Raw genomic sequence first — 1,153,433 nt, forward strand, 5'->3', positions numbered from 1 at the left:
GTTGTGCGCGCATAGTAAAAAGTGCTCCTGGCAGCTAGAGAGTGCCGCGTTGACCACTGCACATGAAGAAATAAGCACCTGCAACGTTTGGTTTAGGTTTTAGGTGCATTTTTAATTTTATTGCTTAAATCGCATTTTCTCGACGAGCTGAGTACGTTTTCTGAAATGTGCTCCTTCCGTCACTCTGGTTGGGTGCGCACAGTAAAAAGTGCTCCTGGCAGCTAGGGAGTGCCGCGTTGACCACTGCGCACGAAGAAATAAGCACCTGCAACGTTTGGTTTAGGTTTTAGGTGCATTTTTAATTTGATTGTTTAAATCGCATTTTCTCGACGAGCTGAGCACGTTTTCTGAAATGTGCTCCTCCCGTCGCTCTGGTTGGGTGCGCACAGTAAAAAGAGCTCCTGGCAGCTAGGGAGTGCCGCGTTGACCACTGCGCACGAAAAAATAAGCACCTGCAACGTTTGGTTTAGGTTTTAGGTGCATTTTTAATTTTATTGCTTAAATCGCATTTTCTCGACAAGCTGAGCACGTTTTCTGAAATGTGCTCATCCCGTCACTCTGGTTGGGTGCGCATAGTAAAAAGTGCTCTTGGCAGCTAGAGAGTGCCGCGTTGACCACAGCGCACAAAGAAATAAGCACCTGCAACGTTTTGTTTAGGTTTTAGGTGCATTTTTTATATTATTGCTTAAATCGCATTCTCTCGACGAGCTGAGCACGTTTTCTGAAATGTGCTCCTCCCGTCGCTCTGGTTGGGTGCGCGTAGTAAAAAGTGCTCCTGGCAGCTAGAGAGTGCCGCGTTGACCACTGTGCATGAAGAAATAAGCACCTGCAACGTTTGGTTTAGGTTTTAGGTGCATTTTTAATTGTATTGCTTAAATCGCATTTTCTCGACGAGCTGCGCACGTTTTCTGAAATGTGCTCCTCCCGTCGCTCTGGTTGGGTGCGCACAGTAAAAAGAGCTCCTGGCAGCTAGGGAGTTCCGCGTTGACCACTGCGCACGAAGAAATAAGCACCTGCAACGTTTGGATTAGGTTTTAGGTGCATTTTTAATTTTATTGCTTAAATCGCATTCTCTCGACGAGCTGAGCACGTTTTCTGAAATGTGCTCCTCCCGTCGTTCTGTTTGGGTGCGCACAGTAAAAAGAGCTCCTGGCAGCTAGGGAGTGCCGCGTTGACCACTGCGCACGAAGAAATAAGCACCTGCAACGTTTGGTTTAGGTTTTAGGTGCATTTTTTATTTTATTGCTTAAATCGCATTCTCTCGACGAGCTGAGCACGTTTTCTGAAATGTGCTCCTCCCGTCACTCTGGTTGGGTGCGCATAGTAAAAAGTGCTCTTGGCAGCTAAAGAGTGCCGCGTTGACCACTGCGCACAAAGAAATAAGCACCTGCAACGTTTGGTTTAGGTTTTAGGTGCATTTTAAATTTTATTGCTTAAATCGCATTTTCTCGACGAGCTGAGCACGTTTTCTGAAATGTGCTCCTCCCGTCGCTCTGGTTGGGTGCACACAGTAAAAAGAGCTCCTGGCAGCTAGGGAGTGCCGCGTTGACCACTGCGCACGAAGAAATAAGCACCTGCAACGTTTGGTTTAGGTTTTAGGTGCATTTTTTATTTTATTGCTTAAATCGCATTCTCTCGACGAGCTGAGCACGTTTTCTGAAATGTGCTCCTCCTGTCGCTCTGGTTGGGTGCGCGTAGTAAAAAGTGCTCCTGGCAGCTAGAGAGCGCCGCGTTGACCACTGCGCATGACGAAATAAGCACCTGCAACGTTTGGTTTAGGTTTTAGGTGCATTTTTAATTTTATTGCTTAAATCGCATTTTCTCGACGAGCTGAGCACGTTTTCTGAAATGTGCTCCTCCCGTCGTTCTGGTTGGGTGCGCACAGTAAAAAGAGCTCCTGGCAGCTAGGGAGTGCCGCGTTGACCACTGCGCACGAAGAAATAAGCACCTGCAACGTTTGGTTTAGGTTTTAGGTGCATTTTTTATTTTATTGCTTAAATCGCATTCTCTCGACGAGCTGAGCACGTTTTCTGAAATGTGCTCCTCCCGTCGCTCTGGTTGGGTGCGCGTAGTAAAAAGTGCTCCTGGCAGCTAGAGAGTGCCGCGTTGACCACTGCGCATGAAGAAATAAGCACCTGCAACGTTTGGTTTAGGTTTTAGGTGCAATTTTAATCTTATTGCTTAAATCGCATTTTCTCGACGAGCTGAGCACGTTTTCTGAAATGTGCTCCTCCCGTCACTCTGGTTGGGTGTGCACAGTAAAAAGTGCTCTTGGCAGCTAGAGAGTGCCGCGTTGACCACTGCGCATGAAGAAATAAGCACCTGCAACGTTTGGTTTAGGTTTTAGGTGCATTTTTAATTTTATTGCTTAAATCGCATTTTCTCGACGAGCTGAGCACGTTTTCTGAAATGTGCTCCTCCCGTCACTCTGGTTGGGTGCGCACAGTAAAAAGTGCTCCTGGCAACTAGGGAGTGCCGCGTTGAGCACTGCGCACGAATAAATAAGCACCTGCAACGTTTGGTTTAGGTTTTAGGCTCATTTTTAATTTTATTGTTTAAATCGCATTTTCTCGACGAGCAGAGCACGTTTTCTGAAATGTGCTCCTCCCGTCGCTCTGGTTGGGTGCGCACAGTAAAAAGAGCTCCTGGCAGCTAGGGAGTGCCGCGTTGACCACTGCGCACGAAGAAATAAGCACCTGCAACGTTTGGTTTAGGTTTTAGGTGCATTTTTTATTTTATTGCTTGAATCGCATTCTCTCGACGAGCTGAGCACGTTTTCTGAAATGTGCTCCTCCCGTCGCTCTGGTTGGGTGCACACAGTAAAAAGAGCTCCTGGCAGCTAGGGAATGCCGCGTTGACCACTGCACACGAAGAAATAAGCACCTGCAACGTTTGGTTTAGGTTTTAGGTGCATTTTTTATTTTATTGCTTAAATCGCATTCTCTCGACGAGCTGAGCACGTTTTCTGAAATGTGCTCCTCCCGTCGCTCTGGTTGGGTGCGCGTAGTAAAAAGTGCTCCTGGCAGCTAGAGAGTGCCGCGTTGACCACTGCGCATGAAGAAATAAGCACCTGCAACGTTTGGTTTAGGTTTTAGGTGCATTTTTAATTTTATTGCTTAAATCGCATTTTCTCGACGAGCTGAGCACGTTTTCTGAAATGTGCTCCTCCCGTCGCTCTGGTTGGGTGCGCACAGTAAAAAGAGCTCCTGGCAGCTAGGGAGTGCCGCGTTGAGCACTGCGCACGAAGAAATAAGAACCTGCAACGTTTGGTTTAGGTTTTAGGTGCATTTTTAATTTTATAGCTTAAATCGCATTTTCTCGACGAGCTGAGCACGTTTTCTGAAATGTGCTCCTCCCGTCGCTCTGGTTGGGTGCGCACAGTAAAAAGAGCTCCTGGCAGCTAGGGAGTTCCGCGTTGACCACTGCGCACGAAGAAATAAGCACCTGCAACGTTTGGTTTAGGTTTTAGGTGCATTTTTTATTTTATTGCTTAAATCGCATTCTCTCGACGAGCTGAGCACGTTTTCTGAAATGTGCTCCTCCCGTCGCTCTGGTTGGGTGCGCACAGTAAAAAGTGCTCTTGTCAGCTCGGGAGTGCCGCGTTGACCACTGCACATGAAGAAATAAGCACCTGCAACGTTTGGTTTAGGTTTTAGGTGCATTTTTTATTTTATTGCTTGAATCGCATTCTCTCGACGAGCTGAGCACGTTTTCTGAAATGTGCTCCTCCCGTCGCTCTGGTTGGGTGCACACAGTAAAAAGAGCTCCTGGCAGCTAGGGAGTGCCGCGTTGACCACTGCGCACGAAGAAATAAGCACCTGCAACGTTTGGTTTAGGTTTTAGGTGCATTTTTTATTTTATTGCTTAAATCGCATTCTCTCGACGAGCTGAGCACGTTTTCTGAAATGTGCTCCTCCCGTCGCTCTGGTTGGGTGCGCGTAGTAAAAAGTGCTCCTGGCAGCTAGAGAGTGCCGCGTTGACCACTGCGCATGAAGAAATTAGCACCTGCAACGTTTGGTTTAGCTTTGAGGTGCATTTTTAATTTTATTGCTTAATTTGCATTTTCTCGACGAGCTGAGCACGTTTTCTGAAATGTGCTCCTCCCGTCACTCTGGTTGGGTGCGCACAGTAAAAAGTGCTCTTGGCAGCTAGAGAGTGCCACGTTGACCACTGCGCATGAAGAAATAAGCACCTGCAACGTTTGGTTTAGGTTTTAGGTGCATTTTTAATTTTATTGCTTTAATCGCATTTTCTCGACGAGCTGAGCACGTTTTCTGAAATGTGCTCCTCCCGTCGCTCTGGTTGGGTGCGCACAGTAAAAAGAGCTCCTGGCAGCTAGGGAGTGCCGCGTTGAGCACTGCGCACGAAGAAATAAGCACCTGCAACGTTTGGTTTAGGTTTTAGGTGCATTTTTAATTTTATTGCTTGAATCGCATTTTCTCGACGAGCTGAGCACGTTTTCTGAAATGTGCTCCTCCCGTCGCTCTGGTTGGGTGCGCACAGTAAAAAGAGCTCCTGGCAGCTAGGGAGTTCCGCGTTGACCACTGCGCACGAAGAAATAAGCACCTGCAACGTTTGGTTTAGGTTTTAGGTGCATTTTTTATTTTATTGCTTAAATCGCATTCTCTCGACGAGCTGAGCACGTTTTCTGAAATGTGCTCCTCCCGTCGCTCTGGTTGGGTGCGCACAGTAAAAAGTGCTCTTGTCAGCTCGGGAGTGCCGCGTTGACCACTGCACATGAAGAAATAAGCACCTGCAACGTTTGGTTTAGGTTTTAGGTGCATTTTTTATTTTATTGCTTGAATCGCATTCTCTCGACGAGCTGAGCACGTTTTCTGAAATGTGCTCCTCCCGTCGCTCTGGTTGGGTGCACACAGTAAAAAGAGCTCCTGGCAGCTAGGGAGTGCCGCGTTGACCACTGCGCACGAAGAAATAAGCACCTGCAACGTTTGGTTTAGGTTTTAGGTGCATTTTTTATTTTATTGCTTAAATCGCATTCTCTCGACGAGCTGAGCACGTTTTCTGAAATGTGCTCCTCCCGTCGCTCTGGTTGGGTGCGCGTAGTAAGAAGTGCTCCTGGCAGCTAGAGAGTGCCGCGTTGAGCACTGCGCACGAATAAATAAGCACCTGCAACGTTTGGTTTAGGTTTTAGGTGCATTTTTAATTTTATTGTTTAAATCGAATTTTCTCGACGAGCTGAGCACGTTTTCTGAAATGTGCTCCTCCCGTCGCTCTGGTTGGGTGCGCACAGTAAAAAGAGCTCCTGGCAGCTAGGGAGTGCCGCGTTGACCACTGCGCACGAAGAAATAAGCACCTGCAACGTTTGGTTTAGGTTTTAGGTGCATTTTTTATTTTATTGCTTGAATCGCATTCTCTCGACGAGCTGAGCACGTTTTCTGAAATGTGCTCCTCCCGTCGCTCTGGTTGGGTGCACACAGTAAAAAGAGCTCCTGGCAGCTAGGGAATGCCGCGTTGACCACTGCGCACGAAGAAATAAGCACCTGCAACGTTTGGTTTAGGTTTTAGGTGCATTTTTTATTTTATTGCTTAAATCGCATTCTCTCGACGAGCTGAGCACGTTTTCTGAAATGTGCTCCTCCCGTCGCTCTGGTTGGGTGCGCACAGTAAAAAGAGCTCCTGGCAGCTAGGGAGTGCCGCGTTGACCACTGCGCACGTAGAAATAAGCACCTGCAACGTTTGGTTTAGGTTTTAGGTGCATTTTTAATTTTATTGCTTAAATCGCATTCTCTCGACGAGCTGAGCGCGTTTTCTGAAATGTGCTCCTCCCGTCGCTCTGGTTGGGTGCACACAGTAAAAAGAGCTCCTGGCAGCTAGGGAGTGCCGCGTTGACCACTGCGCACGAAGAAATAAGCACCTGCAACGTTTGGTTTAGGTTTTAGGTGCATTTTTTATTTTATTGCTTAAATCGCATTCTCTCGACGAGCTGAGCACGTTTTCTGAAATGTGCTCCTCCCGTCGCTCTGGTTGGGTGCGCGTAGTAAGAAGTGCTCCTGGCAGCTAGAGAGTGCCGCGTTGAGCACTGCGCACGAATAAATAAGCACCTGCAACGTTTGGTTTAGGTTTTAGGTGCATTTTTAATTTTATTGTTTAAATCGAATTTTCTCGACGAGCTGAGCACGTTTTCTGAAATGTGCTCCTCCCGTCGCTCTGGTTGGGTGCGCACAGTAAAAAGAGCTCCTGGCAGCTAGGGAGTGCCGCGTTGACCACTGCGCACGAAGAAATAAGCACCTGCAACGTTTGGTTTAGGTTTTAGGTGCATTTTTTATTTTATTGCTTGAATCGCATTCTCTCGACGAGCTGAGCACGTTTTCTGAAATGTGCTCCTCCCGTCGCTCTGGTTGGGTGCACACAGTAAAAAGAGCTCCTGGCAGCTAGGGAATGCCGCGTTGACCACTGCGCACGAAGAAATAAGCACCTGCAACGTTTGGTTTAGGTTTTAGGTGCATTTTTTATTTTATTGCTTAAATCGCATTCTCTCGACGAGCTGAGCACGTTTTCTGAAATGTGCTCCTCCCGTCGCTCTGGTTGGGTGCGCACAGTAAAAAGAGCTCCTGGCAGCTAGGGAGTGCCGCGTTGACCACTGCGCACGTAGAAATAAGCACCTGCAACGTTTGGTTTAGGTTTTAGGTGCATTTTTAATTTTATTGCTTAAATCGCATTCTCTCGACGAGCTGAGCGCGTTTTCTGAAATGTGCTCCTCCCGTCGCTCTAGTTGGGTGCGCGTAGTAAAAAGTCCTCCTGGCAGCTAGAAAGTGCCGCGTTGACCACTGCGCATGAAGAAATAAGCACCTGCAACGTTTGGTTTAGGTTTTAGGTGCATTTTTAATTTTATTGCTTGAATCGCATTTTCTCGACGTGCTCAGCACGTTTTCTGAAATGTGCTCCTCCCGTCTCTCTGGTTGGGTGCGCACAGTAAAAAGTGCTCTTGGCAGTAAAGGAAAATGTGTTTTTGGGAGTTTGCAAACATATTTTTTAAGGTTGTGTTAAACTTATAATCATATTAATATCTAGTATTGAAGTGCTCGTGTGGATTGGTGGGGGCCGAGGAATGTGCAGGCAAACTGCATGAACTTGTTTTCTTGGAAGTGTTGTTTATAAGCCCAGGCAGGGAGTACCGGACGAGATAATCTCAAGGTCGGTGAGGATCGAGAACAACAGCACATCTATGGGACTGGGCATCGAGGGGAAAACCCAACCGCCTGACCTCAGCGACACCTGGACGGGGAGGAGATGGCCATCCACCAATCATCTCACAATATTTTGCATGCTTTAATATTCATATTGTGTTTCTTTAAAACTGGGCAACCCGGAAGAATGTGTCGTCTTTTGGTGGTCACAAAAACGCACGAGCTTTAGTGTGAGGGACCCGGGACCCAGGCCTGTATTAGTGCGCTTTGTCAGGAATAAATAATTGGTAAATTTGGTCTAATTGATCTACTGGTCTTCTCTTTGACAGAACGAACTCGCAAAATTGTTAGGTGCGCCAGTGTGTGGATTAGGACATAGCAATTTATGAGTTAAGTGTTGATCGCAATTTGGAGTCAGATCAATAACTAGAATCCGTAACCTAACAATTTCTTGGTGACCGCGGACGTGATGTCAAGAGAAGGGTAATTGACAACTCGTGGTCTTTAGCCAAGACACCGGACAGTGTCAGGGACACTGTCTCCCGGTCGGCGAACCGTTTGGAATAAGCGCACAACGTTGAGCTGGTACGACGTCTCCTAAACCCTGAGCTCATCACCGATAAGGTAAGCAGAATACCTGTTACTATAAGTCGAAATGCTGCAAATTGAAAGAGGAAATTTAAGAGGAGACTGTCGTTCAGATCAAATAAGGAGTGCATGAAGTTAAGATACATACGGTGAATAAGTTTGGAACTTACGTGTGTAACGTGTACGGTAAAGTCAGGGACTTACGCGTACTACGGATAGGTCAGGGACCTAGTGCTTCGTCGTGGCGGACAAGGGTGCGGTGACGATCGTATTCAAATAGCTGGGGTTAATAAAGAGATCCCCGAGGGGAAGTGAGGCCTCCTCAAAAAATATCCGGTGGTAACAGTTCCTCCTGTGAGAGATCAGACCGCTAAAATATCCAAAATGAACCAAATTGGGGGGAGAGTGTGTGTGCGCGCAGAGGATCCTCATGAGTGGGTGTGTATATCAGTGTGTGTGAGTGAGATGTGTGTTCTATGGAAGAAATCAGTAATGGAGAATGTTTAGGAGGCTTTTGAGCGATAATAGGGAAATTGAGAAGTGTACAATGGTGTGTTGAAGTTGGTTAGAGAAACTAAGATGAGCAAGGTGTGGCAGTAGAGAAAATAGGGCGTGTGTGCAATAGAGAAAATAAGACGTGTGTGGCAGAAAGTTACTAGAACGGTGGCTTGATAGGATGAGAATAAGAGACAACAAATGTTGTGTAGAAGACATTGAAAGATGTCGAATGTGAACATGATGAAGGGCGCAACAGCAAAGTTGGCCTGCCCTTTGAGAAGTTGAGACTGATGAGCGTGCCTGCACTCGCGCATAGTCGCGGGTCTGGGCTGTGCGCGTGGGCCTGTGCTATGCTCGTGCGGGCGGTGGGCCGGCATCATGATTGTTGCAGGAAATGGCCAGCCTGTAACCGGTCAACATTGATGCCGCGACCCCCCCCCTCGCACGGGGGGGTGCTATGGCCCGGGCGGGGCAGGGACAGTGTGAGTTTCTCAGTGAATGTTTGAAGCAGTGAGATTGAAGGAATGTATATGCTGATGTGGAAGCGCAAATTGTGAATGGTATTGACCGATAGAAAGTGGCAAAGAAGCTACATGAGAGATGGATTGTGCGTGCGTGCGTGCGTGCGTGTGGATGCGTGTGTGTGTGTGTACGTGCGATTGTGTGCGCGCTCGGTGTGTGCGTTTATGTGCACACCCTGTGTGGGTGCAGGCGTGTGAGGAGGAAGACTGCATGGATCAGAGAATGTTCAAGAAAGGGGGGGGCTAACTCGTAAATAATGAGGAGCTATTGGGAGTAACCTGTTTGTCCTTTCTTTTAGGTTAGGTTAAGTTAGCAACATGAGCGATTTAGAGGTTCAAAAGAAAGACAATTAAAAGAAAATAACATTTTTGATTTGGACAATTGCAGGCTAACAGGAGCATAGATTGTTTTTGTTTGTTTTTAAAGATATATTTAACAGTTTATCTCGGTGCAGTAAGGATATAGCAATTTTGAAAGACTTAAAATTAAAAGCAAAATTACATTTTAATTCTGACACATGCCAGCTAACATGAGGATGGCAAATAAATGAATAAATACTCGCTCAAATGCGGCATGTGTTTTAAATTGGGCGATAAGACATTCACTTTCAAGCACTATCATTTAGCGCTGCTGACAACAATAATTTATGAGATGGTAAACCAAGGAGGAGTGTCATAGTTGGAACACAGGCGCTGTATGACCTATAGATTGAACAATAACATTCACCGCATATACAACCATGTTGGTAGATTGTTAAATTACATTACAGTTTATTATAAAGGATTTCGGAACTTTATTTGATGATAAACACTGGAACGAGGATTTTAGCCGTGTTAATGGGTAGGGTGGATGGATTACTCAAAAAAAAAAAAAACATTTGATAAGGGCGGCTTGATAGTAAGATGATGAGTGTGCGCAACTGATAGGATACAAAATGTTAATAGGAAGATTTGGGGTGTAAGGAACAAATACTACACATGAAGACTGATAACACGAAGATAGTTTTGTGAAATTTGTGTCCCAGTGTGTTCTGCCCTAGCGCATGGCACAAGTCCTGAACTGAGTCCTTGTACTCTACTGGCTGCCTCAAAATCAACAGAGGACTGTCCCTGGTCATGAGACACCTTTGACCTTTGGGAGAACAACAGGAACTATTATCATGCTTAAAGGGGGCAAGCACGGCTCTTCACAGGACAAGAACCATACAGTTGGTGGAATACACACAGTCGCAGATAAAAAAAAATAGACTGAAAGAACAAAGACAAGATGGATGCATTTGAGAATGGCGGACGGTCCAGCCCTGAATCATCATCATGAGAATCTAAGAGGAGAGGCTGTTAAAGACTTGCACGAGTCACATGAAGTCAAACTGGACACATTGCTAAAGACTGCTGAAGCATTACAAAGTTGGTGGAGTATGGGACAAAAGGGATGGAAGTGTGTTTGGGTGCTGGGGCAGACATAACTGAGGAGTTTTGATAAAAGAGGGAATAATAAGGATGCTTATTGACACTGAAACGGGGATAAAAAAAACAAAATACATAGATATGGTCAGTGAAGATGCACTGACAAATTATACGACAGCGTGATCAGAAACTTTGCAAAGTGGACATTGATCAATAGAAATTAAATAATTTGAATCATACATTTCTATATGTAACTTAGCATTTCGAATACATAATTAATCTAACTGAAATGATGAAATTTTATAATTGGACCAGTGAAAATTTGGATTCGGGCAACAGAAGGCTGAATTGCTAAACTTAATTGACCTTTATCAAAGCAACAGAATTTAATTACACATCAACTGCGACTGATTTATAGGATGCATATTTCAGCTTGAAGGGGTGAGGGGCCATAAGAAAGTTGGAATTCTGGATAGTCAGCAAAATAGTAATAAAGGGCACTACTTAAGTAAAAAAAAGAATACAGTAGGGCTTTAAATAACAAATACATTGACATGACCCTTGCGACAATTGATGTAAATGGCAATTTATGATAGGCATTTGGGGTTAGGATTAACAATCCATCCATCCATCCATTACTGGTGCGGCTTGTCCTTACGAGGGCCACGGATGATTAACAATAATACCTAGAATTATTAATTTCCGTAGAAATTGCGTGTGAAGGCGAAGAGGCTGAATAAAAATTCGGGGAAAGCCACAAGATTATGTTTAAATTTGGAACGTGTTGAATTGGTCAGAAAATTGATAAAAATATAGAAAGAATTTTGTAAAATTGGGCGTGAATTTTAAAGTGGAAAATTTGAGAGGGGGGAGTGAGACTCGCCAAGAGGGGCAATAAAGTGAAGCAGACTGAGAAACATATTTGAGCTAGACAACAGGAAAAAGGGGGAGAGCCAAATGATGACGTAAAAATCCAGAGGGAATAGTCGGACCCATCTTTATTGAATTTAATTAGGATAAGTAATAGAGACCGAGTTTGTAGGAGCAATCTGAGGTTATGGAGGCTCCCCTGACACGCGGGTCCCACAGTCGGCCCCCCCCAGATAGACATATATGACAATTTGCGATGAATCTGATGGGCGAGTTTATGGAAAATTGAATTGGAGATTTTACAATAGGTCATGTTGACAACTATGTCCAAATGTGAAGAGTTACTATTAGGAGTCAATGTTTGCCTGCACACTAACATACTAACTTTGAGTGTGTGTGCGCAGTATGATTGGCCAGAGAGGTCTGAAGTTGGGGTGATGTGTTTGCAATTGAGGATAAAATTCCTCTCACCTGAAGGGGTGGTACAGACTGGAGGGTCTGGAACTGGTAAGTGATGAGTTCTGACCGGAACCATGGCTCAATGATCAATCAGGGGCACCATCGACAACAAAACGGTGTGATGGAGAAGGCCCATTTCAGTGATATGGTCAGACAAGACAGAACTAGTATCGAACAGCAAGACTTTGGACGATTTGACGTGTGACGACTTTGAGCTCACCCGACGGGGTGACGGACTAGGTGGACAGTGACCAATTGTTTGACGCTTGAACGTGTTTGCGACAATAGCACGCTCTGCTTTGTTTTTCTGTGTGACTTGATTATTTTTTTTTTTTTGCAGCACCAGCCACTAGCCAAGGAGCGGATTGCGCGTTGCTTGCATAACTTGTTTTCATTCTTGCAGGTTGTCGATTGCGTTCGTGGAAAGTTTGTGTTGGATTTACAAGAATATGTTAACCCTTGCCCTTTTGGTTTTTATGATGAACTTGTTGATGACGTGGTTTTCAGGACATGATCCGCGGGCGCCAGGATTCATTTTATGACTGTTTTTGTTTTGATACTTGATGTCTGTTTTTGTTTTTGTGTGTACAAATGTCCGCTGTCAGCAGGGCTATAAGCTCACTGACAGGAGTGCGATGATTTTTGTTTGTGTTGCCGAGTGTGTGGTGGACAGTCAAGTTTCAAGGACTTGGGGTGATGGTCCCGGGGCCCAGATGGGAGCTAGAGGTTCCGCGGGCCTGGCTACAATGAGAGTGGTGATGAGAGGGGACGCTTTGCAGGTTCCTTTTGATACGTAATGACACATTGGGTGAATGTGTCAAAGGGGGAGTGGTAAAATAGAAATGGGTGAGTAGGTTTCAATTTGTAATTGTGATATACAAAGTTTTTTCCAAATTCACTTGTTTTCAAGCTTTAACAGGACATGCCAGAATTCACCCAGCAGTGATGGAAGGAGCAGAGGAAGACCAGTGACATCTGGTTGTGGTGTGGTGATGACAAATTATAGGATCTCTTGCCGAAGAATGCATCAGGTATCTGTGCCCTCGTGTCTTTGATAATGCCTGTGGTGGTTGTCCCCATTGAAATACAGAATCTCAATTGGGACCTGGAGTCCCCACTGGCGGGGCTCCTGAAGCGAGCCAAAAGAGACGTTTTGCCCCCGTGATTGAGCGACGACGATCCCACATATATTGACACTATAGGAGTGCCCCGGGGTGTGTCAGATAAGTATAAACTCGTTAATCAAGTGTTCTCGGGATTCGAAAGTATCTTCCTATGGATCACCCCCAATAAAAATGTAGACAGTATTAATTACGTTCATTACAATGTCCAACGACTGGGTAATTATACAGCTGAATCATTCGCCGCAGTTCATGAACAATTGGCTGCAACGTCGTTAATGGCGTTCCAAAATAGAATTGCGTTGGACATGCTATTGGCTAAGGAACATGGTGTATGTGGAATGTTTGGTGATGCATGTTGTACTTTCATCCCAAACAACACGGCACGAGGAGGCCGACTGATCCAGGCGTTGGAAGGACTAAGGACACTGAACAAAAAGATGAAAGATCATTCAGGCCTACACACCGATATTTGGTCTGATTGGATGAAAACGTTCGGAAGCTGGAAAGGCCTCATCATGTCTGTGCTTGTTGCTGTGGCTATTTTTACTACAGTTATGATTTTATGCGATTGTTGTTGTATTCCATGTATTAGGTCACTCACTGTCCGGTTGATCGAGAAAACCGTTGGCCCGTTGCCACCGATGGGCCAATATGCCCTGGTGACTCAACATGAGCAGCGGGGGGAAGGAAGGATCGACAGCGCGCTGGTAGCTGTTTGCTAGGGTAACGGGTGATGACCTCATAAATGAGGTCATGAGAGGGAATAAAGGAAAATGTGTTTTTGGGAGTTTGCAAACATATTTTTTAAGGTTGTGTTAAACTTATAATCATATTAATATCTAATATTGAAGTGCTCGTGTGGATTGGTGGGGGCCGAGGAATGTGCAGGCAAACTGCATGAACTTGTTTTCTTGGAAGTGTTGTGTATAGGCCCAGGCAGGGAGTACCGGACGAGATAATCTCAAGGTCGGTGAGGATCGAGAACAACAGCACATCTATGGGACTGGGCATCGAGGGGAAAACCCAACCGCCTGACCTCAGCGACACCTGGACGGGGAGGAGATGGCCATCCACCAATCATCTCACAATATTTTGCATGCTTTAATATTCATATTGTGTTTCTTTAAAACTGGGCAACCCGGAAGAATGTGTCGTCTTTTGGTGGTCACAAAAACGCAGGAGCTTTAGTGTGAGGGACCCGGGACCCAGGCCTGTATTAGTGCGCTTTGTCAGGAATAAATAATTGGTAAATTTGGTCTAATTGATCTACTGGTCTTCTCTTTGACAGAACGAACTCGCAAAATTGTTAGGTGCGCCACTGTGTGGATTAGGACATAGCAATTTATGAGTTAAGTGTTGATCGCAATTTGGAGTCAGATTAATAACTAGAATCCGTAACCTAACAGCAGCTAGGGAGTGCCGCGTTGACCACTGCGCATGAAGAAATAACCACCTGCAACGTTTGGTTTAGGTTTTAGGTGCATTTTTAATTTTATTGCTTAAATCGCATTTTCTCGACGAGCTGAGCACGTTTTCTGAAATGTGCTCATCCCGTCACTCTGGTTGGGTGCGCATAGTAAAAAGTGCTCTTGGCAGCTAGAGAGTGTCGCGTTGACCACTGCGCACAAAGAAATAAGCACCTGCAACGTTTTGTTTAGGTTTTAGGTGCATTTTTTATATTATTGCTTAAATCGCATTCTCTCGACGAGCTGAGCACGTTTTCTGGAATGTGCTCCTCCCGTCGCTCTGGTTGGGTGCGCGTAGTAAAAAGTGCTCCTGGCAGCTAGGGAGTGCCGCGTTGACCACTGCGCATGAAGAAATAAGCACCTGCAACGTTTGGTTTAGGTTTTAGGTGCATTTTTAATTTTATTGCTTAAATCGCATTTTCTCGACGAGCTGAGCACGTTTTCTGAAATGTTCTCCTCCCGTCACTCTGGTCGGGTGCGCACAGTAAAAAGTGCTCCTGGCAGCTAGGGAGTGCCGCGTTGACCACTGCGCACGAAGAAATAAGCATCTGCAACGTTTGGTTTAGGTTTTAGGTGCATTTTTAATTTTATTTTTTAGATCGCATTTTCTCGACGAGCTGAGCACGTTTTCTGAAATGTGCTCCTCCTGTCGCTCTGGTCGGGTGCGCACAGTAAAAAGAGCTCCTGGCAGCTAGGGAGTGCCGCGTTGACCACTGCGCACGAAGAAATAAGCACCTGCAACGTTTGGTTTAGGTTTTAGGTGCATTTTTTATTTTATTGCTTAAATCGCATTCTCTCGACGAGCTGAGCACGTTTTCTGAAATGTGCTCCTCCCGTCGCTCTGGTTGGGTGCACACAGTAAAAAGAGCTCCTGGCAGCTAGGGAGTGCCGCGTTGACCACTGCGCACGAAGAAATAAGCACCTGCAACGTTTGGTTTAGGTTTTAGGTGCATTTTTTATTTTATTGCTTAAATCGCATTCTCTCGACGAGCTGAGCACGTTTTCTGAAATGTGCTCCTTCCGTCACTCTGGTTGGGTGCGCACAGTAAAAAGTGCTCCTGGCAGCTAGGGAGTGCCGCGTTGACCACTGCGCATGAAGAAATAAGCACCTGCAACGTTTGGTTTAGGTTTTAGGTGCATTTTTAATTTTATTGCTTGAATCGCATTTTCTCGACGAGCTGAGCACGTTTTCTGAAATGTGCTCCTCCCGTCTCTCTGGTTGGGTGCGCACAGTAAAAAGTGCTCTTTGCAGCTAGGGAGTGCCGCGTTGACCACTGCGCATGAAGAAATAACCACCTGCAACGTTTGGTTTAGGTTTTAGGTGCATTTTTAATTTTATTGCTTAAATCGCATTTTCTCGACGAGCTGAGCACGTTTTCTGAAATGTGCTCATCCCGTCACTCTGGTTGGGTGCGCATAGTAAAAAGTGCTCTTGGCAGCTAGAGAGTGCCGCGTTGACCACTGCGCACAAAGAAATAAGCACCTGCAACGTTTTGTTTAGGTTTTAGGTGCATTTTTTATATTATTGCTTAAATCGCATTCTCTCGACGAGCTGAGCACGTTTTCTGAAATGTGCTCCTCCCGTCGCTCTGGTTGGGTGCGCGTAGTAAAAAGTGCTCCTGGCAGCTAGAGAGTGCCGCGTTGACCACTGCGCATGAAGAAATAAGCACCTGCAACGTTTGGTTTAGGTTTTAGGTGCATTTTAAATTTTATTGCTTAAATCGCATTTTCTCGACGAGCTGAGCACGTTTTCTGAAATGTGCTCCTCCCGTCACTCTGGTTGGGTGCGCACAGTAAAAAGTGCTCCTGGCAGCTAGGGAGTGCCGCGTTGACCACTGCGCACGAAGAAATAAGCACCTGCAACGTTTGGTTTAGGTTTGAGGTGCATTTTTAATTTTATTTTTTAAATCGCATTTTCTCGACGAGCTGAGCACGTTTTCTGAAATGTGCTCCTCCCGTCGCTCTGGTTGGGTGCGCACAGTAAAAAGAGCTCCTGGCAGCTAGGGAGTGCCGCGTTGACCACTGCGCACGAAGAAATAAGCACCTGCAACGTTTGGTTTAGGTTTTAGGTGCATTTTTTATTTTATTGCTTAAATCGCATTTTCTCGACGAGCTGAGCACGTTTTCTGAAATGTGCTCCTCCCGTCGCTCTGGTTGGGTGACACAGTAAAAATTGCTCTTGGCAGCTAGAGAGTGCCGCGTTGACCACTGCGCATGAAGAAATAACCACCTGCAACGTTTGGTTTAGGTTTTAGGTGCATTTTTAATTTTATTGCTTAAATCGCATTTTCTCGACGAGCTGAGCACGTTTTCTGAAATGTGCTCCTCCCGTCACTCTGGTTGGGTGCGCATAGTAAAAAGTGCTCTTGGCAGCTGAAGAGTGCCGCGTTGACCACTGCGCACAAAGAAATAAGCACCTGCAACGTTTGGTTTAGGTTTTAGGTGCATTTTAAAATTTATTGCTTAAATCGCATTTTCTCGACGAGCTGAGCACGTTTTCTGAAATGTGCTCCTCCCGTCGCTCTGGTTGTGCGCGCATAGTAAAAAGTGCTCCTGGCAGCTAGAGAGTGCCGCGTTGACCATTGCACATGAAGAAATAGGCACCTGCAACGTTTGGTTTAGGTTTTAGGTGCATTTTTAATTTTATTGCTTAAATCGCATTTTCTCGACGAGCTGAGTACGTTTTCTGAAATGTGCTCCTTCCGTCACTCTGGTTGGGTGCGCACAGTAAAAAGTGCTCCTGGCAGCTAGGGAGTGCCGCGTTGACCACTGCGCACGAAGAAATAAGCACCTGCAACGTTTGGTTTAGGTTTTAGGTGCATTTTTAATTGTATTGCTTAAATCGCATTTTCTCGACGAGCTGAGCACGTTTTCTGAAATGTGCTCATACCGTCACTCTGGTTGGGTGCGCATAGTAAAAAGTGCTCTTGGCAGCTAGAGAGTGCCGCGTTGACCACTGCGCACAAAGAAATAAACACCTGCAACGTTTTGTTTAGGTTTTAGGTGCATTTTTAATGTTATTGCTTAAATCGCATTTTCTCGACGAGCTGAGCACGTTTTCTGAAATGTGCTCCTCCCGTCACTCTGGTTGGGTGCGCACCGTAAAAAGTGCTCTTGGCAGCTAGAGAGTGCCGCGTTGACCACTGCGCATGAAGAAATAAGCACCTGCAACGTTTGGTTGAGGTTTTAGGTGCATTTTTAATTTTATTGCTTTAATCGCATTTTCTCGACGAGCTGAGCACGTTTTCTGAAATGTGCTCCTCCCGTCACTCTGGTTGGGTGCGCACAGTAAAAAGTGCTCCTGGCAGCTAGGGAGTGCCGCGTTGAGCACTGCGCACGAAGAAATAAGCACCTGCAACGTTTGGTTTAGGTTTTAGGTGCATTTTTAATTTTATTGCTTAAATCGCATTTTCTCGACGAGCTGAGCACGTTTTCTGAAATGTGCTCCTCCCGTCGCTCTGGTTGGGTGCGCACAGTAAAAAGAGCTCCTGGCAGCTAGGGAGTTCCGCGTTGACCACTGCGCACGAAGAAATAAGCACCTGCAATGTTTGGTTTAGGTTTTAGGTGCATTTTTAATTTTATTGCTTAAATCGCATTCTCTCGACGAGCTGAGCAAGTTTTCTGAAATGTGCTCCTCCCGTCGCTCTGGTTGGGTGCGCACAGTAAAAAGTGCTCTTGGCAGCTCGGGAGTGCCGCGTTGACCACTGCACATGAAGAAATAAGCACCTGCAACGTTTGGTTTAGGTTTTAGGTGCGTTTTTAATTTTATTGCTTAAATCGCATTTTCTCGACGAGCTGAGCACGTTTTTTGAAATGTGCTCCTCCCGTCACTCTGGTTGGGTGCGCATAGTAAAAAGTGCTCTTGGCAGCTAGAGAGTGCCGCGTTGACCACTGCGCATGAAGAAATAAGCACCTGGAACGTTTGGTTTAGGTTTTAGGTCCATTTTTAATTTTATTGCTTAAATCGATTTTCTCGACGAGCTGAGCACGTTTTCTTAAATGTGCTCCTCCCGTCGCTCTGGTTTTGCGCGTATATTAAAAAGTGCTCCTGGCAGCTAGAGAGTGCCGCGTTGACCACTGCGCATGAAGAAATAAGTACATTCAACGTTTGGTTTAGGTTTTAGGTGCATTTTTAATTTTATTGCTTAAATCGCATTTTCTCGACGAGATGAGTACGTTTTCTGAAATGTGCTCCTTCCGTCACTCTGGTTGGGTGCGCACAGTAAAAAGTGCTCCTGGCAGCTAGGGAGTGCCGCGTTGACCACTGCGCATGAAGAAATAAGCACCTGCAACGTTTGGTTTAAGTTTTAGTTGCATTTTTAATTTTATTGCTTAAATCGCATTTTCTCGACGAGCTGAGCACGTTTTCTGAAATGTGCTCCTCCCGTCGCTCTGGTTGGGTGCGCACAGTAAAAACAGCTCCTGGCAGCTAGGGAGTGCCGCGTTGACCACTGCGGACGAAGAAATAAGCACCTGCAACGTTTGGTTTAGGTTTTAGGTGCATTTTTAATTTTATTGCTTAAATCGCATTTTCTCGACGAGCTGAGCACGTTTTCTGAAATGTGCTCCTCCCGTCGCTCTGGTTGGGTGCGCGTAGTAAAAAGTCCTCCTGGCAGCTAGAGAGTGCCGCGTTGACCACTGCGCATGAAGAAATAAGCACCTGCAACGTTTGGTTTAGGTTTTAGGTGCATTTTTAATTTTATTGCTTAAATCGCATTTTCTCGACGAGCTGAGCACGTTTTCTGAAATGTGCTCCTCCCGTCACTCTGGTTGGGTGCGCACAGTAAAAAGTGCTCTTGGCAGCTAGAGAGTTCCGCGTTGACCACTGCGCATAAAGATATAACCACCTGCAACGTTTGGTTTAGGTTTTAGGTGCATTTTTAGTTTTATTGCTTAAATCGCATTTTCTCGACGAGCTGAGCACGTTTTCTGAAATGTGCTCCTCCCGTCGCTCTGGTTGGGTGCGCGTAGTAAAAAGTCCTCCTGGCAGCTAGAGAGTGCCGCGTTGACCACTGCGCATGAAAAAATAAGCACCTGCAACGTTTGGTTTAGGTTTAGGTGCATTTTTAATTTTATTGCTTTAATCGCATTTTCTCGACGAGCTGAGCACGTTTTCTGAAATGTGCTCCTCCCGTCGCTCTGGTTGTGCGGGCATAGTAAAAAGTGCTCCTTGCAGCTAGAGAGTGCCGCGTTGACCACTGAGCATGAAGAAATAAGCACCTGCAACGTTTGGTTTAGGTTTTAGGTGCATTTTTAGTTTTATTGCTTAAATCGCATTTTCTCGACGAGCTGAGCACGTTTTCACAAATGTGCTCCTCCCGTCGCTCTGGTTGAGTGCGCACAGTAAAAAGAGCTCCTGGCAGCTAGGGAGTGCCGCGTTGACCAATGCGCATGAAGAAATAAGCACCTGCAACGTTTGGTCTAGGTTTTAGGTGCATTTTTAATTTTATTGCTTAAATCGCATTTTCTCGACGAGCTGAGCACGTTTTCTGAAATGTGCTCCTCCCGTCACTCTGGTTGGGTGCGCATAGTAAAAAGTGCTCTTGGCAGCTAGAGAGTGCCGCGTTGACCACTGCGCATGAAGAAATAAGCACCTGCAACGTTTGGTTTAGGTTTTAGGTGCATTTTTAATTTTATTGCTTAAATGGCATTTTCTCGACGAGCTGAGCACGTTTTCTAAAATGTGCTCCTCCCGTCGCTCTGGTTGGGTGCGCACAGTAAAAAGAGCTCCTGGCAGCTAGGGAGTGCCGCGTTGACCACTGCGCACGAAGAAATAAGCACCTGCAACGTTTGGTTTAGGTTTTAGGTGCATTTTTAATTTTATTGCTTAAATCGCATTCTCTCGACGAGCTGAGCACGTTTTCTGAAATGTGCTCCTCCCGTCGCTCTGGTTGGGTGCGCGTAGTAAAAAGTCCTCCTGGCAGCTAGAGAGTGCCGCGTTGACCACTGCGCATGAAGAAATAAGCACCTGCAACGTTTGGTTTAGGTTTTAGGTGCATTTTTAATTTTATTGGTTGAATCGCATTTTCTCGACGAGCTGAGCACGTTTTCTGAAATGTGCTCCTCCCGTCACTCTGGTTGGGTGCGCACAGTAAAAGGTGCTCTTGGCAGCTAGAGAGTGCCGAGTTGACCACTGCACATAAAGAAATAACCACCTGCAACGTTTGGTTCAGGTTTTAGGTGCATTTTTTAATTTTATTGCTTAAATCGCATTTTCTCGACGAGCTGAGCACGTTTTCTGAAATGTGCTCCTCAAGTCAATTTGGTTGGGTGCGCACAGTGGAAAGTGCTCCTGGCAGCTAGGGGGTGCCGCGTTGACCACTGCGCATGAAGAAATAAGCACCTGCAACGTTTGATTTAGGTTTTAGGTGCATTTTTAATTTTATTGCTTAAATCGCATTTTCTCGACGAGCTGAGCATGTTTTCTGAAATGTGCTCCTCCCGTCACTCTGGTTGGGTGCGCACAGTAAAAAGTGCTCTTGGCAGCTAGGGAGTGCCGCGTTGACCACTGCGCATGAAGAAATAAGCACCTGCAACGTTTGGTTTAGGTTTTAGGTGCATTTTTAATTTTATTGCTTAAATCGCATTTTCTCGATGAGCTGAGCACGTTTTCTGAAATGTGCTCCTCCCGTCGCTCTGGTTGGGCGCGCATAGTAAAAAGTGCTCTTGGCAGCTAGAGAGTGCCGCGTTGACCACTGCGCATGAAGAAATAACCACCTGCAACGTTTGGTTTAGGTTTTAGGTGCATTTTTAATTTTATTGCTTAAATCGCATTTTCTCGACGAGCTGAGCACGTTTTCTGAAATGTGCTCCTCCCGTCACTCTGGTTGGGTGCGCGTAGTAAAAAGTGCTCTTGGCAGCTAGAGAGTGCCGCGTTGACCACTGCGCATGAAGAAATAAACACCTGCAACGTTTTGTTTAGGTTTTAGGTGCATTTTTAATTGTATTGCTTAAATCGCATTTTCTCGACGAGCTGAGCACGTTTTCCGAAATGTGCTCCTCCCGTCACTCTGGTTGGGTGCGCGTAGTAAAAAGTGCTCTTGGCAGCTAGAGAGTGCCGCGTTGACCACTGCGCATGAAGAAATAACCACCTGCAACGTTTGGTTTACGTTTTGGGTGCATTTTTAATTTTATTGCTTAAATCGCATTTTCTCGACAAGCTGAGCACGTTTTCTGAAATGTGCTCCTCCCGTCGCTCTGGTTTGGTGCGCACAGTAAAAAGAGCTCCTGGCAACTAGGGAGTGCCGCGTTGACCATTGCGCACGAAGAAATAAGCACCTGTAACGTTTGGTTTAGGTTTTAGGTGCATTTTTAACTTTATTGCTTAAATCGCATTTTCTCGACGAGCTGAGTACGTTTTCTGAAATGTGCTCCTTCCGTCACTCTGGTTGGGTGTGCACAGTAAAAAGTGCTCCTGGCAGCTAGGGAGTGCCGCGTTGACCACTGCGCACGAAGAAATAAGCACCTGCAACGTTTGGTTTAGGTTTAAGTTGATTTTTTAATTTTATTGCTTAAATCGCATTCTCTCGACGAGCTGAGCACGTTTTCTGAAATGTGCTCCTCCCGTCACTCTGGTTGGGTGCACATAGTAAAAAGTGCTCTTGGCAGCTAGAGAGTGCCGAGTTGACCACTGCGCATGAAGAAATAACCACCTGCAACGTTTGGTTTAGGTTTTGGGTGCATTTTTAATTTTATTGCTTAAATCGCATTTTCTCGACGAGCTGAGCACGTTTTCTGAAATGTGCTCCTCCCGTCACTCTGGTTGGGTGTGCATCGTAAAAAGTGCTCATGACAGCTAGAGAGTGCCGCGTTGACCACTGCGCATGAAGAAATAAGCACCTGCAACGTTTGGTTTAGGTTTTAGGTGCATTTTTTATTTTATTGCTTAAATCGCATTTTCTCGACGAGCTGAGCACGTTTTCTGAAATGTGCTCCTCCCGTCGCTCTGGTTGGGTGCGCACAGTAAAAAGAGCTCCTGGCAGCTAGGGAGTGCCGCGTTGACCACTGCGCACGAAGAAATAAGCACCTGCAACGTTTGGTTTAGGTTTTAGGTGCATTTTTAATTTTATTGCTTAAATCGCATTCTCTCGACGAGCTGAGCACGCTTTCTGAAATGTGCTCCTCCCGTCACTCTGGTTGGGTGCGCGTAGTAAAAAGTCCTCCTGGCAGCTAGAGAGTGCCGCGTTGACCACTGCGCATGAAGAAATAAGCACCTGAAACGTTTGGTTTAGGTTTTAGGTGCATTTTTAATTTTATTGCTTGAATTGCATTTTCTCGACGAGCTGAGCACGTTTTCTGAAATGTGCTCCTCCCGTCACTCTGGTTGGGTGCGCACAGTAAAAAGTGCCCTTGGCAGCTAGGGAGTGCCGCGTTGACCACTGCGCATGAAGAAATAAGCACCTGCAACGTTTGGTTTAGGTTTTAGGTGCATTTTTAATTTTATTGCTTAAATCGCATTTTCTTGACGAGCTGAGCACGTTTTCTGAAATGTGCTCCTCCCGTCGCTCTGGTTGGGTGCGCACAGTAAAAAGACCTCCTGGCAGCTAGGGAGGGCCGCGTTGACCACTGCTCACGAAGAAATAAGCACCTGCAACGTTTGGTTTAGGTTTTAGGTGCATTTTTAATTTTATTGCTTAAATTGCATTCTCTCGACGAGCTGAGCACGTTTTCTGAAATGTGCTCCTCCCGTCACTCTGGTTGGGTGCGCATGGTAAAAAGTGCTCCTGGCAGCTAGAGAGTGCCGCGTTGACCACTCCGCATGAAGAAATAAGCACCTGCAACGTTTGGTTTAGGTTTTGGGTGCATTTTTTATTTTATTGCTTAAATCGCATTCTCTCGACGAGCTGAGCACGTTTTCTGAAATGTGCTCCTCCCGTCACTCTGGTTGGGTGCGCACAGTAAAAAGTGCTCCTGGCAGCTAGGGAGTGCCGCGTTGACCACTGCGCTTGAAGAAATACGCACCTGCAACGTTTGGTTTAGGTTTTAGGTGCATTTTTAATTTTATTGCTTAAATCGCATTCTCTCGACGAGCTGAGCACGTTTTCTGAAATGTGCTCCTCCCGTCGCTCTATTTGGGTGCGCGTAGTAAAAAGTCCTCCTGGCAGCTAGAGAGTGCCGCGATGACCACTGCGCATGAAGAAATAAGCACCTGCAACGTTTGGTTTAGGTTTTAGGTGCATTTTTAATTTTATTGCTTAAATCGCATTTTTCTCGACGAGCTGAGCACGTTTTCTGAAATGTGCTCTTCCCGTCTCTCTGGTTGGGTGCGAACAGTAAAAAGAGCTCCTGGCAGCTAGGGAGTGCCGCGTTGACCACTGCGCACGAAGAAATAAGCACCTGCAACGTTTGGTTTAGGTTTTAGGTGCATTTTTAATTTTATTGCTTAAATCGCATTCTCTCGACGAGCTGAGCACGTTTTCTGAAATGTGCTCCTCCCGTCGCTCTGGTTGGGTGCGCGTAGTAAAAAGTCCTCCTGGCAGCTAGAGAGTGCCGCGTTGACCACTACACATGAAGAAATAAGCACCTGCAAAATTTGGTTTAGGTTTTAGGTGCATTTTTAATTTTATTGCTTAAATCGCATTTTCTCGACGAGCTGAGCACGTTTTCTGAAATGTGCTCGTCCCGTCGCTCTGGTTGGGTGCGCACAGTAAAAAGTGCTCTTGGCAGCCAGAGAGTGCCGAGTTGACCACTGCGAATAAAGAAATAACCTTCTGCAACGTTTGGTTCAGGTTTTAGGTGCATTTTTAATTTTATTGCTTGAATCGCATTTTCTCGACGAGCTGTGCATGTTTTCTGAAATGTGCTCCTCCGTCACTCTGGTTGGGTGCGCATAGTAAAAAGTGCTCTGTGCAGCTAGAGAGTGCCGCGTTGACCACTGCGCATGAAGAAATAACCACCTGCAACGTTTGGTTTAGGTTTTAGGTGCATTTTTAATTTTATTGCTTAAATCGCATTTTCTCGACGAGCTGAGCACGTTTTCTGAAATGTGCTCCTCCCGTCACTCTGGTTGGGTGCGCATAGTAAAAAGTCCTCCTGGCAGCTAGAGAGTGCCGCGATGACCACTGCGCATGAAGAAATAAGCACCTGCAACGTTTGGTTTAGGTTTTAGGGGCATTTTTAATTTTATTGCTTAAATCGCATTTTCTCGACGAGCAGAGAACGTTTTCTGAAATGTGCTCCTCCCGTCACTCTGGTTGGGTGCGCACAGTAAAAAGTGCTCCTGGCAGCTAGGAAGTGCCGCGTTGACCACTGCGCATGAAGAAATAAGCACCTGCAACGTTTGGTTTAGTTTTTAGGTGCATTTTTAATTTTATTGCTTAAATGGCATTTTCTCGACGAGCTGAGCACGTTTTCTAAAATGTGCTCCTCCCGTCGCTCTGGTTGGGTGCGCACAGTAAAAAGAGCTCCTGGCAGCTAGGGAGTGCCTTGTTGACCACTGCGCACGAAGAAAAAAGCACCTGCAACGTTTGGTTTAGGTTTTAGGTGCATTTTTAATTTTATTGCTTAAATCATATTCTCTAGACGAGCTGAGCACATTTTCTGAAATGCGCTCCTCCCGTCGCTCTGGTTGGGTGCGCGTAGTAAAAAGTAATCCTGGCAGCTAGAGAGTGCCGAGTTGACCACTGCGCATAAAGAAATAACCACCTGCGACGTTTGGTTTAGGTTTTAGGTGCATTTTTAATTTTATTGCTTAAATTGCCTTTTCTCGACGAGCTGAGCACGTTTTCTGAAATGTGCTCCTCCCGTCGCTCTGGTTGGGTGCGCACAGTAAAAAGATCTCCTGGCAGCTAGGGAGTACCGCGTTGACCACTGCGCATGAAGAAATAAGCACCTGCGACGTTTGGTTTAGGTTTTAGGTGCATTTTTAATTTTATTGCTTAAATCGCATTCTCTCGACGAGCTGAGCACGTTTTCTGAAATGTGCTCCTCCCGTCTCTCTGGTTGGATGCGCGTAGTAAAAAGTCCTCCTGGCAGCTAGAGAGTGCCGCGTTGACCACTGCGCATGAAGAAATAAGCACCTGCAACGTTTGGTTTAGGTTTTAGGTGCATTTTTAATTTTATTGCTTGAATCGCATTTTCTCGACGAGCTGAGCACGTTTTCTGAACTGTGCTCCTCCCGTCACTCTGGTTGGGTGCGCACAGTAAAAGGTGCTCTTGGCAGCTAGGGAGTGACGCGTTGACCACTGCGCATGAAGAAATAAGCACCTGCAACGTTTGGTTTAGGTTTTAGGTGCATTTTTAATTCTATTGCTTAAAATCGCATTTTCTCGACGAGCTTAGCACGTTTTCTGAAATGTGCTCCTCCTGTCACTCTGGTTTGGTGCGCATAGTAAAAAGTGCTCTTGGCAGCTAGAGAGTGCCGCGTTGACCACTGCGCATGAAGAAATAAGCACCTGCAACGTTTGGTTTAGGTTTTAGGTGCATTTTTAATTTTATTGCTTTAATCGGATTTTCTCGACGAGCTGAGCACGTTTTCTGAAATGTGCTCCTCCCGTCGCTCTGGTTGGGCGCGCATAGTAAAAAGTGCTCTTGGCAGCTAGAGAGTGCCGCGTTGACCACTGCGCATGAAGAAATAAGCACCTGCAACGTTTGGTTTAGGTTTTAGGTGCATTTTTAATTTTATTGCTTAAATCGCATTTTCTCGACGAGCTGAGCACGTTTTCTGAAATGTGCTCCTCCCGTCGCTCTGGTTGTGCGCGCATAGTAAAAAGTGCTCCTGGCAGCTAAAGAGTGCCGCGTTGACCACTGCACATGAAGAAATAAGCACCTGCAACGTTTGGTTTAGGTTTTAGGTGCATTTTTAATTTTATTGCTTAAATCGCATTTTCTCGACGAACTGAGTACGTTTTCTGAAGTGCTCCTTCCGTCACTCTGGTTGGGTCCGCACAGTAAAAAGTGCTCCTGGCAGCTAGGGAGTGCTGCGTTGACCACTGCGCATGAAGAAATAAGCACCTGCAACGTTTGGTTTAGGTTTTAGGTGCATTTTTAATTTTATTGCTTAAATCGCATTTTCTCGACGAGCTGAGCACGTTTTCTGAAATGTGCTCCTCAAGTCACTCTGGTTGGGTGCGCACAGTAAAAAGTGCTCCTGGCAGCTAGGGAGTGCCGCGTTGACCACTGCGCATGAAGAAATAAGCACCTGCAACGTTTGGTTTAGGTTTTAGGTGCATTTTTAATTTTATTGCTTAAATCGCATTTTCTCGACGAGCTGAGCACGTTTTCTGAAATGTGCTCCTCCCGTCGCTCTGGTTGGGTGTGCGTAGTAAAAAGTGGTCCTGGCAGCTAGAGAGTGCCGTGTTGACCACTGCGCATGAAGAAATAAGCACCTGCAACGTTTGGTTTAGGTTTTAGGTGCATTTTTTATTTTATTGCTTAAATCGCATTCTCTCGACGAGCTGAGCACGTTTTCTGAAATGTGCTCCTCCCGTCGCTCTGGTTGGGTGCACACAGTAAAAAGAGCTCCTGGCAGCTAGGGAGTGCCGCGTTGACCACTGCGCACGAAGAAATAAGCACCTGCAACGTTTGGTTTAGGTTTTAGGTGCATTTTTTATTTTATTGCTTAAATCGCATTCTCTCGACGAGCTGAGCACGTTTTCTGAAATGTGCTCCTCCTGTCGCTCTGGTTGGGTGCGCACAGTAAAAAGAGCTCCTGGCAGCTAGAGAGTGCCGCGTTGACCACTGCGCATGAAGAAATAAGCACCTGCAACGTTTGGTTTAGGTTTTAGGTGCATTTTTAATTTTATTGCTTAAATCGCATTTTCTCGACGAGCTGAGCACGTTTTCTGAAATGTGCTCCTCCCGTCACTCTGGTTGGGTGCACAAAGTAAAAAATGCTCCTGGCAGCTAGAGAGTGCCGCGTTGACCACTGCGCATGAAGAAATAAGCACCTGCAACGTTTGGTTTAGGTTTTAGGTGCATTTTTAATCTTATTGCTTAAATCGCATTTTCTCGACGAGCTGAGCACGTTTTCTGAAATGTGCTCCTCCCGTCACTCTGGTTGGGTGCGCACAGTAAAAAGTGCTCTTGGCAGCTAGAGAGTGCTGCGTTGACCACTGCGCATGAAGAAATAAGCACCTGCAACGTTTGGTTTAGGTTTTAGGTGCATTTTTAATTTTATTGCTTAAATCGCATTTTCTCGACGAGCTGAGAGTGTTTTCTGAAATGTGCTCCTGAAGTGTAATTTGGAATTCCCTCTCTATTCCTGTAGGTGGCCTTAGAATGTCCACCTGGCGTCAGTGACACGATTCTATTCTATATTTGCTGGTCAGGGAGAATTCAGTTTCAGCAATGTGTGCAATCCTATAATAAGGTAAAGTGGCTTTTGTCGTCCATCACCAACAGCGCTGGTTAAGTTTTCCTTTTTAGGACTGAAGTAAACTAGTAGATTGAAAACCACAGCTGGTGCACAAAGCCATGACATCAGCTCCTTGCCAGGTATAAAAGATACGGGCCTGACAGGGGTTGGGGGGCTTTTTTACATCCATGCCTTGGGCCACTCAACTTTTTGGAAATACTTCACTCTGACATCGGTTGAATAAAATCTTTTCCCAATCAGCCGTGGTCCCTGAAGTGCTTATTTTTCTGAAAACAGTCACCGACCACCGAGTGTTTTTTGGAGACCAGCGAAGCAATTAAAACCATATACCACATTTTTGGCGTCACGAACAGGATTCGTGTTCTCCAAGGGACCGTCCCGTCCGCTCTCTCCGCGACCATCCAGCGGCCGGCCGACGACCTGTATTGAGGTGAGTTGCTTGCACTCAAAGTCGCCGCAGCATGCTCGCTCTTGGAAAGGGGGGGAGGGAGCGTTGTCCCCCGCACGGAGGGCAGTTAAACGGATCTGATGGGGCCACGGCGGGCTCCAGGGAAAATTGTCTCTCCTAGTCAAAAGCCGTCATAATGCGACTTTTGAAGGGGGGGTGGCCCCAAATAGAGACAGCGAAAGAAAAGTAAAATAAAAACATGAAAAAATAAATAAAAAACAATAAATAAAAAGGGAACAGTAACAAAACGTTTTGGGAATTGTATGAAAAACATGTCTGGTGAGAATGATAAACAAGAAGAAATAAACGCTCCAGGGAGGGCGAATGTGAAACAGGACAGGTTGTCGAGAACAACGCTGGTCGGCTGTCACGAGAAGAAAATAGTAGGAAGTCCCATAAAACGTGGACGTGGAAATTAGTCGTTTCAATGGTCCGGCGGAGGATCGAAATTTTAGCTGTGTGATTGTGGCGGAAACACAGGTACGATTGAACTATGTTGTGACAAGAGATAAATCACACCATCTAGCTCCCAGACGGCAAATTCCTGGGGCAAGCGGGGACACTGCAAGCGCCAAGTGCGATTGTCGAGATGTTCTGTGGCTGTGCTAGTCTCTGCCAAAGTCCAACGAAAAAGGGAGGTTGCGTTGACCGCGTTTGGCTAATAGGAACGAGCGCAACCTTGGCATCCGTACCGTGAAGAGTGAGAGTGGATGAAGGAAATATCCGGCCAGGTCACGGACCTGTGGGCCGAAGAGAATGATGCGCGCGAAGCCACGTCGTTTGGGCACTGATCGAATTAGAGGTGTATGTGAGTTATAAGGCTTGTCAATTTAAATGCTGGTGTAAGAGGCCCCCAGGTAAAACGAAGGACTGGCGGTTTTTGAATATTGATTAAGCTGATACGATCTGCTTGCGGTTCGATTCCTCTATGGGGACGTATTATAATAGCATGCACGTCTGTCAAAGTTTTATAAATTTGAGCCTGTACAGACCGCGTTTGGGAAATAGGTGCTGGACGGCATTGTGTGTGTAGAGAAAATCCCTCTGTGTGAAAAAGGGAAAACGTGGCAATGAGGCCTCGGAGTGCAAGGATTGGTATACCTTGGGAAAAAGTAATTTGTGTGCACACTTAAGTTAAATTCTGCAGAAAATAAAGGGGAAAATATAAAGCGCTATTAGAAATGAAACGAAACGAAAGTTAAGTAAGACGTGCGTATTTGTCAGTGCATATCTGCACTGTTAAACACCAAACTGCATAGCAGCAGTTGGCAAGCAGCAAAACGTGGAATGGATTCGAATCCTGCTCTGTCTTCTATGTTTGTGCGTGAGCGTTTATCGCTCAATGGCGTCTGTTTGTGATTGTCTGCGCGTGCAGAGACGTGTGGGATCCCTGTGTGTGTGTGTGTGTGTGTGTGAGTGTACCCATGGGTGTGTGTAGGTGAGCGTGCGTGTGTGCGCGTGTGCGCGATCGTGAGTAAGTGTGTGTGTGCTCTTGAGTGCGTGTGAGTGCTTGTAGAAGAAACAAATGTAATGGATAGGATAGTGTGCTTCTCGGTGCTCTGGGGCGCATGCCCGCCTGCGGTGCCCGCTCGGGGAGGGGAATCTGGCTTCGGGGGCGGGACAGGGAGTGGCCAACCTGTGCCTGCCCACCGTGTTTCAAGGCTAGGCACTCCCCGTGTGGGTGACGTGGGGGCGGGGCGTGGGGCCGGAGTTATGCCCATTTTGGGGCCTACCCTGCTGGTAGCGAGAAAATGTGACAGGTTGATGGAGGACAGCATGCTGAAGGAGCAAAAGAATGCATGACCAACAGTGGAGGTCCTGAGGTAACTGCAACCCAGGAGAATTAATGTGCCACAGCTGTCTAACAAGAAACAAGAAGCACGGGAATGCTACCTAATACGACACTAATATAGACGTGCATGTATGCATCTCAAGAAAGAGTGTGGCCCCTCATAGACCCCCTAGACCCTCTGGGAGCAATGAGAAATTGGAGTTGCAGAAAAGCCCAACTTGTTAATTTAAATTAAAGACAGAATGATAAATTAAAAACCAATTATTGATATTGCTCTCTGGGGCTCTCCTCAATACTTCTGATTTTCTGTTTACATAAAAAACCTGAGACGGCGGATACATCCGTTTCTCCAGGGGGACAAAGAGACACAGACTGAACTTCCAAGTCGTCTGGAGAAGAGCTTCGTGGAGCGTCGCATTCAAATTCTTAAGGCCAGTGTGATTTTGTCCACAAACTCTTGCATTTCACTCTAACCTGAGAACAGCGATTGCATAGCAGACTGACTACAGACTGATCATCATAAACTTGTGAACAATTGTTTTTCAAACAAGGTGTCATCTCCAACATAAGTTGAGTGCGGGTACAGAAATAGCGCGGACGGAATACACCGGATCGAATATCAATTGAGACAGCCGGTCTTAAGGGGTCCATCTGAGGTTGGCAAAATCGTATGTGCATTGTTTAATTGATATTGTTATCTGCAATCAAAAAAAAAAAAAAAAATGGCGGAAAGGAACTATGCTAGTCCAATGGTGACCACCCCCATCGAGGTAGTGCGGAGAAACTACCCGCTCATTAAGGGGGTTAAAGAAATATCCAAAAAATGGAATAAAAGATGGCCTGACATCGAGAGGCCTTGGCCGGTGGAAGGGACTTTTAACAGGGAAGTAGTTGAGACTATACGTGTACTAGTATCGGCATACAAGGCAGGACATAAAAAAGGAAAAAGAGGAGAAAAGAGGAAGGAAAAAAGAGAATGGGAATTGGGATTGTTAAAAATATTTGACGAAGAGGGACTCAAATTGAACCGAAAGTTCCAACAGAGAAAAGAGAAAAATAAAGCTGAAGTGCAGAAAAATATGGAAGAAGCTAAGAATCTAATGGAAAAAGCAAACATGCCTTTTTCACATGTGTCCCCTGTCAAGAATCCCCCACCGTATGATGTGAGTGAAGACCGTGGAAATGTATATCCACAACTTCCGATAATCAACCAGGAAGGAAGTTATCAGCTGGAGACGGAGGATAAGGACATTGTCGAAACAGGAAGAGCAAAGACCACCATCATCATGCACCCGAGCCCTGCCCGCAAAAGAAATAAAACACGATTTGCAAAGCATGGCACTTTTGACTACACCAGAAAGGAGCTGCAGTATGACAGCCAGAGTGATGCTGAAGGAGCAGCGGGGGGCTATGACCCCACAATCAAAAGCATTTTGAAAAAAGCGGAGGAAAAAGGACGCACTCCGGGAAAAAAGATTAGAACAAGAACATATTTTAGTAGTACCGACAGTGGAAGCGACAGTAGTGATGATGACGGGGGAGACAAGGATCCTACGCCTACCTCATGCTCCACCCCCACGTCCATGGAGGATTGGAGAAGAACCGCCTTAATGAGCATTAAGAACAGGAAAAAGCAATGCCTGGAGGAATTGGACTGGAGTGTGGAACCAAAGGAGCAAGAGGAGCTGGAGGAACAATTGCAAAGGTTGGAGGTCGCTGAACGCAAGCTGAAGAAAGAAGCGTCCAAAATACCAGCGTCCCTTTTGAGCCAGGAGCAAAGATCAAGGCGGGCAAATACAATCCTACCAGTTTTGGTGAGAGGACAACAGCTGGAATACAAACCATGGCAAAATTCTGACATGTCAGCCATCCTTGAGAAGGTCCCCACCATTCAAGACGGAGCACACCCTTGGATATCCAAATTGGAGGAGTGCATGGTGGGAACCCAGTTCGCGGTAGGAAACATTAAGAGGCTTCTGGCTAACGTGGTAGGAGTCCATACCATGAAAGACATTTTGGGAAAAGCAGGGTTACATCGCTTTGCTACAACATCAGCAAATGACTCTGACCTGTTTGCAGCAGTCCGAGGCCAGATGTGGGGAGCACTGAAGGCAGCGTACCCGACCAATGTAAACCCTGATAATATTGTGCTCGAACCCCTGGGACTGACAGAGAACGCACGCTCATACGTAGCAAGAGCATATCAGACTTGGAGACACATCACAGGAAATGATCCAGATACAACCCAAATGGAAAAATCTATCTTGCGGGATAAGATCCAAAAGGGCCTGCCCGTGCAAGTGAGGAGCAAACTGGCTGAAGTGGTGGGACTGGGAAGCATGACGACTAATGTCTACACTGATCACATCGCTCATCAAGTTGATTGGTTCCGCAAGAAGGAGATGGCTCAAAAGGAGCAGGACCAAGAAGTGGTGAGGAGGCTGAACCAAGTGCAGCTCGTGGAAAATAAAAAGGAAAAGAAGCAGACAGTCGTGGTGCAAGCTCCACCGCAACAAATCATTCTACAGCCCACGTCCCCGCATGGCCTAACTCCGCAGGCAGCCATGGCGGTGCCCTTCAGCCCAGCCCCTCAATGGGGAAACAGACCGGCCCATCTCTGGGGAGCCACGGCCCGTGGAGACAAAGGACGGGCAGGAAGGCCTAATCTCCCGGGGGGCCTACAACAGAGACCTAATGCGTGCTATAATTGCGGACGACCAGGCCACATATCTCGCCAGTGTGATAGGCCCTATAACAACTCCTCTGGAGGTGGCTTCAGAGGGGGAATCAAACCACGAGGCCAAAGGCCTCAGGGCCCGGTAAACCCCTTTGGGGGACCGGAGCCTGGATTTTAGGGGTGCCCAGAGTGCCCTCAGGGGGGATGTCAGCTGGTAGTGTCAGGTCCGGAACAGGAGCCAACAATAACAGTGAAAGTAAATGATCAGCCTTTGACAGTGTCAAACGCACCTCTTGCATTGAGGTGCCCCCGGCTTCCCGGTAACGGGTTTGTTTTAGCCGGGTTCGGAGATTCGTCCGTAATCTAACCACCCGAGTTAAATTAATTCCACCGGAATCAATCTAATTTCTGTACGACGCCAATCCCTCTCAAGTCACCCGAAGCTCGAGCCGAGTAACTCAATTCGAGGCAAGACTTCGAAGTGACCGCATCGTATTGATGGCTCCCCGCTAGTGTTTGAAGTTCTTATTTTGTTACGGATATTTTTTAGATGTCTTTGTTAAGACCTCAGGGATTCGTTTGTATAGCGCACCCAAGCACTAGTTTTGCCGAAGTAAATGTTGATATGGGTCCGTTCCACTTGGTCGCTCATGCAGCGAGCCGACCAACTTTTTCATTCGAAAGAGAATCGAATTAATAAAAGTGTGACAATAATAGCATTTAAGAAGAAAATTAATGCACTTTATATGATTAATTCCAACTTCTCATACGTAGATCTAGCACTTCCCCATTGGAGTTCTTCACCCCACTTAATTGCTTTAAAAAGAATAGCGACTTTCTTAAACCGAATAAAAATGTCGTGCTCTATTTAGATTTGCCCAATAATTAATTTGGAAGGCAAGTCTATTTTTTGATCGTGTCCCATTTAACTTTTGACGCGGCCCGACAAATTTAGGAACTGGGCCGCGCCCGATGGACAATCGAAACACTTTTATCCTCCACCAACTTCCCTGATTTATTTCAATCGTCGTCGTTATGTTATTTAGAGGAAGTAATTTCTCAACCGAATTCACTTTTAACGAAATCAACTCTTCCGTTAAATATTTACAAAAGTTTTTTTAATTCTCTAACTTGCTCAGAATTACTTTTTACGCGGCCCGTCAAAAAGGGGAAGCGGGCCTGAGCCTTTCAAATAGTTAAATAACTTTCCGTTCTACACAACCCAATAATCTGATTTAAACACTTCCTTTAATTTATTCAGACGAAATAACTTTCGAACGGATCAAAATTCACTCGTGGCTCAAATAACTACGGAAGTTATTTAAGTCTCTAACTTGTTCAAAGTTCCTTTTTACGCGGCCCGTCAAAAAGGGGAAGCGGGCCTGAGCCTTCGGTTGCATATTCAGTACAAATCCGCGCACAACGAAGTAAGTAATATACAAAACACATTTATTGAAAAAACATGGAATAGAATTACAAATCTCAATTACTCCAGAAACTGAACAATTTCACTCACTGATACCCGTGTTAATAAAATCATTCAATCCCAGAACAATTCGATTGCAAAACACAGTTCATAAAAAAGGGAAGAGGTTAATACCAGCTGCGTGCTATTTTTGGTGGAAGCAAAGTCGAGTGATCAGTTCAATCTTGCTTCTAAAATTCAAATTAAAGAAACAGGCTGGCCACGAGGAAGCCGTCGGCCCGATGACTATTTCCCCTTCTCGCTAAATACATAAAAAACAAAAAGGTCATCCTCACCTATCTCTCCTATATAGTTGTCCAGTCCAATCTTTGGGAGTAAATCCAAGTTAATTTCAGTCCAGCGATCCTGCGTCTCACACAAAGATCTTAGGGACTTTGGAAAAAATCTTGAAACTCCTCCGGGTCTCTTCACGTATGAGCGCTCTTTTTGGGGGAAAAAGCCCTGAAGCTGCTTCTGCAGGACCTTTTATAGACCTCTCGGTCCCCCCCCTCCCCTTTCTTTTCTCCTGTACTTTCCCTATAGGGTAAGACTGCCCAGTTTTCCCACGCCTATAGAAGGGACTGGCCAGCTTTCTCACGCCTATAGAGGGACTGGCCAGCTTTCTCACGCCTATAGAGGGAACTGGCCAGTTTCCCCACGCTTGGTTATCTGTGGCCTTCAGCAGCTGTTTCCACCCTGACCACGCAGTACTTTCCACCAAATGCACAGCTAGTGGCAAAACCTTTCACTTCCCCTTTTCTTCTCTTTCTCCTACATGAAAATAACTTTTTAAAGTTACGCTTCAATTCACTCTGAAATAAAAATCCAAACCCTTGACCTACTTTTCTAAACAATTTATGTCATGCCACTATTCTCATAGTGACGGGTCTCTTGATCGAATTGACAAATAATATTGCTTAAAGCGGTTACAGTATACATTTTTAGCCAAGCAAAGAAATCAAAAATAAAAATCACATTTGTGCTTCTATGCGAGACTCACACTCTGACACCGTGCTACTCTTTTATTTCTATTTTCCCATGTTTAGCTTATTGGCTCCTCTTTTGGTCTCACGTTTTGGTCTGGCGCCATCTTTTGGACAAATTTGGAATTTCAGCTCTGCCAATTTATTCCTGTGAACAATCCATATTCTACCATTTGCACCATCTCTACCCCCATGTTACATGACAACAGCTATGGTTGACAGCGGAGCGGCTTTCACTTGTATCCGGCCCGAAGACGCTACACATCTCCCCATGTTCGGTCAATTTGTGCGGACAATAGGGTTCGAGGGTATTAAACAGCTGATCCCTTCCACAAGACCAGTAAAGCTCTGCTGGCAAGACCACACAATAAAAATTCCAGTCCTGCTGTCAAACCGTACACCTATTGCCCTCCTCGGCAGAGATGCCCTGTGTGGATTGAACTGCACCATAAAGTGTTCTCCCGATGGATGTGAGGTTGAAATACCAAACAAAACGTGCCACAAGGTGATGATGCAGTCAGGGTCCGGGGAGTCAACGCCCACTGTATTTTGGGTGGGAGATGTCAGCGACAACCTGTTGGAACCATACAAGAAGTGGGAAAAGTTTATCCGCTCCAATAGACCAGGAGCAAGGACCCCAGAGTACCCAGTCCACTGCACGCTACAATATCACAAAGTCCTAACGCAGGCACAGGCAGAAGAGTGGTTGCGTCAACAACCTCAAGAAGTGCAATTGAACAGCACTTGCATTATCCTGGGACCACAGGGAGTAGCCATGAAAATCCAGAGAAACGGATTCATTGACAAGGAATTTAAAGTCAAGAATAGCATCCCACATGTGACTTTGTTGATAGCAGAAGACTGGGAGCAGCAACATGTAGGAGAAATGATGGCGGAGGCGGAAACACTCAAGTTTTCCCCGCTGGCAGGAAACAATGCTCTGTGGGTGAGTGTTGATAAACGGTTCATGAAAATCATGGTTTCAGCGCATGGACATGGACAGCCCCAAACGGTACAGCTGTCACACGACTCCATCCTCAGTATGACGACAGATCAACTTAAAGAAGACATGCTACGACAGGTACCTGACTACCTGTGGTCTCGCCATAGTACGGATATTGGACTTGTAAAATCAGCACAACCGGTAACAGTGGATCTTCGGCCAGGCTGCAGACCCCCATGGAAAACACAGTACCCCCTGAAGGAGGAAGCAGTGCGGGGGATTGAAACACAGATCGAAGGATTGCTCGTGGCAAATGTGTTGAGGGTAACGCAGACCCCTCTTAGTAATACGCCAATACTGCCCTTGAAAAAGCCTGACAACACCCACCGGCTAGTACATGACCTTCGAGCCGTGAACGAAGTGGTGATTGACAATGTAGCCGATGTGCCAGATCCGCACACCCTGCTGGCACAGATTCCGCCGGACGCGGAATGCTTCTCAGTGGTGGACCTTTGTGGCGCCTTTTTCAGTGTCCCACTCAGTAGCGAATCATAAGGACTGTTCGGGTTCACGTTCAAAGGACAGTTTTATCAATATCAGAGAATTCCTATGGGTTACAAACATAGCCCTCATGTGTTTAACAAAGTGTTAAAGGATGATCTCGAAGGGCTTGAAAGACAGGTGCAGAGCACTGTTATTCAATATGTGGACGACATTATTGTCTGTGCATCGGATGTCGAGACATGCCACAAAGACTCGATCAAACTGTTGCAAATTTTGGCAGAAAATGGTCATAAAGTGTCTCAGAAGAAATTACAATACTGTCAAAAACAGGTTGACTATTTGGGCCAGAAAATATCATATGGACAGAAACGTATCTCAGATGGCCATTTGGAGGTGATACGAACGGCTCCAAAACCCAGAACTGTTCGGCAAATGTTAACCTTTCTGGGAATTGCGGGATATTCGGCCTCTTGGGTCGAAGAATACGCCAAATTGGTAGGGCCGCTAAGAGCTATGATCAAAGACACAGGCAATAATGATCTCCACGCCACTCTGGATTGGACACAGGATGGCCATGTGGCGTTTGAAACAATCAAAGCAAGGTTGCAAGAGGCTCCAGCATTGGCTTTACCAGATTACTCCATAAAGTTTGTGTTATTCGCGTCAACCTCGGTGGGGGGTAGGTTTGCATGTGCAATTCTTTGTCAGCCTACAGGTACGGGGTCTGGACCCCAACCTGTGGCCTATTATTCGACATCCTACTCCGAGGTGGAGATGGGCCTGCCGCCATGCTATAGAGCAATGGTTGGAGTCTATTTGATGTATGACAAAGCCTCTGCTATCACCATGGGCTATCCTGTGACAATTCTTACTCACCATAGTCTTCGGACTCTGTTGAACCGTGGCAAGTACACCTTGACAGAGCCCCGGCTCCGGGACTATTACAGGCTCTTGGAGCAAGAGGATGTCACTCTAGCAAGGTGTACTACTATAAACCCAGCTGAGTTTTTGCCAACTTCAGAGGATGGGGACCCCCACGATTGTTTGCATGAGTCAGAAAAATACTCTAGACTGCGGTCCGATTTGCAAGCTATCCCCCTGAGGGAAGCGGATCTCGAACTTTGGACAGACGGCTCTTGTTATCGAGTCGGAGAAAATTTATGCGCAGGCTATGCGGTCGTGCAAGCGCAGGGACCTGAGTTTGTAACGATCAAAGCCGAAGTGGTGCCACAACCGGCCTCGGCCCAACTTGCTGAACTGGTGGGGTTAACAGAAGCATGCCTGCTCGCAGAAGGGAAAAGAGTGACAATCTATACAGATTCGGCATATGCGCATAGCGTGTGCCACCTGTTCGGTGCTGTGTGGAGGAATCGGGGGTTCAAGAAGACTGACGGTTCCCCCATCCAGCATCATGCGCAGATAATGAAGCTGCTGGTGGCCATGATGAAACCTAGAGAAATAGCCATTGCAAAATGTGCTGCCCACAAGTCCGATGCGTCCAGAGTCACGCAGGGAAATAGAGTGGCGGACGAAGCAGCCAGGGCTGTCATGAAAGGCAGCCAGAAAGGGAAAGTTTTGTTGGTTACGCATGAGGTCGACCTCGAAGACAGGGTCACACTCAGAGATGTAATCTTAATGCAGGCAGCCGTTAACCCGATGGATAAACACCTTTGGGAGCAAAGGGGGGCGAGTCAAGACCCTACTGGACTGTGGAGAAATCACGAAGGTCTGGTAGTGGCGCCGCCAGATTTGCTGGGACTATTAATCCAGGAGGCACATGGGTTGGCCCATGTGTCAAGGGGGGAGGTAAAGAGAAAAATAACCGCAGAATACGGGTTTTGGGCGCCATATTTACTCGAACAAATCAACCAGGTAATTGGAAAATGTGCAATCTGTTTGAAAAACAATGTGAGAAGAGGGGTAGCCACCCCCACGGGTTACATCCCGACTCCTAATGGCCCCATGAGAGAACTAGTGGTGGACTTTGTCGACATGATACAACCTGTCGAAGGGAAAAGATACATGTTGGTGGTCGTAGACCGGTTTTCAAGATGGCCGGAGGCCTGTCCAACTAAACGGAAAGATGCTCAGTCTGTGGCCAAGTTTCTGTGCCGCGAAGTTATCAGCAGATGGGGTCTGCCGGATAGGATTTCTTCCGATAACGGGAGAGAGTTTGTGGATAAAACGGTCAAAATCATAATGCAAAAATTGGGAATTAAACAGCGGCTCGGAGCAGTGTATCATCCACAAAGCCAAGGCATTTGTGAAAAAATGAACGGCGTCATAAAAAATCGAATTTCCAAAATTTGTCAACATACAGGCTTGAATTGGATAGCTGCCTTACCACTGGCACTGATGGTTTGCCGGTCGAGTGAACTACGCGATTTGCATTTGACCCCACATGAATTGGTAACCGGTAGACGCATGCCTTCGCCGTGTTTGCGTACCAGTGGGAAAGGCCCAAGCCTGTCAATTTTGGAGGACGAAATGAAAGCCTATGTCAAACATTTAACCACGATACATAGGAATATTTCCACCTATGTTGTTGACAGGCAGAAACAAGAAGAAGCACAAGAGAGACTCGAAGCAAATACTAAAGACACGGTTCAGCCAGGAGACAAGGTGTATGTGAAAGTGTTCCGCCGCAAGTGGTACAACGAAAGACGGCAGGGGCCATTTGAAGTTGTCCGCTGTACCGGAACAGCGGTGCAAGTAAAAGGGTCGCCAACTTGGTACCATCTGACACACTGCGTCAAGGTGCCCAAAGATGAAGAACCCCAAAGAGGGAGTCGTGGCTGCGAGAACTCCGAACAACCGCCAGAACAAGAGTCGCCCAGGGGTCCAGATCGGGATGAAGACGGGCAAGGTCGAGCTGTGGTGGATAACGTGTCTGCTGTATCTGTTCCTGAGGACATTGGGGGCGACACAGCCGACGATCGAGGAAGCCAACAGTTCGACAATGTCAATCTTGACGACGCGCCCTCCCCAGATGCAGGTGACTCTCCCCAACACAGCGACACCGAGCCAACTACCACCGGAGATGGTGTCCCCAATGGACACGGTCACCCAACAGGACCCAGTGACAGACGCCCAGTCCGCCACAGAGTCCGGCCGGAGCGTTACATTGAGCAATGTTGAGGGAGTGTTGGGAAGAGCTGTCATACTGCCATGTAATTGCGCAAGGGCAGGAAGGTCCCTGTGCAGACACACCGCCAAATGGGAAGACGACACCGGTAACATCCTTGCCCTGGCCCAGCGAACACATGTGGACAATGTACTGTTACTAAATACATGTAGGCGATTTGAGGTGTTAGGAGATTGCGCTCTATTTCTGACAAAAATTGGCATGACTGATTTCGGAAACTATACGTGTACCTGTTTCAAAATGGGAGTGGGAAAGGCAGAACGCATGGGCGACCAAACGACGGTAGACAGTGTTACTTTCGTGACATTGACGGAGAAAGAAGAAATTGTTGACGAACAACTAGACAGCCCAGTCACGGAGTATGTTAAGACGGAGAAGGCAGTCACAGTCAAAATTGACATTGTATCCATGACAACGATTGGCGACAACATTGAAACGCAGTCGGCCGCGTCGGGGACGCTCATGACAACGGCGGAGGCGGTAAAGCCGACGCCTGACGTTCCAGGACCTGTCCACGAAGCGTTTGCGGACTCGGACTGGTCCCCGGCGGAGGTGCGAACCAATTTGCATGCTATGGCAAGACGGGAAGCTGCTTGGAAGGCTTATGGGTTCGATGCTTTGGCATTACCGGGGGTTGACGAATGGGCAGGAAGAAACATGTGGTATCAACTGATGGTGCATTCGATCAAGTCGTCCAAGGCAGTGAGTGGGCCGTGCTTGGTAAGGGTAAAATCACCAAGTACGCTGAAAGCTGTTTTTCAGACTGTTCCAGTGCCGGTATCTGACGATTGCCAACTTAGGCTACTGCTTTGGTTGGTGTACGAGCAGTCGTGGAAAGCACCTGAAACTGACGCTCAGGTCAGGAAGATTTTTAAGCCCACAGGGGTGTGCGCGTGGATAAGTGAACTTCCCTATTTGGATATGCTCGCCGTGCATGAGGGCATTCAAGTTGCGGTGCCAGAATCCATAGATGTGCCATCTATAAAGGTGCCCGCCTGTTTTTGCTCTAATGTGACTCACGCTGGTCCGGGGGTGCCTATGGGGGTGGCAGATTGCGACTATTGCTCTATGCAATTCCCAGGTGAAGCATGGGGGGAAAGGGGAGCCATCCATCCGGTGACTTTTCCTCTACCTGACTCCTATAATGCGATTACGGTGATGGTGGAGAATCGCACGGTGCCTGGAAACACAACCATAGGTAACCTTAGAGACATCTGGTGGGTATGTGGGACTAAAGCTTATTTGTTTTTGCCTTATGGATGGCTGGGTTGCTGCTATTCTGCTACCCTGAAGCTCCCGTTTGAGGTGATGACAATAAAGAGGGGCCACAAGCCAGAGGGGGAGACTTATCAGGCGGTCCCAAGCAGGGCCAAGAGGGAGATGGCGGCGTTTCACACTACGGATGCATACCATTGGAGAATTAGCTTGGGAGAAAAATGGGGCCTTGGGATCTTTCCCTGGTATGGGGTGACATTTTTGGCAGATCACATTGATAATATTACGTATACCCTCCAGGGATTTGCGAATGACACGATCAAGGGCTTCCGACAGTTGTCACTTACCCAAAAGAGCCATCGGTTGACCCTGCTTAAACATGACATGGCTTTGGATTATATCTTGGCGAGGCAAGGGGGGTTGTGCATAGCCCTAAACTTGACAGATGACGCTTGCTACACTTTGATCCCTGATAACACCGACAACATTACCAGTATCATCGACGCGCTTAAAGTTATCCGAGATTCTTTTGGACCGTCCGAGGGCGCTGGTTGGTCAGCAACCAGCTGGATACAGGATAGACTGGGACCTATAGGGACGATAGCGGCGCAGGTGTTGGGGGCGCTCGGGATATCACTATGTGTGATGCTTTGTTTTTGCACTGTGATAATGACTTGCGCAAAGGCCATGATATTAGGGTGGATAGGCGTGGTAATGCCAAGGGACCAGACCCAGATGCCGCTGCTCCCGATCGACTGTAAGACTGATCTGACTTACTCTGGTGAAATGATAGTGACTGACAGGTACTCGGATTAAACATAACAAAATGATAAGGGGAGTGCATGGGAGAGGAGAATTAATATCAGAAAAATACAAAAAAATAGAGCTATACACAAAAATGAAAACCCAAAGTTAGGGGATGAAGGAGTGGGAACATCGGCGTAGCACCACTTCCTTGGGTTTTCATTTTCCTTTTTGTGTGATGTGTTGCATGATTCCACTGGAATGTGGTCCACCGTATGTTGTTGTCCAGCCCGCGACCAGTTTACCATCGTTATTGTGTCAAAGTTGCATGTGTTTTGCGTTGAGTGCCATTGTCATCACACGATACTGGCAGGAGTTCTTATTCGTTCCAGAACCTCTGAATGCTGACCGGGGCCGTGCAAGGGACTCTATGGACAGTGACCTGGACATAAGGACTTTGTATGGACAGCAGGCCCTGGGCAGTGATACCCAACACGTTCTGTCGCTGAAGATTCGGGGAATGGACTCTGCCTCGGCACGCACTTACACATGAAGAAGGGGGGTGACATTTCGGGGGCTTGTTTTGATAGCATGATTTGATACCTCAATACTATATACCTCATTGTTTATTCCAATATTTTTACCTCATTTTGTTACCTGCTGGCCTGCTGATCATGTGACGGTACAATTTCACTGTTTGGTGATAGGTGGACATGTCATTCCATTTCCATACTGTTTGGTGAGCTCATACTGTTTTGTGGATTGTAATGTGCCAGGGCTCCTTACACCTGGGTGACACCAGGTGAGGGGAACCGCTGGGGTTAGTAGAAGGGGCCTTCCTCTTTTTCCTTGTCATTAGACTGGCGAGGTTTTTTCTTGAGGAAGGGCCGGCAGCTTTTTGGGGCTTCTAATGGGCCACACCAAAGTTATTACTTCGCAATTTGTCACCGTTGTAAGGGTATTACCTAAGGGGGGTGGTATCGTCGTGTGAATAATGTGGACTTCAATTTTCTTTGCTTGTGGTTCCTGAGAGGCCTCAGATTGTTGTCAGGGAGCAATTGGCTAACTAAATAGTTTGAGCTTTCCTAGTTAAAATAACCTTACGTAGCATGCCTTGAGCGTGATTTAGGCTGAGGATTTTTGGGCCAAATTGTAGACGTGAGTATATATAAAATTTGGTTGGGGGAAGATGTTTGGACCTTTACCGATGTCATCTTTTGTTAGACCATTTCCGGGACTATTACTTTGTCCCGGAAAGGGGGAATGAAGTGTAATTTGGAATTCCCTCTCTATTCCTGTAGGTGGCCTTAGAATGTCCACCTGGCGTCAGTGACACGATTCTATTCTATATTTGCTGGTCAGGGAGAATTCAGTTTCAGCAATGTGTGCAATCCTATAATAAGGTAAAGTGGCTGTTGTCGTCCATCACCAACAGCGCTGGTCAAGATTTCCTTTTTAGGACTGAAGTAAACTAGTAGATTGAAAACCACAGCTGGTGCACAAAGCCATGACATCAGCTCCTTGCCAGGTATAAAAGATACGGGCCTGACAGGGGTTGGGGGGCTTTTTTAAATCCATGCCTTGCGCCACTCAACTTTTTGGAAAGACTTCACTCTGACATCGGTTGAATAAAATCTTTTCCCAATCAGCCGTGGTCCCTGAAGTGCTTATTTTTCTGAAAACAGTCACCGACCACCGAGTGTTTTTTGGAGACCAGCGAAGCAACTAAAACCATATACCACACTCCTCCCGTCGCTCTTGTTGGGCGCGCATAGTAAAAAGTGCTCTTGGCAGCTAGAGAGTGCCGCGTTGACCACTGCGCATGAAGAAATAACCACCTGCAACGTTTGGTTTAGGTTTTAGGTGCATTTTTAATTTTATTGCTTAAATCGCATTTTCTCGACGAGCTGAGCACGTTTTCTGAAATGTGCTCCTCCCGTCACTCTGGTTGGGTGTGCATAGTAAAAAGTGCTCTTGGCAGCTAGAGAGTGCCGCGTTGACCACTGCGCATGAAGAAATAACCATCTGCAACGTTTGGTTTAGGTTTTAGGTGCATTTTTAATATTATTGCTTAAATCGCATTTTCTCGACGAGCTGAGCACGTTTTCTGAATTGTGCTCCTCCCGTCACTCTGGTTGGGTTGGCATAGTAAAAAGTGCTCTTGGCGGCTAGAGAGTGCCGAGTTGTTCACTGCACATGAATAAATGACCATCTGCAGCGTTTGGTTTAGGTTTTAGGTGCATTTTTAATTTTATTGCTTAAATCGCATTTTCTCGACGAGCTGTGCACGTTTTCTGAATTGTGCCCCTCCCGTCACTCTGGTTGGGTTGGCATAGTAAAAAGTGCTCTTGGCGGCTATAGAGTGCCGAGTTGACAACTGCGCATGAAGAAATAACCACCTGCAACGTTTGGTTTTGGTTTTATAAGTATTTATAATTTTATTGCTTAAATCAAATTTTCTCGACGAGCTGAGCACGTTTTCTGAATTGTGCCCCTCCCGTCACTCTGGTTCGGTTGGCATAGTAAAAAGTGCTCTTGGGGGCTTTAGAGTGCCAAGGTGACAACTGCGTATGAAGAAATGACCATATGCAGCGTTTGGTTTAGGGTTTAGGTGCATTTTTAATTTTATTGCTTAAATAGCATTTTCTCGACGAGCTGAGCACGTTTTCTGAATTGTGCCTCTCCCGTCACTCTGGTTGGGTTGGCATAGTAAAAAGTGCTCTTGGCAGCTAGAGAGTGCCGAGTTGACCACTGCGCATGAAGAAATGACCATCTGCAGCGTTTGGTTTAAGTTTTAGGTGCATTTTTAATATTATTGCTTAAATCGCATTTTGTCGACGAGCTGAGCACGTTTTCTGAATTGTGCCCCTCCCGTCACTCTGGTTGGGTTGGCATAGTAAAAAGTGCTCTTGGCGGCTAGAGAGTGCCGAGTTGACCACTGCACATGAAGAAATGACCATCTGCAGCGTTTGGATTAGGTTTTAGGTGCATTTTTAATTTTAATGCTTAAATCGCGTTTTCTCGACGAGCTGAGCATGTTTTCTGAATTGTGCTCCTCCCGTCACTCTGGTTAGGTTGGCAAAGTAAAAAGTACTCTTGGGGGCTTTAGAGTGCCGACTTGACCACTGCGCATGAAGAATTTACCATCTGCAGCGTTTGGTTTAGGTTTAGGTGCATTTTTATTTTTATTGCTTAAATCGTATTTTCTCGACTAGCTGAGAACGTTTTCTGAATTGTGCCCCTCCCGTCACTCTGGTTGGGTTGGCATAGTAAAAAGTGTTCTTGAAGGCTAAAGAGTGCCAAGTTGACCTTTGCGCATGAAGATATGACCATCTGCAGCGTTTGGTTAAGTTTTAGGTGCATTTTTAATTTTATTGCTTAAATCGCATTTTCTCGATGAGCTGAGCACGTTTTCTGAATTGTGCCCCTCCCGTCACTCTGGTTGGGTTGGCATAGTAAAAAGTGCTCTTGGCGGCTAGAGAGTGCCGAGTTGACCACTGCACATGAAGAAATAACCACCTGCAACGTTTGGTTTGGGTTTTATAAGTATTTATAAATTTAGTGCTTAAATAAAATTTTCTCGACGAGCTGAGCATGTTTTCTGAATTGTGCTCTGTTAGAGATTTGCTCACTCAAACAATATTTTGCAAGAACCACACGGGAGACAAGCAAGTCCTTTTAGACACCTGCAGGTGGAGCGTTCACTCGTTCAAGGAATGAAGTCTGGCCTCCTTCCTGCAAGTGGATATTTATTAAGAGAAACAGAGTGGGGGTATGGGTAGGCTGGCTAAAGCCCTTGTCCTCTAGTCTAAACATGTCAGGGGATGTTTTACGACCTTGTGATAAGGAGGACAAGGTAAGGTATTTATTACCTGTTGCATTCCAACATAATCCTATGATAAAGATAACCTGGAAAACCCTAACATCTCCCTCCTGATTTATCATATGATTATGCCACCCCAAACAACAAAGACAAGCAAGAAAAAAAAACATATATATGTATAATGAAGAAAGTAGAACGGTAAAAATAAAAACAACAAACAATGATAGCAACACTTTCCAGTGAAGATGAGGCATTACCTCAATACCCCAGATCAAACTTATTGTGTAAGCAAAAAACCTGCTGGCCAGATGTTATTAGCAGGAAAATTCTTACCCGTCCCTTTGCCTAAGGCGACCAAAATGCTATCAATAAAAAAAAATAAAAAGAAAAACACAGAAACAGTACATCATTGTATCCATCACTTGCGAAGCATTTTCGATATTCAAATCATCAATTTTCTGTAAAACATGCTCAATCAGAACAGCATCTACGCAATCCACGTTTCATTATCGTCATCACATCCGTCATCTCTAAGAAGTTGTATATGAACCTGGGCTACAGTAGAGGACACAAACTTCGACACAGCAGACTTCAAACATGGGATAACGCAGGTCGTAAACAAGCACAACACCACCAGCACAACAAGCACAGGAGACAGCAATTTCAACAGCAGTTGCCACCAGTTGCCAGAGAATAGCCATGAAAAGAAATCAAACTGATGTGGGACCTTGTCCTTAGACATGGCCTTCTGTAAGTTCTTCAGCGAATTCATGGCGTCGTTTATGTGGGTGTCATTTTCTCCTGGTATGTATGTGCAACAGGAAGTCCCAATGATGTGGCACACACCACCTTGTGCTGCCGTCAACAAGTCCAGAACCATCCTGTTTTGCAAGACCATCAGTCTAATAGCCTGAATCTCTCTATTTTGTCCATCGTTGACTTGCAGTGAGAGATTCACAAAGGATTGAAAACGATAGTTCAGTGTCTCGATGAAGAGTGATAGTTTCCCAACCCCAATCTGAGGAAAGAGCGCAAGGACAACTTTGTTTCCGACGGACCATACTTTATGGTCATCTGGAACGTTCGCACCCCAGACAGGGTCATGAGGGTCAAAGGTTGCAACTGCCCTGCGTCGACATCCAGTAGAGTTATGTGCTCCTGTCAACAAATGGTGTCGTATCCTGTAGGTGTGGTCTGTCACCCACACTGGTGCACACACTCCTGTCCAGTTGGCGGGCAGCATCGGATAAACCTTGTGACCACAAAGCCACCAGCCATTCTGAATGAAGTATGTTCCATTTGATGGTGTAGCCATGTTGGTTGGAGAGCCCTCACCACCTGAAATGGCTCTCTTATCTTGACACTCATCGGTGATGTCCAAAGCTCCCATCCAGTTTCCTCCTGGAGAGCAGTCGGTCTTGTTACCTTGGATGTAACATGTGTAATTCACTCCAGCTGGTCTCTCTGTGTAGGCCACTTGTGGTATTGTCCGTCCTTTAACAGTCACATTGAGATTTGTCCAGAATAGCTGATCACAGGCACCGTCAGCAAGTCCAGGGCGGTAAGGGTCGGCATCATTGACTGCGACGGCACGGTGCTGATATCCAACTCCTCCCATGGATGCCATACATTTTGCTTCAGTGACATTCATTGCTCTGGCCTCCAAGCGAACTTGCGTGGAGGAAGGGGGGAGTTTCGAACACACATAGCATCCCTCCTGTGTGTGAGCTCTCACAGTGAACCTGACATACCGGCACCAAGTGTTGGTTTCGTATGGGTTTCTGGGGTCCCATGACCAGTCCTCAAAGTTCTCATCATGTGACCATCGTTTACCACGGGCAACATTGTCATTTGGTCTGTTCAGATGAGTCAATAGACCATAGCACGCTCCAACCACAACGCAGCAGAGGATCCATCTGGCATATGGAGCCCCGTTGCTACTAGGATGGCAGAGACACCGGGACATCCCCACCACTCCGAATTAGGGGTCCAGCACTCTCTGCAACTTGCAGTGGCTGAGGTGAATCCAACTGGGCCGTTGAGAAATTTTAATCGCCGTGGGAGTAGCAAGCAAAACTTGAAACGGTCCCTCCCACCGTGGGCTGGCCCAGTTCTTTCTTTTGATGACCTTGATGTAGACCCAGTCTCCTGGATTGATGGGGTTGTCCACCTGTGAGGGAGAGAGATCAGGCGGCAGTAAATTTGCATTTGACACATCTTTCAGTTTGAGCATCCTGATTAGATAATCTGCCAAGGTCTGTTCCTCATCTGCTTTTTGCAAATCTGCAGGGAACACTGGTAGTCTATATGGTCTCGCATGTATGATTTCAAAAGGTGTTAGTCCTTCTGAAGTGGGAGTAATTCTCATATAGAGCTTCACTAAGTCGAGGCACTCTGGCCAAGGTCTGCCTGTTGTTTCCGTGCATTTTTTCAACCTGCTTTTGATGGTAAAGTTTGCCCGTTCAACCAGGCCTGCGCTCGAAGGATGCCAAGCACAGTGGTTTTTTAACGTTATTCCAAGGTGTACAGCCATGTTCTGCACAACTTGGTTCACAAAATGTAGACCATTGTCACTGTAAATGGTTTGGGGGATGCCATGAGTTGGTATGATGGTTTTGCAGACGGCTTTTGCCACTGTTAAGGCATCTGCGCGTTTAGATGGAACTATTTCCACCCATTTGGAAAATGCATCAATCATCACTAGGCAGTATTTATGAGGTCCACTTTGTGTGAGTTCAATAAAATCCATATGCATGATTTGAAATGGATAAGAGGGTTTTGGAAATGAGCCTCTCTTAGGTCTCATGTTTCCTTGTGGATTATGTTTCACACAAACAGGACATGCTTTACAAAAATATTTTAAGTAAGCATCCAAACCAAAGGTAGTGAATTGTTGATCTATGATGGTCTTCATCCCTCCTGTCGACACATGGCAAGGCCCATGTGTCGCAAGCGCTGCTGCCTTAAAAAGTGATTTTGGTAAAACAGGTTTGTCAATGATGCGGTGGATATTATCTGTATCCACTATTGCACCTTTTGTCGTCCACATTCGTTTCTCCACCATTGGAGCATTGCCCTGCATATCTGTCAGCACAGTCTTATCTATGAGTTGTGTGACCTCTGAACCCATTAAAAAAATTCATGGCCATGTCTCCCTGCAGCTGCTTCTTTTGCAATTTTGTCTGCTAATCTGTTTCCATTTGAGACTTCATCTCTGCCTGTGGTGTGAGCAGCACATTTACACACAGCTAGTTTAGCAGGTAAAAGAATGGCCTGCAACAAGTCTTTTAACAAGGAGGCATGGGTAACCGGCTTACCGGTTGATGTTGTCATCCCTCTGCGCTCCCATTGTTTCGCAAAATAGAACAGAGTACAAAATGCATACTGACTGTCTGTGTATACAGTGACTTCCTTATCTTCCGCTAATTGACAAGCTCTTGTTAGTGCAATTAGCTCAGCAGCCTGTGCTGACCTGTTGTATGGAAGCTTCTCTGCTTCAACAATCTGGTTTGGCAATTTCACAATTGCATAACCACTTTGATTGTTTCCTTTAGGATCCTTTGAACATGATCCATCCACAAACCACTTCTCCCCTTTGTCAAGTGGCGTGTCACTTAAATCTACTCTGGGCAGCTGTAGATGTTCTGTAGCATCCAAACATTTATGTGGTGTTCCATCCCCTGGCAACGGGATCAACGTTGCTGGGTTAAGGATTGTGCACCTCTTTATCACAATGTGTGGTTGTGACAGAAGTATAGCAGTGTAGGACAGATGTCTGGCTGGTGACAAAAAGTTCATTTTGCTTTGCAGCAGCAACACATCTACAGCATGTGGAACTAGCAGCTCCATTTTGTGAAAGAGCACCACATCTGCAGATTGTCTCACTGCAAGCGCTGCCGCTCATACTGCTTGAACACAGTCTGGCAAAGACAGAGCCACTGGATCCAGTTTTTTTGAATAGAATGCAATTGGTCTTAGTTTGTTGCCATGACCCTGCAGCAACACTGAGGTCATAAAACTATTCCTGCAGTCTGCTGTTTGCACAAAGGTTTTATTGTAGTCTGGCAAGATAAGAGTTGTGGTTTCTACCAGAGCCTGTTTCAGCACTACAAAAGCATCATCCGCTGCTGGTGTCCACATGATTTTTTCTGTCATTGTCATGGGAACTCCATGCACAATATCCAGCAGCGGTTGTGTTTTCTCCGCATAATGTGGGATCCATGCTCTGCCGTAATTGCAGAGCCCCAAAAATGACATCATTTGTTTTTTTGTTTCAGGTTTCGGTGCATCTGAAATAATCTGCTTTCTGGTTCTTTGTATCTGTCTTCCAGAAGCCGACAAAGTGTGACCTAAATAGTTCACTTCCTGTCTGACCCATTGTAACTTATTTTTGTTCACTTTATTCCCTGTTTTGCAGAGATAGTGTAACAATCCTAAGGAGTCTGCCTTGCAAGCAGCTTCAGTTTCAGAGGCTACCAGGAGATCATCTACATAAACTAGAAGTTGGCTTTTGTTTGACATCTGAAAATCAGCCAAACAGGCCATGATAGCTTGAGTGAAAATAGTCGGACTATCAGCAAATCCTTGTGGCAATCTGGTGTATGTATAGCTTTGTCCTTTAAAGGTAAAAGCGAACCAAAACTGTGAGTCTGGGTGAATCGGCACTGAGAAAAATGCATTGCTGAGATCACTTACTGTGAAAAACTTCTGATTAGGTTTCAAAGTGTTCAGAAGTGTGTGTGGGTCAGGCACATTGGGTGCTCTTGTTTGCACTGCATCATTCACTGCTCGTAAATCTTGTATCATTCGCCAATTAATTTTGTCGGCCTTTTGGACTGGAAAAATGGGAGTGTTGCAAGGAGAATCCGAGCATTCCCTAATGATTCCTCCTGCCAAAAGATCATTTATAATAGGGGCAATCCCATTTATTCCCTCCTGTTTTAAAGGATATTGCTTAACTCTCGAACGCCACTCTGATCTTGGTTTGATCTGTATTGGGGAAATGGATCGTAAAAGTCCTACATCAGATGGGCCCTTGGTCCACAGTTTTTCAGGAAGCCCAGCCAATTCCCCCTCCTCCTTTTCATTCAAACAAATGTCAACTAGTCAGGGAAGCGCACAAGCGCCTGCTCTGCCTACAGCTACTTCACACACTGTTTGCTTCCACACGTCACAACTGGTACTGTAGCTCCACCCATCACTTTGTCCTCATAATCAGTCACAGATCCAGCAAGTTTAATTCGGGAACCCACATCTGCCCACGTTATACTGTAAGGTTTAAACAATGAGATGTGGGGTACAGCCGACAATTTGTATCTGTCTTTCTGAGGAGCGGGCAAGAGCACAGCAGCAGCCGCAAATGACCTGGGATCAGTGTACAGAGCAGTGATTGTTAAAGTTACTTCTGTGTCGCTGAGAAAACTTCCAATATAGTCATCTTGTGGATCAGTGAGAATATTCATGGTGACATGTAATTCAGTACAAGTCATTTCTGATTCAGGTTGGGACAATTGTTTTCGAGCTTCACTCAGCAATCTGCTTGGGAGTTTAGGATTTCGTTCAGGAGGGATGGCATAGGAGCAGCAAATCTGTTCAGCTGCTTGTGCAGCATATGAGTCCACATCTCTCACTCTACATGCTCGCATGCCATCCTTTACTGGAATTATTGCAATTCCCAACCGAGTCATCAGATCTCGTCCCAGCAGGTTTATGGGACATTTTGGAGATAGGACAATCGAAACTGAAGCCATGCTTCCAGTTTCCTTATCTCTCACTTGAACTGGATTTGAGATACTCTCCTTGTGTACCTGCCCATCAGCAGATTTCACCCAAATAGTATTTTGGGAGGCCTTTAGATTTGGGACTTTAGTTTTTATCACGGTTTTACAAGCCCCGTTATCACACAAAAACTCGACATCACTTCCTCCAATGTTTAGAGTAACATATGGTTTTTCTTTTAATGCACTCAGAATGTCCCATGCTGTATGGACATCTACTATTTCTTCCTCTATAGGAGCACCGGAGGTCAAAGGGGGGGGATCTAGTCATGCTGAATTTTTGGCCTTTCCTCTGCCTCTTCCTCCACCCTTTGATTGGTTATGTTTTTTTCTAAAACAGTCTTTTGACCAGTGGCCATGTTTCCCACAGTTCCAACAGTTGTCAGAATCTCGTGGGGGTTTTGAATTATATGGCGGCCTGCGACCTTGTTGGCCTCTACCTCCTCCTCTGCCTTGCTGGGACCCTTGGAAGAAGACTGTTGTATCTTCATCAAGTTCATCATCATTATCTAGATGAAATACATCAGAACTTTTGCCTTTTTTGATCACTTTTTCAGCATGTCTGGCCATATTGCATGGTTGTTGTCACACTTGCAACGTCCACTTCCACCAAATGTTTCCTCACCCAGTTGCCTATTTGAGGGCGGAAATTAGTGAGGAGCGCATTTTTAAGCTGTTGTTGATAAGCACTCTCAGCTGTATCATTGAATGGGATGCCACTATGCACCCTGAATTCTTTTTCAAATCTCAAACGAAAATCATCAGTATCTTCGCCAGGCTTCTGTTTTATTCCTGCCAAATGACCATAATTCGCTCGTCTTTGAAATATAGTCCGCACTCTTTGCACAAGACCATTCCATTGTGCTGCATACTCCCCTCCCAATTGATTTCCCTCAATGGGATAGGGAAAAGGCCCTTGATTATTTCTACCTGTATATAATTTCCTCTAACCTTTGCCCAGTCTTTTCCCAAGGAGGGCATTGCAGCTTCTCCTGCCTCATGTCCATTCAGTCAATAGGAATGTATAATTCCAGCCATGTCCTCTGCCCATATATCTGGGTCTTCAGCAACAGGGGTAACCCCTTCTACTGCTTTTCTTGCCTCTTCCAAAGTCCATGGCCGGAAAACATATGTATGTGGGAGTTGGCCTTCCCCTACATTAGGGTTTGGCACCTGTATCATTGGGCATACATCAACCTTGTCTAAATTTTGAGAAAATCTAGCAGCAGTGGTCAAACTTTTTGTTTGTACAGGACTCCTACTAATGTGACTCTGACTTCTTTTGCTGTTATATAGGGGGGGCTGCAGGTTTGTTAAGCTTGGATACAAGTTTTGTACGAGCGGAAGGCCCCTCTTGCTCCTCTGCTTAAGCTTCGGCTGGAGCCGTGGCCGCGGCAGTGCGCCTGCGCACTGTGGCCTCATTGTCTTCCGGCCTGACAAACATAGTCTCAGCCTCATCACCTTTCATCTTTCTATCTTTTGTCTTTTGGATTTGTTCTCTTCTCTCTTGTGAAGCTTTTAACCACATTTTAGCACAATCCAATTCTCTCTCTTTTCTTTTCTTTTTCAGTCCATTTTTCTTTTTATCCACACTCTCTTCCAAAACATCAACTACTATCTTCCACACTTCAACTCTCAACTTCCCTTCTACTCCATACTTTTTCTTCCACTTTGGCATATATTGCATACAATTAAGAAATCTACTCGCCATGTACTTCTCATCTCCGTCAAGAGGTAGAGATTTACCGTTTTTGTTTCCCATATTAGTTCTAGTAGTTTTAGGTTATGCAATTTCTTTTTCTCAAAAATATTATTATTATTATTATTATTATTTATTTATTTATTTATTTGAGGATCCTCAATGCAGGTTTAAATTGACCTTTCAACAAATTACTAGCCTGTATTATTGCCGTGGACCAATGCTAGAACTGCTATTTAGTCAATTTATCCAACCAGTCACACACTCAATCACACAAGTTATCCCTGCCTACGCGAAGTCCTCCCTTTCTGCATAAAAAGGGAGCTGCTTCATCCAGTGAGGGGACTCTACAACACCCCCCACCTTCCCTGGGAACTAAAGACAACAGTCCTTGTCCCCAGCCCTGCCAACGCAAAGTCCTCCTTTTAAAAAAAAGGAGCTGCTTCATCCAGTGAGGGGACTCTACAACACCCCCCACCTTCCCTGGGAACTAAAGACAAAAGTCCTTGTCCCCAGCCCTGCCAACGCGAGGTTGTACTCTTTAGAATAGTGGTCGTCAAATAATGATCCACGGAGGTACTGAGATTTTATAACAGTTTGAGAACCACTGCTCCAAAAGAGACACCTCATCCAGAGGGGGACTCTACAACACCCCCTCCTTCCACAAAACTTACTTATTCCTGTGCACTTCTACCTTTTTACGCGTTTCACAAAAAACAACACAATCACACAACTTCAGGCCTTTAACTTACTTGTCCCCTGGTTCGTTGCACTGCCGGGTCCCGTCAATCCACCTCTGTCAGACGAAGGTAGACCTAAGATGCTGGCCCAGCGAAGAATTTCCTTCCCAGGTCTTTCTTTACCAGGTCCGGCTAATGGACGCTGGCCCGTCGACGGTGTACAGCGCGTCCTCCTCCGTCAGCCAGATGGCGGGTATGAGAGATCCCGGGTTTCGGCACCAAAATGTTAGAGATTTGCTCACTCAAACAATATTTTGCAAGAACCACACGGGAGACAAGCAAGTCCTTTTAGACACCTGCGGGTGGAGAGTTCACTCGTTCAAGGAATGAAGTCTGGCCTCCTTCCTGCAAGTGGATATTTATTAAGAGAAACAGAGTGGGGGTATGGGTAGGCTGGCTAAAGCTCTTGTCCTCTAGTCTAAACGTGTCAGGGGATGTTTTACGACCTTGTGATAAGGAGGACAAGGTAAGGTATTTATTACCTGTTGCATTCCAACATAATCCTATGATAAAGATAACCTGGAAAACCCTAACATGCTCCTCCCGTCACTCTGGTTGGGTTGGCATAGTAAAAAGTTGTCTTGGCGGCTAGAGAGTGCCGAGTTGACCACTGCGCATGAAGAAATGACCATCTGCAGCGTTTGGTTTAGGTTTTAGGTGCATTTTTAATTTTATTGTTAAATCGCATTTTCTCGACAAGTTGAGAACGTTTTCTGAATTGTGCTCCTCCCCTCACTCTGGTTGGGTTGACATAGTAAAAAGTGCTCTTGGCGTCTAGAGAATGCCGAGTTGACCACTGCGCATGAAGAAATGACCATCTGCAGCGTTCGGTTTAGGTTTTAGGTGCATTTTTAATTTTATTGCTTAAATCGCACTTTTTCGACGAGCTGAGTACGTTTTCTGAATTGTGCTCCTCCCATCACTCTGGTTCGGTTGGCATAGTAAAAAGTGCTCTTGGGGGCTTTAGAGTGCCGAGGTGACCACTGCGCATGAAGAAATGACCATATGCAGCGTTTAGTTTAGGTTTTAGGTGCATTTCTAATTTTATTGCTTAAATAGCATTTTCTCGACGAGCTGAGCATGTTTTCTAAATTGTGCTCCTCCCGTCACTCTGGTTAGGTTGGCATAGTAAAAAGTACACTTGGGGGCTCTAGAGTGCCGAGTTGACCACTGCGCATGAATAAATGACCATCTGCAGCGTTTGGTTTAGGTTTTAGTTGCATTTTTAATTTTATTGCTTAAATCGCATTTTCTCGACGAGCTGAGCACGTTTTCTGAATTGTGCCCCTCCCGTCACTCTGGTTGGTTTGGCATAGTAAAAAGTGCTTTTGGCGGCTAGAGAGTGCTGAGTTGACCACTGCATATGAAGAAATGACCGTCTGCAGCGTTTGGTTTAGGTTTTAGGTGCATTTTTAATTTTATTGCTTAAATCGCATTTTCTCGACGAGCTGAGCATGTTTTCTGAATTGTGCTCCTCCCGTCACTCTGGTTAGGTTGGCATAGTAAAAAGTACTCTTGGGGGCTTTAAAGTGCCAAGTTAACCACTGCGCATGAAGATATGACCATCTGCAGTGTTTGGTTTAGGTTTTAGGTGCATTTTTAATTTTATTGCTTCAATCGCATTTTCTCGACGAGCGGAGCACGTTTTCTGAATTGTGTTCCTCCCGTCACTCTGGTTAGGTTGGCATAGTAAAAAGTGCTTTTGGCGGCTAGAGAGTGCTGAGTTGACCACTGCATATGAAGAAATGACCGTCTGCAGCGTTTGGTTTAGGTTTTAGGTGCATTTTTAATTTTATTGCTTAAATCGCATTTTCTCGACGAGCTGAGCATGTTTTCTGAATTGTGCTCCTCCCGTCACTCTGGTTAGGTTGGCATAGTAAAAAGTACTCTTGGGGGCTTTAAAGTGCCAAGTTAACCACTGCGCATGAAGATATGACCATCTGCAGTGTTTGGTTTAGGTTTTAGGTGCATTTTTAATTTTATTGCTTCAATCGCATTTTCTCGACGAGCGGAGCACGTTTTCTGAATTGTGTTCCTCCCGTCACTCTGGTTAGGTTGGCATAGTAAAAAGTACTCTTTGGGGCTTTAGAGTGCCGAGTTGACCACTGCGAATGAAGAAATGACCATCTGCAGCGTTTGGTTTAGGTTTTAGGTGCATTTTTAGTTTTATTGCTTAAATCGCATTCTCTCGACGAGCTGAGCACGTTTTCTGAATTGTGCCACTCCCGTCACTCTGGTTGGGTTGGCATAGTAAAAAGTGCTCTTGGCGGCTAGAGAGTGCCGAGTTGACCACTGTGTTTATTTTTGTGTCAGACTACAGTAACAAATGCACCGAGGACGTCAGCACCACTAAGAATATCATCACCCCGGGCAACCAACAACCCTGGATGACTGAGGAGGTATGTCAAACGCTACGAGCGCGGAACTCTGCCTTCAAGTCTGGCGACAAGGAGACACTGAGGACAGCGAGAGCCAACTTGAACCGTGCCATCAGGGTAGCGAAGCGAGACCACAGTCAAAAAATCCAGAATCGTTTCCACGACGCCAACAACACCAGGAGTATGTGGCAAGGCATACGGGCGATTCCAGACTACAACTCCCCCTCCCCCTCGGTGGGTTAAGTTGATGCTGGCTTCCTCTGCCTTGACTCCGCTGATGTGTTGAAGACCCTGGGGAGCGTCAACCCCCGTAAGGCCCCTGGCCCCGACAACATTCCTGGGCGTTTGTTCAGGGAATGTGCAAGTCAGCTGGCTGGGGTCATCACAGACATTTTTAACACCTTTCTGGACCAAGCCACAGTGCCAGCGTGCTTTAAGACTGCCTCCATTATTCCCGTGCCGAAGAAACCTCAAATCACCTCATTTAATGGTTACCGGCCTGTTGCACTTACTCCGATCATGATGAAGTGCACCGCGCTGCACCGCGCTGCACCGCGCTGCACCGCGCTGCACCGGGCTGCGATGACAGGGCGCTGCACCGAGAGGGCAACGTGTCGAGAGGGCACGCGCGTGCGCTGTGCGGAAGGGCACTGTTCCGAGATGGTGCCCACTTGGCGCTGCTGCCTATTGCTGCGGCACCCTCTCGGTGCAACCCCTCGACACTGCGCGCGCGCCCTCTCGGCGCAAGGCCCTCTCGGCGCAAGGCCCTCTCGGCGCAGGGCCCTCTCGGCACTACGCCGAAAGGGCGCGCGCCGAGTGGTCGCTGCGTTGCATCAAGAGGGAGCTGTGCCGCGGCAAAACGGGCCACACGGCGAGAACGCACCACACCTACAGGTTGCGCATCATAAGGGCGCAGCGCCGAGAGGGTGCCGCACCAAGAGGGCCCTGCGCCGCGAGGGTGCTGGACTGACAGGGTGCGCACGCTGTGAGCGCTGCGCCTAGAGGGCGGGCCGAGGTTGCGCCGAGATGGCGAACGCCTGCTACACCAAGAGGGCACTGCGCCGACAACCCAGGCACGCTGCGCCGAGAGGGCGCTGCACTGACAGGTCAAGCGCGCTGCGCAGAGTGTGTGCTGCGCCCAGAGAACGTGCGCGTGCTGCGCTGGGAGGGCCTATAGGGCGCCGTGCTGCATCAAGAAGGCGCGACGCTGCGACGACAGGGCGCCGCGTCTCGCCGTGTCGAGAAGGCGCCGTGTTGCGTCAAGAGAGCGCAGCTCTGAGTGGACGCCACGCTGAGAGGACGCCACACCGAGAAGGCGCTGCACCGACAGTGTGCGAACTGCGCAGAGAAGAAACGAGCCCTGCGCGAACTTCGCGTGCTGCGCCGGCAGAGTGGGCCGAGGGTGTAACACGCCGAGAGGGGGCCACGCTTAGAAGGCACCGTGCCGAGAGAGTGCTGCGTCGCGTCGAGAGAAAGCTGTGTCGCGCCAAGAGAGTGACGCGAGGATGACGAAAGGTTGCCACGCCGAGAGGGTGCCGTGCTGCGCCAAACCGACAGAGAGCCGTGTCGATAGGGTGCCGCACCATGGCAAAAGCGTGCGGCACGGCGCCACGAGGACGCCGCGGATAGAGGGAGCCGCTGCGAGAAGGCGCCGCACCGAGAGAGGTCACGGCGAGAGGGCGCCGCACCAAGAAGGCGCCGCCCTGCGTCGAGGGGGTGCGCGCTCTGCATGTGCTGCACAAGATACGCGCACTGCGCGCGCTGCACACGCTGCGCACGCTGCGCTGTGATGGCGGGCCGAGGGTGCGATGCGGCAAGATGGAGCTGTGCGGCAAGGGCGCTGCGCAGAGAGGGTGTTGCGCCAAGAGAACGCTGCGTCGAGAGAGCGCTACGTCGAGAAGGATCCCGCACTGCGAGCGCTGCTGCGAGAGGGTGCGCCGAGGGTCCGCCGAGAGGACACGCGCGCACTGCGTTGAGAGGGCGCGTGCGCTGCACCAAGAGGGTGCTACGGCGAGTGGGCGCCGTGCCCAGTCAAGAGGTTCCCGGGCCTACAGGGCGTCGCCCCATGCCGAAAGGGTGCTGCACCGCAGTGGTTGGGCGCTGCGAGGGCGCCGCGAGAGGGCAGCGGACTCGGCGCATTATCCTCTCGGTGCAGCCCATGTGCCCTCTCGGCTCATTGCCCACTCGGCGTAGCGCTCTTGGCACAGCGCCAAGAGGGAGCTTCGCCAAGTGGGCACTGCGCCGAGAGAGCTCGCGTGCTCCGCCGAGAGGATGATGCGCCAAAAGGGCCCACACGCTCCGCCGACAGGGCTCCGCCGACAGGGCGCCGCGCCGAGTTGGCGTTGCGGCGAGAGGACTACGCACCATGTGGGTGCTGCGCCCTGAGGGCGCTGCCCCTTTGGGGCGCCCTCGCGGTGCCCTCACGGCACCCTTTGCAGCACCCTCGTGGCACTATCTCCGTCTCTGCGCAGCGCCAACTCGGCGCAGCGCCGTCTCGTCGCAGCACGCGCGCGCGCCCTCTCGGCGACGAGAGGACCGAGTGCTAGGAGGGCCCCGCGCCGAGAGGGCGCGCGCGCTGCGCCAAAAGGGCCTGCGCACGCCACCGAGAAGGCGCCGCGCCGAGATGGCGCTCCGCCGAGAGGACTACGCGCAATGAGGGTGCTGCACCATGAGGGTGTCGCCCATTTGGGGCGCCTTCCAGGCTTTGCAGCACCCTCTCCGCCGAGGAGCAGCACGCGCGCGCACCCTCCCGGCACCGAGAAGACGCAGTGCCAAGAGGGCCCTGTGCCGAGAGGCTGCGCGCGCTGCGCCAAAACGTCCCGCGCGCTCCGCCGACTCTGATGAGATGAGATGAGATCGCCAACTCGGCGCAGCGCTGTCTCAGCGCAGCACAATTCGTTCCAGAAGGCGGTTCGAGAAGTGAATTGGTCAAATTTTGAATCCATTTTTCCCATTACAAATAATGGAAGAAGATTTAATCTGTTCCAAGACTAAAACAAAACACCTTTTTTAGCATTTTTTAAGTTGCGCTATTTTGTCCGATCACGCAACTGCAGCGCACCACCAAACGCGCAACCTTAGGACTCCGCCCATGGCAACACTGCATTATTGTGACAGAGCCGTCGCTGAAATTTAGAAAATATTCTTAAAGTCCTGATGTACAAACCAAAATTTAAGTGGACCTCAGGGTGCAGGGAGCTTAATTTGGTCCGATCGGGCAACCGCAGTGCGCCGGGCACTATCTGTCGCATTGCTTTAAGAGCATTTTTGTGTTTCAGTATGGGTTTACTGCTCCCACTTGCTTTCTTTTGAGGCATGATTGGGGTTTAATACAATCCTCAAAGTAACGAAAATACAATAACGATCTGAGTCAGTCTGCATCCGGGCCGTGCAGTCCGATTTTCTGGGGTCCTTTCGGCTCATCTCGCGAGGTTCGACCGCCGAATTTTGTTTGACAACCGAAGCAAAGAAATCTCGAATTTTTCGTTTGAATTCCGATTTGTTCGAGAACCGCGACATTCCAAAACCGAGGTTTGACTGTAACAGAAAATAAATTGGAGGGAAGCGGATGTGAGCGAACGCTGGTGCGTCTTGCTGCCGCTGTTCTCCGGTCATTTTCTTTAAAGATTTGCTCTGATATTGTGCAGATTCTGCATTAAACCACAAAACCTTGATGGATGTGGTACTGTTTGGCTTCATTCGGGTTAACTTCCTGGCTGACCTGTCTGTCTGGAGCGTGTCTTTGACCGCCTTGATCAGGGGTCGGCAACCCAAAATGTTCAAAGAGCCATATTGACCCCCACCTCCCCAAAAAAAGAAATAACTGTCTGGAGCATCAATAATCTAAATGCTTTTTATAAGCATATAATACATGAACTATTTTTGGCCCAGCCATCGCGGTAAGAGCCGGTGCAGACAGATAAATACGGAGGACAAATATAAGGCACAGACATAGATTTGGTTTGGCCTGCATGTGATCACCTTTGTGAATGAGCTGCTGCCATTTATGGATTGCACACAGGTGTGTAACCACACCCACACTGCCTGGGTCACAGGGTCAATTAGGGACATGACATATCCATAGTCCATAGTTCAGTTACCAAATAGAAAACATAAAAATTTCTCCATTCTGACTTTATCAACAGACTTAGTAAAAACATCGGCCACTATATCACCCGTAGGGCAATAGAGAAGAAGAATTTTGCCTTCTCAAATAACAGAGCGAACAAAATGGTATCTGATGTCAATATGTTTGCATCGCTGTCGACACACAGGGTTTTTGGAGAGAGCAATAGCACCCTGATTGTTCTCAAAAAAGTCACAGGTATAAAGTTCAAAGTACTGTCCATTCCTTTCAATATGTTAACCAGATAAGAGCTTTCTTGAGTTGTTGCAGACAGAGCCATGTATTCGGCCTCACAGGTCGATAAGGCGACTGTGGGCTGTTTCTGAGATTTCAAGGAAACAATAGCCCCAGCCTCGGACAAACTAAAGCAGTAACCAGTAACACTAGGCCGGTCATTCTGGTCAGCTGCCCAGTCTGCATCACTATAGGCAACAAGCTTCAAGTTTACATTTTGCATTTTATAGCACAACTCCTGGTCCAGAGTGCATTTCAAACATCTCAGAACATGTTTAGCTGCCACCCAGTGCTGTTCTTTAAGTTCAGACAAGTATTGGGATAATTTACCAACAACAAAACTTCACACCATTACTCACTGCAAGAAAATCGTCAACCCAAATAATCAACAGGATTCTGTCATTTCCAACATTTTTACAGTAAAAACAATAGTCAGCAATATTTTGAACAAAAGCATTTTCAATAAGGAAATCCTGTAACATCCTATTCCAGTTTCGTCTTGACTGTTTCAAACCATACAGTGACTTATTGAGCTTACACACTAGTTTCTCTCCTGTTTTAGATTTAACCTCAAACACTTCAGGCTGCTCCATGTAAATCGCAGTCTGTAGAGCATGGAAAACTTCTGTTTTAACATTCAAAGTCAAAGTCAAAGTCAAAGTCAGCTTTATTGTCAATTTCTCCACATGCCAAAGACACACAAAGAAACCGAAATTTCATTCCCCCCTATCTCACGGTGACAAGACACGGCCCACAATAGACAATCAAGTAAACAAGTCATCAACAGCGTGCTGAATAAATAATGAATAAATAACACAACAAACAAATAAATAAGAGGAGCAAAAAGGAGCAAGTGAGCGTACAGCAGACAGTCCAGAAAATAGTGCAACAGTGCCCCACGCTACGCAGAAGGGGGTAGCGAGTTCAGGGTCCTAACAGCCTGGAGAAAGAAGCTGTTGGCGAGTCTGGTGGTGCGGGAGCGCAGGCTCCTGTACCTCTTCCCAGAGGGCAGAAGGTCAAACAAAGAGTGAGCCGGGTGACTCACATCACTCGCAATCGAGGTTGCCTTGCGGGCGAGATGGGAGGTCTAAATGTCTTTCAGGGAGGGGAGCGAAGCACCAATAATCTTACCAGCCGTATTCAATATGCGCTGCAGGGCCTTCAAGTTCTGTTCAGTGCAGTTTCCACCCCAGACAGCGATGGAACTTGTGAGGACGCTCTCAATGGTGCCATGGTAGAATGTAGACAGGACTGCCTGAGGAGCACATGCACGCCTGAGCTTCCGCAGGAAGTACAGGCGGCGCTGAGCTTTCTTTGCCAGTGACGCGGTGTTTTCGGACCAGGAGACGTCCTCACTGATGTGCACCCCCAGGAACTTTGTGCAGCTCACCCTCTCCACCACAGCACCGTCGATGATCAGCGGCAGGTGTTTTGTGTGACCATTCCGGAATTCAACAACGATTTCCTTGGTCTTGTTTACGTTCAGCAGGAGGTTGTTGTCCCTGCACCACGTGGTCAGAAGGTCAACTTCCGAAATGTACCGAGTCTCGTCGTCCTTCGTGATGAGACCCACCAGAGTCGTGTCGTCAGCAAACTTCACTATGCGGTTGTTGCTGTAGGTTGCAGTGCAGTCATGCGTCAGCAGGGTGAAGAGCAATGGACTGAGCACGCAGCCCTGGGGGGCCCCCGTGCTCAGCGTGATGCTGGCGGAGAATTCAATTCATTCGATATAGCACTAAATTGTACTGTACTGCGAGCTGCATCAAAATAGGAACAGAAGTCGTATCAGCAGTTGGTGAGAAGGTTTCATTATAGTCTAATCCTGCCACTTGGCTACAACCTTTTGCTACATATCTGGTAAAGTCGTCAAAGTAAAAGTATCGTTCTCTATTAGAGACTCCATTTCCTCTTTCATAACTTTGGCCCACTGCTTATAGTCTAATCCTGCAATTTGACTGTAACCTGCTTGTCAAAGTAAAAGTATCGTTCTCTATTATAGACTCCATTTTCTCTTTCATAGCTGTGGCCCACTGCTTTGATTTAGAAGAGCTCAAAGCTTCTTTTGGGGTTCGTGGGACATCACAAGTCACACGATAACAATAATCAATACTTGTGAATGCTTCATCACATTTGACATCATAATCACAATCTGAATAATATTGAGGGGCTCTCCTCTCGCTTTGGATAACGACCACTCTGGCTGCTCTCACCATCACATTTTAAGTTTGAATCACAAAACTCTATTTTTACATCAGGTGGGATTGGTTGTGTCTCATCCGGTTTTGGTTGTGGGGTCTCCAGCCTCTTTCTAGACTCAAAATGTTCATACAGGTCATCTTTCTGAGTGTCACATTCAATAAAACTTTTTGTAACAAACTTCACCAGTCTATTTTTGGTTACTTTCTCTGTCTCTGGATAGAAAATAAGATATGCTGAACTGTTTTGGTCATAGCAAACAAATTCATATGAATATCAAAACCCGTGCCATTTTTATAGATGAGCTGACTCTGTCCCTCCTTGAAGATGACTGTCGGTCATTGCGCTGTAGCCGATTTAACAGAAAAGATGTCCTGGGAAAATTATGGCACATAGAGGGCCTCCATCAGGAACATATCCACAACGCAGCCTTTACCGTCTCTCAAGCGCAACTTGGCGTGCGTGAGTGCACCGGCCGCCGGAAGTCGAATGAGGCTCCGCGATCTCATCCGCGGTGCTTATAAAGTGCCGATCCGCCCGGCTGGAGCTATTTTCGGCCGCCCGGCGCGAGCACACGGCCTCCCGGTGGTCCCGGGCGGCGTGCGTGAGTGCACCGGCCGCCAGAAGTCGAATAAGGCTCCGCGATCTCATCCGCGGTGCTTATAAAGTGCCGATCCGCTCGGCTGGAGCTATTTTCGGCCACCTAGCGCGTGTGCACGGCTTCCCGGTGGTCCGGGGCGGTGCGCATGAGCACGCCGGCTGCTCCAAGTCCCGCGGAGGACCATCAGAGCTCCACGACGTCGGCAGGGGAGCCTAATAGTAATCACCCGGGCCTGCTGGAGCATTATTCGGCCACATCACTCGTGCGCACGGCCTCCCGGTAGTCCCGGTCGCCTCCACGAACCGTTAAAAAAATGTCAAATGAGCCTACCTTAAGAGAGTTATAGTTACTCCCGCCATTTGGCCGCTAAAGTGTTATCGGACGCGGAGCACTGCGAGTGTACGCTAAGTGCGAGAGGTGGTGTAATTTTTCGCCGTGTCCGCCAGAGGGAAGTAATTCCCCACCAAAGCTTCACCGGCAGCTTCCGAATGTCTCCCCGAAGGCTTGGAAGTCCGCGCGGGGGGAGAAGTGGGCCGTGCTAGGTACCAGATGGAGCTGGACGGTCACCGGCGCCGCTCGTCGTGCGCGCACGGCCCGCTGGAAGTCAAATAAGGCACCGCGATCTCATCTATGGTGCTTATAAAGTGCGGACCCGCTCGGCTGGAGCTATTTTTGGCCACCTGGCGCGTGCCAGCACCCCGTCGAGATCGCGGAGCCTTATTTGACTTCCAGCGGGCCGCACGCGCACGACGAGCGGCGCCGGTGATCGTCCAGCTCCGTCCGGTACCTTGCACGGCCCGCTTCTCCCCCCGCACGGACTTCCGAGCGCTCGGGGAGACGTTCGGAACCTGCCGGTGCCGCTGTGGCGGGGAATTGCTTCCCTCTGGTGGTCATGGTGAGAAATTACACGGCCTCTCGCACTTAGCGCACTCGCATTGCTCCGCGTTCGATGACACTTTAAGCAGGTAAACGGCGGGAGTAACTATGACTCTCTGAAGGTAGGCTCACTTGACATTTTTTTAACGGTTCGTGGAAGCGACCGGGAGCACCGGGAGCCCGTGCGCACGCGCCGGGTGGCCGGAAACAGCTCCAAGCCGAGCGGATCGGCACTTTATAAGCACCACGGAGGAGATCGCGGAGCCTCATTCGACTTCCAGCGGCCAGCGTACTCGCGCACGCCGCCCGGCACATCCGGGAGGCCGTGCGCAAGCGCCGGCTGGCCGAAAATAGCACCAACCGAGCAGATCGGCTGTTTATAAGCACCGCGGATGAGATCGCGGAGCCTTATTCGAATTCCGGCGGCCAGCGCACTCGCGCACGCCGCCCGGCACCACCGGGAGGCCGTGCGCATGCGCCAAGTGACCAAAAATAGCTCCGGCCGAGCGGATGGGCTGTTTATAAGCACCGCGGAGGGGATCGCGGAGCCTTTATCGACTTCCGGCGGCCGGAGCACTCGTGCACGCCGCCCGGGACAACCGGGAAGCCGTGCGCACGTGCCGGGTGGCCGAAAATAGCTCCGGCCGAGCGGATGGGCACTTTAGAAGCACCGCGGATGAGATCGCGGAGCCTCATTCGACTTCCAGCGGCCGGTGCGCTCACACACGCCAGCCGGAACCACTGGGAGGCCGTGCGCATGCGCCGAGTGTCCGGAAATAACTCCAAGCCGAGCGGATCGGCACTTCACAAGCACCGCGGAAGAGATGGCGGAGCCTCATTAGACTTCCAGCAGCCGGCGAGCTCACGCATGCCGCCCGGGACCACCGGGAGGCCGTGCACACGCGCCAAATGGCCGAAAATAGCTCCAAGCCGAGCGGATCGGCTGTTTGTAAGCACCGCGGATGAGATCGTGGAGCCTCGTTAGACTTCCAGCAGCCGGCGAGCTCGCGCACGCCGCCCGGCACAGACGGGAGGCAGTTCGCATGCGCAGTGGCCGAAAATAACTCCAGCCGAGCGAATCGGCACTTTATAAGCACCGCGGAGGGGATCGCGGAGCCTCATTCGACTTCCAGCAGCCGGCAAGCTCGCGCACGCCGCCCGGCACATCCGGGAGGACGTGCGCACGCGCCAATTGGCCGGAAATAGCTCCGGCCGAGCGGGTCGGCTGTTTATAAGCACCGCGGAGGAGATCGCGGAGCCTCATTCGACTTCCGGCGGCCGGAGCACTCGCGCACGCCGCCCGGGACCACCGGGAAGCCGTGCGCACGCGCCAAGTGGCCGAAAATAGCTCCCGCCGAGCGGATCGGCTCTTTATAAGCACCGCTGAGGAGATCGCGAAGCCTTATTTTATTTCCAGCGGCCGGTGCACTCACGCACGCCGCCCGGCACCACCGGGAGGCCGTGCGCATGCGCCAAGTGGCCGAAAATAGCTCCGGCCGAGCGGATCGGCTGTTTATAAGTACCGCGGAGGGGATCGCGGAGCTTCATTCGACTTCCAGCAGCCGGCGAGCTCGCGCACGCCGCCCAGCACATCCGGGAGGCCGTGGGCACGCGCCGGCTGGCCGAAAACAGCACCAGCCGAGCGGATCAGCTGTTTATAAGCACCGCGGATGAGATCGCGGAGCCTTATTCGAATTCCGGCGGCCAGCGCACTCGCGCACGCCGCCCGGCACCACCGGGAGGCCGTGTCCATGCGCCAAGTGGCCGAGAATAGCGCACGCCGAGCGGATCGGCACTTTAGAAGCACCGCGGAGGAGATTGCGGAGCCTTATTTGACTTCCAGCGGACGGTGCACTCACGCACGCCGCCCAAAACCACCGGGAGGCCATGCGCACGCGCCAAGTGGCCGAAAATAGCTCCGGCCGAGCGGATCGGCTGTTTATAAGCACTGCGGAGGAGATCGCGGAGCCTCATTCGACTTCCAGCAGCCGGCGAGCTCGCGCACGCCGCCCGGCACATTCGGGAGGCCGTGTGCACGCGCCAAGTGGCCGGAAATAGCTCCGGCCGAGCGGATCGGCTGTTCAGAGCACCGCGGAGGAGATCGCGGAGCCTCATTCGACTTCCAGCAGCCAGCGAGCTCGCACACGCCACCCGGCACATCCGAGAGGCCGTGCGCATGCGCCAAGTGGCCCGACATAGCTCCGGCCGAGCGGATCGGCTGTTTATAAGCACCGCGGAGGAGATCGCGGAGCCTCTTTCGACTTCCAGCAGCCGGCGAGCTCGCGCACGCCGCCCGGCACAGACAGGAGGTCGTGCGCATGCGCCAGGAGGCCGAAAATAGCTCTGGCCAAGCGGATCGGCACTTTATAACCACCGCGGAGGAGATCGCGGAGCCTCATTCGACTTCCAGCAGCCAGCGAGCTCACGCACGCCGCCCGGCACCACCGGGAGGTCGTGCACATGCGCCGTGATCGAAAACAGCTCCGGCCGAGCGGATCGGCTGTTTATAAGCACCGCGGAGGAGATCGCGGGGCCTTTATCGACTTCCGGCGACCGGAGCACTCGTGCACGCCGCCCGGGACCACCGGGAAGCCGTGCGAACGCGCCGGGTGGCCGAAAATAGCTCCGGCGGAGCGGATGGGCACTTTAGAAGCACCGCGGATGAGATCGCGGAGCCTCATTCGACTTCCAGCGGCCGGTGCGCTCACACACGCCAGCCGGAACCACCGGGAGGCCGTGTGCACGCGCCGAGTGGCCGGAAATAGCTCCAAGCCGAGCGGATCGGCACTTCACAAGCACCGCAGATGAGATCGCGGAGCCTCATTCGACTTCAAGCGGCCGGTGCGCTCACGCACGCCGCCCGGAACCACCGGGAGGCCGTGCGCACGCGCCGAGTGGACGGAAATAGCTCCAAGCCGAGCGGATCGGCACTTTATAAGCACCCGGTCGAGATCACGGAGCCTTATTTGACTTCCAGCGAGCCGCGCGCGCACGACGAGCGGCGCCGGTTACCGTCCAGCTCCGTCCGGTACCTTGCACGGCCTGCTTCTCCCCCCGCGTGGACTTCTGTGGTGGGGAATTGCTTCCCTCTGGCGGACACGGTGAGAAATTTCACCGCCTCTCGCACTTAGCGCATCCTCGCATTGCTCCGCGTTCGATGATACGTTAAGCGGGTAAACACCGGGAGTAACTATGACTCTCTGAAGGTAGGCTCAGGATTAGGGTTAGGGTTAGGGTTATTTCACCACATGCGCTTTTGACGAAAATACCAAATTGAACTCAAGTGAAGCCAACACGCACAACCCCCCCCCCCCCCTCCACACACACACACACACACAAATGTTGATATGAACATAAAAGAGCCGCATGAATCCAAGCAAAGAGCCGCATGCGGTTCGGGAGTTGCGGCTTGGCCAAACCTGTACTATACAACTTTATTTGTATAAAATTTTCACAACAGCTGTCACACAAACAAAGCGGGAAAAACCGAAGACGTGCGTGTTCCGCCCACGCTGGATTTATTTGCACCTTTGAAAAGACACCGTATTTCCGCAGATGTGGCAAAGAGTACTTTTGGGCATCTGAGACGGAAGGATGTCCAAAGCATCACGTCACCTGCTCTGGTAGGCATGGTGGTGGGACGTTGAGGTCAACCGCTTTGGGGTTGGCTGAATCTTTGGTCGCAGGATGCCACACACTTGAAGACAGAAGCAGAAAAGCAGAACTAAATGCAAAATGTACTCACCGGTGACTTCAATTTTTTCCCCCCTGAAGAAATGGATGGACGGGTGGCCCCGGCTGGCGGTTGGGACTCTTGTTATTCTGACCCTTTTTAGTGCGCGTTTGGGGCAACGACCGTTTTTTGTGGCGCTCTCTTCTGGTTCAAGAGTGCCCTGCATGTGAATTTGCCTTTCCTGCCTTCTGATTGGATGAGCGCCGGTGTGACGCAGTGCCTCTGTCACCGTGGCGGGGGGTATACGTCGGCATCGGAGCGTCTGCCAACGTCTGAGACCGGCTGGCAGTGTATCGGAGGTGTCGAGTGCATAGACAATGTTAGCGAACTAGCTATTCAGACTACCTAAGGTGTTTTTAATTCTATATTGTATGAGCTCTTTTTCGAACTTTTTTTTTTTTAACACATTTTACTTACATTGGTCGATGGTTGGTGACTTCCCACGTCCGGCTCAGTGGCCTGCTCTGCTGCCATGCTGCTGCAGTCCAAGCCGAGGTGGACCGCTCCCGCAACAGCACGCAGAGGTAGTCTGAAACCTGGTTGTGTTTTCCAGAAAGGTGTGCGATGTCCATTGTGAATTCCGAGATGTAAGTCAGCTGCCGCTGTTGCCTGCCAGAGCATGGTTGAACAACTTCGGACATTGCGAAAGTCAAAGGCTTGTACTCCACAAAAACGGTGAACCAGCGTCCCTCCAGCAGTGAATGAAAGTGTTGGATGGCGAGGTACACACCAAGTAGCTCCCGGTCGAAGGTGCTATACTTCCGTTCACTGGGACACAACTGCCTTCTGAAACAGGCGAGCATTACCCACTCATAGTTTGTAAACCGCACCAACTGCGTAGTCTGAGGTGTCTGTGGTAAGTGCGATTGGACAGAGGAGGCGGGATGGGCCAACATGGCAGCCTTAGCCAGGGCAGTCTTAGCGTCTGCAAAAGCCTTGTCCTTTTCTGGGTTCCAGTCCACAGGGTGTTTTGGCACCACCTTTCAGAGCTTCATACAAGGGTCACATGGTTTGGGCAGCCCTGGGGAGAAAACGGTGGTAAAAGTTAACCATGCCAAGGAACTCCTGTAAGGCTTTGACAGTGACTGGGCGCGAGAAAATAGTGTTGACCTCTACTTTTGACGGGAGAGGACCGATCCCGTGCTTGGTGACTCTGTGCCCCAGAAAGTCCATGGTGGAAAGGTCAAACTCGCATTTGACAGGATTGATGATGAGCCCGTGCTCTGTAAGGTGCTCAAACAGAGTACGGAGGTGCAAAAGGTGCTCTGAAGGTGATGAACTGGCCACCCGGATGTTGTCAAGGTACACAAACACAAAAGGCAGATCCCGTAACACGTAGTCCATGAGCCGCTGAAAGGTTTGAGCAGCATTTTTGAGCCAAACTGGTGTGCGCAGGAACTCAAACAAACCAAATGATGTGATCACAGCTGTGTTTGGGATGTCAAGAGGGTGAGCGGGCACCTGAAGGAAACCGTCTTCGAAAAAATGACCTTACCAGCTAGGTGTGCTGAAAAATCCTGGATGTGGGGCACCGCGTAGCGGTCAGTTGTTGTCACGTCAGCCCCCTCCTGGTTTGTGGACGAGGTGCAGGGGGGAGGCCCAAGGACTGTTGGAGCGTCGAACAATCCCCAGGCATTCCATGGACTCGAACTCCGTCTTGGCTACAGCAAGCTTGTTTGGCTCGAGGCAACGAGCGCGGGCGTATAGGGGCGGGCCAGTGGTGTCAATGTGGTGCTCGACACCGTGCTTTGCTGTGGAAGAGGTGGGCAGCGACCTTGGCCATCACAAAGTCCCAGCCAAAGCGATGCCCCCAAATACACAGTTCGACACACCTTGTGCCGTACGTACGGATAGGGCTTCCATTGGCAGCTTCCATGGGGGGGCCGTGGGTGTCCGCCACCACGTCCTCCTGTGAGGCAGGCAGTAGACTCTGCTGCACCCCTGTGTCACAGAGGAAACGTTGGCCGGAGACGGAGTCTTTGATGAAGAGCAGCCTGCCGGCATGGCCGACGCTCACGGCCACTATTGAGCGCCTACCTTGATGTTTCCCACACCACCGAAGCTGCAGAGAGAGCGGCATTGTTTTCCCTTGGAACCAAACTTGGCATGGTAAAAGCACACACCCGAAGACTTTTAATGAGGCGGAGCTGCTGCTGGGACGAGCGTGTGACCATCCAGTACATCAGATCCAAGACCAGTAAGGAGGAGGGCAGCTGCGCAGGGCTGCTGACTAGCCTGGACACACTTGACAGCCTCAGCTGAAACATCTCTGCAATCTGTGCTGGCAGTGTTGGCCAAAGCAGCTCTCACATGAGCAGGCAGTTGGCGCAGGAAAGGGTAGACGTAAAGGAAATCCGGCTTGTGGTCACCCAGCAGATCGAGCATCCAGTCCATTCTGAGGACTTGCTGTCACCGAGACCCTGAAAAGAGAAAAGCTTACAGGCCCTTTCAGTGCCAGACAGTTCAAACGTCTTTAGTAAGTATTCCTTCAGAGCATCCTTTCTTGTCAGAGGAGGACGTTTAACAAGGCTCACCACCCTCAAAGCTGTAGAACTTCCGAGGTCAGATACCATGTAGTACTTTAAAGGCGTAGAAAACGAGCCGGACACTTCTCACATTCAGACTCTGTGAGCCATGTTTATTAACTGACCAAAGAACATCCCATGCGCATGACAGAAAAAGCCGTCACCGGAACTCTTAAAGGAACCACAACTCTAAATTTAATCAGAACTTCTTAACATATAACAGAACACACATATGGTAAAGTGAATTATGCCGGCCTTGGAGAAGGAACCACACAATCTTAAAAACACGGCACGTCCGGAATCCAAACCCACATATGAGTAGGGAATTCAGTTGGAATCTGTTAGAATGTCTCTTATGCTGGTGAAAATACAAATATTTTGCTGTGGAAATATTGAAAATGTGTCCCTAGTTAAATTGAAAGATCATCACATGTAGAAGTTTGGAATGTAAACCAGCTTCTTTAGTTCAGAATGTCAAAAATGTTAATGTTTTCTTTTCCCAAGCATTTATATAGTCAGTGTCATTCATGGTTTTTGACTATAGCTCTTCTTAGTAAATGTTCTTAATGGGTGATGATCATCATATAGAGCAGGGGTGCTCACACATTTTCAGCTAGTCAACCTTCTCCAGGTAGGTATTCACGGAATAACCATCTTTGAAGCGATCTGGCTCGAACAGAACAGGCAATCTTTGTTGTCACATCCATGATCTCTTTCAATTTGAGCATTTTAGCGCTAAAACGTTTGTTGGTGCATTATGCAATGGTAGTTCAAGAAAACTGCAAAAGCATCGTCCTGCCTGCAGTTGGCAATACACGGCCAACCATTGCGGGTGCTCAATCAATCGTAATAGACGCCAATTTGTATACTGGGAGTTTAAATTAAATGACTGAAATTTGTCTTCTCGCTTTTTTTCTTTCATGGGAAGTATTGTCCACTCCTCTTGCAGTGAGGTCACTAAACACTATATGAATGAAAATGCACATCTGTGCTGTGTCACGCTCGTCAGTAGATTCGTCCAACTGCAGTGAAAAACACAATCACTGTTATCCTTCTAAATTTGCTGAATGACATACTCAGCCATGGCTTCACAGCGCTGTGTAAACTGTATGTCTTGGCAGCTGCAGAGAAGAAGGGGTTAGGGCCTAACCCCTTCTCCCACCCAGCCATTTTGTTCAAACTATGTACAATTGACTGATTTTGTCAATGATGATTAAGGTCAGTTAGTCACTGTGATCAATTTTAGGAGAGACTCTACGTCAAGAATGGATATGTTTCTGCTTGGTAGGCTTAAATGTTTCAGTGAGATGAGTAAACAATGAAAATAATAATGGTGGCCACTCGAAACATTAATATTTGGGTCCGATTTTGACAATTTCAGTTGGGGTGTACTCACTTTAGTTGCTAGCATTAAACACATTCATTGTTGTATATAGAGTTACTTAGTTACTTTTGAACAAATCGGGATTTGAACAAAAAATTCGAGATTTTTTTGCTTCGGTTGTCAAACAAAAATTCGTAGGTCGAACCTCGCAAGATGAGCCGAGAGGACCTGAGAAAACCCGACCGCGCGGCCCGGATGCCGTCTGACTTTCTATGGCTTCCAGGGACGTGTGGTCAGTGGAGGCAAGGGAGGCCATGCCTCCCCTGTCATCATTAATAGGGGAAAAAAAACAAATTCAATTATTTGTATTATAAAGTCATTTTCTTTCATTTGCAGACAGTGTTGACAAACAATGTATGGGAACTGTTTCTTTTGTGTTTTTGCACCTATGGTTCCCACACAAGGTTGCAACATTGGTTGTCAACACTGTCCGCTCTCATTTTCTCGCACATTAGACCCACTGATGTTTTGCGTACCTACACTTTGTCCTCCTCCTCTCTAGGCCTGCTGTGTGTGTGTGTACGTGTGTGGGGACGTGTGCAATTGTGTGTGTGCGTGTGGTATACAGAACATCAATTTCTAAACTTCTATTAGCCCAGGGTCCAGTGGACATCTTATATGTAATAGAAATGTGTAGGGGGGCTGTATGTTATGTGGTCATTAAATATGTATTCTGATATATGTTCTTCACAGAAAATGAGCCAAAGCCAGTGAGTCTCAGTTGAAAAATTAATTCATGGTATCATTTTTCTTTTAATAAAAACTGAAAACGGGTCCCACGGACCCGAACACCACACAAGGGTTAAAATAGCTCAAATTAAATAATGAATAAGGTACTCTAGAGCAGCGTTCCCCAATGTTTTTTGTAACACGGTTAGGTCACACGGACAAATTCAACCGGGGAGGGGGGTCGGGGGACATCCATCTTCTTCTAAACGGCGTTCTTCACCCCGGGCATTAAAACTACCTAAATAAATTGTCAGTGATAAAAGAACCAATCAACTAATTTATAAGCGAAGACAAAACGAACTTAGTGCAACTATTAATTGATAGTTACGGCGAGAAATGCGTCAAGTTTCACCTCCTGGAAAAGCTGACGAGGAAACGCGGCGGAGATCACGAAGCATTATTAGACTCCAGTGGGCCACTAGCCCACCAAAAGCGGCTTTGCTGACCGTGGAGCACGATCTGGTACCTCGCATGGGACACATCTACCCCCCGCGAAGAGTTCCAGGGGCTCGGGGACACTTTTCAGCCCTGCCGCTGCAGCTGTAGAGGGGAATTACCTCCCTCTGGCAGACACGCCAAGTCAATACACCGCCACTCGCACTTAGCGCATATCCGCCTCTTCTCCGTTCCGACGGCACTTTGTGCCTTTTCCATGCGCTCCTGGGACTACCGGGAGGCCGCGCACACGCGCAAGGTGGCCGAAAAAAGCACCAGGAGAGCGGATGTACACTTTTTAGTGGTCCAATGGCACTTGAAATCCTAACCATAGCTTTAAACTCCTGTTTAGAACCCTAACCCTACCTTTGAACCCTACTTTGAAACCCTAACTCTAGTATGAAACCCTACTTTGAAACCCTAACCCTCGATTTAAACCAGCGGTGTCAAACTCTTTTATTTCGCAGGCCGCATTGTGGTCATAGCTTCTTTCGGAGGGTTATTATGACCGTCAACCCAATTAAATGTATGAGCACCTCAAAGTACATATATACAGTAAAATCTCAAAACAAATTAACCAATAACTCGTTTTCAAATCAGACAAGTAAAAACTGGTCAAATATTAAAAACATAACAAAGATATTATTAAAAGTTAAGACAATTTGCGATTCTAGAAATGACACATGGATTTGATGCACAATTTGTCTTTGCCAGATTTGGCCCGCCACATCATTTTATGTGGCGGGCCAAATCTGGCCCCCGGAACTTGAGTTTGACACTGGTGACTTAAACCATCACTCGATGAAAATAAAATACAAAACCAATCCTACAATCACTTATTACCCACATCAAACATCATTCCCAGGATCTACGGTATACCTAAAATCCATAAACGCGGTACACCTCTATGCCCCATTGTAGACAGCATACAACCTTTTAAAATCACTCACAGAAATAATAAAACCATTTCTGGGACTCAGATGATCATTGCAAAAAGTCAAAACATCCCACCACAGAACTCAACCACATAAAAGTACAGCATCAAACGAGGTTATTTCACTCGTCACAAAAACACCCACACAGGCCACCATACACATGACAGATTATTAGCAGACAAGACACTCAAAAAGTGCACAAATATAACAGTACTGGACATCATTCAAACAGTACAGGACATCCTTCAGCTACTCCATCTCATTGCCACTTCCATATACTTCCAATTCAGAAACACAATTTACAGAAAGAAAGAAGGATTCCCTATGGGAGACCCACATGTGCCACCATGTGCAGTTTTTTCATGGAGGACTTGCAACAGAAAGAACTCAACAGCCCGGAAAGAATACAGACCCATATTATAGGAACGCTACGTGGACGGCAATCTGGAAAAAGTGGAAACAGAACATACACAACACCTCACATACCATCTCAACAACATAGACACAACTGGCAGCATAAAATTCACTCACGAAGAGGAAACGGATCAATCCATAGCCTTTCCGGACATAAACATACACCACACAGACAACAGAGATATAAAAAATAAAAGTACACAGAAAACCCACACACACCGACCAATACCTGGCTTGGACATCTTAACACCCCACTATCCACAAACTGTCAGTATTCAGAGCATTACACGAACGTACATCAATAATCGCGGACCAGGAGTGGCAATAACTAAAAGTGAAGGACAGTTTAAAAACAGCACAACACAGGGGGAAAGAAAAAACAAACAAGTACCATAGAACACAAAGGAATGGTGACGTTTCCGTACGTGAGGGGTTACAGAACGCATCCAAAGAGCCTTGAGAAAACATACATAAACACCCCGGTCAAACCACACACAACACTCCTTCAGATACTGGTTCATCCAAAGGACAAAATACACACGCAAAATAAATGCAACTCCATATACGCGATCATATGCAAATTATGCAATAAATCGTACATCGGGGAGAACGGGAGGAACTTTACTACGAGAAAAAATGAACACAAGAAGGAGTGTGAGAAGGAGACTGCAACTAGACAACTGAGGGAAAAAAAATAGCAAGCATAACAGGAACACTACAAGTCAGCCATCATCGACCATTGCAAAAAAGAAAATCACATAATGGCCTGGGAGAAAGCCAGAGTCTTCCGTACCGAAGAAAACAAACATCTGAGTTGAATCAGAGAGGCCATTGATATCAGCAAGCGGGGCCTGAGGACCATCAACACGGACAAGGGAGCTTCCATGCTCTCGAACACCTGGAGCAGCATTCTGGAGGGGTGAATGGACAGGAGAGGGTGTGACTCACCTGTCAAATCTGACAGGTGAGCCACACCTTCATTCATCAGCTGATAAAGACACCTACACCAGTGACACTCTGATGAAGGCGAAAATACACGCCGAAACATGTAAGGTAAGTAAAACTACCTAAACGATTTTTCTGTGATAAAAGAACCGGTCAACTAATTTATAAGTGAAGACAAAATGAATTTAGTACAACTGTGGTAAGGTACTTCAGTTTTTATATTTTGTCATATGTTTTGATTTACCGTATTTGCCGGTGTATTGGTCGACCTTTTTCGATCCAAAATCGACCGAAAAAAATCGACCTCGACTTATACACCGAGTCATAAAATTTAACTTCGTATTCATCGCTTCAAATGTGATGGTAACCAAGGCCGTTTCTCATGCATCTCATTGTGCGTTGCACTTAGAAAATTTGAACCGGGCGGCGTGCGCGAGTGCGCGGCCCGCTGGAAGTCGAATGAGGCTCCGCGATCTCCTCCGCGGTGCTTATAAACAGCCGATCCGCTCGGCGGGGGCTATTTTCGGCCACTTGGCGCGTGCGCACGGCCTCCCGGATGTGCCGGGCGGGTGCGCGAGCTCGCCGGCCGCTGGAAGTCGAATAAGGCTCCGCGATCTCCTCCGCGGTGCTTATAAACAGCCGATCCGCTCGGCGGGGGCTATTTTCGGCCACTTGGCGCGTGCGCACGGCCTCCCGGATGTGCCGGGCGGGTGCGCGAGCTCGCCGGCCGCTGGAAGTCGAATGAGGTTCCGCGATCTCCTCCGCGGTGCTTATAAACAGCCGATCCGCTCGGCGGGGGCTATTTTCGGCCACTTGGCGCGTGCGCACGGCCTCCCGGATGTGCCGGGCGGGTGCGCGAGCTCGCCGGCTGCTGGAAGTCGAATGAGGTTCCGCGATCTCCTCCGCGGTGCTTATAAACAGCCGATCCGCTCGGCGGGGGCTATTTTCGGCCACTTGGCGCGTGCGCACGGCCTCCCGGGTGTGCCGGGCGGCGTGCGCGAGCTCGCCGGCCGCTGGAAGTCGAATGAGGCTCCGCGATCTCCTCCGCGGTGCTTATAAAGAGCCGATCCGCTCGGCGGGAGCTATTTTCGGCCACTTGGCGCGTGCGCACGGCCTCCCGGATGTGCCGGGCGGGTGCGCGAGCTCGCCGGCCGCTGGAAGTCGAATGAGGTTCCGCGATCTCCTCCGCGGTGCTTATAAAGTGCCGATCCGCTCGGCTTGGAGCTATTTCCGGCCTCCCGTTGGTGCCGGGCGGCGTGCGCGAGCTCGCCGGCCGCTGGAAGTCGAATGAGGCTCCGCGATCTCCTCCGCGGTGCTTATAAACAACCGATCCGCTCGGCTGGAGTTATTTCCGGCCACTGCGCATGCGCACGGCCTCCCGGAATTTGAACACATTTCGTCAATAAATTTTGCATATTTCTGATTGAATTTTGAAGTTTAATATAATGCAACAATTGAGCTCGACTCATACAAAGGATATATTATAAAATCGTAAATTTCCGTCGAATTTTAGGGGGTCGACTTATACACCGAGTCGACCTATACACCGGCAAATACGGTATATGCACTATAACTTTATAATTTGTCTTTCACAATTCTTTTCCAAAAGGTAGATAATATGAGTGTTCTTTGATAACAAGATATGTGTTTGTATATATGTTGCAAAATATTAAGTTTCCATCCATCCATCCATCCATCCATCCATCCATCCATCCATCCATCCATCCATCCTCTTCCACTTATCTGGGGTCGGGTCACGGGAGCAGCAGCTTTAGGAAGGACTCCGAGACTTCCCTCTCCCCAGCCACTTCGTCCAGCTCATCCCTGGGGATCCCAAGGCGCCAGGCCAGCTGAGACATAGTTTCTCCAGCGCGCCCTGGGAAGTCCACGGGGTCCCCTGCCAGTGGGACATGCCCGTAACATCTCCCCAACAAGGCATCCAGGAGGCATCGTCTAGCTCCTCTCAACGTGGAGGAGCAGCGACTCTACTCAGAGTCTGTCCAGGATGACCGAGCTTTTCACCCTATCTCTAAGGGAAAGCCCAGACACCCTGCGGAGGAAACTCATCTCTGCCGCTTGCGTTCGGGATCTTATTCTTTCGGTCACGACCCATAGCTTGTGACCATTTATGAGGGCGGGAGCACAGATTGACCGGTAAATTGAGTGCTTTGCCTTTTGGTTCAGCTCTCTCTTCACCACGACGGACCGGTACATTACAGCTGACAGCCGACTGCACCGATCCGCCTGTCGATCTCACGCTCCATGTATGCGGCTCCCCAATGGGGTCATGCGGACCCCGAACCCCGCCTACTTTTCAGTGGTTTTTCACACTTGCCGTTCTCATCCCTGGAGTCAGCCACGCCAAGAGGGTGCTGTGCCACGAGGGTAGCGCGAGGGCATCGAGAAAAAGCCGCGCCCGGAGAACTCTGCGCCAAGAAGTTGTTGCAACGATAGGGGGCCAGAAGGGCGCCGCGCCATGAGGGCATCGTGTCGAGAGGGCCTGCGGGCTGTGCTGAGAGGGCACTGCACCGAGAGACCACTGCGCCAAGAGGTAACCACCCCGAAAGGTCGCCTTTCCGAAAGGGTGCCATGCCAAGATGGCGCATCCCAGAAAGGGCGCCGCGCTAAGAGGGTGCCATAACGAGAGCGAGCCACACTGTCTTAAAAGGGCCTCACCGTAAGAGGGCATCGCACTGCCAGGGAGCCGCTCCTTCTCGGCAAAAGCCCTCTCTGCGCAGTGCGCAACCCTCGGCGTTGTGGCGAATGTGCGCAGCGCTGAAAGGACAACGCAGTGAAAGGGCGCCGCGGTGAGAGTGCCCTGCGTGGCGGCAAGAGGATCACCGCGACAGGGCGCCGCGTAGAGAGGGTGCCACGCCGAGACGGCGCCGCGCTGCACCGCGCTACATCGCACTGCACCGCGCTGCACAACGCTGTACCGTGCTGCACCGTGCTGCGGCGCTGTGGCGCAGCACCGCGCTGCAGCAAACTGCACCGCGCTGCACCGTGCTGCGGCGCTGCGGCGCTGCACCGCGCTGCAGCACACTGCACCGCGCTGCACTACGCTGCAACACGCTGCACCGCGCTGCACCACGCTGCACCACGCGGCAGCACGCTGCAGCGCCCTGCACCGCGCTGCACCACTGCGCTGCACCACTGTTAGGGTTTTCCAGGTTATCTTTATCATAGGATTATGTTGGAATGCAACAGGTAATAAATACCTTACCTTGTCCTCCTTATCACAAGGTCGTAAAACATCCCCTGACATGTTTAGACTAGAGGACAAGGGCTTTAGCCAGTTTACCCAAACCCCCACTCTATTTCTCTTAATAAATATCCCCTTGCAGGAACGAGGGTTCAGACTTCACTCCTTCAACGTGTGAACTCTCCACCTGCAGGTGTCTAAAAGAACTGGCTTGTCTCCCGTGTGGTTCTTGCAAAATAAGTTGGAGTGAGCAAATCTCTAACATTTTGGTGCCGAAACCCGGGATCCCTCATACCCGCTATCTGGCTGACGAAGGAGGACGTGCTGCATTGTCGACAAGCCAGTGTCCATTAGGAGGACCTGGAGAAGAAAGTCCTGGGACGAGAATTCTTCGCTGGGCCAGCATCTTAGGTCTGCCTTCGTCTGACAGAGGTGGATTGACGGGACCCGGCAGTGCAACGAACCAAGGGAACAAGTAAGTTAAAGGCCTGAAGTTGTGTGCACGAGAGATACGGCTTTGGTTTGTCCGAGCTATGAGATACGGCTTTGGTTTGTCCGAGCCATGAGATACGGCTTTGGTTTGTCCGAGCTATGAGATACGGCTTTGGTTTGTCCGAGCCATGAGATATGGCTTTGGTTTGTCCGAGCTATGAGATACGGCTTTGGTTTGTCCGAGCTATGAGATACGGCTTTGGTTTGTCCGAGCCATGAGGCCTAAAAAAGCGCTGGAGTTTGTGTGATTGAGTGTGTGACTGGTAGGATGAATTGACTAAAAAGCAGTTCTAGCGTTGATACAGGCTAGTAATCTGTTGAAAGGTCAATTTAAACCTGCATTGAGGATCCTCAAAGAAAAAAAATTAAAAAAAAAAAAAAATTGTATAACCTAAAACTACTAGAATTAAGATGGGAAATAAAAACGGTAAATCTCTACCTCTTGACGGGGATGAGAAGTACATGGCGAGTAGATTTCTTAATTGTATGCAATATGTGCCGAAGTGGAAGAAAAAGTATGGAGTAGAGGGGAAGTTGAGAGTTGAAGTGTGGAAGATAGTAGTTGATGTTTTAGAAGAGAGTGTGGATAGAAAGAAAAATGGACTGAAAAAGAAAAGAAAAGAGAGAGAATTGGATTGTGCTAAAATGTGGTTAAAAGCTTCACAAGAAAGAAGAGAACAAATCCAAAAGACAAAAGATAGAAAGTTAAAAAGTGATGAAGCCGCCATTCAATTGAGATTTGAAAAAGAATTCTGGGTACATATTGGCATCCCATTCAATGATGCAGATGAGAGTGCTTATCAGCAACATCTTAAAATTCCGCTCCTCAGTGGTTTCCCCCCTGACTTGGGCAGTTGGGTGAGGAAACACTTGGTGGAAGCGGACACTGCTTGGTTTACAAAATACATGCAGTGGCCCAGAGACGCTGACAAAGTGATTGAGAAAGGCAAAAGTTCTGATGTATTTCATCTAGATGATGATAATGATCTAAATGAAGATAGAACGATCTTCTTCCAAAGTTCCCAAAGGGGCAGAGGGAGAGTTAGATACCAACAAGGTCGCAAGCCACCATTCAAATCAAAACCCCCATCAGATTCAGACAACTGTTGGAACTGTGGAAGACGAGGACACTTTGCACGAGTGTGTCGTTTTGCAAAACAATACCAATCAAAGGGTGGAGGAAGGAGCAGAGGAAAAGCCAAATTTTTAGCATGACAAGCTTCCTCCTCTTTGACCGTTCATACTCATACAAAGAAAGAATTAACAGATGTCCATATGACAACAAAACATGTGATTCACAGGTTATTAAAATTCCTTCTTATTAGAGCTCCTGTCCATACAAGAAGTATGACAATGCTGTTTGTATGCCCAATGACAAATGACCAGAGATCAAATTGTGTTACACTAAAGTTAAGATATGCAAATCAAGTGGTAAAGAGGTGCAACTTGCTTCTAGAAGATAAATAGATAAAATTAGAATGTGCTGTCCTCGTGTGCATGGGAGGGACCAGCTCATGATCGACCACAGGAAATGGCCAGCCTGTGACGAATCATTGTTGCTGACACCTACCTTCCGCACGCGAGAGCTGTGCATGTGTGTGCGTATGTGTTAAATTGATGAAGATTGGCTAAACTTTTAGTATAAAGAAATTTGCTAGACTGTTGTCTATTCAATTTACACCGCAGAACAGAAACAATTTTGACAGATAAAAATGAGAGGAAAAGAGAGAAATCTGTTTGCGAGCAGAAACTAATCCACCCTAGTGCATGTTAAGTGTCAAGCCCACATGAGAAATTCGAAGAAGAAAAAAAAACGAGAGAACATGCTTTCAGGAATTGGAAGAAGCTAAATTGTGAATTTAAGATTTTGCAATGCTACATTTAATAGGAATAATTGATTGGTTGTGTTATAAGATTATACAAAATTCTAAATGCAAGCTAAATCTGAGAGATTGAGTTCTTCAAATTTAAAAACAAAGAAAAAAAAATTCAGATTAATTTACCAGTTGTTTGTTTTAGTTAAGTTTTTTTTGGACTGGTGGATTGTTCTACCAGGAAACCTGAGTTGAAAATGATGTATGAAGGTTGTGTGGTGAGCTTGGATGAATTGGGACCAATGTGATAGTATGACTCCTTTTTGGAGACTGTGTGAGATGCATATGATGAGCATTGATGAATGATTGCCTGAATGAAAGGTTGAATGGTTGAAGTCGTTGGCGACTACTATGGAAAATTAGTAGAGCGACTTTGATGAAAGAGTGATTTTGAGCAGGTTGAATGTTAGAAAGAAACACGTAGCTTTTGGATTGATAATTAATTAGAAAAAAAAACTAGAAAACCAGTAACACATGTAGAAGATGTGTGAACTGAGAAATTGAGAAGCGTTTTGGAAAGAATTAAATGATGATGGAATCGTATGTAGTAAAGAACGCATTCTCCCAAAATGTTTGTCAAGGTGTGAGGCATGGGCGTTGCTAAGCCTCAAAAGGAGGGAGTGAGTAGGACAGATAGTGGAAGATAGTAATAATACAACACTTTATGACAATGAATTTTCGAATACATTTGGTGTTATACTGTGGTAAATTTTTTGTTCTGGTGTAGATAGGTTAGCAACACGAGAGATTTAGAGGTTCAAAAGAAAGACAGTTAAAAGAAAACATTTTTGATTTGGACAATTGCAGGCTAACAGGAACATGAGAACGATAAGAACTACGAGGTGGGATCCAATTTCATTGGGGAGATTGAGAATTCACAGCACCATACTCTAAGTCACATTTTTGAGCAAGCATGACAATAACATGTGAGAGGTCAAGACATACAGATCAGGGCTTGATGTGGAACGCAGACCTCAATGAGTTGATTTTCAATAATGATACTGAGGACAACATACTGTCCGATTAAATTGGCACTATAGATAAAATGTAGCTCAAAAATAGGATGAGTTGCAGGATTTACGATATAAAAACGAGACCGCTGTTATTAGAAGAATTTGAAGTTTGGTAAACAAACGTTACCAGCAAATTGATGGAAGCAGCTACATTTGGAGATAGTCTTACAAGTTTGATGTCCCAGCCTGTCATTCTCAGTGTTAGGGTCCCTGAAACCCAATCCGAGACTTCGCCTGCAGCCGTGAACAACTACAAAATGGTGTCTGGCTCTGAAGCACCTTTGACCTTTGGCAAAGGACAAGAAAAGACTCCTGTGCTTGGAGGGGGACAAGTACACTCCGGAGGACAGACAACATCCTCGGGGACGAGAAAAGACAGTGAAAAGCGGAGGAACTCACAATGATGAAAATTGACTCATTTGAACAATGGACTCATTCAAGAGAGATGGATGGGGTCGCTCAGAAGCAACAACAAAAGAACACCAACTTGAGAGGGTGACGTGCGGCAAAAAGATATGGACTTGGAGTGTCCGACAACCAAATCGCACTCCTTGCTACGGCGTTACCAAATTTGGTGAAGCTTGGTTCAAAGTGGAAGGGAGGTTCATTGTGCACTGAGTTTGACAGAACTGAGGAGATTTGATAAATAAATAAATAAAAATTTGAAAAATACTAGATGTTAGGGTTTTCCAGGTTATCTTTATCGTAGGATTATGTTGGAATGTAGACTATAATGATTAAATCAATCTTGTCTTGCCCTCACAATGTAATGATTAAATCAATCTTGTCTTGCCCTCACAATGCAGAGTAAGATGAAGTGGTTGCTTCCTCTGCTTGATTGACCAGCTGCAGGGGAAGCAATCAAAGTTGTTCTGTTTCCCACAACAGTGTAAAACACCCCCTGCTCTGATCTTATCAGAGGCCGGGGGTTCACCAAACCTGTCCACTCCCACCCCCACTCTGTTCCTCCTAATAAATATGCCCTTGCAGGGAGGAGACTTTTAGATTTCATTCCTGTAGCGAGTGATCTCTCCACCTGCAGGTGTCCAAAAGAACTTGCCTTGTCTCCGTGTGGTTCTTGCAAAATAAGTTGGAGTGAGCAAATCTCTAACATTTTGGTGCCGAAACCCGGGACCCTCATACCCATCATCTGGCTGACGGAGGACGACGCGCTGCACACCGTCGACGGGCCAGCGTCCACTAGCCGGACCTGGTAAAGAAAGACCTGGGAAGGAAATTCTTCACTGGGCCAGCATCTTAGGTCTGCCTTCGTCTGACAGAGGTGGATTGACGGGACCCGGCAGTGCAACGAACCAGGAGACAAGTAAGTTAAAAGCCTGAAGTTGTGTTGTGTTGTTAAACGTAACACGTAGAGGTGCACAAGAGATACGGCTTTGGTTTGTCCGAGCTATGAGATACGGCTTTGGTTTGTCCGAGCTATGAGATACGGCTTTGGTTTGTCCGAGCTATGAGATACGGCTTTGGTTTGTCCGAGCTATGAGATACGGCTTTGGTTTGTCCGAGCTATGAGATACGGCTTTGGTTTGTCCGAGCTATGAGATACGGCTTTGGTTTGTCCGAGCTATGAGATACGGCTTTGGTTTGTCCGAGCTATGAGATACGGCTTTGGTTTGTCCGAGCTATGAGGCCTAAAAAAGCGCTGGAACTTGTGTGATTGTGTGTGTGACTGGTAGGATAAATTGACTAAGAAGCAGTTCTAGCATTGATCCACGGCAATAATACAGGCTAGTAATTCGTTGAAAGGTCAATTTAAACCTGCATTGAGGATCCTCAAAGACATAATTAAATAAATAAGTAATAAATAAGTAATAATAATAATAATATTTTTGAGAAAATAAATTGTATAACCTAGAACTACTAGGATTAAGATGGGAAACAAAAACGGTAATTCTCTACCTCTTGACGGAGATGAGAAGTACATGGCGAGTAGATTTCTTAATTGTATGCAATATATGCCAAAGTGGAAGAAAAAGTATGGAGTAGAAGGGAAGTTGAGAGTTGAAGTGTGGAAGATAGTAGTTGATGTTTTAGAAGAGAGTGTGGAAAGAAAGAAAAATGGGCTGAAAAAGAAAAGAAAAGAAAGAGAATTGGATTGTGCTAAAGTGTGGTTGAAAGCTTCACAAGAGAGAAGAGAACAAATCCAAAAGACAAAAGATAGAAAGATGAAAGGTGGTGAGGCTGAGACTATGTTTGTCAGGCCGGAAGACAATGAGGTCACAGTGCGCAGGCGCACTGCTGCGGCCGCGGCTCCAGCCGACGCTGAAGGGGCAGCTCGAGCAGAGGAGCAAGAGGGGCCTTCCGCTCGTACGCAAAACTTGTATCCAAGCTTAACAAACCTGCAGCCCCCCCCATATAACAGCAAAAGAAGTCAGGGTCACATTAGTAGAAGTCCTGTACAAACAAGGAGTTTGACCACTGCTGCTAGATTTTCTCAAAATTTAGACAAGGTTGATGTATGCCCAATGATACAGGTGCCAAACCCTAATGTAGGGGAAGGCCAACTCCCACATACATATGTTTTCCGACCATGGACATTGGAAGAGGCAAGAAAAGCTGTTGAAGGGGTTACCCCTGTTGCTGAAGACCCAGCTATATGGGCAGAGGACATGGCTGGTATTATACATTCCTATAGACTGAATGGACATGAGGCAGGAGTAGCTGCAATGTCCTCCTTGGGAAAAGACTGGGCGAAGGTTAGAGGAAATTATACAGGTAGAAATAATCAAGGGCCTTTTCCCTATCCCATTGAGGAAAATCAATTGGGAGGGGAGTATGCAGCACAATGGAATGGTCTTGTGCAAAGAGTGCGAACTATATTTCAAAGACGAGCGAATTATGGTCATTTAGCAGGAATAAAACAGAAGCCTGGCGAAGATACTGATGATTTTTGTTTGAGATTTGAAAAAGAATTCAGGGTGCATAGTGGCATCCCATTCAATGATACAGCTGAGAGTGCTTATCAACAACAGCTTAAAAATGCGCTCCTCACTAATTTCCGCCCTGAAATAGGCAACTGGGTGAGGAAACATCTGGTGGAAGTGGACGTTGCAAGTGTGACAACAACTATGCAATGGGCCAGACATGCTGAAAAAGTGATCAAAAAAGGCAAAAGTTCTGATGTATTTCATCTAGATAATGATGATGATGAACTAGATGAAGATACAACAATCTTCTACCAAAGTTCCCGAAGGGGCAGAGGAAGAGTTAGATACAAACAACGTCGCAAGCCACCATTCAAATCAGAACCCCCATCAGATTCAGACAACTGTTGGAACTGTGGGAGACGAGGACACTTTGCACGAGAGTGTCGTTCTGCAAAGCAATATCAATCAAAGAGTGCAGGAAGGGGCAGAGGAAAAGCCAACTTTTTAGCATGACAAGTTTCCTCCTCTTTGACCGCTTATGCTCATACAGAGAAAGAAAGAAACACGTAGCTTTTGGATTGATAATTAACTAGAGAAAAAAAAAACTGGAGAACCAGTAACACATGTAGAAGATGTGTGAACTGAGAAATTGAGAAGCGTTTTGGAAAGAAAGTCAAATTAAATGATGATGGAATCGTATGCATTCCCCCAAAAAGTTTGTCAAGGTGTGAGGCATGGGCGTTGCCAAGCCTCAAAAGGAGGGAGTGAGTAGGGCAGATAGTGGAAGATAGTAAGAATACAACACTTTATGACAATGAATTTTCGAATAAATTTGGTGTTATACTGTGGTAACATTTTTTTTGTTCTGGTGTAGATAGGTTAGCAACACGAGAGATTTAGGGGTTCAAAAGAAAGACAGTTAAAAGAAAACATTTTTGATTTGGACAATTGCAGGCTAACAGGCAAACTGAAAGATGTGTCCAATGCAAATTTACTGCCGCCTGATCTCTCCCCCTCACAGGTGGACAACCCCATCAATCCAGGAGACTGGGTCTACATCAAGATCATCAAAAGAAAGAACTGGGCCAGCCCGCGGTGGGAGGGACCGTTCCAAGTTTTGCTTGCTACTCCCACGGCGGTAAAAATCTCTCAACGGCCCAGCTGGATTCACCTCAGCCACTGCAAGTTGCAGAGAGTGCTGGACCCCTAATTCGGAGTGGTGGGGAAGGCTGACTACAAAGGGGCCCCGTCGTTTAGGGCGAGGCGTCTCAATGTTGGTGAAGAATTCATCGATCCCCACTCCGCTAGGCGAGGGGATGTCCCAGTGTCTCTGCCATCCTAGTAGCAACAGGGCTCCATATGCCAGATGGATCCTCTGCTGCGTTGTGGTTGGAGCGTGCTATGGTCTATTGACTCATCTGAACAGACCAAATGACAATGTTGCCCGTGGTAAACGATGGTCACATGATGAGAACTATGAAGACTGGTCATGGGACCCCAGAAACCCATACGAAACCAACACTTGGTACCGGTATGTCAGGTTCACTGTGAGAGCTCACACACAGGAGGGATGCTATGTGTGTTCGAAACTCCCCCCTTCCTCCACGCAAGTTCGCTTGGAGGCCAGAGCAATGAATGTCACTGAAGCAAAATGTATGGCATCCATGGGAGGAGTTGGATATCAGCATCGTGCCGTCGCAGTCAAAGATGCCGACCCTTACCGCCCTGGACTTGCTGACGGTGCCTGTGATCAGCTATTCTGGACAAATCTCAATGTGACTGTTAGAGGACGAACAATATCACAAGTGGCCTACACAGAAAGACCAGCTGGAGTGAATTACACATGTTACATCCAAGGTAACAAGACCCACGTCTGCATTAACGACGACTGCTCTCCAGGAGGAAACTGGATGGGAGCTCTGGACATCACCGATGAGTGTCAAGATAAGAGAGCCATTTCAGGTGGGGAAGGCTCTCCAACCAACATGGCTACACCATCGAACGGAACATACTTCATACAGAATGGCTGGTGGCTTTGTGGTCACAAGGTTTATCCGATGCTGCCCGCCAACTGGACAGGAGTGTGTGCACCAGTGTGGGTGACAGACCGCACCTACAGGATACGACATCATCTGCTGACAGGAGCACACAACTCTTCTGGACGTCGACGCAGAGCAGTTGCAACCTTTGACCCTCATGACCCTGTCTGGGGTGCGAACGTTCCAGAGGACCATAAAGTATGGTCTGCCGGAGACAAAGTTGTCCTTGCGCTCTTCCCTCATATTGGGGTTGGGAAACTATCGCTCTTCATCGAGACACTGAACTATCGTTTTCAATCCTTTGTGAATCTCTCACTGCAAGTCAACGATGGACAAAATAGAGAGATTCAGGCTATTAGACTGATGGTCTTGCAAAACAGGATGGTTCTGGACTTGTTGACGGCAGCACAAGGTGGTGTGTGCCACATCATTGGGACTTCCTGTTGCACATACATACCAGGAGAAAATGACACCCACATAAACGACGCCATGAATTCGCTGAAGAACTTACAGCAGGCCATGTCTAAGGACAAGGTCCCACATCAGTTTGATTTCTTTTCATGGCTATTCTCTGGCAACTGGTGGCAACTGCTGTTGAAATTGCTGTCTCCTGTACTTGTTGTGCTGGTGGTGTTGTGCTTGTTTACGACCTGCGTTATCCCATGTTTGAAGTCTGCTGTGTCGAAGTTTTGTGTCCTCTACTGTAGCCCAAGTTCATATACAACTTCTTAGAGATGACGGGTGTGATGACGATAATGAAACATGGATTGCGTAGATGCTGTTCTGTTGAGCATGTTTTACAGAAACTTGATGATTTGACCATCGAAAATGCTTCGCAAGTGATGGATACAATGATGTACTGTTTCTGTGTTTTTCTTTTTATTTTTTTATTATTGATAGCATTCTGGTCGCCTAGGCCAAAGGGACCGTGTAAGAATTTTCCTGCTAATGACATCTGGCCAGCAGGTTTTTCGCTTACACAATAAGTTTGATCTGGGGTATTGAGGTAATGCCTCATCTTCACTGGAAAGTGTTGCTATCATTGTTTGTTGTTTTTATTTTTACCATTCTACTTTCTTCATTATACGTATATATATATATATGTGTTTTTTTTTTTTTTCTTCTTGCTTGTCTTTGTTGTTTGGGGTGACATAATCATATGATAAAACAGGAGGGAGATGTTAGGGTTTTCCAGGTTATCTTTATCGTAGGATTATGTTGGAATGTAGACTATAATGATTAAATCAATCTTGTCTTGCCCTCACAATGTAATGATTAAATCAATCTTGTCTTGCCCTCACAATGCAGAGTAAGATGAAGTGGTTGCTTCCTCTGCTTGATTGACCAGCTGCAGGGGAAGCAATCAAAGTTGTTCTGTTTCCCACAACAGTGTAAAACACCCCCTGCTCTGATCTTATCAGAGGCCGGGGGTTCACCAAACCTGTCCACTCCCACCCCCACTCTGTTCCTCCTAATAAATATGCCCTTGCAGGGAGGAGACTTTTAGATTTCATTCCTGTAGCGAGTGATCTCTCCACCTGCAGGTGTCCAAAAGAACTTGCCTTGTCTCCGTGTGGTTCTTGCAAAATAAGTTGGAGTGAGCAAATCTCTAACACTAGGGCTACAGAGAAAAGCATTATAATCAGAGATTGAACGGATTTGGATAAAACAAATAGGCTAAAACGGTAGGAAACAAGATCAATATCTGATATTTTGGCTCATCAAGCTTAAAACGTAGAGGTCGAGTTATATACATTTTAGAACAGGACATTTGGCAGTCAGGAGGAAGCTAGGTTGCTCAATGTACCTACTCAATACAATAGTAAGGTTTTTTGTACCACAGTGGAGGTTGGATGGTCAGAAAGTTAGGTACGTTCAATTTTTGACATTCACACAATCATGCATAGGAGTCACAAGGCGACAGTTAACAAGTCGATGACTGCAATAGGGGCCACCTACGACTGCACCGACATGAAAAAGTAGAAGTGAGAGAGCAGAGTATGGGATTATATGCTAAAACGTCTGCTATACAGTTACCAATAGGAGATTCTATCAAAAGAAGCTACATGAGAGATGGATTAGAATCCCTATGTCTGTGTGTGTGTGTGTGCGTGTGCGTGTGCGTGTGCGTGTGCGTGTGCGTGTGCGTGTGTGTGTGTGTGTGTGTGTGTGTGTGTGTGTGTGTGTGTGTGCACGCCCTGTGTGGGTGCGAGCGTGTGAGGAGAAAGAAGGCATGGTTAAGACAATCTCTTTTAAACCAGGAGGCAATAAATGGGAACGCCCCTGTCATAAATAGTTTTTGGTTAAAGGGAATCATTAGGAAGTGTTCAAACTCTTCCCGCAAACACTCCTATTTGCCAGTTAAATGGGTACGACAATTGACTACGAGAGTTGCAAACAACAGATGAAGAGCAGTCCTTGGCAGATTATATGATCAGGACGCTCAAACTGTGTTAAAGACAAATTTACTGCCGCTTGATCTTTCCTCCTCACAGGTCGACAACCCCATCAATCCAGGAGACTGGGTCTACATCGAGGTCATCAAAAGAAGGAACTGGGCCAGCCACGACGGGAGGGACCATTCCAAGTCTTGCTGACTACACATGTTGCATCCAAGGTTGCAGAACCCACAAATGCATTAACGACGACTGCTCTCCAGGAGGAAATTGGATGGGAGCTTTGGACATCACCGCTGTGTGCCAGGATGAGAGAGCCGTTTTCAAGGTGTAAGGGCTCTCCAACCAACATGGCTACACCATCGAACGGAACATACTTCATACAGAATGGCTGGTGCCTCTGTGGTCACAAGGTTTATCCGATGCTGCCCGCCAACTGGACACGAGTGTGTGCGCCAGACCTCACCTACAGACTAGAACATCATCAGCTGACGAAAACGCGAGCACATATACAACTTCTTAGATGTGACAGATGTGATAATGATAATGAGACGTGGATTGCGTAGATGCTGTTCTGTTGAGCATGTATGACGGAAACTTGTTGATTTGACCATCAAAAATGCTTCGCAAGTGATGGATACAATGATGTATTGTTTCTGTGTTTTTCTTTTTATTTTTTATAGATAGCATTCTGGTCGCCTAGGCCAAAGGGACCGTGTAAGAATTTTCCTGCCAATAACATCTGGCCAGCAGGTTTTTCGCTTACACAATAAGTTTGATCTGGGGTATTAAGGTAATGCCTCATCTTCACTGGAAAGTGTTGCTATCATTGTTTGTTGTTTTTATTTTTACCATTCTACTTTCTTCATTATACGTATGTTTTTTTTTTTTTTTTTTTTGCTTGTCTTTGTTATTTGGGGTGGCAAAATCATATGATAAAACAGGTGGGAGATGTTAGGGTTTTCCAGGTTATCTTTATCATAGGATTATGTTGGAATGCAACAGGTAATAAATACCTTACATTGTCCTCCTTATCACAAGGTCGTAAAACATCCCCTGACATGTTTAGACTAGAGGACAAGGGCTTTAGCCAGTTTACCCAAACCCCCACTCTGTTTCTCTTAATAAATATCCCCTCGCAGGAACGAGGGTTCAGACTTCACTCCTTCAACGTGTGAACTCTCCACCTGCAGGTGTCTAAAAGAACTTGCTTGTCTCCCGTGTGGTACTTGCAAAATAAGTTGGAGTGAGCAAATCTCTAACAACCACTGCACCGCTACACCGCGCTGCAGGGACGATCGCGAGTCCGGCACAGCTGGCTTGAATTCTGGCGACGCCCGCGGGTCCTGCGACGCTGGGGTGGAGCCCGATGGCGGCCGCGGAGCTGCTGGCGCCAGAAGCATTCCGATGGCGGTCGAGGGTTCGGCGTTGCGGGAGCGAAGTCCGATGGCGGCCGCGTAGCCCTTGGCGCTGGAACAAGCTCGGACGACGGATGTGGATCGGGCGTCGCGGACGGAAGCTGGAGGTGGAGGGGGGTCCAAGCGCTGGTCGCTGTAGTGGTCGGATCATTCTGTCACGGAGCAGATGGAGCAGGGCGACCAAGTGCAGCTTGGACCAGGGTTTATTGAAGGGAACTCAAAGATAACTGGCATGACTTAATAAAATAACAAAAGGACTAACTGACAGGGACGTGAAACAAAGGACGTGACGATATTACGACAACAGGAACCAAAAAGACATCAAGACAACAACAATTATCCGACGGGGCGTGAGGGGCAGACAGAACTTATATACACTGGCTGGGGACGAGACGTGACACTTAGGTTTTTCATCTGCATCTCTGTTTCTGCTCTGAGCGAATTTACCTTTAATACACACTTCACATGTGATATTGGGCTTTTTAGTTTTAATTTTCATTCCTTCTGTCACGTTTACCAGCTTTAACACGTCATCATAATTAAAATGTCCGAAAATTTCACGCCATGTTTGAAAGTCATAACACACATTACATTTATCAGTCTCATTTTCAACAGAACTCAAATAAAAGAGTCTATCATTCATATGAATATCAAAACTCGATGACTGTCACTCCTTGCGCGGTAGCTGCTTTAACAGAAAAGATGTCCTGGGAAAATGATGGTACATAGAGCGCCTCCATCAGGAACATATCCACAACACGGCCTTTATCATCTCTCAAGCACAACTTGGCAGTGCCTTTCCTCTGCGCAATCCCGGTGGCACGCTCTCCATCAGCCAACTCCAGAATATGGCTCGGAGCCTTGAAAGTTGGGTCAAACTGCACAAATCTCCCGATGTCTGTGATGATGTGCTTTGTCGCTCCTGAGTCAACCAGAAGACCCTTCGTCTTAACTCCTACCGGGGCGTCCTCAAGTTGGACCTGGAATGCAAATGTATGGTCCTCCTCATCCACCGCTTGCTTCACCTTGTCCCGCTTTCTGCGCCGACAGTGCGCGTCTTTGTGCATGGCGCTTTTGCAGAAGCTGCACCACTCTCTCGGGTCTCTGCGCTCTCCAGCAGCTGACTCACAGTCCGCGACTTTGTGGCCCTTCTGACCACAGGTGTAACAGGTAAGCTTTACGCTTCAATTGTCTCTTCCTCTGACTTTCATCACACTGTCCTTTCCAGATCCAGAAGCGCCAAACTTCTCTCTGCTCTCATAGCTCCTCAGTTTGGTCTTAAACTCAGCTAATGTCATCTTCTCATCACTCTGCGTAACGTGTACAGAGAATGGTTTATAAGTATCAGGCAGGCCTTTTAAGATCATTGTCGTTAACAAGCCGTCACTTAAAGTCTCTCCTGCAGTATGCAGCGCTGTAATAGCAGTCTCTGCACGGATAATGTAGTCCGTGACACTTTCATTCACACCTTTTTGGAGAGATGTGAGCTCCTTGTCAGAACTTATTACGCGCGGCTTTTCTTTCCCTGCGTAATGGTCATGGAGGATCTGCAGCGCCTTCCTGCCGTCATCTCATTACAAGGGACAAACTTTTATCATCCAACACCTGAATCAGAACTGCACACGCCTCTTCATTCTCACCGGTGTCTTCATCAACCGCATCGGGGGGTTCACTCAGTATGGTGCTTTTGAGGTCAAGCAGACGCAAGCGTGCCAAAAACTTGGTTTCCCACAGCTCATAATCCGTTTCATCTCTGTCAAAACATAAACGGTTCCATCAGTTCCCAAACTCTGTACTGGGCCCATAACCTGTTGGTGCAGCCATCGCGGTAAGAGCTGGTTCAGCCGGATATAGACAGAGGACAAATATAACGCAGAGACATGAATTTGGTTTGGCCTGCATGTGATCACCTTTGTGAATGAGCTGCTGCCATTTATTGATTGCACACAGGTGTGTAGCCACGCCCACACTCACTGGGTCACAGTGACCTTCCTGTAAACATTCTCCTCCATTCTTGCACATCACACATCACCCACGGTTGCCCCTTGTCCCTTCATCATCCTTCTAATTTTTTTACGGACTTATGTGAAGTTTTGGGTGTGACATCATCAATTCGTTAATGTTTCTTGACTATGCAAAGTTCTTACTCACCAATTACCATGCATTTGTTTGTTTGTTCTTTTGACACCCCATATACTTGTTTGCATTGTCACATTCTCAGTTTAATTATGCTTCCGACCGTATTTGTCATTATTAGCCAAAATATTTTCTTTCTGTCCAGAAACTTCACTAATCACCCAAGGCTGGCGTCTATCATTAGGCAAAATACGACATCACATCAAGCATTAATCAAAACAAAAGATTTAATCAAGTACAAAACATTCTTGTCCATGAATTAGAATAACCTCAGGCATGCATTAAACAGTTCCCTGAGAGTCATTATGCTAGTCAGGCAAAATATCAAAAATATTTGTTATTTCAAAGTACACAGAAAAACATCAGATCATGAAGTTATAAAAACCTTTGTCCTTACCATAAAATGTCTAGTTATGTCTTTATTGATTTTGTATGCATATACAATCATCATATGCTTAAAACGTTTCTTTCATTGATGCAACATGTGAATATACTTGTCTGCTTATGTACTTTATTCAATGAGGTTTGAGCATATTTGTTTTTTGCTAGGCAGGACATGTTGTATTTTGACCCCATTCCTTCAACAAACAACATCAAGGCCTGGCCTACATTCACCTCCATTGAAACATTTGTCAGTGTTTTGGCTTAATTTCAGAGCAGTTTTCTTGGCTGCATACATTCATGTTAAGCTTTGGTGCAATCAGATCGTTGCTCTGAGATTGCACAGGAGCAGCAATGCTCATGTTAAGGGCAAAAACTCGAATGCTCGTTTTGTGAGCAGGAACAGCACGTGAGGAGCTGAAAAGACGATATTTTGTCACAAACATTCAAATATGAAATAACATTGCTCGGTTTTCTATTTTTCACTGTGCGGGCAGGCTTCAGTCGACAGATAAAGAGTACAGTTGAGAGTGACGTCTACGCAGGTGGCTTGGACATGAAGTGGATGCAAAGAGCAAAGAGCCTCCAATAACGGCAGCAAAGAGAGAGAGGAGCCAAAGTCTCTCATTTCACTTTGCAATTTGGAGGAAAATCTATTTGAGTGGAACAAAAACACGGCGATTGGTCTGATGATTGGAGCTCCTCATCTATGCTGACACGCACCTGACGAGAAACAGGGGAGCGATTATTGGTGATGGGAAGAGACACAGGGACCACATGTTGCTCTCTAGCCAGACACGGCAAAATGGAGTTCCGTCCAAATGTCATCTTAGTGAGTCAAACGAGTACATTCCATCCTTTATATTCGACAGACAAAAAGACATGTGAGCACACGTAAGACGTGGGTTATGTGGCCGTTCGAAGAAACAGCGTTGTCCTAGTTTTTCCAGAACAAAACACTCAAGGCATTTCAGAATAGCCATAAAATGTCGGTCACCAACAAGTGGTGCCACACACCATAACGCATGCAGTCACTATTCACAGTTTAGCAAATAATTATGAGTTGCAGCAAGGTTTGCTTCTTTTGCGCAAGGATTTGAGAAGCAAGCATCATGTATGTATGTCGGACGCTTGCTGGTGAAGGCCACAACTCAAATCAGCCCGCATCATATCAAACACTCGTCAGTGTTGCGGTTTTTGTCCGTTGGACGGATGCGTCTCATCCCTCCGGGCGGGTAGGAACGCAGCTGGCGACTGTTGGACGGATTACTGAAGGGGCTGAAGGTGTCTGCGGGAGCCATTTGCAATTTCGACACGTTTGCCACACGAGATATAAACTCCATCCGCCAGTGGGATGGATGAGCAGAGACCAAAGTCACTTCTTGATCTAGCGGGCAGGAGCTGTGAATACAAGCCCCACCCCATAAAGGGAGCCCGAGAAACGAACGGCAAACCTCAGAGCTGCTTGGTGGATTTGCTAGTTCACTGAACAGTTATATGTGTACGAAATATGTAACAAACTGACTTGGTGGGACACAAAGCATTTGTCTTGTCCCAACAAAGGCTTGAAGAAACGTTTGATTACATTCGCCTGGGTAATGGCTGACGGGAAATAATCCAGGGCCATTATCAGTTCACAGAGAACTATCCACAAATGGCAGGAATTTCGTCTTCTTCATAATGGAAACGACGATAACGAGCTTCACAGCCATAGCACTGAACATGGACAGTTAACAGTCTAGCGTGAATACATCTTGGAACTTCTGGAGCAAGCACCAGACAAAAAAAATAAGCGTATTTTCCGGACTATAAATTGCAGAATTTTTTTTTTATAGTATGGCTGGGGGTGCGACTTATACTCAGGAGCGACTTATATGTGAAATTATTAATGCATTATCATATCCCTTCTCACGTTATGTTCACACTAAACCACATGAGGGTGCTCTAGGCCTGTGGAATAATTGGAACTGCAACTGATGATGAGTCTAAAGCAGGGGTGTCCAAGTCCAGTCCTCGAGGGCCGCATTCCTCCATGTTTTCCAAGTTTCCCTCGTTAAACACACCTGATTCAATGAGGCTCCTGCACAGGTGTGTTTAACAAGGGAAACTTGGAAAACATGTAGGAATGTGGCCCTCGAGGACTGGACTTGGACACCCCTGGTCTAAAGTAAGCCACGTAAAAAAGGAAGCATCTTGTACTTCCGGGGTTAGCGGAGTTTTTTATAAGTGAAGATGAAGATTTAGTAGGAGTTAATGATTTGGAGTGACGTGGATGGTTCGCTAAATTCTTTAGCATGTTATTTATGCTTTAGTTTTATGAATAACCCTTAATATGTTATGTCAGGCACGTTCTCAGTCTCCCGTTTATATGTTTATGTAACGTTAGCATAACGTACCGTTCAGCCTGTTGTTGCCTATTCATGTCTGTTCTTGGTGTTGGATTTTGGCAAATAAATTTCCACCAAAAATGCTACTTATACTGCGGTGCGTCTTATTTATGTTTTTTCTCTTTTATTATGCATTTTATGGTTGGTGCGACCTATACTCCAGAGCGACTTATACTCCGGAAAATACGGTCGTTGTTTTAGGATAACGTCTAGACGGAGTTCTGATCAGGGGATGTCAAGAATAATTGTCTACTGTGGCCATGTTTGTGATTAAGAGCTATAAAATAAAATTGACTTGAATTGGGAGCTGTGCTGGAATCCCCGATCGGGCCAACTGCACTGAGGCTTCAGGGGGCTTCATGCCCCTGGTAGGGTCACCCATGGCAAACGGGTCCTAGGTGAGGGGTCAGACAAAGCACGGCTCACCCAAGCCCCTTATGATGAAAAACATAAATGGAGTTTGTTTTCCCTCGCCCGGACGCGGGTCACCGGGGCCTCCCTCTGGAGCCAGGCATGGAGGCGGGGCTCGAAGGCGAGCGTCTGGTGGCCGGGCCTTCACCAATGGAGCCCGGCCGGGCACAGCCCGTAAAGGAAACGTGTGCCCCCCTTTCCATGGGCTCACCACCTGTGGGAGGGGCCAAATGGGTCGGGTGCATTGTGAGCTGGGCGGCGGTCAAAGGCAGGGACCTTGGCGGTCCGATCCCCGGCTGCAGAAGCTCGCTCTTGGGACATGAAATGTCACCTCTCTGGCTGGAAAGGACCCGGAACTGGTGTGCGAGGCAGAAAGGTTTCGACTAGATATAGTTGGACTAGCCTCCACCCAGAGTTTGGCTTCCGGTTCTAGCCCTCGAGAGGGGCTGGACTCTCTTCCACTCTGGAGTTGCCCACGTTGAGAGGCGTCAAGCAGGTGTGGGTATACTCATTGCCCCCCAGCTGGGCACCTGCACATTGGGGTTCACCCCGGTGAACGAGAGGGTAGCCTCCCTCCGCCTTCAGGTGGGGGGATGGGTCTTGACTGTTGTTTGTGTCTATTTACCAAACGGCAGCTCAGAGTACCCACCCTTCTTGCGGTCCCTGGAGGAATTTCTGGAGAGTGCACCTTCTGGGGACTCCATTGTTCTACTGGGTGACTTCAATGCTCACGTGGGCAATGACAGTGAGACCTGGAAGGGCGTGATTGGGAGGAACGCCCCCCCCGATCTGAACTCGAGCGGTGTTCTATTATTGCACTTCTGTGCTCAACACGGATTTTCTATAATGAACACCATGTTCAAACATAAGGGTGTCCATGTGTGCACTTGGCACTAGGACACCTTAGGCCGCAGTTCGATGATCAACTTTGTAGTCGTGTCATCGGCTTTGCGGCCGCATGTTTTGGACACTCGGGCGAAGAGAGGGGCGGAGCTGTCAACTGATCACCACCTGGTGGTGGGTTGGCTCTGATGGTGGGGGAAGATGCCGGTCCGACCTGGCAGACCCAAACGCTCTCTGAGGGTCTCCTGGGAACATCTGGCAGAATCCCCTGTCAAAAAGACCTTCAACTCCCACCTCCGGCAGAGCTTTTCACACGTCCCAGGGGAGGCGGGGGACATTGAGTCAGAGTGGACCACGTTCTGCGCCTCCATTGTTGAGGCGGCCGACCAGAGCTGTGGCCGTAAGGTTGTTGGTGCCTGTCGTGGCAGCAATCCCCGAACCTGCTGGTGGACACCGGCGGTAAGGGATGCCGTCAAGCAGAAGAAGGAGTCCTATCGGGCCGTTTTGGCCTGCGGGACTACGGAGGCAGCTGACAGGTACCGGATGGCCAAGCGGAACGCGGCTTCGGCGGTTGCTGATGCAAAAACCTGGGCGTGGGAGGAGTTTGGAGGGGGAAGCAGTGCAACCTCAACACTGTTTACAGTGGGGATGGCTTGCTGCTGACCTCGACTTGGGACGTCGTGAGTTAGTGGGGAGAATATTTCGAAGACCTCCTCAATCCCACCTACACGCCTTCCATTGTGGAAGCAGGGCCTGAAGACTCTGAGGTGAACTCTCCAATCTCTGGGGCCCAAGTCACTGAGGTAGTTAAAAAAGTCCTCAGTGGCAAGGCCCCCGGGGTGGATGAGATCCGCCCGGATTTCTTAAAGGCTCTGGATGTTGCGGGGCTGTCATGGCTGACACGCCTCTACAACATTGCGTGGACATCTGGGACAGTGCCTCTGGATTGGCAAACTGGGGAGGTGGTCCCCCTCTTTAAGAAGGGGGACCGGAGGGTGTGTTTCAATTACAGGAGAATCACACTCCTCAGCCTCCCTGGTAAGGTCTATTCAGGGGTGCTGGAGAGGAGGGTGCGTCGGGAGGTCGAACCTCGGATTCAGGAGGAGCAGTGTGGCTTTCGTCCTGGCCGTTGAACAGTAGACCAGCTCTACACCCTTGGCGGGATCCTCGAGGGTGCATGGGAGTTCGCCCAACCAGTCCACATGTGTTTCGTGGACTTGGAGAAGGCATTGGACCGTGTCCCTCAGGAGGTTCTTTGGAGGGTGCTTCGGGAGTACGGGGTGCCGAGCCAACTGATGAGGGCGGTATCACCGATGCCAGAGTTTGGTCCGCATTTCCGGCAGTAAGTGGGATTCGTTCCCTGTGAGGGTTGGACTCCGCCAAGGCTGCCCTTTGTCACAAATTCTGTTCATAATTTTTACGGACAGAATTTCGAGACGCAGCTGTCAAACGCACCTCTTCCAATAAGGTGCCCCCGGCTTCCCGGTAACGGGTTTGTCTTAGCCGGGTTTGGAGATTCGTCCGTAATCTAACCACCCGAGTTAAATTAACTCCACCGGGATCAATCTAATTTCTGTACGACGCCAATCCCTCTCAAGTCACCCGAAGCTCGAGCCGAGTAACTCAATTCGAGGCAAGACTTCGAAGTGACCGCATCGTATTGATGGCTCCCCGCTACTGTTTGAAGTTCTTATTATGTTACGGATATTTTTAGATGTCTTTGTTAAGACCTCAGGGATTCGTTTGTATAGCGCACCCAAGCACTAGTTTTGCCGAAGTAAATGTTGATATGGGTCCGTTCTACTTGGTCGCTCAAGCAGCGAGCCGACAATAATAGCATTTAAGAAGAAAATTAATGCACTTTACATTATCAATTCTAACTTCTTATATATAGATCTAGCACTTAACTGTCGGAGTGCTTCACTCCACTTGATTGCTTTAAAAAGAATAATAACTTTCTTAAAACGAATAAAAATGTCTTACTCTATTTAGATTTGCCCAGTAATTAATTTGGAAGGCAAGTCTATTTTTCGATCGTGTCCTGTTTAACTTTTGACGCGGCCCGACAAAAGGGGAAACGGGCCTGCGCCTTTCAAATAATTAAATTACTTTCAGTTCTACACCAAACCAATAATCCGATTTAAACACTTCAGTTAATTTATTCAGACGAAGCAAACTTTCAAACGGATTGAAATTCACTCGTGTCTCAAATAACTACGAAAGTTATTTAATTCTCTAACATGTTCGGAGTTACTTTTTACGTGGCCCGTCAAAAGGGGAAACGGGCCTGCGCCCTTCAAATAATTAAATTACTTTCAGTCCTACACCAAACCAATAATCCGATTTAAACACTTCCGTTAATTTATTCAGTCGAAGCAAATTTTCAAACTGATTGAAATTCACTCGTGTCTCAAATAACTACGAATGTTATTTAATTCTCTAAAATTGTCTGATGTTACTTTTATTTATTACGGTCTTATGTTACACCATAATAACCCCCCGCACATTAATCAAATTGTCAAATCAACCCCAAACCATCGATTGCACATTCAGTACAAATCAGCGCACAACGAAGTAGATGAATACACAAAACACATTTATTGAAGAAACATGAAATAGAATTACAAATCTCAATTACTCCAGAAACCGAACAATTTCACTCACTGATACCCGTGTTAATAAAATCATTCAATCCCAGAACAATTCGATTGCAAAACACAGTTCATGAAAGAGGAAAAAAGTAGATACCAGCTGCGTGCTATTTTTGGTGGAAGCATAGTCGAGTGATCAATTCGATCTTACTTCTAAAATCCAAATTAGAGAAACAGGCTGGCCTCGAGGGGACCGGCGATCCGATGAATGTTTCCCCCTTTCGCTAAAATACAGAAAAGTCGTTCCCCTCACCTAGTTCCTCCTGCAAAGCTGTCCAGTCCAATTTTTTGGAGTAAATCCAAGTTAATTTCAGACCATCGATCCTGCGTCTCACACAAAGACTTTGGAAAAAATCTTGAAAGTCCCTCGGGCTTCTTCACGTATGAGCACTCTTTGGGGGAAAAAGCCCCGTAGCTGCCCCTGCAGGACTTTTTATAGACTTGTCTGGTACCTATATCCTCTCTATAGGGTAAGACCGCCTAGTTTCCCACGCCCTTATAGGATTTGGTCAGGTTTTTTTTTCCCACGTCCCTATAGGGGTAAGACCTGGTCAGTTCTCCCACGCTCGTACACCTGCTGCCTTTCAGCAGCTGTTTCCGCCCTGACCACACTTTACTTTCCACCAAATGTACAGCTGGTAAAACCTTTCACTTCCTCTTTTCTTCACTTCCTGTTTCATGAGAATAACTTTTTAAAGTTACGCTTCAATTAACTCTGAAATAAAAATCCAAACCTTTGATCTATTTCTTTAAAAAATTTATGTCACGCCACTATTCTCATAGTGACGGGTCCCGTGATCGAATTGACTAACAATACTGCTTTAAGCTGTTACAGAATACATTTTTAGCCAAGCAAAGAAATCAAAAAGTAAAAATAACATTTGTGCTTCTCCAAACAATTTATGTCACGCCACTATTCTCATAGTGACGGGATCCTTGATCGAATTGACTAACAATATTGCTTTAAGCTGTTGACAATAAAGCTGACTTTGACTTTACAGAATACATTTTTAGCCAAGCAAAGAAATCAAAAAGTAAAAATCACATTTGTGCTTCTCCAAACAATTTATGTCACGCCACTATTCTCATAGTGACGGGTTCCTTGATCGAATTGACTAACAATATTGTTTTAAGCAGTTACAGAATACATTTTTAGCCAAGCAAAGAAATAAAAAAGTAAAAATCACATTTGTGCGTCCATGCGTGACTCACAGTCCGACACCGTGTTCCTGTTTTATTTCTATTTTAACTTGCTTAGCTCATTTTGGCCCCTTTTTTGGTCTCATGTTTCGGTCTGGCGCCATCTTTTGGACAAATTTGGAATTTCAGCTCTGCCAATTTATTCCTGTGAACAATCCATATTTTACCATTTGCACCATCTCTTCCCTCCATGTTACATGACACAGCCAAGGCGTTGAGGGGGTCCGGTTTGGGGACCTCAGCATCGCGTGTCTGCTTTTTGCAGACGACGTGGTGCTGTTGGCTTCTTCAGGCCGTGATCTCCAGCTCTCACTGGAGCGGTTCACAGCCGAGTGTGAAGAGGTCGGGATGAGGGACAGCATCTCCAAATGCGAGTCCATGGTCCTCGGTCGGAAAAGGGTGGAATGCCCTCTCCGGATCGGGGATGAGATCCTGCCCCAAGTGGAGGAGTTCAAGTATCTTGGGGTCTTGTTCACGAGTGAGGGGAGGATGGAGCGCGAGATCGACAGGCGGATCGGTGCAGCACCGGCAGTAATGCGGAATCTGTACCGGTCCGTCGTGGTAAAGAGAGAGCTGAGCCAAAAGGTAAAGCTCTCAATGTACAGGTCGATTTATGCTCCTACCCTCACCTACGGTCACAAGCTATCCCGGGTACAAGTGGCCGAAATGAGTTTTCTCCGCAGGATGTCCGGGCTCTCCCTTGGAGATAGGATGAGAAGCTCGGTCATCCGGGAGAGACTCGGAGTAGAGTCGCTACTCCTCCACATTGAGAGGAGCCAGATGAGGTGGCTCGGCATCTCATCAGGATGCCTCCTCGTCGCATCCCTGGGGAGGTGTTCAGGGCATATCCCACCGGTAGGAGACCCCGGGGCCAACCTAGGACACGCTGCAGAGACTATGTAAGCTGGCCTGGGAACGCCTTGGGATCCCCCGGGATGAGCTGGATAAAGTGGCTGAGGAGAGGGAAGTCTGGGAGTCCCTCCTAAAGCTGCTGCCCCGCCGACCCGACCCCGGATAAGCGGAAGAAGATGGATGGATGGATTTTAAAATGAGGCTTTAACGTCGTGAGCAATCAAGCTGTTCTTGCGCTCAAGTCTGCAGTGCTACACTCGTTCACCCTTTCCAGCACTTAGCTTGAGACATGTTGAATACATATATCAATTCTCTTTTCATTACATTTTTACAGATCCAAACCAACAGTGCATATACAACGCATATGCTAACATGTTATGATTATCACATGTCTTCATAAAATGAATAAATGGGGATCTTACTCCATCCATCCATCCATCCATCCATCCATCCATCCATCCATCCATCCATCCATCCATCCATCCATCCATCCATCCATCCATCCATCTTCGGCTTATCCGGGGTCGGGTCGCGGGGGCAGCAGCTTTAGGAGGGACTCCCAGACTTCCCTCTCCCCAGCCACTTCATCTAGCTCATCCCGGGGATCCCAAGGCGTTCCCTGGCCAGCCGAGAGACAGAGTCTCTCCAGTGCGTCCTGGGTCATCCACGGGGTCTACTACCGGTGGGACGTGCCCGGAACACCTCCACAGGGAGGCGTCCAGGAGGCATCCTGATGAGATGCCGGAGCCACTTCATCTGGCTCCTCTCAACGTGGAGGAACAGCGGCTCTACTTCGAGTCTCTCCCGGATGACCGAGCTTCTCACCTTATCTCTAACGGACAGCCCGGACACCATGCGGAGGAAACTCATTTCGGCCGCTTGTAGCTGGGATCTCGTTCTTTCGGTCACGACACATAGCTCATGTCCATAGGTGAGGGTAGGAGCGTAGATCGACCGGTAAATTGAGAGCTTTGCCTTTTGGCTCAGCTCTCTCTTTACCACGAAGGACCCGTACAGATTCCGCACTACTGCCGGTGCTGCACCGATCCACCTGACGATCTCGCGAGGTCAGCAGCACGCCATCTCCACTGTAAACAGTGTTGATGGTGCACTGCTTCCCCCTCCTGAAACGCTGGACGGTGGACCAGAATTGTCTCAAAGCCATCCGGAAGTCATTCTCCATGGCCTCGCCAATCTCATCCCACTCCCGGGTTTTTGCCTGAGTGACCGCCGAAGCCGCGTTCCGCTTGGCCATCCGGTACCTGTCAGCTGCCTCCTGAGTCCCGCAGGCCAAAACGGCCCGATAGGACTCTTTCTTCAGCTTGACGGCATCCCTTACCGCCGGTGTCCACCAGCGGGTTCGGGGATTGCCACCACCACAGGTACCAACGACCTTACGACCACAGCTCCGGTCGGCTGCCACAACAATGGAGGCGCGGAACATGGTCCACTCGGACTCAATGTTCCCCGCCTCCTCCGGGACGTGGGAAAAACTCTGCTGGATGTGGGAGTTGAAGGTCTTTTTGACAGGGGATTCTGCCAGACGTTCCCAGCAGACCCTCAGAGAGCGTTTGGGTCTGCCAGGTCAGACCGGCATCTTCCCCCACGATCAGAGCCAACCCACCACCAGGTGGTGATCAGTTGACAGCTCCACCCCTCTCTTCGCCCAAGTGTCCAAAACATGCGGCCGCAAAGCCGATGACACGACTACAAAGTTGATCATCGAACTGCGGCCTAGGGTGTCCTGGTGCCAAGTGCACACATGGACACCCTTATGTTTGAATATGGTGTTCATTATAGAAAATCCGTGTCGAGCACAGAAGTCCAATAATAGAACACCGCTCGAGTTCAGATCGGGGGGGCGTTCCTCCCAATCACGCCCTTCCAGGTCTCACTGTCATTGCCCACGTGAACATTGAAGTCACCCAATAGAACAATGGAGTCCCCAGAAGGTGCACTCTCCAGCACTTCCTCCAGGGACCCCAAGAAGGGTGGGTACTCTGAGCTGCTGTTTCGTGCATAGACACAAACAACAGTCAAGACCCGTCCCCCCACCCGAAGGCGGAGGGAGGCTACCTTCTCGTTCACCGGGGTGAACCCCAATGCCCAGCTGTGGGGCAATAAGTATACCAACACCTGCTTGACGCCTCTCACCATGGGCAACTCCAGAGTGGAAGAGAGTCCAGCCCCTCTCGAGAGGGCTTGTACCGGAACCCAAACTGTGTGTGGAGGCAAGTCCAACTATGTAGTCGGAACTTTTCTGCCTCGCACACCAGCTCGAGCTCCTTTCCAGCCAGAGAGGTGACATTCCATGTCCCAAGAGCCAGCTTCTAAAGTCAGGGATCGGACCACCAAGGTACCTGCCTTTGGCCGCCGCCCAGCTCACAATGCACCCGACCCCATTGGCCCCTCCCACAGGTGGTGAGCCCATGGAAAGGGGGACCCACATTTCCTTTTCGGGCTGTGACCGGCCGGGCCCCAGACGCTCGCCTTCGAGCCCCACCTCTAGGCCTGGCCACAGAGGGGAGCCCCGGTGACCCGCGTCAGGGCGAGGGAAATCTGAATCCATATATCTTTTTCATCATAAGGGGCTTTTTGAGCCGTGCTTTGTCTGGGCGCTCACCTAGGACCCTTTTGCCATGGGTGACCCTACCAGGGGCCTGAAGCCTAAGACAACATGACTCCTAGGATAATTGGGACACGCAAACCCCTCCACCACGGTAAGGTGACGACTCACAGAGGGGTAATGTTCAAACTGATAAACTTAGTTGTTTTTTGCCAAATAATATTTAACTTAGAATTTCATGGTCCAGTAGAAGTTGGGAAAGGTGGCAAAAAATACTGAGAAAGCTGAGAAAAGCTCATCAAACACCTATTTGTAACATCCCATATGTGATCAGGCTAATTGGGAACAGGTGGTGTCAGGTTCAAAATCAGCAAAAGGATCAGCAGACAAAACCAGTGAGGCAGAATATTCAGTCTTTTCTCGCGAGGAGTGCATCCAGACTTACAGCAATCCGAATACACTAAAAGTCTGTTTACACTCCTCACTCTTTTTATTTAGGAATGCCCTACCCACAATGTGAGACTAGCCCCTGAGGTGGGGGGAAGCGTGGGCTTTGTCTCATGAGAGAAGAAATGAGATTCTATGTGAAAAAAAAGTTGCAGACAGGATGCCATGAGAAACAAAAAGAGTGCAAGGACAAAATGCTATGTGAAATAAGAAGTCACAGACAAGACACCATGAGAAAAGAGTGCAAGGACAAAATGCTATGTGAAATAAGAAGTCACAGACAAAAACAAAATAGTTTGAGCTATCAAGAGCTTTCTTGGATTCCCAGAGGTGTAGAAGGTCAGGAAGCTCCAGACAGCATCGTATGACTTGTTGTGGACTGGTGGACGTCTGCAAGGTGAAACAGCAAGCATTCTGTGCAATAATTTTATTAATAAGTACTCATTAGGGAACGCATGATAACATATATATACAATTTATCTAACAGGTGGGTACCATGATTGGGTATAAAAGGAGCCGCCCCAAACATGCTCAGTCATTCACAAGCAAGGATGGGGCGAGGTTCAACACTTTGTCCACTACTGCGTGAGAAAATATTTGAACAGTTTAAGAAAAAAAATTCTCAAAGCAAAATTGCAAGGAATTTAGGGATTTCAACATCTACAGTCCAAAATATCAATTAAAGGTTCAGAGAATCTGGTGAAATCACTGCACGTAAGCGCCACGGCCGGAAAACCAAGACTGAATGACCGTGACCTTCGATAACTCAGACGCCACTGCCTTAAAAACCGACATGAGTGTGTAAAGGATATCACCAACTGGGCTCAGGAAAACTTCAGAAAACCACTGTCAGTAAATACAGTTCGTCACTACATCAGTAAGTGCGGGTTAAAACTCTACCATGCAAAGCAAAATCCGTTTATGAACAACATTCAGAAACGTCGCCGGGTTGTCTGGGCTCGAGCTCATGTAAAATGGACTGATGCACAATGGAAAAGTATTTTGCTCTCTGATGAGTGCATTTTTCAAATTGCTTTTGGAAACACTGGACGTCGCGTCCTCCGGACCAAAGAGGAAGTGAACCATCCGGACTGTTATCAACACAAAGTCCAGACCTGTCTCCCATTGAAAATGTGCGGCGCATAATGAAGCGTAAAATACGACAGGTAAGACCCCGGACTGTTGAACAACTGAAGTAGTTCATCAAGCGAGAATGGGAAATAATTCCACATGAGAAGCTAAGTGAATCTTCTAAATCATTTATTAAGTGTTATTAAAAGGAAAGGCTATGTAACGGAGTGGTAAACATGCCCTTTCCCAACTTCTACTGCATGTGTTGCAGCCATGAAATTCAAAGTTAATTATTATTTGAAAAATTTAATAAAGTGTATGAGTTTGAGCATTAAATATGTTCTCTTTGTAGTGTATTCAATTGAATATATAGGTTGAAAAGGATTTTCAAATCATTTGTATTTTATTTTTATTTACATTTTACACAATTTCCCAACTTCAACCGAACCCGGTTTGTACTTTGAAATGTTTTTTAGTATTTTAAACACTTTTTTAAAGTCAAACTGATTTTAATAAACTTTATTTATTTAAATAAAAAAAAATAAGAGTAATTATATTGTTTCAAGGGCGGCTCGGTGTCGCACTGGTTAGCAAGTCCACCTTACAGTCAGGAGGGTGCCGGTTCGATTCAACCTCTGACCCTCCCTGTGTGGAGTTTGCATGCTCTCCCCGTGCCCGCATGGGTTTTCTCTGGACACTCTGGTTTCCTCCCACATCCCAAAAACATGCTTGGTAGGCCAATTGAGCACTCCAAATTGCCCCTCGGTGTGAGTGAGTGCGGATGGTTGTGTGTCTCTGTGTGCCCTGCGATCGGCTGGCAACCGGTTCAGGGTGTACCCCGCCTACTGCCCGATGACTGCTGGGATCGGCTCCAGCACGCCTGTGACCTCAGTGGGGACAAGCGGTATAGGGATGGATGGATGGATGGATGGATGGATGGATGGATGGATGGATGGATGGATGGATGGATGGATGGATGGATGGATGGATGGATGGATGGATGGATGGATGGATGGACGGATGGATGGATATTGTTACAATATCCGCACAAGACTTTAACATTCATTTATTGTAGTTTTTTACACTTGATTGTTTTACACTTTTTTGTATTTTTAAACACTTTTGTAAAAAAATTAAAGTTAAATTGACTTTCAGAAACATTCTTATTTATTTAAATGAATAAGAAAATAAATAAGAGTATATATATTGATACAATATCCACACAAGACTTTTATGAACGTTTTTTGAAGTGTAAACGTGTCTGGCTCCTCTCTGCTCTTGTGTGCTGCGACACCTTTTTTATTGTCTGTATTATGTGTACTGTGTCCACTCTGCATCCATTGCAGCCTGGTCATCCTAGAAGAGGGATCCTCCCATCTGTGGTCTCTTCTCAAGGTTTCTCATTTCCCCTAGTAGGAGTTTTGAGTTTTTCCTTGCCCTCCTGGGAGTTTAAGATCAGGGGATGTTTGAGAATATTTGTCAATTTTCGCACATGTCCTGAGTGTTGTTGGTCACTTAAATGTTGAACAGAGATGTACCGAAGTCAAATTCCTTGTTTGGCACGCTCAAACATGGCCAATAAAAATTCTTGAATCTTAACTGGCGCGCCCCCGCGGCCCAGCGCGTGCGCATCCGCACAAGACTTTTATAATTTTATTTTTATACACTCTATTGTACTTTTAAATACATCATTGTATTTTAAACACTTTTAAAGTGTAAAGGTGTCACAGCTCCGCTCTGCTCTTGCCACGGTGACCGGCTGACGTGCCCCTGCTGCCCAGTGCGAGGGCATCCGCACATGACATTCATAATTTTATTTTTAAACACTTTCTTGTATTTTTAAACATTTAAACATTTTAAAGTGTAAACGTGTCACGGCTCCGCTCTTGCCGTGCTGACCGACTGACGCGCCCAGTATGAGGGCATCCCACACATTTCTCAGAGTCACGCGCTATTAGTGTTGTTTGCCAGCCGCTGTCCCAAATCTTCGACGACAGTGCTTTTTTCCTAGACAAGCGCTGGGTGTGCGGTTGCCACTCACCCAGCGCTTGTCCTCTGTGCATGCCCCGCGTTATCAGCTATCACTGTTTCTGCACGGCGGTGCATTTTTCCTTCGTGCGTGGCTGTGTCACGTCTCCGCTCTCGCATTGCTGCGCTAAACCTCTGAGGCACGCATCGCCAATACGAAACTGCTCATTGTCAGTCTTCACAGTTTTGTCTGTTTTGTTATGCATGCCTACCACTTGATTCTCGTTTGCCTGACCCTCTGCGTTATGAGATGGCCGCACCACACAAGCTCGTTGACCAGTTCATCATTTTAAAGTGGAAACGTGTAACGGCTCTGCTCTGCTCTTGTCGTGCTGACCGGCTGACGCTCCCCCGCAGCCCAGCACGAGGGCATCCGCAAAAGACTTAATATAATTTAACATGATTTTATTTTTAAACATTTTATAATACTTTTAAACTCTTTATTGTATCTTTAAATACTTTTTAAATAGCTTTAAAAAGTTTGTTATGCCCTTCTGCTTTGATAACGCACGACTCGAGCTTGCTGACCGACTCGTCAACTTGCCGGCATTGCAAACCTCCTTGTTTCCCTTAACCTTCCCCAAATAAAGAGCCTATTCTGTCCTCACGCTGGCGTAACGTCTGCCAAGGCTAGACAGATAGCGAACAACTGAAGAAAAAGGACGCTGCGGCCGCGTAGTTTGTAGCTGCTTTACTTGGCACACAGGCAGTTATTTCTTGTACAGGTATTTGTAAAACTGTAATTCAGACAACAACCGTGCATCAGTAGAATGTACATCAAAATCACAGAAGATGTAGAAATGAAAACATATAAACTTAAATGGAGACGATTAGCCTACCTAACCGTCACATGCGTAAACCTAGCATAGCATTGTAGCCAAAAGTAGCGCTAAACAATCACATTTGCAATACTAGCGTGAGAGTCACAGGCAAATAGAGCTTAGGATGTTAGCGTACATTTTATAAACACACATATACAGAAAGTCAACTAGAATGTATAACTTACAGACTAAGATACCCCAAGGCTGAGCCACGAACCCGCTGCGACGATGTGCACTGTCTGGTAGCTGCGTACGAACTGCGTAGTGGCTGAGTGGGGGTCGAGTAACCGGAAATGAATGAACGAATGAAACCTAACCTAAATTCGGTCACTAGGGGGCAGTGTTAGAGCGTTTAACGAAAGAATAAACGGGATAACAGTACAGAGCCCGTGTTGCATTTGGTTGCCCTGCCTCGTTTGTGACAACAAAACGAAGCGAAAATCAGAGATGTTGCTGATTCTGCTGACACAAACGAAGTGGAGGAGAGATTGAGATAAAGCCTGGTTAAAGCTGCTCTTACAGCTCTAAGCCAATCATCGGCAAGGATACAGATCAACATGTTCCCATTGGTCTCCTCCCGGCCAATATTGTGCTGTAAAATCATATGGGCAGACAAAGCCCCGCGCGCCAAATGACGCCGCGATGCACCAAATATATCAGCAACATTTGTTTTCATAAAAATCCGCGATGCACCGAGGCTGCAATAGGTGAACCCCGAAGTAGCGAGAGATTACTGTACAAAATTTGCCCTGAAGTCTCATGTGCTTTAAGAATGAGCAAGACATACACAGGACAAGTTCTGCATATTTGATGTCAGCAGGTCCACCGGATAAAGACAAAGGCTGCGCTTTGGTTGGTGCGCCGGCAAATACTTATTTGATCATCATCATCAAGAAGAATTATTTGTAGTGCAAAGCAAATGTCTCTGACACAAAATCAATTGCGTCTCCTTCATTCAGATGACAATTGCAGCTCTGATCTCTCGTCCGTGCAAGCAAATGTGTCCATTGAAGAAGAAGAAAGAAATTTGCAACAAAGTCACAAAGACTGAACATATACATGAGGGCGCAAGAGCAAGTCATGTAAACATGAGTGCCTGAGTGTTAGCCAGCCAGCAGGCTAAAACAGAGAAAATTAAACGTCCTGCAGGTAGGTCCAATATTGATGCGGCTGCAGAAGGCTCACAGCTTTACTGCTCCAACGACAGAATGACTAAATCCACCTTTGACTGGCACCGGCGCCGCCATCTCATGGCAATTGGAGAAAGTGTCACTACGGTACAAAAAGACAAGACAACAGCCGAAAGTGTGACGCCAGTGTCGCCACTGCACTTTTGCGGCTACAGCAAGAGTGCTTCTGCCTTCTGTGGCGCTGTTTACCCTGCACTGCCTCTTGTGCAGTGGGAAGCAAGCTCGGGGAAGGAGAAGAAGAAGAGAGGCAGCACCATTAATTAAAGGTGGCAATTTGTCTCAGCTCAGCCATCGCTTGCAGCCCCCCCCCTTACAGCGTTGAATTGGAACTTGACTGCTTCGCCGCTTATTAATGTGGCTTCTCTGCTCTGATCGCAAACTGCCTGGCTGTCCTTGATCCCCTTTTGTCTGTGTGTGTGTGTGTGTGTGTTTGTGTGTCTGTGTGTGTGTGTATGTCTGTGTGTGTGTGTGTCTGTGTGCGTGTGTGTGTGTGTGTGTGTGTGTGTGTGCGTGTGTGTGTGTGTCTGTGGGTGAGTGTATGTGTGTGTGTGCATGCGTGCGTGTGTGTGTAACATATGTAGATGTGACGTTCTGTTGATAACCTTGGTTAAGCAGGGACCTCTAGTGGTAAGAAGTTACCATAGCAGCGCTATGCGCATTTTGTACCTCAATAGTAGCTCAGAACGTATGGAGAAACTACCGTCGCGATTTTCTTGTTCTTTATCTGACTACTACTCTCGTGCTCTCCTAACACACAATATTAGAATGCACTAGGCCTTCATGTCTATTCATATGTAAATGAGGTAGGGGTCATAAAATTTTATGACCTTTTTATGACTTGTTGTGGTATCATAAATCACCCCCTTTTGGATTGGGGAGGGGTTGGGGGCGTCAAGATGGCGCCAGTCGTGACTGTCGCTATCTTTGACTGTCGCAATTTTTGGTTTGCTGGCGCCATTTTCAGATGTGGACATGTATGGGCATGTATTTTTATGAATCAAAACAGATGCAGCATCTGAGCTAGCTTTGCTATCAGCCAGGGCGTGTGGGTTGAAGAGGGCCGTTTTGTTGAGAAAAAGAAGGGGAGGGTTGTTTGTGTCAGTATGGGGGGTCGTGAGAGTCGGCATTATTGGTGCCAAAGTTATCTGAAAGAGAGTCGCATCTAATCTGACATACAATAGTTTAGGGGATCAAGGGGTGTGTTTTGTTGAGAAAAAGACATCTCAAGGAGAAAAAAAATCAAGGTGTTTGACAAACAATAGTTTAGAGGATCAAGGGGAGTTTTGTTGAGAAAATCATTGAAGTGTCGTCAGCATGATGCCAAAGTTATCTGAAAGAGAAAAAAATCAAGGTGTTTGACAAACAATAGTAGAGTCAACGTTATTGGTGCCAAAGTTATCTGAAAGAGAGACTGTTGGAAACGTTTAATTTTGGAGGGAGACAGATGATGGCCTCTGTTTTTATGAAGGTTGTCTAAGTTTAAAACATATCCTGATTAAAAACACGTGATACACAGAGGTGTGGTTTGAGAGAGGGGCTGGACTTGTTGTTGGTATATTACGCCAGAGTATTGGGCTGCTAGTTCACAGAAAAGAGCTAAGCTAAAGCTGTGGTGTTAAATTAAAGTCGCTATCCTGAAAATGGCATAGATTTGCCCTGCTTGTCTGCCGATGACCTAAGACTCATGCTCAATGCAGAGACAGAGGTGCCCGGTGATTTTGAGGGGTACATGGAGCTGGTTGCGGGGACGGACGACACGATCGTTACCAATTACCCCTCGCCCACAGCTGGAGACATCCCACTTATGGACCTTGAGTTTAGCATCGTTCCTACGGTGACGTCGACGCCTGTGAGAGTCAACGCACAGCAGGAAGAACACAATATGACGGTAGAGCCTCTTAAATGGCTGGTGGTTGAAGATTATATACGCATGAAATTGATGGTCGCTCATCTTTTGTATGATGCCTTAATTAAACATGCTAAAATGACATGTGACGGATGTGCTCTTGACGACCTTAGCCAGATGCACCATACGTGTTTGTTTATTGAGGATCGAAGCTTTAATTTCTACGCGAATTATGAAGCAGTGTTGAAGCGGCTGAGTTGTGCAATGCTGACTTCCTCCATACGTTGTCGACAATGCTTTTCTATTTTAAAACCTCAGCATCTCTTATAAACATTCGCAATACTGTTTCTGCCATTCTACACGACCTAGCTCATGAGTGCAAGATCTTTGCGTGGCTCCGTATGATGAAACAAGAAGCTCGTGACATTGTGTTGTTAAGTAACAGCGAAGTCGCGCTATTGTTTAGAACGTTTGGAAAGACACAATGGGAAATATTGTGAAAAAAATGTGGGCCCAATTGCTGACTATCCTAACAGTGTTTCTAGATATAACCGGAGAGCAGGTAAAGAAGTTTAAAACTCTAATAGGGTCCAAAGTAACACCATCTGTGTTATCTTCATTCATGCGTTATGTTAAACCTTAGGGGTTGTTGAACATTTTTTTTTACCATGTTGAATTTCTTTTTTTACCATGTTTTTTATTTTTACTGCTATGTACTTTTTTCTACTCATCAGTAATGTTTTTAAGAACTAGTTGATTTTTCATTTTTCTGTAATAAACTATTGTGACCAGAAAAGTGATTGCCTCTCTGTGTTTATTCAATTTAAAATCACAAACTATCATACCTGTTTGTGTTATTAACCGCGTCACACTCTGATATCCAGCAAAACGCACCTAACAATGGGTGGCGAGAGATGTCTTGACAAGCTCTATTATAATGCTAAAAATCCAGCTAGTTTCGGGATTGAGGCACGCCTACACAGAACAGCGGCTGTTAGCTGTAAAAACACTAAAATTTAAAAAGTGAAAGCTTTTTTATCCGATCAAGATGCTTACACTTTACACCAGCCAGAATAACTTTTTCTAGAAATAAAGTTTTTGTTCGAGGTCCTGTGAGACAATTTCAAGCAGATTTATGCGATATGCAATCGTTAGCACGCTACAATGATGGATATAAGTATTTACTAACCGTGATTGATATTTTCTCGAAACGTGCATATGTACGAGTTTTGAAAGCTAAAACAGGTACGCAGGTCACCAAAGCATTTGCAGACATCTTAATAACTAGTGGGTCCCCATTACGCCTCCAAACAGATAAAGGGACGGAATTTTTTAACAAATATTTCCAGAAATTAATGAGACAGCACATTTTGCAACGTCTTCCGATACAAAAGAGCAAACCGTTGAAAAATTCAACGAAACGTTGAAAACGCGCATGTGGAGGTATTTCACAGCTAAGAACACACAACGCTACATCGATGTAATTCAGGATTTTATTGTCAGCTATAATGACAGTTTTCATGGTAGTATAAAAATGACACCAAATGCCGTAAACGAGGATAATAAAGATATTGTTTTTACCAACCTGTATACAAACAATCCTTTCCACCGTGGGGCCAAGTTCCGGTTCGCTCCAGGTGAAACTGTGCGGCTTTCCAAACTAAGAGGGGTTTTTGAGAAGGGTTATTTGCAGAGTTACACAGACGAAATATTCAGAATAACACAACGTCTCCATCGCGTTCCTCCCGTCTATAAAATATTGGACTTGGACGGTATGCCTATAGAAGGCAGCTTTTATGAAGCGGAATAACAAAAAGTAAAAATTAAAAAAAATAAAAATGTTCGCATACGGAAAATTCTTAAATCACGCACCGTGTCAGGCAGACGCGAGTTCCTCGTCCATTGGGTAGGGTGGCCGGCCAAATTCGACAGTCGGGTACCCGCAAAGAGTATTAAAGACATTTGACGTTCGATAAAACGGCCATTCTGTGAAAATTACAAGATGGGTGAAGGCCAGAGAGAATTCTATGTAACATTAGCGTCAAATGCTAGTAAGCATCTTTTCAGCAAGAATAGTCTCTCAGAATTCAAAGTTGAACTAGCTCTACATATCGACTTAAAAGGTTCATGGTAGGTCGGTTATGTGAGATTTCATACATCAACTCAATCCCTGACGTTCCTGAGAAAAAAAGGAATTTCTATCTCAAACAGCCGAAGCTTCCTGCTCACAGAGGGGACGTGTTCCAAGATGATTCAGAAGTGCGTCACATGCTTAAAATTCGGGGTGGAGTCTACGGCAATCATGAATCGTTAGCTTTGGACATTCAAACTCTATTAACTAAAGCGAGTAAGAAAAAGATTGATGTCCAATTTGATCAACATAAACAGAGGTTCTTGTTTTCAGGCGAAGAAGGTTTGAGAATTATGTTCAAGAGCCCTCTAGCATACATTGTTGGAATGAACCCTGAACATTGGCTCTCGCTCAAACCGGAAGGCGTAAACGCACAACATCCTGCCGACAGACGAGCGGGATCATATTTCATGTTCGTCTACAATGACGTCATACATCATCAGACAATTGGTGACGCCTACGCTACAATGCTCAGGACTCTTCCTATTGAGGGTAATTACGGCGATGTTATAAACAAAACTTTTAATCCTGTTTACTATTTAGATGTGTGCAGAAGCCATATTGAAACCATTTCGGTTTACCTGCGAACAGACCTGAACAATCCGGTAGATTTTGAATACGGGAAAGTCATTCTCATTCTGCATTTTAGATCGAAATAGTAAAAAATAATGATGACGTAAACAACGCATCCCGACCTGTATCGTTTTGTCGATTATTATGAAACACAAGTAGGGGGTTCATTTCAGGGGTTCCAAGGAAGCCCTATTCAATATGTGCGAGGTCTGGGGTCTATTTTTGCAAAACTATTCCGCGTCGTGGTGCCAATGTTCAAAAACGGGTTTAAATTGGTGAAGCCACACCTTCAAGCCGCTGCTAAAAACATAGCAACGGCTGTAGCAGGGCATGTACAGAGGATCCACCGGAAACAAGACACAGATCAACAAGGTTCCGGGCTCGCGGTATTGTCACGTGCGGGACTCCATCCTGGTGGGCAGAGAAAAAGGAGCCTTAAAAGAAAAAGGCGCTCGACTGATCTCAGACCAGTTGTCAAGAAAAGGCGGAGGAGACGCAAGACAGATATTTTCTCTTAAAAAATGGCCCTTCTACATTTTAAAAGTCAAGAGTGCGTTCTCTCAAGTTTGGATTTGTTTGGTCCTTCCATGATGCAACTCTCCATAGAAGATAGTGCCTATGTTGAATTTCAACCTTTGTCCGCAATTGTAGACCAGGGCCCCCTAGAATTTTTTTATACCCGGGGACGGCTCAAAATATTGAGATTTATCCGACACTTTACTACATCTCCGTTTAAAGCTGACGCGTAGGGATGGGACAAACATTCCACCGCAAGAGCAAGTTGGCATCGTGAATTTCCCTATAAACACAAATTTTAGTCAATTAGATGTTTCGCTGGGCGGGCGGCTAATCTCACAATCTAGCGCCACACACGCCTATCGGTCCATCATCGAGTTACTGTTAGACTTTTCAAGCGATTCTTTGGAGTCGCAATTCACAGCAGGAATGTTCGCAAAAGACACTAGGCGCATGGACTCCATTGCGGTCGAGGGAGCTGAAATTAACCTCGGGTTTTTGCGTCGCGCGCAGCAGATTGCAGGTTCACGTGAATTTCACCTAACGGGACTGCTTCATGGAGATATTTTCTTTTCTGAACATCATCTATTGAATAATGTGGATCTGCGCCTGATGTTAAATAGAGCTTCTGATGATTTCTGTCTCATGAGCGCTCCAGACAGCGACTCGTGTCTCACAATACTAGGAGCATCCCTGTTTGTGAAAAAAGTAGCAGTCCAACCGGCCGTAGCAATAGGCCACGCCGCCGCTTTACAGAAAGGTAATGCGTTGTAGCCATTAACCAGAATCAATATGAAAACTTTCTCCATTCCTCAAAACTCAAGAATCTGCCATCGGGATAACCTCTTCCTCGGACATATCCCTAAACAAATTGTAATAGCCATAGTAAATCACAACAGTTTCATGGGACGGAGAGATTTAAACCCGTTTATTTTTTTGCATTATAACATAGTACAGCAGGCAGGTTCTGCTCGACATCGGCAGAACCATTAAAGGCGCTCGGACTGCTACGTCCTGAAACGTCGCCGACCTCACCCGCTATTCCGGTTGGGAGCCGTCGGAAACGGTGTGCGAGGAGGCAGAAGAGGGGCAAGCGCGGAGGCGTCCGGGCCAGGCTGGCGGCCAACCCAGCGCGCCCGGCGGTGCCCTCCATTCTTCTGGCGAATGTTCGATCGCTGGACAACAAAATGGATTACGTTCGCCTGCTGAGGTCTACGAACCGGACGGTGCGGAACTGCTGTGTGCTCGTGTTCACCGAGACCTGGTTGAGTGACAACATTCCGGACTCTGCCGTGCATCTGGAGCGGCTAGCGTGCTATCGGGCGGACCGTGCCATTGTACGAGGGGGAAAGTCGCGAGGAGGGGGAATATGCGTCTACATCCGAGAAGAATGGTGCCGGGACTCTGTGGTGGTATGTAAGCACTGCTCGCCGCTTGTGGAGTTTGTGATCATTAAGTGCCGTCGTTTTTATCTGCCGAGGGAATTTACCGCGATTCTGCTAGTCACGGTATACATCCCGCCTTCCAACATCGAAGGCGACAGGATCGCGGCGCTTGGTGAACTGTACCAGGCTGTCAGTGAACACCAAACAGCGCACCCTGACGGTTTCACCATCTTCGCTGGAGACTTCAATCATGCCAACCTGAAGTCTGTTTTCCCGAGGCTTCACCAGCATGTTACTTTTCCGACACGTGGAGACAGCTTCTTGGACCTAGTCTACTCGGCGCAAAAGGGAGCTTTCAAAGCCACCCCCCTCCCCCATCTGGGGCTTTCTGACCATCTCACCGTTTTGCTTTTGCCCGCATACAGACAATTGGTAAAGGCATCCAGGCCGGTTCGGAGGCGGGTTCGGGTGTGGCCTGAGGGTGCCTCCGATGCACTTCGTGACTGCTTCGACACCACTGACTGGGACTTGTTTAAGCAGGCAGCCACCTACAACAATTGGACGGACATAGAGGAGTATACTGACTCTGTTACCTCTTACATCACGAAGTGCATCGATGATGTGACTTGCTCGAAATCCATCGTCACTCGCGCGAACTGGAAGCCGTGGCTGACAGGGGCTGTCCTCAGACTGTTGAGGGCCAGGGACAAGGCTTTCAGAGCGGGGGATGAGGCTGGCTTGAGGACAGCGAGGGCCGACCTGTCCCAAGGCATCAAAGAAGCGAAGAAGGCGTTCTCGTGCAAGGTCTCCACCCACTTCAAGGACAGCAAGGACGCACGTAGCCTTTGGCGGGGCATTCAGACCATCACAGACTACAAGCCCGTGCCGAGGAGCTGTGAGGGCGACGTCCATCTGCTGAACGATCTGAACCGCTTCTTTGCTCGCTTCGACGCCCAGAACAGCACTTGCCCGCTGAAGACCACTCCCCCCCCACACGAGCAGCCCCTGCGCCTCTCTGCCGACGGTGTGAGGAGGGCGCTTGCCGCTATTGACACCCGTAAGGCGGCGGGCCCTGACAACATCCCGGGTCGAGCGCTGAAGGACTGCGCTGGGGAGCTGTCGGGTGTCTTCACGGACAACTTTAATGTTTCCCTGCAGCAGGCCATCGTCCCCTCGTGTTTCAAGGCTGCCACCATCGTTCCTGTGCCGAAGAAACCTGCACCGTCCTGCTTCAATGACTCCCGCCCCGTGGCACTGACGCCCATCATCATGAAGTGCTTTGAGCGGCTTGTCATGGAGCACATCAAGTCCGTTCTCCCCCCCACCATTGACCCTTTCCAGTTTGCGTACCGTGCCAAGCGGTCCTCTGAGGATGCCATCTGCTCTGCCCTCCACTCGGCCCTCACCCACCTGGAGAGAAAGGACTCATATGTGAGGTTGCTGTTTGTGGACTTCAGCTCTGCCTTCAACACCATTGTGCCGCAGCGACTCATCTGCAAACTCGACGAGCTGGGCCTCAGTACCTCCCTCTGCAACTGGCTACTGGACTTCCTCTGTCAGAGGCCTCAGGTGGTGCGTGTTGGCGACAAAATCTCCGCCAGCATCACGCTGAGCACGGGGGCCCCCCAGGGCTGCGTGCTCAGTCCATTGCTCTTCACCCTGCTGACGCATGACTGCACTGCGACCTACAGCGACAACCGCATAGTGAAGTTTGCTGACGACACGGCTCTGGTGGGTCTCATCACGAAGGGCGACGAGACTCGGTACAGGTCGGAAGTTGACCTTCTGACCACGTGGTGCAGGGACAACAACCTCCTGCTGAACGTCAATAAGACCAAGGAAATCATTGTTGACTTCCGGAAGGGTCACACAACACACCTGCCGCTGATCATCGACGGTGCTGTGGTGGTGAGGGTGAGCTGCACCAAGTTCCTGGGGGTGCACATCAGTGAGGACCTCTCCTGGTCCGCAAACACCTCGTCACTGGCAAAGAAAGCTCAGCATGTGCTCCTCAGGCAGTCCTGTCTACATTCTACTGTGGCACCATTGAGAGCGTCCTCACCAGTTGCATCGCTGTCTGGGGTGGTAACTGCACTGAACAGAACTTGAAGGCCCTGCAGCGCATAGTGAATACGGCTGGTAAGATTATTGGTGCTTCGCTCCCCTCCCTGAAGGACATTTACACCTCCCATTTCGCCCGCAAGGCAACCTCGATTGCCAGAGATGTGAGTCACCCGGCTCACTCTTTGTTTGACCTTCTGCCCTCTGGGAAGAGGTACAGGAGCCTGCGCTCCCGCACCACCAGACTCGCCAACAGCTTCTTTCTCCAGGCTTTTAGGGCCCTGAACTCGCTACCCCCTTCTGCGTAGCGTGCGGCACTGTTGCGCTATTTTCTGGAATGTCTGCTGTACGCGCACTTGCTCCTTTTTTTTTTGCTCCTCTTATTTATTTATTTATTGTTGTGTTATTTATTCATTATTTATTCAGCACGCTTTTGTTATACTTGTTTACTTGTTTGTCTGTTGTGAGCCATGTCTTGTCACCGTGGGATAGGGGGGAACGAAATTTCGGTTTCTTTGTGTGTCTTTGGCATGTGGAGAAATTGACAATAAAGCTGACTTTGACTTTGACTTTAGAGTACTTGGCTCTTAGTCACGAAGGTCGACAAATACCTGCCAAAGCTTTTCAGCCCAATTTCGAAGCTGGGATATGTACACGTGAATTTCATAATTTATACACAGCAACAGGGCGTTTTTTGAAAGATCTACCTCTTTGTATCGATCAACAGGATTTTAGTCAAGGCTACTCACTTTTTGTTTTCAACTTAAGTCAGGCAGATGATTCTGGGGCTTTGTCACTTGTGAATAACGGTGTTTTAAGACTAGATTTGCGTTTCCGTACGCTGCTACCACACACAGCAACTCTTATTGTATACGCGGCATACGATTACCTTATTGAGATTAACGCCAAGAGGGAAGTATTGATGGACTATTATTAACGCTATACACGGTCGTGAATTGGACTTGATTATGACTCGGATGCAAAGAGCGTTATTTGGAGGTGTTTTCGCATCGGACGAGTTAGCTGACGTCAGAGACACAGCACTAAAATATTTCATCGTAAACACGCATCCGAGTCATCTCCCCGGGGAGCATTGGCTCGCTTTGACTTTAGAATCGGACGGTTCGGCCACATTCTTTGACCCTTTTGGTCTGCCACCGGACAGTCCAAATTACCCGTCAAGTATATACAGATTTTTGAAGAAGCATTCTTGTTAGAAAAATTGTATATATATGTTACCATGCATTCTCTAATGAGTACTTATTCATAATGTTACTGCTTGGTATGCTTGCCGCTTTGCCTTGCTTATTCTTATCTTGTGCAACAGAACAGAAGGATTACGGCTGGGTCAGGGGCAAGATGACGGTTGTATCAAACAAGATACTGCTGACATCTCAGCAGAAAAATGACGTCCACCAGAACAGATCGTAAAAACAACACGTCAAACGATGCGTCATGAACCTTCTGATCTTCCTTAAAGAACGTCACTTTCTCTTTTTATCTCTCGGAATCCCAGAAAGTTATTGATTGTTTAAACTGTCTTGCTGATATAGCCATATCTGCACGCAACACTTTGTGCATTACTTTTTTTTCTTTTCTTACGAGACAAAGCCCACAATCTTCTTTCGCTCACCCTTAGGGGCTAATCGTCTCACACTGTGGGTAGGGCGTTCCAAATAAAAAGAGTGAGAGTGTAAACAGATATTTAGTGTAGTTGTCATGCTGTCATGTGTCGTCCGGATCACTTCCTGTTTTATTGTGTAATTTTCCTCTCGTTCCAGTCGGTGTGTCCTTCCCTTGTGCGTCCGGTCACGTGAACCCCTGATTCCAAGTGTGTGCACCTGCGTCAATGACCAACTGTCTTCACCTGTGTTCCCCTCCTGTGTCCATATAACCCGCGTCTTTCCCCGTGTCCAGTGCCAGTGCGTCTTGCCTTGTGAAAGAACACTAGCGATCACGAAATCCTCGAGTACCGCCTAGAAGCCTTGTTTGATCACCCATCGCTATCTTGTTATAGTATTTTCCTCGGTTCGAGGCGCTTTGATTTCCCCTTTTTTCTCCCTCGGTTCGAGGTGCCTTAGTTTCCCCTTTTTTCCCTCATATTGAGGCGCTTTTTGATACTACTACCAGTGGACAAAATAAACACATCTTTGGACATTGTACACTCTGCATTCGAGTCCTCTCCCTGCTCCGCGCCTGACAGTAGTGAGATTGTAGAAAGCAATCTGAATGCACTCCTCATGAGAAAAACTCAATATTCTGCCTCACTTGTGTTTGTCTGCTGATCCTTTTCTTTTATACAGATATTCAGTTAGTACTTTGAACCTGACAATTCTAATTGGGTAGAATACCAGAACGGCCAGCTGCAACACGAACTGACAGACACCTGCGGTCAACACTGCGTGTATTATTTAAGCCAGCGTGGGTGGGGGCTCACCTAACATGAAGTGATGACTCATTACAATCTCGATCCTCTCCATAACGACGCCATGGTTAGTGAGATTTTCAAAAAATGTCGAAGGCCAGACCGAATGTGCGGCGGACAAACATCATGTTCATTGCATAAATTTAAAAAATAACATTGTCTGAAACCGTGTTAATGTTTTATAAAAATCTGTTTTATTCAACAAACATTGTTAAAGAGAGTTACAGAGTCATGCGTTTTTTTTTTTCACTAACAACAGTAGAGTATCTATCGTCTAATAACTAACCCATTTTACTACCGGCGATGTCTTCTTTCATTTTCTTTTATTTATCACGCTTACATCTTTTACATAAGAAACATCCTCATCTTCACCCGTAGCGTATTTTAAGCGTTTAAAATCTGTACGAACCAAGGGATTGGAGATACTTGTTTCCGGTAGGTTTAATCGGGCTAGCATTCGGAGAAATTCACTCAATCCTACTGGTTGGTTGGTTAGTTTTTTCCCACTCACACATAGATGTCTCAACAAATCGCTCATATGGGAGCCTTTGACAGTTTTTCCTCTAAAAATAAATTCACTTAACGGCGTCCAGCTTACATCTTCTGCCGATAATCTTTTCAGCACATAGCTGGCGTTGCGACGGAAACGAGGACTGAGGGCGTCCAAAATATCCCCAGCGTCCAAAATATCCCCACAATGTTCAATCTTGTCCGGTGGGTTCTTTTCACCCCCCTCATTGGCTTCGTTGCGAATCGCAATAGGAATTCGCTCGGAATCTTTTTGTTTGACAAACCCCATGTAACGCTGCATTAAAGCTTGATAAATTTTGATCTTTTCATATTGATTTAAATTTTTATTATCCAAAACCTGTTTCATCTCTTCATCCAAAGAATACTCGGCTATATCACGGATGGTCGGAGCAGGTCGATTCAGCCTCTCGAGCTGATAAGGGGAAATCAGGAAAATTTTCTGTTTTCAAACTCATTTTATGATTTCAAGATTCAAGATTCAAGATTCAAGAGTTTTTTATTCGCCATGTTTGAGCGTGCCAAACAAGGAATTTGACTTCGGTAAATCACAGCCTCTGTTCAACATTTAGGTGACTAACAACAACACTCAGGACATGTGAAGAATGAAAGATATTCTCAAACATCCCCTGATCTTAAACTCCCAAGAGGGCAAGGAAAAACTCAAAACTCCAGCTAGGGGAAATGAGAAACCTTGAGAAAAGACCACAGATGGGAGGGTCCCTCTTCTAGGATGACCAGGCTGCAATGGATGCAGAGAGGACACATAGTACAAACAGTGTAGACAAAAAAGGTGTGGAAAGCAGGATGTTATTGCACAGTAATGACTCTGAGACTCTAAGAGTGGTGTGAGTTCATCAGAGCGACAGCCTGGGGGAAGAAGCTGTCTCTGTGTCTGCTGGTTTTAGTGTACAGAGCTCTATAACGGCGTCCGGAGGGGAGTAGTTCAAACAGGCTGCAACCTGGGTGCGAAGGGTCTGTTGAGATGTTACTTGCACGTTTCCTGGTCCTGGACAGGTACAAGTCTTGGATAGATGGGAGGTTGATTCCCATTATCTTTTCTGCAGTCCTTATTGTCCGTTGCAGTCTGTGCTTGTCTTGTTTGGAGGCCGATCCAAACCAGACAGTGATGGAGGTGCAGAGGACAGACTGGATGATGGCAGTGTAGAAGGTCTTCAGCAGCTCCCGCGGCAGGTTGAACTTCTTGAGCTGTCTCAGGAAGTACAGCCTCTGCTGGGCCTTCTTCCGGACAGAGTCTATGTGGCCGGTCCATTTCAGGTCCCGAGAGATTGTGGTTCCCAGGAACTTGAAGGTGTCTGATGAGAGAATAGTATTACTGCGGATAGTGAGGGGTGAAAGTGGTGAAGGGCCTCGCCTGAAGTCTCCACGGTCTTGAGCGGGTTCAGGTCCAGGTGGTTTTGGCTGCACCAGTGGACCAGCCGCTCCACCTCCTGTCTGTACGCAGTCTCATCACCGTTCTGGATCAGTCCGATGAGAGTGGTGTCATCTGCATACTTCAGGAGCTTCACAGAAGAGTCACTTGTGGAGAAATCGTTGGTGTAGAGGGAGAAGAGCAGTGGGGAGAGGACGCACCCCTGAGGGGCTCCAGTGTTGGTGGTCAGGGTGTCAGATGTGATGCTCCCCAGCCTCACACGCTGTCTCCTGTTGGTCAGGAAGCTGGTGATCCACTGACAGGTGGAGGCAGGCACCGCAAGCTGGATGAGCTTCTGTTGGAGGATGTCAAGAGCGATGGTGTTGAACGCCGAGCTGAAGTCCACAAACAGGATCCTGGCGTACTTTCCTGGGGTGTCCAGGTGTTGCAGGATGTAGTGCAGTCCCATGTTGACCGCATCATCCACCGACCTCTTTGCCCGGTAGGCAAACTGGAGGGGGTCCAGCAGGGGGCCCGTGAGATCCTTCAGGTGGTTCAGCACTAACCTCTCGAAAGATTTCATGACCACAGATGTCGTTGCAACAGGTCTATAGTCATTCCGACCCATGATGGCGGGCTTCTTGGCCACTGGAACGATGGTGGAGCTCTTGAAGCACGCCGGCACCTCACACAGCTCCAGGGAACGATTGAAGATCCGTGCAAAGGTGGGTGCCAGCTGCTCAGCGCAGACTTTCAAGCAGGAAGGTGACACGCCGTCTGGGCCCGGTGCCTTCCTGATCTTTTGTCTCCGGAACATCTGGCGCACTTTCTCCTCGCGAATCTGGAGTGCGGGCGCGGCCTCTGCAAGAGAGAGAGTCGGTGACCACGGTGATGGAGGTGTGGACAGAGCAGTTGTGGGGGGAGGTGAGTATGTGGATTGTGCTGCAGGAAGTCCCGTTGTGTGGGAGGACCGATCAAACCTGCAGTAGAACCTGTTTAGCTGGTTAGCGAGCCTTGGGCTCTCCACAGGACGGGGGGTTCGTTTCTTGAAGCCCGTGATGCTCTGCAGGCCTTTCCACACTGTTGAGGGATCAGGATTGGCAGAGAGGTGTCTCTCCAGGCTCTCCCCGTAACACCTCCTGGCTTTCCTGACCTCTCGGTTCAGTGTGTTTCTGGTCTGCTTGAACAGGTCCCGGTCGCCGCTCCTGTAGGCCTCCTCCTTGACTTTGCGCAGCCTCCTAAGGTTCGGTGTAAACCAAGGTTTGTCGTTGTTGTACGTGCAGAAGGTCTTAGTCTGCACACACAGATCCTCACAAAAACCGATGTATGATGTGACAGTGTCAGTGAGTTCATGCAAGTCTGAATCTGCAGCTTCGAAAACTCTCCAATCGGTGCAGTCAAAGCAGGCTTGGAGGTTCTGCCTTGACTCCACTGTCCACTTCCTGACAGTCCTCACCACAGGCTTAGAAGTTTTTAGTTTCTGTCTGTAGGCAGGGATCAGATGAACTAGACAGTGGTCCGAGAGTCCTAAAGCTGCACGAGCCACAGAGTGGTATGCATCCTTAATTACGGTGTAGCAGTGGTCCAGTGTCTGTGCCCCTCTGGTGGGACACGTTATGTGCTGTCTGTATCTGGGGAGTTCGTGTGCGAGGTTCGCCCTGTTAAGATCACCCAGAACAATGATTAGTGAATTTGGTAGAAGTTTCTCCATGTCTGTCACCTGGTCAGCCAGCATCTGCGTGGCTTCACTCGCACGTGCGTGTGGTGGGATGTAAACAGCCGCCATGACGATCGAGGAGAACTCCCGTGGTGAATAGAACGGCCGGCAGTTTATGAAAAGTGTTTCTAGGAGAGGGCTGCAAAACACCATGACATCGGTACACCAACGTTCATTAATGTAGAAACAGAGACCACCTCCCTTTGATTTTCCGGAGAGCTCCGCGCTGCGATCTGCACGCGTTAGCCGAAACCCAGCTAACTCCATGGCGTGGTGGGGGGTTCGTTCGCTAAGCCACGTTTCAACAAAACACAGCGCGGCGGATCTGCTGAAGTCCGTGTTCCTTGAAGTGAGGAGCAGCAGTTCGTCCATCTTGTTCGCCAGGGAGCGGACATTCGCCAGATGAATTGACGGTAGGGCAGAACGGAACCCTCTCTGCCTCAGCTTTACGAGGGCTCCGGCTCGTTTTCCGCGTCGCCGCCGTCGCGCTAGCTTGTATAGCACCGCCGCTCCGGCTAAAATCTCCGACAAACAGTCTGAATCAGAGAGAACAGGAGAGAAAATACCAGAAGAAGACTGACCGATGTTTAACAGTGCTTCTCTAGTAAAAGTGATCTGGGATGGACAGCAGAAGACACAGAAAACACACAAAATAAGACAAAGAAACAGAGAGCGACTCACCGTGGCAGCCATCCGCGGCGCCATCAGATGACGTCCACCCTTCAGATGACAATGTTAAATACTATTGTAACGTTTGTTCATAAAACCGCTGATGACACTTCCGAGAACAGGTGCGAAAGCGGCCAGTAACGGCAATATAAAACCACCTTTCTGAACTACCACAGCTCTTTTCTTCTTCAAAGTATTTTTCTTATCAGCCAAAAAGCGGATATTTTTCTTTTGGTTTTAAGTCTCTTGTAAAGTTTTGATTTTAAGGGTACATGCCCTTTAAGAAGATTTAGAGCAATCTCACATAATGCTTTCACTAAACTCGTCGGCCCTCTGAGGAGCAAATGCTTACGTTTGGCCGGTTTGGATGTAAACAAAGATTTGAGTAACGGAGCATTTGTTTTTAAAAGCTTCATCATCGTTTCATTGTTTGGGGATATAAACGACAGGCCACTGGTTATGTAGTACACCTGTACATAGTCTATATTGTTCTGGGCATGAAGGTGTCAAATCTATCAGTAAATACCCATGCGGCTCCCTTGTAGCATTCTCAAAGCATTCCAGGAAAAACTTCCGGTTGTTGGGAGAAATTTGATTCGCCAGGACAGTCACCTGCAATTTATCGCGGGGGTTTTTGAACAAAATCAAAATATTACTGTTTAAACTAATAGTACGGCTGAATTTGCCCTGATGGAATACATTCTGCGTTTGCATTATAACGCTTAATTGTTTATGATGTATGTGTTGGGTGAATATTCGGACCACTTCCGGATTATCCGAAGCTTGGAAGATGATGTCATCCAAAATCAGTAGATGCTGCTGGTGTGGCGGGAACATCTTCTCGTCATCAAAAGATTCAGGCAGCCCCTTGATTAAAAAGAATGTCTTTATTCAGGTTTTTGAGCTCATCGTACATTGGTTGATATGAAGTATAAACCCAGACAATATTATCAGTTTTTTTTCTCATAACATGTTCAGGATTTTCCAATACATTTTTTACAACGAAAGTCTTGCCACAACCTGAAGGCCCTGCTACTAGAGATGAAAAAGGAAGTTCTAATCTATGGTCAAATTCAATCTGGTTAAAAGCAATTTCCACACACCCAAACACACGTATGGATAGAAAGAATATCAGTAGCCAAACATTTCAGCGGTGCCTCGCTCTAGCAGCCTTCTTTTATCGTACACCACACGAAGCCGCTTGGAAAATGACATGTTTCTGAAATGAAACCCTCTCTTATCGCGAACGATATTATGTTGGAGTGTATAGCACATCTGAAGTTGCACCAGCTGTGTCGATGCACCCTTGAACCAAATTGAGCATGCTATCGAGATTGATGCTCTGACCGCTTTCGTGAGTCTGCGTGATCCCCTTCACTTTCATGACCGTCTGAGATGATCCTCGTGTTTTGTAAGCGTATGTTTTTGGCCCAGCTGAGACAAATTCTAAAATGCTGTCATTCGAAAGCTCATCTGTCAAATCACCCAGATAATCCCCTAGAGGGAGAACACTTTCACCCGGTTTCACCGTGTACACGAGGCTGTCTGTATCGGTGTAAAGAACACGCCTCTGTAAAATTTCTAAATAGCTGTACATTTTTAGGCGTGCATAGGCTGTTGTGAAACACGCTGCAGCCACGTTTGATGTTTTTGAGGCGGGTATCTCATTGTTTATGTTGAAACAATACTGCACAATTGAAAGCTTTTCACTGATAAAATGGAAGAATTTCACATCGTACAGACCTGAAAACAGAAGTTCAATAAAATCCTCAGATTTTGTCACAATTTTTGTGTTTGTCATTTTCTCACGCTGTGCGAGTTTTCCCCATAGATTAAGACAGAGTTTTCACACTTGCCTTTTGCCCGGGTTTACAGCAATTTTGGAAGGGTCTAGTTGGATACCCTGATGAATGGCGTACCCTTCTATGTATCTTTCGCTATCAGCCTGGTTGACCACGTGAGCCGGATAACCTGAAGATTCCTGTATAGCTTTTAGAAATGTTCGCATGTAATCACAGAAAATTGTGTCGCTCGTGCTTGTGTGATGCCATACTTCAGTAATATCTGCAACCGTGTAGCCGAGATCGAGTGCCTTAACAAATTCAGGGGTTGTCCAAACACCTCTTAACGATCTTTGCTCATCATTATGTGTACACGCCATATGCTGGTTGTTACACTCAGCGCATGTACGACACAGTGTGAAGACGTGTTTAGCTTTAGCAGTTTTGAAGGGTAAAACAGGAAAATACAAACCACGGGGTGGGTTGATTGTGGCGCTGATGAAACCGAAATACGACCTGGGGTCTTCAAAATCACCGTGGATAATCGTTGGATGACCGATAGGGTAGGTGCCTGTACATTGGAGGCAGTTAGGCTCTGCTGTGTATCTTAAAACGAATGCGTTTGTTCGGCCCCCAAAAAGAGCTTGCCTCGGCTTGAGCGGTGTAGGGAATTTGGTTTTTCTCAGGAATTCCTTCACCTCTATGTTCGACTTTTTCATTTGCAACCAATCATGCTCCCACATAATTACAAGGTGCACATCATGTCTAAGCTGTAGGTCCTGAATTTTCTTTTGTGTGTTATCAAACCTCTCATGAAAAGGATGTTTTGTTGTCGGGCATATTTTAGAGAGGTCGAAGCATTCTGCGCAGCCGTGGTGATAACAACCGAAATACTCAAACACTATTTTTACGTCCCCAATTTCAGAATAGCCGTCTACCGTGTAGTTACCTATCCTAACTTCACCCCCGTTCAATGCATGTCTAATTTAGATATTTTGACTGTGCATGATCCATTGCATGTACTGAATAGAGTCATGCAAAAAAGCTTTTTGCTGACGCATATAGTTGTCTGAAGGTGTAATGGCTAGTGTTTGAGGGCTTAGAAAATTAGTCTGAAGAACTTTCATGCACGCAGAGGCTATTGTCACAGCGTTGAACGGGTCTATTCCGGTGGCCTCAAAAAACTCGCTCCTGAATTTCTCACACCCCAGCATCAACAGGTCAACATCATTTTCACAGTAGGCTATCGCCTGTTTAGCGAAATCAAACACATTGTTAGCTTCTTTGGCATACCATTCGTCAAACTTGGCTCGTTGAGGGGGTGACATTCGCTCGATATCGTAGGATGTGGGGTCAGGGTGACACCCTACGTAGTTTATATGCTCTAAAGAGCTGAATTTGTGTGGGAAATAACCCTTTGATTTGTCTTCAAACCCCAGGGCCTTAGGCATCGCACTTAGAGGCATCGTCAAGAATGAGAGCGAGTCTATGAATCAAGATTTTGTGTCTAAATCAACAAATGATAGAACTTTACTCCCTTGCATCAGAATGCCAAGTTTGAGACCTAATTCAAGCATTCTCCTTATCAGTATGTATGAATCAAAACCTCTCGCATTATGTGCAACAAACGTAGTTTGTTTAAACTGTGGCATTCGAAAAAATCTGAGAAATTCGTCAACACAATCCGTGCCAAACCACTGTTTCGTCAGTGTATTTGATTTGCAACAGACGAGAAAAGGTTTGTGTAAACCATCTACGTCCACATAGGTTTCGAAATCATAGTATACTACATTTTTGCACAGTGGTTGAGGCTTGATGGGCTGAATGTAGCACATTTGGGGGTCCGGCAAGGCATCATCTTGATTTAAGATCTCATCACACACTGTGCATTTTTTAACGGGGCAACGATGTTTAGCACCGGTACCATCAGCTTTCACATAATACTGGAGACCACACTGCAAGCATTTTTTGTATGAAGTGCAGTTGCTCACATGATTTGTCGCTCGAAACTCTTTATGTTTGGCAAAGCATTCCTCATTACGACAAGTTTTGTTACAATCGGGGCAGATAACACGTTTAATCCGCCGTTGTTTACAACACGGATCGAGACAAATGTTACAGAGTCCTTCACACTGGTGCTGCTGCCAATTCTCGTGCCCTTTGTAGCAAAGTCTGCAAAAGAATGCATGACCAACGAATGCCTCTATCGCTTTCACGCCGTAGTAATGACCCTCAAGGTGTAAGACAAATAAAGTGTCGTTGTCTGTTTTGGGATAATGTGTGTCGAAAAAAGTCATGGGGCGGCAGTCCTCATTTCGATACATTACAGTTATTTTCCGTTTGAGGACTTTCTCAAATTTATGGACATCACCCAGACTCACAGGTGTTTGACAATCCAATCCCACACTCTCGTGTAAGAGCCGTGCCTGTTTTGTGGCCTGTTTTGTTGTGAGTGTGTCATTTAGCAGATAGGTTAGTGAGAGAGCAAAACACAGATTGTTGTCTTTATTACGAGGTATGTGTAAGTGTCGTTTTTTCAACCTCAAAATTTTTCTGTTGGTACTGTTCAGCAACCTACGACGCATTCCACCGCTCAATGGAGTGACTATTTGTACAATAAGCTCTAAGCTCTCATCAGTCAGAAGTTCTGTATTTGATTGGGCTAAACGCTCAAGCATTTCTGATACACTATGTCTGATAGAGTTTATGTCACTAGTTTGCTGGTAGATGTGAGCTCTATCGTTACTACCCACTAACTCGGCCTGAATTACATGACCTGGTTGTGCTCGGCTAACCACTTGCATAACATCATCTATTTTATCTTCAATCTGGAAGTAGAAGGTTGCAAAATCATTGATGTTCAGTTGCGATGGTATATTTAACTGTCGCCTTACCTCTACATTATTAAAATGAGGTCTATTGACTACAACAGAACCGCCGCGCTTATCAGCTAATACAGAACCGCTGTTAGATTGCTGGGGCATGTGTTCAAATGCTGGTGTGTTGTCATCAATAACATCTATTTCGTGATCAATTATAACAGAGCAGTTGTTAGGCTGAAATGTCGGTGGAACGTCGTCAATAGCAGCAATAGATGAATCGACAGGGTTAGGGGTCAACGGGTCAACCAGAGGCTGCGTATTTAGATTTTGGATAATGTTTAGCAACTGGACAGGAATATCAGGACTGATATGCCCGTTGCTGTCATTAGCTTGGTTGTTTAATTCTGCTATCCTGTTTAGCAATTGTGACGGGATTTGTGTAGGACTCTGTCTACCTTCATTCAGACTTTGATTGTTCAGTTCATCTATGGCAGCTTGTAAATGGGTAAGAATAGCAGGACTGACTGGTCTTTCCCCTTCTAACAAAGCCGTGCTCACATTGTTGAGCAAATCTGTTATTTGACTCGTAGACGTATTGTTTGATAGCAAATCATTGTTAGCGCTTGACAAATCTAGCTCTGGTGTGTCACTTCTTTGGCTTGTTTCGCTAAATGGTAGCAAATCTATTTCATCAATGTTCGCTAAGAAATCTGACTCTGCTGATGTAAGGTATGAATGATCCATTATATTTCCTTTTACAGAACACAACAGAAACAACACAGACCTATTTTGATTCAGCCAAATCTGCCGAATACCTATTATCTTAATACATTCTTGTAACCGTCTTTTGTAGATACAGTTACCACGGCACTTTACAGGCCCCCTGCTGGCTGAGTGGCGCTTGTTGTAGAAGAGCGGCCCCCTCCTCCTCCTCCTCCTTCCTCTCTGTACCTCCGTGTCACGACGCTCACCTGGAAGTAGATATAAAAAGTTAATCCGTTATAATACCGAAAATAGCATACAAAGAGAAAAAAAATAGAAGGAACACCTCCAACTTTGTTTGTCGACTCTTGATGATGGTTCAAGCCCTCGTATGTAGATAGAACTTCAGCTAACTCTGTGTCCATCGATGTTTCCTGTCGGTCGGCGTGGGATGCAATTGGATTGGTTCCAACGGTAGCACGTGACTCTGATGCGCATGGTCTCGCTGGCTCTGCCGCTTCCTCTGCTTCAAAATGGCGTTCGAAGGCAGCTTGTGTCGGCTGATTGTTTTTCCTAGTAGCCGCGGCCATGAGATCTGTTACATACATAAAATCATCAACTACTAACATTTATATGAACTACCTTAGATGAACGATTGACTCACCGTAGTCTGATTGTGTTAGGTAAACGTCGCTAAAGTCGTCGTCAAAAGATGGGTGGACATCGGCATGAACGATGATGTCTACAAACATTACATAAACATTACATCTTGTTTTATAAATAACCACAATGCATTATTATTGTTTTTATTATTATTTATTATTATTATTATCATTAATATTATTACGGCGACAAAGTAGTAACATGACTTACCTTTAACCATCTCGAAACAGCTTTTGACGCGCTTCTACTCCGTTGCTCAGAGCGATGGCTTGTCTTCTCAGAATGAGCGTTGGTCATTCACACTGAACCAACTTCAAATTCGGCGGGGATACGACCACGCCTATGGGATCACGTGTCGCGAGAAATCAGATAACTTTGGCCGCATGCTGATGACGCATCAATGGCTCTACCTCATCAGGTAACTCTGGCACCAATAACGTTGACTGTACTATTGTTTGTCAAACACCTTGATTTTTTCTCTTTCAGATAACTTTGGCATCATGCTGACGACACTTCAATGATTTTCTCAACAAAACTCCCTTTGATCCTCTAAACTATTATTTGTCAAACACCTTGATTTTTTTCTCCTTTAGATGTCTTTTTCTCAACAAAACACACCCCTTGATCCCCTAAACTATTGTGTGTCAGATTAGATGCGACTCTCTTTCAGATAACTTCGGCACCAATAATGCAGACTCTCACGACCCCCCATACTGACACATACACCCCTCCCCTTCTTTTTCTCAACAAAACGGCCCCCTTCAACCCACACGTACTGGCTGATAGCAAAGCTAGCTCAGGTGCTGCACCTGTTTTGATTCATAAAAATACATGCCCATACATATCCACATCTAAAAATGGCGCCAGCAAACCAAAAATGGCGACAGTCAAAGATGGCGCCGTCACGACTGGCGCCATCTTGACGCCCCTAACCCCTCCCCAATCCAAAAGGGGGTGATTTATGATACCACAACAAGTCATAAAAAGGTCATAACATTTTATGACCCCTACCTCATTTACATATGAATAGACATCAAGGCCTAGTGCATTCTAATATTGTGTGTCTCCTAGGGAGGAAATCGGACAATTTTTGGCAAAAAAGGGACAAGTGATGCCAAAACTTTCCGATTCCTGTTTGGCTGTCTGATTTTTGATTTTTTAGTTGACATAACCCGACATCTGAATGCACTGAACACAAAAATTCAGGGGCAAAATGCCAGCCGTATTCACACCGAGCCTTTCGGCCGAACCATGAAGTAGTGAGGAATCACTGTATTTGCGTATCTTAATTGATGATTCTGTCTTCTAAAGCCCACTTTGATGTCCTTGTCAAAAATGTACGAGTTGAGTTTGTGTTTCAGAAATAATTTATTTTTCCTTACATGCAAGAACGAGACTTGCTGCTGCTGCAACATTTCTCTCCCAGTTTCTTTATTAGGTTTCCAACAGGAACAAAACAATCATATTTGACAAATTGTGCAATTTCTGAGACCTTTAAAAACAAGTTATATAGAAGCAGAATGTATTCGTTTACATTAACAAGATATACATGAAGTTAAAAAGAAACATGAGAAAAAAGAAAAAAACACAAAACACACGCACACACAAACTAAAATAAATGTATATAAATTTAAGTCATGCTGAGGAGAGGGAGGTTTGTTTCTATGGCGGAAATGCAGGTAAAGTCATTCGTGATTATCTGGGTAGACCAGCTTCCCAGCATATTGAAAGAATTGGTTCCCAGGTCTTTGAAACTTTTGAAACTTCAATGGATACAAAATGTTTTCTTATCTGGCAAAGTAAATTTCGTCTTTGACCCAATGAAAATGTGATGGAGGGGTGGCCGACTTCCAAATTAACAACATCTTGCAAGCAAATGTGAATGCCACAAAGTACTTTTCTGCTGTGGAGAAAGAGGTGCCTCTCAATATTAGACAATTGCTGTGATTGCATGAGAATCGAGTGATTTTCCTGCCGCCTGAGATAGAGGTATCAAAAACATTTTCCCAAAAAGACAAACATGCTGAACAGGACCAAAGAATATGAATATGAAAGGCTGGTGTTAGACAACATCATTCGCAGAGTGGACCAATATTGGGATATATTTTGGCGAGTTAAACTTTTGTATGATATGTTGGGTACAATATTTTACATTGAATTACACCTCGTTTAGCACAAATTAAGGAGTGATGCACTGTGTCTAAGACAGGAGTTGGCAATTTCGGTCCTCGAAGTCTCCTGCCCGTAGGTCTCCCTGCTGCAACACACCTGATTCAAATGATCAAGATTATTAACCAGTTTCTGCAGACCTTGCTGATTATCTGACCATTTGAATCGGGTGTGTTGCAAAAGGGTGACATAGAAAACATGCAGGACCTCGGGGACCGGAATTGCCCACCCTTGGTCTAAGATATTCCTCGACACGTTATCATTAAGGACCACTCTCAAGTAAGCTGACGTGATAGAGGGTAATGAAGTCCTTCTTGAAGAGTGGATTTCAGAATATATAACTGGCATTCCTTTAAATGTGCATAGTCCTTGATACAAGAGGTGATTCAAATGCTGAATCAGGGGGTTGAGATGGGAACTGAGGAAATTAACCTGCAACAAAGCTGCTGATCTGTAGGTATCTGAAAAAGTGCTGCTTGAGGGGAGAACATTTTTGAATTGTTGAAATGGAGCAAATGACTTGTCAATGTATAAATCCTTAAATGTTTTAATGCCCAGATTAGACCAGATGATGAAAGACTGATCAATTACTGTGAGAGGAAAAGCATGATTGCATTTAATTGGTGCTGAGATTAAATATGTTTGACATGCAAATCAGCGCCTAAATTGCTTCCAGATTTTTAGTGTGGATTTTACGATCATGTTTTTTTTTGCCAGTGGGTAGAGTTAATGAATATGTGCTGCAAGAAAAACTCCTCCAGATGAATATTGCTCGATCTCCAACCAAATAGGGGTAGTATAATACGAATCAGAATGTAGCCCAAATTGTATTATTTTTGGGCAAGATGACCAATAATAAAATTTGAAGTTGGGTAATGCCATACCTCCCAGTGTTTTAGGTTTTTTGCAGGAATTGTCTTCAGATTCTCTGGCTTTTATTACTCCAAATAAAAGTGGATTGTATCCAGTTTAGTAAAAAATGAATGCGTGAAAACGATTGGGAGGCAATGAAGAAACTTGGAGAGGACATTAATTTTAATGCTATTAATACGAGCAGGCAGTGACCAGCATTTCAAGTATTTTTGAACCTAGGATAAAAGAGGATTGTAATATGCTTTAAATAAATTCCACAGACTTGTTACCTGAACCCCGAGATATTTGAAGTGGTCCGTGGTGATTTTAAACGGAAGAGTAAATAGTGGGTATTCAGAGGCAGCCTTTTTAAGTGAATGAAACTCACTTTTCCCCACATATAACTTATAACTTGAAATAGATCCAAACAAAATTAACAGAGAGAATAATTGGAGAGTGAAACATCTGTGATTTAAAGGAGAAAATCATAAGCGTACAAGCACACTTTTTGTTCCTGCTCACAATGCCCGAAAAGCAACAGAGTTGTTCAATACCAAGCGCAAATAAAAGTGGACTGAGATGACAGCCGTTGAGTGAAATATGCGTAAATACGAAAATTAGATATTATTTGTTCAAACAAAGGGAGATGAATACAGAAGCCAAAACCAAGAGAGAATTTTTTTTGTAGAGTGTAAAATAAATATGTCCACTCGACACGAACAAAGGCCTTCCCAGCGTCCACAGAGCTTGTGGGATATTAGATGAGGGAAGATTATGAAATGTGTTAAAAAGACGTCTCAAATTGAAGAAAGAATGGAGAAACTATATGTTGTAAAAATAGTAAAATAGTCTCCGAAGTGCCAATGACTTGGATAATACAGTCAAACCTCGGTTTTCGACCACAATCCGTTCCAGAAGGCGGTTCAAGAAGTGAATCGGTCGAATTCCGAATCTACTTTTCCCATTACAAATAATGGAAACCTTTTAATCTGTTCCAAGACAAAAAAAAAAAAACGCCTTTTTTAAGCATTTTTTTATTTGCACATTTTTGTCCTATCGCACAACTGCAGCGCTCCGCCGACCGCGCAACTGCACCGCGCTGGTCGCATTATTGTGACAAAGCCGTCGCTGAAATTTAGAAAATATTTTTAAAGTCCTGATGAACTTTCCAAAATTTAAGTGGACCTCAGTGCACAGGGAGCTTAATTTGGTCTTATCGCGCAACCGCAGCGCGCCGAGCGCTCACTGTCGCATTGCTTTAAGAGCGTCTTTGTATTTTAGGATGGCTTTACTGCTCCCACTTGCTGGCTTTGGAGGCATGATTAGGGGTTAATACAATCCTCAAAGTGATGAAAATACAATAATGTAGGCGTAATCTGAGACAATGACACCCGAAGTGGTTATGGTTTGTCTTTTAATGCAGGATTCTTGGTCTCCATGTGCCGAAGCAGTTTTGAAAGCTTCATTGCCTCGTTAGCTAACCTGTCGCCACATATTAAGCAGAGTGGGCTTAGCATGTCAGAGTCACCTGTGGCGATAAATCCATATTTTAAGTAGGACTCCAGAAATATACTTTTAAATGCAGCTTTCCTTTTCTTAAAAGTCATAGCCTCTTCTTCCGTCTCCTCATTGGGCTTTTTTCCGTTTACAAAGAAGCTTTCAAAACATCTGTTTCTTGCTCATTTTTGCTTGCATCGCGGGCTCGACTGAGGTGACATATCACGTGACCGAGACGAACATCTTGACCTGAACCGACGGATGTTTTTGGGAGAGCATCGCCATTTTTTTTTAATTTTTCAAAATAAATTATTACTCATTTTTGCTAGCTTTGCGGGCTCGACTGGGGAAACTCGTCACATGACCGGGACGAGCGTCTTGACCTGAATTAATTGATCGTCGATATAAAAACTTTTTTTTTTTTCCTGTGCGGTACCAGTGGTTGGGGACCTCTGCTCTAGAGAACACAATAAAACTGTCAAATTGTGTTACTATCTCAGTTTGACTCCATTCTGAAGGACCTGGAATTGGATTCATCCATCTGGTGCCCTAAATGTAAATCTATGGCTCAAAGGCCTTTTAAAATATTGTCTACTGTTCTTATTGTTTCTGTTTTATTGTGAATTTTTATAAATTTTTTTGCGATGTGAAGTGATTTACCTGGGTAAATAAAGGTTAAATAAAGTATGTAAAAGCATCCCTCAGTCATCATCTATTTTGGTTCAGTAGTAAAACCTACAAAATCTCTTTGGTTTCAAGGTCATCTGAATTTGACTCAGAAGTTGCCCTAAATGGTCACATGATCGCAAACATGGGATCAATGCAGGTTTATGTGAGCTTGCCTCTACATGTAAAATGCAGAGTACACCAAATAGTGGCTGGCTTCAGCATTGACAGACGTAATATAGTTGTTGTTTTGTGCCTTATGGAGATTGTATCTGTGGAGAGCAGGACTGCCTGGATTGCATTGTCTTAAATGGAAAAATAACTCATTAGGGCAACTTGCTGTATAACCACAATCTTCACACACAAAGATCTTTGAACGTCTCTGCCGGTAAGCATACTGGTGGTTAATGCCATGAATCTTCCTCATATGAGACTCCAGAGAGCAACGTTGGGTGAATGCCTTGTCACAAAACTCACACTTGAAGGGGCGTATGCCTGTAAGAAAGGTAAAGTCATGGTTTTATTTCCATGGGCATGCTTATAAAGAATATATTTTGTAAGAATGTGTTTTGTGTTGCTCAAACAAATGAATGGCTATATTTATGAGTTTTCAAACTAGGCTAAAAAATTATGTTATATTTGGCAGCAGAAAACAAACCATTTTTAAATTAGAAGAGTATATGAAATGATTGGGGAACAAAAGCAAAATGGTTGAAACATGTTTTTTTTTTAAGAAACACACAGACCAGAGATTTTGAGACACTGCATTTTAAAATATTTTAGTATATTTATTTTACATTTTTGGTTCTTAATACATGAAAAGAAGTATTACTTCTGTGACTATTTATGTATATACATAGATGATTAACCAAAATAATATGCACACAGTATGTAAATAAAATGTATTCAAATATCACACGCATAATACGCGTTACCATTGGGCCCAAATTGCGCAAATAGATGGCAAATAGATGAACATAGTCAGTTTCCTGCAATACACTGGCAGGGAGGGCCAGCAACTTGGGTAGTTTGAACATTGAAGTGAGAGGTTGCCTCTCATTGTCTGAATGCTTTCACAGTTCAAAGTCAAAGTCAAAGTCAAAGTCAGCTTTATTGTCAATTTCTCCACATGCCAGAGACACACAAAGAAACCGAAATTTCGTTCCCCCCTATCCCACAGTGACAAGACATGGCTCACAACAGACAAACAAGTAAACAAGTACAACAAAAGCGTGCTGAATAAATAATGAATAAATAACGCAACAATAAATAAATAAATAAGAGGAGCAGAAAAAAAAGGAGCAAGTGCGCGTACAGCAGACATTCCCGAAAATAGCGCAACAGTGCCGCACGCTACGCAGAAGGGGGTAGCGAGTTCAGGGCCCTAACAGCCTGGAGAAAGAAGCTGTTGGCGAGTCTGGTGGTGCGGGAGCGCAGGCTTAATCAGTTAATCAGATTCTTGCGTGAATGTTGAAAGCATTCACACGTTATTAGGATCCTTTATTGTGTGAAGCCTAATGGTCTTCGCACAAATGTTATTCTACACCATTCACTTTATTGTGTGAAGGCTAATGACCTTCGCACATGTTATTCTACACCAAGGGTGGCGAACCCGCGGCTCGCGAGCCGTATGCGGCTCTTTGTCTAGTTTCATGCGGCTTACGTTCATATCAACATTTGTGTTTATGGTTATTTTTCTGCGTGTTGCTTCACTTGAGTTCAATATGGTATTTCCCTCAAACGCGTATGCGCATGAGGGGAAATCCCGCAAAGGAGGAGGGGCAAACCCATTCGAGGAAACAAATAGTGTCAATTTCGCTCTCAAAATGGCAGGGAGAAGATACACAGCTAAACGAAAATATGAAGATGAACACAGGACGTTTTTAACAGAGTGGGAAAGTTTATATTTTTTTTGTTGAATGCAATGGCAAGCCGTTCTGCCTGATATGTCAGACGTCATTAGCCCATTTCAAAGCTTCAAATCTTCAGGGCCACTTCAGCTCACTTCATGCTAATACCAATAAGGACTTGTACCTGTCCAGGACCAGGAAACGTGCAAGTAACATCTCTACAGACCCTTCTCACCCAGGTTGCGGTCTGTTTGAACTACTCCCCTCCGGACGGCGTTATAGAGCTCTGTACGCCAAAACCAGCAGACACAGAGAGCTTCTTCCCCCAGGCTGTTGCTCTGATGAACTCACACCACTCTTAGAGTCTCAGAGTCATTACTGTGCAATAACATACTGCTCTCCACACCTTTTTTGTATTGTCTACACTGTTTGTACTATGTGTCCTCTCTGCATTCATTGCAGCCTGGTCATCCTAGAAGAGGGACCCTCCCATCTGTGGTCTCTTGTCAAGGTTTCTCAATACCCCTAGCTGAAGTTTTGAGTTTTTCCTTGCCCTCTTGGGAGTTTAATATCAGGGGATGTTTGAGAATATTTGCCATTTTTCACATGTCCTGAGTGTGTTTAGTCACCTAAATGTTGAACAAAGGCTGTGATTTACCGAAATCAGATTCCTTGTTTGGCACGCTCAAACATGGCAAATAAAAACTCTTGAATCTTGAATCTTGAAAAGGGACTGAATTTCGCAAGCGCAAGTTCGACAATTTGTCAGGCAGAAAAACAGGTACAGCTTTTCCCAAAAATTACGAAGCACTCAGACTGTCATGCTTGCATCGCATCAATTGGCTTGGAACATTGCTCGGGCTGAAAATCCATACAATGAAGGGGAGTTCGTTAAAAAATACCTCCGTGACGGTGTTGGTATCTTGTCTCCTGAAAACAACAAACTAAAACGAATGGTATCAGACATCCAACAAAAATAATTGCTTCAGTAGCAACAACAGAATACAAGCCAGATTTGAAGACGATTGTTCAAGGCAAGGAATGCACTAAGCAACATGCTTAGTAAGTGAAAAAATGCTATTGTAAATTATTATGTTTTTGTTAGTGGACTTTGTTGAACTTAGAGTTTGTGTGTGTGAGACAGTGCACACCAGTGACGTGCGGTGAGGTTCATGACTGGGGAGGGACTAACGTGTGATTTTGGTTCAAAATGATACAAAACTACTGAAATTAAAAGGAAAATGACTTTATAATAAAAACTATTGAATTTGTTTTTCCCCTTTTCATGATGGCAGTGGAGGCGTGGCCTCCCTTGCCTCCTCTGACCGCACGTCCCTGATATATATATACGCGTGTGTGTGCGTGCGCGCGTGCGTGTGTGTGTATGTATGTATGTACCTCATATGCATATGTTATGTTTAGATAACGGGGTGAGAGCTACACAGCTATGCTTCTTCTCATTCCTTTCTGAATATCTATTTTACTGTCTTTTTTTCTGTGTTTATTTTGCTTCCTCAATTCCATTTAGTTTGGTGAAGGGATTTCAGCTGATAGCAAACGGGAAGCTCGGCAGTCTTTGTGTATTTGAATGTTCGGAATAAAAGTTATCAATCAATCAATCAATCAATCAATCAATCAATCAATCAATCAATTAATTTGTTACTGCTGTATTCAAATAATGAGAAACTGGTCATATCTATGTTTTTCTTTTGTTACTTTTCTCTTCATGGTCTCTTCAGTAATCCCTCGTTACATCGCGGTTCGTTTATCGCGGTTTCACTACATAGCGGTATTTTTTTACAAATCAAAAAAAAAATTTAAAAGTCAAGTAAAACTTCTAAACTGAGGAATTATGGCACAAAACGTGCCCACACACCAGCAGAAGGCAAGGAGTGCCCACACAATTGTAGTGCATACACTTGTACCTTTTTATAAAAAAAAATATATAATATCCATCTATCCATCGATCTTCTTACAGTTATCCGGGGTCGGGTCACGGACGCAGCAGCTTTAGGAGGGACCCCCAGACTTCCCTCTACCCAGTGATATCATCCAGCTCATTCCGGGGGACCCCAAGACGTTCCCAGGCCACCTGAGAGACATAGTCTCTCCAGCGCGTCCTGGGTCGTCCACAGGGTCTCCTACCGGTGGGATGTGCCCAGAACACCTCCCCAGGGAGGCGTCCAGGAGACATCCTGATGAGATGCCCGAGCCACCTCACCTGGCTCCTCTCAACGTGGAGGAGCAGCGACTCTACTCCGAGTCTCTCCCAGATGACCGAGCTTCTCACCTTATCTCTAAGGGAGAGCCTGCACATCATGCGGAGGAAACTCATTTTGGCCGCTTTTATCTGGGATCTCGTTCTTTCGGTCACGACCCATAGCTCGTGACCATAGGTGAGGGCAGGAGCGTAAATCGACCGGTAAATTAAGAGCTTTGCCTTTTGGCTCAGCTCTCTCTTTACCACGACGGATCGGTACAGAGTCCGCATTACTGCTGACGCTGCACCGATACGCCTGTCGATCTCGCGCGCCATCCTCCCCTCACTCGTGAACAAGACCCCAAGATACTTGAACTCCTCCACTTGGGGCAGGATCTCATCCCCGATCCGGAGAGGGCATTCCACCCTTTTCCGATCGAGGACCATGGACTCGGATTTGGAGGTGCTGACCTCATCCCGACCGCTTCACACTCGGCTGCGAACCTTTCCAGTGAGAGCTGGAGATCACGGCCTGAAGAAGCCAACAGCACCACGTCATCTGCAAAAAGCAGAGACGCGATGCTGAGGTCCCCAAACCGGACCCCCTCAACGCCTCGGCTGCGCCTAGAAATTCTGTCCATAAAAGTTATGAACAGAATCGGTGACAAAGGGCAGCCTTGGCGGAGTCCAACCCTCACTGGGAACGAATCCGACTTACTGCCGGAAATGCGGACCAGACTCTGGCATCAGTGATACAGGGACCGAACCGCCCTTATCAGTTGGCTCGGCACCCCGTACTCCCGAAGCACCCTCCACAGAACCTCCCGAGGGAGACGGACGAACGGCTTCTCCAAGTCCACAAAACACATGTGGACTGGTTGGGCGACCTCCCATGCACCCTCGAGGATCCTGCCGAGGGTGTAGAGCTGGTCCACTGTTCCACGGCCAGGACGAAAGCCACACTACTCCTCCTGAATCCGACGTTCGACCTCCCGACGGACCCTCCTCTCCAGCACCCCTGAATAGACCTTACCAGGGAGGCTGAGGAGTGTGATTCCCCTGTAATTGGAACACACCCTCCGGTCCCCCTTCTTAAAGAGGGGAACCACCACCCCAGTCTGCCAATCCAGAGGCACTGTCCCCGATGTCCACGCAACGTTGTAGAGGCGTGTCAGCCATGACAGCCCCACAACATCCATAGCCTTTAAGAACTCCGGGCGGATCTCATCCACCCCCGGGGCCTTGCCACCGAGGAGTTTTTAACTACCTCAGTGACTTCGACCCCAGAGATTGGAGAATCCGCCTCAGAGTCTCCAGGCCCTGCTTCCTCAATGGAAGGCGTGTAGGTGGAATTGAGGAGGTCTTCGAAGTATTCTCCCCACCGACTTACGACGTCCCGAGTCAAGGTCAGCAGCACGCCATCCCCACTGTAAACAGTGTTGACGTTGCACTGCTTCCCCCTCCTGAGACGCCGGATGGTGGACCAGAATTTCCTCGAAGCCGTCCAAAAGTCATTCTCCATGGCCTCACCAAAGTCCTCCCACGCCCGGGTTTTTGCCTCAGCAACCGCCGAAGCCGCGTTCCGCTTGGCCATCCGGTACCTGTCAGCTGCCTCCGGAGTCCCACAGGCCAAAACGGCCCGATAGGACTCCTTCTTCAGCTTGACGGCATCCCTTACCGCCGGTGTCCACCAGCGGGTTCGGGGATTGCCACCACCACAGGTACCAACGACCTTACGACCACAGCTCCGGTCGGCTGCCACAACAATGGAGGCGCGGAACATGGTCCACTCGGACTCAATGTCCCCCGCCTCCCCCGGGACGTGGGAAAAGCTCTGCCGGAGGTGGGAGTTGAAGCTCTTCCTGACAGGAGATTCTGCCAGACGTTCCCAGCAGACCCTCACAGAGCGTTTGGGTCTGCCAGGTCGGACCGTCATCTTCCCCCACCATCAGCGCCAACCCACCACCAGGTGGTGATCAGTTGACAGCTCCGCCCCTCTCTTCACCCGAATGTCCATAACATGCGGCCGCAAATCCGATGACACGACTACAAAGTCGATCATCGAACTGCGGCCGAGGGTGTCCTGGTGCCATGGACACCCTTATGCTTAAACATGGTGCTCATTATTGACAATCCGTGTCGAGCACAGAATTCCAATAATAAAACACCGCTTGGGTTCAGATCGGGGGGGCCGTTCCTCCCAATCACGCCCTTCCAGGTCTCACTGTTATTGCCCGCGTGAGCATTGAAGTCACCCAGTAGAATGATAATGTTATAACAAGAGTTCTAAAAACATATTTACAGTGTTGTACCTTGTTATAGAAAAAAAATTATAAAAATAAAAGAGTTCTTAAAACATATTTACAGTATATACACTTGTACCTTGTTATAAAATAATATAATAATACAAGTTGTTCTAAAAACATATTTACAGTATGTGTTAAGAATTCTCCATGTTATTTATGATATTCAGCCGTGCTTTGATTTGTATTTTAAAGGCCGTTTTCAGGCGATACCACTTCCTGTTTTACGTTTGTGTACATATGTCGGTTACAGTGGTTCAGGAGTATTTACGATGTAAGTGGGTGTACGATATAAGTGGCTCTTAACAAGAGAAATGAACGATCACGTGTCTAACTTTTAGGACAATGTAGTATTGCTCCAAATGTTTGTTTACATTCCTTTAGAGGTCCGTTTTCGCGTGTTAGCACAATCATGAATTAGCATCTTTCCGCTAACTCGTTAGCCTGCCCAGTACTTTTTGTTAACATGTTACACGCACACACGTATAATATTTATATTTTCAATATTTATATAAAAGATTTCTATATGTTATTTATACTACTAATGTATTATTTACATGTTTGAAACAATTATTTAATGTTCAAATAATAAAATATGCACTTAAATGGTTTCATATACATTTATTGACACACAAAAAATGTACAGATGAGAGGGTGACCGAACTTCACGGATTTCACTTATCGCAGGTGGTTTTTGGAACCAATTATCCACGATAAACGAGGGATTACTGTATATGGGTTGCACTGTTGTAATTTAGATTGTGTGTCTGGTAGTGAAACCTTGGTTGGAATTGGGATGGGACTAGATAAGCAGAATTGCATCCTCCCCCTTCCCAAGTCATGTCAATCAAATGTGAATTGTATCTGTAATACCATATTGGCCTGAATATAAGACGGTGTTTTTTGCATTGAAATAAGACTGAAAAAGTGGGGGTTGTCTTACATTGGGGGTCTCGACATTATACGCATTCACAACGCTAGATGGCGCCAGATATCTTTAAAGCGAATGAACTTAACTCCCCAAGTCAAAGCGAACCACTGTCATGAAGAAGAAAAATAAAATAGCAGTATTTTATTGCAATGTTTTTCCTCATTCAGATTTGTTTCAAGACTACGGTAACAGTTCGACTTCACTTTGATGGTTAATGCAGTTATTGCAATAATGCAGTTATTGCAAGTTTTATCACAGTAGATTGGTTTATTTACATTTCAAAAACCAGGAGCTATTCATTTACAAATGTGATTGCACTTTAGTTTACATATTTAAATGTTCAGATATTAAGATGTGATAGACAGTTTTTGCATGATTTGAATAACATGCTTTTTCTCTCAAATATATTGTTATAATCATTTGTTTCAGATGAACTGTAATTATTTTCTGTTTAAAAATTAAATTTGGTGTTCAAAAATTATTTTTTCAAACTTGAGTCTTGAAAAAGAGGAGGTCGTCTTATAATCAGGGTCGTCTCATATTCGGGCCAATACGGTAATTGTGTTCTTTATGTATTTGCTGAAATAAACAAATCAAATCAAGTATAGTCTCAAGCAATGCAATTATATCCAGTAAATCTTTGTACGTACGGATCCGATATCTAAATTATTGAATTAAATTCATTCAATGGATTACTCTTATCCACAAGTATTTGCCTGGCTGTCATGATTGTCGTTGTTCATTTGGATACTATTCCAAATACTCTATGCTCCCAAACTATCATCGCCCCCTTTCAAAAACAGGAATATGGCTTAAGTTATACGTGCCTTTTTGAAGATTAATATGAACTTCAATTTAGTCCTAGAGTAACTCGAATCCACACTCCTGCAATTGCCTTTTCTTAAACCAGAACAGGCTAAATATGAATATATTAAGGTACAGCTAAAATTTGGCCAGCTCAAACAGCATGTTAGTCTAGGACGAGGCTTAACCATTTTCCCCGAAACTGGGCCATTATGTGTCAAATGTCATCCACGGCACCCAGCCTTGTTGACGCCGTCCTCCATCCGTGTATTTTTCCCTAAAAGAATTTTTAGGATCTTTTCCCTTCCCACCTGGGGCTTGATATCAGGGAATGTTACGGATCTTTCTCAGCTGTGGGCATGTGAAGCCCTTTGAGAGGTTTTTGTGATTAAGTTCTAAATACATAAAATTGACTTGACTATTTATTCTATTTTCTCCCCAACTTCCCCTCTTTCTAGCAACCCACATTAACTGTCAATTCATGGTGTTGTGGTCCATTAAAAGTGGTACAGTGCAATATAATGTGTACAGAGCCTCTAAATATCTATGTAAGTTTTTTTTTAATTGCAGTGCTACGGAAGATCAAATTGCTCATTGTGTGGGTGTGGGTCGCCAACTGTTTTTTTTTCTGCAATGGTTCATTCCAAATCGAGGTGTGCCCTCAGAATAAAAAGACCTGGATCAATGAGAATATTCACAAGCATACAATGAAACAACTATGTGCTGTGATGGAAGGTGTTTTGGCTATACAGATGCTCATTCCTCACCTGTGTGTGTTCGCATATGCCTCTTTCGGTCAAAAGTATCATTAAATCCTTTGCCACAAAACTGACAAGGATATCGCTTTATCAAGCTATGACACTTCATGTGGCGAATAAGTATGCGCTGCAGGGGGAACATCTTGTTGCATACTGAGCACACAAACCTGCCAGCACCAGGAAAATTGTGGGTTTGAGGCTGCAAGAATGAAATAAAGTCCTTCATTAATATGATTCGGTAATTTCTTTTATTTTTGCTCCTCTTACAGCAATGTTGAAATTGATTATATTACTTGAGAAAATCATGACCATACCTTTGTTTTACCTACTAGTTTTGGTTTGGTGGGATTGTAGAAGCAGCCCTGAAACATTTGTGTGGATTGGTCATGCATGTGGTCAGCAAGTATTCCTCTAGATTCAGACCAAGTCCCACATTCTAATGTAGATTGTGGCTGGGGCACTGTGGCTTTCTCTTGAGAATCAAAATGCCACACTCTTATCTCCTTACACACTGCAGGAGATACAATAAATAATACTGTGATTACACAATAAAAACATAGTAAAGTATATTTTACATCTGAGATAATAAATCTGTGATTACACAAAACATAGTAAAGTATATTTTACATCTGAGAGGGCAGAACTAGACAATTTTATCAACATGCGACCTTGTATTGTGATTGACTAACCCATACATTTGATTTCTGAAACAAAGATTTAAGACACATGAAAGTCTTACCATCTGCATTATTTTCTCTCCACTTAGTCTGCTCTGAATTTTTCCAAAGGTAGGCTCGAAAAACTCCACATTTCTTTTTCACAAGGAAAGACCTAGGCATGTTGCAAGCTTTTTAGATCCTCAGTCTCCAATGCTCGCACTCAAATGATAAGTTTCTGCGATAGAGCTGTTATAGATAATATTTCATCTTGCCTTCACACCAAATCTCACCAAACCTAAAACAACCTGTACACTAGCTAATGAAAATCACAGTAGTCTTTTTAACAATAATGGTGAAAACTCGGGAGAGGGGTGACAGATCCTGGTTGTTTTAGCTGGAGTGCACCTGTGTTCACTCTCTGCGTATGACTGGTCCTCGACATGATTTGCATGGAAGGTACTGAGAATCCAGCTTTGCATTCAATTGGCCCTTGGGATGCAAATGTTGGTCCCTGAACAAACCCTAGTTGCAGAAAAAGCACACTTCAGAACTTCAGAAGGAAGTACAAAGAAGTCACAACCTTTAACAGTTAATTAAATCAATGTATTCCTTTCTGTGAGTTTCTCTTTCAAACATGATGTTACCAATTTAGGATGTGTACCACAACCAATTACCAAAAGCTACTTTTGAAATTTGCTGAATTTATTTCAATGTATTCCTTTCTGGGATTTTCTCTTGCAAACATTATGTTACCAATTTAGGATGTGTACCACAATCAATTAGCAAAAGCTACTTTTGAAATTTGCTGAATTTTGGAAGTAATTGTTTATGCATTTAATTACGTGCTATGAAAGACAGCAGGGCGGACCTGGCAGGTCAGATGAAAATCCTGTTCGCACCTCATCGGTCAGGACACCAGATTAATTGAATCTTTCTGTAATAATAATAATAATAATAGTCCATCAATTTTCTATACCGCTTGTCCCCACCGGAGTCGTGGGTGTGCGAGAGCCTATCCCAGCAGTCATCGGGCAGTAGGCGCGGGACACTCTGAACCGGTTGCCAGCCAATCGCAGGGCACACAGAGACAAACAACTATCTGCACTCGCGCTCACACCAAGGGGCAATTTGGAGTGCTCAATCGGCCTACCAGGCTTGTTTTTGGGATGTGGGAGGAAAACGGAGTACCCGGAGAAACCCCACGCAGGCACGGGGAGAACATGCAAACTCCACACAGGGAGGGTCGGAGGTGGAATCGAACCCACACCCTCATAACTGTGAGGCAGTGCACCACCGAGCCGCCTAATAATAATAATAATAATAATAATAATAATAATAATAATAATAATGGGCGGCTCGGTGGCGCACTGGGTAGCACGTCCGCCTCACAGTTAGGAGGGTGCGGGTTCGATTCCACCTCCGGCCCTCCCTGTGTGGAGTTTGCATGTTCTCCCCGGGCCCGCGTGGGTTTTCTCCGGGCACTCCGGTTTCCTCCCACATCCCAAAAACATGCTTGGTAGGCCGATTGAGCACTCCAAATTGTCCCTAGGTGTGAGTGCGAGTGCGGATGGTTGTTTGTCTCTGTGTGCCCTGCGATTGGCTGGCAACCGGTTCAGGGTGTCCCCCGCCTACTGCCCGTCGATGGCTGGGATAGGCTCCAGCACGCCCGCGACCCCCGTGGGGACTAAGCGGTTCAGAAAATGGATGGATGGATGGATAATAATAATAATAATAATGATAATAATAATAATATAATTTAAAAAGATACTACTATGACAGTAATCCCTCGCTACTTTGCGCCTCACCTATCGCGGCCTCGCTCTCTCGCGGCCTCGCTCTCTCGCGGCCTCGCTCTATCGCAGATTTTTTTTTAAACAAATATTGCGGATGGATTTGGTGCATCGTGGATTTTTTTTTAATGTCTCACTCACACACACATTCACATCGTCATATGCAGGAGTGAAGCACACGAGACAGGCAACGAGACAGGCAAGTGCACCCCTCCACCATCAGCGACATTGGGCGTCACTTGGAGCGCACGGCTTTGTCTGACCATATGACACTAATGGCCAATGGGAACATGTTGAGCTGTGTCTTTGCTACTGATTGGCTTAGCAGTTCTAACGACAATTTATCTCAGCACTGTCTGCGTCAAAATATCAGACTTGCGCTTCATCATGGAAGTTTTTTTTACTTTGAGACTTTAGTGAAGACCTACTACAATGCCACAAAAACGCCTTGCACCTTCTATGCCTTCTGGGGACAGCAAGCGTAAGAGGAAGATGCTTACAATAACAGAGAAGGTGAAACTGCTCGACATGCTGATGGAAGGGAGAAGTTACGCGGAGGTGGGTTGCCATTATGGCATTAATGAGTCGATTGTGCGTTATATTAAGAAGGACGAAAAAAATATACGTTCGACTGCAAATGTTACTTTTAATAAGGAGGCAGAAAGGGTAGTAAGTCCACGCAATAAGGGCATAGTACGGGTGGAGACGGAACTAGCCCTTTGGGTAAAGTCCTGCAGGAAGGAGAACATTCCTTTGGATACAAACATCATCCGTGAAAAGGCCAGGCAATTGTACAGCCAACTTGCAGATGATGATACGAACCCCGATGACCCTCAACCTTCAACTTCACAGGCATCTCCAACTAGTCAATATATTCCTTTCACTGCTAGCAAGGGATGGTTTGAGAAGTTCATGAAGAGTTACAACCTCAAGAGTGTTCGGTTCCATGGAGAAGCACCCTCTGCAGACAAAGATGGCGCAGAGTTGTATAAAAATGAGACTTTTAAGTCCATCATTGAGGAAGGGTGCTATTTGCGTGAGCAGGTGTTCAACGTGGATGAGACTGGCCTTTTTTGGAAGAAGATGCGATCAAGAACTTTCATCATGAAGGAAGAGGTCAAAGCACCTGGGTTTAAGGCCTCCAAGGATCGCTTCACACTCCTAATATGTGGCAATGCAACAAAAACATGAATGTTCTCTCAGTGTATTGGATGCAACATCCAAAAGCTTGGATTACCAAGTCATTGTCTAAAGATTGGTTCCAGTGGTGCTTCATCCCCCAAGTCAGACTTTACCTTGCTGAAAAGGGGCTAAATTTCAATGTGCTGCTACTGATGGACAACACTTGAGGCCACGCACAAGACCTGAGTGCCGAAGGTGTGCGTATTGAATTTTTGCCCCCAAGAACCACATCCCTCATCCAACCAATGGACCAGGGCGTTATTTGTGCTTTTAAGGCACTGTACCCCAAGCACACCGTGCAAGAACTGGTTGACTCCATAGACGCAGAAATTAACTTTTCAGTGTCTCAATATTGAAAGGCGTTTAATACAGGAACATGTCTCCAGCACATCGAGAAGGTGCTGAGGGAGATGAAGACAGAGACTTTCAAAGCCGCCTGGAAGAAATTGTGGCCAGAAGGGGTCCACGACTTCAAAGGAGCTACCTTGGAGGAAATTCATCATTCCACCATCAGTAGCATAGTAAAGCTGGGAAGGCATTTCACCGGAGAAAGCTTTTCTGATATCAGTGAAAATGATGTTTGCAGGCTCTTCGATTGTCACGGAGAACCGCTAACAGATAAAGAACTGGCTGAGCTGACAAGAAGATGATACAGAAGACGTCAGTCTAACACTTGAACGCCCGGCAACGATAATGCGAGCAGCAAAAGGTGTTCAGAATATGGTGCAGGAATGGGACCCAGAGATGATTTGTGCATTGAAATTCAGAAATGCAGTCGATGGGGCCCAGCAGGTTTATAAAAGTATCTTAACTCAGGAAAAATAAGCAACGCCAGCGGCTGCCTATCACTATGTTTTTGACATGACCACCAAGAAAAGAACCAAGGGAAGAGTCTGTTGCAATTGAGATTAGGACAAAGTTATGGAACCACCTGATGAATAAGGCATTTGACCTTATGTTAGCAAATAAGAATGTTTCAGAAAGTCAGTTTGACTATAAAATGTTTCCAAAAATATTTAAGTAGTTAGTTAGTAAATAAAAATGTCTCTGAAAGTGTGATTGTCTTTAAAATCTTCACAAAAGTGTTTACTAAATAGTTAGTAAAGGAGAATGTTTCTTGACTTTAAAATGTTTGCAAGAGAGAGAATAATAGAATGCACTAAGCCTTGATGTATATTCATATGTAAATGAGGTAGGGGGTCATAAAATTTTATGGCCTTTTATGGTTTGTATGGTAATAAAATAAATCAAACTCAAACTCTTTTGGATTGGGAAGGGGTATATGCTCCAGTCTGGCGGGCGTCAAGATGGCGCCAGTCGTGACGGCGCCATTCTTTGGCTGTCGCCATTTTGGTTTGCTGGCGCCATGTTTGGATGTGTACATGTATGGGCATGTATTTTTGTGAATCAAACCAGATGCAGCATCTGAGCTAGATTTGCTATCAGCCAGTATGTTTAGGGTGAAGGGGAGAGTTTTGTTGAAAAAAGGGGGTCAAGGGGGGGGGGTGTTTTGTTGAGAAAAACGCATCTGAATGAGATAGTCAAGGTGTTATCGCATGTAATTTGACATACAATAGTTTAGGGAGCCAGCAGAGTCAACATTATTGGTGCCAAAGTTATCTGAAAGTGACTGAATGAGATAGTCAAATGAGGTCGAGTCATTGAAGCGTCATCAGTATGCAGCCAAAGTTATCTGAATTCTCGCGGCACGTAACCCCATAGGCGTGGTCTTATCTCCGATGAATTTGAAGTTAGTTTGGTGAGGTTGACCACCCCTCATTTTGAGAAGACAAGCCACCGCATGAGCAACAGAGTCGGAGTGCGTCGAAAATTGTTTCAAGATGGTTAAAGGTAAGTCATGTTACTATTTTGTCGGTATAATAATAAATAATAAGCATAATAATAAATAATAATAATAATACAATGGCGTTTTTTGTAAAACACGATGTAATGTTTATGTAATGTTTGTAGACATCACCGTTTTTGCCGATGTCCACGCATCTTTTGACGACGACTTTAGCGACGTTTACCCAACACAATCAGAATACGGTGAGTCAATCGTTCATCTAAGGTAGTTAATATAAATGCTATTAGTTGGTGATTTTATTTTATGGATGTAACAGATCTCGTGGCCGCTGCCACTAGGAAAAACAAGCAGCCGACACAAGCTGAATTTGAAACACAGACTCTAGTGGGTGTCTCCGGACGCCGTTTCGAAGCAGCGGAAGCGGCAGAGCCAGTCGGATCAGACCCAGCATCAGAGTCACGTGCTACCGTTGAAACCAATCCACTTACATCCCACACCGACCGACAGGAAGCATCCACGGACACAGACTTAGCGGAAGTTCTATCTGCATACGAGGGCTTGAACCATCCCCAAGAGTCGACAAACAAAGTTAGAGGTATTACTTCTATTTTTTTCTCTTTCTATGTTATCATTCGACTTGCTAATTTTGGTATTATAACGGCTTAACCGTTTTTTATATCTACTTCGAGGTGAGCGTCGTGACACAGGGAGGAGGAGGAGGAGGAGGAGGAGGAGGAGGAGGAGCGGGCCATTTTTCTACAGAACGAGCCGCTCATCCAGCAGGGGGCCTAATAGGAGACAGCCTGTAAAGTGCCGTGGTAATTGTATATACAAAAGGCGGCTACAGGAATGTTTTAAACTAATACGTATTCTGATAGATTTGGCTGAATCAAGATAGGTCTGTGTTGGTTCTGTTGTGTTTTGTAAAAAAAAAAGGAAATATAATGGATCAATTAAAACCTCACGTCGGCAGAGTCAGATTTCTTAACAAACATTGATGAAATAGATTTGCAACCATTTAGCGAAACAAGCCATAGAAGTGACACACCAGAGCTAGATTTGTCAAACGTTAACAATGATTTGCTATCAAACAATACGTCTACGAGTTAAATAGAAGATTTGCTCAACAATGTGAGCACTGCTTTGTTAGAGGGAGAAAGCCCCGTCAGTCCTGCTATTTTTACCCATTTACAAGCTGTCATAGATGAACTGAACAATCAAAGTCTGAATGAAGGGAGACAGAGTCCGACACAGATCCCGTCACAAACATTATCCAAAATCTAAATACACAGCCTCTGGTTGACCCGCTGACCGCTAACCCTGTCGATTCATCGCCAGCTGTTATTGACGACGTTCCACCGGCATTTCAGCCTAACAACTGCTCTGTTATAATTGATCACGAAATAGATGTTATTGATGACAGCACACCAGCATTTCAACACATGCCCCAGCAATCTAACAGTGGTTCTGTATTAACTGATCAGCGCGGCGGTTCTGTTGTAGTCAATAGACCGCATTTCAATAATGTAAAGGTAATGCGACAGTTAAATATACCATCGCAAATGAACATCAATGATTTGCAACCTTCTACCTGCTTGAAGATAAAATAGATGATGTTTTGCAAGAGGTGGTTAGTCGAGCACAACCAGGTGATGTGATTCAGGCTGAGTTAGTGAGTGGTAACGATAGGGCTCACATCTACCAGCAAACGAGTGACATAAACTCTATCAGAGATAGTGTATCAGACATGCTTGAGCGTTTAGCCCAATCAAATACAGAGCTTCTGGCTGATGAGAGCTTAGAGCTTATTGTACAAATAGTCACCCCCTGCACGGTGGAATACGTCGCAGGTTGCTGAACAGTACCAACAAAGAAATTTTGAGGTTGAAAAAACGACACTTACACATACCTCGTAATAAAGACAACAATCTATGCTTTGCTCTCTCACTAACCTATCTGCTAAATGACACACTCACAACAAAACAGGCCACAAGACAAGCATGGCTCTTACACGAGAATGTAGGGTTAAATTGTCAAACACCTGTGAGTTTGGGCGATGTCCATAAATTTGAGAAAGTCCTCAAACGGAAAATAACTGTAATGTACCAAAAAGAGGACTGCCGCCCCATGACTTTTTTTGACGCACATTATCCCAAAACAGACAACGACACTTTATTTGTTTTACACCTTGAGGGTCATTACTACGCCGTGAAAGCAATAGAGGCATTCGTTGGTCATGCATTCTTTTGCAGACTTTGCTACAAAGGGCACGAGAATTGGCAACAGCACCAGTGTGAAGGACACTGTGGCATTTGTCTCAATCCGTGTTGTAAACAACGGCGGATTAAACGTGTTATCTGCCCCGATTGTAACAAAACTTGTCGTAATGAGGAATGCTTTGCCAAACATAAAGAGTTTCGAGCGACGAATCGTGTGAGCAACTGCACTTCATACAAAAAATGCTTGCAGCGCGGTCGCCAGTATTATGTGAAAGCTGGTGGTACATCGTCGCTCTGTTAAAAAATGCAGTGTTTGATGAGATCTTAAATCAAGATGATGCCTTGCTGAACCCCCACATGTGCTACATTCAGCCCATCAAGCCTCAACCACCTTGCAAAAATGTAGTCTACTACGATTTCGAAACCTATGTAGATACACAAACCTTTTCTCATCTGTTGCAAATCAAATAGACTGACGAAACAGTGGTTTGGCACTGATTGTGTTGACGAATTTCTCAGATTTTTTTGAAGACCACGGTTTAAACAAACTACGTTTGTTGCACATAATGCGAGAGGTTTTGATTCATACATCTTGATAAGAAGAATGCTTGAATTAGGTCTCAAACTTGACATTCTGATGCAGGGGAGTAAAGTTCTGTCTTTTGTCGATTTAGACACAAAATCTCGATTCATAGACTCGCTCTCATTCCTGACGATGCCTCTAAGTGCGATGCCTAAGGCCATGGGGTTTGAAGACAAATCAAAGGGTTATTTCCCACACAAATTCAGCTCTTTAGAGCATCTAAACTACGTAGGGTGTCACCCTGACCCTACGTACTACGGTATCGAGCGAATGTCACCCCCTCGACGAGCCAAGTTTGACGAATGGTATGCGAAAGAAGCTAGCAATGTGTTTGATTTTGCTAAACAGGTGATAGCCTACTGCGAGAATGACGTTGACCTGTTAATGCAGGGGTGTGAGAAATTCAGGAGTGAGTTTTTGAGGCCACCGGAACAGACCCGTTCAACGTTGTGACAATAGCCTCTGTGTGCATGAAAGTTTTTCACACTAATTTTCTAACCCCTCAAACACTAGCCACTACACCTTCAGACAACTATATGCGTCAGTACAAAGCCTAATCGCATGACTCTATTCAGTACATGCAATGGATCATGCACAGCCAAAATATCCAAATTAGACATGCATTGAACGGGGGCGAGGTTAGGATAGGTAACTACACGGTAGACGGCTTTTCTGAAATTGGGGGCGTAAAAATAGTGTTTGAGTATTTTGGTTGTTATCATCACGGCTGCGCAGAATGCTACAACCTCTCTAAAATATGCCCAACAACAAAACGCCCTTTTCAGGAGAGGTTTGATAACACCCAAAAGAAAATTCAGGACCTACAGCTTAAACATGATGTGCACCTTGTAATTATGTGGGAGCATGAATGGTTGCAAATGAAAAAGTTGAACATAGAGGTGAAGGAATTCCCTTTCATCAACAGTACAGGCACCTACCCTATCCGTCATCCAACGATTATCCACGGTGATTTTAAAGACCCCAAGTTGTATTTCGGTTGCATCAGCGCCACAGTCAACCCACCCCGTGGTTTGTATTTTCCTGTTTTACCCTTCAAAACACCTAAAGGTAAACTCGTCTTCACACTGTGTTGTACATGCGCTGAGTGTAACAACCCGCAGACGGCGTGTACACATAATGATGAGCAAAGATCGTTAACAGGTGTTTGGACAACCCCTGAATTTGTTAAGGCACTCGATCTCGGCTACACAGTTGCAGATATTACCGAAGTATGGCATTACACAAGAACGAGCGACACAATTTTCCGTGATTACATGCGAACATTTCTAAAAGGTATACAGGAATCTTCAGGTTATCCGGCTCACGTGGTTAACCAGGCTGATAGCGAAAGATACATAGAAGGGTACGCCATTCATCAGGGTATCCAACTAGACCCTTCCAAAATTGCTGTAAACCCGGGCAAAAGGCAAGTGTGAAAACTCTGTCTTAACAATCTATGGGGAAAACCCGCGCAGCGTGAGAACATGACAAACACAAAAATTGTGACAAAATCTGAGGATTTTTTTGAACTTCTGTTTTCAGGTCTGTACGATGTGAAATTCTTCCATTTTATCAGTGAAAAGCTTTCAATTGTGCAGTATTGTTTCAACATAAACAATGACATACCCGCCTCAAAAACATCAAACGTGGCTGCAGCGTGTTTCACAACAGCCTATGCACGTCTAAAAATGTACAGCTATTTAGAAATTTTGCAGAGGCGGGTCCTTTACACCGATACAGACAGCCTCGTGTACACGGTGAAACCGGGCGAAAGTGTTCTCCTTCTAGGGGATTATCTGGGTGATTTGACAGATGAGCTTTCGAATGACAGCATTTTAGAATTTGTCTCAGCTGGGGCGAAAACATACGCTTACAAAACACGAGGATCAGCTCAGACGGTCATGAAAGTTAAGGGGATCACGCAGACTCACGAAAGCGGTCAGAGCATCAATCTCGATAGCATGCTCAATTATGTTCAAGGGTACATCGACACAACAGGTGCAACCTCAGATGTGCTATACGCTCCTCAACATAATATTGTTCGTTATAAGACAGGGTTTCATCTCAGAAACATGTCATTTTCCAAGCGGCTTCGTGTGGTGTACGATCAGAAGAGGCTGCTCGAGCGAGGCACCACTGAACCGTTTGGCTATTGATATTTCTTTGTATCCATACGTACCAGCGTGTGTGGAAATGGCTTTTAACCAAATTGAATTTGACCCTAGATTAGAACTTCCTTTTTCATCTCTAGTAGCAGGGCCTTCAGGTTGTGGCAAGACTTTCTTTGTAAAAAAAATATTGGAAAATCTTGAACATGTTATGAGAAAAAAACTTGATAATATTGTCTGGGTTTATACTTCATATCAACCAATGTACGATGAGCTCAAAAACCTGAATAAAGACATGTTTTTATCAAGGGGCTGCCTGAATCTTTTGATGATGAGAAGCTGTTCCCGCCACAGCAGCAGCATCTATTGATTTTGGATGACATCATCTTCCAAGCTTCGGATAATCCGGAAGTTGTTCGAATATTCACCCAATATAGACATCATAAAAAATTAAGCGTTATAATGCTAACACAGAATGTATTCCATCAGGGCAAATTCAGCCGTACTATTAGTTTAAACAGCAATTATTTGATTTTGTTCAAAAACCCCCACGACAAATTGCAAGTAAATGTTTTGGCGAATCATATTTCTCCCAACAACCGGAAGTTTTTCCTGGAATGTTTTGAGGACACTACAAGGGAGCCGCATGGGTATTTACTGATAGATTTGACACCTTCATGCTCAGAACAATATAGACTACATACAAGTGTACTACATAACCAGTGCCCTGTCGTTTATATCCCCGAACAATAAAACGATGACGAAGCTTTTAAAAACAAATGCTCCGTTACTCAAATCTTTGTTTACATCCAAACCGGCCAAACGTAAGCATTTACTCCTCAGAGGTCCGAGTAGTTTAGTGAAAGCGTGAGATTGCTCTAAATCTTCTTAAAGGACATGTCCCTCTAAAATCAAAACTTTACCACTGACTTAAAAAGCAAAAGAAAAATATCCACTTTTTGGCTGATAAGAAAAATATTTTAAAGAAGAAATGAGCTGTGTTAGTTCAGAAAGGTGGTTTTATAATGCCGTTACTGGCCGCTTTCGCACCTGTTCTCGCAAGTGTCATCAGTGGTTTTATGAACAAATCATAAAATGAGTTTTAAAACGGCTCAGAAAATGTTCCTGATTTCCCCTTATCAGCTCGAGAGGCTGAACCGGCCTGCCCCGACCATTCGCGAAGAGATGAAACAGGTTTTGGATAATAAAAATTTAAATCAATATGAAAAGATCAAAATTTATCAAGCCCTGATGCAACGTTACATAGGGTTGGTCAAACAAAAAGACTCCGAGCAAATTCCTATTACGATTCGCAACGAAGCCAATGAGGGGGGCGAAAGGAACCCGCGGGACAAGATTGAACATTGTGGGGTTATTTTGGACTCTTCTACAAATGCAATCTCTCATCTCCATATTAGTTGCCAGATGGCCTAGCGGGGTGCTGACCGCTCCCCACAGGGTCCCTCATTAATTCCGAGTGACCCCCCTTTCTTCACTTCCTTCCTCTATCTCATGACACAAAGGTCTCTGTCCCAGGCCGCCTTTGTGGCTTCCTGCCATAAATTATCGGTGTCGTGGCTTAACTTTCTACTTAAGACACACACAAATACACATATATCAGTATTGTAACGGTTAGTGCAAGCATGCCCCTCTCCCACTTATTGGCAAACTGTTACCCTTTAGTACTTTTGCAGTTTCAAAAATACCTATTCACTGTGGTTCATGCATTATTTGCCCAGCGGCATTTGGTCATCCACCATTTGTGTTAGTTTCACACGATTTTGACCCATTCCGGAGGACCCGGCCCCGCCTCTCTCCATTCCTCAGTGCGCATCCCTGGGGCGGGCAGCCTGAACGAACGCATGGGGGGGCCCGGCTCATCAAGGTTTACTACGCGGGCTGGCCAGACCCACGCTATCCTTCCGCCGGCCCCTCCCCGCGCGAACCCAGCACCCTGGAGCGAGCGCGGGCTCCCGACTCGGTCCCCTCCCCTCTCAAAAATTCTCCACTTCCACCTTAGGTTACACACCCACACACGCACACGCACACACAGACGCAAATGCACACGCAGACACAAATGCACACGCACACACACGCACACACACACACACACACACACACACACACACACACACACACACACACACATGGGGATCCCCTGTGCACACACAAAAGAACGACAACAGACTGACATACGTACATATCCCACAGAGATTAGCACAAACACATAGGAAACAGCACAAAAAGGGATCCAAATCTGATCCCCGTTTCAATTCTTTCTAACCGCTTCTATGCGATCTGGTCATTACAGCGGCTGTTTCCTGTGCGCATGCACACTTACAAACATGCCCTGTGCACTTCTTGTCTGTTTCTCTAAATGCGCTTTGCTTTTCCCCCTTATACTGCAGATTTCTAACTTTAGTGTGCACACAAATTACTTTTCTTACATGGTATACCAATATTAAACCCCCTGAGGCCTCTTTTCCCATGTTTTCCAATTTCTACCGGCTGTGCACTTCTCCACTCTACCAATTGTGGTCTGCTGCAAGCTGTAAATTTCATCAGACTTTGACAGGTGTGTATGCTATCACAGTGCGCCTCGACAATTGGGATCGAACCGTGTCGACTTGGGTACGACCGCAGCGCACCATTTCACCCTGGTAAGTTGCCCAAAGAGTATCTCTACGAGGCCAACGCGCCAGCGGTCCGCTGGGGGAACTACGCAACACACACACACACCTAATCTGATCAGTGCCCAAATAACGTGGTCTGCGCGCTTCATTCTCTTCGGCACTCTTGGTCCCAGACCTGTCCGGTATTTCTCCCACATTCATTCACACAGCTACGGATGCCAAGCCTGCGCACTTCTCCGCTCTGCCAATTGCTGTCTGCAGCAAGCCTCCCTTTTTTGTGCGACCTTGACAGAGACAAATGCCACCACCAAACATCTCAACAAATGCACTCGGCCTGTACGGCCATTGGGTGCGATCTCAACATCCCAGCATGTCCCGGGAATTTTGCCTCCGGTGGCTTGGTGGCGCACGTCTCCTGTCGCAAGCAGTGTTAAATTGTATCTGTGCTTTCGCCCCATTCACACAGCTAAAACTTACATCATCATCCGGATCTGTCGCCAAAATAAAGTCCACGTTTTATGGGACTTTTCTATTATTCTTCTCTCGTGACAGTCGATCAGAGATGTCCCAGACATCCTATCCTGTTTCACGTGCCCCCTCTCAAGATTCAAGAGTTTTTTATTCGCCATGTTTGAGCGTGCCAAACAAGGAATTTGACTTCGGTAAATCACAGTTGAACATTTAGGCGACTAACAACAACACTCAGGACATGTGAAGAACGAAAGATATTCTCAAACACCCCCTGATCTTAAACTGATCTTAAACTCCCAAGAGGGCAAGGAAAAACTCAAAACTCCAGCTAGGGGAAATGAGAAACCTTGAGAAGAGACCACAGATGGGAGGGTCCCTCTTCTAGGATGACCAGGCTGCAATGGATGCAGAGAGGACACATAGTACAAACAGTGTAGACAAAAAAAGGTGTGGAAAGCGGGATGTTATTGCACAGTAATGACTCTGAGACTCTAAGAGTGGTGTGAGTTCATCAGAGCGACAGCCTGGGGGAAGAAGCTGTCTCTTTGTCTGCTGGTTTTAGTGTACATAGCTCTATAACGCCGTCCGGAGGGGAGTAGTTCAAACAGGCTGCAACCTGGGTGCGAAGGGTCTGTTGAGATGTTACTTGCACGTTTCCTGGTCCTGGACAGGTACAAGTCTTGGATAGGTGGGAGGTTGATTCCAATTATCATTTCTGCAGTCCTGATTGTCCGTTGCAGTCTGTGCTTGTCTTGTTTGGAGGCCGGTCCAAATCAGACAGTGATGGAGGTGCAGAGGACAGACTGGATGATGGCAGTGTAGAAGGTCTTCAGCAGCTCCCGCGGCATGTTGAACTTCTTGAGCTGTCTCAGGAAGTACAGCCTCTGCTGGGCCTTCTTCCGGACAGAGTCTATGTGGCCGGTCCATTTCAGGTCCCGAGAGATTGTGGTTCCCAGGAATTTGAAGGTGTCTGATGAGAGAATAGTATTACTGCGGATAGTGAGGGGTGAAAGTGGTGAAGGGCCTCGCCTGAAGTCCACTGTCATCTCCACGGTCTTGAGCGGGTTCAGGTCCAGGTGGTTTTGGCTGCACAAGTGGACCAGCCGCTCCACCTCCTGTCTGTACGCAGTCTCATCACCGTTCTGGATCAGTCCGATGAGAGTGTTGTCGTCTGCATACTTCAGGAGCTTCACGGAAGAGTCACGTGCGGAGAAATCGTTGGTGTAGAGGGAGAAGAGCAGTGGGGAGAGGATGCACCCCTGAGGGGCTCCAGTGTTGGTGGTCAGGGTGTCAGATGTGATGCTCCCCAGCCTCACACGCTGTCTCCTGTTGGTCAGGAAGCTGGTGATCCACTGACAGGTGGAGGCAGGCACCGCGAGCTGGATGAGCTTCTGTTGGAGGATGTCAGGAGCGATGGTGTTGAATGCCGAGCTGAAGTCCACAAACAGGATCCTGGCGTACTTTCCTGAGGTGTCCAGGTGTTGCAGGATGTAGTGAAGTCCCATGTTGACCGCATCATCCACCGACCTGTTTGCCCGGTAGGCAAACTGGAGGGGGTCCAGCAGGGGGCCCGTGACAGCCTTCAGGTGGTTCAGCACTAACCTCTCGAAACAGCAACAAGGTCTATAGTCATTCAGACCTGAGATGGCGGGCTTCTTGGCCACTGGAACGATGGTGGAGCTCTTGAAGCACGAGGGCACCTCACACAGCTCCAGGGAATGGTTGAAGATCCGTGCAAAGGTGGGCGCCAGCTGCTCAGCGCAGACTTTCAAGCAGGACGGTGACACGCCGTCTGGGCCCGGTGCCTTCCTGATCTTTTGTCTCCGGAACATCTGGCGCACTTCCTCCTCGCGAATCTGGAGTGCGGGCGCGGCCTCTGCAAGAGAGAAAGTCGGTGACCACGGTGATGGAGGTGTGGACAGAGCAGTTGTGGGGGGAGGTGAGTATGTGGATTGTGCTGCAGGAGGTCCCGTTGTGTGGGAGGACCGATCAAACGTGCAGTAGAACCTGTTTAGCTGGTTAGCGAGCCTCGGGGTATTTCTTCTTTCTCATTCATCATTCACACCAGACATGTCACTCACACTGTTCACGTTTTCCCATTAAGTTTCATGTTATTTCTCCATTTTTATTTGCCTTTTTCTTTTTTCTATTTTTATTGAACATTTTCATTTTCCTATTGGGGCCACTCCCCGCTTTCAAAATTCACATTTTGACGACTTTTGACTAGGGGAGACAACCCCCCGCCCTGAGCCAGCCATGTGCACATCAGATCCATTAACTATCCCCCTGAGGAGCCCCTCTCTCTCCCCCACACACCAGGCACGAGCATACCGCAAAAACCTAGAGTGAAAGCTCCTCACCTCAAACTCAGCCAGCCGACTGGATGCTCGATGCTCACACCCAGGTGGACGAGGGCTCCCCGGGGAACAAGAGAACTGTTCGTGACGTCAAAAATGTGGTGAATTCTCTTCTATGTTCTGCTGGTCTCCAAGATCAAACGGTTGATAGGTGGCTGGCTCAGGGAAGGAAAATTTCAGTGACACATGGCTGATTGGGGAAAGATTTTATTCAACCGATGTCAGAATTGAAGTGTCTCTTTCTAGCCAAAAAAAGAAGTCCCCCTGTCTTCTCGCGCCTTGGGTCTTATACCCCACGCCCCCCCTGACCCGGGTCCACGCACACGAGGGCAGCTGGTTGACTTCTCCCCCGCCAGCCTTCTTTGTTGATTCTAACCAAATGGCCGATTCCTGTATCTTGGTGCCAGGAAGTCTGCCTTCCTGGCCCCGGACCCATAAAATCTCATGCGCACGTGATCTGGTCAACTCTAAACTTAGAAGTCAAATATACATTGCATGAGACCTTAATAAAAATACACCACACCACCAACAAAAATGTGTTGAGTGTTACACCAGCTTCTACATTAAAATCAGTTATATTACAACGAAAGACGTAAAGTCCTATTCCTATATATATATGGAGAGTCGAATAATTGAATACAAATAAACACTAAATATTCTTTAAATTGTATTTCTTTTTTGAATAAAAGTGAAGGTTTCAGACAGTGTAAGGAATAAACTATTGAAAGTGATTGTGATTAAAATCCAAAAGAATCAACATGACTTTGTTTACTGTTTTAGATAAGCTCCATAAATATTGCAAAAATATGAACAAAGTCACTTTTAAAGATGCTCTGCTGTTCTGACAGCAGCTGAGTGGCTATCACAGTTGAGGTGTCCCGACTTGACTGTGTATTTTATGTTGGTGAAAAATGAACAATCCAGGTTCTCCGGTTGAACTGCATGCTCTGATTTTCATCAGACCACAAATGCACCACAGCCGTCATAGTGTCACTGTTAGCAAAAGCACACAGCAGCACACACATAAACTGAATATGTGCCGATGCAATACAATCAGACCGACACAACATGAAATCTCAAGATTCTCCGATTTGCCACGCATCCATGATTAGCAAGTGGCTGACCAGGCCTTGCGCTAACTGACCAGTGGTTTGGTGATCGTGTTTACAATGCGCTCCGTACTTAATATTGGACGATTTTGCACGGCACAGCTGAACATCTCTCACGGCACACCAGTGTGCTGCGGCACAGTGGTGGGGAAACACTTGTGTAGGCTACAGCGTCACATTTTAAATGACTTCAATAGGTATAAAACATAAATGCGTTTGTGTCAAGTGTTAATCCACAAAGTATAGAATTAACTAAAAGGACGTTGGAAAATATTTTGTTTGGGGGTTTTATTCTTTGAAGTATTCACTGAATTATTATTTTAGTTTAAATTAATATTGACTTTGTTTAATAGTCCAGTTAAGACAATTAAATTAAAATGAGAGTGAGGTGCAATCACAGCCTGCTTCAAAGTCTTTTTTTCCCCTGTTGGATTGCACCTAAATGAAAATCAGATTTCATTCCTATTTAAAGTCATAACTATAGGCTACACTACGATCTTAAGGTTAAATGTTCAACCATAGGAATAGTACTTTCAAACTGACGCATTGACTGAGGCATTCCTCCCATGACGTCTCTTTCTCCTTTGCTGTTGCAACTGTATTAGATTTGCGGCAAAAAATATGTTTGTACTCGCTGTAGGCTTGCATAAGGACCTCCAACTCCATTGTGGTAAAATAAGGTGATTTGTTTTTCCTAAGTTGTTATGGTAACTCGTGGTGTCAGGGCTCGATTGATAATGGCTTTTTATAAGAGTTGTGCACGCGCGTAACTCCAGGTTAACACACTCGGAGTTGATTGAACTAACTCTGATCAGATTTTCTGGAACCGAATATTCAGAGTCTCCCATCTCAGAGTAAGTCAACTCAGAGTTCAGGGATAGACTCAGAGTATGTTGAACCTGCTTCCCGGAATCTCCCCAGGGGGATAAAACAGAGACTGCAAAGGTTCAACAAAAACGAAACAAAAGGTTCTTGACAAGTACAAATAAACGATTATCGTGAAAAAGTAACATCAAAAAGGTTCTCACTGTGAGCAGTGGCACAAGGTAGGGCTGTGGAAGGCAAACCAAAGCAAGACAAAACAAGGCAAGGCAAGGCAAGGCGAGGTGAGGTGTGGTAAGGCATGGCAAGGCACACAGCACATATGACAACATAGGACAAATGACAATGATGCAACAAAAACTGAACAGAAAGGAGGGAACTAAATACGAACATATAGAGATAACGAGAACACCAGGGGGCTATTCCAGAAAGCGGGTTATGTGAAAACTCTAAGTTACCTCAGAAACGAGGGAAACTCTGAGTTATCCATTCCAGAAAGAGAGGCAAGTTAAACTCTGGGTCAGTTACTGTGGTAACTTACTCTGTGAACATAACCTGCTTGCTGGCACGTTTACTATAAAGACCCAGAGTTTCTACCAGTCTCCTCCCACACAAAGAAAGCAGTTAAGCATGGATTGTCTATTCTATTCAAATCCGATCGACATCGAAGCTATCATAATTTGCAACGCGTTACGTCGCGAAAGGATCTTCCGACTCCGATTAGACATTTTATCATTTCCGGAAGAATATCTTATCAGACGCTACCGCTTTTCTTTAAATAGCGTAATTCACCACAATAACCTTCTCCGGCCATATATCTCGAACCTCACACACTGCGGACGAGCACTCACCTCAGAACAAATTTTATGCATAGCACTACGGATTTTTTGCAAACGGCAGTGTCCTTTACAATATTGAGGATATTGATCATCACAAGAAGGCAACAGTGTGTTGAGCAGTGAGGAAGGTAACCCTCGCACTGAAACGCCTGTTGCTAATAATGGTGGTGTTCCCTGGGCACAAACCTGTTCAGAAGATCAAAGATGAGTTCTATAAGATTGCAGGTGATTGATTATATATCCAGTCATTTTTAATTCTGATATTGGCCTGCATTCGGCTGCGGCCTCAGAGTGGGATCAGTACAATAATTATGTGTCATTTTTCGGGGCCTCCCTAATGTGATCGGCTGCATAGATGGGACACAAATTCCTATCACTGCGCCTTCACAAAATGAAGAAGACTATGTGAATAGGAAATCCTTTCACAGCATCAATGTCCAGGTAACTGGCCAGTAACATAATATTAAGACCCACTTCTAGTAGGCCAGTCCAGCAGATCTCTCCCTATGTCAGCAGACAGCATTTCTTCATCATCCTTCTCCTCCTCTTCCTCCTTCTGTAATGCAAGAATATATACTGTTTTAGAATACTTTGAACTAAAATCTGAAGCATCTGAGTATGGAATACTTACAGCTATAGAGTGTGTGTCTGGAGGCTGAACCAGGCAGATGACACCATCCACAACTGTTGGGTGGGTGGATATGTATTTGTTAAAAAGTAGGCTATATATACGTATTGGTATACGTATGTGGGGGTGGTAGCCCTCCACCCGTTTTTCTGGCCTCTGTCTTCTTTCTGCTGACTGAGCAGAACTCAATGTTTGTCTTAAAATAATATTTTAATGACTGTCGGTGTAGGTTACAGGGTCACATTTAAAAAGACTTCAATAGGTATAAAAAAAAGTGTAGAATTCACTGAGGACATTGGAAAACAATATTTTCTTTGTGATTTAAATTATTTGAAGTAGCCACTGAATTAATATTTTAGTTTAAATTGATATTCACTGTGCTTAACAGCCGAAGTCCATTCAATATAATTAAATTAAAATCAAAGTGAGGTGCAATCACAGCCTAGCAAAACATGCCTTCCTGTTTGAATGATGTTATATTTCATTTTGAGTTGCTTCCTATTCTTTTTTTCTCCTGTTGGATTGTAACTAAATGAAAATCTGATTTAATTCCTACTTATGTATATATTCATAACTACGTATAGGCTACACGACGATCCTTATGGTTAAATGTTACAATAGTACAGTGTTGCGTGTTCTGAGATGATGTCTGTTGTCGAGCAAGAAAAACAAAGATGTCACTAACAGTTGGTTCTTTATTGGCAAGATCTTGGGTTGTTTAATGGCGGCCAGTACACAAGGCATGGCAGCAGATGAAACAACAGCCCCCATTCCCAGGTCAGAAGGTTTTATACTGTCCAGAAAAAGGCGGGAAAGTGTCACCTGACCATTTGGTACCTATATGTGGGCAGTTACCACCCCTATGTTTGTATGTGTATGTTTCCGCCGTCTGTGCCCATGTGTATCTGAAAGCAACACAGCATCCGTGCTCCCAACCAAGCAGTGTGAACATGAAAAGTATATGAGTTTGTCTAACTTTACAAAATATGTACATACATGTTGCTGTTTCTCCCACGTCAATCCCACTTTTGACCTCGAAAGGGGTCATCCAAAAAGCAAAATTGAAACCACATCAGGGAGAAACGATAAAGGGAGTAGGAGCACAATTACCTAACACTAAGAGAATAAATGATACAGGATGGGGCGAGGGTTGTGAAAGGTGACACATGATAAAAACTTCATACGTCAGCAATAAACCGCCGTGAGGAGGAGGTCTTTTCTCAGTTCTCCTATTCAACTTGAGTGTGAGTGAAAAACCTGCGGCACGATGTTATAATGCAGGAAAAGGCTCACACGGTCCCTCTGCCTTGGGCAACCAAAACGTCATCAATATTGTCAGTCTGAGATAACAGTTGCTTGTAGTAGTTCAGCCATTGGGGTCATGGCACGCCCACCAGGGGAGGGTGAGCACAATTCTCAGCCCCTTTGCAGCTCTGCTCCATCTGAAAGGAACCTTAAAACGTCTGCAGTGCAGTCCTTGTCTACAGTGGCTCAGGGTAGACTACCTGGCTACCAAGATTGAGAGGATTATTCTGCCTCATTTTCAACAGGGGGTTGGGACGCTGCCGATGGCTGATCTGGATCACCGCAGGAATTGTTCACATGGGCACAGACTTCAAAGGGTCCAATACACATGGGCTCCGTCAACTTCCTCTTCAGGACTTGTAGCCAGACAGTTGCGTTGATCCGGATCTCGGTTTTTGATTCCGGATCCGCAGTAGATTGCTCAGCAAATCTGAAACCATAAAACTGGAAAATTGTTTTGAGATGTGTGTGTGTGTGTGTGCGTGTGTGTGTGTGTGTGTGTGTGTGTGTGTGTGTGTGTGTGTGTGTGTGTACTTGGCGTAATAGATTTGCGGTGAAAACTATGTCCGTACTCGCTGTACCAGTGACGTGCGGTGAGGTTCATGACTGGGGAGGTACTGACGTCACACCGCAACGCCCCCCCAGGTAAGATTTGTCCAACACCTAACCGTGTCACAAAAAAGGTTGGGGAATGCTGCTCTCGAGTAGCTTATTCATTATTTAATTTGAACTATTTTGATTAAAATCCCATATCAGTAGTCTTCACGCATAAAAACACTCAATAAAGCACATGGAATCAAAAACTTGTTTTCGATCGTGCGTACCACTCCGTTTGAAAAGACATGCTCCGAAGTCCCGTTGTCCGAATCAAACCTTTTAACTCCGGAGTTGGTCTTCCTTGACTGATGACCTCCTGCTTCAACCGAAAATCCATAGTTGAAAATCGTTTGAGTCTGGATATGTAATCCTCCATTGTAAAACGAAATGTAAAAACAAAACAAAAAAAAAATGTAAAATGAAATAAATGGATGACTGCTGCTCAGTTGTTCACTGTAAATTTGAACTCGAGATAACTTATTCTACAGGTGGGCGCATGAAGCATCCCGGGATCACTACCGCTCCCTGCCATAAGGCTGGAGAACTTTTTTCTTTTTTTCCGTAGGGTCTCTTTTCAAAGTCATTTTATTTATCTAAAGAAACACGACGTTACAGACAGATGACAAAAACCATTAAATATTATATAAATCAGTTTAACTACGGAAATTACTTAATATAGCCACAGTGTTTGAACACTTAAACAGCGACATAGAGACAGACAGCAGTTCAGGCTAACTGCATAGGCAGCCGTGTGATTACGCAATCCTCAGAGGAGGCAAGGCAGGAAGTTGCTTCTCTCTCCTCTTCGGTTTTAACATGACTACAAAAATCCAGCGATTTTGGTTTAAAAATTATACAAAACTACTGAAATTAAAAGGAAAATGACTTTATAATAAAAACAATTGAATTTGTTTTTTCCCCTTTTCACGGCCTGCCTTGCCTCCTCTGACGGAACGTCCCTGCGTTGTACACTTGCATTACGCACCTCCAACTCTTTCGTGGTAAAATAAGTTGATCTTTATTTCCCAGTCGTCATAGTGACTCGTGGTATAGGGGCTCCCACCAAAAGTACAGCCACACCCTGGTAAGCCCCCCCCCTTCCTCTTTTCTTCACTTCCCTTTTTATGAAAGTAACACTTCAAAGTTACATTTCAATCAAAGATAAAATCAAAAATCCAAACCTTTAACTCAATATTTTAAACATTTTTTTTTAACACCACCATTTTCATAGTAGTGGGCACCTTGGTCCAATTGAGTGATAATATTGCTTTAAGCTGTTACAGAATATATTCTTAGCCAAGCAAAGAAAATAAGATCAAAAATAAAAACAACATTTGTATCAATCTTTTAAACATTTTTTAACACACCACCATTTCCATAGTAGTGGGCACCTTGGTCCAATTGAGTGATAATATTGCTTTAAGCTGTTACACAATATATTCTTAGCCAAGCAAAGAAAATAAGATCAAAACTAAAAACTACATTTGTGCTTCCGTGCGTGACCCAAAACTGACCCCGTGTTTTTCTGTTTATCTCTATTTTTACTAGTTCAGCTTGTCTTGCCCAACTTTGGTCTCATGTAACAGTTTGGCACCATCTCTTGGAAAATTTTGGAATTTCACTTCATTCAATAATTCTCAATTCAAATTTTGCACCATCTGCTACTAAAATTTGGAATTTCAGCAATGCCAATTTATTTCTGGGAACAATCCATACTCACTTTTCGCACCATCTGTTCTCCCCATCCACCATGTCACTCGACACGCCCCCCATGGATTGAGAAGCAGGCAATACAGCTCCCTGTTGGGTTGACAACATTTAACAGAAATCAATCTCAGAGACGGTAGGTCTTTTTGGCTTGGCGTTTTCTTCTGCGCAGAAGGACGCACCACAGACACACAGCAAGTGTGGCAGTGATTCGCAGTCTGCTCTGAGTTTCGGCCGTGCCATTTATTGAGAGAGAAACAAAGGGGCAAGTGTACATGGTCGAGTAGGTTTCCAGACAGGAAAAACATTCCATAGTTATATCCCATTCCCACAGAACAAAGGGGATACTCTTATGGACGGGGCAGTATGGACGTCTCATGACCATTAGCTTAACAAAGACGTAGGGAATACATCGCTAGGGAATACATCGCTGTGTCGTACTCATGACTTCATCTTAAATAAGACCTTTGTCTGCTTCAGCCATCCCATGACAATCTCATGATCTGTACATGTCTAGCTAACTGTGGGGCTTATTGTATAGCGCGGCTAATGACTGCCATATGCCCCCAAGTCATTTTCACGAGGCCAGATACTGCGGAGAATCTTGCACACAAAAGTTTTTACATAGAATCCAATGATAAAAAGTATATAATTTCCAACATTTCCCCCCTGTTTATCATTGGAATTCATGGGAAAACAAAACATCAACTAATAAGTACATATGTGTATACATGAGCATATGCTTACACAATATAGTATAGCACCATCGAAAAACATGAAAGTTTACATTCCAGAGTTTATCAGAACTACAGCCCTTCATCTGGCTTTGGCTATGTTCGTTATAATGGAATGTATTTTGTTCTGGATCGTCAAGAAAAATAGACAGGTAGGCGATTTACGCAAGGCGATCCCACTCATCTTGTTCACGCTGGGCCAACCTGATATTCTGGACAGCAGACGCTGATGTGAACCTTTTAGTCATGTGACAAATTAAATTAATGCCACATGTGGTCATTTGATAAAGTAATGAAGGACATAATATTGACACAATATCACAGCATACTGCAAAGTTGAAATGCTCTTAGTTTTGCCCCCCTTGCAAATGTATGTGACTGTCGATGCAAAGTCCAGTCCACTGTATGTTCAGTCGTGAATTGCTCTGGGATCACTGCCCAGGGCCTGCTGTCCATCCAAGATCTTTATGTCCACTTCACCGTCCTCAGAGTCTCTTCCCAGGCCCCGGTCAGCGTTCAGGAGTTCCCTAGTAAACGACATCTCCGTAACCAGTCGTCAGCAAACAATTCTTCTCCTTTGGGGTTGTTCGGGGCACGGGGATGATTGGTGGTGGTCGTCTCATCGGAGTGCTCAATAGAACCTCCAAGCGTCCCTGCATCTACTCCTATGATCCCGAAGCCCGCGTGAACCTAAAACAAACAAACAAACAAACAACACTCCCCCCAGGAGTTATGAATTATCTCCCTTATCTCTCATCATGCTGTCAGTCTCGCACGATTTCTCTTGTAGCAGAGTAACTGCTAGCCGTTCAAGTTAGCCTTTCCTGCTCCAGCTGTCACTGTCTGAAGTCCTGTCAATCACGTCTCAACAATCACTCTTTCCCAGTCCAAATACTAATTTTCTCTCCAAATTTCTTCTTTGATTTAGGTTTTTTTTTCTCAATATCGTCAAATTGGTACCAGTCTCGTCAGTTTTGTCCAACCAATTTGTGTATGTACCTTATCTTCGTCGAAATGTGTTCTTAAATACTTTCCCTTTAATAGCAGCTTCAATGCATTCATGTGTTAAGAAATTTTCCCTATTCCTTGTTTCTGATCCAATTTCCTATTTTATTTAATTACCTTTCAAACATTTTTTGTCTATTGTGCTGCAGTCTAATTCCTATTAGCTTTATGATTTGTCATCATTCATGCTTTTAGACCTTAACCCTTACTGTCGCTAAATTGTTACCACGCTTTGCTTCCATTCCAGATTGTTATCTCCCATTAACTTTGCTTTCGAGATGCTTCTTCTGCTCCTTCCATCACTGCCTGTTGAATTCTGGCACGTCCTGTTAAAGCCTCAAAACAAGTGAATCCGAAAAACATTGAATGTCACAATTAAATTTTATATCTACTTACTCATTCAAACGTAACCCCACCCCCCTTTGACACATTCACCCAATGTGTCATTAGGCATCCAAAAAGGAACCGGCAAATGTCCTACCACATCATCATATGTCTTGCAGCCAGTCCTGTCGAACCTTGCACTCATCCAGGACCGTCATCCCCAAGTTCCTGAAAATTGACTGTGCGCCTCACACTCGGCAATACCAACAACGGACACTTGTACTCACAAAACCACACAGGCAACGAGTATCTACTAAATGAAAATAGACACACAATGAATCATGGCGCACGAGGATTCCGTCCTGAAACTTCTCAATCATCATAAAAATCAATAGGGTTAGGGTTAACATTTTCACGTGAATTCAACATAACCTTTCCAAGACTGCAATCGACAACCTGCAAAAGTAATGCAAGTTAAAAAAAACAACCAGCAATCTGCTCCTCGGCTGGCGGTTGATGCTGCAATAAGTCAAGTGGCACACAGAAACAAAGCAAAGCTCGCACTTGCCACAAGCAAGCTTAATGGTTAATATGTATGGTTGTCATCTACATAGTCTGTCACCTTGTCGGGTGAGTCCAGGTTCGTCATGTCATATGTCCATCGTCCTAGTGTTCGATATCCGTCCTGTCTTGTCCATCCGTGTTGCTGAATTCGGCCTTCTCCATGAACTATTTTTGTTGTTCATGGTGCCTTTGATTAACCATCGGCTGTTAGTCATCACGCTTGGGTGTTTCCGTCTCAGGTGAGAGGAATCTTACCCTCAACTGTGACCCTTTCATACCAACTCCAAAATATTTTGGCCTTTCATACTGCCCTCAACACACACACACATGTTCCTAACCACACAAGCACCAATCCATTTGCATCTATCACTCATACAACAACAAACAAATTTAGTATGTGTAAGTGAACAGGCAATCAGCGAATATTGACGGTAAATCCTTCATTTCTGGATGTTCTTCCCAAGTGAATATTTCGTACATTCGTACCGGACCTTTACCGTAAAATTGCCAATTAAATGCCTAAAAATTCAGTCATTTGTTCTGCTGAGCATGTTCATGGATGAGCATGGGGAAAGAAGCAGCCTCAGCAGGTCCTTAAATAATCTTGTCCTACTCCATCGTTCTGATCGAGCACCTGGGTAGAGATACTCAAAAGTCTTCCTCCAACAGTCTACTCTACTACATTATTTTCACTTTGCCATGTTAAGGCATTTGTTTTCCGAGTCCTATCACATTTGTCATCGCGTTCACTGTCACTTGGTGTGAGTCTCATGTAGTGTTATTCTTAACTGTCAAAAGTTTTCATGGCTGTTATTCCTTGATCTTATCAGACTTTTCGTTTTGACACCAGAATTTTCCTGTGAGGTGTGATTAACTTCTACTTTATTAATTACCTCCATTGAACAATCTAATCACCTTTTGACTGCATCCTAGTAGATCCTAATGCCCTATTTCCCTTCTCCAAACTGTCAATGACTGAATGTCTAATTGTTAAGCTGGATGGGCTAAATGTGATTCTACTCTTATTTCTTGCAATTTTAGCCTATCTGTTTTATCCAAATTTATCCTCTGATTATGATACTTTTTCTTTCTTCGTAACACTACACACTTTGTTCCTTATTTATTTATTTATCTTTTAGCAAGACTCCTCAGTTGTGTCAAACTCAGTGCCCAAGCAAGCTTCCATCCACTCTGACCCAAGCTCCACCAAGTTTGATAACGTCTCAGCAGCTTGATGCATCTTTCAGGTCTTGTGTGTCTTTCGCCGCACCTCATTGTCAGGTTGTTGTTATCTTTGGTTGTAGTCTCAGAGTCAACTCATCCCTCACTCTTGGATGAGTCCATTTTCAACTGAGTCCATTCTCATCTTGTGAGTTCCTTCGTTCTTTGTACTCCGCCTCCAAGGATGCCGTTCTCCTCCAGGGCGTTGTGCTTCCCCCCCAAGCACAAATATAGTCCTTCTTTGCTCTTGCAAAGGTCAAAGGTGCCTTAGAGCCATGCACCATTTTTCTTGATGTTCTCAGCTGTCGGTGGAGTCTCGGGATCGAGTTTCAGAGTCACTGATGGATACTGAAAAAGACAGACTGGGATACCAAACTTAAATATCATCTTCCAATTTGACATAAATTTCATAGTGCCTTCTGTTAATCAAACTTCAAATTCTACTATTATCAATAATCTAATCTACTTGAGAAGGACAGCGCTTTTCCTTCATGAGCGCTCGGATGTATTGCGATGGACCTCATTTGAACCATTTTAAATTGACAGATTACCCTAAACTTAAATTGCAAGCCTTAACTGTGATTTCTCTCAATTATACTGTAATTTCTAGAAGCTCCTCCTATTTTCAGGCTACTATCTATCTTTGTTTTCCTAACTTTGATTTCTTGCAATTCTCTCTATTACCTTTCCACCTTTCCTGATTTGAGCCTTCAATTTCTGATAAAGTTTCCAAATTTTGCCTAGTATCATCTCTATTTTGACCTCAGTATTAATGGTGTTATGCTCACTTTACAGATATTACTGAACTGTCCTGAATTTATAATTCACTGCCACTACATCGAAGGCCATTTCTCAGCTGTTCACTTTTTCCATGTTCCTGTTAGGCTCCACTATTCGAATCTAGGATGTGATTTTCATATAGAGTCTCTTTTAGGTTCCTATGTGGATCATGTTTCACACAAACAGGACATGCTTGAATTAAATTCTTTTTTTCAAGAATCTAAACCAAAGGTAACTAATAGGTAACTAATAACTCATCTCCCCCCTGTTGTCACATAAGTGACACAACAGGCGTTGCCTTAAAAGTCATTTTGGCAAAACAGTTTTGTTATTGACATTGTCAATAACACCTTATCCATTATCACACCCTTTGTTGTTTGAACTAATATCATTTTCAATCTTGTCAATCCTTCTACTTTTGGTGTCCACGCGAATGTATCTTTGACTGCTAACGGCTGTCCATGAGCCACTCCTGTTAGTGGCTTAGCAATTTCAGCATAGCGTGGAGCCCAAGCTCTGCAGTAATGACAGAAAAAAACATCAGTTGTTCTTTGTGACAGGTCGTGGTGTGTCTAATATAACCTGTTCCCTGCTCTCCCTTTCGCTGAGAGTAAACCAAGATAGTTTACTTCTGGTTTTTACGCATCCTAACTTCTGTTACTTGACTTCACTTCCTCTCTGGCCTAGATGCTGCATGAGGAGAAAGGAATCTCATCCTTACACTTCCTTTGTTTAAAAAGCAATTATCATCATTGTAGACAAAAACTTGAATTTTTGTCTATTCGAAACCCTTTGAGACTGTTTGTGATTTAGGGCTATACAAATAAACTTGACTTGACTTTTAGATGAAAGCGTAAAACGAGCCATTCAATTCATGATAATCAGTCAACCACTGTGAAATAAGCCTATTTTCTTTTCTTAGCATTAAATATGCTCAAAATCACTCTTTCTTCAAAATTGTTCTACTACTTTTCACATAGTAGTCTCCAACAACGTCAACCATTCAACCTGTATCTTGTCATTCATTCCTGCTCATTTGCATCTCACACACGCGCACACACACAGGCACGCAGGCACTGGCCTCACTCTCCTCAAGCTCTCTTCAAGCTGTCCACACAGTCATACTACATCATTTTTAATTCACAGTCCTCATTTGAATCTGTCCTATCTCAAGGTTCTTGATAAAACAACCCTCTCATTCCGATTTTGACATATTCCAAAAATTCACTCAAGAGATGCTTGCATTCAATTAATTCCATAAGCTTTTCATTTCCACAAAATTTGCAAATTTAGGGCAATTTTCCTTCCACTCATTCTTAAAGGCAAATTCTACATTACACCTTTACATTGTCCCAGTTTGAAATTCACATCATTCAGCCCATTCAAATCACACTGGGAAAGTTTTTCAACATTCCCGAAATTGCAAAATTAAAAAATCATGTTTTTACGTTAAATTATTACTTCTTTGTATGGCATGCTCAAACTTGGCCAATAAAAGATTGATTAAAATTTCTGCAAAATTTTATAAAATTCATATTTCACCTCCAAGTTCTACATGTTTCAACTGATTCAATTCTGCTCGAACATCATCCTGTTGCATCTCCTAAGTATTTATTCATCTTTTTCGCCTGTCTTTACACCAATTTCTCCAAAAAATGCATTTTCCAGTTTCAATGTCTCCTTCTTTTTCTTGCGGTGCAAATCAAATAGACCCCAGTCTAGTAACTTTCCTTGCACATTATTTTAGCCAATTTCAAAATTTTAACACATAGACACTCATAAACACGCAGAGAACACAGGGACAAAACAAAGGCCCACAACAAAAACACAGTGCACAAACAACATCAACAAACAATGCTGCGCAAACGTCTTCCTCTATTTGATGTTTTGGTTTTACTATTTTTATTTATTTTTTTCTCACATTAGTGGCCTTCCAATAAGGTTTGACAACTGTATCATTCACATAAGTCAGCGTCATTTATACTTTGGGGAAATTTAACAGCCTTGGTCATGCTTCTTGTTTGTACAGGAGTTCTTATTGACTGACCATGACATATTTCGCTATTATATGGGGGGGGTTTCAGGTCTTTTAAATTAGATGCATGTTCTGCATAGGAGCAGAAGGAGCTTCTGCCTCAGGCTCCTCTTCTTGAGCCACGCCTAACAGTGCCTACGCACTATGGCTTCATTGTCTGACAATCATACTTGCAGCCTCAAGTTTGGTAACTTATTTAACGTATACTTCTCATCCCGTGATACATTGTCAGTAACACTTTGACGGCCCCCCATTTTAATCAATTTAGTTTTAAATCATAGGGATTTCTAAAGATGGAATGTTTCTTTAGTGCGATAACAACTTTCTGTGGTAATTCCTGCTTCGACCAGTTTTCTGGTGAGGAATTCCACAGAACTTTGCCATTTCTTCCCACCATGTTACATGCAGCACAATAGCGAGTGATACGTGCTACCATTCACACACACATTCACACCGCGGAATTTTCTTAACACAACGAGGTGTATTTCCGTCTACAAGTTCCATCTGTAGACCGAATTCCTATCACTTGGAATTCACAACAAGGACTCCGCCGTCCTTACCCGGGTACCCTTTTCCAGGGGACTAAAATACCCCAACCACGCGGCCAACAAAGAGGTCTCACCGAGTCTCTGAGAGATTTCTTTTGAAGATTCCGTCAATCATCGCTGCCGAGAAATGCTGAACTGGACGCCGGCCTGGTGGATGAACATTGCTCCCCAGGGCTTTCCTTCAGGCGTCCTGTGACCTCTGCCGTGCACGGATTCGGCGTCTTCAACACTCTTCGGATCAGCGAGCAGATTTTCAGGAAATCCCGGACGAGCCCCCAAAAATGTTGGGTTGACAACATTTAACAGAAATCAATCTCAGAGACGGTAGGTCTTTTTGGCTTGGCGTTTTCTTCTGCGCAGAAGGACGCACCACAGACACACAGCAAGTGTGGCAGTGATTCGCAGTCTGCTCTGAGTTTCGGCCGTGCCATTTATTGAGAGAGAAACAAAGGGGCAAGTGTACATGGTCGAGTAGGTTTCCAGACAGGAAAAACATTCCATAGTTATATCCCATTCCCACAGAACAAAGGGGATACTCTTATGGACGGGGCAGTATGGACGTCTCATGACCATTAGCTTAACAAAGACGTAGGGAATACATCGCTAGGGAATACATCGCTGTGTCGTACTCATGACTTCATCTTAAATAAGACCTTTGTCTGCTTCAGCCATCCCATGACAATCTCATGATCTGTACATGTCTAGCTAACTGTGGGGCTTATTGTATAGCGCGGCTAATGACTGCCATATGCCCCCAAGTCATTTTCACGAGGCCAGATACTGCGGAGAATCTTGCACACAAAAGTTTTTACATAGAATCCAATGATAAAAAGTATATAATTTCCAACACTCCCTGTCCTCAACCCACATCGGGCGCTACCCAGTCATTTCGTCGTCATCGGAGATATTCACAATCTCAGCTGTGGTAGACGTAGGGCAGGCCGCTGCCATTTCTCCCTGTCTGGCAATGTCCGCAAGTGCGCTGATCAGGCGGGACAAGCGGTCAGAAGCATTGTTGTCATCAGATTGGGCCTCCGACGCGAGGGCTCTCAGCACCGGAGGTGTTGAACCCCTCGTGGCAGCACTCTTGGCGTCTGCTTCCTCATTCTCATCGTCAGCCTCTCTCCCACGCCTTTCGTCGTGAGCCCCGACGTCGTCCTCAGACCCAGACAGAGCTGCATCCACGTCCAGCGGGCTTGCTGGCCGTGGGGGGGCTAGTGGGTGAATTTGGGGGAGGGTCGTCGTCTTAGCAAGGACCATCACACTCACGGATGCCGTCTGGAATTTGATGCCCCATGCAGACTCCGCATAGTCCTCTGCACCGAACATAAGTCCAATGTCCAAAACATCGTCCTCCATTACGACGCGCAGGCCGGACAAGCCCCACCGGAGCTTCGTTGGGTTGCTCCATATCTTGAAGTAATCCGTACCCTGTATGTGGGTGCGTGTAGAAGTCAGCAGGTAGCAGCCGGTGAGCCGGACTTACGGTCAAGCAGCGGCCACACTGCCAATGTGATGTGACACATCGAGCGCCGTTCTGTTGACGCCACGTCATGTGTGTCAAGTGCCAGATGGTGCCGTGGGTATTTCTTGCTTCATACATGAGGACCGTACATGATGATAGGGGCCCTCTCGTTGTATCGAGCAGAGTTGCGGTGGACATTAAATCCGCACATCCTTCCCATCCGAGATGGTCCAAGCTGGACTGCTCCCCCTCTTTCACATAGAGACCGTCAGGGACTAGCCAAGCCAAACTAAAGCTGGCCGGATAACAACAACTCCCCACATAAGCTTTTCCTAGGCCAATTTCATATGGCCCAATCCGCATAGGATACATTTTTGGTGCATCCGCAACGCGGTGTACAGTCTGTAACACATGGAAGCACAAATTTAACACATTTCATAACACATAATATCAAATCATAACCCCTCTACCAGCCCCTCGGTATATAATAGAGCTGCTCTCTGGCTGTAGCCCCCCCATTCCTCTCGCCTTTCGGGGCGGGAGGTGGAAAAAAGCAGAGTATGTGAAAAACCATGTCATAATTACAAACTGGTCCACTACTTCGATCCAGATTAACACAGACAACGACCCCAATATTATGCACCAGAGCACGAGTTTGGCTGTACGCCATTTCCAAGTGACAGCGGAGCGAACATTTCGGTCAAGTTGTGACACTGTCCCTATCACATACACGGCTATCCCTAATACTAACATTGCTTCTAAAATGACAACCCCAACAACAACATAATAAATAAAAATTGACACTACCTCTAAAACAGTCCACAAAAAAAAGCAATACAATTTCAGCCATACCTCTGGGTGTCCCCGGGTCGACATACATTCGGCTATGCATGTACTATACCACAAAGAGACACAAACCCATCGTGTATCTTTTGTACAAAAATCTCAAAATCAAAACTTTGAAAATTGACAATACCAAAATCACCGGGCGAGTGAGTTGTCGCAAATTCCAAGACCCAGAACAGCAATAGGCTGTACAGATGCTGAATAAAACCCAATATTGCATCTCATTACTCACTCACATCGCCACTGGTCTTCCCCGGGGATTATTGAAAGCGCTTGAGCTGTTGTTTGCCATGATCTTTTTTATTTCCTTCTTCTTTTTTGAAGTTTTAGTCTCGTAGTTGTCAGGCTTGAATGACCGATGGCTGCCTGACTTCTCCTTTTAACAAGACATCTTGATCCCCCCCTCCTGAGCGGGGCGACATTTGCATTGGTAGTGACGCCCCGAAAAATCGCGGAGGTTGGACCAATTTTTCAATACCTCCTTTTATGGCAACACATACAGTCATTGCAACACTAATCAAAGCAAACACTAACAGCACCCAGGCCCAAACCGGTCCTAAAACCACTCTTAGAGCTCTGGTAGTAATTACATCACCAAAAACTACAACAGCTGCATTTGTTGCTGTCTGAAGTGCCGAATTTATCTTTTCATACCAAGTACAATCATGAATGTTTTTCTCATGGCCACACTTTATCCAATGTTCCCCGGGGAAAAACATGTTCCATTATTGAAAATTCAGTTCGACCCCACCCAATCAAATCCCATAAATTGTCGGCCCCCACATAGACTCTTTCGAAATGCACGCCCTTCGGCGATCTGTATCAGAGCAGGTAGTCGATAGGGAATAGACACTGGTTTACTCAGATTAAGCAGTCCTTCATTTTGCACCCAAGTTTTACACGGCAAACGGTGGGTTGACGTCTCCACCTTTTCTGTGGTGAGACGTACTCCCACAATGCTCCTTCTACACTTCTGTATTCTTCGTCTTGATATTTATCTGCACAATAATCTTTCCAATTAGGCAGTGTAACACACTGTTCACGAGCTAAGGCCACCAGGCACCTTGTTTTATCTGGGTTACAAGTCATCGCCCAGGGCCGAGGATTTACATAAATGTACATACTGTGGGCCAAATATCAGTCTCTTTTGAATATACTGTTGATATACATTGATATTGAACCCAATAATTTGTAGTTACATTTAAACAGGGTACTGCTTCATTCCATACCCGTTAAATCCCCACCATGTCTTGGAGGGGTCTCGAGTATGTACTTCAGACCATGCTTGTAAAACACCTTTCACTGTTTTGTTTACCAAGAGACTGGCACAGTTGTGAATCCACCTGGTGCCCATGAAGGATCGCTTGATCTCCTCCAGGTCACATCTTGGCGACCTTCCAACTGTCCAGTCCCTACATGCAATCCAGCATAAATCTTTCCCACTACGCATTGGTCAATTTTGTCAAATTCTCCCGGCGGTACCGTGAGTAGATCGGCAGGAGTGGGTGACCGCTGAACCCATAAGTGTCTTGCTGACGGGTACAATCAGTGTCTCCCCTGGTAACTGCTAGGCACAGCAATTCTTCTTTCAACCTGCCATAGCCATGGTAACGAATCATTTAACCAAAACTCAAAATCTACCGGTTCTTTATTTGGGTTGAATATCCTCCCCCCCCTTGTCAGAGCTGAGACAGGGGCCGTCATCTTTTGGAATTTATAAGCCCACATTATAACATGGTAGTTATTTTCGCAAAATTGTCCCATGTTAAAGTAACACGAACTCAGTCTACTAAAAACCCTCTGGCAATCCCAAAATACTGCCTTCTTGTAGTCGGGCAGGTTTCTTGGTACACGGTTAAGGCGACGCTTACTCATTGAATAATTTTGTGCTGTTTCACAAACTAGTAAATCCAAACAACTCCAGCACGGCTCCCATCCGGGATAAGTCCTGTGACATGTGGAGTTTTTCATCGGAGCCGGGAATTAAAAGTCCTCCGGCTTTCCACTATCCTTCTCCCAATAACCCCCTTTAGATTCAGGTAATGGAGACACGAAGCATTGCTGTACCACTCTGCGTGCTCCGCACTCTCTTTATAAATCCAATTTCTTTTAACAATTTTTTCCTCACGTTTGTATTTGCAAATCAAGCCTATTGTCAGATTAGCAAAGTTTCCGGGCGCCCTGAAATTTCTAATATCACAAGCACTAATGTTGCTCTTCATTTACCTTGTCCAATTTAAGTGATCTAAATGGTCAGGAAAGTGAGTTACTTCACTCACCATTTCCCTTTTCATCTTGTACCTTTTTTCCTCCCGATTCCCTGGGAGCGGGATGGCCCCTGTTTCCAATGGCAAAGCGGTCATCTTCTCTCGTCGTCATAGCACCGATGTCCAATATTATCTAGTAGAAGTGTCAGGCGCTATGGACTCGTTCCACTCCACGGTGATGCTTCCAAAGTCCACTGCCCAACAGGTCTGGTTGAAAAGCTTCGTTCCATCATATTCGATGTTGATTATTTCCATCGGGTCGTAGAGACTCGCACTCTTCCAAAGTGCGCACCTGATTAGGATGCATGCCAAGATGAATGAAATTATTATGGCCGCCAGCCAGTCTGTCATCAGGCTCTGCTTCCATGGTATCGCGGGCAGAGGAAAAATCAGTGGCCTCCAATCAATTGTGCTCCAATCCATTTGAGGGTTGTCGTTCAGGCTTGGTGGTTCGTCGTAAAAGGGTGAGATACGGGGAACCTCATACCCACCGTCCGCAAATGAAGTTGCTCCTTGATTTCGATGGGTGACAGCATATATATCCACAGGTCTTGGGCGTGCTCTGCGGTCAAGGGGAGTGATCACATCTGGGCAGGCTCCATCAAGGTTTGGCTCTGGATTGTTCCTCCTGGGAACCGCGTTCTCATAGATTGGCTCCAGAGGTATCCATTCCTGATTTGTATAAGTTTCTTGCTCTTCTTCTTTTGTGGGGCCATTTCTCCAAAAGCTGGATTGCTCCAGCCCTCCGTTGCGTTGCATGTGGCGGCCCCGGTCCCGGAGCACAGCCCAACTTCTGGTTCTGCTGGGTTGCAGCCAGCAGGGTCATCCAAGTAGCCTGGGAGGGTAAGTGGTGACCCACAACTCTCCAGGCTCATCGTTGTCCTTCTCTTGGCTCCACGTGGGAGGTTCATGGCTGGTCACTCCTCGGGGTCGAATGAAGACCTGGTACTTTTCTCCCTCGTTATATAGGATTTCTTTCAGCCCCTCCTCTGTCACAGGCTCCTCCCCGTGACATCATTCTTTTTTTTTTCTTCGGACGTGTCACCCCTCCTGTACATTGTCTATGCACTTCTTGCTGTCAACATCTGGTTTTCTTTCTGTTATTGGTTATTTACAGTCTATTTACAAAACATTGTTATTATATGTTTTTTTTCTCCACAAGTTGTCTCCGTCCGGGTAGTCTGGCCGACTCCACAGCCTAGTCAACTCATCTACAGCGGCTCGTCTTTTTTCATCCGGCCGCTGCGGTGGTGGTTTTTTAAACCACAACGTATAATAGGAAGCCGCTCGAGCCAACATTTCTAATGGTCTATCTGATGTAGATGGCCCTGGTTCTTCAGGACTGGCGCTACACACAATTGAATAATGCACCTCGCCTTGATGTCTATCATATGTAAATGAGGTAGGGGTCATAAAATTTTATGACCTTTTTATGACTTGTTATGGTATCGTAAATCACCCCCTTTTGGATTGGGGAGGGGTTGGGGGCGTCAAGGTGGCGCCAGTCGTGACGGCGCCATCTTTGACTGTCGCCATTTTGGTTTGCTGGCGCCATTTTGGTTTGCTGGCACCATTTTTAGATGTGGATATGTATGGGCATGTATTTTTGTGAATCAAAACAGGTGCAGCATCTGAGCTAGCTTTGCTATCAGCCAGTACGTGTGGGTTGAAGGTAGCCGATTTTTGAGAAAAAGAAGGGGAGGGGTGTTTGTGTCAGTATGGGGGGTCGTGAGAGTCGGCATTATAGGTGCCAAAAATATCGGAAAGAGAGTTGCATCTAATTTGACAAACAATAGTTTAGAGGATCAAGGGGGGTTTTGTTGAGAAAATCATTGAAGTGTCATCAGCATGGTCCCAAAGTTATCTGAATGAGATAGTCAGGGTGTTGTCGCATGTAATTTGACAAACAATAGTAGAGTCAACGTTATTGGTGCCAAAGTTACCTGAAAGAGAGACTGTTGGAATCGTTTAATTTTGGAGGGAGATACATGATACCTCTGTTTTTATGAAGGTTGTCTAAGTTTAAAACATATCCTGATTAAAAACATGTGATACACAGAGGTGTGGTTTGAGAGAGGGGCTGGACCTGTTGTTGGTATATTACGACAGAGTATTGTGCTGCTAGTTCACAGAAAAGAGCTAAGCTAAAGCTGTGGTGTTAAATTGCAAACCTGAAGCTCAAATCATGATAGCAGAGACGCCGGTCAGTATCCATCTTTGCCGTAAAGGCCCTGATGGCTTGTTAGACGCACCTAGGAAGAAACAAATGTATCTAAAGCGTATACAACAGAGGCCTACAGAAAAACTTGAGCGGAGCTGGCATCTAACACCGGAGATTCTATGGGGATTTTATTTTTTTTTACAAGATTGGTGAGTTGTCTTTCTTTATGAGAAATCAAGAGGACTCCGGATCAAACAACAACAACAACTATAAGCAGACCGGCGCGTATAGTTCGTTGAACTCAAATGACTGGGGTGTTTTAAATCAACTCCTGCCCGAGGTTTTGACTGAATTTCTCAATGAATACGGATTAGAAGGTGAGCTGAATGTAACATGTGTTTCAAGAATTACAGCCAGCGGAAGATGTTTTTTCCCGCTTAAAGTTTCTCCTCAAACTGTGGATGGACCAGAAGATGGAGAGCTAATCGACATAATGTATCTAACGCTAGAGGTGTTTAATAGCGAATGTGGAGTTTTCCTCACAATACTGAATATACCACTGACAGAGTCAGACTTCCGTCCACGTCGCCGTTGGCTCTCGATCATCGCTCTTTGGACACAAAGTATGTTAGAGATTTGCTCACTCCAACTTATTTTGCAAGAACCACACGGGAGACAAGTAAGTCCTTTTAGACACCCGCAGGTGGAGAGCTCACACGTTGAAGGAGTGAAGTCTGAAACTCTCCCAACTGCAAGGACATATTTATTAAGAGAAAAAGTGGGGGCAAGAGTAGACTGAATAGGAAGCCCTTGTGCTCTAGTCAAAACATATCAGTGGGTGTTTTACGACCTTGTGTAGAATGGGATTCATTACTGGTTGCATTCCAACATAATCATACGATAAGGATACTCTGTAAAACCCTAACAAAGTATGGCAGCGGACCAAGAGGTTTGTACAGCTTCGTGCACCAACTGCACCCTTCTCTTAGAGAGGTTGTCTCTGCTAGAGAGACGTGTCTGCCAGTTAGAGCAGAATAGTGCGATAACAGTAGTTGTGGCGGACACAGACGCAGGCTGTAGTCAGCCCGCTAGCCCGGTTAGCATTAACCCCAAGTGGCTTGCTAATCGCGATGAGCCAGGTAAGACGCATAGCCGTCCAAAGTCATCTCGGTCTACTGGCCCTCGCACTTTGGTCATAGGTGACTCCATTACCCAAAACATTACGCTTAAAAATCCAGCCACGGTAATGTGTATTCCTGGGGGCAGAGCACCCGACATAGAAGCTTATCTTAGGGAGCTGACTCGCAATAGGACTAGTCAACAGTGTAGTTCCACCAACACTAGCTACATAGTGATACACGTCGGCTCCAATGATGTTAGGATGAGACAATCAGAGATCACAAAGAAAAACATAGCGAGGACTTGTGATCTTGCCAGAAAGATGAGTCGGCATCGAGTATTTGTCTCTGCCCCCCTGCCTGGGAGAGGCACTGATGAGAGGTTTAGTAGATTAGTCTCCCTTAATCGATGGATTGCTGGGTTCTGTAAAAAGCAGGGACTGTATTTTATAGATAACTGGTCCTCCTTCTGGGGCCGCCCCGACCTGCTGAGGAAGGACGGCCTTCACCCTAACCGTGAAGGCGCCTTCACTCTTTCTAGGAATATAGATTACTGTTTGAGCCACTCATGACAGGTCACTTTAGAGCAGGGCACAGGTGATTAGACCACCTGTGAGGATGGGTTTGGAGTCTGTTAAGTTAAAGTTAACTAGCGCTAGGCTAGACTTTTGGCATACACATAGCTCCTCGTGTAGACTAGAGCGCGACAGTTTAAATAGTGCTACAGTACACATAAACACACTTTCTACTGGGGTAGTAGACAAATCCAATCACTCCGTCCCGACCGGTCTTGCTGATGAAACGGTGCCTGTTTTAGATAACTTCACATGTGTAACAAATATTCATCATCAAATTCCCACGGTCGTTTCATCCCACCGCGCTAATAAACTTTTGAGAGGTGATGTTAGGCCTAGAGAACAAATTTTACTCGCATCCCATTTAATCTGATCGACCGCTTACACTTAAACTCGGTTTTATGAATATTAGATCGTGTTAGATAAATTGTATATATATGTTATCATGCGTTCCCTAATGAGTACTTATTAATAAAATTATTGCACAGAATGCTTGCTGTTTCGCCTTGCAGACATCCACCAGTCCACAACAAGTCAAACGATGCTGTCTGGAGCTTCCTGACCTTCTACACCTCTGGGAATCCAAGAAAGTTGTTGATAGCTCAATCTATTTTGTTGATGTCTGCACATGGCATTTTGTCTTTGCACTCTTTTCTCATGGTGTCTTGTCTGTGACTTCTTGTTTCACATAGTATTTTGTCCTTGCACTCTTTTTGTTTCTCATGGCATCCTGTCTGCGACTTCTTGTTTCACATAGAATCTCGTTTCTTCTCTCATGAGACAAAGCCCACGCTTCCCCCCACCTATCAGGGCTAGTCTCACATTGTGGGTAGGGCATTCCAAATAAAAAGAGTGAGGAGTGTAAACAGATTTTTAGTGTAGTCGGATTGCTGTAAGTCTGAATGCACTCCTCGCGAGAAAAGACTCAATATTCTGCCTCACTGGTTTTGTCTGCTGATCCTTTTACTGATTTTGAAGCTGACAGATCGCTTCATACGAAAGCAGTTCTCGTTAATGACCTTATTACGGAACATAATCTAAACGTTTTTGGTCTTTGCAAGACCTGGTTAAAACCTAATGAACTGCTGCCACTTAACGAGGCCTCGCCTCCAAATTTTGTGAGCTCGGATGTGGCGCGTCCTCGAAAAAAGGGTGGCGGTGTCGCCCTCATCTCAACTTCTGAGCTTAGATTTAGGCCTCGCTCAATTCACGTATTTAAAACATTTGAAGTTCTCATTGTGCGATCCACTGCTTTACCGCCATTCTATCTTGCTGTTATTTACCGTCCACCCGGGGCTTACTCTGGCTTCCTGGATGAATTTTCAGAATTTGTGGCTGATCTAGTGACAAATGCAGATAATATACTTATCATGGGTGATTTCAACATCCACATGAATTCACCGTCAGAACCACTGACTTCGGCATTTCAGACTTTAACCGATACGTTTGGTTTTACGCAAGCCGTACAGGCAGCAACGCATAAGAATGGAAATACCTTAGATCTGGTATTATTCTGGGGACTAGCAACCTCAAATATAGCAGTACTGCCATACACTACTGTTTTGTCTGATCATTTCTTAATAAAATTTGAAATTTTAGTTCCTTGTCAAAGACAAGAGAGCAATCAGAATTATAGCAGCCGTAATTTTAACTCCATGACTGCAACTGCGCTATCTGAGTTACTGTCGCCGGCAACCGCCATGTTTCCCGCATACAGCGGCTCTATTGATAATCTTACAAATGAATTCAATGCGACATTATTAAAAGCCATCGACTCTGTGGCGCCGCTACGTCTGAAAACTCGCCGTAGATGGCCAACTCCGTGGTTCACAGATGAAACACGTACGCTTAAACAATTATGTAGAAAGCATGAGCGCAGATGGCGTTTAACCAAACTTGAGGTTTTCCATCAGGCATGGAAATAGAAATAGAAAGATGCGCTTATCTTAGCAAAAACTCGTTATTTTTCGCAAGTCATTAATCTCAATAAAAACAATCCTAAATACCTATTTGATACAGTGGCAAAGCTAACTCTGCGCCAGCCAACCCTCGATAGCTCCTTCCACTCAGCTGACGAGTTTATGAATTTTTTTGCTCAAAAGATTGAGTCCATTAGGGACGAGATCAAGAATACCATTCCAATCGCTCCGCCGGTTACTAGCGCTGGGGATCATGCAATAACCCTCTCAAATTTTAAAAGCGTGTCCCTTGAAATGCTTACAAAATTGGTTAGTGCGGCTAAACAAACAACATGTTTACTCGACCCGCTTCCAGCCAAACTACTTAAAGAATTATTTCCAATTTTAGGACCGTCCGTCTTAAATATAATCAATCTGTCTGTTTCCTCTGGGATAGTGCCAACAGCCTTTAAAACCGCTATTATTAAACCGCTACTTAAGCGAGCAAATCTTGACCCGGACTGTCTCTATTATAGGCCAGTTTCAAACCTCCCATCCATAGCAAAACTTCTTGAAAATGTAGTAGCGCAGCAGCTTATTGATTACATGGTCGCTAATAATCGATATGACTCTTTTCAGTCTGGTTTTAGAGGTAATCATTCCACAGAGACAGCACTTGCTTAAGTGACTAATGATCTCCTCATAGCTATGGATTCAAATACGCCGTCTGTATTGTTACTACTCGAGCTTAGTGCTGCCTTTGACACTGTAGACTTCATTTTTATTAGGCCGTCTTAAAAGTTGTGTTGGTATCTCAGGGTCAGCACGAAGCTGGTTCAATTCCTATCTATCAGACAGGACGCACCGAGTGGTCCATGGCAATACGTCCTCTGAGCTCTATAAAGTTACGTGTGGTGTCCCACAGGGATCGGTACTCGGACCGATTTTATTTAATATTTATATGATTCCGCTTGGGGACATAATACGTAAATATAATATTAGTTTTCAATGCTACGCGGATGACACCCAATTATATATACCGTTATCGATGACAGATCCGCGGGACTGTTGTAATCTCGAGGCGTGCCTTGCGGAGATCAAGCAATGGATGCCTCTCAACGTCCTTCGTCTTAACCCAGATAAAACTGAGTTGTTGATAATTGGTCCTACTCATTATCAACACTTATTTAAGGAAACCACTATAACTATAGATAACCGTACTATCACTCAGAGTGATACTGTAACTAATCTCGGGGTAATATTTGACCAAACACTCTCCTTTCAAAAACACATTAAGAATATAACCAGATTGCCTTTTTTCACCTTCGTAATATTGCTAAGCTTCGTCCGATCCTCTCGACCGGGGATGCGGAAACTATTATACATGCGCCTGGACTACTGTAATGTATTATTCTCTGGTCTTCCTAAGTCCAGTATCAAAAGTCTACAGTTAGTGCAAAATGCTGCTGCGAGGCTGCTCTCACGGTCAAGAAAATTTGATCACAATACCCCAATATTAGCCAACTTACATTGGCTCCCGGTCCATTTAAGATGTGACTTCAAGGTTCTTCTACTAACCTATAAATCACTGCATGGCTTAGCGCCTTCATATCTCGTCGACCTAGTCGTTCCTTATGTTCCGTCTCGTAACCTTCGTTCGCAAAACGCTAGTCTTTTAGTTACACCGAGGGCCAAGAAAATGTCTGCAGGTTCTAGAGCATTCTCTATTCGGGCTCCAGAGCTTTGGATTGCCCTACCAATGGATATTAGAACTACTACCTCAGTAGAAACATTTAAGACACGTTTAAAGACACATTTCTATGAGATGGCCTTTAACTTACTTGTAGTGGCCGATTTGGCCGGAGTTTGTTTTGTTCTCTCTGCCCACCCCCTCCCTGCCTGGGGAGGGGGTTAGGTGGCGTAAAAGCTGATAGCGGCTAGCTGGATTCTCGGGGACCAATTCAAGATGAAGAAACTGCAGCTCAACCTCCTTGAAGACACTGCCAGGACAATCGAGGTCACCTCCGACATCCATTTTTTCATTGATTTTCATATTATGTATTACTTGTGCCCTCTCTGCATCCATTATAACCTGGTGATCCTGAAAGGGGGATCCTTCCATCTGTGGTCCCTTCTCAAGGTTTCTCATTTTCCCCTAGGAGGTTTTTTTGGAGTTTTTCCTTGCCCTTTTGGGAGCTTAAGATCAGGGGATGCTTTGAGAATAATTGTCAATTTTTGGCTATTGTTTGGCGAGACTGTTTGTGATTTAGGGCTATACAAATGAACTTGACTTGACTTGACTTGACTTGAATAGCGAATGGGGAGTTTTCCAGACAATACTGAATATACCACTGACAGAGTGGTATGAACGGATGCAAGCATTTGGTGAGAGTATTACGGGACTCTTCCTATCGAGCCGTGTCTGGACAAACGTCGTCGGAGTGAAACGTAAACTGACTTTAGATTAACCCTTACTAAAAAATAACTTTAAACTCCCCACCCTTGGCCCTCCTCAGCACAGTAGCCTGTGCTCCTCTTTGCCCCCCTCTTTTTTTCACCTACAGTCACAGAAAGGTGGGGTTGTAGTCATTAGCATAACTATCTAAAATGTATAAGAGCTGACTTGCAGACTCCTCTTTCACACACACACACAAGAGCTCGGTCTACACATCAGAGAAAGAAGATGGCTCAAAAAATCCTCGCCAGACGACTTTTACCAAGTTTTGTACCTATGGAACATGGGCCTGGCATCACATTCTGGTCCAGCCCTGACAACTCTGGTGCAGATGATGCTGACACGGCCTTCATAGCAGCACCACAGCCAAGCACGGCGGCTGAACGACCGGGAGCAGCGCCCGCGACAGGGCTGGAAAGGTTTGCGATTCTTCCATTGCCTACTCCCGACCCGAGCGATCGCATGTCACCGATCTGCCTCGACGATCTGCAACCCGATTCTCTCTATGGAGCTTTGTCATCAACCTTTGACGGGTTTGAGACCCATGAAACCTCGAGGTACAACCTAGCAAGCACGATGGAGCAGCAACAGCAGCAACAGCAGCAGCAACAGCAGCAGCAACAGCGTGAACCGTGGTCCTCGAGCCATCGAGCTGTTTGACGACGCATGCCCACGCTATCCTGAAAATGGCATGGATCTGCCCTGCTTGTCTGCCGATGACATAAGACTCATGCTCAATACAGAGACAGAGGTGCCCGGTGATTTTGAGGGGTACATGGAGCTGGCTGCGGGTGCGGACGACACAATCATTACCAAATACCCCTCGCCCCCAGCTGGAGACATCCCACTGATGGACCTTGAGTTTGGTATCGTTCCTACGGTGATGTCGACGCCTGCGAGAGTCAACGCACAGCAGGAGGAACACAATATGACGGTAGAGCCTCTTAAATGGCTGGTGATTGAAGATTACATACGCGTGAAATTGATGGTCGCTCATCTTTTGTATGATGCCTTCATGAAACATGCTAAAATGACATGTGACGGATGTGCTCTTGATGACCTTAGCCAGATGCACCATACATGTTTGTTTATTGAGGATCGAAGCTTTAATTTCTACGCGAATTATGAAGCAGTGACGGCTGAGTTGTGCAATGCTGACTTCTTCCATACATTGTCGCCAATGCTTTTCTATTGTAAAACCTCAGCATCTCTTATAAACATTCGCAATACTGTTTCTGCCATTCTACACGACCTAGCTCATGAGCGCAAGATCTTTGCGCGGCTCCGTATGATAAAACAAGAAGCTCGTGACATTGTGTTGTTGAGTGACAGTGAAGTCGCGATATTATTTAGAACGTTTGGAAAGAAACAATGGAAAATATTGTGAAAAAAATGTGGGCCCAATTGGTGACTGTCAGGGTTTTTCAGATTATCCTTATCGTATGATTATGTTGGAATGCAACCGGTAATGAATCCCATTCTATACAAGGTCGTAAAACACCCCCTGATAGGTTTTGATTAGAGCACAAGGGCTTTCTATTCAGTCTACTCTTGCCCCCACTCTTTCTCTTAATAAATATGCCCTTGCAGGAGGGAGAGTTTAGACTTCATTCCTTCAACGGGTGAACTCTCCACCTGCAGGTGTCTAAAAGGACTTACTTGTCTCCCGTGTGGTTCTTGCAAAATAAGATGGAGTGAGCGAATCTCTAACAGTGACTATCCTAACAGTGTTTCTAGATATAACCGGAGAGCAGCTAAAGAAGATTAAAACTCTAATAGGGTCCAAAGCAACACCATCTGTGTTATCTTCATTCATGCGTTATGTCAAACCCTAGGAGTATTAGAAAAACTTTTTTTTTTACCATGTTGAATTTCTTTTTTTACCATGCTTTTATTTTTACTGCTGTGTGTTTTATACCTGTTTCTACTTATTAGTAAGGTTTTTAAGAACTAGTTGATATTTTCTTTTTTTCTGTAATAAACTATTGTGACCAGAAAAGCGATTGTTTCTCTGTGTTTATTCAATTAAAAATCACAAGATGTCATACCTGTTTGTTTTATTAACAGCGTCACACTCTGATATCCAGCAGAACGCACCTAACAATGGGTGGCGAGAGATGTCTTGAAAAGCTCTATTATAATGCTAAAAATCCAGCTAGTTTTGGGGGTGAGGAACGCCTACACAGAACAGCGGCTGTTAGCTGTAAAAACACTAACCTTAAAAAAGTGAAAGCTTTTTTATCCGATCAAGATGCTTACACTTTACATAAACAAGCCAGAATAACTTTTCCTAGAAATAAAGTTTTTGTTCGAGGTCCTATGAGACGATTTCAAGCAGATGTATGCGATATGTAATCACTAGCACGCTACAATGATGGATATAAATATTGTGATCGATATTTTCTCGAAACGTGCATATGTACGCGTTTTGAAAGCTAAAGCAGGTACGCAGGTCAGCAAAGCATTTGCTGACATCTTAATAACTACTGGCTCCCCATTACGCGTCCAAACAGATAAAGGGAAGGAATTTTTTAACAAACATTTCCAGAAATTAATGAGACAGCAAAATATTACACATTTTGCAACGTTTTCCGATATAAAAGCGCAAACCATTGAACGATTCAACAAAACGTTGAAGACGCGCATGTGGAGGTATTTCACAGTTAAGAACACACAACGCTACGTCGATGTAATTCAGGATTTTATTGTCAGCTATAATGATAGTTTTCATAGTAGTATAAAAATGACACCAAATGCCATAAATGAGGATAATAAAGATATTGATTTTACCAACCTGTATACACACAACCCTTTCCACCGTGGGGACAAGTTCCGGTTCGCTCCAGGTGAAACTGTGTGGCTTTCCAAACTAAGAGGGTTTTTTGAGAAGGGTTATTTGCAGAGTTACACGGACGAAATATTCAGAATAACACAACGTCTCCATCACATTCCTCCCGTCTATAAAATATCGGACTTGGGCGGACGGTATGCCTATAGAAGGCAGCTTTTACGAAGCCGAATTACAAAAATTAAAAATTAAAAAAAAGTTTTCGCATACAGAAAATTCTTAAATCACGCACCGTGTCAGGCAGATGCGAGTTCCTCGTCCATTGGGTCGGGTGGCCGGCCAAATTCGACAGTTGGGTACCCGCAAAAAGCGTTAAAGACATTTGACGTTCGATAAAACGGTCATTCTGTGAAAATTACAAGATGGGTGAAGGCCAGATAGAATTATAAGTAACATTAGCATCAAATGCTAGTATGCATCTTTTCAGCGAGAATAGTCTCTCAGAATTCAAAGTTGAACTGGCGCAACATATCATAACACATCATGGGAGGTCGGGTTATGTGAGATTTCATACATCAACTCAATCCCTGACGTTCCTGAGAAAAAACGGAATTTCTATCTCAAACAGCCGAAGCTTCCTGCTCACAGAGGGGACGTGTTCCAAGATGATTCAGAAGTGCGTCACATGCTTAAAATTCGGGGCGGAGTCTACGACAATCATGAATCGTTACCTTTGGACATTCAAACTCTATTAACTAAAGCAAGTAAGAAAAAGATTGATGTCCAATTTGATCAACATAAACAGAGGTTCTTGTTTTCGGGCGAAGAAGGTTTGAGAATTATGTTCAAGAGCCCTCTAGCGTACATTGTTGGAATGAACCCTGAACATTGGCTCTCGCTCAAACCGGAAGGCGTAAACGCACAACATCCTGCCAACAGACGAGCCGGATCATATTTCAAGTTTGTCTACACTGACGTCATACATCATCAGACAATTGGTGACGCCTACGCTCCAATGCTCAGGAATCTTCCTATTGAGGGTAATTACGGCGACATTATAAACAAAACTTTTAATCCTGTTTACTATTTAGATGTGTGCAGAAGCCATATTGAAACCATTTCGGTTTACCTGCAAAAAGACCTGAACAATCCGATAGATTTTGAATACGGGAAAGTCATTCTCATTCTGCATTTTAGATCGAAATAATAAAAAAATAATGATGATGTCAACAACGCATCCCGACCTGAATTGTTTTGTCGATTATTATGAAACACAAGTAGGCGGTTCATTTCAGGGGTTCCAAGGAAGCCCCCGTTCAATAAGGTCTGGGGTCTATTTTTGCAAAACTATTCCGCTTCGTGGTGCGGATGTTCAAAAACGGGCTTAACTTGGAGAAGCCACACCTTCAAGGCGCTGCTAAAAACATAGCAACGGATGTAGCAGGGCGCGTCTTACAGAGGATCCACCGGAAACAAGACGATCAAGAAGGTTCCGGGCTCACGTTATTGTCATGTGCGGGACTCCATCCTGGTGGGCGGAGAAAAAGGAGCGTTAAAAGAAAAAGGCGTTCGACCGATCTCAGACCAGTTGTCAAGAAAAGGTGGAGGAGACGCAAGACAGATATTTTCTCTTAAAAAATGGCTCTTCTACATTTTAAATCGCAAGAGTGCGTTCTCTCAAGTTTAGATTTGTTTGGTCCTCCCATGACGCAACTCAACGCAAGATAGTTCCTATGTTGAATTTCAACCTTTTTCCACAATTGTGGACCAGGGCCCCATTGAATTTTTTTATACCCGGGGACGGCTCAAAATATTTAGATTCATCTGTCACTTTACTACATCTCCGTTTATAGGTGACGCGTAGGGATAGGACAAACATTCCGCTGCAAGAGCAAGTTGGCATCGTGAATTTCCCTACAAACACAATTTTTAGTCAATTAGATGTTTCGCTGGGTGGGTGGCTAATCTCACAATCTAGCGCCACACACGCCTATCGGTCCATCATCGAGTTACTGTTAAACTTTTCAAACGATTCTTTGGAGTCGCAATTCACAGCAGGAATGTTCGCATAAGACATTAGGGGACGTATGGACTCCATCGCGGTCGAGGGAGCTGAAATTAACCTCGGGTTTTTGCGTCGCGCGCAGCAGATTGCAGGTTCACGTGAATTTCACCTAACGGGACCGCTTCATGGAGATATTTTCTTTTCTGAACGTCATCTATTGAATAATGTGGATCTGCGCCTGAAGTTAACTAGAGCTTCTGATGATTTCTGTCTCATGAGCGCTCCAGACAGCAACTCGTGTCTCAAAATACTAGGAGCATCCCTGTTTGTGAAAAATGTAGCAGTCTCACCGGCCGTAGCAATAGGCCACGCCGCCGCTTTAAAGAAAGGTAATGCGTTGTATCCATTAATCAGAATCAATATGAAGACTTTCTCCATTCCTCAAAACTCAAGAATCTGCCATCAGGATAACCTCTTCCTTGGACATATCCTTAAACAAATTGTAATAGCCCTAGTAAATCACAACAGTTTCATGGAACGAAGAGATTTAAACCCGTTTAATTTTTGCATTATAACATAGAGTACTTAGCTCTTAGTCACGAAGGTCGACCGACATTCTCGTGCCCTTTGTAGCAATGTCTGCAAAACAATGCATGACCAACGAATGCCTCTATCGCTTTCACGCGGTAGTAAAGACCCTCGAGGTGTAAGACAAATAAAGTGTCGTTGTCTGTTTTGGGATAATGTGTGTCGAAAAAAGTCATGGGGCGGCATACATACATTACAGTTATTTTCCGTTTGAGGACTTTCTCAAATGTATGGACATCGCCCAGACAATCCAATCCTACACTCTCGTGTAAGAGCCGTGCCTGTCTTGTGGCCTGTTTTGTTGTGAGTGTGTCATTTAGCAGATATGTTAGTGAAAGAGCAAAGCATAGATTGTTGTCTTTATTACGAGGTATGTGTAAATGTCGTTTTTTCAACCTCAAAATCTCTCTGTTGGTAGTGTTCAACAACCTGCGACGCATTCCTTTGCGCAATGGAGTGACTATTTGTACAATGAGCTCTAAACCCTCATCAGCCAGAAGCTCGGTATTTGATCGGGCTAAACGCTCAAGCATGTCTGATACACTATCTCTAATAGAGTTTATGTCACTCGTTTGCTGGTAGATGTGAGCTCTATCGTTACCACCCACTAACTCAGCCTGAATTACATCACCTGGTTGTGCTCGGCTAACCACCTCTTGCATAACATCTATTGTATCTTCAATCTGGAGGTAGAAGGTTGCAAAATTATTAATGTTCAGTTGCGATGGTATATTTAACTGTCACCTTAACTCTACATTATTGAAATGCGGTCTATTGACTACAACAGAACCACCGTGCTGATCAGCCAATACAGAACTGCTGTTAGATTGCTGGGGCATGTGTTGAAATGCTGGTGTGTTGTCATCAATAACATCTATTTCGTGATCAATTATAACAGAGCAGTTGTCAGGCTGAAATGTTGGTGGAACGTCGTCAATAGCAGCCGGCGATGAATCGACAGGGTTAGCAGTCAACGGATCAACCAGAGGATGCGTATTTAGATTTTGGATAATGATTAGCAACTGGACAGGAATATCAGGACTGATACGCCCGTTGCTGTCATTAGCTTGGTTGTTTAATTCTGCTATCATGTTTAGCAGTTGTGACGGGATTTGTGTAGGACTCTGTCTACCTTCATTCAGACCTTCATTGTTCAGTTAATCTATGACAGCTTGTGAGAATAGGAGGACTGCCAGGGCTTTCTCCCTCTGACAAAGCCGTGCTCACATTGTTGAGCAAATCTGTTATTTGACTCGTAGACGTATTGTTTGATAGCAAATCATTGTTAGCGCTTGACAAATCTAGCTCTGGTATGTCACTTCTTTGGCTTGTTTCGCTAAATGGTAACAAATCTATTTCATCAATGTTTGCTAAGAAATGTGACTCTGCTGACGTAAGGTTTGAATGATCCATTATATTTCCTTTTACAAAACACAACAGAAACAACACAGACCTATTTTGATTCGGCCGAATCTGTCAGAATACGTATTATCTTAAAACATTCTTGTAACCGTCTTTTGTAGATACAGTTACCACGGCACTTTACAGGCCCCCTGCTGGCTGAGTGGCGCGTGTTGTAGAGGGGCTGCCTCTCCTCCTCCTCCTTCCTATCTGTACCTCCGTGTCACGACACTCACCTGGAAGTAGATATAAAAAGTTAATCCGTTATAATACCGAAAATAGCATACAAAGAGAGAAAAAATAGAAGGAACACCTCCAACTCTGTTTGTCGACTCTTGATGATGGTTCAAGCCCTCGTATGTAGATAGAGCTTCAGCTTACTCTGTGTCCGTCGATGTTTCCTGTCGGTCGGCATGGGATGCAATTGGATTGGTTCCAACGGTAGCACGTGACTCTGAAGGGCTTGGTCTCGCTGGCTCTGCCACTTCCTCTGCTTCAAAATGGCGTTCGAAGGCAGCTTGTGTCGGCTGATTGTTTTTCCTAGTAGCCGCGGCCACAAGATCTGTTACATACATAAAATAAAATCATCAACTACTAGCATTTATATGAACTACCATAGATGAACGATTGACTCACCGTAGTCTGATTCTGTTAGGTAAACTTCGCTAAAGTCGCCGTCAAAAGATGCATGGACATCGGCATGAATGATGATGTCTACAAACATTACATAAACATTACATCTTGTTTTATAAATAACCTGTTGGGTCTAAATACGATTAGACATTAAATCACTCACTGGAATGAAGAGGAGAAGACAACCAGAACAGGTTTACTCGCGAGGAGAACGATAGAGAAAGCAATCTCAGTTACAACCTCCATCAGTTCTGAGTCCTTACTCCACGTGCCCCTCTTTTTAATGTTATGGTTGCCCTGGTTACAGAGGCGTTGCTACACTAAGGGAGGGGAGATTGTGTCTGTAGCAACGCTGATTTGCTAAAGAATGTAGTGTGGTGTGAATTAGCACTTCATTGTTGGCTCGTGACCCCCCGCAGAGGCCGTTCTCTTTCCTCAACCAGCCATCTTCCCTCACAGTTGGCTGACTCGTCCTCGACTGTGATCAAATACCCTGAAGCACGTTGATTGCCGCTTTGCTGTGGAACAAATGCAACTAAACCTTTGCTAACTTTATCTACTTGGTAAATTAACACACAATAATAATAAGTAACTTGTCCTAAACACTTCAACACACATTAAGCAAACGTGAGGTAACTGGTATGCAGTTCCTTAAACAAACATTGAGTAAATATGGGATAACTTTTATGCAATTACTTCTAACTGTATATAACCCTTAACAAAGAAAAACTGTTCTGATCAACTATAATCTATGAACCAAACCTACAGCTAACTTAAAGGAATGAAGTTCCTGTGAATCAAACAAAGAAAATTTCACCTATGCAAATAAGCCCTGCTCATTGTTAGTGAAGGCCTCTTACGGGAACAAAAACACACAGTCAACATAAGGACAGGAAGGATACAAATGGCTGACAGGGATCAAAAGACATCCCTGTCACTAAAAAGGAAGAACCTAGATCAAAGGAAAGATAAACTCGTAAAGGCGAGGCCTCCAGGTCTGGCAGGCCAAGGCTTCACTTAAAATTATTCCAACATAACCGCAGTGTATTATTATTATTATTATTATTTATTATTATTATTATCATTATTATTACGGCGACAAAGTAGTAACATGACTTACCTTTAACCATTCTCGAAACAGCTTTTGACGCGCTTCGACTCCATTGCTCAGAGCGATGGCTTGTCTTCTCAAAATGAGCGTTGGTCATTCACACTAAACCAACTTCAAATTCGGCAGGGATAAGACCACGCCTATGGGATCACGTGTCGCGAGAAATCAGATAACTTTGGCCGCATGCTGATGACGCGTCAAAGGCTCTACCTCATCAGTTAACTTTGGCACCAATAACGTTGACTCTACTGGCTCCCCAAATTAGATGCGACAACACCTTGATTTTTTCTCTTTCTCTTTCAGATAACTTTGGTACCAATAACGTTGACTCTACTATTGTTTGTCAAATTACATGCGACAACACCTTGACTATCTAATTCAGATAACTTTGGCACCATGCTGACGACACTTCAGTGATTTTCTCAACAAAACTCCCCTCGATCCTCTAAACTATTGTTTGTCAAATTAGATGCGACTCTCTTTCAGATATCTTTGGCACCAATAATGCCGACTCTTATGACCCCCCCATACTGACACAAACACCCCTCTCCTTCTTTTTCTCAACAAAACGGCTCCCTTCAACCCACACGTACTGGCTGATAGCAAAGCTAGCTCAGATGCTGCACCTGTTTTGATTCACAAAAATACATGCCCATACATATCCACATCTAAAAATGGCGCAAGCAAACCAAAATGGCGCCAGCAAACCAAAATTGCGACAGTCAAAGATGGCACCGTCCCGACTGGCGCCATCTTGACGCCCCCAACCCCTCCCCAATCCAAAAGGGGGTGATTTATGATACCATAACAAGTCATAAAAAGGTCATAACATTTTATGACCCCTACCTCATTTACATATGAATAGACATCAAGGCGAGGTGCATTATTCAATTGTGTGTAGCGCCAGTCCTGAAGAACCAGGGCCGTCTACATCAGATAGACCATTAGAAATGTTGGCTCGAGCGGCTTCCTATTATATGTTGTGGTTTAAAAAACCACCACCGCAGCGGCCGGATGAAAAAAGACGGGCCAGGTTGATCTCTGTAGGGGCTGCCGCCAATGTGACCAATGGTGCGTCCTTGTACGCCACTAACTGGGCTATTGCTCGGGCCCAAGTCATTGGCCTCCAAGGTCCCTCAAGGAGGTCTCCTAATGCTGCTCTCCTCCCTACTTGAAAAACCGACGCACGAGCAAATAAGGCCATTGCATTGGCCTTTTCTGTATAACTATCAAGGGCAGGCCGGCCACCTGTGTTAGGGTTTTCCAGGTTATCTTTATCATAGGATTATGTTGGAATGCAACAGGTAATAAATACCTTACCTTGTCCTCCTTATCACAAGGTCATAAAACATCCCCTGACATGTTTAGACTAGAGGACAAGGGCTTTGCCAGTTTACCCAAACCCCCACTCTGTTTCTCTTAATAAATATCCCCTCGCAGGAACGAGGGTTCAGACTTCATTCTGGAACGAGTGAACTCTCCACCTGCAGGTGTCAAAAAGGACTTGCTTGTCTCCCGTGTGGTTCTTGCAAAATAAGTTGGAGTGAGCAAATCTCTAACATTTTGGTGCCGAAACCCGGGATCCCTCATACCCGCTATCTGGCTGACGAAGGAGGACGTGCTGCATTGTCGACAAGCCAGCGTCCATTAGGAGGACCTGGAGAAGAAAGTCCTGGGAAGAGAATTCTTCGCTGGGCCAGCATCTTAGGTCTGCCCTCGTCTGACAGAGGTGGATTGACGGGACCCGGCAGTGCAACGAACCAAGGGGACAAGTAAGTTAAAGGCCTGAAGTTGTGTGATTGTGTTGTTGTTTGTGAAACGCGTAAAAAGGTAGAAGTGCACAGGAAAAAGTAAATTTTGTGGAAGGAGGGGGTGTTGTAGAGTCCCCCTCTGGATGAGGTGTCTCTTTTAGAGCAGTGGTTCTCAAACTGTTTTAAAATCTCAGTACCTCCATGGATCATTATTTGACGACCACTGTTCTAAAGAGTACAACCTCGCGTTGGCAGGGCTGGGGACAAGGACTTTTGTCTTTAGTTCCCAGGGAAGGTGGGGGGTGTTGTAGAGTCCCCTCACTGGATGAAGCAGCTCCTTTTTTTTAAAAAAAAAAAAAAAAAAAAAAAAAAAGGAGGACTTCGCGTTGGCAGGGCTGGGGACAAGGACTGTTGTCTTTAGTTCCCAGGGAAGGTGGGGGGTGTTGTAGAGTCCCCTCACTGGATGAAGCAGCTCCTTTTTTTTAAAAGGAGGACTTCGCGTAGGCAGGGATAACTTGTGTGATTGAGTGTGTGACTGGTAGGATAAATTGACTAAATAGCAGTTCTAGCATTGATCCACGGCATTAATACAGGCTAGTAATTTGTTGAAAGGTCAATTTAAACCTGCATTGAGGATCCTCAAAGAAAAAAAAAAATTGAAAAAAAAATAAAATTTTAAAACCTTAAACTACTAAAATTAAGATGGGAAATAAGAACAGTAAATCTCTTGCTCTGCTCTTCTTTGAGATGAGAAGTTCATGGCAAGTAGATTTCTTAATTGTATGCAATACATGCGGAAGTGGAAGAAAATGTATGGAGTACAAGAAAATTTGAAATGTGGAAGAAGTAGTAGAAGTGCTAGAGTGTGGTTGAAATCTTCACAAAGAGATGAGAACAAATTCAAGAGACAAAAGCTAGAAGGATAAAAACTGATGAGGTCATAAGTGTTCGTCAGACCAGGACACAATAAGGCCCCTGTGAGCGGGTGCAAGGCCGCAGCTCAAACCGCGGCTCAAGCGAGGGGCAAGAGGAGTTTAATAATAATAACAATAATAGTAAGGTGGCAAATTACAAATGACTAGAGATCAATTTGTGTTACACTAAAGTTAAAATATGCAAATCAAGTGGTAAAGAAATGCAACTTGCTTCTAGAAGATAAATAAATAAAATTAGAATGTGCTGTCCTCGTGTGCATGGGAGGGACCAGCTCATGATCGACCACAGGAAATGGCCAGCCTGTGACGAATCATTGTTGCTGAGACCTACCTTTCGCACGCGAGAGCTGTGCATGTGTGTGCGTATGTGTTAAAGTTAAAGTCCCAAATTGATGAAGATTGGCTAAACTTTTAGTATAAAGAAATTTGCTAGACTGTTGTCTATTCAATTTACACCGCAGAACAGAAACAATTTTGACAGATAAAAATGAGAGGAAAAGAGAGAAATCTGTTTGCGAGCAGAAACTAATCCACACTAGTGCATGTTAAGTGTCGAGCTCACATGAGAAATTCGATGAAGAAAGAAAAAAAAAAAAAAAAAAAAACGACAGAACATGCTTTCAGGAATTGGAAGAAGCTAAATTGTGAATTTAAGATTTTGCAATGCTACATTTAATAGGAATAATTGATTGGTTGATTATACAAAATTCTAAATGCAAGCTAAATCTGAGAGATTGAGTTCTTCAAATTTAAAAACAAAGAAAAAATTCAGATTAATTTGCCAGTTGTTTGTTTTAGTTAAGTTTTTTTTGGACTGGTGGATTGTTCTACCAGGAAACCTGAGTTGAAAATGATATATGAATGTTGTGTGGTGAGCTTGGATGAATTGGGACCAATGTGATAGTATGACTCCTTTTTAGAGACTGTGTGAGATGCATATGATGAGCATTGATGAATGATTGCCTGAATGAAAGGTTGAATGGTTGAAGTCGTTGGTGACTACTATAGAAAATTAGTAGAGCGACTTTGATGAAAGAGTGATTTTGAGCAGGTTGAATGTTAGAAAGAAACACGTAGCTTTTGGATTGATAATTAACTAGAAAAAAAACTGGAGAACCAGTAACACATGTAGAAGATGTGTGAACTGAGAAATTGAGAAGCGTTTTGGAAAGAAAGTCAAATTAAATGATGATGGAATCGTATGTCATAAAGAACGCATTCTCCCAAAAAGTTTGTCAAGGTGTGAGGCATGGGCGTTGCCAAGCCTCAAAAGGAGGGAGTGAGTAGGACAGATAGTGGAAGATAGTAAGAATACAACACTTTATGACAATGAATTTTCGAATACATTTGGTGTTATACTGTGGTAATTTTTTTTGTTCTGGTGTAGATAGGTTAGCAACACGAGAGATTTAGAGGTTCAAAAGAAAGACAGTTAAAAGAAAACATTTTTGATTTGGACAATTGCAGGCTAACAGGAACATGAGAACGATAAGAACTACGAGGTGGGATCCAATTTCATTGGGGAGATTGAGAATTCATAGCACCATACTCTAAGTCACATTTTTGAGCAAGCATGACAATAACATGTGAGAGGTCAAGACATACAGATCAGGGCTTGATGTGGAAAGCAGACCTCGATGAGTTGATTTTCAATAATGATACTGAAGACAACATACTGTCCGATTAAATTGGAACAATAGATAAAATGTAGCTCAAAAATAGGATGAGTTGCAGGATTTACGATATAAAAACGAGACCGCTGTTATTAGAATAATTTGAAGTTTGGTAAATAAATGTTACCAGCAAATTGATGGCAGCAGCTACATTTGGAGATATTCTTACAAGTTTGATGTACCAGCCTGTCATTCTCAGTGTCAGGGTCCCTGAAACCCAATCCGAGACTTCGCCTGCAGCTGTGAACAACTACAAAATGGTGCCTGGCTCTGAAGCACCTTTGACCTTTGGCAAAGGACAAGAAAAGACTCCTGTGCTTGGAGGGGGACAAGTACACTCCGGAGGACAGACAACATCCTCGGGGACGAGAAAAGACAGTGAAAAGCGGAGGAACTCACAATGATGAAAATTGACTCATTTGAACAATGGACTCATTCAAGAGTGATGGATGGGGTCGCTCTGAAGCAACAACAAAAGAACACCAACTTGAGAGGGTGAAGTGCAGCAAAAAGATATGGACTTGGAGCGTCCGACAACCAAATCGCACTCCTTGCTACGGCGTTACCAAATTTGGTGAAGCTTGGTTCAAAGTGGAAGGGAGGTTCATTGTGCACTGAGTTTGACAGAACTGAGGAGATTTGATAAATAAATAAATAAAAAATTTGAAAAATACGTAGGGCTACAGAGAAAAGCATTATAATCAGAGATTGAACGGATTTGGATAAAACAAATAGGCTAAAACGGTAGGAAACAAGAGCAAGATCTGATATCTTGGCTCATCAAGCTTAAGACGTAGAGGTCGAGTTATATAAATTTTAGAACAGGACATTTGGCAGTCAGGAGGGCGCTAGGTTGCTCAATGTACCTACTCAATACAATAGTAAGGTTTTTTGTACCACAGTGGAGGTTGGATGGTCAGAAAGTTAGGTACGTTCAATTTTTGACATTCACACAATCATGCATAGGAGTCACACGGCGACAGTTAACAAGTCGATGACTGCAATAGGGGCCACCTACGACTGCACCGACAGGAAAAAGTAGAAGCGAGAGAGCAGAGTATGGGATTATATGCTAAAACGTCTGCTATACAATAGGAGATTCTATCAAAAGAAGCTACATGAGAGATGGATTAGAATCCCTTTGTGTGTGTGTGTGTGTGTGTGTGTGTGTGTGTGTGTGTGTGTGTGTGTGTGTGTGTGTGTGTGTGTGTGTGTGTGTGTGTGTGTGTGTGTGTGTGTGTGTGTGTGTGTGTGTGTGTGTGTGTGTGTGTTCACACCCTGTGTGGGTGTGAGCGTGTGAGGAGAAAGAAGGCATGGGTAAGACAATCGCTTTTAAACTAGGAGGCAATAAATGGGAACGCCCCTGTCATAAATAGTTTTTGGTTAAAGGGAATCATTAGGAAGTGTTCAAACTCTTACCGCAAACATTCCTATTTGCCAGTTAAATGGGCACTACAATTGACTACGAGAGTTGCAAGCAACAGATAAAGAGCAGTCCTTGGCAGATTATATGATCAGGACGCTCAAACTGTGTCAAAGACAAATTTACTGCCGCTTGATCTTTCCTCCTCACAGGTCGACAACCCCATCAATCCAGGAGACTGGGTCTACATCGAGGTCATCAGAAGAAGGAACTGGGCCAGCCACGACGGGAGGGACCATTCCAAGTCTTGCTGACTACACATGTTGCATCCAAGGTTGCAGCACCCACAAATGCATTAACGACGACTGCTCTCCAGGAGGAAACTGGATGGGAGCTTTGGACATCACCGCTGTGTGCCAGGATGAGAGAGCCGTTTTCAAGGTGTAAGGGCTCTACTACCAACATGGCTGCACCATCGGACGGGACCTACTTCATCCAGAAGTTCAGAGGCACTGCCTCACCTGCATCCTATGAGTGCACGTGCCTGTTCAGTACGGATCATGGTTTTGTGGTCACAAGGTTTATCCGATGCTGCCCGCCAACTGGACACGAGTGTGTGCGCCAGACCTCACCTACAGACTAGAACATCATCAGCTGACGAAAACATGAGCACATATACAACTTCTTAGACGTGACAGATGTGATGATGATAATGAGACGTGGATTGCGTAGATGCTGTTCTGTTGAGCATGTGTTACGGAAACTTGTTGATTTGACCATCAAATATGCTTCGCAAGTAATGGATACGCTGATGTGCTGTTTCTGTGTTTTTCTTTTTCTTTTTTATTGATAGCATTCTGGTCGCCTAGGCCAAAGGGACCGTGTAAGAATTTTCCTGCTAATAACATCTGGCCAGCAGGTTTTTCGCTTACACAATAAGTTTGATCTGGGGTATTAAGGTAATGCCTCATCTTCACTGGAAAGTGTTGCTATCATTGTTGTTTTTTTATTTTTCCTATTCTTCTTTCTTCATTATACATATATATGTGTTTTTTTCTTACTTGTCTTTGTTATTTGGGGTAGCATAATCATATGATAAAACAGGAGGGAGATGTTAGGGTTTTCCAGGTTATCTTTATCATAGGATTATGTTGGAATGCAACAGGTAATAAATACCTTACCTTGTCCTCCTTATCACAAGGTCATAAAACATCCCCTGACATGTTTAGACTAGAGGACAAGGGCTTTAGCCAGTTTACCCAAACCCCCACTCTGTTTCTCTTAATAAATATCCCCTCGCAGGAACGAGGGTTCAGACTTCATTCTGGAACGAGTGAACTCTCCACCTGCAGGTGTCAAAAAGGACTTGCTTGTCTCCCGTGTGGTTCTTGCAAAATAAGTTGGAGTGAGCAAATCTCTAACAACCTGGCCTCGGCCAGGGCCAACAATGGCCCAAGGCCACATAGAAGTTCTTCATGGCCTGAGCATGATCATATGCAGGTCAAGCTGTTCCTCCCAAAACTGGATAGAGGGTCGCCAGGGGGGTCATGGCCTTGGTGATCTGCCATCCTTCTGCTTCTCCGACCTTCAATAATTTTCCTTTTGCCATGCGATCTAAACACATGGGGCAATATTTCAGCACACCGCCGTCCCAAACGCACTTGCTCAAGACAATTTGTCAAGCCCGTGCATCCGTGGTTGGTCCAGTCTCCCACTGTGAAAAGAACACCATTTTGGTCAAAATGGTGATTCGATAATGGTGGCACACCATGGCATCCAGCACTTTGACCGGGAGCTTGTCCTCGTTCCTCTGGGCAAACTCCAAGTCCCTTACGTCGGTTGTCAGAATTGGTGGCATCATGAAAGCTACTCATGACCACATAGTAGGCAACAGGTTGGGTGTTAAACAAATGACACAAGCTTCGTCGACCCATGTCCAGCGAAAATGTTCTGGTCCCCCGGGTGTGCAACCCCGCTTGGCCAATTTCATTAGATTTAGGGCCCTTCCAATCCCGTTAGGTGTCCATCTTACGATGACCGCACCTTTGAGTGCGGCCAAGCGCACGGAGGCCGGGATTGTTTTGTAGTCAGTTGCCATATATCTTCCGAGTTACTTTTTGGCTTGAATTGGGTCAGCCGGTAATGGCTTCAGCCGTTCAACCCCCTGGATACCTTTCTTCTTCAGTCGTTCTGTGTTTTTATCCAAAACTTCACTGACGATGTCCAAACAGTCGTACTTGGCCTTCACTGCAGTGTCGCTGTTCAGGTCTCTCGACTTGATCCACACCTTCTGTCCAACGCTGAACTGACACTTCCCTTTATTCTGGGACGAGCCGTCTTGGGTCCTGCCCACTTCCTGTGACACAAAGTGTCGTTGGTTGAGCTCTTCGGACGGGGAGGGCCACTTAATCCTACTCCTCCCGTTCAGGTCTGCAAACAAATTAAGCAGTTTAGTGCTCCATTCTTTCCCGTTTGCATTTTTTCCCAACCAGGTTTTAACCAGACCAATGGTTCTTTCCGCCACCCAATTTGCTTGTGGCGTGTAAGGAGGCGAATAGACTCTGACTATTCCCCACCCACTACACCATTTGTCCACCTGGGCGTTTTTTAAATGAGTTCCATTGTCTGTTCTCAGCTCTTTGGGAATCCCTAGCCACATGCACCCGTCTTCTAGTGTCTTGATCACGCTGTTTGTGTTGGCCTTTTTTACTGCTTTTAGCCCGACATGTCCTGACATCGAATCAACAAGCACAACAAGGTACACCCTTTGCGCCACTTACTCCCATGGGGCCAGCTACGTCCATACAAACCAAGCCCCACGGCACAGTACTCCTGATCGTCAATCCGTCCGTGCGTCGACCTCTTCGTCCTGCGTTATATTTGTTGCACGGATTACAGTCACGCAGAACCGCACGAATCGTATCTGTCAGGGACCCAGAGTTGCAGCTTCTCTAACTTTTTTCACGTAGGCAATGGACCAACGTGGCCTAGTGCTTCATGCACTGCCGACACGACCTGCCTCACACACTCATCTGGGACCACTTTTCCGCGAGGGGTCTTGTCCCATTTTTCTGCTCCTACAACTATTCTTCTTCTTTCCTGGACGTATCGATTGACTTCATTATTCCCTCTCCAATGAGCTCCTTCTTTCACATGAGATCTTTGGTGGACCACATCAAGACACAAATTTAGCCGCAACTCGGCTATTTTCTTCCATACTTCATAGTGGGCCACTAATTTTCCTTTCGCACCCTCAAAGCCATTTTTTTCCCAAATGGCTAGGTCGAATTTGAGAGCTTGCACGCAATAATGACTGTCAGTTCTGAGTCTTACGCATCTAGCGTGATTTTTTCCCGCTTCCAACAGTCCTTCCAGCACTGCCGTGGCTTCTCCTGCCTGCGCGCTGCCGGGTGTCTTACCTTTGCGCCGGCAACGCTCCACTCCATTCTGCTTCAGAATGAAACCCCAATGGGCATTCTGTTCTCTTTCTTTCTTTACCCGTTGGTGTAAAGAGTCCATTCATAGGGCTTTTCTTTGTCTGTTTCCTTTTTTAATATTGGTTTCTTGGTGGAGGTTGTCGTCGGTCCAATTTCCAAGTCGGGATCCAGTAGGATGTCTTCCCATCTGCCCCACCTGATGTTGGTCGCTTTAGTGCTCTTGATAGTAGACTTCCTGAGAAAACGATGCACGTTACTTCCGGTTTGGACTTTGATACCTTGCCCCTGGGCCAGATCTTTAAAATTTACTCCAGTATTTTGCTAATACTGCAAGTTCCTTCTCCTCCTGGGGAATTTTTTTCTCGACGCTCGAGAGGGTGTAGGTCCACAAAGCCACCAAGCCAGCACCTTCGTTGCTGACTGACACCATTGCATCATTTTCCTCGCAATGCACCTTCGCGACATGTCCTACTGTCAAACTTCTCGGACGGCTTGTTTTAAGTCATTCAGATTCTGATAGTCACTGGCTGACCACTGCCACTTCGCTGTTTTTTGGCTTTCTGGATTTTTCCTCAAGCTCGCGTACAGTGGCCTTGCATGTTTCTGATAGTGAGGAACATGATCCCACACATAGTTGCACAGTCCCAGTATTCGCGGCAGTTCTGTCTCTGATTTCGGAGGCGAGATCTTTTCGATTGTCTGTCGAAATCCCTCTGAGATGCCCAGGTCCTCGGTCACTTGGAACCCCAAGTAATCAACTTGGAATCAGGCTAGTTGGCATTTCTTGCGATTCAGCTTGAGACCAGCAGCGGAGACTCGTTCCACAACTTTCTGCAGCAAGTCCAAATGTTCCTCCTCAGTGTCATTTGAAATGAACACATCATCAATGTAGACCGTGACATCCAAGATGTCCAGAACTTGTAAGACGGCTGATTGAAACACTATCGGGGAATTCTTGTATCCTTGCGGTAATCTTTGCCACACGTACGCCTTCCCCTTGTGTGTAAATGCTGTTTTTACTTGTGATGTTTTGGCTCGTCGTAATGAAAAAAATCCATTCAATGCATGACTTGTACTTGTTCACTCTCAACATCTTGAGGGATGCCTGGGGATTTATGAGGCTCGCTCGATTAGCCACCGTCCGGGGGTTAAGAGCTTTAAAGTTGATAACCGGCCTCCAGCCTCCCCCCGTCGCCTCTGGTTTCTTCACTGCCTGGATTGGGCTGTTGGTCACTGGATTAGGCTCTTCTCGAACGATGCCCAGCTGTAAAAGTTTTTTCACAATTGTTTCAAAAGGAAGAAGAAGAAGAGAGTAACAAAAAAAACTTTTACTTTTCAAAATAAAAAGTAAACTCTTCGTTTGGTCTCCAAGTTGTCCGCCTCCTCTTTGGCTTTGGTTTTGGCATGAAATCTAAAACATTTATTGGTTCTTCGTCGACAGGTTCGTCTTCTCTATCTATACCCAGAATTCGTGCCCATGAACCAGCCCATCTAGCTTTCACAAGTTCTGCCGAATACTCTGCGTACAACATAAACGTTACTTTTAGTACTCCATAAAAGTACAAGTTGAAAAGGAAATCATCCTTATTTAGACTTAAAGCAACGTGCTGAGGGGTAACGGTCACCGTTTACTATGACACAAAACAGTTCTAATCCTCCCATGCTACTACAGGTTCTTTTTTAGGAAACTCTATTCCTTAAAGTGACTGTTCTTATGTCACTCAAGGCCGTTCTGACATTTGTTTGTATCATTGAGCGGAATTATGACAGTTCCTGGGATGAAAAAATTCCACACAGGTTCGTTTTGGAGCTGTGAGTAAACATTTATTAATAAATCTTAAATCCCCCCCCCCCCCCCCCACCCTCAACTCATTGGGCGCCAAAATGTCAAACCTGCACTTTTTATTAAAGTGACCTGCTTCCCATTAAAGGGTTCGATAAGCCGGGGTGAAGGGACTCGTCCGTATCTAACCACCCGAGTTAAATTAATTCTAACAGAATCAATCTAATTTCTTTATGACGCCAATCCCTTTCAAGTCAACCGCGTGCCGAGTAATTAAATTTGAGGCAGGTCGTCAAAATGAGCGCGCCATAATGATGCCTCCATTCGGGGGTCTGAAGCTTTTGTTATGTTACGGATATTTTTAGATGTCTTTGCTAAGACCTCAGGGATTCGTTGGTCTAGCGCACCCTTGCACTAGTTTTGTCGAAGTAACTATTTATATGGGTCTGCTCTACGTTGTTGCTGAAGTAGCGAGCCTACTTGTCTTTATTAGATGAAGGATCGAATTAATGGAAGTATGACAATAATAGTATTTGAGAAGAAATTTAATGCATTAATTCCTAGTTCTAAAACTATATGTAAACTCTTAACCGTTGAAATGCTTCAACCAACTTAATTGTTTAACGAATAATATTCCTCTTAAAACGAATTCAAATTGTTTTAAATGAATTATAATTACCCTGCAAATCATTTTGAAAGCAAATTAACTTGGCAATTGTCCGGGTGAAACTTAAACGCGGCCTGACAAATACGGGACGGGCCCGTGCCCACCAGATAATTAAAGAAATTCAAACCTAACGATAATCCTACTAGTCTAATTCAAACACATTCGTTATCTTACTCCAGTGAAGTAAATATTTAAACGAATTAAATATTTAACGAAATGAACTGATCCTTCAAATAATTTTGAAGGCAATTTAATTTGGCAATTGTCCGAGGGAAACTTAAACGCGGCCCGACAAATACGGGACGGGCCTGTGACCAACGGACAATTAACCCAATTTGACTTCTAACAATAATCCAACTAATCTAATTTAAACACATTCGTTTATTTTATTTATTACGGTACGATTTTATACCATAACAACTACCCGTCAATGAATCAAATTGTCACACCAACAACAAACAATCGATTGCATATATCATACAAATAAGCGCACAACGGATTTAAATGAGTATGTCAGACACATTTATTGAAGAAGCATGAAATAGAATTACAAATCTTAATTCCTCCAAAAATTGAACAACTTCACACACTGATACCCATGCAAATAAAATCATTCAATCCTCCAAAAACGGAACAATCCTACTCACTGATACCCATGCAAATAAAATCATTCAATCCCGGAGTACTTTGATTATAAAACATAGATCAGAAAAGAAGGAGCTCGCATTGTGTGGGCATCTCGTTAAAAGTAGGTCAGGCAAACGAGAATCAGGTGGCAGGAGTGCATGTCAAAGCAGACAAAACGGTGAGGACTGACAGTTAACAGTTACATATTGGAGACGCGCGCTTCAGAGGTCTAGCACAGAGGGCGCGTGAGCCAGCCAGCAGGGCGAGAGCAGAAAAATGCACCGCTGTGGGTTAGGGTTTATAGATTAGTTTGATCCTATGATTATGTTGGAATGTAACCTGTAATAATTAACCATACTTGTCCTGTCTTAACAAAGTAGTCGAACAAAGTGCTAAGAAACGTTGAACTGATTGACCAGCTGCAGGGGAAGCAATCTAAGTTGTTCTGTTTACACAACATCGTAAAACACCCCCTGCTATGATTTTAACAGAGGCCAGGGGTTCACCCATATCCTGTCCACTCTCACCCCTACTGTGTTTCTCTCAATAAATATGCTCTTGCAAGAGGCCTAAGTCAGACTTCGTTCGAACATCGCTGTATGCAAAGTGACGAACAAATTCTCCGCTTGCAAGTGCTCAAAGGGCATACCGTTTCCCGTGTGGTTCTTGCAAATAAGTTAGAGTGAGCACCACTCAAACATTTTGGTGCCGTGACCCGGATTCCAACATACCCACGGCTGACCGACGGAGGAGGACGTGCTGCACTGTCGACAAGCCAGCGTCCATTAAGAGGACCTGGAAAAGAAAGACCTGGGAAAAAATTCTTTGCTGGGCCAGCATCTTAGGTCTGCCTTCGTCTGACAACAGTGGATTGACGGGATCCGGAATGCATTGAACCAGAGGACTAGTAAGTAAAAGCCCTAAAGTTGTGTGATGTGAAACGCGTAAAAGTAAAAGTGCACAGGAAAATGTACAAGTAAATGGGCAGGACAGAAGATCTTAAGTCTTGTGGAAGGAGGGGGTGTTGTAGAGTCCCCCTCTGGATGAAGTGGCTCTTCTGGAGCAGTGGTTCTCAAACATTTGTATATATTTTTGTAAAATCTCACGTACCCCCATGGAGTACCCCCATTTGAGAACCACTGTTCTAAAGAATCCTACTTCGCGTTGACAGGGCTGGGTAACAAGACTGTTGTCTTTAGTTCCTAAGGAAGGAGGGGGTGTTGTAGAGTTCCACTCTGGATGAAGCAGCTCTTTTTTTTTTAAAGAGGACTTCGCGTAGGCAGGGATAAAAAAAAAACGTGTGTGGGTGAGAGTGTAACTGGTAGGATACATTGACTAAAGAGCGGTACTAGCAAATAGCACAGGCTAGAAATTTGTTGAAAGGTCAATTTAAACCTGCATTGAGGATCCTCAAAAAAAATTGAAAAAAAATTGAAAAAACTAAAACTACCAAATTAAGATGGGAAATGAAAACTGCAAATCTCCAAATAAAGGAGCTCTTGAAGGTGATCAGAAGTACATGCGAGTAGATTTCTTAATTGTATGTGATACATGCCGAAGTGGAAGAAAAAGTATGGACGAAAAGGAAAGTTGAAAGTTGTCAAACGCACCTTTTTCAATAAGGTGCCCCCGGCCTCTCGGTAACGGGTTTGTCTTAGCCGGGTTCGGAGATTAGTCCGTAATCTAACCACCCGAATTAAACTAACTCCACTGGAATCAATCTAATTTCTGTACGACGCCAATCCCTCTCAAGTCACCCGAAGCTCGAGCCGAGTAACTCAATTCGAGGCAAGACTTCGAAGTGACCGCATCGTATTGATGGCTCCCCGCTACTGTTTGAAGTTCTTATTATGTTACGGATATTTTTAGATGTCTTTGTTAAGACCTCAGGGATTCGTTTGTATAGCGCATCCTAGCACTAGTTTTGCCGAAGTAAATGTTGATATGGGTCCGTTCTACTTGGTCGCTCAAGCAGCGAGCAGACCAACTTGTTTATTCGAAAGAGAATCGAATTAATAAAAGTGTGACAATAATAGCATTTAAGAAGAAAATTAATGCACTTTACATTATTAATTCTAACTTCTTATATGTAGATCTGGCACTTAACTGTCGGAGTGCTTCACCCCACTCGATTGCTTTAAAAAGAATAATAACTTTCTTAAAACGAATCAAAATGTCTTACTCTATTTAGATTTTCCCATTAATTAATTTGGAAGGCAAGTCTATTTTTCGATTGTGTCCTGTTTAACTTTTGACGCGGCCCGACAAAATTAGGAACTGGGCCGCGCCCGACGGACAATCAAAATACTTTTATCCTTCACCAACTCAAATAATCTAATTTAACCACCGTCGTTATTTTATTTAGAGGAAGTAAATTTTCAAACGAATTAACATTTAACGAAATTCACTCTTCCCTTAAATAATTACGAAAGTTATTTAATTCTCTAACATGTTCGGGTTACTTTTTACGCGGCCCGTCAAAAAAGGGAAACGGGCCTGCGCCCTTCAAATAATTAAATTACTTTCAGTTCTACACCAAACCAATAATCCGATTTAAACACTTCCGTTAATTTATTCAGACGAAGCAAACTTTCAAACGGATCGAAATTCACTCGTGTCTCAAATAACTACGAAAGTTATTTAATTCTCTAAAATTGTCTGTGGTTACTTTTATTTATTTCGGTCCTATGTTATACCATAATAACCCCCCGCACATTAATCAAATCGTCAAATCAACCCCAAACAATCGATTGCACATTAAGTACAGATCAGCGCACAACGAAGTAGATGAATATACAAAACACATTTATTGAAGAAACATGAAATAGAATTACAAATCTCAATTACCCCAGAAACCGATCAATTTCACTCACTGATACCCGTGTTAATAAGATCATTCAATCCCAGAACAATTCGATTGCAAAACACAGTTCATGAAAGAGGGAAAAAGTAGATACCAGCTGGGTGCTATTTTTGGTGGAAGCAAAGTCGAGTGATCAATTCGATCTTACTTCTAAAATCCAAATTAGAGAAACAGGCTGTCCTCGAGGGGACCGGCGACCCGATGGCTATCCCCCCCCCTCGCTAAAATACAGAAAACTTGTTCCCCTCACCTAGTTCCTCATGCAAAGTTGTCCAGTCCAATTCTTTGGAGTAAATCCAAGTTAATTTCAGACCATCGATCCTGCGTCTCACACAATGATCCCGGGACTTTGGAAAAAATCCTGAAACTCCCTTGGGCTTCTTCACGTATGAGCGCTCTTTGGGGGGAAAAGCCCCGTAGCTGCCCCTGCATGACTTTTTATAGACTTGTCTGGTACCTATATCCTCTCTATAGGGTAAGACCGCCTAGTTTCCCACGCCCTTATAGGATTTGGTCAGTTTTTTTCCCCCGCTCCTATAGGGTAAGACTTGGTCAGTTTTCCCACGCTCGTACACCTGCTGCCTTTCAGCAGCTGTTTCCGCCCTGACCACGCATTACTTTCCACCAAATGTACAGCTAGTCCCTGGTAAAACCTTTCACTTCCTCTTTTCTTCCCTTCCTGTTTCATGAGAATAACTTTTTAAGTTACGCTTCAATTAACTCTGAAATAAAAATCCAAACCTTTGATCTATTTCTTTAAACAATTTATGTCACGCCACTATTCTCACAGTGACGGGCCTCTTGATCGAATTGACTAACAATATTGCTTTAAGCTGTTACAGAATACATTTTTAGCCAAGCAAAGAAATCAAAAAGTAAAAATCACATTTGTGCTTCTCCAAACAATTTATGTCACACCACTATTCTCATAGTGACGGGTCCCTTGATCGAATTGACTAACAATATTGCTTTAAGCTGTTACAGACTACATTTTTAGCCAAGCAAAGAAATCAAAAAGTCAAAATCACATTTGTGCTTCTCCAAACAATTTATGTCACGCCACTATTCTCATAGTGACGGGTCCCTTGATCGAATTGACTAACAATATTGCTTTAAGCTGTTACAGAATACATTTTTAGCCAAGCAAAGAAATCAAAAAGTAAAAATCACATTTGTGCGTCCATGCGTGACTCACAATCCGACACCGTCTTCCTGTTTTATTTCTATTTTAACTATCTTAGCTTATTTTGGCCCCTTTTTGGTCTCATGTTTCAGTCTGGCGCCATCTTTTGGACAAATTTGGAATTTCAGCTCTGCCAATTTATTCCTGTGAACAATCCATATTTTACCATTTGCACCATCTCTTCCCCCCATGTTACATGACAAAGTTGAAATGTGGAAGAAGTGGTAGAGGTTTTGGAGGAGTGTGTGGCTGGGAAGAAAAGTAACTGAGAAAGGAAAGAAAAGAGAGATAAATGAAATGCGCTAGTGTGGTTAAAAGCTTCACAAGAGAGAAGAGAACAAATTCAAGAGAGAAAACATAGAAAGATGAAAAGTGATCAGCTCACATGTCAGACCAAAACACAATAAGGCCCCAGTGCGCAGATGCAAGGCCGCAGCTCAAGCAAAGGGGCAAGAGGAGCTTACGCTCCTATGCAAATCATGTATCCAAATTTAAAAGACCTAAAGCCTCACCCAAAACATGTCATTGTCGGATTATTAGAACATTTTCTAGATTATTAGAACTTCTGGACGTATGACAATGCTGATTGTAGTATGCCCAGTGACAAATCAAAGTCAAAGTCAAAGTCAGCTTTATTGTCAATTTATTGATGAAAAGACTCCTTTTTGGAGACTGTGTGAGGTGCAAATGAGCAAAGCTGAATGATTGCCTAAATGAAAGGAAAATACAGGTTGAATGGTTGAAGTTGTTGGAGACTCCTTTGGGAAATTATTAGAACAACTTTGAAGAAATAGTGATTTTGAGCAAGTTAACTGCTAAGAAAAAAAAGTTGCTTTTGTATTGATAATTAACTAGAGACACAAGACTGGAGAACTAGTAATATATGCAGAAGATGTGTGAACTGGAAAACTGAGATGCGTTTTGGAAAGAAAGTCAAATTAAATGATGATAGAATCATATGTAGTATATATTTTTGCACTGTGACGAACGGATTCTCCACTTGCAAGTGCTCAAAGGGCATACTGTCTCCTGTGTGGTTCTTGCAAATAAGTTAGAGTGAGCACCACTCTAACACTGTGCACGCAGGAAAAAATCACTGCTGTCCAGGATTTGGGCCAGCGGCCAGCAATGACACTAATAGTGTGGGGCGTGCCAGATGCCCTCGCACTGGGGTGCAGGGGCGCGTCAGCCGGTCAGCATGGCAAGAGCAGAGCGGAGCCGTGACACCTTTACACTTTAAAATGTTTAAAAAAGTGTTTAAAATACAATAATGTATTTAAAGAGTGTACCGTGTTTTTTCGACTAAAAGTCGCTCCGGTGTACAAGTCGCATAAGCCATAAAATGCACAATAAAGGGGGAAAAAAACATAAATAAGTCGCACCGGAGTTTAAGTCACATTTTGGGTAAAATTTATTTGACAAAATCCAACACCAAGTACAGACATGAACCAGCAAAAACAGGCTAAACGATATGGTATGCTAACGTGACATAAACACAAACGATAAGCTGAGAACGGGCCTGACGCAACATTAACAGTTATTCAAATAACTAACATAAATAATACGTTTATCGAAACATCTGTGTCACTCCAAGTCATTGAATCCATCGATTGAATTCTTCGTCCTTTTAAACAACGCCGCGTTTGCGACGCGCCGCTGACGTCGGACTCGCCGTCAGTTGCAGTTCAAGTTATTCCACAGGCCCATATAACGATATATGAACTATATATCAAATAACTATAATATAAACAACAATTTAATCAAACCATCTGTGTCACTCCAAATCAATGAATCTATAGATCAAATTCTTCGTCCTTTATGTAAACAACGCCGCGTGTACAGCACGCCGCTGACGTCGGGCTCGTCGTCAGTTGCAGTTCAAATTATTCCAGAATATAAACAACAATTTTATCAAACCATCTATGTCACTCCAAATCATTAAATCCATCGATCGAATTCTCAGTCTTTTATGTAAACAACGGCGCGTGTGTGGCGCGCCGCTGAAGTCGGACTCGTCGTCAGTTGCAGTTCAAATTATTCCACAGGCCCATATTCAAGATTCAAGATTCAAAGCGTTTATTGTCATATGTACAAAAGGAAAGCAATTTTTCTTTGTACAATGAAATTATTTCGCTGTCCGTTAAAGTGCCAAACGAGGTAAGGAGATTAAAAGAAGGTTAAAAAGTAAAAAAAAAATATATATATATATAAAAACCACAATATATACACAGTATATACAACTATGAAGGTGAGGGATGTGCAATATAGGCTAGTACAAAAATGGCATTGTGCAACAGTGATGAGAGTTATAGTGAATGTACTGTTAAACAGGGGAGAATGCAGTGCAAAACAAAGTGAGTGTAAACAGTGTACAGTATAAAGTGGAGATCAGTGACTGAGGTAGTGATCTGGTCAGCTGTTTAAGAGTCTAATGGCCGTGGGGAAGAAAAAGTTCTTAAAATGGGAGGTTTTACATTTTACACTTCTGTACCTCCGGCCTGAGGGTAGAAGTGTGAACAGTCCATGTTGCAGGTGGGTAGGGTCTTTAAGGATGGACCCTGTGGACCCTATGGTGGTGGATACTCTGTAGAGAGGGCAGCGGAGTCCGGGTGATTTTCTCTGCCGTCCTCACCACTCTCTGCAGTCGCTTGCGGTCCGCAACAGTACAGCTGCCGTACCACACGGAGATGCAGCTGGTCATGATGCTCTGGATGCAGCAGCTGTAGAAGTTGCTGAGGATTTTGGGGGATATTCCAAACTTCCTCAGCCTCCTCAGGAAATACAGCCGCTGTTGAGCCTTTTTGACCAGTTGTGTGGTGTTGAGTGTCCAGGTGAGGTCGTCACTGAGATGGACACCCAGGTATTTGAAGCTGCTCACACTCTCAACTTCAAGCTGTCGAATGAAAAGTGGCTGGTGAGGTCCCCTTTTCCTCCTCACATCCACTATCATCTCCTTCATTTTGTCCGTGTTGACGGTGAGGTTGTTTCTTCACACCATGACACTAGGCTGTCCACCTTCCTCCTGTAGCCCGCCTCATCTCCGCCAGTGATGCGTCCAATCACTGCGGTGTCGTCTGCGAACTTCAGGATAATGTCTTTGTAGGAGGCAACGCATTCATGGGTGAACAGGGTGTAGAGGATGGGGCTGAGCACGCATCCCTGTGGGGTACCAATGTTGGTGATGATACTGGCTGAAGTCCTGTTTCCAATCCTGACAGACTGAGGCCTGCCAGTCAGAAAATCCAGGAGCCAGTCACAGAAGTTGGGGTGACGACCGAGTGTGGACAGTTAATGGATGAGTTTGTAGGGGGATGACCACGTTGAAAGCAGAACTGTAGTCAACAAAGAGCATCCTGACATACGCATCCTTATTTTTAAGGTGGGAGTGGCAGTAATGAAGAGCAGCAGCGATGGCATCTGAGGTGGACCTTTTGGGCTGATAGGCATACTGCAGGGGGTACAGGGAGTCCGGTATGCTGCTCTGGATGTGTGCCAGCACTGTTCTTTCAAAGCACTTCATGATGATAGGGGTGAGTGCTACTGGCCTGTAGTCATTCAGGCAGGTAGGCGGGCTCTTTTTGAGGAGGGGGACGATGGTTGTGGATTTGAAACAGGTGGGGACGATGCCCTGGCTGAGTGAAAGGTTGACGATGGAGGTGAGAACATCTGCCAGCTCGTTGGCGCATGCTCTGAGGGCCCGCCCAGGGATGTTGTCTGGTCCTGCTGCTTTGCGGGGGTTGCTCTTCCTCAGGGTTCTGCATACCTGGCCTGATGAAACTTTTGGTGGGGGGGGTGGTCTGGGGTCGGGTGGTCCGGGTGTGTGTGTGCCTCTCTGTGTTGGGGTTGGAGGTCTCAAAGCGGGTGTAGAAGTTGTTGAGGTCATCCAGTAGGCTGTCTGTGTGGCCGATGATGCTGGTGGAGGTCCAGTAGATGTGATGTGCTGGAGGCCCTGCCACATCCGCCCGGGGTCAGCAGTGGAATAGAAGCCGTCCAGCTTATTTCTGTACTGCTTCTTGGCAGCTGTGATGGCCTTTCTCAGTCTGTATTTTCAAAGTATTGTACACTGCCTCATCGCCTGATCTGAATGCAAGAGAACGACCACGCAACATGTGATGTACCTGGCTGTTTATCCAGGGCTTCTGGTTGGGGAACTTCCTCACCTAAAGAGTGGACACGATGTTATCAACACGTGTTGATGTACCCGGTCACGTAGTCAGCATAGTCCTGGATGCTGACTGATGAGTCCTCCATTGTGGCAGCAGCTTTAAACACATCCCAGTCTGTTTGAGCAAAGCAGACCTGCAGGATGCACTCAGCCTCTGGTGTCCATAGTTTGATTTGTTTGTTGGTGGGGTTTGTTTGTTTTAGATTCTGTCGGTATGCTGGGTACAGAAACAGTGAGATGTGGTCAGATTGTCCAAAGTGGGGTCTTGGTGCTGCCCTGTATGCACCGCGTATGTTGCTGTACACGTTATCCAGGGTGTTCTTCTCACGGGTGGAGATGTTGATGTGCTGGTGATAGTTGGGGAGTACAGTATGTAGGTTGCACTGACTGAAGTCTCCAGCAGCGATAAAAACGGCATCAGGGTGAGCAGTCTCTAGCGTGCTGATGACATAATAAAGTTTGCCGAGCGCTGCTCTGGAGTTGGCTCTCGGGGGGATGTAGACAGCGGCTAAAAACACAGCGGTGAATTCCCTCGGTAGATAATAGGGACGGCATTGCAGCATTAAAAATTCCACGTCTGGTGAGCATTGTCTATAAACAGTCTCCACATCACGAGTTGTTTACAAACACGCACACACACCCTCCTTTCGTCTTGCCGGAGGCTGCAGTCCGGTCCCCTCTGTGCACGGAGTACGTCTGTAGTTGGATGGCACACGCTGGAATTTTGTCAGAAAGCCACGTTTCGGTGAAAACCATTCTATTATTTCCCGCTGTGATGTGATTCGTGCTCTCGGGTCGTCTAGTTTGTTGTTGAGAGACCGTATGTTGGCAGCAGGAGGCTGGGTCGCGGTGGTCGGCTAGCACGAGCTTTTAGCCTGGCATGGAGCTCTCCCCTCTTGCCTCGCTTTCGACGCCGTCTCCGGAGCGCTCTCCTGGGGTCAGCCGGCTCACTCGAGGTCGGTGTGTCCGGGCCATCCTGGGGCTCGTGGTGGCCTTTGTTGGAGCGAACAATGAGTTGCAGCTCCGGTGAAATAAATCCCGTGAATTCCAGGTTATTTTGTCGATTGACTATATTGAGCAAATCCTGCTTGCTGTATGTTAGCAGTGCATGAGTGTTGTGCATCGCAGAAAAAACAAGTAACACACATAAAAGAAGAAAAAGCCAGCACCAGAGCGGCGCAAGCAGACACGTCTGCCACGAGGGGTGCCATGTTAGATTACAACAATCTATATACACTATATATCAAATAACTATAATATAAACAACAATTTTATCAAACCATCTGTATCACTCCAAATCATTAAATCCATTGATCGAATTCTTTGTCCTTTATGTAAACAATGGCGCGTGTGCGGCGCGCCGCTGACGTCAGACTCATCGTCAGTTGCAGTTCAAATTATTCCACAGTCCCATTTAACAAGATATAAACTACCGTGTTTTCCGGACAATAAGGCGCACCTAAAAACCTAAAATTTTATCAAAAGCCGACAGTGCGCCTTATAGTCCGGTGCGCCTTATATATGGACCAAATTCCTACATTTAAACTGGCCGGAAGCATTGTGTCATGAAATCAATCATAAGTGGCCCGCTGAAGACTATGAATCATGAATCAAAAAGACTGTATGGATCATTATTTTGTGATTATAAAGTAATTTGTTGCGTCTGAAGTTGAAATAAAAAAGATAAAAGGGAGAATAATTTGATTTGGATTAAAAATCTGACATGATGGTGCTGTGGCTGGTGAGGTCCCCTTTTCCTCCTCACATCCACTATCATCTCAATGGTGCGCCTTATAGTCCGGTGCGGCTTATAAACTGGAAAATATATATCAAATAACAATTTAAACAACAATTTTATCAAACCATCCGTGTAACGCCAAATCATTAAATCCATCGGAATCTTCGTCTTGTGTCACTTAAAAAAAAAAAGGACAGCTGTTGACTCCGGAACTACGTGTGCCGCTGACGTCAGACTAGATATATCAAATAAATGTAATACAAACAACAATTTTAACAAACCATCCGTGTCACTTCAAATTATTAAATCCATCGGAATCTTCATCCGCTGTGTCACGTAAAAAAATTTAAAAAAAAAACAGCTGTTGACTCCGGAACTACGTGCGCCTCTGACGTCAGCATCGTCATCAGCCTCGTCGTCAGCCTCATCGTCAGTTGCGGCTCCAATTATTCCACAGATCTACGTATATAACTATATTGTAGCGTTACCAAAGTACCAGGCAAGACATGGGTTTGGTAACCGGCTCTTTATTTCACAAAACAAGAGCTCAACATATGATTCAACACAGTGCTATAATCAAGCGCCCTGGATCGCTCCCACCCCCTGCTGCCTTCATGGCCTTGCTAGATAATCGGAAACTACTGAAGTCTAACAACTAGACATTGCTACTGTATATAAACTGTATATCAAATAACTATAACATGAATAACAGGTTTATTGAACCATCTGTGTCACTCCAAATCATAAAATCTCCTGACTCCGGAAGTCAGTGAATGGAACTTATTGTCAATGCGGCTCCAATTATTCCACAGCCATTGTGCGCCCTCATGCGGTTTAAAGTGAAAATAATGTGAAGTGATCAACTATACGAGTAAGTCAGTAATGTGTTAATGATCAAGTCAAAATTTGTGAATAATTACACATATAAGTCGCTCCTGAGTATAAGTCGCCACTCCACCCAAACTGTAAAAAAAGCGCGACTTATAGTCCGAAAAATACAGTATATAATATAATATAATGTAATATAATATAATATAATATAATATAATATAATATAATATAATATAATATAATATAATATACACTGCTCAAAAAAATTAAAGAAACAGGGTATGGCATGAATTCAATTAGACTTTTCTGATAAGGTTTTGGTCAGGTAGGTGGCAGAAGAGGTTGTTAATCAGTTTCAGCTGCATTGGTGTTGATGGAATTAACAACAGGTTCACTAGAGGGGCAACAATGAGATGGTCCCCAAAACAGGACTGGTTTTGCAGGTGGAGGCCATTTCAAGTTCCTCCCTCTTGATCTTTTTTAACTGTCTTTCCACAAGTGTTGGTTTTAGCTAGAGTCATTATCACGACTGGGAGCATGAGGCGATTTCTTAACCCTCCTGATGTTGCGCAGATTGTCCAACTTCTCCAGGATAGCACATCCATGCGAGAAGATTTGATGTGTCTCCCAGTACAATCTCCAGAGCATGGAGGAGATTCGAGGAGACAGGCAGTTACTCTAGGAGAGCTGGACAGGGCCGTAGACGGTCCTCATTCCATCAGCAGGACCGATATCTGCTACTTTGTGCAAGGAGGAACAGGTTAAGCACTGTCCGAGCCCTACAGAATGACCTCCAGCAGGCTACTGGTGTGAATGTCTCTGCCCAAACAGTCAGAAAGAGACTTCACGAGGGTGGCCTCAGGGCACGACGTCCTGTAGTGTGCCCTGTGCTCATTGCTCAGCACCGTGGAGCTCGATTGGCATTTGCCATAGAACAGCAGAATTGGCAAGTCTGCCACTGGTGCCCTGTGCTTTTCACAGATGAGAGGAGGTTTACCCTGAGCACCTGTGATAGACGTGAAAGGGTCTGGAGAAGACAAGGAGAGCGCTATGCTGCCTGCAACATCATTCAGCATGAATGTTCCTCCTGATCCACAACAATGCCCGACCTCATGTGGCAAGAGTATGCAGACAGTATCTGGAGGATAAAAGAATTGACACAATTGACGGCCTGACGATCACCTGATCTAAACCTGATAGAACACCTCTGGAACATAATGTTTCGGTCCATCAGATGCCGCCAGGTTGGTCCTCAGAATTTACAGGAGCTTGCTGATGCCCTTAGACAGATCTGGGAGGACATCCCACAAGACACCATTCGTCGTCTCATTAGGAGCATGCCGTGACGGTGTCAAGCATGCATATAAGCTCGTGGGGGCCACACAAGATATTGAAAAGAATTTTGAGTTGCAGAAATTGAATTTAGGGAAAATGGACAAGCCTGCCACATCATTTTTTCACTTTGATTTTTGGGGTGTCTAAATACTGAGCCCTCTGTAGGCTGAAAACTTTTATTTCCATCAAAAGATGTGTTATCCTTTTGTTCTTGAGACATTAAACTGTCCATATCAGTATAGATATCAAACTTTTTTTTTCACCATTGAAATCTTATGTGTTTTCAAAGTGTTCCTGTAATTTTTTTTTCTTCAGACAATAATAAAGTGAATGGTGTAGAATAACGTATGTGTGAAGGCCATCACCTTCACACAATAATAATAATAAATTGAATGGTGTAGAATAACATATGTGTGAAGGCCATCACCTTCACACAATAATAATAAAGTGAATGGTGTAGAATAACGTGTGAAGGCGATGGCCTTCACACAATAATAATAATAATATCAAAGTGAATGGTGTAGAATAACATATGTTGAAGGCCATCGCCTTCACACAATAAAGGACAGGAATAACAATTGTGTGAAGGTCTTCACCTTCACACTAATAATAAAGGAAAGGAATAACAATAGTGTGAAGGTCTTCACCTTCACACGAATAAAGGACAGGAATAACAATAGTGTGAAGGGCTTCACCTTCACACCAATTATAAAGTGAATGGTATAGAATAATGTGTGAAGGTCATCGCCTTCACACAATAAAGTGAATGGTGTAGAATAACGTGTGAAGGCCATTGCAATAAAATAATGCAAACTGCTACCGCTATTGTTGGGGAGCCTGAGGATTGTATAGGGGGTTGGCTTGGATTGTTATGCTCTTTTCGCCTCCGGGTGTTGGTCAGAACACAGGAGGGAAGAAGTGGTTCAGTTTTGATTGCTTTACTGAATTATTGTCCAAAAAGTAACAGCCACTGTGGCTCATCGGGGCATACAGGCAAATTGGCAAAAGGGTATTGTGCAAAGCGTGTGAAGGGTGTGTGTAGTTTGTGGGGTGTGTGCGTGTGGTTCTGCAACAGACAGAAATACAACACGTGAGTCAACGCTCAACCTCTGAGGTCACTCAACACTCGTAGACGGCACACATTACATAACTAACTGCGCGTAACGGTTCCGCTATACTAAATAACCATAAATAAAATACTCTCGGCAACACACCAAACATAAGTCATCGAGACAACAAAATACATTTGCTGGCGACCGTTAGTCGCCGTGCCGCTGCGTAACGGCTACTGGTACGATGCGGGCAAACTTACAGGAGCGCGCCGGAGCTGTCAATCAAACGGCGCGCACACGAAGAAAACTGCGATCGGACAAATGGCACAACAGTGGACAGTAGTAACAATGAAATGCATATACTCACTTTGTGTCAAAGACGCACACGATCACAGCAACATACTCAGCCGATACCTGCAACCTTTAACTTACCGCTGCGCACAAGCTCCAACAACCGCGATAAACTGAGGTAACTCACGCAAGACTTAAGGCGCGGTGACGTAACTTCACTTTAAAGATATCTGGCGCCAGCTAGTGTTGTGAATGGTTAGAATGTCTAGACCCCGAATGTAAGATGACCCCCACTTTTTCAGTCTTATTTCAATGCAAAAAACATCGTCTTATATTCAGGCCAATACGGTACTATTTAAACAGTTGTTTCAGTCAGACAGGGAAAATTATTTTACCTGTTTTATATGTGTGGCAAGTCACACCACAAGGGGGTGCTAAGACAGCATATAAATAGGAAGTCCCAAGTTGCAGCAAGGTGCTAGTTTCCTGTGGGTGGTCAGAGATCACAGGGCCCATGTGGTACCGTGTGTGGGGCGAAGCGTAATCATTGGGTAATTGCTTTTGTGGTTCCGTATTTTTTAGGATCATCTGTGGTAAATGTGTTTTTATGTAACAGGGTCAAGTGGTGGTCAAGGCGGGGTGTGTGAGTGACTGGGTGTGGGTGTGCAACCTCTCAGGTATGTGGTATTTTAATGGTTTTAAGAGTTGTATTAAAGCGTGGTTTTAACTGTTTGGTGACGCCTGCTGCCCTTTCATTCGGCTTGTGTTGGTCCGTTTCTTTATTTTGTCTCTTCCCCCTTGGGGATTCTAATAAATTTTGTGAACTGCCTTCGTCTTGGGTCGTTGGTTAGCCCCACACCTGCATTACACGTGTTTCGGCTACTTCCTGCAGCAGGCGTGTCCAAACTTTTCGCAAGGAGGGCCAGATTTGATGAAGTGAGGGGCCCGGGGGCCAATAGTTTTTTCGGACATTTTTTAACTACAAACATTTCATGCAAATACACACTGTTATAAAACAATTTTCATTGTCACAATTGTCTTTATTTTTCAAATGACAAAATAACCAAATATAAGCCACTCAGGCAGATGTGAACAACTCTAAAAACACAAATTCTGCTTTTCATTCATATCTGAAGAGTCATATAACATTGAACAAACTGTATGAAATACCTTAAATTTACATGAGTTTTAAATTTAAATGAGAATTCTTTTTGCCTCATGAACATTTTAAACAGGAGTTACAAGTAATGCAAAGTGACATAATGTTAAATAAAAAAATTATGATACTTCACCATAAACTATTAACATGATTTTGCCTGCACTGTTGTGTGTTCCATGTTTTTGTGCATTTTTAGACAACTTACTCACAGCTGCTTTCTTGATAATTAATTCCTATTAATTTATTCTTTACCTTATTTTTAACCATCAAGCTTCCAGGAAGCAGATGCTGGATGAGGCTCTCTGGAATTTCATTCTGAAGGATGGCCAGCCCTAAGTGTTGTGGAAAATGAAGGGTTCAGGGAACTGGTTCAGGTCCTTCAGCCCTCATATATTTTGCCAACCAGAAAGGTTTGTACTATCTAAAGTAGCAGTTGATATATCCATCCATCCATTTTCTGAACCGCTTAGTCCCCACGGGGGTCGCGGGCGTGCTGGAGCCTATCCCAGCCGTCATCGGGCAGTAGGCGGGGGACACCCTGAACTGGTTGCCAGCCAATCCAGAACCCATGGTTCCAGAGGTGGTGCACTCTGCTTCTGGCCATGGTGTACCTGTAAACAGAATGTTTGTAAATATAATTGGGATGAATGTAGTGGCATTTGGTACAAGCAATGATAGGTACAATTGATAATGATAACTATTATTAATCTAATGCCTGTTTTAATTTATGAAATTGTCACATAAACTTTTGATAATACTTGAAAACCTGTCATTAAAACCATTTAAGATATTGGCTTTCTAAAGGCAGGCACGTAGATCAGGTACCTACTCATACTTGACAGCACAAGTCATTCAGTCTTGTCTTTCTGTTCAGTTATTCTCTTCCCTCGTGGAGCCTCTATAGCAGGGGTGCCCAATAAGTCGATCGCGATCGACCGGTCGATCGCCTGGCCACTACTGGTCGATCGCGTGCCATTAAAATGTTTTTGGGGTTTTTTCGCACATGACGCGTGCGCAAACAATGGCGCTAACAACACAACACTAACACGCTAGCTCGCGAGTTCCCTCCAATTGTCAGAACCCTGTTTTTTCTCTTAAACTTAAGAAAGGGTATAAAAAGGGCAGCTGGACATAGTAAAAAGATTTTTAAAAAAAGTATCACTTTCATAGTGAATGGGAGGCCTTTTTTTTCCCGATGACATATATATACACTGCCGTTCAAAAGTTTGGGGTCACCCAAACAATTTTGTGTTTTCCATGAAAAGTCACACTTATTCACCACCAAACGTTGTGAAATGAATAGAAAATAGAGTCAAAACACCTACAACAGGACAATGACCCCAAACACACCTCCAAATTGTGCGAGAACTATTTAGAGCAGAAGCAGGCAGCTGGTATTCTATCGGTAATGGAGTGGCCAGCGCAGTCACCAGATCTGAACCCCATTGAGCTGTTGTGGGAGCAGCTTGACCGTATGGTACGCAAGAAGTGCCCATCCAACCAATGCAACTTGTGGGAGCTGCTTTTGGAAGCGTGGGGTGCAATTTCTCCAGATTACCTCAACAAATTAACAGCTAGAATGCCAAAGGTCTGCAATGCCGTAATTGCTGCAAATGGAGGATTCTTTGACGAAATCAATGTTTGATGTAAAAAAAATCTTATTTCAAATACAAATCATTATTTCCAACCTTGTCAATGTCTTGACTCTATTTTCTATTCATTTCACAACGTTTGGTGGTGAATAAGTGTGACTTTTCATGGAATACACAAAATTGTTTGGGTGACCCCAAACTTTTGAACGGTAGTATATATATATATATATATATATATATATATATATATATATATATATATATATATATCCATCCATCCATCCATCCATCCATCTTCTTCCGCTTATCTGGGGTCGGGTCGCGGGGGCAGCAGCTTTAGGAGGGACTCCCAGACTTCCCTCTCCCCAGCCACTTCATCCAGCTCATCCCGGGGGATCCCAAGGCGTTCCCAGGCCAGCTGAGAGACATAGTCTCTCCAGCGCGTCCTGGGTCGTCCCCGGGGTCTCCTACCGGTGGGACATGCCCGGAACACCTCCCCAGGGAGGCGTCCAGGAGGCATCCTGATAAGATGCCCGAGCCACCTCATCTGGCTCCTCTCAACGTGGAGGAGTAGCGACTCTACTCCGAGTCTCTCCCGGATGACCGAGCTTCTCACCCTATCTCTAAGGGAGAGCCCGGACATCCTGCGGAGAAAACTCATTTCGGCCGCTTGTATCCGAGATCTCGTTCTTTCGGTCACGACCCATAGCTCGTGACCATAGGTGAGGGTAGGAGCGTAAATCGACCGGTAAATTGAGAGCTTTGCCTTTTGGCTCAGCTCTCTCTTCACCACAACGGACCGGTACAGGGTCCGCATTACTGCCGACGCTGCACCGATCCGCCTGTCGATCTCACGCTCCATCCTCCCCTCACTCGTGAACAAGACTCCAAGATACTTGAACTCCTCCACTTGGGGCAGGATCTCATCCCCGATCCGGAGAGGGCATTCCACCCTTTTCCGATCGAGGACCATGGACTCGGATTTGGAGGTGCTGACCCTCATCCCGACCGCTTCACACTCGGCTGCGAATCGTTCCAGCGAGAGCTGGAGATCACGGCCTGAAGAAGCCAACAGCACCACGTCATCTGCAAAAAGCAGAGACGCGATGCTGAGGTCCCCAAACCGGACCCCCTCAACGCCTCGGCTGCGCCTAGAAATTCTGTCCATAAAAATTATGAACAGAATCGGTGACAAAGGGCAGCCTTGGCGGAGTCCAACCCTCACTGGGAACGAATCCGTCTTACTGCCGGAAATGCGGACCAGACTCTGGCATCGGTGGTACAGGGACCGAACCGCCCTTATCAGTTGGCTCGGCACCCCGTACTCCCGAAGCACCCTCCACAGAACCTCCCGAGGGACACAGTCGAACGCCTTCTCCAAGTCCACAAAACACATGTGGACTGGTTGGGCGAACTCCCATGCACCCTCGAGGATCCTGCCGAGGGTATAGAGCTGGTCCACTGTTCCACGGCCAGGACGAAAGCCACACTACTCCTCCTGAATCCGACGTTCGACCTCCCGACGGACCCTCCTCTCCAGCACCCCTGAATAGACCTTACCAGGGAGGCTGAGGAGTGTGATTCCCCTGTAATTGGAACACACCCTCCGGTCCCCCTTCTTAAAGAGGGGAACCACCACCCCAGTCTGCCAATCCAGAGGCACTGTCCCCGATGTCCACGCAACGTTGTAGAGGCGTGTCAGCCATGACAGCCCCACAACATCCAGAGCCTTTAAGAACTCCGGGCGGATCTCATCCACCCCCGGGGCCTTGCCACCGAGGAGTTTTTTGACTACCTCAGTGACTTCGGCCCCAGAGATTGGAGAATCCGCCTCAGAGTCTCCAGGCCCTGCTTCCTCAATGGAAGGCGTGTAGGTGGAATTGAGGAGGTCTTCGAAGTATTCTCCCCACCGACTCACGACGTCCCGAGTCGAGGTCAGCAGCACGCCATCCCCACTGTAAACAGTGTTGACGTTGCACTGCTTCCCCCTCCTGAGACGCCGGATGGTGGACCAGAATTTCCTCGAAGCCGTCCGAAAGTCATTCTCCATGGCCTCACCGAACTCCTCCCACGCCCGGGTTTTTGCCTCAGCAACCGCCGAAGCCGCGTTCCGCTTGGCCATCCGGTACCTGTCAGCTGCCTCCGGAGTCCCGCAGGCCAAAACGGCCCGATAGGACTCCTTCTTCAGCTTGACGGCATCCCTTACCGCCGGTGTCCACCAGCGGGTTCGGGGATTGCCGCCACGACAGGCACCAACGACCTTACGGCCACAGCTCCGGTCGGCCGCCTCAACAATGGAGGCGCGGAACATGGTCCACTCAGACTCAATGTCCCCCGCCTCCCCCGGGACGTGGGAAAAGCTCTGCCGGAGGTGGGAGTTGAAGCTCTTCCTGACAGGAGATTCTGCCAGACGTTCCCAGCAGACCCTCACAGAGCGTTTGGGTCTGCCAGGTCGGACCGGCATCTTCCCCCACCATCGGAGCCAACCCACCACCAGGTGGTGATCAGTTGACAGCTCCGCCCCTCTCTTCACCCGAGTGTCCAAAACATGCGGCCGCAAATCCGATGACACGACTACAAAGTCGATCATCGAACTGCGGCCTAGGGTGTCCTGGTGCCAAGTGCACACATGGACACCCTTATGTTTGAACATGGTGTTCATTATTGAAAATCCGTGTCGAGCACAGAAGTCCAACAATAGAACACCGCTCGGGTTCAGATCAGGGGGGCCGTTCCTCCCAATCACGCCCTTCCAGGTCTCACTGTCATTGCCCACGTGAGCATTGAAGTCACCCAGTAGAACGATGGAGTCCCCAGAAGGAGCGCTCTCCAGCACTTCCTCCAGGGACCCCAAGAAGGGTGGGTACTCTGAGCTGCTGTTTGGTGCATAGACACAAACAACAGTCAGGACCCGTCCCCCCACCCGAAGGCGGAGGGAGGCTACCCTCTCGTTCACCGGGGTGAACCCCAATGTGCAGGCGCCCAGCCGGGGGGCAATAAGTATACCCACACCTGCTCGACGCCTCTCACCGTGGGCAACTCCAGAGTGGAAGAGAGTCCAGCCCCTCTCGAGAGGGCTTGTACCGGAACCCAAACTGTGTGTGGAGGCTAGTCCGACTATATCTAGTCGGAATCTTTCTGCCTCGCACACCAGCTCGGGCTCCTTTCCAGCCAGAGAGGTGACATTCCATGTCCCAAGAGCCAGCTTCTGCAGCCGGGGATCAGACCGCCAAGGTCCCTGCCTTTGGCTGCCGCCCAGCTCACATTGCACCCGACCCCTTCGGCCCCTCCCACAGGTGGTGAGCCCATGGGAAGGGGGACCCACGTTTCCATTTCGGGCTATGCCCGGCCGGGCCCCATGGGCGAAGACCCGGCCACCAGACGCTCGCCTTCGAGCCCCGCCTCCAGGCCTGACTCCAGAGGGGGGCCCCGGTGACCCGCGTCCGGGCGAGGGAAAACAAAGTCCATTTATGGTTTTCATCATAAGGGGCTTGGGTGAGCCGTGCTTTGTCTGACCCCTCACCTAGGACCCGTTTGCCATGGGTGACCCTACCAGGGGCATGAAGCCCCCGACAACATGGCTCCTAGGATCATAGGGGCACGCAAACCCCTCCACCACGATAAGGTGACGACTCGCGGAGGGGTATATATATATATATATATATATATATATATATATATATATATATACAGCTGACTAGCTCAATCAGTAAGTGACATGACTTACAAACGGAAGACCCGGGTTCGATTCCCGGCAGGGGCACAATATGAGCAATGAGCGATTACCTTACCAACAGTCAGTGTGGGTCCTTAGGCAAGACCCTTAACGATACCGCCTACCTCAGAGATAATGAGAGTACAAGAAACGAAAGACATGCCGGCTCAGACGTCGCCCGGACAAACAAGGTCTGCGTCAGGTGCTGGGGAACCAGAGCACCCTGATGAAAAATGGGCTACTGGAACAAGACACAAATGGGCGAGGTGCGAGAATAAGGATTTGTTGGAATGCTACTACTCCAGCAACCCGAGCGAGAGGGGTTACATGCGGAGAATGCGGGAACAATGGCAACTTCAATACCCACAGTCAACACTATCGGCCAAGCAACTAGTAGCTCAATGTTCCAATATCCATAAACGGCACCTGCTATCACACCTCGAGATTGATGAGATACAACACAAATGCCATAGCGAAGGCCAACCAGAGCACCAGGTCAGAGAAGAGTTAAATCCATGTAAAAGCCCAGAGATTGGGTACGAAACCCCAATAAGCACAATCAAGCTGAACGAGGCAGCAACTGACCTGAAGAACAAGATCACGGTGAGAATGAATGCTCGGGAACCTAGATACACACTGCAGAGGCTAAGTGAAGTACCCTCAGAAAGTCTCCTAGAAGATGTGAATGCAGCATTGACAACAATTCCTACGGCTACCATCACTGAAACCAATGAGCTGATATACACCTCAGCAGCAGTGATCCTAGAAATGCTTGGCTACAAGAAGAATGACCATATGCGACCACAACAGTGCCCACCATGGAGGAGAAGGCTGGAGGCCAAAATCAAGATAGCACGGAGAGAAGTGAGCCAAATGACAGAGGCCCAGAAAGGTGCAATGAAAAAGCAAGTTCCCAAGAAATACAGCCAGATGCCCATACCTGAAGCACTCGAAACTGCCAAACAAAGACTCCAAGCCTTGGCCAGCCGCCTAAAGAGGTACACAAGAGAGAATGAAGCCAGACGAATAAACAGGTTGTTCACAACACAACCAGCGAAAGTGTACGCTCAGTGGCAGGGGAATAATAGCAGAGCAGACCCACCAAGGCTGGAAACTGAACAGTACTGGAAGGATATATGGGAGCGGGAGGCATCACATAAGAAGGATGCACAGTGGCTGGTGGCTCTGAGAAAGGACCACAGCAAGCTCCCTGAACAGAACCCAGTAACCATCACAGTGGCAGACATCCAGAGAAGAGTCTCAGGAATGAAAAACTGGACAGCACCAGGCCCTGACATGATCCACAGCTACTGGCTCAAGAAACTTACAACTCTCCATGAGCGCCTGGCAGCACAAATGAACCAGCTGCTAAGGGATGGGACTCACCCTGAATGGCTAACCCAAGGGCGTACGATCCTGATCCAGAAGGATCCATCAAAGGGTACAGTCCCATCCAACTACCGGCCAATCACCTGCCTCTCCACAACATGGAAGCTGATGTCGGGCATAATATCAGATAAGATCAGCAGGCACATGGATCAATACATGAGCACTGCTCAGAAAGGGATTGGTAAAAATACCAGAGGAGCAAAACATCAACTCCTGGTGGATAGAACAGTCACCCAAGACTGCAGAACTAGACGTACCAACCTGAGCACTGCCTGGATTGATTACAAGAAAGCATATGACTCAATGCCACATACTTGGATCACTGAATGCTTGAGGCTGTACAACATCAATGGGACTCTGAGAACCTTCATCGCCAACTCAATGAAACTGTGGAAAACCACACCTGAAGCCAATGGCAAGCCACTTGCACACGTGACCATCAAATGTGGTATATACCAAGGAGACGCTCTGTCCCCAATGCTGTTCTGTATAGGACTGAACCCCCTCAGCCAAATAATCAACAAGACGGGCTATGGATACCAACTCAGGAATGGGGCCACCGTCAGCCACCTCCTCTACATGGATGACATAAAGCTGTACGCTAAGAACGAGCGGGACATTGACTCCCTGATCCACACTACCAGGATCTACAGCTCTGACATCGGAATGTCATTCGGACTTGAGAAATGTGGCCGCATGGTGACTAAAAGAGGAAAGGTAATCCACACAGAGGGGGTCTCACTCCCAGAAGGAACAATAGCAGACATTGAGGACAGCTACAAATACCTTGGAATTCCACAGGCAAATGGCAACCTTGACGAGGAAACAAGGAAAGCAGCCACAGCCAAATACCTCCATCGAGTAAGGCAAGTCCTAAGAAGTCAGCTCAATGGCAAGAACAAGTCCCTAGCCATTAACAGCTACGCCCTACCAGTAATCAGATACCCTGCAGGAATCATACGGTGGCCAAAGGAAGATATACAGACCACAGATATCAAGACACGGAAGCTCCTAACCATGCATGGAGGGTTCCATCCCAAGTCCAGCACCCTGAGACTGTACACTAGCCGTAAAGAAGGAGGCCGAGGACTAGCGAGCGTGAGAGCCACTATCCAAGATGAAACATCCAAGATCCATAAGTACATCAGGGATAAGGCCCCAACGGATCACGTGCTCAGTGAATGTCTCAGACAATGGGCATCAAAGGAAGATGAGGTGCTGGAGGGACCATCATGGGAGGACAAGCCCCTACATGGGATGTACCACCGAAACATAGCTGAAGTAGCTGATATCCAGAAATCCTACCAATGGCTAGAAAGAGCTGGTCTGAAGGACAGCACAGAGGCACTGATCCTGGCTGCACAAGAACAGGCCTTGAGCACCAGAGCAATAGAGGCCCAAATCTACCACACCAGACAAGACCCCAGGTGTAGATTGTGCAAAGAAGGTCCTGAGACAATCCAGCACATAACTGCAGGGTGTAAGATGCTGGCAGGTAAAGCATACATGGAGCGCCATAACCAAGTAGCTGGAATAGTATATAATTATATATATATATATATTATATGTAATTATTAGTAGTATTATTTTTTTAGTGGGTAGATCTTTGTGACTTGGTCATTTCATAAGTAACTCGCGAGCTGAAAATGTTTGGGTACCCCTGCTCTATAGCCTCTCTTTTGAGTTCCTTCAATAAACCCTGGTCCAAGCTGCATTTGGTCGCTCAGCTCCATTCACTCCATGATAGTGGCAGTGAGTTTAACAGCTGATATGTGGACATCTGTGAACATGGAGGCTTACTTGGCTCTTACCTGTCACTATATTAATGAGAATATGTAGTTGTGTACATCTGTTTTGGGTGCGCAATACTTTCACAAAAGTCACACTGCTGACAATTTGGCCCAAAGTCAAAAGGGGCATGATGGAAGACTGGGCCATAACCAGTAAAGTGTTTTGTGACTGACGCAGCACCAAACATGATTGCATTCACTAGACAGCTCCACATTCGCCACTCATTTTGCATTGCACATAGTCTCAATTTAATAGTTAGGAAGTCATGTGATCAGATCCCCACACTTGCATCCATCAGACACAAAGCTTGGCACATTGTCACATACTTCCGATCGAACACTACAGCCAAGGAGAAGCTTGCTCAAGTGCAGCATCAGATGGGACAACCAACCCTGAAACTCATTAATGAGGTGCCAACATACTGGAACAGCACCTATCCATCCATCCATCCATCCATCCATCCATCCATCCATCCATCCATCCATCCATCCATCCATCCATCCATCCATCCATCCATCCATCTTCTTCCACTTATCCGGGGTCGGGTCACGGGGGCAGCAGCTTTAGGAGGGACCCCCAGACTTCCCTCTACCCAGTGATATCATCCAGCTCATTCCGGGGGACCCCAAGACGTTCCCAGGCCAGCTGAGAGACATAGTCTCTCCAGCCCATCCTGGGTCGTCCATGGGGTTTCCCACCGGTGGGACATGCCTGGAACACCTCCCCAGAGATGCCTGAGCCACCTCATCTGGCTCCTCTCAACGTGGAGGAGCAACAACTCTACTCCGAGTCTTTCTCGGATAACCGAGCTTCTCACCCTATCTCTATCTGTTCTTTTGGTCATGACCCATAGCTCGTGACCATAGGTAGGAGCGTAGATCGACCAGTAAATTGAGAGCTTTGTCTTTTGACTCAGCTCTCGCTTCACTACGACGGACCGGTAGAGAGTCCGGATTACTGCCGACGCTGCACCGATATACCTGTCAATCTTGCGCTCCATCCTGCCTTCACTCGTGAACAAAACCCCAAGATACTTGAACTCCTCCACTTGGGGCAGGATCTCATCCCCGATCCGGAGTCGGCATTCCACCCTTTTCCGACCGAGGACCATGGACTTGGATTTGGAAGTGCTGACCCTCATCCCGACCGCTTCACACTCGGCTGCAAATCGCTCCAGTGAGCGCTGGAGATTACGGCCTGAAGAAGCCAACAGCACCACGTCGTCTGCAAAAAGCAGAGACGCGATGCTGAGGTCCCCCCTCAACACATCGGCTACGGCTAGAATTTCTGTCCATAAAAATTATGAACAGAATCAGTGACAAAAGGCAGCCTTGGTGGAGTCCAACCCTCACTGGGAACAAATCCGACTTACTGCTGGAAATGCGAACCAAACTCTGGCATCGGTGATACAGGGACTGGACCGCCCTCATCAGTTTGCTCGGCACCCCGTACTCCCGAAGCACCCTCCCAAGGGACATGGTCGAACGCCTTCTCCAAGTCCACAAAACACATTTGGACTGGTTGAACGAACTCCCATGCACCCTCGAGGATCCTGCCGAGGGTATGGAGCTAGTCCACTGTTCTACAGCCAAGACGAAAACCACACTGCTCCTCCTGAATCAAAGATTCGACCTCCTGATGCACCCTCCTCTCCAGCACCCCTGAATAGACCTTACCAGGGAGGCTGAGGAGTGTGATTCCTCTGTTGGGACACATCCTCCAGTCCCTCTTCTTAAAGAGGGGAACCACCACCCCAGTCTGCCAATCCAGAGGCACCGTCCCCGATGTTCACGCAATGTTGCAGAGGCGTGTCAGCCATGACAGCCCCACAACATCCAGAGCCTTTAAGAACTCTGGGCGGATCTCATCCACCCCTGGGGCCTTGCCTCCGAGGAGTTTTTTAACGACCTCAGTGACTTCGACCCCAGAGATTGGAAAGTCCACCTCAGAGTCTCCAAGCCCTACTTCCACAATGGAAGGCGTGTCGGTGGAATTGAGGAGGTCTTCTCCCCACCGACTCACGACGTCCCGAGTCGAGGTCAGTAGCACGACATCTCCACTGTAAACAGTGTTGACGGTGCACTGCTTACCCCTCCTCAGACGCCGGATGGTGGACCAGAATTTCCTCGAAGCCATCTGGAAGTCATTCTCCATGGCCTCGCCAAACTCCTCCCACGCCCGGGTTTTTGCCTTAGCAACCACGAAAGCCGCGTTCCGCTTGGCCATCCAGTACTTGTTGGCTGCCTCCGGAGTCCCACAGGCCAAAACGGCCCAATAGGACTCCTTCTTCAGCTTTACGCCATTCCTTACTGCCGGTGTCCACCAGCGGGTTTGGGGATTGCTGCCACGACAGGCACCGACCGCCTTACGGCCACAGCTCCGGTAGGCTGCCTCAACAATGGAGGCACGGAACATGAGCCGCTCGGACTCAATGTCCCCCGCCTCCTCCAGGACGTGGGAAAAGCTCTGCTGGAGGTGGGAGTTGATGCTCTTCCTGACAGGGGATTCTGCCAGACGTTCCCAGCAGACCCTCACAGTGCGCTTGGGTTTGCCTGGTCGGACCGGCATCTTCCCCCACCATTGAAGCCAACTGATCACCACCTGGAACAGCACCTATGAAATGCTGAAAAAGCTACATGATGAGAGGGAACCAGCGTGGGTATTGTCAGGGTTATCATGATGATTATGATTATGTTGGAATGCAACCTGTGATAAATAACCTGGTTAGATTAGTTTTATGCTTATAGTGGAATATAACTGGTAATAAATAACCTAGCTTGTCCCATCCTACACAACGTCGTGAAACACTCCCTGATATGTTTTGACTAGAGGACAAGGGCTTTCTCTATCCAGTCCACTCTTACCCCCACTCTGTTTTTCTTAATAAATATGCTCCTGCAGGAGGGAGAGTAAGACTTCACTCAATCATCGCTGTATGCACAGCAACGAATGGACTCTCCACCTGCAGGTGTCTAAAAGGACTTGCTTGTCTCCCGTGTGGTTCTTGCATAATAAGTTAGTGAGCACAAATCTAACATTTTGGTGCCGAAACCCGGGATCTCTCATACCCACGATCTGGCTGACGGAGGACGACACGCTGTACACCGTCGACGGGCCAGCGTCCATTAGCAGGACCTGGTAAAGAAAGACCTGGGAAGGAAATTCTTCGCTGGGCCAGCATCTTAGGTCTGCCTTCGTCTGACAGGGGTGGATTGACGGGACCCGGTAAAGCAAAGAACCAGGGGACAAGTAAGTTAGGGCCTGAAGTTGTGTGATTGTGTTGTTGTGAAACGCGTAAAACGTAGAAGATACAGCTTGTGTTCAAGTCCCAGTGGAATGAACAGGCTAAGAAAAGCAGAGCTTCTTTTTTGTTTATCGAAGAGGTGCGTAGACTCTTCTTTGTCTGTTCTTCCGAGCTGAGGGATCTGGCTTGGGTTAGAGTCCCAGTGGAAGGAACGTGCTAAGAAACACAGAGCTTCTTTTTTTGTTAATCAAAGAAGGGCGTAGATTTTTCTTTGTATGTTTTTCCGGCCAAAGAACAACTTGGGTTCAAGTCCCAGTGGAAGGAACGGGCTAAGAAAAACAGAGCTTCTTTTTCTTAATTGAAGAAGGGCGTAGATTATTTCTTTTGTCCGTTTTTCAAAGCTGTTTGGGAGGGTTTTACACCCATCCCTGGATAGGCCTAAAAAAGTGCTGGCGTCTGTGTGATTGAGTGTGTGACTGGTAGGATAAATTGACTAAATAGCAGTTCTAGCACTGATCCACGGCAATAATACAGGCTAGTAATTTGTTGAAAGGTCAATTTAAACATGCATTGAGGATCCTCAAAGAAAGAAAGAAAGAAAGAATAATAATAATAATAATAATAATATTTTTGAGAAAAAGAAATTGTAAAACCTAAAACTACTAAAATTAAGATGGGAAATAAAAACGGTAAATCTCTACCCCTTGACGGAGATGAGAAGTACTTGGCGAGTAGATTTCTTAATTGTATGCAATATATGCCGAAGTGGCAGAAAAAGTAGAGTAGAAGGGAAGTTGAAAGTTGAAGTGTGGAAGATAGTGGTTGATGTTTTGGAGGAGAGTGTGGATAGGAAGACAAAGGGACTGAAAAAGAAAAGAAAAGAGAGAGAATTGGATCGCAGCTCAAGCAGAGGAGCAAGAGGGGCCTTCCGCTCGTACGCAAAACTTGTATCCAAGCTTAACAGACCTGCAGCCTCCCCCATATAACAGAAAAAAAAGTCAGGGTCACATTATTAGAAGTCCTGTGCGAACAAGAAGTATGACCAATGCTGCCAGATTTTCTCAAAATTTAGACAATGTTGATGTGTGCCCAATGATCATCATCATCATCATCATCATCATCATCATCAGGTGTCTTGCCTGGAACAGGCATTGACGGCCATGGCCCTCCATTCTTCTCTGTCATCCGAAGCTTTCATGAACTGGTTGTTTGTTATTGAGAACCCCATTCACGCTGTTCTTCGATTTAAGCATTGAATGTCTTTCCATGGCTTTCTTTGCAATTTTACAGACAGTAGGTTGCAATTGCTTTCTGTCCGAGTAGTTCCCATACTGGGCGGCTGTCCTGACCACTGTACCTAAGGGTATCCTCTGCTCAGCACGACGAAGTCCAAAACCAGTAACAAAGATACTTTCTGGCTGCCTTCAAACTTCATCCACCACTTGCTTCCCGTGGCTTCATCATGACCCTGACAAGGGGGGCTAAATGGGTACTCAGTCTTGCCCAAGGACCTCCCATAGGCTAGCGGAGGGAAGGAGTGCCTTACACTTTCTTTGTCAAAGCAAGCTCTGACCCGCCACCCATGATGACCAATGATACAGGTGCCAAACCCTATTGTAGGGGAAGGCCAACCTCCACATACATATGTTTTCTGGCCATGGACTTTGGAAGAGGCAAGAAAAGCAGTTGAAGGGGTTACCCCTGTTGCTGAAGACCCAGATAAATGGGCAGAGGACATGGCTGGAATCATACATTCCTATAGACTGAATGGACATGAGGCAGGAGAAGCTGCAATGTCTTCCTTGGGCAAAGACTGGGCAAAGGTTAGAGGAAATTATACAGGTAGAAATAATCAAGGGCCTTTTCCCTTTTTCGTTGAGGGAAATCAATTGGGAGGGGAGTATGCAGCACAATGGAATGATCTTGTGCAAAGAGTGTGAACTATATTTCAAAGACGAGCGAATTATGGTCATTTGGCAGGAATAAAACAGAAGCCTGGCGAAGATACTGATGATTTTCGTTTGAGATTTGAAAAAGAATTCAGGGTGCATAGTGGCATCCCATTCAATGATGCAGCTGAGAGTGCTTATCAACAACAGCTTAAAAATGCGCTCCTCACTAATTTCAGCCCTGAAATAGGCAACTGGGTGAGGAAACATTTGGTAGAAGTGGATATTGCAAGTGTGACAACTATGCAATGGGCCAGACATGCTGAAAAAGTGATCAAAAAAGGCAAAAGTTCCAATGTATTTCATCTAGACAATGACGATGAACTTGATGAAGATACAACAGTCTTCTTCCAAGGGTCCCAGCAGGGCAGAGGAGGAGGTAGAGGCCAACAAGGTCGCAGGCCACCATATAATTCAAAACCCCCATCAGATTCTAACAACTGTTGGAACTGTGGGAGACGAGGACACCTTGCAAGGGAGTGTCGTCGGGCAAATTAATACCAATCAAAGGGTGCAGGAAGGGGCAGAGGAAAAGCCAAATTTTCAGCATGACTAGATCCCCCCCCTTTGACCTCTTGTGCTCCTACAGAGGAAGAAATAGTAGATGTCCATACAGCATGGGACATTCTGAGTGCATTAAAAGAAAAAACACATGTTACTCTAAACATTGGAGGAAGTGATGTCGAATTTTTGTGTGATACCGGGGCTTGTAAAACCGTAATAAAAACTAAAGTCCCAAATCTAAAGGCCTCCCAAAATACTATTTGGGTGAAATCTGCTGATGGGCAGGTACACAAGGAGAGTATCTCCAATCCAGTTGAAGTGAGAGATAAGGAAACTGGAAGCATGGCTTCAGTTTCGATTGTCCTATCCCCAAAATGTCCCATAAACCTGCTGGAACGAGATCTGATGACTCGGTTGGGAATTGCAATAATTCCTGTAAAGGATGGCATGCGAGCATGTAGAGTGAGAGATGTGGACTCATATGCTGCACAAGCAGGTGAACAGATTTGCTGCTCCTATGCCATCCCTCCTGAACGGAATCCTAAGCTACCAAGCAGATTGCTGAGTGAAGCTCGAAAACAATTGTCCCAACCTGAATCAGAAATGACTTGTAATGAATTACATGTCACCATGAATATTCTCACTGATCCACAAGATGATTATATTGGAAGTTTTCTCAGCGACACAGAAGTAACTTTAACAATCACTGCTCTGTACACTGATCGCAGGTCATTTGCAGCTGCTGCTGTGCTCCTGCCCGCTCCTCAGAAAGACAGATACAAGTTGTCGGCTGTACCCCACATCTCATTGTTTAAACCTCACAGTATAACGTGGGCAGATGTGGGTTGCCGAATTAAACTTGCTGGATCTGTAACTGATTATGAGGACAAAGGTGGAGCTACAGTACCAGTTGTGACGTGTGTGAAGTAGCTGTAGGCAGAGCATGCGCTTGTGCGCTTCCCTGACTAGTTGACATTTGTTTGGATGAAAAGGAGGAGGGGGAATTGGCTGAGTTTCCTGAAAAACTGTGGACCAAGGGCCCATCTGATGTAGGACTTTTAAAGTCCATTTCCCCAGTACAGATCAAACCAAGATCAGAGTGGCGTCCAAGAGTTAAGCAATATCCTTTAAAACAGTCGGCAATAAATGGGATTGCCCGTTATAAATGATCTTTTGACAGGAGGTATCATTAGGGAGTGCTCGGATTCTCCTTGCAACACTCCCAAAAACTCAAAACTCCAGCTAGGGGAAATGAGAAACCTTGAGAAGAGACAACAGATGGGAGGGTCCCTCTTCTAGGATGACCAGGCTGCAATGGATGCAGAGGACACATAGTACAAACAGTGTAGACAATTCAAAAAAGGTGTGGAGAGCAGGATGTTATTGCACAGTAATGACTCTGAGACTCTAAGAGTGGTGTGAGTTCATCAGAGCAACAGCCTGGGGGAAGAAGCTGTCTCTGTGTCTGCTGGTTTTAGTGTACAGAGCTCTATAACGCCGTCCGGAGGGGAGTAGTTCAAACAGACTGCAACCTGGGTGAGAAGGGTCTGTAAAGATGTTACTTGCACGTTTCCTGGTCCTGGACAGGTACAAGTCTTGGATAGATGGGAGGTTGATTCCAATTATCTTTTCTGCAGTCCTGATTGTCCGTTGCAGTCTGTGCTTGTCTTGTTTGGAGGCCGATCCAAACCAGACAGTGATGGAGGTGCAGAGGACAGACTGGATGATGGCAGTGTAGAAGGTCTTCAGCAGCTCCCGCGGCAGGTTGAACTTCTTGAGCTGTCTCAGGAAGTACAGCCTCTGCTGGGCCTTCTTCCAGACAGAGTCTATGTGGCCGGTCCATTTCAGGTCCCGAGAGATTGTGGTTCCCAGGAACTTGAAGGTGTCTGTTGAGAGAATAGTATTACTGCGGATAGTGAGGGGTGAAAGTGGTTAAGGGCCTCGCCTGAAGTCCACTGTCATCTCCACGGTCTTGAGCGGGTTCAGCTCCAGGTGGTTTTGGCTGCACCAGTGGACCAGCCGCTCCACCTCCTGTCTGTACGCAGTCTCATCACAGTTCTGGATCAGTCCGATGAGAGTGGTGTCGTCTGCATACTTCAGGAGCTTCACAAGAGAGTCACCTGCGAAGAAATCATTGGTGTAGAGGGAGAAGAGTAGTGGGGAGAGGACGCACCTCTGAGGGGCTCCAGTACTGGTGGTCCGGGTGTCAGATGTGATGCTCCCCAGCCTCACACGCTGTCTGCTGTTGGTCAGGAAGCTGGTGATCCACTGACAGGTGGAGACAGGCACCGCGAGCTGGATAAGCTTCTGTTGGAGGATGTCAGGAGCGATGGTGTTGAACGCCAAGCTGAAGTCCACAAACAGGATCCTGGCGTACGTTCGTGGGGTGTCCAGGTGTTGCAGGATGTAGTGCAGTCCCATGTTGACCGCATCATGCACCGACCTGTTTGCCCGGAAGGCAAACTGGAGGGGGTCAAGCAGGGGGCCCGTGATATCCTTCAGGTGGTTCAGCACTAACCTCTCGAAAGATTTCATGACCACAGATGTCAGTGCAACAGGTCTATAGTCATTCAGACCTGTGATGGCGGGCTTCTTGGCCACTGGAACGATGGTGGAGCTCTTGAAGCACGAGGGCACCTCACACAGCTCCAGGGAAAGATTGAAGATCCGTGCAAAGGTGGGCGCCAGCTGCTCAGTGCAGACTTTCAAGCAGGAAGGTGACATGCCGTCTGGGCCCGGTGCCTTCCTGATCTTTTGTCTCCGGAACATCTGGCGCGCTTCCTCCTCGCGGATCTGGAGTGCGGGCGCGGCCTCTGCAAGAGAGAGAGAGTCGGTGACCACGGTGATGGAGGTGTGGACAGAGCAGTTGTGGGGGGAGGTGAGTATGTAGATTGTGCTGCAGGAGGTCCCGTTGTGTGGGAGGACCGATCAAACCTGCAGTAGAACCTGTTTAGCTGGTTAGCAAGCCTTGGGCTCTGCACAGGACGGGGGTTCATTTCTTGAAGCCCGTGATGCTCTGCAGACCTTTCCACGCTGTTGAGGGATCAGGATTTGCAGAGAGGTGTCCCTCCAGGCTCTCCCCGTAACACCTCCTGGCTTTCCTGACCTCTCGGTTCAGTGTGTTTCTGGTCTGCTTGAACAGGTCCCGGTCACCGCTCCTGGAGGCCTCCTCCTTGACTTTGCGCAGCCTCCTGAGGTTCGGTGTAAACCAAGGTTTGTCGTTGTTGTACGTGCAGAAGGTCTTAGTCTGCACACACAGATCCTCACAAAAACTGATGTATGATGTGACAGTGTCAGTGAGTTCATGCAGGTCTGAAGTTGCAGCTTCAAAAACTCTCCAATCGGTGCAGTCAAAGCAGGCTTGGAGGTCCTGCCTTGACTCCGCTGTCCACTTCCTCACAGTCGTCACCACAGGCTTAGAAGTTTTTACTTTCTGTCTGTAGGCCGGGATCAGATGAACTAGACAGTGGTCCGAGAGTCCTAAAGCTGCACGAGCCACAGAGTGGTATGCATCCTTAATTACGGTGTAGCAGTGGTCCAGTGTCTGTGCCCCTCTGGTGGGACACGTTATGTGCTGTCTGTATCTGGGGAGTTCGTGTGCGAGGTTCGCCCTGTTAAGATCACCCAGAACAATGATTAGTGAATTTGGTAGAAGTTTCTCCATGTCTGTCACCTGGTCAGCCAGCATCTGCGTGGCTTCACTTGCACGTGTGTGTGGTGGAATGTAAACAGCCGCCATGACGATCGAGAACTCCCGTGGTGAATAGAACGGCCGGCAGTTTATGAAAAGTGTTTCTAGGAGAGGGCTGCAAAACTCTTTCAACACCATGACATCAGTACACCAACGTTCATTAATGTAGAAACAGAGACCACCTCCCTTTGATTTTCCGGAGAGCTCCGCGCTGCGATCTGCACGCATTACCCGAAACCCAGCTAACTCTATGGCGTGGTGGGGGGTTTGTTCGCTAAGCCACGTTTCAACAAAACACAGCGCAGCGGATCTGCTGAAGTCCGTGTTCCTTGAAGTGAGGAGCAGCAGTTCGTCCATCTTGGTCGCCAGGGTGCGGACATTTGCCAAATGAATTGACGGTAGGGCAGAACGGAACCCTCTCTGCCTCAGCTTTACGAGGGCTCCGGCTCGTTTTCCGCGTCACCGCCGTCGCGCTAGCTTGTATAGCACCGCTGCTCCGGCTAAAACCTCAGACAAACAGTCTGATGTCCCGGTGTCTCTGCCATCCTAGTAGCAACGGGGCTCCATATGCCAGATGGATCCTCTGCTGCGTTGTGGTTGGAGCATGCTATGGTCTATGGACTCATCTGAACAGACCAAGTGACAATATTGACCGTCGAAAACGATGGTCACATGATGAGAACTTTGAGGACTGGTCATGGGACCCCAGAAACCCATACGAAACCAACACTTGGTACCGGTATGTGAAGTTCACTGTGAAGTTATGTGTGTTCGAAACTCCCCCCTTCCTCCACCAAGTTCACTTGGAGGCCAGAGCAATGAATGTCACTGGAGCGAAATGTATGGCATCCATGGGAGGCGTTGGATATCAACACCGTGCTGTCACAGTCAGGGATGCCGACCCTTCCCGCCCTGGACTTGCAGACGGTGCCTGTGATCAGCTATTGTGGACAAATCTCAATGATACTGTTAAAGGATGAACAATACCACAAGTGGCCTACACAAAGAGACCAGCTGGAGTGAATTACACATGTTACATCCAAGGTAACGGGACCCATGTCTGCATTAACGATGACTGCTCTCCAGGAGGAAACTGGATGGGAGCTTTGGACATCACCGATGAGTGTCAAGATCGGAGGTGGTGAGGGCTCTCCGACCAACATGACTGCACCATCGAACGGAACATACTTTATACAGAATGGCTGGTGGCTTTGTGGTCACAAGGTTTATCCGATGCTGCCCGCCAACTGGACAGGAGTGTGCGCACCAGTGTGGGTGACGGACCACACCTACAGGATACGACATCATCAGCTGACAGAAGCACACAACTCTTCTGGACGTCGACGCAGGGAAGTTGCAACCTTTGACCCTCATGACCCTGTCTGGGGTGCGAATGTTCCAGACGACCATAAAGTATGGTCCGTCGGAGACAAAGTTGTTCTTGCGCTCTTTCCTCAGATTGGGGTTGGGAAACAATCACTCTTCATCGAGACACTGATCTATCATTTTCAATCCTTTGTGATTTCACTGCAAGTCGACAATGGACAAAATAGAGAGATTCAGGCTATTAGGCGGGACAGTTGGATGTCTGATACCATTCGTTTAAGTTTGTCGTTTTCAGACTAGATTTTAACGTCACTGAGGCCTTTTTTAACGAACTCCCCTTCATTGTATGGCTTTTTGCAATATTTCAAGCCAGTTGATACGATGCAAGCGTGACGGTCTCTGAGTGCTTCGTAATTTTTGGGAAAAACTGTACCTGTGTTTCTGCCTCACCTTTCAAAGTGTCCAACTTGCTCTTGCGAAATTCAGTCCCTTTTGGAAAGTCCTTATCGATATTAGCATGAAGTTAGCTGAAGTGGCGCTGAAGATTTGAAGCTTTGAAATGTGCTAATGACGTCTGACATATCAGGCAGAATGGCTGGCCATTGCGTTCAACAAAAAATATAAACTTTCCCACTCTATTAAAAACGTCCTGTGTTCATCTTCATATTTTTGTTCAGCTGTGCATTTTTTCCCTGCAATTTTGAGAGCGAAATTGACACTAATTGTTTCCTCGAATGGGTTTGCCCCTCCTCCGTTGCGGGATTTCACCTCATGCGCATGCACGTTTGACGAAAATATCATATTGAACTCAAGCGAAGCGAACACGCACAACCACCCCCCCCCACACACACACACACCAATGTTGATATGAACGCAAAACAGACGCATGAAACCAGGCAAAGAGTCGCATGTGGCTCGCGAGCCGCAGGTTGGCCACCCCTGCACTAGAGCATTCAACCTTGCACACACAGGAAGCCATACACCTTGCATGAACACCTAAAGCATTGCTTCCAATCTGGAGTCATTAAGTGTGCTGACCCTAGCAATACTTCTGGACCCCCGATTTAAATCACTCGGGTTCTGCAGTTCCTCCAAGTGCAATGAGGCCATCGATAGACAGCGCTTGGAATGTGCGTAATCAGAAGCACAAATGATCCACAGTGTTCGCAGCAGCTGTCTGCACCCACTTCAGGCATGTTATTCTGCATTATTTGTTTGTTGTCGTTTGGAAATCATGTACTAAAATGCCAATTCATTGTTTTTTAGATAACCTTTGGCAACATCTGGACATTGAAGTGATGAGACAAAGCAAAAGTGCCACAGCCGATGCCATCCAGGAAGTTCAGAGATACCTGGCATTGGGCAATATTGCGAGGTCCGAGGATCCAATCAGATACTGGGACAATCAAAAGACCCATTACCCAAACCTCTTCCAGCTTGCACTGCAATTTCTCTGGCCTCCAGCCTCATCTGTGCCGTGTGACCGGATGTTTTCAACGGCTGGAGAACTTGTGACCAAAAAGCGTAACAGGCTCAATTTCAAGACATTGGAAAAACGTAATGTTTTCAATAAAAATTTGTAAAAAAACAAATCCCAGTGCACAAGCATCCTCTTTGACAACACGTTCACTTGGATTTTCATGTTACATATGATACATGTTCACTTCATTTATTGACTGTATCTAAAAATATAAAATACATTTTGAATTTAAATGAATATATGAAATAATACAATATAAAATATAATTATTCAAATTAAATTATTGTACATACTAGGTCAAATCAGTGTCGGTTGTCTGTCAACTCGGTTGCCTGTAGGGATTTGTCAGGTCCAGCAGGTGTCAGTATTCACTCTGTGACACAGTATCGACACATTATCAATATAGTTTGGCAATGTGTTGAAACGCTTCATGACGCCTCATCTACCCATCACTACATAAACTTCAGTACTAACAATATGGACAGCAACAATGCCGCACCTCAATGGCTGCACAATACCAAAAGGAATGAGTCAAACTTTTCACGGACACTTTTGGAACGTAAACATGTTATCTTCTTCAATGACCAATAAGCTCTTCTTTTCTGAAATATTACACTTGGATGATGTTGATAAGTTATTTAATTATGCTCAATTGGTTGCTGTATTGGCGGTGTCAACTGTATTTGTGGTCTGCATCAAACAAACGGTGACAGAATGGACGTCTCTAAACAGGAAGTGCCATACCCAAACGAGTCCCCAGTGCAACAAATTAAGTAAACTTAGTACTGTCCCAGGTGCAATCGATCTCAAGTGGGAAAATAAATTCTGAAAATGAAATATGCATACAAACTATCAGAGAATCAATTGGGCAAATGTAGCTTGACTAATAGTACATCAAACAAATTGAATGACAAATAATATAATTTGGCAGTTAAATCGGGCATGGATTGAACAGTTCATTTAGGGTCATTAAGCTATTCAGGCAATATACCAAAATAATTTTGTTATTTTAAAGTGCAAAAAAATGCATATCAGATCATAAAGTTATAAAACATTTCTCCTTACTACATAGTGCATCACATATCAAAACATGTCTAGTTATGTGTTCTTTATTGATTTAGTGTGTAGGTATAATTATATGCTTAAAATGTTTCTTTTATTGATTTAATGTGTGAATATAATCTCATAGTCTGCGTATGTACTTTATTCACTGAGGTGTGAGCATATCTGTTATTGTAGCTAGGCAGGACTTTTTTGGACCCCATTTTCTTCACCCACACAAACACTATGTTGAAACCTGAAAAATTATCAAGTGAGCACGGTGAATCTTTTTGCCTCGAGGAGAGCCACGCCCCCCAAATGACGCCATTTACATACTTTAAAAGGGGCCATTTATTTATTGTATACCTTTTTATGTTACACAACACACCATTTCAAAATATCAATATTTCTTTGATTTACCATTTTCATATTTATAATTTTGTTTATCTTGGTGAGAACTACCTCTGAGTTGTCTTGTCAGTCCCTATGGCAACAGTAACCGGCCGCTTCAACGACGTCACTTCTGTTTTCCATTGTATACGCTTACTGTTAAAAGGGATACCCTCGTTCATGTAGAAAAACGAACGAACAGCAGCACAAAGTAAGTAATCAGTTTTTGCACACTACGATAATTTGTATGCAATTACTTGCCTGCGTGCTACTATTTTAAAGACATGATTAGCTTTCTTCAACTGTTTGAATTAGCAACTAGCCGGCTAAGAACTCAGAATTGGAACTGGTCGCCTTGCTATAGGTATTCATTGAAGCAGCATTGCTCCACCCTTACATTGTCCATCGATAATCATACATATATACACGTACTGTGCTCAGTGTTGAGTCATCTCTCGTAAACTACCAAACCATCAACGACAGTTGCTAATGCTGGATATGTTGCGATTAGCTTACATAGCATGGGTCATTGATGATAATCATACATATACACACGTGTACTGTGCTCAATGTTAATTCATCTTTCATAAACTACCAAACCGTGAACGACAGTTGCTAATGCTGACTATGTTGCGATTATCTTACATAGCATGAGCGGTTCATCAATGTGATTGACAATATTGCAGGAATAACAATAGTAATAGTACAAATCGTAATGGATTGTCTTGGTTGGTCGACTGTGCACAGTCATGCTAAGCTACCAGCTCTGTGGGAAGAAAGAAGGCTAATGTGTGTCTGTATAACAATTGCATTTATTGGCCCAAATAACACAAAGCAACATCTATACAATAAGAAAAATATATGTACACGAACAAAAACATGTTTAGTTTTATAGTAGTACACTAAGTAAAAAAAGACAAAAGGAATGCGGCCATCGGTGCATTTGGAGAGAAAAAGAAGGGCTCCTCTTCAGTGCTCCTCTTGCGGGTTGCGTTGGCACCTTTATTTGCGACAGACACGCAAGTGCCTGCCTTGCATGTCAAGCACTCAGCTTCGTAAGGATCACAACCCTGGCGAAAGCACGGGAATTTTTTTATTCAACTACTCCGTGAACGTGCGTTTTCGTTTCGGCATTGCTTGTAAGCATTTGGTGTAGACTGGCCAGCCCACCCTACCTCGTAGCAAAGTGACTATATTTGAGGAGAAGGGCGTGACTTATTTGCGAACTATACAGAAAAACCTGGAATTGAGTGAAATGGAACGGAGTGGCAATTCTATTGACAATGTACTGTACATGTATTATATTTGGGGCAGTCCAACAAAATCCCGGACGGTTTTGAAATTCCCCCCGGATATTTTTTTAGGGCGTGTCCGCGAATATGAGGACGTCTGGTCATCGTATGTTAAGTATGCGCATCAGATGCACGAAATAGATTGGTGGAGTTTAGTTACCAGGCCATAACTAATATAGTAACCAGGTCATAACTTATATACAATACTAGTATGCATTTTAAGAATTTTAGTGATCAGTGCGATTAAAAAATGGTGGAAAGAGGCAGCCGACACTGGATGACACTGCTGGATTCTGTCCACAATTTAGGGAGCGCTTTATCTGCGCCTCACGGCAAAAGCCATTGCCAATCACCTGTTATCCAATTTACTCACTGCGTGCTCGTTTGATTTCTTCAGATTTAGGAAAATGCTAAGACACTGAAGCACAAATTAGACTTACACAAGTTGGTTGAGTTCAATCACAATTCTTGTTCAGACAGCTCTGTTTTCAGGAAAGTACAATACAGCGCTGGGCCCTTCAAGAGCGGAAAGTCTCCATTCAGAAAAGGCAACGTCCAAGGTTCTCTGGTTAGCTTATATCGGCTGCACATCCCAGTGTGGGCCGAGTTTGATGGGTGATGAGTCTTTGGGGTGGGGGAAGTTCACCATGGGAGTGGGTGCTGGTTATGGGCGATTCGGTGTGTGTGGGGGCTGTTGTCTTCCATCCCGTCTTTCGGCTTTGGCCAAGTCCTTGGCTGGCTCCCTCTGGCACCTGCTGGTTTTATCTCCACGTGACCTTCCTGTGAACATTCTTCTCTAATCTTGGACATACACTGTCGTACCTCATTCTTTCAATTTTGTCATTTTGTACGAAATTGTTAGGTTTTGGCTGTGACATCACTAATCTATTGCTGTTCTTTTGATACATCATGTCTTTGCTTATTCTTAGTTTAATCATGCTTCCAACCGTATCTTTTCTTTGTTAGGCAAACTATTTCCCTCTGTGCAGAGCGTTCAGTAGTAATCAAAAACTGGCGTCTCGCATTAGTCAAAACATAAGATACAATCAAGTACTGAACGGTCAAGACGACTCTGGCCGTGTCCATGATTTAGAGAAAAAACATCAGGCATGCATTACACAGTTCCTTAAGGGTCATTAAGCTATTTAGGCAATATATCGAAAGTCATTTGTTATTTCAAAGTGCTCAGAAATATATATCAGATCATAAAGTTATAAAAACATTTCTCATCACCACTTATCAAAAATGTCTAGTTATGTCTTCTTTATTGATTTGGTGTGTAGGTATAATTATATGCTTAAAATGTTTCTTTTATTTATTTAATATGTGAATATACTTGTCTGATTATGTACTTTATTCAATGAGGTTTGAGCATATCTGTTTTTGTAGCTAGGCAGGACTTTTTGTATTTTGTCCCCATTTTCTACACTCCCCCTGTTGACCTCAGTTTAACTGAGGTCACCAAAATCGTTGATGCCACCAGGGTCCCTCTGTTGGCACACCACGTCCCTCTGTGGAGCCGCTACAAGTCCCTCTGTGGGGCCGCCAATGAGTGAGAAAAATAAATATAGAAAAAATTCATACCCAGACATTTGTAAAAGATGGAGAGTGGAAAGGCAATTGGCCTAGACGACATTCCAGTGACAGCATGGAACTATCAAGGAGAGATGGCAAGGGAAATTCTTAAAAAGCGAGAAGATTCCCGGAAAGGTGTTGACTTCTAGTTTTTATTTCAGACCACGGCGATGCGCGGAACTGTAGTAGCTACAGAGGTGTTGTTATGTTGATTAAGCAAAGCATGAAGTTATCGGAAAGAATGTTAGAAGCGAGGCTTGGAAATCTCTACTGGCCAAAATAATTAAGAGTGTGGCAGAGACAAAGATAGGACATGCAGATGGTTGGTGGTACAGAAAGATATGGAAACGATCGCTCTGCAGTCGCGGCCCCAAACAGGAGCAGCCGAAAGAAGTGGAAGATGAGAAGGAAAATGTGAAAGAAAAATACATAAATAACGAAACACATACATACATATATATATATATATATATATATATATATATATATATATATATATATATATATATATACCGTATTTTCCGGACTATAAGTCGCTCCGGAGTATAAGTCGCACCAGCCATAAAATGCCCCAAAAAGTGAAAAAAAACATATATAAGTCGCTCCGGAGTATAAGTCGCATTTTGGGGGCAATTTATTCGACAAAATCCCACACCAAAAACAGTCATGAACGAGCAACAACAGGCTAAACGATAGCAACAACAGGCTAAACGATAGGTATGCTAACGTGACAAACACAAACAAAGAGCTGAGAACGGGCCTGACGTAACATATAGAGTGATTAAGAACAACTATTACATGAATAACACGTTTATAAAACCATCAGTGTCACTCCAATTCATTAAATAGCAACAACAGGCTAAACAATAGGTATGCTAACGTGACAAACTCAAACAAAGAACTGAGAACGGGGCTGACGTAACATATAGAGTGATTAAGGACAACTATTACATGAATAACATGTTTATAAAACCATCGGTGTCACTCCAATTCATTAAATAGCAACAACAGGCTAAACGATAGATATGCTAACGTGACAAACGCAAACAAAGAGCTCAGAACGGACCTGACGTAACATATAGAGTGATTAAGGACAACTATTACATGAATAACATGTTTATAAAACCATCGGTGTCACTCCAATTCATTAAATAGCAACAACAGGCTAAACGATAGATATGCTAACGTGACAAACGCAAACAAAGAGCTCAGAACGGACCTGACGTAACATATAGAGTGATTAAGGACAACTATTACATGAATAACATGTTTATAAAACCATCGGTGTCACTCCAATTCATTAAATAGTAACAACAGGCTAAACGATAGGTATGCTAACGTGACAAACACAAACAAAGAGGTGAGAACGGGCCTGACGTAACATATAGAGTGATTAAGGACAACTATTACATGAATAACATCTTTATAAAACCATCGGTGTCACTCCAGTTCATTAAATAGCAACAACAGGCTAAACGATAGGTATGCCAACGTGACAAACACAAACAAAGAGCTGAGAACGGGCCTGACGTAACATATAGAGTGATTAAGGACAACTATTACATGAATAACATGTTTATAAAACCATCGGTGTCACTCCAATTCATTAAATCCATCGATCGTTCTTTGTCAACAATGGGTGCGCACGGCTGAGGGCGCTTGCACTTCAAAATATTCCACAGGCTCATATAATGATAAACTATATTTCAAATAACTATAATACAAGCCAATAATATTATCAAACCATCCGTGCACTTTAATTCCATTAAATCCATCGATCAAATTCCTCGTCCTTTGTCAACATCACAATATATAACTATATTGTAGCGTTAACAAAGTACAAGGATAGACGTGGGTTTTATTATACAAAACAAACTTCCAAGCGTGTGGCGGCGTGGACTTCCAGACAGACCGGGCGTGCGTAATGGCCATGTCCGAGCCCCGCGCACCGTTCGCGGACAACCACTCGGCCGAGCGCCGGCCCCCGACTCAGTAGAGTAGGACCGGGCGTGCCTAAAAGCCATAATAGTTTTTCAAACCTTCTATGTCACTCCAAATCCTTAATTCCTTCAAACTCTTTGTCCTCCGTGTCACTTAGAAATGATCACCGCTAATGATGCTGGTAGTCCTTATGTGGGCACGTTTGTATGTAAACAACCGCCGCGCCGCGCTACTGACGTCACTTGAAATAGTAATCCATTGGTACATCACGGTTCTCCAAACTTTCTTTCTGCTGCTCGATTACTGTTTTCAGCTGCATATTTTACAACTTGAAGTTTGTAACCTGCAAAATATGAGTTTCTTTTTGGTGCCATTTTTCTTAAGCCCACCCAGTTGATGAGTCACGGCCAACGGTGAAATTTAGAGCGCCCTCATCCAGTTTCGTCTGAAAATATAATTTTTTTGGGTTGTTTTATCAAAGTCAAAGTCTGCTTTATTGTTGATTTTTTTTTTTTTATATACTAAGACACGCAAAGAGATTGAAATTACGTTTCCACTATCCCTTGGTGAGATAGTATACATGTGCATACAAGCAACACAAAAAAAAAAACAAGAAGGCACAAACAATGAATAAATAAGAGTGTTGAATAAATGATAAATAAACAAATAATAAATAATAATAATAAATATAATAGGAGCAAAAATGGAGCAAGTGTACATACAGCAGACAGTGGACTTGGATATAGTGCTTTAAAGTGTTAATTGCTTTATTTGATGTTTTCTCTATTTTTTATGTTTTGAATATGTTCAAGATAAAGATATAAAAGCATGTGAAGTGATCAACTATACTAAAAATAACATGGGAAGTGGTCAACTATACTTGTAAGTGATGTCTTAATGATCAAGTAAAAATTTGTGAAAAAAAAACATATATAAGTCGCTCCTGAGTATAAGTCGCCCCCCCACCCAAACTATGAAAAAAAACCGCGACTTATAGTCCGGAAATTACGGTACTCTTGATAATTGAGTCACGCTATATCACAAATTTTGAAAACCTTTTTCCATGTTCCCCCTTTGTACCTATCAAAACCAATTAGAAATATTTTTGCTGTCATGATCATCATTGTGGCCCTCACACTTATTGTTCTTGTATTTTAAATTGGCAATTTTTGTACATTTGAAGCCCTTTGAGACTTGCTTGTGGGCTATATAAATAAACTTCACTTGCCTTGACTTTATTATTCAACTTCTTCTGCCTCTTTTTATTTATTTATTTATTCATAGCTTAACCACTTCCACGTAACCCATCTGATTCACTTCATTCCACTGCCAACACACTCCACATACCCATGCCAAATATTCTGAACATTCACGGTCCCTGAGAAATTCAGAAACCCCAATCCAATATTTCACCATCCATTCTTCATTGCACCTCCAATATCCCTTATCCACTTCCACACAATACCTTCCATTCATCTTCTTTCACTTCCTAGATTCAAATTTCACATCCTCACTTCCAACATTGCGATAAAATTTTGCAAAATTTAATTTTTTCCCTTCTAATTTCTTCTAGTTTTCCTTTTTTCTTCTTTTTTTTCCCCACTGACTCAACCCATTTGAATTTTTTAACTGTTCATCTTATGCCTACCTATTCCAAAACTTCCCACTTGTGGAAAATTTCAAATTTTCAATTTAAGAATTGACGCCCAATTTTACAAAATTCTTTCTATATTTTTATCAATTTTCTGACCAATTCAACACGTTCCAAATTTAAACATAATCTTGTAGCATTCCCCGAATTTTTTATTCAGCCTCTTCGCCTTCACACGCAATTTCTACAGAAATTAATAATTCTAGTTATTATTGTTAATCATCCGTGGCCCTCGTAAGGACAAGCCGCACCAGTAATGGATGGATGGATGGATTGTTAATCCTAACCCCAAGTGCCTATCATAAATTGCCATTTAAATCAATTGTCGCAAGGGTCATGTCAATGTAGTTGTTATTTAAAGCCCTACTGTATTCTTTTTTAAGTAAGTAGTACCCTGTATTACTATTTTGCTGACTATCCAGAATTCCAACTTTCTTATGGCCCCTCACCCCTTCAAGCTGAAATATGCATCCTATAAATCAGTCGCAGTTGATGTGTAATTAAATTCTGTTGTTTTGATAAACGTCAATTAAGTTTAGCAATTCAGCCTTCTGTTGACCGAATCCAAATTTTCACTGGTCCAATTATAAAATTTCATTATTTCAGTTAGATGAATTATGTCTTCGAAATGCTAAATTACATATAAAAATTTATGATCCAAATGATTTAATTTCTATTGATCAATGTCCACTTTACAAAGTTTCTGATCACGCTGTCGTATAATTTGTCAGTGCATCTTCACTGTCCATATTTTGTTTTTTATCCCCGTTTCAGTGTCAATAAGCAGCCTTATTATTCCCTCTTTTATCAAAACTCCTCAGTTATGTCTGCCCCAGCACCCAAACACACTTCCATCCCTTTTGTCCCACACTCCACCAACTTTGTAATGCTTCAGCAGTCTTTAGAAATGTGTCCAGTTTGACTTCATGTGACTCGTGCAAGTCTTTAGCAGCCTCTCCTCTTAGATTCTTATGATGATGATTCAGGGCTGGACCGTCCATTCTCAAATGTGTCCATCTTGTCTTTGTTCTTTCAGTCCATTTTCTTTTTGATCTGCCACTGTGTGTATTCCACCAACTGTATGGTTCTTGTCCTGTGAAGAGCTGTGCTTGCCCCCTTCAAGCATGATAATAGTTCCTGTTGTTCTCCCAAAGGTCAAAGGTGTCTCATGACCAGGGACAGTCCTCTGTTGATTTTGAGGCAGCCAGTAGAGTACAAGGACTCAGTTCAGGACTTGTGCCACGCGCTAGGGCAGAACACTCTGGGACACAAATTTCACAAAATGATCTTCGTGTTATCAGTCTTCCTGTGTAGTATTTGTTCCTTACACCCCAAATCTTCCTATTAACATTTTGTATCCTATCAGTTGTGCACAGTCATCATCTTACTATCAAGCCGCCCTTATCAAATGCTTTTTTTTTTTTTTTTTTGAGTAATCCATCCACCCTACCCATTAACACGGCTAAAATCCTCGTTCCAGTGTTTATCATCAAATAAAGTTCCGAAATCCTTTGTAATAAACTGTAATGTAATTTAACAATCTACCAACATGGATGTATATGCGGTGAATGTTATTGTTAAATCTATAGGTCATACAGCGCCGGTGTTCCAAATATGACACTCCTTCTTGATTTAACATCTCATAAGTTATTATTGTCAGCAGCGCTAAAGAATAGTGCTTGGAAGTGAATGTCTTATCGCCCAATTTAAAACACATGCCACATTTGAGCTAGTATTTATTCCTTTATTTATTTCCCATCCTCATGTTAGCTGGCATGTGTCAGAATTAAAATGAAATTTTGCTTTTAATTTTAAGTCTTTCAAAATTGCTATATCCTTACTGCACCGAGATAAACTGTTAAATATATCTTGAAAAACAAACAAAAACAATCTATGCTCCTGCACAGACTCTTAAAAGTGGCACCCAAATGCCAGATTACAAATCAAACCTCCTCCTTCACTCTCACATTTTTGATAAAACAGTCTACTTATCTAGACACTGTCATCACATACGAAATAATGGCCTGCAAATTAAATATAATGTCGTTGCTCTGGTCCCTCAAAACATGTAACTAGGATTCCGACAATTATTAACCCCCATCAATTGATCAATTATCTCCTCACTAAATTCCTAGCCTGTTAACCTATCTGCATAAAGAAGAGATTTACAATGCAGGGGATAAGAGAATAACAAGGAACACCTTAACAATAAACAAAATAAACCCAACCCACAATCAAAACCAAATAAACTAAAACCATGACATATGTGGACCCACACAGTACTCCAAATATTTCCTCATTAAAAGGTTAGCCTTTTTGTGTAGAGCACCATTGAATTCTAATCATTAACCTAATTTTATCCTTAATTTAATCCCAATCACAAATGCCCACTACTTAATACTTTACTTAGTGTTCTTTTAATAAAAAGTGCTCCCTTGCAATGTCATTTTTATTTGTTGTTTATTTACTCTAAGTGATTTAAATCTTTGACTTATCCTTACATGTGTCCTTGTATAGTCTGATGTCATAAGCAATCAATAATTCCTCCTAAATTTAAAATCTGCAATCATAATTTAATTTTATCCAATTCTACAATGTATGTTCTCTCTCACTCTCACATTTTTATGAGGGCTGGGCACTCTCCTCGTTGGACGAGTTTCTGCCCACAGCCCTCAGATTATTCTGTCATTTCTAATTTTTAGATTTAACAATGCAAATCTGATAAACCATTGTCTAGCACACCGTTTCCGTGCACCAATTTAACGCAATTCCATCCTTTATAACGAACTGATACACAAAGACAAACATACACATAAACAAACACACGGGCCCACAACATAGACATGACAATCTTCCCATCTGATAACAGGGGGGGGGGGGGGGGGGGGCAACTGAAGTGCGGAGAGCCTCGCCACCACCACGTCGCACGATGTAACCCCCCACCTCTGTCCAAAATATGCATTTGTGCCCACCTGACTGTTTGGCCCAAACTTTAGAGCCGCACCCTTTTGAAAACAAAAATGGTTACAGTTTAACCCCACCACACAATGGGATATAACCTTCATGCTAATTAAATATACATTCTTTATCAAATTCTTGTTAAGCCATTTTTCTGACTCTAACTCTCATGCAAAATCAAAATAAAATCAACAATTTTATACAAATCAACTTATTGTTCTTCATGAACCACAAATCATCACTTCCATCCCATGAACAGCACCACAACTAATCACTCACTTCTTCAGCTGCGCCGCTGTCCCATCTGACAGCCAAGCCTGCTTTCCACACAATATCATCATAGACACACTTCAACAATTATGTAGCGACCTGGTTAACCCAGTTACCCTTCACCCTAGACAACAATATAAGTCTCTAAGGTCGCACTATTGAGGTCGCCAGGCATCCGTCCTGCTATATCAGCGATGCCTTCACCATTTTTTTGTATTTTTAATTTTTTTCCACAAATCACTTTTACCAAGTTCCACACAAACACACACTTCTATACAACCACCATTCCTGAACACAGAGCTGAAATTATTAATTTTTGTATTCCGCTTTCACTCCACAACATTGCTGCACTAGAAGAGAGAAAAAAGGTTCCCCCTTACCTTTTGTGCCGATCGGACTGCAATATTGTTGAGCAAGAGCGGAGAAGGAAGAATCCTTTGTGGAGCATGCACTTTCCCTTCTGAAGAAATCACGTCGGATGGTCACCATTTGCTGGATTCTGTCCACAATTTAGGGAGCGCGTTATCTGCGCCTCACGGCAAAAGCCATTGCCAATCACCTGTTATCCAATTTACTCACTGCGTGCTCGTTTGATTTCTTTAGATTTAGGAAAATGCTAAGACACTGAAGCACAAATTAGACTTACACAAGTTGGTTGAGTTCAATCACAATTCTTGTTCAGACAGCTCTGTTTTCAGGAAAGTACAATACAGCGCTGGGCCCTTCAAGAGCGGAAAGTCTCCATTCAGAAAAGGCAACGTCCAAGGTTCTCTGGTTAGCTTATATCAGCTGCACATCCCAGTGTGGGCCGAGTTTGATGGGTGATGAGTCTTTGGGGTGGGGCAAGTTCACCATGGGAGTGGGTGCTGGTTATGGGCGATTCGGTGTGTGTGGGGGCTGTTGTCTTCCATCCCGTCTTTCGGCTTTGGCCGAGTCCTTGGCTGGCTCCCTCTGGCACCTGCTAGTTTTATCTCCACGTGACCTTCCTGTGAACATTCTTCTCCTATCTTGGACATACACTGTCGTACCTCATTCTTTCAATTTTGTCATTTTGTACGAAATTATGTTAGCTTTTGGCTGTGACATCATTTATCTATTGCTGTTCTTTTGATACATCATGTCTTTGCTTATTCTTAGTTTAATCATGCTTCCAACAGTATCTTTTCTTTGTTAGGCAAACTATTTCCCTCTGTGCAGAGCGTTCAGTAGTAATCAAAAACTGGCGTCTAGCATTAGTCAAAACATAAGATACAATCAAGTACTGAACGGTCAAGACGACTCTGGCCGTGTCCATGATTTAGAGAAAAAACATCAGGCATGCATTACACAGTTCATTAAGGGTCATTAAGCTATTTAGGCAATATATCAAAAGTCATTTGTTATTTCAAAGTGCTCAGAAATATATATCAGATCATAAAGTTATAAAAACATTTCTCATCACCACTTATCAAAAATGTCTAGTTATGTCTTCTTTATTGATTTGGTGTGTAGGTATAATTATATGCTTAAAATGTTTCTTTTATTTATTTAATATGTGAATATACTTGTCTGATTATGTACTTTATTCAATGAGGTTTGAGCATATCTGTTTTTGTAGCTAGGCAGGACTTTTTGTATTTTGACCCCATTTCCTGCAACACTCTTTCAGACTTAAAAGCTAACTGATTGTCATTTTTTAAATCATTTGCCCTATAAGAAACACGCTGAGAGTATGCGTGCAACCATTGCTGCTCTGCTCCCTTTTCATTTGGCTCATCAAACGAGGTGAAGCAAAAGCCATGTAAGCTACAAGCGGCCGACTTCCTCACCGTTCTTCCAACGTGATTTCAAAGAGTGACTGTCATCAATTGATCAACATGATGTTGCTGAGAGCCTGTGTGTACCCCACACCCAGCTCCTGTCCATCATGTGTTGAAGCTGTGCCTCGTCAAGAACCTCGCCTCTCCCCCAAGCGGCAAGCGACCAACTTGGAGTTCTTTGAGTAGTTTCGGTAACGTCACACATTCAAGTCTGCAAAATTATAATCGGTAACCGATCTACCACGCCCAGCGACTTGTGTCAGATGATGTGATCTCACCGGAACCGACTTTTTGTTTACAAGTAATCTGTTAACGCAACTCCACTGAGGGTCGTAAGATACGGGAAACTCGCGACTCAATATTGTGACAATATGTGGCCCATGATGCACGAGATAATATTCATGCTATATTGTCAGAAATGTAAACAATGATATATCACAATATACAACTCAAACTTGTGAATGTAAGCCCTGTATAGCTGAAAAAATTAAAGTTCATGTCATGAACATTCATTTCATGTTTTATGTACACCAGTACAGTTCACCGATTTCTGATACTGAACTGAATAGAAACGTAATTTTACGTAGTACCACATTGGCGTCTTATAAATGTAAACATTGTGCAGTTTTTAACTCATTTTGGCCAAAAGTGCCTGGCAAAACATGCTTTGACACGCAAATTTATATCACCATATCACCAGGAAATTATAATCTCATACAAACACCGAGTAAATGCATTGAACAAATCAATGACTGGATGTGCCAGAATATTCTCCAATTAATCAAAGATAAAACTGAAGCAATTGGTTTTGGACTCAAAGAGGAACGATTAAAAGTCAGTGCTCAGCTTCAATCAGTGGTGTTAAAGCCCACAAACCTAGGTAGAAATCTTGGTGTAGTTATGGACTCAGACCTGAATTTCAATAGTCACATTAAAACCATTACAAAATCAGCCTACTACCACCTGAAGAACATATCAAGGATTAAAGGCCTTATGTCTCAGCAAGATTTGGAAAAGCTTTTCCATACTTTTGTTTTCAGTAGACTTGACTATTGTAATAAGGTTTTTACGGGCCTTTCTAAAAAGTCAATCAGACAGCTGCATATTCAAAATGCTGCCGCTCGAGTTCTCACTAAAACAAAAAAAAATAGATCATATCACTCTAGTTCTGAGGTCCTTACACTGGCTTACTGTCTGCCAACAAATTAACTTTAAAATACTTTTACTGGTTTATAAAGCTCTGAATGGTCTAAACTATAAAGCCTAAGTATATTTCTGACCTGCTGATCCCTAATGAACCATCCAGACCTCTCAGATCGTCTGGCACAGGTCTGCTCTCTGTTCCCAGAGTCAGAACTAAACAGGAAGAAGCAGCATTCAGCTTCTATTCTCCAAATATCTGGAACAAACTCCCAGAGACATGCAGGTCTGCTGCAACTCTCAATGTTTTTAAGTCAGAGCTGGACTTTAATTTTTGCTGCTGTCTATTGCTGATTTTATTTTAATTTACACTGCACTGTAACTCCGTTCCTGTTTTATTTGGATTTTTAGTTGATTTTAATTTTCATCAATTTTTTAATGTTTTTTAATGTTTTTCTAACTGCCCACTGTGGCTTTTAATGTTTTCATTTCTTTGATGCCTTTCATGTTTTGTGTGAAGCACTTTGGATTGCCTTGTTGCTGAAATGTGCCATACAAATAAACTTGCCTTGCCTTTTAAAACGCATTCTGAAGTTGTTTTTTGATTGTAAATGTGCATTTTAATTATGAGGTGTGCCCAGAGTTCTTCAGTTGTCTTGCAAAGTCAAAGTCAAAGTCAGCTTTATTGTCAATTTCTCCACATGCCAAAGACACACAAAGAAACCGAAATTTCGTTCCCCCCTATCCCACGGTGACAAGACATGGCTCACAACAGACAAACAAGTAAACAAGTATAACAAAAGCGTGCTGAATAAATAACACAACAAATAAATAAATAAATAAATAAATAAATAAATAAATAAATAAATAAATAAATAAATAAATAAGAGGAGCAAAAAAAAAAGGAGCAAGTGCGCGTACAGCAGACATTCCAGAAAATAGCGCAACAGTGCCGCACGCTACGCAGAAGGGGGTAGCGAGTTCAGGGCCCTAACAGCCTGGAGAAAGAAGCTGTTGGCGAGTCTGGTGGTGCGGGAGCGCAGGCTCCTGTACCTCTTCCCAGAGGGCAGAAGGTCAAACAATGAGTGAGCTGGGTGACTCACATCTCTGGCAATCGAGGTTGCCTTGCGGGCGAGATGGGAGGTGTAAATGTTCTTCAGGGAAGGGAGCGAAGCACCAATAATCTTACCAGCCGTATTCACTATGCGCTGCAGGGCCTTCAAGTTCTGTTCAGTGCAGTTACCACCCCAGAAAGCGATGCAACTGGTGAGGACGCTCTCAATGGTGCCACGGTAGAATGTAGACAGGACTGCCTGAGGAGCACATGCACGCCTGAGCTTCCGCAGGAAGTACAGGCGGCGCTGAGCTTTCTTTGCCAGTGACGAGGTGTTTGCGGACCAGGAGAGGTCCTCACTGATGTGCACCCCCAGGAACTTGGTGCAGTTCACCCTCTCCACCACAGCACCGTCGATGATCAGCGGCAGGTGTGACCCTTCCGGAAGTCAACAATGATTTCCTTGGTCTTATTGACGTTCAGCAGGAGGTTGTTGTCCCTGCACCACGTGGTCAGAAGGTCAACTTCCGACCTGTACCGAGTCTCGTCGCCCTTCGTGATGAGACCCACCAGAGTCGTGTCGTCAGCAAACTTCACTATGCGGTTGTCGCTGTAGGTCGCAGTGCAGTCATGCGTCAGCAGGGTTAGCAATGGACTGAGCACGCAGCCCTGGGGGGCCCCCGTGCTCAGCGTGATGCTGGCGGAGATTTTGTCGCCAACACGCACCACCTGAGGCCTCTGACAGAGGCAATCCACGGGTGCAACATTTACCGTAATTTTCGCACTATAAATCGCGTTTTTTTCCATAGTTTGGGTGGGGCGACTTATACTGAGGAGCGACTTATATGTGAATGTAGCAAGAATTGTAATTTGAATTTCAAGTGACGTCAGCGGCGCGCCGCGGTGCGGCGGTTGTTTACAAAAAGGACAAAGATTGATCACGGGATGACGATGATAACGAAGGGTCCCACGTACTACCGGCATCATTAGCGGCTTTGTTTGTAAGTGTAAGTGGATGGGGCTCAGACATGGCTTTTACGCACGCCCGGTCCTATTCCATGGAGCTCTCTTCCACTTCCGTGGCTGGAAGTGCCACCTCCGGGGATGGAAGTCCACGCCGCCACACGCCTGGAAGTCGATGCCGGTGCTTGGGGCCGTGTGGCAGTTAACTATTTATGTTATAGTTATTTGATATATTTTATTTCGTATAGCAACTTGATCGTTGAACTCTTGTTTTGTTAAATAAAGAGCCATTTACCAAACCCACGTCTTTCCTTGTACTTTGTTAACCCTGTAATATAGTTATATACTAGATCTGTGGAATAACGACGAGGCTGTCGTCAGGGCGCACGCGAGGCGTTGTTGACAAAGGATGAGGCATTTGATCGATGGATTTAATGATTTAGTGACACAGATGGTTTGATAATATTATTCCTTATATAATAGTTATTTGATATATAATTTATATATCGTTAAATGGGCCTGTGGAATATTTTGAAGTGCAAGCGCCGTCAGCGGCGCGCACCCATTGTTGACAAAGGACGATCGATGGATTTAATGAATTTGAGTGACACAGATGGTTTTATAAACGTGTTATTTATGTACCGTAATTTCCGGACTATAAGTCGCAGTTTTTTCATAGTTTGGGTGGGGGGGCGACTTATACTCAGGAGCCACTTATATATGTTTTTTTCACAAATTTTTACTTGATCATTAAGACATCACTTACTTACAAGTATAGTTGACCACTTCCCATTTTATTTTTAGTATAGTTGATCACTTCACATGCTTTTATATCTTTATCTTGAACATATTCAAAACATAAAAAATAGAGAAAACATCAAATAAAGCTATTAACACTTTAAAGCTCCATATCCAAATCCACTGTCTGCTGTATGTACACTTGCTCCATTTTTGCTCCTCTTATATTTATTATTATTATTTATTATTATTATTTGTTTATTTATCATTTATTCAACACTCTTATTTATTCATTTATTTATGCATATGTGTACTATCTCACCGAGGGATAGTGGGAACGTAATTTCAATCTCTTTGTGTGTCTTGGTATATGAAAAAAATCGACAATAAAGCAGACTTTGACTTTGATAAAAACAACCAAATAAACAAAACAAAAAACTACATCGGAAAAAAATTATATTTTCAGACGAAACTAGATGAGGGCGCTCTAAATTTCACCGTTGGCCGTGACTCATCAACTGGGTGGGCTTAAGAAAAATGGCACCAAAAAGAAACTCATATTTTGCAGGTCACAAACTTCAAGTTGTAAAATATGCAGCTGAAAACAGTAATCGAGCAGCAGAAAGAAAGTTTGGAGAACCGTGATGTACCAATGGATTACTATTTCAAGTGACGTCACTGGCACGGCGCGGTGGTTGTTTACATAAAGGACAAACGTACCCACGTAAGGACTACCGACATCATTAGCGGTGATCATTTCTAAGTGACACGGAGGACAAAGAGTTTGAAGGAATTAAGGATTTGGAGTGACATAGAGGGTTTGAAAAACTATTATGGCTTTTACGCACGCCTGGTCCTACTCTTCTGAGTCGGGGGCCGGCGCTTGGCCGAGTGGCTGTTCGCGAACGGTGCATGGGGCTCGGACATGGCCATTACGCACGCTCGGTCCTATGCCATGGAGCTCTCGTGTCTGGAAGTCCACGCCGCCACACGCTTGGAAGTTTGTTTTGTTTAATAAAGAGCCGTTTACCAAACCCACGTCTATCCTTGTACTCTGTTAACGCTACAAGATAGTTATATACTAGATCTGTGGAATAAAGACGAGGCTGACGTCAGGGCGCACGCGCGGCGATGTTGACAAAGGACGAGGAATTTGATCGATGGATTTAATGGATTTAAAGTGCACGGATGGTTTGATAATATTATTGGCTTATATTATAGTTATTTGAAATATAGTTTATCTATCGTTATATGAGCCTGTGGAATATTTTGAAATGCAAGCGCCCTCAGCCGCGCGCACCCATTGTTGACAAAGAACAATCGATTGATTTAATGAATTGGAGTGACACCGATGGTTTTATAAACATGTTATTCATGTAATAGTTGTACTTAATCACTCTATTTGTTACGTCAGGCCCGTTCTCAGCTCTTTGTTTGTGTTTGTCACGTTAGCATACTTATCGTTTAGCCTGTTGTTGCTATTTAATGAATTGGAGTGACACCGATGGTTTTATAAACATGTTATTCAAGTAATAGTTGTCCTTAATTACTCTATATGTTACGTCAGGCCCGTTCTCAGCTCTTTGTTTGTGTTTGTCACGTTAGCATACCTATTGTTTAGCCTGTTGTTGCTATCCTTTAGCCTGTTGTTGCTCGTTCATGACTGTTTTTGGTGTGGGATTTTGTCGAATAAATTGCGCCCCAAAATGCGACTTATACTCCGGAGCGACTTATATTTTTTTTTTCTTCACTTTTTGGGGCATATTATGGCTAGTGCGACTTATACTCCGGAGCGATTTATAGTCCGGAAAATACGGTAATAGTTTTTTTGAATAACTCTGAATGTTACATTAGGCCCGTTCTCAGCTCTTCGTTTGTGTTTATGTCACGTCAGCATACCTATCGTTTAGCCTCGTTCATGTCTGTTCATGGTGTTGGATTTTGTCGAATAAATTTCCCCCAAAATGCGATTTATACTCTGGAGCGACTTATATATGTTTTTTTTCACGTTATTGTGCATTTTATGGCTAATGCGACCTATATTCCGGAGCGACTTTTAGTCTGAAAAATACGGTACAACCTTTGTACCGGGGGATGGATGTGTTTGAAACAGGCTTAAAGATTAGAATTAGTTCTCCATTCTGATTCGAAGCCTTCAAAATCATCTTCCCATTGTCGACAAACAGATCTTTTAGCCACAAAACCCAATCTAATGGTTCGCCTGGTTTGAAGTCCTCAAGTGCATTGTCAATAATGTAACTTCCTTATTTTGAAATTAGCACATCTTCCAAGCTTAAAAACAATATCCCGAAATCCTACGATCCAACGACACCCTCTTATGTTTATTCTGATGCATTTCATTGGCTGCAAGATCGAGATTTAGGTAAAGTAAACCAAAAAGACGCATCCGCTTAACCGGCTTTAAAGATAGAAATGTGCAACAGCGCTCTAGGTAACATGCTCCCAGGTTAAATAGGTTAAAGTGGATTAACAACATTCATTGTACAGCTGGACATATTAAAGTGCGTGAAAATTAATATTTTTGTGGACAAGAACGCCGTATTGCTTTCTGATTCTGAAACGTCAGTAGCAACTTACTTTACACACATTTAGCTTCACTCCGTTTACTTTTGCTCTAGCATCACCATACAATACTGTGAAGTACGACTGCGTAGTTCACGTCTCGTTCCAGTTAAAGTTAAAGTCCCAATGATCATCGGCACACACACATCTGGGTGTGGTGAAATTTGTCCTCTGCATTTAACCCATCCCCATGTGATTTTGATCCATCCCCTGGGGGAGAGGGGAGCAGTGAGCAGCAGCGGTGCCGCGCTCGGGAATCATTTGGTGATCTAACCCCCCAATTCCAACCCTTAATGCTGAGTGCCAAGCAGGGAGGCAATGGGTCCCATTTTTATAGTCTTTGGTATGACTCGGAACCCACAACCTTCCAGTCTCAGGGCGGACACTCTACTACTAGGCCACTGAGCTGTGTTAGATTGTTAGTGTTGTTAGATTCAAATAAATCTGGCAATGGACGTGGTGATACTACACCAATGAGAATTGTCGTTCAAATTGTTTGTTGGTCTGGCCTTCCACGGGCGTAACTTTGTGTTTGTATTATATGTCCACTTAAAGAACTAATTTTTTGTAACGGGCCGCATCATAATTATAGTTTCCCTCGGAGGGCCGTTATGATTGTCAACGTCTTTTATATATGGTGGAGGCTACAAAACAAACTGATCAATAACACATTTTGAAATCAGAGACAAGTAAAACATTTTCAAATATTTTAAAAAGAAATATGGTAATAAAAATTGCAAGCAATATCTCAATTTTTTTTAAAGTAAAGACAATTTGTAATTTTAGTAATGATACAAAGTTTGTCTTCGAGGGCCTTGAGTTTGACACCTATGACTTAAAGAAACTTGGTGACAGTGTCAAAGAAAAAGTAACTCTCGGGTAGAAACCTCAAAAGGATCCAAGGCTCAGAGCGAATAAGCAGGGGACACAGGACAGAGAAAAAGGAAAGAGTGGATCTTAGTTCTTAGTTTTTAGTTTTGCGTGCAAAATTGCAATCATTGAGTTTTATTTAGGGTGATGAATGAAAAGTCTATGCACTTTGAAAGAGGTCAAAAGGTTGTTCAATCAATCAATAGGTTGTTACCTTCTACTTTAAACCATATTTATGATCACTATTCCATGTTAACCAATTGAAGTTGTGCTTTCTTTTGTAACTGAGCGCAATGTTTTTTCTTTAAAAAAGGTTTGCTCGATGTTAATTGTTTATTGATTTAAAGGGACAGGTTTTGTTTGCTTTGTATCAATGCATTTATTGTAAACATGCAATTGTAAAAGGGTGGAAAGCTAACTATGTTTTCTGCAACTGTTTCATGTTAGTGGAACGTGGTTCAAAGCGTCGTCAGGTGAAACCGCTGGCTGCTTCTCTTCTTGATGCCCTGGATTATAATAGCTCAGATGACAGTGACTTTGAAGTTGGAGATGCCTCAGGTGTGTATGCATTACCTTTTTATTATTATACCGTATTTTCTGGAATATAAGGCGCACCGGACTATAAGGCGCACCTTCAGTAAATGGCCCATTTTAAAACTTTGTCCACATATAAGGCGCACCGGAGTATAAGGCGCACCATTAATGCATTAATTTTCTGAGACAGTCCTGTATAGGGGCCGACCATTCGCACCGACATTCCATGAACCATTACCATTGTGAATGAACTTGTAAATATGTAACTATATCCTTACTATATCCTTTGCAGATAGGTTGATATTGCAAATGGGAATCTGTTGTCAATTGCACTACAAGAAAAGTTTAAGATTAAAATAATAACAAATTAACAATTTTATGAAAGTTGAATGAATTTCTTATTAGATGTATTAAGTTTGTTTTATTGTTGTTGTTTTATGAATAAGAAGTGTGATATTGGTGTTTGTGACTGCAGTTAACAGGCCAGGTTGCATCATGTCAGATTTTTAATCCAAATCAAATCATTCTCCATTTTATCCTTTATTTCAACTTCAGACGCAACAAATTACTTTATAATCACAAAATAATGATCCATAGTCTTTTTGATTCATAATTCATAGTCTTCAGCGGGCCACTTATGATTGATTTTATGACACAATACTTCGGGCCAGTTTAAATTTAGACGCGGGCCGGGCCGGGATTTGGTCCATATATAAGGCGCACTGGACTATAAGGCGCACTGTCAGCTTTTGAGAAAATTTGAGGTTTTTAGGTGCGCCTTATAGTCTGGAAAATACGGTATTTAATTTTCTGCATATTATATGCTGTTGGTTCAGATCTACGCTCTTTGTATTGATACCTGAAGCGAACCGTACCAGAGTCCGTTTAAAAGTGAACCAGGATCACGTTAAAAAGTGGGTCTCGGTACAGTTCTTTAATCCTCACCAGGATTCGTTTGCGTGTATTCACACCTGCACAAAAGGTCCGGACCAGCATTAGAATCAAACCCTGGTCCTTTTAAAGTGGACCAAACGGTCAGGTTTGAATACACCCTTAGAGTACAGTACATAGAGTGTTTTCTGCACTATAAGGTGCACTGGATTATAAAGTTCACCCTCATTGAATGTTTTGTTTTAGAAATATTTTCATACATAGGGCGCTCCGGATTAAAAGGCGCATAGAATAGAAGCTACTGCGTCAAACTGTGGTTGACTGGGGTTTCGTTATGCATCCACTAGATCAGTGGTCCCCAACCTTTTTTGCGCCACGGAGCGGTTACGTGTCCAAAATATTTTCGCGGACCGGCCTTTATATAAATAAATAATACATTTATATAAATAAATAATTCATTTATAATAAATATATAGATACAATGAAATAAAATGATACGACTGGCATAAAAACAAGTATAAACGACATAAAAATAAAACTTACCATTACGTTGAATTAGTGGGAGCACTGAGCTTGTTTCTCAGAAACGAGCTGGTCCCATCTAGGCGTAATCGGAGACAATGACACCCGAAGTGGTTAAGGTTTGTCTTTTAATGCATTATGCTTTGGCTCCATGTGCCGAAGCAGTTTTAAAGGCTTCATTGCCTCGTTAGCTAGCCTGTCGCCACATATTATGCAGAGTGGGCTTGGCGCGTCAGAGTCACCTGTGGCGATAAATCCGTATTTTAAGTAGGACTCCAGAAATTGTCTTTTAAATGCAGCTTTCCTTTTCTTAGAGGTTGTAGCCTCTTCTTTTTCCGTCTCCTCATTGGGCTGTTTTCCCTTTCCGAAGAAGCTTTCCAAACATCTCTGTTTCTTGGTCATATTTGCTTCCTTCCCGGGCTGGACTGAGGTGACATGTCACGTGTTGACCTGAACCGACAGATATAATTGGGAGAGAATCGCCAATTTTTTTAAATGTTTTTCAAAATAAATTTTTACTCATTTTTGCAAGCTTTGCGGGCTTGACTGGGGAAACTTGTCACGTGACCGAGACAAGCGTCTTGACCTTAATTAATTGACCAGCGATTTAAAAAATAAATAAATAAATAAATAAAATTTCTGTGTGGCTTGGTGGCCCGCTACCAAGTGACCCGCGGACCGGGGGTTGGGGACCCCTGCACTAGATGGAGCTGAGCTAAAGGGAATGTCAAACCAGTCAATGAGATATTCAGTCAAACTTTATATACGTCAAACTCTATATACAATACGACATACAATACAAAAATTGCACAGTAACACAACGTTGTTCAAACAAGAATGTGCATATTTACATATCCCTGTCCACAAATCCCTAAAACTTAATATACGGCAAATTTTATATACAATACAAATATGCAGTACAAACGTTGCACAACGACACGACGTTGTTCAAACGTTAATGTGCATATTTACATATCCCTGTCCACAAATCTGTCAAATTCTTCTTCTTCCGTTTCCGAATTGAAGTTTTTTTTGAACAGTTGAACGATGTACACTACAAACATTGCACAATAACACGACGTTCAAATGTTAATGTACATATTTACATATCCCCGTCCACAAATCCATCGAATTCTTCCTCTTTCGTGTCCGAATTGAACAGTTGGGCGAGTGCGGCGTTCATTATGCCCCGGCTCCCTCTCGTCATTGTCCGTCAGCGTCGCTGCTATTCACAGGCGGTTCAGTTATTGTTCCTGCCTTTGCAAAAGCTCGGACCACAGTCGCAACGACTAATATATCAGCCCAGGCGTCCACAATCTATTGGCAGATAGTGGCATGCATGGCGTCTTTATTCACACGAGTGGTGTTGGACTAGGAGTTAGCACAGTATGAGTGTTTACTGCTATTACTTCAATGACGCCCCTGACCACTGTTGCCGTAATGCTGAAAGCGATGCGACCTTGTAATTTACTCGTCGTACTGAAACATTTTGGTAGAGCGCTGTGTACAACCACTATGGATCAACAAATCCACCAATTGAGCCATATATAAGGCGCACTGTAGTTTTTTGAGTAAATTAAAGGCTTTTAAGTGCGCCTTATAGTGCAGAAGATACGGTACTCAGGTTGGCTGCCAATTCGAGTCGACAGGTCAGGTAATGTCGACTACTCACGATAAAGTCGACGGTCCCAACAATTAATTAATAATTGTCGTAGTTTTGAGGCTTTGTTGTCCTGTCAAAACTGTTATTGATGCACAGGCACAAAAGCAATATTGTGGGCTAGCCGTGTTTCAACTGGAAAAACAGTATCATGGCTAACCGCCAGCAACGTGGAGCTTGACAGATTCGGAGCTGTTACTAATAATTCTTAGAAAGAATGCAATTTATAGCCGGCAAAACCGTTCTTGGCAGCAAGACAGCAGTGTAGAGCATACTGCATAAAAAAGACTCACATTGTGGTGATTCAATTTCTTATGAAGATGGACAGTTACTTTGATGAGTGAACTGTTAATAGTATTAATATTAACGTTAGTGAGCTACTTGCATATACTGCATTTTCCGGAGTATAAGTCGCACCGGAGTACAAGTCGCACCAGCCATAAAATGCAAAATGAAGAAAAAAATAAATACATGTAAGTCACACCGGAGTACAAGTACATTTTTGGGGAAACTTTATTTGACAAAATACAACACCATGAACAGACATGAATAGGCAACCACAGGCTAAACGATACGGTATGCTAACGTTACATAAATACAAACGAGGAACTGAAAACGTGCCTGACGCAACATATTAACAGTTATTCAAATAACTATAACATAAATAACAAGTTTTTCAAACCATCCGTGTCACTCCAAATCATTAAATCCATCGAAATCTTTGTCCTCTGTGTAAACAACGCCACTGCTGACTCTGGAAGTACATGTGGCGCTGACGACAGACTCATCAGTTGCGGTTCCAATTATTCCACCGGCCTATATAACTATATATAAACTATATATCAAATAACTATAACATAAATAACAAGTTTATCGAACCATCCGTGTCACTCCAAATGATTAAATCCATCGAAATCTTCGTCATCTATGTCACTTATAAACAAGTCCGCTGACTTCGAAAGTCAGTTGATGGATTCAGACTCATCGTCAGTTGCAGTTCCAATAATTCCACAGGCCTAGAGCGCCTTCATGCGGTTTAGTCTGAAAATAATTTGTGAAGTGATATACTACTAGTAAGTAATGTGTTAATGATCAAGTAATAATGTGTTTATAATTTCACATATAAGTCGCTCCTGAGTATAACTCGCACCCCCTGCCAAACTATGAGAAAAACTGCGACTTGTGGTCTGGAAAATACGGTATCTGTAAACGCTACCCTCTTAAGGCTAGCAATGAGGATTACATTAGCCTTAGCATTTAGCAACACATAGGTAACGTATTAGATGTATTGTTATAACCACAGATATGAATAGAAGACTAAACATGCCAGTGCACTGTAGCAGCCTGCTAAACAACTTAGCGTCCATGTTGGTGGATGCAACTTCCCACAAAAGAACTTGGTCATTTCTCACTCAACTTCCATGAGGTTTACTTTTTTTTTTTTTTCTTCATCACATACTTTGATGTTGTAAGGCATATCATGTATACAGAAAAAAGCCACAAAAATTCTTCTTCTTTTATCACATTGATGTTGTAATGCATATCATGTATACAGAAAAAAGCCCCCAAAATTCTTACCTATGAATGTTTTTCCCAGTTCCCTTTTTGTGATTGTCCTTGCATTGTGTGTAACTGCATGCTGCGCAATGCAGGCATTCTTGTTATTTTGGTTTTCATGCCATTCACAAACATGATGCACAGTGCATATTTTTGCGTTCAACATAAACTTTTCAACAAATTACTTCATGATCACAAAATAATAATCCATAATCTTTTTCTTGTTTGCGATCACTGTGAGTGTCTGTGTCACTGATTAACTTGCAAATGGACACTTGTGTGCGTGTGAACTGGGAAAGGACGGAGGGGACACGTTCGCGACCGATCATGAGCGCTGGCTCATGTGCGCGTTCCCGTTAGGACGAGTTTCATTTCTGGGGCGTGCAGGTTCCCGTGACAGTGCCAGCTTATTATTGATATTATGACACAATGCTTCGGGCCAGGTTAGATTTAGACGCCGGCCGCATTTGGCCCGCGGGCTATACGTTGGACATGCCTGCTTTAGCAGAAGGTGATTGTCCTCATTGTTAGTTTGAACCATTGCATGCCCTTCTCTGGCAGAAAATGAGCCCTGCCATGTCACAGGCATCTGAAGCAGTTGGGGGTGTATATAGCTAGAGACGTGGCACAATGCTGTGAAAGATTTGATGATGCTCATAGTTTCACCTGGGCATGCCAGCTCGGACCCCTGCTGCCTAGTCTTTTCATGCATGTGACTATGCTTGATGCAGATAAAGTGGCCATATGAAGACAAAAACGTCTCATCTGTTGATACTTTAGGTGTGTTTTAATATCATCAAGGACTAAAAATTAGCAAAAAAAAAGCATGTAAACATTTTCCTGATAAACACCACTATTAATACCATTAATACCTAACTAAATAAAAACTAAATACCAAAAAAGAACTCACAATTACTTTGATATTTGCATTCACAAGTATTTAACCAATCTTTTATCTTTTGAAGGAAACAAGAAAATGTTTAAATGAAAATTATATTAACTCTCATCCATTTCTGTGGAACAGTATAATTACCGTATTTTTCGGAGTATAAATCGCACCTTTTTTTCTAGTTTGGGTGGGGGTGCGACTTATACGCAGGAGCGACTTATATGTGAAATTTTTGACATATTTTTTTATCTTTTTTTTGCCACTCACACATTTCCCTCCGTGAGTTGTCACCTTACCGTGGTGGAGGGGTTTGCGTGTCCCAATGATCCGAGGAGCCATGTTGTCTGGGGCTTCATGCCCCTTGTAGGGTCACCAATTGCAAAAGGGTCCTCGGTGAGGGGCCAGACAAAGCACGGGTCAAAAAACCCCTTATGATGAAAAATATATATGGACTCAGATTTCCTTCGCCCGGACGCGGGTCACCGGGGTCTCCCTCTGGAGCCAGGCCTGGAGGTGGGGCTCGAAGGAGAGCGTCTGGTGGCCTTTGCCCATGGGACCCGGCCGGGCACAGCCAGAAAAGGAAACGTGGGTCCCCCTTCCCATGGGCTCACCACCTATGGGAGGGGCCAAAGGGGTCGGGTGCAATGTAAGCTGGGCAGCGGCCAAAGGCAGGGACCTTGGTGGTCCGATCCCCGGCTGCGGAAGCTGGCTCTTGGGACATGGAATGTCCTCTCTCTGGCTGGAAAGGAACCCGAGCTGGTGTGCGAGGCAGAAAAGTTCCGACTAGACATAGTCGGACTTGCCTCCATACACAGTTTGGGTTCCGGTACAAGCCCTCTCGAGAGGGGCTGGACTCTCTTCCACTCTGGAGTTGTCCACGGTGAGAGGCGTCGAGCAGGTGTGGGTATACTTATAGCCCCCACAGCTGGGCGCCTGGACATTGGGGTTCACCCCGGTGAACGAGAGGGTAGCCTCACTCCGGCTTCGGGTGGGTGAACGGGTCCTGACTGTTGTTTGTGTCTATGCACCAAACAGCAGCTCAGAGTACCCACCCTTTTTGGAGTACTTGGAAGAAGTGCTGAAAGCGCTCCTTCTGGGGACTCCTTCGTTCTACTGGGTGACTTCAATGCTCACGTGGGCAGTGAGAGTTAGACCTGGTAGGACGTGATTGGGAGGAGTGGCGCATGGAGTTCTGGAGTCAACATTTTTTTTTTTTTTTAAGTGACACAGAGGACGAAGATTTCGATGGATTTAATGATTTGGAGTGACACAGATGGTTCGATAACATTGTTGTTTATATTATAGTTTGATATATAGTTTATATATAGTTATATGGGCCTGTGGAAAAAGTTGAACTGCAACTGATGTCAGCGGCGCACCGCACACACTTCTGGGGTTAGAAGCGCCGGTGTTTACACAAAGGACGAAGATTCCAATGAATTTAATGATTTAGAGTGACACGGATGGTTCGATAAAATTGTTGTAGATATTATTGTTATTTGTATATATATAGTTTATATCTAGTTATATGGGCCTCTGGAATAATTTGAACTGCAACTGACGAGTCGCGCGCACACGGCGTTGTTTACACAAAGGACGAAGAATTCGATGGATTTAATAATTTGGAGTGACACAGATGGTTTGATAAATGTATTTTTTATGTTATAGTTATTTGAATCACTGTTAATGTTACGTCAGTTCCTCATTTGTGTTTATGTCACGTTAGCATACTGTATCGTTTAGCCTGTTGTTACTGGTTCCTGTCTGTTCTTGGTGTTGGATTTTGTCAAATAAATTTCCCCCAAAAGTGAGACCTATACTCTGGTGCGACTTATATATGTTTTTTACCCTTTATTGTGCATTTTATGGTTGGTGCGACTTATACTCTGAAAAATACGGTATATGTGTATTTTGGACCAACAAAACGTGTACAATTACTGATATTGTCTTATAGTAATATCTCTTATTATGAATCTGCCAATTCTGTAATTATGAAGTCTAAAAATCATAATAATAACTGAATTTCCATTAATTGCACAGCCTTAACATACACAATTTGGGGTGTGAATCGATTTTGAAAATCAAAATCGATTCGCTTCACAAGGGCCCAAATTGATTCAATTCATGATTCACTTTAATTTTCGATTCAGTTAAGGATTTAATGAAACCATTTTTTTTGTCACGTTAAACATTCTTAGAAAAACCAATGCATGTAGTATAATCGTCTTGCTCTAACTTTGTGCACAAATAAAAACATGAACATTTACATTACAGCTGTAATCCGCTGGGTTTTGAGTTTCTAATTGCGGACGATGTGTAAAGGGTCTGATTATTTGGGCAGCTAAATCAACTGAGTATTAAGACACCGTAGGATCCAAATGTCGAACTTTGTATAATTTTCCATTTGTTGTGTTTTCTCATAGGGTCAGATGGAACAGGCAATGGCAGTGACGAGGAAGGTTCTAAACCAAGTGCCGCAGGTTCCGAAAGTGACTCCGATAATGTGGTTTCGATAGATATTGGTACTGATGAAGAAGAGCCCAAACATCTGACTGCGGAGGATAACGTGGCTGAAGATGAAGAGAAGTCGAAACAGCAGAGCTCCTCAGATGCCTCTGCTGTTAGTCCACCTAAAGGCAGACGAAAGAGCAAGAAGGTTTTGGAGCCTGAGTCCCGTGCAGAGGCTGGTATTATCTCAACTTTGGCATCTGAGGCTGGGAGTGATAATGCTGACGTGTATGAAACTGAGCCCAAAAAATGGAACTTTCGCAGGAATCGTCCACTTCTTGACTTTACAACCATGGAAGAGCTGAATGAAATAGATGACTATGATAGTGAGGATGACAATGACTGGAGACCCACAGCAGGAAAGAAGAGAGGCAAGGCAGCAACCCAAAAAGGTGGTGGCACAGATGAAGGAGACAGTGCCATTGCAGATGATAATGATGGGGATGATGATGAGGATGATGATAAGGATGACAATGATGAAGACGATGATGATGACGATGTAGATGATGATGGCGAGGATGAGGATGATAAGGAAGATGATGAAGTAAACAACAGTAGCAGTGAGAGTGACAAGGAGGTGAAGAAACCCAAGAAAAAGGCTAAAAATACCAATGCTTTTGATGAAGAATTAACAAATGACAGCATGTCCCAAGGAAAAGGAATTGAGGTAAGCATTTGTTTACTAACTTGTGAACCTTTTAATGCACTATTTTTTTGGCAGATTTGTGGGCGGGAAAGTCATAATTGAAATGACTTATAGGAAAGATGGTGTTTTTAATAGATGTTGTTATATAAAGACCCCTCTAAAAGTATTGAAACGGGACTGCCCGTTTTTGTTGTCTATTAAAGGACTTTGTATGGAGAATCAAAACTGGCCAAATCATAAATAAATAAAACTATAATTGCAAATTAAAGTAACAAAATAAAAAGAACAAAAATATGTAAATATAAATAAAAATGAATACAAAAATAAAGCTAAAAAAATTGTATAAATATATATAGCAATAGATAAAAATGAATATTCACAGAATCAAATTTGTTATTCACTTCGGTCCTAAGTGTGTCAATAAAGGCAATTTATTTCATTCTATTCTACTGTGACGTTACGTTTTTATGCTGTGGTAAGGTGGTTCATATCGGGTACTTTTTTGTTTTGTATCCTCTAGGTCATGTGTCAAACTCAGGTCCTGCGGTCCAGATGTTGCCCGCCATGTCATTTTATGTGGCCCGCGAGGGTTTAAAAGTTTTGAGTGTCTAGAAATAAATACCCCAAAATAAATTAAGACCGTGCTTTGACCCAAAAAACAATGCCTTTCGACTACGCTAGCCGCAGTAGTGTCCATGCCAACGAGTGGAATTTAGATATAAATAATGATCCCAAAATGTCCAGAAAGAGAAAAGTTGATGCAGATGGAAGACTATTTCAAGAAAGATGGGAAGGCGAATACTTGTTTGTGCTTCGAGGAGAAAGACCGGTATGTCTTTTGTGTTACTAGGCGGTGTCGGTTGTCAAAGAGTTCACAGCGTCGACATTTTGACACCAAACACGGAGCTAAGTACGCTAAAGCTAGCCTTCAAGAAAAGCAACAAATTGCCCAAGAATTAAAAGGCAAACTGCGGTCGCAGCAGAGTTTGTTCATGAAATCCACAGCCAAAAACAAGGCCGCGGTGAAAGCTAGCTTCATTGTGGCTGAAGAAATCACCCACACTTCCAAGCCTTTTTCAGAGGGAGCGTTTTTGAAGCAGTGCATGCTGAAGGTCTATGAGTAGGTGTGTCCTGACCAGTTACAGACTTTTAAAAATGTCAGTTTATCAAGAAACATCATCGCTGACCAAGTGAAGGAACTAGCAGAAAATCTTACAACACAGCTGGCCGAGGAGACACGCTGCTACAGAGCTTTTTCATTAGCTGTTGATGAAAGCACAGATAACACGGACGCAGCGCAGTTATCAATTTTTATTAGAGGCCTAAAGTCGGACCTCTCTATCACTGAGGAGCTGTTGGATGTGGCTGCAATGCATGGGACCACGACGGGACAGGACATTTTTGATGCGCTGGAGAAGTCCGTAAGTAAAAATGCATTGCAGTGGGAAAACTTGGTCGGATTAACTACAGATGGTGCACCGGCAATGTGTGGAGGAAAAGTGAGCTTGGTTGGACTAATGAAGGGGAAAATGCAAAAAATGAACTGTCACACACCTCTGATAACGTATCATTGCATTATCCATCAAGAAGCTTTGTGTGGGAAGGTGCTGGGGATGGAGGACATTGTGACCACAGTCATGAAAACATTGAACTTCGTTGGGCGCGTCTCGTGTGTGTATGCAGACAAATTGTTGTCATCAAACCATCAGTTGGATGCAAGGCTGTGTGAAGCCTTTTTTTGTAAAATGCTACATGTCATACATGTTCTTTGCAGCTCAGTTTTATGTTATTTTTCTTTATTCACTTGGACAGTTTGATCCTTCATTAATGAAGTTATATGGGTTTTCATAAAATGACAACATTTAAAAGGATTTATGTTAGAGCAACAAGCAAACATATGTTTTCTATGCAACTGTAATTGTCACTTGAATAAGTTATAATAAATAATGAGTTATTTAACATTAAGGAGTAGTTGCATTTATTTTACATTACATTCAATTACATTTAGTTACATTTATAAGTTACATCTGGCCCTTTGAGGACAGCCATTATGCTGATATGGCCCTCGGTGAAAATGAGTTTGACACCCCTGCTCTAGGTCAAACGAACGGGGTTAATGGTTTTCATGTTTCTACTCAAAGTGCCCCCCTACAGACCCATTTTCTTTTCATTGTTCATGTCAACTTTAAAATATCGAATTTTTCACCAGTGTACAAAGTTTGGTGAGTTTTTGTGCATCTTCAGGGTGTACAAATTGTGATCCTTTAGAGAGGAAAAAAAAGAAGCCTACAAATTCAATATGTCTTCCCAGCGTTCCTTGCTTGGGCCCTAAAAATGTACGAAATGAAATATAGTATTATGGTGAAAGTTACCAAAACAAACATACAAACAAGCAAACAATTGCACTATTGCTTCACAAAAGAACGTCAACAGTTGTAGTGTTCTTAGTACTTGACTGACAGCTCTAGCCTTTTAAATTCCTTGGAGGGGGAGTACTCCTGCTGGGGACTTCAGCTTTGAAAGAGGACTTCAATACTCACATGGACAATGATCGTGAGACCCGGGGGAGTGAAGAGTTTGGTGAGGCCAAGGACATAAAGAATTGATGTGGATTTCGGCCTTTAGTGTTTCACAGCCATGTGAAGTTAATGTCTCTTGGAGTCTTGTTCCAGACAGAGGAAAGAAATTCAAGATTCAAGAGTTTTTATTCGCCATGTTTGAGCATGCCAAACAAGGAATTTGACTTCGGTACATCACAGCCTCTGTTCAACATTTAGGTGACTAACAACAACACTCAGGACGTGAAAAATGGAAGATATTCTCAAACATCCCCTGATCTTAAACTCCCAAGAGGGCAAGGAAAAACTCAAAACTCCAGCTAGGGGAAATGAGAAATCTTGAGAAGAGACCACAGATGGGAGGGTCCCTCTTCCAGGATGACCAAGCTGCAATGGATGCAGAGAGGACACATAGTACAAACAGTGTAGACAATTCAAAAAAGGTGTGGAGAGCAGGATGTTATTGCACAGCAATGACTCTGAGACTCTAAGAGTGGTGTGAGTTCATCAGAGCAACAGCCTGGGGGGAAGAAGCTGTCTCTGTGTCTGCTGGTTTTGGTGTACAGAGCTCGATAACGCCGTCCGGAGGGGAGTAGTTCAAAGAGACTGCAACCTGGGTGAGAAGGGTCTGTAGATATATTACTTGCACGTTTCCTGGTCCGGGACAGGTACAAGTCTTGGATAGATGGGAGGTTGATTCCAATTATCTTTTCTGCAGTCCTGATTGTCCATTGCAGTCTGTGCTTGTCTTGTTTGAAGGCCGATCCAAACCAGACAGTGATGGAGGTGCAGAGGACAGACTGGATGATGGCAGTGTAGAAGGTCTTCAGCAGCTCCCGCGGCAGGTTGAACTTCTTGAGCTGTCTCAGGAAGTACAGCCTCTGCTGGGCCTTCTTCCGGACAGAGTCTATGTGGCCGGTCCATTTCAGGTCCTGAGAGATTGTGGTTCCCAAGAACTTGAAGGTGTCTGTGGAGAGAATTGTATTACTGCGGATAGTGAGGGGGTGAAAGTGGTGAAGGGTCTCGCCTGAAGTCCACTGGACCAGCCGCTCCACCTCCTGTCTGTACGCAGTCTCATTACCGTCCTGGATCAGTCCGATGAGATTGGTGTCGTCTGCATACTTCAGGAGCTTCACAGGAGAGTCACCTGAGGAGAAATCGTTGGTGTAGAGAGAAAGAAGAGCAGTGGGGAGAGGACGCACCCCTAAGGGGTGCCAGTATTGGTGGTCTGGGTGTCAGATGTGATGCTCCCCAGCCTCACACGCTGTCTCCTGTTGGTCAGGAAGCTGGTGATCCACTGACAGGTGGAGGCAGGGACCGCGAGCTGGATGAGCTTCTTTTGGAGGATGTCAGGAGCGATGGTGTTGAACGCCGAGCTGAAGTCCACAAACAGGATCCTGGCGTACGTTCCTGGGGTGTCCAGGTGGTGCAGGATGTGGTGCAGTCCCATGTTGACCGCATCATTCACCGACCTGTTTGCCCGGTAGGCAAACTGGAGGGGGTCAAGCAGGGGGCCCGTGACATCCTTCAGGTGGTTCAGCACTAATCTCTCGAAGGATTTCATGACCACAGATGTCAGAGCGACAGGTCTATAGTCATTCAAACCTGTGATCAACAATACATCAACAAATTGATTCATTCAGTGTCAAACCTGCACTTTATTATATTTAAGCAACCGGCTTCCCATTACATAAAGGGTTAAATAAGCCGGGGGTGAAGAGACTCGTCCGAATTGCTAACCACCTTTATTAAATTAATTCTAAAAGAATCAATATAATCTCTTTATGACGCCAATCCCTTTGAAGTCAAACGATGCTCGTGCCGAGTAACTTAAAATTGAGACATGTCGTCAGAATAACTGCGCCATACTGATGGCTCCCTTCTGTGATTTGAGGCTTTTGTTAAATTTCAGCTATATTTGGATGTCTTTAAGACCTCAGGGATTCGTGATTTACACTAGCGCGCATTCACTCCAGCTGAGTTTAAGATAACAATTTCGAACCAGATCTGACAATACCTGATGTTAAGGATTATAGCTGTCCTCACTTAAGGTTTAAGAAGAAATTTAATGAATAAGCAAAAAAAAAAAGAATTACAAGTCGAAAAAACAATGAATTCCGCACACCCATCTCAGAACAAAAGAGGAGACAAAAGGTCTAAAATCCTATTTCGTTGAACAATTCGAGTGATCGGCTGTCCTTTGTTCCAAAATCCGAATTCTGTTTAAAAAGAGGAAAGGTCTGCCGATGAGGAGATTAGCCAGCGCTGTAACATTGGCGTCTTCCCCTTTCTGGCCCAAGCAGCTGTCTCCTCTTCCTTCCTCTTAAAACTTGACAAAGCCCAATTCGAAGCTTAAAGTTTGACAAAGTCCAATTTAAAGACTCTGGAAATTCATCCATCCATCCATTTTCTGAACCGCTTAGTCCCCACGGGGGTCGCGGGTGTGCTGGAGCCTATCCCAGCCGTCAATGGGCAGTAGGCGGGGGACACCCTGAACCGGTAGCCAGCCAATCGCAGGGCACACAGAGACAAACAACCGTCCGCACTCGCACTCACACACCTAGGGACAATTTGGAGTGCTCAATCGGCCTACCAAGCAGGTTTTTGGGATGTGGGAGGAAACCGGAGTGCCCGGAGAAAACCCACACGGGCCCGGGGAGAACATGCAAACTCCACACAGGGAGGGTCAGAGCTGGAATCGAACCCGCACCCTCCTAACTGTGAGGTGGACGTGCTACCCAATGCGCCACCGAGCCGCCTTCTGGAAATTCATTTTTCAAAGTCAAAGTCAAAGTCAGCTTTATTGTCAATTTCTCCACATGCCAAAGACACACAAAGAAACCGAAATTTCGTTCCCCCCTATCCCACGGTGACAAGACATGGCTCACAACAGACAAACAGTAAACAAGTATAACAAAAGCGTGCTGAATAAATAATGAATAAATAACACAACAATAAATAAATAAATAATTAATTAAGAGGAGCGCAAAAACGCGTACAGCAGACATTCCCGAAAATAGCGCAACAGTGCCGCACGCTACGCAGAAGGGGGTAGCGAGTTCAGGGCCCTAACAGCCTGGAGAAAGAAGCTGTTGGCGAGTCTGGTGGTGCGGGAGCGCAGGCTCCTGTACCTCTTCCCAGAGGGCAGAAGGTCAAACAAGGAGTGAGCCGGGTGACTCACATCTCTGGCAATCGAGGTTGCCTTGCGGGCGAGACGGGAGGTGTAAATGTCCTTCAGGGAGGGAAGCGAAGCACCAATAATCTTACTAGCCGTATTCACTATGCGCTGCAGGGCCTTCAAGTTCTGTTCAGTGCAGTTACCACCCCAGACAGCGATGCAACTGGTGAGGACGCTCTCAATGGTGCCACGGTAGAATGTAGACAGGACTGCCTGAGGAGCACATGCACGCCTGAGCTTCCGCAGGAAATACAGGCGGCGCTGAGCTTTCTTTGCCAGTGACGAGGTGTTCGCGGACCAGGAGAGGTCCTCACTGATGTGCACCCCCAGGAACTTGGTGCAGCTCACCCTCTCCACCACAGCACCGTCGATGATCAGCGGCAGGTGTGTTGTGTGACCCTTCCGGAAGTCCACAATGATTTCCTTGGTCTTACTGATGTTCAGCAGGAGGTTGTTGTCCCTGCACCACGTGGTCAGAAGGTCAACTTCCGACCTGTACCGAGTCTCGTCGCCCTTCGTGATGAGACCCACCAGAGTCGTGTCGTCAGCACGTGGGATACCACATTTTGTAGATTTTGGTCCAATCTCTAAAAGAATGAAAAATCCATCTTCGTCTAAACGTCGTTCTTTACTCAGGGCAGCAACAGTACCATCACCCTGACCAGGAAAAGCCCTTCTCTTGTCTGACGCCATATATCTTGTCTAGTAAAGATCAATCTTAACACATAATCATACTCAGCCATAATAATGGGTTCTTCTAACTTTAACATATATATTGATATTGCTCTAGCTGGTACAGCTTAAAATTAAGGCATAACAAACTCATATTCCAAAATCATGTGCTGCTACGTGTTTGAACAGGTCGTGTCCTCCTAGTTGCTAACAATTTAATTTATTAGATTTGTTAGTTTCCATCAGGTAACCCCTATGTCAAGCTTTAACACCATCTCCTGGCGAAATTTTGGAACTACTACATCTTTTGGGATAGCCACTGTGCCTGGGCCAAATTTGATACCCAATTTTACACCACCTTGTACCACCATGCCACTTGACAAGTGTTTCCAATGATGAGACTATGCATCAGTCTTTACTGGTAAAGTAGCTGAGCTGAAAGGCAAAGTTTGCGATTTTAATGGTTCGATGTTCCCACGTTCACCTATGGTCTGTGGATCGTGATTAAAAGAACAAACCTCAATGATCCATAAGACAAAAAAAGTCTATTTTGTCTGGGCCTCCAGTAGCGATACGGTGAGAACCTCAGAAATTGGACTACATTGTGAGTAGCCTGATGAGGTGGCCCTGGCATTTTGTTAAGAACACCCAACAGGCAGGAGTCAGGAAAGATCAAGTTACTTTGGAGAGACTGGTTGGATCTTAGGTTGCTTAATTGCAGCTCTCACTGCTCGATGATTTGATTGTGACCCGCAAGTTATTCTCACTCCTCCATATTAAGGATTATCAAAATTCTCTTAAATGCATCAAACAGCAAGCATTGACGCACCTCCATGGAGTAGCTATAATTGAAGAATATTTTATCTTTTCTTTGATTGTAAAAACAAATGGGTATAAAAAAAATGGTTTTGTACCAGCTGGATTGTAAATGGGTAAACGTAAAATCAGTCCTTAAGGCCTGAGCGGAACCCACTCCGGGTTCTCCATTGTAATTGAATTATTCCTATTACCTATTATTCTCTTGCCAAATGAAATTTTTGAAATCCTAAACGTGCATGAAACCTCACCAAAATGTCCTCGTGCCTCAGTTATGGCAACCAACCCAACCCATCCAATATTTCAAAATTGTCACACATAATTTAAAAAATGTTTCTATAGTGGTGTAATGAAACCCTTAACCCAGTACATTTGACCTCGGACTACGAAAATTGGAGACATGTGTAGCACCCCAAGATCAACAAAATGGTCAACAGAAGCCGTATCCTATCCATAAACCACATTTACAGAGAACAGAGTATTTGAGTGCCCTAGACCTAGATGTTTCATCAAATTTACAATATTTCAATCTTGGACTGTATCATATAAAGTCCTGGGATATTGAAAGGGATAAAAATGCATATGCAGCAGCATATCAGTGTACGTATACAGCAGTGGTGAGCCGTCAGCGCCTCCAAGGCCTTCTCTGCTGGCCTAAAAATATCTGAATAACAGACTGATGTTAATTATATTTTGTCCATGAATACGTATTAAATAATTCCAAATGGTCTGTCTGCTTCCTTTCATTGCTAGCCCCCTGGTTGCTCTGCTTCCAGACGTATATTTTCATATTGAAGCGTTTAACCAATCACATTTCAGTCACTATTTGTTGCCAGGGTTAAAGAAATCTGCCTGGAGGCCTTCACAATCAGTTCTGCGGGCCCTGTAGCATAAAATAAATGTAGATCAAACTGTTGCTTCAACCAATCAGATTTTGAGTTGGCGACACCAAGGCCCTCTAGCAGGCGTATGGAAACGTCAGCGTATTCACACGCTTTGATTGGATAGTCAGAAAGTGTTCTAGCCAGAGCTACCAAACTGCGTCTGTAGCGAGTTGCACAGGCAAAGATATTGTTGTGTTGATTTAATAGCTGTTTTGTCAACCCACAATGGCTGAAGGAGGAGAAGAAATGGATTTGGTTGTAGATTTACTGTCAAAGCCATTTTCAAGACGGAGTTTTCAAGAAATGCTGAACATTGTTAAGCAAGGTCGGGCAACTCCAAAGCTAGCAAGCCTGTCACAACCAGGGAAATGATTTGTCCACCACTTTTATCTTCCACTACCTATGAGCGGTACTCCTGGCTCACAGGCTCCGAGGAACACTGCAAATTGTATTGCTGGGAGTGCGTGTTATTTGCCACTGATCAAGATGGTGTTTGGCGCCACACTGGATTTGTAAATTTGACATTTGTATGTTTGGCGGTGACCATCCCCGTGTGTCCACTGCTTCTGTTGAACGGACATTCTCAGCCCTAATGCGAATTAAAACCTATGCCAGAAATACGACAGGGCAGACTCGACTTTCAGCATTAGCTTCGATGGTAATAGAAAATTACTTCTTGATGGAACGGCTCGGTGGCGCACTGGTTAGCACGTCCGCCTCACAGTTAGGAGGGTGCGGGTTCGATTCCACCTTCGGCCCTCCCTGTGTGGAGTTTGCATGTTCTCCCTGGGCCCGCGTGGGTTTTCTCCGGGCACTCCGGTTTCCTCCCACATTCCGAAAACATGCTTGGTAGGCCGATTGAAGACTCCAAATTGTCCCTAGGTGTGAGTGTGAGTGCGATTGGTTGTCTGTCTCTGTGTGCCCTGCGATTGGATGGCAACCAGTTCAGGGTGTCCCCCGCCTACTGCCCGATGACGGCTGGGATAGGCTCCAGCACGCCCGCGACCCACGTGGGGACTAAGCGGTTCAGAAAATGGATGGATGGATGGATGGAACTGAAACGCACGGATAATCTGCACAACAGAGTAATTGAAATCTTCTTGAGGAAAGAAAGGAGGATGGATTTTGTGTACAAATAATCAAGATTTTTGGTGAGTAAAATGTTGCTATATTCCTAAATAATATGGCAATTTTATCAGATTATTTTTTATGCTTTTTTATGTGTGTTGCAGCTGTACCTGCAGTAGAAGTTTTATAGCCATAAAATAGTTATTGAGGGTTGGATTAATTCAGAGGGAGCACTACTGAAGGCCTGGTATACAGGCCTGGTATACAGTGTATGGGAAATAAATTTCCATGAGGTTGTCAGTTACCATTCACAAGTGAATAGGAGTTAAACCTACATTAAAGCCAAGTGTTAAGTTAAATTGGACGAATATAACTGGTTAAATTGTAATACCAGAGAGTACGTTCAAATGATGAATTCAAAATAGAATAGAAATAGAATAGAAAATTGTCAGGGATGTCCTAACCTTTTCATTCATATCCTGATGTATGTTTCTGCCATATCATCTAGCGCTCTGTTCTTTGCACCAAATATTTTTTATTATTCATACTTTAATTGTTAAATTGACACATATCATGGAAAATTGACTTGTTTTTGCTTTTAAAATCATTTTCTTGTGTATCAGGAGTATGCGGGAGTGTAGAAAAGTGTAATATATCCCTCCAGGTGCTGCAGAGATACTGTTATTATCGTTTAGGGGGGCAATTTTTTACTCTGTTCAGATTTCTCCATTTTCTATTACGTTTTTATATCTATTGCATCGCATCCGTTGGGGCAGGACAAACCAAACAAGGTAATAGGTGTTGCCAAATGGAAATTTTAGTAATACATATGGCGGATTAGCGGATCCACCATGTTTAAGACGAATCCGCTTTGTTTATTACTCTGTGAGCCGGATATGGCCCGCGGGCCGTATTTTGCCCGGGTTTGCATTAGCGTCAGTTTTTCTGCTGATTTTGGAACTGTGCTCTCTGTTTTCACTTCTTGTGGGTGTATTTATATCAGATGAATTGCATCGAAGGTGTTGTTTTATTCTTGGGGAACACTAATATGTTCAATGTATTCGTTAGCTTATCTCTATCATTAGCTTACTTTGTAGCTTGACTTCAGTCTTTGTTTACAAGACGTTCATGAATATTGTGAGGGGATTCATTTTATTACGTGTCATGTATGGTTGTATGGACAAGTCTTCTGCCGTTGATGTCTTTTAATAAAAAAAATTGCGGGGCTAGTAAACGCTACCTCGTTTAAATAAAGCAAAAAAAAAAAAGTAAACGCTACCTCGGTGTTGGATTTGGTCCACAATTTAGTAAGCGCGCTATCCGCGCCTCACGGCAAAACCCATAGCCAATCAATATCCAATTCACTTACTGCATGCTCGCTTTCTTTCTTCAGTTTTAGGAAAAGACTAAGACACTGAAACAAAATTTAGGCTTACACAGGTGGGTTGAGTTCAATCACAATTCTTGTTAAGAAAGCTCTGTTTTCAGGAAAAATAAAATACAGCGCTGGGCCTTTCGTGAGACAATGCTCAAGAGCAGACAGTCTCCATTCAGAAAAGGCAACGTTCGAGGTTCTTTGGTCAGCTTATATTCAGTTGCACATGCCGGTATGGGCCGAGTTTGATGGGGGATGAGTCCAGGGGGGTGGGGCATGTTCGCAGGAGAGTTTGATTCCATGGGAGTGTGTGCTGGTTCGGTGAGGGCTGGTTCCGTGGCTGCTGATTAAGGGTGGTTCGGTATGTGTCTCTGTGGGGGTTTGACATGGTAGGGGCTGTTATTTTCCATCCTGTCTTTCAGCAATCACCTTTGGCCGGGTTCTTGGCTGTCTCCCTCTGGCATCTCAGCTGGTTTTATCTCCAAGTGACCCTCCTGTAAACATTTTCCGGAATTCTTGCACATACACCCACTTTACCCACTGTCACACCTCGTCCATTCATCATCTTTCCAATGTTGTCATTTTGAACGGACTTATGTGAAGTTTTGCGTGTGACTTCATCAATTCGTTAATGTTCCCCGACTATGCAAAGTTCTTACTCACCACTTACCATGCATTTGTTTGTTTGTTTATTTGACACTCCATGTACTTGCTTACTTTGTCACATTATTAGTTTAATCATGCTTCCAACCATATATTTTCATTAATCGTCAAAGCATTTTCCTTCTGTCCAGACCATTCAGTAGTAATCCAAGGCTGTCGTCTAGCATGAGGCAAAATACGATGTCACATCAAGCATTAATCAAAACATAAGATATAATCAAGTATAGAACCTTCTTAGACACCTTGGGCAGTTTCCGTGATTTAGAATAACATCAGGCATGCATTGAATAGTTCCTTAAGGGTCATTATGCTATTCAGGCAATATATCAAAGAACATCTGTTGTTTCAAAGTGCACAGAAATACTTATCAGATCATGAAGTTACAAAAACCTTTGTCATTACCATATATAAAATGTCTACCGTAATTTTCGGACTAAAAGCCGCTCCGGAATATAAGTCACATTAGCCATAAAATGCACAATAACGTAAAAAAAAACATGTATAAGTCGCTCCGGAGTATAAGTCGCATTTTGGGGGAAATTTATTCGACAAAATCCAACACCAGGAACAGACATGAACGAGCAACAACAGGCTAAACGATAGGCATGCTAACGTGACATAAACAGAAACGAAGAGCTGAGAACGGGCCTGACGTAACATTCAGAGTTATTCAAATAACTATTACATAAATAACACGTTTATAAAACCATTTGTGTCACTCCAATTCATTCAATCCATCGATCGTCCTTTATGTCAACAATGCCGGCCGGGTGCGCGCTGCTGACGGCGGTTGCACTTCAAAATATTCCACAGGCGCATATGATATATAAATTAAATATTAAATAACTATTATATAAGCAATAATATTATCAAACCATCCGTGTCACTCCAAATCATTAAATCCATCGATCATATTCCTCGTCCTTTGTCAACAACGCCGCGCGTGCGCCCTGACGTCAGCCTCGTTGTTATTCTACAGATCTAGTATATAACTATATTGTAGCCTTAGTAAAGTACAAGGAAAGACGTGAGTTTGGTAAACAGCTCTTTATTTAACAAAACAAGAGTTCAACGAGCCAACAACTACTGAACTGTAACGATAAAAACATATACAAGTTGCTACACGAAATAAAATCTCTCAAATAACTATAACAAATAGTTCACCGCCACACGGCCCCAAGCACCGTGGACTTCCATCCCCAGAGGTGGCACTTCCAGCCACGGAGGTGGGGGGGGGAATAGCATACCAGCTCTGCCGAACCCCTGAAGCGGACCCAGGTTAAGAACCACTACTCTAGACTCTACAACAGGGGTGGGCAATTATTTTTTCCATGGGGCCACATGAGAAACAGAAAATATTGTGGAGGGCCGGCCATAAGGCTGATCTCAATTCTGCATAATATTAACTGTACTTCTTTGTAAAAAGCAGTAAATAGCATTGTTTTGACAAGCTGGTAAGAGTATATGTTATAATTAAGCAATGAAAACATGAAGTTGCCTTTCAAAAAATGTAATTTATTCAAGCGAATTTCACAAAACAATGGGAAAGGCAATTAATCACTAAAACGACATCATAAAAACACGCTAAACATGCAAATAAAAATAACCACAATACGATTAAAATCATGCACAACTCAACCATTTAAAACTTTTTACATTTTTAAGTTATTTTTTCTTGTTCAGTGAGAGAAATCTAGTCTCTGCTGGGCTTTAACGAGTGCATCAAAATCAGGCATCTAACAAAACTCTTGAATCTCTGTTTTCAGGTCCCAAACTTTTTTTAGCACTTTGCCCAGGCTGAGCCATCTGTCAGGTGTGGGGTAGCTGATGTCACTATGCTCAGACTCATGGTCGTCCAAAACTGCGACAAACTGTCTGTGATTCAATGCACGTGCCCTGAGGAAGTTTACTATGTTAGTAACATCATTAATAACATGGTTCATTTATAGCACTGACTTGCACAACATATGTTGGTGTATAATACAATGCAAAAATATTAATTCCTAATCTGTGTCGATTTCAGCCACTTTATCTTACATACGTTTTACAGTGCCGTGAAAAAGTTTGTGAACCCTTAGGATTTTACAATATATTTGCACTTTTTTTAAAGAAATGACGGTGACAAGTTTACAAAAGTGTTACAGGATATTGACACAAGGCTAGTTAGCATTGACACAAATCTGCAAAACCCTGTTTTAACAGGAAGCATAAGAAAATAGCAAAAAAATCAAAACACAGGTGTGAATAAGTTTGTGAACCTTTCCACCTATAGAAGTTAAAACTGACTGTGTGACATGTCTTTCAATACTAGATGACTTCGGGTAATTTCATGTGACTTGACAGACCTTAAAGCCACACTTGTTGTATACGCACCTGAATGTACTTGTCATTTAGTAGAGCTATACCTGCGTGGACACAAACATTACAAATCTAGCAATGGGAAGATCTAAAGAGCTGTCTCCAGACCACAGAGGAGCAATAATTGCAGCTCACAAATCTGGAAAAGGTTACAAAACCATAGCCAAAGATCTGCAGCTACATGTTTCAACTGTAAGACAAGTGATTTACAAGTACCAAGAACATGGAGTAACTACTTCACTTCGAAGATCTGGTCGTCCAAGGAAGATAACAGGCAGAGCAGAAAGAGAGATGGTGAGAGAAGTCACTGATAACCCCAGACTTACCTCTAGAGACCTTCAGAAATCTCTCTCAAGCAAAGGAATTGAAGTTCATGACAGCACCATCAGAAAAAGACTGGCTCAGAATAACCTTCATGGAAGGGTAGCAAGGAAGAAGCCATTACTATCAAAAAAGAATATTGCAGCTCGGTTAAAATTTGCTCAAGAGCACATAGGAAAGCCTCAAGAATTTTGGAACAACATTTTATGGACTGATGAATCTAAAATAGAACTTTTTGGCCAAAATCAAAACAGATTTGTTTGGAGACGACCAAACACAGCTTATCAACAAAAGCACCTCATCCCTACTGTAAAACATGGAGGAGGACGAGTACTCGTATGGGGCTGCTTTGCAGCAGCAGGACCAGGGCAACTTACCATCATAGAAGGAATCATGAATTCCGAGGTTTACCAAAATATTCTGGAAGAAAACGTTAAACCGTCTGTAAAGAAGCTCAAGTTAGGAAGAAACTGGATGCTGCAACAGGACAATGATCCAAAGCATGCAAGTAAATCAACATCGGAATGGCTCAAAAAGAAAAAATTCAATGTTCTGGAGTGGCCCAGTCAAAGTCCAGACTTAAATCCGATAGAAATGTTGTGGTCGGACCTGAAAAAAGCAGTGCACCAAAGAAAACCATCAAACCTTGGACAACTGAAGCAGTTCTGCAGGGAGGAGTGGCCCAAAATCTCCCCAGCTCGATGTGAGAGACTCGTCAGTACTTACAAGAAAAGATTGCAAGAAGTCATTGCTGCTAAAGGAGGTGCAACAAGCTATTAACTCTGACTGTTGGCAAGGGTTCACAAACTTATTCACAACTGCGTTTTCATTATTTTGTTATTCTTGTGTGTTTATAGTTAAAATATAGTCCTATTAATTTGTATTCAGCCATAATGGCAATGTGTCACCATTCTGTAACACTATTGTGAACTTGTCTCCGTTATTTCTTTAAAAAAATGCAAATATATTGTAAAATCCTAAGGGTTCACAAACTTTTTCACGGCACTGTAAAAGTCTCACATTTTTCCCTGTAAAATTTGGACAACCGTCCGTTGTGACACCTGCCAGTCTATCCCATTTCAGTCCCAGTGTGTCCATGCACGCATTCACCTCCATGAAGAGATCGCTCCCTGTAGTTGTTCCTTTCATCGACCGCATTGCTGCCAGCTCCTCCGTAATCTTGAAGTCCGGCGTTATCCCGCGGACAAATACAAATAACTGGGCTGTGTCACGGACATCACAGCTTTCATCCAAAGCCAAGGAGAAAAATTCAAAATTTGCCACTTCACGTTGCAGCTGAAGCTCCAGATTGCACGATATGTCCTCGACCCTTCTCGTCACGGTTCGCCTGGAGAGCGGGACTTTCTCAAATTCTTCTTTTTTTCCAGGGCATATTAAAGCTGCAGAGTCCACCAAGCACTCTTTGATAAACTCCCCCTCCGAGAATGTCTTACCGGTTTTAGCGATTTTGTGAGCTATCACAAAGCTGGTCTTGGTTGCTGCATCCCTGGATGTGTGAAGCTTGGTAAAAAAGCCTTGCTGCTTTTGCAGTTTAGCTAGCAAAGCTTCCGATGTCCGCGCCCTTTCAGCATCAGTCACGTTCTTGTATTTCGCCCCGTGTTTCGTCTCGTAATGCCGACTCAAATTGTAGTCCTTAAACACGGCGATCTGCTCCCCGCAAACTAAACACACGGCTTTACCTCTCACTTCAGTAAATAAATACTTAGCAGTCCAATTTTTTTTGAAAACCCTGCATTCGGCATCTACTTTTCTTTTTTTAGCATGAGCAGACATTTCTGAGGGCTAAAGTTGTTTTATGACTTGCTCGTGACAACGATCAAATCACGCCAATCACGTTTTGCGTCATCATGTATGTAAATAAAAAACAACTTCAAAATAAAAGCAATGCAGCTTCAGTCCATGCATCAGGTAAAATAAGAAAATATGTTTATTTTGTAATTTCTAATTAACGTTACGCGGGCCGGTCAGAGTCAATCAAAGGGCCGTATGCGGCCTGGGGGCCGTACAATGCCCAGGTTTGCGCTACAATGTGTGGCACCTGATCATAAGTTTAGTCTCTACCGCTACTAGTGGCACTTGTCTTTGTCCTTGTCTGTTATTTATCCATTTTTACATTTGGCACTTGTCTCTTGTATTCTTGCACTCTTGTACGCTGCTGTGACAAGTACATTTCCCCGCTGTGGGATAAATAAAGTTCTATCATCATAATCATCATATGCTTAAAATGTTTCTTTTATTGATGTAATATGTGAACATACTTGTCTGCTTGTGTACTTTATTCAATGAGGTGTGCATATGTGTTTTTGTAGCTAGGCAGGACTTTTTATATTTCTCCCCATTCCTTTACTTCGGCTAAAAAAAAAAAAAAACTACAAATGGCGACGGAAAAGGGAGGCGCACATCTTGCGGCCTGAGGGGTGTGAAGCGTGAAGTATCTCGATCCATCCATTTTCTGTACCGCTGTGTCCCCACGGGGGTCGCGGGTGTGCTGGAGCCTATCCCAGTCGTCATTAGGCAGTAGGCGGGGGACACCCTGAACCGGTTGCCAGGGCACACAGAGACAACTATCTGCATTTGCACTCACACCTAGGGGCAATTTGGAGTGCTAATCGGCCTATCAAGCATGTTTTTGGGATGTGGGAGGAAAGCGGGGTGCCCGGAGAACACCCACACAGGCTCGGGGAGAACATGCAATCTCCACACAGGGAGTCAGAGGTGGAATCGAACCCACACCATCTGAATTGTGATAATCATAATTACAAATAATGGAAACATTTTTAATCCGTTTCAAGACAAAAAAAACACGCCTTTTTTAAGCATTTTTTCATTTGCGCATATCTGTCCGATCGTGCAACTGCAGCGCACCGCCGAACGCGCAACCGTAGCACGTCGCCCACCCCGCAACTGCACCGCGCTGGTCGCATTATTGTGACATAGCCGTTGCTAAAATTTTGAAAATATTTTTAAAGTCCTGATGTACTTTCCAAATTTAAGCGGACCTAAGGGAGCTTAATTTTGTCCGATCGCGCAACTGCAGCGCACCGCCGAACGCGCAACAGTAGCGCGTCGCCGACCGTGCAACTGCACCGCGCTGGTCGCATTATTGTGACAGAGCTGTCACTAAAATTTAGAAAATAAAGTTCTTATGTACTTTCTAAAATTTAAGTGGACCTCAGTGCGAAGGGAGCTTAATCTGGTCCGATTGTGCAACCGCAGTGCGCCGGGCGCTCACTGTTGCATGTCGCATTGCTTTAAGAGCGTCTTTGTGTTTTAGGATGGCTTTATTGCTCCCAATTGCTTTCTTTAGAGTCATGATTAGGAGTTATATATTCCTCAAAGTAACAAAAATACAATAACAATGGAGTCAGTCGGCATCCGGGCCCCACGGTCGCGTTTTCTCGAGTCCTCCCGGCTCATCTCGCGAGGTTCGACCTCCGAATTTTGTTCGACAACCGAAGCAAAAAAAATCTCGAATTTTTTGTTCGAATTCTGATTTGTTCGATAACCGGGACGTTCGAAAACCGAGGTTTGACTCACTGACAAGTGCCGCTATTTGAGCTAATTTTAGGATAGTCCTGCGGGCGACTCATGCTGCCCTCACGGGCAACCTGGTGCCCGCGGGCTCTGTGTTGGTGACCCCTGCTTTACACACTCATGTCGGATTTTAAGGCAGTGCCGTCTGAGGGATCAAAGGTCACGGTCATTCAGTCTTGGTTTCTGGCTGTGGCGTTTACGTGCAGTGATTTCACTAGATTCTCTGAACAGTTTGATATTATGGACCGTAGATGTTGAAATCCCTAAATTCCTTACAATTTTGCTTTGAGAAATCTTGTTCTTAAACTGTTCAACTATTTTCTCACACAGTTGTGGACAAAGTGGTGAACCTCGCCCCATCCTTGCTTGTGAATGATTGAGCATGTTTGGGAGGCTCCTTTTATACCCAATCATGGTACCCACCTGTCCCCAATTAGCCTGATCACATGTGGGATGTTCCTAATAGGTGTTTGATGAGCTTTTCTCAGCTTTCTCAGTATTTTTTGCCACCTTTCCCAACTTCTACTGGATGTGTTGCAGCCATGAAATTCTACGTTATTATTTGACAAAAAAACAATTAAGTTTATCAGTTTGAACATTAAATATGTTGTCTTTGTAGTGTATTCAGTTGAATATAGGTTGAGAAGGATTTTCAAATCATTGTATTTTGTTTTTATTTACATTTTAACAATTTCAAAACAACTGCAACTGAATCCGGTTTGTACAAAAGAGGGACCTGTGACGGTATCAAAACTAGGAATTCAGACAAAACCATCACTGTTACACTTAATACAGACCACAACTAAATGAGTAAAACGTAAAACAATAGAATTTATTCCAGTGATACTTCAGCTTTAAAACTTAATATCTACTCTATCCTCTGTTTTGAATTCATCATATAGTTCTCAGTTTATTTTTAGTAAAACACAATTGTTGAGATTTTATTGATAACAAATTTAGATAACACAAATGCCTGCACAAAAGACCCAAAGAATGGCATTGCTGAACACTAGTATCGAATCCCAGGTACCTAGAATCAGAATCAAAACAGTTCAAAGGTGAACTGTACATCGTTCGTAGGTACAGAATTTTTCAATATAATTTGTGTTCAGAAGGGGTCAGCAGTGCTACAATTGACTTTTTTTTTTATTCAACAGGATGCGTCGCTAGATCGGTCCCAGACGTGGAATGCTCAGCACATCCTAATCTGCTCAGTTTGCTTGGGAGACAATAGTGAAGATGCAGATGAGATAATTCAGTGTGACAATTGTGGTGTTACTGTGCATGAAGGTAAGATGGTCTTAGTTCCAATTTATTTACTATAAATTGATTGATGAAATATAAAATATGTAGTTAAAGCTGCTCTTACACTGGTGAAGTGCTCTCAAACATCAGGAATGCTACTATGGTAACAGTGGAAACTTTGTTAGCATTTACTGGGGGCCAAAAAGTGATGTGCCGCTGAAGAGGAAAGCAATCCGGCATACTCGTGCGACTCCATAAACGGGGGACACAAACAACCCTTACTTTTGACTTTCCGCTCCAATGCATGGTCATTCAGCCTTTAAGTGGATGAGCTAGTGCTGCCGATAAGGAGAAACGGAATTTTGTGCTTCACACAAACATACATTTTGAGTGTATCCCGGACACCGCATTACATCTGGAGTTATTTCTGCTGTTCTGCGTGGACTGTAACCCAGAGATTTCTGGCAAAAGCAAAGGCGACTGAGTGTTTCTACACAAACAACAAAAATGACTTCCAGAGCCAACTGGTTGATGGATTTTGCAGTCAACTTGGCTCTCTACTTCATACTGCAATATGTCGAAACCCGGAGAAATCTTTCCTGGATCATGTTTGTGGACTTGAGCTCTGCCTACAACTCTATCCTTCCAGCTCGACTCTCCTCCAGCTCTACTCTCCCAGCTCATCGTGCCTGACTCCCTCTATAGGTGGATCACAGATTTGGAAGCAACATTGTGGCTGCTAAAACTGTCTTGGACATTAGTACCAGAGCTCCTCTCGGTAAACCAACAGCTGCACCTCCATCCATCACCCCATGAAGACAAAATTTGTGAATGACACCACCCTCCTCTGGGTTGTAGTGACAACAGGGTCAATTTGTTTATTTAATTGGCAGTGTCTTGAGTTTACTGCCTGCACAAAACTCAAACACCTCTTGGGAGCACCCTGTCTGTTTTTGTATACATTTTAAAAGGCTTAAGCCCTTACCAATCCTGTATTTTGTGCTTGCGCCTGACTGATTTGCACACCTTCTCCCGACATTTTAAGATCGTATCATATCTGCAGGCTCAGCAAGCACTTACATCGGACAGGCGCAAGCACAAAAAACAGAAATGGTAACATGAAAAACCTCACCCAAAAGCAAAAACAATACATTCTTACAAAAGAGGGAAGCAGGAGAAAATTCCGAGGCCAGGAGAAGACCCTGGCATTTAGCAGAGGCAGGAACAAAGAGGAACACAAACATAAAACACATTTGCAATATCTCATCGGATTCCTCTCAAAATTGCAAGACATAAGGGTTCCTATTCTCTTTGTAACAACAATAGAGTCTTGTTGTGTTTTTTTGGAATGTTAAATTCAGAGAACGGTCGATAATCATTACAGGCATATCTCAAATTGCGATGAGTCCTCTTAATTGGCCCCATTTTTGGCCTTTTCTACAGGTCATGTTTCATCAGTTTGTCTTGAAACTGTAGCCGCTTCATCTAAAGATGATCATAATAAAGAATCCAACCAAAGCTTTTTATTTTTCAAACATGGTTGCTGCAACAACTTGTTTGCTTAAAAAAGCAGAGTATGATGGTCTTAACATTCGTGAAAACATATGGAATTTGGTACACACCACGCATGGTAAAGTAATCATTATTTTGTGATTTTATTGCGGCTAAAAAAAAAATATTCGCTGCGCCCTCTACAAATTTTGAATGAATTAGCAGCCCTTGTTGATCATTTCACCAATATCTACCAAAAATTGAAGACATATATCGTATTTTCCGCACCATATGGCGCTTCGGGTTTAAAGACGCAGACTCAATTGTGGGGCCTATTGGGCATAATAGGGCGCATGCATGCCATGACCTACAGTGAACAAAAAAACGTCACGGGACAGTGAGTTCGGTTGTACTTCATTCTATGGTTTAACCATGATCTACTATACTCACATTATTGTTAATCAATATTCATACGCAAATCCATCCAAGTCCTCATCTTCTGTATCCAAATTTAACAATTGGGCAAGTTCGCCATTAAACATGCCAAGTTCCTTCTCGTCGTTGTCACGTTGCTCTTCTGCAATGATCCTGGTTTTCCAGAAAGCTCTAATTGTGCCTCGTAAGCATGTCACGTTGTCCATGCAATTTTAGAGGGTCCTAGTGCTGTTTTCTTTGCACAAACGATAGTATTTATTCATCAATGGTGGCGGAGTTACGTGCTCAACATGTTGTGTACAGTCCTCTGATTGGTTTACCGCCCCGCTCTACGTAAAACGTAATGTCCTCTGATTGGGTCATCGGGTCTACATATTACGCCTGTGTATTACGTCTCTGTGTGGTGGAAGCCACACAAAACAACTCTACAGATTTGCACAGACGGTAGTATTTATTTATCAATGGCTGCAGAGGTACGTACTCTACATGTTACGTACAGTCCTCTGATTGTTTTTTTAGCCCCATCTACGTAAAACGTAATGTCCTCTGATTGGTTCATTGGGTCTTTATGTTACGCCTGTATAATACGGAAGACACAAAAAACAAATTTACAGATTATGGAATTTGGTCAATGCAAAAGGTGCAGTTTATTAAAATGTGCACCTTTGTATTTTGAGCAAATTAAAGGCCTTTAAGTGCGCCTTATGGTACGGAAATTACGGGAGTTATGTAACAGCCCAAGACCTACACAAAGTCCTGGACCTCTACTCTTTACAGATACTCACACCTGTAATTTTTAGCATTAGCTTCAAAGCCATACTCTGAGGGGGAGTTTGTCAAAAACAGCATGCTGAAGGCTGCTGAAATTGTGTGTCCTGAGAAGCGTCAAGCTTTTGCCAATATTAGCTTGACGAGAAATACCATGGCAGACAGGATTTCGGAACAATCGGCAGATTTGGACAGCCAACTGAAACTGACTAAAGTTCAATCTAACATATTGGTACTGTTTACTTATGTTTCCCTTCCATATCGATCCGTAAATTTACTCGAAACATTAACGGAGCAGCCTATTTTGAAATGAAATAGCCTCGTGCGTGTAGCAGCTATCATTATAGCATTAGCCACCCGCAAACTCCCATGAGCCTCAGCTTGCAGACGCCCATGAGCCTCAGCAAAGTGTCTTGGCAGCCCATTGTAAACAATCGCGTTTCTCAAACTTTCTCCTATAAAATGATCAGAACTGACTAAAGTTCGAGCTAACACATTGGTACTGCTTACTTATGTTTTCCTTCCATATCGATCCGTAAATTTACTCGAAACATTGACGGAGCAGCCTATTTTGAAATGAAATAGCCTCGTGCGTATAGCAGCTATCATTATAGCATTAGCCACCCGCAAACTACCATGAGCCTCAGCTCGCAGACTCCCATGAGCCTCAGCAAAGTGTCGTGGCAGTCCCCTGTAAACAATCACGTTTCTCAAACTCTCTCCCATAAAAGTGATCGGAACCGACTAAAGACTGATTTAAGCCATTGGAGCTGCTTATTTATGATTCCGTTAGATATTGATCGGTAAATGTACTCGAAAACTTTAACGGAACAGCCTATTTTGAAATGAAATAGCCTCGCGGGTACAACAGCTATTCAGTGACGCCCCCTGACCACGGTTGCCGTAATGCTGGGTAGCGATGCGACATTGTAATTTACTCGACGTACTAAAACATACTGAAACATTTTGGCAGAGCGCCGTGTACAACCAGTATGGATAAACAAATTCATCAATTGATCCATATACAAGGCGCTCTGTGGGTTTTTGAGTGAATTTTGAATTTTTAAGTGCGCCTAATAGTGCGTAAAATACGGCATATTAAAATTTGATGTCTTATTGCATGCCACTTATGTTATCTATGTGAGTTTTTTTTTGTTTACATTTTATGCATTAACAAGGAAGGGGCCAAATTTACTTCATCAAAGCTGTTTAAAACAGCTGCCACTTAAGATTTCAAGTGTGTGGCCTCATATTGTGTGTTCAGAATTGCTTCCTCGATGTGGAAAATGGATTTTAAATTCATTCTTTTCTAAATTTAAATGTGTTTGATGTATTTTAACATGCAGGGCAGTGTTTTTAGTTTCCACAAAACTGTTTATTGACTAAATGTTTTAAAACATTGTACAATCACTGTGATCAGTTTTTTTACGTATAATGGATAAAAGTGTAAAAGGACAATTCATTTAATATAAATATTTTTATAATTTATTTCTTCTTTGCACTAATACAAAGAAAAAAGGTGGACTTACTGTTAGTTCTATGTAACTTTGGAACGAGTTTACTGGTCTGGTCCCATTGAGATCAGATTAAGCTGTATGCGGCCCCCAGACCAAAATGAGTTGGTCATCCCTGGTATATTCTCTACATCTCCGGTTTGCTTTAGTTTGCATGTGAGCTGGAGGCTTTCTATGCTGTCTTTGTCAAAAGGTACGATACAAATCTTATGTATCCCTCCACCAGTTGAAATCCCTTTAAGTCAATCTAAAAAAAAATAAAAAAATAAAATAAATAAATAAATAAATATAACAGACCCCTAGTATTTGTAAAGAAGTTTAGGCCATATTAAGACACTGCAAATGTTCTCTATCAGAAAGGGCCATCCACGCACCAAAGAAAATGTAGAGCCGAATAAAAGACTATGTTGTCAATTCTTGCTTTTGATGGACTTTCTTACTCGAACAAAGCAACCAATGGGCATGTAGAAAACTAAGTTTTTGATTTGTAAGTTTCTCATTGCTCAAAATGCCTAGCGGGTGGTTGACTGAATTAGGAGTTAGCGTCATCTCCCCAACAGAGGCAGACTGCTTTCATCTCTCATTTGTAATGGCGACTATTCTCGCAGCTGTAATAGCTGTCATAGCAATCACCATCTCCACAGCAAGAACACTACTAACCTCAGGAAATTCGTAGAAGGATTTTACAATGGTTTTGCGTTTGCTTCTTTTTCCCCTGTTAGGCTTAATTTCTTTAATCAAGCAATTAGTAGCAACACTGCAGTGTCACCCTAGGTTGGCACATTTTGACAAAAGTAAATTAGCAGATTGATTATCACAGACAGATGAGTGATTCTCGTGTTTGTACAATACATGCCATGGTTCCTCGAACATAAATAATTTGGTCAACATTGAACTTCTCAAAGAAGTGAATTAAAGTAAATAGGAAAACAAAAGCAATTGGCTATTTATGTAAATAAAAGCAGAATCACAAATTGTACAATGTGTTCACTTCACTGGTTTCTTTTATATCAAACAAATTGTTTTAGGTTCATTACCTGACATGTTTCGGCAGTTTCTTCCGCCTTCATCAGAGTGTCACAGATGTGATTGTGACGCGTCTTTATCAGCTGATGGATGAAGGCATGGCTCACCTGTCAGATTTGACTGGTGAGTCACGCCCTTTGCTGTCCATTCACCTCTCCAGAATGCTGTTCCAGGTTGTAGAGAGCATATAGGCTCCCTCATCCCTGTTGATGGTCCTCGGGCCCCGCTTGCGGATCTCAATGGCCTCCCTGATCCAACGCTGATGTTTATTGTCTTTACAATACAATACAATACAATACAATACAATACAATACAATACAATACAATGTGTTGTGCTTTTAATGAGATGTAAGTTATATCTTTATTGCTATAACAAACATTTCTGTATTTTTAGGGTGTTACGGCGTTGATGGAGAGAGTGATTCTATAATGAGCTCAGCATCAGAGAACTCAACAGAACCTTGGTTTTGTGATGCCTGTAAGAATGGAGTGATGCCAAGCTGTGAGCTCTGCCCCAACCAGGATGGTATCTTCAAAGAGACAGATGCCGGGAGGTAGGTTACAGTAGCAGAAAGACTCACAGGAGAGATGCCATTTAGATGAAGCAAAAGAAATATATGCAGAATCAAATAAAGATGATATAGCCTGCCAAAGGTTATCAAAATTGTACTTGTGTTCAGTTGCAGAAGAGAAAATTTTCTTAGGGAGGAGACCAGTTGAGGAATGAGAGGAGGAAGAGGAGAGATAGTGAAATAAACGTAATAAGAGAAAAGAGCGTTATGAAGTGTGTAGACTTCAGCCACGTTATCGCTGATGATGCTCCTTAGCCAGCCCGCACCTGAATTTATTACTTCAGTAGGGCATGAAAAATACAGCAAATTAAAGTGTGAAGCAGTTGCCTGCTAGAGATATTGTTCTCTATATTGGACTTTGGATTCCTTTCCCTTTAGTCTATATTTGAAATTTTGTGACACCAAACTGAAGCCTGTGGGTCAGGAGCACCCAAAATCTATGAGTAAATTTTTCATGTTTTAAAAAGTAGGAATTCCTTTTTGTGTTTGTTTTTAAATAACTGCTGCATAGTTGATTACTTACCGTATTTTTTCGGAGTATAAGTCGCACCGGAGTATAAGTCACACCAGCCATAAAATGCTCAATAAAGGGGGAAAAACCCATATATAAGTCACACCTGAGTATAAAAATTTATTTGACAAAATCCAACACCAAGAACAGACATTAATAGGCAACAGGCTGAACGGTACGGTATGCCAACGTTACATAAACTCAGAACGTGCCAGATGTAACATATTAAGAGTTATTCAAATAACTATAACTTAAATAAGTTTATTTAACCATCTGCGTCACTCCAAATCATTAAATCCTTAGAAATCTTCATCCTCTGTGTCACTTATAAACAACTCCGCTGACTCCGGAAGTAAATGCGGCGCTTACGTCAGACTCATCGTCAGTTGCGGTTCCAATAATTCCACAGGCCTATATAACGATATATAATCTGTATATCAAATAACTATAACATAAATAACAAGTTTATCGAACTAGCTGTGTCACTCCAAATCATTAAATCCATCGAAATCTTCGTCCACTGTGTTACTTATAAACAACTCAGCTGACTCCGGAAGTAGATGCGGCGCTGACGTCAGACTCATCGTCAGTTGCAGTTCCAATTATCCCACAGGCCTAGAGCGTCCTTATGCGGTTTAGTGTGAAAATAACATGTGAAGTGATATACTAGTAAGTAAGTAATATGTTAATGATCAAGTAATAATGTGTCTATAATTTCACATATAAGTCAGTACCTATAGTCCGAAAAATACGGTAGTTGTCGGCACAATTGACTGCAAAAAGCACATTTGATTAATTGCTTTTCAGCACATCTCACTTGTCACAAAGTAATTCACGCTTCTTAAACTTGGTCTCTGTGTTAATCTGTTCAAATGCCTCATATTTACTAACTTGTTGCACTTTGAACTCTGTCGATGCCATTCAGCCAGTTTGGTCCTCACTGGTCGGTTAAGCCTTACATCGGGCTTTGCAGACTTTGTTTAATATTTAGGCTTGTTCTAACTGTCGACCGTGTAAGCAAAATGTTTCCATCAACTACGTGCCACTTTTTTCCTCAAGAAGCCATAGACAAGTGGAGTTTTTTTTTCTCTCTGTGGGTCATTCTCACACTTCTTGAGATATGACTAAACGTAATTCTTTCACTGATTCTTCAAATTGATGTATTTGATTAGAATGTTTGCCATTTGATGTGATTTCGCCTCATTCGATAAACATATTTCATAAATCTGACCTGCAGGCACTGAAGTTATGGAAACTGTTATTCATAATAACAGTGTCGTATTTAATTGATAGTTCTTTGGTGAAAAATATTTGTAATGCTGTTAATAAATGCATTTGTTTTCAAAAAGGTTTTTTGAATATCCATGCTTTAGTATCTACTAAAAGTAAAAACATTTTATGCAATGCCCTTTACTCGTCATTTATCTTACTTCACACAAACACGACACCCATTTGCTCCTGGTTCGGCACCCCGGTCAAAATTTAGAACCCAATTCAGCCCGCAAGTCAAAAAGTTTGCCCATCCCTGAGTTAGACTGTAAGTAGTTTGTTCTTTGCACAAGTTTCAGCCAGTTTTATATTGTCAATCTATATTTTCAGATGGGTGCATGTGGTTTGTGCACTTTATGTTCCTGGGGTTGCATTTGGAGACATCGATAAACTCCGACCAGTGACTCTCACTGAGATGAACTATTCAAAATATGGGGCTAAGGCAAGTATTTTATTCCCATTTTTATGTCCAGTGCTGTGAAGAGTATTTCCCCTTTTCTGATTTGAGATTTTGTTTCATATTTATCACGCTTAAATATATTAAATTAAGCAAATGGAAATATACTACCAAATTTGGTCAAGACAGGCACAAAGGGTGAATGGTGAGTAATAAGGGAGGCAGGTAGTTTTCTTCAGGTGGTCCACTTTTCTTTGTATTTTCCAAAAGGAAAAAAATACAAAGCAAAGCGCAAAATCTGCATTGAAGGATTGACTAGGGAGCATGACTTCTCCACAATCAGCTTCGACAACACTTATGGGGGCCCTTTAATATGTTCAAGTCAATTGGGTAAAACTATTAGAACGCCACTGGTTTATAATATTAGCTCGCTAATTGGCGTACTTTCTGGACTCACTTGACTGGTTTCTTTTATATCAAACAAATTGTTTTAGGTTCATGACCTGACATGTTTCGGCGGTTTCTTCCGCCTTCATCAGAGTGTCACAGATGTGATAGTGACGCGTCTTTATCAGCTGATGGATGAAGGCGTGGCTCACCTGTCAGATTTGACAGGTGAGTCACGCCCTCTGCTGTCCATTCACCTCTCCAGAATGCTGTACCAGGTTGTAGAGAGCATATAGGCTCCCTCATCCCTGTTGATGGTCCTCGGGCCCCGCTTGCGGATCTCAATGGCCTCCCTGATCCAACGCTGATGTTTATTTTCTTCAGTGCGGATGACTCTGGCCTTTTCCCAGTCCATGATGTGGTTTTCTCTTTTACAGTGATCGGTTATGGCTGACTTGTAGTGTTCCTGTTCTGCTTGTAGTTTTATTGCTCTTGTTTGTCTTGTTGCAGTCTCCTTCTCACACTCCTTCTTATGTTCTATTTTTCTTGTGATGAAGTTCCTCCCTGTCTCCCCGATGTATGATTTATTACATTCTAGAAAAAACTAAAACAGGACATACACAACACCTCACAGACCATCTCAACACCATAGACATCACCGGTAACATCAAATTCACCCATGAAGAAGAAACAGACCGATCCATAGCCTTTCTAAACATCAACATACACCATACAGATAACGGAGACATACAAATAAAAGTACACAGAAAACCCACACACACCGACCAATACCTCCTCTGGACATCAGAACATCCCACTATACATAAAGTTGTCAGAACACTATACGAACGCACAACCATAATCACGGATCCGGAAGACATAGCACAGGAAGAACAATACATACAACATGCACTCAAAAAATGTCAGTATCCACAATGGGCAATAACCAAAGGTGCAGAACAGGTAAAAAACAAAAGATACAAAACACAGGGGAAAAGAAAGAAACAAACACAGAAACAAGAACCCAGCGGGATGGTGATTTTGCTGTATGTGAGAGGAATTACGGAACGCATCAAAAGAGCCATGAATAAATACAACATAACCACACCTATCAAACCACATACAACACTCCGTCAAATACTGGTCCACCCAAAAGACAAAGTCAACCCGGAAAACAAATGCAATTCCATATACGGAATTCCATGCAAATCATGCAATAAATCATACATCGGGGAGACAGGGCGGAACTTCATCACAAGAAAAATAGAACATAAGAAGGAGTGTGAGAAGGAGACTGCAACAAGACAAACAAGAGCAATAAAACTACAAGCAGAACAGGAACACTACAAGTCAGCCATAACCGATCACTGTAAAAGAGAAAACCACATCATGGACTGGGAAAAGGCCAGAGTCATCCGCACTGAAGAAAATAAACATCAGCGTTGGATCAGGGAGGCCATTGAGATCCGCAAGTGGGGCCCGAGGACCATCAACAGGGGCCTATATGCTCTCTACAACCTGGTACAGCATTCGGGAGAGGTGAATGGACAGCAGAGGGCGTGACTCACCTGTCAAATCTGACAGGTGAGCCACGCCTTCATCCATCAGCTGATAAAGACACGTCACTATCACATCTGTGATACTCTGATGAAGGCGGAAGAAACCGCCGAAACATGTCAGGTCATGAACCTAAAACAATTTGTTTGATATAAAAGAAACCAGTGAAGTGATTAAAAAAAAGGAAAAACAAGATGAACTTAGTACAATTACTTTCTGGACTATAAGCCGCACTTGATTATAAACCGCGTGAGCAAAAATTAGGGGAATATCTTGTTTTTTTTCATACATAAGCCGCATCTGCCCGCGAGTTATTTACAAAAAAAGACTGAAAAAAACGTTACTGAGAGGCGTCTTCGTCTTCCTTCTGTGCACTGAAACCATCAAAGTCTTCCTCTTCAGTGTCGGATTGGAATAGCGTCAGATATACTTCGCCACACACTTTCTCAGCGACAACCATAATAAACTTAATGTGCAGGGAACACTAGAACACAACTAATACCAAATCAAATGGGACGGCTTACAGGGGTGAAGTTGGCAATGTGATACGAGCTAAACGTAGAACTCCAGTGTAGACGTGACCGGGAAATGAAGAAAGCCCAGTGCCCTCTAGTGACCGGAGGAAACCTCTATAGTGCATGAGCAGCTCTAGTTCCTTCGTTAAGAGCCACATCGACTCCCTGTAACTTCGGCAGCATAAAATCGGCATAATACGCTTTTTTTTTTTGTCCCCCATAATGAGGTCTTAATCTTGTTCTGTCTTTTCTTTGTGTCAGTTATACAGCACCATTTGCCTGGCGGACGGACATGCGATCAACACACCACTCTTCTCCCCAGTGACCGTGTGTCTGGTCACATATCCCTCTGCCCAGCAAAGCGGTGCCGCACAGCAGCGCTCCACAGCCTTTTTACAAGTGTATGTGTATTAGTCATCACAAAAATCACGAAAAATCCATAGATACGCCGCACTGGACGACAAGCCACAGGGTTCAAAGCTTGTGCAAAAAGTATCGGTTTATAGTCCGGAAATTACGGTACTTGGTTTAGCTTTGTGAGATGTTAAAATTGTTTTGAATACCTGAAACATTTAAGTGTGATGAATCTGCAACACAATAAAACAGAAATATGCAAAATCCTCATCTAGGTAGACTATAAGTAAATTGCTGTTTCTTTTGACTGTACCCCAAGATTATTTGGTAAACAGTCTCCACCAGAATGGATCAGAGCAAGTATTTTTTTTTTTGTTTGAACGTATTCAAACATGTGTTAATTTTTTAGGAGTGCAGTTTCTGCGAAGATAACCGCTTTGCCAGGACTGGTGTGTGCATTAGCTGTGATGCAGGGATGTGTCGGTCCTACTTCCATGTCACTTGTGCACAGAGAGAGGGGCTCCTGTCCGAAGCTGCTGCAGAAGAGGTGACGAAAACAACTGTAGTTAAAGAAAAAAAAGATAACATACTCTCTTTGTAATACTATTGTGGGGTAAAAATGAAAAATGCCCTCTCCGGATCGGGGATGAGATCCTGCCCCAAGTGGAGGAGTTCAAGTATCTTGGGGTCTTGTTCACGAGCGAGGGCAGGATGGAGCGTGAGATCAACAGGCAGATCGGTGCAGTGTCGGCTGTGATGCGGACTCTGTACCGCTCCATCGTGGTGAAGAGAGAGCTGAGTCAAAAGGCAAATCTGTCAAATTTGTGATTCCCCTGTAATTGGAACACACCCTCCGGTCCCCCTTCTTAAAGAGGGGAACCACCACCCCAGTCTGCCAATCCAGAGGTACTGTCTGTTAGAGATTTGCTCAATCCAATTTATTTTGCAAGAACAACTCGAAAGACAAGTAAGTCCTTTTAGACACCTGTAGGTGGAGAGTTCACACGTTGAAGGAGTGAAGTCTGAAACTCTCCCAACTGCAAGGACATATTTATTAAGAGAAAGAGTGGGGGCAAGAGTAGACTGAATAGGAAGCCCTTGTCCTCTAGTCTAAACATCTCAGGGGATGTTTTACGACCTTGTGATAAGGAGGACAAGGTAAGGTATTTATTACCTGTTGCATTCCAACATAATCCTATGATAAAGATAACCTGGAAAACCCTAACATCTCCCTCCCGTTTTATCATATGATTATGCCACTCCAAACAACAAAGACGAGTAAAAAAAACAACAACATATACACGTATAATGAAGAAAGTAGAATAGTAAAAATAAAAAGAACAAACAATGATAGCAACACTTTCCAGTGAAGATGAGGCATTACCTCAATACCCCAGATCAAACATATTGTGTAAGCGAAAAACCTGCTGGCCAGATGTTATTAGCAGGAAAATTCTTACACGGTCCCTTTGCTTTAGGCGACCAGAATGCTATCAAATAAAAAAGAAAAAGAAAAACACAGAAACAGTACATCATTGTATCCATCACTTGCGAAGCATATTTGATGGCCAAATCAACAAGTTTCCGTAAAACATGCTCAACAGAACAGCATCTACGCAATCCACGTCTCATTATCATTATCACATCTGTCACGTCTAAGAAGTTGTATATGTGCTCGTGTTTTCGTCAGCTGATGATGTTCTAGTCTGTAGGTGAGGTCTGTTACACACACTGGCGCACACACTCGTGTCCAGTTGGCAGGCAGCATCGGACAACTCTTGTGACCACAAAACCACGATCCGTTCTGAACAGGCACGTGCACTCAGAGGATGCAGGTGAGGCAGTGCCTCTGAACTTCTGGATGAAGTAGGTCCCGTCCGATGGTGCAGCCATGTTGGTAGTAGAGCCCTTACACCTTGAAAACGGCCCTCTCATCCTGGCACACAGCGGTGATGTCCAAAGCTCCCATCCAGTTTCCTCCTGGAGAGCAGTCGTCGTTAATGCAATTGTGGGTCCTGCTACCTTGGATGTAACATGTGTAATTCACTCCAGCTGGTCTCTCCGTGTAGGCCACTTGTGGTATTGTTCATCCTCTAACAGTCACATTGAGATTTGCCCAGAAGTGTTCATCATAGGCACCGTGTTTCGCTTCAGTGACATTCATTGCTCTGGCCTCCAAGCGACCTAGTGTGGAGGAAGAGGGGAGTTTCGAATACACATAACACCCCTCCCGTCGTGGCTGGCCCAGTTCCTTCTTTTGATGACCTCGATGTAGACCCAGTCTCCTGGATTGATGGGGTTATCGACCTGTGAGGAGGAAAGATCAAGCGGCAGTAAATTTGTCTTTGACACAGTTTGAGCGTCCTGATCATATAATCTGCCAAGGACTGCTCTTCATCTGTTGTTTGCAACTCTCGTAGTCAATTGTCGTGCCCATTTAACTGGCAAATAGGAGTGTTTGCGGGAAGAGTTTAAACACCTCCTAATGATTCCCTTTAACCAAAAACTATTTATGACAGGGGCGTTCCCATTTATTGCCTCCTGGTTTAAAAAAAAAAATGTCTTACCCATGCCTTCTTTCTCCTCACACGCTCGCACCCACACAGGGTATGCACACACACACACACACACACACACACACACACACACACACACACACACACACACACACACACACACACACACACACATCTGCACGCACACATACACAAAACGGCATACAAAGTTCAGATGAACGACAACAGTCACAATTTTACAGAGATTACGCACAAACACAGAACACACAGACAAAGGGATTCTAATCCATCTCTTATGTAGCTTCTTTTGATAGAATCTCCTATTGGTAACTGTATAGCAGACGTTTTAGCATATAATCCCATACTCTGCTCTCTCACTTCTACTTTTTCATGTCGGTGTAGTCGTAGGTGGCCCCTATTGCAGTCATTGTCTTGTTAACTGTCGCCTTGTGACTCCTATGCATGATTGTGTGAATGTCAAAAATTGAACGTACCTAACTTTCTGACCATCCAACCTCCACTGTGGTACAAAAAACCTTACTATTGTATTGAGTAGGTACATTGAGCAACCTAGCGCCCTCCTGACTGCCAAATGTCCTGTTCTAAAATTTATATAACTCGACCTCTACGTCTTAAGCTTGATGAGCCAAAATATCAGATCTTGCTCTTGTTTCCTACCGTTTTAGCCTATTTGTTTTATCCAAATCTGTTCAATCTCTGATTATAATGCTTTTCTCTGTAGCCCTACGTATTTTTCAAATTTTTTTTTTAATTTATTTATCAAATCTCCTCAGTTCTGTCAAACTCAGTGCACAATGAACCTCCCTTCCACTTTGAACCAAGGTTCACCAAATTTGGTAACGCCGTAGCAAGGAGTGTGATTTGGTTCTCGGACACTCCAAGTCCATATCTTTTTGCCGCACTTCACCCTCTCAAGTTGGTGTTCTTTTGCTGTTGCTTCAGAGCGACCCCATCCATCACTCTTGAATGAGTCCATTGTTCAAATGAGTCAATTTTCATCATTTTGAGTTCCTCCGCTTTTCACTGTCTTTTCTCGTCCCCGAGGATGTTGTCTGTCCTCCGGAGTGTACTTGTCCCCCTCCAAGCGCAACAGCAGTCTTTTCTTGTCCTTCGCCAAAGGTCAAAGGTGCTTCAGAGCCAGGCACCATTTTGTGGTTGTTCATGGCTGCAGGCGAAGTCTCGGATTGGGTTTCAGGGACCCTGACACTGAGAATGACAGGCTGGGACATCAAACTTGTAAGACTATCTCCAAATGTAGCTGCTTCCCTCAATTTGCTGGTAACGTTTGTTTACCAAACTTCAAACGTCTCGTTTTTATATCGTAAATCCTGCAACTCATCCTATTTTTGAGCTACATTTTATCTATAGTTCCAATTTAATCGGACAGTATGTTGTCTTCAGTATCATTATTGAAAATCAACTCATCGAGGTCTGCGTTCCACATCAAGCCCTGATCTGTATGTCTTGACCTCTCACATGTTATTGTCATGCTTGCTCAAAAATGTGACTTAGAGTATGGTGCTGTGAATTCTCAATCTCCCCAATGAAATTGGATCCCACCTCGTAGTTTTTATTGTTCTCATGTTCCTGTTAGCCTGCAATTGTCCAAATCAAAAATGTTTTCTTTTAACTGTCTTTCTTCTGAACCTCTAAATCTCTCATGTTGCTAACCTATCTACACCAGAACAAAAAATTTACCACAGTATAACACCAAATGTATTCAGAAATTCATTGTCATAAAGTGTTGTATTATTACTATCTTCCACTATCTGTCCTACTCACTCCCTCCTTTTGAGGCTTGGCAACGCCCATGCCTCACACCTTGACAAACTTTTTGGGAGAATGCGTTCTTTACTACATACGATTCCATCATCATTTAATTTGACTTTCTATCCAAAATGCTTCTCAATTTCTCAGTTCACACATCTTCTACATGTGTTACTGGTTCTCCAGTTTTTTTTTTCCCGAAAAACTACGTGTTTCTTTCTAACATTCAACCTGCTCAAAATCACTCTTTCATCAAAGTTGCTCTACTAATTTTCCATAGTAGTCGCCAACGACTTCAACCATTCAACCTTTCATTCAGGCAATCAATGCTCATCATATGCATCTCACACAGTCTCCAAAAAGGAGTCTTCCCATCGCATTGGTCCCATTTCATCCAAGCTCACCACACAACATTCATATATCATTTTCAACTCAAGTTTCCTGGTAGAACAATCCACCAATTCAAAAAAAAAACTTAACTAAAACAAACAATTGGCAAATTAATCTGAATTTTTTCTTTGTTTTTAAATTTGAAGAACTCAATCTCTCAGATTTAGCTTGCATTTAGAATTTTGTATAATCTTATAACACAACCAATCAATTATTCCTATTAAATGTAGCATTGCAAAATCTTAAATTCACAATTTAGCTTCTTCCAATTCCTGAAAGCATGTTCTGTCGTTTTTTTTTCTTCGAATTTCTCATGTAGGCTCAACACTTAACATGCACTAGTGTTGATTAGTTTCTGCTCGCAAACAGATTTCTCTCTTTTCCTCTCATTTTTTTCTGTCAAAATTGTTTCTGTTCTGCGGTGTAAATTGAATAGACAACAGTCTAGCAAATTTCTTCATACTAAAAGTTTAGCCAATCTTCATCAATTTGGGACTTTAACTTTAACTTTAACACATACGCACACACATGCACAGCTTTCGCGTGCGGAAGGTAGGTCCCAGTACCAATGATTCGTCACAGGCTGGCCATTTCCTGTGGTCGATCATGAGCTGGTCCCTCCCATGCACACGAGGACAGCACATTCTAATTTTATTTATTTATCTTCTAGAAGCAAGTTGCATTTCTTTACCACTTGATTTGCATATTTTAACTTTAGTGTAACACAAACAGATCTCTAGTCATTTGTAATTTGCCTCCTTATTATTATTATTATTATTATTATTATTATTAAACTCCTCTTGCCCCTCGCTTGAGCCGCGGCTTTAGCTGCGGCCTTGCACCTGCTCACAGGGGCCTTATTGTGTCCTGGTCTGACAAACACTTATGACCTCATCAGTTTTCATCTTTCTAGCTTTTGTCTCCTCATCCAGAGGGGGACTCTACAACACCCCCTCCTTCCACAAAATTTACTTTTTCCTGTGCACTTCTACCTTTTTACGCGTTTCACAAACAACAACACAATCACACAACTTCAGGCCTTTAACTTAACGTCAGCCAGATAGCTTTTGTCTCTTGAATTCGTTCTCATCTCTTTGTGAAGATTTCAGCCACACTCTAGCACTTCTACCACTTCTTCCACATTTCAAATTTCCTTGTATTCCATACATATTCTTTCACTTCAGCATGTATTGCATACAATTAAGAAATCTACTTGCCATGAACTTCTCATCTCAAAGAAGAGCAGAGCAAGAGATTTACCGTTCTTATTTCCCATCTTAATTTTAGTAGTTTAAGGTTTTACAATTTTTTATTTTTTTTTTTTTTCAAATTTTTGTCTTTGAGGATCCTCAATGCAGGTTTAAATTGACCTTTCAACAGATTACTAGCCTGTATTAATGCCGTGGATCAATGCTAGAACTGCTATTTAGTCAATTTATCCTACCAGTCACACACTCAATCACACAAGTTATCCCTGCCTACGCGAAGTCCTCCTTTTAAAAAAAAAGGAGCTGCTTCATCCAGTGAGGGGACTCTACAACACCCCCCACCTTCCCTGGGAACTAAAGACAACAGTCCTTGTCCCCAGCCCTGCCAACGCGAAGTCCTCCTTTTAAAAAAAAAAGGAGCTGCTTCATCCAGTGAGGGGACTCTACAACACCCCCCACCTTCCCTGGGAACTAAAGACAAAAGTCCTTGTCCCCAGCCCTGCCAACGCGAGGTTGTACTCTTTAGAATAGTGGTCGTCAAAAAATGAACCACGGAGGTACTGAGATTTTATAACAGTTTGAGAACCACTGCTCCAAAAGAGACACCTCATCCAGAGGGGGACTCTACAACACCCCCTCCTTCCACAAAATTTACTTTTTCCTGTGCACTTCTACCTTTTTACGCGTTTCACAAACAACAACACAATCACACAACTTCAGGCCTTTAACTTAACGTCAGCAAGATAGCTTTTGTCTCTTGAATTCGTTCTCATCTTTTGTGAAGATTTCAACCACACTCTAGCACTTCTACCACTTCTTCCACATTTCAAATTTCCTTGTATTCCATACATATTCTTTCACTTCAGCATGTATTGCATACAATTAAGAAATCTACTTGCCATGAACCTCTCATCTCAAAGAAGAGCAGAGCAAGAGATTTACCGTTCTTATTTCCCATCTTAATTTTAGTAGTTTAAGGTTTTACAATTTTTTTTCAAATTTTTTTTCTTTGAGGATCCTCAATGCAGGTTTAAATTGACCTTTCAACAGATTACTAGCCTGTATTAATGCCGTGGATCAATGCTAGAACTGCTATTTAGTCAATTTATCCTACCAGTCACACACTCAATCACACAAGTTATCCCTGCCTACGCGAAGTCCTTCTTTTAAAAAAAGGAGCTGCTTCATCCAGTGAGGGGACTCTACAACACCCCCCACCTTCCCTGGGAACTAAAGACAACAGTCCTTGTCCCCAGCCCTGCCAACGCGAAGTCCTCCTTTTAAAAAAAAGGAGCTGCTTCATCCAGTGAGGGGACTCTACAACACCCCCCACCTTCCCTGGGAACTAAAGACAACAGTCCTTGTCCCCAGCCCTGCCAACGCGAAGTTGTACTCTTTAGTGGTCGTCAAGTAATGATCCACGGAGGTACTGAGATTTTAAAACAGTTTGAGAACCACTGCTCCAAAAGAGACACCTCATCCAGAGGGGGACTCTACAACACCCCCTCCTTCCACAAAACTTACTTTTTCCTGTGCACTTCTACCCTTTTACGCGTTTCACGAACAACAACACAATCACACAACTTCAGGCCTTTAACTTACTTGTCCCCTGGTTCGTTGCACTGCCGGGTCCCGTCAATCCACCTCTGTCAGACGAAGGCAGACCTAAGATGCTGGCCCAGCGAAGAATTCTCTGCCCAGGACTTTCTCCTCCAGGTCCTCTTAATGGACGCTGGCTTGTCGACAATGCAGCACGTCCTCCTTCGTCAGCCAGATAGCGGGTATGAGGGATCCCGGGTTTCGGCACCAAAATGTTAGAGATTTGCTCACTCCAACTTATTTTGCAAGAACCACTCGAGAGACAAGTAAGTCCTTTTAGACACCTGCAGGTGGAGAATTCACACGTTGAAGGAGTGAAGTCTGAAACGCTCCCAACTGCAAGGACATATTTATTAAGAGAAAGAGTGGGGGCAAGAGTAGACTGAATAGGAAGCCCTTGTCCTCTAGTCTAAACATCTCAGGGGATGTTTTACGACCTTGTGATAAGGAGGACAACGTAAGGTATTTATTACCTGTTGCATTCCAACATAATCCTATGATAAAGATAACCTGGAAAACCCTAACACTGTCCTCGATGTCCACGCAATTTTGTAGAGGCGTGTCAGCCATGACAGCCCCACAACATCCAGAGCCCTTAAGAACTCCGGGCGGATCTCATCCACCCCCGGGGCCTTGCCACCGAGGAGTTTTTTTAACTACTTCAGTGACTTCGACCCCAGAGATTGGAGAGTCCGCCTCAGAGTCCCCAGGCCCTGCTTCCACAATGGGGGAGTCAGCAACGGTAATGTAGAAGCATGTGAACTTGGTGATTTTGACGCGCCAGCCAACTTTGCTAATCCGAAATACATGTGAATTGCAAATGTGAATTTGAGGATGAATTTGTTTTAAGTAATTTGATCCTCAAGAAGGGGGAGGACCAGGCACGAGGGTACAGTAATGCCTCGTGTGCTCCATTATTCGAGACCAAAAGCAGCGGTTATTGGGAAATAAGTAGATGAGGACCGGAGGAAATTACATCCCCGGCTCCGATGACAAACTCCACTTAGAACGGAACCTATCCAGGATGGGAACCGTGCTGGAGTTGGTTGTGTTAAGTTTTGACTTTTTCGAACAGTAAACATTTCCTTAACAAGGCTCCGAGAAGCCTGCCTAATGAGGATGGTTTGACCGTCCTATGTTCTAAGCTTGTGTGTCTCTTGCGTTTTAGACAGTAAATCGTGTTTCGAATGCACCCAGGTGCATTCTTTGTGGATTGAATTTAGCAAAATTCGCCTGGACGGTCGGAAGGGCGTTTGTGGGGAGCTGTTGCTTTACCACATACCTTACAGGCCATACATGGTGTGCCCCTGATGGTCTCTATGTCAAGTGAGGAGAGTAAACTGAGGTGGAGCGCCTTGGATGGGGTGGCTGTTCTGACCTGATGACGTCAGCAACACTACTCGAGACGTCCAATGGCCCACCAAAACCATGGTGACACCCATGGCACCATCTGGCCTCTGGTTCACATGGCTTGGCGCCACCCGAACGGGTCTCGATGCGTCACGTCACACTGGCATTGCAGCCGGTGTGTGGCTGTTAGCCCTGCGCATCGGCCTGTGCCCAATGACTTTTACATCCGCGCAGTGGAACCCCATGTTGCTCATGTTGTGGCCGAGCAGCCTACCCCTCAGCATGGAGGACGGTGCCTCGGACATTTGTCTACTGATGGCTTCTTCTTCAAATGCAGAGGGCCATGTGGCCACTGTCAAAGACACCACACCCCCCGATGCTCTGTTTACGAGTGTGATGGCCCTTGCTATGGGATGCTCGGTGACCAATCGCCAGGTGAGTCCCCCCGCTAGCCCGGCCCGGCCTGCGGACGAGAATTTGGAGGACAATTCCGCGGCCGACGGCGTCAATATGGGCGAAGAGGACAACTGGAACTTTTATGCCGACGGTAGCCCTTTGGGTGAAGATACACCTCCAGAATTGACAGCCCTGGCTGAGGGATCCGGCGATGCCAGCAACAACGACACCAGCGACCAGCACGTTGGCGCGTTCGGTCAGGACCGCATGGAGCACTTGCTTCAGGCCCTGGAATGAATTGCGGAAGGGGGCCGTTTAACCCCGCCCGACAGACTGCTACCTGTTTCCCCTGCCTGGGAAGTTGTGAAAATTTTTGACTCGGAGGACGAGATGCCAATGTAGCTCCCAACAATGGTGCGGGGCAAGGCGATTTTGTCGCCTGGTCCTAAATCCGAGAAGGGGGTGTCGAGTTACATGGTGGATAGGATGGTAAAAGATGGTGCGTGAGTATGTATTGGATTTGGTCCAGACGAATTGGCTAAGATGAAATAACAAATTTCAAAGCTTGACATGGAAGACCTGAAGAAGGGGGCCTGAGTAGCACCTTTTGTTGTACCTCCGTTCAAACTCGACAATGTAGTCCGCTATTGAAATGCCCGTGTCTTTCGTTATCCGGTCGAACTCCGTATATGCCCCGTATTGGCGGTCCTTTTCTTCTTTCAAAAACACGGAGTCCAGTTTTCTCAAAAGTGTAGTCATTCCATCGTCTGTATTCACATCCTCTGCGGATACTTCCAGCGCGCTGTCTCTCGCTCTTCCCGTTAGCGACAAGGCAACCGCCAAAGCCTGCTTCTTTTTATCCAAGTCCGTAACAAGTCTCCATATTTTGACTTAAATTTTCCAACTTTCGTAAGACTTCTTCTCATCAAACACTGGCGGAACTTTGTAATTACCAGCGGCCATCCTCTGCTACCTTGTGAAGTTGAATAACGACGATAACAACAACTGTGCGTCTCACTAGACTTTACTTGTACACTTCAACAACGTGACTCCATTACAACAACTGAATCATTTCCTTGACTCCCGACATACAACGCATCTGCACATGCACAGTAGGAAAAGCATATAAAAAATGCATATAGCAAACGCATAGTAGGAAAAGCATAACAGACAAGAGTGGTGGATGATCGCAGAATCCTTTCCATAGTGAAGGAAAACCCCTTCACAACATCCAGATCAGTATTTAAGTATACCATAAAGAGAAGACTTCATGAGAGTAAATACAGAGGATTCACCACAAAGTGCGAACCCTTAATCAGTCTCAAAAACAGAAAGGCCAGAAAAACATCTGAAGAAGCCAGCCCAGTTCTGGAACAGAATTCTTTGGACAGATGAGACTAAGATCAACCCGTACCAGAATGATGGGAAGAAAAAAGTTTGGAGAAGAATTGGAACAGCTCATGATCCTTAGCACATGACATCTTCTGTTGGAGTATGTTGGCGTGGGTATGCATGGCTTCCAATGGCACTGGGTCACGTGTTTATTGATGATGTGACAAAAGACAGAAGCAGACGGATGAATTCCGATGTCTTTAGGGGTATACTTTCTGCTCAGATTCAGCCAAATGCAGCAAAGTTGATCGGACCACGCTTCACGGTACAGATGGACAATGTCTCTTTCTTATGCCTGGTTTCAGGCTTATAGCAGACCAGAGGGACCTGGTAAAGTTTGAGCTTTGTTGTAGTAGTCTGTCATAAAAAAAAAATATTTTCTACATTCAATTGTTTATTGACCTTTTTTCTGTAGGCTTCATATATAGTTGTCAGGTCTAAATACCATTATACATTAATCCACACGCTGAAAACAAAGAGGAGAAGACAACCGGTATTCCTTTTGCTCGCGAGGAGAATTACCGTAATTTTCGGACTAAATGTCGCTTCGGAATATAGGTCGCATTAGCCATAAAATGCACAATAACGTGAAAAAAAACATATAAGTCGCTCCCGAGTACAAGTTGCATTTTGGAGGAAATTTATTCGATAAAATCCAGCACCAAGAACAGACATGAACGAGCAACAACAGGCTAAACGATAGGTATGCTAACGTGACATAAACACAAACCAAGAGCTGAGAACGGGCCTGACGTAACATTCAGAGTTATTCAAATAACTATTACATAAATAACACGTTTATAAAACCATCTGTTCTTCAATTCATTAAATCCATCGATCGTCCTTTATGGAAATGATGTCGCGTATGCGCCGTGCCGCTGACGTCTAAATATTCTAAATATTCCATATAACGATATATAAAGTATATATCAAATAATTATCACATAAACAACAATATAATCAAACCATCTGTGTCACTCCAAATAATTAAATCCATTGATCAAATTCCTCGTCCTTTGTCAACAACGCCGCGCGTGCGCCCTGACATCAGCCTTGTCGTTATTCCACAGATATAGTATATAACTATATTGTAGCGATAACAAAGTACAAGGAAAGACGTGGGTTTGGTAAACAGGTCTTTATTTAACAAAACAAGAGTTCAACGAGCCAACAACTACTGAACTGTAACGATAAAAACATATACAAGTTGCTATACGAAATAAAATATATCAAATAACTATAACATAAATAGTTCACCACCACACGGCCCCAAGCACCGATGTCGACTTCCAGGTGTGTGGCGGCGTGGACTTCCATCCCCGGAGGTGGAAGAGAGCTCCATAGAATAGGACCGGGCGTCCGTAAAAGCCATGTCCGAGCCCCATCCACCGTCCCCGGACAGCCACCCGGCCGAGCGCCGGCCTATGACTTCCATCCACGGAGGTGAAAGAGAGCTCCGTAGAGTAGGACTGGGCGTGCATAAAAGCCATAATAGTTTTTCAAACCTTCTGTGTCACTCCAAATCATTAAATCCTTCAAACTCTTCGTCCTCCGTGTCACTTACAAACAAAGCCGCTGATGATGCCGGTAGCACGTGGGGCCCTTCGTCATCCTGTGATCGAATCTTTGTCCTTTATGTAAACAACCGCCGCGCCGCGCCACTGACGTCACTTACAATTCAAATTACAGTAATCACTTGCTACATCGCGGTTCGTTTATCGCAGTTTAACTTTTCTTTTTTTTTTCAATTTTGAAAATTTGTGAAAAAATTCACATATGTCGCTCCTCGGTATAAGTCGCCACCCCCCAACCAAACTATGAAAAAAAAACGCGATTTATAGTCCGAAAATTACGGTACGTAGAAGGCCCAGTTACAGTCCTCCACCAATTCTGGACTCCTCTTCCGCTATCTCCTCTTTTTATTTTGGGTTGCCCTGGTTACAAGAGGCGTTGCTACACTAAAGGGAGGGGAGATTGTGGCTGTAGCAACGCTGATTAGCTAACTAAAAGATAATATGTGGTGCGAGATCTTGGCCGATCCGTGACCCCAGAATGCGGAGTCTGTCCTTAGTTGTTTGGCAGCCTCGTCCCGGGCTTCGATCTCCAAACGTGCTGGGTGCCGTGTCCCTTTAAAACAACGCTCTAGACTTTCTTGCTAAGTATCACACAATAATAATGATGAGTAAATAATCAGACACCTCTCGTGCATACACTCCAACAAACGTTAAGTAGATGAGGTAACTTGCATGAAGTCTACTGAAAGAAACATTGAGTGAATATGGGATAACTTAAAAATTGTCCCGGTCAACAACGATTTATGAATAGAAACTACAAGGTATAAAAGAGAAAGAACTTCTCTTGAACTAAACAAAGAACAAAGCTGTTCTGTTCATACGTAACTAGTGAGGGCCTCTCACAGATAAGAAATGGAAGGGAGTATAAGAACTCCCTAGAGCCAGACAGATATATTGGCTTGAGCAAAAATATGAGACGTTCAGGTCGACCAGCGCTTCTGCAAAACTAATTATTCTAACATTAGTGTTGGTACACTTTTTTCCTTCAAATAGTTTTTATATAGGAGTTTTTTCTTTTTGCAGGCTTTCACTAAAGTTTTACTCATCCGTCGCACAGATTTATTTTGTTGTTGTTATCCATTACCTTGATTATAGGGCAGGTAATATTGGTCATACAGTGGCAGCAGAATTTTCAAGAAACTCTTATATGCTGAATTTACATCAGTTTCCTTGTAAACCGTGCACCAATCCTGTATGTGTAGTTTCTTTTCTAAATCTTTTATTGCCTTTTCATTTTGTGTTCTTCTGCAAAGGGCCTCAGTAGGATGTGTGCCTGTTGTTTTCGTAGTCCAAGATTGAAAAGACTGGGAGGTGCCCCGTGATGGCACTTACCAGAATACCACTTGCGGTTTCTTTAACAATACATTTGTGAAAATGTTGTCTATTAGGGTGGCACTGCTCTCTCTGATTCTTGTGGGTTTGTTGATCAATGGTTGAAAACCGAATGAGGACATTAAATTTACAAATTCGTCAGTAGCAGCATTACTAGATGATTTTAGTAGACCAATATTGAAGTCTCCACATAGGAAGGCTTCCTTTTGTTTTGCCTTTTCAAGTAATTTGTACACATGTTCATTGAACACCTCTATGCTGGCACCTGGGCATTTATATATACAACTTATTGTGTTTTTACCTTGTTCCACGCAGATTTCGACAGTTGCACCACTAACATTTTCAATCACCATTGACATAATGTCTCAAAAACAATAGTGTTTTCAATATAGATTGCAACTCCGCTACCTGTTTTGTAGCTTCTGTGTATGTGGACTGCATTATATCCTTCGATGTGGAAAGTTGTTGACTCTTTATTTTCATTGATCCAGGTCTCTGAAATTGCAATGACATTGAAAGGATTGTCCAATGTTTGCGGATAATCCTGTATTTTTTCAAAATTGACATTTAGGCACCTGGTGTTGAACTGGATTATTGATAGTTTTTTGTCCATGTTTATACATTTATTGAGTTGATCTTCCAAGTAGTAGTCACATTTGTTTAATAAATTTTTGTAGTTGTGAAAGTCCATGTTGATGTCCTCATTTGGATCATTTGTTGTTGGATGACTGAATGAATGTTCTCATATCTCGCAGCAAAATTCGTTACATTATACAATTTGCTTGTTTCCATTTTTGTTGTGGTTTGGGATGTAATTCAGCTTGACATACCTCAATTTGCGTATTCATCCAGATCCTCCATGGCTCTGATCAGCGCCGGTTTGTTTTTTACTGGGATGATCTGTTTGGCTTTATGTAGATTTTGCAATATGTCGTTTTAGTGCTTTGTATATTTCCTTGCTTTTTCAGATGGCGGCTCTCCAAGCAATGGTTGCATTTTGCTTGTTGAGATTTTTGTTAATGTAGACATTGGAGCCTATCAGATTTTTCCCTGTTGCAGTAGAGCAACCTTGTGCTTAACACTTGTGAATCGTAGTAGCAAAACACGATATTTGCTCACCCTACCTCCAGTAGCTGCTGTAGTTGCATCTAATGCAGCAATGGGCAAACTACGGCCCGCGGGCCACATCTGGCCCACGGGGTCGTTTAATCCGGCCCGCCAGACCTTAATAAATTGTATTATGAAACATTTTTTTTGTCATTTTCCCTGCAATGACTGTGTTTCCCCAGTAGATGGGGAAACGCCCACCCGCGCATTTACCCCCGGAAGCCGTGTCAGAAAGATCTTTGCACACTCACAAGTGCGTGTACGTACTCAGTAGTACGGACCCGGCGCACTCCGCGCTCTATTTCTATCAATGCCGAATTTTGAGTGTGGGCTGTGACGTCAGCATTCTTGTAATTTGCACGCTGAGCTTTCAGATACAGTTTTACGCTAAAGCCACGCACGCACAAACCTTCCCCTGGAATCCTTCCATTAAAATGAGTGGCTCAAGGAGAAGAAAGGCGGACACTGAGAGCCGACCAAGTGTTTAAAAAAGAGTGAACAATTTGGCTCTACCGACGCGTGTGAGCAGACGTTCAGCCATGTGAAGATCAACAAGCCCCGTCACAGAACTAAGCTAACGGACCAACACCTCGACTCTATCCTAAGAATTGCCACAACAAATTTTACTCCAGACTATTTAGCACTAGCAAAAAAAGGGAGACCAACAACACTGTTCCCACTGAAAATGAAGGGGAGTTTCTCTAGTTTGTTGTAAAAAAAAAAAAAAAAAAAAAGCATTTTGAAAATAATTTGTACAAATAGCAGGGATTGAAACTAGCGACCGTTTTCATTTTCAAACAATGCAGGATGTTCAAGGACATTGATGCACCACCTGTTTGGGACTAATCTTAACTTTTAAAGGTTTTAAGGCCGACTTTAAGGAAGTGTTTGCTGTTTCCTCACCTCTGTCACCAGGTGTTTGTGAGTTAAAGCTCTGCTCTGATTTTCAGATATCCGTCACCGTGTTGCCGTTTTGGATCTTTATTACTTTATTTAGATGTATTCTTTCAGTGATTCTTCAAGATGATGTATTTGGTTGGAATGTTTGCCGTTTTATGTGAATTCGCCTCATTAGAAAAACATCTTTCATAAATCAGACCTGCAGCCGCTGAAGTGATGGAAAATCAAAATAACAGTGTCGTATTTAATGAGAATCACTGATAGTAGTCTTTGGGTGAAATATTTTGTTTAATGCTGCTAATAAATGCATTTGTTTTTAAAAAGCTTTTTTTCGAATATCCATGCTTTACTAAGGCCAAAACCTTTTATGCAATGACCTTTTCATGTCATTTATAATACTTCACTCAAACACTACATCCATCTGCTCCTGGTTCGTCCCCCAAGTCAAAATTTAGAATCCAATTCAGCCCGCAAGTCAAAAAGTTTGCCCACCCCTGATCTAATGTGTTGGTATTTCTAAGATCCATGTCACATGACTGTCTTGCTAACACATACAGTGGGGAGAACAAGTATTTGATACACTGCTGATTTTTCAGGTTTTGCAACTTGCAAAGCATGTAGAAGTCTGTAATTTCTATCATAGGTACAAACTGGATTCAGTTAAAGTTGGGAAATTGTGTAAAATGTAAATAAAAACAAAATACAATGATTTGAAAATCTTTCTCAACCCATATTCAATTGATTACACTACAAAGACAACACATTTAATGTTCAAACTGATAAACTTAATTGTTTTTTGCCAAATAATAATTAACTTAGAATTTCATGGCTGCAACACGTCCAGTAGAAGTTGGGAAAGGTGGTCCACAACTGCGTGAAAAAATAGTTGAACAGTTTAAGAACAACATTTCTCAAAGCAAAATTGCAAGGAATTTAGGTATTTCAACATTTACGGTCCATAATATCATCAAAAGGTTCAGAGAATCTGGTTAAATCACTGCATGTAAGCGCCACGGCCGGAAACCAAGATTGAATGACCATGACCTTCCCATCCCAAAGATTCCCAAGAAAAGTTGACATGAGTGTGTAAAGGATATCACCAAATGGGCTCAGGAAAACTTCAGAAAACCACTGTCAGTAAATACAGTTTGTCACTACATCAGTAAGTGCGCGTTAAAACTCTACCATGCAAAGCAAAAGCCATTTATGAACAACATCCAGAAACGCCGCCGGGTTCTCTGGGCCTGAGCTCATGTAAAATGGGCTCATGTAAAAATGGACTGATGCACAATGGAAAAGTGTTTTGTGGTCTGATGAGTCCACTTTTCAAATTGTTTTTGGAAACACTGGACGTCGTGTCCTCCGGACAAAAGAGGAAGCGGACCATCTGGACTGTTATCAATGCAAAGTTCAAAAGCCAGCATCTGTGATGGTATGGGGGTGCATTAGTTCTCATGCCATGGGTGACTTACATTTCTGTGAAGGCAACATAAATGCTGAAAAGTACATACAGATTTTGTAACAACATATGCTGCCATCCAAGCGACGTCTTTTTCATGGACACCACTGCTTATTTCAGCAAGATAATGCCAAGCCCCATTCTGCACGTGTTACAACAGCGTGGCTTCGAAGTAAAAGAGTCCAGGTTCTCCCCTGGCCCGCTTGCAGTCCAGACCTGTTTCCCATTGAAAATGTGTGGCGCATTATGAAGCGTAAAATACGACAGGGAAGATCCTGGACTGTTGAACAACTGAAGCGGTTCATCAAGCAAGAATGGGAAAGAATTCCACATGAGAAGCTAAGAGAATTAGTCTCCTCTCTTCCAAAACGTTTGAGTGTTATTAAAAGGAAAGGTGATGTAACAAAGTGGTAAACATGCCCTTTCCCAACTTCTACCGCACGTGTTGCAGCCATGAAATTCCAAGTTATTATTTGAAAAATATAATAAAGTTTATGAGTTTGAGCATTAAATATGTTGTCTTTGTAGTGTAATCAATTGAATGTAGGTTGAAAGGGATTCTCAAATCATTGTATTTTGGTTTTATTTACATTTTACACAATTTCCCAACTTCAACCGAATCCGGTTTGTACTCTTCAACTGTGAGTGATGGAATTTAAAACAAAAAACCAGAAAATCACATTGTATGATTTTTAAATAATTAATTTCCATTTTAATGTATGAAATAACTATTTGATACATCAGAAAAACATAACTTAATATTTGGTGCAGAAACCTTTGTTTGCAATTGCAGAGATCAGACGTTTCCTGTAATTCTTGACCAGGTTTGCACACGCTGCAGCAGGGATTTTGGCCCACTCCTCCATATAGATCTCCTCCAGAGCCTTCAGGTTTCGGGGCTGTCGCTGGGCCACACGGACTATAAGCTTCCTCCAAAGATTCTCTATTGGATACAGGTCTGGAGACTGGCTAGGCCACTACAGGACCTTGAGATGTTTCCTACGGAGCCACTCCTTAGTTGCCCTGGCTGTGTGTTTTGAGTCGTTGTCATGCGGGAAGACCCAGCCGCGACCCATCTTCAATGCTCTGACTGAGGGAAGGAGGTTGTTGGCCAAGATCTCACGATACATGGCCCCATCCATCCTTCCCTGAATACGGTGCAGTCTTCCTGTTCCCTTTGCAGAAAAGCATCCCCAAAGAATGATGTTCCCACCGCCATGCTTCACAGTTGGGATGGTGTTTTGGGGTTGTACTCATCATTCTTCTTCCTCCAAACACGACGAGTGGAGTTGAAACCAAAAAGTTCTATTTTTGTCTCATCAGACCACATGACCTTCTCCCATTCCTCCTCTGGATCATCCAGATGGTCATTTGCAAACTTCAGATGGGCCTTGACATGCGTTGGTTTGCGCAAGGGCACCTTGCGTGCACGGCAGGATTTTAATCCTTGACGGCGTAGTGTGTTATTGATGGTTTTCTTTGAGACTGTGGTCCCAGCTCTATTTGGGTCATTGACCAGGTCCTGCCGTGTAGTTCTGGGCTCATTCCTCACCTTCCTCATGATCATTGATGCCCCTCGAGGTGAGATCCAGACTGAGGGAGATTGACCGTTGTCTTGAATTTCTCCTATTTTTAATTAATGCACCAACAGTTGTTGCCTTCTCACCAAGATCAGCCAGGGCTACTAAGGAGTGACTCCGTAGGAAACATCTCAAGGTCCTGGATTTACCTAGCCAGTCTCCAGACCTGAAATATCAGCAGTGTATCAAATACTTGTTCTCCCCACTGTATAGTGTTTGTTTTCTTGTAAAGTGAATTCCGGAAATGAAAGGATTCCAACACAGAGATATTATCCCCATCTATTTATAACACTCAAATTAATGTAAATATTTTCCAATCCTGTAGGATATTGCAGATCCATTTTTTGCTTATTGCAAGCAGCATGCAGACCGCTTTGATAGGAAGTGGAAAAGAAAAAACTACCTGGCTTTGCAGTCATACTGTAAGGTGTCGGTGCTTGAGCGAGAGAAACAGCTCACTCCTGAAGCTCAGGTAAGATGGTACACGATGTTACATAAGGTGCTTATTTCCAGGAGGATATTCAACACTACTTGTGAACTATAATTTACTTGCACATTGAAATACAAGTGTAGTTTCCTCTGATTTAAATGCTTAATGCATCTGCACCAGGGCCGGATCACAACTCGCCTGCAACAATACCGCACAAAAGCAGAGTTGTCCAGGAACACACGACCTCAAGCATGGGTGCCAAGGGAGAAGCTGCCACGACCTCTGACCTCTAGTGCATCAGCCATCAGGAAGTTAATGAGAAAGGCAGAGCTGATGGGCATCAGCACAGACATTTTCCCGGTGGACACATCTGACACCAATGCAAGCATGGATGGCCGTAGGAAACACAAGCACCCTGCACTCACGGCAGACTTTGTTAATTATTACTTAGGTAAGAATATGTGGACCTCTCAAAGTCCCAGCACATTCCTTTGTCATTGGTTTGTGTTTTGGTGTAAGCTACTTTATGCTAACTAGAGTAGTAATGGGATGATAGCTTGTTCAGTGGTAGTTAAAAAAACAAGAGGTTAACAATTTACTGTTTTGTCAGTACATCCTTCGTTCTTTGACCGTGATTTAGACTTAGATTTAGACTCAACTTTATTAATCCCTTGGGATTACTCCTTCAGGGAAATCCAGTACAAAATATACAAAAAAAAATATAAGAGATAAAAATATACAGAAATATGCAGAAATATATACAGTGCAAAAATTAGCAAATGAAATGTAAAAAAGGCAAAAAGATAAATTAGGTAAGAAAATTGAGGGAGGTAAAAACACTACACAGTAGTTGCCATGTATTATTGCCATGTATTATTGGACAGTGTGAAAAAAGTAATTGCACAAATGATGACAAATGTAGTAAATAGGATGGAATGGGAAATATAGCACATTGTATATTGATGTGAATGTGTACAGTTATTACAAGTATCTCCATGTCCCTGTTCATGTCCATGTCACGTCCTCCCCCCCAGTGAGGAGTTGAACAGCTTGATGGCTTGGGGGACAAAGGAGTTCTTCAGTCAGTTTGTCCTACATTTGGGGAGGAGGAGTCTCCCACTGATCCGGCTACTCTGATTAGTGATGACAGTGTGCAGAGGGTGACTGACATTGTCTATAATGTCCAACAGTTTTTTCAGTGTCCTTGCCTCTGCCACTGTCTCCAGTGAGTCCAGCTTCTTGCCGATCACAGAGCCGGCTCGCCTGACCAGTTTGTCCAGTCTGGAGGTGTCCTTCTTGGATGTGCTGCTGCCCCAGCACACCACGGTGTAAAACAGGACACTGGCAACCACAGACTGGTAGAACATCTCCAAGAGTTTGTTGCAGATGTTAAAAGAACGTAGTCTCCTCAGGAAGTACATCCTGCTCTGTGTCTTCCTGTAAAGGTGGTTGGTGTGAGTTGACCAGTCCAGTTTTTTATCCAGCCACACCCCAAGGTACTTGTAGGAGTCCACAGCCTCCACCTCAGCCCCCTCCAACAGTACGGGCCTAGGCTTGGGTCTGTTCCTCCCAAAGTCTATGACCAGCTCCTTGGTCTTGGAGATGTTGAGCTCCAGTTGGTTGGCACGGCACCAGGTGGCAAAATCCCCCACCAGGCTCCTATACTCCTCCTCTCTGTTGTCCCTGATACACCCGACAATGGCTGTGGCATCCGCGTACTTCTGTATGTGACACAGCTCAGAGTTGTAACAGAAGTCTGAGGTGTACAGGGTGAAGAGTACAGGGGCCAGCACTGTGCCCTGTGGGGCTCCAGTGCTGCTGACCACAGTGTCAGAGATGGTGTCTTTTAGTCTGACGTACTGTGGCCTGTCTGTGAGGTAGCTGGAGATCCAGGTCACCATGTATGGGTCCACTCCCATCCTGCCCAGTTTGTCTCTGAGCAGGGGGGGCTGGATGGTGTAGAACGCACTGGAGAAGTCTAGGAACAGAATCCTTGCTGTGGCGCTTCCCTTATCCAGGTGGGAGTGAGCTCGGTGCAGTAGGTGGAGGATGGCGCCCTCCACTCCAACATCTGGTTGATATGCAAACTGCAGGCAGTCCTGAGCATGTCGCACTTGAGGTCTGAGGAGACTGAGGAAGAGCCGCTCCAATGTCTTCATCAGGAGTGAAGTGAGTGCCACCGGCCGAAAGTCATTCAGCTCACTGGGCCGGGTCTTTTTAGGAACCGGCGTGATGCAGGATATCTTCCATAGTGTAGGCACTATCCCCAGCTGCAGGCTGAGGTTGAAGATCCGTTGAAGTGGTTCCCCCAGTTCAGCAGCGCAGGTTTTCAGTAGTCTGGGACACACCTTGTCCGGGCCTGGTGCTTTCCTGGGTCGAAGTTTCCTCAGCTGTCCTCTGACCTGGTCTGCTGTGATGTAAGGCAGAGCTTGTGTTGGCGTGGGGGGGCTGGAGGAGGAGAGTGGTGGTGCTATGGTATCTGGGGTGGGGGGCAGGAGGAGGAGGGTGGGGGTGCTGTGGTGTTTCGGGGGTGGTGTGCTGTGGTATCTGGGGTGGGGGGGGGCAGGAGGAGGAGGGTGGGGGTGCTGTGTTGTTTCGGGGGTGGTGTGTTCTGGAGGGAAGGAGAGATGGCTGCAGTAGAGGTGGGGGGTCATGGGCCGATCAAACCTATTGAAGAAGTTGTTCAGCTCGTTCGCCCTCTCCATTGTCCCTTCAACGACCCTGGTCTTGGTGTTGTGGCCCGTGATAGTCCTCACACCTTCCCAGACGGCCCTCATGTTGTTTTCCTTCAGCTTCTGCTCCACCTTTGTCCTGTAGGTGTCTTTGGCTTCCCTCACACAGTGTTTCACCTCCTGCTGTGCTGCCTTCATGGCCTCCCTGTCTCTGCTCCTGAAGGCGGCTTTCTTCCTGTTCAGGACGGCTTTGACCTCCCGTGTTACCCAAGGCTTGTTATTCGGGTAGTAGCGGACTGTCTTAACAGGAGAAACCACATCCATGCAGAAGTTCAGGTAGTCCGTCAGGCAGTGTGTCAACCCCTCTATGTCCTCACGGTGTGGATCGATCAGCACATCCCAGTCTGTGGTGTTAAAACAGTCTCTCAGGACACTTTCCATCTCCGGGGTCCACTTCCTGATGGTGCGGGTTGCAACGGGCTGTTTTTTGACCAGGGGGGTGTACTCTGGTTGTAGGTGGATCAGGTTGTGGTCTGACTTCCCCAGTGGGGGGAGCGGTGTGGCCTTGTACGCATCCCTCACATTGACATACATGAGGTCTATTGTCCTGTTGTTTCTTGTGGGGCAGTCAATAGCCTGATGGAAAACGGGCAGAGTAGAGTCCAAGGTTGCATGATTAAAGTCTCCAGAGGTTATTACAAAAGCATTGGGGTGCTGAGTCGTTAGCCTGGCTGTGACAGTGTGTATAGTCTCACAGGCAGTGGCTGCGTCCGCGCTCGGAGGGAGGTAAACACAGATGGTAATCACGTGACTGAACTCCCTCGGCAGGTAGTATGGCCGCAAGCTAACAGCTAGCAGCTCAAGGTCCCGGCAGCACAACACAGTCTTTACAGAAACATGTCCCGGGTTACACCAGCGATGGTTCACATACACGACCAGACCCCCACCTTTCCGTTTTCCACTAGCTTTGGCGTCTCTGTCGGCTCTCACCATAGTGAATCCCTGCAGGTCCACGTTAGCATCCGGTACGAGGTGGTTTAGCCATGTCTCCGTAAAGATGAGCAAGCTGCTTTCCCTGTAGGTCCGCTGGTTGTTCAGTGCCGTCAGCTCGTCGATCTTGTTGGACAGGGAGTTCACATTCCCCATGATTACGGAAGGAATCGATGGTTTATATCTCCTCCGGTTCTCCGATCGCCTAGCTTTCAGCTTAGCACCGACTTTGCAGCCCCGGTACTTCCTCCTCAGCTCCACCGGGATGTCGTGTCGTAGTCCGGCTTGCCCCATTATTCTCAGCGACAACAGTTCCTCCTTCGAGTATGTGAGCAAACCGGCTCCGCGTTGCATGATGATGATAAAAAGAAGTGTCCACTAACTCCGAAAAGCAGTGAATAAATAAAGAAAGCAAGAGCTTAAAAGTCAAGAGCTGACCAGTTAAAAGAACAAAGAAAAATAGACAAAATAAATAATCCGAAAGGTCGAAAAAAGTCGAAAAATAGTCAAAAACTAGAGAGCTACTGGAAAAGCTGCCGTCTCCTACAGCGCCGGAAGTGGTGACACCTGGGCAGTCTTCCGTCATCATCAATCCATTCCTCGTTATTTTAAAAGGAGTTCCCTCCATCAGTCTATTGTCATTCCCCCCCTCACCTCCCAAAAAAATTCTCCCCACTATGGGTATTGAAGCTGGGCCTTGCACATTGATAGAGCAGAGCGTTAACCAGTGTACCACGGCTACAGAGTATAGTAGCGTGCAAGCCGCAGTTGTTCAGACCAAGAAGGCTGTGGAATTCATGGGCAGCTTTGTGCTTCTTGCTGGTCCCATAGTTGGCAGGGCTTGAGGGATAACACAAATAAAGCAGTTCCAGTTGCTATGTCATTCTTTGTTGCTTAGGAAATGCATCAAGTGTTTTTTACCCCTTATTTCAATGAAAAATGACCCGCCTCTTCTCTGGTACATGTGGCGGGAGTGACTTAAGCAAGTGAACACCTGCCGCAAAACTCTCACACCAAAGACACACTTTACGTCCAAAGGGAACTTAGCACAATAAACATACAAAAGACAAGCTGGGCGTGTCAGTCATCAGTGAAATTGTGTGTCCATCTATGACAGACTCAGACCATAGGTGAGGGTTAGAATGTCACTGAACCAGTAAATTGAGAGCTTTGCCTTTCGACTCAGTTCATTCTTCACTACGACAGACCGATAAAGGGTCTGCATCACAGCAGATGCTGCACCAATCCGCCTGTTGATCTCCCGTTCCATCCTGCCCTCACTCATGAACAAAAACCCAAGATACTTGAACTTTTCCACATGGGGCAGGATCTCATCTCTTACCGGGAGAGGGCATTCCATCTTTTTCTGACTGAGGACCATAGTCTCAAGTTTAGAGGTGCTGATTTTCAACTCAGTCGCCTCACACTCTGCTGCGAACTGCTTCAGAGATAGAGATCATAGCTTGAAAAAGCCAACAGCATCACATCATCTGCACAAAGCAGAAATACAATACTGAGGCCACCAAACCGGACCTCCTCAATGCCTAGAAATTCTGTCCATAAATTATGAACAGAATCTGTGACAAAGGGCCTCGCCAAACGGCTCCCACACCTGAGTTTTTGGATTAGCGTCCGCTTGAGCTATTTTCCGCTTGGCCATCCGGTACCTCTCAGCTGCCTTCAGAATCCCACAAGCCAACAATGCCCGATAAGATTCTTTCTTCAGCTTGATAGCATCCTTAACCGCTGGTATCCACGTCAGGCACCAACCACCTTACAACTTGAATACACTTGAATAAGCTCTAATTGGTTACCTCAAGATTAGAGGCATGGAACATGGTCCACCCAGACTCGATGTCTTCCGCCTTCGTCGGGATGTGGGCAAAGTTCTGCCAAATGTGGGAGTTGAAACTCTTTCTGAAATGGGACTCCCAGACATTCCCAGTAAACCCTAATAATATGTTTGGGTCTGCCAGGTCGAACCGGCATCTTCCCCCACCATCAGAGCCAACATACCACCGGGTTGTGATCAGTTGATAGCTTCGTCCTTCTCCTAACCTGCGTGTCCAAAACATCTGGCAAATCCGATGACATGACTTTGTAGTCAATCCGATGACGTGACTACAAAGTCGATCATCGAACCGCAGTCTGTGCCGTGGACAGTCCAATAAAAGAACACCACTCGGGATCTGATTGAGAGGGAGCATTCTTCCCAGTCACGCCCTTCCAGGTTTCAGTCATTGCCCACGTGAGCATTAAAATGTGCATAGGCAAAAACAGTCAGGACAAGGAAAGGACAAAAAATATACCGGTGTATTAGTCGACCTTTTTCGATCCAAAATCGACCGAAAAACATCGACCTAGACTTATACACCGAGTCATAAAATCTAACTTCGTATTCATCGCTTCAAATGTGATGGTAACCAAGGCCGTTTCTCGTGCATCTCATTGTGCGTGGGTGTGCGTCCGTCAGGCTCATCAAACAGCGAGAAACTGAATCATTATAAAGCGTTCGTCGCATTAACACGCATCCTCAGCAACAATTTCAAATATTCTCACCTCAATAACGGACATCGAAAGCCAGGCAGCGACGATGACTGCTAGGGGAAAGTACTGGGTATTGAGCGAATGTGCGAGTCATCGCGCGTCAAGCAACGACAATAACTACCGGTATGTAAACATTCAATCGCCATGTCTAAATGAATGTCGTTGGCACTTAGAAAATATTCGCCAAACTTGGCCAGACTTCCAGGGGAAGAGGCCGAATTTTCACTTGTTCTGGCCGACCGGAGGAACCAGCCGAGGCGGACACTTTACGGCGGTTGAGTCGTTGGCACTTTGAAACTATTTGCCAAACTTGGCCAGACTTCCAGGGGAAGAGGCCGAATTTTCACTTGTGGTGGCCGACATGGGGAACCAGCTGAGGCGGACACTTTACGGTGGTTGAGTCGTTGGCACTTAGAAAATATTCGCCAAATTTGGCCGGACTTCCAGGGGAAGAGGCCGAATTTTCACTTGTGGTGGCCGACACGGGGAACCAGCCGAGGCGGATACTTTACGGCGGTTGAGTCGTTCGCACTTTGAAAATATTTGCCAAACTTGGCCAGACTTCCAGGGGAAGAGGCCGAATTTTCACGTGTGGTGGCCGACATGGGGAACCAGCCGAGGCGGAAACTTTACGGCGGTTGAGTCGTTGGCACTTAGAAAATATTCGCCAAACTTGGCCAGACTTCCAGGGGAAGAGGCAGAATTTTCACTTGTTCTGGCCGACATGGGGAACCAGCCGATGCAGACTCTTTATGGCGCAAGAGCCGTTGGCACTTAGAAAATAGTCGCCAAACGCTCTCGATGGGACAGAAGACGACCTTATCTGGGAAGAGGAGGAGGAAACTTAGGATAGAGAAGACCAAGAAGATGCCCTTTATGACGACAAACTAAACGAAAACGAATGGAACGAGCTTTTCGGAAATAGCGACGATGAAGACTACTTTTGAACTCTATGTACCGGCAATCACTTTATAATTATAATTTGTTGTTTCTTAACTAAAAATAAACCAGTTTCTAAGAGTGTTCATTGTTGTTAGTCTCTCTCGGCGCGTAATATCACAGGGTCATGAAGTAAATAATATTTAAAATGGCGTAAAGATCGCTCGCTACAAACTCGCGAATTTGAACACATTTCGTCAATAAATTTCGCATATTTCTGATTGAATTTTGAAGTTTAATATAATGCAACAATTGAGCTCGACTTATACAAAGGACATATCATAAAATCGTAAATTTCCGTCGGATTTTAGGATCGACTTATTCACCGAGTCGATTTATACACCGGCAAATACGGTAATAAACCTGATCATTTGAATCTGGTGTGTTGGAGGAAAACTTCTAAAATAGGTGGGACTGAGGCTTTTGAAGACCAGCATTGCCTATTCCTGCTTATAACAGCATATTTCTCTTCATATAATTCATGATTGTGAGGCAAGATGAGGCAGAGAGACCTTAAAGACACACAATTTTACCAATCACTAGAATTAATATTTGCCATTGGTACACTCTTATGTGATTTTGCTACATAGATTCATCTTGCTATTGATATTTTGTCCCATTGATATCCAGAGCGTAATATGCGAATGATCCAGATCCAGGACAACATATCTGAACAGAAGACCTTAAAAGACAAGCTGGAGAATGAGCAAGACAAACTGCACGTGGAGTACAACAAGGTGAGTGAACAACCTAAACCATTTTTTATGAAACCATCAATTGAGTATATTCTTGAATTAATTAAACTAGGTTTATCAGGTTTTTTACAGTTACCTTTGTACCAGCAAATCCTTTCTACTTATCAGGATTTGTATGTGGCTTTACGTGCATTTGCTAAAACTATGTTAACAGTGTTGGATCAAATGAGTTTTAAACTATTACAGGTTCAGTCATATTTTATTGAATAAGACTTCAATTACCGTATTTTCAGGACTATAAGTCGCTCTGGAGTACAAGTCGCACCAGCCGTAAAATGCATAATAAAGAAGAAAAAAAACATATATAGTAAGTCGCACCGGAGTACAAGTCACATTTTTGGGAGAACTTTATTTGACAAAATCCAACACCAAGAACGGATATGAACAGGCAACAACAGGCTAAACGATACGGCATGCTAACATTACATAAACACAAACGAGAAACTGAGAATGTACCTGATGTAACATATTAACACTTATTCAAATAACTATAACATAAATAACGCGTTTATCAAACCATCCGTGTCACTCCAAATCTTCCTCTGTGTCACTTGAGAATATAAAAAAAAAAACACCGCTGCTGACTCCGGAAGTACATTCGGTGCTGACGTTAGACTCATCGTCAGTTGCGGCTCCAATTATTCCACAGATCTGTGGAATTGTAACTGTATTGTAGCCTTACCAAAGTACCAGGCAAGTCGTGGGTTTGGTAACTGGCTCTTTATTTCACGAAACAAGAGTTCAATATACAAGCCAACACACAGTGTGTGTAGACTCACTCTAACAAAGCGCCTCGGATCTTTCGTCTCCTCCCGCCTGCTGCCTTCACGGCCTCCCTAGACAATCGGAAACTACTGAACTCTAACAATATACAAGTTGCTACACTAAATAAACTACATATCAAATAACTATAACATAAACAAGTTCATCGAACCATCCGTGTCACTCCAAATCATTAAATCCATCGAAATCCTGGTCCTCTGTGTCAATCTCTGTCCTCAGTGTTATAAACAACTCCTCACTCCGGAAGTCAGTGAATGGATTCAGACTCATTGTCGGTTGCGGTTCCATTATTCCACAGGCCTAGTGGGACCTCATGCGGTTTAAATTGGAAAGAACATGTAAAGCAGGGGTGTCAAACGTACGGCCCGCGGGCCAGAACCGGCCCAGAGATAAATTTGCATTATTAAAAAAAAAAAAGAATAAACTTCATTTTCTTTAAAATCTGCAGTTCCTCTGTTGGTCGCTAGATGCGTTGTGTTTTAGCCAGTTCAATCGCTTTACCCGCTTTTTCTTTTGGAACGGGCATGCTCATCAGCGAAAAAGAGAAAAGTGGACACAGAGTGTCATATTTTTCAAGAAAAAAGTGACTTCTCCCAATATGTTCACGGAGGTGAATGGGAAACCCGTGTGCCTGGTGTGCATGCAGGAAGTTTCGGTGCTTAAGGAGTACGATATTTGGCGCCACTATAAAACTCAGCATGGTGAAAAATACAACAGCTTGCATTCTTGTTTTTACTTTTTGTGTTATTTACTTGTATGTATATTGTGTACTATGTCTTGTCACCGTGGGATAGTGGGAAACGTAATTTCGATCTCTTTGTATGTCTGCATGTGAAGAAATTGACAATAAGGCAGACTTTGACTTTGACTTTTGAGAACTGAGAAAACAGAAGTTAAATGAAATGTTGGTTTTTCTGAGGAGCCGAGATGTCAGTGATGGTGTGGTGATAGCGAGCTACGTAATTGCCAGCCAAGTTGCATTAGCGTCAAGGCTGTACTCTGAGGCGAAATCGGAGAATTTATGGAGAAAAGGGAAAACCTGTTCAGGAATTACCGTGCCCACTTTGGCTGAAGGACCTTGCATTCATGGTTAAATAATCTGAACAGAATGTTGCAGGGACGCAAAAAAATTTAACACAGTATTATGACTGCATACGAGCATTCAAGTTAAAGCTCACCTTATGGGAGACGCAGATAGCAAGCGGAGACCCTGGTCATTTTCCCTGTCTCCGAGATGTGTGCGCAGAAAGCGTTAATCCTGATGTGAAACAGTACAAAGACAAGATTTCAGGGTTGCTGAGGGAGTTTGAGAAACAATTTCAGGTCTTTAGCGAACTCGAGACAGATTTCGCAGTTTTCGCTCACCATTCACAATCAGAGCTTCTGATGTGCCTGTTGACATGCAACTTGAAATCATTGATTTGCAGTGTGATGTAGAATTAAAGGACAAATTTGCCTCTGTGTGCTTGGACACATTTTACTAGTATCTCCTACCACGCTATCCTAAATTGACAGCACTAGCTGCAAAAATGTTCTCCGTGTTTGCGACTACCTACCTTTGTGAGCAAATTTTCTCACTAATGAACATTAATAAAACCAAGCTACGCTCAAAGCTCACACATAAGCACTTAAATGAGATTCTGAAACTGGCTGCTACTCAGGATATGATGCCTGATATTGATGCACTTGTGCAGGATAACAATGCAAGTTTCAGGGGCAAGTACTGAGCAAGAATACATTTTACATTTTTTGGAATGCTGCTTTGAACATTGCACTACAAAGTAAACAAATGTGAATATTTGCACTAATAATTGCTGTGAAAGTCAGAAACAGATTTACAAGAGAAGAGTACCGTATTTTTCGGACTAAAAGTCGCTCCAGAATATACGTCGCATTAGCCATGAAATGCACAATAAAGTGAAAAAAAACATATATAAGTTGCTCCGGAGTACAAGTCGCATTTTGGGGGAAATTTATTCTACAAAATTAAACACCAAGAACAGACATGAACGAGCAACAACAGGCTAAATAGGTATGCTAACGTGACATAAGCACAAACGAAGAGCTGAGAACGGGCCTGACGTAACATTCAGAGTTATTCAAATAACTATTACATAAATAACATGTTTATAAAACCATCTGTGTCACTCAAATTCATTAAATCCATCGATCGTCCTTTATGTAAACAATGCCGCGTATGCACTGCGCCGCTGACGTCGGACTCATCGTGAGTTGCAGTTCTAAATATTCCACAGACCCATATAACGATATATAAAGTATATATCAAATAACTATTATATAAACAACAATATTATCAAACCATCTGTGTCACTCCAAATCATTAAATCCATCGATCGAATTCCTCGTCCTTTGTCAACAACACCGCGCGTGCGCCGCTGACGTCAGCCTCGTCGTTATTCCACAGATCAGGTATATAACTATATATATAATATTGTAGCGTTAACAAAGTACCAGGAAAGACGTGGGTTTGGTAAATGGCTCTTTATTTAACAAAACAAGGGTTCAATGAGCCAACAATTACTGAACTGTAATGATAAAAACATATACAAGTTGCTACACGAAATAAAATATATCAAATAACTATAACATAAATAGTTCACCGCCACACGGCCCCAAACACCGGCGTGGACTTCCAGGCGTATGGCGTTGTGGACTTCCATCCCCGGAGGTGGCACTTCCAGCCACGGAGTAGGACCGGGCGTGCGAAGGAGCAGGGTCCGAGCCCCATCCACCGTCCCCGGACAGCTACCCGGCCGAGCGTCGGCCCCCGACTTCCAGCCACGGAGGTGGAAGAGAGCTCCGTAGAATAGGACCGGGCGTGCGTAAAAGCCATGTCCGAGCCCCATTCACCGTCCCTGGACAGCCACCAGACCGAGCGCCAGCCGCCGACTTCCATTCACGGAGGTGAAAGAGAGCTCCGTAGAGTAGGACCGGGCGTGCGTAAAAGCCATAGTAGTTTTTCAAACCTTCTGTGTCACTCCAAATCCTTCCTCCATGTCTCTTACAAACAAAGCCGCAAATGATGCCGGTAGTACGTGGGGCCCTTCGTCATCTTTGTCATTCCGTGATCGAATCCTTTGTCCTTAATGTAAACAACTGCCGCACCGCGCCGCTGACGTCACTTGCAGTTCAAATTACAGTAGTCCCGTAATCGCGGTTCGTTTATTGCGGTTTCACGTCTTTTTTTTTTCTTCCAATTTGGAAAATTTGTGAAGAAAATTCACATATAAGTTGCTCCTCAGTATAAGTCGCCCCCCCCACCCAAACTATAGAAAAAAACGCGACTTATAGTCAGAAAAATACGATATTAAGTAAATTATTATGTCGGATCCGCAGATTTCCATGTCTTTTTCTGTCGAAAGTATCATTTTCGTGAATCGTGTATATCTGTTGAGTAAATTGTTTTTTTTTATACAAACTGGGTTCGGTTGAAGTTGGGAAATTGTGTAAAATATAAATAAAAACAAAATACAATGATTTGAAAATCCTTTTCAACCTATATTCAACTGAATACACAACAAAGACAACATATTTAATGCTCAAACTCAAACTTTATTTTATTTTTCAAATAATAATTAACTTAGAATTTCATGGCTGCGACACTTGCAGTAGAAGTTGGGAAAGGGAATGTTTACCACTTTGTTACATCACCTTTCCTTTTAATAACACTCAGTAAACATTTTGGAAGAGAGGAGACTAATTCTCTTAGCTTCTCATATAGAATTCTTTCCCATTCTTGCTTCAGTTGTTCAACAGCCCGGGGTCGTCCCTGTCGTATTTTACGCTTCATAATGCGCCACACATTTTAAATGGGAGACAGATCTGGAATGCAAGCGGGCCAGGGGAGAATCTGGACTCTTTTACTTTGAAGCCACACTGTTGCAACACATGCAGAATGTGGCTTGGCATTATCTTGCTGAAATAAGCAGCGCCGTCCATGAAAAAGAAATCGCTTGGACTGCAGCATTTGTTGCTCCAAAATCTGTATGTACTTTTCAGCATTTGTGTTGCCTTCACAGAAATGTAAGTCACCTACACAATGGGAATTAATGCACCCCCATACCTTCACAGATGTTGGCTTTTGAACTTTGCGTTGATAACAGTCCGAATGGTCCGCTTCCTCTTTGGTCCGGAGGACACAACGTCCAGTGTTTCCAAAAACAATTTGAAAAGTGGACTCATCAGACCACAAAACACTTTTTCACTTTGCATCAGTCCATTTTACATGAGCTCGGGTCCAGAGAACCCGGCGGCGTTTCTGGATGTTGTTCATAAACGGCTTTTGCTTTGCATGGTAGAGTTTTAACCCACACTTACTAATGTAGTGATTAACTGTACTTACTGACAGTGGTTTTCTGAAGTTTTCCTGAGCCCATTTGGTGATATCCTTTACACACTCATGTCGGTTTTTAAGGCAGTGCCGTCTGAGGGATCAAAGGTCACGGTCATTCAGTCTTGGTTTCTGGCCGTGGCGTTTACGTGCAGTGATTTCACCAGATTCTCTGAAACGTTTGATGATATTATGGACCGTAGATTTTGAAATCCCTAAATTCCTTGTAATTTTGCTTTGAGAAATGTTGTTCTTAAACTGTTCAACTATTTTCTCACGCAGTTGTGGACTAAGTGGTGAATGAGCATATAACCCAATCAAGGTACCCGATTAGCCTGATCACATGTGGGATGTTCCAAATAGGTGTTTGATGAGCTTTTCTCAGCTTTCTCTATTTTTTTTTCAGCTTTCCCAACTTCTACTGGAAGTGTTGCAGCCATGAAATTCAAAGTTATTTATTATTTGGAAAAAACAATTAGGTTTATCAGTTTGAACATTAAATATGTTCTCTTTGTAGTGTTTTCAATTGAATAGGGGTTAAGAAGGATTTTCAAATTTTTGTATTTTGGTTTTATTCACATTTTACACAATTTCCCAACTTCAACCGAATCCGGTTTGTATATTGGGGGCCAGCTGGCCGGGCAACTTTAGCATCGGCGACTCTCGAGCATTCGCCCGCCCACCGCAATGCCATCTTTTGGCACATCTCAAAACAAAATTAGTTAAACTGTGAGTACGGAAATCGGCTTGCCTCTGTAAACCTAACTCACTGGCAGCAGTGATGCAACGACATCCGCCTTATTTTCGGCAGCGTTTTGGCGCTACTTTCGCCACATCATTTCCACTTGTTAACTTAATTTACACGAAGAACTGTTTTTACACCGCCACAATGTGAATTTGCGATTGGGTTTTCATCACTTGTAGACGAGTTATTTAGTCGAACGGGATCAAGAACTGCTTCAGATGGGCATGGCTCGAGAGCAGCGTCATCGTACAACTCGGAACACACTCCATAACCACGTGCCTGACGGAACATATCCGTAAAGTAGATGTCCCGGGAAAGGTTTTGTGTATTCTCTGTCAAGGTATGATCAGCTATTGAGGTCGCGGCGCTAGGAACATTAAGGAGCACATCAAAACAGAAAAAGACAAAAAGACAAAGCTAAGTTTTTACTTTTACAAGCATGTGGGTTTAGAAAGTAACATGATGTTACATATAAACTAATGATAGGCTATTGTCATGATATCGTTAAAGAACAAATCTTCAATGATATTATGGACCGTATATATATATATATATATATATATATATATATATATATATATATATATATATATATATATATATTGAATATATTTTTTGAGCAGTGTGTGTATATATATATATATATATATATATATATATATATATATATATATATATATATATATATACACTACCGTTCAAAAGTTTGGGGTCACCCAAACAATTTTGTGTTTTCCATGAAAAGTCACACTTATTCACCACCAAACGTTGTGAAATGAATAGAAAATAGAGTCAAGACACTGACAAGGTTAGAAATAATGATTTGTATTTGAAATAAGATTTTTTTTACATCAAACTTTGGTTTCGTCAAAGAATCCGCCATTTGCAGCAAGTTCGGCATTGCAGACCTTTGGCATTCTAGCTGTTAATTTGTTGAGGTAGTCTGGAGAAATTGCACCCCACGCCTCCAGAAGCAGCTCCCACAAGTTGGATTGGTTGGATGGGCACTTCTTGCGTACCATATGGTCAAGCTGCTCCCAGAACAGCTCAATGGGGTTCAGATCTGGTGACTGCGCTGGCCACTCCATTACCGATAGAATACCAGCTGCCTGCTTCTGCTCTAAATAGTTCTCTCTTGGAGGTGTGTTTGGGGTCATTGTCCTGTTGTAGGATGCCCTTAGACAGATCTGGGAGGACATCCCACAAGACACCATCCGTCGTCTCATTAGGAGCATGCCGTGACGTCAAGCATGCATACAAGCTCGTGGGGGCCACACAAGATATTGAAAAGAATTTTGAGTTGCAGAAATAGAATTTAGGCAAAATGGACGAGCCTGCCACATCATTTTTTCACTTTGATTTTGGGGTGTCTACGTACTGACCCCTCTGTGGGCTGAAAACTTTTATTTCCATCAAAAGATGTGGCATCCTTTTGTTCCTGAGACATTAAACTGTCGATATCAGTATAGATATCCAACTTTTTTTTTCACCATTGAAAAGTGTTCTTTTAATTTTTTTGAGCAGCGTATATATATATATATACACACCCCTACTTTTCTGTGTTTTTTCACATTTGCCTTTAAGCTCCACAAAACTGTTGACTAGTAAATGTTTTAAAACATTGTACAATCACTGTGATCAGTTTTTTTTAAAATGTATAATGCACTTAAATATCCATCCATCCATCCATCCATCCATCCATCCATCCATCCATCCATCCATCCATCCATCCATCCATCCATCCATCCATCCATCCATCCATCCATCCATCCATCCATCCATCCATCCATCCATCCATCCATCCATCCATCCATCCATCCATCCATCCATCCATCCATCCATCCATCCATCCATCCATCCATCCATCCATCCATCCATCCATCCATCCATCCATCCATCCATCTTCTATACCGCTTGTCACCACGGGGTTCGCGGGCGTGCTGGAGCCTATCACAGCTTTCATCAGGCGGTAGGCGGGGGACACCCTGAATTGGTTGCCAGCCGATCGCAGGGCACACAAAGATGAACAACCATCCTCACTCACACCTCGGGGCAATTTGGGGTGCTCAATTGGCCTACCAATCATGTTTTTGGGATGTAGGAGGAAACCGGAGTGTTCGGAGAAAAGCAATGCGGGCACGGGAAGAACATGCAAACTCCACACAAGGAGGGTCAGAGGTGGTATCGAACGGGCACCCTCCGAAGTGTGAGGCGGACGTGCTAACCAGCACGCCACCGAGCCGCCTGCACTTAATTAATTATAATAAATATTTAATTATTAAATAAAACTGAGTAAAATGTAAAAGGACAATTTAATGTAAAGATTTTTATAATGTATTTCTTCTTTGCATTAATACAAAGAAAAAAATGGACTCGCTGTTAGTTCTATGTAAGTTTGGAATGAGTTTCCTGGTCTGGCCCCCTTGAGATCAGATTAAGCTGTATGCGGCCCCCAGACCAAAATGAATTTGACACCTCTGATGTAAAGTGATCAACTATACTGGTACATAAATAATATGTTCATGATCAAGTAATAATGTGTTAATAATTTCACATATTAGTCTCTCCTGATTATAAGTCGCACCACGAGCCAAGCTATGAAAAAAAACCTCAAACTTATAGTCGGGAAAATACGGTAGTCGCACCCCCGGCCAAACTATGAAAAAAACTGACTTAGAGTCCACCCATGTGTTTATGATGTCCTTACTACACAAACTTTTTTTTTTTTTTTACTTAATGCTAATGTATATGTGTCTCAAGAGTATATGCAAAATTAATTGTCTGTGGGGCACTACCAATCTAATATTTTGTCCTCTGTTGTGCATGGATGCATGAAGCTCTGTGAATCTCTCGAAGAGCTGCTAAATGTCAATGGAGATCTGCGAAGTGAAGGCCAAGCAATGTGGACTCTACTTGGAGACATCCTTGGCCAGGTACCAACTTTTTACACGGATCACCATGTCAATCCATTTCAGTCTCCATGATTGTTGTGAGAGTAGTATACAATACAAACTGCAAATAATAATAATAATAATAATAATAGATCGGTTTTATATAGCGCTTTTCTCAACACTCAAAGCTGCTTTACATAGAAAATTCACACGCACACACACACGAAGAGTTAAGGGTTATATGCAGAGTTTAAGAGTTGTATCTTGAGATGGTGTTTGAAGGAGTGCAGGGAGTTAGCATTACGGATGGTCAGGGGGAGAGAGTTCCAGAGAGTGGGGGCAGCAATGGCAAAGGCTCTATCCCCAATGGTCCGGTATTTGGTCGGGGTAATGGGGGTGAGCAAGTTGGCGTCAGAAGAGCCGAATCGGCGGATGGGGGTATAGCGGTGCAGGAGTTCAGACAGGTAGGATGGGGGCAAGGTTGTTTAGGGCCTTATATGTAGTGACAAGGATCTTGAAATGTATGCCCTGTTTTATGGGGAGCCAGTGAAGATGACGGAGTACAGGGGTGATGTGCTGTCTGCTGGGTGAGCGGGTGAGCAGTCGGGCAGCAGAGGTTTGAACATATTACAGTTTGTGAAGGACAGTTGAGGGGAGACCGTACAGGATGATATTGCAGTAATCCAATCTGGAGGTAATAAATGCATGAATTAATGTCTCTGCTGCAGGGGTGGAAAGAAAGGGACGTAGGCGTGCAATGTTTCGTAGATGGAAGAAGGATGTTTTGTTGACGTTGTTGATATGTGGTTTGAAGGAGAGTTTGGGATCCATATATTAAATTCCAAGATTTCTAAGGGGAGGGAGTGACAGAGTGGCCGTCAATGCAGAGTGTGAAGTTGTGGTAGGTGGGGAGGCTGGATTTAAGACCGAAGATGATGATCTCCGTTTTGTTACTGTTTAGTTTAAGAAAGTTTTGAGTCATCCAGTCTTTAATGTCTGTGAGGCAGCGAGTGAGGGTGGGGAGAATGGCAGGGGAGATGGTTTTGGTGGAGATGTAGAGTTGAGTATCGTCAGCGTAACAGTGGAAATTGAAACCATGACAGCGGATGATGTGTCCAATGGGAAGCATGTACAGAGTGAAAAGAATGGGGTCCAGAACTGATCCTTGAGGGACTCCGTGTGCAACAGGGGTGGTGTAGGATTTGTGTTGGTCAATGGTGATGTAGTACGATCTGTCAGACAGGTAGGATTTCAACCAGGAGATGTTGGTGATGCCAATGGATTCTAGGTGGTTGAGAAGAATGGAATGGTTTACTGTGTCGAAGGCAGCACTGAGGGCAAGGAGGAGAAGGATAGTGAGAGAACCAGAGTCAGAGGAAAGCAGGAGATCGTTAGTGACTTTGAGTAGAGCCGTATTAGTAACACATACTGTAAATATGTTCTTAGAACAACTTTTATTGATTTTTTTTTTAATGTGGAAAAAATACTCGCGATGTAGTGAAACCCCGATAAACGAACCGCGGTGTAGCGAGGGATTACTGTCCATAAAAATCTTTCCTGTTTTTATCTAAAAATATCCAATTGTTTTTTGTGTGTGAAATAGCCATATAAAAAATGTGTGTATTATGCTGCATTGGAGTGAAATGAATTCCTAGCAAGAAACAATATTTTCTTAAACGATGCATAGCACACACTATTGATGAGGTTGTATTAGCAGTCTAACACATTTTGTCCACACTGCATGGACGTTTTCAAATGCAGGACTGTGGCTCAACAGTGGATGACTACTTTTGGAACTGTGTAACAGTGTGTCGTTTTCCCTTTCCTCAGAAGCTAAACACTCCAGCTGTTCTAAAAGCCCCCAAAGAGAGGAAGTCTAGCAAAAAAGAGGGGGGAACTCAAGGGAAACGATCAAGCCAACCAGCAATTCTTTACAGGTGAGAAATCACACTGAAATCTTAGTGCGCCTAATTTATAAATACCAAGTACCCGCGACAAAAACAACAGGACATCTTGCTATTTCTCCATCTTTGTATAACAATTTTTAATATGGTGTGAAAGTTAATGATGGTGTATTTACATGCATTTTGTTAATATTTATCTGGCTACTCTGGTTTTCTCCCACAAAACAAGCATGGTAGGTTAATTGGGGACTCTAAAGTGTGCATAGGTTTGATTGGTTGTGAGTGTGAATGCTTGTTTCTGCCCTGCGATTGGCTGGCAAATAGTTCATGGTGTACCCCGCCTACTGCCCAATTTTTTTTTTTTTTCACAAAATCAGGCATATGTCATGGAGATTTATTTCAACTTATCAAAAATAGCTCATTTGGTGAAAAATTGTGGTTTTGAGATTTCTCCAAAAAGAATGTTCTTAAAGTCACTACTTCCATTTCTCAACAGCTCAAAGGTTAATATTTGTGTCAAAATTTATGAAAAGAAGTGATTAGTACACAAAGCGCCTCGTAACTAAGGACTGTACTGCTTGGTTACAGCTGAAAGCTAGCACATCACAGTACCCTTAATAACCCGAATTTTCTTGTTCAAAGAAACCATTGAAGAAACATTATGTAATACCAGCACAAAATCGAACAGCAGACAGACGAGACAAAATGCATCGTGTAACAAAGCAAACGAGTGCGTGTTTTAAGCTGACAGTATGCTAGCATCAATGAGCACAGAGGCACCTTCCAACAGTGAACTGTCCATCCATCCATCCATCTTCTTCCGCTTATCCGGGGTCGGGTCGCGGGGGCAGCAGCTTCAGGAGGGACTCCCAGACTTCCCTCTCCCCAGCCACTTCATCCAGCTGATCCCGGGTGATCCCAAGGCGTTCCCAGGCCAGCTGAGAGACAGTCTCTCCAGCGCGTCCTGGGTCGTCCCCGGGATCTCCTACCGGTGGAACATGCCCCGAACACCTCCCCAGGGATGCCACCTCGTCTGGCTCCTCTCAACGTGGAGGAGTAGTGACTCTACTCCGAGTCTCTCCCGGATGACGGAGCTTCTCACCCTATCTCTAAGGGAGAACCCGGACATCCTGCGGAGAAAACTCATTTCGGCCGCTTGTATCCGGGATCTCGTTCTTTCGGTCACGACCCATAGCTCGTGACCATAGGTGAGGGTAGGAGCGTAAATCGACCAGTAAATTGAGAGTTTTCCCTTTTGGCTCAGCTCTCTCTTTACCACGACGGACCGGTACAGAGTCCGCATTACTGCCGACGCTGCACCGATCCGCCTGTTGATCTCTCGCTCCATCCTCCCCTCACTCGTGAACAAGACCCCAAGATACTTGAACTCCTCCACTTGGGGCAGGATCTCATCCCCGATCCGGAGAGGGTATTCCAACCTTTTCCGATCGAGTACCATGGACTCGGATTTAGAGGTGCTGACCCTCATCCCGACCGCTTCACACTCGGCTGTGAACCGCTCCAGTGAGAGCTGGAGATCACGGCCTGAAGAAGCCAACAGCACCACGTCGTCTGCAAAAGCAGGACCCCTTCAACGCCTCGGCTGCGCCTAAAAAATTCTGTCCATAAAAATTATGAACAGAATAGCTGACAAATGGCAGCCTTGGCGGAGTCCAACCCTCACTGGGAACGAATTCGACTTACTGCTGGAAATGCGGACCAAACTCTGGCATCGGTGATACAGGAACCGAACCGCCCTTATCAGTTGGCTCGGCACCCCGTACTCCCGAAGCACCCTCCACAGAACCTCCCGAGGGACACGGTCGAATGCCTTTTCCAAATCCACAAAACACATGTGGACTGGTTGGGCGAACTCCCATCCACCCCCGAGCATCCTGCTGAGGGTGTAGAGCTGGTCCACTGTTCCACGGCCAGGACGAAAGCCACACTGCTCCTCCTGAATCCGAGGTTTGACCTCCCGACGGACCCTCTTCTCCAGCACCCCTGAATAGACCTTACCAGGGAGGCTGAGGAGTGTGATTCCCCTGTAATTGGAACATACCCTCCGGTCCCCCTTCTTAAAGAGGGGAACCACCACCCCAGTCTGCCAATCCAGAGGTACTGTCCTCGATGTCCACGCAATGTTGTAGAGGCGTGTCAGCCATGACAGCCCCACAACATCCAGGGCCCTTAAGAACTCCGGGCGGATCTCATCCACCCCCGGGGCCTTGCTACCCAGGAGTTTTTTTAACTACCTCAGTGACTTCGACCCCAGAGATTGGAGAGTCCGCCTCAGAGTCCCCAAGCCCTGCTTCCACAATGTAAGGTTTGTAGGTGGAATTGAAGAGATCTTCAAAGTATTCTCCCCACCGACTCACGACGTCTCGAGTCGAGGTCAGCAGCACGCCATCCCCACTGTAAACAGTGTTCACGTTGCACTGCTTCCCCCTCCCGAGATGCTGGATGGTGGACCATAATTTTCTCGAAGCCGTCCGGAAGTCATTCTCCATGGCCTCGCCAAACTCCTCCCACGCCCAGGTTTTTGCTTCAGCAACCGCTGAAGCCGCGTTCCGCTTGGCCATCCGGTACTTGTCAGCTGCCTCCGGAGTCCCGCAGGCCAAAACGGCCCGATAGGACTCCTTCAGCTTGATGGCATCCCTTACCGTCGGTGTTCACCAGTGGGTTCGGGGATTGCGGCCACGACAGGCACCAACGACCTTACGGCCACAGCTCCGGTCGGCCGCCTCGACAATGGAGGCACAGAACATGGTCCACTCGGACTCAATGTCCCCCGCCTCCCCCGGAACGTGGGTAAAGCTCTGCCGGAGGTGGGAGTTGAAGGTCTTCCTGACAGGGGATTCTGGCAGATGTTCCCAGCAGACCCTCACAGAGCGTTTGGGTCTGCCAGGTCGGACCGGCATCTTCCCCCACCATCGGAGCCAACCCACCAACAGGTGGTGATCAGTTGACAGCTCCGCCCCTCTCCTCACCCGACTGTCCAAAACATGCGGCCGCAAATCCGATGACACGACTACAAAGTCGATCATCAAAGTACGGCCTAGGGTGTCCTGGTGCCAAGTGCACACATGGACACCCTTATGTTTGAACATGGTGTTCATTATAGAAAATCTGTGTCGAGCACAGAAGTCCAATAGAACACCGCTTGGGTTCAGATCGGTTCCTCCCAATCACGCCCTTCCAGGTGTCACTGTCATTGCCCACGTGAGCATTGAAGTCACCCAGTAGAACGATGGAGTCCCCAGAAGGAGCGCTCTCCAGCTCTTCCTCCGGGGACTCCAAGAAGGGTGGGTACTCTGAGCTGCCGTTTGGTGCATAGACACAAACAACAGTCAGGACCCATCCCCCCACCCGAAGGCGGAAAGAGGCTACCCTCTCGTTCACCGGGGTGAACCCCAATGTGCAGGCGCCCAGCCGGGGGGCAATAAGTATACCCACACCTGTTTGACGCCTCTCACCGTGGGCAACTCTAGAGTGGAAGAGAGTCCAGCCCCTCTCAAGAGGGCTTGTACTGGAACACAAACTGTGCGTGGAGGCAAGTCCAACTATTAGTCGGAACTTTTCTGCCTCGCACACCAGTTCGCGCTCCTTTCCAGCCAGAGGGATCACATTCCATGTCCCAAGAGCCAGTTTCTGTAGCCGGGGATCAGACTACCAAGGTCCCTCCTTTGGCCGCCGCCCAGCTTACACTGCACCCGACCCCTTTGGCCCCTCCCACAGGTGGTGAGCCCATGGGAAGGGGGACCGATGTTTTCTTTTCGGGCTGTGCCCGGCCGGGCCCCTTGGGCGAAGGCCCAGCCACCAGACACTCGCCTTCGAGCCCCACCTCCAGGCCTGGCTCCAGAAGGGGGCCCCGGTGACCTGGTCCGGACGAGGGAAAATGAAATCCATTCATGTTTTTCTTCATAAGGAGCTTGTGTGAGCCGTGCTTTGTCTGGCCCCTCACCTAGGACCCATTTGCCATGGGTGACCCTACCAGGGGCATGAAGCCCCCAGACAACATGGCTCCGAGGATCATAGGAGCACGCCAACCCCTCCACCACGATAAGGTGACAACTCACGGAGAGTGAACTGTTGGCATTCAATGGATTTTTATTTTTTTTTTTGAAAAAAAAACTGGGCAAACATTTTAATATGAATATATATTGGCATACACACCAGGTCAATATCAATAGAAATTGCAGTTAATACTGATTGGGCACCACACTGGTTAGCAGGTCCACCTCACAGTTCAGAGGTTGCGGGTTCGATAACACCTTTGGCCCTCCCTGTGTGGAGTTTGCATGTTCTCCCCTTGCCTGCGTGGGTTTTCCACGAGAACCCCGGTTTACTCCCATTTCCAGGGATGAGAATTTTCCGCGGATCCACGGATTTTCGTGTTTTTTTCCGTCGACAGTATCATTTTTGTGAATCGTGTAAATCCATTTAGAAAATTATTTCTTTTATATATAGGGAGAGGGAGCGGCCGGCCAGCTGGCCGGGCAACATTAGCTTCGGCGACTCGCGAGCATTCACACGCCTCCCACGATGCCATCTTTAGGCACATCTCAAAACAAAATTAGTTAAACTGTCTGTAAACCTAACTCACTGGCAGCAGTGAGGCGACAACATCCGCCTTATTTTTGGCAGCATTTTGGCGCTACTTTCGTCACATCATTTCCACTTGTTAACTTAACTTACACAGAGAACTATTTTTACACCGCCACTATGTGAATATGCGATTGGGTTTTCATCACTTGTAGATGAGTTATTTGGTCGAACGGGATCAATAACTGCTTCAGATGGGCATGGCTCGAGAGCAGCGTCATCGTACAACTCGGAAAAAAGTCCGTAACCGCATGCCTGACGGAATATACCCGTAAAGTATATGTTCCGGGGAAGGCTTTGTTAGAGTGGTGCTCACTCTAACTTATTTTGCAAGAACCACACGGGAGACAGTATGCCCTTTTAAGCACTTGCAAGCGGAGAGTCATTCATCGCTGTGCATACAGCGATGATCGAATGAGGTCTGACTTTGGATTCTTGCAAGAGAGTTTTGATTGAGAGAAAGCAGGGTGGGGGTGAGAGTGGAAAGGATGGGGTTGAAGCCCCTGGCCTCTGGTCAAAGCATAGCAGGCAGTCTTTTACGACGTTGGGGGAAACAGAACAACTTAGATTGGTTCCTCTGCAGCTGGTCAATCAGTTCAAAGGATCTTAACACTTTGTTCTACTACTTTGTCAAGACAGGACAAGTTTGGTTAATTATTACAGGTTACATTCCATCATAAGTATAGGATGAAACTAATCTATCAACCCTAACATATCCCTCCTGTTTATCCGATTGTCACCCCGATTAACAAACATAAGCAAGAAAATATAATGAATATAGAAAAATAAAAATAAAAACACAGAAACATCATTGTATTCATCACTTGCGAGGCATTTTCGATGGTAAATCATCAAGTTACCGTGAAAAATGTTCAGCTGATCAGCGTTATCGCAATCTTCTGCTCGCAACGCATTAAAATCATCACATTAGACATGCCCGGGATGTTGTATTCGCACTTCAGCTACGGTAGAAGACACAGATCTTGATACAGCTGACTTCAAACATGAGATAACACAGGTTGTAAATGAGCACAACAACAATCACAGGAGACACAAGTTTCAACAGCAGTTGCCTTCAGGCCCCAGAGAATAGCCATGAAAAGAAATCCCATCGATGTGGGACTTTGTCTTTTGACATGGCCTGCTGTAAGTTCTTCAGTGAGTTCACGGCGTCGTTGATGTGAGTGTCATTAACTCCTGGAATGTATGTGCAACACGAAGTCCCAATGATGTGGCACACGCCACCTTGCTCTGCAGTCATCAAGTCCAGAATCAACCTGTTTTGCAAGACCATCAGTCTAATAGCCTGAATCTCTCTGTTTTGTCCATCATTGACCTGCAGCGAGAGAGACTTAGAAAAGATTGGAAACGGTAGTTCAGTGTCTTGATGAAGAGTGATTATTTTCCTACTCCGTTCCAAGGAAAACGCGCATGAACGACTCTGTCTCCAACGGACCACACTTTGTGGCTGTCAGGGACATTCGCACCCCAGACGGGGTAATGTGGTTCAAAGGCTGCAGCAGCCCTACGTCGACATCCAGAAGAGTTGTGTGCTGTCGTCAGCTGATGATGTTGTATCCTGTAAGTGTGGTCACCCACACTGATGTACACACTCGTGTCCAGTTGGCGGGCAGCATCGGACAACTCTTGTGACCACAAAGCATCGAGCCATTCTGAATGAAGTAGGTCCCGTCCGATGGTGCAGCCATGTTGGTAGGAGAGCCCTGACGCCTTGAAATGGCTCTCCCATCCTGGCACTCAGCAGTGATGTCCAAAGCCTCCATCCAGTTTCCTCCTGGAGAGCAGTCGTTAATGCATTCATGGGTTTCATTTTCTTGGATGAAACACGTGTAGTCCATTTCAGGAAGCCTTTTTGTTTCGGCCACTTGTGGCATCTATTGTCCTTCAACAGTCACATTGAGATTAATCCAAAAGAGTTCCATCACAGGTTCCTTTCTGTGAGTCCATAGCGGAAGAGGTAGCATCACTGACTGTGACAGCACGGTGTTGAAATCCAACCCCTCCCACAGAGGCCATGCATTTCGCTTCAGTGACAGTCATGTGACAGTCATTGTTCTGGCCTCCAAGTGAAATTGCGTGGAGGAAGGGGGGAGTTTGAAACACACATAGCATCCCTCCTGTGTGTGGGATCTCACAGTGAATGTCACACACCGGTACCAAGTGTTGGTTTCGTGTGGGTTTCTGGGGTCCCATGACCAGTCCTCAAAGTTCTCATCATGTGACCATCTTTTACCTCAGTCGACATTGTCAATTGGTCTATTCAAATGAGCCCATAGACCATAGCATGCTCCAACCACAATGCAGCAGAGGATCCACCTGGCATGTGGAGCCCCGTTGCTACTAGGATGGCAGAGACACTGATATTTCTCATTGCCTAGTCTTATGGATTCCATTCTTTACCAACATTGAGACGCCCCGCCCTAAACGATGAGTCCCCTTTGTAGTCCCCCCACTCCGAAAATGGGGTCCAGCACTCTCTGTAATGTCCAGTGGCAGAGGTGAATCTTCGCTGGGCCTTCCAGCAATGTTCAGTGCAGTGGGGGTAGTCAGCAAGACTTGGAATGGGCCTTCCCACCATGGCTGGCCCAGTTCTTCCTTTTTGACAACCTTTATGTCGTCCTAGTCTCCTGGCTTGGAGCGGCAGTAAAGTTACATTTGACACATCTTTCAGTTTGAGTGCTCTGATCATGCTATCTGCCAAGGATAGCTTCGTCTGCTTTTTGCAACTCTTGTAGTCAATTTCATTGCCCTTTTCAACTGGGCAAATAGGAGTGTTTGCGGGAAGAGTTTGAGCACTTCCTAATGAATCCTCCTAACCAAAGACCATTTATGACAGGGGCTATCCTATTTATTGTCTCCTGTTTTAAAGGAGATTCTCTGATCTTGGTTGGATTTGTACTGGGGGAATGAACGTTAAAAGTCCTACATCAGATGGGCCCTTTGTCCACAGTTTTTCACGAAGCCCAGCCAATTCCCCCTCTTCCTTTTCATTCAAACAAGTGTTGATTAGCCAGGGAAGCGCATAAGCGCGTGCCTTTAACGGCTACACCACTTCATCATAGCTTATTTACCGTATTTTACGGACTATAAGTCGCTCCGGAGTATAAGTCCCACCAGCCATAAAATGCCCCAAAAAGTGAAAAAAACCATATATAAGTCGCTCCGGAGTATAAGTCGCATTTTGGGGGGCAATTTATTCGACAAAATCCCACACCAAAAACAGTCGTGAACGAGCAACAACAGGCTAAACAATAGCAACAACAGGCTAAATGATAGGTATGCTAATGTGACAAACACAAACAAAGAGCTGAGAACGGGCCTGGCGTAACATATAGAGGTATTAAGGACAACTATTACATGAATAACATGTTTATAAAACCATCGGTGTCACTCCAATTCATTAAATCCATCGATCGTCCAATACGATAGCAACAGGCTAAATGATAGGTATGCTAACGTGAGAAACACAAACCAGGAGCTGATAACGGTCCTGACGTAACATGTAGAGTGATTTAGGACAACTATTACATAAATAATATGTTTATAAAACCATTGGTGTCACTCCAATTCATTAAATCCATCGATCGTTCGATACGATAGCAACAGGCTAAACGATAGGTATGCTAACGTGACAAACACAAACGAAGAGGAATTCTTGCCTGAGCTTCCACAAAAAATCATAATTTTTTCCCTCTATGTTACATGCAACACAATATCAATGTTTGGGGTCATTATGGTGTTGATCGTCACACACAGACATCTGGGTGTGGTGAAATTTGTCCTCTGCATTTAACCCATCCCCGTGTAATTTCGATCCATCCCCTGGGGGAGAGGGGAGCAGTGAGCAGCAGCGGTGCCACGCTCGGGAATCATTTGGGGATCTAACCCCCCAATTCCAACCCTTTATGCTGAGTGCCAAGCAAGGACGAAATGGGTCCCATTTTTATAGTCTTTGGTATGACCCAGCCGGCGTTTGAACCAACAACCTTCCAGTGTCAGGGTGGACACTCTCCCACTAAGCCACTGAGCTGCGACCACTGCCTTCCTAAAGAAGCTGAGGGTGAGAGTGATGGACTACCCAAGCATGTCCCCAGACCTAAACCCTATTGAACATCTGTGGGGCATCCTCAAATGGAAGGTGGAGGAGCGCAAGGTCTCCAACATCCACCAGCTCAGTGATGTCATCATGGAAGAGTGGAAGAGGATTCCAGCGGCGACCTGTGAAGCTCTGTTGAACTCCATGCCTAAAAGGGTTATGGCGGTGCTGGTAAATAATGGTGGCCACACACATCATTAGCGGTGATCATTTCTAAGTGACACGGAGGACAAAGAGTTTGAAGGAATTAAGGATTTGGAGTGACATAGAAGGTTTGAAAAACGATGGCTTTTACGCACGCCCGGTCCTACTCTACTGAGTCGGGGGCCGGCGCTCGGCCGAGTGGCTGTCCGCGAACGGTGCATGGGGCTCGGATATGGCCATTACGCACGCCATGGAACTCTCGTGCCTGGAAGTCCACGCCGCCACACGCTTGGAAGTTTGTTTTGTTTAATAAAGAGTCGTTTACCAAACCCACGTCTATCCTTGTACTTTGTTAACGCTACAATATAGTACTTATATACTAGATCTGTGGAATAAAGACGAGGCTTACGTCAGGGCGCACGCGCGGCGATGTTGACAAAGGACGAGGAATTTGATCGATGGATTTAATGGATTTAAAGTGCACGGATGGTTTGATAATATTATTGGCTTATATTATAGTTATTTGAAATATAGTTTATCTGTCGTTATATGAGCCTGTGGAATATTTTGAAGTGCAAGCGCCCTCAGCCGCGCGCACCCATTGTTGACAAAGAACGATCGATGGGTTTAATGAATTGGAGTGACACCGATGATTTTATAAACGTGTTATTCATGTAATTGTTTTCTTTAATAACACTATATGTTACGTCAGGCCCGTTCTCAGCTCTTTGTTTGTGTTTGTCACGTTAGCATACCTATCGTTTAGCCTGTTGTTGCTATTTAATGAATTGGAGTGACACCGATGGTTTTATAAACATGTTATTCACGTAATTGTTGTCCTTAATGACTCTGTATGTTACATCAGGCCCATTCTCAGCTCTTTGTTTGTGTTTGTCACGTTAGCATACCTATCGTTTAGCCTCTTGTTGCTATCGTTTAGCCTGTTGTTGCTCGTTCATGACTGTTTTTGGTGTGGGATTTTGTCGAATAAATTGCCCCCAAAATGCGACTTATATATGTTTTTTTTTCACTTTTTGGGGCATTTTATGGCTGTTGCGACTTATACTCCGGAGCGACTTATAGTCTGGAAAATACGGTACTTTGAAGTAACAATACATTTACTTTGCTATCCAAGCTCTACAGTGACAACTTAATATTGTCTCAAAGTGTCATTTCTTCAGTGTTGTCCTATGACAAGATATAATTAAAACATTGCAGAAATGAGAGGGGTGTACTCACTTTTGTGAGATACTGTATATAAATGATTAACTATCAATAATCCTTCATGTCACAGGTTACAATAATCTTGTGACACAAATTTCTTAAAGTTTCTTCTTGTGACACAAATTTCTTCAAATGTCTCACTGCAGTAATTTGACCTCAATAAAACGTACACGCACAAACACACGCGCGCGCGCGCACACACACACACACACACACACACACTTTAAATAATAAAACATGCAAACTTTGGCAGACAGATGATACCTCAGGAAATGAATTGTAATCTTTATGAAATCTTCAAAGTTCTTTTGGGATTAAGACCAAATGACCGTTTTTGCCCTTTTTCACCTTTGAGAAAAAGCTACCTCAAATTTTAAGGGGTTAAAATTTCAAACAATGTCCTTTCTTACTATTTGGATTTACTACCCAGTGGTCTTTCAACACTTCCAGAATGTTTGGAGTCATAATATTTTTCCTGAGGTAGTGGTTCCTATGAAAGAAGTAATATTATAACATGCCAGTTAATATTACAAATATTTTAATTGAACTTCTGTTATTGACCAAATACTTATTTTTCACCATAAGATTATTTACAAATAATTTCTTTAATAATCCTGAAACTTGATTTCCAGGAGGTTTAGTTCCCCCCACATTTTGTCTCACAGTTGAAGTATACATGATGAAAATGACTAAATTTCTATTTTAAGTTAGAGAACTTGCACAATCAGTAACTAAATACTATTTTGCCCCACCGTTTATGGAAAAACAATCCAACAGGCTTTTGTTTTTTTTTTCATTTTCACTCATTTTCATTTCATTTGAACTTTGCTGCATTCTAGGTAGCAATCATCACCAATGTTAACAGCTGTTATTCATTAACAAAATCATGTTATGGCAGCTGCGGCATCTGTAAGAAGAACCAAGACCAACATCTCCTTGTGCTGTGTGATACCTGCAAACTTTACTACCATTTGGGTTGTCTTGAACCACCACTGACACGAATGCCCAAGAAGACCAAGAATAGCTACTGGTAAGTCGCATAAAATAAATGAAAAAGAAAAATAAGGTGTCACTATGTTATTTTGGAATCATGCCAATGTGGAGTTACTATGTTACTGTGTAACTGAGCGCTTAGTAAAGATCAAACAAATCAGTTTGAAAGAAAATTATAAAATTTCTCTTTATATGCAGTTAACATAGTATAAACAGTTACAAGATAGCCCAAAAACTATGAAACGTGTACTTACCTGAGGTGTTACTATCAAGAAAACCAAATTTGTGTGTAGAAAAAAAGAGGCATATTTGTTCCAGAGCCATTGCACAAATATTGGCCGTAGCCAGTGAAACAATTTGAAATGAAAAGAATGGGGGAAATGTTTTTATTTATTTATTTTATTTTATTTTTTACCAACACAACTAACATCACCAACATGAGCTCAAATCAAGGATCAAAACTGTGTTTAGTTTTTGTGTTAAGAATTAAGAAAGTTATGCTTTTTTAAAGACTTCAAAAAGTGAATAAAAACCCCTTGCTTCCAGTTCAAAACACTAAAATGGCCTGTAACTGAGTGTTTGACTGTTCAGGACAAGTAAGAGCAAAGAGATTTTGATTCAACTTCTGAAGTTGGACATTGCATATGACATTCTCTCAATCCTCTTCTGGATCATCCAAATGCTCTCTAGCAAACTTCAGACAGGCCTGGATATGTACTGGCTTAAGCAGGGGGACACGCCTGGCACTCCAACATTTGAGTCCCTGGTGATGTAGTGTGTTTCGTAGTGTATGGGAGTCTTTGTTACTTTGGTCCCAGCTCTCTGCAGGTTATTGACTAGATCTCCTGTGTGGTTCTGGGATTTTTGTTCACCGATCTTGTGATCATTTTGACCCCACAGGCTGAGATCTGGTGTGGAGCCCCAGTTTGAGGCCATTATTGACCCAATACTTATTTTCCACCATAATTTGCAAATAAATTATTTAAAAATCAGACATTGTGATTTTCTGGATTTCTTTTTCATTTTGTCTCTCATAGTTGAAGTGTACCTATGATGAAAATTACAGCCATATCTCATCTTGTAAGTGGGAGAACTTGCACAATTGGTGGCTGTCTAAATACTTTTTTGCCCCACTGTAGGTTGATATTTAAAAGCAAGCTCGATTTTGGGTGCCTGTGATAAACATAGAAATTCTGCATCAAAATCACCAAATTAAAAACCACCCGACAGAAGGGGACTCCACTGTAATCCAAAAATAGAGGCACAAAATGTCACAGAATGAGTGGAGCTGGGCGACCAAATGAATCTTGGACCAGGGTTTATTGAGGAAAAACGTAGTTGGAAGTGAGGATGAGGGGAACAAACCAACAGAACCGGCAAACTAACATAACCTATCGGCAGCAGAGTGACAGAGATAACCGACAGACGGACAGACCAAATTGCAGAGAAACTAACCGAACAGAAAGACGAGACAAAACGACGAGAAACAAGACGACAAACAAGACTAAACACGAGAGACGAGAATAATCCGACAGGGGAGTGACAAGACTTAAATACAAGACAGGTAACAAGATGCAGGTGACGGTGATAACATAGATTGTGAACAAACAGGATGGGAGGGGCGAGTACACAGCGACGCAAACTGAAATTGTGGCAACATATACACATAATAAAACGACCAGGGACGAGTAGTGACAGAAAAGACATTGCTAATAAACCAAGGCACATTTTTCTGAGAGGAAACAGACATGTGTGATGTGGTCATATAAAAATTGCATCAAGAGTAATAGTGGAACTGGATTCTTTGTCACATACCTAATAGAAGTCACCGTATTTTCTGGACTATAAGTCGCTCCGGAGTACAAGTCGTACCAGCCATAAAATGCATAATAAAGAAGAAAAAGAGACTATATCAGTTGGACCGGAGTACAAGTCGCATTTTTGGGAGCACTTTATTTGACGAATCCAACACCAAGAACAGACAAGAACAGGCAACAACAGGCTAAACGATACGGTATGCTAACGTTACATAAACACAAACAAGGAGCTGAGAACATGCCTGACGTAACATTAACAGTTATTCAAATAACCATAAAATAAATAACACGTTTATCAAACCATGTGTCACCGTGTCACTCCAAATAATTAAATTCATCGAAATCTTCGTCTTGTGTAAACAATGCCGCTTCTGACACCGGTCACCAGTGTATGCGGCGCTGATGTCAGACTCGTAGTCAGTTGCAGTTCAAATTATTCCATAGGCCTATATCACTATATATAAACTATATATTGATTGATTGATTGATTGATTGATTGATTGATTGATTGATTGATTGATATAGTGATTGATTGATATATTGATTGATTGAAACTTTATTGATCCGGGGGTGGGGAAATTCAGGCCCCAGCAGTATTCATACCACAGAGCATGTTAGAGTGGTGCTCACTCTAACTTATTTTTGCAAGAACCACACGGGAGACAGTATGCCCTTTTAAATACCTGCAAGTGGAGAGTCATTCGTCACTGTGCATACAGTGATGATCGAATGAGGTCTGACTCAGGCCTCTTGCAAGAGCATTTTTATTGAGAGAAACAGGGTGGGGGTGAGAGTGGACAGGATGGAGTTGAAGCCCCTGACCCCTGGTCAAAGCATATCAGGGGGTGTTTTACAACGTTGTGTAAGACAGGACAAGCTAGGTTATTTATTACAGGTTACATTCCAACATCAGCATAAAACTAATTTAGCTAGGTTATTTATTACAGGTTACTACATTCCAACATAAGCATAGGATCAAACTAATCTATCAACCCTAACATATATCTATCAACCCTAACATATCCCTCCTGTTTATCATATGATTATGTCACCCCAATCAACAAATACAAGCACAAAAATATAATGAAAAAAGAAGAATAGTAAAAATAACACTAAAAAAGATCTATAAAAAAACAGAGATGACAGGGGATGGGTTGGGGGTCGTGATGGGTGATACATGATAAAAACAACAAACAATGACAGTAATAATTTCCAGTGAAGATGAGGTTTTTCCTCAATACTCCAGTTCAGTTTTAGTGTGTGAGCGAAAAACCTGCGGCACGATGTTTTAATGCAGGAAAAGTCTCACACGCTCCCTCTGCCTTTGGTGACCAGAATGCTATCAATAAAAAATAAAAATAAAAACACAGAAACAGTACATCATTGTATCCATTACTTGCGAGCCATTTTTGATAGTCAAATCATCAAGTTTCTGTAAAACATACTCAACTAAACAGCATCTACGCAATCCACGTTTCACAGCACATTATAGTCATCACATCCGTCATGTCTTAGAAGTTGTATATGTACTTGTTCTACGGTAGAAGACACAACCCTCGTCACAGCAGACTTCAAACATGGGATAACACAGGTCGTAAACAAGCACAACAATACCAGCACAGCAAGCACAGGAACCCATAGTTTCAACAGCAACTGCCACCAGTTGCCAGAGAATAGCCATGAAAAGAAATCCCATTCATGTGGGACTTAGTCTTTTGACATGGCCTGCTGTAAGTACTTCAGTGAATTCATGGCGTCGCTGATGTGTGTGTCGTTTTCTCCTGGTATGTATGTGTAACAGGAAGTCGCAATAATGTGGCACACACCACCTTGTGCTGCCATCAACAAGTCCAGAACCATCCTGTTTTGCAAGACCATCAGTCTAATAGCCTGAATCTCTCTATTTTGTCCATCGTTGATTTGCAGTGAGAGATTCACATAGAATTGAAAACGATAGTTCAGTGTCTCGATGAAGACTGCTTGTTTTCCAACTCCGATCCAAGGAAAAAGCGCATGAACAACTTTGTCTCAGACGGACCATACTTTATGGCAGGGTGTCCAAGTCCAGTCCTCGAGGGCCGCATTCCTACATGTTTTCCAAGTTTCCCTCGTTAAACACACCTGTGCAGGAGCCTGATCATTGAATCAGGTGTGTTTGACGAGGGAAACTTGGAAAACATGGAGGAATGCGGCCCTCGAGGACTGGACTTGGACACCCCTGCTTTATGGTCATCTGGAACATTCGCACCCCAGACAGGGTCATGAGGGACAAAGGTTGCAACAGCCCTGCATCAACGTCCAGAAGAGTTTTGTGATGTCGTCAGCTGATGTTGTATCCTGTAGGTGTGGTCGGTCACCCACACTCGTGCACACACCCGTGTCTAGTTGGCAGCCAGCATCGGACAACTCTTGTGACCACAAAGCCACGAGCCATTCTAAATGAAGTAGGTCCCGTTTGATGATGCAGCCATGTCGGTGGGAGAGCCCTCACCGCTCGAAACGGCTCTCTTATCCTGACACTCAGCGGTGATGTCCAAAACTCCCATCCAGTTTCCTCCTGGAGAGCAGTCGTCGTTAATGCATTTGTGGGTCTTGTTACCTTGGATGTAACGTGTAGTTCACTCCAGCTGGTCTCTTTGTGTAGGCCACTTGCGGCAATATTCGTCCTTTAACAGTCACATTGAGATTTGTCCAGAAAAGCTGATGTTAGAGATTTGCTCACTCCAACTTATTTTGCAAGAACCACACGGGAGACAAGCAAGTCCTTTTTAGACACCTGCAGGTGGAGAGTTCACTCGTTCAAGGAATGAAGTCTGAACCCTCGTTCCTGCGAGGGGATATTTATTATTTATTAAGAGAAACAGAGTGGGGGTTGAGAGTGGGGGTCAGAGTAGACAAATGGCCGAAGCCCCTGGCTGATCAAAGCACAGCAGGGGGTCCTTCACGATGTTGTGTAAACAAAACACTTTGATTGCTTCCTCTGCAGCTAGTCAATCAGTTCAAAAGATCTTAGCACTTTGTTCTACTACTTTTGTTAAGACAGGACAAGCGAGTTTAATTATTACAGGTTACATTCCAACATAATCATAGGATCAAACTAACCTGAAAACCCTAACAGCTGATCACAGGTACCGTCTGCAAGTCCAGGGCGGTAAGGGTTGGCATCACTGACTGTGACAGCACGGTGTTGATATCCAACTCCTCCCACGGATGCCATACATTTCGCTTCAGTGACATTCATTGCTCTGGCTTCCAAGTAAACTTGTGTGGAGGAAGGGGGGGAGCTTGGAACACACAGCATCCCTCCTGTGTGTGGGATCGCACAGTGAACTTAACATTCTGGTACCAAGTGTTGGTTTCGTATGGGTTTCTGGGGTCCCGTGACTAGTCCTCAAAGTTCTCATCGTGTGACCATCTTTTACCTCAGTCGACATTGTCAATTGGTCTATTCAAATGAGCCCATAGACCATAGCATGCTCCAACCACAATGCGGCAGAGGATCCACCTGGCATGTGGAGCCCTGTTGCTACTAGGATGGCAGAGACACCGATATTTCTCATTGCCTAGTCAGAGTGGGGATCTTATGGATTCCAATCTTCACCAACATTTGGACGCCCCGCCCTAAACGACGAGGCCCCTTTGTAGTCAGACTTCCCCCACTCCGAAAATGGGGTACAGCACTCTGTGTAACGTCCAGTGGTTGAGGTGAAATTCCGCTGGGCCTTCCAGCAATGTTCAGTGCAGTGGGGGTAGTCAGCAAGACTTGGAATGGCCCCTCCCACCATGGCTGGCCCAGTTTGTCCTTTTGATGACCTTTATGTCGTCTCAGTCTCCTGGCTTGGTTGTTGACCTGTGGAGAAGAAAGATCAGGCGGCAGTAAATTTGCATTTGACACATCTTTCAGTTTGAGTGCTCTGATCATGCTATCCGCCAAGGATAGCTTCGTCTGCTTTTTGCATATCTTGTAGTCAATTTTATTGCCCTGTTGAACTGGGCAAATAGGAGTGTTTGCGGGAAGAGTTTGAGCACTTCCTAATGATTCCTCCTGACCAAAGACCACTTATGACAGGGGCTATCCCATTTATTGCCTCCTGTTTTGAAGGAGATTCTCTGATCTTGGTTGGATTTGTACTGGGGTAATGGACGTTAAAAGTCCTACATCAGATAGGCTCTTTGTCCACAGTTTTTCAGGTAGCCCAGCCAATTCCCCCTCTTCCTTTTCATTCAAACAAGTGTTGATTAGCCAGGAAAGCGCATAAAGTCAAAGTCAAAGTCAAAGTCAGCTTTATTGTCAATTTCTCCACATGCCAAAGACACACAAAGAAACCGAAATTTCGTTCCCCCCTATCCCACGGTGACAAGACATGGCTCACAACAGACAAACAGTAAACAAGTATAACAAAAGCGTGCTGAATAAATAATGAATAAATAACACAACAATAAATAAATAAATAATTAATTAAGAGGAGCGTAAAAACGCGTACAGCAGACATTCCCGAAAATAGCGCAACAGTGCCGCACGCTACGCAGAAGGGGGTAGCGAGTTCAGGGCCCTAACAGCCTGGAGAAAGAAGCTGTTGGCGAGTCTGGTGGTGCGGGAGCGCAGGCTCCTGTACCTCTTCCCAGAGGGCAGAAGGTCAAACAAGGAGTGAGCCGGGTGACTCACATCTCTGGCAATCGAGGTTGCCTTGCGGGCGAGATGGGAGGTGTAAATGTCCTTCAGGGAGGGAAGCGAAGCACCAATAATCTTACCAGCCGTATTCACTATGCGCTGCAGGGCCTTCAAGTTCTGTTCAGTGCAGTTACCACCCCAGACAGCGATGCAACTGGTGAGGACGCTCTCAATGGTGCCACGGTAGAATGTAGACAGGACTGCGCGTGCCCTTAACAGCTATACCACTTCCTCATAGCTTATTTAGTCACTTTTCAATCATCTTCCGATTGCTTCAAGGAAAAGTTTGAAAAGCTTGAGAAAATTTTAACTTAATGGTAATACGCCAAATGTATTAGAGAATTCATATGTCGTTAAGTGTCGTATTATTACTATCTTTCACGATCTGTCCTACTCCATCTCTCCTTCTGAGGCTTGGCAACGCCCATGCCTCACACTTTGTCAAACTTTTTTGGAAGATGTGTTCTTTACTACATATGATTCTATGATCATTTAATTTGACTTTCTTTCAGAAACGCTTCTCAATTTCCCAGTTCACACACACATCTTCTGCATGTGTCACTGGTTCTGCAGTTTTTTCTCTTGTTAATTATCAATCCAAAAGCAACATTTTTTTCCTCTTAGCATTCAACTTACTCAAAATCACTCTTTCTTCAAAGTCGCTCTACTAATTTTCCATAGTAGTCTCCAACAACTTCAACCATTTAACCTGTATTTTCCTTTCATTCAGGCAATCATTCATCAATGCTCATTTGCATCTCACACACAGTCTCCAAAAAGGAGTCTTTCTATCATATTGGTCCCAATTTATCCAAGCCCCCCACACAACATTCATATACCATTTTCAACTCAAGGTTCTTGATAGAACAATCCAACAATCAAAAAAAACTCAACACAAAAAATGGCAAATTAATCAGAATTTTTTTTCTTTGTTTTTAAATTTAAAGAACCCAATCTCTCAGATTTAGCTCACATATAGAAGTTTGTATAATCTTATAACACAACCAATCAATTATTCCTATTGAATGTAGCATTGCAATGTCTTAAATTCACAATTTTGCTTCTTCCAATTCCTGAAAGCATGTTCTGTCGCTTTTTTTTTTCTTTTTTTTTTTTTTGAATTTCTCACTAGGGCTCGACACTATGCACGAGTGTGGATCAGTTTCTGCCCGCAAACAGATTTCTCTCTTTTCTGCTCATTTTTATTTTTCAAAATTGTTTCTGTTTCGTGGTGCAATTTGGATAGACCAAAGTCTAGCAATTTTCTTGCACTAAAAGTTTAGCCAATTTTATCATTCTAACACGTACGCACACACATGCACAGCTCTCGCGCGCGGAAGGTAGGTCCCAGCACCAATGATTCGTCACAGGCTGGCCATTTCCTCCAGTCGATCATGAGCTGGTCCCTCCCACGCACACGAGGACAGCACATTCCAATTTTTTATTTACCTTCTAGAAGCAAGATGTATTTCTTTACCACTTGATTTGCAAATATTAACTTTAGTGTACACATACAATTTGTCATTGGGCATACAAATAGCATTGTCATACTTCTTGTATGGACAGGAGCTCTAATAATCTAAAAAAAAATTCAAATAATCTGACAATGACATGTTTTGCTGTATGGAGATCTATTATTTCTTTCTCTGTATGAGCTTGAGCGGTCAAAGGGGAGCAAGCTTGTCTTGCTGAAAATTTGACTTTTCCACTGCCTCTTCCTCCGCCCTTTAATGGGTTTTGTTTTTTATGACGACATTCTCTTGACCAGTGTCCATGCTTCCCACAGTTCCAACAGTTGTCTGAATCTGATGGGGGTTTTGATTTGAATGGTGGCTTGCGACCTTGTCGGCCTCTAACTCTTCCTCTGCCCCTTTGGGAACTTTGGAAGAAGACCGATGTATCTTCATCTAGATCATTACCATCATCATCTAGATGAAATACATCAGAACTTTCACCTTTTTTGATCACTTTGTCAGCGTCTCTGGCCCACTGCATGGTCGTTGTAACACAAGCAGTGTCCGCTTCCACCAAGTGTTTCCTCACCCAGTTGCCTAAATCAGGGGGGAGACCAGTGAGGAGCGCATTTTTAAGATGTTGCTGATAAGCACTCTCAGCTGCATCATTGAATGGGATGCCACTGTGCAACCTGAATTCTTTTTCAAATCTTAATTGAATAGAAGCCTCATCACTTTTTATCTTTCTATTTTTTGTCGTTTGAATTCGTTCTCTTCTCTCTTGTGAAGCTTTCAACCACACTCTAGCACAATGCACTTCTCTCTCTTTTCTTTCCTTTCTCAATCCCTTTGGCTTCCTATCCTCCAAAATGTCTACCACTACGTTCCACATTTCAAGTTTCAACTTTCCTTGTACTCCATACTTTTTCTTCCACTTCGGCATTTATTGCATACAATTAGAAAATCTACTCGCCATGTGCTTCTCATCTCCTTCAAGAGCGAGAGATTTACCGTTTTTATTTCTCATCTTAATTTGGTATTTCAGTTTCAATTTTTTTTTCTTGGAGGATCCTCAATGCAGGTTTAAATTGACGTTTCACCAAACTATTAGCCTGTGTTATTGCCGTGGATCAATGCTAGAACTGCTTTTTAGTCAATTTATCGTACCAGTCACACTCTCAACCAGACAAGTTTTTTTTATCCCTGCCTACGCGAAGTCCTCTTTAAAAAAAAGAGCTGCTTCATTCGGAGGGGGGACTCTATAACACCCCCTCCTTCCCTGGGAACTAAAGACAACAGTCCTGTTACCTAGCCCTGCCAACGCGAAGTAGTACTTTTTAGAACAGTGGTTGTCAAATGGGGGTACACGGAAGTACTCTAGGGGGCACGTGAGATTTTATAAAACAATTTGAGAACCACTGCTCCAGAAGAGCCACTTCATCCGGAGGGGGACTCTACAACACTCCCTCCTTCCACAAGACTTAAGATCTTCTGTCCTGCCTATTGTACTTTTCCCTGTGCACTTTTAGCTTTTACGCATTTCACAACAACACAATCACACAACTTTAGGGCTTTAACTTACTTGTTCCCTGGTTCGTTGCACTGCCGGATCCCGTCAATCCACCTCTGTCAGACGAAGGCAGACCTAAGATGCTGGCCCAGCGAAGAATTTTCTTCCCAGGTCTTTCTTTTCCAGGTCCTCCTAATGGGCGCTGGCTTGTCGACAATGCACCACGTCGTCCTCCGTCGGCCAGATGGCGGGTATGAGAGGATCCAGGTCATGGCACCAAAATGTTAGAGTGGTGCTCACTCTAACTTATTTTTGCAAGAACCACACGGGAGACAGTATGCCCTTTTAAACACCTGCAAGTGGAGAGTCATTCATCACTGTGCATACAACGATGATTGAATGAGGTCTGACTCAGGCCTCTTGCAAAAGCATTTTTATTGAGAGAAACAGGGTGGGGGTGAGAGTGGACAGGATGGAGTTGAAGCCCCTGACCTCTGGTCAAAGCATATCAGGGGGTGTTTTATGACGTTGTGTAAGACAGGACAAGCTAGGTTATTTATTACAGGTTACATTCCAACATAAGCATAAAACTAATCTAGTTAGGTTATTTATTACAGGTTACATTCCAAGATAAGCATAGGATCAAACTAATCCATCAACCCTAACATATATCTATCAATCCTAACAGAGCGGGTATATAAAAGACACACAGATCGATCGATCGATCGGTTGGTTGTATCCGGGATCTTGTTCTTTCGGTCACGACCCATAGCTTGTGACCATCGATCGATTTTATAGCCACTTGTCTATGCCTCATTTTAAGCCAAAAAAACACTTTTGTGGATGTAGAATGGAAAATGGGTCTATAAAGCATTATCCTGTCTCACTGTTTGACTGAAACAATCTCTACATTGTTTCTTTCAAAAAAGAAAAAAATATATTGCCTTCTGGTATTCTAATCAATTCTATTCTGTGTAATGAACTTGTTCTCAGGCAATGCTCAGAGTGTGACCAGGCAAGCAGCGATGAAGCTGATATTGCTATGGAGACGCTACCTGACGGTACCAAGAGGTCCAGGAGGCAGATTAAAGGGCCAATTAAATTCATCCCGCAAGAGATGTCACCAGAGCCCAAAAAAACTCAAGTTAGAGGCACGGTGTGTATTGACCCTCTGGAAACTTAAAACAAGTTAAAGGCAAAGTGTGTAGAATGCTTTGATATGTCAGTGTTCATTCATTTTAAAAGGTCACTATTATTACATCATAGAGTGATAGCGCAATGTATATTTTTTGTATGTATGTATCGGTCTAGTAATTGCTATTTTATTACATGGGGTCACGCCTCCCATAAAGGATGTCTCGCCACCATCTTTGTGCAATGGATACCTGAAGGAGACAATCACTTGATCACAAATTTGCTAGCTTAATGACTACAGCATATGTAACTAATGCACTTAATTCGACACATATAGGAGTACAGTGCAATAAGTTGTTTGTGATGAAATTTTGCTTGCACCTTTCCTGAAGAAATTGGTGGTAGGATTGCCATATGTGGTCTCTGTGACATCATAATGCATGTGCTTCAAAAGCCTGAAGAAATTGGTGGTAGGATTGCTACATTTGGTCTTTCTATGGCACCAAAATGCATGTGCTTCAAGTCAAGTCAAGTCAAGTTCATTTGTATAGCCCTAAATCACAAACAGTCTCAAAGGGCTTCACATAGCCAAAAATTGACAATTATTCTCAAAGCATCCCCTGATCTTAAGCTCCCAAAAGGGCAAGGAAAAACTCAAAAAAACCCTGCCAGGGGAAAATGAGAAACCTTGAGAAGGAGGGCGCTTGCCGCTATTGACACCCGTAAGGCGGCGGGCCCTGACAACATCCCGGGTCGAGCGCTGAAGGACTGCGCTGGGGAGCTGTCGGGTGTCTTCATGGACATCTTTAACGTTTCCCTGCAGCAGGCCATCGTCCCCTCGTGTTTCAAGGCTGCCACCATCGTTCCTGTGCCGAAGAAACCTGCACCGTCCTGCTTCAATGACTACCGCCCCGTGGCACTGACGCCCATCATCATGAAGTGCTTTGAGCGGCTTGTCATGGAGCACATCAAGTCCGTTCTCCCCCCCACCATTGACCCTTTCCAGTTTGCGTACCGTGCCAAGCGGTCCTCTGAGGATGCCATCTGCTCTGCCCTCCACTCGGCCCTCACCCACCTGGAGAGAAAGAACTCATATGTGAGGTTGCTGTTTGTGGACTTCAGCTCTGCCTTCAACACCATTGTGCCGCAGCGACTCATCTGCAAACTCGACTAGCTGGGCCTCAGTACCTCCATCTGCAACTGGCTACTGGACTTCCTCTGTCAGAGGCCTCAGGTGGTGCGTGTTGGTGACAAAATCTCCGCCAGCATCACGCTGAGCACGGGGGCCCCCCAGGGCTGCGTGCTCAGTCCATTGCGCTTCACCCTGCTGACGCATGACTGCACTGCGACCTACAGCGACAACCGCATAGTGAAGTTTGCTGACGACACGACTCTGGTGGGTCTCATCACGAAGGGCGACGAGACTCGGTACAGGTCGGAAGTTGACCTTCTGACCACGTGGTGCAGGGACAACAACCTCCTGCTGAACGTCAATAAGACCAAGGAAATTGTTGTTGACTTCCGGAAGGGTCACACAACACACCTGCCGCTGATCATCGACGGTGCTGTGGTGGAGAGGGTGAGCCGCACCAAGTTCCTGGGGGTGCACATCAGTGAGGACCTCTCCTGGTCCGCAAACACCTCGTCACTGGCAAAGAAAGCTCAGCGCCGCCTGTACTTCCTGCGGAAGCTCAGGCGTGCATGTGCTCCTCAGGCAGTCCTGTCTACATTCTACCGTGGCACCATTGAGAGCGTCCTCACCAGTTGCATCGCTTTCTGGGGTGGTAACTGCACTGAACAGAACTTGAAGGCCCTGCAGCGCATAGTGAATACGGCTGGTAAGATTATTGGTGCTTCGCTCCCCTCCCTGAAGGACATTTACACCTCCCATCTCGCCCGCAAGGCAACCTCGATTGCCAGAGATGTGAGTCACCCAGCTCACTCTTTGTTTGACCTTCTGCCCTCTGGGAAGAGGTACAGGAGCCTGCGCTCCCGCACCACCAGACTCGCCAACAGCTTCTTTCTCCAGGCTGTTAGGGCCCTGAACTCGCTACCCCCTTCTGCGTAGCGTGCGGCACTGTTGCGCTATTTTCTGGAATGTCTGCTGTACGCGCACTTGCTCCTTTTTTTTTTTGCTCCTCTTATTTATTTATGTATTTGTTGTGTTATTTATTCATTATTTATTCAGCACGCTTTTGTTATACTTGTTTACTTGTTTGTCTGTTGTGAGCCATGTCTTGTCACCGTGGGATAGGGGGGAACGAAATTTCGGTTTCTTTGTGTGTCTTTGGCATGTGGAGAAATTGACAATAAAGCTGACTTTGACTTTGACTTTGACTTCAGGATCACCAGGTTGTAATGGATGCAGAGAGGGCACAAGTAATACATAATATGAAAATGAATGAAAAAATGGATGTCGGAGGTGCCCTCGATTGTCCTGGCAGTGTCTTCAAGGAGGTTGAGCTGCAGTTTCTTCATCAAGAATTGGTCCCCGAGAATCCAGCTAGCCGCTATCAGCTTTTGCGCCTCCTAACCCCCTCCCCAGCCAGGGAGGGGGTGGGCAGAGAGAACAAAACAAACTCCGGCCAAATCGACCACTACAAGTTAGTTAAAGGCCGTCTTAAATTTTTCTACTGAGGTAGTAGTTCTAATATCCATTGGTAGGGCATTCCAAAGCTCTGGAGCACGAATAGAGAATGCTCTAGAACCTGCAGACATTTTCTTGGCCCTCGGTGTAACTAAAAGACTAGCGTTTTGCGAACGAAGGTTACGAGACAGAACATAAGGAACGACTAGGTCGACGAGATATGAAGGCGCTAAGCCATGCAGTGACTTATAGGTTAATAGAAGAACCTTGGAGTCACATCTTAAATGGACCGGGAGCCAATGTAAGTTGGCTTATATTGGGGTAATGTGATCAAATTTTCTTGACCGTGAGAGCAGCCTCGCAGCGGCATTTTGCACTAACTGTAGATTGCTCAATCGATCAAAATGCTGCCGGTTTGAACTTAGGTCGTTGCATTCTATTAGTTTACAATGAACTGTCACAAAATATTACTATCATCCATTCTTCCATGCACCCATCATTCAAACCTTCTGGTATATACGTAGCATCCATCGTCTGCTCTCATTGTCAAAACACTGTACAAACGCAGACTCTGTCAACACACTGAAACACTTCTTTATCCAGTCATCCATCTTCTTCCGCTTATCCAGGGTCGGTTCGTGGGGGCAGCAGCTTTAGGAGGGACTCCCAGACTTCCCTCTCCCCAGCCACTTCATCCAGCTCATCCCGGGGATCCCAAGATGTTCCCAGGCCAGCTAAGAGACATAGTCTCTCCAGCGCGTTTTGGGTCGTCCACGGGGTCTCCTACCGGTGGGACATGCCCGGAACACCTCCCCAGGGAGGCGTCCAGGAGATATCCTGATGAGATGCCCGAGCCACCTCATCTGGCTCCTCTCAACGTGGAGGAGCAGCGACCCGACTCCGAGTCTCTCCCAAATGACCGAGCTTCTCACTCTATCTCCAAGAGAGAGCCCGGACATCCTGCAGAGGAAACTCATTTCGGCTTGTATCCAGGATCTCGTTCTTTCAGTCACGACCCATAGCTCGTGACCATAGGTGAGGGGAGGAGCGTAGATCGACCGGTAAATTGAGAGCTTTGCCTTTTGGCTCAGCTCTCTCTTCACCACGACGGACCGGTAGAGTCCGCATTACAGCCGACGCTGCACCAATCCATGTGTCGATCTCACGCACCAACCTGCCCTCACTCGTGAACAAGACCCCAAAATACTTGAACTCCTCCACTTGGGGCAGGATCTCATCCCTGATCCGGAGAGGGCATTCCACACTTTTCCGACTGAGGACCATGGACTCAGATTTGGAGGTGCTGATCGTCATCCCGATCGCTTCGCATTCAGCTGCGAACCGCTCCAGTGAGAGCTGGAGATCACGGCTTGAAGAAGCCAACTGCACCACATCGTCTGCAAAAAGCAGAGATGCAATGCTGAGGTTCCCAAACCGTACACCCTCAACACCTCGGCTGCGCCTAGAAATTCTGTCCATAAAAGTTATTAACAGAATCACTGACAAAGGGCAGCCTTAGCGGAGTCCAACCCTCACTGGGAATGAATCCGGAGGGATATGTTAGGGTTGATAGATATATGTTAGGGTTGATAGATTAGTTTGATCCTATGCTTATGTTGGAATGTAGTAACCTGTAATAAATAACCTAGCTAAATTAGTTTTATGCTGATGTTGGAATGTAACCTGTAATAAATAACCTAGCTTGTCCTGTCTTACACAACGTCGTAAAACACCCCCTGATATACTTTGACCAGGGGTCAGGGGCTTCAACTCCATCCTGTCCACTCTCACCCCCACCCTGTTTCTCTCAATAAAAATGCTCTTGCAAGAGGCCTGAGTCAGACCTCATTCGATCATCACTGTATGCACAGTGACGAATGACTCTCCACTTGCAGGTATTTAAAAGGGCATACTGTCTCCCGTGTGGTTCTTGCAAAAATAAGTTAGAGTGAGCACCACTCTAACATGCTCTGTGGTATGAATACTGCTGGGGCCTGAATTTCCCCACCCCCGGATCAATAAAGTTTCAATCACTCAATATATCAATCAATCACTATATCAATCAATCAATCAATCAATCAATCAATCAATATATAGTTTATATATAGTGATATAGGCCTATGGAATAATTTGAACTGCAACTGACTACGAGTCTGACATCAGCGCCGCATACACTGGTGACCGGTGTCAGAAGCGGCATTGTTTACACAAGACGAAGATTTCGATGAATTTAATTATTTGGAGTGACACGGTGACACATGGTTTGATAAACGTGTTATTTATTTTATGGTTATTTGAATAACTGTTAATGTTACGTCAGGCATGTTATCAGCTCCTTGTTTGTGTTTATGTAACGTTAGCATACCGTATCGTTTAGCCTGTTGTTGCCTGTTCTTGTCTGTTCTTGGTGTTGGATTCGTCAAATAAAGTGCTCCCAAAAATGCGACTTGTACTCCGGTCCAACTGATATAGTCTCTTTTTCTTCTTTATTATGCATTTTATGGCTGGTACGACTTGTACTCCGGAGCGACTTATAGTCCAGAAAATACGGTGACTTCTATTAGGTATGTGACAAAGAATCCAGTTCCACTATTACTCTTGATGCAATTTTTATATGACCACATCACACATGTCTGTTTCCTCTCAGAAAAATGTGCCTTGGTTTATTAGCAATGTCTTTTCTGTCACTACTCGTCCCTGGTCGTTTTATTATGTGTATATGTTGCCACAATTTCAGTTTGCGTCGCTGTGTACTCGCCCCTCCCATCCTGTTTGTTCACAATCTATGTTATCACCGTCACCTGCATCTTGTTACCTGTCTTGTATTTAAGTCTTGTCACTCCCCTGTCGGATTATTCTCGTCTCTCGTGTTTAGTCTTGTCTGTCGTCTTGTTTCTCGTCGTTTTGTCTCGTCTTTCTGTTCGGTTATTTTCTCTGCAATTTGGTCTGTCCGTCTGTCGGTTATCTCTGTCACTCTGCTGCCGATAGGTTATGTTAGTTTGCCGGTTCTGTTGGTTTGTTCCCCTCATCCTCACTTCCAACTACGTTTTTCCTCAATAAACCCTGGTCCAAGATTCATTTGGTCGCCCAGCTCCACTCATTCTGTGACATTTTGTGCCTCTATTTTTGGATTACAGTGGAGTCCCCTTCTGTCGGGTGGTTTTTAATTTGGTGATTTTGATGCAGAATTTCTATGTTTATCACAGGCACCCAAAATCGAGCTTGCTTTTAAATATCAACCTACAGTGGGGCAAAAAAGTATTTAGACAGCCACCAATTGTGCAAGTTCTCCCACTTACAAGATGAGATATGGCTGTAATTTTCATCATAGGTACACTTCAACTATGAGAGACAAAATGAAAAAGAAATCCAGAAAATCACAATGTCTGATTTTTAAATAATTTATTTGCAAATTATGGTGGAAAATAAGTATTGGGTCAATAATGGCCTCAAACTGGGGCTCCACACCAGATCTCAGCCTGTGGGGTCAAAATGATCACAAGATCGGTGAACAAAAATCCCAGAACCACACAGGAGATCTAGTCAATAACCTGCAGAGAGCTGGGACCAAAGTAACAAAGACTCCCATACACTACGAAACACACTACATCACCAGGGACTCAAATGTTGGAGTGCCAGGAGTGTCCCCCTGCTTAAGCCAGTACATATCCAGGCCTGTCTGAAGTTTGCTAGAGAGCATTTGGATGATCCAGAAGAGGATTGAGAGAATGTCATATGCAATGTCCAACTTCAGAAGTTGAATCAAAATCTCTTTGCTCTTACTTGTCCTGAACAGTCAAACACTCAGTTACAGGCCATTTTAGTGTTTTGAACTGGAAGCAAGGGGTTTTTATTCACTTTTTGAAGTCTTTAAAAAAGCATAACTTTCTTAATTCTTAACACATTACAAAAATTAAACACAGTTTTGATCCTTGATTTGAGCTCATTTTGGTGATATTAGTTGTGTTGGTAAAAAAATAAAATAAAATAAATTAATAAATAAAAACATTTCCCCCATTCTTTTCATTTCAAATTGTTTCACTGGCTACGGCCAATATTTGTGCAATGGCTCTTTTTTTCACGGCCAACTGTGAAATTTAGAGCGCCCTCATCCAGTTTCGTCTGAAAATATAATTTTTTTGGGTTGTTTTATCACAGTCAATGTCTGCTTTATCGTCGATTTTTTTTTTTTTTTTTTTTTTTTTTTTAAATATACTAAGACACACAAAGAGATTGAAATTACGTTTCCACTATCCCTCGGTGAGATAGTACACATATGCATACAAGCAACACAAAAAAAAACCCAAGAAGGCACAAACAATTAATAAATAAGAGTGTTGAATAAATGATAAATAAACAAATAATAAATGATAATAATAAATATAAGAGGAGCAAAAATGGAGCAAGTGTACATACAGCAGACAGTGGACTTGGATATGGTGCTTTAAAGAATTAATTGCTTTATTTGATGTTTTCTCTATTTTTTATGTTTTGAATATGTTCAAGATAAAGATATAAAAGCATGTGAAGTGATCAACTGTACTAAAAAGAACATGGGAAGTGTTCAACTATACTTGTAAGTGATGTCTTAATGATCAAGTAAAAATATGTGAAAAAAAAACATATATAAGTCGCTCCTGAGTATAAGTCGCCCCCCCACCCAAACTATGAAAAAAAACGCGATTTATAGTCCGGAAATTATGGTAATCCAGATAAAATGCTAGCAGTGGCTCGTAGCTGGTTAGCTAAAAGTTGGTGGGCAGTGAAATGCGTAGAAGCATCAGTGGACGGGGTTCTGATGTTGGTGCAGTGTGTTGTGGTGTTGGTCGATCCCGACTGTACCCGCACAAATGGCAAGCCCCAGTGTGCCATGGCGGCACACAGCTGAGCCACGGCCGGCGGGCTCGCAGCGAGTGGGGGCACCCCCCGAGGACACCGGCTGGGTGGCCAGAGAGCTGAGTCAAAGTTGTTGCAGAGTCCAGAGCAAGCAGCCACAGGCTCAGAGCCGGGAGGCAGTAGGGTCCGGTGGTGGTTTGGCTAGCTGGCTAACGTAGCTTGGAGTCCGAGGGAGTGGGAACAGAATGGTGCGAGCGGAGCTGCGGAGTGGACGGGAGACAAAAACGAGAAAATAAAAGAAAAGATGGGCACACTTAAAATGGGAAACGCAAAACAAATAGCGGACAAACATGTAGCGGACACGGTCCAGGACAGAAGCGGCAGTCAACAATTCAGACCCCAATGTTGCTCTAACCCGGAAGTCAACGAACGGACACATGCGAAATGCCGCAATGTGTCCTCAGTACCATGAAGATGCCTTCAGCAAGGTATTGAACCAACCAGGATCTCACTGATTATCCTTTACTGCAAGTGGTGTGAAAAAACATTTCAGCTTCCACATTTGGCAAAACATGTCAAGGCTATTTTCTATGCCTCGTTTAAATGGCGGAGCCCAATGAGAGGAGCCCGGACAAGGCAGCTGTCAGAACTTTAAATGTGTACAATGCCTTTTGCGGTCAAGAACATCTCTACAAGCACACTAAAATTGACAATATCCAATGTTAGAGATTTGCTCACTCCAACTTATTTTGCAAGAACCACACGGAGACAAGGCAAGTTCTTTTGGACACCTGCAGGTGGAGAGATCACTCGCTACAGGAATGAAATCTAAAAGTCTCCTCCCTGCAAGGGCATATTTATTAGGAGGAACAGAGTGGGGGTGGGAGTGGACAGGTTTGGTGAACCCCCGGCCTCTGATAAGATCAGAGCAGGGGGTGTTTTACACTGTTGTGGGAAACAGAACAACTTTGATTGCTTCCCCTGCAGCTGGTCAATCAAGCAGAGGAAGCAACCACTTCATCTTACTCTGCATTGTGAGGGCAAGACAAGATTGATTTAATCATTACATTGTGAGGGCAAGACAAGATTGATTTAATCATTATAGTCTACATTCCAACATAATCCTACGATAAAGATAACCTGGAAAACCCTAACATCTCCCTCCTGTTTTATCATATGATTATGTCACCCCAAACAACAAAGACAAGCAAGAAGAAAAAAAACACATATATATATATACGTATAATGAAGAAAGTAGAATGGTAAAAATAAAAACAACAAACAATGATAGCAACACTTTCCAGTGAAGATGAGGCATTACCTCAATACCCCAGATCAAACTTATTGTGTAAGCGAAAAACCTGCTGGCCAGATGTCATTAGCAGGAAAATTCTTACACGGTCCCTTTGCCTAAGGCGACCAGAATGCTAACAATAATAAAAAAAATAAAAAGAAAAACACAGAAACAGTACATCATTGTATCCATCACTTGCGAAACATTTTCGATGGTCAAATCATCAAGTTTCTGTAAAACATGCTCAACAGAACAGCATCTACGCAATCCACGTGTCATTATCGTCATCACATCCGTCATCTCTAAGAAGTTGTATATGAACTTGGGCTACAGTAGAGGACACAAACTTCGACACAGCAGACTTCAAACATGGGATAACGCAGGTCGTATGGGTTTCTGGGGTCCCATGACCAGTCTTCATAGTTCTCATCATGTGACCATCATTTACCACGGGCAACATTGTCATTTGGTCTGTTCAGATGAGTCAATAGACCATAGCACGCTCCAACCACAACGCAGCAGAGGATCCATCTGGCATATGGAGCCCCGTTGCTACTAGGATGGCAGAGACACTGGGACATCCCCTCGCCTAGCGGAGTGGGGATCGATGAATTCTTCACCAACATTGAGACGCCTCGCCCTAAACGACGGGGCCCCTTTGTAGTCAGCCTTCCCCACCACTCCGAATTAGGGGTCCAGCACTCTCTGCAACTTGCAGTGGCTGAGGTGAATCCAGCTGGGCCGTTGAGAGATTTTTACCGCCGTGGGAGTAGCAAGCAAAACTTGGAACGGTCCCTCCCACCGCGGGCTGGCCCAGTTCTTTCTTTTGATGATCTTGATGTAGACCCAGTCTCCTGGATTGATGGGGTTGTCCACCTGTGAGGGGGAGAGATCAGGCGGCAGTAAATTTGCATTGGACACATCCTTCAGTTTGCCTGTTAGCCTGCAATTGTCCAAATCAAAAATGTTTTCTTTTAACTGTCTTTCTTTTGAACCCCTAAATCTCTCGTGTTGCTAACCTATCTACACCAGAACAAAAAAATTTTACCACAGTATAACACCAAATTTATTCGAAAATTCATTGTCATAAAGTGTTGTATTCTTACTATCTTCCACTATCTGCCCTACTCACTCCCTCCTTTTGAGGCTTGGCAACGCCCATGCCTCACACCTTGACAAACTTTTTGGGGGAATGCATACGATTCCATCATCATTTAATTTGACTTTCTTTCCAAAACGCTTCTCAATTTCTCAGTTCACACATCTTCTACATGTGTTACTGGTTCTCCAGTTTTTTTTTTTTTTTTTTTTTCTAGTTAATTATCAATCCAAAAGCTACGTGTTTCTTTCTTTCTCTGTATGAGCATAAGCGGTCAAAGAGGAGGAAACTCGTCATGCTAAAAATTCGGCTTTTCCTCTGCCCCTTCCTGCACTCTTTGATTGATATTGCTTTGCAGAACGACACTCTCGTGCAAAGTGTCCTCGTCCCCCACAGTTCCAACAGTTGTCTGAATCTGATGGGGGTTCTGATTTGAATGGTGGCTTGCGACGTTGTTTGTATCTAACTCTTCCTCTGCCCCTTCGGGAACTTTGGTAGGAGATTGTTGTATCTTCATCTAGTTCATCATCATCATTATCTAGATGAAATACATCAGAACTTTTGCCTTTTTTGATCACTTTTTCAGCATGTCTGGCCCATTGCATAGTTGTTGTCACACTTGCAACGTCCACTTCCACCAGATGTTTCCTCACCCAGTTGCCTATTTCAGGGCGGAAATTAGTGAGGAGCGCATTTTTAAGCTGTTGTTGATAAGCACTCTCAGCTGTATCATTGAATGGGATGCCACTATGCACCCTGAATTCTTTTTCAAATCTCAAACGAAAATCATCAGTATCTTCGCCAGGCTTCTGTTTTATTCCTGCCAAATGACCATAATTCGCTCGTCTTTGAAATATAGTTCGCACTCTTTGCACAAGACCATTCCATTGTGCTGCATACTCCCCTCCCAATTGATTTTCCTCAATGGGATAGGGAAAAGGCCCTTGATTATTTCTACCTGTATAATTTCCTCTAACCTTCGCCCAGTCTTTTCCCAAGGAGGACATTGCAGCTTCTCCTGCCTCATGTCCATTCAGTCTATAGGAATGTATAATTCCGGCCATGTCCTCTGCCCATTTATCTGGGTCTTCAGCAACAGGGATAAAGTCCCAATGATCATCGTCACACACACATCTGGGTGTGGTGAAATTTGTCCTCTGCATTTAACCCATCCCCATGTGATTTTGATCCATCCCCTGGGGGAGAGGGGAGCAGTGAGCAGCAGCGGTGCCGCGCTCGGGAATCATTTGGTGATCTAACCCCCCAATTCCAACCCTTAATGCTGAGTGCCAAGCAGGGAGGCAATGGGTCCCATTTTTAGAGTCTTTGGTATGACCCGGCCGGGGTTTGAACCCACAACCTTCCAGTCTCAGGGCGGACACTCTACTACTAGGCCACTGAGCTGGTGACTAGGCCACTGAGCTTCAACTGCTTTTCTTGCCTCTTCCAAAGTCCATGGTCGGAAAACATATGTATGTGGGAGTTGGCCTTCCCCTACATTAGGGTTTGGCACCTGTATCATTGGGCATACATCAACCTTGTCTAAATTTTGAGAAAATCTAGCAGCAGTGGTCAAACTCCTTGTTTGTACAGGACTTCTACTAACGTGACCCTGACTTCCTTTGCTGTTATATGGGGGGGGATGCAGGTTTGTTAAGCTTGGATACAAGTTTTGCGTACGAGCGGAAGGCCCCTCTTGCTCCTCTGCTCGAGCTGCCCCTTCAGCGTCGGCTGGAGCCACGGCCGCAGCAGTGCGCCTGCGCACTGTGGCCTAATTGTCTCCCGGCCTGACAAACATAGTCTCAGCCTCACCACCTTTCATCTTTCTATCTTTTGTCTTTTGGATTTGTTCTTTTCTCTCTTGTGAAGCTTTCAACCACACTTTAGCACAATCCAATTCTCTCTCTTTTCTTTTCTTTTTCAGCCCATTTTTCTTTCTTTCCACACTCTCTTCTAAAACATCAACTACTATCTTCCACACTTCAACTCTCAACTTCCCTTCTACTCCATACTTTTTCTTCCACTTTGGCATATATTGCATACAATTAAGAAATCTACTCGCCATGTACTTCTCATCTCCGTCAAGAGGTAGAGAATTACCGTTTTTGTTTCCCATCTTAATCCTGGTAGTTCTAGGTTATACAATTTATTTTCTCAAAAATATTATTATTATTATTACTTATTTATTACTTATTTATTTAATTATGTCTTTGAGGATCCTCAATGCAGGTTTAAATTGACCTTTCAACGAATTACTAGCCTGTATTATTGCCGTGGATCAATGCTAGAACTGCTTCTTAGTCAATTTATCCGACCAGTCACACACACAATCACACAAGTTCCAGCGCTTTTTTAGGCCTCATAGCTCGGACAAACCAAAGCCGTATCTCATAGCTCGGACAAACCAAAGCCGTATCTCATAGCTCGGACAAACCAAAGCCGTATCTCATAGCTCGGACAAACCAAAGCCGTATCTCATAGCTCGGACAAACCAAAGCCGTATCTCATAGCTCGGACAAACCAAAGCCGTATCTCATAGCTCGGACAAACCAAAGCCGTATCTCATAGCTCGGACAAACCAAAGCCGTATCTCATAGCTCGGACAAACCAAAGCCGTATCTCATAGCTCGGACAAACCAAAGCCGTATCTCATAGCTCGGACAAACCAAAGCCGTATCTCATAGCTCGGACAAACCAAAGCCGTATCTCTTGTGCACCTCTACGTGTTACGCGTTTAACAACACAACACAACTTCAGGCTTTTAACTTACTTGTCTCCTGGTTCGTTGCACTGCCGGGTCCCGTCAATCCACCTCTGTCAGACGAAGGCAGATGCTGGCCCAGTGAAGAATTTCCTTCCCAGGTCTTTCTTTACCAGGTCCGGCTAGTGGACGCTGGCCCGTCGACGGTGTGCAGCGCGTCGTCCTCCGTCAGCCAGATGATGGGTATGAGGGTCCCGGGTTTCGGCACCAAAATGTTAGAGATTTGCTCACTCCAACTTATTTTGCAAGAACCACACGGAGACAAGGCAAGTTCTTTTGGACACCTGCAGGTGGAGAGATCACTCGCTACAGGAATGAAATCTAAAAGTCTCCTCCCTGCAAGGGCATATTTATTAGGAGGAACAGAGTGGGGGTGGGAGTGGACAGGTTTGGTGAACCCCCGGCCTCTGATAAGATCAGAGCAGGGGGTGTTTTACACTGTTGTGGGAAACAGAACAACTTTGATTGCTTCCCCTGCAGCTGGTCAATCAAGCAGAGGAAGCAACCACTTCATCTTACTCTGCATTGTGAGGGCAAGACAAGATTGATTTAATCATTACATTGTGAGGGCAAGACAAGATTGATTTAATCATTATAGTCTACATTCCAACATAATCCTACGATAAAGATAACCTGGAAAACCCTAACATCCAATGTATGGGATTCATTTGTGTCTGCATGTCATATACACTGCTCAAAAGAATAAAAGGAACAGGTTTTTTTTTATCAGGGTATGGCATGAATTCAATTAGACCTTTCTGATAAGGTTTTGGTCGGGTACATGGCAGAAGGGGTTGTTAATCAGTTTCAGCTGCATTGGTGTTGATGGAATTAACAACAGGTGCACGAGAGGGGCAACAACGAGATGGTCCCCAAAACAGGACTGATTTTGCAGGTGGCCATTTCAAGTTCCTCCCTCTTGATCTTTTTTAACTGGTTTTCCACAAGTGTTGGCTTTAGCTAGAGTCATTATCACGACTGGGCACATGAGGGAATTTCTTAACCCTCTTGAAGTCATTGCTCAGCACCGTGGAGCTCGATTGGCATTTGCCATAGAACACCAGAATTGGCAAGTCCGCCACTTGCGGCCTGTGCTTTTCACAGATGAGAGCAGGTTTACCCTGAGCACCTGTGATAGACGTGAAAGGGTCTGGAGAAGCCAAGGAGAGCGCTATGCTGCCTGCAACATCATTCAGCATGACCGGTTTGGTGGTGGGTCAGTGATGGTCTGGGGAGGCATTTCCATGGAGGGACGAACAGACCTCTACAGGCTAGAGAACGGCAGTCTGACTGCCATTAGGTATCGGGATGAAATCCTTGCACCCATGGTCAGACCCTACGCTGGTGTAGTAGGTCCTGGGTTCCTCCTGATCCACAACAATGCCCGGACTCTTGTGGCAAGAGTATGCAGACAGTATCTGGAGGATGAAGGAATTGACACAATTGAATGGCCCTCACGATCACCTGATCTAAACTCGATAGAACACCTCTGGGGCATAATGTTTCGGTCCATCATACGCCGCCAGGTTGCTCCTCAGACTTTACAGGAGCTCACTGATGCCCTTAGACAGATCTGGGAGGACATTTCACAAGACACCATCCGTGGTCTCATTACGAGCCTGCCGCGATGTTGTCAAGCATGCATACAAGCTCGTGGGGTCCACACAAGATATTGGAAATAATTTTGAGTTGCAGAATTTGAATTTAGGCAAAAAGTACGAGCCTGCTGTTAGAGATTTGCTCACTCCAACTTATTTTGCAAGAACCACACGAGAGACAAGCAAGTTCTTTTAGACACCTGCAGGTGGAGAGTTCACACGTTGAAGGAGTGAAGTCTGAAACTCTCCCAACTGCAAGGACATATTTATTAAGAGAAAGAGTGGGGGCAAGAGTAGACTGAATAGAAAGCCCTTGTGCTCTAATCAAAACCTATCAGGGGGTGTTTTACGACCTTGTATAGAATGGGATTCATTACCGGTTGCATTCCAACATAATCATACGATAAGGATACTCTGTAAAACCCTAACACCTGCCATATAATTTTTTCACTTTGATTTTTTTGGGGTGTCTGTATACTGAGCCCTCTGTAGGCTGAAAACCTTTATTTCCATCAAAAGATGTGGCATCCTTTTGTTCCTAAGACTGTCCATATCAGTATAGATATCCCCAAAAAAATGTCACCATTGAAATCTGATGTGTTTTCAAAGTGTTCCTTTAATTTTTTTGAGCAGTGTATTTGTATAAATATATGATATACATACAGAAGCCAAACAATTGTATATTTTTCTATAATTAGTCTCTTATATGTATTTTATAAGACACTAGAACAGGGGTGTCCAAACCTTTTGCAAGGAGAGGCAGATTTGATAAAGTGAAGGGGCCCGGGGGCAATAGTTTTTTCTAACATTTTTTAACTACAAAAATTTCATGCAAATACACACTGTTATAAAACAACTTTCATTGTCCCAAGTGTCTTTTTTTAAATAACAAAGTAACCAAATATAAGCCACTCAGGCAGATGTGAACAACTCTTAAAACACAAATTCTGCCTTTCATTCATATCTGAAGAGTCAGATAACATTGAACAAACTGTATGAAATACCTTAAATTTACATGAGTTTAAAATTATTTTTGCCTCATGAACATTTTAAACAGGAGTTATACGTAATGCAAAGTTGTCTGTTATTATTAAAATTTGAATTTTGCTCTTGTCATTTACAATATCTTTCAGAAAGTAATAGTTTGTGTCACGTCTACAAGGTCATAACATCAACCGTATTAACATGGCCACTTAATAATAATAATATTTAATATTAAGTAATATTTACTTTTAATTCACTTTTGACTCACAGCCCCACGTGAAGAATTGCAATGGTGATGTCAGTTCAGCTTGGAGCTGCTTCACTTTATCAGCGCGGTCGTTCCCTGTTAGCTTGTCGTATGTGTTAGCATGTTTAGTCTGATAGTGTCTCTTTAGGTTGAAGTCTTTAAATAAGGCAACCGTCTCTTTAGAAATTAGACAAACACAATTGTCTTGATATTCAGTGAAGAAGTATCGCAATTCCCATTTCTCTTGAAGCCCTCAGCGTCAACCTTCCTCGTTTTCTTTGCAGTTGCCATGGCAGAAATGAACGGAGAGGTGTGGTGCAGCCACCTTTTGGTAATAGGAGGAATTACAGTTTCAAGTTTCATGATTTTTTTTTTTAATTTTATTCAGTTTGACAGTGCAGGCGGGCCATAAATAATACATTATAAGACCGAATCTGACCGGTGGCCGGATTTGGCCCGCGGGCCAGACTTTGGACATGCCTGCACTAGAACTAGGAAAACATTAAAAAAAAGTTTAAAGATGATAAGGTCATAAAAAAGAAACCTTATACGTTCATTTGATTTGACATTTAATTTGTTTTTCTAGACATAAAGAAAACAAGTTTAGCTTCCCCCATTTCAATAATAATAAGTTGACAACAAACTGTTTGGTTTTTAATGAACGTTGGTACTCACATGACTTCTTCGTTGGATTGTGTTCGTTATGTCTTCATTTGTGATAGCCATAGTATTCTTTTGTAACTTCCGCGGAAGTTACTGCCGAAACTGTCAGAAAAATCTACTAAGGTAAGACCTTGCAATTTGTCTGAGCAAAATAATACTATGGCTATCACATGACTTCTGTCGGTCTGTCTGTCTATTAATCAAATCTATTTGCATTTTTAGTTAAATTAGTGACATGTATGATATGCATGTTCAAAAGATCTCGGATTATGACTGTCAAATGACCAAATGACCTAACCCCCAAAACAGGCAGTCATTGTTATCTTATTCTTCATGCACACAGGAAGGCCACCAACCTGCTGGATGCTACATTTTGATGATGTTTTCAAAAATTTGTAGTTTTGATATTAGGTACGTGACATTAAGCCAAAAGCGACAGATCGGACAATACAAACGTTAAAGATTTTGATTAGGTACTTCAAAGCATCTGTAACAAGAATTAATTGTTTGACAGAAGACAATATTAACAGTGCCAGTAACCAGATATTAATTGAATTCCAAACTCTTTGCTGATTCACAACATTTATAGAATTCTAGAACATTGTTTTCTTTATCGCTGTTGTCTTCTATCAACAGTTAAATATTTTTCATTGACTTTTACATACATGATGTATGTAAACAGAAACTTGCCTAAAATCCTTTATTTGTTCTACATTTCTACTGCATGCAGAGCACACATTACATGTGGAACATCGTGTGACTACGCTAAGCATCTATCAGCTTATGATTAGCCCAGCTCTAAGTGACGCCAAGTGCATACAAAATATGATATAAATTCAAGTATGATTGAGCAGTTGAGCAGGGTCTTTTTCTTCTTTCGAGAAGTATTAGTCTTGACATTGAGTATTTCATTTGGTATGTGACATTGAGCCAAAAGCGACAGATCAGATTGTTTTCACTGCCTGTTACCTTTTTCGATCCAAAATCGACCGAAAAAAATCGACCTCGACTTATACACCAAGTCATAAAATCTAACTTCGTATTCATCGCTTCAAATGTGATGGTAACCAAGGCCGTTTCTCATGCATCTCATTGTGCGTGGGTGTGCGTCCGTCAGGCTCATCAAACTGCGAGAAACTGAATCATTATAAAGCGTTCGTCGCATTAACACGCATCCTCAGCAACAATTTCAAATATTCTCACCTCAATAACGGACATCGAAAGCCAGACAGCGACGATGACTGCTAGGGGGAAGTACTGGGTATTGAGCGAATGTGCGAGTCATCGCACGTCAAGCAACGACAATAACTACCGGTACGTAAACATTCAATCGCCATGTCTAAATGAATGTCGTTGGCACTTAGAAAATATTCGCCAAACTTGGCCAGACTTCCAGGGGAAGAGGCCGAATTTTCACTTGTTCTGGCCGACCGGAGGAACCAGCCGAGGCGGACACTTTACGGCGGTTGAGTCGTTGGCACTTAGAAAATATTCGCCAAACTTGGCCGGACTTCCAGGGGAAGAGGCCGCATTTTCACTTGTTATGGCCGACATGGGGAACCAGCCGAGGCGGACACTTTACGGCGGTTGAGTCGTTCGCACTTTGAAAATATTTGCCAAACTTGGCCAGACTTCCAGGGGAAGAGGCCAAATTTTCACTTGTGGTGGCCGACGTGGGGAACCAGCCGAGGCGGACACTTTACGGCGGTTGAGTCGTTGGCACTTAGAAAATATTCGCCAAACTTGGCCAGACTTCCAGGGGAAGAGGACGAATTTTCACTTGTTCTGGCCGACATGGGGAACCAGCCGAGGCGGACTCTTTATGGCGCAAGAGCCGTTGGCACTTAGAAAATTTGAACCGGGCGGCGTGCGCGAGTGCGCGGCCCGCTGGAAGTCGAATGAGGCTCCGCGATTTCATCCGCGGTCCTTATAAAGTGCCGATCTGCTCGGCGGGAGCTATTTTCGGCCACTTGGCGCGTGCGCACGGCCTCCCGGATGTGCCGGGCGGCATGCGCGAGCTCGCCGGCCGCTTGAAGTCGAATGAGGCTCCGCAATCTCCTCCGCGGTGCTTATAAACAGCCGATCCGCTCGGCGGGAGCTATTTTCGGCCACTTGGCGCGTGCGCACGGCTTCCCGGATGTGCCGAGCGGCGTGCGCGAGCTCGCCGGCCGCTGGAAGTTGAATGAGGCTCCGCGATCTCCTCCGCGGTGCTTATAAAGTGCCGATCCGCTCGGCTTGGAGCTATTTCCGGCCTCCCGGTGGTGCCGGGCGGCGTGCGCGAGCTCACCGGCCGCTGGAAGTCGAATGAGGCTCCGCGATCTCCTCCGCGGTGCTTATAAACAGCCGATCCGCTCGGCTGGAGCTATTTCCGGCCACTGCGCATGCGCACGGCCTCCCGGAATTTGAACACATTTCGTCAATAAATTTCGCATATTTCTGATTGAATTTTGAAGTTTAATATAATGCAACAATTGAGCTCGACTTATACAAAGGATATATCATAAAATCGTAAATTTCCGTCGAATTTTAGGGGGTCGACTTATACACCGGCAAATACGGTATGTCGAACCTGCTTGATATTGGTTAATTTTCATTACATTTGTCAGGTTCAGAAGTTCACAGAAGTTATTTCTGTGACTACTTTGGGTTTTTCTTTAATGAGTAGAGGTATACTCGCATTTTATTATTATTCTATTTGAATTATATGTTTAAGCCCACCACTTGGCCTATGAACCGGGGGTTCGGGACCCCTGTTGTAAGATGTCACTATAAACATTTGGAAAAGCAGACCAGAACGTCTGGACTTTATTTTGGTTTTAATGTGAAGCACTTTAAATGGGGACCAGTTAATTCTGAACACAGCCACATCCCCACTTAAAAAAGGCCATGAGCATTTGGGCAACCACATTTTCTCGTGTTTTGTTTTCCCTCACCTCTAGAAAAATTATTTGATCCGAACAGGTAATATTTACATGAATAATTAACGGTGGGTAATGTTTTGAACTGATTTCTTCTTTTTTTTTAACAGAGAACCAGAGGGCAGAAAAGAAAGAATATCCCTTTCTGTGAAGAGAGAGAAGACAACATAGAGGTTTGTCTCTCATTTAAAAAATGACAGAATTGTCTTTGTCAAGATTGAAGATTGGCTGATCATCTACGCACTAGATGTGTCAGAAAAGGTCCAGGACTGGTGTCAGAAAAGAGTCCAAACAAAGACTGAGCTTTCCACTTGACTATGGTCCAAATAATCAACCACCACATTTACAATATCCTGTGGCATTTGCTTTGCTCAGTAAGCAAGAAGAGGCCAGTGTTGTGGCGGGACGACTCATGGTTGCTTCATAGTTCACTTGCTCACAGTACCCTGAATAACCAGCAGTTCCTAGGGTAGGAATAGTTGAAGGCATGGCAGAGAATGCTGGGAGAGTCTGTCACTTCAAGGTAAAAATTGTAGTTTGGATTTGAAATACCAGTCCTGGAACTTTTTTGACACGCTCAGTCCATAGTTTTGTTTTGATTGTTCGACAACACATTATATTTTCCATTACGTTTGCCATTTTAGATAAATACAATGTGCATAAACATAAACATAGAATAATAAACACAGGTAAAACCTTTTTCATTGTCAATAATATTTTTAATTATTTCAATGTAGTTGTATAACACGAGGCTCCTTTTCTAAATACTACATGAGAAACAGTTGCCTTATACAGCATTTGATTCATTCATGTTTTCAAAGGACTCACTACCAAGGGAGCGCAGACAGCGGCAATCTGCTTTGTTAAAAAAAAACAAAGCAGATGACATGAGGACTGAGTGTACAACCTGTAAAGCGGGTGACAATGAAAATCTTGTGAGGTAAGATAGTGTGGGTGTGGGTGTGCGAGTGGGTAGATGGGTGTGCGTGTGTTGAAGATGGTGCAAGGCTTGGCATGTGCTGTGCAAGCTTGTATCACTGTGTGGATGATTAAAGTTCATTCTTCATTAGGTTCTTCCCGCCGAGGCTGAGGCTGAGGCTCAACAGATATGTAGGACTGACCCTATGTCTTCCATAGGCCCTCCATATTAACCTGCCACATACATTTGGACACTTCATTAAGGTGTAATGAAAAACAGAATTTATTCTACTTCTATTGTGAAATTCCAGGTGCAGCTATATTAAAGGGGATTGTGTAATGCTTTTCAAATTATATTGACCATGGTGCTATGGCACCCAAGTGGCATGCCATTGGAAATCATAATAATAATAAAAAAAACATTCTCCATTTTATATTTGTCTATAAAATATTGATCATTTACAGATGCACAGTAGCTTGTTCACCTATAGAAGGGGTGTCAAATTAATTTTTGTTGCGGGCCGCATCGTCGTCAGTTTCCTTTGGAGGGTCATTATGACTGTCAGCCCAAATAAATGTATCACCACCTCATATCATATACAGTATAGCCTACACAACAAAATGATAACTAGTTTTCAGATTTGAAACAAGTAAAATATGTTAAAATATTTTGAAGATGAATGGTAAAAAAATGCTAGCAAGAGATCTATTTTTTAAAAATGAAGTCAATTTACAATTTTAGTACTGACATGAATTTGATTTGTCTTCGCGGGTCACATGAAAGGATGTGGCGGGCCACATCTGGCCCCCGGAACTTGAGTTTGACACGCGTGACCTATAGTATCTACCGTAATTTCCGGACTATAAATCGCGTTTTTTTTCATAGTTTGGGTGGGGGGGCGACTTATACTCAGGAGCGACTTATATATGTTTTTTTTCACAAATTTTTACTTGATCATTAAGACATCACTTACTTACAAGTATAGTTGACCACTTCCCATGTTATTTTTAGTATAGTTGATCACTTCACATGCTTTTGTATCTTTATCTTGAACATATCCAAACATAAAAAATAGAGACAACATCAAATAAAGCAATTAACACTTTAAAGCACCATATCCAAGTCCACTGTCTGCTGTATGTACACTTGCTCCATTTCAAAGTCAAAGTCAAAGTCAGCTTTATTGTCAATTTCTCCACATGCTAAAGACACACAAAGAAACCGAAATTTCGTTCCCCCCTATCCCACGGTGACAAGACATGGCTCACAACAGACAAACAGTAAACAAGTATAACAAAAACGTGCTGAATAAATAATGAATAAATAACACAACAAAAAATAAATAAATAATTAATTAAGAGGAGCGTAAAAACGCGTACAGCAGACATTCCCGAAAATAGCGCAACAGTGCCGCACGCTACGCAGAAGGGGGTAGCGAGTTCAGGGCCCTAACAGCCTGGAGAAAGAAGCTGTTGGCGAGTCTGGTGGTGCGGGAGCGCAGGCTCCTGTACCTCTTCCCAGAGGGCAGAAGGTCAAACAAGGAGTGAGCCGGGTGACACACATCTCTGGCAATCGAGGTTGCCTTGCGGGCGAGATGGGAGGTGTAAATGTCCTTCAGGGAGGGAAGCGAAGCACCAATAATCTTACCAGCCGTATTCACTATGCGCTGCAGGGCCTTCAAGTTCTGTTCAGTGCAGTTACCACCCCAGACAGCGATGCAACTGGTGAGGACGCTCTCAATGGTGCCACGGTAGAATGTAGACAGGACTGCCTGAGGAGCACATGCACGCCTGAGCTTCCGCAGGAAATACAGGCGGCGCTGAGCTTTCTTTGCCAGTGACGAGGTGTTCGCGGACCAGGAGAGGTCCTCACTGATGTGCACCCCCAGGAACTTGGTGCAGCTCACCCTCTCCACCACAGCACCGTCGATGATCAGCGGCAGGTGTGTTGTGTGACCCTTCCGGAAGTCCACAATGATTTCCTTGGTCTTACTGACGTTCAGCAGGAGGTTGTTGTCCCTGCACCACGTGGTCAGAAGGTCAACTTCCGACCTGTACCGAGTCTCGTCGCCCTTCGTGATGAGACCCACCAGAGTCGTGTCGTCAGCAAACTTCACTATGCGGTTGTCGCTGTAGGTCGCAGTGCAGTCATGCGTCATTTCTGCTCCTCTTATGTTTATTATTATTATTTATTATTAGTTGTTTATTTATCATTTATTCAACACTCATTTATTCATTGTTTGTGCCTTCTTGGGGTTTTTTTTTTGTGTTGCTTGTATGCATATGTGTACTATCTCACCGAGGGATAGTGGGAACGTAATTTCAATCTCTTTGTGTGTCTTAGTATATGAAAAAAAATCGATGACAAAGCAGACGTTGATAAAACAACCAAATAAAATAAACAAAAAACTACATCTGAAAAAAATTATATTTTCAGACGAAACTGGATGAGGGCGCTCTAAATTTCACCGTTGGCCGTGACTCATCAACTGGGTGGGCTTAAGAAAAATGGAACCAAAAAGAAACTCATATTTTGCAGGTTACAAACTTCAAGTTGTAAAATATGCAGCTGAAAACGGTAATCGAGCAGCAGAAAGAAAGTTTGGAGAACCATGATGTGCCAATGGATTACTATTTCAAGTGACGTCAGTGGCACGGCGCGGCACGGCGGACATAAAGGACAAACGTACCCACGTAAGGACTACCGGCATCATTAGCGGTGATCATTTCTAAGTGACACGGAGGACAAAGATTTTGAAGGAATTAAGGATTTGGAGTGACATAGAAGGTTTGAAAAACTATTATGGCTTTTACGCACGCCCGGTCCTACTCTACTGAGTCGGGGGCCGGCGCTCGGCCGAGTGGCTGTCCGCGAACGGTGCATGGGGCTTGGACATGGCCATTACGCACGCCCGGTCCTATGCCATGGAGCTCTCATGTCTGGATAGTCCACGCCGCCACACGCTTGGAAGTTTGTTTTGTTTAATAAAGAGCCGTTTACCAAACCCACGTCTATCCTTGTACTTTGTTAACGCTACAATATAGTTATATACTAGATCTGTGGAACAAAGACGAGGCTGACGTCAGGGCGCACGCACGGCGATGTTGACAAAGGACGAGGAATTTGATCGATGGATTTAATGGATTTAAAGTGCACGGATGGTTTGATAATATTATTGGCTTATATTATAGTTATTTGAAATATAGTTTATCTATCATTATATGAGCCTGTGGAATATTTTGAAGTGCAAGCGCTCTCAGCCGCGCACACCCATTGTTGACAAAGAACGATCGATGGATTTAATGAATTGGAGTGACACCGATGGTTTTATAAACATGTTATTCATGTAATGGTTGTCCTTAATCACTCTATATGTTACGTCAGGCCCGTTCTCAGCTCTTTGTTTGTGTTTGTCACGTTAGCATAACTTTCGTTTAGCCTGTTGTTGCTATTTAATGAATTGGAGTGACACCGATGGTTTTATAAACATGTTATTCATGTAATAGTTGTCCTTAATCACTCTATATGTTACGTCAGGCCCGTTCTCAGCTCTTTGTTTGTGTTTGTCACGTTAGCATACCTATCGTTTAGCCTGTTATTGCTATCGTTTAGCCTGTTGTTGCCCGGTTCATGACTGTTTTTGGTGTGGGATTTTGTCGAATAAATTGCCCCCAAAATGCGACTTATACTCCGAAGCGACTTATATATGTTTTTTTTCACTTTTGGGGGCATTTTATGGCTGGTGCGACTTATACTCCGCAGCGACTTATAGTTCGGAAAATACGGGATGTAAGCAATGTGTCGCTTTGGTAGAACAATTACTGTAATTTCTGAACTATGAGCCACACCTGATTATAAACCGCACCAGCTAAATTTTGGGGAAAATCTTTTGTTCATATATAAGCCGCACCGGACCATAAGCCGCAGGTTTTTCAATGTTTAATTACCATTGTTAAGAGAATAAAGAATATCGTCAGGAAAGAGATGGTTCTTTGGGGACGCATAGCTTTTATTAACATAACCTTTATTGACAGAGATGAAGGAGCTCTTCAAACATACAAACGTGTAAATCTCAGCAATGACCATAATAAACTTAATGTGCAGGGAACACTAGCAACACACAACTAATAATGAAAAAAAATGGGACCACTTACAGGGGTCAAGTTGGTAATGTCATGTGAGCTACACGTATAGCTCCAGAGTAAACATGACCGGAAAATAAAAAAAGAAAAGGGTGACACAACAAGATGTCATCAACAATGGCCCAATGCCCTCTAGTGACCGGAGGAAACCTCTACAGTGCATGAGCAGCTCTACTTCCTTCGCTAAGAGCCAAATCGACTACCTTTAACTTAAAAGTGACATTATATGCATTTCTTTTGTCCCCCATAATGAGGGTTTGTCTATAAAAGCTTCCTTTCTTCAGTAATGTCCGTCTTGAGCTCGTTCTGTCTCTTCTTTGTGTCAATTATACGGCACTATTTGCCTGGCAGACGGACATGCGATCAACACACCACTCTTCTCCCCAGTGACCTTGTGTCCAGTCACATATCCCTCTGCCCAGCAAAGCGGTGCCACACAACAGTGGTCCACAGCTTTTTTATAAGTGTATAAGTCATCACAAAAATCACGAAAAATCCGTTGATACGCTGCACTGGACGACAAGCCACAGCTTGTGCAAAAAGTAGCAGTTTATAGTCCAGGAATTACGGTAAATGTTCTTCCATTAGATGTGGGAAGATATAATAAATCTGTGTATCCCCACATTGACATGATTTCTACAGACTTGGTCATAGCTTCCTTCAAGTATATCAAATTTGTGTGTAGGGCTGCAACTAACAATTATTTAAAAAAATTATGAATTAGTTTGTGATTAATCGATGAATCATTTATTTTTAAACATTATAATATTCAATCTTTTGGTAAATAACGTGACAATATTTTTCACATTAGCAGTGCATTTTTATAAATATTGATATACAGTCAAACCTCGGTTTTCGAACGTCCCGGTTCTCAAACAAATCGGAATTCGAACGAAAAATTTGTGATTCTTTTGCTTAAGTTGTCAAACAAATTTCGGAGGTCGACCCTCGCGAGATGAGCTGAGACAACCCGAGAAAACCCGACCGCGTGGCCCGGATGCCAACTCACTCCGTTGTTATTGTATTTTCGCTACTTTAAGGATTGAATGAACCCCTAATCATGCCTCCAAAAAAGCAAGTGGGAGCAGTAAAGCCATCCTAAAACACAAAGACGCTCTTAAAGCAACGCAACAGTGAGCGCCCGGCGCGCTGCGGTTGCGCGATCGGCCCAAAGTAAGCTCTCTGCGCACTGAGGTCCACTTACATTTTAAAAAGTACAAGGACTTTAAAAATATTTTCTAAATTTCAGCGACAGCTCTGTCACCATAATGCGACCAGCGCAGTCGGCGGCACCCTACGGTTGTGCATTCGGCGGTGCGCTGCAGTTGCGCGATCGGACAAAAATGCGCAAATGAAACAATGCTTTAAAAAGGCGTTTTTTAAGTCTTGGAACGGATCTTTTTTTTTTTTTTTTTTTTATTATTTGTAATGGGAAAAATAGATTCGGATTTCGAACGATTCACTTCTCGAACCGCGTTCTGGAATGGATTGTGGTCGAAAACCGAGGTTTGACTGTACATATATAATGTACATACTATAGATATATATTTACTCACACGTGTGTATTTATGTATATAGTGTATATAGTATTTTTTTTTCTTTTTTTACTGGTTTGGTCGCCAACATGTCACAAAACTGGACAAAATGTGATTTATTGCTTTCTAAAGTTAAAGCAGATGTTTGTGATGGTCAAATTTACCTTATTTAAAATGAGTACATGGAAAATACTGGGGAGGGGATTTTCACCAATCATTCCCTATTCTCATCTTTTCATCACTGCGTTCACAATAATGTGTGTGTGGATAACCAGTCTAATATATGTAAAACTCGTGAAAATTGTAGATTTTCAGCCTTCACTAAACTTTTGAATGCATGTCAATCTGTTCAATGTTTAACTGCTTTTTGATAAACCGGCTTTTCTCTAACAGGAGTTGAATGACAGAATTCACAACAGATGATTGATCCATGATTTGACCAATAATATTTCAGGTATCACCACATATATACCTTTCTGCGACTCCCATAGAGTCCCTCTATGTCTCTTTTGCAACCCCGTAATGACATTCTGTGACACTCTAAGGTTAGTGCTCACATTGCTCTGAGAAACACATTTGAAATCTCTGTTGTTAAATTGGTAATCATTGTCTGAGTCTCATGATGGTCTGTTTTGATACCTATTTTAATTCAACCAAGAATGTATTGGTCGAGTCATGGTTCATGCAAGGGTTTTGAATTTAGCTGTTTAGCTTCTTGTTAAGGAACACCAAATTGTGTTGGGAGGGAAGCATTCAAAAGTTCAGTGGAGGACGAATTAAGTGCACCTTTGAAGATTGTTTGTATGAAGATGATTTAGCTTAATGCTGAAATATCAACCAAAAGATGAATATCCCTAACTTTTTGTGAGAAGTGTACTTTTAATTCATCATACATTCCATCAATGTAATTAGAACTTTGTAAAAAGGCAACTTACATTGGAGTGTTTGTGTATGATTCATTGTGGTTCTTAGAAGTGTTTACTATTTCTTTAATGTTAAATTAGTATAAAAGTTGTGAGTTTTTTTTTTTTTTTTATTTGTCGGGGAATGGGGTGTGCTGCCCTGACTCTTTCTATCTTTGCATTGCACAGGTTGTGAGAGCCCGGGCAGTCACCTCACCTGGCATATAAACATGGAACCGATGACCATTGGCTTAGAGAAAAACAAAAGCAAAATTGAGAGGCATTTGAAGAAAGACGGTTGATACAGGCTGAACAACAAGAGAACAAGACCGCCCCCTACAGTCCACAATGACCTCTTATCCAAACTGGATGAATGGAAACTGTCAATCTGAAAAACGGAATTGCTTCGAGATGAACTTACATCCTGACATTAAACTGGTCAACTGCTGCTACCACTAAATTGAGAGCTTTTGTGACACTCTAATATGTCTTTATCAATTTTGGTTTCTTTACGTACATTCAGCAACAGTAATTATGTGATGATATTTTTTAATGTGGAATGCTAAGGCAAGACATTAGTACGTTATCACTTTGGATGTAGTAATAAAATCCGTACAAGTCTGATGTAGAAACGTTAATGAAATGTGATTGTTTTATTATTTTCTGTGGCACTACTGATAACAGTTGACAGATTTTATGGATTTAAAAAAAATAAAAAGATGTATGTGTACCGGTATTTAGTAGCACTTGACATTTGGATAAATCCATCTATTCAATGCTGAGGAATGAGACTTTTGTTTTCATAAATGGCAGTGAAGTCCATTTGTCATGTTTTGTTCAAAGTTGGTGCCGGCAGCACAGTAAAAAAATGGTTAGAAAATTTGGTTGCTGGTCTTAATAAGCTTTTACTCAAAAAGAGACTGTTAGCAAGAAAAGAGATAGCTTCTAACTGGGAACTAGTATGGCGTACAGTACATTTGTGGAAGAGGCACAGCAACACATTTATTTGCATTATATCTGATTATGAATAGACTAAATGAATCAATTAAGAGCTACAAGAATGTGTGAATGACGAATCTGTGCGACCAACAGTGGTTTATGTGACCCATATGATATCAGCTCGGCATAGTACTTGTAAAGATAGTTCACCAGGTACTACTAGACAGAAATATATTGCATGTGAATTGAAAAGTGGCATAACACAAAGTGCACCTACCAGTGCCAATATTGAAGTTATATTAATGTAAAATTATCTTATATCAATCTTGTATTGTGCGTGCATGTGTGCATTTTTTTTTTTAAGTAAAAGGCCAGACATCTTTGAGAGAAGCTTGTCACGTACAGTCTAGAAAAGGACTCCTGTTTGTAATGTAGCATAATGCTACGTTGCTTTTTTGTAGTAGGTACATGTTAGGATCGTGAGAGTAATTGCATCACGTGAATTGAAATGTTATTGTCTTTGGGCATTTAGCATTCTTCCTTGTTCATCATATCCAGAAGTTGACTGGCATGTCTTCAGTAAGAAGCCCAGCTTTGTCTCCATGTCCCTAGTGGTCCTCGGTCAGGACTGCCAAATCCGTTGCTGTTTTCTCTGTCAGGGCACATGACAAGTGTCACATTGTGCCCCCAAATGTCCCTTTCTGGAGAATTCTCGTCTCTCCAAGCGTTTGGGACTTGTAATGCCCATGGTGTTTACTGCTTTTGCGAACAACCAATTGCCTTCGTCTTTATAGATCAGTGATTCTTAACATGGGTTTGATCGAACCCTAGAGCAGTGGTTCTTACTCTTGTTGGAGGTACTGAACCCCACCAGTATCATATGCACATTCACCGAACCCCTCTTTAGTGAAAATATTTTTTTCCCCAGATTCAAGACATCAATATTTACTACTGGTGCACAAAATGAGCTGTGCATGAACATCACCTTGTTTAAAGAAATAAAACAACACAATGCATGGACTCAAAACAAATTACATACCTGCAGATCAGTGTCACTTCTGCTGTTGCCTTTGCGAGACCATTTCAGATATGCGTCATCACGAATTTACACAATAAATCAGGTATGTTCGGACCTCCGCAGTGGAGGGACTCTACTGAACCCCTGAGACCAACTCACCGAACTTCTATGGCAGTGGTTCTTAACCTGGGATCGATCGAACCCTATGGGTTCGGTGAGTCGGTCTCAGGGGTTCAGTAAAGACTCCACTGCGGAAGTTCGAACGCACCTGATTTATTGTGTAAGTTCGTGATGACACGTATCTCGCAAAGACAACAGCAGAAGTCATACTAATTTGCAGTTATGTAATTTGTTGTGAGTTCATGCATTATGTTGGTTTTGTTCTTTGAACAAGGTGATGTTCATGCCTGGCTCATTTTGTGCACCAGTAAAAAACATCTATATCTTGAATTTGAAAAACAATATTTTAACTAAAGAGGGGTTCCATGAATGCGCATATGAAACTGGTGTTTAAGAACATGTTTAAGAACCACTGTTATAGATGTAAGCTTGGTTTTGCTGAATCATAATTAGTAATTTTTCATATATTATCTAAAAGCTGCTTCCATGCATGGCTATATCAATTACTCAACCTACTTGACTTGATTTTACATAACATATTTACAACGTGTTATTTGGACAGAAGCGTAGCTAGCAATAGCGAACAACCAATTGCCAATACTTGTCTTTTATTTGTGTACATGGATACATGTTTAAAAATCATATTTGCTACACATTTATTTGTATTAATCACACTGTGTGTGTATGTACTCCCGTATGTGCGTGCATTTTATAGCTCTTGAAAAATAAGTAGGGCTTCAATATACCCTTGACCTTTCATCTTATTGCTGCAGTGATTGCTCCTAACGTGCGGTAGCAGCGGTCAGGTTGTGTGTGTAATGCCCTGTGTCCTCTGATTTATCACCTGGGAACGACGTAGGTGGAGACTGGTTCATACAAGCTGTTGCCTCAACACATACAGACAACAACTGAAATTGATCTGCTGGATGTTTGTTATATCTTTAATCACTGGCTGTGCATGTGTGTACTGTATGTGCATGAATAAACAGTGTACATACACATGCACACACGCACACGTTTCACTTGTTTTCAAAAAGAACACATTCCTGTGCCAAAAGCAGCTGTACAGCCTCACCTGCAAATGAAGAGTAATAAAATTAATGATCACATATAATCTTTTTCAATGTCACTTTCCTGGTCTGTGCTTTGTTTGATTTTCATTTTACATCCAATAATGTCCATAACCGTAGAAACATATAACAGTTATTTATCAGCTTTTCTGAAAAAAGTTCTGGGGTTTGTAAAAAAAAATAAATAAAATAAAAATAAAAAAAATAAAAAAAGAGAAGAAAACATCTTTGCGGACCTCCTGTGACCCCTTGGCCCCTCCAAAGAACCAGTCCTAGCTCAGCCAGTGTGTCTCCAAAGTAATGGGTTCAGACACTTGCATTTCAATTTTCTATCGCCAGGGTAATATATTTTATAATTGTGTGTTATAAAACACTCCAAATAAGTGGATTTGGATCGGTTTCATTTTGCATTCTAATTACATGCATTAAAACGCAAAATCACACGTAAATGTTTATGTGGGGAAAACTCAGAGATGCCAAATGTTTACAGAAATCCCTGCGCTCTCACTTGTTATGCTACTACTGAGGTCTTTATTTGATATCATTCTGCTCCATCCGGGTGGGATTCATGAGACATGGAACGTAGAAGGTCTCCCTTATAACGAATTGAAAAAGATGGCCCATGTGTGAGCCTGTCTTTCCGTGGGACTGAAAGTGCATTAATGTGACGTACAAATGAAGTGAGTATTGGAATGTGTTGTGCAATTCACATAAGTTCTCGCAACTATCCTAGCTAAACTATCAAAAAATCTCCCAAATACACCAAAAGTTTCTGAATTACTTTACCAATCTTCTTGCAAAAATCTTGCCATGATATGATTACATCCTATTCATAGGGCATTTTAATATTCATGTGTGCTGACCTAAAAAAACATCGGCAAGACTTCCTAAACTGAGTTCACACCAAATATGTTGCTCGCGATTCTGGTGACGTAGTTCAATCACAGTCAATGGAGTTTGCGTGTGCAGGCAAGTGTGACTGCAGAGCGGCACGAATGAAGCATTTGGAACGTGGGATGTGCAACTCAATAGCGCTCATTCCGCCTCTCCGTTGGACATAAAGTAAAATTAACTTTGTACGCGCTTTGCTACGCCTTGTGTCAGCCAATCAGATTTGGCAACGTACCACGTGACACTGTGTCATGTACCGGCGGATTGTGTGAAGGAGAGCGCCCAATGTCACAATGTTCTTTCTAAAAGGAAAGCTTGATATAGACCTACCACTTAATTCTAAATCAATATTGTGTAAGGGAGCAGACAGTACAGCCAAGTGCGTAGCGACAGAGACTTTATTGTGGGGAAAGAGGGGAATAGTGGGCGCTGGTGCGGCGATCGGGCTGGGGGGCGGACAGGTGGACTTCTGGGAAGGGAACTGACAGCACGGACTGGCAGACTCCACAAGCAATTCTGCGGGAGTACTAAAACGGTCAAGTGTGAGTCAGGCTTACAGGAACGGGTGAGCAAAGCGGCAAAATGGGACAGGCTGACGCGGGTTTGCGCTGGCAGCGCTGATATAGCGCACTCAATGAACCCGCGACAGGCAGCGGCGATTCCGCTGACAGAAGGGGCGCGGACACGTCACAGGTGGCGCCAGCACATGACATATTATTTGGTATTTTCTGTACAAACTTTCCAAATAAGAAAGTTTTTGTCGTAAATCTAATTCTAATTTTGACAATATATCATATCCACAGCTGTAGATTTTCACGACTAAAACCAACATTTGCACAATTTGATGCGTACTTATCTTCCTATCTGTCCAAATTGAATTTCTATACCAATCAAAAGCCTTAAAACCAAAACATTCTGTAATGAATTGTAACCTTCCCTAATATTCTTATTCTTGATAACACTTAATATTTTGTAAATCCATGCTTCTGCATTTAAGCCTTGAGCATTGTCAAGAACTTGTTTTACACATGCTGTGTAAATAGAAGTGTAAAATAACCAAATGCAGTAAGAGTTTGAAAAAATCCAGGAAAACATGATCATCTCAAGAACTACAACACATTCATGTAACAATAAATGTACAAAACAATAAATGTAAAACAAAAGTAAACGGGAGCAGGCTTGAAGAACTGTGAGTGAGGAATTTGAATTTTACTTGATGTTTTTACTTTTTTCTTTCATTTTTTTCAGCTGTTGAACTGAACCAAGACGTACCATCTGTACCATCACTGTTTACATGACGGTATTACCACTCAATGTTGAAAAATAGTTTTTTGTCATCAGAGGATTTTGCCATAAAAACAGGAAATATCTGCAGGACACATATTTAAAAGAAGGAGCAGCTTCATGACGCGGATGAAGCAGCTGGCAGCCGCTCGTGTTTGCTATTGGTAAAAAACGCTAGCGTGGGGGCACAAAACTGTCGAGGGAACTTTGTTTCACAGCTGCATGATTCACAATAAAGTCCCCCAGTGCTGTCAATTAGATTACATGAAATTCACTGTAGACTTTGTTGTTTGAGTTAATAACTAGATCCTTAAAACTGCTGAGTTGTAAATTGGACTGACCCAAATTTAGGTTGTTCTTGCACAAGAAGATCAATTTGACCCAACTACCTGAGTTGGTTCAGTTATGCAACCCAAATTCAGTTGTGACGCAGTAATTTTAAGAGTGTAATGATGTTAACAGTTATAATAATCAAAACTAAAATGAATAAACATTTGAAATACTTCAGTCTGTGTCCAATACATAAATATAGGTATGTATATATATATATATATATATATATATATATATATATATATATATATATATATATATATATATATATATATATATAAAGTACAAGTTTCACTTTTTGAATGCAATTACTGAAATAATTAAACTTTTTGACAGTACAGTATATATGTATACATAGTGTACATGTTATATATACAGTGGGGCAAAAAAGTATTTTGTCATCATATGCATTTCTTTTCTCCCTCATAATGAGGGTTTGTAGATAAAACCTTTCTCCAGAAATGTCCATCTTGATCTCGGTCTATCTCCTGTTCATGTCAATTGTGCGGCACTCTTTGCCTGGGGGACGGACATGCGATCAACATGCCACTCTTCTCCCCAGTGACCCGTGTGTCCCTCCACCAAGAAAATTGGTGCCGCACAACAGAGGTCCACAACCTTTTTACTAACGAGTGTTGAAGTGTATTAGACTTCACAAAAATCACGAAAAATCCATAGATACGCCGCACCGGACTACAAACTGGAGGGTTCAAAGCTTGTGCAAAAAGTAGCTGCTTATAGTCCGTAAAATACAGTACATGGTAAAAGACTCATGTCAGCATCCATCCATCCGTCCATCTTCTTCCGCTTATCCGGGGTCGGGTCGCGGGGGCAGCAGCTTTAGGAGGGACTCCCAGACTTCGCTCTCCCCAGCCACTTCATCCAGCTCATCCTGAGGGATCCCAAGGCGTTCCCAGGCCAGCCGAGAGACATAGTCTCTCCAGCACGTCCTGCGTCATCCATGGGGTCTCCTCCCCAGGGAGGCGTCCAGGAAGCATGCTGATGAGATGCCCGAGCCGCCTCATCTGGCTCCTCTCAATGTGGAGGAGCAGCGGCTCTACTCAGAGTCTCTCCCGGATGACCGAACTTCTCACCCTATCTCTAAGGGAGAGCCCGGACACCCTGCGGAGGAAACTAATTTCGGGCGCGTGTATCCGGGATCTCGTTCTTTCGGTCACGACCCATAGCTCGTGACAATAGGTAAGGGTAGGAGCATAGATCGACCGATAAATTGAGAGCTTTGCCTTTTGGCTCAGCTCTCTCTTTACCACGACCAACCGGTACAGAGTCCGCATTACTGCCGACGCTGCACAGATCTGCCTGTCGATCTTGCACTCCATCCTGCCCTCACTCGTGAACAAGACCCTAAGATACTTGAACTCCTCCACTTGGGGCAGGATCTCATCCCTGATCCAGAGAGGGCATTCCACCCTGTTCAGACCGAGGACCATGAACTCGGATTTGGAGGTGCTGACCCTCATCCTCATGTCAGCAGTTTAACATTTATTTAAATAGTTTTACTGGTTTTTTTTTTACTACTACGAAAAAAGTGCTGGCAGTTAAGCAATTTTTAGAGAGGATTAGGAAATGAGCATATTTGTGTGAAGGTTTGTTTGTTTGTTTGTTTGTTTGTTTGTTTGTTTGTTTGTTTGTTTGTTTGTTTGTTTCGAACATTTAAAGAAATACAAGAAAGTAAAAAATACTGAAAATAATAACTCCATAGAAAAGAAAAAAAAAACTGCGTTATAAATTTTCCCTTTATCATAAAAATATTATTTGTTCAAAAGGGTGAAGAAGGAAGCCTAGGCTTATCTAGCTCTACCCCTTGTAACCACATGTTTGCTTGATTCCGTCAAAATTTGTCCATTTTCAGATATGTTAAAGATATACATATCATATACATATCATATATATATACATATACATACATACACATATACACGCATACACGTACATATACATACATATATATATACATATATATATATATATACATACATATATGCATGCATGTACACATACATACATATACACATACATACATACATACATACATACATACATACTACACACACACATATACACACACATACATACATACATATAGATATTATACATACACACACTTATACATACATACATCTCCTTTAGATAAATACAAAAGCAGTTTAAACACCTCACAGCATGCTACGGTATCCCATCAGTATTTTGCCTTTATACATTTTTTTAAACTGAGGTAAAGTACTACAATTCTTTAGTTCGTCACTGCTGGTGTTCCATAATTCCACACCTTTAGCTGTTATACAATGCAACTTTAAAGTCATTCTCACCAAATCTGTTTTAAACATAAGTGTTCCTCTTAAATAATAGGTATTTTCCCTCCACTCAAACAACCTCTGGATACTGTTTGGTAATTAATTATTTTTTATTTTGTACATGAGTTGGATGGTTTTAAAATCGACTAGATCATTGTATTTCTGTGCATTCAGTTTTACAAAAAGAGGGTTAGATGGTTCTCTGTAATCAACATTATTTACAATTCGTATTGCTTTTTTTTGTAGAATGTAGATTGGATCTGTGTTTGTTTTGTATGTGTTGCCCCACACCTCCACACAGTACATAATGTATGGGAGTATGAAGGAACAGTACAAGGAATATAATGATGTTTGGTTTATGAGATCTTTTACTTTATACAATACTGCCAGTGATTTTGAGATCTTTGATTTGATATACATTATATGTGGTTTCCTACTTAATTTTTTATCTATTAGCACTCCAAGAAATTTTACTTCATTCACTCTTTCTATTTCTATATTATTTATTGTAAGAATTTCGTCTGTGTTTTTCGGACGGTGTCCAAATATAATATACCTTGTTTTACTTAAATTCAATGTGAGTTTATTTGTGTCAAACCAACTCTGTAATTTTTCCATTTCAATACCCACAGTATCCAGTAGTTGGTCCAGGTCGTCCCCACTACAGAGCAGATTCGTGTCATCTGCAAAAACTACGGCCTTGAGTAACCTGGAGACCTTGCACATATCATTAACATACAAAATAAATAACAAGGGGCCTAATATTGAGCCCTGAGGAACCCCACACTTTACCTGCTTTAGTTTTGATTTGAAGTCCATTAATTGCACATATTGATTCCTGTTTGATAAATAACTGTTTAACCAAGTGAGTGGCATACCTTGTATGCCATATCTCTCAAGTTTTGTTAACAGTATTTCATAATTTACAGTATCAAAAGCTTTCTTAAGATCCAAGAAGATACCTACAGCATATCGTTTATTTTCAATAGCTGTTGTTATTTCAGCTACGAAATCTAACAAAGCCATTGTGGTGGTTCTATTTTTCCGAAATCCATACTGTTGGTCACACAGAATATTTTGTTTTGTGATGAAATCATCAAGCCTTTTATAAAATATTTTTTCGAGTATTTTGGAGAATTGTGGGAGTAAAGATATTGGCCTGTAATTTGAGAATATGTGTTTGTCCCCAGTTTTATATATCGGAATAATTTTAGCTGTTTTCATTTCACTCGGATAAACACCATTTGTCAGGGATTGGTTGCAAATACGTATGTGTTAGGGGTTTCACCACACTTTCAATAATATTTTTAACAAGTGACATATCTATCCCATTACAATCAGTTGACTTTTTACCTTTAAATCCTCTAACAATTTCTCTTATTTCCGTCTCATCCGTTCCCCTTAGAACCATACTTTTGGCGATGGGTACATCCTTAATTAGGTCACTTGTACTCCCTTTTTTTGGTACTTCTTCCGCCAAAGTAGGCCCAATACCAACATAGTAATCATTAAACTCCTCTGCAATCATTGCAAGTTCATTTATAGTTATATTGTTACTGTTTACAAAGTAAGAAGGATATCCTGGCTTTCCAGTTCTGTTTTTAATATTTTCATTTAACACTCTCCATGTTGTTATTGTGTTACTCTTGTTTTCCTCCAGTTTCTTGCTATAGTAGTTCCTTTTACTATTTCTCATTATTTTGATCAATTTGTTTTTACAGGTCTTATATTTTAATTCAGCTTCTTTTGTTCTTATCTTTAGGAAATCTTTGTATAACAGTTTTTTTTTTCTTGCAGGCGTTTAAGATTCCCTTTGTCAGCCATGGTTTTTCCACTGAATTGTGTTTGACCGCTTTCCTTACAAAAGGACAGTTTTTATCATAAAGTTCAGATATAATGGCCATGAATGTGTTGTAGGCTTCATTTACATCACCCACATATACCTTTTTCCAGTCTTGTTTTAGAAGATCATTTTTGAATGAGTTAATTGAATTACCAGAGTTCATTCTACACATTTTAAAAGCTATAGCATCCTTTTTTTTCTTTGTACAGTTCTGGATCACCGCAAACACTGGCAGGTGCTCGCTTGAATCATTTATTATCAGTCCAGTTTTTACTTTCTTTTCAATCACATTTGTAAATATATTATCAATTATAGTGGCACTGTGAGATGTGATTCTAGTCGGACAAGTTATTGCAGGGTAAAGACTCATACTGTACATTAAGTTAATGAATTCTGTTATTGGAGTCAGCTGAAGTGGGTTCTGTAGATCTATATTATAATCACCACAGACATAGACCATTTTCGTATTGATTTTTCTTTCATACATTCTTGATAATAGTTCACTAAATAGCTCAATACTTGAACCTGGACATCTGTATACACAGCTTACCAGAATGTTTTTTGATGATTCCATTTCTATTTCAACAGTAATACATTCCATGAAATTATCTATTGCTTGAGACATATTTCTTACTATCTTACACTTATAGTTTTTGTCTATGAATAGAGCAAACCCTCCGCATCTTTTTACCATCCTATTTAATGTATAACTCTCATACCCCTCTATGTCAATCTTTTCAGACTGATCTTCCTTTAACCAGGTTTCAGATATTGCAATAACAGTAAACGGATTATTCATATCTTTTAAACATTGTTTGATCTTAGAGATGTTTGCTTTCAAGCTCCTACTATTAAAATGTATAATTGACATTGCCTTATTTGTTGCTACGTTCTCGCTAAATTGCTCTACAGTATAGTATTTACAGTTCGTTTGATTGTAGTTGATAAAGAAGTTATTCACAGGATCAATATTGTTCTCTATGTCAAATCCCTTATAATCAGTGTAATCAAATGTTTTCAAATCAAGTTCTTCATTTTCAGCTATCAGTGCTTGTTTGTTAAACAGACCAGTTGGAAAGGAAAGGCATTTGTCAGTACTGTTCATGATAGGTTGATAATTTCACCAGGTTTTTTTACCTTCCATGATATAAAAGTATCACAACTTGAGGTTCTACGTAATGATGTACAGGTTACTGATCTCCTTCATACCGCTTAAGTTGCTCTATGGCACTAATGCAGAAACCTTGAGAACTCCTTGCTGCTCCAACAGGTTTGATGAATACCTTACAACCTGCAGTCCAAGTGGACTGTATTTTACCGTTTTTCTTAAGACCTCTTGCTTTTTTAGCTATTTCACCATTTTTCTTGGTGAGGTATTCATTCATGTATACGTTCGTGCCTTTTAGTTTCCTACCTTGTTTGAGTAAATTTATCTTACTTTTCCTATTTGTAAAACGGACAATTATAGGTGATATCTTGCTATCTAGACTCCTCGTTGGCAGAGTGTGGCATGCCTCAATATTGATAGTGTCAATGACGATGTCATTGCTGTGGAGGAAAGATTTTACCTGCTCCTCGGTTGTCTCCTCATGTTCAGGATAGTCCTCTGAAGCAAGGCCTTTCACAGCCTGCTGGTAGCTTCGTGGTTTAATCTTTAAGCCTGTGATGATGACATCGCTCATTCTGGAATACTGCTCCAAGTTGTCTAATCTATTTTCCAGGGTGACTATTTTCTTATTTTGTTCAGTATTTAATTGTTTGAGCTGCTTCACCTCTCCCATCAGCTCTGTAATAATGGCCTGTTGCTTCATTATGGTTTCAAGAGTTGAAGACATCACTTCCATTGATAGCTTCAGCTCCTCCATGTCCTTCTGGAGCAATTTCATGGCCGTCCTGACTATCAACCTATACCTGATGGTAGCTTTCATCCTGGGGCTGGAGATGCTATCCCACTCAACCCGGTGTCAGATGACCTCCTAGGGCGGCTGGTGGTGCCAACTCACTGGGGCTAGTGGTGGCTATCCTCCTGAGCCTGGTGATGGTAGTCTGCTGAGCCTGGTGGTGGCTGTCCTCTTGGGGTTGGTGGTACGATCTTACTGAGCCTGATGTTAGCTCTCTTCCAGGGGCTGGTTGTGCTTGCACACTGGGCCAGATGGTAGCTCTCCTCCTGGGCTGATGGTGTTAGCGTCCTGGAGGTCCGGTGTAGACCGCAGGTCCGGCGTTACTGGCACGCAGTCCGCCGACGGTCACAGGTCCAGCGTTGCTGGGACGAAGTGCGGCACAGACCGCGGGTCCAGCGTTGTTGGCTCGAGGTCCAGCAACGGCAGCGAATCCGGCTACGTTGGCGTGGGACACTAATGCGACCGCGAGTCCAATTGCGCCTGGAGGATTCCCAGTGGCGGCCGCGGATCTGGCGTCGCGCTACGATCCATCAGCTTCAGTTACTTTCACATCAGCTCGGCTCTGAGAAATCCGTGCAGCAACCTCAAATGAACTTCTCATTTGAGAGGAAATAAAAGTCCAAGAAAAGGAGATAAGTAAACACGTTTTTCAATGACTTTCTCCTAAGCGAACTCAAGGTGTAAACCGGAAATCAAACCGGAAGTTTGTATGATGGCCATATGTTATTCTACACCATTCACTTTATTAGTGTGAAGGTGAAGACCTTCACATTATTGTTATTCCGGTCCTTTATTAGTGTGAAGATGATGACATTCACACTATTGTTATTCCTGTCCTTTATTAGTGCGAAGGTCTTCACCTTCACACTATTGTTATCCCTGTCCTTTATTAGTGTGAAAGTGAAGACCTTCACACTATTGTTATTCCTGTCCTTTATTATTAGTGTTTAGGTGAAGACCTTCACACTATTGTTATTCCTGTCCTTTATTATTAGTGTGAAGGTGAAGACCTTCACACTATTGTTATTCCTGTCCTTTATTATTAGTGTGAAGGCGAAGTTCCCCTCCGTGAGTCGTCACCTTATCATGGTGGAGGGGTTTGCGTGCCCCTATGATCCTAGGAGCCATGTTGTCGGGGGCTTCATGCCCCTGGTAGGGTCACCCATGGCAAACGGGTCCTAGGTGAGGGGCCAGACAAAGCACGGCAACACAAGCCCTTTATGATGAGTAAAATGGACTTTGTTTTCCCTCGCCCGGACACGGGTCACCGGGGCCCCCCTCTGAAGCCAGGCCTGGAGGTGGGGCTCGAAGGCGAGCGTCTGGTGGCCGGGCCTTCGCCCATGGGGCCCGGCCGGGCACAACCCGAAAAGGAAACGTGGGTCCCCACCTGTTAGAGGGGCCAAAGGGGTCGGGTGCAGTGTGAGCTGGGCGGCGGCCAAAGGCAGGGACCTTGGCGGTCTGATCCCCGGCTGCAGAAGCTGGCTCTTGGGACATGGAATGTCACCTCTCTGGCTGGAAAGGAGCGAGGCGAGGTGTGCGAGGCAGAAAAATTCCGACTAGATATAGTCGGACTAGCCTCCACGCACAGTTTGGGTTCCGGTACAAGCCCTCTCAAGAGGGGCTGGACTCTCTTCCACTCTGGAGTTGCCCACGGTGAGAGGCGTCGAGCAGGTGTGGGTATATTTATTGCCCCCCGGCTGGGCGCCTGCGCATTGGGGTTCACCCCAGTGAACGAGAGGATAGCCTCCCTCCGCCTTCGGGTGGGGGGACGGGTCCTGACTGTTGTTTGTGTCTATGCAACAAACGGCAGCTCAGAGTACCCATCCTTCTTGGAGTCCCTGGAGGAAGTGCTGGAGAGCGCTCCTTCTGGGAACTCCATTGTTCTACTGGGCGACTTCAATGCTCACGTGGGCAATGACAGTGAGACCTGGAGGGGCGTGATTGGGAGGAACGCCCCCCCCCCCCCCCATCTGAACCCGAGCGGTGTTCTATTATTGGACTTCTGTGCTCGACACGGATTTTCAATAATGAACACCATGTTCAAACATTAGGGTGTCCATGTGTGCACTTGGCACCAGGACACCCTAGGCCGCAGTTCGATGATCGACTTTGTAGTCGTGTCATCGGATTCGCGGCCGCATGTTTTGGACAGTCGGGTGAAGAGAGGGGTGGAGCTGTCAACTGATCACCACCTGGTGGTGGGTTGGCTCCGATGGTGGGGGAATATGCCGGTCCGACCTGGCAGACCCAAACGCTCTGTGAGGGTCTGCTGGGAACGTCTGGCAGAATCTCTTGTCAGGAAGAGCTTCAACTCCCACCTCCAGCAGAGCTTTTCCCTCGTCCCGGGGGAGGCGGGGGACATTGAGTCTGAGTGGACCATGTTCCGCGCCTCCATTGTTGAGGCGGCCGACAGGAGCTGTGGTCGTTAGGTCGTTGGTGCCTGTCATGGCGGCAATCCCCGAAACCGCTGGTGCAAACCGGTAGTAAGGGATGCCGTCAAGCTGAAGAAGGAGTACTATCAGGCCGTTTTGGCCTGTGGGAATCCGGAGGCAGCTGACAGGTACCGGATGGCCAAGCGGAACGCGGCTTCGGCGGTTGCTGAGGCAAAAACCCGGGCGTGGGAGGAGTTTGGTGAGGCCATAGAGAATGACTTCCGGACGGCTTCGGGGAAATTCTGGTCCACCATCCGGCGTCTCAGGAGGGGGAAGCAGAGCAATGTCAACACTGTTTACAGTGGGGATGGCGTGCTGCTGACCTCGACTCGGGATGTCGTTAGTCGGTGGGGAGAATACTTCGAAGACCTCCTCAATTCCACCTACACGCCTTCCATTGAGGAAGCAGGGCCTGGAGACTCTGAGGCGGATTCTCCAATCTCTGGGGTCGAAGTCACTGAGGTAGTTAAAAAAGTCCTCGGTGGCAAGGCCCTGGGGGTGGATGAGATCCGCTCGGAGTTCTTAAAGGCTCTGGATGTTGTGGGGCTGTCATGGCTGACACGCCTCTACAACATTGCGTGGACATCGGGGACAGTGCCTCTGGATTGGCAGACTGGGGTGTTGGTTCCCCTCTTTAAGAGGTGGGACCGGAGGGTGTGTTCCAATTACAAGGGAATCACACTCTTCAGCCTCCCCGGTAAGGTCTATTTAGGGGTACTGGAGAGGAGGGTCCGTCGGGAGGTTGAACCTCGGATTCAGGAGGAGCAGTGTGGCTTTCGTCCTGGCCGTGGAACAGTGGACCAGCTCTACACCCTCGGCAGGATCCTCGAGGGTGCATGGGAGTTCACCCAACCAGTCCACATGTGTTTTGTGGACTTGGAGAAGACGTTTGACCGTGTCCCTGGGAAGGTTCTGTGGAGGGTGCTTTGGGAGTATGTGGTGCCGAGCCAACTGATAAGGGTGGTTCGGTCCCTGTATCACCGTTACCAGAGTCTGGTCCGCATTTGCGGCAGTAAGTTGCATTCGTTCCCAGTGAGGGTTGGACTCTGCCAAGGCTGCCCTTTGTCACCAATTCTGTTCATAATTTTTATGGACAGAATTTGTAGGCGCAGCGGAGGCGTTGAGGGGGTCCGGTTTGGGGACCTCAGCATCGCATCTCTGCTTTTTGCAGATGACGTGGTGCTGTTGGCTTCTTCAGGCCGTGATCTCCAGCTCTCGCTGGAACGGTTCGCAGCCGAGTGTGAAGCGGTCGGGATGAGGGTCAGCACCTCCAAATCCGAGTCCATGGTCCTAGATCGGAAAAGGGTGGAATGCCCTCTCCGTATCAGGGATGAGATCCTGCCTCAAGTGGAGGAGTTCAAGTATCTTGGAGTCTTGTTCACGAGTGAGGGGAGGATGGAGCGCGAGATCGACAGGCGGATCGGTGCAGCGTCGACAGTCAAGTCAAGTCAAGTCAAGTTTATTTGTATAGCCCTAAATCACAAACAGTCTCAAAGGGCTTCACATAGCCAAAACTGACAATTATTCTCAAAGCATCCCCTGATCTTAAGCTCCCAAAAGGGCAAGGAAAAACTCAAAAAACCCCTGCCAGGGGAAAATGAGAAACCTTGAGAAGGGACCACAGATGGAAGGATCCCCCTTTCACGATCACCAGGTTGTAATGGATGCAGAGAGGGCACAAGTAATACATAATATGAAAATCAATGAAAAAAATGAATGTCGGAGGTGCCCGCGACTGTCCTGGCAGTGTCTTGAAGGGGGTTGAGCTGCAGTTTCTTCATCTTTAATTGGTCCCCGAGAATCCAGCTAGCCGCTATCAGCTTTTGAGCCACCTAACCCCCTCCCCAGCCGGGGCAGAGAGAACAAAACAAACTCCGGCCAAATCGGCCACTACAAGTTAGTTAAAGGCCATCTCATAGAAATGTGTCTTTAAACGTGTCTTAAATGTTTCTACTGAGGTAGTAGTTCTAATATCCATTGGTAGGGCATTCCAAAGCTCTGGAGCCCGAATAGAGAATGCTCTAGACCCTGCAGACATTTTCTTGGCCCTCGGTGTAACTAAAAGACTAGCGTTATGCGAACGAAGGTTACGAGACGGAACATAAGGAACGACTAGGTCGACGAGATATGAAGGCGCTAAGCCATGCAGTGATTTATAGGTTAGTAGAAGAACCTTGAAGTCACATCTTAAATGGAGTGGGAGCTGTTAGAGATTTGCTCACTCCAACTTATTTTGCAAGAACCACACGGGAGACAAGTAAGTCCTTTTTGACACCTGCAGGTGGAGAGTTCACTCACTCCAGAATGAAGTCTGAACCCTTGTTCCTGCGAGGGGATATTTATTAAGAGAAACAGAGTGGGGGTTGAGAGTGGGCAAATGGCCGAAGCCCCTGGCTGATCAAAGCACAGAGTGGGGGACAGAGTAGACAAATGGTCGAAGCCCCTGGCTGATCAAAGCACAGCAGGGGGTCCTTCACGATGTTGTGTGAACAAAACACTTTGGTTGCTTCCTCTGCAGCTAGTCAATCAGTTCAAAAGATCTTAGCACTTTGTTCTACTACTTTTGTTAAGACAGGACAAGCAAGTTTAATTATTACAGGTTACATTCCAACATAATTATAGGATCAAACTAACCAGAAAACCCTAACATCTCCCTCCTGATTTATCATATGATTATGTCACCCCAAACAACAAAGACAAGCAAAAAAACATATATACGTATAATGAAGAAAGCAGAATGATAAAAATAAAAACAACAAACAATGATAGCAACACTTTCCAGTGAAGATGAGGCATCACCTCAATACCCCAAATCAAACTTAATGTGTAAGCGAAAAACCTGCTGGCCAGATGTTATTAGCAGGAAAATTCTTACACGGCCCCGTTGCCACAGGCGACCAGAATGCTATCAATAATAAAAAAAATAAAAAGAAAAACACAGAAACAGTACATCATTGTATCCACCACTTGCGAAGCATTTTCGATGGTCAAATCATCAAGTTTCTGTAAAACATGCTCAACAGAACAGCATCTACGCAATCCATGTTTCATTATCGTCATCACATCCGTCATCTCTAAGAAGTTGTATATGAACCTGGGCTACAGTAGAGGACACAAACTTCGACACAGCAGACTTCAAACATGGGATAACGCAGGTCGTAAACAAGCACAACACCACCAGCACAACAAGCACAGGAGACAGCAATTTCAACAGCAGTTGCCACCAGTTGCCAGAGAATAGCCATGAAAAGAAATCAAACTGATGTGGGACCTTGTCTTTAGACATGGCCTGCTGTAAGTTCTTCAGCGAATTCATGGCGTCGTTTATGTGGGTGTCATTTTCTCCTGGTATGTATGTGCAACAGGAAGTCCCAATAATGTGGCACACACCACCTTGTGCTGCCGTCAACAAGTCCAGAACCATCCTGTTTTGCAAGACCATCAGTCTAATAGCCTGAATCTCTCTGTTTTGTCCATCGTTGACTTGCAGTGAGAGATTCACAAAGGATTGAAAACGATAGTTCAGTGTCTCGATGAAGAGCGATAGTTTCCCAACCCCAATCTGAGGAAAGAGCGCAAGGACGACTTTGTCTCCGACGGACCATACTTTATGGTCATCTGGAACGTTCGCACCCCAGACAGGGTCATGAGGGTCAAAGGTTGCAACTGCCCTGCGTCGACGTCCAGTAGAGTTATGTGCTCCTGTCAACAAATGGTGTCGTATCCTGTAGGTGTGGTCTGTCACCCACACTGGTGCACACACTCCTGTCCAGTTGGCGGGCAGCATCGGATAAACCTTGTGACCACAAAGCCACCAGCCATTCTGAATGAAGTATGTTCCATTCGATGGTGTAGCCATGTTGGTTGGAGAGCCCTCACCACCTGAAATGGCTCTCTTATCTTGACACTCATCGGTGATGTCCAGAGCTCCCATCCAGTTTCCTCCTGGAGAGCAGTCGTCGTTAATGCAGACGTGGGTCTTGTTACCTTGGATGTAACATGTGTAGTTCACTCCGGCTGGTCTCTCTGTGTTGGCCACTTGTGGTATTGTCCGTCCTTTAACAGTCACATTGAGATTTGTCCAGAATAGCTGATCACAGGCACCGTCAGCAAGTCCAGGGCGGTAAGGGTCGGCATCCTTGACTGCGACGGCACGGTGCTGATATCCAACTCCTCCCATGGATGCCATACATTTTGCTTCAGTGACATTCATTGCTCTGGCCTCCAAGCGAACTTGCGTGGAGGAAGGGGGGAGTTTCGAACACACATAGCATCCCTCCTGTGTGTGAGCTCTCACAGTGAACCTGACATACCGTACCAAGTGTTGGTTTCGTATGGGTTTCTCGGGTCCCATGACCAGTCCTCAAAGTTCTCATCATGTGACCATCGTTTACCACGGGCAACATTGTCATTTGGTCTGTTCAGATGAGTCAATAGACCATAGCACGCTCCAACCACAACGCAGCAGAGGATCCATCTGGCATATGGAGCCCCGTTGCTACTAGGATGGCAGAGACACCGGGACATCCCCACCACTCCGAATTAGGGGTCCAGCATTCTCTGCAACTTGCAGTGGCTGAGGTGAATCCAACTGGGCCGTTGAGAAATTTTAATCGCCGTGGGAGTAGCAAGCAAGACTTGAAACGGTCCCTCCCACCGTGGGCTGGTCCAGTTCTTTCTTTTGATGACCTTGATGTAGACCCAGTCTCCTGGATTGATGGGCTTGTCCACCTGTGAGGGAGAGAGATCAGGCGGCAGTAAATCTGCATTTGACACATCTTTCAGTTTGAGCGTCCTGATTAGATAATCTGCCAAGGTCTGTTCTTCATCTGCTTTTTGCAAATCTGCAGGGAACACTGGTAGTCTATATGGTCTCCCATGTATGATTTCAAAAGGTGTTAGTCCTTCTGAAGTGGGAGTAATTCTCATATAGAGCTTCACTAAGTCGAGGCACTCTGGCCAAGGTCTGCCTGTTGTTTCCATGCATTTTTTCAACCTGCTTTTGATGGTAAAATTTGCCCGTTCAACCAGGCCTGCGCTCGAAGGATGCCAAGCACAGTGGTTTTTTAACGTTATTCCAAGGTGTACAGCCATGTTCTGCACAACTTGGTTCACAAAGTGTGGACCATTGTCACTGTAAATGGTTTGGGGGATGCCATGAGTTGGTATGATGGTTTTGCAGATGGCTTTTGCCACTGTTAAGGCATCTGCGCGTTTGGATGGAACTATTTCCACCCATTTGGAAAATGCATCAATCATCACTAGGCAGTATTTGTGAGGTCCACTTTGTGTGAGTTCAATAAAATCCATATGCATGATTTGAAATGGATAAGAGGGTTTTGGAAATGAGCCTCTCTTAGGTCTCATGTTTCCTTGTGGATTATGTTTCACACAAACAGGACATGCTTTACAAAACTTTTTTAAGTAAGCATCTAAACCAAAGGTAGTGAATTGTTGATCTATGATGGTCTTCATCCCTCCTGTCGACACATGGCAAAGCCCATGTGTCGCAAGCGCTGCTGCCTTAAAAAGTGATTTTGGTAAAACAGGTTTGTCATTGATGCGGTGGATATTATCTGTATCCACTATTGCACCTTTTGTCGTCCACATTCGTTTCTCCACCATTGGAGCATTGCCCTGCATATCTGCCAGTATAGTCTTATCTATGAGTTGTGTGTCCTCTGAACCCATTAAAAAAAATTCATGGCCATGTCTCCCTGCAGCTGCTTCTTTTGCAATTTTGTCTGCTAATCTGTTTCCATTTGAGACTTCATCACTGCCTGTGGTGTGAGCAGCACATTTACACACAGCTAGTTTAGCAGGTAAAAGAATGGCCTGCAACAAGTCTTTTAACAAGGCGGCATGGGTAATTGGCTTACCGGTTGATGTTGTCATCCCTCTGCGCTCCCATTGTTTTGCAAAATAGAACAGAGTAGAAAACGCATACTGACTGTCTGTGTATACAGTGACTTCCTTATCTTCCGCTAATTGACAAGCTCTTGTTAGAGCAATCAGCTCAGCAGCCTGTGCTGACCTGGTGTATGGAAGCTTCTCTGCTTCAACAATCTGGTTTGGCAATTTCACAATTGCATAACCACTTTGATTGTTTCCTTTAGGATCCTTTGAACATGATCCATCCACAAACCACTTTTCCCCTCTATCAAGCGGTGTGTCACTTAAATCTTCTCTGGGCAGCTGTAGATGTTCTGTAGCATCCAAACAGTTATGTGGTGTTCCATCCCCTGGCAACGGAATCAACGTTGCTGGGTTAAGGACTGTGCACCTCTTTATCACAATGTGTGGTTGTGACAGAAGTATAGCAGTGTAGGACAGATGTCTGGCTGGTGACAAAAAGTTCATTTTGCTTTGCAGCAGCAACACATCTACAGCATGTGGAACTAGCAGCTCCATTTTGTGAAATAGCACCACATCTGCAGATTGTCTCACTGCAAGCGCCGCCGCGCATACTGCTTGAACACAGTCTGGCAAAGACAGAGCCACTGGATCCAGTTTTTTTTAATAGAATGCAATTGGTCTTAGTTTGTTGCCATGACCCTGCAGCAACACTGAGGTCATAAAACCATTCCTGCAGTCTGCTGTTTGCACAAAGGTTTTCTTGTAGTCTGGCAAGATAAGAGTTGTGGTTTCTACCAGAGCCTGTTTCAGCACTACAAAAGCATCATCCGCTGCTGGTGTCCACGTGATTTTTTCTGTCATTGTCATGGGAACTCCATGCGCAATATCCAGCAGCGGTTGTGTTTTCTCCGCATAATGTGGGATCCATGCTCTGCAGTAATTGCAGAGCCCCAAAAATGACATCATTTGTTTTTTTGTTTCAGGTTTCGGTGCATCTGAAATAATCTGCTTTCTGGTACTTTGTATCTGTCTTCCAGAAGCCGACAAAGTGTGACCTAAATAGTTCACTTCCTGTCTGACCCATTGTAACTTATTTTTGTTCACTTTATTCCCTGTTTTGCAGAGATAGTGTAACAATGCTAAGGAGTCTGCCTTGCAAGCAGCTTCAGTTTCAGAGGCTACCAGGAGATCATCTACATAAACTAGAAGTTGGCTTTTGTTTGACATCTGAAAATCAGCCAAACAGGCCATGATAGCTTGAGTGAAAATAGTTGGACTATCAGCAAATCCTTGTGGCAATCTGGTGTAGGTATAGCTTTGTCCTTTAAAGGTAAAAGCGAACCAAAACTGTGAGTCTGGGTGAATTGGCACTGAGAAAAATGCATTGCTGAGATCAATTACTGTGAAAAACTTCTGATTAGGTTTCAAAGTGTTCAGAAGTGTGTGTGGGTCAGGCACATTGGGTGCTCTTGTTTGCACTGCATCATTCACTGCTCGTAAATCTTGTATCATTCGCCAATTAATTTTGTTGGTGTTGGAATAATTTTAAGTGAAGCTTTGGCCTGCCAGACCTGGAGGCCTCGCCTTTACGAGTTTATCTTTCCTTTTATCTAGGTTCTTCCTTTTTAGTGATAGGGATGTCTTTTGATCCCTGTCAGCCGTTTGTATCCTTCCTGTCCTTATGTTGTCTGTGTGTTTTGGTTCCCGTAAGAGGCCTTCACTAACAATGAGCAGGGCTTATTTGCATAGGTGACATGTTCTTTGTTTGATTCACAGGAACTTCATTCCTTTTAATTTAGATGTAGGTTTGGTTCATAGATTGTAGTTTATCAGACCTATTCTTCTTTGTTAAGGGTTACATACAGTTAGAAGTAGTTGCATAAAAGTTATCCCATATTTACTCAATGTTTGTTTAAGGAACTGCATACCGGTTACCTCACATTTGTTTAATGTGTGTTGAAATGTTTAGGACAAGTTACTTATTATTATTATGTGTTAATTACCAAGTAGATAAAGTTAGCAAAGGTCTAGTTGCATTTGTTCCACAGCAAAGCGGCAATCAACGTGCTTCAGGGTATTTGACCCCGGTCGAGGAAGAGTCAGCCAACTGAGGGAGGACAGCTGGGGACGGCCTCTGCGGGGGGTCACGAGCCAACAACGAAGTGCTAATTCACACCACACTACATTGTTTAACTTATCAGCGTTGCTACAGACACAATCCCCCCTCCCTTTAGTGTAGCAACGCCTCTGTAACCAGGGCAACCATAACATTAAAAAGAGGGGCACGTGGAGTAAGGACTCAGAACTGATGGAGGTTGTAACTGAGATTGCTTTCTCTATCGTTCTCCTCGCGAGTAAACCTGTTCTGGTTGTCTTCTCCTCTTCATTCCAGCAAGTGATTTAATGTCTAATCGTATTTAGACCCAACAGTTGGCCTTTTGGACTGGAAAAATGGGAGTGTTGCAAGGAGAATCCGAGCATTCCCTAATGATTCCTCCTGCCAAAAGATCATTTATAACAGGGGCAATCCCATTTATTGCCTCCTGTTTTAAAGGATATTGCTTAACTCTCGGACGCCACTCTGATCTTGGTTTGATCTGTACTGGGGAAATGGATCGTAAAAGACCTACATCAGATGGGCCCTTGGTCCACAGTTTTTCAGGAAGCCCAGCCAATTCCCCCTCCTCCTTTTCATTCAAACAAATGTCAACTAGTCAGGGAAGCGCACAGGCTCCTGCTCTGCCTACAGCCACTTCACACACCGTTTGCTTCCACACGTCACAACTGGTACTGTAGCTCCACCCATCACCTTTGTCCTCATAATCAGTCACAGATCCAGCAAGTTTAATTCGGGAACCCACATCTTCCCACGTTATACTGTGAGGTTTAAACAATGAGATGTGGGGTACAGCCGACAATTTGTATCTGTCTTTCTGAGGAGCGGGCAAGAGTACAGCAGCAGCCGCAAATGACCTGCGATCAGTGTACAGAGCAGTGATTTTTAAAGGTACTTCTGTGTCGCTGAGAAAACTTCCAATATAGTCATCTTGTGGATCAGAGAGAATATTCATGGTGACATGTAATTCAGTACAAGTCATTTCTGATTCAGGTTGGGACAATTGTTTTCGAGCTTCACTCAGCAATCTGCTTGGGAGTTTAGGATTTCATTCAGGAGGGATGGCATAGGAGCAGCAGATCTGTTCACCTGCTTGTGCAGCATATGAGTCCACATCTCTCACTCTACAAGCTCGCATGCCATCCTTTACTGGAATTATTGCAATTCCCAACCGAGTCATCAGATCTCGTCCCAGCAGGTTTATGGGACATTTTGGAGATAGGACAATCGAAACTGAAACCATGCTTCCAGTTTCCTTATCTCTCACTTCAACTGGATTAGAGATACTCTCCTTGTGGACCTGCCCATCAGCAGATTTCACCCAAATAGTATTTTGGGAGGCTTTTAGATTTGGGACTTTAGTTTTTACCACGGTTTTACAAGCCCCAGTATCACACAAAAACTCGACATCACTTCCTCCAATGTTTAGAGTAACATATGGTTTTTCTTTTAATGCACTCAGAATGTCCCATGCTGTATGGACATCTACTATTTCTTCCTCTATAGGAGCACCAGAGGTCAAAGGGGGGGGATCTAGTCATGCTGAGAATTTGGCCTTTCCTCTGCCCCTTCCTGCAGCCTTTGATTGATATTGTTTTGCAGAACGACACTCCATTGCAAAGTGTCCTCGTTTCCCACAGTTCCAACAGGTGTCAGAATCTCGTGGGGGTTTTGAATTATATGGCGGCCTGCGACCTTGTTGGCCTCTACCTCTTCCTCTGCCTTGCTGGGACCCTTGGAAGAAGACTGTTGTATCTTCATCTAGTTCATCATCATCATTATCTAGATGAAATACATCAGAACTTTTGCCTTTTTTGATCACTTTTTCAGCATGTCTGGCCCATTGCATAGTTGTTGTCACACTTGCAACGTCCACTTCCACCAAATGTTTCCTCACCCAGTTGCCTATTTCAGGGTGGAAATTAGTGAGGAGCGCATTTTTAAGCTGTTGTTGATAAGCACTCTCAGCTGTATCATTGAATGGGATGCCACTATGCACCCTGAATTCTTTTTCAAATCTCAAACGAAAATCATCAGTATCTTCGCCAGGCTTCTGTTTTATTCCTGCCAAATGACCATAATTCGCTCGTCTTTGAAATATAGTTCGCACTCTTTGCACAAGACCATTCCATTGTGCTGCATACTCCCCTCCCAATTGATTTTCCTCAATGGGATAGGGAAAAGGCCCTTGATTATTTCTACCTGTATATAATTTCCTCTAACCTTCGCCCAGTCTTTTCCCAAGGAGGACATTGCAGCTTCTCCTGCCTCATGTCCATTCAGTCTATAGGAATGTATAATTCCAGCCATGTCCTCTGCCCATTTATCTGGGTCTTCAGCAACAGGGATAACCCCTTCAACTGCTTTTCTTGCCTCTTCCAAAGTCCATGGCCGGAAAACATATGTATGTGGGAGTTGGCCTTCCCCTACATTAGGGTTTGGCACCTGTATCATTGGGCATACATCAACCTTGTCTAAATTTTGAGAAAATCTAGCAGCAGTGGTCAAACTTCTTGTTTGTACAGGACTTCTACTAACGTGACCCTGACTTCCTTTGCTGTTATATGGGGGGGGATGCAGGTTTGTTAAGCTTGGATACAAGTTTTGCGTACGAGCGGAAGGCCCCTCTTGCTCCTCTGCTCGAGCTGCCCCTTCAGCGTCGGCTGGAGCCGCGGCCGCGGCAGTGCGCCTGCGCACTGTGGCCTCATTGTCTTCCGGCCTGACAAACATAGTCTCAGCCTCATCACCTTTCATCTTTCTATCTTTTGTCTTTTGGATTTGTTCTCTTCTCTCTTGTGAAGCTTTTAACCAGATTTTAGCACAATCCAATTCTCTCTCTTTTCTTTTCTTTTTCAGCCCATTTTTCTTTCTTTCCACACTCTCTTCTAAAACATCAACTACTATCTTCCACACTTCAACTCTCAACTTCCCTTCTACTCCATACTTTTTCTTCCACTTTGGCATATATTGCATACAATTAAGAAATCTACTCGCCATGTACTTCTCATCTCCGTCAAGAGGTAGAGATTTACCGTTTTTATTTCCCATATTACTTCTAGTAGGTTTAGGTTATACAATTTCTTTTTCTCAAAAATATTATTATTATTTATTTATTTATTTGAGGATCCTCAATGCAGGTTTAAATTGACCTTTCAACAAATTACTAGCCTGTATTATTGTCGTGGATCAATGCTAGAACTGCTATTTAGTCAATTTATCCTACCAGTCACACTCTCAATCACACAAACTCCAGCGCTTTTTAGGCCTATCCAGGGATGAGTGTAAAACCCTCCCAAACAGCTTTGGAAAAACGGACAAAAGAAAAAATCTATGCCCTTCTTCAATTAAGAAAAAGAAGCTCTGTTTTCCTTAGCCCGTTTCTTCCACTGGGACTTGAACCCAAGCTATTCTTTGGCTTGGAAAAACATACAAAGAAAAATCTACGCCCTTCTTTGATTAACAAAAAAGAAGCTCCGTGTTTCTTAGCACGTTCCTTCCACTGGGACTCTAACCCAAGCCAGATCCCTCAGCTCGGAAAAACAGACAAAGAAGAGTCTACACACTTCTTCGATGAACGAAAAAGAAGCTCTGCTTTTCTTAGCCTGTTCATTCCACTGGGACTTGAACCCAAGCTGGCTCTCGTGCACCTCTATGTGTTACGCGTTTAACAACACAAAACAACTTCAGGCCTTTAACTTACTTGTCACCTGGTTCGTTGCACTGCCGGGTCCCGTCAATCCACCTCTGTCAGACGAAGGCAGACCTAAGATGCTGGCCCAGCGAAGAATTTCCTTCCCAGGTCTTTCTTTACCAGGTCCGGCTAATGGACGCTGGCCCGTCGACGGTGTGCAGCGCGTCGTCCTCCGTCAGCCAGATGATGGGTATGAGGGTCCCGGGTTTCGGCACCAAAATGTTAGAGATTTGCTCACTCCAACTTATTTTGCAAGAACCACACGGGAGACAAGTAAGTCCTTTTTGACACCTGCAGGTGGAGAGTTCACTCACTCCAGAATGAAGTCTGAACCCTTGTTCCTGCGAGGGGATATTTATTAAGAGAAACAGAGTGGGGGTTGAGAGTGGGCAAATGGCCGAAGCCCCTGGCTGATCAAAGCACAGAGTGGGGGACAGAGTAGACAAATGGTCGAAGCCCCTGGCTGATCAAAGCACAGCAGGGGGTCCTTCACGATGTTGTGTGAACAAAACACTTTGGTTGCTTCCTCTGCAGCTAGTCAATCAGTTCAAAAGATCTTAGCACTTTGTTCTACTACTTTTGTTAAGACAGGACAAGCGAGTTTAATTATTACAGGTTACATTCCAACATAATCATAGGATCAAACTAACCAGAAAACCCTAACATCAGCCAATGTAATTTGGCTAATATTGGGGTAATGTGATCAAATTTTCTTGACCGTGAGAGCAGCCTCGCAGCGGCATTTTGCACTAACTGTAGACTTTTGATACTGGACTTAGGAAGACCAGAGAATAATACATTACAGTAGTCCAGGCGCGACGTGACGAACGCATGTATAATAGTTTCCGCATCCCCGGTCGAGAGGATAGGATGAATCTTAGCAATATTACGAAGGTGAAAAAACGCAATCCTGGTTATATTCTTAATGTGTTTTTGAAAGGAGAGCGTTTGGTCAAATATTACCCCGAGATTAGTTACCGTCTCACTCTGAGTGATAGTACGGTTATCTATAGTTATAGTGGTTTCCTTAAATAAGTGTTGATAACGAGTAGGACCAATTATCAACATCTCAGTTTTATCTGGGTTAAGACGAAGGAAGTTGAGAGACATCCATTGCTTGATCTCCGCAAGGCACGCCTCGAGATTACAACAGTCCCGCGGATCTGTCATCGATAACAGCATATATAATTGGGTGTCATCCGCGTAGCATTGAAAGCTAATATTATATTTACGTATTATGTCCCCAAGCGGAATCATATAAATATTAAATAAAATCGGTCCGAGTACCGATCCCTGTGGGACACCACACGTAACATTATAGAGCTCAGAGGACGTATTGCCATGGACCACTCGGTGCGTCCTGTCTGATAGATAGGAATTGAACCAGCTTCGTGCTGACCCTGAGATACCAACACAACTTTTAAGACGGCCTAATAAAAATGAAGTCTACAGTGTCAAAGGCAGCACTAAGCTCGAGTAGTAACAATACAGACGGCGTATTTGAATCCATAGCTATGAGGAGATCATTAGTCACTTAAGCAAGTGCTGTCTCTGTGGAATGATTAGCTCTAAAACCAGAATGAAAAGAGTCATATCGATTATTAGCGACCATGTAATCAATAAGCTGCTGCGCTACTACATTTTCAAGAAGTTTTGCTATGGATGGGAGGTTTGAAACTGGCCTATAATAGAGACAGTCCGGGTCAAGATTTGCTCGCTTAAGTAGCGGTTTAATAATAGCGGTTTTAAAGGCTGTTGGCACTATCCCAGAGGAAACAGACAGATTGATTATATTTAAGACGGACGGTCCTAAAATTGGAAATAATTCTTTAAGTAGTTTGGCTGGAAGCGGGTCGAGTAAACATGTTGTTTGTTTAGCCGCACTAACCAATTTTGTAAGCATTTCAAGGGACACGCTTTTAAAATTTGAGAGGGTTATTGCATGATCCCCAGCGCTAGTAACCGGCGGAGCGATTGGAATGGTATTCTTGATCTCGTCCCTAATGGACTCAATCTTTTGAGCAAAAAAATTCATAAACTCGTCAGCTGAGTGGAAGGAGCTATCGGGGGTTGGCTGGCGCAGAGTTAGCTTTGCCACTGTATCAAATAGGTATTTAGGATTGTTTTTATTGAGATTAATGACTTGCGAAAAATAACGAGTTTTTGCTAAGATAAGCGCATCTTTCTATTTCTATTTCCATGCCTGATGGAAAACCTCAAGTTTGGTTAAACGCTATCTGCGCTCATGCTTTCTACATAATTGTTTAAGCGTACGTGTTTCATCTGTGAACCACGGAGTTGGCCATCTACGGCGAGTTTTCAGACGTAGCGGCGCCACAGAGTCGATGGCTTTTAATAATGTCGCATTGAATTCATTTGTAAGATTATCAATAGAGCCGCTGCATGCGGGAAACATGGCGGTTGCCGGCGACAGTAACTCAGATAGCGCAGTTGCAGTCATGGAGTTAAAATTACGGCTGCTATAATTCTGATTGCTCTCTTGTCTTTGACAAGGAACTAAAATTTCAAATTTTATTAAGAAATGATCAGACAAAACAGTAGTGTATGGCAGTACTGCTATATTTGAGGTTGCTAGTCCCCAGGATAATACCAGATCTAAGGTATTTCCATTCTTATGCGTTGCTGCCTGTACGGCTTGCGTAAAACCAAACGTATCGGTTAAAGTCTGAAATGCCGAAGTCAGTGGTTCTGACAGTGAATTCATGTGGATGTTGAAATCACCCATGATAACTATATTATCTGCATTTGTCACTAGATCAGCCACAAATTCTGAAAATTCATCCAGGAAGCCAGAGTAAGCCCCGGGTGGACGGTAAATAACAGCAAGATAGAATGGCGGTAAAGCAGTGGATCGCACAATGAGAACTTCAAATGTTTTAAGTACGTGAATTGAGCGAGGCCTAAATCTAAGCTCAGAATTTGAGATTAGGGCGACACCCCCACCCTTTTTTCGAGAACGTGCCACATGCGAGCTCACAAAATTTGGAGGCGAGGCCTCGTTAAGTGGCAGCAGTTCATTAGGTTTTAACCAGGCCTCGCAAAGACCAAAAACGTTTAGATTATGTTCCATGATAAGGTCATTAACGAGAACTGCTTTCGTATGAAGTGATCTAATATTCATAAAACCGAATTTAAGTGTAATCGGTTGATCAGGGTGCGTATCTATCGAAGGATTTTTAAACGGGATGCGAGTAAAATTGTGTTCTCTAGGCCTAATATCACCTCTCAAAAGTTTATTAGGGCGGTGGGATGAAACGACCGTGGGAATTTGATGATGAATATTTGTTACACATGTGAAGTTGTCTAAAACAGGCACCGTTTCATGAGCAAGACCGGTCGGGACGGAGTGATTGGATTTGTCTACTACCCCAGTAGAAAGTGTGTTTATGTGTACTGCAGCACTATTTAAACTGTCGCGCTCTAGTCTACTCGAGGAACTATGTGTATGCTGAAAGTCTAGCCTAGCGCTAGTTAACTTTAACTTAACAGACTCCAAACCCATCCTCACAGGTGGTCTAATTACCTGTGTCCTGGCCTGCTCTAGAGTGACCTGTCATGAGAGGCTCAAACAGTAATCTATATTCCTAGAAAGAGTGAAGGCGCCTTCACGGTTAGGGTGAAGGCCGTCCTTCCTCAGCAGGTCGGGGCGGCCCCAGAAGGATGAACAGTTATCTATAAAATACAGTCCCTGCTTTTTACAGAACCCAGCCATCCATCGATTAAGGGAGACTAATCTACTAAACCTCTCATCAGTGCCTCTCCCAGGCAGGGGGCCAGAGACAATTACTCGATGCCGACTCATCTTTCTGGCAAGATCACAAGTCCTCGCTATGTTTTTCTTTGTGATCTCTGATTGTCTCATCCTAACATCATTAGAGCCGACGTGTATCACTATGTCCGAGTAGCTAGTGTTGGTGGAACTACGCTGTTGACTAGGCCTATTGCGAGTCAGCTCCCTAAGATTAGCTTCTATGTCGGGTGCTCTGCCCCCAGGAATACACATTACCGTGGCTGGATTTTTAAGCGTAATGTTTCGGGTAATGGAGTCGCCTATGACCAAAGTGCGAGGGCCAGTAGACCAAGATGACTTTGGACGGCTATGCGTCTTACCTGGCTCATCGCGATTAGCAAGCCGCTTGGGGCTAATGCTAACAGGGCTAGCGGGCTGACTACAGCCCGCGTCTGTGTCCACCGCAACTACTGTTATCGCACTATTCTGCTCTAACTGGCAGACACGTCCCTCTAGCAGAGACAACCTCTCTAAGAGAAGGGTGCAGTTGGTGCACGAAGCCGTACATACCTCTTGGTCCGCTGCCATACTTTGTGTCCGAAGAGCGACGATCTGTCAGAACAACCTGGAAGTCGGAAGTCCACCGGATGACCAAACACATACAGTAATGCGGACCCTGTACTGGTCCGTTGTGGTGAAGAGAGAGCTGAGCCAAATGGCAAAGCTCTCAATTTACCGGTCGATTTACGATCCTACCCTCACTTATGGTCACGAGCTATGGGTCGTGACCGAAAGAACAAAATCCCGGATACAAGCGGTCGAAATGAGTTTCCTCTGCAGGATGTCCGGGCTCTCCCTTGGAGATAGGGTGAGAAGCTCGGTCATCCAGGAGAGACTCGGAGTCGGGTCGCTACTCCTCCACGTTGAGAGGAGCCAGATGAGGTGGCTCGGGCATCTTATCAGGATGCCTCCTGGACGCCTCCCTGGGGAGGTGTTCAGGGCATGTCCCACAGGTACGAAACCCCGGGGACGACCCAGGACGCGCTGGAGAGACTGTCTTTCAGCTGGCCTGGGAACGCCTTGGGATCCCCCGGGATGAGCTGGATGAAGTGGCTCGGGAGAGGGAAGTCTGGGAGTCCCTCTTAAAGCTGCTGCCCCCGCGACCCGACCCCGGATAAGCGGAAGAAGATGGATGGATGGATGGATGGATGGATGGATGGATGGATGGATGGATGGATGGATGGATGGACATTCAACGTTTTTGCATAATTAGTACATTCGTGGTATAAAATTACGCACTCATTCTTAATGGCGCATTCAACATGAACATTCATTACATTAAGCAAATTGCACCACTTCAACAGAATGAACCTGATTAGCGCAGTTGATAGCGCAAGCGTCTCTTAACATGAGCCGTTTCCCCGTGCGGGTTCGATTCCAAAGTCTTTTGTCATCATACAAATTCGCATCACTTTTTCTTCGGTATTTTTCATTATAAACATTTAACGTTTGTGCATAATTAGTACATTTGTGGTATAAGATTATTCATTGATTCTTGGCATTTAACATAATTATCATCATTCATTTCCCTTTATCATTTTCCCACTTATCATTATTACCATTTATTTTTGATGAATATTAAGCCTTTATATCCTTTATCATTTTTAACGCTTATCATTTGTAACTTGTCATTTTTCCATTTATTTTAATAATAATTCATTTTCCTTTTTATTCTTCCTGCTTATCATTTTTAACGCTTATCATTTGTAACTCTCGTCATTTTCCCATTTATATTTTCAATATTTATTGTCCTTTTTTTCTTACCGCTTATCATTTTTAACATTTGCCTTCGCCTTCACATGCAATTTCTCCAGAAATTGCAATTCTAGTTGTGTGAAGGTGAAGGCCTTCACACATTGTTATTCTACTTTATTGTGAAGGCGAAGGCCTTCACACATTATTCTACTTTGTGAAGGCGAAGGCCTTCACAGTTATTCTACTTTATTATTATTGTATGAAGGCGAAAGCCTTCACACATTGTTATTGTGTGAAGGCGAAGGCCTTCACACATTGTTATTCTACTTTATTATTATTATTAGTGTGAAGGTGAAGACCTTCACACTATTGTTATTGCTGTCCTTTATTAGTGTGAAGGTGAAGACCTTCACACTATTGTTATTGCTGTCCTTTATTATTATTATTATTATTAGTGTGAAGGTGAAGACCTTCACACTATTGTTATTGCTGTCCTTTATTAGTGTGAAGGTGAAGACCTTCACACTATTGTTATTGCTGTCCTTTATTATTATTATTAGTGTGAAGGTGAAGACCTTCACACTATTGTTATTGCTGTCCTTTATTATTATTATTATTATTATTATTATTGTGTGAAGGCGAAGGCCTTCACACATTGTTATTCTACTTTATTATTATTGTGTGAAGGCGATGGCCTTCACACATATGTTATTCTACACCATTCTCTATTATTATTGTGTGAAGGCGATGGCCTTCACACATATGTTATTCTACACCATTCTCTATTATTAGTGTGAAGGTGAAGACCTTCACACTATTGTTATTGCTGTCCTTTATTATTATTAGTGTGAAGGTGAAGACCTTCACACTATTGTTATTGCTGTCCTTTATTATTAGTGTGAAGGTGAAGACCTTCACACTATTGTTATTGCTGTCCTTTATTAGTGTGAAGGTGAAGACCTTCACACTATTGTTATTGCTGTCCTTTATTATTATTATTATTATTAGTGTGAAGGTGAAGACCTTCACACTATTGTTATTGCTGTCCTTTATTAGTGTGAAGGTGAAGACCTTCACACTATTGTTATTGCTGTCCTTTATTATTATTATTATTATTATTATTATTATTATTCTACTTATTCCGCTCACTTTTTTGTCCGTTAACTACTTCCACATACTTCAACCGATTCACTCCGTTCCACTTTTCACTTATTCCAAATATTCATGACATGGGTGCTTACATTTTTTTCGTTCAAAAAATTTTCCGTTTTCACAAAATTCACGATTTTGTGGCATTTTTTTCCCCATTCATTCTTAATGGCAGATTCAACATTTCACATTTTTGTTGTTCCAGTTTGAAATTCACCTATTTCAACACATTCGAATCACATTGGGGACATTCCCAAACTTGCCAGATTCAAAAATTTCACGTTTTCACTTTTAAAATTTGCACAAAATTTTGCAAAATTTCACAAAATTTAGTTTTTCACTTCTAATTTCTACATTTTTCCACCGATTCAACTCGTTCCAACTTTCAACTGTTCATCTTTTGCCTACCTATTCCACACCTTCCCACTTACCAAAATTTCCAAATTTTCAATTTTGAAATTCACACCAAATTTTCCAAAAATTTAGTTTTTCCCTTCTAATTTCTACATTTTTCAACCGATTCAACCCATTCCAACTATATTCACTTTGTTCACCTTATGCTTACCATATTCACCCCCTTCACCCCCACTTCCACAATTCAACCCTTGACCCCCACTTCCAGAGTGGCGGCCATCTTGGATTGACCCTGAAGTGCCCCAATGAACCCGGAATGAACCGGAAGTGCCCCAAATCAAACCGGAATTGACCCCAAATGAACAGGAAGTGACCTCAGGTAAACCGGAAGTGACCCCAAATCAAACCGGAAGTGACCCCAAATCAAACCGGAAGTGACCTTTTTAAACCGGAAGTGACCTTTTTAAACCGGAAGTGACCCCAAATAAACCGGAAATGACCTCAGATAGACCGGAAGTGCCTATAATCAAACCGGAAGTGACCTAAATAGACCGGAAGTGACCCAAATCAAACCGGAAGTGACCCCAAATGAACCGGAAGTGACCTCAGGTAAACCGGAAGTGACCCCAAATCAAACCGGAAGTGACCTTTTTAAACCGGAAGTGACCTTTTTAAACCGGAAGTGACCCCAAATAAACCGGAAGTGACCTCAGCTAGACCGGAAGTGCCTCTTATCAAACCGGAAGTGACCCAAATAGACCGGAAGTGACCCAAATCAAACCGGAAGTGACAATATTTCAACATTAAGTGCCCTAAATACCTACATTTGCGCTAACTTTTGCAAATTTTGCCCGATTAAACCCGTTTCAACATTTTAACCCCAAAAGTAAACCTCCTGAAGCCGTTTTTTTCCTTTTGTTCCAAATTTAAAAAAATTTTGGCGCAATTTTTTTTTCCTTTAATTCCCATTCATTCTCTATTAGGATTCAAGATTTGCTCTAACTTCTACATTTTTTAACCGATTCAACTCGTTCCAACTTTCAACTGTTCAATTTTGTTTTTCTACTCTAATTTCTACATTTTTCAACTTATTCAAGCCATTCCACCTTTCAACTGTTCATCATTTTCCTACCTATTCCACAACTTCCCACTTACCCAAAATTCCAAATTTTCAATTTTGAAATTCACACCCAATTTTCCCAAATTTGCTTTTTCCCTTCTAATTTCTACATTTTTCAACCGATTCAACTCTTTTCAACATCATTCTGCAGCATTCCCCAAGTATTAATTCAACCTCTTCACCTTCACACGCAATTTCTTCAGGAATTGCAAATTCTAGTTATTATTATTATTATTCTACTTATTCCGCTCACTTTTTTGTCCGTTAACTACTTCCACATACTTCAACCGATTCACTCCGTTCCACTTTTCACTTATTCCAAATATTCATGACATGGGTGCTTACATTTTTTTCGTTCAAAAAATTTTCCGTTTTCACAAAATTCACGATTTTGGGGCATTTTTTTCCCCATTCATTCTTAATGGCAGATTCAACATTTCACATTTTTGTTGTTCCAGTTTGAAATTCACTTATTTCAACACATTCAAATCACATTGGGGACATTCCCAAACTTGCCAAATTCAAAAATTTCAAGTTTTCACTTTTAAAATTTGCACAAAATTTCACAAAATTTCACAAAATTTAGTTTTTCACTTCTAATTTCTACATTTTTCCACCGATTCAACTCGTTCCAACTTTCAACTGTTCATCTTTTGCCTACCTATTCCACACCTTCCCACTTACCAAAATTTCCAAATTTTAAATTTTGAAATTCACACCAAATTTTCCCAAAATTTAGTTTTTCCCTTCTAATTTCTACATTTTTCAACCGATTCAACCCATTCCAACTTTATTCACTTTGTTCGCCTTATGCTTACCATATTCACCCCCTTCACCCCCACTTCCACAATTCAACCCTTGACCCCCACTTCCAGAGTGGCGGCCATCTTGGATTGACCCTGAAGTGCCCCAATGAACTCGGAATGAACCGGAAGTGCCCCAAATCAAACCGGAATTGACCCCGAATGAACCGGAAATGACCTCAGGTAAACCGGAAGTGACCCCAAATCAAACCGGAAGTGACCCCAAATCAAACCGGAAGTGACCTTTTTAAACCGGAAGTGACCCCAAATAAACCGGAAGTGACCTCAGCTAGACCGGGAATGCCTCTAATCAAACCGGAAGTGACCCAAATCAAACCGGAAGTGACCTTATTTCAACATTAAGTGCCCTAAATACCTACATTTGCGCTAACTTTTGCAAATTTTGCCCGATTAAACCCGTTTCAACATTTTAACCCCAAAAGTGAACCTCCTGAAGCCGTTTTTTTCCCTTTTGTTCCAAATTTGCAAAAATTTTGGCGCAATTTTTTTTTCTTTTAATTCCCATTCATTCTCTATTAGGATTCAAGATTTGCTCTAACTTCTACATTTTTTAACCGATTCAACTCGTTCCAACTTTACACTGTTCATCTTTTGCCTTCCTATTCCACAACTTCCCACTTACCAAAAATTCTCTACAATTTTGTTTTTCTACTGTAATTTCTACATTTTCGAACCGATTCAACCCATTCCAACTTTATTCACTTTGTTCACTTTATGCTTACCATATTCACCCCCTTGACCCCCACTTCCAGTGTGGCGGCCATCTTGGATTGACCCTGAAGTGCCCCCAATGAACCCAAAATGAACCGGAAGTGCCCCAAATCAAACCGGAAGTGACCTTAGGTAAACAGGAAGTGACCCCAAATAAAACCGGAAGTGACCCAAAATCAAACCGGAAGTGACCTTTTTAAACCGGAAGTGACCTTTTTAAACCAGAAATGACCCCAAATAAACCGGAAGTAACCTCAGCTAGACCGGAAGTGCCTCTTATCAAACCGGAAGTGACCCAAATAGACCGGAAGTGACCCAAATCAAACCGGAAATGACCATATTTCAACATTAAGTGCCCTAAATACATACATTTGCACTAACTTTTGTAAATTTTGCCCGATTAAACCCGTTTCAACATTTTAACCCCAAAAGTGAACCTCCTGAAGCCGTTTTTTTTCCTTTTGCTCCAAATTTCAAAAAATTTTGGTGCAATTTTTTTTTTCTTTTAATTCGCATTCATTCTCTATTAGGATTCAAGATTTGCTCTAACTTCTACATTTTTTAACCGATTCAACTCATTCCAACTTTCAACTGTTCATCTTTTGCCTTCCTATTCCACAACTTCCCACTTACCAAAAATTCTCTACAATTTTGTTTTTCTACTCTAGTTTCTACATTTTTCAACTTATTCAACCCATTCCACCTTTCAACTGTTCATCATTTTCCTACCTATTCCACAACTTCCCACTTACCCAAAATTCCAAATTTTCAATTTTGAGATTCACACCCAATTTTCCCAAATTTCCTTTTTCCCTTGTAATTTCTACATTTTTCAACCGATTAAACTCTTTTCAACATCATTCTGCAGCATTCCCCAAGTATTTATTCAACCTCTTCACCTTCACACGCAATTTCTTCAGGAATTGCAAATTCTAGTTATTATTATTATTCTACTTATTCCGCTCACTTTTTTGTCCGTTAACTACTTCCACATACTTCAACCGATTCACTCCGTTCCACTTTTCACTTATTCCAAATATTCATGACATGGGTGCTTACATTTTTTTTGTTCAAAAAATTTTCCGTTTTCACAAAATTCACGATTTTGTGGCATTTTTTTCCCCATTCATTCTTAATGGCAGATTCAACATTTCACATTTTTGTTGTTCCAGTTTGAAATTCACTTATTTCAACACATTCGAATCACATTGGGGACATTCCCAAACTTGCCAAATTCAAAAATTTCACGTTTTCACTTTTAAAATTTGCACAAAATTTTGCAAAATTTCACAAAATTTAGTTTTTCACTTCTAATTTCTACATTTTTCCACCGATTCAACTCGTTCCAACTTTCAACTGTTCATCTTTTGCCTACCTATTCCAGACCTTCCCACTTACCAAAATTTCCAAATTTTCAATTTTGAAATTCACACCAAATTTTCCAAAAATTTAGTTTTTCCCTTCTAATTTCTACATTTTTCAACCGATTCAACCCATTCCAACTTGATTCACTTTGTTCACCTTATGCTTACCATATTCACCCCCTTCACCCCCACTTCCACAATTCAACCCTTGACCCCCACTTCCAGAGTGGCGGCCATCTTGGATTGACCCTGAAGTGCCCCAATGAACTCGGAATGAACCGGAAGTGCCCCAAATCAAACCGGAATTGCCCCCCAATGAACCGGAAGTGACCTCAGGTAAACCGGAAGTGACCCCAAATCAAACCGGAAGTGACCCCAAATCAAACCGGAAGTGACCTTTTTAAACCGGAAGTGACCCCAAATAAACCGGAAGTGACCTCAGCTAGACCGGAAGTGCCTCTAATCAAACCGGAAGTGACCCAAATCAAACCGGAAGTGACCCCAAATGAACCGGAAGTGACCTCAGGTAAACCGGAAGTGACCCCAAATCAAACCGGAAGTGACCTTTTTAAACCGGAAGTGACCTTTTTTAACCGGAAGTGACCCCAAATAAACCGGAAGTGACCTCAGCTAGACCGGAAGTGCCTCTATTCAAACCGGAAGTGACTCAAATAGACCGGAAGTGACCCAAATCAAACCGGAAGTGACCCCAAATGAACCGGAAGTGACCTCAGGTAAACCGGAAGTGACCCCAAATCAAACCGGAAGTGACCTTTTTAAACCGGAAGTGACCCCAAATAAACCGGAAGTGACCTCAGCTAGACCGGGAATGCCTCTAATCAAACCGGAAGTGACCCAAATAGACCGGAAGTGACCCAAATCAAACCGGAAGTGACCTTATTTCAACATTAAGTGCCCTAAATACCTACATTTGCGCTAACTTTTGCAAATTTTGCCCGATTAAACCCGTTTCAACATTTTAACCCCAAAAGTGAACCTCCTGAAGCCGTTTTTTTTCCTTTTGTTCCAAATTTCAAAAAATTTTGGCGCAATTTTTTTTTCTTTTAATTCCCATTCATTCTATATTAGGATTCAAGATTTGCTCTAACTTCTACATTTTTTAACCGATTCAACTTGTTCCAACTTTCAAGTGTTCAATTTTGGTTTTCTACTCTAATTTCACAAAATTTTCAACTTATTCAACCCATTCCACCTTTCAACTGTTCATCATTTTCCTACCTATTCCACAACTTCCCACTTACCCAAAATTCCAAATTTTCAATTTTGAAATTCACACCCAATTTTCCCAAATTTCCTTTTTCCCTTGTAATTTCTACATTTTTCAACCGATTCAACTCTTTTCAACATCATTCTGCAGCATTCCCCGAGTATTTATTCAACCTCTTCACCTTCACACGCAATTTCTTCAGGAATTGCAAATTCTAGTTATTGTGTGAAGGCGATGGCCTTCACACATATGTTATTCTACACCATTCTCTATTATTGTGTGAAGGCGATGGCCTTCACACATATGTTATTCTACACCATTCTCTATTATTATTGTGTGAAGGCGATGGCCTTCACACATATGTTATTCTACACCATTCTCTATTATTATTATTATTGTGTGAAGGCGATGGCCTTCACACATATGTTATTCTACACCATTCTCTATTATTGTGTGAAGGCGATGGCCTTCACACATATGTTATTCTACACCATTCTCTATTATTGTGTGAAGGCGATGGCCTTCACACATATGTTATTCTACACCATTCTCTATTATTATTATTATTATTATTATTATTATTATTATATTTTATTCTCCACACTTTTTTGTCCCGCTTCTTCTTCCACATAATTCATCCGATTCACTCCGTTCCACTTTTGACGTATTCCAAATATTCACGAGATGAGCGCTTCCATTTTTCTCGTTCCGAAAATTTTCCGATTTCGCAAAATTCGCGAATTTACGACAAATTTTTCCCCATTCATTCTCAATGGCAGATTCGACATTTCACATTTACGTCATTCCCCTTTTAAATTCACCTCATTCAGCACATTCAAACCACATTCGGAATGATTCTCGACATTCCCAAAATTCCCAAATTCAAAAATTTCACGTTTTCACGTTAAAAATTTCGACAAAATTTCACAAAATTTGGTTTTTCACCTCTAATTTCTACATTCTTTGACCGATTCAACCCATTCCAACTTTCAACTGTTCATCTTTTGCCTACCTATTCCACACCTTCCCACTTACCAAAATTTCCCAAAATTTTATTTTGAAATTCACACCAAATTCTACAAAATTTCGTTTTTTCACTCTAAATTCTACATTTTTCAACCGATTAAACCCATTCCAACTTTATTCACTTTGGTCACTTCATCCTTACCATATTCACCCCTTCACCCCCACTTCCACTATGCTTACACAATTCAACCCTTGACCCCCACTTCCAGTGTGGCGGCCATCTTGGATTGACCCTGAAGTGCTCCCAATGAACCTAGAATGAACCGGAAGTGCCCCAATTCGAACCGGAAGTGACCTTAGGTAAACAGGAAGTGACCTCAGGTAAACCGGAAGTGACCCCATATCAAACCGGAAGTGACCCAAATCAAACCGGAAGTGACCCTAAATGAACCGGAAGTGACCCCAGGTAAACCGGAAGTGACCCTAAATCAAACCGGAAGTGACCTTTTTAAACCGGAAGTGACCTTTTTATACCGGAAGTGACCCCAAATAAACCAGAAGTGACCTCAGCTAGACCGGAAGTGCCTCTTATCAAACCGGAAGTGACCCAAATAGACCGGAAGTGACCCAAATCAAACCGGAAGTGACCCCAAATGAACCGGAAGTGACCTCAAGTAAACCGGAAGTGACCCCAAATCAAACCGGAAGTGACCTTTTTACACCGGAAGTGACCTTTTTAAACCAGAAGTGACCCCAAATAAACCGGAAGTGACCTCAGCTAGACCGGAAGTGCCTCTTATCAAACCGGAAGTGACCCAAATAGACTGGAAGTGACCCAAATCAAACCGGAAGTGACCTTATTTCAACATTAACTGCCCTAAATAGCTACATTAGGCGCTAACTTTTGCATTTATTGTCCGATTGAACCCGTTTCAACATTTTAACCCCAAAAGTGAACCTCCTGAAGCCGTTTTTTATCGTTTTGTTCCAAATTTCAAAAAATTTTGGCGCAATTGTTTTTTCTTTTAATTCCCACTCATTCTCTATGGGGATTCAAGATTTGCTCTAACTTCTACATTATTTAACCGTTTCAACCCGTTCCAACTTTCAACTGTTCATCTTTTGCCTACCTATTCCACAATCTCCCACTTACCAAAAATTCCAAACTTTCAAATTTGAAATTCAACCAAATTCACCAAAATTTTGTATTACACTTCTATTTTCCACATTTCTCAAGAAATTCAACTAATTTCAACATCATTCGGCATCATTCCCCAAGAAGTGATTCAAAGTATTCGCCTTCACACGCAATTTCTCCAGAAATTGCATTTTCTAGTTATTGTGTGAAGGCGATGGCCTTCACACATATGTTATTCTACACCATTCTCTATTATTATTGTGTGAAGGCGATGGCCTTCACACATATGTTATTCTACACCATTCTCTATTATTGTGTGAAGGCGATGGCCTTCACACATATGTTATTCTACACCATTCTCTATTATTATTATTATTATTATTATTATTATTATTATATTTTATTCTCCACACTTTTTTGTCCCGCTTCTTCTTCCACATAATTCATCCGATTCACTCCGTTCCACTTTTGACGTATTCCAAATATTCACGAGATGAGCGCTTCCATTTTTCTCGTTCCGAAAATTTTCCGATTTCGCAAAATTCGCGAATTTACGACAAATTTTTCCCCATTCATTCTCAATGGCAGATTCGACATTTCACATTTACGTCATTCCCCTTTTAAATTCACCTCATTCAGCACATTCAAACCACATTCGGAATGATTCTCGACATTCCCAAAATTCCCAAATTCAAAAATTTCACGTTTTCACGTTAAAAATTTCGACAAAATTTCACAAAATTTGGTTTTTCACCTCTAATTTCTACATTCTTTGACCGATTCAACCCATTCCAACTTTCAACTGTTCATCTTTTGCCTACCTATTCCACACCTTCCCACTTACCAAAATTTCCCAAAATTTTATTTTGAAATTCACACCAAATTCTACAAAATTTCGTTTTTTCACTCTAAATTCTACATTTTTCAACCGATTAAACCCATTCCAACTTTATTCACTTTGGTCACTTCATCCTTACCATATTCACCCCTTCACCCCCACTTCCACTATGCTTACACAATTCAACCCTTGACCCCCACTTCCAGTGTGGCGGCCATCTTGGATTGACCCTGAAGTGCTCCCAATGAACCTAGAATGAACCGGAAGTGCCCCAATTCGAACCGGAAGTGACCTTAGGTAAACAGGAAGTGACCTCAGGTAAACCGGAAGTGACCCCATATCAAACCGGAAGTGACCCAAATCAAACCGGAAGTGACCCTAAATGAACCGGAAGTGACCCCAGGTAAACCGGAAGTGACCCTAAATCAAACCGGAAGTGACCTTTTTAAACCGGAAGTGACCTTTTTATACCGGAAGTGACCCCAAATAAACCAGAAGTGACCTCAGCTAGACCGGAAGTGCCTCTTATCAAACCGGAAGTGACCCAAATAGACCGGAAGTGACCCAAATCAAACCGGAAGTGACCCCAAATGAACCGGAAGTGACCTCAAGTAAACCGGAAGTGACCCCAAATCAAACCGGAAGTGACCTTTTTACACCGGAAGTGACCTTTTTAAACCAGAAGTGACCCCAAATAAACCGGAAGTGACCTCAGCTAGACCGGAAGTGCCTCTTATCAAACCGGAAGTGACCCAAATAGACTGGAAGTGACCCAAATCAAACCGGAAGTGACCTTATTTCAACATTAACTGCCCTAAATAGCTACATTAGGCGCTAACTTTTGCATTTATTGTCCGATTGAACCCGTTTCAACATTTTAACCCCAAAAGTGAACCTCCTGAAGCCGTTTTTTATCGTTTTGTTCCAAATTTCAAAAAATTTTGGCGCAATTGTTTTTTCTTTTAATTCCCACTCATTCTCTATGGGGATTCAAGATTTGCTCTAACTTCTACATTATTTAACCGTTTCAACCCGTTCCAACTTTCAACTGTTCATCTTTTGCCTACCTATTCCACAATCTCCCACTTACCAAAAATTCCAAACTTTCAAATTTGAAATTCAACCAAATTCACCAAAATTTTGTATTACACTTCTATTTTCCACATTTCTCAAGAAATTCAACTAATTTCAACATCATTCGGCATCATTCCCCAAGAAGTGATTCAAAGTATTCGCCTTCACACGCAATTTCTCCAGAAATTGCATTTTCTAGTTATTGTGTGAAGGCGATGGCCTTCACACATATGTTATTCTACACCATTCTCTATTATTATTGTGTGAAGGCGATGGCCTTCACACATATGTTATTCTACACCATTCTCTATTATTATTATTATATTTTATTCTCCACACTTTTTTGTCCCGCTTCTTCTTCCACATAATTCATCCGATTCACTCCGTTCTACTTTTGACGTATTCCAAATATTCACGAGATGAGCGCTTCCATTTTTCTCGTTCCGAAAATTTTCCGATTTCGCAAAATTCGCGAATTTACGACAAATTTTTCCCCATTCATTCTTAATGGCAGATTCGACATTTCACATTTACGTCATTCCACTTTTAAATTCACCTGATTCAGCACATTCAAGCCACATTCGGAATGATTCTCGACATTCCCAAAATTGCCAAATTCAAAAATGTCACGTTTTCACGTTAAAATTTTCGACAAAATTTCACGAAATTTCGTTTTTCACCTCTAGTTTCTACATTTTTCAACCGATTCAACCCATTCCAATTTTGAACTATTCATCTTTTGCCTGCCTATTCCACAACTTCTCACCTACCAAAAATTCCAAAATTTCAAATTGGAAATTCAACCAAATTCTCCAAAATTTCGTTTTTCTACTCTAACTTCTACGTTTTTCAACCGATTCAACCCATTCCAACTTTCAACTGTTCATCTTTTTTCTACCTATTCCACAACTTCCAACTTACAAAAAATTCCAAATTTTCAAATTTGGAATTCAACCAAATTCTCAAAAAATGTGTTTTTCTACTCTAATTTCTACATTTTTCAACTGATTCAACTCATTCCAACTTTCAACTGTTCATCTTATCCTACCTATTCCACAACCTCCCATTTACCAAAAATTCTAAATTTGAAATTATATCAAATTTTTCAAAATTTCGTTTTTCTACTCTAATTTCTACATTTTTCAACCGATTCTACCCATACCAACTTTCAACTGTTCATCTTTTGCCTACCTATTCCACAACTTCCCACTTATCAAAAATTCCAAATTTGAAATTCAACCAAATTCTCCAAAATTTCGTTTTTCTAATCTAATTTCTACATTGTTCAACCGATTCAACCCATTCCAACTTTCAACTCTTCATCTTTTGCCTACCTATTCCACAACTTCCCACTTACCAAAAATTCCAGATTTGAAATTCAACCAAATTCTCCAACCTTTTTTTTTTCTACTCTAATTTCTGCATTGTTCAACCAATTCAACCCATTCCAACTTTCAACTCTTCATCTTTTGCCTACCTATTCCACAACTTCCCATTTACCAAAAATTCCAAATTTGAAATTCAAACAAATTTTTCAAAATTTCGTTTTTCTAGTCTAATTTCTACATTTTTCAACCGATTCTACCCATTCCAACTTTCAACTCTTCATCTTTAGCCTAACTATTCCACAACTTCCCACTTACCAAAAATCCCAAATTTGAAATTCAACCAAATTCTCCAACATTTTTTTCTACTCTATTTTCTACATTGTTCAACCGATTCAACCCATTCCAACTTTCAACTGTTCATCTTTTGCCTACCTATTCTACAACTTCCAACTTACCAAAAATTCCAAATTTGAAATTCAACCAAATTCTCCAAAATTTCGTTTTTCTACTCTCATTTCTACATTTCTCTACCGATTCAACCCATTCCAACTTTCAAGTATTCATATTTTGCCTACCTATTCCACAACTTCCCTTTACAAAAAATTCCAAATTTTCAAATTTGAAATTCAACCAAATTCTCCAAAAATTTGTTTTTCTACTCTAATTTCTACATTTTTCAACCGATTCAACCCATTCCAACTTTCAACTCTTCATCTTTTTCCTACCTATTCCCCAAATTCCCACTTACCATAAATTCCACATCTTCAGATTTGAAATTCAACCAAATCCCCCAAAATTCCACCAAATTCTCCAAAATTCCGTTTTTCACCTCTGTTTTCTACATTTTTCAAGTAATTCAACTCATTTCAACATCATTCGGCATCATTCCCCAAGAAGTGAGTCAAAGTCTTCGCCTTCACACGCAATTTCTCCAGAAATTGCATTTTCTAGTTATTGTGTGAAGGCGATGGCCTTCACACATATGTTATTCTACACCATTCTCTATTATTATTATTATTATTCTTCTATTTTATTCCCGCCACTTTTTTGTCCCGCTTCTTCTTCCACATAATTCATCCGATTCACTCCGTTCCAATTTTGACGTATTCCAAATATTCATGAGATGAGGGCTTCCATTTTTCTCGTTCCGAAAATTTTCCGATTTCGCAAAATTCGCGAATTTACGACAAATTTTTCCCCATTCATTCTCAATGGCAGATTCGACATTTCACATTTACGTCATTCCCCTTTTAAATTCACCTCATTCAGCACATTCAAACCACATTCGGAATGATTCTCGACATTCCCAAAATTCCCAAATTCAAAAATTTCACGTTTTCACGTTAAAAATTCCAAAAAAATTTCACGAAATTTCGTTTTTCACCTCTAATTTCAACATTTTTCGACCGATTCAACCCATTCCAACTTCCAACTGTTCATCTTTTGCCTACCTATTCCACAACTTCCCACTTACAAAAAAATTCCAAATTTTCAAATTTGAAATTCAACCAAATTCTTCGTAATTTCGTTTTTCTACTCTAATTTCTACATTTTTCAACCGATTCAACCCATTCCAACTTTTAACTGTTCATCTTTTGCCTGCCCATTCCACAACTTCTCACCTACCAAAAATTCCAAATTTTTAAATTTGAAATTCAACCAAATTCTCCAAAATTTCGTTTTTCTACTCTAACTTCTACATTGTTCAACCGATTCAACCCATTCCAACTTTCAACTCTTGATCTTTTGCCTACCTATTCCACAACTTCCGACTTACCAAAAATTCCAAATTTGAAATTCAACCAAATTCTCCAAAATTCCGTTTTTCTACTCTAACTTCTACATTGTTCAACCGATTCAACTCATTCCAACTTTCAACTCTTCATCTTTTGCCTACCTATTCCACAACTTCCCACTTACCAAAAATTCCAAATTTGAAATTCAACCAAATTAATCAAAATTTCGTTTTTCTACTCTAATTTCTACATTTTTCAACCAATTCTACCCATTCCAACTTTCAACTGTTCATCTTTTGCCTACCTATTCCACAACTTCCCACTGATCAAAAATTCCAAATTTTCAATTTTGAAATTCAACCAAATTCTACAAAATTTGGTTTTTCTACTCTAATTTCTACATTTTTCAACCGATTCAACCCATTCCAACTTTATTCACTTTGGTCACCTCATCCTTACCATATTCACCCCCTTCACCCCCACTTCCACTATGCTTACAAAATTCAACCCTTGACCCCCACTTCCAGTGTGGCGGCCATCTTGGATTGACCCTGAAGTGCTCCCAATGAACCTAGAATGAACCGGAAGTGCCCCAAATCGAACCGGAAGTGACCTTAGGTAAACAGGAAGTGACCTCAGGTAAACCGGAAGTGACCTTTTTAAACCGGAAGTGACCTTTTTAAACCGGAAGTGACCCCAAATAAACCGGAAGTGACCTCAGCTAGACCGGAAGTGCCTCTTATCAAACCGGAAGTGACCCAAATAGACCGGAAGTGACCCAAATCAAACCGGAAGTGACCTTATTTCAACATTAACTGCCTTAAATAGCTACATTAGGCGCTAACTTTTGCATTTATTGTCCGATTGAACCCGTTTCAACATTTTAACCCCAAAAGTGAACCTCCTGAAGCCGTTTTTTATCGTTTTGTTCCAAATTTCAAAAAATTTTGGCGCAATTGTTTTTTTTTTTAATTCCCACTCATTCTCTATGGGGATTCAAGATTTGCTCTAACTTCTACATTATTTAACCGTTTCAACCCGTTCCAACTTTCAACTGTTCATCTTTTGCCTACCTATTCCACAATCTCCCACTTACCAAAAATTCCAAACTTTCAAATTTGAAATTCAACCAAATTCACCAAAATTTTGTATTACACTTCTATTTTCCACATTTCTCAAGAAATTCAACTAATTTCAACATCATTCGGCATCATTCCCCAAGAAGTGATTCAAAGTATTCGCCTTCACACGCAATTTCTCCAGAAATTGCATTTTCTAGTTGTGTGAAGGCGATGGCCTTCACACATATGTTATTCTACACCATTCTCTATTATTATTATTATTATTATTATATTTTATTCTCCACACTTTTTTGTCCCGCTTCTTCTTCCACATAATTCATCCGATTCACTCCGTTCCACTTTTGACGTATTCCAAATATTCACGAGATGAGCGCTTCCATTTTTCTCGTTCCGAAAATTTTCCGATTTCGCAAAATTCGCGAATTTACGACAAATTTTTCCCCATTCATTCTCAATGGCAGATTCGACATTTCACATTTATGTCATTCCCCTTTTAAATTCACCTCATTCAGCACATTCAAACCACATTCGGAATGATTCTCGACATTCCCAAAATTCCCAAATTAAAAAATTTCACGTTTTCACGTTAAAAATTCCGATAAAATTTCACGAAATTTCGTTTTTCACCTCTAATTTCTACATTTTTCGACCGATTCAACCCGTTCCAACTTCCAACTGTTCATCTTTTGCCTACCTATTCCACAACTTCCCACTTACAAAAAAATTCCAAATTTTCAAATTTGAAATTCAACCAAATTCTTCGTAATTTCGTTTTTCTACTCTAATTTCTACATTTTTCAACCGATTCAACCCATTCCAACTTTCAACTGTTCATCTTTTGCCTGCCTATTCCACAACTTCTCACCTACCAAAAATTCCAAAATTTCAAATTTGAAATTCAACCAAATTCTCCAAAATTTCGTTTTTCTACTCTAACTTCTACGTTTTTCAACCGATTCAACCCATTCCAACTTTCAACTGTTCATCTTTTGCCTACCTATTCCACACCTTCCCACTTACCAAAATTTCCAAATTTTCAATTTTGAAATTCAACCAAATTCTACAAAATTTGGTTTTTCTACTCTAATTTCTACATTTTTCAACCGATTCAACCCATTCCAACTTTATTCACTTTGGTCACCTCATCCTTACCATATTCACCCCCTTCACCCCCACTTCCACTATGCTTACAAAATTCAACCCTTGACCCCCACTTCCAGTGTGGCGGCCATCTTGGATTGACCCTGAAGTGCTCCCAATGAACCTAGAATGAACCGGAAGAGCCCCAAATCGAACCGGAAGTGACCTTAGGTAAACAGGAAGTGACCTCAGGTAAACCGGAAGTGACCCCAAATCAAACCGGAAGTGACCTTTTTAAACCGGAAGTGACCTTTTTAAACCGGAAGTGACCCCAAATAAACCGGAAGTGACCTCAGCTAGACCGGAAGTGCCTCTAATCAAACCGGAAGTGACCCAAATAGACCGGAAGTGACCCAAATCAAACCGGAAGTGACCTTATTTCAACATTAACTGCCCTAAATAGCTACATTAGGCGCTAACTTTTGCATTTATTGTCCGATTGAACCCGTTTCAACATTTTAACCCCAAAAGTGAACCTCCTGAAGCCGTTTTTAATCGTTGTGTTCCAAATTTCAAAAAAATGTTGGCGCAATTGTTTTTTTTTTTAATTCCCACTCATTCTCTATTGGGATTCAAGATTTGCTCTAACTTCTACATTATTTAACCGTTTCAACCCGTTCCAACTTTCAACTGTTCATCCTTTGCCTACCTATTCCACAACCTCCCACTTACCAAAAATTCCAAACTTTCAAATTTGAAATTCAACCAAATTCTCCAAAATTTTGTATTACACTTCTATTTTCCACATTTCTCAAGAAATTCAACTAATTTCAACATCATTCGGCATCATTCCCCAAGAAGTGATTCAAAGTCTTCGCCTTCACACGCAATTTCTCCAGAAATTGCATTTTCTAGTTATTATTATTCTTCTATTTTATTCCCGCCACTTTTTTGTCCCGCTTCTTCTTCCACATAATTCATCCGATTCACTCCGTTCCACTTTTGACGTATTCCAAATATTCACGAGATGAGCGCTTCCATTTTTCTCGTTCCGAAAATTTTCCGATTTCGCAAAATTCGCGAATTTACGACAAATTTTTCCCCATTCATTCTCAATGGCAGATTCGACATTTCACATTTACGTCATTCCCCTTTTAAATTCACCTCATTCAGCACATTCAAACCACATTCGGAATGATTCTCGACATTCCCAAAATTCCCAAATTCAAAAATTTCACGTTTTCTCGTTAAAAATCCCGACAAAATTTCACGAAATTTCGTTTTTCACCTCTAATTTCTACATTTTTCGACCGATTCAACCCGTTCCAACTTCCAACTGTTCATCTTTTGCCTACCTATTCCACAACTTCCCACTTACAAAAAAATTCCAAATTTTCAAATTTGAAATTCAACCAAATTCTTCGTAATTTCGTTTTTCTACTCTAATTTCTACATTTTTCAACCGATTCAACCCATTCCAACTTTCAACTGTTCATCTTTTGCCTGCCTATTCCACACCTTCCCACTTACCAAAATTTCCAAATTTTCAATTTTGAAATTCAACCAAATTCTACAAAATTTGGTTTTTCTACTCTAACTTCTACGTTTTTCAACCGATTCAACCCATTCCAACTTTCAACTGTTCATCTTTTGCCTACCTATTCCACACCTTCCCACTTACCAAAATTTCCAAATCTTCAATTTTGAAATTCAACCAAATTCTACAAAATTTGGTTTTTCTACTCTAATTTCTACATTTTTCAACCGATTCAACCCATTCCAACTTTATTCACTTTGGTCACCTCATCCTTACCATATTCACCCCCTTCACCCCCACTTCCACTATGCTTACAAAATTCAACCCTTGACCCCCACTTCCAGTGTGGCGGCCATCTTGGATTGACCCTGAAGTGCTCCCAATGAACCTAGAATGAACCGGAAGTGCCCCAAATCGAACCGGAAGTGACCTTAGGTAAACAGGAAGTGACCTCAGGTACACCGGAAGTGACCCCAAATCAAACCGGAAGTGACCTTTTTAAACCGGAAGTGACCTTTTTAAACCGGAAGTGACCCCAAATAAACCGGAAGTGACCTCAGCTAGACCGGAAGTGCCTCTAATCAAACCGGAAGTGACTCAAATAGACCGGAAGTGACCCAAATCAAACCGGAAGTGACCCCAAATGAACCGGAAGTGACCACAGGTAAACCGGAAGTGACCCCAAATCAAACCGGAAGTGACCTTTTTAAACCGGAAGTGACCTTTTTAGACCGGAAGTGACCCCAAATAAACCGGAAGTGACCTCAGCTAGACCGGAAGTGCCTCTTATCAAACCGGAAGTGACCCAAATAGACCGGAAGTGACCCAAATCAAACCGGAAGTGACCCCAAATGAACTGGAAGTGACCTCAGGTAAACCGGAAGTGACCCCAAATCAAACCGGAAGTGACCTTTTTAAACCGGAAGTGACCTTTTTAAACCGGAAGTGACCCCAAATAAACCGGAAGTGACCTCAGCTAGACCGGAAGTGCCTGTATTCAAACCGGAAGTGACCCAAATAGACCGGAAGTGACCCCAAATGAACCGGAAGTGACCTCAAGTAAACCGGAAGTGACCCCAAATCAAACCGGAAGTGACCTTTTTAAACCGGAAGTGACCTTTTTAAACCGGAAGTTACCCCAAATAAACCGGAAGTGACCTCAGCTAGACCGGAAGTGTCTCTTATCAAACCGGAAGTGACCCAAATAGACCGGAAGTGACCCAAATCAAACCGGAAGTGACCTTATTTCAACATTAACTGCTCTAAAAAGCTACATTAGGCGCTAACTTTTGCATTTATTGTCCGATTGAACCCGTTTCAACATTTTAACCCCAAAAGTTAACCTCCTGAAGCCGTTTTTTATCGTTTTGTTCCAAATTTCAAAAAATTTTGGCGCAATTGTTTTTTTTTTTAATTTCCACTCATTCTCTATGGGGATTCAAGATTTGCTCTAACTTCTACATTATTTAACCGTTTCAACCCGTTCCAACTTTCAACTGTTCATCTTTTGCCTACCTATTCCACAACATCCCACTTACCAAAAATTCCAAACTTTCAAATTTGAAATTCAACCAAATTCTCCTAAATTTTGTATTACACTTCTATTTTCCACATTTCTCAAGAAATTCAACTAATTTCAACATCATTCGGCATCATTCCCCAAGAAGTGATTCAAAGTATTCGCCTTCACACGCAATTTCTCCAGAAATTGCATTTTCTAGTTGTGTGAAGGCGATGGCCTTCACACATATGTTATTCTACACCATTCTCTATTATTTGTGTGAAGGCGATGGCCTTCACACATATGTTATTCTACACCATTCTCTATTATTATTATTATTATTATTATTATTATTATTATATTTTATTCTCCACACTTTTTTGTCCCGCTTCTTCTTCCACATAATTCATCCGATTCACTCCGTTCCACTTTTGACGTATTCCAAATATTCACGAGATGAGCGCTTCCATTTTTCTCGTTCCGAAAATTTTCCGATTTCGCAAAATTCGCGAATTTACGACAAATTTTTCCCCATTCATTCTCAATGGCAGATTCGACATTTCACATTTACGTCATTCCCCTTTTAAATTCACCTCATTCAGCACATTCAAACCACATTCGGAATGATTCTCGACATTCCCAAAATTCCCAAATTCAAAAATTTCACGTTTTCACGTTAAAAATTTCGACAAAATTTCACAAAATTTGGTTTTTCACCTCTAATTTCTACATTCTTTGACCGATTCAACCCATTCCAACTTTCAACTGTTCATCTTTTGCCTACCTATTCCACACCTTCCCACTTACCAAAATTTCCCAAAGTTTTATTTTGAAATTCACACCAAATTCTACAAAATTTCGTTTTTTCACTCTAAATTCTACATTTTTCAACCGATTCAACCCATTCCAACTTTATTCACTTTGGTCACTTCATCCTTACCATATTCACCCCTTCACCCCCACTTCCACTATGCTTACACAATTCAACCCTTGACCCCCACTTCCAGTGTGGCGGCCATCTTGGATTTACCCTGAAGTGCTCCCAATGAACCTAGAATGAACCGGAAGTGCCCCAATTCGAACCGGAAGTGACCTCAGGTAAACCGGAAGTGACCCCAAATCAAACCGGAAGTGACCCAAATCAAACCGGAAGTGACCCCAAATGAACCGGAAGTGACCCCAGGTAAACCGGAAGTGACCCTAAATCAAACCGGAAGTGACCTTTTTAAACCGGAAGTGACCTTTTTAAACCGGAAGTGACCCCAAATAAACCGGAAGTGACCTCAGCTAGACCGGAAGTGCCTCTTATCAAACCGGAAGTGACCCAAATAGACCGGAAGTGACCCAAGTCAAAACGGAAGTGACCCCAAATGAACCGGAAGTGACCTCAGGTAAACCGGAAGTGACCCCAAATCAAACCGGAAGTGACCTTTTTAAACCGGAAGTGACCTTTTTAAACCGGAAGTGACCCCAAATAAACCGGAAGTGACCTCAGCTAGACCGGAAGTGCCTCTAATCAAACCGGAAGTGACCCAAATAGACCGGAAGTGACCCAAATCAAACCGGAAGTGACCTTAGGTAAACAGGAAGTGACCTCAGGTAAACCGGAAGTGACCCCAAATCAAACCGGAAGTGACCTTTTTAAACCGGAAGTGACCTTTTTAAACCGGAAGTGACCCCAAATAAACCGGAAGTGACCTCAGCTAGACCGGAAGTGCCTCAAATCAAACCGGAAGTGACCCAAATAGACCGGAAGTGACCCAAATCAAACCGGAAGTGACCCCAAATGAACCGGAAGTGATCCCAGGTAAACCGGAAGTGACCCCAAATCAAACCGGAAGTGACCTTTTTAAACCGGAAGTGACCTTTTTAAACCAGAAGTGACCCCAAATAAACCGGAAGTGACCTCAGCTAGACCGGAAGTGCCTCTTATCAGACCGGAAGTGACTCAAATAGACCGGAAGTGACCTTATTTCAACATTAACTGATCTAAATAGCTACATTAGGCGCTAACTTTTGTATTTATTGTCCGATTGAACCCGTTTCAACATTTTAACCCCAAAAGTGAACCTCCTGAAGCCGTTTTTTTTCGTTTTGTTCCAAATTTCAAAAAATTTTGGCGCAATTGCTTTTTCTTTTAATTCCCACTCATTCTCTATGGGGATTCAAGATTTGCTCTAACTTCTACATTATTTAACCGTTTCAACCCGTTCCAACTTTCAACTGTTCATCTTTTGCCTACCTATTCCACAACCTCCCACTTACCAAAAATTCCAAACTTTCAAATTTGAAATTCAACCAAATTCACCAAAATTCTGTAGTACACTTCTATTTTCCACATTTCTCAAGAAATTCAACTAATTTCAACATCATTCGGCATCATTCCCCAAGAAGTGATTCAAAGTATTCGCCTTCACACGCAATTTCTCCAGAAATTGCATTTTCTAGTTGTGTGAAGGCGATGGCCTTCACACATATGTTATTCTACACCATTCTCTATTATTATTATTATATTTTATTCTCCACACTTTTTTGTCCCGCTTCTTCTTCCACATAATTCATCCGATTCACTCCTTTCCACTTTTCACATATTCCAAATATTCACGAGATGAGCGCTTCCATTTTTCTCGTTCCGAAAATTTTCCGATTTCGCAAAATTCGCGAATTTACGACAAATTTTTCCCCATTCGTTCTCAATGGCAGATTCGACATTTCACATTTACGTGATTCCCCTTTTAAATTCACCTCATTCAGCACATTCAAACCACATTCGGAATGATTCTCGACATTCCCAAAATTCTCAAATTCAAAAATTTCACGTTTTCACGTTAAAAATTTCGACAAAATTTCACAAAATTCCGTTTTTCACCTCTAATTTCTACAATTTTTGACCGATTCAACCCATTCCAACTTTCAACTGTTCATCTTTTTCCTACCTATTCCACACCTTCCCACTTACAAAAATTTCCAAATTTTTTATTTTGAAATTCACACCAAATTCTACAAAATTTCGTTTTTCTACTCTAATTTCTACATTTTTCAACCGATTCAACCCATTCCAACTTTATTCACTTTGGTTACCTCATCCTTACCATATTCACCCCCTTCACCCCCACTTCCACTATGCTTACACAATTCAACCCTTGACCCCCACTTCCAGTGTGAAGGCCATCTTGGATTGACCCTGAAGTGCTCCCAATGAACCTAGAATGAACCGGAAGTGACCCAAATCAAACCGGAAGTGACCCCAAATGAACCGGAAGTGACCTCAGGTAAACCGGAAGTGACCCCAAAACAAACCGGAAGTGGCCTTTTTAAACCGGAAGTGACCTTTTTAAACCGGAAGTGACCCCAAATAAACCGGAAGTGACCTCAGCTAGACCGGAAGTGCCTCTTATCAAACCGGAAGTGACCCAAATAGACCGGAAGTGACCCAAATGAAACCGGAAGTGACCTTATTTCAACATTAACTGCCCTAAATAGCTACATTAGGCGCTAACTTTTGCATTTATTGTCCGATTGAACCCGTTTCAACATTTTGACCCCAAAAGTGAACCTCCTGAAGCCGTTTTTTTTCGTTTTGTTCCAAATTTCAAAAAATTTTGGCGCAATTGCTTTTTCTTTTAATTCCCACTCATTCTCTATGGGGATTCAAGATTTGCTCTAACTTCTACATTATTTAACCGTTTCAACCCGTTCCAACTTTCAACTGTTCATCTTTTGCCTACCTATTCCACAACCTCCCACTTACCAAAAATTCCAAACTTTCAAATTTGAAATTCAACCAAATTCTCCAAAATTTAGTATTACACTTCTATTTTCCACATTTCTCAAGAAATTCAACTCATTTCAACATCATTCGGCATCATTCCCCAAGAAGTGATTCAAAGTATTCGCCTTCACACGCAATTTCTCCAGAAATTGCATTTTCTAGTTATTGTGTGAAGGCGATGGCCTTCACACATATGTTATTCTACACCATTCTCTATTATTATTATTATTGTGTGAAGGCGATGGCCTTCACACATATGTTATTCTACACCATTCTCTATTATTATTATTATTGTGTGAAGGCGATGGCCTTCACACATATGTTATTCTACACCATTCTCTATTATTATTATTATTGTGTGAAGGCGATGGCCTTCACACATATGTTATTCTACACCATTCTCTATTATTATTATTATTATTATTATTATTATTCTATTTTATTCCCGCCACTTTTTTGTCCCGCTTCTTCTTCCACATAATTCATCCGATTCACTCCGTTCCACTTTTGACGTATTCCAAATATTCACGAGATGGGCGCTTCCATTTTTCTCGTTCCGAAAATTTTCCGATTTCGCAAAATTCGCGAATTTACGACAAATTTTTCCCCATTCATTCTCAATGGCAGATTCGACATTTCACATTTACGTCATTCCCCTTTTAAATTCACCTCATTCAGCACATTCAAGCCACATTCGGAATGATTCTCGACATTCCCAAAATTCCCAAATTCAAAAAGTTCACGTTTTCACGTTAAAAATTCCGACAAAATTTCACGAAATTTCGTTTTTCACCTCTAATTTCTACATTTTTCGACCGATTCAACCCATTCCAACTTCCAACTGTTCATCTTTTGCCTACCTATTCCACAACTTCCCACTTACAAAAAAATTCCAAATTTTCAAATTTGAAATTCAACCAAATTCTTCGTAATTTCGTTTTTCTACTCTAATTTCTACATTTTTCAACCGATTCAACCCATTCCAACTTTCAACTGTTCATCTTTTGCCTGCCTATTCCACAACTTCTCACCTACCAAAAATTCCAAAATTTCAAATTTGAAATTCAACCAAATTCTCCAAAATTTCGTTTTTCTACTCTAACTTCTACGTTTTTCAACCGATTCAACCCATTCCAACTTTCAACTGTTCATCTTTTGCCTACCTATTCCACACCTTCCCACTTACCAAAATTTCCAAATTTTCAATTTTGAAATTCAACCAAATTCTACAAAATTTGGTTTTTCTACTCTAATTTCTACATTTTTCAACCGATTCAACCCATTCCAACTTTATTCACTTTGGTCACCTCATCGTTACCATATTCACCCCCTTCACCCCCACTTCCACTATGCTTACAAAATTCAACCCTTGACCCCCACTTCCAGTGTGGCGGCCATCTTGGATTGACCCTGAAGTGCTCCCAATGAACCTAGAATGAACCGGAAGTGCCCCAAATCGAACCGGAAGTGACCTTAGGTAAACAGGAAGTGACCTCAGGTAAACCGGAAGTGACCCCAAATCAAACCGGAAGTGACCTTTTTAAACCGGAAGTGACCTTTTTAAACCGGAAGTGACCCCTAATAAACCGGAAGTGACCTCAGCTAGACCGGAAGTGCCTCTAATCAAACCGGAAGTGACCCAAATAGACCGGAAGTGACCCAAATCAAACCGGAAGTGACCTTATTTCAACATTAACTGCCCTAAATAGCTACATTAGGCGCTAACTTTTGCATTTATTGTCCGATTGAACCCGTTTCAACATTTTAACCCCAAAAGTGAACCTCCTGAAGCCGTTTTTTATCGTTTTGTTCCAAATTTCAAAAAATTTTGGCGCAATTGTTTTTTCTTTTAATTCCCACTCATTCTCTATGGGGATTCAAGATTTGCTCTAACTTATACATTATTTAACCGTTTCAACCCGTTCCAACTTTCAACTGTTCATCTTTTGCCTACCTATTCCACAATCTCCCACTTACCAAAAATTCCAAACTTTCAAATTTGAAATTCAACCAAATTCACCAAAATTCTGTAGTACACTTCTATTTTCCACATTTCTCAAGAAATTCAACTAATTTCAACATCATTCGGCATCATTCCCCAAGAAGTGATTCAAAGTATTCGCCTTCACACGCAATTTCTCCAGAAATTGCATTTTCTAGTTATTATTATTCTTCTATTTTATTCCCGCCACTTTTTTGTCCCGCTTCTTCTTCCACATAATTCATCCGATTCACTCCGTTCCACTTTTGACGTATTCCAAATATTCACGAGATGGGCGCTTCCATTTTTCTCGTTCCGAAAATTTTCCGATTTCGCAAAATTCGCGAATTTACGACAAATTTTTCCCCATTCATTCTCAATGGCAGATTCGACATTTCACATTTACGTCATTCCCCTTTTAAATTCACCTCATTCAGCACATTCAAACCACATTCGGAATGATTCTCGACATTCCCAAAATTCCCAAATTCAAAAATTTCACGTTTTCTCGTTAAAAATTCCGACAAAATTTCACGAAATTTCGTTTTTCACCTCTAATTTCTACATTTTTCGACCGATTCAACCCGTTCCAACTTCCAACTGTTCATCTTTTGGCTACCTATTCCACAACTTCCCACTTACAAAAAAATTCCAAATTTTCAAATTTGAAATTCAACCAAATTCTTCGTAATTTCGTTTTTCTACTCTAATTTCTACATTTTTCAACCGATTCAACCCATTCCAACTTTCAACTGTTCATCTTTTGCCTGCCTATTCCACAACTTCTCACCTATCAAAAATTCCAAAATTTCAAATTTGAAATTCAACCAAATTCTCCAAAATTTCGTTTTTCTACTCTAACTTCTACGTTTTTCAACCGATTCAACCCATTCCAACTTTCAACTGTTCATCTTTTGCCTACCTATTCCACACCTTCCCACTTACCAAAATTTCCCAAAATTTTATTTTGAAATTCACACCAAATTCTACAAAATTTAGTTTTTTCACTCTAAATTCTACATTTTTCAACCGATTCAACCCATTCCAACTTTATTCACTTTGGTCACTTCATCCTTACCATATTCACCCCTTCACCCCCACTTCCACTATGCTTACACAATTCAACCCTTGACCCCCACTTCCAGTGTGGCGGCCATCTTGGATTGACCCTGAAGTGCTCCCAATGAACCTAGAATGAACCGGAAGTGCCCCAATTCGAACCGGAAGTGACCTTAGGTAAACAGGAAGTGACCTCAGGTAAACCGGAAGTGACCCCAAATCAAACCGGAAGTGACCCAGATCAAACCGGAAGTGACCCCAAATGAACCGGAAGTGACCCCAGGTAAACCGGAAGTGACCCAAAATCAAACCGGAAGTGACCTTTTTAAACCGGAAGTGACCTTTTTAAACCGGAAGTGACCCCAAATAAACCGGAAGTGACCTCAGCTAGACCAGAAGTGCCTCTTATCAAACCGGAAGTGACCCAAATAGACCGGAAGTGACCCAAATCAAACCGGAAGTGACCCCAAATGAACCGGAAGTGACCACAGGTAAACCGGAAGTGACCCCAAATCAAACCGGAAGTGACCTTTTTAAACCGGAAGTGACCTTTTTAAACCGGAAGTGACCCCAAATAAACCGGAAGTGACCTCAGCTAGACCGGAAGTGCCTCTTATCAGACCGGAAGTGACTCAAATAGACCGGAAGTGACCTTATTTCAGCATTAACTGATCTAAATAGCTACATTAGGCGCTAACTTTTGTATTTATTGTCCGATTGAACCCGTTTCAACATTTTAACCCCAAAAGTGAACCTCCTGAAGCCGTTTTTTTTCGTTTTGTTCCAAATTTCAAAAAATTTTGGCGCAATTGCTTTTTCTTTTAATTCCCACTCATTCTCTATGGGGATTCAAGATTTGCTCTAACTTCTACATTATTTAACCGTTTCAACCCGTTCCAACTTTCAACTGTTCATCTTTTGCCTACCTATTCCACAACCTCCCACTTACCAAAAATTCCAAACTTTCAAATTTGAAATTCAACCAAATTCTCCAAAATTTAGTATCACACTTCTATTTTCCACATTTCTCAAGAAATTCAACTCATTTCAACATCATTCGGCATCATTCCCCAAGAAGTGATTCAAAGTATTCGCCTTCACACGCAATTTCTCCAGAAATTGCATTTTCTAGTTATTGTGTGAAGGCGATGGCCTTCACACATATGTTATTCTACACCATTCTCTATTATTATTATTATTATTATTATATTTTATTCTCCACACTTTTTTGTCCCGCTTCTTCTTCCACATAATTCATCCGATTCACTCCGTTCCACTTTTGACGTATTCCAAATATTCACGAGATGAGCGCTTCCATTTTTCTCGTTCCGAAAATTTTCCGATTTCGCAAAATTCGCGAATTTACGACAAATTTTTCCCCATTCATTCTCAATGGCAGATTCGACATTTCACATTTATGTCATTCCCCTTTTAAATTCACCTCATTCAGCACATTCAAACCACATTCGGAATGATTCTCGACATTCCCAAAATTCCCAAATTAAAAAATTTCACGTTTTCACGTTAAAAATTCCGATAAAATTTCACGAAATTTCGTTTTTCACCTCTAATTTCTACATTTTTCGACCGATTCAACCCGTTCCAACTTCCAACTGTTCATCTTTTGCCTACCTATTCCACAACTTCCCACTTACAAAAAAATTCCAAATTTTCAAATTTGAAATTCAACCAAATTCTTCGTAATTTCGTTTTTCTACTCTAATTTCTACATTTTTCAACCGATTCAACCCATTCCAACTTTCAACTGTTCATCTTTTGCCTGCCTATTCCACAACTTCTCACCTACCAAAAATTCCAAAATTTCAAATTTGAAATTCAACCAAATTCTCCAAAATTTCGTTTTTCTACTCTAACTTCTACGTTTTTCAACCGATTCAACCCATTCCAACTTTCAACTGTTCATCTTTTGCCTACCTATTCCACACCTTCCCACTTACCAAAATTTCCAAATTTTCAATTTTGAAATTCAACCAAATTCTACAAAATTTGGTTTTTCTACTCTAATTTCTACATTTTTCAACCGATTCAACCCATTCCAACTTTATTCACTTTGGTCACCTCATCCTTACCATATTCACCCCCTTCACCCCCACTTCCACTATGCTTACAAAATTCAACCCTTGACCCCCACTTCCAGTGTGGCGGCCATCTTGGATTGACCCTGAAGTGCTCCCAATGAACCTAGAATGAACCGGAAGAGCCCCAAATCGAACCGGAAGTGACCTTAGGTAAACAGGAAGTGACCTCAGGTAAACCGGAAGTGACCCCAAATCAAACCGGAAGTGACCTTTTTAAACCGGAAGTGACCTTTTTAAACCGGAAGTGACCCCAAATAAACCGGAAGTGACCTCAGCTAGACCGGAAGTGCCTCTAATCAAACCGGAAGTGACCCAAATAGACCGGAAGTGACCCAAATCAAACCGGAAGTGACCTTATTTCAACATTAACTGCCCTAAATAGCTACATTAGGCGCTAACTTTTGCATTTATTGTCCGATTGAACCCGTTTCAACATTTTAACCCCAAAAGTGAACCTCCTGAAGCCGTTTTTAATCGTTGTGTTCCAAATTTCAAAAAAATGTTGGCGCAATTGTTTTTTTTTTTAATTCCCACTCATTCTCTATTGGGATTCAAGATTTGCTCTAACTTCTACATTATTTAACCGTTTCAACCCGTTCCAACTTTCAACTGTTCATCCTTTGCCTACCTATTCCACAACCTCCCACTTACCAAAAATTCCAAACTTTCAAATTTGAAATTCAACCAAATTCTCCAAAATTTTGTATTACACTTCTATTTTCCACATTTCTCAAGAAATTCAACTAATTTCAACATCATTCGGCATCATTCCCCAAGAAGTGATTCAAAGTCTTCGCCTTCACACGCAATTTCTCCAGAAATTGCATTTTCTAGTTATTATTATTCTTCTATTTTATTCCCGCCACTTTTTTGTCCCGCTTCTTCTTCCACATAATTCATCCGATTCACTCCGTTCCACTTTTGACGTATTCCAAATATTCACGAGATGGGCGCTTCCATTTTTCTCGTTCCGAAAATTTTCCGATTTCGCAAAATTCGCGAATTTATGACAAATTTTTCCCCATTCATTCTCAATGGCAGATTCGACATTTCACATTTACGTCATTCCCCTTTTAAATTCACCTCATTCAGCACATTCAAGCCACATTCGGAATGATTCTCGACATTCCCAAAATTCCCAAATTCAAAAATTTCACGTTTTCACGTTAAAAATTCCGACAAAATTTCACGAAATTTCGTTTTTCACCTCTAATTTCTACATTTTTCGACCGATTCAACCCATTCCAACTTCCAACTGTTCATCTTTTGCCTACCTATTCCACAACTTCCCACTTACAAAAAAATTCCAAATTTTCAAATTTGAAATTCAACCAAATTCTTCGTAATTTCGTTTTTCTACTCTAATTTCTACATTTTTCAACCGATTCAACCCATTCCAACTTTCAACTGTTCATCTTTTGCCTGCCTATTCCACAACTTCTCACATACCAAAAATTCCAAAATTTCAAATTTGAAATTCAACCAAATTCTCCAAAATTTCGTTTTTCTACTCTAACTTCTACGATTTTCAACTGATTCAACCCATTCCAACTTTCAACTGTTCATCTTTTGCCTACCTATTCCACACCTTCCCACTTACCAAAATTTCCAAATTTTCAATTTTGGAATTCAACCAAATTCTACAAAATTTGGTTTTTCTACTCAAATTTCTACATTTTTCAACCGATTCAACCCATTCCAACTTTATTCACTTTGGTCACCTCATCCTTACCATATTCACCCCCTTCACCCCCACTTCCACTATGCTTACACAATTCAACCCTTGACCCCCACTTCCAGTGTGGCGGCCATCTTGGATTGACCCTGAAGTGCTCCCAATGAAACTAGAATGAACCGGAAGTGCCCCAAATCGAACCGGAAGTGACCTTAGGTAAACAGGAAGTGACCTCAGGTAAACCGGAAGTGACCCCAAATCAAACCGGAAGTGACCTTTTTAAACCGGAAGTGACCTTTTTAAACCGGAAGTGACCCCAAATAAACCGGAAGTGACCTCAGCTAGACCGGAAGTGCCTCTAATCAAACCGGAAGTGACCCAAATAGACCGGAAGTGACCCAAATCAAACCGGAAGTGACCCCAAATGACCCGGAAGTGACCTCAAGTAAACCGGAAGTGACCCCAAATCAAACCGGAAGTGACCTTTTTAAACCGGAAGTGACCTTTTTAAACCGGAAGTGACCCCAAATAAACCGGAAGTGACCTCAGCTAGACCGGAAGTGCCTCCTATCAAACCGGAAGTGACCCAAATAGCCCGGAAGTGACCCAAATCAAACCGGAAGTGACCTTATTTCAACATTAACTGCCCTAAATAGCTATATTAGGCGCTAACTTTTGCATTTATTGTCCGATTGAACCCGTTTCAACATTTTAACCCCAAAAGTGAACCTCCTGAAGCCGTTTTTTATCGTTTTGTTCCAAATTTAAAAAAATTTTGGCGCAATTGTTTTTTCTTTTAATTCCCACTCATTCTCTATGGGGATTCAAGATTTGCTCTAACTTCTACATTATTTAACCGTTTCAACCCGTTCCAACTTTCAACTGTTCATCTTTTGCCTACCTATTCCACAATCTCCCACTTACCAAAAATTCCAAACATTCAAATTTGAAATTCAACCAAATTCACCAAAATTTTGTATTACACTTCTATTTTCCACATTTCTCAAGAAATTCAACTAATTTCAACATCATTCGGCATCATTCCCCAAGAAGTGACTCAAAGTATTCGCCTTCACACGCAATTTCTCCAGAAATTGCATTTTCTAGTTATTATTATTATTCTTCTATTTTATTCCCGCCACTTTTTTGTCCCGCTTCTTCTTCCACATAATTCATCCGATTCACTCCGTTCCACTTTTGACGTATTCCAAATATTCACGAGATGGGCGCTTCCATTTTTCTCGTTCCGAAAATTTTCCGATTTCGCAAAATTCGTGAATTTACGACAAATTTTTCCCCATTCATTCTCAATGGCAGATTCGACATTTCACATTTACGTCATTCCCCTTTTGAATTCACCTCATTCAGCACATTCAAACCACATTCGGAATGATTCTCGACATTCACAAAATTCCCAATTTCAAAAATTTCACGTTTTCACGTTAAAAATTCCGACAAAATTTCACGAAATTTCGTTTTTCACCTCTAATTTCTCCATTTTTCGACCGATTCAACCCGTTCCAACTTCCAACTGTTCATCTTTTGCCTACCTATTCCACAACTTCCCACTTACAAAAAAATTCCAAATTTTCAAATTTGAAATTCAACCAAATTCTTCGTAATTTCGTTTTTCTACTCTAATTTCTACATTTTTCAACCGATTCAACCCATTCCAACTTTCAACTGTTCATCTTTTGCCTGCCTATTCCACAACTTCTCACATACCAAATATTCAAAATTTTCAAATTTGAAATTCAACCAAATTCTCCAAAATTTCGTTTTTCTACTCTAACTTCTACATTTTTCAACCGATTCAACTAATTCCAACTTTCAACTGTTCATCTTTTGCCAACCTATTCCACAACTTCCCATTTGCCAGAAATTCCAAATTTGAAATTCAACCAAATTTTTCTAAATTTCGTTTTTCTACTTTAATTTCTACATTTTTCAACCGATTCTAACCATTCCAACTTTCAACTGTTCATCTTTTGCCTACCTATTCCACAACGTCCCACTTACCAAAAATTCCAAATTTGAAACTCAACCAAATTCTCCAAAATTTCATTTTTCTACTCGAATTTCTACATTGTTCAACCGATTCAACCCATTCCAACTTTCAACTGTTCATCTTTTGCCTACCTATTCCACAACTTCCCGTTTACCAAAAATTCCAAATTTGAAATTCAACCAAATTTTTCAAAATTTCGTTTTTCTACTCTAATTTCTACATTTTTCAACCAATTCTACCCATTCCAACTTTCAACTGTTCATGTTTTGCCTACCTATTCCACAACTTCCCACTGATCAAAAATTCCAAATTTGAAATTCAACCAAATTCTCCAAATTTTCGTTTTTCTACTCTAATTTCTACATTTTTCAACTTATTCAACTCATTCCAACTTTCAACTGTTCATCTTTTGCCAACCTATTCCACAACTTCCCATTTGCCAAAAATTCCAAATTTGAAATTCAACCAAATTTTTCTAAATTTCGTTTTTCTACTCTAATTTCTACATTTTTCAACCGATTCTACCAATTCCAAGTTTCAACTGTTCATCTTTTTTCTACCTATTCCACAACTTTCCACTTACCAAAAATTCCAAACTTTCAAATTTGAAATTCAACCAAATTCTCCAAAATTTAGTCTTACACTTCTATTTTCCACATTTCTCAAGAAATTCAACTCTTTTCAACATCATTCGGCATCATTCCCCAAGAAGTGATTCAAAGTCTTCGCCTTCACACGCAATTTCTCCAGAAATTGCATTTTCTAGTTATTATTATTCTATTTTATTCCCGCCACTTTTTTGTCCCGCTTCTTCTTCCACATAATTCATCCGATTCACTCCGTTCCACTTTTGACGTATTCCAAATATTCACGAGATGAGCGCTTCCATTTTTCTCGTTCCGAAAATTTTCCGATTTCGCAAAATTCGCGAATTTACGACAAATTTTTCCCCATTCATTCTCAATGGCAGATTCGACATTTCACATTTACGTCATTCCCCTTTTAAATTCACCTCATTCAGCACATTCAAACCACATTCGGAATGATTCTCGACATTCCCAAAATTCCCAAATTCAAAAATTTCACGTTTTCACGTTAAAAATTTCGACAAAATTTCACAAAATTTGGTTTTTCACCTCTAATTTCTACATTCTTTGACCGATTCAACCCATTCCAACTTTCAACTGTTCATCTTTTGCCTACCTATTCCACACCTTCCCACTTACCAAAATTTCCCAAAATTTTATTTTGAAATTCACACCAAATTCTACAAAATTTCGTTTTTTCACTCTAAATTCTACATTTTTCAACCGATTCAACCCATTCCAACTTTATTCACTTCGGTCACTTCATCCTTACCATATTCACCCCTTCACCCCCACTTCCACTATGCTTACACAATTCAACCCTTGACCCCCACTTCCAGTGTGGCGGCCATCTTGGATTGACCCTGAAGTGCTCCCAATGAACCTAGAATGAACCGGAAGCGCCCCAAATCAAACCTAAAGTGACCTTAGGTAAACAGGAAGTGACCTCAGGTAAACCGGAAGTGACCCCAAATCAAACCGGAAGTGACCTTTTTAAACCGGAAGTGACCTTTTTAAACCGGAAGTGACCCCAAATAAACCGGAAGTGACCTCAGCTAGACCGGAAGTGCCTCTAATCAAACCGGAAGTGACCCAAATAGACCGGAAGTGACCCAAATCAAACCGGAAGTGACCTTAGGTAAACAGGAAGTGACCTCAGGTAAACCGGAAGTGACCCCAAATCAAACCGGAAGTGACCTTTTTAAACCGGAAGTGACCTTTTTAAACCGGAAGTGACCCCCAATAAACCGGAAGTGACCTCAGCTAGACCAAAAGTGCCTCTAATCAAACCGGAAGTGACCCAAATAGACCGGAAGTGACCCAAATCAAACCGGAAGTGACCCCAAATGAACCGGAAGTGACCTCAAGTAAACCGGAAGTGACCCCAAATCAAACCGGAAGTGACCTTTTTAAACCGGAAGTGACCTTTTTAAACCGGAAGTGACCCCAAATAAACCGGAAGTGACCTCAGCTAGACCGGAAGTGCCTCTATTCAAACCGGAAGTGACTCAAATAGACCGGAAGTGACCCAAATCAAACCGGAAGTGACCCCAAATGAACCGGAAGTGACCCCAGGTAAACCGGAAGTGACCCCAAATCAAACCGGAAGTGACCTTTTTAAACTGGAAGTGACCTTTTTAAACCGGAAGTGACCTCAGCTAGACCGAAAGTGCCTCTAATCAAACCGGAAGTGACCCAAATAGACCAGAAGTGACCTTATTTCAACATTAACTGCCCTAAATAGCTACATTAGGCGCTAACTTTTGCATTTATTGTCCGATTGAACCCGTTTCAACATTTTAACCCCAAAAGTGAACCTCCTGAAGCCGTTTTTTATCGTTTTGTTCCAAATTTCAAAAAATTTTGGCGCAATTGTTTTTTTTTTAATTCCCACTCATTCTCTATGGGGATTCAAGATTTGCTCTAACTTCTACATTATTTAACCGTTTCAACCCGTTCCAACTTTCAACTGTTCATCTTTTGCCTACCTATTCCACAATCTCCCACTTACCAAAAATTCCAAACTTTCAAATTTGAAATTCAACCAAATTCACCAAAATTTTGTATTACACTTCTATTTTCCACATTTCTCAAGAAATTCAACTAATTTCAACATCATTCGGCATCATTCCCCAAGAAGTGATTCAAAGTATTCGCCTTCACACGCAATTTCTCCAGAAATTGCATTTTCTAGTTATTATATTTTATTCTCCACACTTTTTTGTCCCGCTTCTTCTTCCACATAATTCATCCGATTCACTCCGTTCCACTTTTGACGTATTCCAAATATTCACGAGATGAGCGCTTCCATTTTTCTCGTTCCGAAAATTTTCCGATTTCGCAAAATTCGCGAATTTACGACAAATTTTTCCCCATTCATTCTCAATGGCAGATTCGACATTTCACATTTACGTCATTCCCCTTTTAAATTCACCTCATTCAGCACATTCAAACCACATTCGGAATGATTCTCGACATTCCCAAAATTCCCAAATTCAAAAATTTCACGTTTTCACGTTAAAAATTTCGACAAAATTTCACAAAATTTGGTTTTTCACCTCTAATTTCTACATTCTTTGACCGATTCAACCCATTCCAACTTTCAACTGTTCATCTTTTGCCTACCTATTCCACACCTTCCCACTTACCAAAATTTCCCAAAATTTTATTTTGAAATTCACACCAAATTCTACAAAATTTAGTTTTTTCACTCTAAATTCTACATTTTTCAACCGATTCAACCCATTCCAACTTTATTCACTTTGGTCACTTCATCCTTACCATATTCACCCCTTCACCCCCACTTCCACTATGCTTACACAATTCAACCCTTGACCCCCACTTCCAGTGTGGCGGCCATCTTGGATTGACCCTGAAGTGCTCCCAATGAACCTAGAATGAACCGGAAGTGCCCCAAATCGAACCGGAAGTGACCTTAGGTAAACAGGAAGTGACCTCAGGTAAACCGGAAGTGACCCCAAATCAAACCGGAAGTGAGCTTTTTAAACCGGAAGTGACCTTTTTAAACCGGAAGTGACCCCAAATAAACCGGAAGTGACCTCAGCTAGACCGGAAGTGCCTCTAATCAAACCGGAAGTGACCCAAATAGACCGGAAGTGATCCCAAATGAACCGTAAGTGACCCCAGGTAAACCGGAAGTGACCCTAAATCAAACCGGAAGTGACCTTTTTAAACCGGAAGTGGCCTTTTTAAACCGGAAGTGACCTTTTTAAACCGGAAGTGACCCCAAATAAACCGGAAGTGACCTCAGTTAGACCGGAAGTGCCTCTTATCAAACCGGAAGTGACCCAAATAGACCGGAAGTGACCCAAATCAAACCGGAAGTGACCTTATTTCAACATTAACTGCCCTAAATAGCTACATTAGGCGCTAACTTTTGCATTTATTGTCCGATTGAACCCGTTTCAACATTTTGACCCCAAAAGTGAACCTCCTGAAGCCGTTTTTTTTCGTTTTGTTCCAAATTTCAAAAAATTTTGGCGCAATTGCTTTTTCTTTTAATTCCCACTCATTCTCTATAGGGATTCAAGATTTGCTCTAACTTCTACATTATTTAACCGTTTCAACCCGTTCCAACTTTCAACTGTTCATCTTTTGCCTACCTATTCCACAACCTCCCACTTACCAAAAATTCCAAACTTTCAAATTTGAAATTCAACCAAATTCTCCAAAATTTAGTATTACACTTCTATTTTCCACATTTCTCAAGAAATTCAACTCATTTCAACATCATTCGGCATCATTCCCCAAGAAGTGATTCAAAGTATTCGCCTTCACACGCAATTTCTCCAGAAATTGCATTTTCTAGTTATTATTATTGTGTGAAGGCGATGGCCTTCACACATATGTTATTCTACACCATTCTCTATTATTATTATTATTATTGTGTGAAGGCGATGGCCTTCACACATATGTTATTCTACACCATTCTCTATTATTGTGTGAAGGCGATGGCCTTCACACATATGTTATTCTACACCATTCTCTATTATTATTGTGTGAAGGCGATGGCCTTCACACATATGTTATTCTACACCATTCTCTATTATTATTGTGTGAAGGCGATGGCCTTCACACATATGTTATTCTACACCATTCTCTATTATTATTATTGTGTGAAGGCGATGGCCTTCACACATATGTTATTCTACACCATTCTCTATTATTATTATTATATTTTATTCTCCACACTTTTTTGTCCCGCTTCTTCTTCCACATAATTCATCCGATTCACTCCGTTCTACTTTTGACGTATTCCAAATATTCACGAGATGAGCGCTTCCATTTTTCTCGTTCCGAAAATTTTCCGATTTCGCAAAATTCGCGAATTTACGACAAATTTTTCCCCATTCATTCTTAATGGCAGATTCGACATTTCACATTTACGTCATTCCACTTTTAAATTCACCTGATTCAGCACATTCAAGCCACATTCGGAATGATTCTCGACATTCCCAAAATTGCCAAATTCAAAAATGTCACGTTTTCACGTTAAAATTTTCGACAAAATTTCACGAAATTTCGTTTTTCACCTCTAGTTTCTACATTTTTCAACCGATTCAACCCATTCCAATTTTCAACTGTTCATCTTTTGCCTGCCTATTCCACAACTTCTCACCTACCAAAAATTCCAAAATTTCAAATTTGAAATTCAACCAAATTCTCCAAAATTTCGTTTTTCTACTCTAACTTCTACGTTTTTCAACCGATTCAACCCATTCCAACTTTCAACTGTTCATCTTTTTTCTACCTATTCCACAACTTCCAACTTACAAAAAATTCAAAATTTTCAAATTTGGAATTCAACCAAATTTTCAAAAAATGTGTTTTTCTACTCTAATTTCTACATTTTTCAACCGATTCAACTCATTCCAACTTTCAACTGTTCATCTTATCCTACCTATTCCACAACCTCCCATTTACCAAAAATTCTAAATTTGAAATTCAACCAAATTTTTCAAAATTTCGTTTTTCTACTCTAATTTCTACATTTTTCAACCGATTCTACCCATACCAACTTTCAACTGTTCATCTTTTGCCTACCTATTCCACAACTTCCCACTTATCAAAAATTCCAAATTTGAAATTCAACCAAATTCTCCAAAATTTCGTTTTTCTAATCTAATTTCTACATTGTTCAACCGATTCAACCCATTCCAACTTTCAACTCTTCATCTTTTGCCTACCTATTCCACAACTTCCCACTTACCAAAAATTCCAGATTTGAAATTCAACCAAATTCTCCAACCTTTTTTTTTTCTACTCTAATTTCTGCATTGTTCAACCAATTCAACCCATTCCAACTTTCAACTCTTCATCTTTTGCCTACCTATTCCACAACTTCCGACTTACCAAAAATTCCAAATTTGAAATTCAACCAAGTTCTCCAAAATTTCGATTTTTTACTCTAATTTCTACATTGTTCAACCGATTCAACCCATTCCAACTTTCAACTCTTCATCTTTTGCCTACCTATTCCACAACTTCCCACTAACCAAAAATTTCAAATTTGAAATTCAACCAAATTCTGAAAAATTTAGTTTTTCTACTCTAACTTCTACATTGTTCAACCAATTCAACCCATTCCAACTTTCAACTCTTCATCTTTTGCCTACCTATTCTAAAACTTCCCACTTAACAAAAATTCCAAATTTGAAATTCAACCGAATTTTTTCAAAATTTCGTTTTTCTACTCTAATCTTTACATTTTTCAACCGATTCAACTCATTCCAACTTTCACCTGTTCATCTTTTGCCTACCTATTCCACAACTTCCCATTTACCAAAAAATCCAAATTTGGAATTCAAACAAATTCTCCAAAATTTCGTTTTTCTAGTCTGATTTCTACATTTTTCAACCGATTCTACCCATTCCAACTTTCAACTCTTCATCTTTAGCCTAACTATTCCACAACTTCCCACTTACCAAAAATTCCAAATTTGAAATTCAACCAAATTCTCCAACATTTTTTTTCTACTCTAATTTCTACATTGTTCAACCGATTCAACCCATTCCAACTTTCAACTGTTCATCTTTTGCCTACCTATTCTACAACTTCCAACTTACCAAAAATTACAAATTTGAAATTCAACCAAATTCTCCAAAATTTCGTTTTCTACTCTCATTTCTACATTTCTCTACCGATTCAACCCATTCCAACTTTCAAGTATTCATATTTTGCCTACCTATTCCACAACTTCCCTTTACAAAAAATTCCAAATTTTCAAATTTGAAATTCAACCAAATTCTCCAAAAATTTGTTTTTCTACTCTAATTTCTACATTTTTCAACCGATTCAACCCATTCCAACTTTCAACTCTTCATGTTTTTCCTACCTATTCCCCAAATTCCCACTTACCATAAATTCCACATTTTCAGATTCGAAATTCAACCAAATCCTCTAAAATTCCACCAAATTCTCCAAAATTCCGTTTTTCACCTCTGTTTTCTACATTTCTCAAGTAATTCAACTCATTTCAACATCATTCGGCATCATTCCCCAAGAAGTGAGTCAAAGTCTTCGCCTTCACACGCAATTTCTCCAGAAATTGCATTTTCTAGTTATTATTATTCTTCTATTTTATTCCCGCCACTTTTTTGTCCCGCTTCTTCTTCCACATAATTCATCCGATTCACTCCGTTCCACTTTTGACGTATTCCAAATATTCACGAGATGAGCGCTTCCATTTTTCTCGTTCCGAAAATTTTCCGATTTCGCAAAATTCGCGAATTTACGACAAATTTTTCCCCATTCATTCTCAATGGCAGATTCGACATTTCACATTTACGTCATTCCCCTTTTAAATTCACCTCATTCAGCACATTCAAACCACATTCGGAATGATTCTCGACATTCCCAAAATTCCCAAATTCAAAAATTTCACGTTTTCTCGTTAAAAATTCCGACAAAAGTTCACGAAATTTCATTTTCCACCTCTAATTTCTACATTTTTCGACCGATTCAACCCGTTCCAACTTCCAACTGTTCAGCTTTTGCCTACCTATTCCACAACTTCCCACTTACAAAAAAATTCCAAATTTTCAAATTTGAAATTCAACCAAATTCTTCGTAATTTCGTTTTTCTACTCTAATTTCTACATTTTTCAACCGATTCAACCCATTCCAACTTTCAACTCTTCATCTTTTGCCTGCCTATTCCACAACTTCTCACCTACCAAAAATTCCAAAATTTCAAATTTGAAATTCAACCAAATTCTCCAAAATTTCGTTTTTCTACTCTAACTTCTACGTTTTTCAACCGATTCAACCCATTCCAACTTTCAACTGTTCATCTTTTGCCTACCTATTCCACACCTTCCCACTTACCAAATTTCCAAATTTTCAATTTTGAAATTCAACCAAATTCTACAAAATTTGGTTTTTCTACTCTAATTTCTACATTTTTCAACCGATTCAACCCATTCCAACTTTATTCACTTTGGTCACCTCATCCTTACCATATTCACCCCCTTCACCCCCACTTCCACTATGCTTACAAAATTCAACCCTTGACCCCCACTTCCAGTGTGGCGGCCATCTTGGATTGACCCTGAAGTGCTCCCAATGAACCTAGAATGAACCGGAAGTGCCCCAAATCGAACCGGAAGTGACCTTAGGTAAACAGGAAGTGACCTCAGGTAAACCGGAAGTGACCCCAAATCAAACCGGAAGTGACCTTTTTAAACCGGAAGTGACCTTTTTAAACCGGAAGTGACCCCAAATAAACCGGAAGTGACCTAAGCTAGACCGGAAGTGCCTCTAATCAAACCGGAAGTGACCCAAATAGACCGGAAGTGACCCAAATCAAACCGGAAGTGACCCCAAATGAACCGGAAGTGACCTCAAGTAAACCGGAAGTGACCCCAAATCAAACCGGAAGTGACCTTTTTAAACCGGAAGTGACCTTTTTAAACCGGAAGTGACCCCAAATAAACCGGAAGTGACCTCAGCTAGACCGGAAGTGCCTCTTATCAAACCGGAAGTGACCCAAATAGACCGGAAGTGACCCAAATCAAACCGGAAGTGACCTTATTTCAACATTAACTGCCCTAAATAGCTACAGTAGGCGCTAACTTTTGCATTTATTGTCCGATTGAACCCGTTTCAACATTTTAACCCCAAAAGTGAACCTCCTGAAGCCGTTTTTTATCGTTTTGTTCCAAATTTCAAAAAATGTTGGCGCAATTGTTTTTTCTTTTAATTCTCACTCATTCTCTATGGGGATTCAAGATTTGCTCTAACTTCTACATTATTTAACCGTTTCAACCCGTTCCAACTTTCAACTGTTCATCTTTTGCCTACCTATTCCACAATCTCCCACTTACCAAAAATTCCAAACTTTCAAATTTGAAATTCTACCTAATTCACCAAAATTTTGTATTACACTTCTATTTTCCACATTTCTCAAGAAATTCAACTAATTTCAACATCATTCGGCATCATTCCCCAAGAAGTGATTCAAAGTATTCGCCTTCACACGCAATTTCTCCAGAAATTGCATTTTCTAGTTATTGTGTGAAGGCGATGGCCTTCACACATATGTTATTCTACACCATTCTCTATTATTATTATTCTTCTATTTTATTCCCGCCACTTTTTTGTCCCGCTTCTTCTTCCACACAATTCATCCGATTCACTCCGTTCCACTTTTGACGTATTCCAAATATTCACGAGATGAGCGCTTCCATTTTTCTCGTTCCGAAAATTTTCCGATTTCGCAAAATTCGCGAATTTACGACAAATTTTTCCCCATTCATTCTCAATGGCAGATTCGACATTTCACATTTACGTCATTCCCCTTTTAAATTCACCTCATTCAGCACATTCAAACCACATTCGGAATGATTCTCGACATTCCCAAAATTCCCAAATTCAAAAATTTCACGTTTTCACGTTAAAAATTTCGACAAAATTTCACAAATTTCCGTTTTCACCTCTAATTTGTACAATTTTTGACCGATTTCAACCCATTCCAACTTTCAACTGTTCATCTTTTTCCTACCTATTCCACACCTTCCCACTTACAAAAATTTCCAAATTTTTTATTTTGAAATTCACACCAAATTCTACAAAATTTCGTTTTTCTACTCTAATTTCTACATTTTTCAACCGATTCAACCCATTCCAACTTTATTCACTTTGATTACCTCATCCTTACCGTATTCACCCCCTTCACCCCCACTTCCACTATGCTTACACAATTCAACCCTTGACCCCCACTTCCTGTGTGGCGGCCATCTTGGATTGACCCTGAAGTGCTCCCAATAAACCTAGAATGAACCGGAAGTGCCCCAATTCGAACCGGAAGTGACCTTAGGTAAACAGGAAGTGACCTCAGGTAAACCGGAAGTGACCCCAAATCAAACCGGAAGTGACCTTTTTAAACCGGAAGTGACCCCAAATAAACCGGAAGTGACCTCAGCTAGACCGGAAGTGTCTCTAATCAAACCGGAAGTGACCCAAATAGACCGGAAGTGACCCAAATCAAACCGGAAGTGACCTTATTTCAACATGAACTGCCCTAAATAGCTACATTAGGCGCTAACTTTTGCATTTATTGTCCGATTGAACCCGTTTCAACATTTTAACCCCAAAAGTGAACCTCCTGAAGCCGTTTTTTATCGTTTTGTTCCAAATTTCAAAAAATTTTGGCGCAATTGTTTTTTCTTTCAATTCCCACTCATTCTCTATGGGGATTCAAGATTTGCTCTAACTTCTACATTATTTAACCGTTTCAACCCGTTCCAACTTTCAACTGTTCATCTTTTGCCTACCTATTCCACAATCTCCCACTTACCAAAAATTCCAAACTTTCAAATTTGAAATTCAACCAAATTCACCAAAATTTTGTATTACACTTCTATTTTCCACATTTCTCAAGAAATTCAACTAATTTCAACATCATTCGGCATCATTCCCCAAGAAGTGATTCAAAGTATTCGCCTTCACACGCAATTTCTCCAGAAATTGCATTTTCTAGTTATTATTATTATTATTATATTTTATTCTCCACACTTTTTTGTCCCGCTTCTTCTTCCACATAATTCATCCGATTCACTCCGTTCCACTTTTGACGTATTCCAAATATTCACGAGATGAGCGCTTCCATTTTTCTCGTTCCGAAAATTTTCCGATTTCGCAAAATTCGCGAATTTACGACAAATTTTTCCCCATTCATTCTCAATGGCAGATTCGACATTTCACATTTACGTCATTCCCCTTTTAAATTCACCTCATTCAGCACATTCAAACCACATTCGGAATGATTCTCGACATTCCCAAAATTCCCAAATTCAAAAATTTCACGTTTTCACGTTAAAAATTTCGACAAAATTTCACAAAATTTGGTTTTTCACCTCTAATTTCTACATTCTTTGACCGATTCAACCCATTCCAACTTTCAACTGTTCATCTTTTGCCTACCTATTCCACACCTTCCCACTTACCAAAATTTCCCAAGATTTTATTTTGAAATTCACACCAAATTCTACAAAATTTCGTTTTTTCACTCTAAATTCTACATTTTTCAACCGATTCAACCCATTCCAACTTTATTCACTTTGGTCACTTCATCCTTACCATATTCACCCCTTCACCCCCACTTCCACTATGCTTACACAATTCAACCCTTGACCCCCACTTCCAGTGTGGCGGCCATCTTGGATTGACCCTGAAGTGCTCCCAATGAACCTAGAATGAACCGGAAGTGCCCCAATTCGAACCGGAAGTGACCTTAGGTAAACAGGAAGTGACCTCAGGTAAACCGGAAGTGACCCCAAATCAAACCGGAAGTGACCCAAATCAAACCGGAAGTGACCCCAAATGAACCGGAAGTGACCCCAGGTAAACCGGAAGTGACCCTAAATCAAACCGGAAGTGACCTTTTTAAACCGGAAGTGACCTTTTTAAACCGGAAGTGACCCCAAATAAACCGGAAGTGACCTCAGCTAGACCGGAAGTGCCTCTTATCAAACCGGAAGTGACCCAAATAGACCGGAAGTGACACAAATCAAACCGGAAGTGACCCCAAATGAACCGGAAGTGACCTCAAGTAAACCGGAAGTGACCCCAAATCAAACCGGAAGTGACCTTTTTAAACCGGAAGTGACCTTTTTAAACCGGAAGTGACCCCAAATAAACCGGAAGTGACCTCAGCTAGACCGGAAGTGCCTCTTATCAAACCGGAAGTGACCCAAATAGACCGGAAGTGACCCAAATCAAACCGGAAGTGACCCCAAATGAACCGGAAGTGACCTCAAGTAAACCGGAAGTGACCCCAAATCAAACCGGAAGTGACCTTTTTAAACCGGAAGTGACCTTTTTAAACCGGAAGTGACCCTAAATAAACCGGAAGTGACCTCAGCTAGACCGGAAGTGACCCAAATAGACCGGAAGTGACCCAAATCAAACCGGAAGTGACCTTATTTCAACATTAACTGCCCTAAATAGCTACATTAGGCGCTAACTTTTGCATTTATTGTCCGATTGAACCCGTTTCAACATTTTAACCCCAAAAGTGAACCTCCTGAAGCCGTTTTTTTTGGCGTAATTGTTTTTTCTTTTAATTCCCACTCATTCTCTATGGGGATTCAAGATTTGCTCTAACTTCTACATTATTTAACCGTTTCAACCCGTTCCAACTTTCAACTGTTCATCTTTTGCCTACCTATTCCACAATCTCCCACTTACCGAAAATTCCAAACTTTCAAATTTGAAATTCAACCAAATTCACCAAAATTCTGTAGTACACTTCTATTTTCCACATTTCTCAAGAAATTCAACTAATTTCAACATCATTCGGCATCATTCCCCAAGAAGTGATTCAAAGTATTCGCCTTCACACGCAATTTCTCCAGAAATTGCATTTTCTAGTTATTATTATTATTCTTCTATTTTATTCCCGCCACTTTTTTGTCCCGCTTCTTCTTCCACATAATTCATCCGATTCACTCCGTTCCACTTTTGACGTATTCCAAATATTCACGAGATGAGCGCTTCCATTTTTCTCGTTCCGAAAGTTTTCCGATTTCGCAAAATTCGCGAATTTACGACAAATTTTTCCCCATTCATTCTCAATGGCAGATTCGACATTTCACATTTACGTCATTCCCCTTTTAAATTCACCTCATTCAGCACATTCAAACCACATTTGGAATGATTCTCGACATTCCCAAAATTCCCAAATTCAAAAATTTCACGTTTTCACGTTAAAAATTCCGACAAAACTTCACGAAATTTCGTTTTTCACCTCTAATTTCTACATTTTTCGACCGATTCAACCCGTTCCAACTTCCAACTATTCATCTTTTGCCTACCTATTCCACAACTTCCCACTTACAAAAAAATTCCAAATTTTCAAATTTGAAATTCAACCAAATTCTTCGTAATTTCGTTTTTCTACTCTAATTTCTACATTTTTCAACCGATTCAACCCATTTCAACTTTCAACTGTTCATCTTTTGTCTGCCTATTCCACAACTTCTCACATACCAAAAACTCCAAATTTTTAAATTTGAAATTCAACCAAATTCTCCAAAATTTCGTTTTTCTACTCTAACTTCTACATTTTTCAACCGATTCAACTCATTCCAACTTTCAACTGTTCATCTTTTGCCAACCTATTCCACAACTTCCCATTTGCCAAAAATTCCAAATTTGAAATTCAACCAAATTTTTCTAAATTTCGTTTTTCTACTCTAATTTCTACATTTTTCAACCGATTCTACCCATTCCAACTTTCGACTGTTCATCTTTTGCCTACCTATTCCACAACGTCCCACTTACCAAAAATTCCAAATTTGAAATTCAACCAAATTCTCCAAAATTTCATTTTTCTACTCTAATTTCTACATTGTTCAACCGATTCAACCCATTCCAACTTTCAACTGTTCATCTTTTGCCTACCTATTCCCCAACGTCCCACTGATCAAAAATTCCAAATTTGAAATTCAACCAAATTCTCCAAATTTTCGTTTTTCTACTCTAATTTCTACATTTTTCAACTTATTCAACTCATTCCAACTTTCAACTTTTCATCTTTTGCCAACCTATTCCACAACTTCCCATTTGCCAAAAATTCCAAATTTTAAATTCAACCAAATTTTTCTAAATTTCGTTTTTCTACTCTAATTTCTACATTTTTCAACCGATTCTACCCATTCCAACTTTCAACTGTTCATCTTTTTTCTACCTATTCCACAACTTTCCACTTACCAAAAATTCCAAACTTTCAAATTTGAAATTCAACCAAATTCTCCAAAATTTAGTATTACACTTCTATTTTCCACATTTCTCAAGAAATTCAACTAATTTCAACATCATTCGGCATCATTCCCCAAGAAGTGATTCAAAGTCTTCGCCTTCACACGCAATTTCTCCAGAAATTGCATTTTCTAGTTGTGTGAAGGCGATGGCCTTCACACATATGTTATTCTACACCATTCTCTATTATTATTATTATTATTGTGTGAAGGCGATGGCCTTCACACATATGTTATTCTACACCATTCTCTATTATTATTATTCTTCTATTTTATTCCCGCCACTTTTTTGTCCCGCTTCTTCTTCCACATAATTCATCCGATTCACTCCGTTCCACTTTCGACGTATTCCAAATATTCACGAGATGAGCGCTTCCATTTTTCTCGTTCCGAAAATTTTCCGATTTCGCAAAATTCGCGAATTTACGACAAATTTTTCCCCATTCATTCTCAATGGCAGATTCGACATTTCACATTTACGTCATTCCCCTTTTAAATTCACCTCATTCAGCACATTCAAACCACATTCGGAATGATTCTCGACATTCCCAAAATTCCCAAATTCAAAAATTTCACGTTTTCACGTTAAAAATTTTGACAAAATTTCACAAATTTCCGTTTTCACCTCTAATTTGTACAATTTTTGACCGATTCAACCCATTCCAACTTTCAACTGTTCATCTTTTTCCTACCTATTCCACACCTTCCCACTTACAAAAATTTCCAAATTTTTTATTTTGAAATTCACACCAAATTCTACAAAATTTCGTTTTTCTACTCTAATTTCTACATTTTTCAACCGATTCAACCCATTCCAACTTTATTCACTTTGATTACCTCATCCTTACCGTATTCACCCCCTTCACCCCCACTTCCACTATGCTTACACAATTCAACCCTTGACCCCCACTTCCAGTGTGGCGGCCATCTTGGATTGACCCTGAAGTGCTCCCAATGAACCTAGAATGAACCGGAAGTGCCCCAAATCGAACCGGAAGTGACCTTAGGTAAACAGGAAGTGACCTCAGGTAAACCGGAAGTGACCCCAAATCAAACCAGAAGTGACCTTTTTAAACCGGAAGTGACCCCAAATAAACCGGAAGTGACCTCAGCTAGACCGGAAGTGCCTCTAATCAAACCGGAAGTGACCCAAATCAAACCGGAAGTGACCCCAAATGAACCGGAAGTGACCTCAAGTAAACCGGAACTGACCCCAAATCAAACCGGAAGTGACCTTTTTAAACCGGAAGTGACCTTTTTAAACCGGAAGTGACCCCAAATAAACCGGAAGTGACCTCAGCTAGACTGGAAGTGCCTCTATTCAAACCGGAAGTGACCCAAATCAAACCGGAAGTGACCCCAAATGAACCGGAAGTGACCCCAGGTAAACCGGAAGTGACCCCAAATCAAACCGGAAGTGACCTTTTTAAACCGGAAGTAACATTTTTAAACCGGAAGTGACCCCAAATAAACCGGAAGTGACCTCAGCTAGACCGGAATTGCCTCTTATCAAACCGGAAGTGACCCAAATAGACCGGAAGTGACCCAAATCAAACCGGAAGTGACCCCAAATGAACCGGAAGTGACCACAGGTAAACCGGAAGTGACCCCAAATCAAACCGGAAGTGACCTTTTTAAACCAGAAGTGACCTTTTTAAACTGGAAGTGACCTCAGCTAGACCGGAAGTGCCTCTAATCAAACCGGAAGTGACCCAAATAGACCAGAAGTGACCTTATTTCAACATTAACTGCCCTAAATAGCTACATTAGGCGCTAACTTTTGCATTTATTGTCCGATTGAACCCGTTTTAACATTTGGACCCCAAAAGTGAACCTCCTTTTTTTCGTTTTGTTCCAAATTTCAAAAAATTTTGGCGCAATTGCTTTTTCTTTTAATTCCCACTCATTCTCTATGGGGATTCAAGATTTGCTCTGACTTCCACATTATTTAACCGTTTCAACCCGTTCCAACTTTCAACTGTTCATCTTTTGCCTACCTATTCCACAACCTCCCACTTACCAAAATTTCCAAACTTTCAAATTTGAAATTCAACCAAATTCTCCAAAATTTAGTATTACACTTCTATTTTCCACATTTCTCAAGAAATTCAACTCATTTCAACATTATTCGGCATCATTCCCCAAGAAGTGATTCAAAGTATTCGCCTTCACACGCAATTTCTCCAGAAATTGCATTTTCTAGTTATTATTATTATTGTTATTCTATTTTATTCCCGCCACTTTTTTTGTCCCGCTTCTTCTTCCACAAAATTCATCCGATTCACTTCGTTCCACTTTTGACGTATTCCAAATATTCACGAGATGAGCGCTGGTATCACAGCTCTGTCTCCCCGGAACACTATGCCATCCTGGAAACTCAGTTTATCTTGGAAATTGTGGTAGTGCCGTATGTCATTTGCTAAGTCTTTTTTCCTCTTAGGCCACCCCAGCAATATTTTGTTTTCCACACTCTGTAGTTTTGCGTCCTCTTTGGTTGCAGCCCTGATGACACTCAGCCTCTCTGCTGAAATGGGTAGGTAGCTAATCATGTTCAGAGTCTGGTAAGTATGCTCTACTGTGTGTTTCTGCAAGTAGCTTATCCCTGCCTGGAACATATGTCACAGTAATGTCATACTGTTGTAGTCTGAGTAGCATTATCTGCAGTCTTTTTGGTGCACTAAGTAGTGGTTTTCTGTGGATATTCTCTAGGGGTGTGTGGTCACTCTGTACTGTGACCTCTTTTCCGTAAGTATACTGATGAAACTTTTCCATTCCAAACACTATGGCCAAATATTCTTTTTCTATTTGAGCATAGCCCTTTTCAGTTGATGTGAGTGCCCTGCTACTAAATGCAATTGGTTTACCTTTCTGTGTCAGGGCGGCCCCCGGCCTGGTGTCTGACGCGTCACACTGGAGTGTCAATTCCTCTTCCTTGTTGTAGTACTGTAGGACTAGTGCTCTGGCAATTTTGTCTTTCAGTCTGTGAAACGCTCCTTGGGTGGCCTGCATGAGCTTTCTCTGGAACAAATGTTCTAAGGTAGCTCGACTCTTCTTCTAGTTTTACATGCCAGAAGCCTTGCTTCACAGACTGTGAACACTTTTGCCTTGGACATCTCGAGCAGTATGTCATCAATGGTTGGGAGTGGATAGTGACTTCTTTTAGTGCTCTATTCAGAGGTTTTGGGTCTATACAGATCCGGAGCATCCCATTAGGCTTTTTCACTGCTAACATGCTACTGATCCAGTCAGTGCCGCATACCGCTGGTGCGATTATCCCTCTTCTCTCTAGGTGTTTGAGTTCCTCTTGCAGAGGTCTCATCATGGCTACAGGCACTCTGCATTTCGGCAGTATCACTGGCGGTACTCTGTCATCTATCTCGATCCTATATTCACCCTCCATGCAGCCCACAGTGTCAAGTGGCATGGTGGTACAAGGTGGTGTAAAATTAGGTATTGAATTTGGCCCAGGCACATTGGCTATCCCAAAACATGTAGTAGTTCCAAAATTTCACCAGGAGATGGTGTTAAAGCTTGACATGGGGTGACCTGATGGAAATTAACAAATCTAATAAATTAAATTGTTAGCAATTGGGAAGACACGACCTGTTCAAACACGTAGCAACGCACAATTTTGGAATATGAGTTTGCTATGCCATAATTTTAAGATGTAACAGCTTGAGCAATATCAATATATCTGTTTAAGTTGGAGGAACCCATTATTATGTTAAGTACTATTATGGGTTGAGATTGATCTTTATTAGACAGGATATATGTGATTAATTTTGCAATGTTTAGTCCAACCTGTATTTAACATTGGTGTTCCATCCATACCTGAATATATTAAGTTGAGAGGAGACATTAAGGGCTAGTAGGGAAAGAACGAGCAAAACAGGAAACACCTGCATCCGGTGGCCAGTGGCTATCGGGCGCAGTGGTTGCTGCTTGAAGCAGGGTTGCCAAGACAACCAGAGGTGCAGGGATTCTGAACTTTCATCCACATATTCCAATGAGGTAATGCCAGAAGCCTATAAATATGATTCCTGAATGCAGAGCGGCGCGCTTCTTCCTAGTCAGGGTGTTAGCCGTGACGCTGCCCGGAGTAAAAGAACGATGATGGATTTTTCATTCTTTTTGAGATTGAACCAAAATCTACTTAGATGAAATTCCAGAGTCTTCGAATTGGACTTGGTCAAATTTTAAGCTTCGAGGAAGGGCAGAGGAGACAGCCGCTCCGGGCAGAAAGGGGAAGTCGCCAATTTTACTTTTTAGGCTACGCTCCTCACGGCCGGACCTTTCCTATTTTTTAAACAGAATTCGGATTTTGGAACAAAGCAGAGCTGATCATTCGACTTGTTCAACCAAATAGGTTTTTAGACCTTTAGTCTCCTCTTCTGTTTTGAGTGGGTGAGTCTTGTTTTCTTTGTTTTTTCGACTTTTAATTCTTTTGCTTGCTTATTCATTAAATCTCTTCTTAAGCCTTAATTCGGTTATCAATTCTTTCGTAGTAACTATGTTGAGCATGGTTTTATATGCAGTAATTACAACTTTAAAATGTTTTTATTCCCCTATCGTAGTCATTCTTTAAAGCTGTTCAATTCTTTTTAAAGTGAAGACAGCTTTAATCCTTAACATCAGGAATTGTCAGATCTGGTTCGAAGTAGTTATCTTGAGCTCAGCTAGGGCGAGGGCGCTCTAGTAAATTAACGAATCCTTGAGGTCTTAACAAAGACATCTAAAAATATCCGTAACATAACAACAGCTTCAAACAGAAAAAAAAGGGGGGCCATCAATACGACGCGGTCATTTCGAAGTCTTGCCTCGAATTGAGTTACTTGGCTCGAGCTTCGGGTGACTTGAGAGGGATTGGCGTCGTAAAGAAATTAGATTGATTCTGGTAGAGTCAATTTAACTCGGGTGGTTAGATTACGGACGAATCCCCTTACCCCGGCTGGTCCAAACCCGTTACCAGGAAACCGGTGCCACTTTGATAAAAAGTGCGCATTTGACACCGGTGAACACATCCTCAAACTCATTCATTATTTTGTCCATGGTCATGTGACCTCCATTTGTCACTGCACTTGGCACCTTCTTCACTATGCTGTCAATAGCCAGAATGTGCTCATATTGCACTTCTATGAGTTTCATGGCTTCACTGGCTTTTCTGCCTAGTAAAAGGGTTCTGCTGCTCTGGTCCACTACTTGGAAGTCTAACCCGTACAGTTTGTTGTTTCTGGGGTTTCTGACTTTTACCCTACATGTACCTAGTGGAGTCAGTTTTGTCTTGTTGTACATCACTAGCGCTTTCTTGGTGTGTTCTAGCTATGTGTCTGGGTTTAAAAGATCAATGGGGATTCAATCTGGAAATCAACAACTTTTCCTCCGATCTTCATCGCTGCAAAGAGCTGTTGGACCTGACTGTGGCTGTCTTTCAACTGATTCACCTTTTCCCTCTCTCCCTGTTCTTCAGTTATACAGTTGGCATCCTCATACGGGTCACTGTCACTTGTCTCCTCTGTAACGGCATGTACTTTCCTCGTTTTCCAACTGGTCTCTAGTCTTGATTTGCACTGAGATGCGAAATGGTTTTCCTTCCCACACTTTTTCCCAAAAGCCGGACACTTTTTCTTCCTACGCACGTGTTTTCCCACAGAACTTGCAGTGAATCTCGTTTTCCCTCTGTCAGATCTGTCTGCTTCACTGCATGTACTTCTGCCACTGTCAGTCCTTGAAGCGTCTTACTATTCTCCCTCGACAGCTCTGTAGATCTGCAGATATTCAGACATGACTCCAGCGTCAGCGTTTCGTCCCTGAGTAATCTCTCCCTCAGTGCTGAGCTGTTTGTACCACACACTACAAAATCCCTTATCAAAGACTCTAATGCAGGGGTCTCAAAGTCCAGTGCTTGGGGGCCGCATTCCTACAGGTTTTCCAAGTTTCCCTCGTTAAACACACCTGATTCAATTATCAGGCTGCTGCAGAACGTGAGGATGAACTGATCATTTGAATCAGGTCTGTTTAACAAGGGAAACTTGGAAAACATGTAGGAATGCGGCCCCCGAGGACTGGACTTTGAGACCCCTGCTCTAATGGTTACAAAATTGCAGGTGCAAGCCAGTACTTTCAAGTCCGTTACTTAGCTATCTACATTTCCATCTAATCCTTTGTATTCTTGTAAATAATCGGTACCTCTCCACTGTCTCCTTTGTCTTTGGGTTGCAGTATTCGGCAAACTGTTTCACCATAGAACTCACTGTGATCCTTGCTAAGGGGCTCGCACTCGCCAAAGTTGTCCACAGTTCTCTGTCCTTTTCTCCGATGAGGTAGCTGAGCAGCTTCACTTTTGTCGTCTCGTCCCCCGTTGGCATGGTAAGGTCCATGTAAAGTTTGAACTCCTCTTTCCAACTTCTCCATGACTTCGTCAAGTTGGTGGATTCCACCACTAATGTTCCCGGTGGTTTTAGCCCTTCCATCGCCATCAGCTAACTAGCTAGTGCTAACTTTCCGTTCTGTTATCTAAACTACGGTAGGTACATTAAAGTACGGTACATTTCGGCGTGTACATCGCTGCCACCATGTTACATTGCGTTCTGTTCCCGACTGTACATAATGGAAGGTTAAAGCAGTTGGTCTTGCTTGCTTGAACGTCTTTATTTATTCCTCTCTGAACATATTACAGGTTACAGCCCAGTCATCTTTTCTCTAACGGACTGTGTCACACTCAAATGTGGTCCCCATGGAATACAATGCTCACTAATAAACAATCCTATTGTTACATGAAGTATCTCATTTGCATTTAACAGGACCACAGCAAAACGGCTTGCTCTGAGCCGCACCTCAGAACAAGTAGAAAAGAGGGACCTGTGATCAATGTTCTGTCTGTCTGTGCAAACACACAAGCTCCCTGTACACACTGTGGACCACTGTGTGCAACACTAGATGAAATAAAAAAAAAAATAAGTGAATTAATTAATTAATTGATTAATGAATTGATTAAAAAATATATTGTCTATTGGGTTCATCAACATTTTACACAAAGAATTTCGTCAGACCGGGAGTTGTATTCATCAAGCCGACTCCTGCAGGAGGGCGCCCCAGACACTCGCAGAATGCTTGTGGCAGGATTGCGCCTTTGCGGCAGTCTTTGGCCACTTTTATTCAGTTCAAAACAGTGGGTGGGGTTTACACAAATGTATATCCTCCTTTGTTCACGGTAGCAGCTGGACCCCTAATGCACCTAATGGATGAGTAATGCACTCATGACCCTCGGGAAGCTGGACTCCTAATGGACCTAGGAAACGAAGACGCTGTTGTTCAAAATGGATCATGTGTAGCCATAAGTTCCTGCGCTAGTCATATGCCCCCGAGACATGAATGGATCTTTGGGTCAGCATGCTCCCGAGTAATAGATAGCCATATGCCGGACACTGTCAAACAGTCAGCTTTAACACAGAATCTTAATGATAACATTAAAAGTATATTTTACCCAACATTCTCCCCTGTTTATAATTCATTAATATGTTTACAATTCATGGGAAAACAAAACATCAGCTAATAACTATATATATATATATATATATATATATATATATATATATATATATATATATATTGTTGGATTCTGTCCACAATTTAGGGAGCGCGTTATCTGCGCCTCACGGCAAAAGCCTTTGCCAATCACCTGTTATTCAATTTACTCACTGCGTGCTCGTTTGATTTCTTCAGATTTAGGAAAATGCAAAGACACTGAAGCAGAAATTAGACTTAGACAGCTTGGTTGAGTTCAATCACAATTCTTCTTCAAAAAGCTCTGTTTTCAGGAAAGTGCAATACAGCGCTGGGCCCTTCAAGAGCGGAAAGTCTCCATTCAGAAAAGGCAAAGTCCAAGGTTGTTAGATCAGTTTTATATTCAGTAGCACATTGTGGGTTGGGATTGATGGGCGATGAGTCTTCGGGGTGGGGCAAGTTCGAAGGAGAGTCTGCTTCCGTGGGAGTGGTGCTGGTTATGGGCGATTCGGTGTGTTGGTGGGGGGCTGTTGGTGTGTGTGTGTGTGGAGGGGGCTGTTGTCTTCCATCCCGTCTCTCGGCCTTGGCGATCATCTTTGGCCGAGTTCTCGGGTGGCTCCTTCTGGCACCCACTGGTTTTATCTCCACATGACCTTCCTGTGAACATTCTTCTCCAATCTTGGACATACACTGTCGTACCGCATTCAACCGTATCTTTTCTTTGTTAGGCAAACTATTTCCCTCTGTGCAGAGCGTTCAGTAGTAATCAAAAACTGGCGTCTACAATACAATCAAGTACTGAACGGTCAAGACGACTCTGGCCGTGTCCATGATTCACAGAAAAAACATCAGGCATGCATTCCACAGTTCCTTAAGGGTCATTGAGCTATTTAGGCAATATATCAAAAGTCATTTGTTATTTCAAAGTCCTCAGAAATATATATATCAGATCATAAAGTTATAAAAACCTTTCTCATCACCACTTATCAAAAATGTCTAGTTATGTCTTCTTTATTGATTTGGTGTGTAGGTATAATTATATGCTTCAAATGTTTCTTTTATTTATTTAATATGGGAATATACTTGTCTGCTTATGTACTTTATTCAATGAGGTTTGAGCATATCTGTTTTTGTAGAGAGGCAGGACTTTTTGTATTTCGACCTCATTCCTTCAATATATATATATATATATATATATATATATATATATATATATATATATATATATACACACACACATATATATATACATATATATGTACATATATATATATATATATATATATATATACATACATATATATATATATACATATATATATGTATGAGCAATGAGCGATTACCTTACCAACAGTCAGTGTGGGTCCTTAGGCAAGACCCTTAACGATACCGCCTACCTCAGAGATAATGAGAGTACAAGAAACGAAAGACATGCCGGCTCAGACGTCGCCCGGACAAACAAGGTCTGCGTCAGGTGCTGGGGAACCAGAGCACCCTGATGAAAAATGGGCTACTGGAACAAGACACAAATGGGCGAGATGCGAGAATAAGGATCTGTTGGAATGCTACTACTCCAGCAACCCGAGCGAGAGGGGTTACATGCGGAGAATGCGGGAACAATGGCAACTTCAATACCCACAGTCAACACTATCGGCCAAGCAACTTGTAGCTCAATGTTCCAATATCCATAAACGGCACCTGCTATCACAGCTCGAGATTGATGAGATACAACACAAATGTCATAGCGAAGGTCAACCAGAGCACCAGGTCAGAGACGAGTTAAATCCATGTACAAGTCCAGAGGTTGGGTACAAAACCCCAATAAGCACAATCAAGCTGAACGAGGCAGCAACTGACCTGAAGAACAAGATCACGGTGAGAATGAATGCTCGGGAACCTAGATACACACTGCAGAGGCTAAGTGAAGTACCCTCAGAAAGTCTCCTAGAAGATGTGAATGCAGCATTGACAACAATTCCTACGGCTACCATCACTGAAACCAATGAGCTGATATACACCTCAGCAGCAGTGATCCTAGAAATGCTTGGCTACAAGAAGAATGACCATATGCGACCACAACAGTGCCCACCATGGAAGAGAAGGCTGGAGGCCAAAATCAAGATAGCACGGAGAGAAGTGAGCCAAATCACAGAGGCCCAGAAAGGTGCAATGAAAAAGCAAGTTCCCAAGAAATACAGCCAGATGCCCATACCTGAAGCACTCGAAACTGCCAAACAAAGACTCCAAGCCTTGGCAAGCCGCCTAAAGAGGTACACAAGAGAGAATGAAGCCAGACAAATAAACAGGTTGTTCACAACACAACCAGCGAAAGTGTACGCTCAGTGGCAGGGGAATAATAGCAGAGCAGACCCACCAAGGCTGGAAACTGAACAGTACTGGAAGGATATATGGGAGCGGGAGGCATCACATAAGAAGGATGCACAGTGGCTGGTGGCTCTGAGAAAGGACCACAGCAAGCTCTCTGAACAGAACCCAGTAACCATCACAGTGGCAGACATCCAGAGAAGAGTCTCAGGAATGAAAAACTGGACAGCACCAGGCCCTGACATGATCCACAGCTACTGGCTCAAGAAACTTACAACTCTCCATGAGCGCCTGGCAGCACAAATGAACCAGCTGCTAAGGGATGGGACTCACCCTGAATGGCTAACCCAAGGGCGTACAATCCTGATCCAGAAGGATCCATCAAAGGGTACGGTCCCATCCAACTACCGGCCAATCACCTGCCTCTCCACAACATGGAAGCTGATGTCGGGCGTAATATCAGATAAGATCAGCAGGCACATGGATCAATACATGAGCACCGCTCAGAAAGGGATTGGTAAAAATACCAGAGGAGCAAAACATCAACTCCTGGTGGACAGAACAGTCACCCAAGACTGCAGAACTAGACTTACCAACCTGAGCACTGCCTGGATTGATTACAAGAAAGCATATGACTCAATGCCACATACTTGGATCACTGAATGCTTGAGGCTGTACAACATCAATGGGACTCTGAGAACCTTCATCGCCAACTCGATGAAACAGTGGAAAACCACACTTGAAGCCAATGGCAAGCCACTTGCACACGTGACCATAAAATGTGGTATATACCAAGGAGACGCTCTGTCCCCAATGCTGTTCTGTATAGGACTGAACCCCCTCAGCCAAATAATCAACAAGACGGGCTATGGATACCAACTCAGGAATGGGGCCACCATCAGCCACCTCCTCTACATGGATGACATAAAGCTGTACGCTAAGAACGAGCGGGACATTGACTCCCTGATCCACACTACCAGGATCTACAGCTCTGACATCGGAATGTCATTCGGACTTGAGAAATGTGGCCGCATGGTGACTAAAAGAGGAAAGGTAATCCACACAGAGGGGGTCTCACTCCCAGAAGGAACAATAGCAGACATTGAGGACAGCTACAAATACCTTGGAATTCCACAGGCAAATGGCAACCTTGACGAGGAAACAAGGAAAGCAGCCACAGCCAAATACCTCCATCGAGTAAGGCAAGTCCTAAGAAGTCAGCTCAATGGCAAGGACAAGTCCCTAGCCATTAACAGCTACGCCCTACCAGTAATCAGATACCCTGCAGGAATCATACGGTGGCCAAAGGAAGATATACAGACCACAGATATCAAGACACGGAAGCTCCTAACCATGCATGGAGGGTTCCATCCCAAGTCCAGCACCCTGAGACTGTACACTAGCCGTAAAGAAGGAGGCCGAGGACTAGCGAGCGTGAGAGCCACTATCCAAGATGAAACATCCAAGATCCATAAGTACATCAGGGATAAGGCCCCAACGGATCACGTGCTCAGTGAATGTCTCAGACAATGGGCATCAAAGGAAGATGAGGTGCTGGAGGGACCATCATGGGAGGACAAGCCCCTACATGGGATGTACCACCGAAACATAGCTGAAGTAGCTGATATCCAGAAATTCTACCAATGGCTAGAAAGAGCTGGTCTGAAGGACAGCACAGAGGCACTGATCCTGGCTGCACAAGAACAGGCCTTGAGCACCAGAGCAATAGAGGCCCAAATCTACCACACCAGACAAGACCCCAGGTGTAGATTGTGCAAAGAAGGTCCTGAGACAATCCACCACATAACTGCAGGGTGTAAGATGCTGGCAGGTAAAGCATACATGGAGCGCCATAACCAAGTAGCTGGAATCGTGTACAGGAACATCTGTGAAGAATATGGACTGGAAGTCCCAAGATCCAAGTGGGAAACACCTCCAAAGGTGGTAGAGAATGACCAAGCCAAGATCCTCTGGGACTTCCAGATCCAGACAGACAGAATGGTAATGGCGAACCAACCGGACATTGTGGTGGTGGACAAAGAGCAGAGGAAAGCCGTTGTGGTTGACATAGCCATCCCAAATGATGGTAACATTAGGAAAAAAGAACATGAGAAACTTGAGAAATATCAAGGGCTCAGAGAAGAGCTGGAGAAGACCTGGAGAGTTAAGACTTCAGTGGTACCTGTGGTCATTGGAGCACTAGGGGCAGTAACCCCCAAACTGGAGGAGTGGCTGAAACTGATCCCAGGAAAAACATCTGACATCTCAGTCCAGAAAAGTGCAGTACTAGGAACAGCAAAGATACTGCGAGAACCCTCAAGCTCCCAGGCCTCTGGTAGAGGACCCGAGCTTGAAGGGAAAAAGAGACCACCCACGGGGGGTGAGGAAAAGTTTTTTTTTTTTTTTTTATACATATATACATACATATATATATATGAGTATAGCCTATGCCTACATAACATAGTAATTCCAAATAGTATGTAAGTTTACATTCTCCAGTTTATCAGAACTACAGCTCTCCATCTGGCTTTGGCCATGTTGAACATCAAAGAGGGTAGGCATCAAATCACGCAAGTCGGTCACAGTCATCTTGTTCACGCTGGACCAACATCATTGTTTGGACAGCAAATGCTGATGTCAACATTGTAGTCAGCATATGACGAGTACAAAGTATGATGCATGATGTAAAAATATAGAGTCAAGAATCAAGAGAAGCTGCTTCCAATTGCCATCAAACAGCCACCAAAAGGGATGGACATCTTTGTACGGAGTTCCATCCTGGAACATAGCTCTAAGGAGGTTGGGCTTGTAGAGCATACTCGATATGGGTGTCATCTTCTCCCATGGGAAAAGACTGGGTACCACCTTTTGTCCTGTGTTCCAATGCTCGCATTCCTCTGGTAGGTCTGATCCCAGACACTGTCGTGGGGACCGAAGGTGGGAGCAACCGCTGCACGTCATTCGCTGATGATGTTTCTGAAAATGTGTCAGACTGAGGAACACAGTGTGATCTGACACATATACGGAGGCACATATACCATCCCATTGTCCTGGAAGGACTCCGTAGCCTTGGCGTCCACAGAGCCTCCTTCGATGAGTGGGGATTTTTGCCTTCTACTGGGTTTTATCTGAGGGCTACTGCGGCATTCAACGAGGTCTTGTCAAACGGTTGTAGACTCCCTGTGGTGATGCAGCGTCTTGTGTTTCCCACTTTTCTTCCATCAACATGATTTCGCTGGAAACACGGGATGTGATGGCTTTACTCACTTCTAGAACCATCCTGTTCTGCAAAACCATTAGTCCAATTGCCTGGATCCCTCTGTTCTGTCCATCAGCGAGAGATTTACACAAAATAGAAAATAGTTCAGTGTCTCTATGAAGAGTGATTTTTCTTGTACTAAGTTCATTTTGTTTTTCCTTATTTAATCACTTCACTGGTTTCTTTTATATCAAACAAATTGTTTTAGGTTATTCACCTGACATGTTTCGGCGGTTTCTTCCGCCTTCATCAGAGTGTCACAGATGTGATAGTGACGCATCTTTATCAGCAGATGGATGAAGGCGTGGCTCACCTGTCAGATTTGACAGGTGAGCCACGCCCTCTGCTGTCCATTCACCTCTCCAGAATGCTGTTCCAGGTTGTAGAGAGCATATAGGCTCCCTCATCCCTGTTGATGGTTCTCGGGCCCCGCTTGCGGATCTCAATGGCCTCCCTGATCCAACGCTGATGTTTATTTTCTTCAGTGCGGATGACTCTGGCCTTTTCCCAGTTCATGATGTGGTTTTCTCTTTTACAGTGATCGGTTATGGCTGACTTGTAGTGCTCCTGTTCCGCTTGTAGTTTTATTGCTCTTGTTTGTCTTGTTGCCGTCTCCTTCTCACACTCCTTCTTGTGTTCTATTTTTCTTGTGATGAAGTTCCTCCCTGTCTCTCCAATGTATGATTTATTGCATGATTTGCATGGAATTTCGTATATGGAATTGCATTTGTTTTCCGGGTTGACTTTGTCTTTTGGGTGGACCAGTATTCGACGGAGTGTTGTATGTGGTTTGATAGGTGTGGTTATGTTATGTTTATTCATGGCTCTTTTGATGCGTTCCGTAATTCCTCTGACATACGGCAAAATCACCATTCCACTGGGTTCTTGTTTCCATGTTTGTTTCTTTCTTTTCCCCTGTGTTTTGTATCCTTTGTTTTTTACCTGTTCTGCACCTTTGGTTATTGCCCATTGTGGATACTGACATTTTTTAAGTGCCTGTTGTATGTATTGTTCTTCCTGTGCTACGTCCTCCTGATCTGTGATTATTGTTGTGCGTTCATATAGTGTTCTGACAACTGACAGTTTATGTATAGTGGGATGTTCTGATGTCCAGAGGAGGTATTGGTCGGTGTGTGTGGGTTTTCTGTGTACTTTTATTTTTATGTCTCCGTTGTTTGTATGGTGTATGTTGATGTCTAGAAAGGCTATGGCTTGGTCTGTTTCTTCTTCATGGGTGAATTTAATGTTACCGGTGGTGTCTATGGTGTTGAGATGGTCTGTCAGGTGTTGTGTATGTCCTGTTTTTGTTTTCTCTAGAATGTCATCGACGTAGCGTCTCCATAGCGTGGGTTTGTATGTGTCCGGAGCTGTTGAGAGTGCCTTTTGTTCCAGATCTTCCATGAAAAAATTGCACATGATGGCAGAAAGAGGGTCTCCCATGGGGAATCCCTCTTTTTGCCTGTAAATTGTGTTTCTGTATTGAAAGTATGTGGAGGTGGCGATGAAGTGAAGTAGTTGGGTGATGTCCTGTGCTGTTAGGTTTGTGCGTTTCTTAAGTGTCCTGTCTGCTGATAGTCTGTCATGTACTATGTGTATGGTGGCATGTGTGGGTGTTTTTGTGAAGAGTGAAATGACGTCGTGTGATATGAGCATTTCATCTTTCTGTACCTTTACGTGTGTGAGTTCTGTAGCGAGTTGTTTCGAGTTTTTGCAGTGTCGATCCGTGAGTCCTAGTAGTGGTTTTATTATTTCTGTGAGTGCTTTTGAAAGGTTGTATGTGACTGACCCTATGCTGTCTACGATGGGGCGGAGAGGTGTACCTGGTTTATGAATTTTTGGTGTGCCATAAATTCTGGGGATGATATTTGCTGTGGGTATTAAGTGATTGTATGTCTGTTTGTTTATTTTATTTTCAATGAGTAGTGGTTTGAGTAATGTTTTGAGTTTGTTTTTCTTGTCTTCTGTTGGGTCTTTTTGTACTACTTCGTAAGTGTCATCCTGTAGTAACTGTTGCATTGATTCTTCGTAAGTGTCTGTGTCCATAATTACTGTTGTTCTACCTTTGTCCGCTGGGAGGATTGTAATGTCTTTATTTTTTGCTAGTGTGATCATTGCGTTTACTTCCTGTTTTGTAATGTTACTGGGTGGTGATTTAGCCGTTTTTAAAATACCTGCAACTTCATTGCCTAGTGCTGCTTTTTGTCCTGGGTTATGTATTTTTTCAAAACACAGGGGAAAAGAAAGAAACAAACACGGAAACAAGAACCCAGTGGAATGGTGATTTTGCCGTATGTCAGAGGAATTACGGAACGCATCAAAAGAGCCATGAATAAACATAACATAACCACACCTATCAAACCACATACAACACTCCGTCGAATACTGGTCCACCCAAAAGACAAAGTCAACCCGGAAAACAAATGCAATTCCATATACGAAATTCCATGCAAATCATGCAATAAATCATACATTGGAGAGACAGGGAGGAACTTCATCACAAGAAAAATAGAACACAAGAAGGAGTGTGAGAAGGAGACGGCAACAAGACAAACAAGAGCAATAAAACTACAAGCAGAACAGGAGCACTACAAGTCAGCCATAACCGATCACTGTAAAAGAGAAAACCACATCATGAACTGGGAAAAGGCCAGAGTCATCCGCACTGAAGAAAATAAACATCAGCGTTGGATCAGGGAGGCCATTGAGATCCGCAAGCGGGGCCCGAGAACCATCAACAGGGATGAGGGAGCCTATATGCTCTCTACAACCTGGAACAGCATTCTGGAGAGGTGAATGGACAGCAGAGGGCGTGGCTCACCTGTCAAATCTGACAGGTGAGCCACGCCTTCATCCATCTGCTGATAAAGATGCGTCACTATCACATCTGTGACACTCTGATGAAGGCGGAAGAAACCGCCGAAACATGTCAGGTGAATAACCTAAAACAATTTGTTTGATATAAAAGAAACCAGTGAAGTGAAGAGTGATTTTTTTTCCAACTCTGATCCAAGGAAATAATGCATGAACAATTCAGTCTCTGACAGAACATACTTTATGGTTGCTTGGGGCATTCATACCCCAGGCGGGATCATGCGGTTCAAAGTTCGCAATAGCCCTGTGTCGATGTCCAGAAGAGTTGTGTGCAGTTGTCATCTGATGACGCTGTGGTCTGTTACCCACACTGGTGCACACACTCCTATCCTGGCACTCAGTGATGATGTTCAAGGCTCCCATCCAGTTTCCTCCTGGAGGGCAGTTGTCGTCAATGCATTTGTGGGTTTCATTTCCTTGGATGTAAGACGTGTAGTTCATTCCAGGTAGCCTTTTTGTTTAGGCCACTTGTGGCATCTTTCATCCTTCACAGTCACATTGAGATTAATCCAAAAGAGTTCGATCACAGGTTTCTTTCTGTGAGTCCATGGCGGTAGGGGTAGCATCACTGACTGTGACAGAACGGTGTTGGCATCCAACTCCTCCCATAGAGGCCATACATTTCGCTTCACTAATGTCCATCACTTTGACCTCCAGGTGAACTTGCGTGGAGGAAGGGGGAGTCTGGAACACACACAGCACGCTTCCTGTGTAGGATCTCACAGTGAACTTCACACACCGGTACCAAGTGTTGGTTTTGTATGGGTTTTCTGGGGTCCCATGACCAGTCTTCATGGTTTTCCTCATTTGACCATCTTCTCCTTCTGTTGACATTGTCAATCGGTCTATTCAGATGAGCCCACAGACCACAGGTGTCAAACTCAAGGCCCGGGGGCCAGATATGGCCCGCCACATCATTTTATGTGGCCCGCGAAGACAAATTGTGCATCAAATTCGTGTCATTACTAGAATTGCAAATTGTCTTCACTTTTAATATCTTTTTTTTCAAATATTTGACCAGTTCTTACTCGTCTGATTTGAAAACGAGTTATTTATCAGTTTGTTTTGTAGCTTTTACTGTATATAATATGAGGTGCTCATACATTTATTTGTGTTGACAGTCATAATGGCCCTCTGAAAGACTACAATGCGGCCTGTGAAAATAATGAGTTTGCCCCCCCTGCCATAGCACGCTCCAACCACAACGCAGCAGAGGATCCACCTGGCATGCAGAGCCCTATTGCTTCTAGGATGGCAGAGACCCCTCGCCTCTCAGAGTGGGGATCGTTGAATTCTTCACCAACATTGAGACGCCCCACCCTAAACGATGGAGCCCCTTTGTTGTCAGACTTCCCCACCACTCTGAAATTAGGGGTCCAGCACTCTGCAACTTGCAGTAGCTGAGGTGAATCCAGCTGGGCCTTTCAGCAATCTTTACTGTGGTGGGGGTAGTCAATGACTTGGAATGGTCCCTCCCACCGCGGCTTGCCCAGTTTGTCCTCTTTGATGACCTTTATGTCGTCCCAAATAACCTGGCTTGGAACGGTTGTTGACCTGTGGGGAAGAAAGATCTGGTGGCAGTAAATTTGCATTTGACACACCTTCCAGTTTGATTTCAAAAGATGTTAACCCTTCTGAAATGGGGGTGATTCTCATACAGAGTTTCTTTTACTTTCCCGTGTGTATCTTGCTTCACACAAACAGGACATGCTTAAAAAAATTGGCTAAGAATCTAAACCAAAGGTAACTCATAACTCACCCCCGCCCCCTGTTGTCAAATAAGTGACACAATTGGCGGAGCCTTAAAAAGTCATTTTGGCAAAACAGGTTTGTTATTGACGTGGTCAATAACACCTTATCCATTATCGCACCTTTTGTCATTTGAACAAATGCCATTTTCAATTTTGTGAATGCTTCTTCTGCTTTTGGTGTCCACGTGATTCCATCTTCCATCGGCTGTCCATGAGCCACTCTCCTTATTAATCAAACATATGTTGATTAGTCAGGAAAGCGCTTAAACGCGTGCCTTTCCAACAGCTTACATCACTTCCTCATAGATTTTTTTTGTCACTTTTCAATCATCCTCCGATTGTTTACAGCAAATGTTTGAAAAGCTTGAAAAAAATTTTAACTTAATGGTACGACGTCAAATGTATTAGAAAATCCATATGCAGGGATGAGAATCTTCCGCGGATCTGCGGATTTCCGTGTTTTTTTTCCGTCGGGAGTATCATTTTCGTGAATCGTGTAGATCCGTTGAGAACAGTGTTTTTATATGGGGGGGGGACTGGCAGCAGTATTACGACAACAGCCACCTTATTTTCGGCAGCATTTTGGCGCTACTTTCGTCACATCATTTGCCCACTCATTTGCCTAATTAGAAAAAGTTTTAGCCAGCATGGCGAAGGTTTTAGAGCAGTGGTTCTTAACCTGGGTTCGATCGAACCCTAGGGGTTCGGTCACTCGGTCTCAGGGGTTCGACAGAGCCCCCACTGAGGAGGTCCAAACAAACCTGTTTTAACTTATTTCGCAAGAACCACACGAGAGACAAGCAAGTTCTTTTAGACACCTGCAGGTGGAGAGTTCACACGTTGAAGGAGTGAAGTCTGAAGCTCTCCCAACTGCAAGGACATATTTATTAAGAGAAAGAGTGGGGGCAAGAGTAGACTGAATAGGAAGCCCTTGTGCTCTAGTCAAAACATATCAGGGGGTGTTTTACGACCTTGTATAGAATGGGATTCATTACCGGTTGCATTCCAACATAATCATACGATAAGGATACTCTGTAAAACCCTAACACTTGGTGTTGGATTATGTCGAATACATTTACCCCAAAATGCGACTTATACTCTGGAGCAGTGTTTCCCACCCACTGTGCCGCGGCACACTGGTGTGCCGTGAGAGATATTCGGCTGTGCCGTGGGAAATTGTCTAATAATAAATACGGAGCACATTGTAAAAAGGATTGCTAAATCACTGGTCAGTTAGTGCAAGTGTAATCGCGCATGCATGGCTAATCGGAGAATCTTGAGATTTCATGTTGTGTTGGTCTGATTGTTCTGCATCGGCACATATTTTGTTTGCTGCTGTGTGCATTTGATAACAGTGACACTCTGATGACCGTGGTGCGTTTGTGTACTGATGGAAAGCCCAGCATGTAGTTCAACCGGAGAACCTGGATTGTTCATTTTCACCAACATAAAATACTCAGTCAAGTCGTGACACCTTGACTGTGATCACCACTCAGCTGCCATACCAGAACAGCAGTGTCTTTAAACGTGACTGTTATCATCACAATATTTATAGGGCTAGTCTAAAACAGTTAGTCAAGTTGATTATTTTGGATTTTAATCACGATCACTTTCAATAGTTTATTCCTAACACTGTCTAAAACCTTTTTAAAAAAATCACTTTTATTAGAAAAATACAATTTAAAAAATCTAATGTATTCATTTATTTGTATTCGATTCCACTTTCTCTATATATACATACATATAAATAGGACTTTATTTATATAGCATGTTCACAACGTCTTTCATAATATAACACATTTTATTATAGAAGCTGGTGTAATGCCTAACAGATTTTTGTTGGTGGTGTGCCTCGAGACTTTTTTCCAATGAAAAGGTGTGCCGTGGATCAAAAAAAGGTTGGGAAACACTGCTCTGGAGCAATTTATATGTTTTTTTCACGTTATTGTGCATTTTATGGCTAATGCAACCTATACTCCGGAGCGACTTTTAGTCCGAAAAATACGGTACATTTTTACTTTTATAAGCATGATGTTACATGTAAGCTGATATTAGGCCAGGGGTGGGCAAACTTTTTGACTTGCGGGCCGAAGTGGGTTCTAAATTTGGATTGGAGGGCCGAACCAGGAATAGATGGATGTAGTGTTTGTGTGAAGTAATATAAACGACCTGTAAAGGTCATTGCATAAAAGGTTTAGGCCTTTAGTAGGTAGTAAAGCATGGATATTCAAAAAAGGTTTTTTTGAAAACAAATGCATTTATTAACAGCATTAAAAAAAAGAAAATTCACCAAAAAACTGCTATCAGTGATTCTCATAAAATACGACACTGTTATTATGAATAACAGTCTCCATCACTTCAGTGGCTGCAGGTCAGATTAATGAAAGATGTTTATCTTATAAGATCACATCAAACGGCAAACATTACGACCAAATATATCATCTTGAAGAATCGGTGAAAGCATACATCCAAATAAAGTAATCAAAACGGCAACATGGTGAGGGGTATCTGAAAATCAGAGCAGAATTTTAACTCACAAACACCTGGTAACAGAGGTGGGGAAACACTTCCTCAAAGTAAGCCTTAAGAACTTTACAGGTTAAGATTAGTCGCAAACAGGTGGTGCATCAATGTCCTTGAGCATCCTGCATTGTTTGAAAATGAGAATGGTCACTAGTTTCAATCCTTGCTATTTGTACAAATCATATTCAAAATGCATTTTTTTACAACAAACTTGAGAGCCTCCCCTTCATTTTCAGTGGGAACAGTGTTGTTGGTCTCCCTTTTTTTGCTAGTGCGTCATAGTCTGGAGTAAAATTTGTTGTGGCAATTCTTAGGAGATATCCGAGGTGTTGGTCCGTTTACCTAGATCTGTGACGGGTTGATGTTGATGTTCATGTGGCTGAACGTCACGTCGCATACGTCAAGCCAAATTGTCCACTCTTTTTTAAACACTTGGCACTCAGTGTCCACCTTGCTTTTCCTTGGGCGATTCATTTTAATGGAAGGATTCCAGGGGAAGGTTTGTGGGTGGCTTTAGCGTAAAACTGTATCTGAAAGCTCAGCGCGCGAATTACAAGAATGCTGTCGTCACAGCCCATGCTCTAAATTCGGCACTGATACAAATAGAGCGCGAGTGCGCCGTTTCCGTACTACTGAGTACGTACACGCACTTGTGAGTGTGCACCGAGCTTTCTGACACAGCTTCTGGTAGTAAATGCGCAGGCGAGCGGTTCCCCATCTACTGGGGATACGCAGTCATTGCAGGCAAAACGACCCAAAAAAATGTTTAATAATACAATTTATTCAGGGTTGGCGGGCCGGATTAAACGGTCCCGTGGGCCGGATGTGGCCCGCGGGCCGTAGTTTGCCCATACCTGTGTTAGGCTATTGTCATATTAAAGCATAAATCTTCAATGATAGATAGATAGATAGATAGATAGATAGATAGATAGATAGATAGATAGATAGATAGATAGATAGATAGATAGATAGATAGATAGATGTTGCAAAAAAATTCAGTTTTCATCAAAAGGAAAAACTCCAGAATTGATTGTGCCATTTTGATGTATTCACCTTGGTAGCCCACCAAGCGGGAATATTTTTTTAACAAAACTGTTGAAATTGAGTGATGAAATTAATGGTTTGGGGGTTGCTATACTGCCAAAATCCAGGAGTTTCCAGGGAGCTTTGCCCCCTGAGTCCCCTCTGGGGCGTTGCCCCTGGCCCCCTGCGGCCCCCAATGAGGTCCTGTGAGCCCTGTGGCCCCCAATAGGGGGCTGTGGCCCCTGGCCCACTGCGGCCCCCCCAGTGGGGCATGCGGCCCCCAGACCCCGGCTACTTTTCAGTGTTTTTTGAATTGCTTTTCTCATCCCTTTATATGTCATAAAGTGTTGTATTATTACTATGTATTATGATCATCAAGCCCAAGCCTCGCAATCCTTGCACAGTATCACTAAGACAACTTTTAGGAAGGATGTGTTCTTTGCTACATTCAATTCTATCATGATTTAATTTGACTTTACTTTCTAAAACACAGTTCACATATATCCTGCATGTGTTACTAGTTCTCGAGTTTTTTCTTCTTTTGTTCCTCTATTTTTCCTCTAGTTAATTAAGAGATACCCTATTTTCTTTCTTAGCATTAAATTTGCTCAAAATCACTCGTACTCTGAAGTTGTTCTACTAATTTTCCCATAGTACTCTCCAGTCGTACTTCAACCATTCAGCCTGTATTTTCCTCTCATCCTGTCAGTCGTTCATCCATCCATCCATCCATCCATCCATCCTCTTCCGCTTATCCGGGGTCGGGTCGCGGGGGCAGCAGCTTTAGGAGGGACTCCCAGACTTCCCTCTCCCCAGCCACTTCATCCAGCTCATCCCGGGGGATCCCAAGGCGTTCCCAGGCCAGCTGAGAGACATAGTCTCTCCAGCGCGTCCTGGGTCGTCCCCGGGGTCTACAACCGGTGGGACATGCCCGGAACACCTCCCCAGGGAGGCGTCCAGGAGGCATCCTGATAAGATGCCCGAGCCACCTCATCTGGCTCCTCTCAACGTGGAGGAGTAGCGACTCTACTCCGAGTCTCTCCCGGATGACCGCGCTTCTCACCCTATCTCTAAGGGAGAGCCCGGACATCCTGCGGAGAAAACTCATTTCGGCCGCTTGTATCCGAGATCTCGTTCTTTCGGTCACGACCCATAGCTCGTGACCATAGGTGAGGGTAGGAGCGTAAATCGACCGGTAAATTGAGAGCTTTGCCTTTTGGCTCAGCTCTCTCTTCACCACAACGGACCGGTACAGGGTCCGCATTACTGCCGACGCTGCACCGATCCGCCTGTCGATCTCACGCTCCATCCTCCCCTCACTCGTGAACAAGACTCCAAGATACTTGAACTCCTCCACTTGGGGCAGGATCTCATCCCCGATCCGGAGAGGGCATTCCACCCTTTTCCGATCGAGGACCATGGACTCGGATTTGGAGGTGCTGACCCTCATCCCGACCGCTTCACACTCGGCTGCGAACCGTTCCAGCGAGAGCTGGAGATCACGGCCTGAAGAAGCCAACAGCACTACGTCATCTGCAAAAAGCAGAGATGCGATGCTGAGGTCCCCAAACCGGAACCCCTCAACGCCTCGGCTGCGCCTAGAAATTCTGTCCATAAAAATTATGAACAGAATCGGTGACAAAGGGCAGCCTTGGCGGAGTCCAACCCTCACTGGGAACGAATCCGACTTACTGCCGGAAATGCGGACCAGACTCTGGCATCGGTGATACAGGGACCGAACCGCCCTTATCAGTTGGCTCGGCACCCCGTACTCCCGAAGCACCCTCCACAGAACCTCCCGAGGGACACGGTTGAACGCCTTCTCCAAGTCTACAAAACACATGTGGACTGGTTGGGCGAACTCCCATGCACCCTCGAGGATCCTGCCAAGGGTGTAGAGCTGGTCCACTGTTCCACGGCCAGGACGAAAGCCACACTGCTCCTCCTGAATCCGAGGTTCGACCTCCCGACGGACCCTCCTCTCCAGCACCCCTGAATAGACCTTACCAGGGAGGCTGAGGAGTGTGATTCCCCTGTAATTGGAACACACCCTCCGGTCCCCCTTCTTAAAGAGGGGAACCACTACCCCAGTCTGCCAATCCAGAGGCACTGTCCCCGATGTCCACGCAACGTTGTAGAGGCGTGTCAGCCATGACAGCCCCACAACATCCAGAGCCTTTAAGAACTCCGGGCGGATCTCATCCACCCCCGGGGCCTTGCCATCGAGGAGTTTTTTAACTACCTCAGTGACTTCGACCCCAGAGATTTGAGAATCCGCCTCAGAGTCTCCAGGCCCTGCTTCCTCAATGGAAGGCGTGTAGGTGGAATTGAGGAGGTCTTCGAAGTATTCTCCCCACCGACTCACGACGTCCCGAGTCGAGGTCAGCAGCACGCCATCCCCACTGTAAACAGTGTTGACGTTGCACTGCTTCCCCGTCCTGAGACGCCGGATGGTGGACCAGAATTTCCTCGAAGCCGTCCGAAAGTCATTCTCCATGGCCTCACCAAACTCCTCCCACGCCCGGGTTTTTGCCTCAGCAACCGCCGAAGCCGCGTTCCGCTTGGCCATCCGGTACCTGTCAGCTGCCTCCGGAGTCCCGCAGGCCAAAACGGCCCGATAGGACTCCTTCTTCAGCTTGACGGCATCCCTTACCGCCGGTGTCCACCAGCGGGTTCGGGGATTGCCGCCACGACAGGCACCCACGACCTTACGGCCACAGCTCCGGTCGGCCGCCTCAACAATGGAGGCGCGGAACATGGTCCACTCAGACTCAATGTCCCCCGCCTCCCCCGGGACGTGGGAAAAGCTCTGCCGGAGGTGGGAGTTGAAGATCTTCCTGACAGGAGATTCTGCCAGACGTTCCCAGCAGACCCTCACAGAGCGTTTGGGTCTGCCAGGTCGGACCGGCATCTTCCCCCACCATCGGAGCCAACCCACCACCAGGTGGTGATCAGTTGACAGCTCCGCCCCTCTCTTCACCCGAGTGTCCAAAACATGCGGCCGCAAATCCGATGACACGACTACAAAGTCGATCATCGAACTGCGGCCTAGGGTGTCCTGGTGCCAAGTGCACACATGGACACCCTTATGTTTGAACATGGTGTTCATTATTGAAAATCCGTGTCGAGCACAGAAGTCCAACAATCACTGTAATTGCCCACGCGAGCATTGAAGTCACCCAGTAGAACGATGGAGTCCCCAGAAGGAGCGCTCTCCAGCACTTCCTCCAGGGACCCCAAGAAGGGTGGGTACTCTGAGCTGCCGTTTGGTGCATAGACACAAACAACAGTCAGGACCCGTCCCCCCACCCGAAGGCGGAGGGAGGCTACCCTCTCGTTCACCGGGGTGAACCCCAATGTGCAGGCGCCCAGCCGGGGGGCAATAAGTATACCCACACCTGCTCGACGCCTCTCACCGTGGGCAACTCCAGAGTGGAAGAGAGTCCAGCCCGACTATATCTAGTCGGAATCTTTTTTGCCCCGCACACCAGCTCGGGCTTTTTTCCAGCCAGAGAGGTGACATTCCATGTCCCAAGAGCCAGCTTCTGCAGCCGGGGATCAGACCGCCAAGGTCCCTGCCTTTTGCGGCCGCCCAGCTCACATTGCACCCGACCCCTTTGGCCCCTCCCACAGGTGGTGAGCCCATGGGAAGGGGGACCCACGTTTCCATTTCGGGCTATGCCCGGCCGGGCCCCATGGGCGAAGGCCCGGCCACCAGACGCTCGCCTTCGAGCCCCGCCTCCAGGCCTGGTTCCAGAGGGAGGCCCCGGTGACCCGCGTCCGGGCGAGGGAAAACAAAGTCCATTTATGTTTTTCATCATAAGGGGCTTGGGTGAGCCGTGCTTTGTCTGACCCCTCACCTAGGACCCGTTTGCCATGGGTGACCCTACCAGGGGCATGAAGCCCCCGACAACATGGCTCCTAGGATCATAGGGCACGCAAACCCCTCCACCACGATAAGTTCATTCTTGCTCATTTGCATCTCACACACACACACACACGCACGCGCGCGCGCGCGCGCACGCACGCACGCACGCACGCACGCACGCACGCACGCACGCACGCACGCACGCACGCACACACGCACACACACACACACACACACACACACACACACACACACACACACACACACACACACACACACACTGATTGATTGATTGATTGATTGATTGATTGATTGATTAAAATTTCAGCAAAGTTTCACAAAATTCATTTTTCACCTCTAATTTCTACATATTTCAGCTGATTCAATTCTTCTCCAACATCATTCTGATGCATTCCCTAAGTATTTATTCATCTTCTTCGCCTTCACAGCAATTTCTCAGAAATTGCATTTTCTAGTTTCAAAACCCTTTATCTTTTTGTGTCGTGGTGCAAATCGAAAAGACCACAGTCTAGTAAATTTCTTTGCACACTATTTTAGCCAATTTCATCATTTTAACACAGACACATAGACACACAGAGAACACAAGGACAAGACAAGGGCCCACAATAAAGACACAGTACACAAACATCAACAAACAACGCTGTGCAAACGTCATCCTCTATTTGACGTTTTGGTTTTACTATTTTATCATATTAGTGGCCTCTATCCTCCAATAAGGTTTGACACCTGTATCATTCGCATACATCAACGTTGTTTATATTTTGAGGAAATTTAATAGCCTTGGTCATACTTCTTGTTTGTACAGGAGTTCTAATTGACTGACCATGACATGTTTTGCTATTATATGGGGGAGGTTTCAGGTCTTTTAAATTTAAATGCGTGTTTTGCATAGGAGCAGAAGGAGCTTTTGCCTCAGTCTCCTCTGCTTGAGCCATGCCTTGACCTGCGACTGAAACAGTGCCTGCGCTCTGAGGCCTCTTTGTCTTTCGGTCTGACAAACATTTGCGGCCTCATCACTTTTAATCACACTCGCCTCAAGTTTGGTAACTTATTTAACATATACTTTTCATCTCCGGATACATTGTCAGGGACACTGACTCCCACCCATTTTAGTCAATTTAGTCCAACTGTCAAATCCTAGGGATTTCTTAAACTGGAATGTTTGCTTGAGTGGGACAATGACTTCCTGTGGCAATTCCAGTTTCCTGGTGACGAATTCTTGCCTGTGCTTCCACAGAAATTCAAAAGTCAAAGTCAAAGTCAGCTTTATTGTCAATTTCTCCACATGCCAAAGACACACAAAGAAACCGAAATTTCGTTCCCCCCTATCCCACGGTGACAAGACATGGCTCACAACAGACAAACAAGTAAACAAGTACAACAAAAGCGTGCTGAATAAATAATGAATTAACACAACAATAAATAAATAAATAAGAGGAGCAGAAAAAAAAGGAGCAAGTGCGCGTACAGCAGACATTCCCGAAAATAGCGCAACAGTGCCGCACGCTACGCAGAAGGGGGTAGCGAGTTCAGGGCCCTAACAGCCTGGAGAAAGAAGCTGTTGGCGAGTCTGGTGGTGCGGGAGCGCAGGCTCCTGTACCTCTTCCCAGAGGGCAGAAGGTCAAACAAAGAGTGAGCCGGGTGACTCACATCTCTGGCAATCGAGGTTCATTATTTCTCCACACTGTTACATGCAACACAATATCAAGTGATACGTGTTACCATTCACACACACATTCACACCGCGGAATTTTTCAACACAACGAGGTGCTTTTACGTTCAAGGCTCAGGTAACCCTTGCAAGTGTTTCGAGTTAATTAGACGATTCAAGTGATTAGTTGAATATCCTACTAATATACCTTTTCATGATATTCTAATATTTTGAGATAGGATATTTGAGTTTTCTTAAGATGTATGCCATAATCAGCAATATTAAAATAATAAAAGGCTTGCAATATTTCAGTTGATTTGTAATAAATCCAGAATGTATGACATTTTTGTTTTTTTAATTGCATTACAGAAAATTAAGAACTTCATCACAATATTCAAATTTTCTGAGATAGTCCTGTATGAAAAAATAATACATTTATATAAATGAATAATACACTTATATAAATACAATAAAATAAAATGATACGACTGGCATAAAAACAAGTATAAACAACATAAAATTAAAACTCACCATTACCTTGAATTAGTGGGAGGACTGAGCTTGTTTCTCAGAAACGAGCCGGTTCCATCTAGGCGTAATCAGAGACAATGACACCCGAGGCTCATCGGTCTGGATAATCTTTGTACAGTGTCCGATAATTGGGCCTATGATTACTCTGATGGGAAACTGGTGATCAGGTTCAAAGCATTCATGTCAACAATAATAAATGTAAAAATACTGTAGCTGTCACCAGTTTTTGTAAAACACATCACTTCATTTGTTATTAATACTTAAAATGGAAATGGAAACAAAATGTCTGCTGCAAGATTTGTCAAACCCTCAATGTACAGTACATTTTGCCCTAAATAAAAATATTGATCTAGTGTTATTTCACGGATACACTACAAAGCTCAAGTTCATATCCTGTTTAACTTCTCCTGAGAACAATGCAAGTGCAGGATGTAATGGATTTATAATTGCCACTTGGCCTGTATTTATGTGTCAGGTGACATGAACCAGTGGGAAGTCAATGGTTGTTTATATGGTACAAGGTGAGGGCTCATGAGAGGAACTAGGACACATTAACAAATTGCCAGGAAAAACAGATGCTTTTATGGTCGTCATCTATCATCACCCCCTGACTGGTCTCATCATTGAAGAATCCATCTATTTTTTCACCAGGCATAACGTCCCCTTCCCATGTGTGTCTCAGGTGTGATGAGTGTCAGCTTTGCTACCATTTTGGGTGTCTGGACCCTCCACTGAAGAAATCCCCCAAGCAGGCAGGATACGGTTGGATTTGCCAAGAATGTGACATATCTTCTTCTAAGGTGAGTGAATGTACTGTGTGTGCTTGCTTGAGATAATGATGTGGGATTCCTTGAAAGTCTTGATCACCTGCTCCCTACATGTGGTGATATGCACACTTCCATCCATCCAGTTTCTGTACCGCTTTGTCCCCACAGGGGTCGTGGGCGTACGTGGGCAGTATGCGGGGGACACCCTGAACCAGTTGCCAGCAAATCGCAGGGCACACAGAGACAAACAACCATCCGCATTCGCACTCACACTTAGGGGCAGTTTGGAGTGCTCAATCTGCCTATCAAGCCTGTTTTTGGGATGTGGGAGGAAACCAGATTGCCCGGAGAAAAACCCACACTGGCATGGGGAGAACATGCTAACTCCACACAGGGAGGGTCGGAGGTGGAATCTAACCCGCACCCTCCTAACTGTGAGGCGGATGTGCTAACCAGGATATGCCCACTTTTATACATGAAATTGGATCTTTGAGGTTAAACACAGACCATTCCAAATGTGTTTATATTTAGAAGCAGTTATATCCCAAACCCATCGGAAATAATGAAATTGGAAAGATCAAAGTGTTACCTATATCTGTATCATTTTAGAAATTGTTATAAATTCCAAATGTGTTTTATAATGATAGGTTAACCACAGAGTAATCACATTAAATTGAAGTGCAGAAACTGAATTTAAGCAACCTTTTTAATGCTATTATGACAATCTTGTTGAGTCTTGAATGGTAAAAGTAGGGCTGTGCCTGGGGATCGCTGATGGTGGAGGGGCACAGTCGCCTGTCTTGTGTGCCGGCACTGTGAGTTTGATTCCGCATTGACGGTGTGTGTATGTGTGACAAAAACCTGGAAAAAAAAAAACTAAGGCTGGGCCTCATATTCTTTCCATAGTATGAATTGAATGTAATTCACATTAAGACATAAACATAAACTTAAGTGTAATACATTGTTACATACATAACATCACCAAGTATGGTCCAAAATTACAGGCGCATGCAGTTGCCAATGTTGAATAAATATTTTTCAACTCGTAAATATGAACAAACGTACTTGCAGGTACCTCCAAACGTACTCAAAATCATAATGCAACAGGCTATTTAGTACTTCTGCATGCGCAAACACCACGGCATTATGAGAGGAAAAATTGCCGAACAGAAAGCATGTACTGTAACCACAATGAAATCATAAAATTCTAAATAAACCATTTTATTTACTTATTGTTTTAACATACTGGTATAACGTAGGCCAAATGCTTAAAACAATACAGCCTTTATACACACACATGCACAAGTCAATACACCGTGGCATTATGTCGAAAAATGATACGTTTGTAGCTTTTCGCTCCAAGTATGTTTGGAAGTACAGTGGAGCTTTGGTTTTTGAACAGAATCCATTCCAGAAGGCTGTTCGAGAAGTGAATCGTTCGAATTCCGAATCATATTTTCCCATAACAAATAATGGAAAAAAAAAAAATCTGTTCTAAGGCAGGAAAAAAAAAGCCTTTTTTAAGCATTTTTACATTTGCGCATTTTTGTCCAATCGCGCAACTGCAGCACACCGCCGAACGCGCTACCGTAGCGCGTCGCCGACCGTGCAACTGCACCGCGCTGGTCCCATTATTGTGACAGAGCCGTCGCTGATATTTAGAAAGTATTTTTAAAGTCCTGCTGCAGTTTCCAAAATTTAAGTGGACATCAGTGCGCAGGGAGCTTAATTTTGTCCGGTCGCGCAACCGCAGCGCACCGCCGAACGCGCTACCGTAGCGCGTCGCCGACCGTGCAACTGCACCGCGCTGATCCCATTATTGTGACAGAGCCGTCGCTGATATTTAGAAAATATTTTTAAAGTCCTAATGTACTTTCCAAAATTTAAGTGGACCTCAGTGCGCAGGGAGCTTAATTTGGTCCGATCGCGCAACTGCAGCGCGCCGGGCGCATTGTTTCAGGCACATGCACTCATAGGAGGCAGGTGAGGCAGCGCCTCACCTTGCCACCAGGGGGGGTAAAGGGCTCAACATGGTTTCCTCAGCTGTCACCATAAGTTGTTAAAAAATGAATAATATAATACAACATAATATAGTATCTGTCCTATGGTCTATGCTTTTAATGCAATTTTGGTGTGATTCCTATACACTTGGATCATTTTCATTGTCAAAATAGCTTTATTTCTTGTTCAAATAACAACGGGAGGCGAGAATCATGGAGGCTGAGGCAGTGACAGGTAGTGCCTCTCAGGCATGCGTGTGAGAGTGTGCATCACTCACACACTGCACTGAGCGCGTGCAAACGGCGCGTGCTTGCAGTCAGCGGGAAAATACGGGCCTTGAGGCAGCCAGTACCTTTGCCTCAAAGATGGGGCGATAGTGAGCCTGCCTCATCAACCCTCACCGCACGTCACTGCATTGCTTTAGGAGCCTCTTTGTGTTTTAGCATGGCTTTACTGCTCCCACTTGCTTCCTTTGGAGGCATGATTAGAGTTGATGCAATCCTCAGAGTAACGAGAACGTAATAACGAACGGAGTCAGTCGGCATGCAGGTCCTCTCGGCTCATCTTGCGAGGTTCGACAACCGAATTTCGTCCGACATCCGAAGCAAAAAAATCTCGACTTTTTTGTTCGAATACCGATTTGTTCGAGAACCGGGACGTTCGAAAACCGAGGCTCCACAGTGGAGTCCATTAGGACTTTAAAAATATTTTCTGAATTTTAGCGACCGCTCTGTCACAATAATGCGACCAGCGCGGTGCAATTGCGCGGTCGGCGGCGCGCTACCGTTGCGCATTCGGCGGTGCGCTGCGGTTACGCGATCGGACAAAATTAAGCTCCCTGCGCACTGATGTCCACTTAAATTTTGGAAAGTACATCAGAACTTTAAAAATAGTTTCTAAATTTCAGCGACGCTCTGTCACAATAATGCGACCAGCGCGGTGCAGTTGCGCGGTCGGCGACGCGCGACGGTGGGCGTTCGGCGGTGCGCTGCAGTTGCGCGATCGGACAAAAATGCGCAAATGAAAATATGCTTAAAAAAGGCGGGTTTATTTTTTGTTTGGAACGGATTAATTTTTTTTTTCCATTATTTGTAATGGGAAAACATGATTTGGAATTGGAACGATTCACTTCTCGAACAGCCTTCTGGTTTTTGAACGTCCCGGTTCTCGAACAAATCGGTATTCCAACAAAAAATTCGAGATTTTTTTTTGCTTGGGATGTCGGACAAAATTCGGTTGTCGAACCTCGCATCAATTCTGATCATGCTTCCAAAGGAAGCAAGTGGGAGCAGTAGAGCCATCCTAAAACCCAAAGACGCTCTTAAAACAATGCGACAGTGAGCGACAGTGAGCGCCCGGCTCGCTGCGGTTGCGCGATCGGACCAAATTAAGGTCCTTGCTCACTAGGTCCACTTAAATTTTGAAAAGTACATCAGGACTTTAATAATAATAATAAAGTAGAATAACAATGTGTGAAGGCCTTTGCCTTCACACAATAAAAATAATAATAACAATAATAATAAAGTAGAATAACAATGTGTGAAGGCCTTCGCCTTTACACATTAAAGTAGAATAACAACAGGAAGTCCCAATAATGTGGCACACGCCATCTTCAGCTGCAGTCATCAAGTCCAGAACCATCCTGTTTTGCAAGACCATTAGCCTAATAGCCTGAATCTCTCTGTTTTGTCCATCATTGACCTGCAGTGAGAGATTCACAAAAGATTGGAAATGATAGTTCAGTGTCTCGATGTAGAGTGCTTGTTTTCCAACTCCGATCCAAGGAAAAAGCGAATAACAACTTTGTCTCCAACGGACCATACTTTATGGTTTGCATTAATGCAGGTTTAAATTGACCTTTCAACAAACTACCAGCCTGTGTTATTGCTGTGGATCAATGCTAGAACTGCTTTTTAGTCAATTTATCCTACCAGTCACACTCAACCACACAACTTTCATGCAAAGAGCTTGGAAAAACGGACAAAAAAAAAAAGAATCTACGCCCTTCTTCAATTAAGAAAAAGAAGCTCTGGTTTTTTTCTAGCCCGTTTCTTCCACTGGGAGTCGAACCCAAGCTGTTCTGTGGCCGGAAAAACGGACAAAGGAAAATCTACGCTCTTCTCTGATTAACAAAAAAAGAAGCTCTGTTTTTCTTAGCACGTTCCTTCCACTGGGACACTAACCCAAGCCCGATCCCTTAGCTTGGAAAAACAGACAAAGAAGAATCTACGCACTTCTTCGATGAACGAAAAAGAAGCTCTGCTTTTCTTAGCCTGTTTCTTCCACTGGGACTTAAACCAAAGCTACATCTCGTGCACCTCTACTTTTTACGCGTTTCACATCTTTTACTTTAGGGCTTTTACTTACTTGTCCCCTGGTTCATTGCACTTCCGGATCCCGTCAATCCACCTCTCTCAGACGAAGGCAGACCTAAGATGCTGGCCCAGCGAAGAATTTTCTTCCCTGGTCTTTCTTTTCCAGGTCCTCCTAATGGACGCTGGCTTGTCGACAATGCAGCACGTCGTCCTCCGTCGGCCATATGGCGGGTATGAGAGAATCCGGGTCACGGTACCAAAATGTTAGAATGGTGCTCACTCTAACTTATTTTTGCAAGAACCACACGGGAGACAGTATGCCCTTTTTACGCACTTGCAAGTGGAGAGTCATTCGTCGCTGTGCGTACAGCGATGATCGAATGAGGTCTGACTTTGGATTCTTGCAAGAGAGTATTTATTGAGAGAAAGCAGGGTGGGGGTGACATTGGACACGTTTGGTGGTCACCTCAGCAACTGGTTAATCAGTGCGGAGGGTCCCAGCTCATTGTTATACAAGGTCGTGGAAACAGAAACTACTGGAGCATTTTAGATGACTGACTATGCAAGAATGTTCCCACACCATTTGGAAAGTTTCAACGACTGAATGGTTAAACTTTTCAGAGTCAAGGAAAGGTAAAAGGTTTAAACAAAGTTAATAATACTAGTCTACATTCCAACATAATCATACGATCAAGATAATCTGTAAACCCTAACACCCTTCATGAGACACCGGATGGTGGACCAGAATTTCCTCGAAGCCGTGCGGAAGTCATTCTCTATGGACTTGCCTAACTCCTCCCATGCCCGGGTTTTTGCCTCGGCAACCGCAGAGGCCGCGTTCTGCTTAGCCATCCGGTAACTGTCGGCTGCCTCCGGAGTCCCACAGACCAAAACGTTTCGCTAGGACTCCTTCTTCAGCTTGTCGGCATCCCTTACCACTGGTGTCCACCAGCGGATTCAGGGGTTGCCACCACGACAGGCTCATTACGGCTGCAGCTCTGGTTGGCCACCTCAACAATGGAGGCACGGAAAATGGTCCACTCAGACTCAATGGTCCCTGCCTCCCCCGGGATGTGGGAAAAGCTCTGCCGGGGGTGGGAGTTGAAGCTCTTTCTGACAGGGGATTCTCCCAGACATTCCCAGCAGACTCTCACAGTACATTTGCGTCTGCCAGGTCGGACCGGCATCTTCCCCCACCATCGGAGCCAACCCACCAGCTGGTGGTGATCAGTTGCCAGCTCCGCCCCTGTCTTCATCCGAAGTCCAAAACACGTGGCCGCAAATCCGATGACACGACTACAAAGTCAATCATCAAACTGCGATCTAGGGTTTCCTGGTGCCAGGTACACACATGGACACCCTTATGTTTGAACATGGTCTTCATTATGAACAATCCACTGCTCGGGTTTTGATCGGGGGGGTGTTCCTCCCAATCACGCCCTTCCAGGTCTCACTGTCATTGCCCACATGAGGATTGAAGTCACCCAGCAGAACGATGGAGCCCCCAGAAGGAGTGCTCTCCAGCACTTCCTCTAAGGACTCCAAAAAGGGTTGGTACTCTGAGCTCCCGTTTGGTGCAGACACACAAGTAACAGTCACATTTTCAATGGGAGACAGATCTGGACTGCAAGCGGGCCAGGGGAGAACCTGGTCTCTTTTACTTCGAAGCCACGCTGTTGTAACACGTTCAGAATGTGGCTTGGCATTATCTTGCTGAAATAAGCAGAGGCGTCCATGAAAAAGACGTCGCTAGGATGGCAGCATATGTTGCTCCAAAATCTGTATGTACCTTTCAGCATATATGTTGCCTTCACAGAAATGTAAGTCACCCATGCCATGGGAACTAATGCACCCCCATACCAACACAGATGCTGGCTTTTGAACTTTGTATTGATAACAGTCTGGATGGTCCCCTTCCTCTTTGGACCGGAGGACACGACGTCCAGTGATTCCAAATACAATTTGAAAAGTGGACTCATCAGACCACAAAACACTTTTCCATTGTGCATCAGTCCATTTTACATGAGCTCAGAGAACCTGGCGGCGTTTCTGGATGTTGTTCATAAACTACTTTGCATGGTAGAGTTTTAACCCGCACTTACTGATGTAGTGACGAACTGTATTTACTGACAGTGGTTTTCTGAAGTTTTCCTGAGCCCATTTGGTGATATCCTTTACACACTCATGTCGGTTTTTAAGGCAGTGCCTTCTGAGGGATCGAAGGTCACGGTCATTCAGTCTTGGTTTCCGGCCGTGGCGCTTACGTGCAGTGATTTCACCAAATTCTCTGAACCTTTTGATAATACTATGGACCGCAGATGTTGAAATCCCTAAATTCCTTGCAATATTGCTTTGAGAAATATTGTTCTTAAACTGTTCAACTATTTTCTCACGCAGTTGTGGACAAAGTGGTGAACCTCGCCCCATCCTTGCTTGTGAATGACTGAGCATGATTGGGGAGGCTCCTTTGATACCCAATCATGGTACCCACCTGTTCCCAAATAACCTGATCACATGTGGGATGTTCCAAATAGGTGTTTGATGAGCTTTTCCCAGCTTTCTCAGTATTTTTTGCCACCTTTCCCAACTTCTACTTGACGTGTTGCAGCCATGAAATCCTAAGTTAATTATTGTTTGGCAAAAAACAATTAAGTTTATCAGTTTGAACATTAAATATGTTGTCTTTGTCGTGTATTCAATTGAATATGGGTTGAGAAAGATTTTAAAACGTTGTATTTTGTTTTTATTTACATTTTACACAATTTTCCAAATCCGGTTTGTAGTTAATTGATATATAGTTTATATAAAGTTATATAGGCCTGTGAAATAATTGGAACCGCAACTGACGATGAGTTTGACGTCAGCGCTGCACGTACTTCCGGAGTCAGCAGTGGCGTTGTTTACACAGAGGACGAAGATTTTGATGGATTTAATGATTTGGAGTGACACGGATGGCTTGATAAACTTGTCATTTATGTTATGGTTATTTGAATAACTGTTAATATGTCACGTCAGGCATGTTCTCAGTTCCTCGTTTGTGTTTATGTAACGTTAGCATACCGTATCGTTTAGCCTTTTGTTTCCTATTCATGTCTGTTTATGGTGTTGGATTTTGTCAAATAATGTTCCCTCAAACTTGCGACTTATACTCCGGTGCGACTAATAATTGTTTATTTTTCTTCATTATGCATTTTATCGCTGTTGCGACTTGTACTCCGGAGCGACTTATAGTCCGGAAATTACGGTATATGATAAAAGTGCAGTAGATATGTTGCCTTCATTTCTAATGTAGTTAAAACTACTACCTTTAATAACGACAGGTTTGTGTTTCCAGGAGGAAGAAGGGGAATGGCTGGAAGACGAGTGCTCCGTTAAAGAGATAGCCGAGCAAGAAATTCCCAACTTGAGATGAACCAAAGGGCACAAGACACTGCTGAATAAATTCCTATTTTAATCTTATATTTGCTAGCAACCAAGGACAGCATCTTTAAACTATCTAACCAATGTTTGTAGACCTCAAACAGTATCATCACAGAAGAGTTTCAGAAGTTTCTAATTTAGATAGAGGAACATCTTTACAAAAACTACATAAAGGTTTCTTCATCTTAGTCTAAGGATGGAATTGCCAGAAGTATCTCTGAACAGCTTCTGTGTGTTATGCAATTTATTTTCATACCTGTTTTATTAACAATATGTTCCATGGAATGAGGTACCTATCTCCTTATGTTCGAACGTTAACCATTAAGTCCTCTTTCTCTATATACTTCATATTTCTTTGGATATTATTTTCAGTGAAAGTAAGTGTCTTGTGAAAATGTCTCATGAAATTGTTATCGAGAAGTGTTAAGCCGGGGTTTGGCACTCCTGAGCTGGCGGCATGGGTACGATCAACAAGTTGGGTTGTCGCCGTAAGAGTAAAAATGCCAAGTGTTACATCTTGTCCGCCACTGATAGTGAAATATAATCGGAATGCAAATCACACACACAACTTTTCGGTGACACCCCCCAAAAAAAATCTTTTAGTGGCCATCTGAACCAGCCATTTGCCTAGGTCATCTACTGTTTTGCGCGTCACTGCTCCTGTGTTCCAGCACACTTCAGTATCCTGATATTTACATAACTCTTGGGAATATTCATGACATAGCTGTTCTGTCAATTGTGGCGTTGAGGCAAAATGCCCTTTCATGACTTAAGCTTGCATGATAGATAGTTAATTACACATTTTAGGTTCAACTACTCATGCGATGGGGAAGGGCGACTTAAGCTTTAGCTGAATAATGTTATGGGGGACCATTTCATCTGCTCCCATAAAGACAGGAAAACTGAAAAAGTGACAAAAAGTTTAATGCTATGTGTCTCCACAATTTGGTAATACATAGTTTTCAGTCTTTGCATAACTTTTCAGTAATTATCCTAAAACATTACATTTAGAGAGTCTTTAAATATTTTCATATTTTAGTAATTATTTCAAACATCTATACATACTTGCTTTTCACATTCAATTGTCATCTGATATGTAATAAAAAGTTGCATGTTCCAAAAATGTCTCCTCAGCATTTATTTGCTATTAGTCGCCAGATATTTGCTTGTCGCAAGAGAATTTGGAATGTGTTCACAATCCTTTGACGCTATAGAAAGTCTTGTGGTTCTGCAGACATAAGTATAGGACCACAAATATTCAGCCATAGATCGACAGATAGACAGACAGACGGACAGATAGATGGATAGTAGGGTTGGGAAGATTCACCGATATGCATCGGGAAATCGATACGACCTGTAAGATGCAGTTGCATCGATTATCAAACGTCTGCATTGGTAAAAACGCACAAAAACTTGAGATGCATCGTATCTAAATTATTTTCATTGATAAAAATCGATTAATATTCACAATTATGACTTTTTAGAAAAGGGTCTCTGGGTTTCAGTCACTCCTACTACTCAAGTCTGTGCTCAAGTCTCGGCTCAGGTCTCACGCGAATAGGCGGGTCCAAACTGGCCTTCTTCGAATTGTACAGAGGCGGCAAGTCAGCCAGATAGCGGGTTAGCATGGAGGAAAACAAGACGGAGATTATACATTCGGTGGTGGGCTTTAAGTCTGCAGTGTGGAAAAATGCCGGGTTCCACAAACGAGATGGAGAGCTGGATAAGACAACAGCCATATGCAGCTATAAGATACACAGGCAGCACAACGAATTTGTCTACACATCTGAAGCGGCGACGTCAGCTAGCAGTGCTCCTGCAACACCTTCAAGTGAGCCACGAATACCCCAGTTATTTCATTCGCCACTTGCAAACAGTTCTGCCCGGGCGAAATCCATCACGGACACCCTATCTTTCTTCCTTTGCAAAAGCATTCAGCCAAATGGCATTACAGCTAACGAGGGATTCAGACACCTGCTTGAAGTGTTGGAGCCAAGGTATTGCATACCCGACAGAAAAGTATTTGCAGACAGGATAATTTCTGCGCTCTACGAGAAAGTAAAAGTGGATGTTGTCAACTCAATGAGCCGTGCCCAGAGGGTGTCAATAACGGTAGATGGCTGGACCTCCTGTGCCACTGATTCTTACATTACCGTCACGGCACACTATGTGAACGACGAGTGGGACTTGCAGTCTCACGTCCTACAAACACGAATATTTAATGACTCTCACACCGGGGTAAACTTAGCAGCGTTGCTGCAAGATGTGCTCTGCGAGTGGAACATCACAGAAAAAAATCCTGCCTTGGTGAATATGTAATTTAAGTTATATCATTAACCTTACTTTTCTGTTGTAATGCAATGCAAGGAAATGCAATGTCTCCTTTTGTTATTTTTTTTTAAATTGTTATAGTGGATGGAATCTCATGGCCTTCACCTGTTTATTAGCCCATTTTATGTTTTACCTCCTGTATAAACAATGCACTTTTAAAAGCTTAACTTGAAAACATGTCTTTGTGTAGGCCCTAAATTGCTCTACAACATGCACTTAAGATAAATCTTATTTTTTGTTAAAGGTTATTGGCAAGTGTATTTTAACGTCTCCACACTTGAAAAGGAAGGACTTGACCAGACTGGAATTCCACTCTTTGTTTGGGTTTTTAATGAGCGAAACAATCAGGGTGAAAAACCTTTAAAACACATACAAAAAATGGATGAGTTTTTGTTTAATCTCAAGGTAAAATTTGTTTCCAAATAAAACAATGCAGCTTAGTGTTTTTTAACACATAAACCAATAAACAAAGTAGATACAGTTCAGTTCTTTTCACTGAAAGAAAGACGGAAAAAATCTAGAACATAAAGTTATCCTTTCAAACAAAAGTCAATATACAACTTAATGCTTGTCATAAAGACAACACATTCTCCAGACCAACTGAAATGCAGTCAGTGCTCTACACAGTTAACTAAATGAGCCCAGTTGAGAATTGTGAGCTCACCGGTAGTCCCTTTGGTCTCCTCTTCCCATGAGTTATTTCCTTTCTCCATGGAGCTCAGTGCGGTTCGCTGCTACTGCTGTGTTGCTTGCTGATTGAAAGATTGTTGTTTGCTGCTGCTGCTGCTGCTGCTGCTGCTGCTGCTCACTGGACAAGAGGACTGAGCTGTTTGCTGCTTATGAACACTGGTGTGTGCGTGTTTCCAATCAGGATAGATTGCACTCAGCTGTTGAGGCGCTCTGAGGAGCTCCACTGCGTGCTGCGCGTTCACGTCATACACCTGCAGTGACCCCTTGTGGTCACATGCACCCACAGACAGGTGCGTACCTCCCAGGTCGCCGCAACACCTCCCACTCGATCTTTGTGTGGTGTACCACGGAAAGATCGCACTTTTCAGGCGAACTAGCGTCCATCACACTGATCCTCTGCGGGGATGAGGACGACGAGGCGCCACACGTTCCTGTGCAGTATGGTTCCCTTGCGATCCTTTTCCTGAGACTCCTTGGAAACTGGCTTTGGAGACATCCTCCCGGAGAAACCTTCACATGGACATCCCGGACGATGCCTTTGGAATCTGCATTTACACTGATGACTCTTGGTAGCTTGCACTGCCCCCTTAGCGCATTTTGGTCGCAGAGCCAAACTATGTCTCCAACGGCAACATTCCTATCCAGAGTATGCCACTTGCTGCGGATGAAAAGGTTTGGACCTGCAAGTTGGCTCCAGGATTTCCAAAAGTAGCTAACTTACTTCTGTATCTCTTGCAGTCTTTTGAAGGGGTAAGTAGTGAAGTCGGAAGCCTTGAAATCTCCGCTCTGCATGGCTCGACCAAGCAACAGGGTGTTTGGAGTGATGTATTGGATGCGGTCTTCACGGCTCTGGATTCTGGCATCGATAGGCCTCTCATTAGCAAGGTTGGCAGCAAGTTTGAGCACAGTCAGGAATTCACTGAAGGTAAGGCCTTCTACTGTACCAAGACTTTGTAGGGCTCTTTTCGTGATCTTGACAGCAGCTTCGGCTGCACCATTTCAATGAGGTGAATCGGCTGGAAGGATTCTCCATATCGAGTAGGTCCCATTCTTGATAGCATACTCTTCTAGCAACGCCTGGTTTTGTTGTTTCAGGAAAGTGTACATTTCTTCAAGGACAGGTTTTGTTCCAACAAAATTCGTACCTGGATCGGACCAGATCTTCTGAGGATGGCCTCGGACAGACGTGAACCTCTGGTAGGCCAGTAGAAAGCTCTCTGTTGAAAACATATTTGCCAGTTCGACGTGTATGGCTCGGCTTAACATACAACAGAAGAGTACGCCGCATACCTTCATGCTCGCTCTCCTCTTGACATCATCGTTAACTTGGTATGGTCCGAACAGGTCGACAGATGTAAATTGAAATGGTGCCTCTGGACTTGACCTCTCTTCTGGCAAATCTCCCATTACTTGCTGGAAAACTCTTGCCTTTGCCTTTTTTGCAGGGAACACACTTGTCAACAACCTTTCTGGTGATAATTCTCCCTCTGATGACCCATGCTCTCCTTCGCATCCGCAGCACAGTTCCTGCCACTCCATCATGACCCTCACTGTGTGCTTCTCGGGCAAGTAGTGTGGAGAGCCAAGCTTGGAAAGGTAAGAGGGGAACAGCTTTGTGGTCTTCCTTACAGGTCTGGATCCTGCCTCCACACATCAGGAGTCCACTTGAGTGATCCTTGTAAACGACCAGTCTATCAGTTGTAGTGTTTGGAAAGTGCACGCCCTCCTGTGCTGCCAAGCATAGGTGTTGGAACACGGCTTCTCTTTCATCGATCGTGATGATGCCAGATGACTGCACTGCCTCCCACTTTTCTTTATCTCCAAACTTACATAGTCCAAACTTTGGACTGCTTCTGCCAGTGGTCCTCTGGACTTTGAGTCTGTCTCCTGTGCTTTCTGTTGACTTCGGGTGAGTACCGTAGCAAATGTCTTTTGTATTTTTGTGATAGCATCTCTTGCTTGTGCAGCGACATCTTTAGCCGATTTTGTCGGCAATTCACTAAGGAAGCTGAAGGAACTGGGGCCCCGACTGCCACTCGGATTCCTCAGTAAGGTCATCAGGATTGGCCCCTCTGGTGATGATATCCGCAATGTTTGCTGGTCCTGGTATCCACCACCAATCTTGAATGTTGGTGCGACTCTGGATCTCGCCAACTCTGTTAGCAAAGAACGTCTGGTAGCCATAACTTTCACGCTGTATTGCCCCCAAGATGGTCTGACTGTCGACAAGATGGTACCATTTCCTCACATCGATTCGGCAGTGTTTCTGGAAGTACTTCTTTAGCCGGGCTGCAAAGACTGCTGCTCACATCTCTGCCTTCACAGGGTCACCCTTGTGGTCCAGAGGGGTCAGCTTAGCCTTAGACTCGACTAGCCTCACGACGGCACCATGGCTGCTGCTCCAGCGCAGGTACAGCACGGCGCCATATGCCTGCTCACTGCCATCAGAAAAGGTAATGTCACATGGTTTTCCATCTGGATCTGGCGGTGTGAGGGGTCTGGTGAATCTGATTTGGCTTAGGTCAGCATACTTGTTGGAATAATTTTAAGTGAAGCTTTGGCCTGCCAGACCTGGAGGCCTCGACTTTACGAGCTTATCTTTCCTTTTATCTAGGTTCTTCCTTTTTAGTGATAGGGATGTCTTTTGATCCCTGTCAGCCATTTGTATCCTTCCTGTCCTTATGTTGTCTGTGTGTTTTCGTTCCCGTAAGAGGCCTTCACTAACAATGAGCAAGGCTTATTTGCATAGGTGACATGTTCTGTGTTTGATTCACAGGAACTTCATTCCTTTGCAGTTAGATATAGTTTTGGTTCATAGATTGTAGTTTATCAGACCTGTTTTTCTTTGTTAAAGGTTACATACAGTTAGAAGTAGTTGCATAAAAGTTATCCCATATTTACTCAATGTTTGTTTAAGGAACTGCATACCGGTTACCTCACGTTTGCTTAATGTGTGTTGAAGTGTTTAGGACAAGTTACTTATTATTATTATTATGTGTTAATTACCAAGTAGACAAAGTTAGCAAAGGTCTAGTTGCATTTGTTCCACAGCAAAGCGGCAATCAACGTGCTTCAGGGTATTTGACCACAGTCGAGAAGGAGTCAGCCAACTGTGAGGGAAGACGGCTGAGGATGGTCTCTGCGGGGGTTCAAGAGCCAACAACGAAGTGCTAATTCACACCACACTACATTCTTTTGCTAATCAGCGTTGCTACAGACACAATCCCCCCTCCCTTTAGTGTAGCAACGCCTCTGTAACCAGGGCAACCATAACATTAAAAAGAGGGGCACGTGGAGAAAGGACTCAGAACTGATGGAGGTTGCAACTGAGATTGCTTTCTCTATCGTTCTCCTCGCGAGTAAACCTGTTCTGGTTGTCTTCTCCTCTTCATTCCAGCAAGTGATTTAATGTCTAATCGTATTTAGACCCAACAATACTCTTCGAGTAGCTTTATGGCATCTTCTCTGAGTTCTTTGGACAAGGCGGTATCCCATGTGTCTTCTTTGCTGTACATTATCTTTGCTTCTTGGAAAGCTCTTTGGACCAGGATGGCTCCTTTCTGCTTTGTGGAGTCACGAGGCCAAGTGGATCATAGAGACCAGAGACTTGGATTACCAGCTCTCTCCTGGTGAGTGGGTCTGGGGTTTGCCCTCTTACTTCCTCTCTCAGTAAGTTCTGGCCGAGGCACATTTTTCTCTTTTTCTTGGAGAAGTTAACTGAAACCATGACATGTAGTTTGTCATCTTCAATGGTATAACCAAGGCCGAGGGCTTTGTTGTCCTCTTCAGTACTTGTTTGGCAGAATCATGGTCCCTGACTTTATCTCCTCACCTCCCGGCCCTTTCCTCCCACTTTGATCAGAGTAGACCCAGGGTTTCACGAAGAATCCCCCTGCTTTGAGGAAGTGAGGAGTTTCAAGTGGTCGAGGTCGTTGTGAGAAGTTAAAATGTCCGACATATGTGTCCTCCTCCAGCACACGCTTCTCCTCTTTGAAATGGCTGAATGGAGGCAGGTTGGCGGTCTCTCGCATGGCGAATTGCAGATTGCTAGTTAGTGTGAAGGTGAAGACCTTCACACTATTGTCATTGCTGTCCTTTATTATTATTAGTGTGAAGGTGAAGACCTTCACACTATTGTTATTGCTGTCCTTTATTATTAGTGTGAAGGTGAAGACCTTCACACTATTGTTATTGCTGTCCTTTATTATTATTATTATTATTATTATTATTATACTTATTCCGCGTGCCTCCGATGGTCTTGTCGAGCGGACCATCCCAAAGCACCAGGTCACAGACAGAGCGGACCTTCGAGGGTACCAACTGCCCTTCTTTGTGGCTGAGCAGAAGCTGCACTTCTTTTGGTCTTGCAAAGTCTTGGAAAGAAACATCCGGGAAGATCCTCTGTAACTTGACTGCTGGCACATGTCTGGGAACTTCTGCAATTTGATCAAGCCCATAGCAGATCAGTTGGTGTGACTTAAGAGTTCCTCTTGGAGTGCTGACACGTATCCTGAGGAGGTAGCGCTTGGTTGCTACAGACACCTTCATCCCTCCAGCGCCGTAAACCACCAGTGTCACATCTTCATTTCTCAGGTTCAACTTGCTTGCAGCTTTGTGCGTTATGTAGTTTGTGTCTGATGCCAGGTCGTTTAGGGTCCCAATTCTTTGTCCATCGTTGGCAGTGACGTTAAAGAGCATTAGGATTACTGGGTACTCATTTAAGCAGTTTTCCTCCAGAAGACCTCTCTTAGCTGCTTAGGAGTTGTATGCCCTGCATGCTACGTTGCAAAAGGCGTCTTGACACTGCTGCGCCAACTCTGGTGTAAGTTTGGAGAGTAACTTTTCTTGAGTTTCTGTGTATCTTTTGCCCTCAGCTTTCACTGGACTGGATTTGGGTGTTCCCTGGGACTGGGGTCTGGCAACTGGACAGAGAAGATAGTCAGATTTGACAGGTGAGTCACGCCCTCTGCTGTCCGTTCACCTCTCCAGAATGCTGCTCCGGGTGGTAGAGAGCATGAAAGCTCCCTCGTCCCTGTTGATGGTCCTCGAGCCCCGCTTGCGGATCTCGATGGCCTCCCTGATCCAACGCTGATGTTTGTTTTCTTCGGTGCGGATGACTCTGGCCTTTTCCCAGTCCATGATGTGATTTTCTCTTTTGCAGTGGTCGGTAATGGCTGACTTGTAGTGTTCCTGTTCTGCTTGTTGTTTTATTGCTCTTGTTTGTCTTGTTGCTGTCTTCTTCCCTGTGTTCTGTTTTTCTTGTGATGAAGTTCCTCCCTGTCTCCCCGATGTATGATTTATTGCATGATTTGCATGGGATCTCGTCAATGGAGTGGCAATTTATTTTCCAGGTGAATTCTGTCCTTTGGGTGAACCAGTATCTGACGGAATGTTGTGTGTGGTTTGATAGGTGTGTTTGTTGTATTTTTTCATGGCTCTTTTGATGCGTTCCGTAATCCCTCTCACATATGGCAACTGTTGTGTTCTTGTTTACTTGTTTGTTTTTTCTTCCCCCCTGTGTTGTGTTGTTTTTGTTTTTTACCTGTCCTGCAACTTTAGTTATTGCCCATTGTGGATAATGGCGTCTTTTGAGTGTGTTGTATGTGTTTTTCTTCCTGTTTTCTGTCCTCCGGGTCCGTGATTATTGTTGTGCCTTCGTATAGTGTTCTGACTACAGACAGTTTATGTATAGTGGGGTGTTCAGGAGGTATTGGTCAGTGTGTGTGGGTTTTCTGTGTACTTTGTCACCGAGTCTGTTCATAATTTTTATGGACAGAATTTTTAGGCGCAGCCAAGGCGTTGAAGGTATACGGTGTGGGGACCTCAGCATCACGTCTCTGCTTTTTGCAGACGACATGGTGTTGTTGGCTTCTTCAAGCCGTGATCTCCAGCTTTCACTGGAGCGGTTTCGCAGCCGAGTGTGAAGCATGTTGGGATGAGGGTCAGCACCTCCAAATCCGAGTCCATGGTCCTCGATCGGAAAAGGGTGGAATGCCCTCTCCGGATCGGGGATGAGATCCTGCCCCAAGTGGAGGAGTTCAAGTATCTTGGGGTCTTGTTCACAAATGAGGGCAGGTTGGAGCGCGAGATCGACAGGCGGATTGGTGCAGCGTCGGCAGTAATGTGGACTCTGTACTGGTCTGTCGTGGTGAAGAGAAATCTGAGGCAAAAGGCAAAGCTCTCGATTTACCGGTCGGTCTATGCTCCTACCCTCACCTATGGTCACGAGTTATGGGTCGTGACCGGAAGAACGAGATCCAGGATACAAGCGGCCGAAATGAGTTTCCTCCGCAGGGTGTCCACGCTTTCCCTTAGAGATAAGGTGAGAAGCTCGGTCATCTGGGAGAGACTTGGAGTAGTGCCGCTGCTCCTCCACGTTGAGAGGAGCCAGATGAGGTGGCTCGGGCAACTCATCAGGATGCCTCCTGGACGCCTCCCTGCCCCCGCGACCCAACCCCGGATAAGCGGAAGAAGATGGATGGATGGATGGATGGATGGATGGATGGATGGATGGATGGATGGATGGATGGATGGAGTCGATTGATCAGTTCGCTTTTATTCCTAAAGTTCAAATTTGAAAAATAGGTCGGCCTTAAGGGGACTGGCGATTGCCTACACGGCTATTCTCCCCCTGGCTTAATCACAGAAAAATCCCGTTCCCCTCACCTAGTTCCATGTGAAATGCCATCAAGTCCAATTCTTTGAGTAAATCCAAGTTAATCCAAGCAAGCGATCTTGCGTTCCACGCTAAGATTCCTGAGGCTGAAAAAGGTCTTGGAACTCTTGCAGGCTTCTTCACGTATTACAGCTCATTGGGAGAGAGAAGCCCCGCAGTTGTCTGTGATGGCTTTTTTATAGGCTTGTCTGTCTCCGCCCCTCTTACTGGCATCTATAATTCCCATAGCATAGGATTGCACAATCTCAGCTGACCTGTGAGGGTTGCGCAATTTCCTTCTGCCTCTCAGCTGGGAACCACTGCGTTCTTGCTTTGGATTGCTCAATCCATGTTTTCCCCACATTGTGCAAGCCTGCTGCCACCCTGACAGCTGTTTACGCGATTTCATTTTTCCCACCAACTAGTTTCCATCAAAAATACGGCCAACACCCTTTTGAGCCCCTTTTCCTTTTTAAATAATTAAAAACACTTTTCCATGTTGCCTAGATACAATATGAAAATAAAACTTCAATTATGCATATCAGTAGGTCATAAAGTCATGAATCTTTGACCATAGTAATACATCTCCAAACATTTGAATCAACCTGTTTGGTTAACCATACTGATTAAAACATCATAAAAACATTTGAATCAACCTGTCTGATTAACCATACTGATTAAAACATCATAAAAACAATTGAATCAATCCGTCTGATTAACCATACTGATTAAAACATCATAAAGACATTTGAGTCAACCTTGTTTGACTAACCATACTGATTAAAACATCATAAAAACATTTAAATAAACCTGTCTGATTAAAACATCATAAAAACATTTGAATCAACCTGTTTGATTTACCATATTGATTAAAACATCTCAAAACATTTGAATCAACCTGTTTGGTTAACCATACTGATTAAAACATCATAAAAACATTTGAATCAACCTGTTTGATTAACCATACTGATTAAAACATCTCAAAAACATTGAATAAACCTGTTGATTTCACTAATTCTTAACACACCACCATAGTATCCTATGGCAATGGGCACTTCTTATTTAATCATGTGATAATATTGCTTTAAGCTTTTACTGAATATATGGTAGCCAAGCAAAGAAATAAAACCAAAACTAAACTTATGTGCTTCCATGTGTGACTCAGAACCGACCTCGTGCCATTCTATTCATCCGTGTTTTTGTAAATTCACCTTGTTTACTCGTTTGCCCCTTCTGGTCTCATGTCAAGGTTTGGCACCATATCTTGGTAAAATTTGGAATTTCAGCAATGCCCATTTATTCCTGGGAACAATCCAATAATCACATTTTGCACCATCTGTTGCCCCCTCCACCATGTTACTTGACACCGTCTACCTCCGGATTCATCCCACGTTCCATGTCTCCCAGATAAAACCTGTCCGGTCCAGCACATTCCTCCCTCTGTCCGAGCCCCCAGGGACTTTGAGGGGCACTCAGTCTACCCGGTCCGAGGGATCGTGGACTCTCGTCAGCAGGACCGTGGTTGGCAGTACTTCGTCGATTGGGAGGGCTATGGTCCCGAGGACCGATCTTGGGTGCCACGTTCTTACATCTGTGACCCTTCGCTGATTTCGGATTACTGGTTACAGATTACCTCTTCTGGGCCGCCAGGTGGCGGCCATTGAAGAGGGTGGTGTCAGGGACTGGGAGCTTTCTCTTTTGTCCTCAGGGGTCATCCGTGAGCAGGGTGGCTGAGGAGCGTCAGGTGTGGCTGATAAGGCTCATTATGTGGAGGCTCTTAAGGAGCATGCTGCCAGCAACTCGTCGCCTGAGTGTTAGACGATGTTGGTCACCTCTACAGCTGTTGAAACCACGTTCCCTACCCTGCTCACCTACACCACGACTCCTGGCTCTCCGGTCGGCCCGTCCACCTCCGCCGCGTACCATCGAACAATCTGACAGAGCGATTGTCTTTCAGCGCCTGGACCCCACTCGCAGATCTCCGCTAAGATCCATTCTTCTCTGGCGACGCCCTCATCGGAAAATGAGGGAGTCAGAAAACAGGATGAAGCATCTCTGAGAAAGCGGTTGCGTCCTTGGGAACAGAGTAGCATCCTTGGGAAAGTGTTTGCATCTCAGGGTACACAGGAGCATCCCTGAGAAGATGGTCACCTTCCGGAAGATGGGGCACGTTGCATAAGCAGGTGGCTGCCTCAATCTATTTTTAGAAATAGTCGTGAGAATATGACTAAGCCCCAACCAGTATAAAGGGATGACCCAACAAATAGTGAGGCTTCTTTTTGTCCAAAGGGCCCGAAATGCTGTCCGATTGCACAGCACGCCCTTTATAAGAAGATAGACTTTTCATTCTTGCTGAGATTAACCCAAGGTCTGTTGAGATGAATTTCTACTATCTTCAATTTGGATTTAGTCAAAAATTAAGCTTTGGATAGGAGAAGAGAGAAGGACAAGCATAGAGAAAAATAATGGCAATTTAGGACGGTGCTTCTCTTCTCCGTGGCCACTTAAATTTTTATTTGGATTTTTGGAATTAGCTGACCTGAGTAGTTCCATCAAATAGCCTTTTATTTCTTAAGCTATTTTCCTCTTTTTTATACACTTTTTGAGCTTCACAATTGAGAGAACTTTGAGAACAAACAATATTGAGGCCATGCGTTTGGTTAGTGAAATCATTCTTGTTTGTTTGAATAATTAAGACTTGTATTGCTTGTTCATTTTCTATAATAAATGCTGATATTTAATCATTTAATTTCATTTTTAATGACCTATTTAATCTTTCATTTGAATGCTGATTCCCTAATCATTTAATTTTGATTAAAGATTATTTAAACGCGTTAGGCTTAAAGGGCTAGAGACACCGGTATATGTATAAATCGGTTTTAGTTAGCTTATGGGCTTATAAATATAAATTGACGCTCGAAACAACGAAAAGGAAGCTGTTGCTCTGAAAAATATAATTTAAATTTGCCGCGCAGACGAGTTTGACTGCACCGAGCCGCCAGCCGGAAGTGACGTCTCATGATGTCTCAAGTTGTACGCGTTTAGTCTCAGTGAATGTAAACAAAAAGAGAAGAGGGGCCAGCGCGGAGACGTCGGGCCAGGTTTGCGGCCAACCCAGCTCGCCTAGCCGTGCCTTCCATTATCCTGGCGTACGTTCGTTCGCGGGACGACAAGATGGGTTGAGTTCGCCTGATAGGATCCACGAACCGGACAGTGCGTGCCTGCTGTGTGCTCGTGTTCACAGTGGCCTGGTTGACTGTCATCTTTCCGGACTCTGCTGTGCATCGGGAACGGCTAGCGTGCTATCACTCTTATTGTTCATCTTCTTGTTTTAATTTTCCTTTGTTGTTTAATTGTATGTGCGTTGTGAACTCTGTCTTGTCACCCTGGGATAGTGAGAAACGTAATTTCGATCTCTTTGTGTGTCTTGACATGCGGAGGAATTGACAATAAAGGAGACTTTGACTTTGAAAAGTATGTCGAAGCGTGACGGGAGGGGCACAATTCAGAAAACGTGCTCAGCTCGTCGAAAAAAAGCGATTTAAGAAATATAATTAAAAATGCGCCTAAAACCTAAACCAAACGCTGCAGATGTTCATTTCTCCATGCGCAGTGGTCAACTCGGCACTCTACTCTTTTTACTATGCCAACCTAACCACAGTGACGGGAGAGGCACAATTCAGAAAACGTGCTCAGCTCGTCGAGAAAATGCGATTTAAGCAATAAAATTAAAAATGCTTATAAAACCTAAACCAAATGTTGCAGCTGGTCATGTCTTCATGTGCCGAGATCAACTCGGCACTCTAAAGCCCCCAAGAGCACTTTTTACTATGCCAACCTAACCAGAGTGACCGGAGGGGCACAATTCAGAAAATGTGCTCAGCTCAGCCCAAGTGAACTGCTAGATTCATCATATTCTGCGTCAAAAGAGGTTTCTGAATAGGATAAAATGATGCTAATATTGCCGCTAGAAACGGAGCTGTCGCTATCATCTGCCATGTTGTTTGGGTTTGTTGACATCCAGATGTACAACTTGTGACGTCACAGTAATGGCGCCGCCAGTTTGGCTTCGTGCGGGACCCGATCAATAAACTGGCATTTCATTTCATTTTTAATTTTTAATGCGGCAAATGTGTTCACTTTATACATTCTATCAAATTACGTTCTAATTGAAAAAAAAGGGATGTCTCTAGCCCTTTAAAGACTAGCTGCTGACATTTGATCATTCAATTTGGATTTTTTTAGGATTTACTATTTAATATTTTTCATTTGAATGCTGATTCCCTAATCATTTAATTTTGATTAAATATTATTTAAATGCTTTAGGCTTAAGACTAACTATTGACATTTATTCATTTAATTTCGATTTTTTTATTATTTCCTAGTTAATCTTTTTCATTTGAATGCTGATTCCCTAATCATATAATTTCGATTAAAGATTATTTAAATGTGTTAGGTTTAGAGACTAACTGCTGACATTTGATCATTTAATTTCGATTTTTTATGATTTCCTATTTAATCTTTTACATCTGAATGCTGATTCCCTAATCATTTAATTTCAATTAAAGATTATGTATACGCATTAGGTTTAAGACTAACTGCTGACATTTATTCATTTTATTTCGATTTTTTATGATTTGCTATTTAATCTTTTTCATGTGAATGCTGATTCCCTAATCATTTAATTTCGATTAAAAATTATTTAAACGTGTTAGGCTTAAAGACTAACTGCTAATGTTTGATCATTTAATTTCGATTTTTTTTATGATTTGCTATTTAATCTTTTTCATTTGAATGCTGATTCCCTAATCATTTAATTTCGATTAAAGATTATTTGAACTCGTTAGGTTTAAGACTAATTGCTGACATTTATTCTTTTATTCATTTAATTTTGATTTTTTATTATTTCCTATTTAATCTTTTTCACCTGAATTCTGTTTCTTAACCATTCAATTTAAATAGGGGGGGTATGTTAATCTTATAAACTCTATATCTCTTTGCTTTCTCTATCATAGTCATACTGTAAACCATTGAGTTCTTTTTTAAGTGGACAGCTTTAATCCTGACATCAAGGAGTGTCAGATCTGGTTCGAAACAGTTAACTTAAGCTCAGCTAGTGTGAGTGTACGCTAGTGTAAATAAACGAGTTCCCGCAGTCTTAACAAAGACAGCTAAACTATTCCGAGCGGTTAAGAAAAGCCCCAAATCTTTAGGGAGAGAGAGCCGCTATGAACGGCCGTGATCAAGGTGATCCCGGGTCTCGACAAAGTAGTTACTCAACACCGGGATCTTTTTGATTTCAACGGGACTGGCGTCCGGAAAAGACAGAATTGATCTAGCAATAGATTAGTTACCTGAACAGAGGTTAGACTCGGAATGAATCCTCTTTTCGAACCGGTTTAAATAAATTCTCGTCTCCCCTACATACTACGTTACAGCAGAGGGGCTAAAGTACAGAATTTTACCCTTCAAACAGAGAGCCGGTCACTTACATTAGATAAGTGCACGATTTGACAGAGTTCATTTCGTAAAATATACGGTGATAGAGAATTGATCCTTACTCTCGAAGCTGCAGCGACCGAGTGAGAGAATGTTACGGGTCCAGCGAGGTGCACTACCATAACAGTAGGTGTACCTGTATTAGGAGGAAAAAGAAGGAAGAGATGTGACAATGCATTTGACTTTTCTCCACATATCATATCTGCTTGTTTTATTAAACACACCACATATAGCCAACCATCTCAGTACATTTCTGTTCATATACACAATGTCTATGTAATATCACATAATCAACAATTATCTGTATGTCACCACCTTCAACCTCTCAAACAAACTATTCATTTCCCTATACAAATGAAAACGCTCCCTGAATTAACTTAACTCCATAACATATTGTGATTACATCACAAAACTACTTCACCTCAAAAAGTGTCATTCACACTTTAAAAGTGTCATTTTTGACAACAAATGTCTTATATTAATGGTGCTGATTGCCTCAAACTTTTTCCCCTGCAATAATTGCAGATCGGTGAGATGCCTTGTGACCTTTGTTCTATGTTGGTATGTCAAAAAAAGAAAGAGAGAGAGAGACTACTCAGAGTACCACAGACGTTCAAATGCGCGTAACAGAAACGACCTCGACACAACCGGCATGGAGAGAAACAAGAGGAAACTCTCTACCACGAGTTTACACATCAGAGCTAAAACGGTATTGGAGTCTCGAGTCAAACAAGATCGTAAACCGAGGTAGTTGAACCAGATCTGATATTCTGACCTGTATTAACAGGTAGAAAAAGAAGGAAGAGATGGGACGATGCGTTTGGCTTTCTCCACAAATCAGGTCTGAGTGACGGCCGCAATTATTATGCAAACTTCAAGTTTTATGCTGTATTCAACTTATATTCAAACTTCCACTTTATTTGTTATTGCTGTATTCAAATCATTGCTGTATTCAAATCATATTCTAACTTCCACTTTATTCGTTATTTCTGTATTCAAATCATATGATATTCTGGTCAAATTTTGTTTTCTTTTGTTTCTCTCTTTTAATGATTATTTTAGTATTATAAGTTTTACTGTAGTAATGGGGATTGTGTGTCAGGCAGTGAAACCTTGGTTGTAATCGGGACCGGACTAAGTAAGCAGAATTGCTTCAACCCGCTTCCCTTTTTGACAAGTCATGTAAAACAAAAGGTCAAATGATGTTGTACTAAGTGTGTTACACTTGCCACAATAAACAAAATCACATAAATATAACCTCCTTAAAATCATGTATGAAACATTTGATCGAATAGAAAAAATATGTTCCTGTTAGAATCTGTTTTGCAAACCAAACCAGAACATAGAGCAAAAACAAATGAAAAAAGTGTGTTTCAAGCCAAGGTTTCAGTTTGTGAAACAATCTTGAAACCATTAAAACATCTACCGTAATTTCCGGACTATAAGTCGCGTTTTTTTTCATAGTTTGGGTGGGGGGGGCGACTTATACTCAGGAGCGACTTATATATGTTTTTTTTCACAAATTTTTACTTGATCATTAAGACATCACTTACAAGTACAGTTGACCACTTCCCATGTTATTTTTAGTATAGTTGATCACTTCACACGCTTTTATATCTTTATCTTGAACATATTCAAAACATAAAAAATAGAGAAAATATCAAATAAAGCAATTAACACTTTAAAGCACCATATCCAAGTCCACTGTCTGCTGTATGTACACTTGCTCCATTTTTGCTCCTCTTATATTTATTATTATTATTTATTATTATTTGTTTATTTATCATTTATTCAACACTCTTATTTATTCATTGTTTGTGCCTTCTTGGTTTTTTTTGTGTTGCTTGTATGCATATGTGTACTATCTCACCGAGGGATAGTGGAAACGTAATTTCAATCTCTTTGTGTGTCTTAGTATATAAAAAAAAAAAAAAAAATCGACGATAAAGCAGACTTTGACTTTGATAAAACAACCCAAAAAAATTATATTTTCAGACGAAACATGATGAGGGCGCTCTAAATTTCACCGTTGGCCGTGATTCATCAACTGGGTGGGCTTAAGAAAAATGGCACCAAAGAGAAACTCATATTTTGCAGGTTACAAACTTCAAGTTGTAAAATATGCAGCTGAAAACAGTAATCGAGCAGCAGAAAGAAAGTTTGGAGAACCGTGATGTACCAATGGATTACTATTTCAAGTGACGTTAGTAGCGCGGCGCGGCGGTTGTTTACATACAAACGTGCCCACATAAGGACTACCGGCATCATTAGTGGTGATCATTTCTAAGTGACACGGAGGACAAAGAGTTTGAAGGAATTAAGGATTTCAAAGTCAAAGTCAAAGTCAGCTTTATTGTCAATTTCTCCACATGCCAAAGACACACAAAGAAACCGAAATTTCGTTCCCCCCTATCCCACGGTGACAAGACATGGCTCACAACAGACAAACAAGTAAACAAGTACAACAAAAGCGTGCTGAATAAATAATGAATAAATAACACAACAATAAATAAATAAGAGGAGCAGAAAAAAAAAGGAGCAAGTGCGCGTACAGCAGACATTCCCGAAAATAGCGCAACAGTGCCGCATGCTACGCAGAAGATTTGGAGTGACATAGAAGATTTGAAAAACTATTGTGGCTTTTACGCACGCCCGGTCCTACTCTACTGAGTTGGGGGCCGGCGCTCGGCCGAGTGGCTGTCCGCGAACGGTGCGCAGGGCTCGGACATGGCCATTACGCACGCCCGGTCTGTCTGGAAGTCCACGCCGCCACACGCTTGGAAGTTTGTTTTGTTTAATAAAGAGCCGTTTACCAAACCCACGTCTATCCTTGTACTTTGTTAACGCTACAATATAGTTATATAGTAGATCTGTGGAATAAAGACGAGGCTGACGTCAGGGCGCACGCGCGGCGATGTTGACAAAGGACGAGGAATTTGATCGATGGATTTAATGGAATTAAAGTGCACGGATGGTTTGATAATATTATTGGCTTGTATTATAGTTATTTGAAATATAGTTTATTTATCGTTATATGAGCCTGTGGAATATTTTGAAGTGCAAGCGCCCTCAGCCGTGCGCACCCATTGTTGACAAAGAACGATCGATGGATTTAATGAATTGGAGTGACACCGATGGTTTTATAAACATGTTATTCATGTAATAGTTGTCCTTAATCACTCTATATGTTACGTCAGGCCCGTTCTCAGCTCTTTGTTTGTGTTTGTCACGTTAGCATACCTATCGTTTAGCCTGTTGTTGCTATTGAATGAATTGGAGTGACACCGATGGTTTTATAAACATGTTATTCATGTAATAGTTGTCCTTAATCACTCTATATGTTACGTCAGGCCCGTTCTCAGCTCTTTGTTTGTGTTTGTCACGTTAACATACCTATCATTTAGCCTGTTGTTGCTATCGTTTAACCTGTTGTTGCTCGTTCATGACTGTTTTTGGTGTGGGATTTTGTCGAATAAATTGCCCCCAAAATGCGACTATACTTTTTAGAGTTGTTCACATCTGCCTGAGTGGCTTATATTTGGTTATTTTGTCATTTAAAAAATAAAGACAATTGGGACAATGAAATTTATTTTATAACTGTGTATTTGCATGAAATGTTTGTAGTTAAAAAAGCCGAACGAGGCTTCCAGAGCCTCGGCTAAGCGTTTTACGCGGCCCGCCGAGCCTCCACAGCACTTCCAGCCGGTTCTCCGGGTGCTTTCCTCCTCACTTCCTGAGATTTGGTACTTTGGGCTTCAGTTTGTCGATGGAAAAGGTTTCTTCACCTGGCTCAACATCGACAAGAAGGTTCTTTTTGTTTATTTTTTGCCAAATCAAAAGCATTAAGATTTTAATCATGTGTCCATCCTCAGGTGGTAACTAAACAGATTGAACCTTAGAATTAATAAAACAACCCGGGCTGAAACTAAAATTCCTTAAACTGAAAAGTTTAACTGAAAGGGAAATTATTTTCTTCAACTAATGTTGAGTTTAAATGTAAATTGTATGTCAATTGTTTGTAAATTGTATGTCAACTATTTTCTCTACTAAAATAAGCCGGCAGTTCAATTCAAACCTTGGTCTGTGGTCATTTATTTTACTTATTCTATCACCACTACAAATATAGTCGAACTTAGAACTGGTCCATTATCTAAATTACTGTAAGCACTGTCAAAAACAAAAAGGTGTTACAATGGCACGGTCCTCAACTAACAATTGAAATGTTTATTTTTTTAAATTTACCTTTGACGATGTCATAGGAGGCAGTCTTTTGGAAGGCCATCTTGCCCTGGCAGCCACTACCTTGCATATTGAACAGTGCCATTGTCATTAGTGAAGAGTCTTCAACAGGAGATAAGAAATAAAACTGCACCAATAAATTGTTAAAGTCCACTGTTGTCTGTTCCAATATATGGGTATATCTTAAGCTTGTATGTGTATTCAAACCTTTCCACTGTCTTGTTTGTGCAAGTCCTCAAACCCTTGCCACTAATCCGACACTGCTTTCTACCTTGTATATTACAAATCATGAAGAGAAATTATGATATGAATTAAGAGTGGATTACATCCCAGTTGAAAGCAATTATATCCCCCTACAGTTTTTTTGTAACATTTCATGAATAAAAGAGACCATAACATCCAAAAGTGTTAAAAAACACTGATTCATCCATTCATCCGGGTCGCAGCAGCTTCAGGAAGGACTTCCCTCTCCCCAGCCACTTCATCCAGCTCATCCCGGGGGACCCCAAGGCGTTCCCAGGCCAGCTGAGAGACATAGTCTCTCCAGCGCGTCCTGGGTCATCCCCGGGGTCTACTACCGGTGGGACATGCCCGGAACACCTCCCCAGGGAAGCGTTCAGGAGGCATCCGGATGAGATGCCCGAGCCACCTCATCTGGCTCCTCTCAAGGTGGAGGAGTAGCGACTCTACTCCGAGTCTCTCCCGGATGACCGAGCTTCTCACCCTATCTCTAATGGAGGGCCCGGACATCCTGCGGAGAAAACTCATTTCGGCCGCTTGTATCCGGAATCTCGTTCTTTCGGTCACGACCCATAGCTCGTGACCATAGGTGAGGGTAGGAGCGTAAATTGACCGGTAAATTGAGAGCTTTGTCTTTTGGTACAGCTCTCTCTTTACCACAACGGACCGGTACAGAGTCCGCATTACTGCCGACGCTGCACCGATCCGCCTGTCGATCTCACGCTCCATCCTTCCCTCACTCGTGAACAAGACCCCAAGATACCTAGACTCCTCCACTTGGGGCAGGATCTCATCCCAATCCGGAAGAGGGCATTCCACCCTTTTCCGATCGAGGACCATGGACTCTGATTTGGAGGTGCTGACCCTCATCCTGACCGCTTCACACTTGGCTGCGAACCGTTCCAGCGAGAGAACGCTGTTTTGTTGGTGACAAAATCTCCGCCAGCATCACGCTGAGCACGGGGGCCCCCCAGGGCTGCGTGCTCAGTCCATTGCTCTTCACCCTGCTGACGCATGACTGCACTGCGACCTACAGCGACAACCGCATAGTGAAGTTTGCTGACGACACGACTCTGGTGGGTCTCATCACGAAGGGTGACGAGAGTCAGTACAGGTCGGAAGTTGACCTTCTGACCACGTGGTGCAGGGACAACAACCTCCTGCTGAACGTCAATAAGACCAAGGAAATCATTGTTGACTTCCGGAAGGGTCACACAACACACCTGCCGCTGATCATCGACGGTGCTGTGGTGGAGAGGGTGAGCTGCACCAAGTTCCTGGGGCTGCACATCAGTGAGGACCTCTCCTGGTCCGCAAACACCTCGTCACTGGCAAAGAAAGCTCAGCGCCGCCTGTACTTCCTGCGGAAGCTCAGGCGTGCATGTGCTCCTCAGGCAGTCCTGTCTACATTCTACCGTGGCACCATTGAGAGCGTCCTCACCAGTTGCATCGCTGTCTGGGGTGGTAACTGCACTGAACAGAACTTGAAGGCCCTGCAACGCATAGTGAATACGGCTGGTAAGATTATTGGTGCTTCGCTCCCCTCCCTGAAGGACATTTACACCTCCCATCTCGCCCGCAAGGCGACCTCGATTGCCAGAGATGTGAGTCACCCGGCTCACTCTTTGTTTGACCTTCTGCCCTCCGGGAAGAGGTACAGGAGCCTGCGCTCCCGCACCACCAGACTCGCCAACAGCTTCTTTCTCCAGGCTGTTAGGGCCCTGAACTCGCTACCCCCTTCTGCGTAGCGTGCGGCACTGTTGCGCTATTTTCGGGAATGTCTGCTGTACGCGCACTTGCTCCTTTTTTTTTTTTTTTTTCCTGCTCCTCTTATTTATTTATTTATTGTTTTGTTATTTATTCATTATTTATTCAGCACGCTTTTGTTATACTTGTTTACCTGTTGTGAGCCATGTCTTGTCACCGTGGGATAGGGGGGAACGAAATTTCGGTTTCTTTGTGTGTCTTTGGCATGTGGAGAAATTGACAATAAAGCTGACTTTGACTTTGACTTTTGAGAGCTGGAGATCACGGCCTGAAGAAGGCAACAGCACCATGTCATCTGCAAAAAGCAGAGACGCGATGCTGAGGTCCCCAAACCGGACCCCCTCAATGCCTCGGCTGCGCCTAGAAATTCTGTCCATGAAAAATGCAGGTTGAATATTTGAATTTGCATGTTCTAAACTATTATTGAAAAGTTGTGTAACAACTTTGAAGAAAGAGGATTTTAACTATGTTAATGGGTAGGGTGGATGGATTACTCAAAAAAAAAAAAAAAAGCATTTGATAAGGGCGGCTTGATGATGAGTGTGCGCAACTGATAGGATACAAAATGTTAATAGGAGGATTTGGGGGTAATAAACAAATGCTACACAGGAAGACAGATAACACGTTCTGTAAAATTTGTGTCCCAGTGTGTTCTGCCCTAGCGCGTGGCACAATTCCTGAACTGAGTCTTCTTACTCCACTGGCTGTCTCAAAATCAACAGAGAACTGTCCCTGGTCATGAGACACCTTTGACCCTTGGGAGAACAACAGGAACTATTATCATGCTTGAAGGGGTCATGCACAGCTCTTCACAGGACAAGAACCATACAGTTGGTGAAAAAAGAAAATGGACAGAAAGAACAAAGACAAGATGGACGCATTTGAGAGTGGCGGACGGTCCAGCCCTGAATCATCATCATGAGAATCTAAGAGGAGAGGCTGCTAAAGACTTGCACGAGTCACATGAAGTCAAACTGCACACATTGTTAAAGACTGCTGAAGCATTACAAAGTTGGTGGAGTATGGGACAAAAGGGATGGAACCGTGTTTGGGTGCTGGGGCCGACATAACTGAGGAGTTTTGATAAAAGAGGGAATAATAAAGCTGCTTATAGACACTAAAACGAGGGTAAAAAAACAAAATACATAGATATGGACAGTGAAGATACACTAATAATAACAAATCATGACAGCGTGATCAGAAACTTTGCAAAGTGGACATTGATCGATAGAAATTAAATCATTTGAATCATGAAATTTTTATATGTAACATAGCATTTCGAAGACATGATGAATCTAATTGAAATAATTAAATTTTATAATTGGACCAGTGAACATTTGGATTCGGGCAACAAGAGGCTGAATTGCTAAACTTAATTGACTTTTATCAAAACGACAAAATTTAACTACACATCAATTGCGACTGATTTATAGGATGCATATTTGAGCTTGAAGGGTGAGGGGCCATAAGAAATTTGGAATTCTGGATAGTCAGCAAAATAGTAATACAGGGCACTACTTAATTCAAAAAGAATGCAGTAGGGTTAAGATTAACAATCCATCCATCGATCCATTATTGGTGCGGCTTGTCTTTACGAGGATCACGGAGGATTAACAATGATAACTAGAATTTGTCATTCCTGTAGAAATTGCGTGTGAAGGCGAAGAGGCTGAATAAAAATTCGGGGAATGCTACAAGATTGTTTATATTTGGAACGTGTTGAATTGGTTAGAAAATGTATGAAAATATAGAAAGAATTTTGTAAGATTGGGCGCGAGTTTAAAGTAGAACGTTTTACATTTTTGGTAAGTGGGATGTTTTGGAATAGGTAGGCATAAGATGAACAATTAAAAGTTGAAATGGGTTGAGTCAGTGAAAAAAGAAACTAAAAGAAATTAGAAGGGAAAAATGAAATTTTGCAAAATTTTACCGCAGTGTTAAAAGTGAAAATGTGAAATTTTAATCTAGGAAGTGAAAGAAGGTGAATTGGAGGAATTATGTGGAAGAAAATGAGAAATGTTGAATGTGCCATGAAAAATGAATGGTGAAATTTTGGCTTAAAATTTGTAAGTTTCTCGAAAACCGTAAATATTTGGAACATTTGGCATGAATATTTGGAATGTGTTAAAAGTGGAATGAAGTGAATCAGATGAATTACGTGGAAGTAGTTAAGCTAATAAATAAATAAATAAATAAATAAATAAATAAATAAAAAGAGGCAGAAGAAGTTGAATAAGAATAAAGTCAAGGCAAGTCAAGTTTTCCCTAACAATGAAAAGATATGTGTCAAAAGATAGTGTCAAAAGAACAAATAAACAAATGCATAGTAAGTGGTGAGTAAGAACTTTGCATAGTCAGGGAACGTTAACAAATTGATGATGTCACAGCCAAAAGTTCACATAATTCCATACAAAATGCCAAAATTTAAAGAATGATGAATGGGCGGTGTGCGACAGTGAGCGAAGTGGATGTATGTTGAAGAAATGAGGTCGAAATACAAAAAGTCCTGCCTAGCTACAAAAACAGATATGCTCAAACCTCATTGAACAAAGTACAGAAGCAGACAAGTATATTCACATATTAAATAAATAAAAGAAACATTTTAAGCATATAATTATACCTACACACCAAATCAATAAAGAAGACATAAATAGACATTTTTGATAAGTGGTGATGAAAAAGGTTTTTATAACTTTATGATCTGATATATATTTCTGAGCACTTTGAAATAACAAATGACTTTTGATATATTGCCTAAATAGCTTAATGACTCTTAAGGTACTGTGTAATGCATGCCTGATGTTTTTTCTCTAAATCATGGACACGGCCAGAGTCGTCTATACCGTTCAGTACTTGATTGTATCTTATGTTTTGACTAATGCTAGACGCCAGTTTTTGATTACTACTGAACACTCTGCACAGAGGGAAATATTTTGCCTAACAAAGAAAAGATACGGTTGGAAGCATGATTAAACTAAGAATAAGCAAAGACATGACGTATCAAAAGAACAGCAATAGATTAATGATGTCACAGCCAAAAGCTAACATAATTTCGTACAAAATGACAAAATTGAAAGAATGAGGTACGACAGTGTATGTCCAAGATTGGAGAAGAATGTTCACAGGAAGGTCACGTGGAGATAAAACCAGCAGGTGCCAGAGGGAGCCAGCCAAGGACTCGGCCAAAGATGATCGCCAAGGCCGAAAGACGGGATGGAAGACAACAGCCCCCACACACACCGAATCACCCATAACCAGCACCCACTCCCATGGTGAACTTGCCCCACCCCAAAGACTCATCACCCATCAATCTCGGCCCACAATGCGCAACTTAATATAAGCTGATCAAAGAACCTTGAACGTTGCCTTTTCTGAATGGAGACTTTCCGCTCTTGAAGGGCCCAGCGCTGTATTGTACTTTCCTGAAAACAGAGCTGTCTGAACAAGAATTGTGATTGAACTCAACCAACCTGTGTAAGTCTAATTTGTGCTTCAGTGTCTTAGCATTTTCCTAAATCTGAAGAAATCAAACAAGCACGCAGTGAGTAAATTGGATAACAGGTGATTGGCAATGGCTTTTGCCGTGAGGCGCAGATAACGCACTCCCTAAATTGTGGACAAAATCCAGCAATGTGCAAGAATGGTTTACAGGAAGGACACTGGAGATAAAACCGGTAGAGGTGCCAGATGAAGAGCGGCAGGAGGAAAACAACCAAGAACCCAGCCAAAGACGATCGCCAAGGTCGAAAGACCGGATGGAAAACAGCCCCCACACACACTGAATCACCCATAGTCAGCACCCAACCCCACGGAACCAGCTCTCACCGAACCAGCACCCACTCCCATGGAATCAAACTCTCCTCCGAACTTGCTCCACCCCAAATACTCATCACCCATCAAACTCAGCCTACACTGGCATGTGCAACTGAATATAAGCTGACCAAAGAACCTTGAACGTTTCCTTTTCTGAATGGATACTTTCTGCTCTTGAGCATGGTCACACGAAAGGCCCAGCGCTGTATTGTACTTTCCTGAAAACAGAGCTTTCTTAACAAGAATTGTGATTGAACTCAACCAACCTGTGTTAGTCTAAAGTTTGTTTCGGTGTCTTAGCCTCTTTCTAAAACTGAAGAAATAAAACGAGCACGCGGTGAGTAAATTGGATAACAGGTGATTGGCTATGGCTTTTGCCATGAGGCGCGGATAGCGCGCTTCCCAAATTGTGGACCAAATCGAACAGTATACAGAACGTTTTTGCAAGAACACAAAACTTTTTCACGGACACAAAACGTAAAAAAAAATAGTACACAAAATGTTTTCACCAAAAATACCTCCACACTGCCGTTCCACGTCCGGTGTGAGCGAGACGTATTTCCCACTGCTGCATTCGAGTAACGTCGGAAATCGGAATAATCCAACTCGAATTTGCCCAGTTCCGACCTCAAAGCTTCCGGGGCGAATGTTAACAACAATCATGGTTGATTGTTCTCGTTTAATGTAACATATTTTGACCTACAACTTTCCTAAATTTATATAAAGAAATGTTCCGATTGCCCAACTACCAACAAAAGGGCGTTCTCGTGCACCCTCCCTTGTTGTATCTCTGAAAACTCCGACTTCCGACCTTCCGCGAATCCAGCAGAGAGCATGGAGGAGACAGTGAAGAACTTGGAAGCCATGGTACGTGACAATAGAATGTAATCAAGTATACTCAACATTGATGATTCACTTAGGATATTACGCAGGTTTCACTTTATTTCTGAGTGAATCTATTTGTTAACATTGTATGGTATAAACCGTTTCGACACTTGTTCTGTATCTCACCCGCTTCCTCTTCGTGCGTCGCATGACAGACGATCATTTGTGAAATTCTGTCCTCTCCACACTCATTTATACGCAAAGCCGAAAATATAACTTTGGTGACACCGTTGCTTTAGTGTTTTGAACCTTTCCTTATGTATCTGCAAAGTTGATCATGTCATAAATGTATAATGCCCAACTGCGTGGATGTCGTGAAGCCTGGTAACGCGACCATGACAAGTTGCTTCGGAGGAGACAGTTACGATGGGCTTGTATACACACTAGGCACCAGATCAACTCATACCCTCGCTGGGTAAATTGCTTTTAATTATAAATAATGTAATTTGCCACAATTCATGTAAATTGATCGTAGGTGTGGTTAAGTGATCGGGCTGTTGAGTGGTTCTGTATGACTTTGTGTGTAGGGTTCAAATCCCGCTGTCTCCTGTTAAAAAATATTATTTTTTTTACTGTTTTCAATTTTATGCAGCCACTTGAAAATGTAAACGAGGCCTTTCGTTCCACGTGTTTGTTAAGGATTTGAACAGTTTTGCGGTCCGACAATGTCCATGTTGCTTGTGACGAATTTGCAGTTGAGAATCACAAGATTACCGAATAGTGATGTGCATTCCAGTTCTTATAAGTGAACCAAATCTTTAGAATCAGTTCACTCAAAAGATTCGTTCAAACGAATCGTTTAACGAATCACCCCTCCCCCCCACACACAGACACGCTCACAGTTTTTTTTTTTTTTTTAAGAACATCTCGTAGAAACAACCCATACACATCAAACAATACAACTTTAATCTTGTATTTGTTGGCTTATAGTTGATGGTGTTATTATACCGAATGTGTTTGTGTTTGAATAAAAGGTTGGAAAAAACCCGTGATGCCGACATAACAACACTTGTTATTTAAGGGTACACCAACTCATATGACAACGTAAAATACATATGTATTGTTATATAGAGCAGTTAACCAAATGTCTGATTTTTATGTTTTAATTGGCGAATATAAAAATGATTGATTGATTGATTGATTGATTGATTGATTGATTGATAGAACTTTATTCATCTCACAGCGGGGAAATTCATTTGTCACAGCAGCGCATATGAGCGCAAGAATAATAGGAGTGCAAAAATAAAACAAGTGCCAGAATTACAAAGAAGGGTAAATAACAGTCTAGGACAAACACAAGTGCTGCTAGTAGAGACGGAACACATTCATTTTATCAGGTGGCATGCATGTTGTAAAGTCTGACAGCAAAGGGAATGAAGGACCTTTGGAACCGTTCCTTCCTACACCGAGGGTGCAAAAGTCTGCCGCTAAAGGAGCTGCTCAGGGACCGCACAATTTCATGGAGGGGGTGAGAGGTGTTGTCCATGATGGATTTAAGCTTAATCAACGTCCTCCTCTTACCCACAACCTCAACAGAGTCCAGGGGACAGTCCAGAACAGAGCTTGCTCGTCTGACCATCTTATTCAGTCTCCCCCAGTCCCGGTCAGTACTGCCCCGACCCCAGCAGACCACAGCGTAGAGCAGGGGTGGGCAATTAATTTTTACAAGGGGCCACATGAAAAACCTGAGTTCTATCAGAGGGCCACACCTACGATAACTTAAACCTGCTCAATTTTCTTCCATTGTAAAATGCACTAAATTATTTATTTTAAATAGTTGGTACTGGTAATTAGAAGAATACAATTATTCTGTTTATATTTATATAAAGCTATGTGAAATTGTGGTGTAAAGGTGAAATAAAAAAAACAATTATTAATCAGTACAATTTATTCTTAACTTCTTTAACTTTTCCTCAAATGACAAAGCCGCTCCATCTCTGGGTGTGAAGTTTGATAAAAAGTCCTTGTTGGGCTTGCAGTTTTGCTAGCAATGCATCAGCCTCTGATGCGCCCTGTTTATCAGACAGATGTATTTTTTCTCATGCTTGGTCGTGTAGCGACGACTCAAATTATATTCTTTAAACACAGCGACCTGTGTACCACAAATCAGGCACACGGCTTTACCTTTCATTTCTGTAAAGAAATACTTGGCAGTCCATGTCTTGTTGAAAACACGGCGCTCCTTGTCAACTTTTCTTTTTTGAAGGTCAGCACACGTTTCTCGGGCAGCATTACTTCGCACTGTTCACCTTCACGCACAGCTCACATACACGTACGCGACACGGAAGTGCGACGCCTTTCAAATTAAAAGCGAAACGGATGTGGCCCGCGGGCCTTAATTTGCCCAGGTTTGGCGTAGAGGATGGCTGAGGCCACCACAGAGTCATAGAAGGTCCGGAGAAGAGCCCTGCATACACCGAAGGACCTAAGTCTCCTCAGCAGGTGGAGGCAACTCTGGCCCTGTTTGTACAGGGCGTGGTGTGATCAGTCCAGTCCAGTTTGTTGTTAAGGCGAACACCCAGAAATTTGTAGTTCTCCACCACCTCAATGTCCAATCCCTGGATGTTCACCGGAGTGAAGATGGGTGCTGTCCTCCCGAAGCTCACAATCAACTCCTTCGTCTTGCTGGTGTTCAGCTGAAGCTGGTTGAGCTCACACCATCTGACAAAGTACTTGATGACCGTCCTATATTCGTGGTCGTTCCCCTCCGAGACATATCCAACAATGGCCGTGTCGTCAGAGAACTTCTGGATGTGGCAGTGAGTGGTGTCGTGGGTAAAGTCTGAAGTGAACAGGGTGAAAAGGAAAGGAGAGAGCACCGTACCCTGGGGGACACCTGTGCTGCAGCGCACCACGTCGGACTCACAGCGATGTAACATACTGCGGCCGGTCGGTGAGGAAGTCCGTTGTCCATGCAGCCAGGCGCTGGTCCACACCCGCCTTCTCCATCTTCATCCTAAGCAGTGACGGCTGGATGGTGTTAAAAGCGCTGGAGAACTCGAAGAACATGATCCTCCGACTGCTCCCGTTATCCTCCAGGTGAAGCAGTGTTCTGTGCAGTAAATAAATCACTGCATCGTCCACCCCAACACCAGGCCGGTATGCAAACTGCAGGGGATCCAGCTGCACTCCCACTAGTGAACGCAGGTGACCCAGGATAATCCTCTCCATAGTCTTCATCAGGTGGGAAGTCAAGGCAATAGGCCTGAAGTGGTTAGGCTCCTTGGGGCGCGGTACCTTCGGTACGGGGACCTCACAGGAGGTCTTCCACAGTCCTGGGACCTTGTTCAGGCTCAGGTTGAACAGGTACCTGACCACACCACTCAGCTGGTCCGCACAGTCCCTGAGCAGTCTCGGCCAGATGCCGTCTGGGCCCGGGGCCTTCCCTGCCTTGATCTTTCTGAGGTGACTCCTCACCTGACAATCTGTAAAGGAGAGGGGGACGTCGGAAGACCGGGGTGATGGAGTGGAGACAGAAGAGTGACTCGGGGGGGTGAAAGGGGGTTGGTGAGCTGGCAGGGGGGCTGGAGTGTCGAAAGTGGCAGAATGAGGTGCGGAGCGAGGTGAAGGGTCTGGGGGTAGGCGGAATCAAATCTGTTGAACAGATTGAGTTCATCCGCCCAGTCCTTGTCCCCATCAGCCGGTTTCCGATCAGCCCCTCTACCATGGCCCGAGATGGACTGCAGACCCCTCCAGACGTTCCTGGCGTTGTTAAGCCCCATCTGCTTCTCCAGCCTCCTCCCGTAGTTCTCCTTCCCCTGCCTGATCTTCAGCCGGAGTTCCTTCTGGATTCTACGCAGCTCCACCACATCCCTCGAACCAAAAGCTCTCTTCTTCCCATTAAGAGGAATAAAAATAAGGAATAAAACACCAGACAAGTTTTAACACAAATGTTTATTGTAAATAATAATGATAATAATAAAAGTACATTTCAAACCAGCAATCTAATGTGAAATTGCAGTAGATATATTGGATAACAATATTTAGGGGTATATATGCATACATGTTATTTAAAAACTACTATAAGTAAATCATAAATCTACATTCTGGCTTACATAGTTCACGCCAGGAGACGCAACATGTCCACTGACTGAACCGTTGATGCACGGGAAGGTAGTTCACTCTGACTTGTTTGCGAACGAGAGAGTCAGGACTCGTTCCCTCACTGATACGTTCTCGCGATGAACCGGAAATGCAAATCACTCACTCACTGATTTGTTCACTCACAGATTCGTTCGTTGGTGAACGGGAAATGCAATTCACAACTCGTTCGTGAACGGGAAGTTACGTCACTGACTCGTAAAGTCCCTCCTCCATTTAACGCTCACTGGCGCGGCTGATAAGTCGTTCATGAAGATTCACGAGTGAGTGACAGACAGCATAGCCGACCCACGTTATGCCGACATCGATGTTTTAATTTTGTATTTGTTGGCTTGTAGTTGGTGTTATTATACCGAATGTGTTTGTGCTTGAATAAAAGGTTGGAAAAAACCCGTTATGCCGACATTTGTTATTTAAGGGGACACCAACTCATAACGACGTAAAACATATAAAGCAGTTAACCAAATGTCTGATTTTTATGTTTGAATTGGCGAATATAAAACAAGGTGTCAGGTTCAAAATCAGCAAAAGGATCAGCAGACAAAACCAGTGAGGCAGAATATTGAGTCTTTTCTCGCGAGGAGTGCATTCAGACTTACAGCAATCCGACTACACTAAAAGTCTGTTTACACTCCTCACTCTTTTTATTTTGGAATGCCCTACCCACAATGTGAGACTAGCCCCTGATAGGTGGGGGGAAGCATGGGCTTTGTCTCATGAGAGAAGAAACGAGATTCTTTGTGAAACAAGAAGTTGCAGACAGGATGCCATGACAAACAAAGAGTGCAAGGACAAAATGCTATGTGAAAAAAGAAGTCACAGACAAGACACCATGAGAAAAGAGTGCAAAGACAAAATGCCATGTGCAGACATCAACAAAATAGATTGAGCTATCAACAACTTTCTTGGATTCCCAGAGGTGTAGAAGGTCAGGAAGCTCCAGACAGCATCGTTTGACTTGTTGTGGACTGGTGGACGTCTGCAAGGCGAAACAGCAAGCATTCTGTGCAATAATTTTATTAATAAGTACTCATTAGGGAACGCATGATAACATATACAATTTATTGTATATGTTAATTGTATTTATAATATATACAATTTATCTAACACAAGGAATAAAACATCAAGACAAGTTTTAACATAAATGTTTATTTAAAAAAATATATTAAAAGTGAATTTCAAACCAGCAATCTAGTGTGAAATTGCAGTAGATATATTGGATAACAATATTTAGGTGTATGAATGCATACACGTTATTTAAAAACTACTGTAATTACCCAAAGAGAAGCATAATCCCCCCGTTGCATAACAGCGCATCCCTTCCTGCAATAAAGTTAGTCGTTAGCTTGGAGAAAACGAGCATAAAAGAAGCGGTGTTTCAGTGAGTGGTTCTTTCTTTCCTTGGCAAATCGTAACTCTATTGATTGATTGATTGAACATTTATTGATCCCCAGGGGTAGGGAAATTCAGGCCCCAGCAGTATCCATACCACATAGCGGGTATACAAAAGACACAGATGGCATGAGTGCTACTCAAAAGGCTCTCACAACAGCGCCACAAAGAAAGCCAGAAAGTGCGAAAGATAAAAGCCATCAAAGCAAAAAGACAAAGGATAAAAAGTAACAGCGGCCAACCAGCACCCCTCAATATCAGAGAACACCCCAAAACACACAAACTAGGCTTCAGGGAGTCCATAGACAGGTGTAAGGGCAGTCTAGTTCAACGGTGCCCAATGAAGCGTGGTTGTGAATCGGTGAAAACATCACAAAGCAGGCAAACGAGTGAGCAGCGTCCTGGCACCCAGTCAGGGCACGTGCAGAAGGTCACCACGGGGCTAGCATGGCGAAGGTCGTTGCTTCCGACGAGCACGAGGGAGCGGACTCCCCACAGGGGTCGCGGCTGCGAGGCCAAGGCGAGGGACCCGGTCAGCACCGGATAGATAAGCAGGAAGCCGTCGTAGAGTTACGCCGGTCTCGACCGATGTGCGCAGCTATCCCGGTCCCAGGGGAAAAACAATATCCGATCCGAAGCGATACCGAGGTGCGGTACAAGGCACCAGCATCACCGAATGGACGAAAAGACAGAAATAAAAAGGAGAAAATAAGGAAATATAGCGAAAACAATGCTGGGAGGCTGCCACTCACGTCGGCGCCATACAAAAAAAAAAAAAAAAACCGAAAAAAAAACATTCTTACATAGTTCACGCAGGAGACGCAACACGTTCACTGACTGATCCGTTGATGCACAGGAAGGCAGTTCACCCATTGACTCGTTCGCGAACGGGAAGTCGGGAAAGTCAGGTTTCGTTCCCTCGCTGATCTGTTCCCGCGATGAACCGGAAATCCAAATCACTCACTGATTCGTTCACTCACTGATTCGTTCGTTGGTGAACGGGAACTGCAATTCACGACTCGTTTGCGAACGGGAAGTTACGTCATTTTCTTCTTCGTTTTGGTTTATGGTGAGGTGACACCAGCTCCAATGCACATTACTGACACCTACTGGTTGAAGTCATGAATTGAAAAAAGAACGAATCACTTCACTGAAAAGATTCGTTCTCTTGAACGAATCGTTCACTCAGGAGCCATAACTATTACCGAACTGGCTTTGCCCTAACGGCCGCAACTGGATTCGGGGTGCAAGTTAAAATGGGAGCGAGTTGAACCGTAACACCGGTCTTCAAAATAAAGTATAGCAATTTGTAAGATGCCTCCATGTTGCTCTTTTGTCGTTTTTCAAATTTAAAAAAATGTCATTTACACGCACATTTAAAATTGCCTTAGCAGTACATTTTAATATAATTGGTTCACATGACTTGGGAGCAATTGATATTTACAGTAATACATTTTCTAAAATATATCCTACATATTCATTCTGAGCCCTAAAAGAAAGGGTTGAGGAGGATGTTCACGTGGACACAATGTATGGGGAGACTTCATGAGACTAGCATGTTGCTGACCCGCGAGCACTGCCCAGCGTGTTTACATCTTGTCAACTTCCGTGATCCCTCGCTACTTAGTGTTTCGTTTATCGCGGCTTCATTACGTCGCGGATTTTTTTTCCAAATTAAAAAAACATTTAAAAGTCAAAATAAAACTTCTAAATTGAGGAAACATGTGTCTCACCTTTAGGACAATGTAGTATTGCTGCAATTTTTTTTAACCTTTATTTACCCAGGCAAATAATTAAGAACAAGTTCTTATTTACAACTGCGGCCTGACCCAAAGAACAATGGCTCTTTGAGGGGGGTGGGGTATGGAGTGCTAAAAAATAAATAAATACATAAAACAAGGTTATATAAATACATACACAATCAAAAATAACGAACAACAACCATGAACAATAAAACTATACAATATAACATATTTAAACAAACAGCTGCAAGTGTCAGTTAAAACTTGTTGCAATTTTTGTTTGAAAACTGTAAATGATGTGATGACAGTGAATTTAAGGGTATTTTGCCTAGTATTCCAATCATAAGCTGCAGAGAAATGGAAGGAGTTTCGACCAAAAACTGTACGTACTTTGGGTATGGTGAATTTAATAAGATTACTGGACCTTAGATTGAGGGAACAATGATGACGGTGCAGGAGGGAGGAGAGATAGGGAGGTGACATCCTGAGTATGGATTTGTAAATGAGGTGAAACCAATGGTGAAGTCGTAAAAACTCGTAAATGTTCGTTTACATTCCTTTAGAAGTCCGTTTCCGCGTGTTAGCATGATCGCGAATTTGCATCTTTCCACTAACTTGTTAGCCTGCCCAGTACTTCTTGTTGGTGACCGTACTTTGCGGATTTCATTTATCGCGAGTGGTTTTTGGAATCAATTATCCGCGATAAACGAGGGATTACTGTATTTCATTTTCCACCCATCCCCATTGTGCAGTGGCGGAGCCAGGACATTTTCACAGGGGTGGCCAACGGTGGACTCAGCATAAGGTCAGGTGGCCATATGATAACGGGTGATGATACAAACTATAATTGAACTTAGACTTTCATACAGCCGACACAACCATGGTGGGTTTCAAGGTCAACTGTAAAATTTAAAAAATTTACAAAGGTATATTGTTTATTTGACAAAATGTACATGTTCTAAAGCGGGATTATTAAATTTCAGAGCAGATTAACAGCATTTTGGCATACAACATATTACACAACTTTTTATTTAAAGTACATTTGAAGTACACGTATCATGGTAAATTGGCTTTTTTTGCTTTAAAAATTTATTTTCTTGTGTATCTGGAGTATCTAGGAGTGTAGAAAAGTGTAATATATCCCTCCAGGTGCTGCAGAGATACTGTTATGATCGTTTTGGGGGCTATTTTTTTACTCTGTTCAGATTAGTCTGTTTTCTATGATGTTTTTCGATGCATTACATTACATCCGTTGGGGCAGGACAAATCAAACAAGGTAAAGGGTGTTTCCAAACGGAAATCCGAGTCATAAACATGGCGGATTTGCACATCCGCCATGTTTAAAACTAATCCGCTTTGTTTATTACTCCGTGAGACTTTTGTAGTCCAAACAACTCAAGGATGCCGAAGTGGAGAGATCAAAATGTTCCGTTGTTGGATGCGTAGATCCACACAAATCATTGCTCAACATCAGAACCTCGAAGTGCCTGGTTAAATTTCATTTATCTAGCAGTGTTCCCACATCTGTGGACAAAGTCCTGCTTGTTAAGGAGTGTTTCCGAAATCTTTTGTCAGTATAGAGAAGGATCTGGCGAAAGACTTCTTTTCGTTGATGGTTCAGTTCCTTCAATCTATGGAAACGACGGACACAGTAAAGCGATAATCTTGAGATGACACCAAAATAATTAGTGCCAGACTTTCTGCTGATTTCAGAGCTGTGCGCTCTATGTTTTCACTTCTTGTGGGTGTATTTTGAGTAGTTGTATCAGATGAATTGCATCGAAGGTTCACTTTACTTCACATACGCCACATACGGCCTCGGTAGATGTCAAGTGGGCCGGACCATTTATATTATATCATACTCTGCTATAAATAACCAAAATATAATGTCTTTCCTTTTTTTGGTGTAAAGAAGCACAAGAACATTAGGAAAATGTTGAAATTTAATGACCATTCCTTTTACAAAACATTAATAGCATGACATTAACATAACCTAAAACAGTAATGCACTTTAAGATTAAACAAGATTTATAAAGAAAGGAATTTTTAAACCATTTACACATGTGCATATAAAATCTAAATTTACTCCCTGCCTACACCTTACAAACTAAGAAGAGTGGTATTAAATGTGTAAAGAAGAAAGTATTCACATGTACTGTAAATGTGGAAGCTTCATACATGAAACACACATACACATACAATACATATTGAACATTCATGGAGTTGCATGAACAGTAGAAATGCACCATACTCTTTTGTAGTGAAGTTGCTGACTAACATTAAACTGCACACTTTTTTAATCACCACAGTAAGGATTCATCTTCACAGAGCTGTATTTTTTTTCAACGCAAACAGTATCTAAGGCAACATTTTAAAGGCATTAGACTAGTCTGACTTGTTTTTGTTCCTGATACTTGGCATCTTTTGGCCTGTACAAGTGCATCAATACTACGTAGGTGCCATGTCCTGACTAGCTGTCACTTTCAGAATGTAATTTAAGTGCTTGTTTGTGAGCCTTGAATGCATTTTTGTTTTATTGATATTTAAAACTGAGAAAATTTGTTCTCAAAGGTAGGTTGTCCCAAACATGCAAAAACCTTTAGCAGCCAGGGCTGTTAATTTGGGGTACCCTGGTAGTACATACTGATAAAATCTGTCCAGACCTACAGAGGCAAATTTGCCCTTAAAATCTGCATGTCTTCAGCTGTTGTGTTTCAATGTTTCAATTCAGCCTATTTTGAGATGAAATAGCCTCCTGCGTATAGCAGCCATCATTATAGCATTATCCACCCGCAAACTCCCATGAGCCTCAGCTCGCAGACTCCCGTGAGCCTCAGCAAAGTGTTGTGACAGCCCCCTGTAAACAATCGCGTCTCTCAAACTATCTCCCATAAAATGATCGGAACTGACTAAAGTTCGATCTAGCACATTAGTACTGCTTACTTATGTTTCCCTTCTATATCGATCCGTAAATTTACTCGAAACATTAATGGAGCAGCCTATTTTGAGATGAAATAGCCTAGTGCGTATAGCAGCTATCATTATAGCATTAGCCACCCGCAAACTCCAATGAGCCTCAGCTCGCAGACTCCCATGAGCCTCAGCAAAGTGTTGTGGCAGCCCCCTGTAAACAATCACGTTTCTCAAACACGCTCCCATAAAAGTGATCGGAACCGATTTAACACATTGGTGCTGCTTATTTTTGATTCCGTTGGCTACTGATCCGTAAACTTACTCGAAAATATTAACGGAACAGCCTGTTTTGAAATGAAATAGCCTCACGGGTACAACAGCTATTCAGTGACGCCCCCTGACCACGGTTGCCGTAATGCTGGGAAGCGATGCAACCTTGTAATTTACTAGTTGTACTAAAACGTATTGAAACATTTTGGCAGAGCGCTGTGTACAACCAGTATGGATCAACAAATTCATCAATTGATCCTATATAAGGCGCTCTGCATTGTAAGGCACACTGTTTTTTTTTTGAGTAAATTTTAAGTTTTTAAGTACGCCTAATAGTGTGGAAATTTCTAACTGTCCAAATTAAGTGGACTCGCGGTAACCATAAATTATATTACCAGTTTTTTAAAGGTGAAGCCTCACAAAAAGTAATATTAGAAAAGGCCTCATTATGAATAGTTATTTGGCTTTTGATGATAGAATAATTTCTGTGTGATGTTATTATATTGTCATTCTGCTGCTTCTCCTAATCAAGTAATAATTGTATTACTATATTGAGAAAGTATAAATGATGGATTTTTCAGCATTTATCTTTGTTTTTAAAACGGCATTTTCTGGACTGGTGAAAATCCAGACTATACCTACTTTTACAGGCACCACTACACTAATGGTATTTTCATGTCGGGAACTTGTAAACGCACTGTGCTGTTCTGCACGTCAATTGTTTTTCTTTGACTGTAACATTTTAAAGATTGAGAGAAGCCAACATCAAATTTGTGATTAAATTCCCTTAGTATGTCTGCTATTCCTGTCTGTCTCAATAATATAATGTGTTTCTCCTTCACCATTTTTCTCTTCTGGCTGAACCGATCTAGAGTGTGTCTGCCGTAGTAAATGTATGCCATCTCATCAGTGCAATCACCTTATATTGCCCATGTAAAACATAGGTATACCTGAGCTGTGTGAAAGCTTGTGTGGTTATGTAAAGCTGCCAATTTGCAATAGCGTAAATATACGTGACATGTCTTTGCAGTTTTGGAAATCAAAAGCTGACCTGGATGTCATCGAGAAACACCTGCAGCTGGACCTAATTAACCACAGAGCTGAGAAAGGATTTCCCCATGAGGTGATATTGAACAACCTTTATCAAGGGACTGCTGCGGAACTCAATAAAGTTGAGAAATATCAGGAAAAAAGACAATTTCATTTAAAATGTAAATGGTATGTTTTGAAAACTCTTCACACAAACAACATCTGCTTATGTGGCCTATTAGATAGATAAGTAGATCGATTTATTGATCCCCGGGAGGAAATTCAGTTGCCAGCAGTGAAATAGTACATAAATAAACAGATAGACAATATAAACATGGACACGAAAAAAAAAACGATAACAAAAGAGAGGGACAGAATAGATCTGATTAAATTAAATAGGGTGATAATTAAAAATTTGTAATATAAATTAAATAGATCAAATAAATAAGCAACACTGAAAAATGTTTTATTTATTTGACACATACTGCATGTAGCGGATGCAAAATTCACAATGTTTTAAGTTGAGTTAAGTATGTTCTACCAAGGCCAAAGCAATTGACATATTTATAAATACTAATTTCACACAGTATGTGTTATAAATGTAAGGCTTACATAGTAATCAAGAGGCTAAAGTTGAAGTGAGCAGCAGTTCACTTTATAGATCAATGACTTAGTTTATTGTAATTGTTTTTTAAAAGAAGCTAATTGTAGTTATGTAAATTAGTCAACTAATTGAAGTCACAGCTGATGTTGATGAGGCCATGTGGCCCAATTTAGAAGACTGGACAAATTAAGGTATTTTTTCTGTGTGTGATTGCGTGTGTACATACACTATAATATATACACACATTTTATCCCCCTATGCATCCACACACAATGTTGAATTACAATTATTTTTTACTTGCAGCATTTCAGGCTCAAATAGAGTAAAGCCTTTGCAAAAATATCATTGCAGTTTGGATTGTCTTCTGCTATAAACTAATTTCCACTAAATATTTGCCATAAAAAAAACAAAGTACCGTATTTTTCGGACTATAAGTCGCGTTTGTATTCATAGTTTGGGTGGGGGGGGCGACTTATACTCAGGAGCGACTTATATGTGTAATTTCACAAATTTTTACTTGATTACTGACTTACAAGTATAGTTGATCACTGACACAAGACGAAGATTCCGATGGATTTAATGATTTGGAGTGACGGATGGTTTGATAAAATTGTTGTTTATATTATTGTTATTTGATATATAGTTTATGTATTGTTGAATGGGCCTGTGGAATAATTTGAACTGCAACTGATGACGAGTCCGACGTCAGCGGCGCGCCACACACGCCGTTGTTTACATAAGGGACGAAGAATTCGATCGATGGATTTAATGATTTGGAGTGATACAGATGGTTTGATATATAGTTTATATATCGTTATATGGGCCTATGGAATAATTTGAACTGCAACTGACGATGAGTCCGACGTCAGCGGCGCGCCACACACGCGCCATTGTTTACATAAAGGGCGAAGAATTCGATTGATGGATTTTATGATTTGGAGTGACACAGATGGTTTGATAACATGGTTGTTTATATTGTGGATTAATTTGAACTGCAACTGACGACGAGTCCGACATCAGAGGCATGCTGCACACGCGGCGTTCTTTACATAAAGGACAAAGAATTCAATTTATAAATTCATTGATTTGGAGTGACACAGATGGTTTGATAAAATTGTTGTTTATATTAGTTATTTGATATATAGTTTATATATCGTTATATGGGCCTGTGGAATAATTTGAACTGCAACTGACGACGAGTCCGACGTCAGCGGCGCGCCGCACACGCGCCGTTGTTTACAGAAAGGATGAAGAATTCGATCGATGGATTCAATGATTTGGAGTGACACTGATGGTTTGATAAACTTATTATTTATGTTATAGTTATTTGAATAACTGTTAATGTTACGTCAGCCCCGTTCTCAGCTCCTCGTTTTTTTTTTTTTGTCACGTTAGCATATGGTATCGTTTAGCCTGTTTTTGCTGGTTCATGTCTGCACTTGGCGTTGGATTTTGTTAAATAAATTTCTCCCAAAATGCAACTTAAACTCCGGTGCGACTTATATATGGGTTTTTTTTCCCTTTATTGTGCATTTTATGGCTGATGCGACTTGTACTCCGGAGCGACTTTTAGTCCGAAAAGTACGGTACGCATCTAGGTCTAATACATGCAAAACAAAACTGACATAGTAAGAGGTTCAAATGAAATGCCCGTGCAAAAAATATACAAAAGAATATACCCTGAAATATAATGCAGTTTCTGTACACCCAACATTTGTTGTTATTTTGTGATAGTGTTATATGATGGATTGAAGGATTCTAATAGAAGACAATCGGTCTTGGTCTATGGTTTGATCTGGCGTACAGTGTTAGTGTCTTCTTGCATTTTGAAAACTAGTGTAGCTGTTTGGTTTACAATGTGAACTTTTGTGCATTAAGTGAGCTGGTTGTAGTTGTGTGTTGTAGATGTGTTAGCAGTTTTGGAAATTGGTATTGTTCATTGTATTCCGACGATTGTAAAAAGGTGCAATCGATGTGGCTTAATCAGTTCACTCAATTTGAATGTTTTAATTTTGTGTTGTCTAATTTAACACAGGGTTAAAACGGACAAAAAAAACATCAATAACTTACAATCATGACACAAGGATTGGACTTTGGACACTGGACACAAGAACTCGACACTTTCCTCTATACTGAGCATAAAACACAGGCTATGGAAAATTATATTGATCCAGAAAATAATCTCTGAAGCAACATCAATATCAGATGAATCATACAGAATGAAAATTAATACGATGAAATGAGCAGAAAAGAAAATAAGATAGCAATTATTCACTCCAACGCCAGAGTCGGTTTGCCAATTTCAATAGAATTAAGGAATATCTCAGTCTGTTCAATAATCCATTCAATATCATAACCATTTCAGAAACTTGGATCAATGATGCGAAGGGAGTAGATTTTGATTTTAAAGGGTATGAATTTAAGTACCGTATTTTCTGGACTACAAGTCGCTCCGGAGTACAAGTCGCACCAGCCATGAAATGCATAATAAAGAAAAAAGAAACATATATAAGTTGCACCGGAGTACAAGTCGCATATTTTGGAGAACTTTATTTGACAAAACCTAACACCAAGAACAGACATGAACAGGCAACAACAGGCTAAACGATTCAGTATGCTAACGTTACATAAACACAAACGTGGAGCTGAGAACGTGCATGACGTAACTATAACATAAATAACACGTTTATCAAACTATCTGTGTCACTACAAATCATTAAATCCATCGAAATCTTTGTCCTTTGTGTAAACAACGTTGCTTTTGATTCCGGAAGTGCATGCGGCAATGACGTTGCACTCGTCGTCAGCTGCAGTTAAAATTATTCCACAGGCCCATATAACTATATATAAACTACCGTATTGGCCTGAGTATAAGACGGTGGTTTTTTGCATTGAAATAAGACTGAAAAACGGGGGGTCATCTTACATTCGGGGTGTATACATTATACCCATTCACAATGCTAAGTGGCGCCAGATATCTTTAAAGCGAATGCTGAACTTTACTCCCCTGGCCAAAGCGAACCCCTGTCACGAAGAATAAAAATAAAAATATTGGTCGCACGAAGAAAAAAATACAAAATAGCGATAAGAAAGAAAATGTAATAAGAGAAGAGATAACAGAAAATGTGAGGACAGTGACACTGAGCACAGCGAGGCAGAGGATGTTTGTGAGGAGTAATGTTCTGACATGACAGATCTCAGCTCCTCTCAAGTTTAAACCAGTTTGCATTATTTTATTGCAATGTTTTTCCTTATTCAGATTTGTTTGAAGACTACAGTTACAGTTAGACTTTGATGGTTAATGCTGTTATTGCAATTTTGTTGTAGTATCCATCCATCCATCCATCCATCCATCCATCCATCCATCCATCCATCCATCCATCCATCTTCTTCCGCTTATCCGGGGTCGGGTTGCGGGGGCAGCAGCTTTAGGAGGGACTCCCAGACTTCCCTCTCCCCAGCCACTTCATCCAGCTCATCCCGGGGGATCCCAAGGCGTTTCCAGGCCAGCTGAGAGACATAGTCTCTCCAGCGCGTCCTGGGTTGTCCCGGGGGTCTCCTACCGGTGGGACATGCCCGGAACACCTCCCCAGGGAGGCGTCCAGGAGGCATCCTGATAAGATGCCCGAGCCACCTCATCTGGCTCCTCTCAACGTGGAGGAGTAGGGACTCTACTCCGAGTCTCTCCCGGATGACCGAGCTTCTCACCCTATCTCTAAGGGAGATCCCGGACATCCTGCGGAGAAAACTCATTTCGGCCGCTTGTATCAGGGATCTCATTCTTTTGGTCACGACCCATAGCTCGTGACCATAGGTGAGGGTAGGAGCATAAATCGACCGGTAAATTGAGAGCTTTGCCTTTTGGCTCAGCTCTCTCTTCACCACAACGGACCGATACAGGGTCCGCATTACTGCCGACGCTGCACCGATCCGCCTGTCGATATCGCGCTCCATCCTCCCCTCACTCGTGAACAAGACTCAAAGATACTTGAACTCCTCCACTTGGGGCAGGATCTCATCCCCGATCCGGAGAGGGCATTCCACCTTTTTCCGATCGAGGACCATGGATTCGGATTTGGAGGTGCTGACCCTCATCCCGACCGCTTCACACTCGGCTGCGAACCGTTCCAGCGAGAGCTGGAGATCACGGCCTGAAGAAGCCAACAGCACCATGTCATCTGCAAAAAGCAGAGACGCGATGCTGAGGTCCCCAAACCGGACCCCCTCAACGCCTCGGCTGCACCTAGAAATTCTGTCCATAAAAATTATGAGCAGAATCGGTGACAAAGAGCAGCCTTGGCGGAGTCCAACCCTCACTGGGAACGAATCCGACTTACTGCCGGAAATGCGGACCAGACTCTGGCATCGGTGATACAGGGACCGAACCGCCCTTATCAGTTGGCTAGGCACCCCGTACTCCCGGAGCACCCTCCACAGAACCTCCCGAGGGACACGGTCGAACGCCTTCTCCAAGTCCACAAAACACATGTGGACTGGTTAGGCGAACTCCCATGCACCATCGAGGATCCTGCCGAGGGTGTAGAGCTGGTTTCAATTGTTCCACGGCCAGGACGAAAGCCACACTGCTCCTCCTGAATCCGAGGTTCGACCTCCCGACGAACCCTCCTCTCCAGCACCCCTGAATAGACCTTACCGGGGAGGCTGAGGAGTGTGATTCCCCTGTAATTGGAACACAACCTCCGGTCCCCCTTCTTAAAGAGGGGAACCACCACCCCAGTCTGCCAATCCAGAGGCACTGTCCCCGATGTCCACGCAATGTTGTAGAGGCGTGTCAGCCATTACAGCCCCACAACATCTAGAGCCTTTAAGAACGCCGGGCGGATCTCATCCACCCCCGGGGCCTTGCCACCGAGGAGTTTTTTAACTACCTCAGTGACTTCGACCCCAGAGATTGGAGAACCCGCCTCAGATTCTCCAGGCCCTGCTTCCTCAATGGAAGGCATGTAGGTGGAATTGAGGAGGTCTTCGAAATATTCTCCCCACCGACTCACGACGTCCCGAGTCGAGGTCAGCAGCACGCCATCCCCACTGTAAACACTGCTTCCCCCTCCTGAGACGCCGGATGGTTGACCAGAATTTCCTCGAAGCCGTCCGGAAGTCATTCTCCATGGCCTCACCAAACTCCTCCCACGCCCGGGTTTTTGCCTCAGCAACCGCCGAAGCCGCGTCCCGCTTGGCCATCCGGTACCTGTCAGCTGCCTCCGGAGTCCCGCAGGCCAAAACCGCCCGATAGGACTCCTTCTTCAGCTTGACGGCATCCCTTACCGCCGGTGTCCACCAGCGGGTTCGGGGATTGCCGCCACGACAAGCACCAACGACCTTACGGCCACAGCTTCGGTCGGCCGCGTCAACAATGGAGGCGCGGAACATGGTCCACTCAGACTCAATATCCCCCGCCTCCCCCGGGACGTGGGAAAAGCTCTGCCGGAGGTGGGAGTTGAAGATCTTCCTGACAGGAGATTCTGCCAGACGTTCCCAGCAGACCCTCACAGAGCGTTTGGGTCTGCCAGGTCGGACCGGCATCTTCCCCCACCATCGGAGCCAACCCACCACCAGGTGGTGATCAGTTGACAGCGCCGCTCCTCTCTTCACCCGAGTGTCCAAAACATGCGGCCGCAAATCTGATGACACGACTACAAAGTCGATCATCGAACTGCGGCCTAGGGTGTCCTGGTGCCAAGTGCACACATGGACACCCTTATGTTTGAACATGGTGTTCATTATTGAAAATCCGTGTCGAGCACAGAAGTCCAATAATAGAACACCGCTCGGGTTCAGATCAGGGGGGCCGTTCCTCCCAATCACGCCCTTCCAGGTCTCACTGTCATTGTCCACGTGAGCATTGAAGTCACCCAGTAGAACGATGGAGTCCCCAGAAGGAGCGCTCTCCAGCACTTCCTCCAGGGACTCCAAGAAGCGTGGGTACTCTGAGCTGCCGTTTGGTGCATAGACACAAACAACATTCAGGACCCGTCCCCCCCACCCGAAGGCAGAGGGAGTCTACCCTCTCGTTCACCGGGGTGAACCCCAATGTGCAGGCGCCCAGCCGGGGTGCAATAAGTATACCCACACCTGCTCGACGCCTCTCACCGTGGGCAACTCCCTGCCTTTGGCCGCCGCCCAGCTCACACTGCACCCGACCCCTTTGGCCCCTCCCACAGGTGGGGAGCCCATGGGAAGGGGGACCCACGTTTCCTTTTTAGGCTGTGCCCGGCCGGGCCCCATGGACGAAGGCCCGGCCACCAGACGCTCGCCTCCTCCATGCTTAACAGATGGCATCAGGCATTCTTCCAGCATCTTTTCATTTGTTCTGCGTATCACAAACGTTCTTCTTTGTGATCCAAACACCTCAAACTTGGATTCATCCGTCCACAACACTTTTTTCCAGTCTTCCTTTGTCCAATGTCTGTGTTCTTTTGCCCATCTTAATCTTTTTCTTTTGTTGGCCAGTCTCAGATATCGCTTTTTCTTTGCCACTCTGCCCTGAAGCCCAGAATCCCGCAGCCGCCTCTTCACTGTAGATGTTGACACTGGTGTTTTGCGGGTACTATTTAATGAAGATGCCAGTTGGGGACCTGTGAGGCGTCTGTTTCTCAAACTAGAGACTGTAATGTACTTATCTTCTTGCTCAGTTGTGCAACGCGGCCTCCCACTTCTTTTTCGACTCTGGTTAGAGCCTGTTTGTGCTGTCCTCTGAAGGGAGTAGTACACACCGTTGTAGGAAATCTTCAATTTCTTAGCAATTTCTCGCTTGATTGGAGCCAATTTCATCCTACAACAGGACAATGACCCCAAACACACCTCCAAATTGTGCGAGAACTATTTAGAGTAGAAGCAGGCAGCTGGTATTCTATCGGTAATGGAGTGGCCAGCGCAGTCACCAGATTTGAACCCCATTGAGCTGTTGTGGGAGCAGCTTGACCGTATGGTACGCAAGAAGTGCCCATCCAACCAATTCAACTTGTGGGAGCTGCTTCTGGAAGCGTGGGGTGCAATTTCTCCAGATTACCTCAACAAATTAACAGCTAAAATGCCAAAGGTCTGCAATGCCTTAATTGCTGCAAATGGAGGATTCTTTGACGAAAGCAAAGTTTGATGTAAAAAAAAATCTTATTTCAAATACAAATCATTATTTCTAACCTTGTCAATGTCTTGACTCTATTTTCTATTCATTTCACAACGTTTGGTGGTGAGTAAGTGTGACTTTTCATGGAAAACACAAAATTGTTTGGGTGACCCCAAACTTTTGAAAGGTAGTGTGTATATATATATATATATATGATATATATATCAAATAACTATAACATAAGTAACAATTTTATCAAACCATCCGTGTCACTCCAAATCATTAGATCCATCGAAAACTCTGTCCTCTGTGTCTGTTAGAAAGGTTCCTATGTTGATGTTGGAAATTAATGTATATTTTGTGTTGAATGTTGCATTAGAAAGTTACATCACCACGCCTTAAGTCTCGCGTAAGTTACATCAGCTTATCACGATTACTGTTGCAGTCCGCGCACAGTGGTAAGTTACAGAGGGCGGGAGTTAAAGTGGCTGGTATCGACTGAGCGTGTTGCTGTGATCGTGTGCGAATTTGCCAAAAACATGTTATTCCTGTTTACTGTTGTGCTGTTTATCTGATCACAGATTGTTTCGCGTGTAGGCCGTTTGGTTGGTAGCTTCGGCGCGCTCCTTTAAGTGTTCCTCGCATCATACGAGAAGCCATTACGCAGCTCCACGGCGGCTCACGGTCGTCAGCAAGTGTGTTTTCTTATCTCGATGACTTGTGTTTGGTGTGTTGTCTAGAGTATTTCATTTGTATTTATTTAATATGGCAGAAGTGTTACGCGCAGTTAGTTATGTGATGTGTGCCGTCTGAGTGTTGTGTGATGTCAGAAGTTGAGCGTTGACTTGCTGTATTTCTGTCTGTTGCAGAACCACACACTCACTCACACACACACACACACACACACTCACACACACACACACACACAACCACACATAACACACATCCCACACACCGTTCAACACTCTTCATACCATAATCACACACACAAGAATCACATTCACACACCCAAAGACTCACCCATTAACACTACACACACCTGCTCTCACATCCTTACGACAAAACGTGTGTCTTTGCCAATTTGCCTGTATGCCCCTATGATCCAGTAAAGCAATCAAAACAAAACCACGTCTTCCCTCCTGTGTTCTGACCGACACCCGGGGGCGAAAAGAGCATAAACATCTGAGCCAACACCCAATACAGTCCTCAGGCTCCCCAATAGTGTCACTTAAAAAAAAAAAAAAACAACACCGCTGCTGACTCCGGAACGACATGCGGCGCTGACGTCAGACTCGTCGTCAGTTGCGGCTCCAATTATTCCACAGATCTATACAAGACTGTCTCCGAAAATTAGAATATGTGATAGTTTTTTTATTTTCTGTAATACAATTACTGTAATTTCCGGACTATAAGTCGTGTTTTTTTTCATAGTTTGGGTGGGGTGGCGACTTATACTCAGGAGCGTTTTTTTTTCACAAATTTTTACTTGATCATTAAGACATCACTTACAAGTATAGTTGACCACTTCCCATGCTATTTTTAGTATAGTTGATCACTTCACATGCTTTTGTATCTTTATCTTGAACATATTCAAAATAAAAAATAGAGAAAACATCAAATAAAGCAATTAACACTTTAAAGCACCATATCCAAGTCCACTGTCTGCTGTATGTACACTTGCTCCATTTTTGCTCCTCTTATATTTATTATTATTATTTATTATTATTTGTTTATTTATCATTTATTCAACACTCTTATTTATTCATTGTTTGTGCCTTCTTGGTTTTTTTTCTGTTGCTTGGATGCATATGTGTACTATCTCACCGAGGGATAGTGGGAACATAATTTCAATCTCTTTGTGTGTCTTGGTATATGGAAAAAAATCGACAATAAAGCAGACTTTGACTTTGATAAAACAACCAAATAAACAAAACAAAAAACTACATCTGAAAAAAAAATTATTTTCAGACAAAACTGGATGAGGGCGCTCTAAATTTCACCGTTGGCCGTGACTCATCAACTGGGTGGGCTTAAGAAAAATGGCACCAAAAAGAAACTCATATTTTGCAGGTCACAAACTTCAAGTTGTAAAATATGCAACTGAAAACAGTAATCGAGCAGCAGAAAGAAAGTTTGGAGAACCGTGATGTACCAAGGGTTTACTATTTCAAGTGACGTCAGTGGCACGGCGCGGCACGGCGGTTTTTTACATAAAGGACAAACGTACCCACGTAAAGACTACCGGCATCATTAGCGGTGATCATTTCTAAGTGACACGGAGGACCAAGAGTTTGAAGGAATTAAGGATTTGGAGTGACATCGAAGGTTTGAAAAACTATTATGGCTTTTACGCATGGGCGCGGCGATGTTGACAAAGGACGAGGAATTTGATCGATGGATTTAATGGATTTAAAGTGCACGGATCGTTTGATAATATTATTGGCTTATATTATAGTTATTTGAAATATAGTTTATCTATCATTATATAAGCCTGTGGAATATTTTGAAGTGCAAGTGCCCTCAGCCGTGCGCACCCATTGTTGACAAAGAACGATCGATGGATTTAATGAATTGGAGTGACACCGATGATTTTATAAACGTGTTATTCATGTAATCGTTTTTCTTTAATAACTATATGTTACGTCAGGCCCATTCTCAGCTCTTCGTTTGTGTTTGTCACGTTAGCATACCTATCGTTTAGCCTGTTGCTATCGTATCGAACGGTCGATGGATTTAATGAATTGGAGTGACACCGATGGTTCTATAAACATGTTATTTATGTAATAGTTGTCCTAAATCACTCTATATGTTACGTCAGGCCCGTTCTCAGCTCCTCGTTTGCGTTTGTCACGTTATCATACCTATAATTTAGCCTGTTACCATCGTATCGAACGATCAATGGATTTAATGAATTGGAGTGACACCGATGGTTAATAAACATGTTATTCATGTAACAGTTGTCCTTAATCACTCTATGTTACGTCAGGCCCGTTCTCAGCTCTTTGTTTGTGTTTGTCACGTTAGCATACCTATCGTTTAGCCTGTTGTTGCTATCGTTTAGCCTGTTGTTGCTCGTTGATGACAGTTTTTGGTGTGGGATTTTGTCGAATAAATTGCCCCCCAAAATGCGACTTATACTCCGGAGCGACTTATATATGTTTTTTTCACTTTTTGGGGCATTTTATGGCTGGTGCGACTTATACTCCGGAGCGACCTATAGTCCGGAAAATACGGCGAAAAAACAAAAATGTCATACATTCTGGATTCATTACAAATCAACTGAAATATTGCAAGCCTTTTATTGTTTTAATATTGCTGATTATGGCATACAGCTTAAGAAAACTTAAGTATCCTATCTCAAAATATTAGACTATCATGAAAAAGTATACTAGTAGGGTATTCAACTAATCACTTGAATCATCTCATTAACTCAAAACACCTGCAAGGGTTTCCTGAGCCTTGAAAAACACTCAGCTTGCTTCAGTAAACTAAATCACAAGTGTGGGGAAGACTGTTGATCTGACTGCTGTCCAGAGGACCATCATTGACACCCTACATCAGGAGCTTAAGAGACAAAAAGAAATTTCTCAAAGAGCAAGCTGTTCACAGAGTGCAGTTTCAAAGCACATCCACAAAAAGTCTGTTGGAAGGGGGAAATGTGGAAGGAAACGCTGCACAACCAAGAGAGATGACCGCAGCCTTAACACCATTATGAAGAAGAGTCGCTTCCAGAATTTAAGGGAGCTTCAAAGACAGTGGACTGAAGCTGAACTCCAGGTATCAAAAGCCACTGTTCACAGACGTGTCCGGGAAATGGCCTACAATAGCCGTATTCCCATGGTCAAGCCACTTCTGAAGCGTCTGACTTGGGGTATGGAAAAGAAGCACTAAACAGTTGCAGAGTGGTCCAAAGTCCTCTTTTCAGATGAAAGCAAGTTTTGTATTTCATTTGGAAGTCAAGGCTCCAGAGTCTGGAGAAAGCGCTGGAGAGGAGCAAAATCCAAGTTGCTTGAAATCCAGTGTGAAGTTCCCACAGTCAGTGATGGTTTGGGGAGCCATGTCAGCTGCTGGTGTTGGTCCACTGTGTTTAATCAAGTCCAGAGTAAACAGCTGTGTACCAAAAGATTTTAGAGCACTACATGCTTCCGTCTGCTGAAAAGCTCTATGGAGATGATGATTTCATTTTCCAGCATGATTTGGCACCTGCCCACAGTGCCAAAACCACCAGTAAATGGTGTACTGACCATGGCATTACTGTCCTTGATTGGCCTGCCAATTCCCCTGACCTGAACCCATTAGAGAATTTGTAGGGTATTGTGAAGAAGTAGCTGAAAGACACCAGACCCAACAATGCAAATGAGCTAAAGGCCGCTATTGAAGCATCCTGGGCATCCATAACACCTCAGCAATGCCACAGGCTGATTGCCTCCATGCCACGCCGCATTTATGCAGTAATCCGTGCAAAAGGATTCCTAACCAAGTACTGAGTGCATTGATGGACATTTTCAAATGTTTGATTTTGTTTTGCTGTTTCTCTTTTTTTTAAATTGGTCTGAGGAAATATTCTAATTATTTGAGATAGGATTTTTGAGTTTTCTTAAGCTGTAAGCCATTATCAGCAATATTAAAATAATAAAAGGCTTGCAATATTTCAGTTGATTTTTAATGAATCCAGAATGTATGACATTTTTGTTTTTTTAATTGCATTACAGAAAATAAAGAACTTTATCACAATATTCTAATTTTCTGAGACAGTCCTGTATTTTCGGTGAAAACGTTTTGTGAACTTTTTTTTTCCTTTTTGTGTACGTGAAAAACTTTTGTGTACTTGCAGTAACGTTTTCTGTACTTCTACAAAAATGTCTCAGATATTTTTTGTTATTTAAAACACAAATACAAATCAAAATTACAAGTACGCAAAACTTTTTTGCAAGTACACAAAACTTTTTTGCAAGTACACAAAACTTTCCTTCACTCACAAGTTACGACTCGAAAACCACAGATATTTGGTGAAAAAGGCGGAGCGAGCGGGCACTGATCTCAGAGCTGCTGAATCCCCAACCAATCATCGGAGAGTGGCTTTTGGTCCCACAGCCAATCAAAGGAGAGTGACATTTCTCTGCAATACCAGTTGTTGAGGCGAAGACGTCAATGGCGGCATCCACACAAAGATGAAGTCACGAGACAAACGTACAGCCCGCGGGCCAGAACCGGCCCGTCAGGGGGTTTAGTCAGGCCGGCGGATAAATTTGCGTTATTTAAAAAAAAATAATAATAATAAACTTCATTTTCTTTAAAATCTGCAGTTCCTATGTTGGTCACTAGATGCGTTGTGTTTTAGCCAGTTCAATCGCTTGACATACTTTTTCTCTTGGAACGGGCACCCTCATCAGCGAAAAAGAGAAATGTAGACACAGAGTGTCCGATTTTTCAAGAAAAAATTGACTTCTTCCAATATATTCACGGAGGTGAATGGGAAACCCGTGTGCCTGGTGTGCATGCAGCAGGTTTCGGTATTAAGGAGTTCGATATTCAGCAGCACTATGAAAGTCAGCATGCTGAAAAATAAAACAGCTTGCACGGAGAACTGAGAAAACAGAAGTTAAATGAAATGTTGGTTGGTCTGAGGAAACGGCAATCTGTTTTCATCCGGAGCCAAGATGTCAGTGATGCTGAGGTGAAAGCCAGCTACGTAATTGCCAGACAAGTAGCATTAGCGTCAAAGCCAGGGCAATTAATTTTTACAAGGGGCCACATGAAAAACCTGAGTTGTGTCAGAGGGCCACACCTATGATAACTTAAACCTGCTCAAATTTCTTCCATTGTAAAATGCGCTAAATTATTTTAAATAGTTGGTACTGGTAATTAGAAGAATACAATTATTCTGTTTATATTTATATTAAGCTATGTGAAATTGTGGTGTATAGGTCAAATAAAAAAACAATCATTAATCAGTACAATTTATTCTTAACTTCTTTAACTTTTCCTCAAATGACAAAGCCGCTGCATCTCTGGGTGTGAAGTTTGATAAAAAGTCCTTGTTGGGCTTGCAGTTTTGCTAGCAATGTATCAGCCTCTGATGCGCCCTGTTTATCAGACAGATGTATTTTTTCTCATGCTTGGTCGTGTGGTGGTGACTCAAATTAATATTCTTTAAACATAGCGACCTGTGTACCACAAATCAGGCACACGGCTTTACCTTTCATTTCTGTAAAGAAATACTTGGTAGTCCATATCTTGTTGAAAACACGGCGCTCCTTGTCAACTTTTCTTTTCTGAGGGTCAGCACACATTTCTCGGGCAGCATTACTTCGCACTGTTCACCTTCACGCACAGCTCACATACACGTACACTACACGGAAGTGTGATGCCTTTCAAAATAAAAGCAAAACAGTTGTATTGCACGCGCGTCACATTTTTTTTTTTTTAATTTAATTAAGTAGTAATAAAATATGATTTACGATTGGCCTCATGCCGGCCGGACAGGGACGCTCAAAGGGCCGGATGTGGCCCGCGGGCCGTAATTTGCCCAGGTCTGGTCAAAGCTGTACTCTGAGGGGAAATGGGAGAATTTATGGAGAAAAAGAGTAAACCTGTTCAGGAATTACAGTGCACACTTCGGCTGCAGGACCTTGTATTTATGGTTGAATAATCTGAACAGAATGTTGCAGACACAATTTTTTTTTAACAGTATTATGACAGCATAATATTATGACGTGCATTCAACTTAAAGCTCACGTTATGGGAGACGCAGATAGAAAGCAGAGACCCTGCTCATTTTCCCTGTCTCTGAGATCTGTGTGCAGAAAGCGTTAATCTTGATGTGAAACAGTACAAAAAACAAGATTTCAGGCTTGCTGAGGGAGTTTGAGAAACGATTTCAGGTCTTTAGCGAACTCGAGACAGAATTCGCAGATTTTCGCTCACCATTTATAGTCAGAGCTTCTGATGTGCCTGTTGACATGCAACTTGAAATCATTGATTTGCAGTGTGATGTAGAATTAAAGGACAAATTCGCCTCTGTGGGCTTGGACTCATTTTACAAGTTTCTCTTACCACGCTATCCTAAATTTACAGCACTGGCTACAAGAACGTTGTCCGTGTTTCGGACTACCTACCTTTGTGAGCAAATTTTCTCACTAATGAACATTAATAAAACGAAGCTACACTCAAAGCTCACACATAATCACTTACATGAGATTCTGAAACTGGCTGCTCCTCAGGATATGACGCCTGATATTGATGCACTTGTGTCAGGTCAGGTCAGGTATGGCGGCACGCGTTGCGGTGATGCTCGCTGCGCTCACCTTCTTGCTCCACTCCATCGGTGACCTTACGGCGCAGGCCCGAGTGCCCGCCCGGCCCGACACCCTCACAGTCTCAAGATGCTTTCCGAGCTGTTCCAACCACCACGCACGCGGTCACCCTACTGGGTGCTTCCTCCCCCTCAGGTCCGGAGCGGACAGAATCCTTTTCGCTGGATCCGAGGGCGGGTAGCGTACTACGTGGCCGTAGAAGCGCAGCTGTTGCTGCCATATCTGGCAGTTGACGCACTCCATCCCCCCTCGCTCGAAAACAGTCTGGTTTGACACACGGTCTCGCCAGTGGATCCCGAGGATCCGACGGAGGTAAGTGCACACAAAGTTGTTCATCTTCGCATTTGCCCGCCAGTCATTGTCCATGCTTCACAAGAGTAAAGCAGGATGGGCATGAGCAGTGAGCGAAAGCCTTGAACCTTTGTCAACGTGCTCAGATATCGGGAGCGCCAAACCCTTGTCTACGATCTCCACCTTCTCGCCCACCACATCGGCTGACTCGATAGCAGCGTCCAGAAAGTCACCGAAGGCCTGGATCTTCGTCTTGATCCAGGAGACGCGCATTTCCAGCGGCTCCGCCTCCTCGCTCAGCGGTTCAAGTGCTTCGGTCAAGACGTCCAGGGTCTCGGCAAAGATCACAGCGTCGTCAGCAAAGTCCAGATCAGTGTTCCGAACATTGCCGAACGACGCCCCGCAGCCCCTCCTGTCTACAACGCGGTCCATAATCCAGTCCATACAAATGCTGAAAAGTGATGGGGCTAGTACGCACCCCTGCCTCACCCCAGTATCGCCTGGAAAGAAGTCTGAGTTGGTGCCTCCGTACTTAACAGCACTTTCTGTGTCGGAGTATAGAGCCGTGATGTGATGGACAAGCTGCGGGGGGATCCCGCGTAGCCCCAGAAGTCTCCACAGAGCATCTTTACTGACTGAATCGAACGCCTTCTTGAAATCAATATAGGCTGCCGGCAGCTTTCTATCGAATTCTCGAAAGCGCTCGGTGAGGACACAAAGCGCAAGGATGCGGTCTACGGTTGATCTTTTTGGTGTGGTAGTTTCAAGTGCTGGCTAAAAAATGCCAAGTTTCAGGGGCAAGTACTGAGCAAGACTAAATTCTATGGAATGCTGCTTTGAACATTGCACAATAAAATAAACAAATGTGAATATTTGCACTAGTAATTGCTGTGAAAGTCAGAAACAGATTTACAAGAGAAGAGTATTGTTAAGTAATATGTTGTCTCATGCATGCCACATATGTGCATTTTTTTTTTTTTTTTTTTTACATTTTATGTATTAACAAGGAAGAGGCCAAATTTGCTTAATCAAATGTCTGTTTAAAACAGCTGCCATTTAAAATTTCAAGTGTGTGGCCTCAATTTATGTGTACAGAATTGCTTCCTAGATGTGGAAAATGGATTTTAAATTCATTGATCTCTAAATTTAGACGTGTATGATGTATTTTAACATGCAGGGCAGTGTTTTTAAGTTCCACAAAACTGTTGACTAAATGTTTTAAAACATTGTACAATCACTGTGAACAGTTTTTTTTAAAGGTATAATGCATTAAATATCCATCCATCCATCCGTTTTCTATACCATTTGTCCCCACGGGGTTTGCGGGCGTGCTGGAGCCTAACCCTGAACCGGTTGCCAGCTGATCGCAGGGCACACAGAGACGAACAACCATCTGCACTCACACCTAGGGGCAATTTGGAGTGCTAAATTGGCCTACCAAGCATGTCTTTGGGATGTGGAGGGAAACCGGAGTGCCTGGAGAAAACCCACGCGGGCACGGGGAGAACATGCAAACTCCACACAGGGAGGGTCGGAGGTGGAATCAAACCGGCACCCTCCTAACTGTGTGGCAGACGTGCTAACCAGTGCGCCACCCAGCCGCCTGCACTTAAATAACTATAATATGTATTTAATTATTAAATAAAACGGAGTAAAATGTACAAGGACAATTCATTTAATGTAACGATTTTTATACTTTATTTCTTCTTTGCATTAATACACAGAAAAAAAGTGGACTTCCTGTTAGCTCTATGTAATTTTGGAATGAGTTTACTGGTCTGGCCCCCTTGAGATTAGATTAAGCTGTATGTAGCCCCCAGACCAAAATGAGTTTCACATTGTAGTGGTACACTCCCCTCTCTTGTGTGCAGGCACCATGAGTTCGATTCCTACATATGACGGTGTGCATATGTTAGTGTGTGACTTTAAAAAAAACGAGTCAAAAGTCAACGTATCACGATAGAAGAGTGGGAACGTGAAATATAGTTTCTGTAAGTTGCAGTTTTGATGCGTGAAGGCATATATTTCAAACTAATCGCGTGCTCTTGAATGCTCGGATGTTTCTTGCGTTAAAGAACAGTGAAATGTAATGTTCTTATCAGACATGGAAAAAGAAACCTGCCTATTTAACTGTGAATCTCGGCACTTACCGTATTTTTCGAACTAAAAGTCGCTCCGGAATATACGTTGCATCAGCCATAAAATGCTCGATAAAGTGAAAAAAAACATATCAAAGTCAAAGTCAAAGTCAGCTTTATTGTCAATTTCTCCACATGCCAAAGACACACAAACAAACCGAAATTTCGTTCCCCGCTATCCCACGGTGACAAGACATGGCCCACAATAGACAATCGAGTAAACAAGTAAACAACAGCGTGCTGAATAAATAATAAATAAATAACACAACAAATAAATAAATAAGAGGAGCAAAAAGGAGCAAGTGAGCGTACAGCAGACATTCCAGAAAATAGCGCAACAGTGCCGCACGCTACGCAGAAGGGGGTAGCGAGTTCAGGGTCCTAACAGCCTGGAGAAAGAAGCTGTTGGCGAGTCTGGTGGTGCGGGAGCGCAGGCTCCTGTACCTCTTCCCAGAGGGCAGAAGGTCAAACAAAGAGTGAGCTGGGTGACTCACATCACTCGCAATCGTGGTTGCCTTGCGGGCGAGATGGGAAGTGTAAATGTCCTTCAGGGAGGGGAGCGAAGCACCAATAATCTTACCAGCCGTATTCACTACGCGCTGCAGTGCAGCTACCACCCCAGACAGCGATGCAACTGGTGAGGACGCTCTCAATGGTGCCACGGTAGAATGTAGACAAGCCTGCCTGAGCTTCCGCAGGAAGTACAGGCGGCGCTGAGGTTTCTTTGCCAGTGACGCGGACCAGGAGAGGTCCTCACTGATGTGCACCCCCAGGAACTTGGTGCAGCTCACCCTCTCCACCACAGCACCGTCGAAGATCGGCGGCAGGTGTTTTGTGTGACCCTTCCGGAAGTCAACAACGATTTCCTTGGTCTTGTTTACGTTCAGCAGGAGGTTGTTGTCCCTGCACCACGTGGTCAGAAGGTCAACTTCCGACCTGTACCGAGTTTCGTCGCCCTTCGTGATGAGACCCACCAGAGTCGTGTCGTCAGCAAACTTCACTATGCGGTTGTCGCTGTAGGTCGCAGTGCAGTCATGCGTCAGCAGGGTGAAGAGCAGTGGACTGAGCACGCAGCCTTGGGGGGCCCCCCGTGCTCAGCGTGATGCTGGCGGAGATTTTGTCGCCAACACGCACCACCTGAGGCCTCTGACAGAGTAGCAGTAGCCAGTTGCAGAGGGAGGTACTGAGGCCCAGCTCGTCGAGTTTGCAGATGAGTCGCTGTGGCACAATGTTGTTGAAGGCAGAGCTGAAGTCCACAAACAGCAATCTCACATATGAGTCCTTTCTCTCCAGGTGGGTGAGGGCCGAGTGGAGGGCAGAGCAGATGGCATCCTCAGAGGACCGTTTGGCACGGTACGCAAACTGGAAAGGGTCAATGGTGGGGGGGAGAACGGATTTGATGTGCTCCATGACAAGCCGCTCAAAGCACTTCATGATGATGGGCGTCAGTGCCACGGGGCGGTAGTCATTGAAGCAGGACGGTGCAGGTTTCTTCGGCACAGGAACGATAGTGGCAGCCTTGAAACACGAGGGGACGATGGCCTGCTGCAGGGAAACGTTAAAGATGTCCGTGAAGACACCCGACAGCTCCCCAGCGCAGTCCTTCAGCGCTCGACCTGGGATGTTGTCAGGGCCCGCCGCCTTACAGGTGTCAATAGCGGCAAGCGCCCTCCTCACTCCGTCGCTCCGGAGTATAAGTCGCATTTTGGGGGAAATTTATTCGACAAAATCTAACACCAAGAACAGACATGAACGAGCAACAACAGGCTAAATGATACAGCATGCTAACGTTACACACAAACGAGAAGCTGAGAATGGACCTCATGTAACAATAACAGTTATTCAAATAACTATAACATAAATAACACCTTTATCAAACCATCTCTGTCACTCCAAATCATTACAGCCATCGATCGAGTCCTTTATGTAAACAAGTCCGACGTCAGCAGCGCGTTGCAGTTAAAAAATTTCTACTAGCCCATATAACAATATAGAAACTATGTATGAAATAACAATAATAAAAACAACAATTTTATCGAACCATCCGTGTCACTCCAAATCAATAAATCCATCAGAATCTTCATTTTCGGTGTCATTTGAAAAAAAAAAAAAAAAAAAGAACACAGCTGTTGACGCCGGAAAGACTACGTGCGCCGCGGACGTCAGACTAGATATATCAAATAAATGTAATATAAACAACAATTTTATCGAACCATCCGTGTCACTCCAAATCAATAAATTCATCAGAATCTTGGTCTTCTGTGTCACTTAAAAAAAACAAGTTCACACAGGAACTACGTGCACTGCTGACGTTAGATATCAAATAAATTTAATATAAACAAGAATTTTAGCAAAACCATCCATGTCACCCCAAATCACTAAATCCACCGGAATATTCATCCTCTGTGTCAAAAAAAAAAACCAGCTGTCGATTCCGGACCTACGTGCGCGCTGACATCAGCCTCGTTGTCAGTTGGCGGCTCCAATTATTCCATAGATCTACATATATAACTATATTGTAGTGTTACCAAAGTACCAGGCAAGACATGGGTTTGATAACCCGCTTTTTATTTCACAAATCAAGAGCTCAACATGAGAGCCAACACTCGCAAGCGCCCTGGATCGCTCTTTCCGCCCCCCCGCTGCCTTCACGGCCTCCCTAGAAAATCGGAGACTACTGAAGTCTAACAACATACACGTTGCTCCTCTAAATAAACTATATATCAAATAACTATAACATGAACAACAAGTTTATCACTCCAAGTCATTAAATCTCCCGACTTCGGAAGTCAGTGAATGGAACTCATTGTCAGAGAGGCTCCAATTATTCCACAGCCATAGTGCGCCCTCATGCGGTTTAAAATGAAAATGACATGTGAAGTGATCAACTATACTCGTAAGTAAAATGTTAATGATCAACTAAAAATTTGTGAAGAAATTCACATTTAAGTCGCTCCTGAGTACAAGTCGCCCCCCCACCCAAAGTATTATAGTCCGAAAATACGGTAGTTCCACATACTTCAACGATTCACTCCGTTCCATTTTTAACTTATTCCAAATATTCATGACACCGTTGCTTACATTTTTTTCATTCCAAATGATGTGGATGTGGCCCCAAACAAACCGGAAGTGCCCCAGTTAAACCGGAAGTGACCTAAATTATACCAGAAGTGCCCCAACTCAAACCGGAAGTGACCCAAATAAACCAGAAGTGACCTTTTTAAACCGGAAGTGACCCCAAATTAACCGGAAGTGACATCAGCTAAACCGGAAGTGGCCCCAAACAAACCGGAAATGGCCCAAATAAATCGAAAGCGACTCAAATCAAACCAAATGTGACCTTATTAAACCGGAAGTGACCTCAGCTAAACTGGAAGTGACCTAAATTAAACCGGAAGTGACCCAATTAAACCGGAAGTGCCCCAAGCAAACCGGAAGTGACTTTATTCCAAGAAGTGCCCTAAATGAAACCAGAAATGACCTAAATTTAAGATTTGCTCTAACTTATACAATTTTTGTCCAATTCAACCCGTTTTAACTTTTGAACTCCAAAGTGAACCTCTTGAACCCATAGTTTTCGTTTCATTCCAAATTTCAAAAAATTTTTGCGCAACTTTTTTTAAAAAATTCCCAATCATTCTCTACGGGAATCAACATTTGCTCTAACTTTTACAATGTTTGTCCGATTCAACCCATTTCAACATTTGAAACCCAAAAGTGAACCTCCTGAACCCGTAGTTTTCGTTTCGTTCCAAATTTCAAAATTTTTTGGTGCAATTTTTTTTTTCTAATTCCCATTCATTCTCTATGGGGATTCAACATATCCTCTAACTTCTACAATTATTGTCCGATTCAACCCGTTTCAACTTTTGAACTCCAAAGTGAACCTCTTGTACCCGTAGTTTTCGTTTCGTTCCAAATTTCAAACATTTTTGGGGCAATTTTTTTTTTAATTCCCATTCATTCTCTTTGGAGATTCAAATTTGCTCTAACTTCTACATTTTTCAACCGATTCGACCCGTTCCAACTTTCAGCTGTTCATCTTTTGCCTATGTATTCCACAACTTTCAACTTACCAAAAATTCCAAATTTTCAATTTTGAAATTCAAGCCAAATTCTCCAAAATTTCATTTTTCAACTCTAATTTCTACATTTTTCAACCAATTCAACTCGTTCCAACTTTCAACTGTTCATCTTTTGTCTAAAGATTTCACATTTTCCCACTTACCAAAAATTCCACATTTACAGTTTTGAAATTCACCCAAAATTCTCCAAATTTTCGTTTTACACTACTCATTTCTACATTTCTCGAGTAATTCAACTCATTCCAACATCATTCTGCAGCATTCCCGTAGAAGTTATTCAGTTTCTTCACCTTCACACGCAATTTCTCCAGAAAATGCATTTCTATTTATTATTATTGTTCATATTATTGTTATTATTATTGATATTATTGCCTGAGCAGCGACTGCTGCAAAGTCCCTCTTGTTTTTGATGGAATTATTACGACCCGAGCAGCGACTGCTGCAAACTCCCTATTGTTTCTTTAGGAATTATTAGGGCTCAAAGTTAATCTACATTCCCACTTTTATCAATGGTTGTGACTTAATCATCCAATCATTTCAAAAGTCAAAGTCAGCTTTATTGTCAATTTCTCCACATGCCAAAGACACACAAAGAAACCGAAATTTCGTTCCCCCCTATCCCACGGTGACAAGACATGGCCCACAACAGACAAACAAGTAAACAAGTATAACAACAGCGTGCTGAATAAATAATGAATAAATAACACAATAAATAAATAAATAAATACATAAATAAATAAGAGGAGCAAAAAAGGAGCAAGTGCGCGTACAGCAGACATTCCAGAAAATAGCGCAACAGTGCTATTTAGAAGTGAATATACAATATTTATGATCTCCAATATGAAATATTGTACCGTGCCAAGCGGTCCTCTGAGGATGCCATCTGCTCTGCCCTCCACTCGGCCCTCACCCACCTGGAGAGAAAGGACTCATATGTGAGGTTGCTGTTTGTGGACTTCAGCTCTGCCTTCAACACCATTGTGCCGCAGCGACTCATCTGCAATCTCGACGAGCTGGGCCTCAGTACCTCCCTCTGCAACTGGACTTCCTCTGTCAGAGGCCTCAGGTGGTGCGTGTTGGCGACAAAATCTCCGCCAGCATCACGCTGAGCACGGGGGCCCCCCAGGGCTGCGTGCTCAGTCCATTGCTCTTCACCCTGCTGACGCATGATTGCACTGCGACCTACAGCGACAACCGCATAGTGAAGTTTGCTGACGACACGACTCTGGTGGGTCTCATCACGAAGGGCGACGAGACTCGGTACAGGTCGGAAGTTGACCTTCTGACCACGTGGTGCAGGGACAACAACCTCCTGCTGAACGTCAATAAGACCAAGGAAATCGTTGTTGACTTCCGGAAGGGTCGCACAACACACCTGCCGCTGATCATCGATGGTGCTGTGGTGGAGAGGGTGAGCTGCACCAAGTTCCTGGGGGTGCACATCAGTGAGGACCTCTCCTGGTCCGCAAACACCTCGTCACTGGCAAAGAAAGCTCAGCGCCGCCTGTACTTCCTGCGGAAGCTCAGGCGTGCATGTGCTCCTCAGGCAGTCCTGTCTACATTCTACCGTGGCACCGTTGAGAGCGTCCTCACCAGTTGCATCGCTGTCTGGGGTGGTAACTGCACTGAACAGAACTTGAAGGCCCTGCAGCGCATAGTGAATACGGCTGTTAAGATTATTGGTGCTTCGCTCCCCTCCCTGAAGGACATTTACACCTCCCATCTCGCCCGCAAGGCAACCTCGATTGCGAGAGATGTGAGTCACCTGGCTCACTCTTTACTTGACCTTCTGCCCCTCCCGCACCACCAGACTCGCCAACAGCTTCTTTCTCCAGGCTGTTAGGACCCTGAACTCGCTACCCCCTTCTGCGTAGTGTGCGGCACTGTTGCGCTATTTTCTGGAATGTCTGCTGTACGCGCACTTGCTCCTTTTTTTGCTCCTCTCATTTATTTATTTATTTATTTATTGTGTTATTTATTCATTATTTATTCAGAACGCTGTTGTTATACTTGTTTACTTGTTTGTCTGTTGTGGGCCATGTCTTGTCACCGTGGGATAGGGGGGAACAAAATTTCGGTTTCTTTGTGTGTCTTTGGCATGTGGAGAAATTGACAATAAAGCTGACTTTGACTTTGACTTTGAAAGCAAGCAACCTTCAACTTGAATCAATCCACACATGGTTGCAATATTATCCATCCCACAACACCCCACCTTGGCTTTAATAATCAAGCAGTTGGGACATTGAGCAGTTTTATGTTTTTACATCAACTAATTACTGGCACTTTTCCTGCAGGAAAACTCACTTGAGATGCTGGACAGACTGAGAGGCATTAAAGACAAACATCATAGCCTGTACTCTCAAATGACTGAGATTGCAGTTGCACAAAAAGTATCCATGTTTTCCATTCAAGACAACCTCAACAGCATCATTGCACTGATTCAACATTTTCAACGGACAACTGGTGTGGAGGTATACACTTATCATTTTACGAATATAAGGTTATACTGTGGAGGACCAAAAGGGACAAAATTAAATAAATAACACCATGAAATGTTTAATATAAAATTCATTAATTAATTACATGCTTAATTAAATAATCAAATGTGGAATAAAATAAATAAATGTACCATTAAATGATTTTGGTTTTCACCATTGAATAATTAAATAGATGTCTCATTAATCAAATGCTTCATCTATTAATTAAATATGGAACTTTGAAAAAAATCAATGTATGATGAAATGTGTCATGAATTCATTAAATTTCAATGTGAGAGCATCTCTCTGCCACAATACTGTTGTCTGCCTGACAGCGTAATTAATTAGTTTGTATTTTAATCCTTGCGTTATGCATTAGACATTGAACATAATTTGGGGATGGTATACTCTCATACTTATTCTTATAGCAAGATATATTTTTTACAATTTGATGTACTGCTCCAAGCCTGTTGAACGATTCTAACTAAAAATATGTCATTATGGCCTCTGGATGTTGACCCATAATCTATGTCAAATTTTGTGAGGTTTTGGTAAAGAGTGTGGCTGTTGCGATACCGCAAAATCTGATAATGCACGTAACAATAAAACTGCTGTAACTTGACCCAGAAGATCCTATCTTCTTCAAATTTTATACAATTGATGATAGTCCAGGCCTGAAGACTATAAACGTATTTTTCATCATAGAGGTAGCAAACCCTACTGGCCACAGGAAGTTTTTTCTATAATGTATTTCTGCTAATTAACCTACTAGGTATAGGAATGAGAATGGTATCATATACCCTTGTCATATAGTATTTCAGAAACTCCCAATTGTTGTTCCAGGTCTGAAGACGGTACAACCTAAAATTGAAATCAATCGGATGAATTTTTTTTCTTGAATGTATTTCTGCTAATTAACCTATAGGTATAGGTAAGAGAATGTTGTCATATACCCTTGTCATATAGTATTTCAGAAACTCCCAATTGTTGTCCCAGGTCTGAAGACGGTACAATCTAAATTTGAAATCAATAGGATGAATCCTCTCGGACAAGGGTGCAAAAATATGACCGCTGTAAATGTGCGAAAATGGGCCAAAATTGGACATTCAAAAATTCTTAAATCTTTTCTTGTTCATTCTGGCTGCAATTGACTAGTTTGTATGTCTCGGGTTGCTAAACGTTCATGCCAATTTCCGTAGGTCTTGATCAGGGATGGGTCTACAACCTTTATTATCAAAAGAGCCACTTTGCCCCCTTTTCTGCGAAAAAAGAGCTGCAAAGAATAAGAGACCTTGTAAACTTTTAAAAGTTTTCATCTTTTATTAATTTTGTTACACCCACTGAATATAACAACAGAAGTGCAGTGTGCATTTGTAGGTGTAGTTTGAAATAAATTAAACTTTGAACTGTAGGCCTTTTTAAGTCCTTCCTATATTTGTGTAAAAGTTAAATAAAAACTACCACAATTTAATATAAATGAAACATTTAGCTGCAGCTTAAAAAATAAATATAAAATTGGGAGTGTCTTTGATAAGTCTATGTCAGTTTTTTTCTGGTCCTCTTTGGGGTTTTTTGCTTAGCTTGCAATCAACTAAGCATCTGAACATAAAAAAACTACATCATCTGATCAGTCTGAAATAAATGTTTGCGTTTTGTGGGGGGAAAAATGCCCTTTAATTGCTATTTTTCTTGCCTATGACTTCTGTGTCTGAAGTTTGCTGCAGATTTTCCTTATGTTGGGGCTGTAACTTAGTAACTTAGTACCGTATTTTTCGGACTACAAGTCGCGTTTTTTTTTTTCATAGTTTGGGTGGCGGGGCGATTTATACTCTGGAGCGACTTATATGTGAAATTATTCACAAATTTTCAAAATTCAAAAATCGCGATGTAGTGAAATCGCAATAAACGAACCACGATGTAGCAAGGGATTACTGTAATTTGAACTGCAACTGACGTCAGCGGTGCGGCGCACATGCGGCGGTTGTTTACATAAAGGACTAAGGATTCGATCACGAGATTTAATGACTTGGAGTGACAGAGATTGTTTGATAAAATTGTTAATAATTATATGGGCCTGTGGAATAATTTGAACTGCTTCGACGTCAGCGGCGCGGCGCACACGCGCCGTTGATTTCATAAGGGATGATCAATGGATTTAATGATTTGCAGTGACACCGATGGTTTGATAATATTGTTGTTTATATAATAGGAATTTGATATATACTTTATATATCGTTATATGGGCCTGTGGAATAATTTGTACTGCACCTTACGAGTCAAAGTCAAAGTCAAGTCAAAGTCAGCTTTATTGTCAATTTCTCCACATGCCAAAGACACACAAAGAAACCGAAATTTCGTTCCCCCCTATCCCACGGTGACAAGACATGGCTCACAACAGACAAACAGTAACAAGTATAACAAAAGCGTGCTGAATAAATAATGAATAAATAACACAACAATAAATAAATAATTAATTAATTAAGAGGAGCGTAAAAACGCGTACAGCAGACATTCCCGAAAATAGCGCAACAGTGCCGCACGCTACGCAGAAGGGGGTAGCGAGTTCAGGGCCCTAACAGCCTGGAGAAAGAAGCTGTTGGCGAGTCTGGTGGTGCGGGAGCGCAGGCTCCTGTACCTCTTCCCAGAGGGCAGAAGGTCAAACAAGGAGTGAGCCGGGTGACTCACATCTCTGGCAATCGAGGTTGCCTTGCGGGCGAGATGGGAGGTGTAAATGTCCTTCAGGGAGGGAAGCGAAGCACCAATAATCTTACCAGCCGTATTCACTATGCGCTGCAGGGCCTTCAAGTTCTGTTCAGTGCAGTTACCACCCCAGACAGCGATGCAACTGGTGAGGACGCTCTCAATGGTGCCACGGTAGAATGTAGACAGGACTGCCTGAGGAGCACATGCACGCCTGAGCTTCCGCAGGAAATACAGGCGGCGCTGAGCTTTCTTTGCCAGTGACGAGGTGTTCGCGGACCAGGAGAGGTCCTCACTGATGTGCACCCCCAGGAACTTGGTGCAGCTCACCCTCTCCACCACAGCACCGTCGATGATCAGCGGCAGGTGTGTTGTGTGACCCTTCCGGAAGTCCACAATGATCTCCTTGGTCTTACTGACGTTCAGCAGGAGGTTGTTGTCCCTGCACCACGTGGTCAGAAGGTCAACTTCCGACCTGTACCGAGTCTCGTCGCCCTTCGTGATGAGACCCACCAGAGTCGTGTCGTCAGCAAACTTCACTATGCGGTTGTCGCTGTAGGTCGCAGTGCAGTCATGCGTCAGCAGGGTGAAGAGCAATGGACTGAGCACGCAGCCCTGGGGGGCCCCCGAGCTCAGCGTGATGCTGGCGGAGATTTTGTCGCCAACACGCACCACCTGAGGCCTCTGGCAGAGGAAGTCCAGTATCCAGTTGCAGAGGGAGGTACTGAGGCCCAGCTCGTCGAGTTTGAAGATGAGTCGCTGCGGCACAATGGTGTTGAAGGCAGAGCTGAAGTCCACAAACAGCAACCTCACATATGAGTCCTTCCTCTCCAGGTGGGTGAGGGCCGAGTGGAGGGCAGAGCAGATGGCATCCTCAGAGGACCGCTTGGCACGGTACGCAAACTGGAAAGGGTCAATGGTGGGGGGGAGAACGGACTTGATGTGCTCCAAGACCAGCCGCTCAAAGCACTTCATGATGATGGGCGTCAGTGCCACAGGGCGGTAGTCATTGAAGCAGGACGGTGCAGGTTTCTTCGGCACAGGAACGATGGTGGCAGCCTTGAAACACGAGGGGACGATGGCCTGCTGCAGGGAAACGTTAAAGATGTCTGTGAAGACACCCGACAGCTCCCCAGCGCAGTCCTTCAGCGCTCGACCCGGGATGTTGTCAGGGCCCGCCGCCTTACGGGTGTCAATAGCGGCAAGCGCCCTCCTCACACCGTCGGCAGAGAGGCGCAGGGGCTGCTCGTGTGGGGGGGGAGTGGTCTTCAGCGGGCAAGTGCTGTTCTGGGCGTCGAAGCGAGCAAAGAAGCGGTTCAGATCGTTCAGCAGGCGGACGTCGCCCTCACAGCTCCTCGGCGCGGGCTTGTAGTCTGTGATGGTCTGAATGCCCCGCCAAAGGCTACGTGCGTCCTTGCTGTCCTTGAAATGGGTGGAGACCTTGCACGAGAACGCCTTCTTCGCTTCTTTGATGCCCCGGGACAGGTCGGCCCTCGCTGTCCTCAAGCCAGCCTCATCCCCTGCTCTGAAAGCCTTGTCCCTGGCCCTCAACAGTCTGAGGACAGCCCCCGTCAGCCACGGCTTCCAGTTCGCGCGAGTGACGACGGATTTCGAGCAAGTCACATCATCGATGCACTTCGTGATGTAAGAGGTAACAGAGTCAGTATATTCCTCTATGTCCGTCCAATCGTTGTAGGTGGCTGCCTGCTTAAACAAGTCCCAGTCAGTGGTGTCTGACGTCAGCGGCGCGGCACACACGCGGCGTTGATTCTATAAAGGACGATTGATGGATTTAATGATTTGCAATGACACCGATGATTTGATAATATTGTTGTTTATATTATAGGAATTTTATATATAATTTACATAATCGTTATATGGGCCTGTGGAATAATTTGAACTGCAACTGATGACGAGTCTGGCGGCGCGGCCCACACACAACATAAAGGATTTGGAGTTTAATGATTTGGAGTGACACAGATGGTTTGATAAAGGTGTTATTTATGTTATAGTTATTTGAATAACTGTTAATGTTACATTAGGCCCGTTCTCAGCTCTTTGTTTGTGTTTGTCACGGTAGCATACCTATCATGTAGCCTGTTGTTGCTCGTTCATGTCTGTTCTTGGTGTTGGGTTTTGTCGAATAAATTTCCCCCAAAATGCGACTTATACTCAGGTGTGACTTATATATGTTTTTTCCCCTTTATTGTGCATTTTATGGCTGATGCTACGTATAGTCAGGAGCGACTTATAGTCCGAAAAATACGGTACTTAAAATTTTGAAATTAGCTGGCATCAACTCAAACTCCATGATAACTGCCCAACAAAATAAGCTAATAACATGAATAAAAATGGATTAAAAATGAATCCCATTAATTTATGTTTAGGATTTTTTCAAGACCAAAGGGAGCCGCTACAATGAGGGTGAAGAGCCTCAGGTTGCAGACCCCTAGGCTAGATCAAACGGACCAGGATTGTTTTTTGTTTTGCCACTAGCCATTTTGTTTTCATTATTTATAACAACTTTAAAATATCAAAATTTTTCACCAGGGTGAGTGTGCAAAGTTTCCCTTTACGGAAAAAAAAGATTCTTTCAAAAACAATAGGGACTTCCAAGCGGTCGCTGTTTGGTTCTTAATTAAGTGAACTAAACTAAGCTGCACATCATGGAGGATAATACCATAGACTGGATCATTGTCTTGAAAAAGAATGCAGGGTAAAATGTACGTATGAATAAATACTTTTAAGGTGAAGGCCTGGGAAAAAAATAAGCGACAGCCTTCACTGCTTGGCTTCCATCCTTTTTACTAGTGGTTATGATGTCAAACGTTAAATATGCGATGAATTCGGATTGTATGTTCATTTAATAATTTTGGTAAGTTGTCTTATATTCCTGTACTTTATTTTTAAATGCATTTTTGTCATGTAAAACACATTGTGCTTCCTTGTTTATGCATCTTGCTAGATTAATAAAGCTGCCTTACCTTAACCTTTGGTTAATTCAATTTAATTTATGTTTGTGTCAATCAATGACAGGTTCACTGCGTGGCTCAGTCAGTGCAGCAGTTGAAACAGCTACTAGTTAACAATGTTGGTGAGACCACTGCTGAGGTAATTCCCAGTGTTTTGTCTATCAATTGGCATCTACATTTACAAAACTTTACAGGCTTTTGCAAGCTGAATTGTTTTTATGTCATTATATATTCAGTTGATATTGATAAGGGTTCATTTGACTTACATTACCCCTGAAGTCCACATATGGGGTATCACCTCTGACGCTTATCCAAAAAGGAGGTCCTTTAAATGGCCACACTCAGCGCAAGGGTCAGCCTCTTGCTGGAAGTCCAGTGCTTCCAATCTTTCCAACAAGCCAACTTCCGGGAATTTTGAGTCTTATGGCTGAGCCGCAAGCAAGCTTACATGTTTGTTTTGGTAAATTTCCATCGTTGAAAACTAGGTTTCTTTTATTTTATTTTGTAAGTTCTCACTCAGGGGTAGCACGGTGGAGAACTGGTTAGCACGCCTCACAGTTCGGAGGGGGGGGTTCGATTCCACCTCCGGCCCTCCCCGTGTGGAGTTTGCATGTTCTCTCCATGCCTGATTGTGTTTTCTCCAAGCCTCCGGTTTCCTCCCAAATCTCAAAAACATGCTTGGTAGGTCGATTGAACACTCCAAATTGCCCATAGGTGTGAGTGCGAGTGCGGATGGTTGTTCATCTCTTTCTGTCCTGTGATTGGCTGGCAACCACTTCAGGTGTCCACCCGCTTACTGCCCGATGACAGCTGGGGCCTAGCGGTATACATGATGGATGGATGGATGGATGGATGGATGGATGGATGGATGGATGGATGGATGGATGGATGGATGGATGGATGGATGGATGGAAGTTCTCACTCGCGTGCTGCAGTAGACCCGGGGTGCATTCAATGACCACTCACTCAGTCGGAAAACTCATCAACTGCATCAAAAAGCCCTTTCCAGCACTTTTCACAGGCGCCCGGCTGCTTAAATGGCAGCCTGAATAGTCCAACCAGCACCGGGTGACAATATGTACAAGTCCCTGGTCGCTCACAATTGAAGCCGCCGCACCCGTCCTGCTAATCAGCGGTTTCTTCACATGAGTCTCGGACTCTGACCTGACCCAACCTTAGAGTTTGTTGTTTGAATGTGTTTTAAGATAGATAATACTGTGCTCCATTCCATTTTTAACGTAAAATTCAGGGAAAATGGGGGAATCTAAATAAAAAAACTCTGTAAATACTAAAAATTGTGTGTTTGTTATTGCTTTTTCTTCACAGTGACTAAGGTGTTGAGGATGAATGGCTCGGCAGCACCTGTTTTTGGATCACACTCCTTTGGATTTTACCCTCCACAACCCAACATGAACCAATAACTACTAACAATTAACAATCTACAGAAGATTTGTATTTTCTCTTTAGTTTTTACTGAATATAATATTTGAATAAATTTACTAATCTGCCAAGACCAGATTTTTAAGGAAGTGTTTTTGTTTTCAAGTTGCAGAACTACATTATACAGGGTGTGAGGTATATTCCCATTTATACATATAGTTTGACATTGCAAATAGGCTTACTACAAATACAATAAATACTACAAATACAAAATTTAAAACTTGAATTTAAAGTTACAGTATGATAATAAACTGATTGATATATAGACCTTCTGGCGCTTTTCAAGGAGAGAAGACAAAAGATTGCATGCCCCCACCCAGTTTATGGTTGCTTGGAGGTGTTATCGGTTCCTGGGTGGAGACGAAGGGAATTGCACCTTATTGTGACCATTTGCCTCAAGGGGAACAGAACCCACAGAGGTGTTTGTGTTTAGTTAATTTGCATATTCAGGCTGTGCCCTAAAAGAGAGGATCGCAGGAGCAGGGGGAACACACACAAGAGGACATGATGTATGGGGAGACTTCATGACATCAGCATGAGCAGGTAAAATCTATCCAAAGATAGCTGTATCAGAGGTAGAGGCGATTGCTCTAAGACTCAAAGGAAAGTGCAGCTTCTCGTATAATGTAAAAAAAAAAAAAGATCAAATATACATTGTTGTGTGTACATGTCATTGACTAAATATGTGCTTCAAGGCGCTCAACATTTGTTCAGAATCAGCTTCTTATCACTGGTAATGCGGCTTTCCTCTCACTCATTCTCACATATTCACAGTGCTTTAAACAGTGTAGACACTGGGTGTCCACCGAGTTCAGGAGGGAAGCAAAGAATAAAGAATGCAGCGAAACGAGACGAGTCATTGGATAAATGCTGGGCTTTGTCCCGCCATCAGACGCCCAGCGTCTCCGGGGGTCTCCGGGGCAGTGGGCTGGCCTCGTTCGACCCGGACTCTCGGCTACAGCATGATGATTGGATGATCTGTCCGAGACTGAACCACTTTTTGCTTTACAGTGAAATGAGTGAATCAGCGATCCTTTGATGTAAACATTTGTGGGAGCATTTTTTAATTTTCATTTGGTTCGGAGGTGAACTGGAGACTTTCCTAATCTTCTTAAAGACATTTTCTTTGTTAAAAACGACTAGCGACAAATCGAGCTTCTATTTCTGCTGGGTTCTTTTTTTTAGGAGCTTGTGTTTGGAGACTGACTTCTATCGCAGTGTCTGTCCCTACCAAGCAGTAGGTAAATAAACCGACATTTTATGATATAGGCCGAAATTGAGCTTCCCCTCCTTGAAAGACCAAGATTTTCTCACGTTGGATTTGGTATGCCCATGTTCCTGTGTTGCGTAGCGTAGCTTGGAGTATTTAAAAAGAGTCTGTGTGTACGTTGAGCTGCTTGCTGGTTGGTCATGGAAATTAGTTCCCTAGTTTATTATAGAATAATAAGCTTCTCCGTGAATCATCACCTTATCATGGTGGATGGGTTTTGCATGTCCCAGTGATCCTATGAACTAAGTTGTCTGGGGCTTAATGCCCCTAGTAGGATCACCCATTACAAACAGGTCCTAGGTGAGGGACCGGACGAAGCATGACTCAAAAGACCCCTATGAAGAACACAAATCAGTTAGGGTTATGCACACGAGATTATTAGTACACGTCAAGTTTATTTATATAGCCCTAAATCACAAACTCAAAGTCTCAAAGGGCTTCACATGTGCAAAAATGTATCATTATTCTCAACATCCCCTGATCGTAACTCCCAAGAGGGCAAGGAAAAACTAAAAACTAAACTACAGGGGAAAATGATAAACCTTGAGAAGAGACCACAGATGGGAGGATCCCCCTTCCAGGGTGACCAGCCTGCAATGGATGCAGAGAGGTGTCAAGTTACATGGTGGTTAGGATGGTACAAGATGGTGCGTGAATGTGTATTGGATTTGGCCCAGATGAATTGGCTCAGAAGAAATTCCAAATTTCACCAGGAGATGGTGACAAAGCTTGACATGGGAGACCTGAAGGAGGGGGCCTGTGTAAGGGTTACTTAAAAGTTAGTTCTTCAAAATTAACTATTGTTAAACAGTTTGTTGAACCAGTCAACCTTCATTGCCGTTCCAAATTTCACCAGAAGATGGTGCCAAAGTTAGATTGACTTGACATAAGGGTAACCTGATGGAAACTAGTAGATGAGTTAAATTGTTAATTTGTTAGTGACTAGAGAAACACGACCTCTCTGAATTACGCATAGCATCACACAATTTGGGATTATTTTATATTATTTTGTTTTGCTATAATATATACTTTGAAACAGCTTGAGTATTTTAATCTGCTAACTAGGGGAACCCATGATCATAGTTACGATTATGTGTTAAGTTGACTATTGTGAAAGTATGTTATTATTGTCACGATGTTTAATCAATATCCAACATGTATTTAACATTGATGTTCTAGTTACACATGAATGTATAAATGTGAGCAAAGGAAGGAGGCAGGGGTTAATAGTGGTGCTGTGTGGTGGAAAGGCTTGCATCCCACGCATGAGCGTGACCCGAGGTCATGTTCATCCGGTTGAGGCCGAGGCAAATGTAACGTTAACAGTGATGCTACTTGGTGGAGTATTGCGGATGACTCATGAGCCTGACCCAGAGGTTACATCATCCGGTTGAGGTTGGAGATGCAGCTGCAGTCTATTCTAGAATCAATCCTGGGAAACAGGTATGTGACGTAATGGAAAAACTGGTACGTGACCAAGCTGGTATAGGACCCACATATGGAGGCCGATAAAGATGTCGTCCTGACAAAAAACAGGGCTCGCTCGCTGGCTCTCTCAGACTCCCCATCAGGGCTTTGCCCCTGCGGCCTGCCCGTGGGCCAACGCCGATTAGATGAAGATAGATTTTCATTATTTTTGAGATTCGACCAAAATCTACTAAAATGAATTCATAGTGTCTTCAAATTGGACTTTCTTTTTGAGATTAGACCAAAATCTACTAAAATGAATTCATAGTGTCTTCAAATTGGACTTTGTCAAATTTTAAGCTTAAAGACAGTCGAGGAGACGTGAACCTCGGTGCAGCAGAATGGAGCCATTTTTAAGGCGTCATCCTCTGCCTGCTTTAGGCCAGCCTGTCCTTTTTAAACAGAATTCGGATTTTTTGGAACAAGGTGAACTGATCACTCGATTTTTCCACCAAATAGCATTTTATACCCTGCCTTCTTCCTCTTTTTGCTATATTTTTGAGTTTTCAATCGAGAGAACTTCGAGACTGAATAATTTTTGCTCTATTGAAATTGGTGAGTGGAATGTAATTTGTTGAGTTCATGCATTCTGTTGGTTTTGTTCTTTAAACAAGGTGATGATCATGCACGGCTGATTTTGTGCAACAGTAAAAAACATCTATGTCTTGTTTTTGAATTTTGCTAAAGGGGGGTTCGGTGAATGCGCATATGAAACTGGTGGTGTTCGGTACCTCCAACAAGGTTAAGAACCACTGCTCTAGACCCTGCGGACTTCTTTTTGGCCATCGGGGTCACTAAAAGACTCGCGTTTTGCGAGCGAAGGTTAGGAGACGCAGGGAGGAGAATTTTCCCTGGATCCACGGATTTCCGTGGTTTTTTTCCGTCGAAAGTATCATTTTCGTTAATCGTGCAAATCCGTTGAGAATTTTTTAAAATGTATATTCTTTGGGGGGGTATGGCCGGGCAACATTAGCCTCGGCAACTCACAAGCATTCGCCCACCCGCCGCAACGGCATCTTTTGGCACATCTCAAGGCAAAATCAGGTAAGCTGTGAGTACAGAAATCAGCTTGCCTCTGTAAACCTAACTCACTGGCAGCAGTGATGCGACAACATCCACCTTATTTTTGGCAGCATTTTGGCGCTACTTCCGTCACATAATTTCCACTTGTTAACTTAACCTATGCGGAGAACTACTGTTTTTACACCACCACAATGTGAATTTGCGATTTGTTTTCATCACTTGTAGACGAGTAATTTACAAATAGTTACAATTGAACCTCGGTTTTCAAACGTCCTAATTCTCGAACAAATCGGAATTCGAACGAAAAAATTCAAGATTTTTATACTTCGGTTGTCGAACAAAATTCGGAGGTCGAACCTCGCGAGATGAACCGAAAGGACTCGAGAAAACCCGACCGCGCGGCCCGGATGCCGACTGACTCCGTTCGTTATTGTATTTTCGTTACTTTGAGGATTGTATTAACCCCTAATCATGCCTCCAAAGAAAGCAAGTGGGAGCAGTAAAGCCATTCTAAAACACAAAGGCTCTTAAAATCATTTGCTCTTAAAGCAATGCGATAGTGAGCGCCCAGTGCGCTGCGGTTGCGCGATTGGACCAAATTAAGCTCCCTGCGCACTGAGGTCCACTTAAATTTTGGAAAGTACATCAGGACTTTAAAAATATTTTCTAAATTTCAGCGACGGCTCTGTCACAATAACGCAACCAGCGCGGTGCAGTTGCGCGGTCGGTGGCGTGCTACGGTTGCGCGTTCGGCAGTGCACTGCAGTTGAGCGATCGGACAAAAATGCGCAAATGAAAAAATGCTTAAAAAAGGCGTTTTTTTTTTTTTTCTTGGAACGGATGACATTTTTTTCCATTATTTGTAATGGGAAAAGTAGATTTGGAATTCGACCGATTCACTTATATACATATATATATATATATATATATATATATTATCCAATTTACTCACTGCGTGCTCGTTTGATTTCTTCAGATTTAGGAAAATGCTAAGACACTGAAGCACAAATTAGACTTACACAGGTTGGTTGAGTTCAATCACAATTCTTGTTCAGAAAGCTCTGTTTTCAGGAAAGTACAATACAGCGCTGGGCCCTTCAAGAGCAGAAAGTCTCCATTCAGAAAAGGCAATGTTCAAGGTTCTTTGATCAGCTTATATTCAGTTGCACATTTTGGGCCGAGATTGATGGGTGATGAGTCTTTGGGGTGGGGCAAGTTCGCAGGAGAGTTTGATTCCATGGGACTGGGTGCTGATTCAGTGAGAGCTGGTTCCGTGGCGTTGGGTGCTGATTATGGGCGATTCGATGTGTGTGGTGGCCATGGGAGTAGGTGCTGGTTATGGGTGATTCGGTGTGTGTGGGGGCTGTTGTCTTCCATCCCGTCTTTCGGCCTTGGCAATCATCTTTGGCCGAGTCCTTGGCTGGCTCCCTCTGGCACCTGCTGGTTTTATCTCCACGTGACCTTCCTGTGAACATTCTTCTCCAATCTTGGACATACACGGTCGTACCTCATTCTTTCAATTTTGTCATTTTGTACGAAATTATGATAGCTTTTGGCTGTGACATCATTAATTTATTGCTTTTTCCTGACTATGTAAAGTTTGTTCTTTTGATACTTAATGTCTTTGCTTATTCTTAGTTTAATCATGCTTCCAACCGTATCTTTTCTTTGTTAGGCAAAATATTTCCCTCTGTGCAGAGCGTTCAGTCGTAATCAAAAACTGGCGTCTAGCATTAGTCAAAACATAAGATACAATCAAGTACTGAACGGTCAAGACGACTCTGGCCGTGTCCATGATTTAGAGAAAAACATCAGGCATGCATTACACAGTTCCTTAAGGGTCATTAAGCTATTTAGGCAATATATCAAAAGACATTTGTTATTTCAAAGTGCTCAGAAATATATATCAGATCATAAAGCTTATAAAAACCTTTCAAAAATGTCCAGTTATGTCTTCTTTATTGATTTGGTGTGTAGGTATAATTATATGCTTAAAATATTTTCTTTTATTTATCTAATATGTGAATATACTTGTCTGCTTATGTACTTTATTCAATGAGGTTTGAGCACATCTGTTTTTGTAGCTAGGCAGGACTTTTTGTATTTTGACTCCGTTCCTTCACGGTAAAAAAATGTAGCTCTTAGTCTCTGACTGGTTGGCCACCCCTAGAATCTAGATCAGGGGTGGGCAAACTTTTTGACTGGCGGGCCGAATTTGGTTCTAAATTTTGATCGGGGGGCCGAACCAGGAGCAGATGGATGTACCGTAATTTTCGGACTATAAGTTGCACCGGAGTATAAGTCGCACCAGCCATAAAAGGCACAATACAGTGAAAAAAAACATATATAAGTCGCACCAGAGTATAAGTCGCACGTTTGGGGCAAATTTATTTGTCAAAATCCAACACCAAGAACAGACATGAACCAGCAACAACAGGCTAAACGATACGATATGCTAACGTGACATATACACAAACAAGGAGCTGAGAACGGGTCTGAGTAACATTCAGAGTTATTCAAATAAGTATTACATAAATAACACGTTTATCAAACCATCTGTGTCACTCCAGTTCATTAAATCCATCGATTGTCCTTTATGTAAACAATACCGCGTATGCGCCACATATGCGCCGCTGACGTCGGACTCGTAAGTTCCATTTCTAATTATTCCACAGACCCATATAATGATATATAAAGTATATTTCAAATAACTATCATATAACAACAATATTATCAAACCATCTGTGTCACTCCTAATCATTAAATCCATCGATCGAATTCCTCGTCCTTTATGTCAACAACGCTGCGCGCCCGCCGCACATATCTAGTATACAACTATATTGTAGCGTTAACAAAGTACCAGTTTATCGCGGTTTCACTACATCACGGATTTTTGAATTTTGAAAATTTGCGAAAAAAATTCACATATAAGTTGCTCCTGAGTATAAGTCGCCCCCCCCCACCCAAACTATGAAAAAAAAACGCGACTTATAGTCCGGAAATTACGGAAGTGTTTGTGTGAAGTAATAGAAATGACATGTAAAGGTCATTGCATAAAAGGTTTGTACTTTTAGTAGGTAGTAAAGCATGGATATTCAAAAAAAGCTTTTTGAAAACAAATGCATTTATTAACATTAGCATTCAAAAAAGATTTCACCAAAAAACTACTATCAGTGATTCTCATTAAATACGACACTGTTATTATGAATAATAATTTCCATCACTTCAGCGCCTGCAGGTCAGATTTATTAAATATGTTTATCTATTGAGGCGAAATCACATCAAACGGCAAACATTCTGACCAAATACATCATCTTGAAGAATCTGTGAAAGAATACTTCTAAATAAAGTAATAAAGAAATCAATAGTATTGTTGGTCTCCCTTTTTTGCTAGTGCATCATGGTCTGGAGTAAAATTTGTTGTGGTAATTCTTAGGATAGAGCCGAGGTGTCGGTCTGTTAACCTAGAGCTGTGACGGGCTTTGTTGACATTCATGTGGCGGAACGTCTGCTCACACACCACCTTTCTTTTCCTCGGGCCACTCATTTTAGTGGAAGGATTCCAGGGGAAGGTTTGTGGGTGGCATTAACGTAAAACTGTATCTGAAAGCTCAGCGCGCGAATTACGAGAATGCTGACGTCACAGCCCACACTCGAAAATCGGCACTGATGGAAATAGAGGCGGAGTGCGCCGGGTCCGTACTACTTAGTACGTACACGCACTTGTGAGTGTGCACCGAGCTTTCTGACACGGCTTCCGGGAGTAAATGCGCTGGCGGGCGCTTCCCCATCTATTGGGAAAACATACTAATTGCAGGGAAAACGACCCAAAAAAAAGTTCAATAATACAATTTATTCAGGTTTGGCGGGCCGGATTAAACGGCCCCGTGGGCCGGATGTGGCCCGCGGGCTGTCGTTTGCCCATGTCTGATCTAGATCAATGACAAAAACTGAAACCAGAAATGCACAAATTGAGAAGGAATGCCTCTGACTGGCATATGGATTATAAAAGTTTCACTGGTATGTGTATGGCCTTCCTACCTTCACAGTAGAGACAGATCATCGTCCACTGGTGTCAATCATCAAAATGAATCTGAACGAGATGTCGCCTCGAATTCAGTGCCTTATCATGAAATTACAGAGATATGATTTTGTGCTGATATACAGTATACTCCAGGCAAACATCTAGTTTTGGCAGATGCACTCTCAAGAGCCCCACAGCTAAATCTAATGAGCCACACTGAAAAAGAAATTGAAGAACTTGTAAACCTCGTAGTGAAGTCTCAGTGTCAGATGATAAATGTAAACAAATAAGTCAAGAAACAGCTAAAGACAAAGCGCTACAAACAGTGATGGAACATATTCATAAACCTGGCCTAAAGGCTCATGCAAAGAATACCTTCAGCGCATAACAGATCTAAGTGTAGCAGAAGGACTATTACTGAAAGATATTATAATTGTGATTCCCCACAGACTTGCTGTAAAGGATACACGTAAGACACTTGTAAATTGAAAAACGTAAAAGACGGGCCAGAGACAGTGTATACTGGCCAGGTATAAACAAGGACATATAAGATATGATTGGACAATGTGAGACATGTAACAAGTACCAGAGCAAACAAGCAAGGGAGCCTATGTTAATTCCGAATCTTCCTACAGCACCTTGGAAAAAAGTAGGAACGGATTTGTTTCATCGTAATGGCAATGAGTATTAGTGATAGACTACTACTCTAACTTCTCAGATATTACTTTACTCACAAGTACAACTGCCAACAATGTCATTACTCATGTCAAATCTATCTTTGCTAGACATAGAATACCAGATACTGCGGTTAGTGACAATGGTCCCTGTTACAACTGTTAAGACTGGCAGCAGTTTGCGAAACAGTATGGATTTAATGTATTCACATCCAGTCCTCATCATGCACAGGCGAACAGCAAAGCTGAAAAAGGTGTGCAAATCATCAAGCAACTTCTGAAAAAATCCAGAGACAGCAAATCAGATCCTTATTTAACTCTCCTGAGCTATAGAGCTACTCCTCTTGAATGTAGACTGTCTCCTGTGGAACTCTTGATGAAACTGAGGTACAACTCTACCCAGCTATAAAGCGGTCAAACAGAAGAAGGAGATACAGACCAAACTACATCTGAAATTGAGACAAAAACAAAACTTTGACAAAACTACAAAAACTCTCAAACCTCTCACTCAAAATGACACAGTGCGGATTCAAGATCAAAGTGATTGGAACAGAAAAGCCACTGCTCTTCAAGAAATCTGTCTTATGAAGAAGATCTTATGAAGTGGAAACCAAAGATGGACATGTGCTCAGAAGGAACCATCGTCACCTTCTGAAAACCAAAGAGACTTTCCAAAAGACAGATTATGATGATGCAGCTGGAAGTAATGCATTGTCACAACAATTTGACAGTGCCTAAACAGGACTTTAATGAAAATGTGTAGACTAACAACTTCGATGTTACTTCTGTATTACCCACATTGAGAAGATCTAAACGTAGAATTAAGAAATCTGTTAAACTTGATTTGTGAATTTATATTCGACATATTTTATGTTTTGTTATAACTTCATATAGACATAACTAAAGAAATGGGGATGTTGTGATGTATGGTAAACTGTAATACTGGATGTGACCAGCAGAGGTTTCCATGGTTGTCAGATATAGAGAACAAAGAAGGAGACTTCCGGTTAATAGCAATGTGTGAAAAACAAAGTTTGAGCTCAAGCTCGTTTATCAAGAAAAGTTTGGTCATTCTGAAAGATGAACGACACACTGAGGTTTCTGTGAGTTACGCCATGTGCAGAAGTTTGGGGACGATACTGCTATTGTTGACTGTATTAGAGATGGACAGGAGGAGGAGTACAGGGGCCTGGTCCGGCACCTGCACCTAAACACCACCAAGTCCAGGGAAATGGTGATGAACTTCAGGAGCCCCAGGCCTTGTCCTGAGCCTGTGACCATCAGTGGAGATTGTGTGGACATCGTGCAGACTTGGAGTGCTGTTGGATGACAAACTCGACTGGTATGCGCATGTGGACGCTTTGTGCAAAAAAGGTCAATGTACTTCCTCAGGCGGTTGGCGTCCTTCGATGTCTGCAATGTGATGCTGTAGTTGTAGTTCTGTTGTGGCAAGCGCCCTCTTCTTTGCAGTGGCCTGCTGGGGGGCCGGCGTCAAGAAGAGGCATGCCTCCTGCCTGGAAGAATTAGTGAGGAAGGCGGCTTCTCTTGTGGGCACGGAGCTACCTGATCTGGCGTCTGTGGCAGATCAGCGGGTGTTGGCTAGGCTGCTGTTCATCAAAGACAACCCTGAACACCCACTGTACAGCACCGTGACTGGCCGGATGAGCAGATTCAGTGACTTGCTGCACGGAGAGGCTGCGGTGTTCTTTCCTTCCCTATGCCGTGAGACTTTTTAAGTCGTTGCGAGGGTTAGGGGTGCGCTCACGGTCGTGAGACTGTTTATTGTTTATTGATTCGATCCATTAATTAATTATTCATTCATTTGATATATTTAATTGTTTATTAATATTAAACTTTTACATATCAATCTTCTGTTATCGATGTTAGTGTTGTCAATCTGTTTTTTATCTGTGTGGTTCTGTATCTAACCGCTGGCTCCTGAATTTCTCCCGGGGATCAATAAAGTACCTACCTACCGAATGTTTACAAGAAATACCCAAACAAAAATGCACGGTCACGGAGTTGAATAAAAAAAATCCTGTGCTTTTGCCAGGATTGTGATCCTTATGAAGCTGAGTGCTTGACATGCAAGGCAGGCGCTTAAGTGCAAATAAAGGTGCCAACGTACTCCGCAAGAGGAGGAGCCCTTTTGTTTTCTTCAAATGCTGGACCAATGGCCGTATTTCTTTTGTCTTTTTTTTACTTAGTGTACCTCTATAAAATTCAAAAATGTCAATGTCAAAGTCTGCTTTATTGTCAATTTCTTCACACGCCAAGACATACAAAAAGATCGAAAGTACGTTTCCCACTATCCCACGGTGACAAGACATAGTACACAACATGCATACAAGTAAACAACACAAAAAGTAAAAACAAGAAGGCACAAACAATGAATAAATAAGAGTGATGAATAAATAATAAATAAACAAATAATATAATAAATAAGAGGAGCAAAAATGGAGCAAGTGTGCACATAGCAGACAGTCAGAATATGGCGCAAAAGTACAGGACGTCACGCAGGAGGGGGGAGAGAGTTCAGGATCCTAACAGCCTGGAGTATGAAGCTGTTGGTCAGTCTGATGGTGCCGGAGCGCAGGCTCCCTTACCTCTTCCCAGAGGGCAGAAGATCAAACAAAGAGTGAGCAGGGTGACTCACATCACACACAATCGTGGTTGCCTTGCGGGTGAGATGGGAGGTGTAAATGTCCTTCAGGGAGGAGTGAAGCACCAACAATCATACCAGCTGTGGTCACTATGCGCTGCAGGGCCTTCATGTTGTATTCAGTGCAACCACCACCCCCACACAGCGATACAACTGGAGAGGACACTCTCAATGGTGCCACGGTAGAATGAGGTCATGATGGCCGGAGGAGCACTAGCTCGCCTGAGTTTCCCCAGGAAGTCCAGGCGGCGCTGAGGTTTCTTTGCCAGTGACGCAGTGTTGGTGGTCCAGGAGAGGTACTCACTGATGTGCACCCCCAGGAATCTGGTGCTGCTCACTCTCTCCACAACAGCACCGTCGATGGTCAGTGGGAGGTGTTGGGTGCGACCCTTTCGGAAGTCAACAACAATCTCCTTGGTCTTGTTGACGTTCAGCAGGAGGTTGTTGTCCCTGCACCACGTGGCCAGAAGGTCGACCTCCGACGTGTATTGAGTCTCGTCGCCCTCAGTGATGAGACCCACCAGAGTCGTGTCGTCGGCATATTTCAGCATGCGGTTGCTGCTGTAAGTCGCAGTGCAGTCATGTGTCAGCAGGGTGAAGAGCAGCGGACTGAGCATGCAGCCTTGGGGGGCCCCCGTGCTCAGCGTGATGCTGCCGGAGATATTGTCGCCAACACGTACTACCTGAGGCCTCTGACAGAGGATGTCCAGTAGCCAGTTGCAGAGGTAGGTACTGAGGCCCAGCTTGTCGAGTTTGCAGATGAGTCGCTGTGGTACAATGGTGTTGAATGCAGAACTGAAGTCCACAAACAGCAATCTCACGTACGAGTCCCTCCTCTCCAGGTGGGTGAGGGCTGAGTGGAGGGCAGAGCAGATGGCATCCTCAGAGGACTGTTTGGCTCGGTACACAAACTGGAAGGGGTCTATGGTGGGGGGAATGGACCTGATGTGCTCCATGACAAGCTGCTCAAAGCACTTCATGATGATGGGTGTCAGTGCCACAGGGCGGTAGTCATTGAAGCAGGATGGAGCAGGTTTCTTCGGCACAGTTACGATGGTGGCAACCTTGAAACATGATGGGAGATGGCCAGCTGCAGAGAAATGTTAAAGATGTCCGTGAAGACACCCATCAGCTCCCCAGCGCAGTCCTTCAGCGTTCGACCAGGGATGTTGTCCCTGGGCCGCTTGCGAACCGGCCTGGATGCTTTCACTCTTTGTCTGTATGCGGGCATAAGCATAACAGTGATATCGTATGTACACATAGGTTTTTGTTAGTGTAAATATGTTTTTGTTATTGTATATATGTTGTTTTGTGTTATTCGGGCCAATAAATGCAATTGCTATACAGACCTTGGGGGTCATTTGTGTCATAACCTAGACCCCCCCCAAACATAATAATAATGACCCCCCACCTCCCAAAAAATTACCCCTCCCCCCAAAAAAGGTGTCCTCTTTTTCAGAAACCCAAATCTGGTCACCCTAAATATATATATATATATATATATATATATATATATATATATATATATATATATATATATATATATATATCAGGGCTATGGACTCGGACTCGGGGGACTCGGACTCGGTCGGACTCGGTCATTTTTGCCGGACTCGGGTACTCGGACTTGGTCGTACTCGGTCATTTTTGCCGCTGATTTTGACCGAGTCCACCGAGTCCGACAATAAAAAAAAAATACGTTCAATTTTATTTTCATCATGCTGCTGAGAATGCGCGTAGGAATACTGTCCACAGCCCTGCTTGCGATCAATGCGGCCACGTTGAGTTGCACGTAGGCTAATGTTTACATTATGTACCAATGTCAAGGATGATTATGTCACCCAGCTTATATCATTATTTTGATTTTGATCTAAATTAGCCTTGGATAAAGACTAAGCAGTCACATGAATTAACAGAAAAAATGTTCAGCCGGACTCGGACACGGACTCGGTGCAAAAATCCGACCGAGTCCACAGCCCTGATATATATATATATATAAACTTTTTCCTCACCCCCCGTGGGTGGTCTCTTTTTCCCTTCAAGCTCGGGTCCTCTACCAGAGGCCTGGGAGCTTGAGGGTTCTACGCAGTATCTTTGCTGTTCCTAGTACTGCACTTTTCTGGACTGAGATGTCAGATGTTTTTCCTGGGATCTGTTTCAGCCACTCCTCCAGTTTGGGGGTTACTGCCCCTAGTGCTCCAATGACCACAGGTACCACTGAAGTCTTAACTCTCCAGGTCTTCTCCAGCTCTTCTCTGAGCCCTTGATATTTCTCAAGTTTCTCATGTTCCTTTTTCCTAATGTTACCATCATTTGGGATGGCTATGTCAACCACAACGGCTTTCCTCTGCTCTTTGTCCACCACCACAATGTCCGGTTTGTTCGCCATTACCATTCTGTCTGTCTGGATCTGGAAGTCCCAGAGGATCTTGGCTTGGTCATTCTCTACCACCTTTGGAGGTGTTTCCCACTTGGATCTTGGGACTTCCAGTCCATACTCTGCACAGATGTTCAAGAGTTTTTTTTTTTTCAAGATTCAAGAGTTTTTTATTCGCCATGTTTGAGCGTGCCAAACAAGGAATTTGACTTCGGTAAATCACAGCCTCTGTTCAACATTTAGGTGACTAACAACAACACTCAGCACATGTGAAGAACGAAAGATATTCTCAAGCATCCCCAGATCTTAAACTCCCAAGAGGGCAAGGGAAAACTCAAAACTCCAGCTATGGGAAATGAGAAACCTTGAGAAAAGTCCACAGATGGGAGGGTCCCTCTTCTAGGATGACCAGGCTGCAATGGATGCAGAGAGGACACATAGTACAAACAGTGTAAACAAAAAAGGTGTGGAAAGCAGGATGTTATTGCACAGTAATGACTCTGAGACTCTAAGAGTGGTGTGAGTTCATCAGAGCGACAGCCTGGGGGAAGAAGCTGTCTCTGTGTCTGCTGATTTTAGTGTACACGATTCCAGCTACTTGGTTATGGCGCTCCATGTATGCTTTACCTGCCAGCATCTTACACCCTGCAGTTATGTGCTGGATTGTCTCAGGACCTTCTTTGCACAATCTACACCTGGGGTCTTGTCTGGTGTGGTAGATTTGGGCCTCTATTGCTCTGGTGCTCAAGGCCTGTTCTTGTGCAGCCAGGATCAGTGCCTCTGTGCTGTCCTTCAGACCAGCTCTTTCTAGCCATTGGTAGGATTTCTGGATATCAGCTACTTCAGCTATGTTTCGGTGGTACATCCCATGTAGGGGCTTGTCCTCCCATGATGGTCCCTCCAGCACCTCATCTTCCTTTGATGCCCATTGTCTGAGACATTCACTGAGCACGTGATCCGTTGGGGCCTTATCCCTGATGTACTTATGGATCTTGGATGTTTCATCTTGGATAGTGGCTCTCACGCTCGCTAGTCCTCGGCCTCCTTCTTTACGGCTAATGTACAGTCTCAGGGTGCTGGACTTGGGATGGAACCCTCCATGCATGGTTAGGAGCTTCCGTGTCTTGATATCTGTGGTCTGTATATCTTCCTTTGGCCACCGTATGATTCCTGCAGGGTATCTGATTACTGGTAGGGCGTAGCTGTTAATGGCTAGGGACTTGTTCTTGCCATTGAGCTGACTTCTTAGGACTTGCCTTACTCGATGGAGGTATTTGGCTGTGGCTGCTTTCCTTGTTTCCTCGTCAAGGTTGCCATTTGCCTGTGGAATTCCAAGGTATTTGTAGCTGTCCTCAATGTCTGCTATTGTTCCTTCTGGGAGTGAGACCCCTCTGTGTGGATTACCTTTCCTCTTTTAGTCACCACGCGGCCACATTTCTCAAGTCCGAATGACATTCCGATGTCAGAGCTGTAGATCCTGGTAGTGTGGATCAGGGAGTCAATGTCCCGCTCGTTCTTAGCGTACAGCTTTATGTCATCCATGTAGAGGAGGTGGCTGATGGTGGCCCCATTCCTGAGTTGGTATCCATAGCCCGTCTTGTTGATTATTTGGCTGAGGGGGTTCAGTCCTATACAGAACAGCATTGGGGACAGAGCGTCTCCTTGGTATATACCACATTTGATGGTCACGTGTGCAAGTGGCTTGCCATTGGCTTCAAGTGTGGTTTTCCACTGTTTCATCGAGTTGGCGATGAAGGTTCTCAGAGTCCCATTGATGTTGTACAGCCTCAAGCATTCAGTGATCCAAGTATGTGGCATTGAGTTATATGCTTTCTTGTAATCAATCCAGGCAGTGCTCAGGTTGGTACGTCTAGTTCTGCAGTCTTGGGTGACTGTTCTATCCACCAGGAGTTGATGTTTTGCTCCTCTGGTATTTTTACCAATCCCTTTCTGAGCAGTGCTCATGTATTGATCCATGTGCCTGCTGATCTTATCTGATATTATGCCCGACATCAGCTTCCATGTTGTGGAGAGGCAGGTGATTGGCCGGTAGTTGGATGGGACTGTACCCTTTGATGGATCCTTCTGGATCAGGATCGTACGCCCTTGGGTTAGCCATTCAGGGTGAGTCCCATCCCTTAGCAGCTGGTTCATTTGTGCTGCCAGGCACTCATGGAGAGTTGTAAGTTTCTTGAGCCAGTAGCTGTGGATCATGTCAGGGCCTGGTGCTGTCCAGTTTTTCATTCCTGAGACTCTTCTCTGGATGTCTGCCACTGTGATGGTTACTGGGTTCTGTTCAGGGAGCTTGCTGTGGTCCTTTCTCAGAGCCACCAGCCACTGTGCATTCTTCTTATGTGATGCCTCCCGCTCCCATATATCCTTCCAGTACTGTTCAGTTTCCAGCCTTGGTGGGTCTGCTCTGCTATTATTCCCCTGCCACTGAGCGTACACTTTCGCTGGTTGTGTTGTGAACAACCTGTTTATTCGTCTGGCTTCATTCTCTCTTGTGTACCTCTTTAGGCGGCTGGCCAAGGCTTGGAGTCTTTGTTTGGCAGTTTCGAGTGCTTCAGGTATGGGCATCTGGCTGTATTTCTTGGGAACTTGCTTTTTCATTGCACCTTTCTGGGCCTCTGTGATTTGGCTCACTTCTCTCCGTGCTATCTTGACTTTGGCCTCCAGCCTTCTCTTCCATGGTGGGCACTGTTGTGGTCGCATATGGTCATTCTTCTTGTAGCCAAGCATTTCTAGGATCACTGCTGCTGAGGTGTATATCAGCTCATTGGTTTCAGTGATGGTAGCCGTAGGAATTGTTGTCAATGCTGCATTCACATCTTCTAGGAGACTTTCTGAGGGTACTTCACTTAGCCTCTGCAGTGTGTATCTAGGTTCCCGAGCATTCATTCTCACCGTGATCTTGTTCTTCAGGTCAGTTGCTGCCTCGTTCAGCTTGATTGTGCTTATTGGGGTTTCGTCCTCAACCTCTGGACTTTTACATGGATTTAACTCGTCCCTGACCTGGTGCTCTGGTTGGCCTTCGCTATGGCATTTGTGTTGTATCTCATCAATCTCGAGGTGTGATAGCAGGTGCCGTTTATGGATATTGGAACATTGAGCTACTAGTTGCTTGGCCGATAGTGTTGACTGTGGGTATTGAAGTTGCCATTGTTCCCGCATTCTCCGCATGTAACCCCTCTCGCTCAGGTTGCTGGAGTAGTAGCATTCCAACAGATCCTTATTCTCGCATCTCGCCCATTTGTGTCTTGTTCCAGTAGCCCATTTTTCATCAGGGTGCTCTGGTTCCCCAGCACCTGACGCAGACCTTGTTTGTCCGGGCGACGTCTGAGCCGGCATGTCTTTTGTTTCTTGTACTCTCATTATCTCTGAGGTAGGCGGTATCGTTAAGGGTCTTGCCTAAGGACCCACACTGACTGTTGGTAAGGTAATCGCTCATTGCTCATATTGTGCCCCTGCCGGGAACATATATATATATATATATATATATATATATATATATATATATATATATATATATATATATATATATATATATATATATATATATATATATATATATATATATATATATATAATATATATATATATATATATATATATATATATATATTGGGGGGGGGGGCGGAACCGGATAGCGTCACACGCGCTAGAGTCCCAGTGCGGTTTTTACCGTAATCCCTAGAAAAAGTCTTCGTTCAAAGGACAGGCAGCTAGCTTCGTCGTAGTTCCCCAGTTTTAACCTTGCGGTAACGGAAAATAGTTGCAAATGTTACATTGAAGATGCACGGACATAACTGAAAGGTAAACTTTTTTTTCAGTGTTTGAAATAATTGTCTGCTAGTTTTTACTTTTGCCTGGGACCAATAGTATGTCCAACTCGCATGGAAACCCAACAATAGGCATCGAAGGCACGTAAGTTAGACTCGTTTGCTTTTCGAAGGAGTAAGGACGTCATGGTGATGCTAGCATAAGTTCATGACTCAGCTGGTTAGTATTTTGAGATAACAGAACTGAGAGAAGAGAACTCTGGGGCCCCATACTTTTTGATATTAAGATGAATCTTTACATAAAGTCTATTAGCGACTTGATCAGTACGAGTTCTTGCTTTCCAGTGTGGGTGATACACGTCCTCAATCACGATAATTTCTGCAAGCTGCCTTCATCACCACAAACAACTCAATTGACTTATTTATAAACGTATTTTACATTAAACGATAGTTGATACATTATGAGATACTATACTTTGGGATATGGCAGTTGTATGGCCAGCTATATGGTGTCACCTCCATCTCACCGTTTGGCTTGCATATTTGTTTTTTTGGCCATCTCCATCCATCTATTTTCCGTAACGCTCATCCCTACGTAGGTCGCGAGAGAGCTGGAGCCTATCTCAGCAGTCATTGGGCACTAGGTGGGGGACAACTCGTAGTTTTCAAACATAAATACTATATTAATAGTATAAATGACATACAGAAAATAATGTATAAATAATATAAATATGATACGTGTGTGAGTGTGCATCTGTGTGTGTTGTGTGTGTAACATATGTAGCTGTAGCTAAGGTATACATACTGTAAATATGTTTTTAGAACTCTTTTATTAATGTAAATTTTCTTATAACAAGGTACAAGTGTACATACTGTAAATATGGTTTTAGAACTATTTTATTATTATAAGATTCTTTTATAACAAGGTACAATACTGTAAGTATGTTTTTAGAACTCTGATAACAACTTTTTTATAACAAGGTACAAGTGTACATACTGTAAATATGTTTTTAGAACTCTTTTATTATTATAATATTTTTATAACAAGGTACAATACTGTAAGTATGTTTTTAGAACTCATTACTATAACAACTTTTTTTATAACAAGGTACAAGTGTACATACTGCAATTGTGTGGGGACTCCCTGCCTTCTGCTGGCATGCGGGCAACTTTTGTGCCATAACTCCTCAATTTAGAATTGTTTTTTAAAATTTTTGAATTTTTAATTGTTTTGGGGGGAGGGGTGAACCGCGATATAGCGAGGGATTACTGTATGCTTCAGAAGTGGTAAATTGTTTAGCTGCTTAGCCTGCGATTGACTGGCCTGCAATTGACTGGCAACCAGTTCAGGGTGTCCCCAGCACGGCTGCGACCCAGCACAAGCAGAACAGAAAATGGATGGATGGACGGACGGACAGAGGGATGGATGATATGCTTCATCAGACATAACATTTTAAACGTAAACAGTTGTGAACATTAGCACACCTAAACATTGTTAAACACGATTGAAAAAAATAATGCTTGACTTGGTTGTGTGACGTTTGCTGTAATGCATTATTGAGCAGGTGAAGATAATTTTCATGGCCAGTTATGCAGCTGAATAACCCCTATGCTGTTTGGACAAAGAATTAGTCCATTCGGATGTTAACAATGGTTGTTTTTTTTTTTATTGATGTGAAGGCGAAGGCCTTCACACTTAGGTTATTCTACTTTTTTATTCCTCGCACTTTTTTGACGCGCTTCTCCTTTCACATAATTCATCCGATTCACTCCATTCCAATTGTGACATATTCCCAAAATTCACGCAAGGGGTGTTTGTTTTTCTCAATCCGAAAATTTTCCGTTTTCGCAAAATTCGCAAATTTACTACAATATTTTCCCCATTCATTCTTAATGGCAGATTAAACATTTCACATTTAACGTCATTCCAGCTTGAAATTCACATCATTCAGCACATTCAAATCACATTTAGAAAGATTTTTGACATTCCCAAAATTGCAAAATTAAAAAATTTCACGTTTTCACGTTTAAAATTTCCACAAATTTTCATATTTCACCTCTAATTTCCATATTTTTCAACCGATTCAACTCGTTCCAATTTTCAACTGTTCATCTTTTGCCTACCTATTCCACAACTTCCCACATACCAAAAATTCAAAAATTTCTATTTTGAAATTCATGCAAATTCTCCAAAATTTGGTTTTTCCCTTCTAATTTCTACATTTTTCAACCAATTCAACCCATTCCAACTTTATTCACTTTGTTCACCTTATGCTTACCATATTCACCCCCACTTCCACTATGCTTACCAAATTCACCTTCACCCCCACTTCAACAATGTGGTGGCCATCTTGGATTGACCCAGAAGTGCCCCAAAATGAACACAAAGTGAACTGGAAGTGCCCCAAAACAAACAGGAAGGGCCCCAAAATGAACAGGAAGTGACCCAATATGATCAGGAAGTAAACCGGAAGTGACCCATTTCAAAGCGGAAGTGCCCCAAATCAAACCAGAAGTTACCGAAATCAAACAGGAAGTGACATTTTTAAACTGAGGCATTCAACATTTGCTTTAACTTCTACATTTTCTAACCGATTCAACCCGTTCCAACTTTCAACTGTTCATCTTTTTCCTACCTATTCCACAACTTTCCACTTACCAAAATTTCAAAATTTTCAATTTTGAAATTTACGCCAAATTCTCCAAAAGTTCGTTTTTCAACTCTAATTTCTACATTTTTCAACCGATTCAACCTGTTCCAACTTTCAACTGTTCATCATTTTCCTACCTATTCCACAACTTCCCATTTACCAAAAATTACAAATTTTCAATTTTGAAATTCACCACAAATTCTCCAAAATTTCGTTTTACACTTCTATTTTCTACATTTCTCAAGTAATTCAACTCGTTTCAACATCATTCGGCAGCATTCCCCAAGAAGTTATTCAAAGTTTTCGCCTTCACGCAATTTCTCAGAAATTGCATTTTCGAGTTCAAATCATAAGATTAATGCCTGCATTTTTTTTGTCAGCTTACTGTATTTGTGCGTATGAAAGAAAAAGGTTTCACTTCATATTTTTATGAATATTTCTGACAATCCTCCCTGTGTGGAGTTTGCATGTTCTCTCTTTGCCTGTGTGGGTTTTCTCATGGTATTCCGGTTTCCTCCCACCTCCCAAAATCATGCTTGGTAGGCGGATTGAGCACTCCAAATTGCTTATAAGTGTGAGTGCGGATAGTTGTTCTTTTCTATGTGCTCTGCGATTGGCTGGCAACCAATTCAGGGTGTTCCCCCGTCTACTGCCCGATGACAGCTGGGATAGGCTCCAGCACGCCCGCGACCTCCGTGGGGACAAGCGGTACAGATGGATGGTCGGATGGATTTCTGACAATTATGTTTCATATTGGGACTTAAATGGTCCTTATTTCTCCATAATGAAACAGTTCTCCGTATCTTCCTCTGTCACACCGACGACCACATCCATGAATTTCCTCTTTGGCCTCCCTCTTCTCCTTCTGCCTGGTGGGGCCATCCTCAGCATCCTTCTCACGTCCCTCCTCGGCACATGTCCAAAGACTCAAAACCATCTCAATCCTTCCTTTCTTGCCTTTCTGCCTCCAAACTGTCCCACCTGAGCTGTTCCTCCAGTATGTTCATCCCTAATCCCGTTCATCCTCGTCACTCCCAAAAAGAATCACAACATCTTAATTTCTTTCATCTCCAGCTCTGCTGCCTGTCTTTTTATTAGTGCCACCGTCTCTAAGCCATACAGCATAGCTGGCCGCACTTACAGTGGTACCTATACTTACAAACCTTTCGAGATACGAACCGGAGACTCGCAATTTTTTTGCATCTACTTATGAACCAATTTTCAACTTCAGAACCGACAGCATCCAATTCTCTTTTTGCATTTTGCTGAATCATCTTGTACTCCTGTCTACTTTTGTCAGGTTCAAAATCAGCAAAAGGATCAGCACACAAAACCAGTGAGGCAGAATATTGAGTCTTTTCTCGCGAGGAGTGCATCCAGACTTACAGCAATCCGAATACACTAAAAGTCTGTTTACACTCCTCACTCTTTTTATTTAGGAATGCCCTACCCACAATGTGAGACTAGCCCCTGAGGTGGGGGGAAGCGTGGGCTTTGTCTCATGAGAGAAGAAACGAGATTCTATGTGAAAAAAAGAAGTTGCAGACAGGATGCCATGAGAAACATGAAGAGTGCAAGGACAAAATGCTATGTGAAAAATGAAGTCCCAGACAAGACACCATGAGAAAAGAGTGCATAGACGAAATGCCATGTGCAGACATCAACAAAATAGATTGAGCTATCAACAACTTTCTTGGATTCCCAGAGGTGTAGAAGGTCAGGAAGCTCCAGACAGCATCGAATGACTTGTTGTGGACTGGTGGACGTCTGCAAGGCGAAACAGCAAGCATTCTGTGCAATAATTTTATTAATAAGTACTCATTAGGGAACGCATGATAACATATATATACAATTTATCTAACAATTTTCTTCATCTCTCTAACTATCCCACTTCTTTTTTGCTTTCCTTGACATCTTCGTTCCACCACCATATTTCCTTGTCTTCCTTCCATTGTCCAGGTGTCACGCCCAGTTTCTTCCTAGCTGTGTCCCTTACCACATCTGCAGTACTTTTCCAATTGTTCAAAATCGCTTCTCTACTATCCAGTGCTTTTCTCACCTGCTCACTGAATTTCACACAACAGTCTTCATCCTTCAGTTTCATCATCTGATTATTTGTTGCACTCCGACTTTCTACTTCGTCTTCACCATCAGAATCATCCTACAAACCACCCTCTTTTCCTCCATGCATTCTAGCTATATTCTCTCCTGCCACCACCTTACAGTCTTCAATTTCGTTTATGTTGAACTCCAAGTCCACCTGTGTGCACCTTCCTCCGTTCGTATAGATCACCCTGTGCTCCTGCCTTTTCTTAAATTTCGCTATTCACCACAGCCATTTCCATCATTTTTGCGAAATCAACTACTAACTGCCCTTCCACAATCCTACCATTTCTATCCATTACTTCTTCATCACCTCCGTTCCCTTCACCGACATGCCCATTGAAGTCTGCTCCTATCACCACTCTTTAATACATGGGCACTCCACCATCTCATCTCCCTCAGTTCAGAAAACATCTTTCTCCTTCAACTCGAAACCTATGCACTGATGATATTCATCATCAACTCTTCAATTTCCAGCTTCACACTCATCACACTGTCCGACATAACCTCTGATACGCTATTAACACACGCTTCCTTTAAATAGACTCCAACACCATTTCTCTTCCTATTTACACCATGATGCAACTTCAACCCTCCGCCTATGCTCCTGCTCTTACTTCCCTTCCATTTTGTTCTCTTGCGCACACACAATATGTCTACCTTTCCCCACTCTATTATGTTAGTCAACTATCTCCCTTGACCAGTCATGCTTCTAACATTCAAAGTCCCAACTCTCGCTTCCACCCATCTAGTTTTCCTCTTCTCTCGCTGTCTATGCACACAATAGGGCTCCTCAATTGATCAAATTTTAATCATGATTAAGATTTTGGGGGTGGCACGGTGGCACACTGGTTAGCACGGTTAAAGGCCCAGAAACACCGGTATATGTATAAATCGGTTTTAGTTAGCTTATGGGCTTATAAATATAAATTGACGATCGAAACAACGAAAAGGAAGCTGTTGCTCTGAAAAATATAATTTAAATTTGCCGCGCAGACGAGTTTGACTGCACCCAGCCGGAAGTGACGTCTCATGACGTCTCAAGTTGTACGCGTTTAGCTTCAGTGAATGTAAACAAAAAGAGAAGAGGTGCCAGCGCGGAGACGTCGGGCCAGGCTTGCGGCCAACCCAGCACACCCAGCCGTGCCTTCCATTTTCCTGGCGTACGTTCGTTCGCGGGACGACAAGATGGGTTGCGTTCGCCTGATAGGATCCACGAACCGGACAGTGCGTGCCTGCTGTATGCTCGTGTTCACAGTGGCCTGGTTGACTGTCATCTTTCCGGACTCTGCTGTGCATCGGGAGCGGCTAGCGTGCTATCACTCTTATTGTTCATCTTGTTTTATTTTTCCTGTGTTGTTTACTTGTATGTGCGTTCTGAACTCTGTCTTGTCACCCTGGGATAGTGAGAAACGTAATTTCGATCTCTTTGTGTGTCTTGACATGCGGAGGAATTGACAATAAAGGAGACTTTGACTTTGAAAAGTATGTCGAAGCGTGACGGGAGGGGCACAATTCAGAAAACGTGCTCAGCTCGTCGAAAAAATGCGATTTAAGAAATAAAATTAAAAATGCGCCCTAAAACCAAACGCTGCAGATGTTCATTTCTTCACGCACAGTGGTCAACTCGGCACTCTAAAGCCCCCTGAGAACTTTTTACTATGCCAACCTAACCACAGTGACGGGAGAGGCACAATTCAGAAAACGTGCTCAGCTTGTCGAGAAAATGCGATTTAAGCAATCGAATTAAAAATGCTTATAAAACCTAAACCAAACGTTGCAAGTGGTCATTTCTTCATGTGCCGAGATCAACTCGGCACTCTAAAGCCCCCAAGAGCACTTTTTACTATGCCAACCTAACCAGAGTGACGGGAGGGGCACAATTCAGAAAACGTGCTCAGCTCAGCCCAAGTGAACTGCTAGATTCATCATATTCTGCGTCAAAAGAGGTTTCTGAATAGGATAAAATGATGCTAATATTGCCGCTAGAAACGGAGCTGTCGCTATCATCTGCCATGTTGTTTGGGTTTGTTGAGATCCGGATGTACAACTTGTGACGTCACAGTAATGGCGCCACCAGTGTGGCTGCGTGCGGAACCCGATCGATCGGAACCCTGCCATTTAATTTTAGCTTTATTCTTAATAATCGGTGTCCATTTTTAATTTCCAAAGCGGCAAATGTGTTCTCTTTATACATTCTATCAAATTCCGTTCTAATTAAAAAAAAAAAGGGATGTCTCTAGGCCTTTGAGAGGGTGCTGGTTCGATTCCAACTCCGGCCCTCCCTGTCTGGAGTTTGCATGTTCTCCCCGTGCCCACGTGGGTTTGCTCCTGGCACTCCGGTTTCATCCCACATCGCACAAACATGCTTGCTAGGCCGATTGATTGCGCCTAAATTGCACCTAGCTGTGAGTGCGAGTGCGGATGGTTGTTTGTCTCTGTGTGCCCTGCGATCGGCTGGCAACCGGTTCAGGGTGTCCCCCGCCTACTGCCTGCTGACTGCTGGGATAGGCTCCAGCACGCCCACGACCCCCGTGGGGTTAAGCTGTACAGAAAATGGAAAAAATTACAATTTTGGCTCCAGATAATCTCAAAATTATATATTAAAGGCAAAACGATTATTAGGTGTTTCTGTTTGAGACGTGCATGTGCAACTCAACTGCTACACCCCCGCGTGTGTGGAGAATGGATCTCCAGGCCATTTTTAACAGGCAGTGTTGTACCTGAACGTGTTCAATGAACAAAAGTTCATGAACTCGTTCATATTCTGGATCAACGTGAACTGAACGTAGCACATTTTTGCTTTGTGAACGTTTTTGTGAATGCGCTCATTTTGGGGCCAATGAATGTTTTGAACGGCAGTTTACTTAAGTTCGAGGATACCAGATTTTCTCTTTTTAGACTTAGAAATAAAACCCTTCTAATCACACTGTAAACAAGGCGGAGAATTCGATGAAAACACGTCGCTCGCGCAACAAGCATCCCCACTTGCACTTTCTTGTCAAATGGCAACGATAAGGTATCTGAGAGCATTCAGAAATTTGGCGTTGAAGCACGAATTACTCTTCATCAGATTATTTCTGTTGTTTTAGTAATTTATTTGGGCTTTGCACCTCTTGGATTTGGTTCACAATTTAGGAAGCGCACTATCCATGCCTCACGGCAAAAGCCAGAGCAAATCACCTGTTATCCAATTTACTCCCTGCGTGTTCGTTGTCTTTTGCAATGTAAGGAAAAGTCTGAGACACCGAAACAAAATTTAGACGTACACAGGTTGGTTGAGTTCAATCACAATTCTTGTTAAGAAAGTTCTGTTTTCAGGAAAGTACAATAGACCGCTAGGCCTTTCGTGCGACCATGCTCAAGAGCAGAAAGTCTCCATTCAGAAAAGGCAACGTTCAAGGTTCTTTGGTCAGCTTATATTCAGTTGCACATGCCGGTGTGGGCCGAGTTTGACGGGTGATGAGTCTTTGGGGTGGGGCATGTTCGCAGGAGAGTTTGATTCCATGGGACTGGGTGCTGATTCAGTGACAGCTGGTTCCGTGGCGTTGGGTGCTGATTATGGGCGATTCGATGTGTGTGGTGGCTGTAGTTTTCCTTTTCGTCTTTTGGCCTTGGCGATCATCTTTGGCCGGGTTCTTGGCTGTCTCCCTCTGGCACCTGCTGGTTTTATCTCCAAGTGACCTTCCTGTAAACATTCTCCTCCATTCTTGCACATACACTGTCGCACCTCGTCCACTCATCATCCTTCCACTTTTTTCATTTTGTACGGACTTATGTGTTTTGTGTGTGACATCATCAATTCGTTAATGTTCCCTGACTATGCAAAGTTCTTACTCACCACTTACCATTAGTTTAATTATGCTTCCGACCGTAGTTTTCATTATTCGTCAAAACATTTTCTTTCTGTCCAGAACATTCAATAGTAATCCAAGGCTGGCATCTAGCATTAGGCAAAATACGACATCACATCAAGCATTAATCAAAACATAAGATATAATCAAGCACAAAACATTCTTAGACACCTTGGGTCGTGTCTGTGAATTAGAATAACATCAGGCATGCATTAAACAGTTCCTTAAGGGTCGTTATGCTATTCAGGCAATATATCAACAAACATTTGTTATTTCAAAGTGCACAGAAATACATATCGGATCATGAAGTTATAAAAACCTATGTCATCACCATATACGTATAACAATGTCTTCTGTTATGTCTTCTTTATTGGTTTGGTGTGCACGTATTGATTTAATATGTGAATATACTTGTCTGCTTATGTACTTCATTCAATGTCTGCATATCTGTTTTTGTAGCTAGGCAGGACTTTTTGTATTTCGACCCCATTTCTTCACCTCCTGTACCTTTGCAATTTTATGTCCCAAATTCTAAACATTTTCTGGTTCTTTGTAAAACACGAACTAATTCATTCACTAAAATGAAAAGTTAATTAAAGCAAATATGATGTTTGTTTTTCATGTTGAATACTTCATTTGTACATGCTTCATTTCCAACTTTAGTCTGGCATCTAAGCAGTTTGTGTTTGTGCACATTCTGGACCACAGTCATGTTTTTGTTTCAATTCATTAAAGAAAATGTCAATTCAACCAATTTCTTCTTGTATTTAAGATTGTACGGTGATAGCACCTGGATACTATGTGAATGGAGTGGATGAAAACAATGAGAAAATACCAGAATGCTAGACAATAACAGCTCAAAGCAACTTTCTTTTTTATTGGGGAATAAAAGAACTATAAACTTTTCATTTTTGGAACCATAAACCCAGTTCATAAAATTTCAGTTACCGTATTTGCCGGTGTATAGGTCGACTCGGTGTATAAGTCAACCCCCTAAAATTCGACGGAAATTTACGATTTTATGATATATCCTTTGTATAAGTCGAGCTCAATTGTTGCATCATATTAAACTTCAAAATTCAGAAATATGCGAAATTTATTGACGAAATGTGTTCAAATTCCGGGAGGCCGTGCGCATGCGCAGTGGCCGGAAATAACTCCAGCCGAGCGGATCGGCTGTTTATAAGCACCGCGGAGGAGATCGCGGAGCCTCATTCGACTTCCAGCGGCCGGCGAGCTCGCGCACGCCGCCCGGCACCAACGGGAGGCCGGAAATAGCTCCAAGCCGAGCGGATCGGCACTTTATAAGCACCGCGGAGGAGATCGCAGAGCCTCATTCGACTTCCAGCAGCCGGCGAGCTCGCGCACGGCGCCCGGCACATCCGGGAGGCCGTGCGCACGCGCCAAGTGGCCGAAAATAGCCCCCGCCGAGCGGATCGGCTGTTTATAAGCACCGCGGAGGAGATCGCGGAGCCTCATTCGACTTCCAGCGGGCCGCGCACTCGCGCACGCCGCCCGGTTCAAATTTTCTAAGTGCAACGCACAATGAGATGCATGAGAAACGGCCTTGATTACCATCACATTTGAAACGATGAATACGAAGTTAAATTTTATGACTCGGTGTATAAGTCGAGGTCGATCTTTTTCGGTCGATTTTGGATCGAAAAAGGTCGACCAATACACCGGCAAATACGGTATTTTAGAATTTGTGAACTGAACATGAAACTAGTTTGAATCTAGTCCAGAAAATAAACAGTTGTTAACATGAGTGTTTTTTTAAAACATGTTCAAGAAATACTGTTCTAAACATGTTCAGTAAATGCTGTTCCAATTTCAAAAACATTCGTGTAAATTATCGTGATTTCAATATTGAATAAACTATTGTATTTTTGGGACTAAAAGTCGCTCCGGAATATAGGTCGCATTAGCCATAAAATGCACAATAACGTGAAAAAAAAAACATACTATATATGTCGCTCCGGAGTATAAGTCGCATTTTGGGGGAAATTTATTCGACAAAATCCAGACATGAACGAGCAACAACAGGCTAAACGATAGGTAATGCTAATGTGACATAAACACAAACAAAGAGCTGAGAACGAGCCTAATGTAACATTCAGAGTTATTCAAATAACTATTACATAAATAAGACGTTTATAAAACCATCTGTGTCACTCCAATTCATTAAATCCATCGATCGTCCTTTATGTCAACAATGCGCTGACGGCGCTTGCACTTCAAAATATTCCACAGGCCCATATAACGATATATAAATTATATATCAAATATCTATTATATAAGCAATAATGCGGCTCGGTGGAGCACTGGGTAGCACGTCCGCCTCACAGTTAGGAGGGCGCGGGTTCGATTCCACCTCCGGCCCTCCCTGTGTGGAGTTTGCATGTTCTCCCCGGGCCCGCGTGGGTTTTCTCCGGGCACTCCGGTTTCCTCCCACATTCCAAAAACATGCTTGGTAGGCCGATTGAAGACTCCAAATTGTCCCTAGGTGTGAGTGTGGGTGCGAATGGTTGTCTGTCTCTGTGTGCCCTGCGATTGGCTGGCAACCGGTTCAAGGTGTCCCCCGCCTACTGCCCGATGACGGCTGGGATAGGCTCCAGCACGCCCGCGACCCCCGTGGGGACTAAGCGGTTCAGAAAATGGATGGATGGATAAGCAATAATATTGTCAAACCATCTGTGTCACTCCAAATCATTAAATGCATCAATCAAATTCCTCGTCCTTTGTCAACTACGCCGCGCATGCACCCTGACGTCAGCCTCGTCGTTATTCCAATAACTATATCGTAGCGTTAACAAAGTACAAGGAAAGATGTGGGTTTGGTAAACGGCTCTTTATTTAACAAAACAAGAGTTCAACGAGCCAACAACTACTGAACTGTAATGATAAAAACATATACAAGTTGCTATATGAAATAAAATATATCAAATAACTATAACATAAATAGTTCCCCGTCACACAGCCCCAAGCACCGGCGTTGACTTCCAGGCTTGTGGCAGCGTGGACTTCCATCCCAGGAGGTGGCACTTCCAGCCACGGAGGTGGAGGAGAGCTCTATAGAATAGGACCGGGCGTGCGTAAAAGCCATGTCCGAGCCCCATCCACCGTCTCCGGACAGCTACCCGGCCGAGCGCCGGCCCTTGACTTCCATTCACGGAGGTGAAAGAGAGCTCCGTAGAGTAGGACCTGGCGTGCGTAAAAGCCATAATAGTTTTTCAAACCTTCTGTGTCACTCCAAATCATTAAATCCTTCAAACCCTTCGTCCTCCGTGTCACTTACAAACAAAGCCGCTAATGATGCCGAGGTACATGGGGCCCTTCGTCATCTTCGTCATCCCGTGATCAAATCTTTGTCCTTTATGTAAACAACCGCCGCGCGCTGACGTCACTTGAAATTCAAATTACAGTAATCCCTTGCTACATCACGGTTTGTTTATCGCGGTTTCACTTTTTTTTTTTTTTTTTTTAATTTTGAACATTTGTGAAAAAATTCACATATGTCACTCCTCTGTATAAATCGCCCCCCCACCCAAACTATGAAAAAAAACGCGGCTTATAGTCCGAAAATTACGGTAATCGTGACAATGATTAGGACACAATCTCCTCCTCTTTTTCTCTGCCCAGCAGTAGCTCAATTTCCACCAGCTCCCTGTTGGGCAACAGCACTTTGTTAACCTGATCCACGATGAATGGAAATTTGATTTGCATGTTTTTGTTGGCTTGTTTTACGTCACATTCCCCGCCTGATACAACCCTCATTTATCCAGGCTTGGGACTGGCACTCAGAATGTACTGGCTGCACACCCCATGCGGCTGGGTTTAAAGATAATTACAACAATAACCCTTAATCGAGTGAGGCTGATTTGTCAGACATATATGTTCCCTAGGACATGTAATTTGTGCACAGTCCCTAAAACAGATATTGGTCTGACATGATACCGTAGGCCCGTGACCCCCGTGGGGACGAGCAGTATAGAAAATGGATGGATGGATGGATGGATGGATGGATGGATGGATGGATGGATGGATGGATGGATGGATGGATGTTACCGTAGGATATGTAATTTGCGGATGGTCCCTAAAACAGAATTATAAAACACTGGATGTAATGTTATTCTGTTCGTTGTGCCATTGGATGGTACTCATACGAGGATCGCCTTGATTTTAAGAGTAGAATGATGTACATTTTGGGACGCATCGTTAGGAGTGTTCCAGTAACTCATTGGGTGTTTCGACCTTCAAACACGAGACACCCTCATTCATGATGGCTAGCTGATCAAGCCTGTGCTTGTGTCCCAAGCCCAATCAGATGTTATGTAGGTATTGCAGCCCAAAGGATTATGCAAGGCAGGGGGCATCCTTTTCTCTGAGTTAGCCGAGAGCTGACCTGAGACTATGTGACTTGTTCTCCCTCCTCCTGGAAGGCTCTAATGCCGACATCAGACCACATGAATGTAGCCTTATATTGAGGCAGACAAATGTAGCGTGTTGTGGCCGATTTTGAGTTGTCTTGACGTGTCGTAGCCTGTGTAGTGTGACATAATCAACAATTGGATGCCTGGCGTCTGGGACGGCTCACAACCACAATGATGAAAGTCTGGTATGCCAGAATTTTTGTTCGTCTTGCCAATCGTGTGACACAACCTGCGTCGTCTTTTGAGTGGTTCTTGGGCATTGACCAATAGGAATACTATGCCCTATTATGACGAGAGATTTGACATGGTGTGCACAAACGGACAAACAAAATGGCATAAAAAGGAACAAACAGCACCTTAACTGATCTCTGTTGGGCTACCATATGGAGAAAATATTAATGGAGCTACAATGCTCTAAGGCAGTGTCTCCCAACCATTTTTCATTCATGGCACACATTTTCATGGGAAAAAATCTTGAGGCACACCACCAACAAAAATCTGTTAAGTCTTATACCAGCTTTTACATTAAAGGCCGAGAGACATCCCTTTTTTTTTTTCAATTAGAACGGAATTTGATAGAATGTATAAAGAGAACACATTTGCCGCATTGGAAATTAAAAATGGACACCGATTACTAAGAATAAAGCTAAAATTAAATGGCAGTTTATCGATCGGGTTCCGCACGCAGCCACACTGGTGGCGCCATTACTGTGACGTCACAAGTTGTACATCCGGATCTCAACAAACCCAAACAACATGGCAGATGATAGCGACAGCTCCGTTTCTAGCATCATTTTATCCAATTCAGAAACCTCTTTTGACGCAGAATATGATGAATCTAGCAGTTCACTTGGCCTGAGCTGAGCACGTTTTCTGAATTGTGCCCCTCCTGTCACTCTGGTTAGGTTGGCATAGTAAAAAGTGCTCTTGGGGGCTTTAGAGTGCCGAGTTGATCTCGGCACATGAAGAAATGACCACCTGCAACGTTTGGTTTAGGTTTTATAAGCATTTTTAATTTGATTGCTTAAATCGCATTTTCTCGACAAGCTGAGCACGTTTTCTGAATTGTGCCTCTCCCGTCACTGTGGTTAGGTTGGCATACTAAAAAGTTCTCAGGGGGCTTTAGAGTGCCGAGTTGACCACTGTGCGTGAAGAAATGAACATCTGCAGCGTTTGGTTTTAGGGCGCATTTTTAATTTTATTGCTTAAATCGCATTTTTTCGACGAGCTGAGCACGTTTTCTGAATTGTGCCCCTCCCGTCACGCTTCGACATACTTTTCAAAGTCAAAGTCTCCTTTATTGTCAATTCCTCCGCATGTCAAGACACACAAAGAGATCGAAATTACGTTTCTCACTATCCCAGGGTGACAAGACAGAGTTCACAACGCACATACAAGTAAACAACACAGGAAAAATAAAACAAGAAGATGAACAATAAGAGTGATAGCACGCGAGCCGCTCCCGATGCACAGCAGAGTCCGGAAAGATGACAGTCAACCAGGCCACTGTGAACACGAGCGCACAGCAGGCACGCACTGTCTGGTTCGTGGATCCTATCAGGCAAACGCAACCCATCTTGTCGTCCCGCGAACGAACGTACGCCAGGAGAGTGGAAGGCACAGCTGGGCGAGCTGGGTTGGCCGCAAGCCTGGCCCGACGTCTCCGCGCTGGCCCCTGTGGTATATGGTTTTTGTGGCTTCGCTGGTCTCCAAAAAACACTCGGTGGCTGGTTCCAGGAAAATGAACACCTCAGGGACCCACGGCTGATTGGGAAAATATTTTATTCAACCGATGTCAGAGTGAAGTCTTTCCAAAAAGTTGAGTGGCCCCAAGGCATGGATGTAAAAAGCTCAAGAGCGAGCGAGAGCGAGCGAGCCCGAGCTAGAGCGAGCCCCCCCTTTTTCTTTTGTCAGGCCCGTAGCTTTTATACCTGACAAGAAGCTGATGTCCCGGCTTTGGGTAACAGCTGCAGTTTGAGTCCCAGTCTGCTTGTTTCCCCTAAAAGGTCATCCCTTCAGCTCTCCCTGGTCACGGACAACTGGCCCTTCTATCTTCTACTAAGTACTTATACATTACTGAAACTAAAGCTTCTCTGTACAGCAAAAATAGTTTGATAGTCTTACTGCTACTAGTGGATCATCTAATGCAACATACAGATACGCATAAAGTTCAAAATTCACTTCACCCCTCTTCTCTTTTTGTTTACATTCACTGAAGTTAAACGCATACAACTTGAGACGTCATGCGACGTCACTTCTGGCTGGCGGCTCGGTGCAGTCAAACTCGTCTGCGCGGCAAATTTAAATTATATTTTTCAGAGCAACAGCTTCCTTTTCGTTGTTTCGATCGTCAATTTATATTTATAAGCCCATAAGCTAACTAAAACCGATTTATACATATACCGGTGTCTCTGGGCCTTTAAAATCAGTTATATTACAACGAAACACGTAAAGTCCTAGTCATATATATGTATGGAGATTTGAATAATAGAATAAAAATAAATACTAAATATTCTTTCAATTGTATTACTTTTTTAAAATAAAAGTGACAGTTTTTAAAAAGGTTTTAGACAGTATAAGTAATGTACTATTGCAAATTAAATTAAATATTGCAACAATAAGAAAATAGTCACAAACTGATGTACTTAAGTTTGATTTGATGCATTTCGAATCAGATTTTTAATCTGATGTATGTCATTACAAAAAAAAAAATAATTGAATATGTTGGTATCCTGTTGTGCCAGGTACCCCAACATTGTCAGGGCTGCAACGGCCCTTTATAGCTATTTTATATATCAGTGCCAAAAACTAAATGTTGTCAAGCAGTTTTTGATGTCGAAATATTGAGGTACAGTACTCGCACCTGTATCCTGCTTTTTTCAATTCCAAAATAAGATCACTCCTGCTGACAAAAGAAAGGTGGTGTTTAACTTTTACGGTCCTCATGTTTGTATAGTTGTTTGACAAGGGTATTCTACAGAGTTTGTGGCTTTATCAGTATCCTTGGGCGTTACCCCATCTAGTCCTCCAGTCACCAGGGTGCAGGCATATAAACACGTGCACTTTAAAACAATTAATAGGTACAGTATTTTCTGCACTATAAGGCGCACCTTCATTGAATGTTTTATTTTAGAAATGTTTTCATACATACGGCACACCGGATTAAAATGTGCATAAAATAGAAGCTACTGCATCTAATTGGGGTTGACTGGGGTTGCGTTATGCATCCACTAGATAGAGCTGTGCTAAAAAGAATGTCAAACCAGTCAATGAGGTAGTCAGCCAAACTTTATATACGGCAAACTTTATATACAATATGACATACAATGCAAAAATTGCACAAGCACACAACATTGTTCAAACTGTAATGTGCATATTTACATATCCTTGTCCACAAATCCCTCAAACTTTATTTACAGCAAACTTTATATACAATACGATATACAATGCAAACATTGCACAATAACACGACGTTGTACAAATGTTAATGTGCATATTTACATATCCCTGTCCACAAATCCGTCGAATTCTTCCTCTTCTGTGTCCAAATTGAAGTGTTTTTCAACAGTTGATCGATATACAATACTAACATTGCACAATAACACGTCGTTGTTCAAATGTTAATGTACATATTTACATATCCCCGTCCACAAATCTGTCAAATTCTTCCTCTTCCGTGTCTGAATTGAAGTTTTTTGAACAGTTGAACGATGTACAATACAAACATTGCACAATAACATGACGTTGTTCAAACGTTAATGTGCATATTTACACATCTCCGTCCAGGAATCCGTGAAATTCTTCCTCTTCCGTGTCCGAATTGAAGTTTTTTTAAACAGTTGAACGATATACAACACAAACATTGCACAATAACACGACGTTGTTCAAATGTTAATGTACATATTTACATATCACCGTCCACAAATCCGTCAAATTCCTCCTCTTCCGTGTCTGAATTGAACAGTTGGGCGAGTGTGGCATTCATTATCCCCTCTCGTCATTATCCGTGTCAGTGTCGCTGCTATTCCCTTGCAGTTCAGTCAGTTATTATTCTTGCCTTCGTGAAAGCTCGGACCACTGTTGAGACTGATTTATCAGCCCAGGCGTCCACAATCCATTAGCAGATAGAGGCATGCAGTCATTTTGGCATCTTTACACACACGAGTGGTGTTGTTGGACTAGGAGTAAGCACAGTATGAGAACTCGTACTATGAGTGTTTACTTCAGTGACGCCCCAACCACGGTTGCCATAATGCTGAAAGCGATGTGACCTTGTAGTTTACGACTACTAATAATAATACATTTTATTCATAAGGCGCCTTTCAAGGCACTCAAGTTCGCCGTACAGACATCAAATAGCATAAAAATATGACCGGAGAGCAGCGGCAGCAAGTCGCGCTAGCGTTCACTCACATCCGGTAGACACAATTACAACATATTATCGGGATTAAAACAACGTGACCTACTTGTACGCTATGTACAAAAAAGCTGCGTTAGCTTAGCTTAGGCGCTGCACGGCTAGCTGATGTGGGCCATGCGCGTGTCGCCGCTGAGGAAGTTCAGCATAGTCTGCACCAGCTCGGGCAAGGTGTAGTCGTGCTTCCAGGCCCAGTCACGTTTGGCGTTGGAGTCGTCAAAGTCCATCGCCCAGGAGTCGGCGATGGCTTGCCAGACGGGGTCCATGTTGCACGAGACCTCCAGCGCGGGCACGTGCTTGCGCAGCTCCGGCACCAGCTCTTCGGGCGAGAAGCTCATGGCGTTGATGTTGTACGTGCGCATGCTGAGCATGTTGGCCGGCGCCTCCAGGGTGGTGCGCAAGCAGTCGTCGATGTACATCATGGGAAGCCGCGTGTCGGGCTGCAGGAAGCACTCAAACTTGCCCGTCTTGAGAGCGTCGTGGAAGATCTGCACGGCGTAGTCTGTCATGCCCCCGCCGGGCATGGAGTCGGCAGAAATGATTCCAGGGTAGCGGAGACAGCGGAAGTCCAGGCGGCACATGGTGCAGGTGAAGGCGGTTGTCTGCTGGGGCTGCTGTTCAATCACAAGCAGAGTTAAGCGGTCATTGCAGAGCTTAGAAATGCAACGGAAAAGCGTGTGTGTATTCACGTGTGTGTATTCACGGTTTGACTGCACTCCCATCAACTAGTCGTACTGAAACGTACTGAAACATTTTGGCAGAGCGTTGTACAACCAGTAAGGATCTACAAATTCATCAATTGATCCACAGACAAAGCGCTCTGCATTATAAGGCGCACTGTGTTTTATTTAAATAAATTATAAGCTTATAAGTGCACCCTATAGTACGGAAAATACAGTACAGTCAAATCTCGGTTTTCGACCACAATCCGTTCCAGAAGGCAGTTCGAGAAGTGAATTGTTCAAATTCCGAATCTAATTTTTCCCATTACAAATAATGGAAAAATTTTAATCCGTTCTAAGACTAAAAAACACGCCTTTTTTAAGCATTTTTTAATTTGTGCTATTTTGTCCGATCGTGCAACTGCAGCACACTGCCGAACGCGCAACCATAGCGCGCCACCGGCCGCGCAACTGCACCGCGTTGGTGGCATTATTGTGACAGAGCTGTCGCTAAAATTTAGAAAATATTTTTAAAGTCCTGATGTACTTTCCAAAATTTAAGTGGACCTCAATGCGCAGGGAGCTTAATTTGGTCCGATCGCGCAACCGCAGCGCGCGGGCGCTCACTGTCGCCCGGCGTGAGTGCAGTCTTTGTGTTTTAGGATGGCTTTACTGCTCCCACTTGCTTTCTTTGGCGGCATGACTTGGGGTTAATACAATCCTCAAAGTAACAAAAATACAACAATAACGAACGGAGTCAGTCGGCATCCGGGCCGCGCGGTCTGGTTTTCTCGGGTCCTCTTGGCTCATCTCGCGAGGTTCGCGCTCCGAATTTTGTTCGACAACCGAAGCAAAAAATCTTGAATTTTTCGTTCGAATTCCGATTTGTTTGAGAACCGGGACGTTCGAAAACCCAGGTTTGACTGTATATATGTACAAAAATGTTGCCAAAATGAACAGATGTATCTAAGTGTTAAACACTGTTGTACCTGTACTCGTTCAATGAATGAAAGTTCATGAACTGAACGTTGCGCCCGTTTTGCTCCGTGAGCGTTTTTGTGTTTTGAACGGCAGTTCACTTTTGTTCAAGAATGCCAAAATCTCTTCACAATAAACATACCGTAAACAAGGCTTAATTAGGTGCGAGAAAAAGGATTTGGCTACCCCACAAAGAGTCATATGGCTCATGTGTCATCCAAATGTGATGTGTTTATGGAGTCAATGTAAATTCATATGTTTCGCGATGAGCATTCCAACTCGACCTTTCTTGTCAAACGGCAAGAATAAGGTATCATACGATGAGAGCGTTCAGGAATTTTAGGAGCGATTTTAGTGCTCTCAATGGCGTTGAACCACAAATGAATCGTGATTGGATTTTTCTCCTTGTTGTTTGAGAAATTTATTTGGGCTTTGCACCCTTTGCACTTTTATGTACCAAATTGTAAACGTTTTATGGTTATTTGGGCAAACAAGTTAATTTTACAATTTCACTATAACTGAAAAGTTATTAAAGCAAATACAATGTTACTTTCAATGTTTTGCACTTTATTTGTATATTCTTTGTTTCCTACCTCAGTCTGGCACCTCCAGCAGATTGTCTGTGTATGCACAGTCTGGACCACAGTCATGTATTTGTTTTCATTCATTAAAGAAAAAGACAGTTCAAGCAATTGTATCCTGTATTTGAGATTGTAGAGTGACAGCAACACCTGGATACTAGTGTGAATGGAATGGATGAACCCCTCCGTGAGTCGTCACCTTATCGTGGTGGAGGGGTTTGTGCGTCCCAATGATCCTAGGAGCCATGTTGGCTGGGGCTTCATGCCCCTGGTAGGGTCACCCATGACAAAAGGGTCCTAGGTGAGGGGCCAGACGAAGCATGGCTCACAAAAGCCCCTTATGAAGTCAAAAGTCAAAGTCTGCTTTATTGTCAATTTCTTCACATGTCAAGACACACAAAGAGTGAGCGGGGTGACTCACATCACACACAATCGTGGTCGCCTTGCGGGTGAGATGGGAGGTGTAAATGTCCTTCAGGGAGGGGAGTGAAGCACCAATAATTTTACCAGCTGTGTTCACTATGCGCTGCAGGGCCTTCATGTTGTATTCAGTGCAGCTACCACCCCACACAGCGATACAACTGGAGAGGACGCTCTCAATGGTGCCACAGTAGAATGTGGTCATGATGGCCGGAGGACCACTTGCTCGCCTGAGTTTCCGCAGGAAGTACAGGCGGCGCTGTGCTTTCTTCGCCAGTGATGCATTGTTGGTGGTCCAGGAGAGGTCCTCACTGATGTGCACCCCCAGGAATCTGGTGCTGCTCACTCTCTCCACCACAGCACCATCGATGGTCAGTGGCAGGTGTTGGGTGTGACCCTTCCGGAAGTCAACAACAATCTCCTTGGTCTTGTTGACGTTCAGCAGGAGGTGGTTGTCCCTGCACCACGTGGCCAGAAGGTCGACCTCCGACCTGTATTGAATCTCGTCGCCCTCGGTGATGAGACCCACCAGAGTCGTGTCGTCGACATATTTCAGCACGCAGTTGCTGCTGTAGGTTGCAGTGCAGTCATGCGTCAGCAGGGTGAAGAGCAGCGGACTGAGCACGCAGCCTTGGGGGGCCCCCGTGCTCAGCGTGATGCTGCTGAAGATATTGTCGCCAACACATACTACCTGAGGCCTCTGACAGAGGAAGTCCAGTAGCCAGTTGCAGAGGTAGGTACTGAGGCCCAGCTTGTCGAGTTTGCAGATGAGTCGCTGTGGTACAATGGTGTTGAATGCAGAACTGAAGTCCACAAACAGCAATCTCACATACGAGTCTCTTCTCCAGGTGGGTGAGGGCTGAGTGGAGGGCAGAGCAGATAGCATCCTCAGAGGACCGTTTGGCTCGGTAAGGAAACCAGAAGGGGTCTATGGTGGGGGGGAGAATGGATCTGATGTGCTCCATGACAAGCCGCTCAAAGCACTTCATGATGATGGGTGTCAGTGCCACGGGGTGGTAGTCATTGAAGCAGGATGGAGCAGGTTTCTTCAGCACAGGTATGATGGTGGCAGCCTTGAAACATGATGGGACGATGGCCTGCTGCAGGGAAATGTTAAAGATGTCCGTGAAGACACCCATCAGCTCCCCAGCGCAGTCCTTCAGCGCTCGACCTGGGATGTTGTCTTGGCCTGCCGCCTTATGGGTGTTGATAGCGGCAAGCGTCCTCTTCACGCTATCGGCAGAGAGGCTGCTGGTGTGGACGGGGAGGGGTCTTCAGCGAGCAAGTGCTGTTCTGAGCGTCGAAGCGAGCAAAGAAGCGGTTCAGATCGTTGAGCAGAGGGATGTTGCCCTCACAGCTCTGCGGCGCAGGCTTGTCGTACGTGATGGTCTGAATGCCTTGCCATAGGCTCCGTGCGTCCCTGCTGTCTTTGAAGTGGGCGGTAATCTTGGAAGAGAATGCCTTTTTCGCTTCCTTGATGCTCTGGGACAGGTTGGCCCTTGCTTTTCCCAAGCCAGCCTCATCCCCAGCTCTGAAGGCTTTGTCTCTGGCCCTCAGCAGCCTGAGTACAGCCCCTGTCAGCCATGGCTTGCCTCCACGCACAGTTTGGGTTCCGGTACAAGCCCCTCTTGAGAGGGGCTAGACTCTCTTCCACTCTGGAGTTGCCCACCGTGAGAGGCGTCGAGCAGGTGTGGGTATACTTATTGCCCCCCGGCTGGGCACCTGCACATTGGGGTTCACACCAGTGAACGAGAGGGTAGCCTCCCTCCGCCTTCGGGTGGGGGGACGGGTCCTGACTGTTGTTTGTGTCTATACACCAAACAGCAGCTCAGAGTACCCACCCTTTTCGGAGTCCTTGGAAGAAGTGCTGAAGAGCGCTCCTTCTGGGGACTCCATCGTTCTATCGGGTGACTTCAATGCTCACGTGGGCAATGACAGTGAGACCTGGAAGGGCGTGATTGGGAGGAACGGCCTCCCTGATCTGAACCCAAGCGGTGTTCTATTATTAGAATTCTGTGCTCGACACAGATTGTCAATAATGAACACCATGATTAAGCACGAGGGTGTCCATGTGTGCACTTGGCACCAGGACACCCTAGGCCGCAGTTCGATGAACAACTTTGTAGTCGTGTCATTGGATTTGCGGCCGTATGTTTTGGACACTCCGGTAAAGAGAGGGGCGGAGCTGTCAACTGATCACCACCTGGTGGTGGGTTGGCGCCGATGGTGGGGGAAGATGCCAGTCCGACCTGTCAGGCCCAAACGTATTGTGAGGGTCTGCTGGGAACGTCTGGCAGAGTTTCAACTCCTACCACCGGCAGAGCTTTTCCCACATTCCGGAGGAGGTGGGGGACCTTGAGTCCAAGTCGACCATGTTCCGTGCCTCCATTGTTGAGGCAGCCGTAAGGTGGTTGGTGCCTGTCGTGGCGGCAATCCCCGAACCCGCTGGTGGTCACAGGCGGTAAGGGACACCGTCAAGTTGAAGAAGGAGTCCTATCGGGCCGTTTTGGCCTGCGGGACTCCGGAGGCGGCTAACCCTAACCCAGTACCCGATGGCCAAGCGGACTGCGGCTTCGGCGGTTGCTGAGGCAAAAACCCGGGCGTGGGAGGAGTTCGCGAGGGCATGGAGAACGACTTCCAGACTGCTTTGAGGAAATTCTGGTCCACCATCCGGCGTCTCAAGAGGGGGAAGCAGTGCAACTTCAACACTGTTTACAGTGGAGATGGCGTGCTGCTGACCTCGACTCGGGACGTCGTGAGTTGGTGGGGAGAGTACTTCGAAGACGTCCTCAATTCCACCGACACGCCTTCCATTGTGGAAGCAGGGCCTGGAGACTCTGAGGTAGACTCTCCAATATCTGGTGTCAAAGTCACTGCGGTAGTTAAAAAACTCCTTAGTGGCAAGGCCCCGGCGGTGAGATCTGCCCAGAGTTTTTAAAGGTTCTGGATGTTGTGGGGCTGTCATGGCTGACACGTCCATTGCGTGGACATCGGGGATGGTGCCTCTGGATTGGCAGACTTGGGTGATGGTTCCCCTCTTTAAGAAGTTCCAACTACAGGGGAATCACACTCCTCAGCCTCCCTGGTAAGGTCTATTCAGGGATGCTGGAGAGGAGGGTCCGTCGGGAGGTCGAACCTCGGATTAAGGAGGAGCAGTGTGGCTTTCGTCTTGGCTGTGGAACAGTGGACCAGCTCTACACCCTCGGCAGGATCCTCGAGGGGGCATGGGAGTTCGCTCAACCAGTCCACATGTGTTTTGTGGACTTGGAGAAGGCGTTCGACCGTGTCCTTCGGGAAGTTCTGTGGAGGGTTCTGGGTTGTCCCCGGGTTCTCCTACCGGTGGGACATGCCCGAACACCTCCCCAGGGAGGCGTCCAGGAGGCATCCTGATGAGATGCCCGAGCCATCTCATCTGGCTCCTCTCAGCGTGGAGGAGTAGCGACTCTACTCTGAGTCTCTCCCGGATGACCGAGCTTCTCACCCTATCTCTAAGGGAGAGCCCGGACATCCTGCAGAGAAAATTAATTTCGGCCGCTTGTATCCGGGATCTCGTTCTTTTGGTCACGACCCATAGCTCATGATCATAGGTGAGGGTAGGAGCGTAAATCGACCGGTAAATTGAGAGCTTTGCCTTCTGGCTCAGCTCTCTCTTTATCACGACAGACCGGTACAGAGTCCGCATTACTGCCCTCACTCGTAAACAAGTCCCCAAGATACTTGAACTCCTCCACTTGGGGCAGGATCTCATCCCCGATCCGGAGGGGGCATTCGACCCTTTTCCGATCGAGGACCATGGACTCGGATTTGGAGGTACTGACGCTCATCCCGACCGCTTCACACTCGGCTGCGAACCGCTCCAGTGAGAGCTGGAGATCACGGCCTGAAGAAGCCAACAGCACCACGTCGTCTGCAAAAAGCAGAGACGCGATGCTGAGGTCCCCAAACCGGATGCCCTCAATGCCTTGGCTGCACCTAGAAATTCTGTCCATAAAAATTATTAACAGAATCAGTGACAAAAAGCAGCCTTGGCGGAGTCCAACCCTCACACGGAACGAATCCGACTTACTGCCGGAAATGCGGACCAAACTCTGGCATCGCTGATACAGGGACCGAACCGCCCTTATCAGTTGGCTCGGTACCCCGTACTACCGAAGCACCCTCCACAGAACCTCCCGAGGGACACGGTCGAACGCCTTCTCCAAGTCCACAAACACATGTGTACTGGTTGGGCGAACTCCCATGCACCCTCGAAGATCCTGCCGAATGTGTAGAGCTGGTCCACTGTTCCACGGCCAGTATGAAAGCCACACTTCTCCTCCTGAATCTGAGGTTCGACCTCCCGACGAACCCTCCTCTCCAACACCCCTGAATAGACCTTACCAGGGAGGCTGAGGAGTGTGATTACACTGTAATTGGAACACACCCTCCGGTCCCCCTTCTCATAGAGAAGAACCACCACCCCAGTCTGCCAATCCAGAGGCACTGTCCCCAATGTCCACGCAATGTTGTAGAAGCGTGTCAGCCATGACAGCCCCACAACATCCAGAGCCTTCAAGAACTCCAGGCGGATCTCATCCACCCCCGGGGCCTTGCCACCAAGGAGTTTTTTAACTACCTCAGTGACTTTGACCCGGGATTGGAGAGTCCGCCTCAGAGTCTTCAGGCCCTGCTTCCACAATGGAAGGCGTGTATGTGGAATTGAGGAGGTCTTCGAAGTATTCTCCCCACCGACTCACGACATCCCGAGTTGAGGTCAGCAGCACGCCATCCCCACTGTAAACAGTGTTGACGTTGCACTGCTTCCCCCTCCTGAAACCCTGGATGGTGGACCAGAATTTCCTCAAAGCCGTCCGCAAGTCATTCTCCATGGCCTCGCCAAACTCCTCCCACGCCCGGGTTTTTGCCTCAGCAACCGCCGAAGCCGCGTTCCCCTTGGCCATCCGGTATCTGTCAGCTGCCTCCGGAGTCCCGCAGGGCAAAATGGCCCGATACGACTCCTTCTTCAGCTTGACGACATCCCTTACCAGCGGTGTTCACCAGCGGGTTCGGGGATTGCCGCCACGTCAGGCACCAACGACCTTACGGCCACAGCTCAGGTCGGCCGCCTCAACAATAACACAATATATGTACGAAGTTGAGGGATGTGCAATATAGGCTAGTGAAAAAATTGACATTGTGCAACAGTGAATGTACTGCTCAACAGGTGAGAATGCAGTGCAAAACATAGTGAGTGTAAACAGTGTACAGTAAAGTGCAGATCGGTGACTAAGGGAGTGATCTGGTCAGCTGTTTGGAGTCTAATAGCCGTGGGGAAGAAAGAGTTCTTGAAACGGGAGGTTTTACATTTTACACTTCTGTACCTCCGGCCTGAGGGGAGAAGTGTGAACAGTCCATGTTGGGGGTGGGTGGGGTCTTTAAGGATGGACGCCGCTCTCCTGTGGACCCTACGGCGTTGGATACTCTGCAGAGAGGGCAGCGGAGTTCGGGTGATTTTCTCTGCCATCCTCACCACTCTCTGCAGTCACTTGCTGTCCGCAGCAGTACAGCTGCCGTACCACACGGAGATGCAGCTGGTCATGATGCTCTGGATGCAGCAGCTGTAGAAGTTGCTGAGGATCTTGGGGGACATTCCAAACTTCCTCAGCCTCCTCAGGAAATACAGCCGCTGTTGAGCCTTTTTGACCAGCTGTGTGATGTTGAGTGTCCAGGTGAGGTCGTCACTGAGATGGACACGGAAGTATCTGAAGCTGCTCACCCTCTCAACTTCAAGCTGTCGGATGAAAAGTGGCTGGTGAGGTCCCCTTTTCTTACTCATGTCCACTATCATCTCCTTCGTCTTGTCCATGTTGAGGAAGAGATTGTTTTCTTCACACCATGACACTAGGCTGTCCACCTCCCTCCTGTAGCCAACCTCACCTCCGCCAGTGATGCGTCCAATCACTGCGGTGTTGTCTGCAAACTTCAGGATAATGTTGTCTATGTGGGAGGCAACGCAGTCATGGGTGAACAGGGTGTAGAGGATGGGGCTGAGCACGCATCCCTGTGGGGTACCAATGTTGGTGATGATGCTGGCTGAAGTCCTGTTTCCAATCCTGACAGACCGAGGCCTGCCAGTCAAAAAATCCAAGAGCCAGTCACAGAGGTTGGGGTGAAGACCGAGTGTGGACAGTTTATGGATGAGTTTGTGGGGGATGACCATGTTGAAAGCAGAACTGTAGTCAACAAAGAGCATCCTGACATACGCGTCCTTATTTTCATGGTGGGAGTGGCAGTAATGAAGAGCAGCAGCGATGGCGTCTGAGGTGGACCTTTTGGGCCGATAGGCATACTGCAAGGTGTCCAGAGAGTCCGGTATGCTGCTCTGGATGTGGGCCAGCACTGTTCTTTCAAAGCACTTCATGATGATAGGGCATTCAGGCAGGTGAGCGGGCTTTCTTTGGGGAGGGGGACGATTGTTGTGGATTTGAAACAGGTGGGGACGATGCTCTGGCTGAGTGAAAGATTGAAGATGGAGGTGAGAACATCTGCCAGCTCGTTGGTGCATGCTCTGAGGGCCCGCCCAGGCATGTTGTCTGGTCCTGCTGCTTTGCGGGGGTTGATCTTCCTCAGGGTTCTGCAGGGTTCTGCATACCTGGCCTGATGAAACTGTTGGTGGGGGGGAGGTCTGGGGTCGGGTGGTCCAGGTGTGTGTGTGCCTCTCTTTGCTGGGGTTGGAGGTCTCAAAGCGGATTTAGAAGTTGTTGAGGTCATCCGGTAGGCTGTCTGTGTGGCCGATGATGCTGGTGGAGGTCCTGTAGCCTGTGATGTGCTGGAGGCCCTGCCACATCCGCCCGGGGTCAGCAGTGGAATAGAAGCCGTCCAGCTTATCTCTGTACTGCTTCTTGGCAGCTTTGATGACCTTTCTCAGTCTGTACTTCGCAGTTTTGTACTCTGCCTCATCGTCTGATCTGGATGCGAGAGAACGAGCACACAGCACGTGACATACCTGGCTGTTTATCCAGGGCTTCTGGTTGGGGAACTTCCTCACCTGAAGAGTGGGCACGATGTTATCAACACATGTTGATGTACCTGGTCACGTAGTCAGCATAGTCCTGGATGCTGATTGAGGAGTCCTCCATTGTGGCAGCAGCTTTAAACACATCCCAGTCTGTTTGAGCAAAGCAGTCCTGCAGGATGTACTCAGCCTCTGGTGTCCATAGTTTGATTTGTTTGGTGGCGGGGTTTGTTTGGTTTAGTTTCTGTCGGTATGCTGGGTACAGAAACAGTGAGATGTGGTCAGATTGTCCAACAATGTGGAGTCTTGGTGCTGCCCTGTATGCACCGCGTATGTAGCTGTACACGTGACCCAGGGTGTTGTTCTCACGGGTGGGGATGTTGATGTGCTGGTGATATTTGGGGAGTACAGTCCATAGGTTGCACTGATTGAAGTCTCCAGCAGCGATAAAAACGGCATCAGGGTGAGCAGACATCATACAGTTTGCTGAGCGCTGCTGTGGAATTGGCTCTCGGGGGGGATGTAGACAGCGGCTAAAAACACAGCGGTGAATTCCCTCGGTAGATAATAGCGACGGCATTGCAGCATTAAAAACTCCACGTCTGGTGAGCAGTGTCTATAAACAGTCCATATATCTCCACACCACGAGTTGTTAACAAACATGCACCCCACCCCACCCCCCCTCCTTTCGTCCTACCGGAGGCTGCAGTCCGGTCCCCTCTGTACACGGAGTATATCTGTAGTTGGATGGCGCACGCTAGTAATTGTCAGATAGCCACGTTTCTTTGAAAATCAGAGCGCAACATTCTCTTATTTCCCGCTGTGATGTGATTCGTGCTCTTAGGTCGTCCAGTTTGTTGTCGAGAGACAATACGTTGGCGAGCAGGAGGCTGGGTAGCGGTGGTCGGCTAGCGCAAGCTTTTAGTCTAGCATGGAGCCCTCCCCTCTTGCCTTGCTTTCGACGCCGTCTCCGGAGCGCTCTCCTGGGGGTCGGCCGCCTCACTCAAGGTCGGTGTGCCCGGGCCGTCCTGGGGCTTGTGGTGGTCTTTGTTGGAGTGAACAATGAGTTGCAGCTCCGGTGAAATAAATCCCGTGAATTCCAGGTTATTTTGTCGATTGACTATATCGAGCAAATCCTGCTTGCTGTATGTTAGCAGTGAATGAGTGTTGTGCACCGCAGAAAAAACAAGTAACACACATAAAAGAAGAAAAAGCCGGCACTCTAGAGCGAGGCAAGCAAACACTTCAGCCACGAGGGGCGCCATGTTGGTCTAAAGTGGTCTGGAAATCATTTTCCATGGTCTCGCCGAACTCCTCCCAAAATTGTATTTCTTTAATCTCGACAATTGTTTATATTTTCAAAGGAACACTTCTAAAATTTATGTTAAAATCGTAAATCACAGGTGAGCTTACAGCTATCAGGGACCCTTCACCTTCTTCATATTAAAGTTGCATCCATGCTTCACACTATATTCTCCTACATTTTCTCAACATTATCTATCTTAGTTATCTAACTTATCTGTTTAGGAAGTAAAGTGGCGAAGACTCTCGACGGGACTTGGCCTTCGAATTGCAGTCATTCCACGACGTAGATGAGAACCACAACTGAAAACTCATCCAGCAGCAGTAACAGTGCTGGAGGTCGTAGTAGTACCGTCCTGCAACGCCTTTTGCAGGAGCAGATTAATCTGAGTTTTGTGATGCAGAAACAACAGGTAGGAGTTGGAGCTGGCGGTGGAGGGAATGGGCAGGGTGGCGCTTCAGAAGAGGACAGGACACCCAACATTGCCCGACAGGAGCCCCAGGGCCAGGAGCTACAGACAGACGGCTTGGAGAAATTAAGTTCCAAAATAGTGGCTGGTAATGGGAGCAATGGGGGAGAAGGAAGCAATGCTGGAGGTGGTTCAACTAGCCAAGGTCAGTGCCAAAACCCAGATGATCTCCCTACTTATGAGGAAGCCAAAGTTCAGTCGCAATACTTTCGTGGCCATAGTCCACCTCCTCTGCATCAACAACAGAGCAACCAGCCCCAACAGAACACGCTTTCTACCTCAGTGTGTTCTACTTTCTATGTCACTGGGAAAACAGATTCTAAGTGTCGCACCGGAGGTCGTTCCACCGTGCAGCGTGTTAATGCGGTAGTTAAGGTTCTCCAAGATGATGGACTGAAGGATCTTAAACAAGGGCACGTTCGATCTCTAAGCGAACGGCTAATGCAGCTCTCCCTTGCCACTTGTGGTGTCAAAGCACATGCTCCAGTCATTAGCTCTTCACTCTCTCCCCAGCTGTCCCCTCCAGGACAGCCAGAGGAGCACAAGCCCCAGCATCGTGGCCCACCTCCAGACTACCCCTTCAAAGGAATGAGATCACCTGATAAGCAGCAAAAGACTGGAGGTCCTATTCCTCAGGAGCAAAGTGGGCAGGCGCCTTCAAGGACGCCGCCACACGTACTATATCAGCCTCCACCAGAATATGGCTCATTCAGGTGAGCGACATAGCTGATGCAAGTGAGATAATTTTAACAAAGCTGTGTATGTAATTGTTTTGAATTTGAAGTTATGAGGGCTTGTGCTCTTGTTACATACAAAACAGAGAAATCTTAAATTTTGTGAAGGAAAGGTATTTTCTTAGTATATAGTCGGTATGTATGTTTGTCTACATACAGTACGTATATACATATGTGTGTACATGTATGATATCTATCTATCCATCCATCCATCTATCTTCTTCCGCTTATCCGGGGTCGGGTCGCGGGGGCAGCTGCTTTAGGAGGGACTCCCAGACCTCCCTCTCCCCAGCCACTTCATCCAGCTAATCCCGGGGGTTCCCAAGGCGTTCCCAGGCCAGCTGAGAGACATAGTCTCTCCCGCGCGTCCTGGGTCGTCCCCGGGGTCTCCTACCAGTGGGACATGCCCGGAACACCTCCTCAGGGAGGCGTCCAGGAGGCATCCAGATAAGATGCCCGAGCCACCTCATCCGGCTCCTCTCAACGTGGAGGATTAGCGACTCTACTCCGAGTCTCTCCCGGATGACCGAGCTTCTCACCCTATCCCTAAGGGAAAGCCCGGACATCCTGCGGAGAAAACTCATTTCGGCCGCTTGTATCCAGGATCTCGTTCTTTCGGTCACGACCCATAGCTCGTGACCATAGGTGAGGGTAGGAGCGTAAATCGACCGGTAAATTGAGAGCTTTGTCTTTTGGCTCAGCTCTATCTTCACCACAACAGACCGGTACAGGGTCCGCATTACTGCCGACGCTGCACCGATCCGCCTGTCGATCTCGCGCTCCATCCGCCCCTCACTCGTGAACAAGACTCCAAGATACTCCTCCACTTGGGGCAGGATCTCATCCCCGATCCGGAGAGGGCATTCCACCCTTTTCCGATCGAGTACCATGGACTCAGATTTGGAGGTACTGACGCTCATCCCGACCGCTTCACACTCGGCTGCGAATCGTTTCAGCGAGAGCTGGAGATCACGGCCTGAAGAAGCCAACAGCACCACGTCATCTGCATAAAGCAGAGACGCGATGCTGAGGTCCCCAAACCGGACCCCCTCAACGCCTCGGCTGCGCCTAGAAATTCTGTCCATAAAAATTATGAACAGAATCGGTGACAAAGGGCAGCCTTGGCGGAGTCCAACCCCCACTGGGAACGAATCCCACTTACTGCCGGAAATGCGGACCAGACTCTGGCATCGGTGATACAGGGACCGAACCGCCCTTATCAGTTGGCTCGACACCCCGTACTCCCGAAGCACCCTCCACAGAACCTCCCGAGGGACACGGTCGAACGCCTTCTCCAAGTCCACAAAACACATGTGGACTGGTTGGGCGAACTCCCATGCACCCTCGAGGATCCTGCCGAGGGTGTAGAGCTGGTCCACTGTTCCACGGCCAGGACGAAAGCCACACTGCTCCTCCTGAATCCGAGGTTCGACCTCCCGATGGACCTTCCTCTCCAGCACCCCTGAATAGACCTTACCAGGGAGGCTGAGGAGTGTGATTCCCCTGTAATTGGAACACACCCTCCGGTCCCCCTTCTTAACGAGGGGAACCACTACCCCAGTCTGACAATCCAGAGGCACCGTCCCCGATGTCCACGCAATTTTGCAGAGGCATGTCAGCCAGGACAGCCCCACAACATCCAGAGCCTTTAAGAACTCCGGGCGGATCTCATCCACCCCTTTGCCACGAGGAGTTTTTTAACTACCTCAGTGACTTCGACCCCAGAGATTGGAGAATCCGCCTCAGAGTCTTCAGGCCCTGCTTCCACAATGGAAGGCGTGTATGTGGAATTGAGGAGATCTTCAAAGTATTCTCTCCACCGACTCACGACGTCCCGAGTCGAGGTCAGCAGCACGCCATCCCCACTGTAAAGTGTAAGTGTTGACATTGCACTGCTTCCCCCTCCTGAGACGCCGGATGGTGGTCCAGAATTTCCTCGAAGCCGTCCGGAAGTCATTCTCCATGGCCTCACCAAACTCCTCCCACGCCCGGGTTTTTTCCTCAGCAACTGCCAAAGCCACGTTCCGCTTGGCCATCCGGTACCTGTCAGCTGCTTCCGGAGTCCCGCAGGCCAAAACCGCCCGATAGGACTCCTTCTTCAGCTTGACGGCATCCCTTACCGCCGGTGTCCACCAGCGGGTTCGAGGATTGCCGCCACGACAGGCACCAACGACCTTACGGCCACACCTCAAGTTGGCCGCCTCAACAATGGAGGCGCGGAACATGGTCCACTCGGACTCAATGTCCTCCGCCTCCCCCGGGACGTGGGAAAAGCTCTGCCGGAGGTGGGAGTTGAAGCTCTCCCTGACAGGAGATTCTGCCAGACGTTCCCAGCAGACCCTCACAGAGCGTTTGGGTCTGCCAGGTCGGACCAGCATCTTCCCCCACCATCGGAGCCAACCCACCATTAGGTGGTGATCAGTTGACAGCTCCGCCCCTCTCTTCACCCGAGTGTCCAAAACATGCGGCCGCAAATCCGATGACACGACGGCAAAGTCGATCATCGAACTGCGGCCTAGGGTTTCCTGGTGCCAAGTGCACACATGGACACCCTTATGTTTGAACATGGTGTTCATTATTGAAAATCGTGTCGAGCACTAAAGTCCAATAATTGAACATCGCTCGGGTTCAGATCGGGGGGGGGGCGTTCTTCCCAATCACGCCCTTCCAGGTCTCACTGTCATTGCCCACGTGAGCATTGAAATCACCCAGTAGAACGATGGAGTCCCCAGAAGGAGCGCTCTCCAGCACTTTCTCCAGGGACCCCAAGAAGGGTGGGTACTCTGAGCTGCCATTTGGTGCATAGACACAAACAACAATCAGTACTCGTCCCCTCACCCGAAGGCGGAGGGAGGCTACCCTCTCGTTCACCGGGGTGAACCCCAATGTGCAGGTGCCCAGCCGGGGAGCAATAAGTATACCCACACCTGCTCGACGCCTCTCACCGTGGGCAACTCCAGAGTGGAAGAGAGTCTAGCCCCTCTCGAGAGGGCTTGTACCGGAACCCAAACTGTGCGTGGAGGCAAGTCCGACTTCATCGAGTTGGAATGTTTCTGCCTCGCACACCAGCTCGTGCTCCTTTCCAGCCAGAGAGGTGACATTCCATGTCCCAAGAGCCAGCTTCTGCAGCCGAGGATCAGACCGCCAAGGTCCCTACCTTTGGCCGCCGCCCAGCTCACACTGCACCCGACCCTTTTGGTCTCTCCCACAGGTGGTGAGCCCATGGGAAGGGGGACCCACGTTACCTTTTCGGGCTGTGCCCGGCCGGGCCCCATGGGCGAAGGCCCGGCCACCAGACGCTCGCCTTCGAGCCCCGCCTCCAGGCCTGGCTCCCACGTCCGGACGAGGGAAAACGAAGTCCATTTATTTTTCTCATCATAAGGGGCTTCTGTGAGCCGTGCTTCGTCTGGCCCCTCACCTAGGACCCGTTTGCCATGGGTGACCATACCAGGGGCATGAAGCCCCCAAAAATGGCTCCTAGGATCATAGTGGCACGCAAACCCCTCCACCACAATAAGGTGATGACTCACGGAGGGGTGGTATCTATCTATGTATCTATAAAGTTAATGTCCCAATGATCGTCACACACACATCTGGGTGTGGTGAAATTTGTCCTCTGCATTTAACCCATCCCCGTGTGATTTTGATTCATCCCCTGGGGAGAGGGGAGCAGTGAGCAGCAGCGGTGCCGCGCTCGGGAATCATTTGGTGATCTATCCCCCCAATTCCAACCCTTAATGCTGAGTGCCAAGCAGGGAGGCAATGGGTCCCATTTTTATAGTCTTTGGTATGACCCCACATACCTCTAGGCCACTGAGCTGAGATATCTATCTATCTATCTATCTATCTATCTATCTATCTATCTATCTATCTATCTATCTATCTATCTATCTATCTATCTATCTATATAGGACTGTCTCAGAAAAATTACAATATTGTGATAAAGTTCTTTATTTTCTGTAATGCAATTAAAAAATCAAAAATGTCATACATTCTGGATTCATTCCAAATCAACAGAAATATTGCAAGCCTTTTATTATTTTAATATTGCTGATTATGGCATACAGCTTAAGAAAACTCAAATATCCTATCTCAAAATATTAGAATATTTCCTCAGACCAAGTAAAAAAAAAAGATTTATAACAGCAAAACAAAATCAAACATTTGAAAATGTCCATTAATGCACTCAGTACTTGGTTGGGAATCTTTTTGCACGGATTACTCAATCAATGCGGCGTGGCATGGAGGCAATCAGCCTGTGGCATTGCTGAGGTGTTATGGATGCCCAGGATGTTTCAATAGCGGCCTTTAGCTCATTTGCATTGTTGGGTCTGGTGTCTTTCAGCTTCTTCTTCACAATACCCCACAAATTAGCTATGGGGCTCAGGTCAGGGGAATTGGCAGGCCAATCTAGGACAGTAATGCCTTGGTCAATACACCATTTACTGATGGTTTTGGCACTGTAGGCAGGTGCCAGATCATGCTGGAAAATGAAATCATCATCTCCATAGAGCTTTTCAGCAGACGGAAGCATGTAGTGCTCTAAAATCTGCATTGACTCTGGACTTGATGAAACACAGTGGACCAACACCAGCAGCTGACATGGCTCCCCAAACCATTGCTGACTGTGGGAACTTCAAATCGGGATTAGAACGAAGAATTCAATATTTTTTGCTTCGGTTGTCGAACAAAATTCGGAGGTCGAACCTCGCGAGATGAGCCGAAAGGACCCGACAAAGTCCGACCGTGCGGCCCGGATGCCGACTGACTCTGTTCGTTATTGTATTTTCGTTACTTTGAGGATTGTATTAACCCCTAATCATGCCTCCAAAGAAAGCAAGTGGGAGTAGTAAAGCCATCCTAAAACACAAAGACGCTCTTAAAGCAATGCGACAGTGAGCGCCCGGCGCGCTGCGTTTGTGCGATCGGACTAAATTAAGCTCCCTGCGCACTGAGGTCCACTTAAATGTTGGAAAGTACATCAGGACTTTAAAAATATTTTCTAAATTTCAGCGACGGCTCTGTCACAATAACGCGACCAGCGTGGTGCAGTTGCGCGGTCGGCGATGCGCTACGGTTGCGCGTTCGGTGGTGCGCTGCAGTTGTGCGATCGGACAAAAATGCACAATTAAAAAAATGGTTAAAAAAGGCGTTTTTTTTTTGTCTTGGAACGGATTAAAAAATTTTCCATTATTTGTAATGGGAAAAATAGGTTCGGAATTCGACCAATTCACTTCTCAAACCGCCTTCTGGAACGGATTGTGGTTTAAAACCGAGGTTTGACTGTATATATATATATACACACACATAAACTGGATTCGGTTGAAGTTGGGAAATTGTGTAAAATGTAAATAAAAACAAAATACAATGATTTGAAGATCCTTTTTAACCTATATTCAATTGAATACACTACAAAGACAACATATTTAATGCTCAAACTCATAAACTTTATTCTATTTTTCAAATAATAATCAACTTGGAATTTCATGGCTGTAACACGTGCAGTAGAAGTTGGGAAAGGGCATGTTTACCACTTCGTTACATCACCTTTCCTTTTAATAACACTCAATAAACGTTTTGGAAGAGAGAAGACTAATTCTCTTAGCTTCTCATGTTCTCATGTCTCATTTTTTCCCATTCTTGCTTGATGAACCGCTTCAATTGTTCAACAGTCCGGGGTCTTCCCTGTCGTATTTTACGCTTCATAATGCGCCACACATTTTCAATGGGAGACAGGTCTGGACTGCAAGCGGGCCAGGGGAGAACCTGGACTCTTTTACTTCAAAGCCACGCTGTTGTAACACGTGCAGAATGTGGCTTGGTATTTGTTAGAGATTTGCTCACTCCAACTTATTTTGCAAGAACCACACGGGAGACAAGCAAGTCCTTTTTAGACACCTGCAGGTGGAGAGTTCACTCGTTCAAGGAATGAAGTCTGAACCCTCGTTCCTGCGAGGGGATATTTATTAAGAGAAACAGAGTGGGGGTTGAGAGTGGGGGTCAGAGTAGACAAATGGCCGAAGCCCCTGGCTGATCAAAGCACAGCAGGGGGTCCTTCACGATGTTGTGTGAACAAAACAACTTTGATTGCTTCCTCTGCAGCTAGTCAATCAGTTCAAAAGATTTTAGCACTTTGTTCTACTACTTTTGTTAAGACAGGACAAGCGAGTTTAATTATTACAGGTTACATTCCAACATAATCATAGGATCAAACTAACCTGAAAACCCTAACATCTCCCTCCTGATTTATCATATGATTATGCCACCCCAAACAACAAAGACAAGCAAGAAAACATATATACGTATAATGAAGAAAGCAGAATGGTAAAAATAAAAACAACAAACAATGATAGCAACACTATCCAGTGAAGATGAGGCATTACCTCAATACCCCAGATCAAACTTATTGTGTAAGCGAAAAACCTGCTGGCCAGATGTTATTAGCAGGAAAATTCTTACACGGCCCCGTTGCCACAGGCGACCAGAATGCTATCAATAATAAAAAAAATAAAAAGAAAAACACAGAACAGCATCTACGCAATCCACGTCTCATTATCATTATCACATCTGTCACGTCTAAGAAGTTGTATATGTGCTCGCGTTTTCGTCAGCTGATGATGTTGTAGTCTGTAGGTGAGGTCTGTCACACACACTGGCGCACACGCTCGTGTCCAGTTGGCGGGCAGCATCGGATAAACCTTGTGACCACAAAGCCACCAGCCATTCTGTATGAAGTATGTTCCGTTCGATGGTGTAGCCATGTTGGTTGGAGAGCCCTTACACCTTGAAAATGGCTCTCTCATCCTGGCACACAGCGGTGATGTCCAAAGCTCCCATCCAGTTCCCTCCTGGAGAGCAGTCGTCGTCAATGCATTTGTGGGTCCTGCAACCTTGGATGTGTAGTCAGCAAGACTTAGAATGGTCCCTCCTGTCGTGGCTGGCCCAGTTCCTTCTTTTGATGACTTTGATGTAGACCCAGTCTCCTGGATTGATGGGGTTGTCGACCTGTGAGGAGGAAAGATCAAGCGGCAGTAAATTTGTCTTTGACACAGTTTGAGCGTCCTGATCATATAATCTGCCAAGGACTGCTCTTCATTTGTTGTTTGCAACTCTCGTAGTCAATTGTCGTGCCCATTTAACTGGTAAATAGGAGTGTTTGCGGGAAGAGTTTGAACACCTCCTAATGATTCCCTTTAACCAAAAACTATTTATGACAGGGGCGTTCCCATTTATTGCCTCCTGGTTTAAAAGAGATTGTCTTACCCATGCCTTCTTTCTCCTCACACGCTCGCACCCACACAGGGTGTGAACACACACACACACACACACACACACAGAACACACAGACAAATAGATTCTAATCCATCTCTCATGTAGCTTCTTTTGATAGAATCTCCTATTGGTAACTGTATAGCAGACGTTTGAGCATATAATCCCATACTCTGCTCTCTCGCTTCTACTTTTTCCTGTCGGTGCAGTCGTATGTGGCCCCTATTGCAGTCATTGTCTTGTTAACTGTCGCCGTGTGACTCCTATGCATGATTGTGTGAATGTCAAAAATTGAACGTACCTAACTTTCTGACACTCAGACCTCCACTGTGGTACAAAAAACCTTACTGTTGTGTTGAGTAGGTACATTGAGCAACCTAGCTCCCTCCTGACTGCCAAATGTCCTGTTCTAAAATTTATATAACTCGACCTCTACGTCTTATGCTTGATGAGCCAAAATATCAGATCTTGCTCTTGTTTCCTACCGTTTTAGCCTATTTGTTTTATCCAAATCCGTTCAATCTCTGATTATAATGCTTTTCTCTGTAGCCCTACGTATTTTTCAAATTTGTATTTATTTATTTATCAAATCTCCTCAGTTCTGTCAAACTCAGTGCACAATGAATCTCCCTTCCACTTTGAACCAAGCTTCACCAAATTTGGTAACGCCGTAGCAATGAGTGTGATTTGGTTGTCGGACGCTCCAAGTCCATATCTTTTTGCCGCACTTCACCCTCTCAAGTTGGTGTTCTTTTGTTGTTGCTTCAGAGCGACCCCATCCATCACTCTTGAATGAGTCCATTGTTCAAATGAGTCAGTTTTCATCATTGTGAGTTCCTCCGCTTTTCACTGTCTTTTCTCGTCCCCGAGGATGTTGTCTGTCCTCCGGAGTGTACTTGCCCCTCTCCAAGCACAACAGTAGTCTTTTCTTGTCCTTCGCCAAAGGTCAAAGGTGCTTCAGAGCCAGGCACCATTTTGTAGTTGTTCACGGCTGCAGGCGAAGTCTCGGATTGGGTTTCAGGGACCCTGACACTGAGAATGACAGGCTGGGACATCAAACTTGTAAGACTATCTCCAAATGTAGCTGCTTCCATCAATTTGCTGGTAACGTTTGTTTACCAAACTTCAAATTCTTCTAATAACAGCGGTCTCGTTTTTATATCGTAAATCCTGCAACTCATCCTATTTTTGAGCTACATTTTATCTATTGTTCCAATTTAATCGGACAGTATGTTGTCTTCAGTATCATTATTGAAAATCAACTCATCGAGGTCTGCTTTCCACATCAAGCCCTGATCTGTATGTCTTGACCTCTCACATGTTATTGTCATGCTTGCTCAAAAATGTGACTTAGAGTATGGTGCTGTGAATTCTCAATCTCCCCAATGAAATTGGATCCCACCTCGTAGTTCTTATCGTTCTCATGTTCCTGTTAGCCTGCAATTGTCCAAATCAAAAATGTTTTCTTTTAACTGTCTTTCTTTTGAACCCCTAAATCTCTCGTGTTGCTAACCTATCTACACCAGAACAAAAAAATTTTACCACAGTATAACACCAAATGTATTCGAAAATTCATTGTCATAAAGTGTTGTATTCTTACTATCTTCCACTATCTGCCCTACTCACTCCCTCCTTTTGAGGCTTGGCAACGCCCATGCCTCACACCTTGACAAACTTTTTGGGATAATGCGTTCTGTACTACATATGATTCCATCATCATTTAATTTGACTTTCTTTCCAAAACGCTTCTCAATTTCTCAGTTCACACATCTTCTACATGTGTTACTGGTTCTCCAGTTTTTTTCTAGTTAATTATCAATCCAAAAGCTACGTGTTTCTTTCTAACATTCAACCTGCTCAAAATCACTCTTTCATCAAAGTCGCTCTACTAATTTTCTATAGTAGTCGCCAACGACTTCAACCATTCAACCTTTCATTCAGGCAATCATTCATCAATGCTCATCATATGCATCTCACACAGTCTCCAAAAAGGAGTCATACTATCACATTGGTCCCAATTCATCCAAGCTCACCACACAGCATTCATATATCATTTTCAACTCAGGTTTCCTGGTAGAACAATCCACCAGTCCAAAAAAAACTTAACTGAAACAAACAACTGGCAAATTAATCTGAATTTTTTCTTTGTTTTTAAATTTGAAGAACTCAATCTCTCAGATTTAGCTTGCATTTAGAAGTTTGTATAATTTTATAACACAACCAATCAATTATTCCTATTAAATGTAGCATTGCAAAATCTTAAATTCACAATTTAGCTTCTTCCAATTCCTGAAAGCATGTTCTGTCGTTTTTTTTTTTTTTCCTTCATCGAATTTCTCATGTGAGCTCGACACTTAACATGCACTAGTGTGGATTAGTTTCTGCTCGCAAACAGATTTCTCTCTTTTCCTCTCATTTTTATTTGTCAAAATTGTTTCTGTTCTGCGGTGTAAATTGAATAGACAACAGTCTAGCAAATTTCTTTATATTAAAAGTTTAGCCAATCTTCATCAATTTGGGACTTTAACTTTAACTTTAACACATACGCACACACATGCACAGCTCTCGCGTGCAGAAGGTAGGTCTCAGCAACAATGATTCGTCACAGGCTGGCCATTTCCTGTGGTCGATCATGAGCTGGTCCCTCCCATGCACACGAGGACAGCACATTCTAATTTTATTTATTTATCTTCTAGAAGCAAGTTGCATTTCTTTACCACTTGATTTGCATATTTTAATTTAGTGTAACACAAATTGATCTCTAGTCATTTGTAATTTGCCACCTTATTATTATTATTATTATTATTATTATTATCATTAAACTCCTCTTGCCCCTCGCTTGAGCCGCGGCTTGAGCTGCGGCCTTGCACTCGCTCACAGGGGCCTTATTGTCTCCTGGTCTGACAAACACTTGTGACCTCATCAGTTTTCATCTTTCTTGCTTTTGTCTCTTGAATTCGTTCTCATCTCTTTGTGAAGATTTCAACCACACTCTAGCACTTCTACTACTTCTTCCACATTTCAAATTTCCTTGTATTTCATACATATTCTTTCACTTCAGCATGTATTGCATACAATTAAGAAATCTACTTGCCATGAACCTCTCATCTCAAAGAAGAGCAGAGCAAGAGATTTACTATTCTTATTTCCCATCTTAATTTTAGTAGTTTAAGGTTTTACAAATTTTTTCAAATTTTTTTTCTTTGAGGATCCTCAATGCAGGTTTAAATTGACCTTTCACAAATTACTAGCCTGTATTAATGCCGTGGATCAATGCTAGAACTGCTATTTAGTCAATTTATCCTACCAGTCACACACTCAATCACACAAGTTATCCCTGCCTACGCGAAGTCCTCCTTTTTTAAAAAAAAGGAGCTGCTTCATCCAGTGAGGGGACTCTACAACACCCCCCACCTTCCCTGGGAACTAAAGACAACAGTCCTTGTCCCCAGCCCTGCCAACGCGAAGTCCTCCTTTTAAAAAAAAGGAGCTGCTTCATCCAGTGAGGGGACTCTACAACACCCCCCACCTTCCCTGGGAACTAAAGACAAAAGTCCTTGTCCCCAGCCCTGCCAACGCGAAGTTGTACTCTTTAGAATAGTGGTCGTCAAATAATGAACCACGGAGGTACTGAGATTTTATAACAGTTTGAGAACCACTGCTCCAAAAGAGACACCTCATCCAGAGGGGGACTCTACAACACCCCCTCCTTCCACAAAATTTACTTTTTCCTGTGCACTTCTACCTTTCTACGCGTTTCACAAACAACAACACAATCACACAACTTCAGGCCTTTAACTTACTTGTCCCCTTGGTTCGTTGCACTGCCGGGTCCCGTCAATCCACCTCTGTCAGACGAAGGCAGACCTAAGATGCTGACCCAGCGAAGAATTCTCTTCCCAGGACTTTCTTCTCCAGGTCCTCCTAATGGACGCTGGCTTGTCGACAATGCAGCACGTCCTCCTTCGTCAGCCAGATAGCGGGTATGAGGGATCCGGGTCACGGCACCAAAATGTTAGAGATTTGCTCACTCCAACTTATTTTGCAAGAACCACACGGGAGACAAGCAAGTCCTTTTTAGACACCTGCAGGTGGAGAGTTCACTCGTTCAAGGAATGAAGTCTGAACCCTCGTTCCTGCGAGGGGATATTTATTAAGAGAAACAGAGTGGGGGTTGAGAGTGGGGGTCAGAGTAGACAAATGGCCGAAGCCCCTGGCTGATCAAAGCACAGCAGGGGGTCCTTCACGATGTTGTGTGAACAAAACAACTTTGATTGCTTCCTCTGCAGCTAGTCAATCAGTTCAAAAGATCTTAGCACTTTGTTCTACTACTTTTGTTAAGACAGGACAAGCGAGTTTAATTATTACAGGTTACATTCCAACATAATCATAGGATCAAACTAACCTGAAAACCCTAACAGTATTATCTTGCTGAAATAAGAAGCGGCATCCATGAAAAAGACGTCGCTTGGACGGCAGCATATGTTGCTACAAAATCTGTATGTACTTTTCAGCATTTATGTTGCCTTCACAGAAATGTGAGTCACCTATGTAATGCACCCCCATACCATCTGTCAAACGCGCACTTTTTATCAAAGTGGCACCGGCTTCCCGGTAACGTGTTCGAACAGCCGGGGTGAGGGGACTCGTCCGTAATCTACCTACCCGAGTTAAATTAATTCTACCAGAATCAATCTAATTTCTTTACGACGCCAATCCCTCTCAAGTCACCCGAAGCACGTGCCGAGTAACTCAATTCGAGGCAAGTCTTCGAAATGACCGCGCCGTAATGATGGCCCCCCTTCGGTTGTCTGATGCTTTTGTTATGTTACAGAAATTTTTAGATGTCTTTGTTAAGACCTCAAGGATTCGTTAATTTACTAGAGCGCCCTCGCCCTAGCTGCGCTCAAGATAACTACTTCGAACCAGATCTGACAATTCCTGATGTTAAGGATTAAAGCTGTCTTCACTTTAAAAAGAATTGAACGGATTTAAAGAATGACTATGATAGGGGAATAAAAACATTTCAAAGTTGTAATTACTGCATATAAAACCATGCTCAACATAGTTACTACGAAATAATCGATAACTGAATTAAGGCTTAAGAAGAGATTTAATGAATAAGCAAGCAAAAGAATTACAAGTCGAAAAAACGTGTCAGGCTGGGAACAAGGCGGAGGACTCGGATGCAGAGCCGTTTCTTTCTCTGATTTATTCCAGCACACACACTGATCAAAAGTACAACTCAAAACGCCTCTTGCGAGGGAAAACACGTGGCAAAAAGTTCAAACAAAAGCGTCGCACTGGGGCGAGACAAAAAGGCTATGGGGATCACGGCACTAACAAAAAGCGTCGCTCGGTGGCGAGACAAAAAGGCTATGGGGATCAAGGCACTAACAAAAAGCGTCGCTCTGTGGCGAGACAAAAAGGAGGAATCTTACTGAGAGCTCGGACGTCAAAGAATCGCTGGTGGTCGGGACGAGGCAAGACACACTGGCACAAGACAAGGGGAAGACACGGACTAAATACACACAAAAGGGCGGGGACACAGGTGCTGACAATTAGTGTCAACTACACAGGTGCACACAATCGGGATCAGGGAAGACAAGACAACCAAACACTGAGGAAGGAAACACGAACTGAAACGGAAGGGATGACAAAATAAAACAGGAAGTAAAGTTACGACACCGACGAGACAGAAAACCGGAAAAATAAACGCGACCGCATGACAAAACGAAGAAAAAAAGACTCACCCACTCAAAAGAGGAGACTAAAGGTCTAAAAACCTATTTGGTTGAACAAGTCGAGTGATCAGCTCTCCTTTGTTCCAAAATCCGAATTCTTTTTAAAAAAGAGGAAAGGTCTGGCCGTGAGGAGCGTAGCCAAAAAAGTAAAATTGGCGGCTTCCCCTTTCTCCCCGGAGCGGCTGTCTCCTCTGCCCTCCTCGAAGCTTAAAATTTGACCAAGTCCAATTCGAAGACTCTGGAAATTCATCTTAGTAGATTTTGGTTCAATCTCAAAAAGAATGAAAAATCCATCTTCGTTCTTTTACTCCGGGCAGCGTCACGGCTATCGCCCTGACTAGGAAGAAGCGCTCCGCTCTGCATTCGGGCAACATATTTATAGGCTTCTGGCATTACCTCATTGGAATATGTAGGTGAAAGGTCAGAATCCCTGCACCACTGGTTGTCTTGGCAACATTGCTTCAAGCAGCAACCACTGCGCCCGACAGCCATCGGCCACCGGATGCAGATGTTTCCTGTTTTGCTCGTTCTTTCCCTATTAGCCCTTGATGTTTCCTCTCAACTTAATACATTCAGGTATGGATGGAACACCAATGTTAAATACAGGTTGGACAAAACATTGCAACATTAATCACATATATCTTGTCTAATAAAGATCAATCTCAACCCATAATAGTGCTTAACATAATAATGGGTTCCTCCAACTTAAACAGATATATTGATATTGCTCAAGCTGTTACATCTTAAAATTATGCCATAGCAAACTCATATTCCAAAATTGTGCGTTGCTACGTGTTTGAACAGGTCGTGTCTTCCCAATTGCTAACAATTTAATTTATTAGATTTGATAATTTCCATCAGGTCACCCCTATGTCAAGCTTTAACACCATCTCCTGGTGAAATTTTGGAACTACTACATGTTTTGGGATAGCCAATGTGCCTGGGCCAAATTCAATACCTAATTTTACTCCATCTTGTACCACCATGCCACTTGACACATCACAGATGTTAGCTTTTGAACTTTGCGTTGATTACAGTCCGGATGGTCCGCTTCCTCTTTAGTCCGGAGGACACAACGTCCAGTGTTTCCAAAAACAATTTGAAAAGTGGACTCATCAGACCACAAAACACTTTTTCATTGTACATCAGTCTATTTTACGTACATGAGCTCGGGCCCAGAGAACTTTTCTGGATGTTGTACATAAACAGCTTTTGCTTTGCATGGTAGCGTTTTAACCCGCACTTACTGATGTAGTGATGAACTGTATTTACTGACAGTGGTTTTCTGAAGTTTCCCTGAGGCCATTTGGCATCATTTACACACTCATGTCGGTTTTTAAGGCAGTGCCGTCTGAGGGATCGAAGGTCACGGTCATTCAGTCTTGGTTTCCGGCCATGGCACTTACATGCAGTGATTTCACCAGATTCTCTGAACCTTTTGATGATATTATGAACCGCAGATGTTGAAAACCCCAAATTCCTTGCAATTTTGCTTTGAGAAATGTTGTTCTTAAACTGTTCAACCATTTTCTCACGCAGTTGTGGACTAAGTGGTTATCCTCGCCCCATCCTTGCTTGTGAATGACTGACCATGTTTGGGGAGGCTCATTTTATACCCAATCATGGTACCCAATTAGCCTGATCACATGTGAGATGTTCCAAATAGGTGTTTGATTAGCTTTTCTCAGCTTTCTCTGTATTTTCTGCCACCTTTCCCAACTTCTACTGGAAGTGTTGCAGCCATGAAAATCGAAGTTAATTATTATTTGGCAAAAATCATTTAAGTTTATCAGTTTGAACATTAAATATGTTCTCTTTGTTGTGTATTCAATTAAATACGGGTTGAGAAGGGTTTTAAAACCGTATTTTGGTTTTATTTAAATTTTACAACATTTCCCAACTTCAACCGAATCCGGTTTGTATATATATCAGGGACGTGCGGTCAGAGGAGGCAAGGCCACGCCTCCCCTGCCATCATGAAAAGGGGAAAAACAAATTCAGTTGTTTTTATTAAGTCATTTTCAGTTTAATTTCAATGTATGTATCATGTATCATTTTGAACCAAAATCGCTGAATTTTAATAGTTATTTTAAAACCGTAGACGATTCGCTCGGAGGAGCCAACTTCCTGCCTAGCCTCCTCTGAGGATTGACCGGCTATGCAGTTAGACCGAACTGCTCTCTGTCTTTATGTCGCTATTTAAGTGTTCAAACATCCATCCGTCCATCCATTTTCTTCCGCTTATACAGGGTTGGGTTGCGGGGGCAGCAGCTTTAGGAGGGACTCCCAGACTTCCCTCTCCCCAGCCACTTCATCCAGCTCATCCCAGGGGATCCCAAGGCGTTCCCAGGCCTGATGAGATGCTCGAGCCACCTCATCTGGCTCCTCTCAGTGTGGAGGAGTAGCGACTCTACTCCGAGTCTCACGGATTTCCGAGCTTCTCACCCTATCCCTAAGGGAGAGCCCGGACATACTGCGGAGAAAACTCATTTCGGCCGCTTGTATCCGGGATTTCGTTCTTTCGGTCACAACCCATAGCTCGTGAACATAGGTGAGGGTAGGAGCGTAAATCGACCGGTAAATTGAGAGCTTTGCCTGTTGGCTCAGCTCTCTCTTTAGCACGACGGACCGGTACAGAGTCCGCATTACTGCTGACGCTGCACCAATCCGCCTGTCGATCTCACGCTCCATCCTCCCCTCACTCGTGAACAAGACCCCAAGATACTTGAACTCCTCCACTTGGGGCAAGATCTCATCCCCGATCCGGAGAGGGCATTCAACCCTTTTCCGACCGAGGACCATGCACTCGGATTTGGAGGTGCTGACTGCTTCACACTCGGCTTCGAACCGCTCCAGTGAGAGCCAGAGATCACGGCCTGAAGAAGCCAACAGCACCACGTCGTCTGCAAAAAGCAGAGACGCGATGCTGAGGTCCTCAAACCGGACCCCCTCAATGCTTCGGCTGCGCCTAGAAATTCTGTCCATGAAAATTGTGAACAGAAGCGGTGACAAAGAGCAGCCTTGGCGGAGTCCAACCCTCACTGGGAATGAATCCAACTTACTGCCGGAAATGCGGACCAAACTCTGGCATCGGTGATACGGAGACCGAACCGCCCTTATCAGTTGGCTCGGCACCCCGTACTCCCGAAGCTCCCTCCACAGAATCTTCCGAGGGACACGGTCGAACACCTTCTCCACTCACTGTTCCATGGCCAGGACGAAAGCCAATCTGCTCCTCCTGAATCTAAAGTTCGACCTCCCTATTTACCCTCCTCTCCATTACCTCTGAATAGACCTTACCAGGGATGCTGAGGAGTGTGATTGCCCTGTAATTGGAACACACCCTCCGGTCCCCCTTCTTAAAGAGGGAACCCACCACCCCAGTCTGCCAATCCAGAGGCACCGTCCCCGATGTTCACGCAATGCTGTAGAGACGTGTCAGCCATTACAGCTCCAAAACATCCAGGACCTTTAAAAACTCTGGGCGGATCTCATCCACCCCTGGGGCCTTGCCCCCGAGGAGATTTTAACGACCTCAGTGACTTCGACCTTTGATTGGAGAGATTGGAGAGTGCGCCTCAGAGTCTCCAGGCCCTGCTTCTACAATGGAAGGCGTGTCAGAGGAATTGAGGTCTTCGAAGTATTCTCCCCACCGACTCACGATGTCCCGAGTCGAGGTCAGCAGTACGCCATCTCCACTGTAAACAGTGTTGATGGTGTACCGCTTCCCCCTCCTGAGACGCTGGATGGTGGACCAGAATTTCCTCGAAGCCGTCCGGAAGTCATTCTCCATGGCCTCGCCAAACTCCTCCCACGCCCGGGTTTTTTCCTCAGCAACCGCCGAATCCGCGTTCAGCATGGCCATCCGGTACCTGTCAGCTGCCTCCGGATTCCCACAGGCCAAAACGGCCTGATAGTACTCCTTCTTCAGCTTGACGGCATCCCTTACTACCGGTTTGCACCAGCGGTTTCGGGGATTGCCGCCATGACAGGCACCAACGACCTTACGACCACAGCTCCTGTCAGCCGCCTCAACAATTGAGGCGCAGAACATGGTCCACTCGGACGCAACGTCCCCCGCCTCCCCCGGGACGTGGGAAAAGCTCTGCCGGAGGTGGTATTTGAAGCTCTTCCTGACAGGGTATTCTGCCAGACGTTCCCAGCAGACCCTCACAGAGCTTTTGGGTCTGCCAGGTCGGACTGGCATCTTCCCCCACCATCGGACCCAACCCACCACCAGGTGGTAATCAGTTCACAGCTCTGCCCCTCTGTTCGCCAGAGTGTCCAAAACATGCGGCCGCAAATCCGATGATATGACTACATAGTCGATCATCGAACTGCGGCTTAGGGTGTCCTGGTGCCAAGTGCACACATGCACCTTACCAGCTTTTACATCCTTTTGTTTGAACATGATGTTCATTATAGAAAATCCGTGTCGAGCACAAAAGTCCAATAATAGAACACTGCTCGGGTTCAGATCAAGGGGGCCGTTTCTCCCAATCACACCCTTCCAGGTCTCACTGTCATGACCCACGTGAGCATTGAAGTCACCCAGTAGAACGATGGAGTCCCCAGAAGGAGCGCTCTCCAGCACTTCCTCCAAGGACTCCACAAAGGGTGGCTACTCTGAGCTGCTGTTTGGTGCATAGACACAAACAAAAGTCAGGACCCGTCCCCCCACCCGAAGGCGAAGGGAGGCTACCCTCTCGTTCACCAGGGTGAACCCCAATATGCAGGCGCCCAGCTGGGGGGCTATAAGTATACCCACACCTGCTCGACGCCTCTCACCGTGGGCAACTCCATAGTGGAAGAGAGTCCAGCCCCTCTCGAGAGGGCTTGTACCGGAACCCAAACTGTGCGTGGAGGCAAGTCCGGCGATGTCTAGTCGGAACTTTTCTGCCTCGCACACCAACTCGGGCTCCTTTCCAGCCAGAGGTGATATTCCATGTCCTAAGAGCCAGCTTTTGCAGCCGGGGATCGGACCGCCAAGGTCCCTGCCTTTGGCCGTCGCCCAGCTCGCCTTGCACCCGACCCCTTTGGCCCCTCCTACAGGTGGTGAGCCCATGAGAAGTGGAACCCACGTTTCCTTTTCGGGCTGTGCAGGCCCCATGGGCGAAGGCCCAGCCACCAGACGCTCACCTTCGAGCCCCACCTCCAGGCCTGGCTCCGGATGGGGGCCCTGGTGACCCGTGTCTGGGCGAGGGAAATCTGAGTCCATATACATTTTTCATCATAAGGGGTTTTTTGCTTTGTCTGGCCCCTCACCTAGGACCCTTTTGCCATGGGTGACCCTACCAGGGGTATGAAGCCCCATACAACATGGCTCCTAGGATCATTGGGACACGCAAACCCCTTCACCATGGTAAGGTGAAGACTCACGGAGTGGCTATATTAACTAATTTCCGTAGTTAAGCTGATGTATATATTATCTAGTGTTTTTTGTCATCTGTCTGTAACTTATTTCTTTAGATGAACAAAACGACTTTGAAAAGAGACCCTACGGAGGCTACGAAAAAAGGTTCTCCAGCCTTATGGCAGGGGGTGCTAGTGATCCCGGGATGCTTCATGCGCCTACCTGTAGAATAAGAGATCTCCAGTTCAAATTTACAGTGAACAACTGAGGAGCAGTCGTCCATTTATTTTGTTTTACATTCGTGTTTTTTTTTTCTTTCCATTTTTACATTTCGATTTACAATGGAAAATTACATATCCAAACGATTTTCAACTATGGATTTTCGGACAAAGCAGGAGGTCATCAGTAAAGGAAGACCAACTCCGGAGTTAAAAGGTTTTATTCGGACAACGGGACTTCGGAGCATGTCTTTTCAAATGGAGTGGTACGCAAGATCGAAAACAAGTTTTTGATTCTGTGTGCTTTATTGAGTGTTTTATGTGTGAAGACTGCTAATATGAGATTTTAATTAAAATAGTTCAAATTAAATAATGAATGAGCCACACTAGACCAGCGTTCCCCAACCTTTTTTGTGACACGGTTAGGTGCCGGATAAATTTAATTTTACCGGGGGGATATGTCAGTGCCACCCCAGTCATGAACCTCACCACACATCACTGATATATACACACATATATATATATATATATATATATATATATATATATATATATATATATATATATATTGTATGTGTACATACATACACATGTATGTATATACACATGTATGTATATAAGTTTAAAAATGGGCTACTGGAACAAGACATAAATGGGCGAGATGCGAGAATAAGGATCTGTTGGAATGCGACTACTCCAGCAACCCGAGCGAGAGGGGTTACATGCGGAGAATGCGGGAACAATGGCAACTTCGATACCCACAGTCAACACTATCGGCCAAGCAACTTGTAGCTCAATGTTCCAATATCCATAAACGGCACCTGCTATCACAGCTCGAGATTGATGAGATACAACACAAATGTCATAGCGAAGGTCAACCAGAGCACCAGGTCAGAGACGAGTTAAATCCATGTACAAGTCCAGAGGTTGGGTACAAAACCCCAATAAGCACAATCAAGCTGAACGAGGCAGCAACTGACCTGAAGAACAAGATCATGGCGAGAATGAATGGGCGGGAACCTAGATACACACTGCAGAGGCTCAGTGAAGTACCCTCAGAAAGTCTCCTAGAAGATGTGAATGCAGCACTGACAACAATTCCTACGGCTACCATCACTGAAACCAATGAGCTGATATACACCTCAGCAGCAGTGATCCTAGAAATGCTTGGCTACAAGAAGAATGACCATATGCGACCACAACAGTGCCCACCATGGAAGAGAAGGCTGGAGGCCAAAATCAAGATAGCACGGAGAGAAGTGAGCCAAATGACAGAGGCCCAGAAAGGTGCAATGAAAAAGCAAGTTCCCAAGAAATACAGCCAGATGCCCATACCTGAAGCACTCGAAACTGCCAAACAAAGACTCCAAGCCTTGGCCAGCCGCCTAAAGAGGTACACAAGAGAGAATGAAGCCAGACGAATAAACAGGTTGTTCACAACACAACCAGCGAAAGTGTACGCTCAGTGGCAGGGGAATAATAGCAGAGCAGACCCACCAAGGCTGGAAACTGAACAGTATTGGAAGGATATATGGGAGCGGGAGGCATCACATAAGAAGGATGCACAGTGGCTGGTGGCTCTGAGAAAGGACCACAGCAAGCTCCCTGAACAGAACCCAGTAACCATCACAGTGGCAGACATCCAGAGAAGAGTCTCAGGAATGAAAAACTGGACAGCACCAGGCCCTTACATGATCCACAGCTACTGGCTCAAGAAACTTACAACTCTCCATGAGCGCCTGGCAGCACAAATGAAACAGCTGCTAAGGGATGGGACTCACCCTGAATGGCTAACCCAAGGGCGTACGATCCTGATCCAGAAGGATCCTTCAAAGGGTACAGTCCCATCCAACTACCGGCCAATCACCTGCCTCTCCACAACATGGAAGCTGATGTCGGGCATAATATCAGATAAGATCAGCGGGCACATGGATCAATACGTGAGCACTGCTTAGAAAGGGATTGGTAAAAATATCAGAGGATCAACTCCTGGTGGATAGAACAGTCACCCAAGACTGCAGAACCAGACGTACCAACCTGAGCACTGCCTGGATTGATTACAAGAAAGCATATGACTCAATGCCACATACTTGGATCACTGAATGCTTGAGGCTGTACAACATCAATGGGACTCTGAGAACCTTCATCGCCAACTCGATGAAACAGTGGAAAACCACACTTGAAGCCAATGCCAAGCCACTTGCACACGTGACCATCAAATGTGGTATATACCAAGGAGACGCTCTGTCCCCAATGCTGTTCTGTATATGACTGAACCCCCTCAGCCAAATAATCAACAAGACGGGCTATGGATACCAACACAGGAATGGGGCCACCATCAGCCACCTCCTCTACATGGATGACATAAAGCTGTACGCTAAGAACGAGCGGGACATTGACTCCCTGATCCACACTACCAGGATCTACAGCTCTGACATCGGAATGTCATTCGGACTTGAGAAATGTGGCCGCATGGTGACTAAAAGAGGAAAGGTAATCCACACAGAGGGGGTCTCACTCCCAGAAGGAACAATAGCAGACATTGAGGACAGCTACAAATACCTTGGAATTCCACAGGCAAATGGCAACCTTGACGAGGAAACAAGGAACGCAGCCACAGACAAATACCTCCATCGAGTAAGGCAAGTCCTAAGAAGTCAGCTCAATGGCAAGAACAAGTCCCTAGCCATTAACAGCTACGCCCTACCAGTAATCAGATACCCTGCAGGAATCATACGGTGGCCAAAGGAGGATATACAGACCACAGATATCAAGACACGGAAGCTCCTAACCATGCATGGAGGGTTCCATCCCAAGTCCAGCACCCTGAGACTGTACACTAGCCGTAAAGAAGGAGGCCGAGGACTAGCGAGCGTGAGAGCCACTATCCAAGATGAAACATCCAAGATCCATAAGTACATCAGGGATAAGGCCCCAACGGATCGCATGCTCAGCGAATGTCTCAGACAATGGGCATCAAAGGAAGATGAGGTGCTGGAGGGACCATCATGGGAGGACAAGCCCCTACATGGGATGTACCACCGAAACATAGCTGAAGTGGCTGATATCCAGAAATCCTACCAATGGCTAGAAAGAGCTGGTCTGAAGGACAGCACAGAGCCACTGATCCTGGCTGCACAAGAACAGGCCTTGAGCACCAGAGCAATAGAGGCCCAAATCTACCACACCAGACAAGACCCCAGGTGCAGATTGTGCTAAGAAGGTCCTGAGACAATCCAGCACATAACTGCAGGGTGTAAGATGCTGGCAGGTACAGCATACATGGAGCGCCATAACCAAGTAGCTGGAATAGTGTACAGGAACATCTGTGCAGAGTATGGACTGGAAGTCCCAAGATCCAAGTTGGAAACACCTCCAAAGGTGGTAGAGAATGACCAAGCCAAGATCCTCTGGGACTTCCAGATCCAGACAGACAGAATGGTAATGGCGAACCAACCGGACATTGTGGTGGTGGACAAAGAGCAGAGGAAAGCCGTTGTGGTTGACATAGCCATCATAAATAATGGTAACATTAGGAAAAAGGAACATGAGAAACTTGAGAAATATCAAGGGCTCAGAGAAGAGCTGGAGAAGGCCTGGAGAGTGAAGACTTCAGTGGTACCTGTGGTCATTGGAGCACTAGGGGCAGTAACCCCCAAACTGGAGGAGTGGCTGAAACAAATCCCAGGAAAAACATCTGACATCTCAGTCCAGAAAAGTGCAGTACTAGGAACAGCAAAGATACTGCGTAGAACCCTCAAGCTCCCAGGCCTCTGGTAGAGGACCCGAGCTTGAAGGGAAAAAGAGACCACCCACGGGGGGTGAGGAGTAGTTTTGTATATATATATATATATATATATATATATATATATATATATATATAGGAACTACCAACAACAACAGTGGGTCATGCAAACGAGAATCGGGTGGCAGGCATGTGTGTCAAAACAGACAAAACTGTGAGGACTGACGATTAGCAGTTCCGTATTGACGACGCGCGCCTCAGAGGTCTAGCGCGGAGGGTGTGTGATGCCATAGGCCAGCAGGACCAGAGCGGGGACGTGACACAGCCGCGCACGAAGGAAAAATGCACCGCCGTGCAGAAACAGTCGGGACAACGGCAGTGAGCGTAACCGCCCACGTAGAAAAAAGGCACTTCCGTCCAGGATTTAAGCGCAGGGCGTGCCTCTGAGCAATGTGCTTCCTTGTTTCCTTTAAACTTTCCCCAAATAAAGAGCCCGTGTTGCATGTGGTTGTCTTGCCTCATTTGTGACGAAGCGCAAATCACAGATGCTGCTGATTCTGCTGACACAAACGAAGTGAAGGAGTGGATAGCAACAGGAGATTGAGATAAAGCCTGGTTAAAATCTGCAATGCACTGAGGCCATGATAGGTTAACCGTGAAGTAGTGAGGGATTACTGTATATATACTGTATTACTGTATATAATGTATTTGCCCGTTAGGCATACTGCAGGGGGTCGATCAGGGGGCCCGTGATGGCCTTCAGGTGGCTCAACATTAGCCTCTCAAAGGATATCATGACCACAGATGTCAGGACGATGGGTCTGTAATCATTCAATGCTGTGATGGCGGGTTTCTTGGCTACCGGTACGATGGTGGAGCTTTTGAAGCATGAGGACACCTCACATAGCTCCAGGAAACGGTTGAAGCTCAGTACAAAGGTGGGTGCCAGCTGTTCAGCACAGACTTTCAGGCAGGAGGGGGACACGCCGTCTGGGCCTGGTACCTTCCTGACGTTCTGTCTCCGGAACATCTGACACACCTCCTCCTGAAGTGCTGATCTGAAGTGCGGGCGCGGGTTCTGAAAGAGAGAGAGTAGGTGTTAATTGTGATGGTGTTATGAACAGGGGGGTTGTGGGGGGAGGTGTGGATGTTGATTGTGATGCCGGAGGTCCTGTTGTGTGGTTGGACCGTTCAAACCTGCAGTAAAACCTGTTTAGCTGGTTTGCAAGCCTTGGATTCTCCACAGGACGGGGGGTTTCTGCCTGTAGGTTGGGATCAGATGAACTAGACAGTGGTCCGAGAGTCCTAAAGATGCACGGGGCACAGAGCAATATGCGTCCTTTATTAGTGAGTAGCAGTAGTCCAGTGTCTGTGTGCCTCTGGTGGGACACGTGATGTGCTGTCTGTAGTTTGGGAGTTCGCGTGTGAGGTTTGCTCTGTTAAAATCCCCCAAAACAATAATCAGAGAGTTTGGGAGTTTTTTCTCCATCTCTGTTATCTGGTCAGCCAGCAGCTGCGTAGCTTCGATCACACGTGTGTGGTGGAATGTAAACAGCCGCCATTACAATCGAGGAGAAGTCCCGTGGTGAAATAAACAGCCGGCAGTTTATGAAAAGTGCCTCTAAGAGAAGGTTCCAAGACTCTTCCAACACATCAGTTCACCAACCTTCATAATATAAAGCATAAACCCCCTCCCTTTGTTTTTCCCGTGAGCTCTGTGCTGCGATCCGCACGTAGGAGCCAAAATCCAGGCAGGTGTACGCCGTGGTCGGGGATGTGTTCGTTGAGCCACGTTTTGGTGAAGCACAGGGCGGCAGATCTGCTAATGCCCGGGTTCCTTGGGATGAGAAGCAGCAGTTCGTCCATCTTGTTTGCCAGGGAGCAGACATTTGCCTGATGAATTGGTGGTAGGAGAGCACGGACGCCTCTCTGCCTCAACTTTACGAGGGCTTCGGCGCGCTTGCCATGTCTCTAGCAGAACTTGCAGAGTGCCGCCGCTCTGGTTAGAATCTCCGTCAAACTGCCTGGGTTCGTGAAAAACGGAGAGAAAGTGTCAGGAGAAGACTGTCCAATGTTTAACAGTTCTTGTCTGCTAAAAGTGATCCGGGATGGGCAGCAGAAGACACAAAAAACACACAAAATAACACAAAGTAGCAAAGAGCGAGTCACCGAGGTGGCCATGGCGCCTGCCACCTGATTCCGGTTTGCCTGATCCGCTGAGTGAAGGGTTGCTATATTGGTCACTGATTTTTTTTTTAATTTTGATCTAATTTTTTGAGTTGTTTATTATTCTCACTTTAACAAATGAACATAAACGAGTGAGATGGGAAAATATCAATTTTTAATTTGGTTGCATAATAATCTAGCACACTAATAGTTGCCCAATAATTGTGCACAGTGAAATTTTCCCAACAAAGCCAGAATCTCACTTTTACTTTCTTACAGTCAAGTTTAATAATTGTAACTGTAATGCAACTGTAGTTGTTCAAAAACAAAATGAATCCTCAAAAATAGAATTTGCCTAATAATTCTGCACACAGTGTAATATTATATTGAGTGCAACTTCTATTGATATCGGCCAGGTGTCTATTGTGGTATATATATTGATATTGAATTGTAGCCCAATTCTAATTCAGTGTTTTTTTTTTTGTAACTTACAAGCATAGTTTCTATTGAAAGAAAAATAGGCAAGTGTTGAATTTCCAAGATTCTGTGACAATACCAATTCCGTTTCAGAGAGATATGTCAACAAAAACATTGGTTGTTTTCTTTTCTCAGGTCAAATAAAGAAGTTTCAGTTACTTTTCAGAAGTCCCTTCACAACCACAGCCCCACATCTTCCAATACATCCATTGGTTCTTTGTCTCGGGCTCAATCTTCTACTCTTTGCAGCTTACCCAGTGACTTCCATGCCCCTTACTCCCCTCACCCATCTGTCTCGCATCAACAGCCACATAGTCATGGTGAGACCTTCCGCAGTATGGGGATTCACAATCTACAAGGTCTTTTTTCCCACCAAGTTGGCAAGACTTTCACTCCTATCCTTATCAACCCAACACCACAAAGATGTCATGGTTTCCCCAATGGCTCCTTACCATTAATTCACAATAAGCAGGATCAGCCTCATCAATATCAACAACAGCATTCTCAAACATTGCCCTTCCCCCAGCCTCAACCTTTTGTCCAAGTCAGACATTTCCCCCATGTGCATTCTTACTCCCACCTGCAGGAGCAGTCCTTTCAAATAATGACACATGCTCAGCAGACGGTGGACATGCTGAATGAGGAGAACAGACTTCTGAGGCAGAAGATAGATGCCTGCCATGATAAAGTCACCAAGCTGCACAAGGTAACATATCAGCGCAAGTGATGGGCAGGTGGAGTTCAATTAATCATTTAGGCTTTCCAGCTTATTGCTTTAACTAAAGCAAGGGTCAGTAACCTTTTTCTAGCACATTGCTTCAGCTAAAGCAAGGGTCACTAACCTTTTTGAAACTGAGAACTACTTTTCTGTTTTGTGCAAAGGGTTAAACAAATACAAATACACAAGTAACAAATTTGCTCAAGTTAACTTTAATACTGTTATTATTGTACGGCAAAACCGTTCATGATTTCTCAATTAGGAAACATCAATATGCAACAATCTATAAATCTCTGCTGTCGTTTACCATCACTTCTCCAGTAGTAGTGTCAAATCTGCTCTCATTGAGATGATTACCGTATTTTCCGGACTATAAATCAAAGTTTTTTTCATAGTTTGGCCAGGGGTGCGACTTATAATCAGGAGCGACTTATATGTGAAATTATTAACACATTACTTGATCATTAACACATTACTTACTGACGCATGAGGTCACACTAGGCCTGTGGAATAATTAGAACCACCACTGACAATGAGTCTGAATCCATTCACTGACTTCTGGAGTCAGCAGAGTTGTTTATAACACAGACAGAGATTGACACAGAGGACGAAGATTTCGATGGATTTAATGATTTGGAGTGACATGGATAAACTTGTTATTTATGTTATAGTTATTTGATATATAGTTTATTTAGTGGATCAACTTGTATATCATTAGAGTTCAGTAGTTTCCGATTGCCTAGGGAGGCCGTGAACGCAGCAGATGGGAGGAGACGATTGTTGTTGGCTCATATATTGAACCCTTGTTTTGTGAAATAAAGAGCCGAGTACGAAACCCACGACTTTTCTGGTACTTCGGTAACGCTACAATATAGTTATATAGGCCTGTGGAATAATTGGAACCACAACTGACGGTGTGTCTGATGTCAGCACCACATGTACTTCCGGAGTCAGGAGCTGCGTTTTTTTAAGTGACACACAAGACGAAGATTTCGATGGATTTAATGATTTTAAGTGAAATTGTTATTTATGTTATAGTTATTTGATATATAGTTTATACATAGTTATATTGGCCAGTGGAATAACTGGAACCACAACTGACGACATGGCCGACGTCAGCGCTGCATGCACTTCCGGGTTCAGCAGCGGCGTTGTTTACACAAAGGACGGAGATTTCGATGGACTTAATGATTTGGAGTGACATGTATGGTTCGATAAAATTGTTATTTTTGTTATACTTATTCGATATATAGTTTATATATCCAGTAATTCCTCGTTTACCACGGATAATTGATTCCAAGACCACCCGCAATAGGTGAAAATCCATGATGTAGAGAAAATATGTTGTTACAATAGCCATAAAAGACTTAATGAACATTTATTGTATTTTATTGTATTTTTAAACACGGTATATTGTACTTTTAAATGTTTTTTTTGGATTTTTAAACACTTTATAAACATTTTAAAGTCAAACTGATTTTCATAAACATTCTTTATTTAAATAAATAGGAAAATAAAGAAAATAAGAGTAAATATATTGTTACAATATTCACAAAAGACTTTTATGAACCTTTATTGAAGTCTTATACACTTTATTGTTTTTTAAACACTTTTTGTATTTTTAAACACTTTTGTAAAAAATTTAAAGTCAAACTGACTTGTAGAAACATTCTTATTTATTCAAATAAATAAGGAAATAAATATGAATAAAATATGAATACTATTACAATATCCACAAGACTTTTATGAACCTTTTTTGAAGTGTAAACGTGTCTGGCTCCTCTCTGCTTGTCAGGGTTGGAATGGAGCAGGGCGACCAAATGCGGCTTGGACCAGGATAGTTGGAAGGGAGGATGAGGGGAAAACCAACAGAACCGGCAAACTAACATAACTTAACGGACAGAGCAACAGACTGGCTAACCGAAACAGAACTGACAAAGACAGGAACCAAGAAACAAGAACGATCCGACCAGGGTGTGACACACAGACAGGACTTACATACGCGACAGGTAACGAGAGGCAGGTGACTGTGATGAGTACATAGATTGTGAGTAGACACAGTAAGGGAGGGGCGAGTACACAGACATGGACAGAAATAATGACAACCTACACATAATAAAACAACCGAGGACGAATCGTGACAGTACCCCGACCCCCCCCCCCACACACACACACACACAAGGGACGGCTCCCGACGTCCCAAAATCCAAAACCCCCACACGGCGTGCGGGGGGGCCGGGGGGAAGCGCACCAGCCCCAATGACCCCACTGGTCTGTGCCAAAATCCCGGCAACTGGGGAAACAGAACCGCAAACGGCGGCGTTTGGGTAAACAGAACTGCAAATGGCGGCATTCGGGGAAACAGAACCGCGCTCGGTGGCAACTGGGGAAACAGAACCGTAATCGGCGGAAACTCGGGGACAGAACCGCAATCGACGGAAACTTGGGGACAGAACCTCAATCAAGATTCAAGATTCAAGAATCAAAGCGTTTATTGTTATGTGTACAAAAGGAAAGCACTTTTTCTTTGTACAATGAAATTCTTTGGCTGTCCGTTATAATGCCAGACAAGGTAAGGAAGATTAAAAGATAAAAAAAAGTAAAAACACAAAATACAAAAACCAGAATATATACACGATATATACAACTACTAAGATGAGGGATGTGCAATATAGGTGAGTGCAAAAATGGTATTGTGTAACAGTTGTGAGAGTTACCGTAATTTCCGGTGTATAAGCCGCACCGGTGTATAAGCCGCACCAGCTAAAATTCTGGGATATTTTAGTTTTTTTCTTACATAAGCCGCACGTGCACACGAGTATTTTACAAAGAAAGACAGTACACAGAAAGCCTTTTTGAAGTTTGAATAACATGCTTTAACTTGTCTTTCTAAACATTGCCTGTGACGCAGCAGTAGTACCGCAGCAACACAGAAGTGTGCACGCGAGTTATTAACAAAGAAATACTGGACACAGAAAGCTTTTTTAAAGTTTTAATAACATACCTTAACATTTCTTTCCAAACACTGCCTGTGACGCGGCAGTAATACCGCAGCAACACGGAAGCACTAATAGGGTTTGATTAAATAAAACATACCGGTAAAAGTCACTGAGACGCGGCGGTAACACAGCAGCAACACGGTAGCACAGGTTAAAGTAAAAGTAAAAAAAAGAGCTTCATCGTCTTTATCTTCCTCCTGTGCACTGAAACCATCGAAGTTTTCCTCCTCAATTTCCGATTGGAATAGCGTTAGATATCCTTCGCCACACACTTTCTCAGTATCTCTTTCGTCGTCGTTTTTATCCATTTCTTCTAGAATTTTCCATGATTAGGGTCTGTTCATGCTAATCTTATTCATGCACGAAGCGCTAAATTACATTAAACTAGCGAGCGGCACGTTTAGCTCCAGAGTAGACGGGACCACAAAATAAAGAACTGGGTGCCGCAACACAATGTCATCAACATCGATTGCCTTTAGCTTAAAAGCAGCATCATATGCATTTCTTTTGTCCCCCATAATGACGGTTTGTGTATAAAAGCTTCCTTTCAGTAATGTCCGTCTTGATCGCGTTCTGCGTGATGCGCGAAATGTTGTAAACACAAACTAGCACGTCTTCAGTTATTTGTCAGTTTGTTTTGTAGCTTTTACTGTATATAATACTGTTAAGAGTAAAAGTGATCAAGTCATCACAAAAATCACGAAAAAAGTCTTATATAAGCCGCACCTGACTATAAGCCGCAGGGTTCAAAGTTTTGGAATAAAGTCGCGGCTTATACACCGGAAATTACGGTATAGTGAATGTACTGTATAACAGGGGAGAATGCAGTGCAAAACAAAGTAAGTGTCACCAATGTACAGTATAAAGTGCAGATCAGTGACTGAGGTAGTAATCTGGTCAGCTGTTTAAGAGTCTAATGGCCGTGGAGAAGACAGAATTCTTGAAACGGGAGGTTTTACATTTTACACTTCTGTACCTCTGGCCTGAGGGGAGAAGTGTGAACAGTCCATGGGGGTGGGTGGGGTCTTTAAGGATGGAGGCCGCTCTCCTGTGGACCCTACGGTAGTGGATACTCTGCAGGGAGGGCAGCGGAGTCCGGGTGATTTTCTCTGCCCTTCCTCACTGCTCTCTGCAGTCTCTTGCGGTCCACAGCGGTACAGTTGCCATACCACATGGAGATGCAGCTGGTCATGATGCTCTGGATGCAGCAGCTGTAGAAGTTGCTGAGGATCTTGGGGGACATTCCAAACTTCCTCAGCCTCCTCAGGAAATACAGCCGCTGTTGACCAGCTGTGTGGTGTTGAGTGTCCAGGTGAGGGCGTCACTGCGATGGACACCGAAGTATCTGAAGCTGCTCACCCTCTCAACTTCAAGCTGTCGGATGAAAAGTGGCTGGTGAGGTCCCCTTTTCTTACTCATGTCCACTATCATCTCCTTCGTCTTGTCAGTGTTGAGGGTGAGATTGTTTTCTTCACACCATGACACTAGGCTGTCCACCTCCTTCCTGTAGCCAACCTCATCTCTGCCACTGATGCGTCCAATCACTGCGGTGTTCTCTGCAAACTTCAGGATAATGTTGTCTTTGTGGGAGGCAACGCAGTCATGGGTGAACAGGGTGTAGAGGATGGGGCTGAGCACGCATCCCTGTGGGGTACCAATGTTGGTGATGATCCTGGCTGAAGTCCTGTTTCCAAACCAAATCCAGGAGCCAGTCACAGAGGTTGGGGTGAAGACCGAGTGTGGACAGTTTATGGATGAGTTTGTGGGGGATGACCATGTTGAAAGCAGAACTGTAATCAACAAAGAGCATCCTGACATACACATCCTTATTTTCAAGGTGGGAGTGACAGTAATGAAGAGCAGCACCGATGGCATCTGAGGTGGACGATGCTCTGGCTGAGTGAAAGGTTGAAGATGGAGGTGAGAACATTTACCAGCTCGTTGGCGCATGCTCTGAGGATGGTCCTGCTGCTTTGCGGGGGTTGATCTTCCTCAGGGTTCTGCATACCTGGCCTGATGAAACTGTTGGTGGGGGGGGGGGCGTCAGGTGGACCGTGTGTGTGTGTGCCTCTCTGTGCTGGGGTTGGAGGTCTCAAAGCGAGTGTAGAAGTTGTTGAGGTCATCTGGTAAGCTGTCTGTGTGGCCGATGGTGCTGGTGGAGGTCGTGTAGTCTGTGATGTGCTGGAGGCCCTGCCACATCCGCCCGGGGTCAGCCGTTCAGCTTATCTCTTATTTCTCAGTCCGTACTTCGCAGTTTTGTACTCTGCCTCATCGCGTGTTCGAATGCGAGGGAACGAGCACGCAACATGTGAGGTACCTGGCTGTTTATCCATGGCTTCTGGTTGGGGAACTTCCTCACCTGAAGAGTGGGCACGATGTTATCAACACGTGTTGATGTACCTGGTCACAAAGTCAGCATAGTCCTGGATGCCGTCTGATGAGTCCTCCATTGTGGCAGCAGCTTTAAATACATCCCAGTCTGTTTGGGCAAAGCAGTCCTGCAGTATGCATTCAGCCTCTGGTGTCCATAGTTTGATTTGTTTGGTGGTGGGGTTTGTTTATTTTAGTTTCTGTCGGTATGCTGGGTACAGAAACAGTTAGATGTGGTCAGATTGTCCAAAGTGGGGTCTTTGTGCTGCCCTGGATGCACCACGTATGTTGCTGAACACGTGATCCAGGGTGTTCTTCTCACGGGTGGGGATGTTGATGTGCTGGTGATATTTGGGGAATACGGTCCGTAGGTTGCACTGACTGAAGTCTCCAGCAGCAATAAAAACGGCATCAGGATGAGCAGTCTCTAGCGCGCTGATGACGTCATACAGTTTGCCGACCGCTGCTGTGGAGTTGGCTCGCAGTGGCTAAAAACACAGCGGTGAATTCCCTCTGTAGATAATAGGGACGGCATTGCAGCATTTAAAACCTCCACGTCTGGGGAGCAGTGTCTATAAACCGTCCGTATATTTCCACACCACGAGTTGTTTACAAACACGTACACACACTCTCGGAGGCTGCAGTCTGGTCCCCTCTGCGCAGGGAGTACGTCTGTAGTTGGATGGCGCACGCTAGAATTTTGTCAGAAAGCCACGTTTCAGTGAAAATCAGAGCGCAACATTCTCTTATTTCCCGCTGTGATGTGATCCGTGCACTCAGTTCGTCCAGTTTGTTGTCGAGAGACCGTACGTTGGCGAGCAGAAGGCTGGGTATCGGTGGTCGGCTAGCGCGAGCCTTTAGCCTAGCATGGAGCTCTCCCCTCTTGCCTCGCTTTCGACGCCGTTTCTGGAGCGCTCTCCGGGGGTTGGCCGGCTCACTCAAGGTCGGTGTGTCCGGGCCATCCTGGGGCACGTGGAGGTCTTTGTTGGAGCGAACAATGAGTTGCAGCTCCGGTGAAATCCTGCTTGCTGTATGATAGCAGTGCATGAGTGTTGTGCACCGCAGAAAAAACAAATAACACATATAAAAGAAGTTAAAGTGAAAGTCCCAATGATCGTCACACACACATCTGGGTGTGGTGAAATTTGTCCTCTGCATTTAACCCATCTGGTTGGGGAACTTGTGATTTTGATCCGTCCCCTGGGGGAGAGGGGAGCAGTGAGCAGCAGCGGTGCCGCGCTCGGGAATCATTTGGTGAAGAAAAAGCCGGCATTCTAGAGCGGAGCAAGCAAACACATCTGCTACGAGGGGCGCCATGTTACAATCGGTGGAAACTCGGGGACAGAACCGCACTCGGCGGCATACAGGGAGTCAGAGCTGCAAACGGCGGCATTTGAAAGTCAGAGCTGCAATCGGTGGCATTCGGGGAGCCAGAACCGCAATCGGCAGCATTCGGAGAGTCTGGACCGCAATCGGCGGATGGATGGATGGATGGATGGATGGATGGATGGATGGATGGATGGATGGATGGATGGATGGATGGATGGATGGAATTCAGGAGCCAACAGTTAGTAGATACAGAACACACAGATAGATAAATAGATAGACAATATAGCTCAATAAGAGTAATGGAAAGTTTTTCGCCATGGCCGCTGCTTGTCAGGACATATATTACGTATGAGGCCTTTCCCCCAGTGGAGGTGGATTGTTTTTTGCATGTAATTTTTTGCATTAATTCAGGGTCACTTACAGTATATTTAGGTCAACCTTCCGTGATCATTTGCACTACAACTTTATCATCATCAGGTGTTTTCCCTTCATTCCACCTTTGTCTTCTGGCAGTTGGAAACCGAGATTCAGCTGATTTCTGAAGCCTATGAAACCCTGGTTAATTCCTCTGCCAAGAGAGAGGCTTTGGAGAAAACAATGAGGAATAAGCTGGAATTGGAGGTCCGGCGTCTGCATGACTTTAACAGGGATCTTAGAGGTAAGACAGCAGAAATGTCCAATAGGTGTTGTGACAATTTACAGTGGTGACTTGATAACTCAATAAACTCCACTGACTTCACACACAATTCACAATCACTTGGCAATCAACTTTGCCAACCTAAGCATAATTTTTCAAAAGGAGTCTTCAAGCTGTTTGGTATCACTCTCATTTGAAACTTACTGTCAAGTAAAATATAAATCCATGTACCGTAATTTTCTGACTAAAAGTCGCTCCGGGAATATACGTCGCATTAGCCATGAAATGCACAATAAGGTGAAAAAAAAACATATGTAAGTCGCTCCGGAGTATAAGTCGCATTTTGGGGGAAATTTATTCGACAAAATCCAACACCAAGAACAGACATGAACGAGCAACAACAGCCTAAACGATAGGTATGCTAACGTGACATAAACACAAACGAAGACCTGACGTAACATTCAGAGTTAATCAAATAACTATTACATAAATAAGACGTTTATAAAACCATCTGTGTCACTCCAATTCATTAAATCCATCGATCGTCCTTTATGGAAACGATGCCGCGTATGGGCCGTGCCGCTGACGTCTAAATATTCTAAATATTCCACAGACCCATATAACGATATATAAAGTATATATCAAATAACTATCATATAATCAACAATATTATCAAACCATCTGTCACTCCAAATCATTAAATCCATCGACCAAGTTCCTCGTCCTTTGTCAACAACGCCGCGCGTGTGCGGCTGACGTCAGCCTCGTCGTTATTCCACAGATCTAGTATATAACAATATTGTAGCGTTAACAAAGTATCAGGAAAGACGTGGGTTCTGTAAACGGCTCTTTATTTAACAAAACAAGAGTTCAACGAGCCAACAACTATTGAACTGTAACGATAAAAACATATATAAGTTGCTACACGAAATAAAATATATCAAATAATTATAACATAAATAGTTCACCGCCACACGGCCCCAAACACCGGCTTCGACTTCCAGGCGTGTGGCACTTCCAGCCACGGAGGTGGAAGAGAGCTCCATAGAATAGGACCGGGCGTGCGTAAAAGCCATGTCCGAATCTTCGTCCTATATGTAAACAACAGCCGCGCCACTGACGTCACTTGAAATTCAAATTACATTAATCCCTTGCTACATTGCGGTTCGTTTATCGTGGTTTCACTTTTTCTTTTTTGGGGGGGAATTTTGAAAATTTGTGAAAAAATTCACATATAAGTCGCTCCTCAGTATAAGTCGCCCCCCCACCCAAACTATGAAAAAAAACGCGACTTATAGTCCGAGAATTACGGTAATTTTCACATTGTTTATTTTAAGGGTGAAACAACACAACGCATTTCTTTACAATAAACCTGCCCCCACTAGTCTAAACACGGCATTTTGATTAATAGAGCTAAAGCTCGATTTTACGCGGACTTTAGGGTGCAGATTTTGGGAATCACGTTAACACCGAAAGTGCGTTGTATAGAATTTTTTTTTTTTTTTTTTTTAGAAAGGCATGTTTTGAGGCAGAGGTCCTTTGTCATGTTAACTTACGTCAGCCATGTTGTTGGACAGCTAAGCCAGTGGTCCATTCGCCGTTTGTCACATCGAAGTCTGTTGATGTTCATATGAAAAGAGAAGCAATATGTAGATGACAATTTCCTTTTCATGCAATGTGAATTGGATGGAAGAGAGGTTAAAGTTTACATATCACGTTTATAAATTCTTCCATTTTACGTTTTACTCAATGAGTTGTGCTCTATATAAAGTGGAACGGCAATGCTTTTGTCTGAATTCCTCGTTTTGATAGCATCACAGGTCCCTCTTTTATACTTATTCTGAGGTGCAGCTCAGAGCAAGCCGTTTTAGTGCAATCTCTTTAAATACAAATGAGATACTTCACACCCCACTCCCTCCAGGCCGCAAGATGTACGCCTCCCTTTCCGTCTGACATATTTGTAGTTTTTAGCCGAGGTAGCATTTACTTGCGCCACAATCGTTTTGATTGATTAAAAGATGTCAACGGCAGAACACTTGTCCATACAACTATACATAACACGTAACAAAATAAATCCCCCCACAATATTTATGAACACAATCACTGCAGTCAAGTTAACCAGTAAGCTAATGCTAATGTTAGCCAGAAGCTAACAAACGTATTTAACAAATTATTGTGTTCCCCAAGAATAATACAGTACCTTCGTTGCAATTCATCTGATACAACACATGGAAGCACACGGATCAAGCCGTCTGTCCATCTGTTCTCCATGACACTCAGAAAGTGAACTTCAGCTAACAATCCGAAAAATTAAACGTAAGAACTTTTCTTAAAGTCTGTCAAACTTTGTTTGGGAAGCCGCCACGTACGCCAGCATCGAAGCGCATACAAGCGCCTGTGGTGGGTACGTGCACATCAAGCGAGCGTGGACAGAGGTGCAATTTCCCTTCCTGGTTCGTTCTCCGCCAAGCACACAAATCAAGCAGGACGCCATGCCACCAAAAAAAGAACACGGCACAGATGGAGGAGATTTATGTTATTAAAAGGGTGCTGGATATGCTGATGGAGGAGGTTCATATGCACGAGCAGTGACAACGCGGAACCAAGAGGAGCCGAGTGAGAAGGATGTGACATCCGTTGAACTCCAGGTGATCGACTTTCTCAGCTCAAAAGAAATTGAGTTAGGCAGGGAGACCATCAAGGCCTGTCATCCACTTGCAAGAAGAAATATTAAAACAAAACAGGCAATAATAGTGCGGTTTGCAAACAGGAAACACAAACACGAGCTACTGAAACGGGAGACGGCTGAAGGGATCAGACGTATACCTCAACGAGCATCTGACAAAAATGCGGATATTGCAAGAATGGCCTGTCTGTTAAGAAAACAGAAGAAAATACAATCTACATGGACTTCAAACTGCAAAATATATATCAAACTAATTGGAACACCAGAACAAGCCAAAGTATTAGTCATCAAGGAGCTGGAGGAGCTGAGCAAATACCTATAAAACACACAACACTAAGGTAAATACAAACCACATTTATGACAACTCCTGATAACAAAAACACCTTAGGACTAGAAACCTGTGTATGTACAGAACATAAATCACAGGACATAGAATTTGATATTGATCCAGATAACAACCTACTCAATGATATAGGAAACAGCTGCATTTACTACACAGATGAGCACTACAATTCAACTTTCCAATCAAAGCATAACATGTCAATCATCCGCTTCAATAGTAGAAGCTTGTATGCCAACTTCCATAACATTAAAGAGTATCTGAAACAGTTTAAGAAGCCATTCAACATCATAGCAATCTCAGAGACATGGATAAACACGGACAGAGGTATGGATTCTGAGATGGAGGGTTATGAACTAAATCATAAGAGTGGAGGAGGTGCGGCAATAAATATGGACAAAGGACTGAAGTATAAGGTGGTGGACAATATGACATCACCTGTTGATAATCTGGTGGAATGTATCACAGTGTAAATTTGTATGGAAAGAACAAAAAATATAATTGTGAGCTGTGTATACAGAACTCCAGCATCAAGTATTGATACTTTCGAAAACTGGATGGAAAACATGTTATCTAGATCACTGCAGAAGACTTTGTTTATCTGTGGGGATTTTAATATAGATCTATTAAATCCAAAAAAGCATAAAATGACAGAAAATGTCTTATATACAATTTACACTATGGGTTAATACCCCCAAATCACCAAATCTAGTAGAATTACTTCTCATTGTGCTACATTAATAGATAACATATTTACAAACAGTATAGAAAACAATACAGAAAGTGGGCTTTTATATAATGACATCAGTGACCCTTTACCTGTATTTATTGTCTTTCACTGTAACTACTGGAAACCCAAGGACATAAATCAAACGTGAAATACAAACGTATAAGAACGGATGAAAACAGGACTGTGATGTACTTTACGAGGAAGGAGTTATTGACATAGCATACAGTAGATATATAAATATCTTTAAAACATTATATGATAAAATCTGTCCTGTAAAGAAATACAGGGTTGGACAAAAAGAAGCAAACAGCCCATGGAATTAAAAGGATTTAAAAATGCCTGCAAAAAGGAGAACATGCTCGATAAACAATTAATAAAAAAAAAACTATCTATAGAGGCAGAAATTAGATATAAAAAATACAAAAATATATTAACCAGCATTATGAGGACATGTAAGAAGGAATATTATAATAAAACATTAGATAGTAATAAAAATAATATGAAGGGGATGTGGACGGTACTAAACAGTGTTATTAGGAATGGAGCTAAAAACAAAAACACAAGCTACCCTGATTATTATATTGAAAATGACCGATCAATACACAATATGAAAGGGGTGGTAAATGGATTTAATATTTATTTGTAAATGTAGGACCAGAGCTTGCAGGATAAATACAGGATCCAGACAGACTCAGGGGGAATGGAGGCTACTCAATGAAAGAGAAATGCTAAATCTATATTTCTGGGTGCAGTTAGCACAAAAGAAGAAATAGAGATTGTAATCAGAAGTGAAAGCAAAACCTTTACTGATTACAACGATATTGATGTGTATAATAAGAAACATTTTTGATGAAAGTGCAGAACCATTTACTCACATTTGCAATGTCTTTTACGTCTGGTAAATTTCCAAATAACATGAAAATAGCTGAGGTTATACCTCTATAAAATTTCGGGATAGACACCATTACACGAATTACAGGCCAGTATCTCTACTCTCTCAGTTCTCCAAAATCCTTGAAAAACTGTCCACAGAAAAACCAGACAACTTCATTGAAAAAAACAAGCTTTTAGCTGACAGTCAATATGGATTCCGGAAGGACAGATCAACAACAATGGCACTAATGGATCTTATAGAGGACATCACAAATGGCATAGATAATAAAAAAACAAGTTATGGGGACCTTCATAGATCTAAAGATAGATTTTGACACAATAAATCATGGCATTCTATTCAACAAATTGGAGAGATATGGGATGAGAGGGGTTGGTCTGGACTGGGTGAGGAGCTACTTAAGCAACAGGCAGCAATTTGTAACAATTGGAGATCATGTATCTGACTTTTTGCCCATATTATGCGGAGTACCTCGAGGGTCTCTCCTTGGTTCTAAACTGTTTATAATCTATATCAATGACTTATGTAATGTATCATAATGAAATGTATTTTATTTGCTGATGATACAAGCATCTACTGCGCTGGGCACAATTTACAGCTTATGGAAACGATCACAACAGAAATGAATAAATTAAAACGGTGGTTTAATGTAAACAAATTGTCACTGAATTTGAGTAAAACACAATACATATTATTTGGAAAATTTAAATCAAACCCTCATTTGGAAGTGAAAACTGACAATGTTATAGAAAGAGTTTCTGAAATAAAATTCCTGGGTGTGATTGTTGACAATAAAATCTGCTGGAAATCACATATTAATCATGTAAAAACAAAAATGTCAAAAATTATTGCAATTTTGAGGAAAGCAAGAAGCATTCTGAACTCCAGATCACTACGTATTATCTATAATGCACTCATATTGCCATATCTGAGCTACTGTGTGGAAATATGGGGTAACACCTATAAGTCCAACCTACAGCCATTGTGTATGTTACAAAAAAGAGCAATACGAATAATCAATAACAAGGGATATTGGGAGCATACAAAAGCACTGTTCATAATAACACAAACTTTAAAATTGGAAGATCTGATCAAACACAAGACAGCTCAAATTATGTACAGAGCAAGATATAACCTTCTTCCAAGTGGGATACAAACTGCGTTTATGGAAAGGCAGGGTGGGTATAATCTGAGAGGGGAACTGATTTTTAAGCGAGTAAAAGTCAGAACAAGTGAAAAGTATATGTATAACTGTCTGTGGGGTGAAATTGTGGGATTGTCTCAAAAATGAACATAAAACTGTTCAAAAAAGTGTATAAAAACTGGTTTCTTATGAGGAAAAAAAGATAAATAGCCAAAATGATTACACACAAGCAAAAATGAAAATAAGTCTGAAAGTGTGTCATGTACATGTGTTCTGTTTCATTGATGTATATGTTGAATTATTAGTTTAATGGATTAAGTGAGAAAGGGGTGGGAATCTAAAAAGCTATGCTTCCTCCTACTAATTTTTTAGCATTCTTTGGCGTGGGTTTTGTCAGGTTTATTTTACTGACATGTGTACTGTAAAGTAAAGACAAAAGACTCAGCAAACAGAAATCACAATGAGACAAGAATATTAATTCAAATGTTCGCGCGGAGTGCAGTACAGATAGCTTACAACAATCTCACTACACTAAATATCTGTATGCACTCCTACTCTTTTTATTTGGATTTGTCCTACCCACAATGTGATACAAAAGCCCCTAAGGGAGGGGGGGAAGCATGTGGGCTTTGTCTCGTAAGCAAAAATAAACACAAGGTGTTGCATACTTATATGGCAATGTCTGCAAAACAATTTAAGCAATCAGCATCTCTCTTTGTCTCTATGATAAAAACAGGAAACTTGACGTTTTCTTGCCGCTCCACCTGAGAGTGTAAAAATGTCACCTCTGTCGTGACCCAGCTGTAACCTTTCTTTTCTGTAGCACAACATAAAAAACAGTTGCCAGCCAATCGCAGAGCACACAGAGATGAACAACCATCCGCACTCGCACTCAGGGACAATTTGGAGTGCTCAATTGGCCTACCAAGCATGTTTTGGGGATGTGGGAGAAAACCGGAGTGCCCAGAGAAAACCCACGCGGACACGGGGAGAACATGCAACAAGTCTACACAGGGAGGACCGGAGGTGGAATCAAACCCACACCCTCCTAACTGTGAGGCGGACGTGCTAGCCAGTGCGCCACCGAGCTGCCCTACACACAATAATATGAAAGTTAAATACTGTTTGTTATTTTTGTTTCATCTCAAGCTTACCCCTTTACTGTGTCCGTCGTTTCCATAGATTGAAGGAACTGAGCCATCAATGAAACAAAATCTTTTGGCGAATCCTTCCCAATACTGACAAAAGATTTCTGAAACACTCGTCCTTGAACAAGCAGGACTTTGCCCACAGATCTTGGAACACTGCTTGAAAAATGAAATTTGAACAGGCACTTTGTTAGAGATTTGCTCACTCTAACTTATTTTGCAAGAACCACACGGGAGACAAGCAAGTCCGTTTAGACACCTGCAGGTGGAGAGTTCACTCGTTCAAGGAATGAAGTCTAACTCCCTCCTGCAAGGGCATATTTATTAAGAGAAAGAGTGAGGGCAAGAGTAGACTGAATAGGAAGCCCTTGTGCTCTAGTCAAAACATATCAGGGGGTGTTTTACGACCTTGTGTAGAATTGGACAAATTATCTTATTCATTACCGGTTGCATTCCAACATAATCATGCGATAAGGATAATCTGAAAAACCCTAACACACTTCTTTGAGGTTCTGATGCTGGGGGACGGTGCACTGAGTTGATGCATCCATCAACAGAACATTTCAATCTCTCCAATTATGTATCCTTGAGTTGTTTGGACTACAAAAGTCTTTTGAGTAATAAAGATGGCGGATTTGCGAAACCATCTGGCCACACCCATTACCTTGTTTGGTAGTCCCGCCCCAAAGGATGTGACGTAATAGATACAAATAAAATACGAAATAGAAAATGGAGAAAACTGAACGGAGTGAAAAATAGCCCCTAAACAGATCATTAAAGTATCTCTGCAACACCTGGAGGGATAAATTACACTTTTCCACAATCTTGGAGACTCCAAGTACACAATAAAGTTAATATAAAAGCAAAAAAGGTGGATTTTCCTTTTTCCATCACGAGTCTTTGCTCCTCTGAAAAAAAAAAAAAAAAACCTCAGAAGTGATTTAATGGTATTTGGGGACAGAGTGGCGGTGGACTTATTGAACACCCACTTTTTGGGACATGGTCTGCTTGATTGACACATCAGCCTGACTACGTCAGAGAAGGAAGCGAAGGCATGTTACTCGTTTTCTGGCTTGCTTACTATCCTTAGTCAACGTGCTGTTGTTTTGGAATAGCGAAGATGGTTCATTTTTCATTATTTCGCCCAGTTTATGTATTTTTTATCAGGAAAATTAAAAGAGAAAAATTCACATAGACATCTCTACTTATGACAATTTCAAAATATCACAAGGTTTTTGCCTTGACATGGCTGATTTAAGAGCAAGAAATGAGCAACCACTCTTCAGCTCAAGTGCCTGTCACATCTATTTCCTTTCACCAGTCACCAACATATGCAAACGCCTTAGGTTACGAGAGGCTTTTGTTAGGTGAATTGTTTATAACGGTATTTTGGGACAGAGTATCAGTGGATTTACTGACGCCCACTTTTTAATTGACACATCAAACTTACTCTGTCAGAGAAGGCAGCAAAGGCATAGAGTAACCTCTTGTTTTCTAGCTTGCTTACTATGCTTAGTCAACATCCTGTTGTTTTGGAATAGACTATTTTTTGAACATTTAAGGCAGCAAAGATGCCTAATAAATGCATTGTGGCTGGGTGTAGCAGCACACCAAAAGAAGGGATCAATGTGTATATCTATTCTCGAAAAATGAAAAAATTAAGCTTGCCGCTCATCAAAGAGGCTTTCCGGGGGCGGCATCAGCCGGCCCACTGCTCAGCAAGAAGGCTCCTTGTGTACTGTGCGGGCTATATTCCAATTTAATTTGGGATATATAGAACTGCAAGACAAGTCTTGAAAGTGGGCTTGCTGGAAAAATTGGGATCACCGGACTTCCAGCAAGATGGCTGACCCTTCAGCTGAGTGTGGACGTTTAAGCACCTCTTTTTCGGATAGGTGAAGGTGGGGGTACCCCATACATGGATTTCAAGGTGAGTTAAATGAACCCTTATAACCTAGTAGTTATACATTAAATTGAAATACAATATACTACATAATGACCTATGAACAATTCAGCTTACATGAAGCCCCTTGGAATGCGTTTGCGTATGTTGGTGACTGATGAAAGGAAATATACAGACATGACAAGGCACTTAAGCTACAGAGAGGCGGCGCATTTCTTGCTCTTAAGTCAGCCTCGGAAAAGCTAATCGTTTTATGCGGTTTTCAGACGTTGAAATGGGCCTAAGTAGAGATGTCCACATTCATTTTGATTCCTGTTATATTGTCATAAGCAATGCCTGAACAATGATTTCCAATAGGGAAATTGTGATTGCTCCCTTCAGTGTCGTCATCAACCAGGACATGGAGGGTGGCCATATTCCTCATTAAAATGGCCGTTCCTGAAGGCATTAAATACTTCATTATTCCTCCAAATTTGAAAACTTGTTTCATTTTCTTGATAAAAAAAACCAAAAACATAATTTAGGGTAGTAAGTGAAAAATGCTGGGAGGGGCCAAAGAGGTCAGGTGCAGAGTGAGCTGGGCGGTGGCCAAAGGCGGGGACTTTGGTGGTCAGATCCCCGGTTACCGAAGCTGGCTCTAGGGACATGGACTCTCACCTCTCTGGCAAGAAAGGAGCCTGATCTCTCTTCCATTCCGGAGTTGCCCACGGTGAGAGGTGCCGAGTGTGTCTGTGTTTGTGTGTCTTGACATGTGAAGAAATTGACAATAAAGCAGACTTTGTCTTTGATAATGAACACCACGTTCAAACATAAGGGTGTCCATGTGTACACTTGGCAGCAGGACACCCTCGGCCTCAGTTCGATGATTGAGTTTGTAGACGTGTCATCAGATTTGCGGCCACAGAGTTTCCGGACTCTATCTTAGAGATAGGACGAGAGGCTGGGTCATTCAGAAGAGACTCGGAGTTGGGCCGCTGCTCCCCGGGGATGTGTTCCGGGCAAGTCCCACCGGCAGGAGACCCCGGAGACAACTCAGGACACACTGGAGAGACTATGTCTCTTGGCTGGCCTGGGAACATCTTGGGATCCCCCGGGGTGAGCTGGACGAAGTGGCTGTCGAGAGGGAAGTCTGGGCATCCCTCCTAAAACTGCTGCCCCCGCAACCCGATAAACGGTAGAAGATGGATGGTTGGATGGATGTGAAAAACGGACCATCATCTCTTTTGTGACTCTTCAAGCAGCAACAATCCCCCATTTGTAATCATCTCACTACCATATGCTGTCGACTGAAAGTGACATCACAAGCTGTGTCCAGATTCACAGGCTCCGTCCTCCAAGACCAGTTCAAAGGGGTACTTTGCAGCCCTGGAAGCTCTGCCTCTGACGACCGCACAAGCCATGGCAAATTTGGACAGGCTCGCTGCGTACAAATTAATAGGCAGCGTACTTCAACACACAATATGATGGTGACAAATTCACGCAGCCTTCGAGAACCAGCCGTCGAATCTGGCCATGTTTCTATCGGGATAGGCCGTGGGTTAAGGCTATGACAATGTGACCTTTGCAACATTCATTGCCTTGCTCTTCTTCTGCGCTGTCCTACCCTCTTCTTTGACGTTTAACCCGTCACCCGAAGGCATCACGTTTTGTCCAGCATTGACACATCACTTGTGTCTGGAACTTCAAAGCAGAATACTGGAAAACTGGAAATACTGAACACGTGCATACAAGACCATTTCTTCTTCGTTTCCGACAGACTGGACGTGTGGGCGTGTCAAATGCATTGCTGTAGTAGAAGAGTGGAGCATTGCGGGCATCACAAAAATCTGGTACAAGCAGCCGTCACGCTAAATATTTTTTTAACGACGTGGAAAAGACGAGTCAACTAGAATCTGAACAAATATACATTTCCGTTATGAATCTTATACTGCTGGCTAAATGGTATACATTTCGATACATTAACCAAAAACCTCATTTATATATGTTACTATTGGTCGATTTACAAATTCCAAAGCACACAAAACATTGTATTTGAGCACTGAGTTGCCAGGTCTCAGGTCAGAACCAATCACGGCTCACCATTTTTCTGAAGCCGAGCCAGGATTGGTTGTGCTGTGGTCCTTATTTCTTTTGAATTTCATTCATGAAGCACACTTCAATAAAAATGTGCATTTCAAATTTTCTTTTCTTGGTGTAGTCTAATGATGAGTCATGCGCTACAATTTTGTAACCCTAGAATTTAAATTCATTATTTGCGAACGTTTATTGGATATGAGATTGCTATAGATTAGATTACCGTATTTTTGGGACTAAAAGTCGCTCCGGAGTACAAGTCGCATCAGCTATTAAATGCACAATATAGGGGAAAAAACCATATATACCGTAATTTTTGGACTATAAGTCGCTCCGGAGTATAAGTCGCACCAGCCATAAAATGCCCCAAAAAGTGAAAAAAACCTATATAAGTCGCTCCGGAGTATAAATCGCATTTTGGGGGCAAATTATTTGACAAAATCCCTCACCAAGAACAGTCATGAACGAGCAACAACAGGCTAAACGATAGCAACAACAGGCTAAACAATAGATATGCTAACATGACAAACACAAACAAAGAGCTGAGAACGGGCCTGACGTAACATATAGAGTTATTAAAGACAACTATTACATAAATAACATGTTTATAAAACCATCTGTGTCACTCCAATTCATTAAATCCATCGATTATTCGATACGATAGCAACAACAGGCTAAACAATAGGTATGCTAATGTGACAAACACAAACGAAGAGCTGAGAATGGGCCTGACGTAACATATAGTTATTAAAGAGAACTATTACATTAATAACACGTTTATAAAATCATCGGTGTCACTCCAATTCATTAAATCCATCGATCGTTCTTTGTCAACAATGTGTGCGCGCGGCTGACGGCGCTTGCAATTCAAAATATTCCACAGGCCCTTATAACGATATATAAATTATATTTCAATTAACTATTGTATAAGCAATATTATCAAACCATCTTTAAATCATTAAATCCATCGATCAAATTCCTCGTCCTTTGTCAACAACGCCGCGCGTGCGTCCTGACGTCAGCGTCGTTATTCCACAGATCTACTATATAACTATATTGTAGCGTTAACAAAGTACAAGGAAAGACGTGGGTTTGGTAAACGGCTCTTTATTTAACAAAACAAACTTCCGAGCGTGTGGCGGCGTGGACTTCCAGCCACCAATGTGGAAGAGAGCTCCATACAATAGGACCGGGCATCCGTAAAAGCCATGTCCGAGCCCTATGCACGGTCCGCGGACAGCCACCCGGCCGAGCGCCGGCCCCCGACTTCGATCCACGGAGGTGAACGAGAGCTCAGTAGAGTAGGACCGGGCGTCCGTAAAAGCCATAATAGTTTTTCAAACCTTCTTTGTCACTCCAAATCCTTAATTCCTTCAATCTCTGCGTCCTCCGTGTCACTTAGAAACAAAGCCGCTAATGATGCCGGTAGTACGTACGTGGGTACGTTTGTCCTTTATGTAAACAACCGCCAAGCCGCGCCGTGCTGTGCCGTGCCACTGACGTCACTTGAAATTCAAATTACAGTAATGCTTTGGTACATCACGGTTCTCCAAACTTTCTTTCTGCTGCTCGATTACTGTTTTCGGCTGCATATCTTACAAGTTAAAGTTTGTTACCTGCAAAATATGAGTTTCTTTTTGGTGCCATTTTTCTTAAGCCCTTCCCATTTAGAGCGCCCTCATCCAGTTTCGTCTGAAAATATTTTTTTTTTCGAGATGTAGTTTTTTTGTTTTGTTTATTTGGTTGTTTCATCAAAGTCAAAGTCTGCTTCATTGTCGATTTCTTCATATGCCAAGACACACAAAGAGATCGAAATTATGTTTCCACTATCCCACGGTGACAAGACATAGTACACAATATGCATACACGTAAACAACACCAAAAAAAAACAAGAAGGCACAAACAATGAATAAATAAGAGTGATGAATAAATAATAAATAAACAAATAACATAATAAATATAAGAGGAGCAAAAATGGAGCAAGTGTGCATACAGCAGACAGTGGACTTGGATATGGCGCTTTAAAGTGTTAATTGCTTTATTTGATTTTTTCTCTATTTTTTTATGTTTTGAATATGTTCAAGATAAAGATATAAAACCATGTGAAGTGATCAACTATACTAAAAACAACATGTGAAGTGTTCAACTATACTTGTAAGTGATGTGTTAATGATCAAGTAAAAATTTGTGAAAAAAAAAACATATATAAGTCGCTCCTGAGTATAAGTCGCCCCCCCACCCAAACTGTGAAAAAAAACCGCGACTTATAGTCCGAAAATTACGGTAAGTCTCCGTGTCTGGAGTTTAAGACGCATTTTGGGGGAAATGTATTTGACAAAATTCAACACCAAGAACAGACATGAACCAGCAACAACAGGCTAACGATACGGTATGCTAATGTGACATAAACACAAACGAGGTGCTGAAAACGGGCCTGATGTAACATTGACAGTTATTCAAATAACTATAACATAAATAACACGTTTATAAAACCATCTGTGTCACTTCAAATCATTAAATCCATTGGAATATTCATCCTCTGTGTCAAAAAAAAAAAAAAGGTGTTGATTCCGGACCTCCGTGCGCCGCTGACGTCAGCCTCGTCGTCAGCCTCGTCGTCAGCCTCAACGTCAGCCTCGTCGTCAGCCTTGTCGTCAGCCTCGTCGTCAGTTGCGGCTCCAATTATTCCACAGATCTATAACTAACTATATTGTAGCGTTACCAAAGTACCAGACAAGACGTGGGTTTGGTAACTGGCTCTTTATTTCACAAAACAAGAGCTCAACATATGAGCCAACACACACAAGCGCCCTGGATCGCTCTTCCCCACCGCTGCCTTCTCCAGAAGTCGGTGAATGGAACTCATTGTCAGTGAGGCTCCAATTATTCCACAGCCATAGTGCGCCTTTGTCAGGTTCAAGATCAGCAAAAGGATCAGCAGACAAAACCAGTGAGGCAGAATATTGAGTCTTTTCTCGCGAGGAGTGCATCCAGACCTACAGCAATCCGAATACACTCAAGGTCTGTTTACACTCCTCACTCTTTTTATTTAGGAATGCCCTACCCACAATGTGAGACTAGCCCCTGAGGTGGGGGAAGCGTGGGCTTTGTCTCATGAGAGAAGAAACGAGATTCTATGTGAAAAAAGAAGTTGCAGACATGATGCCATGAGAAACAAAAAGAGTGCAAGGACAAAATGCTATGTGAAATAAGAAGTCACAGACAAGACACCATGAGAAAAGAGTGCAAGGACAAAATGCTATGTGAAATAAGAAGTCACAGACATCAACAAAATAGTTTGAGCTATCAACAGCTTTCTTGGATTCCCAGAGATGTAGAAGGTCAGGAAGCTCCAGACAGCATCGTATGACTTGTTGTGGACTGGTGGACGTCTGCAAGGCGAAACAGCAAGCATTCTGTGCAATAATTTTATCAATAAGTACTCATTAGGGAACGCATGATAACATATATATACAATTTATCTAACAGCCTTCATGCGGTTTAAAGTGAAAATAACATGTGAAGTGAGCAACTATACTAGTAAGTAAATAATGTGTTAATGATCAAGTAAAAATGTGTGAAAAATTTCACATTTAAGTTGCTCCTGAGTATAAGTCGTCCCCCTCACGCAAAATATGAAAAGAATCGCGACTTTTAGTCCGAAAAATACGGTAATTACAAAACCTCTGATTTTTTTAATCACCTTACAGAACTACTTTTTATACATGGTACCAGTTCATAGTGCATGTCAGAGCACAAACCAAATATAACGCAAATAAATTCTTTGTAGACCTCCAAGACTGGGTTGTCTTGAGACACAAATCTGGGGAAAAGTAAAGAAAATGTTCAGATGGTATAAATGTTCCAGTGAGAAGATTGGCCTCCATCATTCATCAATGGAAGAAGCAACACTTCCTGGAGCTGGCTGCCCATCTAAATGAAGCAATCAGGGGAGCCTTAGTCAGGGAGTTGACCCAGAAACCGACGGTCACTCTGTCAGAGCTCCAGCAGTCCTCTTTGGAGAAAAGACTTTCCAGAATTAAAACCCCCTGCAGCACTCCACCGCTCAGACCTGTACAGTAGACTGGCCAGACAAAAGCCACTCCTTAGTAAAAAATCCAAGGCAGTCTGCTTGGAGTTTGCCCAAAGGCATTTGAAGGACTCTCTGGCTATAAGAAATACAATTATCAGGTCTTATGGGACAAAGATTAAACTATTTGGCATGAATGCCAAGTGACATGATAGAGGAAGCCACACACCTGACCAACACTATCCTACTGTGAAGCATGGTAGTGCAGAATCATGCTGTGGAGATGTTTTTCAGCTGTAGGAGGTGGGGGACAAGTCATAAATGAGGGTAAGATAAATTGCGTGAAAACCTTCTCCAGAGTGCTCAGGACATTAGACTGGGGTGAGGGTTTTCCTTCCAACAGGACAATGACCGTGAAATAAAGGAATGGCTTCAGGAGGACTCTGTGATTGTCCTCTATTTGACTTTAATCAAACCTGAAACATGAAGCATAAAGGATAAACAGCCTGTCTCCCATTTTGGGAGAGAGAAATCTGGGCTTCACTGTTCAAGTTGATGCCCATGCGACCCATCCCGGGATAAATGTAAAGATTAAACAATGGAACTTAAAAACTTAGTGATGTAATACAAGTGATAATACTGTACAATGAAATATATGTGCTCTCACTTTAGGTACATTGACTAGGGGGTTATTGTACTGGGTAATTTTTCAAAGATATGCATTGAACTGTCGTTTTTTTAAGGTTCCATCATCATTATATATTTTATATCTTTGTCCGCCGTTAATCAAAGTGCCTTGTGTAGGGAATTATGTCTGATTTGTCTGCATCGCAGGTTAAAATTTTAATGCTGTCTTTTATTATCTAATAGACCGCATGGAGACAGCCAATAAGCAGCTAACTGCTCAAGAATCTGAAGGATCAGAAGACACCTTTAAGACCATATCCCAACTGCTTGCACAGAGTAAGAAGAAATACACAGTCACACATAAACAAACACAATCCCACACACCTACCTTCTTTCTCTTTCACGCATGCACACAAATAATAATCGTGTGGTCTCTTCGCTCTGAAGCTTCTCTTTTTTCACCAGCAAGCGAGCAGGTCATGTCTACCAAGTCTGAAGCGCAAATGAAATGCTCGTTGTGTTTGTCAAATCCGCACTTATCGACCGTAAGTGACCCGACCCTCCGTTTAAAGGGTTAATTTCCCCTTCGACCCCGCTGCTGTACTGCAGCCCTCATAGGGAGACGAGAGTTTCCAGGTCGGGGCGGGGAAAGATTCGTCCAAGTCTAACCGCCTCTAAGACATCAATTCGGACAGAATTAATTTATTCTTTTTAGGATGCCAATCCCTTTAAAGTCACTCTGAAACCGGTGCAGAGTAACCACTTGAGGCCCGGAATCAAGATGACCGCCCCCTTTTTACCAGCGGCTCCTTCCCCATTTTTGATTTGAAGCATTTGTTATCGCTCGGATAAATTTATTTGTCTTTGGTAAGACCGAAGGAATTCGTTGATTTACTAGAGCGCACTCACCCTAGCTGAGCTCAAGATAACTACTTCGAACCAGATCTGACAATTCCTGATGTTAAGGATTAAAGCTGTCTTCACTTTAAAAAGAATTGAACAGATTTAAAGAAGACCTATTATAGGGAAATAAAGACATTTTAAAGTTCTAATTACTGCATATAAAACCATGCTCAACATAGTTAATACGAAATAATTGATAACCGAATTAAGGATTAAGAAGAATTTCATGAATAAGCAAGAAAAAGAATTACAAGTCGAAAAAAACAACACTCACCCATCTCAGAACAAAAGAGGAGACAAAAGGTCTAAAATCCTATTTGGTTGAACAAGTCGAGTGATCGGCTCTCCTTTGTTCCAAAATGCGAATTCTGTTTAAAAAAGAGTAAAGGTCTCCCCATGAGGAGCTTAGCCAACGCCGTAACATTGGCGTCTTCGCCTTTCTGCCTGAAGCGGCTGTCTCTTCTGCCTTCCTCGAAGCAGAAACGGTTTCTGCCCATAGTCTATATATAGATGCTCCAATTTCCGTAACATCTGTCGTCCTCAAATGACGACCAGCATTCGTGCCAGTTGTATACAGTTATAACCAGTCTTTGACCTGTCGAAACCGGAATCGCCGCCATCTGCCCAGTGTATGAGTCAGTCGTGCTAGGTGAATGAAGCCGGACGGTTGCGATTCACGATGGAACATGATCAAAGGTGAGCTCCGGGATATTATGATAGACTCGAGATAGAAGGGTGAAACTTTTAGGGAACAGTTATCATATAATTGTTATTAACTGATGTGATTGCAGTGATGATTCGACCTGACGTATTTCCTCCATGTATTATTTTATCCAAAACATCTATATATAGACTATGGGCGTCTATGGATACAAAATCGGTGCTGGATGTCCTCAATGCAATCGAAGGTGAAGATGAAGACGCAGCTGTGGATGAAATCTTCATTGCTCCCCCCGTCATCAGGGTGGAGTCTGCGCCTGACAAAATTCCCGGACGCCAGACCTCTTGCCGCCCCCACGATTGTCGTCGGAAAGAGCGCAAATCAGAAGCTGGACTTCTTCCTTTCTGAGGTATATCCTCATCTTGTTCAAGAGACCAAGGTGACTGACTCCAACTTCCAGCTCACCATCGGAGAATTGAAGCGCGTGTTGGGGATCTTGGTGCTCTCGGGTTACCACTCTCTCCCCAGTCGCCGACACGACTGGAGCACAGATGAAGATCTCCAGTGCGCCCTCGTCGCTGGGGCCATATCACGCAACAGGTTCGAGGAGATCATCCGCTACATTCACTGCGCCGACAACGCGCACCTGAACCTCAGCGACCGGAAGACAAAGCTGCGTCCCATGGACATTCTCAACGCTCGGTTCAGGGAGGCGTATTCAATGGACTGCAATGTTGATCTGGACGAGGCAATGATTGAATATTTTGGAAGACACCAAATCTTGTCTGTCGTGTATGACACGGCAAAGAAGATTGCGCTCACTCGGTGGAAGGATAACGTCGTGGTCACCATCGCCTCCACCCTCGCCGCCGAGCATCCTCTGCAGAAGGCGTCGCGCTGGTCAGCGAAGGAGAAGAGGAAGGTGGCAGTGGACCAGCCATTTGTTGTCCAGCATGGGCGGCATCGGGCTCTACCGCATCAACATGCGCCAGAAGAAGTGGTGGTGGCCGATATTCACCTGGATGCTGGACGCGGCCGTCTTCAATGCATGGGTGCTGCACCGGCTGGATGAGCACGGCGGGATATCTCTGCTTGACTCCCGACGCGAAGTGGCCCGAACTCTGCTTGCAAAGTCAAAGTCAAAGTCAGCTTTATTGTCAATTTCTCCACATGCCAAAGACACACAAAGAAACCGAAATTTCGTTCCCCCCTATCCCACGGTGACAAGACATGGCTCACAACAGACAAACAGTAAACAAGTATAACAAAAGCGTGCTGAATAAATAATGAATAAATAACACAACAATAAATAAATAAATAATTAATTAAGAGGAGCCTAAAAACGCGTACAGCAGACATTCCCGAAAATAGCGCAACAGTGCCGCACGCTACGCAGAAGGGGGTAGCGAGTTCAGGGCCCTAACAGCCTGGAGAAAGAAGCTGTTGGCGAGTCTGGTGGTGCGGGAGCGCAGGCTCCTGTACCTCTTCCCAGAGGGCAGAAGGTCAAACAAGGAGTGAGCCGGGTGACTCACATCTCTGGCAATCGAGGTTGCCTTGCGGGCGAGATGGGAGGTGTAAATGTCCTTCAGGGAGGGAAGCGAAGCACCAATAATCTTACCAGCCGTATTCACTATGCGCTGCAGGGCCTTCAAGTTCTGTTCAGTGCAGTTACCACCCCAGACAGCGATGCAACTGGCGAGGATGCTCTCAATGGTGCCACGGTAGAATGTAGACAGGACTGCCTGAGGAGCACATGCACGCCTGAGCTTCCGCAGGAAATACAGGCGGCGCTGAGCTTTCTTTGCCAGTGACGAGGTGTTCGCGGACCAGGAGAGGTCCTCACTGATGTGCACCCCCAGGAACTTGGTGCAGCTCACCCTCTCCACCACAGCACCGTCGATGATCAGCGGCAGGTGTGTTGTGTGACCCTTCCGGAAGTCCACAATGATTTCCTTGGTCTTACTGACGTTCAGCAGGAGGTTGTTGCCCCTGCACCACGCGGTCAGAAGGTCAACTTCCGACCTGTACCGAGTCTCGTCGCCCTTCGTGATGAGACCCACCAGAGTCGTGTCGTCAGCAAACTTCACTATGCGGTTGTCGCTGTAGGTCGCAGTGCAGTCATGCGTCAGCAGGGTGAAGAGCAATGGACTGAGCACGCAGCCCTGGGGGGCCCCCGTGCTCAGCGTGATGCTGGCGGAGATTTTGTCGCCAACACGCACCACCTGAGGCCTCTGACAGAGGAAGTCCAGTATCCAGTTGCAGAGGGAGGTACTGAGGCCCAGCTCGTCGAGTTTGGAGATGAGTCGCTGCGGCACAATGGTGTTGAAGGCAGAGCTGAAGTCCACAAACAGCAACCTCACATATGAGTCCTTTCTCTCCAGGTGGGTGAGGGCCGAGTGGAGGGCAGAGCAGATGGCATCCTCAGAGGACCGCTTGGCACGGTACGCAAACTGGAAAGGGTCAATGGTGGGGGGGGAGAACGGACTTGATGTGCTCCAAGACCAGCCGCTCAAAGCACTTCATGATGATGGGCGTCAGTGCCACAGGGCGGTAGTCATTGAAGCAGGACGGTGCAGGTTTCTTCGGCACAGGAACGATGGTGGCAGCCTTGAAACACGAGGGGACGATGGCCTGCTGCAGGGAAATGTTAAAGATGTCTGCGAAGACACCCGACAGCTCCCCAGCGCAGTCCTTCAGCGCTCGACCCGGGATGTTGTCAGGGCCCGCCGCCTTACGGGTGTCAATAGCGGCAAGCGCCCTCCTCACACCGTCGGCAGAGAGGCGCAGGGGCTGCTCGTGTGGGGGGGGAGTGGTCTTCAGCGGGCAAGTGCTGTTCTGGGCGTCGAAGCGAGCAAAGAAGCGGTTCAGATCGTTCAGCAGGCGGACGTCGCCCTCACAGCTCCTCGGCGCGGGCTTGTAGTCTGTGATGGTCTGAATGCCCCGCCAAAGGCTACGTGCGTCCTTGCTGTCCTTGAAATGGGTGGAGACCTTGCACGAGAACGCCTTCTTCGCTTCTTTGATGCCTCGGGACAGGTCGGCCCTCGCTGTCCTCAAGCCAGCCTCATCCCCTGCTCTGAAAGCCTTGTCCCTGGCCCTCAACAGTCTGAGGACAGCCCCCGTCAGCCACGGCTTCCAGTTCGCGCGAGTGACGACGGATTTCGAGCAAGTCACATCATCGATGCACTTCGTGATGTAAGAGGTAACAGAGTCAGTATATTCCTCTATGTCCGTCCAATCGTTGTAGGTGGCTGCCTGCTTAAACAAGTCCCAGTCAGTGGTGTCGAAGCAGTCACGAAGTGCATCGGAGGCACCCTCAGGCCACACTCGAACCTGCCTCCGAACCGGCCTGGATGCCTTTACCGATTGTCTGTATGCGGGCAAAAGCAAAACGTCACTCGTGCTCGGAGAGTGGGCAGACCGCGCCTGTGCGCAGTTGCCGATGACTCCCGCTTCGACGGCATGGAGCACTGGCCGGAAGTGGCGGAGCAAGGCCGAAAGTGCGTACTGCCGACTTGCAACTCCCGTCCGTCCAGTGCGTGCTCCAAGAGCCGCGTGGCTCTATGCATGAAGTGTTTCCGTGGTTACCACCAGCCAGAACAGAATGTGTGAGAAGCACTGGTCACGTGATCCGTTTTCTGACCGGAAGTGGCGGCGCAAGGCTGAGCATGATCACTGCTGAGTTACAAATCACGGCCGTCCACTGCGTTTATGGAACCGCAATCTTCAGTCCACTGCGCTTATTGTACCGTGGTTTTGTACCGTTTTCCCTGAAAGTTTGTTGCAAATACGTACGGCTATGAAAGCCAACTTGTGTTCATAGAAACTTCGGCATTTTCTTACGACTGTTCCCCATACCCTGGGGATGACGGCCGCCATTGACTGGAGGCGTTGCATATGCATGCCCATTGAAAATTGCGGAAATGGTCCGTTTCATGTTGCAGACAGCTGTTACGTGTAAAACACAACTAACTCTGAACATTCAAATAAATTACATCACGTTACACTTGTAAATCGTCAGAATGCTCCGATTTTTGTGCACGTATCAGCCCATAGTCTATATATAGATGCCGCATATCTCGTGTACGCGACGTCATAACCAAAAAAGCGCGGCATATTCGTACTTAGGGACACCTAAGGACCCAGAAAATATGCACCTTTTTAGAAAAAAAAATTTGGGCAGATCCGGGTTTTAAAATTTGACAAAGTCTAATTCAAAGCTTAAAATTTGACAAAGTCTAATTCGAAGCTTAAAATTTGACAACGTCCAATTCAAAGACTGGAAATTCATCTTAGTAGATTTTGGTCCAATCTCAAAAAGAATGAACAATCCATCTTCGTCTAAACGGCGTTCTTTACTCTGGGCAGCGTCATGGCCATCGCCCTGACGAGGAAGAACCGCCTCGCTCTGTGTCAAAACAACATACGTATTTATAGGCCTCTGGCATTACCTCATCGGAATTACCTCACCGGTACGTGAGGTGGCCTTTCTGGAAGTTTCGAGAATGTTCCTTAGCTGATCCCTGTCTAGGTCAGCTGGAAACCACTGGTTGTCATGGCAACCTTGCTTAAAGCAGCAACCACTGCGCATTACTGTACTCCGCCACCGGATGCAGCTGTTTCCTGTTTTGCTCATTCTTTCACTATTAGCCCTTGATGTCTCCTCTCAACTTAATACTTCAATAATAATTCAGGTATGGATGGAACACCAATGTTAAATACAGGTTGGACAAAACATTGCAACATTAATAACATATATCTTTTCTAGTAAAGATCAATCTTAACACATACTTAACCATAATAACGGGTTCTTCTAACTTTAACATATATATATTGATATTGCTCAAGCTGTTACATCTTAAAATTATGGCATAGCAAACTCATATTCCAAAAGTTTGAACTACGTGTTTGAACAGGTCATGTCCTCCCAACTGCTAACAATTTAATTTATTAGATTTGTTAGTTTCCATCAGGTCACCCCTATGTCAAGCTTTAACACCATCTCCTGGTGAACTTTTGGAACTACTAATGTTTTGGGATAGCCAATGTGCCTGGGCCAAATTCGATACCCAATTTTACACCATCTTGTACCACCATGCCACTTGACATGTTAAAAAGTTAAAGTTACAGATTCGTTCTTGATAAACGTTTCCACAATGAAATTGCGATGCTCACCGGTCCAATTCATGTTAGCAACTGAATTGAAGCAAAATAACATTATTTGAAAAATAAATAAAATGAAAATGAAATGAAACGAAAAACAAAACAAAACAAACTAAAATGGCGTTATATGTACTTTTAGAAAATATAAAATACTCTTTTGTTTCTTTAATTTATTTGCATTTTATTAAACCTACGAATGTGTCGGATCATTTTGCCGAACCCTGTACTATCAATGTCTTTAACTGAGAAAATTTTAGTCAAAGACCCACTATTACAAACAGATGCTCTTGCATTGCTGAGAAACGAAACAATCCACAAAAAGAGGTCTCACTGACATTTTTCATCTCAATGGTTTTAACAATTTGCACTATGAAATTGATGATAATAAACCAACTTTTTGAACAAATATGAACTTTCAATAACATTTTAATTGGCATAATACTTGTGAAATATTAGCACCACTTCACCAGGAGACATGACAGTGCTCGAGTTGAGGTCCCTGATGTTTCATTAATCCATCAACCCATCCATCCATCCGCTTATCCGGGGTCGGGTCGCGTTGGCAGCAGCTTTAGGAGGGACTCCCAGACTTCCCTCTCCCCGGCCACTTCATCCAGCTCATCCCGGGGATCCCAAGATGTTCCCAGGCCAGCTAAGAGACATAGTCTCTCCAGCGCGTCCTGGGTCGTCCACAGGGTCTCCTACCGGTGGGACATGCCCGGAACACCTCCCCAGGGAGGCGTCCAGGAGGCATCCTGATGAGATGCCCGAACCACCTCATCTGGCTCTTCTCAACGTGGAGGAGCAGCGACTCTACTCCGAGTCTCTCCCAGATGACCGAGCTCCTCACCCTATCTCTAAGGGAGAGCCCGAACATCCTGCGGAGGAAACTCATTTCGGCCGCTTGTATCCAAGATCTCGTTCTTTCGGTCACGACCCATAGCTCGTAACCATAAGTGAGGGTAGGAGCGTAAATTGATCGGTAAATTGAGAGCTTTGCCTTTTGGCTCAGCTCTCGCTTTACCACGACGAACCGGTACAGAGTCCGCATTACTGCAGACGCTGCACGATCCGCCTGTCGATCTCACGCTCCATCCTCCCCTCACTCGTGAACAAGACCCCAAGATACTTGAACTCCTCCACTTGGGGCAAGATCTCATCCCCGATCCGGAGAGGGCATTCAACCCTTTTCCGACCGAGGACCATGCACTCGGATTTGGAGGTGCTGACCCGGCTGCAAACCCCTCGAGTGAGAGCTGGAGATCACGGCTTGAAGAAGCCAAGAGCACCACGTCGTCTGCTAAAAGCAGAGACGCGATGCTGAGGTCCCCAAACCGAACACCCTCAACGCCTCGGCTGTGCCTAGACCTTCTGTCCATAAAAGTTATTGTCAGGTTCAAAATCAGCAAAAGGATCAGCAGACAAAACCAGTGAGAGAGAATATTGAGTCTTTTCTCGCGAGGAGTGCATCCAGACTTACAGCAATCCGAATACACTAAAAGTCTGTTTACACTCCTCACTCTTTTTATCTTGGAATGCCCTACCCACAATTTGAGACTAGCCCCTGATAGGTGGGGGGGAAGCGTGGGCTTTGTCTCATGAGAGAAGAAACGAGATTCTATGTGAACCAAGAAGTTGCAGACAGGATGCCATGAGAAACATAAAGAGTGCAAGGACAAAATGCTATGTGAAAAAAGAAGTCACAGACAAGACACCATGAGAAAAGAGTGCAAAGACAAAATGCCATGTGCAGACATCAACAAAATAGATTGAGCTATCAACAACTTTCTTGGATTCCCAGAGGTGTAGAAGGTCAGGAAGCTCCAGACAGCATCGTTTGACTTGTTGTGGACTGGTGGACGTCTGCAAGGCGAAACAGCAAGCATTCTGTGCAATAATTTTATTAATAAGTACTCATTAGGGAACGCATGATAACATATATATATACAATTTATCTAACAGTTATGAACAGAATCGGTGACAAAGGGCTGCCTTGGCGGAGTCCAACCCTCACTAAGAACGAATCCGATTTACTGCCGGAAATACGGACCAAACTCTGGCATCGGTGATAACCGCCCTTATCAGTTGGCTCGGCACCCCGTACTCCCGAAGCACCCTCCACAGAACCTCCCGAGGGACACGGTCGAATGCCTTCTCCAATCCACAAAACACATGTGGACTGGTTGGGCGAACTCCTATGCCCCCTCGAGGATCCTGGCGAGTGTGTAGACCTGGTCCACTGTTCCACGGCCAGGACGAAAGCCACTCTGTCACGGATCGGAGTGGAAATGGAGCAGGGCGATCAAGTGCAGCTTTGACCGCGGTTTATTGGCGGAACTCAAAATACAGACTCGGAAAACTGACATAACTCACTAACAAAACCTAACAACAAGACTGACCGAAAAAGACGTGAAACAAAATGACAGGGTGGCATTACCAATGACAGCAACGGGAACCAAAAAGACATCATGACATTAATAATCATCCGACAGGGAGTGACACACAGACAGGACTTAAATACAAGACGGGTAACAAGAGGCAGGTGACTGAGATTACAATGATTGTGAGGTAACACAGGAAGGGAGGGGCGAGTACACGGACGTGGACAGAAACCATGACAACCTACATATGAAACAACCAGGGACGAGTCGTGACACACACTGCTCCTCCTGAATCCGAGGTTCGACCTCCCGACGGACTCTCCTCTCCAGCACCCCTGAATAGACCTTACCAGGAAGGCTGAGGAATTTGAGTCCCCTGTAATTAGAACACACCCTCCGGTCCCCTTTCTTAAATAGAAGAACCACCACCCCAGTCTGCCAATCCAGAGGCACCGTCCCCGATGTCCACGCAATGTTGTAGAGGCATGTCAGCCATGAAAGCCCCACAACATCCAGGGCCTTTAAGAACTCCGGGCGGATCTCATCTACCCCTGGGACCTTGCCCCCGAGGAGTTTCTTAACTACCTCAGTGACTTTGACCCCAGAAATTGGAGAGTCCACCTCAGAGTCTCCAGGCCCTGCTTCCACAATGGAAGGCGTGTCAGTGGAATTGAGGAGGTCTTCGAAGTATTCTCCCCACCGACTCACGACGCCCTGAGTCAAGGTCAGCAGCACGCCATCTCCACACTAAACAGTGTTGACGGTGCACTGCTTTCCCCTCCTGAGACGCTGGATGGTGGACCAGAATTTCCTCAAAGCCGTCCAGAAGTCATTCTCCATGGCCTTGCCAAACTCCTCCCATGTTTTGCCTCAGCAACCGCCAAAGCCGCGTTCCACTTGGCCATCCGGTACTTGTCAGCTCCCTCCGGAGTCCCGCAGGCCAAAACGGCCCGATAGGACTCCTTCTTTAGCTTGACGGCATCCCTTACCGCCGGTGTCCACCAGAGGGTTCGGGGATGCCGCCACGACAGGCACCAACGACCTTACAGCCACAGCTCCGGTCGGCTGCCTCAACAATGGAGGCGCAAAACATGGTCCACTCGGACTCAATGACGTGGGAAAAGCTCTGCCGGAGGTGGGAGTTGAAGCTCTTCCTGACAGGGGATTCTGCCAGACGTTCCCAGCAGACCCTCACAGAGCGTTTGGATCTGCCAGGTCAGACCGGCATCTTCCCTCACCATCGGAGCCAACCCACCACCAGGTGGTGATCAGTTGACAGCTCCGCCCCTCTCATACCCGAGTGTCCAAAACATACGGCCGCAAATCCAATGACACGACTACAAAGTTGTTCATCGAACTGCGGCCTAGGGTGTCCTGGTGCCAAGTGCACACATGGACACCCTCGTGCTTAATCATGGTGTTCATTATTGACAATCTGTGTCAAGCACAGAATTCTAATAATAGAACACCGCTTGGGTTCAGATCAGGGAGGCCGTTCCTCCCAATCACGCCCTTCCAGGTCTCACTGTTATTGCCCACGTGAGCATTGAAGTCACCTAGTAGAACAATGGAGTCCCCAGAAGGAGCGCCCTCCAGCACTTCCTCCAGGGACACCAAGAAGGGTGGGTACTCTGAGCTGACGTTTGGTGCATAGACACAAACAACAGGACCCGCCCCCCCCCACCCGAAGGCGGAGGGAGGTTACCCTCTCGTTCACTGGGGTGAACCCCAATCTGCAGGCGCCCAGCTGGGGGGCAATAAGTATACCCACACCTGCTCGACGCCTCTCACCGTGGGCGACTCCATAGTGGAAGAGAGTCCAGCCCCTCTCGAGAGGGCTTGTACCAGAACCCAAACTGTGTGTGGAGGCAAGTCTGACTATGTTTAGTCTGAACTTTTCTGCCTCGCACACCAGCTCGGGCTCCTTTCCAGCCAGAGAGGTGACGTTCCATGTCCCAAGAGCCAGTTTCTGCAGCCGGGGATCGGACCGCCAAGGTCCCTGCCTTTGGCCATCGCCCAGCTCGCTTTGCACCCGACCCCTTTGGCCCCTCCCACAGGTGGTGAGCCCATGGAAAGGGGAACCCACCTTTCCTTTTCGGGCTGTGCAGGCCCCATGGGCGAAGGCCCGGCCACCAGACGCTCGCCTGTCTCAAGTCATTAAGGACAAACTCTTCAATCAAATCAACACATCTAATTACCCAGGACCCTTTTGCCATGGGTGACCCTACCAGGGGCATGAAGCCCCAGACAACATGGCTCCTAGGATCATTGGGACACGCAAACCCCTCCACCACGGTAAGGTGACGACTCACGGAGGGGACCACCTACCCGATCATAGTTTAATTCTGGAGATCTCCACAAAATTGAGATTATTATTCAGATGAATTGGACCCGCTTTCATGGTAAAAGCATAGGAAATATTGACAAAGACGTTAAAGACGCACAAAGACTGTCCATAGCCAATTGACAAGTTCAGTCTCTCACAGCTTTATAGGGGGAAAAAACCCAACTATTTATTTCATTCAGTTCATTCAGATTCCAAGCATCATAAATCATCATACATCATCTATACACACTGTAATACACATGTAGAGATGTGCAACAGAATGTAGCATTTATAACATTTTATAATGTGTTGTTTGGTTTATACTTAGACAAAGAAACGATGCGTGAAAAAGAAAAACTAGAGATGGAGCTGAATGTGCTGCACTCAACCGCAGAAGACCAGAGGAGACACATCGAAATCAGGGACCAGGCCCTTAACAATGCCCAAGCCAAAGTGGTCAAACTAGAGGAGGAGGTAAGATCAGGGTTGTACATTAACATGTAATTTTAACAAATTTCCGAGTTGGTCGCACCAGCACATGATTTGGTTGCACCATTTTAGGGGCGGGTACAGAATGAACATGAATGATGATGAATGGCATACTATAATTTTGTATGAAGAACTCCAATGACTTGAGTTATATCTGCATTATAATAAAGGTGAATATGAGGCCCTTAACAATGCCCAAGCCAAAGTGGTCAAACTAGAGGAGGAGGTAAGATCAGGGTTGTACATTAACATGTAATTTTAACAAATTTCCGAGTTGGTCGCACCAGCACATGATTTGGTTGCACCATTTTAGGGGCGGGTACAGAATGAACATGAATGATGATGAATGGCATACTATAATTTTGTATGAAGAACTCCAATGACTTGAGTTATATCTGCATTATAATAAAGGTGAATATGAGGTTTGTCTGCAACAAACAGAGGGGAAGGGGGAGGGGAGGGGAGGGGAGGCGAGGGGAGGGGAGGGGAGGGGACATCTATTCATATATTATATATATCAAGGTAAATTACGAGATTATTTAAAATTTTCAATAAAGGGTTGCCACGTCTTAATAAAGGCATCACCAGCTCCTGAAAACGAAAACCCTTTTTTTGATATGATTCAAGACCTCTCAAAGTCAGTTATTATGAGTTGGGATAGAGCATAAATGAAATCAGGTGTCTTGCCAACAAAGTAAAGAGCATTTTCCTCAAATATTGCTCACAAATCTGTTTCTTAGTTAGCATTTCTACTTTGGTGAGACAATTCATTTTATCTCACAGATGTGTGGCGCATCAAGATTTTGATTCGGCAGCTTGATCATTTTACAATTGTGCCTTAGCCTGGTCACAATGAAAGGCCAATATGAGATGTGCAGTTTTGGTCTGTTGTCGGGATCTGGGTAGTGAGAAAAACTGTATCTGGTGTGACTAACCTTTGTCTCTCACGCAGTGCAATCTCCTTTGCATAGAATTGATCAGGGTGTTGATTGTGGAATGTTGCAGTGAATTTCCCTGATATGGGCTTGGAACAGGTCGCCATTGCAAATGAGAAAGTGGATATATGCCAATCCAGAACCTTCCAACATGCTCAACATGTTGGGGGAGTATGCTGGCCATGCAAGAACTGTTCTCAGCTTCCAGAAATGTGTGCTGCGACATGAGGTGATGGTCGAGCGTCCGAGCTTGTTCCAGCGCCATGGGCTCCGCGGCCGCCATCGGACTTCGCTCCAGCGATGCCGGACTCGCGGCCGCCATCGGAGTTCTTCCCGGCGCCATCGGCTCCGCGACCGTCATCGGACTTCGCACCCATGACGCCGGACCCGCGGCCGCCATCGGAGTTCCTCCGGGCGCCATCAGGACTCGCGGCTACCATCGGGCCCCACCCCAGCATCACCGGACCCGCGACCGTCACCAGACTTCGATCCAGCTGCGTTCAGCCCCACCTTCCGAATGCCGCTGATCGTGGTCCAGACTTCCAGACGCCGCCGATTGCGGCTGTGACTTTTTCGTATACCGCCGATTGCAGTTCATGGCCCCAAGTTGCCGCCGATTGCGGTTCGTGTCCCCAAGTCGCCGCCGATTGCGGTTCGTGTTCCAGATTGCCGCCAATTGCGGTTCGTGTTCCAGAGTTGCTGCCGATTGCGGTTCGTGTTCAAGAGTTGCCTCACTCCCCCTTTCCAACCTGTTGACGAGTCCCTGTCTCCCGGATTATTGTTATGGATCGGGCGTCGCAGCAGGAGCTGATGGAGGAAGGTCCAAGCGCTGGTCGCTGAAGTGGTCGTCGTTGTTCCTGTCTTTATCTTGTCTTTTCTTCAGTTAGTCTTGTCCCTAGTCGAACTTCTTATAGCCTGTCTTTGAGTTCTCCAATAAACCCTGGTCCAGGCTGCATTTGGTCGCCCTGCTCCAATCCCTCCATGACACAGACATTATTATAGAGTGTTACTGAGTGGCCTTTTATTGTGTCCAATCTAAAGCGCTGCAATAATCATGCTGTGTAATAAATTAGGATGGATTATCTCGACAAAGGAGAAATGCTCACTAACACAGATTTAGAAAGATTTGTGAAAGATATTTGAGGGAAATGGCGTTTTTTGTATGTAAACAAAAACCTTGTAGAACATTGAGTCCAGCTAATGAAAAGAAGCTATAACAAGTGCTTTTATATCTTTGTTCATTCAGTTGGTGTGTGTGTGTGTGTGTGTGTGTGTGTGTGTGTATGTGTGTGTGTATGTGTGCGTGTTTGCGTGTGCGTGTTTGTGTGTGCGTGTGTGTGCGCATGTCTGTGTCTGCGTGTATGTCTGTGCGCGCGTGCGTGCGTGCGTGCATACCCGCCTGCCTTGTCTTTTTTTCTTTCTCTTTCTATTCTGATAGTAAAGAAAATTAAATGTTACATTTTCAATATGTATAAATGACCTATTATTTCTATTACTGTTACATTTGGCAAGGATTTTGAACCTCTGGTTGAATCTCTGAATTTTCCATTATTTTTTTAAAGGTCTTTTTAACTTGATACGATCATCTGAATAGTATCATGTGATCAGCCCTAATTTTTGATCACGTGATCGGATCGGCACAAATCTAGTTGTTCCCGTAAGGCAGTTAATTTATCAAGAACATTATTGTTGGAAGAATTTACGTGTTGTGAATGTGTCAAGTCACATCAAAATCTTCTAGATTTGGAGAAAAGTTCCTGCAAATTCGAAGGGCCTTCACATTAATGTCACTATTTTGTGTCTGTGTGTGTCTGTGTTTATGTGTAGCTAAAGAAGAAACAAGTTTATGTGGAAAAGGTGGAAAGAATGCAGCAGGCTCTCACTCAGCTGCAGGCAGCCTGTGAGAAAAGAGAACAACTTGAACATCGACTTCGTACAAGGTTGGAGAAAGAGCTGGAATCACTGCGCATGCAACAGGTACGCAAACCTAAATTGATTCTTAATTTATAACATTCATGTCACAAGTGTGTAATTCAGTTTGGGGACATATACGCAAATATAACTAAACAAATGTAAAAGACGGACTCAAATTAGCTGCAAATTCAACATCAAAGGGGCAGGCAGGCTCGATATGCGCACCAACACAAGGTTTTGCCTTGTTTGCTTGGCGCATCACAAGAGTTTGGACATTCAGAGTGTGCTCCACTCCCATTAATTTCCGAACGCAGGCGCACCATTTCCCCCAATCAAAGCGCCTAGTGCACACGCTCCTTTTTTGAAGAACTCTGAATAACCAAACTGAAAATTTGACAAAACCAATGTAATGGTTCTGGCATTTAGTGACACTTTACGTAAAACACGGATGTGATTTGGGCATAGTTGTGTCACAGGTCTGTGGTGGGTGGATGGATGGATGGATGGATGGATGGATGGATGGATGGATGGATGGATGGATGGATGGATGGATGGATGGATGGATGGATGGATGGATGGATTTGAGTAGATGGACAGACAGACAGACAGACAGATGGATGCTTGATTGATCTCGAGGGAAATTATGCATTGGTCTGATACTTACATTCACACAGAACAGGCACAAGTGAAAAAAAAATACCAAAAGGCACTGATAAATAAACTATAAATAACAAAATCTAAGGAGAAAGATGACAGTCAGGGCACTATTAGGAGGTCGGACTCTCCTACACCTTCCCAGGGTTTACTGCTTTGTATAACCTGATGGCCCGGGGGACAAACAAGTGCCTAAGTCTTTGGAGAGCACCCCCAGTGAGCGGATCCTGAAGCTCTTGTAGCTCCTTTGACGGAAGAAGATGGAGTAGAGTGGGTGGTTTTATATTGGACAGTATGGCCCTCACCTTAAAGAGCATCCTCCTCCAAAACATTCTCTCTCGAGTCCAATCCCAAATCCACAACAGAGCCTGCCTTCCTGATTAGCTTACACAGACTCAGAATGTCCTCTTTTTTTCATCGACCCCCAACTCACAACAACATAAAAAGGACACACATAAACAAAACAAAACAAAACATAAACAAAAGCTTGGGGCACACGGTCAAGGAGGCCAGCCTTCTCAAGAAATACATTGAGCTCTGTCCTTTTTGTACATCCCATCCAAGTTATCTGCCGATCTCAACTTATTGTCCAGCTGCAGCCCAAGAAACTTGTATCTAGAAACCACTTCTACGTCTGATTCCTCAATGGTAGCGGGTTGGCCGGTGGGAGGGGCCCCACGGAAATTCAGCACAACCTCCTATGTTGTAGCGATGTGGAGTGGAAGATTGTTCTACTGGCATCACTCGACAAAGTCAGCGACCAGCCCATGGTACTCCCCCTCATCACTCTCCCTGATACATGACGCAGACGCAGTGTCATCAGAGGACTTACGCAGTGGCATGTATCTGAGTTGTGGTAGAGATCTGAGGTGAGGAGCATGAAGACGCTGTTTTTGATTTACATCAATGATGTAGTCAAGTGTGCCGGCATTTCAAAGATCCACCTTTACCAATCAATCAATCAATCAATCAATCAATCAATATTTTTGTCAGGTTCAAAGTGCTAACTGAATATCTGAATAAGAGAAAAGGATCAGCAGACAAAAAAACAAGTGAGGCAGAATATTGATTTTTCTTGCGAGGAGTGCGATACAGATTGCTTTCTACAATCTGACTACACTAAAAAATCTGTTTACACTCTCGCTCTTTTTATTTGGAACGCCCTACCCACAGTGTGAGACGATTAGCCCCTGAGGGTGAGGGGAGAAAAGATTGTGGGCTTCGTCTCGTAAGAAAAGAAACAAAACGTAATGCACAAAGTGTTGCGTGCAGATATGGCTATATCAGCAAAACAGTTTAAGCAATATTCCGGGAGATAAAAAGAGAAAGTGATGTTCTTTAAGGAAGATCAGAAGGTTCATGACGCATTGTTTGATGTGATCTGTTCTGGTGGATGTCATTTTTCTGCTGAGATGTAAGCAGTATCTTGTTTGACACAACCGTCATCTCACCCCTGACTCAGCCGTAATCCTTCTGTTCTGTTACACAAGATAAGAATAAGCAAGGCAAAGCAGCAAGCATACTGAGCAGTAACATTATGAATAAGTACTCATTAGAGAACGCATGATAACATATATATACAATTTTTCTAACACTTTTATTTGCCAAGTTTGAGCATGCCAAACAAGGAATTTGACTCCGGTAGATCTCGGCCTCTGTACAACATTTAGTAGCTAACAACATTCAGGACGATGTGCAAAAATTGACAATTATTCTCAAACATCCCCTGATCTTAAACTCCCAGGAGGGCAAGGAAAAACTCAAAACTCCTACTAGGGGAAATGAGAACCCTGAGAAGAGACCACAGATGAGAGGATCCCTCTTCCAGGATGACCAGGCTGCAATGGATGCAGAGAGGACACATAGTACACATAATATTAACATGTATTGTGTTATTAACTATATCCTATTGTTTCCTGGTCCTGGACAGGTACAAGTCTTGGATAGATGGGAGGTTGATTCCGATTATCTTTTCTGCAGTCCTGATTGTCCGTTGCAGTCTGTGCTTGTCTTGTTTGGGGGCCGATCCAAACCAGACAGTGATGGAGGTGCAGAGGAATGACTGGATGATGGCACTATATAAGGGCTTCAGCAGCTCCCACGGCAGGTTGAACTTCTTGAGCTGTCTCAGGAAGTACAGCCTCTGCTGGGCCTTCTTCCGGACAGAATCTATGTGGCTGGTTCATTTCAGGTCCCGAGAGATTGTGGTTCCCAGGAACTTGAAGGTGTCTGTGGAGAGAATAGCATTACTGTGCATAGTGAGGGGTGAAAGTGGTGAAGGGTCTCTCCTGAAGTCCACTGTCATCTCCACGGTCTTGAGCGGGATCAGCTCCAGGAGGTTTTGGATGCACAAGTGGACCAGAGGCTCCACTTCCTGTCTGTACGCAGTCTCGTCACCGTCCCGTATCAGTCCGATAAGAGTGGTGTCGTCCGCATACTTCCGGAGCTTCACAGAAGTTGAAATGTTGAAATTTAATGAACGTTCCTTTTACAGAACATTAATAACATTACATTATCATAACTTAAAACATTAACAGTAATGCACTTTAAGATTAAACGAGATTTATAAAGAAAGGAATTTTAAAACCATTTACACATGTGCATATAAAATCTAAATTTAATCCCTGGCTACACTTTACAAACTAAGGAGAGTGCTATTAAATATGTAAAGAAGAAAGTATTCACATGTCCTGTAAATGTGTAAACTTCATACATGAAACACACATACAACATAAAATACATATTGAACATTCATGGAGTTGCATGAACAGTAGAAATTCACCATACTTTTTGGTTGTGAAGTTGCTGACTAACATTAAATTGCACACTTTTTTAATCACTACGGTAAGGAAGCATCTTCACAGAACTGTATTTTTTCAATGCAAACAGTATCTAAGGCAGTATTTTAAAGCCATTAGTCTAGTCTGGACTTGTTTATGTTCCTGATACTTGGCATCTTTTGGCCTGTAGAAGTGTATCAATACCAGGTGTCATGTCCTGACTAGCTGTCACTTTCAGATTGTCATTTAAGTGCTTGTTTGTGAGCCTTGAACGTATTTTTGTTATATTGATATTCATTACTGAGAAAATTTGTTCTCAAAGGTCGGTTATCCCAAACATGCACAAACGTTAAGCAGTCAGTGCTGTTAATTTGGGGTACCCTGATAGTACATACTGATCAAATTTGTCCAGACCTAAGGAGCCAAATTTGGTCTTCGACTGTTGTGGTGTCCATCATTGGCACCAACTGAAGAAACTCTTCAGTAGTCAAAGTCAAAGTCTGCTTTATTGTCAATTTCTTCACATGTCAAGGCACACAAAGAGATCAAAATTGCGTTTCCTACTATCCCATGGTGACAAGACATATTACATATTATATATATATATATATATATAATATGTAATATTTAATATAAAAATATATATATATTATATTGGTCCACGGACAAACAAAACATTCCAGTAAACAATACAAAAAGTAAAAACAAGAAGGCACATACAATGAATAAATAAGAGCAATGAATAAATCATAAATAAACAAATAAATAAATAAATAAGAGCAACATGGTTGAAATGGAGCAACCGGCATACAGCAGACAGTCAGAATTTAGCGCAAAAGTACAGGAGGATTAGTGCAAGGCAGCCAACGTAGCCCAAAAGGCCAGGACGTTATGCAGCCGAGGGTGGAGTGTTTGACACCACTGGTGTAGCGAGAGAAGAGCAGTGGGGAGAGGACGCATCCCTGGGGTGCGCCAGTATTGGTGGTCCGGGTGTCGGATGTGATGGTGCCCAGCCTCACATGCTGTCTCCTGTTGGTCAGGAAGCCGGTGATCCACTGACAGGTGGAGGCAGGCACCGCGAGCTGGATGAGCTTCTGGTGGAGGATGTCAGGAGCGATGGTATTGAACGCCGAGCTGAAGTCCACAAACAGGATCGTGGTGTAGGATGTAGTGCAGTCCCATGTTGACCGCATCGTCCACCGACCTGTTTGCCCGGTAGGCACGACAGAGTTGGACACTCTGATGAAGGCGGAAGAAACCGCCGAAACATGTCAGGTAATGAACCTAAAACAATTAGTTTGATATAAAAGAAACCAGTGGAGTGATTAAAAAAAGGAAAAACAAGATGAACTTAGTACAATTAGGTCTATAGTCATTCAAACCAGTTTTGCAAGGAAGTTCTCGTAACTAAATTTTTCTGCAACTTCGTGCTTGTGCTCTTGTTCAAAAAACATTCTTATCTGTTCTCTGAGCTCAAAAACTCTGGACAAGACCTTTCGTCGTGACAGCCACCTTGCTTCACTGTGAAACAGCACGGCTTGATGTTCAAATCCCATCTCTTCACAGATAGCACAGAAGACTCATTTTTAGTGGTCTAGTCTTTATAAAATTGACAACACCTACAATGTTACTCACTTAATTCAGAGGAAAGTTTCCTTGATGCTAGAGCTTCTCTGTGTATAACAGTGTGTCCACTCAACATTAGGTGATGCCTTCTTGATGAGTGCCCGAAGTCCTTTTTTCATCCCTGCCATGGTCTGTGCACCATCAGTGCAAAGACCAATGCAGTTCTCCCACTTAAGCCCATTTTCACTCAGAAAGCAGTCCAGCATTTTGAATAGCTCTTCAGCTATGGCTCTGTCCCCGACATATTTACAAAAAAGTAGATCCTCGCACAGGGAGTTTGTCATGTCAAAACGTACATAAGCAATGAACAAACAGTCTTTGTTGCTGTCAGTTGCTTCATCAAACCGTAAGGCAAAACATTTGTCTTTGAGTTTTTCTACCAGCTGTTCTTTGAGATTGTTGGCAATGTCATTTATACGTCTGGCGACTGTGTCATTGGACAGAGGGACAGTTTTTAATTTTGCAGCACTTGCCACATCCAGCATGACAGAGACCATGTCTAATGCTGCAGGCAATATGAGCTCCTCTGCTATGGTGTGGGGTTTTTTTGCACTGAGCAATTTGGTATGCCACTTTATACGATGCTAACAGTGCTCGCTGGTTTACTGAAGTAGCACCGATAAAGCGGGACGATCGTTGGAAATATTCGGCACGTTTTCACAGAAAAAACTCAAGTGGCTTATCAGCGTGATTGGGGTGTAATGTTTGTAAGTGCCGCCTTAATTTACTTGGCTTCATGCTGTCCGCTGCCAACATTTTTAGACACAGTAAACATACCGGTCTTTCCTCGTCTCCCACCGTAGTAACAGTGAAGCCAAGCGCTACGTACGCTTTGTCATATTTCCTCATCTTGGCTTTCCGGAGACTTACGTTTGTCTCATTATCTTCATCCCTCTCCGCCTTTCTTTTCATCCCTGTCAAATATTTTTCCATTGTGTTGCTGAAGAGTTTGTTCATTTAACTTTTACATCTCCTGCTCTGTGCTGTGTGCTCTTGTTTGGTGCAAAAGTACCCTAAGTCCCTGCGTGAACTCTGAAAATGAGCGCACCACTTTCACCCATTGAGTGGATGTGCAATTACACTTCATTCTAGTGCGCCAAAAAAAGTATGTTCCCGAGGTCACACGACCCTCCTGCCATCGGCGCGCGCCCCACAATTTGAGAAGTACTGGTGTAAACCAAGGTTTGGCGTTACGTGCAGAAGATCTTAGTCTGTACACGCAAGTCCTCACAAAAGCTGATGTATGATGTGACAGTATCGGTGAGTTCATGCAGGTCTGATATTACAGCTTCAAAAACTCCTCAATCGGTGCAGTCAAAGCAGGCTTGGAGGTCCTGCTCTGACTCCAGTGTCCACTTCCTCACAGTCCTCACCACAGGCTTAGAAGTTTTTAATTTCTCCCTATAGGTTGGGATTAGATGAACTAGACAATGGTCCGAGAGTCTAAAAGTGCACGGGGTAGAGAGCGATATGCGTCCTTCATTACTGTGTAGCAGTGGTCCAGTGTCTGTGTCCCTCTGGTGGGTTGTAATATTTATGTACATTTTGACCAGGTCTAAGCACTGAGTCCATGGTCGTTTGGTTTCCTCCATACATTTCTTTAATCTGTTTTTTATAGTCGCGTTAAATCTCTCAACCAGGCCAGCTGATTGCGGATGATAAGAACAATGGTTCTTTAAATTTATGTGGAACATTCTCCCAATATTATGCACTATTTGATTTACAAAATGTGGACCATTGTCGCTGTAAATTGTTTCCGGAATGCCGTATCTTGGAATGATGTCTTTGCATAAGGCCTTTGCCACTGTGAGTGCATCAGCATGTTTGGTAGGAAATGTTTCTACCCATTTAGAAAATGCGTCTATTATGACTAAACAATATTCTTTCCCTTCACATTTATGTAATTGGATATAATCCATATGTATTATCTGAAACGGATACAATGGAGTCGGGAAATTCCCTCTCTGAGGTCTTAAATTGCCTTGTGGGTTATGTTTAGCACAGATCAAACACGCTCTGCAAAATTGTTTTGAAAAAGCTGCAAAGCCGTACGTTGTATAAATAGCCTCAACTTGTTTCACCATACCCCCCGTCGAGACATGGGTGACCCCATGACTCGAAATAGCAGCCCATTTGAACAAGTTACGAGGCAAGACAGGCTTGCCCAAAGGTCACACAAAATGACCAACAGCGTTTTTAGTCGCACCCCGTCTTTCCCAAGAGAGCCGTTCCTGGGAGGGGCTCTGAGACTGCATGTCAAGCAACACATCAGGGGGGATGTGCGACATCGAATCATGAGCCGTGAGAGACGAGAGGACATGGAGCAGGCCCTCTGCAGCGGCCTTCGCGGATTTGTCAGCAAAAGCATTACCGAGAGAAACAGGATCAGAGCACGCAGTGTGAGCAGCACATTTGCAAACTGCTATCTTTAAAGGCAGCTGGACAGCGTCCAAAAGTTGAGTCAGTAATGCGGAATGGGTGACGGGCTTCCCTGCAGAAGTTATCATGCCACGGTTGCTCCACTGCTGAGCAAACACGTGTACTGTAGCAAAAGCATACTGACTATCAGTCCAGATAGTGACGGATTTGTTTGCAAACAATTTACAGGCCCCAGTCAAAGCAATGAGCTCAGCGGCCTGTGCAGACATATTGGATGGCAGTTTAGCAGCCTCCAAAACCATGTCGGCAGTAACAATGGCATACCCAGTAAGGGTCACACCAGATTCATTTTTCTTAGAAGACCCATCAACAAAAACCACATGACCATCTGGCAGAGGCGTATCTTCCAAATCAGGCCGAGCCTTAGCAACTTGTTGGGCAGCATCGACACAATCATGGAATTTGCCGTCGCCAGGAAGGGGAATGAGAGTGGCAGGATTGAGTGTCCCGCATCTTTCAACGGTCAGATGTGGCTGAGACAGCAACGTAGCCATGCAAGAAAGATGACGCGCAGGCGACAGGAAGGTCATATTAGTCTGCAGCAGAAGAGCTGAGACAGCATGAGGAACCTTCAGCGTCAAAGGATGAAACAACACAACACCAGCACTGCTCTCCACAGCCATGGAGGCCGCCACCACGGCCCTCACGCAAGGAGGGAGAGCACATGCAACACTGTCCAGTTTAGAGGAATAAAAAGCAATAGGCCGCAACCTTGAGCCATGCGATTGGAGCAAAACGGAGGTCATGTAATGACCTTTGCAGTCAACAGTTTGGACAAATACCTTTTCATAGTTGGGCAAGGCTAGAGTGGAGCTGGAGACCAAAGTCTGTTTGATCAAAACAAAAGCATCCTCAGCTTCAGGAGTCCATTTTAAGTGAGTAGACATCGAGATGTCCTCCACATACATCAATTTGGACAGAGGAGCAACAATTTGGGCATAATCCAGTATCCAGCTTCTACAATAACCCGTGAGACCCAAAAAAGACATCATTTGCTTCTTTGTTAGCGGCTTAGGAGCTTGTAAAATAGAGGCCTTTCTGCTCTCAATTATGGAGCGACCTTGGGAACTCAGATTGTGGCCTAGATACTTAATTTCAGCGGACCACAGTTGAAGCTTGTTCTTGCTGACCTTGTGGCCTTCACCTGCCAAGTGATGCAGCACAGCAAGCGTGTCTTTCTGGCAAGAGGCCAAATCAGGAGACGCTATCAAAATGTCATCAACATAGAGCAAGATTTGACTTCCCATCGGCGGGACAAATTTAGCCATGCTGGCTGCCATCACCTGCGAGTAAATTGTCGGGCTTTCACAATACCCCTGTGGCAACCTCGTAAAGGTGTACCTGGAGCCAGCATATGTAAACGCAAACCAAAACTGACTTTCTTCCGCAATAGGGACAGAGAAAAAAGCATTGCTAATGTCAATCACTGTGAAGAATTTTGCATCAGGTGTCAATGAATTTAATAAGGTATGCGGGTCAGGGACACAAGGTGCCCTCTGAATAACCGCATTGTTTACAGCTTGCAAGTCTTGCACCAGTCTCCACCCAACAGAAGGGAGTGCCTTCTTCACAGGGAAAATTGGAGTATTGCAAGGAGAATCCGGGCAAGGAACAATGACACCTGCTTTTAATAAATCAGAAATAACAGGTGCGATCCCCTGTAAGGCATCAGATTTTAAAGGATATTGCCTCACACAAGGGCGGTATTCAGTTTTAGGTCTTATGACAACAGGAAGCACACCTTTCACTAAACCAACGTCAGAAGGACCCGCAGACCAAAGATGACTCGGGACCTCAGCGAGGACGTGCTCGTCATCTGACGTCAGCACAAAATCTCAAAATGAAGGTGTTTGCTCAACACCAGGATCAGCATGGTTTCCACTAATGAATGACAAGTCTCGAGCCATATTTTGTTTGAAAAGCTTGGTGGAAGGACTATAAAAGGAGTCAGGATTAACCTGAGTCCAGTCAGAAGCTGCCAAGGCATCACCAGCCATAAATCCCAAACATTGCCACGCTGCGGTGTGAGGCCTGTAGAGAGAGATGTGGAACGGAGTGGGAGACATGTGCAATCTTTGAATAGCAGGGGGAGCCGTTTGTATAACCACACAAGCACGGCTTTCACCATCATGCAGAAGGAAAGATGCCGTCAAAGTGGCAGGTGTAGCAGCCTCAAGCATGTTCTCGTAGTTGTGATCAGGACCAGGTGTGTCTTTATGCCACATAGTTAGGTGCAGTTTATCGGCCTCCATTGCCTGTTCAGGGCAACGCAAAAGAGTGGCCACACGGGCCAAAAGAGGGGAACCAAATTCCATCACTTCCGTATCAGCCAAATCCAATGAATAAAAATAGTAGCAGTGAAATTGACCATAAATCTGTAACTGGTGTCGCCTTTTGACAACAATTTGACCGTCAAGAGACACAAGGGAAAGCCCAAGGGCAGTGAGAGCATCTCTACCTAGCAAATTAATAGGGCAACTGGGCATCAGCAAAATGGGAATGCAACAACTTCCCCCTTCCAGGTCCCGTATCCAAACTGGTCGAGACTGGGGAACTGGGGTTGCCAGCCCATTTGCTGCTCTCACCCAAAAGGATTTACCGTTTGGTTGCACACCTTCAGGTATGTCACGACATGTGGTCACACATGCCCCTGAGTCACACAAAAAGGTTATTGGAGTCCCGTTTACCATTAGAGTTATCACTGGCTTCTCAATATTGTTCATCAACAAATCTTGAATGTTCAAATCGACATCAACAGGGGGAGCTGTTGACGAGACAGTTGTTCCAACTGTATTTTGATCGGTGTCTAGTCATAAGGGAGGTCTACTCCCGCCCTTGTAATTACCCGGGCAGTTTCTTGCTATATGGCCTTTCTTCCCACATGACCAGCAAATAGGTTCAGAATTGTACCGCTTTAACTGACCTGAAGCGGGCTGGTCATTTGTTCCATAATTGGGAGAATCACGACTGTACCCCCCGCTACCTCTGCCACGGAATTTGTTACGACCACGCCCCCCTAGGCGTGGTTCGAAGGTCTTATTTTGATAGAACACTTCAGACTGCCCTCCTTCAACAAAAAACACGGTGTCTTTTTTCCCCTTATCTTTTGCTCTTTTTGAATTGACAACTTTTTCGGCGTGTATTGCATGATCAATGAACTGTGGCAAGGTAGATGTCGGGAAAGTGATCATATGTTTAGTGATCCAGGTTTGGATTGCTGGATGCGAATTTGCATGTAGAGCATTTTTGAGTTGTTGGTCATAAACATCAGTTCCATGCTCCAAGCCACTATTGGCTTTGAACACTCTTTCGAGCCTGTGTCTAAAGTCTTCAAACAACTCATCTTCTTTTTGTTTGGTTCGGCCAATGTCTGTGTAATTTGCTCTACGTTCGAATTTTATTTTTATCCTGCCCAATAGGCGGTCAATTTCTGTCTGCAATGGCACCCCGTGACATTCCAATGGACGGCCCCGGGAATCAAAAGGATCCCAGGTGCCTTTAACGCTTGCCCAATGTTTGGTTAAGGATGCCATGAAAACCTGCTGTACTTCATCGCCTCTCAAATTATACGAAGCAATGAGTTGTTTCACGTCAGTACAGTATTGATCAACATCTTCAGTGGGCAACGCTATACCCTCAATTGCCGATTTTATATCAGCACTGGTCCATGTTCTGTACACTAAAATTGTGGGTCCTCCATCATCATGAGGATTTGCCACTTCAATCATCGGGTATGCGTCAGCCGAAGGATCCAACTTAGCACGGCTCCGCGTCAACATACCACGAGCACGGCTCCGCGCCAACATACCACGAGCAGAAGCACTATACTCAGGAGGATGATCTGTGTTTGGTAATTTGGGGTATAAAGACGGAAAAGTTGGTTCGCCTTGGCGTGCCGCAATCTCCGCCTTGACAATTTGATCATTGTTTTCATCCTCATTCATCGCATTGTCAGCCTCGGCCTTCAAGCGGGTCCGAGCTGACACTGTCTCATCATCCTCCTGCCTGTGCAACAGCAAGTTCTTTTTTATCTTTTCTTCGTCTTCCTTATCTCTCAATTTTTCTCTTATCTGCCCACATTTTCTCTTTTCCGCTTCTAATTCCCATTGTACTATCAGATGATACCCGTCTCTATTCTTCTTTACACCACATTTAGCATCAATTGCTTGCTTTAGGTTATTCAACGAATTCGTTTTCAGCTGACCATCAAATTTGTAATCAGTTATCCATTTATCAAGATATCTTACACTTTCGGGGTCGCCTTCTTCCATCAATTTCCAATCTTTGCATTTTAATTCATGTCGGGGTAGCGGCTTTTGTTTGCTATTCGCTGTCCCCATGGTTTACTTTCTAAATTTCAGTTTTGACTTTATTCACAGGACAGTGTTTAAATGTTCGATGTGTGGTGAGTCTCCGGAGGAAACGGAGAATCCCTGCTCTCGTCCACACAAAGCCACGGTTTACAGCCCCGTGTATTTTACACAAAGGAGAGCTCAAAGGAGATCACTCTCAGTCAAATCACACACACACACACGCACACACACACACACACACAATGCGCACTCTTTTCTTCCCACAGGCAAGCAGGGGAGTCCGCCCTCCCGTGGAACTTAACAAAATCTAAACTCTTCAACCTTCCTATTGTGTAAGAAACCCTATTTTTGCTTTTTCCCCAAAGCCAATATAAAACCGATCTTTTCACGGATAAAGAAGCCAAACCAGCTAAACCAGAGTTAAGAAAACACCACAGATGGCAGCAGAAAGCTAACACTAACACAGTAGGAAGGATAATTAGGAGGCCCACGACACCTCAGCGGAATTTAACTGCTCCAAATTACCTGCACTTCTCTAGAAAACAGATGGGTCCGCTTTCCCATGGAATTTAACTGACTTATCAGTCAGGGGACTCCAACATCCCAGCGGAATTTACTGTTTCTAATTGCACTTGATAGGGTCTAGAATTGTCAAGGTTTTAAGTGACCTCTTGTCACTGCACTTTCATTACTTCAACAGAATCAATATTCATACTCACAGTCTGCTGGGCCTTTCCCCGGATGTTCTCGTCAACCACTCCAGCGTCCAGCCAACTGATCGAGTCAGCCCCGTGAAAAGGGTTTCCTCAATATGCCTTGGCCAAGGACTTGTCCTGCGTCGAAAAGTCGGCCGGAGCCAGAAATAGTCCTATTGAGATTCCGGAACGAGCCCCCAAAAATCTGTTAGGTTCAGATTCAGCAAAAGGATCAGCAGACAAAACCAGTGAGACAGAATGTTGAGTCTTTTCTCGCGAGGAGTGCAAACAGACTTACATCAATCCAAAATACACTAAAGGTCTTGTTTACACTCCTCTCTTTTTATTTAGGAATGCCCTACCTACAATGTGAGACTAGCCCCTGATAGGTGGGGGGGAAAGCGTGGGCTTTGTCTCAGGAGTGAAGAAACGAGATTCTATGTGAAACTAGAAGTCGCGGACAGGATCCCACGAGAAACGAAAAGTGAATGTTATGGGAAACAAAGTAGTCATGTGAAAAGAGTGCATAGACAAAATGACATGTGCAGACATCAACAACTTTCTTGGATTCCCAGATGTGTAGAAGGTCAGGAAACTCCAGACAGCATCGTTTGACTTGTTGTGGACTGGGTGATGTCTGCAAGAAAAAACAGCAAGCATTCTGCGCAATAACTTTATTAATAAGTACGCATTAGGGAACGCATGATAACATATATATACAATTTATCTAACAGACACGTTATGCGCTGTCTGTATTTGGGGAGTTCGTGTGCGAGGTTTGGCCTGATAAAATCACCCAAAACAATTAGTGAGTTTGACAGTATTTTCTCCATGTCGGTTACCTGATCAGCCAGCAATTGCGTGGCTTCGATCGCAGGTGCGTGCGGTGGAATGTAAACAGCCGCCATTACGATCGAGAAGAACTCATGTGGTGAATAAAACGGCCGCCAGTTTATGAAAAGTGTTTCTAGGAGAGGGCTGCAAGACTCTTTCAACACCGTGACATCAGTACACCAACGTTCATTAATATAGAAACATAGACCACCTCCCTTTGCTTTTCCCGAGAGCTCCATGCTGAGATCGGCGCGGACTAGCCTAAATCCAGCAGCTGCACGGCATGGTCGGGGATGAGTTCGGAGAGCCACGATTCAGTGAAGCACAGGGCGGCGGATCCGCTAACGTCCGGGTTCCGTTGGATGAGAAGCAGCCGTTCGTCCATCTTTTTCGCCAGGGAGCGGACATTCGCCAGATGAATTGATGGTAGGGGAGAACGGAACCCTCTCTGCCTCAGCTTCACGCGGGCTCCGGTGCGCTTGCCATGTCGCCGTCTTCGGCATGCTAGCTTGTAGAGTGCCGTCGCTCCAGCTAAAATCTCCGTCAAACAGTCTGGGTCAGAGAAAACTGGAGAGAAAGTACCAGGAGAAGACTGTCCGATGTTTAACAGTTCTTCTCTGGTAAAAGTGATCCGGGATGGGCAGCAGAAGATGCAGAAAACACACAAAATAAGACAAAGTAGCAGAGAGCGAGTCACCGACGCGGCCATCCACGGCGCCATCTTCGATCTTTATGCTGATGACACTATCCTATACTCTGAAGGCTCTTCTCTCCATTCTGCAGCATCCTCATTCAACTTAGTTTCAGCTCCGTTGAACAATACTTCCATAATCTCCATCTCCTTCTCAACACGAAGAAAACAAAATGCATAATTTTTAACCGATCTCGTGCTCCCACCACTGCCCCTAAAATCTTTTGCGCATATGGCATTGAACTCAAGTTTGTTGATTATTACAAATACCTTGGCCTATGGTTGGTCTCGTCATCTCCTTCACTACCCATATAAAACACATACAGTCAAAAGTCAAATCTCGTCTTAGCTTCCTCTATCGCAATAAAGCCTCCTTCACCCGTGCAGCTAGACACTCTCTTGTCAAAATGACCATCCTACCCGTTTTTGATTATGGCGACACCATCTATAGGATGGCAGCCCACTCCACTCTCAGTAAACTGGACCCTCTTCACCACTCCACCATTCGCTTTGCCACAGGTGCGCACTTCTCCACTTACTACCAATGTGACTTGTATAAATTGATTGACTGGACATCGCTCCACACCTGACAACTCCACCATTGGTTTCACCTCATTTACAAATCCATACTCGGTATGTCACCTCCCATATCTTTCCTCCCTTGTGCACCGTCATCATTGTTCCCTCAATCTAAAGTCCAGTAATCTTATCAAATTCACCATCCTCAAAGCCCGTACAGTTTTTGGTTGCAACTCTTTCCATTTCACTGCAGCCTATGATTGGAATACTATACTAAATACCCTTAAACTCACTGTCTTCACATCATTCACAGTTTTCAAACATAAATTGCAACAAGTTTTAACCGACTCTTGCAGCTGTTAGTTTCATTATGTTGTCATATTGTATAGTTTTACTGTGTTTGGTTGTTGTTGTTTTATTTTTGATTGTGTATTTATATAACGTTGTTGTATTTTTTTATTTTTTTTTAGCACCCTGTACCCCACCCCCCTCAAAGAGCCACTGGTCTTTGGGTCAGGTTGCAAATATGAACTTGTTCTTAATTGTTTGCTTGGGTAAATAAAAGTTAAACAAAAAAAAATAAAAACTTGAACCCCCCCGCTTGAACAAAAAGTGGTTTTTCGCTCAAATACTATGCCAAAAATCAGTGCACAAGGTGAGGGTCCATAGCCATGATGTTACGTTTATCCTGGAGAAGGCTGGGATGGATCCTATTAAAAGCACTCACAAAGTTGAATTGATCCACATGCAGGTATGTGAGGGAATGATAGAGGGCCTCCCAGCTCAGTAGATCAACACCTCAAGACCCTTGGACAAATATGATCTGGACCTTCCTTGGAAGAAATGGTGCAACTTACTCACCATCTGCTGCTAAAGCCTGTGATGATTTTCACCCCATTCCAAACTTCCCGCATCTCGTTGACCAAGTATGTGTCCTTGGTGTTTGCATACAACACATCTATTGTTCCATTCTTCCTTGTGACAAGTGACATGGTGGTGGAACGAGGCAAGAGGAGTGTCCAAGGTGAATGAATGAATGAATGAATGAATGAATGAATGAATGAATGAATGAATGAATGAATGAATGAATGAATGAATGGATTTTGTCTCAAACATGTAAACCATACATCATGAATCAAAAAAACAAAGTCATGTAATTTATAACTTTGTATGAGTGCTAGATACAAACAGAATACAATATATAGCACATAATGAGCAGTTTGCATGTCTGAAAAGGAGTGGGAAGAAGTAGGACTTGTTTAATCCCACCCGATCCAATTTAAAACGAAATATTTGTAGTTACCTGTAACAAAATTGTTACTTCACATATTATTGTACGTTTACATTCACATGTACAGAAAAGAAGAGAAAGATGACATGATTAATCACCTGATATGAGAAAGAATGTATTCGGATGCTGGGATGCAGGCCAGTGGTGTTATGGCTATACTCCCACGCAGGCTCTTTGCCTTTGGATGAATGTAAATGTGTGAGAACTCACATGATAAATAATATGGTCTAATGCTATCACCAAGCAGCTCCACATCTTTACTGCATATCACAATTTTTACCGTCAGATGATTCAGATGGACCACCTCCTGTGAGTAGATCTTTAGGCTGTGACTATTCATATACAAGAGAATTTTGGGATTTGTGGGAGCATGTACAGGGGAGTAAATAAAAATTGTCTCCTTTGTGGCAAAAGAATATGAAATGTAAAATTCGATGCTCTGACCCTGCCATAGTGTTTTTAAAATACAAGATTATTTTACCCGTCATTGTCTTGAGATGGTAAAGACCAAGTGTCACGACTCTTTAGTATGTTCTATGTTACCATGGTTTCTGTTCGCGTCGCCCCTCCCCTCCTGTGTTACCTCAATCAATGTAATCACAGTCACCTGCCTCTTGTTACCTGTCTTTTATTTAAGTTCTGTCTGCCCCTCACTTCCCTGTCGGATCGTTGATGTCTCTCGGCTGATGTCCTTTTGTTTCTGGATTCTTGGTTCCTGTCTGTCAGTTCTGTTTTGGTTAGCCAATCTATCGGTCGGTCTGTGAAGTTATGTTAGTTTGCCGGTTCTGTTGGTTTGTTCCCCTCATCCTCCCTTCCAACTACCTTTTCCCTCAATAAACCCTGGTCCAAGCTGCATTTGGTCGCACAGCTCCATTCCGATTCGTGACAGAACGATCCGACCACTTCAGCGACCAGCGCCTGGACCAACCTCCTCCACCAGCTCCGGCCGCGACGCCCGATCCATGTCCGTTGTCGGAGCTTGTTCCAGCGCCATCAGCTCCGCGGCTGCCGTCGGACTTCGCTCCAGCGACACCGGACCCACAGCCGCCATCGGAGTTCCTCCCGCCGCCATCAGACTCAAGGCCGCCATCGGGCCCCACCCCAGCGTCGGCGGACCCGTGGACGTCGCCAGACTTCGAGCCAGCTGCGCCGGACCCGCTCGTCCCTGAGCCCACTCACACTGCTGCGGCGCATGGTGGCTCTTGCCGCTGCACACAGCTCCGCCTTCCGAATGCCGCTGATCGCGGTCCGGAATTTCAAATGCCACCGATTGCGGCTCTGACTTCCCGTATGCCGCCGATTGCGGTTCAGACTCTCCTTTGCCGCAGAACGCGTCTCTGCTTCCCGAGTGTCCACCGATTGCGGTTCTGTCCCCGAGTTGCCGTCGATTGCGGTTCTGTTTCCCCCGAGTTGCCGCCGATAGCGGTTTGGACTCCATGTGCCGCTGAGCGCGGTGCGGATTTTGTCACAGACCAGTGGGGTCATTTGGACTATTGCGCTGTCCCCCGGCTCCTCCCCCCCGCACGCTACGTGGGGGTTCAGGTTTTTTTGAGATGTCGGGAGCCACCCCTTGTGGGGGGGGTACTGTCACGACTCGTCCCCAGTTGCTTTAATATGTTCTATGTTACCATGGTTTCTGTTCGCATCGCCCCTCCCCTCCTGTGTTACCTCAATCAATATAATCACAGTCACCTGCCTCTTGTTACCTGTCTTGTATTTAAGTTCTGTCTGCCCCTCACTTCCCTGTCGGATCGTTGATGTCTCTCGTCTGATGTCATTTTGTTTGTGGTTTCTTGGTTACTGTCTGTCAGTTTTGTTTCGGTTAACCAGTCTGTCGGTTGGTCTGTGAAGTTATGTTAATTTGCCGGTTCTGTTGGTTTACTCACTTCATCCTCCCTTCCAACTACGCTTTCCCTCAATAAACCCTGGTCCAAGCTGCATTTGGTCGCCCTGTTTCATTCTGATCCGTGACACCACAAGTTTGAAATGATTTGATGAAACCTTCTTTACTGACGGGGCAGGACAGCCAAGCGCAGATTGACACAGTCTTTTTTGCATGAGGGGAAAGGGGAAGTGGAGATCAATAGTTGGAGCAGCTTGCTCCGTGGCGTAGCCGGCGATTGATGAAGACGGGTGCGTCAAAGAGCGCGGAGCACCGGGCACGGAGGAACCGGGAAGTGGGAGCAGTGTCGGCGAGGAGAGCGGTGCCACAAGCACCGAGCGGTGTGCTTGCGGGGATCGGCGTCGAGGATGGGGCGGAGAGCCAGGACAGGTGGCAAGCAGAGCGTGATCAGTACCGCGCAGGTGGCCAGGACAGACGGCGAGCAGAGCGTGGTCAATAACGGGCGGATGGTCAGGGAAGGCGGCTAGCAAGACAAGACGGGTCAGCAAACGGAACAGGTCAGCAACGGGAGTCAAACGGGTTTAGCTCAGTGAGAATACGGGTGGCACCACGGGGCAGACTGACAAAGAGTATTCAGCAGGCCAGGCTTAAATAGCCCGGTAAACAAGCCAACGGAAGGTGTGCATGATCATCTGAATGGGTGAAGTGTGAGCGTGTGCAGATGGGGTTACCGGAATGACTGACAGACAGCTGTGACCGTGACAACCTCTAGGACAGATGTATGACTCTTGTAAAAATGCAACAATTGGCCAAAATTGGACATTCACAAAATGCTTTACATCCTATTCAGTTCTACGAAGTCTGTACAGCTGTCATTACATTATTAGAAGTTCATCCATCCATCCATCCATCCATCTTCTTCTGATTATCCGGGGTCGGGTCACAGGGACAGCAGCTTTAGGAGGAACTCCCAGACTTCCCTTTCCCCAGCCATTTCGTCCCCAGGCCAACTGAGAGACATGGTCTCTCCAGCGCGTCCTGGGTCGTCCACGGGGTCTCCTGCCGGTGGGACATGCCCCGAACACCGCCCCAGGGAGGCATCCGGAGGCATCCTGGTGAGATGCCCGAGCCACCTCATCTGGCTCCTCTCAACATGAAGGAGCAGCGGCTCTACTCCGAGTCTCACCCGGATGACCGAGCTTCTCACCCTATCTCTAAGGGAGAGCCCGGAAACCCTGCGGAGGTAACTCATTTCGGCCGCTCGCATCCGGGATCATGTTCTTCCGGTCACGACCCATAGCTCGTGACCATAGGTGAGGGTTGGAGCGTAGATTGACCAGTAAAATGAGAGCTTTGCCTTTTTGCTAAGCTCTCTCTTCACCACGGCAGACCGGTACAGAGTCCGCATTATAGCCGACGCTGCACCGATCCGCCTGTCAATCTCACAATCCATCCTGCCCTCGCTCATGAACAAGACCCCAGGGTACTTAAACTCCTCCACTTGAGGCAAGATCTCATCCCCGATCCGGAGAGGGCATTCCACCCTTTTCCGACTGAGGACCATGGACTCAGATTTGAAGATGCTGATCCTCAACCCGACTGCTTGACACTCGGCTGCGAACCACTCCAGTGAGAGCTGGAGATCACGGCTTGAAGAAACCAACAGCACCACGTCGTTTGCAAAAAGCAGAGACGCAATGCTGAGGTCCCCAAACCGGACACCCTCAACACCTTGGCTGCGCCTTGAAATTCTGTCCATAAAAGTTATAAACAGAATCGGTGACAAAGGGCAGCCTTGGCGGAGTCCAACCCTCACTGGGAACGAATCCGACTTACTGCCGGAAATGCGGACCAAACTCTGGGATCGACGACACAGGGACCAAACCGCCCTTATAAGTTGGTTCGGCACCCTGTACTCCCGAAGCACCCTCCACAGAACTTCCCGAGGGACACGGTCAAACGCCTTCTCCAAGTCCACAAAACACATGTGGACTGGTTCAGCGAACTCACATGCACCGTCGAGGATCCTGCCGAGGGTATAGAGCTGGTCCACTGTTCCACGGCTAGGACAAAAACCACACTGCAACTCCTGAATCCGAGGTTCGACCTCCCGATGGACCATCCTCTCCAGCACCCCTGAATAGACCTTACCAGAGAGGCTGAGGAGTGTGATTTCCTCTGGAGTTGGACACACCCTCCGGTCCCCCTTCTTAAAGAGGGGAACCACCACCCCAGCCTGCCAATCCAGAGGCACCATCCCCGATGTGCACGCAATGCTGTAGAGGCGTGTCAGCTTTGACAGCCCCACCACAACCAAAGCCTTTAAAAACTCAGAGCGGATCTCATCCACCCCTGGGACCTTGCCCCCGAGGAGTTTTTTTAACTACCTCATTGACTTTGACCCCAGAGATTGGAGAGTGCGCCTCAGAGTCTCCAGGCCCTGCTTCCACAATGGAAGCCGTGTTGGTGGAATTGAGGAGGTCTTCGAAGTATTCTCCTCACCGACTCACGACGCCCCGAGTCAAGGTCAGCAGTACGACATCTCCACACTAAACAGTGTTGACGGTGCACTGCTTCCCCCTCCTGAGACACCGGATGGTGGACCAGAATTTCCTCGAAGCCATCCGGAAGTCATTCTCCATGGCCTTGCTAAACTCCCCCCACGCCCAGGTTTTTGCCTCAGCAACCACCGAAGCCGCGTTCCGCTTGGCCATCCGGTACCCGTCGGCTGCCTCCGGAGTCCCACAGGCCAAAACGGCCCGATAAGACTCCTTCTTCAGCTTGACGGCATCCCTTACCGGCGGTGTCCACCAGCAGGTTCGGGGATTGCCGCCACGACAGGCACCGACCACCTTACGGCCACAGCTCCGGTGAGCTGCCTCAACAATGGAGGCACGGAATATGGTCCACTTGGACTCTATGTCCCCCGCCTCCTCCGGGACATTGGAAAAGCTCTGCCGGAGGTGGGAGTTGAAGCTCCTCCTGACAGGGGATTCTGCCAGACGTTCCCAGCAGACCCTCACAGTACGTTTGGGTCTGCCAGGTCGGACCGGCATCTTCCCCCAGCATTGGAGCCAACCAACCACCAGGTGGTGATCAGTTCACAGCTCCGCCCCTCTCTTCACCTGAGTGGCCAAAACATGTGGCCGCAAATCCGATGACACGACTACAAAGTCGATCATGGAACTGCGGCCTAGGGTGTCCTGGTGCCAAGTGCACACATGGACACCCTTATATTTGAACATGGTCATTATTGACAATCCGTGTCAAGCACAAAAGTCACAAAATAGAACACTGCATGGGTTCAGAACGGGGGCGCTGTTCCTCCCAATCACGCCCTTCCAGGTCCCACTGTCATTGCCCATGTGAGCATTGAGGTCACCCAGTAAAACGATGGCGTCCCCAGAAGGAGAGCTCTCCAGCACTTCTTCCAAGGACTACAAAAAGGGTGGGTACTCTGAGCTGCCGTTTGGTGCATAGACACAAACAACAGTCAGGACCCGTCCCCCCACCCGAAGGTGGAAGGAGGCTACCCTCTCGTGCACCGGGGTGAACCCCAATGTGCAGGCGCCCAGCCAGGGGGCAATAAGTATACCCACACCTGCTCGACACCTCTCACTATGGGCAACTCCATAGTGGAAGAGAGTCCAGCCCCTCTCGAGAGGGCTTGTACCAGTACCCAAACATTGTATCGAGGCAAGTCCGACTATATTTAGTCGGAACCTTTTTGCCTCACACACCAGCTCGAGCTCTTCTCCAGCCAGAGAGGTGACATTCCAAAGTCAAAGTCAGCTTTATTGTCAATTTCTCCACATGCCAAAGACACACAAAGAAACCGAAATTTCGTTCCCCCCTATCCCACGGTGACAAGACATGGCTCACAACAGACAAACAAGTAAACAAGTATAACAAAAGCGTGCTGAATAAATAATGAATAAATAACACAACAATAAATAAATAAATAAATAAGAGGAGCAGGGAAAAAAAAGGAGCAAGTGCGCGTACAGCAGACATTCCAGAAAATAGCGCAACAGTGCCGCACGCTACGCAGAAGGGGGTAGCGAGTTCAGGGCCCTAACAGCCTGGAGAAAGAAGCTGTTGGCGAGTCTGGTGGTGCGGGAGCGCAGGCTCCTGTACCTCTTCCCAGAGGGCAGAAGGTCAAACAAAGAGTGAGCCGGGTGACTCACATCTCTGGCAATCGAGGTTGCCTTGCGGGCGAGATGGGAGGTGTAAATGTCCTTCAGGGAGGGGAGCGAAGCACCAATAATCTTACCAGCCGTATTCACTATGCGCTGCAGGGCCTTCAAGTTCTGTTCAGTGCAGTTACCACCCCAGACAGCGATGCATCTGGTGAGGACGCTCTCAATGGTGCCACGGTAGAATGTAGACAGGACTGCCTGAGGAGCACATGCACGCCTGAGCTTCCGCAGGAAGTACAGGCGGCGCTGAGCTTTCTTTGCCAGTGACGAGGTGTTAGCGGACCAGGAGAGGTCCTCACTGATGTGCACCCCCAGGAACTTGGTGCAGCTCACCCTCTCCACCACAGCACCGTCGATGATCAGCAGCAGGTGTGTTGTGTGACCCTTCCGAAAGTCAACAATGACATTCCATGTCCCAAGAGCCAGCTTCTGCAGCCGGGGACCGGACCGCCAAGGTCCCCGCCAATGGCCACCGCCAATGGCCGCCACCCAGCTCACTTTGCACCCGACCCCTTTGGCCCCTCCCACAGGTGGTGAGCCCATGGGAAGGGAAACCCACGTTTCCTTATCGAGCTATGCCCTGGCGGGCCCCATGGGCGAAGGCGCGGCCACCAGACGCTCGCCTTCGAGCCCCACCTCCAGGCCTGGCATCAGAGGGGGGCCCTGGTGACCCGCGTCGACTGATTTTTTCATAATTTTTTCTTCATAAGGGGTTCTTTCTAGCCGTGCTTTGTCTGGCCCCTCACCTAGGACCCTTTTGCCATGAGTGACCCTACCAGCGGCATGAAGCCCCAGACAACATGGCTCCTAGGATCATTTGGATTAGAAATTAAATTATTATAATCCAAATACCTTTCCCTTTCCAGCGTCAGGGAGGCACACGAAACAGTGGTGTGGGCCCATCAGAGTACAGTGTCACTGTACTAATGGAGCATCTGAGGGAGAAGGAGGAGCGTATTCTGGCTCTGGAGGCAGATATGACCAAGTGGGAACAAAAGTCCTTGGAGGAGAGCGTCATGAGACAGTTTGCCCTTGAAGCTGCTGCGTCCGTTGCTTCTCAAAGGTAGGACATAATAGGTATTGTATGTATGATCATAGTGACATTATTTTTCATTAAAATATAATTAGATATCATAACTGGTGATACTGTTGTTCATCGTTCAAAAGTCTCCCATGGAAGTAATGGTATCACAGGTGCCCTTGACATGGGCTGTAGATTTTTGGTGGTTGGACCTAACCCAAACTCCTAATTTTGGGTGCTCAAAGTAGTTGCCAATTAGACCAGCACATCAACTGACACATACAGCAAATTAGTATGCATGGTGTGTACCGTATTTTTCGGACTAAAAGTCACTCCGGAATATAGGTCGCATTAGCCATAAAATGCACAATAACGTGGAAAAAAAAAACATGTGTAAGTCGCTCCAGAGTACAAGTCGCATTTTGGGGGAAATTTATTCGACAAAATCCAACACCAAGAACAGACATGAATGATTAACAACAGGCTAAACGATAGGTATGCTAACGTGACCTAAACACAAACGAAGAGCTGAGAACAGGCCTGACGTAACAGTCACAGTTATTCAAATAACTATTACATAAATAACACGTTTATAAAACCATCGATCGTCCTTTATGGAAACGATGCCGCGTATGCACAGTGCCGCTGACGTCTAAATATTCTAAATATTCCACAGACCCATATAACGATATATAAAGTATATATCAAATAACTACCATGTAAACAACAATATTATCAAACCATCTGTGTCACTCCAAATCATTAAATCCATTGATCAAATTCCTGACGTCAGCCTCGTCGTTATTCCACAGATCTAATATATAACTATATTATAGCGTTAACAAAGTACAAGGAAAGACGTGGGTTTGGTAAACGTCTCTTTATTTAACAAAACAAAAGTTCAACGAGCCAACAAGTACTGAACTGTGACGATAAAAACATATACAAGTTGCTATACGAAGTAAAATATATCTAATAACTATAACATAAATAGTTCACCACCACACGGCCCCAAGCACCGGCGTCGACTTCCAGGTGTGTGGCGGCGTGGACTTCCATCCCCAGAGGTGGCACTTCCAGCCACGGAGGTGGAAGACAGCTCCATAAAATAGGACCGGGGGCGCGTAAAAGCCATGTCTGAGCCCCATCCACCGTCCCCGGACAGCCAACCGGCCGAGCGCCGGCCCCCGACTTCCATCCACGGAGGTGAAAGAAAGCTCCGTAGAGTAGGACCGGGCGTACATAAAAGCCATGTCCGAGCCTCACTCACCGTCCCTGGACAGCCACCCGGCCGAGTGCTGGTCCCCGACTTCAATCCACGGAGGTGAAAGAGAGCTCCATAGAGTAGGACCGGGCGTGCGTTAAAGCCATAATAGTTTTTCAAACCTTCTGTGTCACTCCAAATCCTTAAATCCTTCAAACTCTTCGTCCTCCGTGCCACTTACAAACAAAGCCGCTAATGATCCCGGTAGTACGTGGGGCCCTTCGTCATCTTCGTCATCCCGTGATCGAATCTTTGTCCTTTAAGTAAACAACCGCCGCGCTGCGCCACTGACGTCACTTGAAATTCAAATTAAGGTAATCCCTTGCTACATCGCGGTTCGTTTATTGCAGTTTAACTTTTTTTTTTAATTTTGAAAATTTGTGAAAAAATTCACATAAGTCGCTCCTCAGTATAAGTCGTCCCCCCCACCCAAAATATGAAAAAAAAACGCGACTTATAGTACGAAAATTACGGTATACAGTATTGTAGCACATTGTCCAGACTGGGACATCATTTTGGCCACATTATTTTGCCTTGGATGCTTAAAATTGCAGGTGGCCAGCATAACCACAAGACCATGGCTGCCCCTGATATAGATTGGTCTAAGATGATAAGAATCAGTCGAAATTTCCTTAAACAGGTTTGGATCCGCACACCCTGCTTTCTCATCTAATTTTACCCAGAATCCTTCCAAATCTCTACAGTGTCTATACCATTTAATTAATCAAACACTAAACCCACTTCATGAGCTGCCACGAGGACAAGCACCCCAATCCCATCCTCACCCTCTGAATAACTTAATTCTCTAGTGCTACCTATACCATTTCCATTTACCATCTGTACCAGACCGGTACAGAGTCCACATCACAGCAGACACTGCTCCGATCTTACTGTCAATCTTCCGCTCCATCATGCTGGTATTCGTGAACAGGACCCCAAGATATTTGAACTCCTAGCCTAGGGGCAAGATTTCATCCTCAGCCCGGAGAGGGCATTCCACCCTTTCCCGACTAAGGTACTGTTTTTCATCCCAACCGCTCCATACTGCGAACCTCTCCAGTGAGTGATGGAGATCATGGCTTGAATAAGTCTCAGTACCACATCATCCGCAAAAAGCAGAGATGCAACACTCTGACCACTCAACCAGACCCCCGCAACATATTAAGGTTATGAACTGTCCAACCCTCACCGACATCGGTGGTCCAGGGGTGAACTGCCATGATCGAGTTTGGCACCCCGTACTCCCGAAGCACTTCCCCGTCAAACAAAATCTATTCCAAGTTCACAAAACACATGTAGACTGTTTGAGCAAGTTCCAATGTACTCTCTAGAACCCTGCCAGGGGTGAAGAAGGTAGTCTACTATTCCACACGCCCAGGCCTTTTTGTCCAGCTGCCGCATTTTGTTTGATCTCCAGCTGCAGACTTTTTCCACGGAGCGGGCTAAGGTGGACTAAGTGATCACACATACAGCATGGCACGATACTCAAGATTCAAGAGTTTTTATTCGCCGTGTTTAAGCGTGCCAAACAAGGAATTTGACTTCGGTACATCACAGCCTCTGTTAAACGTTTAGGTGACTAACAACACTGAGGACATGTGAAAAATATCAAATATTCTCAAACATCCCCTGATGTTAAACTCCCAGGAGGGCAGGGAAAAACTCAAAACTCCAGGTAGGGAAAATGAGAAACCTTGAGAAGACACCACAGATGGGAGGGTCCCTCTTCCAGGATGACCAGGCTGCAATGGATGCAGAGAGGACACATAGTACAAAGTGTAGACAATTCGAAAAAGGTGTGGAGACCAAGATGTTATTGCACAGCAATTACTCTGAGACTTTAAGAGTGGTGTGATTTCATCAGAGCAACAGCCTGGGGGAAGAAGCTGTCTCTGTGTCTGCTGGTTTGGGCATACAGAGCTCTATAACGCCGTCCGGAGGGTAGTAGTTCAAACAGACTGCAACCTGGGTGAGAAGGGTCTGTAGAGATGTTACTTGCACCTTTCCTGGTCCTGGACTGGTACAAGTCTTGGATAGATGGGAGGTTGATTCCAATAATCTTTTCTGCAGTCCTGATTGTCCGTTGCAGTCTGTGCTTGTCTTGTTTGGAGGCAGATCCAAACCAGACAGTGATGGAGGTGCAGAGGAATGACTGGAAGATGGCAGTGTAGAAGGGCTTCAGCAGCTCCCGCGGCAGGTTGAACTTCTTGAGCTGTCTCAGGAAGTACAGCCTCTGCTGGGCCTCCTTCCGGACAGAGTCTATGTGGCCAGTCCATTTCAGGTCCCGAGAGATTGTGGTTCCCAGGAACTTGAAGGTGTCTGTGGAGAGAATAGTATTACCGCGGATAGTGAGGGGTGAAAGTGGTGAAGGGTCTCGCCTGAAGTCCACTGTCATGTCCACGGTCTTGAGCGGGTTCAGCTCCAGGTGGTTGTGGCTGCACCAGTGGACCAGCCGCTCCACCTCCTGTCTGTACGCAGTCTCATCACCGTCCTGGATCAGTCCGATGAGAGTGGTGTCGTCTGCATACTTCAAGAACTTCACAGGAGAATCACCTGAGGAGAAATCATTGGTGTAGAGAGAGAAGAGCAGTGGGGAAAGGACGCACCCCTGAGGGGTGCCAGTATTGGAGGTCCGGGTGTCAGATGTGATGCTCCCCAGCCTCACACGCTGTCTCCTGTTGGTCAGGAAGCTGGTGATCCACTGACAGGTGGAGGCAGGCACCGCGAGCTGGATGAGCTTCTGTTGGAGGATCAGGAGCGACAGTATTGAACACCAAGCTGAAGTCCACAAACAGGATCCTGGCGTACGTTCCTGGGGTATCCAGGTGGTGCAGGATGTAGTGCAGTCCCATGTTGACCGCATCATCCACCGACCTGTTTGCCCGGAAGGCAAACTGGAGGGGGTCAAGCAGGGGACCCGTGACATCCTTCAGATGGTTCAGCACGACCCTCTCAAAAGATTTCATGACCACAGATGTCAGAGCGACAGGTCTATAGTCATTCAAACCTGTGATGGCGAGCTTCTTGGCCACTGGAACGATGGTAGAGCTCTTGAAGCACGAGGGCACCTCACACAGCTCCAGGGAACGGTTGAAGATCCATTCAAAGGTGGGTGCCAGCTGCTCAGCACAGACTTTCAAGCAGGAAGGTGACACGCCGTCTGGGCCCAGTGCCTTCCTGATCTTTTGTCTCCGGAACATCTGGCGCACTTCCTCCTCGCGGATCTGAAGCGCGGGCGCAGCCTTTGCAAGAGAGAGAGTAGGTGACAACGGTGATGGAGGTGTGGACAGAGCGGTTGTGGGGGGAGCTGAGTATGTAGATTGTGCTGCAGGAGGTCCTGTTGTGTGGGAGGACCGATCAAACCTGTGCTCTGTCTAGATTTGCCCAATAATTAATTTGGAAGGCAAGTCTATTTTTTGATCGTGTCCCATTTAACTTTTGACGCGGCCCGACAAATTTAGGAACTGGGCCGCGCCCGACGGACAATCGAAATACTTTTATCCTCCACCAACTCCAATGATTTATTTTAACCGTCGTCGTCATGTTATTTAGAAGAAGAAAAATTTCAACCGAATTCACTTTTAACGAAATCCACTCTTCCGTTAAATAGTTACGAAAGTTATTTAATTCTCTAACTTGCTCGGAGTTACTTTTTACGCGGCCCGTCAAAAAGGGGAAGCGGGCCTGAGCCTTTCAAATAGTTAAATAACTTTCCGTTCTACACAAAACCAATAATCCGATTTAAACAGTTTCGTTTTTTTATTCAGACGAAACAACTTTCGAACGGATCGAAATTCACTCGTGGCTCAAATAACTACGGAAGTTATTCAAGTCTCTAACTTGTTCGGAGTTACTTTTTACGCGGCCCGTCAAAAAGGGGAAGCGGGCCTGAGCCTTTCAAATAGTTAAATAACTTTCCGTTCTACACAAAACCAATAATCCGATTTAAACAGTTTCGTTTTTTTATTCAGACGAAACAAACTTTCGAACGGATCGAAATTCACTCGTGGCTCAAATAACTACGGAAGTTATTCAAGTCTCTAACTTGTTCGGAGTTACTTTTTACGCGGCCCGTCAAAAAGGGGAAGCGGGCCTGAGCCTTTCAAATAGTTAAATAACTTTCCGTTCTACACAAAACCAATAATCCGATTTAAACACTTCCGTTAATTTATTTTATTTAAATCGGCCCCAAACCATCGGTTGCATATTCAGTACAAATCCGCGCACAACGAAGTAAGTAATATACAAAACACATTTATTGAAGAAACATGGAATAGAATTACAAATCTCAATTACTCCAGAAACCGAACAACTTCACTCACTGATACCCGTGTTAATAAAATCATTCAATCCCAGAACAATTCGATTGCAAAACACAGTTCATGAAAGAGGGAAGAGGTAAGTACCAGCTGCGTGCTATTTTTGGTGGAAGCAAAGTCGAGTGATCAATTCGATCTTACTTCTAAAATCTAAATTAGAGAAACAGGCTGGCCCCGAGGGTGCCGGCGGCCCGATGACTATTCCCCCCTCTCGCTAAAATACATAAAAATTTTAATCCCTCACCTATTTCTCCTGTAAAGTTGTCCAGTCCAATTTTTGGGAGTAAATCCAAGTTAATTTCAGTCCAGCGATCCTGCATCTCACACAAAGATCTTCGGGACTTTGGAAAAAATCTTGAAACTCCTCCGGGCTTCTTCACGTATGAGCGCTCTTTTGGGGGAAAAAGCCCTGAAGCTGCCCCTGCAGGACTTTTTATAGACTTCTCTGTCCCCCCCCTCCCCTTTCTTTGTTCCTATACCTTCCCTATAGGGTAAGACTGCCCAGTTTTCCCACGCCTATAGAATGAACTGGTCAGTTTTCCCACGCCTACTATAGGGTAGGAGTGCCCAGTTTTCTTCCCACGCTTGGACATCTGTGGCCTTTAACAGCTGTTTCCGCCCTGACCACACAGTACTTTCCACCAAATGCACAGCTAGCCCCTGGTAAAACCTTTCACTTCCCCTTTTCTTCTCTTCCTGTTCCATGAAAATAACTTTTTAAAGTTACGCTTCAATTAACTCTGAAATAAAAATCCAAACCCTTGACCTACTACTCTAAACAATTTATGTCACGCCACTATTCTCATAGTGACGGGTCTCTTGATCGAATTGACAAATAATATTGCTTAAAGCGGTTACAGAATACATTTTTAGCCAAGCAAAGAATTCAAAAAATAAAAATCACATTTGTGTTTCTCCAAACAATTTATGTCACGCCACTATTCTCATAGTGACGGGTCTCTTGATCGAATTGACAAATAATATTGCTTAAAGCGGTTACAGAATACATTTTTAGCCAAGCAAAGAATTCAAAAAATAAAAACCACATTTGTGCTTCCATGCGTGACTCACACTCTGACACCGTGTTCCTCTTTTATTGTTGTTTTTTTAACTTGTTTAGCTTATTCTGGCCCCTCTTTTGGTCTCACGTTTTGGTCTGCCGCCATCTTTTGGACAAATTTAGAATTTCAGCTCTGCCAATTTATTCCTGTGAACAATCCATATTCTACCATTTGCACCATCTCTACCCCCCATGTTACATGACAAGTAGAACCTGTTTAGCTGGTTAGCAAGCCTTGGGCTCTCCACAGAACGGGGGGGTTCGTTTCTTGAAGCCCGGGATGCTCTGCAGACCTTTCCACACTGTTGAGGGATAAGGATTGGCAGAGAGGTGTCTCTCCAGGCTCTCTCCATAACACCTCCTGGCTTTCCTGACCTCTCGGTTCAGTGTGTTTCTGGTCTGCTTGAACAGATCCCAGTCGCCACTCCTGTAGGCCTCCTCCTTGACTTTGCGCAGCCTCCTGAGGTTCGTTGTAAAGCAAGGTTTGTCGTTGTTGTACGTGCAGAAGGTCTTAGTCTGCACACACAGATCCTCACGAAAACTGATGTATGATGTGACAGTGTCAGTGAGTTCATGCAGGTCTGAAGTTGCAGCTACAAAAACTCCCCAATTGGTGCAGTCAAAGCAGGCTTGGAGGTCCTGCCTTGACTCCACTGTCCGCTTCCTCACAGTCCTCACCACAGGCTTAGAAGTTTTTAGTTTCTGCCTGTAGGCCGGGATCAGATGAAATAGACAGTGGTCCGAGAGTCCTAAAGCTGCATGAGCCACAGAGTGGTATGCATCCATAATTACGGTGTAGCAGTGGTCGAGGGTCTGTGCTCCTCTGGTGGGACGCATTATGTGCTGTCTGTATCTGGGGAGTTCGTGTGTGAGTTTCGCCCTGTTAAGATCACCTAGAACAATGATTTGAGAATTTGATAGAAGTTTCTCCATGTCTGTCACCTGGTCAGCCAGCATCTGCGTGGCTTCACTCGCACGTGCGTGTGGCGGAATGTAAACATGACGATCGAGGAGAACTCCCGTGGTGAATAGAACGGGAGTTCATGAAAAGTGTTTCTAGGAGAGGGCTGCAAAACTCTTTCAAGTCCGTGACATCAGTACACCAACGTTCATTAATGTAGAAACAGAGACCACCTCCCTTTGAATTTCCGGAGAGCTCCGTGCTGCGATCTGCACGCATTAGCCGAAACCCAGCTAACTCCACGGCGTGGTGGGGGGTGCGTCCGCTAAGCCACGTTTCAACAAAACACAGCGCGGCGGATCTGCTGAAGTCCAGTTCGTCCATCTTGTTCACCAGGGAGCGGACAGTCGCCAGATGAATTGATGGTAGGGCAGAACGGAACCCTCTCTGCCTCAGCTTTACGAGGGCTCCGGCTCATTTTCCACGTCGTCGTCGTGCTAGCTTGTATAGCACCGCCGCTCCGGCTAAAATCTCCGACAAACAGTCTGAATCAGAGAGAACAGATGAGAAAATACCAGAAGAAGACTGTCCAATGTTTAACAGCGCTTCTCTGGTAAAAGTGATCCGTGATGGACAGCAGAGGACACAGAAAACACACAAAATAAGAGTGACTCACCGTGGCGGCCATCCGCGGCGCCATCATGACATCAATATGACTGGCAATCGCCCGCCTGTGAGGCATTCGACGCATTCGCCTATGAGCTTCGTGTCTCTGACCTGGCCTCAGCGGCGGAGGAACTGTTGGAGCTCCACCAAGGCAACCAGCCCGTGGCCGACTATGCGATCAAGATCCAGACAGTGGCCGGGCGGAGCAGCTGGAACCACGCGTCCTTGATGGGGACGTTTCTTCACGGGCTCACTGAGTAGGTTAAGGATGACATGGTGTCCTATGAATGCCCCCGAACCCTCGAGGACGCCATGGACCTGGCCACATGGGTGGATCGGCGGATCCATTCAAGATAGTGTGAGAAGGACACAAAGTCGACTCCTTCTCTCCGCCACCGTGACGCCTGCTCGATGCCTTGGGCATCATTGAGACTCCCTGCCGCTCCGCTCCACCTGCCGCCCACCCGTGACTGGGCCCTTTTTGTAGCCAGCCAGCCCGTATCAGTCACTTTTCCCTCCCAGCAGGAAGGGCCTGAACCCATGGAGCTGGGGCTGACTACCCTCACTCCCGAGGAATACCAGCATCAGTTCTGGTACGGCCTGTACTGGCATTCTGACCAGCCAAAACTCGACGGACCCGTCCAGCTGGGATCCGTATGGGCTCTGTCTTGTTTCCTTCCCTCTCCGGTAATGAGTTCCCGGCTTCGTCAGCTCGTGGCCGGCGGTCCAGGGTTCTGCCTTTTCGTGGGCTTCCGTTGCTGACTCCAATGCTTACTCTCGTCCCGGCAGTTCATGCCGTGCACTCTGTCGGACCTACTGATCCGAAGGGTTGTCGGACTTGGTCCTGTCGAGAAACGCAGCTTGAGTGGTCCCACCTGACGACGGTGCTTGGGAAACGTTTTCCTCCGGTGACTCTGACTTGTCGGATTGGAATTGACTCGTGGCTTAGGGTTCTTTTGCTATGGCCCGCATTAGCCCACGAGTGTCAGAACTTCTCTGGTGCCCACAGTGGCCGGACACTTCAACAGCTTGTTGTAAAAAAAAACGGGCAGGTACCCATGACCATGTGCGATGCAAGACCAGCTATTTTTATTTTTACAACCATCCGTACTCGCACTCACACCTATGGGCAATTTGGAGTGCACAATTGGCCGACCAAGCATGATTTTGGGATGTGGGAGGAAACCGGAGTGCCCAGAGAAAACCCAGGCGGGCACGGGGAGAACATGTAAACTCCACACAGGGAGGGTTGAAGGTGGAATCGAACCGGCACCCTCCTAACTGTGTGGCGGACGTGCTAACCAGGGCTCCACCGAGCCGCCAGACGACAATCAGTGAGTGCAAATTACCAGGGTACAACCTTTAGTGCTCAAATTGGGTTACAGGAATTAAGTTGGTTCATACCCATTCTTTTACAATATTAACAATCGTTCATGCCAAAATCATTTACTACAGGTGTACATCAGTTGTTTGTGAATGCTACGACATATTTTCTAAATGTATACTCACTGGTTACAGCAGTTTCAACACAGATGGTTTTCATTTCACCCTTCTCACTACAGTTGTCTTTTTTTAGGGACACCTTTGTCACAATGTTAAGCCATTCTCGCAGCAGCAGCTATGACACATCAGTGGAGGCCCACATTCAAAAAGATATTCTAATGGCTAATCGCCAATGTTTGGACATGGAAAGCAGGTAACATATTTCAAGATGCCTTCATTTTTTTTTGGTAATGAATGAGGAAAAAGCCACTCTATTTAATGACCAATTCTTGGTCAGCCCAAATCAGGAAAATGAATGGTGAGTAATTTGAAAAATTATATGTCAGGTATTAAAGATCTGGATAAACTTATAGCCAACTCCCCAACCCCTGATTTATTGAGCTAGTGACTGACCTCTTGACCAGTACTCAGGCAGAGAGGCTTGTACTAAAATCCCATTGCAGATTTTATGAAGAGGGGGGTAATTCATCCGAATTATTAGCCCATCAACTTTGTCAAAAAGCATCATTTTGTAATATATCACAAATTATGTTACCGGATGGCTCCTTGACAGCTCATCAGATTATCAATAATTGCTTTATTTAGTTTTATTCAAAATTGTATACTTCAGACTCCATAGTTGGCTGTGACTGATTTTACCCATTTTTTCTGATATGAATATTCTGGAAATTGATTCTGACTTTTGTCAAAAGCGAGCGACCAAGTGCAAACACTGTGTTTATTCAATGTATCTGGGGAATGAGGTGGTGGAAATTTTGGCACGGCATGGTTCGAGGTCGAGGATGTGATCGTGATCGGGCAGTTAGCGAACAGGCAAAGTCGGTAACGGGCAGTTTATTGGGGCAGGTGGCGAGCAGGCATAGTCGGTCAATATACGGCAAATCGGGTCGAGCAAGGCACAAGGCAAGGAACGAGGCACAAGGCAGGGGGTAGCCGACTGAATGCAGTGTGGTGTTTAAATAGGGACTGGCTAATTGGTCATGACAGGTGCAGGTGATTGTCTTGATGGGAGGGGCGTGGCTGTGACTGAGTGGAAGGTCACCGGCTGGAAGTAGTGTGGAAGGTGTGTGGCACAGGCGCTAGACAGATTTGAAAATGAGACTGGAAGAAAATCTGAATTAATAATGGCCTTTCAAAGTGGCAAAGCCCCCAACCGGCCGGGATGGGTTTCCGACTGATTTTTATAAGAAATTTTAAGATAACCTTCCCCCCTTCTTTTAGTGGTGTACACAGAAGCGCTGAAAAATAACATTCTTCCCCCTCCTCCTCAACAGGTTTCTGTTACTCTCAGAAGCAGTAATATCATACAAGGTATCGTAAGTGGTAGTTGAACACATACAGTCTCTCTGTACGCAGAGCCTCTGCTCTACATCACCTGCAAACCTTTCCTGTGGTTACAAATTAGAGACAATAAGATCCCTGCTTGGCTCCAGACTAAAACGTCTACTAATAGTCCACATTCACTTCCTTCCATCCTCTACCATGAATGGCACAATCAAAGACAATGTTGGCATTCGGAGTTTGACGCAAATGTCAGGAAATCTTTGCCTCGGTTCTCGGACAACGCTTCAAAAACCGACGTTAGTTGGCATTGTTGTGTGTGGTAGGTGTTAAACCATTGTGACACCCAGCTGCAGTCGTGCGCGGCCCACTTCCGGAAAGCTGCCCTTGCAAGGCTACAAGAACTCAACTCTCAACAAGAACTCAACTCTCAGCATGATTCACGCGATAACAGCCGTGTAAAATGAAAGCTACTGTACGTATTTGTAAACAATAGCCATAAAGTTGCACCGGCGAGACCAGCGCAATAACAACCATGTAAAAAGAAAGCTACTGTATGTTATATTTAAGAGGCTGGACAACGGATCTTTAAGAGCAAGCTTTAATGCGAGGCCTTTTCAGTAATGAACATACCCACAAAATACAACACACCAGCACAACTTTTGCTCAAGCGCAATGACACGGTAGGTACAGGTGCCTGTGTGAGTTTACATGCATCACACTGTATTTGTTAACAATAGCCATGCTTTTCGTTCACATTAATTTGGTTTTGTGACATTATTTTCGGGACTTTGGCTCTTCTAAAATGGGTAAGTGCATACATTTTTCATTTAAATAGTGTTATTTTGTCATGTTTCGTTTATTTCGAGCTCATTATTTGTCTTTTGAATGTCTGACATGTCAAGCGCTGTACACGAACCGTTTGGTTTCCAGTTTTAGACAAAATTAGACAAACTGCTTTGGAACGCGACGGATTCGCTTCTCGACGCTTCCTCTGAAACGAATTAGCATCGCGATCAGGGTTTCTACTGTGGTTGCAACTCATTCCTTACATATTGTGAGCCAATTTTAAAAATGTTTGGGTATTCAAAGTTTTTCTATCTATTCCCCAATTATACCATCCATATATTACCACACCATATCACCTTTTCCAGCCATCATTAGTAGACAATGGCTTTAAAACCTTGTATGATAAGGGTATTTATAGTATTCAGGATCTATATATTGATGATACCTTTGCAAGCTTTGAACAAGTTATCCAAAACTTATAAGCTGAGCAAGAAGACATGTTTGTCAGGAATCGGAGTGGAAATGGAGCAGGGCGACCAAGTGCAGCTTGGACCAGGATTTATTGGAGGAACTCAATGGAGGAACTCAAAAGACAGACTCGGCAAACTGACATGACTTCACTAACAAAACAACATGACTTCCCAACCAAAACATACTTGAAAACGACAGGACCCAAAAAGACATGAAGTGTGACAATAACTACAATATACAACAATGATCCGACGAGGGGTGAGGGGCAGACAGGACTTATATACACGACAGGTAACAAGAGGCAGGTGGGAATAATCAAACTGATCATGGGCACACAGGAGGGGAGGGGCGAGCACACAGGCACAGGGACAGAAACTGACAACATGCACATAATATAACAACCGGGGACGAAACGTGACAATGTTTTTGCTATTTGCAGGTTAGAGGTTTTACTCGCAAAAAAAAAGTTGTTAATTTGTCTATTTGTCCTCCTTCCATTTGTTTGGATTCCCCTCAAGGGTCAATAAGAAGACAGGATATTATTGTTCACATTATGGGCTTCTGTGACTACTCCATTTTGCATATTCATAAGAAATCGGAATGTGATCTAGGGACCTGGTCTGATAAGGAATGAAATCGTACTCTTAGTAGAGTCCACTCTTAATCCGCATGCTCTAGACCAGGGGTCCCCAAATAAATTGGCAAGAGGTCCACTATCTCGACCAAACTTATAGACCAGGGTCCAGACATGCAAAAACATTCCAACAAAAATATTGTAAGTAGAAACAGTTTGTAACAAAAAATGAATGTTACCTTATTCTTGATTTCCTAATTTTGCTTGGGGAGGGGGGAACCTGTTCTCATTTTCTACACTTGCTAAAAATACCCCCAAGAAGACACAGAAAAAGTCAGTCTAATAAATTTGTGTATGCTTCCACATACCGTATTTTCTGCACTATGAGGCGCACCTAAAAACCTCCAATTTTCTCAAAACCGACAGTTTGCCTTATAATCCGGTGCGCCTTATATATGGACCAATATAGATTCGTGGATGAGAACTAACTTATTAAAGTAAGTTTTACATGTTTATTTTGTGTGTTGTGTGATATTAACGTTTGAGCAACGGTAAGTTATTGATATTTTGTTGTTGTTTTCACTATTTCGAGTGTTACTATATTGTGATTGCATTAACGTTTGAGCAACGTTGAGTTATTTATTCTATGCGCCTTATAATCCGGTGCGCCTTATATATGGACAAAGTTTTAAAATGGGCCATTCATTGAAGGTGCGTTTTATAATCCGGTGCGCCTTATAGTGCGGAAAATACGGTACTCCTAATGTGCTGGCTCACATACTCGTCACTCGTAACGCGCAGTATTGCATCAGGTATTCTGGTCTGACTAAAAGATAGCATCCCAAGTGGACAAATAAATCTTTCATTTTACTTTTTTCAATTGATGCAGATTTATCCCGCGGGGCGGACTAAACCCCCTGACGGGCTGATTTCGGCCCGCAGCCCGTACGATTTACACCCCTGATGTAGTTTTTGGTAAGCTAAGGTTTGTTTGGAAGTTCGCCTTCTCACCTGCATAGTCCCTACCGGCAGCACACAATTCTGGATCTTTGCTGTTTTTTATTGAGCATTAATGTTCTGTCATTGGATTAGATGGATGTGCTTTTGTGTCCATTAAGAGCCAGCACTTTTGAAAGCCATTCACGAGACAAAAAAGGCCACAAATGTATCCTAAGAATATTTAAAATTGCATGTAAGGGTGTCCTAAAAGCATTTATTTAGAAATATAAATCAGTTAAGGAATGATTAATTGGTATTGTAATAAAAGTCCATTATTCCCTGAAAATAACATTTCTCCTTATAAACATAAAAGGGATGAAAAAAATGTCAGGGGGGCACCATATGTCTTCCTACCCCTCAGAAAGTAAGTTTAAGTCTACAGAGTAGTGCACTCAAAGTGTATAAAAGCACTCGAGAGCGTGGCAACAGGTCTGCTGCTAGTATCATCTATTGAGGTGTAAATTATTTTTTGTACATGTATATTTTCTCCTGCGTTAATAGTGCTGACGACCCACACATTATTGATTGTGTGCCAGAGGCTGCAGGCTGGTGGGAATTTAAACACAGGCTGCATTATTTCCCCGGGCCGGAGTTTGGACAGGTCTAACCTTTTTTTTCTGTCATAGGATCAAGAATCTCCATGCCCAGATCATAGAGAAGGATGCTATGATCAAGGTACTCCACCAGCGCTCCAAGAAGGAGACAATCAAGCCTGATGCGCCGTGTACAATGAGGCCCTCCAAGTCACTGATGTCTATCTCTAATACTTGCCCTGGAAGTTCAGGACTGCGTTCTCATTGCACTGGACTCAGTAGCTCAGCCATCATTGAAGAATGCAAAGATAGCAGCTGGAAAGGGAGCCTAGGTAAGAGTCTGAAAACCTTTTGGAGCTCTTAACTCTGCATACTAAATTGTTTTTCTCCTTCAGGAGTTCTACTCAGTCCAGAATTTCGCATCACCTTATCTCCCTCCTCGGTAGTTCCTTTGACACTTAATACAGCAGTTCACTCTAAGACAGGCAGCAGGGATAGCTGCACACAGACAGACAAGAATGAGAGTCAAGACACCATTAAGCCTGGCAGCCCAGCCCTGAAGAGCATGGTGATGCCAAACCGACTATCAAGTCCCAGCAACCATTACATCCCTGACCATGGAACTGGTAAGATTAAATACTAAGAAATATATTCATCATGTATTCGTGGACATATGTACAGCTCTGTAAGTGCAATACATAGAAAACAATATTAAATTGTAATTTTAAGAAGATGCCTGGTTAAAATGCTTCCTGGACACATTCGTAGTGAGGTGTTCTGTGCATGTCCCGCAGACAGGGGGGCCCGGGGACAACCTAGGATACATTCGACAGACTATGGGCTCGTCTCATTTGTCGAATTGCAACTTCATCGGTCTTCGCGCCTCTGTTTAGAAGATAGCACCTCCCACCAAATATTCCATCGAGGTGGGAGGGGATTGACAAGAACCAAGGTGGGACAATTGTTTTGGGGTAATAAAACGATCATTCCTCAATCTCGTCATGAAGATGTCTACTAAAGCATCACGTCATATATGAATCACAAACGCCACTTCTGCATGTCACAATCATTACTGTCACCACAAATGTCCACTTAATGGGTCACATTCATGAAACACTTATGGGTAAATTCGTAGGGGAATTTACTCCGAAAATCTCAACTAAAAACCTGCGTAGCATTCACAAAAGCACTGATTTGATCGCAAGTTCGTGTGTAGTTGATGATTGCCACTCACGGGTCAATTGGCTGCACACTTCCGCCATTCAGTAATTAGCATACATATACACATATATATATATATATATAAATAACACAATAAATAAATAAATAAATAAATAAATAAATAAATAAATAAATAAATAAATAAGAGGAGCAAAAAAAGGATCGAGCAAGTGCGCGTACAGCAGACATTCCAGAAAATAGCGCAACAGTGCCGCACGCTACGCAGAAGGGGGTAGCGAGGTCAGGGTCCTAACAGCCTGGAGAAAGAAGCTGTTGGCGAATCTGGTGGTGCGGGAGCACAGGCTCCTGTACCTCTTCCCAGAGGGCAGAAGGTCAAACAAAGAGTGAGCCGGGTGACTCACATCTCTCGCAATCGAGGTTGCCTTGCGGGCGAGATGGGAGGTGTAAATGTCCTTCAGGGAGGGGAGCGAAGCACCAATAATCTTACCAGCCGTATTCACTATGCGCTGCAGGGCCTTCAAGTTCTGTTCAGTGCAGTTACCACCCCAGACAGCGATGCAACTGGTGAGGACGCTCTCAACGGTTCCACGGTAGAATGTAGACAGGACTGCCTGAGGAGCACATGCACGCCTGAGCTTCCGCAGGAAGTACAGGCGGCGCTGAGCTTTCTTTGCCAGTGACGAGGTGTTTGCGGACCAGGAGAGGTCCTCACTGATGTGGACCCCCAGGAACTTGGTGCAGCTCACCCTCTCCACCACAGCACCATCGATGATCAGCGGCAGGTGTTTTGTGTGACCCTTACGGAAGTCAACAACGATTTCCTTGGTCTTGTTGACGTTCAGCAGGAGGTTGTTGTCCCTGCACCACGTGGTCACAGAAGGTCAACTTCCGACCTGTACCGAGTCTCGTCGCCCTTCGTGATGAGACCCACCAGAGTCGTGTCGTCAGCAAACTTCACTATGCGGTTGTCGCTGTTGGTCGCAGTGCAATCATGCGTCAGCAGGGTGAAGAGCAATGGACTGAGCACGCAGCCCTGGGGGGCCCCCGTGCTCAGCGTGATGCTGGCGGAGATTTTGTCGCCAACACGCACCACCTGAGGCCTCTGACAGAGGAAGTCCAGTAGCCAGTTGCAGAGGGAGGTACTGAGGCCCAGCTCGTCGAGTTTGCAGATGAGTCGCTGCGGCACAATGGTGTTGAAGGCAGAGCTGAAGTCCACAAACAGCAACCTCACATATGAGTCCTTTCTCTCCAGGTGGGTGAGGGCCGAGTGGAGGGCAGAGCAGATGGCATCCTCAGAGGACCGCTTGGCACGGTACGCAAACTGGAAAGCGTCAATGGTGGGGGGGGAGAACGGATTTGATGTGCTCCATGACAAGCCGCTCAAAGCACTTCATGATGATGGGCGTCAGTGCCACGGGGCGGTAGTCATTGAAGCAGGACAGTGCAGGTTTCTTCGGCACAGGAACGATGGTGGCAGCCTTGAAACACGAGGGGACGATGGCCTGCTGCAGGGAAACGTTAAAGATGTCCGTGAAGACACCCGACAGCTCCCCAGCGCAGTCCTTCAGCGCTCGACCCGGGATGTTGTCAGGGCCCGCCGCCTTACGGGTGTCAATAGCGGCAAGCACCCTCCTCACACCGTCGGCAGAGAGGCGCAGGGGCTGCTCGTGTGGGGGGGGAGTGTTCTTCAGCGGGCAAGTGCTGTTCTGGGCGTCGAAGCGAGCAAAGAAGCGGTTCAGATCGTTCAGCAGACGGACGTCGCCCTCACAGCTCCTCGGCGCGGGCTTGTAGTCCGTGATGGTCTGAATGCCCCGCCAAAGGCTACGTGCGTCCTTGCTGTCCTTGAAGTGGGTGGAGACCTTGCACGAGAACGCCTTCTTCGCTTCTTTGATGCCTCGGGACAGGTCGGCCCTCGCTGTCCTCAAGCCAGCCTCATCCCCCGCTCTGAAAGCCTTGTCCCTGGCCCTCAGCAGTCTGAGGACAGCCCCTGTCAGCCACTGCTTCCAGTTCGCGCGAGTGACGACGGATTTCGAGCAAGTCACATCATCGATGCACTTCGTGATGTAAGAGGTAACAGAGTCAGTATACTCCTCTATGTCCGTCCGATCGTTGTAGGTGGCTGCCTGCTTAAACAAGTCCCAGTCAGTGGTGTCGAAGCAGTCACGAAGTGCATCGGAGGCACCCTCAGGCCACACCCGAACCCGCCTCCGAACCGGCCTGGATGCCTTCACCAATTGTCTGTATGCGGGCAAAAGCAAAACGGTGAGATGGTCAGAAAGCCCAAGATGGGGGAGGGGGGTGGCTTTGAAAGCTCCCTTTTGCACAGAGTAGACTAGGTCCAGGAAGCGTGTCTCCACGTGTCGGAAAAGTAACATGCTGGTGAAGCCTCGGGAAAACAGACTTCAGGTTGGCATGATTGAAGTCTCCAGCGAAGATGGTGAAACCGTCAGGGTGCTCTGTCTGCTGTTCACTGACAGCCTGGTACAGTTCACCAAGCGCCGCGATCTTGTCGCCTTCGATGTTGGAAGGCGGGATGTATACCGCGACTAGCAGAATCGCGGTAAATTCCCTCGACAGGTAAAAAGGACGGCAATTGATGATCACAAACTCCGCAAGTGGCGAGCAGTGCTTACATACCACCACAGAGTCCCGGCACCATTCTTCTCGGATGGAGACGCATATTCCACCTCCTCGCGACTTTCCCCCTCGTACAATGGCACGGTCCGCCCGATAGCACGCTAGCCGCTCCAGATGCACGGCAGAGTCCGGAATGTTGTCAGTCAACCAGGTCTCGGTGAACACGAGCACACAGCAGTTCCGCACCGTCTGGTTCGTAGACCTCAGCAGGCGAACGTAATCCATTTTGTTGTCCAGCGATCGAACATTCGCCAGAAGAATGAAGGGCACCGCCAGGCGCGCTGGGTTGGCCGCCAGCCTGGCCCGGACGCCGCCGCGCTTGCCCCTCTTCTGCCTCCTCACACACCGTTTCAGTGTATATATATATATACAGATAGATAGATAGATAGATAGATAGATAGATAGATAGATAGATAGATAGATAGATAGATAGATAGATAGATAGATAGATAGATAGATAGATAGATAGATAGATAGATAGATAGATAGATAGATAGATAGATAGATAGATAGATAGATAGATAGATCACCAAATGATTCCCGAGCGCGGAACCGCTGCTGCTCACTGCTCCCCTCTCCCCCAGGGGATGGATCAAAATCACATGGGGATGGGTTAAATGCAGAGGACAAATTTCACCACACCCAGATGTGTGTGTGACAATCATTAGGACTTTAACTTTAGTACATATATAGATATAAAATATTTGTTCGTTGCTTTCCGCTGTGAATTCCAGCAGTACATGTATTCCCTTCACCAAAAGGCTAAAAATCAAAACCTTGAATGTGTGCAGTAAATATTTTGCTATATTTTTGTAAACTCTTATACCCACTGTATATTTCAATTAAAAACAAAGCATGTAAGCATATAAAACTAGATGCCAAAAAACAATTTGCTGCCCACATGTGGACCACAGCAGTGACCAGAAGGACCGTCACAGCCATTGCACTCCCTTGGTGATGAGCGCAATCGCAGTAATCAGTGGATATATCTTTCTGAAATAATTCCAGATTGGGACAGCGATATGCCTCCCCTGCAGCATTCAGGCGGCAAGTACTTTAATATATATTCATTGTGTCAGCGAGGATCATTTCGGTTCAATGGTGTTGATGTGCATTGGTTTTTTACACACGGACCACATGTTGTTGGCAGCAGGTGTAGATTTTGTAAGTGTGAAAAGATTAAATATTGAGGAATACCGAATCCCACGTAAATGTCCTCTTACAAACAGTTTACTCACGAATTCATATGACCAGTGCTTTTTTGTTTCGACTGTTATTTATTTAATGTCAACTATCCACAGTGTTACGCTTCACAACTTTGCAGATGCAAAGATGAACGCAATGCGTATGTTGTTGACAGATCTTTTAGTACGCACCCGTTTTCATACATGATAATCAAAGAGCTTTAGGACTTCCACAGTGGATATATCAGATGTCACTCGATTTAAGATCGCCCATGGAAGCTCCTAAAAGCTCAGTCCTTGCACCTCAACCATTAAGAGTGGAGATGTTCCTAAATATGGTGGTGTGAGAATAATTTCCATGTAGTATTCAATGGTTTGAGGAGCGTGGCAATAGACTGACATGAGCTCTTTGTCTCAGCTGGCCTTGGAATGCTTTGGGATCCCCCGAAAGAGTGGTAACAAGTGACCTAGGGAGATGAAGGTCTGGGCTTCCCTGCCAAGGCTTCTACTCCAGGCAGATCGCATCCACCCTCGGGGCCTTGCCACCGAGGAGCTTTTTGATGACCTCGGTGACTTCAAGCTCCAGGGATGGAAGAGCCCACCTCAAAGTCCCCAGGCTCTGCTTCTTCAATGGAAGCCGTGTCAGTGGAATTGAGGATGTCTATTCTCCCCACTGATTCACAACATCCGGATTGAGGTCAGCCGCGCCCCATCTCTACTATTGACAGGGTTAAAGGGCTAGAGACACCGGTATATGTATAAATCGGTTTTAGTTAGCTTATGGGCTTATAAATATAAATTGACGCTCGAAACAACGAAAAGGAAGCTGTTGCTCTGAAAAATATAATTTAAATTTGCCGCACAGACGAGTTTGACTGCACCGAGCCGCCAGCCGGAAGTGACGTCTCATGACGTCTCAAGTTGTACGCGTTTAGCTTCAGTGAATGTAAACAAAAAGAGAAGAGGGGCCAGCGCGGAGACGTCGGGCCAGGTTTGCGGCCAACCCAGCTCGCCTAGCCGAGCCTTCCATTATCCTAGCGTACGTTCGTTCGCGGGACGACAAGATGGGTTGAGTTCGCCTGATAGGATCCACGAACCGGACAGTGCGTGCCTGCTGTGTGCTCGTGTTCACAGTGGCCTGGTTGACTGTCATCTTTCCGGACTCTGCTGTGCATCGGGAGCGGCTAGCGTGCTATCACTCTTATTGTTCATCTTCTTGTTTTAATTTTCCTGTGTTGTTTACTTGTATGTGCGTTGTGAACTCTGTCTTGTCACCCTGGGATAGTGAGAAACGTAATTTCGATCTCTTTGTGTGTCTTGACATGCGGAGGAATTGACAATAAAGGAGACTTTTACTTTGAAAAGTATGTCGAAGCGTGACGGGAGGGGCACAATTCAGAAAACGTGCTCAGCTCGTCGAAAAAATGCGATTTAAGAAATAAAATTAAAAATGCGCCTAAAACCTAAACCAAACGCTGCAGATGTTCATTTCTCCATGCGCAGTGGTCAACTCGGCACTCTACTCTTTTTACTATGCCAACCTAACCACAGTGACGGGAGAGGCACAATTCAGAAAACGTGCTCAGCTCGTCGAGAAAATGCGATTTAAGCAATAAAATTAAAAATGCTTATAAAACCTAAACCAAACGTTGCAGATGGTCATGTCTTCATGTGCCGAGATCAACTCGGCAATCTAAAGCCCCCAAGAGCACTTTTTACTATGCCAACCTAACCAGAGTGACGGGAGGGGCACAATTCAGAAAATGTGCTCAGCTCAGCCCAAGTGAACTGCTAGATTCATCATATTCTGCGTCAAAAGAGGTTTCTGAATCGGATAAAATGATGCTAATATTGCCGCTAGAAACGGAGCTGTCGCTATCATCTGCCATGTTGTTTGGGTTTGTTGACATCCAGATGTACAACTTGTGACGTCACAGTAATGGCGCCGCCAGTTTGGCTTTGTGCGGGACCCGATCGATAAACTGGCATTTCATTTCAGCTTTATTCTTAGTAATCGGTGTCCATTTTTAATTTCCAATGCGGCAAATGTGTTCACTTTATACATTCTATCAAATTCCGTTCTAATTGAAAAACAAAAAAGGGATGTCCCTAGCCCTTTAATGGTGCACTGCTCTCCTCTCCTGAGATGCCACATGGAGGACCAGAATTTTTTCGAAGCTGGAAATCATTTTCCATGGCCTCGCCAAACTTCGATGCCTGGGTTTTTGCTTCAGCGACCACTGATTCTGCGTTTCGCTTAGCCAATTCAGCTTGACTGCATCCCTTACCACCGGTGTCCACCAGCTAGTTCAGGGATATCCGTCACGACAGGCACTGACCACCTTACGGCCACAGCTCCGATTGGTCACTTTAACAATGGAGTCACGGAATATGATCCACTCAGTCTCAATTTTTCCTGCATTTTGTGGACCTGGAGAAGGCATTCGACCGTGTCTCGGGGAGTTCCGTGGAGGGTGCCAAACCCACCGACAAGGTGAACCTGTTGTGAAATGTATTTTATATTGTATTATTTCATATAATCATTTAAATTTAATATAGTATATACTATATATTTTTTAGTTAGTCAATGAATAATGTGAACTTGTATCATAACATGGAAATCTAAGTAAACGTGTTGTGAAAGAGGACGTTTGCGCACCAGGATTTGTTTTTTACTCATTTTTATTCAAAACTACGTTTTTGGCATCTTTTAATCAATCAAAAAGTTTGTGGCGCAAGTAAACGCTACCTCGGCTAAAAAACTACAAATATGTCGACCGGAAAGTGAGGCGCACATCTTGCAGCCTGGAGGGAGTGAGGTGTGAAGTAGCTTATTTGCATTTAAAGGGACAGCACCAAAACGGCTTGCTCTGAGTCGCACCTCAGAACAAGTAGAAAAGAGGGACCTGTGATGCTATTAAAACGAGGAATTCAGACAAAAGCATCGCTGTTGCACTTTATATAGACCACAACTGAATGAGTAAAACGTAAAACAGAAGAATTTATTCATGTGACATGTAAGCTTTAATATTGTGTATAGCAATGGTCCCCAACCTTTTTTGCGCCACGGACCGGTTACGTGTCAGAAATATTTTCGCGGACCGGCCTCTATATAAATAAATAACGCATTTATATAAATAATTATTTTATTATTTAAATAATACATTTATAATAAATATATAAATACGATGAAATAAAATGATACGGCTGGCATAAAAACAAGTATAAACGATATAAAAATAAAACTCACCATTACGGTGAATTAGTAGGAGCACTGAGCTTGTTTCTCAGAAACGAGCCGGTCCCATCTAGGCGTAATCGGAGACAATGATACCCGAAGTGCTTAAGCTTAACCTAGGTTTGTCTTTTAATGCAGGATGCTTGGTCTCCATGTGCCGAAGCAGTTTTGAAGGCTTCATTGCCTCATTAGCTAGCCTGTCGCCACATATTATGCAGAGTGGGCTTGGCGCGTCATAGTCACCTGTGGCGATAAATCCATATTTTAAGTAGGACTCCAGAAATTTTCTTTTAAACGCAGTTTTCTTTTTCTTAGAACTCGTAGCCTCTTCTTCTTCCGTCTCCTCATTGGGCTTTTTTCCCTTTCCGAAGAAGCTTTCCAAACATCTCTGTTTCTTGCTCATTTTTGCTTGCTTCGCAAGTTTGACTGGGGTGACATGTCACGTGACCGAGACGAGCGTCTTGACCTAAACCGACGGATGTAACTGGGAGAGAATCGCCAATTTTTTTATATTTTTCAAAATAAATTCTTACTCATTTTTGTGAACTTTGCGGACTCGACTGGGGAAACATGTCATGTGACCGAGACGAGCGTCTTGACCTGAATTAATTGATCGGCGATAATTTTTTTTTTTTTTCCTGTGCGGCTTGACGGCCCGGCCGGGTGGTTGGGGACCACAATATATTTTTTTTCTGTGCGGCTTGGCGGCCCGGCCCAGTGGTTGGGGACCACTGGTGTATCGGATCACAATGGAACAGGAGATCCATGCGCAACCATGACTCACTTTGGTTTCACGATGCATGATGTCCCCCAGGTTAGTGTAGTAAGGTAATTCTGAAGGTGGACACTTTGCATTGATTGGCAAGGAAGAAGAAACACAATAAACTCTATGTGTTGGAAATCTCAATACAATGGTGTTTAAATTTCTAAATAATACAAATACTGTTTCTACTTTGCGGATTTTGTTTTTCGCAGGTGGTTTTGGAACGCATCCCCCTTGATAAATGAGGGATCACTGTTTTCCCTGCTACTGAATTTAGGCAACGCACCAGGGGTTTCATTGACTCGGTCCCCGGTAACCCTTCTCATAGGAAGCAGGTGGCATGAGTCCATATTTCCAAGATCCGGTCTGATGTGTTTCGTTAATAAAATGTCCATCAATTACGCTTCCATAGATCGAATGTCCTCCTCATTTGCATCTCTGTCCCACCATGGTACCCCCCCCCCCCCCCCCACCCCGCTCTGGCATAGGACCCGGACTCAATCTTGACACCCGTGTTGATCACATATCACATCATTGATGTTGTTCTGCTGATCAAGCTGTTTCATTATGTAGGTAACAGATAGATGGTCCTTCCTGCTATTCTCATCTTGAATTGGATCCCTCTCATCATGACTTCTGTCCCCGTCAGTTGTGACTTGATTTTGTCTAGAACAGACATGGGCAAACTACGGCCCGCGGGGCCGTTTAATCCAGTTCGCCAAACCTGAATAAATTGTATTATTGAACTTTGTTTGGGGTCATTTTCCCTGCAATTAGTATGTTTCCCCAATAGATGGGGAAGCGCCCGCCCGCGCATTTACTCCCGGGAGCCGTGTCAGAAAGCTCGGTGCAGACTCACAAGTGCGTGTACGTACTAAGTAGTACGGACCCGGCGCACTCCGCGCTCCATTTCCATCAGTGCCGAATTTCGAGTATGGGCTGTGACGTCAGCATTCTCGTAATTCGCGCGCTGAGCTTTCAGATACAGTTTTACGTCAATGCCACCCACAAACCTTCCCCTGGAATCCTTCCACTAAAATGAGTGGCCCGAGGAAAAGAAAGGTGGACACTGAGTGCCGAGTGTTTAAAAAAAAAAAAAAGAGAGGACAATTTGGCTCAACCTACGTGTGTGAGCAGACGTTCCGCCACATGAACGTCAACAAAGCCCGTCACAGCTCTAGGTTAACAGACCGACACCTCGGCTCTATTCTAAGAATTACCACAACAAATTTTACTCCAGACCATGATGCACTAGCAAAAAAGGGAGACCAACAATACTATTGATTTCTTTATTACTTTATTCAGAAGTATTCTTTCACTGATTCTTCAAGATGATGTATTTGTTCAGAATGTTTGCCGTTTGATGTGATTTTGCCTCATTAGATAAACATATTTCATAAATCTGACCTGCAGGCGCTGAAGTGATGGAAACTATTATTCATAATAACAGTGTCGTATTTAATGAGAATACTACGATCAGAATAACTACTGATAGTAGTTTTTTGGTGAATTTTTTTTTAATGCTGTTAATAAATGCATTTGTTTTCAAAAAGCTTTTTTTTGAATATCCATGCTTTACTACCTACTAAAAGTACAAACCTTTTATGCAATGACCTTTACATGTCATTTCTATTACTTTACACAAACACTGCATCCATCTGCTCCTGGTTCGGCCCCCCGATCAAAATTTAGAACCAAATTCGGCCCCCCAGTCAAAAAGTTTGCCCACGCCTGGTCTAGAACCTCCAGCCGTTTGAGCTGATTTTTGATTACTTTCAGGCTTTCAGACATCACAAGATCCATCTTTGGTGCCATTGTGTGGCTGTTTCTTTTTTATTTTGAAGTAAAACTTTTCACAGGCTACACAATCCAGTCTAGCCCAATATTGCTTCCCTTCCACTGGGCCTTTCACTCAACTCCAACACATTGTGCAGCTGGAGCCTTGAGAGCTTGATCTTTAGCGGTTGTTCCCTCGACAGCCAGAACTGAAAAAGAATTGAGTAATTTAAAATTTGAAAAAAGCCTTTGACAACCATGACTACAACACATTATTCAGTAAATTGGAAACGTAGGGGAGAGTGGGATAAGTAGTGCCAATTTTTTACTTAAAGTGCCCTTAAAGCAAGGGGACAACAGTAATGCCTCCAACTAAGATATCGACTGTAAGGGATCGGACAGTACAGCCAAGTGCGTAGCGACAGACTTTAATGTGGAAGGGGATGATGGGATGTTTCCCTCTGAGGGGGGGGAGGCCCGTGACAAAGTCGATTGACAGGTGAGACCAGGGACGCTGGGGAACCGGCAAGGGTTGAAGCAGCCCGGCCGGAGGACGAGTAGACGTCTTATAGCGGTTACAAATTGAGCAGGCTCTGACGTAATCGCTGGTGTCCACTTGCCAGGTGGGCCACCAGAAACGCTGTGCCACCACGTACCTCGTGCGTGCAGCGCCGGGATGACAGGCCAGGCGTGAGTCGTGCGCCCATTGCAGGACGGACGACCGCAGGCCTTCAGGGACGAACAGGCGACCCTCCGGGCAGTTGCTGGGGCCGGGTTGATCGCGTGATGCGGCTTCCACTTGGCGTTGAATCTCCCATGAAAGAGCCGCCACCCGAACCGAGCTCGGGAGGTCCAGACAATGAACGGAGTGGTGGCGCCCTCCAGCCAATGCCACCACTCCTCCAAGGCCAACTTGACGGCAATGAGCTCCCGATTACCGATGTCATAGTTCCGTCCTGAGGCTGACAAATGGCGAGAAAAGAAGGCGCACGAGTGGAGACCATCGTCTTGGCGGCTACGTTGAGACAACACCGCCCCGACACCCACGTTCGAGGCGTACACCTCGATCACGAACTGTCTGTCGGGATCGGGAACCCTGAGGATGGGAGCGGATGTTAACCTCTTCTTAAGCTCCTGAAATGCCTGTTCTGCCCGTTCCGTCCATTTGTACGGGGAGGCGGGGCTGGTAAGGGCGGTGAGGGGCGCGGCCACCGTGCTGTATCCACGAATAAAACGGCGATAAAAGTTCGCGAATCCTAAGAACTGTTGCAGCCGCTTGCGTGTTTCGGGAACAGGCCATGACGTGACCACTTGCACCTTCCCAGGGTCCATTTCGATGGATCCCTCACGCACCACGTAGCCGAGGAATTTGACAGAGGAGGCGTGGAACTCGCACTTCACTGCCTTCACATAGAGCGAATTCTCCAGGAGGCGTCGCAGCACCGCCCGAACATGCTTGATGTGCTCAGGGAGCAACTGGGAGAAGGTGAGGTTGTCGTCCAAATAAACGGACACGAATTTGTCCAGCATGTCTCGTAACACGTCGTTTATCAGGGACTGGAAACCCGCTGGGGCGTTGGTGAGCCCAAACGGAACCACCAAGTACTCGTAATGTCCGCTCGGGGTGTTGAAAGCCGTCTTCCACTCGTCTCCCTCCCGGATGCGGATCAGGTGGTAGGCGTTGCGAAGATCCTTTGTGAAGATGGTGGCACCCTGAAGGCTCTCGAAGGCGGAAGAAAGAAGAGGCAGAGAGTATTGGTTCTTTACAGTGATCTCGTTTATTCCCCGATAGTCGATACACGGGCGGAGCATGCCCTCCTTCTTCACGAAGAAAAAGCCCGCTCCCGCAGGTGAAGAGGACGGCTGTATGATACCGGCTGCCAGGGACTCCCGGATGTATTCCTCCATAGCCCGGCGCTCAGGAGCGGACAGGGAGTAGACGCGTCCCTTGGGAGGGGAGGTGCCGGGCAACAGGTCGATGGCGCAATCGTAGGACCGGAGTGGAGGAAGAGAAGTGGCCCTGGCTTTACTAAAAACCTCCTTGAGTTCGTGATAAAATGCTGGGACATTGGAGATGTCGGGACTGTACCTGGGCAGGGCTCTGCCGAGTGGGCTGGTGGCCGCCTTCAGGCACACTCGATGGCAGCGTTCGCTCCACTGCCGAACAACCCCCACTTCCCAGTCCAGCACCGGGTTGTGCTGCCGCAACCAAGGGTGCCCCAGTATGAGCTGTTGTCCTGGGAGGGAAAGAAGAAAAAACTGGATTGTCTCGTGGTGATTGCTGGAGAGCAGTAACTTAACTGGTTCCGTCACGAAAGCCACCTCGCCGATCAGACGGCCATCAATGGCACGTGCGGGAATGGACGGGCTCAGAGGGAGGAAGCTGACACCCCACTGACGTGCCAGGCTAATGTCCATGATGTTCCCCTCCACGCCGGAATCCACCAAGGCCGCCACGTTCTCGTCGCCCGCCGCAAGCTGGACACGTGCCTGTAGCGTGAGCGTGCTGGGACTGGGAGAGCCGGTGCTGGTCGAGCTCAGGCGGATCCCCCGACGCCGCGTGAGCTCCGGCCTTTTAACGGGCACCCCGCCACCCGATGACCCCCTTCCCCACAGTAAAAACACAAGCCCAGTGAGAGGCGTCGACGGTGCTCCTCCGAGGGAACCCGAGCCCCTCCCAGATCCATGGGCTCGGAGGGTGGTGTGGTTGGCGGGTCCCCAGCAGACCGAGGAAGGTGACCACGCGGGTTCCGCGGGGACCTCCTCTCCCGATCGCGCCGCCGCGTCCGGATCCGCCGGTCTACTCGGGCCGCCAAGTCCAAGGGTTCGCGGGCCAAGTCAAGTCAAGTTTATTTGTATAGCCCTAAATCACAAACAGTCTCAAAGGGCTTCACATAGCCAAAAATTGACAATTATTCTCAAAGCATCCCCTGATCATAAGCTCCCAAAAGGGCAAGGAAAAACTCAAAAAACCCCTGCCAGGGGAAAATGAGAAACCTTGAGAAGGGACCACAGATGGAAGGATCCCCCTTTCAGGATCACCAGGTTATAATGGATGCAGAGAGTGCACAAGTAATACATAATATGAAAATCAATGAAAAAATGGATGTCGGAGGTGCCCTCGGTTGTCCTGGCCGTGTCTTCAAGGGGGTTGAGCTGCAGTTCCTTCATCTTGAATTGGTCCCCGAGAATCCAGCTAGCCGCGATCAGCTTTTGAGCCACCCAGCCGGGGAGGGGGTGGGCAGAGAGAACAAAACAAACTCCGGCCAAATCGGCCATCACAAGTTAGTTAAAGGCCATCTCATAGAAATGTGTCTTTAAACGTGTCTTAAATGTTTCTACTGAGGTAGTAGTTCTAATATCCATTGGTAGGGCATTCCAAAGCTCTGGAGCCCGAATAGAGAATGCTCTAGACCCTGCAGACATTTTCTTGGCCCTCGGTATAACTAAAAGACTAGCGTTTTGCGAACGAAGGTTACGAGACGGAACATAAGGAACGACTAAGTCGACGAGATATGAAGGCGCTAAGCCATGCAGTGATTTATAGGTTAGTAGAAGAACCTTGAAGTCACATCTTAAATGGACCGGGAGCCAATGTAATTTGGCTAATATTGGGGTAATGTGATCAAATTTTCTTGACCGTGAGAGCATCCTCGCAGCGGCATTTTGCACTAACTGTAGACTTTTGATACTGGACTTAGGAAGACCAGAGAATAATACATTACAGTAGTCCAGGCGCGACGTAACGAACGCATGTATAATGGTTTCCGCATCCCCGGTCGAGAGGATAGGACGAATCTTAGCAATATTACGAAGGTGAAAAAACGCAATCCTGGTTATATTCTTAATGTGTTTTTGAAAGGAGAGCGTTTGGTCAAATATTACCCCGAGATTAGTTACCATATCACTCTGAGTGATAGTCCGGTTATCTATAGTTATAGTGGTTTCCTTAAATAAGTGTTGATAACGAGTAGGACCAATTATCAACATCTCAGTTTTATCTGGGTTAAGACGAAGGAAGTTGAGACATCCATTGCTTGATCTCCGCAAGGCACGCCTCGAGATTACAACAGTCCCGTGGATCTGTCATCGATAACGGCATATATAATTGGGTGTCATCCGCGTAGCATTGAAAGCTAATATTATATTTACGTATTATGTCCCCAAGCGGAATCATATAAATATTAAATAAAATCGGTCCGAGTACCGATCCCTGTGGAACACCACACGTAACATTATAAAGCTCAGAGGACGTATTACCATGGACCACTCGGTGCGTCCTGCCTGATAGAATGGAATTGAACCAGCTGAGTGCTGACCCTGAGATACCAACACAACTTTTAAGACGCCCTAATAAAATATCAAAGTCTACAGTGTCAAAGGCAGCACTAAGATCGAGTAGTAACAATACAGACGACGTATTTGAATCCATAGCTATGAGGAGATCATTAGTCACTTTAGCAAGTGCTGTCTCTGTAGAATGATTAGCTCTAAAACCAGACTGAAAGGAGTCATATCGATTATTAGCGACCATGTAATCAATAAGCTGCTGCGCTACTACTTTTTCGAGAAGTTTTGCTATGAATGGGAGGTTTGAAACTGGCCTATAATTACTGAGACAGTCCGGGTCAAGATTTGCTCGCTTAAGTAGTGGTTTAATAATAGCGGTTTTAAAGGCTATTGGCACTATCCCAGAGGAAACAGACAGATTGATTATATTTAAGACGGACGGTCCTAAAATTGGAAATAATTCTTTAAGTAGTTTGGCTGGAAGCGGGTCGAGTAAACATGTTGTTTGTTTAGCCGTACTAACCAATTTTGTAAGCATTTCAAGGGACACGCTATCAAAATTTGAGAGGGTTATTGCATGATCCCCAGCGCTAGTAACCAGCGGAGCGATTGGCATGGTATTCTTGATCTCGTCCCTAATGGACTCAATCTTTTGAGCAAAAAATTTCATAAACTCGTCAGCTGAGTGGAAGGAGCTATCGGGGGTTGGCTGGCGCAGAGTTAGCTTTGCCACTGTATCAAATAGGTATTTAGGATTGTTTTTATTAAGATTAATGACTTGCGAAAAATAACGAGTTTTTGCTAAAATTAGCGCATCTTTATATTTCAGGAGGCTGTCCTTCCATGCCTGATGGAAAACCTCAAGTTTGGTTAAACGCCATCTGCGCTCATGCTTTCTACATAATTGTTTAAACGTACGTGTTTCATCTGTGAACCACGGAGTTGGCCATCTACGGCGAGTTTTCAGACGTAGCGGTGCCACAGAGTCGATGGCTTTTAATAATGTCGCATTGAATTCATTTGTAAGATTATCTATAGAGCCGCTGTATGCGGGAAACATGGCGGTTGCCGGCGACAGTAACTCAGACAGCGCAGTTGCAGTCATGGAGTTAAGATTACGGCTGCTATAATTCCGATTGCTCTCTTGTCTTTGACAAGGAACTAAAATTTCAAATTTTATTAAGAAATGATCAGACAGAACAGTAGTGTATGGCAGTACTGCTATATTTGAGGTTGCTAGTCCCCGGGATAATACCAGATCTAAGGTATTTCCATTCTTATGCGTTGCTGCTTGTACAGCTTGCGTAAAACCACACGTATCGATTAAAGTTTGAAATACCGAAGTCAGTGGTTCTGACGGTGAATTCATGTGGATGTTGAAATCACCCATGATAACTATATTATCTGCATTTGTCACTAGATCAGCCACAAATTCTGAAAATTCATCCAGGAAGCCAGAGTAAGCCCCGGGTGGGCGGTAAATAACAACAAGATAGAATGACGGTAACGCAGTGGATCGCACAATGAGAACTTCAAATGTTTTAAATACGTGAATTGAGCGAGGCCTAAATCTGAGCTCAGAATTTGAGATGAGGGCGACACCCCCACCCTTTTTTGGAGGACGTGCCACATGCGAGCTCACAAAATTTGGAGGCGAGGCCTCGTTAAGTGGCAGCAATTCATTAGGTTTTAACCAGGTCTCGCAAAGACCAAAAACGTTTAGATTATGTTCCGTGATAAGGTCATTAACGAGAACTGCTTTCGTATGAAGTGATCTAATATTCATAAAACCGAATTTAAGTGTAATCGGTTGATCAGGGTGCGTATCTATCGAAAGATTTTTAAACAGGATGCGAGTAAAATTGTGTTCTCTAGGCCTAATATCACCTCTCAAAAGTTTATTAGGGCGGTGGGATGAAACGACCATGGGAATTTGATGATGAATATTTGTTACACATGTGAAGTTATCTAAAACAGGCACCGTTTCATCAGCAAGACCGGTCGGGACGGAGTTATTGGATTTGTCTACTACCCCAGTAGAAAGTGTGTTTATGTGTATTGCAGCACTATTTAAACTGTCGCGCTCTAGTCTACACGAGGAGCTATGTGTATGCTGAAAGTCTAGCCTAGCGCTAGTTAACTTTAACTTATCAGACTCCAAACCCATCCTCACAGGTGGTCTAATCACCTGTGCCCTGGCCTGCTCTAGAGTGACCTGTCATGAGAGGCTCAAACAGTAATCTATATTCCTAGAAAGAGTGAAGGCGCCTTCACGGTTAGGGTGAAGGCCGTCCTTCCTCAGCAGGTCAGGGCGGCCCCAGAAGGATGACCAGTTATCTATAAAATACAGTCCCTGCTTTTTACAGAACCCAGCCGTCCATCGATTAAGGGAGACTAATCTACTAAACCTCTCATCAGTGCCTCTCCCAGGCAGGGGGCCAGAGACAAATACTCGATGCCGACTCATCTTTCTGGCAAGATCACAAGTCCTCGCTATGTTTTTCTTTGTGATCTCTGATTGTCTCATCCTAACATCATTGGAGCCGACATGTATCACTATGTCCGAGTAGCTAGTGTTGTTGGAACTACGCTGTTGACTAGGCCTATTGCGAGTCAGCTCCCTAAGATTAGCTTCTATGTCAGGTGCTCTGCCCCCAGGAATACACATTACCGTGGCTGGATTTTTAAGCGTAATGTTTCGGGTAATGGAGTCGCCTATGACCAAAGTGCGAGGGCCAGTAGACCGAGATGACTTTGGACGGCTATGCGTCTTACCTGGCTCATCGCGATTAGCAAGCCGCTTGGGGCTAATGCTAACCGGGCTAGCGGGCTGACTACAGCCCGCGTCTGTGTCCGCCGCAACTACTGTTATCGCACTATTCTGCTCTAACTGGCGGACACGTCCCTCTAGCAGAGACAACCTCTCTAAGAGAAGGGTGCAGTTGGTGCACGAAGCCGTACATACCTCTTGGTCCGCTGCCATACTTTGTGTCCGAAGAGCGACGATCTGTCAGAACAACCCGGAAGTGGCGCCGGAGCGATCGTAAGAAACCAGTTTGTCTTTCATGTACTCAGCGAGGCCGTTTAGGAATGTGCTGACGAGCGCCGGCGTGTTCCATCCGCTGCTGCCGACCAACGTCTGGAACTTAAGTGCGTACTCCGCGACCGATCAGCTACCTTGACGCAGTGTCGCCAGTTCCTCGGCGGCGTCTTCGGCGGCGGAGCCCAGGTCGAACAGGTAGAGCAATTCCTCCGCGAAGGCGTCGAATGAATCGCAAGCTGGGGCCATCCTTTTGTATTCGGCCAGACCCCACAGCCGCACCTCGCCCGTGAGGTGGGTTAGGACGAACCTGACCTTGGCAGATACTGACGCAAACGTGACGGGCTGGAGGCTGAACATTATACGGCAGTTAGTCACAAATGCCCTCACGTGCTTGGGATCCCCGTTAAACATCTCAATGTTGCCAAGGCGAGCCTCCTGGCCTCGGCAGACGGGCGGTGCGGGGGTGCCGTGACAGCCGGGGACGCAGCCACCGACAGTCTCTGGAGGGCTTGGGCCATCTCCTGCTGCTGTAGCTGTTGTTGTTGACCAACCTTGATAAGATGCCGGATGTCGGCGGACAGGCTGCTGATGGCGGTCTCGGCTCGCTCCAGTCGGCTCAATGCCGTCTCGTCGTTCGCTGGCTGCATAGCATTGGTCAGTCTGTACTGTAAGGGATCGGACAGTACAGCCAAGTGCGTAGCGACAGACTTTATTGTGGAAGGGGATGATGGGAATAGCTGGCGCTGGAGCGGCGATCTGGCTGGGGTGGACAAACAATTCTGCGGGATTCCAAAGTGTCAAGCGAGTCAGTATCTCAGGGACTGATGAGCGAAGCAGCATCAAGGGACAGACTGACACTCGGGTCTGCGCTGGCGGCGCTGATATAGCGCTGTCCATGAGCCCGTGGCAGGTGACGGCGATTCCACTGACAGGGGGGCGTGGTCCTGTTGCAGGTGGCGCCAGCACGTGACATCTACATATAGTTTAGGATGTTGTGCATCCCTGGGAATAATTACTTTGGATCTTAAACAAACTGTTTGAGAAATACACCTTTAGAAAAAAGTGGTTTTGTGGCACAACTTGCCCCAGGTATGGGGTAAGTTGTGCCATTAGAGAAATTACACTGGGGTAAATTGTGCCATTGATAATTGAAGTAAAATGGATCATTTTAATCTCACAAATGATAATGCTATATAAAAGAAAGACAAATTCAATACAAATTACTTGTTTAACTTTTAAAGTTTTAGCAACATCAAAGGCCACTTTTCCATAACAAGGCCTATACAGTCACATGAACACCTAATTGAGTCTTGAACTTCTGCTCCTTTCTGGCTGTACCACCAAATTTTGTGGTGTGGTGTGAACACATAGGCTACTCAGAACAAAATCAAAATTCCAAAATGAGCACCTAATCATCTGCAGCTGAATCTCTTCCCAGATCCGGCCTACAACTGAACGTCCCATGTGTCAATGCTGCAGGGAAATGTAAATTTATGCTCCCTTCTGGCTGTGCCACAAAGTTTTTGTGGTGTGGGTAATTTCTTGAGCACATCACCTCTAGGGATGACTCCATCTTTCTCTCTAAATGTAAAAATGGGCTTTCCATCAAGAGACCTCTGAGAACTTTGCCTCAGAAACTTTGCACTGATCTCGTCACCTTCAACATTCTCCACCAATCCAACATAGTTATAGGGTTTGGATTTTTTACCCGTAAACCTCACAATGACAAAGTCACCAGCAGACAGATTCTTGTCACCATCATCATCATCACTCTGGACATCTGAACTGTCATATTCAGTGATATCACTAAGTGGAAGCGGAACGTGATTCACTTCTGAGCTACTGGGGAGCACTTTCTTTTTGGATTTGTTTTGCTTTGACCTTTTCAGGCTCCCCTTCTTATTTTCACTCCTTTTCTTCTTTTCCCCCTGTTTCTTTTGTGGCACAACTTACTCCAGGCCCTTTGGCACAAATTACCCCAGACCCACCATTTTGAAAAAAATGCATCCCCCTGCTGTTTTGAGCAAGCATCATGCTAATTGTATAGACTCATGCTGTAGCTTACTAAATCACTAAAACGTGTGAACTGTTTTCAAAGTTGTTTATAATTGTTCAAACACAGCAATCAAAAAACCTTAACCATAGAAATTTTACTTTTGAGGGCAAAAAATTGTTTTTGAACTTAAATGTGCTTACCTCTCAAGCCATATGTCTCCCTTCTCTGTTGGATGAGTGAAATGGATGCCCCTTCAAAAATAGGTGGTCACATGACCAACTTCTTCCAAGGTTTTCTGGAAAACAGGGGTGGCACTACTTGCCCCTTGGCACAAATTACCCCACTCGCCCCTATGGTATCACAGGGGTTTGGATGAGCTGACTGCAGAGCTCAACAGACCTTAAGAAACAGGCGATTGTTTGTGCAAACAGATTACCATAAATGAGTATAGGGACATTATATGTGGAGTACCACAGCATCAGTACTAGGTCAAAAATTATTTATATCATATATAAATAATACATATACGTTTGTAGCGTATCAAATAGCTGAAGTTTGTCTTGTTTGGTGATGATACAATTATTTTCTGTTCTTGGGGGAATTTGCAATAGATTTTAAAAACGAGTACAACAGAAATAAACAAATTAAATAAGTGGTTTGACTGAAATAAATTATCATTGAATCCAAGCAAAACAAAGATTATGACGTTTGGAAGACAAAGAAAATGAATACCAGTGCCTGAACGACTTGAACCTGAGCGAGTTGAGTGAACGAAGGTTCATGAAATTGTTCATATTTTAGATTAACGTGAACTGAACTCCACACATTTTTGCATCGTGCAAATTTTTGTGAGCGGGCTCATTCTGTGGTCAATGAATGTTTTTTGAAGGGCAGTTCATTTTCGTTCAAGAGTGCCAGGTTTTCTGTTCCTAGACTAAAATCTGCTGGAAATCTCATGTGAACCTTGCCTGTTGCGTTTTTGTTCAAGATGTCCGTCGGTGAGCAAGGAAACCAAAGATGTGGAGTAACAGTTGGTTCTTTATTGGCAAGATCTTGGGTTGTATAATGATACACGAGGCACTACAGCAGATGAAACAACAACCCCCACTTTCCAGGTCAGAAGGTTTTATACTGTCCGCCCGCAAGGACAAAGGGGGTGAATTGGCGGGAAGAAAGAAGAGGGGAGGGGAAAGCGACAAAGTGGAGAGGCAAAAATGTCCTTATGAGGTAAACCTGTTCTGTTATCACCTGGCCATTTGGTATCTATATGTGATGTAAAGTTACTGCCCTGTGTGTGTCACATTGCTGTTTGTCCCTCTTCATGCCCAAACAAAACTATCCAAGTGGGACAATATTGGGGAAGATAAAACATATATATACCATTACGATATTGTTCTTTTTTGGAAGCATGAATACAGTGCTTTTATACATTTTCTCCTGGCCCACACACTAGAACATATATGGTATGAATAGTGCATAGTATAAAGAGCAGTACAGATAATAAATAATGCAGGATACAGCGATAACACAAATGTACTGTATATAAAACTACTACATTTGTTGAACTTTATGGATGTGGTTAAATTCAAATCAGCACAAATGTGCAAAACAAGAAATTATCGATTACCAGTGGTACCCTGTGTATGTTCAAAGAGGGAGGGTATAATATAAAGGGGGGACTCAAATTTCAAGAAACCAAGAGTTTGAACAACAAGGGTTAGGGTTAGGGTCATATCAAGGTGTGGGTGACTGTGGACATAAAACAAATTAGAAACATCAATCTGTTCAAAAGAAAGAATAAGAAGCCATTTCTGAACAGGTGTAGAGAAGAGGAAATGTGTAGCTGGGACTAAGATAAAATAAATAAAATAGCAAGCAGTATATGTAGTATATGGATACAAAATGTACATTATATGTGTGTGTGTGTGTATGTGTGTGTGTATGCCTGTGTGTGCGTGTGTTATATTTCTTTGTAAAATTGCAATATTTTTTTGTTGTATAAGTTAGGTTACAAAGGGGTAGGAGTTAAAAATGTTGAAACTTCCTATTCCTTTTGCCGAACGTGTATTTGCGATTTTTGCTATCAGTTTGATTCTTTTTTATTTTTCGGTTTTCCTTTTTATACATTGGAAAATTAGAAAAACATTCATTTATTGATTCACTGTTCTGTTTTTGAATAATTACCCCAGGCGCTTTGGCACAAATTAAATACAAATTTAACGCTTTTACCAAACATCTACCGTATTTTCTGGACTATAAGTCGCTCCGGAGTATAAGTCGCACCAGCCATAAAATGCCCCAAAAAGTGGAAAAAAACATAAGTCGCTCCGGAGTATAAATCGCATTTTGGGGGGCAATTTATTCGACAAAATCCCACACCAAAAACAGTCATGAACGAGCAACAACAGGCTAAACGATAGCAACAACAGGCTAAACGATAGGTATGCTAACGTGACAAACACAAACAAAGAGCTGAGAACGGGCCTGACGTAACATATAGAGTGATTAAGGACAACTATTACATGAATAACATGTTAATAAAACCATCGGTGTCACTCCAATTCATTAAATCCATCGATCGTTCGATACGATAGCAACAACAGGCTAAACGATAGGTATGCTAACGTGACAAACACAAATGAGGAGCTGAGAACGGGCCTGACGTAACATATAGAGTGATTTAGGACAACTATTACATAAATAACATGTTTATAAAACCATCGGTGTCACTCCAATTTATTAAATCCATCGATCGTTCTTTGTCAACAATGGCGCGGCTGAGGGCACTTGCACTTCAAAATATTCCACAGGCTCATATAACGATAGATAAACTATATTTCAAATAACTATAATATAAGCCAATAATATTATCAAACCATCCGTGCACTTTAAATCCATTAAATCCATCGATCAAATTCCTCGTCCTTTCTCAACATCGCCGCGCGTGCGCCCTGACGTCAGCCTCGTCTTTATTCCACAGATCTAGTATATAACTATATTGTTGCGTTAACAAAGTACAAGGATAGATGTGGGTTTGGTAAATGGCTCTTTATTAAACAAAACAAACTTCCAAGCGTGTGGCGGCGTGGACTTCCAGACACGAGAGCTCCATGGCATAGGACCGGGCGTACGTAATGGCCATGTCCAAGCCCCATGCACCGTTCGCTGACAGCCACTCGGCCGAGCGCCGGCCCCCGACTCAGTAGAGTAGGACCGGGCGTGCGTAAAAGCCATAATAGTTTTTCAAACTTCTATGTCACTCCAAATCCTTAATTCCTTCAAACTCTTTGTCCTCTGTGTCACTTAGAAATGATCACCGCTAATGATGCCGGTAGTCCTTACGTGGGTCGTTTGTCCTTTATGTAAAAAACCGCCGCGCCACGCCGTGCCACTGACGTCACTTGAAATAGTAAACCCTTGGTACATCACGGTTCTCCAAACTTTCTTTCTGCTGCTCGATTACTGTTTTTAGCTGCATATTTTACAACTTGAAGTTTGTGACCTGCAAAATATGAGTTTCTTTTTGGTGCCATTTTTCTTAAGCCCACCCAGTTGATGAGTCACGGCCAACGGTGAAATTTAGAGCGCCCTCATCCAGTTTCGTCTGAAAATATAATTTTTTTCAGATGTAGTTTTTTGTTTTGTTTATTTGGTTTTTTTATCAAAGTCAAAGTCTGCTTGATTGTCGATTTTTTTTTCATATACCAAGACACACAAAGAGATTGAAATTACGTTCCCACTATCCCTCGGTGAGATAGTACACATATGCATACAAGCAACACAAAAAAAAACAAGAAGGCACAAACAATGAATAAATAAGAGTGTTGAATAAATGGTAAATAAACAAATAATAATAAATAATAATAATAAATATAAGAGGAGCAAAAATGGAGCAAGTGTACATACAGCAGACAGTGGACTTGGATATGGTGCTTTAAAGTGTTAATTGCTTTATTTGATGTTTTCTCTATTTTTTATGTTTTGAATATGTTCAAGATAAAGATATAAAAGCATGTGAAGTGATCAACTATACTAAAAATAACATGGGAAGTGGTCAACTATACTTGTAAGTAAGTGATGTCTTAATGATCAAGTAAAAATTTGTGAAAAAAACTTATATAAGTCGCTCCTGAGTATAAGTCGCTCCCCCACCCAAACTATGAAGAAAACCGCGACTTATAGTCCGGAAATAACGGTAATTGTAATAAAAACAACAGATTTATCGATTATTATGAAAATTAGGGAAATCTAAAACAGAAAATTTTACACAGAATCTATGTAATCGATATTGGTATTGGCCAATCACACTCATGGATGATATATTGGTATCGGCAGCTTAAAACCCTGATCAGTTAAAAATACACATGCTTAAGTGAGCTGTTTATTTGCAATTTCCAAATAAATCTTCTAATCTTGATGGATTTCATTTTTGTTCTTGTTTGTGCCCTGTACAGACGGTCCAATGTTTCATAGCAGCCCCCTGGAGCAAAGGGTACTTGCCCACTCCCAGACCCACTCACAGCAACATTTCCCAACCACAACCACCCATCAGGAGGTGGACAAGGATATAATGGAGATTCTCATCTGACCCCATTATCTCATCTAAATCAATGAGTGTGCAGAGAGTGGAGCCAACGAAGTTGTGGTCCTGGACATCCACCTGGGGAGGATGCACAGCAACAACTCAACCAACTCCCTTACTATGCCACCAACTCCCTGGTCGACGTAAATGTATTAGGTATACCCTGAGCCGATCAATAACAGAATAATGTGCATGCTGTACTTCAACAAAGGTTCGTCCACCCTGTGAATAAAAAAATATTTTGATTTACAGACAGGACTGTCTCAGAAAATTAGAATATTGTGATAAAGCTCTTTATTTTCTGTAATGCAATTAATAAAACAAGAATGTCATACATTCTGGATTCATTACAAATCAGCTGAAATATTGCAAGCCTTTTATTATTTTAATATTGCTGACTATGGCTTACAGCTTAAGAAATCTCAAAAATCCTATCTCAAAAAATTGGAATATTTCCTCAGACCAAGTAAAAAAAAAGATTTATAACAGCAAAACAAAATTAAACATTTGAAAATGTCCATTAATGCAGTGTTTCCCAACCTTTTTTTAATCACGGCACACCTTTTCATTGGAAAAAATCTCGCGGCACACCGCCAACAAAAATCTGTTAAGATCCTATATTAAAATCAGTTATATTACAACGAAACACATACAGTCCTATTCCTATATATGTATGGAGAGTCGAATAATTTAATAGAAATAAATACTAAATATTCTTTAAATTGTATTCCTTTTTTTAAATAAAAGTGACAGTTTTTTAAAAAAGTTTTGGACGGTGTAAGAAATAAACTATTTAAAGTGATTGTGATTAAAATAAAAGAATCAACGTGATTTTGTTTACTGTTTTAGACTAGGTCTATAAATATTGCAACAATAAGAACAAAGTCACTTTTAAAGACGCTCTGTTGTTCTGACAGCAGCTGAGTGGCTATCACAGTCGAGGAATCTCGACTTGACTGCTTATTTTACTTATGTGAAAAATAACCAATCCAGGTTCTCCGGTTGAACTGCATGCTCTGATTTCCATTGGACCACAAACGCACCACAACCGTCATAGTGTCTGTCACTGTTAGCAAAAGCACACAGCAACACACACATAAACTGAATACGTGCCGATGCAATACAATCAGATTGACACAATATGAAATCTCAAGATTCTCCAATTCTCCACACATGCACGATTAGCAAGTGGCTGACCAGGCCTTGCGCGAACTGACTAGTGGTTTGGCGATCCTGTTTACAATGCGCTCCGTAATTAATATTGGACAATCCCACGGCACAGCTGAACGTCTCTCATGGCACACCAGTGTGCCGCGGCACAGTGGTTGGGAAACACTGCATTAATGCACTCAGTACTTGGTTGGGAATCCTTTTGCATGGATTATTGCATCAATGCGGCATGGCATGGAGGCAATCAGCCTGTGGCATTGCTGAGGTGTTATGGATGCCCAGGATGCTTCAATAGTGGCCTTTAGCTCATTTGCATTGTTGGGTCTGGTGTCTTTCAGCTTCTTCTTCACAATACCCCACAAATTCTCTATGGGGTTCAGGTCAGGGGAATTGGCAGGCCAATCGAGGACAGTAATGCCATGGTCAGTACACCATTTACTGATGGTTTTGGCACTGTGGGCAGGTGCCAGATCATGCTGGAAAATGAAATCATCATCTCCATAGAGCTTTTCAGCAGACGGAAGCATGTAATGCTCTAAAATCTCTTGGTACACAGCTGCGTTTACTCTGGACTTGATGAAACACAGTGGACCAACGCCAGCAGCTGACATGGCTCCCCAAACCATCGCTGACTGTGGGAACTTCACACTGGATGTCAAGCAACTTGGATTTTACTCCTCTCCAGCCTTTCTCCAGACTCTGGCGCCTTGACTTCCAAATGAAATACAAAACTTGCTTTTGTCTGAAAAGAGGACTCTGGACCACTCAGCAACTGTCTAGTGCTTATTTTCCATAGCCCAAGTCAGACGCTTCAGAATTCACTTGACCATGGGAATACAGCTATTGTAGCCCATTTCCGGGACACGTCTGTGAACAGTGGCTTTTGATACCTAGACTCTCGCTTCAGTCCACTGTCTTTGAAGCTCCCTCAAATTCTGGAAGCGACTCTTCTTCACAATGCTGTTAAGGCTACGGTCATCTCTCTTGGTTGTGCAGCGTTTTCTGCCATATTTCCCCCTTCCAACAGACTTTATGTGGATGTGCTTTGAAACTGCACTCTGTGAACAGCTTGATCTTTGAGAAATTTCTTTTTGTGTCTTACCCTCCTGATGGAGAGTGTCAATGATGGTCCTCTGGACAGCAGTCAGATCAGCAGTCATCCCCATACTTGTGATTTTTTTTACTGAACCAAGATGAGTGTTTTTCAAGGCTCAGGAAACCCTTGCAGGTGCTTCGAGTTAATGAGACGATTCAAGTGATTAGTTGAATACTCTACTAGTATACTTTTTCATGATATTCTTATATTTTGAGATAGGATATTTGAGTTTTCTTAAGCTGTATGCCATAATCAGCAATATTAAAATAATAAAAGGCTTGCAATATTTCAGTTGATTTGTAATGAATCCAGAATGTATGAAATTTTAGTTCTTTTAATTGTATTACAGAAAATAAAGAACTTTATCACAATATTCAAATTTTCTGAGACAGTCCTGTATGTATAACAGATGTCAGCCAGTAAGGGTTCACTTAGCGTATCTTCTAATACGGTTCTAAAACAAACAGGCAGGCCAGAATTGGTGCTCTGTGCTCCCATGCCAACAGTGCTGGTTCTTTCACAAAGCTGCTGGTTCTATCACAAAGCTGAGATGTCACCGTAAGAATTAGGACGCCACACGTGCGCCGCCATTAGCTAAATGCAATCCAAATGAATTTTTTTTTTTTTCGAAAACAGATGTTTGAGATCACCCCTGTATGCTGTCCACTATCATTGCCGATTTTTTTTTTACACTCATTCTCAATTATAAGTCATTGTTAAGCAAGCCCAACTGTGGCACTTATGTGATACAACTGTATTAAAAAATGTCATCAGTACAACAATCCCCCCTTGGAAAAAAAAAAACTCAGAAGTGATTTAACGGTATTTTTGAACAGAGTGGTGGTGGACTTAGATGGCCAGTTTTTGGGCAGAGTCTGCTTGACTTGACACATCAGATTGACTACATCTCGGAACGAAGCAATCAAATTGGAAATCATTGTAGAGACTATCACTTAGAATGTCTAAAAACAGCTATCTATTAGCACCAAAATTTACATGGAGATCTCTACTTATGACTACTTTAACATATCAAGAATAAGAATTTGCCCCAGACCGCATCAGCCGGCTCGCATTTCCCTATTAACAATAAGCAAAAAAAATTGTTTAGCTCAGCTACAAAACAAAAAGAAAAAATATGCAAATGGTACTAATATAAATTTTTTACATATGTGAATTACATCATTCATTTCTAATATTTATAATTTTAGCCATGAAACTGGCCCTTGCAGGACTGTCCAAAAATATCAATCTCTTGTTCCCTATCCATAGTTGAACAGTTTCTTAATGGTTTTTGAACACAGGGTGATTTTCAACTGAATAAATATCAGAGTTGCACTATCTGGATTGATTCTGCTTGGCCTGGTGATCAACGGATGAAGTCCAAACGTATAAGATTATATAACACATTCATGAGTTGTACTATGATAATTTTTTTACAGATCAATGTTGAAATCCACACAAAGATGGGAGAGTTATGTTATTTTGACGGATTTTCTTAAGGACATTGGTTTTTATGGGATCCTTTCTAGCGGAAACAGTTAATTACCGTATTTGCCGGTGTATTGGTCGACCTTTTTCGATCCAAAATCGACCGAAAAAAATCGACCTCGACTTATACACCGAGTCATAAAATTTAACTTCGTATTCATCGCTTCAAATGTGATGGTAACCAAGGCCGTTTCTCATGCATCTCATTGTGCGTTGCACTTAGAAAATTTGAACCGGGCGGCGTGCGCGAGTGCGCGGCCCGCTGGAAGTCGAATGAGGCTCCGCGATCTCCTCCGCGGTGCTTATAAACAGCCGATCCGCTCGGCGGGGGCTATTTTCGGCCACTTGGCGCGTGCGCACGGCCTCCCGGATGTGCCGGGCGGGTGCGCGAGCTCGCCGGCCGCTGGAAGTCGAATGAGGCTCCGCGATCTCCTCCGTGGTGCTTATAAAGTGCCGATCCGCTCGGCTTGGAGATATTTCCGGCCTCCCGTTGGTGCCGGGCGGCGTGCGCGAGTGCGCTGGCCGCTGGAAGTCGAATGAGGCTCCGCGATCTCCTCCGCGGTGCTTATAAACAGCCGATCCGCTCGGCTGGAGTTATTTCCGGCCACTGCGCATGCGCACGGCCTCCCGGAATTTGAACACATTTCGTCAATAAATTTCGCATATTTCTGATTGAATTTTGAAGTTTAATATAATGCAACAATTGAGCTCGACTTATACAAAGGATGTATCATAAAATCGTAGATTTCCGTCGAATTTTAGGGGGTCGACTTATACACCGAGTCGACCTATACACCGGCAAATACGGTAACTCCTTATGTTGAGTTAAAAGTATTTATTCTTAATGAAAACCTGAATACACAATCTTAGCTGCCTTCAAAAATGTCATGAAGTATATCTGGTGGGTTTTCAGAGACAAAATGAAAGTGAGTCAATTTTTCAGTCAGTGGATATGAGAGCTTAACAACAACATACTGGAACTTTAACTATTTGTATACTGTATTTCCCACGGCATAAAGTGCTTCAGGTTAAAAAGCGCAGACTCAATTGCGGGAGCTTATCTGTACCTAATCTACACACAGGGCGCACCGCATTATAGAGCGCATGCATGCCATGACTTACGGTAAACAAAAAAAAAAAAAAAAAACAAACAAAAAAAACGTCACGGACACAAGACAGTGAGTTTGGTTGTATGAGTTTAGTTTATTTATTCCACTATTTAACCATGTACTGTACTGGACTCACATTATTGTTATTCTTATGATATTCATATGCAAATAAAGTACAAAAAAATAAAGTATCTATCCATCTATCTATCCATCCATCCGTCCATTTTCAGGTGTCTGATAAGAAAGAATACATATTACATTTACCTGCTTTGATACAAAAGAAGCATCCAGCTGCATACTATTATTTTAGCAGATACACATTCTCGTGCGTTATAGTGTGTTGTATTTAATCATTATTATTATGCCAATGCTTTGCCTATGCTGAATTTACCCCCGGGGTTCAATAAAGTATCTATCTACCTACCTACCTACCTACCTACCTACCTACCTACCTACCTACCTACCTACCGTGGAGCCTCGGTTTTCGCCCACAATCCGTTCCCGAAGGCTGTTCGAGAAGTGAATCGTTTGAATTCTGAATCATGTTTAGCCATTACAAATAATGGAAAAAAAATTAATCCGATCCAAGCAAAATTAAAAACGCCTTTTTTAAGCATTTTTTCATTTGCGCATTTTTTTCCCATCGCACAACTGCAGCGCACCGCCGAACGCGCAACCGTAGTGTGTCGCCAACCGCGCAAGTGGACCGCGCTGGTCGCATTATTGTGACAGAGCCGTCGCTGAAATTTAGAAAATATTTATAAAGTCCTGATGTACTTTCCAAAATTTAAGTGGACAACGCGCAGGGAGCTTAATTATGTCCGATCGCGCAACCGTAGCGGGCCGCCGACCGCGCAACTGCACCGCGCTGGTTGCATTATTGTAACGGAGCGGTCGCTAAAATTTAGAAAATATTTTTAAAGTCCTAATGAACTTTCCAAAATTTAAGTGGATATCAGTGCGCAGGGAGCTTAATTTGGTCTGATCGCGCAACCGCAGCGCGCCGGGCGCTCACTGTCGCATTGCTTTAGGAGCGTCTTTGTGTTTTAGGATGGCTTTACTGCTCCCACTTGCTTCCTTTGGAGGCATGATTAGAGTTGATGCAATCCTCAGATTAACGAGAACGTAATAACGAACGGAGTCGGTTGGCATGCGGGTCCTCTCGGCTCATCTCGCGAGGTTCAACAACCGAATTTCGTCCGACATCCGAAGCAAAAAAAATCTCGAATTTTTCGTTCGAATACCGATTTTTTTCGACAACCGGGACGTTTGAAAACCGAGGCTCCACTGTACCTACCTACCTACCTACCTACCTACCTACCTACCTACCTACCTACCTACCTACCTACCTACCTACCTACCTAAATCAAAGTCCTCATCTTGTGTATCTGAATTAAACAATTGGGAAAGTTCGCCATTAAACATGACAAGTTCCCTCTCGTCATTGTCCTGTTGTTGTCACGTTGCTCTTTGGCAATGATCCCGCCTTTCAAGAATGCTTGAATTATGCCTCGTTAGCGTGTCTCTTTGTTGATGCCATTTTACGGGGTCCTAATACTGTTTCTTTGCACAAACCGATAGTGTTTATTTATCAATTGCGGCGGAGGTATGTACGCTACTTATGTACAGTCCTCTGATTGGTTAACTATCCCGATCCACGAAAAACGTGGTACTCTGATTGGTTCATCGGGTCTACATATTACGTCCCTGCGTGGCAGCAGCTGCACGACAACATTTGCAGATTTTGGAATTCGATCCACGCAAAAGGCGCACCTTATTACAGTTTTTCCTCTATTCATTTGGCTAATTTCTTGAAACAGAAATTACATTCTCAAAACTCTAAGATCATTTGGCATAACACTCTTACAGTTCAGCACCTGCGTGAAGCTGGCCCCCCACCCCCACGGAAATGGGGGGCCGGCTTCACGCAGGTTCACCACCACACCACAGCTAACCTGCAAAATCACATATATCTCCCAAAACTGTTCACCCATGCTTCAGACCTGATTCCTTTCCCATGTAAACAGTACCACTCAAATGGCAAAGTTCCTTCTCAATTGCCTAGGCTTATTTCAACACTCTTAAGTACGTTTTGCAAAACTAAACTGGATGGTTCAGCAAAACACCACCACCACCACCAAAAGCTCATATCTCTCCCAAAACAGTTCACCCATGTGTCAAAATGATTTTTTTTTCTAGTCAGTGCCCCCAAAATTTATTGTCCTTTTGGCATTGTGTGAGCACTACAAATCAAAATGTGAAGATGTTTTCACTACCTAACAGAATACAATAGTGTATATAACTGAAGGAAAAAAAGTTTCACAGTAAGATCTCAAGTAGCCTCAAAGCTTTGGCTTCACACACAAAATACAGTCATACCAACCATTTTTATTCACACAAATACTGTGAATTATGTAACTGCCATACACTATAGTATTATTGAAGGAAAAGAAAAATATACACAGCACACATATACTGCAATATCAAGACAAACAAAAAACAAGCAAATCGATGTGGGCTATAGTGTACTGTAGATAAATCTGCAGCTTACAGAAAACCCTATAGCAACTCTTTACTGGTCGCTGTCCTCTATCTCCTGCTCCCCCGCCCCTCCCTCATGACGAATGTCCTGGCCATCCTCACCCTCCTGGCCGTTCATACGTTGCTGTCTGTCTGGCCACAGATTCTCGACAACATTGCAACGTATATTTTCCCTTGCAATGCAACGCAGAAAGAAACACCATGCATGCCGCAACCACCCGCTACACTGATCGCCTGTAATGTCTAAACATGCAGCGTCCATTGCATGGAACAGGGATCTCTGGTCTTGAGCATGATGCTCATACACTCTCCACCTCCAAGCAGAGAAAAAGTCCTCAATAGGATTAAGGAAAGGGGAATAAAGTGGGAGCTCCATCATCATTCTTGGATGCATAGTGAACCAAGCCCTGATGATTGGACCACGATGGAAGTGAAGAAAACGAAGTTCAAAAAGTCCTCCCTCGCTACAAAAACAGATATGCTCACACCTTATTGATTAAAGTACATAAGCAGACAATTATATTCACACATTAAATCAATACAAGAAACATTTTAAGCAGATAATTATACCTACACAATAAATCGAGAAGACATACTTATTTTTTATGTGTGATGGACTAAGTGGTAATGACAAATGTTTTTATAACGTCATGATCTGATATGTATTTTGTGCACTTTGAAATAACAAATGTCTTTTGGTATATTAATATATGATACTATACATGATGTTCCTTCTGGCAAGCTTCTTATGTTGTTTGGCATATGCAAAGATAACTGTTGCCATATTTGTTTTTGTAACGAAGAGTCTCCTTCTCAAACCTTTTCCCCTGGCCAGCAGCGCACATGTTCCAGTCAACTGGCAACTGCGCTCATTCACTAGCCTGCGTACACCCTTTCATGCGTATTGGCGTGAACAGAAATTGGCCAGTCGGTGGCACAATCACTAATTTTAAGACTCGTTCAAATAAACTTTTCATTCAAATATTGGCTCCAATAGAACGGGTTATTTATCTCTATGAAGATAAGCTAGGGAAATAAAGATAAAAAGAACAAAAGGATGGGAGTGGAAAGAAATTCTACCGTGGCACCATTGAGAGCGTCCTCACCAGTTGCATCGCTGTCTGGGGTGGTAACTGCACTGAACAGAACTTGAAGGCCCTGCAGCGCATAGTGAATACGGCTGGTAAGATTATTGGTGCTTCGCTCCCCTCCCTGAAGGACATTTACACCTCCCATCTCGCCCGCAAGGCAACCTCGATTGCCAGAGATGTGAGTCACCCGGCTCACTCTTTGTTTTGACCTTCTGCCCTCTGGGAAGAGGTACAGGAGCCTGCGCTCCCGCACCACCAGACTCGCCAATAGCTTCTTTCTCCAGGCTGTTAGGGCCCTGAACTCGCTACCCCCTTCTGCGTAGTGTGCAGCACTGTTGCGCTATTTTCGGGAATGTCTGCTGTACGCGCACTTGCTCCTTTCTTTTTCTGCTCCTCTTATTTATTTATTTATTGTTGTGTTATTTATTCATTATTTATTCCGCACGCTTTTGTTATACTTGTTTACTTGTTTGTCTGTTGTGAGCCATGTCTGGTCACCGTGGGATAGGGGGGAACGAAATTTCGGTTTCTTTGTGTGTCTTTGGCATGTGGAGAAATTGACAATAAAGCTGACTTTGACTTTGACTTTGAAATAGTTGGGTTTGAATTAAGACAAAGGAGAAAAAAAAATGCACAAAACATCCACGTTTAGTGTAAAAATAGAGCATTTTATTGTATTGCAATACCAAAATATGCTGTCCCAAAGCTGAGTTGAAGAGTTGACCCAGTGAAAATGTGTGCACATTTTGGGTTTTTAGGCAGTCAGGTCTTCAAAAGAGTGTTTGGCTTCAACACAGCGTCCTGATTTTTAACAGTGATGATGAAATTCAGTACAAAAAATAGATGTCAACAATGGTGCCCGCTTTGCAAGCCTAAATGCTCCTTTGAAAGGCAGACTGATTAAGTGCAGCTACTGTCTGTAGCTGAACAGATTACAACCTCAATTTAGATATGGGAGTTTTGGAATCAAATCCTCAAATATCGAAATCAAATTTTGGAATGTCCATTCTCACACCGGTCATTTCCAACTAAATTTTGTAACTACTGTGAAAGATGAGACCCCCCAAGTTCACCTTTAAAGCTCAACTTTGAAACTCTGACTGTGAATGTGCTGTTGAAATCCCCTCACCGCACCCCTCCACAAGAGCCACTGTAGACAAAGCACCTTAACACTCACGCTTTCAGGTACCCTGTTGGCAATTTAAGAAAAAGGAAAATTTGACCAGAGTGGCTTTCAGAAGATTCGACACGCTATCAACTATAACAACGAAGAGTCTCGAATTTTGCAGCAGACTAGTCCCCTCGAGGCGATTGTTTAACATGCTCTTCCATCATTGGAAAGGTACACAAATACGTAGTTTTGGTACTATTTGGTTTTAGTCAGCCTTTTCAGAAGGGATGCTTCAGGAAAAGCATGGCTCCAGTCAAACAATTTGTAGTGGCAAGACAGTTCTTTGTTCCTAACAAGACTTTTTTACACACAAATGAGGCCAGGAAAAAGTGGCCCATTTTTGTCCAAAAAAGCAGGCAGAAAGTTATTTTAATTTGGCTAATGTTTTAAAAAAATTGAGCGAGAACATTTTCAACAAAAAAAAAAAAAAAGAGTTTTAATACGTGCTTACAAACACTCCAAAGAAAGGAAAAATCTACAAAAATAGACCATTGGACATTCGTCCATTTTGTTCCATCAAACATGGTCAAGATAGACACATACAGGGCCTCTCATGGTCGACAGCCACACTGGGCTACGAACGGCGCACGCAAAGTGTTCTGAACAGATTTGCCGGCAACGCTCACTGTCCAACGACGAGCTGGCGCAGGTAGGAGGCGGTGAGGCCGCGCAGCTCTTCCAAGGCGTAGTCCTCGGGCATGGGCAAACAGGCAACATGCGGCACCAGGTGCTGCGGCGGTGCCCCTGCCCCGCGCTGCAAACTCAGCACCACGCGCAGGATGTTCACCACGCACTTGGCCATTTCTGAGGACGACAGTGGGACAACGCATGCTCAAACCAACACACTCGCACCAAATTCACACCGCTTCTCAAGAGAAACGTTTTAGGAAAAAGGACACCTACTCTTCCATGTAATCTTGGAAGTTTACAACCATTCAAGAACTTAGAACCATTCTGTGAAAAAAATATGTCTACATTACTATTTAAAATGCACTCCAAAAATGTTTCCAATTTGACCCCGTCCAAGCTCAAAGGTGGAATCTTGGCAATATTAGGGTTACTTTCCATCTGTCAGAATGTCGCATAAAAAAAAGTTTGAATGAGAGATGTCCTTTCCGGAAGAAGTTGGCATTTTACATGGAAAGGAAATGTCACCCCCCCCCCCCCCTGAAAAAAGACGCAGGATGTAATTTTCAGAGAAAAAGGTGACATTTCAAATTGCATTGATGTCATTTTAGGGGCTGAAAATTAGAGAATGCTTGAGTTGGCATTTTATGTGCAAAGGTCATATTTTCCAAGAGTAATATTGAAATTGTGTGTGTGTGTGTGTGTGTGTGTGTGTGTGTGTGTGTGCGTGTGCGTGTGCGCGCGCATGCGTGTGGTGGGGGGGTGTCAACACTGAAATGAAAGTTGTGATTAAATTATTTCCAAGGTAAAGTTAACATTCTCTGAGCAAAAAAGTTTTAACGCAAACATTGACATGAAAAGTATCCCAACTTTCCCAGAATGTCGTAATTGCAAATAAAAGCCAACACTTTGCATCTCTCTTTGATACCTGACTGTGCCAAAAGGTCTCTGGCGCCCCCGCAGGGCAGGAGCTGGATCCTGCCGCATAGAGACGTCACTTGAGCGTGGAGACGCTCCAGCTCGTAGCCGTGGTCGCGCTCCATCTGGAAGGTAAGCAACGTAAGCTGCCGTCGTCGCGCGTGTGCGCACCAAACTCAACTGACCTGTCCAATGTCCCGCATGATGCCAGTGACCTGGATGTAGTCCAGGTAAACCTTGCCAGCAGTGTCCCAATCCCGGATGGTGGCGCTGTGCTCGGGCAGCGCCAGCCCCTTCAGAAACCCCAGCAGGTAGTCGTGGTTGTCGTTGATGATGCAATCTACGAAATCAGGAGAAAAGATGGCCAAAAGGGGGAGAGAGAAAAATGTGTTTCCCTTTGATCGCAAAAGTGAGTCGCGAAAAGTGCGCTTGCCGACTCAATGGAACGCGCTCGGGACTGATTCCACTTCAACTTCTGCAGCTACGTATGGAGTTGAGCGTGGGCACGTGAGCGCTCAAATCGTGCATCTTAGAGAAGAGCACGATGAGAATCCAACACGATTCCTATTTCATGATGATTACAAAGGCCATGGATGTCAAAATGCCAGCAGATGTCATACCTGGGGCCAGGTGTGTGACGAGCAGCCGGTGACACCGGCTCCAATCGCCGGCTCGATAGAGGTGCAGCGCCTCCCGGTGCTTGTCGCCGCAGTGGCGGGCACGGACGCTCTTGGCCTCGTGGATCCAGTGCTCAGGGACCAGCAGCCGGCCGGTCAGGAAGCGCTCCCGGCGGAGCGACTCATCCGTCTCCTGCAGGGGGCAATGCAGGCTCAGCAGGGTCCTCACCGCACGCTCACGCTGGCTGAAGAAGAAGAGGATGAGAAGGAGGAAAGAGACAGAGGCGGTACTGGGTCACATGATTTGATTCCAGTAAGAGTTCAAGAAGAATTTTTGGGCTTTCGAAAGGCTTTTGAAATGACGCCTGACATTTTTGCATTTCCAATTCCCCGTGTGCGCACAGTCCGACATATTCTGGGGGATATGTCGAGCACACCTTGTCACGATTGCGGGCAAAAAATAATAATGATAATAATCAGATTTGTTTTGGTAGGAGCGTGCCCCATTTTTTCTGCACGAGTTTAGGAGATCTCAAGTGCTATGATTTGACAAAGCGTTTTTTTTTGTTGGTTTTTTTTTTTTGTGTTAGTTTTTTGTTTTTTTGAGAGCCAAGGCCTCCGCTTTCATACATCCAAAAAAGATGGGCGATTACGTCCACAAACTGGAAAAGCTGATTTGAACATCTGAACTTGACTCTGGTCAAATCAGAGCCACTTTGAAGGGGAACAAGCGGCAACAATTAAGCGCCACTTATCTAATTCATCACCTATAGTTAAGATACAGTCAAACGTCGGTTTTCAACCACAATCCGTTCCAGAAGGCGGTTAGAGAAGTGAATGGGTCGAATTCCGAATCTACCGTATTTGCCGGTGTATTAGTCGACCTTTTTCGATCCAAAATCGACCGAAAAAAATCGACCTCGACTTATACACCGAGTCATAAAATTTAACTTTGTATTCATCGCTTCAAATGTGATGGTAACCAAGGCCGTTTCTCATGCATCTCATTGTGCGTGGGTGTGCGTCCGTCAGGCTCATCAAACAGCGAGAAACTGAATCATTATAAAGCGTTCGTCGCATTAACACGCATCCTCAGCAACAATTTCAAATATTCTCACCTCAATAACGGACATCGAAAGCCAGGCAGCGACGATGACTGCTTGGGGGAAGTACTGGGTATTGAGCGAATGTGCGAGTCATCGCGCGTCAAGTAACGACAATAACTACCGGTACGTAAACATTCAATCGCCATGTCTAAATGAATGTCGTTGGCACTTAGAAAATATTCGCCAAACTTGGCCAGACTTCCAGGGGAAGAGGCCAAATTTTCACTTGTTCTGGCCGACCGGAGGAACCAGCCGAGGCAGACACTTTACGGCGGTTGAGTCGTTAGCACTTAGAAAATATTCGCCAAACTTGGCCGGACTTCCAGGGGAAGAGGCCGAATTTTCACTTGTGGTGGCCGACACGGGGAACCAGCCGAGGCGGACACTTTACGGCGGTTGAGTCGTTCGCACTTTGAAAATATTTGCCAAACTTGGCCAGACTTCCAGGAGAAGAGGCCGAATTTTCACTTGTGGTGGCCGACATGGGGAACCAGCCGAGGCGGACACTTTACGACGGTTGAGTCGTTGGCACTTAGAAAATATTCGCCAAGCTTGGCCGGACTTCCAGGGGAACAGGCCGAATTTTCACTTGTAGTGGCCGACATGGGGAACCAGCCGAGGCGGACTCTTTACGACGGTTGAGTCGTTGGCACTTAGAAAATATTCGCCAAACTTGGCCAGACTTCCAGGGGAAGAGGCCGAATTTTCACTTGTTCTGGCCGACATGGGGAACCAGCCGAGGCGGACTCTTTATGGCGCAAGAGCCGTTGGCACTTAGAAAATATTTGCCAAACGCTTTTCGGAAATAGCGACGATGAAGACGAATTTTGAACTCTATGTACCGGCAATCACTTTCTAATTATAATTTGTTGTTTCTTAACTAAAAATAAACCAGTTTCTAAGAGTATTCATTGTTGTTAGTCTCTCTCGGCGCGTAATATCACAGGGTCATGAAGTAAATAATATTTAAAATGGCGTATAGATTGCTCGCTACAAACTCGCGAATTTGAACACATTTCGTCAATAAATTTCGCATATTTCTGATTGAATTTTGAAGTTTAATATAATGCAACAATTGAGCTCGACTTATACAAAGGATATATCATAAAATCGTAAATTTCCGTCGAATTTTAGGGGGTCGACTTATACACCGGCAAATACGGTAATTTTCCCATTACAGATAATGGAAAAAAATGTAATCCGTTCCAAGACTAAAAAAAAGAAAAAAAAACACCTTTTTTAAGCATTTTTCATTTGCGCAACTTTGTCCGATCGCGCAACTGCAGCGCACCGCCGACCGCGCAACTGCACCGCGCTGGTCACATTATTGCAAACCTGGGCAAATTACGGCCCGCGGGCCACATCCGGCCCTTTGTGCGTCCCTGTCCGGCCCGCATGAGGCCAATCGTAATTTAAAAAAAATAAAATAAAAATTGTGTCGTGCGTACAATACAACTGTTTCACTTTTATTTTGAAAGGCGTCGCACTTCCGTGTAGCGTGCGTGCATGTGAGCTGTGCGTGTAGGTGAACAGCGCGAAGTAATGCTGCCCTCAAAATGTGTGCTAACGCGAAGAAAAGAAAAGTTGACAAAGAGCGCCGTGTTTTCAACAAGACATGGACTGCCAAGTATTTCTTTACAGAAATGAAAGGTAAAGCCATGTGCCTGATTTGTGGCACACGGATCGCTGTGTTCAAAGAATATAATTTGAGTCGCCACTACACGACCAAGCATGAGAAAAAATACATGTGTCTGATAAACAGGGCGCATCAGAGGCTGATGCATTGCTAGCAAAACTGCAAGCCCAACAAGGACTTCTTATCAAACTTCACACCCAGAGATGGAGCGGCTTTGTCATTTGAGGAAAAGTTAAAGAAGTTAAGAATAAATTGTACTGATTAATAATTGTTTTTTTATTTCACCTTTACACCACAAATTCACATAGCTTAATATAAATATAAACAGAATAATTGTATTCTTCTAATTACCAGTACCAACTATTTAAAATAAATAATTTAGTGCATTTTACAATGGAAGAAAATTGAGCAGGTTTAAGTTATCGTAGGTGTGGCCCTCTGACACAACTCAGGTTTTTCATGTGGCCCCTTGTAAAAATCAATTGCCCACCCCTGCATTATTGTGACAGAGCTGTCGCTAAAATTTAGAAAATATTTTAAAAGTCCTGATGTACTTTCCAAAATTAAAGTGGACCTGAGTGCGCAGGGAGCTTAATTTGGTCCGATCCCGCAGCGCGCCAGGCGCATTGTCGCATTGCTTTAAGAGCGTCTTTGTGTTTTAGGATGGCTTTACTGCTCCCACTTGCTTTCTTTGGAGGCATGATTAGGGGTTAATACAATCCTCAAAGTAACGAAAAGACAATAATGAACAGAGTCAGTCGGCATCCGCGCCACGCGGTTGGGTTTTCTCAGGTCCTTTCGGCTCATCTCGCGAGGTTCAACCTCCGAATTTTGTTCGACAACCGAAGCAAAAAAATCTCGAATTTTTTGTTCGAATTCCGATTTGTTCAAGAACCGGGACGTTTGAAAACGGAGGTTTGACTGTAATTGATTCACTGTTTAGAGAACCTAATCAATTTATCACTATCAACACGGGGCGGGGTATACATACGCATGGTCGGGGATGTGCAGCAGAACGAGGACGGCCAGGTGCCAGAGGCCGGCGCTCTCCAGCTGCGCCGCATAGCTAGCGTGCAGCAGGCCCTGGCACGCAGCGCTCAGGTGGCTGAAATGCAGCGCCTGCAGGACGCCCCAGAGGTGCCAACTCAGACGGAAGTCCAGACGCTCCCATGTAGCGCTCAGAGGCTCCAGCAGCTGCTGCAGGCTGTAGTGTCTGAAGGCAGTCAAAAACACTTTTCAGCATCCTTACATACACTGCAAAAAATTGGGAGGGAAACTGGTTGTTTCGATGAATGCATTTTTCTTCTGATGCCAAAATGCAAATGCATGATAAAAAGAGGAAAAGAAACAAAGACCTTATTATATATCCGTAACTCACTCGAGGGAGTGACAATCTTGAAATATATTATGCTTATTTTCTTGCAAGTGCTCTTTAGCCTCAATGATATTGTTTGTGAAGATGTTTGGCTTTATGTCGACAAATCAACAAAACGGCCATCATCCATGCAGTGGCCACAATTTGAGCCATCGATCTGGTCGAGTGCCGACTCCAAGTGCGCAAGCGACCCGGGCATTTTGCGCAACAAGCCGGGCACCTGTCACTGTAGAGCTTGAGCAGGTGGAAGCACACATCATAGAGAGGCTTCTCCTCCTCTTTGGGGCGGTGGTCCATCAGCAGCTGCCGCTTTTCCTCCTCCAGATACGGAGGCAGGGGGGCGCAGGCATATTTGCCTCCCTCGCATGATCCCTGCGGAACACGGCAATGAAATCAACAAGGCCAAATTTAAAATCCATTCATTTGAAATTGCCTTGCCCTGCTCTCTTCCAATAAAACTGTGCACGCGACTTTCTCATTGCCAACGCGGCTTTCCCGTCAACCGTCTGCGGGTACGATTGTAGCTTCAAAACGGCAGCTCACCCTGAAGGCGTCCTGGTACTTAGTGAGGGCGTCGGCCACAGAGCCGGTGGGCGGCAGCATGAACCAGAGGTGAACGGCCACACAGCGCTTCCAGTCCAGCTGCGAGCAGGCGTTCACTGCCGACTCTGACGTCTGCCACACCTGTGCGCACACAAATGTGTCCATTTAAAAACAAGGCAGGATCGTTGAGCCGGCCGGCCGGTTGTGCAGTGATCGCAAAGCAGGAAGTGGGGCCGCTCGGCGATGCAAATGAGCGTGGGCCACCTACGGGCTTTCCGGCGAGCAGGGTGAAGATTCGCAGACGTTCCTCCGTCAGGTAGCCGTCAGATTGCGTGCGGTTCCAGTCGGCCAGCTGCAGGGCCAGCAAGTCGCGGCCGTACTGCGAGCCGGTGGCCTGCGACAACAGCAGGGCCAGGCGGTGGTCTCCTGGAGGCAAAAGAAAGAGGCGATGATTGGCGCCATCGAAGGCTGGGATCTGCAGACGACATTTCAACACTTTGGATGCAAAAGACAGGCCGCCCGCAACATTGCTGAACATGCACAGACGGTCAAAGGCTGCTTTCATTCATCAAAAGATCGACTCTGCTAACGCACAATCCAAAAGCAGTGTTCATTTGAGGACGTATTTCTCAGCTGCCCTCTTTGGCCACATTTTATTGACTTGAGTGAGCACCGGGAGTTTGTCTTTCAATTTGCCCGCTTGTTTTCAAATAAGCGGCACGTCGAAAGATACTCTGTTCACAAAAAACGTTAAAGATTGGGAGAAAAAATAAATAAATTTGCTTTCCAATGTCAGATTTTTTGTTAACGCAAATCGGTCCCCTTTAATAGACTAATTAAATGCGAGACCGCTTGGTGCAAACTGCCAGAATTTGGAAAATTTGAGCATAAACAAAGTCGTACTTTTCGGACAACAAGTCACGTTTTTTGTTCATCGTTTGGGTGAGGAGCGACTAATACTCAGGAGCTACTTGTATGTGTAATTATTCACAAATTTTTACTTGATCATTAACACATTACTTACTAGTATAGCTGATCACTTTACATGTTATTTTCACTTTGAAACGCATGAGGGCGCACTATGGCTGTGGAATAATTGGAGCCTCACTGACAATGAGTTCCATTCACTAACTTACGGAGTCAGGAGATTTAATGATTTGGACTGACACAGATGGTTAAATAAACTTGTTATTTATGTTATAGTTATTTGATATATAGTTTATTTTGACATCAGTGCCTCCCTGGGGGGGGAATTCTGATGTCAGTGCCTCCCCAGTCATGAACCTCACCGCACGTCACTGACGGGGAGTGACTATATTATATACGTAGATCAGTGGAATAATTGGAGCCAAAACTGACGACGAGGCTGACGACGAGGCTGACGTCAGCGGCGCATGGAGTTCCAGAGACAACAGCTGTTTTTTTTTTTTTTTTAAAGTGACACAGAGGACGAAGATTTTGATGGATTTAATGATTTGGAGTGACACGGATGGTTCGATAAAATTGTTGTTTATATTATAGTTTGACATATAGTTTATATATACAAACTGGATTCGGTTGAAGTTGGGAAATTGTGTTAAATGTAAATGAAAACAAAGTAGAACAATTTTAAAATCCTTCTCAACCCCTATTCAATTGAATACACTACAAAGAGAACATATTTAATGTTCAAACTGATAAACTTAATTGTTTGGCGATGGCCTTCACACATGTTATTCTACTCCATTCTCTATTATTATTATTGTGTGAAGGCGATGGCGTTCACACAAGTTATTCTGCACCATTCTCTCTTATTATTATTATTATTGTTGTGTGAAGGCAATGGCCTTCACATATGTTATTCTACACCATTCACTTTCTTCACACGATTGCTATTCTTGTCCTTTATCATTACTGTGAAGGTGAAGACCTTCACAATATTGTCAAGTCAAGTCAAGTCAAGTTTATTTGTATATCCCTAAATCACAAAGAGTCTCAAAGGGCTTCACATAGCCAAAAATTGACAATTATTCTCAAAGCATCCCCTGATCATAAGCTCCCAAAAGGGCAAGGAAAAACTCAAAAAAGCCCTGCCAGGGGAAAATGAGAAACCTTGAGAAGGGACCACAGATGGAAGGATCCCCCTTTCAGGATCACCATTGGTGATACCACCTATTGCTATTCCTGTCCTTTATTATTATTAGTGTGAAGGTGAAGACCTTCCTTTATTGTGTGAATAAAATAAAATTTCAAAATAAAATAAAAGCAGCACAGTTGTATTGCATGTACGACAGATTTTTTTTATATATTAAGTTGTAATCAAATGTAATTTATGATTGCGGGCCGGACAGAGACGCAAAGGGCCGGATATGGCCCGTGGGCCGTATTTTGCCTGGGTTTGCTTTATAGTGTGAAGGCCATTGCCTTCACACATGTTATTCTACACCATTCTCTATTATTATTATTATTGGCGATGGCCTTCACACATATGTTATTGTACTCCATTCTCTATTATTATTATTATTGTGTGAAGGTGATGGCCTTCACACGTGTTATTCTACACCATTCACTTTATTGTGTTAAGGCGATGGCCTTCGCACATACTATGTTATTCTACACCATTCACTTTATTATTATTATTATTATTAGTGTGAAGGTGAAGACCTTCACACGATTGTTATTCCAGTTCTTTATTATTGTTATTATTTTTAGTGAGAAAGTGAAGACCCTCACACTATTGTTATTCCTGTCCTTTATTATTATTATTGTGTGAAGGCAAACGCCTTCGCACATTGTTATTCTACTTTATTGTGTGAAGGCCTTCGCCTTCACACATTGTTATTGTGTGAAGGCAAAAGCCTTCACACATTGTTATTCTACTTTATTATTATTATTATTATTATTATTATTATTATTTGTGTGAAGGTGAAGACCTTCACATTATTGGTATTCCTGTCTATTATTAGTGTGAAGGTGAAGACCTTCACATTATTGGTATTCCTGTCTATTATTAGTGTGAAGGTGAAGACCTTCACACTATTGTTATTCCTGTCCTTTATTATTGTGTGAAGGCGATGGCCTTCACACGTTATTCTACACCATTCTCTATTATTATTATTGTGTGAAGGCAATGGCCTTCACACATGTTATTCTATTCCATTCACTTTATTATTGTGTGAAAGCAATGGCCTTCACACACATGTTATTCTACACCATTCTCCATTATTATTGTGTGAAGGCGATGGCCTTCACACATGTTATTCTACACCATTCTCTATTATTATAATCATTATTATTATTATTATTATTATTATGTGAAGGCGATGGCCTTCACACACATGTTATTCTACACCATTCTCTATTATTGTGTGAAGGCGATGGCCTTCACACGTTATTCTACTCCATTCACTTTATTGTGTGAAGGCGATGGCCTTCACACATATGTTATTCTACACCATTCTCTATTATTATTACTACAAAATGCAATTCCTGGAGAAATTACGTGTGAAGGCGAAGACTATGAATAATTCATTGGGGAATGCTGGCGAATAATGTTGAAACGAGTTGAATTACTTGAGAAATGTAGAAAACAGTGGTGAAAAACGGAATTTTGGAGAATTTGGTGGAATTTAGGAATTTTGGAGAATTTGGTTGAATTTCAAATCTGAAAATGTGGAATTTATGGTGAGTGGGAATTTGGGGAATAGGTAGGGAAAAGATGAAGAGTTGAAAGTTGGAATGGGTTGAATCGGTTGAAAAATGTAGAAATTAGAGGAGAAACACACATTTTTGGAGAATTTGGTTTAATTTCAAATTTGAAAATTTTGAATTTTTAGTAAGGGGAAGTTGTGGAACAGGTAGGCAAAAGATTACTTGAAAGTTGGAATGGGTTGAATCAGTAGAAAAATGTAGAAATGAGAGTAGAAAAATGAAATTTTGGAGAATTTGGTTGAATTTCAAATTTGGAATTTTTGGTAAGTGGGAAGTTGTAGAATAGGTAGGCAAGAGATGAACAGTTGAAAGTTGGAATGGGTTGAATCGGTTGAAAAATTGAGAAATTAGAGTAGAAAATCGAAATTTTGGAGAATTTGGTTGAATTCCAAATTTGGAATTTTTGGTAAGTTGGAAGTTGTTTAATAGGTAGAAAAAAAAAAGAATAGTTCAAAGTTGGAATGGGTTGAATCAGTTGAAAAATGTAGAAATCAGAGTAGAAAAACGAAATTTTGGAGAACTTGGTTGAATTTCAAATTTGGAATTTTGGTAAGTGGGAAGTTGTAGAATAGGTAGGCAAAAGATGAACAGTTGGAATGGGTTGAATCGGTTGAACAATGTAGAAATTAGAGTAGAAAAACAAATTGTTGGAGAATTTGGTTGTATTTCAAATTTGGAATTTTTGGTAAGCGGGAAGTTGTGAATAGGTAGGCAAAAGATGAAGAGCTGAAAGTTGGAATGCGTTGAATCGGTTAAACAATGTAGAAATTAGAGTTGAAAAATGAAATTTTAGAGAACTTGGTTGAATTTCAAATTTGAAAGTTTGGAATTTTGGGTAAGTAGGAAGTTGTGTAATAGGTAGAAAAAAATGAACAGTTGAAAGTTGGAATAGGTTGAATCGGTTGAAAAATGTAGAAATTAGAGTAGAAAAACAAAATTTTGGAGAATTTGGTTGAATTTCAAATTGGGAATTTTTGGTAAGTGGGAAGTTGTGTAATAGGTAGAAAAAAGATGAACAGTTCAAAGTTGGAATGGGTTGAATCGGTTGAAAAATGTAGAAATTAGAGTAGAAAAACAAAATTTTGGAGAATTTGGTTGAATTTCAAATTTGGAATTAGTGTGAAGGTGAAGACCTTCACACTATTGTTATTGCTGTCCTTTATTATTATTATTATTATTATTATTATTATTATTATTAGTGTGAAGGTGAAGACCTTCATACTATTGTTATTGCTGTCCTTTATTATTATTAGTGTGAAGGTGAAGACCTTCACACTATTGTTATTGCTGTCCTTTATTAGTGTGAAGGTGAAGACCTTCACACTATTGTTATTGCTGTCCTTTATTATTAGTGTGAAGGTGAAGACCTTCACACTATTGTTATTGCTGTCCTTTATTATTGTGTGAAGGCGAAGGCCTTCACACATTGTTATTCTACTTTATTAGTGTGAAGGTGAAGACCTTCACACTATTGTTATTGCTGTCCTTTATTATTATTATTATTATTATTATTAGTGTGAAGGTGAAGACCTTCACACTATTGTTATTGCTGTCCTTTATTAGTGTGAAGGTGAAGACCTTCACACTATTGTTATTGCTGTCCTTTATTATTAGTGTGAAGGTGAAGACCTTCACACTATTGTTATTGCTGTCCTTTATTATTAGTGTGAAGGTGAAGACCTTCACACTATTGTTATTGCTGTCCTTTATTATTAGTGTGAAGGTGAAGACCTTCACACTATTGTTATTGCTGTCCTTTATTAGTGTGAAGGTGAAGACCTTCACACTATTGTTATTGCTGTCCTTTATTATTATTATTATTATTATTATTATTATTCTACTTATTCCGCTCACTTTTTTGACGCTTAACTACTTCCACATACTTCAACCGATTCACTCCGTTCCACTTTTCACTTATTCCAAATATTCATGACACGGCTGCTTACATTTTTTTTGTTCGAAAAATTTTCCGTTTTCACAAAATTCACGATTTTGTGGCATTTTTTTCCCCATTCATTCTTAATGGCAGATTCAACATTTCACATTTTTGTTGTTCCAGTTTGAAATTCACTTATTTCAACACATTCAAATCACATTGGGGACATTCCCAAACTTGCCAAATTCAAAAATTTCACGTTTTCACTTTTAAAATTTGCACAAAATTTTGCAAAATTTCACAAAATTTAGTTTTTCACTTCTAGTTTCTACATTTTTCCACCGATTCAACTCGTTCCAACTTTCAACTGTTCATCTTTTGCCTACCTATTCCACACCTTCCCACTTACCAAAATTTCCAAATTTTCAATTTTGAAATTCACACCAAATTTTCCCAAAATTTAGTTTTTCCCTTCTAATTTCTACATTTTTCAACCGATTCAACCCATTCCAACTTTATTCACTTTGTTCACCTTATGCTTACCATATTCACCCCCTTCACCCCCACTTCCACAATTCAACCCTTGACCCCCACTTCCAGAGTGGCGGCCATCTTGGATTGACCCTGAAGTGCCCCAATGAACCCGGAATGAACTGGAAGTGCCCCAAATCAAACCGGAATTGACCCCAAATGAACCGGAAGGTACCTCAGGTAAACCGGAAGTGACCCCAAATCAAACCGGAAGTTACCCCAAATCAAACCGGAAGTGACCTTTTTAAACCGGAAGTGACCCAAATAAACCGGAAGTGACCTCAGCTAGACCGGAAGTGCCTCTAATCAAACCGGAAGTGACCTAAATAGACCGGAAGTGACCCAAATCAAACCGGAAGTGACCCCAAATGAACCGGAAGTGACCTCAGGTAAACCGGAAGTGACCCCAAATCAAACCGGAAGTGACCTTTTTAAACCGGAAGTGACCTTTTTTAACCGGAAGTGACCCCAAATAAACCGGAAGTGACCTCAGCTAGACCGGAAGTGCCTCTATTCAAACCGGAAGTGACTCAAATAGACCGGAAGTGACCCAAATCAAACCGGAAGTGACCCCAAATGAACCGGAAGTGACCTCAGGTAAACCGGAAGTGACCCCAAATCAAACCGGAAGTCATCTTTTTAAACCGGAAGTGACCTATTTAAACCGGAAGTGACCCCAAATAAACCGTAAGTGACCTCAGCTCGACCGGAAGTGCCTCTAATCAAACCGGAAGTGACCTAAATAGACCGGAAGTGACCCAAATCAAACCGAAAGTGACCATATTTCAACGTTAAGTGCCCTAAATACCTACATTTAAGCTAACTTTTGCAAATGTTGCCCGATTAAACCCGTTTCAACATTTTAACCCCAAAAGTCAACCTCCTGAAGCCGTTTTTTTTCCATTTGTTCCAAATTTCAAAAAATTTTGCCGCAATTTTTTTTTCTTTTAATTCCCATTCATTCTCTATTAGGATTCAAGATTTGCTCTAACTTCTACATTTTTTAACCGATTCAACTCGTTCCAACTTTCAACTGTTCATCTTTCTTCCCACTTACCAAAAATTCTCTACAATTTTGTTTTTCTACTCTAATTTCTACATTTTTCAACTTATTCAACCCATTCCACCTTTCAACTGTTCATCATTTTTCTACCTATTCCACAACTTCCCACTTACCCAAAATTCCAAATTTTCAATTTTGAAATTCACACCCAATTTTCCCAAATTTCCTTTTTCCCTTGTAATTTCTACATTTTTCAACCGATTCAACTCTTTTCAACATCATTCTGCAGCATTCCCCGAGTATTTATTCAACCTCTTCACCTTCACACGCAATTTTTATTATTATTATTATTCTACTTATTCCGCTCACTTTTTTGTCCGTTAACTACTTCCACATACTTCAACCGATTCACTCCGTTCCACTTTTCACTTATTCCAAATATTCATGACATGGGTGCTTACATTTTTTTCGTTCAAAAAATTTTCCGTTTTCACAAAATTCACGATTTTGTGGCATTTTTTTCCCCATTCATTCTTAATGGCAGATTCAACATTTCACATTTTTGTTGTTCCAGTTTGAAATTCACTTATTTCAACACATTCAACTCACATTGGGGACATTCCCAAACTTGCCAAATTCAAAAATTTCACGTTTTCACTTTTAAAATTTGCACAAAATTTTGCAAAATTTCACAAAATTTAGTTTTTCACTTCTAATTTCGACATTTTTCCACCGATTCAACTCGTTCCAACTTTCAACTGTTCATCTTTTGCCTACCTATTCCACACCTTCCCACTTACCAAAATTTCCAAATTTTCAATTTTGAAATTCACACCAAATTTTCCAAAAATTTAGTTTTTCCCTTCTAATTTCTACATTTTTCAACCATTTCAACCCATTCCAACTTTATTCACTTTGTTCACCTTATGCTTACCATATTCACCCCCTTCACCCCCACTTCCACAATTCAACCCTTGACCCCCACTTCCAGAGTGGCGGCCATCTTGGATTGACCCTGAAGTGCCCCAATGAACTCGGAATGAACCGGAAGTGCCCCAAATCAAACCGGAATTGACCCCAAATGAACCGGAAGTGACCTCAGGTAAACCGGAAGTGACCCCAAATCAAACCGGAAGTGACCCCAAATCAAACCGGAAGTGACCTTTTTAAACCGGAAGTGACCCCCAATAAACCGGAAGTGACCTCAGCTAGACCGGAAGTGCCTCTAATCAAACCGGAAGTGACCTAAATAGACCGGAAGTGACCCAAATCAAACCGGAAGTGACCCCAAATGAACCGGAAGTGACCTCAGGTAAACCGGAAGTGACCCCAAATCAAACCGGAAGTGACCTTTTTAAACCGGAAGTGACCTTTTTAAACCGGAAGTGACCCCAAATAAACTGGAAATGACCTCAGCTAGACCGGAAGTGCCTCTATTCAAACCGGAAGTGACTCAAATAGACCGGAAGTGACCCAAATCAAACCGGAAGTGACCCCAAATGAACCGGAAGTGACCTCAGGTAAACCGGAAGTGACCCCAAATCAAACCGGAAGTGAGCTTTTTAAACCGGAAGTGACCTATTTAAACCGGAAGTGACCCCAAATAAACCGGAAGTGACCTCAGCTAGACCGGAAGTGCCTCTTATCAAACCGGAAGTGACCCAAATAGACCGGAAGTGACCCAAATCAAACCGAAAGTGACAATATTTCAACATTAAGTGCCCTAAATACCTACATTTGCGCTAACTTTTGCAAATTTTGCCCGATTAAACCCGTTTCAACATTTTAACCCCAAAAGTAAACCTCCTGAAGCCGTTTTTTTCCTTTTGTTCCAAATTTTAAAAAATTTCGGCTCAATTTTTTTTTCCTTTAATTCCCATTCATTCTCTATTAGGATTCAAGATTTGCTCTAACTTCTACATTTTTTAACCGATTCAACTCGTTCCAACTTTCAACTGTTCAATTTTGTTTTTCTACTCTAATTTCTACATTTTTCAACTTATTCAAGCCATTCCACCTTTCAACTGTTCATCATTTTCCTACCTATTCCACAACTTCCCACTTACCCAAAATTCCAAATTTTCAATTTTGAAATTCACACCCAATTTTCCCAAATTTGCTTTTTCCCTTCTAATTTCTACATTTTTCAACCGATTCAACTCTTTTCAACATCATTCTGCAGCATTCCCCAAGTATTTATTCAACCTCTTCACCTTCACACGCAATTTCTTCAGGAATTGCAAATTCTAGTTATTATTATTCTACTTATTCCGCTCACTTTTTTGACGCTTAACTCCTTCCACATACTTCAACCGATTCACTCCGTTCCACTTTTCACTTATTCCAAATATTCATGACACGGCTGCTTACATTTTTTTCGTTCGAAAAATTTTCCGTTTTCACAAAATTCACGATTTTGTGGCATTTTTTTCCCCATTCATTCTTAATGGCAGATTCAACATTTCACATTTTTGTTGTTCCAGTTTGAAATTCACTTATTTCAACACATTCAAATCACATTGGGGACATTCCCAAACTTGCCAAATTCAAAAATTTCACGTTTTCACTTTTAAAATTTGAACAAAATTTTGCAAAATTTCACAAAATTTAGTTTTTCACTTCTAGTTTCTACATTTTTCCACCGATTCAACTCGTTCCAACTTTCAACTGTTCATCTTTTGCCTACCTATTCCACACCTTCCCACTTACCAAAATTTCCAAATTTTCAATTTTGAAATTCACACCAAATTTTCCCAAAATTTAGTTTTTCCCTTCTAATTTCTACATTTTTCAACCGATTCAACCCATTCCAACTTTGTTCACCTTATGCTTACCATATTCACCCCCTTCACCCCCACTTCCACAATTCAACCCTTGACCCCCGCTTCCGGAGTGGCGGCCATCTTGGATTGACCCTGAAGTGCCCCAATGAACCCGGAATGAACTGGAAGTCACCCAAATCAAACCGGAATTGACCCCAAATGAACCGGAAGTGACCTCAGGTAAACCGGAAGTGACCTCAAATCAAACCGGAAGTGACCTTTTTAAACCGGAAGTGACCTTTTTAAACCGGAAGTGACCCCAAATAAACCGGAAGTGACCTCAGCTAGACCGGAAGTGCCTCTAATCAAACCGAAGTGACCCAAATAGACCGGAAGTGACCCAAATCAAACCGGAAGTGACCCCAAATGAACCGGAAGTGACCACAGGTAAACCGGAAGTGACCCCAAATCAAACCGGAAGTGACCTTTTTAAACCGGAAGTGACCTTTTAAAACCGGAAGTGACCCCAGATAAACCGGAAGTGACCTCAGCTAGACCGGAAGTGCCTCTAATCAAACCGGAAGTGACCCAAATAGACCGGAAGTGACCCAAAACAAACCAGAAGTGACTCCAAATGAACCGGAAGTTACCTCAGGTAAACCGGAAGTGACCCAAATCAAACCGGAAGTGACCCCAAATGAACCGGAAGTGACCTCAGGTAAACCGGAAGTGACCCCAAATCAAACCGGAAGTGACCTTTTTAAACCGGAAGTGACCTTTCTAAACCGGAAGTGACCCAAATAAACCGGAAGTGATCTCAGCTAGACCGGAAGTGCCTCTTATCAAACCGGAAGTGACCCAAATAGACCGGAAGTGACCCAAATCAAACCGGAAGTGACCATATTTCAACATTAAGTGCCCTAAATACATACATTTGCACTAACTTTTGCAAATTTTGCCCGATTAAACCCGTTTCAACATTTTAACCCCAAAATTGAACTTCCTGAAGCAGTTTTTTTTCCTTTTGTTCCAAATTTCAAAACATTTTGGTGCAATTTTTTTTCTTTTAATTCCCATTCATTCTCTATTAGGATTCAAGATTTGCTCTAACTTCTACATTTTTTAACCGATTCAATTCGTTCCAACTTTCAACTGTTCATCTTTTGCCTTCCTATTCCACAACTTCCCACTTACCAAAAATTCTCTACAATTTTGTTTTTCTACTCTAATTTCTACATTTTTCAACTTATTCAAGCCATTCCACCTTTCAACTGTTCATCATTTTCCTACCTATTCCACAACTTCCCACTTACCCAAAATTCCAAATTTTCAATTTTGAAATTCACACCCAATTTTCCCAAATTTCCTTTTTTCCCTTGTAATTTCTACATTTTTCAACCGATTCAACTCTTTTCAACATCATTCTGCAGCATTCCCCAAGTATTTATTCAACCTCTTCACCTTCACACGCAATTTCTTCAGGAATTGCAAATTCTAGTTATTATTATTATTATTCTACTTATTCCGCTCACTTTTTTGACGCTTAACTCCTTCCACATACTTCAACCGATTCACTCCGTTCCACTTTTCACTTATTCCAAATATTCATGACACGGCTGCTTACATTTTTTTTGTTCGAAAAATTTTCCGTTTTCACAAAATTCACGATTTTGTGGCATTTTTTTTCCCCATTCATTCTTAATGGCAGATTCAACATTTCACATTTTTGTTGTTCCAGTTTGAAATTCACTTATTTCAACACATTCAAATCACATTGGGGACATTCCCAAACTTGCCAAATTCATTAATTTCACGTTTTCACTTTTAAAATTTGCACAAAATTTTGCAAAATTTCACAAAATTTTGTTTTTCACTTCTAGTTTCTACATTTTTCCACCGATTCAACTCGTTCCAACTTTCAACTGTTCATCTTTTGCCTACCTATTCCACACCTTCCCACTTAGCAAAATTTCCAAATTTTCAATTTTGAAATTCACACCAAATTTTTCAAAAATTTAGTTTTTCCCTTCTAATTTCTACATTTTTCAACCGATTCAACCCATTCCAACTTTATTCACTTTGTTCACCTTATGCTTACCATATTCACCCCCTTCACCCCCACTTCCACAATTCAACCCTTGACCCCCACTTCCAGAGTGGCGGCCATCTTGGATTGACCCTGAAGTGCCCCAATGAACCCGGAATGAACTGGAAGTGCCCCAAATAGAACCGGAATTGACCCCAAATGAACCGGAAGTGACCTCAGGTGAACCGGAAGTGACCCCAAATCAAACCGGAAGTGACCCCAAATCAAACCAGAAGTGACCTTTTTAAACCGGAAGTGACCCTTTTAAACCGGAAGTGACCCCAAATAAACCGGAAGTGACCTCAGCTAGACCGGAAGTGCCTCTAATCAAACCGGAAGTGACCCTAATAGACCGGAAGTGACCCAAATCAAACCGGAAAAGACCCCAAATGAACCGGAAGTGACCTCAGGTAAACCGGAAGTGACCCCAAATCAAACCGGAAGTGAGCTTTTTAAACCGGAAGTGACCTATTTAAACCGGAAGTGACCCCAAATAAACCGGAAGTGACCTCAGCTAGACCGGAAGTGCCTCTTATCAAACCGGAAGTGACCCAAATAGACCGGAAGTGACCCAAATCAAACCAGAAGTGACCCCAAATGAACCGGAAGTGACCTCAGGTAAACCGGAAGTGACCCCAAATCAAACCGGAAGTGACCTTTTTAAACCGGAAGTGACCTTTTTAAACCGGAAGTGACCCCAAATAAACCGGAAGTGACCTCAGCTAGACCGGAAGTGCCTCTATTCAAACAGGAAGTGACCCAAATAGACCGGAAGTGACCCAAATCAAACCGGAAGTGACCATATTTCAACATTAAGTGCCCTAAATACATACATTTGCACTACCTTTTGCAAATTTTGCCCGATTAAACCAGTTTCAACATTTTAACCCCAAAATTGAACTTCCTGAAGCCGTTTTTTTCCTTTTGTTCCAAATTTCAAAAAATTTTGGTGCATTTTTTTTCTTTTAATTCCCATTCATTCTCTATTAGGATTCAAGATTTGCTCTAACTTCTACATTTTTTAACCGATTCAACTCGTTCCAACTTTCAACTGTTCATCTTTTGCCTTCCTATTCCACAACTTCCCACTTACCAAAAATTCTCTACAATTTTGTTTTTCTACTCTATTTTCTACATTTTTCAACTTATTCAACCCATTCCACCTTTCAACTGTTATTCATTTTCCTACCTATTCCACAACTTCCCACTTACCCAAAATTCCAAATTTTCACTTTTTAAATTCACACCCAATTTTCCCAAATTTCCTTTTTCCCTTGTAATTTCTACATTTCTCAACCGATTCAACTCTTTTCAACATCATTCTGCAGCATTACCCAAGTATTTATTCAACCTCTTCACCTTCACACGCAATTTCTTCAGGAATTGCAAATTCTAGTTATTATTATTCTACTTATTCCGCTCACTTTTTTGTCCGTTAACTACTTCCACATACTTCAACCGATTCACTCCGTTCCACTTTTCACTTATTCCAAATATTCATGACACGGGTGCTTACATTTTTTTCGTTCAAAAAATTTTCCGTTTTCACAAAATTCACGATTTTGTGGCATTTTTTTCCCCATTCATTCTTAATGGCAGATTCAACATTTCACGTTTTTGTTGTTCCAGTTTGAAATTCACTTATTTCAACACATTCAAATCACATTGGGGACATTCCCAAACTTGCCAAATTCAAAAATTTCACGTTTTCACTTTTAAAATTTGCACAAAATTTTGCAAAATTTCACAAAATTTAGTTTTTCACTTCTAATTTTTACATTTTTCCACCGATTCAACTCGTTCCAACTTTCAACTGTTCATCTTTTGCCTACCTATTCCACACCTTCCCACTTACCAAAATTTCCAAATTTTCAATTTTGAAATTCACACCAAATTTTCCCAAAATTTAGTTTTTCCCTTCTAATTTGTACATTTTTCAACCGATTCAACCCATTCCAACTTTATTCACTTTGTTCACCTTATGCTTACCATATTCACCCCCTTCACCCCCACTTCCACAATTCAACCCTTGACCCCCACTTCCAGAGTGGCGGCCATCTTGGATTGACCCTGAAGTGCCCCAATGAACCCGGAATGAACCGGAAGTGCCCCAAATCAAATCGGAATTGACCCCAAATGAACCGGAAGTGACCTCAGGTAAACCGGAAGTGACCCCAAATCAAACCGGAAGTGACCCCAAATCAAACCGGAAGTGACCTTTTGAAACCGGAAGTGACCCCAAATAAACCGGAAGTGACCTCAGCTAGACCGGGAATGCCTCTAATCAAACCGGAAGTGACCCAAATAGACCGGAAGTGACCCAAATCAAACCGGAAGTGACCTTATTTCAACATTAAGTGCCCTAAATACCTACATTTGCGCTAACTTTTGCAAATTTTGCCCGATTAAACCCGTTTCAACATTTTAACCCCAAAAGTGAACCTCCTGAAGCCGTTTTTTTTCCTTTTGTTCCAAATTTCAAAAAATTTTGGCGCAATTTTTTTTTCTTTTAATTCCCATTCATTCTCTATTAGGATTCAAGATTTGCTCTAACTTCTACATTTTTTAACCGATTCAACTCGTTCGAACTTTACAGTGTTCATCTTTTGCCTTCCTATTCCACAACTTCCCACTTACCAAAAATTCTCTACAATTTTGTTTTTCTACTGTAATTTCTACATTTTTGAACCGATTCAACCCATTCCAACTATATTCACTTTGTTCACTTTATGCTTACCATATTCACCCCCTTGACCCCCACTTCCAGTGTGGCGGCCATCTTGGATTGACCCTGAAGTGCCCCCAATGAACCCAGAATGAACCAGAAGTATCTCAAATCAAACCGGAAGTGACCTTAGTTAAACCAGAAGTGACCTTAGGCAAACCGGAAGTGAGCCCAAATCAAACCGGAAGTGACCCCAAATCAAACCGGAAGTGACCTTTTTAAACCGGAAGTGACCTTTTTAAACCGGAAGTGACCTCAGCTAGACAGGAAGTGCCTCTTATCAAACCGGAAGTGACCCAAATAGACCGGAAGTGACCCAAATCAAACCGGAAGTGACCATATTTCAACATTAAGTGCCCTAAATACCTACATTTGCACTAACTTTTGCAAATTTTGCCCGATTAAACCCATTTCAACATTTTAACCCCAAAAGTCAACCTCCTGAAGCCGTTTTTTTCCTTTTGTTCCAAATTTCAAAAAATTTTGGCGCATTTTTTTTTTCTTTTAATTCCCATTCATTCTCTATTAGGATTCAAGATTTGCTCTAACTTCTACATTTTTTAACCGATTCAACTCGTTCCAACTTTCAAGTGTTCAATTTTGTTTTTCTACTCTAATTTCTACATTTTTCAACTTATTCAAGCCATTCCACCTTTCAACTGTTCATCATTTTCTTTCCTATTCCACAACTTCCCACTTACCCAAAATTCCAAATGTTCAATTTTGAAATTCACACCCAATTTTCCCAAATTTCCTTTTTCCCTTGTAATTTCTACATTTTTCAACCGATTCAACTCTTTTCAACATCATTCTGCAGCATTCCCCAAGTATTTATTCAACCTCTTCACCTTCACACGCAATTTCTTCAGGAATTGCAAATTCTAGTTATTATTATTCTTCTATTTTATTCCCGCCACTTTTTTGTCCCGCTTCTTCTTCCACATAATTCATCCGATTCACTCCGTTCCACTTTTGACATATTCCAAATATTCACGAGATGAGCGCTTCCATTTTTCTCGTTCCGAAAATTTTCCGATTTCGCAAAATTCGCGAATTTACGACAAATTTTTCCCCATTCATTCTCAATGGCAGATTCGACATTTCACATTTACGTCATTCCCCTTTTAAATTCACCTCATTCAGCACATTCAAACCACATTCGGAATGATTCTCGACATTCCCAAAATTCCCAAATTCAAAAATTTCACGTTTTCACGTTAAAAATTCCGATAAAATTTCACGAAATTTCGTTTTTCACCTCTAATTTCTACATTTTTCGACCGATTCAACCCATTCCAACTTCCAACTGTTCATCTTTTGCCTACCTATTCCACAACTTCCAACTTGCAAAAAAATTCCAAATTTTCAAATTTGAAATTCAACCAAATTCTTCGTAATTTCATTTTTCTACTCTAATTTCTACATTTTTCAACCAATTCAACCCATTCCAACTTTCAACTGTTCATCTTTTGCCTGCCTATTCCACAACTTCTCACATACCAAATATTCAAAATTTTCAAATTTGAAATTCAACAAAATTCTACAAAATTTTGTTTTTTTACTCTAACTTCTACGTTTTTCAACCGATTCAACCCATTCCAGCTTTCAACTGTTCATCTTTTGCCTGCCTATTCCACAACTTCTCACCTACCAAAAATTCCAAATTTTTAAATTTGAAATTCAAGCAAATTCTCCAAAATTTTGTTTTTCTACTCTAACTTCTACATTTTTCAACCGATTCAACTCATTCCAACTTTCAACTGTTCATCTTTTGCCAACCTATTCCACAACTTCCCATTTGCCAAAAATTCCAAATTTGAAATTCAACCAAATTTTTCAAAATTTCGTTTTTCTACTCTAATTTCTACATTTATCAACCGATTCTACCCATTCCAACTTCCAACTGTTCATGTTTTGCCTACTTATTCCACAACTTCCCACTTACCAAAAACTCCAAATTCAACCAAATTCTCCAATATTTCGTTTTTCTACTCTAATTTCTACATTTTTCAACCGATTCAACCCATTCCAACTTTCAACTGTTCATCTTTTTTCTACCTATTCCACAACTTCCCACTTACCAAAAATTCCAAACTTTCAAATTTGAAATTCAACCAAATTCTGCAAAATTTAATTTTTCTACTCTAATTTCTACATTGTTCAACCGATTCAACCCATTCCAACTTTCAACTCTTCATCTTTTGCTTACCTATTCCACAACTTCCCACTTACCAAAAATTCCAAATTTGAAATTCAACCAAATTCTCCAACATTTCGTTTTTTCTGCTCTAATTTCTACATTTCTCAACAGATTCAATCCATTCCAACATTATTCACTTTGTTCACCTTATGCATACTGTTGGAATAATTTAAGTGAAGCCTTGGCCTGCCAGACCTGGAGGCCTCGCCTTTACGAGTTTATCTTTCCTTTGATCTAGGTTCTTTGTTTTTAGTGATAGGGATGTCTTTTGATCCCTGTCAGCCATTTGTATCCTTCCTGTCCTTATGTTGTCTGTGTGTTTTTGTTCCCGTAAGAGGCCTTCACTAACAAGGAGCAGGGCTTATTTGCATAGGTGAAATGTTCTTTGTTTGATTCACAGGAACTTCATTCCTTTTAGTTAGCTGTAGGTTTGGTTCATAGATTGTAGTTGATCAGAACTGTTTTTCTTCGTTAAGGGTTATATACAGTTAGAAGTAGTTGCATACAAGTTATCCCATATTTACTCCATGTTTGTTTAAGGAACTGCATCCCAGTTACCTCACGTTTGCTTAATGTGTGTTGAGGTGTTTAGGACAAGTTACTTATTATTATTGTGTGTTAATTTACCAAGTAGATAAAGTTAAGGTTTAGTTGCATTTGTTCCACAGCAGAGTGGCAATCAACGTGCTTCAAGGTATTTGATCACAGTCGAGGACGAGTCAGCCAACTGTGAGGGAAGACGACTGGTTGAGGAAAGAGGACAGCCTCTGTGGGGGTCACGAGCCAACAATGAAGTGCTAATTCACACCACACTACATTCTTTAGCTAATCAGCGTTGCTACAGACAGAATCTCGCCTCCCTTAGTGTAGCAACGCCTCTGTAACCAGGGCAACCAAAAGATTAAAAAGAGCGGCACGTGGAGTAAGGACTCAGAATTGATGGAGGTTGTAACTGAGATTGCTTTCTCTATCGTTCTCCTCGCGAGTAAACCTGTTCTGGTTGTCTTCTCTTCATTCCAGCGTGTGATTTAATGTCTGATCATATTTAGACCTGACACATACCATATTCACCCCCTTCACCCCCACTTCCACTATGCTTACACAATTCAACCCTTGACCCCCACTTCCAGTGTGGCGGCCATCTTGGATTGACCCTGAAGTGACCCCAATGAACCCTGAATTAACTGGAAGTGCTCCAAATCAAACCGGAAGTGACCCCAGGTAAACCGCAAGTGACCCCAAATAAACCGGAAGTGACCTCATGTTAACCGGGAGTTCCCCAAATAAACCGGAATTGACCTTATTTCAACAAGTGCCTTAAATGAAACCAGAAGTGACCTAAATATAACATTTGCTCTAACTTTTACAATTTTTGTCCGATTCAACCCGTTTCAACTTTTGAACTTCAAAGTGAACCTCTTGAACCTGTAGTTTTCGTTTTGTTCCAAATTTTAAAAAAAATTGGCGCAAATTTTTTTGAAATTTCCATTCATGGTCTCCGCCTTCAAACGCAATTTCTCCAGAAATTGCATTTTCTAGTTAACTTAGAATTTCATGGCTGCAACACGTCTAGTAGAAGCTGGGAAAGGTGGCAAAAAATACTGAGAAAGCTGAGAAAAGCTCAAACACATATTTGGAACATCCCACATGTGATCAGGCTAACTGGGAACAGGCGGGTACCATGATTGGGTATAAAAGGAGCCTCCCCAAACATGCTCAGTCATTCACAAGCAAGTCCACAACTGCGTGAGAAAATGGTTGAACAATTTAAGAAGCAAAATTGCAAGGAATCTAAGGATTTCAACATCTACGGTCCATAATATCATCAAAAGGTTCAGAGAATCTGGTGAAATCACTGCACGTAAGCGCCACGGCCAGAAACCAAGACTGAATGACCATGACCTTCAATCCCTCAGACGGCAGTGCCTTAAAAACCGACATGAGTGTGTAAAGGATCTCACCAAATGGGCTCAGGAAAACTTCAGAAAACCACTGTTAGTAAATATAGATCGTCACTACACTAGTAAGTGCGGGTTAAAACTCTACCATGAAAAGCAAAAGTTGTTTATGAACAACATCCAGAAACCCCGCCGGGTTCTCTGAGCCCGAGCTCATGTAAAATGGACTGATGCACAATGCAAAAGTGTTTTGTGGTCTGATGAGTCCACTTTTCAAATTGTTTTTGGAAACACTGGACGTCGTGTCCTCCGGACCAAAGAGGAAGTGGACCATCTGGACTGTTACCAACGCAAAGTTCAAAAGGCAGCATCTGCATTGAAAATGAATGCGTAAACTACGACAGGGAACCGGACTGTTGAACAACTGAAGCGGTTCATCAAGCAAGAATGGGAAAGAATTCCACATGAGAAGCTAAGAGAATTAGTCTCCTCTCTTCCAAAATATTTGAATGTTATTAAAAGGAAAGGTGATGTAAAGAAGTTGTAAATGTCAGGGTTTTCCAGGTTATCTTTATTGTATGCTTATGTTGGAATGCAACCTGTGATAAATAACCTAGCTTGTCCCATCCTACACAAAGTCGTAAAACACCCCTTGCTATGTTTTGACTAGAGGTCAAGGGCTTTCTCTAGTCAGCCCACTCTTACCCCCACCCTGTTTCTCTTAATAAAAATACTCTTGCAGGAGCCGAGAGTCAGACCTCCATTCGAACATCGCTGTACGCACAGCGACGAATGGACTCTCCACCTGCAGGTGTCTAAAAGGACTTACTTGTCTCCCGTGTGGTTCTTGCAAAATAAGTTGGAGTGAGCAAATCTCTAACAGTAAACATGCCCTTTCTCAACTTCTACTGCACGTGTTGCAGCCATGAAATTCTAAGTTAATTATTATTTCAAAAATAAGATAAAGTTTATGAGTTTGAGCATTAAATATGTTGTCTTTGTAGTGTATTCAATTGAATATAGGTCGAAAAGGATTTTCAAATCAATGTATTTTGTTTTTATTTACATTTTACACAATTTCCTAACTTCAACCGAATCCGGTTTGTATACAAGTTTTTTCCCCTTTATGGTGCATTTTATGGCTGATGCGACTTGTACTCCGGAGCGACTTTTGGTCCAAAAAATACGGTAAATTCAATCTGAGAATAGTTGTCAATTAATCTGGCAATCAATAAGTTGTTCATTGAGAAAAGTCAATTTTTTCTTGACTCTGAGATCGCACAAGTTGTTTCTCGTTTTTCTTGAAAACGAATCAACGGTTTCCCACAAGTGGTCTCGCAGCATACTGGTTTAGTGCGGCGTGTCCCGGCCCTCCGCCTTCCTTTCAAATGTCCGTTTTAGTCACCGCGGGACAACTTCGCTCGACGAGCTATCGGCACGCTCACCCTCCTCCTGCGCCAGACGACAGGCCTCACTGATGCGGTTTCCCGTCAGATAGCTGAAGACTGCCTCCGTGCGGCGCCCTTTGCCCGCCAGTGCCACTTCCTTCTCCACCCGCCGGGCGGTGCGGTGGGACAGCCAGGCGGAGAAGGCGCAGCGCCTCTCCAGCTGCTGTTCGTAGTCACCCTCGGCGTGCGGCTGCCGACCCCAGAGAGCCTCGCACAGGGTCCACACCTCACACCAGTAGGCCAGCAATGCTGAGGACACAAAGCATGGCAATTAACAGGTGGGAGAAGGTCAGGCCCGTGCCGGGCGCAACTTTCGACTCGGCCGTGCGGTCGGTTCCGAAACGCAAATGCATTCTGAGTGGGCGAGGAAGATAGCACCGCACCACATCCTTCGGCTCAGACGCCGACAAAGCTCTTCATCCCAATTTCACCCAACGAGGCGCGTTTTGAGGTCAATTTCCAACCGCCACATAGCAGACGACTGCGTTTGCAGACGCGACGGCGGAAGCGCACGGCATTCATGCGGCTGTCTTACGGTCAGCATGCGCCCGCTCATCGCTCAGCTCGGAGATCCAATCGGCGTAATCGTGCAGCGCCGCCGCACCGGGCCGCGGGCGGACGTGAGGGCAAGTGGAGGCGTCTGTGGCGATGGTACTGTGCTTCAGGCAGATTTCCAGGGGGCGCTGCAGTACCTCTCCGCTCTGCTCCTCACTCATCTTCTCTCCCGGGGCCACCAGCTGCTCCAAGAGCACCTTGTAGGCGCTCTCCGTAAGCCTGCAATTACAATGCATGGTTTGTTAAGTTACAAAACGACGCCACTCCAGTTCGCCGTCATAACCTCAGCTTGATTTTCATTCTATCTTGTTGGCGTCTTACGGTATGCTGCCGCCGGGTTTTGGCCGGAGACTGAAGTCCATGGTGTTTGCGGGCGGGTGGCCAAGCTGCTCGGCCGGAGGGGAGCTCAACGAATGGCCGCAGTGGGCCAGCGTCCAGCCAGGACCCCAGCCCACGCGGAAGGAGCGGCCCACGTACAAACCGGTGTCCATCAGCAAGTTGCCCTGCAAATGAGCAAAATGGATTCGTGCCACGGATAATGTAAAGAATCAAATTAAAGAGAGAGCCTACGTAGTTTTCAGGGCTACCAAAAGAAATGTATTTTCAGAATCAACTAGAATTTGCAATTTCTGGAGAAATTGCATGCGAAGGCGAAGAAGCCGAATAATTACTTGGGATATGCTGCAGATAATGCAGTTGGAACGGGCTGAATCAGCCAAATAATGTAGGAATTAGAAGGGGAAAACTAAATTTTGTCAAATTTGACGTGAATTTTAAAGTTCAAAATTTTGAATTTTTAGTAAGTGGGAAGCTGTGGAATAGGTAGGCATAAGCTGCAGTTAAAAGTTGGAACGGGTTGAATCAGTTGAAAAATGGAGAAATTAGAAGGGAAGAACAAAATTTGCGGACCTTCCGGTTTGTTTTGGGGAACTTCTGGTTCAATTGAGGCCACTTGCGGTTGATTTGGGGTAACTTCTGGTTTATTTGCGCCACTTCTGGTTTGCTCTGGGGCACTTTCAGTTCAATGTCACCTTTTGGATTATTTGGGGCACTTCTGGTTCAACTGAAGTCACTTTCGGTTTGTTTGGGGCACTTCCGGTTCACTTCCGGTCAAGTTAGGGGCACTTCTGGTTCACTTCCTGTTCATGTTGGGGCACTTCCTGTTCATTTTGGGGCACTTCCTGTTTGTTTTGGGGCACTTCCAGTTCAGTTCGTGTTCATTCTGGGGTCACTTCAAGATGGCCGCCACACTGTGGAAGTGGGAGTGAAGGGGTGAATCAGGTAAGCATAGCGGAAGTGGGGTAGTGGTGAAGGGGTTGAATATGGTAAGCATTCGGTGAATAGTTTAAAGTTAGAACGGGTTTAATCGGTCAAATAATGTAGGAATTAGACGGGAAGAACGAAATTTTGTAAAATTTTGTTTAAATTTCAAAATGGAAAATTTTGAATGTTTTTGTGGGTGGGAAATTTTGGAATAGGTAGTAGGTAAGAGATGAACAGTTTTAAGTTGGAATGGGTTGAATCGGTTGAATAATGTAGAAATAAGGGGAAATGAAATTTTGCGAAATTCTGCGGGAATTTTAAAGGAAAAATGTATAATTTGTGAATTGTGGGAAGTTTTGGAATAGGTAGGCATAAGATGAACAGTTTAACGTTTGGGTTGAATCGGTCGAGAAATGTAGAGATTTGAAGGGGAAAACAAAATTTTGTGAAATTTTGCTAAATTCTGCAGGAATTGTAAAGTTGAAAATGTGAATTCTTAAGTTTTGGAATTGATAGGCATAAGATGAACAGTTTAAAGTTGGAATGGGTTGAATCGATCAATAAATGTATATGTTAGAAGGATTTTGCGAAATTCTGCGGGAATTTTAAAGTTGAAAATGTGATTTTTTTTTTAGAAAATGGGAAGTTCTGGAACTGGTAGACAAAAGATGAACATTTTAAAGTTGGAACAGGGTGAATCAGTCAAGAAATGTAGGTTCACTGTATGCGCAGCCAAACTTTCTGCGTTTCACTGTGATTGCCTCCCGATAGGCTTACCCGCATGTTAACCAAGCGATGGGATTAAAGTGATTCGGTTTGACTTCTTACTTGGTCCAGCAACCCCACTCATTTTTGCTGGTCATAAACTTTATTTTAAAAGAAAAAAGCGAGTGGATGGGTTGATGTGTAATGCGTTGATTAGCTTCTTTGCTTTGATGCCGGGCATGCTGCGGTGAGGGTGGGGCGGTTCACTGACTGCCTCGCAATAGGCTTACATGTATGTCAATCAAGCAATTCTAGGCTATAGAAAAAAAGGGTTGTTTTTTTAAATGTCATGCGATCGACCAGTAGTAGCTTACTTCGGTGACGCCCTTGAGCACGGTTGCCGTAATGCTGAAAGCAATGCGACTTTGTACTAAAACGTACTGAAACATTTTGGCAGAGGGCTGTGTACAACCAGTATGAATCAACAAATTCATCAATTGATCCATATATAAGGTGCTCTGCATTATAAGGCGCACTGTGGGTTTTTGAGTAAATATTAAGTGCGGAAAATACAGTAAATGTTGACTGTGACATTAAAAATGAATGGGGAAAATGTTGCCGGAAATTTGTCAATTTTGCGAAAACTGATCATTTTTGGAAGGGAAAAAAAGGGAAGCACCCTTCATGTGAATATTTGGAATATGTTGAAATTGGAATGGGGTGAATCGGATCAAGTATGTGGAAGTAGTCCCGGGACAAAAAAGTGCAAGAAATGAAAAAGTTGAATAACTTGTGACGGCAAACTAGAATTTGCAATTTCCAGAGAAATTTCGTGTGAAGGCAAAGATGCTGAATAAATACTTGGGGAATGTTACAGAACAATGTTTAAAGTTGGAACAGGTTGAATCGGTTAAATAATGTAGGAACTAGGAGGGAAAAAGTTTGTCAAATTTGGTGTAAATTTCAAAATTGAAAATTTTGAATTTGCTAAGTGGTAAGTTTTGGAATAGGGAGGCAAAAGATGAAGACTTAAAAGTTGAAACGAGTTGAATCGGTTGAAAAAATTAGAAATTAGAAGGATAAAAGGAAATTTTGTGAAAATTTTGTGAAAATGTGCAATTTTTGAAACGTGGCCTCTTGGTAATGTTGACAATATTCCCTAATGTGATTTGAATGAGCTGAATTATGTGACTTTCAAGCGGGAGTGATGTATATGTGAAATGTTGAATGTGCCATTAAGAATGAATGGGGAAAATCTTGCCGGAAATTTGCGAATTTTGCGAAAACGAAAAATGTTTGGAATGAGAAAAATGGAGTACGTCAAAAGTGGAATGAAGTGAATCAGATGAATTATGTGGAAGTAGTACCAGGACAAAAAAGTGAGGAGACTAAAATAGAAGCAGCGGAATAGTAAAGTGTGGAATAACATAAGTGTGAAGGCCTTTGCTTTCTCACTAATTAACCCTCCTATTGTCCTCAAATATAATAACAAATTTGGTCCTTGTGGCCAATTTTACCCCAGGCACATTTACCTTCAGAAAATAATTTACACCATTTTTCTGCCCAAGTTTTTGTGAAAGGTACTTTATTTGTTGAATACATAAATAACTAAATAAAAATCATTGAGCTGCCTTCTCTAGCGCCAGCATCAATTAATCTGGCGAATGTCCGCTCCCTGGCGAACAAGATGGACGAACTGCTGCTCCTCACTTCAAGGAACACGGACTTCAGCAGATCCGCCGCGCTGTTTTGTTGAAACGTGGCTGAGCGGACGCACCCCCCACCACGCCGTGGAGTTGGCTTGGTTTCGGCTAATGCGTGTAGATCGCAGCATGAAGCTCTCCGGAAAATCAAAGGGAGGTGGTCTCTGTTTCTACATTAATGAACGTTGGTGTACTGATGTCACGGTGTTGAAAGAGTTTTGCTGCCCTCTCCTAGAAACACTTTTCATAAACTGCCAGCCGTTCTATTCACCACGGGAGTTCTCCTCGATTGTCTGGCGGCTGTTTACACGCACGTGCGAGTGAAGCCACGCAGATGCTGGCTGATCAGATGACAGACATGGAGAAACGTCTACCAAATTCACTAATCACTGTTCTGGGTGATCTTAACACGGCCAACCTTGCACACGAACTCCCCAGATACAGACAGCACATAACGTGTCCCACCAGAGGGGCACAGATACTAAACCACTGCTACAACGTAATTAAGGATGCATACCACTCTGTGGCTCGTGCAGCTTTAGGACTCTCAGACCACTGTCTAGTTCATCTGATCCCAGCCTACAGACAGAAACTAAAAACTTCTAAGCCTGTGGTGAGGACTGTGAGGAAGTGGACAGTGGAGTCAAGGCAGGACCTCCAAGCCTGCTTTGACTGCACCGATTGGGAGTTTTTGAAGCTGCAACTTCAGACCTGCATGAATTCACTGACACTGTCACATCATACATCAGTTTTTGCGAGGATCTGTGTGTCCAGACTAAGACCTTCTGCACGTACAACAACAACAAACCTTGGTTTACACCGAACCTCAGGAGGCTGTGCAAAGTCAAGGAGGAGGCCTACAGGAGTCGCGACCGGGACCTGTTCAAGCAGACCAGAAACACACTGAACCGAGAGGTCAGGAAAGCCAGGAGGTGTTACGGGGAGAGCCTGGAGAGACACCTCTCTGCCAATCCTGATCCCTCAACAGTGTGAAAAGGTCTGCAGAGCATCACGGGCTTCAAGAAATGAACCCCCCGTCCTGTGGAGAGCCCAAGGCTTGCTAACCAGCTAAACAGGTTCTACTGCAGGTTTGATCGGACCTCCTGCAGCACAATCTACATACTCACCTCCCCCCACAACCACTCTGTCCACACCTCCATCACCGCTGTCACCTACTGCCTCTCTTGCATTGGCCGCACCTGAGCTCCAGAGCCGCGAGGAGGAAGTGCGCCAGGTGTTCCGGAGACAAAAGATCAAGAAGGCACCGGGCCCAAACGGCGTGTCACCTTCCTGCTTGAAAGTCTGTGCTGAGCAACTGGCACCTACCTTTGCACGGATCTTCAACCTGGAGCTGTGTGAGCTGCCCTTGTGCTTCAAGAGCTCCGCCATCGTTACAGTGGCCAAGAAACCCGCCATGACAGGTTTGAATGACTATAGACCTGTGGTCATGAAATCTTTCGAGACCTGAAGGATGTCACGGGCCCCCTGCTTGACCCCCTCCAGTTTGCCTACCGGGCAAACAGGTCGGTGTATGATGTGGTCAACATGGGGCTGCACTACATCCTGCACAACCTGGACACCCCAGGAACGTACGCCAGGATCCTGTTTGTAGACTTCAGCTTGGCGTTCAATACCATCGCTCCTGACATCCTCCAAGAGAAGCTCATCCAGCTCGCGGTGCCTGCCTCCACCTGTCAGTGGATCACCAGCTTCCTGACCAACAGGAGACAGCGTGTGAGGCTGGGGAGCATCACATCTGACACCCGGACCACCAATACTGGCGCCCCTCAGGGGTGCGTCCTGTCCCCACTGCTCTTCTCTCTCTACACCAACGATTTCTCAGGTGACTCTCCTGTGAAGCTCCTCAAGTACGCAGACGACACCACTCTCATCAGACTGATCCGGGACGGTGATGAGACTGTGTACAGACATGAAGGAGCAGCTGGTCCACTGGTGCAGCCAAAACCACCTGGAGCTGAACCCGCTCAAGACCGTGGAGATGACAGTGGACTTCAGGCGAGACCCTTCACTACTTTCACCCCTTACCATCCGCAGTAATATTATTCTCTCCACAGACACCTTCAAGTTCTTGGGAACCACAATCTCTCGGGACCTGAAATGGACCGGCCACATAGACTCTGTCTGGAAGAAGGCCCAGCAGAGGCTGTACTTCCTGAGACAGCTCAAAAAGTTCAACCTGCCGCGGGAGCTGCTGAGGATCTTCTACAGATCTTCTACACTGCCATCATTCAGTCTGTCCTCTGCGCCTCCATCACTGTCTGGTTTGGATCGGCCTCCAAACAAGACAAGCACAGACTGCAACGGACAATCAGGACTGCAGAAAAGATAATTGGAATCAACCTCCCATCTATCCAAGACTTGTACCTGTCCAGGACCAGGAAACGTGCAAATAACATCTCTACAGACCCTTCTCACCCAGGTTGCAGTCTGTTTGAACTACTCCCCCCCGGACGGCGTTAAAGAGCTCTGTACGCCAAAACCAGCAGACACAGAGACAGCTTCTTCCCCCAGGCTGTTTCTCTGGTGAACTCACACCACAGTCTCAGAGTCATTGCTGTGCAATAACATCTTGCTCTCCACACCTTTTTTGAATTGTCTACACTGTTTGTACTATGTGTCCTTTCTGCATCCATTGCAGCCCGGTCATCCTGGAAAAGGGACCCTCCCATCTGTGGTCTCTTCTCAAGGTTTCTCATTTCCCCTAGCTGGAGGTTTGAGTTTTTCCTTGCCCTCCTGGGAGTTTAAGATCAGGGGATGTTTGAGAATATTTGTCATTTTTCACGTCCTGAGTGTTGTTAGTCACCTAAATGTTTAACAGAGGCTGTGATGTACCGAAGTCAAATTCCTTGTTTGGCACAAACATGGCGAATAAAAACTCTTGAACCTTGAACATCTTTAAATTAGAACTAATTTATGCTGACGTTTTCACAAAAATCTTCTCAAACCCATTTCTCAACATTAATGACCACAAGTCTGGTTTTGGTGGTGATGGAATATGACTTATGCATGACTTATTTATTTTCATTAAATGTTTGTAATATTATTCTGGCTAGTTACTGTAACATATCACTCACCCCTCGTTCGTTATCCTGGCTTGGGACACTGGTTTATTCTCTCTCACTTTTCTCAACATTGTAACATTGTAACCTTCCTTTTGAGCAGTTCCTCACCCAGATGTGAAAAAAATGATCACACGTAATGTGTCCATGCAGTCCTTCAACAATGTCAAGCACAAACCTTGTGGCTGGATTTAGTATTTCAGATACTGTGCTGGGAGATTTACCCGCGTACACCTACATATTCTAGGAAAAGCTGCATCACATGCTGCCCATATTCTGATGCCATATTTGGCTGATTTACTAGGCATATATTGTCAGAAGGAACGCGCCCATGAAACGCAACAAAGCACTCATCAACAGTCACTTTGGTGCCTGGATTATAAAGCAGTTCTTCATGCCTTGTTTGTTTGTCATCGAAGCATATGACACTGGACAAAACATGCATTGTCTTGAGAGACATGAGACTGGAACCATTTCTCTTCCAGTCTGAGCATTCCAAAGGCTTGTTGTTGCTTCACCTTTTGCTTTGTAAACCCCTGCCAAAATTAGCAAGCAAACGTAGGCTTCCACATCAAAAAAGTCAAAATCAGGGTCCTCCTCTATGTCACTTTCATTGTCAAAGAGGTGTTCCATAACCGGTAAAGCCTTCTTCTAGACCACATTTTCAGAGACAGGCAGATAGCAGTATACTCAATGAAGAATGATTTAGATAGGACTGCCGTGCAAGCGTTTATACGTTTGTGCCACCCTGATTTTGCATAAACTACCAATGTCCTCGTGGAATACCCCACCGTCCACAGTGTGTGATAACAGTTCTACTGAGTACAGTAGGTCACACGCACGTGCACGCATGCGGGAAATCTCATTGACAGATGTTTTAACAGTTAAATCAGCTTGGGGTCAAAGTGACCCCAAAGGACAACCAATGCATGTAATACGTGTTCAGTATATTGAAAAAATATAATCTTGAAAAAAATCATGCTTAATCAGTTGTCCCCATCAATTTAGGAAGTCATGAAATATAATTAAAAAAATAAAAAAATAAACTACTTTTTTTTTAATGATAAACATCCATTGGGGTCAAATTGAACCAAATGACGATAGGAGGGTTAAGCCGCTGCTTACTTTTTTGGTTCGATCAGTTTCAAAACTGCTGTGCCTTTATTCAAAAACAGAACATTTCAAATGAACTTAAATTACCGGTCCATTCATCTGTCAGAAAATACAAAACAAATGTTTGCAAATGTCTTATGGTGTACTTAGACCAGAAAAGTCCTTTAGTCCGCTTGTTTGGTCCGGACCAAAAGCAGAATTCATTTTTTTCGTTTAGTGCGGTTCCAATTCAAACTGTGTATTTTGTAAGTGAAGTATACACATCCACGCTTGTGACGATCTGTGCTCCACTTGGACAGCAATGACCAGGGCGGCACATGGAGCACAGACCTGGAAATGGAGGGAAAACACACGAGACCTACGCGCTGCGTTCCTGCTCTGCCTATTGTGCTGTTGGTGCAGATCTTCGCTGTTCGTATTCACACCTGCAGCGAACCGCACCAAAGCTCGTTTGGAAGCGAACAGAGACCACTTGAAAAAGTGGGTCTCGGTCATCATCATCGGTTTAAAGTCCGTTTTCCAGGCGCCGCTGGGTTGGACTGGGTTCTTGATATGGCTTTCTTCCACCGGGAACGGTCCATGGCCATCTCGTGGTTGATGCCGAGTGCCTTCATGTCGGCTGACACGGTCGTCTGTCAGGTCTTTTTAGGTCGGCCACTGGGTCTTGTTCCCTCTACATTATACGACATAACTTTCTTCACCCAGTCGTTCTCGTCCTTCCTCACTACATGTCCGTACCATCGCATCTGCCTCTCCTCACCACATCCACTATGGCCTCCACTCCCATCTTCTTTCTCAGCTCTGCACTGGTTTTTTTCTCCCTCATTGACACACCACACATTTATCTGATCATCCTCATTTCTGCTCTGTTTAGTTTGTCTTCGTGTTCTGTTTTCAGGGCCCATGCCTCACTTCCGTACATCATACTACTCCTGATGCAGGCTGAGTACACTTGGCCTCTCATCTTCAGGGATGGGGCCTTAGATGTTAAGAAGGGCATGAGTTCCCTGAATTTCTTCCACCCGCTTCTCACCCTTGTTGTCACTGCTAGGTCCACCCCCCCGTCAGCGTTAAGCATGTCTCCAAGGTAGCAGAAGCTGTCCACCACCTCATACATCTCCCCATCTACTACGAGCCCCTCTTGCTCAGCTGGGTCTGTTTCTTTAATGCACACCAGTATTCATTTGCATGTATTCACACCAGCCTTCCAATCAAACCCTGGTCCGTTTAAAGCAGACCAAACAGTCAGGTCTGAATACACCCTTAGCTCAAATAAAAAGTAAGCAAATAGTCTGCTCCGACAAAGGACTAAAGAAGTCAGAGAACATTGTTGCGAAGTTGTAATTCAAAGTATTTGGAGCATTTGAAGTTAGATGGTGTATCCAAGCGCTTCATCAATGAGAAAAACAATTGTCAATGCATTTCACAATCAACTAGTTGTTGATGAATTGCTGCACTTTTGAACTGGTTGTTAGTTGAGAAGACAAAATGAGACTCTGCTGAGAGCCAAGCTACATTACGGCAAATTTCAACTTCAGTCTTCCCTTTTGCAAATTTCCAAAAGTTTAGGTGGGAGGGAGCAGAGTAACATGCAGTGGACTTGCCTTTCCTTGGGCGATAGACTCTTCCAGCGGCACGGGGCCTCCCAAGCGCCGAACCCCGACTGTCCTCACCAGGGGTTCCGCCTGCTTGGGGGAAAGCATGAAGGAGGAGGCGGCGGCGGGTACCGCCCAGTGGAATGAGCGGGGCGCTCTGGGCCACGGCAGGAGTGAAGCAAGCCCATGAGGGGAATCAGGGGGCTGAGACAGGAGGCCAGAAGAAATGCGAGCCTGGAAGAGAGGGCCCACTGGCCACAGGGGCGAAAAACGTTCACATACTTGCGTGTGAAAAACACTTGCGGCCATTCCAGTAATGTCGCACATTCAAAGTTCCTACCCGAGGGCCGTCCCGGCTCCACGTGACACGGCGAGAAGTCAGAGGAGATCTTCAGGTGATCCTGACAAAAGTCGCTTTCGTCTTCATCCTCGGCTAAAAGAGCCGCCTTCATGATCTAAGACAAACAAAGGGTGCTTATCTTTCATGGCTTTGTTGTGCAGCAAGTGAGCCTTATTTTCCCTCCAAGTGATGATGTGCTAATTGATTTAATTTCTTGACTGTAGGAGTAGAAAGCAAACGGCTCACCACGAGCTGCGACAAATGGAGCGTTAAAGAGACAGCGGCATAGCCGTGTCTATGCTTAGTCCAGTTCCAGTTAGGAGAGTTGTTTTGCACACATTATTGTCCTTGATAGTCAGGTGATGATGTTTCACTTTTTATCGTTGCCTTTATTCTATGGCTCCACAGCGTAGTGGCGCCACTGCACGGCGGCCCCGCCACCAGTATGGAGCAGCGATTGGACAAGCCAAAGCTAACTACTCGTGGTAACCCCGATGCACGCCCCTTAAGCTCATGGCATGTTTTTCTGGCCTCTTCGCAGCATTCTATTTTGGGGCAAAAAGTCAGTCTGTACAAATGTGAAATTGCATTTCACTTGCAGTGAGCCCGGTCCAGCCAGCGTCCAAGGGTAGGTGGACGCCCAACGTAACTGGGCGCCCACAGAAATCCACCACTCCAGTTTCTGATTTGACACCGCTCCATAGTGAATCTTTCACCGCTCATACATCTTTAACGTTTCCCTGCAGCAGGCCATCGTTCCCTCGTGATTCAAGGCTGCCACCATCGTTCCTGTGCCAAAGAAACCTGCACCGTCCTGCTTCAATGACTACCGCCCCGTGGCACTGACGTCCATCATCATGAAGTGCTTTGAGCGGCTTGTCATGGAGCACATCAAATCCGTTCTCCCCCCCACTATTGACCCTTTCCAGTTTGCGTACCGTGCCAAGCGGTCCTCTGAGGATGCCATCTGCTCTGCCCTCCACTCGGCCCTCACCCACCTGGAGAGTAAGGACTCATATGTGAGGTTGCTGTTTGTGGACTTCAGCTCTGCCTTCAACACCATTGTGCCGCATCTGCAAACTCGACGAGCTGGGCCTCAGTACCTCCCTCTGCAACTGGCTACTGGACTTCCTCTGTCAGAGGCCTCAGGTGGTGCGTGTTGGCGACAAAATCTCCGCCAGCATCACGCTGAGCACGGGGGCCCCCCAGGGTTGCGTGCTCAGTCCACTGCTCTTCACCCTGCTGACGCATGACTGCACTGCGACCTACAGCGACAACCGCATAGTGAAGTTTGCTGACGACACGACTCTGGTGGGTCTCATCACGAAGGGCGACGAGACTCGGTACAGGCCGGAAGTTGACCTTCTGACTACGTGGTGCAGGGACAACAACCTCCTGCTGAACGTCAACAAGACCAAGGAAATCGTTGTTGACTTCCGGAAGGGTCACACAAAACACCTGCCGCTGATCATCGACGGTGCTGTGGTGGAGAGGGTGAGCTGCACCAAGTTCCTGGGGATGCACATCAGTGAGGACCTCTCCTGGTCCGCAAACACCTCGTCACTGGCAAAGAAAGCTCAGCGCCGCCTGTACTTCCTGCGGAAGCTCAGGCGTGCATGTGCTCCTCAGGCAGTCCTGTCTACATTCTACCGTGGCACCATTGAGAGCGTCCTCACCAGTTGCATCGCTGTCTGGGGTGGTAACTGCACTGAACAGAACTTGAAGGCCCTGCAGCGCATAGTGAATACGGCTGGTAAGATTATTGGTGCTTCGCTCCCCTCCCTGAAGGACATTTACACCTCCCATCTCGCCCGCAAGGCAACCTCGATTGCGAGAGATGTGAGTCACCCGGCTCACTCTTTGTTTGACCTTCTGCCCTCTGGGAAGAGGTACAGGAGCCTGCGCTCCCGCACCACCATACTCGCCAACAGCTTCTTTCTCCAGGCTGTTAGGACCCTGAACTCGCTACCCCCTTCTGCGTAGCGTGCGGCACTGTTGCGCTACTTTCTGGAATGTCTGCTGTACGCTCACTTGCTCCTTTTTTTGCTCCTCTTATTTATTTATCTGTTGTGTTATTTATTCATTATTTATTCAGCACGCTGTTGTTATACTTGTTTGTCTGTTGTGGGCCATGTCTTGTCACCGTGGGATAGGGGGGAACAAAATTTCGGTTTCTTTGTGTGTCTTTGGCATGTGGAGAAATTGACAATAAAGCTGACTTTGACTTTGACTTTAGTTGGCGGCAGATGCTGTCCTAACTCTTCCTTGCTTTACTTTTGCCATGTTTTGTTGAGACGGATGACTAAACGCAAAGAATGCGAACGCTGCGCAAATAAGTGGCCAAGACCTACCTGCAGCGTGTGGGGGTTGATGCCCAACGAGGACACCATGTGGCTGGGAACAGAGACGCCAGGAGATGAAATATCGGCACCCGCGGCACCCCCCGGCCCGTCTGGCGGCCCAAGGTTGTCCCCGTGCCCTGGTGCTCTCTCCGCCGGAAGGCCCTGCGTGACGTCGGCCATGTCGCTGTCCAACTCGGCCACGCCGCTCGCCAGGTCAGTGACGACCGCCGAGGTCTGACGAGACCAGAAGAAAGCATTGAGTCTGCCATTTTGTAGCGCCCTCGGAACGCGGACGCCGTGGTTGCTACCTGCGCCGCCATCTGCTGCTGGACGGGGGGAGGAGGCTGCGGCAATCTGGAGGGAGGAAGTGACATCATCACTTTCTGCTTCTTGGGGTCGGTCTGAAGTGGAACATCGTCGTCTTCGTCCGACTCCTGCAAGCCATACTTGGAGAAATGAGCCACCTGGGGGGAAGTGAGTAAAAGTTAAGAAATCAATTGGACAAGCAACCCAACAAGCCATTGACTGATTGACACTTTATGAGCTAGAAAAGAAACATTACAAGAAACCAAAAAAAGAAAAGACCACAAATGCATGTCCTCGATCAACACGCTTAACATGTTCAAAGGGGGGGAAGAGGAAGAATACTTATCTCGCCCTACTGCTTGTTCTCTGCATATTGCTCTCATCACATCATGACGACACGATTACGCCACACTTGCACGCAAACAATCACACACTAACTCCCCCCCCCCCACACACACACCTTAACTGTTAAATTCTCACCATACCCAAACTTTCACATTGGCGCAACCCTTACAAACCTACACACTTGAAACAAAGACAGTACCCCCCCCCCCCCCCCCCACCCCCACACACACACCTCAAAGACCCAGGAGCCGGTCTCAGGCCTGTATTCCAGGAAGCGCGCTCCCTGTTTGCGTGCCGCCTTCTCTAGCCGGCCTTCGTAGTTCATGTCAGCGAGGCGTTCTGGGCTTCGGATTTGCGTGCAGCTCGTCTTGTCGTTGGGCCAAACGCCGTCCAGAGTCACCTCGGCCCGCCTGCGTGCATCGACACACGAGCGACTCATAGCAAGCGGCGGCCGCTGCCAAGACGTACGCCCATGCATAGGGACCTCACCTGTTGAGGCCCTCGCCCTCGGCCGGCTTGTTCCTGTCGTCCGGGTACACAATGACTTCTTTGCGTCGAAAGTGAACGATCTGGTCGAGGTCCAGTCCAGTCACGTTGACCACGCCGGGAAAGAAGATGGAGCCATAACCTGCGAGGATCAGTCACGTCACAGCTTTGATCTGACCAGACAGTCACAAACGTCCCGCAAACTCACCTTTCCTGCCGATGGTGAAATTTTCCACCACGCAGTCGCCGCCATCGTCGTCCACCATGTCAGCCAGCTCGTCCATGGAAGGGATGGTGTAATAGCCTGCGCGCCTCAGCACGATGCCTGGAAGGAATACATCGAACTTATATTGCGCTTTTTTTGGACCCAAAAAACATCAGGTCATCATCACACCAAATGGTAGGGCGAGCCGGGCCCAACCTCGGTGGTGCCAACGGGCTCGTGCATCGTACCTGCGGGGTGAGGAGGTGGGTTGGATTCCAGTGTGACATCGTCTCGCTCCTCTCGCAGAGACTCTTCGCCTGGGGATGTCGACGCATTCTCACTGCTCAACTGGCAATTGAGGAGTAATATCACCACCCAAAAAAAAACCCACTCACAGCGACAAACATGAAATGCGCGACAAAACAAGCGCGCCGGCGGCAGGGCGCTCACCTCCAGACCGTTCCTGATGGCCTTGTGCATGTTGAGCTCGCAGATGGTGTCCTGCAGGACGCAGGGGCTGCGGCCCTGCGGTACAGGCTTTGCAATGGGGTTGACGTAGAAATGCGTGACCTCCAGGTCATCACCGGCCGGCGCTGGCCTCGGCTCATCGTCCTCCGTTTGGCTGCAGACAAGCCCGCGGTTCGTTAAGCAGACAACCGGCTCGGAGCGTTACGCCGGGCCGACGTGAACACGCTGTCAGGTCTGCCAGCAATAGCAGAATAATTTCAAGCGGCACAGCATCGGCGTAGCACCACCCCTCCGTCGACAGCGCTTGTGTCGTATGTTACATGAAGCATGCAAAAATTCAACAACTGACTTGAGTTGGTTGAACATTATGCATCCACAATTTGAGGTGCAACAAGTCATCGATTAATTCACTTATCCAAAGAATCGACTTGATCAAATAGTGGAATTGTGGCAACTTTTCACTCGGCATGGTCGCATGTGGCGTACTGAGAGTAGAGCGAGTTTGTGCTCAAGTTGAACACCTGTGTCCATTCAGAGGGTACGCCGACAGAGAGGTGAGGTCGTCTGCGTCTTTGCCAACGGGGCTGCTGTACTGGCTGCTGTTCAAGTTTTTCAGCACCAGCTTCTTGATGCTCTTCCTGCAGACGCAAAAGCACATGTAGCACAGTGCCAACGCCGGGCCGGAGCACACAACCGGCTGCCGCAGCAACATCCACCTGGGAACGAAGGCTCCGTTGGCCAGAGAGGGCTCGTCGTCGTCCAAGCCGTCAAAAAGCTGCGACTTGGAACCGCCCGATGAAGTCAAAGCTTTGGGACGCACTCTGGTGGCCGGTCGGGGGGTCAGCTTATAGTGCGTGGGTGTAGTCAGAGCTTTCTGGGCCGTGGGGTTGGTCGGTTTCAGACGCTGCGGCAGAAGTCAAGGAAAAAAAAGCGCGTTTGGGCGTGTTTTTCAGTCGCAAAACGAGAGCATCGGAGGGCAAGCGCCTGAACCAGACGCAACTCAAAATGGCGACTTACCCTCGAACACCTGCCAAGTGGCCGCAAAATGCGAAAGCCCACAAGTTAACGTGAAAGCGGGCTTGGAGTTGGCTGCAGGCGCTTTTACGACGATAAACATAGGAGGATATTTGTAAGGCTGCAACTTTATTTTTTTGCCTTTATTGGGCCACAAAATCGGCTTGCGTTCCCGGCGGCGATAGAAACCGCTTCTGTGAGGTGCGACATAGCTTTGTTGCGATTGTGGCAGAAAGTTTTAAATTACTACTATGCTTGCCAAAGTGTAGTAAAAGTGCTTTTGTTGCCACAGTGAGGCGATTCAACTGGCAAAATGTCCTATTTGAGAGTAGCGTCAAGGTAATGTCACACAAAAGCGCCTCGGGTAGGCGTGAAGCTGGCGAGTGAATTATTTACAGATCAAACTCTCCAAGCTCCCGCCAGGCCATTCCTTCTTTTTTTTCTGTTGCTACTGTGTGCTACTCCTCTTCCTAAACGAAAAAGCCAGGGCTTCCTTTTGCTACAATAGAAGGCCCATCTTGTCGAGGTGCGGTCAAACCAGCGCCAAAATCTCCATTTTGCATGGGCAGCCTCGGGATTGGCTCACCGTCCGCTCACTCACCTCTTCCTTCTTCTTTGGGTCAGACAGAGGGTTCCTGAAGAGCGGCGAGTCTCCATAAGGAGAGTACGCCAGCACGCTGAACTGCTGCTGCAGCATGGCTTGTTGAGCAGCGGCCGCGTTGGGATCAGTCAGCGCTTGAGGGGCCAAAAACAAAAAATAAATAAAGAAAATCAACAAATGGGAGCCACGCAGTTTTCTCTCCGGTTTGAAATTAGGAGCATCGATGCTGACCGACAGGGTGCTGAGGCGCGCCGAAGCCCAACGTGCCAGTGCCACCGTTGAAGCCGCCGGTCCCAAACGTTCCCATCGTGCCCAGAGTGGAGCCCAATTTGCTCTGGTTATTCCCAAACAGAGACGTGGTCCCAGCGCCCACTGCTCCGCAAACACAGCGAGTTATTTGAACACGTGAAAAACGACACAGCGGTTAAGCGGAGACGGCAGGGCACATGCTGGGCAAGTGACGATCACTCAAGTGATAACGTCATGATGGCGCTGCGGATGGCCGCTACGGTGAGTCGCTCTCTGTTTCTTTGCCTTATTTTGTGTGTTTTCTGTGTCTTCTGCTGTCCATCCCATCCGCTCCCTGGCGAACAAGATGGACGAACTGCTGCTCCTCACTTCAAGGAACACGGACTTCAGCAGATCCGCCGCGCTGTTTTGTTGAAACGTGGCTTAGCGAACGAACCCCCCACCACGCCATGGAGTTAGCTGGGTTTCGGCTAACGCGTGCAGATCGCAGCGCGGAGCTCTCCGGAAAATCAAAGGGAGGTGGTCTCTGTTTCTACATTAATGAACGTTGGTGTACTGATGTCATGGTGTTGAAAGAGTTTTGCAGCCCTCTCCTAGAAACACTTTTTATAAACTGCCAGCCGTTCTATTCACCACGGGAGTTCTCCTCGATCGTCTTCGCGGCTGTTTACATTCCACCACACACACGTGCGAGTGAAGCCACGCAGATGCTGGCTGACCAGGTGACAGACATGGAGAAACTTCTACCAAATTCACTAATCATTGTTCTGGGTGATCTTAACAGGGCGAACCTCGCACACGAACTCCCCAGACACAGACAGCACATAACGTGTCCCACCAGAGGGGCACAGACACTGGACCACTGCTACACCGTAATTAAGGATGCATACCACTCTGTGGCTCGTGCAGCTTTAGGACTCTCGGACCACTGTCTAGTTCATCTGATCCCGGCCTACAGACAGAAACTAAAAACTTCTAAGCCTGTGGTGAGGACTGTGAGGAAGTGGACAGTGGAGTCAAGGCAGGACCTCCAAGCCTGCTTTGACTGCACCGATTGAAGAGTTTTTGAAGCTGCAACTTCAGACCTGCATGAACTCACTGACACTGTCACATCATACATCAGTTTTTGTGAGGATCTGTGTGTGCAGACTAAGACCTTCTGCACGTACAACAACGACAAACCTTGGTTTACACCGAACCTCAAGAGGCTGTGCAAAGTCAAGGAGGAGGCCTACAGGAGCGGTGACCGGGACCTGTTCAAGCAGACCAGAAACACACTGAACCGAGAGGTCAGGAAAGCCAGGAGGTGTTACGGGGAGAGCCTGGAGAGACACCTCTCTGCCAATCCTGATCCCTCAACAGAGTGGAAAGGTCTGCAGAGCATCACGGGCTTCAAGAAACAAACCCCCCGTCCTGTGGAGAGCCCAAGGCTTGCTAACCAGCTAAACAGGTTCTACTGCAGGTTTGATCGGTCGCTGTCACCTACTGCCTCTCTTGCATTGGCCGCACCTGCGCTCCAGATCCGCGAGGAGGAAGTGCGCCAGATGTTCCAGAGACAAAAGATCAGGAAGGCAGCGGGCCCAGACGGCGTGTCACCTTCCTGCTTGAAAGTCTGTGCTGGGCAGCTGGCGTCCACCTTTGCACGGATCTTCTGTGTGAGGTGCCCTCGTGCTTCAAGAGCTCCACCATCGTTCCAGTGGCCAAGAAGCCCGCCATCACAGGTTTGAATGACTACAGACCTGTTGCACTGACATCTGTGGTCATGAAATCTTTTGAGAGGTTAGTGCTGAACCACCTGAAGGATGTCACGGGCCCCCTGCTTGACCCCCTCCAGTTTGCCTACCGGGCAAACAGGTCGGTGGATGATGCGGTCAACATGGGACTGCACTACATCCTGCAACACCTGGACACCCCAGGAACGTACGCCAGGATCCTGCTTGTGAACTTCAGCTCGGCGTTCAACACCATCGCTCCTGACATCCTCCAACAGAAGCTCATCCAGCTTGCGGTGCATGCCTCCACCTGTCAGTGGATCACCAGCTTCCTGACCAACCGAAGACAGCGTGTGAGGCTGGGGAGCATCACATCTGACACCCAGACCACCAATACTGGAGCCCCTCAGGGGTGCATCCTCTCCCCACTGCTCTTCTCTCTCTACACCAGTGGTGTCAAACTCATTTTTTTCACGGGCCGCATTGTAGTCATAGCTTCTTTCGGAGGGCCATTATGACTGTCAACCCAAATAAATGTATGAGCACCTCAACAGTAAAAGCTACAAAACAAACTGACAAATAACTCGTTTTCAAATCAGATGAGTAAAAACTGGTCAAATATTAAAACAAAAAAAGATATTAAAAGTGAAGACAATTTGCAATTCTAGTCATGACACACAAATTTGATGCACAATTTGTCTTCGCGGGCCACATAAAATGATGTGGCGGGCCGTATCTGGCCCCCGGGCCTTGAGTTTGACACCTGTGCTCTACACCAATGATTTCTCCGCAGGTGATTCTCCTGTCAAGCTCCTGAAGTATGCAGACGACACCACTCTCATCGGACTGATCCAGAACGGTGATGAGACTGCGTACAGACAGGAGGTGGAGCGGCTGGTCCACTGGTGCAGCCAAAACCACCTGGAGCTGAACCCGCTCAAGACCGTGGAGATGACAGTGGACTTCAGGCGAGGCCCTTCACCACTTTCACCCCTCACTATCCGCAGTAATACTATTCTCTCAACAGACACCTTCAAGTTCCTGGGAACCACAATCTCTCGGGACCTGAAATGGACCGGCCACATGGACTCTGTCCGGAAGAAGGCCCAGCAGAGGCTGTACTTCCTGAGACAGCTCAAGAAGTTCAACCTACCGCGGGAGCTGCTGAAGACCTTCTACACTGCCATCATCCAGTCTGTCCTCTGCGCCTCCATCACTGTCTGGTTTGGATCGGCCTCCAAACAAGACACGCACAGACTGCAACGGACAATAAGGACTGCAGAAAAGATAATTGGAATCAACCTCCCATCTATCCAAGACTTGTACCTGTCCAGGACCAGGAAAGGTGCAAGTGACATCTCTACAGACCCTTCTCACCCAGGTTGCAGTCTGTTTGAACTACTCCCCTCCGGACAGCGTTATAGAGCTCTGTACACTAAAACCAGCAGACAGAGACAGCTTCTTCCCTCAGGCTGTTGCTCTGATGAACTCACACCACTCTTAGAGTCTCAGAGTCATTACTGTGCAATAACATCCTGCTCTCCACACCTTTTTTGAATTGTCTATACTGTTTGTACTATGTGTCCTCTCTGCATCCATTGCAGCCTGGTCATCCTAGAAGAGGGACCCTCCCATCTGGGGTCTCTTCTCAAGGTTTCTCATTTCCCCTAGCTGGAGTTTTGAGTTTTTCCTTGCCCTCTTGGGAGTTCAAGATCAGGGGATGTTTGAGAATATCTTCCATTTTTCACATGTCCTGAGTGTTGTTGTTAGTCACCTAAATGTTGAACAGAGGCTGTGATTTACCGAAGTCAAATTCCTTGTTGGCACGCTCAAACATGGCGAATAAAAAAAACTCTTGAATCTTGAATCTCGTGAGGGCGCGTCCCAGCCATTAACACCGCAACTTCTCACCGTACTGACAGAATAGGCATAACATAACATTGCATCATACAGCAAATGAATAAGTTAGCAGAAATACAGACAGCAAAAGCGAGGTTCCGCTGCAATTCATTTGATTTCACGATCAACATAATAAAAATACCAATAAAAATGACAAAAGCCAACAAGCAAAGGTGAGCCTCAATGAACATCTGATGCGTGACATGCCAGTACCTGCCCCAAAGGTGTTCCCCAGTCCAGTTCCAAGGCCTCCGGCGGTCGACTTGTTGCCAAAGAGATTACCTCCCACGGGGTTGGTGCCAAAGCCTGCAGACAGCAACGATAAACGCGCGACATGCCGACGGGCGCCAAGCTCGGGTTGGCCCGCAGCTCCAGACCGCTCTTACCAAATGTTGACGGGTTGGCTCCGGTTCCCAGCGTTAGCGCAGGCTTGTTGCCAAAGATTCCTGTGCCAGTGCCAAAGGATGGAGCACTGGTCGTGGTAGTGCCAAAGCCGCCAGCTTTGTTTCCAAAAATGCTGGGCTGCAAGAGGCAATGCCACGCACGTCAGCAGGGGCCCGTCGCGCTCACGGGCTTTTCCGCCAGCGGCTCTCACCTGAGCGCCCACACTCCCAAAGCCGGTGCCGGCTTGGCCAAAGAGTCCGCCGGCGGCGCCGAAGCCGGTGGAGGCGCTCGTCTGGGCAGTGCCAAACAAGCCACCTGATTGTGACGCAGCCGTGTTGCCAAACAAACCCTGGGACATGGCGGAAGAAATTCGGAGGTGAGCAGTGTACAAATGTACGTACACGTGCCCCAAGAAAAAAGAAGCAAAACTCAAATCACAACCCAAACTTTGACTTCTGATGCTCTGTTACGAATGCTTGCTCGTCAGCCCTGGCCCAAAAGCCAACGACATGGGCGCACGCGTAGGTCGCGTGCGTCCTCTGCATGGGTCGCATCCCTGATCTCATCGTAGAGAAGAGGGATGCGCCACCAGATTGCAACACCACCAGACAAAAGTGGTGTCCACTGTAGGAAGGTGAAAAATATGAAATAATCATTCCATTGGTTACCATGGATATGGAGTGCCAGGGCTGCTTCTGACTGGGCCCTAAAACATGGAAGGGAAGAAGAAAAAAAAAAAAAAAAAAAGGTGACTGATGACGTGAGCATTTGAACTTCTCACCATGGTACTGGTACTGGCTTGGCCCATGGTGTTGGTGTTGCCGAAGGAAAAGCCGCCACTCTGCGTGGTGGTGGTCTGACCGAAGGGCTTGAAGAGGCTGCCGGCCTGCTGCTGGTTTGGTTGGCTAAAGAGGCCCCCCGTGGTGCCGCTGAAGCCACCCGTTGAGGCTGAAGGGCGGAAAGACAGCTAGAGTGAGCACTGGGCGAGTCCCCATGGCTCACCGACACTCAACTCACCTTGACCAAAGGTGCTCTTGTTCTGTCCAAACGCAAAGTTGTTGTTGGACGCCGCCGAGCCAAACAGGCCGGCGGGGGGGCCAGACGCAGGGGCAGCGGCGACGCCGCCAAACAGGCCGCCTGTGGCAGTAGGCATTTGGTTGGCGGCGCCCTTGCGTCCCGCCTGGTAGTCCTCCAGCCTCAACTCCTGCGGCGGCGCAAATACAAAAGCAAAACTGTCAGAAAGCAAGCTGGACGACCACTGGCATCTGCTTGGCTCACTCGCTCACCTCCAGGGATTTGTTCTCATACTCCTTCATGGCGGTGATGCACTGATGCTTGGTGTTGATGTTGGTGGTCACGCCGGCTTTTACCATGGTGTCATTCCCTGTTGGAGCCTGAGTGCGAGACCAAGTATAAAAAGATGGCACTGGTGGACACTTATGTCGGGCTAGCATTCAAGTGGTGTAGGCCACCCCCACATTGCCGGCCGTTTGAGACCACGCCGACTGTGCCTTGACAACTCGCACAATATTGTGTCGTATGCTTACAAAGAACCACGTTAAAGAAAATAAACCCTTTTTTCACAGGCTGTGTCCACCTTTGTTCATTTAGTCAGCTTTCGTTAGCTAAGTTTGGGGAAATTCTATCACATCAACAAACAAAACCAGCTTTTTAGGAAAACCATCAAGCAGGAGAGTGACTTTGGTGCCAACATTTTGGTTCCGTAACCCGGCTACATGTGAAGAGAAAAGGCATCCTGAGTCCACCTTTCAGCTCCATTTACTCACGTTAAACTTGATCGTGGTTCCGGGCTGCTGCGTTGCCGAGAAGCCCGAGCCTCCGAACAGGGATGCGGTGCCTCCAAAAGGGTTGGAGGTGGTGTTGGTGGAGCCAAAGAGCCCGCCACTGCTTGTGCCGGTCCCGAAGCCTGCGTTCGGGCACACACGTGCCGTGAGCCCACGAAAAGCACAAAGGCCGATTTGGCGATAGAGACCACTCACTTCCGAAGGATGCAGGCTTGTTGCCGCTGAAAGCATTGCTCTGCTGCGAGAAGAGCCCGCCAGCTGCGGTGTTCCCGGCCGCCGTGTTACCAAACAGGCTGGAGGACGTGGCGCTTGGAGCACCAAAGCCAAAACTGGTGCTGGTGGATGACGTCGGCGGCTGGCTGAATGTGCTGGAGCCAAACAGGCCCCCTGGATGGAGGAAGAGAAGGCGGGCGGGCGTGAGGCTCCATGCACGGGCGGCAAGGCGGCGCGACAAGTGAGTCCACATACCAGGTTTATTCTGTGCGGTGCCAAAGAGCCCTCCGGTGTTGGTGGTCGCCCCAAACGCAGACGTACCGAACCCCCCCGTGGTCCCAAAGCCCGCGTCTGCACACATAGAGCACACGCTGACGTCGCCCATCATGCCCAGAACAAAAACAAAAAAGACAACAAAAAATATGCGCCCCTGGACCCGACACGAATCCCCCCCCCCAACCCCGCCGTCCGTCAGAGCGCCACATGAATGCTCATAGTGAGCCCGTTCGTCCAAATGTCCGACCGCGGCAAACCTTCGAGTTGACAAAAGGTGGACAGACTTACTTTGCTGCCCGAAGGTGGACGAAGTGCCGAACCCCCCCGAGCCTCCGCCGAAGGGGGTTCCGAACGACTTGTTGAACATCTTACCCTGCTAGCGGGCCAGCACGGGTTCACTGCACACAAACAAAAGACCAGTCATCATCATATTTTGTTTCCTAAACACTCCTGCCGTAGTGTTCTCCTTTTGTCATCACATGACTAGTCAACGGAGACACACCAACGCTACGAAACAGGGTCCGACCTGAGGCCTTTTACAGCAGTGATCCTGCTAGAAATGGTATTGGTTCCATTTGCATGCGATGTAATATGATAACATTTTAACAACTCAAGTATCCAACTATTTGGATCATCAATGAATCATATAGACCTTGTTTAACTTTCAACTGACCCAATGCTCTTCAGCCGGCATCTCAACTGCACATATTTTTGGATTTCTCGAGTCCTCCGTGAAAGCATGCCAATTGTGTGTTAAAAATACATTTGCAAACACCTCCTCTAACTTTGCAAAACATTCACCATTTTTGCTGTTTTGCCGAACCATGTAACAAACAAAACCGGTCTTGGAATCTGAATCAGTGTGTGCAGTTTCTGCATTGTCAATTAGATCTAACGTTGCTTTTAAACCAAGGCAATATTTTTTAATTAATGCTTCAAGTTTCAACCTGGTATCTACCTAACCTGCCACACAAATTTTTGACTCGTAATTTGAGATTAAGAATTTTGACAGAACGTGAAGAAAAAAAAACACGCATATAATCAGCATGGCATTTAAAACAGTGGTTCTTAACCTTGTTGGAGGTACCGAACTCCACCAGTTTCATATGCGCATTCACCGAACCCCTCGTTAGTGATTTTTTTTTTTTTTTTTTATTCTAGACATAGATGTTTTTTTACTGCTGCACAAAATGAGCCATGCATGAACATCACGTTGTTCAAAGAACAAAACCAACACAATGCATGAACTCATAACAAATTACATACTGGTAAATCAGAATTTACACAATAAATCAGGTTTGTTCGGACCTCCTCAGTGGAGGCTCTGTCGAACCCCTGAGACCGACTCACCAAACCCCTAGGGTTCGATCGAACCCAGGTTAAGAACCACTGATTTAAAAGGTCCGATAGTCAGTCACCAGACTCATGCGGATCATCAACAACCTAAATAGCAAACGTGAAGACTTCCAACTGCAACCGTGAACCCTTCACGCTGAGCATGATCCCAATTGCTCTGTCTTTACTATTCTATTTCAATGTGTCCAGATTTATGGCTAAAATACCTCGTGTGACTGGCCGGCAAGTGTTTTCATGTAATAAAGCTGATTAAAAGCCGTTGACGTCACACCCAGTGGCCACTAGCATGCCATACCATTCTTTCCACTAGCACGTTAGCTCGCCCACCCAACTCATCGCACCCATGTCAAAAAAGTGACTTTTGTCTTACGTGGGGGTCACACAACGTCGCTTTCGGAATTCCTGTTCGTCCTTGGCAAGCACCGAGGTGCGCCAAGAAACTGCCCGTGAAAACTTTCTCGCGGCCAAAGAAGCGTTAGCCGTTTAGCTAACTCTGGCTAGCTTGCAAAACAAGAGTGGCAGAACGAAAGGCCTTCCTCGGACGCGACTTGCCTTCGGCGACAGGGTAGTGTCTCCACCTCCAGCTTCTTTTTTGTAAAAACTATTATTAATTAATTAATCAATTAATTAATGGAGGGAGGCGCAAGAAGGTTGGAAAATCTATCGCTAGCGAGCCGACTAGTTTTGTCGGCGCGGAGGGAAACAGTCCGACGTACGTCCAGACGCATTTTCAACTGTGCGCGGTGACGTTTAACACGTTTGCTTGAATACGTCACGTCCGGCTACCAGTATAGCTATTATTACGATCATTACATTCATTTTATCCTATTATTTTAATTGTGGAAAACTACCCACATAACAGTATACTTTATATGAACCAAAAATCTTTAGAATATTTGGCACATATTCCATTCCATTCTATTATATTATCTTTGTCGCCAGTGTATAATGAACGGCAGAAAGTCTGTCTTTTTTTCTTCTTCACATCAGTCAGCTTCATGTGCTAAGCGTCCTCTAGAGCAGTGGTCCTCAACCTTTTTTGCGCCACGGACCGGTTACGTACTTAGAAATATTTTCGCGGACCGGTGCATTCTTTGCAAGTGGGCAAACCTGCAAAATCAGCAAGGGGTCAAATACTTATTTCCCCCACTGTAAGGGGGGGGTACATATCCTCATGGGGCCACCGTGAGGATGTTTCCCCCCCCCTGTAATTTGGCCTAGGAATGAGGGATTCGGTTCAAATTTGCTACACAACCTGAACAGACCCCCAGGAAGATAGAAAAAAAGCCACTCGATGTGCAGGACTCACTGTTCTCAAAATCGGACGGGGGCACAAATTCTCATGGCTTGACATTTTTTAAAGAGTTCCTATTACAATTTTTATCCCCCCTCCCCACCGCCTGTCACTTTGCTTGGGACAAAAGGAGGCTTCAGAACTAAAATTTCTTCTCAATTATTCATTCAAATCAATTCACTCAAATCATTCTCCGCCTGTGGCAGTAGGTTTTCCGCTTTCCAAACAAGGCGTGCGCGTTGAACAAAATCTCACGAGGGAACCAAATCGAGCACACCTGCCTTTATATAAATAAATGAATAATACATTTACTATAAATATATGAATACGGTTAAATAAAATGATACGACTGGCATAAAAACAAGCATAAACGACATAAAAATAAAACTCACCATTACATTGAATTAGTGGGAGCACTGAGCTTGTTTCTCAGAAACGAGCCGGTCCCATCTAGGCGTAATCGGAGACAATGACACCCGAAGTGGTTAAGGTTTGTCTTTTAATACAGGATGCTTGGTCTCTATGTGCCGAAGCAGTTTTGAAGGCTTCATTGCCTCGTTAGCTAGCCTGTCGCCACATATTATGCAGAGTGGGCTTGGCGCGTCAGAGTCACCTGTGGCGATAAATCCATATTTTAAGTAGGACTCCAGAAATTTTCTTTTAAACGCAGCTTTTTTTTTCTTAGAACTCGTAGCCTCTTCTTCTTCCGTCTCCTCATTGGACTTTTTTCCCTTTCCGAAAAAGCTTTCCAAACATCTCTGTTTGTTGCTCATTTTTGCTTGCTTCGCGGGTTCGACTGGTCACTTGTCACGTGACCAAGACGAGCGTCTTGACCTAAACCGACGGATGTAACTGGGAGAGAATCGCCAATTTTTTTATATTTTTCAAAATAAATTCTTAATATCTAGCACGACCTTACCGGAGTGAGAGCGAGCGCTATCGCAAAATAAAGCTTACCTTTCAATCAAAACGGCTTTCTTCCCACTGACTTTGAGGCCTCTGCATGTCAGCCAATGTTTGAGTTGTCCCACACTATGTTTGGCAACAAAACCGTGTTGGAATTTTGCTCCTGGTACATCGTCCTCCTCCAAAATGATGCGTGCAGCTGCAGTGACCATTCCAATGTTTGTCCCGATGTTCACATACGCTTAATATTTATGAGCAAACGTGACGTCATTTGAGTTCAACCCTATAGGGCAGGGGTCTCAAACTCCAGTCCTCGGGGGCCGCATTCCGACATGTTTTCCAAGTTTCCCTCATTAAACACACCTGATTCAAATGATCAGTTCATCCTCACGTTCTGCAGGAGCCTGATAATTGAATCAGGTGTGTTTAACGAGAGAAACTTGGAAAACATGTAGGAATGCGGCCCCCGAGGACTGGAGTTTGAGACCCCTGCTATAGGGAGAGAATCGCCAATTTTTTTTTTAATATATTTTTCAAAATAAATTGTTACTCATTTTTGCTAGCTTTGTGGGCTCGACTGGGGAAACATGTCACGTGACCGGGACGAGCGTCTTGACCTGAATTAACTGATCGTCAATAAAAAAAAATATTTATTTTTTTCTGTGCGGCTTGGCGCCCCGGTACCAAGTAACCCACAACCGGTACCGGTCCGCGGACCGGGGGTTGGGGACCACTGCTCTAGGGGAGGAAGTTGAGTACACGCATACTATTTTTAAATGACTAATTCAATGAAATGGATGGATTTATTTCCTAATAATAGTTTTTACACGATAAGATTCATGAAATAATTCAAAGCAGACGCGCTTATTTTTTAAGCATTTTAATTATTCTCAGCATGTTATTATTAATAGATCACTGTTGAAAAGAGGTACATGTATTGGTATTGCAACAGGCCTAATAGTGTAATGCAGCTAACACAGCACTTTGGTGAGCGCTTGACCAAACCTAGAAACACCTAGAAAATTCAACCCCTCCGAAATTAGGCAGGCATTTCTAACATGAATAGACCCACAAAAGTGTCAGGACGCTGTGATTGAAAAAACACAGAAAGTCCGCCATCTTTGCTGTGAAACAACCATTTGAGCCTCAATTTGGAGATTTCCTGGGCTTCACTTCTCCGGCCAATTTTGTTTAATTGCTACCAAGTTGGAATCTCGTACACTCGACAAATGGTCGACGATAAGTTGTGAAACATTGAAGTCATTGCGTGTGGGTGGAGAATGGTGGCAAAGTTTGATGTTTCGTTCTAAAACACAAAACTGGACCAGATGATCTCCTTGGCTGACTTTTTTGTCGCTAGTCAATTCTGGAAAAACTTTAAAAAAAAGACACTATTAGAAGCAACTGTGCGTCTGTTATACTAAAGTTTAGTAACTAAACGAAACAAAGAAAGAATGAAGATAAGATGTTTTTTTCAGGTGACGCAAATCCACTTGAGTGCTGCTGGTTTTGCATGTGTTTGACATCAGCGAGGTTACACCTTTGTCTGCTTCAGGGTGAGGCCTTTAGTGTGCTGGGGAAGTCGGATGGGTGATCATGAAAATGGGTTTGCTACACACCAACAGTGAAGCGGCACTGAAACATTCGCCAGTGTCTTAATGCAACATTAGCAACACCGATACTGTCCTTCTTTGTTCCGTTTTCTGATGTACTGTTGAAGAAAAAGCGCCGTCACTTTTTTCAGGGAGGGGGTGTCAAAGTCTACACTTATTTCTGTGAAAAAGGAAAATAGATAGGTACTATTGTGTGTGTGTGTGTGTGTGTGTGTGTGTGTGTGTGCGTGCGTGCGTGTGTGTGCGTGCGTGTGTGTGTGTATAGTATACAGTCAAACCTTGTTTTCGAACGTCCCGGTTCTCGAACAAATCGGAATTCGAAAATAAAATTCAAGATTTTTTTGCTTCGGGTGTCGAACAAAATTCGGAGGTCGAAACTCGCGAGATGAGCCGGGAGGACCAGAGAAAACACGACCGCGCGGCCCAGATGCCGACTGACTGTTGTTATTGTATTTTTGTTATTTTGAGGATTGTATTAACCCCTAATCATGCCTCCAAAGAAAGTAAGTGGGAGCAGTAAAGCCATCCTAAAACACAAAGACGCTCTTAAAGCAATGCGACAGTGAGCGCCCGGCACGCTGCAGTTGCACGATCGGACCAAATTAAGCTCCCTGCGCACTGAGGTCCACTTAAATTTTGGAAAGTACATCAGGACTTTAAAAATATTTTCTAAATTTCAGCGACGGCTCTGTCACAATCATGTGACCAGCGCGGTGCAGTTGCGCGTTCGGCGGTGCGCTGCAGGTGCGCGATCGGACAAAATTAAGCTCCCTGCGCACTTAGGTCCACTTAAATTTAGGAAAGTACATCAGGACTTCAAAAATATTTTCTACATTTCAGCAACGGCTCTGTCACAATAATGCGACCAGAGCGGTGCAGTTGCGCGGTTGGCGACGCACTACGGTTGCGCGTTCGACGGTGCGCTGCAGGTGCGCGATCGGACAAAAATCCGCAAATGAAAAAATGCTTAAAAAAGGTGGCTTTTTTTTAGTCTTGGAACGCATTAAATTTTTTTCCATTATTTGTAATGGGAAAAATAGATTTGGAATTCGACCGATTCGCTTCTCGAACCTTCTTCTGGAACGGATTGTGGTGGCAAACCGAGGTTTGACTGTATATATACATGTATATATACGTGTGTGTGTGTGTGTGTGTGTGTGTGTGTGTGTGTGTGTGTGTGTGTGTGTGTGTGTGTATATATATATATATATATATATATATATATATATACTACATATATATATATATACATATATACGTACATATATATACATATACATATATACACACATCTATATATCTAGTGTATATATGTACACACACACACACACACACACACACACACACACACACACACACACACATATATATATATCTATATATAGTATATATTTACAGTGGGGCAAAAAAGTATTTAGTCAGCCACAAATTGTGCAAGTTCTTCCACTTGAAAGATGAGAGATGGCTGTAATTTTCATCATCAACTATGAGAGAAAAAAAAAAATCTGAAAATCACATTGTCTGATTTCTAAAGAATTTATTTGCAAATTATGATGGAAAATAAGTATATGGTCAATAATGGCCTTGATCTGGGGCTCCACGCAAGATCTCACCCCGTGGGGTCAAAATGATCACAAGAACGGTGAACAAAAATCCAAGAAAAACACAGCGGGACCGAGTGAATGACGTGCAGAGAGCTGGGACCAAAGTAACAAAGACTACCATCAGTAACACACTACGTCACCAGGGACTCAAATCCTGCAGCGCCAGACGTGTCCCCCTGCTTAAGCCAATACATAGATTCTTTAAAAATCAGGCAAAGTGACTTTCTGGATTTTTTTTTTGTCTCTCATAGTTGAAGTGTACCTATGACGAAAATTACAGCCATCTCTCATCTTTCAAGTGGGAGATCCTGCACAATTGGTGGATGACTAAATACTTTTTTGCCCCACTGAATGTACATACATATAAACATATACACACATATATAGATACACACAGACACATCCATACATATACACATTAATACACACATACATATATATATATATACATTTATACACACGTACGTACATAGATATATATATATACACATACACACATATATACACATACACACACACACACACACATATCTATATATCTATATCTAGATATAGATATATATATAAACCCTCTGTAAACAATCGCGTTTCTCAAACTATCTCCTATAAAATGATCAGAACTGACTAAAGTTTGATCTAACAACTTGGTACTGCTTACTTATGTTTCCCTTCCATAGCGATCCGTGGATTTACTCGAAACATTAACGCAGCAGCCTATTTTGAAATGAAATAGCCTCGTTCGTATAGCAGCTATCGTTATAGCATTAGCCACCCGCAAACTCCCATGAGTCTCAGCTCGCAGACTCCCATGAGCCTCAGCAGTGTTGTGACAGCCCCTGTAAACAATCGCGTTTCTCAAACTATCTCCTATAAAATGATCGGAACTGACTAAAGTTCAATCTAACACATTGGTACTGCTTACATGTGTTTCCCTTCCATATATCCGTAAATTTTCTCGAAACATTAACGGAGCAGCCTATTTTGAAATGAAATAGCCTCGTGCGTATAGCAGCTATCATTATAGCATTAGGCACCCACAAACTCCCATGAGCCTCAGCAAAGTGCTGCGGCAGCCCCCTGTAAACAATCGCGTTTCTAAAACTATCTCCTATAAAATGATCGGAACTGACTAAAGTTCGATCTAACACATTGGTACTGCTAACCTATGTTTCCCTTCCATATTGATCCGTAAATTTACTCGAAACATTAACGGGACTGCCTTTTTTTAAATGAAATAGCCTCGTGCGTATAGCAGCTATCATTATAGCATTAGCCACCCGCAAACTCCCATGAGCCTCAGCAAAGTGTCGTGGAAGCCCCCTGTAAACAATCACGTTTCTCAAACTCTCTCCCATAAAAGTGATCGGAACCGACTAAAGACTGATTTAACACATTGGTGCTGCTTATTTATGATTCCGTTGGATATTGATCCGTAAACGTACTGGAAAACATTAACGGAACAGCCTATTTTGAAATGAAATAGCCTGGCGTGTACAACAGCCATTCAGTAACACCCCGTGACCACGGTTGCCGTAATGCTGGGAAGCGATGCGACCTTGTAATTTACTAGTCGTACTAAAACGTACTGCAACATTTTTGGCAGAGCGCTGTGTACAACCAGTATGGATCAACAAATTCATCAATTGTTCAATATATAAGGCGCTCTGCATTATAAGGCGCACTGTGATTTTTTGAGTAAATTTTATGTTTTTAAGTGCGCCTAATAGTGCGGAAAACATACATACATACATACACACATACACGTACACACGTACACACACACGCACACTCACACGCTGCAGGTAAAAAAAAAAAACAAACAAAAAACAAGATGAAGTTCATTGGTCCATATTGCCAGGGATGTTTCATCACCAAAGGGGAATGACAAATGAGACAACGTGTATAAATGAAATATAATCAACCAAAAAAAGTTCACCTCTTGGAAAAAAGATTTCTCTCATGTTCAGTTTTTTTTGCGTCAAAGTTTTCACCACTACAGGAACTTCTCGAAGGGGTTCCCGCCCTCTTCAGAGCTGATGGAGATGTCATCAGAGTCACGTGGGAGGCTGGCGTTTGAGCGGGACATTTTTTGTGACAGATTTGCAAAGGTCATCACATCCGGGTGGCGTCTTCATCCGAGAAGCGACCTCTCCTTATCAACAAGGGAGGCCTGAAGGGAAACAGATGACTCTTTAATTTCAGCCCTTGAAGACACTTTGGTTGAAAAATGCCCTTTTGGGGCGATTGTGTGTGTGTGTGTGTGTGTGTGTGTGTGTGTGTGTGTGTGTGTGTGTGTGTGTGTGTGTGTGTGTGTGTGTGTGTGTGTGTGTGTGTGTGTGTGTGTGTGTGTGTGTGAGATGAAGTTCCGGCCCGGCCCACCTGATCCAATACATAGCCGGGTGCCGGTGGAAGTCCAACGAGCCCGATCTCTGCATAGAAAAGCTTCCGTCCAACTGAGCACAAACACACGACAGCAGAGTCACACACACAAATAACAAGAACACACTATTTGCATGCCTGACTCTATTTTGAACATGGACCCTCCATGGAAGCCCACTTTAGCCCCCTCAGCCCAGTTTGGCACTCGATGTCCAACCCAGCCAAACTTAGTTGAAAACCCCAGCGGGAATTTGAAAGGCGACTTGGGAAGCCCACTCCGCAGCGCCAAGGCCGCTTACCCAAATGTGCGCCTGCGTGTTGTCGCTGCCCTTTGGCGAGGTGTTGAAATGCTTCCTGATCTTTCCTGCGACCGACAGTTGACGATCATTCTCGCAAAGGCCTTCATCCTGCATCCGGCGAGCAGAACCGGAGGTAAGTAAGTCTTTGATCAACAAGGAGTTTGCAGAATGCAAAAATGTCAATGACGCCGAGACCGGAGTTGCACATGACGTGACGGGGAAAAAAAAGATGAAACCAAAAGTTGATGCGAGGCGCAAAAAACAAAAAAATACAGACGGGAAGATCTGAACAAAGATCAAGATAAACGGTCTTACGATGACCCAAGGATGCTCTAGAACCTGCAGGGCCGTGTACCGCTGGTCCACTTCCACCTCCAGCATGGATTCGATCAGCGCCTGACACCCAGAAACAAAAGGTGTGGTGCCATCGTACACAGAGTCTCTCAAAGCGCATTCACCTTGGCAGCGTCGGACACACCATCCCAGTACGGCAGAGGAAACTCCACCCGGGCCATCAGAATCTGGTCAAAGAGCACCTCCTGATCCTGGCTGTTCCTGCAAGCAAAGCAGCGCAGCAATGTCAGCCGCCAGCAGAGGGAGCAGCGACGGCGGCGGGCGACTTACCCACGGAAAGGCGGGAACCCGCACAGCAGAATGTAAGTGATCACGCCGGCCGCCCAGATGTCCACTTTCAGCCCATACCTGTCACAACATACTCGCTCACATTTCAAGTCAATGCTACAATGCTAAAGCCATAAAAGGCACAAGCAATTCAAGCAACTGAAAAGGAAGCCACAAATACTGATGATCGGAAATAAAAAGGAGAGTCAAACAGACTTGAAAGTACAAATGATACCACAAATAACATCCACAAATACGTTGACTTTGAAAAACCTCACCCAGTTTCCACAATGATTTCAGGCGCTACATATGTCGGCGTGCCACAGACGGTGTAAAGAGGTCCGTCCACCACTGTGGCCAAACCAAAGTCTCCCAGTTTGAGGCTCTTGCTACCATCCACATGCTCGTACACCTGAAAATGACACCGGTGGCAACGTGGCCGTGACGCCAAGTTCCTATGCATTGATCTGCTGACCTTGGGACGACCTCACCAGAAGGTTTTCTGGCTTGATGTCTCGGTGCACAATGTTGAGGCTGTGGAGGTATCTGATGGCGTTGGCCAAGTTGTAGAGCATGCCGCTGGCGTCCTTCTCTGTGTAGCGGTTGGCAGAAGTGATGGCGTCAAACAGGTCTCCGCCCTGAGGACAAAGCGTATCACAACGGCCAGAATGTTTGTCATGTTGGTCTAGGGTTTCATACTGGGCAGGCAGGACTTGCGTTGCACCATGTCCTACCAATGCTGGCATATGCTGTTCCGCAATTTTGAGTCGCCAGCAGTTTTCATTTTATTTGCTGCCCCTTATGAACGCTTGTTTTTTTTCCCTTTTACCGCCTATTGAACGACGCGCCAACGCTCCCTGCCTAGCCTTCATATTCAAATGCCGCGAGGCCATCAAGATCGCTTTGCAATTCATTGCTCGGAAAAACGGTGTCGTGCGAGGCACTACAGGAGTAAACCTACACCGACCTTGACCAGCTCCATGACCAGGTAAAGTTCGCTGTACGTGTCCACCTCCTCAATGAGAAGGACAATGTTGGGATGCTTGACTCGCCGCAGGATGGCCACCTCGTTCTGAATCATGTGCTCCTGCAAGCGGACCCGAGTCTCACCATCATTATTTGATGACAAGCTACAAGGTCAAGACCAGATTAAATAAATTGGAATCGGCGTCTGACCTTGCCTCGACATTTGCCCTTGTTGATGATCTTGAGCGCGTAATGGCGTCCCGTGGAGCGCTCGGCGCACTCATGAACCACCGCAAAGTTGCCGTCGCCCAGCATGCGGCCCACCTTGTAGCGCTCCGATATGTAGGAAGGGACAGCCGGAACCTCATCCGCCGAGGACGGAGCCTCGTCCGCTGAGGCCGGCGCCTCGTCCGGAGCCTCATCCGCGACAACTTCCTCTGCGGTGTGGGGATGTGGCGATCAATTCAAACAAAAAATGAATCCAATGAGATAGCAACTCAAATGTTTTTGGGTGAAGAAAAACTGGAGTCCTCACCGTCAGTCACGGCTTCGTCACTGTTTTGCGAGCTGGACGCTTGACTGGAAGACAAAGAGGAGGAGGAGGAGCCCCGAGAGCCCTGTGGATGAAATTAGACCGCTAAGGATGGCCAAATAACCATAACAGGTATCATAACAGTATTGGTTCGATAAACAACACTATGCTAAGAATGGCCAAGTAACCATAATAGGTATGGTAAAAGTATTGGTTCGATAAACAAGAGAAAAGTTCTCAAAATTCTATTCAAATGAATTCTTTAAATAAAGCTAATAACCCAACAAAGCCTGTTATGGAATAGTTCTGTATGATGCATTGACATGAGGTAGTCATCTTTTTCAGACCTACTGGGAATAAAAGTCTCCTTGACGGCGTTTTGTTTTATGTAAGGCCTTTGTTTCCTTCTTGGGCAGGCAATTTGGGTGTAAAAGCCGCTCTTCTTCTTCTCCTACTGCTCCTCATCTCTCCCGAGGCCGCATCGTATCGCACATGTGGCCGCTGGCTTCCTACCACAGCCACTGTTGCCATGGAAACTGCTGAGAGGCAGCTGAGGAGATGTCTGAGTATGGTCAGGGATCTCAGGGGCTCGACTCTTTGAAAGACGTCTGGCTGCAGTAAGCGGTGACGTCCCACTGAAGGAAAACAGGAAACGCTAACCTTGTTGACCGCGAAAAGGCCAACATAAGCCCTCGAACCCGAGATAACGAGAGCCGATTGACGACGCCGCAACGTCAAAGGTCGTATAAAAGGAGCCCGACTCAAAGTCTTTTCAAAGTTCGACTGGGGTGCCGTCAATCCGTCGAGCGCCGTTCTCTTGCTCCCCTTGAAACGTTGTTGCTCTTTGTTTTGCTACTCAAACAACAAGACGAGTTATTAAAGGATTGAAGCAATCAAGTGCGGTTTCTTTGATTTCTGTCTAGACGGCAAACACGTCCCGTTGCGCTCTCGTCACAAAAAATGGACGCCGCGACGGGACCCGACGCCGGAAGAGAAACAAAGCAAAACCTGCAAACACCAGGCCGCGAAGGGAAAGATTCAGGCCACCCAAGCCTGAGGAGACATCTCCTTTATCCCAAATACTACTCTGTGACATATGCGAAGATGTCCAGATCTAACGTGTATGACAACGTCCATGAAATGAAACACAAAACAAAAAGGCATGTCAATGAAAGGACATTTTAATGAGAACAAACAAATGGAAATGAAAGCCAAATAAAAAGTGACATGGCAAAATAAATAAATAAATAAATAAATAAATAAATAAATAAAATTAAAAATGCAAAGAGGACAAGATTGAACATGCAAATCTATTTGTTGGGAAATGGCCACTCGGCATCGTGCGCAGCAACAAAGGAAGGACTGCCAACATTCGGGACACAATGAATAAGTCATTGCAACAAGTAAATGCCATCACTGCGTTTGCTGTCAGATGAGCAGGAATGCTGCGGACTGATTGATGGCACCCCAACAAAAGCGCAAATGCTTTGTTGACAACCATATTTCGCTTTGTGGTGTTTGTGGCGGGCGAGCTTGGAAAACATTTTAGCATTTGGCCTTTACTGATAAATCCTGCTAAGTGTTCCAACATTTGAAAGTTTTCCTTGAGCTGAAGAGAAGGCATTGTTGATTTGCAAATGGCATAAAATGTACTGTATCTCACCTTTGGGGTCCAGAAAATCCAGAGCTCCACACCTTCATCCGTTGACGGACTCAAGTGAGTGCAACCAACTTTTCAGACTGACGGATTTATGGTTCCATTCAAAGACAAAGCGGAGGCCAGAACTGTCAAAGATCCAGTCTACATAACTGAGTCAAACTATAAATCAGATGCCATAAATCAACCAGTCTACAGTTGTGTGGCATGTTGCTATCAATACATGACACCTTTAAAGTGTAAGAAACATACGACTTTTCAAATCTGGAATGATTTGATTCCAAGCCCAGTTCAAGTGGCACGTGGGGGGGTGCCATCAATCAATCCGGGTGCATGACTGCCTTTGGACACATTCTTCACCTCTCTCCCGGTTTCAAATGAGTGGTTGTCTACCGGCAACTTCCTGTCTAGCCTTTTGTTACATGAGACAACACATGTGAGATGCATCTTGTGCACAATCAAATCCAAATAAACACAAGAGCTCATCTTGCCACGACATTGGCCACAAATACACACTTGTTAGTAAAGGGATCTGGCGCTGTGATTGACGACTACAAGAAAACCAGAAAAGAGAAGAATATTCATGGATGTGCTGTGTGACGTCGCTCTAAGATGTAGTTGGCCTATGCTCGTCTTTGTCCGCATCCTGTTAACATAGAGCGTTGTTTAGTCACACGCGAATGGCGATTGGCTAAAAGTTGAGATACTTAAACAGTCATCTTGTCTCACAAACGTACTAATACCAAATTGGTGCTGTATGCGAGATGATTGTACCTGTATCACTAAAGTTGTATTGTGTTGTATCTAAGGGAAGCGCACATACAGTGGTACCTCTTTTTAAGAACTCATATACTTCGCACATCTTGAGATACGAACCGGAGCCTCACGATTTTTTTGCGTCTACATATGAACCAATTTTCAACTTCCAAACTGACGCACCAGCCACTCCCCCTCTTCCTGCTTCGTCTCTTTTGCTCTGCCATTCCCTGTTCGTCTCGGCGTATTAGCAGTGTCAAAAGAGTATGTCTCCTAAGACTATCAATATGTAACTCGAAATCATAAAGGCGAAGGCATGCATATCGAGCTTGCGACGGAGTACGGCCAGTGTTGTGCCAAATTGGTATCCCTTGCCGCAGGAGTGCACACGCATTGAGTGAAAGGCGGAAGTCGTTGCCGTGCACCAGACAGTACCAGTACCAGCTTGTTTTCAATAAAAACATGAAGAACACACGTTTGTGTTTGTCAATTTCCATCTTTAGAAGCTAGGTTCCTTTTCTTTTTTTAAGTTCTCACTTGCGTTGTGCGCAAAGTGCGTTCAATGACCACTCACACAGTCGGAAGACTCCTTAATTGAACCAAAAAGTAATGACGAGCACGCACATTGCAAGGAGTACATGGAAGCATACAAGAATTTATTAGCCTGAATTTTTCTGTCTACTCAGAGGTATTTTTAGCCAGTATTAAAAATTAGAACAGGTTTGCTCTTCCCCAACCAAAGCTAGGAGGTCAAGAATAAAGTGACAGTTATTTTTTGTTATAAAGGTTTGAAAAAGCAAAACTTAAACTTTTTAGGTTTTCTGTGTTTTACACAGAGTAATAGGGCAAAAAGTGTGACTTTTGGGATAGTGTGGCATGCATTATTTGCTTTTACATTGATTCCTATGCAAAACATTGCTTCTACTTACAAACATTTCTTCTTACAAACCCGATCATGGAACCAATTACGTTCGTAAGTAGAGGTACCACTGTATATGTTGAAGACGTTATTGTGGGTAAATAAGTCACAATTTCCCAAGCGTCTCTCTGCTTCCTGGCGACAACAGAAATTGAGCGCCTAATGTATGGCTGCACCATTGGTGTTCAAATATCAGTCGCTCAAAGGGTCCTATTGTCCCATGTCTTTGTTTTGAATACACGGTTCACGGTGCGGGTTGGGTGTGGGGGTCGTAAGCGCACGTGACACAGCACTCCGCTTACCCACTGTTGTTGGACGAGGCTCGCCGGGCAGGTCGAGGAGGGGCTGGGGGACTTGGCCGTCTGCGGCGTAGACAGCTGACTGACCGGCGTCCCGTTCACTGGAGAAAATGGAGCAAGAGTGTAACCAGGTGATTGTTTGTGCGACTTGAAGAGCTACAAGATTAATGTGGCCACAAAGCGCAAGCCTTCCAAACGCTACAACTGGAAGCCGCCATCTATGTATGGGAATGCCAAACGCTGGCAGGAAAGCTAAAGCAAAACTTACATGTTTACACTTTAATGCTAGTAGGTATTAATGATGTGCTCACCGATAACGCATGTGAGCAAATCGTCAGTATGACCGCCACACTGCGAATGGTACGAGTCGCACATCCCGTGAAGGCCATCTGATGACTATTGGCCAGTGGCTTCCTCCATGCCATCGTGCTCATGCCAGGAGCCCCACGTGACCTCATTAAAGACAAGCTATTCATTCAATCCGGGGAGACGGCGATCAGATTGACACCGCAAGAAGGCTCTTCTGTACGTGTCCACAAAGACGGGGACGGCTTTTTGGCTCCGCCAAGTAACTTTCAAAAGGTCTCTTTTCAAATGCAATTCAGACTGCGAACCTTCATTGGCAACCCAAATACAGACAAGCAAATCTCACAGAGCCACTTTATTTTCACAGCCCAAGCCCAGCACTTAAAGCCAGCGTCGTCGGAACGCTAACCCAGACTCGAGAACTCAAGTCAGATTTGAAAGCGCACTTCTGTCTCGCGAGGCTGATGTAAAAGGCTCACACTGGCATCAACGGCAAAAAAGGCAAAACCCGCTAACCCTTGATGCTAATCTTGGATGGAGACCATAACTGAGACTTGCTAACGCTTATTATGCAGGCACAATCCGTACCTTTTTTCATTCTGTCGGCCGTTATGTACATCAGCGGAGCGCACGCTGATAGAGATAGAGATCGTATTATGTTTGTCTTTTAACCCCCCCAGCGGCGATCACCCCAACTCTGGCTGCATACTTCACCAGCGGCCGTCCACAGCAGACTAAATTAGACGTTACACAAGGCGATCGTTTGATGACACAACAAGCTCTCCCATTGAGGAAACCCGATCTCACACACGCGCACACACAGAGCGTTACACAACGCATCTGACTGTAAATATTGTCGCAGCTTAGCAGCAGATCCCGACATTTCCGTATTTCTAGGGCGGCCTACCTTCTTCCCCCGGCATGACCGAGACGAAGAGCTCAGCGCGAGTGGACGAGGAAGAAGATGAGCAGCGGCCTGGCAACTCAAGTATAGAATGGGAAGACGGCAGCGATGCTGTACGACACTGACGCCAAAAAGGAGCGAGGGGGGGGGGGGATAATGGGCGGGGCAGGCAAGGAGGGGGAGCTGCTTGCGCAGAGCACCCGCCCAGGAAAGAGCGCGAGCGAGGGAAGGAGGGAGCTTCGACAAGAATGGGGAATTATGTCCACATTTGTTGCCACAACTGAACTTGCTAACAAGAGCAGAACACACTAATGGGCTATTCATCGGGCTGGCGGGAAATATGCGAGTGATGATGTCATGGCAAAGAGGAAACTTGAATTTAGGAGCAAGTTGCTGGGAGCCGCTGATGGTGTGGGGTACGCTTGCCTGTCTTGTGTGCAGACACCGTGAGTTCGATTCCAGTGCGTACGTACGTACGTATGTCAAAACAAAAATAGGAGCAAGTTACTCATATCTTCTACGTGTGGTCAGGAAATATGTTAAAAGCCCAAATGGAGAGCCTTGATCCAGGCTCGAAAGCTGTGTGTGCGTGCGTATGTCAAAACAAAAATAGGAGCAAGTTACTCTTATCATTTACGTGTGCTCAGGAAATATGTTGAAAACCCAAATGGAGAGCCTTGATCCAGGCTCGAAAGCCTCATTTAGCAGCAGGGCTTCTTATCACCAAAAGGATGCACAGACAACAATGTCAGTGGCAATTATAATTGAACTGTAAATCAATCAAACAAGACGAGATGATTTGCGGCTGCATTGCAAGGTACAACTCAACGTGGGAATACGAGCCATTACTGCCCCCTGGAGCGCCGGAGTAGAATGGAAAGATTTTTTTACTCACACGTTACGAGAATGTTGTCGTTTGCGTGAATGCGGCACCGAGTGAGTGTCAGTACAGGCAAAACAAACCAAGTCGAGCTTGATGGGAAAGCGGTTCCAGGAATGACGTATTTGTCACATTTTACCACATTAGTAGCGCACTGACAAAAACAGTCAACAAGAGTCACGAGAACATCAACCTGCGTGAAGCTGCCCCCCCCCCCCCCCACACACGCAAAGTTTAAGGAAAATAGTCTGTTTCGTTTGTGCTCACGGATTTCTAGTTATAAAAGATTATTTTATAGGTCATCCAGAGTTCACCCAGCCCCCCATCTGCTCAAAATGGACGGCGTTATAGCGCTCTGTATGCTAAAACCAGCAGACACAGAGACAGCTTCTTCCCCCGGGCTGTTGCTCTGATGAACTCACACCACTCTTAGAGTCTCAGAGTCATTACTGTGCAATAACATCCTGCTCTCCACACCTTTTTTGAATTGTCTACACTGTTTGTACTATGTGTCCTCTCTGCATCCATTGCAGCCTGGTCATCCTAGAAGAGGGACCCTCCCATCTGTGGTCTCTTCTCAAGGTTTCTCATTTCCCCTAGCTGGAGTTTTGAGTTTTTCCTTGCCCTCTTGGGAGTTTAAGATCAGGGGATGTTTGAGAATATCTGCCATTTTTCACATGTCCTGAGTGTTGTTGTCACCTAAATGTTGAACAGAGGCTGTGATTTACCAAAGTCAAATTCCTTGTTTGCCACGGTCAAACATGGCGAATAAAAACTCTTGAATCTTGAATGAACCCAAAATGGTACCGTTCGTTTGTGCTTCGTTAGTGCTGGTTTGTGCCGCAAAAACCTTCGTTTGTGCTGCTTCGGTTTCGTAGATATTACACATTTATTTTATAGCGATTGCGTTACCCAGCCCCCCATTTTACTCCAAATGGACCCAAAAGGGTACCGTTCGTTTGTGCTTCGTTTGTGCTGGTTTGTGCAGAAAAAAATTTCGTTTGTGCTGCTACGGTTTCGTAGATATTACACATTTATTTTATAGCAATGACGTCACCCAGCCCCCCATTTTCCTCCAAATAGACCCAAAATGGTACCATTCGTTTGTGCTGGTTTGTGCAGCAAAAATTTTCGTTTGTGCTGCTATGGATTTTTAGTTATGAAAGATTATTTTATAGGTCATCCAGAGTTCACCCAGCCCCCTATCTGCTCCAAATGAACCCAAAATGGTACCGTTCGTTTGTGCTTTGTTTGTGCTGGTTTGTGCTGCAAAAATTTTCGTTTGTGCTGCTACGGTTTCGTAGATATTACACATTTATTTTATAGCGATGACGTCACCCAGCCCCCCATTTTCCTCTAAATGGACCCAAAATGGTACCATTCGTTTGTGCTTCGTTTGTGATGGTTTGTGCCGTAAAAATTTTCGTTTGTGCAGTAACGGTTTTCTAGTTATAAAAGATTATTTTATAGGTCATCCAGAGTTCACCCAGCCCCCCATCTGCTCCAAATGAACCCAAAATGGTACCCTTCGTTTGTGCTTCGTTTGTGCCGCAAAAAAATTTGTTTGTGCTGCTACGGTTTCGTAGATATTACACATTTATTTTATAGCAATGACGTCACCCAGCCCCCCATTTTACTTCAAATGGACCCAAAATGGTACCGTTCGTTTGTGCTTTGTTTGTGCTGGTATGTGCTGCAAAAATTTTCATTTGTGCTGCTACGGTTTCGTAAATATTACACATTTATTTTATAGCGATGACGTCACCCAGCCCCCCATTTTACTCCAAATGGACCCAAAATGGTACTGTTCGTTTGTGCTGGTTTGTGCTGCAAAACCTTTCGTTTGTGCTGCTTCCGTTTCGTAGATATTACACATTTATTTTATAGCGATGACGTCACCCAGCCCCCCATTTTACTCCAAATGGACCCAAAATGGTACTGTTCGTTTGTGCTTCGTTTGTGCTGGTTTGTGCTGCTACGGTTTCGTAGATATTACACATATAATTTATAGTGATGACATCACTCAGCCCCCATTTAACTCCAAATGGACCCAAAATGGTACCAATTGTTTGTGCCGCAAAAAAATTTGTTTGCGTTCAGTGAATCATTCAATGTGTCATTTATTTAATATTAATTTATTTTCTAGAGATGTCAAATCCTTGCTCCATGGATTGTTAATTAACCATTTGTTTGTGCCATTGCAATTTTTCATTATCAAAATCATGCATCTTCATTAACCCCCTGTCATGTATTTTATTCTAAGAATTTTTCACTTGACATCCTGATAACTCCTCAATTCTTACACATGTATTATCCAACTAATTACCATGCAAAGTGACCTCTGCAGGCCAGTAAGACATATTGCAACATGGTGGCGAAAAACAAAGACGTGCAACTTTTTCAAGCGACAAATGCACAACTATCTCCGAAGATTTGAGAGGCCATACTTGAAAATGGTAATATAGCCACTCCAAGCGCTACTGTGTGGACAGATCTGAGTGACCAGTTGGGAAAGAAGATGTCTGCAAAGGCTCTTTACACCTTTGTAAAAACAAACATACACAATATTAGAGATGCACCGATCCGATATCTGGATCGGATATCGGCCCCGATATCAACAAAATAGATGGATCGGGTATCGGAAAATGCAGCCGATCTGTGAGCCGATCCTTTCCTTAATCAATTGGGACGTGGGCTACGTCGTACGTCAGCAGCACGTGTGCCGCATGCCACGAGAGTTTTCTAAACAAACGCAAACATGGAGCAAACGAAAGAGTCAGCTGTGTGGAGGTACTTTAAACTGAACACGCCAACTAGCTCGACGGCAGTTTGTAATGTCTGCAAAGCTAATGTTGCCAGGGGTGGTGGTAGTACTGCCAGTTATAGTACTACCAATTTAATTAAGCATCTCCAGAAACACCACGCAACGGAGCACCAGGAGTTCCAGCAGTTGAGCAGATCTAAGGGAGCGGGAGGTTAACGTTAGCAGATGCACTGCAAAGACGGGAGAAATTCCCAGGCAATAGCGCAAAAGCTATAAATTCCTGAGAAAGTGCTGGAATTCATGGTTTTGGATGGACAACCGATGAGTGTTGTTGAAAACGAGGGCTTCCGACGTTTACTTGAGCACCTGGAGCCACGGTACAATTTGCCATTGTGCAAGTATTTTTCTGAGACCGCACTGTCAGAAATGTATGAGAAAGTGTGCGAACACATGTTTACATTGCTTGATTATTGTATATGAACAAGTCACTTGTTTATTCTCTTGTCCCGATGCTATATTTTATTTTTCCACATGTAGAGGTATGTAGCTTGTTAAGTCAACCATAATATCGGCTCGGTATCGGGGATCGACCGATACGCAAAGCCATGGCACCGGTATCGAAACTAAAAAAGCCGGATCGGTGCATCTCTACACAATATCTGGTCAGCTCTGGGATTCAGTCATGATGAAACTGATCCTGAAACTAGCAGTGAAGCAAGCTCGGAATCAGGCCCTGAATGGTCATATCAGCTTCATATTCCTTTTGACAAGTGAATGGAATTTATTCCGGAAAATGCTGAATACAAAGATAAGAACTGTCGAACCCCAAAAAAGAGAATATACAATTTTGAAGCCTGGCACCTGGACCCACATCATAAATGAACAAATCTGGAAAACAGTAAAAATTCCTTGCACATTTGTTTTTAAAAGAGCCAAGGTCTATCCATTGGTCTCAAATAATTATATCGAAATCAGAGGATACTGCAAGGAGTGTCATGGCCTTCTCAACATTAATTGTGGCGGAGAGCCAGAAAATAACATCATTAATAATCATTAAGAACAGTGATGACTCCCTACACTGGTAGCTCAAAGCGGTTTCTATCGGGACAGTTGCGTGTGCAGGTAGTCAAGAAACTTTGTGAGGGCAGGATGGAACCACATGTATGGCGAGCATCACAAGCAAATAAACTGATGGACTTCGGAGACTCTGAGCCAAGCCACCTGCCAAATTTGGCCACCCTGCGCAAGGCAAAGCAAGAGAAAAATGATTTGGCATTAGGTGACAAAAATCCAATTTTATCATTGCAGATGTTGAAATACAGTGCACCTCACAGTGACAGCATCAAAGACATTGGACTTGACGAGTTTTTCTGTCACTATTGGAGTCAAACACAAATGCATGTGTACAAGAGCTTAAAGAAATCTCCCCCAATATTATGTGTTGATGCAACTGGCTCAATAGTTAAAAAACTGATGAGACCAAATGGCATGTCTCGCCATATCTTCCTGTATCAGGGTGTTATGACAGGGCATACCAACTCCAGTATCCCAGTCGTGCAGATGCTGTCAGAGAAGCATGACGTTAATGCTATCACACAGTGGCTGAAGGCATGGATCCGTGCAGGTGCATCTGTTCCTAAAGAAGCAGTGAGTGACTTTTCTCTGGCGATTCTTGGAGCTCTAGTCAAAGCTTTTACCCCTCATCCTGATCTGAAGAGCTACATCAATGAGTGTTTTAACATTTCACGTGGGAATCAACATGGACATCCACCCCCATGTTTTGTCAGGGTAGATGTAGCACACTGTATTAAGATGATCTGCCGATGGGACTGCCTGAAAAACAAAAGACCTCGGGTTAAGGATTTCTTTGTCAGGTCAATAGCACAGCTTCTTAAGTTACAACGTTTGCAACATGCAAAAGAACCTCTTCGTGCTATCACCATTGTGGCACTGAGTGAGACAGAGGGCAATGACAATTCTTGGCTGATGGGGATCGAGACAACATCCACTTCCTCCCTGAGATTATTCCCCACATAACAAGACTTGGAAGTTACTTGCCACTCTGGACAGCAATTGTTAATGTTTACAGATTATTTTGATCGTATGATTATGTTGGAATGTACTCTAGAATTATTAACTTTGTTTAAACCTTTTACCTTTCCTTGACTCTGAAAAGTTTAACCATTCAGTTGTTGAAACTTTCCAAATGGTGTGGAAACATTCTTGCTTAGTTAGTCATCTGCAGTGATGCAGTGTTTGAATTGTTGGAAAAAAAATGTTGATAATGTTCCCTTTGACAAAGAAAGTTATTTTTTCACGTTTTCAAGTTTCTTTTTCTGGATGTCATCAACTTCACATACATGTATTAATTGTTGCATTAATTAATGTTTTGGAACAGACATAGACTCATCAGGTATTTAGGTTGCGGTGAACCTTTTTCACGTCAGATGTAATTGAAATAAATGACCATATAGGCTTATTGATAACAAGGAAATTAATCAATGAGCACGATAAAAACATAATTACAGAAATATCCTCGTACTAAAAGCCATTTCCCGCAGTGAAAGTTTTCTGTAAGCTAAAAAGAAGAAAAAAAAAAAGGCTAAGAACATATTTACCTTGTATTCGTCCTGCATCAGGAGCATTCCAGGAGCTTGAAATTTGCGACGAAATACGGTGACGTCATCGCTATAAATTAAATGTGTAATATCTGCAAAACCGTAGCAGCACAAATGAAACTTTTTGCAGCACAAACGAACGGTACCATTTTGGGTCCATTTGGAGGAAAATGGGGGACTGGGTGACGTCATCGCTATAAAATAAATGTGTAATATCGACGAAACCGTAGCAGCACAAACGAAGATTTTTGCTGCACAAACTAGCACAAACGAACGGTACCATTTTTGGTCCATTTGGAGTTAAATGGGGGCTGAGTGACATCATCGCTATAAATTATATGTGTAATATCTACGAAACCGTAGCAGCACAAACCAGCACAAACAAACAGTACCATTTTGGGTCCATTTGGAGTAAAATGGGGGGCTGGGTGACTTCATCGCTATAAAACAAATGTGTAATATCTACGAAACGGAAGCAGCACAAACGAAAAGTGTTGCAGCACAAACCAGCTCAAACAAAGCACAAACGAACGGTACCATTTTGGGTTCATTTGGAGCAGATGGGGGGCTGGGTGAACTCTGGATGACCTATAAAATAATCTTTCATAACTAAAAAACCATAGCAGCATAAACGAAAATTTTTGCTGCACAAACCAGCACAAACGAACGGTACCATTTTGGGTCTATTTGGAGGAAAATGGGGGGCTGGGTGACGTCATCGCTATAAAATAAATGTGTAATATCTACGAAACCGTAGCAGCACAAACGAAAATTTTTGCAGCACAAACCAGCACAAACGAAGCACAAACGAACGATGCCATTTTGGGTCCATTTGGAGGAAAATGGGGGGCTGGGTGAAGTCTTCGCTACAAAATAAATGTGTAATATCTACGAAACCGTAGCAGCACAAACGAAAATTTTTGCTGCACAAACGAAGCACAAACGAACAGTACCATTTTGGGTACATTTAGAGGAAAAAGGGGGTTCTGGGTGATGTCATCGCTATAAAATAAATATGTAATATCTACGAAACCGAAGCAGCACAAACGAAGGTTTTTGCAGCACAAACCAGCACTAACGAAGCACAAACGAACGGTACCATTTTGGGTTCATTTTGAGCAGATGGGGGGCTGGATGACCTATAAAATAATCTTTTATAACTAGAAATCCGTTACTGCACAAACGAAAATTTTTACGGCACAAACCAGCACAAACGAAGCACAAACGAAACAGACTATTTTCCTTAAATTTTGCGTGGGGTGGGGGGGCCAGCATCACGCAGGTGAACATCAACGGCAGGAGCACCAGGAACACAAGGCAGCGGCGGCAGCGGCAGCACCAGCAGCAGCGGGAGCAGGAGGAGGAGGAGAAGGAGGAGGCGGAGGAAGGGTTAGAAGGAAGGTTTCCCAGAAATTACTCAAGCCAGGAAGTTATTGACATATATGGACGCCTCGCCGTCATGTGCTGCCATGGCGACCGCACGTTCACATAAGCCGCCAGCCACATCAGATGGTGCATGTTATGAGTCACTCTCGTGACCTTTCCCCTCCGTAAAATCTTTGCGACTCAAATGCGCGCGCACTCTGAATATGCAGAGGCAGCGTGCTTCCCAACAGTGTTCAGGAAATGCAAACAACCGCGCTAGTCTGCCGTTGTCGTGCCGTAATGGTCATCAGCACGTGTCTATTTGATGACATCGTGTCTGACGTCTGTTTCACAAAAGCGTCTAATGCAAACCTGGGCAAATTACGGCCCGCGGGCCACATCCGGCCCTTTGTGCGTCCCTGTCCGGCCCGCATGAGGCCAATCGTAATTTAAAAAAAAAATAATAAAAATTGTGTCGTGCGTACAATACAACTGTTTCACTTTTATTTTGAAAGGCGTTGCACTTCCGTGTAGCGTGCGTGCATGTGAGCTGTGCGTGTAGGTGAACAGCGCGAAGTAATGCTGCCCTCAAAATGTGTGCTAACGCGAAGAAAAGAAAAGTTGACAAGGAGCGCCGTGTTTTCAACAAGACATGGACTGCCAAGTATTTCTTTACAGAAATGAAAGGTAAAGCCATGTGCCTGATTTGTGTTACACAGATCGCTGTGTTTAAAGAATATAATTTGAGTCGCCACTACACGACCAAGCATGAGAAAAAATACATGTGTCTGATAAACAGGGCGCATCAGAGGCTGATGTATTGCTAGCAAAACTGCAAGCCCAACATGGACTTTTTATCAAACTTCACACCCAGAGATGGAGCGGCTTTGTCATTTGAGGAAAAGTTAAAGAAGTTAAGAATAAATTGTACTGATTAATAATTGTTTTTTTATTTCACCTTTACACCACAATTTCACATAGCTTAATATAAATATAAACAGAATAATTGTATTCTTCTAATTACCAGTACCAACTATTTAAAATAAATAATTTAGTGCATTTTACAATGGAAGAAAATTGAGCAGGTTTAAGTTATCATAGGTGTGGCCCTCTGACACAACTCAGGTTTTTCATGTGGCCCCTTGTAAAAATTAATTGCCCACCCCTGGTCTAATGCAATAGGCAACATGTTTCCTTGTTTCCCCAAAATATTTCAGTGCGCATGTACATCTCTGCCATCATTCATTCATTCATTCATTCATTCATTCATTCATTCATTCATTCATTCATTCATTCTTTCAGCGCGATGCAAAGACAACTAACATTTGGCCTAATTGCAATGCAAGAAAGACATGAAGTATTTTTGAAAAACGTTCTGATCATTTGTTTCTAACAATAAATGCGTCTTGGTTTTCTTACCAGACGCGGGTGACTTGCCGTGCTGGGTCTGGATCAAAGCCTTGGGGGAACTTCGAATGGAAGACATCTTGCTGTAGCTCATCGGCCGCATGACGCGCCACTCTGCCACAGAACCAGTTGAGAATGCAAAAGGACTTTTATTACAGCAGCGGAGGACAGAGAGACACACACACACTCGCGTGTCGCACACAAAATTCCAGTGTAAAAGAAAACTGGAGCGGTGAAAGTGATTCCCCAAGTGCAGTGGTAGGGGCCCTTTGTCTTCCTCTAATGGTACGTGCAATAATGACCGATCATGAGAGTGAGCGCGTGCGTGGGTGCGTGCATTCGTTCGTTTAGAGGAGAAAGGGAAGATGATGAACCGCGCTGTTTGCGCTGTCAAAGCACTGGCAGCACGACATGGAGGCAAAGCACACCGCAAACGAAGATTCACGTTTGGACAGAACATCCTGCACAGTCAAATTTTCTCAAGATATTCTTGACAAGAATAAAAGTTTCACTATGTACAACGTTAGGGGCAAAACATGACCAAGGCACATTCTAAATTCATATTCTTTCAAGTTTTTTTCCATTTGCAATTCAAGTTAAACTAAATATATATTATTAATATAGACATGATATTTTCCCTGATAGTCCAGTGGTTAGAATGAATTTCACCGCCCTGGGTTCACTTCCCGGTCAAGGAACCATATGTAGCCATAGGAGGGCACATATCATTGTCTCCCCTGTGCCAATCCCAAGCCCTTGTAAATGCAGAGGGTTGCTTCAGGAAGGTCATTCGGCGTAAAAACTGTGCCAAACACTTCTCATACGAATCATCTGGACAAAAACGGGTGTTTCGCTGTGGCGACCCCTTCGGGGAAAAGCCGAAAGGAGCCACAATATAAACATAATATTTATATATAAATAAATATTGCAAGAGAAAAATCTCACCTGTCTCATCCAGCATCAGGTCATCTTGGAAACGCAGCTTTTCGGGGCCGCATGCCACAAACACGTCCTCGTCGCCAAAAAAGTCTTGCAGGCATGTCACCTGCGAGGAGAGGCACCTTTACCAAAATATACACCGTAAAACAAAATCTCAATATGAAATATAATTCGAAACGGGAATATGTGCCGGAGCAGTTGTGTGAGATAATGGTTGGTAAGAAAAAAAGCTGCAGTGCGACGGGATTTTGAAAAGTTCAAAGGAAAGGCATCGCACGGAGAACGGATGGAAAGATTTTGCTCAAGAAACCCATTCGCTGGCGTCCCAATACTTTTGTCCTTAACTGGCTTGGCACCACGAACCCACCAGGTGGCGGTGGCGGACAGCAGCGAGCCACCAGAAGCAGCCTCAGCGCGCGCTCGCAACTTCCTCGCTGAGCTGTTCTGGCCGCGGTGCTGAATCAGGCTTCAAATGGAAGCGCTGCAATTGGTCCTTTTTTACTTTTACAATTTAGATGGTTTTCTTCTGGTGTTATCTTAGCATTTCATCAAGGGCCTCGGTGCCAAGCAAATGACAACAAAAAACGAGCAGACTTTGTGTAGGCGAGTCAAATCAAATCCAAGCGCAAAAGGGGACTTTCAAAGAGGAAATTGAAAGACGGTTGAGGGGCGAGCCCCAGCTAGGAAGGGACAGTCGTAATGAAGAGTCTGGAGAGGAGAAGCTTTTTTTTTTTTTTCTTTTGCTCTCACAGTTTGTTGATGTCAAAAATGATGTCGCTGCCTTACAACAAGCTACAAAGTGACAAAGCAAGTCTGGACATGGGAGTGAGGGCAGGGAACCGACGTGCCCTTCGTAGCCATTTCGAGTGTGATGATTGGGCAGAGCTGGACAGCTGTGCCAGTCAAGGCCGACCACTGAGGCCTCGCATCGTTCTGCGCAAACAGCTTAGCACAGTATTAAGAAAGGAGCCGTGGCTGGGCTTTCTTTCTAAGCTACTTAGAGTTTGTCCGACCTCTTGATCACAACCAGCCTGACACACACACACGCACGCACACACGCAAGCACGGCAGTACAGTAAAACTCAACGGTCGTTGCACGGCAACTGTGGCACGAGGTAGCCGAGGAAGAAGATCTACCAGATCACATCTTGCTCGGGTTACACACAAAAATGGGACACTGGAGCCTCAGGGGGCGCTGGTGAGCGGAACCTGGGTGTGGAGGGGGACTGTAGGGTTCTCGATGTTTAAAAAAATGCACGGGTCAGCCATGTTGAAGTGATTTTGAGGGTCAACAACAGAACCAATTTGACTGGGCAATAGAATATTTGGAAGATGCTTAAAGGAGAGGACATATGGTAGGTTTGTTTACCGCCAGTGGAGCCGTGCAAGAATGACTGCACATGCATGTGTGCACTTGTATGTCCTCATTAAAAAAGTTAATGAAGGCAAAGAGATGAGCGAGCCGCTTTGGTGTAGGAACGTCATCTCTCCTTCTCTCTTCGGACTCGTCGGTTCTTCCGGGATGCCGTGTCATGACCGCCGACCTCAAAACCTACTTATGACACGCACGCGCCCGGGACGTAACCCAATGCTGGTAACTCTCCTGACACGCGGTTGATGTTCAATAAGGCGTCATCGATCTGTCAAACGTCTGACTGATGACATGCGGTAGAAGTAGCAAACTAGACCGCTTTTTTTTTGTCTTTGCCACAAGCCAGGCGATTTTAGCCGTGATTATGGCATGGATTACACACATTTCACCTTTTCAGTTTGAAAATAATCTCCTATTTGTGCTTTCGTGACCTTTATTCTCTAAATTTACGGTGGTGGGGTAGGGCAATGCACCCGGGACGAGCGGTCCGGCGTTGGCGTGCCAAGCGGCCCCGGTCGATGGAGCGGCTAAAAATAGCCAGGCTGAAACAGCCTGACTCACACCAAGAGAGGAGGGGGGTTTGTTGTGTTAGCTCCGAGACAACTGTAACCTGTGGCAACGGCAGAGCCAGCAGACGATTTTAGATTTTGTGTAGGAGGATTCTGAGAGAGATTTTTTGTTGTTATTTTTCAGAAGCGCAGATCTGATCAGGAATCTGGAGCGACACCCCGTCGGGTTAATCGTGTACGATTGTTAAATGGATTGCGAGAGGTCAGACTGGATGCGATAACGCCCGTCGGCAACACAGAACGACAGACAAACGGTCCCGTCCTCAGATATATGCATAGATACACGACACTGCATCTTTGATATTGGAGAGCTTGGAGATTGTGAGAGCCACACATGAAAGAGAATCAAGTTGTATTGGACAATGTTTGCTAAAATAGAGTCTGATTTGTCAGCAAAGCAAACAACAAGCGTCCAGATGAAGGCAAATGAACAACTACCCACCAAAGCGACAGGTGGCGCGAGACCTATCAGAACCAGTCAAAACCCGACAAAGCATTGTTTGCGCTATTTTTCTAGACATTGACTCGAATGAAGGTGGGTAAACCTCGAAAGGCGTGTGACTCAGACTTGTGCGGCGTGGGGGTTCACAACAATGCTGATGGGGGGGTGGAGACACACACTCACACTTCACAAAAGCGATGGCTGCACAAATGAATGAATTTCAACACATTTAAGCGACCGCTCACGGAGTTCTGAAACATTTCCTTAACAATTCTTTGGCAGTAGCTTTGGTTTTTGGCAGAAGATAAAGAACATACGCCTCAGAGCCCGTCCCGCACATGCACGGCCTTTTGCCTCATTGCCGTTTGACTCACCAGCTTCCCCTCCAGCGTGTAGATCTTCTTGACCACTCCGGAGTCCAGTTTGACGGCGTCGGTGATGTCACTGAGCACTTGCTCGTACGAGTGCGCTGTCTTCTTGTTGAGCAGGACCCTGACAGCCTTGCGGGGTTTCATGCCACCGCCGCGCACCACCGTCACCAGCTTGGGGCGAACAAAGTCTTTGTTTTCGCGGCTCTCGGGCGGCCCACTGCGGGTCCGGACCACACCCGAGCCCTTGACGTTCACCGACCAGTTGGGGTTGACGCTTTTGCTGTAGTTCACTTTTTTGTAAGCTTCCATGGAGCTGCAGACGTAGCTTTTGCCTGTAGGAGGGCGCCAAGTGGTGAGTAGGACGCAGCATAGCGGTGAAACAAGAGCAATTGTGGATTTTAGATAGTTAGGTTTCGGATCGCAATTTGGTCATTGAATGACCGTAAGGCATTTTTACAAACTTTCATTGATTGAAAATAAATTGGCCGATTCGAAGCATCAAAATAAAATCTGAGCATGAGGTATTTGAAAACAAAGACATCAAAACGAAAAAAGTCAAATCTGATTTATTATTATTTTTTTTTTTAATCATTGTTCTCCCACCATACTGCAATTATTAATTGCATTTGTGGGAAAATATGGCAAAATGGACTGGTTTTTCATCCGTCTCATATTTCACTACACAGCTTTCTCCCGGCCTACCTTCCACCAGTTGTTCGAGGCTGCCCACGCGTGCTGATCCGTCCAGCGTGTAGATGGCGCGCACGCCCTGCGGCAGGTTGACATTGTCCGAGAGGGCGCGCGTCAAGTCGGCCAGCAGCGCCTCAAAAGTGCGAAAGCGGTCGGACGACACGGCGTACACGATGCCGTGGAAGAAGCGGTCGCCGTTCCGGAAGAAGCGCACCTTCTTAGCACGCTTTTCGGCACTCAGGACCTGGAGGCTGCGCGGTGCGCGCTGCAGCAGCAAGCTGCAGTGCGCGCTGTGCGCGGGGCTGCGGACCCCATTGAGGCGGGCGTCCGTCCCGGAAGCGGATCCCACGCCAGCCCACTGAGTGCGCTCGTCAAAGTGCTCCATGTCCACAACGTGGCCCGGCGGCGCCGCCACCGCCGCCGCGCTACCGTCTGCCACACGCATACATACAAAAGTTGAGAAACCAAAGCAAGACGCGAGTAGGTGCGCGTCCCAGATTAGAGCCCTAAACACAGATTAAGTCTAATCTGGGTGCACTGGCAGCCAGTGTGCACGCGCGGGGCTTGATGGAGAGAATCAAAAGCAGCCTTCCCATAATACTCAGTGTGAATGACTTACCGACACGAGAGCCGAGGTCCTCAGTCACCTCCAGTCTGGGCGATTGTCCCCCTAAAAAGCAGAAAGTAAGCAAAGGTTTTTGGCCGGACGAGCCCGACCGCTCACACTGCACGCGAGCGTGTCTGCCTATGTGCGGTGATGACGGAAAGAACCAGAGAAGCAGAGCGCCACACCAACTAAGTAGCAGCTGCAGGTTCCACCCCTCCTTCTCCTCCTCTACAGGCACGTCACTCGTGTCGTGATTCCCATTCACTGCGCAAACACACACGACTGAGAGAAGAGAGAGAATGCGAAAGAGATAGATTTGCCAGACAGTGCCCAATTCTTCTCACTTTATTAGTCAACCATCAAACTAAACACAGAACCACAGAGAGATACACATCGTTTGTAATAAACCAGGCCGCAATTTGGAATGGCTGCGAGCTTCATGCTAACACAATGCATAATAATATTGACAGGCTAGAATCTAGCAAACTGAGTTTGCCAGAGACATTGGCAAACGACGGCCCGCGGGCCACATCCGGCCCACGGGGCCGTTTAATCCGGCCCGCCAAACCTGAATAAATTGTATTATTGAACTTTTTTTTAGGTCATTTTCCCTGCAGATAGTATGTTTCCCCAGTAGATGGGGAAGCGCCCGCCCGCGCATTTACTCCCGGAAGCCGTGTCAGAAAGCTCCTGCACACTCACAAGTGCGTGTACGTACTAAGTAGTACGGACCAGGTGTTGTGCTCGATTTGGTTCCCCCGTGAGATTTTGTTCCCCCTGCCGCGGGAGCGCGCACAGCTTGTTTGGAAAGCGAAAAACCGATGCCGTACGGCGTCGTACGGCGTCAGCACTATGTTGTTTTCAATAAAAACATGAAGAATTCACGTTTGCGTCAGTCAATTTTAATTTTTATAAAGGATTATTCTCATTTGATGTCTTTAAATTCATCCGCGTTCTGCCATTGAAGCGGGGTGCATTCAAAGACCAGTCGTAAAGACGGAACACTCACTCACTTCACCAAAAAGCAACGATATAATTACGTGAGCTCTTTGCATAAACCTCGATGCAAAGAAACTCCTCCTTTTGGGTACCGTTACATGCTACAAGGAGTATATATTACAAAGGAGACTTTATTCTTAAGTGTAATCATCATTCATCCATCCATTTTATTACTCAGGTATTTTCAAAGCGAATTAATATTGTTGCATTTATTAATTTGCTTTAAAATGACAGCGCAATATAATTAAAAGCTGACACTCTAGCAATGTCAAACGTGTTCATTTAAGAAAAAGCCACACACGTTTTGTGATCAAATCTTTCATAACGACAATGATTTCAGTGAATTGATTTGAATGAATAATTGAGAAGAAATTTCAGTTCTGAAGGCTCCTTTTGTCCCAAGCAAAGTGAAAGGTGGTGGGATAAAAATTGTAACAGGAACGCTATAAAAAATGTCAAGGCGTGAATATTTGTGCCCCCCTCCCATTTTGAGAACGGTGAGTCCTGGACATCGACTGGCTTTTTTTCTGTCTTCCTGGGGGTCTGCTCAGGTAGTGTGGCAAATTTGAACAGGTTCCCTCATTCCTGGCCCAAGTTACAGGGGGGGAACATATCCTCACGGGTGGCCCGTGAGGATATGTTCCCCCCCCTTATTTTGAGAACGTTGAGTCCTAGACTCCAACTGTTTTTTTTCTGTCTTCCTGTGGGTGTGCTCAGGTAGTGTGGCAAATTTGAACAGGTTCCCTCATTCCTAGGCCAAATTACAGGGGGGGAACATATCCTCACGGGTGGCCCGTGAGGATATGTTCCCCCCCCTTATTTTGAGAACGGTGAGTCCTAGACTCCAGCTGTTTTTTTTCTGTCTTCCTGGGGGTCTGCTCAGGTAGTGTGGCAAATTTGAACAGGTTCCCTCATTCCTAGGCCAAATTACAGGGGGGGCCGTGAGGATATGTTCCCCCCCCTTATTTTGAGAACGGTGAGTCCTAGACTCCAACTGTTTTTTTTCTGTCTTCCTGGGGGTCTGCTCAGGTAGTTTGGCAAATTTGAACAGGTTCCCTCATTCCTAGCCCAAGTTACAGGGGGGGCCGTGAGGATATGTTCCCCCCCTTATTTTGAGAACGGTGAGTCCTAGACTCCAACTGTTTTTTTTCTGTCTTCCTGGGGGTCTGCTCAGGTAGTTTGGCAATTTTGAACAGGTTCCCTCATTCCTAGCCCAAGTTACAGGGGGGGAACATATCCTCACGGGTGGCCCGTGAGGATATGTTCCCCCCCTTATTTTGAGAACGGTGAGTCCTAGACTCCAACTGTTTTTTTTCTGTCTTCCTGGGGGTGTGCTCAGGTAGTGTGGCAAATTTGAACAGGTTCCCTCATTCCTAGCCCAAGTTACAGGGGGGGAACATATCCTCACGGGTGGCCCGTGAGGATATGTTCCCCCCCCTTATTTTGAGAACGGTGAGTCCTAGACTCCAACTGTTTTTTTTCTGTCTTCCTGGGGGTCTGCTCAGGTAGTTTGGCAAATTTGAACAGGTTCCCTCATTCCTAGGCCAAATTACAGGGGGGGCCGTGAGGATATGTTCCCCCCCCTTATTTTGAGAACGGTGAGTCCTAGACTCCAACTGTTTTTTTTCTGTCTTCCTGGGGGTCTGCTCAGGTAGTTTGGCAAATTTGAACAGGTTCCCTCATTCCTAGCCCAAGTTACAGGGGGGAACATATCCTCACGGGTGCCCGGTGAGGATATGTCCCCGCCCCCCCTCATTTTGAGAACGGTGAGTCCGAGACTCCAACTGTTTTCTTCTGATGATTTGTGCAGTGATATTGTTATTAATGCACTTTCTCAATGTCTTTGGCCTTATTTTGGTCAAACAACTTTGTTTCGTTATCATATAACATACATCAAAAATAATGACTTTAAACTTTATTTAAAAACATTATTATCTATTTGTTTATTTATTTATTTAACATCCAATATTGTAAAGTTATCAGTGCACAAATCATTTATTTACATTTACACCGTTTTAAATGGGGGGGAACATATTCTCACAGGGCACCCGTGAGGATATGTTTCCCTCCCTGTAACTTGGGCTACAGACTCATGGTCTGTCTGTATTAGTACTGTTTATTGAATTATATCTTGCAAAATTATCAATGAAGTTAAGAAGTTGAATATCTTAATATTGTTGTCGGGCCAATTAGTGGCCCAATAACGTTATTAAGACATTATAACTGGCATAACTCAATTGGCATTAATTTTGTTCTTTACACATTTTATTGAAATTATTGACAGATGTGCACTGATAACTTTACAATATTGGAATGTTAAATAAATAAATAAACAAATAGATAATAATGTTTTTTAATAAAGTTTAAAGTCATTATTTTTGATGTATGTTATATGATAACGAAACAAAGTTGTTTGACCAAAATAAGGCCAAAGACATTGAGAAAGTGCATTAATAACAGTATCACTGCACAAATCATCAGAAGAAAACAGTTGGAGTCTCGGACTCACCGTTCTCAAAATGAGGGGGGGCGGGGACATATCCTCACCGGGCACCCGTGAGGATATGTTCCCCCCTGTAACTTGGGCTAGGAATGAGGGAACCTGTTCAAATTTGCCAAACTACCTGAGCAGACCCCCAGGAAGACAGAAAAAAAACAGTTGGAGTCTAGGACTCACCGTTCTCAAAATAAGGGGGGGGAACATATCCTCACGGGCCACCCGTGAGGATATGTTCCCCCCTGTAACTTGGGCCAGGAATGAGAGAACCTGTTCAAATTTGCCACACTACCTGAGCAGACCCCCAGGAAGACAGAAAAAAAGCCAGTCGATGTCCAGGACTCACCGTTCTCAAAATGGGAGGGGGGCACAAATATTCACGCCTTGACATTTTTTATAGCGTTCCTGTTACAATTTTTATCCCACCACCTTTCACTTTGCTTGGGACAAAAGGAGCCTTCAGAACTGAAATTTCTTCTCAATTATTCATTCAAATCAATTCACTGAAATCATTGTCGTTATGAAAGATTTGATCACAAAACGTGTGTGGCTTTTTCTTAAATGAACACGTTGGACATTGCTAGAGTGTCAGCTTTTAATTATATTGCGCTGTCATTTTAAAGCAAATTAATAAATGCAACAATATTAATTCGCTTTGAAAATACCTGAGTAATAAAATGGATGGATGAATGATGATTACAATTAAGAATAAAGTCTCCTTTGTAATATATACTCCTTGTAGCATGTAACGGTACCCAAAAGGAGGAGTTTCTTTGCATCGAGGTTTATGCAAAGAGCTCACGTAATTATATCGTTGCTTTTTGGTGAAGTGAATGAGTGTTCCGTCTTTACGACTGGTCTTTGAATGCACCCCGCTTCAATGGCAGAACGCGGATGAATTTAAAGACATCAAATGAGAATAATCCTTTATAAAAATTAAAATTGACTGACGCAAACGTGAATTCTTCATGTTTTTATTGAAAACAACATAGTGCTGACGCCGTACGACGCCGTACGGCATCGGTTTTTCGCTTTCCAAACAAGCTGTGCGCGCTCCCGCGGCAGGGGGAACAAAATCTCACGGGAGAACCAAATCGAGCACAACACCCCCGTGAGATTTTGTTCCCCCTGCCGCGGGAGCGCGCACGCCTTGTTTGGAAAGCGAAAAACCGATGCCGTACGGCGTCGTACGGCGTCAGCACTATGGAGTTTTTCAATAAAAACATGAAGAATTCACGTTTGCGTCAGTCAATTTTAATTTTTATAAAGGATTATTCTCATTAGATGTCTTTAAATTCATCCGCGTTCTGCCATTGAAGCGGGGTGCATTCAAAGACCAGTCGTACAGACGGAACACTCACTCACTTCACCAAAAAGCAACGATATAATTACGTGAGCTCTTTGCATAAACCTCGATGCAAAGAAACTCCTCCTTTTGGGAACCGCTACATGCTACAAGGGGTATATATTACAAAGGAGACTTTATTCTTAATTGTGATCATCATTCATCCATCCATTTTATTACTCAGGTATTTTCAAAGCAAATTAATATTGTTGCATTTATTAATTTGCTTTAAAATGAATGATATAATTAAAAGCTGACACTATAGCAATGTCAAACGTGTTCATCTAAGAAAAAGCCACACACGTTTTGTGATCAAATCTTTCATAACGAGAATGATTTGAATGAATTGATTTGAATGAATAATTGAAGAACTTTCAGTTCTGAAGGCTCCTTTTGTCCCAAGCAAAGTGAAAGGTGGTGGGATAAAAATTGTAACAGGAACGCTGTAAAAAATGTCAAGCCGTGAATATTTGTGCCCCCCTCCCATTTTGAGAACGGTGAGTCCTGGACATCGACTGGCTTTTTTTCTGTCTTCCTGGGGGTCTGCTCAGGTAGTATGGCAAATTTGAACAGGTTCCCTCATTCCTAGGCCAAATTACAGGGGGGGGGGGGGGGACATATCCTCACGGCGGCCCCGTGAGGATATGTTCCCCCTCCCTTATTTTGAGAACGGTGAGTCCTGGACATCGACTGGCTTTTTTTCTGTCTTCCTGGGGGTCTGTTCAGGTAGTGTGGCAAATTTGAACAGGTTCCCTCATTCCTGGCCCAAGTTACAGGGGGGAACATATCCTCACGGGCCCGTGAGGATATGTTCCCCCCCCCTTATTTTGAGAACGGTGAGTCCTGGACATCGACTGGCTTTTTTTCTGTCTTCCTGGGGGTATGTTCAGGTAGTGTGGCAAATTTGAACAGGTTCCCTCATTCCTAGGCCAAATTACAGAGGGGGAACATATCCTCACGGCGGCCCCGTGAGGATATCCCCCCCCCCCCCCCCCCCTCTTATTTTGAGAACGGTGAGTCCTAGACTCCAACTGTTTTTTTTCTGATGATTTGTGCAGTGATACTGTTATTACTGCACTTTATCAATGTCTTTGGCCTTATTTTAGTCAAACAACTTTGTTTCTTTATCATATAAGAAACATCAAAAATAATGACTTTGTCATGCGGTCCGTTTATTTTTCCGGATTTCTGTCTTGTCTGTGTCGTAACTTCACTTCCTGTTTTATTTTGTCATCTTTTCCGTTTCAGTTCGTGGTTCCTTCCTCTGTTTTCGGTTGTCTTGTATTCCCTGATCCCGATTGTGTGCACCTGCGTGGTTGGCGCTAATTGTCAGCACCTGCGTCCCAGCCCTTTTGTGTGTATTTAATCCGTGTCTTCCCCTTGTCTTGTGCCAGTGTGTCTTGCCTCGTCCCGACCACCAGCGATTCTTTGACGTCCGAACTCCCAGTAAGATTCCTCCTTTTTGTCTCGCCACAGAGCGACGCCTTTTGTTAGTACCTTGTTCCCCATAGCCCTTTTTGTCTCGCCCGAGTGCGACGCTTTTTGTTTGGACTTTTTGCCGAGTGTTTCCCTCGCAAGAGGCGCCTTGAGTTGTATTTTTTGATCATCGTGTGTTGGAATAAATCAGAGAAAAGAAAGACTCTGCATCCGAGTCCTCCGCCTTGTTCCCTGCCTGACAGACTTTAAACTTTATTAAAAAACATTATCTATTTGTTTATTTATTTATTTAACATCCAATATTGTAAAGTTATCAGTGCACGTCTGTCAATAATTTCAATAAAATGTGTAAAGAACAAAATTAATGCCAATTGAGCTTTTTAATAAAATTGTTATAATGTCTTAATAACGTTGTTGGGCCACTAATTGGCCCGACAACAATATTAAGACATTTAACTTCTTAACTTAATTGATAATTTTGAAAGATATAATTCAATAAACAGTACTAATACAGACAGACCTTGAGTCTGTAGCCCAAGTTACAGGGGGGAAACATATCCTCACGGGTGCCCTGTGAGAATATGTTCCCCCCCCCCCATTTAAAACGGTGTAAATGTAAATAAATGATTTGTGCACTGATACCTTTACAATATTGGATGTTAGATAAATAAACAAATAGATAATGTTTTCTTTTCTTTGTTGGTCAAACAATATTGTCTTGAATTCAAACTTGTCACCGAAGCACCCACTTTACCCTACTTTGTAAGTGCGCACTTCATGTCATTTCGCCATTTGTTTTCTGACAACAATACGCTGCCGCACGATGGACCCAACTACTTACCAACAAATTATTGCCTACAAAACTAAACGTGAATACCCAAATGGTATTACGAAGGAGAAGTACGTATTGAGAAGAAAAGCTTCTTTTTACGACGTTGAGGGTAAGACACACAACGTACATAAATCAAGCAAATTAGATCCAGAGACGCACCAAAAATTCACATTGCAGAACCTGCTAATTTCTACACTAACGTCAGAAACTTAAGTTTTAGAGTAATTACTCTATAACACAAATAATTGACTTCTAAAATGTTGAACGCAATATATATAACACACAAGATGGCAAACATTTAAGGCATTCTTTATGCATTGTCAACATCTGACATTGTCTTTTTCAGTTTGCAGAACATCTTCTTTCAAATGAAGAAATAGATTTCTCAGCAAAGGCACACGATATAAATAGGTACAGGCTGCAAAGTGCCACCACACTTCTATTAGAGACTGGTAAGTAATGTGCACCCAAGAGATGTTATTGCCACCCAAAGAATGGTCCTGACTGTGCTATCAATGCTATATACAACTCAGTTAAGTTTTACACAGGGAAGTACGATAGCAATTCTTCTGTCTTTGTTTTCACAGATGATTTATCTGACTTGTGCTTTGTTTGTGGGGAAGCTACACATGACACAGACAACAGATGGGTAATTATGTCAGGTCTTGTTAACTAATGCATGTGATGATTAAGAAATATATTGAATTACACATGTGTTGTAAATTATTGTAAATGTGCTGCATTGTATGATCTTGCTTCTTTCTTTGTTTACCAGATTCAGTGTGACGAGTGTTGCAGGTGGTTCCATCTTGTATGTGTCGGGGAGCCTCCAACCGAAGGCTCCTTTTTGTGTACAGCATGTACAGAATTTAAATGCTAAATATTTGAAGCTTGCTTGAAGACCATTTTGCTTTTTTTTTTTAATTGAATTTTTTAATTTTATTATTTTTTAAAAAATGAGGATATGTTCCCTCCCCTGTAATTTGGCCTAGGAATGAGGGAACCTGTTCAAATTTGCCATACTACCTGAGCAGACCCCCAGGAAGACAGACAAAAAGCCAGTCGATGTCCAGGACTCACCGTTCTCAAAATGGGAAGGGGGCACAAATATTCACGGCTTGACATTTTTTATAGCGTTCCTGTTACAATTTTTATCCCACCACCTTTCACTTTGCTTGGGACAAAAGGAGCCTTCAGAACTGAAAGTTCTTCAATTATTCATTCAAATCAATTCATTCAAATCATTCTCGTTATGAAAGATTTGATCACAAAACGTGTGTGGCTTTTTCTTAGATGAACACGTTTGACATTGCTATAGTGTCAGCTTTTAATTATATCATTCATTTTAAAGCAAATTAATAAATGCAACAATATTAATTTGCTTTGAAAATACCTGAGTAATAAAATAGATGGATGAATGATGATCACAATTAAGAATAAAGTCTCCTTTGTAATATATACCCCTTGTAGCATGTAACGGTTCCCAAAAGGAGAAGTTTCTTTGCATCGAGGTTTATGCAAAGAGCTCACGTAATTATATCGTTGCTTTTTGCTGAAGTGAATGAGTGTTCCGTCTGTACGACTGGTCTTTGAATGCACCCCGCTTCAATGGCAGAACGCGGATGAATTTAAAGACATCTAATGAGAATAATCCTTTATAAAAATTAAAATTGACTGACGCAAACGTGAATTCTTCATGTTTTTATTGAAAACATAGTGCTGACGCCGTGCGACGCCGTACGGCATCGGTTTTTCGCTTTCCAAACAAAGCGTGCGCGCTCCCGCGGCAGGGGGAACAAAATCTCACGGGGGAACCAAATCGAGCACAACACCTGCACACTCCGCGCTCTATTTCCATCAGTGCCTAATTTCGAGTGTAGGCTGTGACGTCAGCATTCTCGTAATTCGCGCGCTGAGCTTTCAGATACAGTTTTACGTTAATGCCACCCACAAACCTTCCCCTGGAATCCTTCCGCTAAAATGAGTGGCCCGAGGAAAAGAAAGGTGGACACTGAGTGCCGAGTGTTTTAATAAAAAATAAAAATAAAAAAAGAGGACAATTTGGCTCGACCGACGTGTGTGGGCAGACATTCCGCCACATGAACGTCAACACAGCCCGTCACAGTCCTAGGTTAACGGACCGACATCTCGGCTCTATACTAAGTACTACCACAACAAATTTTACTCCAGATTATGCATTATGCACTAGCAAAAAAGGGAGACCAACAATACTATTGATTTCTTTATTACTTTAGAAGTATTCTTTCACTGATTCTTCAAGATGATGTATTTGGTCAGAATGTTTGCCGTTTGATGTGATTTCGCTTCATTAGATAAACATTTCATAAATCTGACCTGCAGGCGCTGAAGTGATGGAAACCGTTGGATTTTGAGACAATTTAGGGAGCGCGTTATCTGCGCCTCATGGCAAAAGCCATTGCCAATCACCTGTTATCCAATTTACTCACTGCATGCTCGTTTGATTTCTTCAGATTTAGGAAAATGCTAAGACACTGAAGCACAAATTAGACTTACACAGGTTGGTTGAGTTCAATCACAATTCTTGTTCAGAAAGCTCTGTTTTCAGGAAGGTACAATACAGCGCTGGGCCCTTCAAGAGCAGAAAGTCTCCATTCAGAAAAGGCAATGTTCAAGGTTCTTTGATCAGTTTATATTCAGTTGCACATTGTGGGCCGAGATTTATGGGTGATGAGTCTTTGGGGTGGGGCAAGTTCGCCATGGGAGTGGGTGCTGGTTATGGGTGATTCGGTGTGGTATGGGGGCTGTTGTCTTCCATCCTTCTTTCGGCCTTGGCGATCATCTTTGGCTGTGTCCTTAGGTGGCTCCCTCTGGCACCTGCTGGTTTTATCTCCACGTGACCTTCCTGTGAACATTCTTCTCCAATCTTGGACATACACTGTCGTACCTCATTTGTCAGGCTGGGTTCAAGGCAGAGGACTCGGATGCAGAGTGTTACAAAAAAAGGATTTATTCCAACTGGTGGTAGACAGGAAACAACAACTCAAGGTGCCTCTTACCGAGGGAAACCAAGGGGCAAAAAGTACTAACAAAGGACGTCGCACTCAGGCGAGACAAAAAAGGGAGTATCTCTACTGGTACATACCCATGTGGCAAAGGACTAACAAAAGGCGTCGCACTCAGCCGAGACAAAACAGGGAGTACATCTACTGGCTCTCTTAGCTCACGGAATCGCTGGTGGTCGGGACGGGGCAAGACACACTGGGACAAGACAAGGGGAAGACACGGACTAAATACACACAAAAGGGCGGGGACACAGGTGCAGACAATTAGGCCAAATGACACAGGTGCACACAATCGGGATCAGGGAATACAAGACAACAGAAGCACAGAGAAAGGAGCCACGAACTGAAAGGAGAGAGTTGACAAAATAAAACAGGAAGTGAAACTATGATACAAGACAAGACAACAACAACCCGAAGAATAAGCATGACAGCATGACATCATTCTTTCAATTTTGTCATTTTGTGCGAAATTATGTTAGCTTTTGGCTGTGACATCATTAATCTATTGCTGTTCCCTGACTATGTAAAGTTTGTTCTTTTGATACTTCATGTCTTTGCTTATTCTTAGTTTAATCATGCTTCCAACCGTATCTTTTCTTTGTTAGGCAAAATATTTCCCTCTGTGCAGAGCGTTCAGTAGTAATCAAAAACTGGCGTCTAGCATTAGTCAAAACATAAGATACAATCAAGTACTGAACGGTCAAGACGACTCTGGCCATGTCCATGATTTAGAAAAAAACATCAGGCATGCATTACACAGTTCCTTAAGGGTCATTAAGCTATTTAGGCAATATATCAAAAGACATTTGTCATTTCAAAGTGCTCAGAAATATATATCAGATCATAAAGTTTATATAAACCTTTCTCATTACCACTTATCAAAAATGTCTAGTTATGCCTTCTTTATTGATTTGGTGTGTAGGTATAATTATATGCTTAAAATGTTTTCTTTTATCGATTTAATATGTGAATATACTTGTCTGCTTATGTGCTTTATTCAATGAGGTTTGAGCACATCTGTTTTTGTAGCTAGGCAGGACTTTTTGTATTTTGACCCCATTCCTTCAAAACTATTATTCATAATAACAGTGTCGTATTTAATGAGAATCACTGCTAGTAGTTTTTTGGTGAATTTTTTTTTTAATGCTGTTAATAAATGCATTTGTCACAAGACAGGCAAGTGCACCCCTACACCATCAGTTCCTCCCCACCTTGGCAATACTTGCTGACTGTGTCTCGATTACAGATGATTAGTTTTTGGTCATTTGATTGGTTTTATTTCAATTGCTGAACACGGACTACTATTTCCATGGGAAGCGGCCCCCCTCAGTTCAATGTAATTCCTTGGCAACAAGATGCCGCCGCGGCAGTACTTGTTGACTGTCTCGAGATGAAGAAAAAATACACATCGTGTAGAATGTAAAGTGAAGACGTGTTTAAATTTGCACTGAATAATTTGCACTTTGTTACCCCCCCCCCCCCCCCTTTGGTAAAAGATTCTCTTGTTTTAGTGGCACACTTAATGTTAGGCAAACCAAGCCAGTAAATATGCATACAAATGGCGATTTCTTCATGTGAGTAAAACTTTCTCTTCATACTCCCTTCCCCCTTTCCCACCACCACCATAAAAGATACACTTGCCGATTTTGCAGATCTTTTTTCTCTCCTGCAGATCAACTACGTGGGTCCGGTCCCGCGCTCCTACTACGTGCGGGATCATGTGTCAGTGGAATACGATCAGTGTTTAACTGTCAGTCGTGGGTCCACGCGACAACTGGATTATGAGATTCTCTTTCCGGGATGCGTCCTCAGGTCGGACGTTTCTACCGCATCAGTCAATAATGACGTTTTGAAAATGTTCGCCCCCAAAATCAGCACTAATTTGGATTTATATACTTGATTGTTGTCCTGTTGGCGATACGGTGCATGTTTTATACTGGACAGACCCATTTGCATAAGTTTTTTACTGTACCGTTTTTCGTTGTACCAAAAAACATCTTTAAATTTGCTTTATGTTTTCACTTGTAACGCCAGGTGGCAGTTTTGCAGTGAGGGTGCCGACATTGGCTTCGGCGTCTTCCTGAAGGCCAGAACGTACGAGTGGAAAAAGGCGGCCGAGATGGAGACAGTGGTGCCGAGTCAGCGCTACAATGCTCACCTGGTGCCTGAAGACGGCTCGCTGACAAGCGAGCACCCCGGCGTGTGTGAGTGCAGTCGACTTTCGTGGCATCATAAAAGTTAACCAAAGTCAATTGAAGTGATTTCACGATTCCAAATGCTGCCCCTGTTGTGTAATTGTGTGTGCAGACGTGCTGCGATTCGACAACACGTACAGCATCTTCCAAGCCAAGAGGATCAGCTTCACGGTCGAGGTTTTGCTGCCAGACCACTTGAAGACTCAACAGGCCGCTGCGACGTCCAATCATAATAAAGACTCAACAGAAAGCACCCAATCGTAACCAAAAATATCACAACGGAAGAAAGGGGTATTGGACCAGCACACCCGAACAAACAATAATAACAGTATTATAATCAAATGTAACGAGAATACGGTTTTTGTTTGATTTGCAAATTTTCATTTTGGTTTGTTTGTTTTGCTACACATTTTACTGAGTCCAGGAGATTTGTTCAAAGTAGTAGTAGTATCCTAATTTTAAATAAGAAATTAAAACGGTGTCCAATTTTTTTGACAAAATGTTAACTGAACTTAGTGTCCGTATTTGATTACGTCATCAACGTTTACGAGGAACGCGCGATGGTTTCTTTTTCTTTTTTTTTTCAAACCACTAAGTTGTGTTGAACTGGTCGCTTTCGTAGCAACAAATAAACGGCTTTGCCTGGAACTTTTATTTTTCTAGCTATTTGCACTTTCGCTTGACTAATTGGCACTACGTCGCCATGTTTCCCAAAAGATGGCAGCGCCTTCTTGTGGCAGCACCAACGCAACACAATCCACAGGAAGCGGCCGTTTCTATGGAAACCAGGTGGCACAAACTTTCTCTTCCCTCTGGTTGGCGATTTTAAAAAATGAACAAAGATCATTCCAAATATGACATGGCACGCCTGCGCATTGAACTGGAGCAAGAACGAGGAATGAAGTGAGTCATTTTTTACCGTTTGATTTCACCCTGTGCTTGTGCCCCCCAGAGACTTTTGGCGATTTTAAAAAATGAGCAAAGATCATTCCAAATATGACATGGTACGCCTTCGCGTTGATACCATTTGATGTCCACCGGTGTTTGTAACCGCCCCAGACGCATGCTGGAAGAGTCGGTACGGGACCTGCAGTGCACCACGAGGGAACTTCAAGACAGACTTCACGGTGTCGACGGGGAAGGTAATAAGTAAAAATGCTTCTCGTGGTCAATTTGCGACGATATTTAGTGCGCTTGCGTTTGTTTGGGCTAGACAACGAGTGGAAGACCAGATATGAAACTCAGACTGAGCTCAACGCACAGCTACAAAAGCAACTCGCTCTCGTCCACGAGAGGCTGCAAGACCTGCGTGGGAACCCAGTGGGTGAGATGACGCTGTCTTCGAACGAGGATGGATGTAAATATGTTTTATCTTGCACTCTGCGTGTCAGAGTAGTTGGGCGACGTCGCCACTTCTTGGGATTAGGACTGCAACGGTTTTTGATTGACATTAACAAATGGTTTTGGGACTACGCTGTTACTTTATTCATTATACAATTAATGTTTTCGAGCCCTGTCACAAATGGTGAAAGTGCGCGAATAGTTGACGCTCTCTACCAAAAATTGTTTGTCATCGAACGTGACAAGATGGCACCGGTGTTATATGTCAAGTTGCTCCCATGTTATCTTGCTCCCCGTCTCGAGTTACGACTGTTATGGTAAAGCGATTTTGCGTTTCGCGTCTGGAGATTCGTCACAAGCGACTTGGAATTTGCCTGACTGCAAAACTGTTCAAATTCTCAATTAAAAAAAAAACGCTGAACGAAACGTGTCGTTTGCATTTCCGACTGGTTGCAACACATAGCAAACACTAAAATATATATATAAAATAGAAAAGTCATAAGTGGAATTTGAACCCGTGACGTAAAGAAACGAAGTTCAGCGTACTGATCACCGCCCTAACCGCTGTGCCAATGTGGCACACACTAAAATCAATAGGATTTTTTAAATATAGCCAAAACTAAAGTACCCGGCGAGGGTACGCGTTGAGCTGACGCCTTGTGTACCCGCCCGTGTTAACTGGCTCCTCGGAACCAACTTGACATGGTCGCTTCCAAAGCTTCACGCCAACCTCGCAGCAGGGCATCATGCCTTTATAACATGATCAACTTTCTAGACCAGACATGGGCAAACTACGGCCCGCGGGGCCGTTTAATCCGGCCCGCCAAACCTGAATAAATTGTATTATTGAACTTTGTTTTGGGTCATTTTCCCTGCAATTAGTATTTTTCCCCAATAGATGGGGAAGCGCCCGCCCGCGCATTTACTTCCGGAAGCCGTGTCAGAAAGCTCGGTGCACACTCACAAGTGCGTGTACGTACTAAGTAGTACGGACCCGGCGCACTCCGCGCTCTATTTCCATCAGTGCCGAATTTCGAGTCTGGGCTGTGACGTCAGCATTCTCGTAATTCACGCGCTGAGCTTTCAGATACAGTTTTACGTTAATGCCACTCACAAACCTTCCCCTGGAATCCTTCCACTAAAATGAGTGGCCCGAGGAAAAGAAAGGTGGACACTGAGTGCCGAGTGTTTAAAAAAAAAGAGAGGACAATTTGGCTCGACCTACGTGTGTGAGCAGACGTTCCGCCACAAGAACGTCAACAAAGCGCGTCACAGCTCTAGGTTAACGGACCGACACCTCGGCTCTATCCTAAGAACTACCACAACAAATTTTACTCCAGACCATGATGCACTAGCAAAAAAGGGAGACCAAAAATACTATTGATTTCTTTATTACTTTATTTAGAAGTATTCTTTCACTGATTCTTCAAGATGATGTATTTGGTCAGAATGTTTGCCGTTTGATGTGCCTCATTAGATAAACATATTTCATAAATCTGACCTGCAGGCGCTGAAGTGATGGAAACTATTATTCATAATAACAGTGTCATATTTAATGAGAATCACTGATAGTAGTTTTTGGGTGAAATATTTTTTTAATGCTGTTGATAAATGCATTTGTTTTCAAAAAGCTTTTTTTGAATATCCATGCTTTACTACCTACTAAAAGTACAAACCTTTTATGCAATGACCTTTACATGTCATTTCTATTACGTCACACAAACACTACATCCATCTGCTCCTGGTTCGGCCCCCCGATCAAAATTTAGAACCAAATTCGGCCCGCCAGTCAAAACGTTTACCCACCCCTGTTCTAGACACATAAGGAATGGGTCCAAGTACTAAAGCAGCGGTGTTATATTGATCGGCTTTGCGTATTAATAGGAGTGTGGAGAGAACAAAATATCACAACTGGTTGTCTGTCATGCGACGCGCGGAGGGTGAACGAAAGTTTACCGCTGAAAAGGTGGTACACTTGCACAGCCCCCCAGCCAAGGATGTTCTGTTATATTTGACATCAGAGCACTCTTTACACAATGTTGACATTCAAAAGTCCTTAGAAGCATCTGAATACACGCGCGCCCAATGTTCAAATTTGTTTGCACCACCATGTCAGGGATGATATTGCATAGATTTTGAAATAGTAGTGTAAGGACCGTTAAAATGTGATGAATAATTTGAGACAAACAACTGTAAAGTCAATAAAGGTGAATTTTACTTTTGTATAACCCACCGCTCACCCTCCGCGCGTCGCATGACAGACAACCATTTGTGAAATTTTGTTCTCTCCACACTCCTATTAATACACAAAGCCGATCAATATAACACCGCTGCTTTATTACTTGGACCCATTCCTTATGTGTCTAGAAAGTTGATCATGTCATAAATACATGATGCCCTCCTGCATGAAGCTTTGGAACGCGACCATGTCAAGTTGGTTCCGAGGAGCCAGTTAACATGGGCGGGTATACACAAGGCATCAGATTAATGCATACCCTCGCCGGGTAATTTCGTTTTGGCTATATTGAAAATTATCTATTAAAGTTGATGCGTGGCACGATAGCACAGCAGTTAAGGCGGTCCTCACTACGCTGTACTTTAGTTCATTGCGTCAGGTTTGAATCCCCTTTATTTATTTATTTATTTATTTATTTATTTATGTTAGTGTTTGCGATGTGTTGCAGCCAGTCGGAAATGCAGACGAGACGTTTCGTTGAGCGTTTTTATTGAGAATTTGAACAGTTTTGCAGTCAGGCAAGTTCCAAGTCTCTTGTGACAAATCTCCAGTTGCGAAACACAAAATTGCTTTACCATAACAGTCGTAACTCGAGACGAGGAGCAAGATAACATGGGAGCAACTTGACATGTAACACCAAAGCACCGAAAATGAAGAGGACCATAGAGCAACAGTGCCATACGTCGAGCGTGTCCATAGTCTATGTGGTTACCTTAACAACTGTCTTCGTCGTTTAAATTATTCAACACAAACATTTTAAAACAGACTCATCAATGATATCAGAACTATTTTTTTTTATCCACCTTATTACTACACCCCGTTTGGTGCAACTCCACTTTCAATGACAGTTGCAGACTTCGACAATCTGAATGCTGCAAGCACATTCACACAAAGTTCAATGCGAGTGTTGGGTCGTGCTTGGTTCATGAAATGCAAAGAAGCATATCCAGGTGTTTATTTTTTCTTCTTCAAACGTGACAGAACAAAGGAATACGTAGAAACAGTTCGTCCTTGGATCTAATGAGCTGTACCTAATGAAGTGACTAGTGAGCATGTAAGATTTTCTTTGTATGTGTGCTAGAATTTGTGTCGTTTTCCCCAGACCGACTGGCCTCTATCCGATCCCACGATGATATGCCACCTGTGAGTGTTGCCTTTCTTCATCCCGCCAGCGGAGGGCGTCAGACGCACAATAAAGGACAGAATTTAGGGAGCCGCTATTTTGTCTTCTCAGGAATCACTACGGCATCGCCTCAAGTTGCTCACCGATGAGAAGTCAGGCCTGCAGAGTCAACTGGCTGACTGTCGCGTTAGCATTGAGCTAGAGTCAAAGGTCAGTGGGACCGAGTTGATGCATTCCACCCAACTGCTTAGTACAATCTCTGCACGTTTTTTTTTTTTTTTTGGGGGGGGGGGTCAATCAGGCATTCCATAAAACTAATGATGAGAGGCGAGCGTACCTCTCGGAAATTGCCAAGGTAAGCGGCCTCATCCGCCCGCATGTTGTTGACAACCAAGCTGCCGCGTGGAATATGTTCTTCTGCAGTTGTCCTCCACTGTAGACGACCAGCGGAGGCAGTACTCCAAGCAGCCACAGAGGGCCCCGGAGAGCAAGCTAAGGTATGACACCAACCTAGGGATGAAAAATTCACTCGTTGACTTTTTGCGATTGCACTAAAGCCACTGTCTGATGTAAAAGTATCACTTTGTCGCCTTGCGGCATTCCTCTGCCAAGGAGCTTTGTTGACGCGAGTCGACTCGAGTTACATGTCCGCCATCTTGTGGCATCCATAGGACATTGCGAACCTTTTTTGGGGGAGCGAGGGCAATTATGCACACATTTTTGGCTTGGTTTTGCACAAATTGCGCAATGCCCAAATCGCGCAATGCCCAAATCAAATCGATTGAAACTCCTAATTTCATCAATCTGATTGATTTTGAATGAAATGTAACGCCAGCTGGTAGCTAACCTTTCCCAATGCTGTGCGCGTGTAGAGCCAAGCAGCCGAGCAGGAAGTCCGAGACTGAAGCCAAGAAGGGAAAAGCTCTGGAGTGTGACGGGGGAGGTGCTAGGGGTGAGGTGAGGAAAAGCCTCCTCGGGAACAGGTTGCCCACCCTCAAGCATCACGTGAAACGCTGACTGAGGTAGAACCAGAAAACTTTAACGCACACACGTGGCATCAGAAGATAGGTCCATATTGCAATTCCGATTCTATCAGTCAAGGTCACCTTCGCATTATTATTTTTTTTTTTCAACAAGCATCAGAAATAAAATAATCTGGATTAGTCAGAAGGGAAGAGAAGTTTCTCAACGCCGAGTTGGTAAAATGCCAGAGCGTATTCGGACATTCTGTCTACGTGTGTTGCTGTACCATTTGCGAACACAGCCACCTAATCCATCTAGCCCAGGGGTGGGCAAACGTTTTGACTGGCGGGCCGAATTTGGTTCTAAATTTTGATCGGGGGGCCGAACCAGGAGCAGATGGATGTAGTGTTTGTGTGACGTAATAGAAATGACATGTAAAGGTCATTGCATAAAAGGTTTGTACTTTTAGTAGGTAGTAAAGCATGGATATTCAAAAAAAGCTTTTTGAAAACAAATGCATTTATCAACAGCATTAAAAAAATATTTCACCCAAAAACTACTATCAGTGATTCTCATTAAATATGACACTGTTATTATGAATAATAGTTTCCATCACTTCAGCGCCTGCAGGTCAGATTTATGAAATATGTTTATCTAATGAGGCACATCAAACGGCAAACATTCTGACCAAATACATCATCTTGAAGAATCAGTGAAAGAATACTTCTAAATAAAGTAATAAAGAAATCAATAGTATTTTTGGTCTCCCTTTTTTGCTAGTGCATCATGGTCTGGAGTAAAATTTGTTGTGGTAGTTCTTAGGATAGAGCCGAGGTGTCGGTCCGTTAACCTAGAGCTGTGACGCGCTTTGTTGACGTTCTTGTGGCGGAACGTCTGCTCACACACGTAGGTCGAGCCAAATTGTCCTCTCTTTTTTTTTAAACACTCGGCACTCAGTGTCCACCTTTCTTTTCCTCGGGCCACTCATTTTAGTGGAAGGATTCCAGGGGAAGGTTTGTGAGTGGCATTAACGTAAAACTGTATCTGAAAGCTCAGCGCGTGAATTACGAGAATGCTGACGTCACAGCCCAGACTCGAAATTCGGCACTGATGGAAATAGAGCGCGGAGTGCGCCGGGTCCGTACTACTTAGTACGTACACGCACTTGTGAGTGTGCACCGAGCTTTCTGACACGGCTTCCGGAAGTAAATGCGCGGGCGGGCGCTTCCCCATCTATTGGGGAAAAATACTAATTGCAGGGAAAATGACCCAAAACAAAGTTCAATAATACAATTTATTCAGGTTTGGCGGGCCGGATTAAACGGCCCCGCGGGCCGTAGTTTGCCCATGTCTGGTCTAGAAAGTTGATCATGTTATAAAGGCATGATGCCCTGCTGCGAGGTTGGCGTGAAGCTTTGGAAGCGACCATGTCAAGTTGGTTCCGAGGAGCCAGTTAACACGGGCGGGTACACAAGGCGTCAGCTCAACGCGTACCCTCGCCGGGTACTTTAGTTTTGGCTATATTTAAAAAATCCTATTGATTTTAGTGTGTGCCACATTGGCACAGCGGTTAGGGCGGTGATCAGTACGCTGAACTTCGTTTCTTTACGTCACGGGTTCAAATTCCACTTATGACTTTTCTATTTTATATATATATTTTAGTGTTTGCTATGTGTTGCAACCAGTCGGAAATGCAAACGACACGTTTCGTTCAGCGTTTTTTTTTTAATTGAGAATTTGAACAGTTTTGCAGTCAGGCAAATTCCAAGTCGCTTGTGACGAATCTCCAGACGCGAAACGCAAAATCGCTTTACCATAACAGTCGTAACTCGAGACGGGGAGCAAGATAACATGGGAGCAACTTGACATATAACACCGGTGCCATCTTGTCACGTTCGATGACAAACAATTTTTGGTAGAGAGCGTCAACTATTCGCGCACTTTCACCATTTGTGACAGGGCTCGAAAACATTAATTGTATAATGAATAAAGTAACAGCGTAGTCCCAAAACCATTTGTTAATGTCAATCAAAAACCGTTGCAGTCCTAATCCCAAGAAGTGGCGACGTCGCCCAACTACTCTGACACGCAGAGTGCAAGATAAAACATATTTACATCCATCCTCGTTCGAAGACAGCGTCATCTCACCCACTGGGTTCCCACGCAGGTCTTGCAGCCTCTCGTGGACGAGAGCGAGTTGCTTTTGTAGCTGTGCGTTGAGCTCAGTCTGAGTTTCATATCTGGTCTTCCACTCGTTGTCTAGCCCAAACAAACGCAAGCGCACTAAATATCGTCGCAAATTGACCTCGAGAAGCATTTTTACTTATTACCTTCCCCGTCGACACCGTGAAGTCTGTCTTGAAGTTCCCTCGTGGTGCACTGCAGGTCCCGTACCGACTCTTCCAGCATGCGTCTGGGGCGGTTACAAACACCGGTGGACATCAAATGGTATCAACGCGAAGGCGTACCATGTCATATTTGGAATGATCTTTGCTCATTTTTTAAAATCGCCAAAAGTCTCTGGGGGGCACAAGCACAGGGTGAAATCAAACGGTAAAAAATGACTCACTTCATTCCTCGTTCTTGCTCCAGTTCAATGCGCAGGCGTGCCATGTCATATTTGGAATGATCTTTGTTCATTTTTTAAAATCGCCAACCAGAGGGAAGAGAAAGTTTGTGCCACCTGGTTTCCATAGAAACGGCCGCTTCCTGTGGATTGTGTTGCGTTGGTGCTGCCACAAGAAGGCGCTGCCATCTTTTGGGAAACATGGCGACGTAGTGCCAATTAGTCAAGCGAAAGTGCAAATAGCTAGAAAAATAAAAGTTCCAGGCAAAGCCGTTTATTTGTTGCTACGAAAGCGACCAGTTCAACACAACTTAGTGGTTTGAAAAAAAAAAGAAAAAGAAACCATCGCGCGTTCCTCGTAAACGTTGATGACGTAATCAAATACGGACACTAAGTTCAGTTAACATTTTGTCAAAAAAATTGGACACCGTTTTAATTTCTTATTTAAAATTAGGATACTACTACTACTTTGAACAAATCTCCTGGACTCAGTAAAATGTGTAGCAAAACAAACAAACCAAAATGAAAATTTGCAAATCAAACAAAAACCGTATTCTCGTTACATTTGATTATAATACTGTTATTATTGTTTGTTCGGGTGTGCTGGTCCAATACCCCTTTCTTCCGTTGTGATATTTTTGGTTACGATTGGGTGCTTTCTGTTGAGTCTTTATTTTGATTGGACGTCGCAGCGGCCTGTTGAGTCTTCAAGTGGTCTGGCAGCAAAACCTCGACCGTGAAGCTGATCCTCTTGGCTTGGAAGATGCTGTACGTGTTGTCGAATCGCAGCACGTCTGCACACACAATTACACAACAGGGGCAGCATTTGGAATCGTGAAATCACTTCAATTGACTTTGGTTAACTTTTATGATGCCACGAAAGTCGACTGCACTCACACACGCCGGGGTGCTCGCATGTCAGCGAGCCGTCTTCAGGCACCAGGTGAGCATTGTAGCGCTGACTCGGCACCACTGTCTCCATCTCGGCCGCCTTTTTCCACTCGTACGTTCTGGCCTTCAGGAAGACGCCGAAGCCAATGTCGGCACCCTCACTGCAAAACTGCCACCTGGCGTTACAAGTGAAAACATAAAGCAAATTTAAAGATGTTTTTTGGTACAACGAAAAACGGTACAGTAAAAAACTTATGCAAATGGGTCTGTCCAGTATAAAACATGCACCGTATCGCCAACAGGACAACAATCAAGTATATAAATCCAAATTAGTGCTGATTTTGGGGGCGAACATTTTCAAAACGTCATTATTGACTGATGCGGTAGAAACGTCCGACCTGAGGACGCATCCCGGAAAGAGAATCTCATAATCCAGTTGTCGCGTGGACCCACGACTGACAGTTAAACACTGATCGTATTCCACTGACACATGATCCCGCACGTAGTAGGAGCGCGGGACCGGACCCACGTAGTTGATCTGCAGGAGAGAAAAAAGATCTGCAAAATCGGCAAGTGTATCTTTTATGGTGGTGGTGGGAAAGGGGGAAGGGAGTATGAAGAGAAAGTTTTACTCACATGAAGAAATCGCCATTTGTATGCATATTTACTGGCTTGGTTTGCCTAACATTAAGTGTGCCACTAAAACAAGAGAATCTTTTACCAAAGGGGGGGGGGGGGGTAACAAAGTGCAAATTATTCAGTGCAAATTTAAACACGTCTTCACTTTACATTCTACACGATGTGTATTTTTTCTTCATCTCGAGACAGTCAACAAGTACTGCCGCGGCGGCATCTTGTTGCCAAGGAATTACATTGAACTGAGGGGGGCCGCTTCCCATGGAAATAGTAGTCCGTGTTCAGCAATTGAAATAAAACCAATCAAATGACCAAAAACTAATCATCTGTAATCGAGACACAGTCAGCAAGTATTGCCGAGGTGGGGAGGAACTGATGGTGTAGGGGTGCACTTGCCTGTCTTGTGACAAATGCATTTATTAACAGCATGGGCCTTGTGGTATGAGTGTTCGCCCTGATACTGGGAGGTCGTGGGTTTGATCCCCGGCCGAGTTATACCAAAAGATTATAAAATGGAACCTGATGCCTCCCTGCTTGACACTCAGCATTGGGGATGCTGTGAGGAGCTGCGCCCACAGTCATTATATATAATGACTAATAATAATAATTAATAATAATAATTATTCATAATTATTAATTAATAATTAATAATAATTATTGAATAATTATTATTAATAATTAATAATTATTAATGCGCAATGTATAGCTATGGAAGCTCATCTGAGGACGACCGAGAGAGAGAGGCCCTTCATTTAGCGCAGCCATAACTGTGTCCAACAAAAGAGTAGTCCATGTTCAGCAATTGAAATGAAAACAACCAAATGATCAAAAACAAATCAGCTGTAATTGTGCAAAAGGATAAGATTGAATGAAGACTATTCTCAAAAGGTGATGACTCATCGAGGTTGGTGTCACACGGTAACAACACATCAGGCTAGGTTACAATAGAAAAAAAGAAAAGTGCGAGCCTTCCGCCGTCCGTGCCTCACTTGTCGTGGGCCCAACTCATTATCTACAGAGACAGTGAAAGAGCAGCAGCGTGAGCGGTGATGTCGACGATCTCGGTACACGCAAGCTGTGAGCGAGCTGCGAGGTATGAGCAAGCTGAGAGCGCCAAGCCCCTTCAAACCGCTAACTCAAGCTGTTACGCATCTACGCCAGGAAGCGGGTGCAGATTGCTCGTTTTGCCCTTGTGCAATTTCCTCGTGTCGGGAAGACTTGTTCTGTTCTTTGACAGTTTGTGAACTTGTTGTATACCTGTTGTACACTGACGATAAAGGCATTCGATTCTATTCTATTCTCATACAAGATAGATGATGTGGAGGTTATTATGGGTCACCAGTTGAGGGCGTTTGACATCAAGATCGCTGAGTTTCACGATGCAAACTGTTGGGTTGGGTCAAGCCAATAAAAAAAAAAAAAAAAAACAGCAGTGATTGGGGGGGGGGGGGGGGGGGAGCGTTTGCCAGCCACACCTAATCTACGCGAAACAAGCCGAGGGCGCTCATCTAATGACCGAGCCCAAGCCTAAGGCGGCAGGCAGATGGATCCAAACTCACCCGGGTCCGACAGCGAGGGTCTCCGTCGGGATCCGTCAGTTTGCCGCCGTAAACGACGGGCAGCTGCTCGGCGTCGATGTGCCCCAGGAGCACTTGCTGCCAGTCGTCTGCGACGGAGCACATAGGACGTCATGTTGCGAGGCGTCCCGGACTGTGTGCGCGCGGCTCACCGCCCAGGATGAAGATCTTCTGCCGTGTGATTTCGCTCAGGAAGTGCTTGACAAGGTTGTAGGCCACCGGGAAGAGTTTGGGAGCTACGGGAGCGCAATTGGTTCCGCGAGCATTAGCAGTTGGGAAAGGAGGCCGGCGCAGTGACTCCTCCTTGTCCCGATTTACCCTTAATGACAAAAAGCTTCTTGAGGCCCTCTGGATAGTTGTCCTCAAACATCTGTAGGATCTGAAGAGAGCACAACATGCACCGGCGAGAGCGAGTATGAGTGTGACGGTTCAAGCGTGCTCCCAAACGAGGAGCCTCACCTCTCCGTAGGTTTGGATGGCAGGCTTCCATAGGTGCTTGAGTCCCAAGCCCTCCATGTCATAGATCATTGTGATGGACTCCACCGTCTTGCCCAACTGGATGGCAACACACGCGCCGTTAGCCGTTAGCCTTACGCCTCGTTGCCACAGCACACTCGCCTTTCGCGACTGCGCCAGGCACTCTCGCTGCAGCATCTCGCAGTCACGGATCTTGGAGCGGATGAAGTCCTGCTTGGAGGCAGACAGGAACAGACCTTTGGGGTCCATGGGCCCAATCACGTCGTACCACACTGGGCTGCCGTCGCGGTCGTAGCCGCACATGCCGCCCGACAGGTACTTTTCGATCACCTGCGCGCAAGAAACGCCGGTGACGAGTTTGCTTCCTTTCCCATCCGGGGCCTGATTTGGGCTGCTGGAGTTATTTTGCTCGCATTTGTTGTTGTTACGCTTGTCGGGACGTTGCGATTGTTGTGCTCGCTCGCTGCTACTGTTTGGTCACCTCGGGAGGCCGCCAGTCACTGATGATGCTGTCCACCTCCATTCGCTTCCTGAAATCGATGTGCTGGAAGGACAAGGCACGCAACCGTTAAGACATCCACGGGCCACTGCATTAGGTACACCGCGCCTCGCGAGACCAATTCGACAGAGCGCTTCATCGGACGGGAGATCCAAAGATCACCATGACTGCAGTCATTCGTATCGGATGTAAAAAAAGTGGTACTGCACAACGGTAGGATGAGGATATACCTAATGAAGTGGCCGGCCTGTCAGTATTGCATTTGAGAGATGAGGAAAAATCGCCTCGTCAACAGTAGGTGGAGTCGTTATCAGTGCACAGACACACGAGTAAAACACACACACACACACATACACGATAACGGAGCAAATGAGAACACGACAACGGCATGTTCTGCTGTCCATTTGCCGCTCTTGTTAGCACAACACTAAAAAGTAGCCGAGTTATTTGGTCATCTTAACTTGTTAGTGTCATTGTCGCAATAACATCACACCTACACACAGGGAAATAAAAGTGGCGGTGTGGAGAGGAGCGTGCATGTTACCTTTCGCAACATGGCCTCCGATTTCTGCACGTTGAAGTTTCTGGCTAACAAAAGGAAAGAAAAATCCAGACTATAAAAGTTGCTAATCAGTGGTTAACTTTTGATTTTCACATCCGTAGTATCATTGTTAAGAGTGTTTTTAAAAAAATCACATGAATATGTACAAATATAAATCTTGTATTTAAGTAAGAGCTGCATCCTTGATTGGGTTGTGTTTGACTTTGGCGCTTCAACTGCAATAAACCTTTCGCAAATCAGAAAACAAGAAACGCAGGCGAGCGCGCAACAAGTATGAAATGAACATTATGTATTTGAAACAGTCGCGGCACTCATCACTTCTCGGAATGAATTCGATCCAACGTGGAAGCAAGCGCACGAGCCCTCCGCCGCGGCACATGCTCACATGGAGGCTGATATTGAATGACACGCTGCCATGATGGTGCAGAATAGAAAGAGAAAGAATAAGGAGAATTCAACAGAGTTACAGTTTTGGAAATTTCACATTTGCTTCGCCCCTTTTGTTGGCGGAGTGCGCCTTTTAATGCGATTAGCTAGCGGATTAGCCCGAAGCACGGCGAGTCCTCAGGGTAAACCTCCGTGCGCTGCTGACTAGCGAGTCAGGATAAGAAATTCAACTCAACTGCAGCGATGCAAAAGGTTTGCTTCTCTGTGAGCTCTATTAAGGTGACGTCACATAGAAATGGGCCCCGAGGAGAAACCAGTTCAGAGACTTTGAACAAGGTGAGCGTTAGGACTCATAGCAAGTTCTGAATTTCAAGACAGTGTTCAGGAAAGAGCAACGGGTTCGTGCGCAAGCTTCCATCGGCTCCTTTGGCCAGCCGGCAAAGTTCATTTGATTTTTGAAAACATATTAGGGAGCATTTGAAACAACGTTGTACCCGTGTGACATCTGGAGTGCTCACCTCGAAGCCAGCGGAGCAGAAAGTGGTCATGCTGGGCAGGAAGTTGAGCAAGAACGTCTTGAATCCTCTCCCGGAACTGAGAAGAAAACGTGACAAGTGGACACATGAGGAAAAGCGTATTCGACGTCATCACATTTCGATAGCTTTCATTACTCGACGCGAGGCCCCGGAGCAAATCCAAAACCAGTTCTCACTCGTGCTTGGCCGAAGCTTGTGACTACATGGGTGACTAATTACTTTGCACACTTGAGTGTCCCGGTGTTAAGCAACAAAAAGATCATTTTGAAAATCTTGCAAAACATCCACGATGGCACTGTTAACCGACAAATTGTGTTGCAAATGACTCACGTGTGTGTGTATATATATATATATATATATATATATATATATATATATATATATATATATATATATATACACATTATATATTATTATTATTATTATTATTACAATATGATGCCAAAACCAATTTGCAGGATTTTCTGATTGCACAAGACTTTTTTTTCCCCCATCACGTTTTTGGCCATGTTTTACAAACGCCTGCAAAATAGTAGTTGTAATGAATGCTGAGGTAAAACAACGATACTATAAAAAAAACTTAAACGAAAATTATTCATTTTTTAACTACTGTATATTTTCGATTCTATTAACATTTATCGTATTACCTGGTGCAGTGAGTTAGGTCCAATTTGGTTTAAATATTACAAAATGGATATCAGTATTTAGGTCGATAACAAATAATCATTTAGTATATTTCCTGGTTCAGTGCTTCAGCTTACTTTTTCATTTAAAAAAATGAACAGAATACAAAATTTATTTAATTTCATGTCTTACTTGCCGCTTCAGCGTGTTCATCATCATTAAAAATAATAATAGCAGGACGTCTTACCTGTCGCAGTGCTTCAACCTGCTTGGAGCTAAGGTCTCCCAGTCTGTCACTCATGTCAGCGGCCAAACGATAAGCTCTTGGGAAGGAGGATGGTGATGACTCCAAAGTGCTGACACGAACAAGGCGGCTAATCGGGCAGGCGACCGGACGCCCGCCCCCGTCAAACTCGCCACGGTCTCTGCCTCCACCGGCGGCAGGTGACGTCAAAAGGGGAGAAAGGGGAACTATTGAACAAACATGACTCCCCTCGTTCACTTCTTTCACTTCCTCCTCCTCCTCCTCCTCCTCCTCCTCCTGACTCCAACAAAGAGTGGATATATGTTAAGAGGGTTACCCCCCTAGCTGGTTCGTAAAGTAGCCGCGCTTTAAAGGGATACAGATTCGGCCCGTTTGTTGATTATTTCGATGTTTAATAGTACATATCAAACATTTCACGTCACTAAATCATGAATAGTGGAACACACGTGAAGTAAACTAACCGTATTGGCGGCGAGTGGAGCTTTGGCAACACCATCGTGAAAAAGGAAGCTTGCCGATAAAGTGTATCATTACATAGGCAACCGTGCTCAAATATTAAAGGCACATAATTGATTTCAAAGACCCATTTGCAAATGGTAGCAATTACAATAACAATTAATATCCCCTCTTTATGATATTGCGCAAAACTATTTCAAAGAACAATGTTGTCCTATTAAGCAGGTCAACATAGAATGTCCCGAGTCGAAGACACGGCACAGCAAGAGAAAACAACAGCATTGTTCCAGTTATGTGTTTAAAACAAGTTGAATTTCCCGAAAGAATCCAACGGAGGAGCAAAGTGTGCTCAGAGACGATGCGGAAGCGGCAGCTGTGGACTCGATTAAGTCTTCTTTATGTCTTTCTGCACTTGCTTGTCATCGTTGGAGGCTCCCTGCGTTGACGATGACGGTGTCCCAGACATTATGTCCTCCCCCGCCTTCTCTTTCTCTTTGGAGCTCTTCGCCATGCCCTTAGCCATCTCAATGCCCGTGGTCTTCAAAATGGCCTTCAGGCCCAAGTTGTCCACATTGTACGCCGTCACGCCCACATTGGTCACTGAGCGCAGTGCCGTGTCAGTGGCCTGGCCCGCATCGTTGCCATACCTTAGCCGCGAGGAGGACAAATGTACAAACAAAAGTCAAAACGACGTCGTCCGCGATTTTACTTGACGATGAGCATTTATCTCATTACATTGAGACGGATAGCCGAGCCACAACGGGAGGGGCTATTGCACTCGGGGGGTATATTTCAGTATGAACTTGCTCAATAGCTTGCCGAAGCCCGCCGATCAGAAGCGAGGCCGGCAGATCAAGATCAGGAAGAGCGGAGGTCAACTCACTTGTACGTCACCGTGTTGACTGTTTCTGACGACACGCTCAGGCCGATGAGCTTGGCTCCCGTCTCCAGGCTGGTCCACACAGCGGTGAAGCCTGAGGCGAGGACGTCCAGACCACATTAGGGTATAGAGACATTTTGTGAGGCTGCGGTGGAGGAGGTCTCTACGCCCACGAGGTGACCGCCGCCAGCCGAGCCCAGCTGACCCGAACAACTGTCACCTTGCAGGCTTCTGGAGGCCACAAATCTGGCTCCCTCCAGGTTGGACAGCTCCCCCTCTTTGCTCTTCATGGACTCGGGGATCAGCTTGGCGCAGTGCTTTTTCACCTGAGGGGCCACCTTCTCCGCCAGATGTTCGGTCAACGTGCTCACACCGTCCACTGTGGAAATGAGCGCAAAGCATTACGGCAACGTGGTGGCGTCTCACGACGGCTTGCCGCCGGGTGAGTCCTTCCCACAGCTCACCCAAGTACTGGCTGACGCGCAGAGCGCCCCCCGTGGCCTGCTTGGCCACCTGCAGGCCCTTGCTGACGTGCGGGTTGACTTCGGAGGGCATCTCCTCGGGTGTCAGGTGTTCCCGAATCTTCAGCGCCCCCTTCTGAATGGCCCTGGTGGTGGCTTCAGCACCTCTGACCACCTCGTGTCCGAAGCGCGTCGCCCCTGGAGAAAAATGGACCCAAATGAACGGTGCTTTTCCCAAAAATCCAGCACCCGGAGCTGGTTCATGAAACAGAGTAGAGCCACAGAAAAGTCGGTCCCGAAACGCCAGCCACAAAAGGCACAGAGAGTTAGCCATTTTGGGACTGAGTGGCCTTTTGGGTCACTTGCGACCAGTCGTGACTTGGATGCCAACAACAAACTAAAATAGGGAGCTTAAGATCAGGGGATGCTTTGAGAATAATTGTCAATTTTTGGCTATGTGAAGCCCTTTGAGACTGTTTGTGATTTAGGGCTATACAAATAAACTTGACTTGACTTGACTTGACAAACAATGTTTTCTTTTATTTCAGTTGTTTTGACAAACAACAAAAATTGACCCGACTCTGACGCTCACCCGAAGCGATTCCCTGGCCCATCTTCTCGCTCCAAGTAGGAAGAGTCGCTTTGGTCCCGTTCTCAGCCAGACAACCCAGGGGGACGGTGACGCTCAAGTCGATGACTTCGGCGCCTTCCAGACTCTGTTGGAACAAAATCGGATCGACTGGAGTTGTCCGAGTAATTTTGTCAATACAAGATGACGGCCGCCCGCAAATGGGCGGGCGCTTCGGACGCACTCACCTGCACCCGGAACTCGGCCAGCTGCGCCACCAGGTCCCGGAACATTTCTCGGTCGGCAACAGGCAACCGCGCCGACAGCACCACGCCGATGTAAGCGCCGGGCATCGGCGCCAGCGTATCCGGCAGCATAAAGATGCCCGACTGGGCCAGCAGTACCGGCGTGTTCGGGGTGAGCGGGTGCAGCCAGCCGCAAACCTGCACAACCAAATGCACACGCAAATTAGTGCTGGCGCAGAGGTGCCCTCGAGCGGTCGGGGGGTGGGGGGGATTGCTGTTGACCGACATGACGGGTCTCCGGCCACGAGCGATCCCGGCTCAGAAAACTGCTGAGCCATGATCAGAATCAAAATGCCTTTTATTGTCATTGTACATGGTATAACGAGATTAGAGATGCAAAATAAAACTATGAAGTATATAGAAAAGATAAAGTATACACAAAATATGATAGATGTTAAACTATATTTTTAACTATAGTATATATATGTATATATGTATATATTACATATATACATATATGTATACATATATACATATATGTATACATAGATACATATATATATATATATATATATATATATACCTATATACATATACGTATACATATATTCCCGGCAGGGGCACAATATGAGCAATGAGCGATTACCTTACCAACAGTCAGTGTGGGTCCTTAGGCAAGACCCTTAACGATACCGCCTACCTCAGAGATAATGAGAGTACAAGAAACAAAAGACATGCCGGCTCAGACGTCGCCCGGACAAACAAGGTCTGCGTCAGGTGCTGGGGAACCAGAGCACCCTGATGAAAAATGGGCTACTGGAACAAGACACAAATGGGCGAGATGCGAGAATAAGGATCTGTTGGAATGCTACTACTCCAGCAACCTGAGCGAGAGGGGTTACATGCGGAGAATGCGGGAACAATGGCAACTTCAATACCCACAGTCAACACTATCGGCCAAGCAACTAGTAGCTCAATGTTCCAATATCCATAAACGGCACCTGCTATCACACCTCGAGATTGATGAGATACAACACAAATGCCATAGCGAAGGCCAACCAGAGCACCAGGTCAGGGACGAGTTAAATCCATGTAAAAGTCCAGAGGTTGAGGACGAAACCCCAATAAGCACAATCAAGCTGAACGAGGCAGCAACTGACCTGAAGAACAAGATCACGGTGAGAATGAATGCTCGGGAACCTAGATACACACTGCAGAGGCTAAGTGAAGTACCCTCAGAAAGTCTCCTAGAAGATGTGAATGCAGCATTGACAACAATTCCTACGGCTACCATCACTGAAACCAATGAGCTGATATACACCTCAGCAGCAGTGATCCTAGAAATGCTTGGCTACAAGAAGAATGACCATATGCGACCACAACAGTGCCCACCATGGAAGAGAAGGCTGGAGGCCAAAGTCAAGATAGCACGGAGAGAAGTGAGCCAAATCACAGAGGCCCAGAAAGGTGCAATGAAAAAGCAAGTTCCCAAGAAATACAGCCAGATGCCCATACCTGAAGCACTCGAAACTGCCAAACAAAGACTCCAAGCCTTGGCCAGCCGCCTAAAGAGGTACACAAGAGAGAATGAAGCCAGACGAATAAACAGGTTGTTCACAACACAACCAGCGAAAGTGTACGCTCAGTGGCAGGGGAATAATAGCAGAGCAGACCCACCAAGGCTGGAAACTGAACAGTACTGGAAGGATATATGGGAGCGGGAGGCATCACATAAGAAGGATGCACAGTGGCTGGTGGCTCTGAGAAAGGACCACAGCAAGCTCCCTGAACAGAACCCAGTAACCATCACAGTGGCAGACATCCAGAGAAGAGTCTCAGGAATGAAAAACTGGACAGCACCAGGCCCTGACATGATCCACAGCTACTGGCTCAAGAAACTTACAACTCTCCATGAGCGCCTGGCAGCACAAATGAACCAGCTGCTAAGGGATGGGACTCACCCTGAATGGCTAACCCAAGGGCGTACGATCCTGATCCAGAAGGATCCATCAAAGGGTACAGTCCCATCCAACTACCGGCCAATCACCTGCCTCTCCACAACATGGAAGCTGATGTCGGGCATAATATCAGATAAGATCAGCAGGCACATGGATCAATACATGAGCACTGCTCAGAAAGGGATTGGTAAAAATACCAGAGGAGCAAAACATCAACTCCTGGTGGATAGAACAGTCACCCAAGACTGCAGAACTAGACGTACCAACCTGAGCACTGCCTGGATTGATTACAAGAAAGCATATGACTCAATGCCACATACTTGGATCACTGAATGCTTGAGGCTGTACAACATCAATGGGACTCTGAGAACCTTCATCGCCAACTCGATGAAACAGTGGAAAACCACACTTGAAGCCAATGGCAAGCCACTTGCACACGTGACCATCAAATGTGGTATATACCAAGGAGACGCTCTGTCCCCAATGCTGTTCTGTATAGGACTGAACCCCCTCAGCCAAATAATCAACAAGACGCGGCTATGGATACCAACTCAGGAATGGGGCCACCATCAGCCACCTCCTCTACATGGATGACATAAAGCTGTACGCTAAGAACGAGCGGGACATTGACTCCCTGATCCACACTACCAGGATCTACAGCTCTGACTTCGGAATGTCATTCGGACTTGAGAAATGTGGCCGCGTGGTGACTAAAAGAGGAAAGGTAATCCACACAGAGGGGGTCTCACTCCCAGAAGGAACAATAGCAGACATTGAGGACAGCTACAAATACCTTGGAATTCCACAGGCAAATGGCAACCTTGACGAGGAAACAAGGAAAGCAGCCACAGCCAAATACCTCCATCGAGTAAGGCAAGTCCTAAGAAGTCAGCTCAATGGCAAGAACAAGTCCCTAGCCATTAACAGCTACGCCCTACCAGTAATCAGATACCCTGCAGGAATCATACGGTGGCCAAAGGAAGATATACAGACCACAGATATCAAGACACGGAAGCTCCTAACCATGCATGGAGGGTTCCATCCCAAGTCCAGCACCCTGAGACTGTACACTAGCCGTAAAGAAGGAGGCCGAGGACTAGCGAGCGTGAGAGCCACTATCCAAGATGAAACATCCAAGATCCATAAGTACATCAGGGATAAGGCCCCAACGGATCACGTGCTCAGTGAATGTCTCAGACAATGGGCATCAAAGGAAGATGAGGTGCTGGAGGGACCATCATGGGAGGACAAGCCCCTACATGGGATGTACCACCGAAACATAGCTGAAGTAGCTGATATCCAGAAATCCTACCAATGGCTAGAAAGAGCTGGTCTGAAGGACAGCACAGAGGCACTGATCCTGGCTGCACAAGAACAGGCCTTGAGCACCAGAGCAATAGAGGCCCAAATCTACCACACCAGACAAGACCCCAGGTGTAGATTGTGCAAAGAAGGTCCTGAGACAATCCAGCACATAACTGCAGGGTGTAAGATGCTGGCAGGTAAAGCATACATGGAGCGCCATAACCAAGTAGCTGGAATCGTGTACAGGAACATCTGTGCAGAGTATGGACTGGAAGTCCCAAGATCCAAGTGGGAAACACCTCCAAAGGTGGTAGAGAATGACCAAGCCAAGATCCTCTGGGACTTCCAGATCCAGACAGACAGAATGGTAATGGCGAACCAACCGGACATTGTGGTGGTGGACAAAGAGCAGAGGAAAGCCGTTGTGGTTGACATAGCCATCCCAAATGATGGTAACATTAGGAAAAAGGAACATGAGAAACTTGAGAAATATCAAGGGCTCAGAGAAGAGCTGGAGAAGACCTGGAGAGTTAAGACTTCAGTGGTACCTGTGGTCATTGGAGCACTAGGGGCAGTAACCCCCAAACTGGAGGAGTGGCTGAAACAGATCCCAGGAAAAACATCTGACATCTCAGTCCAGAAAAGTGCAGTACTAGGAACAGCAAAGATACTGCGTAGAACCCTCAAGCTCCCAGGCCTCTGGTAGAGGACCCGAGCTTGAAGGGAAAAAGAGACCACCCACGGGGGGTGAGGAAAAGTTTTTTTTTTTATACATATATATACATATATATACATATACATATATACACATATACATATATACATATATACATATACATATATACATATATATACACACATACATATATGCATGCATACATATATACACAATATGTATACACACACAATGTAAACAAGTCTGCAAAGTGACAAATGCACGGTTATGGTGGTTAAGTATAAATATATTGCATGTGGAAGAATATGTTGTCCAAAGTGAAGGCTTATTACATGTTTTCGTTGAGACCAGTTATGGCTCTTGGAAAAAACCTGTTTATAAGTCTGTTTGTCCTTGTCCTGTTATTCCTGTAGCGCCTCCCCGAGGGCAACAGGTCAAACAGGACAGAGCCAGGGTGGGAGCTGTCTCCTGAGATTGCCTTTGCTCTGCTGAGACAGCGGGAGGTGTAAAAGTCCGTTAGGGAGGGGAGAGGGCAGCCGACGATCTTCTGTGCTGCCTTGACCACTCTCTGCAGTCTCTTCCTGTCAGCAGCGATGAAGCTGCCAAACCATACTGTGATGCAGTATGTCAGCAAGCTCTCGATGGATGAGCGGTAGAAGGTCAGCAGCAGGTTGGAGTTGAGGTTGTGCTTCCTGACAACTCTCAGGAAGTGTAGCCGCTGCTGAGCCTTCCTGGTGATGGAGGTGATGTTCTCTGACCTGGAGGTGTTGTCTGAGATGAGGATGCCGAGATATTTGAAAATGTGGACCCTTTCAACGCGCTCACCATTGATGTGTAGGGGGGTTATGTCAGTATTGTGCTTCCTGAAGTCGACGATCATTTCTCTATGGCAGGGGTGGGCAATTAATTTTTACAAGGGGCCACATGAAAAACCTGAGCTGTGTCAGAGGGCCACACCTACGATAACTTAAACCTGCTCAATTTTCTACCATTGTAAAATGCACAAAATTATTTATTTTAAATAGTTGGTACTGGTAATTAGAAGAATACAATTATTCTGTTTATATTTATATTAAGCTATGTGAAATTGTGGTGTAAAGGTGAAATAAAAAAACAATTATTAACCAGTACAATTTATTCTTAACTTCTTTAACTTTTCCTCAAATGACAAAGCCGCTCCATCTCTGGGTGTGAAGTTTGATAAAAAGTCCTTGTTGGGCTTGCAGTTTTGCTAGCAATGCATCAGCCTCTGATGCGCCCTGTTTATCAGACACATGTATTTTTTCTCATGCTTGGTCGTGTAGTGGCGACTCAAATTATATTCTTTAAACACAGCGATCTGTGTACCACAAATCAGGCACATGGCTTTACCTTTCATTTCTGTAAAGAAATACTTGGCAGTCCATGTCTTGTTGAAAACACGGCGCTCCTTTTCAACTTTTCTTTTCTTCGCGTTAGCGCACATTTTGAGGGCAGCATTACTTCGCGCTGTTCACCTACACGCACAGCTCACATGCATGCACGCTACACGGAAGTGCGACACCTTTCAAAATAAAAGCGAAACAGTTGTATTGTACGCACTACACAATTTTTATTTATTTTTTTTTAAAATTACGATTGGCCTCATGCGGGCCGGACAGGGACGCACGAAGGGCCGGATGTGGCCCGCGGGCCATAATTTGCCCAGGTTTGCTCTATGGTGTTTGGTGTTCAGGGCAAGGTGGTTCTCTGAGCAGCAGGCCGCCAACCTCAGGACCTCCTCTCTGTAGGCAGCCTCATCATCCTTGGAGATGAGACCGGCCACTGTGGTATCGTCAGCGAACTTCACAATAAGGTTATCTTTGTGGGCCGGTCTGCAGTCATGGTTGTAGAGGCAGTAGAGGAAGGGGCTCAGCACACAGCCCTGAGGGGAGCCGATGCTCAGCATGCGAGTGGAGGAGAGGTGGGTCCAAGTCTCACAGTCTGTGGTCGGTTGGAAAGAATGTCCTTAATCCAGGCACATGTGAGAGTGGGGAGGCCAAGAGTGACCAATTTTGTGGTGAATCTGTCCAGAATTAGTGTGTTAAATGTGGAACTGTAATCCACAAAGAGCATCCGGACGTAGCTCCGCTGCTGCTCCAGGTGGTTCAGTGCAGAGTGTAGCACTATGGCGATGGCGTCCTCTGTGGATCTGTTCACTCGGTATGCAAACTGGTGGGGGTCAAGGTCTGGGGGGAGATAGTCTTTGATGTGCTGAAGAACCAATCTCTCAAAGCACTTGAAGGATTGGGGTCGAAATACAAAAAGTCCTGCCTAGCTACAAAAACAGATATGCTCAAACCTCATTGAATAAAGTACATAAGCAGACAAGTATATTCACATATTAAATCAATAAAAGAAACATTTTAAGCATATAATTACACCTGCACACCAAACCAATAAAGACATAACTAGACATTTTTATATATGGTGATGACATAGGTTTTTATAACTTCATGATCTGATATGTATATTTCTGTGCACTTTGAAATATCAAATGTTTGTTGATATATTCCCCTAATAGCATAACGACCCTTAAGGAACTGTTTTATGTATGCCTGATGTTATTCTATATCACGGACACGGCCCAAGGTGTCTAAGAATATTTTGTACTTGATTATATCTTGTGTTTTGATGAATGCTTGGTGTGACGTCGTATTTTGCCTAATGCTAGACACCAGCCTTGGATTACTATTGAATGTTCTGGATAGAAAGAAAATGTTTTGGCTAATAATGAAAACTACGGTCGGAAGCATAATTAGACTAAGAATGATGTAACAAACAAACAAATGCATGGTAAGTGGTGAGTAAGAACTTAGCATAGACAGGGAACATTAACGAATTGATGATGTCACACACAAACTTCACATAAGTCTGTACAAAATGACACAAGTGGAAGGATGATGAATGGACGAGGTGCGACAGTGTATGTGCAAGAATGGAGGAGAATGTTTACAGGAAGATCACTTGGAGATAAAACCAGCAGGTGGCAGAGGGAGACAGCCAAGAACCCGCCCAAAGATGATCGCCAAGGCCGAAAGACGAAAAGGAAAACAACAGCCCCCACACACATCGAATCGCCCATAATCACCACCCAATCCCACGGAACCAGCTCTCACCGAACCAGCACCCACTCCCAAGGAATCAAACTCTCCTGCGAACTTGCCCCACTCCAAAGACTCCTCACCCATCAAACTCGGCCCACACCGGCATGTGCAACTGAATATAAGCTGACCTAAGATCCTTGAATGGTGCCTTTTCTGAATGGAGACTTTCTGCTCTTGAGCATGGTTGCACGAAAGGCCCAGCGCTGTATTGTACTTTCCTAAAAACAGAGCTTTCTTAACAAGAATTGTGATTGAATTCAACCAACCTGCGTAAGTCTAAATTTTGTTTCGGTGTCTCTGTCTTTTCCTTACATTGCAAAAGAAAACGAACACGCAGGGAGTAAATTGGATAACAGGTGATTGGCTCTGGGTTTTGCCGTGAGGTGCGGAGAGCGCGCTTCCAAAATTGTGGACCAAATCCAACACTTTTCATGATTAGTGAGAGCCACTGCACGGTAGTCGTTCAGGCTGGTGATGGGAGACTTCTTCGGCACCGGGATTATTGTTGAGGCTTTCAGGCAGGAAGGGATGACAGCCTGAGCCAGGGAGAGGTTAAAGATTCTGGTGAAGGCGGGGGCCAGTTGGTTGGCACACGCTTTCAGCACTGGAGTGCCTGGTAAAGTGCTCAAAGCAAGGAGCACTTTTTCAACGTTGTGCACCTGGACAGTGGTGATTCAGGAACCGGGACGGGGTGGGGGCAGGGCAAGGACAGATGAGTGCTGCTGGGATGAATCAAACCGAGTAAAGAAGCAGTTTAGCTCCTCTGCCAGTGGTGCACTCAGGTCTGCTGATGACGCATCACCACCACTGTAGTTGGTGATGTCATAAATCCCCTGGCACGCCTTCCATGCATTGTTGTTGGACAGATGGGACTCTATCTGCATCCTGTGGTCTGTTTTCGCTCTATTCACTCCTCTCCTTGGGTCAATTCTGGCTGCACTGTACCGAGCTCTGTCTCCTGACCTGAAGGCGGCGTCGCAGGCCCTGAGGAGTGTGCGGACCTGACTGGTCATCCAGGGTTTCTGATTTGGAAAAACCTGGATGCTTTTTTCCACAGTCACATTTCCAATGCAGAACTGAATATAGTCCAGAACCATTTCTGTGTGTATATCCAGCTTATGGTGTCCAAATAAGTCTGAATCTGTCTGTAGGAAACAGTTTCGGAGTTTGGTGAGTGCATTGTCAGGCCAGGTTGTAACAGTCTTTATGATGGGCCTAGCCCTGTGTCTGAAGGGGGTGTAGGCTGGGGAGAGCAGCAGGGAAAGATGGTCTGACTGTCTGAGGTGGGGGAGGGGTATGGCTCTGTAAGCATCCTTGATGTTGGTGTAGTCAAAGTCAAAAGTCAAAGTCTGCTTTATTGTCAATTTCTTCACATGCCAAGACACACAAAGAGATCGAAATTATGTTCCCACTATCCCACAGTGACAAGACATAGTTCACAATGTACATACAAGTAAACACAAGAAAATAAAACAAGAAGGCACAAACAATGAATAAATAAGAGTGATGAATAAATAATAAATAAACAAATAACACAATAAATAAGTACAGGACGCTACGCAGAAGGGGGAAGAGAGTTCAGGATCCTAACAGCCTGGAGAATGAAGCTGTTGGTGAGTCTGGTGGTGCGGGACCGCAGGCTCCTGTACCTCTTCCCAGAGGGCAGACGATCAAACAAAGAGTGAGCGGGGTGACTCACATCACTCACAATTGTGGTCGCCTTGCGGGCGAGATGGGAGGTGTAAACGCCCTTCAGGGAGGGGAGTGAAGCACCAATAATCTTACCAGGGCCTTCATGTTGTATTCAGTGCAGCTCCCACCCCAGACAGGGATACAACTGGAGAGGACGCTCTCAATGGTGCCACGGTAGAATGTAGTCATGACGGCCGGAGGAGCACTTGCTCGCCTGAGTTTCCGCAGGAAGTACAGGCGGCGATGAGCTTTCTTCACCACTGACGCGGTGTTGGCGGACCAGGAGAGGTCTTCACTGATGTGCACCCCCAGGAATCTGGTGCTGCTCACCCTCTCCACCAAAGCACCGTCGATGGTCAGCGGCAGGTGTTGGGTGTGACCCTTTCGGAAGTCAACAACAATTTCCTTGGTCTTGTTGACGTTCAGCAGGAGGTTGTTGTCCCTGCACTACGCGGTCAGAAGGTCAACCTCCAACCTCTACCGAGTCTCGTCGCCCTTGGTGATGAGACCCACCAGAGTCGTGTCGTCAGCAAACTTCACTATGCGGTTGTCGCTGGAGGACGCAGTGCAGTCATGCGTCAGCAGGGTGAAGAGCAGCGGACTGAGCACACAGCCTTGGGGGGGCCCCGTGCCCAGCGTGATGCTGGCGGAGATTTTGTCGCCAACACGTACCACCTGAGGCCTCTGACAGAGGAAGTCCAGTAGCCAGTTGCAGAGGCAGGTAGTGAGGCCCAGCTTGTCGAGTTTGCAGATGAGTCTTTGTGGCACAATGGTGTTGAAGGCAGAACTGAAGTCCACAAACTTCAGTCCCTACTCTCCAGGTGGGAGAGGGCCGAGTAGAGGGCAGAGCAGATGGCATCCTCAGAGGACCGTTTGGCTCGGTACGCAAACTGAAAGGGGTGGGGGGGAGAATGGATCTGATGTGCTCCATGACAAGTAGATGTAGACATGATCCAGAGTGTTCTCTCCCCTTGTGGCACATTTTGCATGCTGATGGAAACTCGGCAGTACAATCTTTAGGTTGGCCTTCTTAAATTCCTCTGCAATGATGTGAACACCGTCGGGGTGAGCCCTCTGATGTTCGTTGACAATGTTCAGCAGGAGAGAGAGTGCTGTGTTTACACAGGCATCGGGTGGGATATACACAGCCGTGCCTATCACAACGGTTAGCTCTCTCGGGAGGAAAAAAGGCCGGCACTTTACAGATATGTACTCAACATCCGGGGAACAGTGACTGTCTATGATTGTCCCATTGTTGCACCAATCATCATGTACATGTAATCATCATACATCGCTTGTGACCTGAGCCTGGCGGCTATGATGTTATCTTGGGTCGACAGCAAGTGGCAAAATTGCCGCGCCACCCTCCGGCATGGATCACAACAAGTGCATTTAACCTGTTTAATTCATATTCCACAAACGAAACAGGAATCAGAACACTGTGTTGATACCGTTGACCACACCATCCTCATAAACCGACTTCACTCCACCATCGCACTCCCTAACACCACACTGGACTGGTTCATATCCTACCTCTCCGAACGAACCGAGTGCGTATCCTTGGGAGGTGCAAAGTCCCGGACCCAGCCTGTCACCTGTGATGTCCCCCAAGGATCTGTACTCGGTCCCACCCTCTTCACCCTGTACATGTTACCCCTCGCCCGTGCCATCAGCAAGCATGGTTTTTCCTACCATTGCTATGCTGATGACATAAAACTGGACCAAACACCTCATTCAACCTCCACTGCACTCACCATCTGCCTGGTGTAAATAAAGGCGTGGATGAGAGAAAACTAAATTAAACAATTAAACAGCTGCAAAACAGAAGCCATCCTCATTGGCACTCCACACCAGGTCCAATCATCCTCAATAACAACCATCACTTTCGCTGGTCAGGACATCCCGCTATCATCCGTCGTCACCAACCTTGGTGTGCGAATGGACCCCCACCTCAATTACAAGGCCCACATCAAACATATCTGTAAAACATCATTCTTTCACCTCAGAAACATAGCCAGACTCCGCCCCACCCTGTCACTGCAGGATGCAGGAAAACTCGTCCACGCCTTTGTCTCCTCCAGGCTTGACTACTGCAACGCACTTCTCATCAGGATCCCTGGCAAGAGCCTTCAAAAGCTCCAACATATCCAAAACAGCGCCCCTAGGATCCTGATGAGAGTGCGCAAATACCATATCACACCCATCCTCTAATCACTACAATAGCTTCCCATTTCCTTTCGGACTGAATATAAAATCCCTTGTTAACTCATCAATGCATCCATGGCAACGCACCCCCTTACCTTAAGGAACTGGTCACTCTCCAGTCTTCCACACAGAATCTCCGCTCATCAAACACCTACCTCCTCAAAACTTCTAAAACAAACCTCCGCTCCATAGGAGACCGGGCTTTCTGCTCTGTCTTCCCCGAACTGTGGAATGCCCTTCCAGTCCACATGAGAGCACCACAGTCGGTTGACACTTTTAAAAACGGTCTTAAGACATTTCTTTTTTTTAAAAAAGCATTTCTGCAGCACTTTGAGATTCTATGCAATGTAAAGTGCAAAATAAATATAATTTATTATTATTATTATTATTATTCCCCTCCGTGAGTTGTCACCTTATCGTGGTGGAGGGGTTTGAATGTCCTTATGATCCAAGGAGCCATGTTGTCTGGGGCTTCATGCCCCTGGTAGGGTCACTCATGGCAAAAGGGTCCTAGGTGATGGGCCAGATGAAGCATGGCTCAAAAGACCCCTTATGAAGAATACAATATATGGACTTAATCTTCCCGATCCCGGACGCGGGTCACCGGGGGCTCCTTCTGGAGCCAGGCCTGGAGGTGGGGCTCGAAGGCGAGCGTCTGGTGGCCAGGCCTTCGCCCATGGGGCCAGGCCGAGCACAGCCCGAAACGGAAACTACCTGTGGGAGGGTCAAAGGGGTCGGGTGCGTAGTGAGCTGGGCGGCGGCCAAGGGCGGGAACCTTGGCGGTCCGATCCCCAGCTGCAGAAGCTGGCTCTTGGGACATGGAATGTCACCTCTCTGGCTGGAAAGGAGCCCGAGCTGGTGTGCGAGGCAGAAAAGTACCGACTAGACATAGTCGGACTTGCCTCCACACACAGTTTGGGTTCTGGTACAAGCCCTCTCGAGAGGGGCTGGACTCTCTTCCACTCTGGAGTTGCCCACGGTGAGAGGCGTCGAGCAGGTGTGAGCCTACTTATTGCTCCCCGGCTAGGCGCCAGCACATTGGGGTTCACCCTGGTGAACGGGAGGGTAGCCTCCCTCCGGCTTCGGGTGGGGGATGAGTCTTGACTGGTGTTTGTGTCTATGCACCAAACAGCAGCTCAGAGTAACAACCCTTTTTGGACTTCTTGGAAGAAGTGGTGGACAGGACTCCATCGTTCTGCTTGGTAACTTCAATGCTCACGTGGGCAATGACAGCGGGTTCGGGGATTGCCGCCACGACAGGCACCGACCACCTTACGGCCACAGCTCCGGTCGGCTGCTTCAACAGTGGAGGCATGGAACATGGTCCACTCTGACGCAATGTCCCCCGCCTCCTCCGGGACGTGGGAAAAGCTCTGCCGGAGGTGGGAGTTGAAGCTCTTCCTGACGTTCCCAGCAGACCCTCCCAGTATGTTTGGGTCTGCCAGGTCGGACCGGCATCTTCCCCCACCATCGGAGCCAACCCACCACCAGGTGGTGATCAGTTGACAGTTCTGCCCCTCTCTTCACCCTAGTGTCCAAAACATGCGGCCGCAAATCCGATGACTCGACTGCAAAGTTGATCATCAAACTGTGGCCTAGAGTGTCCTGGTGCCAGGTGCACACCCTAATGTTTGAACGTGGTGTTCATTATTGACAATCCGTGTCGAGCTTCAGAAGTCCAACAATAGAACACCGTTCAAATCAGGGGGGGCGTTCCTCCCAATTACGCCCTTCCAGGTCTCACTGGACACCGGCGGTAAGGGGATTGGGTCTGCCAGGTCCGACCGGCATCTTCTCATTCTTCGTCAAGCTGAAGAATGAGTCCTATCGGGCCGTTTTGTCCTGTGGGACTCCAGAGGCAGCCGACAGGTACCAGATGGCCAAGCGGAACGCGGCTTCGGCGGTTGCTGAGGCAAAAACCGGGGCGTGGGAGGAGTTTGGCGAGGCCACTGAGAATGACTTCCGGACGGCTTCGAGGAAATTCTGGTCCACCATCCGGCGTCTCAGGAGGGGGAAGCAGTGCACCATCAACACTGTTTACAGTGAAGATAGCGTGCTGCTGACCTCGACTCGGGACGTCGTGAGTCGTGGGGAGAATACTTCGAAGACCTCCTCAATTCCACCAACACGCCTTCCATTGTGGAAGCAGGGCCTGGAGACTCTGAGGTGGACTCTCCAATCTCTGGGGTCGAAGTCACTGTGGCAGTTAAAAAACTCCTCGGGGTCAAGGCCCCAGGGGTGGATGAGATCCGCCCGGAGTTCTTAAAGGCTCTGGATGTTGTGGAGCTGTCCTGGCTGACACGCCTCTGCAGCATTTTGTTTGTTTGTTTCTTTGTTTGTTTATTTTTATTTCGACCATTTAAAGAAATACAAGAAAAAAAGGAAAAAATACTGAAAATAATAACTCCATAGTACAATAGAGAAGAAAGAAAAAAAAAAAAAAAACATTGCGTTATAAATTTTCACTTTATCATAAGAATCTTATTTGTTCAAAAGGGAGTAGAAGGAAGCCCAGGCTTATCTAGCTCTACCCCTTGTAACCACGTTTCCTTGATTCCGTCAAGATTTGTCCATTTTCAGATATGTTAAAGATATACATACACAACGACCTGGACCAACAAAAGCTGACTTTGACATATATACACATACATGTACATATACATGTATATATATATATATATACGTATATACATGCATGTACACATACATACACACATATATACATATACACACACATACACACATACATACATATAGATATTATACATACACACACTTATACATACATACACCTCAGCTTCGATCCGTCAGCTTCAGTTACTTTCACATCAGCTCGGCTCTGAGAAATCCGTGCAGCAACTTCAAATGAACTGAAACACACACGACAGCGGCAGGTACACTCACGACCGGGCGAAACTCCCGCTCACTGTCAACTACTTCCGGTTCATTGCGTTGACATCGGGGACGGTGCCTCTGGATTGGCAGACTGGGGTGATGGTTCCCCTCTTTAATGAGGGGGACCAGAAGGTGTGTTCCAACTACAGAGGGATCACACTCCTCAGCCTTCCTGGTAAGGTCTATTCAGGGGTGCGGGAGAGGAGGGTCCGTCGGGAGGTCGAACCTCGGATTCAGGAGGAGCAGTGTGGCTTTCGTCCTAGCCATGGAACAGTAGACCAGCTCTATACCCACGGCAGGATCCTCAAGGGGGCATGGGAATTCGCTCAATCAGTCCACATGTGTTTTGTGGACTTGGAGAAGGCATTCGACCGTGTCCCTCGGGAAGTTCTGTGGAGGGTGTTTCGGGAGTACGGGGTGCCGAGCCACCTGATAAGGTGCCAGATGCCAGAGTTTGGTCCACATTTCCGGCAATAGGTCGGATTCGTTCCCAGTGAGGGTCGGACTCCACCAAGGCTGTCCTTTGTCACCGGTTCTGTTCATAAGTTTTATGGACAGAATTTCTAGGCGCAGCTGAGGCGATGAGGGTGTCCCGTTTGGGAACCTCAGCATTGCGTTTCTGCTTTTTGCAGACGACATGGTGCTCTTGGCTTCTTCAAGCCGTGATCTCCAGCTCTCACTGGAGCGGTTTGCAGTCGAGTGTGAAGCGGTTGGGATGAGGGTCAGCACCTCCAAATCGAAGTCCATGGTTCTCGGTCGGAAAAGGGTGGAATGCCCTCTCCGGATCAGGGATGAGATCCTGCCCCAAGTGGAGGAGTATCTTGGGGTCTTGTTCACGAGCGAGGGCAGGATGGACCGTAAAGTCGACAGGCGGGATCGGTGCAGCGTCGGCTGTAATGCGGACTCTGTACCGGTCCATTGTGGTGAAGAAAGAGCTGAGCCAAAAGGCAAAGCTCTCAATTTACTGGTCGATTTACGCTCCTACCCTCACCTATGGTCACGAGCTATGAGTCGTGACCGAAAGAACGAGACCCCGGATACAAGCGGCCGAAATGAGTTTTCTCCGTAGGGTGTCTAGGCTCTCCCTTAGAGATAGGGTGAGAAGCTCGGTCATCCGGGAGAGACTCGGAATAGAGCCGCTGCTCCTCCACGTTGAGATGAGCCAGATGAGGTGGCTCGGGCATTTTATCAGGATGCCTCCTGGACGCCTCCCTGGCGAGGTGTTCTAGGCATGTCCTACCGGCAGGAGACCGCGTGGACGACCCAGGACGCGCTGGAAAAACTGTCTCTCAGCTGGCCGTCTTGGGATCCCCCAGGATGAGCTGGATAAAGTGGCTGGGGAGAGGGAAGTCTGGGAGTCCCTTCTAAAGCTGCTGCCCCCGCTACCCGACCCCGGATAAGCGGAAGAAGGTGGATGGATGGGTGATTATTATTATTCTGCACGAGCCTGATTAATTGAATCAGGTGTGTTTAACGAGGGAAACTTGGAAAACATGTAGGAATGCGGCCCCTGAGGAAAAGGAGTTTGACACCCCTGACTTAGAAGGAAACTTGATATTATTATTTTTTTCAAATTTTAGGCAGCAAATAAACAAGCAAACCAGAAGAAAAACGCCCCTCCACCTCCCAAAGAAGTGGATGAAGATTCAAGTGAAGAGGAGGAGGTATGAAAACTTTTCATTCCAATTGTCATGAATATTTTGTCAGAGAATTAACCACTTGCCTGATTGTCACGTTTTACAGACTCAGCCACCAAAAGTGGTCAAAAATGGCAAAGTTGCCAAGAAAGGAAAAAGTGAGTACAAGGAAGATGAGTCTGGTGAATCGTTTTATCTTACATGCCAAAAAAAAAGTACAGGATAAGGTAAGCCTTGTGCTTTACCACCCTTTATTTGTAGTAAAACAAATCTTGAGTATGTTCATACCGTAATATCTGGACTATAAACCTCACCTGATTATAAGCCTCACGAGCAAAAAATTAGGGGTAAATTTTGTTTTTTCCATAAATAAGCCGCACCGTACTAAAAGCCACGTGCCTGCGAGTTATTCACAAAGAAAGAGAACCTTTTTAAAGTTTTGATAACATACCTTAACATTTCTTTCAAAACACTGCCTGTGATGCGGCAGTAATACCGTAGCAACATGGAAGTAACACAGCACTAATAGGGCTAGATAGAAAAAAAAAAAACATACCGCTAAAGGTCACTGAGACGCGGCAGTAACAATGCAGCAACACGGTAGCACAGCACTAACAGGGCTGGTCAAAAAAAAGAAAAACATCAGTAAAAGTCACTGAGAGCCGTCTTCATCTTCCTCCTGTGCACTGAAACCATCGAAGTCTCCCTCCTCAGTGTCCGATTGGTATAGCGTTAGATATACTTCGCCACACACTTTCTCAGTCTCTCTTTCGTTGTTGCTTTTATGCATTTTTTCTAGCATTTTCCATGATGAGGGTCTGTCCATCCATCCATTATCTGTACCGCTTGTCCCCACAGGGGTCGCGGGCGTGCTGGAGCCTATCCAAGCAGTCATCGGGCAGTAGGTGGGGGACACCCTGAATTGGTTGCCAGCCGATCACAGGGCACACAGAGATGAACAACCATTCGCACTCGCACTTAGGGACAATTTGGAGTGCTCAATCAGCCTACCAAGCATGCTTTTGGGATGTGGGAGGAAACCGGAGTGCCTGGAGAAAACCCACGCGGGCCCGGGGAGAACATGCAAACTCCACACAGAGAGGGCCGGAGATGGAATCAAACCCGCACCCTCCTAACTGTGAGGCGGTCGTGGTAACCAGGGCTGTGGACTCGGGGACTCGGACTTGATCGGACTCGGTTATTTTTGCCGGACTCGGTGCTGATTTTGACCGAGTCCACCGAGTCCGACAATAAAAAAAATCCGTCCAATTTTATTTTCATCATGCTGCTGAGAATGCGCGTAGGAATACTGTCCACAGCCCTGCTTACGATCAATGCGGCCACGTTGAGTTGTACTTAGGGTAATGTTTACATTATGTACCAATGTCAAGGACGATTATGTCACCCAGCTTATATCATTATTAAGATTTTGATCTAAATTAGCCTTGAATAAAGACTAAGCAGTCACATGAATTAACAGAAAAAATGGACAGCCGGACTCGGACTCTGACTCTGACTCGGAGGTCAAAAGGCCGGACTCAGACTCAGACTCGGTGCAAAAATCCGACCGAGTCCACAGCCCTGGTGCTAACCAGTGTGCCACCGAACCGCCTGTGATGAGGGTCTGTTCATGCTAATTTTATTCATGCACAAAGGGCTAAATTACAAACTAGCGAGCTACACATATAGCGTAGTCCAAAGACTGCAAAACAAGCTGCAAAGAAGAAGGCTGGCGGCAAGACGAACACGCCTCCTGCCAAGAAGGCAAAGTCTGACGGAGAAGGTAAGGATTTTCTAACTTGCTGTCTTTTTCCAGTCATGATATGACAATGTTGTTACTTGAACTAAACGAACATTCTAACTATCTTGTGTTTTAAGGTCTATAATGGACAGGGACCCTAACCCTAGCCTTCCTCCAAAAAGATAGTGGTGAAAAATATAGCTTTTAGCACCACTGTAAAGGCCTTGCAGTTCATGTTTGAGAAGGGTTGCCACTCTTAAAACACATCTGCTGAGGCAACAAGATTTCTTTAAGAAAGCAACCACAGAATAATGCAGCAGTCGACGCTAGCTACGTCGTGAGTGAGATGACTGCTAAATTTTTTATATATTTTTTTTATTCAGTTTTTAATTTATTTATTTAATTCATTATTTTGTGTTAAAAATAAAGATATTTGAGAATATTGGAATGTTTTATCAGCCCTTTTCTAGCCAGTATGTGGTTTCTGTATCTGCTGTATGATCATTATTATTATTTTATTCATTTATTACAAATTTATTTACTTTTTTATTCTTTTTTTTCTGTATTCATTTAATTCATTATTTTGTGTTGAAAATAAAGATATTTGAGAACATTGGAATGTTTTATCAGTGCTTTTCTTGTGGAAATCCTGATGCAGCCCAGCCTCCAGCGGCCCCCATGTAAATTGAGTTTGAGACCCCTGGTTTAGAAGATGAATAGAAGAAGATGCGAAGAAAGTCAGAGAAAAAATGAAGAACACAGAGCTTAAGGGTCGCAGAATGAGGCTTGAATATGCCAGGCCAAAGGGAGGAGGCGGCCGCAGTGGTGGCTATGGCGGCCATGGTGGTGGTGGATTCGGCGCCAGAGGAAGAGGAGACCCTCGTGGAGGGGGATGTGGATGCGGCGACGGCTTTGGGGGAAGATACATTTGTTATGGGCCTAGTTATTTTCTTGAATAAAACTGTTTTTTTTACCACAGTTCCTGTTACCCTGAAGTCTGTTTTTAGGATTGAAATTTGTCGACAAACCATTGTGCTTTTAGGTGGATGATTTGGAGGCAAGCCCCAGGGGAAGAGAATATAGAAAACAGTCAGTCTTCATACACATCATTGCAAAGTTAAGGAGTTAAACAGTTGAGTACTTAAAGTTACTTATGTATTTGATATGCATGTTATGCGAACCTAAGTTTTGAAGAGCGAACAACAGCAATGTCTAAATACTCTTTTTAATTTATACAAACATAGTTGCTCCATCAGAGCACAGACACTGCACACACAGCTTGGTAACTTTTCCATTACACATAAGGCAGAGCTCATTCACGTCATGACACATTGATACAAAACATTCAGTAGATAACAAGACGTTCTTATGAGGATATGTTTTTCCTTCTGTTCCCCTCCCTTTTCTTCCTTTCCGTATTCCTGCTTGTGGACAGTATAAAACGTTCTGATCTGGAGTCTTTTCATCTGCTGAAGTGCACTATGTACTGACTGCCGTGAAGCAACCCAAGATCTTGCAAATAAAGAACCAACATCTCCACATCTTTGTTTTCCTTGCTCAAGGACGGACATCTTGAACAAAACGCAACAGTTTATATGTTCGTTTGTCTCACCAGTTCTACGATGAGTCTGTGATGGGTTAGGGTGGCATTGTATGTGGATGATAAGTGCTTTTGTAAAGCAAAAAATAATAAATGTAGTCACTGCACAGAATGACAAAGAACATTTGGGGCTCCACTTCCCCTTGAGCAAGGAGGAGAACAGAAATTTTGAGTCCACTCAACTATGTCACAAGTGTTAGTCCCAAAGAGAGAAAAGGGAGCAAAAGAAGGTGCACTCACGTCCAGGAAGACGGGCCCACTCCCATTGGGCGGCCAGGCAGCAAAGCTGACGATGCGAAGATACCCGGGCTGCGACAGGGCGCTCACCTGCCCGCTGGGGGCCAAGAAGAACATTTGCACGCCCGAGGGGATCAGGAGCAGCTCGCTCTCGCTCTCAGGCCCACTAGCCAGGCTGCGGTGGCCATCGGCGGGCCAGGCCGAATAAACCGGGGGCCTGGCCGGGGGCCTGGCTGCCACGGGCGACCCGTTCCTCTCCGGGAGCGGTGGCACTTGGAGGATGGTGGGGACGGAGGGGTACAGGTGCCGCGCTGGGTCGAGACTGGGGGTCAGGTCCATGAGCAGCCGTCGCCTCTGGGCGGGAAGGGGTGTCTGCGAGGCATCCATGGCGGAGAGGTGGTGGCCGACAGTGCCCAGGGCGGCCTCCATCCGCCACTGTAGCTCTCGGGCTCGATCCCAGGCGGGCCCCTGGTGACGCTCCCCCCTGGTGGGCACGGCCAGGCCCTGTGCCAGGTGCACGCGGCCCTTGCAGTAGTACTCAGTCGCCTTGGAGTGATCGCCGCCCTCCTCCAGCGACAGGCCACGGCTCATGCAGTTGAAGGCCAGCTCATACTGGTCCTTGATCAGCAGCAACTCGGCCGGCTCTGCCATGCTAAGGGAAAGGCCGCTTGTGTTACTACCAACGATGACATGCTGTCAAGACTCACAAATTCAAAACAGTGACTGCCAATATGACCATAAGACAAAAGCAATCTGAACCGGTCTTGTACGACATCAAAGCGCATGATGACAACTACAAAGAGCAAACACGGACTTCAATCGTATCGCTATATAACGCCGCATCCAACGAGACGTGTAAAATAATATATCACATCAAAGTACTCCAATTCATGACACCATTAAATCACGGAAATTCATTTCACACTCATTGTCCGTGAAGATGACTAATATTTGACAATGATTCGTTGTGTGGGTTCCCTCTCATGGCACGTACAAAAAGGTCAAGGTCAATGCTCAAACTGCATAAAATGACCAGCTTTTTCTTTTGTTTTTCCAAATTGGCACACGCCCGTGCCACATGCGACCCAGCCGGCAACTTTTCCTAAACTGCGCCCCCATATCACCGTAATGACTGTCACCTGCTCCCTCTTGTTTACTCAAACCCCGCCCGGTGTCTACTGTTACTTCCTGTTTGTTTTCTACTGTTTCCTGCCCACTGTCCGTGAGCCTCTGCCCGGCCTATCCCTCTGGTCTCCATAACCCCCCCTCCTCCCTTCAATAAACCCTGATCCAAGCTGCATTTGGTCACCCTGCTCCATTGATCCATGACGACACAAATCCAGTTCAATTAATTTGTTCAGGACGTTTTTGATTGATTGATTGATTGATTGATTGATTGATTGATTGATTGATTGATTGATTGATTGTCCCCTCTGGGGAAAATCAGTTGTCAGTTGTCAAACAGCTCATGACTTACTGAAGCATGACGTTTTCAGTTGTATTTGGCTTTTGAATGTATTTACTAACTCGCGTGCATGTGTAAAGCTTTGCTCATTTGAAGCCCGGGCTCAACCTTCAAAGTGATATTACGCCCTTTAAATACATATCTCTTTTTAGGAATGAAACCTGCCTTGCTTTTGAAAAGAACATGGTCCGCCGGCGCTTGGGGAGCGAAGAATTATTTTCAGTGGTTCTCGGTTTAAAAGCTTTGAAAAGCACTGCACAACAAAGTGCGATTACTGCCAGCCAAGACATTGTCTGAGTTGTAGTTCTTTTCTTGATGCACAGTGAACGCGAATATTATTTTCTGTGGTTCTTGGTTTGAAAGATTTGAAAAGCACTGCACAACAAAATGCTTTTACTAACAGCCAAGACATTGTTCGAGTTGTGGTTCTTTTCTTGATGCATAGTGAACGCGCAATGTAAATTTCCACAAACGACGAGCGCAGCCGGCTGAGTTGGCGTTGTCACGTTCACCCGGTTCGACCTGCATGACGAGTGTTTGCTCTCCACTTTTTAGCACATGAAAAAATTTCAAGTTCACAAACGGTATACGCTCGCAGACACTTGGTGTCATTTGAAGTCTCGAGGAACAAAAGATGACAGAAAACGGGATCATTTAGCTCACCTTGATGGTGTAATGCCTCTTCCAGTAAAAACAAAAAAAGACAAAAGTTCCCTGAAAAGTCTCCTTACGCCACTCTCAGAAGCCAATGGCGCGACGGCAACACGTATTTGAAATAAGTCATTGACAAATCGTGTCCACGCCTGTCAAGTGAGTTTGATTGCAGAAGTCTCCTCCCACAGCCTGCTCTCCACTCCGCACCTGCTCACACAATATACTATATATATATACAGGGTCCGGTAAAATGATCTGACACATTTGTAGGTTTACAGAAACATTTTTTTTCGAAAAGTACATATAATGCCGTTTTGTTTTGTTTTGTTTTGTTTTGTTTTGTTTCGTTTAATTTAATTTTCGTTTGGTTTTTGAATAATGTTATTTTGTTTCTTTTCAATTTCTAACATGAATTGGACCGGTGAGCATCGCGCTTTCATTGTGGAAACGTTTATCAAGAACGAATCTGTAACTGCAACACAACGAGCGTTCCGTTTGTGCTTCAGACTTGGTAGACGTGATCCCGTACCTGCTCGAAACACGATCTGGTTATGGGTTACTAACTTCAGAGCCAATGGATCAGCATTGAAACGAAAATCAACCGGCTGACGTTCCACCGCCAGAACTCCAGAAAATGTGGCAGCGGTAAGAGCTTCAGTTCAACAGTCAAGTGTGTGTGTGTGTGTGTGTGTGTGTGTGTGTGTGTGTGTGTGTGTGTGTGTGTGTGTGTGTGTGTGTGTGTGTGCATGCGTGCGGGCGTGCGTGTGTGTGTATGTATATATATATATATATATATATATATATATATATATATATATATATATATATATATATATATATATATATATACACGTAAAAAAAAAAAAACTTTTCCTCACCCCCCGTGGGTGGTCTCTTTTTTCCCTTCAAGCTCGGGTCCTCTACCAGAGGCCTGGGAGCTTGAGGGTTCTACGCAGTATCTTTGCTGTTCCTAGTACTGCACTTTTCTGGACTGAGATGTCAGATGTTTTTCCTGGGATCTGTTTCAGCCACTCCTCCAGTTTGGGGGTTACTGCCCCTAGTGCTCCAATGACCACAGGTACCACTGAAGTCTTAACTCTCCAGGTCTTCTCCAGCTCTTCTCTGAGCCCTTGATATTTCTCAAGTTTCTCATGTTCCTTTTTCCTAATGTTACCATCATTTGGGATGGCTATGTCAACCACAACGGCTTTCCTCTGCTCTTTGTCCACCACCACAATGTCCGGTTGGTTCGCCATTACCATTCTGTCTGTCTGGATCTGGAAGTCCCAGAGGATCTTGGCTTGGTCATTCTCTACCACCTTTGGAGGTGTTTCCCACTTGGATCTTGGGACTTCCAGTCCATACTCTGCACAGATGTTCCTGTACACGATTCCAGCTACTTGGTTATGGCGCTCCATGTATGCTTTACCTGCCAGCATCTTACACCCTGCAGTTATGTGCTGGATTGTCTCAGGACCTTCTTTGCACAATCTACACCTGGGGTCTTGTCTGGTGTGGTAGATTTGGGCCTCTATTGCTCTGGTGCTCAAGGCCTGTTCTTGTGCAGCCAGGATCAGTGCCTCTGTGCTGTCCTTCAGACCAGCTCTTTCTAGCCATTGGTAGGATTTCTGGATATCAGCTACTTCAGCTATGTTTCGGTGGTACATCCCATGTAGGGGCTTGTCCTCCCATGATGGTCCCTCCAGCACCTCATCTTCCTTTGATGCCCATTGTCTGAGACATTCACTGAGCACGTGATCCGTTGGGGCCTTATCCCTGATGTACTTATGGATCTTGGATGTTTCATCTTGGATAGTGGCTCTCACGCTCGCTAGTCCTCGGCCTCCTTCTTTACGGCTAGTGTACAGTCTCAGGGTGCTGGACTTGGGATGGAACCCTCCATGCATGGTTAGGAGCTTCCGTGTCTTGATATCTGTGGTCTGTATATCTTCCTTTGGCCACCGTATGATTCCTGCAGGGTATCTGATTACTGGTAGGGCGTAGCTGTTAATGGCTAGGGACTTGTTCTTGCCATTGAGCTGACTTCTTAGGACTTGCCTTACTCGATGGAGGTATTTGGCTGTGGCTGCTTTCCTTGTTTCCTCGTCAAGGTTGCCATTTGCCTGTGGAATTCCAAGGTATTTGTAGCTGTCCTCAATGTCTGCTATTGTTCCTTCTGGGAGTGAGACCCCCTCTGTGTGGATTACCTTTCCTCTTTTAGTCACCATGCGGCCACATTTCTCAAGTCCGAATGACATTCCGATGTCAGAGCTGTAGATCCTGGTAGTGTGGATCAGGGAGTCAATGTCCCGCTCGTTCTTAGCGTACAGCTTTATCTCCACGTGACCTTCCTGTGAACATTCTTCTCCAATCTTGGACATACACTGTCGGACCTCATTCTTTTAATTTTGTCATTTTGTACGAAATTATGTTAGCTTTTGGCTGTGACATCATTAATCTATTGCTGTTCTTTTGATACATCATGTCTTTGCTTATTCCTAGTTTAATCATGCTTCCAACCGTATCTTTTCTTTGTTAGGCAAACTATTTCCCTCTGTGCAGAGCGTTCAGTAGTAATCAAAAACTGGCGTCTTGCATTAGTCAAAACATAAGATACAATCAAGTACTGAACGGTCAAGACGACTCTGGCCATGTCCATGATTCAGAGAAAAAACATCAGGCATGCATTACACAGTTCCTTAAGAGTCATTAAGCTATTTAGGCAATATATCAAAAGTCATTTGTTATTTCAAAGTGCTCAGAAATATATCAGATCATAAAGTTATAAAAACCTTTCTCATCACCACTTATCAAAAATGTCTAGTTATGTCTTCTTTATTGATTTGGTGTGTAGGTATAATTATATGCTTAAAATGTTTCTTTTATTTATTTAATATGTGAATATACTTGTCTGCTTATGTACTTTATTCAATGAGGTTTGAGCATATCTGTTTTTGTAGCTAGGCAGGACTTTTTGTATTTTGACCCCATTTCCTGCAGTACACTTGTACTTTTCTATAAAACATTTATTATAAGAGTTCTAAAAACACATTTACAGTGTTGTACCTTCTTATAAAAAATGTTATAATAATAAAAGCTGTTCTAAAAACATATTAACTGTCACGAATCGGAGTGGAAATGGAGCAGGGCGACCAAGTGCAGCTTGGACGAACAGAAACTAACAGATTCGGCAGACTGACGTAACTGACGAACAAAACCAACAACAGAAACTGAACAGAGACGTGAAACAAAAAGACAGAGTGACATTGACAATGATAGCAACAAGACACACCAACAAGACAACAATGATCCGACGGGGGAGTGACACACAGACAGGACTTAAATACGAGACAGGTGATGAGAGGCAGGTGAGAATGATCACACTGATCATGGGCACACAGGAGGGGAGGGGCGAGCACACAGCCAAAACTATGACAATATGGACATGATCGGGGACGAGTCGTGACATTAACAGTATGTGTTAAGAATTCTCCATGTTATTAATGTGATTCAGCTGTGCTCCGATTTGAAGGCCGTTTTCAGGCGATACCACTAGGAAGTGTTACATTCGTGTACATATGTCGATTACAGTGGTACAGCAGTCATTGACGATGTAAGTGGGCCTCCTAACAAGAGAAATGAATGATCACGTGTCTAACCTTTAGGACAATATAGTATTGCTCCAAATGTTGGTTTACATTCCTTTAGAGCAGGGGTCCCCAACCCCTGGTCCGCGGACCTGTACCGGTCCGTGGGTCACTTGGTACCGGGCCACCAAGCCGCACAGAAAAAAATATATATATTTTTTTATCGACGATCAATTAATTCAGATCAAGACGCTCGTCCCGGTCACGTGACATGTTTCCCCAGTTGAGCCCGCAAAGCTAGCAAAAATTTATTTTTGAAAAATATAAAAAAATAAATAAATTGGCGATTCTCTCCCTATAACAGGGGTCTCAAACTCCAGTCCTCGGGGGCCGCATTCCTACATGTTTTCCAAGTTTCCCTCGTTAAACACACCTGATTCAATTATCAGGCTCCTGCAGAACGTGAGGATGAACTGATCATTTGAATCAGGTGTGTTTAATGAGGGAAACTTGGAAAACATGTCGGAATGCGGCCCCCGAGGACTGGAGTTTGAGACCCCTGCCCTATAGGGTTGATCTCAAATGACATCACATTTGCTCATAAATATTCAGCGTATGTGAACATCGGGACAAACATTGGAATGGCCACTGCAGCTGCACGCATCGTTTTCAGATTAACCGCAAATTGGGAGAAGCGGCCCCAGAAAATTTATAGTCACACACAGTGGGCAAGAGAGCGAGGGGAGGCAGAGAAGCGCGCCTATCACAGCATCCGGGCAGAGGAAGAGGCGAGGTGGAGCTGCAGTGAGGTCCGCGCAACATCTAATCTCTAATCAGGTTTGCTTAATGACTTGCTGTAGCTTCTTTTAATTCATATTGTTCAGCGCCTTTTCCTGTGTTGACTCCACTCCTACTCAAAGAAAGCGCGTGCGCGACACGCTGACAGATGACTGCATGCGAACGATCAAATGCTGAGTTGAGCCAAATGAATAGCGTGGACTGCGCGCGATGAACTACACGCCGAGAGCCGGGCGGCACTCAACACTCGCTGCCCAGCCCCGCTCAAATTCTGAGACATGATTGAGGGAGGGCGTGCAGTCGCAGTTGCGCTCGGCGTGTGGAGACACACAAATGAATGACGGGACGACTGAGAGATGAGCACAGTAACACAACACGTAGAGAGAGACGCAGCGCGCTCGCACACACACGCTCCAAATATGTCATTTTGACACACATCAACCATTACTCCATGACACAATGATCCTCTGAGGAGAGAGACTTTATCGGTGAAGGACACTGCCTTCACCTGGCGAAAGCATGCATTCGTGGACGATGCTGAGGGATGAGCGGAGTCAAACAAACGGACGCTGCGGCTTGTTAGAAACGAACGAAGCGAGAGCCCGAATGCGTACGAGGGGGCGAGCCCGTTTTCAGTAGAACGTGACCCGCGAGCCCGGTTGCCTGGAGACAAAAAGCAACCCGATTACGACCAATTATCAAGCGCTCGGCTCACAATGAAGAGCGGACGTCATAGACGGGCAAACGAACGAACACGTATGCCCAAATGAGCGGCGCCCAACACCTACGTGAAAGCAAACAGACACGCGCGCAAACCCCTTTACAAGATCAAACGCGATGCCTGGGGTCGCTGATGGTGGGTACACTCACCTGTCTTGTGTGCAGGCACCATGAGTTCGATTCCCACAATGACGGTGTGTGTATGTGTGACCACAAGAAAAATAAAATCAAAAGCGACGCAGTTGTCGACGAGGGCCTACCCCGTGGATACACGGGTATGCGACATGGCAGCTCACGTTGATGGAGGTGTGCTGTCATTGGAGCAGGGGTGTGTATACTTTTTATATGCACCACATATCAGCTGTCTTTTTGTTTTTCCACATATGAGGATCTGCAGTATTTTGCCGCAGCCGGAATGTCCGGGATGGATGAAAGCAGTACCTCAGTGGTGGAAAATGGAACCCTTAGGCACATCTCTCCCACGTTCGTTCCCAGATCGTCAATGTCGTCTCCGGGTAGAGCTGGAGGCGTGTCCGTGTACGTGTGGCTGTTCCTGGGCCTCCTGCTGTTCCTGCTAACCCTGCTGGTCATCGCCCTCCACAGGCTGAAGAACATCATCTCGTCATCTGGCTCCTCATCCTGCGGCGAGCCTCGGAGCTCCTTCACCAACGTGGAGATCGGCAGGATCTCGTCCTCGCGGAGGTCCACCATCTCCTCGCTGTGTGCCTGAGGCTTACGTGCACTTGCGTGTGGGCACAGAAAGACACGTGCAGCCGGGCTGTAGCAAAAACTTGGGACGAATGAAGTGCAAATGTTCATTCGACGGCAAATCAGCATTTGGAAACATTCCTTCTCTTCTTTGCTTTGTGTTGGCAGACAAAGCAGGATTACAGAGGATGATATGGATGAGCCTTGCATTACTTTCTTGTGGCCAAAGACACCCTTTATGCACCAAAAGAAAATCCTTTGTGGGAAACCACCGCAGAAAAACACGAAGCACAACATTGTGTGACATACGTCAAGAAAAAGGCAGAGACCTTAAATTCCTTGCATAATTTATTTTTCGTACAGATTTTTTTTCCAACTCACACGTCATATTTTACATCTTTGCAATAAAACATGACTACAATAGTTCTTCAGGGTTTCATAGATCCAAAAATAATTAACTTTTTTTGTTTGTTGGTTTTTGGATGTGTGCGTGTGTGGCTGGAGTTACGTGCGTGTGCGGCCGCCGTGCCGGTCATGCACACGCTCGTTGTCATATTGCTGTAAAATCTTCACACGTGAGCGTTTAAATACAAACATCGATGCACAAAGAATTCACCCTGGCCCTGGACGAGAAGGAACCCAAAGAACCTGGCCCGTCCTCAGAACAATTAAAGCCCCCCGAGGAATGGCTGCCTCCCAATCAGAAAGAAAGCCGAATCGGGAAGGATAAAAAAAAATGCAAACAGGAAAAAAAAATTGCTTTTGTTTCAATAATGTGAGCACGCGGGGCCGGCGGCAAAAGCAAGACTTGTTCTGTACATATTTGACACCACGATCACTAAATGTAGAAAGAAAAAGGCAGCAAAAGAAAAATCATCACCCTCGTTCGCCCTTCTCGTTCAATTCAAGGAAAAAGAGGCCAAGTTGGATTTACACAAAAGGAAAGAGGACAAATCCTCAAAGGAACCCAAAGGCGGATCATCTCAGCAAAGAGTATCTGGCTCACTCAAGCGTTAAAGCAGAACCCACCAAACCCGGAACCTGACCCGCCAGCACCGGCGACCGATCCGCACTCTGTTGGCTGTGTCGTCTTTGGGCTCAGGCGTGCGTGTGTGCGTGCATGTGTGTGTGTGCCCGCGCATGTGTGCGTGTGTGAGAGAGAGTGAGTCCCGTCAAAGCAAGCAGAACCTCAAGTCGTCTTCTCGTGTACCTGGAGAGCTGCTTTCCCGCAGCGTCAGTAGCGGTTCTGATGCTCGTAGTGCCAGCGGTTGAAGTCGATGTTAAACGCCACGATGCTGCCGGACGCCATGCCAGTGATCAGCGTCCTGCGGCAAAGACAAGAAGTCAGGCGGCGGGCGGCAGGCGACAGCTTCCGGCTTCCGAATGCGGCCGCCCTGAACGCGGCTCCTGTGTTTCCCTGCTGATGGGTTTCCACGGCAACGGCCCTACGAGGTCACCTCTGGTCGTGCGACAGGTCCATGGCACGAATGCCAGCGTCGCATCCCGGGTAGATATAGAGCTGCTTGAAATCGCAGGCCTGCCACACCTCCACCACGCCGTTGTCACCACCCGTCACCAGGTTCTGCCCATCGCTGCTCAGCAGGACGGCCTGCCGGGGGTCGGACACAGGGTTCGAGGCATGCCGAATGCTATTGGTCTGCAATTAAGGCCGAGCCTCACCCGCGTGGAGTCGTTTAGCTCCATCTGAGCCAGAAGCTTGCCATTGATGCTAAAGTTGCAGAAGCGTCCTCGCTCGTAGTAGATAACACAGTGGCCCTCGCTGGACACCGAGATCAGACGCGGCTGACGGCACAGCTTGGGGCCTTCTAGGGCCCTTAAGAGGTCGCCCGTGATGGTGTGCACCAAGCAGGGGCCCTCTGATGTGGAGAGAATTCAGATCAGGAACCCCAGGAGGGAGGCAAGGCAGCTCGCTCTTCGTACCTCTGGCCCCGCTGATGACCAATCCCAGCTCGGCGCAGACGGACACGCACGCCACCTCGTGGTCGTGTCCTGTCAGGACGGCCCGTGGGGCGGGGTAGTCACCTGCGGCAAAAACGTTTTGGCAAAGAAGGCCTCGGCTTCCGGTCAACAGCCTTGGGCGCTCACTGTTATTGGGATTGTCGCCGATGATGTGGTGCCGCCCGCTCCAGTACCACAGCAGAAGCGTGGCATCCCGAGAGCCGGACACAATGTAGCAGTCTCCCCCGATGTAAGACTCGGAGCGGGCCAGACATGTCACCACGTCCCAGTGACCAAAGACGATCTGCGTTAGCTTCCCTGCGGGGCGGGGAGCACTCAGGCTTGAAAAGGCGCTCGGCAAACGTAAGCAGAAGCGCGGCTCATACCCGTCTCGGTGGAGTAGACCCGGAAGCTCTTGTCCCAGAAGCCGCATGCCAGGATGTAGCGGTTGTCGGCCGTCACCACGAAGCAGTGCGTGTTGATCTGGATGCTCTGGTCCACCAGGTCCGTGATCTGGCGCTTGTTGGTGCCCGAGTTGTTGGCTGGACACATTGGGGCGGGAAATTTACTCGCTGCCTTGCCCTCCCGCCCACGGTCAACCACGAGAAAAACGCCAACCTATGAGGGGATCCATCTCGATGGGAAGGTGGTGAGCCTGCTCCAGGGAGTATCCCGGCGCACCTCGTAGGCCTGGAGGGAGTCCAACATAACACACTTAAAACACTCCTTGATCATCTTCTGCGACACATCTGCCTTTCTGATGATACGATTGGAAGGTTTCCAGACGTTTCCGACAAGATGTGTTCCAACTTAAGAGCCTCATGTCGAATGAAACAAAAGTGCCATCCCATCTCTTTGATTCGAGAACACCCACGGAGGGCTTGTCGGGAATGACACCATCGCCCACTATTGTCTTGTATGCATCTTGGCCAAGGCTAAAAAAGAAAAAAAAACGGAAAAAAAAAAAAAACGGAAAAAAAAACATTGGCGAATGAGAGGGAGCACTAACCGACGGTGTTGTGCCAGCGGTTGACGGCAAAGAGGCGGCTGCACGTGACGGTGACGGCGGCGGGGATGCTGAGGTGAGGCAGTGTGTTGGCGGCCACGTGCGTGACGGGAGAATTGGACGGGAACTTAAGCACCATGATTACGTCCTGCTGCATCTGATCCTTAAACATCAGAGGACTCTGAGGAAGGAAACACTGATGAGACAGACAGAGAGAGAGAGCCGGGCCAGGGTAGGAAGAGGATGAGCAGGGATGGAAGGAGGGGCAGGGAAAAAAGGCAAGATTAGTGGGAGACCAGGGTCCCCGGCAGGTTGACAGTAAGGGGCGGGACAGGGCAGGATGGGGGTAGTGGGGGGGCGGGTCCAGGGCGGAGGGGTCTACATGAAGGTAGCCTGGGGGCTAAGTGGCAAAAGGCGCGATTTTTTTTGTTGAGCGTGACAAAAGCAATGGCAAGGACGTTGCTCTCACCAGATGCATGGCGGAGGACCGGGGCGGGTGCGGCTCGATCAGGAGCTGCGAGGGGATCTGCCCGCACGCCTGAATCTGCGCCTCCATCACCTGCGGGGACATGCAAGTGTCAGCAGGGAGAACCTGGACGGGATGCGGACCCAAGGGCCAAGCCTGCTGACCTCTCGCTGTGCCGCGTCCAAGTTGTCCAGGTTGACGGCACCCTCGTAGGACAGGAAGTTGAAGACGTTGAGCGCCCGCACGGCCTCGGGACCCCGCTGCTTGTATCCGAAGATCAGGTCGATCCACTGGTGCAGCTGGCATGACACAAACTCGCTCTCCAGTGCCTAGACAGGAAAGGAGGAAGCCTTTTAGAGCTCAGCGCCGCACCCACGCTCATGCTGGCGGCTCGGGTGGGCTCACCATGCGGTTGATGCGCACAAAGTCTTCGGGCTTTTTGGCCCAGACAGGCAGCTCCACGTCGCTGACGGGCAGCCCGTCGTCGCGTACGCCCAGCTCGTACTCATTGCCGTTGACGAACATCTCAGGAAGGTAGTAGAACTCCGGGATCAGCTCCTGTGGGACCGGCACAGCATCGTCAAAGAGGGGAGTGGAGAAGGCGAATGCCTCAATGGGCCGGCCCGCTTGCCGTCACGTCCGCCGTGTCCCGCTGGCAGTTTCTCCAAGAGCGGCCAACGCCCGAGAAGGTCCGCTCGGCGTGGTCGAACTTTCCCTGGTTGGCGTTGAGGAAGAAGGTGGTGAAGGGCTCCTGCGGACACAAAGGTGCACGTGGACGTGTCTGACTGGATCCCCGAGCAAGCAGCCCTCTGACCCAGTGGCGCTCGACTCACGATTCGGAGCATCCACGTGAGGGTGGAGTGCGCCGTAGAGTAGAGGGCGGCGTAGTGGTCGGGTGGCGCATCCTCCTCGTCCCATGTCTCGTAGCGCTCAGCGTAGAAGGCGGCCCGCTTAGGGTTGAGAGCGCCGATGGGCTGCGGGAAACCCCAGACAGACACTTGAGCCACCGCGCTCCATCCGCAAAAGGTCAAACTGGCGTCAACTTTGCCATTTTGGGCTGGCATAGGGCGTGCCAGGCCAACAAATGACGTGCCAGGCCAACATGTCTTTTGGCAAAGAACACTGTTCAACCTTGGAGAGATCTCTGAAGTTGCCGGGCAAGGTGAGGTCCAGCTCCTCGCAGTCGTAGTTAGTCAGCACCCAGGGGAAGATGGGGTACTGGTTCAGGTCGTTGTACGTCCTCCCTGTGGACGCCAACGTCACGTGAGTGCAGCTTTGAGGGCCAAAAACCAGTTGGTCCCATTCTTTGAAAGGTTCCTTTGGATAAGCCTCACCTGCAATGGTGTTGAGGAACATGAGGTACTCAAAGTTGGAGATCTCCCGGCGCTGCCACCGCTGCGTCATGTTGGACGACTTGAAGAGCTGACGCGGCGTGGCCAACGAGATCCGCCTGCGGGCAAAGCACACGCACGACGGTCAGAGACGTTGAGTCGGCCCGACCCGGCCCAGCCCAACACATGCCAAACCCACCTGGCCTGGGGCAGACCGTAGCTGGTGCCGACGCCGACCCGCGGCAGACTGTAGACCACCCGCTTGACCGTGGCCTGGTCGGGAAAGTTGAACATCACCGACGCTGACGGGAAAGAGGGAAATCACCACTTGCTATTTTCCACAAGCCCACCGAGCGGGCGCCCAAAGCCGACGGGCCTCTTACTTCTGTTGGCCATGAAGACCTCCAGGCCTGTGTTGTGCAGCAGGTAGCGTCTGGAAAATACAGCTCGGATCTCGCTGAACATCCACTTGCCGTGCAGACCCTCCGAGTAGGCCAGCACCTACGGGCCCCACCATAACAATTTGCCGTCAGCGGGTGGGTGACGCCTGTTTGCGCAGCCTCACCTTGGCGTCAGCCTTCTTGAAGGCGGGGTCGTCCTCGTCCACCTCAAAGTAGATCTCCGTGGTGGTGACCGACAGCGTCCCGCGGGCCACCAGCGCCGGCGCCACCAGCTGGGCCGGCGTGCTCAGTACCACCGGGCCTGCCAGAAAAGACAGCGTTGACGAACAGATGTCAGAGTGTGACACCTGAGCGTCTGAATGGAAAAAAAATAATTCTGGGGGAAAAAAAAATCAAATCAAAGGCTTCCAATTTGCGCGATCAAGTTCAATGCGATTGCGTTAATGATTATCATCTGTTCTGCTGTTAGTCTCGAAACCCACGCAACTTGCCTCTGGACGTAAAAAGTCGGGGTCGGAAAGGCACTAGAAACAAAAGACACTTGAGTCACCAGGGGGGCGCCGAGCACAAACCAGCTGAGCACGAGCCAGCCGATGGCAAGCCAGCCGACTTACCTGCCAGGTTGTCCATTTCTTTCTCCTGCAGGAGGCTGACGGCGTCGTCGTCACCTTCCAGCATTAAGTCAGCCTCCGGGTTCTGCGCCACCGCCGACTGACTGCGGAAGCTCTTCTTGGACTTGACGCCGCCGTCGTGCTCGTCACCCGAGCCTGTTTGGACAAGACGTCGCCGAGCGTGAGGAGGGGAATCTCAGAGATGCACACGGCCGTGCTGTTTATGAATGAAAGGGAAAAAAATCACAGACCGTAATCATCGAGACCTTTGAGCATCACGTCGGCGTGTGTGGAGCCAAAGGCATTTCTAACGAATCTCCGCCTCCTGCGCAAGTCGTCCTCCCAGTAGTCGAGACGCCAGAAGTCGTGCAATTGGCTGAAAGAGACGGCGAGGAGACAATCAGGCCCCCGTCGTGACGCTCGAAGACCACACGCTGAAACAAACGACGGCCAGCGCAACCAGCACGCGCGCAACCAGTGCGCGCGCAACCAGCACGAGCGGATGGTTTCCCTGCCGACTGACCTCCGCGACATGGTGCCCCAGGCTCCGTGCTTATTGGTCAGGATGTTGAGGATCTTCTGCTTGAGCTGGTTGGCGGTCACATGGTCTCTGTGCTTGGCGGCACCGATCAGGTGGTCGCACATCTTCTCCTCCTCGCGACGGTCGGCCGCGTACTGGGCACAGCTTGACTGCCCAAACATTTCAAGGAGAATGCATTTCAACGAGCAAAGGCACACACGGTATCATTCCTTGCAAGATCCATTCCCTTCTGTTAGACAAAAAACATTTTTCAAGAAATGGATGTTCTTTTGGGGCACCAAGTCCCTTTCTGGAATTCCTTAGAACCCCCCAGGCAAACGTACCTCAAACTCAGCATGCTTGTGAACGTCTTCTGCTCGCTGGCGGTTCAAGATGAACTCGGCCTCGTTGGCCACGCGCACAATGTGATCTTTCATGGCGTGACACAGCAGTCTGACAAGGTACGCACACACACACGGCAAAAGCTGACAGGCTGGATTGGAACTTGCCAGTTTCAAATTGTAGTTGAAAAAAAGTAGACGAAAACATTGCCATTTTTGGCATTTTTCTTTCATTTTGTGCAAATCAGTCACATTTACCTTCCTTCGTTGATAAGCTCAATGAAAGCCAGCCCCGCGTTCTTCTGGATGGAATTCTGCCATTCCTAAAACACGGCCGACATTTACATTTCCAGTGGAGCCTCGGTTTTCGAACACAATCCGTTCCAGAAGACTGTTCGAGAAGTGAATCGTTCGAATAATGAATCATATTTTCCCATTACAAATAATGGAAAAAAAAAATCCGTTCCAAGCCCAAAAAAACCCGTCTTTTTTAAGCATTTTTTCATTTGCGCATTTTTGTCCAATCGCACAACTGCAGCGCACTGCCGAACGCGCAACCGCACCGGTCGCATTATTGTGACAGAGCCGTCGCTGAAATTTAGAAAATATTTTTAAAGTCCTGCTGTACTTTCCAAAATGTAAGTAGACATCAGTGCGCAGGGAGCTTAATTTTGTCCGATCGCGCCACCGCTGCGCGCCGCCGACCGCGCAAACTGCACCGCGCTGGTGCAAAAAATTTTAAAATATTTTTAAAGTCCTAATGTACTTTCCAAAATTTAAATGGACCTCAGTGCGCAGGGAGCTTAATTTGGTCCGATCGCGCAACCACAGCGCGCTCAGTGTCGCATTGCTTTAGGAGCGTCTTTGTGTTTTAGGATGGCTCTACTACTCCCACTTGCTTCCTTTGGAGACATGATTAGAGTTGATGCAATCCTCAGAGTAACGAAAACGTAATAACGAACGGAGTCAGTTGGCATGTGGGTCCTCTCGGCTCATCTCGCGAGGTTCGACGACCGAATTTCGTCCGACATCCGAAGCAAAAAAAAATCTCGAATTTTTTGTTCGAATACCAATTTGTTCGAGAACCGGGACGTTCGAAAACCGAGGCTCCACTGTACCTAAGAAGAAGACAATCAATCTTGCCCGTGCTTGCTAAAAGCCAACGGCGCTGTACATTAGCCGCGTGGTATTGGAGCTTTTAGGGCCTCTGAGGTCACACGAGGGACGACGTCTCCCGTTACGTGATCGATATCTGGCCTCGGGTTTCCTCTAATGGCGGGAAGGCCGCAGCCTGCCCGGGTAACACGACACGAGGGAGGAAGGGGAGGAGGAGGAGGAAGGTGAAAGGCGCCATATACTCCCCGGCAGAGCACATCGAGGTGGAGCTCCGGAGGAGAACAATCGTCGGAATGCTAAAGTCGCCTTTTTAGAAGAGAAAGCGCAAAAGCAGCATGGAGGGGGCGAGCGGGGTAAGTTCTTTTTCATACCAATACGTTACCAGCATGCTTGTTGTTTAGCATCACAAGACAGCGTTCTGCAAGATCGCATTGAATGAGGCTGGCGTGACGAATAGTGCAATTCAAACGATTGCCGTGATGAAAGCAAACGTTCCATTCGTTTGCCGACTGGCTCGGGGAGGTCGCGTGCCGCTCCAAAATTCAAAAGAAAGGGAAGCAGCTCAGCCTTTTTCAGGTGAAATACAAGTTCTATAAAATGTCATCTTTTCACCCAAAACTACTTTGATATTTTTGGGAGATCAAAGATGATTATTTTTAGGGAAAAAGTTCCCCAAAAATCTTTTTTTAAAATTTGTATTATTTTAGGGAAAAACATAGTAAAAGCTGTGCTTTTTGCACATTCAATGAGGAAATGTTTGGCCCCCAAAAGAGCGTCTTGACTAACATCCATCTGGTGTTTCATCCGCAATGCGTCATTGAGACGCGACTCCGGGGCCGATCGATAAACGCAGAGGCCTCTGGCGGAAATGCGACCCGAGACTGTCCGCATGAGAACTGACCTGAGAGCAGAGCAGCATGACCAATTCCACCACCGACGTGCTGGACTTCATACACACCAGACCTGCGGTGCGTAGACGCACTTGGTCACAAGGCGGCAAAATATCCAAATTTAAGATGACACAAAAACAGTCGAGGATGCAGGTGAACAGCAAGAAGAGTTCAAAGTCACAGCAAGAACCAGAACCAGAGCATGAGCTTGACTTGCTACGTGTTACAGGAAGGACCTCATACCTGCCTGGTGAATGAGTGAAGCAGCCAGCTCAAAGACCAAGCCCAACGCTCAAAGACCAAGCAAGCCGAACAAGGGAGTAGTAGTAAGGTTTGTTGTACAGCACCTGTACCTTCAATGAGAAGCTCCTGCCCATGACTCCCCAGGAGCGTCCGTGACAGGAATGGCGCAAAGTCAACAAAAATTTCCCTCAGGAGCGGCGCCACCTTCTCCAGCGCTCGTTCCAGCTTGGTGGTGATGCTGCAGGGAGGACAGAGCAGCAAATACAGGCGCTAAGGGATGGGCTCAACATGTGGGGGAGGCAAAACGAAAGGCAGGAAAGACACAAGCGCGCCTTCAAATCAAACAAATCCAATTTCTCCATGTTTGGAGTGCAGTGACATTGGATGTTCATAACAAGCAAAATCACATACGTGTAGAGACATTCATTCATCATATAAAATAAATGGTTTGAGAAATTGTTCTATTGGGTACAAAACGTGACAAAAATCGTAAGCGAAAAGATGTTACCTGAAGCTGGATCAAATATTGACTTGATGAAATAAAGCGTCAATTAGTTCATCAAATAAACGTGTATTTCATATGCCGTATTGCGTCCACAGCGGCGGTCCTTGCCTAAAACACTGTCCTGCATCTCTGGGGGTTGTCTGGAAGCCGGCCAGGGAGCTAAAGGACTTGAGCTCGGGGGGTGTCTGACTGCTGCGCAATGCACACTGCGCCACCTCACAATAGGCACTGCAACACGCACACACACCATTAAGGCTTGGATAGCACAACTCAAGGGAAGCGCAATGGAATTTGGAGCTGTGGGCAAGTGGGTAACTTCACAAAATGTTGTCCATCAAGACAAAATGTCGAGTGATGGGCAAATGTGACGTCGTGGAAAAGCGCGTCGGCGCGGCTTTGGCAAAGAACGTCGGGGGCGGGGCTGTCTGTGGGGTAGAGCGAGGACCGACGAGAGGAGTGACAGCGGGTGATTCAACAAAACAAACTTTCTCTGACCTCATGTTCTCCAGGCTGTCTTCAGGCATGGGCGCCACCGTCTGGACGGCAGGCAGATTCTTGCTGGTGGCGCCGTTCACAAATGCTGCTGCCGCCGCCACCGCAGAGTCTGCTCCTGCACAAGATGGATGGATGAACAAAAGGAAGGACACGTAAGTCACAAGGTGGCATCACCGCATCGGTCAGAGTGCAAATGTGCAAAACCCAAAGCGCTTGGCGTCAGCATGTGGGTGCGGGACAGAACCTCCTCTGCGCCCAATTTGGTTTGTTTACAAAGTCTCGAGCAATAATGTCAAACGTGGCTCGGCTCGCTCTCTTTAATGATGCCGAACGAACGTCGCATTACATCACATTGACTAAAACCACTGAAGGGATCAATAAAAAGCTCATTCGGACATGACACGTAGATATAGCTTGACATATTGGCGGCCATAAATGCAGTTTGGAAGAACAAACCATTTCAAAGATGCAAAACTCAATTCCGTCCCGCGAACACCAAAGCCTGGATGCTCACCTGTGGTATTGATCATGCTCTTGGGTGTCACGGCGGCGGCAAAGATGTTAGGCGTGCTGGCGGCGCCCCCGGCGGTGGGCGTGCCCACCGTATTGACGGACAGGCTGCCGGGTGGCGGCTTCTTTGCCGGGACCACGACGCTCCTGCGAGACGGACGCAGTTCATTTATTGATGAGGAGACAGCGGCGGTGCAAAAGATTGACAGATTGGAAAGGGACCTATCAAAGGAGTGGAACTGCATGGGCAGCGCCGGGTAACTCTTCAAGGTGGGGTCGGGCTGGTATGGCGTCGGCCCGGACTCTTGGCTCGAGTCGCTGCCATCCGACGGAGCGGCCACCAGGCTCTTCAGGATCTCCTGTCGTGGAGGCACAACATGTGAAGGATGGACCGTGCTACGGCGCGAAAACTCAAGCACCAGAGTGAGAAGAGTGAGTGCACAAATGTCGGGCTCTCCCAAACTTGACAAGCTCGCGGAGCATTTGGCTCACCTTGACGTTGATGCCTTTATTGGTCTGGCTGACGCCGGAAATAGACGAAGGCGGCGCCTGTCCGCCATCGGGGTTGCGGGGAAAGTCCAGAAGGCTCTCGTGTGACCTGCCGACATCCGACAGAGCGCACAGCAGGTCAGCCTGGGCGCCCATGCCCGAGACCTGCTCCCTGTCCACCTCCCGGCCCGTCTCGGAGCCATTGAGGGAGCCGCCTGCGTGGCCCTCCTCGCCGATGCCCGAGTCGGTGTGGGGCAGGCCGGCACGGGGTGAGGAGTCATCTGCGGGGACGGCTGTCTGCTTGTCGCGCTCGGACAAGGTAGAGGACGGGTGCTCTGCGCGGTAGGTGAGGAAGACGTGGTCAAGGAACAAGTTCCTGCCCGATTGATGCTGTGATTGGTTGAAAATCAAGTCACCTGTGCTGGTGGGTGAGTTGATCTCGTGTCGGATGCTGCGTCCGGACAGGCTGGCTGATCGGCCCATCTCCCGCTGAGGCTCCAGGATGTCTCGATACTTGGACACCATCAGCACCGAGATGAAGTAGACCACGGCCAGAGCCAAGAATTGAGCCTGCTTGCTGTCGTCCTGCGGGAGGAAAAAAACAAAAAAAAGGGATGATGGTAAGCCATCCCATGTCTTGGTCTGCAAAGACACACTCACCACGTCTCTGAAAACCACCGCACGCAGACGGTTGATGTCCACGTCCTGGAGGAGGCGGTCCGGGTCCTGCACAGTAGCAAGTTTATGGCTCATTCTTTCTGACTGACACTTTCCATTATTATCACTGCTCATTCCTCAACCGTTCGTCATATTATGTTTTTTTGCATTTGCACATTTTGGCACTGACATCTCAAGAGAGTGTGAGCAGTCGGTTATCTTGTCACGACGCAGGCGCGTGTAAGAAATAGAAGAAGAGCACCACCTTGCTGGCGGTGCCAGCAGCGTGCAGGCCATCCTGCGACTTGCTGCCGGCCGACTTGCAGTTGCGAGAGCGCTGCCGCAGCCGGCACTCCAGGCAGTTTCTCACAGCCACGCAGCACACTGAGCGAGCAGGGAGCACATTGAGGCCATGTCATTTTATTTTTTTTTTTCAGTTCTTTTTCAGTCAAGGCCACGCCTTGACCCCAGGCGAGCTGGCCGGAAGCGCTCACCCAGTCGCAGGCATTGCCTCATGAGCCCGCCGGAGGACATGTTCTTCTCTGCCTCAATCTCGCTGAAGTTGAGCGAGCTGGCGAAGACCAGCACGTCCACCATGGCCATCAGCCGCGACAGGAAGGTGACAGCCGTCTCCGACGACATGCCCTGTGTTGCCTCGATGTTCTCCAGCTCTGTCTGAAGGTGCGCACATGCCCAAGATGAGCTCGCTGGGCAAACGGCCAGCTTGGAGGCCAGCTCAAAAATGTCAACCATCAAATATCAAGGCATTCAGCAGTTTGCAAAATCCGGTCCAAATGTCATTCAGTGATTGACTTTGCTCATGAACTAGCAATTTGGTCCGTTTAAAAACTTTGATTTCTTTTTTCATTTTAAAACCTTGAAATAGTTTTGGTGTTATTCTTCATCAAATACAATTTGTTTATTTTGCCAACGAATGCTTTATTGACTTTGAACGTTGATACTTGTGAAACAAAAAATGTGCAGCAACTATCACAAAAGACATTTTGTGGTCTCAGAAAGTGAGGAGGTGCGCATCGTGCTGGCGATGTCATACGTGAAGAGGCGTGCCACCAAGCAGTGGAGCAATTCACTCGTCAAGCACTCTCTCTCTCTCTCTCTCTCTCTCTCTCTCTCTCTCTCTCTCTCTCTCTCTCTCTCTCTCTCTCTCTCTCTCTCTCTGGGGTGAGGAGACACACTAATGCTGGGAGCTCCCTCGGCCGGTTGTGACGTCATTCGGGAGTTTGGTTTAAGCTTTACCCACCTCGCCCCCTCCCCCCGGGACGGGCGTCACCTCCTCGGCCTTCATAGCCGCTCCCGTCCTCCTCTTAAGGCCCACAAAAATGGAGTATAGGAGTAACGAATACAAGAGAAGAGTGGAGCCCCCCCGAGGTCCGGCACAATGTATTCGGCACCCACCGACCCATAAGGGAAAGAAAAAAAAAAAGTCGGAAGGAAGGAAGGAAGCAAACTTACACTGCTGGAACTACTCTTAGAAGTCTGCACATGACAACAACCAAAAGATGACAAAAACACACACAGAGAGGAAAAGAAAAAGAGCAATTTCAAATGAACCACAAAGGAAATTGGTTAAAATGTTCAAACAACTTTTAAGGAAGGTCAAAATGAGTGCTTCTCAAATAGTGGGTTGGCGGTGGTATGGGGAGGGGTGGGGACCCCAGGGAACATGGAGTATAAACTGCTACTTTTTGCACAAGCTTTGAACCGTGTGGCTTGTAGGTCCAGTGTGGCGTATGTATGGATTTTTCGTGGTCTAATAGACTTATACACTTGTTAGGTTGTGGACCGCTGTTGTGCGGCACCGCTTTGCTGGGCAGAGGGATATGTGACACACGGTCAACGGGGAGAAGAGTGGTGTTGATCGCATGTCCGTCGGCCAGGCAAATAATGCCGCACAATTCACACAAACAAGAGATAGAACGAGATCAAGACGGGCATTACTGGAAAAAGGAAGTTTTATACACAAACCCTCATTATGGGGGACAAAAGAAATGCATATGATGCCGCTTTTAAGTTAAAGGCAGTCGATTAGGCTCTTAACGAAGGAAATGGAGCTGCTGCCTGTACTGAAGAGGTTTCCTCTGGCCACAAGAGGGCACTGGGCTATATTTGATGACATCTTGTTGCATCACCCTTTTCAGTATTAGTTTCCCGGTCATGTCTTCTCTGAAGCTTTACGTGTAGCTCGTATCTTGCCAACTTTACCCCTGTAAGTCGACCCACTTATTTATTATTATGGTCGTCGCATGTTTGTATGTTTGCAGAGCTCCTTAAACTCTGTCTATAAACGTTATGTTAATAAAAGGTATGAGTCCTCAAAGAACCATCTCTTTCCTGACAATCTTCTTTGTGTATATTCTCTTACAAATGATAATCAAACATTAAAACGCCTGTGGCTTGTAGTCCGGTGCGGCTTATATATGAATGAAACAAGATTTTCCCCTAATTTTAGCTTGTGTGTTTTATAATCAGGTGCGGTTTATAGTCCAGAAATGATGTTAAATTTATAGACAAATGGTAGTTTTATCATCACGGAGGAGAGTTGGGGTGTGAAATCTTATTTTCTTTTTCCTGGGGGGCATAACAGAAAAGAACTGAGAAGCACTGGCCTCATAGCATCATTGCTCGAGTTTTTGTAACCTTTTTTTATCGCAGCTTTCTGTTTGTCGAAATAAACATTTGTGGGTCTGCCAACACCCCGCGAAACAAAGACTAAATATGATGGAGGGCTTTTTCTGCGAGGCTGGAGAGAGTGCTCTCGCTCAACAACAGTACCTACGTTCCCCAACTCATGAGAACAAGGAAGCCAGTGGTCACCCAAGGCGCTCCAATTCAGACAAAGTCGTCTGTGACACAGATTGGCCGGTGAGTAAGAAAAAAGGGGTTCTTGTTTTTGTTTTTTTTCCACGAAGCACAGCAGTTCCCCTTCCCGCCACAGTGCGACGCCACTTACGGAGGGTGAGGTGGCAGCGGACAAGAGCGGCAGGATGCCCCCGCAGGCGATGATGATGTTGTCCACCATCTGGGAGATGAGATGGATGGTGTTGTGCACAAAGATGATGTTCTCGTTGCTGTTGACAAAGTCCATCACCGACTTGGTGGAGTGGCTGCAAAGAAAAACATTTGTCTAAAACGCAATCTGCCAACTTGGGGCTGCATTTTCAATTTCACGTCCAATCAAAAAGGGCTGCTTGCAACACACACGGCAATCCCTCACCTTCTCCACACATGCACGTCGGTCTCCAAGGCAAAGAGGAGGTCAGTGAGCAGCCTCTGGTGCATGGGCGACCACTTGAACTCGGGGATGCGGAACATAGTGGTGCGAGGTCCAGGGCTGAACTGTCGCCTCTGCTCCTCTGTCATGGGCATTCCCCTGAAGCCGAGATCCACTCTGAGGTCTCGCTCCAGCTGGGCAGCGCCGCGGCTGTGCAGAGACTGACGTGGAGAAGGAACGACAGCGCGTCACTTGGGAACGGACCTAGACGCCGTGAAGGCCAAATACTTTGGCACTTGCCTGCGTGGTCGCTGCGGTCGAGATCTTCTTCTCTCTGGCATCATCGGACCTCTCAGTGTCGGACGTGACGCTGGCCGTTTCGCCTCCTGACCTTCCTGCCTTGAGAGCCGCCATTTCGTCTTCTGCGCCTGTCACCGCGTCCCCCTCGGGGAATTCGGGCTTAGGCGACACCCGGTTCCGGGCTTCCGCGATGGAGCTGATGTCAGCCAACGGGCTCCGGATCTTAAAAGGCCCGTCCTCCGGGAGATCACTGGCCAAGCCGCAGCCGGTCATGTGGGCTAGTAGGCTGAGGTCGTCGGTGGCGATGGTGCCGCCGGGTGGCGCGGGCTGATCCGGACCGGGCAGAACCAGGGCTTCAGTGGCCGCCAGTGCAGAGAGCAGCTTCTCATCGACCTGAAAGAACCGCAACATTTCAGACTAATCCTGTGTTGGGAAGCACCCGGTTGTGTACCCAATGAAGTGACCATTAGCTTTATCCAGCGAGCGTGACCGCGCTACACTTCTGGCGCAGAGTCACCCATTTGTGTACCCAATGAAGTGGCCGTTAGCTTTGTCCAGCTGGCATGACCGTGCTACACTTCTGGCGCAGACTCACCCATTTGTGTACCCAATGAAGTGGTCGTTAGGTTTATTCAGCTAGCGTGACTGCGCTACACGCAGACGCACCCATTTGTGTACCCAATGAAGTGGCCGTTAGATTTATGCGGCTAGCGTGACCACGCTATACTTCTGGCAGACTAGGTTACGTTAGCTTGTCGCCACCTGGCTGGTTGCCTAGCTAGCTAGCTAGTTGCCCCTCTGGTTGGAAGGCTTGTGAATGAATCAGAAGCTTAGTTAGCATGGCACGCATACTGGACAACCACGCTGACATTAGCCCGTCAGTACCTTACTGAAGAGGAATCCGTTGTTGCCGGGTACGCTGTCCTTGTCGTCGGCCAGCGTGATCAGGGGGCCCACGATGCTGCCGTTGTCATCCAGGGTGACACCCGAGAGGCCTAAAGTGGGCGGTGCCACCACGGCTCCCTCGTCTTTGGGTACCAGGGTGCCGTTGAGGTTCTGCACCGCAGTGCAGTAGGTGCTGTCCAAGAGCGAATCCACCTCCACCAGTGGCCCGTCCTCCGGCGACCCGGTGCCGCCTGCTCCGCCGAGGCCTTCGGGACTCAAGTCCAAGTCGTCCAGCTTGACCTCGGTGGCCTCCACCTTCTCGGCTTTGATGTCCACCAGCAGGTCGTGGACCTCCACCCGCACACTGGCACCCTGCTCGGCGTCACCGCGCTTGACGGCGCCATCCGCCAGTAGGTTGCGGGATGAGTCGGCGCCGGCCCCGCCCTCGCTGTACTCTGCCTCGCTCTCTGGCGTCTGAGAGACGTCGTCCATCTCCAGGTTGCCATTGACAACGGGCGCCGGTGAGGCGGAAAGGCCCGAGATGGTGGAAACGGAGCCTTTCTTGCCTTTCTTCATGTTCTCCTCTTCTTGGCGCTGGTACTCCTCGTACATCTTAGCCAAGTACTCCTTGTGGGCCTCATACGTCACCTGTGGCCATAGCAAGATTAGCAGCCGTCTGTATTTGCCGGACAGGGCAGCAGGACGGCTCAGACCTTGGAGTGCGCTATGGAGAGCGTGTCCACCCAGACTCTCCAGCCGCCCCACTCGTACTTGATGGCATGGTAGAGCAGGATCCTGAAGATGTTGTAGACCATCTCGGCAATCTTCTGCTCCTCTGGATTCTTTGGGTTGATGTAGCCCAGCGAGAACATCCAGTCCTGCCACACCGAGCACTGCAGCAGGCAGCTGCGATCCACATGTAGCAGTGGCGGCACTCACGTATTAGCACATACACTAGCTAGTGCACCGTTCGGACGCAAAGAACGGCCGATGCTAACAGTGACAACAACGAAGCGGCTAGATCAAATGACTTCCGAGATTATCGGCTGCCCTGGCAACTCGTTATCATTTTAGGAGTCAGAACTTGATGAAATTTGTAACACAGTGTAGCTCTGCCTGTCTGGGAAAAAAAAGTACCGTCTGTTTTCTCGGCTGTTGCTGAAGAGTTTGATCATGTCAGACAGAAAAAGTCTCCTGACTTCCATCAGCTCGGAGCTGGGAGACGAATTCTTCAGCAGCGTGGCCACAACTTTCAGAATCACTGCAGAAATACACATGAGCAACAGTAGCCAGCGTTAGCCACGCAAGCGTCCTTAGCAACAATAGCAGCATTAGCAATCCTTGCTCCGACAGTGCTGAGCGCTTTGCACGATTTTAGTTACATTGCCGATCTTGACTCTTTTAGCCACATTACTGTGATCAAAATGAGCAATTTTGGCGTCACAAGCAACATAGCATCCAGAATGGAAATGGGAGGATTAGCGGCATTGGCACGGTGCGACAGAGTGAGTGATGACTCACTGGGATTCTGGATCTTGATAGTGGAGTCCGGTTCCGGGTGTGGCTTGTGGACCACCTGCGTGCACACCTGCTCTGTCAGGATCTACAAAGGCCGAGGAAGGAGGCCACGGTCAACGAGCGCATTGCGGCTGGCGCTAAAGGGGCGCCTCATATGGTACAGCGTACCTCGTAGAGCGTGTTGTAGGTGGTGACGGACACGGTGTTGGTGTGCATCATCAGGCGCTCGCCAAGCAGTGTGAAAAGACTGTGAGTGTGCATGATCTCCACCTTCCGCCTGATGAACGCAGAGTATGAGCAAGCTTGCTATGTCATCTATCTGCGCCATAGGAGCATGTGAAGGTTGCCGCCTTCATAGCAAAGGCAAACTAAGCATAGCTAAGAAAATGACTAACTTGTGACCAAGGTGCTTGAGAAAGTATCCGAGCACTTTGAGGGCCTGTACTCGGATACTCTCGCTCTTAGAGGCCAGCAGCTTGCAGATCACCCTGCCATACACACGTTTGCAGACATTGGTGGGATGGACCTCTTTTTCCCGGCGATGTTAGCTGACAACATCCATCTCACCTTATCCCATTCCTCTGGTCGAAGGCGGGAATCATGGAGGCCGGATGCTCAGACATGAGCGCCACCAGTAGCTGCAGCACGTCGTGAATGTTCTCATCCTGGGTTTGGTGTGGGGTGGGGGCAATATTAGCTATAACAGCCATGTCAGCTACATTATCAATGTCAGGCACCTATATTTTAACAGCACCAACCTCGTGCATGGTCAACAAGTAGTTGAGAATACTCTGGAGCTCGTCTTCCTTGACACCCCGGTCCTAAAAACACACCAGCGGAGCATTTGCCACATTAGCACCAGATTTGCCCTTTGAGCACCATTTAAACAAGCTATTTATGCCTACCTTGAGAATGAGCTGTTTGAGGAAGAGGAGCATGAAGGCCCGCAGAGAGATTATCTCCTTTTGGGACGGCCGAGGTCCCTCTGAACACCCACACAATACGCACATAAATAATGCGCTCATTTTTCATGTTGACATACCCATGAGTAAAGTAAGACAGGACGTGATTTTATAACACATGATCTGTTTTATCATGAAATGATGAAAATTGGGTGCCCTGTCACACACTCATTTTATCATGAAGCATGCAAACTCATTCCATCGCAGCACAATTCACTTGAGAAAATCAAGCCAAGCCAATCGAGCTTGGGCCGTTGCCTCGGCGACATAGCCAACAAACGCTTACCGAGGCCTTTGGGCGTGATGGCACTGCACTCTAGCGGGTTGACGGCCCAGTAGTAGTACTTGAGCGTGTGCATTAGCTGCAGCACGGTGCCCACGCGGCGGATGGTCGAGTAGATGGTCGCCGTGCCGATGAACTCCGACGACAGGTACGTGTACAGAGACAGCTGAACCTGTCAGAATTATATGCGGACATGAGACGTAACCATGGCAACATTTGACATTTGAGGTGACCATGAGGCACTTCCACATTAAAACTCCAAAAATTGGAGCCTGCAACACACAACGTCTCAACTCAAGTGGACATGCACGCATGCACAAACGACTGACCTTGGCAGGTGTGTGAATCCAGATGGCAGAGTTGAACAGGACGTGGTCGCACAGCTGCTTGAGGAGCGGCGCCCCGTGGGGCAAACCATCCAGGTACTTGGCAAAGGACAAGAACTGCTCCAGGACCGCCCGAGTGATGTGAACCCTAGATGACTTCACGCCAGAGCGGGAAACATCAAGTCGGCAACTTTACCGGAGACTCGACACATTTGCCCTCCGTGAAAGGCAAAGCTTTAGGTGTACGATCCAGATTGATCTTTCCTCTATCTGGTCGCCGCAGATTGTACGCCAAAAGCTTTGCCTTTCACAAAGGGCCGGTTCAAAGCTAACGGGCCGCTTTCACTGACCTTCTCCAGCAGGTAGCCGATGACCAAGAACCCCTTGCCTCCGAGCATCTGCTCTTGCATGGCGACGGAACTCTTGAGCAGCTCCACCAGAAAGGCAAGCAGCGTGGCACTGCAAAGAAAGCCAATGAGATGGGACTTGGGAATCCGAGCCGATACGCGATTGGGCGACTCCCGACCACACGGCAGTGTCCACGCCAGCGGCGTCGTTGAGCTGCTTATAGTCCAGCTGAGCGAAGAGCGGGAAGAGGACCTGTATGCCGCCGATGGAGTGGATGGCGCTGTGGATGGAGTGTGTCACAATGGCCTTCACGTCCTGCGGTGAGACGGACACGATGAATACTACTTTCCGTGCACCAAAGAAAAAAAGCACATTCACGTGGACAGACTGCCATCAGAAGCTCCAAATAGAATTGTCGTTTGGAATACAGATAATCGAGTGGATTGGATCTGTAAAGTGACAGTGTTCAAAACCAATCAATTGTAAATTCACCAAATATTTTAGAAAGGTAAAGCCCGATAAAGGGGAGAAAAAAAGAGTCAACAAGGGACCTGCAGCATGAGCGCATGTGGCGAGTGCACAAAGATGGAGGTGTTCTCTCGCGGCGACGACTCTAGGCAGAGCTGCGCATCGGTGGCCTTGGCGTTGTATGTGAAGGAGATGGAGCTGGCCAGCTTGCTGTCGTACAGAACCTGTTTGTGGTGCTCAGCCAGGTGGATGTCACTCTCCGATTTGAACTTGAACGTGCTCTGCAGGGGGGTCAAAGGTTGGCTCGCAGGAACAACCAAATGGAATGATGGGCTTCGACGAGCAGTAACCGAGCAAGCGCGATGACGCGGCTGGCATTAGCACGTCCCCATCGCTCCATTATTCTTTTTATTTCTTTTGATTTAGGGCTGGCTATTTAGTTGCTCTAACCTTGTATCCAGGTCCAAGCTGGTGTACAGCAAAGATCTGAGCAGGGTTGAGCGCCTCGCCAAAGACGTAGATGGCGCCCAGCTGACCGCAGAACACTCGGTTGGCGTCAGCCGTCTCAGAGGAGCCCAGGAAGCATTTGTCGTAGCTCTGAGGGCCGCAAACACGGATCGAGTCACGTCATGAGCACGGACCCCCTTTCGTCAAAGCTGAGTGTGATGTCCAGTAAGCTATTCCTTGGATTGTCCCTCACGCTGAGTGTTTTGTTGTTTGACTTCTTTTCTTTGTATTTGGCATTGAAGTGAGCTAAAGCTAGTCCAAGGTACCATTAACTTGTGAAAGATGGTGCTTGTCTTACATCGTTGGTGTTGACGTGCCAGGCCATGTCACCGTAGGAGACCAGCTGGCCGTTGACGTAGCAGCGGATCTCAGAGTTCCTCCAGCGGTTGTAGATGTGCACGATGCTGATCATGTACCACTGAAAGGGACACAGCCCGTCAAGACAGTGACGGTGGCGGCTTCTTGCTCAGCATGTGCTCACCTTTCGGGGCTGGAAGTCGTACTTGACGCAGTGCTGGAAGCCTTTCCCTTTGGACTTGAGCGAGGTCACGATCAGACAGTTGCCCACAAAGTGCGCAGAGTAGCCGATGCCTTTGCTGGTGCGAAAGCTGCAAAGCAGAACGGCAGACGCTTGGTGGCCGAAGTGACAGAAAGAGAGGCAAAGTCGGAGAAATCATCCAGCGAAGCAACATCATCAACACTCCATTCATCGGACTGCCGGCTATCGCTGGAAAGAACTCTCAAGGGTTCTTGCACTTACTAAAGGAGGCAAAATATCATCGTCACACACAGGATGAGTGACGACAAGATGGACGACGAGAGCGTGCGTGCGAGCGAGCGGCTGCTGTTTGCGATAAGACCGAGCAGTGCAGGGGGGGGGGTGTCGTCGCTACCTGACAAACCGTTGCCGAGGAAACACACGTCGGACGCTACAGAGAGAGCGCTTGCGGATCAACGTCCGCTCCCTTCCCAGGCGCGTTTTGGTTTCCCGCCAACCCACCAGTAAAGGTACGGCTTGTCCTTGTCCACGTTGATGTTGTTGAGCGGATCCTGGCGGAACCATGTGTTGATGGTGAAGCCATTTTGGTACGGCCACTTGGCGATGGGCGGCAAAGCAATGGCCTGTGGGAACGCAGAAGGGAAGGAAGGCGCTTGTGAGCCGAGCGGGCACCGCGAATCCAGCTGGCGGCACCGAGTCGCAAATCACGTACTGCCGCGCTACGTCCAGGGAAGTTGAAGAAGGTGTCGGGGCCGTGGCGCTGAGGCATCTGATTCAGCACAGACAGCAACTTGATGGCGTGTCTGGGCTGCAATGTGGAGATTGACGTTTACAAATTGCTACACGTCCACCCCCCTAGGGTGGGGTGGGGAGGCGAGTGCGGCCTGCGGCGCGACGTCACAACCCTGTTGCAGGCCACCGATCGATAAGACCCTCAATCACGTCTACCTTGTCAATATGGGAGCTAAATCCAGCCGTTTTAGCAATGAAGCTTTGCTAGCTCTGACTTTTACTTTGCTTGCTTTTAGCGTTTGCTTCAGTAATCATCATCATCCATTTCATTTTTAATGCACTTTACATTTGCAAGACACCTCTCACAGTGCCACAGTAAAATGCACAGAAAACACAAAAATCTACAGTCAGCCATAAGACTATGTGGATAAAAATGAATAAAGTTTCAGGGGTTGGATCTGTGGAATGTTTGCCGAGTGCACATAAAAAACAAAATTGTTTAAAGTGGTTCATGAAGTAAACTCTAATTGCCAATATGAACTCTGCACACTCTGTATTGGCTTGACAACTTTGTGAGGATTGTGGAGACCCGAAAATGAACCCGAACGTGCCCGACGTGCTGGAGTGGGCCGTGCTCACCCAGACGCCATTGTCGCCCCTTAGCATGCTGAAGAGCAGCTTCAGCTCCTTGACGGTGATGCTGTAACTGGCCATCACGCCCAACATGTCCACCAGCAAGTCTGCAAGCACACGGGGAGCGCAAAACTGCTTTGCTACTTTCATCTGAGAAAAACAAAGCCCCCCCCCACTCTAATGTTCAAAGAGGCGCAAATATTCGCCGAGGAATGTGTCAGCCCACCTGCAATCATGTCATCCACGGCGCTCATCTTCAACAGCACCTGCTGGATGAGGCCCACCTCAGTGCTGGTCTGCAGGTTGCGTACGCTCTTGCGCAGGATGGCGGTGAACATGCTCCAGATCTCTGCCTGGCACGTCACCTCGCAGTGCGAAAGCAGCTCCACCATGCAGCCGATGCTCTCCGCCTCTTGGATGATGAAGTTCATCTCCAGGTCGAACTCGCCACCCACCAGCTGAGGGGCCCAGAGCGGACAAGGTTGAGGTAAGGCTCACTCGGGCATCTTGGCCAGTCGATTTCCCCAACCGAAATACTCAACTCATCTGCCGCTAAGAAAACTGAGATATCAAGTTCAGATGAAATGTTGTCAACAATTCACCTCAATGACATGTTCAAAAATGCAGCCCACTTAACTCTCTGTTAAATTGGTCAAATTTCAACCTCGACGAGATCATGACGCTAAATTGCGAACCGTCACCACGTGTGGCCAGACAAGGGCGGAGAGAGACAGACATGAACACACACACGCACACACACACACACACACACACACACACACACACACACACACACACACACACACACACACACACACACACACACACACACACACACACACATGCCTTCAACACCATTGTGCCGCAGCGACTCATCTCCAAACTCGACGAGCTGGGCCTCAGTACCTCCCTCTGCAACTGGATACTGGACTTCCTCTGTCAGAGGCCTCAGGTGGTGCGTGTTGGCGACAAAATCTCCGCCAGCATCACGTTGAGCACGGGGGCCCCCCAGGGCTGCGTGCTCAGTCCATTGCTCTTCACCCTGCTGACGCATGATTGCACTGCGACCTACAGCGACAACCGCATAGTGAAGTTTGCTGACGACACGACTCTGGTGGGTCTCATCACGAAGGGCGACGAGACTCGGTACAGGTCGGAAGTTGACCTTCTGACCACGTGGTGCAGGGACAACAACCTCCTGCTGAACGTCGGTAAGACCAAGGAAATCATTGTTGACTTCCGGAAGGGTCACAAAACACACCTGCCGCTGATCATCGACGGTGCTGTGGTGGAGAGGGTGAGCTGCACCAAGTTCCTGGGGGTGCACATCAGTGAGGACCTCTCCTGGTCCGCGAACACCTCGTCACTGGCAAAGAAAGCTCAGTGCCGCCTGTACTTCCTGCGGAAGCTCAGGCGTGCATGTGCTCCTCAGGCAGTCCTGTCTACATTCTACCGTGGCACCATTGAGAGCGTCCTCACCAGTTGCATCGCTGTCTGGGGTGGTAACTGCACTGAACAGAACTTGAAGGCCCTGCAGCGCATAGTGAATACGGCTAGTAAGATTATTGGTGCTTCGCTTCCCTCCCTGAAGGACATTTACACCTCCCATCTCACCCGCAAGGCAACCTCGATTGCCAGAGATGTGAGTCACCCGGCTCACTCTTTGTTTGACCTTCTGCCCTCTGGGAAGATGTACAGGAGCCTGCGCTCCCGCACCACCAGACTCGCCGACAGCTTCTTTCCCCAGGCTGTTAGGGCCCTGAACTCGCTACCCCCTTCTGCGTAGCGTGCGGCACTGTTGCGCTATTTTCGGGAATGTCTGCTGTACGCGCACTTGCTCTTTTTTGTTTTTTTCTTTTTGTGCTCCTCTTAATTATTTATTTATTTATTTATTGTTGTGTTATTTATTCATTATTTATTCAGCACGCTTTTGTTATACTTGTTTACTGTTTGTCTGTTGCGAGCCATGTCTTGTCACCGTGGGATAGGGGGGAACGAAATTTCGGTTTCTTTGTTCGTCTTTGGCATGTGGAGAAATTGACAATAAAGCTGACTTTGACTTTGACTTTGACACACACACACACACACACACACACACACACACACACACAAAACAAACAAAAGAAGCTATCAAAAGACGTCCGCCTGGTTTAAAAATGGCCACCACCTTCCGCAAGCTGAGCTGCTCCAACATGGTTCTGATAAATGGCCTGGTGGCGTAATTCCTCCTGCGCTTGTGGGAGAGCGCAGCCTTCAGCCTCGACGTGCTTCACCGTCCACAAAGTGGTTGCTGTGGTGACCGTCCAGCTAAGAGGACACACGCGTGGAGGTTATTAAATGGAACCAAAAGAACCACGCGATAACGCACACTGGGAGGGAAATGAATCAAATCAATAAATGAAGCACTGCCCTCATGAGTCACATTAGTGGTACAAAATAGGACTTCATACCATCAAGCGCCAAATGTTTTCTGAGATACATGCAGTAGTAATTTTGGCGACAGGGGGGAGCAAAGCAGAAGGACCGTGCATTCATCTTGAATGGGCTAGCCCTGACCTGTCCCCCTGACCTGTGCGCAGGACTTTGGGCAAGTGGCTGAATCAAGCCCGAATTGGTCGTCGAAGGCTGGCTAGCCCTCAAGCGAAGAGTCCAAAAGTCCACTTGGCGAGGGCAGAGAGCGACCAAATGTCGCGGCCACGGGGCGCAACTTCCACGGTTGGGAATGGTGAGCAAATGTGATAGCACTCTTGTTTGTTGGTTTTGCAAGGGGTTCTCTAATCATGCCGAGGCGCTTTGAGCGCCGACGCTCTGCGCTCGCCGCCAAAGCAAACACCCTCCAGCAAGACTGCCACGCTGTCAGTTCGGCCGTGCCGACGGTGCGTCTTTTGTAGGTCTTCAAAAATAAAAAACTCCTTGTTTCTGCAGCAACGGCGATGTTAAGAATACCACCCCGGCACAACGCCGCGTCAAAATCGGTTTCGGAAGGCTGACGCATCGGAAAAGGGAAGAGTGGCGCAACGTGAGCAGCCGCTGCGCTCATGCAAATGGCGGCGCTGCATCAAATGAGCCATTAGCGCCATTGGACTGCTCATCCACAAGGCGCACACCCCCCACTCTCAGCCGCTGGAGTGCCATTGATGGGTACTTTTGTGCGGCAATACAGAGCGAGAGGCGATAGAGGCTCTTGTGAACGCCGCGTCACATCACACATTACGCACTTAGCGTTTGGCCAGGTGGGCTCTGCGGGGGTGGGGGGGCTGGCCATTCCCTGCGTCCAAACAGATACTTTACTGCACATCACATATCAGACTGCATGGTTTTTCTGACACGATACATTTTATGCTCTCTGCTTGGGTTGGCACCCAATTGGACCCACACACACATTCCAGTGCAGTCGCAAATGTCCGCCCGCTACTTGATTAGCCCAAGCGGCTTAGTCACGCTAAGACTCGTCACATGCCGGCGAGAGGCAAACAATCAACATTTTTCCCAGCATCGGTGCTGAAAGCGGGAATGTTCTTGGAAAACTTTGATTGACAGCAGGGCAAACACGATGTTGGGTGGCCAATTGAGGGCTTTTTTTGGGAGGGGGGGTTAAGTGTATTCATCCAGACCGTTTCCCCCCCTCAGGTGTTGCTGTTTTGGCGCAAGAAAATAAATGTTCATTTACTGTATTAGTAGAACAAAATAGGCAAGCAATGTTTGCTTCAAGCGACAAAAAAAAAATTTCTGTCGAAAAGATGTGAAACACATCAAGCAAAACTAGGACTGTGTCAAAGTGGAACGATGCGCGCATGGAGATAAACAAACGCAAGATGAAAGGTTGTCCCGAAAGCATCAGGGATCTTGTGTGTGTGTGTGTGTGTGTGTGTGTGTGTGTGTGTGTGTGTGTGTGTGTGTGTGTGTGTGTGTGTGTGTGTGTATGGGGGGGGGGGAGGGGGTGTTAGGGTTAGGCCGCTGCCACTCGGCCAGCGCTAAGCTGTTTGTTTTGCTCGTGGATTCGACCTTTACAAGCGTGCGCATGACGGCACCGTTATGCGCTGCCCTGCCCATTGGACCGGCCGGTGTTCCATTGAGCAAAAAGCCGACCAATCCCACTTCATGAAACACTGCAGCCCGTTGAGGCACCAAATGACTTGGGCCCAGATTATTTGTAAACACGCGGGACTGCCGCCTCTCAGTTGCTGCTGGAGACACGATTGATTGCATGCTTGAAAAAGTACACGCCACCAAAGAGCAACTTCCCAAGAGGACGCCTTGGCCTCGCCTGCCGTCCTCTACGCGAGCGGGCCCCCACAACTGCTGAACAACCATTCATGGGGGACGTAAACATTAGCTTCATTATGGACACTCCGGGAGGAGGGGGGCGCGATGAGTCACCGCTGCCGCAAAAAAGCCAAAACACACAAACTCCATCCATCTCGTCGGCGGTGTGGAGGCACCGAGGCGGAACACGATTAGCAGCTAGCCACCGAGCTGGGCGCTAACTATTATTGCAAGCAATAAAATGGTTAATTGCCCAAGGACAAGGTCTGGGTTCCATTTTAGCTTTTTGTTTTTAGTTCATAACATGAAATATGCCAAAAGATAAAGAGTGACACTTGGAGTTGTTACTTTGAGTTGTTACTTTATTCCTTTGAGACATATCATGGAAAATCTATTTTTTTGCTTTTATATTCATTTTATTGAGGACTTGGAGGCTCCAAAATTGTAGAAAAGTGTAATTATCCCACCAGGTGTTGCAAAGATACTTTTATGATCTGTTTAGGGGGTATTTTTTACTCTGTTCAGTTTTCTCCATTTTCTATTACGTATTCTATTTTTATATATTACGTCACATCCTTTGGGGCGGGACTACCAAACAAGGTAATGGGTGTGGCCAAACTATTTCGCAAATCCGCCATCTTCATTACTCTGAGTGAATTTTCTATTCAAAACAACTCAAGGATGCCGAAGTGGAGAGATCAAAATGTTCCGCTGTTGGAGGCATCAATCCTCACAACTCATTGCATCGTCCCCCAGTATCAGAACCTCAAAGAAGTGCCTGGTCAAATTTCATTTTTCAAGCAGTATTCCCAGATATGTGAGCAAAGTCCTGCTTGTTCAAGGATGACTGTTTCAGAAATGTTTTGTCAGTATAGAGAAAGTTTCGCCGAAAGACTTCGTTTCATTGATGGTTCAGTTCCTTCAATCAATGGAAACGACGGACACAGCAAAGCGATAAGTTCGAGATGACACAAAAATAATAAACTGTATTTCACTTTAATATTATTATTGATTGTCTATGATGCCCTCATTTTCATAGCATTAGCGTCAAGTCTTTCTGCTGATTTCAGAGCTGTCCGCTCTATGTTTTCACTTCTTGTGGGTGTATTTTGAGTAGTTGTATCAGATGAATTGCATCGTAGGTGCTGTATTATTCTTGGGGAACACAATGTGTTAAATGCATTCGTTAGCTTCTCTCTAATGCTAGCATTAGCTTACTGGTTAACTTGACTGCAGTGCTTGTTTACAGTGTTCATAAATATTGTGAGGAGATTTATTTTGTTACATGTTATGTACAAACAGGATTTGGTTGAAGTTGGGAAATTGTGTAAAATGTAAATAAAACCAAAATACAATGATTTGAAAATCCTTTTCAACCTACCGTATTTTTCGGACTATAAGTCGCGTTGTCTTTCATAGTTTGGGGGGGCGGGCAACTTATATGTGAATTTTTTCACAAATTTTCAAAATTAAAAAAAAAAAAGCAAAACCGCGATAAACGAACCGCGATGTAGCAGGGGATTACTGTAATTTGAACTTCAAGTGACGTCAGCGGCGCGGCGGTTGTTTACATAAAGGACAAAGATTCGATCACGGCATGACGAAGGGCCCCACGTATTACCGGCATCATTAGCGCCTTTGTTTGTAAGTGACACGGAGGACGAAGAGTTTGAAGGATTTAATGATTTGGAGTGACACAGAAGGTTTGAAAAACTATTGTGGCTTTTACGCACGCCCGGTCCTACTCTACGGAGCTCTCTTTCACCTCCGTGGATGGAAGTCGGGGGCCGGCGCTTGGCTGGGTGGCTGTCCGAGGACGGTGGATGGGGCTCGGACATGGCTTTTACGCACGCCCGGTCCTACTCTACGGAGCTCTCTTTCACCTCCGTGGATGGAAGTCGGGAGCCGGTGCTCGGCCAGGTGGCTGTCCAGGTGGCTGTCCAGGGACGGTGGATGGGGCTCGGACATGGCTTTTACGCACGCCCGGTCCTGTTCTACGGAGCTCTCTTCCACCTCCGTGGTTGGAAGTGCCACTTCCGGGGATGGAAGTCCACGCCGCCACACGCCTGGAAGTCAACGCCGGTGCTTGGGGCCGTGTTGCGGTGAACTATTTATGTTATAGCTATTTGATATATTTTATTTCGTTTAGCAACTTGTTATGGTTATGGATGGAAGTCGGGGGCCGGCGCTCGGCCGGGTGGCTGTCCAGGGACGGTGGATAGGGCTCGGACACTGCTCCTACGCACGCCTGGTCCTACTCTACGTAGGTCCCAGCCACCTCCATGGCTAGAAGTGCCACTTCCGGGGATGCCACACGCCTGGAAGTTGATGCCGGTGCTTGGGGTCGTGTAGCAGTGAACTATTTGTTATAGATATTTGATATATTTTATTTCGTGTAGCAACTTGTATATGTTTTCATCGTTACACTTCAGTAGTTGTTGGCTCGTTGAACTCTTGTTTTGTTAAATAAAGAGCCGTTTATCAAACCCGCGTCTTTCCTGGTACTTTGTTAACGCTACAATATAGTTATATACTAGCTCTCTGGAATAACGACGAGGCTGACGTCAGCGTCGCACGCGCGGCGTTGTTGACAAAGGACGAGGAATTTGATCGATGGATTTAATTTGGAGTGACACAGGTGGTTTGATAATATTATTGCTTATATAAGTTATTTGATATATAATTTATATATTGTTATCTGGGCCTGTGGAATATTTTGAATTTCAAGCGCCGTCAGCGGCGCGCACCCGGCTGGCATTGTTGACATAAAGGAAAGATCGATGGATTCAACGATTTGGAGTGACACAGATGGTTTGATAATATTATTGCTTATATAATAGTTATTTGATGTATAATTTATATATCGTTATATGGGCCAGTGGAATATTTTGAAGTGCAACCGCCGTCAGCGGCATGCAGCCGGCTGGCATTGTTGACATAAAGGACGATCGATGGATTTAATGAATTGGAGTGACACAGTTGGCACAGTGGTTTTATAAACGTGTTATTTATATAATAGTTATTTGAATAACTCTGAATGTTACGTCTCAGCTCTTCGTATATGTTTATGTTACGTTAGCATACCTATCGTTTAGCCTGTTGTTGCTCGTTCATGTCTGTTCTTGGTGTTGGATTTTGTCTGAATAAATTTCCCCCAAAATGCGACTTATACTCCGGAGTGACTTATATATGTTTTTTTTCACGTTATTGTGCACTTTATGGCTAATGCGACGTATATTTCGGAGCGACTTTTAATCCGAAAAATACGGTATATTCAATTGAATACACTACAAATACAACATATTTAATGCTCTAACTCATTAACTTTATATCATTTTTCAAATAATAATTAACTTACAATTTCATGGCTGCAACACGTGCAGTAGAAGTTGGGAAAGGGCATGTTTACCATTTCGTTCCATCACCTTTCCTTTTAATAACGTTTTGGAAGAGAGGAGACTAATTCTCTTAGCTTCTCATGTGGAATTCTTTCCCATTCTTGCTTGATGAACCGCTTCAGTTGTTCAACAGTCTGGGAAAAAACAATTAAGTTTATCAGTTTGAACATTAAATGTGTTGTCTTTGTAGTATATTCAATTGAATATGGGTTGAGAAGGATTTTCAAATCGTTGTATGTGTTGGATGTGAGGAGGGATCATAGCAGCAATCATGGGGAGGAGTCTATTTCCTGGAGCAAAGATACGGTTTGCTAGTGCATGGTTCACACCTCTAATATGCGCATGCCAATGTGCACGCAGCAGTGTGTAGCATCGAGCCTCCCGCCACCGCAGTACGCAGCGTGATGAACGACAACATTTGGATATACTTCAAGGAAAAACACATGTGCGTGCGCATGTGCAAAGCGGATGGAAAAAGACGAACTAGGCCAGCGTGATTTGAAAATCAGCCCTACAGGGCAATGATGTGGGCTACAAGAGGGAATCTCTCTCTCTCTCTCTCTCTCTCTCTCTCTCTCTCTCTCTCTCTCTCTCTCTCTCTCTCTCTCTCTCTCTCTCTCTCTCTCTCGCTCTCTCTCTCTCTCGCTGTCTCTCTCTCTCTCTCTTTCTCTGTGCAGTGAAGAAGAAGGTGCAGCAGGACAGTAAAGCATCGCTTTGTACTTATTAATCAATTGTGTGAGGCAGGCGCACACATGCATGCACACAGAATCTAAGGATACATGCCACAGAATCAATCCCCACCCCCACCGCATACATTTGAACACAATAGTTTGGAAAGACTGACGCTAAAGGAGCTAACAAGAAGCTTAGCACTACTTTGGGCTTAATGTCTACGCAGCTCACCTCTAATGTAGCATTATTTACGGTTGGTGTATCATCGTGAACATCAGTGGCTATACAGTACTCCTAATGTATCCAATTCAAGCTGAAAATGTGAAATAGGGAAATAGTGGACGATATTCCCCAATGGAGGCTCGGCGCTGTTTAACGTTGCCTTTAAGCGGCTTAATGCTAACGTGTAGAGGAAAACATCATCTAAAAAAAAAGACATGATGTGATGGGAGAGTTGAAATTTAAATATAAATTTATTTAACAAACGACAAAGTTTGTTATTTCATTGAGGCCGCATGCTTTGCATTGCGAGTTGCAAGCGCAATGACGGAACTGGCACGTCGAGGTGCTGCCATACTCTGCCGTATGGTGGGCGCCTATCGCCGTTTGGTGAGTGCATTTGTGGGCGACCTTGGCGTGGGGAGAGAGTGCATGGGGTATAGCCAGACCCACAGCAGGAGGAGGAGGAGGTGGCCTCCTGCGGGGGCAACGCACAGCAAAGTCACTGACGCCGAGTCCTTTTTTCACATCTAAAAATACACACTGCTCGAGTTTGATGTTGGGGGATAACTCAAAAAGAGAAATTCCTGGATCAAACCTGAACAATAAAACAGGAGACTAACTAAGGTCAGCCAGAAGAGTGAGTGCTGAGGCTACATGGAGACTGTGGAGTTTAAGACTGCAATCTCTTGTCACATTTCCGTCAAGAAATGGAGGACAGCAAGGAAGCGGCCGCTGCAACCAACCGGAGACTATGGCTCAGCGTCCATTGTCTGCGCCAGCTTTCGCGACATTTTTTCTCTCATTTTAACCAAGATGAGACGAAGGGCAGTGAAAGAACAAGTGAGCGCTTCTGCAAAAAAGATGAGCAGTTTGAACAGTACCGTATTTTTTAGACTAAAAGTCGCTCCGTAATATAGGTCGCATTAGCCATAAAATGCACAATAACGTGAAAAAAAACATATATAAGTCGCTCCGGAGTATAAGTCTTATTTTGGGGGACATTTATTCGACAAAATCCAACACCAAGAACAGACATGAACGAGAAACAACAGGCTAAACGATAGGTAAGCTAACATGACATAAACACAGACGAAGAGCTGAGAATGGGCCTGACGTAACAGTCAGAATTATTCAAATAACAATTACATAAATCACACGTTTATAAAACCATCTGTGTCACTCCAATTCATTAAATCCATCGATCGTCCTTTATGTCAACAATGGGTGCGCGGCGCTTGCGCTTCAAAATATTCCACAGGCCCATATAACGATATATAAATTATGTATCAAATAACTATTATATAAGCAATACTATTATCAAACCATCTGTGTCACTCCAAATCATTAAATCCATCGATCAAATTCTTCGTCCTTTGTCAACAATGCTGCGCGTGCGCCCTGACGTCAGCCTCGTTGTTATTCCACAGATCTAGTATATAACTATATTGTAGCGTTAACAAAGTACAAGGAAAGATGTGGGTTTGGTAAACGGCTCTTTATCCAACAAAACAAGAGTTCAACGAGCCAACAACTACTGAGCTGTAACAATAAAACCATAACAAGTTGCTAAACGAAATAAAATATATCAAATAGCTATAACATAAATAGTTCACCGCAACACGGCCCCAAGCACCGGCGTTGACTTCCAGGCGTGTGTCGGCGTGGACTTCCATCCCCGGAGGTGGCACTTCCAACCACGGAGGTGGAAGAGAGCTCAGTAGAATAGGACCGGGCGTGCGTAAAAGCCATGTCCGAGCCCCATCCACCGTCCCTGGACAGCCACCCGGCCAAGCACCGGCTCCCGACTTCCATCCACGGAGGTGAAAGAGAGCTCCGTAGAGTAGGACCGGGCGTGCGTAGAAGCCATGTCCGAGCCCCATCCACCGTCCTCGGACAGCCACCCAGCCAAGCGCCGGCCCCCGACTTCCATCCACGGAGGTGAAAGAGAGCTACGTAGAGTAGGACCGGGCGTGCGTAAAAGCCATAATAGTTTTTCAAACCTTCTGTGTCACTCCAAATAATTAAATCCTCCAAACTCTTCGTCCTCCGTGCCACTTACAAACAAAGCCGCTAACGATGCCGGTAGTACGTGGGGCCCTTCGTCATCTTCGTCATCCCGTCATGAATCTTTGTCCTTTATGTAAACAACTGCCGCGCCGCGCCGTGCCGCTGACGTCACTTGAAATTCAAATTACAGTAAACCCTTGCTACATCGCGGTTTCACTTTTTTTTTATTTTGAAAATTTTTGAAAAAATTCGCATATAAGTTGCTCCTTGGTATAAGTCGCCCCCCCCACCCAAACGATGAAAAAAAACTGCGATTTATAGTCCGAAAATTACGGTAGATACAGCGCCTACTTAGCCAAGAGGAGATTAAGCGCCTTTTTCAGCAAAAACGGCAGCTCGTGAGCACTCTGAGAGCACGGTTGCCATGACAACTGGGATGCCAACAATAATAGCTAACTGCGTGCGGGGGGGGGCGCTACCTTCTTTCTTCCTTCGTGCTCGGCCACACGTTGCATGGCAAGCATATGGGACGGGCCATCGGTTACGCCGCCGTGACACAATCGATACGGCGGTCGGCGGCACCTCTGTGGTCGTGGGGTTAGCGGATTTGAGGGTTTCCCTCCGCTTTGTCTTAATTAAGAAAGCGAGCCATGAGCAAGTGGACACAGGGGGTCCATCGCTGCCCTGTTTGGGAGGAGCGGCGCTCATTCTGGGAACGTGAACTTGGGAAGAACCTGGCATGCATGTGGCAATCGAATGGAGGAGCGCATGGTGGCTCCTGGCTCCACTTATCAGTTTTGCCCCCTGTCTTCTTTTCCAGGTGTGACTGGACTGTGCGAAAGGGACCCACGGGGTCAGGATGACAGAGGGGCAGGTTTTGAACGGCGTAGAGTGGGCGTAACCCATTTTTTCACATTTTGCTCAGAATTTGGTCACCTGTCTGTTACGGTCACGCGAGTCGCTCCCCTTTCACACTTTTGTGTCGCCGGCGACACAGAACGAAGGTGCGCGTTTCTCGGATTCTGAGGACTGACTGGCGTATCACGTAGCACACAGTACACCGTGTTCTTATGGGCCCGCTTCCAAGAGTTACGAGCACAAAGCTGGGCATCCAACAACACTTTGCATGTGGACGCTAGCAACAAGGCAAAGTGACTGTTCAATCAGGCAGGCACGGGAGGAGACTCAGCATCAGCGCACCTCTCCAAGCTGCCATCTGCGAGCACTCAGATGACATTTAGCCGTAAGCGGCCGCTCTGACCTCGTCCCTGCGCTTCCTCTGCATGATTCGAGGCACACTGCAGCATCCTTCCACCTCCGCATCAAAGACCCCCCCCCCCTCCCCAGACACCCCCACTTTCTCCCCAGAGCCCCTACTCCACCGCTTTTCCACCTGCTTTTAAATGCAAGGCACAGCCCTGGTCGACCGGTGCTTTGGATTAGCCTGTGCAGCGTTTTTTCGGGGGGGGGGAGACGACACAGGGAGGGGGTTGTCGGTCTATCTGGGAGGAGCAGAGCAAGGGGGGGGCGGCAGCGGCAGAATGGTAGAGTCCAGCTGTTTGCTGGCTGTCCTTCATTTAAATAGGCCACAGTGGCAAAAGAGGAGATAAAACCAGCAAGAAACATGGCTGACCTGAGGTCAGCTCTTGAGCTAAAAACAACATGGCCGCTCACATGCATGTATGATGCATAGAGGAAGGGGAGTAGCATAGCTTAGCAGCAGCGACTGTTTCGTGAGCCAAAAAAGCGGGATTCAAATCTGATAGGGTGACGGCTGCATTACAAGCTCCACATTAACAATGATGGGGGGGTTGTACACGTGTCCATGTGTGCCACCCTGAACCTCACTTTTTGCCATGGATGGGGCCTTGTGCAATCCCCCCCCTCTCTAGCCAAAAACCTTACGAGCCTCCTCCTATCAACCACAATGGATGCATAACGATGGATAGCGTCGTCATGCTAAGTGGGCCTTTGTTCATTTTGGTGCCATTTTGACACCACCTGCACCAGGCAGCAGGAAAAAAAAGGGGGGAGGGGGGGAGGTCTTTTATCGGCGCCATTAAGTCACCAATGGCCGCTCCTGATCAGGATGAGGAAGAGGATGAGAGGGGAGCGAGGGAGGGACGCAAACGCTCACTTGAGCGATTAAAATTCACATTAAATGGTCGAACTCCATGAACAGAAGAAAAAACAAATGACATCATCCCTTCAACGAGAGTCAAGAGGCGTCAAATAAAACATGGAGGATTCATTGTGCGTGATGGAGGTGGCGTTGGGGGGGGGGGGGGGGGGTGCGATACACTCACCAGGTTGAGAACAGTCTCCACGATGTCCCGGTTGCTCACCTCGCCGACCTGGATGAGGCCCACCAGCACAGCGAATTTCATCTGGATATTCCTGATCGGGACGGTGGGGTTGATGACACCGGCCGGCAGCACCACGGGACCCGCGGCGGACGACGGCATCCTCTCCCCCGGAAGAGGCGGTTGCGGCGGTGAAGAGGAGGCAGAGTCTGCGGGCGCCAGCGAACAAGCCGAATGCAGCTTGTCGCTCGACATTTTCCACCCCTCTCTTCAGAGGAGGGGACGGGAACGGGTGTCTAGCACCTGCCCTACAAGCTGAGGCTCCGCGGCAGCGGAGACAAACACATCCACCACGCGGGAGGAACCGCACTGGGAGCGGGCGAACGTTCACAAGCGACGCGGCTGTCCTCGCACCGTGCTCGGCTTCATACGGCTGGGTGATGGTGGTGTGGGGGGGTCGGGCTCTCTCTCCTCCCGGCCGCGTACGACTCACTTGCTCGCTCGCTCTCTGTCAGTCAGCTAGGTCGACGCCAGCGTCCAACAGCGCCATGTTGACGCCCCCTGGCTGCGGTGGGCCGCTGTTGACCGCACATGCGCATGCGCACTTGGACCCCCTGGTAGCTCGCGTCCTCAGTCCCGAGGCGCGCGTGCACGCGCACGTAGCTGTCCTAGTGCGAATGATGCCGTCACTATATGAGAAATGTTCAAAATACTGTTACACAATTAGACACAATAAAAGATACAGTACTTATTTTACTTAACCACGTTGAATCTATTAATTACATACATTTTCTTTATATGACACACAATGCGTCAACTAAGATGATACAATAAGATGTTTTTTAATGAATACAACAAATCAATAAAATACCATTAGTTATTTCTAGTAGCCTACTAGTAGCAGCTGCTTAGTACCTTTATTGCCTAGATGGCTCACGGTGCATTGCTTCCTATAGCAGGTCACATCTGCTGGAAGTCAGATCACTTCACAATGAGGAAAGGATGTCTGCGTTTGCAAGTGCCTGCCTGTGTGTTTGTGTCAGAATGGGTTTTCACTACATGCAGCCGCCACTCGTGATGTTCCGCCACTCGCTTCCTTGAGATGCGGTCTGCTGACAGGGTCGGCATCGCGGTGATATTCTCTGGCCTTACTTCGAGTGCGTGTGTGAGTGTGTGTGCGTGCGCGCGTGTGTCACACTCTTTTGTCATATGACACAAAGGCTTATAAAGCTTTGTCTTGAGTAAGACAAAGGGTTCTTGCTGCAGGGCGCCTCAGTTCTGACTCTGTCTGCTGATTGGCTGGAACTCTTGCCCTTCGTTCTGTTGCATCCATTCACCAAGAGCTCGGTCCCCTTTCAGGGTTGCAGAGTGTTGGTTTGAAGTGGCTTTGCCAGAGTGGACAGGAAGTGACACAAGTAGGCAACATGCACTTGACTGGAAGTTGATGTCTGTTGTGACAGAGAATAACTCCGACATGGATGGATGAATGGATGGATGAATGGATGGAGGGATGGACGGACGGACGGATGGATGGATGGATGGATGGATGGATGGATGGATGGATGGATGGATGGATGGATGGATGGATGGATGAATGGATGAAAAGATGAACGACAGATAGCTGATTAATTGCTGGTTGAAGACTGAATGGGTGGATCGATGATGGCTATATTGATACGCCAATACTGAAGCTGGACAGTCGCGTAGTTGGCTGGATGTCCAATTGAGGTGGATGAACTGATTGACAACATAAATGAATGGATTGGTTGATGAAGTTCAATGGATGATGAAGGTCATTGGATGGACCGATGAGTGACACTAGAGGGAATTTAAAGACGGCCGGTGGGTTTTTAGATGGCTATCGAGAGAGATGGATGGAGGTATTGATACACAAATAAAAGGATAAATGCGGAGTCCGATGTCCGGATGGTAGCTGGATGTATCCATTATGTTGGCACGACAACAGCGCTATTATGTGGACACACAGAGAATGATTATTCCCGATCTGATACAGATCGTCATCAATGTAAACGCTGCATCTACGTTGCATTGAGGTTCACGCATGATCAAATCAGTTGTCATTTGTTGTCTTTATGCAGGGAATAGATTCAGGACATATCCACGATGATGAGTGCTCCATAATGCTTGAAAAAAAACATCAATTCGATTTTTTGGTTGCTTGAGTTACTAGAACCTAAATATTTTTCAGAAATATCATTGTTATATATTCCAAAAATTTAGGCTGAGCTTTTGCTGTCACATGAGCAAATATGCTCAGTGTTTGAGTCGTAAAAAAGAAATGAATATAACCCTTGTTGTTTTGTATCATTTTATTTAAAATTAGGAATTCTGTGGCAACGGATCATATCACAGCGTTGCCATAGCGATGCAGGCTCCGCCTTAGAAGCACTAGCAACAAAGCATTCGTTTGTTTCTTATTGCTTACTGTTAGCATATCAATATGATAGCAACACACTTACAAGTTATTATTCGCAACACACACACACGCATGCAAATTTTCACTCTTACACACACTTTCACATGCGTGCCCTCACTCTCACACACATTTACTATGTATCATACTGACACATTCCACACACGCACTGTTCTTAGTGATCTCTCTCACTTGCACACACAATTCCTCTCGCAGGCACATCCTCTCGCACTTTCACACATACTCACACAGACGCACACCCAGAAGTACGTGCCTGCGCACACATCATGCTTCCCGGAAGCATCATCATCACATGTCTTCGACTTGACAATGAAAAGTGGAACTCTTCGCTTTTTTTTACCTTTTCGGTAAGTCCAGAATGTCCCATTCACAAATGACATTAAAACAGCATGAGCGAGGATGAACAATAAAAAGTCTACCAACGGCGACGGTACGCAGACGTGTTCTTGTACCGTGCAGTTCTCACCGGCCGGGTGCACCGAGGAACGAGGCTCGGATCCTCTGCGCCTCGTTGGAGCACAGGTGGCCGTACGCCTTTTTGTACCATTCCGGAGCGCGCCCCCTGCAGGCCACAAGCGAGAATGACAAGAAAATCAGAACAAATCAGGGTTGTTTGTCCTACCTAAGGTCTACCCTGGACAAGTGTGTCAGTCTGGTTCTGGTCGGCACACCGCAGGGCTCCAGCAGGTAATGGGACTCCAGGACCACAGCCCGTACTGCCGGCACACGCGGGACATGGTCGCGATCCACCGACACACACACCAACGCAGAGCAACCTTTCACGGGGTCTGAACGCCATGACCTGACGTGAGGCAGGATGGCGACGGACGTGTGACGGCACGCCTCAGCTGGGAAAGCGTTCACGTGAGTACCTGAGCAGCACAAAGTCCGAGAGGGGCTGCGACGGCATGTTGACACAGGAGAACCGGTACACGTCCATTTGCTTGTCCAGCGCTTCCAAGACTTCTTCCTGCTCAAGCGCTATCTGCCAGAGGGGCCGCTCTCGCAGCAGCCGGTGAAGAACCTCAGCGGGTGCGGCCTCCACCTCCGTGCTGACGCGCCAACGCCGAAGAGGAGTACCATCAGCCACCTGAAGGCCTGACCCCATCAACTTGAGACTCGGGCTTTAGTGCCACTGCTTACGCAAGCAACAATGCGCTCATGTGCCCGCCTGCTTTGGATTTGAGTGTGTACTGAGAGGCGAGTGCTGATGGAGTCAGAACCTTTTTGCAGGACAGTTCCACATGTTCTCCCGCCGGTCGACATGTCCAGGCTTTACTCTTGTCTCGGCTCTCTTTGACAAGGTTGCGGATCAGCTTGCGCATGTGTGCATGGTAGGATCCATCGTCTGGCTCATCTTCATCGTCCCCCTCGTCTTCGTCCCTGTCCACCCAACGCACCCCACCCAGCTCGTCCAGCGGTGGCGCCGCAAGCACGGCTTCCGCGTAGGACCGGCTTACCATCTCGTCCGGGATCTGTGGGAGGAGCATTACATGAGTTTCACTCCATCATGTGAGCAACTGCCAAGCGGTCCGCCAACCGCGGCTGCGTGTGCTGCCGTTGGCTGGCTGCCAGTCTCGCGAGACTAGAGCTCGAAAGCGGTCCGAGGCTTTTGGCCTTAAATGGAGTCTTTAGCGGTAGTCAAATATGGAGGAGCCCCAAAGAGGGGCTGGCCTTTCTGCTCATGAAGGAGAGAGAAAGGAAAGAGAAAGACAGCAGACCTGAAAAAGGCGCTGACACTCGGTGATCATGTGAGCCAGGCCTTGAGTGGCGGCCATGTTCTCGTCCAAGTCTTTCTGATCGGGTCGGCCACTGGCGTGCTTTCGCTGGATGGACCTTGGGCGTCAATCATCAGAAGAACAACAGACAATGTCAATGGGAGGGTGGGGGTTACAGTTAGGGTTAGCAAAAGCAGCGATGGCGTACCTCGGTGGGAGCGCGCCGCTCCTGGTCAGACTGAGGTGGAAGAGGGACGGCGCCAGGCAGACAGCGAGGTTGGCAGCAGTCATCTGGTTTTGGTCCACCTGAGCCGCCTCGTCGCACAAAAAGCAGAGCAGCGTCTGTAGCGCCTGCCGGTTCTTGTCCGCCATCAGTAAGATGGCCGCTCGCAGCGCCTGCAGACGCTGCTCCTCGGGCACATCTGCGGGGGCCAAGGCAACGTCAGCGTGCGCTCGGCAAGCGTTCAAAGTCTCGGCCCGTAGCCTGCCATGTACACTGGTAGATGTGCAGGAAGGTTTGGCCCAGCTTGTTGCTCAGCAGCGGTTCCAGAAGGTCCCGGAAGAACTGCTTGAGCATGTCGGCCACGTCGTAAGCCGACTGCTCCTCACAGTTGACGGCATCGGGCGAGGCGTCGCACTGCTGACGCAGCATTTGGATACGAGACTTCACGCCGGACTTGCGGAACAGGCCCACCTGGAGGGAAAGTGGCCAATGAGCATTTGTTGCGGCAAAACGTGGGCTTTGCCTTGGAAAGGTCTCCAGGTCACGAGTACCTGTTCCAGACCGCACCTCCTGAGGTGTGCCAGGGCTTGCTGAAGGCCAAGGGGCAGCGGGAAGCCGCACCGGCGGACGTGCACCATAAGTGGGACCCCAAACACGCTCTTGTCTTTGGGGTCTGGAGACTTCGTACGCTTCATGAATTTGGGCACAGACCTGCACAAAAACACGAGGCAGAGCACGTTTCAATGGAGCTTCTTGCTCAGCAAACGTTTCAATGGAGCCTCTTACTCAGCAAACGTTTCAACGGAGCCTCTTGCTCAGCAAACGTTTCAACAGAGACTCTTGTTCAGCAAAAATCGTTTCGGGGACCCACCAGGTCCAGCCTTGCTTGTTGGACACGGGGTACTTCTCCATGATGGCGGTGAGACGCAGCAAGGAGAACCTGCGCAGCAGGCTGAGCTAAGCGGCCGACTGGCTGCTGATGTGCGGCGACCAAGACCATTGCTTGAGATGGATAGTGGTCTGTCGCACCCTGCAAACACGCAAGGGGCTTTCTGTTTTTTCTAGCGCTTGACGGGTTGTCAAAGCAATTGTCGAGACCAGCAGTTGTCAAACTGAACCCTGAAGCTGCCGACAAACCATAAAAAAAAAAATCTGTGGGCGCACAAACTCAATTGTAATACATTACAAAAAAGTGCCCTGCAATCACTGGCGGAGCTAAGGAAGGGAGGGATGGACTGCCCCCCCCCCCGAAATATGTTTGCCAGGCTAGATAATTGAGTTTTGGGTATTTTATGACTTTTCATGGATTTCTTTCCACAATTCCCTGATAATGAATTTTTGTCAGCATTTTCTGAGGAATGATTTCCATTGCCAGCGATGACAAGTTTGGCAGCCCAGGTCTCAACGCATTCCTTACTGAGGTCTTGTCAAGGAGGCCCCGACGCCGGAATCCCTTCTGTCTCGAGTGGTCCCGCTGGAATGGCTATCGTTTGGCAAGATGGGTGTGGTCCTGCCCTCGTCGTCTTCGCCGTTCTCACTGTCGGCGAGCACACTGCGGCTCCAGTGGTCCACAATCTGTTGCAGGCCACAGACGTGCTGGATGATGTCATCCAAGTGGGGGAACAGGTTGTCCTCTTTCTCCAGGTCCAGGAGGTCTCCCGTGCTGGCGTAGAGGTGGGACCCGGGGACGTTGTCATACATGCTGGCTCTGCTACCCCTCTGCGCTTTCGGGCAGGGGGGCTTGGACGGCGGACAGCCTGACCAGATGTCATCCAGGTTCATGCTTTTGGTCGAGGGAGAAGCGGCTGGGTCGGCGGAGCTTCTCCCAAGCGTGAGGCTCTCAACGGACAGCGCTTTGGGGAAAGTGCCCGGTTTATGGTCTTTGGGGACGTGGATGAGGAGGTTTTGATGCGAGCGGAAGTGGGCCCTCTGCCCGTCAAGCCCCGCGCCCTGCAGTGAGAGCTCCTGGGACTCACCGCTTCGTTTGCTGGCAGTCCGGGCTCTCAGGGGCTCACCAACGGGGCTCACGTTCATCCCGGAAAGATCGGCGTCAAGTTTGCCGCCGCAGTGGCTGACCGAGGTTTGTCCGTCTTCCCAAGCCAGGTTTTGCTCTAACTGGCTGATGGGGTTGCATTGCAGGACCCGCAGGGCCAGCGGTTCCTCCCTTTGCAGCATGGGCCTGCTAATGACCATAGGGGGTCTGCTCTAGGAGCTTTTGCGCATGGTGGACGGCCCCCAGGTGAGCATCAGCTCCATCCGCCGCTGGAACTCCTTGGCTTTGCTGCGCCCTGCCTGTCCGTGGCGGCACCCTTTGATGGGCAGCATGGGAGGTTGCGGGATGGCGGCTGGTAGGAGGCTGACAGGGACACCACTGACAGGGACGCCATCGACATGGCGTCCGCTGCCAGCTCCTGTTCGCTCAGCTCGCTCAGAGCGCTCTCGCTGCTCGCCACGCCGTCTGACAGCATGTCCTCCAGGCGGGACCAGCGGTGACTGCTCCACACAAACGTCCAACGTTTGCTGATGGCTGTCGGCTCATCTTTGTCAGCGTCTTCCCCCTGCGGATGAAGCAATTTGAAGCACTGCATCAAGAGGTCTCCTTTCGCTTTTGGGACATTTCTGTCGGGATTTATCAGCACTGCGCAAGGACTCTCGAGAGGTCCGGGAACATTTGGGTCAAGGTCCAAACTGACATAAAATCGTCAAATATTTGCTAGAGGTGGGGCCCATAAAGTAATCGAACAAACAGGTTCAACTTACTTTCTTTCTGGGGTGGCTGATGTCCAGTTTCATGGAGGCGGACTTGTTCAGTGTGTTGAGGCGACTGCAACACACACACACGCACACGGCCACCCAGGACAGTTTTTCCTCTCTGGGAATGGTCCAGTAGAGAAGTTGGAAAGCAGGCGAGAAGCTTACCGCGACAGAGGCTCCACCAGGTCTCCATCCAAAAAGTCGTGGTCTCTTTTCACCGCGGAAATATTGATGGGAAACTGAGCATCTGAGAGAAGGAGAGACTTGCCGGGAGTCTTTTTTGTCTTTTCTCTAAGTGATCTTCTGTAATACTCTTCCATTTCTCGCCAGTAAGCGCAAAGGCAATTCAAAATGGAATCTTAGCAAGTTTCTCCTCCAAACTGCTCGTTTCCGTTTCTTTTCCAGAGTAATATTCATTCAGCACAGTCAAAATGGCCGCCTGAACGCTTACAAATGAACAATGGCATGAGTGAATGTGACCGGAAACGAGAGGGAGAAGAACGCTGCTGGAGTCCCAGTTGTGATTACGAGGCCTTTCCCATGACCCCCGACAGCTCGTCCGTCCCCTTCTTCTAGCCAGGAAGCGCAAAGAGCAGACGAGACAAGTGGACAAGTGGAAGGAATAGTGGAAAGCCAAACAAAAGCGCTCAAGAGCGTTACCTTCGTACAGCTGCGCATACTGAGGGAATCCAGCAGCTCTCAGCCAATCGCACGCCTCCTTGGCCTCCAGCTCTGCCAGGTGGAAAACCACATACAGATGATGGACGGGGGTGCAACGTTCCACGGCGACGCTCTGTGAATTTTCAGTGATGATGCCACGAGTGGGACAGTAGGAACTCGTCAAGGCTTTTATTGACACCTTAACATTAACTAACTAGCAAGTACTAACTAACTGTTTCACCATGGCAACAAGGCCCATTCATGACTCTTACAACCGCCTGCTTTCCTGCTTTCGTCCGCTGGCGTGTTTGACGCTCATAAGCGTGTCAAAGCACTCCACCTACTTTTGTGCTGGTGCTGGATTCTGTCCACAATTTAGGGAGCGCGTTATCTGCGCCTCATGGCAAAAGCCTTTGCCAATCACCTGTTATCCAATTGACTCACCGCGTGCTCGTTTGATTTCTTCAGATTTAGGAAAATGCTGAGACACTGAAGCAGAAATTAGACTTACACAGGTTGGTTGAGTTCAATCACAATTCTTGTCAAGAAAGCTCTGTTTTCAGGAAAGTACAATACAGCGCTGGGCCCTTCAAGAGCGGAAAGTCTCCATTCAGAAAAGGCAACATTCAAGGTTTTTTGGTCAGCTTATGTATATTCAGTTGCACATGCCAGTGTGGGCCGAGTTTGATGGGTGATGAGTCTTTGGGGCGGGGCAAGTTCGCAGGAGAGTCTGATTCCATGGGAGTGGGTCCGTGGGGTCGGGTGCTGATTACGGGCGATTCGATGTGCGGGGGCTGTTGTTTTCCTTTCCGTCTTTCAGCCTTGACGATCATCTTTGGCTTGGCTGTCTCCCTCTGGCACCTGCTGGTTTTATTTCCAAGTGACCTTCCTGTAAACATTCTCCTCCATTCTTGCACATACACTGTCGCACCTCATCCATTCATCATTCTTTCAATTTTGTCATTTTGTACGGAATGATGTGAGCTTTTGGCTGTGACATCATTGACGTATTTATCAATGTTCCCTGTCTATGCAAAGTTTGCACTCACCACTTACCATCTTTTTGTTTCTTTGTTCTTTTGATCTCCATGTACTTGCTTACGTCATCATATTCTTAGTTTAATCATGCTTTCAACCGTATCTTTTCTTTGTTAGGCAAAATATTTCCCTCTGTCCAGAACGTTCGGTAGTCATCGAAAACGGGCGTCTAGCATTAGTCAACACGTAAGATACAATCAAGTACTGAACATTTTTAGACGACTTTGGCAGTGTCCGTGATTTAGAAAATCATCAGGCATGCATTGAGCAGTTCCTTAAGGGTCATGAAGCTATTCAGGCAATATATCAAAAAACATTTGTTATTTTCAAAGTGCTCAGAAATATATATACAATATCAGATCATAAAGTTATAAAAACCTTTCTCATTACCACTCATCAAAAATGTCTAGTTATGTCTTCTTTATTGACTTGGTGTGTAGGTATAATGATATGCTTAAAGTGTTTCTTACACAAAGTGTTTTCTTACACAAAGCCCTCTCAAAGAAGACTTGATGTTGTAAACTGAAAAAGAATAGACACAAGAGGGTGCAGCAAAATGTTCCTTTATTCCACAGCCATACGTGATGATTGTACAAAGCCCGCAAATCAAGAATGGGCAGTAAACGCCAAGCTTCAACTTTGTGTCTCACAAATAGCTGGTGGGAGTCTCATATGTCTTGGGAAAGGGCAGACTGGTGTATCCATTCCCGGGTACAATGGCCAGACTTCCAGCGACGGGAATGACGTTCCAGGACAGCGTCAGGGTGATGTTCTCGTGGGCCCTCAGTCCGTTTCCGTCATCGCAGAAGAAGTATTTGGATTTTTGGTCTCTGAGGTACAGCGTGTCTTTTCCTCGATAGACAGTCTTGTCCCAAAGCATCACCTGGTTCAAAGCATTTTTCGGTGTCGCGTACTCGGCAAACACAAAGATGTAGAGCTGTAGGACATTCCAGTTGAATACCGGCTGCAAATCCACCGAGAGGTCAAAGGTGATGTAAACCATATCACAGGGCTCCCCGAATCCGGTCACGTTGTAGACATTTCTCAGCATGACTTTGGTGGCACGGATGTCCACGGGAACGCTTGTGTCGATCAACACGGTGGTGATATAACAGCCGAAGGCTAAGGTCATCATGACGTTGGTCGAGAAGTCGAAACAGTTGTTGGCTCTCGAACAAACAGAGTTCATGGCTTTGAAGGTGAAGATCGGCACCAGTCGAAATAAGGCAAGCGCATCCGTATGGCAGCCTCTCTCATATGACAGACACCGCTTCGCTCGGTATCGGAAGTGGCTTTCATATGTCACCGCGATGCTCGGTGCTGGGAGCACGTCGCGGATTGGCTGTAGCTTCGCCAAACACGGAAGTGACGTGTGAAGCTTCCGAGCAAAGACATTTCACCAGCATTATATTTACGTCGTTATTTTGCGCGTTTATGTCGCTCTAACATAAAATTGACTGACTGAATCATGCCTAACCTTGAAAGTTGAGTTGTGTCCTGCAGGAGAAGAAAAAACAAAGGGGAAAAAAATAATTAAGTGACGTTTCCACAATGCTTTGAATTGTATTTTATGATTACAAATACCGAGTTGAAAATACCAAGATGGAAAAAATGAAGCATTGATCAAGGTGTTAGCATTGCTAACATACAGGGAGACAGTGGTAGCTCAATATACAAATGTAATTGGTTCATACTTTTACAATGACATACTAGGATAATCGAGCAAGAAGGAAAAAAATGACAAGACTGGGATGAGATTTCAACATCATCACGACCAGATTAAGTCACAGTGCCGAGATTGAAAGTCAATATTTCCTAACTAGTCAAAAACAGCTTTTAATTATACAGTAGTCACAATGCACAACTGTAGTACTAATGACAATTGATCATAATATTTTTAATGTTATTTAACTTTATACTAAACTTCAACACTACAAAGAACGCACAATTGAGAATGGGTGTGTGGTATACCAAACTTCAACACTACAAAGAATGCACAATTGAGAATGGGTGTGCGCGACACAAATCATTTGCTCCTGGATGGTTCTTTTGTATGAGATCAGGTATAAGTTATTTTGTCATCTGGCATGAGAGAAGACACCTGCATTTTGAACTTCAGTGCTCAGTACTTAACCAAAAGCACAATACAAAATACATAAGCAGAGTAATCATAATTAAACAAGCCATTGACTAAATACAGAAAGAGTGACATTGAGTGACCAAAATTAATCACCGTTTCAAAACCATCATCACAGGAACCTGAAATAGAATCGCTTTATCATGATTATAACATATAAAATTGATTGACTGAATCATTGTTATATGACCACAGTATTTTTAAAAGCCAGAACATGTCTACTTTATATCTAAATTTAGACATGATTTTTAATCTCATGACAGCCTCAAATGTCAGCATGATGCCATATGATTACTTTTAATCCCTTCATGATTTAAAATCTCACCTCACGTTTGGATGGCGAGTTGTGTTATTCATTCATAAACAGCAACGACAACAGAAAAAATGTTCTATGCATACATTTCATTGACATTTGTACAATGCTGTGAACAAATACATTGTAGTTACAAATACTATGTTAACTGTAGCAATAAAAATAAAATATTGAAAAAATATAGAATAATAAACCATTGGCTATGTTGGGGAGCCTGAGGACTGTATTTGGCCGGGGCTGGGATGTCTATGCTCTATTCAGCCCCAGGTGTCGGTCAGAACACAGGAGGGAAGACGTGGTTTGGTTTTGATTGCTTTACTGAATCATGAGGGCATACAGGCAAATTGGCGAAGGCACACGTTTTGTCATAATAATATGAGAGCAGGTGTTCATATAGTAGTGTTCATGGGTGAGTCTTTGGGTGTGTGAATGTGATTCTTGTGTACAATTATGGTATGAAGCGTGTAAAAGGTGTGTGGGATGTGTTTTATGTATGTGTGTGTGGGGGTGGGGTGTGTGTGTGGGTGGGTAGTTCTGCAACAAACACAAGTCAACGCGCGACTTCTGACGTCACACAACACTGATAGACGGTGTTGTGCTCGATTTGGTTCCCCCGTGAGATTTTGTTCCCCCTGCCGCGGGAGCGCGCACGCCCTGTTTGGAAAGCGAAAAACCGATGCCGTACGGCGTCGTACGGCGTCAGCACTATGTTGTTTTCAATAAAAACATGAAGAATTCACGTTTGCGTCAGTCAATTTTAATTTTTATAAAGGATTATTCTCATTTGATGTCTTTAAATTCATCCGCGTTCTGCCATTGAAGCATTCAAAGACCAGTCGTAAAGACGGAACACTCACTCACTTCACCAAAAAGCAACGATATAATTACGTGAGCTCTTTGCATAAACCTCGATGCAAAGAAACTCCTCCTTTTGGGTACCGTTACATGCTACAAGGAGTATATATTACAAAGGAGACTTTATTCTTAATTGTAATCATCATTCATCCATCCATTTTATTACTCAGGTATTTTCAAAGCAAATTAATATTGTTGCATTTATTAATTTGCTTTAAAATGACAGCGCAATATAATTAAAAGCTGACACTCTAGCAATGTCAAACGTGTTCATTTAAGAAAAAGCCACACACGTTTTGTGATCAAATCTTTTGAAGGAATGAGGTCGAAATACAAAAAGTCCTGCCTCGCTACAAAAACAGATATGCTCAAACCTCATTGAATAAAGTACATAAGCAGACAAGTATATTCACATATTAAATAAATAAAAGAAACATTTGAAGCATATAATTATACCTACACACCAAATCAATAAAGAAGACATAACTAGACATTTTTGATAAGTGGTGATGAGAAAGGTTTTTATAACTTTATGATCTGATATATATATTTCTGAGGACTTTGAAATAACAAATGACTTTTGATATATTGCCTAAATAGCTCAATGACCCTTAAGGAACTGTGGAATGCATGCCTGATGTTTTTTCTGTGAATCATGGACACGGCCAGAGTCGTCTTGACCGTTCAGTACTTGATTGTATCTTATGTTTTGACTAATGCTAGACGCCAGTTTTTGATTACTACTGAACGCTCTGCACAGAGGGAAATAGTTTGCCTAACAAAGAAAAGATACGGTTGAATGCGGTACGACAGTGTATGTCCAAGATTGGAGAAGAATGTTCACAGGAAGGTCACGTGGAGATAAAACCAGTGGGTGCCAGAAGGAGCCACCCGAGAACTCGGCCAAAGATGATCGCCAAGGCCGAGAGACGGGATGGAAGACAACAGCCCCCTCCACACACACACACCAACAGCCCCCCACCAACACACCGAATCGCCCATAACCAGCACCACTCCCATGGAAGCAGACTCTCCTTCGAACTTGCCCCACCCCGAAGACTCATCGCCCATCAATCCCAGCCCACAATGTGCTACTGAATATAAAACTGATCTAACAACCTTGGACTTTGCCTTTTCTGAATGGAGACTTTCCGCTCTTGAAGGGCCCAGCGCTGTATTGCACTTTCCTGAAAACAGAGCTTTTTGAACAAGAATTGTGATTGAACTCAACCAATCGGTCTAAGTCTAATTTCTGCTTCAGTGTCTTTGCATTTTCCTAAATCTGAAGAAATCAAACGAGCACGCAGTGAGTAAATTGAATAACAGGTGATTGGCAAAGGCTTTTGCCGTGAGGCGCAGATAACGCGCTCCCTAAATTGTGGACAGAATCCAACACTTTCATAACGACAATGATTTGAGTGAATTGATTTGAATGAATAATTGAGAAGAAATTTCAGTTCTGAAGGCTCCTTTTGTCCCAAGCAAAGTGAAAGGTGGTGGGATAAAAATTGTAACAGGAACGCTATAAAAAATGTCAAGGCGTGAATATTTGTGCCCCCTCCCATTTTGAGAACGGTGAGTCCTGGACATCGACTGGCTTTTTTTCTGTCTTCCTGGGGGTCTGCTCAGGTAGTGTGGCAAATTTGAACAGGTTCCCTCATTCCTGGCCCAAGTTACAGGGGGGGAACATATCCTCACGGGTGGCCCGTGAGGATATGTTCCCCCCCCTTATTTTGAGAACGGTGAGTCCTAGACTCCAGCTGTTTTTTTTCTGTCTTCCTGGGGGTCTGCTCAGGTAGTGTGGCAAATTTGAACAGGTTCCCTCATTCCTAGCCCAAGTTACAGGGGGGGAACATATCCTCACGGGTGGCCCGTGAGGATATGTTCCCCCCCCTTATTTTGAGAACGGTGAGTCCTAGACTCCAGCTGTTTTTTTTCTGTCTTCCTGGGGGTCTGCTCAGGTAGTGTGGCAAATTTGAACAGGTTCCCTCATTCCTAGCCCAAGTTACAGGGGGGGAACATATCCTCACGGGTGGCCCGTGAGGATATGTTCCCCCCCCTTATTTTGAGAACGGTGAGTCCTAAACTCCAGCTGTTTTTTTTCTGTCTTCCTGGGGGTCTGCTCAGGTAGTGTGGCAAATTTGAACAGGTTCCCTCATTCCTAGCCCAAGTTACAGGGGGGGAACATATCCTCACGGGGCACCCGTGAGGATATGTTCCCCCCCCCTTATTTTGAGAACGGTGAGTCCTAGACTCCAGCTGTTTTTTTTCCTGTCTTCCTGGGGGTCTGCTCAGGTAGTGTGGCAAATTTGAACAGGTTCCCTCATTCCTAGCCCAAGTTACAGGGGGGGAACATATCCTCACGGGTGGCCCGTGAGGATATGTTCCCCCCCCTTATTTTGAGAACGGTGAGTCCTAAACTCCAGCTGTTTTTTTTTCTGTCTTCCTGGGGGTCTGCTCAGGTAGTGTGGCAAATTTGAACAGGTTCCCTCATTCCTAGCCCAAGTTACAGGGGGGGGAACATATCCTCACGGGGCACCCGTGAGGATATGTTCCCCCCCCTTATTTTGAGAACGGTGAGTCCTAGACTCCAACTGTTTTTTTTTCTGTCTTCCTGGGGGTCTGCTCAGGTAGTGTGGCAAATTTGAACAGGTTCCCTCATTCCTAGCCCAAGTTACAGGGGGGGAACATATCCTCACGGGTGGCCCGTGAGGATATGTTCCCCCCCCTTATTTTGAGAACGGTGAGTCCTAAACTCCAGCTGTTTTTTTTTTCTGTCTTCCTGGGGGTCTGCTCAGGTAGTGTGGCAAATTTGAACAGGTTCCCTCATTCCTAGCCCAAGTTACAGGGGGGGAACATATCCTCACGGGGCACCCGTGAGGATATGTTCCCCCCCCTTATTTTGAGAACGGTGAGTCCTAGACTCCAGCTGTTTTTTTTCCTGTCTTCCTGGGGGTCTGCTCAGGTAGTGTGGCAAATTTGAACAGGTTCCCTCATTCCTAGCCCAAGTTACAGGGGGGGAACATATCCTCACGGGTGGCCCGTGAGGATATGTTCCCCCCCCTTATTTTGAGAACGGTGAGTCCTAGACTCCAGCTGTTTTTTTTAGACCGGAAGTGACCCAAATCAAACCGGAAGTGACCCCAAATGAACCGGAAGTGACCTCAGGTAAACCGGAAGTGATCCCAAATCAAACCGGAAGTGACCTTTTTAAACCGGAAGTGACCTTCTAAAACCGGAAGTGACCCCAAATAAACCGGAAGTGACCTCAGCTAGACCGGAAGTGCCTCAAATCAAACCGGAAGTGACCCAAATAGACCGGAAGTGGCCTTAATTCAACATTAACTGCCCTAAATACCGTATTTGCCGGTGTACAGGTCGACTCGGTGTATAAGTCGACCCCCTAAAATTCGACGGAAATTTACGATTTTATGATATATCCTTTGTATAAGTCGAGCTCAATTGTTGCATTATATTAAACTTCAAAATTCAATATGCGAAATTTATTGACGAAATGTGTTCAAATTCCGGGAGGCCGTGCGCATGCGGCTGTTTATAAGCACCGCGGAGGAGATCGCGGCCGGCGAGCTCGCGCACGCCACCCGGCACCAACGGGAGGCCGGAAATAGCTCCAAGCCGAGCGGATCGGCACTTTGTAAGCACCGCGGAGGAGATCGCGGCGCCTCATTGGACTTCCAGCGGCCGGCGAGCTCGCGCACCCGCCCGGCACATCCGGGAGGCCGTGCGCACGAGCCAAGTGGCCGAAAATAGCCCCCGCCGAGCGGATCGGCTGTTTATAAGCACCGCGGAGGTGGTCGCGGCGTCTCATTCGACTTCCAGCGGCCGGCGAGCTTGCGCACCCGCCCGGCACATCCGGGAGGCCGTGCGCACGAGCCAAGTGGCCGAAAATAGCCCCCGCCGAGCGGATCGGCTGTTTATAAGCACCGCGGAGGTGGTGGCGGCGCCTCATTCGACTTCCAGCGGCCGGCGAGCTCGCGCACCCGCCCGGCACATCCGGGAGGCCGTGCGCACGAGCCAAGTGGCCAAAAATAGCCCCCGCCGAGCGGATCGGCTGTTTATAAGCACCGCGGAGGTGGTGGCGGCGCCTCATTCGACTTCCAGCGGCCGGCGAGCTCGCGCACCCGCCCGGCACATCCGGGAGGCCGTGCGCACGAGCCAAGTGGCCGAAAATAGCCCCCGCCGAGCGGATCGGCTGTTTATAAGCACCGCGGAGGTGGTCGCGGCGTCTCATTCGACTTCCAGCGGCCGGCGAGCTCGCGCACCCGCCCGGCACATCCGGGAGGCCGTGCGCACGAGCCAAGTGGCCGAAAATAGCCCCCGCCGAGCGGATCGGCTGTTTATAAGCACCGCGGAGGTGGTGGCGGCGCCTCATTCGACTTCCAGCGGGCCGCGCACTCGCGCACGCCGCCCGGTTCAAATTTTCTAAGTGCAACGCACAATGAGATGCATGAGAAACGGCCTTGGTTACCATCACATTTGAAGCGATGAATACGAAGTTAAATTTTATGACTCGGTGTATAAGTCGAGGTCGATTTTTTTCGGTCGATTTTGGATCGAAAAAGGTCGACCAATACACCGGCAAATACGGTAGCTACATTAGGCGCTAACTTTTGCATTTATTGTCCAATTGAACCCGTTTCAACATTTTAACCCCAAAAGTGAACCTCCTGAAGCTGTTTTTTTTCCTTTTGTTCCAAATTTAATAAAATTGTGGCGCCATTGCTTTTTCTTTTAATTCCCATTTTTCATTCTCTATGGGGATTCAAGATTTGCTCTAACTTCTACATTATTTAACCGTTTCAACCCGTTCCAACTTTCAACTGTTCATCTTTTGCCTACCTATTCCACAACCTCCCACTTACCAAAAATTCCAAACTTTCAAATTTGAAATTCAACCAAATTCTCCAAAATTAATATTACACTTCTATTTTCCACATTTCTCAAGAAATTCAACTCATTTCAACATCATTCGGCATCATTCCCCAAGAAGTGATTCAGAGTATTCGCCTTCACACGCAATTTCTCGACATTCCCAAAATTCCCAAATTCGAAAATTTCACGTTTTCACGTAAAGGAAAATGTGTTTTTGGGAGTTTGCAAACATATTTTTTAAGGTTGTGTTAAACTTATAATCATATTAATATCTAGTATTGAAGTGCTCGTGTGGATTGGTGGGGGCCGAGGAATGTGCAGGCAAACTGCATGAACTTGTTTTCTTGGAAGTGTTGTGTATAGGCCCAGACAGGGAGTACCGGACGAGATAATCTCAAGGTCGGTGAGGATCGAGAACAACAGCACGTCTATGAGACTGGCCTTCGAGGGGAAAACTCAACCGTCTGACCTCAGCGACACCTGGACGGGGAGGAGATGGCCATCCACCAATCATCTCACAATATTTTGCATGCTTTAATATTCATATTGTGTTTCTTTAAAACTGGGCAACCCGGAAGAATGTGTCGTCTTTTGGTGGTCACAAAAACGCACGAGTTTTAGTGTGAGGGACCCGGGACCCAGGCCTGTATTAGTGCGCTTTGTCAGGAATAAATAATTGGTAAATTTGGTCTAATTGATCTACTGGTCTTCTCTTTGACAGAACGAACTCGCAAAATTGTTAGGTGCGCCAGTGTGTGGATTAGGACATAGCAATTTATGAGTTAAGTGTTGATCACAATTTGGAGTCAGATCAATAACTAGAATCCGTAACCTAACACACGTTAAAAATTCCGACAAAATTTCACGAAATTTCGTTTTTCACCTCTAATTTCTACATTTTTCGACCGATTCAACCCGTTCCAACTTCCAACTGTTCATCTTTTGCCTACCTATTCCACAACTTCCCACTTACAAAAAAATTCCAAATTTTCAAATTTGAAATTCAACCAAATTCTTCGTAATTTCGTTTTTCTACTCTAATTTCTACATTTTTCAACCGATTCAACCCATTCCAACTTTCAACTGTTCATCTTTTGCCTGCCTATTCCACAACTTCTCACATACCAAATATTCAAAATTTTCAAATTTGAAATTCAACCAAATTCTACAAAATTTTGTTTTTTTTACTCTAACTTCTACGTTTTTCAACCGATTCAACCCATTCCAACTTTCAACTGTTCATCTTTTGCCTGCCTATTCCACAACTTCTCACCTACCAAAAACTCCAAATTTTTAAATTTGAAATTCAACCAAATTCTCCAAAATTTAGTTTTTCTACTCTAACTTCTACATTTTTCAACCGATTCAACTCATTCCAACTTTCAACTGTTCATCTTTTGCCAACCTATTCCACAACTTCCCATTTGCCAAAAATTCCAAATTTGAAATTCAACCAAATTTTTCTAAATTTCGTTTTTCTACTCTAATTTCTACATTTTTCAACCGATTCTACCCATTCCAACTTTCAACTGTTCATCTTTTGCCTACCTATTCCACAACGTCCCGTTTACCAAAAATTCCAAATTTGAAATTCAACCAAATTTTTCAAAATTTCGTTTTTCTACTCTAATTTCTACATTTTTCAACCAATTCTACCCTTTCCAACTTTCAACTGTTCATCTTTTGCCTACCTATTCCACAACTTCCCACTGATCAAAAATTCCAAATTTGAAATTCAACCAAATTCTCCAAATTTTCGTTTTTCTACTCTAACTTCTACATTTTTCAACTTATTCAACTCATTCCAACTTTCAACTGTTCATCTTTTGCCAACCTATTCCACAACTTCCCATTTGCCAAAAATTCCAAATTTGAAATTCAACCAAATTTTTCTAAATTTCGTTTTTCTATTCTAATTTCTACATTTTTCAACCGATTCTACCCATTCCAACTTTCAACTGTTCATCTTTTGCCTACCTATTCCACAACTTTCCACTTACCAAAAATTCCAAACTTTCAAATTTGAAATTCAACCAAATTCTCCAAAATTCAGTATTACACTTCTATTTTCCACATTTCTTAAGAAATTCAACTCATTTCAACATCATTCGGCATCATTCCCCAAGAAGTGATTCAAAGTCTTCGCCTTCACACGCAATTTCTCCAGAAATTGCATTTTCTAGTTATTCTATTTTATTCCCGCCACTTTTTTGTCCCGCTTCTTCTTCCACATAATTCATCCGATTCACTCCGTTCCACTTTTGACGTATTCCAAATATTCACGAGATGAGCGCTTCCATTTTTCTCGTTCCGAAAATTTTCCGATTTCGCAAAATTCGCGAATATACGACAAATTTTTCCCCATTCATTCTTAAAGGTAGTTTCGACATGCCACATTTACGTCATTCCACTTTTAAATTCACCTCATTCAGCACATTCAAACCACATTCGGAATGATTCTCGACATTCCCAAAATTGCCAAATTCAAAAATTTCACGTTTTCACGTTAAAAATTTCGACAAAATTTCACGAAATTTCGTTTTTCACCTCTAATTTCTACATTTTTCGACCGATTCAACCCATTCCAACTTCCAACTGTTCATCTTTTGCCTACCAATTCCACAACTTCCCATTTACAAAAAAATTCCAAATTTTCAAATTTGAAATTCAACCGAATTCTTCGTAATTTCGTTTTTCTACTCTAATTTCTACATTTTTCAACCGATTAAACCCATTCCAACTTTCACCTGTTCATCTCTTGGCTGCCTATTCCACAACTTCTCACCTACCAAACATTCCAAATTTTCAAATTTGAAATTCAACCAAATTCTCCACAATTTCATTTTTCTACTCTAACTTCTACGTTTTTCAACCGATTCAACCCATTCTATCTTTCAACTGTTCATCTATTTTCTATCTATTCCACAACTTCCAACTTACAAAAAATTCCAAATTTTCAAATTTGGAATTTCACCAAATTCTCCAAAATTTTGTTTTTCTCCTCTAATTTCTACATTTTTCAACCGATTCAACTCATTCCAACTTTCAACTGTTCATCTTTTGCCTACCTATTCCACAACTTCCCATTTACCAAAAATTCCAAAATTTGAAATTCAACCAAATTTTTCAAAATTTCGTTTTTCTACTCTAACTTCTAAATTTTTCAACTAATTCTACCCATTCCAACTTTCAACTGCTCATCTTTTGCCTACCTTTTCCACAACTTCCCACTTACCAAAAATTCCAAATTTTAAATTCAACCAAATTTTTCAAAATTTCGTTTTTCTACTATAATTTCTACATTTTTCAACCGATTCAACCCATTCCAACTTTCAACTCTTCATCTTTTGCCTACCTATTCCACAACTTCCCACTTACCAAAAATTCAAAATTTGAAATTCAACCAAATTCTCCAACATTTGGTTTTTCTACTCTAATTTCTACATTGTTCAACCGTTTCAACCCATTCCAACTTTCAACTCTTGATCTTTTGCTTTCCCATTCCACAACTTCCCAATTACCAAAAATTCCAAATTTGAAATTCAACCAAATTCTCCAAAATTTAGTTTTTCTACTCTAATTTCTACATTTTTCAACCGATTCAACCCATTCCACCTTTCAACTGTTCATCTTTATTCTACCTGTTACACAACTTCCCACTTACCGTATTTGCCGGTGTATTGGTCGACCTTTTTCGATCCAAAATCGACCGAAAAAAATCGACCTCGACTTATACACCGAGTCATAAAATTTAACTTCGTATTCATCGCTTCAAATGTGATGGTAACCAAGGCCGTTTCTCATGCATCTCATTGTGCGTGGGTGTGCGTCCGTCAGGCTCATCAAACAGCGCGAAACTGAATCATTATAAAGCGTTCGTCGCATTAACACGCATCCTCAGCAACAATTTCAAATATTCTCACCTCAATAACGGACATCGAAAGCCAGACAGCGACGATGACTGCTAGGGGGAAGTACTGGGTATTGAGCGAATGTGCGAGTCATCGCGTGTCAAGCAACGACAATAACTACCGGTACGTAAACATTCAATCGCCATGTCTAAATGAATGTCGTTGGCACTTAGAAAATATTCGCCAAACTTGGCCAGACTTCCAGGGGAAGAGGTCGAATTTTCACTTGTTGTGGCCGACCGGAGGAACCAGCCGAGGCGGACACTTTACGGCGGTTGAGTCGTTGGCACTTAGAAAATATTCGCCAAACTTGGCCGGACTTCCAGGGGAAGAGGCCGAATTTTCACTTGTGGTGGCCGACACGGGGAACCAGCCGAGGCGGACACTTTACGGCGGTTGAGTCGTTGGCACTTAGAAAATATTCGCCAAACTTGGCCAGACTTCCATGGGAAGAGGCCGAATTTTCACTTGTTCTGCCCGACATGGGGAACCAGCCGAGGCGGACTCTTTATGGCGCAAGAGCCGTTGGCACTTAGAAAATTTGAACCGGGCGCCGTGCGCGAGTGCGCGGCCCGCTGGAAGTCGAATGAGGCTCCGCGATTTCATCCGCGGTGCTTATAAAGTGCCGATCCGCCGGCCGGAGCTATTTTCGGCCACCCGGCAAGTGCGCACGGCCTCCCGGCTGTGCCGGGCGGCGTGCACGAGCTCACAGGCTGCTGGAAGTCGAATGAGGCTCCGCGATCTCCTCCGCGGTGCTTATACACAGTTGATCCGCTCGGCGGGAGCTATTCCCGGCCACTTGGCGCGTGCGCACGGCCTCCCGGATGTGCCGGGTGGCGTGCGCGAGCTCGCCGGCTGCTGGAAGTCGAATGAGGCTCTGCGATCTCCTCCGCGGTGCTTATAAAGAGCCGATCCGCTCGGCGGGAGCTATTTCCGGCCACTTGGCGCGTGTGCACGGCCTCCCGGTGGTGCCGGGCGGCGTGCGCGAGTGCGCTGGCCGCTGGAAGTCTCATGAGGCTCCGCGATCTCCTCCGCGGTGCTTATAAAGTGCCGATCCGCTCGGCTTGGAGCTATTTCCGGCCTCCCGGGGGTGCCGGGCGGCGTGCGCGAGCTCGCCGGCCGCTGGAAGTCGAATGAGGCTCCGCGATCTCCTCTGCGGTGCTTATAAACAGCCGATCCGCTCGGCTGGAGCTATTTCCGGCCACTGCGCATGCGCCCGGCCTCCCGGAATTTGAACACATTTTGTCAATAAATTTCGCATATTTCTGATTGAATTTTGAAGTTTAATATAATGCAACAATTGAGCTCGACTTATACAAAGGATATATCATAAAATCGTAAATTTCCGTCGAATTTTAGGGGGTCGACTTATACACCGAGTCGACTTATACACCGGCAAATACGGTACCAAAAATTCCAAATTTGAAATTCAACCAAATTCTCCAAAATTTTGTTTTTCTACTCTAATTTCTACATTTTTCGACCGATTCAACCCATTCCAACTTTCAACTGTTCATCTTTTTTCTACCTATTACACAACTTCCCACTTACCAAAAATTCCAAATTTGAAATTCCACCAAATTCTCCAAAATTTCGTATTTCTACTCTAACTTCTACATTTTTCGAACGATTCAACCCAGTCCAACTTTCAACTCTTCGTCTTTCTCCTACATATTCCACAACTTCCCACTTACCAAAAATTCCGAATTTGAAATTCATCCAAAGTCTCCAAAATTCCGTATTACACTCCTATTTTCCACATTTCTCAAGCAATTCAACTCATTTCAACATCATTCGGCATCATTCCCCAAGAAGTTATTCAAAGTCTTCGCCTTCACATGCAATTTCTCCAGAAATTGCATTTTCTAGTTCTTCTATTTTATTCTCCACACTTTTTTGTCCCGCTTCTTCTTCCACATAATTCATCCGATTCACTCCATTCCACTTTTGACGTATTCCATATATTCACGAGATGAGCGCTTCATTCTTAATGGCAGATTCAACATTTCACATTTACGTGATTCCACTTTTAAATTCACATCATTCAGCACATTCAAACCACATTCAGAATGATTCTCGACATTCCCAAAATTGCCAAATTCAAAAATTTCACGTTTTCACGTTTAAATTTTCGACAAAATTTCATGAAATTTTGCTTGTCACCTCTAATTTCTACATTTTTCAACCGATTCAACCCATTCCAACTTTCAACTGTTCATCTTTTGCCTGCCTATTCCACAAATTCTCACCTACAAAAAATTCCAAATTTTCAAATTTGAAATTCAACCTAATTCTTCAAAATTTCGTTTTTCTACTCTAACTTCTACGTTTTTCAACCGATTCAACCCATTCCAACTTTCAACTATTCATGTTTTTTCTACCTATTCCACAACTTACAAAAAATTCCAAATTTTCGAATTTGGAATTCAACCAAATTCTCCAAAATTTTGTTTTTCTACTCTTTTTTTAACCGATTCAACTCATTCCAACTTTCAACTGTTCATCTTTTGCCTACGTATTCCACAACTTCCCAATAACCGAAAATTCCAAATTTGAAATTCAACCAAATTTTTCAAAATTTCGTTTTTCTACTCTAATTTCTACATTTTTCAACCGATTCTACCCATTCCAACTTTCAACTGTTCATCTCTTACCTAATAAAAGGAAATGTGCTTTCGGGTGTTTGCAAACATATTTTTTAAGGTTGTGTTAAACTTATAATCATATTAATATCTATCGAGTGCTCGTGTGGATTGGTGGGTGGCGAAGAATGTGCAGGCAAACTGCATGAACTTGTTTTCTTCGAAGTGTTGTGGAATAGGCCCAGATAGGGAGTACCAGACGAGAACACCTCAAGGTCGGTGAGAAACGAGAACAACAGCACGTCTATGTGGCCGGGCTTCGCGGGGAAAACCCAACCGCCTGACCTCAGCAACACCTGGACGGGGAGGAGATGGCCATCGACCAATCATCTCACAATGTTTTGCATGCTTTAATATTCATATTGTGTTTCTTCAAAACTGGGCAACCCGGAAGAATGTGTGTCGTCTTTTGGTGGACACTAAAACGCACGAGCTATAGTGTGAGGGACCCGGGACCCACGCCTGTATTAGTGCACTTTGTCAGGAATAAACAATTGGTAAATTTGGTCTGATTGATCTACTGGTCTTCTCTTTGACAGAACGAACTCGCAAAATTGTTCGGTGCGCCAGTGTGTGGATTAGGACATAGCAATTTATGTGTTAAGTGTTGATCTCAATTTGGAGTCAGATCAATAACTAAAATCCGTAACCTAACACTACCTATTCCACAACTTCCCACTTACCAAAAATTCCAAATTTGAAATTCAACCAAATTCTCCAAAATTTCGTTTTTCTACTCTAATTTCTACATTGTTCAACCGATTCAACCCATTCCAACTTTCAACTCTTCATCTTTTGCCTAACTATTCCACAACTTCCCACTTACCAAAAATTTTAAACTTTCAAATTTGAAATTCAACCAAATTCTCCAAAATTTCATTTTTCAACTCTAAATTCGACATTTTTCAACCGATTCAATCCGTTCAAACTTTCAACTGTTCATCATTTCCCTACGTATTCCAGAACTTCCCACTTACCAAAAATTACAAATTTTCACCACAAATTCTCCAAAATTTCGTTTTACACTTCTATTTTCCACATTTCTCAAGTAATTTAACTCATTTCAACATCTTTCGGCATCATTCCCCAAGAAGTGATTCAAAGTCTTCGCCTTCACACGCAATTTCTCCAGAAATTGCATTTTCTAGTTATTATTATTCATAGGATATCCTACTGGATGATATCATCCAGTCCTGGTTCGGAAAATTGTCTGCAGTCGATTTCAGGCCTCTTCTTCATCTGCCTCGCTCTTCGTCTCTGCTGGCCGGAGTCTATTTTGGGCATTGCACACGCACGCGTACGTCACGCACCCACGCGCAATGGCACAAGATGGATGCACCATGTGCGCCGGGCGGAAATTATTTCCAATAATGTCAGGAGCCACCTTACCTTGACCTACAATCCTCATTCGCCACAGCAGTGCGTACACGTACACCCCACTGAGGCATACACGTCTATTAGACCAGTGGTTCTCAAATGGGGGTACGTGGAGGTATTCCAGGTGGTACGTGAGATTTTACAAAAATATATACCGGTATTAAAAAACAAAACAAAACAGTAAGCCTGATTGTTTTGAGAATTAGTTATAAAAAGTTTGACGAAATACAAATGTATGTTTTATATTCAGTATTCAATTTTAATTCTTAATAAATGGACTCTCCACAAACCAATAGCAGTCACCTGCGGTTGCCTTGACGCACTGTAACACGGAGATGTGGCTAAAGCGTAGCAGGGATGCTGCTGTTGAAAACACGGAGAAACAAGTAAAAATGAAGGCAAAACCAGAGCCGACGAAGTACCGACAGTACATGGAAGACTATTGTTTGATGAGATTTACGTCCACAAGTTGTAACCCACCCAAAGCGCTGTGCTATTTTTGCGGGGAAAAATTAGCCAATGCTAGCATGAAGCCGGCACATCTCCAGCGGCATCTCACCACAAAACACGGATGCCATGTTGGTAAGCCACCGGAGTTCTTCAGGAGGAAACTTTCTGACTTCAAGTCAACCTAAGACACAATGCGAAAAGCTTCTACTACATCAGCCAAAGCCCTGAAGGCTTCTTATGCGGTTTCTTTGCTCGTAGCTAAAGCCAAAAAAACGTTCACCATAGCTCCATGTTTCTCACTATAATGTAGTATGAGTGCAAAAGACTCCTTCAAGCTTCAAGACTGTTCAATGCTTGTTCAATGCTTGTCAAACCAAAATCAAATGTTCAATGCAACAATTCAATTTTAAGAGGAAAAAAAAGATAGAGTGCATTATTTTTTATGAGCAAATCTTTATTTATTAACAAGTTATCAATTTATTATGTAAACAAGATATTATTTATTTATAATTAAGTTAATTTATTTTTGTGAACACATTTTTAGTTATGTATATTTTATTTGCTTGCAAGAGATTACAAGAAAGATTAATATAAATTAGCAGTGTTCTGCATACAGTATTTGAGTTTTGAAAGGGTTTATGCCTTCTTGGTGGTCACTGTTTACTGTTTATCGTTTTTGTTTCTATATGCAATGTTTGAAACATAAATGTGTCTGTCAGGTACATTGCTACAAGTTGTTTAACTTTAATTAATTAAACACTGATGGGACAACCATGTACCTCTTTCTTTCCGACCAGAAATGTGTTGCGCTGGTAAGGGGGTACTTGGCTGAAAAAATATTTCAAAGAAGTTTGAGAACCACTGTATTAGACAACTAGTCTAAGTTAAGCCCGATTTTAGACGTCTATAATTGGTCTATGTGTAGCCCAAATATACACAACAAAATTAAATCCATCAAATATGAAATACTAAAATCTAAACCAGCCGTAAATTGTATAAATAATGTAGAGATGTTGTATTGCTTCATTTTAAACAACAATTTATCCGTATAAAGTTATTTTAACCCGGTTTAGACCACTATAATTGGTAGTAATGTGTAGCCGAAATAGACGATGAAATCAAATCCAGCAAATATCAAATATTAAAATCTAAACCAGCCGTAAGTTGTATAAATAATGTAAGTTGTATAAATAATGTAGAGATGTTGCATCTTCTTTAAATAAAATGCATGGACGGAGATCAATTTCTCTAGAGTAAAAACAACTCAATGGAGAAAACCCATGCAGGCATGGTGAGAAGATGCAACATACAAACTCTACAGAGGGAGGGTTGGAGGTGGAACCGAACCCGCACCCTCCTAACTGCTAGGCGGACGTGCTAACCAGTGTACCACTGAGCCGCCCAGCTTACTACATCTAATAAAAAATTCATTCAACTTTCATAAAATTGTTTATTATTGTAATCTTTAACTTTTAATTGACAACAGATTCTCATTTGCAATAACATATCTGCAGACAGCAAAGGATATAGTTACATATTTAAAAGTTCATTTACAATGGTAACGGTCTGAGGAGGGGCAGCTCAGTGGTGCACTGGCTAGCATGTCCGCCTCACAGGAGGGTGTGGGTTCGATTCCACCTCCAACCCTCCCTGTGTGGAGTTTGCATGTTCTCCCCGTGCCCGCGTGGGTTTTCTACGGGCACTGCGATTTCCTTCCACATCCCAAAAACATGTTTGGTAGGCCATTTGAGCACTCCAAATTACCCCTAGGTGTGAGTGCGAGCGCGGATGGTTGTTCGTTTCTGTGTGCCCTGTGATTGGCTGGCAACCGGTTCAGGGTGTCCCCCGCCTACTGCCCGATTGATCGCTGGGATCGGCTCCAGCGACCCCCGTGGGGACAAGCGGTATAGAAAATGGATGGATGGATGGATGGATGGATGGATGGATGGATGGATGGATGGATGGATGGATGGATGGATGGATGGATGGATGGTTCGAGGAATGTCGGTGTGAATTATACATTTTCAGCAAATCTGGCCCGCTTTGCAAAAAGTTTGGACACCCCTGCTATATAGACACCATGTCATTTGTGTCATAAGATGCACTGATACATCGATGACAAAAAAAAAACAAGGTGTCCTCTTTCTCAAAAACCCAAATCTCAATGCCTGCGTGGTCGATGACTGGTAGAATTGTAATTAGCTCGCGCGTTTGCGTTTTCGTTATCCATTTTACCCTTCTCACTTTCCGTACTTGAAGCGGAAGTCGCAGTGCAAACAAGCTTTTCCCCGGGAAATATTTTAGCCGACTACAAGAAACGCAGCCGTTAAAGTCACACCAAAATGAGTTTGTGGGTGGACAAATACCGACCCACGTCGCTCGGCAAACTCGATTACCACAAAGAGCAAGCATCCCAACTCAAGAACCTGGTGAGGATGGCACGATGACAGGCACAAGTTCGGCCTTGGCGGCGCTGCCTTCTTTCGGTGTCTTAGCTTCTAAGCTAATACCATGTAGAAAACAATAGTTTATTTATTATTATTATTATTATTAATTTTATTTATTTACACAGCGCATTTCACAACAGCTGCAACAAACTGCTTCACACATAGCTTCCGTTTTTCGACTTCTGAAACAGATTTCTTTATTTCATCTCTGTGGGAGTTGCGTATCGCACCGTACTAGGTACGTCAAATATTACAGTGCTTTGCCGCGGCATTGTGGCATCCATAAGCCGTTACAAACCATTTGAGACAGGAGTCCGTGACCGTGTGTTTTTTTTTTTTATTTAATTTTGCCATTTGCTACAGGTCTCAATCCCTATCAGCACTAGCAAACATGGGCGATTACTGTATTACTTTGCTTTTTAGTATCGTTGAACTTGTAAAAGACACACCTTAATTGAGCTGTTTTCCCCTTCACCTACAGAAAAAGCAAATGGCAATGAGATTATTCTAGGTGAAACTGCAAGCGTATTCCCTCGCATGGGCATGTCCTAGGTGCCAAAAGGATATGAGTGATTTAGCGACATGTAAAATGTGTGTGTGTTTGAGGTTCAATGCGGCGACTTCCCGCACTTGCTGGTGTATGGTCCTTCAGGCGCCGGCAAAAAGACCCGTATCATGTGTCTGCTGAGGGAGCTCTATGGCGCCGGCGTGGAGAAGCTTCGCATCGAGCACCAGACCATTGTGGTGAGAACATCAATTGGGGCAACGGTAACGGTGTCTGTGACAGGAGAAAACATCCAAGACAGCGCGCTCACCTCTGCGGGCTCTTCTGGTGTGTAGGCGCCCTCCAAGAAGAAGATTGAGATCAACACCATAGCCAGCAACTACCACTTGGAGGTCAACCCCAGGTAACGCATTAGCTCTTACAGTGAGTGCAGCCCTCTTTTCTTTTTCTGACTTGGCTGAAAGTACCACGTTGACCGTTGTTCAGTGATGCGGGCAACCAGGACCGCGTGGTGATCCAGGAACTGATCAAGACCATGGCCCAGTCCCAGCAGATTCAGTCCGGCACGCAGCGAGAGTTCAAAGGTGAGGTACGCGGGCGCCACCCGACTCGAGGAGCATGCGTGATGTGACGCCGCCACCCTTTCCTTCGCCAGTGGTTCTGCTCAGTGAGGCAGATCGCCTGACCAAGGACGCCCAGCACGCTCTGCGCCGCACCATGGAGAAGTACATGACCACCTGCCGCCTGGTGCTCTATGCCAACTCCACCTCCAGGCTCATTGGGCCCATACGCAGCCGCTGCCTGGCCGTCCGCGTCCCTCTGCCTAGCACGGAGGAGGTAACGTCACGGAGATGGCCCGTGTCGGGGATGCCAAGAGGAAAAGGACTCGGGAGTAACAGACGTCGTTTCAAAGTCATCTTGTGTGCATTTTTCCCCCTAATACCCTAGGTGTGTTACGTCCTCACGTCGACGTGTAAGAAGGAGGGTCTCCTCCTGCTGCCTGAGCTGGCCAAGCGGATCAGCGACAAGTCGGGGCGCAACCTCCGCAAGGCCCTGCTGATGTGTGAGGCCTGCAGGGCGCAGCGGTGAGCCTTACAAACGCTTGCCGGGATGCCATTCCGATTCCTTGTCTGGCTAGAACATTTCCGTTGTATCCATCACCTCACAACAAGCGCTACCTGCACGTCCATAACACGTCTTTGCCACGGAGCTATCGAGCTCCGACGCGTTGTTTGTCGCTCGATGATTTGACGGCCTACTCTTACAGGTACCCCTTCTCGTCAGACCAGGAAATTACAGAACCCGACTGGGAAGTGTTCCTCCGGGAAACGGCCAACTACATCGTGAGCCAGCAGACCCCACAGAGGTAAGAGGGTCCACGGGTGGCGCCCATTTGGCTCACGCATGCAACATGCCGCCCCCAAATTGAAATCCTAGCTAACCCGGCCGGCTAGGATCTGGTACAGCTCAGTTGTTAAGGCCTAGCTGCCCACTCCTGCTAAGTTGCAAGCAACTACAACTAAAGGCCACCGGGGGGCAGTGGAAATACTTAAAGTTCAGCTCATTCTGTTTGGAGCAGATTGTTGGAAGTGCGAGGTCGGTTGTACGAGCTGCTGACTCACTGCATCCCTGCTGACATCATCATGAAGGTTAGTGGACACGTATGAAAAAAAATCTCTGCTGGAATAATTGTTACCAAATTTCTGGCCTGACTCCAAAATGTAGCTCACGTGCCTGGCCAACATTTGAACTAGACAATTTAGGTGGGACTCTTCTTAACAAGCTCTTCCTGGCAGGGTTTGGTCAGGGAGCTTCTGAACAACTGCGACGGGCACCTAAAGCCGGAGGTGGCGCACTTGGCGGCGTACTACGAGCACCGGCTACAGCTGGGTAGCAAAGCCATCTACCACTTGGAGGCCTTCACCGCTAAGTTCATGGCCATCTACAAGAAGTTCATGGAGGACGGGCTGGACGCCATGATATTCTGATGCCGGACGCCGTCATGCGCACAGATTAAAAGTAACTTGTTGTTAATGATATTGTTTGGACATTTATTGACACAAATGCACCGCATCGCTGATGCGCATTAGCCATGGTGCACTAGCCAGGCTACGCGAATGAGATTCCCACCTTTACAGTACTATGCCAAGTGTAGCACTCGCTGAGAACTGGCTGATCCAAGCGCAACGACACACAAGTGCACAAGATTACTGCAATAATTTTGGTTCCCGATAAATTTGAAAAAGTCACACAAGCAAGCACTCCTCCATACGAGGCTGTTAGTAAGCACCTTAGCGCCTCCCGTAGGCGTAGTAGACGATGAGAGCCAAGGCGACGAGCGTGGCCGAGGCTACCAGCGTCAGGAAGCCCACCACGGGTCGCTTGGCCAGAGCCCGACAGGCAGCGCAGGGTCGGGCGGTGCGGGGGCATCTCTGCGCGGGCGCCCCCTGCGCGGGGAATCCGTGATGGTGGATGATGTTGCGGTAGTTGGCCAGCGACGCCTTGGCCAGCGCCTCCCCGTGCACATAGCCGTACAGGCCAAAGCCCGGGTCGCGCTGGTCATTCAGGGCGTATGCAAAGTAGCCCTTCAGATTCACGCCGTCCAAGGTGATCGCTGCCAGAAAAAATATTCCATATCAATTCCACATGCTGGATTTTGCCCCAAGAACCACTTTTTCAGTTGGCTGGCTTAAGAAACCACCCTCGACCACAGTTGAGTGACTTTACCCTCCCGTGTCCACGACCCGGCCAGTGACCTAGGACCAGCGTAATCAGACGGACGGGCGCTTACCTTTGAGTGCTTCGTTGATGTAGTTGTACAGGTAGAAGACCCTCAGGCTGTCCTTGAAGCGGGCCGTGTCCTCCTGCACGCCGTTGGCCATCACGTAGATGCCCACGTGTGGGTAGTGCTCCTTGACCTGCAATTTCAATCACCAGGACAGTTGTCGTCAGCACGCTTAACCCTACACACTACGGGCAAACTTGACGATGGAGGGCCACGTTTCAATTCCGAACAGGCTACTTTGTAGCTCATAAATTTGGCCACAATATATTGCCGGATATTTCAAATCATCAATCCACTTATTCTAATCAAGCCATTTCAGGGGGTAAACAAATGCCTGACTGAATGCACTGGCAGGTCCTGAATGTGTACATCCGCCTCACCCAATTGAGTGCCTTCCTCAGGCCCCACGGAACCACAGGCCGGGGCGACTTGATCCACGTGGTGTCCACCATGTGCTGCACCTCCAGCTCCGATGTGTACGTGTACCTGCGGATGCGCCGCACGCTCAACAGGCAGCGCAGCGGAGGCACGGCGGTGGTGCGCATTCACTCTTACGGGTCCTCCTTGGCGCGCGTCACCAGTTCGGCGCTGAAGTGGCTGATGGCAAAGAAGTCGTACGTGCCCTTCACTAGCTGCCGATCGTCCTCGTTGAACACCGGGAGTCTGCAGCAGGACCGTCCAAAGTCACTTACGAGCCTTTTCAAATTGGGTCACGAGGAGTGTGTACAGCTTAACCTCCAAATGCCCGCTTCAAATCAAAATGGCCGACTTGCTATGTCTGAATGGGGTGGGTCTACTCCTGACTGAGTGTGGATTAATTTGCACGGACGGCCTTCACACTCAAGTGAGTTGAGTTGACGCAGCCAGCTTCTCATTCCAGGAGGATAGTCTCCACTGCCAAAGATTGGCTCGGCGAACCACGCCACTCGGAAGTCCAGAACCCTCTTGGCCGGTTCCACGTCCTCGCGGCTGTATGAGAAAGCCGGCTCCACCCAGTCCATGTGCAGGGCCAGAGAGACCTGAGATCAATGCGCGCGTGAAGAGCAGGATGTTCCACGCACGCACGGAGCCGCACGCATGGAGCCGCACGCACGGGCCTGCACCCACCTGACCCCCCTGGACGGGCCTGAAGTCTTGGTCATAGGCGCGCCAAGCAAGTGCATGGGCGAGCATCATCCGATGAGCTTCCTGGTAGCTCACCGTCTCATCGTTGGGCTCGTTGAGTGTGATCCACATCTTCACATGCTCACCCAGCTCGCGGAAGCACAGACGGGCGTACTCAGTGAAACGCTGCGGGGTCTCCCTGGACACAAGCCCGGATCCACACCGACACCTTCAGATGCTATCTGGGCCTGTTGCGTCGCCAGAAGTCGGCTACCTGTTGAGCCACCCAAGTGGCGGCGGCAGGCTGCTGCCTTGACGCGTGTGGTGCCACAGGGTGACCACGGGCGTGACATTGGCGCACAGCAGCTGGTGGCTGAAGCAGCGGTAGTAAGCCAGCAGGGTGGCGTTGGGCCGTGCCGCGTTGCCTGTCGGCACCAGCGCTGACCAGTTGAGGGAGAAGTGAAAGTGGCTCACGCCCACCGCCTGGATTTCATCCACCTGATACCACCAACATTGACAGTACAACGGCAGCAACTGTCACTTTTGGCAGCACGACCTTCTCACAGACACATGGCGTTGCGGTTGCAGGTCACCTGCTGTCTGATGCTAATGTAGGCGGCGCAGTGTGCGTCGCGCTGTGCAGGTGGCGCCAGCAAGCCTTCCAGTTGGGTCAGCTCACCATTGGCTTTGTTCCACACGTACAAATTGGGGTCCGCAAACTGACTGGGAGAGCTTTCCACCTGAAGAATGTGTGTGTTTGGGACGGAGCCCTGAATCTCTGCGAGTACCTAGATGGCGACCAAGCACTTTGTTCCACTAGACGGGCCCAACGGTTGAGTTTGTAGCCTGAAGTTAGTGGCGCCATCAGCCATCACCATGATGTTGTAAATGTTGTGTGTATTTGTGGTTCATGAGTCAGTTTCTTTTTAAAAATGGAAAATCTGGATTGTTTGCATGAGAATCAGTCTGTCTCAGCCAATAAAAGCAACAAAAGTGAACGTTTCGCAAAATGTTTGTTGATGAAGCTTTCAGTTGCCCACTAACCTGGATGGAATTGGCGGAGACCCCCCAAGCAAAGTCACACGGGAAAACCCCTTGAGCAGGACGGTTCTCTGGAAGCTCCGGAAAGCCGTTTCTCTGGATCACGTTTCTGTTGGCAACGGACAACAGCGCTACAGAAAACAACTCGGCACTCGGCAAATGCAACACCCCAGCCGAAACACAAGATTCGTCACATGAATGGACAATCGTTGCTAACCATGGAATTGAGCAGTGAGAGGTGCCCGTGTAGTGGCTAAAACAGCAATCTTGGCTAGCGGTGATGTTTGGCCATCAGTCCGTGACCCCAAGAGAAAGGGGCATCCAAAGTAAAAAATAAAAAGTCAATCATCAACTAGAAGTGAATGTTTCACGAGCCACGACGGCGACTTCCTCTTTGCTGACTCGGCACATGTGGAGCGTCAAGGTCACATGGGCTTACTTGTAGAAGGTAGCCGAAATCTTCGGCTCTCTCTTCATGTCGGGCGTGTTGAAGTCCACGTAGTAAAGTCCCCGCCGGATGCCGCACTCACGGTGCCACTCAAAGCCGTCCATCAGGGACCACGCCGTGTAACCCAGTACCTTGACGCCGTCCACTGCGATGGCTGCGCGCACGCCGCATACGTTATCAGCCACAGGCGGGGCGCCGAGGCAGCGGCGTCACTCACATTTTAGAGCTTCAGCGATGAACCTCTTCAAGTAATACATGTGCTTGGGGTCCTGAGTTTTGGTGCTGCTCGACACATACCTGAAAGAGTACGCACTGCTTTTATTCCCACTTCATTACCGGGGTGCTAGGTGTCCTAGCTAATCACCGCTGACAGTGCTGCCCATGAAGGGTTCTTCACAATTACAACTTAATAGGTGTCGGTGAGCAATGTCTGCCATCCTGCCATGACATCTTTCAGTGCGATTTTCATTTTCCACAATAAATGGAGGACGCCCACTCCGAGAAGAGTGCCTGAGTCGACCTAAGTGAAAGCCTCTGCGACAAGAGCAGCGGCATAAAAAGATCCCAGAGGGGAAAACGGCGGAGCGCGGTTACCAGCCACTCTGCACAACGAAGATGTCGGGCCAATCATACTCGGCGCTGACCCAGTAGAGGAGCATGCGCAGGTCCAAGTCCTCCCTTTGGCCAAACTTGAGGCTGTCATTGACGAGCTGGAAGCTGAGGGTGGCGCCGTGAGACAGTGCGAAGAAGTCTGCGGTGCCCTGCAGCTGACGGCGCTCCTCCTCGCCCAGGGCAGGCAGCCGGTGGCCCAGGCGGGCCTTCATGCAGGCCGGGTAGTCTCCGTCGCCAAACAGTGGCCCGGCGAACCAGCCCAGCACGTGCTCCAGAGAGCACTGGCACTCGCGCAGGCTCTCCATGCGTGTCCGCCTCGGGCGTACCCAGTGGGACGCCAGCGCCATTGACACGCGCCCGCCTTGCTGCCGCCGGTAGTCGCGGTCGTACGTGTGCCAGGCCGCCGCGTGAGCCTCGAAAGCAACGAGACAGCAACGGGTCAGCCGTGCTTTCAAACCCTCAGAACTGGGGAGTTTCTTTCGTTTCCGTTCGGATCAGATTACGGTTTGGAGTCGGGTGGGTTCCAAATGAGGTTTTCATTTCTGGGTTCGGGTTTCTAATTTGAACTTGGGGTTGGGGTTTAAAAGCCAGGTAAGGGTTTCATGAACAAGGGGTTAACATTTCAAATGAACAGCAAAAGCTAAAATAGTAAAATGACGTTGTCCCCTTCAAAAGAGAATAATGACAAAATAAGGGTCTGACCTGTAAGAGCACGTGGCCAACCTTGAAGGGCAGGTCGGGGTCGCCCTTGACGCCCGGGGCCATCACCCCGGTCCCATAGCCGTGTCGGGCCACCACAAAGGGGTTGTCGATAGTGATCCACCAGCGCACGTCGTGGCCGAATGTCCGGAAGCAGAAGTCGGCGTAGTCCCGGAACACCTCCACCATGTCTGTGTTGCTCCAGCCGCCCAGCCGCTGCTGCAGCGCCTCGGGCAGGTCCCAGTGGTACAGGGTCACCACGGCCTCCACACGGGCCTCCTTGAGCCGGGCCAGCAGGCCACGATAGTAGCGCACGCCCGCTTGATTCAGGCTCCCGTGGGTACCGTTGGGGAAGAGTCGTGGCCACGACAGCGAGAAGCGGTAGTGGCTGACGCCCAGCTGGCGGATGGCGCGCATGTCGGCTGCCGTGTTGTGGTAGCTGTCGCTGCCCACATCACCCGTGGCCATTCGGTTGCCATCCCGCGTGAACGTGTCCCAGATGGACGGGCCTTTGCCGTCCTTGTCGAAGGCGCCCTCCACCTGGTAAGCGGCCGTGCCCACTGCCCACATGAAGCCCGGAGGGAAGGTGCCGTACAGGAAGGCCTTGTCACCCGGGTAGGGCAGCTTGCTGAAGCGCGCCCACGTCCGCAGGCCAGCCCCCGGCTTGCCGGAGGTGCACGCCAGCCAGGCGCAGGCCAGCCAGGCGGCTAGCCAGGCGCCGGCTCTCGAGGCCGAGCTGCGGTGCACCATGCTCTGGCGCGGTTTGATGTTTGACGAGCGCAGGAGGAGGAAGCTGGGCCAAGAGGGCCCCGCTGGCTCGGTCAATCATTTGCAGAGCAGCTGATGAGGAGACAGTGTCCGGTAGCACACAATGTGCTGAAGTCGCATTATTTGTTACGACAAAGCCATTATTCTAATGTCTGGAAGAGCGCCACAGGTGGCTTGTGTGAGGCTCTGTCCGGGCGAATGCTTGGCATTGACGAGATTAGAGCTTCCCCTCCCCTTCGGGAGCCACACAACAAGCACATTTAAATTGATGCCAGCCGGCCGGTCAGCGGCCAAACTGTCAAACGGAGAGTTGACTCGCACAGACCTCAACCCAACGGGCCTCATTTAGATCAGCATGCATTACAGCACGAGTGGCAAAATAGAAATATGGTCATGGTGGTCATGAACCACCTGAAGGACAGCACGGGCCCCCTGCTCGACCCCCTGCAGTTTGCCTACCGGGCAAACAGATCGATGGACGATGCGGTCAACATGGGACTGCACTACATCCTGCACCACCTGGACACCCCAGGGACGTACGCCACGATCCTGTTTGTGAACTTCAGCTCGGCGTTCAATACCATCGCTCCTGACATCCTCCACCAGAAGCTCATCCAGCTCGCGGTGCCTGCCTCCACCTGTCAGTGGATCACCAGCTTCCTGACCAACCGGAGACAGCATGTGAGGCTGGGCACCATCACATCAGACACCCGGACCACCAATACAGGGGTGCGTCCTCTCCCCTCTGCTCTTCTCTCTCTACACTAACGATTGCTCCTCAGGTGACTCTTCTGCGAAGCTCCTGAAGTATGCACCACTTTCATCGGACTGATCCGGGACAGTGATGAGACTGCATAAAGTCAGGAGGTGGAGCGGATGGTCCACTGGTGCAGCCAAAACCTCCTGGAGCTGAACCCGCTCAAAACTGTGGAGATGACAGTGGACTTCAGGGGAGACCCTTCACCACTTTCACCCCTCACTATCCACAGTAACTATTGTTTCCACAGATACCTTCAAGTTCCTGGGATCCAGAATCTCTCAGGACCTGAAATGGCCCAGCCACATAGACTCTGTCCGGAAGAAGGCCCAACAGAGGATGTACTTTCTGAGACAGCTCAGGAAGTTCAACCTGCCACAGGAGCTGCTGAAGACATTCTATGCTGTCATCCTCCAGTCTATCCTCTGCACCTCCATCACTGTCTAGTTTGGATCGGCCACCAAACAAGACAAGCACAGACTGCAATTGACAATCAAGACTGCAGAAAAGATAATCGGAACCAAACTCAAAGCTATCCAGGACTTGTACCTGTCCAGGACCAGGAAACATGCAAGTAACATCTCTACAGACCCTTCTCACCCAGGTTGCAGTCTGTTTGAACTACTCCCCTCCGGACGGCGTTACAGAGCACTGTACACCAAAACCAGCAGACACAGACAGCTTTTTCCCCAGGCTGTCGCTCTGATGAACTCACACCACTCTTAGATTCTCAGAGACATTGCTGTGCAATAACATCCTGCTCTTGACGCTTTATCTTTGAATTGTCTGTATTGTGTACTATGTGTCCACTCTGCATCCATTGGAGCCTGGTCATCCTGGAAGAGGGATCCTCCCATCTGTGGTCTATTGGTAGAGTGTCCGCCCTGAGACTGGAAGGTTGTGGGTTCAAACGCCGGCCGGATCATACCAAAGACTATAAAAATGGGACCCATTGCCTCCCTGCTTGGCACTCAGCATCAAGGGTTGGAATTGGGGGGTTAGGTCACCAAATGATTCCCGAGTGCGGCACCGCAGCTGCTCACTGCTCCCGTCTCCCCCAGGGGATGGATCAAAATCACACGGGGATGGGTTAAATGCAGAGGACAAATTTCACCACACCATGATGTGTGTGTGATGATCAATGGGACTTTAACTTTTAATTTCTCAAGGTTTCTCATTTCCCCTAGTAGGAGTTTTGAGTTTTTCCTTGCCCTCCTGGGAGTTTAAGATCAGGGGATGTTTGAAAATATTTGTCAATTTTCGAACATGTCCTGTGTTGTTAGTCACCTAAATGTTGAACAGAGGCTGAGATGTACCAAAATCAAATTCCTTGTCTGGCATGCTCAAACATGGCCAATAAAAATTCTTGAATCATAAAATCTCTGCTTCCATGTTTTTAAGGAAACAGCCCTGTGGCTTTAGATTTAGCGTGGATGTTTGTAATGTGACACAGGTGGTGGAGAGGCCTTAATGCATCAAATTTACAGCCGGGGCGTCGATGCTCCTGCCGCCTCGCGTCCGGTTCCCAAGTAACAGCAGCCTCTTGCTGGCCATAAAACACAGACGTGTTTACCCCGGGGCAATAAAGGACCATTAACACTTTATTACTGCTCAGCACACATGCCCAATGGGTGATGAGAGAAGATCAATCTGACCTCACCCAAGGGACCCTGCACCAAAATACAAATTTTCAAAAATGTCATGACAACCGTTCCAAGCATTTGAGTTGTGTGCAGAAGCCCTGGTGGAAGTCATTCGCTCGATTGTTACAGTTAATGACAATCAAGTAATTTGATTACAATCAAAATTTGCACGAATTGTAATAGAAAAAAAGTTACTGTCATAATGACGTATCAAAAGTGACTTCAAATAAACTAATACATGATCTTTTTTACATTTTTTAATCCACGGTAAAAAAGGTCTTGTTAATGTACAGGCTGTAAACAAAACAAAACATGTTTGAAAGGGAGCATCACGAAAACAGGTGATCAATTTCAGAGCAGGTGGAGGAAAGCCGTGGGGGAAGCTTTGCTTTTTTCCAAGTAACAACAACAAGGCAAGCGCCCCCTGCAGTCAGCATCGAACATGACAAACACCAACACATGAATCGCACAGAAAGAAACTACGTATTTACAAGCACATTGATTGTATCGTTGTGCTAAAAATGAACATCTAGCTAACTCACATGAGGCCAACAACGACGCAGCCGGGGCGGGAACACAGCAAGTAGGAAGTGGGACGCAACAACTAGCGAGGTGCACATGCGTGCAGGCCCGTGCGGCAGTGGCCATAAAGCACGTATGAAAAGTTCGTGTGGTTCGTCCATATTTCAGATTTCGTTCCTTGGCCCCCAGCCGCCGGCTAACTCATCTTCTTCGGCCCGCCGGCTTTTTGCGACCCTGAGCGAAAAAAGCAGCTTGTGAGGAGTCTGAACGGAGCCACAAACCATGTCCAATAAACGTCACAAACAACCTTGATGCGTCTTAAAGGGACAATGTGGCACTTTTTAAAAAGCCACTTCTCGTTTGAATAGGATGCAACCAAACGTCATATGGCGTCAACCTCCGCGGATTTCTTTCCCATCTGGTCATGGCGAGTCATATGACGTAGGTTGCCATATAAGATGACGGAGACAATGGGATCATTGTCTCAAATGTCTCAAAAACGCAAAGTGCTCACTTGCGCAAGTCTTTTGTGATGTCGCACAGCTCACAAACTGTGATCGTTTCTAAATGCACGCACTTCCAACTGACCGCACAATGGCAAAATAAATCCTACACGCTGTCCCTTTGAGTTGAGTCAATACTTGGGCTGACGACACAATCGCGTTTTAATGCTGAACTGCCAAACGTAGGAAACCGCCATCCTAAACAATGGAAACATGTCAGACATTAACGTTGTAAACATGTCGACCGTTGCACGTTAGCGCTGAAGGTGAGCAGTGGTATTTTTTGCCAACCTTAGGTATGGGCTCCTCCTCCTGCACTTCGTCATCCTCCTGGTCTTCCTCGTCCTCAGAGTCGTCTTTAGCGGCTGCCGCCTTTGACCGTTCTCCCCGCCTGAATCAAACAAAGAAACATTTCCAGCAATCAAACAAATTCTGTCAGTAAGCCATTGTGCACATCAGGTAAGATTTTGTTTTTGATAACTGAAGAATTCAGTTCATCAGCCCTGTAAAGTCTCATGCTGTCCAAAGCGTGGTCTTACGTGGGTTTCTTGGGGGGAGGTTTCACTGACTTGGGCGGTCGTCCTCTCCTCTTCTGCGGCGTCAACTCCGCCACGTTGGAGCTGGCGCACCAACAAACAACAAAAATATGTCATAGCAACTTCAAATGTTGGCTAAGCTGAATGCTAACGTAGAACAGAAAACCCTCTCCGCAGAGCTCGCATCAATGTCGGCAATTGAACACAACTTATGCAGTGAACAATAAACAACGCTCACAGGCCTTGGGCAAATGGATATGTTCTGTTGTGGGAAAAGGGACTATGAGAAACCATGTATTTTACTGCCCCCTGGTGGCCAAGACACAGCAGGAAGCGGCACATCACTGGCGTTTTCACCTTTGCGATCGTCTGGGAGTCCTGGCCTGTCGTCCAGCCCGGGTCTTGACTTCCACGTTCTCAGTGCCGCCACCGCCGTCCTCATCGTCGTCGTCCTCGTCGGGCCTCTCCTCGTCGTCCTCTTCGTCGTCGTCGTCCTCTGGGGGCGGCGCTGCCTTCTTGCGCCCTCTCTTCCCTTTGGCGGACGATGCGTCCTGATTACCCGATGCGGCCGCCTTGGGGGGCCGCCCCCTGCGTCCCTTCTTGGGAGGACTGTTTTGCTCGTCCTCGGGCCTGTTGTCCTCATCCCCCCACATGTCCTCAGCCTCCGTCACGGCCGTGGCCTTCTTGCGTCCGCGTTTGGGTTTGATGTCACCGTCGTCGCCAGCCGTCAGGCCACGCTTGCGACCACGAGGCTTCTCACTCTCCTGGAAAGACACCAAGAGTTGGACAAAACCTAACTCTTATTCCTTGTCGGCTCCCGCCAATGTGTTTGCTTATGTTGAGGTCATTTTGTTTTTGGTGTTACCTTGTCGGTGCTGTCTGCTCGCTTTCTGCTCAAGTCCTCATTTTCACTGTGGTCCATTTCAGCGCTGTCGTGCCTGAGAGGACGACAAATGACAAGGGTGACAAATGAGAATGTCCAAATGAGGCTGCAGTTCACGGGGCCGCCGCCGGGCATGGCCTCTACCTGCTCTTGCCACGTTGCGGCGAGCCTGGACTGGAGGAGGAGTCGTCATTGCTGGCTGTCTCCATGCGGGACGCTTTGCTCTGGATCTGTTTACCGGCCGACGACAGCGGTTTGTTGACGGCGCCCAGGACATTGGCAGACTTGGGCTGCACAGAATGACGCGTCAGAATGATGAGGACGACGACAGCAAAACTCACCTTTCCTGGACAATGACTGCAAAGGCACACTCACCTTTCCCAGCGCAAAGAACGACTTCATCTCAGGCGGAAGATAATATTTTGTGTTGCTGATATTCTGAAATGAGAAGCGCACTTTTTTTGCAACAAGTATGAGCCAACTGTCGCTCGTGCTTAGTGGGTCATGCGCACACTTTGATGGAACTTTACGAACTTTGCCCAGCAACAAGGAAACTATTTCTATTCATCTTTGAAATGTGATGTTAGGAGATGATTTAAAGATGTTTGGATAGCGGTGGCAACCTTATCGGGCTTTGTGAACAAGGTGCTGGGCAGAATGGGGTCTTTGGGCGACTCCAGGCTGTAGGTGGTGCTCTTGGACATGATGATGTGCATGGCCACATCGCACACCGTGTACAGTTTCTGCCGGGGGAGGGAGGTGGTTGGCGCGCTGTCAGCTTGAGACAGGAGCGAGGGAGGACACGGCAACAGCTACCTCATTGGTTTTGGAGTCAGCGGGCGACTGTGCGTCTTTTGTTTGCTTGATGTTCTCCACCATCTTCCTGATGAAGGCGTGGCTATTGTTCTCGTTCTTGGCCATGATGATCTCCAGCACAAACCACAACGCTCTGGCGTAGAAGGGCACAGGAGAGTCAAAAGTGAAAAGTGCGCTGCCCGCCCACTGCAAATGGAAAGCAACAGCCGGCCGGACTCACTCTTTGATGTCTTTGAGCTGCTCGATGTCCTGCACTTTGACGTAGTCTGGGTCGTGCGCCAGCAAGTGGACGGCGTAAGGCACCACATACTCGGGCAGCAGCGAGAAAAGCTTGTCTGTTTGGATCCCAAATGATCAGAGCGTTAAGGCCAGGCCATTCGTTCCAAAGGCCAGGACAGTCTGCTTGCCGGCGCTCACCGCTGATGGCGGCATGCTGCTTGAGGTATTCGCGCCGAATGTTGACGTTCTTGACCAGGCACTGGCGCGCGTGAGCCCGCCGCTCCTTGACGGGGTCCTTGGCACACAAGGCGAACACGGCCATGTACTCCAGAGGGAGGCGCAGGCGGCACAGGCCCCGGTGCAGTTTTTGCGCAAAGCCCTGACGCACCTGGTAGCACTCGTCCTGAAAGTCACAAAAAAAGACTGTCGCTCGGGAGGCCCGAGCACAGTTTGTCGGTGGAGCCCACGTACGTTAATGACCAGCGCACACAGCTGGTACTGCTCCAGCGTGATGATCTTGTGGTAACACGGCTCCTGGGCCAGCTTCAGCAGGGCACAGGCGGCGGCCAGGCGGAGCCTCGACATGTCGGGTTTGCTGACAATAAGCAAATGAGGATTGAAAACAAGTAAACAAATAAATTAAAAAATACATTAGGCGTGCGTTCGTACCCCATCTTCCCTTGCTCTGTGAGGTCTCCGTCGCTGTGCAAGATGGCCGTCAACATGCGCAGGGTGGAGTTGCCAGACTTGCTCTGGTTGTTCTTCACGCCCAGCAGCCAACGCACCATCAGCTTGATGCCCTGGATCTGAAACGTCACAGCGTTCACATCATCAGGCGGATTCGCCACAAGTGGGAACAACTTGGTTCTTGTTTTTATTGTTTGTTTGCGTGTGGGTGTCCACATTTAGGGACGCGCGCTGAGTCACCAACCTTGGCCATGGTCTCGGGAGAAACCTCATCGTCGGGAACCCAAAGCTTGGTGGTCTTCTTGCCTGGAATCTACAAACAAAACCGTGGTGGTCCATGTTTTTGGCAGTCCTCGCTTCAAATGTACAGGCAGGTGGTGTGCTGTGCCTCCAAAAAGGCGCCTTGACGCGTACATACCCTGTCATTCATGAGCAAATCCTTCACGATGAAGTTGGCCACCAGCGACTTGAGGGGGGCGGCAAACTGCTCGGGGGCCAGCTGGGCCAGGTGACCGAGCGTGGTCAGAGGGGTGATGAGCTGCTCCAGGTCGGCTGGGTCCAGACCTTTGTGCAACGGCTACGCACCAGAGACGCGCAAGCGCTGAGTCGAGTTCTCCGTGCAGAAGCAAGCTCGCCACAATGTGAACTGACCTCAAAGATCTGCGCAAAGTGAGTGTCTCTGTTGGCAAACATGGCATTGATGCAGTGGATGGCGTATTTGGCCTGACGAGGCGGGCCCCGCTTGGCTTTGGACTGCAGCACCGGCAGCAAGACACTAAGGGAGGCAGCCGAGAATCAGAGGCCACTCTGACGCAGAGAATAACGTCCGACAGGAACATTTGCGCACAAGCAAGAACAAGCAGCATTCGTCAAAGGCTGCAGAGCGTGCGCGCGCGGCACATACGACTTGATGTGCGGGAAGCTCTCCTCCATCTTGCTGCCTGTGTTCTTGAAGATCTGCAGCGCCGCCTCGGCCACCTTCTCGTCGTCCATCTTCAGGCAGCCCAGCAGGGACTCGAAGGTCTCGGCCGAGTGGAAGGACACTGGGTGCGTAAAGGACAGCACCTGGGAGCCGCCGGAAGGACATCTCAAATCATCCAGGCACGCTACTAGGGTTACCGATTCAATTCTGACTTGGGGCAAAGGCGTGTATCTGGAAAGGTCAATGATTGGGTGGTGAGTGAGACCTCCTTGACTGACTTTTTACCTTAAGCAGTTCCAGGCCGGCTCTGATGGCGCTGTCTGTGAGAACACCCTCCTCCTCGTCGTCGGCCGTTCCTTCTATGGATTTGTTGACCTGTTTGATCAAAGCGCTGCCAAGAGAGCGGGATTTATTTAGCCTTTTTGGCTAACGGGTGCCCACAGCTCGCTTTGCGACTACCTGATGGACTCTGTGTCGATGTGCACGGGAGCAATTCTCTCCAAAAGGAACTTAACCATCTCCAGGAAAGGATTGCTGGGCTGCTTGGGACTGCCTAGCTTCTTTGTGATGTCTCGCTGAATTGGCAAAAACAAAGAAAAATATTTTTTTCGCGTGCCGTCTGCTCGGAGCTGACGACGAGGCCAGAAAGCTGGACTTGTGTGCTAACGTGCCCTAGAACTCACCACACACAACTCAGCCTGCTTGCAGGAGCATGAAGGGCTGACCAGCGTCTCCAACTGGTCTCGGATGCGCTCGTCGTCCTCCAGCACCTGGGCCAGCTTCTTGACAAAATCTTGAGCCTTGCCTGGATCTGGAAGATTTCCTGACACACATGCGCACACACAACGGGCATCTTAGGGAACTTTGAAGACGGCTCCCTCAGAAAAAGTACTCAAAAAGTGCCTCCTTACTGGTAATGACCATGACTTTGGCGAAAACAGCTTTGCTGGAAGTTTCAGACTACGAAAAGCAAAAGCAAGACAAATAAACACACTTGCTTGCCTCAAGTGTAAGAATCCAGGCTTGTGGCACCCACCTTGGGCTTCTTGACCAGGTCCAGCAGGTCTTTGACGTTGTGCCTCAGTAGATTTTGACACTTCCACATCTCATTCAGGGCTCTGCGGGGAGAGAATTCATGCAGCGTTGGTCAATGTGTAACAAGGAAGGGCGTTCGTCAGTCTGTCTGTGGGTACAACTCACTTGACAGCATTGGTGTCCAAAGTGGCGTAGAGGTAGTAAAGACACTTCATCCTCTCTGCCGTCTCCAGGCTGTGAGGGACCATGTACTGGGCAAAGATGCGTTCCACCAGTAACCTGTATTTCAGGAGGAGGGGGGGTTGTCAGGAAAGCCCACGTCAGCTCGTTGCCGACCACTGTCGCACCTGTCATCGATGCTGTTCTGGTAATAGATGTGAAGCAGCTTGTCTTTGATCCAGGAGATCTGCTTGGACGCCTCGCGCCCACCCTCGCCCTGCAGCGAGTACTTCCTGTAGATGGACGCAAGTCCCATCATGGCCTCCTTGCGTACACGCCACTGAGAGGGGAGGCACACAGTAAATAAGACCCCTTGTTCAAAAGTCAAGCCTCAGCTGACGCTTCTTTACCCTCTTGTCCAAGGTACGCTCTTTGACAAAGTTGAGCAGGGCGTCGTTCACCAGAGAGAGGTCCTTCTTGGCGGCGGTGACGATGGAGACGATGACGTCGTGGCGGATGGCCTCCTCCGGATCGTGCGAACGCACCCTTAAGAATTCTGCCGACACATGCGAAAACACAGGAGCCGCGCGTACAAAGTCTGCAATCTTGGCAAGCTGACCCATCTCGGTGAACGCTGATGAATTTGAAAACGAGCCACGATTGGCGTTGTGCTCAAAAGACAGGCCCGCCCTTTTAGGGAGACCACATCCAAAGTGGGTGGAGCGCACAACACGCTCTTTTAATATTTTGAGGCTGTTTGTATACGCGCACATTTTTTGCAGGCGGACGTGTCGGATACCTGTGAGGTCTTTAGCAAGGTCAGGGTGGTTCATAAGACAATGGCTAGCAAACTTCACGCACTCCAGTCTGATGGGCACATGGATGTCGTTGAACCTTTGCGAGAGGACACCGGTGTTGGAGTCGGACGATGGCGACCGCATTGATTTGGCTTTCTGAGATCTACCTGCCCAAGTAGCACTGCCACAATGGCTTGTTCTGTGCTGCCAACTCAGAGTCCTTGGCGCCAAACATCTTGGCCAGCAGCTTGACCACCTGCAGCCTCTCATCGTTGTCATTACTCTGCACAGAGAGACGGAGAAAGTCCTTCACCGTGATGGAAATTGAAGGGAAGCGAGAGGTGGACAGCGCTGAATGAGCTTTCTCCGTCTGCAGTTGAGACGTTGCTGGCAATATTACACAGACTGAAATCTCTCCCACTAATAGTGCTCACAAGTCAAGTGAGTGTGCCCCCATTGCACCTGTGACAAAAACATCCCTTCCAAAGGCCTTTTGCTCAATTCTACCTTGAGTTTGAACTCCAGCTGGGGCAGCACGGAGAGCAGGAGGTGGCCGTCAATGTTGTAGAGCTCCAGGATCAAGTCGAAGACGTGCTCGGACAAGTCGCTCACGGATGTCTTGCCCAGCATCAGCACCTGGTTGAAGAACTGAACGAGGCGCAGACGTTAGGCGCCTATCGATGACACACAGGAGAAAAGATTCTGAGCGGAGCCGATCTCACGTTAGTGATGTATGGCTCGATGGCCTGAGCCGTCCTCTTCAGCAGCGCTTTGGCCAGGTCGTACGCTTGCTTGTTCAAATTCTGCATGCAAAGACCACATAGAAACAATGGGTCATATTTAGGTGTGTGTGTATATTAATGATCTATATACGTATAAATATATATTTTTTTTTTCTTCTTCTTCAGTAACCCTAAGATTCAAGGAACAGAGTACTCAGCTGCAGGTGGCTCAGTGAATGGGAGAATTGGGGGGGGGGGGGGGGCTACTGAACATAAGCATGCGTGTGTGCCCGTCCCGTGCTTCTGAGTATGTTCGACACACCTTGTGGGCTGGCACCAGGTTGACCAAGACCGTGTCCAGCAGCTCCTGGGACACGGTGTCGCCCTCACAGATGATGGAGCTCATCAGGTCAACCATGTGCATATGCACCTTCTGGTTGTGGCCGTTGCTATGGAAACAAAGGGGCGAGTGGGGAGTCATTTATGAAAAGGTGCCCGGGCGGAAGTGGGCCGGGCGGGAAGGACTTACTTGATGACCTGGAAGAGCGTGCGGTAGAGTTGGGTGAAGATCTCGTTGCTGTCTTCCAGCTCGAAGCAGATGTTGTACGACTTGACCCAGGCAATGTTCTGCGCAGAAAAACAGTTGCGCGTGAGGAATAAAACAATCATAGGATTTCAGTCGATGACAGCGACCGACGCAGAGGACAAATGCGTTGGAAGAGAACGGTGAAAGTGGTGTGCTCGACGCGCACCTCCAGCAGGTAGAAGTATCTGTTGAACTGAGGGCTCTTTGTGTCCTCCAGACCTTTGAGCTGCCTGGTGATGAACATGAAAATGTCCTGCAGGAAAAGAGAACCCATGAAGACGAGGTAGCGGAAACTGGTCCGGTAGCCGGATGCAGCGGCACCTTCAGCTTGTCGGGGGAGGTGTAGGGTGCCTCGGGAGCATAGATTCGGAAAATGTCGGCGAGGCAGCACGCCACCAGCAGCCGCACATCCTTGTCGGGGTGTTTGAGGAAAAAGTCAGAGGCCAGGTGCAGGGCCAGGTTCAGGTAGAGCTCCTTCTGCTCTTCCGAGTCCTGGTCCATGTCCATGAAGGTCTTCACCACCATCTGAAGGAAGATGACGAAGGACGTCACCGCAGACTCAACCGAAAGAAGCGCAAGGGAGGGCTCACCTTGAGGCGGCGGACCATCTCCTCCTTGGAGATCTTGTCAGAGATCTCCTTCACCCCCGGGGGGTAGGCCACCTTCCCGTCTGTGGCTCGAGCTTTAGAGTGAGCCATCCTCTGGATGCCCTTCGCTGCCTCAACACAGAAACGGAAACAAACAGCAGAATAATAACCAAAACAATTAATCCAACAACAACTGGTTGAGCAGGTCATCCGAGGACCGAAGGCGCTGACCGTCAACTGACCAAGTGTCCTTGTCCTGACACCTTAACTGGTGGCCAGCGGGTCCTTGTGCATTAAGACGCGTGAACGCGAGACTTTGTCCTGAAAGCACTTTGGCCACTCTGTGGGGTAGGTCAAGCAGTAGGGGAAGATACAGCATTCCATTTACCCAACCACCAACTGTCAATTGCACAGCTGTGTCAGTTAACGACGCAGACTTTGATTATTGATAGATAAAAGCAAACACATTTTCAGGGAGCCCCCGTCGCACAAATGAGCATGTGTTTCTATGCCGCTACGTTCAAAAATATTCTGAGGTGTCACAAAAATGTTCACTGACTGCTATACTGTGCTAAAAAAGTATTAATTACTGCATCAAGAAATCAACTTTGATTGGAATTTCAACGCATTATATTTGATACAATCATTCTTGAGTCTGTCAACACTTTCTGTTCTACGTCCCACTTTGCAGGAATAACAGTAGCGTCAGATTATTATTGATTTGCATTCATGAATGTTAAACATCTTGATTTATTTCCTGATGTAGACTAAATTTACATTGTAATACCTCTCAAATTGTGCCGTTGATATGTGCTCTTCTCTGCTTACTTCAAAATTATTAAATCAAGAATACATGCGTGAAAATTGCTGCGATGAAAAAAGTCGAAAATAAGCAGAGAACAAATTAGCCTCGTGTTCTGTTCAGAGGGTTAAATTGAACATTAGCAAAGCTTTAAATTCGAGAGAATCGATAGAATTCAAATGTAAAAATGATTCAAAAAAAGAAAGCATTTCTTTTATTTACGTGAGGAACCGAGCAGCCTCGGGGAGCTTTTAAAACCCTAACCTTGAATCAGAGCAAATGCAGCTAGCCGAGCTCAGCTAGCAGCTAGGTGGCTAACCGTCACTAGCAGAGGAGCTAACGCAGCTAGCGGCATGAAGCTCTGCGGCGACAGAGAGGGCGAACGGACGGCCACTAACAAAAACATCCCCGCGGGTAGCCACTACCTCCTCGCCAAACACCCCACGACCGCCGCCGGTTAAACACCCGGGAGACTCGGCGATACTCGCGCGCGAAGGAATCAATGTGATCCAAGAGGGATGAGGACCAACCACCGCGCTCAGCGCGGAGGCTTGCACAAGGCTGCGGACCCAGGCGGGCTGCGTTCCGGCTCACAAGCACGGGAAGCGGGGCGTCTTCGCCGAGTCTTGCTCACCCCACCCCCTCCCCCCCTCCCCAGGTATCTCCAGTGCGCTCCGGCGAGCCACGGTGTTTATGTATTAGACTGCAATGCAGGCGGCGATGGCGGTGTTTCGCTACGCTACCTGTTTGTGTTGGACGGAGTTCGGCCGCCGTCCTCTGCTGCAATTTTACCCCTCCTGGCTCCAAAATGGCGCCAATATGCGAGCGAGCGTTCACTGCATCGCCTAGCATCCCCGGCCGGGCGTGGAGCGTCCCCCGCAGGCGCTCCGGGGAAGCTCGCGATTCAGTCAAAAGCATGCAAAAGGTCTAACGAAATATACACAGCTTTCATTGAATAACTTATATACATAAATTCAAATACATCTCGTGGTTGCCAAATACTAAGTCTTACTGGGAGAGTTGCAGCGAATGACTTTTGAAGTTCCCGTAAAAAGAAAATACAAGGAAACCTGCCTGAAAATAAAGTGAATCGATGTTTGATTTTGTCTCAAGCCAAACGTAGTAATGTGATAGGGGGCGCTCCAACACAACATTTTGAGGCGCATCGCACGCGCTGCAGAAAACAGAGATGACAAATATTTACGAGGCATTTGTTTTCAAGGAACGCCATTTACTAATAAATGGGAGCATTCTATTTAAAAATTATAATAGTGACAAAGGAGTTCACAAATGAGGAACCGTATGTACTTGAGTATCCAGTAAATATTAATATAGATTAAAATGTATAAAGATAAGCATTTGATTCAGCGATTCTAACCTAAGAATGGCCGATTTCTAAAAATCCAGTCTTCCATTCCACTTAAAGGAACTTTGTAACACGGGCCCTGTCCCCAATCAGCTAATTGGCGTCCGCTCCGTCTAATCACGTGGTATAAACCCAAACGGGCACGCTTTGCTCAGTTTTCACTCCATGGCTCCAGGATGGAGGGCTTCCCGACCACCTTCCCTCCGCCCTACGGCGTGGTGTGCGCCCCCGCCGCGGGCCCGATCCAGACCCCGGGGAGTGTCTGCTGGCCCAGGCGGGAGGCGCGCTTCGTGACGCCGCACGGTGTCAACTACCTGGAGCTGTGCAAGGCCATCCTGGGCCAGGCTTGGCCGCCCCCCGCAGCCCGAACCCGAGACTGCGGCGTGCAGGTGAACGCCAAAGTGGACAAGACAGTGCAGTGCTCCCTGGGGCCCAAGACGCTGCTTGGCTCGGGGAAGCGGGGGGAGGACGAGGAGGACAGGGACGAAGACTGCCCTGGTGGCGGCAGCGACAAGACGCCTTCAGTGAGCCAGCTGCGATTCTTCACCCGACCGGTGTCTATTTACTCGCCCGTGCTCGAGCGCGGCTTTCACACGGAGCTCGCAGAGGAAGAGGCGCGTGACGAGGAAAAGGAGCACGAGCAGGAGGGGAGCATACATCCGGAACAGATCCACAAGGCCACTGTTCATCGGGCCAACAGGGGCTCCATTTTACAGGTTTTTGTCGTTCTCCCAAAAATTCCATTCGATATTAGTGATAAGATCAGGAAAAAAAATGCACCGGCGACATTCTAGGTTTAAAACAAAAACTACATTCACGTGCAGTGCATACTTCTTGTATAACAGAAGTGCTCAAGAAATGTGCATGTGAGTGGAATTTACACAGCTAAACTAATTTATAATTCGAATTTCATAATAAATAAATAATATAATAATAAAATAATTTATTTAAATATTCAGTGGGTCAACTCATTTACGATGTGAATGTCTGTCTGTGCTGTGTAGTTTCTGGACCAGAGGTATGGCTTCTTCCACTGCAAAAAGTGTAACATCCGGTGGGAGAGTGCTTACGTGTGGTGCATCTCGGGAACCAACAAGGTTAAGTCACCGACTGAGGACACTAAAAGTCTGCACACCCCTGTTCAAATGCAAGGTTCTTGCAACATACAGAAAAAGAGTGAGATGAATTACCCTGAAAAGTGTAACTCAATTTGAACCTGGCTTGTTTGAATGTTAATTATTCCATGAGTATTAACCATGTGATGCATCACCACAGGTGTACTACAAGCAGCTCTGCCGGAAGTGTCAGGTGGGCTTCAACCCCTACAGAGTGGAGTCCATCATATGCAAGGTAGGCAGAGCTGCATGATTGAGGAAGGCGTGGCATTCCTGTGTTGCATTTTTGACACTTGTGCGTGGTGTCAATATGAAAGAAGTGCGCACCTTCACCATGTGGTGTTCCAGGGCTGCTCCGAGACGTGCTGCAGCTGTGAGAAGAAGCAGAGACACATCAACATGACCAGGCCTCACCGACAGGATCTGTGCTGCCGATGCCGGGGCACCAAGCTCTCCTGCGACGCCACCTACAGCTTCAAATACATCGTCTGATGTTGTGACGGCCATGACGTGTTGGGCGGGCGCTCTCCACCTCTCCTTGTCGTTTTTCCACAGAATAAACTAAGTGCATCTCAAGGGTGGACTCTGAATTCTTGTCTTGTTATTTACTTGATAAAGCACTGCCTTCACTGGAGAAAAATTTTTTTTGTTTTATTTGCTGCTCACCTGCGACCCAAATGAGGGTTAGCTTTGTGAGAAAACTGATGCTTTGTTTCAACTTTTACTCTGAACTGAAAAGGCTGTCACACAACGGCTGTAAAAGTATTTACAAAGTGGAGAAAACCAACTTCAATCTAACAAGCTTGTTTTCTATTTTGAAAAATACGCAACTTGTTCGTCGACATGCACACTCACTCGCGCACTCCATACATACTTCAGCAGCGCAGTCAAACAAATCAGGTTTCAGATTTCTCTAATAAATATTTGCAACACACCCTCTGGGACGCATGCAGGTCACATGACTGTTGCGGGACGCGGGGGAGTGATCAGCAGTCGCACACTTTGTCAGTGCTGAATGTCAGCAGACGCACGCACAATTATTAATCTATACGAAGACGCACGGAAATTGCTACAGTTTTGACATCCAGGCTAAGAGTGGGAGGGGAGGGTTGGAGGTGTGACAGTACTAAGGTGCTACAGGGTTTAGGGTGGCGGTAACGCAGAAAGTCTTTGTCGTTTCTGTCACCTCGGGTCAAGTTTTTCCAGCGTGCTGTTTCTTACAGTAGACTAACACTTCCTCCTGTAGGTCTGTTTAGTGCAATGGGGAAAATTTGGGACGGGGGGCCTTAACGGCCATCCTCGTCATGGCGTCGCAGTTAGCGCTAGCATCAGGTCTGTATGTCGGGCTTTGGGCAGGTTTGGTTGTAACGTTACTGTGGGCGGGCAAACAAAGAACAACCGGGGGAAAGTCTAGAAGCGGTTAGAGAAGGTGCCGGGAAGCGTCGCTGGGAGGTGGCTGCCTCCTCCGTCAGAGGCTGGTGCCGGAGGCGCTGGAGTCGGGGAGGTAGGTGGTGACCACGCGGTAGCCCTGAGCGCGGCGGATCATGTCGCGGATCTCGCCGTTGAGCTCCAGCAGCTTGGAGCAGATCAGGCCAAGGTCCTGACGAGAGCCCACCAGGGCGATGGTGCCCGTCTGGCCCAAAGTCTGGTGCCGGAAGTACACATTGAGCAGAGTCTGGACTTCCTTCTCGGCGCCGCCACCGAACACGCTGAGAGGCCACCGCCGCCTGGAACGAGCATAGTACTCGAATGTGGCTCCGATTCCCCGTTTGCTCTCTTTTTTGCCTACCTGCACTCTTGAATGTAGCGGACGGCCTTGGTGAACTCGTGGTTCCTGAGACACTCCAGGATGGCCTTGACCGCCGCCTCCGACGATGGGAAAGTGGGCACGGCCATCGCAGCCACGTGGGCGTGAAGCGAGTGGGCCGGGTGTTCGCGCTCCAGGTCGCTGGCCACCGCCGCCTCCGCTGCCTGAAGGCAGCAGCGGAGCTCGCTCAGCTCCCGGGACATGTTGAGCAGCTAAAATGACAAGGATACAAACGGGACTTCTTTGCAGGAAGGACACGCAGCAGCTACTCCCGTGGAATTATGTTCACCTCGGGCACGGAGCTGATGGCGTGAACCTGGCCGATGAGCGAGCAGTAGGACTGGAAGAGCAGCAGAAGCTGGAAGTGCAGCTTGTACAGCCTCTGGCACAACTCCAGTTGCTGCAAAATTCAAGAGGAATACCGGTTGGGACGTGAAGGGCACCACCGCGGCGGCGGCGACGACGGCATCAACGCGATTGCAGCGCGCATGCTGAAATCACAAGCGCCATAGCAAGGAGAAGAAGAACTTACGGCCAGAGACTCCATTTGCTAGAGTGTGAGAGCGTGTTAGAGGAAGACAATACCATCAGTCAGACACAGACTCGCCCAGACTAGCGTTAGCTTCCGCTCAATGACAATAATGGGGGGCCAGGGGATATTTGTGTTTGCTACTTTTGGTGGCAATTGAACACGTTTGTCATTCTTTGACAAACAGACACGATTGAGACATCCGATGACTTGGACTAAAGGGCAGACTCAAGACTTTGTCAAGACTAAAAGCAGACCGAATCTGGCTATCTATTTATTTATTTATTTTTATGTTCAATGTTTTAGCAGGTAAGTCAATTGAGAACACTTTCTCATTTACAATGGCAACCTGGAGGCAAGGTGTGTGAAGTGTCTTGCCCAAGGACACAATGACACGTGACTGACAAAGTTAGGGTAGAACCGCCAACCCTCCGGTTACTAATCGACCCGCTCTACTGCCTGAGCCACGACCGCCACAAATATTTCAGATTGTTGACAAAGCCCAGCACAAACAGGAACCGAGTATGAAGAGAGAGTTGCCTACTTTCTCTTCAGAGTCTCCTGGCTGGCACGTGACCACACTGTCGCCAGGGCACCTGGGAAATGTGTCCTTACAGCTGCGCAGCCACTGAAGAACACAACAAAGGACAGGGTTAGGGTCATCTTGCCATCGCAGTTAATATTCTGTGTGCTGGCTGTTAGGGTCGATAGATTAGTTTGATCCTATGCTTATGTTGGAATGTAACCTGTAATAATTAAACTCGCTTGTCCTGTCTTAACAAAAGTAGTAGAACAAAGTGCTCAGACCTTTGAACTAATTGACTAGCTGCAGAGGAAGCAATCAAAGTTGTTTTGTTCACACAACATCGTGAAAGACCCCCTGCTGTGCTTTGATCAGCAGGCCAGGGGCTTCGGCCATTTGTCTACTCTGACCCCCACTCTCAACCCCCACTCTGTTTCTCTCAATGAAATGCTCCTGGAAGAGGCCTGAGTCAGACTGCATTCGATCATCGCTGTCCACACAGCGACGAATGGACTCTCTACCTGCATGCAAAATAAGTTGGAGTGTGCACAACTCTAACACTGGCCCTTGCGTGGATTTTCAGTTGATACTTTTTGATAGTTTCAAGAACGTTTGCACCCCTTTGGTTCCTGTTTTAATTCTTGGCAATTTCCGTTCCAGGAACTTTTCGTTCTTGGGTGCAGAAGCTGTACCATAATTGCTGTGCTACAATGCGGCAACCGGATCTATTCGCTCCAGAGGTCCCGTACAAGGTCTGCTCTGGGCCATCAGCTCGGAGTACATTTCAACAGCGGTTCCACACACAATGCCGCTCTGAAAGTTGCTTGCTATTTTTACCGTGACTGCCGCGTCTTCTTTTGTGTTGTAGGTGTCCAGGTACTCCTGAAGCTCCAGCGCGCTGAACTTCATCTTCTCCAGGAGGCCATAAGACATGATCTAAAAAGCAGGACATGTGAAGCCAATGTCGGCAGTAAGCGCCTCACGGCAAGCACGTAGAACTCACGGTGTCTGCATCAATGTATATGGTCGGGCAGTCCGAGCAGGAGGTCAGCATTTGAGAGGACTTGAGGAACTTGGAACCAATCCCCCTCAAGCCCTCGCCAAGGTAGGAAGCCACGTCCGTGGTCAAAGTGCAGAACTTTCCTTGGAGGTTCTGAAAAAGGTGAGATGACAAGAAGGTGGGAAAGCAGATCGGGAGCCATGCTTTTCCAAATGAACGTCCATTTGAGCCAGGAAAAACATTTGGGGTGCCTCACCCTGAAGAGTGACGAGAAGACCTGGAAGGTGTAGACGGCGCAGGAGCCGTCCGAGTCGGTCACCAACTGGTTGACATGACAGCGCCACGCCTCCTCTGCGTCATCGCATACAGCCGGCTGGAAGGCGGCCAAGATGGCGGAGAAAAACGGGGACGGCGGCGGCGGGAAGCCCAGGTCCTCCAAGTCATTCACATCGTCACGTAGACTGTCACCGCGGTTGACTGGGTTAGCATCTTCTTAGATCGGTCACTAGCAAGTTCACTTGAACTTGTGACAAAACATGGCGTTCACCTGGGCAGACTGTTGGGGTCTAGAAAGTCCAGCGGCGGTTGGCAATAGTCAGGCCGACGCTCCGGATGAGATGTGCGGACCTGTGCTTGCCCCGTCAGCTCCAAGGTGAAGCTCTCCCCGCAGTCGGAGCCAGCGGCGAGCTCGTTGGTGCTCAGGGACAGCTCGTCATCCTGAGCCTGAGTGTCGTCGTCGTCACCGCCGCACGATCTCGCCTGCCGAGGACACAGTGCACACCGTCAGCGCACACAAACAAACTGTCCGAGCCATTGCAAAGTGCTGCATGGACTCCTACATGAAGGCCACTGAGGTGGTCATGCAGCAGCAACGCCGGGCCCGGTGCGGCGACGCCCAAGGACTGCGGCTCGGCAGACATATCGTACGACGTGGACAGAGAGTCCGTGCGGTTGGTCTCGTCCGATGGAGACGGATTGGTCTGCAAGCGAAAATCGGCAGTGTGGGACGACAAACACGGCATGCCTTGAGATATTCGGGGAAAGTCACTCATTGTTTTGGATATACATTTTTGTGAAATATTTCTTTCTGGATTTGTCGCACATTCTCTGGAGGGGCTGCAAACTATGTTTGTACCTATGGCGAGGAGGTTCTTTTAGACACAAGTTGAGCTTTGCTGCCACCTTGGTGCAAAAGAGCCATGTTGAACCGTTATGATCTGGGGCAGCATTTAACACCATTGACTCCATTACGTGGCGCTAGCGGGTCCTACGCACCCGCTGCGAATGCGACAGGCTCTGGCTGGCGGAAGACTCCTCTTCCTCAGAGGACTCCTCGGAATCATGGGGATCTTCGTGTCCCAGGCTAGGCGTGCTCCCCGAATGTTGGCTCTCCTCCAGCAGGTCGCCTAGCTCGGTGCTGTCCAGGGATCGGCGCCGCACACCCCAGTTGAAGTTGTCCACCGTCTCGCCCTTGAGGGAACGCACACAAGAACAGTATCCGGCGGGGAGGGTAAGCAAAGAAAAAGGGAGAAGCGGTGACGGCGCCCAATGTTGGCTCATTAAGATTCGTGTCAATGAGGCCTACGCCTCGGTTTGTTCCACCGCCGAGCGCAAGCGTCGAGTCACAAATATGCCAGTCGACAGATTCACGTAGAGGTGAGCTCACTTTTGTTGCCTGTGCTTTCGACATTGGTAACGTGTCTCGTACGTAGGGGGCAGGAAATTCACACCGCTATAGTAATTGTGCACTGACAATTTTACAATGTGCTCATTTCTCCAGTGTAGTCCCAAGAAGAGACATCATCAAATGTTTATCAAGGTGTGTTCACTTTTGTGCGCTTACGTCCTGTTGTTTTGCAACTTTTACACGGGCGATGGGATGCATGTGCCCCACGTGCTTGTTTGAACCATTGGCAAAAGAGCCCAAGGACCACCGCAGCTGTGAGAGTAAAAGGCTCATGTCGATGCTGAATGTGAGCAAAACGTACCTGGAGTTCCTGGGCAGCGCGGGGGGGAGAAAGAGAGACACTCGGTTAGACAGAGACAGAGAGCGAGAGCCATAAAGCCAACATTTCTAATATATGGTGTACTTGTGTTGTAGGGGGGGATGAAGTCATATTACCTTGATGAGAAAATGAGAGGTTAACATGAAAGAAGCCCGGGCTGGTTGAGCTCACCTCGCCGTCCTCCAGCTCCACATCCAGGAAGTCAAAGTCTCTGAAAACTCTGAACTGCTGCTCGCTGGCCGTGTCCTCCAGCGTGTCCTCCCTGGTGCCGCCCTCCTCCGACGACACGCCGCTCTCACGCACTTCCATCATCATGTCCAGGTCGCCGCAGGATGAGAAGATCACCTGATGGTGGAAAAAAAAAGGCAGAGATATTGCCCACAGAAATGCATTCCGCCGTTGCCCACAAAAAGTACTCCGTCGCCCCAGAAGAAAGTGAGGCAGATTACTGAAGGGTTCTTGGTCAGTCCAACTTCTTGTCCACACAGTGAAAGAACGTTCACCAGCTTCTCTCTGGTCCGCTTCTGAGGAAGAGATGGAAACAAAATCATCAAAGTCAAACCCTTGCGAAGGGCACAAAGACAAAAACAGCTTTTAAAAACACATTTTAGATTGGGTAGCGACCTGAGAATACTGAGGTTGTCTCCAGCTGACAGGAACCAGGATGGTATTGGAGTTGGACCCCGAAGAGGTGGACGAGGTGCTGCGGGTGACGGCCATGGCTCGGGCCTTGCCCTCCCTGACGCCAGAGCCCTGGAGCGCGTCGAAGCGCCGCCCAATCACCGGCGTCTGCAAAGAGAAGCCGCGTCAGCTACAGCGGCCTCAAAAGCCCACGGGAGCCATCCTCACCTCGGAGATGTCAAAGGTGAAGTCCAGGGTTTTCCCAGGCAGCACCTTGGCCGAGCCGTCCCACACTCTGCTCACCTCCAGGTTGGAGATGTCGCCGTGGGCCTGGCCATACACCGGGTGCACCAGGCTGGCCGAGCGCGACACCACCAACTTCAGAATGTTCAGGGCGTCCTTCCAGTGCACCGTCTGTGGGGACGTGCACTTTTCAGCTCAAACTGTCTGCTGGCTAGCTGGCTTGCTTTTTCTTCTTGTGGTTCTTTTCTCCCAATTGACGGACACTGACTTGCACAAACTTCTCGATGGTCTTGGTGACGTCGGCATTGAACTGCTTGACGTGCACGGCGCTTAGGTCCATGTGGCTGAGCAAGCAGTAGATGATCTGCAGGAGCGACTGCTGCATAGCGGGAAGGCCTTTATCCAGTAGCTGCAAGGACAGGCCAGCAACGGATGGACGGTTACACGGGCGCGCCGCCGCCACAGCACATGCCAAATGAGAGCCCGCACCTCCGCCATGTAGGTGACCATGTTGAGCGTGATGTCGGAGAAGGCCTCGTGGAGGTAGCGGCACACTACGCTGACCCAGGAGAAGGGGTCCCGCGTGTACGAGCGCGTCTTGTACAGCGTCATCACGTGGGCCAGGTGGGACAGCTTGGTGTTCTTCTCCACCAAACACACCTGTCGGGTGGGAAGGACCAGATGATGGATGTGCTCCAGCCAAAAGCTAACATGAGGTTGCGTATCCTTCACCTGTGCAATTCTCTCCGCACTCTCCTTGCAGAACTGCGTGGGGTGCCCAAAGTGCTGCACCAGGTGCGGCAACAGACACAGCACGTTCAGCGGGAAACCTATGGCAGGGCCAGCTCTAGTCAGTGCTGCCATGCGGAAAGAAGGCGACGTAGATGGACTGTCCTACCCAGAGACTGCGAGCTGTCCACCACCGGCACGCGGGAGACGGGCGTGAGCTGGCAGAAGAGCTGCAGGGTGAGGTCGGATGTGGCCTGGGAGGTGAAGCCCTTCAGCAGGAGCTGCTGGATGCCCGAGAAGCCGCTCCACCTCAGCTGAGCCTGAAGCTTCTCCAGACGCTCACGGTTCTCTGCCCGGTCCAAAGGCACCTGGCAAAGAGAGTCCAGAAGGATGCAGAGTCCGAAGTGCGTCTTCGTCGATTCAGAAGCCACGGCATGCTGCGCTCAGCCTCCTCTGATGCTTGAGCGGGCAGACCGTACCTTGGACAGGAGCTTGTGCACCAGGCGCAGTGACATCTGGTACTCAAATTCAAAGTCCGACTCCATGAGTGAGACTGCCACCCAGAAGACAGTGGCCAGTATGGAAGACGGGTGCGACACGTGGGCAGGGTCTGACAGGACACTGGGATCAATGCGATTGGTGGAGGAGGCACAGGAGCCCGGGCCCCTGCCCGCCCGTGCCAGGCCATGACTGGTGCAGGCCTGGCAAAACATGCGCAAGACCATGTGACGCAAATGGGCGTGCCAAATGTGCAAAACCAGCAAATCCTTGCCTGAATACGGTCCAGAGTGGCACTGCGAGGGGGTTCGCCGGACTGGTAGCCGCACTCGCCAAACTTTTTGGGTACCGAGTAGGAGCGTTGGTGGCGCTGAGACGACAGGGCCGCCAGCCCCGGGCCGGGGAAGTTGAGCTGTCCCGTGCTCTTCCGGTTCATCAGCTTGTCGCTCAGTGCAAAGTCGGGAGACGACGTCCTGTGAGTGAGCATGACAGCATGTTCGCGTTGATAGAGTTTTCCCCACTCTATCTTTTATGCAAGAACCACACGTGAGACAGTTTGCCCATTTTACGCTTGCAAGTGGAGAAATCCATCAGCACCCTGTGTGGTAAGGTGGTGCTAGAAAGCAGTCTAACTTTTGCCTCTTGCAAGAGAATATTTATTGAGAGAAAGCAGGCTGGGGGTGAGAGTGAACATGTTTCGGTGGTCACCCCGCAAACTGGTTAATCAGTGCAGAGGGTCTTACCACTTTGTTTTACAAGGTTGTGGAAACAGATACTAGGGGAGCATGTTAGCTAACTAACTAAGCAAGAATGTTCCCACATCATTTGAAAATTTTCAACTGCAGGGACTTTCAACGAGTCAAGAAAAAGTGGAAGGTTTTAACAAAGTTAATGATTCTAGTCAACATTCTAACATAATCATACGTTCAAAAGAATTTGTCAACCCTAACAAGGGTGACTGTAGGGGTAAAAAAATCCTCTATCAATCTTGCACGTGTTGTATCGGCAGACCGCCTGTTAGCAGCGTCAGCAGTCCCGGAGCGCCACGTTAGCACTGTCGGGGGCGCACTCGAGCCTACTTGCAATCGTTTGCATTTGATGAAGGCGTGTAAGTGCAGATGATAACCTGGTGAGCGCCGCCATTAGGTCGCTGTTCTTCAGACACTCGGCCAGGTTGACCACCACCGATTCCAACGTGAGCAGCACTTCCATCACGTAGCCCTGGCACACACAAAGAGGCTTGCTGGAGGGGAGGAAGTGCTCCCAGCCCCTTTCTTGGCGGTGGGCCCCTCACCTGCACCTCGTCCCCGTGCTCGCCCACCACCTCTACGAGGCGAGACACCAGGTCGGACACGGCGTGGTTGTTGATGGGCTGCCCCAGCGCCCGGAACATCTGGAAGGAGCGACCGGCGTAGTGACGAGACGAGCTGCACAGCGCGGTCTGCAGCGCCACGTCGCTCAGCTGCTGCTCCAGGTGGAAGTCTGTGCCGCGATCACAAGTCGGCACTCTTACGGTGGGAGTCTCAGATGTCTTTGTATTGCTTGGATCCAAGTTTGTACCTTTCCTTTTGGCAAATTTGTATCCACACTCACCTGACTTAGACTCCTTGAAGACGGAGATGACATGGCGCAAGAAGTTGGAGAGCTGCTCGGTGCTCTTGGAGTTTGGGTTTTTGGGTGTGATGTCCTCGTGCACCCACAGTGGCCCCACGGCTCTGAGCAATAAAAACACTTGTAGGCATCCGGCACCGATAACACTACGCAGCACGTTACAACGTGTACACTTTTAGAACGCCCCCACCCCCAGTGTGTTGTGTTATGTGGCCGGTCGGAATGAATCATTCCCAAAGGCATTTTTGATCTGCACTTGTCAAGAAAATCAACAAGATAGATTACTTTTGCCGCTGTCATAGCAAAGGGTGACGCGCGCGTACCTGGTGGAGAGGAACTCGATGAGTTTGTTGGTCTTCTCGTCCGTTTCGAGGCCTGCGTCTTCCAGGTCTTCCAGGTCGTCTGGCGTGACAACAGGAAGGTTGGCCACGCTGCCCGCTGCGCTGACACCACCCAGGCTGGCCGAGGATGAGTCGGACGCCAAGCCCAGGCCCGAATCGGCCGCGGGCGACGCCCGGCACTCCCGCAGGAAGTCAGGCACGTCTGAAACCGACGTGGGCTGTTTGTCCCAAGCGCTCGGGGCTCGGAGGACGGACAGCAAGGGTCTTACTGGAGCGCCGGCGGTCGCTGTGGTGGCCGGACTTAACGGTCAGGGTCTTGTTGTCGCTGCTCTCTCTGGTTAACATTAAGACCGAGGCGATCACCTGAAATGAGAGGAGAGGAAGCCCAAATCAGGTGCTGGAGGAAGGTGGGGAGGAGAGGAAGCCAAAATCGGGTACATGAGGAAGGTGGGGAGGAGAGAAAGCTGAAATCGGGTGCTGGAGGTAGGTGGGAAGTTGGCTGCTGAAGAAAGAAGAGCCCTCCGAGCCTCACCTGAAAGTTGTTGTTACACGACAGCGCTATGAGGAGGTGCAGAAGGAGGCGCTTGCTGTGCTCATAGACTTCCGGTCTGTAGTGGTCCAGGCCTGACAATGACACAACCATGACGCTCAACAATCCGCAGCCTCAAACCAAAAAGGCAGACCCATTTTTGAGAGCTAAGATGGACTCAGTTGCTTCATGGCAGTGTTTTATGGGGAGTTGTCTGCAGCCGCACGACACCACGTGTGCTTTTCTCTGGGTGCTGCCATGCAAGCGGTAGACCTCACTGTTAAACACCAACGCCACTCATCATTTCATGTCTCATCTTATCAGTGAGGGCATTACACAAGACTTGGATGCAATCTATGTGCGTGTGTGCATGTGTGAATTTGTTGGCACCCAAGAAGAGCGCGTGCAGCAGCAGGGGAAGGTGCAAAGCCCAGTCTTCTCTCACGCTGTGATCCACCACCATTTCTGTCATGAAAATGACGGCCACATTACACCTAAAAACACCCACACACCCACACACACCAAAACACACACACACATCAAAATAAAAAATGTAATCGTGGGGCAACAATTTTCACGGACAAAGCATTTTGCTAGCATGATATTTCGATGACGTCCCTGCCTAATGACATTTTCACTTTCAGCAGCTTTCCAACCCGTGTGATCCTTGCTCCCGTCTTAAGTTCTCTGCGTGACCTTCCTTCCGCACGTGAGCCAGTTTTGTCAGGTGCACCTGTTCAGGGGTCCCCTGGGCATGACGGTCTCGGGCAGATAGTCCACCAGCGGTGCCCAGCAGCCACCATTTACGGGCATGGGCAGCGGCTGAGGGCGGTTCGTCTCCAGGACGCTCAGCAGCCAGGCAGCGTATGGCGGGAGAGGGTCAGCTGGGGGGTGAAACGTTAAAACCATTCAAATCCCAATGCGTATACGATACGAGAGCATTTCGGCAAACTGGCTACTTTTCTCGTCCTCGTAGGAACCTCCTGAGCTGTTGCTGTAGCGGGACTCCAGCCTGTTGTGCGCCCTCGCCCTCCTGTAACAGCTCCCCACACGCACACATTGCTGTCATGCTGAGTCCATATGAGGTATATCAAAATAGTACAATGCAGACTGACCGCTCGTCACTCTCCCTGAGCAGTTTGCTTTCATCTGTGTCCAGCAGGTTCTCCTGTCCGACCACAACGGTGTTGCTGCTGGAGGCAGTGCCTACACAAGCGCATGTGCATGTCAAGTCCAAGTATCGGGAAGAGGATGGTGCGTGGGGTGGGGGCTCACCCGTCTGCGAGCTGGGTGCCTTGTTGCTAGCAGCAAATCGGTAGAAAGGCGGGTTGTCGCAGTGCAGTACCACGGGGTTAACAGGGTCGGTCTGCTGAAGCTCAAACAGGAGCTCTTCCATGGTCTGGATGGTGTTGTTCCGACACAAGTAGATCACCACCTTCTTGATCTGCAAACCCACACGTTTAGCGTTGAATGCGAAATGCCAGCGCAAGGTGGCAAATGGTGGCTCTGATGACTGACATAAGTTAAGAGTGTGGTGTCACTGCTGACTCCACACAAGCTGATGAGAAACTGCAGGGTGATCCTCAGGTTGTTGCTCCAGCGTTCATTGGACACCAAAGCGTTCCAAGCACTCTCCATCTCCGGCCCGGGCACCTCGTCGCCGTACTGCAGAAACAAAAGAGGACGGACGGAGACATATCAGGGAACATCCACTTTTTTGCTTTTATATTTATTTTATTGTGCACTTGGGAGTCTTCAAGACTGTAAAAAAGTGTAATCTATCCCTCCAGGTGTTACAGAGATACTTTTATGATCTGTTTGGGGGCTATATTTTACTCCGTTCAGTTTTACTCCATTTTTTTATTATGTATTTTTATCTATTACTACCAAACAAGGGAATGGGTGTGGCCAAACGGTTTTGCAAATCCGCCATCTTTATTAATCTGAGAGACGTTTGTAGTCCAAACAACTCAAGGATGCCGAAGTGGAGGGATCAAAATGTGTCACGTCTCGTCTCCAGCCGTTCCACTATGTGTCTGTTGTCATGGTTTCTGTCTGTGTGCTCGCCCCTCCCCTTCTGTGTGCCCATGATTAGCTTGATTATTCTCATCTGCCCCTTGTTACCTGTCGTGTATATAAATCCTGTCTGCCCCTCACGCCCCGTCGGATTATTAATGTCTTCGTGTCTTTTTGTTTCACGTCTTTGTCGGTCAGTTCTGTTGTTGGTTTTGTTAGTATGTCATGTCAGTTTGCCGAGTCTTTTGAGTTTGCTTCAATAAACCCTGGTCCAAGCTGCACTTGGTCGCCCTGCTCCACTCCTTCCGTGACAAAATGTTTCGTTGTTGGATGCATAAATCCACACAACTCATTGCACCATCCCCCAGTATCAGAACCTCAAAGAAGTGCCTGGTCTAATTTTAATTTTTTAAAGCGGTGTTCCCACATCTGTGGGCAAAGTCCTGCTTGTTCAAGGATGAGTGTTTCAGAAGTCTTTTGTCAGTATAGAGAAGGATTCGCCCAAAAGACTTTGTTTTGTTGATGGTTCAATTCCTTCAATCTATGGAAACAACGGACACCGTAAGTTTGAGATGACACACAAAATAGTAAACTCTATTTCACTTTAATAATATTGCGTGTTTATGATGCCCTCGTTTTCATAGCATTAGCGTCGGTCTTCTGATTTTAGAGCTGTACGCTCTGTTTTCACTTCTTGTGGGTGTATTTTGAGTCGTATCAGATGAATTGCATCGAAGGTGCTGTATTGTTCTTGGGTAACACAATGTGTTAAACGCTTTTTGCTAATGCTAGCATTAGCTTACTGGTTAAGTTGACCGCAGTGCTTGTTTCCAAGACGTGTTCATAAATAATGTGAGGGGATTTATTTTGTTACGTGCTATGTATGGTTGTATGGACAAGTCTTCTGCCGTTGACATCTTTTAATCAATCAAAAAGTTTGCGGCGCAAGTAAACTCTACCTCGGCTAAAAAACTACAAATATGTCCGACCAGAAAGTGAGTGCGGCCTGGAGGGAGTGGGGTGTGAAGTATCTCGTTTGCATTTAAAGAGAGCACACCAAAATGGCTTGCTCTGAGTCGCACCTCAGAAAAAGTATGAGGGACCCGTGATGCTATCAAAATGAGAAATTCAGACAAAAGCATGGCTGTTCCACTTTATATAGACCACAACTGAATGAATAAAATGGAAGACATTAACGTGACATGTAAACTTTAAGAGGCCAGCGAGTTGGGACACTGCTCTCGCTTTGTGTTCCCGGCAAAATTGTCCCTTCGTGAACGGGACTTGTTGGTGAGCGTGTGTACATCCAGGGAAAGGAGAGTGACGGCATAGAGCATATGCCGACATAGGGCGGCATATGGTGGCGGCGTGTCCCACCTTGGCCGTCATGAACATGAGGTTGTTGAGAACCAGCGAGGTGGCCTGCAGGCTGCCCCAGCCGTTGCCCCTGAGGAAGAGCGACACGCCCGCCAGACTGGCTTGGGGCCCGCAAGAGACCTCCTCGTCGGGCGTGCAGGGGCTGGAGGCCGGCGGCAGGAGGCCTGTGTCCACCAGCTCCATGTTGCCCAGCCAGGGCAGCAGGTAAGACAGCATGATCTGACGCCCGTTGGAGTGGGTGCTCGGGAAGCGCTGGCTCACCTCTGCACACCAATACAGACAAACAGACACGCACGCAGACAAGTGCAACAAAGACGTTACTGCAGAACATAACCCAAACTACTTCCACCACGTCATGTGACTGACCCGAGAAGAGAGGCAGTGTGAGTTCTGGGTACATGCTGGCCAATTGATTGGAGAGCTGCGATAGGTTGACACTGTAGAGAGGCGGCATAGGCCCATGTGTGCCGTACAAGATGTTACCAGGCTTTTGGTCCACCATGCGCTTGGAGTACGCACGTAGTTTGGATTCCAGCACCTGAACACATATGGCAGCATTCCGGATCATTGATATCGTTCATGTCAAGCAGCCAACTCAAGGACTGGACCAGACCTGCATCAGCTGCATGGAGATCTCATAGATTTCCCTGCTGGTGTCTGACGCCTTGAACAGCACCAGATTGAGCAGCGTCACCAGGTCACACGGGTAGTTCCTAGCCAGTCGTGGGGTTACAACACAGTTGAAGGAATGGTGCAATGATCAAAAGAAGCTCAAGAATTTCAAGAGGATATTTTGTGTTAAGATGATTTTGTTCAGCTTCTACCTGTTCCCGCACACGGCGGCGATGGCCTTGAAGCATCCGGACGCCAGCTGGTACGAGCCGGTGAAGCAACGATCCACGGCCCAGTTGAACAGGTTGCTCTGCTCCGGGTTCAGCTCCAGCAGCAGAATCACCACCTCACAGCCCAGACGGTGAACCTGCGGCAGGAGAACACGCACAGTCGGGAACAACCTGGAGTGTATGCAGCATGACCACGACAACGACGACGACTTCTTGCACAACTACTGCTGCCGGCTCTTTTTAATAATCGCCATCGCATGGCACTCCTAGTGTACAAGTCGGACGAACCCGCTTGTCTTGGCAGGCCAAGATGTTGTCCAGCCATTTGTAGAGGTAGCCGTCGGTGGACAGACCCACGTTGTCGAACACGGGACCGCAGCACAGGACGGCCGACATGGCCTGGGCGGGAAGTTAGCAAAACGTCAGGACTGTCCAAAGACACCCCCCCCCCAACCATCAAAGCTGACCTTGAGAGCGCAGTACTGGTAGCGAGTGATCTGATGGTTGCGGTCGCTGTAGCGGTCCAAGGGCGTGAACATGACGCTGTAGGGCCCGGCCCATTGGCTGAAGAGGATGAAGAGGTTATGGCGGAGAGACTGCTGGGGGAACAGGAGGCGACGGTGCTGGACTACATAAACACGCACACACGCAGAGAGAACATGACAAAAGTCAGTCCTCCTCTCGCCTCTTCCTTCCGCCGGTGTCTAAGTGCTCACCACTGCCCTCTCTGAATCAAAGGGGGGAAATAAAGCCAATGTCCCCCTTCCATCACGACTCAGGTGTGACTCACCAGGCACGCACTGGATGAGGTTGGCCACCATGCTGCTAAAGTGAGCTCTGATGTCTTTGAGCACGTCCATCTCCTTCTCGTTCTCCGCCTCCAGGAGCATTCGCGTCAGGTCCACGTACTCCAGGAACAAGGCCCCCAGCACCAGCGAGTCGCGCTCCAGCGCTCCATTGGTGCTGCCAACCGTCGGGCAGAAAGGTGCCGTGAATACAGCTGCGCCATGGCTGAACCATTACATTTCACATGGCCTTGCTTGCTGTTGTTTTATTGCACCTGTCACTGATGACACCAGCGTTGGCCAACAGTTCAAAGATTCTCAGCAGCTGCAGCCTAAGAAGATCCCTCCTCTCTCGTCGCTTCTTGTTCTGACAGTCAGACGCACATATGCAAAGTCAGCTGAGGCCGACAGTGACAAGGACTCCCTCATCTCCGTATACCTCAGGTCGACGTTCTAGAGCCTCCTTCATGAGTGGATGGAGTTCTTCCATCAGCTCCCTAGAGTAACATAGATGGCAAAATGACATCAACTCCCCACCCCAAAAAATTGACTCCCGATTAGAAAATACAATAATGTGCCAGCTCAGCTGGACGTCACACCTGAAGACGAGGGCATTGGTGCAGCCAAAGCCCAACACCAGAGACTCTGTGATCTCCAGACTCTCGGCTCTCATAAGCGGAACGAGCTGCTTGAGAAGCCAGGCGACTGACGGCGTGCCAATCACCTGCGTGCGCACACAAGTGACAACGTCAGTCCATTCACGGGGGTGAAAAACAGCATAGGCGGGTTGGCACCACCTTATTGTCGTAGGTGACGCTGCCGTCGGGCGTGGTGGCCGTGATCTCGGGCGTGGACGCCCGGAGGTGTCCGGGCGACATGATGCTGGGCTTAGCCACCCCGAGGCACAGGATGAGGTAGTTCCGCCACAGAGACATGGAGTTGTCGCAGGAGCCGGCCGTGCTGGTCTTCTTTGTGTTGACCGGGCTGCTGTGTGAGCGAGAGAACTCACCTGTACTAACTTGCCTTATCTCTGCCTACCTGCTTGTAGCATCTCTTTTGTCTCCTTTCCTTACTCCTTGTAACCCTGGCAAAGCAAGCTTACTTGGGGTCGATGAGCGGCAGCAGCAGCTGCACCCGCGTGAAGGCGTAGGGCCAGGCATAGCTCAAGGCCACCGGGCAGTGCTTTGGCAGGTGTTCCTGGCGCAGGAAAATGTGCAGGCACAGCACCCAGGGGTCCTTCAGGCACTGGGCGAAGATCCACACGTGGCTGGGGCTCTTCACGTCGTAAGAGCTGCTCACCAGTCGTGCCGTCCACTCCACCAAGAACTGGAGGTCCACATGGTGGCTCATGGGTAGTGTGGACTATGGAGGAGAAGAGCGGCGTTCCCAGTGAAAGGCTACGGGCACGGGCGAATTACGCCTCTCTGACAGTTACACACCGAGTCGGAGACGGCCGCGTGGACGAAGCTGTCCAGAACAGCCGGACTCAGCTGGTCCATGACTTCGATCATGGGTTTGTCTTCATCCTGCGGGACGGATTTTGTCACTTGGTTTGGGAGTGAAGTCGTAAAACAAAATGTGGATTGAGATGGTGTACCTCGGCGTGCCCGAGCGCGGCGAACAGGCATCGAATCTCTCTGAGCACGCCCACCGCTAGCTTCCTGGTGCTTATCTGGCACGAGCAGAGTAGCAGCAAAGCCAGACCTTCCACGGCGTGAAGAACCGAGCAGTGTGGGCTCCGCTCAGACATTCTGGGGCTCGCCTAAGTGATAAAATTTCACATTGCCTCCAATGAACGATATCACATCTTTTCCATGCAGTTGTAGTGTCGTGAGTGCCGTGAGATATGCTGCCCCAAAATCGTCTAATATTGTGCTTCCTGAGAACCATAAGCTGTCAGAAGATATTTTTTGTCTGTCTGTCTGCGTTCAGTGTGCAAAGAAGTAGAAGCCAACCTCCACGCCGCCTCGCATCTTCCCCTGTAGTTGCAGCGCCAGTCTCCACTGAGTGAGAAGCTGCAGCAAGAGCTTCACCGACGCGTCTTGAAGACCCTGCTGGGTCTCTTGCACTTCGCGCAGCAGGAAATGCGTGTAGCCGAAGAGCACGTCTTCCCTCCAGTCGGCGAAATCCAGCAAGAGGCTCTGAAGGGAGTTCTGGGAAATAAGACGTAGCTCGTCGTCCATGTGCACCGTAAGTCTGAGGAAAGGCGACACGAGGAGGAAAAGTGAAGAAGAGCGGGAGCTCCACATCGTCGTTGCCCACTCGCATCCCTGCCGATTTGCAGAGGCGGTCAAACAGAACAAAATCCGGCACCGTGAAAGGAGGTCAATGAGCTCGGGCTTGGACATTCCGTCGGGAAGGATCCGAGGAACGGCAGCAACACACGTCCGGAACAGGTCGATCTTGGGCTTCCTTTCACCCCTGCTCCCAGATGACAACAAAGCCACATGAAGTATGCCACATAAAATGGCCAGCATTTGGATTGGAAGCAGACAGGGATATTGCGCCAGAGAGCGCCACCTACGTGATCATGTCCTCGGGTTCCTTGTTGAGCATTTGCGCGCTGGTGAGCATCATGCAGCGGCCCACCTCCTTGTCCAGGTGCCTGAGGACACTATCCAGCGCCCTGCGCACCTGCGAGTAGTACAAGGACATGCCAATGAGCTTGGCCTCCTCCTCTGTGAGGGTTTTGCTCAAGTAGGTCTTCTTCTTCTTCAGAGAGTTGCCTGAGGGCAGCGTGGCGCCCGTGTTGGGCATGGGAGGCTCGCCGTCTTTCTGCTGCAGGGCATCAGCGATGACCAGGAAGGCTCGTAGGCCGATGTTCATACGCTGTGACGAAAGCCGGAGCGAGTAAGGCAGACAGTCTCTTCAACAAGGAAAGCGGCGGGAGGAATGGCATACCTCTGGATTAAGGCTGAAGGCTTTGGCGGGCTTCCCCACACTCAGAAGATCAAAGATGATCTCCTTCATGGCAAAGTCCAGCCTCTCCTGAGCACAAGTTGACATCAAACATGAAAGGCATGCTCGCTTGCTAGCGTCCAAATAGCTTTGAGAACACCCTCCGAACCTGCGCGATAAACTGGATGATCTTGACAAAGATATTGAGTGGCATGTCTCGGGGGACCACGCTGCGGCTCCCCTTGGGGAAGAGCGTGGAGGTGATGGACATAAGGCGGCTGCGGGGGAAGGCACAAGGAACCAACTAGACAAAGTGTCGCCTGCAGTGAGGTGGAAACCCGTTGACGCTTGACGTGCAACACGCCGTGAGCGGCTTGTTGAAAAATAACTTACGCGTCTCCATGTGCGTACCTTTGTGTGGCAGTGTTGCTCTCGCACTTGATTCGGATCATGTAAACCCACAGCAGGCGGTAGAGCGACTCCAGGGCCACGCGGGCCATCTTGGGGTCTTTATTCTGCATTCAACAGTGACTTGATACACAAACCCACGTAATTGCTGTTGTTTGCTTTTTACCTTGAGGTTGGACAGGCAGTTGTTGAGGAAAATGTGCCAGCGGCTGAGGAACAACTGCTTCTGACTCACGCACAGCAGACACGTCACCAGAGGATACAGCGCCTGGTACACAAGAAAGAGGAGAGAAGGAGAGAGAGACAGAAAGAGAGAGAGACAGAGCGAGAGAGCGAGAGGGAGAGAGCGAGAGGGAGAGAGAGAGAGAGAGAGAGAGAGAGAGAGAGAGAGAGAGAGAGAGAGAGAGAGAGAGAGAGAGAGAGAGAGAGAGAGAGAGAGAGAGAGAGAGAGAGAGAGAGAGAGAGAGAGAGAGAGAGAGAGAGAGAGAGCGAGAGCGAGAGAGAGAGAGACTCACGTCTGAGGAACTGCCAGCCCGTTGACGGGGGCTCATCGGTTTTCACTATTTAAACGTCGACTGTCCAAGAACAATTGACGATTTACCTTTTCTCAGGCCGTGTCACCCGGCCTTAGCAGAAAGACGCGGTTATTGGACCCTTTCATCTCTTTCAACAATAACAATGACGGCACATGTTGACGGGCAGGTTGCCCAAACAAAGATGGGCAGTAAAGATGATAATAATCGCACGCCGCGCTTTCGGAATCATACATGGGCCAGCTTTTCAAATGAGCTTTTAAGCAAGGCTTAAGGTTGTAAAGTCAGCCTTCAGACTGCGCTCTTGGCACACACATTGAGTGCAAAGACTGCAAGTCAACGTGGAGGCAAACAAACATCTGTTCCAATCACTCTGAGACTGGGCTCCTCCCCCTCCCGCTTGTAAGCGGCCGCGCAAATAGCTGCTCATGTGGAGGCAGCAACAGGCACTCACCAGGGAGTGTTTCTTCCTGGAGGACAGGTCCAGCGTGGTGTCGTACAAGCTCTCCACAAAGTTGCGCAGGCACGGCACGTTCACTTCATTCTTCACCGTCTGCCAGAAGATGGAAAGAGAGGGACCCGAGGGTTGGACATATGTCGGTGTCTGATTATGGCTTTGGAGCTACAAATATATCTTTCCCACTCCTGGGCCAATTGAACTTTCCATACATGGATGAGCTGAAAAGGGCAAGCATCATTTGCACGGGTACTCACAGCAGCGACGGGCACCAGAATCTCCACAAAGAGTCCGGCCAGAGAGTGCTTAACATCCTTGTCCTTCACCTCCAGGAAATACTGCGCACACTCCTAAGTGAGCAGCAGCAGCAGTAGAGGTTAGTTCCACCAGCCAGAGGGCCCCCTGGAGCAATTTCAGAGCGCTACCTGCATGAACTGGAAGGAGGCCTCAAAGTCCTCCACGGGGTACATTTTGATGCGGAAGAACTTGAGGCCCATGATGAGGCTGATGGTGGACTGCAGGACGTAGGAGCTCTGCTCCTTCTGTCGCAGTTCCTTCAGCTCCGAGATGAACTTCTTCCTAACGGCCGAGAATCTGGCCGCAAAGAAACAAAGGTCCAAAACCACGTGCAGCAAACATTGTACAAAACATTGGAAGGCATGCGGAGGGTGGCCGGAGGTGCGCAAAATGGAAACATTCGACTGCACACCAAGACGGCAGGGCGGGGCAAACAAGGGGCAACAGAGCCAAGCACCTGGACTGGGCCACCACTCCCACAACTTCTGCGTAGAGGTCGGCCACGATGTGCATGTTGGCCGTGTTGGGTCCCAGATACCTGAGACACACTTTGGATCAGCAAAGGATGGACAAAAGTATCGGGACGCACCAACATCAACATCATGGACCAGGTGGCAGCGGCCCCGATTCTTTTATCCACGATGTGTATTTAAGATGGTGCCGAGCTGGCGTTTGACACATGCAGCGCCTTGTCTGCCGCTTCCTTACCCTTCCTTGTATTTGAAGTGCTTGAAGGCCAAGTTGATTACTTCCTGGATGAGTCCATCGAGGAGGGGATGCAATGGGATCTGAAGCGGGAGGAACAAAGATGAGCCCGACGGTAACGCGACACGGCGGCGGTGCGACACGGTGGCGGCAAGGCACACTCGCCTGCTTCAACACTTCGATGAGCACCAGTGAGAAGATGAAGTCAATGGCCAAATCCCTCCGCTCCAGCAAGTAGTCCTTCTGCTGCTCATCACTGAGAGGTCAACAAAACAGTCTTTAACTCTTACTCTTTCCGAGTGAGCGGCGGTTTTGCTAACTTTTTTGACTTGGTGTTGGCGCGGGGTCGATACTCATGCGACTCGTCCTCGAGGCCGTTCTGCCGCTTGTACCAGTCGAAGAGTGTCCTAAGAATGGAGGGCAGGCAGTACTCTGCCAGGGAGCTCATGCTGCTGATCAGCTGCAAACACAAACATGGAGCAAGTGGGAAGGTGATTGACAGGTTCCATGTTTGCTGTCATCATCGTGTGTGGCCAAAAACCTGGTCAAACTGTGGATCCTCTCCTCTCTGCAGAGACTTGTTGAGTGGCTTCTCCTACAAAAACCACACATAAGAAATTTAATTGCACAAAAAATAGCGTTGAAAACGTTTTGTAATTTTATATTGGGCTAAATTGATGACGCCCATTTTGCATGATTCAAATGAGACAAACGGAGGGAGGTGCCTCTCGATCTGCCTTCATATTAGAGTACATCGAGCCACACTTGCCGCACACACTGCGGCTCACCAGCGGCTCAGCCATGATGATGCGGATCTTGCGCTCAGACAGCAGTGTGAAGTTGGCAAAGAGGCTCTTGAGGACAAACTCGCCGGGCTTGCTCTCCGGGTCCACGTTGACGGGCGCCATGACGACGGAAGCTTTTCTCTCCTTGGCTTGCTGTGACAGATGGGATGGGCGTCTTCAGTCCCACCGGCAAAGCTGGACAAAGGGACAAATTCAACGTCGACTACCAACTGTGTTCTTTCTTTATTTATTTGGCACGAACTCATGTTTGTGTCACAGTGACCTTTGCTTCCGGAGCTCGTGCAGATGTGAGCAAATACTAATTGCTAAAGAGGTCACCCCCATCCCCCCAGGCTGGCCCCTGTTTTCATGAAACATTATCTCTCTGGCAAACGGGACACCGTGCGCTGGCGCAATCCCGGCCCGGCCCGCCCCGCCCCGAGGGCTTACCGAGACCCTTGATGAAGCTAATGACACTAGCCCTGCTCCACCTCGCCGGGACTTCCATGGCACAGCTGGTATGATGCTCCGTGTTTTTGCGGGGGAACGCCACGGTGGAAGACTGGGAGAGGTCTGCAGCGTGCACCCTTTGTAACGGCGCAAAAATACAAGATCCTGGCTGCTGAGAAGCGAGTCAAAAAGAAGATTTACCCGGCTTGTTTGGCATGGCTACCCAAATCTAAGGGTGAGAAGCTCCATCATCTCGTAGGGAAGTTCCCAAAACTCCAGAGAGTCTGCTGACAGCGCATTTCTTCCCCATTCCGAGGCCAAGGTGAGCTCAGCTCGGAGGAAAAGGACCCGTCAACAAACAATCGCCAAACTTGGCACAGCACACGTGAGCCCTCGGAGCAGTTGTCACGTTTGGGCTTTCAGTTCGCCACCTCAACATTGAAATGCACGGTTGCCGCCTGGAAAGTCAACTGGAAACGCGTCGCTGTGAGTTTTCAAACTGTCCCCAGGTCGTGTTCCAAGTCCCCCTGTGCGAATTGAGCGGAAGAATTTCAACACTGCCCGAAGAGAAGCACGAGGAAGGGGGGGCGCTATTTTTAGAGCGCCACACCCGCGACACCCACCTCATACACAAGTGCACACGTGCAAAACCGAGTCATGTGGACCAAAGGAAACTGGACCAAGAATCAAATGCAGCTGAGCAGCTCCTTTAGTGGCAGACTTTTGCACCCTCTGTGTAGGAAGGAGCGGTTCCGCAGGTCCTTCATTCCCTCTGCTGTCAGACTTTACAACATGCATGCCACCTGATAAAATGAATGTGTTTCGTCTCTACTAGCAGCACTTGTGTTTGTCCTTGTCTGTTATTTACCCCTTTTTTGTAATTCTGGCACTTGTTTTATTCTTGTACTCGTATTAGTCTTGCACTCATATGCGCTGCTGTGACAAGTGAATTTGCCCGCTGTGGGATGAATAAAGTTCTATTAATCAATCAACCTGCTAACAATGGCTCCGCTCACTGAGCTCGGGGGGCCCTCCCACCACGGGAGACCAGAGATTTTCAAACCTTTGGTGGAATTTTGATTCATGGTCCCGATGCCAATCGTTATCTCGCTGCAAAATACAAATGAGGCAAACGTCAAAAAAGCCTGAATCCCGCTGGGCTCGCGGTTGCTGTGGTGCATCACACTCAAACCAGGTCAACGACTTTGAGCTTTTCCTTGCCCGTGGCCGTCCCAACATCCAAATCTTGCATGTGGTCACCTACCTACGATGAGCCGTGTTCGCCTTCTGGACCTGGACTGGAACTTGGGAAATCTCCCAATAAAGTCAACGGAATCGTACATGTGCAAAGGCAACGGCAACGAGGCGATGCGCTCCATGACGATGCCGTCCTAGCTTTGGCTCTGATCATCCGAGTCCCGATCCAGACTTGGGCTCTGGCTCTTCAGCGAGAGGCTGTCGCCGTAGTCTGATGTTCTGCTTTCGGCCACGAGGCCGGCGATGCTTCCAAAATCCTCCAAGGACATCCTTGTTGGGCAAGTCCTTTTCTCAGCGCTTTGCCGTTAAGTCGCCCTTCAGAGGAAGAGCTTGCATAATGTTTGGAAGGGGAACCATGAAAAGCTGGCTCTGGAAAACTTTTAAGTGTCCCGAGTGGCTGTAGATCTTCCTTGTTTTCTGTCAAAGCTCACCGGATGTGTCAGGCCTGGCCTTTGTTGTCCGTCTCTCTCTCACGAGGCACAATTCTCAAGTCTCAGGTGGTGAACAAGGGAGGGAACCTGCTCCAAAAGCGCGATGTGATTGATTTCATGAAAACGTTTGGGTGGATCTCCCTGGCCTTTCTTTTTCCATTTGCTGTCTTTTCATCTTCCCTCTTTGGGGATTTTCCCACAGATCCTACGTGAAGAAGGACTCCCGACGCAGCAGCACGATAGAAGGGCACGCGTACGCTGGCCGGATCCAAATGGCAGACGCATGCGATTTGTGGTTGCAAGCAAGCGTTCCTGTGGCTGACCGGTCAGGGCAGTTTAGCCAGTTATAGTAACCTTGATGTGTCGGCGGTGTAGGGTTACCGGGAGCCGAGCTGACACATCCCTTGGCAGAGAGGGTGGGACAGAGCCAAACCCAAACAGGAACTGCATGTTGACGGTTCAACTGGAGAAGCTTTGGAAACAATAACATGACAGCAAACAGAACTCATCCTGACAGTAGGTATGAAATTGAGCTACTTAAACCGTATGTAAACGCACCTTTAACATGTTTTAAAAACCACTCAGAATTTTCGATTATATTCACCTGTATCCAAATAATATCATAGAATTTGAAATAAAATTGCATTCGTGAGCCAAACGCAGTCAATTTGTGTGTATTTCTCGATCTTTCCTGCCCCTGTCATGAACCGCGCCATTTTGGATCACATGGTACCGTGACGTAGATGATAGGACTCCCCCCATTGTTTACCGATTGATAGCACGAAGATCCATACAATTTCCTGGTGTTTTGTCTCCAATACTTCACATATAAGCATAATAGAGACAACGGAGCCCCCCAAGTTCACCCACTCCCCCTCGAAGTTTCCAAGACAGAGCCGTGCAATTGCCAAAAGGGAGATTCTTGGGGTATGAAAATGTTTCCTTTATGTTATTTGAAAAATAAAAAAGTTTAGGCTTATAACTATAGGTGTAACTTAGGTAGTAACATACTGTGTGCAAAGGGAAAATAAGAATTAGCAGACCAAAAGTAATAATCGTTCATGGGTTTTCCCAGTCCTAAAAATTAATTTTCCTACTGTTTTCTACCCTATAACAAAATATGTTGCCGAATATATTATTAAAAGAAATTTTCTTTGCAACCTTCTTAGAATTTATTAAATTGGGCACCCAAAACAATATCAGTATATATGTCACATCTCGTCCCCAGCCGTTCCACTTCGTGTCTGTTGTCATTGTTTCTGTCTGTGTGCTCGCTCCTCCCCTCCTGTGTGCCCATGATTAGTTTGATTATTCTCACCTGCCTCTTGTTACCTGTCATGTATATAAGTCCTGTCTGCCCCTCACGCCCCGTCGGATCATTGTTGTCCTGATGTCTTTTTGGTTCCTGTTGTCTTAATGTCTTCACGTCCTTTGTTTCGCGTCCCTGTCGGTTTGTTAAGTCGTGTCAGTTTGCCGAGTCTTTTGAGTTTGCTTCAATAAACCCTGGTCCAAGCTGCATTCGGTCGCCCTGCTCCATTCCGATCCATGACAATAAAGCCAATGATTTTCTCCAGCTGTACCTTCCGCGCCTTTGTTTTGCGATGCTTCAGTCGCTGGGGTACTTCTCACTGGTTCAAATTGGTAGCCTTGTACCCCAAGAAAGAAATCATACTCTTCTTCATTTTCGTCAGAAGGTGAAGAATCATCTGAGGGAGATTCATCAGACGACATCGCTTCCACTTCTGTATCCGCCATTATGCTTACATGTGCTAAGTAACTCGGCAACGCTCTGCCTCCTATAATCTACGTCACAGTCACTTTGGCAATTTCCGGGATGAACTTCAACGATCACATACAAACCGTTGATTTTTCATCTATTACTCCTCAATTCGCAATTTCATTGAAATATTCACAACAGTTTCCAAAAATACAAGTCCATCTTTATCATACCATAGTGTCTTTACATGCCCTTTAAGGGTATATTCAGACCTGACTGTTTGGTCCACTTTAAATGGACCAGGGTTCCATTGTAACGCTGGTCTGGACCTTTTGTGCACGTGTGAATACATGCAAATTAATCCTGGTGTGGATTAAAGAAACAGACAGAGACCCACTTTTTAAAGTGGTCTCAGTTCGCTTCCAAATGAACTCTGGTACAAACAGCGTAGATCCAAACCAACAGCACAAATATGCAGAGCAGGAATGCAACGCGTAGGACTCGCATGCTTTCCTCCAATTCCAGGTCTGTGCTCTGTGTGCCGCTCTCGTCATTTCTGTCCAATAAAAGCACAGATCGTCACAAGCATGGATGTGTTTACAAAATATAGTACTTTGCTTGCAAAATGTACAGTCTGAATAGGAACCGCACCAAAAGAAAAAAATTAAGTTCGCTTTTGGTCTGGACCAAATAAGCGGACTAAAGGACTTTTCTGGTCTGGATACACCCTAAGTGATGCCTTCGACTTCTCTCAAAAGCAGAAATAAAAAGAAGGAATGGTCTCCATGCCTCTGCTGGCACTTTCCAATTGAGCACCAACAAGCAAAGAAACATCAAGCATTTGCAGAGGGTCTTTGTCCCAGTAAAACAACAAAAAATAGCATCAGCTTCTTTTTCTCTGGAGAAAATCCCCCACATCCAACTACCGCGGGGCTCTCCTCGCTGTTGATGCCACCATTGTCATGACATCACCCCCATCGAGTGTCACACCCAAGAGAACCAATGTGTGAAAACAAGGCACTTCACATTTCAGCCGAACGAGATGGAAAACATTAGAGACAAGAACTAAATCGTTTAGACATACATACATTATTCTTCAGGGTCCAACTTTGAAATGATTCCTTGAAAGTGAGGATGAAAGCAAAGGCCGTGTCTTTTCGTGATTGGAATTCATCTGAAGCGGCTGTGACGATGGCGCTTGCTCCCTCAGCAGTTCTTTCATTCTTTTGCAAGCGGCAACTGCCGTTTCATTTGGCCGGCGTAACGGGCTTGCTCGGAACGAAGAAGCTAATTATTTTGCTTTTGTCTAAGTCTTTTCGCTCTTTTTTTTTTGTTTTATATTTGGACTTTACATTGTCACAATCGGGTCGTTAGCTCCTTCGACCTCCATGCGTCATCCAAACATCGGCCCTGTTTAAGTTGACCGGTCGTGTCCGCACCCTGCGCGTTGTCGCCGGGAGCAGGCCTAATTTCTGAACACGGCGATGGCGCCCCCTTGAGTCCATTCACGTTTGTTATTGTCAAGGTGACGGAGACGGCAATAACCTCGGCAAGCAGCCTCAAAATGGGCACTCCAAAACAAAACAGTTACAAAATAGTTTCCATAAATGGAAACTTCAATTATGACAAAGCTCATGTTGCTGACACAACCATGCTGTGGTGCTAAAATCCAAAACCGAAGAACTGAATTCAAACGTTTGCGGGTGCTAAAATTGATACTTCAACTAAAATGGCAGATTTTGGTCAATGAATTTCATAGGGTGAGAAATTGGGGCAAATGCAGAGGAAAAAATGATTGCAAAACTTGCAATAAGCAGAAATGCTGACCCAAGCTTCTCGGTGGGCGTAAGTAACAACCCATTCTGCTGCGTTCATCATCTGCTCCGCCCATAAAACACACTTGCCTTGTGGGCCAACATTTGCGCCACCTGATCAGCCTGATTAGGACATGCAGTGGATTCCAAGGAATGTGCATGTGTGCGCACGCAGAATTGCCCAGGAGAAAAACCACATCGAAAAAAACGGTGGCTCCGCGCTGCCAAGTGGTATCCATGGCAACAAGGGTGACAATGAGTAAAGATGGGCGCGAGTTCACAACACGGTGGTGGGGGTGTTTTTTTTTTTTCAAGTCTGCTCCTGAACCCACCAGCCGGTATATTCAGTAAAATGTTGAATGTTGTTTGTATATACAAGTGAAATTTACCAACCAAGTCATGTGAGATCATCTGCCTGTTTCTGAAAACTGCACGAGACAGCCGCCCCTACGGTGAAAGAAAATGTACAACCTGGATGTTTTGCAAGCAACAAAGAGCGGCCACCAACAACATCAAAAACACAAACTCAGCAACATCAGTGCCACCCGGGGGTGGGAGCAAACAACCCACTCATGACCCACATCGCCGTCGTCATCATGGACGGGTGAGCCGCTTCTATGCCGCCTGCCACGTGCATAGGTGATGCGTGTGGCAATATCAAAAAATCAAAACCAAGACGTGATCCATGTCACATCTGGTAGCAACTCTGCACACTTGCTGGTAGAGAGACAAGACCGCAAACTCGCAGCGGGTGAACTCAACGTCTGAGAAAGCCATGCCTGAAAGCGCAAAGGACATGTGCAATTTTGGTTTGCAGCGCCCATTATAGGGTCATTTTGGCCATGTCGAGACAAGATTTCGCTCTTATTGCTACAGATTTGATTCTTTGAATTCAGCCCCTTTCATTTCATCACGTGGAACTGACAGCAAAGTTGGATGACTGGCCTTCATTTTTAGAAAATGCAGCCCCTGAAGCCAGTTTCACTTAACAGCCTGACAGTTGGGTGATATGTCGAGTAGACGCCTACAAGTTTGAAGGCCTGCGTGAAAATACACAGGAGGTCTGCTATTTTGCTTTGAAGCAGCCATTTTAGGGTCACTTTGGCCATTTCCTGGCTCTTATTGCTACAGATTTGATTCTTTGAATTCAGCCCCTTTCATTTCATCACATGGAACTGACAGCAAAGTTGGATGACTGGCCTTCATTTTTAGAAAATGCAGCCCCTGAAGCCAGTTTCACTTAACAGCCTGACAGTTGGGTGATATGTCAAGTAGACGCCTACAAGTTTGAAGGCCTGCGTGAAAATACACAGGAGGTCTGCCATTTTGCTTTGAAGCAGCCATTTTAGGGTCACTTTGGCCATTTCCAGGTGTCCCTCAAAGACAAGAGATATTGTCCAATTCTTACTAATTCTTACCAAATTTCTAGACAAACGGTATCACTAATTTGTGAAACTTTTGAGTTTATTTCATGACATGACTTGGCAAGCTGTACTGTCACTCATTTTACACCAATTTTAAACCCCCCCCCCCCCCCCCAATAAAATCACTGCACTTGCCACACAATGCATTCACGTTATTATTTTGGCAACACTTAGCAACCAATTCTTACAAGCAGTTGAAAGCCTGGCCCGTTGACACTCATTTAACATTGGTGTTGTCTCCATTCCGCTCACATATTAGGAATAGGCAATGCTAATTTGGTCCCTTTTTGGTGACGGGCACCGTTATCATGAAATGTGCGATTCGCGTAGCTCTTCCTCTCGCAGCCGGTCGGCATTATTCACCGTCAATGTTACAAAGGGTTCTCGTTTTCGACCATTCGTGGCCGAAGCTTCGTCGTTAGCCACCGAGCTAGCAAAGAGCCCCGGTGGTCGACACATCTACCAAAACATCGCCCGCCTCAGCCTTTTTGTGGGCAGCGCCAAGGCACACTGGCACGCTAAACACCCCCGACGTAACACGAAATTCCAATTTACCTTCTCGACGTCGACGTGTGCGGTCACTGGGCCATCTTGCGACATCTATTCAGACTGCTTTTGTGCGGTTCGTCTGGCTTGTTTTCACCCGTCCGTCCGTCTTTGCGGTTGTTTCGCCTCCTCGCTCCGGCTGACAGCACTACAGCAACGACGAGCACAAGACAGCGAGATGGCCGTGCCGTGCCCCTAGCAACCAATCAAGGGCTCCTGTTCGGGAAACTGGCACCAGGAACGTCTCCTATTGGCTGGTGTTAGGTGCTCGTCAACGTGTCGCTAGGGGCGCACCTCGGTCCAAGGGCAGGACACCTGCTATGGAGGATGCTGAGCGAGGCGGCGAAAGGATGGAAGAAAGCCCTGCGGACAAAAAGGAAAGGCAGAATGTGTTTCTGGATTTAAAGCAAAGCAGCTGTGCAAACAAATAATATGGCTGACTTGTATTTGGGCAGTACAATGGCAGACAAAATCTCTTCCGGGCGTTTCGTTTTCAATGACCTAAGGAAATGCCCAGGGGCGCACTTTACACTTTACGCTCCTCTAGTGGAAGTGCACCAAGTGTGTGAGCGCACATGGTGCAAGCTTGCGAAAACTACGGAATTTGGACAGTAAATTTTTTTTTTTCGAATAGCGGTTATACCACACTGCAGTGTGTGTTACTTCATCGATTTGCCGCCATTTTGGATCTGTGTCGTAAAAAATGCAGCAACCGGTCTTTGTTTAGGCTGTTTTGCTACTTAAAACAAAGTTAAAACTTCAGTAGAGTCGTAGTTAAGTCAAACCCCCAGTATCGGGGGGCCATGGCTCCACTGATGCACTGTTTGCTGTCTCTGCGCGATGTACGCCGCCTGCGCACAAGGTCGGTAATGAACGGAGAGCACACTAGGACAAAATACATAGCTGCTTTCCTTACGAAGGTTTAAATCATGATTTAAACCTTCGTAAGCAAAGCTTGTAATTCCATAAAATGTCATTTGAAAACCCTATAATTGGTGATATTTTAACGCCTAACAAATAAAATTTTACCGTACGTCGACAGTTTCCCGCTATTTTGGGCAAATCCGTAATGAACTCTTGGTAAAACACTTAAGGCAGGGGTGTCCAAACTTTTTGCAAAGCTAGCCAGATTTGCTGAGGTGAAAATTTATAGGGGCCGACCATTCACACCGACATTCCTCGAACCATAACCATTGTAAATAAACTTGTAAATATGTAACTATATCCTTTGCTGTCTACAGATATGTTGATATTGCAAATGAGAATCTGTTGTCAATTGCACTACCAGAAAAGTTAAAGATTAAAATAATAATAAATTACAAATAAACAATTGTATGAAAGTTGAATGAATTTTTATTAGCTGTATTGAGTTGGGTGGCTTGGTGGCGCACTGGTTAGCACATACGCCTTTCAGTTACGAGGGTGGTGGTTCGAGTCTACCTCCGGCATGCCCTGTGTGGAGTTTGCATGTTCTCCCCATGCCACGTGGGTTTTTGCCCGGCACTCCGGTTTCCTCCCACATCCCAAAAACATGTTTGGTAGGCCGATTGAGCACTTTAAATTGGTTCAGGGTGTCCCCCGCTTACTGCCCGATGACTAGGCAGTAGGCTCCAGGCTTACATGTTAGTTGTACATTGATGACACATCTCTTTAAGTACATTTGTATATGTGTGTGATACAGACTGATGTTATTGTAAGCTAATTCTGTTGACTATAAGGTAACTGAGTTGAGCTTAACAAGTTAATAGAGATTAATTATTTGTTTTCAAGTGTATGCATCAGATAAGACCGACAGTGTCAGTCTTGCAGGGGTCACCAACACAGTGCCTGCGGGCACCAGGTCGCCCGTGAGGACCGCATGAGTCGCCCGCAGGACTGTTCTAAAATTAGCTCAAATAGCGGCACTTGTCAGTGAGCTGCATGTATTTATTTTACAGTCAAACCTCGATTTTCGAACATCCCGGTTCTCGAACAAATCGGAATTCGAACAAAAAATTCGAGATATTTTGGTTCGGTTGTCGAACAAAATTCGGAGGTCGAACTTCGCGAGAGGAGCCGGGAGGAGCCGAGAAAACCCGACCGCGCGGCCCGGATGCCGACTGACTCCGTTGTTAGTGTATTTTCGTTACTTTGAGGATTGTATTAACCCCTAATCATGCCTCCAAAGAAAGCAAGTGGGAGCAGGAAAGCCATCCTAAAACACAAAGACGCTCTTAAAGCAATGCGACAGTGAGTGCCCGGCGCGCTGCGGTTGCGAGATCGGACCAAATAAAGCTCCCTGCGCACTGAGGTCCACTTAAAATTTGGAAAGTACATCCGGACTTTAAAAATATTTTCTAAATTTTAGCGACGGATCTGTCACAATAATGCGACCAGCGCGGTGCAGTTGCGCGGTTGGCGACTCGCTACACTGTAAAAAAATTACCTTAAATTTACAGTAATTAACTGGCAGCAATTAACCAGTGAATTACTGTAAAAACATTTCACAGTAGTACTGTATTTCAAAAAACAGTTAAATACTGTGATTTCAGTTGTATTTACAGTATTAGATGTATTAACTGTATACTAATAACAGTTAAATACTGTGATTTCAGTTGTATTTACAGTATTAGATGTATTAACTGTATACAAAATAACATTTAAATATTGTGATTTCAGTTGTATTTACAGTATTAGATGTTTTAACTGAATACTAAATAATTAAATACTGTGATTTCAGTTGCATTTACAGTATTAGTTGTTTTACTGCTGAATAAATATCAATTAAATACTGCGATTTCAGTTGCATTTACATTACTGGTTTATTTACTGTACAAATAAATGAAGCAGTCATTTTTTAACGGTATTGTATATGGCAATGCAGTACTATTAACAGTAGGTAGCAGGTAATCATTGTAAATTAAGTTTCTCCCGCGCGCAGCAGAAAAATATAAAATAACGACACAATAACGACCGTCGTACTGTCTCTGCTATTGCTTCAGTAAGTTTAAAAAAAGACCATCTGGTCAGTTAAAGTTACTGCTATCACAAGATAGCTAACAGTTAACGTTACCCGTAGCGAGGTCTGTCTGCCCTCTCTCCCGCAATCGAAAAACAGAGCTCTCTCGGAGCCGTTTTCGCTGCCAAACTGAAACAAATGAACACAGACGACGCAAACACATAGAAACGCAACAAAAACACACAGCACTAGACAAAGCCTTGTGTAAGAAATGTTGTTGTCGGAGCAAGAGTTGCAAGCGATGTGATCGCGGTTTGTCCCGTTTACTTTGACGTGATTGACCATTCGAAGCAAGACCGTTGAACTCTCTTGATCCTCATTGGATAAATTCAGCGCACGTCAGGCCATGTCCGCCAGTGAAAAAGAAAAGGCGAAAAACTTAATGTTGATAAAAAAAAATGCCATGGTAAGTCATTATGAGTTAAAAGTCATAATGATTATATGATAATGATATGATAATTATTGATTTTATTATGAGATATTTTATATCTAATATATCTGTATACATATACATATTGTTGGATTTAGTCCACAATTTAGGGAGCGCGCTATCTGCGCCTCACGGCAAGAGCCATTGCCAATCACCTGTTATCCAATTTACTCACCGCGTGCTCGTTTGATTTCTTCAGATTTAGGAAAATGCTAAGACACTGAAGCAGAAATTAGACTTACACAGGTTGGTTGAGTTCAATCACAATTCTTGTCAAGAAAGCTCTGTTTTCAGGAAAGTACAATACAGCGCTGGGCCTTTCAAGAGCGGAAACTCTCTATTCAGAAAAGGCAACGTTCAAGGTTCTTTGGTCAGCTTATATTCAGTTGCACATGCCAGTGTGGGCCGAGTTTGATGGGTGATGAGTCTTTGGGGCAGGGCAAGTTCGCAGGAGAGTCTGATTCCATGGGAGTGGGTGCTGGTTCGGTGAGAGCTGGTTCCGTGGGGTTGGGTGCTGATTATGGGCGATTCGATGTGTGGGGGCTGTTGTTTTCCGTCTTTCAGCCTTGACGATCATCTTTGGCTGGGCTGTCTCCCTCTGGCACCTGCTGGTTTTATCTCCAAGTGACCTTCCTGTAAACATTCTCCTCCATTCTTGCACATACACAGATCCACCTCATCCATTCATCATTCTTTCAATTTTGTCATTTTGTACGGAATTATGTGAGCGTTTGGCTGTGACATCATCTACGTATTTATTAATGTTCCCTGACTATGCAAAGTTTGTACTCACCACTTACCATGTTTTTGATACTTCATGTCTTTGCTTATTCTTAGTTTAATCATGCTTTCAACCATATCTTTTCTTTGTGAGGCAAAATATTTCCCACTGTCCAGAACGTTCAGTAGTAATCGAAAACTGGCGTCTAGCATTAGTCAACACATAAGATACAATCAAGTACTGAACATTTTTAGACGACTATGGCAGTGTCCGTGATTTAGAAAAGCATCAGGCATGCATTAAACAGTTCCTTAAGGGTCATTAAGCTATTCAGGCAATATATCAAAAAACATGTTATTTCAAAGTGCTTAGAAATATATATCAGATCATAAGGTTATAAAAACCTTTCTCATTACCACTTATCAAAAATGTCTAGTTATGTCTTCTTTATTGATTTTGTGTGTAGGTATAATTATATGCTTAAAATGTTTCTTTTATTTATTTAATATGTGAATATACTTGTCTGCTTATGTACTTTATTCAATGAGGTTTGAGCATATCTGTTTTTGTAGCTAGGCAGGACTTTTTGTATTTCGACCCCATTCCTTCACTCCCTCTGTTGACCTCAGTTTAACTGAGGTCACCAAAACCATTGATACCACCAGGATCCCTCTGTTGGCACACCATGTCCCTCAGTGGAGCCGCTTCAAGTCCCTCTGTGGGGCCGGCAATGAGTGAGAAAAATAAATGTAGATAAAATTCATACCTAGACATTTGTAAAAGATGGAGAGTGGAAAGGCAATTGGCCTAGACGACATTACAGTGACAGCATGGAACTATCAAGGAGAGGTGGCAGGGGAAATTCTTAAAAAGCGAGAAGATTCCTGGAAAGGTGCTGACTCCTATTTTTTATTTCAGGCCACGGCGATGCGCAGAAATGTAGTACTACAGAGGTGTTGTTATGTTGATTAAGCAAAGCATGAAGTTATGGGAAAGAATGTTAAAAGCGAGGCTTGGAAATCTCTACTGGCCAAAATAATGGAGAGTGTGGCAGAGATGAAGATGTTGCAGGACATGCAGATGGGTGGTGTGACAGGACAGAAAGATATGGAAACGATTGCATAAGTTATCCACCTGTTCCTGATTCGTTTCTAGTCTGCATGTTATTGTTCCAATTTTTTACATTTAATACTCTCCCACCTATTTGATCCTATCTTGTAAAGGTCTACAATTTATTATAAGTTATTTTAAAACCCTCTACACTTGTTACCAGGCTTTGGCTCCATTTCACGATGTTGTCTCCCATTCACTTCATTTCTGCCGAGCTGCTTCTTCTCCTCCATCTAGCATGTTGAAGACTTAAAAACCATCAAATCTGAAAACACTTAAAATCTCACAATTCCCCCCTTTGTTTTTTGTTTTTTTCCCCCCCTCCCCCTTTTAACACATTCTAAAAAATGTGTCACTATGGTTAAAAGTAAAAATAACAATGCCCATGGTAACATACCCATCGCCAGCTGGACTTCGGTGTACCTCCAGATGCCATCCTGGCTAAGAATCACCAATTCTCAGTCCCTGAAAATCGACTGGCAGCATCTCACATGGCTGTATGAACAAAAGCCATCACCCTCCTGTAGCTGTGCATGCAGCTCTCTGCACAATAAACATTCATAATACCAAAAAATAAAAATAAAATTCATAGTGATAAACAAAAAATAATCCACACCCGGGCGCATGTCAAACGTATGAAATTGAAAGCTGGAACCTGCTGAGCCTGTCCTGAAAACGATCACATTCACAAACTTATTATGAAAAGTAAGGGGTTAGTTGTTAATGCATGTTCACAGACATGACACAAAATTCTCCAAGCAGTTGACAACCTGCAAAGTAAACACAAGTTTAACAAATGAAGCACAATCTGCTCCCTGGGTTGCTGTTAGAGGCTGCAATACAATTAAGTAAAACATCAAAACAAAGCAAGTCATCACAAATTCCGTCACATACATTTCGTCACACCGTCAGGTAAGTCCAGAGTTGTTGTCATACTCTGTCTTGGCTCAGAGTCTTGAATGCTTGTATAGTCACGTCTAGTCATAATTTTGAAATGGGCCTTCTCCGTTGAAGTCTTTTGTTGTCAATGGTGACCCAGAGTAATCCTAAACCCATATTTAGTCTAAAATTAGCCCTGATCAATCTTGCTTTTTCAAATCTGTAGTATCTTTATATTTTTCAGGTGAGAGGAATGTTATCCTCTGCTGTGATCACATCACCCCAACCTTGAATCATGTTAACCATTCACAATACACAAACACCACACCACAAGTACAGACTTGACATTTATACAACATTACAGACAAACTGTCATCCCACAACACACACATAAAAACATACAATATTAAATTGTAAAAGGAACCCTCCCTACGCAAAATTTTCTCCTCAATTAAAATGCCCCTTTTTTTATTTTAAATCCAAAATAAATATCGAATTGTCTGGTCTCCTGTCCTCTCATCCATCCATCCATCCATCCATCCATCCATCCATCCATCCATCCATCCATCCATCCATCCATCCATCCATCCATCCATCCATCCATCCATCCATCCATCCATCCATCCATCCATCCATCCATCTATCCATCCATCCATCTTCTTCCGCTTATCCAGGGTCGGGTCGCGGGGGCAGCAGCTTTAGGAGGGACTCCCAGACTTCCCTCTCCCCAGCCACTTCATCCAGCTCATCCCGGGGGGATCCCAAGGCGTTCCCAGGCCAGCTGAGAGACATAGTCTCTCCAGCGCGTCCTGGGTCGTCCCCAGGGTCTCCTACCGGTGGGACATGCCCGGAACACCTCCCCAGGGAGGCGTCCAGGAGGCATCCTGATAAGATGCCCGAGCCACCTCATCTGGCTCCTCTCAACGTGGAGGAGTAGCGACTCTACTCCGAGTCTCTCCCGGATGACCGAGCTTCTCACCCTATCTCTAAGGGAGAGCCCGGACATCCTGCGGAGAAAACTCATTTCGGCCGCTTGTATCCGGGATCTCGTTCTTTCGGTCACGACCCATAGCTCGTGACCATAGGTGAGGGTAGGAGCGTAAATCGACAGGTAAATTGAGAGCTTTGCCTTTTGGCTCAGCTCTCTCTTCACCACAACGGACCGGTACAGGGTCCGCATTACTGCCGACGGTGCACCGATCCGCCTGTCGATCTCGCGTTCCATCCTCCCCTCACTCGTGAACAAGACTCCAAGATACTTGAACTCCTCCACTTGGGGCAGGATCTCGTCCCCGATCCGGAGAGGGCATTCCACCCTTTTCCGATCGAGGACCATGGATTCGGATTTGGAGGTGCTGACCCTCATCCCGACCGCTTCACACTCGGCTGCGAACCGTTCCAGCGAGAGCTGGAGATCACGGCCTGAAGAAGCCAACAGCACCACGTCATCTGCAAAAAGCAGAGACGCGATGCTGAGGTCCCCAAACCGGACTCCCTCAACGCCTCGGCTGCGCCTAGAAATTCTGTCCATAAAAATTATGAACAGAATCGGTGACAAAGGGCAGCCTTGGCGGAGTCCAACCCTCACTGGGAACGAATCCGACTTACTGCCGGAAATGCGGACCAGACTCTGGCATCGGTGATACAGGGACCGAACCGCCCTTATCAGTTGGCTCGGCACCCCGTACTCCCGAAGCACCCTCCACAGAACCTCCCGAGGGACACGGTCGAACGCCTTTTCCAAGTCCACAAAACACATGTGGACTGGTTGGGCGAACTCCCATGCACCCTCAAGGATCCTGCCGAGGGTTTAGAGCTGGTCCACTGTTCCACGGCCAGGACGAAAGCCACACTGCTCCTCCTGAATCCGAGGGTCGACCTCCCGACAGACCCTCCTCTCCAGCACCCCTGAATAGACCTTACCAGGGAGGCTGAGGAGTGTGATTCCCCTGTAATTGGAACACACTCTCCGGTCCCCCTTCTTAAAGAGGGGAACCACCACCCCAGTCTGCCAATCCAGAGGCACTGTCCCCGATGTCCACGCAATGCTGTAGAGGCGTGTCAGCCATGACAGCCCCACAACATCCAGAGCCTTTAAGAACTCCGGGCGGATCTCATCAACCCCCGGGGCCTTGCCACAGAGGAATTTTTTAACTACCTCAGTGACTTCGACCCCAGAGATTGGAGAGTCCGCCTCAGAGTCTCCAGGCCCTGCTTCCACAATGGAAGGCGTGTAGGTGGAATTTAGGAGGTCTTCGAAGTATTCTCCCCACCGACTCACGACGTCCCGAGTCGAGGTCAGCAGCACGCCATCCCCACTGTAAACAGTGTTGACGTTGCACTGCTTCCCCCTCCTGAGACGCCGGATGGTGGACCAGAATTTCCTCTAAGCCGTCCGGAAGTCATTCTTCATGGCCTCGCCAAACTCCTCCCACACCCGGGTTTTTGCCCCAGCAACCACGGAAGCCGCGTTCCGCTTGGCAATCCGGTACCTGTCAGCTGCCTCCGGAGTCCCGCAGGCCAAAACGGCCCAATAGGACTCCTTTTTCGGTTTGACAGCATCCCTTACTGCCGGTGTCCACCAGCGGGTTCGGGGATTGCCGCCACGACAGGCACCAATGACCTTACGGCCACAGCTCCGGTCGGCCGCCTCAACAATGGAGGCGCGGAACATGGTCCACTCGGACTCAATGTCCCCGGCCTCCCCCGGGACGTGGGAAAAGCTCTGCCGGAGGTGGGAGTTGAAGCTCTTCCTGACAGGGGATTCTGCCAGACATTTCCAGCAGACTCTCACAGAGCGTTTGGGTCTACCAGGTCGGACCGGCATCTTCCCCCACCATCGGAGCCAATCCACCACCAGGTGGTGATCAGTTGACAGCTCCGTCCATCTCTTCGCCCGAGTGTCCAAAACATTCAAGATTCAAGAGTTTTTTATTCGCCATGTTTGAGCGTGCCAAACAAGGAATTTGACTTCGGTAAATCACAGCCTCTGTTCAACAATTAGGTGACTAACAACAACACTCAGCACATGTGAAGAACGAAAGATATTCTCAAACATCCCCAGATCTTAAACTCCCAAGAGGGCAAGGGAAAACTCAAAACTCCAGCTATGGGAAATGAGAAACCTTGAGAAAAGTCCACAGATGGGAGGGTCCCTCTTCTAGGATGACCAGGCTGCAATGGATGCAGAGAGGACACATAGTACAAACAGTGTAAACAAAAAAGGTGTGGAAAGCAGGATGTTATTGCACAGTAATGACTCTGAGACTCTAAGAGTGGTGTGAGTTCATCAGAGCGACAGCCTGGGGGAAGAAGCTGTCTCTGTGTCTGCTGGTTTTAGTGTACAGAGCTCTATAACGGCGTCCGGAGGGGAGTAGTTCAAACAGGCTGCAACCTGGGTGCGAAGGGTCTGTTGAGATGTTACTTGCACGTTTCCTGGTCCTGGTCAGGTACAAGTCTTGAATAGATGGGAGGTTGATTCCAATTATCTTTTCTGCAGTCCTTATTGTCCGTTGCAGTCTGTGCTTGTCTTGTTTGGAGGCCGATCCAAACCAGACAGTGATGGAGGTGCAGAGGACAGACTGGATGATGGCAGTGTAGAAGGTCTTCAGCAGCTCCCGCGGCAGGTTGAACTTCTTGAGCTGTCTCAGGAAGTACAGCCTCTGCTGGGCCTTCTTCCGGACAGAGTCTATGTGGCCGGTCCATTTCAGGTCCCGAGAGATTGTGGTTCCCAGGAACTTGAAGGTGTCTGATGATAGAATAGTATTACTGCGGATAGTGAGGGGTGAAAGTGGTGAAGGGCCTCGCCTGAAGTCCACTGTCATCTCCACGGTCTTGAGCGGGTTCAGGTCCAGGTGGTTTTGGCTGCACCAGTGGACCAGCCGCTCCACCTCCTGTCTGTATGCAGTCTCATCACCGTTCTGGATCAGTCCGATGAGAGTGGTGTCGTCTGCATACTTCAGGAGCTTCACAGAAGAGTCACTTGCGGAGAAATCGTTGGTGTAGAGGGAAAAGAGCAGTGGGGAGAGGACGCACCCCTGAGGGGCTCCAGTGTTGGTAGTCAGAGTGTCAGATGTGATGCTCCCCAGCCTCACACGCTGTCTCCTGTTGGTCAGGAAGCTGGTGATCCACTGACAGGTGGAGGCAGGCACCGCGAGCTGGATGAGCTTCTGTTGGAGGATGTCAGGAGCGATGGTGTTGAACGCCGAGCTGAAGTCCACAAACAGGATCCTGGCGTACTTTCCTGGGGTGTCCAGGTGTTGCAGGATGTAGTGCAGACCCATGTTGACCGCATCATCCACCGACCTGTTTGCCCGGTAGGCAAACTGGAGGGGGTCCAGCAGGGGGCCCGTGACATCCTTCAGGTGGCTCAGCACTAACCTCTCGAAAGATTTCATGACCACAGATGTCAGTGCAACAGGTCTATAGTCATTCAGACCTGTGATGGCGGGCTTCTTGGCCACTGGAACGATGGTGGAGCTCTTGAAGCACGCGGGCACCTCACACAGCTCCAGGGAACGATTGAAGATCCGTGCAAAGGTGGGCGCCAGCTGCTCAGCGCAAACTTTCAAGCAGGAAGGTGACACGCCGTCTGGGCCCGGTGCCTTCCTGATCTTTTGTCTTCGGAACATCTGGCGCACTTCCTCCTCGCGAATCTGGAGTGCGGGCGCGGCCTCTGCAAGAGAGAGAGTCGGTGACCACGGTGATGGAGGTGTGGACAGAGCAGTTGTGGGGGGAGGTGAGTATGTGGATTGTGCTGCAGGAAGTCCCGTTGTGTGGGAGGACCGATCAAACCTGCAGTAGAACCTGTTTAGCTGGTTAGCGAGCCTTGGGCTCTCCACAGGACGGGGGGTTCGTTTCTTGAAGCCCGTGATGCTCTGCAGGCCTTTCCACACTGTTGAGGGATCAGGATTGGCAGAGAGGTGTCTCTCCAGGCTCTCCCCGTAACACCTCCTGGCTTTCCTGACCTCTCGGTTCAGTGTGTTTCTGGTCTGCTTGAACAGGTCCCGGTCGCCGCTCCTGTAGGCCTCCTCCTTGCCTTTGCGCAGCCTCCTAAGGTTCGGTGTAAACCAAGGTTTGTCGTTGTTGTACGTGCAGAAGGTCTTAGTCTGCACACACAGATCCTCACAAAAACTGATGTATGATGTGACAGTGTCAGTGAGTTCATGCAAGTCTGAATCTGCAGCTTCGAAAACTCTCCAATCGGTGCAGTCAAAGCAGGCTTGGAGGTTCTGCCTTGACTCCACTGTCCACTTCCTGACAGTCCTTACCACAGGCTTAGAAGTTTTTAGTTTCTGTCTGTAGGCAGGGATCAGATGAACTAGACAGTGGTCCGAGAGTCCTAAAGCTGCACGAGCCACAGAGTGGTATGCATCCTTAATTACGGTGTAGCAGTGGTCCAGTGTCTGTGCCCCTCTGGTGGGACACGTTATGTGCTGTCTGTATCTGGGGAGTTCGTGTGCGAGGTTCGCCCTGTTAAGATCACCCAGAACAATGATTAGTGAATTTGGTAGAAGTTTCTCCATGTCTGTCACCTGGTCAGCCAGCATCTGCGTGGCTTCACTCGCACGTGCGTGTGGTGGGATGTAAACAGCAGCCATGACGATCGAGGAGAACTCCCGTGGTGAATAGAACGGCCGGCAGTTTATGAAAAGTGTTTCTAGGAGAGGGCTGCAAAACTCTTTCAACACCATGACATCGGTACACCAACGTTCATTAATGTAGAAACAGAGACCACCTCCCTTTGATTTTCCGGAGAGCTCCGCGCTGCGATCTGCACGCGTTAGCCGAAACCCAGCTAACTCCATGGCGTGGTGGGGGGTTCGTTCGCTAAGCCACGTTTCAACAAAACACAGCGCGGCGGATCTGCTGAAGTCCGTGTTCCTTGAAGTGAGGAGCAGCAGTTCGTCCATCTTGTTCGCCAGGGAGCGGACATTCGCCAGATGAATTGACGGTAGGGCAGAACGGAACCCTCTCTGCCTCAGCTTTACGAGGGCTCCGGCTCGTTTTCCGCGTCGCCGCCGTCGCGCTAGCTTGTATAGCACCGCCGCTCCGGCTAAAATCTCCGACAAACAGTCTGAATCAGAGAAAACAGGAGAGAAAATACCAGAAGAAGACTGACCGATGTTTAACAGTGCTTCTCTAGTAAAAGTGATCCGGGATGGACAGCAGAAGACGCAGAAAACACACAAAATAAGACAAAGAAACAGAGAGCGACTCACCGTGGCAGCCATCCGCGGCGCCATCATGCGGCCGCAAATCCGATGACACGACAAAGTCGATCATCGAACTGCGGCTTAGGGTGTCCTGGTGCCAAGTGCACACATGGACACCGTTATGTTTGAACATGGTGTTCATTATAGAAAATCTGTGTCGAGCACAGAAGTCCAATAATAGAACACCGCTCGGGTTCAGATCGGGTGGGCCGTTCTTCTCAATCACGCCCTTGTAGGTCCCGCTGTCATTGCCCACGTGAGCATTGAAGTCACTCAGTAGAACGATGGAGTCCCCAGAAGGAGCGCTCTCCAGCACTTCCTCCAGTACTCCAAGAAGGGTGGGTACCCTGAGCTGCCGTTTGGTGCATAGACACAAACAACAGTCAGGACCCGTCTCCCCACCCGAAGGCGGAGGGAGGCTACCCTCTCGTTCACCAGGGTGAACCCCAATGTGTAGGCGCCCAGCCAAGGGGAATAAGTATACCCACACCTGCTCGACTCCTCTCACTGTGGGCAACTCCAGAGTGGAAGAGAGTCCAGCCCCTCTCGAGAGGACTTGTACCGGAACCCAAACTGTGCGTGGAGGCAAGTCCGATCAGAACCAGCTCGGGCTCCTTTCCAGCCAGAGGTGACATTCCATGTCCCAAGAGCCAGCTTCTGCAGCTGAGGATCGGACCGCCAAGGTCCCTGCCTTTGGCCGCCACCCAGCTTACACTGCACCCGACCCCTTTGGCCCCTCCCACAGGTGATGAGCCCATGGGAATGGGGACCCACGTTTCCTTTTCGGGCTGTGCTCGGTGTTAGAGTTGTGCACACTCCAACTTATTTTGCAAGAACCAAACAGGAGACAAGTAAGTCCTTTTAATCACCTGCAGGTGGAGAGTCCATTCGTCGCTGTGTGGGCAGCGATGCTCGAATGAAGTCTGACTCAGGCCTCTTGCAGGAGCATTTTTATTGAGAGAAACAAAGCGGGGGTGAGAGTGGGGGTCAGAGTAGACAGGATGGGGCCGAAGCCCCTGGCCTGCTGATCAAAGCACAGCAGGGGGTCTTTCATGATGTTGTGTGAACAAAACAACTTTGATTGCTTCCGCTGCAGCTAGTCAATCAGTTCAAAAGATCTTAGCACTTTGTTCTACTACTTTTGTTAAGACAGGACAAGCGAGTTTAATTATTACAGGTTACATTCCAACATAAGCATAGGATCAAACTAATCTATCAACCCTAACACCCGGCCGGGCCCCATGGGCGAAGGCTTCGAGCCCCGCCTCCAGGCCTGGCTCCAGAGGGGGGCCCCGGTGACCCGCGTCCGGGCGAGGGAAAACGCAATCCGTTTGGTTTTCTTCATAAGGGGCTTGTGTGAGCCGTGCTTTGTCTGGCCCCTCACCTAGGACCCGTTTGCCATGGGTGACCCTACCAGGGGTATGAAGCCCCAGACAACATGGCTCCTAGGATCATAGGGGCACGGCCCTGTCCAGCTCTCCTAGAGTAACTGCCTGTCTCCTGGAATCTCCTCTATGCTCTGGAGATTGTACTGGGAGACAGTGCATAACCATATCACTGTTATGCTTATACCCGCATACAGACAAAGAGTGAAAGCATCCAGGCCGGTTCGTAAGCGGGTGAGAGTGTGGCCTGAGGGTGCCTCTGATGCTCTTCGAGACTGCTTTGACACAACTGACTGGGAAATATTTAAGCAGGCAGCCACTTGCAACAATCAGATGGACATAGAGGAGTATACTGACTCTGTTTCCTCTTACATCACGGAGTGCATTGATGATGTGACCCACACAAAATACATCATGACTCGGGCGAACTGGAAGCCATGGCTGACAGGGGGTGTCCTCAGGCTGCTGCGGGCCAGAGACAAAGCCTTCAGAGCTGGGGATGAGGCTGGCTTTAGAACAGCGAGGGCCAACGTGTCCCGGAGCATCAAGCAAAAAAGGCATTCTCTTGAAAGATTACCGCCCACTTCAAAGACAGCAGGGACGCACGGAGCCTATGGCAAGGCATTCAGACCATCACGGGCTACAAGCCCGCGCCGCAGAGCTGTGAGGGCAACATCCCTCTGCTCAACGATCTGAACCGCTTCTTTGCTCGCTTCGACGCTCAGAACAGCACTTGCCCGCTGAAGACCCCTCCCCCTCCTCACGAGCAGCCCCTGTGCCTCTCTGCCGGTAGCGTGAGGAGGACGCTTGCCGCTATCAACACCCGTAAGGCGGCGGGCCCAGACAACATCCCAAGTCGAGCGCTGAAGGACTGTGCTGAGGAGCTGATGGGTGTCTTCACGGACATCTTTAACATTTCCCTGCAGCAGGCCATCATCCCATCATGTTTCACGGCTGCCACCATCATACTTGTGCCGAAGAAACCTGCTCCACCCTGCTTCAATGACTACTGCCCCGTGGCACTGACACCCATCATGATGAAGTGCTTTGAGCGGCTTGTCATGGAGCACATCAGATCCATTCTCCCCCCCCCACCATAGACCTTCCAGTTTGCGTACCGAGCCAAACGGTCCTCTGAGGATGCCATCTGCTCTGCCCTCCACTCAGCCCTCACCCACCTGGAGAATAGAGACTCGTATGTGAGATTGCTGTTTGTGGACTTCAGTTCTGTATTCAACACTATTGTACCACAGCGACTCATCTGCAAACTCGACAAGCTGGGCCTCAGTACCTACCTCTGCAAACTGGCTACTGGACTTCCTCTGTCAGAGGCCTCAGGTAGTACGTGTTGGCGACAATATCTCCGGCAGCGTCACGCTGAGCACGGGGGCTCCCCAAGGCTGCGTGCTCAGTCCGCTGCTCTTCACCCTGCTGACGCATGACTGCACTGCAACCTACACCAGCAACCGCGTGCTGAAATACGACACGACTCTGGTGGGTCTCATCACCGAGAGCGACGAGACTCAATACAGGTCGGAGGTGGACCTTCTGGCCACGTGGTTCAGGGACAACAACCTCCTGCTGAACGTCAACAAGACCAAGGAGATTGTTGTTGACTTCCGGAAGGGTCACACCCAACACCTGCCACTGACCATCGACGGTGCTGTGGTGGAGAGAGTGAGCAGCACCAGATTCCCGGGGGTGGACATCAGTGAGGACCTCTCTGGACCACCAACACTTCATCACTGGCGAAGAAAGCTCAGCGCTGCCTGTACTTCCTGCGGAAACTCAGGCGAGCAAGTGCTCCTCCCGCCATCCACATGACCATGTTCTACCGTGGCACCATTGAGAGCGTCCTCTCCAGTTGTATCGCTGTATGGGGTTGTAGCTGAATACAACATGAGGGCCCTGCAGCGCATAGTGAACACAGCCGGTAAGATTATTGGTGCTTCACTCCCCTCCCTGAAGGACATTTACACCTCCCATCTCACCCGCAAGGCGACCATGATTGTGTGTGATGTGAGTCACCCCGCTCACTCTTTGTTTGATCTTCTGCTCTCTGGGAAGAGGTACAGAAGCCTGTGCTCCCGCGCCTCCAGACTCACCAACAGCTTCATACTCCAGGCTGTTGGATCCTGAACTCTCTCCCCCCTCCACCCTCGGCTGCATAACGTCCTGTACTTTTGCGCTATATTCTGACTGTCTGCTGTATGCACACTTGCTCCATTTTTTAATTTATTTATTTATGTTATTTGTTTATTTATTATTTATTCATCGCTCTTATTACAGCAGGCAGGTTCTGCTCGACATAGGCAGAAGTGGGTTTTGTGGCGTTCTGGACTTTGAAGCGGCGACGTTAAAGGCGCTCAGACTGCTACGTCCTGAAACGTCGCCGACCTCGCCCGCTATTCCTCCCCCGGTTGGGAGCCGTCGGAAACGGTGTACGAGGAGGCAGAAGAGGGGCAAGCGCGGAGGCGTCCGGGCCAGGCTGGCGGCCAACCCAGCGCGCCCGGCGGTGCCCTCCATTCTTCTGGCGAATGTTCGATCGCTGGACAACAAAATGGATTCCGTTCGCCTGCTGAGGTCTACGAACCGGACGGTGCGGAACTGCTGTGTGCTCGTGTTCACCGAGACCTGGTTGACTGACAACATTCCGGACTCTGCCGTGCATCTGGAGCGGCTAGCGTGCTATCGGGCGGACCGTGCCATTGTACGAGGGGGAAAGTCACGAGGAGGTGGAATATGCGTCTACATCCGAGAAGAATGGTGCCGGGACTCTGTGGTGGTATGTAAGTACTGCTCGCCACTTGCAGAGTTTGTGATCATCAAGTGCCGTCCTTTTTACCTGCCGAGGGAATTTATCGCGAATCTGCTAGTCGCGGTATACATCCCGCCTTCCAACATCGAAGGCGACAGGATCGCGGCGCTTGGTGAGCTGTACCAGGCTGTCAGTGAACAGCAGACAGCACACCCTGACGGTTTCACCATCTTCGCTGGAGACTTCAATCATGCCAACCTGAAGTCTGTTTTCCCGAGGCTTCACCAGCATGTTACTTTTCCGACACGTGGAGACAGCTTCCTGGACCTAGTCTACTCTGCGCAAAAGGGAGCTTTCAAAGCCACCCCCCTCCCCCATCTTGGGCTTTCTGACCATCTCACCGTTTTGCTTTTGCCCGCATACAGACAATTGGTGAAGGCATCCAGGCGGCGGGTTCGGGTGTGACCTGAGGGTGCCTCCGATGCACTTCGTGACTGCTTCGACACCACTGACTGGGACTTGGCAGCCACCTACAACGATCGGACGGACATAGAGGAGTATACTGACTCTGTTACCTCTTACATCACGAAGTGCATCGATGATGTGACTTGCTCGAAATCCGTCATCACTCGCGCGAACTGGAAGCCGTGGCTGACAGGGGCTGTCCTCAGACTGCTGGGGGCCAGGGACAAGGCTTTCAGAGCGGGGGATGAGGCTGGCTTGAGGACAGCGAGGGCCGACCTGTCCCGAGGCATCAAAGAACCGAAGAAGGCGTTCTCGTGCAAGGTCTCCACCCACTTCAAGGACAGCAAGGACGCACGTAGCCTTTGGCGGGGCATTCAGACCATCACGGACTACAAGCCCGCGCCGAGAAGCTGTGAGGGCGACGTCCGTCTGCTGAACGATCTGAACCGCTTCTTTGCTCGCTTCGACGCCCAGAACAGCACTTGCCCGCTGAAGAACACTCCCCCCCCCCACACGAGCAGCCCCTGCGCCTCTCTGCCGACGGTGTGAGGAGGGCGCTTGCCGCTATTGACACCCGTAAGGCGGCAGGCCCTGACAACATCCCGGGTCGAGCGCTAAAGGACTGCGCTGGGGAGCTGTCGGGTGTCTTCACGGACATCTTTAACGTTTCCCTGCAGCAGGCCATCGTCCCCTCGTGTTTCAAGGCTGCCACCATCGTTCCTGTGCCGAAGAAACCTGCACCGTCCTGCTTCAATGACTACCGCCCCGTGGCACTGATGCCCATCATCATGAAGTGCTTTGAGCGGCTTGTCATGGAGCACATCATATCCGTTCTCCCCCCCATCATTGACCCTTTCCAGTTCGCGTACCGGAGGAGTTGGACAATCTGCACAACTTCAGGAGGGTTAAGAAATCGCCTCATGCTCCCAGTCGTGATAATGACTCTAGCTAAAGCCAACACTTGTGGAAAAACAGTTAAAACAGATCAAGAGGGAGGAACTTGAAATGGCCTCCACCTGGAAAATCAGTCCTGTTTTGGGGACCATCTCATTGTTGCCCCTCTAGTGCACCTGTTGTTAATTCCATCAACACCAATGCAGCTGAAACTGATTAACAACCCCCATCCACGTACCTGACTAAAACCTTCTCAGAAAAGTCTAATTGAATTCATGCCATACCCTGATAAAAAACTGTTCCTTTAACGTTTTTGAGCAGTGTATTGCTGTGTAGAAATAAAATTGTTTGTTCTACAACTTGTTATCCAAATGATGAAAATGTGCAGGGTAAACCTGGGTTTTATTTTACACTTTGACATCTGCCTCGGTTTCCGGAGTGTGAAAGACAAGGCACTGACATGTCATAAATGCAACTTCGATATTGAAGATTGCAATTTTTGCATATGCTCGACAGTAGCTAAGCATATTCGCATATTTTAGCGAGTGGGAAAGTACACAGCGACGAGGCAAAATTTGTGTTTTCCCCTTGTTGAGCGCAAAGTGCGCAAGCTGATAAAAATGTCAATAAAACAAAAGCTCCCGGTGACTTGTGTTAGGTTACGGATTCTAGTTATTGATCTGACTCCAAATTGCGATCAACACTTAACACATAAATTGCTATGTCCTAATCCACACACTGGCGCACCTAACAATTTTGCGAGTTCGTTCTGTCAAAGAGAAGACCAGTAGATCAATCAGACCAAATTTACCAATTGTTTATTCCTGACAAAGCGCACTAATACAGGCCTGGGTCCCGGGTCCCTCACACTAAAACTCGTGCGTTTTTGTGACCATCAAAAGACGACACATTCTTCCGGGTTGCCCAGTTTTTGAAGAAAAACAATATGAATATTGAAGCATGCAAAATATTGTGAGATGATTGGTCGACGGCCATCTCCTCCCCCGCGTCGGCGCTATCGCTGAGGTCAGGTGGTTGGATTTCCCCGCGAAGCCGGGCCACATAGACGTGCTGTTGTTCTCGTTCCTCAACGACCTTGAGATGTTCTCGTCCGGTACTCCCTGTCTGGGCCTATACACAACACTTCAATGAAAACAAGTTCATGCAGTTTGCCTGCACATTCTTCGCCACCCACCAATCCACACGAGCACTCCAATACTAGATATTATATTAATATGATTATAAGCTTAACACAACCTTAAAAATATGTTTGCAAACTGCCGAAAGCACATTTCCCTTTACTTGCAAACAAACGTCGGCCAACGTGAGCAAACATGGAGTTGTGCCAAAGTCCATGGTCGGCGCGCCACAAAATGAAAAGGAAAACAAGTCACTTCGGGTCGGAGAATGACTTGTGACGCATGCTCCAATGAGTTTACGCTGTCACTGAAGAGTATTATCACGGATTACATCGCTAGACGACGTTAATTGGACAGATAGGCGGGCGGACGAATATCGAGAGACCGAGAGAGAGTTAGCAAAAGCAAGCATGTTACCCAAGTGAAACCTTTTGCTTTCTGTTCGATTCAACACGACTGACTTGACGGCGCCATAAAGACGCGGCTGCAAGCTGAGCTACAACCGTGACGAGATGTCACACGACGAGCAAGTCGAGCCGGAGAGGATGACGGTGTGGGAGCTTCACGGGTTTCTTCGGAGACCTACGTGCGGCTTTTCCGTGGGGAGCACACCCCTCCGCATAGTCGTCCGCGGGGACCCAGACTGCAGCTTGCTGGTGATCGACCCTTGCAACACGTCCGCGGGCAGCGTCGTCTTCCAGAGCTCGCTGGGCAGGTTGGTATGGAGCTTGGGTTGTTCGCATTCGTTGTATTTTGACTAAATGAAAACTCATCATGTATTTGATGGAATGGGGTCGAAATACAAAAAGTCCTGCCTAGCTGCAAAAACAGATATGCTCAAACCTCATTGAATAAAGTACATAAGCAGACAAGTATATTCACATATTAAATCAATAAAAGAATAATTTTAAGCATATAATTATACCTGCGCACCAAAGATAAATAAGGAGGCATATCTAGACATTTTTATATATGGTGATGACATAGGTTTTTATAACTTCATGATCTGATACCGTATTTTTCGGACTAAAAGTCGCATTAGCCATAAAATGCACAATAACGTGAAAAAAAACATATATAAGTCGCTCCGCAGTATAAATCGCATTTTGGGGGAAATTTATTCGACAAAATCCAACACCAAGAACAGACATGAACGAGCAACAACAGGCTAAACGATGGGTATGCTAACGTGACATAAACACAAACGAAGAGCTGAGAACGGGCCTGACGTAACATTCAGAGTTATTCAAATAACTATTACATAAATAACAACGGTTCAATATATACGGTTCAAGATGGCGGCGCGTGCACACGCAGCGGCCACTCTCTGTCCCGTTCGGTGTTTTGTGAGTGTTTACTGAGTGTTTGTCCGGCAGTTTTGTGTGTGTACGTTTCGTGTGATACGTCGTAAATTATATATCAAATAACTATTGTATAAGCAATAGTATTATCAAACCATCTGTGTCACTCCAAATCATTAAATCCATCGATCGTCCTTTATGTCAACAATGTCGGCCGGGTGCGCGCCGATTACGGCGCTTGCACTTCAAAATATTCCACAGGCCCATATAACGATATATAAATTATACATTAAATAACTATTATAAGGATTAATTAGGAATAATATTATCAAACCATCTGCGTCACTCCAAATCATTAAATCCATCGATCAAATTCCTCGTCCTTTGTCAACAACGCCGCGCGTGCGCCCTGACGTCAGCCTCATCGTTATTCCACAGATCTAGTATATAACTATATTGTAGTGTTAACAAAATACAAGGAAAGACGTGGGTTTGGTAAACAGCTCTTTATTTAACAAAAGAAGAGTTCAACGAGCCAACAACTACTGAACTGTAACGATAAAAACATATACAAGTTGCTACACAAAATAAAATATATCAAATAACTATAACATAAATAGTTCACCGCCACACGGCCCCAAGCACCGGCGTCGACTTCCAGGCGTGTGGCGGCGTGGACGTCCATCCCCGGAGGTGGCACTTCCAGCCACGGAGGTGGAAGAGAGCTCCATAGAATAGGACCGGGCGTCCGTAAAAGCCATGTCCGAGCCCATCCACCGTCCCCGGACAGCCACCCGGCCGAGCGCGGGCCCCCGACCTCCATCCACCGAGGTGAAAGAGAGCTCCGTAGAGTAGGATTGGGCGTGCGTAAAAGCCATGTCCACCGTCCCCGGACAGCCACCCGGCCGAGCGCCGGCCCCCGGCCTAAGAGCCATAATCGTTTGTCAGACCTTCTGTGTCACTCCAAATCATTAAATCCTTTAAACTCTTTGTCCTCCGTGTCACTTACAAATAAAGCCGCTAATGATGCCGGTAGTACGTGGGGCCCGTGATCGAATCTTTGTCCTTTATGTAAACAACGGCCCTGGCCTATGCCTACGAGCATGCGCACAAATGCGCACGAATGCGCACAAATGCGCACAAATGCTGAAAGACGAACTTTAGCACAGTGCTTTCTGGACTGTACAAACATTGATTCCTTGCAGAGGTCGCAAAGCACTACGTCATATGTCTGCGCGGCGCCGACCCTGTGGTCCGGTGGCACATGGAGGCGGTTCTGGACCGGGCCATCTCGTCGGTGGTGGGTGAAAGCTACGATCTGGAGGTAAGTAAAACTCTTACAGCGGAACGGTTGCCCTAATTTGCCAAGCTGACGTTGGGTTAGCTTGGGACATTGGGACCTGACCAACACGTTTGACAGGTGGGCGGCCCGCAACATGGCTGGAACTAGGACCGACGCCTCCTTCTCGCTTAAGTACCACTCGGGCGCACTCTTTGACTGCTCGTAATGGCTGGGATTCAGCAAGAGGAAGTTCAAGTTTGGACTCTATTCCACTGCTGAGGCTTAGTGCTGAAGAATAGAAATGCTGCATTTCTTTTATATTCACTCGTGCTTTTATTTCGTGTTCAAATAAATGCAAGAAAGTGTGAGCTTTGTCCCATGTAGCCCAAAAAGTACTTGTGACGGACCAGCACGTACAGCAGGCCGGCGAATGTGGCAGGAGCTTGAAATAGGCAAAAAATATAGGCAACTCTTTCATTCCCATGGTATTTAAGAATTGCAATATGAGGGGAAAAAAAACATCTGTAAACCTGGCCCTAAAAAGTTTCAGGAAAGGATTCAGGAAATGCTTCTCGAGAATAAAATGCAGCTGTGTTTTTATGATTCTGTCCCTTTGATAAAGTTGAGTGTTTGCATATTGTATATTATCTTCACACACACGCGCGCGCACTCAAAAGGGCTTGCTTACACAATGCTTGCTCACGCAGCGCTTCGCCTTTGCCATTTTTGACCACATCGCGGCTTGGCTCAAAATTCCACACTTGCCCCGCTTCCAACCCAAAAGCGGTGCTACCGGAGCGCCGCGATATAACTGGCAATGTATTCAAAACGACAAGTCATGACTGAAACTACCGGAGCTCTCCCGACATAAGCGGAGTTGCAGTATTAAAAATGAGTCGTGACTGAGAAACTGCTCGCTAACGTTGGCAATAGGAGCTTCTGCTCTCGCACCAGGGTGAACTGAGCCATCTTTTCGGAGCACTTGCGCCACAGCAAGTGGCAAAACCGCTTCCCATTTCTAACTGCTTTAAATTGTTTATTACATGCACCAAATGTCAATAAAAAGTCGGAGAAGGGCTTACTTGGCACAGAACATTCGCTGAAACACATGACTGTTCCATTCCTTCTCCACTTTGAGCGCAAAGAAAGCTTGAAAAAGATTTTAGTGGTTGAAACACAGGTGCCATTGCTTGTTGATGTTAAGTGTGGCTCACCGTTCTGCAGCGCGCTGACCACCAGGGTGACGAGCACCAGCAGGTAGACGCTCTCCACCACCATCGCCATGATGCCAACGATGCCCACTATGCCAACGATGCGTACGGCTGTCCAGAGACAAAAAGACGCTTTTGGCGCTGCGCTTCCCCTTTATGCAAATGAGGCCTGAATTTGCATCATGGACACGCGGCGGCTATACAAAGTCGACACACCCTGAAATATATCAAAGAGAGCTAGATCCATCCAAACGTTTTGCGAGTCAGCCGGATCGGACGGTCGTTTGCCTCACTGATATGAACAAAGGGCTCCCGATGACTCTCTCGGGGCAACAAAAACCTTAGTCCTTCACATACTTTTCAATCCAAACAGGATGTAATGACAGGATGAGAAATGCTCACAGCTTGTGCCATTTGTCTTGTTTATGGACACTTGTGGCTGTTGACTCAGTCTGATTAGTCGCTTGATAATATCATAAAAATGAGTTCCACTTGATACATGCCCACAGCACACACGAGCCTCGGCCTTGACGGTTGATCATGTCACGCGTTGGCAGGTTCACGCTGAACATCTGCTACTACGGCCTGTCGCTGAACACGTCGCAGCTCCACTCAGACCCGTACATCGGCTGCTTCCTGTCTGCCGCTGTGGAGGTGCCGGCGTACGCCAGCTGCAGCCTGGCCGTCCGAGCGTGCTCTGGCACGGCACATGACAACACACATGTATCATGTTTATGTTATTAATACCCTTCCAGACAAGGTTGAGGTAGGCGAGTTCTAGCGGCTAGCTGGTTTTCATTTCCAAACTTTTCGCCATGCCGCCCAAAAAAAAATGAGGGCTACGATGAACTCAAATCATCCATTGACTTGATACGGCTAGACCTTACCACACTCTTAGAGCAGCAAGCCACCCTGCTCCAGCTAACGTCTGAACTAACGGAGCTTAAGAAATTATCCAAGGAGAAAGATGAGAATCCTGTCGCTTGTACGGAGAGTAGATGCACTGGAGCAGTACGCCCGACAAGAAGACCTCATAATCACTGGTCTTAAAACAACACACCGCTCCTATGCCAGGGCGGCGGGTCCTCCGGATCCCTCGACAGATGACTCTCCATCGGACGAACTGTCAATGCTGGAAAATCAGGTAGTACCGTTTTTCGAGAGTAAGCATATGGATCTCCAGAAAGGAAACATTGCCGCTTGTCACACACTCCCAAGAAACCGAAAACGACCAAAAGATGCTCCGAAAATTATCATTCGGTTCGTCAATAGGGAACATAAAGTGGATCTTTTGAAGCAAGGGAGGAAACTAAAAGGAACGGATGTTTACCTAAATGAACACCTCACTACGAAGAATGCTGAGATAGCCTGGAACGCACGCAAACTGAAGAAGGAAAACAAGATTCTCGCAATGTGGGTCAGAAACTGCAAAGTATGGATTAAAACAAACGGAGCAACACCAGAAGATGTCAAAACCCTCGTTGTGAGTGAACTGGAAGAACTGAAGATCTATGGCCTGGTGCAACCTAACATCTACAATGGCTGAACTGATGACCATAAACTGGTACCGATTGGACCCTCCTGACGAGAATGGTGGATTACAGCGGAGCACAACATGGCAAACAGAAACTGGCGGGGAGGACATCCAACTCAGGTAGACCGTCCCCTTACACCCTTCATGGCATCCAGTGACACTCTCAATAATGCAGGAATTTCTGTCCCACCGAATCTAGACTCTTTATTATTCAATTCATTTGACCTAGAGAATGTTACTGCTGGTATTTATGAGTCCTTCTTGAACCCAGATACTAATTACACTTCCCTAAAATCTGTTGAATTGTCATGCGAATATTTTTCTGAAGATATGTTTAACAAACTGTGCAATACTCCTCCTGGCCACTGCCTAACAAATGTATTCTCCACTGTCCACTTTAATGTACGGAGTATCTCTAAAAATCATGATGGTCTGCAAACCTATTTATCAACCTTAACACATTGCTTTTCAGTAATAGCTCTTATTGAAACCTGGATGGTTGATAATACATCTAGCTACCCTCTCTCTCACTACACTCCTATTCACTCATATAGACCAAACAAGCAAGGTGGAGGAGTCTCACTGTATGTGATTGATAATTTCAATTTCTCTCCCAGAAAGGATCTAAGTGGTAACTTTGATATGACTGTAGCAGAATCTGGGTTTATATAACTTTCATCTTGCTCACTTATAAACAACAAAAATGTGATAATTGGATGTATATATAGACCACCAGACTCTGATAAAATCACTTTCAATGAAGCCCTCGACTCCACTCTAGAAATCATAAACAAAGAAAATAAATTGTGTGTCCTACTTGGTGACTATAATATTAATTTACTTGAAACTAAGCAGTCACATACAGCAGACTTCCTTAATACATTATACTCCAGTAACTGTATCCCTCTTATTAACAAACCCTCCAGGATCACAAGCTCAACGGCCACTCTCATTGACAACATTTTATTTAATTCTCTAGACTACAAAATAACATCTGGCCTGTTGATCTGTGATGTATCTGATCATCTTCCTGTCTTCAATTTCATCCACAATTATAGTGGTCCAAAAATCAAAGGTTATACTGGTGATCAAATGAAATTCCGCAAATTTACCGAGAAAAACATGGTATCTTTTATATCTATCATCAGCTCTGTGTCATGGGATGAGGTTATCCTGTTGCAACAAAGCCTATCACTCCTTTCTAACAATACTCACAAATGCATTAGAGTCCTCATTTCCTTTAATTTCTAATCGTAAAAATAACTCCAAAGGGAAACCATGGATAACGGATGAACTAAAAAAATCTTCACGTAAAAAAAATAAACTTTATACAAAATCTATTGCAAATCCCACTCCTATAAATATAGAAACATACAAGAAATATAAAAATAAATTTACAGTATTACTAAGGAAAACCAAACAAACTTACTATGCTGATGAATTTACTCAAGCCTCTGGTGACATCAAAACAACACGGAATCTTATCAACCATTTATTACATCGCAAAAAATCTAAAACATCTACCCCAAATGAGATGCTGGGGAAAAATGGATCCCATTCAAACCCAGTAGATATTTCTAATGGTTTCAATGATTTCTTCGTAAATGTTGGCGCTACCTTGGCATCTAGCTTCTCAACCTCTGATACAAGCCCCTGTTGCCTAATTAAAGGGCAGTTTCCTTCACTCTCCATTCTTGACCCTCCTAGTGTTGAGGAAGTTTACAGCATTGTCATGAGCTTGAAAAACTCGGCCCCTGGCCATGACGAGATCAGAAGCTTACTTATTAAGAGAATCATCCATTCAATAATAATCCCAATAACACACATTTTCTCCTTATCTTTAAAATTTGGCATTGTACCCCAAGAACTAAAAATTGCTAAAGTCATTCCTATTTTCAAAGCTGGCGAGACAAATGAATATGGTAATTTTCGGCCCATATCCATTCTTCCATGCTTCTCCAAGATTCTAGAAAAATTGCTTTATTCAAGATTGGCAAAGCACCTAGAAACAAATAATATTCTTTACAAGCATCAATATGGTTTCCGAAAAAAGTTTTCCACTGAGCATGCACTGCTTCAGCTTGTCAACCATATCTCAACAGCTCTTGACAATAAGAAATTTGCTCTTGGTGTCTTTCTAGATCTAACTAAAGCATTTGATACTGTCGACCATAAGATCCTTATCGCTAAGCTAGAGAGATATGGAGTGAAGAATTCTGCCCTGAAATGGTTCACAAACTATCTTGCCAACAGAGAACAATATGTATATTTAAATGGTTGTTCTTCCAACAGATCTAAAATACTATTTGGGGTCCCGCAGGGCGCAATATTGGGTCCTTTATTATTTTTGGTGTACATAAATGATTTTTCCATGTCTTGTTCAAATTTTCTCCCTTTATTATTTGCGGATGATACCAACCTCATTGCCACCCACGATGATTTTCATTCCCTCATTGCAAGTGTGAATGCTGAGTTGTACGCTATTACAAAATGGTTCAAAATAAATAAGTTGACACTAAATATAAAAAAATGTAACTTCATGATCTTCTGCAGTATAAACAAATCTTACCCCAAAGAACAGACCAACATTTACATAAACTAACGAAATCCATCAAGTTACTAGCACCAAATTCCTAGGAGTTATAGTAGACGAACACATAAATTGGTCCGAACACATTGATTTGGTTTGCAAAAGATTTATGAAAATGCTAGGTATTTTACGAAAAGTTTGTCCCTTGGTCCATCCTTCTGCTCATCTCACTCTGTATTATAGTTTCCTGTTTCCTTTACTCAATTACTGCAACATAATCTGGGCAGCCACATATCCAACATACCTCAACAAATTACTCATCCTACAAAAGAAGTTCCTAAGAATAATCTCTTTTTCAAATAGATATGAACCATCGGCACCGCTGTTTAGAAATTATTCATTACTGCCAATTGATAAAGTAAACATTCATCAAACCTGTCTACTCATCCATAAACACATATATAGGAAACACTGTCTTCCAGCCACTTTTCATAATTTTTTCACATTTGCATCAGACTTTCATTCTTATCCAACAAGTCAGAGGGACAATCTTCACCCACCAATCTGGCGAACATCACACCATCAAAATAATATCCACTTTAGAGGGCCCTCACTCTGGAAAAAGCTACCAATCAACGTGGGGAACCGAACCGCGCTCGGGTGGCGGCTTGGGGAACCGAACCGCGCTCGGGCGGCGACCTGGGGAACCGAACTGCGCTCGGGCGGCGACCTGGGGGAACCGAACCGCGCTCGGGCGGCAACTTGGGGAACCGAACCGCGCTCGGGCGGCGACTTGGGGAACAGAACCACGCTCAGGCGGCGACTTGGGGAACAGAACCGCGCTCGGGCGGCGACTTGGGGAACCGAACCACGCTCGGGCGGCGACTTGGGGAACCGAACCGCGCTCGGGCGGCGACTTGGGGAACTGAACCGCGCTCGGGCGGCGACTTGGGGGACAGATCCGCACTCGGGCGGACACTAGGGGACAGAACCGCACTCTGGCGGCGACTTAAGGAACCGAACCGCACTCGAGCGACGATTTGGGGAACAGAACTGCACTCGGCGGCGTTCAGGGGCCCAGGGCCACACTCGCGGCACACACTGGGGACCTGAACTGCAATCGGCAGCACTTGGGGAACATGAACCGCACTCGGGCGGCAACGCTAACCTGAACCGCACTCGGGCGGCAACCGTAACCTGAACAACACTCGGCCGGCAACCCTAACCTGAACCGCAATCTGCGGCAACACAAACATGAACCGCACTCGGGCGGCAACCCAAACATAAAATGCATTCGGATGGCGACTCTGGAAGTCCGTACAGCAATTGGCGGCGACTCTGGAAGTCTGTACCGCGATCGGCGGCAACTCTGAAAGTCCGTACCGCGATCGGCGGCATTTCAGAAGGCGTGGCTGTGCGTAGCGGCAGGAGCCATCACGCGCTGCAGCAGTGGGAGTGGAGCCAGGTGCAGCTGGCTCAACGTCCGGCGACGACCGCGGGTCCGGTGTTGCTGGCAAGAAGTCCGACGACGGCCGTGGGTCCAGTGACGCCGGGGTGAGGCCCGATGGTGGCCGCGAGTCTGATGGCGACCGCGGGTCCGGCGTCGCTGGAGCGAAGTCTGGTGGCGGCCGCGGGTCCGGTGTCGCGGGAGCAAGTTCGACGGCAGCTGTGGAGCCCACGGCGCTGGAACCTGCTCAGACGTGGATCGGGCGTCGCAGCGGGAGCTCGTGGTGGAGGGGGGTCCAAGCATCCACAATCCATTTCCGTGCAGTCATCCATTTGTGCGTCTGCAAACGTCGGTCTGTCCGCTCCAGACGCACACAACATCTGTCTGTCCATTCGCAAATGGCTACATGCAACGTCAACATTCAAGGTTGGATTTGGATTCACCTTGAGACGCTTAATCTCCACGTTAATTTCCCCAGCTGCAGAGAGACCTGCCAGTACATCTGCGGACAACAACAAAAGTCCAAATCCATGATGGGCGGCGAGACACTTAGCACTTTGGGGATTTGACCAGAACATTTGCATAACTCCATTGTGTAAATGATATACGATACGCCTAACTTGCATTCCAAGACAGCTTGTATGTTTACATGCAGTGGTTTGTCCTTTTTGTCTGCAAAACAAATACACGAAGAAATGAAATGTATTTTTGGTTCATTTATCCTAAATATTCTTTGAAAATAAACTTGTAAAATGGTATGAAAACGAGTAGGAGTATGAAAATTAGTCAAATGATATGATATATTTTACTTTCATTTAATATTATTATTGTCGTTACCATTGTTGTCGTTTTACGTTCCATTGCCGTTTGGAGTCATGTTAGACCAGTGGTTCTTAACCTGGGTTCGATCGTACGTGGTTCAATCAAACTTTAGGGTTCGGCAGAGCCTACACTATGGCGGTCCGAACACCTCATTTATCGTGCAAATTTGTGATGATGCATATCTGAACTGGTCTCGCAAAGGTAACAGCAGAAGTCACACTGATTTGCTTGTATGTTATTTGTCGTGAGTTCATGCATTGTGTTGATTTTGTTCTTTGAACAAAGTGATGTTCATGTACAGCTCATTTTGTGCACCAGTACACCACCAGCACCATCTATGTCTTAAATTTGAAAAAAAATATAATTGTATTTTTCACTAAAGAGGGGTTCGGTGAATGCATATATGAAACTAGTGGGGTTCGGTTCCTCCAACAAGGTTAAGAACCAGTGTTAAACTCGCTATTTTTTATTTTGACACCACGCGGAAGCAGTGTTCCCCACTTACATTTTATTTTGAAAGAAAAATACGGAAAAGGTTTAAGTCGCTACGTTCAAATCACGTCTGCTCCCCGGGGCCGCGAGCGACAGCACTGTTTTCATCAGCAGGGTTCGGGCTCTCTGTTTAACGGACTCGCCACGGCTGCCTTACAAGCGAGGCTGCCTGGAACTATCATTCTTTCTGTCGATCGCTGTCGTAGCCGAAGAAGTTGGACTAACGTTTCCTGCCCAGATAAACTTTTGGACTTTTTCCGCGTCGTTTTTATGTCCAGAAAGAAGGATGCAACCCCCACCACGAAAGGTGACCCCCCCCCCCCCCCCCCCCCCAGCACACATGCACACACGCACACGCACACGCACACGCACACACACACACACACACACACACACACACACACACACACACACACACACACACACACACACACACACACACTCACGTCCCGAGTTTGCCTGTAGCCTCAGAAGCTAACGTTACTCGACGAAGTGGTGCATATTTAATGGTTGCCAGACCACGACGGCAAAACACAATTTTGCCTTTGACATTTTATTTGCCAAACGGATTGGTTTTTGTTACAATATATGCATATATATGCCTCTTAAAGTTGTTGTACCACAAGTGTGGAAATAGTTTCGCTTAACTTAACTTTTTCCCATTCGAATTAAATAGTTAAATAGTTAAATTCTCAATTGCACACAAACGTCACTTTTCTATTGTTTTTTTGTTTTGTTTTTTTATCACTACATTACTCAGGTTTTACGATTAACGTCAAAGATGTTACATCGGCGCGCAAGTGGTTTGTTAAAGCGGTTCTAAAGTTCACTTCTCTTCACTGGTAACCCGCACTGAAACTAGCGGAGGGCAGCGAGATCGACGTGATAGTGGGTTCCGGAGGGGAATCCAAGTGACGACCTCCCTCAAAAGTAGATCGTATTTTTGTCCGGGACGAATATGAGAGTAGACCCAACTTGATCACATGCGCGTCACATTAAGTCCTGCGTTTTTACGACGGTCTGAAGGTATGAGTGAATATGTTTTTAGTTTTTTTTTTACGGTTGTTTGGATCATGGCCCTCTTTCACCTCAGTAGTGAATAAATTAAAAACTTATAGTTGCTTAAAACTGTTAAACTCTCAAGTCATTCATTTTGAAATAGTGTCCTCATTTACCGACGTAGTGTGCGCAAATTGGAACGCGCAGCAATCTCACGAACGCAGCAGTAAAGACAAGTAGAGTCAGGGACGTACGTACAAACAAACAGACAAACAAGCCAAGAAAGACAAAAAACACGTTTGTCATCTCCCTCCACAGGTCCGGATCACCCAGGAGCTGAAACACATTCACGGCGAGCAGCTGAGCAGACTGCACGTCAAACACCAGACTGAGTGTGACCTCCTGGAAGACCTGAGGTGAGCGCTCTCATGTCGAATCGTGCTTTGGGATCAACAATGTCAAAAGGGGAAGTCAAGTAACAGCCGAGAAATGCGCAATTTTGCGCCATCAACCAAGGACTTCCCGTGTTATGAGTTTGGACAAGCTTGCGTAAAGACAAAACACGTCGTTCGAGATCAAGTGGGAGAGCAGCAGACAGCCAAGCAGACACAACGTCAGTATCGTTTGCAAAGATGCACTTCCTAAAGGTTGCAGTCGCGTTTTGGGCTCCCTGCTTCCCATCTGCAGCTACCAGCCGGCTCTGAATCTTGCCAACAGTTGGTCGGCCGTTAAGACACGGGACAGCCGCCAGATGTTCCCATCGCCATCAGAGTGGAGCGGGGGGAGCTCCCAGGAAACCATGGCAGGTTGTTGAGAGGCGTGGCGCGGCTTGAGTCTGGACATGTTTACCGGCTTTGTGATGATTTTTGCTGTGCTCGGCTTTTACTCATGGCAAAGACATCCCTCTTAAAGTGCAGCTATAAATGACACCAGGGTGTCCCCCCTGAGCTTGGTTCCTCGGCTTTTAAATCAGCTCCCATGTGATGGAACGCTATCGTTTTCGCATTTGACGCTTTGTCTTTAGAGTTGACAAATGAAGCGCTTGGAAATAATACAGAAGCGTCATTGAGAAAAATTTGAATGAACAAAATGGCAATCACTAGATCAGGGTTCACCAACACGGTGCCCGCGGGCACCAGGTCGCCCGTGAGGACCCCATGAGTCGCCCGCAGGACTGTTCTAAAATTAGCTCAAATAGCGGCACTTGTCAGTCTATTTATCTATTTATTTATTTATTATTATCTATCGCATCTATTTATTTTACAGTCAAACCTCGGTTTTCGAACGTCCCGGTTCTCGAACAAATCGGAATTCTAACAAAAAATTCGAGATTTTTTTGCTTCGGTTGTCGAACAAAATTCGGAGGTCAAACCTCGCAAGAGGAGCCGGGAGGACCCGAGAAAACCCAACCGCGCGGCCCGGGTGCCTACTGACTCTGTTGTTATTGTATTTCCGTTACTTTGAGGATTGTATTAACCCCTAATCATGCCTCCAAAGAAAGCAAGTGGGAGCAGTAAAGCCATCCTAAAACACAAAGACGCTCTTAAAGCAACGTGACAGTGAGCGCCCGGCGCGCTGCGGTTGCACGATCGGACCAATTTAAGCTCCCTGCACACTGAGGTCCACTTAAATTTAGGAAAGTACATCAGGACTTTAAAGATATTTTCTGAATTTCAGCGACGGCTCTGTCACAATAATGCGACCAGCGCGGTGCAGTTGCGCGGTGGGCAACGCGCTACGGTTGCGCGTTCGGCAGTGCGCTGCAGTTGCGCGATCAGACCAATATGCGCAAATGAAAAAATGCATAAAAAAGGCGGGGGGTTTTTGTCTCGAAAAGGATTACATTTTTTTCCATTATTTGTAATGGGAAAAATAGATTCGGAATTCAACCGATTCGCTTCTCGAACCGCCTTCTGGAACGGATTGTGGTCAAAAACCAAGGTTTGACTGTATTTTTGCCATTCTTGTTAAAATCACACCTACACGTGAACTGGGAATGACAATAACACAGAGTGAAAGCTAAATTGAGCAAATTGGCTATTTCAGAAGTGTGTGTCAAACTGGTAGCCCTTTGCCTTAATCAGTACCCAGGAAGTAGCTCTCGGTTTAAGAAAGGTTGGTGACCCCTGCACTAGATGCTTCCAACAATAAACGTTTTACAGGCAGAACATTACAATATGTTGTCATTCAGCATTTGTTCACTTTTAAAACAGGGAGAAATTTGGCCATTTTTATCATTTTAGGGTAGGGAGAAAGTCAAAAAATGTCTGTGGATCTCAAAAAGAGTGAACCAGTCTATAAAAGGCTTCGTGCTGCCACTCGGTTTACAATCAAACTAAACAAAACAAAGCGAATTACAAGTTGTGTATTTAACAGGGCCGCAGTCAGTTTAGCTGAATGCTAAGAATCGATGCGAATCACTACCTAACGTATTTTCCAGAGTATAAATCACACCGGAGTATAAATCGCACCAGCCATAAATTTATTTGACAAAATCCAACACCAAGAACTGGCAACAGGCTCAACGGTACGGTATGCTAACGTCACTTAAACACATAAAAGAGGAACTGAGAACGTGCCTGATGTAACATATTAAGAGTAATTTAAATAACTATAACATAAATAAGTTTATCAAACTATCTGTGTCACTCCAAATCATTAAATCCATCGAAATGTTTGTCCACTGTGTCACTTATAAACAACTCAGCTGACTCCGGAAGTAGATGCGGCGCTGATGTCAGACTCATCGTCAGTTGCAGTTCCAATTATTCCACAGGCCTAGAGCGCCCTTATGCGGTTTAGTGTGAAAATAACATGTGACGTGACATACTAGTAAGTAATATGTTAATGATCAAGTAATAATGTGTTAATAATTTCACATATAAGTCACTCCTGAGTATAAGTCGCACCCCCAGCCAAACTATGAAAAAAACTGTGACTTACAGTTCGAAAAATACGGTAATAGCATTTGTGTGGTGCCAGCGTTGGAGGGCTTTGATAAAGAGATACTTGAACACGATGGATGCGGCAACAATGGTAGACAGACAACATGCTGTTATGGATATGTCTGGACTAAAGGAGACTTTTGGGTGATTTGATCATTCCCACTCGTCTTTTGCAGGACTTTTAGCCAGAAACGGGCATGCGTCGAGCGGGACTACGCCCAGGTAAGGAAACGTGCCTTCATGGGCTAAATCTTAATGGCTCCTCGCGTATGTGTTTATAATCTGGAGGTGTTGCGATAGTGCCGTGCCTGTGGAAACTGAGCCTAACCGGAAGCGCTAAGGAAGACGTACCTGCCAGCAGCTTCCAGAAGGACGTCAATTGGACGTCTGACAATAAGAACAAACAAGGAAGCAAACAAAGAGAATCTTGTTGGCCGTGTTGTGGCATTACAGGCCCGTGAGGAATGTGCCGCAACGCTGTGAAGAGAAGAAGGCGGCGCAACGAACAAGCGCAAAACCGTCGAAAAGCGAAAGCGTAAACTACTTACCCATTTGCCCGCGCCGCTTCCTCGGCGCCAAAACGGTTAGCGGGTTTATGTAAAGCATGTCACGCGGCTGGACCCCCGAAAACGGACCGCGGCTCCGGCTCGCCGGCGCTTGTAGGGAGGGGTGCAAATTTGGCATAGTTCAGGCTGAACGATAGTGATTGAGTTGAGAGAGATGGAGTCACCTGGCTTTGCTCTGAACCTCGGCCTCCTTTTTTCAAAGGCCAACTGGTTGTGCAAATTCCCCAAAAGGGTAGAGCCTTCCAAAAGGCGGCGCCCCCTGGTCTCTCGCTCCGTCTTAGGAAGGCCGCGACGTTTCTGGGGAGAAGAACAATAAGCACAAATGAAACGTGGTCCAATCGTTTCTTGACAAAAGCATCTCCCGATGGAAATATCAGAGGCCTTGTGATTTTGTCATCAATTGCCGAGGAGCGAGAGTGGTTTTTTTTTTGTTTGTTTTTTGTGTCTTTCAAGGAATGAAAGATGCACTTGTGCTCTGATCAACTGGCTGCTCTTATTTGAGGCCAGTGGGGTGCTCCACCTGCAAGCTTCTTCAGCCAAGGCTGGGGATTGCCATTCCCATCACAGAGGAGCTGAAAATGAGCTCCTCTGTTTGGCTCACGCGTCCTCCCCACAATGGGCCGGTTTGTCTCGCGGCTCTCCAGCCTTGGCACCATCGGATCGGGAGGCATCACCGCCACCTCGTGACCACATTCCACGGGATTCAAAGCAAAGGCGACCCCCGTTAAAGTGTCGCACCGCTCGAACCTCGTCCGTTCATCTCTTACAGCATTGGTGCAGCACACTAATATGGTCTCCGTTTGGTGTCCGCGAATCACCAAGCCCAAGCAAGTCAATAAATAGGTGATGGGCAGAGTTCAAGGCAATGTGGCTCCAACCTGCGCCTCATTGTTAAAGGTGAACATGTCGTCCTCCAGGCTCTGCACAAGTTGGCCAATCAGTACCTAAAAAGGGAGTGGCCCGACAGCCTGTGGGAGGAAGCCGATCGCAGGTAAGGGACAAAAGGTGGTCGGTGCCCTCCCAAAACCAATCCAGGCCCTTTTGTGTGTTTGCCACAGGAATATGTACTGCGTATGGCGGGCTTATCTGGAGGGGACCATCCGGGTCACCCGCTCCAAGATCAGCGTCTGCGACAACTACAAAGTGCAGGTGGCTGAGCCGGCCAAGACTGCCCGGTTGCAGAAGGAGCAGCGGCTGCGTAAGGTAACGGCCGAGGCTCTCGTGCCCTTTTGAAAGGCTGGGGCCTATGTCAACCTGCCGCCGCCTCCGTCTCGTGGCTTTGCCAGTGTGTTGAGCGGCTGACAAGCATTCAGGCTGAGCTGCAGGACTCCGTCAGAGAGCTGAGTAAGAGCAGGAAGAAGTACCGGGAGGCGGAGAGCGTGGCGCAGGCCGTGCGGGAGAAGGCCGAGCTGGAAGCCAAGTAAGAGCCAACCCAAAACGGCAACTAAGGAGCCCATTCATCACATTAGCGCTTAGCCTGTTAGCAAGGCAGACCTGGCACCACTTGAGACACAACAAAGAGCAATGACTCTCCACCCCAGCTGGCAATGTCAAAAACTAAATTGCCAATTGCTCAGTTATTGCTCAGAGCTTTTTTTGTTGCGCCCAGGTCTAAGCCGAGCCTCTTCCAGTCCAGATGGAGTCTACAGAGAGGAACCATCAAGGTCCGCCTGCGCCACTCGGGATGGCCACGGGAGACGCGCTGGGCATTTTCTAACCGACTATGTGCGTTGCAGATCAGAGCCAAGCGGAGCGAGTGTGACTCCAAAGCCGCCCGCAGCCGCAACGACTACCTGCTTACGCTAGTGGCGGCTAATGCTCACCAGCGACGCTACTACCACATCGACCTCGACGACTGCCTCAAGGTGTGCCGGATGGCGCAGGATTATTTCATTTGGAGTCCGGGGGGTGACGGTGTCTCCTTATAATGGAGATAGACTTTGCTACGGGCGCTTCCTTGAAATTAAACAGGTGTGGCTTTTGCCAGGTGCTGGACGGGAGGATTTACGAGCAGGTGAAGGATTATTTGGTTTCGCTGTGTCAGACGGAACTGGAAAGCTACCGGGCCACGCACGACGTCTTTGACGAGCTCTTAGAGCACTCCGCTGGGGTAAGAAGTGCCTCCTGGTTGGTTTTCAGGCGCGCCGCTATCGCTGCCACTGATTTGAATCCATCAAATGTGCACCGCAGGTCCTGCGGGAGTTCCATCACCAGATGTTTGTGCAGAAGAATGGCGTTTTCCAAAAAGCGGCCGACTTCTTGTACCAGCCCGTCGACATGGATACGGTAAAGACCTGGTGCCGACGTTTTTATTTATTCTTTATTTTTTTATATAAACAAACTCTGGAATGATTCAGTGCAACGGCGAGTGTAACATTTTTGACGTAAGTCTTGTAGAAGCTGCCGGGTGAGCAACCTTTAGTTGAATGTGCCAGATCACATGCGAAAGCAGGGCTGCGGACTTTGATCACTTTGCAAACACTGGATTGGTTACTTGCTCTCATGGTAGGCGGGTGCCCTTGTTTGACGTCGGATATAAATGACCAGGTGCTCTTTCGAGGCTTTCTCGCGTTCGCAAAGGTAGCTGACCAGGGTTCGTTCAGGCTTGCAAAGAAGTTGAAACTGTTTGAGCGGTTTGTTTATTGCACAAAGGAATGCCAATGAGGCACATAAAAACTTGCCAGCATGGGGACCCCTTGGCCAACCTTTTTGTAAGTGGACCCAGGTGAGCCAATGATTCCCGTCCCAATTGTCGGAACCGGTCGCTAGCCAATCACAGACAAAGCAAGCAATATACCATATTGGCCCGAATATAAGACGACCCCGATTATAAGATGACCCCCTCTTTTTCAAGACTCAAGTTTGAAAAAATACTTTTTGAACACAAAATTTAATTTTTTATACAGACAATAATTACATCTGAAACAAATGATTACCGTAATTTCCGGACTATAAGTCGCGTTTTTTTTTTCATAGTTTGGGTGGAGGGGCGACTTATACTCGGGAGCGACTTATATATGTTTTTTTTCACAAATTTTTACTTGATCATTAAGACATCACTTACTTACAAGTATAGTTGACCACTTCCCATGTTATTTTTACTATAGTTGATCACTTCACATGCTTTTATATCTTTATCTTGAACATATTCAAAACATAAAAAAAAGAGAAAACATCAAATAAAGTAATTAACACTTTAAAGCACCATATCCAAGTCCACCGTCTGCTGTATGTACATTTGCTCCATTTTTGCTCCTCTTATATTTATTATTATTTATTATTATTTGTTTATCATTTATTCAACACTCTTATTTATTCATTGTTTGTGCCTTCTTGGTTTTTTTGTGTTGCTTGTATGCATATGTGTACTATCTCACCAAGGGATAGTGGGAACGTAATTTCAAACTCTTTGTGTGTCTTAGTATATGAAAAAAAATCGACGACAAAGCAGACTTTGATAAAACAACCAAATAAACAAAACAAAAAACTACATCTGAAAAAAAATTATATTTTCAGACGAAACTGGATGAGGGCGCTCTAAATTTCACCGTTGGCCGTGACTCATCAACTGGGTGGGCTTAAGAAAAATGGCACCAAAAAGAAACTCATATTTTGCAGGTTACAAACTTCAAGTTGTAAAATATGCAGCTGAAAACAGTAATCGAGCAGCAGAAAGAAAGTTTGGAGAACCGTGATGTACCAATGGATTACTATTTCAAGTGACGTCAGTAGCACGGCGCGGCGCGGCGCGGCGGTTTTTTACATAATGGACAAACGTACCCACGTAAGGACGACACCGGCATCATTAGCGGTGATCATTTCTAAGTGACACGGAGGACAAATAGTTTGCACGAATTAAGGATTTGGAGTGACATAGAAGGTTTGAAAAACTATTATGGCTTTTACGCAGGCCCGGTCCTACTCTACTGAGTCAGGGGCCGGCGCTCGGCCGAGTGGCTTTCTGCGAACGGTGCATGGGGCTCGGACATGGTCCTATGCCATGGAGCTCTCGTGTCTGGAAGTCCACGCCGCCACACGCTTGGAAGTTTGTTTTGTTTAATAAAGAGCCGTTTACCAAACCCACGTCTATCCTTGTACTTTGTTAACGCTACAATATAGTTATATACTAGATCTGTGGAATAAAGACGAGGCTGACGTCAGGGCGCACGCGCGGCGATGTTGACAAAGGACGAGGAATTTGATCGATGGATTTAATGGATTTAAAGTGCACGGATGGTTTGATAATATTATTGGCTTATATTATAGTTATTTGAAATATAGTTTATCTATCGTTATATGAGCCTGTGGAATATTTTGAAGTGCAAGCGCCCTCAGCCGCGCGCACCCATTGTTGACAAAGAACGATCGATGGATTTAATGAATTGGAGTGACACCGATGGTTTTATAAACATGTTATTCATGTAATAGTTGTCCTTAATCACTCTATATGTTACGTCAGGCCCGTTCTCAGCTCTTTGTTTGTGTTTGTCACGTTAGCATACCTATCGTTTAGCCTGTTGTTGCTATTTAATGAATTGGAGTGACACCGATGGTTTTATAAACGTTATTCATGTAATAGTTGTCCTTAATCACTCTATACGTTACGTCAGGCCTGTTCTCAGCTCTTTGTTTGTGTTTGTCACGTTAGCATACCTATCGTTTAGCCTGTTGTTGCTATTTAATGAATTGGAGTGACACCTATGGTTTTATAAACATGTTATTCAAAGTCAAAGTCAGCTTTATTGTCAATTTCTCCACATGCCAAAGACACACAAAGAAACCGAAATTTCGTTCCCCCCTATCCCACGGTGACAAGACATGGGTCACAACAGACAAACAAGTAAACAAGTATAACAAAAGCGTGCTGAATAAATAATGAATAAATAACACAACAATAAATAAATAAATAAGAGGAGCAAAAAAAAAAAAAAAAAGGAGCAAGTGCGCGTACAGCAGACATTCCCGAAAATAGCGCAACAGTGCCGCACGCTACGCAAAAGGGGGTAGCGAGTTCAGGGCCCTAACAGCCTGGAGAAAGAAGCTGTTGGCGAGTCTGGTGGTGCGGGAGCGCAGGCTCCTGTACCTCTTCCCAGAGGGCAGAAGGTCAAACAAAGAGTGAGCCGGGTGACTCACATCTCTGGCAATCGAGGTTGCCTTGCGGGCGAGATGGGAGGTGTAAATGTCCTTCAGGGAGGGGAGCAAAGCACCAATAATCTTACCAGCCGTATTCACTATGCGCTGCAGGGCCTTCAAGTTCTGTTCAGTGCAGTTACCACCCCAGACAGCGATGCAACTGGTGAGGACGCTCTCAATGGTGCTACGGTAGAATGTAGACAGGACTGCCTGAGGAGCACATGCACGCCTGAGCTTCCGCAGGAAGTACAGGCGGCACTGAGCTTTCTTTGCCAGTGACGAGGTGTTTGCGGACCAGGAGAGGTCCTCACTGATGTGCACCCCCAGGAACTTGGTGCAGCTCACCCTCTCCACCACAGCACCGTCGATGATCAGCAGCAGGTGTGTTGTGTGACCCTTCCGGAAGTCAACAATGATTTCCTTGGTCTTATTGACGTTCAGCAGGAGGTTGTTGTCCCTGCACCACTCGGTCAGAAGGTCAACTTCCGACCTGTACCGAGTCTCGTCGCCCTTCGTGATGAGACCCACCAGAGTCGTGTCGTCAGCAAACTTCACTATGCGGTTGTCGCTGTAGGTCGCAGTGCAGTCATGCGTCAGCAGGGTGAAGAGCAATGGACTGAGCACGCAGCCCTGGGGGTCCCCCGTGCTCAGCGTGATGCTGGCGGAGATTTTGTCGCCAACACGCACCACCTGAGGCCTCTGACAGAGGAAGTCCAGTAGCCAGTTGCAGAGGGAGGTACTGAGGCCCAGCTCGTCGAGTTTGCAGATGAGTCGCTGCGGCACAATGGTGTTGAAGGCAGAGCTGAAGTCCACAAACAGCAACGTCACATATGAGTCCTTTCTCTCCAGGTGGGTGAGGGCCGAGTGGAGGGCAGAGCAGATGGCATCCTCAGAGGACCGCTTGGCACGGTACGCAAACTGGAAAGGGTCAATGGTGGGGGGGAGAACGGACTTGATGTGCTCCATGACAAGCCGCTCAAAGCACTTCATGATGATGGGCGTCAGTGCCACGGGGCGGTAGTCATTGAAGCAGGACGGTGCAGGTTTCTTCGGCACAGGAACGATGGTGGCAGCCTTGAAACACGAGGGGACGATGGCCTGCTGCAGGGAAATGTTAAAGATGTCAAAGTCAAAGTCAGCTTTATTGTCAATTTCTCCACATGCCAAAGACACACAAAGAAACCGAAATTTCGTTCCCCCCTATCCCACGGTGACAAGACATGGCTCACAACAGACAAACAGTAAACAAGTATAACAAAAGCGTGCTGAATAAATAATGAATAAATAACACAACAATAAATAAATAAATAATTAATTAAGAGGAGCGTAAAAACGCGTACAGCAGACATTCCCGAAAATAGCGCAACAGTGCCGCACGCTACGCAGAAGGGGGTAGCGAGTTCAGGGCCCTAACAGCCTGGAGAAAGAAGCTGTTGGCGAGTCTGGTGGTGCGGGAGCGCAGGCTCCTGTACCTCTTCCCAGAGGGCAGAAGGTCAAACAAGGAGTGAGCCGGGTGACTCACATCTCTGGCAATCGAGGTTGCCTTGCGGGCGAGATGGGAGGTGTAAATGTCCTTCAGGGAGGGAAGCGAAGCACCAATAATCTTACCAGCCGTATTCACTATGCGCTGCAGGGCCTTCAAGTTCTGTTCAGTGCAGTTACCACCCCAGACAGCGATGCAACTGGTGAGGACGCTCTCAATGGTGCCACGGTAGAATGTAGACAGGACTGCCTGAGGAGCACATGCACGCCTGAGCTTCCGCAGGAAATACAGGCGGCGCTGAGCTTTCTTTGCCAGTGACGAGGTGTTCGCGGACCAGGAGAGGTCCTCACTGATGTGCACCCCCAGGAACTTGGTGCAGCTCACCCTCTCCACCACAGCACCGTCGATGATCAGCGGCAGGTGTGTTGTGTGACCCTTCCGGAAGTCCACAATGATTTCCTTGGTCTTACTGACGTTCAGCAGGAGGTTGTTGTCCCTGCACCACGTGGTCAGAAGGTCAACTTCCGACCTGTACCGAGTCTCGTCGCCCTTCGTGATGAGACCCACATGGCCATGTGAGATGTCCGTGAAGACACCTGACAGCTCCCCAGCGCAGTCCTTCAGCGCTCGACCCGGGATATTGTCAGGGCCCGCCGCCTTACGGGTGTCAATAGCGGCAAGCGCCCTCCTCACACCGTCGGCAGAGAGGCGCAGGGGCTGCTCGTGTGGGGGGGGGAGTGGTCTTCAGCGGGCAAGTGCTGTTCTGGGCGTCGAAGCGAGCAAAGAAGCGGTTCAGATCGTTCAGCAGACGGACGTCGCCCTCACAGCTCCTCGGCGCGGGCTTGTAGTCCGTGATGGTCTGAATAAAATGTGATAAAACAACAAAATTGCAATCACTGCATTAACCATCAATGTAAAGTCTAACTGTAGTCTTGAAACAAATCTGAATAAGGAAAAACGTTGCAATAAAATAATGCAAACTGCTACCGCTATTGTTGGGGAGCCTGAGGGGTTGGCTCGGATAGTTATGCTTTTTTCACCCTCGGGTGTCGGTCAGAACAGTGGTCCCCAACGTTTTTGCGCCACGGACCGGTTACGTGTCAGAAATATTTTCGTGGACCGGCCTTTATATAAATAAATATTACATTTATATAAATAAATAATGCATTTATCATAAATATATAAATACGATGAAATCAAATGATACGACTGGCATAAAAACAAGTATAAACGACATGAAAATAAAACTCACCATTCCGTTGAATTAGTGGGAGCACTGAGCTTGTTTCTCAGAAACAAGCCGGCGTAATCGGAGACAATGACACCCAAAGTGGTTAAGGTTTGGGATGCTTGAGCTCCATGTGCTCAAGCACTTTTGAAGGCTCCATTACCTCGTTAGCTAGCCTGTTGCCGCCACATATTATGCAGAGTGGGCTTGCTTGGCGTGTCAGTCACCTGTGGCTATAAATCCATATTTGAAGTAGGACTTTCTTTTAAATGCAGCTTTCCTTTTCTTAGAAGTCGTAGCCTCTTCTTCCGTCTCCTCATTGGACTTTTTTCCCTTTCCGAAGAAGCTTTCTAAACATCTCTGTTTCTTGCTCATTTTTAAAGTCCCAAAGTCCCAATGATCATCGTCACACACACATCTGGGTGTGGTGAAATTTGTCCTCTGCATTTAACCCATCCCCATGTGATTTTGATCCATCCCCTGGGGGAGAGGGGAGCAGTGAGCAGCAGCGGTGCCGCGCTCGGGAATCATTTGGTGATCTAACCCCCCAATTCCAACCAGCTGAGTGCCAAGCAGGGAGGCAATAGGTCCCATTTTTATAGTCTTTGGTATGACCCGGCCGGGGTTTGAACCCACAACCTTCCAGTCTCAGGGCGGACACTCTACTACTAGGCCACTGAGCTGGTAAACTAGCTTTTTTGCTAGCTTCGCGGGCTCGAATGGGGGGGATGAGCTTCTTGACCTGAATTAACCTGTGTCAAGAGACACAGCTGCACAGACGGATGTAATTAGTTATTTTTCTGAATAAATTCGTACTCATTTTTGCTACCTTTGCGGGCTCTACTGGGGAAACGGTTGGGGACCACTGGGTCAGAACACAGGAGAGAAGACGTGGTTCAGTTATTATGTGTGTGTGTGTGTGTGTGTGTGTGTGTGTGTGTGTGTGTGTGTGTGTGTGTGTGTGTGTGTGTGTGTGTGTGTGTGTGTGTGTGTGTGTGTGTGTGTGTGTGTGTGTGTGTGTGTGTGTGTGTGTGTGTGTGTGTGTACTATGGCATGCCGTTCAGGAAATTAATATTTGAATATATTGAATGAACCTTGAATATATTGAATGAACATCGGAATATATTGAATGAACCTTGAATATATTGAATGAACTTCGGAATATATTGAATGAACCTTGAATATATTGAATGAACTTCGGAATATATTGAATGAACCTTGAATATATTGAATGAACTTCGGAATATATTGAATGAACTTCGGAATATATTGAATGAACCTTGAATATATTGAATGAACCTTGAATATATTGAATGAACTTCGGATTATATTGAATGAACCTTGAATATACTGAATGAACCTTGAATATATTGAATGAACTTCAGAATATATTGAATGAACTTCGGAATATATTGAATGAACTTCGGAATATATTGAATGAATTTCGCAATATATTGAATGAAACTTGACTGACGTCATCATTGCCACCATCTTGTACATGCATTTTGTTGCTGCTGCAATTATGAACCAGTCAGCTCGCAATATCGTGTCAGCTATTCTTAGCAATGATGACATTGTCAATGCACTGGCGAGTGCTTGTACCACCCAAAATCCCCCGGAGACACATGCCCAGCAATATCATGCTTTAGACGAAGAAGTTCAGGCCGAATATAAGACAACCCCCCTTTTTCAGTCTTATTTCAATGCAAAAAACATCGTCATATATTTGGGACAAAACGGTAATATCAGATGATGGAACAAGGCAATCAGACAAAGTAAACCAATATAATATAGTGGAGCCTCAGTTTTCGAACGTCCCGGTTTTCGAACAAATCGGTATTCGAACAAAAAATTCGAGATTTTTTTGCTTCGGATGTCGGACGAAATTCGGTTGTCGAACCTCGTGAGATGAGCCGAGAGGACCTGCTTGCCAACTGACTCCGTTCGTTATTACATTCTCACTACTCTGAGGATTGCATCAACTCTAATCATGCGTCCAAAGGAAACAAGTGGGACAGTGAAGCCATCCAAAAACACAAAGACGCTCCTAAAGCAATGCGACCGTGAGCACCCGGCGCGCTGCGGTTGCGCAATCGGACCAAATTAAGCTCCCTGCGCACTGAGGTCCACTTAAATTTTGGAAAGTACTACATCAGGACTTTAAAAATATTTTCTAAATTTCAGCAACGGCTCTATCACAATAATGCGACCAGCCGGTGCAGTTGCGCGGTGGGCGACGCGCTACGGTTGCGCGTTCGGCGGTGTGCTGCAGTTGCGCGATCAGACAAAGATGCACAAATGAAAATATGCTTAAAAAAGGCTTTTTTTTTTTTTTTTTCTGCTTGGAATGGATTACATTTTTTGGAATGGGAAAACATGATTCGAACGATTCACTTCTGCCTTCAGGCCTTCTGGAACGGATTGTGGTCAAAAACTGAGGCTCCACTGCATTAGATGACAGAGCAAGCCTGCTTTTTTTTTTTTCATCTTGGCCCTTAAGCAAACGCGTTGATGCTGTAAATACGTGACTTACGTCCCACTTGTAATACGAGCTCTAAAGGTCGACTCACGCCTTGATGGCATTCATTGATGATTCATTGAGGCGGGGCGAATTTCCTCCGTTGTGGCGCTCCGCCCTCTGTAAACATTGCGCGATTTCTTTTCCTTGGAAGTGCCAACAAGCGGCCGCCTGTTCCTCAAGAAAACGCAGCCCGGGCTTTTCCTCCTCTGGCCGCTTTGCGGTTTGGTCCAGACAGAGGGATCTAGTAAAAGCGGTAGGAGGGCCTGTGAGTGGGCCTAATGGTGTTGTGCTGACCTTCCCCGCCGCCACAAACAACATCATAATGCAGGTTTTGCGTTCTCTTAAACATTTGTGCTGACCTGATGCTGGCGGTGGTCCGTCGCCGTTGAAGCACCATCCCCCAGCTGCTCGGCACGCCGCACACTATTTCCATGGTGCTGATGTCATGTGCTTGGAAGGCACGTGCAGCGTTGTTTCGCTCTTCTTCTCGTCTTTTTTGCCGTGTCCATCCACGGGACATTGGTCACCCCTGCAAAGAAAACAATGGCAGCAGGATCCACCAACTTGCTCCCATTTCTTCCAAGTTGTGAAGAAATCAATGAAGCGCTCGCTTGAAAATAGATTTGGCATTTCTCCCTGAATGAGTTCAACTCACTCTCACTGTTCGTTTGTTACAAATCTGGCTTTTGCCTCTTTCCTCCCCAAGGTGACCCATCTGCTAAAAGAGAGCGGCACGCCAGAGGAGCACGGCCTGGACAAGGAGGCGCGCAAGTGGGCCACTCGGGTGGCCCGAGAGTACAAAAGTATCATCCGCACACAACGGGTGAGAACCAAACATGCGCACAGTCTAAACACGAGTTGGACTCGAGACAGTACGATTGAGGGAGGGAAAACATGCGACGCTGACCTCATCTGGGAATCTCCCTTATTGGGTGTTCAGGTGTTGGAGGAGTTTGGGGCTCAAGAGGGTTGCGAGCTGGACGTTCCTGTGGAACTGGAGGCCAAGATGGAAGTGGCGAGGCAGAGTCTGCGGAAGGCAGAGGTACGTAAGCAAAGTGCCACCTGTTGGTTGGAGGCTCCCATCATGCACTCAAAAACAAAGCATCGATTTGGACTTGGGTTGGGCCCGTGCTTTGCAATATGTTCAGGAAGGGAACATTTTGGGCATCCATTCCCCAACTCTCCTTTTCCTCCAAAGCAAAAGTAAATCTTATTGTTCGACTTGGCTTTTGGAGAAGCGGCACCATCTGGTGAGACTTGCTGACATGCAGCAGGATGCTGCTTTTGTGCCGCTCTGGCAGACAGTGAAGACCAAGGCAGAGGCCCGTCTGGACCTGTTGAGGCAGGCGGGTGTCGGCGTGGAAACGTGGCTGAAGAGCGCCATGAACCAGGTGATGGAAGAGCTGGAGAACGAGCGCTGGAACAATCTCAGCAGCGCCCATGATCTTTCGCTCTCCGTAAGGAAAGCCCCCCCTCCCTTTTTTTTTTTTTAACACGTCCCTTTTTACGACGCGTTCGTCTCATCCCGCAAGGGGACGGCCGACTTGGAGGACGAGGAGGACAGCGGCGACGTGCCGGACGACAGCAGTGATGTGCTGGATGACTGCAGCTCCAGCCCCTCCGGCACATTAAAAAACTACCCCCTCACCTGCAAAGTGCTCTACTCATACAAGGTAGGAGCCAACGCCAAGCACTTAAACAAGAGCAGATGCGGAGGTGGGCCGGCCGGCCAGCCGGCCTTACCTTTAATTGATGCACCATCTTCAGGCCTCTCAGCCAGATGAACTGAGCATGGAAGAGCAGGAGATCCTAGAGGTCATCGACGACGGCGACATGGAGGACTGGGTCAAGGTGAGTCAGGTTTGCTGGCGTTTCCAACTCCGAGCCCTCTTTGCCTCATCCTCAACTGAGGTTTTGTGGGCAGGCCAAAAACCGCAGCGGCCGGGTTGGCTACGTCCCGGAGAAATACCTGCAGCTGCCGTACTCCAACAGCCTGCTCAGCGTGTTGCAGTCCCTGGCAGCACCAGATGCTCGCTCACACTCCTCCGGCAACTCCGTCGAAAGTGAGCTTCCCGCCTCCTCTGTCGACGGTAGGGATGAAATTGACAAGTCACAGATGGTGCTAACTGGAATGCTGTGTGCAAAGCTCCAAACTCAGCATTGCACTCCATCCCAGTGTGCGTCGCCAAAGCGCTGTACGACTACGCCGGCCAGACGGACGATGAGCTATCCTTCCCCGAGGGCGCCGTCATCCGCATCCTGAGCCGGGAGACACGCGAGGACGACGGCTTCTGGGAGGGCGAGTTCAATGGCGTCGTTGGCGTGTTCCCCGCCGTCCTGGTGGAAGACCTGGCCAGCGGTGCGGGTGCAAACGGACAGAGAGATGCCGGCGGCGCTCGGGTACAAAGTCAACTCTGGGGATTTATGCTTTGCAGCGGCCGCTCAAGGTGGCATCCTGAATTCATCACAGCGCTGCTGTCCATTAGCTCAACCTAACCATAACATCAGTACGCCACTAGATGGTGCCAAAGTAAAACTGCTTTGGCCACAGTGCAAAACAGCTACTGGCTGAGATTTTGAGCCAATGTAGAAAAACAAAACAAATAAGCAAATTTGCAAATGCTGACCTGAGAATTGGCAGTTGCGTTTTCAACTGGATCTCGCCAATTTTTTGAGAGTGAAGGGTATGATTGTTCTTTTTTTTGTTCCCCTTCCTGTTTCAGTCTTCCCCTCGCAGCCCCTTCCACTCGAGGCCGCTCCTCAGCAGCCCCCTGCAAACGCCCACCTCCTCATCAAGCCCCTGCGGCGCCGCCTCACCCATCAGAGCACCACCCGCCTGGCACAATGGGCACAAGTGCCCCTTTCGCAGTACGTCTTATCGCATTGCAAAGTCATCCAAGTGAAATGCTCCGATGAACTGGGTTCACTGTGGAACCGTGTCACTTAAGGTCCGGGACAAGGCTCCCCGCAACCTCCCAAATACGCAGAGAGCGCATCCGGCACCATCCGACCTGTGAGTAGAACCGCTCCTTTGCCGTTTGATTCCATGCATTTGTATCCCTTGTGATTAAACGGATGTTTTAATTTGAGCGCATCTCACTTGTTACTAACGGGACGGATGAATGGACGCACCCCCAACCCTAACAGGTCCGTGCTGCTCCACCCCCCCCTACCAAGCAGCACCCACGGGGGCAGGTGAAGCGTCGAGAGGAGGTCGAGATCACGCTGGTCTGAAGCGGAGATGGGACGCCCCCTCGAGGATGCCTCACATGGCCAGTGGAAGAAAAAACAAGGGTGGCTTTCTCCCCTTCAAGCGTCTCCATTTTGATGACAACACTCTTTTGTCTCATAAGAGAAAATTGTCACCTTGCATTAAGAATGGGAGTGTGAGGCTGGCCCAGTCCCCCCAGCTTGAACTCTAAAATAAGGGAAAAGTGGCAATGATGTTAGGAAGTTTTCTTTTTTTTTTTTTTAAATGCAAAATTCTCCGTCTAAATTGCACTCATTTAAAAGCAATGCAATGTTTCTGAACTACCTTTCGTTTGTCTCTGATGGGGCAATTTTGCTGGGTCTACGTGAAAATTGCCTTTATTCAGAAATGGAGGGAGCGACCCTTTCTTCGTGTGTGTCACATAATGAAGCACTTTTGAATGTCGTCAGTATTTTGATTGTCAACATTTCTCCTGTAGTTTGTCGCTATTTGGCCTGAAATACCCACCAGTGTGAGAAGTGATTGGTGTTTGCAATCTTTACAGAGAGCTCCAAAATATTCGCAACAGCGTTTTACAATTAGAAAAAACACAATAAAGCTTAGTCCCACTCCATCTGCGTGGTGAGTAAAAAAGGACTCGTTCAGCCGCGTTGCTGCTTGCTCATTGATCTTCTTGAGATCTGTATGACATCAAACTCATTTTTGAAGTTTGCATTTACCCTCCTGTATTGGAATCAGGGCAAAAAAGACAAGTGTCTTTTCCCTGTTTCGAAACATTAACACACTACTTCAAGCACGTTTTGTTCCGCCGTGTTAGCGCCGCAAGTGTCCCATTTACACAAGTGGATGTTTAACATTTATTGTGTACAAATAAATGTCAAGTGCTTCAATGGTGGATTGTGTTTGTTCTTTTTTTTTTTACTTCTTTTCTTTGTCTGCAGGATTCACAATCAACCTCAGATTCCTGTTTTAATTCTGTCATAAAAAAATATGCTTATGGTTTGTCATAATTTGATGATTTTAATCTTATTATGACTTTAAATACTCCCAATAAGTCAAATGGGAAATAAATTTTTTAAATTAAGTTTAGAATTTAAATTAATGGACATTGATGCATAATTGAACATAGCAAATGATGGATGGCTATGGATATTTCACTTTTGCACACAAAACGTGACGTAATAGCCATTATTTGTATGAGTCATACATGTTGAAAGGATATACATTTTTTAAAATGAATTAATCTTTCCTTAATTATTTTAGTCAGTTTTAGTAATGTATGTTTATAGCCCCACCGTACAGTATACGTATCTAATCTATTAAATATTTCGGTAGTTTATTAAATAACGTGGACGTTTTCAGCGAGTCCATAAATCATGGTTATTATCATCCGCATCATACTCATGGTAACAACATGGTTAATGTCAAGGTTGCTGTTTTCTTCGGTGTCCTACCTTCTCTTCCTGTGTTTTATTTTGTCGCCAGCAGCGGAGATGGCGTTGAACGCTCCGCAGACGGCTTGCTCGCTTGACAGCTTGCTGTGGAGGGAAGGAAAAAGATGGCTGCTTCGGCGGCAACGGCGAGTTGCGCCCCTGCCCTGTGTCCCAATTACGCCGTCATTTGCTCCTTTCTGGAGCGTTACGGGGCGCAGCTGGACCTGCCGGAGCTCACCTTCCCGCAGCTGGAGCGATACCTGCGGGACACATCCTCAGGTTAAGGCTCGCGAAAAGAACCGCTGGGATGGGGTGGGGGTGGGGCTAGGGCAGGAGGAGAGACTTCATCGCTGGTACCGAGCTAGCTACTTTAGCAATGCTGTGTTATTGTGTTTCATTCACCTTTACTTCCCCTCGAATGCACATTCAACGAACACGGGCTGTTACATTTGGGAGGATGTTGATGCTCATGTGCATGGGCGCGGTTGTTTTGTTGTTAATTTACCGAATTGATCGCGTGTTTGTGGCACTTTCTATGCTCCCCCCCCCCCCCCCCCCCCCACACACACACACACACACAAAAGCCTTTATTCACCGCCTCTGAACACAACACACAGCTAACTCGGCCGTTGAATCGCGTTTTCCGGGTTGCTGCGGCGATGCTGTTTGACGGAAAGCGTCGCGGGCGTTCAAATTGTCTGCCGGGGTGTTTAATGCCAACGAAGGAAGCAGAAAAGCGCAGTTAAATCACTGTTAAAAGACTAAACAAGTGTTGCTTAGCCGCTCCCCTCGATGAGTTCCGGTGCGTGCTAGCAAATTAAAGTTGGCTTAAAGTGCTTCCGCAGGAGGAGCGATGGAAGCTTGACTACATTCATGTTGAACACGCCAATGCATCGTAGGTGACTTAGTGTAGCGCCTATTTAATTTGTTGCAGTTAAACATTTACCAAATACCAATAAAATAAATAAAGTTCATTCATTCATTCATTCATTCATTCATTCCATACTCAATGGCTATTCATGCATTCATTTATTTTAACTTGACTGTATTCTCCCTCAGAATATGGTGCTTTGTCGCAATCTATATTTTTAAAAACAAAAACATTTGTTGTCATCTAGTTTCTAAGTTGCTAGTTGATCTCCACGTCAAGTTGCTGAGAAAGATTGGGAAGTCTGTGTCGGTGGACAGATGGGAAAAATATCTGGTCAAGGTAAAAACAACAAATTCCAAACATATCTCAGTATCATATTGAAAAAAAGATCTAATATCAATAGTATTGTTGTCCCTAGAAGAAGAGGCTGAATGCTTGTTGCATTGCAGATATGCCAAGAGTTCAACACAGCGTGGGCGTGGGAGCTAGAAGAAAAAGGCTACAAGAGCATGACAATGGAGAGCAAGACAGCCATCCTCAAAGTAAACAAAGCATCACACCAATTCCACAAAAATCTTGAGTTTCCAATGTGTATTATTTGGCCTGTGCAGTATCTGTGCGAGAGTCAGTTCGATGACAACCTGAAGTTCAAGAACGTCATCAATGAGGACGACCCGGACAAGATGCGTCTGCAGCCCATCGGCCGCGATAAAGATGGCCAGATGTACTGGTTCCAGCTGGACCGGGACAACAACGTCCGCCTCTATGTGGAGGAGCAGGACGACCTGGACGGTGCCTCGTGGAAGTGCATTGTCAGGTACGAGGACAAGGAGGCGGCGGTATTCACTTGACGTTGACATTTGCTTCTTTCTCGCAGAGATCGCAACGACTTGGCGCAAGTGGTGGCTCTGCTAAAGACGCACATTGATCCCGAACTCCTGAAGAGAGACGCCAAAAGTGAAAAGGGGAAAGCAGGTCAACGCTTGCTTGCTTATTATTTTGAGAATAATTCACATTGAATTTCTACAGCATAGGCGGCAAATTCCAAAACGTTGACATTACAACTGCTCGGAAACAGACGCAAATTCATAAATTAATTGGATTTTAAAAAAAAAAACACGTTTGAAAACGAACAAACCTGAGCTTTTTATTTTCAGCTGAAGTAAAGGAAGATGAAAGCTCATCAGATGAGGACATGAAAGATTCCACCACCAGAGTGGCCTTTGAGATGTCCCCAAAGACGGAGAGCATCGGAAAATCGCATCACACCGATGAGCTCAAATCAGAGACATCTGATATCAAATCGTCAGTGAACGGCGTAGCAGAAGCTCTGCCGGAGCAGTCCCTGGATCATAGTTTAGTCAACAAAGTCCAGAGCATCAAAGAAGAGACGCTAGACAGGTCCGAAACCGAGACGGAGACACAGGCCGCCCCCAACAACTTAGACGAGATCCAACAGATGCAGCAAGCCAAGATCCCGCTGAAGAAAAGAGGCATGAAGTTCGCACCACTTTCTCAGCAGAAGGACCCCGTAAAAGACGAGCCCGCGTGTGAACAGACGCGTAGTGTCGGTGACCACATCAACGGTGAATCAGAGCCCGCGTTGGAGGCCCGCCTCCAGCCCTGCTTCGATCCAAATGAATCGGCATCCACAAAGGTACAGAAGGAATCCTGCTCTCCGGACAAGGTCACACAGAAAACAGCAGCCGGATCTCGCCCCGAGAGAGCTGATGACAAATTGTCCGACCACCGACGAGACGGCAATTTAACAAAGCCCAAACCAGCAGATGCCAACACGCAATTTTCTGTGGAGGACAACATGGACCCATCCAAAAAGAAGGAGAAATCAAATTATGAGGTTGCAGCCAAAGGTCATCATTCAAATGACGCAGAACAAAACAAAGGAAAAGCGGACAGCCAAGAAACAAGGAGCGAGAATCAAGCGGATAGACCGCAGGCTGCTGAGGACCAGTCGTCCAACGACGACTGCGCTGCAGGGAGCCAAGACTCAGAGAAGCTCGCAAGGCCCGAATTGCAAGAATCCTCTGAGTCGACGGTCATAAGGGCCTTTGCTGTAGACTTGCGCCAGGAGAAGGCCGCTGACAGGGGTGCAAAAGCCAATGGACCTTCGGGGGCTAATTCCCAAAGGCCAAGCCAGTCGGACGCCACCTGCCGGCTTGCGATGGACCGCTTGACATCTGAATGGGCAGAAGAAGCAGCCATCGCTGCCCAACCTGACTGGGAAGAGCCACAAAAGGAACGCAATACACTTGCGCCTAAAGCCCCCTGCGACTCAGTCGCCGTAGAACCTGAGCGGCCATCATCACAAAACAAAGACATAGACACAGAGAAAACACTCCCATGTCCAGAGGACAAAAGTGAAAATGCGACAGGAAAAGAGTCCTCTGATCTATCCAAATCGACAAAAGCGGCAGGCAATCACAATACGGAACAGAACACTGCAGCCGCCCTGAACAAACGCGAGGAAGACCAGTTTGATAAAGAATCGGAAAATGCCAACCGAGTTTTGCCAGACGTCCAACTTGAATGTCAAGAAAGCAGAAAGGAATCAACCCGTTCCAAAGTCGCCACCACGTCGGAGAACGACACTTCTGATGCATTGTTGAAAACGGGGCTTCAAAGCGGGACCCGAAAAGGCCACATGGAGCCTCTGCCCACGAGCGCTGATCCGCCGCTGAGTCGGGAGCCGACCCAAAGCAAATCCAAGAGTGAGTCTGAAAACTGTGAGCCTAAAAGTCTCAGGGCTTCCGCAAGGGCTCAGGTGGCAGAGAAACTGGATGAAAAATGGCACCACGCAGAGATTAACCGTCAAAAGGATTCTAAAAGCCAGGAACTCTCCAAAGGGAAAGAAGAGTTCAAAACACTCAACTCCACTGACACAACTGAAGAAAATGACGCCGGGGCAAGAGAAGACGCCAGCAAGGTGTCTCAAAGCAACAATGAGAAAGAATCCAATAAGGAGGCCCAAGCAGAACAGCTCCCCAGAACAACAGAGAAAAGCGCACACGTTGGATCTAAAACAACCAAAGTCGGTGACGGAAAAGCTAGCCACAAACACACAATGAAAAGCCAGCCAGAGATCAGCGATGCCACCAAAAGCCACAAAGAGGTGAGCGCACCAGAGAACACCACACTTCAACACCAAAGCGAGTCCCAAATGGGAAAACTTTGCAGAAGCGAACAGAACAAAGCCAAAGCCGACCACCATACTGAGGAGACACAAGAGAGCCACGGCAAAAGTCCAGCAAGAACACCGCAAGACCAAAACCATCATCATGACTCCAGGAAACAGAGCGGCCACCTAGCTCCGCCGGACACAGAGTGCCGAGAAAGCAAAAAGGCTCAACCTGTTCCCCAACACAACAAAATCATTCATCCCAAGTTGGCGCTGGAAGGATGTGACGGCGAGGTTCTGGGACAAAGTTGGCCAGCGGGGGACAAAAGCAAGGTGGCGAGCCAGCAAAGCCAGGCCCAGAAAGAGGCGGAGCCAACCCAGACTTTGCCAAAGTGTCAAAGTGAAAAGCTTTATGCGGCGGCACAGGCGCAATCCGGGGCAGCTCACAGCAGAAGTGAGGGAGAAGAGTCCGACAAAGAGGCGGCCATTGGTGCCCGGACAAGAGTCTCAACGGTGGTGGCGGCGGCGGCGGCGGCCCACCAACGCTGGTTCAAACTCCAACAGGAGGAGCAGCGAGGTGACTCAGAGTCCGACTCCAACACGGGTGGCGTGTCTTTGAGACGCTCGCCCCGGATAGCCAGACCCGCGCTAAAGGCGCTCCGAGACAAGAAGGTCGAGAAGCCTCGTGAGGAGCAAGAAGAAGTGGAAGAGGTTGCGAGGAAGCCCAGAGACAAGAAGGTGGACCAGGATGGTCATCCCAAGCCAAAGGTGAGTTTGCCTCCTCAGCTTCCTGTTTTCAATGCAAATGGGTGGCCAACGACCATCTGGCTTGAAATCAAACCAGTAGATAGCAGCGTTGGACGCCAGTGCTCATGGAACACATGGTTCCATTTTGGGCTTTATGATGGGGTTTTTTTTTTGTTTGAATTTTTTTCATCTAAACCATTTTAAAAAAGCAACTATGGGGCTGAAATTTCACTCAGGATGTTAAAACTTGTCAATGTTCAAAATGACACCAAGCTGCAATTTTTAAACCATTGCAGTTAGGAAATATGTCATTTAATACTAAAACGCATATAAGTGACACATTGATCAAATTGATTCCTATTATAAATCACAATTTTTATGATGCATGACAGCAAAAACAGGAAATTTGTGTGTTCTGAGGTCTTACACTCCCTTAGCCACCAGGTAGCGCCAAAGACTTTCCCATGCATAGCAATGGCTACACATTAGAACAATTTTACGCCATAAAAACGGACGTGATTGGGAGAAGGGTTGTGTGTGTGTGTGCGTGCATGCGTGCGTGCGTGCGTGCGCTGAGCAATGGGAAAATTCCGATGATAAATGTGATTTTGGTTTACTAAAATTTCTCCCAAAATTCCTGGTGTGTGTGTGTGTGTGTGTGTGTGTGTGTGTGTGTGTGTGTGTGTGTGTGTGTGTGTGTGTGTGTGTGTGTGTGTGTGTGTGTGTGTGTGTGCGTGCGCGCGCGCGCGTGCCTGCGTGCGAGAGAGAGAGAGTGCGTGAGTGTCTGGAGTTTGTCTGTGTGTCTGGAGTTTCTGTGTGTGGGTGCGTGGCTGCGTTTGTTTTAGTGTTTGTGTGCACATTGTTTGCATGGACCCATTACATTGCATCGCTGCTGGTGGAAGTTGATTTGCCAAATTAAGTACCGTATTTTTCGGACTATAAGTCGCTCTGGAGTAAATGTCGCACCAGCCATAAAATGCATAATAAAGAAGAAAAAAACATGTATAAGTCACACTGGAGTACAAGTCGCATTTTTGGGGGAACTCTATTTGACAAAATCCAACACCAAGAACAGACATTAATAGGCAACAGGCTGAACGGTACAGTATGCTAACGTTACATAAACACATAAAAGAGGAACTGAGAACAAGGCTGACGTAACGTATTAAGAGTTATTTAAATAACTATAACAAATAAGTTTATCAAACCATCTGTGTCACTCCAAATCAGGGGTCACCAACCTTTCTTAAACCGAGAGCTACTTCCTGAGTACTGATTAAGGCAAAGGGCTACCAGTTTGACACACACTTCTGAAATAGCCAATTTGCTCAATTTGGCTTTCACTATGTGTTATTATTGTCATTTCCAGTTCACATGTAAGTGTGATTTTAACAAGAATAGCAAAAATGCAGTCAAACCTTGGTTTTCGACCACAATTCGTTCCAGAAGGTGGTTCGAGAAGCGAATCGGCCGAATTTTTCCCATCACAAATAATGGAAAATAAATGAATCCGTTTCAAGACAAAAATAAACACGCTTTTTTAAAGCATTTTTTCATTTGCGCATATTTGTCCAATCGCGCAACTGCAGCACACCGCTGAACGCGAGACCGTAGCGCGTGGCCCACCGCCCAACTGTACCGCGCTGGTCACATTATTGTGACCAAGCCGTCGCTGAAATTTAAAAAATATTTTTACAGTCCTGATGTACTTTCCAAAATTTAAGTGGACCTAAGTGCGCAGGGAGCTTAATTTTGTTCGATCGCGCAACTGCAGCGCACCGCCGAACGCGCAACCGTAGTGTGCCGCCGACCGCGCAACCCGTACCGCGCTGGTCGCATTATTGTGACCAAGCCATTGCTGAATTTTAGAAAATATTTTTAAAGTCCTGATGTACTTTCCAAAATTTAAGTGGACCCTCAGTGCGCATGGAGCTTAATTTTGTCCGATCGCGCAACTGCAGCGCACCGCCGAACGCGCAACCGTAGCGCGCCGCCGACCCCGCAACTGCACCGCGCTGGTCGCATTATTGTGACAGAGCGGTCGCTAAAATTTAGCAAATATTTTTAAAGTCCTAATGGACTTTCCAAATTTTAAGTGGCCCGCAGTGCGCAGGGAGCTTAATTTGGTCCGATCGCGCAACCGCAGCGCGCCAGGCGTTCACTGTCGCATTGCTTTAGGAGCGTCTTTGTGTTTTAGGATGGCTTTATTGCTCCCACGTGCTTTCTTTGGAGGCATGATTAGGGGTTATATAATCCTCAAAGTAACGAAAATACAACAACAACGGAGTCAGTCGGCATCTGGGCCGCATGGTTGGGTTTTCTCGGGTCCTCCCGGCTCATCTTGCGAGGTTCGACCTCCGAATTTTGTTCAACAACCGAAGCAAAAAAAATCTCGAATTTTTTTGTTCGAATTCCGATTTTTTCGAGAACTGGGACGTTCAAAAACCGAGATTTGACTGTAAAATAAATAGATGCAGCTCACTGACAAGTGCCGCTATTTGAGCTAATTTTAGAACAGTCCTGCGGGCGACTCATGCGGTCCTCACGGGCGACCTGGTGCCCGCGGGCACCATGTTGGTGACCCCTGCTCCAAATCATTAAATCCATCGAAATCTTCGTCCTCTGTGTCACTTAGACACAACTCCGCTGACTCCGGAAGTAAATGCAGCGCTGACGTCAGACTCGTCGTTAGTGTCGGTTCCAATTATTCCACAGGCCCGTATAACTATATATAAACTATATATCAAATAACTATAACATAAATAACAAGTTTATCAAACCATCCGTGTCACTCCAAATCATTAAATGCATCGAAATCATCGTACTCTGTGTCACTTATAAACAACTCCGCTGACACCGGAAGTCAGTGGATGGTGGAAGTCAGTAAATGTCAGACTCACCGTCAGTTGCAGTTCCAATTATTCCACAGTTCTAGAACGCCCTTATGTGGTGTAAAATAAAAATAACATGTGAAGTGATAAACTATCCTCGTAAGTAAGTAATGTGTTACTGATCAAGTAATAATGTGTTAATAATTTCACATATAAGTCGCACCACTGGCCAAACGATGAAAAAAACTGACTCATAGTTCGAAAAATATGGTATCTGATCAGCCTGTATGGTGTCACTTTTTCAGTCTATCTGCATGTTCAAATGCCTCAAAACTTCAAAGAGCTCTGTGCAGGGAGGGCTGAGAATTCAAACGATGCACTTGCTTGAATATCAACCCTGAACCTAGCAGCGATGTTTTCATGGATGAGCAGCTCGTTTCGTGAAACAATACAGGCAAAATACAGACTCAAGATTTGGGCTATTTGCAATGCTGACATTTCTTATGCACTCAAGCGGCATGTTTACTCATAAAAGCCTCCAAATGCGCTAATAATGTACCGTATAGCTTGTCTCCAGGGGGGTTTGCAGGCGTGCTGGGGCCTACCCCGACAGTCATCGGGCAGCAGGCGGGGGTCACCCTGAGCTGGTTACCAGCCAATCACAGTGCACACGGAGGCAAACAATCTTTCGCACTCACACCTATGGGGAATTTGGAATGCTCCAGCGGCCAGAGTATCCAGAGAAAACCCACACAGGCACGCAACCTCCATACAGGGGAGGGCCAGAGGGGGAATTGAACCCACAACCTCTGAACTGTGAGGCAGACATGCTACCCAGTGCATCACCTTGCTATAATCAAGAAAATATTCAAATTGTATTTATTTTCTAATATACACCATACACCTTTATATTTGCATAAAAATAGTCATGTCCACAGATGGCAAAGATGGCAGATATAATTAAGTAATTGAAAAATTATACATTTATGAATAGGTCTGATGCCACTGAACATTTGGAGTGATTGAAAGTAATAAAAATATTCAGAACTGACTCAGTGATCATAAAGCACTGCCCAACATGGGACAAAATTTGCGTTTAGGTTTTTTTTTCTCTGTAACTACGCCATTGTCAGCAAAACAAGTACCGTATTTGCCGGTGTATGAGTCGACTCGGTGTATAAGTCGACCCCCTACAATTCGACGGAAATTTACGATTTTATGATATATCCTTTGTATAAGTCGAGCTCAATTGTTGCATTATATTAAACTTCAAAATTCAATCAGAAATATGCGAAATTTATTGACGAAATGTGTTCAAATTCCGGGAGGCCGTGCGCATGCGCAGTGGCCGGAAATAGCTCCAGCCGAGCGGATCGGCTGTTTATAAGCACCGCGGAGGAGATCGCGGCGCCTCATTTGACTTCCAGCGGCCGGCGAGCTCGCGCACGCCGCCCGGCACCACCGGGAGGCCGTGCACATGCGCCAAGTGGCCGGAAATAGCTCCCGCCGAGCGGCTCTTTATAAGCACCGCGGAGGAGATCGCAGAGCCTCATTCGACTTCCAGCAGCCGGCGAGCTCATGCACGCCGCCCGGCACATCCGGGAGGCCGTGCGCACGCGGCAAGTGGCCGGAAATAGCTCCCGCCGAGCGGATCAGCTGTTTGTAAGCACCGCGGAGGAGATCGCGGAGCCTCATTTGACTTCCAGCAGCCGGCGAGCTCGCGCACGCCGCCCGGCACAGCCGGGAGGCCGTGCGCACGCGCCGGGTGGCCGAAAATAGCTCCGGCCGAGCGGATCAGCACTTTATAAGCACCGCGGATGAACTCGCGGAGCCTAATTCGACTTCCAGCGGGCCGCGCACTCGCGCACGCCGCCCGGTTCAAATTTTCTATTTGCCGGTGTATTAGTCGACCTTTTTCGATCCAAAATCGACCGAAAAAAATCGACCTCGACTTATACACCGAGTCATAAAATTTAACTTCGTATTCATCGCTTCAAATGTGATGGTAACCAAGGCCGTTTCTCATGCATCTCATTGTGCGTGGGTGTGCGTCCGTCAGGCTTATCAAACAGCGAGAAACTGAATCATTATAAAGCGTTCGTCGCATTAACACGCATCCTCAGCAACAATTTCAAATATTCTCACCTCAATAACGGACATCGAAAGCCAGGCAGCGACGATGACTGCTAGGGGGAAGTACTGGGTATTGAGCGAATGTGCGAGTCATCGCGCGTCAAGCAATGACAATAACTACCGGTACGTAAACATTCAATCGCCATGTCTAAATGAATGTCGTTGGCACTTAGAAAATATTCGCCAAACTTGGCCAGACTTCCAGGGGAAGAGGCCGAATTTTCACTTGTTCTGGCCGATCGGCGGAACCAGCCGAGGCAGACACTTTACGGCGGTTGAGTCGTTCGCACTTTGAAAATATTTGCCAAACTTGGCCAGACTTCCAGGGGAAGAGGCCGAATTTTCACTTGTGGTGGCCGACATGGGGAACCAGCCGAGGCGGACACTTTACGGCGGTTGAGTCGTTGGCACTTAGAAAATATTCGCCAAACTTGGCCAGACTTCCAGGGGAAGAGGCCGAATTTTCACTTGTTCTGGCCGACATGGGGAACCAGCCGAGGCGGACTCTTTATGGCGCAAGAGCCGTTGGCACTTAGAAAATATTCGCCAAACTTGGCCGGACTTCCAGGGGAAGAGGCCAAATTTTCACTTGTGGTGGCCGACACGGGGAACCAGCCGAGGCGGACACTTTACGGCGGTTGAGTCGTTCGCACTTTGAAAATATTCGCCAAACTTGGCCAGACTTCCAGGGGAAGAGGCCGAATTTTCACTTGTGGTGGCCGACATGGGGAACCAGCCGAGGCGGACACTTTACGACGGTTGAGTCGTTGGCACTTAGAAAATATTCGCCAAACTTGGCCGGACTTCCAGGGGAAGAGGCCGAATTTTCACTTGTGGTGGCCGACACGGGGAACCAGCCGAGGCGGACACTTTACGGCGGTTGAGTCGTTCGCACTTTGAAAATATTCGCCAAACTTGGCCAGACTTCCAGGGGAAGAGGCCGAATTTTCACTTGTGGTGGCCGACACGGGGAACCAGCCGAGGCGGACACTTTACGACGGTTGAGTCGTTGGCATTTAGAAAATATTCGCCAAACTTGGCCGGACTTCCAGGGGAAGAGGCCAAATTTTCACTTGTGGTGGCCGACACGGGGAACCAGCCGAGGCGGACACTTTACGGCGGTTGAGTCGTTCGCACTTAGAAATATTCGCCAAACTTGGCCAGACTTCCTGGGGAAGAGGCCGAATTTTCACTTGTGGTGGCCGACATGGGGAACCAGCCGAGGCGGACTATTTATGGCGCAAGAGCCGTTGGCACTTAGAAAATATTCGCCAAATGCTTTTCGGAAATAGCGACGATGAAGACGAATTTTGAACTCTATGTAACGGCAATCACTTTATAATTATAATTTGTTGTTTCTTAACTAAAAATAAACCAGTTTCTAAGAATGTTCATTGTTGTTAGTCTCTCTCGGCGCGTAATATCACAGGATCATGAAGTAAATAATATTTAAAATGGCGTATAGATCGCTCGCTACAAACTCGCGAATTTGAACACATTTCGTCAATAAATTTCGCATATTTCTGATTGAATTTTGAAGTTTAATATAATGCAACAATTGAGCTCGACTTATACAAAGGATATATCATAAAATCGTAAATTTCCGTCGAATTTTAGGGGGTCGACTTATACACCGAGTCGACTTATACACCGGCAAATACGGTAGTTGTTTTGTGTGGCTTCCGTAATATACAGGCGTAGACGTGGATTGGGACAAAAAAAACAATCAGTTGACTAGATGTAACACGTAGAGGAGTACGTACCTTCGCCGCCATTGTTTTGTGTAGCTTCCGCCATGTAGATCGGGACCAAAAAAACAATCACAGGACTAGACGTGTCACGTAAAGGAGTACGTACCTTCGCCGCCATTGTTTTGTGTGGCTTCCGCCACACAGAGACGTAATATATAGGCACCCGATGAACCAATCAGAGGACATTACGTTTTACGTCGATCAGGGCGGTAAACCAATCAGACGACTGAATGTAACACGTAGAGGAGTACGTACCTCCGCCGCCATTGGTAAATAAATACTATTGTTTGAGCAAAGTACGCACCTCCGCCCCCATTGATAAATCAATACAATCGTTTGTGCAAAGAAAACAGCATTAGGACCTTCTAAAATGGCATAGACAAAGAGACATGCTTACGAGGCACAATTCAAGCTTCCTGGAAAGCCGGGATCATTGCCGAAGAGCAACGTGACAACGACGAGACAATGACGAGGGAAATTGGCATGTCAGATGGCGAACTTGTACAACTGTTTAATTTGGATACAGAAGATGAGGACTTGGACGGATTTGCGTATGAATATCGATCAACAATAATGTGAGTATAGTAGAGTATATGGTTAAACAGTAGAATAAAGTACAACCGAACTCACTTTCTTGCTCCTGTGGCATTTTTTTGTTTGTTTACCGTAATTCATGGCATGCATGCGCCCTATGATGCAGTGCGCCTTATATATGTGTTAAATACAGTAATGGCACACATAACTGAGACTGCGCCTTTTAGTACGGCGCACCCTTTGGTCGTGAAAATATGGTACTTTTTTTATATTCCACGAGGGTTAAAGTCGTCCTCCTGTGTTGCGTTGTCAAGGGACGAAAACGGCGAAGGGCCCGCTGGTCCAACATGCACGGCCACCACAAAAGGAAAGGCTCCAACGATGATGACGAGTCGGCCGAGGACAGCGAGGAAGAAGAGGACGACAGTGACGAGGACTACAAGGTGGAGCGAGGAGCCAAGAGGCGCCGAGGTGCTTCCGACTCGTCCTCGGACGACGAGCTGCCGCCCAACGACGACCCCTGCAAACATTGTGGGCTCCCCAACCACCCGGAGCTGGTGAGCCCATGTCGCTGGCTCGCTCGCTCGCTGTTTGGTAGAAAGCAGACAGGCGCAAGGATGCAAGTTTTGCCATCCTGTTTTGCGCACGCAGATCTTACTGTGCGATTGGTGCGACAGTGGCTACCACACGGCCTGCCTGAGGCCACCCCTCATGCTCATCCCTGACGGAGAGTGGTTTTGCCCACCCTGCCAGCACGTACGTTTTTGGCAGCGCTTGCGCAAGCTTCGCTTGTCTTTGCCTCTAAAGCCAGACTGGCCGCCTCTGCAGAAAAAATTGTGTGACAACCTGGAGGAGCAGCTGCTGAGCCTCGACGCCGCCTTGAAGAGGAAACAGCGGGCCGAGAGAAGGTAAAGTCACGCCACCGCACCCCGTTGCTGTCGGGCCTCACCTTTCCCCTTTTCCTTCTCCAGGAAGGAGCGTCTCATTTATGTCGGAATCAGCGTGGAAAACATAATTGCGCCCTCAGTAAGGAAGCGCCGAGGCCGCCAAAGCCGCCATCGCGGCGTCCGTGGCCTGATTTTGCTTTCTGCGCTAAGACCGAGTTGGAAGAGGAGAAGCAAGAGGTGATGGTGAAGGAGAAGGAGAAGGAGGCCAAGCGGAGGAGGAGCTGGGGGCGTCGCTCCACCAGGGCTAAGAAGAACATTAGCTACAGATTTGACGAGTTTGACGAGGCTATCGAAGGGGCCATCGAAGAGGACGTCAAGGAAGCCGAGGGAGGAGGTGAGCCAAATTGCGCCCAAAGCGTCAGCAAGGGCCAAATCCCAAAGGCATTAATGGCTCGCTCGGCAGGCGCTGGTCGCGGAAAAGACATGGCCAACATCACGGGGGGCAAGGACATGGGCGCCATCATCCAGTCGGAGGAGAGCAAGGAGAACGGTCGGGCCCCTCGGCCCGAAGCCACCCGGCACAAGAAGAAGCGGCGGCACCGCCGCCTCAACGACCTGGACAGCGAAAGCACCATGGACGACGACGAGAGCGAGGACGACTTCTGCCTCAGTGAAAGGTAAAGCAGGACTAATGGGTGCCTGAGCCGCAAAAAAATACTGACTATGGGGCACACTCTCAAATGGGCCTCCAGCTCAGAGGAAGACTTTGCCGTGTCCGACAATGAGACGGCCGCCGAGAGCGACTCTGACGGCAGCGGGAAACAGCGCTCAGCCGAGTCCCGTACCAAGGACTTGCCAGCGCGCCGACGTGGCTCCCGAAGGCGCCGCAGACCCAAAGGCTTCTCAGATGACGAGGAAGTGGAGACGGACGAGGACGACGAAGAGGAGGAGGAAATGGGTATGAGCTATGCGCATGCGCCATCCGTCCGCGAGGCGCCTCGGTCGCTAACGACGTGTCTCCGCAGCGAGCCAAGGCTCCAGCGACTACAGCGACAGCGACCTGGACATGAGCCGGCGACGCTCCAGGCGGAGTCACAAGGCGCACATAAACTACCACGAGACGTCCGAATCGGACGGGTCCCGGGCTGGAAGCCACCGGGAGAAAAACAAACCTGGACGACGGCCGGACAGCTCGGAAAGTGAAGGTACAGATAATGGCAAAGGTCAGGATTAATCAACCGCTTGTTTGTTTTTACTTAGCTGAGGTGACTGCCAGGTAAGAGGCAAGTAAAGTGGCTTCTAATATATCACATTGGTCCAAACGTTACCTTGTCTTGGTCGGCAGCGAGCTTCTTCGGAGATTCCGAGGATGTTTCCAATGAGCGGCCGACCCGACGGTGGCTCGACTCCTCTGAAGATGAGCTAAGGGAGTCTGGGAAGCAGCGTCCACGTTGCCTGGCCCTGAAACGCCGGAGGGGGTCCGAAGAGGAAGACTTGGAGCACGGCTCGGACGACTCCACGGAGGAGGACCGGCCTGTCCGGAAACGGGTCAACCGCATCGACTCAGACGACGACGAGGAGGCCGAGGATAAGGCTGAGGGCAAGGCCGAGGACAAAGGCGAGGCGCTCGAGGACAAGGTTCGGGAGGAGAAGAAGGTGTCTGAGAAGGCAACTGAGCTGTCGGAGCGCAACAATGGACAGGCCGCCAAGGAGGACGAAGACGAAGATGACCTGCTGGGCGTCACTGACCTCGTGGACTATGTCTGCAATAATGAACAGTTGTAAAGGAATCCAAATCGTCGTGTACCATTTCCATTATTTTTATATTCCTCTTAATATTATCCTGCGTCAAAACAAAAAGGTCCAGCTCGCCCATTCCTCGCGCAGCTCCAGTTTTAATTCGGCGAGGTGCCAAAACACCACTCCCTCGTTTTTATACGTGGCGTCATACATATATGTGAAGGTGTGAAAAATGATATGAAACGATAACTCGTTTTTTGTATATTGTATACAAAATCATTTGAACTATCTGTTGTATGGTTGTTTTTTTACGTTTTGAGAGTAAAACAATCTCAATGACGCCATCATTGCGTTTGTTTTTTGGATATAGTGGGTAGAGCGCACCATTTTCCATAACTAAGGAAAAGACTGAGTGGATTCTCTTGGCTATTACCTCAGACTGAACGTGAGAAGAAGTCCCCCCAACCCCATCCTTCAGGATCAAACCAAGCTGACCCTTGTTTGCAATTGCTATTTCTTACAAGCATTTGTCATAATAAAATTGGAATAATGTGGCTTTAATTGGGAGACTTTATTGCGCCTGCTATGGTCTGAATTTTCTGGTTTGTCTCAACATGCTAAGCTAAAGCAATTAGCCTTCAAACAGTGGCTTGTGGCAAAAATAATGTTTCTCCTCGCTCACACATACACGTGTGAGATTTTTGCAAAGCGTTGAATCCAAAGTCGGAAGTCGAAGCCATGTCTGTTTGCGGTGCTACGGTGCAAAGGTGACATTGTGTAACAGCCTCACACGGTTCACGGCAACGGTGTTCGTCCAAGTCGTATTTGGGTGCAGCGCTCAGGCCATCATTGGCCTACTGCGATTTCCGCTCGTTGTCGGCGCCTCGGCCCACTGTGTGGGTCCCACAGACGAATGGGAGGATCTTCTCAAAGAAAAGGATGCAGCTGGCGACCCCTGCGGGCAACCACACAACTGCAAAGTTACTCAACTGTGGGGAAAAAAAAACAACAGAAAAACAAATAATGTTCCGTTCATCTTGTGAACAAGCTAATGAGCTGTTAGCCAAGCATACCCAAGGCAGGTCCCAACCAGTAAACAAAGCAGTATTCCAAGTATGTGTGGCCGCTGCAGGGGAAGTTGACGGAGAAGGCCAGGACCGGGTTAAACAGGGCCCCTGAAATGCTTCCCCCTCAAAAGGAAAAAAAAGAGATCCTCACTAATATTTACGCACAGCAAATATTGTCATGAAACAAAGTTTATATCTTGTCATTTCAACAAAATTACAAGAGGAAAACTGAACCTTTCTAAAAACAAGCAAACAGTTTATCGAGTAAACATTTGGTTGGATTACGTTGTGCAGATTGATCAAGAAAATGTTTCACATTACATTTTGGAGCTTGATCAAGAAAATGTTCCACTTGACATCTTGCCTTGCTTCCGCTCTTAGAGCTTTATATTTATTTTTGGCAGTATGTCCATTAAATGTGAACCTGTTTACCCGACCTGCGTGAAGCTGGCCCCCCACCCCACGCAAAATTTAAGGAAAATAGTCTGTTTTGTTTGTGCTTCGTTAACCCGTTGCACACTCTGTCATCTTTTTCTTTATGGGATATTTCTTTGTTCAAGAGGACTTCAGGCATGTACGGCTGCAGGGGACGTGAGCAGAACCCACCTGCGTATGCCAGCGCCGTTATGAGCGCTGCAAAAATGTGGACACGCAGTTTGTCGTCCACCTTGTGAATGTGAAGGGCCGCCGTCTGGACGGCGAAGGCGCAGGCGAGCTCCACGGCGGCGGCCTCCACCACGGTGCCACCGAGCTGATCGAAGCACCTGAAGCCAAAGCGCCGGTGGCGAACATGGACTTCCGCCAGCCCCAGCGACCACACGCAGAGCGCGGCGTAGCGCGCGGCCAGCGCGGAGAAGAACTGGCCAACGACGAACGCCAAGGCCGCGCCGCCTTGGCAGGTCCCCCGGTAAAAGCGCTCCGCCACACCGCAGGGATTACACGAAGCTCCGCGGAAGGACATCAAGTGGACGACCGTGATGGCATAGCCCAGCGTCAGGCCGTAGGCCGGCTCCAGCCCCGCTGAGTCCGCCAGAAGCTTGAGTTCGTGCGTGCAGCAGCAAAGCTGGAAGGTGGACGCTGCCTCCAGCGCCAGAGCTCCGGCGGCTCCCCGGAGGCAGCGAGCAGCCGCGCGGCGGACAAGCTCGCAAAGGAGCACCGCGCCCGCCAACGTCGCCACGGAGATCCACATGTCGTCCATTCCCCTCTGCAGCCTGCCGTCCGCGCAGCGGCCGTTTCCAAAGTTGCCCGTCACCGATCGGCAGGCAGCGCATACTAACTGGCTCAACTCTTCCCCACGCCGGAGCACTTCCTCCTCCCACTTGACAAACTTGAAAAAGTCACGCCAAAGTACTTTCACGTGTGACGGAAGTGAGGCGCAGACTTTCAAACTAAAATTTGAATTTACGTTACGGTGGGCGGTTTAACAACCATCCATCCATCCATCCATACATACATACATCCATACATACATCCATACATACATACATACATACATACATACTGTCAAGTGGCCCACACTTTTGTGGGGTTAAACTGCAGCTCCCCACTTGAAAGGCGCTTGGACAAAAGGATTTGAACTGGACTTCACACAGTGATCATGACTGGTTTTTTTCCTTGTCTTTGGTTTATTTTCATCTTCAGCCAAACACAGCCAACACAGTCAACACAGCCAACACAGGTGAAAAACCTTAAAATAAACACAAATAGATGGTCAAACTCTAAACCATGATCAAGCAATACAACCCAAAATCAAATACTTAATTTTTAAATACTAAGACAGGATGAAGCCAAACAGCTTTCAACCCGGTAAGTACACACAAACATTTTTCCCGATTTCTTTTTTAGCTTTTACTTTTTTAAATTACACCACATAATTTACCACGATTTCACCATAATGTTTAGCATGATCCTAACCCATATCAATTTTACATATTTATTTCCAAAGCCACCCAGATGCGGGCTGTAGCCCCATGTTCAAATGTCCAGAGGCTCACCGGCTCCTTCTTTTGCTTCGTTTTCCAAGCTTTCCGCTGCAGTCCTGCCCTTTGGAAATGCTGCCTTGTCCAAATCATGGCAGGGTACCATGAGCTCCACCACTCTCCCTCTTAATTAACCCCACCTGGTGCTCTCAACAGCCTGCCTCCTTCTGTGTGGTTGAGACACATCCAGGCAGAGAGGATGCGGCTTGCAACTCGTCTCAACACCTCCCACTCGATCTTCCCACGGAAACCGCTGGAAAGATCGCAGACAATGACTTGTGGTCAGGGTTTCTATTTCGGGCTTTCTGTCTGCTCTTCCACTGCTAGCAAAACCACCAGTCGTCGGACATCCCGGTGAAGAATTGTGGACTGATGATCCCTCTGGATGCTGGATGTAGGACGCTTGGATGCTGATGTTGTGGGTCTAATCGCAGGGGCGCAGGAGGTTCTCACAACTCTGACTGTCACATCCCGTACGATGCCACGGGAGTCTGGGTTGACACTGATGACTCTCCCAAGCTTAAAGTTGCCCCTCAACGCATTTTGGTCACACAGCCAAACAATGTCTCCTTCTGCGACGTTCCGCTGTGCGGTGTGCCATTTACTCCTCACGAACAGATTAGGACCGGTGAGTTGGCTCCAGGACCTCCAGAATATGTTAACCTGATGTTGCATTTCCTGCAGCCTCTTATAAGGGTATCTTCCAAAGTCGAATGTTTTCCAGTCACCTCTCATTGATGCTCGCCCCAACAGGAGTGCATTGGGAGTGATGTACTGCACAGTGTCTTCATGGCTCTGTACCCTCGCAGCAATGGGGCGCTCATTTGTAAGATTTGCAGCAAGCTGAAGGATCGTCTGAAATTCGCTGTAGCTAAGATTCCCTGAGTCCCTCTCCAGGCTCTGGAATGCCTTTTTCACAATCCGAACAGTTGCTTCAGCAGCGCCGTTTCGATGAGGTGAATCCGCTGGCTGAATCTTCCAGTGCCAGCTGGTTCCATTTTGAGCTGACGTCTCCTCCATAACAGATCTGTCCAGCCCATCTAGAAATTGATACAGCTCCTCCAGAACAGGTTTGGCTCCAACGAAATTCGTTCCTGGATCAGACCAAATCTTCTTAGGATGTCCTCGAATTGCTGTAAATCTCTGATAAGCCATCAGGAAGCTTTCAGTCGACATGGTGTTGGCCAGCTCAGTGTGGATTGCTCTACTAGCCATACAGCAGAATACAATTCCCCAAACTTTCAATCTGACTCTTTTCCTCACATCATCTTTGACCTGATATGGTCCAAACAGGTCGACTGCTGTGAACTCAAATGGAGCTGCCGGCCTGGTTCTCTCCAGGGGCAGATCACCCATCACTTGCTGGCATCTTCTAGCTCTAGCTTTCTTGCAGGTCACACAGCTATCAATGACCTTTTGAGCAATTCGTCGTCCCTTGATGACCCATGCTCTCTTTCTCACTTTCAGCAGAGTTGCAGCAATTCCCTCGTGACCTTCGCTGTGGGCTTCACGAACCAGCAATGTTGAAATCCAAGTGTCAGGTTCAGAATCAGCAAAAGGATCAGCAGACAAAACCAGTGAGGCAGAATGTTGAGTCTTTTCTCGCGAGGAGTGCAATCAGACTTACAGCAGTCCCGAAATACACTAAAAATCTGTTTTACACTCCTCGCTCTTTTTATTTGGAAATGCCCTACCCACAGTGTGAGACGATTAGCCCTTAAGGGGGGGGGGGAAGAGATTGTGGCTTCGTCTCGTAAGAAAAGAAACAAAGAGTAACGCACAAAGTGTTGCGTGCAGATATGGCTATATCAGCAAAACAGTTTAAGCGATATTCTGAGAGATAAAAAGAGAAAGTGACGTTCTTTAAGGAAGATCAGAAGGTTCATGACGCATCGTTTGACGTGTTGTTTTCACGATCTGTTCTGGTGGACGCTGAGCTGTCAGCAGCATCTTGTTTGACACAACCGTCATCTCGCCCCTGACCCAGCCGTAATCCTCCTGTTCTGTTGTACAAGATAAGAATAAGCAAGGCAAAGCAGCAAGCATACTGAACAGTAACATTGTGAATAAGTACTCATTAGAGAACGCATGATAACATATATATACAATTTTTCTAACAATTCCCCCCTGTTTATCATAAGTTCTCGGGGACTAACTTATCACCCATATGGCCACTTCAAAAGACTTTCAGCCAAGGGATCACATTTCGCAAGAACTAATTTACACGTGGGAGGAAATTGAGTCTTAATCGTCAAAGCCAGAGTTACGAAACAAATCGGACAGGTTTACCACAATGGATTCGCTGACAGAGTCGTCACTAGAGAAAGAACTCCCGTCGATCGAAAGGTCATCCCTTTGGAGCAACGGAAAAGTCTCAGCTGGTGGAGAGATAGCAGTTGTAATTAGCTTATTAATTAAGGATCGGAGACAAGGAATGCAGCAACATCCACACAGGGTCAAAATGGCAGAGAAAACGGCAATGGAGACCAGGACCGAGGAAACCAGGGTGCAGTACTTTCCGAACACGTTCAACCAGTCGGTCCAAACCTCCGTGTTCACCCCACTGTGTTCCTTCATCCTCCCATTCAAGGTCCTCAGACCCTCAAGGGCCTGGGACAGGCTTCCGTCGGCTGCGGTATTATTTGGAATAAATGTGCAACATTGCTCACCAAACATGGCGCAGACACCGCCCTCTTTTGAGAGTAGCATGTCAAGGGCCATTCGACTCTGGAAGGCCATAAGGGAAGTAGCGGCCAGTTGGGAGTGGACCGCCTTGAAACACGCCTCGGTCCAGTCTCCAAGCCTCTGCACGCTGTAGTGGATGTAGTTAATCCTGTCAACATTTTTGTTAAGAGTACACCACCAACACAGGGCGGATTCAAAACCAGCTGCTATCTGATTCACCAGCTTATACTCATCTGGTACTCCTCTAGGAACACCAATGGCGTCTATGTAAGTTGGATTAGCTGCGCCCTGCCATTCGGCGTTTCGCTTCGTTCTCGGCCAGTATTCGGGCACTACGGACTTAGCAAAAGATGTTAGATCATAAGAGGACATTGGTATCAAATGAACAGGAAACAATAGGGTTACCAAAGCGCAAATTCCAGAGCTGTTTAAAGGCAACCTATCATAAAGTTTGTTACTATTACACCAAAACCAAATATCACTACGAGCAATGGGCAAAAAAGGGGCAGTGACATTGGTCATGGACTCACACCATGGAGTAGGTAGGGCGCCAAGCTTCTCACCAGTACCAGGTAATCTAATGCATGTAAAATTACCCTTAGCTACATCGGACGAAAAAAGGGGTTTATATTTTGTCATAGAGGCAACAGGGTAAACCTTATCCCATTTAAAACAATCATGAGTGGGTGAAATGGATGAGTTTAACATTAAAACAACAGCACACTTAGGAACTTCGGACGAATTTGACCATCAGGGTGTGTAAGAGTCAAAAGGAGGCTTGTGCCCTGATTCTTCAAAGTCACTCGTTTAGCAAAGAACACAGCCTCTTCACTGGAACCAGAGAGCGGGGTGACCATTTTGAAACCTTTCAAACTTTTCATAGGTAAAATAATAGAACAAGATGTATTAGGAGCCACAGTAAACATTAATGAGTTATTGTAAGTCCAAGACAAAAGCCATGGTACGCAAGTTGGAACGCGGTCTGGTGTACAAACATGATCAAAAGGGGATTTTGTGTTGTGCTTATGTCTAGCAATTTTTCCCCATGAGCCATATTGATTAGAATCAGCGTTGGTAGTTGCCCGAGAGAAGAATGTTCGAGGCTCATGGTACTCCATCCCTCCCAATAAAATAACCCCCGAAAAAAAAAAAAAAAATACAATGGTAACACAAACCAGCAAAAGCAACCAAAAACACATGGCAGACTTTGCGCAGGCCACAGCCCGCTTAAAGTACTCACCAAATGACTCTCTAATGCTCATGTTTTTGGATCTCCTCAGAGTCAACACCCTGAGCTTCGGGTTGGTGTCTTGGAAATTGGCTTCTGCTAGCTTTCGTGTCAACCCTGGATCTTGGCACCAGGATCAGGCACTATTACCAGACTTTGCTCACCTTCCGTACTTAGGTTGGGTCTGCGGAGATCACCTTTTTACAATAAGATAAATGCAGAAAACAAATAAATGCAGAAAAAACAATATTCTTTCCCTTCACATTTATGTAATTGGATATAAACCATATGTATTGTCTGAAACGGATACAATAGAGTCGGGAACTTTCCTCTCTGAGGTCTTAAATTGCCTCGTGAAAAAGCTGCAAAACCGTATCACTCACTCACTCACTCACTCACTCACTCACTCACTCACTCACTCACTCACTCACTCACTCACTCACTCACTCACTCACTCACTCACTCAATCTGACAATCAATTAATCAATCAATCAATCAATCAATCAATCAATCAATCACACAGGTGTTAACTAATTTGTAATTATATTGCAAGCAATTCCTAATCCTACTTTACCTTTGTATAAGGCACAGGTGTCAAATTGTGCTTCATATTCATGTCATTACTCGAATTGCAAATTATCTTCCCTCTTAATAATGTTGTAAGTTTAAATATTAGACCAGTTCGTATTTGTCTGATTTGAAAGCGAGTTACTCGTCAGCTTGTTTTGCAACTCCCACAATATGAGGCGCTCACACATCTACTCGGGTATACCAGTCATACCAGCCCTCCAAAAGAAGCCATGACTACACCGCGGCCCGCGAACAAATGAGTTTGACACCCCTGGCACAAGGGATAGCCTTCTCATTGATCAATCGCGTATCTTAAATCATGCTTTTCCTCCTTTGAAGCGACCATATACTTCAAACCCAAACGGCACCATTTTATAGGGAAAAAATTTGTCGAATTTATTCGTTGTCGACATAATACTGGTCGCAAATTTGCATGTAGAGCATTTTTGAGTTGTTGATCATTGACATAAGTTGAACACTCTTTCTGGTCTGTGTCTAAAGTCTTCAAACAACTTATCTTGTTTTTGTTTAGTTCGGCCAATGTCTGTGTAATTTGCTCTACGTTGGAATTTTATTTTTATCCTGCCCAATAGTTGGTCAATTTGTATTTGTAATGGCACCCTGTTATATTCCAATGGACGGCCCTGGAGATCAAAAGGACTCCAGGTGCCTTTAACGCTTGCCGAATGTTTGGTTAAGGATGCCATGAAAACCTGTTGTACTTCATCACCTCTCAAATTATAGGAAGCAATTAGTTGTTTAATTTGGGGTACAAAGACGGAAAGGATGGTTCGCTTTGCCGTGCCACAACATCTGTCTTTGTAATTTGATCATTTTTCTCATCTTCATTCATCACATTCTTAGCTGCGATTCTTAAGCGAGCTCGCGCTGACACTGTCATCATCTTCCTGTTAGTGCAACAGCAAGTTCTTTTTTATCTTTTTTTCGTCTTCCTTATCTTTCAATTTTGCTCTCATCTGGGAAAATGAGAATGTAATTTTGCTTTTTAATTTTTAATTTTAAGTCTTGCAAAATTGCTATATCCTTACTGCACCGAGATAAACTGTTAAACATATCTTTAAACAAAAACAATCTATGCTCCTGCAGAGACTCTTCAAAATGGGACCCAAATGTCAGATTACAAATCAAACCTCCTCCTTCACTCTCACATTTTTTTGATAGAACAGTCTACTTAGCTAGACACTGTCATATCATACTAAATAATGGCCTGCAAATTAAATATAGTGTTGTTGCTGTGGTCCCTCAAAACATGTGACTAGAATTCAGACAATTACTAACCCCCATCAATTGATAAATTATCTCCTCACTAAAGTCCTAGCCTGTTAACCTATCTGCATCAAGAAGACATTTGCAATGCAGGGGATTAGAGAATAATAATGACACCATTGATTTCTAATCATTAACCTAATTTTATCCAGTTCTACAATGTATGTTTTCTCTTACTCTCACATTTTTATGAGGGTTGGGCACTCTCCTCGTCGGATGAGTTTCTGCCCACAACCGTCATATTATTCTATAATTTCTAATTTTTACATTTAACAATGCAAATCTGATAAACCATTGTCTAGCACACCGTTTTCGTGCACCAATTTAACGCAATTCCAACCTTTATAACGAACTGATACACAAAGACAAACATACACAGAAACAAACACACGGGCCCACAACATAGACATGACAATCTTCCCAGCTGATAACAAGGGTGGGGGGAGCAACTGAAGTGCGGAGAGCCTCGCCACCGCCACGTCGCATAATGCAACCACCTCTGTCCAAAATATGCATTTGTCAAGATATTTTATATTTTTGGTGTCGACCTGTTGCATTTTAATTCATGTCGGGGTAGCGGCTTTTGTTTGCTATTTGATTTTCCCATGGTTTATTTCTCTAAATTTCGGAGTTGGCAATTCGAATGGCACCTACAGTGTCCTAAAGCCAATTTAATTCACAGAACAGTGGTTAAATGTCTCCTTTCCTCTACTCTCACAAAACCACTGTTTACATAAAGGAGAGCTCAAATGAGATCACTCTCAGTCAAACCATACACACACTCACACAATGCGCATTCTTATCGTCTCACAGGCAAGCAGGGGAGCCCGCCCTCCCGTGGATTTGAACAAACTCTTTAACCTTCCTATTGTGCAAGGAAAACTTATCTTTACCTTTTTCTCAAAGTAATATAAAACCTATCTTTTCATGGAGAAAGTAGCCAAACCAGCTAAACAAGGGTTAAGGAAAACCCACCACAGATGGCAGCAGAAAACTAACACATTAGGAAGGTTAGTGAGGAGGCCCCACGACACCTCAGCGGGATTTAACTGCTCCAACTACCTGTACGTCTTTACTTCTTTAGAAAACAGAGGAGTCTGCCCTCCTATGGAATTTAACTGACGTTTACGTCAGGGGACTCCAGCATCCCATACAGAATTTAACTGTTTCTAAATGCACTTGATAGGGTCTAGAATTGTCAAGGTTTCAAGTGACCTCTTGCCACTACACTTTCATTCCTTTCAACAGAATCAAGATTCGTACTCACAGTCTGCTGGGCCTTCTCCTCGGATGATCTCGTCAACCACTCCGGTGTCCAACCGACTGATCGAGACAGCCCCGTGAAAAGGGTTTCTCTATCTATATGCCTTGGCCAAGGACTTGTCCTGCGTCGAAAAGTCGGCCGGAACCCCGAAATAGGTCTATTGAGACCCCGGAACGAGCCCCCAAAAATCTGTCAGGTTCAGAATCAGCAAAAGGATCAGCAGACAAAACCAGTGAGGCAGAATGTTGAGTCTTTTCTCGCGAGGAGTGCAATCAGACTTACAGCAGTCCCGAAATACACTAAAAATCTGTTTTACACTCCTCGCTCTTTTTATTTGGAAATGCCCTACCCACAGTGTGAGACGATTAGCCCTTAAGGGGGGGGGGGAAGAGATTGTGGCTTCGTCTCGTAAGAAAAGAAACAAAGAGTAACGCACAAAGTGTTGCGTGCAGATATGGCTATATCAGCAAAACAGTTTAAGCGATATTCTGAGAGATAAAAAGAGAAAGTGACGTTCTTTAAGGAAGATCAGAAGGTTCATGACGCATCGTTTGACGTGTTGTTTTCACGATCTGTTCTGGTGGACGCTGAGCTGTCAGCAGCATCTTGTTTGACACAACCGTCATCTCGCCCCTGACCCAGCCGTAATCCTCCTGTTCTGTTGTACAAGATAAGAATAAGCAAGGCAAAGCAGCAAGCATACTGAACAGTAACATTGTGAATAAGTACTCATTAGAGAACGCATGATAACATATATATACAATTTTTCTAACACCAAGCACTGTATGGTAAGAGGGGAACACTAACCCTGTCTTCATTGAAAGCCTGGACTCTCCCACCACAAACCAATAACCCAGTTTTTTCCTCCTTGAAGACTACCAGCCGGTCTGTTGTGGTGGTTGGAAAGGTCACACCCTCTTGTGCAGCAAGAAAAAGATCTCTTAAAGCATCTTGACGTTCTGTCACAGTAATAACTCCACCCAATGAAACTGCCTCCCACTTTGGAGTTTCCAGGCTCCTACTTCGAGCTGCAAAATGCTTTGCTGCCCTCCAGACCTGGGCGACAACCTTAACCAGGCGGGTCAGGTTGCTGAACCGTCTTTCATCCACCAGGTTTCGGGCAGCAATGCCAGCAGGTGGCCTCCGGCACTCCAGATCTAGTGGGTCTTTCTTCACCTGAGCTCTTGTGAGTGCAGATGTAAATACTTTCTTCTGCATCTTCCCAACACTCTCTTTGGCAGTTGCTGACACATCCTTTGCAGACTTAATTGGCCACTCGTCAGCTGGAAGACTCAGGAACTTTGGGCCTTGCTGCCACGGTGCATCTTTCTCCAACTCTCTTGGGCCAGCCCCCCGAGTGATAATATCCGCAACGTTCAAAGTTCCAGGGATCCACCACCAGTCCTGAATCTGTGTGCTGCCCTGGATTTCTCCAATCCGGTTGGCGAAAAAAGTATGGAATCCATAGCTTTCACGTTGTATTGCACCCAGTACTGTTTGGCTGTCAACAAAGTGATACCACTGCTTGACGTGAATTTGGCCATGTTGCTCGAAATACCTCTTCAACCGGGCAGCGAATACTGCTCCACAAAGCTCTGCCTTGACTGCCTCCCCCTTGTGGTCCAACGGAGTCAGCTTAGCTTTGGACTCCACCAACCGCACTGTAATTCCTCGGTTCTAGGCCCACCGCAGGTACAGGACAGCACCATACGCATTCTCACTGCCATCGGAGAAGGTGATTGCATCGGGCTTATCCAGCATGCCCGCTGGTGTCAGGGCTCTGTAAAACTTGACCTTACTCAGCTGAGCGTATTCTTCAAAGAGGCAGATGGCATCTTCTCTGAGCTTTCCTGACAGCGGCAAGTCCCAAGTATCTTTGATGGTTCTAGACTTGGGTTTGGCCTCCTGAAACGCTCGTCGAACCAAAATGGCCCCTTTTTGCTTAACAGGTGTTGTTAGACCAATCGGGTCATACAGTCCAGAAACTTGGCTCAGCAACTCTCGTCGTGTCAATGGGTCTGGTGTCTGAGCTCTCACCTGTTCCAGATGAAGATCTGGGCCCAGCCTCATTTTCCTCCTCCTCTTCGAGAAGTTTACTCTGACCATAACATGAAGCTTGTCGTCTTCCAGAGTGTAGCCGAGTCCGAGAGCTTTATTGTCCTCTTCTCTAAGTTGATTCGGCAGAATCACGGTCCTGGGAGTAGCCACCTGCTCCTGCTTTTCAGATGACTCTTTCCTATTTTGACCAGAGAAGACCCACGGCTTCAGCTCGAAGCCTCCTGCTCTCAGGATCTGCTCTACATTCTCCGTGATGACTTTAAGCTGTCTCAAGTTGTCATGAGAGGTCAAGATGTCATCAACATAGCTATCTTCCTGCAGTACACGACGCTCTTCCTCAAGGTGGCTGAACTGGGGGAGATTAGCAGTCTCTCTCATGGCTAGTTGAGCGATGCAGCCTGCTGGCTTGTCTCCAATGTTAACTCTCGTGACAGCGTATTCGCCCAGCTCCTCTTCCTCAGAATCACGCCACAGGAACCTATGCAAATGCACCTCTTGTTCTTCCAGCCAAACAGAGTTGTACATTTTTTTGATGTCTCCCAGCGCAGCAAACGCTCCCCTTCTGAATTTGAGAAGCACAGCGCGGACTGGGTTAAGGACATCTGGGCCCTTCAGAAGGAGATCATTTAGGCTCACCCCTCTGCACTTCTGACTACTGTTCCAAACCAGCCTCACCGGAGTTGTAACGGAGTGTGGGTTAGGTGCAATGAGGTGGCTAATATACCATACTGGGCCAGTCCATGCACGGAGGATGTCTTTGGTCAACTTCATAGCAGCTCGGCGTTCGACCATCTCATGAACTTGAGCTGCATAGGCAGCCTTCCACTCTGGTTCCCTGGCCAGCCGCCTCTCAATCCTCAAGAATGTGGCCTCAACTGCGTTCCTGTTCCTTGGCAATGTAGCTGGATCTTCGACCCAGGGGTACTTGGTGTGCCAGTGAGGGCTCTCACTGTGAACATCAGCAGCAACATAGGTGAGCCCGCTCCTTACTACCTCCAGCTCCCTTTCTTCGGCGAGGGTCATTTCTTTACCACCTGGCTGACAGTTTCCACACCGACAGCCCCCACATCTTGGAACACAGCCAGCACCGATACTGTCCCATTTCCACCAGTCGAGGAAGTTGGATGCGGCTGCAGTACAGCTGGATCTCTGAGGTTGAACGGGGACTTTGCAGGTGCGTTCTTCATACATCACAGCAGCAGTCCTCATAGATCTAGCAAAGTGCGTCCTTGACGTGCGGGCTGAGACAGTGACCTCCTCAAACAACTCAGGATGAGTGCCTGCAACTGTTTTCCCGAGTGGACCGTCCCACAGCACGAGGTCCCCCACCGTGCGGATTTTCTGTGGAGCCAACTGCCCCTCTTTGTGACTTATAAGAAGCTGGATCTCTTTTGGTCTTTTCAGGTCACTAAGTGGGATGTCTGGGAAGAACCTTTGTAGTTTTTCGGCTGACACATGCCTGTGGATGTTTGCTATGCTGTCTAAGCCGTAACAAACTAGCTGGTGGGACTTGAGAGTGCTTTTTTGGGGTGGTGATACGGATTTTTAGGAGGTATCGTTTGGTTTTGACCAAGACTTTCATGCCTCCCACGCCATGAACCACAAGCGTGATGTCTTCACTTCTAAGGTTGAGCTGCCCTGCGGCCTCATGGGTGATATAGTTGGTATCGGATGCTAGGTCGATCAAAGTCCCAATTTTCTGCCCAGCATTGGCAGTTATCTCCAGCAGCATCATGATGACCGGCCACTCCACTAGGCCGCTCTCTGCCAGGAGACTTGAGTGCGTCTTCGCAGCGTGGGAGGTTCTTGCTACTGTGTTGCAGAATGCGTCCCGGCACTGTTGGACTAATTCAGGTGAGAGCTTTTTGAAAAATTCTTCCTGGGCCTCAGTGTAACCCTTCTCGCCACCTCCCACTGTGCTGCCTTTGCTCCTCCTCTGGGCCATGCTGCCTCTGGATGGTTCAGCATTGGGACACAGGTAGAAATGATGCTCTCTTTGATCCTCGCACTCAGGATTTTTACACAGGAATGTTGTCTTGCAGTGAGTATCACCATCATGGATCTCTAGGCATTTCCAGCAGGCGCCCAATTTCCGCACTGCCTCCTTTTTCTCTGTGAGCCTGAGCACCCGGAATTTCTTGCAGAAATACAGCTTCCTCTTATGCTTACTGTCCCCACAGATGATGCATCCTGAGAGGTGGCTACTTGACTGGCTTGAGGCTCTAGTTCTGGCTTGCCTTTGCTCCGGCCGCTCTCTCCTGGATGATGGCTCTTCATCCCTCAACTGGTCCAGCTGTTCATAAATGCTTTCTTGACTCTTGAGGAAGGTCAGAAGACTGTCAAACCGCTTCTCTGGATCAGGACAACTTCTCCCAGCTGCATAGAGAAGCCACTCTTTCTTCAATGCGTCAGGAAGCTTGCTTTCTATTGACTTTGTCACCAGAGGATTCTTTAAAGCATCAGTTTCACCAAGGTCACTCAGATCTTGAAGGGCTTTTTCAACAGCTTGGATGAGCTCAACAACTCTCTTGGGCTGGTGGCCTCTAACAGCTGGAAGTCTCTGGAGCTCCTCCACTATTTCAATGGCGATCCCTGTTTGACTTCCAAACCGGTTCTCCAGGACCCGAAAGATGTCGTCTGCTGTGTTATAGGTCATCAGCCGAAGATCTCTCATTATTTTCTCATCCAAACTGTCAAGGAGCTGGAACTTTTTAACTTCTTTTGACCCAGTGGGCTCTCCTTGCCTCTGAAGGGCCTCCCAGTCTCTTTTCCAGCGATGAAAGTCTCGCCTGATGCCAGTGAACTTGGGGAGGGGGGTTGGCTTTAGCCTAATGGCTGTTGGGTAGCTGATGGAAGCTGCGCTTACACTTCTTTCAACATCTTCTTTAGCTTTTGCTCCAATGAACCATGCTTTTCTGGACATTAACTTGGGAATGACGCTGTCAAGCTCCCTCACACGCAGTTGGAAGTCTTTCTGCTCGGCGGGAGGGGCCCAACACTTCCACTGTGTGTGCAGCTCCTTTGCTCTCTTAATCAATCTTTCCATGTAATCAAACAGAAAGTCAAAGGCCTCTTTGCTTCCATCAGGTTCAAGGGACATCACAGTCTTTACTTTCTTCTCTGCAGCCTCTACTGCCATCGTCACTTCCTCTTCTCCGAAGTTAGCCCAGAGTGTCCTTTGAATGAGGTCCCTCAGCTCTTTCAGTTTCATCTCACACCCGTCTGCTGTTTTCACAATATCGGCCTTTTGCTGTTCGCTCAAACCTGGAACTTCATCAGGGTCCTCCCCCAGCTCCATCCCTGCAAGGTACTGGGTCTCCACATCCTCGTTTGCTTCCATGACTTTGCTGGACTCAATTATAAGGGTCTTGAAACTGTCTCTGAGCTCCTCTTCAGACATTATGGCATGCATCCGGACAATGTTGTTGGCCAGCCTGGAGAATTGCCGCTTTGCAGACGTCCTCTTGGCTTTGAGCTGCTCCAATGACTGTGAGTCGGCCATCTTTCCTTCCCACCAGGATTCAAATGCCGTGAGCTGATACTCAGCGTGTGACCAGGCCTCTGGATTTCCAGGCCTGGTCAGTTGCTGTTCAGGATACTCCGGTCTTCACACCGGTTTTTCACTGTCAAGTGGCCCACACTTTTGTGGGGTTAAACTGCAGCTCCCCACTTGAAAGGCGCTTGGACAAAAGGATTTGAACTGGACTTCACTCAGTGATCATGACTGGTTTTTTTCCTTGTCTTTGGTTTATTTTCATCTTCAGCCAAACACAGCCAACACAGTCAACACAGCCAACACAGGTGAAAAACCTTAAAATAAACACAAATAGATGGTCAAACTCTAAACCATGATCAAGCAATACAACCCAAAATCAAATACTTAATTTTTAAATACTAAGACAGGATGAAGCCAAACAGCTTTCAACCCGGTAAGTACACACAAACATTTTTCCTGATTTCTTTTTTAGCTTTTACTTTTTTAAATTACACCACATAATTTACCACGATTTCACCATAATGTTTAGCATGATCCTAACCCATATCAATTTTACATATTTATTTCCAAAGCCACCCAGATGCGGGCTGTAGCCCCATGTTCAAATGTCCAGAGGCTCACCGGCTCCTTCTTTTGCTTCGTTTTCCAAGCTTTCCGCTGCAGTCCTACCCTTTGGAAATGCTGCCTTGTCCAAATCATGGCAGGGTACCATGAGCTCCACCACTCTCCCTCTTAATTAACCCCACCTGGTGCTCTCAACAGCCTGCCTCCTTCTGTGTGGCTGAGACACACCCAGGCAGAGAGGGTGCGGCTTGCAACTCGTCTCAACACATACATACATACATACATACATTATCTGTACCGCTTGTCCCCACGGGCACGCCCCAACTGACCATCGGGAGAACCGGGAGTATTCCCGAAGCGCCGGCCTAGGATTGGCCTGCTGGCCTGCGTCTCTCTGTTGTTGTTGTTGTTGTTGTTGTTGTTGTTGTTGTTGTTGTTGTTGTTGTTTATGTCTGCCGGTGCTATCTCTCTAATAGGCCAGGCCACTCAGGCCAGGAGGATGTGAGGAGGGAAATACGATTGGTTTATATATATTAACACCCGCCCCCACAGTCCGTATCAACCACACAAAGCGCGTATGGAGGAAGGGGTGTGTTACTATGTCAGGTGCCGTCCGCTGTAGCTAGCGAGCGGTGCAAGTGAGGATAATGGACTTCGAACCTGGTAAAACGATGAGGAAAGGCGGTGTGGAGAAGGACAAAAAAAGAAAGACGCTGGAGGAGGACGCGGCCAAAATTCGGGGACGGCTCTACGCAGGGGCAAGAGGGGGCAACGCCCCGTCAAACAGATGTCCTGCCCCCTCAAATCAAACTTTAAGAAGTGAAAAATCTGCTGATAGAAACACACGTTAATCAGCCCCCTCTCTTCTCTCATGTCGGTGCAGTGTGTGTCCTCACACAGCCTGCTGTCAGGACTCCGAGCCCCTCCGTAAACATCCAATCACTGTGAGTATGCAAATGAGGCAAGACGCCGCCAGAGTGTGTCAAGTGACAGTCAGCGCGGTAGGAGTTGGAAGAAGCAGTAAAAATTCCACCAAACTCGTCGTAGCGACCCGTGTTATAACTAATGATTAACAACAACTCAAATAATAGTTAATATAACATTCATATTATATGTTCCCCCCTGAGGAATTGCCACCTTATTGTGCGTGCCTCAGTGACCCTAAGAGCTATACCAGCAGAAGCTTTAGTCTTCAGGTGGTACACCCAAGCTGGACAGGTCTTAGTGTAGAGCCCTGACAGAGTGCAATCCACTTCTCCAGGTTGAGATCTGGACACACAGCTAACAACTGCCGTGAAGAAAAAACTAACAGTGTTAAAAATGTATAAAAAAATAAATAAAAAAAAGAACATGCCCCCTTCACATTTCTGACTGCCCCCTCTGATGTGCATTTCTAGAACCGGCCCTGGGCCAAATGCAGAAAAGTTACGGATTTGTTCAGCCCCCACCCACACACACACGCGGTGCCATTAAAAACTGTATGTGCCCGTGCGTGTATGCATGCCAGTTTGCATGTGTTGTGTGCATATGTGCCGCTGCCATGTAATAACGCTGTCCCAATGCTGATTTATTGTTAGATTTAGTTGATTTTGTAAGTTGAAGAGTCATTTGTTATTCTTTCTTACTTGCACATTCCTCTAAACTTTGTAATTGGCCCTGGCTAAATTAATATTTAAATATATGTCTATGTTTCCTATGCAAAGGTGGAAATATTGCCAGTTTTGGTGTTTCAGACAGTAGGCCCAGAATTAGATCAGAGCAGCTGACAGATAAAGACCAGACAGTCATCTATCAATAATTGTACTAAGTTCATCTTGTTTTTCCTTGTTTTAATCACTTCACTGGTTTCTTTTATATTGAAGTGAATTTTGAACTTTATGCGTATCTGTATGTTGCATTAGATGATCCACTAGTAGCAGTAAGACTATCAAACTATTTTTGCTGTACAGAGAAGCCTTAGTTTCAGTAATGTATAGGTACTTAGTAGAAGATATAAGGGCCAGTTGTCCGTGACCAGGGAGAGCTGAAGGGATGACCTTTTAGGGGAAACAAGCAGACTGAGACTCAAACTGCAGCTGTTACCCAAAGCCGTGACATCAGCTTCTTGTCAGGTATAAAAGCTACGGGCCTGACAAAAAAGGGGGGGCTCGCTTTAGCGCGGGCTCGCTCGCTCTCGCTCGCTCTCTCTTGGGCTTTTTACATCCATGCCTTGGGGCCACTCAACTTTTTGGAAAGACTTCACTCTGACATCGGTTGAATAAAATCTTTTCCCAATCAGCCGTGGGTCTCTGAAGTGCTTATTTGTCTGGAAACAGCCACCGATCACCGAGTGTTTTTTGGAGACCAGCGAAGCAGCAAAAACCATATACCACATTTTCAAACAAATTGTTTTAGGTTCTTTACCTGACATGTTTCGGCGGTTTCTTCCGCCTTCATCAGAGTGCCACAGATGTGATAGTGACGCGTCTTTATCAGCTGATGGATGATGGTCATGGTCATTTGTAATTGGCCCTGGCTAAATTAATATTAAAATATATGTCTATGTTTCCTATGCAAAGGTGGAAATATTGCCAGTTTTGGTGTTTCAGACAGTAGGCCCAGAATTTGATCAGAGCAGCTGAAGGATGACCAGACAGTCATCTATCAATAATTGTACTAAGTTCATCTTGTTTTTCCTTGTTTTAATCACTTCACTGGTTTCTTTTATGTCAAACAAATTGTTTTAGGTTCTTTACCTGACATGTTTCGGCGGTTTCTTCCTCCTTCATCATAGTGTCACAGATGTGATAGTGACGCGTCAGCTGATAAAGACGCGTCACTATCACATCTGTGACACTCTGATGAAGGCGGAAGAAACCGCCGAAACATGTCAGGTAAAGAACCTAAAACAACTTGTTTGATATAAAATAAACCAGTGAAGTGAGTCATCTATCAATGCATGGGATTGAATAGGCTATGACTATGCATGAAACATTTTGAAAAAAAAAGCATATATTTAACCATATTGTTGGATTTTGTTCACAATTTCACGGCAAAAGCTATTGTCAATCACCTGTTATCCAATTTACTCACTGCGTGCTCGTTTGATTTCTTCAGATTTAGGAAAATGCTAAGACACTGAAGCAGAAATTAAACTTACACAGATTGGTTGAGTTCAATCACAATTCTTATTAAGAAAGCTCTGTTTTCAGGAAAGTACAATACAGCGCTGGGCCCTTCGTGCGACCATGCTCAAGAGCAGAAAGTCTCCATTCAGAAAGGCAACATTCAAGGTTCTTTGGCCAGCTTATATTCAGTTGCACATTGTGGGCCGAGTTTGATGGGTCTTTTGGGTGGGGCAAGTTCGCAGCAGAGTTTGATTTCATGGGAGTGGGTGCTGGTTCGGTGAGAGCTGGTTCCGTGGGGTTGGGTGCTGATAATGGGCGATTCGATGTGTGTGGGGGCTGTTGTTTTCCATACCATCTTTTGGTCTTGGCGATCACCTTGGCTGTTTTCCTCCTGGGGTTCTCCCTCTGGCACCTCTGCTGGTTTTATCTCCAAATGACCTTCCTGTAAACATTCTCCTCCATTCTTGCACATACAGTTAAGGACAAAATTATTAGCCCCCCTTTGAAAATGTCATTATTTTTTGAATATTTCCTGACTGCTACTTCCTAGAGCAATGACATTTTTTCACAGCATTTATGAGGATATCAGATTTATTAGGAAACCTTCATTATACATAATTTTGCTCAGAAGCAGAACATTACATACAAAACCAAAAAATACCATGGTCAAAATTATTAGCCCTTTGGGAGTAATGGTTGACCTGTTGAGTTATATTCCAAAACACTGGTCTAACAAGTTGTTAAAACTTTGCCAAGCTCTCAATGATTGACCTGAAATCAAATCTAGAGGTTGCTTTCAATATTACGCTTGGCTAAAGTTTACCTGTGGTTCACATTAGTCTGCAATCATGGTGAAAGGAAAAGAAATTAGTCTTGACTTAAGAAAAATAATTATTGATGCTCACAAGGAAGGAGAAGGTTATACAAGTATATCAAAGCAATTCAAAGTCTCAAGAACTGCAGTCAGAAGCAATATAAAGAAGTTCAAGGAAATTCACACAGTACAGAACAACAAAGGCAGAGGCAGGAAGCGAATGATTTCAAAATCTTTGGAAAGAAAGGTAGTCAGAGATGTATCGAAAGATCCACGAACAACTGCCAATACACTAGTTAATGACTTGGGGAAGTCTGGAATAGATGTCTCAAGGAAGACAGTCACAAGAGCCCTGCACAGAAATGGTCTGCGAGGGTGCAGACCAAGAAGAACTCCACTCCTTCAAAAGAGACACCTTTAAGCGAGATTGCAGTATGCTCGGGACAACATGGAGAAAGGCGATCAATATTGGAAGCGTGTTCTGTGGTCAGATGAGACTAAACTGGAGCTGTTTGGTCACCGAGATGTAGCCTTTGTTCGGAGGAAGAAGGGAGAAGCATACAACCCTAAGAACACTGTCCTGACTGTGAAACACGGAGGTGGGAGCATTATGCTTTGGGGGTGCTTCAGTGCAGCTGGCACTGGGAATCTTGTCAGGATAGAAGGAATCATGAGGAAAGAAGATTATGAGAAGATTTTGAAGGAAAACCTTAAACAGTCTGCTTCGAAGCTGGGTTTTTGTCATCGTTTTGTGTTTCAGCATGACAATGAGCCAAAACATACATCGATAATGGTGAAGGAATACCTTCAGAAGAGCAAAGTCAATGTTCTGAAGTGGCCTGCACAAAGCCCAGATTTAAACCCCATCAAAAACATATGGAAACAACTTAAGACCAGAGTTCACGCCGGACGACCATCAAACCTGGAGGAACTTGAGAAAGTTGCCAAGGAAGAATGGGCTGCAATTCCTCAGGAGACCTGTCTTAAGCTTGTTGAGAACTATACAAAACGACTGCAAGCTGTTGTCCAGCGAAAAGGATACACAATTGACTATTGATGTTAGGGGGGGCTAATAATTTTGACCATGGTATTTTTTGGTTTTGTATGTAATGCTCTGCTTCTGAGCAAAATTATGTGTAATAAAGAATAAAAAAATAATAAAAAACTCTGATGAAGGCGGAAGAAACCGCCGAAACATGTCAGGTAAAGAACCTAAAACAATTTGATATAAAAGAAACCAGTGAAGTGATTAAAACAAGGAAAAACAAGATGAACTTAGTACAATTATGTGTAATAAAGGTTTCTTAATAAATCTGATATGCTCATAAATGATGTGCTAAAATGTCATTGCTCTAGTAATTAGCAGTCAGGAAATATTCAAAAAATAATGAAATTTTCAAAGGGGGGCTAATAATTTTGTCTTTAACTGTACACTGTTGCACCTCATCCATTCATCATTCTTTCAATTTTGTCATTTTGTACGGAATTATGTGAGCTTTTGGCTGTGACATGATCAATTTATTAACGTTCCCTGACTATGCAAAGTTTGTACTCACCACTTACCATGTTTTTGTTTGTTTGTTCTTTTGATACTCCATGTACTTGCTTACGTCATCATATTTTTAGTTTAATCACGCTTTCCACCATATCTTTTCTTTGTTAGGCAAAATATTTTCCTCTGTCCAGAACCTTCAGTAGTAATCGAAAACTGGCGTCTAGCATTAGTCAAAACATAAAATACAATCAAGTACCGTAATTGCCGGACTATAAACCGCACCGGATTATAAGCCGCACCAGCTAAAATTCAGGGATGTTTCAGTTTTTTTCTTACGTAAGCCGCACCAGACTATAAGCCGCACGTGCACACGAGTTTTTTTACAAAGAAAGACAATACATAGAAAGCCTTTTTAACGTTTTAATAACATACTTGAACATGTCTTTCTAAACATTGCCTGTGACGCAGCAGTAGTACCCCAGCAACGCGGAAGTGTGCACGCGAGTTATTAGCAAAGAAAGACTGGACACAGAAAGTTTTTTTAAAGCTTTAATAACATACCTTAACATTTCTTTCCAAATACTGCCTGTGACGCGGCAGTAATACCGCAGCAACACGGAAGTAACACAGCAAAGTCACTGAGACGCGGCGGTAACACAGCAGCAATACAGCAGCAACACGGTAGCACAGCACTAACAGGGCTGGTTAAAAAAAACATACCAGTAAAAGTAAAAAAAGAGCCGCCTTCATCTTCCTCCTGTACACTGAAACCATCGAAGTCTTCCTCCTTAGTGTCCGATTGGAATAGCGTTAGATATCCTTCGCCTCACACTTTCTCAGTCTCTCTTTTGTCGTCGGTTTTATGCATTTCTTCGAGTGTGAAGAGGGTCTGTTGATGCTAATCTTATTCATGCACGAAGTGCTAAATTACATTAAACTAGCGAGCGACACGTATAGCTTAAAAGCGGCATCATATGCATTTCTTTTGTCCCCCATAATGACGGTTTGTGTATAAAAGCTTCCTGTCTTTGTGTGAATGCGGGTGTGTGCGTGATGCGCGAGACGATCAAAACACAAACTAGCACGTCTTCTTTGGAGCATTATCTCTTCTTCGTCTGTCTCGCTCTTGCTTCCTGCTAGAGCGCCCCCTGGAGACCGGAGGCCGTAAAAATCCATAAGTACGCTCCAGAGTAGACACAAGATAATGTCAGCAACATGGACTGCCTTTGGCTTAAAAGTGGCATCATATGCATTTCTTTTGTCCCCCATGATGACGGTTTGTGTATAAAGGCTTCCTTTCAGTAATGTCCGTCTTGATCGCGTTCTGCGTGATGCGCGAAATGTAAACACAAACTAGCACGTCTTCTTCGGCGCATTATCTCTTCTTCGCCTGTCTCGCTCTTGCTTCCTGCTAGAGCGCTCCCTGGAGGCCGGAGGCCGTAAAAATCCATAAGTACGCCGCGCCGCCGTTTAAGGTTCAAAGTAACCTTCTGAATAAAATGCATTAAAAGTTCACATTCATTACAACTTGTTTTAGGTGAGCAAAATGTCAGAAGAATTGAATTTAAATGCTGATTGATTGGGTTTTAATACAATGCAGATGGTCCAAACAGCGTCACTGCTTTGTGTAATCTCTAAGTGACATGGCAGAGTAAGAGAAAGGGTTTAGAGCACAGGTGTCAAACTCAAGGCCCGGGGGCCAGATACGGCCCGCCACATCATTCTATGTGGCCCGCGAAGACAAATTGTGCATCAAATTTGTGTGTCATTACTAGAATTGCAAATTGTCTTCACTTTTAATAATATCTTCTTTTTTTAAATATTTGACCAGTTTTTACTCGTCTGATTTGAAAACGAGTTATTTGTCAGTTTGTTTTGTAGCTTTTACTGTATATAATAGTGTTAAGAGTAAAAGTGATCAAGTCATCACAAAAATCACGAAAAAAATCTTATATAAGCCGCACCTGACTATAAGCCGCAGGGTCCAAAATTTTGGAAAAAAGTCGCGGCTTATAGTCCGGAAATTACGGTACTGAACATTTTTAGACGACTTTGGCAGTGTCCGTGATTTAGAAAATCATCAGGCATGCATCAAACAGTTCCTTAAGGGTCATTAAGCTATTCAGGCAATAAATCAAAAAACATTTCAAAGTGCTCAGAAATATATATCAGATCATAAAGTTATAAAAACCTTTCTCATTACCACTTATCAAAAATGTCTAGTTATGTCTTCTTTATTGATTTGGTGTGTAGGTATAATTATATGCTTAAAATATTTCTTTTATTGCTTTTTATGTCACCTGTGAGGAAAAGTGGTGATGAAAAAGGGGGGGGGGACGTGAATATACTTGTCTGCTTATGTACTTTATTCAATGAGGTTTGAGCATATCTGTTTTGTAGCTATGTTAAGGATCGGACAGTACAGCCAAGTGCGTAGTGACAGACTTTATTGTGGAAGGGGATGATGGGAACAGCTGGCGCCTGAGCGGCGATCGGGCTGGAGAGGACAAACGATTCTGCGGGGTTTCAAATAGTCAAGCGAGTCAGTATCTCAGGGACTGATGAGCGAAGCAGCATCAAGGGACAGACTGACACTCGGGTCTGCGCTGGCGGCGCTGATATAGCGCTGTCCATGAACCCGTGGCAGGTGACGGCGATTCCACTGACAGGGGGGCGTGGTCCTGTCGCAGGTGGCACCAGCACGTGACAGCTAGGCAGGACTTTTTGTATTTCGACCCCATTCCTTCAATATCATTCTTTTGATATTGATTAAATGTGTTCTTGTCAATAATATAATTATTATGCTGGTTGTTCTGACACTCCCAGCAGATGGAGAGTATACTGGCAAGACAAGTCCAGGGAGCAGTGCAAGGGAAAGGCTAACTCAGGACGCACACAGACAGACAGTCAGACTCAGAGAGACCTTTTGATTATTTTGTTTGCCCTCATTCTAGAGATTTTGATTTGTTTTTCCAGTACCACTCACAACAAAACCCAAAGAATGGTTGTGTGCATGTGTATGCGAACAAATGCGCTTTGCTTGTCCCCATGCATTCAAGTGTGGGTGTAGGGTGCGGGTAGTAGGCAGGGGACACCCTGAATTGGCTGCTAGCCAACGCAGGGCACACAGAGACGAACAAACCATTCGCACTCACACCTAGGAGTGCTCAATCGGCCTACCAAGCATGTTTTGGGATGTGGGAGGAAACTGGAGTGCCTGGAGAAAACCCACGCGGCCGGGGAGAACGTTCAAACCCCACACTTAGAATTGAACCCGGACCCTCCTAACTGTGAGGCGGTTGTGCTTACCAGTGCTCCACCAAGCCGCCCGGTGGTACAACACCTGCGTGAACACCTTCACTCAGAAGTGAAGAGGAGACTTAATCAATTTCACATAACCTGGGGGTGATGTTATAGCTCTGTATCACCCACACAATTCAGAATATTTTAGGCCTGTATTTATAATACTATTCATGACGTGTGTTTATGGGAAGAAATTGAGGTGTGATTGGCTTTAGCCCACTAATAATGTTGCACTATACAGTGGATCCCCCCCCCCCTTTTTCATCACCACTTTTCCTCACAGGTGACATAAAAAATGCCGCCCGCCCACTTTGCCCATGCCAAAAACCGCTACTGCATGATATGTTAAAACGGAATCTAAAAGAAAACATCGGCAACGACACTCAGGCCCTGCTAAAAAGTTCAACTATGATGCGGTGTCTTTACTGATCTTGTTCATATCTTTCTTCATTACTGACTCCTGGTGGCCAAGTTAGGCCAAGTTACGTTAAAGTACATACAGTACATACATGAAGCGCAAACTGCTTATATTGCGATTAATTACGATGGTACTGATTCTTTTTTTTTTTTCAACCACTGATTTTTTGCTACTGATTTTAAAAGAAAAAGCGATCTGGAATGGACTAAGCCTGTGAGAGATCGGACAGTACAGCCAAATGCAAAGTGAAGCAGTCTTTATTGTGGAGGGAGAGGGGAACGTTGGAGGGCTGAAGCGGCGAACGGTCAAGGCTGCGCTCGTCAGGAGTGGATAGCCCAGGTATGGGCAAACTACGGCCCGCGGGCCACATCCGGGCCACGGGACCGTTTAATCCGGCACGCCAACCCTGAATAAATTGTATTATTAAACATTTTTTTGGGTCGTTTTGCCTGCAATGACTGCGTTTCCCCAGTAGATGGGGAACCGCTCGCCTGCGCATTTACTACCGGAAGCCGTGTCAGAAAGCTCGGTGCACACTCACAAGTGCGTGTACGTACTCAGTAGTACGGACACGGCGCACTCGCGCTCTATTTGTATCAGTGCCGAATTTAGATCGTGGGCTGTGACGACAGCATTCTTGTAATTCGCGCGCTGAGCTTTCAGTTACAGTTTTACGCTAAAGCCACCCACAAACCTTCCCCTGGAATCCTTCCATTAAAATGAATCGCCCAAGGAAAAGCAAGGTGGACACTGAGTGCCGAGTGTTTAAAAAAGAGTGGACAATTTGGCTTGACGTATGCGACGTGATGTTCAGCCACATGAACATCAACATCAACCCGTCACAGATCTAGGTAAACGGACCAACACCTCGGATATCTCCTAAGAATTGCCACAACAAATTTTACTCCAGAGTATGACGCACTAGCAAAAAAAGGGAGACCAACAACACTGTTCCCACTGAAAATGAAGGGGAGGCTCTCAAGTTTGTTGTAAAAAAATGCATTTTGAATATGATTTGTACAAATAGCAGGGATTGAAACTAGTGACCATACTCATTTTCAAACAATGCAGGATGCTCAAGGACATCGATGCACCACCTGTTTGCGACTGTAAAGTTCTTAAGGCTTACTTTGAGGAAGTGTTTCCCGTTTCCTCACCTCTGTTACCAGGTGTTTGTGAGTTAAAATTCTGCTCTGATTTTCAGATACCCCTCACCATGTTGCCATTTTAATTACTTTATTTGGATGTATGCTTTCACCGATTCTTCAAGATGATATATTTGGTCGTAATGTTTGGCGTTTGATGTGATCTCATAAGATAAACATCTTTCATTAATCTGACCTGCATGCACTGAAGTGATGGAGACTGTTATTCATAATAACAGTGTCGTATTTTATGAGAATCACTGATAGCAGTTTTTTGGTGAATTTTCTTTTTTTTAATGCTGTTAATAAATGCATTTCTTTTCAAAAAAACTTTTTTGAATATCCATACTTTACTACCTACTAAAGGCCAAAACCTTTTATGCAATGACCTTTACAGGTCGTTTATATTACTTCACACAAACACTACATCCATCTACTCCTGGTTCGGCCCTCCGGTCCAAATTTAGAACCCACTTCGGCCCGCAAGTCAAAAAGTTTGCCCACCCCTGCTCTAAATAAACTGCAACTGAAGCTGTAACGTTGGTTTTCTGGGCCCAAAACAGACAGACCCGTACGGCACAGCGGCCTCTGTGGGGACGGAGGATTGTCGGCGGGCTGAGGAGCAGCCCGTCTGCACGTTACTGGAATTCCTGGAGCTGGCGGCCCGCTATGACAAGCAGGTCATCTTCGACCTCTACCGGCCCCACCCCCCGGGACACCCATACAGAAATTCATGGATCCAGCGTACCCTGGACATCATCTTGAATGAGTCGACTGTTAGGCCCTCCCAGGTGCAAAAATAGCAACATTTGTTTGTATGTTCTGCTCTTTGTCTTGGTGTAGTAAGAGAAGGTAACCACAACAGAAATACAAGTCAAATCAAGGCAAGGAAAGATTTGCGCAGTGGCACCTATGGACTGAGTGTATTCTCCCTTCTCCTTTCACTTTGGCTCTTTTTATGTACGCACATGTGCGCACATGCACGTGTGTTTCAATTCCAGGTGCTGTGGTTGACTACCGAGTTGCGCCAGTTTGTCCAGGAACAGGAAGGGCATTTTCAGCAGACATCAGGTTCAGTGGACTCCATAGAGAACCTCCAGAGGCAGAACATCAGCAGGCTCAACCTGCACTACACCTCTATGTCGGTCCAGCTCATTAGATGTGTGTGTGTGTGTGTGTGTGTGTGTGTGAGAGAGTGTGTGAGAGTGTGAGTGTGTGTGAGTGTGTGTGTGTGAGAGAGTGTGTGAGCGAGTGTGTGTGAGTGTGTGTGAGAGTGTGTGTGTGTGAGAGAGTGTGTGTGAGAGAGTGTGTGCGAGAGAGAGAGAGAGAGAGAGAGAGAGAGAGAGAGAGAGAGAGAGAGAGAGAGAGAGAGAGAGAGAGAGAGAGAGAGAGAGAGTTGTCACTTGGGATTTATGTATCTGCAATAATCATGTGATGTTTTTTTTGTGTGTGTGTGCCCAAACATCACCACCAACCTGTACGTGGTCAGCGAGTCATGGCTCTACGCTGTTGCAAAAGAGCCCACTCAGTCACCACCACCATGTTCTCAAAGCCCTGAAGCAGCCTGTCTTTCTCATGGTCATTCTTTTACACTCATCTCACTGTATTTGGCCAAATCAGGTCCATTTAGCCAGCTATAGAGGAGGTCTTTCTTTATTTCTTTCTTTCTTTCTTTCTTTCTTTCTTTCTTTCTTTCTTTCTTTCTTTCTTTCTTTCTTTCTTTCTTTCTTTCTTTCTTTCTTTAAGCCAGGGAGAAAAGATGCTCTATTGGCAGTAACGTATTTGCCAAGGGCCAAACGAAATCAAACGGCATTTACATGTAACCAAATTGAGGTGAAGACAACGGCTAAACAATCGATTGAACTCACTGTCCTCTGGCTTTGTTAGAGCCCCGACGAGTATGAGGCCATGTGGCTGGTCACTGATGCGCTGTCACTGCTTCTGGTCGTGACCATCTTCACCTTGCACAGGTACAACAACACTTTTTACTTTTATTTAGGTACAAAATATTTTAAGAACTGCACCTAGCTGCATGCTTTGTGTTGCCTTTGCCTGAAAAGGGGAGAGCAACGAGACCGCTGGAACTAAATGGCCTCTCGGGACTCAAAGATATGGTGGAAGAAGACAAGTACATTCAGCTCAAATCAGGTCACTGGGCTTTTCCACCACGTCTCTCTCCAGAATGAAACCAAACACTGGCTTCGTATGTTACAGAGCGAACTGCCGTTTGGTCCGTGTCCAGCGCCGCGACTCCGCCAGCGGGGCAAAAGCATGACTTTGGCCAGTGACTACTTAAGGCGGCAAATTTATTAGCCCTCATTTGCTCAAATAAAAACATGTTGTACTATGTTCAAGGTCATTTATTGCCAACCACATGAGGACAACATGTTGTTGAATGAGTTAAAGCACATGCAAGTAGAAGTAAAAGGGATTGTGTGTCACAAGGGAGGGGAAGCCTCTGTCGTGTGTTGTTGGCTTACTTGTTCACACACTGAAATTTGAGAAGCTACTTAGAGTGGCTTGGCTAGCTACGTAGCTTGATGAAAACACAGACATGAGCTCGCCATCAAGCTTACCGAAACGGCTGCTAAAACCACAAAAAATGGATCCGCTGATGAAATGAGTCCGAACAAAGTTCGTCGATAACATTGTAACATGAAGTCGTTGGGTGAAACTAACAAAAGAAGTACAAGAAAGGCTAACCGCAAGGCAACTGGTGAGCGTTAAGGGCCAAGATGGCGTCGGCGCTCTGTCACAAAAGCCAAGATGGCGCCGCCGGTCGGTCGTTCACTTGCTGCTACCTCGAGAGCTTCGCTGTTTGGTCATGGTGGTTAGCATCTGACTGATGTATGATGTCAGCAGGTCATCCATTTTGTAGCCCTGCACAAAGGTGCCCAAATGTGACATGAGCTGGCACCCAATTAAAAACAGTCGCCGTGTGTTTTGGAGTCTGCTCTGGAGCTATCAACACGCACGCACGCTTTGGCTTGGCAAGAGTCAATTGGCTGGTGGCGCCAATTGATGCATTTCACAAGCTAACGCCATTAGCTCATGTTAATCTGCGGAGCACTCACCAGCGAGGTTTCGCACAGCAGTTTACTGCCTCGCACCAGGTTGCCAATGGTGATGTGGAAATAAGTGTTGCCGCTGCTCCAGTTGGAAATCTTGGTGAAGGGGTGTGTAGTCAAGATGTCCTGCGGGAAGCAGCGCAGGTCAACAAAGCAAACGGGCCAGCCGCTGCTATCGCTGGGCTTAAAACACAGGCCGTGCCATTCTAAAAGCAAATCTCGGCAAAGTTCAAATGATAAAAACGGAAATAGGTTTGCGAGTCTTACTCAAAACGAACCTTTGACTTTGGGTCAATCAGACTGACCCCGTGCTTGTTGATAGCGATCAGGAGGCTTTCCGGATAATTTGGATCCGTGGTTTGCTGCACGGAAGCAACTCTTTCAAAGTGGCCACTGGACTCAAGCATGGCGGTGGCGGCGTTGGGGTGACGGCGGTTGTACCTTGACCTCAAAGAAGGCGGAACCAAAAGTGGCCCACTTGTAGATGATTTTGAGGAAGCACACTTTGGCTTCTTCTCTCGTCTTTCCAGACTGCTTGTTGAAGTGTGACGCGATGGACTGATGGGCGAACAAAGACAGTCGGATTAACGGGAAGCTCCGTGCGGGGAGCAAAGTCAGCACCCCCGTCCGTCTCACTCGCTTCCAGTCATCGGCGGAGAGATGACGGGTCTGGTCCTGAGGAACAAGGTCTTTGAGGATCTTGGCCATGTTGTGGAAGTGAGACTCGTCGTCGTCAAACTTGACCCTGTAGATGAGCGCCGCCAGCTGGTGCACTTCCTCCTGAGAACACTTGTGGTAGCCTCGCAGGTACTTTGGCAGCTCCTACTCACAAAACCAAGAAGAGCAAACACGGTTCAAGGGCATTTCTCAAGCTTAGGGAAGATGTCAAGAAGACTAATGACTTGGTAGTAGTGGAAAATGGAGTCAGCCATGGAGTCTTTGCCAGGCATGGTGTTGGACCACAGCTTTTTCATGAAGAACACCTGGTAGGTCAGCAAAGGCAGCACGCCTGCACACAAATGCTGTCAACTCCAACTTGAGGAAAGTAGAAACTTTGCAAAGTGTCTTTTGTTTTCACCATCTTTCACATGTCTGGCTTTCTTGATCCAGTCGGTCAAGTGGCGCACAAAGTCAAAGAAGAAGTCGCCGTCCGGCACACTGATGACCTGTCGTGGAAAAGCAAAGGAAAGCAAGCGCACGGCGGTAGCACCGTCAGTGCTTTCTGCTCGTACCTTATCCGTGATCTTGACAAAAAGGCTGAAACCCTCCGATGACTTGAGCATCAGGCGTCCCGAAATGTTGTAGCAAAAGTCTTTGGCCTTGGTGCTCGACTCCACTTCGAAGACCTGCCAATGGAGCCCAAATGAACATGGCTGGCGCAAAAAGAAAATTTTTTGCCATCAAAGCGTTCCGGAATGGAGTACTTGCCTCGTCCGAGTCATCTGGGAAATAAACTTTGTGGAAGATCTGGGTGGTTTTGTGCTGGATGGCTTCCACCTCCACCAAGTGAGGAGGATATTTCCTTGAGCCGTTCCTGGCGCAGAGGACGAGGTGCGTGAGGAGAGCGGATGGCAACGAGGAGGCGCGGTGGCCTTTGCGCACGCACCGGAGGGCTTTCTGCAAGCGCTGCATGCAGTCTGGAGCCAGAGGGTGGTGCTTCTTGGCCTGGAGGAACTTCTGGATGTGAGGCAGCAGGATGTTGCTGGGAGGAAACAAGCCCGTGCAGAGCCACAGCAGCTCCCATGCCTTCTCCTCGCTGTACCTGAGACGACACGACGTTGCACAAGGAGCGCAAGCAGCCCCGAGTCGGTCCAACTCACTTGACGTGATTGTCGCTGAGCTGTTTGACAATTTGACAGAAGATCTCATCTTTGAGTGGCTCGGCCTTCAGCGCCCCCTCAAAGATCTTATCGGTGAGTTCGTTGAGCGAGCGCGCTCGTTTGGAAGGGTAGTCACCCATGTACTTCATCATGGGTAAGGCCGCTGTCAAGGTCGCAAACACTAAAGGTGGCGGCAACAACAAGCTGGCAGGGTGGATTGTGGATAATCTTTTTTGCTCCCTGACGACTAAGTCAGACAGCATTGAGAAACTCGCTAGCACAGAAGAGGCTGTGGCTCTTTGCTAGCACTGCACCGTTGAAGGATATCCATGAAGGCCTGGCACGCCTCCTGGGAAAGCTCCTCGTGGGCCAAGACCTTCTTGAGGAGAGGCTGCTTGAGAGGCTCCCGGCTGCAGCTCCACAGATGTTCCTTCCCTCGAGTCTTGGAGATCATTACCCGGCTCAGAGTACTCTTTGGAGGAGGTCTGGAGACATGGCCGCGTGCAGACAGCTGTGTTATGGCACGCAGCCACGTCTCGGCTAGCACGCTATGTACGGGGAGCATCGGCAACCTAAAGTGATCGTAGGAGAACTCCTCCAGCGTGTAGTCTTTGCTTTTATCCTCACTGGTGGCGAGGCCCATATGGGACAACGTAACCGATTCCCGGCGCTGATCCGGAGACATGGTCACCAGCGCCTTTGGAGAGAGTCAAGGGAGTCATGGGTAGGGGCCCGACCCAACCTGCCTTGCCTCGCTCACCACAATGTCATATTGAGGTCTGGTGACAGTGGGTAGAATGTAGACGCGGTCAGCCGGAAAATCTCCTCGCTGTTTGGTCCTGTCGTTGACGCCGTGGGCCCAGCCGGAGTTCATCACGCGCTCACCACCGTCGTGTTGGTCCAGGATGATGAGATCCCCCTTGGAGAAACTCAGGAATGTGGACTCTATGCCTGCTGGGAGGGCAAAGACAGGAGAGCTAGCATTTCTTTGGTTCTCTCTCTCTGTAACTCTCTCTCTGTCTGTCCCTCTCACTCACTCAGGAATGTGGACTCTATGCCTGCTGGGAGGGCAAAGACAGGAGAGCTAGCATTTCTTTGGTTCTCTCTCTCTGTAACTCTCTCTCTGTCTGTCCCTCTCACTCACTCACTCACTCACTCACTCACTCACTCACTCACTCACTCACTCACTCACTCACTCACTCACTCACTCACTCACTCACTCACTCACCCGGGTTGGGACAGTTCACTAGTCCCACCGCAAACTTGGAGCGCTTCCTCAGACCTTCGAGGAAGGCCACGACGAGGTCTCTGATGTCTTCTGCATTATTGGACGTGAAGGTGTACTCGTCTCCTTTGATGGTGGCCAATGTGAAACTCTGGCCTTGGAGTTTCCCTCCTCTGCAAAGGTTTTGCGCAAGCTTTGAAGCAGGACACTTTGGGAGAGCGCTTCCTTGCGTGATACCTGCTACTGGAGACAGCGATGATTTCCGGGAAAGACAGCTCCAGCAAGACCTGCTCCTGCTCGTCGACAAAGTAAACGCCGGTCCAGTTTACCGCCACGATCACATCATTCTTGGGCAGACTGGGCCCTGCCGAGAAACAAACGACTCCACTTGAAATCCTCTTGAGCCCCGACCCGCGAGTGCTTGGACGTGACCCACCTGAGAATTTGAAGGCCTCGTAGAAGCGTGAGAACAGCAAAGGCCACTTGAGTCGAGCAAAAGATACCACGTCCTCCTTGACCTTCTGCGTACCCGACCTTCTCTTGTCGTGCAGGCCCTGGACGGACACCGGCAGTTAACAGCCAAGACCAGGAAAGATCCGCTTGTCCTGGCAGTGCTACCTTCTTGTGGGCGCTGACAACAAGCTGAGCCCACTTCTCGGCCGTTTTCGCTGAGGTGATCTCTCTGTCTGGGATGTAGGAGGGAATGAGATTGAGGAGGCGATCATACAGGATGTCCACGCCGTAATCCACGTAATACTGCTGAGAGGCGAGCTCGGCCAGGTCCTCCTCCTTGGAGGCAAAGACAACGGGGATCGGCACGGGATGGCAGCCGGGGCCGGACGCGAGCGAGTAACGGACGCTCACCCTCTCGCAGCGATACTCTCCGAACTTCACCCCTCGCACGATCTGCTGATAAATGAGATTGGTGGCCACGTCGTCGTCGGTGGGGTCGTGCCATGGCGTGAAGATCTCCTTTCTGAAGAACAGCCTCCAGGGGGCGTTGCGCTCCTGAGCGCCCTGCTCCTTGGCGTACTGCTCGCACTGGGAGACGGCGTCCATGACGTGGTCGCTGCCGCTGCCCAGCGATGACACCTGAGCACAGAGGGCTGCTTTTTCTGCTCAAGCTCCTTGTCAGTGGCCGTCAACATACCTTGTCGAAGAGAGCGATGTACAGCGAGAACCCGAAGCGGTCGGTGAGGTTGATCTTGTCAGCCAGAGCGCCGCACAGCTCGCCGGCCGTAGTGGCCGAGTCGGCCAGCAGAGTCTTGGTGGTTCCGTCCATAAACGTTACGGGCAGCATGATGGGCTTCTTTGATTTGGTGGCCTGCCAAAAGGTGACAAACGGTGAGCCGTGGGGGAAACTTTGATTTGGGCCTCCTGGCACACCTGTAACTCCAACCAGGACGGTGGCTGTGTCCGCGTGCGGTTGACAAACGTCCTGCGCAGTCGCTCCTCGCAATACGGAGCATAGCCGGGCGGGCCATTGACCAGGAAGGTCCGCAAATACTGACAAGGAGAAAGCGACGGCTCGGCTCAGGAACTGCTGACAACGACCAGACGTACTGGACCGGAATCAGACGTTTTGGGCTTCTCGTGACTCACCTTGACAAACTTCTCTGAGGGTGCAAAGCAGCCCACACAGAGAGAGAGGAGGATCCAGCCGCGGGCGTGGCTGCTTTTGGACGGATTCTGAGTCAGCTGCTTGCAGATCTGACAATAGATCTCATCTCTGGAGGGGAGCGCATCCAGAATGAGCTTCACCCTGGCTACGTGGAAGGGGAGCGCTCACCTGAGGGCGGGCCTGAGGATGCCATTGCCAATGATAAAGTGAAGTTTGTCCAGGTTGGAGGTGGGCCGCTCCTCTAGCATGCTGTTCCCCTGAAGGCCGTGGTCCCCCTCGGTCAAGCGCCTGGTCACCTGCCGTATTTCACAAGCCGGCCATTTCTTTAGGGAGATCATATCGGCACACTTTAGGGATGAAGGAATCCTGCACAGTGTGCACACCTCTTCTGTGATCTTGGACTTTCTCTTCAGGGTGAGAGACACAAGTTTGTGTCGGATACGGTTCCTCTTCTGAGTATCTATGGAGCTGTTCTGCAGACACAATCAAAAATTCGGTGAAAATGTTGCTGGCAGCAGTTCCGACTTGTATGCGTGGCTCGTTCACCTCTGCGTCAAACTGCAGCTCCTGCAGCTCCTTCTTGTACGTCCTCTTCCCAAGGGTTTCGTAGATCTTGGTCATGACGGGGATCTTCTCACTGCCGTCATTGAGGACCAGCTCGCATTTGGGCTCGGGCAGATCGCCCATGAATCGCAGAACGGTGATCCACACTGCTAAGGCGGCCTAGTGGACGCAGCAAGTTGTGTTGGCGCGGGTGCGGCTGTGGCGCAGGTGCGGACGTGGCTCGGCGCGCGGCTTCACCAGTTGGTCTCCTTCGTCCTCGTGATAGAGCAGCGGCTGCTTCAGCGGCCGTCTGATGTACGTGTGGGTGGAGACGCCTTGGAAATACGTCGCCGCGAACTTTGAGAACTTGTACTCTGAGAGATCTTCGTCATCCTCATCCGGCAGTGGAAGCGCTTGGTTCACCGTATCGGCCGCGGCCTCGTCGCCCCGGGGCACGTTCACCAGGTCCTGAGCAAAGACGGGACAGGCGCAGCGATAACTCGCAGCTTTCTTTGAGGTGTTTTGCTCCCCTCGTACCTCAAAGCCGGCGGGGGCTTGCCCGTCCTGGTGGGGAAGCGGTCCAGGGTTGCCCAGGAACCCGAAGACGCGGTCCACCATGTCCGAGTGGTCCACGGGCTGCTCCCGCTCCCGCTCCATCTGCTCCAGCAGCTCCTTCTTCCTGCGTGCCTCCTCCCGCTCTTGGCGCTCACGCTCCTCGCACTGGCGGGTCAGCTGGAGCAGGCGCTGGCGGTGATTGCGCTCCGCCTCGGCCTTGGCGCGCCTCGCCGTCATCTGGTCGCGGAGCCGCTCCTCCTCGGCCAGACGCTGCCGCTCGGCCTCCAAGCGATGATGCAGCTGTGCGGCGAGGGTTGAAACTATTCTCAACACGAGGAACTCACACCTGGCGACTTGCTGGTCGTCGCCTCGGAACCGGATCGCCAACGCGTCTCTCTTAGGACGAGCGACGTAAAAGCTACTCGGGACAGACGCGAAAAGAAACTGACATTCGAACCACAAAAGTACATGCCATTTATTAGCTTCGTTAGACATTTATAAGTTTTGACGCCACAATAAGGAAACAAAGGGAAAATAAACTTGGCACACAAAATATGTTGCCGCGCAGTAAAACCATAATGTACCAAGTAAGAGTCTGAGATGATGCAAGCACGTTAGCGCAACAATCACACGGGAGAAAGGCGTTGGGGGACTCAACTCATCCAAAAAATTAAGTGTTGCTGAGATGAAAAGCCAATGAATGGCACATCACAGCAAAAAAAAAAAAAAAAAAAAGACATTTTGGTTGTTTTGAATGAAAAGCCCAAAATTCTTCTTCTGTTACGACAATCAAGGCAACCTTTTGTTTTCCAGATAAAAAAGCTTGCAAACAAGCCTGGCAATCCCTCATCTCGTCCATCAAATGTTTGCAACGGTAATGGTACGCATGAGGTATTTGACGCAAATAAGCAGCGCCAGTAAGGCGTCGGGGCGCACTCCCCCTCCCTTCAGCAGTAGTAAGCGGGTCTGGGCGGCACACTCAGGTGCCACAAATAGCAGTAGTAGACAAAAGAAGGCCTTTTTACCTCCGCCCTGAGCCTGCGGCCCAGGCGTCTGGCTATCATGCCCCTGGTATGGGCCTGGATGGTCAACACGGCTTGGAGACGGCGCCAGAAGGCCCGGCGGACCAGGAAGCCTCTACAGCGGGCCTGGATGAGGGTCACGCACCGGCGGGTGGCCTGGTAGCTGCTGTAGAACTTCCTTGCCCGGTAGACAGCCTGCAGACGCAGGAAGCCGTGCCGCATCTAAGAGGCACACGGAAGGACACCCACGTTTGTGCTCCAGGGACTGACGTAACAACCGAGTGTGAACGGGTCGAAGTAGGCGGTTGGCGGTTTGTCCGACTTACAATGTTGTAGTGGTTCCTGCAGCAATAACCTCGCCACATCTTCTGGATGACGGTCACAGCACTCCTCAGGCGGAGGAAGTTAGTCCTGGAGCAATGCCAGAAACAGCGCAAGGTGGAGCCCAACAGAATAAGAAGAGGAGGCCTTTCCGGAGCATCTCTGACCTCTGCTTGAGTCCGCGCATTGCTTTCTGGATGAGGACAACCTTGTCAGTGATGCCCTTGTCCCGCTCCATTTCCAGCTCCATGTCGTGGTGGTCCTGATGGGAAACGGTGGCATTGAAAAAAAGGCGTGGCAAAGATGTTGTTGCTTTTGTTGTTCAAATCGAAAAGAACGTTGTCAGCCAACAAGCGGCTTTCAGACTCCCGTTGAGGCGCTCGGCTCGGTACCTTGAGGAAAATCTTGGTTTTTCCAATCTGCCAGTCTCCGTGCCTTCCCAATGTGGCCAGGACGATCTGCCGGCAAGTTCCTCGCAGGTCTTCCTGGATAGAAAAACCTAGACGGTCAGTCGGTCCACCAAAGGACCTGCAGGAACAGGGGGAAAGAGAACTCACCTGTACGTGGGCAAGTTTGACGCCGGGCACGAGGACTCGGTAGCGGTCCACAAACTCGGCAAAGGAATATCGGATGGGATAACCGGCCCGTCTGATGCGGATGGTCTCCATCATGCCCGAGTAGCGCAGCTGCCGGATGCACAGCTCTCGGTCGAACAACTGAAAGGCCAGAAAGGCAAATGCGAGTGGAGGCCACAGGCGGCCAACAGCAGCCGGCTTTTGTCTCCGGCCGAGACGGGAGCGCCTCACCATGGCTTTCTTCAGCTCGTTGGGTTTGATGCAGCGGACGAAGAAGGGCTGACATGCGCCCAGTGTGCGCATCAGCATCTCCAGCGAGCGCTTAAACTGGCTGCTGAGCGTGGGCGAGCGCTTCCTGGTCTCGGCACCCTGGACGGGAGCAAAACGGAGCACGCTTGCACTTCTTCTGCTCGTCCTTGCGCTGGATTGTCGCGCGATACAAGACCGCGCGCGGAGCGTCAAAATACAACACTCGTGACGCAGGAAATAACACGACAGCCGAAGGAAAACGTCACGTTGGGCTCTAGCCATGCTCCGTCTGCACAAATCTTTAAGAATCGGCATCTAAAAAAAAATGCGACTTCCGGCACGTGCCTGTGTGAAATAAAGAAGAGGGTGCTACTATGCAGGGGACTGCGGCACAGGGGGGGAGGAGGGGGGGCACTCGACAGCCGAGGTTACCTTTGGAGCAGGTGTGCTGGGCTGCTGATAGCCACACAGAAACTGATGGCCAAGAAAGAGCAGATTGATGGAGGAAGTGCGCATTAGTGACAACAGCAAAAGCAAACCTCCATGAGACCTAGACGCCTTTCCCTTCAGACCTTTACGGCAGGCTTCCTACTAGCTTGCAACTTTGGTAAGAGAATGCGAGCGCTGTTGAAAACCGGTCTTTTGCTCTCACCATGGCCACGTCGGGTTGGAAGATCTGCTTGATGAACTTGTTCTTGGACGAGTGGACGAGCTGAATGATGTCTGTGTGGAGGCTGTCGCGATTTTTCTCCAGGAAGCCTTCGAGACGTACCAGAAGCATTTGCTGGGTCTGAGCTACATAAGCGCGGCTCGCGACAAAGACAATGCTTGAACGAGACTCTCCCACACGTCCGCGCTATGGCCTTCTCCATCCGCTTGGTCGAGCCCACCCGTTTTACAAGAGATGCGCTTATCTCCAAGCAAAAGAGAAACTGAACTGACCTCTGGTCTCGTAATGCACCACGCCGGCAAAGTGTTGGATCCCGAAGCGGCTTTCGTAGCTGTTCTTCGGGGGGATGTAGTTGGAGTTGAGCTTGTGCTGCGAGTTGAGCTTGTACAACATGGTGGCATCGGTTCCCTGGTGGACAACAAAGATGAGTTCAGAGGGCAGCGCTTTGTTTTCTGGTGTTTTTCTCAAACCTTGGGAAACTTGCTCTCTTCGTCGATGAGGGAGATGATGTTCATGGGCTTGTTGGCGATCATGTCGAGCGCATCCTGGTTATCGGTGAACTCAATGTGCTTCCAGCTGATGTCCTCCAGGTTGTATTCTTCCTGCTCCAGCTTGAAAACGTGGCGCACAAAGAACTGCTGCAGGTTCTCGTTGGCAAAGTTGATGCAGAGCTGCTCGAAACTGTGGGGGAAAAAGCGACGTGAGCGACTGGGAAAATGCCTGACGCATAACCCAGCCTCCAACCTGTTGACGTTAAAGTTCTCAAAGCCAAAGATGTCCAGCAAGCCAATAGAGCGGCGTGTGACGTTGTCATCGTGGCAGGACGGCGGTCTGTAGATGGCACCGTTGATCTTGTCCACAATCCACACAAACAATCTGCCGTAAATGCCCTACAGAAAAAAACAAAAGTGCAATTTGCAGACTTTGGCCAGGTCATGAGTGAGTATTAAGAGTATCAATATTTTGTGTGGGGATCACGTGACTTTTTAAACATTTAGTGGATGGTGCTCAAGTGCCACTTTTCTAGTTGTCACAGGTCCAAACCTTGACAAAGGCGTCGCGCACATCCAGGCCTTGTCCCACACTGAGAGGCGTAACCACACTTTCGCCACGCGTGATGAGGGTTCGAGTGGTCAAACACACCATGACATCCTTGGGCTCCACCTAGGGGGCACGGCAAAGCAAGACGGCTTTGTCTTTCTCGCAACTCGGCGTCGCATTTTGCCAGGGACTTACGCACCTCCATGAGGGAAGCGGCCGTGAGCAGGTCAGGAGATCTGACCACCACGCAGGCGTCCAAATTGTCGTAGGTGCGAGCTAGATGCAAACGGCAGAAAATCCAAAATCCAAATGGCATCGTGGCCACCATCTCGCATCTCCGCAGTGACTTGGTCTCGAGAATTCATTTTCTCTCCTAACCCTAACCCCCGAGGTGCAAGAGCGGTTTATCGGTACGGTGACTTGCCCTCAAATGTCAGGTTGCCCATGTGCAAGATGGCGGCCAGCAGCTTGGAAATCTCCCAGGTCTCCGTCTCAGTGAACATGAGCACTTTCATCGCTGCCAGGATGCCCGAGTAGTCGGTCAGGTCATCGCGACCGTCGCACTCGGTGCAGTGACCCTGTGAGGTGGCACCTTTTTGTCAAAGCGGACGTTTCCACCCGCGGATTGCTCTGCTACCATACCATGGTGAGGTAGCAGTAATCTGCGGCCTGACCCAGGCCCAGTTTGGCTTTCATCTCCGGGAGCATGCCCTTTAACATGCAGTAGAAAATATGATAGTTCCTCTCATCTGAAGCCTAGAGAGGGACCAAAAAGACACCAAGGCACCAGCCCAGTTAGTTCCACCCTGCATGCAAATGCACTGACCGTAGCAACCTGGGCTGGAAAAAAGTAATTCAATCAAATAAAAAAATTGCAAATAAAACAACTGAAATTTGTGACCGAGATGACTCAAATGATTTGTCATGTCAACCACCCCCCCCACCCCACCTGTCGACACACACGGGACTTCTCCAGCAGGTACTGTTCTATCTTGGCACCTTCGATGGCCCCTCGCTTATTGAAGTGGATGTCGATGTACTTCCCGAAGCGGCTGGAGTTGTCATTGCGAATGGTCTTGGCGTTACCGAAGGCTGAATGCAAAAACAAAACCCCAAAACAAAACGATGGGCAACCACATTCAAGTCTCCCTCAATTCTGTCCAGAATCAAATTCAGAAGACAGGACACTCAGACAGTGCCTTGTTTTAAGATCCCAAGCCCTGGTGACACAGGACCACCCCCTCAAAGGTGAGAGCACAAACCAATCAGTCTCCTTGCCTTCCAAGATGGGCGTGGCCTCCAAAACCTGCTGCTCGATCCAGGAGTGCTGACCGCTGATGGCCGCCAGAAACTGAAGAATCAACTTGGTGCTCTCAGTCTTGCCAGCTCCGGACTCGCCGCTGCCACCGGGAGAAAAAGATCAGACTTTGGTCCACTTTTGAACTTTGTTTCTATGATTTCATAGGATTTGTGATTAACTCGGTTGGCCCTTTTTCACAAATGGGCATTGTTAAGTTGATGATTTGGAAGCAAATTGGATTTCCATGGCAACCCAGAGCTGAAACTTGGCACCTGATGATGCAGCACTGGTCCTTGTTGTTGCGCTGCATGTTGAAATAGCAGTTGTCAGCGATGGCGAAAATATGCGGTGGCATCTCGCCGATCTTCTTGTTGGTGTACAGGCGGATCTGGTCGGGTGTGTATATGGGCAGCAGTTGGTACGGATTGACGGCCACCAGGATGGAACCCGTGTACGTCTGCCAAACCAAGGGTAACATGGGAACAGCTGTTTACAAATGCCATGCCTTGGCAATTCCCAGACAGAACACAGACAGCGCGCATCCCCAGAGGCTGAGGAAAACACTTCAATGGGCAGCAAAATATCTTTCCCGGCAATACATGAGACACATTTCAATCAGAAAAATCATAATGCGGGTCGTCGTAGCGTGACGTGAATTGATTCCAGCCGCTAGCCATATCTACGGCCTAAAAATCTTTTAAGTGGCACAAAGTGGTTTGCAAAGCCAACAATTGAATGTGCGTGATTCGGCTGCAGGGAAATCAAACTTTTCTTTGCCATCCACTTGAGATAATGGCGGCGTTAGCACAAGGAGGAGCAGCTGGTCAAAATGTACGTTAGTGTACGCGCGCCATGCTCCATCACACTTACCCTTCCGCCGCAATTTGTCTACACAGAGGGAAAAAAAACACACACACACAACAACCAGGAGAGACATGACACCAATAACTTGGAAACAGGCTGACATCAATAGCGGTATAGTGCAAGCTTGGTGGTAAAGGACTCCGCTGGCTGTGCCAATAATAGGCAGGTAGTATGTGTCGTGATGGCAGTTGCTATATTTGAGCCAGCGCAAACAGCTTAAGCCAAGTAAGAGCTTAAGAGTCAGGCTGGCGGCCGCAGCCAATGGAGTCAGGTGGCTAAGAGTCAGCAAGGTCATAAAGCGCCGCGCCGTTACTGACATAGATGACGCGCTCGTTGTAGCGGATCAGAAGGTTGCGCAGGATGCCGGCTTCGTTGAGGTCTCCTAGTCGGATCATGTCCTCCACACCCTGGATGGAGGTGGGGTGCATGGGCTTGATGTGGCCAGCGTTTTGAGGCGAGATCCGGTGTTCCTGGAAGTGGACGGGCGGGCACAAAGGTGGAGTTACTCGTCAGTCACCAAAAAACAAAAATAAAATGCTCAAAAGTTGCAAGACAACTGCTAGGCAGCAAAGCACTGACGGCGGCAGAGTTGATTATGTGGCATTACAAGGCCGCACTAGCTGGAAGCTACGTCACTCAAAAACTGCATACATTTCAAGCGCTCGCTCAGTGTGCCGCAACTCACCCGGCCTTCATCATCCACGACTTGGATCTCACCCGAGTCACACAGTTTGACCACCGCCCCCACAGGAACGTCAAACTCCCGGCCCGTTTTGAGGTCCAACCACACATAGTCACCCTAGAAGCGGGTCCCAAATATTTCAAGGCGCCACTCAAAATATCCATTACGTGTTTTTTGTGGAAATACACAGACGGACGGCATCCTCTACTCCTCTTGCCTTTTCTGCGCCGACGTACCTGTTGCAAAATGACCATGGCTGACTGTCGACGACACTCTGGGCGTCACGCGGGCGGACCCTGCAAAGTGCGCTTAGATTGACATTGATGATTTTCAAGAAAGCAAACCTGACATTTTGAACGTGACAAGGAAGTGGAGGGAAAAATGGGCACGGTTAAATAAGCCGGGTGGGGGCTGCCTCCGTGGGCTTATTGGATTCCTGGAGCTAATCCTGCCACTTTGGCAGCCAGCATTGTTTTCTCGACTGAGCAGTCACTAGAAAGACTGACCGTTCGATCACTTGCACCCTCAATCAAGCCAGTTTGGACTCCAACGACAGGGAATGATAGCGGAAGAGGTGTGACTCACATGGTAGGAAGCGCAAACCACTGTCATTGTCGACCGAGCGTGTTCAAGATTGTCCAACATGAGTGCCTCTGAAGAAAAACAAACACAGAGACACAATCTTTTAAGTTCTCCCGGGAGTGTCCATGCAGTTTAGTGAAGCTGGCTAATGAGAACACAGCCAGGATAAGAGGCTTTGGCCTAAAGCTGGGGCCAGCGAGGCCGGCGAGTCGACGCGGCCCGGTGGCGGGTGAGAAAAAGGCCTCTGTTTGTGACCCGCCCTAGCACCGTCATCTCAACTAACCTCTCAATAGGAAGACCCCTCCTGTAGTCTCCTCTGGTGGTCGCCACAAGGATGGGCCCAGTTTACAAGATGGTGGAAGAGACACAATGCTTTGCGCCTTTCAGGACCTTGTGTTGACAAGATGGTATTGGAAGAAGCCAAATGCTTTGTGCCTTGCGTTCAATCCTCAATCTGCGGTGGGTCCGACAAGGGGTTCTTTCAAGGGTTTTGTGGCGCGGGCCGGCAAAAGAGTCCTCCGCATTCTCGTTGAACCATTCATGGCTGCTGATCCTGATTAGGAGGGTGCTGGGTGGAGTCTGTAGATGGAACAGGAGGAGGCGGTGACAACATTGTTAAGCGCACACGATGCAAAATTAAGCTTGGGTTGTGTCTGGGTTCCAAAGTAGCCAGCCACAAATGGGAGTCAATTAGGAAGTGCTTTGTAATGGAGTGCAGCTGCCACTGGATGCCGATCATAAAGCATCAACAGCACGCTTCGAGCATGTTTGCAAATGTAAACATAAACACAAACAAACAATGGAGTTCTGAAAACTTGAACTCATTTAATTATTTGCATTTTTCTTTGCATGTCTTAATTCTGGTAAAACAAAAATATGTCACGTCCGTGTCGTGGGACGCTCGCTCAGCCAGTAACTTCCCTCAGCCACCACCTCAGCCTCCCCTCCCCACCCCCCGTCTTGTGGAGGCTCACAGTCAGAATCTGTTCCGTGTCCGAGTGGACTTCTGTCTGCTGTCCGTGAGTCTCAATCCCGCCTGTGTCTTTGTTTGCCCACCTCCCTTCCCTTCAATAAACCCTGATCCAAGCTGCATTTGGTCACCCTGCTATACTCATTCATGACAAAATATGAAGTAAAAAAAGACAAGATTATTATTTTCAGTTTTATTTAAAAGTCATGCCACAAGTTGACATTAAATACAAAAAAAAAAAAAGGAGAAAAAAAGACCCTCGCCCCAAATCGCAGCTATAAAATAAGCACAGTGCACCCTAGCAGTCAAAGCACGGGCATCGATTCAATGACAAAAAAATAAAGAATTGAGTCGTTAAACAGAGAAGACACAAAAAAGCACACACACGGTACACATGGGGCAAGTACGCCTCTCGAAAGCTCCACAGCCAATCGCACTCAGCTTTAGCGCAAAGAGCGGCTATAGTTCCAGAGATATACTGTATACATCTTGATATACTTGCTGGGTATATGTACGTACTGTAGCCATATAAAATCAACAAGGCTATAAAATATTCATAAAAGTGTCACCATGCAGGAAAATATTCCAGTTTTCGAGAAGAAAAGTACAAGAACGTCACGGCCGCGGCGAGAAAAGCCGACACGATGACGTCATCGGCCAATTTTGTTTGTTTTCGTGCAACGATGTGCAACGTGGCCGCTGTTTTCAAGTTGTCTGAACAGCCAAACAGCATGCGAGCCAGTCACGTCCCCTTGTCAAGTCAGCGGACGATCACAGAGTAACCGTTTGCAGAGAATCAAGACGGCATTTTACAAGAAGTTGTACTTTCCAGCCATAAAATGGAGATTTATTTGGAGAACGCTTTTAAGAGAATAACATTTGATTGAAACAGTCTATCGTCTGTCTGGATGCATGCGTGAGTAAGACGCAAGCCCGCTGCATGGATTCATCAAAGTAGCAATAGCGTGTTGCCAGGTAGCTTTTTTTCTCTCTCTCGTTTTTTCTTCAACAGTCCCAAAATATAAATATAGATATTTTGTTATGAATTCAAAGCCGCTTTTGCTACATGCAATGGCATTCACGTATAAAAAGTCTCGGTCAAGGTGTATACGTAGGTCAAAGTCCCGACGGTGTTTATGCATGACAGTGAAATCCCTACCATGCGCAATACTGTAAAATTGGCATGTGGCATCCAAAAAATGATACACGAAAGCAAAACCTCGACAAATATTGTGAAATAGCACATGCGTGAATCCCACGAACATTTCGGTCAATCCGTAAAGCAAGTCGCGAACAACATTGAAGACAGCCAAGCGTTGTGGCCGTGTGATAGGCGGTCGCAAGCTTGAACATATTTTTTTGTGTTTTTGTATTATGGAAATTATCAGGCAAAAAACTAAGCAGAGTGTCTTAGAGAACACTTTTTTGGCACCAATCACACTCAGAACGTTGGCCGCCAGAAGCCTCTCATTTTTCGTCCAGCGCCTAAAAACAGCAGCTCGCGCTTCGCACCCGGCATCCATCCAGCGCTCTGATATAATAGGCGACTGGCATTAGCGCATAGATAAAAAGAAAAAAAAAAGGCATGATAGGGTCTCGACGCTAAAGGCTGCGGACAGAGCGGAAAAGCGAGTCGTGCATTTGTAAAGATGCTGCACGGCGAGAAAATGTGTGCGACACTTGAAGTAATGGCGGGCGGCTCGATTAAAATGCAATCGGAGCCAAATGGAAAAGTTGCTCTTACATTCAACGTGAAAATAAACGCGCACATTTTCTATTTGTCGAGAATTCGGGATGGGCAGAGCAATTGTTCGATCAGTCGACGGGTTGTTAAGCGCGTCCGTTGTGAAGCATGAATTGTTGATTCTCTTGAGGCGCGCACCAAAATAGCGGTTGAAACATTGGAGGGACGCCATTTTCAAAGAAATTTCGGTCGGAGCCATTTTCAACTTGGATGCAGCTCTGATACAACAGACTAAAGTTGACTAGTGCGTCCGAACGGCGAGAGTAAAGGAAGACTCGAGCGCGGTGACTTGAAACATCTTCTGCAAAAACCGACATCCAATTTTAAAGGGCCAGTTAGGAAATTACGAGTGATGTTTCTCAAAGCAAGAAGGCCTTAAGAGCCTCTCGCCCCTTGAAATGATCCACACTCGAATCGATTGCTGAATTTAGGGCCCATCCCGAGAAATCAGACAGAATACAAAGTATCATTGAGTGTTCAATGCAAAATCCTTGAATGACTCCAAAGGTTGTTGTTTTTTTAAAGAGGCAATTGAACGCGCCATGGCACCGTTTGTTTGGCAAGTTTTCTCCTCCTGTGCGGCTAAAGCGACATGAGTGCGAGGCATGCGATCCCAATGCGGGCCCCTCTGTCGCTTTCATGTCTTTCCTCCCAGAAACAGATGTACAAGTTTGCGCATGTCAGGCAGTGATGTTGCCTTTATGATGATGCGGCGGCACCAGGGAGGCGGTGGTTCGGGCCCCCGAGTTCGCCGCTCGGGGGCAGCCCGTGTGGCAGCCGCAAAGGGTCACAAAGGAGTGGGGGCTGACAGGCTGCTCCTTGGTCCCACAAAGCACTTGTTTACAAGGGGGGGGGGGACTCCAAGATTAGACACTGCCCGCTAAGCTACGACCGAAGAGATGTGCAGCACAGGTTGGGAAAAAAGACAAAAAGGCTTTCTGGGCCATGCGGTCATCCATAGCGTTTGGCAGAGACGTGTCTTGGTTTGAAAGTGAAGGAAGACGGGAAAAGCGAGGCTGTTGGCTTGCTTCAGGGATGACGGGCGGCGCTTGCTCGCCAAACACTGGACTGCGGCCATGGATACAAAATGTATCATCAGTATTAACGGGTGGGAGAGGCCGGGAGTCAAAGTGTGTCTTCCACAGGGATTCAGACAGGGTGTCAAGTCAGCATAGCAACACGGTCGACGGGGCGTCGTCCCTGTTTCGGGGGAGATGCACCAATGTTTGGGAGTGAGCAGACACGGCGGCCACCAGAGCACCGAGAAAGACAAGTGACACGCGGCGAAAGCCAAGCCGTGCCCCCCCTCTCCTGCCCCTCCGCGTAAAAGACACAGACGCAGCCTTAAGGCAAGGCAAAGCCCTTGGAAATGTTGGCACGCCAGTGCAGAAACGTCTGCATACGCATCACACTTGCATCTCGTGCGGGGATCACTTCACACCAAAATCCATCCATCAAAAGCAAAACAACAGAAAGGGGAAACAAAGTGCTCCTCACTGGCCTTTTCCCAGTGACAAAACATGGCCAGTGACACTGAAGAAAGATCTTTAGGGAAATAAAGGCCATTCAAATGTTAGTGTCAAGGTTGAAGAAATTGGCATGAAAAAAGACAGAAAAAATGCAGAGGGAAACGAGAAAAGAAAAAACCCTTGCGGGAGGGGCGGGGTGTGTGAAAGAAATAAGGAGAGAAAGAACTGGCCAAAAAAGTGGTAATAAATATGACATTTGTGAAGGGGGGGCGGTCAGATGTTGGTGAGTGTGGTGGAGGTGATGAGGCGCACGGTGAGCGTGCCGGGCAAGTCGCTGTCCTGCCGACTGCCTTTGTCGCGGAGGTGCAGCGTGTGCTGCTCCTGACGCTCGTTGGGATCGCTCAACATCACCACCTGACCCAGGAAGGTGTCCACGATCATGTTCTTGTTGTAGATCTGACCCCAAAGAGAGAGAGGGAGACAGGCAGGAAGCAAAAAGAAGAAAAGTGGAAGCTTAGGAAGAATTGCAGCTTGAAAAAGAAACAGCCACCAGGACAAATCATCCAGTCGTGGCCAAACGTGACTCTGGGCACATTAGCCCTTTTGCAAGGGGATTTTGCTATCTCTCCAGCTAGCTCGCCATTCGGATGTCTAGCAGGCCAATCCGTCGGGTTGTGACATCGGACGAAAAAGAGCACCGAGTGAAAACAAGCAAACAACATTTGAAGGGCTCGGACTCAGCCAAAGTACCCAAGCGGATGGCCCTCACCTCGATGTGGACTCCGTCTTTGGGCTTCTTGCGGTAGAACAGAGCCTTGACATCAAAATTGGGGCTGCGGGTGTCCTTGTGAACCGGCGAGCGGACCCTTTCGCCTTCGCAGGTGATGATCACGTACGGGTCCAGGGCTAGAAGTGACGACATTCTAGATTCTTATCTTATCAAATCTTATAAATGTAAATGACCGAGATACAAATTTCACGGCGGCCGTCAGAGTTTGGCTCGTTCTAGTGTTCAATTTGAAATCATTTTAATGACCTCCGTTGGAATCCTGTCCCTGCAGACCCTCGGCGTTGAGAACGTGGACCTGGGTGACCAGCTGCGGGTAGCCGCACATGCCCGTCCAGCACGTTTGAGGAGGCTCGTCCAGACTCAGCTCTCTGAAGCGAGTCAGCGGAAGAGAAGGGAACGCGCGTGTCATTCTACGTACGGCCGCCAGAGGGCACTCTAAGCTAAGAATGCTCACACCTGAGTCTTGAGGAAGGAAATTTGACATTTGCGTTCCAAAAGTCATTTTAGCCACGTCAAGTTGTATTTCCGGCTCTGCGCTTACTGCCGGACTTTTGCCAGCGCGAGAAAGAAGGCAAAGAAAAGTAAAATATTGGAGGTTCAAACTCAACGTGGAGCCACCCATTTTACAATGGAGTCATGAAATTTGATTGAAAATCTATGATGATGTCATCCATATTATCTCTGACTTAATTGAGAAGAAGGGGAAGTCCACTACTTGCAGTCCGAAGGCACGTCGGTGAAGACGCGGAGCAGAAAGTCTCCCCGCTGGCCCGGGTCAAAGGTGGTGGGGATGATGACATAGCGGCCCTCCTTCAGCTCCTTCCTGAGAAAGACGCAGCGCGAGTTGATGTAGATGGAGCCGGCCACCTTCTGCTGGCTCGAGTGCATGCGGTACTTGCGGTTCAGCTCCACCTGAGGAAGCAAAGCGCATGTCAGAAGGGAGGATGATCGCGGCTGGCTTACATGGCGGGGAGAGGGAAGTCCGGTCTTGCCCGCTGAAGCCCGAGCGGCTGCTCCCGCGACCCGGCCCCAGAGGAGCGCCAGAAAATAGATTTTCTGGGTCCGCTTTGTTACTTCTCTTTACCTGGTGGATATCAAAGCCGATGGCAAGGTTCTCCCCCTTGCCTTCTTTGGGCGTGGCTCTCTTCTCCTTCTGCTGCAAGCAGATCAACACCTCGTCCTCCACCTTCTTCACGTCAAACACGTACTAGAGGGAGAAGAGAGGCGACGTCAAAAGCGCTGTGCCTTCAACGAATGTTGGTGAAACATGGCATTGCACCTGAGGGTTCTGGAGGAAGGTGGCCTTGTGATTGATGCAGCCGCCAGAGCGGTTACGCAGGGGGTCCTGGCGGTGGAGCCAGGAACCCCGCATCACCTCCTCCTCCCACGTCTTGTGGATGCTCAGGTACGACGTGTTGATGAGGCGGCACAGGATAAGGTCGGTGAAGTACTGGCAGAAGTCGTCAAAGGTCATCCTAGAGAGAGCCCAGAAGGGAAACGTCAAAACATTCAGGATCATTCTTTCTATGAAGAAGACTTTTGACACCCACTACTCATGGCTTTAGCTTCCGATATTTACAGAAATGTTGATTTGATGTGTTGGACATTTGTTTTCCTCACCAGAACTCGCCGTCGTCCTGCACGGTGACGCCGAGTTTCTCCCTCTCGCTCTTGCTCACCTTGTTCCATTCCTTCGAACTGCAACAGCGGCGGGGGAGAAACAAAAAAACGTTGGGTCGAGCGCACCTTCTGGCATCATGCCAATGTTTGAGCGCCTTCGCTAAGCATCAAGGGCGATTGTGCGGAATGTGGGTGACAAGCAGGGGAACCTGTCACTCCATGGGCCGCTCCACTCCTTCTCTCCCCACGGGTTCCTCATGCGAATCATATGGAGCTTCTCCGACTTGAAATACGCCAGCAGCCCGTGGCCCAGGCGCACTTTGCGGACGTCGGTCACGGCGTAGGCGTGGCCTTTGACGAGGCCGCATTCCAGCCGCGCCTCCATGTCCTCCACCGTGGTTGCCTGGGAAAGCAAATGTGCATAATCAGACACATCCAGGGAAGTCCAAAAGAAGCGATCTGTGCTCCTTGACTGATGGGGGGGTTCCTCAGGGATGACTACTTGGACACCTCCTTTTTCCTTGCGATCTGTGCTCCCTGACTGACGGGGGGGGGGAGGGCCTCAAGGATGACTTCTTGGACATCTCCTTTTCCTTTGCAATCCGTGCTCCTTGACTGACAGGGGTGCCTCAGGGATGACTTCTTCGACACCTCCTTTTTCCTCTGTTACCTACTGTGCTTGGATTCGTGCATAAGCATACTGACCGATTGAGATGTTTGGATCAGATGGAGATGTTTGGCATTCAGCAAGTTTTGTTGCAAAAAGCAGAGTACACTTACCCGAATGGAGCAGCTAATAAGGCCGTCTCGGTTGTGCACTTTGAGGACTCGTTCAAACAACTGATTGCGGGCCGCCTCGTCCGTTGCCATTTGGGCCTCCAGCAGGTCCACGGGCTCCGAGACCCCCCCCGTGAAGTCCACCAGCGCATCCGCCGTGTTGCCGCCGTCCAGAGCCTCGTAGCAGCCGTACACCCTGAGGGAGAAAAACAAGTCCGTCAGGCCTGTCCGAGAACTAACGAATGAGCGGCAACAAGCTGAGCGGCTAACAAATGCTCTCACTTACGCTCACGAACAAACGAGCTTATGGCTCGTCCGCGCTTACTTCATAAACTCGCCGTAACTCAGCTGGGGGAACTAACTTGGCGTATGCCTTCTCCACCAAGGCGCTCCAGAACTCGTTGCTGTCGTTGGAATGACAGTAGACCAGCTGGTTTTCGACGGTGGGCAGTCGGTCATCAATCACCACGTCCACCCACTCGCCGAAGCGCCAGAAGCGGAAGTGGAAAATGCCGCCGTATGAGTCGGGCTTCTCCGTGTCCCACTCCTGCTCCTTCCAGTCGGGAATCACCTGAAAAGGAAGCGGGCCGGGGAGACGCTTAGCCAAACTCGTTGATGGCCAATCACGTCAAGGCTTTATTGCCCTGCCGTCGTCACTCAGAAATCCGGCTGGAACGGCGTGGGAGTCAATGATGCGTAAAGTAACTACAACCATGAAGCCACGGTTCTCCTATCCAAAGGAAATGAGAACGAAGATTTCCCTCTAATTTACGCTGTTTCTCAGTTAGATGGCAGGCAGAGACAAAAAGGCCTCCCTCCCACCCTTGCTCCAAGAGTCCCTTTCTCAACTCGATTGATACACTAAACAGAAGTGTTGAGCAGCCTCTTAGATGGATTTTCAGGTCTTACCGCCAATCATCCTTTGCAATCGTTAACAGAGTAACTCATGACAAAAACAAAAGACAGCAAAAACAAAAGCCAGCAATGCCACACGCGCAAACGTCGCCAGAGGACGCCTGCGGGGTGGATTCCCGCACGGGTTCCACGTATTCCAAGCAACGAACGAGCAAACTGAGGCAAGCGGCACCCCCTTGAGTACGAAAGCCAAATGTCACGAGCACTTGTTTCCAGGTGTCTTTGGCAGTTAAGACGCGCCACCACACGGTGCACAATGAGCCACTCCTCTCTTTTGGCGTTCATGGCCAACACCCTGGAGCTGCACTTTGGCCCGGACCCACAGCTGAGCGAGGTGATGCGCCTGCGTGTCCAGTCCCTGCAGCAGCGCGGGCAGAAACGTCAGGACGGCGAGCGCCTGCTGTGGCCCGACGAAGCCGTGTACCACCTGGACTTTGCCCAGCAGTCGCTGCGCTTCTCCTATTGGATGGTGCGTTTGGCCAAGCCAGGTCGCCTGGCCATTACGGCCACGTCGCAGCTGTGGACGCCGGACCTCACCCACCCAATGACCCGGCAGCTCCTGGAGCCGTCGGCGGTCTTCTGGAACGTGGTGGGCAACCCCTGCCAGACGGGCACCAAGTGCTACGAGTCGGACGTGTGCGAGTTGGGCGAGCGCATCGCTGAGCTGGCCAAGGTGAGGAAGGTCATGTACTTCCTGTTTGCCTTTGGGGAGGGCTGCTGCCCCGACGCGGTGGACTGCTCCATCGCCTTCACGGCTGGCAGCTGAATGCTTCTGTGAAGCCTCGCTTAACGCTTGCATTTCTACCCGGGTAGCTGGAAATACGTAGTTCACTCCATCACCGTCTGTGAATCTAAGTCAAAGTTCTTTTTTCAAATCGATTCTCCCATCATTAAGCAGACTGTGCATAATGCTGCAAAGGCTTACTCATTCTAAGCTGGTGCAAAAAGTTTCAGAACCACCGGGTAACGCAATTGTGGATTTGCGGATTCAAAAAGAGTGCAATACTTTGAATGACTGGGATTTTTTCAGGATCTGGTTCCATAAAGCACCCGGCTGGCCAGCTTAAAATTGACAGCTTATCTGCTCGACAAAGAATTTCTTTACAGCGAAGAAGTCATCTTCACATGTTCTATCTAGTGCACTGTTTCCCAACCACTGTGCCGCGGATCACTGGTGTGGCGTGAGAGATATTCAGCTGTGCCATGCGAAATTGTCCAATATTAATTATGGAGCGCATTGTAAAAAGGATCTCCAAACCATTGGTCAGTTAGCGCAAGGCCTGGCACTTGCTAATTGCGCATGCATAGCTAATCAGACAATCTTGAGATTTCATGTTGTGTCGGTCTGATTGTGCTGAATCGGCACATATTCAGTTTGCTGCTGTGTGCTTTTGATAACAGTGATGCTCTGACGGCCGTGGTGCGTTTGTGGACTGACGGAAATCCCACCATGTAGTTCAACCGGAGAACCTGGATTGTTCATTTTCACCAACATGAATACACAGTCAAGTCGTGACACCTTGACTGTGATCACCACTCAGCATGCTGCCAGAACAGCAGAGTGTCTTTAAACGTGACTTTTTTCTTATTGTCGCAATATTTATTGAGCTAGTCTAAAACAGTAAACTAAGTCATGTTGATTCTTTTGGATTTTAATCACAATCACTTTCATTAGTTTATTCCTTACACTATATATATATATTTAAAAGATATACGTACATTTATTTGTTTCTATTCAATTATTCCACTCTTTCCATATACTGTATATACATATATAGGAATAGGACTTTGTGCGTTCACAATGTCTTTCATTGTAATACACCGTATTTATTCTAATTATCACCCAGGGCGATAATTAGAGAAGGTTTATGTCCAACAGGGGGGGGGGGGATTAATAGAGAACACTTTTTGTCCGATCGCCAAGGGGCACTGAAATGGGCGATAATATGTATATTTTCCTTATGTAGTATGCAATACCTGCATCTCACGGTGTTCTTAACACTAGAACAGCGGCTGTTTTGATCTATCTCTAACAGCGGGGTGCGTCAATTGACGCTCCATCAATGCGACACGTTACTGTCGCACATCACGTGTTGTATCATGTTATCGCGATAGTCTTGTTCGAGCGCACGCCCCGGTAACGTAATTGTGTGAGGATATTGTAGAGGAGTGACGAGTGTAATTGTATCATAGTTTATGGAGAAAAACAATTTAAAAGGGACATTCGACATGCTGTCAAATCAGTCATATTTAAACTTGTGCAATGACGTCGGCATGCGGTCGTGGAGGATAGCGTAACTTTTGGGGGGAATTTCTAGCAGCATGGGCGATAATTAGAAGTATCAATGTTTTTTATTTATGTCATCGCTAACACACACTGGGCGATTATTAGAATATGGGCGATAATTAGAATAAATACGGTAACTCATTTCAATAAAGAAGGGTGTGTAACACTTAACAGATTTTTGTTGGTGGAGTGCCTCAAGATTTTTTCCAATAAAAAGGTGTGGCGTGGATGAAAAAAGGTTGGGTTTGAGTGAGTAGGCCAAGATGGCCATTTGAGATCCGCGATCAAAAATTTTGCTAACTGCTTGATTGGTCCCCCAAATGTTAAAAAGTCAATACTAGCCGTTTAGCGTAGTGGGCGGGCAGGCAGGCAAACAACACAAGGCGAGCGCTGCTCACCTTTTGCCATAGTGACTCTCTGGAGGCTAAACTGGAGCAGGCCGCCACAAACCAGCAATTGCCTAGCTGCCCCTGGTGGAGGTCGTGAGCGCTGATGCCGTCCACAAACAGGTGAGGATCCTCGCACAGCTCCTGCATGCGTGTGTAAAAAAGAAAGGGCTCGTTCATTGGCAACATTCAAAGACAGACGTGATTGGATTTTGAAAAAACAGGTCGGGCTAATGCAAGCTCCTCCCTGAGGGCCGATTTTTTAACTATCTTTCTCTTAGACTTTGGTGCTGTCTTGTGTCATCTTAGGCTTGCATGTGTGCAAAATGTGTGGCGAGCGAACTGTGTATATACAGCGGAAGGAATCACTTTTGGTCCCATGCCACTTCACATAGAGGGAGTGGGTGCTTGTTAACAAAGGCAGGCCAGACCAACATATGCGTCTTCTGCTGACGTGGAGGAGACCTTAAATGCGTTTGAGAAGTCACATTTAGCCAGCGAGCAAGCGCACGTGTCCAGGCCCATTTGGGGCCTCTGTGCGGTCTTTGGTTACAACCAACAATGTGGCGCTCAATTAGCTGCTGCAGTGTTTTCTCTCTCACACTTGCATTGTGCAAGTTGGGCTTGGAACCTCACTGTTTACAGAGAGACGGGCCGCCGCCTGCCTCCCTTTTTTGTACCAATGCATTAAAAACAAGGATGACTCAGCAGAGGCAATACAGAATGTAGCTTATTTATGATGTCAGAATGGTGCCTCCTCGCCGACGTTGCCCGACCCGACGGCGACTGTTTGTAGAACAGTTAAGGTTTCGGTCCGCAGCGGCTTCAACTGTTGCGGCGTGGCGGAAACAAAGAGAGTGGCTCTTCCCGACCGCATGAAGGGGGTCATCTCAGGCAGGAGAGTATTAAAAGAGTATTGATGGCAACGCGGCCTCCGCAGACGGCAAAATGATGCCGCGGCCGAGCGCCATCTAATGATTTACCCGCTCGCTGGCCCGCTCTGCAGTCGGCACCATGCATCCATCTATCAGCCCTGCAGACAAAGTGCTCACCGTATCGCAAACACTTGCTAAATATGCCCGCATGGCAACAGAAATGACCTGAGTCTGTCCTGTCGTGACTCTCCTCGATGAGGGCAGAACGGAGATGGCATACTGGAGCCAAGCAGACGCGTGTCGGGGCGCAATGTTTTCAACAAATTGAACAAGGAAAAAAGGTCAAGTGGCAGCTCAGTGAGACGGCTCTGGATGAGGAACCGTTTTATAAGTCCCTACGCTTGATGCTGCCACCGGGACTTTAGCCCCTTTTTTCATGGCGAGAGAAAAAATACTTTTTTCCCCCACAAAAATGACCCCCCCTAAACTTTCAATGTCTGGAACATTTGCTTCTCTCTGGGCGGCTACATGTCAGTGGTTTGCTGTTAAACTTGATGATTGTGCACTTTCCCCGTGGCGGCGAGCTTTCGGTGGCCATTAGAAGGAAGACGGGGAAACCCGCTTAATGCTTCCTGTGGAACTAATGTACGTTGGGGTGAACTTGTGTGGTAAATGTCCATTATTGCTCTGGCGATGCTCATTCGGGCTTTGTTATTAAAAGGTACATTAGTCTCACCTTCTTGCGAGAGTGCAGTCGTTATCTACTTAAGCCAAGGAATGAATAGAGGGAATCGTGTTTATCTAGGCATGTAAAGACCGAGGCAAAATCAAATGCGCGTCATTTAATCGTGTTGAAATGCTACAGCGTGCCCAGTGCTGCTCCATGTTTTTCTCCTCTCACGGCGTTCAGTGCGCGTGACTGACGTCAGCGCAGAGCGAAACATATCATCTCTGTGACCCAGTTTCCATGGCAATGCGTGCCGCCGCTGCAAAAAGAGGCTACTCCATCCGCAACCACATCAGTGTGCTTGGACGATTACCCTTTATGCTCATCGGGGAGTCAAGCGCAATACTGCAACATCCGGCGAAGACACGGGCTAAGCTAACGTTAGCGTGTGTGCTTATTTTCTCCAATTTTACCCGTGTACTCGGAGAAACGCATGTGTCAAGCACACATGCATTTCTCTGATGCATTTCGAGGTTTGTTTGGAGCAACTCACTCGCGGTCTCTTCCACACCACGCGTCCGATCCTGTTGCCCAGGTAGAAGAGCGAGTCGTCGACGGCGGGGAAGCGGGGGTCCTCGAAGAGCAGGCCACTCTGCAGGCACTGCCTCTTCAGGGTGGAGTACTGCTGCCCCTCGAAGGCCTTCACCGACGCGAACATGCCTGCGGCGCAGGAGAGGACATTTTAAAAAAGCGACCATCCGTCCATCCAACTTCTTCCGCTTATCAGAAAGCCCAGGCTTCCCATATTCCCAAAGCACAGCAGGGACAAAGTCCACAAGCGCAAGTAGATTGGTCACCTGAGAAAATGAGCGCAAAGTGTTATTAAATTATTTCTTCTGTTTTCCTAGTGCCACCCCCCACCCACTCCTCGCTTGACTGAAACCTTCATCGTTCGCCATCTCGGCGGGAACTAAAGGTCCTGTTGTGAGTGCACCTGATTCTTCTGTATTCACAATGATTAATCCATCTCCCGACATCCTCCTAATTATCACAGTTATGCAGAGAGGAAGACATCGATTGATAACGGGGCCGGGTCGCTCTCAAATGGAGCCGTCTTGATCGATAACCGTGCCACTGGACAGCACTCTCTACCATTTACCCTAATTTGTCTCTGGCAAATGCCACTGGTCAATCTTGTAAATTTCAATACTGATGTCATACCTGGCCGGTTGCGCTAGCGTCGACGTATCGGATTGATAAGAGCGAGGCTGGATTTCCAAACATGCAAACTCCACAAACAATGTTCAAAAATCAACTCTTGGACCAATGTATTTTGCCTGGAATTAAGGATTTTTTTCCATTGGATCCACAAAATGAACACTCAATGAATTCTAATGACATGAATTACAAATAAGACAACAAAAAAAGAATTTATGTCCATCGACACAAAGCATCTGCCTATCACATTTGAGGACAACTCATGCGGGAGACTTGCAGGAATAGTCACCGCTGATGCTTTTGAGAGGAGTCGTGACAACCAAACAAAATGGACGTAACAGCAATTTTCCTTGCTGGGAAGGGTGATTATAACGACAAGCGTCAAATCAAGAGCGCGCACAGCTAGCAGGTAGGCAGTGTCACATTGCGGCTGGCCTCTGAGTGTGCGCTGCTGTTTGGGCGGGGGGGCTGACCGATTGAGTCTGCTTCAACTGTCAGACTGATTAAACTTGTAGCTGTGAAGAAGGAGCAGTAATGCACTAAAGACAGAGAGAGAGCGAGAGAGGGCGGGTTCCAGCACATCAGACCTCATCTACCTTGCAACTGAGTGAGGAGGCAGAGGCGGGCTATCCCAGGCTTCCCATCCTCCCACCACAGTTAGCTCCTCCCGCCCTCTGCGGCACCAACGTCTCCCGCTGCTGGCTCAAATGCAGGCTTGGCTCCGACATTGCCTGGCTCCTTGGTGATCGCCCGTTCGTTCCGAAGCCAAATTAACCCCAGCGGAAACCCATCTGGTTGATTACCAGAGGAGGCCTTAGAATCCTCACAATATCGAGCCGTGTTAATAGTGTGAGCAGCATTAGCAGCATTTTTGCAAATGAAATTTGCTTGGCTTTCAACTAATATCGGCAAAACACTCTACTTCAAAACACAGCGTAATATTAGGCTGTCATTTCAAAGAACACAAATGTATTTTGGCCGGAAAATGTATGTATGTTTATTATATTATGCCTTTAAACTCCTCGTTTTGGATCTCTGTGTAAAAAAAAGCTCTTAGTTGAGCAATTGTTAAATAATGAAAGAGACGGACATTAAAATAAAAATAAATAAATCGAAACTTTTAAATAGTCATTAGATAGTTAATGATGCATGGAACAAAGAGGAAGCCATTAAACTTTGGGGCCATTTAAGATTGATATTTTCATAATGAAGGCCGATAAAGACACCTTGGCTGTTTAAAACAGAGGCGGCGAAAGCGACAAATCACACTTCAGTGGGGCAAATAAAGTTACGCTTCAAACCGTTCTGTCCACATAAAGAGCAGAGAAAGTCTACACACTCCAGCCCAAGTGAGACCAAAATCAATTATTTCAAAAGTTTTTCCACTATGAAAGTCAACTATATAAAACAAAGGAAAAACAGAGAGCTGAGATAATAATGTACTTGCATAAGTGTACACACCCTCTTGCAACTTGGGGTGTGGTTACGTTCAGAATTATCCACTCATGGTTAGTCAGTCTCGGCATACAATTAAAGTGCTTCTGGTTAACCCCAAATATACCTCCGATGTTCCAGTGTGTTCTACCTGTAAGATCACAAACATCTTTAGCTTTATTTTCTCTGATAAAAAAACTCAAATTTTCTCCTTTTTAAAAATAAACAAAACAAATCTATCCGCAGCCAAATAAATGCCAGCTTGTTCTCCGTGCTGCTGTGTCTACGCATGCACTTAATGTGTCTTGTCCGTCTTTCCAGCTCTCTCAGTGCTGTGCACAACAATGCACTTACTTCGCGGACCACGGAGGAAGATAGCTGCAAAAGATCACACAAATTATTTAATGAAATAAGAAATCCTCACTTTAACAAGATTCCTCTGGGCATGATCTCACAAGATGGTGCCCAATCAAGCAAATTGGGTAAGAATTTCAGGAAAGAATGAAGGCGAGGTTAAAACCACGGTACCGCTAATTGGGTGGCATTTTTGCTTGTGCGGTGAGATTTTCGCTGATGTAAAGCATGTGCTTTGCCCCAGTAAAGATGTGAAAACACTGGATCATTGGATGTCTATAATGATCCTGTCAAGTAGTGATACTTTTCTCCTTATATTCTTTGAGTCAGTGCTGGAGGAAAAAAAATCGAATTGAAACAATAGCATAGTGCTCCTATTACATATATTCTGCTATATTAAGCACATTGTGCATATGAAAGGATGCTTTAGTGGCAGTGAGTAAGTAATAGCATCGTGGTTCTCCTGCGAGTTTCAGAGCCGCTCCACCGTCCCCCCCCCCCGAGCACCTGCGCCCCCGGCGGCGCGCGACGTCGAGCGCTCGGTTACCTGCACAGAGGCCTCTCCCGTGGCAACGCGGTTCCCTCTCTCTCGCTCTCTCTCTCGGGTCCTCCTCCGGGGGTCAGGGGGCGGTGGGGAGTCCAGCGGGTCCGACACTCGCTCTCTGCGGGGGCGGGGGAGGTGGGCTGGCCGGGTTCCTCGCCTCGCTCCCTGTCTGGTCCTCTCCTCCGCCGGAGCACCGCTCTCCTCCTCCTCCGCTAAGAGCAAGAGTCAAGCTGGCGTGTATCACTCCGCGGTGACATCGGACGTTTACTGGGTTCTCAAATAATGAAACATTGTACAATATTTTAAGATGCTTTAAAGAAATCATGCATATTATTCAAGTGTAAATTAATTATGAACACCGAAAAAACATTTTATAAGGTCAGCCTTATCCCGAAATGACAAACTTGAGAGCTAGCTTGCTGAGCTAACGTCTCCATTAAAAATACCTATCGAAAACACTCGATGCTTTATCCTACTGAATTAGAGAAAGCTCATTCGTCAACCACTCGTGTATTTTCTAATACTGACAGTCACGAAGCACCTAAAATTGGTATTATACTCTCACTTGATTATGTTGTGGCTGATGGTGTAATGGTACACTCGCCTGTCTTGTGTGCAGGCACCGTGAGTTCGATTCTCACATGTGACGGTTTGTGACTTAAATAACAAATAAAAACATTTTCCTAAAAAATCGTTTTGAATGTATTTTGAAAGCAACCTCCAGGAAGTCGTCTGTTGAGAGAAAGCAGACACACTGGTCATGCGCAGAGCCGCGTCCTGCTCAAATCCCTAGGCTCTTTTGACACAAATAAGAGGATGATATATACTGTGATTAATAAACGAGCCGTCTAATTAAAGTCGGGTAAGTTTCCTTAGCTGCCATCTGTCTATATTAGAAAAGAAAGAATATGTCAATCTGCATCTCTGCCTTCCTGACCCAGTTCATACCGTTTTTCCTGCCCTCAGACATCCTTTTTATTCATGCATCCTTTCTTCCTTTGCCAAATTTGCTTTTATGTCTTCCTTCCACGCCAGACTTGCCTTTTCTTCTTTCACAATTGCTTTTTTCTTTCCGTAAACTGCTACTCTACTTTCCCTGCCTACTTGTCCGCAAGGAACAGCCATCAAATATAATTTTAAAGCTTTGCTCTGACGCCCCCTTCTGGCTTCCGGGATTCACCAGTTAAATGGAATGTCCTGGAAACAGGACACAACTTATAAAAAAAAAAATCGGCGGGGGGGGGGGGGTTGTCTGAAGCGTCCACGGAGACGTCTCATGGTAAATCCACTTTGCTGTCTTTTATTTTCATTTTCTTGTGTATTAGGACTCTCCAAGAGTGCAGAAAAGTGTAAACTATCCCTTGAGGTGCTGCCGAGATACTTTTATGATCTGTTTGGGGGCTATTTTTTACTCCATTCAGTTTTCTCCATTTTCTATTACGTGTTTTTATCTATTACATCACATCCGTTGGGGTGGGACAAATCAAACAAGGTAAGGGTGCTGCCACGCGGTTTCGCAAATTTCAAAGTCAAAGTCAAAGTCAGCTTTATTGTCAATTTCTCCACATGCCAAAGACACACAAAGAAACCGAAATTTCGTTCCCCCCTATCCCACGGTGACAAGACATGGCTCACAACAGACAAACAAACACAACAAATAAATAAATAAATAAGAGGAGCAAAAAAAAAAAAAGGAGCAAGTGCGCGTACAGCAGACATTCCCGAAAATAGCACAACAGTGCCGCACGCTACGCAGAAGGGGGTAGTGAGTTCAGGGCCCTAACAGCCTGGAGAAAGAAGCTGTTGGCGAGTCTGGTGGTGCGGGAGCGCAGGCTCCTGTACCTCTTCCCAGAGGGCAGAAGGTCAAACAAAGAGTGAGCCGGGTGACTCACATCTCTGGCAATCGAGGTTGCCTTGCGGGCGAGATGGGAGGTGTAAATGTCCTTCAGGGAGGGGAGCGAAGCACCAATAATCTTACCAGCCGTATTCACTATGCGCTGCAGGGCCTTCAAGTTCTGTTCAGTGCAGTTACCACCCCAGACAGCGATGCAACTGGTGAGGACGCTCTCAATGGTCCCACGCTAGAATGTAGACAGGACTGCCTGAGGAGCACATGCACGCCTGAGCTTCCGCAGGAAGTACAGGCGGCGCTGAGCTTTCTTTGCCAGTGACGAGGTGTTTGCGGACCAGGAGAGGTCCTCACTGATGTGCACCCCCAGGAACTTGGTGCAGCTCACCCTCTCCACCACAGCACCGTCGATGATCAGCGGCAGGTGTGTTGTGTGACCCTTCCGGAAGTCAACAACGATTTCCTTGGTCTTATTGACGTTCAGCAGGAGGTTGTTGTCCCTGCACCACGTGGTCAGAAGGTCAACTTCCGACCTGTACCGCGTCTCGTCGCCCTTCGTGATGAGACCCACCAGAGTCGTGTCGTCAGCAAACTTCACTATGCGGTTGTCGCTGTAGGTCGCAGTGCAGTCATGCGTCAGCAGGGTGAAGAGCAATGGACTGAGCACGCAGCCCTGGGGGACTCCCGTGCTCAGCGTGATGCTGGCGGAGATTTTGTCGCCAACACGCAACACCTGAGGCCTCTGACAGAGGAAGTCCAGTAGCCAGTTGCAGAGGGAGGTACTGAGGCCCAGCTCGTCGAGTTTGCAGATGAGTCGCTGCGGCACAATGGTGTTGAAGGCAGAGCCGAAGTCCACATACAGCAACCTCACATATGAGTCCTTTCTCTCCAGGTGGGTGAGGGCCGAGTGGAGGGCAGAGCAGATGGCATCCTCAGAGGACCGCTTGGCACGGTACGCAAACTGGAAAGGGTCAATGGTGGGGGGGAGAACGGACTTGATGTGCTCCATGACAAGCCGCTCAAAGCGCTTCATGATGATGGGCGTCAGTGCCACGGGGCGGTAGTCATTGAAGCAGGACGGTGCAGGTTTCTTCGGTACAGGAACGATGGTGGCAGCCTTGAAACACGAGGGGACGATGGCCTGCTGCAGGGAAACGTTAAAGATGTCCGTGAAGACACCCGACAGCTCCCCAGCGCAGTCCTTCAGCGCTCGACCCGGGATGTTGTCAGGGCCCGCCGCCTTACGGGTGTCAATAGCGGCAAGCGCCCTCCTCACACCGTTGGCAGAGAGGCGCAGGGGCTGCTCGTGTGGGGGGGGAGTGGTCTTCAGCGGGCAAGTGCTGTTCTGGGCGTCGAAGCGAGCAAAGAAGCGGTTCAGATCGTTCAGCAGACGGACGTCGCCCTCACAGCTCCTCGGCGCGGGCTTGTAGTCCGTGATGGTCTGAATGCCCCGCCAAAGGCTACGTGCGTCCTTGCTGTCCTTGAAGTGGGTGGAGACCTTGCACGAGAACGCCTTCTTCGCTTCTTTGATGCCTCGGGACAGGTCGGCCCTCGCTGTCCTCAAGCCAGCCTCATCCCCCGCTCTGAAAGCCTTGCCCCTGGCCCTCAACAGTCTGAGGACAGCCCCCATCAGCCACGGCTTCCAGTTCGCGCGAGTGACGACGGATTTTGAGCAAGTCACATCATCGATGCACTTCGTGATGTAAGAGGTAACAGAGTCAGTATACTCCTCTATGTCCGTCCAATCGTTGTAGGTGGCTGCCTGCTTAAACAAGTCCCAGTCAGTGGTGTCGAAGCAGTCACGAAGTGCATCGGAGGCACCCTCAGGCCACACCCGAACCCGCCTCCGAACCGGCCTGGATGCCTTTACCAATTGTCTGTATGCGGGCAAAAGCAAAACGGTGAGATGGTCAGAAAGCCCCAGATGGGGGAGGGGGGTGGCTTTGAAAGCTCCCTTTTGCGCCAAGTAGACTAGGTCCAGGAAGCTGTCTCCACGTGTTGGAAAAGGAACATGCTGGTGAAGCCTCGGGAAAACAGACTTCAGGTTGGCATGATTGAAGTCTCCAGCGAAGATGGTGAAACCGTCAGGGTGCGCTGTTTGCTGTTCACTGACAGCCTGGTACAGTTCACCAAGCGCCGCGATCCTGTCTCCTTCGATGTTGGAAGGCGGGATGTAAACCGCGACTAGCAGAATCGCGGTAAATTCCCTCGGCAGATAAAAAGGACGGCACTTAATGATCACAAACTCCACAAGCGGCGAGCAGTGCTTACATACAACCACAGAGTCCCGGCACCATTCTTCTCGGATGTAGACGCATATTCCACCTCCTCGCGACTTTCCCCCTCGTACAATGGCACGGTCCGCCCGATAGCACGCTAGCCGCTCCAGATGCACGGCAGAGTCCGGAATGTTGTCACTCAACCAGGTCTCGGTGAACACGAGCACACAGCAGTTCCGCACCGTCCGGTTCGTAGACCTCAGCAGGCGAACGTAATCCATTTTGTTGTCCAGCGATCGAACATTCGCCAGAAGAATGGAGGGCACCGCCGGGCACGCTGGGTTGGCCGCCAGCCTGGTCCGGACGCCTCCACGCTTGCCCCTCTTCTGCCTCCTCGCACACCGTTTCCGACGGCTCCCAACCGGGGGAGGAATAGCGGGTGAGGTCGGCGACGTTTCAGGACGTAGCAGTCCGAGCGCCTTCAATGTCGACGCTTCAAAGTCCAGAACGCCGCAAAACCCACTTCTGCCGATGTCGAGCAGAGCCTGCCTGCTGTACTTGTAGCACGATAAAGCACGACGAGACGAACACATAAGACTGTCGGACGAACACTCATTAGACGAACAAATCACCGTACTGAAGGGACAGAGAGTGGCCGCTGCGTGTGCACGCGCCGCCATCTTGAACTACCTCGGATATCTCCTAAGAATTGCCACAACAAATTTTACTCCAGACTATGACGCACTAGCAAAAAAAGGGAGACCAACAACACTGTTCCCACTGAAAATGAAGGGGAGGCTCTCAAGTTTGTTGTAAAAAAATGCATTTTGAATATGATTTGTACAAATAGCAGGGATTGAAACTAGTGACCATTCTCATTTTCAAACAATGCAGGATGCTCAAGGACATTGATGCACCACCTGTTTGCGACTAATCTTAACCTGTAAAGTTCTTAAGGCTTACTTTGAGGAAGTGTTTCCCCACCTCTGTTACCAGGTGTTTGTGAGTTAAAATTCTGCTCTGATTTTCAGATACCCCTCACCATGTTGCCGTTTTGATTACTTTATTTGGATGTATGCTTTCACCGATTCTTCAAGATGATATATTTGGTCGTAATGTTTGCCGTTTGATGTGATCTTATAAGATAAACATCTTTCATTAATCTGACCTGCAGGCACTGAAGTGATGGAGACTGTTATTCATAATAACAGTGTCGTATTTTATGAGAATCACTGATAGCAGTTTTTTGGTGAATTTTCTTTTTTTTAATGCTGTTAATAAATGCATTTGTTTTCAAAAAACCTTTTTTGAATATCCATGCTTTACTACCTACTAAAGGCCAAAACCTTTTATGCAATGACCTTTACAGGTCGTTTATATTACTTCACACAAACACTACATCCATCTACTCCTGGTTCGGCCCTCTGGTCCAAATTTAGAACCCACTTCGGCCCGCAAGTCAAAAAGTTTGCCCACCCCTGGTCTAACCTGTTAAAAAAAATATGACAATAATTTGGATTTGCACTGTAATTACTGATATTCAGTAAAATACACCATGGAATCAAACAAAAAAGAAATTACCTCATACAATGATTTATTGACAGCTCAATCTAAACAAATGAACGTCTGCCGACAGTGTCTGACACATTTGAGTTGCAAATATGAAAAAATAATCTGAAAAAAAAATCTGAAAGAAGAAACACAAAGAGCATTAGAAACATTTTATGTTTCATCTGTAACATCTGGAGACACCAGAGCTCTATAAACTTCAATTTTCAACATTGTCAGAAATGGTTTTTGTTGCATATCTCGCACTGTGCTGTCCGTCTTTTGCCGTCATAAAAGTAATTGCGGCTGTGGACTCGGTCGGATTTTTGCACCGAGTCCGAGTCCGGCCTCTTGACCACCGAGTCCGGCTGTCCATTTTTTTCTGTTAATTCATGTAACTGCTTAGTCTTTATTCCAAGCTAATTTAGATAAAATCTACCAGAACGAACGCAACTGCTTTCACACTGGCTGGTTCGGCTTATATAGGATCCCTTGCTGAGAGCGTGGACGTAAAAGTGAGGCGACGTTCCAATCGGACATCGGATCAATAACATTTTCCCTGCCCTACCGGAGTTGTGCTAGTTCATAACGTAGATCACTCATGGAGTAGTCATAAATGTACGGTTGACAATTTAACCGATAGAAGTGGATACATTGGAACATAACCTACACTCTAATATATTATTTGACATGGTATTAAATGCGTGGGTTTACAAAAATAGTCATTGAAGCCCACCCTTAGCCCTGAGTGCCATTGGCATGAGGCAAAACGCTTGAAAACACACACTCTCGCCCAATTAAATAACCATTCTGAAACACAGGACATGTAAGATAATATTTTTTAATCATTAATTACACCGTTATAGCTCAGACATTTATCTAAACACGACCCCACATCTATCAAAACACATCAATGATATAACCTGGGTGACATAATCGTCCTTGACATTGGTACATAATGTAAACATCAGCCTAAGTGCAACTCAACGTGGCCGCATTGATCGTAAGCAGGGCTGTGGACAGTATTCCTACGCGCATTCTCAGCAGCATGATGAAAATAAAATTGAACTTATTTTTTTTATTGTCGGACTCGGTGGACTCGGTCAAAATCAGCACAGAGTCCGAGTCCGGCAAAAATGACCGAGTCCGACCGAGTCCGAGTCCCCGAGTCCGAGTCCACAGCCATGGCCGAAGGTGATGACTCGCGGTACCGCTCCCGCTGACATGTTTGCGCATGTCTGATATAAAGGGGCGTGATTCTCCAATAAACAAGTTCGGTAGGTAGAGAGGGCACGACTGATTGATTGACAGGGTAGTGATCCAGTCATGACAACGCCATTCTCAGCCTGCGCTCCTACCGTGTTATCGATTTTAATTTTTTTTAAATGTATTATTAATTTTATATTCAAACTGAAAACATGAACTAAATAACACTGAAGTCATTCACGTCATCGTGTCTAAAGTCAAGTCAAGTACCGAGTCTTTAACTTTCAAGTCCAAGTCGAGTCTCAAGTTTTTTCATTTTTTGTCAAGTCAAGTCACAAGTCATCAAAACAGCGACTCGAGTCGACTAGAGTCCAAGTCACAGTGACTCGAGTCCCCATCTCTGTTTTTTGTATTTATTTATTTATTTATTTATTTATTTATTTATTTATTTATTTATTTATTTATTTATTTATTTATTTATTTATTTGTGCGTGTTCGCTTTGCTTGAGTTCAATATGGTAATTTCGTCAAACGTTGCGTGTTCGCTTCGCTTGAGTTCAATATGCTATTTTCGTCAAACACGCATGCGCATGAGGTGAATTCCCGCAAAGGAGGAGGGGCAAACCCATTCGAGGAAACAATTAGTGTAAATTTCGCTCTCAAAATGGCAGGGAAAAATGCGCAGCTAAACGTGGCCCAATTAAAACCGAGCGGGGGGGGGGGGATGTAGTTCACGTGTGCTCATTTGTAGGATCTGGCTCTTTGCGGTAACACAGTAAAAAATATGGCTCTTAGTCTCTGTCTGGTTGGCGGGCGGAGGGGTGAGGGTGGGGGGGGGTAGTTCATGTGTGCTCATGTGTATCATGTGGCTCCTTGCGGTAACGCAGTAAAAAATGTGGCTCTTAGTCTCTGCCTGGTTGGCCACCCCTGCAATAAGCCATAGGGTGGTGCCACATCTATCTAAATAAAGCGCCTCATCCCACTGCAGCATAGTTCCTTGACAAGAAATGTACAGTCTTTGGATAAGGGACATTTTGCGGAGCGGCAAAACCTTACACATAATGATGATAATAAATTAGAAAAAATATATAATTATTTTTCAATTAAAATATGCCACAGGCCAATCTTAAAGGAGACGTTCCGCAACTGTCTTCTGTCTTCAAGCCAACTGGCTTCCCTGCAGGAGGCAAATCAAGAGCCGCTCCGTCGGGGCATGAGAAGCTCGTCCGCCAGGGAAGCTTGTTATCTGGAGCGGGCCGGGCGTGCGCTCACTTCCTCTGGGAGCTTAGATCACAGCCATGATCAAAGGAGATGAAAGAAGAAGTGAAGCCCTGAAAGGGGACCGAGAGGTGTCTCTGATTAAGGTGAGGATCTGACGCCGTGCGCTATGAGGACACAAGTCTTGGGACACACAACTCGTGAAGACGGATTGCGCCATTGTATGCTTCCAGATATTTGGGAACATTGTGCTTAAACGAGTTTGAGGTGGAAGGATGACCCTTGTGATGAACTCCAACGAGTGAACTCCATTATTTTCTTGCGGTCGTAATACAAGGGCGGGGAACCTTTTATTTTTGACTCAGTGGTGAACCTATGCTCATCCTATAGCTGATCGTACATATTTGTTTGAGTGTCGCATCGTATCTTTACCCTAAAATTTGCTGAGGACTTTTTACCTGCTAACGATGCCAATCGGAGATTATGGGTGTCATAATTCATTCAAGTGTTTTAGCTAAAGGCGGGAGTCAAAGGAGCCCCTCTCGAAAACAAGTGATAATGCTGTAAACGCCTCTCATGCTTCCCCGCCATCATTAGCAAATGAATTCCCACAGCAAAAATAAATAAATAAATTTAGAACCCACTTCGGCCCGCAAGTCAAAAAGTTTGCCCACCCCTGGTCTAGCCTTAGCCTTGATGGGGCCTCAGTACTCTTTCTGTTCACACTAGGTCCTCTCGAGCTCTCATACTCCCACTACACTGCATTCTGGGTAGTTTTTGATATCCCCTGACTCCCTACTTCTTCGCGTTTTATCTCGAGTAGCTAAATACTTTAGTTATTTCTCTTTTATTCTGCATTGTATAGAAGTTCTATCAAAACCGGCTGCTTTCATTCTCTTAGAAATTTCTTGAAATACTTTCGCATTACGGTGGGTCGTAGATAGTTGTGATTTAATGCTGTCGTCTTTCCAAATTTCCAAAAGACATTCCGTTTCGTCTTCTCCCCAAACTATGCCGCGTCCAGGTGCCGTGGCAGAACTTTGAACGGCACATGCTTCTCTACGTTTACTATTAGAACCACGACCACGACTTGCTGCTGCCATACTTTGGATTCTCTGTTCTCTACAGTTTTTTTTGCGCCTGTAGTCACGTGACCAATCTACGGCAAACCAAGGCGGTTACAATACAGTGCAAAAAGGCGAAGTGAACCCAGTGCGCTTTGTGTTCACAATGCACAGATTAGGTGAACCGTACCGTTGACTTTTTAACGAACCGTACTGAGACCACCTACGGTTCGTTTTAAAGGGGTCTGAGTACGGTTGGCGCGTTCACATATGCGCAAAAAATGCTGAGTCATCGATCTGAGTTCGCTTCGAGGGCTGAAAGGGACCAAGTGTGAAAACACCCTCAAAGAAAGACTAACTGGCTTGTAGGAGCCAGAATACTTGCTGTTTGTCCAGGGGTTCAAATACTTGTTTTTTCTCATCAGACGGTTATCAATTTTTATAAATTAATATGATGTGAATTTCTGGAATTTTCTTTGGGATTCTGTCTCTCACTGTTAGAATGTACATATGATTAAAATAGTAGATCGTTGCATTCTTCGTAAGTGAGCAAACCTGCAAAATCAGCAAGGGGTCAAATACTTATTTCCCCCACTGTATAGACCACAACTGAATGAGTAAAACAGTAGAATTTATTACCATGATACGCAAGTTTTAAAGGTCAGAATTAACTAACTATGTAGTTAAGGCAGAACAAAGAGGCGCGTCTGCAAATCTTTCATGTTAAGGTGCTGTTTATTTTATTTATTCACATCTCGCGGTACACACTGCTGAAAAGCTTTTGATAATACTGACTCGGGCTTCTGACCCGTTTAAACCTTCAACACCGCCCTTTGTTGACCCTGAGGACGCAATCCAAAACGTCCATCCCACTTCTTCGTTTATCCCCCTCAGAAAACTGAAATTTCAATTCTGGGGGAGTGGGGTGGGTAAAGGCGGTCCCGTGTCGATCTGGCACTGTACGCAAAAAAAGGAATTCCTGATTAAGTGATACTTACTCTCACAAGAACAACACAAACAAAGCCCAAGCCCCACAGTGCCTTAAAGCGACTAGCTGGAGGCTTTGCTCGCACAGGCAAAGACAAATTGTGTGTTTCCTCCCCCACATCCCGCAGCGTTTGTCTGTAGGATTCCACAAGGGTCGGGTAGGTGTGAGCTAGCCGGCACGCCGTCGCAGCGTTTCGGAAGGAGTGAAACAAAACATGAACGGCAGCCTCCCAAATAAAAACAGTGAAAACCATGAGGGGCAGGCTTTGCTTTTCTTCTTGATACAATCTTAAGGCAGGAAATGTTTTGAAGTAGTCTTTTGATTCATGCCTCCCTGCACAGGATTTCATTTTAAATAGAGCACGGGGGAGTGGGAAATGGTGCGACGGGGGCAGAGCGGGCCGAGAAGTGGTCGAGCGTCCGTCAGGCCCCTTTGAGTGGGGTGGGGGTGGAAAAAAAAAGTCCAAAGCGTCGTGCTATGCCATGTAGATGAAGGTGTTTATGTCGGCCTCGTCCCGCTTGATGTACTTGTGGTCGATAAGCCACTCGATCTGCTCCTTGATCATCTTCTTCTGTGGTAAAAACATGTTCTTTAAGATCTCCACAAGCTCTGTCTGCAGCTGTGCATTGTTGATGCGTTTCCTCATTTTCATGATCTGGATGATGGCCTCCTGTATGCATAAGAAAATGGGATGGCATTAAGGGCAGTGATTCTATACGCAAAGAAAAAAAAAACATCACAGGAAGTATCTTGGAGTAAAAACGAGCGATGTTCAAAACCACAAGAGTTGAACTTGTTTTATTAGTTTTCATTAACTTGTGTTCCAAAATACCTGGGAGGAGTAATCGCTTAATTCATCATCATCTTAATACTGAAATAAATAAATAATGGCAATAAGATGGTTTTGGCAAATTGTTCACACTCAACACTTGGAGAACCTGTTTAGAAAAGGGAAGGCACGACCGCTCGCTCTATACAGCAGGACGACAGCGGCGACGAACCTGGGTTCTCAGTATCCGGAGCTGCACGATGCCCTCGTTCTCCTCCTCTCGCATTCTCTCCGTAGTGAGCTGCAGTCGACCGATCAGGTTGATCTTTCCCCGCTTCTGGACTTTGGAATTTTTTCTAAAAAGATATGCAGACAAAAAAAAAAAAAAAGACGCCCATGAATCCACACGGATGTTGCGACATTTAGCATTGCATTTCATCGTCCTATGTGGCACACACAAAAATCCAAAGAGAAATAAGCACTTCATATGGTCCCAGAGACAAAGCGAGGTATCCAACTGCGGCGCATATCCGTCTCGATCGATGGAGAACGCATCTCATCGAGTCGGGACTGGTATTGGAGGAACTCAAGACTTTTGCTTACATGAGCGAAAACTCTTGATTGATGTAGAACAACGTTCCTTCAGCAAAGTCTTTGGGCGACGACACCGCTGGGTCGTACGACAGCACTTGCCGCTTCAGCTTGGGGAACGCCACCAAGGACTGCAAAAGGGGGGGGGGGGGGGGGGGGGGGGACACGCCGAGCGTGAGAAGTACACAGAACAAGGAGTCCCATAATGATGATGGTTTCAAATGTCTTTTCAATCCCTCTCTGTGTGCTTTTCACCCAGAGAGTGCGTCGCAGCTCAGCATCGGGTAGCTCGGTGGCGAGCTTGAGGTTCTCGAAGCTGATCCTTTCCCTGGGCCTCTGGTTCCAGGCGAAGAGCACGGCCAGCTGGAAGGTCGTCACCTCCAGGTCGTACTGGCCCACCTCGTTCTTGAAGGTGATCTGTGGGAAGGGCAGATATCAGCGCCGGCCGGGTTCGGTGCGATGGGGTGAGATCTGCGTGCGCGCGACTCCCACAATGCCATTGGACATGAGGTGATGCCAATGTAATTTGCGTCCACTGTGGTTCTTCTTGTAGAAGTCCTCCACCTCTGGGATCAAGTCCTCCAGCTCCGTGGGCAGCGAGACAAACACCTTCTCACTGCTGCGTGACCACGCGCCGGCGTTCAGGATCTTGATGTTGACAGAGTCGGCTAAAGAAACACAGAGGCCGCTTGCTTAGCGCATTTTAAGCCGCCACGTAAAACGGCATTCTCCCACCACCTACAGGAAGAGGAAAGCGACGATGTGTCGCTGTCTTTTACCTGGGAGAGCCAGCTTGTTGTGTTTGTGCATTTCTTTGAAAGACTGGTTGAGGTCCTCAGACACTTTAATGTCCTGAAACATCCTGGCCAGCTTGTTGACATAGTCCGCCGGCATCCCCACTTCCTGTTTGGGATCAATGACAGCCAAACCTCGGTGATGTTTGTCTAGGTTCCAATTTTTGAGGCAACTTTTTGCACTTCATCTCACCCTGAGCCACTCCACCATGTTCTCCTCGATTTCGCTGTCGGCCGAGATGTCCAGGATGAGGCGGCGCGTCAGGTGGGCCTTGTGGTAGCGCATGAACACGTCTTTGTTCTGGACGTATTTCAGAACCAACAGCTACGAGACAACGAGACATGAAGGAATCGCCTTTCACTTTGATTAGGTACACACTAAATCAAATAGTGTCTTTGCACAATATGCCTTTCCAGACTGCAATAGAAAGACATGATGCAATGGTCGTGTCATTCCAGAAGTCAGACTGGTTGGGCTACAGTGGATGAGCGGGGTGCTCATCGTTGGAAGAAATAAGCTACCTATTGTGTCACATGGACCTAATATTTAATAGAGTAGGTCATTTGTGTGCACCTACAGGCAGAGCAAAACAAAAAACTAAAAAACACACTCACCACTTCCTTGAGCTTGGCCTCAATCTCCTCGGACGTGAGCTTCTTGCTGAGCGGCGTCTTCCTGAGCAGCATGTCACAGTAGTTGGCCAGCAGCTCTGGACACTTGGACTCAGGTTGTGTTTTCAAGCCCGCGCTACAGGCGCAGAAAGTCGTGAGACAGTGTTTGGGTTGGGGCTATCTCACAAGGTCTTACCCTTTCTGTTTCATAGGAAGTTCTAATTTAAAGATGGTGGCATCGTTGACAACGGCTTTGTAGGCCTGCCGAGAGGTGAGAAAAAGTTGAGAACAAACAAAAGGGAACAGCGCCAGCGACAATGAGGACCCGTGCTCACTTTGTCTCTGGCGGTGAGGAACCGAGGGTCGTCCTGGAAGGCCTCTTTCACAAGCCGACTGAAGCGGTTGAACAACGTGAGCAGCTGCTCCACGTACTTCTCCGAGTCCTGCAACAAAAGAGCAAATACCCGTCCTGAAAGGGTGAGAGCAAAAATCCACCCATCCCAAAGGTGCCTCTTCTTCTGTCATTTTAAAGCGAGGTCCTTTGCGGCACTCACCGAGGTGATGGTCTCGGCGGAGGCCACCATGTCGGCGAGGCCAGCGCTCACGATGTGTTCCTCCAGGTCCTTAAGCATGGGCTCGATTCCGCTTGGCACTTTGTCCATCAGCGAGAACATCAAGTGCAGCTCTGCGGCGGCAAAACCGGCGCATGAAGGTTCTGCTCATAGCTGTGTCCCTGCCCCAAAGGTCAACTGGGCACTCACTGTCTGTTTCATTCCTCTTGATCATGCCGGGACACTCGGCCAAGATGGTCTCCTTGAAGGCCGTTACAAGGGCATTGACGCAGCACTCCATCAGCTGGAGAGCAGAGCAGTCGCAGGAGATAGCTCAAGCAAAATTGGCTGAGCTTGGCTAACGTTAAGGCTCAGTCGTGCCCGGCCCCGCCCGGCCGCAGCCAGATGTCGTCTATTGTGCGCGCCTCCGTCGCTTTGCAACGGGGGCTGGCCAAAAGCCCGTCGCGTGAGAACATTCCAAAGAAAAAGGAGAGCTTGCGGTGCGCTCACTCACCGCTTGTACAGAGTTGCAGTCACGCCTTGTTTCCAGGTAGCGAAGTGCACGTTTTTCTTCTTCCCTCAGCTTGGAATCAGCCTAGTCGAGCACGTAGGTGGCTTAGATTCTGATTGCCGGCAGTGGCGCAATCGTGACTCGGCCTCACGTATTTCATGTAGTTCTGGACGCCGTTTTGCTGGAGGTAAGCGGGCGCCTGCGTTCTGTAGAAGCGCTCGGTGGAATCCATGTAGGCTTTTTCAAAGTTGTCCCTGTAGATCTGCAGCTTGTCGTCAGGGTTTGAGCACAAGTTCACTGCGGGAACAAAGGGAGGAAGGACCGTCAAATCAAATGATCCGACTTGAAGACTGCACAGAGTATTGATCCCCGAGTGGATCATCTTCTAGAATCGATAAATCAGTTGCAGCAGATATATTGACTGTGCGTAAAGGTGTCATTACTGCGACACGCACATCTGTGCACAGCAAACCAATTGACAAAAATACAGGCCTCCCCCTGTTTGATCACCATACACCTCAGAACTGCGCGTGTGGAAATAACTTCACTTAGGGAGGCGCGCCTCACACGATATCTACCGGCGCTGTTGGTGGACAGTTACTCACCGTAGGACTCTCGTACTCCAATGACCAACTGAGAATCGAAGGCTTCCCCCAGCCGTTCGGCATGGACCAGCTTCATTGCGCTATCTTGTAGCCTGCTCTTGATGTTGGAGAAGATGGACTCGTTCCACGTGTCCAGCATCAGCTGTGGAGACCAGCGGCGGTCGTTAGCAGAGCTCGTGTTCCTGCGCCGCTCGGCTACTCGCCTTTCGCACGATGCTGTCCTCCACATTGGACTTCTTGGTGGTGCCTTGCTTGCCCATCAAGGTGATCTCCAGCTGGCAGAAGGGCTTGGGCAAGATGTCACACTGCGTGAAGAACTTGCGCCACTCCACAATGTAGGCCTTCAGTAGTGCTGTGTCATCCTGGTGACTCAGCACCCGCTTTGAGACAACAGTGGCAAACCATGGCTTAGTTTTCCTTCAAAAGAGGCGTTATTGAGAGAGCAGCGGTCGCCTTTTGGATCGCCTCTGCTGACATGATGCTTTTTACAATGTTTTTCCATTTGAAGATGGCAGTTACGACAGAGTGGGAAATATGCCAGTGTGTTAGCATGCAGAGGGAAGGCATCAATAAAAATAAACATTTATTTCGCATGAAAATGAAATGTGAGAAGATGCTATCGCATGAAAATGAAATGTGAGAAGCCACTATATTGTTCAAATTTTCCATTCTAGTCTCAGCCTTACCGCTTGTGCTTGTTTGATAAAGTCGAGAATGTCCTCTTTAAGGGCCTGGTGGATCTTAGCGGGACCTTTGTCATCCCACAGGCACACGGCGTGGACATCTCTGCACGAGAAGAAGACATCGCCTAAACAAAGTTTCCCTTTAGGATTAACTTTTTTTTTTTGGTCAAACTCACGAGAAAAGGTCAAACCACTGCTGCTTGGTGACCGACTCTTGCCGTAACAGTTTTAGTACGATGGGACGCATTAGGGCCCATTTATCCTCAAACTGAAGGGAGCCTTTGTTCTGCAAGGGACAAAAATACATATTACAAATCTTGAACCGTGGCTTCTATACCTCCAGTACTGCGCCTTGAGTACTCGACAACCACCTGTCAAGGAGTACCTATGCAGCCTGTCCATATGCATGATTATTGATAGAAAAACTAAGACAAATAGGTGACCGTCAGACTGCATTTGACGCCAGTGAGGGGGGCCTAGTTGCGGCTCAGTGTGCAGAAAATACCCCCGCCAGTTGCCTTTCGGCAGCCTAAAGTGGGCTTGAGGGGGGCCAGCCAGTCAGCTGCAGATTGATGTGTGTGTGCGAGCGCCTGACTGACTTGACAGAAGATATCGCGGCTCCTGCGTGGGATTGTGCAGACAAAAACACGTCCCACCGCCTTCCAAGGACCCCTCACGGCCAGGCCTTCCTATCTTCCATTCGGCCCTCGCGTGTTGCCGCTGTCCACACTTTCCTCATTTAAGAGGCTAATGTGGTAGCTTTGCCAGTGAGCTAAACCTCCGGCAGGGGGCTAAGGCTAGCCAAGTTAAATGCTCCCCGCGCCGGCGTCAATGCGGAAAACGCCGGCGGGGGTAGGCAGACGGGGGTCTTCCGGAAGCGGGACATTCTCGTGGAGACGCGACGGCTCGCAGGTGACAGGCGCTTTGGCGGCCGATAAGCGGGAATTGATTAAATTGGACTGGGGATCCTACCTTCAGCAAATTAGACGACGCCATGTTCCCTTAACTTATAGTCTCATCGAATCTCGCGAGAGCTCGGCGGCTGGTCGTCGTATCCTATCGCTCACCTCAAGTAGCCGCCTCAATCCATTCTTTCTCTGCGTGTCAACCTTGGTTCGGTGTTTTCCTACACCAGTACAAGTTCCTACACCAGTACAAGAATTGATCCTTCGGGGGATAAGAAGAGCGCTCGTGATATGGAGGAAGATTCGACTTGCTCCATGTAGATTGTATTTCGTGGCAGCCAATTTCATTATAGGCCCATGGAGCAGTTCTATAAAAAAGAATAGAGCAGTTTATAACTTTGTGCCCTGTCTCAATTTATTGGAGTCTTGTCCAAATGTATCGTAACTGTAGGATAATCACTGTAGGACAATCAGTTCATTCAGTCATTGAACATCCGATTGTTCCTAGGATTCAAGTGCATTAAATGTGCTCGAGTGGTCGCACTGTCAAACGTAGTCACAAACATGGCACGGTGAATACAACATGAGAGAGGCACAAGGCACATAGTGAACCAACAAATATCCCAAACCCCAAAAAGTAAATTGGAATAAATAAAGAAAAGCAACAAACAAAACATCATAATAAAAAGGAAATAAGAAAAATATATATTTAAAAACATACACAATACAAGAGAGTAAGTTCCTAAATTTGCAAGATTAGCAAATATAATAAAAGTTGTCGCAGGGTTTTACTCGGCGCTCTCAAACACTTCGTGCACTACTAAGTGTACACTTACCGTGGGGGAGGGGGAGTGTGTGTGTGTGTGTGTGTGTGTGTGTGTGTGTGTGTGTGTGTGTGTGTGTGTGTGTGTGTGTGTGTGTGTGTGTGTGTGTGTGTGTGTGTGTGTGTGTATTTGGACGGGGCCGATATGAATAATTTAAACTTTTTACATTTTCCCCATTGAAAAACGAAACAAAACTCGATACTCTCAGAGCTTGTTGCGGCGGAAGTAGAGAAGTCGTAAGTCGTCAAGCAAGTGTAAATGAAACCCGGAAGCAGTTTCACACTCCGAACGTTTGTGAACGTAGGAGTGTGCGAGTTTGTACTGTGGAAGCTAATCTTGTAATTACACTCTCGGCCACTTGCTACTGTCAAACCACTTCGACGCCCAGGTGAGTCCAACAAATTCAAATTTTACAGTTTCACACTCAAGGAAGTTCGATTGGATTGGAGCTAGGCCAATAACTTGGCAAGCTAGCAAGAAGTCTATGAGATTTTTCTCCCGAGTTTTACGTTGTTTTTAAAGCTTAATCCGAGTTTGAGTGCAGCGTTTTCGCTCCGTATCATGTTGGAAGTACTTATGAATAAAGGAGTCTGACGTTAGCCAAGGTGTGTAAACGGATTCCACTTTTACTTCGTAGAGTTTTAAATGTCCGTTTACGACAGCGTTGCCTTCCCCTGGCTATAGCGCAACTGGAATTTTGTACGTGTCTATCGCAACCTGACGTAATAGAGTTAGTCAATATTTATGATTGATATTAGTTAACTACAGTGGTTTGCAAATGTAAACTTCTCGTGTATTTAACTTTTAAGTTCACTAAATTTGTTTTGATAACTGTAAACATGTTCGCCACATTTGTTATTTGACATTTCCTTGCTTGAGATTTGAATGGAATCATTGTTGTTTAACCTCAACGTGTAAGCGCAGTGTTCATAATCAAGTTGTGCATAATGTTAGTGGCTCACAGTCTTGTTTTTGATGAACACTCAGGCATACTACACTACTGCATTGTAATACAATGTCAAGACATTCTTCCGTTGTTCGTACCAATCAGGCAGTATGAGCAGAGAGCTCAACGTGCCCAGGGGCTCACCAGCCCCGGGCATGTCAGAGCAGGCCCCAGATGGTGGAGGCGGCAATTGCATGGACTACAGGGACTGGGTGCGGCGTAGCTACCTGGAGCTTGTCAGCTCTAACCACCATTCGGTGCAGGCCCTCTCTTGGAGGAAGCTCTACCTGAGCAGGGCGAAGCTTAAGGCCTCCAGCAGGACCTCAGCGCTCCTCTCCGGCTTTGCGATGGTCAGTTTCTTTCAATTATCTTGTCACAAGACTTTACCTATGAGTTGATCTCAGCATTTTTGCACTTGCATTTGGCTATTCACACCACCCCCCTCGCTATTTTTGCTGTCAATCCGTGTCCCTATTCATTGGCATGCGCAATTACAAGGAAAAAGGAGTGTCCCTCTTAAATAGTTCCAACCCACAATGAGTGTGTGTGTTGCGGTGCAAGGTGGCCATGGTGGAAGTGCAACTCGAGATGCAGTACAGTTACCCGCGTGTGCTACTGGTGGCGTTCAGCGTGTGCACCACGGTGCTGGTGGCCGTGCACCTGTTTGCGCTGCTCATCAGCACGTGCATTCTGCCCAACGTGGAGGCGGTCAGCAACATCCACAACCTCAACTCTGTCAGCGAGTCGCCGCACGAGCGCATGCACTATTACATCGAGCTGGCGTGGGGCTTCTCCACGGCACTGGGCATCCTGCTCTTCCTGGCCGAGGTGGTGCTCCTCTGCTGGATCAAGTTCCTGCCTGTGGACTCGGGAGGCGCCGCATCGGCCGCCGCCGAGACTGCTGCACGGGATAGCGGCTGGCTGGCGGCGCTGGCGTCTACCGTCATCATGGTGCCTGTGGGTGTCATCTTTGTGGTCTTCACTGTTCACTTCTACCGCTCGTTGGTGCGCCACAAGACGGAGCGCCACCACCAGGAGATAGAGGAGCTGCACAAGATCAAGGTGCAGCTGGACGGCCACGAGAGGGCGCTGCAGATCGTGTGACCGGGGCGGGGTCCTCGCCCATTTGGAAACAGGGCCGCCAGGTGGCTTCCTTCTCGGTCTCTTTATTTGAAAATGTTGACTTTCTGTGCTTTGGGCGTCCATTTTGTGCCAAAGGCATCCATTTTGGATCTTGCACGTTCACTTTGCAGCTTCAGCTCCGGTTTGAGTTCCTTTTACTGGTGCCGTTCGTGTCTTTGTCCTCACTAGCGAGACAATTCAGCGCAGCCTTTTCTACCGGTACAATTTAGGCGGCCAGTTTGTCTGCGCAGGGGGTCACGTCGAATGTTTTTCCGAGGAAAAGGGTTAGGATGTTGTTTGTGCTGTGTGGTTATTGCCATGGTTTCACGTGCTGCACCTCGTCCAATCCATCTAATGAAAAGCGCACATCCCCCTATTGTGAGCAGTGTTCATGCTTTTGTGTTTCGGCAATGGTCCGCCCAAAAACTTGGAGCAACTGTGAACCCTGTTCAATGGACTGAACATCAATGCGATGAGCACTCAAATGTGTTTGATTATGGGCCAAACGCAAAACTCTTTTCAGAAGAAATGAAAACAGGTTCCAGAGCCCCCAACGAGGGTTAGTCAACATGACTCATGACATTTAGAATAGAATAGAATGCCCTTTATTGTCATTTTACAACTTAGTTGTACAACGAAATTCGGATAGCTGCTCCCTTCCTTGTGCAAACATACAAAATTTAAGAAAGTATAAAAGGAAGTCTGAGAATAAAAGTGAAAGATCTTATTTACAGTATAGCTATTAGTCTAAGAATGAAGGTTAAAAAATCTTATTTACAGTATGTTCAGTGTGGGTATATGTATTAACATGAATGAGGTTTGTACAGAAAGTAAATAATAAATAGTAAATAGTTATTGCACGTAGTTTTTAAAGGAGTGTCGGTGTTGTATTATAGCTGGTGTTGTTTTCTCAGAGTTCAGAGCGGTGATGGCTCTTGGGAAGAAACTGTTTTTCAGTCTGGTAGACCTTGTTCGAATGCCTCTGTAGCGCCTCCCAAAAGGAAGCAGTTTAAACAGCTGTGAGGCGGGATGTGTGTTGTCTTTGATGTTGTGAGCTCTGCTGACGCACTGGGTGTTGTATATGTCCGCCAGGGAGGGGAGAGGGCAACCGATGAGCCTTTGTGCTGCTTTGACTGTCCTCTGTAGCCTCCCTCTATCTGCAGCAGTGCAGCTCCCGTACCAGGTGGTGAGGCAGTACGTCAGCAGGCTCTCAATGGAGGAACCATTCTTGCCTTCTTGATGACAGCTGAGGTGTTGCGTGTTCAGGGGAGGTCATCAGAGATCTGGACTCCCAGGAATCTGATGTCATGGACCCTCTCCACTATCTCGCTGTTGATGCAATTCAGAACAAAGACGAGCATAAAAATTGGCATGTTCTGTTGTATCCATTCACTGGTCACATCTTTCGCAATACAGTCAAATCTCGGTTTTCGACTGCAATCCATTCCAGAAGGCAGTTCGAGAAGTGAATCGTTCGAATTCCGAATCTATTTTCCCATTACAAATAATGGAAAAAAAATTAATACGTTCCAAGACAAAAAACGCCTTTTTTAAGCATTTTTTCATTTGCGCATTTTCGTCCGATCGCGCAACTGCAGCGCACCTCCGAACGCGCAACCGTAGCGCGCCGCCAACCGCGCAACTGCACCACGCTAGTCGCATTATTGTGACAGAGCTGTCGCTGAAATTTAGAAAATATTTTTAAAGTCCTGATGTACTTTTCAAAATTTAAGTGGACCTCAGTGCGCAGGGAGCTTAATTTGGTCCGATCGCACAACCGCAGCACGCCGGGCGCTCACTGTCGCATTGCTTTAAGAGCGTCTTTGTGTTTTACCGCTCCCACTTGCTTTCTTTGGAGGCATGATTAGGGGTTAATACAATCCTCAAAGTAACGAAAATACAATAACAACGAACAGAGTCAGTCGACATCTGGGCCGCGCGGTCGGGTTTTCTCCGGTCATCTCGGCTTATCTCGTGAGGTTCGACTTCCAAATTTTTGTTCGACAACCGAAGCAAAAAAAATCTCGAATTTTTCGTTCAAATTTCGATTCGTTCGAGAACCGGGACGTTCGAAAAACAAAGGTTTGAGTGTACTGCCTACAATGGAAATGGGTGCTTTTATTATGTTTTTTTTCCAGAAAGATCCCCCCCCCGATGCGATTATGCTGGTCTTCCTAATGATGTGGCCTGTGTGTGTATACAAATGTTACTTTTTTTCCTGTATGTTTGCATGTAAATGCTAAAAAAAAAAAAAAAAGCCAACAGTTTCTCTTCAATGAATGTGATTCCTTCACCACACAGGTGAAGATGATTTAACCATGTGAGAGTCTTAATAAGCCAAGTTTGGTCAGTGACACTGTTTTTACATCAGTCGTCCCCGCCCCACCTTCGATGCTTTTATCGTCAACAAAGCCATCTGAGGGTGGTTGAAACGACAAACTCTTCAATCTGATTCACGTGGAAGGATCAATACCAAAAGAAGGCGTAGCTAAGGCAATGCTAACTACCGGTATCTTCACCAGCCACAAGTGCAGCAAAGATGACAACTTCCCTGGCAAACTAAGAAGACTGCAGCATGGTGGCTAGCTAATAAGACACCATCTTCCTGAGCTAGCTAAAACAACAATGAACTCACTTTGCTCTCTACAGAGTTGCTAACTCCATCTATCCATTTTCTGAAGCACTTATCCTCACAAGGGTTGCTATCTCTTCTTGTTAAATTGGTGACGACCGCTTAGCTAGCTACTAAGATGACAGCAATTTGACTAGCTAGCTACGAAAACAGTCACTGTGCAGACTTCCCTCCTTTCTCACAAAGACAACATAAATGTCTTTATTCAGCAAGCTAATCAAAGACAATGCTGGCATTCTTAGCTATCTAAGTTGACACCAAAAGTTCACAGACTTTGTCAGCTTGAAGATGCCTACTTTCTTGCTAAGACCACAACTACCTTAGCTCCAACGACAATGCTTTCTTAGCTAGTTAGGAAGATGTCAACTTGCTTGGTTTGTTTTGCCTCGTCAGTTTAATCGGAGCCCCTGAGGTTCCAAGTGGCGTTAAGGTTAGTCAGCTATCTACTTTTTTTGTTCCAAAATGCTGTCTTGAACTCTGAAGATGTTACTGTGGTTATCACATTATCCCCTTCAGAGGTGTCTAATCCAAGTTAAGAAAGTTGAGACCCTGCCTAAATTTGGCTTTAGCCACAGATGCTTCTACTCCACCGAGCAAGCTCAGTTGAGAAGAGCCAAACTGTGGCATGGTGTCAACTTTCTGGACCTGGATTTGACACCTCTGCTTCTGTTTACACTAACTCTTTCCTAAGAAGGTTCAGCTTGTTTTTATTTGATACAAATGATAACCAAAACCTCCCTAGAGCATCTGAATGTAACTTTAGCTCTTTAAAACATCATTTTACTGACTTTGTTGCCAGTATCACATTCCAAACAACTCAACTGTTCAGTTTATTCACGTCTCTATTTCAACATGTCCAATTTATTTTACTTGTATCTGCGTTGAATTAAACACTCTCCTCCTTTCCTTATGTGCTGCACCTTTTGTTTTCACGCCCGATTAACCCCCCCCCCCCCCCCAAAATGTCGTGTTTTATGTTCACCTGAAGTCTTTTTCTCCTCTGCTAATATTGAACGCAAACAGCTTTATTGATCATTTATTTACTGACCCATGCACAGATGCAGAACACTATCCACGTTAGCTCTGGATTTACGAGCCTCAAAATAACGAAGGGCATAGGTCCCCGCTGGCTGTAGTTGTGGATCGTACATTTCAGAGACACTTCATTGCACTCTGCTGTGAGCTAAATCTGTTGATTGGAGTCAATTTTCTGACATGTCACATGTCTCAGATCAGAGGATAGTGTCAGTATCAAACGCAGGAGAGAACAGAGGGCAAACACACTCACCAGTTTGGTTCTGATCACAGGGTTGTGGTCTTCTGCTCCTGTGCCAATTACCGTAATTTCCGGACTATAAGCCGCGACTTTTTTCCAAAATGTTGAAGCCTGCGGCTTATAGTCAGGTGTAGCTTATATAAGATTTTGGTTGTGATTTTTGTGATGACTTGATCACTTTTATACACTTGTAAAAAGGCTGTGGACCACTGTTGTGCGGTATCTTGAAGAAAAAAACAACAAAAATACTATTTTGAAACACTACTATGGCTGCTGCTTATTCTGGCTACGTTGCTTGTGACTATTATGAGCTTTAGTAGGAATGCACGCTAGGTGACCTGCGTCAAAGGGCTCTAAACCCTTTCTCTTACTCTGCCATGTGACTCAGAGATTACACAAACCAGTGGCGCTGCATTGTATTAAAACCCAATCAATCAGCATTTAAATTCAATTCTTCTGACATTTTGCTCACTAAAAAAAAGTTGTAATGAATGTGAACTTTTAATGCATTTTATTCAGAAGGTTACTTTGAAACCTGAGGCTTAAATGGCGGCGCGGCGTATTTATGGATTTATGGTCTTTCTTTGTAAAAAACTCGTGTGCACATGCGGCTTATAGTCCGGTGCAGCCTATGTAAGAAAAAAACTAAAATATCCCCGAATTTTAGCTGGTGCGGTTTATAGTCCGGTGCGGCTTATAGTCCGGAAATTACGGTATTCCGACATTTCGTCGGTGTTCTCTTTTGGGATGAGCATCCACTCCTCCGCCGTCGAGCTGCGTGACTGCATTTGAAGGCCTCGAGCGCCTTCAAGCAGCTTTCGTCATAACGGTGCTCCATACTACCGGGCAGTGTGTCCTTACCCTCACCCTGGGGCTTGGGTGTTGGCGCCGCTGGTGTTTCCGCCTGCGCAGGTGCAACCGCTCTGCCCGTCTGCTCAAGTGGACCACAGCGGCTCTCAATAGCTGTCAATTGGCAAATCAAAACCGCAGTAGTTACACCAAGATTTTCATTCACACTCGTTGCTCTCAGACTTGAGATTTCTCTGCTCAACTGCTCCAGTTGGCTGAGTAGACCTGACGCATCCGTACTGCCAAATCCAACAGGTGGTAGTACATCCAAGTAGTGTGATGCGAACCTGGGAATCTTCTCTCCACATTCATTAAGCACCTTTAGACAGTCTTTGATATTTCGATGAGATTAATCATGTCTTTTAAAGGGAAATGTGCTTTTGGGAGTTTGCCAACATATTTTTAAGGTTGTGTTAAACTTATAATCATATTAATATCTAGTATTGGAGTGCTCGTGTGGATTGGTGGGGGCCGAGGAATGTGCAGGCAAACTGCATGAACTTGTTTTCTTCGAAGTGTTGTGGAATAGGCCCGGATAGGGAGTACCGGAGGAGACCACCTCAAGGTCGGTGAAGGAACGAGAACAACAGCACGTCTATGAGACCGGGCTTCGAGGGGAAAACCCAACCGTCTGACCTCAGCGACACCTGGACCGGGGAGGAGATGGCCATCGACCAATCATCTCACAATATTTTGCATGCTTTAATACTCATATTGTGTTTCTTTAAAACTGGGCAACCTGGAATGTTAGAGCCATAAGTAGGGAATGTTTAAGTTAATTGTATTGTGGTTTGTTTTTATTTTGTAAAATTGAGTTAAGACGATTGACATTTGTTTAGGCATTTTTATTGTGAAATTTTGTTTTATTTTGAAAGGTTTACTTCCTGTCAGGTTGTATTGCATTAGAACAAGCCTTTAAGGGAACGTTTTGACAGTTGGATTACGTAGACACGGAAAAAAACAGTTTTTGACCGTGTAGATCGTGTACATAGTATATACTGTATATTTTTTGGAAAGAAAGAAAAGGGAATTGTAAAACTGATTTATCGTAATTTTTGTATGTATATTTTTTATAGATAAAGACCCTTTTGTTAAATTCACGGTTCGCACGCGTCCTTTACTACAAGTGTCTATGGAATGACACAGATATTGGATCTGTTGCCATAACATTAGTCAAAAACTTTCAAAAACTTTTAAAAGGACATTCAAGAAAGAAGGAGACGAATGAGAGGAAGCTTTTGGAAGACGAGAGGATGAGAGCCATAGTATCACCGTGAGTAGCTGACCTGCTAACATGCTAATGGCGAAGCTAACTATGCTAACGGATGGAGCGCCTATTCACACTTAATGAGTCGTTTTGCAAGTTAAGAAGACATTAAAGTAGAAGAATACTGTTACGTTCATGGACTATAAAAGCCCTTTTTGATCGTTTGTTGAAAAAGCCTGTTGGATATTGCTGCAATTAAAACATGGAGGAGAAACGATCGTTTGTTGCCGCATCGGACGCAATGCAGGCGAGTGACCACAAGAGGGAGCCAAAGTACACACAAAAGGCACTCGAGGAGAAACTCCAAAGGCTTATCGGACAAAGAAGGGCAAAAATGGCTCATATTACGGCTAAAATGAAGGAAATGGACAACATGAAGAATAATGAAGAGCATGTTGATAAAATGGAGTCAGAAACACTTCAAAGTTTTTACAAGCTGCATGAAGAGTTCATACTGCTAAACAACAATATTGTACAGATGTTACCTGCAGATGAAGCTGACACAGATCAGCGTGACTGGTACGAGCCAAAGGCAGCTACTATTAAGCAGTTTTTGCATGAGACTGAAGGTTGGATTCAAGAACGTAAAAGAAGTGTTCACAATGAAGAGGAGGTTGCTCCATATGACAGTATTTCTGTAATAGCGGATCTTCGTCGTCAAAGAAGTAGGAGCAGATTGAGTTCCAGGACTGAAAGTTCTTCAGTTGTGTCAAACACGAGTTCAGTGGCTCGCATGAAAGAGGAGGCTAAAAGAGCAGCTCTTCTAGCACGAGCTGAATCGCTAAAAAAGAAGAAGGCAATTCAACTGCAGGAAGCAAAGTTGAAGGCTGAGTTGGAGGAGCTAGAGATTGAAACTGCAATAGCAGCCTCTACTGCTAAGCTCAAAGTTTTCCAGAACCACGAGGATCCCCAAGATGCAATGAATGAATATGTGAAATACAGGCTGGAACAACCTTTGGCAAGTCTTCCAAGATCCCAACCTGTACTTGAAGTCCAGGCTCAGATGACAGCAGATGCTGAAGAGAAGGAAGATCATCCGATGTATGATGTGTCTGCTAGTATCACAAAACATTCATCTCATGCATATTTGTGTCATCCGGATCACTCAGATGGAGCCACACCTATACGTCCTCAGGAGCCCACATCTACAGGTGACAGGATTTATGAGGTGATGCATCATCAAAACCTAATCACTGAAATGTTGGTCAAGCAGCAAAGCCTATCACTGCTGCCCAAGAGAGATATTCCTGTGTTCTCAGGTGATCCACTCAAGTATAAATCTTTTCTCAGAGCATTTGACAATGCTATTGACAATAAGACACAAAATGAGAAAGATAAACTCTTCTTTCTGGAGCAATATACACGTGGAGAGCCACAAGATCTGGTGAGAAGCTGTGAACACATGACCCCAGAGAAAGGTTACAGAGAAGCCAGACAACTGCTTCATAAGCAATATGGCGATAATTTAAAAATAGCCATGGCTTACATCGACAAGGCTTTAAAATGGCCACAAATAAAGACAGATGAGGTTAAGAGCTTAAACGCTTATTCTCTCTTCCTGATTGGTTGCCGAAACACGATGCAAGATGTTGACTACATGGAAGAAATGGACAACCCAACAAACATGAGAGTCATTCTGTCCAAATTGCCATACAAGATGAGGGAGCGATGGCGTAATGTGGCATTTGAAATGCAGGAGAATAAAGGAAGAAGAGCAAGGTTCACAGATCTGGTAGATTACATTGACAGACAAACAAAGATCGTCTCAGATCCATTGTTTGGTGATCTACAGGAAGTCAGTCTATCTACAAAACAAAAAGAAAAGAGCAGTTTTGTGAAGAGAGCAAAGGAAAGTACACCAAGAAGTAGCAGTTTTGCTACAAGTGTTGACACAGAAAAGCAGGAATTTTCACAGTCAAACCAAGTCACAAAGACTGATAACGGCAAACTAGCTCAGAATAACTGTTTGTACTGTGACAAAAATCACGGACTTGGGAACTGTGAAAAGTTCCAGAAGCTAGCACACAAGGACAAGATTGAATATTTGAAATTCAAAGGTTTGTGTTTTGGATGCCTGGTTCAAGGTCATTTGAGTAAAGATTGTTCAAGAAGACTGACATGTCAGTTATGTTCACGGAAACATCCAAGCATCCTACATGTACAACGTGAAGAAAAGACATCACCGAAAAATGAAAGAAACGCCACTTCTGAACCTCAGACCACTAGTGCTGTAAGCCAGGAGATGTGTGGATATACTGGGGCCGGGAGCAACGAAGAAATTTTGGCCATTGTTCCAGTAAAGCTCAAGTCCAAGAAAGGCACACAGATAATTGAGACATACGCCTTCATAGATCCTGGCAGTTCGGCGACGTTTTGCACAGAGAAGATCATGAGAACACTGAACTTAAGAGGCAGAAAGACGGACATTTTGCTCCGAACTATGGGACAGGAGAAGCTTGTCCGTAGTCACATCCTGTCAGAACTGGAAGTCAGTGGATTTGAAGAGGAAAAATACATTGATCTACCTTCAGTGTTCACTCAACATGAAATTCCTGTCAAAAAGGCGAACATTCCTGATCAGAAAGACCTCCGGAAGTGGACATATTTGGATGAGGTGAACCTTCCAAGTATCAAGGCAGAAATTGGCCTGTTAGTTGGTTCTAATGCTCACAAAGCAATAGAACCATGGAAGGTCATCAATAGCCAAGGAGATGGTCCATACGCAGTGAAAACGTCCATTGGATGGATTGTCAATGGTCCTGTAAAGGGGGAAGAGGACGTTCAACAGTGTGAGAATGAGTTACCGAGGTTAACTGCGAACAGAATATCAGTGGCAAACCTTGAGGAATTGCTGATACAGCAATATAATTTGGATTTCACAGAGCGTAGCTGTGAAGACAAAACAGAGATGTCACAAGATGATCAACAGTTCATGAAGGATGTGGAACAGTCTTGTCAGTTCTTCGACGGACATTACTGTATAAGTCTCCCATTTAAGAACAAGCCTCAGAAGATGCCCAATAATCGCAGTCTAGTTGAGCAGAGAGCCGTCAATCTCAAGAAGAAACTTGTAAAAAACCCTGATTTTCATGCTGACTATAAAGTCTTCATGGATGACATCATAGCAAAGGGTTACGCTGAAAGGGTGCCTGCAAACAGTCAGTGCAACGATGGAGAAGTGTGGTACATCCCACATCACGGGGTGTATCACCCAAGGAAGAAGAAAATCAGAGTTGTTTTTGACTGCAATGCAACATATCAGGGAGTTTCA

At 45.4% G+C, this 1,153,433-nt stretch overlaps 31 protein-coding genes, 9 long non-coding RNA genes and 3 pseudogenes across 134 annotated transcripts; 20 read left to right on the forward strand and 23 right to left on the reverse strand.

The window, feature by feature from the left end:
- Positions 1–135,718: 135,718 nt before the first annotated feature.
- Positions 135,719–144,778, reverse strand: LOC148385870 (transcription factor Ovo-like 2). The gene is made up of 3 exons (XM_088399462.1): positions 144,701–144,778; positions 144,396–144,585; positions 135,719–136,035 (listed from the first exon to the last, which is right to left on the reverse strand). The coding sequence occupies exons 1-3, from the start codon at positions 144,776–144,778 to the stop codon at positions 135,719–135,721; spliced, it is 585 nt and encodes a 194-aa protein (XP_088255588.1).
- A 77,129-nt stretch (positions 144,779–221,907) lies between these two features.
- On the forward strand, positions 221,908–243,315 carry LOC148385871 (uncharacterized). 2 transcript variants are annotated; one of them, XR_015863246.1, is made up of 4 exons: positions 221,908–221,969; positions 222,035–222,095; positions 222,849–222,987; positions 243,045–243,315. It is a non-coding gene; the product is annotated as an uncharacterized LOC148385871 (long non-coding RNA). The 2 variants fall into 2 exon arrangements; XR_015863247.1 differs by lacking the exon at positions 243,045–243,315 and adding an exon at positions 242,865–242,969.
- A 1,440-nt stretch (positions 243,316–244,755) lies between these two features.
- On the forward strand, positions 244,756–501,704 carry phf14 (PHD finger protein 14). 12 transcript variants are annotated; one of them, XR_015862923.1, is made up of 19 exons: positions 244,756–244,900; positions 263,971–264,081; positions 272,000–272,751; positions 291,336–291,468; positions 297,052–297,211; positions 299,340–299,451; positions 302,629–302,766; positions 321,136–321,282; positions 321,421–321,691; positions 329,019–329,125; positions 337,860–337,955; positions 339,744–339,850; positions 350,806–350,937; positions 361,347–361,509; positions 380,585–380,647; positions 381,296–381,414; positions 470,999–471,145; positions 492,788–492,905; positions 500,523–500,544. XR_015862923.1 is itself a non-coding variant. In XM_088397789.1 (17 exons), coding segments are annotated over exons 1-17 (2,619 nt in total). In that variant the 5' UTR covers positions 244,756–244,899; the 3' UTR covers positions 393,266–393,642. The 12 variants fall into 12 exon arrangements, 7 of the variants coding, with proteins under 7 accessions (XP_088253915.1, XP_088253914.1, XP_088253912.1 ...); XR_015862924.1 differs by lacking the exon at positions 500,523–500,544 and adding an exon at positions 481,395–481,478 and having other exon boundaries at positions 492,788–492,888; XR_015862922.1 differs by lacking the exons at positions 470,999–471,145; positions 492,788–492,905; positions 500,523–500,544 and adding exons at positions 383,932–384,086; positions 388,162–391,178.
- On the reverse strand, positions 369,689–374,107 carry LOC148385873 (uncharacterized). The gene is made up of 2 exons (XR_015862939.1): positions 374,074–374,107; positions 369,689–371,080 (listed from the first exon to the last, which is right to left on the reverse strand). It is a non-coding gene; the product is annotated as an uncharacterized LOC148385873 (long non-coding RNA).
- LOC148385874 (uncharacterized) lies at positions 480,826–526,615 on the reverse strand. Of its 7 annotated transcripts, XM_088397797.1 has the most exons (5): positions 526,361–526,615; positions 520,026–520,085; positions 515,846–515,919; positions 492,112–492,163; positions 480,826–482,291 (listed from the first exon to the last, which is right to left on the reverse strand). In XM_088397797.1, the coding sequence occupies exons 1-4, from the start codon at positions 526,503–526,505 to the stop codon at positions 492,143–492,145; spliced, it is 300 nt and encodes a 99-aa protein (XP_088253923.1). In that variant the 5' UTR covers positions 526,506–526,615; the 3' UTR covers positions 480,826–482,291; positions 492,112–492,142. The 7 variants fall into 7 exon arrangements, 2 of the variants coding, with proteins under 2 accessions (XP_088253923.1, XP_088253921.1); XM_088397795.1 differs by lacking the exon at positions 520,026–520,085; XR_015862929.1 differs by lacking the exons at positions 480,826–482,291; positions 492,112–492,163 and adding an exon at positions 496,278–496,574.
- On the forward strand, positions 501,826–510,113 carry LOC148385875 (uncharacterized). Of its 7 annotated transcripts, none has more exons than XR_015862934.1 (7): positions 501,826–502,915; positions 503,811–503,919; positions 503,998–504,301; positions 504,368–504,826; positions 505,075–505,538; positions 505,634–506,082; positions 506,681–506,998. It is a non-coding gene; the product is annotated as an uncharacterized LOC148385875 (long non-coding RNA). The 7 variants fall into 7 exon arrangements; XR_015862935.1 differs by having other exon boundaries at positions 504,368–504,667; positions 504,746–504,826; positions 505,075–506,082; XR_015862932.1 differs by lacking the exon at positions 506,681–506,998 and adding an exon at positions 508,504–510,113 and having other exon boundaries at positions 505,075–506,082.
- On the forward strand, positions 526,435–569,362 carry ska2 (spindle and kinetochore associated complex subunit 2). 3 transcript variants are annotated; one of them, XM_088397792.1, is made up of 6 exons: positions 526,449–526,709; positions 538,176–538,268; positions 556,904–556,963; positions 561,990–562,166; positions 567,909–567,983; positions 569,171–569,362. In XM_088397792.1, the coding sequence occupies exons 1-6, from the start codon at positions 526,677–526,679 to the stop codon at positions 569,171–569,173; spliced, it is 441 nt and encodes a 146-aa protein (XP_088253918.1). In that variant the 5' UTR covers positions 526,449–526,676; the 3' UTR covers positions 569,174–569,362. The 3 variants fall into 3 exon arrangements, with proteins under 3 accessions (XP_088253920.1, XP_088253918.1, XP_088253919.1); XM_088397794.1 differs by lacking the exon at positions 567,909–567,983 and having other exon boundaries at positions 526,435–526,709; XM_088397793.1 differs by lacking the exon at positions 556,904–556,963 and having other exon boundaries at positions 526,477–526,709.
- LOC148385877 (uncharacterized) lies at positions 531,962–533,251 on the reverse strand. The gene is made up of 2 exons (XR_015862938.1): positions 533,024–533,251; positions 531,962–532,818 (listed from the first exon to the last, which is right to left on the reverse strand). It is a non-coding gene; the product is annotated as an uncharacterized LOC148385877 (long non-coding RNA).
- Positions 569,363–586,443: 17,081 nt separating the features above from the next.
- On the forward strand, positions 586,444–744,017 carry amot (angiomotin). The gene is made up of 15 exons (XM_088397667.1): positions 586,444–586,597; positions 606,775–607,033; positions 607,105–607,570; positions 615,184–616,141; positions 641,270–641,840; positions 649,064–649,208; positions 665,004–665,096; positions 676,520–676,665; positions 679,443–679,592; positions 702,280–702,476; positions 712,221–712,340; positions 716,888–717,126; positions 717,190–717,420; positions 741,358–741,641; positions 742,994–744,017. Exons 4-14 carry the CDS (start codon positions 615,249–615,251, stop codon positions 741,489–741,491), a joined length of 2,919 nt encoding a protein of 972 aa, XP_088253793.1. The 5' UTR covers positions 586,444–586,597; positions 606,775–607,033; positions 607,105–607,570; positions 615,184–615,248; the 3' UTR covers positions 741,492–741,641; positions 742,994–744,017.
- LOC148385879 (L-threonine 3-dehydrogenase, mitochondrial pseudogene) lies at positions 604,123–609,627 on the reverse strand (annotated as a pseudogene).
- On the reverse strand, positions 622,047–692,798 carry LOC148385880 (uncharacterized). Its single transcript, XR_015862899.1, has 2 exons — positions 692,061–692,798; positions 622,047–623,167 (listed from the first exon to the last, which is right to left on the reverse strand). It is a non-coding gene; the product is annotated as an uncharacterized LOC148385880 (long non-coding RNA).
- Positions 744,018–750,627: 6,610 nt separating the features above from the next.
- nup98 (nucleoporin 98 and 96 precursor) lies at positions 750,628–802,950 on the reverse strand. 7 transcript variants are annotated; one of them, XM_088398005.1, is made up of 36 exons: positions 802,578–802,949; positions 801,140–801,249; positions 800,831–800,926; positions 800,558–800,749; positions 800,345–800,484; positions 799,844–799,951; positions 799,575–799,761; positions 799,339–799,505; positions 798,769–798,906; positions 798,560–798,695; positions 798,387–798,479; positions 794,545–794,685; positions 794,314–794,447; positions 793,415–793,602; positions 793,220–793,336; positions 792,681–792,852; positions 792,479–792,578; positions 792,234–792,350; positions 792,029–792,167; positions 791,772–791,949; positions 791,197–791,352; positions 790,898–791,122; positions 788,547–788,661; positions 788,216–788,457; positions 779,069–779,250; positions 778,728–778,966; positions 778,190–778,441; positions 758,242–758,399; positions 757,974–758,114; positions 757,651–757,802; positions 757,047–757,268; positions 753,317–753,558; positions 752,882–753,036; positions 752,707–752,821; positions 752,055–752,105; positions 751,807–751,955 (listed from the first exon to the last, which is right to left on the reverse strand). In XM_088398005.1, the coding sequence occupies exons 2-35, from the start codon at positions 801,216–801,218 to the stop codon at positions 752,095–752,097; spliced, it is 5,229 nt and encodes a 1,742-aa protein (XP_088254131.1). In that variant the 5' UTR covers positions 801,219–801,249; positions 802,578–802,949; the 3' UTR covers positions 751,807–751,955; positions 752,055–752,094. The 7 variants fall into 7 exon arrangements, with proteins under 7 accessions (XP_088254128.1, XP_088254127.1, XP_088254129.1 ...); XM_088398002.1 differs by lacking the exon at positions 752,055–752,105 and having other exon boundaries at positions 750,628–751,955; positions 802,760–802,949; XM_088398001.1 differs by lacking the exon at positions 752,055–752,105 and having other exon boundaries at positions 750,628–751,955.
- Positions 802,951–805,271: 2,321 nt separating this feature from the next.
- Positions 805,272–831,507, reverse strand: dclk1a (doublecortin-like kinase 1a). 3 transcript variants are annotated; one of them, XM_088398316.1, is made up of 17 exons: positions 831,299–831,505; positions 830,692–831,111; positions 829,993–830,321; positions 827,242–827,341; positions 826,309–826,410; positions 816,056–816,153; positions 812,425–812,506; positions 812,100–812,326; positions 811,891–812,010; positions 811,415–811,561; positions 811,202–811,335; positions 810,927–811,004; positions 810,761–810,857; positions 810,618–810,698; positions 810,303–810,410; positions 810,004–810,077; positions 805,272–809,794 (listed from the first exon to the last, which is right to left on the reverse strand). In XM_088398316.1, exons 2-17 carry the CDS (start codon positions 831,062–831,064, stop codon positions 809,737–809,739), a joined length of 2,208 nt encoding a protein of 735 aa, XP_088254442.1. In that variant the 5' UTR covers positions 831,065–831,111; positions 831,299–831,505; the 3' UTR covers positions 805,272–809,736. The 3 variants fall into 3 exon arrangements, with proteins under 3 accessions (XP_088254442.1, XP_088254441.1, XP_088254440.1); XM_088398315.1 differs by having other exon boundaries at positions 810,642–810,698; positions 830,692–831,507; XM_088398314.1 differs by having other exon boundaries at positions 830,692–831,505.
- On the forward strand, positions 824,824–827,240 carry LOC148385883 (uncharacterized). Its single transcript, XR_015863013.1, has 2 exons — positions 824,824–825,576; positions 826,312–827,240. It is a non-coding gene; the product is annotated as an uncharacterized LOC148385883 (long non-coding RNA).
- A 6,929-nt stretch (positions 831,508–838,436) lies between the features above and the next one.
- LOC148385884 (uncharacterized) lies at positions 838,437–839,959 on the forward strand. The gene is made up of 3 exons (XR_015863159.1): positions 838,437–838,848; positions 838,984–839,045; positions 839,172–839,959. It is a non-coding gene; the product is annotated as an uncharacterized LOC148385884 (long non-coding RNA).
- Positions 839,960–842,632: 2,673 nt separating this feature from the next.
- ccdc169 (coiled-coil domain containing 169) lies at positions 842,633–849,854 on the forward strand. 3 transcript variants are annotated; one of them, XM_088397848.1, is made up of 10 exons: positions 842,633–843,252; positions 843,475–843,644; positions 843,748–844,538; positions 844,695–844,777; positions 844,849–844,959; positions 848,294–848,355; positions 848,447–848,545; positions 848,637–848,690; positions 848,759–848,832; positions 849,208–849,854. In XM_088397848.1, the coding sequence occupies exons 3-10, from the start codon at positions 844,468–844,470 to the stop codon at positions 849,350–849,352; spliced, it is 699 nt and encodes a 232-aa protein (XP_088253974.1). In that variant the 5' UTR covers positions 842,633–843,252; positions 843,475–843,644; positions 843,748–844,467; the 3' UTR covers positions 849,353–849,854. The 3 variants fall into 3 exon arrangements, with proteins under 3 accessions (XP_088253974.1, XP_088253973.1, XP_088253975.1); XM_088397847.1 differs by having other exon boundaries at positions 842,634–843,252; positions 844,849–844,992; positions 848,315–848,355; XM_088397849.1 differs by having other exon boundaries at positions 842,634–843,252; positions 848,315–848,355.
- LOC148385886 (coiled-coil domain-containing protein 169-like) lies at positions 847,697–852,081 on the reverse strand. 2 transcript variants are annotated; one of them, XM_088397851.1, is made up of 5 exons: positions 851,868–852,081; positions 851,629–851,711; positions 851,447–851,557; positions 849,183–849,352; positions 847,697–848,845 (listed from the first exon to the last, which is right to left on the reverse strand). In XM_088397851.1, exons 1-4 carry the CDS (start codon positions 851,936–851,938, stop codon positions 849,330–849,332), a joined length of 288 nt encoding a protein of 95 aa, XP_088253977.1. In that variant the 5' UTR covers positions 851,939–852,081; the 3' UTR covers positions 847,697–848,845; positions 849,183–849,329. The 2 variants fall into 2 exon arrangements, with proteins under 2 accessions (XP_088253977.1, XP_088253976.1); XM_088397850.1 differs by having other exon boundaries at positions 851,414–851,557.
- Positions 852,082–852,122: 41 nt separating this feature from the next.
- Positions 852,123–858,581, reverse strand: LOC148385887 (SEC14-like protein 2). 2 transcript variants are annotated; one of them, XM_088397846.1, is made up of 12 exons: positions 858,301–858,581; positions 857,412–857,487; positions 856,489–856,532; positions 855,927–855,989; positions 855,587–855,775; positions 855,428–855,523; positions 855,287–855,347; positions 855,121–855,204; positions 854,951–855,057; positions 853,154–853,293; positions 852,762–852,931; positions 852,123–852,658 (listed from the first exon to the last, which is right to left on the reverse strand). In XM_088397846.1, the coding sequence occupies exons 1-12, from the start codon at positions 858,352–858,354 to the stop codon at positions 852,507–852,509; spliced, it is 1,236 nt and encodes a 411-aa protein (XP_088253972.1). In that variant the 5' UTR covers positions 858,355–858,581; the 3' UTR covers positions 852,123–852,506. The 2 variants fall into 2 exon arrangements, with proteins under 2 accessions (XP_088253972.1, XP_088253971.1); XM_088397845.1 differs by lacking the exon at positions 856,489–856,532 and having other exon boundaries at positions 858,301–858,451.
- Positions 858,582–858,689: 108 nt separating this feature from the next.
- On the reverse strand, positions 858,690–882,325 carry LOC148385888 (spartin-like). The gene is made up of 8 exons (XM_088397844.1): positions 882,128–882,325; positions 880,003–880,651; positions 860,932–861,126; positions 860,708–860,831; positions 860,119–860,313; positions 859,875–860,033; positions 859,658–859,748; positions 858,690–859,421 (listed from the first exon to the last, which is right to left on the reverse strand). Exons 2-8 carry the CDS (start codon positions 880,648–880,650, stop codon positions 859,160–859,162), a joined length of 1,674 nt encoding a protein of 557 aa, XP_088253970.1. The 5' UTR covers position 880,651; positions 882,128–882,325; the 3' UTR covers positions 858,690–859,159.
- Positions 882,326–886,215: 3,890 nt separating this feature from the next.
- sertm1 (serine rich and transmembrane domain containing 1) lies at positions 886,216–888,357 on the forward strand. Of its 12 annotated transcripts, none has more exons than XM_088397574.1 (3): positions 886,216–886,542; positions 887,389–887,551; positions 887,719–888,357. In XM_088397574.1, the coding sequence occupies exons 2-3, from the start codon at positions 887,394–887,396 to the stop codon at positions 887,951–887,953; spliced, it is 393 nt and encodes a 130-aa protein (XP_088253700.1). In that variant the 5' UTR covers positions 886,216–886,542; positions 887,389–887,393; the 3' UTR covers positions 887,954–888,357. The 12 variants fall into 12 exon arrangements, with proteins under 12 accessions (XP_088253700.1, XP_088253702.1, XP_088253703.1 ...); XM_088397576.1 differs by having other exon boundaries at positions 887,389–887,529; positions 887,612–888,357; XM_088397577.1 differs by having other exon boundaries at positions 887,389–887,529; positions 887,621–888,357.
- On the reverse strand, positions 888,267–924,191 carry nbeaa (neurobeachin a). 8 transcript variants are annotated; one of them, XM_088397559.1, is made up of 61 exons: positions 923,948–924,191; positions 923,036–923,721; positions 910,391–910,622; positions 910,171–910,271; positions 909,512–909,607; positions 909,301–909,422; positions 908,782–908,908; positions 908,599–908,718; positions 908,244–908,390; positions 907,877–908,074; positions 907,504–907,640; positions 907,328–907,436; positions 906,981–907,133; positions 906,655–906,823; positions 906,312–906,391; positions 906,165–906,227; positions 905,974–906,071; positions 905,802–905,894; positions 905,575–905,683; positions 905,410–905,491; positions 905,026–905,149; positions 904,602–904,794; positions 903,889–904,536; positions 903,004–903,396; positions 902,707–902,924; positions 902,443–902,596; positions 900,945–900,968; positions 900,733–900,795; positions 899,966–900,146; positions 899,737–899,855; positions 899,475–899,540; positions 898,818–899,399; positions 898,548–898,684; positions 898,330–898,472; positions 897,816–897,930; positions 897,429–897,548; positions 896,926–897,053; positions 896,584–896,645; positions 894,825–894,889; positions 894,570–894,678; positions 894,229–894,395; positions 893,957–894,081; positions 893,709–893,861; positions 893,259–893,395; positions 893,077–893,194; positions 892,893–892,995; positions 892,697–892,812; positions 892,494–892,606; positions 892,196–892,336; positions 891,994–892,113; positions 891,768–891,920; positions 891,527–891,691; positions 891,366–891,455; positions 890,900–891,092; positions 890,509–890,580; positions 890,277–890,432; positions 890,038–890,208; positions 889,873–889,974; positions 889,612–889,808; positions 889,389–889,540; positions 888,267–889,256 (listed from the first exon to the last, which is right to left on the reverse strand). In XM_088397559.1, the coding sequence occupies exons 2-61, from the start codon at positions 923,285–923,287 to the stop codon at positions 889,166–889,168; spliced, it is 8,967 nt and encodes a 2,988-aa protein (XP_088253685.1). In that variant the 5' UTR covers positions 923,288–923,721; positions 923,948–924,191; the 3' UTR covers positions 888,267–889,165. The 8 variants fall into 8 exon arrangements, with proteins under 8 accessions (XP_088253685.1, XP_088253686.1, XP_088253684.1 ...); XM_088397560.1 differs by having other exon boundaries at positions 890,900–891,077; positions 896,920–897,053; XM_088397558.1 differs by having other exon boundaries at positions 896,920–897,053.
- Positions 895,948–897,055, forward strand: LOC148385891 (uncharacterized). 2 transcript variants are annotated; one of them, XR_015862889.1, is made up of 2 exons: positions 895,948–896,035; positions 896,802–897,055. It is a non-coding gene; the product is annotated as an uncharacterized LOC148385891 (long non-coding RNA). The 2 variants fall into 2 exon arrangements; XR_015862888.1 differs by lacking the exon at positions 895,948–896,035 and adding an exon at positions 896,453–896,725.
- Positions 922,796–940,776, forward strand: LOC148385892 (uncharacterized). The gene is made up of 2 exons (XR_015862887.1): positions 922,796–924,447; positions 940,430–940,776. It is a non-coding gene; the product is annotated as an uncharacterized LOC148385892 (long non-coding RNA).
- LOC148385893 (stAR-related lipid transfer protein 13-like) lies at positions 925,354–931,086 on the reverse strand (annotated as a pseudogene). The gene is made up of 14 exons (XR_015863240.1): positions 931,072–931,086; positions 930,843–930,975; positions 930,348–930,429; positions 930,189–930,252; positions 928,846–929,986; positions 928,300–928,458; positions 927,980–928,139; positions 927,701–927,899; positions 927,414–927,627; positions 927,209–927,323; positions 926,711–926,962; positions 926,360–926,577; positions 926,110–926,289; positions 925,354–926,049 (listed from the first exon to the last, which is right to left on the reverse strand). The product of XR_015863240.1 is annotated as an stAR-related lipid transfer protein 13-like (transcript).
- Positions 932,428–933,371, reverse strand: LOC148385894 (signal peptidase complex subunit 3 pseudogene; annotated as a pseudogene).
- A 9,911-nt stretch (positions 940,777–950,687) lies between the features above and the next one.
- On the forward strand, positions 950,688–953,447 carry rfc3 (replication factor C (activator 1) 3). Of its 2 annotated transcripts, none has more exons than XM_088399276.1 (9): positions 950,688–950,887; positions 951,512–951,673; positions 951,746–951,813; positions 951,897–951,994; positions 952,066–952,247; positions 952,359–952,495; positions 952,678–952,776; positions 952,990–953,059; positions 953,207–953,447. In XM_088399276.1, exons 1-9 carry the CDS (start codon positions 950,801–950,803, stop codon positions 953,396–953,398), a joined length of 1,095 nt encoding a protein of 364 aa, XP_088255402.1. In that variant the 5' UTR covers positions 950,688–950,800; the 3' UTR covers positions 953,399–953,447. The 2 variants fall into 2 exon arrangements, with proteins under 2 accessions (XP_088255402.1, XP_088255403.1); XM_088399277.1 differs by having other exon boundaries at positions 950,691–950,887; positions 951,512–951,649.
- kl (klotho) lies at positions 953,448–959,018 on the reverse strand. 4 transcript variants are annotated; one of them, XM_088399272.1, is made up of 13 exons: positions 958,103–959,005; positions 957,383–957,813; positions 957,006–957,085; positions 956,780–956,942; positions 956,344–956,449; positions 955,893–956,087; positions 955,574–955,797; positions 955,303–955,498; positions 955,036–955,214; positions 954,751–954,858; positions 954,576–954,681; positions 954,202–954,328; positions 953,448–954,024 (listed from the first exon to the last, which is right to left on the reverse strand). In XM_088399272.1, exons 1-13 carry the CDS (start codon positions 958,847–958,849, stop codon positions 953,702–953,704), a joined length of 2,985 nt encoding a protein of 994 aa, XP_088255398.1. In that variant the 5' UTR covers positions 958,850–959,005; the 3' UTR covers positions 953,448–953,701. The 4 variants fall into 4 exon arrangements, with proteins under 4 accessions (XP_088255398.1, XP_088255399.1, XP_088255400.1 ...); XM_088399273.1 differs by having other exon boundaries at positions 955,893–956,039; positions 958,103–959,004; XM_088399274.1 differs by having other exon boundaries at positions 953,819–954,024; positions 954,969–955,214; positions 958,103–959,011.
- LOC148385897 (uncharacterized) lies at positions 958,298–960,987 on the forward strand. The gene is made up of 2 exons (XM_088399282.1): positions 958,298–959,548; positions 959,650–960,987. The coding sequence occupies exons 1-2, from the start codon at positions 959,255–959,257 to the stop codon at positions 959,671–959,673; spliced, it is 318 nt and encodes a 105-aa protein (XP_088255408.1). The 5' UTR covers positions 958,298–959,254; the 3' UTR covers positions 959,674–960,987.
- A 519-nt stretch (positions 960,988–961,506) lies between these two features.
- Positions 961,507–972,091, reverse strand: pds5b (PDS5 cohesin associated factor B). 14 transcript variants are annotated; one of them, XR_015863214.1, is made up of 37 exons: positions 972,056–972,089; positions 971,787–971,970; positions 970,245–970,369; positions 969,976–970,179; positions 969,821–969,907; positions 969,598–969,695; positions 969,391–969,517; positions 969,069–969,149; positions 968,854–968,994; positions 968,514–968,629; positions 968,349–968,443; positions 967,960–968,105; positions 967,738–967,889; positions 967,556–967,669; positions 967,392–967,473; positions 967,267–967,315; positions 967,039–967,178; positions 966,815–966,930; positions 966,641–966,746; positions 966,281–966,498; positions 966,085–966,208; positions 965,852–966,010; positions 965,678–965,746; positions 965,416–965,552; positions 965,218–965,341; positions 964,945–965,149; positions 964,748–964,862; positions 964,528–964,660; positions 964,335–964,454; positions 964,087–964,149; positions 963,856–964,001; positions 963,694–963,766; positions 963,186–963,592; positions 962,832–962,912; positions 962,584–962,683; positions 962,403–962,490; positions 961,507–962,023 (listed from the first exon to the last, which is right to left on the reverse strand). XR_015863214.1 is itself a non-coding variant. In XM_088399266.1 (37 exons), the coding sequence occupies exons 4-37, from the start codon at positions 970,350–970,352 to the stop codon at positions 962,455–962,457; spliced, it is 4,272 nt and encodes a 1,423-aa protein (XP_088255392.1). In that variant the 5' UTR covers positions 970,353–970,369; positions 970,484–970,582; positions 971,787–971,970; positions 972,056–972,091; the 3' UTR covers positions 961,507–962,454. The 14 variants fall into 14 exon arrangements, 13 of the variants coding, with proteins under 13 accessions (XP_088255392.1, XP_088255396.1, XP_088255391.1 ...); XM_088399266.1 differs by adding an exon at positions 970,484–970,582 and having other exon boundaries at positions 961,507–962,490; positions 972,056–972,091; XM_088399270.1 differs by adding an exon at positions 970,484–970,582 and having other exon boundaries at positions 961,507–962,490; positions 970,245–970,373; positions 972,056–972,091.
- Positions 972,092–972,505: 414 nt separating this feature from the next.
- Positions 972,506–974,100, forward strand: LOC148385899 (zygote arrest protein 2.L-like). 4 transcript variants are annotated; one of them, XM_088399281.1, is made up of 4 exons: positions 972,506–973,125; positions 973,414–973,586; positions 973,684–973,759; positions 973,873–974,100. In XM_088399281.1, the coding sequence occupies exons 1-4, from the start codon at positions 972,586–972,588 to the stop codon at positions 974,014–974,016; spliced, it is 933 nt and encodes a 310-aa protein (XP_088255407.1). In that variant the 5' UTR covers positions 972,506–972,585; the 3' UTR covers positions 974,017–974,100. The 4 variants fall into 4 exon arrangements, with proteins under 4 accessions (XP_088255407.1, XP_088255405.1, XP_088255406.1 ...); XM_088399279.1 differs by having other exon boundaries at positions 972,507–973,125; positions 973,414–973,609; positions 973,685–973,759; XM_088399280.1 differs by having other exon boundaries at positions 972,508–973,125; positions 973,414–973,561; positions 973,685–973,759.
- Positions 974,101–974,154: 54 nt separating this feature from the next.
- Positions 974,155–995,161, reverse strand: fryb (furry homolog b (Drosophila)). 2 transcript variants are annotated; one of them, XM_088399254.1, is made up of 64 exons: positions 995,049–995,161; positions 994,821–994,874; positions 994,600–994,739; positions 994,445–994,535; positions 994,283–994,362; positions 994,032–994,112; positions 993,703–993,871; positions 993,535–993,627; positions 993,275–993,373; positions 992,454–992,555; positions 992,291–992,394; positions 992,049–992,157; positions 991,883–991,969; positions 991,506–991,810; positions 991,295–991,402; positions 990,937–991,177; positions 990,579–990,743; positions 990,421–990,507; positions 990,084–990,343; positions 989,779–989,968; positions 989,581–989,705; positions 989,421–989,478; positions 989,257–989,348; positions 988,987–989,159; positions 988,664–988,824; positions 988,485–988,595; positions 988,179–988,333; positions 987,968–988,067; positions 987,721–987,892; positions 987,355–987,617; positions 985,480–985,626; positions 985,237–985,405; positions 985,077–985,167; positions 984,921–985,003; positions 984,695–984,845; positions 984,352–984,455; positions 983,965–984,056; positions 983,702–983,795; positions 983,415–983,634; positions 983,074–983,195; positions 982,775–982,962; positions 982,607–982,701; positions 981,755–981,953; positions 981,462–981,683; positions 981,152–981,350; positions 980,986–981,083; positions 980,743–980,913; positions 980,522–980,662; positions 980,239–980,424; positions 980,014–980,178; positions 979,839–979,913; positions 979,561–979,734; positions 979,372–979,380; positions 978,659–978,853; positions 978,223–978,363; positions 977,931–978,142; positions 977,640–977,844; positions 977,387–977,536; positions 977,221–977,319; positions 976,405–976,488; positions 975,864–975,881; positions 975,621–975,731; positions 975,314–975,543; positions 974,155–975,251 (listed from the first exon to the last, which is right to left on the reverse strand). In XM_088399254.1, the coding sequence occupies exons 3-64, from the start codon at positions 994,725–994,727 to the stop codon at positions 974,993–974,995; spliced, it is 8,808 nt and encodes a 2,935-aa protein (XP_088255380.1). In that variant the 5' UTR covers positions 994,728–994,739; positions 994,821–994,874; positions 995,049–995,161; the 3' UTR covers positions 974,155–974,992. The 2 variants fall into 2 exon arrangements, with proteins under 2 accessions (XP_088255380.1, XP_088255381.1); XM_088399255.1 differs by lacking the exons at positions 992,454–992,555; positions 993,275–993,373; positions 993,535–993,627; ... (5 more) ...; positions 994,821–994,874; positions 995,049–995,161 and having other exon boundaries at positions 992,049–992,199.
- A 26,754-nt stretch (positions 995,162–1,021,915) lies between these two features.
- Positions 1,021,916–1,024,883, forward strand: medag (mesenteric estrogen dependent adipogenesis). The gene is given in 4 exon segments (XM_088399463.1): positions 1,021,916–1,022,412; positions 1,023,789–1,023,829; positions 1,024,204–1,024,324; positions 1,024,395–1,024,883. Coding segments are annotated over 4 exon segments (537 nt in total). The 5' UTR covers positions 1,021,916–1,022,209; the 3' UTR covers positions 1,024,567–1,024,883.
- On the reverse strand, positions 1,023,812–1,048,643 carry alox5ap (arachidonate 5-lipoxygenase activating protein). Its single transcript, XM_088399464.1, has 7 exons — positions 1,048,099–1,048,643; positions 1,047,551–1,047,720; positions 1,047,204–1,047,432; positions 1,036,612–1,037,123; positions 1,025,495–1,031,504; positions 1,025,363–1,025,429; positions 1,023,812–1,024,802 (listed from the first exon to the last, which is right to left on the reverse strand). Exons 5-7 carry the CDS (start codon positions 1,025,562–1,025,564, stop codon positions 1,024,625–1,024,627), a joined length of 315 nt encoding a protein of 104 aa, XP_088255590.1. The 5' UTR covers positions 1,025,565–1,031,504; positions 1,036,612–1,037,123; positions 1,047,204–1,047,432; positions 1,047,551–1,047,720; positions 1,048,099–1,048,643; the 3' UTR covers positions 1,023,812–1,024,624.
- On the forward strand, positions 1,032,371–1,051,297 carry LOC148385903 (F-BAR and double SH3 domains protein 2-like). 7 transcript variants are annotated; one of them, XM_088398270.1, is made up of 20 exons: positions 1,032,371–1,032,623; positions 1,033,634–1,033,731; positions 1,036,437–1,036,492; positions 1,037,744–1,037,817; positions 1,037,862–1,038,029; positions 1,038,113–1,038,246; positions 1,038,436–1,038,490; positions 1,038,563–1,038,691; positions 1,038,814–1,038,936; positions 1,039,017–1,039,112; positions 1,047,898–1,048,014; positions 1,048,132–1,048,233; positions 1,048,493–1,048,648; positions 1,048,724–1,048,864; positions 1,048,959–1,049,042; positions 1,049,116–1,049,281; positions 1,049,368–1,049,591; positions 1,049,915–1,050,059; positions 1,050,140–1,050,204; positions 1,050,339–1,051,297. In XM_088398270.1, exons 1-20 carry the CDS (start codon positions 1,032,603–1,032,605, stop codon positions 1,050,423–1,050,425), a joined length of 2,241 nt encoding a protein of 746 aa, XP_088254396.1. In that variant the 5' UTR covers positions 1,032,371–1,032,602; the 3' UTR covers positions 1,050,426–1,051,297. The 7 variants fall into 7 exon arrangements, with proteins under 7 accessions (XP_088254396.1, XP_088254390.1, XP_088254389.1 ...); XM_088398264.1 differs by having other exon boundaries at positions 1,036,437–1,036,482; positions 1,037,885–1,038,029; positions 1,048,466–1,048,648; XM_088398263.1 differs by having other exon boundaries at positions 1,036,437–1,036,482; positions 1,037,885–1,038,029; positions 1,048,466–1,048,648; positions 1,049,116–1,049,254; positions 1,049,338–1,049,591.
- A 620-nt stretch (positions 1,051,298–1,051,917) lies between these two features.
- Positions 1,051,918–1,067,026, forward strand: rsf1b.1 (remodeling and spacing factor 1b, tandem duplicate 1). Its single transcript, XM_088397616.1, has 15 exons — positions 1,051,918–1,052,114; positions 1,052,954–1,053,045; positions 1,053,156–1,053,248; positions 1,053,318–1,053,523; positions 1,053,584–1,053,681; positions 1,053,864–1,056,610; positions 1,064,153–1,064,395; positions 1,064,490–1,064,594; positions 1,064,667–1,064,746; positions 1,064,810–1,064,864; positions 1,064,936–1,065,119; positions 1,065,189–1,065,402; positions 1,065,478–1,065,683; positions 1,065,751–1,065,930; positions 1,066,071–1,067,026. Exons 1-15 carry the CDS (start codon positions 1,051,961–1,051,963, stop codon positions 1,066,508–1,066,510), a joined length of 5,097 nt encoding a protein of 1,698 aa, XP_088253742.1. The 5' UTR covers positions 1,051,918–1,051,960; the 3' UTR covers positions 1,066,511–1,067,026.
- On the reverse strand, positions 1,067,018–1,068,858 carry LOC148385905 (aquaporin-11-like). 2 transcript variants are annotated; one of them, XM_088397617.1, is made up of 3 exons: positions 1,068,139–1,068,858; positions 1,067,539–1,067,655; positions 1,067,018–1,067,420 (listed from the first exon to the last, which is right to left on the reverse strand). In XM_088397617.1, exons 1-3 carry the CDS (start codon positions 1,068,728–1,068,730, stop codon positions 1,067,320–1,067,322), a joined length of 810 nt encoding a protein of 269 aa, XP_088253743.1. In that variant the 5' UTR covers positions 1,068,731–1,068,858; the 3' UTR covers positions 1,067,018–1,067,319. The 2 variants fall into 2 exon arrangements, with proteins under 2 accessions (XP_088253743.1, XP_088253744.1); XM_088397618.1 differs by having other exon boundaries at positions 1,067,018–1,067,454.
- Positions 1,068,859–1,078,222: 9,364 nt separating this feature from the next.
- LOC148385906 (uncharacterized) lies at positions 1,078,223–1,083,541 on the reverse strand. Its single transcript, XM_088399465.1, has 5 exons — positions 1,082,721–1,083,541; positions 1,080,143–1,082,413; positions 1,079,908–1,080,024; positions 1,079,647–1,079,752; positions 1,078,223–1,079,165 (listed from the first exon to the last, which is right to left on the reverse strand). Exons 2-5 carry the CDS (start codon positions 1,082,103–1,082,105, stop codon positions 1,078,223–1,078,225), a joined length of 3,129 nt encoding a protein of 1,042 aa, XP_088255591.1. The 5' UTR covers positions 1,082,106–1,082,413; positions 1,082,721–1,083,541.
- Positions 1,083,542–1,085,878: 2,337 nt separating this feature from the next.
- LOC148385907 (glycerophosphodiester phosphodiesterase 2-like) lies at positions 1,085,879–1,095,294 on the forward strand. 2 transcript variants are annotated; one of them, XM_088399228.1, is made up of 6 exons: positions 1,085,879–1,085,935; positions 1,093,509–1,093,736; positions 1,093,947–1,094,086; positions 1,094,435–1,094,523; positions 1,094,833–1,094,915; positions 1,095,006–1,095,294. In XM_088399228.1, exons 1-5 carry the CDS (start codon positions 1,085,891–1,085,893, stop codon positions 1,094,847–1,094,849), a joined length of 519 nt encoding a protein of 172 aa, XP_088255354.1. In that variant the 5' UTR covers positions 1,085,879–1,085,890; the 3' UTR covers positions 1,094,850–1,094,915; positions 1,095,006–1,095,294. The 2 variants fall into 2 exon arrangements, 1 of the variants encoding a protein (XP_088255354.1); XR_015863211.1 differs by lacking the exon at positions 1,085,879–1,085,935 and adding an exon at positions 1,092,133–1,092,651 and having other exon boundaries at positions 1,093,947–1,094,915.
- Positions 1,095,291–1,109,447, reverse strand: LOC148385908 (unconventional myosin-VIIa-like). 3 transcript variants are annotated; one of them, XM_088399218.1, is made up of 50 exons: positions 1,109,367–1,109,447; positions 1,109,087–1,109,154; positions 1,108,738–1,108,797; positions 1,108,505–1,108,618; positions 1,108,137–1,108,289; positions 1,107,228–1,107,412; positions 1,106,934–1,107,055; positions 1,106,605–1,106,747; positions 1,106,298–1,106,411; positions 1,106,080–1,106,233; positions 1,105,855–1,105,931; positions 1,105,659–1,105,778; positions 1,105,359–1,105,504; positions 1,105,085–1,105,295; positions 1,104,887–1,105,022; positions 1,104,597–1,104,703; positions 1,104,377–1,104,418; positions 1,103,927–1,104,064; positions 1,103,678–1,103,836; positions 1,103,513–1,103,605; positions 1,103,288–1,103,382; positions 1,103,126–1,103,210; positions 1,102,803–1,103,021; positions 1,101,760–1,102,077; positions 1,101,481–1,101,690; positions 1,101,226–1,101,402; positions 1,101,063–1,101,152; positions 1,100,848–1,100,975; positions 1,100,661–1,100,787; positions 1,100,445–1,100,564; positions 1,100,209–1,100,382; positions 1,099,923–1,100,150; positions 1,099,677–1,099,847; positions 1,099,495–1,099,612; positions 1,099,296–1,099,422; positions 1,099,062–1,099,231; positions 1,098,594–1,098,787; positions 1,098,406–1,098,530; positions 1,098,161–1,098,318; positions 1,097,834–1,097,987; positions 1,097,620–1,097,775; positions 1,097,442–1,097,547; positions 1,097,246–1,097,359; positions 1,097,092–1,097,179; positions 1,096,916–1,097,022; positions 1,096,650–1,096,835; positions 1,096,455–1,096,571; positions 1,096,292–1,096,375; positions 1,096,020–1,096,139; positions 1,095,291–1,095,825 (listed from the first exon to the last, which is right to left on the reverse strand). In XM_088399218.1, the coding sequence occupies exons 3-50, from the start codon at positions 1,108,753–1,108,755 to the stop codon at positions 1,095,733–1,095,735; spliced, it is 6,591 nt and encodes a 2,196-aa protein (XP_088255344.1). In that variant the 5' UTR covers positions 1,108,756–1,108,797; positions 1,109,087–1,109,154; positions 1,109,367–1,109,447; the 3' UTR covers positions 1,095,291–1,095,732. The 3 variants fall into 3 exon arrangements, with proteins under 3 accessions (XP_088255344.1, XP_088255345.1, XP_088255343.1); XM_088399219.1 differs by lacking the exon at positions 1,104,377–1,104,418; XM_088399217.1 differs by having other exon boundaries at positions 1,097,092–1,097,359.
- Positions 1,109,448–1,110,231: 784 nt separating this feature from the next.
- Positions 1,110,232–1,126,262, reverse strand: capn5b (calpain 5b). Of its 4 annotated transcripts, none has more exons than XM_088399223.1 (14): positions 1,126,082–1,126,262; positions 1,125,137–1,125,345; positions 1,122,137–1,122,303; positions 1,120,054–1,120,185; positions 1,116,816–1,117,024; positions 1,116,457–1,116,649; positions 1,115,886–1,116,079; positions 1,115,677–1,115,754; positions 1,115,336–1,115,531; positions 1,115,141–1,115,263; positions 1,114,772–1,114,968; positions 1,114,303–1,114,604; positions 1,114,036–1,114,172; positions 1,110,232–1,113,722 (listed from the first exon to the last, which is right to left on the reverse strand). In XM_088399223.1, the coding sequence occupies exons 3-14, from the start codon at positions 1,122,299–1,122,301 to the stop codon at positions 1,113,540–1,113,542; spliced, it is 2,109 nt and encodes a 702-aa protein (XP_088255349.1). In that variant the 5' UTR covers positions 1,122,302–1,122,303; positions 1,125,137–1,125,345; positions 1,126,082–1,126,262; the 3' UTR covers positions 1,110,232–1,113,539. The 4 variants fall into 4 exon arrangements, 3 of the variants coding, with proteins under 3 accessions (XP_088255349.1, XP_088255351.1, XP_088255352.1); XM_088399225.1 differs by having other exon boundaries at positions 1,114,303–1,114,424; positions 1,126,082–1,126,260; XM_088399226.1 differs by lacking the exons at positions 1,110,232–1,113,722; positions 1,114,036–1,114,172 and having other exon boundaries at positions 1,114,303–1,114,424; positions 1,114,513–1,114,604.
- On the forward strand, positions 1,117,562–1,118,134 carry LOC148385910 (olfactory marker protein-like). Its single transcript, XM_088399227.1, has one exon. It carries the CDS (start codon positions 1,117,562–1,117,564, stop codon positions 1,118,132–1,118,134), a length of 573 nt encoding a protein of 190 aa, XP_088255353.1.
- An 8,691-nt stretch (positions 1,126,263–1,134,953) lies between the features above and the next one.
- On the reverse strand, positions 1,134,954–1,141,661 carry LOC148385911 (cullin-5). 2 transcript variants are annotated; one of them, XM_088398607.1, is made up of 19 exons: positions 1,141,409–1,141,661; positions 1,140,518–1,140,627; positions 1,140,345–1,140,444; positions 1,139,862–1,140,038; positions 1,139,659–1,139,800; positions 1,139,205–1,139,350; positions 1,139,057–1,139,137; positions 1,138,753–1,138,846; positions 1,138,546–1,138,676; positions 1,138,327–1,138,434; positions 1,138,188–1,138,252; positions 1,137,995–1,138,127; positions 1,137,573–1,137,704; positions 1,137,365–1,137,488; positions 1,137,078–1,137,253; positions 1,136,841–1,137,002; positions 1,136,598–1,136,716; positions 1,136,227–1,136,350; positions 1,134,954–1,135,895 (listed from the first exon to the last, which is right to left on the reverse strand). In XM_088398607.1, the coding sequence occupies exons 1-19, from the start codon at positions 1,141,592–1,141,594 to the stop codon at positions 1,135,701–1,135,703; spliced, it is 2,505 nt and encodes an 834-aa protein (XP_088254733.1). In that variant the 5' UTR covers positions 1,141,595–1,141,661; the 3' UTR covers positions 1,134,954–1,135,700. The 2 variants fall into 2 exon arrangements, with proteins under 2 accessions (XP_088254733.1, XP_088254734.1); XM_088398608.1 differs by having other exon boundaries at positions 1,141,314–1,141,430.
- A 516-nt stretch (positions 1,141,662–1,142,177) lies between these two features.
- orai2 (ORAI calcium release-activated calcium modulator 2) lies at positions 1,142,178–1,148,310 on the forward strand. Of its 2 annotated transcripts, none has more exons than XM_088398629.1 (3): positions 1,142,178–1,142,458; positions 1,143,122–1,143,366; positions 1,143,578–1,148,310. In XM_088398629.1, exons 2-3 carry the CDS (start codon positions 1,143,127–1,143,129, stop codon positions 1,144,118–1,144,120), a joined length of 783 nt encoding a protein of 260 aa, XP_088254755.1. In that variant the 5' UTR covers positions 1,142,178–1,142,458; positions 1,143,122–1,143,126; the 3' UTR covers positions 1,144,121–1,148,310. The 2 variants fall into 2 exon arrangements, with proteins under 2 accessions (XP_088254755.1, XP_088254756.1); XM_088398630.1 differs by lacking the exon at positions 1,142,178–1,142,458 and adding an exon at positions 1,142,498–1,142,675.
- Positions 1,148,311–1,153,433: the final 5,123 nt, after the last annotated feature.

This window comes from Syngnathus floridae, chromosome 15 (assembly GCF_059516105.1).
Source record: "Syngnathus floridae isolate MCC-2025c chromosome 15, RoL_Sflo_1.0, whole genome shotgun sequence".
NCBI classification, from domain to species: domain Eukaryota; kingdom Metazoa; phylum Chordata; class Actinopteri; order Syngnathiformes; family Syngnathidae; genus Syngnathus; species Syngnathus floridae.

Bases quoted from the DNA above. Each gene is read 5' to 3' on its own strand.
- LOC148385887 (XM_088397846.1), bottom strand. From the start codon at position 858,354: ATGAGTGACAGACTGGGAGACCTTAGCTCCAAGCAGGTTGAAGCACTG. The intron at 855,348-855,427 runs GTGAGGCTCCTC...TGCTCTCTTCAG, and splicing joins CCATCCAAACCTACGGAGAG to ATCCTACAGATGTTTGAGGA. The intron at 855,058-855,120 runs GTGAGCCGCGCG...GCTCCGTCGCAG, and splicing joins GAAGATCTTCATCCTGGGCG to ACGACTGGCAGCAAGTGCTC.
- rsf1b.1 (XM_088397616.1), top strand. From the start codon at position 1,051,961: ATGGCTGCTTCGGCGGCAACGGCGAGTTGCGCCCCTGCCCTGTGTCCC. The intron at 1,053,046-1,053,155 runs GTAAAAACAACA...GTTGCATTGCAG, and splicing joins GGGAAAAATATCTGGTCAAG to ATATGCCAAGAGTTCAACAC. The intron at 1,065,684-1,065,750 runs GTATGAGCTATG...GTGTCTCCGCAG, and splicing joins CGAAGAGGAGGAGGAAATGG to CGAGCCAAGGCTCCAGCGAC.
- LOC148385888 (XM_088397844.1), bottom strand. From the start codon at position 880,650: ATGGCAGAGCCGGCCGAGTTGCTGCTGATCAAGGACCAGTATGAGCTG. The intron at 860,314-860,707 runs GTGAGCGTCAGA...ATTTTTCTCCAG, and splicing joins GGGCCAGGGAATCGCTTCGG to GGGCGACGCGCTTCGGACAC. The intron at 860,034-860,118 runs GTGAGCTGTGGG...TCATTTCCACAG, and splicing joins GCGCGTCAGCCAGTACTTGG to TGGACGGTGTGAGCACGTTG.
- phf14 (XM_088397784.1), top strand. From the start codon at position 263,964: ATGTTAGTGGAACGTGGTTCAAAGCGTCGTCAGGTGAAACCGCTGGCT. The intron at 299,452-302,628 runs GCAAGTATTTTA...TTAATTTTTTAG, and splicing joins ATTCAAAATATGGGGCTAAG to GAGTGCAGTTTCTGCGAAGA. The intron at 337,956-339,743 runs GTACCAACTTTT...CCCTTTCCTCAG, and splicing joins TTGGAGACATCCTTGGCCAG to AAGCTAAACACTCCAGCTGT.
- ska2 (XM_088397792.1), top strand. From the start codon at position 526,677: ATGGAGGAGACAGTGAAGAACTTGGAAGCCATG. The intron at 556,964-561,989 runs GTACGCAAACTG...CTTTTCCTGCAG, and splicing joins TCAGAGGACCGTTTGGCACG to GAAAACTCACTTGAGATGCT. The intron at 562,167-567,908 runs GTATACACTTAT...AATCAATGACAG, and splicing joins AACGGACAACTGGTGTGGAG to GTTCACTGCGTGGCTCAGTC.
- LOC148385906 (XM_088399465.1), bottom strand. From the start codon at position 1,082,105: ATGGCCGACTCACAGTCATTGGAGCAGCTCAAAGCCAAGAGGACGTCT. The intron at 1,079,753-1,079,907 runs GTCCACTCGGGA...GTTCAACCTCAG, and splicing joins GGACCTCGTGCTGTGGGACG to AGATCCAGCTGTACTGCAGC. The intron at 1,079,166-1,079,646 runs GTCAGCCAGGTG...TCTCAAATTCAG, and splicing joins GGGCTGTCGGTGTGGAAACT to AAGGGGAGCGTTTGCTGCGC.
- LOC148385905 (XM_088397617.1), bottom strand. From the start codon at position 1,068,730: ATGGACGACATGTGGATCTCCGTGGCGACGTTGGCGGGCGCGGTGCTC. The intron at 1,067,656-1,068,138 runs GTGGGTTCTGCT...TTTCCTTTTGAG, and splicing joins AACGGCGCTGGCATACGCAG to GGGGAAGCATTTCAGGGGCC. The intron at 1,067,421-1,067,538 runs GTATGCTTGGCT...GGTTGCCCGCAG, and splicing joins CTGGTTGGGACCTGCCTTGG to GGGTCGCCAGCTGCATCCTT.
- kl (XM_088399272.1), bottom strand. From the start codon at position 958,849: ATGGTGCACCGCAGCTCGGCCTCGAGAGCCGGCGCCTGGCTAGCCGCC. The intron at 957,814-958,102 runs GTCAGACCCTTA...GTTGCTTTCGAG, and splicing joins TTGGCCACGTGCTCTTACAG to GCTCACGCGGCGGCCTGGCA. The intron at 954,859-955,035 runs GTGTGAAGGCCG...GTCCTGCTGCAG, and splicing joins CGTCAACTCAACTCACTTGA to ACTCCCGGTGTTCAACGAGG.
- sertm1 (XM_088397567.1), top strand. From the start codon at position 886,347: ATGGCCACTGCAGCTGCACGCATCGTTTTCAGATTAACCGCAAATTGG. The intron at 886,515-887,611 runs GTCCGCGCAACA...TCCACATATGAG, and splicing joins CGAGGTGGAGCTGCAGTGAG to GATCTGCAGTATTTTGCCGC.
- LOC148385897 (XM_088399282.1), top strand. From the start codon at position 959,255: ATGGTCATGGTGGTCATGAACCACCTGAAGGACAGCACGGGCCCCCTG. The intron at 959,549-959,649 runs GTGAGGCTGGGC...ATTGCTCCTCAG, and splicing joins TGACCAACCGGAGACAGCAT to GTGACTCTTCTGCGAAGCTC.
- LOC148385903 (XM_088398270.1), top strand. From the start codon at position 1,032,603: ATGCAACCCCCACCACGAAAG. The intron at 1,038,692-1,038,813 runs GTGTGCCGGATG...GGCTTTTGCCAG, and splicing joins ACCTCGACGACTGCCTCAAG to GTGCTGGACGGGAGGATTTA. The intron at 1,049,592-1,049,914 runs GTACAAAGTCAA...TTCCTGTTTCAG, and splicing joins GAGATGCCGGCGGCGCTCGG to TCTTCCCCTCGCAGCCCCTT.
- rfc3 (XM_088399276.1), top strand. From the start codon at position 950,801: ATGAGTTTGTGGGTGGACAAATACCGACCCACGTCGCTCGGCAAACTC. The intron at 951,995-952,065 runs GTGAGGTACGCG...TTCCTTCGCCAG, and splicing joins CACGCAGCGAGAGTTCAAAG to TGGTTCTGCTCAGTGAGGCA. The intron at 952,248-952,358 runs GTAACGTCACGG...CTAATACCCTAG, and splicing joins CTCTGCCTAGCACGGAGGAG to GTGTGTTACGTCCTCACGTC.
- LOC148385870 (XM_088399462.1), bottom strand. From the start codon at position 144,778: ATGCATGACCAATCCACACAAATGTTTCAGGGCTGCTTCTACAATCCC. The intron at 144,586-144,700 runs GTATGGTCATGA...TCATTCTTGCAG, and splicing joins AACTAGTAGGTAAAACAAAG to CCTCAAACCCACAATTTTCC. The intron at 136,036-144,395 runs GTGAGGAATGAG...CCTTTCTTACAG, and splicing joins GCATATGCGAACACACACAG to GCATACGCCCCTTCAAGTGT.
- LOC148385886 (XM_088397850.1), bottom strand. From the start codon at position 851,938: ATGAACAAAGATCATTCCAAATATGACATGGCACGCCTGCGCATTGAA. The intron at 851,712-851,867 runs GTGAGTCATTTT...TAACCGCCCCAG, and splicing joins GAGCAAGAACGAGGAATGAA to ACGCATGCTGGAAGAGTCGG. The intron at 849,353-851,413 runs GTAAATATGTTT...GTTCTACCTCAG, and splicing joins GTCTTCGAACGAGGATGGAT to TCAGCGTTTCACGTGATGCT.
- fryb (XM_088399254.1), bottom strand. From the start codon at position 994,727: ATGAGCTCCCTGGCAGAGTACTGCCTGCCCTCCATTCTTAGGACACTC. The intron at 992,556-993,274 runs GTGAGTGCCTGT...CTTGTGTACCAG, and splicing joins CCAGGAAGAAACACTCCCTG to GCGCTGTATCCTCTGGTGAC. The intron at 988,825-988,986 runs GTGAGTCACACC...GTGTTTATGTAG, and splicing joins CCTCATCCAGTGCGTGCCTG to TCCAGCACCGTCGCCTCCTG.
- capn5b (XM_088399223.1), bottom strand. From the start codon at position 1,122,301: ATGTTCGCGTCGGTGAAGGCCTTCGAGGGGCAGCAGTACTCCACCCTG. The intron at 1,117,025-1,120,053 runs GTGAGCAGCGCT...CTTCCTTTTCAG, and splicing joins GAGAGTCACTATGGCAAAAG to GTGATTCCCGACTGGAAGGA. The intron at 1,115,532-1,115,676 runs GTGAGGAAAACA...GGCTCTCTCTAG, and splicing joins CAGGACGACGGCGAGTTCTG to GATGACCTTTGACGACTTCT.
- orai2 (XM_088398629.1), top strand. From the start codon at position 1,143,127: ATGAGCAGAGAGCTCAACGTGCCCAGGGGCTCACCAGCCCCGGGCATG. The intron at 1,143,367-1,143,577 runs GTCAGTTTCTTT...TTGCGGTGCAAG, and splicing joins TCCTCTCCGGCTTTGCGATG to GTGGCCATGGTGGAAGTGCA.
- amot (XM_088397667.1), top strand. From the start codon at position 615,249: ATGAGAACCACAACTGAAAACTCATCCAGCAGCAGTAACAGTGCTGGA. The intron at 649,209-665,003 runs GTAAGACAGCAG...ATTATCTAATAG, and splicing joins CTTTAACAGGGATCTTAGAG to ACCGCATGGAGACAGCCAAT. The intron at 702,477-712,220 runs GTAGGACATAAT...GTCTTTTTTTAG, and splicing joins GCGTCCGTTGCTTCTCAAAG to GGACACCTTTGTCACAATGT.
- pds5b (XM_088399260.1), bottom strand. From the start codon at position 971,961: ATGCTTTTGACTGAATCGCGAGCTTCCCCGGAGCGCCTGCGGGGGACG. The intron at 967,670-967,737 runs GTGCGACAGTGG...CCTGAAATACAG, and splicing joins CAGAACAGCATCGATGACAG to GTTACTGGTGGAACGCATCT. The intron at 962,491-962,583 runs GTTGGCAAAAAA...TCCATTGTTTAG, and splicing joins AGGAGGAGCCCATACCTAAG to GATGGCGGTTTCCTACGTTT.
- LOC148385874 (XM_088397795.1), bottom strand. From the start codon at position 526,416: ATGCAGCAGTGGGAAATACGTCTCGCTCACACCGGACGTGGAACGGCA. The intron at 492,164-515,845 runs GTAAGGATCAAT...GATTACGCCTAG, and splicing joins CGGTCGCTGCAGCTTCGAGA to ATGGAACCGGCTCGTTTCTG. The intron at 482,292-492,111 runs GTAATGGTGAGT...TCTTCCCCACAG, and splicing joins AGTCCTCCCACTAATTCAAG to GTCAACAACCGTTCCAAGCC.
- nbeaa (XM_088397558.1), bottom strand. From the start codon at position 923,287: ATGTCGAGCGACAAGCTGCATTCGGCTTGTTCGCTGGCGCCCGCAGAC. The intron at 902,925-903,003 runs GCAAGTGCCAAA...TCTCCACGTCAG, and splicing joins CGACCGCAGCGACCACGCAG to TCTCTGCACAGCCGCGGCGC. The intron at 889,975-890,037 runs GTGAGCGCCCAA...TTTTTGCCGCAG, and splicing joins CGGCGACAATCCCAATAACA to GTGACTACCCCGCCCCACGG.
- LOC148385908 (XM_088399217.1), bottom strand. The intron at 1,097,776-1,097,833 runs GTGAGTTGGACC...GTGTCGTCTCAG, and splicing joins CTCAGCGACAATCACGTCAA to GTACAGCGAGGAGAAGGCAT. The intron at 1,096,836-1,096,915 runs GTCATTAGTCTT...TTTTGTGAGTAG, and splicing joins CCATTTTCCACTACTACCAA to GAGCTGCCAAAGTACCTGCG.
- LOC148385899 (XM_088399281.1), top strand. From the start codon at position 972,586: ATGGAGGGCTTCCCGACCACCTTCCCTCCGCCCTACGGCGTGGTGTGC. The intron at 973,126-973,413 runs GTTTTTGTCGTT...TGTGCTGTGTAG, and splicing joins ACAGGGGCTCCATTTTACAG to TTTCTGGACCAGAGGTATGG. The intron at 973,760-973,872 runs GTAGGCAGAGCT...GTGGTGTTCCAG, and splicing joins TGGAGTCCATCATATGCAAG to GGCTGCTCCGAGACGTGCTG.
- nup98 (XM_088398002.1), bottom strand. From the start codon at position 801,218: ATGTTCAACAAGTCGTTCGGAACCCCCTTCGGCGGAGGCTCGGGGGGG. The intron at 800,750-800,830 runs GTATGTGGACTC...TCCTCCATCCAG, and splicing joins CACCGCACAGAATAAACCTG to GGGGCCTGTTTGGCTCCAGC. The intron at 799,762-799,843 runs GTGAGCGAGTGA...GCGCCGCCGCAG, and splicing joins ATGAGAACAAATCCCTGGAG to GAGTTGAGGCTGGAGGACTA.
- ccdc169 (XM_088397847.1), top strand. From the start codon at position 844,468: ATGAACAAAGATCATTCCAAATATGACATGGCACGCCTGCGCATTGAA. The intron at 844,778-844,848 runs GTAATAAGTAAA...TGTTTGGGCTAG, and splicing joins TCACGGTGTCGACGGGGAAG to ACAACGAGTGGAAGACCAGA. The intron at 844,993-848,314 runs GTAAATATGTTT...CGTTTTCCCCAG, and splicing joins GTCTTCGAACGAGGATGGAT to ACCGACTGGCCTCTATCCGA.
- dclk1a (XM_088398314.1), bottom strand. From the start codon at position 831,124: ATGCGTGTGGCAGACGGTAGCGCGGCGGCGGTGGCGGCGCCGCCGGGC. The intron at 811,562-811,890 runs GTCGGTGTAGGT...CTTTGTCCTCAG, and splicing joins TGGTCATGGAGCTGGTCAAG to GGCGGAGACCTGTTTGACGC. The intron at 810,699-810,760 runs GTGAATGCGCTT...TCTGGGTGTCAG, and splicing joins GTGTGTCCGACGCTGCCAAG to GCGCTGATCGAATCCATGCT.
- alox5ap (XM_088399464.1), bottom strand. From the start codon at position 1,025,564: ATGGCGATGGTGGTGGAGAGCGTCTACCTGCTGGTGCTCGTCACCCTG. The intron at 1,025,430-1,025,494 runs GTGAGCCACACT...ATCTTTTTCAAG, and splicing joins GGTCAGCGCGCTGCAGAACG to CTTTCTTTGCGCTCAAAGTG. The intron at 1,024,803-1,025,362 runs GTAAGCCCTTCT...CCAGGTTTACAG, and splicing joins CAGCGAATGTTCTGTGCCAA to ATGTTTTTTTTCCCCTCATA.
- LOC148385911 (XM_088398607.1), bottom strand. From the start codon at position 1,141,594: ATGAAATTGGCTGCCACGAAATACAATCTACATGGAGCAAGTCGAATC. The intron at 1,137,489-1,137,572 runs GTGAGATGAAGT...GATCCCAAACAG, and splicing joins ACATGGTGGAGTGGCTCAGG to GAAGTGGGGATGCCGGCGGA. The intron at 1,136,351-1,136,597 runs GTAAGCAAAAGT...ATATCTTTTTAG, and splicing joins AATCAAGAGTTTTCGCTCAT to AAAAAATTCCAAAGTCCAGA.
- LOC148385910 (XM_088399227.1), top strand. From the start codon at position 1,117,562: ATGTCACGAGCACTTGTTTCCAGGTGTCTTTGGCAGTTAAGACGCGCC.
- LOC148385907 (XM_088399228.1), top strand. From the start codon at position 1,085,891: ATGCTCAAGAGCAGAAAGTCTCCATTCAGAAAGGCAACATTCAAG. The intron at 1,085,936-1,093,508 runs GTTCTTTGGCCA...GGCCCAAAACAG, and splicing joins TCAGAAAGGCAACATTCAAG to ACAGACCCGTACGGCACAGC. The intron at 1,093,737-1,093,946 runs GTGCAAAAATAG...TTTCAATTCCAG, and splicing joins CGACTGTTAGGCCCTCCCAG to GTGCTGTGGTTGACTACCGA.